This window comes from Bos taurus, chromosome 15, assembly GCF_002263795.3.
Source record: "Bos taurus isolate L1 Dominette 01449 registration number 42190680 breed Hereford chromosome 15, ARS-UCD2.0, whole genome shotgun sequence".
Classification (NCBI taxonomy): domain Eukaryota; kingdom Metazoa; phylum Chordata; class Mammalia; order Artiodactyla; family Bovidae; genus Bos; species Bos taurus.
The window spans coordinates 42,241,724-43,353,454 of record NC_037342.1 but is presented as its reverse complement, the minus strand read 5'-3'; the positions used below and the strand labels follow the sequence as shown (position 1 = coordinate 43,353,454).

General features: G+C 40.1%; 11 protein-coding genes, 3 long non-coding RNA genes and 5 other non-coding genes across 32 annotated transcripts in view; 12 read left to right on the top strand and 7 right to left on the bottom strand.

The window, feature by feature from the left end:
• Nucleotides 1-4,504: 4,504 nt before the first annotated feature.
• On the bottom strand, nucleotides 4,505-4,608 carry LOC112441694 (U6 spliceosomal RNA). Its single transcript, XR_003029555.1, has one exon. It is a non-coding gene; the product is annotated as a U6 spliceosomal RNA (small nuclear RNA).
• A 9,808-nt stretch (nucleotides 4,609-14,416) lies between these two features.
• Nucleotides 14,417-42,191, bottom strand: TMEM41B (transmembrane protein 41B). Its single transcript, NM_001099156.1, is given in 7 exon segments — nucleotides 14,417-16,782; nucleotides 18,316-18,454; nucleotides 19,586-19,690; nucleotides 20,323-20,416; nucleotides 26,882-27,010; nucleotides 29,112-29,229; nucleotides 41,893-42,191. Coding segments are annotated over 7 exon segments (876 nt in total). The 5' UTR covers nucleotides 42,014-42,191; the 3' UTR covers nucleotides 14,417-16,612.
• Nucleotides 42,192-54,390: 12,199 nt separating this feature from the next.
• LOC616190 (large ribosomal subunit protein uL23) lies at nucleotides 54,391-57,707 on the top strand. The gene has a single exon (XM_024975576.2). It carries the CDS (start codon nucleotides 56,759-56,761, stop codon nucleotides 57,518-57,520), a length of 762 nt encoding a protein of 253 aa, XP_024831344.2. The 5' UTR covers nucleotides 54,391-56,758; the 3' UTR covers nucleotides 57,521-57,707.
• A 61,472-nt stretch (nucleotides 57,708-119,179) lies between these two features.
• IPO7 (importin 7) lies at nucleotides 119,180-162,757 on the top strand. The gene is made up of 25 exons (NM_001192356.1): nucleotides 119,180-119,263; nucleotides 134,608-134,689; nucleotides 136,702-136,855; nucleotides 138,633-138,791; nucleotides 142,082-142,238; nucleotides 143,397-143,486; nucleotides 145,578-145,672; nucleotides 145,800-145,884; nucleotides 147,778-147,912; nucleotides 148,570-148,669; nucleotides 149,447-149,523; nucleotides 149,875-149,991; nucleotides 151,902-151,991; nucleotides 152,366-152,531; nucleotides 152,692-152,852; nucleotides 153,478-153,606; nucleotides 154,586-154,652; nucleotides 154,736-154,861; nucleotides 155,317-155,414; nucleotides 157,060-157,155; nucleotides 157,607-157,827; nucleotides 157,928-158,133; nucleotides 159,172-159,378; nucleotides 161,068-161,184; nucleotides 161,995-162,757. The coding sequence occupies exons 1-25, from the start codon at nucleotides 119,180-119,182 to the stop codon at nucleotides 162,090-162,092; spliced, it is 3,117 nt and encodes a 1,038-aa protein (NP_001179285.1). The 3' UTR covers nucleotides 162,093-162,757.
• Nucleotides 152,100-152,284, top strand: LOC112441717 (small nucleolar RNA SNORA23). Its single transcript, XR_003029575.1, has one exon. It is a non-coding gene; the product is annotated as a small nucleolar RNA SNORA23 (small nucleolar RNA).
• An 11,465-nt stretch (nucleotides 162,758-174,222) lies between the features above and the next one.
• ZNF143 (zinc finger protein 143) lies at nucleotides 174,223-241,280 on the top strand. 6 transcript variants are annotated; one of them, XM_059874784.1, is made up of 17 exons: nucleotides 174,223-174,292; nucleotides 190,429-190,472; nucleotides 192,764-192,882; nucleotides 193,202-193,294; nucleotides 194,133-194,216; nucleotides 194,741-194,824; nucleotides 196,067-196,263; nucleotides 197,053-197,127; nucleotides 208,721-208,840; nucleotides 210,047-210,122; nucleotides 210,815-210,940; nucleotides 212,323-212,502; nucleotides 219,998-220,225; nucleotides 223,579-223,727; nucleotides 226,624-226,785; nucleotides 239,270-239,416; nucleotides 240,273-241,280. In XM_059874784.1, the coding sequence occupies exons 3-17, from the start codon at nucleotides 192,771-192,773 to the stop codon at nucleotides 240,354-240,356; spliced, it is 1,917 nt and encodes a 638-aa protein (XP_059730767.1). In that variant the 5' UTR covers nucleotides 174,223-174,292; nucleotides 190,429-190,472; nucleotides 192,764-192,770; the 3' UTR covers nucleotides 240,357-241,280.
• On the top strand, nucleotides 205,007-205,360 carry LOC112441594 (thymosin beta-4-like). Its single transcript, XM_059875106.1, has one exon. The coding sequence runs from the start codon at nucleotides 205,075-205,077 to the stop codon at nucleotides 205,204-205,206; it is 132 nt and encodes a 43-aa protein (XP_059731089.1). The 5' UTR covers nucleotides 205,007-205,074; the 3' UTR covers nucleotides 205,207-205,360.
• On the bottom strand, nucleotides 237,244-238,417 carry LOC784322 (CBY1-interacting BAR domain-containing protein 1-like). The gene is given in 2 exon segments (XM_059875105.1): nucleotides 237,244-238,073; nucleotides 238,076-238,417. Coding segments are annotated over 2 exon segments (891 nt in total). The 5' UTR covers nucleotides 238,337-238,417; the 3' UTR covers nucleotides 237,244-237,443.
• Nucleotides 241,281-247,755: 6,475 nt separating the features above from the next.
• LOC112441690 (U6 spliceosomal RNA) lies at nucleotides 247,756-247,862 on the top strand. The gene has a single exon (XR_003029551.1). It is a non-coding gene; the product is annotated as a U6 spliceosomal RNA (small nuclear RNA).
• Nucleotides 247,863-249,042: 1,180 nt separating this feature from the next.
• On the bottom strand, nucleotides 249,043-262,019 carry LOC112441628 (uncharacterized). The gene is made up of 2 exons (XR_009490666.1): nucleotides 261,931-262,019; nucleotides 249,043-249,616 (listed from the first exon to the last, which is right to left on the bottom strand). It is a non-coding gene; the product is annotated as an uncharacterized lncRNA (long non-coding RNA).
• Nucleotides 262,020-262,155: 136 nt separating this feature from the next.
• WEE1 (WEE1 G2 checkpoint kinase) lies at nucleotides 262,156-276,231 on the top strand. Of its 3 annotated transcripts, none has more exons than NM_001434827.1 (11): nucleotides 262,156-262,824; nucleotides 264,266-264,471; nucleotides 264,920-264,983; nucleotides 265,419-265,591; nucleotides 266,158-266,279; nucleotides 269,790-269,936; nucleotides 272,105-272,200; nucleotides 272,288-272,373; nucleotides 273,738-273,908; nucleotides 274,001-274,146; nucleotides 274,891-276,231. In NM_001434827.1, exons 1-11 carry the CDS (start codon nucleotides 262,249-262,251, stop codon nucleotides 275,042-275,044), a joined length of 1,941 nt encoding a protein of 646 aa, NP_001421756.1. In that variant the 5' UTR covers nucleotides 262,156-262,248; the 3' UTR covers nucleotides 275,045-276,231. The 3 variants fall into 3 exon arrangements, with proteins under 3 accessions (NP_001421756.1, XP_005216107.1, NP_001094675.2); XM_005216050.5 differs by lacking the exon at nucleotides 262,156-262,824 and adding an exon at nucleotides 262,846-263,483; NM_001101205.2 differs by lacking the exon at nucleotides 262,156-262,824 and adding an exon at nucleotides 263,966-264,088.
• Nucleotides 276,232-290,978: 14,747 nt separating this feature from the next.
• SWAP70 (switching B cell complex subunit SWAP70) lies at nucleotides 290,979-435,256 on the top strand. 3 transcript variants are annotated; one of them, XM_024975336.2, is made up of 13 exons: nucleotides 290,979-291,108; nucleotides 337,546-337,625; nucleotides 381,812-381,952; nucleotides 399,851-400,024; nucleotides 411,551-411,778; nucleotides 413,315-413,461; nucleotides 414,570-414,678; nucleotides 417,203-417,384; nucleotides 424,635-424,742; nucleotides 426,367-426,533; nucleotides 432,457-432,655; nucleotides 433,617-433,713; nucleotides 434,048-435,256. In XM_024975336.2, exons 2-13 carry the CDS (start codon nucleotides 337,584-337,586, stop codon nucleotides 434,152-434,154), a joined length of 1,701 nt encoding a protein of 566 aa, XP_024831104.1. In that variant the 5' UTR covers nucleotides 290,979-291,108; nucleotides 337,546-337,583; the 3' UTR covers nucleotides 434,155-435,256.
• On the bottom strand, nucleotides 310,799-311,520 carry LOC784200 (COMM domain-containing protein 8-like). Its single transcript, XM_059875040.1, has one exon. It carries the CDS (start codon nucleotides 311,372-311,374, stop codon nucleotides 310,871-310,873), a length of 504 nt encoding a protein of 167 aa, XP_059731023.1. The 5' UTR covers nucleotides 311,375-311,520; the 3' UTR covers nucleotides 310,799-310,870.
• A 10,340-nt stretch (nucleotides 435,257-445,596) lies between the features above and the next one.
• Nucleotides 445,597-496,221, top strand: LOC104974249 (uncharacterized). Its single transcript, XR_001501930.3, has 2 exons — nucleotides 445,597-446,261; nucleotides 496,111-496,221. It is a non-coding gene; the product is annotated as an uncharacterized lncRNA (long non-coding RNA).
• SBF2 (SET binding factor 2) lies at nucleotides 462,526-960,646 on the bottom strand. Of its 2 annotated transcripts, XM_005215931.5 has the most exons (41): nucleotides 960,449-960,646; nucleotides 867,417-867,502; nucleotides 742,229-742,366; nucleotides 725,615-725,737; nucleotides 724,179-724,289; nucleotides 722,325-722,430; nucleotides 694,118-694,250; nucleotides 692,774-692,882; nucleotides 690,428-690,541; nucleotides 687,472-687,549; nucleotides 686,242-686,355; nucleotides 685,583-685,711; nucleotides 681,121-681,219; nucleotides 667,502-667,706; nucleotides 665,015-665,124; nucleotides 662,798-662,947; nucleotides 595,718-595,786; nucleotides 543,300-543,470; nucleotides 540,532-540,794; nucleotides 539,063-539,235; nucleotides 538,159-538,232; nucleotides 536,509-536,704; nucleotides 531,419-531,546; nucleotides 529,707-529,882; nucleotides 526,610-526,755; nucleotides 524,097-524,295; nucleotides 517,295-517,491; nucleotides 514,889-515,029; nucleotides 513,910-514,005; nucleotides 504,587-504,771; nucleotides 499,429-499,605; nucleotides 497,145-497,246; nucleotides 496,258-496,443; nucleotides 474,966-475,092; nucleotides 472,691-472,818; nucleotides 471,308-471,541; nucleotides 470,051-470,155; nucleotides 468,480-468,673; nucleotides 467,754-467,841; nucleotides 465,267-465,398; nucleotides 462,526-464,280 (listed from the first exon to the last, which is right to left on the bottom strand). In XM_005215931.5, exons 1-41 carry the CDS (start codon nucleotides 960,501-960,503, stop codon nucleotides 464,182-464,184), a joined length of 5,646 nt encoding a protein of 1,881 aa, XP_005215988.1. In that variant the 5' UTR covers nucleotides 960,504-960,646; the 3' UTR covers nucleotides 462,526-464,181. The 2 variants fall into 2 exon arrangements, with proteins under 2 accessions (XP_005215988.1, NP_001096707.2); NM_001103237.3 differs by lacking the exon at nucleotides 513,910-514,005 and having other exon boundaries at nucleotides 960,449-960,644.
• Nucleotides 734,664-734,735, top strand: TRNAG-CCC (transfer RNA glycine (anticodon CCC)). The gene has a single exon. It is a non-coding gene; the product is annotated as a tRNA-Gly (tRNA).
• Nucleotides 960,647-973,587: 12,941 nt separating the features above from the next.
• On the top strand, nucleotides 973,588-975,896 carry ADM (adrenomedullin). 3 transcript variants are annotated; one of them, NM_173888.3, is made up of 5 exons: nucleotides 973,609-973,737; nucleotides 973,819-973,920; nucleotides 974,165-974,283; nucleotides 974,434-974,583; nucleotides 974,814-975,892. In NM_173888.3, the coding sequence occupies exons 3-5, from the start codon at nucleotides 974,186-974,188 to the stop codon at nucleotides 975,130-975,132; spliced, it is 567 nt and encodes a 188-aa protein (NP_776313.1). In that variant the 5' UTR covers nucleotides 973,609-973,737; nucleotides 973,819-973,920; nucleotides 974,165-974,185; the 3' UTR covers nucleotides 975,133-975,892. The 3 variants fall into 3 exon arrangements, with proteins under 3 accessions (XP_024830740.1, XP_005215950.1, NP_776313.1); XM_024974972.2 differs by lacking the exon at nucleotides 973,819-973,920 and having other exon boundaries at nucleotides 973,588-973,737; nucleotides 974,817-975,896; XM_005215893.5 differs by lacking the exon at nucleotides 973,819-973,920 and having other exon boundaries at nucleotides 973,588-973,737; nucleotides 974,814-975,896.
• On the bottom strand, nucleotides 975,352-975,439 carry MIR6518 (microRNA mir-6518). The gene has a single exon (NR_107755.1). It is a non-coding gene; the product is annotated as a microRNA mir-6518 (primary transcript).
• A 129,801-nt stretch (nucleotides 975,897-1,105,697) lies between the features above and the next one.
• LOC101906823 (uncharacterized) overlaps nucleotides 1,105,698-1,111,731 on the top strand; it is a 12,689-nt gene continuing 6,655 nt past the window's right edge. Inside the window, exons 1-2 of one of the 2 annotated variants that reach the window (XR_003029466.2) lie at nucleotides 1,105,698-1,108,077; nucleotides 1,108,849-1,108,892. This is a non-coding gene — a long non-coding RNA (uncharacterized lncRNA). Of the gene's footprint in view, nucleotides 1,108,078-1,108,771; nucleotides 1,108,893-1,111,731 lie in introns of both variants that reach the window. The other variant, XR_009490665.1, reaches the window with a different exon arrangement.

The window sequence follows — 1,111,731 nt, the reverse complement described above, 5'->3', positions numbered from 1 at the left end:
GCCATTTTTCTTGTCTGTATTTTATTTATTTGCACATTTTCCTTTTTTGCTTTGATCAGTCTTGTCAAACGTGTAACTTAATCTTCAAAGTACTAATTTTTATTTTGTTAATCTTTATTGCCTTTTTGTTCTTTATTTCATTAATTTGTACTGTTATTCTTTTTTGTTTTTTGTTTGTTTTCTTTTGGCCTTTGACTTTTTTCTGTTTCCAACACATTTATATAATTTGCTTGTTAGGTTTTTTTTTTTTTTGGCCAAGCTGTGTGGCTTATGGGATCTTAGTTTGTGGACCAGGGATTGAACCTCAGCCCTTGGCAGTGAAAGCATGGAATCCTAAGCGCTGGACCACCATGAAAGTTCCATCATTTTGGTTTTGGTTTTTTAACAATGTACTGCATTTTGTTTGTTTTTTAATTAAGCATTTTTTCTGAGATAATTGTAGATTTATGTGTTGCTTTAAAAAATAATGGGGCTTTCCTGGTGGCTCAGATGGTAAAGAATCTGCCTGCAATGCGGCAGACCTGGGTTTGATCCCTGGGTTGGGAAGATCCCCTGAAGAAGGGAACGGCAATCCACTCCAGTATTCCTGCCTGGAGAATTTCATGGACAGAGAAGCCCAGCCAGCTACAGTCCATGGGGTCGCAAAGAGTCGGACATAACTGAACACCTTTCACTTAAAAAATAATATGGAGAGATTTCATTTACTTTTTACCCAGTTCCCTCCAAAGGCAGTACCTTGCAAAGCAATACCACAACCAGAATATCAACATTGTTACTGTCAAGACACAGAACACTTTCATGCTACAGCAATTTCTAATGTGATCCTTTTATAGCCACACCCATTCCTGTCCTACATCTACCCTTTCCTTAGTCTCTGGCAACCACTAGTATCTATCCATGTCTATAATTTTGTCATTTCTAGGATGTTACAGAGATGTATCATATCTATTATATTGTGACTGGCTTTCTTTCACTTAGTATAGCTCTTTGGAGATTAATTCAGGTGATTCATGAATCAATAACTCATTCTTTATTATTGCTGAGAAATATTCCATGGTATAGATGGGACACAGTTTAATAGTTCACCCATTAAAGGACATTTGCATTGTTTCCAGTTAGGAAACAATTTTATTATGAAAAAAGCTGTTATAAACATTCATATGCAAATTTCTTTGTGAACAGTCTGCATTTCTCTGGGAAAAAGGCCTAGGAGCTCAGTTATTGGATTATATGATATTCCAATCCTAAAAGCTATTTCAAATCCTAAAAGATGATGCTGTTAAAGTGCTGCACTCAATATGCCAGAAAATTTGGAAAACTCAGCAATGGCCACAGGACTGGAAAAGGCCAGTATTCATTCCAATCCCAAAGAAAGGCAATGCCAAAGAATGTTCAAACTACTGCACAATTACATTTATCTCACATGCTAGCAAAGTAATCCTCAAAATTCTCCAAGCCAGGCTTCAATAGTACGTGAACCAAGAGCTTCCAGATGCTCAAGCTGGATTTAGAAAAGGCAGAGGAACTAGAGATCAAATAGCCAACATCCATTGGATCATTGAAAAAGCAAGAAAATTCCAGAAAAACATCTACTTCTGCATTATTGATTATGCCAAAGCCTTTGACTATGTTCAGCTCAGTTGCTCACTCATGCCCAACCCTTTGTGACCCAATGGACTGCACCATGCCAGGCTTCCCTGTCCATCACCAACTCCCAGAGCTTGCACAAACTCATGTCCATCGACTCAGTGATGCCATCTGACCATCTCATCCTCTGTCATCCCCTTCTCCTCCTGCCTTCAATCTTTCCCAGCATCAAGGTCTTTTCCAATGAGTCAGTTTTTCGCATCAGGTGGCCAAAGTATTAGAGCTTCAGCTTCAGCATCAGTCCTTCCAGTGAATATTCAGGACTGATTTCCTTCAGGATTGACTGGTTGGATCTCCTTGCTGCCCAAGGGATTCTCGAGTCTTCTCTGACACCATAGTTCAAAAGCATCAATTCTTCGGCACCCAGTTTTCTTTATGGTCCAACTCTCATATCTATACATGACTACTGGAAAAACCATAGCTTTGACTAGATGGACCTTTGCTGGCAAAGTAATGTCTCTGCTTTTTAATATGCTGTCTATGTTGGTCATAGCTTTTCTTCCAAGGAGCAAGTGTCTTTTAATTTCATGGCTGCAGTCGCCATCTGCAGTGATTTTGGAGTCCAAGAAAATTAAGAAAATTAAACTGTTCCCATTGTCTCCCCATCTATTTGCCATGAAGAATGGGACCAGTTGCCATGATCTTAGTTTTTTGAATGTTGAGTTTTAAGCCAGATCTTTTACTCTGGTCTTTCACTTTCATCAAGAGGCTCATCAGTTCCTCTTCACTTTCTGCCATAAGGGTGGTGTCATCTGCTTTTCTGAGTTTATTGATATTTCTCCTGGAAATCTTGATTCCAGCTTGTGCTTCATCCAGCCCGGCATTTTGCATGATGTACTCTGCATATTAGTTAAATAAGCAGGGTGACCATATACAGCCTTGACATATTCTTTTCCCAATTTGGAATCAGTCTGTTTCATTTCCAGTTCTAATTGTTGCTTCTTGACCTGCATACAGATTTCTCAGGAGGCAGGTAAGGTGGTCTGATATTCCCATCCCTTAAAGAATTTTCCACAGTTTGTTGTGATCTACAATCAAACGCTTTGGTGTAATCAATACAGCAGAAGTAGATGTTTTACTGGAAATCTCTTGCAAATTGCCAACAGATGGTGGCAATTTGATCTCTAGTTTCTTTGCCTTTTCTAAATCCAGCTTGAACATCTGGAAGTTCTCGGTTCACATACTGTTGAAGCCTGGATTGGAGAATTTTGAGTATTACTTTGCTAGCATGTGAGATGAGTGCAATTGTGCGGTAGCTTGAACAATCTCTAGCATTGCACTTCTTTGGGATTGGAATGAAAACTGACCTTTTCCGGTCCTGTGGCCACTGCTGACTTTTCCAAATTTGCTGGTATATTGAGTGCAGCACTTTCACAGCATCATCTTTTAGGATTTGAAATAGCTCATCTGGAATTCCATCACCTCCACTAGCTTTGTTCATAGTAATGCTTCATAAGGCCCACTTGAATTCTACTTCCAGGATGTCTGGCTCTGGGTGAGTGATCACACCATTGTGTGACTGTGTAGATCACAAACCATCGTTTGACTATGTAGATTACAACAAACGGGAAAATTCCTCAAGAGAGGGAAATACCAGACCATCTTACCTGCCTGGTGAGAAATCTATATGCAGGTCAAGAAGCAACAGTTAGAACTGGAAATGAAACAGACTGATTCCAAATTGGGAAAAGAATATGTCAAGGCTGTATATGGTCACCCTGCTTATTTAACTTATATGCACCATGCAAAATGCCAGGCTGGATGAAGCACAAGCTGCACTCAAGATTGCCAAGAGAAATATCAATAATCTCAGATACGCAGATGACACCACCCTTATGGCAGAAAGTGAAGAGGAACTGAAGAGCCTCATGATGAAAATGATAGACCAGAGTGAAAAAGCTGGTTTAAAACTCAGCATTCAAAAACTAAGATCATGGCAACTGGTCCTGTTACTTCATGGCAAATAGATGGGGAGACAATGGAAACAGTGAGAGACTATTATTGGGGGCTCCAAAATCACTGTAGATGATGACTGCTGCCATGAAATTATAAGGCACTTGCTCCTTGGAAGAAAAGCTATGACCAACATAGACAGCATATTAAAAAGCAGAGACATTATTTTGCTGACAAAGGTCCATCTAGTCAAAGCTATGGTTTTTCCCGTAGTCACATACAGATATGAGAGTTGGACCATAAAGAAAGCTCAGCGCCAAAGAATTTATGTTTTTGAACTGTGGTGTCAGAGAAGACTCTTAAGAGTCCCTTGGGCAGCAAGGAGATCCAACCAGTCAATCCTGAAGGAAATCAGTCCTGAATATTCATTGGACGGACTGATGCTGAAGCTGAAGCTCTAATACTTTGGCCACCTGATGCAAAAAACTGACTCATTGGAAAAGACCCTGATGCTGGGAAAGATTGAAGGCAGGAGAAGTGGACAACAGAAGATTAGATGGTCAGATGGCATCACTGAATTGATGGACATGAGTTTGAGCAAGCTCCAGGAGTTGGTGATGAACAGGGAAGCCTGGTGTGCTGCAGTCCATGGGGTCGTAAAGAGTTGGACATGACTGAGCGATTGAACTGAACTGATGATAGTTCCATGTTTAAGAAATTCCAAAACTGTTTTCCAGATTAGTATACTGTTTAACAGTTCCACCAGCAATGTATAAACAAATGATCTAGCTTCTCCACATCCCTGTCAATATTTAGTATCACCACTATTTTTCATTTAGTCACTCAGATAGTTGTGTAAGAATACCTCATTGTGGCTCAATTTGTAGTCCTCTAATGATTGACTGTGTTGAATATCTTTTTAAATATTAATTAATTTATTTTAATTGGAGGCTAATTACTTTACAAAAATATGGAACGCCTCACGAATTTGCACATCCTTGCACAGGGGCCATGCTAATCTTCTCTGTATCGTTCCAATTTTAGTATATGCGCTGGCTAAGCGAGCACCGTTGAATATCTTTTCATGTGCTTATTTGTCATCTGTATATCATTTCTGACCAAATATTAGTTCATATCTTTCACCCATTTTCTAATTGGATTTTTGGGTTTGCTTCCCACTCCAGTACTCTGGCATGGAAAATCCCATGGATGGAGGAGCCTGGTAGGCTGCAGTCCATGGGGTCGCTAAGAGTTGGAGACGACTGAGTGACTCCACTTTCACTTTTCACTTTCATGCATTGGTGAAGGAAATGGCAACCCACTCCAGTGTTCTTGCCTGGAGAATCCCAGGGACGGGGGAGCCTGGTGGGCTGCCGTCTACAGGGTCACACAGAGTCGGACACGACTGAAGCAACTTAGCAGCAGCAGGAGCAGCAGCAGCAGCATACATTCTAGATATCAAGGCTATTTTGGATATGTGGCGTGCAAATTTTTCTCCAATTCTGTAGCTTGTCTTGTCATCCTCATACAAAGATCTTTTGTAAACATTTAAAAAATTGAACTACAATCTATCAGTTCTTCTTTTTATGTATCATGCTTCTGCTCTCAAGTCTAAGAATCTTGCCTAGTTTTGGGCAACAAAGACTTTCTTATATTCTTTTCTAAGTTTTAATGTTACATTTTACATTCAAGTTATTTAATTAGAGTTAATTTCTGTTTTGAGGTTTATTTAGAGGGTTTTTTTTTTTTTTTTTTGCCCATGAATGTCCAAATTGCTCCAACATCATTTGTTTAAAAGGTTATCTTTCTTCCATTGAGTTGATTTTACACCTTTGTCAAAAATCAGTTGGGCATGTTTGTGTGGTTCTCCTCCTGTATTCTCTATTCTGTTCCACTGATCTATGTATCTGTCCCTCTGCCAATATCACAGTCTTGATTATTGTAGCTATATAATAAGTCTTGAAATGGGACAGAGTGAGTCCTCCTACTTTATTCTCCTTTTTTGAGATTGTGTTAGCTATTCTAGTTCCTTTGCCTTTCCATTGAAGTTTTAAAATAATTTATCTATACCTACAAAATATCTTGCTGAGACACTAAGGACATCTGTATAATGTTGAGTCTCCCAGTCCATGGTGATGGTATGTCTCTTCTTTCTCAACAGCATTGTGTTGTTTTCGGTGTACAAGTCCTGTATACAATTTTGAGTGATTATAAATGGTATTATATTTTTAATTTCAATTTTCATGTGTTCAGTGCTAGTATATAGAAATGTAACCTTAAAAATAAAAAAAAAGACAGAAATGCAACCTTGCTGAACTCACTTATTAATTCTAGGCTTTTTTTTTTTTTTGGCCAATTCCCTTGCATTTTCTTCAGAAATTATCTTGTCATATGGAAATAGGGACAGTTTTGTTTCTTCCTTTATGATCTGTATGCTTTTTATCCCCTTTTCTACCTCATTTGACTAGCTAAATCTTCTAACACTTAAATAAAGTGGTGAGAGTGAGCATCCTTGCCTTGTTCCTGATCTAGGGGAAAACATTCAATCTTTCACCATAAACTGTAATAGTAACTGTATTTTTTTAGTTAGCTGTTGTTTTCTATAACTTAAAGTTCCTCTTTATTATTATCTTTCTGAGAGTTTTTGTCATGACATGCTGCTGAATTTTGCCAAATGCTTTTTCTGCATCAATTGAAATGATAAATGAATTTTCTTCTTCAGACTGTAAATATAGTAGATTATGTTGATTTTTCAAATTTTAATGTTGTTTTCTGATGTAATATTTAAGTGTGTTTAATGCTCAAAATTCTCCAAGCCAGGCTTCAGCAATATGTGAACCGTGAACTTCCTGATGTTCAAGCTGGTTTAGAAAAGGCAGAGGAACTAGAGGTCAAATTGCCAACATCCGCTGGATCATGGAAAAAGCAAGAGAGTTCCAGAAAAACATCTACTTCTGCTTTATTGACTATGCCAAAGCCTTTGACTGTGTGGATCACAATAATCTGTGGAAAATTCTGAAAGAGATAGGAATACCAGACCACCTGACCTGCCTCTTGAGAAATTTGTATGCAGGTCAGGAAGCAACAGTTAGAACTGGACATGGAACACCAGACTGGTTCCAAATAGGAAAAGGAGTGCGTCAAGGCTGCATATTGTCACCCTGCTTATTTAACTTCTATGCAGAGTACATCATGAGAAACACTGGACTGGAAGAAACACAAGCTGGAATCAAGATTGCCGGGAGAAATATCAATAACCTCAGATATGCAGATGACACCACCCTTATGGCAGAAAGTGAAGAGGAACTCAAAAGCCTCTTGATGAAAGTGAAAGTGGAGAGTGAAAAAGTTGGCTTAAAGCTCAACATTCAGAAAACGAAGATCATGGCATCTGGTCCCATCACTTCATGCCAAATAGATGGGGAAACAGTGGAAACAGTGTCAGACTTTATTTTTTGGGGCTCCAAAACCACTGCAGATGGTGACTGTAGCCATGAAATTAAAAGATGCTTACTCCTTGGAAGGAAAGTTATGACCAACCTAGATAGCATATTCAAAAGCAGAGACATTACTTTGCCAACAAAGGTCTGTCTAGTCAAGGCTATGGATTTTCCAGTGGTCATGTATGGATGCTAGAGTTGGACCATGAAGAAAGCTGAGCGCTGAAGAATTGATGCTTTTGAACTTGTGGTGTTGGAGAAGACTCTTGAGAGTCCCTTGGACTGCAAGGAGATCCAACCAGTCCATTCTGAAGGAGATCAGCCCTGGGATTTCTTTGGAAGGAATGATGCTAAAGCTGAAACTCCAGTACTTTGGCCACCTCATGCGAAGAGTTGACTCATTGGAAAAGACTCTGATGCTGGGAGGGATTGGGGGCAGGAGGAGAAGAGGACGACAGAGGATGAGATGGCTGGATGGCATCACTGACTCGATGGACATGAGTCTCAGTGAACTCCGGGAGTTGGTGATGGACAGGGAGGCCTGGTGTGCTGCGATTCATGGGGTTGCAAAGAGTCGGACACGACTGAGTGACTGAACTGAACTGAACTGAATCAATCTTACTTTGAGTACTATGCTTGTTGTGTACTATGCTAATTTGTTCCACAAATTTTAACATATTTGTTGTCATTCAAGTATTTCATAATATCCTTTATGGTTTCCTTTACTACACGAATTGGATTTTTAAGTTGTCTCTTTGTTATTAATTTCTATATTCACTGCAGTATAAAGATTGTCTGATACCAATCTTTTGAAACTTACTGAAACTTCCTTTGTGGTCCTTTTTTGAAAGATTTTGCTTGTGTTCAGAAGGAATATGTATTCTTTTTTGGGTGCACAGTTCTACATATGTATCATACATATGTGCATGCGTGTGTGCTAAGTCACTTCAATCGTGTCTGATTCTTTGCAACCCCATGGACTGTAGCCTGCCAGGCTCCTCTGTCCATGGGATTCTCCAGGCAAGAATACTGGAGACGGTTGCCTAGCCCTCCTCCAGGGGATCTTCCCAACCCAGGGATTAAACCTGTGTCTCAACTCCTGCATTGGCAGACAGGTTCTTTACGACCTAGTGCCACCTGGGAGGCCCATCATACACATATATACTTTAATTTATTAATCTCCTTTTCATGTATTCAATGTTTGTTAATCAGTTTCTGAGAGTGATGTCTTAAAATCTCCAACCACAATTAATCTATCCATTTCCCCCACAGTTCTATAGGTGGTAGCTTTTTGTTTTGAAACTGTTTGGTTTTTTTGAAGTTATGTTTTTAATGCATCTATGCTTAGAATCAGAGAAGGCAATGGCACCCCACTCCAGTACTCTTGCCTGGAAAATCCCATGGACAGAGGAGCCTGGTAGGCTGCAGTCCATGGTGTCGCTAAGAGTCAGGCACAACTGAGCAACTTCACTTTCACTTTTCACTTTCATGAATTGGGGAAGGAAATGGCAACCCACTCCAGTGTTCTTGCCTGGAGAATCCCAGGGACGGGGGAGCCCGGTGGGCTGCCGTCTATGGGGTCGCACAGGGTCTGACACGACTGAAGCGACTTAGCAGCAGCAGCAGCATGCTTAGAATCGTTGTATGTTCCACTCTGTTCTTTTTTCCTAGCATATAATATGCTTAACAGCTATGGTATTTTTGACTTTAAGTCTGTTTCATCAAATACTCCAGCTTTACTTTTTTTTTTAAGTTATTTATTCTTAAATTGAAGGGTAATTGCTTTACGGAATTGTATTGGTTTCTCCAAATATCAACATGAATCAGCTATAGGCATTCTAACTTTCTTTTGATTTAGAATTACATGGCTTATCTTTCAATTCTTTCACTTAAACATATATTTAAGTATTCATCTATTATATTTTTATTTCAATTATTATATATCTATTTAATATTTTACCTAGTTCCTTATTTCTTATTCCTATATCATATTAGTAATACATTTACTATTTTGAATACATTGTTTAAAATTTATCTGATCCAATAATTCTGTTTTAAGCATTATACATTGTTCAATTTTTTGTCTGTCAGTGATTTTTTTTCTTAGGTGTCTAGCTATCTTGGTTAATGATCTCATGTTCTCCTGGCATTAGTTACTCTTTCTGTTAATATTTACTGGGCAGGGACTGAAGGCCAAGTCTCAGTATCTCTCCTAGTGAATTTAAAGAGAGAGGATGGAAGAATTTCCAGGGTAGAAAGCTTTAGATACCAGGTTCCTTTAACTGCCACTTTATTCAGTTCAGTTCAGTCGCTCAGTTGTGTCTGACTCTGCGACCCCATGAATCGTAGCACACCAGCCTCCCTGTCCATCACCAACTCCCAGAGTTCACTCAAACTCATGTCCATCGAGTCGGTGATGCCATCCAGCCATCTCATCCTCTGTCGTCCCCTTCTTCTCCTGCCTCCAATCCCTCCCAGCATCAGAGTCTTTTCCAATGAGTCAACTCTTCGCATGAGGTGGCCAAAGTACTGGAGTTTCAGCTTTAGCATCAGTCCTTCCAGTGAACACCCAGGACTGATCTCCTTTAGGATCTCCCTGCAGTCCAAGAGACTCTCAAGAGTCTTCTCCAACACCACAGTTCAAAAGCATCAATTCTTCAGCGCTCAGCCTTCTTCACAGTCCAACTCTCACATCCATACATGACCACAGGAAAAACCATAGCCCTGACTAGACGGACCTTTGTTGGCAAAGTAATGTCTCTGCTTTTTAATATGCTGTCTAGGTTTGTCATAATTTTCCTTCCAAGGAGTAAGCATCTTTTAATTTCATGACTGCAGTCACCATCTGCAGTGATTTTGGAGCCCAAAAAATAAAGTCTGACACTGTTTCCACTGTTTTCCCATCTATTTCCCATGAAGTGATGGGACCAGATGCCATGATCTTAGTTTTCTGAATGTTGAACTTTAAGCCAACTTTTTCACTCTCCACTTTCACTTTCATCAAGAGGCTTTTGAGTTCCTTTTCACTTTCTGCCATAAGGGTGGTGTCATCTGCATATCTGAGGTTATTGATATTTCTCCCAGCAATCTTGATTCCAGCTTGTGCTTCTTCCAGCCCAGCATTTCTCATGATGTACTCTGCACAGAAGTTAAATAAGCAGGGTGACAATATGCAGCCTTGACGTACTCCTTTTCCTATTTGGAACCAGCCTGTTGTTCCATGTCCAGTTCTAACTGTTGCTTCCTGTCCTGGATACAGATTTCTCAAGAGGCAGGTCAGGTGGTCTGGTATTCCCATCTCTTTCAGAATTTTCCACAGTTTATTGTGATCCACACAGTCATGACCCAGATAACCACGATGGTGTGATCACTCACCTACAGCAGACATCCTGGAATGTGAAGTCAAGTGGGCCTTAGGAAGCATCTCTATGAACAAAGCTAGTGGAAGTGATGGAATGCCAGCTGAGCTATTTCAAATCCTAAAAGATGATGCAGTGAAAGCCACATTCAATATGCCAGCAAATATGGAACACTCAGCAGTGGCCACAGGACTGGAAAAAGGTCAGTTTTCATTCCAATCCCAAAGAAAGGCAATGCCAACGAATGTTCAAACTACCGCACAAAATTATATTCATCTCAAGCGCTAACAAATGCTCAAAATTCTCCAAACTAGGCTTCAACAGTGTGTGAACTGAGAACTTTCAGATGTTCAAGCTAGATTTAGAAAAGGCAGAAGAACCAGAGATCAAATTGCTAACATCGACTGAATCACAGAAAAAGCAAGAGAATTCCATAAAAACATCTATTTCTGCTTTATTGACTATGTCAAAGCCTTTGACTGTGTGGATCACAACAAACTGTGGAAAACTTTTAAAGAGATGAGAATACCAGAACACCTTACCTGCCTCCTGAGAAAGCTTCATGCAGGTCAGGAATAACAGCAGCAGACATGAACAACAGACTGGTTCCAAGTTGCAAAAGAAGTACATCAAGGCTGTATATTGTCACCTTGCTTATTTAACTTATATGCAGAGTACATCATGTGAAATGCCAGGCTGGATGAATCACAAGCTGGAATAAAGACTGCAGGGAGAAATATCAATAAGCTCAGAAAAGTAGATGACACCACCCTTATAGCAGAAAGTGAAGCAGAACTAAAGAGCCTCTTGATGAAAGTGAAAGAGGAGACTGAAAAAGCTGGCTTAAAACTCAACATTCAAAAAACTAAGATCATGGCATCCAGTCCCATTTCTTCATGGTGAATAGATGGGGAAACAATGGAAACAGTGACAGACTTTATTTACTTGGGCTCCAAAATCACTGCAGATTGTGATTGCAGCCATCAAATTAAAAGATGCTTGCTCCTTGGAAGAAAAGCTATGACCAACCTAGACAGCATATTAAAAAGCAGAGACATTACTTTGCCAACAAATGTCCATCTAGTCAAAGCTATGGTTTTTCCAGTAGTCATGTATGGATGTGAGAGTTGGACCATGGAGAAAGCTGAGTGCCAAAGAATTGATGCTTTTGAACTTTGGTGTTGGAAAAGACTCTTCAGAGTCCCTTGGACTGCAAGATCAAACCAGTCAATCCTAAAGGAAATTAGTCCTAAATATTCATTGGAAAGATTGATGCTGAAACTCCAATACTTTGGCCACCTGATGGGAAGAACTGACTCAGTGGAAAGGACCCAGATTCTGGGAAAGATTGAAGGCAGAAGGGGATGACAGAGGATGAGATGGTTGGATGGCATCACGGACTCGATGGACATGAGTCTGAGCAAGCTCTGGGAGTTGGTGATAGGGAAGCCTGGAGTGCTGTAGTTCATTTCGTTGCAGTCAGACACGACTGAGCAACTGAACTGAACTGAACTGAACATGACTAACAGATAAGGAATGTATTTATTTCCATTGCCCAGAACTTTACTCAGGTCTGTAAACTCAATTCCAGCTCAGATTTGAACTGATCCCTCTCTTCCCAACAAAGCTGGCTAGAATTGTTATCTAAAGAAAAGGAGTGTGACATCCTGCTTCTCCACCCAAATTTGAGACCTAAGAAAGATGATTCAAGTGTCTTCCAGGCCTCAGGTTGAATGTGTTTCCACATTTAAATGTCACTAAAAATGGATCCTGTAATGTTTGCTTCCAGGTAGGCCTGATGTCCCAAAATGTATTTGACAGCACCTTTTATCACATGACTCGAGGCAAAGTCTCCCAAGTCTTACATATAGGTAGAGATTTTTCCTATTTTTGTGTAGCCATAGACATAAATTCTGACAATTATTCACATTACCAAATATCTTACTTACCACTACCATAATTCTTCATGACCATGTATAATTCTAATTGTTTTTCTATCAATCACTATTGTTTCATCATTTCCAAATTCCATCAGGAATTCCAATTTTTCTCTGCAATACCTGTCACTATTTCTTTTCAAAACGTCTTAAGAGTGGGCACGTAGCCTCATAGCTCAGTTGGTAAAGAATCCATCTGCAATGCAAGAGACCCCAGTTCAATTTCTGGGTTGGGAAGATCCACTGGAGAAGAGATAGGCTACCCACTCCAGTATTCTTGGACTTCCCTCATGGCTCAGCTAGTAAAGAATCCGCCTCCAATGCAGGAGACCTGGGTTAGATCCCTGGGTTGGGAAGAACTCCTGGAGAAGGGAAAGGCTACCGACTCCAGTATTCTGGCCTGGAGAATTCCATGGACTGTATAGTCCATGGGTTCGCAGTCAGACACGACTGCGTGACTTTCACTCTCACTTTTTTAACAGTAGCCTATAACCTTGTATTAGGACTCTCCAAAGTAACAGAACCAGTAGGAGACATGTATATAACAGAACCAGTAGGAGACATGTATAAAGTATTGGGTCATGTGATTATGGAGACTGAGAAATCCTATGATCTGTAGTCTGCAAGCTGTAGACCCAGGAAAGTCAGTGGTATAGTTTGAAGGCCTGAGAACCAGGAGTACCCAGGGCAGACAAGTTGGCACATACAATTACACACAAACTTTGACTGCTGTTCTAACATGAATTCAAATGCAGGCCCCAGAGTGTTCATCCAGTCACCAGGAAACCCTGTCGCAAAGGTAAAAGTAAGGTAGGGGTCTTAACTCAGCACACTCATGTCTGCCTTGGGCCTGTTAGCTTTCCAGGAAAGACAGGTTTCTAGGAAAGAATCCATTTTTTTCAGGTGACGCTGGGCAAAAGACCATCTTCCGTACTATGATTTTGTGATGAAGATTTTCATAGATTCACTCTAGAGAGAGAATGCTATGTGAGCGGTTTTCCATTCAAAATATAGTGTATTTCCCTCTCAGCTTCCAGTTTTATATTGATCTCAAGAGTAGTTTTCAAAAATTCCATTAGACTTTCGGGTGGCATTCCAGAGCTATCAGAGGCTAACACTGGATCAATTTCTATTCCCCAGTACTCTTTATCTAACAGTTCAGTCATGATGATGAGTGCCCACTTGGCAGATCTCCAACTGCTAGATGATACTGAACTTTAAAGCTCCCCAAATGTAATATAGGAGTTCAGTGACTTCTCCCACATTTTATTCTCAAAGTATCATCCCTGCTAACTCGAAGTGGTCATCAAACTTGGGATTATGGTTTCTGTTTTTAACACCAAGTCTTTGCTAGGATGAAGACTCTTCAGAAGAGTCCTTTTAGTTCCTTTAACAATTACTATTTTACCCTGTTTTATACTACTAGTAAAGTAACCAAATGGGAATAGCTTTTGCTTTGTTTTCTCAAGTATTTCATTACAAATGAAATGGTTAATTTATCAAAATGTGATGATGTGAAAGCACACTGTCAGCTATAAAACGAGCTAGACAAAGGATTGCTTAATTTAGTATTTTTAGTTAGAAGGGCCTATTAACATATCGCATTAATTTCAGAAAAATCCTATCATGTCTGAGCTGTAAAGAACCTGGAGTTCACTTATTCCAGATGAGAAAAATGAGGCCTAGAGCTTAAACAACATCCCTTTAAGTCACCCAGCTCAGCAAGTTTTTCCCAGGAAAGGAAGAAAAAAGGGAAAAGGCAAAAATCAGAATAGAGCATCGAAACTACAATAAGACCCACCTTCAAACACCTAAACTACAATCAATGAACAATTATTTAAATACCAGGAAGTTTCAGCCCTTTTGACTTATTCTACTCATTTTCAAAAAGCCAAAGAGAACTTTAAAAAGATGGCTTTATAGAGAAATCATTACATATACCACTTATATAAATGTTTACTTGTACTTACCTCTACAATTTAAAATTTAAATGCTTTAAGATTCTCAAAAGCCAACTATAAAAATTAAAGGTTTAAAATTTTTTTTCTTTGTTCTTAGAGGTGCAAATGTGCATCAGAATTTCAAAAGAATATTTTTGTTCAATATAAATACTTACATGAAATAAATCCCAAGTGCTATATTTGAGGTTTTTTCAGTACAATTTATTCTTCTTACATTTTAATTTACATTTATTAAATACCTTAGAAATATTACACTCAAAGTTAATAGACTTCCAGACAGAGACCATTAACTAAGAAGGAGCAGTCTCACTAAGTCAACTTCCCTAGTTAGTTTGCTGGCCTCCTCACTATTCACATGCTCTCTGGTGCTTATTACTATGCAACTGTCTTCAAGATGTGGTTGAAGCTTGAATCTACATGTGGCATCAGGCCAAGTCTGTTAATCCATGAATATCGGCCATCAACTGCATTTAGGGTACAGCCTGCAGAAGGCTCTTTCTTGACAGTCAATGATGATGAATGTGGAAAGACTAGATATTCTCTTGGGAGAAGAAAATATACCCCACCTTAAGTGACAGCTACAGTTTCCTAACAGAAAAAACAATTAGGAAAGGGAAAAGATCAATGATAAGAATAAGGAAAATACTCTGAGAATAGAGTAAGTACATATACATAATGGAGTAAATAGGCTGCTCCTGAGTCCATATGCTTACTTTTATTTTTAAAAGTCTGATAAAAATTTACTCAATTACATTTTATACAGTAATATTTAGTGAGCTTTGTCCAAAAAGGCTATGTTTTAAGTTTGCTTGTAAAAATAACAAAAGCTTTATCAGTCTCTGGTCAATAAGAAAGGAAGAAAACCTTGCTAGAAATAACAATAAATAATTTCACACAAAAGGCCAGGTGACATAAGAATAGTATATTAATGAATATATTTTCTTTGTATTTACAATAAGTCCATTTGTTAATACTGTAATAGAAAAAATAATCAGTCCACATTATACAGTAGAAACAGGCTTTGAGGCTGATCATACCTGTCACAATAAAAACATACAAGGATTTCTTCCACAGCTAAAGTACTTTTCAACATGACAGTCTTGGGTGAAGGCAAAACTGACTGAGTATTTCACGTCTTAGAATCGAGGAATCAAGGGTGTTACCATTAAGCAAGCAGCAAAAAGCTGTTTGGGTTTTCCAGGACTATTTAAATATAGTAGTTACCATATGAGAATTTAATTTTACTTTGAGATATAAAAAGTAAAAACCCTCAATAGGGAAACTGCATTAATCAAAAGCAGCCCCAAACAATAAAGCCATCAATAGAGAAATGAAACAAGGCATTCTTATGTATCATGCATAAAAAGGATAATTACATCATACATACTTTAATGACCAGATTAATAAATAAATGTGATAAATGTTACAGTCATTGGAACAAATAAACTATGTTCAACTACTTAAGTGTTATGCTGCCACTGCTTCTGTTTCAAAATATTAAGTAATATAACTAATCTAACATCTAAAAACTGCATACTTTGAATGTTTGCTTTTTTGATCCCCTCTTGAGACAGTAAAGGGGAACCATATAATAAAATATTATCTGAATATAAATTATCAACACCAATATGATACAATTATCATGTAATTGGAATTTTGTATATGCACAGTGTAAATATTTTGAAAACTGGAAAAAAAAAAGATGAAAATAGACTGGTCAGAATTTTAAATTTCAGACTAATCCATGATAATCTAGAACAGAAGATAAAAATAAAGTTCACCAAATAGACATAACTTGATATCTTTTCCAAATTCAGTAGTCCACTGAAGATGCGACTTCTAAACAAGTCTATTGTCTCAAAGGTAAAAAGAGGAGGAAAATGTAAATCTCTTTTGAGCTTTAGTTTTCAAGTTTATGCTCTCAAAAAAGGCTTGACATTAGTCAGAATAGCAATACTATATCTTTGTTTTTGAACTTTGTATTTGCTTTTCCTATTTTAGCTACAGTACTGAACAGATAAATTATCGAGTCAAGGGTAACTATTTACGGCAAGCTCATGAAATATATTAAACTGAATTAATCAGCTGGGTCAAGAATTTCCTACTATCCTGCTATGTTTAATACCTATAGTCTTGGAACAGTAATTTAGGAGATGTCTATCATAACTACTGACAGCACTTTTCATGGTATACCAATTTCCACTTTTACTTTCTTCTCTCCTTTGCCACTTAAATGCATTATTTTAACCATCTGATAAGATATTTTATTTTACAAACTCCTGTTCCAATTACTGAAGAGGTGATTGTAACTCATAAACCTGCCAATCCTGAGATGATGATGATGATGATGGTTAAATTAAAACCCAGAGGATTATTCACTCAAATTTCTGCTTTAGTTTTTTCTGGAAGATGGCTGGCAGAATAGAAAGAAGAGCCAAAATCATTAGAACAAATACTGAGTTCCAGGAAACAGCTTCCCCTGCTGTTGTAAGCTGGTATAGTGTTGTTCCTGCCTTAATTGCTACAAAAGAGGGAGGTGCAACACCTAAAATGAAAAGTAAAAACACACATTAGAAAAACAATCAATTCTCGTTAAAAATTAAAATTCTGTGTGTATAAAATTTCTTGTAAGAATACAGTGACTTACATTTTTTTAACTTTTAATTTAATTTAAAGCCCCTCAAGTTTATTTCCATATAAAGAATTCAATTTTTCATAATCACCTCTTAAGGATATTGAATTAAAAAACCCAAGGAAAGTTTCCAGAAAATAATTTTACAAAATTGATCAACAGCCTTAAAAAAAGAAATGTGCTATGATTCTCCAATTTCAACTTTAGGAGATACTAATGTATATAAGCAAAGATCTGGTCTCAAGGATGTTCATCTAAGAATTATAATTTAAAAATCTGGGAAAAAACCTCCATCGTTGAAAATAAGATTGAGTAAGTTTTCATTCACTCTTGACAGAGTACATTTAAAATAAAAATGAGTGGTAGGAGATACTCAGAAATAGAAAGATACTCAAAATATATGAGTAAAAAGGGCACTTTATACAAAAGAATGGTGAAACAACCATATTTTATTAAAAATCAGAACTGGAAAAATTACTTTAGCCAAAGCTGAAGTTAATTTTATCTCTAGGTATTTCATCTGTAAAATAAAGAGACAGTACAAAAACTCTCTCTTCTGATCCCATAAATGAAATATTATTTTACAAAATCCAAAAGTACCCCCACTAGGATATTTTTGCCACTTTTATGGAGAACCTAAGACTTTCAGCTTTGTCTATGAATTCTTCTAAAAGTAGCAAAAAAATTAAGTATTAACTTAAAGGTTTAATGTAATACACACTCAACACTTGAGGAATCTGCTCATTTTGTTGATATCTGAACAATTCAACTTAACTTCAAAAGAAACACAGAATATTCTTAGTGAAAGAACTACCAGAATTCACAAAATACATAAATGAATCTTTATGTCCACTGATTAATTTCAAAACTAGGTGTTAGCTCCTCAAAAGCAAGAATCTTTTTGTTGAGCCTTATTTCCCCTATACTTTTGGTAATGCCCATAATGAGTACTATGTCAATAAAAAGAAAGATAGGATCAATTCTTTATCGAAAATTAAAGTTCATTATTTAAGTACCTGATTAGCAGACAAAGGAGAAAGTACTCAAAAGAGGCACTTTCATTTTTTTTTCTCTCCACTGAGGGAGAGAACGGAGTTAAGAAGTCCTGCATAATTCTGTATGACTAAAAGAATATCCAGCAGACAGTGCTCTTATTTTTAAAAAGTAACAAAAAAGATGTAAATCAACACAATCCAACAAACAATTCTGAACATTAATTTACACAGACCAGGCTCTGTGACCACCAGTTATATAAACCTACCCCAGCTGGACATGGCTAGACATGTACACAATGAGTTCTGTAACGTGCATGAATTCATAGACAAAGATAAAAGTCTTAGCAGGTTCTCCATAAAAGTGGGAAAAAAATCTTAGTGGGGTACTTTTGGATTTTATAAAATAATATTACACTTATGGGATCAAAAGAATGAGAGGCCTTGGCCTTACCTAGAAAAGTGCCAATAAAGAAGACTTTCAAGGGCACATTTATCACAGGAGATGTAATATTAATAAACCAATTAGGCAGAAATGGTGTTATTCTCAAAAATATAATGTAGTTAATGAGATGTTCTCTGTGACGTTCAACCTGTGACAAGAAAGAAACAAATCAGTTTGAAGACAAAGCCAATCCTGAAAATAAACTGCTTATTATAAAATACCTTATTTCAAATTCTTATCCCTGATAGCTCAGCATTTACCCAACAGAAATTATCAAAAAAGGAATTTGGAAATGACAATGAACTAGTCATCAAATGTTCATTATCAGAGCTAAATAACATCAGATGAAAGTTTTTATGATTGTGCTTACAGCATAATGTTACACTATTAAAGACGGTTCTACATCAGCCAGATAATATGGCTCAACAACATTTTAAACCTAAAAAGGCAAAATTAAATTTATAACTATATATAAGATATCCAATGGTCAACTTTTTAATGCCTTTAACTTCCTATAAAGGAAGGGCTAGTATAGTACATCAATAAACCTAGCCTCCACTTTTTAAAAAAATTTCAGATAACCTTTGTTATTACAATTTACTTCACATTCATCACTGATAAATGAGATTAAATAAGCAAATGGAAACATTCAGCTGATTAAATAAAAGCACTGAATGCAGTTTATACTTCCTAGATCTTGCTATATAAATAATGATTTTGATTTGGGGCAAAATGCTTAATTTCTCTTAATTTCCTAACCTATAAAACAAAGGGGCAAATATCTAAAATTTCTCTGATTTAATAATCTGTTTCTTCTGCTTTTTTCTTAGAAACACTATGTTAGACTTTCCTGTGTAGTAGTGTTTATATCAATATTTATCAGTGGTAGTCTTTGCAGAGATCCTAACAGAAGATAACAGTTCTTCCCACTAATGAAATGCATTAAAGGAGTTGGCTGATCCAAGCTTTTCAGAGACCCATGACAGCATCCTGCATCAACACAAGTGAGGTGTTTAAATACATGGATGCCTTTACATTGACACTTTGATTTTTCTGCTCTGACTAAACTTACTAGGAATACAGAATTTACTGTTATAGACACAAAAACTTCATATTTGAAATTCTTAACATTCATTATTTGCCTACCACTTAATTTTATTTTGGACAAAAGATTATTTTTATCAAAGCTCTGAGTCTGAGTTCATTTATGTAGATATTATACACTGACCTCCCAAGTAGCCAAAGAATTACATCAAATAATTTAAAAATACGTGTTTACCTGCTGTGACCATTTTACTGCTTTCTCCGTTAGGTATTTATATACAACTGGCCTCCCAACTAAATAGGAGAGCATATAGCAGAATGAAGCACCAAGTCCAGAACACTAGAAAATAACAAAAACTCATAAGCATTTTGTACTTTTCCATCTTACTCACATGGATATATTCCTCTAAGGCAAAACTCAACTAGTTTCTTTCTTTTGGGGTACAGGGAGGTTACTTTGCATAACACCTCTAATGCAGAGAGCAAGAACCCATCTAATCCAGTCCTTTCTCTCACCAAATTATAACTAAAATGAGACCAGCTAAAACAAACTGGAACTTGTGATTAAACTTACAGACTATATCCAAATAGTTCACGTTAGCCATTAGCCTATGAATAAAACGTCAAGAGCCAATATGTTTTCAATTGCTATGCCTTGAAAACACCACCCCCATTGGGACTTAACTCCTTGTGCCCACCAACAACGTTCTTGGACTGTTTGAATTACAAAACAGTACTGGAAGCAAAGGCTAGAACAGAGCCTATAAATGCAATTAAGTCTGTGATATCCCTGTTCTAGAAAAGAGACAAACTATAACATCTCCTTATGGAGGGACAATTATTACTTTAACATTAAACAGCTCTTAAAACTAATTAAGTTTATGCTTCCAGAGACTAGAATGCCATCATCATTCCATCATTCTATTTAAAGTTATTTTTTTCTAGCCTCCCAATTTAATTTTAAATACTTACCAAACAAACAAGAAATAAGGCTAGTGGAAAGGGATAAAGGAACCCTGAGAGTATACTGAGAAATATAGAGCCCGGAATAGCAAATGTTTGCAAGCTGTTAACTTCTAAGTTAAGGATTAAAACATAATTAAATGGATTTTTCAACCACAAATCCAACAATCCAGAAAAAAAGCATCAATGCAGAAGTTATATGTTAATAAGATTATATCCATATTTCAATATTAAAAAATTAAGTGAAATTACACCCCAAGTTTAAAAAACACATGATTACTCAGTTGTAATACCTGTAACTTGGAGCTTACAATTTACTAACATTATCAGAAATCAATGCTAATTAGAGTGCGTTACTAAGAGAAAACCAAGACAAATGCCGAATGTGTACTGGACAGAGAAGAACTAGGCACTTTAGGGGAACAGGGACACAGAAAAAAAGAAGAAGAGAACAGAAAAGGTCTTCAGTAACCTTGTAAATAATATACTTCTCTAAATACATTGGATTTTTACTCTCAAATACTTTTAGGAAACATGATTTCTGTAGACACACAGGTACACAGAAGATTTACTATGCCTAATTCAATGTGTGGACATTTACCTCAACTTACTACTCATTAAAAAAAGGACAAGGGTCACAAAAGATAGTAAAGTTACGAACAAGTCTTATTTTTAAATTAGATCTTTTTTCTACTTCTCTGATTCCTAGTTTGGGCCTGCACCTCTGCATCAACCATAACATGATTTACTTACAAGTCAGAAAGAGTGAATTCCTTCAACATCTCTGTACTTTAAAATTTGTATCTTCACTCAACCTGTTTGTTCCCTCTAGTTTGCACTTTACTCTTATTTTTGTTTCAATCTCCTTCTTCCTGGGTTCTTTAACTTCTTGCTCTTTGACAGATTCCTCCTGCATAAAACTATTCAGATGCCTATAAACTAAAGAAAACCTGGGCTTTTTCCTTGAGCAAGGTATCCTATCCAGCTATTTCCTCTCTCATCTTCACTGCCTTAGATTCTCTCCATGTCCCTTGCCACCTGGCTTACCCATCCGCCACTCTACTGAAACCTCCTTCTGGCTGAAAGTAATGACTTTTTCTTAGTAAGAATTTTTTAGTAATTCCTGCATAAGATTCGGAGAAGGCAATGGCACCCCACTCCAGTACTCTTGCCTGGAAAATCCCAGGGACAGGGGGGCCTGGTAGGCTGCCGTCTATGGGGTCACACAGAGTCAGACACGACTGAAGCGACTTAGCAGCAGCAGCAGCAGCAGCATAAGATTAGATATCCTTTAATGTGAAACTCACCTCCAGTGAACTGTATTTTTCGATATTACAGATCATTCCTTCTCTAGCTTTTTCCTTCTCCTTACCCTCAAATCTGGAGATTGTTAAATCCATCTCCTCTCACTTTTGATAAATTCAGCTACTTCCACGTATATGGATGCACACATGGCTTCAAGTTTATGGTCATATGAATCTATAATTTTGAATTCTCTTACCACTCTCAAATTTCCCAGCTGTTTATTAGATACCTCCACTAAAAAGTTTAAAAATTACACTTATTTATTTCAGGGCTCTTTAGAATCTTTTAATGGAAAGTCTCAAACACATATGAAAGATGAGAAACTAGTACTATATACCCATACACAGTTTTAACAACTAACATACAACCAATCTTGCTTTCTCTGTAGCCCTTACACGCAATTAGATTGAAGCAAATCCCAGACATACCATTACAACTACTTTAATACCTTTAAAAGATAAGGATTTCTTTTCTTAACACAACTATAATAACATTGTCAGAAATTAACTATAACTTCCAATTGGTCTAAGTAGCTATTTAGTGTGTTCACAATTCCCACATGCCTTTTTTTTTTTTGACAGTTGGTTTGTTCAAATCAGGAATGAAAGCGGTCCACACATGGTATTTGCTCACTATTAGCAAGTAAATACAGATTTTTTTTTCCCCTTGCAATTTACTTATTGAAGTAATTAGGTCATTTGTGGAGAAGGCACTGGCGACCCACTCCAGTACTCTTGCCTGGAAACTCCCATGGACGGAGGAGCCTTGCGGGCTGCAGTCCATGGGGTTGCGAAGAGTCAGATACCACTGAGCGACTTCACTTTCACTTTTCCCTTTCATGCATTGGAGAAGGAAATGGCAACCCACTCCAGTGTTCTTGCCTGGAGAATCCCAGGGACAGAGGAGCCTGGTGGGCTGCTGTCTATGGGGTCGCACAGAGTCAGACACGACTGACGTGACTTAGCAGCAGCAGCAGCAGGTCATTTGTAGAATTTACCACTTTTTGAATTTTGCCTATTGTATTCCTTAGGGTGGTTTAATATGTTCCTTTGTCATTTTTTAAGATTAATCTTTGTTGGCATACACCTGATTTACAGGGACTTCCCCAGTGGCTCAGTAGTAAAAAATCTGCATGCCAATGCAGGAAACATGGGTTTGATCCTTGGGTCTGTAAGATCCCCTGGAGGAGGAAATGGCAACCCACTGCAGTATTCTTGCTTGGACATCCAATGGACAGGGGAGCCTGACAGGTTACAGTCCATGGGGTCTCAAAGAGTTGGACACGATTAAGCAACTGAGCACGAAGGCATGCAGTTCATCTACAATGCTGCATTAGTTCCTGCTGCACAGTAAAGTGAAGCAGCTATACATACATATATTTATATATATTGTTCCTCTGTCATTTATCTTGTAGTAACAAAGCCATTTTCTGTGCACAGGGATATAATTTGACCTTAATTTCCCAGCTCTGTATGGATTGTGTAGTTTTTTCTCTAACACTGAAAAATCTTGGTTCTTAATACCATAGCAAAATTAGCTATTTCCTTACATATTAATATATATATACACATATATATGTATGTGTGCATATATGGGCTTTCCTGGTGGCTCAGACACTAAAGAATTCACCTGCAATGCAGGAAACCATTAGTATTACATATTTTTAAATTTCAGAACAATACAACTGAAAAGAGTTTAAGATTTCTTTCTAATTTTTTTTTGTCCTTAAGATTTATCCCAGAAGGGACACATAACCAAATTAGTTTTTTCAAGGATATAACTAATTCCTCTTGATACCCAAATCCATATCAACTCACTATATCGTTAAATTTATTTCATTTTGCTTTAGATTATTTTTTTTTGTTAAAATATACTGAACGTAAAATTTACCATCTTAACCATTTTTAATGTATGTTTCAGTAGCATTAAGTACTTTCACACTGTTGTGAAAGCAATCTCCAGAACCCATTCATTCCTCCCCCACCCCTCTGACAACCATTCTTTCACTTTCAGTCCCTATGAACTGGGGCTACTCTTACGCATGTGCCCAGTCACTGAGTCGTGTCCGACTCTTTGCAACCCCATGGACTGCAGCCCGCCAGGATCCTCTGTCCATGGGGATTCTCCAAGCAAGAATACTGGAGTGGGTTGCCATGCCCTCCTCCAGGGGATCTTCCCAACCCAGGGATTGGACCCAGGTCTCCCACACTGTAGGTGGATTCTTTACCATCTGAGCCACCAGGGAAGCCCACTTTTCATGTGAGTGGAATCATACAGCATGTCTTTGTGACTGGTTTATTTCACTCAGCATAATATCCTTAAAGTTCATCTATGTTGTAACATGTTTCAAAATTTCCTTCCTTTTAAAGCTGATAATATTCCATTGCATGTACAGAGCAAACTTTGTTTATCCATTCATTGGTTAAAGAACACTTGAGTTGCTTACATTTTTTGGCTATTATGAATAATGTTGCTATGAACATGAGTATACGAATATCTCTTGAGACCCCGCTTTCAATTTTTCAGGTATATACTCAGAAATGGGACTGCTGAATCTTGTTTTTAATTTTTTGAGGTAACATCATATTGTTCTTCATAGTAGCCACACTGTTTTACACTCCCATCAACAGTGCACAGCGGTTTCAATTTCTTCACATCCTCACCAACACTTGTGACTTTCTGGGATTTTTGCTTGTTTTTTTGATTAGTAGCCATCTTAACGGGTGTGAGGGTACTTTAGATTTTAAAGATTCTTGTTTCTTTTTTCATTTTGATTTAGTTGATTTTATACCTGTGTGAAATTATTTACTTGGTTCTAAAGTCAACTTTACACAATGAAGTACACTTGAGGAAGTTCCACTTCCATCACTGTTTCATCTCTCTCTCCCCCACAGGTAAACATTTTTATTAGTTTTTAAAGATATCCTTTCTATTGTTATCCACAGCTCAAAAGTCCTCAATGACTATCCAATACCAAATAATATTCTAAATTCCTTAGCCTAGTACTCAAAGTCCTCTACAATCTGAGTGCAACGTCCAGCCTATCTTTCTAAACTTATTTCTCAAATCCTCCCCTTCTCACTTCCTATACACCAACAAAACTGGACTACTGATCACTTCCTTACCATGCCCTTGTGCTTATAAGCCCTGCTCTAGACTTGCTGTGTCTAGAATGACTGTACTATATCTCTACCCATAATTCTCATTATTCCAGATGGAAACAGTTGTTTTTGCTTTTGAACACTTAAACTAGACTGTACTTAGTATATAATTAGTACTTAAAAAAAAAACCTGGCTAAATGGATGAAATCTAAGTTAAAACTAGTGATTATAACATAAAAAGTAACAGATACATAGGTAACACCAATGAAAGAACTAGTACTGCACGCTGAACACAATGGCTACCAGGCAAGTGTGCTGTGAAGACGAGACACTAAAGCGTGCCTGGTCTGAACTGAGATGTGTCGTGAGCGTGAAATATACACATTTCAAAGACTTGGTACCAAAAAAAAATGTGAAATACTAATAACTTTTATGTGGTTACATTTTGAAATGATATTTTTGACATTTCAGTTCAAATAAAATATATTAAGATTATTTTACTGGGGACTTCTCTGGGGGTCCATTGATTAAGACACTGTGCTTCCAATGCAGGGGACACAGATTCAATCCCTGGTTGGGAAACTAAGATTCCCACACGCTGTCTGGCCAAAAAAAAGAAGGCTATGCCAACATCATTATAATAAATATTTTTTAAAATTTACTTTTTCTAATGTGCTAACTAAAAAATTTTAAAACTGCATGTGGGTCACATTATACTTCTATTAATCAGCACTGTACTATTAATTATATGCCTTATATACCCTAAGATAAGTCTTCTCCTGTACACTGAATTTTAAAAAGTATCTTTTTAACACCCAGAGCTTATGATTCAAAAGTGTAAAATAAATAGAAAATTATAAGAAAATATGGAATTAACACATTATCCTATAAAAAAATCTAAAACTATGCAGAATCATTACAATTAATTATTAAGCAAATAGTTAACCATATGTTATCAAACCTGAACTGACAATATTAACCAATGATTTATTTTTATCCAATGTATTTATAGTAACAAACCTATTCCTATACTTTCAATTCACTTTCTACAAGGCACTTTATTCTTTCCTACTAATTTGCATATGAATATTAAAGACAACTAGGCTATAACATTTATTCTCCCATAGATGATCAATATTCACTTATGCTAACTGGCTGATTTGCCATATGAGTGGGAAACCCTTTTATCCTTCAGCCATGAATCCCTCCCAAAGCTAGGGGGCAAACCGGACAGAAAAGATGATTTTCCAAAGTGAATAGAAACTGTATGTCTTGTTCACAAAAGTCTTCCAAATGAAAGGGATGAATCAAATTTGTTTCTTCTTTGGGGAAAATATTTAATTTTATGGCTAAAGTTTATAAGTGTAAAATAACCTACAAGCCTAACACTCTGGTTTTCACAAATAAGCGATGAAATGGAAAGCAAACATCAAGAGTTAATGTCTTTCATTACCTAAGAAGATATGGAAAACACACGGGACTAGAATAAAAGATACAAAAGTTAGAAACTAACATCCACAAATTGGAAGGTTAATCACCAGTTGAACAGGTGGTTTGAAAATATGTGGAAAGAATAAAGCTATTTTCCTGCCTAGTTAAATTATAACATATATTTCTATATAAAACAAAGGAATACATACTGAGAACTGTAAAAAAAAATCATATCTTTTACATGACTAATTATCCTGTTAGGATTTTTTTACAAAGAGAACCATTAAGAAAAAAATCATGAACAAAAGATTCATAGCATAGTATCTACAAAAGCAAAAAATTAAATACAAACTATAACTTCAAATCTAAGAGAATTTTTAAAAATTATGGTATGGTAACTATTAATTCAAAATTATTATTTAAATTACACCATCGATTAACTAATAATCCTAAATAAAGTAACTATCTTAAATAATACAAAGGAAAGAAAAAAGTTTATGATAAGTGAAATAAGCAGAAAACAGAAAAACAGGTAAATATTCAGAAATGACAACTGAGTTGAACAGACAGGATTAAAATGAGAATTTTTTCATTCTCATTTTTCAATATTTTAATGTTATACTGCATTAGCAATTTTTAAAAGGAAAAAGTTATATATAACTGAACAGCAGATCTTTCAAAACCTTTTTCTTAAATAAAACTAAAAAACATTTTTCAGTTAAAAGGATACAAAATATATGTAGCAAAATAAGCTACAAGTACTTGTACATAAAAGGTGTCCTTATATTTGGATAAAACTTTTCCTAGAGCCTTGGCATCATCCATATCTCTGGGAACCTTCATATTCATTCTTTCTTCTCTAAAGAAATAAAATTAAAGTGAAAAAAATTTTAAATAGAAATTTGCCAAGATAAATCATATCAAAGTCAAGTTCAAAACATGAAGTTTTATCCAAAATGATTTTGATGCCTCGATCTGTAATATGCTAAGTATAAGTCCACAAAATTTAACTTCAAAGTCTATATATCATTTGCCTTTTAATGCTTTAATATAGTTTTATGAGACATATAATTCATATGAAAATTCAGGATGACCCAAATTAAAGGTTAAAAGCATTTGCTCAAACACTGGAGTAAATTTTGAACTAAGAAATGAACCACTGACGTTAGCATATTTAAAACATACTAAACATCATTTTGGGTAATTCTCATGATAAGCTACAGTAAATAATTAATTACAACCAAAATTAAATATAAATTTCAATGAATTTACAGTTCATATCTTTTCTTTAAGTATCCCAGCTTAAAGTTCAGATAAAAACTTAAACACTTGTTACTTTCTATTAATTTTACTTTATATTTGGTGCCTTGTTTGGAACTGAATATTCTATTTATAAAAGCCCCAAATAATCACCTTTGTGTTTAACATATATTGTGCCCATTTGTTTACATAAAAAAATTTAATCTTACTGAACAATGATAGAAAGCTCTTAAAAGTCCTATAAAAATAGCAGGTAAACTAAAAAGGGTTTTTCTCTATAAGTTTAAAAGCTAAACTTTATGGGGAGATGCATACATCTCATACATATTACACACACAGAAATAATAAGCAGAATACAGAAGATCTATATAACAGCATATTATTATATAAAAGTGTTATAATTCTTAGAACAGATTGGAAGCAAACAATCTTAAATTACACTCTATATTCTTTCCCTCTTTCAGTCAGTTCTTTATTTCTTACTCCTTTGATAAAAATGAGAAAGGATCCAGAACTGAACGACACTAGTATTAATGAAATGACATGCTATCCTCCCAAAGGCCTTTTCATTCATGTAAGAAATTAAAAGTATTAAAAATAAACATGTGCAACTATAAAATTTCAAATATAAGGAAGCGTTAATGAAAGAAATTAAGAGGAGACAGGAACTCACTGATGCCTTGAAATCACATCTCACAGTTATCCATTACCACATCAAGCTGGCCCTGGTTGAAAGTCTAACTATTTACATTTCAGTAGTCTCTCACATAATCTATGATTACCCAAGGGTGTTATTACTGTGGTTAAATAACCCAGAGATATTTCACCCTCATAAAATATGCCTCAGGTCTATAATCTTTTACCTGAAATTCAAAAAGCACTGAAAACCAAAAGTTCTTTGTAGCTTGTCAGCAAAAATTGATCCACATGTATATAAAGTTATTTATAGTCTTTTACGATACAAGTTTTTCTATGTGTTTTATTATGGGGTACTGCCCCAGACCCTGCTAGAGATACTACATAATATACAGGATTTATACCATGTTATCTTTCCAAAATAGAAAAGCTCTAAATTCTGAAATACATCTCACTCCCAAGGTTTTTGCTAAGGAACTGTGGCTGTATACTAATAGACAAGTCTTTTTACAAGGTGCATTTCACAGCAAAAAGTACTTATTCAAGCCTTATCATTTCTATATAACAGGGAACAGAAAAAGAGCCAGTAGACAGAGATGCGGGAGGGAAGTAAATGGACTGGACAGAGGCAGACAGAAACTGCCACAAGGAAAAGTAGGAAGGGAGAAAACAAGAGTGGAAAAAGGGAAAAAGCAGAGAAAAAGAACATTAGTATTTCTCAAACTGCAGGTCAATTTCTATTCTAGACTGCAAGATAAATTTACTTGGTCACTACTAGCATTAAAAAAAATAAAATGCAATAAATTAATGTGGTTTATTTTCCAAAATTGCTTGAAAGCCATTAGAAAGATGCCTTAGAGGAGAAGAGCTAGAAAAACCAAGCACAGAAAATCAAGAGACATATTTGGAAAGAAGTATTTAAAGACAGTGTCAATATGAACTTGCTACAAACCATGAGAGCTGATATACAATCATGACATTCTGTTGCTTAAAATTAGTTAAACTTTTAATCCACTTTAATGCCTTACAGACATTTTCTATATATATTTTTTTAGTATACTTACTCACTAAGCTGAGGAAAATTTTTATATACCAAAAACATAACAAAAGCTGCAGACAAGAAAATGGACACCAATATAAGAAGTGACATTCTTGCTGAGCCAGCTTCTGCACAGGCTTTCTCTGAAAGGGGAAACAAAAAGTTGTAATTAAGATAAATATAAAGGAAGAGAGTATTCCGAGCCAGTAAATAATTTCCTGAAAGATTTTCCTCCCGAGAAACTGTTCACACTTTTGCCCAAAACACTGTAACATAAAATTTTAAGTACTACCATATTTGATGTTTTATGAACTGGCTGTAGTTCTTCTCACTGATACATGCATTTTAAAAGCATGAAAAAACAGAATAGCAGAATTTGTAGCACTGATTTGTGGATAAGCTAAAGGGGAAAAAAGGGCATTGCTGTAAATGCTATCACTGACTTGGAATTTTATGTATCTACATTGGGAGCTGACAGCATAGGCAGAATGGCTTCATAGGAAAAATGAGCTAATGCGGCAGTTACTTCAACTCTCATAAGAAAGAACCTGGAGATTGACTAATGCAACTGGTGAATGTTACACTTTCTGTTTATATCAAGGGCTTCAGAACACAGCTGAAGCCTAGATATTTTGGGTGACTCTGTGACTCCAAGAATGGGAGAATATGTTTGTGTTCTCCAATAAGGTAATCTTAGTGTTATCTTTAAAAAAAAATCTTATGGAAGATGACCATATGAAATGAGAGCCAGGATACTGCAAGCAGAATGAGCAGGGTGTTTTTACTGCAAGCAATCAATACTGAGGAGGCAGGAATACCTTATAGTCATCACTGGGGAAGAGGCAGGAGAGGGTGGCTCAATTTGTATTACCTACATTTATCATAATCCCATGTATACACTGATGACAGTCAGGGGACTAAGAGACAAACATGCATACTATAATTCAGTTCGGTTCAGTCGCCCAGTCGTGTCCAACTCTTTGCGACCCCATGAATTGCAGCACGCCAGGCCTCCCTGTCTGCCACCAACTCCCAGAGTTCACTCAGACTCATGTCCATCGAGTCAGTGATGCCATCCAGCCATCTATCCTCTGTTGTCCTCTTCTCCTCCTGCCCTCAATCCTTCCCAGCGTCAGGATATTTTCAAATGAGTCAGCTCTTCGCATCACATGGCCAAAGTACTGGAGTTTCGGCTTCAGCATCAGTCCTTCCAATGAATATTCAGGACCGATTTCCTTTAGGATGGACTGGTTGGATCTCCTTGCAGTCCAAGGGACTCTCAAGAGTCTTCTCCAACACCACAGTTCAAAAGCATCAATTCTTCGGCGCTTAGCTTTCTTCACAGTCCAACTCTCACATCCATTCATGACCACTGGAAAAACCATAGCCTTGACTAGATGGAACTTTGTTGACAAAATAATGTCTTTTCTTTTTAATATGCTATCTAGGGTGGTCATAACTTTCCTTCCAAGGAGTAAGCGTCTTTTAATTTCATGGCTGCAATCACCATCTGCAGTGATTTTGGAGCCCAGAAAAATAAAGTCAGTCACTGTTTCCACTGTTCCCATCTATTTGCCACGAAGTGATGGGACCAGATGGCATGATCTTAGTTTTCTGAACGTTGAGCTTTAAGCCAACTTTTTCACTCTCCTCTTTCACTTTCATCAAGAGGCTTTTTAGTTCTTCTTCACTTTCTGCCATAAGGGTTAGCAATATTTATAAAGGTGCATCAGGTGTCACTGCCTACTCCACTAATGCTCCCTTCTCTGAGGCCTAGCATCTTCCTCAAGTCTCCCCCACTCTTCAAAGGGGCTAATCTCAATGGCCCTATTACCACTGATGCCAACACTTCACCCGCCCAACACACAAGGCTGACTGGCCTATGGCTGGACACCTGACCCAAGTATCGGGATGGCCAAAATGTCATTTGGGTTTTTCTTAAGATGGTATGGAGAAATCCAAACAAACTTTTTGGCCAACCCAAGAGAAACAATTCGTTATTGGCTGACCACATTTTCTCTTGAGAATATGAACTAAGAAAAAGAGATATACTATTGTCAAGGTGTGGCAGATCTTGAGGCCAAAATGTCAAACAGCAAAAGGACACAGTCAAAAGACATGGCAAGCCAAAGATGTGTACCAGAAAATCCAAGAGGACAGGTTCAAAGGGAAACCCAGACAGTAGACATGAGAGGAAGCTAACCTTCTTATCGATTTTGAACTTTTCATTTCCCTTGAAGCCTGGTGAGAATTCATTTTCTGCTCCTGGATACCAGAGTGACTGTCTCATATTCTTAGAGAACAACCTTGCTTTTTATTTCTGTTGGTTTAAACTGACTCCTGTTCCTTTGAAAGGAAAAAGTTATAACTTTTTATACTCAGTTTATCCCTTAGCTCATTATGGCAGTTTTATATACGTTACATCTGAATTAATAGAATTTTAATACATTCAATGTTGAACATAGAGCAATAGAAAACCATCTAGACTCTTGCTATTCCGTGTGTTTTATGAACTACATGACTAAGCACTATCAATGAGTTTGTTAGAAATATAGATTCTCAGGCTAACATCCCAGACCTACTAAATTAGAAGCTGTATTCTAATTAAATGCCCAGGTGATGGTATATTAAAGAAGCAAAAATCTGACCCATCCTTCCTATTTTTTGATAAGTTACGGAGGCCCAGAGGAGACTGCACTATTTTTAAAAAGTCTTAAGTCAATGAGATAGTGTGAAGTATTAAATATATTCCCAAAGCACTTTAATATCCATTTATAAGCAACTCATAATTTCTGCTGAAATGAACTGCTTAGGTTAGTGCTTTAATATACTAAATATAAATTATTCTTATTGGTTCATTAAAGTATGCTTTCTGAAAGACAATATTAGGTTTACTGAGTTCTAGTATGTGGACACTAAAGTTAATTTTTTTTTTAATCTTTTCTAATTTTCTGTAGTCTAAATGTATCACTAATCAGCCCAAGCTTCCAACGAGGCCCTATCATTTTAACTTTGCTTCATCTTAATCTCAAAAAGGACTTTACCTCAAAAACCAAGTCACAGATAGAAACTTATCTGTTCACATCACACTTATAAAATTTATTGCAGGAAAGAAAGGGATGATAAAACAATACAAAAGATGTCTTGAATGGAGTAATAAAGCAGTCACGTGCATGTGTATGTCAGTCGCTCAGTTGTGTCCAACTCTTTGCGATGCCATGGACTGTAGCCCACCAGGCTCCTATGTGCCTTGGACTCTCCAGGCAAGAATGCTGGAGTGGGTTGAGACATGCCCTTCTCCAGGGGATCTTCCTGACCCAGGGATCGAACCCAGATCTCCCACATGGCGGGCAGATTCTTTACTGTTTGATCTACCCGGGAAGCAATAAATAATAAAACAGTCATGCCTGCCTCTTAATACTCCAGTTCATCAACCCACTTACATATTTATATACATGCTTTGTTGCGACACAGAGAATTAAACAAAGACTTTAAACATCTGAGGTGGGTCAAAAGTGAAAAGGTCTCTTCAGAATCTTATGATAACAAACAAGTAATTTCCCATTACTTTTTTACCCTGATTATGATACCTAGTTCAATACACACCTTGAGGATTCCTAATAAATCAGATCTACTCAATCTAAAAGGAAAAAGAGTAATTAGCCAAAAGTTATAAAACTATCAGTGCACTAAAACCAATTATATGAAAAATGTAGTTTTAGTTTCTAAGTAGAAACCCTATTGAAATATAGACTACTCTTAAGGCTAAAATGGTTAGTTTCTTACTTATAAAATAAAGGAGTACTCTACTAAAAAATAAGGGTAATATATAGGTACTGAGTTTGGGGACATAGTTTTCTATAGGCTGACATCAAAGGAAAGACATGATAACATAAATGGTCTGTATAATTTTTCCAGAGTCTGATTACTTCTTAAAGATAGGAAATTAACTTGCCCCAGCCTTCATGGCACCCCACTCCAGTACTCTTGCCTGGAAAATCCCATGGATGGAGGAGCCTGGAAGGCTTCAGTCCATGGGGTCGCTGAGGGTCGGATACCACTGAGCGACTTCACTTTCACTTTTCACTTTCATGCATTGGAGAAGGAAATGGCAACCCACTCCAGTGTTCTTGCCTGGAGAATCCCAGGGACAGGGGAGCCTAGTGGGCTGCCATCTATGGGTCGCACAGAGTTGGACACGACTGAAGTGACTTAGCAGTTAGCAGTCCTCACTTTTCACTTACTTTCCTGCTAGAATCAGGTCTAGAGTACAGAAAGGACTGATGTAATATTTTAATATTATGGGCATCTTTTAAAATCTTTAAAACCATTAGTTTCTGTTTTTTCATCTTATAGATACTTGTGGACACAAGCATCACAGCTAAGACTAAATGGCTGATTTCCCCTCCTTTCTGGGAACATCTCTTCAAGATCTCTCTTATGCAAGGAAGGCACACAAAGGTAGAGCTGCATAGGACTATCTGCTGAGCATCTATATTGTACAAAATGTTTGGTCAATTTATGCTAAGAAGCTGGTAACACCATTAGCTAGAATCCCAAGGAACAGGACAAATGGGGTTTGAGATTATAGGAAAGCAAGATTACTGGGCTGGAGGAAGGCAAGATTCACAGAACAGGTGGAAATTTAGTTGAAAAAAAGATAAGTTTACACTCCTCTAACCTGTCCTGGAGCTAAAAGTATATTTAAAGAATCCAATAGGTGACTGCTGCTGCTAAGTCACTTCAGTCGTGTCCGACTCTGTGAGACCCCATAGACGGCAGCCCACTAGGCTCCCCAGTCCCTGGGATTCTCCAGGCAAGAACACTGGAGTGGGTTGCCATTTCCTTCTCCAATGCATGAAAAGTGAAAGGTGAAAGTGAAGTCGCTCCGTCATGTCCGACTCTTAGCGACCCCACGGACTGCAGCCCACCAGGCCCCTCCGTCCATGGGATTTTCCAGGCAAGAGTACTGGAGTGGGGTGCCATTGCCTTCTCCTCCAATAGGTGACAGTCCTCCTTAAATTACACAAGACATTTTGCATAGTAACTCTAAAATTTAACTATAATATTTTTCTCCCCATCATTAATTCACCAGTCTTAAGTAAGGGATCTGAAGGGAGAAAGGTGTGAGACTTTTAAGTGGACTACAGAACACCCTGGCCTCCTGATTTCACTAGAAAAGACCCTGATGCTGGGACAGATTGAAGGCAAAAGCAGAAGGGGGTGCCAGACAATGAGATGGTTAGATGTATCACCAACTCAATGGACATGAATCTGAGCAAACTTCAGGAGATAGGACGGGAGCCTGTCGAGCTGTGGTCCATGGGGTGGCAAAGAGTCGGGAAGGACTTAACGACTGAACAACAAAAACAGAATACTATCCTGAGTCTTCCTTGAGTACAGATTTCTCTGATTGCTACTTGTTGCCTTACAGTTGGATGATGAAATATGTAAGACATTTGTTGAACAAAATTAACCTCCAGGTTTAACTCGATACCTATTTTTTCACTCTCTATAATGAAATGCTTTTTCAAGCATTGTACTCAACATAACGTAAACACAAGAAAACAGTTGATAATGCAATAAAACTAAGTGACAGTCAACTTTAAAGCTCTCCATTCTTTCACACAAAACTTGCAAGTAGAGAATGTTGCCTATTACAATTCAATAATTCTGAGTACAGTTCTAATAAATCCAGAAGCTAGCATGCAATTCACTTAGTTCTGAACCTAGATTAAAGTTATAAACTTGGGAATTCCCTGGCAATCCAGTGGTTAGGACTCTGTACTTTCACGGCCGGGGGCCTGGATCTGATCCCTGGTAAGGGAACTAAGATCCCACAAGCCTTGTGGCACAGTCAAAAAACAAGAGTCGTAAACCTTGTTTTAATGATGATTCAACATCTAAACGTGTAGCATACATAATTATAATGCCTTCCTTCTGGTTGCATTAGACACATGTTATTTAGCATTTAGAGCTTCTGACAACAGTGCTCTATACATTCATTAACCTCCAAATCTTCCATTATACTAATTCCCATTCTCAATTATCCCATTATCTGTTTGCCAACCTCCTCCCAGGCCAAAGGTACTGCAAGAGAAAGATTACTGTGTTCTCTTGGCCGACAAGTTCATAGGCTTCAAGCTTTTCTATCTTCAATTAAGGTTATCACTGGTAAACAATAATGATTTTACAGTACCCTCCAAATAGGCTTCAAGCTTTTCTATCTTCAATTAAGGTTATCACTGGTAAACAATAATGATTTGACAGTACCCTCCAAAAAGACTACTTCAAGTCTCTTCAAGCCTTTAATTCTACTTTCTCCTATTCTCAACCAGCGAGGCTGCCTCCACAGCTTACCAATCTCCATCTCAAGATCTATTCTTGAATTATCTCCCCGGGTCTCTTTCCCCTTATCTTTCCATTAAATGCCAACACACTTCCTTCCGGATCTTGCTCTCAGAACTAACTCTTCACTGAGTATCTTCAACTCTTCCTACTAACAAGCAACTTTTCTCTAACTTCAAATATGCTTCTATTCATCCTGAAAAACCAAAACTTAACCTTAATGCCCCTGTAGTAGCTCTCTATTTCTTATTACTTTCATATCAATACTTTTTGAAGAGCAAAAAGTATTATATCTACACGATCTCAGGAATCACTCTACTGCTCTTCTAGTACTCTAGTTCTCTACATTCAGCCTACATGATCCTACCATGGAGGAAGCAAAAGACCCATCTCTCCTGAAGACACAATTTACAGGGACTCTAACAAAAGTTTTTTTATGGTTACAAGAATCTATTATAACACTGCTGGAAGTAAATTTTATTTCAAGAGCTTAAAATTCTTTAAAATGATGTATTAATAATCAAAAATGGTAGTTTCATCTAGTATAAATTTAAACTAAAATAACTTTTTTTAATAAAATACAAAGAATTAACAACTTTAAAAATACATACAGAGAAAGCATGTTTGCAGGTAGGTGAAGAAATAGCACCACCTATTTTGTATGAAAGCTCATTCTCTGATGTTTGCGCCCTGCACATCTGCTACCATTCAACCCACAATGTTCATTCACGATCATCAACCACTTTCAGGCACTTCCCCTTGAGAGGATAATAGGCAGGAAGGCAAGGGGTCTCCAAAAGGAGGAAATAGGCTCCAAGTGTCAGACTTTTTTTTCTCTCTCCCTTAACCAGCAGGAGGAAACACTCTCCACGGATGTTTTTCTTAAGCTATGTTAATGAAACTATGTTTTTGCTTTGGAATTTGCCTTTCTTCAAAATGGTCCCACCTAAGACTAACTTGACTTCCTTTTCTCAAACTTTGGGCTGATAATAGCTCAACAAACCAGTATTCATATCAATTGTTTTACAGCTGGGGGATGACACACCTCGTGCCATCCTATCTCAAAAATGCATATTATGGGAGAGGGGCCTGGTGAAACTCCCTCAGGTCTCTCTTACCTGATTCAGTTCAGTTCAGTTCAGTCGCTCACTCGTGTCCAACTCTTGGGACCCCATGAACCGCAGCACGCCAGGCCTCCCTGTCCATCACCAACTCCCAGAGTCCGCCCAAACCCATGTCCATCGAGTCCATACCATCCAACCACCTCATCCTCTGTCGTCCCCTTCTCCTGCCCTCAATCTTTCCCAGCATCAGGGTCTTACCTGATTAATAGCTTTCTAACAGACATAAAACAACTTGCTAAAACTAGCGGGGTGGCGGGGGGGTGGGGGGGAGCACTCTCTGTCCCTCTTCTGACGTTTATGTCAAAAGATTTCTCTGTCCCTTTTTATACTTTAATAAAACTCTGCTACACAAAAGCTCTTGAGTGATCAAGACTGGTCCCTGGTCCCAAAGTTAAATCTTCTTCGGAGATCACGAACCGGACACCGTTCACCATAAGCTGTCACCCTATTCAGCAAAGACTAAGACCAAGCTTCAAGTAAACTTCATAATCCTAAAAGATACCTCCATTTAGAAGATTTACTCAGCCTCAAAATTCTTAAGACTTTCATTTCTATTCAACTTTAGCCACCCACTTCCAGAGATAAAGTTCTCACACCACCTGAGACTGCTCTACCTTCAACATTTTAAGCTTCAACATGCCATTCTTTGATCACCTCTGTTCTTTCATGAGCTTAACACCTCTATTTTCTCCCTTCTGTTGGGCTCCTCGCTTCTCTTCCTTCTATGCCCAGCCTGTGTATCCAACACCTTTGATTTAGAATCCTTACCTTTCCTTATAGCTAATCTAACCTGAAATCAGTGTTTCAAGCTCACTTTTTTCACTCCCATACCAAGATGGCTGAGCACAAATATAGAAAAATCATTACCCATTACAGAGATCCATGTCTTTGGGAAAACTGACTTAGCCTCATTCCTACTTCCTTGTTTAGGTATTGAATACACATCAGGCTGAGCCAATTAAGTTATTCTTACCCTCTGACAACAGTGATAGGCTCAGGGACAAGCATTTTATCTGAGGCAATCTAATCGGAATGACTAGACTTTTATTGGTAATACTAGGAAAAATAGGCTCAAAATTATCAAGGAAGCATTTAGCTTTACCTGGACCTTCAAGAGAAATCAACCTTAAGTAAAGCTGATATCAAGCAAGCAAAACAAGATATGAAAGAAATCTGATCCTGATGATATTACTGAGCCACTGGTTCCAGACTAAAGCCAGCGAATCCCACTTAATCTCTCTACTTTTTAGTTATATGAACCAATAAACTTCCTTTCAGCAAAGGTTTCAATTGTGTACTCTACTGATTATAAGCAAAAGAATCCTGATATATAATATTTGGGTTGAGTCTGACATCAGCACATCATATTAATATACCTTGGTTGATGTCCAGTTGCCAATTTTACTCTTAGTTCCCAGTTATCAGTAATCAGTAATCAGTAATTCTTCTTCCTCTAAGCTAGTACTTAGCTCACACCAGATGCCCAAAGGATATTTGTTGAACCTAGGTCCTAGAACAGGCATCTGAGAAGGATTTTATTATCCAAGTTCAAACAATACTGTCTTCAAAGAGCAGTAAAATCAACTTCTTTTAGTGTTTCTAAAAGAAGTTTTTAGTGTTTCTCAAACATTTTTGGCTGCATTCCACAATAAGCAATGTATTTTATACCATGATCTGATACACACAAAACTAGATGACTGAAAAATAAAATTAAAAGAATACTTACCCCTACTACATACAAAGAACTCTATTTTTCCTTCAATTTTTTTAATGGCTCATGATTACCTATCAAATTCATTTCACACTGCTTACAAGGGGATGACCTATATATTGAAAAATGTGGCCTTAGGAGTTCTCTTAAATCAAAATGGGGAACTTCGATGATTTGCTAGTAAAAAGATCAGTCAGGGCAAACAAAAGAAAATAAAACATCTGGTCCAGGTATTCTTGCACAAAGAGTAGGTCAAGAGCCTTTTAAGTACTATTACCTCTTGTGTCTCACCTTTTCTAATCATGCAAGAATTAGACTTTTAGTGTTACTGTCCTGCTCAAATCCTCACAGTGGTCTTCAGTGTCTAAGACTCAAATGTCAGACTAAAGTCAAGGTGAAAGTGAAAGTCGCTCAGTCCTGTCAGACTCTTTGTGACACCATGGACTATACAGTCCATGGAACTCTCCAGGCCAGAATACTGGAGTGGGTAGCCTTTCCCTTCTCCAGGGGATCTTCCCAATCCAGAGACCGAACTCAGGTCTCCCGCATTGCAAGTGGATTCTTTTACCAGCTGAGCCACAAGGGAAGCCCAAGTCAGGTGAGGAATCCACTAAATGTACCAAATACTGCATGTGAGGTGTAAAATATTTCTTTTTTAATTTGGCTGCTCCAGGTCTTAGTTGTGGCATGTGGGACCTAGTTCCCTGACAAGGAATGGAACCTGTGCCCCCTGAATTGGGAGGGCAGAGTCATAACCACTGGACCACCAGAGAAGTCCCTAAAATATTTTAAACATACACACAATGACAACTACTATTCGTCAAAGTTATGTAGATGTATCAGTTAACAAAAACACAAACTTATTTAAAGTGTCATGGAATTTATAGAAATATTTAATTACTATGTATTCAAGAGTTACTGCATTTTCTTCCTCCAAAACTTTTCCTTTCTGAATACCAAGTTACCACCTACAATTAACAAAAATTATTTTTCATAATAACTTGGAAAATCAGTTGCTAAGTGGTTACTACTGACATCACATCACCAGCTAATTAGCCATGCCCTCCTCCAGGGATCTTCCTGACCCAGGGATCAAACCCACATCTCCCACATTGTAGGCGGATTCTTTACCATCTGAGCCACCAGGGAAGCCCAAGAATACTGGAATGGGTTGTCTATCCCTTCTCCAGGGGATCTTCCCAACACAGGAATTGAACCAGGGCTTCCTGTATTGCAGGCAAATTCTTTACCAGCTGAGCTACAAGGGAAGCCCAGCTAATTACCACCAGCAAGGAACTTACACCCTATCATGTAAGGGGTCCACAAAATCTTGTACACAAAGACAGAATTCCTCACACCAATTAAAAAGAGAGAGAGAGGCAGAGGAAAAGAAAAACCTGAGAATCATTAATAAGCAGATAGATCAAAAAAACATCCTTTGCCTAGGACTTAAAGCCCTTTACACTAACATCATTTTGACCATGGCCAACATTATCTCCTACTACCACCCAACAGACCTAGTCCACTCCTGACAATTTTATCTCTTTATAAACACACATGAATGGTTCACACTAACTTTCAAGCCTGTTAGTCTCCTCTGCCCAGAGTCCCTCTCGGGTCTACTAATCCAAACCCTACTTCTCTATGAAGGCATACCTTCACATCTCTACCCTCTGTCTTCCTGCAGATTTGTAGTTTCTCGACAGCATCACAAAAATAACTGTGGTGGATGTGTTTTTCTAATGATAAAATAAGATGAACAATTGTAAAAGCTCTTTGGAGGTTTCAAGGTCTTATTTTTTATTTTCCGAACAGCTTTAAGTTAAAAAAAAAAGTAATAAAGCAATTGATTGCTATTCCAAACCAAATGATAATCTTTAGGGATGACTTATCTGGTAAATACTTTTTCAAAAAACCCTTGGATTACTGTCACTCTCAATCACAGCATCTTCAAAAGATTCCTGTCATTTACAGTGTATTTATACTTTGACAACAATTCATTTCTGGGTTTTTGAAGTTATTTGGCTCTATGTCTATGAGGTAGAAAAATATCCAAATATATAAAGCTGAAGACCCAAATCAGACTGGAGGCATCTTAAAATATTTTAAAGTAAAATACCATTTTCTGCAAGACACTTTCTAAATTTTTCATATATTTTAAATTTGATTCAAAAAAAATTCAGCTGAATGTTAAACATTATCTCCATTAAAGTGTGCAATACTTTATTGTTGACTATAGTTAACAATGTTGCTGCTGCTGCCGCTGCTAAGTCACTTCAGTCATGCCCAACTCTGTGTGACCCCAAAGACAGCAGCCCATCAGTTCCCCCCATCCCTGGGATTCTCCAGGCAAGAACACTGGAGTGGGTTGCCATTTCTTTCTCCAATGCATGAAAGTGAAAAGTGAAAGTGAAGTCGCTCAGACGTGTCCTATCCTCAGCGACCCCATGGACTGCAGCCTACCAGGCTCCTCAGTCCATGGGATTTGACACTCTTAAAAGATCCTCTCTTTACCCATCACCAGTGGTGCAACACATCAGTGTGAGCTGTAGACAACTTAATTGAGACAACTAAACTAACAACTAAATGGAGACATCCATTTGCTACAATCACTCCAAGTTTACTGGACAGAGGAACCTGGTGAACTACAGTCCACGGGCTTGCCAAACAGTCAGACACCACTTAGCAACTATACAACAATTCCAAGTTAATGGGCTTTAAAAGCATTTAAAGAGTTTAATCACTTCAACTGCTAAAAATTCTAGCTCAGATGGTATCAAAGTATTTAGTTTCTGGGTATACTTTTTTCCTTAAAATAATATTTAAAGCCCTGAGAAATTCCAAGATGGAGTAGCGCAAAAAAAAAACTTAAGGATAAGAGATCTTAGCTATAATAGTAATTACTAACATTTATTCAGCCTTCACTTCAAATAAGACAAACATCACTTTAAATCCTTTATATGAATTATTCTCTTTAATCCACGCACCAACTGTAAGTAGCTATTATTACTGTTATCATCATCCCCCACTGTACAGTTCAGATACTGAACTTTTAAAGGATAACGAGTCCAAAGTCGTAAGTGGTAGAGGAGGGACTCAAACTCAAGTGTTCTTGCCACCTGGAAGTGGCATCTGGACGTATTAATAGTTAACTCCTTGCTTTTAGTCACTACTTCACTAATCTGGCTCTGTGACTTTGTGTAAGTTATATATCCACTGTGGACCTCAGTTTCCTCATCTGAAAAAAATAAACCTACGAATGCTAACGTTCCTTCCAGTTCTGCCTGGCTTTAATATTATCAACATTACAATCTCCCTGAGCATCAACAAGCCAGCGTTTCATTCCTTTTTTTAGTTGAATTAAACTGAAAAAAAAAAAAAAACCACACACACAAAAACATTTAGGAACGCACCCCATTTAGGTGTCTGGCCTTATGGACAGTGGGCACAAGGTGGACAGTGGCCGTAGCCGAGGTCTTCCAATATCTCTGCTCCCGGTCCTGGATGCCCCCTTTTCACCCGCAAATCCCCGGTACCCGCTGGGTTCCTTTCTCCTCCGAAACCCCTCCCGGCACACCTCCGCCTCTGGGCCAGGCCCCGCGCTGGTTCCCAGGTCTACTCACCTTTCAGGTGGTCTCTGCTGCTCGGCGTCGAGGGACCCCGCGTCCCCGTTGCCTTGTCCCCCGGAGGGGTCGAATGGAGTGCCGCCGTTTGCGATCTTTCGACCGCTCTGCCTTTCGTCATGGTTGTTTCAGGGTAGGTGGAGGAAGCGGGGTGAGGCCGCTCCCCCTTAAACTCCGCTGCAGGATCCTTACAACACCCAGGGGCTACAGCACAGCCACTTCCGGGTCGACCACCTCACCTGAGACGACCTCAGCTCCGCGAGCAGTGACGCTGAGCTGAGATCTGCAGCGCCTACTCGGGCTAGGCTCCGCCCCGCACCGCCCCCAAGGCTCGCGCGCTCTCTCCCACCCAGTAACCGCGAGACAAGTCAGGGTCCCCGCCCGCCCCATTTGCTGCCCTACCCGGCTTCGTGACTGCGCGGAGCATGCGCAGTTATGGCACCGGCGTCAGCCGGTGTCACTCACGGGCTCAGGCTTGTAACGCGCATCTCAAACTATCCGGAAGTGCGGTCCTAGACACTTGAATCCCTTTGTCCCGGCAGCCGGAAGTGGCCAGGAGTAATTAGTTGGCGTTTCACGGCAGATGTTGATTCCAATCTGCACCAGTTAGACAACTTGTCTTGAATCTGGAGAAGCTAGACAGTGCTTTGTCTGGAGATGTTGGAAAACATAAAGGCTAAGCCGAACCCACCGAATTTCAGGAAATTAAGACTCAGCTGGCAGCTATTACTTGTGAAGGTCACAGGGTGGCAGAAATGGGTTTAGAGGGACTTCCCTGGAGGTCCAGTGGTTGAGACTCCGCGCTTCCACTGCAGGGGGCATGATTGGATCCCTTATCCGGAACTAAGATCCCACATGCCCTACAGCAGGGCCAAAAAAAAAAAAAAAAAGGAAATAGGTTTTGAATCCTGTTCCCAAGCAAATGCTTTCCCACATCATTGACCTGTCACCCGTCACTTGTAAATCCAGGATGGCACATTTATCTTTTCCTTTTCCTGACCCTAAAGGTACGTTTTTTTTTTTTTATGGTTACATTTTCCACTCTTACTTCCCAGAGCGGTATTCATTTACTGGTGAGTGTATTGAAATGTCCTCTTGAAAGCAACTTGGCAATGTGTGTAAAAATACTGATTCTTCCTATCCTGTAATTCAATTGCTAAGAAACTATTCTGTGGGAATAAACGTACAGAGGGAGTTATTCCTGATGGGATTATATTTTAGTATGATAGTAAATGCAGAAGCAGTCTGAAAACCAATAGGAGATCCACTCAGTGGAACTGTTACTTTGTACACATCCTCTGCCTCCTTATACTAAGACTGTCAATGCCCTCTTGTTAGGAGGTAGTGAAAACAGGAGGGAAGGGGGCAGGGCACAACCTTTGAAAGAATGACATAGCCTGAGAAAAGGACATAAACTGATCAGACTCAAATGGGTCCACGATGTCAGACAAGTCACCTTTGACTAGCCCTTGAGCCTCAATCAACACCCAGAGGTACTATGACAGTTCCAAGGTAAACCATCAAAGATCAAAAGGTGGGCAGTGGCCCAATCCCTGGAGACCCCCACCCGTTTCCCAAAAGAGTTGGAATAATACTCCCACTCATTAGCCTGTGAAATTACCCAACCCATAAAAGCTAACCACACACTCTGAGGCTGCTGCACTCACCCTCTGAGATGGCCCACGCTCTTCTGTGGAGTGTGTTTCTTTCTGAAGAATCCACCTCTTACCTCGCTTTGTCTGTCACTGAATTCTTTCTACGATGAGACATCAGAAACCTGAGCTTTGTTAGGTGTTGAAACCAGATCTGTGATCTCAGTTGGAAGACTGTGGATCTTGGCTGGTTTAGAGTCCCAAAGGGCTTCCCTGGTGGTTCAGACAGTAAAAAATCCGGCTGCAATTCAGGAGACCTAGGTTCGGTCCCTGGGTTGGGAAGATCCCCTGGAGGACGGCATGGCAACCCACTCCAGTATTCTTGTCTGGAGAATCCCCATGGACAGAAAAGCCTAGCTAGTTGAAAAGAGTCAGATGTGACTGAGCAACTAAGCACGGAGTCTCAAAATGGGTTTTGGCTGTTCAAGTCCCAGCCACATGGGTTCAAGTCCCAAGTAGGGTTTTGGCTGGGTTTGAGTCCCATTCTGAGGTAAATTATTTCAGCAGCTTCCCATTCAATTAATTCATGGTCATTATTAAAAGCAATATTTATTTAGATTATTTGTTTACTCTCTGCCTCTACCTCTAGAATGTAAGCTCCATTAAGAGGCCTTGCCTTCTTGTCCATTTGTATGCCCCAGCCCCTGGCAGTGCCAACACCTAAGTGGGCATTCAATAAATATATTAAATAGATTTTCTTTTTGGCAGCACCAGGTAAATAATTTCCTAATATATAATAATAATAATAGTTCCCTATTCTATTATTATTTTATAGTTCTGGGATCTTAGTTCCCTGACCAAGGATTGAACCTTGGGCACTCAGCGTGAAAGCATAGAGTTGTAACCACTGGACAACCTTGGAATTCTGTATGTTTTTCAACCATAGAAAATTACAAAGAGACTAATAATGTGGATAATGCTTCTTTAGAAACAAATGCCAAGAGGTAAGTATAAAAAGCAAAACAAATATCAAGAAGAAATACATAAGAAATTTATATCTTTAGTATAGAGGTCTTCTTGAGCAAGATGCAAAACCATTTTTAAACACTTTATATATTTTACTAAAAAAACAAAAATTTTTTTTTAGCCACAACTTGTGGGATCTCAGACCCCTGACCAGGGATTGAACCTAGGCCATGGCAATGAAAGCCCAGAATCCTGACCACTAGCCACCAGTTCACTTCAGCCTCTCAGTCGTGTCCGACTCTTTGCAACCCCATGAATTGCAGCACACCAGGCTTCCCTGTCCATCACCAACTCCTGGAGCTTACTCAAACTCATGTCCGTCGACTCAGTGATGCTATCCAACCATCTCATCCTCTGTTGTCCCCTTCTCTTCCCACCTTCAATCTTTGCCAACATCAAGATCTTTTCCAATGAGTCAGTTCTTCACACCAGGTTGCCAAAGTATTGGAGTTTCAGCTTCAGCATCAGTCCTTCCAATGAATATTCAGGACTGATTTCCTTTAGGATGGACTGGTTGGATCTCCTTGTAGTACAAGGGACTCTCAAAAGTCTTCTCCAATACCACAGTTCAAAAACATTAATTCTTCAGCACTCAGCTTTATTTATAGTCCAACTCTCACATCCATACATGACTACTGGAAAAACCATAACTTTGACTAGATGGACCATTGTTGGTCAAGTAATGTCTCTGCTTTTTAACATGCTGTCTAGGTTGGTCACAGCTTTTCTTCCAAGGAGTGAGCGTCTTTTAATTTCATGGCTGCAGTCACCATCTGCAGTGATTTTGGAGCCCAAGAAAATAAAGTCTGATACTGTTTCCATTGTTTCCCCATCTATTTGCCATGAAGTGATGGGAGCAGATGCCATGATCTTAGCTTTCTGAATGTAGAGTTTTAAGCCAACTTTTTCACTCTCCTCTTTCACTTTCATCACTTTAGTTCTTCACTTTTTGCCATAAGGGTGGTATCATCTGCATATCTGAGGTTATTGATATTTCTCCCAACAATCTTGATTCCAGCTTGTGCTTCTTCCAGCCCAGCATTTCTCATGATGTACTCTGCATATAAGTTAAATAAGCAGGGTGACAATATACAGCCTTGACGTACTCCTTTCCTGATTTGGAACCAGTCTGTTGTTCCCTGTCCAGTTCTAACTTGCTTCTTAACCTGCATACAGATTTCTCAGGAGGCAGATAAGGTGGTCTGTTATTCCCAACTCTTGAAGAATTTTCCAGTTTGTTGTGATTCACACAGTCAGTTATAAGGGCTTCCCTCATAGCTCAGTCGGTAAAGAATCTGCCTGCAATGCAGGAGAACCGGATTCTATTCCTGGGTCAGAAAGATCCCCTGGAGAAGAAAATGGCAATCCAAAATCCCATGGACAGAGGAGCCTGGCGGACTACAGTCATGGGGTCGCAAAAGTCGGACACAACTTAGCGACTACACCGCCACCACACAGTCAAAGGCTTTGGCATAGTCAATAAAGCAGAAGTAGATGTTTTTCTGGAACTCTATTGCTTTTTCAACTTCCAGCTTGAACATCTGGAGGTTCACGGTTCACATACTGTTGAAGTCTGGCTTGGAGAATTTTGAGCATTACTTTGCTAGCGTGTGAGATGAGGGCAATTGTGTGATAGTTTGAACATTCTTTGGCATTGCCTTTCTTTGGGATTGGAATGAAAACTAGCCACCAGGGAACTCCCTAAAAAAATTTTTTTTAATACCAAACAATAAACTTTAAAACCTAGGGATAGACTGAGAAAAAATATTTGCAACATAAATAATAATTACCACAAATCAATAAGACAAATACAACTCAGAAAAGTGGACAAAAGATGTAAATAGTAAATTCACAGAAGGAAAATTAAATAGCCAACAAATTAGGAAAAGATGAACAGGCTTATTAATACTGTGAGATGACACTGATTGAGAGGTGCCTAGATTGCAGAAGAGAGGAGTGTCTGCATTAGAATGGAGCTGCAGTGAAGGTCTCCTAGGAAGAATGATTTTTAAACTGGTTTAAAGGATGGGAGGGAATTCACAAAGGAAAGGAGGCGAAAACAGTTTTTACCACTTATCATATACACTAATAATGAGAAAACAGAAAGAGAAATTAAGGAAACAATTCCATTCACCATTGCAATGGAAAGAATAAAATACTTAGGAATATATCTACCTAAAGAAACTAAAGACCTATATATAGAAAACTATAAAACACTGGTGAAAGAAATCAAAGAGGACACTAATAGATGGAGAAATATACCATGTTCATGGATTGGAAGAATCAATATAGTGAAAATGAGTATACTACCCAAAGCAATTTATAGATTCAATGCAATCCCTATCAAGCTACCAACAGTATTCTTCACAGAGCTAGAACAAATAATTTCACAATTTGTATGGAAATACAAAAAACCTCGAATAGCCAAAGCGATCTTGAGAAAGAAGAATGGAACTGGAGGAATCAACCTACCTGACTTCAGGCTCTACTACAAAGCCACAGTTATCAAGACAGTATGGTACTGGCACAAAGACAGAAATGTAGATCAATGGAACAAAATAGAAAGCCCAGAGATAAATCCATGCACCTATGGACACCTTATCTTTGACAAAGGAGGCAAGAATATACAATGGATTAAAGACAATCTCTTTAACAAGTGGTGCTGGGAAATCTGGTCAACCACTTGTAAAAGAATGAAACTAGAGCACTTTCTAACACCATACACAAAAATAAACTCAAAATGGATTAAAGATCTAAACGTAAGACCAGAAACTATAAAACTCCTAGAGGAGAACATAGGCAAAACACTCTCTGACATACATCACAGCAGGATCCTCTATGACCCACCTCCCAGAATATTGGAAATAAAAGCAAAAATAAACAAATGGGACCTAATTAACCTTAAAAGCTTCTGCACATCAAAGGAAACTATTAGCAAGGTGAAAAGACAGCCTTCAGAATGGGAGAAAATAATAGCAAATGAAGCAACTGACAAACAACTAATCTCAAAAATATATAAGCAACTCCTACAGCTCAACTCCAGAAAAATAAATGACCCAATCAAAAAATGGGCCAAAGATCTAAATAGACATTTCTCCAAAGAAGACATACAGATGGCTAACAAACACATGAAAAGATGCTCAACATCACTCATTATCAGAGAAATGCAAACCAAAACCACTATGAGGTACCATTTCACACCAGTCAGAATGGCTGCGATCCAAAAGTCTACAAGCAATAAATGCTGGAGAGGGTGTGGAGAAAAGGGAACCCTCTTACACTGTTGGTGGGAATGCAAACTAGTACAGCCACTATGGAGAACAGTGTGGAGATTCCTTAAAAAACTGGAAATAGAACTGCCTTATGATCCAGCAATCCCACTGCTGGGCATACACACTGAGGAAACCAGAAGGGAAAGAGACATGTGTACCCCAATGTTCATCGCAGCACTGTTTATAATAGCCAGGACATGGAAGCAACCTAGATGCCCATCAGCAGATGAATGGATAAGAAAGCAGTGGTACATATACACAATGGAGTATTACTCAGCCATTAAAAAGAATACATTTGAATCAGTTCTAATGAGGTGGATGAAACTGGAGCCTATTACACAGAGTGAAGTAAGCCAGAAGGAAAAACACCAATACAGTATACTAACGCATAAGTATGGAATTTAGAAAGATGGTAACAATAACCCTGTGTACGGGACAGCAAAAGAGACACTGATGTATAGAACAGTCTTATGGACTCTGTGGGAGAGGGAGAGGGTGGGAAGATTTGGGAGAATGGCATTGAAACATGTAAAATATCATGTATGAAACGAGATGCCAGTCCAGGTTCGATGCACGATACTGGATGCTTGGGGCTAGTGCACTGGGACGACCCAGAGGAATGGTATGGGGAGGGAGGAGGGAGGAGGGTTCAGGATGGGGAACACATGTATGCCTGTGGTGGATTCATTTTGATATTTGGCAAAACTAATACAATTATGTAAAGTTTAAAAATAAAATAAAATTAAAAATTAAAAAAAAAAAGAAAATAGGAGAAGGGGAAAAAATGAGATAAGACAAGGGCATTATCACAAAATGCTAGAAGTTTGAAGTTAATCCTCAGAGATATCTGAAGGCATTGAAGAACTTTTAACTGGAGAGAAATGTATTAAGATTTGTATTTACAAAGCTTATTCTGACTGCCCAGTGACAGAATTAGAGGAGTGCCACACTATCTACAGGAAGAGAAGGTAAGAAGTTATTGTAATAAATCTGGCTAGACCCCTGGTAGCAGACTGGAAACAAAGAGATGATGTCAGATATAAGATATGTGAGAAAAACTATTTTAAAACTTTTACTTAATTATGTGAGTAAATACTAGTTATTATATACTAGTTACAACTGGTTATACTGGTTACTAGTAAATGCTAGTTATTCCAGAAGAACACTGAAAAAGCAAATTATCAGACAGAAAAATATAAAAAGCATCTCTAATACCACAATCTATAGATTATCATGATGTCTGGGATTTATCCTTCTGGAATATTGCTGCTGCTAAGTCGATTCAGTCGTATTCGACTCTGTGCGACCCCATAGACGGCAGCCCACCAGGCTCCCCCGTCCCTGGGATTCTCCAGGCAAGAACATTGGAGTGGGTTGCCATTTCCTTCTCCAATGCATGAAAGTGAAAGAAGTATTAATTAAGGAAGTCAAATTAGGGGAGTAATGCCATAATTAGACAAGGATAATAAGTCAGAGTGAAGGGGTTAGGTGTTCAGGGAATTTTTGGCTTAGGAGGGTGAGGGGAATATCTGTGTCTAAGGTTGCAGGAAGAGGAGTCACATTGGAGAGAAAGACATTGAGTTTTGTTTGGATACTGCCTATCTATACTTCCTTGCTTCCTGCCTTCTACATCTTTTCTCACCTGAAATTCCTCTCCTTGTAGTCACTAGTGAGCTCTTCACTGGATTCAGTTTTTAGTCATTTGCTACCTCTCTCCATTGCTTAATATGGTCCCTCCTTCATGGTTTCCATGACAATTCTCTGACCACTTAGTAAAATCTTTTTGAAGGAAATGTTTCTTTTTACTTTACTTTAAATGCTGGTATTTCCCCTAGATATCCACTCTCTTCTCAGTCTACAGACTTTTTCTAGGCAATCTTGGCCATGACTTCAGCAACCATGTGTAGATATATAGATGATAAATTTTTATCTCAAATACCAGAATTACACATATAATACTTATTAGACATTTATATCAGGGTATACCACAAGCACCTCAAACTCAAATATCCAAATCTGAAATCAACTTTATTCTTCCAGGGGCTTCCCTGGTGTCCAGTCATTAAGAATCTGCCCTCCAATGCAGGGGATGCAGGTTCAATCACTGGTCAGGGAACTAAGGTCCCCCGTGTGTGTGTGTGTGTGTGTGTGTGTGTGTGTGTGTGTATTCTAAGTTGCTGAGTCATGTCCAATTCTTTGTGACTCCATGGACTGTAGCCCGCCAGACTCCTCTGTCCATGGAATTTTCCAGGCAAGAATACTGGGATGGATTACTATTTCCTACTCCAGGGGATCTTACTGACTCAGAGATTGAACCGTCATCTCCTGTGTCTCTTATATTGGCAGGTGGATTCTTTACCACTGTACCACCTGGGAAGCCCCAAGATCCCACATGCCAAGGGTCAACTAAACTCATGAGCCACAGCTAGCTCTGGAGACTGGGTGCTACAACTAGGGACCCTGTGAGCCACAACAAAGACCCAACAAAAATACTTCATCCTTCCAAACTTTAAACACTTGCTGTATTCATGATCTTGGGGGATGGCACCATCAGTTCCTATTTTGCTCAAGTCAGAAACCTAAGAACTCTCATTTCAGTTCAGTTATTCGCTCAGTCATCTCCAACTCTTTGCGACCCCATGGACTGCAGCACGCCAGGCCTCCCTGTCCATCACCGACTCCAAGAGTTTACTCATTTAACTCAAGAACTCTCATTTAACATTCACTAATTTCAACTTGTTAAATGAATAATGAATGAATGTGAATTCCACTTGTTTTTCACTCTCCATCCAAACACTGGTCTAGTCACACCTCCATCTCCTCTTCCTTACCTTCCTCATTCAGATCTCATTATCTCTCTTCTTACTCTCCTTTAAGCAATTTTCCATATTACCACTAGATTGGTGTCTAAGAGACCATCTCGAAGCCCTTCATGATCTGACACAAGCTTAAACAGCTGACTGTGAATCCAACATGAATAAACAAATAAATGAATAAAAAGAACCATTCTGGGGGATTTCCCTGGTGGTTCAATGGTTAAGAATCCACCTGCCAATGCAGGGACACAGTTCGGTCCCTGGTCCAGGAAGATCCCACATGCTGTGAGGCAATTAGAGCCCTCTGCGACAGGAGAAGCCACCACAATGAGAAGCCTGGGAGCCGAAACTAGAGTAGCCCCCACTCACTGAAACTAGAGAAAGCACACAAGAAGCAATAAAGATTCAGTGCAGCCAAAAATAAATAAATAAAATAAAATTTTAAAAAGAAACCTTTCCAAACCACATGTAGTACCCTGAACATGCCACACTCATTTGTGCTGCTATGCCCTTGCAATAGTTGTCCTTCTGCCTTTAAGCATCTTCTCCCCAGTGTTTTCCTATGATCAATTACTGCTTATCTTTGAAGAGTTCTCCTAAAGTTAGCTACCAGCCATGACAGGGAGTCCCTCCCCTGGATTGACGCTCTTTTAGTAATTATCTAATTATATTTGTTTATTCTTGTCCGGGGTACACACAGCACAACATATGCGATCTTAGTTTGCCAACCAGGGATTGAACCCATACATTGAACCCTACATGGGAATTGAGGAGTCTTAACCACTGGACCACCAGGGATGTCCCCTAATTGTTTACTTATTGTCTACCACATAGACTACAAACCCCTTTGGTGATCCAGCATGCTGCCTTTCTCAATATGTTTTTGTACAGTGAATGCCTTTGAGGCACATGAAACCTCTCCACATACATATAATTTATTGCTGTTGTTCAGTTACCTAGTTGTCTCTGACTCTTTTTGACCCCCATGAACTGCAGCATGCCATGCTTTTATATACATATATATATGCTATGCTAAGTCACTTCAGTCATGTCCGACTCTGTGCAACCCCATAGATGGCAGCCCACCAGGCTCCCCCGTCCCTGGGATTCTCCAGGCAAGAACACTGGAGTGGGTTGCCATTTCCTTCTCCAATGCAGGAAAGTGAAAAGTGAAAGTGAAGTCGCTCAGTCGTATCCGACTCCCAGCGATGCCATGGACTGCAGCCCACCAGGCTCCTCCGTCCATGGGATTTTCCAGGCAAGAGTACTGGAGTGGGGTGCCATTGCCTTCTCCGATATATATACACACACACACACACACATACATAGTTAGTTAAATGGGTAAATGAAAAAATAAGACTGAAGGGGTAGATCTGTACCAGCAAATATAAAAGATATTATAAAATAATTAAAACAGGCATGTACAGGGTTAGGAAAAATGAAGGCAAATACATGAGATCAAATAGATTCACATAATCATGAAGATTTGTATATAATAAAGGAGGAATTTTAAATTAGAAGAAAAAAAGGATTATTTAATAAGTGTTCTAGGATAATTATCTAACCAATTTTTAAAAATCAGATACCCAATCACATCAGTTCAGCTCAGTGGCTCAGTCACATCTTGACTCTTTGCAACCCCGTGGACTGCAGCACGCCAGGCTTCCCTGTCCATCACCAACTCCTGGAGCTTACTCAAACTCATGTCCATCGAGTCAGTGATACCATCCAACCATCTCATCCTCTGTCATCCCCTTCTTGTCCCACCTTCAATCTTTCCCAGCATCAGGGTCTTTTCCAATGACCAGTTCTTTACATCAGGTGGCTAAAGTATTGGAGTTTCAGCTTCAGCATCAGTCCTTCCAATGAATATTCAGGACTGATTTCCTTTAGGTTGGACTGGTTGGATCTCCTTGCAGTCCAAGGAACTCTCAAGAGTCTTCTCCAACACCACAGTTTAAAAGCATCAATTCTTTGGTGCTCAGCTTTCTTTATAGTCCAACTCTCACATCCATACATGACTACTGGAAAAACCGTAACTTTGATAAGATGGACCTTTGTTGGAAAAGTAATGTCTCTGCTTTTTAATATGCTGGTTAATATGCTTTTTAATATGTTGGTCATAGCTTTTCTTCCCAGGAGCAAGCGTCTTTTAAGTTCATGGCTGCAATCACCATCTGCAGTGATTTTGAAGCCCCCCAAAATAAAGTGTTTCCACTGTTTCCCCATCTATTTGCCATGAAATGATGGGACCAGATGCCATGATCTTAGCTTTCTGAATGTAAAGTTTTAAGCCAACTTTTTCACTCTTCTCTTTCACTTTCATCAAGAGGCTCTTTAGTTCTTCACTTTCTTCCATAAGGGTGGTCTCATCCGCATATCTGAGGTTATTGATATTTCTCCTGGCAATCTTGATTCCAGCTTGTGCTTCATCCAGCCTGGTATTTCCCATGATGTACTCTGCATATAAGTTAAATAAGCAGGGTGACAATATACAGCCTTGATGTACTCCTTTCTCAATTTGGAACCAGTCTGTTGTTCCATGTCCAGTTCTAACTATTGCTTCTTGACCTGCATATGGATTTCTCAAGAGGCAGGTCAGGTGGTCTGGTATTCCCATGTCTTTCAGAATTTTCCACAGTTTGTTGTGATCCACACAGTCAAAGGCTTTGGTGTACTCAATAAAGCAAAAGTAGATACTTTTTTGATGATCCTGCAGATGTTGGCAATTTGATCTCTGGTGCCTCTGCCTTTTCTAAAACCAGCTTGAACATCTGGAAGTTCAAGGTTCACATACTGCTGAAGCCTGGCTTACAGAATTTTGTACATTACTTTCCTAGCATATGAGATGAGTGCAATTGTGTGGTAGTTTGAGCATTCTTTGGCATTGCCTTTCTTGGGATTGGAATGAAGACTGACCTTTTCCAGTCCTGTGGCCACTGCTGAGTTTTCCAGATTTGCTGTCATATTGATGCAGCACTTTCACATCATTATCTTTTAAGATTTGAAATAGCTCAACTGGAATTCCATCACCTCCACTAGCTTTGTTCATAGTGATGCTTCCTAAGGCCCACTTGACTTCACATTCCAGGATGTCTGGCTCTAGGTGAGTGATCACATCCTCGTGGTTATCTGGGCCATGAAGATGTTTTTTGTATAGTTCTTCTGTGTATTCTCGTCACTTCTTCTAAATATCTTCTGCTTCTGTTAGGTCCATACCATTTCTGTCCTGTATTGTGCTCATCTTTGCATGAAATGTTCCCTTGAAGAGATCCCTTGAAGAGATCTCTAGTCATTCCCTTTCTACTGTTTTCCTCTATTTCTTTGCACTGATCACTGAAGAAGGCTTTCTTATCTCTCCTTGCTATTCTTTGAAACTCTGCATTCAAATGGATATATCTTTCCTTTTCTCCTTTGCCTTTAGCTTCTCTTCTTTTCTCAGCTATTTGTAAGGCCTAGTCAGATAACTATTTGCCCTTTTTGCATTTCTTTATCTTAGGGATGGTCTTGATCACTACCTCCTATACAATGTCACAAACCTTCGTCCATAGTTCAGGCACTCTATGAGATCTAATCCCTTGAATCTATTTGTCACTTCCACTGTATAATTGTAAGGGATTTGATTTAGGTCATACCTGAATGGTCTAGTGGTTTTCCCTACTTTCTTCAATTCACCTATCACATACTATATACAAAATTAATTATAGATTACATTAAAGCTTTAAATTTAATAAGAACTATGAAAGTACAGTCTGCATATTGTCCCTCTGCTTATTTAACTTCTGCAGAGTACATCATGAGAAATGCTGGACTGGAAGAAGCACAAGCTGGAATCAAGATTGCCGGGAGAAACATCAATAACCTCAGATACGCAGATGACACCACCCTTATGGCAGAAAGTGAAGAGGAACTAAAAAGCCTCTTGATGAAAATGAACGAGGAGAGTGAAAAAGTTGGCTTAAAGCTCAACATTCAGAAAACGAAGATCATGGCATCCGGTCCCATCATTTCATGGGAAATAGATGGGGAAACAGTGGAAACAGTGTCAGACTTTATTTTTCTGGGGCTCCAAAATCACTGCAGATGGTGATTGCAGCCATAAAATTAAAAGACACTTACTCCTTGGAAGGAAAGTTATGACCAACCTAGATAGCATTTTCAAAAGCAGAGACATTACTTTGCCAACAAAGGTCCGTCTGGTCAAGGCCTTTCCTGTGGTCATGTATGGATGTGAGAGTTGGACTGTGAAGAGGCAGAGTGCTGAAGAATTGATGCTTTTGAACTGTGGTGTTGGAGAAGGCTCTTGAGAGTCCCTTGGACTGCAAGGAGATCCAACCAGTCCATTCTGAAGGAGATTAGCCCTGGGATTTCTTTGGAAGGAATGATGCTAAAGCTGAAACTCCAGTATTTTGGCCACCTCATGCAGAGTTGACTCATTGGAAAAGACTCTGATGCTGGGAGGGATTGGGGGCAGGAGGAGAAGGGGACAACAGAGGATGAGATGGCTGGATGGCATCACTGACTCAATGGACGTGGGTCTGAGTGAACTCCCGGAGTTGGTGATGGACAGGGAGGCCTGGCGTGCTGCGATTCATGGGGTCGCTAAGAGTCGGACACGACTGAGGACTGAACTGAACTGATGAAAGTACAGAAAGATAAAATAGAAAAAATGTTTTTATTATCCTGAGCAAAAAGACCTTTCTTAGTAACATATAAGAAAGCCTCTGATTTTACCCCCGTGAAAACTTAAAACAGAATTTAGCACTTTGAGTGATAGTCCCTCAGTCATGTCTGATTCTTTGCAACTCCATGGACTGTAGCCTGCCAGGCTCCTCTGTCCATGAAATTATTCAGCAAGAATACTGGAGTGGCTTGCCATTTCCTTCTCTAGGATTTAGTACTTTATCACACACCCAAAGGAAAATCCACTCCACAAAACAATGATGAACAATGTAGACATTATTGAATTGTTTGAAGAGAAATAGAGAGACAGTAAATTCTTTTAGACATTATTGTTCCTCCCTCTCATTGTGAGCACCTCCCTTTTTCTTCCCTCTCCTAATCTCTGGAGCAAACACAATCCTTTTCCACATTTAATCTTGACTCATAGGCCCTGGAGGTCTAGCCTCTGTGCAGGCATTCCAAATATTTATCTAATAAAAGTTGAAGAGCTTTTTTGAGAATCTAAAACTAATATTGGAATAAGGAAGAAACTGAAGTTTTTATTATAAAGAAATGTGGGCATAATTTAAGTTTGCAATTTGCTAAATATTCACAAACTCAACAGGGGAGTCTCTAAGAGAAAAAATAGTACCAATACCCAGAAAACCCCATATTACTTTCCAAGTCACTATTCACACTCCCAAAGAGACACTGGAAAAGCCTCTTAAGCAAAACCCAAAGCCAGTTTCATATTTCTCTATCAAACCATGACAAAGGAACTGGGGACTTCTCTGAAAGTCCAGTGGTTAAGAATCTGCCTGCAAGTGCAGGGGCACGGGCTCTATCTCTGCTCCAGGAAGATCCCACGTGCCACAGAGCAACTAAGCCCCTCGCCACAACTACTGATTCTGTTCTCTAGAGCCACAACTACTGAGCCCACGAACTTTAATTACTGAAGCCCAAGCACCCTAGAACCTGTGCTCCTCAACAAGAGAAGTCACCGATATAAGACGGAGCAGCACAACTAAAGACTAGCCCCTGCTCACTGCAACTAGAGAGAGCCTACACAGAGCCATAAGTAAATAAACAAAATATTGGTAAAAGTAACTTTACACCTTAAGGAGCGAGAAAAAGGAGCAAATTAAAACAATAGCTAGCAGTAGGAAAGGAATAATAAGGAATAAAACAGAGACTAATACAATACAGAATGGAAAAACAATAGAGAAAAATCAATAAAACCAAGAGCTTGTTTTCCAAAAGAAAAAAAACTAACAAAATTCACAAATATTTAGCTAAAGTAAGATATGAAGCAAGAAAAATCAAAGTATTAAAATCAGAAAATGAATCATTACAGAACAAAGCTCGTGTGCCCAACTCACAGTGAGGTCTAATAAACTGAAACACTGGAGCCAGGAACAGAGAAAGGTTTATTGAAGTAGGACATTTTTACAGATTTTACAGAAACAGAAAGGATTATAAGAGAATACTATGGCTTTTCATGAAGACGGCACCTAAAGCAGGGAAGGAAGTCCCTGCCCCTACCCAAACTGAAGCCAAAGCAAAGCGTTTGAAGACCAAGAAAGCAGTGCTGAAAGGGATCCACAGTCACAGAAAAAAGATCCGAAAGTCACCCACCTTCCAACAACCCAAAACACTGTGGCTCAGAAGGCAGTCCAAATATGCTCAGAAGAGTACCCCTAGGAGAAACAAGCTTGACTACTATGCCACCATCAAATTCCCCCTCACCACCGAGTCAGCCAGGAAGAAAATAGAAGACAACACACTGGTATCCTCTGTGGATGTCAAGGCTGACAAGCCCCATATCAGACCGGCTGTGAAGAAGTTCTATGACACTAACACGGCCAAGGTAAACACCCTGATTGGGCCTGATGGGGAAAAGAAGACATCTGATCAACTGGCTCCTGACTATGATACTTTGGCTATTGCCAACACAGTTGGGCGGAGAAGGCAATGGCACCCAACTCCAGTACTCTTGCCTGGAAAATCCCATGGACAGAGGAGCCTGATAGGCTGCAGTCCATGGGGTCTCAAAGAGTCGGACACGACTTCGCGACTTCACTTTCACTTTTCACTTTCATGCATTGGAGAAGGAAATGGCAACCCACTCCAGTGTTCTTGCCTGGAGAATCCCAGGGACGGGGGAGCCTGGTGGGCTGCCGTCTATGGGGTCACACAGAGTTGGGCACGACTGAAGAGACTTAGCAGCCGTAGCAGCAGCAACACAGTTGGGATCATCTAAATTGAGTCCAGCCTGCTAACTTTTCATGTAAAAGTTTTCACTAAAAGGAAAAAGAGAGAGCCAGAAGATACTATAAATAATTCTCTTCAGGGAGAAGAACTGGGTGGCAGGGGAACAGTGAGATTTTACTTTTTAAATTTTGCCCTGTATGCATGAATAATTAACCAATAACAACAATAAACATATGAACCCAAGAACAGATAAAAATAATTTATTAAAGTGTAAATTATTTTTACTGTAAATTATTTTTACTGTATTTTCTAAAGTATTTGCAATAGGTTTATGTTATTGTCACAATTTGAAATAAAAACAAAAAAGATTTTCTAGGTGTTTGTAGTGATAGTGTGCATACAGTTTTTATTGTGTATCTTTAATATCAGGTCTTACCTCTTCTTTGACTAAAGGACTTTTGGTGAAAACAGCATCTTCTTCTTGGCTGTGAGCAGGAACTGGAACCCCTAAGTTTTGCATTCTCAGATGAGGGAACTGAACTGGGAATGGTAACAGTTTAGAAACAGAAAAAGAGTAGTTTCTCAGGAAGCCAAAGGAGGAGGATGTTATCCTAAAAATAGGTTGGAATGCAGTGGCTGGACTCAGGCATTTAGAACTCATTTTTAAGTCCGAGTGTTCAGGCAGCTGTCAGACAAGGCAGGCCAGAAGCCAGTGAAAAACAGCTGGTAAAGCTGGAAAGAAGTAGCAGGCTATGCATGTGGGGTAGGCAGGGTTGGCACCTTCATATACTGACACAGCAATGAGTTCTGTCCCCAGACTGAGTGGGAAAAGGCCTGGGCTCCAGTCAAGAACAACGAGCCAGGTCCAACTCTGGATTGACATCACTCTTGTGCCAAAAGAATGCAGGGAGCTCAGACTGCCTTTTCATTTGGGCTGGGTGGAGAGAGTGTTGGCAAAAGTCCAGATGGTTCAAGGCTTTGAGGCTTGGCCCTCTGGCCCGTTTCTCTTAGTGCTGCTATTTGCCCAGGCCAGTAAAGAACCCTGGTCTCTACAGAGTCAAGATTATCGGAACAAATCAGAATAGAATAACTTTTAAAATAAGAACTTTTTTTTTGGCTGCGCTGGGTCTTCGTTGCAGCACACGGGCTGTCTCAAGTTTCGGCAAGCAGGGGCTACTCTTCCCTGTGGTGCATGGGCTTCTCAATGTGGCGGCTTCCGTTGCTGCAGAGCACAGGCTCTAGGGCTTCAGTAGTTGTGGTGCACAGGCTTAGTTGCCCTGTGGCACGTGGGGTCTTCCCAGACCAGGGATTGAATCCATGTCCCCAGCATTGGCAGGAAGATTCTTAACCACCAGACCACCAGGGAGGTCCCTAAAAATGAACCTTTTTTTTTTTTTTTTAATGTTTTTTCCATGGGCCATGTCATCAATTATCATTATAATAGCAAACTTGTATAGATTTTTTAAATTTTATATTGCCTCCCCAGTTGGAATGTAAGCTTCATGAGGACAGGGGATTTTTCTGTTTCATTCACCACTGTCTTCTCAAAGCTCAGAAGGATGCCTGGCACAAAATGTTGCTCAGCAAATTTTAGTTCAGTTACCAAAAAAAAAAAATCACTGCCAAAAAATTGTTAGAAAAAGTTCAAATAGTAAAGTTCAAAAAGTGAAAATTAAGACTCTTTGTCCGTACCTCTAATTCTACCCACCCCCTACATAACCATTAAAACATTTTTGTGTGTACAATATTAATCCTAGAACAATCTGTCTTTTTATTATATCTTAAGCAGAGCACAATGCCTGGCATAGAAGAAAGTACTTGATAAAACTAGTTGAAAAGTCACTGAAAGAGTGGTAAGCAGTCTTGGAGTTGGGGTGGAGTAGCTAAAAAAAGGGTCGGCTGCTACAGGCTATTTCCTCAGCAAGTTAGGGTGAGTTCCTTGAGTTAAGTATTCATCTATATATCACACATATCTCAGGAAGAGTGCCTAAACAGGACCAATTATTATTTTTTTGCTTGTCTTTGAATTAATTTTTATTGGAGTATAGTTGCCCTACAGTGTTGTGTTAGTTTCTACCGTACAGCAAAGTGAATCGGCTATACAAATACTTACGTCTCCTCTTTTCGGATTCCCCTCCCATTTAGGTCACCACAGAGCACTGGATAGAGTTCCCTGTACTATACAATAGGTTCTCCTTGTTGTTGTTGAGTTGCTCAGTCGTGTCCGACTCTTTGCAACCCCATGGACTGCAGGGCACCAGGCTTCCCTGTCCTTCACTATCTCCCAGAGCTTGCTCAAACTCATGTCCATTGAGTCAGTGATGCCATCCAACCATCCCATCCTCTCTCAACCCCTTCTCCTCTACCCTCAATCTTTCCCAGCATCAGGGTCTTTTCCTGTGAAGCAGCTCTTCACATCAGGTGGCCAAAGTATTGGAGTTTCAGCTTCAGCATCAGTCCTTCTAATGAATATTCAGGACTGATTTCCTTTAAGATTGACTGATTTGATCTCCTTGCAGTCCAAGGGACTCTCAAGAGTCTTCTCCAGCACCACAGCTCAAAAGCATCAGTTCTCATTAGTTATTTATTTTATACATAGCATCAGTAGTGTATATATATGTCAATCCCAATCTCCCCGTTCATCCCACCCCAAGGAACAATTATTTATTAAGCACTTTCTCCATGACCCAAGCATACAATGAGGAGAAAGGTTTGATTCCCCAGCCTGCTGCACTACGTCTGGCTTCCTTGAATAAGACCTCTTGCCCTGTTAAACTGGCTCAGTGCCTTTCTACCTGAGCATGCTGGCTCCAGGCAGAACTCCCATCCCAAGGGGCTCTCCAAGCCTTTTGGCTGCTGGCAAGATGGAATGAGAGGACTCTTCCACAGGCTAACAGACACGGACACCCATGCTCATGCCCAGCACGTCTGGATGGAAAGTTGCCCAGTTAGGACCTCTGAGAGACAGACATCTGTCAGCATTTCTTTGTGAGGGTGTCTCGGGGGATTTGTCTGAGTGCCAGCTTTTCTATGGAAAAGGCAGTCAGAGCCAGAAAAAGCCAGCCATTCAGTCACACTGAAAATACAATATTGAAGCATTCAGCTGGAATGTGGCGATTTACAGCTGTCATACCACACTCTCTAAGTGAAATCACATTTTGTGCCAGACTTCCAAAGACATAATCACATGAAAACTATTTTTATTGCCTTGATGCATGGTTACAAGTCGTTTACCACAAACGTAAGAAAATCTACTATGGGATTGCTGTTGAAAAACAAATACAGGGAGCAAAGTGGTGTTTTCTATTTCACTTCGGGAAACATTTAGTTATAAATAGAGCGATGCACTAAGCACAGAAGAGTGACTTAGGGTGGATTCCTTGCTGGTCAGTAACTTTATTGAGTCAGTGAAACTAAATTTCCTAGAATTCACCTTAATGATAGAAGATCTTTTTAGTAGGTCTTTTAGGTTCCAATTCAGCTTCATTTTCTTTTTGACTTCTGCTTATTTCCTTACCAGATCTTTCACCTTCTAAAAGTTATATAAAATATTCCAGCCTTACACTACACTTAGCACTGGATTCTCATGGGAAGGGCAGGGGTGAAAGGCGGGTGTTGGAGAGAGCGCCTGCATTCTTAGTAACCAAAACGTTAAAAGTTGCCACATATGGGACTTCCCCGGCATTCCAGTGGCTAAGACTCTGCTTTCCAATACACTTTCACTTTCCAATGCAGGGGGTACGAGTTCCATCCCTGCTCGGGGAATTAAGGTCCCACATGCCTTGGGGTGAAGCCAAAGGAAAAAAAAGGTGGCACACATTTCCTCAAGCCCCTGAATCAGCTTGTTTTTTGGTTTGAGAGGAGGCTCTTTTCCAAGTCCTTGAGTGGCTGCCTCTTCATCATTTCAGTCAAAGGTCAGTCCCTGCTGACTATCCTATTTAATATTACCCTCCTCCCATGACTCTGTCTCATGATGTTTAATCTTATATTCCTCACACTACAGCATCTGAAATTTTACTTATTGGATTCCTGTCTGTCTCCCTAGGTTAGACCTAAGCATCATGAAAGCAAGTAACTTGTCTGCCTTGGTTACCGTGGTACGCCAGCATGTCTGCTGGTGCTTGGTACAGAGCAGCTTCATGTACATGCTTATTCATAACTGAATAGATGGAGGCTGATAGATGGCAGTGATCAAGTATAAAAGCTTCAGAAGAGTGATTTGTTTAAGGATTTAAAAAGAGAATTTTAAATTTCCAGTCAATTACTGTCTTACCAAAAAGAAAAATGAATTGGGATTATTGTGTCCATTGTCAACTTCTGATCATGCCCTTAGCACCGGTTTCTGTAGCTGGTATGAGTGTATCACACACACGGTGCTGGTTTTACCACTTGGATCTGAGATCAAAGGAAACCAGAAGACATTAGCAAATCCTAGATAGATTAACAATAACATGTGTTTTCCTTAATAGCTCTTGGGAGAGTCACCCTAAAACACATTGTTGCTCAATGGAATATGTAAATTAGTAATGAAAAAGTTCATTCAATTAAGGTGAAGCGATACATGTGTATAGAGAAGACACATTTTAAAGGGATCGAAGAAGTGCCTATTGAACTTAGCAACAATAAGATCATTCTTTTCTTTAGTTCTCTGTAGTGAAAAAACTGTAAGGATGGCAAAAAAATTGACATTTTATGGCTCTTATACTTGTGAACTGATACAAAGTAAAGGTATATATTTGCATCAGAAAAAAATTAACATTAACAATCAGAGCTATATCCTAAATGTCCAAAATATGACTTTGTTGGAGAAGGAAACGGCAACCCACTCCAGTATTCTTGCCTAGAGAATTCTGTGGACAGAGGAGCCTGGTGGGCTGCTGTCCATGGGGTCGCACAGAGTCGGACACGACTGAAGCGACTTAGCTAGCTAGCTAGCTATGACTTTGTTACTATTACCTCTGAAATCTTAACTAGTTTTTTGCAGGGGGCTGCTATAGAAATTAGGTAAGAAACCAGGCTCTCTTTGCTATGAAGCACAGGAAGCTCAGCTCGGTGCTGTGTGATGACCTAGAGGGGTGGGATGTGGGTAGGGTGGGAGATCCAAAAGGGAGAGGATATATGTATGCATATGGCTGATTCACTTCACTGTACAGCAGAAACTAACACAACATTATAAGGCAATTATTTTCCTTTTTTTTTTTTTAAAGAATGGGAAACAAGAGAAAAAAAGAAACAGGGCCTTAAAATAATGGCAATTGATTTAATTCTTCTTACCTTCACTATGCTCATCTGTAAAATGGAGCTAATAATCCTTACCATATAGAATGGATAGTGTGTACTAAGTGCCTGACTTCAGTATATAGCCAATAAATATTATTTTGGGTTGTTGCTCTATTTAAAGTGCTTGAAATCCAGAAGCCCTTTGAACAGCATCTGATCTGTGGTCGCTAACCTGCTTCAGCCATTCTGAGTTCTATTATACATCCTCCCCGGGAGGTTACTCAGCAGGCACTGTGGGAAATAAGAGTTTGTTCTGACTGTAATCTGCCCCTATTTGTCAGAACAATAACAACAATAAAAAAATCAAGCCTCAGTTCCAGTTTCCTCTCTAGCACCAACTGTGCTTCAGTAATCTAACACTGGGCTTCCCTGGTGGCTCAGTGGTAAAGAATCTGTCTGCCAATGCAGGAGACGCAAGAGACATAGGTACCATCCCTGGATGGGGAAGATCCCCTGGAAGAGGAAATAGCAACCCACTCCAGTATTCTTGCCTGAGAAATCCCATGGACAGAGGAGCCTGGCAGGTTACAGTCCATGGGGTTGCAAAGAGTTGGATACAACTGAGCATGCACACTCACACACAAGGTAACACTAAAGAGGTATCTGAGGTCAAACTGAACATATGCCTAAAGAGATTGTGTACCCATTCAGGTGAGACTACCCCTCCACAGAGGCCACAGCAGTAGCAGGACAAAACTGAACCAGAGTAGTAATTTCAGGGCTGCCTCCCCAACAAGAGTAAACTACTACTAAAAGGAGCTCCAAAGGCCGCCTCCCTCTCCCTGACCCCTTCCTGAGAACAGGGAAGGGGACGAGGTGTCCCAGGGTGTGACTCAGCTTCCACCGGTCCTCCAGGGCACTGGAGTGGGAGGAGGATTTAAGAAGTCCATGGATCTCCTCTGCCATAAGTCCAGCATCTCCTCTGCCATTGTGCCAGGGGAAGTGGAGAGCTTTGAACCAATCTTGAGATGGACATTTTAAACCAGACGAAACTGAGTTTTAGTTGTCATATTACAGAATCTGTCCAGGAAGACATTGAGGTACAGGTGAGGGGAAATTGCCACATCATCCTTGAAAGTGGTAAGCAAAAATAATAATACCTAACAATTACCGAGAACTTACTATGTGCTAGCCTATTCAAGACCTCTACATATACTGTCTAATCCTCATAATAACCTTGTGAAGTAGATCCATTACTGTCTCCACTGGACATGAGAGGAAACTGATGCTCAGAGGAGTTAATCTGACGAATACAGACTCCAGCAGTCCTGCTCCAGGATCCTGCCCCAGACCATCATACTCCACCTCTTCTTATGCCCTGATAGGGTAAGATTTCTTCATAAGCCTATACTCAGGTATGTGGGCTCCATCATTTATCAAGACCATATAAGCTGTCAGTGCAGAGTTCTCTCTTTTCTTTACTTAAAGAACAAAACCTCTCAAGACATCTTGACTAATGCAACCAGACCTTTTTGTTTTTGTTGTTTGTTTTGACTGCCCCACACAGCTTGCAGGATCTTAGTACCCTGACCAAGGACTGAACCTTGGGCTGCGGCAGTGGAAGTGCTGAATCCTAACCAGTGGACCGCCAGGGAACTCCCCAAGCAGATGTTTTAAAGGCAAGGCTACACATGGCCATTCTATAGCTTCTGAGAATGTACCTCCTCCACTCAAGCAACATGCAAATACTGAAGAAGAATTTCTCAAATTCAATCATAGTTTCTGATGGAACACATATCCTTGAAGCCAACTCTGACTTCATCAGACTTTAGAAGAATGAAACAATAATCTTCTCTTTTTCACCTGGTCTGAATTGAGTTTCTGTTATATGCACTTGAAAGAGTTAAGAATTTCTGATGGTAAAAGTTATGAAGCTCCAGAATGCATTCTAAGAAAGGTTTCATTTCGAAAGAAACTCTCTCCAGTAATTGTCTGCTGCTGATAAGTCGCTTCAGTCATGTCCAACTCTGTGCGACCCCATAGACGGCAGCCCACCAGGCTCCACCGTCCCTGGGATTCTCCAGGCAAGAACACTGGAGTGGGTTGCCATTTCCTTCTCCAATGCAGGAAAGTGAAAAGTGAAAGGGAAGTCGCTCAGTTGTGTCCGACTCTTCGTGACCCCATGGACTGCAGCCCACCAGGCTCCTCCATCCATGGGATTTTCCAGGCAAGAGTGCTGGAGAATAATTGTCTAGAAAGGACAATTCTTTCTTTCAAAGGGCCTTAAGTCTAGATTTTTCCCTCTAGATTTCAAAAGCAAATAAATAAGAAGAAATAAATCAATTGTCTCATCATCTTCCTGGAGAGGCAGACAGATATTATTATCCCAATTTGATAGGTTCAAATGGGCACAAAAATACTGAATTATTTTTTGGTGTTATCTACCATGTCAAGAGACCTGCTAGGAATGGAAAATACTTTTTAGCCTTAGGACAACACTTCTCCTTTTAAAAAGAAAACATATGGAATCTAAATCTAAAAGAATCTGAAAAAGAGGGGATATGTGTATGCGTATAACCGATTCACTTTAGTGTACACCTGAAACTAACACAACACTGTAAATCAACTATCCTCCAATAATTTTTTTTTTAAAAAGGAAGAAAGAAATCTGCAACAATGAACACTTAACCAAGAAAAAAGGTTAACTTCTAAAGCCCATTTATTCCACCAAAGTAAACTCTAGCCACTCCCTTAGTCAAGTACCAGACATAGTTCAGGTAAATGAATGCGTGAGCAGAAAATACGGGAATTAGATCTTTAGCTTATCACCTTATTGCCCAGTTATTTCTGTATACGTTTTCTGCTTTGAATACTCTTTGATCATTTGCTCTTCAGGGAATCTGATTATTGCGTTGCCTTTTGAGATTTAGTTGTGAGGCATCTGGAGTTCATGGTGAGAACAAGATTTCCAACTGTGAGAAAGGTATTTTCCTAATAACAGCTGTTACCTCTGTGGGGGGTGGGATTGTACAGAACATTTTTCCTAAATTAAATATTTCTGAAATGTTTGAAAACTTTCAATGAGTATGGCTTGTTTCTGTAATCAGAAAAAAGTAAATACATATTTCTTTAAGTGTTCAATGCCAAAAATAAAAAGGCAGCCCCACAAAAAAGAAAGATATTTTACCTATGGAGTTCTCCAAGGGTATAGTATTTCTCTATCAGTTCAGTTCAGTCGCTCAGTCATATCCAACTCTTTGCGACGCCATGGACTGCAGCACGCCAGGCCTCCCTGTCCATCACCAACTCCCGGAGCTTACTCAAACTCATGTCCATTAAGTCAGTGGTGCCATCCAACCATCTCATCTTCTGTCATCCCCTTTTCCTCCCACCTTCAATCTTTCCCAGCATCAGGGTCTTTTCAAATTTCTCTATCAGCTAGTGCATTTTGTCCTTTTTATCTTCTAATGATAAAATCCTATGTTCTTTTTAAAATTTGTGATGTCTTAACAGAATTATAATAACCCCAGGTCTCTGCTTCCAGTCATCCTTTTCAAATCATTCCCCACACTGTTACCAGAGGGATCTTTCTAAAACAGATCTGAAGAAGTTACATTCCTGTTGCAAATTTATCTGAGGCTCCTCCTCCTCGGCAGGGCTCCAGGGGCTCCATGAACCAATCTCTACCTACCTGCTGCTTCTCAGCTTCATTGCCCTTTACTTGTCACCTTGCCCTTGAAGGCTCTCCAATCCCAGACTAAGTTTTAGGGACACCATCTCAAGGCCCAGACTGAACCATCTCTGTCTCTGTCTAAATGAGAATGCACAAAGATCTCTCTAAAAAGCTTGACTTGCTGGGGCTGCACTCAGAGGTGCTCCTGTGAGTAGGATTGAGGTCATAAAGATTGAGACACAAGCGCTGGCACTATAGTGGGTGGAGTGTCTTGCCACAACATGGAATAGAGAGCATTGTGCTTAGAGAAGTAAGTCAGTCAGAGAAAGACAAATACTCTATGTTGTCATTTATTTGTAGAGTCTAAAAAAATAAGAAATGAATGTATATACTGAAACAGAATCACAGACATGGAGAACAAACTAGTGGTTACTAGTTTCACTCTTTCATGGAGAGTGAAAGGAAGAGGGGCAAGAGAAAGGAAGGGGTAAGTTAAGAGAGACAAACTACTATGTATAAAATAGATAAGCTACAAGGATACACTCTACAGAATAGGGAAATGTAGCCATTATTTTGTAATAATTTTGAATAGAGTATATTCTATAAAAATATTAAATCACTATGCTGTACAGCTGAAATAATAAAATATTGTAAATCAACTAGACTTCAATTTTTAAAAAGGTGGATGGAGAGCCATCACTTTGCTGACCCTCTGTGACCATCTTATCACTCCTCTTTTAACAACAGAAGAATCACCAGCACATCTCTATATCACTTGATATTGGTTTTCTCTGTGACTTTAGAGGTTTGGCATAACCCTCTGGTGGCTGCTGTGATGTCTGCTAAATGGATCACTTGGTATTTCTAGCCCAGACCCAAACTCACAGTGAGTGCCATGTAGACCAAAGGCTACTTAGCTCTACCGGGCTTCCTGAGTTCCTGTTGTTGCTGAAGCATCAGGAAGGAGACTTAAGAAGGAAGAGAGGCCACACCAGAGTAGTTCAAAGGCCAGTTTGTTCCTTGTCTGCTCTTATTATGCAATAATTGGAAGCACCCCAAGCTTTGACTTCTCTTGATCATGCGTGGGATATGAACTGGGGCTTGTAAGGACACCAAAAGCATGTGCTAGTGATTGCAACTGGAGCAATATGCAGATGGGTGGTCAAGATCTGGAAAGGAATTAGCCAAAGTATAGTTAGTAATGTATCAGGTTAGTGGTATTACGGATTACTATTTCTTTTTAAAATTTTAAATAATTTAACTTTAAAAAATAATTTTTGTTTATTTAACTTTTTGGTTCTCCTGGGTCTTCATTGCTGCGAGGGCTTTTCTCTAGTTGTGGTGAGCAGGGTCTACTCTCGTTGCAAAGCACGGGCTTCTCATTCTGGTGACTTCTCTTGTTATGGAGCACGGGCTCTAGGGTATGTGGTTTTCAGTAGTTGCAGGTCCTGGGATCTGGAGCACAGGCTCAATAGTTGTGGCCCACATGCTTAGTTGTATGTGGGATCTTCCCGGACAAGAGATCAAACTTGTGTCTCCTGCATTGGCACGGGCTTCCCAAGTGGTGCCTCTTCACCACTGAGCCATCAGGGAAGCCCTAAATAATTTATTTTTTAAGTACTTGTTAGGAGAAGAGGGAGTAAGGGAAGAAAAGAATGCTGCAGCCTTGAGACCTGAATTTCTAGGGCTTAGTGTAATGGGATATATATATATATATATATATATATTTAATAATCCATCTCACAAGTCACCATAGAGCTCAGTCAAATCCACCCATAGAATTAGAAAGTCATTGACGGTAACTTTGGGACACCTTAAAGACAGTCTAGTCCAATTCTTCCTTTTATAGAAGAGAAAACTGAGTTTCAGAGAGATCAAGCAGTTTTCTACACTAGCACAGCTAATCTGTGGTAAAGCTAAAAAGAGAACTCAGGCTTACCTTTCCACCAATGAAAGGAAAATTTTATTCTTCCTTATTACTGCCTTTCAAACACATTCTGTCAATTCTCTCTTCCCAGCCACTTAACCTACAATCTTTGGTCCTCCAGCCAGCTTCTCCATAGCTCTCAGGTGAGAAAAAACATCAGTTTCTCTCTACCACAAGTCAGGGGACTCTGGTCAGACTGTCCGAAGAACTCTCACCACATTCTGCTCCAGGTCTCGGCTGCCTTGGGGCAGGACTTCCATTCAGCACACATCCACCAGGGTGTCAGTCTCTCCGCTTGATAGGTCCCTATTGTTTCCTTTCCCTTGACCAGAGAGAGAGAAAACCACAGTGCTTTTTAGTTCTCTTCAAAGTAATCCTCATTTTTTTTTCATATTTTAAATGTTAAAGCCATCTTCATTTTTTAAACCTCTTCCCTTGATCTTCTTTCCTTAAACCAAAAGTGGGAGTGACAGGTTACAGATGTCAGAACCAATGTGGGGGCCACCCCTTGAGCAAGCTGAGCATAAACAACCTGAGGAGTCTCCTTATAATATGAGGGTACTCGCCACCTGCTAGCCTAAGCTCTGAAATGAAGAAAAGAAGGAAATCTCATTTAACGTCTTGGGGAGGTGGGTTGAATTGGGAGATTGGGATTGACATCTATACTCTGCTGCTGCTGCTGCTAAGTCGCTTCAGTCGTGTCTGACTCTGTGCGACCCCACAGATGGCAGCCCACCAGGCTCCCCCATCTCTGGGATTCTCCAGGCAAGAACACTGGAGTGGGTTGCCATTGCCTTCTCCAGTGCATGAAAGTGAAAAGTGAAAAGTGAAAGTGAAGTCGCTCAGTCGTGTCCGACTCTTCGAGACCCCATGGACTGCAGCCTACCAGGCTCCTCCGTCCATGGGATTTTCCAGGCAAGAGTACTGGAGTGGGGTGCCATTGCCTTCTCCAGACATATATACACTACTATATGTAAAATTAGATGACTAATGAGAATTTACTGTACGGCACAGGGAACTCTACTCAATGATCTGTGATGACCTAAATGGGAAAGAAATGTATAGCAGATTCATTTTGTTGAAGCAGGAACTAACACAAATTGTAAAGTGATGATACTCTAATAAAAAATTTAAAAAAACACAAAACACACACAAAAACAATTGCCTCTATTTCTTTCCTGGTGTCTTTGCTTCAGCTGAATCTTTTTTCAATTTGATTTTTATTACATTAGGCGTTCAAATAAGAGAATGCATGTTTCTGATTTTTTTTAGTTGGTTGGATCCTATTGTGGGACCAACTTCTGTCTCCCTCCTTCCCCTCAGCTGCGACTCTCAATAGCATCTGCAGAACCCTGCACAGAGACGAGAGGAATTTACAGTACATCCATCCCTCACTCTAGGGTTTCCTATCAAGGCTGTCGATCATCTAAACTTAGGTCCCGGTCCTATCTGTTATCTGAACTTCAGTCTTATTCTCGAGACTCAGCCCTCCTGGCTGCCATGGACACTCCAGACCTAGTCCATGGATTTCAGCCTGGTCTAATGCCTTAGCTCCAATCCTGACTCCCTACCCAATCTCGATCCCCCTGCAACTGGCACATGCCTACCCCTTTCAATTTCTTAAGATTAGACTGGCCCTGAACTTTTTAGTCCAGGGGCTAAGGTCCTGCTACCTGCCGACCAGATCTATCTGTTTATCTGAAATCCTGAGTATTTCCTACCTCAGAATTTTCTGTCTCGCATTAAGACGTGTCATGTTCTGTTTGGTCCCGGGAAATAACTGCTTGCCCATGCTACTGCTTGTCATTGGCTTCTGTGTCCTCCCAGTGGTGGAGCTGGCCTGCCTAGGACTATTTCAGTTGACGCTGTGTTCCCTGGTGGTATCAGATCCCAGTCTCTTCTTCTCAGTTGGCTGTAGACTATCACAGGACTCCAGCCAGGCATAAACCATTTCCCGAGAGTAGAATGTTTTGTTATATGACTGCTCTGAAGAACAGCACAACCCTTGGGACTAAACCAGGAAAACACTCTTATGCGGTGAGTCATTTGAAGGCAGACCATGGGCTTCCCAAGTGGTGCTAATGATAAAGAACCTGCTTGCCAATGCAGGAGACATAAGAGACACGGGTTCGATCCCTGGGTTGGAAAGATCCCCGGGTGGAGGGCATGGCGACCCACTCCAATACTCTTGCCTGGAGAATCCCATGGGCAGAGAAGCCTGGCAGGCTACAGTCTATAGGGTCACAAAGAGTCGGACAAGACTGAAGGGAGTTACCACGCACATATGGAGTCACCTACTGTCTCTACTCAGGCACAGACAACATGGATCACAGACTGTTGAGTCCTAGCTCAGTGAATGTATGTATAATGGACATTTATCTTGCCTGTCCAGCATCCCTTCTAGTCTGGTACCATAATTTTTCTTTTCCCATTCTCAATCCATAGAGTTCTAGTAGGGTTGACCCAAACCTCAGGCTTACCCCTGGCCAATCAGAGCAACCCAACACTCCTCAAACAGAGATTATTTCAGGGATGTGCATGTGACCCAAGCTGGGCCAAGGACAGTCTTACTTGGGAATGTTACAGGACCTATCAGAAAAGAGGTGCTTTCTTCTGGGGTTGTTAAATTGGTAGAATGTAACCTGGAGCTACTGGGAGCCATCTTTGACATCATACAGGGAGATACTGCCCAGTTATGAAGTCAATTTACAGGAAAACAAAACAGAAGGCCAAAGGCAAACTTGTTACAACATTGATCCAATCCTAACGCCAGCAACCCACCAATGAACTCCTTGGTTTATAAACCAATAGATTTTCTTCTATTGCGTAAGTCAGTAGGAGTTGGTTTCCTATTTAGTTCAGTTCAGTCACCCAGTCATGTCTGACTCTTTGCAACCCCATGGACTACAGCATACCAGGCTTCCCTGTCCATCATCGCCAAATCCCAGAGCTTGCTCAAACTCATGTTCATCAAGTTGGTGATGCCATCCAATCATCTCATCCTCTGTCATCCCCTTCTCCTCCTTCCTTCAATATTTCCTAGCATCAGGGTCTTTTCCAATGAGTCAGTTCTTCACATCAGATGGCCAAAGTACTGGAGTTTCAGCTTTAGCATCAATCCTTCCAATGAATATTCAGGACTAATTTCCTTTAGGATTGACTGGTTTGATCTCCTTGTTGTCTAAGGGACTCTCAAGAGTCTTCTCCAACACCACAATTCAAAAACATCAATTCTTCGGCACTCAGCTTTCTTTATAGACCAACTCTCATATCCATACATGACTACTGGAAAAACCACAGCTTTGACTAGACGGATCTTCATTGGCAAAGTAGTATCTCTGCTTTTTAATATGCTGTCCAGGTTGGTCATAGCTTTTCTTCCAAGGAGCAAGTGTCTTTTAATTTCATGGCTGCAGTTACCATCTGCAGTGGTTTCCCATTACTTGAAGCTAATACAGCTGGTAAGAAAGACTGATTGGTATTTCCTTCTGCTTTACCAGCTCAGTAAACCTCCAGGAAGGAAATACGCCAAAGAAAAGCCAGTTGAAAAAGTGTTCAAAAATGTATTCTTCATTTATTCAACTATTCAGTTTAAGAAAGTAGCATTATATAATGAAAACAAAACAAGCTTCAGAACCTGTCAGAGCCCTACTCAAATCTTACTTTTCTTTTTCTTCCAGTTTTATTGAGATATAATTAGCATACAGCACCATATAAGTCTAAGGTGTACAGTACAATGATTTAAATTACATACATCACGAAGTGATTATCACAATAAGTTTCCTGAATGTCTATCATCTCATATGGATACAAAATTAAAGAAAGAATAAAAGTCTTTCTCTGTAATGAGAACTCTTAGGATTTACTCTTTTAACAATTTTCATATATAACATACAGCAGTGTTAGTTATATTTATTATGGTGTACTTTAAATCCCTATTACTTATTTATCTTGTAACTAGAAGTTTGTACCTTTCAACTGCTTTCATCCAGGTACTCCTTCCCCAACCCCTCCCCCTCAGGTAACCACAAATCTGATCTCTTTTTCTATGAGTTTGTTCATTTCTGAAGCATAATTAACCTACAACAGGATATTAGTTCCTGTTACACAACATAGTGACTTGGTATTTTTATACATTTCAGAATAATCACCAGGATAAGTTTGGTTATAATCTGTCACCATACAAAGATATTACATAATTATTGACTATATTCTCCACACTGTACATTTTGTACCCATGACTCATTTATTCTGTAGTTGGAAGTTTGTACCTCTTAATCTCCCTCACCTGTATACTAGGCAGGTTAATTAATACCTCTGAGCCTCTATTTCTTCTTTTATAAAATGAGAATAACAGTACCTTCATCCTAGGGTTATTATGAGGAATAGACATGTATATGGTGCCTAAAAAAGGCTTTCAATGCTTGGTAGTTATTTTAATTAGCATACACCTTGACATGCAAAGTGCTTCGGCCTAGTTATTTTAGAGGGATTAACAACAACAACAAAAAAAAACGGAAAAAACTTATACACTACCTCCAGAGATTCAAAATCTAACTAGAGGAAGAGATGTTAGAGAGAAAAAAAGCTGTCATGTGACTGGTAGAAACTTTGATAACTGAGAGGAAGGAGCTAATTTCCTCTGGGATGAATACAAAAGTCTTTGTGGAAGGAAGGGAATTTTGACCCTAGAATGAACAGTATTTTTGATAAGCAGAGATTGGGAGGAAGAGCATCCCAGAAAAACAAAGAGTTGGGGGAGTGGGAAAATGCATGGCTCTGTCTGTGGGATTACACAGCATATCAACATGGCTGGAGTCAGAATCCATACAGGAGAAAATGCTGAAGCTGCAGAAGTTAGCTGCTGTCAGACCTGGGGTGTGGGATATGCTAAGGTATGTGGCTTCTATTGTAGTCTCAGGGACTAGAACCAGGCAATGGGAACCTTTAAACGCTTTAGGTTAGTGTTTGTACACGAGGAAAGTTATGATTGGTCAGAAATCACTTAGATCCTTTTTTAAACTGCACAGTTCAACACAGGCTGTCCTTAGAACGCCTGCCTCAGTGAACCACTATTACTGAGAAGTGCATGTTATAACTTTCATCCCAGAGGCAGAGATGCTATTCCAAAGACTATCATGTATGACCAAAAGGGCACCAGGATCAGTAAAGCTTTAAAAAAATGAAGGGAATGTGGGAAGGATCTGTGTTTATCTCTTGCTTGGGCTCCTACAATCATTTCCTCCTAACTGCTTTCTCTGCCTGTGATACTTCTAACTATTTTCAAACTATTTTATATTTCATGGCCAGATTAATTTTTCTGTCCTTATCCTGTCATTCCAACTCCAAAACCTGTAATAACAAGCCACTATCTACAGAACAGACTGAAGTTCTTGATTTCCCTTGGAAGGCTCCTTTTGAATGAAACTTTTAGACCATACTTCCTGGTTTTTGTCATCAGGTACTTCTGGTCCACCAAGCAACTATTCCAGAATCCCTTGTTTTCCTGTCTCCATGCCTTTTTCATACTGCTCATTCTACCTGGAGTAGCGAATCACTCCACATTCCCTTTCTTATCTATCTTCATTTTTTTCCATCCTTAAAGGCTTAATTCAGGTGCCTTTCCTGAACCCCTCTATGTCCCACTCTACCTTTGATAATGTCTCTCCATTCTGAATTCCCATAGAACTTTACCTATATTTCTCTTTAGCCACGCATAATTTGCTTTTTAAAAGAGACTCTGAAGTTATTTATTTTTCAAAAAATCAAAAATTTAAATACAGTGTAATAAATAAAATAAAATCACACATACACCCACCACCCAGAAGCACCAATTTTTAACCTTCATATTTGTACTCATATTCTTTTTTCTTTTTTTAATTGAGGTATAGTTGATTTACAGTGTTTCAGGTATACAGCAAAGTGATTCAGTTGTATGTATATATATATATATACACACATATGCTGCTGCTGCTGCTAAGTCACTTCAGTCGTGTCCGACTCTGTGTGACCCCACAGATGGCAGCCCACCAGGCTCCCCAGTCCCTGGGATTCTCCAGGCAAGAACACTGGAGTGGGTTGCCATTTCCTTCTCCAATGCATGAAAGTGAAAAGTGAAAGTGAAGTCGCTCAGTCGTGTCCGACTCTTTTCGACCCCATGGACTGCAGCCTACCAGGCTCCTCTGTCCATGGGATTTTCTAGGCAAGAGTACTGGAGTGGGGTGCCATTGCCTTCTCCAATATATACATATACATATATACAAATTTGGAAAACTCATCAGTGGCCACAGGACCAGAAAATATCAGTTTTCATTCCAATCCCAAAGAAAGGCAAAGCCAAAGAATGGTAAAACTACTGCACAATTGCATTCCTCTCACATGCTAGCAAAGTAATATTCAAAATTCTCCAAGCCAGGCTTCAACAGTACATGAACTGTGAACTTCCAGATGTTCAAGTTGGATTTAGAAAAGGCAAAGGAACCGGAGATCAACTTACCAACATCCGTTGGATCATCAAAAAAGCAAGAGACTTCCAGGAAAACATCCATTTCTGCTTTATTTATCAAAGCCTTTGTATGGATCACAGCAAACTGTAGAAAATTCTTCAAGAGCTGGGAATACCAGACCACCTTACCTGCCTCCTGAGAAATCTGTATGCAGGTCAAGAAGCAAAAGTTAGAACCAGACATGGAACAACAGACTGGTTCCAAATTGGGAAAGATCATGGCATCCGATCCCATCATTTCATGGCAAATAGATGGGGAAACAGTGGAAACAGTGAGAGACTTTATATTTGGGGGCTCCAAAATCACTGGGCATGGTGACTGCAGCCATGAAAATTAAAAGATGCTTCCTCCTTGGAAGAAAAGCTATGACCAACTTAGACAGCATATTAAAAAGCAGAGACATTACTTTTCCAACAAAGGTCTGTTTAGTCAAAGCTACGGTTTTTCCAGTAGTCGTGTATGGATGTGAGAGTTGGACGGTAAAGAAAGCTGAGCACCAAAGAATTGATGCTTTTGAACTGTGGTGTTGGAGAAGACTCTTGAGAGTCCCTTGGAAATCAGTCCTGAATACTCATTGAAAGGACTGATGCTGAAACTGAAACTCCAATACTTCGGCCATCTGATGTGAAGAACTGACTCATTGGAAAAGACCCTGATGCTGGGAAAGATTGAAGGCAGGAGGAGAAAGGGACGACAGAGGATGAGATGGTTGGATGGCATCACCGACTCGATAGACATGAGTTTGAGCAAGCTGGTGATGGACAAGGAAACCTGACGTGCTGCAGTCCATGGAGTCACAGAGTCGGACACGACTGAGCAACTGAACTGAACTGATAGATATATACATATATATGCATTTCAGTTGCTCAGTCGTGTCTGACTCTTAGTGACTCTACGGACTGTAGCCCACCAGGCTCCACTGTCGGAGGGATTTTTCAGGCAAGAATACTGGAGTGGGTTGCCACTTCCTCCTCTAGGGGATTTTCCCAATCCAGGTATTGAACCTGTGTCTCCTCCAGTGCAAGTGGATTCATTACTATTGAGCCACTGGGAAAGTCCAATATGTATGTTTATATATTCTTTTTCAGATACTTTTCCATTATAGGTTATTACAGCATATGCATTTATATCCCTAAAAGACTGAAACATTATAGATAAAATTATCTCCTTTAACCACAACACTTTCCCACTCAGTCCCATTTCTGCTCTCAATGTCCAGTGGTAACTGCTACCATGAGTTTGGGGTGTATCCATCCATTCCATTCCCTATAATTTTATCTGAGTATGTATATGTATCTATATCCATCACCAATGGACTTCGATGTTGTGTGTTCTTAAATTTATGTTAATGGTATCATGATGCATGTACCAATTTGCATGTTGCTTTTAACACCCAAAATGATTTTTGAGATCAGTTTAGGTTGATATATGAAATACACTGGGTTGGCCGAAAAGTTTTGGGTTTTTCTGTAAGATATTACAAAAAACCTAAATGAAAATTTTGGCCAACCCAATACTACTTTTATTTTATCCATTCCTTTTTGATAAAAATATAAACTATTTCTATCTTTTTGCTATTATAAACAGTGCTCCAGAGGACATCCTCATACTTGTTTTTTTGTGTAGATAGGTGAAAGTTTCTTTGAGATACAAACCCAGAAATGTAATCACTAACTCACAGGGTATATACCTTTTAAAAAATGTTTCATTGTGGTTAAATACACATATAACATAAAATTTACCACCTTAACCATATTTAAGTGTGCAGTTCAGTAGTGTTAAGTATATTCACAATAGTGTGCAGTCAATCTCCAGAACTCTTTTTATCTTGCAAAACTGAAACTCTAAGAGTATGTACATTTTTAACACATTATTAAGTTCCTGACTTAGTTCATCTACTAAAGTGTGAGCTTTATATGATCAATATCTTATTAATTTCTACACCATGTCTACTATCATTGTTCAATAGGTAAATGCATAACAAATGTTTGTTGAGTAAATGAAAGAACCAAGTAATTAAGAGGAGTAATATAATTTTCACAGTTATAGTGAGACAAAATTTCCTCATTACACAGATGAGGTACTGGACTCAGTTCTGAGAACCTCAATTATTTGAAACTTATCCTATAAGCCAAAAAGGGACAATCATGACCTCTGAACAGACAAAATAGCTGACCAAAGAAAAAAAGAATCAATGCTCTAAAGTGTATGTGCTTTAGAGGATCCCTCCTGAACTTATATTTGAGGTCTACTTACTATTTTACAAATTTTATTATATAGCATTTTTGATGCCAAAATTAGATTATAAAAATATACAAAATAGGCATTTTAGAATAATCACCCTTTGTTGCAAATAGAGAGATGTACTAGTCAGATTCCCTCTCGAGAAAGGGCTTTTTGCCCAGCTGCAGGAAAGGTGATGGCCTTCATCTGTTAACTTCTTGATCATCCTTATCTTTCCAGCCTCTGTCACTCTCTTCTTAGACTGACTCAAACCAATGACCATGGAAGGTGGTGGTACAAAGTCCTGGCTCTTACCACAGATCACAGGACACCTCCAGTAAAGCAATCTTTGCTCCAAAGTTCCCTGTTGGCAGCAGAGAATTTGTACCACATCTAACTACTATATCTACCCAATCTGGCTTCCTCCTCTTTCTTTTCAGAGGAGTAACTTCGCAATGACTTTATCCACTTGTAACTTCAACCCAACATTTGCTTCCTAAAGAAACCTAACTCTATCCTAATACTATAATTCCAATTACCAGAGATAAATACTTCCTTCCAGTCTGTTTACCATGAATATATGTACCTTTTTTCTTTTAGGCCACACCAGAGGCCTGCTGGATTTTAGTTCCCCAACTAGGGATTGAACACAGTCCCTGGCAGTGAAAGTGCAAATCCTAACCACTGGACAGCTAGGGAATTCCCTGAAGACACATACTTTTGCCTTTTATTTTCACTCATTTAAAATTAGCATTTTACTATGAAATTAAATCATTCTCAAAACTGTTATTTAATAAAATCATATGATTGCACCATGATTTTTTAAATTATTGTCTTATGTTAGACATTTATATTATTACTAGTTTTTAAATAAATAATCCTGCAATGACTATTGGGAGAAGGCAATGGCACTCCACTCCAGTACTCTTGCCTGGAAAATCCCATGGACGGAGGAGCCTGGTAGGCTGCAGTCCATGGGGTTGCTAAGAGTCGGACATGACTGAGTGTCTTCGCTTTCACTTTTCACTTTTATGCACTGGAGAAGGAAATGGCAACCCACTCCAGTGTTCTTGCCTGGAGAATCCCAGAGATGGGGGAGCCTGGTGGGCTTCTGTCTATGGGGTCGCGCAGAGTTGGACACGACTGAAGCGACTTAGCAGCAGCAGCAGCAATGACTATTGTATATAAATCTCTGCTCATATCTGTATTTATCACCTTAAGATAAACAAATAGAAATTAAATTACTGAGACAAGTTTGTATGCTTTTATTTTTACCACATTATAAATGAATGAAGTTTAAAAATATCTCACTGGAAATATTCCTTGACATATTGAAAAATATTTCAATACTTCAATACCCTAGACAAGATAGAGTGAAAAACACTTATCTTCTGCCTCATTCCTCTTCATAACCCAAAGACAACCAGTTTCCACTTTCCATGTTGCTTCAGGTATATACCATCATATATTAAAAAGAAAAATGTGTTTCTGTTGCTATGTGTTAAACATACTCTATTGCCTTCCTGTTGTGGTAGATGAGGATGTAGAACTGTGACAAATACACCACACACCCAACTCCACTTCTTCTTCCCTATCTTCCCAGAGTAGTTAAATCATAATTTTAACTTACATTAATAATCAATGCAGATTCTTTACTGTCTGAGCCACAGATGGCAATCAATGTTTATATTATGATCAACATCTATAATTTCCAGAGTTGAAAAGTGAACTCTGACTCCTGTATTGTAAAACTCTGCAGCTGCTGCTGCTAAGTCACTTCAGTCATGTCCGACTCTGTGCGACCCCATAGACTGCAGCCCACCAGGCTCACCCGTCCCTGGGATTCTCCAGGCAAGAATACTGGAGTGGGTTGCCATTTACTTCACCAATGCATGAAACTCTAGCGAATAAGAAATGGGTACCAATGCAGTGACTTTTTAAAAAGAAATAATGTTTCTCTGGGACTTCCCTGGTTACCCAGGGATTAAGATTTTGCCTGTCCACTGCAGGAGGTTCAGGAACCAAGATTCTGCAAGCCTCCTGCTGCAGTCAAAAAATTTAGTAACTAACTAAATAACTAGATAAATAATTTTTTAAAAAGTAAAACATGTTCATGATGGAAATGTTTAAGAAAGAACCTGAGATCAAATGTAATCAAAGTCCTTGTGTAAAATACTCCTCTTGCTACCTCTCTGATCCCTTGTCTTCTTTCCAAGTACTGAATTGAATCAATGCTACCTGGGCTATCTGCAGAGTGTCATTGAGATGTCCTTGACCCTGAGGTCCCTTGGAGCATCCACTCTGCCAACTTGCAGATCTGTGCTGCCCTTCTCTCTCTGACCAGTTGGAAAAGCCTGTCCCTTTCTCATGCAAAGCTTTTTTTCACAGGGAAATCCCACAGCAGTGTGTGCCAAGTGTGCCTAACAATTCAGTTCTTTCAGGGAGCTACCCAGAAAGGTATGTGGGCTCCTGGTGAGTTGGCTGCTTCGTTTTAGTACACAACCTTCTCCTTCCTTGGACTGACTGGAGGCAGGTTCAAATACAGCTTTATAAAATCCTCACAAACACCCTCCCCTAGCATTCAGGCCTGGTGGCTGATTCCACCCTCTATGGAAACTCCTTCCTCAGTTGTGGAAGTTTCCCTTAAGGAATCCATTACTTCCCACAATCTGTGTTTCATCAAATGATATTCATTTTAAAACCCAAATTTTATTTTCCATAGTACTTCTGGATCCAAGAAAATCAAGGGAAGGGGCTGTTTCAGACATCGTGTAACAACAGTCCAGAGCCCAGCATGACTTCCAGGTTCTGCACCAACCATGACACTGATATATAACGATGATCAGAGTGCTGGCAACTCCACTAAGCCGCCAGTTACCCTCCGTATGTTACTTCCTCTGTGAAATTTTTCCTGTACCCCTCTACTCACTGAGTAGACAAGAGTCCCTGGGCTTCCCTGATAGCTCAGTCAGTAATGAATCTTCCTTCAGTGCAGGAGACCAGGGTCCGGTCCCGGATCAGGAGGATTCCCTGGAGAAGGAAACGGCCACCCACTCCAGTATCCTTGCCTGGAGAATTCCATGGACAGAAGAGCCTGGCAGGCTGCAGTCCATGGGGTCGCAAAGAGTTGGGCAGGACTGAGCGACTTTCACTTCACTTTCACTTGTCCGCACTTCGAGCAGAGCTCTTACTATGCGTATACACCCCCTCTCAGCCCTGACAGGGCAGGAAACTGTGCCACAATGCAGGACGAAGAGTAAGCATAAATATTTATAGAAGGGATGAGGATTTGGGTAGTCCAGGCTACATTCTAGGGCTTAAACACCAGGAAAGGGACTTTCTATCAAGTCGAAAAACAGCAAGGAGGTGTTATGTTTTCTTGAGGCAGGGCAACTGGCTTGCACAAAGCAGCGTGCCTTAAAAATATGCCAGGTCATTGAGTGAGAGTCGGATGGGAATTCGGGAAAACCATTTAGGAAGTCACGCGCGGTGATCCTGCATTGAAATGTGAAGTGCAAGAAGGTTGCAGTGGCGGGGAAAGGAAGAACTACATCCGAAAGGTATTTCAAAAGAAATAATAACCAAGTTAGATTTGCTGAGTTCCCGCTATTTGTTAGGCTGGGCCAACAGCACCGAAATGGGTGTGGACTCAGCCCTATTTCGCCCAGGTGCAAAGTGAAGTTGACCAGATTGAATGATTCTCTAGGGGTGACCCATCCAAGTGACAATGTTGAGCTTCCAACTTAGGTCGTGGGGCTGCCAAAGCTTCAACTGGCCCAGCCCGGTCACCCAAGCTCTGCACAGCGGGCTGTGGACTGTTCTCAGTTCACTGAGAGGAGCCTCGCCGGGCCCTGGAGTTAAAGGCTGCTTTACAAGCTGCAGAGCCCTGTCGGAAGCTTAGAGCTCGGCGCTTACGAGGGGAAAAAGGCTCGTGGCCGCGGAGGCTGGAGCTGACCGGGGCCCAGCAGAGCGGAAGCGGCTGAGTCACGGCAGGGCCGGAACGCTGCCGGCAGTTTAAGATTAGTGAGCCGTGACGCTCGGCGGCCGCACCTGCGGAACTGCCGGGAACCCCAGCTGAGCCGAAGCGATGAGTCAGCGCAGGTGACGCCCGCGGACTTCGGTGTGGAGGGCGGCCGCGTGGCTCCACGGCCTCCGCGCCTCCGGCTCCCTAAGGCTGCGGATGGCGGATCCCAGGCCCTCCCCTCACCTCCGCTCCGCAGAGATTAGGAGCGGGTTTTCCGTGATCCCGCCTTAAGAATGGAATCTGAGACCGAAATTTGACATCTTCAGGATGCTCCAAACAACAGATGCTGTGTGCAGGTTTCAGTGGAAGCTCCTGACCTTGTGAAGAGTTCCTGACCTGTGTGTCTCATAGACTGAGTGGGTGTTGAAGATCAAAGGGACTTTCCCAGAACCAAAACTGATTTGCTCAGTTCCCAAGTTTAGTAAATAATAATGAAAACAAAACACTCACTTTTTCTTTTCTTTCTTTCTTTTCTTTTCTTTTCTTTTTTTTTTTTTGATGCAAGAGAAGAACTTACAGAATTCCAAGAGATTTGGTTTCTGAGATGACATCCCAACACGGTGGGAGCATGCCAGAGGGAACTCCAGAGATCCCTGATAAACGTGATCTGAAAGTCTTTCTCCGGTTTCTCCCCACTTGTGCAATGCTGAAGCCAGAACCCATTTTAGTATAATGATGTTTTATTATTCCTTGTTTATTTTTTAGTTAAAAGATGACACCACAGAAATTGCCACGGGGGAGGGGAATGACACCTAATTACAGTCCGTCAACCAGAAACCACAATTACTTCTGCTTCTCTCTTTACATTACTGTTCATAAAGAAGAGATTTTTCACATAGCTGCAACAGAGCCCTCATTTTCTGTTTTACCGTTTTCAGGTAATGTTATGTAAACATTGGCCCCTGTCGCACAGACCTTCGGGATCATTATTTTAAATTACTGCATTATGCTTACCACATAAACTATGCTCCTGTTGCTATGCGTGTAAGTTGTTTTGTTGACTGTAGGATGTTGACTGCTCTCATTTCTGATTGTCAGTCTTTGTCCTCCATCCGAAAACGTTCTCACTGGGCAAAATGAGGAAACTTATGAGGAAAAGTGGCTGCCAACCATTGCCTTATAGGAAAACTTATTTTCTTTTTAAGAGTTGGCATCATTTCCCCAAATAGTCTTTTGATATTTTATCCCACTTGAATCATCACAGCATTTTTTGAATGTTGTTCGGTATACATTTTAAAAGACAAGGACTTTCCAGGAGTCTGACAGAAGAGGGATTCAGAGTTGTGTTATGAGACATTTTCAGATTTTCATTAAGCAAGTTTGTGTTAAATTGCCACTGTTTGCTGTCTTCTGTATGACTCAGAACGTGTTATTTAACCTCAGTCTCAGTTTTCTCATCAAAAAGATGGGGATAATAATAGTACATAGTTCATTAATTGTTGTGAGAATTAAATTAGATCATATTTGCAACATGAGTGCTTAAAATGCCTGAACATAATAGTAAGTATTTACTTTAAATAGTATCGTGTTTTTGCTATCAAAGAGAGAGCAATGGCTCTATACTAATGACCGGCAACATCTGCCGTGGCTACCAAAGCTGAAATGGTAGAAGTATTTCCTTACAAACTTTCCCCACCCTTTGAAAGTCAACTCCATGTGTTAAGTCTTCTTAATCAGATCAGTAGTTTCATAGAGAAAAATGATAAAGCTGAAAATAGATACATAATGTCATCTGATCTTTTTTTAAGGTTTTTTTCTTAGTTTATTTTTTGGTTGTGCTGGGTCTTTGTTGCTGCATGCAGGCTTTCTATAGTTGTGGACAGCCGGGGCTACTTTTCATTGTGGTGCACAGGCTTCTCTTGCAGAGCACAGGCTCTAGGCACACGGGCTCAGTAGTTTCAACTCATGGGTTCCAGAGCACAGGTTCTCAGTACTTGTGGCACACAAGCTTTGTTGCTCCTCAGTATGTGAAATCTTCCCAGACCAGGGATCGAACCCGTGTTCCCTGCACTGGCAGGCAGGTTTTTATCCACTGTACCAGCAGGGAAGTCCAGATCTTTCAAACAGTTTTACCTTTAGAAAGTTGGACCTATCTGGGGTAAAGACTGAAGGTGGGAGAGAAGATGATCAAGAAGCTGTTACGTTCCATTTTAGACTCCTCTGTACTACTTTGTCACCGTACACACGTATTACTTACTTTTTCATTGTAATTTTGTGTAGCCTGAATGCTTGCTTTGAGTCAGACAGTTTGATGGTTCTTCAAACTGAAAACTAGTAGTAAATCCCAGGTGTGATTCTGGTGTAAAATACAGTAGAATTTTGCTTTTTCATTTTTCTGTCTTTAGGCATTGTTTTCAACTACTGCTATTCATTCATCCATTCAACATATACTCGTTAAGTGGCTATTATGTGTTGGACACTACTCTTGTTGATTAAGACATTCCTCAACAGGCAAATAAAGTTTGAAACACGTGTGCCAGCTACACAGAATGGATTTTTGTTAAAGGCTTCTGTAATTGTTGGTCCTTGCACTTGTTGCTACTGAATCTTGAGATGATCTGACAGAATGTAGCTTTCTTTGCAACAGAGCTGGACCTAAAACATTCTATTTCAGACTCCAGAGTCTTGCACATATGAAACAGAGGTAGGATTGACTTTGGGCCCTGTGGTGAGGGAAATTCTTCCACAACACTACTTTTCTGGAGTTCTGCCCAAAGATAATGTTATATCAAAGGGCCCTGTGGGTGTACTTTGCTGGAGAAATTATTTGCTTCATATCAATTCAATTCAAAATCAAGTATTGAGTGCCTAGTATTAAAGCACTGGGGTAGGAATGGGTGTGCATGCTAAGTCACTTCAGTTGTGTCCGACTCTTTGTGACCCTGTGGACTGTAGTCCACCAGGCTCCTCTGTCCTTGGGATTTTCCAGGCAGGAATAATGGAGTGGGTTGCCATGCCCTCCTCCAGGGGATCTTCCCGATGAGCCAACTATGGAAACAACCCAGACCTTGAAGCTCATTATCTTTTAAGGCCTTAAATCTTCTTGAAGGGCTTCCCTGGTGATCTAGTGGTTAAGAATCCACCTGCCAGTGCAGGGGACACAAGTTCAATCACTGGTCCAGGAATATCCCACATGCTGCAGGGCAACTAAGCCCATGTGCCACAGCTACTGAGCCCGCAAGAGAACCACCACGATGAAAAGCCCATGCCCTGAAACTAAAGAGTAACCTCTTCTTGCCACAATTAGAGAAAGCCTGTGTGCAGCAACAAAGACAAATAAATAAGTAAACAGCCAAAAATAAATAAATTAAAAAAAAATTTTAATGTAATCTTCCTCATTAAAAAAACAAAATCTTCCTGAAAATTGTTCTGATCTAGGTACTTCTCTTTTTTAAAAATCTTGAATGGATCTCTTTTGCTTTCAAAAAAATTAGTTTTTCATCTCAAAAAATGCTAAATGAGTACTGGGCACTGTGCTAGGGGTTGATGATACCATTTTTAAAAATGACCATTACTGCTTGCATTATTGTTGATGGCATCTCATCCACCAATACAATGCACTTAAATCAGTCTGAATTGTAGCCAGAACAGGTATAATTTTGTCTTGTATTGCTGCAAGCATCTGACCACTGCTTTATGACTTCTAGTGTAGCTGTTCCATGAGAAACTGCATATTAAAATATACATTATTTTGTTATATCACTTCCCTTTTATTTCTTCCTTGTAGTAAAGCACTATATTGATTCTCTAAAAATTAGTGTATTTAGTATTTATAATCCTCATTTAAGAATAGCATAGAAGACATTACAAGAAGATGTCTGATAAAATTGAGAACAACTGGCCTAGTCAAATAAATCTAAATGACTCATTTTGGCATTTGTGGCCATCATTGTATTGTCTCAGGTTTATTTTTCTTTGCTATACCTAGGATCAGGCAAAGTTGCTTCACTTGATATTAGCACTTTTGAAGCAGTGCCTTCTGCTCCCACAGCTCTGAGGTCACTTTGTTCTGTGCCACTGGGCTCTGTCAACTTTGACACATCCAATTGATCAGTCTATTCATAGTCTGTCCAACTGCCCAAGAGAGATATTCAATAGGAATGACAATAATTAACCAGATCAATCAAATTTTCCCTTGCAAAGATTGAATTTGAGACCCAGACAGATAATTAGTTAACAGCAGGATGAGAAGATGAAAAACATACAGAAAAAAAGCTGTAACTAGATATTATAACACAGTGGAAGCCAGGAGTAGACAGAAGTTCTTGAATATGCAGAAACAAAATGAGAAGCAGTATTAGCAGGAGCACCAGATACAGAGAGAGTGTCCCTACCTGGTCTGTGGCAGACCCTTAGAAAGGGGCCCAGACAAAGTATGTGTTCCCTTGAGCTGTCTTGGATCTAGTATAACCTTCCAGTTCCCAGACAGAATTTAATCCCCCACAAGGTCTTAGTCCTATGTGACTGAGATTCCTGTCTTCTTTATTCTTCCACGTTGCCTTGGAGAAGTCTATCACTTAAGATAATGTGATTGTTGCAACCAAAGATCCTAACTACCAGCTACTACAAATCATGCTATCCCATTGCTATGCCCCTGCCATAGCCTCTGTTTACAACGTTCTGCTCCCATGGTCTCCGTGTTTCATGATTCAGTGTCATGTACAGAGTCCAGCTCAGACTCCACCTCCTCCATCCTGAATCTTAGCTGCAAGTAATGCTTTTCTCTCTCCTTGGAGCTCCCGTTTCTACTTCTCTTAAGAATATATCTCTCTCCGAACTCTGTTACAGAAAAACATCGCCTTAATCAGGCTTCCCTGGTGGCTCAGACAGTAAAGAATCTGCCTGCAATACAGGAGATCGGAGTTCAGTCCCTGGGTTGGGAAGATTCCCTGGAGAAGGGGCTACCCACTCCAGTATTCTTGCCTGGAGAATTCCATGGACACAGGATCCTGACCGGCTACAGTCCATGGGGTCACGAAGAGTCAGACATGACTGAGCAAATTACACTTTCACTTTCTAAGACTATTTCTCACTCCCAACTCTGTTACAGAAAAACATCACCTCTATCAAATTATGAGTACCTTGAAGTAAATACATTGACTATTTTATCACTGTTACCCTTCACAGCAGAGCTAAACATAAAATCATGCATAGAATAGATGCTTAATTCTTTGCTTCTCCTTCTACTGATACATTGCCTATCTTCTCCCTATTTATTTCTCAGTCTTAGTTTGTTCATGGTGTCAGTTATTTTTAAGAACATGGCTTTGAGGGTGGGAGGGAGGCTCAAGGGGGAAGGAAATTATAGCTAATTCACTCTGTTGTACAACAGAAACCAACACAACATTGTAAAGAAATTATACTCCAATTAAAAAAAAAAAAGAAAAGAACATGGCCATTGGGCCTGAACTGGTTTGTACATAGTTTTACTTGATATATAGGGCAGCATCATGTCCTATGCACTGAGCATCACAAGAATATACCCAGATTTTTAAATGAAATATTTCCAGTAGCCCTGAAATATTTTCAGTTGACAGTTCCTACTACTTCATTACTGATTTCTTCTAATGGCACTACCACTCTCCAAATCACTCAGATTTAAAAACCTTGAGTCACCCAAACAAACAAAACCGAACCACCATAAAACAAAGCCAAGCTGAATTTGACCCATGAGCCATAGTTCTCCAACACCAGATCTAGAACCCTGGAAACGTGGCAACTCTCTTTTTTGAGCTGGCAAGAGACACTTACAGGGGTTTTGCCTGCCATGGATACCTCTGGCATATCACATCTACTGAGTCATATGACCCAAGTGGCAGAATAGCTTGCTCTGTTGCTTGGACTTGCTACAAAGCATACAGTTGCTTGGACCTCAGTCGCAGGTCCCTCTCTTGCTCTTAGTCTCACTCAAAAATAGCTTTCCTAGATACTCAAAAAATGGGTAAAGCACTATTTCCAAAGTGGCTTTTGCTGCTCTCATAATTGAAAGAGGTCCAGCAAGCATGGTTTCTTTTGCTTTCTTTCCTAGTACAAGGTGAAGCAACTTGTCCTTTAAGTTTTAAGGGATGCCACAAACCACTGGATCGCTAAACACTTCACCAACGTGGTAGTTTTAAATTTTCATGAGTTTGCATGGCCTACATATGTATTACTAGGGCTTTGGGGAGTATTTAATACTCCTGCTCACCAGATCCAATTAGTATGATGTTCTGACTACGGTGATGTTCTGTAGAATGTTAAGAGATCAAGGTCACTGCAGACTGTATATACAGTGACAAAGTAGGAGAATTATTATTATTGTTATTTTTTAAAGATGTATTTTTCTGGCTGGTGGGTGAGTCCTCTTCATTGCTGATGCAGGCCTTCTCTAATTGTGGAGGGGCTGCTCTCTAGTTGCAGAATGCAGGCTTCTTATTGCTGTGGCTTCTTTTGTTGTGGAGCACAGGTTCTAGGCTCATGGGCTGAATAGGTGTGGTTCACGGGCTTAGTTGCCCTGCAGCATGTGGGATCTTCCCGGACCAAGGGTTGAACTGGTGTCCCTTGGCATTGCCAGGTGGATTCTTAACCACTGGACCACCAGGGAAGCCCCAAAGTAGGAGAATTAAATAAAACAGCCTTGGTGCAAGACACTGCTGCTGCTGCTGCTGCTAAGTCGCTTCAGTCGTGTCCGACTCTGTGCGACCCCATAGACGGCAGCCCACCAAGCTCCCCCGTCCCTGGGGTTCTCCAGGCAAGAACACTGGAGCGAGTTGCCACTTCCTTCTCCAATGCATGAAAGTGAAAAGTGAAAGTGAAGTCCCTCAGTCGTGCCCGACTCTGTGCAACCCCATGGACTGCAGCCCACCAGGCTCCTCCATCCATGGGATTTTCCAGGCAAGAGTACTGGAGTGGGGTGCCATTGCCTTCTCCCGGGCAAAACACTAAATGGGTACTAATGTTGTTTCCACTAAAGACAAAATGGTTTGGGCCCTTACTTTCTATATAGCCATAACCATTTACTAATTGCTGGAAGCTGTGTTGATGTGTTGACAGTTCTTGTATTCAAGCTTCGAAAGAGCCATCCCCAGCAGGATATTAGGACCAGCTCCTAGTGTGCTCCTGCCAGAGAGCTGAATCTGAGTCTTGGGTGAATGTCTCCATGTCAGTAAATTCTCACCTATTTGGTTTAAAATAGTCCACTCCCTTGCTCTAACTCTCTCAAGATAAGCTCTTTTGGTTTCAGTTGTGACATATTAGCCAAGTCCTGTAGTTCTTTTGCTGTGTAATTTATTTTCTCTTGGAGCAGGAAGAATATTTTTCCTCCTGGGCTATCCTGAGACCTAACCCTGGCTATCAGTATTATGAGCCCAGAGCAATGAGGGGTGACAAGGATGGATCTTAAGAAGGACAAGTCATCTTATGAGGCATCTGCTCAGGTTAAATCTTCTCAGGGTCCTCAAGGGAAGGAAGGTTTCTTTCCTTCAGCTAGAGGAAGGAAGGGCTTCTGCTAAGCTGGAGGACTTAAGAGAATCCAGGGGTTCAAAATTCTCATGCTTGTCCATCTAAGTATCTTTATCCCGGTTTTCTTTTTTTATTAATTTTTATTGTAGTACGGTTGCTTTACAATGTTTTGTTAGTTTCTGCTGTACAGCAAAGTGAATCAGCTATATGTATACATATATACCTTCTTTTTTAGATTTCCTTCACATTTAGGTCACCACAGAGCACTGAGTAGAGTTTCCTGTGCTATGAGGACAGTTATCATTAGTTTTCTCTCTTATACATAGCAGTGTATATATGTCAGTCTCAATCTCCCCATTCATCACACCCCTCTTTCTCCCCTTGGTGTCCTTAAATTTGTTCGCTACATCTATGTCTCTATCCTGCTTTGCAGATACATTCATCTATACCGTTTTTCTAGATTCCACATATAAATGATATTATACAATATTTTTCTCTTTCTGACTTACTTCACTCTGTATGACAGTTTCTGGGTTTATCCACATTTCTGCAATTGGCAGTATTTTGTTCCTTTTTATGGCTGAGTAATATTCCATTGTATATGTGTTTATATGTACCACATCTTCTTTATCCATCCTTCTGTTGACAGACATTTAGATTGCTTCTGTGTCCTGGCTATTGTAAATAGCACTTCAGTGAACATTGGAGTACCTGTGTCTTTTTGAATAATCACTTTCTCTGAGTATATGCCCAGAAGTGGGATTGCTGGATCATATGGTAATTCTATTTTTAGTTTTTTGAGAAATTTCCATACTGTTTTCCATAGTGGATGTACCAATTTACATTCCCGCCAACAGTGTAGGAGGGTTCCCTTTTCTCCACACCCTCTCCAGCACTTATTATTTGTCGACTTTTGGATGATGACCATTCTGACCCATGTGAGATGATACTATCCCAGATTTAGTCCCCACCTTCTTCCTATCAGGGACTGACTGACTTAAGACATCTGATGCAGCTTTGAAACAGTGCTACCCTTCTGATGAGAACCTAGGCCCAGTTTTCAGCACAGACTGCTCTATTATTTCACAGTGTTTAGAGTCTACTGAAATTGCAGAAAGTGAAGAGGAACTAAAAAGCCTCTTGATGAAAGTGAAAGTGGAGAGTGAAAAAGTTGGCTTAAAGCTCAACATTCCGAAAACGAAGATCATGGCATCCGGCCCCATCACTTCATGGGAAATAGATGGGGAAACAGTGTCAGACTTTATTTTTGGGGGCTCCGAAATCACTGCAGATTGTGACTGCAGCCATGAAATTAAAAGACGCTTACTCCTTGGAAGGAAAGTTATATCCAACCTAGATAGCATATTTAAGAGCAGAGACATTACTTTGCCAACAAAGGTTCTGTCTAGTCAAGGGTATGGTTTTTCCAGTGGTCATGTATGGATGTGAGAGTTGGACTGTGAAGAAGGCTGAGTGCTAAAGAATTGATGCTTTTGAACTGTGGTGTTGGAGAAGACTCTTGAGAGTCCCTTGGACTGCAAGGAGATCCAACCAGTCCATTCTGAAGGAGATCAGCCCTGGGATTTCTTTGGAAGGAATGATGCTAAAGCTGAACCTCCAGTACTTTGGCCACCTCATGTGAAGAGTTGACTCATTGGAAAAGACTCTGATGCTGGGAGGGATTGGGGGCAGGAGGAGAAGGGGACGACAGAGGATGAGATGGCTGGATGGCATCACTGACTCAATGGATGTGAGTCTGAGTGAACTCTGGGAGTTGGTGATAGACAGGGAGGCTTGGCGTGCTCCGATTCATGGGGTCACAAAGAGTTGGACACGACTGAGTGACTGAACTGAACTGAAATGTATCACAGAGGTCCTCCTGCATTCAAAGCTTAGTTAAGTTGTCAAGTTGTCCTTTTCATTTTTTCTTCAAGTCTTACAATGCTAATAAAAAATGAAGTCCCTCCACAATTTTCATAATCATCATTGCCTCAAACTCTTCAAGCGTCACAGCCACTGTAGATATAGCAAACACCTCCCCTTCACCTGCACCTCATCCCAATCAACCACAGGTGAGAGTTTTAGTAAATGTGATCCCAGGGAGGTCAGAGGTATCACTAACCCAATTTTCAACAGCATGAAGTCCTCATTAGGTGATGCAATTATTTCCCAAAGTTCTGCTTTCTAAGACTATTTAATGCATCGCTGTTCTTAGGCTGGATTGCCCTGAGAGCAGAGCTTAAAACAAAGGCATACACAATTATTTCAGAGCACAATCCCAGAGGGCAAAAGTAAGGGACAACAAGGGTTAAAACAAGGAAAGAGAAAGAAGCCAATATAAACGGGGCTCTGCAGTTAGCTATTGTTCTGGACGGCTGGGTGCTAGATTCTATGAGGCTGTCTCAGGAGTTATAGGAAAGATATCTCAGGACTATGCACCTGAGGGAAGAACGCGAGAAACATTTTTTTTTTGATCCATTACTGTTCTCATTGCTTAGGGTGTCCCCACAAGGCTTAAACTTCTCTGGGTACTTTTGGGTTATGATGTGGGAATACCGAGCAGGTGCCCACAGAATCCTAAGGAGTGTAATCAGAGACATCCTCGGACAGGAAGTGAGAGGTAAATTACATGCCTGAAATGAGACTTTGTTAAACTACACCTGCATGAAAGTGGTTGAAACCACACAGAATTGGTCACTACAGCTAAACCTAAGAGGATTTGAAGTGGTGCACAAGAAGTATAGGAAAGACTCAGGAACTTTACTTCCTGAAGTCATCTCTCACCTTGACTACTACAACTCATTTTGTCTGATTTATCTGCTCTTAGTTTCACTCCTTCCAAGTCAACTCAGTATTACAAGAATAATGTTTCTAAAACACAGGCAAGTCTCTGGTTCAAATAATAAAGCATGGTGATATGATGATGAAGATCACACATACACATATGCACAAATAATAACTATCATGTCCTAAATGTGTACTATATGCCAAGTACACATTTGGCATATAGTACACACTATAGAAAGGTATCCATGCAGAATAGTACACTGTATAGAAACAGTGACAGATTTTATTTTCTTGAACTCCAAAATCACTGCTGATGGTGACTGCTGCCATGAAATTAAAAGACGCTTACTCCTTGGAAGGAAAGTTATGACCAACTTAGACAGCATATTAAAAAGCATAGATATTACTTTGCCAACAAAGGGCTGTCTAGTCAAAGCTATGGATTTTCCAGTAGTCATGTATGGATGTGAGTTGGACCATAAAGAAAGCTGAGTGCTGAAGAATTGATGCTTTTGAATTGTTGTGTTGAAGAAGACTCTTGAGAGTCCCTTGGACGGCAGGGAGATCCAACCAGTCAGTCTTAAAGGAAATCAGTCCTGAATACTCATTGGAAGGATTGATGCTGAAGCTGAAGCTCCAATACTTTGGTCACTTGATGCGAAGAACTGACAAACTGGAAAAGACCCTGATGCTGGGAAAGACTGAAGGCAGGAGGAGAAGGGGATAACAAAGGATGAGATGCTTGGATGTCAGCACCAACTCAATGGACATGAGTTTGAGCAAATTCTGGGAGATAGTGAAGGACAGGGAAGCCTGGTGTGCTGCAGTCCATGGGGTCACAAAGAGTCAGACATGACTGAGCGGCTGAAGCCAAGTACTGTGCTCAGAGGTTTATCTGCATTTTCTCATTTCTTACAAGTCACTCATAAATATTATTTATTCTCAATGAGAAACTGAGTCTCATTGAGAGTAAATAACTTGCCCAATGTCATACACCTGCCTTGTGGTATGGTTCAGATTTAAATCCAAGGCTTTTAAATTCAAATCTGAGCTTTTCAACCACTCTAAAGTACCGCCCTAAAAATTACTTTCACCTGTAAAGCACAAATTCTAACATGATACTTTTACATTTTGGCACTAGCTGAGCTTTCTGAATTCATCTCTCATGATCGTCCTCCCCTTTCCACTCTCAAACGCCATGCACTCTCATTATTCTATGTCCCCGTACCTGCTATGCCTTCTTCCTAGAATGCTCTTCATTCTAACTGCATTTAAAGTGGTATCTCTCATCCTCCAAGTTCAGGGATCATGATATGTAGTAATCTGAAAATCCTCCTGGACTCCTTGAAAAGTAATAATTTTGACCTATATAGTCCTTCCTTCCATCTTTCTAGCCTTACTTTTTTCCTTCTTTTCCTCCCAGCTTTTGGATCTCAGATGTGGAGACTTGAGTTAATTATAATCTCAACTCTTTGTACATTTATCATCAACGGTCCTTGTTAGATTCCCTTCTTTTATTCCCCTTCGTCTGGGACTCTCATTAACATCTCTTTCCCTTCCATGGGCAACCATTTTAATATGTTTTGTATGTATCTTTAAGTAATTATTATGCTTATGAAACATAAAATACTATTTTTTGTGAGTGGGCATTTTTAAATGTCAGATAAAATAGACTTTAATGAAAAAAAAAATTACTGAGCTAAAGACAATCATTCATAATGGTAAAAGTTTCAGTCCCCCAGTAAATAGCTTAGCCCCAAATATCTAATGCAAGCCAACTGATAGAATTACAAGAGAAAATTTAGAAGTCCACAATCATAGATGATTTTAATTTTTTTAATATTTGAAGAAACAAAGAGGAATTAGGAAAGAAAAAAGAAGGACAGAAGATGTTAAAGGCTAAGCAGTGTCCTCCCAAAATTCATGTGATGAAGCTTTAACTACCAGAACATGACTATATCTGGAAATAGGGCCTTAAAAGAGGTGAAGTTAAAGTGAAGCCATTAGGACCTAATCCAACTTGACTGGTGTCCTTATAAGGAGAGATTAGGACACACACAAAAAGAGACACCAGGGGCACAGTGTCCACGGAGGAAACACCACGTGAAGACATGAGAAGCTAGCCATCTCCAAGCCAAGGAGAGAAGCCGCAGGAGAAAGCAACCCTCCTGACGCCTTGCTGTTAGAATTTTAGGCTCCAGAACTGTGAGAAAATAAATTTCTGTTGCTTAGAAGGGAAAAAATGTGACAGTATGGGATACTGTTTCATTATTTTTATATTTTTTTAACTTTTAATTTTGAATATTTCTTTATTATTTTTAATTTTAGTTTTAAGACTTTACTTTAAAAAGTACAAAAATTCCCATATACCCTTTACCCTGAGTTCTCAAATGTTAACATTTTACCAGGTTAGCTTTATCATTCCCTTTGCCTATGTTTCTTTTTTGACCATAAAGTGCAGACATGATACCCCTTTATTTTTTAGTTTTTTATAGTTTAGTTTATCATTTATTTATTTTGGCCGTGTGGGGGTCTGTGTGCACAGGCTTTTTCTCTAGTTGCAGTGAGCAGGAGCTGCTTTCTAGTTTCAGTGCACGGGCTTCAGTAGTCGTGGCTCCCAGGCTCTAGATCACAGGTTCCATAGTTGTGGGGCACCGGCTTAGCTGCTCCACAGCATGTGTGATCTTCCCAGATCAGGGACTGAACCCACGTCTTCTGCATCGACAGATGGATTCTTTACCACTGAGCCATCAGGGAACCCCCCTATTTTGTATTTTTTAAGAGAAAGCGAGTTTGTTTAGAAACATACACATTCCATAGGCAGCATGCAATCTGTCTCATAAGGTAAGAACAGCTTACATGACACCCCTTTAATGCTAAACTCTTCTATGTGTATTTTCTAAAAATATATTGGGTTATTTTTGAGGGTTTATTTTCAGATTTTATCAAGTTGAATCTAGCAGAGCTTTTTCTTTAAGATATGGTCCTTATGGCTAAGGCGCAGATGTGTCTAGTGTCTAGTGTCTCAGCTGAAGTCCAGGGATGTTTAACGGGATCTCATTACCCTGTCACGGTTGGAACTCCAGTGACTCCCAGACAACTTGGTCTCTACCATCTCTGGTCCATTCTCTAGCTCCTGGTAGCTTCTCTTTGGCAAGCCTTGGATGCTGTCGCTCCATGTGCATACAGCAAAACCCTCAGCCATGTTCTCATGGGAGACCATCACTACCCAGACTTCTGCAGCTCACCTGTACACAGCTCCCGCTTCTGGGAAATCTCACCCCAAAGATTCCAGCAATTTCTCCTGGCCTGAGCTCTAATCCCTGATTTCTTAGATCAGCAGGATCCCTGTGTTCTTCCAGAACCCTCTTCTTTACGCTGTAATTAAGAATTATCTTCAGACAGAATAGACTGGTGGTTGCCAAGGGGGTTGGGGGTTGGATTGGGAGTTTGGGATTAGCAGATGCAAACTGGTATGTATAGAATGGGTAAACAAGGTCCTACTGTATAGCACAGAGAACTATGTCCAACATCCTGTGATAAACCATAATGGAAAAGAATATGAAAAAGAATGTGTGTGTATATATATATATATATGCCTGCAATGAAGGAGACTGCCTGCAGTGCAGGAGATGTGGATTCGATCTCTGGGTCTGGAAGATCCCCTAGCGAAGAAATGGCAACCCACGCCAGTATTCTTGCCTGGGAAATCCCACGGACAGAGGAACCTTGCAGGCTACAGTCCATAGGGTCACAAAGAGTCTGACATGGCTTAGCGACAAACCACAAGTATACGTGTAACTGAGTGACTTTGCTGTACAGCAGTAATTACCACAACATTGTAATTCAAGTATACGTCAATAAAAAATTTTTTAATTAAAAAAAAGAACTATCTTCAGACAGATAGGTGGACAACCATAAGGCTCACTTTGTAAGTTCCTTTTCTCTCAGGGATCAGTCTGACAGTGTCTTTTTCTTTTCCTTTACCTGAAGATGAATATCTTATGTATTTTGTCCAATTTTATAGTTTATAGTTGGTTACAGTGAGATGGCTCGTCCCCTAGTTACTCTGTTTTGGTCAGAAGTGGCATATGTATGGGTTTTTAATTTACATCAATGTCATTATGCTGTGAATTTCATTAGGTTGCTTCCTTTTTCATACAACCCTGTTTTCCAGATCTGTTCATATTGCTATAGATACATTGAGATTGTTGCTTTTAACTGCCTCATAGTGTTCCAAAATGTGAATTTATTACTTTTGTCTTTTCCACTGCTCTTCCAGACCTTCCACTGCTCTAATGATAGATACCTGTGTTCCCGTCTACTTTCCTCTAAAAGAAACCTATGAAGATTTTGCTCTGAATTGCAGACCTAGGACTGGGAGCACTGTCTTATAGTATGAAAGCACTATTTGCTTTTGCTAAGTACTAACATTATTTTCCAAAATAGTTAATAAGGTTATGCTTTCATAAGCAGTACACAGGAGCGCCATTCTTCCCATATACTTGTATTGATAAATACTTGGTATTATACTACTTTATATTTTCTTGTTGCTGTCCCAGTGCATTAAAAAGTGGCATTTCATTGTTTTATGTTTCACTAATTACTTGTGACCTTGAGCATTTCTTTATGTCCCATTTAGCAATTCAAGCTTCCCCTTCTATGAATTGCCTCTTAATACTACATTTCCACTTTTCTTTGTGGTCTTAATTATACTGACTGCAGAAATTCTACATACATACTTGATAATTATCCTCTGTGGGTTTTAGATGTGGTAAATTTCTATATAGACTCTGCCATTAACTTTGTCTCTTGTATCTTTAATTGGATAGAAATCCTTGTTTTTATGTAGATACATTTTTGTTTTGGAGTTTTAAAACCATTTCCCTCCTTCTAAGGTAAAAAAAATTCTTTTACACTTTTTCTATTAACTTTACAGTTGTACTTTTCAAAGTTATATCTGGCTACTTCCTTGGTGGTTTAGTGTCTAAGTCTCCCCAGTCCCAATGTAGGGGGCTACAGTTTGATCTCTGGTCAGGGAACTAGATCCCACAGTCTGCAACTAAGACCCAGCACAGCCAAAATCATAAATAAATATTTTTAAATTGCTACAAAATTACATTTGTAACCACATATATAGTAGAATGCATTAATCTTAAGTGAAGACCTAAGATGTATAGAACAGTCTTTTGGACTCTGTGAGGGAGGGAGGGGGGGGATGATTTGGGAGAATGGCATTAAAACATATATAATATCATATAAGAAACAAATCGCCAGTCCAGGTTCGATGCAGGATACAGGAAGCTTGGGCCTGGTGTATTGGGACGACCCAGAGGGATGGTACGGGGAGGGAGGTGGTAGGGGTTTCAGGATGGGAAACACATGTACACCCATGGCAGATGCATGTTGATGTATGGCAAAACCAATACAATATTGTAAAGTAAAAAAAAATAATAATAATAAAAAAAATTTTTTAAGTGAAGACCTAGATAATTTTGTAAAATATTTGTTTATTTTTTTGGCTGCATTGTGTCTTGGCAGTGGTATATGGACTCTCTAGTTGAGGCGTGTGGGCTAGTAGCCCAGAGGCATATGGGATCTTAGTTCCCTGACCAGGGATGGAATCCATGTCCTCTGCATTGGAAAGTAGATTCCCAACAACGGGACCACCAGGGAAGTCCTAAGGCCTAGATAATTTTTGCATGTGTATGTAACTGTTGTAACCACTATTTAAACCAATACATAGAACATTTCCATCATCCCAGAAAGTTCCTTGTTTACTCTCTCTGTCAGTATCCTCTCTAGGGGTAACTACTATTCCGACTTCTACAACTACTGATTAATTTTCTATACTTTTGAATTTTAATGTAAGCAGAGTCATACAATTTATACAGCATCTATATGTGTGACTTCTGCCATTCAACATTGTCAGGGAGATTCATCCGTATCATGTGTGTATCAGTAATTTGTCCTTCTTTCATTTCAGTGTAGCATTCCAGTGCATGAATTTATTTATCCATTATATTAATAGATATTTGAGTATTTTCGGTTTTGAACGATTGTAAAGAACATTGCCACAAATATTCACGTGCAAGTGTTTTGATAGACATAAACACTAATTTCTTTAGAGTGTATGTCCAGTGTCATCAGTTCAGTTCCGTCACTCAAATGTGTCCAATTCTTTGCATGGACTGCAGCATGCCAGGCTTCCCCGTCCTTCACTATTTCCCGGAGCTTGCCCAAACTCACGTCCATTGAGTTGGTGCTGACATCCAACCATCTCATCCTTTGTTGTCCCCTTCTCCTCCTGCCGTCAGTCTTTCCCAGCATCAGGGTCTTTTCCAATTTATCAGTTCTTTGCATCAGGTGGCCAAAGTATTGGAGCTTCAGCTTCAGCATCAATCCTTCCAATGAGTATTCAGGGCTGATTTGCTTTAGGATGGACTGGTTTGATCTCCTTGGAATCCAAGGGACTCTCAAGAGTCTTCTCCAACATCACAGTTCAAAAGCATTAATTCTTTGGCACTCAGCTTTCTTTATGATCCAACTCACATTCATACTTGACTACTGGAAAAACCATAGATTTGACTGTATGGGCTTTTGTCAGTAAAGTAACATCTCTGCTTTTAAATATGCTGTCTAGGTTGTCATAGCTTTTCTTCCAAGGTAATTCTACCTTCTGGTGGTTTAATTTGCATTTCTTTGATGACTTAATGATGTTGAACACCTTTTTATATGTTTATTTCTCATATTGTTTTTTCTTTTTTTGTCTTTAGTGAGACATCTATGTAAGTCTTTTGTAGGCTTTTTGAGTTTTGTTTTTTTTTTCCCAGTTTGCAGGAATCATCTATATATTCTGGATATAAATCCTTATGTATTTGACTTATGTATCTTATTAACTTGCCACTATTCATTATTTTTTAATAAACCTTTTATTTTAGAAGATTTAGAGCTGGAGAGGAGCTAACTCTTCTCTAAACTTTTGCTAGAATTTGACTGTGAAGCCGTCTGGCCCTGGGCTTTTGTTTTTGGAAGGTTTTTTTTTTTTAAATCACAGTTTTGATTTCAGTGTTGTGATTGGTCGGTTCATAGTTTTTGTTTCTTCCTGGTTCAGTCTTGGAAGGTTGTATTTTTCTAAGAATTTGTCCACTTCTTTCATGTTGTCCATTTTATTGGCTTATAGTTGCTTGTAGTAGTCTCATATGATCTTTTGTATTTCTGCATTGTCTGTTGTAACTTCTCCTTTTTCATTTCTAATTTTATTGATTTGAGTCATCTCCCTTTTTTTCTTAATGTATCTGGCTAATGGTTTATTAATTTTGTTTACCTTCTCAAGGAACCAGCTTTTGGTTTTATTGATCTTTGCTATTGTTTGTTTCATTTCTTTTTTATTTATTTCTGCCCTGATCTTTATGATTTCTTTCCTTCTAGTAACTTTGGGGTTCTTTTATTTGGTTCTTTTTCTAGTTGACTTAGGTGTAAGGTTAGGTTTTTTATTTGACCTCTTTCTTGTTTCTTGAGGTAGGCTTGTATAGCTATAAACTTCCCTCTTGCTGCTGCTGCTGCTGCTGCTGCTAAGTCATTTCAGTTGTGTCCGACTCTGTGTGACCCCATAGACGGCAGCCCACCAGGCTCCCCCGTCCCTGGGATTCTCTAGGCAAGAACACTGGAGTGGGTTGCCATTTCCTTCTCCAATGCAGGAAAGTGAAAAGTGAAAGTGAAGTCGCTCAGTCGTGTCTGATTCTTAGCAACCCCATGGACTGCAGCCCACGAGGCTCCTCCGTCCATGGGATTTTCCAGGCAGGAGTACTGGAGTGGGGTGCCATTGCCTTCTCCGAAACTTCCCTCTTAACACTGCTTTTACTGAATCCCATAGGTTTTGAGTTGTCGTCATAGAATGAGTCTGCGAGTGATCCTCCCTCTGCAATTTTTGGAAGAGTTTAAGCAGGACAGGTGTTAGCACTTCTCTAAACTTTTGGTAGAATTTGAACTTTTTATTTTAGAATAGCTTTAGGTTTGCAGAGTTACTGCAAAGATAGAACAGAGTTTACCCATATTGCACATCTAGTTTCCCTTATTATTAACATCTTACATTAGCATGTTTTGTCACAACTAATGAGCCACTATTGATACATTATTATTAACTGAAGTCCTTAGTTTATTCAGATGTTCTGTTTTTCCTAATGTCCTTTTTCTTTTTTAGAATCCTATCCAGGATGCTACATGGCATTTAACATTTATGTCTACTCAGACTCCTCTTGGTTACAATATTTATTATTTTTAAAAAAATCTTGTTTTTCTTTTTTGTCTGAGTCACGCGGTTTATGGGATCTTAGTTCCTTAACTTGGGATTGAACATAGGCCCACAGCAGGAAAAGCACAGAATCCTAACCACTGGACCACTAGGGAACTCCCCCTAAACTTTTTATTATTATGCAATTATGGATTCACAGGAAGTTGCAAAAATAGTACAGAGAAGTCCTATGTATTCTTTACCCCATTTCCCCACTTCATCTTGGACATTAGCACAATATTAAAACCAGGAAGTTGACATTGGTACAATGTGTGTGTATAGTTCTATGCCATATTGTCAACAGTGTTGATTCATGTAGCAGCCACTGCAATCAAGATTCAGAGCTATTCTGCGGGCTTCCCTGGCAGTCCAGTGATTAAGATTCTGGACTTCCACTGCAGGGGGCATGTGTTCAATTCCTGGTCAGGGAACTAAGACCCCACGTGCAGTGCAGCCAGAAAAAGAAGAAAAAAAAAGACATGGAGCTATTCCACAATCACATCTCCCTTAGTGTTTTCCCTTTTAAAGTCACATAACTTCTTTTCTTTCTTGTCCACCACCATCTCTAACCCTTTATAACCACAAATTTGTTCTCTACTGATATAATTTCATCATTCTGCCACTATTGATTTTTTAATTGACTTTAGTTTTTAGAGCAGTTGTAGAATAATAGAAAAAGTGAGCAGAAAGTACAGAGAATTCCCACTTAACCCTTCACCTCTCCCCACTGTTTCCCCTGTCCTTAACATCTTGCATTAGTGGGTACATTTGCTATAGCTGATCAGCTGATATTGATATATTATTATCATTTTTTACTACTTGATATTTTTTTAAACTTTTTTATTTTGTATTGGGGTACAGTGTGTGTGTTTGGGTTTCCCAGATGGCTCAGAGGGTAAAGAACCTGCCTGCAGTGCAGGAGACACAGGAGATACGGATTTGATTCCTGGGTCAGGAAGATCCCCTGAAGGAAGTGACTGAGCCTGAGCGTAATGTGTGTTAAGTCATTCAGTTGTGTCTGACTCTTCGACCCTTTGGACTGTAGCCCACCAGGTCCTTTGTACGTAGAATTTTTCAGGCAAGAATACTGGAGTGAGTTGCTATTTCCTTCTCCAGGGAATCTTCCTAACCCAGGGATCGAACACACATCTCCTATGTCACCTGCACTGTAGGCAGATTCTTTACCCACTGAGCCATCAGGGAAGCTCCTCTGAAATGGGGTATAGACGATTAATAATGATGGACTTCCCTGGTAACTCAGTTGGTAAAAAATCGTCCTGCAATGCAGGAGATCCAGACGCAATTCCTGAGTCGGGAAGATCCCCTGGAGAAGGGATAGGCTCCTCACTTCAGTATTTCTGGGCTTCCCTGGTGACTCAGTCGGTAAAGAATCTGTCTGCGATGCAGGACACCTGGGTTTGATCCCTGGCTTGGGAAGATCCCCTGGAGGAGGGCATGGCAACCCACTCTAGTATTCTTGCCCAGAGAATACCCACGAACAGAGGAGCCTGGTGGGCTGCAGTCCATGGGGTTGCAAAGAGTCGGACACAACTGAGTGACAAAGCACACAGTGCTGTGTTAGTTTCAGGTGAACAGCGAAGGGACTCAGCCATACATATACATGTATCCACTGATACTGATATATTATAATATTTACTGACATCCACAGTTTACATTAAGGTTCACTCTTTGCGTTGTATCATCTATGGGTTTTGAGAAATGTATGGTGACATATGGGATTCCCTGGTGACTCAGACCGTAAAGCGTCTGCCTGTGATGTGGGAGATCGGGGTTCAATCCCTGGGTTGGGAAGACACCCTGGAGAAGGAAATGGCAACCCACTCCAGTACTCTTGCCTAGAAAATTCCATGGATGGAGGACCCTGGTGGGCTATAGTCCATGGGGTCGCAAAGAGTTGGACACGACTGAGTGACTTCACTCAGTCATAGTAACATCTACACACTATTACTGTATCAAATAGAATAGTTTCACGGCAAAAAATCCCCTGTGCTCTACCTACTCCTCTCTCTCTCCCTGAGCCTCTGGCAACCACTAATCTATTCACTTTTTTTATAGCTTTGCCTTTTCCAGAATGTCATATCGTTAGAATCATATAGTATGCAGTCTTTTCATACTGGCTTCATTCATTTTCTGATATACACTTACGTTTCCACTATATTTTTGTGGTTTGATAGCTTGTTTCTTTTCAGTTCAGTTCCGTTGCTCAGTCATGTCTAACTCTTTGCGACCCCATGAATCGCAGCACTCCAGGCCTCCCTGTCCCTCACCAACTCCCGGAGTTCACCCAAACCCCTGTCCATGGAGTCAGTGATGCCATCCAACCATCTCATCCTCTGTCGTCCCCTTCTCCTCCTGCCCTCAATCTTTCCCAGCATCAGGGTCTTTTCAAATGAGTCAGCTCTTCTGATCAGGTGGCCAAAGTATTGAAGTTTCAGCTTCAACATCAGTCCTTTCAATGAACACCCAGGACTGATCTCCTTTAGGATGGACTGGTTGGCTCTCCCTGCAGTCTAAGGGACTCTCAAGAGTCTTCTCCAACACCGCAGTTCCAAAGCATCAATTCTTTGGTGCTCAGCTTTCTTCACAGTCCAACTCTCACATCCATACATGACCACAGGAAAAACCATAGCCTTGACTAGACGGACCTTTGTTGGCAAAGTAATGTCTCTGCTTTTTAATATACTGTCTAGATTGGTCACAACTTTCCTTCCAAGGAGTAAGTACCTTTTAATTTCATGGCTGCAGTCACCATTTGCAGTGATTTTGGAGCCCCTGAAAATAAAGTTTGACACTGTTTCCACTGTTTCCCCATCTATTTCCCATGAAGTGATGGGACCGGATGCCATCATCTTCATTTTCTGAATGTTAAGCTTTAAGCCAACTTTTTCACTCTCCTCTTTCACTTTCATCAAGAGTCTCTTTAGTTCTTCACTTTCTGTCATAAGGGTCGTGTCATCTGCATATCTGAGGTTATTGATATTTCTCCTGGCAGTCTTGATTCCAGCTTGTGCTTCCTCCAGCCCAGCGTTTCTCATGATGTACTCTGCATATAAGTTAAATAAGCAGGGTGACAATATACAGCCTTGACGTACTCCTTTTCCTATTTGGAACCAGTCTGTTGTTCCATGTCCAGTTCTAACTGTTGCTTCCTGACCTGCATATAGGTTTCTCAAGAGGCAGATCAGGTGGTCTGGTATTCCCATCTCTTTCAGAATTTTCCACAGTTTATTGTGATGCACACAGTCAAAGGCTTTGGCATAGTCAATAAAGCAGAAATAGATGTTTTTCTGGAACTCTCTTACTTTTTCGATGATCCAGCGGATGTTGGCAATTTGATCTCTGGTTCCTCTGCCTTTTCTAAAACCAGCTTGCACATCTGGAAGTTCGTGGTTCACGTATTGTTGAAGCCTGGCTTGGAGAATTTTTTTTTTTTTTTGGCTTGGAGAATTTTGAGCATCACTTTACTAGCGTGTGAGATGAGTGCAATTGTGTGGTAGTTTGAGCATTCTTTGGCATTGCCTTTCTTTGAGATTGGAATGAAAACTGACCTTTTCCAGTCCTGTGGCCACTGCTGAGTTTTCCAAATTTGCTGGCATATTGAGTGCAGCACTTTCACAGTGTCATCTTTCAGGATTTGAAATAGCTCAACTGGAATTCCATCACCTTCACTAGCTTTGTTCATAGTGATGCTTCCTAAGGCCCACTTGACTTCACATTCCAGGATGTCTGGCTCTAGGTCAGTGATCACACCATCGTGATTATCTGGGTCGTAAAAATCTCTTTTGTACAGTTCTTCTGTGTATGCTTGCCATCTCTTCTTAATATCTTCTGCTTCTGTTAGGTCCATACCATTTCTGTCCTTTATCGAGCCCATCTTTGCATGAAATGTTCCCTTGGTATCTCTAATTTTCTTGAAGAGATCTCTAGTCATTCCCATTCTGTTGTTTTCCTCTATTTCTTTGCATTGATCGCTGAAGAAGGCTTTCTTATCTCTCCTTGCTATTCTTTGGAACTCTGCATTCAAATGGGTATATCTTTCTTTTTCTCCTTTGCTTTTCACTTCTCTTCTTTTCACAGCTATTTGTAAGGCCTCCTCAGACAGCCATTTTGCTTTCTTGCATTTCTTTTTCTTGGGGATGGTCTTGATTCCTGTTTCCTGTACAATGTCACGAACCTCCGTCCATAGTTCATCAGTCACTCTGTCTATCAGATCTGGTCCCTTAAATCTATTTTTCACTTCCACTGTATAGTCACAAGGGATTTGATTTAGGTCATACCTGAATGGTCTAGTGGTTTTCTCTACTTTCTTCAATTTCAGTCTTTCAATTTCAATTTCCGAATTTGGCAATAAGGAGTTCATGATCCAAGCCACAGTCAGCTTCCGGTCTTGTTTTTGCTGACTGTATAGAGCTTCTTCTCCATCTTTGGCTGCAAAGAATATAATCAATCTGATTTAGGTGTCGACCATCTGATGATGTCCATGTGTAGAGTCTTCTCTTGTGTTGTTGGAAAAGGGTGTTTGCTATGACCAGTGCGTTCTCTTGGCAGAATTGTATTAGCCTTTGCCCTGCTTCATTCTGTACTCCAAGGCCAAATTTGCCTGTTACTTCAGGTGTTTCTTGACTTCCTACTTTTGTATTCCAGTCTCCTATAATGAAAAGGACATCTTTTTGGGGTGTTATTTCTAGAAGGTCTTGTAGGTCTTCATAGGACTGTTCAGCTTCAGCTTCTTCAGTGTTACTGGTAGGGCATAGACTTGGATTACCATGATATTGAATGGTTTGCCTTGGAAATGAACAGAGATCATTCTGTCGTTTTTGAGATTGCATCCAAGTACCGCATTTCAGACTCTTTTGTTGACTATGATGGCTACTCCACTTCTTCTAAGGGATTCCTGCCCACAGTAGTAGATATAATGGCCATCTGAGTTAAATTCACACGTTCCAGTCCATCTTAGTTTGCTGATTCCTAGAATGTCGACGTTCACTCTTGCCATCTCCTGTTTGACCACTTCCAATTTGCCTTGATTCATGGACCTAACATTCCAGGTTCCTATGCAATATTGCTCTTTACAGCATCGAACCCTGCTTCCATCACCAGTCCCATTCACAACTGGGTGTTGTTTTTGCTTTGGCTCCATCCCTTCATTCTTTCTGGAGTTATGTCTCCACTGATCTCCAGTAGCATATTGGGCACCTACTGACCTGGGGAGTTCATCTTTCAGTGTCCTATCTTTTTGCCTTTTCATACTGTTCATGGGGTTCTCAAGGCAAGAATACTGAAGTTGTTTGCCATTCCCGTCTCCAGTGGACCACATTCTGTCAGGAATCTCCACCATGACCCGGTCGTCTTGAGTGGCCCCACACGGCATGGCTTAGTTTCATTGAGTTAGACAAGGCTGTGGTCCATGTGATCAGATTGGCTAGTTGTCTGTGATTGTAGTTTCAGTCTGTATGCCCTCTGATTCCCCTCTCTCAGTGCCTACTGTCTTACTTGGGTTTCTCTTACCTTGGATGTGGGGTCTCTCTTCACGGCTGCTCCAGAAAAGTGCAGCCGCTGCTCTTTTTGTTTCTTTTCATTTGCTGAGCAATATCCCATTGTATGGATTTACTCTGGTTTGTTTATCCATTCACCTATTGAAAAACATCTTGGTTGCTTCCAAGTTTTGGCAATTCTGAATAAAACTACAATAAACATTCATGTACAGATTTTCATTTGTACATAAGTTTTCACCTCATTTGTGTAAATACCAAAGAGTATGATTGCTGGGTCATATAGTAAGTGTATTTTAGTTTTGTTAAGAAACTGCCAAACTGTCTTTCAAAGTGGCTGTACTATTTTGCATTTCCACACAGTGAATATGAGTTTCTGTGGCTTCACATTCCTGTCAGAATTTGGTGTTGTCAGAGTTTTGGATCTTAGTCATGTACAACAATAACTATACAGTAGCATCTTGTTTTAATTTGCAATTCCCTAATGACATACAGGGGCTTCCCTGGTGGCTCAGTCAGTAAAGGATCTGTCTGTGATGCAGGAGACCTGGGTTTGATCCCTGGGTTGGGAAGATGCCCTGGAGGAGGGCATGGCAACCCACTCCAGTATTCTTGTCTGGGGAATCCCCACGGACAGAGGAGCCTGGCGGGCTACAGTCTGTGGTGTCTCAAAGAGTTGGACACGACTGAGCGACTAAGCACAATGACATATGATGTTGAACATATTTTCATATACTTATCTGCCCTCTGTATATCTTCTTTAGTGAGGAGTCTGTTCAAAGTGTGTGTGTGTGTGCACACTAAGTCACTCAGTAGTGTCCAACTCTTTTTGACCCCATGGACTTGTAACCCACCAGGCTCCTCTGTCCATGGAATTTCCCAGGGAAGAATACTGGAGTGGGTTGTCATTTTCTATGCCAGGGGATCCTCCTGACCCAGGGATTGAATGGCCACTCTTGAGTCTCCTGCATTGGCAGGCAAATTCTTTACCACTAGGGCCACGTGGGAAGCCCCATCTGTTCAAATAACTCTTGGTTAAATTACCTTACATTGTTTACTCTGCGTGCAGTGCTCATACTAGTTGTTTGATATATGTGAACTTATAACAATCTAATGATAAAAGTGCTGTTGTTCCTGTTTAGTAGCAAAAAATCCCCTTAGCTCCTCAGTCATGTCAAAACTAGGAAGTTGTAGGGTCAAGATTTAACCCAAGTTTGTCTGTTATGCTAATGTACCTTCTACTAGACTATAATGGTACTGAAGCTCTGTGGCTAACTAGAATAATTTTTGCCGGCTAAAAGCTATGTGTTTCTGGATCAGCTCTTAATGAGACTGCCTTCCTAGAAAATTAAGTCCACCAAATAACCAATCACAGACCTCCTTCCCAGGAAATGAGGTATTCTGACCTCAGGTCAGAGTTTTCTGGTTATTGGGACCAACACTACCTCACATGTATTCTGACTGCTTTCTCCCCTTCAATCCGCTTGTTGGGCTAGATCTGCATATAAAAGTGGAAAGTATGTAGCAAATTTCACCTGCATTATGAGTGAACAGGTAAAAGGAAACTTTTCCATTGTGAATTAAAATAATAATCTTCATATGCGATTTCTCTTTCGGTTCTAATGGTTATCCTGACTACTTTATGTTATAAAGAGAGTACCTCTACCGGTCCGCAGTAGCTAAAAATGACAGTGTTCTGTTTTTGATCTCATTGGAGTAACAGCGAACACCTCCTGCTGTAAATAACTAGAAACTGGACAAAATATACGAAACAGCTGCTTTCAGACTTCAAACAAAGAGAAGCATTGTGATCCTTGAAAGAAAGAAAATAAAAGAGGCAGGCCCTATAGTTTCCCCAGTTTTCTGTCTGGAGGCATAGTCTGAACCATAGGGCAGAAAAGGGATTATCATAAGGAGTATTGTGGTCTTACTGAGTCATAGAGACAGAATTTGAACTTTAGAGAGGTCAAGGTGATTGTGATAGCAGAGTAGGGTTTCTGAAAGGAGAGGACTTTGCGGAAAAAGAACTCAAGAAATCCACATGAAGTCCCCCTAAATCTTTGTTGAATATTACATAATTTGATGTCTTTGAAATATGGTGCTGGAGAAAACTCCTGAGAGTCCCTGGGACAGCAAGGAGATCAAACCAGTCAATCTTAAGGGAAATCAACCCTGAATACTTGTTGGAAGGACTGATGCTGAAGCTGAAGCTCCAGTATTTTGGTCATCTGATGTGAACAGTTGACTCACTGGAAAAGTCCCTGATGCTGGGAAAGACTGAGAGCAGAAGAGGACATCGGAGGGTAAGATAACTGGATGGCATCACCAATGCAATGGACATGAACTTGGGCAAACTTCAGGAGATGGTGAGGGACAGAGAAGCCTGGGATGCTGCTGCAGTCTATTCCTATCAGCCAGACTGCAAAGACATTGTTGATCACCTGGGACATTAATAGAACCCCAGAAGCCACACCTTAGTTTTACCATAAAATAGCCCTATAATCGGAGAAGGCAATAGCACCCCACTCCAGTACTTTTGCCTGGAAAATCCCATGGATGGAGGAGCCTGGAAGGCTGCAGTCCATGGGGTTGCTGAGGGTCAGACACGACTGAGCTACTTCACTTTCACTTTTCACCTTGATGCATTAGAGAAGGAGATGGCAACCCACTCCAGTGTTCTTGCCTGGCGAATCCCAGGGACTGGGGAGCCTGGTGGGCTGCCATCTATGGGATCGCACAGAGTCAGACACGACTGAAGTGACTTAGCAGCAGCCCTATAATAAATGATGACTTAGACTTACCCTTAGAAACCTTGTAAACAAGGCTTGCAGGTGTCAAACTGAACCCCAAATAACTTACTGCATACCAGGACAAAGCATTCATTAAAGAAAGACAAAAAAATTCACTTAGTCAGCAACATAAATTTTACTATATTATCCAATAAAAAAATTATTAGATGTGGGGCTTTCCTGGTGGCTCCTGCCAATGCAGGAGACACAGGTTCAATTCCTGATCTGGGAAGATCCCACATGCTGTGGAGCAACTAAGCCTATGCACCACAGCTACCAAGCCTGTGCTCTAGAGACACAACTACCAAGCCTACATACCGCAGCTACTAAAGCCCGTGCACCCTACAGCCTGTGCTCTACAAGGAAAGCCACTGTGATGAGAAGCCCGCACACCACAATGAGATGGTAGCCCCGGCTCACCACAGCTAGAGAAAAATCCTGCACGGCAACAAAGACCCAGTACAGCCAAAAGTAAATAGATTAAAAAAAAAACATTTACCAAACCTGGAAAGAAGTAGCAAAATGTAGTACAAATTCCTAGTAACAGGAGTGAAAGAAGGAATGTCACTATATATACCGCAGATATTAAACGAATAATGTGAATATTATAAACTACTTATTCTAATAAATTAGACAACTGAGATGAGAGAGACAAATTTTGATAGACACAAATTGCCAAAACTGGCTTAAGAAAAGTAGAAAATCTTAATAGTCCTATATCTATTAAAACTTAAATTCATAATTCAAAATGCTTCCAAAAAGAAAACTCCAAGGCTCTGATGGTTTCACTGTTGAATTCTACCAAATATTTAAGGAAGAAATAATACCAGTCCTACATAAATTCTTTCATAAAACAAAAGAGGAAGGAATATATTTTATGAGGCTAGCATTATCCTGCGCAATGACAACCCACTCCAGTACTCTTGCCTGGAAAATCCCATGGACAGAGGAGCCTGGTAGGCTACAGTCCATGGGGTCGCGAAGAGTCTGACGTGACTGAGAGACTTCACTTTCACTTTTCACTTTCATGCATTGGAGGAGGAAATGGCAACCCATTCTAATATTCTTGCCTGGAAAATCCCAAGGACAGAAGGAGCCTGGTGGGCTGCCACCTATGTGGTCGCACAGAGTCGGACACGACTGAAGCAACTTAGCAGCAGCAGCATTATCCTGATACCAAAACCAGTGAAACCATTTAGGAAAGGAGAACTACTGAACAACAGCCCTCATTAAGGTAGATGTACATATCTTCAAAAAATTTAGCTAATTGAGCACAGCAATATACAAAAATGGCAATACACTATGACCAAGTGTAGTTTATTCCTGGAAAGCAACATATGAAAATCAATTAGTATAATTCACCACATTAACAGAATAAAGAAAAAAATCCACATGGTAATATTAACAGTTCAAGAAAAATATTTGACAGAATTCAACACCATGTTCATGTTAAAAGCTTTAAGGAAATTAGGAACAAATGGGAACTTTTAAAATCTCACAAAATGGGCTTCCTTGGTGGTGTGGTAGATAAGAATCCACCTGCCATGCAGGGGACATGGGTTTGATTTCTGGTCTGAGAAGATTCCACTGCCTTGGAGCAACTAAGTCCATGCGCCCCAGCTACTGAACCCAAGCTCTAGAGCCCTAGGGTTGAAACTGCTGAAGCCTGTGTGCCTAGAGCCCATGCTCTGCAACCAGAGAAGCCACAACAATGAGAAGCCTGTGCACAGCAACGAAGAGCAGCCCCTGTTTGCGGCAACTAAAGAAAGCCTGCAAGCAGTGATGAAGAGCCAGCGTGACCAAAAAAAAAAAAAAAACCAACTCACAAAGAGAATCTGAAAAAGAATAAAAAAGTTGAGAGGATTTATACCACCTAGGGCTAAAGAGTAAGGGGGGGGCCAGGAAATGTATCTGGAAATGCAAATAACCTAGAATAATCTAAACATTTTGAAAAAGAGCAAAAAAAAGTTGGAGGATGTATACTACCTGACTTTAAGACTTACTAATAACCTACAGTCCATGGGGTCGCAAAGAGTCTTACACGACTAAAGTGACTGAGCATGCACACAGTAACTTATAGTATCAAGACACTGTGATATTGACATTACCTGGAGGAAGGCATGGCAACCCACTCCAGGATTCTTGCCTGGAGAATCCCATGGACAGAGGAGCCTTGCTGGCTACAGCCCAGGGGGTTGAAGAGAGTCTGACATAACTGGAACGACTTAGCACACACACATGTGATATTGGCATAGGAACAGATAAACATATCAGTGGAACAAAATAGACAGTTCAGACATAAAGTGAAAGTGAAAGGTGCTCAGTTCAGTTCAGTCGCTCAGTCGTGTCTGACTCTTTGCTACCCCATGAACTGCAGCATGCCAGGCCTCCCTGTCCATCACCAACTCCCGGAGTTCACCCAAACCCATGTCCATCGAGTCAGTGATGCCATCCAGCCATCTCATCCTCTGTCGTCCCCTTCTCCTCCTGCCCCCAATCTCTCCCAGCATCAGAGTCTTTTCCAATGAGTCAACTCTTTGCATGAGGTGGCCAAAGTATTGGAGTTTCTGCTTTAGCATCAGTCCTTCCAAAGAATACCCAGGACTGATCTCCTTTAGGATGGACTGGTTGGCTCTCCCTGCAGTCCAAGGGACTCTCAAGAGTTCTTCTCCAACACCACAGTTCAAAAGCATCAATTCTTCGGTGCTCAGCTTTCTTCACAGTCCAACTTTCACATCCATACATGACCACTGGAAAAACCATAGCCTTGACTAGACGGACCTTTGTTGGCAAAATAATGTCTCTGCTTTTTAATATGCTATCTGGATTGGTCATAACTTTCCTTCCAAGGAGTAAGTGTCTTTTAAATTCATGGCTGCAATCACTATCTGCAGTAATTTTGGAGCCCCCCAAAATAAAGTCTGACACTGTTTCCACTGTTTCCCCATCTATTTCCCATGAAGTGATGGGACCGGATGCCATGATCTTCGTTTTCTGAATGTTGAGCTTTAAGCCAACTTTTTCACTCTCCTCTTTCACTTTCATCAAGAGGCTTTTTAGTTCCTCTTCACTTTCTGCCATGAGGGTGGTGTCATCTGCATATCTGAAGTTATTGATATTTCTCCCGGCAATCTTGATTCCAGCTTGTGCTTCTTCCAGCCCAGCGTTTCTCATGATGTACTTTGCATATAAGTTAAATAAGCAGGGTGACAATATACAGCCTTGACGAACTCCTTTTCCTGTTTGGAACCAGTCTGTTCTTCCAATTCCAGTTCTAACTCTTGCTTCCTGATCTTCATATAGGTTTCTCAAGAAGCAGGTCAGGTGGTCTGGTATTCCCATCTCTTTCAGAATTTTTCACAGTTTATTGTGATGCACACAGTCAAAGGCTTTGGCATAGTCAATAAAGCAGAAATAGATGTTTTTCTGGAACTCTTGCTTTTTCCATGATCCAGCGGATGTTGGCAATTTGATTTCTGGTTCCTCTGCCTTTTCTAAAACCAGCTTGCACATCAGGAAGTTCACGGTTCACGTATTGCTGAAGCCTGGCTTGGAGAATTTTGAGCATTACTTCACTAGCATGTGAGATGAGTGCAATTGTGCAGTAGTTTGAACATTCTTTGGCATTGCCTTTCTTTGGGATTGGAATGAAAACTGACCTTTTCCAGTCCTGTGGCCACTGCTGAGTTTTCCAAATTTGCTGGCATATTGAGTGCAGCACTTTCACAGCATCATCTTCCAGGATTTGGAATAGCTCAACTGGAATTCCATCACCTCCACTAGCTTTGTTCATAGTGATGCTTCCTAAGGCCCACTTGACTTCATATTCCAGGATGTCTGGCTCTAGGTGAGTGATCATGCCATCATGATTATCTGGGTCATGAAGATCTTTTTTGTACAGTTCTTCTGTGTATTCTTGCCACCTCTTCTCAATATCTTCTGCTTCTGTTAAAGGTGCTCAGTTGTGTCTAATTCTTTGCAACTCCATGGACTATACAGTCCATGGAATTCTCCAGGCCAGAATACTGGATTGGGTAGCCTTTTCCTTCTTTAGGGGATCTTCCCAATCCAGGGATCAAATCCAGGTCTCCTGCATTGCAGGCGGATTCTTTACCAGCTGAGCCACAAGCGAAGCCCAAGAATACTGGAGTGGGTAGCCTATCTCTTCTCCAGTGGATCTTCTCGACCCAAGAATGAAACTGGGGTCTCCTTCATTGCAGGCAGATTCTTTACCAACTGAGCTATCAGGGAAGCCCTCAGACATAAATATACACACATATATTTGGTCAACTGATTTTAAACAAAGTGGCCAAGTGAGTCAATGATCAAAGAGTAAGCTTTTTAACAAACTGTGCTATACTAACTGGGTATCCATATGCTTACCTCACACCATACACACAAAAAATTAATTCAAACTGGATCATAAATGAAAACATGAATGCTAAAACTATAAAAATTCTAGGAGAAAGTATAAGAGAAAATACTTACATTCTTGAAGTAAGAAAGATTTCTTATATAGAACACAAAAGGCACAATTATAAAAGAAACAGATACACTGGACTCTATCAAAATAGAAAACTACTTTTTGAAAGACCTATTAAGAAAATGAAAAGATGCAAACTGAAAGATTCACAAAACAGCCCAGTGGGTAGGACCATGGCCCAGGTTCAATTCCTGGTGGAGGAACTAAGATCCCAAAAGCCACAAGGTATGACAAAAATAAATAAATAAATAACTAAGACAGGCAAAACAGATACTTTTATAGATATACAGATACTACAAATAGATGTTATGGCACATGAAAAGATGCTCAACATTAGTAAGTCATCAGAGAAAAGCATCGTGTATTACACATCTACTACAGTAGATACACTTAAAAGACTGAGAATTCAAACTGTTGATGAAGATGTCCATAATTGCTGGTGGGAATGTAAAATTATACAACCAATTTCAGAAATGACTAGGCTCTTATAAAGTTACATATACACACTTTCCATGCAAACCAGTCTTTCCATTCTTAGCTATTTACAGAGAAATGAAAACATACATCCACACAAAGATTCGTACACAAATGTACATATTATCTTTATTACGATAGTGAAAAACTGGAAATGACCTAAAGAGCCATTAACAGATGAAAGGATGATTGTTGTATATCTAGTGAATGGAAAGCCGTTTAGCAATGAGGAAGGAAGACCTATATACTCAACATCATAGAAATCATCTCAGAAACACTACAGTGAGTGGGGAAAAAAGCCAGACATAAAAAGTGCTTACTGAATGCTTCCATTTTTATCAAACTGCTGCTAAGTCGCTTCAGTCATGTCCAACTCTGTGCGACCCCATAGACAGCAGCCCACCAGGCTCTGCCATGCCTAGGATTCTCCAGGCAAGAACACTGGAGTGGGTTGCCATTTCCTTCTCCATTTTATGAAACTAGGAATGGCAAATCTAATTGATAGTAATAGAAAGCACATTAGAGGGTTTATGTATCATGGGGCTGAGCATGTCAAGGTTGCCTAGGAAGGGCTAATGGACAGAATCTATATGTTGATTATGGTGGTGTTACATAGTGTATGATTTTGCAAAAATTTATTGATTTTGTGTAAATTATACCTTGATGAAGTTGAGCATCAGAAAATTATTATATGGTTTAGGACATAAACTTCGATTTTGTGTAGGTTAGTGTGTTTCTGAAAGCTTGGCCTCTCTGTACAAATACCAGGGCTGAATCAAATCTTGGAGACAGGGTTTTGGATGAAATAGAAAAGGATAGCTTTATTCCATTGCCAGGCAAAGGGAGACACACGGGGCTTCTGTCTCAAAAAGCTATGTATCTCAACCCCAAAGAACTCAATTAGGGTTTTTATAACAGTAAATCAAAGGTGGGGTCTCTGACAAGATTAGGGTGTATGCAGGATCTTCAGGGGTAGGGTCTCCTAATCTTGATGAATTTATCTGGTCCCTTTCATCTTGCCTCAGACAATTTTTGACTGCTCCTTCCTTGATTAGCAATTGTTCTAATCTGCCCTTTGGAACTCAAGGTCATAATGGCTGAGGTCTTGCCTACAAGAAGTGGAGGGCAGAAAGGTCTCTAAGCCTGGAAGCCTCACAGGGCCCTGATTGGTTTCAAATGTACTTAAAAGAAATGCAATAATAAAATTGACAAGGGACCTCCCTAGTGGTCCAGCAGTTTAGAATCTGCCTGCCAATGCCAGAGACACGGGTTTTATCCCTGGTAGGAAATGGCAACCCACTCCAGTATTCTTGCCTGGAGAATCCCAGGGATGGGGGAGCCTGGTGGGCTGCCGTCTCTGGGGTCACACAGGGTCGGACACGACTGAAGTGACTTAACAGCAGCAGCAGCAGCAAGGGAACTAAGATCCCACATGCTGAAAGGTGACTGCGTTCCGCAAGCCGCAGCTACTGAGCCTGGTGCATTCTAGAGCCGGCACACCACAACGAAGACCCAGCATAGCCAAAAAGAAAAATTAAAATAAAAATAAAATTGACAAGATTGTCTTTTACCTTTCTTTGTTTTTTTTTTTGTCTTCTACCTTTCTTTGCATACACTAAGCTTTATAAAGTCACATATGTACCAAACGGCTGAAACTGCAGACTTACTGCTGGGAAGGATGCTTTGCAGAAAGTCCCCCTTGCTTCACTTTCTTTCAGTTTCCTTCCTTGCCCTCTCCTCAGTCCTTTCCTTAATACCAATAACAATTTATGTTTGTAATGAGCTTTCTAATTACAAAGCACTTTCCAACCTCATTTCATTTTCAGAATAACTTTGAGAGTCTGGGATAGAATTATTTCTTCATTTTATAAATGATGAAACCAAAAATTTAGGGCCAATGAGATAAAAAACATTTTACCAAAGGCAGCACAGTTTGTATGTGCCTCACAACATAATCAATAGCTTTTCTCTTAGCTTCCATGCCTTTTTTTTTTTTTAGCCCCTCTACACTTTAAATTGTTTAGAGTAAAAATCTTCCAAGGTGTGAAAATAAATCCCGCTTAGTGACAAATATATATGATGTCTTTTAAAACAAATATTCATTTATTTGACTGCATCAGTTCTTAGTGGCACATTGGATCTTCGATCTTCTTTGCATAAGTAGGATCTAGTTCTCTGATCACAAATCAAACCCTGACCAGGGATCAACCCCTCTTAGCCACTGGACCACCAGGGAAGTCCCATAGGATGTCTTGACAAAATCCAATCACCTCAGACAGATCAGTCTGGGCCTCAATATGCCCTTAGGTGCTAGGTACTTATGATCAAGGGACTTGTCATTGGTGTTCACCCACAAGAGACCCCAAGATCAGATCAGATCAGTCGCTTAGTCATGTCCGACTCTTTGCGACCCCATGAATCGCAGCACACCAGGCCTCCCTGTCCATCACCAACTCCCGGAATTCACTCAGACTCACGTCCATCGAGTCGGTGATGCCATCCAGCCATCTCATCCTCTGTCGTCCCCTTCTCCTCCTGCCCCCAATCCCTCCCAGCATCAGAGTCTTTTCCAATGAGTCAACTCTTCACATGAGGTGGCCAAAGTACTGGAGGTTCAGCTTTAGCATCATTCCTTCCAAAGAAATCCCAGGGCTGATCTCCTTCAGAATGGACTGGTTGGATCTCCTTGCAGTCCAAGGGACTCTCAAGAGTCTTCTCCAACACCACAGTTCAAAAGCATCAATTCTTGGGCGTTCAGCCTTCCTCACAGTCCAACTCTCACATCCATACGTGACCACAGGAAAAACCATAGCCTTGACTAGACAGACCTTTGTTGGCAAAGTAATGTCTCTGCTTTTGAATACGCTATCTAGGTTGGTCATAACTTTCCTTCCAAGGAGTTAAGTGTCTTTTAATTTCATGGCTGCAGTCACAATCTGCAGTGATTTTGGAGCCCAGAAAAATAAAGTCTGACACTGTTTCCACTGTTTCCCCATCTATTTCCCATGAAGTGATGGGACTGGATGCCATGATCTTCGTTTTCTGAATGTTGAGCTTTAAGCCAACTTTTTCACTCTCCACTTTCACTTTCATCAAGAGGCTTTTGAGTTCCTCTTCACTTTCTGCCATAAGGGTGGTGTCATCTGCATATCTGAGGTTATTAATATATCTCCCAGCAATCTTGATTCCAGCTTGTGTTTCTTCCAGCCCAGCATTTCTCATGATGTACTCTGCATATAAGTTAAATAAGCAGGGTGACAATATACAGCCTTGATGTACTCCTTTTCCTATTTGGAACCAGTCTGGTGTTCCATGTCCAGTTCTAACTGTTGCTTCCTGACCTGCATATAGGTTTCTCAAGAAGCAGGTCAGGTGGTCTGGTATTCCCATCTCTTTCAGAATTTTTCACAGTTTATTGTGATCCACATAGTCAAAGGCTTTGGCATAGTCAATAAAGCAGAAATAGATGTTTTTCTGGAACTCTCTTGCTTTTTTCATGATCCAGCAGATGTTGGCAATTTGATCTCTGGTTCCTCTGCCTTTTCTAAAACCAGCTTGCACATCTGGAAGTTCACGGTTCATGTATTGCTGAAGCCTGGCTTGGAGAATTTTGAGCATCACTTTACTAGCGTGTGAGATGAGTGCAATTGTGTGGTAGTTTGAGCATTCTTTGGCATTGCCTTTCTTTGGGATTGGAATGAAAACTGACCTTTTCCAGTCCTGTGGCCACTGCTGAGTTTTCCACATTTGCTGGCATATTGAGTGCAGCACTTTCACAGCATCATCTTTCAGGATTTGGAATAGCTCAACTGGAATTCTATCACCTCCACTAGCTTTGTTTGTAGTGACGCTTTCTAAGGCCCACTTGACTTCACATTCCAGGATGTCTGGCTCTAGGTCAGTGATCACATCATCGTGATTATCTGGGTCGTGAAGAGACTCCAATGGAGGGCTGAAAACAGAAGATTAACTCTTTCCATTTCCTTATAGCTATTATGGTCAGTCCCTCAAGAGCCCCCCTCCTCCCATTTTCTCCTCTCTCTAACCTGCAGCCAGACAAGTTTTTTCTGTTTGAGCAACAGAACCCTTGTTTATAAGAGCAATTGACCAAACCACCCCTGGATTGTTCCTTTATCTCTTCCTGATTTTTGTTGAATCCCATCCTACTTCAAAACTATTGATAGCTCTGAACTCTAGAACCCCTGTGCTTTGTACTTCTCTAAATTCCTCAGACTAAACTTCCCTCCTGAGGGCAGGAGGAAAAGGGGGTGACTGAGGATGAGATGGTTTGATGGCATCACCGACTCAACGGACGGGAGTTTGAGCAAACTCAGGGAGATAGTGAGGTACACGGAAGTCTGGCAAAGTAGTTGCAAAGAGTTAGACACGACTTAGTGACTGAACAACAACAACAACAACAGAATGTATAAATCAATGCTGGAATCTAAAATCGCTTTGCAGGGACTTCCCTGATGGTCCAGTGGTTAAGTATCTGCCTGCCAATGCAGGGGAACATGGGTTTGATCCCTGGTCTGGGAAGATTCCACATGCCTTGGGGCAACTAAGCTCTGTGCACCACAACTACTGAGCCTGAGCTCTAGAGTCTGCCAACAACTAGAGATAGTCCCCACTTGCCCAAATTAGAGAAAACCCTTGCACAGCGATTTAGATCCAGCTCGGGCAAAAATAAAATAATTAATTAATTAAAAAGTAAAATAGCTATGTAGTACTGCAAAGATGATTGGCTTTGAAATCATAAAGACTGAGGTTTCAATTCTGGCTCAGCCCTGACAACTACAAGTATTTATTGAACTCTTAGTAGACATTCAAGCTCTGTGATAGGTGAAGATGCAAAAGTGAATTAAAACATAATCATCATTTTCAAGGCCCTTATATTTGAAGGATGGAACAGGGAGATGAAATTCCTAAACAGATTGTATCTGTACAATAATACATCTAACTAAAGGTTATATTATGAAAATCTTATGATCTTTCACAATTTAAGCCTTGGAGTCTTTATCTGTAAATCAGGAATAATTACATTTCACTTCCAGGCATAATGGCTGGCACATAAGAGGTTAATATTGCAAAACCTGTTATTCCAGGGAAAGCATTTTATGTCCTTGCTTCTCCTTTCTGTAAAGAAAAAACAATAAGTGATCTTTTTACAAACTGCATTTGAAGGCTTTAACGTAAGATTCACTTAAAGTAAATACACTTACATAACTTTATTACAACAATAAGAGGTGTGAAAGGGAATTACTCAAAATCTCACCATGCTAGAAAATCACCTACTTTCCCTTGGTAGTCTTATTTCCCAGTTTTTGTCTGTTACAAAGCTGTATCTATTTTTAAGTGTTTTAGTGTTGTTACAAGGTATACAATACTTGTAATTTTTGGTGGCTGTTAAAAATTTAATTGACTGGATTCCTGTTATTTGCTTAATCATTCCTCTATGGTTCCACATTTCTCTTGAGAGACAACGATTCATTGGAGAGAATGAAAACTTTGAAAACAGAAATATCCTAGGTTTGAAGTTCTAAGTGAACCTCTTACTAAGAGATCCTGGGTAAGTTATTTAACCTTTCTGAAACTGACTGTTTAAAGAGGATGGATTTTAATAAAAATTACGCTTTTATTCTGCATTTAGAAGTGATCTGTATAAAGTCTGTGCCAAAATTTGGATTGCATTTAGAGGTGATCCGTATAAAGTCTGTGCCAAAATTTGGATACTCGAAATAAATCATAATTTTAATATTTAATTATCAGTACATAATGCGATAAACACCTTTAACACATAAAGCTCATTTAACCCTTTGTGTTAGTTACTTCCTTAGGATCAAGTTTCACATGGGATTACTTGGGTCAAAGATTATAAACATTTTTACGGTATTTAGAAACATCTCAAATTGCTTTTCAAAAGACTTCCTTCAGTTACACAACTACTAGCAACACACATTACATCAGCCTACTTTATGGTTACCAAAGGTATATCATTGCGTGACATCTTTGTAACTGATAGTTTTAATTTTCTTTCTGAGAAGTTGGAACATTTTTTTTTCTTTTTTAATAGCAAGTACTGTCTGTAGGAACGACAGCTCAGGGCCACGTGGGTTGCGGATCGCACAAATGCACTACATCTCCCAAGGTGCTCCGCCGGCGCGCCGACAGGAAGTGGCCGGAGCATCTCCCGCCTCCACGCCGAGGAGAAGAGGTTCTATCCGGGGCCTTGGCGCTTCTCTTTCCTTTCGCGCCGGTTGCCGCTGCGGAGCGCGGCGGGTCCATGTGCGCAGTGAGCGGCACTATTCCTGGCCCAGTAGCACCCGAGCCCCGGGTTTGACCGCGTCCCCGCTGCGATGGACCCCAACACCATTATTGAGGCCCTGCGGGGCACCATGGACCCAGCCCTGCGTGAGGCCGCGGAGCGTCAGCTCAATGAAGTAAGGACGCCGGGGTGGCGGTGGCGGTGGCGGCAGCGGCGGCGGCGGCAGCAGGCGGGCGGACTGTGGCAGGCCAAGCCCTCCCGGCCTGGCCAGAGGCGCGGACGGCGTCGCTGAGGGGCCCAACTGGAGGGGTGGGGCGGGGACCTGACGGCGAGTGCCACGCCGGGGCCCTTTGGCTGCTGCGGTAGTGGTGGCGCCGGCCACGGTTTGCGTCGGATCCTGAGTTGGGCCTCTGGCTGCGGTGGAGGCATGAGGGGCCGGCTGGGGCGAGGCGGGCGTGACGGGCTGGACACATGGCTGGCTCGGGTGGCGGCCGTCCTCTGGCTCATTCCCAGCTTGTTCTCGCGCCCAGGAGGGGGCGAAAGTCACCGGGAGGTTTTCAGACGTTTCCGGGAGGAGTCTTGCTGGCGCCGGATTTGGAGGGGCTCCTGGGAATGCAGTGCTGGTCCACTGGAGACTGCGCCTGCCAGCTTGTCCCTTTGCTGGGCTGATGGGTGACCTGCACAACTTTCTCCTCCCCGGCTGAGTTGCTAGGGACAGCTTTCAGAGGCGAGCCCCCACTTCTTAGGCAGGGTGAAGGTAGTGCGGGACACCCACAGGAGTCTGATTCACTGCTCTTCTACTCTATTATTGCCTCGCTGGGAAGGCAGGGCTATTTAGTGGAAAGTGTCGGGTGAAGCGCAACCTTCTAAGTAGAGCTACACCACTAATTTCTGAACTGACCTTGGGCAAGGCGCTTAACCTTTCGATCCTGACTTTTTCTCATTCATAAAATTAGGCCAGAGGGTTTGCTGAGAGGTCAAGGGAGACGATGTAAGACAGTGCCTTGAAACGTGCCAAGGTCCACATCAACTATCTGAGGGTTGGTTTATTTTTCTCCCCATATTTTTGAAGGAGACCACTCTTTGGAAAGCAGCCTTATTATGTGGGTATTTAATTGTACTCGTTTCCGTTTCATTCTTTGTTTCTAAGTTTCTGCAACTTCTGTTGGAGTATTTTAAAGACTTTCAAAAGGATCCCTGTCACTTCCTGTGTCTCCCTATGAATTTGCCCAGCTTTAGTGAGGTTTATGTCTTTTTATTCTTAAGGTAGAGAGAATTCCTCTTTAAAATAGAATTTCGGTTAGTTTATGTTCCTCTTAGCTGGTAGGTAAATACTTCTAAAACTTTATATTGACTAATAGGAATTGAACATCATCAGTGTACCACGCTGTTTAGAGATCCCTGGCCTCAGTGAACTTAAATTTTAAAAAGCTCATCCACAGAATTTAGACAAATTAAGTGTAAAGTTACTTCAAAATAAAAAGTTAGCTCTATTTTATATGGAAGACCACTAGATCTTGCCAAAAATGATGCTCAAATTCTCAGGCTGAAAGTCACCTTGGGAGGAGGACAGATTCCTTTTGGATATAAAATAGTGAGTTGAAAGAAATTCACTCTTTAAACCATTACTAAACTATGGAGAGAGTTATGAATCACTTTTTGCTTTTGTGATAGACACATGTTAAGATGAACATTATTTTGTTTATGATGTGCTAGACACATTGCAAGTTCAGTCATAGTGATGTCTACCATGACTTTGCCCTAAATCACATGAGTTTCCTTTTGGATATAAAATAGTGAGTTGAAAGAAATTCACTCTTTAAACCATTACTTAACTATGGAGAGAGTTATGAATCACTTTTTGATTTTGTGATAGACAGAAGTTAAGATGAACATTATTTTGTTTATGATATGCTAGACACACTACAAGTTCATAGTGATGTCTACCATGACTTTGCCCTAAATCACATTATTTTGAGTAAATATACTTGTGTGTAATTATTAATTTAAGAAGTTATTATTTGAAAGAATTGGTTCCTTTGTAGGAAAATTGAGTAAGTAATACTTCCTGCAAATTTGAAATTTATTTATTCCTCAAGCAGCTCAGTTCAGTTGTATGTGCTAACATCTTGTAATAGAGACTTGGGGTAAGTATTTAACAGGCTAGTTTTTAGAAGATAAACAATCAAAGTAATATTCAAAACATTTATTATTTAACAGTTAAGCTGCTATTAGGGTTTTGAAATTTTCTGAAGTATGAACACTGCTTAGCTTTTCTTTCAAAAAAATTGATATCTGGCCTGTATTTCTGTAATTGTTAGCTACGTATATTTTGCACTTTTCTTTCAGTTATTACAAAATACCTAAGTTTTTTAGTAATTTTCCTAAGGTAACTTTTCTGTTAATTAGCATATTTTAATTTCCAGTCTTGCTTGTGTTTGAATTCTTTTTGCTTTGACTTTCTTCTGGCAGAACCTAGGTTTAGTCACACTATACAGCTCAGTCGTGTCCGACTCTTTGCGACCCTGTGGACTGTAGCTGGCCAGGCTCCTCTGTCCGTGGGATTCTCCGGGCAAGAATACTGGAGTGGGTTGCCATTTCCTTCTCCAGGGGATCTTCCCAACCCAGGGATCGAACCCTGGTCTCCCGCATGGCAGGCAGATGCTTTATCCTCTGAGCCACCAGGGAATTCCTGAACCTAGGTTTAGGAAGAAATAAATCCAACTCTTGAAGAAGCTTGACTGTAGTAAGAATGAGGAAGTAGCATCTTATTTCTGGCAAGCTTTTCTTGCTTTGGATAAAATAGGGTAAACCAGTCATTCCATCATGATGGCTTTTTCAACTGAAGCTACATATTGGTTTATTTAGTTAGAAGAAAAAGATCATTGCCATTGAATGAATCTCTTCAGCTAAGTGAAGTAATCACTAACTTAAAAATTTTTTAATATTATCAAATAGATAATTTAAAAACCAAACCAAAAGTGTCCCTATCTCAGAGATTGCACTTGACTGTTCCATTTGCTTGGAACCCCTTTTATTCATTTGCCTCCCAAACTTGTTATTTCACTTCCCTCTCATTACTGTTCCGCTGTGTCTGTATCCCTAAGGAGTGACTTGACTACCATGCTCCATGTCTCCCTTCACTTGTTTATATCATATGTATTGTACTTACTGTTTCCCCAGTATAATTTTTGAGTTTCATGAGATCAGGAATTCTTATGTCTTGTTACTGTTATTCTTTGGTTGTTAATGGTAGGCTTTACTGACTTCCTGTTATAGAAGATAACAGTATAGGCTTTAGGTTTCTCATATGACCTCCACTTCAGGAATTTTAAGGGTATTTATGTTTTTTATATTACATATAAAGTTCCAAAAGATTGTTAAAGACCACTGTATGGACACTGTTTTTGACAGATATTTTCAAGATAAATCTGATTTAGTATTCCTCACTTAACTCTGTACTATGTTATGAAAGTTTTTTTTGAACCACTGTTATAATTTGGAACCCATTGCCATGTCTCAGTTTGAAATATGTTCATGTAACAAGCTTTGCCTCAAAAACTGGAGAGAACCATTTTGATTTTTTTTTTTTTTTAACTACTGGAAGATTTCTCCACTAGCGGGAGGGTATTAATTTAACCTTTTTTAAAGCATCATTTTCCTTATGTTATCGTGGTATGTCATTGTGTGGGTTGAGCAAAATGATAAATGTAAAAATTTTAGAACTACTAAGTTCTCTCGAGAGTATTTGAATTACTGTTTAAGTGCCAATTGATTAACCAATCCAACATGCAATACATTTCATTTCCTACCTAAGTTAGTAGTTGTTCATCTCAGTGGCAGATGATCAAAACTGATGGAGAGAGAACACATAACCTGTTATTTGGGCACTTAGCTCACTAGTGGATAGCATTATTATATTGCAGCATGAAAACTGGTACTCTTATAAGCACACTGCATGGCACATTGTAGGCTCTCAGTAAATATTTGTTGAATGCAAAGAAATAAAAGCTTGAATAATGGAAATGTTAAGAATACTCATCCTTGAGTTGTTAAAGTAGATTTGTGTTACAGGGATCTTTCAATTCTCATTGAAATTCTAAACTATATAGTCTAATATATCTAGAAGTGCAATTAAAAAATTTGTTTAGGTTATCTAAAATGTGTGCATTTGGTATTCATTCAACATTGTTTCTAATATTCTAGAGACTATTTGTTTTTGAGTGCAAAGACTGTTCTTTTCCATCTGTACACACACACACTTAGAAATACTTGTTTTTTCATTTTCATTTGCAAGATAAAATATGTCTGAAGGTTTTTGGCAGATAATTATAACAGAGGACAACATCTCTGCTCTCTTGCTTTAGCTGCCAGTGTTCCTCAGTGGAAACCTTTCTGCATGCAAATTTTTACTCATGCTGCTCACTCCTCTTGTTAAGCTCTATCACCTACAACTAAAATTTTTCCTAGTCATGGTTTAGTCCCTAAGTTGTGTCCGACTCTTGCGACCCCACGGACTGTACGTAGCCTGTTAGGCTCCTCTGTCTATGGGATTCTCCAGGCAAGAATACTGGAGTGGGTTGCCATTTCAAATCTCTTAAACCCACAGTTCCTAAGCTTAATGTGCTATAAAATAGTTATGTGGGCAGAAATGTTGCTTTTTCATATGCTTTCTGTGAATAAAAAGTAAGAGGACATAGCCTTGGTAAGTTTCTTGATATTTTGTGTTTATCTTTAAAATTCATGAACTACCTAAGTTATATCTGGTATCTTCACAGATGGTTACTATTACAACTGTAAGTGATATATTTATTTATAATTGATTAGTTTTATTTTATTTTATTAAAGGCTTATGAAATGTTTAAGGAAAATCTTAGGTCTGGAAAAGTGCAGAATGACAGCAGTTTGGCATGTCTAAAAATTCAAATATTTTTGAGACTATGGTGTATATTTTTGGAAGATGGAATAGTTTGTAGTCTGAGCAGGTAACATTCCTTAATTAGGAATGTCATGAAGTAGGTACTGTTGTGAGTTTTGTAGAGGGAAAGTCCCTGGATTCTTGGACAGTTAGACAGGAAGTTATTCAGTGACATAGCATGTTAAAGATCTGAAAGAAAAATAACAGTGTATTAGTAATACTTATAAGAAAACAACTTTCTTTTTCAGAATTAGCGATGCATGCATATCTGTCAGTGGCACAGTAATGATGAGTTTGATTTAAAGTTTGGCTTTTCTTTTGTAAATTTTTTTTGTCACTGATAATTTGTAATTAAGTTTTTAGAAACACCTTATTTGGAAAGCATTACCACTGTTTAATGAAAGGCAGGAAGACACAGTGAAGACCCTCAACCTGGTCCTAATTTTACCACTACACTGACTTACCCTCACTATGCCTCATATTTCATATAGGTAAAATAGATACAGTATTTGCCTTTGTCAACTTCTTTAGTAAAGCAGAGAGGGAAGAAATTCCTTGGCTCTTGAAATTATCTGGCTGTATTCATTTTATGTAAACTCTGATATCAGAGTGCCCTTAAGCCCCTCTCTTCCTTGTAAATGATGTCAAGTACGGAGAAGGCAATGGCACCCCACTCCAGTACTCTTGCCTGGAAAATCCCATGGACGGAGGAGCCTGGTAGGCTGTAGTTCATGGGGTCGATAAGAGTCAGACACAACTGAGCGACTTCACTTTCACTTTTCACTTTCATGCATTGGAGGAGGAAATGGCAACCCACTCCAGTGTTCTTGCCTGGAGAAGCCCAGGGACGGGGGAGCCTAGTGGGCTGCTGTCTATGGGATCACACAGAGTCGGACACGACTGAAGTGATTTAGTAGTAGTAGTAGTAGTAGTAGTAGTAGTAGTAGTAGTTGTAGTACAGTAACTGAAGGTTTGTTTGGTTACATTCCAAAATGGCAAGAAATAATAAAAAGTTACCTATTAAAGAGTAAGCTTTAAAAGAGACTGACATTGGGTGGTTACATTGGAAAATGTGGGTCTGGAAGGGAAATTGATATTGAAGAAAGCATGACTAAAAAGTTTTGTCTGATTTGAGGAGCTGTAAACCCCAAGGAGAAAATGTCCAGGAGGCAATTGGGAATGTGGAACTGAAGTTTAGGATAGAAGGCAGTAATAGAATAGTGATTTTTCTTCTGCAAGTGAATTGAGAGGAAGGGAGTATGATCCGGATGTGTGGGGTGGACTGGAGCGCAGCACACATTTAGGCCATGCTCATTTTTTGGGGACTCTGAGAAACATGGAAAAGGAGATGGGAGAATTGTGCAGAAAAGTAGGAGGAAGGCAAGAAAAGGAATTTCAAGTAAGAAGATTGGTTTCCTTTTTCCTTAAATAAATTAAAAAAATTTTCTACCATTGAGTATGAATTCCTTTTGCTTAAAAAGCTATTAGAAAAAACGGTTTTTGACATTTCTAAATGAGAGAAATTAACGGAAAATGAAGACTTTGCTGGGAAGGTCTTTTAACGTATTGATGACCTTGGAGAAGGATAACCTTGGAGAAAACAGTGTCTGATTACAGGATTAGTGAGTGAAATGCTCGTTCAGTTCAGTCGCTCAGCGTGTCCGACTCTGTGACCCCATGGACTGCAGTGTTGCAGGCTTCCCTGTCTATCACCAACTCCTGGAGCATGCTCAAACTCATGTCCATTGAGTCGGTGATGGTGATGCCATCCAACCCTCTCATCCTCTGTTGTCCCCTTCTCCTCCTGCCTTCAATCTTTCCCAGCACCAGAGTCTTTTCCAGTGAGTCAGTTTTTCACATCAGGTGGCCAAAGCATTGGAGCTTCAGCTTCACTAGGAATAAGTTTGTAGGTTAGAAGGGTAGTAGGGTCAGGGGAAGTGTGTTTATGTGATATATATGTCTTTCTTTTTTTTTCCTTTTGTAGTCAGACTTATTTTGGGGAGTAACGGAGCTCCCTGTGGAGTAGAAGATTTCAGACTTTTATAATGATAGTTTTCTATCTGTAATGTTTTATAGTCCTCTATCCTAGAATTACATCCTCATACTGCTTCGTGACCTTATCTTCCTACAGGATAGATCTGATCATGTGAAAACTTTCAAAAATAAGTTCACACTTAATAGATCTTGATATGATCACAACTTACCTATTCATTTTTGTCTTTCACTGTTCTCTTTCGTACTCCTGGTAATCTCTTTAAAATCATATCAGATCAGTCACTCAGTCGTGTCCGACTCTTTGCTACCCCATGAATCGCGGCACGCCAGGTCTCCCTGTCCATCACCAACTCCCGGAGTTCACTCAGACTCATGTCCATCGAGTCAGTGATGCCATCCAGCCATCTCATCCTCTGTCGTCCCCTTCTCCTCCTGCCCCCAATCCCTCCCAGCATCAGAGTCTTTTCCAATGAGTCAACTCTTCGCATGGGGTGGCCAAAGTACTGGAGTTTCAGCTTTAGCATCATTCCTTCCAAAGAAATCCCAGGGCTGATCTCCTTCAGAATGGACTGGTTGGATCTCCTTGCAGTCCAAGGGACTCTCAAGAGTTTCTTCTCCAACACCACAGTTCAAAAGCATCAATTCTTCGGCGCTCAGCCTTCTTCACAGTCCAACTCTCACATCCATACATGACCACAGGAAAAACCATAGCCTTGACTAGACGAACCTTTGTTGGCAAAGTAATGTCTCTGCTTTGGAATATGCTATCTAGGTTGGTCATAACTTTCCTTCCAAGGAGTAAGTGTCTTTTAATTTCATGGCTGCAGTCACAATCTGCAGTGATTTTGGAGCCCAGAAAAATAAAGTCTGACGCTGTTTCCACTGTTTCCCCATCTATTTCCCGTGAAGTGATGGGGCCGGATGCATGATCTTGTTTTCTGAATGTTGAGCTTTAAGCCAACTTTTTCACTCTCCACTTTCACTTTCATCAAGAGGCTTTTGAGTTCCTCTTCACTTTCTGCCATAAGGGTGGTGTCATCTGCATATCTGAGGTTATTGATATTTCTCCCGGCAATCTTGATTCCAGCTTGTGTTTCTTCCAGTTCAGCGTTTCTCATGATGTACTCTGCATATAAGTTAAATAAGCAGGGTGACAATATACAGCCTTGACGAACTCCTTTTCTTATTTGGAACCAGTCTGTTGTTCCATGTCCAGTTCTAGCTGTTGCTTCCTGACTTGCATACAGATTTCTCAAGAGGCAGGTCAGGTGGTCTGGTATTCCCATCTCTTTCAGAATTTTTCACAGTTTATTGTGATCCACACAGTCAAAGGCTTTGGCATAGTCAATAAAGCAGAAATAGATGTTTTTCTGGAAGTCTCTTGCTTTTTCTATGATCCAGCAGATGTTGGCAATTTGATCTCTGGTTCCTCTGCCTTTTCTAAAACCAGCTTGCACATCAGGAAGTTCACGGTTGACATATTGCTGAAGCCTGGCTTGGAGAATTTTAAGCATTACTTTACTAGCATGTGAGATGAGTGCAATTGTGTGGTAGTTTGAGCATTCTTTGGCATTGCCTTTCTTTGGGATTGGAATGAAAACTGACCTTTTCCAGTCCTGTGGCCACTGCTGAGTTTTCCAAATTTGCTGGCATATTGAGTGCAGCACTTTCACAGCATAACATAACCCGTACTTTTCCTTTTAAAAATCTTTTCTTCTCATTTCCGTGGGTTTAACTGCTTTAGGGTCTAACTAAAAAACTTACTGTCAGTCTAATTAGAATTAATCCCCTACCCTACCTTGAAGTGGTGATCTTTTATCTCTGTAGTATATGGCATGTTGTAAAGTACTGGTAAGTGGAGTGGAGTTAAAGGAGATGGAGTTGAAGAATTTTGTTGAGGTGGGTTAAGGGTGAATGTTGGTTATCTGTATTGATGACAAATAATGAGAAGGTAAGAAGTTGTCTAGAAAGATAGTTCTGTATTATGGTGAGCAGCTTTTAAACCTGAGTGTTAGCAGTTTTAGCTTTATGATATATAATGACCCATTTGTTGCTTCACTTCTCCTGGTTCTCGGACTGCTAGATGCCAGGAGCTTGAGGCAGGCCCCTAATTAGTGTCAGCATCCAGAAGTTACATTTATACTTAGACTCATATAAAAGATTTATTGTAGCAGCTTCTGAAGCCTAATCAGTGTTTGCCAGACTTTGTGATTAAAGTTGATGCTAGTGATATTTTTACTTAAATTTATTTTTTATATTATAAAATATAAAGATGTTTAACATTTATGAATAGTTAACATGTGATAGAAATTCTTCTAAATATGTGATAGTTTGCTATATTCAAGAATCCAGAAAGTTGTTAGAGATTATCCAGCGCTTGAGTTTTTTCCTAACTTGTACAGTTAGTGTATATCTTGTTTGTTTTATAACTAACTGTACAGATCTATGCATTTTCCCCCATTTTTAAACTTAATTGAGGTATAATTTATATACTATAAAATTTACCTGTTTTAAGTGATGATCAGTGATTTTTAGTAGATTTGAGTTGTATGGCTTTTAGAACAATCTAGTTTTGGAAACGGAGAAGACAGTGGCACCCCACTCCAGTACTCTTGCCTGGAAAATCCCACAGACGGAAGAGCCTGGTAGGCTGCAGTCCATGGGGTCGCTAAGAGTCGGACACGACTGAGCGACTTCACTTTCACTTTTCACTTTCACGCATTGGAGAAGGAAATGACAACCCACTCCAGTGTTCTTGCCTGGAGAATCCCGGGGACGGGGGAGCCTGGTGGGCTGCTGTCTATGGGGTTGCAGAGTCGGACACGACTGAAGCGACTTAGCAGCAGCAGCAGCAGTTTTGGAAACTTACCATTATCCCAATAAAATGCCTCAACTCCAGTTTATAGTTAATCTCCATCCCACCTTCCAGTGATGATGAATCTACTTTTTGTCTCAGTTTTTTTTCTTGAGAACCTGATGTTTGATATTTGGTACTAATTTAATTGAGTCCATTTGTTAACTTCTTTGGGAGAAGATGACAAGGCTTCCTGCACTAGGGATTTCAGATGGACGGCACCAGTAGATGGATGTCCAAGGTTGAGATTGCTTGTGCTATTCCTGCTGATAGAAACACCCCTTCTTTCTTAACCTTAGTCTAGCTCAGTTGTCTGAACATAACAGGTTTTTTTGGTCAGTTGCGCTTTTTGGATTTATGCTGGTGTGTTTCTGAAAGCATTCAAAGTGACAAGATAATAGAGTGATAAATTAGTACTTATTTTCAATGTTTAGTTTCGCTGGTTTTTTAAAATAATAAATTTATTGAATTCAGTCTCTTTAGTATCCAATTCAAGGGTTTTTTAGTATATGCACAGTTATGGATCCGTCACCACAAACTTTAGAGCATTTTTATCACCCCAATAAGAAATCCATACTATTAGCAGTCACTCCCTACTTCTTCCTACACACCTCCAGTCCTCGGCTACTTTCTGCCCATAGATTTACCTATTCTGGACATTTGATACAAATGAAATCATACCATCTGTAGCCTTTGGTGACTGGCTTCTTTCACATAGTGTAATGTTTTTAAGCTTCATACGTATTGTACTATGTGTCAGTACTTCATTCTTTGTTATTACTGAATAATGTTACACGAATGAATGGATATGCTTACATTTTGCTTACCCATTGAAGGACATCTTAGTTGTTTCCACTTAGTTATGAATAATGCTGTGAATGTTCAAGTATAAGTAATCTTGTTGATTTTTTTTCTCTTTTGAGGGATAATTTATATATAATACAAAGCTCAAAAATATGTACAACTCAGTGAGCTTTTATCTAAGTATCATCCTCCAGATTAAGATGGATAGACAAATAGAGAAAACATTTTCATTGGCCTCGAACTTTCCCTTAAGACTCTTCCTAATCAGTACCTTTCTTTAGGTTACTGTTACTCTGATTTCTGTTAATTGTAGCTTGGATTCACCTGTCCTTAAACTTCATGTTAATAGGATTACATAGTATATCATACTATATCATAGTCTGGCTTCTTTCTCAACATGTTTTTGATATCTGTATTGATTTCATAGGTTGGGTTTTTTTTTTTTTAAGTTATTGTATAGTATTTCATGTATGAATTATATCACATGTTATATAGTCATGTTTATATAGTTTATATAGTCACATGTTAATAGGTATTATGAACATAACCCCTTATTTCTCTTGAATATATAAGAGGGAAATTGCTAGGTTATGAGATAAGTGCATGTCAGGTAATGCCAGTTTTCCAATATGGTTGTACCATTTTATAATCTACCAGCACTGAATTCCTTTTTTTCCTTACCTTGATCAGTGCTTTGGTGTTGCATATATTGTTTTGGGGTAGCTTTGTCTCGTCCACGCGTGTGTGTGGCCATGCCATGTGGCTTGTGGGATCTCAGTTCCTCAACCAAGGGTTGAACCTGGGCCATGGCAGTGAAGGCCTGGAATCCTAACCACTAAGCCACTAGGTAGCTCCTTGTGCTAATTATTTTGTAATTTGCTCGCACGTATTTGTTGATTTTTGTTGTGGAGTAGTTAACACTTCCTCAGATGTTGAGGTATTTTCCTTTTGTTCCCCTCAACATTATTTACACCAAGGCAGGGCCGAAGCCTATGAAGCTTTACTTTTATCTATCTGATACCAAAACTATTTCATGTCTTTCACCCTTTAAACTGTTAGGCTTAGGTTTTCTCCACCAAGATGATAAAAATATTCACCTTGGTTTCCTTCAAGTACTCCTAAGGGGTTTTTTTGTGTTGTTTAAACCTTAAGAAGTTAGAAATTGATAAAGGTCCTTTGTTATTATAACATGTGGTACCTGTTGTGTTACAGGAAGATGCACTGAGTCGCACGTGCTCACTTCTAACTCACATGTAGCTGTCTGTGTCCAACCAACAAAAACAGTAGCCGTTGTGTGGTGGTTTTTGTTGTTATAAAGTGACTCCTAAATGTAAACCAACAGCCTCATTTGGAGTTCCAGTCATAGAAAGCAGTCTTTTTCTACTCAGAATGATAAACTGCAGAATTGGGACCTCAGGAGAGCATTATATATAAATGAAACTGCATGTTGTACTTTATGAGTGATTTAACGTACTGAAAAGTAATTTGGCAAAGTCAATTTATGCCCAGCTGACTTTAGAACATACTTTCTGAGAAAGATGAGGTATGATTTTTGTGTGTTTTTTTGTTGTTTTTATTTTTTGGCCACACTGCACAACTTGGAGGATTCTTAGTTCCCTGATCAGGGATTAATCTCTGGCCATGGCAGTGAAAGCCTGGAATCCTCACCATTAGACCACCAAGGAACTCCCTGTCATGTTTTGATGTTTGCTAAAATACTTTTCGTGTTATTTCCTTATAGCTATCCTGTGAAGTAGTTTTTGTTATACTGACTTTGTAATTAAGAGTTAGATTTGCTGCAGACTTCTATATACTACTATATATAAAAGAGATAATAAGAACCTGCTGGTATAGCACAGGGAACTCCATTCAGTACTCTGTAATGGCCTATATGGGAAAAGAATCTTTTTAAAAAAGTGCCATAAATATTTGTTAAATATAATTAATCTTCACAATAAAAAAATTAATTTGCTGAATTAAACTTGCTCAGGAATTTAAAATGTAGGACATGACATCACTTAGGTTTATAACCAGTACTGTCTTGAATTCTAGCAGTTCATTCATAGAGTTCACAATTTTATGCAGGAGATAAGATATATTGCTGCAATATTAATGACTTAAGAAGTATCATAGTAGTGGTCTTTGTGGGCTTACCAGTCTAAAAATACAAATTTGCTTTTTTGCTCCATACAACCTCTATGTGATCACAACTGCCTCTAAGGCACCTTTTTTGTTAATTCATTCAGTTATTCTTTTAATAAATTTGTTGATTATCTTGAATGCCAAATATGAGTAATTGGATATAAAGACAGTAAAGTGTTTATTCCTAGTGTGTCTTGAGTCTAATAGGAGAGGCAGACATAAAGCCAGTCTACAAATATGTAATAATTATTATGAAGTGGGAAAAAAAAACCCTTGGAGCTTATGAGAGTAATTGGGAGCCCTACTTAGCCCTAGTGTGATCAGTAAGGAAATGCTTCTCTAAGGAAACGTTTAAACTTGAGACCTAAAGAATAAGGATGTGGACCAGTTAACTCTGGTGGAGCATTGGAGAGAAGAGTGATGTAGGCAGAAAGTGACAGCGTGTACAAAGACTGAAATGGGGTAATGTTTATTGTTGCAAAAACCTAAGGTGGGGCAATGAGGGGGATGAGGAAATTTCTTTAAGTGAGGCTGAAGAAATAAGCAGAACAAGATAAGACAGGGCCTTTTAGGCCTTAGGAAATACACTAGAAAATTGTTAAAAGATGTGTTTCAAGGGGATTACTTTACAATTTTAAAGATTATTAAGTACTAAATAAAGCATGGTTGGGGAGGCAAATGGTTATATTAAGAGGGATGATAGTTGGACTAGGTTGGTGTTAGTGGGAATGGAGAAAGTGGATATATCAATTATACAACCATTTTGGCTATGCAATTGATAGAGTGTGATGTATTGAATTGGGATAAGAAGAGGAAAGTGGACTTCCCTGGTGGTCCAGTGGTTAAGAATCTGCCTGCCAATGCAGGAGACATGGGTTCAATCTCTGCTCTGAGAAGATTCCACGTGCTGAGGGTCGAAAAAGCCTGTGGGCAGCAACTACTGTGCCAGAGTGCCCTAAAGTTTGTGCTCTGCAACAAGAGAAGCCACTGCAGCGAGAAGCCTGTGCAGTGCAAGGAGGAGTAGTCTCTGCTCTAGAGAAAACACGTGCACAGCAACAGAGACCCAGCACAGTGAAAAATCAATAAATTCAAAACATTTTTTTTTAATTTTAAAAGAAGAGGAACATATTAAAGATGACAGTCAATTTTCAGATATGAATAACAGATACTGATGACAGGTTGGGAGGGGTGGTACAAGGAAGGAAGAGTCACGACTTTTAGGGGAAAAAATGATTTCATCATAGTAAGTCTGAAAATCCTGTGTGATAATGGAGGTAGGGATGTTAAATAGGTCTGTTAGTGTGTCCTTGACTGGAAACTACATTTGATTTATAGATGGTAGTTAAAGATAGGAGTTGCATGAAATCAGCTGGGGAGCAGAAAAGCTGGCCTATGACTGAGTTCTTGAACCATGTAGACAGAATGAGAAACAACCAAAGGAGCCTGAAAAGGTACCAGGAAAAGTGATGTATGAATGATTTAGATGGCAGGGTGTTTCATGAAAGATAACGGTTAACTGTTCAGATCTATTTAGAGTACTGAAAAGGGTAAATTCCTCCCCTCTATCTATTTAACTGCTCCTGTCCAGGTCTTAAATTTAAATACTACTTCTGGGTTAGGAGATTCTACTTTTGATTCTTCGGGAGTGTTTTCTGTTTCTTCCATTATATTGATACTTCATTACAGTTACCTGTTTGGCTGTCTTATTTTCCTTCATTGTTCATTTTCCATGAGGTCATGGAGACTTCCTGTCTTGTTCAACCTTGTGTTTTCAGGTCCTGGTATAGTGTTTTGCACCAAGAACAACTAAGTAAATAATTTTTGGAGTGACTAAATGAGCAGAGTATCCCTTTGGGTCTAATGTGGAAGACATTTTTTTATATCTGAAGGGAAATTCTTCTGTTTCTAAGAATGTGTTTGTAGAATGCATGAAAAAGTCTATAAGGAGGAAACTAAAAATTATGAGTGTCCATGTGAACATGCGCAGAAAAATACTAAAACTTGGGCTGGAAGGACATTATAGGAGGTATTTATATTGTGGAAGAGGGAATGAGAATACATATAAGAAGAGATTTCAGGTCTTTTTTAATAAAAGCAAATATGACAGATTTAGGAATTAACTAACTTTTTTGTGTTGTTAATGAAAGTAATCCAGGATCATGGCATAAAATTTGTCTAATAGAAAATCTCTATAATCCTACCGTCCCAGATATAACTCATTAGCATTTTTGGTGCATTTCATTATTTTCTGTATGTGTTGCATTGTATATTCATGTAAATACATTTATTAAGTCATGCAGTTTATATCCTACTATTATTGTATGTTCAAAGCTATTTTTAAATATAGCATGCATACAGAAAATGATCATGAGGATACAGTTGATTAATTTTCACAAACTGGACACACTTATAAAACAGCTGTATTATGATACAAAATGTTATTAGCACCTTGGAAATGACCCCCTCAGGTTATTAATTTTTGCTCATTTCATTTTTGTCTAGCCACTTAATAGAATATCCCTGGAGAAATTATTACTGAATTGGGGAAATAGGTATCACAGAGGAGACTGTTTGTGAGCTGCTGCCACCAATGTGGTTAGAAGTTCAACAGTATGTAGGCAAATGCAAACATATGAAGGTTTTAGGAGTTAGATTACTGCGTTTTGTGTGTGTTTCTTATATGTGAGTGGTAGGAAATACTGGAACCAGCTAGTGGAGGAGAGCCTTTTGTGCCAGCCAAGTAGTGAAATAAGAGTACTAAGAATATTTATTTGCAGAAATTTAAACTATATTTTTTTATTTGTAGGCACACAAGTCTCTGAATTTTGTTTCAACGCTGCTTCAGATTACTATGTCGGAACAACTGGATTTACCTGTGAGACAGGCAGGCAAGTTTCCTGAATTATTTTCTTGGATATACGTAAATAATGTTTGAAAGGTTCATAGTTGAATAGCAGAAGTGTCTTGGGAAGATCCTTCTGTGATTTTCTTCCCAGAAAATTGATTTGGCCCCCTTGTGTTTACTACGAACTGTTGCAAGTACGTTGGTATCTGGTGGCAGAGTTTAAAGGAATGTGATATTTCACCAAATTAAGAAAAAAGCTGGAAAATTGATGAGGTTTATTGCAAGATTCTCCATATTGTGTTTCCTTCCTTGATGGATGATTCTAAGATACAAACCTCCAGTTATTTGCTTTTACTGTTTTATTTTAACCATTTAAAAGATACTATTTCTTAGTCCCAGTTTCAACAAAATATTAATTCCTTCAGTATCAGAGTCTATGAAAATGTGGCATGCTACTTCTGATATTATCTGTTAATCAGCACAGTAATGGAATTCACATCTTTAATGCTTGTTGTTTATTTGCAGATGCATTTCTTATAGGACATATAAACTGCAAATAACTATTGTTTTGGAAAAACCACTTATATTCTGGAGTTATTTTTTGCTGTTCTTTTTCCTTACACCGATTTTGTTTTTTAAAAAAATTTTTCCGCTTACTTTATTTAATGCAAGCACATCCCTTTTCTCTACATAGTGTTAATCCTAAAATTTATATTTTAATGACTAAATGGTTTACCTTAATGTTCCATATGCTCTGAAACCTTTCTCAGTTGTTGGAATTTAATATCAGGTCTGTATGGTTAACAGTTGTATTCCGAGTACCTAAAGAATTGCCTGACACAGTGAAGGTACTCGGTAAATGAATGAATGAATGGAAGTTATGACTTTTTAAAAATTGGCATATAAATAACACAAATGAGACTTTTGTGTCTATAAAATACAGTAATTTCACTGAACCATGGTCAACAGTAAATCTTTAAAAAATTTTTCTAGTTAAATAGGAAAAGGTTGGTTTGACTATTTTAACTGTCATTTCTCTTTTACTTATGAAGTTGACATTTTCCCCTTTGGATATTTTTTTAGATAAGAATCTTTGCCTTTAAATCTCAAAAGTTTTACTAAGATGTTGAAAGCCTTTGGATTTAGGAAGGATCTTAAGCACCTTAGAAACTTGATTATGTGTTTTAGCAAAATTAAATTGTACTAGAAAGTTGTTTTTTTAGTATGTATAAAGCCGGAAGCAACTGAACTGTGGAATTGGTCCTAATTTTTATAGTATCATCATTACTTTAAAATTTACATCCTTATAATAACTGAATTATATTGTATAGTGCATGGTATATGGTGGTTTCATTTGTTAGACTTTGAAAGGTACATTTACTGTCTTTGTAGTAGAGCTCAAGCATTCTGGATGGAGTAGAGTGAATCATAAGGTTCTTGCAGTACAGTTCCCACTTGTTTATGTATTTTGTTTGACTAAACACCTTTTAAAATACTGAATCAAAATTGTACAAGTAAGTATATACATCCACTTCTTTGGTGCATTAAGATAGAAAGAAATCCTCAGAGGCTGTTTCTCACAGTTCTAGATTCCAAGATTAAGTAGAAACTTTATTGGTACGTGTATTCAGTTTCGTTTTTTAGAAGTTTCATTTAAAAAACAGACTTGGTAACAGGGTGAAAAGTGTTGTGTGTAAATGCATTGTAAAAACGGTTTTGTTTTAGTTTGCAGACTTACTGCAGTTCAGTTCAGTTTAGTTCAGTTGCTCAGTCGTGTCCAACTCTTTGCAACCCCATGAACCGCAGCACGCCAGGCCTCCCTGTCCGTCACCAACTCCCGCAGACTGTATATTTAATAATGACTTTGTGGGTGATTACTGTAGCCAACCTTAAATTTGTGTTTTGTCAACTTTTTAAATAATAGAATACAGTATTTTAGTTTTAAAAGGATAGCTTTACTAGTAGTGGTTGGTCTAAAAGAAAGAAACTGAGGTGTAGATGCGGGGATGGTTACAGTGCTTTCACATTCTTTTGTCAAATTGATCTATATTTTAGGTGTTATCTATTTGAAAAATATGATAACGCAGTATTGGCCTGATCGGGAAACAGCACCAGGGGATATATCCCCTTATACTATTCCTGAAGAAGATCGACATTGTATTCGAGAAAATATTGTAGAAGCCATTATCCACTCTCCTGAGCTCATCAGGTATGTATGTATTTTAAACTTAACCATTATTTTATTGAAGGTAATAATTTTCAGGGTTTGCAGGAAAGGGAATCTTTCAGAACATAAAAATCGGTTGTTTTGGAGACTTCCCTGGTGATCATTGTAAAGAATCCACTTTACAATGGCAGGGGATGCAGGTTCAGTCCCTGTTTGGGGAACTTTGATCCTACATGTTGTGGAGCAACTAAAGCCTATGTGCCACAACTCCAGAGTCAGTGTGCTGTGACTGAAAGATTCAGCAAGATGCAGCCAAGATCCCTAGTGCTGTAACCAAGACCCAGCGGAGATCCCCCCCAAAGTCTATCCTTTCTGAAGCACAAAACTTAAATGCTGTTACAGGAAAATTAGTTTTTTGTTTTACTTTCTCACTGCAGTTTAATTTTACATTTATTAAAATCCAGAACTTTAAACTTCATGTCAAACTTGTGAAACATACTATGTTTAGATGAAAGGGAGCGTGGAAAACTATAGAATTCTGTCATATACTTTATATTGTATTGATGTTCTGAACGAAACCTATCAGTTGATGGGGATGAAAAAAAATACAATTACCTGCATTTGTAACATTTGTTGGGTTTCTTTGAAATCAGTAGTAATAGTTCTTGCTTAGTGACTTGTTTTTTAAAATTTATTTTTGGCTGCACTGAGTCTTTGTAGCTTTGCTCAGGCTTTCTCTAGCAGCAGTCAGGGGCTACTCTTTGTCGCGGTGTGCTGGCTTCTCATTGCGGACCACAGGCTCTAGGTACTCAGGCTTCAGTAGTTGCAGCATGTGGGCTCAGTTGTTGGCAGCTTGCATGCTCTAGGGCGCATGGGCTTCAGTAGTTGGGGTGCACGGGCTTAGTTGCTCTGCGGCTTGTGGAATCTTCCTGGACCAGGGATCAAGCCTGTGTCCTCCACATTGGCAGGGGAATTCTTATCCACTGCACCACTTGGAAAGTGCAGTCCAGTTGCTCAGTTGTGTCTGACTCTTTGCGACCCCATGGACTGCTGCATTCCAGGCTTCCCTATCCATCACCAACTCCCGGAGCTTGCTCAAACTCATATCCATTGAGTCGGTGATGCCATCCAACCATCTCATCCTCTGTCGTCCCCTTCTCCTCCTGCCTTTAGTCTTTCCCAGCATCAGGGTCTTTTCCAGTGAGTCAGGTCTTTGCATCAGGTGGCCAACATATTGGAGCTTCAGCTTCAGCATCAGTCCTTCCAGTGAATATTCAGGACTGATTTCCTTCAGGATTGACTGGTTGGATCTCCTTGCAGTCCAAGGGTCTCTCAAGAGTCCTCTCCAACACCACAATTCAAAAACATCAATTCTTCAGTGCTCAGTTTTCGTTATGGTCCAACTCTCACATTCATACATGACCACTGGAAAAACCATAGCTTTGACTAGATGGACCTTTGTCAGCAAAGTAATGTCTCTGCTTTTTAATATGCTGTCTAAGTTGGTCACAGCTTCTTTTCCAAGGAGCAAGCGTCTTTTAATTTCATGGCTGCAATCACCATCTGCAGTGATTTTGGAGCCCAAGAAATAAAGTCTGTCACTGTTTCCATTGTTTCCCCATCTATTTGCCATGAAGTGATGGGACCAGATGCTATGATCTTAGTTTTTTCAATGTTGATTTTAAAGCCATATATATATATTTGGCTGCTTTGGTTCTTCTTTTGGGCATGTGGGATCTTTCCATTGTGGCGAAGGCTTCTCTAATTATGGCATGGGCTTAGTATTTCTTCCTTCTTATTGTTTATTTTTGACTTTCAGGGTACAGCTTACTACATGCATTCATCATATCATCAAACATGATTATCCAAGTCGCTGGACTGCTATTGTGGACAAAATTGGCTTTTATCTTCAGTCTGACAACAGTGCATGTTGGCTAGGAATTCTTCTTTGCCTCTATCAGCTTGTGAAAAATTATGAGTAAGTATCTCAATTCCTATAGTTCTGAGAAGTAGAAAAAGCTTGGGAAATTTAAGCTAATCGGTTTGAACGACTTAAAGTTTCATTTGATCTATATACCAAAGTTAGTGAATTACATGTTGATTTTAATTGTGTCTTCGTTTTGAAATAGCATTCTTGTTTTAATTCTGCAGTCTCTTCTGTTGATTCAGCTGTGAAACTCATTGTGCCCTTTCTTCTTAATCATCTATTTGCCTATTCAAAACCTAAGTTATCTATAACTCTTCTATATAGACTCCTTAATTGTGCTGATAATAGGCCTAAAGATAAGCTTTTTTTAAGATGTGAAAGGGGTCAGAGTACACTGAGCTTTAGAGCTCTTTTCCTGGCTTTCTGTAAATTTTTATCTTAATTTGAGTTCTTGCTAAGTTTCAAGAACCTACCTCTAATTCTTTAAGAAGAATGTGTTGGAAATTCATTTGATCATTTTTTAATCATTGTGTTTGAAGGATTCATAGTCATCTGCTTCAGTGTTGGTGTATTTGAGCAAATTATAGTCTGTGTAAGTACTTAGTATCAGTAAGAAAGATTTAGGGATCATTTTAGACCTGGGTTTAGGGATCAGGAAAAAAAACATCTAACCTTGGAAGTTGAGGTAGCACTAAAAGTAGTGAGGTGTAGCACTAAAAGTAGTAAGCCTAACGTTGTTGAGGTTTCTCTCTTAAGTGTGTGGTGAAAATAATGAAATTGGTAGGCACTTGAAAATTTTGATGTTAGAAAATTAAAGAAGAAGGAACACTACACCATGATGGTGGCTTTATTTCTAGTCCTAACAGCTACACATTGTGAGCCCTCTAACTCTGGGGCTTGAAGTTAGCCTCTGATATCCTTTCTGGGTCCCACTCAAAGTAGCTGATGAACTGCTGCTTTTGTTCTGAGCAGGAAAGAAATATACCATTTACAGCATTGGTACTGGTGTTTTCTTGTGTTCCCACCAGCTACCCATCTTCCTGCTAAGGGATGTTCCAGCTGTTGCTCCAACCTCTGTCGGAGTGCCAGTTGTTGTAGTTCTGGTAAGTGAGTGACTGAGAGAGAATAATAATAACAAGCTGTCATTGTCATTGAGAAGGTTCAAGTCTCTCCTGCCCTGTAATCTTTAGTAGGAGAGAGTATGATAGGGATTTTTAAAATGGAAAACATAGGAGACTGCTGCAGTGGTGGAATTTCAGTTTATTTTCAGCCAGTGTTTGTGGAGCACAAGGTGTTCACAAGGGGCCTGTGTGGACTAAAGCAGTTCTACGAAAATGCATGCAGAAATTGAAAGTTGTGATGATCTTCAGGAGCATAGATCCTTAGGAAATGCTTGTCAGTTGAAGGAGCATAGAAGGAACATTTGAAGAGAAAGATATGTCACACCACATGGAGTGAGCAAATAAAGACGCCGAGGCAGAAATGAGACACTGTCTTTAGTGGGTAGTGAGGAGACCACTGACTGGTATGGCTAACTTCTGGTGAGAGATTGGGGTTCGTTTTAAATTAGTAAATTGGGACCTTGTTAAAAGACGGTTTTGAATGCCAAGATGGGGAATTTGCATGTGATCTTTTACATGCAAATTGACTTATTTCTTTTTTTAAAGAGGAAAGTGATTGGCTAGTTTTTGAGAATTCCCTGAGTATGGTTCACCAGATTGACACTGATAATAGGCTTTTATTTAAGAGGTGAGCTCCACATCCTATTCCTCCACCATCTTGATCGCTCCGTAGGCTTTTATTGGTATCACATTTTCATGCTTTCAGGAGCTTTCAGGTCTTATGGAATAGTATTTGTATCCTTCCATAAATTATTTTCATACTCAAACCCATTCCATTTTAAGACATTCTTCTCTCCTAACTCCCTCTCTGCACTGAGTGGTTGCCTGGAAGTTGGATGGTACAATATCTAAACTAATGAGTATGAAAATAATAATGTGGGTGATCGCTGGATTAGATAATGGAGAGAGGGTTGCATAATATAGTTCTCCTCTTTGTTGTTACAAGATAATATTGTCAGTAATTAATACAGCTTGTCTAATCAAATTGGAGAGTGCAAATGGCTTCCTTTTGTAAATCGTTACTGTTTTTATTGACTCAAATGTTCAGGTAACCTTTAAATGTATACTAGGTGTAATTTCTCAGCATATCAAATAATATTTAAAACTGTCAGTTAATTGTTTAATCTCAAATCATTATTAGCATGAGCATTGCTCTTATTTTAATCTTGGCAGTTTACTTTGCTTCTCGTTTCACCCAGTGGAAAAAACACTCCTGCCTTTTAGGAATGTCTACCTTTACCTTTAAAAACATACTAACACACTCAATTCTTAGATACATTTTCTCCCTTTAGAAAAGCTAGTGGTAGATAAAACTGGGGTCTGATAGGGGAAATCAGTTACTTAATTAAAAAAAACAAGCCAGTAGACCTTTTAATAGTACTGTTAAAATGCTAAGGATCTCTACAGGGGAATGTCTCAGTTAGTCAGCACTTGTTTACTCCTATCTTTGAAGCAAAATGTAAGTCAGAATTCAGGGTTTTTCAAAGTTTACAAAAGTTTAACAAGGTTCACATAATATATTTTCTATTGAAATCTATACCAGTATCCAGGAATCAAACATTATTTTTTATACATGCTATAAGTATATGAATATTTAGTCCAAATGGGATAAACAGAGATCATCAATATCCTGTTGAGGTCAGGCTTTGTTGCCAGAAAGGTTACAAATTTATAGTGGTAACATGTCACTACAGTGATTTATAGTGCTTTTAGAAATAGAATATTTTCTGCTTTACAGATGCCATTTCTTCCGTAATGCTTTTGGTGTATAAATCACATTAGCTCCTAATGTTTAAAAACCAAATCATTGTAGCTCCTCAGTTGTATCAGTATTCACAGTTAGTGATAACATAGTGAAATGGTTAAAGGGCAGATCCTGAATCTGCTAAGGTTCATACCTAGATTTATATATTGGGGAAGATATTTAACTACTCTGTGCCTCAGTTTCCTCAGCTATAGAAGTGAGAATATTAATGAGGCCTTGGAGGTTATTTACCTCTAATAAATACTCAGTAAATTTTAGATGTTCTCTTGTTATTTGAGGTTTTTCTCAAGTCGCTTTTTACCTATGGTTAAATTCCATAATAGGTTTTTCTTCTAGGACTATAAAATTGCTTAGAAAATATTTGCTTTTATCTGTATAAACAGGCAAGTAGTTTATATTTATAAATAAAATTGTAAATAAATTCTCACAGAATTAGTTTATATTCCTACCCAAAGGTATAAGAAACCAGAGGAACGGAGTCCATTGGTAGCAGCAATGCAGCATTTCCTGCCAGTTCTAAAGGACCGTTTTATCCAGCTTCTTTCTGATCAGTCTGATCAATCTGTTCTCATTCAGAAACAAATTTTCAAGATCTTCTATGCTCTTGTTCAGGTAATTTTATAAAGTAGTTTTTAATATATAAAGTCCGCTATCATTTGGCACCATTAATGATGGTAAAGAATATCTTTCAGCTTAAGAATTCACAAAACTGAAAATCAGTTCTTAGAGTTTACATCTGACATGTGCTTTGTCATGCCATATATGTGTAGATTGTCCCACTAATTACAAAACCTATTCCTAAGCTTGACACAAAATGATTAATACTGTGGATTTGACTTTATATATTCTAAATCTTTCTGGGATAAAAGACCCAACTAAGGAAATGGTGGTATCTATAGTCTCAGTGGACTGTAATTACTTATGAAACAGAGTTTTCTATTAGGATTAAAATTCTTGCTCTTCTTGTGCCACATGGCCAAGAGAGATTTGTCTCATCTGCCAGAATCTTTGGTTCAATTCATACCATTACTTATTTTTTATAAATCTCATTTAAATAGACTTTATTTCCACTAAGGTTATTATAACGGACTGCCATTGTTTGGTTGGATTTTTCATGCTATTGCTAGATCTTTAAAGATAATCTAATATCTTTCTAATGACTCCTTATACAATTTTTAAAGAAATGAAAGTTCTTTTCATAAGTTATTCTAGGGCATAGGACCCAATTGATTTTTTGAGACTAGCATACCCTGAAATCAAAATATAGTACTGGCTCATTTGTGAAAATAGAGGTCCTGAAATGCTAAATAGGATATTGATTTTAAGTTCCTATTAAGTGATATGATTTACCCCAGAAACATGAGAATGTCAAGAGTGAAAAACCAGTTTTTGTGATTAAGTTTTATATTATGCAAAAAGAGACCTGTAAACAATCTTTAAGGATGGTAGATAAAGTATTTGATAAAATAATCATTTCTGCTTTAAAAAAAATTAACTTAAGTATCCTGGAATAGAAATTTCCTTAACTCAGTAAAAGATATCGTACCTTATGGTGAAAATTAGATGTATTCCCAGAAATTTGGGAATCAGACAAGAATGCTCACTGTCTTTGCCACAGTTGACCATTGTACATAAACTAACCAAATCAGCCAGATGAGAAATTTGCCTATCTACTAAAAGAGGAAATGTGGATTGCATGAAGTACGTTTTAGGTTTTATAAAGAGTAAAAGGTAAAGATTTTAAAATATTGATTCTTGATTTTAATTTAGTATACATTACCACTGGAGCTGATAAACCAACAGAATCTGACAGAATGGATAGAAATTTTAAAGACTGTTGTGAACAGGGATGTACCTAATGTAAGTGTATTTCCTATATCACTGAACTTAAATATTTAGTTACCTTTTGAGAATTTTAATTGATATTTTCTAAAACATTCTTTGTGAATGTACGTATTTTGTGATGCAAGTTTTTCTAAATACATGTTTCATTTGTTTATATATGTGAGTATATTAAGGGAAAAATTATAAAGGTTGTTATGTGTATTATTTAAGGTGCTTATATATAGCTTGTTTTTTCCATCCTAATTCTCTGTTCTTCAGTTTTTAACTGAGTTCATAAAATGTATCACCTGACATAGTTAGGAATTTTTTTTCTTATAGTGAGAACTTTTAAATATACTGTCCTAGCAACCTTCAGATAAACAATATTTTTTTGTTATTTATTATTTATCAAATCTATAGATACCGTGTCCCCAGAATTTATTTATCATATACCTGGAAATTTGTACCTTTACACCATCTTCCAAAACTTACTGTAGTAAACATTTTGCAGTTTATACATATATCAAATTATTCTGTTTATACCTTAAAACTAACACAATGTTAGATATCAGTTATATCTCAAAAAGAAACAAAGAGCCTGTAGCTGGATTTTAATCTAGTGATTTGTCAGACTTGGATGAACTGAAGAAGAACTTGATTTACAAGTTGGTCAGACTTTGTTGTTAGTTATATTACTTGGTTTTAAAATAACAACCTTATAGAGATCTAACTCAAATACTATAAAATTCACTATTTTAGTGTACAATTCATTGGTTTTTCAGTCCCATAAACAGAATTGTCCATAAATAAAAAATTTATTTTTTTCACATTTAATAACAATTTTTTAAATAACCACAATTTTTCTTTATAATCTAGTTTTCTAGAGAGATAGTGAATTTTCAATTCCTGAATCCCTAGTGTGTTTTAAGTACTTTTGCATACCTTGCTTATCTAATGTTCAAAAAAAAAAAAAATCCTGAATTTATTTAAACAGAGGCATAGAAGGGTTATGTAATTTACCAACATAATTTTTTTTAGTGGAATAAGTGAGACTAATCTGTTTTGTAATTTAGTTTGCATTTTAGTGCTCAAATTTTTATTTTAAAAATACACTGAAGAAGTAAATAGGACCTTCCTTCCACTCCATAGGAAAGTGATTTGAAGAGTTATTTTCTGTACACATTTAATAGGTATAAAATATAACTTTGAATTTTCATAACTATATTCTGCATCTTTTTTGGTATCATTTGTAATAATAAACATATTAATTTTGCCTGCATAGAATCTAATAAAAAGGTGATTTTTTTTGTATCTACTTTTACTTAATATACTTATGATGCATTCATGTTGTGTTATGGTAGTTCCTTTTTATTGACAAGTGGTATCCCATTGTAAGGATGTTCTATATTTATTTACAAGTTAATGTGTATCTGGGTGGTTTCAAGATTTTAGTGTTACAAATAAGGCTGCTGTGAATGTATATGTTTAATTTTATAAATAACTTCCAAAGTATCATTGCTGTCACTGGCAGTGTATGGAAGTTTTGGTTGTTTCACAGTCTCATTTCTTTGTCTTTAAAAATATGTCATGACTGTCTTAGGTCAGTAATACAATGAGCCAGTTCATTCTTTTAATGGTTGTGTAGTAGTCTGTTATGGATGTTCCATAATTAAACATCTCCTTATTAATGAATGTTTAGTTCTTGGCATTTTTCTCTGTTACAAATAGTTTTGTAAATGAATATTTTCATCTGTTTATATATTTAAACTAGTATTTCTGAAAGTAGATTTTTTAAATGGAGCTTTTTGTGCCCTTTTGATTTGTGCCCTTTAACTATACTGGTTTTAGTTAAGCTGCTTGCCCAGGCCTTTATTTGTATTATTTGGATCATGACTAAAATGTTTTTGAGTTTAAACTTTTATACGACTTTGAAAAAGCATGTCCTTTGTAACTAAGTAGTGAAGCAAAATGCCTCTTATAAACAAAGTTTAGTACTTTTCCAAGTATATCGTTTTATAATGAGGCCAGTGTTGGAGGAGCATTCATGTTTTTGTGAATCTGTTCTGAACTCACTCTATATTCCTTTTAGATTATGTTGTCTGTCATTAAATAAATGTCTCTTTAAAGGAAACACTTCAAGTTGAAGAAGATGATAGACCTGAGTTACCATGGTGGAAATGTAAGAAGTGGGCTTTACATATCTTAGCAAGGCTTTTTGAAAGGTAAACACTTCTCATTATGTGATAACTTAAGTTTTTTTTTTTTCAATCTTCACGATTTGGTACTATTTTAATAAGTGTTGATATAAAACATTATAAAGACATGATGGGCATTTTAATGTTCTTTTAGGTATGGAAGTCCTGGCAATGTTTCCAAAGAGTATAATGAATTTGCTGAAGTATTTCTGAAAGCATTTGCTGTTGGTGTCCAACAAGTAAGTTTAACATAATTTTTCCATGTAAAAACATGGCGCTGTTAATTTATCTTGCTTATTTCTAGTTTTTTTGTCATCCAAAGATTGCATGTAGCAGTCTTTAACATCTTGAACACTGTAGTTAGCAAATGTTTTGGTCTCAGGACTTCCTTACAATCTAGATAATGGATTGTATTATATGTAATGATATTTACCGTTTTAAAAACTGAGACAAAATTTAACAGTATTAATTTATTTAAAAGTAATAGCAAATCTGCCACATATTAATAGAATACATGTTTTTTGTTGTTGTTGAAAATAGCTCTTTTCCAAAATGAAAAATTTTTAGCAGGAGGAAATGGCATCGTTGCACATTTTTACTAATATCTTTAATGTCTGCCTTACTAAAAGGTAGCCATATACCACATCTGCCTCTCTATTCATTGTTTTAATTTTTTCTAATGGAAGTAAATAAAGATTATTTGGTCTCAAAGATAAGTTGGAAAAGAAAAGACTGATTTAATATACTTTACACATAATTGTGGAAATTTTTTATATCATGCCAACATTTGACAGTGGTATTTTCTTAAAGGTTAATTGCAATGTAGAGTTTGAAACTATAGCAATAAACATCTCATTCTGTTATATTAACATTCATTGGTTTGGTATTGTACTTTGAATGGGTCTTTTATCCGTGTATGATTTTGTAATCCTGCCTTGGTCATTGGAAAATATTGACTTAGTGGGTCAGTGGCAATTTTCTGAATGTTAATTGATTTCATTATGTAACTTTAAAAATTTTCATTCATTCATATCACCACTGATCTTATCAGAAGTATCTTTAAATATTTAAAAGCTGTCAAGTGGAACTAAGTGGTGGGTGTAAGATTTTGAGAATTCTAGTTTTGCTTGAAGTCTCGGATTTTAATACCAGTAACACATTCTCACTTCAGTGAGAGGCTCATTTTGTTCATTTTTGAGGAAAAAAAAAATCTGCCATATACACAAGTCTAAATAACCATAATTTTATCAATCAGTTTTTCGTTCAAGCTTATGGTATTTGTTGGAAAAAACTTTTTCATTTCTGACTCTTGTTTCTCTTGGAAATTAATCTTTCGCCTTTTACTGAAGGTTTGCCTGGGGAGGGATAGGCAAGTGTTGCTTCATTTTTTTTGAGGCCTTGTGAGATAAACAAGGCCCCCCAAAAAAGCTGTTTCCGCTTTTCTTCCAAGCATTGTACTTTGGTATGTAGCAGAAGTGCTGCATGTATGCATTACTGGTTCGTGAAGGACATTCCTAAGGAAAGTTTGTTCTGTGACTATGTGGCTGTAAAGAATATGGTGGCTGCTAGTACACTTTATCCCACTCTGTTGACTCATGTTGGGCCCCTGAAGTTTTACCACCACCAATTTTGTATCACTGATGCAAGTGTCAACACAGTAAAAATGGCAAATAATGACTGAGCATTATTACGAAAATAGTTTTGACCTGTCAGACCCTCTGAGGTCATATTTTAACAACTGCTATTCTCAAATATCAAAGATGAATAAGAACTCTTAGCAGTCATTAATTGCTTAAATGGTTTGGGTAAGATTTTCCTAAAAGTTGATTTTAACAATATAGTGCTGTCTCAGTGGTGTGTTCATAAATAGCATATGATTTTTTCTTCTTGTATTTAATCCTTTATGTACTCATAAAGAAACTCATCCTTTGATGTACAATGTTACCTCAATTTGTTTATTTTACTTTGGGAATAAATATAGTTCTCCAATACATAATTTAAAAAATTACTTTTTAATAGAATCTGGTGGTTATTTTATGATGATGATCTGGGTAGTGTCAGATGTTTTTGCTAGCTTGTAAATGGTTAAACTCTATTTAAGCTTTGGGTTTTGATCAAATTTTTTTTCAAAGGTTTTATTGAAGGTGTTATATCAGTACAAGGAGAAGCAATATATGGCTCCCCGAGTTTTACAACAGACGTTAAATTATATTAATCAAGGAGTTTCCCATGCTCTCACCTGGAAGAATCTGAAGCCTCATATACAAGTAACAATTTTCTATCTGAACTATTTTTCTAGAAAATATAATGGAAATAACATTAATTATCAAAAAGGTTGAAAAAATCCGTTTTTTAATGTGTGTTACTTGGTCTAGTTCTGATAGTTTTATATTAGAAAAATAAAGTAACACCCTGAAAAACTTTATAAAAGATATTTTGTGAATATTCAGTTTATTTGTTTAATCTGAAACTATTATCTAAAAATTTGCCTTCAAGTTCTGACTGTTAGATCATGATTAGTTTAACATGACTAGTTAACATGTAATTTGGAATAGACAAAGGACTATTTCACCAAATTACTTTTGAGGCTAATTGGCTTATGTATTGTTTCCAGTAGTGTATTTGCTTTGTTTTTAACTGTAGGGTTTGATGGACTAAAATTTCACTTTGTATTTTCTAAGAATACTTAATTGCTATCTGTGTATGTATAGGCTTATTTTATGACACGTGCCTTACCCTTGTTGCACAGAGGGTAAGATTATGTACGTTGGTGGTTGATCTGAGAATGCATTTTAATGCATTTATATTTTACTGAAGTTTGATATTAAGCTTTAAAACACATGCTGTAGAGTTATTTTTATTTTAGCACTTATTAGAAATTTGAAAACTGAATTAAGGTTACTTTCTTAACTTTTAAATTGCAGGGCATTATCCAAGATGTTATTTTTCCATTGATGTGCTATACAGATGCTGATGAGGAACTTTGGCAAGAAGACCCTTATGAATATATACGCATGAAGTTTGGTGAGGACATTTTACTTTTTTAGAAACAAAATATGTCAGTAGTTAAGGTTCTATATGATAAACCTTGAATATTAAGGCCTCACCTTTGGAACTGAAAAATCTTCCATTATTTTAATATACTTTATCCATTGTTAAGTCATTTGGGAAGCTTTTCATTAGTTTGGTCATTTGATAATGATAATCCTCATTTTTAGCAGATGTAAATATAATAGTGTTAGTAGGTTATGACTGTTGGATATACCTCTGGCACATGCCAGAACTGTTAGAAATTCAAGGGTACGCCTTAACACTAAGTATCTGAACTGTGCTTTTGGATCCCATGTCAGTCATCATGTGTATGGAAGTTGAGAAGACGCATACGGGAAGCTGGAGTCATACGGAGTCTCTGCATGGAACTAAAGAATTGTAATTTGGCTAATGTTGAGTATTAGTCTTTCTTCCTACCAAAATCTTACGTACTTTCAGTAGTTGGTATTTTTGTGACCCCATTGTGAAAATTCTCACAGTAGTGGGGCTTCATATGATAGAAAATAATCATTGGGAGAAGTTAATGGATTAAGATTTAATTCGTACAGGAAAGACAAGGCATTAGGCTTTTGCAAAATTCTATGGAGATCTGGATTTGTTTTCATGCTTGTCTTTGAAGATTTAGCAAAAATTTAAGGTCCTTTTTTGTTATCACTGAAAATCATTTGTAAACTATATGAAAATGTTTGGTGAAAAATTTGAAATTACTATTTTTCTATATTCTGTGTTAATTTTACATTTATTCTCCAGATGTATTTGAGGATTTCATCTCTCCTACCACCGCTGCCCAGACGCTCTTGTTTACAGCCTGTAGTAAGAGGAAAGAGGTGGGTTATTTAGTATGTGGATAACTTTTGCTTTAATATTTAAAATATGTTCAGATATACACTTAGGATGTTTTTTTGTTTATTTTATTGAAGTATAGTTCATTTACAGTGGTAATTTCTGCTATTCAGCATAGTGATTCAGTTACATATATAGTTTATCACAGGGTATTGAATATATTTCATCCTGCTATACCGCAGGACCTTGTTGTTTATCCATTCTGTATATAATAGTTTGCATCTTCTAAACCCAAACTTTTAGTTCTTAATGGTTACTTAAGATCATCTTGTCATCAGTGCTTTAGAAGGATTTTTGGATATCCGGTAAAGCAGTACTTTTCTCTGTTAATCTAGGTACTACAAAAGACTATGGGATTTTGCTACCAGATTCTCACAGAACCAAATGCTGATCCTCGAAAAAAAGATGGAGCCCTGCATATGATTGGTTCTTTAGCTGAAATACTTCTGAAGGTATTTGTGTGTGTGTGTGTGTGTGTGTGTGTGTGTGTGTGTGTGTGTGTGTGTGTGTGTGTGTGTGTGTGTGTGTGCGCACGCACACGTGCATGCAATTAGTTTGTTTTAATAGTGGCAATTGAGATAAAACTGAATTGAGGTATAGTTCATATACCAGGGAACGCCCATGATAAAAATCTGCCTGCAGTGCAGGAGACCCGGGCTTGATCCCTGGGTTGGGAAGATATCCTGGAAAAGCGAATGGCAACCAAATCCAATATTCTTGCCTGGAGAAGTCCATGCACAGACCATGGGGTTGCAAAGAGTCGGACACTACTGAGCAATTTTCGTATACCACATGGTTTGTCCATTTAAACTGTACAGTTTGGTTGTTTTTCTTATAAAGAATTGTGCCACCATCAACTCTAATTCCAAAGAGTTTTCATCATCCCCAAAAGAAACTTTTAGAGATCACTCCCCATTTTCTCCCAAATCTCCTAGCCCTAGTTGTAATCTCCTTTATGTCTCTGATAATGGATTTTTCTATTCTGGACATTTCATATAAATGGAATACATACCTGTGACTTGAATTGCTGATGAAATGTTGGGAGACTGCTGGACTGTTTTCCAAAGTGGCTGTACCATTTTTTATGTATTAGCAGTGTGTGACGACGGTTCCAGTGTCTTTGTCTTTATCAACACTTGGCTATTGTCTGTCTTTTAAAGATATAGCCATCCCAGTTGGTATCAAATGGTAATTTCACTGTGGTTTTAATTTACATTTCCCTCACGACTAATGATACTGAGAATCTTTTTTTATGCTTATTGTCCAGTCTTCCTCGGAGAAATTTCTGTTCAAATCTTTTGCCTATTTTAAATGGAGGTATTTATCTTTTTACTGTGATTTGTTAGAGTTCTGATATATATATACATATATATATATATATTTTTTTTTTTAATCTAATTTTTTTGGCCACACTGGGTGGCTTGTGGGATCTTAGTTTCCCAGCTAGGGATCAAACCTGGACCCTTGGGTGTAAAAGTGTAGAGTCCTAACCTCTGAACCACCAGGGAATTCCCTGTATATTCTAAATGCTATGCTTTTAAAAAGCTTTCAAATACAGTTGACCTCTGAACAACACAGGTTTGAACTTTTTTCAGGTTCACTTAACATGTGGATTTTTTTAAGTAGTAAATAACTACAGTTGGTTGAATCCACAAATGGAGTTGTTTGAATCCACAGATGCAGAATCACAGATATGCAGGGCTAATTGCAAATTAAGTGGCAGATTTTCAACTGCACAGAGGGTTGGTGTGCCAACCACCTCATTATTCAAAGATTAGCTGTATGTGATTTGCAAGTATTTTCTACCATTCTGTGGATTATCTCTTTTCACATTCTTGATGGTGTCCTTTAAGGTACAGTTTCTTATGATTTTGAAAGTGTCTTCTATATTTCTTTGTTATTGCTTGTGCTGAAGGTAATTCTTTCTGCATGAATTATTTTCTTTTCATATTGTATTAAATTGTAGTATTTTTTCTTCTCAGAAAATTGGTTTTGCTGGAAATTTGTAAACCTGAATATATCCCTTCCCATTATTACCTTGAGAGCAGAATATTTCTAAATCTATGCTGTATTGTTCATGTAGAACCTTTCCAGAGAGGTTCTTTCATTATAATAATTTTATAAGAGAAAAATGTTTCATAAGATAAGGAATAAAATTAACCATTCTTCTATTACTTAAACACCACTGGTGTTAATGTTCAACATAATTGCTTTGTAAACAAATGATGTAAAAAGATTAAAAAATGTATAGTGATTTTGATGTTAATGTTTGAGAATTAAGATGTTTTGACATCATTAGTCATTTTAAGGATTTGTGTATCTGTTTGACATTTGAGATGATTATATTTGTTTATTTTTACAGAAAAAGATCTACAAAGATCAGATGGAATACATGTTGCAGAACCATGTATTCCCTCTCTTCAGCAGTGAACTAGGCTACATGAGAGCCAGGGTATGTTTTAAAGCTGTATTGTTTTGTGTATTTATGTCTTATAATGAATAACCGCTTATGTGGACTTTTATGTGTTATCCTAGACTTTTGTGTTTCTTTAAATGGCTGCTCATAATGTGTGCATAGTTTTCATCTGTGTCTGATAGCAGCATCTGTCTGTGTTTTGCATTCAGATCTTGCTATCCACACAAACATCATGCAGCCAAAGAGTAAGTTGGGATCATAGTACTGGTCTAGTGTTGTCTCTTTTGACTTTATCTACCACTGGCCAGCCTCCAAATTCCCACACAAGAACTTTGGCACTAGAAATATTGTCACATGGTAGAATTTAATGAAAGACACCTATAGTAACTCACTGCATTTTTTTTTTAAAGGCTTGCTGGGTCCTTCACTACTTTTGTGAAGTGAAGTTCAAAAGTGACCAGAACTTGCAAACAGCCCTAGAACTGACCCGAAGATGTCTGATAGATGATAGGGAAATGCCTGTTAAAGTGGAAGCTGCCATTGCACTTCAAGTGCTGATCAGCAATCAAGAGAAAGGTAAAAGATTTGTATATATAAGACATAGTCCTAAAAACTTGACATATTGTCTTCCTTTTTATTTGAAGGTATTTCTTGTTTACTCTTTGGTATATATTGATTCAGGATTTGAGGAGTTTTAGCTGTTGGCACCAGAAGTTTTTTCCTCTTTCTCTTACAGCTAAAGAATATATCACACCATTCATCAGACCCGTCATGCAGGCTCTTCTTCACATTATAAGAGAAACAGAAAATGATGATCTTACCAATGTAATTCAGAAAATGATCTGCGAGTACAGTGAAGAAGTTACTCCTATTGCAGTAGAAATGACACAGCATTTGGTATGTTATTTGATCAGTAATGTATGCATTACTTAGATTACAGCAGGTGTTTTCACAGAGCTTACTGTATATCAGGCATCATTCTAAGTCCTTGATACATATTTTAACTCGTTTAATTCTCATACAGTCCTATGTGAGGAATATTCCTATACCGAAAGAAAATGTGAGTTATGAAAAGGTTAATTAACTTGCCCAAGTTAGAAGGGGTGGGGCTCCTTCTAACTTGGAGTGGATTGTCATTTCCTTCTCCAGGGGATCTTGCCAACCAGGAATCAACCCCTCATCTCTTAGTTCTACATTGGCAGCCGGGTTCTTTACTAGTAGTGCCACATGAGAAGCCCCAAATGTCAGCCAGTAATACTAATGTTCATAATATTAAGCATTTTCTATGCCTTGCCTCATTTAATCCTCACAGTATCTCTATGAATATGTCAGGAAAAAGAGGTCAAGTAGTCTGTTTGAAGTGACCCAGTAAGTGGTAGAGCAGTACCATTGACTATATAATATTAATTGATTTGGAAATGCCAGTTGTGCTGTCTTAGAACATTTTAAAAACTATGTTTTAGACAAAAATATGTTTATACTGCTTTAAGGGCAAAGCTTAATTATATTCTCTTCAATGTAGGCAATGACTTTTAATCAAGTAATCCAGACTGGGCCAGATGAAGAAGGAAGTGATGATAAAGCAGTTACTGCTATGGGAATCCTGAATACCATCGACACGCTTCTTAGTGTAGTTGAAGATCATAAAGAAGTAAGAAAATAATCCAATGCTATAAAGTTTTAGGGAATTTCAAGCCATTCTTCATCAGTTGTTCTGTGCTTTTGGGGGGCCTCTGACGTATAGTCTTTGGTCATCTTCTCACATACCTTGATTTTTGCTATCTTTTAACTAGTAGTACCCTTTTCATAGTACCTTATAAATATTTTAGAAGGAACAGGAGGGAGGTATTTGTATCTTTGCCTCAAAGCTCTGAGTTTGGGGTTACCTTTCTCAGATCTAAAAGTATAGTGAAAAAAAAAAAAAAAAAACAAACAAACAAAAAAATAAAAGTATAGTGATTCCTAGGAAAACTTACTCTCGCTAGTTTTTCTTTTTAATAAAAAAATTTTTTAGTTAGGGTATAATCCGTATAACATATACCACCTTAACCATTTTTAGGTGTACACTGTATGTATTCCAAATGGATGTCCTGCTTCCTGCACTTTTTAACATTATGATGACTGTTAGGAATTTGGGATCCAATTGAGGATCATACTGATAATTAAAGGGGAATTTGTATATTCTATCTATCTTGTATGACTTGGGTGCACTGCTCACTGTTAGATAAATGGAGCTGACTTAAAAATTACTGGGAGTGGTAGGATTAATACCTTCTTTTAAATAATTTTTCAGTAAGCTATTGATTTGTATCTCTGTTAACTTCACTTACATTTGGCTGAATTATAAGATTTTAGTCTCTGCAGAATGATGTGGCTCCATTTTTCTAGGAAATTTTTTTTTCTTATAGTAAACTATACTTGTTATTCCTTGTTTGTCTGATTGTAATGGTATTGTATTAAGTTTCATTCCCAGATTGATTCACAATTTTGAAACATTCCATTTTGAAACAAAGGCTTAAAATAATTTGTTGACAATGTTGACTTTACATGTAAATGCATTGAATTATTATATTATTTAATAATTCACTCAGTGTGCTGCAATTCCATATGATTTTTTTCTTCTCTTTTAGATAACCCAGCAGCTTGAAGGAATCTGCTTGCAGGTCATTGGAACTGTTTTACAGCAGCATGTCTTAGGTAGGTACCTCTGATTGTTCTAAGAATATCCTACTATTTCATATGAGCAAGCATTGTCCTAATGACTTGGTACTCTCTTTTAGAATTCTATGAGGAGATCTTCTCTTTAGCACACAGTTTGACATGTCAACAAGTGTCTCCACAGATGTGGCAGTTACTACCTCTGGTATTTGAGGTTTTTCAGCAAGATGGTTTTGATTACTTTACAGGTAGGTGAAATCATCATAGAAATACTTAGGGTTCCCCCTGTTTGTATTCAGTTTTAGTATATCACTTGAACACAAAGTTTTGCATATTCTTAAATGCTTCCTTGTTTGGATAAGTTATCAGTAGTAATTAATGCTCCAAGATGACCCTAGCTTTGATTTCCATTATACATTTTGTTTTAGTTATCACTTGAGATTTTTTTCACTAAAACACATATTCTTAAGTTTCTGTTTCCTTTCAGTCTTCTTTGTATAATCTTTAACATAATCTTTATGTTTACTAAATATGAAGGAATATACTTTAATAATAGGCTCATTTTTACATTTAATTACAAATGAATAATTAAAAGTGAATGTTAGGGATAAAACATTCAGACTTGCTTCTTTTTCTTAGATTTTTCAGAAACACAGCATTTATGTTAGTAAAGATATTTAACTTACATTTTTTATTAATACAGATATGATGCCTCTGCTTCATAATTATGTAACAGTTGATACAGACACACTTCTATCTGATACCAAGTACCTTGAAATGATATACAGTATGTGCAAAAAGGTAGGTCACCCTAATACAAGAACATGTGAGGCTTATATTATAAAAAGTACAAAATTGTGAAGAGACATGATACTACATTATGGTAAATATCATATGAGTTTGACATAATAAGGGTTATTTAAAAGTTACCAACAAAATGGCTTTGATTCCTAGATCTCTCATTGATGACTTTGACAAGTATTTATGTCTACCTTCTGGTATTTAATTAGAGCTACGTTTCTTGATTTTAGTGCCTGGATCTTATCTTAGCTTGTTCCCTGCTAAGTTTTGAATCAAAAGAAGAAAAGGCCAGAAATGATCAACAATGTTTTATAAAGAACATTCTCAGACTCAAAGATACAGAAAAGAAACTAATGGTTACCAAAAGGGGAGGGAGGGTATAAATTAATGAGATTGGGATTAACAGATACGATCTACTGTATATAAAATTAATAAACAACAAGCTTCTGCTGATGTTCAAATAAATAATAAACCATAATGGAAAATAATATGAAAAAGAACATGTATATGTATTAATGACTTCGCTGGTGGCTCAGTTGGTAAAGAATCTGCCTGCAATGCAGGAAACCCAGGTTCAGTCCCTCGGTGGGGAAGATCTCCTGGAGAAGGAAATGGCAACCCACTCCAGTATTCTTGCCTGGAAAATCTCATGGACAGAGGAGCGTAACAGGCTACAGTTCATGGGGTCACGAAGAGTTGGACACAACTTAGCGACTAAACCATACTATGTGTAAGTGAATCAACTTTGCTCTACACCAGAAATGAATACAACATTGTAAATCAACTACTTCAATAAGGAAAAAAAAAGAAAGGAACTCCTTGGAGGCTGTGGGTTTGCAGTAGCTGTACAGTATTAGTAAATAGCAAGATTATAAAATCTGAAGGTTCATTTTTAAAAAGTCAAAAGTACTAGGCCATTTTTGGAAAATCATAAGATACATATACATGGTGAATGTTGCCTTTTTTTTTTTTCCTCTTAAGAAGTAGGAGATAAAATGATTGATTGGGGTCCTTTGATATCAGAGTCAGTGTAATTGGTAACATGAGTTTCTTACATTATTTGTTGAGAACTCTCAGTCTGTTATTTAAAACCAGACATTAAAAAATGATTTTCCTCCATGAAGTTTTTAGATGTGTTTGTCATCCTCATTCTTTCTGAACACTTAGTTGCAGAATACTCTAGTTATGTTATTATTTATTGCTAATTGTTTATGTTGATGTTCTAGGAACAGAGATAGCTATGCCATCTATACTCCAATTTTAAAACACTTATCCTTAACCCTTTGATTCCTCTAGTGCTAATGAGCATGTGAATTACATGCTTTTATTTCTTCTCTGGGGACAACTTCTGCCATCAGCAGACTGTCTTTTCATCCTGCTCATCTCACAATCCATTGCCAGTGTTTTTTTTTTTTTAGACACAGTGGTTGTCAACTTGTTACAGTCCAGAATGGCACAACAGGGGAGGGCCTTTGATTATTTGGACCAATGTTACAAACAACTCCAAATCCTTACAGTTCTTTAGACTGTAGTCTGTGCAATCACTCATATTTATTTATTAGACTCTCTTAAATACTTAAGCAGTTACAGACTGATTTAAAGGTTTTGAGACGCCTCCTTGCAGTTTATATTTTGTGTTGATCAGGTTCTTACAGGAGTTGCAGGAGAAGATGCAGAGTGTCATGCAGCAAAATTGCTAGAGGTCATCATTCTGCAGTGCAAAGGGCGTGGCATTGACCAGGTCAGTGAAGCCATTAATGATTCAGATTGCAGGATTCAGAGAAGGAATCTTTCCTTCCGCTTTTTGTTTTTGGGCATTTGTTATATATATATATTGTATGTTGTTTATTATGACACCAAGATAACATGTTAAAAATGTTTAAAATTTAACCAATATTTAATAGTGATCATATATTTAATATGTATGGAAATAAACAAAATGATTACCACAGTAAGGTTAGTCAGTAGGAATATTTTGAATCCATGATTGCTCTTGTGGTGGGGCTCTCATATCAGTGAAGACTGATTTTTCTCTAAAATTGGATTTCCCACTGAAATGCTTCAGCAATAAAAATTATTGGATCATTTAATGGAAAAGGGTTTAGTTGAGGAAACCAGAAAATTAATATGGTTAGGATAGTTAATGCCTGCTGTTACTGACAGTTTTGAAATGTTTTGTTCTTTCTCTATAGTGTATTCCCTTATTTGTGGAAGCAGCTTTAGAGAGGCTGACGAGAGAGGTGAAGACAAGTGAACTTCGAACAATGTGCCTGCAAGTTGCCATTGCAGCTTTGTATTACAATCCACACCTACTTCTCAATACCTTAGAAAATCTTCGCTTCCCTAATAATGTTGAACCAGTTACAAATCATTTTATTACACAATGGCTTAATGATGTTGATTGTTTCTTGGGGTAAGTGACATGTACTGGGTCTTTGTTTATATAACTTTGTGAGGAACTGTGCAAAATTTTTTTAAGGAAAAGAAGAAAATATTTATTTTATTTTTTTCAGGCTTCACGACAGAAAGATGTGTGTTCTGGGCCTGTGTGCTCTTATTGATATGGAACAAATACCACAAGTTTTAAATCAGGTTTCTGGACAGATTTTGCCAGCTTTTATTCTTTTATTTAATGGATTAAAAAGAGCTTATGCCTGCCATGCAGAACACGAGAATGACAGTGACGATGACGATGAAGCTGAAGATGATGATGAAACGGGTAAGGGATTTGCAGTGTAGGAAGCCAGTCTTATTACCTAGTTAGAAATATCACTGGACTTATTCCTTTAGCCCTTCTTCTAATGAAATGTGGGATCATAGCTAAATATTTACATGTTCATTCATTCATAGACTGTTACTAGATTCCCACTGGAGTGTAAGGTCCATGAGGGCAGAACTTTGAGCTGTATCTCCATTACATAAAGCAGTTCTAGGCAAAAATGGCACCCCACTCCAGTACTCTTGCCTGGAAACTCCCATGGATGGAGGAGCCTGGAAGGCTGCAGTCCATGGGGTCGTTAAGAGTCAGACACGACTGAGCGACTTCACTTTCACTTTTCACTTTCATGCACTGGAGAAGGAAATGGCAACCCACTCCAGTGTTTTTGCCTGGAGAATCCCAGAGACGGGGTAGTCTGGTGGGCTGCCGTCTGTGGGGGTCGAAGAGAGTCAGACATGACTGAAGCGATGCAGCAGCAGCAGGCAAAAATGATTTTTGGTGTGGGGTTTTTAGTGTTTGTGAGCATCTAATACATTTCACCTGTGAGATACTACAGACCACAAGAGTAAAAATAGATGTTGTTTAAGTTATTGTAATGGTTCCAAAATATGATAATTGCCATTTTTGTCTTTTATCATATATTATTTTAGCCAGCCTTTTAAAAAAAATCTCATAAAAGGTATTCCTGTGGAAATAACAAACTGTTGCTTTACTATTGGTATTTATTTGGTTTGGTAAATACCATAAGGTTCAGAGCATGCCAAGTGCTGGCTCTCATTCAGTCCATTTTCCAATTTTAGAATCTATATATAATATTAGAATACTGGAATCTAGATTATTAACAATTGTGGTAGTTTTCTTAGATTTCTTTGAGAATTTTTTTCTATTTATTGCTGAATGTGTATTTAAACACCAATTCCTGGAACTCTCCCTTGAATTATTCAGTTGTGATTTTCCAACAATGATCATTGTCAGTGAGTTAAAATGAGTAACAGAATATTTCAGTGTTAACAAGAGCACCTTTTTATGACTTGGCAGAGGAACTGGGCAGTGATGAAGATGATATTGATGAAGATGGACAAGAATATTTAGAGATTCTGGCTAAGCAGGCGGGTGAAGATGGAGATGAGGAAGATTGGGAAGAAGATGATGCTGAAGAAACTGCCCTGGAAGGCTATTCTACAATCATTGATGATGAAGATAACCCTGTTGATGAGTATCAGATATTTAAAGCTATATTTCAGAGTAAGTTTACTTGTTCTATGTAATTCAGATAGTTCCATATGACCCATTTTCCTGAATCAAACTGTTCTTCTTTATGTCTGCCCCCTAAAGAAGAGATTGGTGTATATCAAACCCAAACTAGAATACGATTTAGGATTGTTAGGCAAAGTAACCAAAGTTACTTCTCCTATTGCCTTAGACATTCAGAGTATTTTCCTCATCCTGTTATTTTACTTTTATTTAGACCATAATTTTGAAATAGGCACATCATAGGAAAATTGTATACTTCATTGTAGCCTCCCAGGTTTCCCCAGAAGTATCTACCCTTATGTTTCTTGTGTTTGTGTATTTTTCCGCCTGGCTAAACCTGTGCTTACCTATCTGAGAATTTGACCATTTTTTTTACATGTATAGTCTTGGGAATCTTTATTCTTTTCTCCTGCTTCACAATGCGTGGCTATAGACTGCTAGGTGCCACTTTTTGTTTTTGATAATCATTTACTTGGATTTCAACAAAATACAACATCAGTATTCTTTAACCTAGCTTAAGAAATTTAAATTGACACTATATTTGAACCTCCTTTCCTTCCAGTTAACTACTTTCCTAGTTTATCATCCCTATACATTATGAATTTTGATGTAGAATAAATTCTCTGATAAGCAAAGCATTAATCTTCCAAGCCCATGACAAAGCAGTTTTGATGCAAGCTTGCGGAAATGCAAGTAATTGTTTTGGTGCTATGTGGCAGGCTGTTAAAATTGATTGAAGTGCCAAGAACTGACTGGCTTTTGTCCTTGACTGTGTATTTTGTATACTTAAACACATGTTAATTCCTAAATGATGGTTTATAATAGAAGGCTCATGCACAGTAAAGGCAATAAAGTAGAATATCATGAGGAAATGAGTTTTCATTCTTGGGAATTACTCTGTAAAAATTTTTTATTTTGTGGAAAGCCTTTATAGAGAACATTTCTCTCACTCACTCACCATCCACACAAACCCCTTTCTGTAGCTAATTGAAACACAGACATATATAGTTAGACTTGTTACCATTATATATCAACTTATCTAGTGCGTGTTTTCATTAAACAGTGAGATTTTTAACACCTGGTCTTGTGATATGCTGGGAAATTTTGTTATTCCTTCTTACGGGTTGTATTTGACCATTATTTAGACTATAATATAAAAATATGTGAGTACTGCAGAGTACCTTTCTATGGAAAGACTACATATATTTAAGAAAGATTTTTGAATAAGAAATGCAGAAAAAAATAATTTACTTTGTACCATTCATCTCTTTTTTAAGGTTTCTGGGTTTTGTTTTTTAATGTAGGAGTTTGAGAATTATATCTAGAATGTGGGAATGTGTCCATTTTTAAGTTGTTTTAACTCTGAATCTTCTAAGGAGTTTGAGTTAACTTTATTTCTAGTTTCCCTACTTTGTTACTTGTTAGATAACAACTGATTTAGGCTCTATTTACTAACGGTGAGGATTTTGAGCATGATTAGATTTTTGAGGCATAATGCTAAACCATAGCTTTTTCCCCTGTATGTTTTTCTCACAAACAATTTAAAATACTGTAGGTAATTATTGGGAAAATATAAACGAGATCAGAATTTCAGTACTGGAGGTAGAGTAGAGGGAATAGAATAGTAGAGAACTACCAGGACTCTTACCGCTCTTTTTTACCTTGTTTTCTTTTTGATAGCTATACAAAATCGTAATCCTGTGTGGTATCAGGCTCTGACTCATGGTCTTAATGAAGAACAAAGAAAACAGTTACAAGATATAGCGACTCTAGCTGATCAAAGAAGAGCAGCCCATGGTATGTTACTTGACCCTCTTTAATGCAATTAATAACTTTGATACAGCTTTAAAATTTAAATTTGGTGATTTAAATTATGTAAAAGCTACAGTTGTTGGAAGTGATAAGAAATTCACTCCAATCTGTAGGAATGAGATGAATTTTGGTTTTGGCCACAATTTCTTAATTTTAAGTGTAGTTGAAGACTATAATAAGGTTGCTAAACCTCATGAGGCTGGTTTGATAGTGGAAAATTCTGAAAACTGCCGTTTCTTAAAAGTATATTAAAGACATACATCATTTCTTTTCATCAGTAAACGTTTCATGCTTAACGATATATAAATGCTTTTCAATACAGGATATTTTAGGTAATACACATTCTAACAGTTTTGTAGGTCTTAATAACTGTGAGTAAGACTAGTTTTATATTCAGCGAGGGTCCTCCTTATAAAAAAGGAAGTATTTATACCTCCTTTCTAAAGTATTTATATTTGAATTTGCTTGCAGTAAATTCATTAGCTGTTACTACCTTTGGATTTGGATCTGTTGATTCACTGTTTGACTCAAAATAGGGTATTTAAAGATTTTTCTTTTTAAACAATGGGAAGTAAAAATTGCCTAAGAAGTCTACAGCATACAGGAGAGTTCATCTTCTCTACATATTACACACTTCTCTTCTTTACATATGGAGGGAGAACAGAGACCAAAGTTTGGAACTTCCTGGCTAATATTGGTGGTTTAGCTGTTGTTAATGTCTGTTGGTTCCTTCTGTTCTCCAAAGTAGTAAGCTGATCGAATGCTCTACCAAACGTTTACTTTTTGTTTTTCTAGAATCCAAAATGATTGAGAAACATGGAGGATACAAATTCAGTGCTCCAGTCGTGCCAAGTTCTTTCAATTTTGGAGGCCCGGCACCAGGGATGAATTGAGTTACCACTTTCCTTCCTGCAGTGTGATTGTAGTGAAGAGCTTGTGTTCCTCCTAGTAGCGGTTCCAGAACTGGTTCATGTTATCTACTCTAAACTAATTGATCAATAGATGGACAAAGAAACCCCAGAAGGTGGGACTTGATCATGCAACTTGGCACTGAAAATGAAACTAGAGGGATTTTGGCCGGGGAGGGAGGTAACTTGGGGGGTAGGGAGTATTTTCTTTATTTTTTGAAGAAAGTAAGGATTTGACTGAAAGTTCAAGTGACACTGTGGAAATCTGCAACAGGAGGGGATGTCATGAAGGCAGCTTTTCTTTTTCTGAGGAAAAAAATAGGCATGGGCTACAGGACTATTTAAAATGTCTCATTTACAGTATAAGCTCAAAGGTAGATGTAATTTTTACACCTATGAGTATTTGTCCAATTTCTGTCTCTCCTTCACCATTGGGTATCTATTCTTTATATGTAAATAAGATAAGGTAATGGATAGCCTTATTCAATCTTCATCATTTTCATTCATCAAAGATTGTTCCTATGTAGATTATTGGACATTTATTGTAGCACTACATAACTGATTAAAAAAAAATCTGTAAATGAATTAGCACTTTCATATTGAAACAAGCCTGCTAGCCTATGTATAAAATAGCAAAATGTTTGCTGTTTATAAAAAGATGGGATGTAATGGGGTGGGGGGCAGGGGTAATTTCAAGTTATTAATTTAAAAATGAATTAGCAATTTTGTACCTGGTGACTTTGTGGTGCACTCACCTCTGATAGTGACTTGAATTCGGTATGTTAAAAGGGGTTAGTGATATTTCATTGCTGCTAAAAATGGCAACTCCCTCTGTGTCCTGTTTTTTTCTTAAAGCTCTCAGTGTACAAGTGGATATTTGGGTACAAGACCTTACTGTAACAAAGAGGAAAGGTGATATTTGAAGCATGTAAATTGGATATAAAGTTCTACTCTTAAAGAGTTGATCAAAGAGTATGACTAAACATCTATATATGCAATCTATTAAAAGAACTTAATTCGGCTCTTATGTCTTGATTTGATTGCAGTTTTTTTCTAATTATAATTTTTTTCCTCATTGATCTATTTTTATCCTATAACTAGAAAGAATAGGAAATGCACACTTTTAAAATTGACATTAACACCTGCCCACCTCCCTTTCCCATCTCCTCTGCCCCTCTTGTTGATGCTGGTATCTGATAGGCTGAAGGCACAGGGTTCCCTCCAAAAACCACTGTTGATACCACTGCAAAAACAAGCCAGCAACAAGACAACATGGAGAGGTTGGCTTGCTTCCCTCTCTTCTAACTGCATGTTCAAAAATAAGCTTTTATTGATCTTGAACATCTGTCAGATGAGTCATACGTTGGGTTATTTTTTTATATACATGTATACACACAATATTTCAAATTGAAAGCAACATCTCAATGGATTCAAAACTATTGAGTGCTGTTGTCTATAACAGACTAGAAAATTTGTAAATGTAAAAATGAAACAAATGCACATATTATTTAAAATGCATAATGAAAACCCATTGGTGTTGTGTTTTTCTTGTATGCCAGTAATTAAGCCACTACTGTTGGCATTGTTTGGTTTTCTATTTTAACACTGAAGGAGTGAAAGTATTTCCTATATTTATGAATTTACTATGAAAATCTTGGCAAAAAAAGAAAAAAATGTTTATCTGAAATGTGTGGGTGAAAATTGTTAATCAAGTGTGTTTCTACTTTTTCGCCCCAAGTTGAACACCATCTGTAAACCCTAGGTTGCTTCAGGGGATTTCATTATTACATAAAAGTCATAAAATTAAAATGGGGTAGTTGTATATATGCAACATTATGTACAGAGGGGAAGTGCTGAATAGTATTAAACATTTTTGTCTTCCTTTACCTTTTATCTCCTACCTAATATCTAGTCTACTTTTTTAAATTTCAAATTTCACTGCTCTTTGAATTGATAATTTCAATTTTCACATTGTTACTGGAAACCATATTAATAAAGGTTTTAGTTATTTCCATGCACAGTATGAAAATTCTCGGTTGCTGAGATTTTGTTTCAAGAAAATGTATTGGCATGTCTTTGAGATCAAGTTTTATTGTCTCCTCTGTCATACAATCCAAACTAATCTACATTTATGAATTTTTGACTGAAATGAAAGACCTTAAAATTAAACTATATTTAATATTAAATATTGTTCAAATGGTAGTTTCTAATGCATCAAATATACCTCGATTATTTTCAGTATTTCCTTAAATATAACATCAAATTAGAGTTTCTTATAGATTATGAATCTTGATAATGTATCAGTGTTTTTAAATAAGGTTATAGGACTTTTAGATAACTTTTTGAGAGTAGTATTTATAAACTTGTAATTAGTTGCATGTGGATTTTATTTATTTCTTTAACATACAGCATTTCCCACAGTTTCACTAATCTATAACTTATTTTTTAATTTATACAAGTTAATTCTGATTTTGTTTGGGTTTCAGTATGTCTTTTTTAATGGCTGACATTAGCATAAAATCTTCACTTTTTTGTAAACCTAAGCCATCCATTTTTATAAAAGCTATTCGTTTATCAGTATTAAATAAAAGATGTTAATCTATTTCTCTGCAGGTAACAGAATGGTGATTACTAATCTACATGCCTTACCAGGATAATGACTGCTATGTTCACCTCTTGAAGAGACCAGAGTGTAGAGCAGGGGTGGCCATACCACAGCGCTGTGGCTATGTTCAGTTCCAGATATAGTCCCTGAAGCAAGCATTTAGAAAAAGTTATTAGGGATTATATTAATATACACCATGTCTTTGGGAGGATTTAGCACAATGGCTTAAGCATAGTAGGCATTCCATAAGTGCTTGTGAAATAAATGACCTAAACTTACATTAAAACATTGGTTATAAAAATGTCAGTTCTGTTCTATGTAATTTTAAGTTTTGGTGAATGTTGATCCCTTCTGAAGTTGAGGTTTTACCGTTGATGAGGTTGGCCACCCTTGCAGTAATAGCATTTTACTTCGGTGCCTGTGGTTTTTACAAACGGAAACTAGATATAATAGAAATCCAGAATTTTGTTACTATGAGAGGAATATCTTTTAAGTAACTTTTTGAGAGGTAATTCCCCCTTTAGTTTTTTTTTAGAGCACGGGTGATAGGTAGAAATTTGTCAGTTATATTTGGTATCTGAATCCTATATTTAAGTGCTTCCTGCTGCTGCTGCTGCTAAGTCGCTTCAGTTGTGTCCGACTCTGTGCTTCCTACCAGAGTCTTTTTTAAAATTTCCTTTTAACATCCTTTTAATAAACTCAAAAAGGAATTTCCTCAATCTGAAAGAAAGGCTCAAACTAATGGACTTAATAATGAGAGTAAAAACCCTTCCCCCTAAGATCAAAAATGCTCCTGTTGCCCCTTCTGTTTAGCGTTGTACATAGGGTTTTGTTTATTGTTGTTCCATTGCTACTGTGTCCGACTCTGGCCCCATGATCTGCAGAACGCTAGGCTCCTCTCTGTCCTCCACTCTCTCCCCGAGTTGGCTCAAATTCATGTCTGTTGAGTCAGTGATGCTATCTAACTATTTCGTCCTCTCCTTTGCCTTCAATCTTTCAATAAGGGTTTAGCCAGGGCAGTTAGGGAGGAAGAAATAAGACATCCAGTGGGAAAGGAAGAAGTAAAATGTATTCTCAGATGACTGATGTCACAGAAAACCCCGAAGAATCCACACACAAAGAGCTAATGACTTCAAGTTTGCAAGGCATAAGATTAATATACAAATACACAGTTGTATTTCTATACAGCAGCAGTGAAATTAAGAAAATTACATTTACAGTGTTGTTTAGTCACTAAATTATGTTCGGCTCTTGCCACCCCATGGACTGTAACCCGTCAGGCTCCTCAGTCGATAGGATTTCCCAGGCAAGCATACTGCAGTGCAGTGGGCTGTCATTTCCTTCTCCAGGGGATCTTCCCAACACAGGGATTGAAGTCTGCTGCTTGGTTGGCAGGTTCTTTACCACTGAGCCATCACCTAGTAAGAATAGGTAACCTTTTTTTTCTTTTTTTGCTGTAACTTCTGGCTTCTGGGATTTTAGTTCCCCAATCAGGGATTGAACACATGCCCTTGGCAGTTAAAGCACAGAGTCCTAACCACTGACCACCAGGGAATTCCCAAGGATAGATACCTTCTACTGACCAAAGGAATAGAATTGAGAGTCTAGAAATAAACATTTAAGTTTATTGTCAATTGATTTTCAACAGGGGCTTCCTAGGGGCTTCCCTCATAGCTCAGTTGGTAAAGAATCTGTCTGCAATGCAGGAGACCCCAGTTCTATTCTTGGGAATATCTGATGGAGAAGGGATAGGCTACCCACTCCACTATTCTTGGGCTTCCCTTGTGACTTAGCCAGTAAAGAATCCACCTCCAATTTGATCCTTGGGTTGGGAAGATCTGCTGGAGAGGAGAAAGGCTACCCACTCCAGTATTCTGGCCTGGAGAATTTTCATGGGGTCACAAAGAGTCGGATACGACTGAGCAACTTTCATATTCCTAGGTGGCACTAGTGGTAAAGTATCCACCTGCCAATGCAGGAGACATAGGAGACTCAGGTTCTATCTCTGGTTTGAGAAGATCCCCTGGAGGAGGGAGTGGCAACCCACTCCAGTATTCTTGCTGGGGAATACCATGGACAGAGGTGCCTGGTGCGCTATATAATCCATAGGATCACAAACAACTGGACATGACTGAAGTCACTTAGCACATACTTATGCACAATTTTCAACAAGGGTCCCAAAACCAATGTAGGAAAGAATCTTAAAAATGGCTCTGAGACAGCTGGGCATATTCTTAGGAAAAAATACAGGTGTAACTCGTGGTGACTGAACTAGTTAAGTTTCTTGGATATAACACCAAAGACCAAGAAACAAAAACATGATTTAGATTTCATCAAAACGTTGGTTCAAAGGTTACTTTTGAAAAGTGAAAAGACTCCACAGGATGGGAAAAAATATCTGCTAATCTTGAGTATATGCAGAACTTAACAAGAAAACCCCAATGTAAGAATGGTAAAGAATCCAATTAGACCTTTCTCCAAAGAAATAAATGGCCAGTTATCTTAGGAAATGCTTAACATCTCTAGTCATTCAGTTCAGTTCACTCAGTTTTGTCCAACTTTTGCGACCCCATGCACAGCAGCACACCAGGTTTCCCTGTCCATCACCAACTCCTGGAGCCTGCTCAAGCTCATGTCCGTTGAGTTGGTTGATGCCTTCCATCTCATCCTCTATCGTCCCCTTCTCCTGCCTTCAATCTTTGCCAGGATCAGGGTCTTTTCCAATGAGTCAGTTCTTTGCATCAGGTGCCCAAAGTATTGGAGTTTCAGCTTCAGCATCAGTCCTTCCAATGAATATTCAGGACTTAGGATGGACTGGTTGGATCTCCATGCAATCCAAGGGACCCTCAAGAGTCTTTTCCAACACCACAGTTGAAAAGCATCAATTCTTCAGCCTCAGCTTTATAGTCCAACTCTCACATCCATACGTGACTACTGGAAAAACCATAGCTTTGACTAGACGAACCTTTGTCAGCAAAGTGATGTCTTTGCTTTTTAATATGCTAGTCATTAGGGAAATGCAGATCAGAATTCATGATGCAGTATTCCTTATCTACTATCCTGTTTAATCAAGAAGGTACACAATCACAAGTATTGGTGAGGAAGAAGAGAAATTGTACCCCTGTACAGTGTTGGTACAATATAAAATACTTATCTGTTGTATAAAAGTTTGACAGTTCCTTAAAAGGTTGAAAAGTGTCACCTAAAAATTCCACTCATACACATATATATATGTATACGCACACACATATATATATATATAATTTGAGAGAATTGAAGCCTATCCACACAAGAACTTGGTGCACAGTTGTTCATACTAGCATTATTATAGCCAAGAGCAGGAAACAATCCAAATAGCCACTGGTGAGTGGATAAACAAAATGTGAAATATCCATGCAATCAGATTTTTGACAGTAAAAAGGAATGATGTGCAATTACACACTACAGAGTGGATGAGCCCTGAAAACAATTCAGACACAAGTCCATATATATGAAATGTCAGGAATGAGCAGATCCGTAGATTAGTAGTCACTGGGACAGGGGTGGGGAGGGATGACGGAATGGAGTGAGTGTGATGGGCGTAGGTTTTCTGTTGGCATGATTAAAGTGTTTCCCATTGGGTACTGGTGATGGTTGAACAGCCTGGTGAATAAAAACTACTGAAGTGCATGTATACTTTAAAATGGTGAGTTTTCTGATATACGAGTATCTCAATTTTCAGTTTTCAGTTTCAAGTTTGTTTAAAGTTCTCTAAAAAGTAATACTCAATGTTTATTCATTAAGTAAGAGCTGCTGCTGCTACTAAGTCACTTCAGTCGTGTCCGACTCTGTGCAACCCCATAGACTGCAGCCCACCAGGCTCCCCCATCCCTGAGATTCTCTAGGCAAGAACACTGGAGTGGGTTGCCATTTCCTTCTCCAATGCGTGAAAGTGAAAAGTGAAAGTGAAGTCGCTCAGTTGTGTCCAACTCTTAGCGACCCCATGGACTGCAGCCTTCCAGGCTCCTCTGTCCATGGGACTTTCCAGGCAAGAGTACTGGAGTGGGTTGCCATTGCCTTCTTCGAAGTAAGAGCTAGCTATCCCCGTACATAGGGAAAACTGTCTTAGAGATTGTATTCTGCCAATATTTAGTTATTTGAGCTAACTGCTCTTTTTTTTTTTTAATCACATCACCCCATCAAACAGCCCTAGCTGGCACTGAACTTTGGCAGGGTGGATAGCAGGAGGAAGAATTCTTAAAAAAAATTTTTTTCCTGTAAATGCTGCATCTTTGTTATATATTTCAGTGTAATACAGCATTAGAAATTTAACATTGAGCCATCTTTTTTTCCGCCTCCTCCCAAAATTACAGCACCTAGTGCTTTTCTATAAAATGGTATCAATCTTACTGTTTATTTGGAGACAAACGCTTCACTTGAAAAAAAAAAAAAAAAAACCCTCACCTTGACTTGAGTATGTCTTTTCAGAAAAATAAAAATCATTTTAAAAACAATGGTTTCATTTATAGACTATTCTTTACTGCTGAAGTACTACCTACTGACTATGTATATTAGTGAAACTTGATTTTCCTTTTGTCTAGAATGTTATATTTTAGATTTAAGCAAATGTAATTAGAAGCCAAAAATGACTGCTAGAATCTTACGGAGGAAACCAATTTCAAAGGAACACCTGGAATCTTCAAGGGCTTTAATTGATAAAATTTTGTAAATAAGAGTTTATTTTCTCTTAGCTTGCCATTAAAATCAAACACATTAACCACAACTAATAACCTTGGAGCTCAGTTATCAGGTGCTATTTTCAAAGATGTAACGAATGAATGGGCTTCTCTGGTGGCTCAACAGTAATGAATCCGCCAGCCAACACAGGAGGTGCAGGTTCCATCGCTGGGTAGGGAAGATCCCCTGGAGAAGGTAATGGCCAACCACTCCAGGAATCTTGCCTGGGAAATCCCACTACAGAGGAGCCTGGCAGAAGAGAGTCCTGAGGTGGCAAGAGTTGGACACGATTTAGCGACTCATTCAACAACGAATGAATGAATGAATTGGGTTAACAAGTGGTCCATGAGTAGAGCTGGTAAAATGGCAAACTGCACATACTGGAGTTACTATCAATAACTTGAAATGATGGGAGTCCTGCAATTAGCCACTAACAAAACATTACCAGTATTATCAGCACTATGCTTAAGTCAGCATACATACTGAGAACTATATCTGAGATTGGAAAGGAATGTTTTAAGTAACATATACTTCTAAAAGTATATTCTAATAAAGCTCTGATTAATGTTTTCAGTGTAGAAGCCGAGTGAGATTAACTGAGTTTATACTGCAGAGCAAGGATTCTGGGTCCATGAGCCCTATGAAACTGTGATGCCTTTAGTATATTTTTCATAGCTTTCATCTGAATCTCAAAGGAGTTTTCAAAGTGCTTAGAAACCACCGGTGTTGAGCATTAAAGTGAGACTTAGAGAGGTAACATCAAGCATTTGAAAAGTACCTCTGATGGGCACTGTGCTACCTTTTTCTACATTCTCATATATCTTCCCAATCAACACTTGTGAAGTTTGTTTTTTATTTATTTGCTCTGGGTCTTAGTTGTAACATGTGGGATCTAGTTCCCTGATCAGAGATCGAACCCAGGCCTCCTGCATTGGGAGCACAGTCTTAACTACTGGACCACCAGGAAAGTCCCTGAAGTAAGTTTTTATTTTACAAATGGGGCAAGAGTTTCTAAGACAAGTGACACATCTAACAGCCACAGCTTCCAATGAAGAGCAAATGACTAGCTTGTTTTTAAAATCTTTAGCATTTTAAGAAAAAAGACAAAATTCTTCAGTGTTTGAAAATGAAAGTCGTTCAGTTGTGTTGGACTCTGCCACCCCATGGTCTATACAGTCCTTGGAATTTTCCAGGCCAGAATACCGGAGAATACCAGAAAACTGGTAGCCATTCCCTTCTCCAGGGGATCTTTCCAACCCAGGGATGAAACCCAGGTCTCCCGCATTGCAAGCAGATTCTCCACCAGCTGAGCCACCAGAGAAGCCCTCAGTGTAAGAATTGTAGATTTTTTTCAGTGTTTTAAAAATTGTACAAATTTAGAGGGAAAATGTATTAATAAACCTATTCCAGAAATAATTTGGTAACTCAAAGTCACCTTCTCCTAGACATAGTTACTTTTAAGAGTTGAATGCATTAATTTTTTTTGCCGAACCACCAGACTTGTGGGATCTTTGTTTCCTCACCTAGCCCTCAGCAATGAAAGCACGGAGTCCTAACCACTGGACTGCCAGGGCATTCCTTCCACGTTTCTTCTACACATAGAATACTTTAGTAGTTATATCGGTGTGCAAACATGCCCAAATCAACCAATTCTTCAGAAAATTCTGAGTTAAATGTTTTTAAAAACTAATAGTTTTTGAAGGCGGCTAGAACCAGACCACCTGACTCTTGAGAAACCTATATGCAGGTCAGGAAGCAACAGTTAGAACTGGACATGGAACAACAGACTGGTTCCAAATAGGAAAAGGAGTACGTCAAGGCTGCATATTGTCACCCTGCTTATCTAACTTACATGCAGAGTACATCATGAGAAATGCTGGGCTGGAAGAAGCACAAGCTGGAATCAAGATTGCCGGGAGAAATATCAATAACCTCAGATATGCAGATGATATCACCCTTATGGCAGAAAGTGAAGAACTAAAAAGTCTCGATGAAAGTGAAAGAGGAGAGTGAAAAAGTTGGCTTAAAGCTCAACACTCAGAAAACTAAGATCATGGCATCCGGTCCCATCACTTTCTGGGACATAGATGGGGAAACAGTGAAACAGTGTCAGACTTTTATTTTTGGGGGCTCCAAGGTCACTGCAGATGGTGACTGCAGCCATGAAATTAAAAGACGCTTACTCCTTGGAAGGAAAGTTACGATCAACCTAGATAGCATATTCAAAAGCAGAGACATTACTTTGCCAACAAAGGTTCGTCTACTCAAGGCTATGGTTTTTCCTGTGGTCATGTATGGATGTGAGAGTTGGACTGTGAAGAAAGCTGAGCGCCGAAGGATTGATGCTTTTGAACTGTGGTGTTGGAGAAGACTCTTGAGAGTCCCTTGGACTGCAAGGAGATCCAACCAGTCCATTCTAAAGGAGATTAGTCCTGGGTGTTCATTGGAAGGACTGATGGTAAAGCTGAAACTCCAATACTTTGGCCACCTCATGCAAAGAGTTGACTCATTGGGAAAAGACCCTGATGCTGGGAGGGATTGGGGGCAGAAGGGGACGGCAGAGAATGAGATGGCTGGATGGCATCACTGAATCGATGGACATGAGTTTGGGTAAACTCCAGGAGTTGGTGATGGACAGGGAGGCCTGGCGTGCTGCGATTCATGGGGTCGCAGAGAGTCAGATATGACTAAGAACTGAGAATTAAGTTAGCCTGTTTAGAAAACTGGTGAAAAAGTTCAGCTTTGTGGAAAAGCCTGGACTAACAATGATTGGCAGTTAAATGTTTTCAAGCCATTAATTTGTTAAGATGTAATATGAGGAATAGGAGGTGATTCAGGGAAAATCTGGATTATGGATGGCCCTAAATATTACGACATTCGAACTCCGATCTGTAGTCAGTGGTAAACACTGTAACACAAAGTTCTATTATCTGTGACAATATCATTAGTGTATCTTTGTGAATTAAGGTAGAATTATAGCATCCTATTCACCATTATCATTAAATGTTTACAACCACTTAGTAGGTCCCAAGGATAGAAAGATGTCCTGTAACCAAGATCCACAATTACAGGGTGATTTTTAACTTCCTTTTTGAGATTCTGTATTACAATGTTTTAACAAACACACTAAAGGTTAGTGACTTAGTAATAAATGACTAAATTCCATAAAAATATTTTGATTCTTTTAATAATATTTCTGATGACAAAATATAGATATAGCATCTGGAAGGTACAGAAGTCTAAATTGGAACACTTGTTTGTCATCTGAACCCTCTGCTCTGTGAAAAAAGGAGTCTACCCATCGGGAACAAGACTGGAATGAGCCAATTCCTCCAGTTTCAAGCAACTTAATCCAATCATATGTGTCCCATTTTTTATTCTTATAAGAGAATAAAAGATAGTAACTACTTTAAACTTCTAAAGATCATGTACTCAAAGGACACTCAAAAGTCTCTTCCTTCCAATGGCGTTTGGGCACCAATTAGGCACCTATACCTTCGTTAGGGTCTGTCTGCCCCTCACTCCCTACCAAAAACAAGGTAACGCTAAAGTCTCAAACTAGACTCAAGTGTAAATAAAAACACTGTAATGATCCTGAGGACAGTCCATAATCACCTGAAAGACACTAAATCAAACATTATCCAGCTTTCTCCAATTTTTGTAGCATTACACAAATCTCCAATCTACACTTGGAACGCCAGATTTAAAAAATCTTGAGTCTACACACTTTATCTCATCTTTATTCAGCTTCGTTGCCAAAACACATGAATACATACTGAATACTCCTCAAATGAGACTTGTATTTCCAATAGCTTAAAAAAGTTTGGGTTAAGAGCTACGAGAAACATTACCTAAACTTGACAACTAACTTGCATCCAATCTTAATAGGTACAGGGAGACCCACTCAATCAATGCTTTCCCCACCCTTTTTGACTTTAATTCGCGGCACACACAAGAGGGAAAGTAAAAAAGAAGTTAGCGACACCATTAGAGACGACTTCAAAATTTGAACTTATGCAACACGAAAACGCAAAGCATCCGCAATGTCTCCCAGCAGAGTCCAAGACCACCGCCTCGTTGTCGAGTTTCGCCTGAGCTTCCGCTGAGGCAGGAGGTTCATCCTCCTACCAATGATGACACCCCGGCGACTGGAAAAGCAAAGACAGTCTTGGCAGCCAGTGACAAGGATACGGCAGCTCTCAAAAACCAGAACCTCCATCCAAGATCAAAGGCCTTAGCTGGCACCAAGAGCCCCCAGGGAACTGTGAGCCGTCGCATCCCGTCTCACCCCACCCTACCGACGGGGCAACACTCAGCAATTGCTAGGCAAAGCGCAACCGATCTCCAGAACGCGCTCCAGCAAGCCCACCGGGAGAGCCAAGGCCACCTCCAAGCCCCTGTGGGGAAAATGGCGCCTGTGAACTCTTCTCCCTCCCGGCTAGTCACAAGGACCAGCCTCCCTCCCTCGCTACAAAATGGCGCCTCCTGCTGGGGCCCCAGAATAGGTATAATTCACTTGTCAGAAAGGCGTTGTCGCGCTGGGATGAGCGGTTCTGTCAACCAGTCAGAAGCAGGAACTTTGGTTCCGCACTTTGGGTAAGCCACTCAGTCGCTGGCTGTAAGGCCAGGCGAGGCTGACGTCAGGTAAGGGGGCGTGGATAAGGCCGTCTTCTTTCGCGTCGCCTTAATTTGAGCCAATGGCAGGCAGGAAGCGTCTAGTGAGTGACGTAATGACAGCCCAATGGAGGCTGGGGGCGGGCCTCAGAGCTACTATGCGGGTTGCGGGGCCTGGGGGCCGGGCGGCTGTTTCCTGTCCTGGTGCATGGTGGTCGGACGAAGGAATTGTTGGAAAATTTTCTCGGAGGTTCGTATATAAATGTGTTTTTACCCAGTGTGCATTATTCTCCGCCCGGCCGCCGCCCTCAGCGCGGCGGCGCGGGCCCGCTTGGGCCCGGGCTCTGGCTCCGGCTGCTCAGCCTCCATCTCAGGCCTTGCCGATCCTACGGCCGGTCGCGGTAGTTGCGTCTGGGCAGAAGCGGAGTTTATTAATAACCCGCGGCCGCCACTCTGGGGCGGCGGAGCTTTTCTCTCTGAGGACGTAAACCACCCCCCCTCCCCCCAGGCTCGTCGGGTAGCGCCCCGCCTGTTCCCCTCAGGGGACCGCCGAGGGGAGGGAGTGAAAGAGGGGAGGGTGGAGCCCTCGGGAGCCTGGCGGCGCTTCTCGGCTTGACCTCCGCGCGGAGCGAGTCCCCAGGCGCCGCCGCGGCGAAGCTCCTCTGGCTGAGACGCTGGGCCCTGGTCTGCACCAGGCCCCGGCTGGGGCGCCGGCGGCAGAACTGGCCGAGGGCCCGATTGGGTTCCCGCCTGCAGATCGCCCCCAGTATTTCCTCCCGCTCCGACCATGCACACATTTCTTGTTTCCCTAACTTGGGAAAAAAAAAAAAATTGGGGTCGTTGAGCCTAATATCGAATATTGGAAATTACTGATTTTATCATTCTGTTTTCTCGATTTTGGTGAAAAGTGAACGAATCCTTCGTTGCTTTGTAACATTTATTGTGGAACGTCCATCAATATTCTCTCCCCTTTTGCTCTTTGTAACATTGTTTACTCATTAAAGAAGTTAAGTAAAAAGTGATAAAATGATTGCCAAACTGATGATAAGTTTAAGATCAGTTTAAGCTTTTGGAAGTGTGTCTGTAGTCAGCTGGTATAATCTAGTGGACATGTGAAAAACTGTAATTTCGAGGTTGTCGCCTTTGTCCTGAATCTTACTAGAAGCTGTAAGCGTCCAGTAGTTTTGCTGTAGTTAACAAAAATCTGTGCAATATTTAATATTTTCCCTTGCTGATGGCATAGTTCCAGTTCGTTATTACGTGTTTAGTAAGAGACTTAGGTAATGAAATCATCCAAAAGTTTCGGTAAGATAGTAACGAATTTTACCCAAGTGTATTTTGATTACTTTGGAAATTATTTAACGTACAAATACTTTGCCTATTTTTTCCATAGCCACCTTTTAGTTTTTAAAAGTAACAACTTTATTGATAGAATATACAGACCTTTACAATTCACCCCGTTAAAGAATGTAATTAGGTAGGTTTAATGTTTTCACGGAGTTGTGCAACCATTACTAAAATTTTAAAACAGGTTCATCACCCCCCAAGAAACTCGGTACCCACTAAGTTTCTCCCGATTTCCCCATAACACAGCTCCTTCACCAACCACTAATCTACAGGTTTGTCTGTTCCCAGTGTTTCATAAAAATGGAATCACACAGTATGTGGGCTCTAGTGACTGGCTTCTTTGACTTAGCATGTTTGCAAGATTCATTCATGTTAGAGCATGTATGAGTACTTCATTTCTTTTTATTGCCAAATATTTCATTGCATGCACATAATACCTTTTATTTGTCCGTTCATCTGTTCATGTGGACTTTCAGGTTGCTTCTATCTTGGCTATTATGCATAATGCTGCTATAAACAATCACATATATTTATTATTTATCTATTCATTTGGCTCCTCTGGGTCTTAGTTGTGGCATGTGGAATCTTTTAGTTACATCATGAATGTGTGGAATTGATTTCTCTGACCAGGGATCTAACTAGGGCCCCCATCATTGTGGGTGTGGAGTCTTAGCCAGTGGACCACCAGGAAGTCCCCTCTACTGTTAGTTTAGTTGTTATTAAATATTTATAATGTAGGTACAGTTTATGATTACACATGAGAACTTTCTGAGTCCTGATGTTCTTATCATTACTTAATTTTGAAGTTCATATATAGTTCTTGTTTTTATATATGTGTTATTTATTTGGCTGCCCTGGGCCTTCGTTTCAGCATGTGGGATCTAGTTTCCCCATCAGGAATCAAACCCAGGGTCCCTGCGTTGGGAACTCAGAGTCAGCCTCTCTACCACTAGGGCAGCCCTTGTTTTTATTTTTAATTTGAGATTTTACCCAGTTCTTAGTCTTTTTGCACTTGGCTTTATTTCAGGACATAGTGATTGTTTAAAGAGTTGAGTTGTTTCATTGCTGATTTCTATGCTTAATTTGCATTTTAAGGATAGCTTTTGTAAGACAGTGTATTGTACTATCAAAATGATTTTGTTTTTAAGATGGATCTATACTGAAAATCTCCCTCCCTCTCAGAGAAATAAAAAGTCTAGTTTCCAATAAATTTAATCCTATTTTAAAACTGTGCCACCATGGGAACTCTGTACTCTGTGGAAATAACTTAATCCATTAATGTGTAGACACAGGCCTTTTAACTCCAAACTACATTTTTTTGTACTTAAAATACCACTTTATGGAAATTCCCCGGTGGTCCAGTGATTAGGACTTGGTACGCCAGGGGGCCTGAGTTCAATTCTTGGTTCGGGGAACTAAGATTCCACATGTGGCAGCTCTGCCAAAATAAATAAGTAAATATATATTTTTTAAAGTCAATTATTTTAAATCACCCTTAGAAATTATTTTTTGTCTTCTTTTTGAGGGAAAAAACTTTCATAAGGATAAGGAAATTTTTTTCTCTTTTTAAATTGAAGTATAGTTGATTTACATTTTATTTGTTTAGGGCATATAACAGTGATTCAGCATTTTTATAGATTGAAATTTTTTATTTTTAGCTTAAAAAATTTTTTTAATGGAGGAACCTTGAAAACATTATTTAAGTGAAAGAAGACAGTCACGAAAGACCATATGCTATGATTCCATTTATGTGAAGTGTCCAGAATAAGCAAATCTGTAGAAATAGAAAGTAGATTGGTGGTTACCTATGGGTTTGGGAAGGGGGAGATAGGCTTTTCTTTTGCTGGTGATAAAAATATTCTGAATTCAGGTTGTGATAATATTTGTACACTCTATACTTAAGGTCATTGACTTGTACACCTTAAATGGATAAATTTTATGGTGTGCGAATCGTATCTTAGTAAAGGTATTTTCAAAAAGTAAAATTATGAACAAGAGGAAAGTTTCTCTTGAATAACACATCTCTGAAACTTTTTCTTGTTTTTTCCTCCTCTGGCAATACCACTTGACGGAAATTCCCTAGCAGTCCAGTAGTTAGGACTCAGTTCTTTCACTGCCTGGGAGCCTGAGTTCAGTCCCTGGTCAGGGAACTAAGATCCTGCCTGTAGTAGGTGAAAATAGTGAATAAGACAGACATTCAGCTTCTCGTTTAGCTTTAAACTACTGATAAGCAGCTTAGTCACTCAGTCATGTCCAACTCTTTGGGACCCTCATGGACTGTAACCCGCCAGGCTCCTCTGTCAATGGGGATTCTCCAAGCAAGAATACTGGGGTACTTTGCCATGCCCAGGGATCGAACCCAGGTCTCCCACGTTGCAAGTGGATTCTTTACTCTCTGAGCCACCAGGGAAGCTCATTAATAGCAAACATACATGTAATGCCACGTGCTGTTAAAAGCGATTTTTATCTGCAGTACCTCTGTGAAGTACCTGCCTTTTACAGATAGAGAACTGTGGCACAGTGTGCTTAAGTAACTTGCCCAAGGTCACATAGATAATATGTGGTCAATGAGAGTGTGAAGCAGTCTGGCTCAGGAGTCCTTATTCTTAAGTATAATCCTATATACCATGTCTTGTAAGTATTCCTTCCTGGGTATAACGCATACTTTCTAGTCTATCAATAGGTGAATTCTCCTTAGATACTATTGTATGTTTTAGTAACTGGTTGCTATAAATATGGGCTTCTCTGGTGGCTCAGTGGTAAAGTATCTGCCTGCAGTGCAGAAAACCCAGGTACGGTCTGTGGGTCAGGAAGATCCCCTGGAGGAGAGCATAGATGGCAGCCCACTCCAGTATTCTTGCCTGGAGAATCCCATAGAGAAGCCTGGCAGGCTGCAGTCCATAGGGTCACAAAGAGTCAAATGTGACTGAAGCTATTGAGCACGCGTGCACATGCTCTAAATACACTGCTTCTACTCTGGAGAAAAACAGGTCAAGTATACTGTGGTAAGTGTTATGGTAAGGGTATAGACACAGTGTCTTGGGAAATACAGGTGAAGCATTCAGACCCAGTTTGGGGAGTTGAGATAAAACTTTCCAGTGGAATCTGAAGAATTTAGCCAAGTAAAGAGAGAAGGCAGAGAAGGCAATGGCAACCCACTCCAGTACTCTTGCCTGGAAAATCCCATGGACGGAGGAGCCTGGTAGGCTGCAGTCCATGGTGTTGCTAAGAGTCGGAAACGACTGAGCGACTTCCCTTTCACTTTTCACTTTTATGCATTGGAGAAGGAAATGGCAGTCCACTCCAGTGTTCTTGCCTGGAGAATCCCAGGGACAGGGAAGCCTGGCGGGTTTCTGTGTATGGGGTTGCACGGAGTTGGACACGACTGAAGCGATTTAGCAGCAGCAAAGAGAGAAGGAAGAGTATCCTTGAGAGAATGAATGGCAGTGTTCAGAGCCCAGATGCAAGAGACATCTTGGGCCGGAGTGGCTCATGTAGAGAGTCAAATGGTTAGAAGGTGATTTTACCATTTATGTTGTGAAGTTAAGGACATCATTTAACCTGAGTTTCACTTTCTTCATTTGTAAAACTGTGATTAAATGATACTTAATTCATAGGATTACTAGAAGGATTAAATGAATTAGTAGTAATGCCTGGCACATAGTATTTTGGAAGGATAAGTTGTCATTATTAAATTTTTTAATTATTTACATCTTAATATTATTAAATGATACTGCTGCTGCTGCTAAGTCGCTTCAGTCATGTCCGACTCTGTGCGACCCCATAGACGGCAGCCCACCAGGCTCCCCTGTCTCTGGGATTCTCCAGGCAAGAACACTGGAGTGGGTTGCCATTTCCTTCTCCAATGCAGGGAAGTGAAAAGTGAAACGCTCAGTTGTGTCCGACTCTTAGCGACTCCATGGACTGCAGCCTACCAGGCTCCCCCGTCCATGGTATTTTCCAGGCAAGAGTACTGGAGTGGGGTGCCATTGCCTTCTCTGATTAAATGATTCTAGTATCGTTAACTACTAGAATTTTAATCAGTGTTGCTGGAATGTAGAATGTGAGATTGTGCTAGAATAAGACTGGAGGATAGAGTGACCAACTTGTCTTGATGTGCTGAAAGTGTTAGTTGTTCAGTCATGCCAGTTTGTGGGTGGTTTTTCTGTGTTTAGAACCATGGAGAAAAATAGTTACCTTAGAAAGGAGCAAAATGAGAACAAAGTAGGATATGCCTGTGTATACACACATAAGCACATTTAAGAGATTGAGTTCACACCAGTACCTCCAATTCCAGCTCATTCCACAGAGCTCTTTCTTTTCTTCCCTTATTCCATATTTGCATTTCCCTTCTTCCTTAACGAGAGCTCTGGCTTCCACTAGCGTTTACACATTTATTCAATGCTCAGTCTTTTATTATGTCTAAAATAGTTTCCAAGTTGTTTTGCCTTTGAAAGTGTTAGTCACTCAGTTGTGTCTGATTCTTGTGACCCCATGGACTGTAGCCCGAAGGCTCCTCTGTCCCTGAAAGTCTCCAGGCAAGAATACTGGAGTGAGTAGCCATTCCCTTCTCCAGGGGATCTTCCCAACCCAAGGATGGAACCTGGGTCTCCTGCATTGCAGGCAGATTCTTTACTGTCTTGAGTTACCAGAGAAGCCCTTGCCCAAAACTATTCCAATTTGTTTTCCCTTTTAATTATTTATTCTTTTATATACATATATATATATATATTTTTACTTGAAGTGTAGTTGACTTACAGTGTTTCAGGTGCACAGCAAGGTGATTCAGTTATACAAATATACATATATTATTTTTGAAATTATTTTCCACCATAGGGCATTACATGATATTGACTATGGGTCCCTATGCTATGCAGTAAACCTTTGTTGCGTATCTATTTTTTAATTAGAAATCTAGTATTCTATTCATAAGTCAAACAAATGGAATAAAAATGTCATAATTTTTTTAGTTAGGCAAAAATGCGTACATTTTAAAAAGTATAAAGTATACATATATATATATATGTATACAAAAGCTTTTCTACTATACTTGATAAAGACTTGAGAAAGAACATCAAAAAAAGAGATGGAGAACATAAACTAAATGAAATGGAAACACTGAAGATGAAATATAAAAAGTGAAACAAACTAGATAAAAGTAAAAGTCCATCATGTAGTCCAGTTTTTAAATATGACTGCTCATTAGAAACATGGTGCTATGGAGGTAAAAGCAATACCTGAGCATTTGTATTTTTCAAGAAATTTCAAGATAATTCTGATATGTAGCTGGATTTTAAAAAGTGATTACAGATTTTTCTGTTAGATCCTAGTTTTGGTGATATGGTAAGTAGAAGTGCATATATGCACATGTTTTCATCCACCCAGCTAGTCTATGTCTTTTGGCTGGTGCATTTAATCTATTTATATTTAAGGTTATATTATGATCCTGTTAACTGTTTTCTTAATTATTTGGGGTTTATTTTCTGTAGGTCTTTTCCTTCATTTTTGTTTCCTGCCTAGAGAAGTTCCTTTAGCATTTTTTGGATAGCTGGTTTGGTACTGCTGAATTCTCTTAACTTTTGCTTGTCTGGGAACTTTTGATTTCTCTATCAAATGTGAAGGAGAGTCTTTCTGGGTAGAGTATTCTTGGTTGTAGGTTCTTCCCTTTCATCACTTTAAATATATCATGCCATTCCCTTCTGGCTAGTAGAGTTCTGTTGAGAAATCAGCTGATAGCCTGATGGGAATTCCCTTGTATGTTATTTGTTGTTTTTCCTTTGTTGTTTTTAATATTTTATCTCTGTCGTTAATTTTTGTCAGTTTGATTACTGTGTGTCTCTGTGTGTTCCTCCTTGGGTTTATCCTTCCTGGGATACTCTGTGCTTCTGGACTTGGTTGACTATTTCCTTTCCCATGTTCAGAAAGTTTTCAGCTGCTGCTGCTGCTGCTGCTGCTAAGTTGCTTCCGTTGTGTCTGACTCTGTGCGACCCCATAGACAGCAGCCCACCAGGCTCCCCCGTCCCTGGGATTCTCCAGGCAAGAACACTGAAGTGGGTTGCCATGTCCTTTTCCAATGAATGAAAGTGAAAAGTGAAAGTGAAGTTGCCCAGTCGTGTCCGACTCTTAGCGACCCCATGGACTGCAGCCTACCAGGCTCCTCCATCCATGGGATTTTCCAGGCAGGAGTACTGGAGTGGGTTTCCATTCCCTTCTCCAGGAGATCTTCCCAACCCAGGGATTGAACCCTGGTCTCCTGCATTGTAGGCAGACACTTTACTGTCTGAGCCACCAGGGAAGTCGTCTTCTGGGATCCCTGTAATGCAAATGTTGGTGTGTTTAATGTTGTACCAGAAGTCTCTTAAGCTGTCTTCATTTCTTTTCATTCTTTTTTCTATATTCTGTTCTGTGGCAGTGATTTCCACGGTTCTGTCCTCCAGTTCACTTACCCATTCTTCTGCCTCAGTTATTCTGCTATTGATTCCTTCTAGTGTATTATTCGGGAGAAGGCAGTGGCACCCCACTCCAGTACCCTTGCCTGGAAAATCCCAAGGATGGAGGAGCCTGGTAGGCTCCAGTCCATGGGGTCGCTAATAGTGGGACAGGACTGAGCGACTTCACTTTCACTTTTCACTTTCATGCATTGGAGAAGGAAATGGCAACCCACTCCAGTGTTCTTGCCTGGAGAATCCCAGGGACGAGGGAGCCTGCTGGGCTGCTGTCCATGGGGTCGCACAGAGTTGGACACGACTGAGGTGACTTAGCAGCAGCAGCAGCAGTGTATTATTCATCTCTGTTTATTCTTTAGTTCTTCTAGATCTTTGGTAAACATTTCTTGCATCTTCTCAATCTTTGCCTCCATTCTTTTCCCAATATCCTGGATCATCTTCACTATTATTAGTCTGAATTCTTTGTCTGGAAGGTGCCTGTCTCCACCTCATTTAGTTATTCTTCTGGGATTTTTTTCTTGTCCCTTCATCTGGGATATAACTTGCTGCTTTTGCATCGTGATTAACTTTCTGTAATAATAGGTTTTGTTATAGCTGCTGTGAGACTGTGCTTCTTCTTGCTTCTTCTGTCTGCCCTCTGATGGATGAGGCTAAGAGGTTTATGTCAGCTTCTTGATGAATGGGAAAAACTGGGTCTTGCTCTGGTGGACAGGGCCTTGCTCAGAAAAGCTTTAATCAAATTATCTGCTGATGGGTGGAGTTGCACTCTATCCCTGGTAGTTGTTTGGCTTGAGGCGATCCAGCCCTGGGGTTTGTGGGCTCTATGGTAGACTTAATGGTGAACTCCAAGAGGCTTTATGCCAAGGGGGACCTTCCAGTGCCCCCGTCCCTGTGGCCAGCCCCTGCCGATCCATGCTTCTACAGGAGACCCTCCAACACTAGCAGGTGGTTTTGGTTCAGTCTCCTGTGTGGCCACTGCTCCTCTCCTCTGGGTCTTGGTGCAGGCAAGATTTTGTTTGTGCCTTCCAAGCTTGGAGTCTCTGTTTCTCTCAGTCCTCTGGAAGGCCTATAATCAAATCCTGCTGGCCCTCAAGGCCAGATTCCATGGAGATTTCCAGTCCCTTTGTTGGATCCCCAGGCTGGGAAACCTGATGTGGGGTTCAGAACCTTCACAACAGTGCGAGAACTTCTTTGGTATTACTGGTCTCCAGTCTGTGGATCACCACCTGGTGGGTATGGGATTTGATTTTATCGTGATTGTGCCCCTCCTACCATATCACTGTGGCTTCTTTGTCTTTGGATGTGGAGTATCTTTTTGGTGGGTTCCAGCGTCCTCCTGTTGATGGTTGTTCAACAGCTGGTTGCAGTTTTGGTGCTCTCACAGGAGAGATGAGCACACACCTTCTACTCCACTGTCTTGAACTGGAAACTATCCCAATTTTAAAACAAATTCCCCCCAGAGAAATAAAACAGAAATGAAAGTTCCATGACCTGGGAAGTTTGTCAGTGTTGGGCAAACCAGGATGATTGTATTAGAGAAGTTAGTAGAACCCCAATCATGGTATTTGGACTTTATGGGTAAGTGGGAAAGTTTTGAAGGTTTTTATGACAGAGAAATGCTCTGATTGGATTTGAAAGCACTTGGACTGTGCTGTGGAGATCAGGTTGGAGGAGGGTAAAAGTGGATTTCAGGAGGCTGATGTAATAACCCAAGTGGTGATGGTGTCCTGAATTAAGACCACCTAATAATAGAAGTGAATGCATTTGACAGATATTTAGGAGGTAAAGTGATCATTTTTCGTGATTGGAGATTAAGGGGGATTGGACTACTGGGTAGTGATTGCATTTATCATTGAGGTAGAAAATACAAAAGTAGAATTTTATGGCAAACTGTTTTGAGATGGAGGTGGCTGTGGACCATGAATGTTATCAAGGCCAATAAGCAGCTAGATAAATAAATCAGGAGCCATTAAGGGGAAAGACTTGATAGTTTTAGAAAGCTTGTACATTCTAGAGATCTTTGAAACCATGGGAATGGATATGATATTCTAAAAGGAAAAGTGCATAAAATGAAAAAACAAATGAGGATGCAAACTTGCAGGTACTCAACATTTAGGAATACATCGGAGAAATGGAAAAGGATTGGCTAGGAAGTTGGAGGAAACCAAGAGCATGTAGATGTCGTAGATGCCAAGGCAAGGGAATATTCTAAGAAAGAGATAAAGGTCAGTGGTATCAAAGACAGAAAAGTATCCATCACACTGTTTTTTAATGTTTAAATATCAATATTATAATGTCTGGTCATTTAAAAAAACTTTTTGAAAATTTGGGGTATAATAATCTATGTTCAATTTGATGAGTTTTGGCAGTTGTATACATCCAGATGATCATTACTCAAAAGAAGATAATAGAACATATCCATCACCACAGAAAATTCCCTGTTCCCCTTTCCAATCAGTCCCCTAACCTTGCAATCACATTTTATTCTAACATTGTAGATTAATTTTGGTGTTCTTGGAAGTTATATTAATGGAATAATACAATATGTACTGCTCTGTGTCTATCTTACTTCTCTCAGCATAATAATTTTGAGATTCATCACTGTTACTGTTATACACTGTTATTTATGTGTATATAGTTTGTGATACCAAAGAATGCTCAAACTACCGCACAATTGCACTCATCTCACAATAGTAAAGCAGTGCTCAAAATTCTCCAAGCCAGGCTTCAGCAATACGTGAACTGTGAACTTCCAGATGTTCAAGCTGGTTTTAGAAAAGGCAGAGGAACCGGAGATCAAATTGCCAACATCCCCTGGATCATCAAAAAAGCAAGAGAGTTCGAGAAAAACATCTATTTCTGCTTTATTGACTATGCCAAAGCCTTTGACTGTGTGCATCACAATAAACTGTGGAAAATTCTTCAAGAGATGGGAATACCAGATCACCTGACTTGCCTCTTGAGAAACCTATATGCAGGTCAGGAAGCAACAGTTAGAACTGGACATGGAACAACAGACTGGTTCCAAATAGGAAAAGGAGTATGTCAAGGCTGTATATTGTCACCCTGCTTATTTAATTTCTATGCAGAGTACATCATGAGAAACGCTGGGCTGGAAGAAACACAAACTGGAATCAAGACTGCCGAGAGAAATATTAACAACCTCAGATATGCAGATGACACCACCCTCATGGCAGAAAGTGAAGAGGAGCTAAAAAGCCTCTTGATGAAAGTAAAAGAGGAGAGTGAAAGAGTTGGCTTAAAGCTCAACATTCAGAAAACTGAAGATCATGGCATCTGGTCCCATCACTTCATGGGAAATAGATGGGGAAACAGTGGAAACAGTGTCAGACTTTATTTTTGGGGACTCCAAGGTCACTGCAGATGGTGATTGCAGCCATGAAATTAAAAGACACTTACTCCTTGGAAGGAAAGTTATGATCAACCTAGATAGCATATTCAAAAGCAGAGACATTACTTTGCCAACAAAGGTCAGTCTAGTCAAGGCTATGGTTTTTCCAGTGGTCATGTATGGATGTGAGAGTTGGACTGTGAAGAAAGCTGAGTGCAGAAGAATTGATGCTTTTGAACTGTGGTGTTGGAGAAGACTCTTGAGAGTCCCTTGGACTGCAAGGAGATCCAACCAGTCCATCCTAAAGGAGATCAGTCCTGTGTGTACATTGGAAGGACTGATGCTGAAGCTGAAACTCCAGTACTTTGGCCACCCCATGGGAAGAGTTGACTCATTGGAAAAGACTCTGATGCTGGGAGGGATTGGGGGCAGGAGGAGAAGGGGACGACAGAAGATGGGATGGCTGGATGGCATCACTGACTTGATGGACATGAGTCTGAGTGAACTCCAGGAGTTGGTGATGGACAGGGAGGCCTGGCGTGCTGCGATTCATGGGGTCGCAAAGAGTCGGACATGACTGAGGGACTGAACTGAACTGATAGTTTGTTTCTCTTTATTGCTAGGTAATAATCTATTGTATGAATTTATCACAACTTTTTTTTTTCCCACAACTTTTTTTTTTAATCGTTTCTTTTATTTGAGTTCATTCCAGCTTGGAACTATTATGAATAAAGCTGCTATGGACATTCTTGTATAAGTCTCTTTGTGGATAGATGAATATTTTCATTTCTCATTCATGCCTAGAAATGGCCATTGAACTTCATGTTAAAATGGAGATCAGTGAGCAACCAGAGAGTTTCCATTCTTAGGGACAGAAATCAGATGGATGGCAGTGGGAAATCAGGAAGCATTGTTAGTAACAACTGTTAAGGAAATCTAGCTGTGATAGGAAAGAGATAACAAGTAGCTGAGTCAGAGGTGAGTTTTTTGTTTTGTTTTGTTTTTTTGTTGTGTTTTTAAGTTATTGATGGGAAGAAACGGGGAGAGAGGGAAATTGTTTACAGAAGAGGTCCATGAAATCCCTGTGGAGGAAAGACAAATGAAATGCAGAGTACAGGTTGAAGAATTGGCCTTACCTTATAGGAAAGTAGTATGGTAGGAGAGAAGGAAGAAACATGCAGAAATGCAGTGAAGTGAGGGTTATTGGCAGATAATTCCTTTGATGACTTATTTTCTGTGAAATTGAGAGCTGATTAATTGAAGTCCTGAAGGAGACAGAGTGGGGGGATAGCAGAAGAGGGGGTGAAGTTGAGACAAATGGAAAATATTTAAATAGTTGCCACGAGGAAACAAAGAAATGTAAGTTTTCGGGACAGGTTTGGGGATTCAGAAGAGGCTGGAAGAGCCCAAGAACTTTTATGTCGCTTCAGGACTATTCCATCAAATAAGTTTTTAGATCTGAAAAATGCCTTGTAAATATGAGACCTATGCAAAGTTATTTCTGACTAGAGGTGTGTTTACTATTTATGTTTAGTGTCTTAGTCCGTGTACTTTTTGTACAAAGGATCTATTTTGTTGCAGTTGTATGTCAGGAATGCTCTGTAATTTTCATAATTGTCTCACAATGTTTTGCTTCCCTTACTTATGACAAGATGAGCAATTTGGATAATAAAATATTAACATAAACTGTTTCGGAGAGGGTGGTGGCACCCCACTCCAGTACTCTTGCCTAGAAAATCCCATGGACGGAGGAGCCTGGTAGGCTGCAGTCCATGGGGTCGCAAAGGGTCAGACACGACTGAGCGACTTCACTTTCACTTTTCACTCTCATGCATTGGAAAGGGAGATGGCAACCCACTCCAATGTTCTTGCCTGGAGAATCCCAGGGATGGAGGAGCTTGATGGGCTGACGTCTATGGGGTCGCACAGAGTCAGACACGACTGAAGCGACTTAGCAGCAAACAGTGTTTATCTTGAGGGAAATAAAATACAATGCATGATCACAGTCAGAAGTGGAGTTTGAATATATCAGAACCTCTCTCCTGCTACTTACACTTCCTCAAACTCCCTAGACTCTGTGCAGGCAGGCCAGGGCATGCTTAGTAAACTGAACTATGCAGGAATGCCCTTATCAAGCTCTGCTGTTAGTACCGCATTGTTGAGGTTTGAGAGAGATTTTTTTTTAGGTTCTTTTTCATATCAGTGGTTCAGTTAAGAGCAGACCATCGCCAACATTGACGTTTCTGATGACTAGACCTAGATGTCCATTTCTAAATTCTTGTCTCTGTTCTCACAGCTTTTTCTCACACATATTTTAGTTTTACTTCTCCAGGCCTCATCTCAACTTCCTGCCAGTCTGTTGTAAATCTTTCATTTCTGAATGTTCTTGGAACTTCGTAAAGCCTTCAATTTCAACATTTTACCCACCCACTAGGATATCCTACTTCTTTAAAATTGGTAGTATAAGCTCTGTCCCTCCATTTTACCCTTTAGCATTCTGTACAGCCTATGAAAACTACCTCATTTATTAGCACGTTCTAACTACTCTGTGCTTAACTGAATTACATTGCATCCACAGAACATGCTTACTCCCTGGGTATATTAATATTTAAATAAAACTGAAGAGATTTAAAGACAGTTTTCCACAAAGGTTAATCAAAGCAGTGTAACTGAATCAGCAAACTACAAAGTTACAGAATAGCCTACTATTTTTATGTTGCTATACTAAGAGATTCCTCATTCCAGGGTAGATGTCATAAAATGCAGCACAAATGACCATGCTTAAATGAAGAAGCACTTTGTATATTAGTGAGTTCATAAGGAAAATTTGTAATTGAGACCAGGTAATAGAAAGGCGGGACTTCTCTGGTAAGTGTGTAGGTGGAACCAGCCTGAGGTTAGAACTGGAGTTTGACAATTTCTGAAGGTCTGGTTTTTGTTAGTTAGATCAGTCGCTCAGTCGTGTCTGACTCTTAGTGAACCCATGGACTGCAGCACACCAGGCCTCCCTGGTCCATTGCCAACTCCCAGAGTTTACTCAAACTCATGTCCATTGAGTTGGTGATGCCATCCAACCATCTTATCCTCTGTCATCCCCTTCTCCTCCTGCCTTCAAGCTTTCCCAGCATCAGGGTCTTTTCAAATGAGTCTGGTTTCTGTAGCTTCATGCAAAAAGTCTTTAGGATTTGTTAATCTAGATTTCTTTTTGTATCATTTCTTACTACGATAAAGATTACTTGTAGTTGAAGTCCTTACTCTTATACCTGAACCATTAGATTTATATTTTCATAATAATTCATGATAATAATTGTATCTCACAATTTACACCAAATTTGAGATATCTAAGGGCTTCAAATTTTAAAATATTGGTCTGATGTAGACTGAGACCACTGAGGAAACTCTGATTCTTTTTTTTTTAGGGGATGAAGTCAGCTAGTATTTAATTACTAATTTTCTTTAATGTGGGAAGCATGATTCTCTTTATTTTTTTATTTTTGGTTGTACTGGGTCTTCCTTGTTATGAGGGCTTTTCTCTAGTTGCAGTGAGTGGGGCTGCTCTCTAGTTGCATTGTGTGGCTTCTCATTGCGGTGGCTTCTCTTGTTGTGGAGCGTGGGCTCTAGGGTGCTTGGGCTTCAGCAGCTGTGGTACGTGGCTCAGTAGTTGTGGCTCCCGGGCTTTAGAGCACAGGCTCAGTAGTTGTGGTGCCCAGGCTTAGTTGCTCTACCACATGTGGGATCTTCCCAGACCAGAGATCAAACCCTTGTCCCATGCACTGGCAGACAGATTCTTAACAACTGCACCACCAGAGAAGTTCCTGAGAGTCTGTTTTTAATCCCTTTGGATATATGCCCAGAAGTGGGATTGCTTGATCATATGGTAAAATTCTATTTGTAATTTTTTGAGGAATCTCCATACTGTTTTTATTTTGTTTTAATTTGTTTGGCCCTGCCACTCAGCTTGTGGAGTAACAGTCTTTTTTGTTTGTTGTTGTTGTTTTTATCTTATTTCATTATTATTATTATTTTTTTGTGGAGTGGCAATCTCAGTTGCCTGACCAGGGATTGAACCTGTGCCTTTGGCAGTGAAAGCAAAGTGTCCCAACCACTGGACTGCTAGGGAATTTCTTCTATACTGTTTTCAATAGCAGCTGCTAGTAGTAAAGAATCTGCCTGCCATTGCAGGAGATGCCAGAAACTTGGGTTTGATTCCTGGGTCGGGAAGATCCCCTGGAGTAGGAAATGGCAGTCTACCCCAGTATTCTTGCCTGGAGAATCCCATGGACAAAGGAGCCTGGCAGGCTACAGTCTATAGGGTCACAAAGAGTCAGACACAACTGAAGAGACTGAGCACGTGTGCACATACTATATATACACTGCTTCTACTCTGGAGAAAAACAGGTAATTAAAGTACACTGTGATAAGTGTTATGATAAGCACGTGACTGAGCATTCGTCCGTGCACCATTCTACATTCCCACCAAAGTGCTGCTGCTGCTGCTGCTGCTGCTAAGTCACTCAGTCGTGTCCGACTCTGCGACCTCATGGACTGTAGCCCACCAGGCTCCTCCATCCATGGGATTTTCCAGGCAGAAGTACTGGAGTGGGGTGCTATTGCCTTCTCCATACCAACAGTGCATAATGGTTCTAATTTCTTCATGTCCTTGCCAACACTTACCTTGTGTTTTGGTAGTAGACATTCTCACAGTTGTGAGGTGATATCTAATCATGGTTTTGATTTGCCTTTCCTCGATGATTAGTGATATTGAGCATATTTTCATCTTTGTTGGCCATTTATCTTCTTTGAAGAAATTTCTATTAAGTCCTTTGTCCAATATTTATTTGGGTTATTGTTTTTTGATGTTGAGTTGTAGAAATTCTTTATTCTGGATATAACATTTGCTGCACTTCGTAAATGTATTTTATTTTCTTTTCTTATGGTAATATTGATCATCATCTTCCAGAAAGGCAGGAACCTATTACTTTACGTATGTCTTCCTTTGAGATTCCTGTTGTGCCCCATCACAGCCTCCCTGTGTCTGATTTCGGTCCATGTTTCATTATTAAAGCACAGTAAATTGCCTGCTTTTCACAAGGTGGCTCTTTCTGAAGATATCGTGTGTATCTCACATGCTTGTGTGTGCGTGCTCAGTTGTGCCCAACTCTTTGCAACCCTGCCAGGCTCCTCTGTCCACGGGATTTCCTGGGCAAGAATACTGAAGTGGGTTGCCATTTTATTCCCCAGGGAATCTTCCCAACCTAGGGATCAAGCCTGCGTCTCCTGCATTGGTAAGTGGATTCTTTACCACCGAGCCACCTGGGAAGCCCTTCTCACATGCTTATTTACACACTATCTGAAAATGTTGATGCACAATCATGACATGAATGTGAATATGGTGTGAGTAACTATAGAGTTTTTAACTCTAGCTTATTTCATTTATTCACTATCATATTTTCCCCCACTTGATCATTTTCTAACAAAGTGCAGTAGTTGTATCACGGAGTCTTTTTGAGAATAAGATGGGCTGTGACCTGACATCACTTATTATCTCTGGCAGTTGTAGTGCACATTTGATCTCTTCTGAATCCCTTACCACCAAGTGTATTTGCCAGCAATTTGTGTCCAGGAATCAGCTGACTCTTCATCTTTGAGTTAATGTAGATTTTTTTCAATTAGGATAGAAACTATAGGTGCTGAAGCCTTCCTAAAGAAGTGTAACACTTGACTAGCTTTCAGACAAGAAAGAACTTTATCAGTTACCTGTTGATGTAGTAATTTGGAGATTTATAAATAATTGAAAAGGACAAATGCTTGAGTTATGGTCAAATGGACATTTTTTGATATTATGACCCGAATTAACTTGTAATCTGCCTTTTTCAAAATTCACTTTCTAGATGTATACTGTAAAAATCATGCAGTACTTACTACATTTTTATAGGTGCTTTCCCTTCCATTTCCTTGTCTTATTTCTGTTATATAGTGACTGTACTTGTTCTGAAAATGAGCCTGTCCCAGTCTTAAACTCAGGGAGCAGAGTACCATTATTACTTTGAGGCTTCTCTGTTAGTCCTTAGAAGTAGCAAGGAAATAATTGAAGTTTCCATTTGCTTTATAAACAGATATAGATTATAAATACTTCAGGAATCCCTGAGAAGTCAGCCCTTGACTGGCTTTTTGTGAGTCTAAACCATAGTCTTTGGCTTTAATCCAAAGAAGGTGCAGTTTATAGTGTTTATAAAATGAAAATCTTCTAGTCCTAAACATAAATATAATTGTAAAATATTACTAATGTTTGTATATTTCCCTTTTAAATATTGACAGCTGAAATTAGATCTTTAGACCTGAAAAGTTCCTCGTGAGATGCTCTGGTCCAGTTCCCCGGCTTAAGGCAGCTAAATTATCCCAACTTCTGTTAGAGACAACTCAAGGCCCACAGAAGTTATGAGACCTGGAGGTGGGAAAAGGGAGACGGGGTTACGGTGAAGATTGGTTAAAGGGCCATTCGTGCATCCATTTATTCAGCACCTATTGTGTGCTATGTGCCAGGGACTTTGTAGGCACTTTAGTCAGCAGAGAGCAGATAACAGTCCCTGTCCATTCTAGTAGAGGGAGAAATAGATAAGAAACAAAATAAGTAAATCATGTAGTGTCCATTTATTAGTACTGTGCGGAAGTATAAAGGAAGGGAGAAGGATAGAGTGTATCATCATTGAGGGTTGGTGATACAGTTTGCAGTGAGGTAAATAAGGAAGCTCTCGTTGAGGTGCCGTTGAACAAAGACTGGAAGAAGACGAGAGTAATAATGAAGATACCAGGAAGACTGTTTGAAGCAGAAGGAACATCAAATGTAAAGGTCCTGAGGCAGCAGAGCATCCACTATGTTAGAGGGAAAGCAAGGGCACCAGCGTGGCTGAAATGGAATGAGTGAGATGTAGAGCAGTAGAAAATAGGGGCAAGACCATTGGCCTCACAGGCGAGCATAAGGACTTTTGGCTTTACTTTGATGAGAAATCATCAGAGAGTTTTGAGAAGAGAGACAAGATCTAACTTTTCCCTTCAAAAAGGGCAGTCTGATTGCCGTGTTGATAGGAGACTGTGAAGGAGGTCACAGTAGAAGCAGGGAGACCAATTACTATGCTGTTGCAGTAACATCTCAGGGTAAGAGATGGTAGTGGCTTGGATCAGGGAGGTAATGGTGAAGCTTGTGAGAAGTGGCCAGATTCAGGATAGATTTCTGAAGATTGTCAACAGAATGGACTCAGTACATTCATGGATTCTAAGGGGGAATATTCAACATGTTAAACCCAAAGAATGTTGGGTTTTACAGGAATTTTAGACATGGTACAGAACTGATGGGCAAGACTTGTCAGTGTGTTCAGTAATTTTCTGATGAATTATTAAAAGCATGCTCTGGACTTTCGGCTAATACTCTTACCCTGCATATTAAGTGAAATTTCAGCTTATTTCAAAACACTCTTTAACTTCCTTAGCAGTTTTTTATAGTTCATAAATATTCTCTGTAGATTTTATTTCGTAAATACATTGTTTTTTGTTCTTAATACCTGCATTTTTCTTCAAGGTAGAAAATGTTGTTAGCCCAGATAAATCGAGATTCTCAGGGAATGACAGAGTTTCCTGGAGGAGGAATGGAGGCTCAACATGTTACCCTGTGTCTGACAGAGGCAGTAACTGTGGCAGGTGAGCAGTTTTATTTGAAGGGATCATGTGGGTTTGGAAATATTTATCTTAAGGGAAAATGGAAACTCACAACTGTGATTACTTTGTTCCTCCTCCCTTAGCTAAAGGCAACACAAAGCTAAGCCTTTTTATGAGCATTTTTACCTTGGTGTGGATGGTGGGTACAGTAGGGTTAGAAATATTTTTTTGTAAATGCTTTAAGAAAGTCCACTTGAGTCTAAGTTAAGCAATCTGCCTTTTGATTAATTTTTACTTAAAAACTTAAACAGCATGCACATATGATAGTTATTTAAAGAAAATAACTTTCGTTTTGTGATAGATGGTGACAATTTAGAAAACATGGAAGGTGTAAGCCTACAAGCAGTCACACTTGCAGATGGTTCTACTGCTTATATACAGCACAATTCTAAAGGTATGTGCTTCATATACAGCCCCTTGGTTATTACCAGCAATTCATAACCTCAGAGTTGGAATACCTAGCAGTTATACTTTTTCCTAACCCCTCCTAAAGACACTTATATTGCATGTGGTAATTTTAAGTCATTTCAATTTAACTTAAATTTTGTTTTGATAATTTGAGGAAACCTTTTGAGATATTTGGAACATATTCTATCAGAAGCAGTGAGGAAAGGGAGAGGGTTAGTGTCATTGACCTATTATCAGTAAGACCTTTATCACTTTAAATTACTATTTAATGTTTTTACAAAATATGCATAAAAATAGACATTTGGTTTTGCTTTTATAACCTTGTTTCTAAATCAGTGTTTACTTTGTGCCAAGAAATAGCCTAGTTCTCAAATTTCTTGTTTTTATGGAAACCTGCTGAGCATATATGTATGCATAGTCGAGGGACTTGTAGCCCCCAAAGATAAGAATGACAACTAGCCTTGCATGCACTGATATATCTCTCTGTCTTCCCAGTTTCAGCTTTGCTGTGGTCAGGGTCCCTATTCCTAAGTGGCTCTGAAAGGTATATGGAGGTTTGACTCATGTCGCTTGCTATGATGAGCCACTCTTCCTCTTGAACTAATTGAAAGTTGGAGGGAAGGAAGGATGGCTGAGGGAGGCTTTTCTGCTTTCTGTAGGATCACTGGATGTGTTATTGAATTGCCTCAGAACATTGAGGGAAGAAGCAAGATGAACATGATCTTAAGTAGTGTATGTTTTTATAGTTGATATCATTTTGAAATTGTATGAAGTTGAAATTTTTTGCTTGTGCTAATTTATTGGCTTAAATCTTTTGTTTCTAGATGGAAAACTCATAGATGGTCAGGTCATTCAGTTGGAGGATGGTTCTGCTGCCTATGTTCAACATGTACCCATACCTAAAACTAGTAAGTATTTGATACTCTCCTTCCTGATTCTCATACTTCAGTATTTTCTGCCTCCAGCTGCCTCTTACTACTTTAACTTGGTCCTGATCTCTAGTCTTCCTTCTGAAAGGAGAGATGGGTAGATGTCAAAGAGAGGATCTAAAGACTATTTTAACTTGAGACTTTCTCTCAGACATAATAGAAAAGAAGTTACTAGACTGTACTCTGGAGATAAATGGGCAACAGTTTTAAGTGAATATTTCTATTAGTTGAGCTAAATCCTACATGTCTTCTTATTTTCTTCTTTTTTATCCCTTCTTTCAATTCTCCTTTTCCCCTGGTATATATTTCTCAGGTATTGTAAATATCTTTTTACCTTTAAACACTTATTCAGAGCAGCTTTGCTGAAATTATTTATATTCAAGTATCCTTAAAGCAAGCGTAGGTTTGTATGATGTATTTAACGGTTTATTGACTCTGTTGCTGCTGAACTATCAGCATATACTTGGATAACGTGGGATCTAAATGTAAGCATTGTTTTTGAGCAGGGGACAGTTTGCGTTTAGAGGATGGGCAAGCAGTGCAGTTAGAAGATGGAACGACAGCATTTATTCACCATACCTCCAAAGGTAAATTAGCTCTGAACATTTGAATAAAACAAGGGAGAAGTGGGGTGTGGGAAAAATAAGACCTTTATTTAGTTGCTGAAATGGTGTTATGTAAAAGAAGAATTCTTCTCTCAAATATAAGATGGCAGATTTTGGCACAATCTAATATAACTCTCATAATGGTCCAGTAGCAGTTTGGATTAGCAAAAACCCTGATTCCTAGAAAGACTTCAAATAGAGGCTGCTTTTAAAATATGAAATTAAAACACTTGAAAGCTAAATGGTGGATTTTTTTTCCTTTTAAATGTACTGTCTTTAGCAAGGTCCTTTGCCCCTTGGGTTGGTCCTTAAAACTAAATAAAAATTTTAAAATTATCTAAAGTAAATATGGCAAAATGTTCCTGAGTATTAACTTTCTGTAGGGGAGACCAGAGGATTGAGGTGAAATGCGTAGGAGCAATGAGCACAGCTCTGCAGCCAGACTATCTGGGTTCCAGTCTGGATCTGCTGTCTTTTAGCTGTGTGCCCTTGAGCAAATTATTTACCCTTCTTGTACTTCAGTTTCATCATCTGAAATGAAAATTATAATATATACCCCCATCATAGGGTAGTTGTAAGGACAAAATATACAAACATCTAAAGCACTTGGAACAATATTTGTCACCAAGTAAATGCTCAATAAATATTAGTTATTGTCATTATTTTATAAAATATTTTATTATAGAATGATTGTAAATGTTTTAAAAACTGTTTAGTTGTGAAATCAACGAAAGAAACTTAAAAATTTAGAATATTTTAATTTGTAAGTAAATTTATTAAAGTTGAGGAAAAGTAAACTCTGACTTTTTTTTTCTTTAGCAGTGGAAGTTGATCACAGATAATTGGTTAGATTTATTATTTAACAATGCTGTGTGCATCTTGGAATGGTTATTTAGAGGGAAAAAAACATGGAGTCATACTGACAAGTTCAGATCCTAGTTTCTCTGCATAATGCTTTTAACTGTTAATTGTTATTTTTTTATTTCCTGGGTCTTAAGAAAGTATCTTTACTTCCTCAAGCCTCAGTTTGCCATTTGTACAATAGGGTGATAAGTATACCCACCTTAGAGAATAATTGTGAAGATTGAGTGAAATACACACATAAAGCACATGGACCCTGCTCATAGTAGCTGCTCAATAAAACTTCATTCCCTGCTTCCTTTAAACATGTAATTGTTTATCACACTACCTTTAATTTAATGCCATTCTCTTCCACTCCCTCAGATAGTTATGACCAGAGTGCATTACAGGCAGTTCAGTTGGAAGATGGCACCACAGCTTACATCCACCATGCAGTGCAAGTCCCACAGTCTGACACCATCTTGGCAATTCAAGCTGATGGGACAGTAGCAGGTCTGCACACTGGGGATGCCGCCATTGACCCCGATACCATCAGTGCTTTGGAACAGTACGCAGCAAAGGTATAGCATTTTACGATGTCAAGAACATCCCAGGTAGAGCTTCTTTTGTTGTTGTTCAGTCACTAAGTCATGTCCAACTCTGCAACCCCATGGACAGCAGCACATCAGGCTTCACTGTCCTTCACCATCTGGAGTTTGCTCAAATTCACGTCCATTGAGTCGGTGATGCCATCCAACCATTTCATCCTCTGTTGCCCCCTTCTCCTCCTGCCCTCAATTTTTCCCAGCATCGGGATCTTTTCCAGTCAGTCGACTCTTCATATCAGTTGGTCAAAGTACTGGAGCTTCAGCTTCTTTATCTTTCTTTAAAAGAAAAAAAATAAGAAACTAGAAATCTCAAAGTCAAAATGAGACAGCATCAAAGAGAAGGTCAGCATTTATCCTAAAAGAAATGAAGGGTAGAAAGAAATATTTGAATAAAAATAAAGGAATGAAGTAAGAGCTTATAGAAGGGAAGTGGGTAGCAGGTAATTCATACACAAAAAAATCCAAGGATGAGTGCCATAAAAGAAACAATGAGGTATATAGATGGAATTGCTTATGAATTATGAAGTAGACATTAGAGATTGGAAAGGGTGAAGAAACATCTTAAGTTTTACATCAGAAGGGCTGTGATTTCTCCCTGCATTGAAATTATATCATTTATATAGTTTAAAAGTCCCCCCTAATTTTTATCATGAAAATTTTCAAACATACGCAAAAATAAATAAGAATCCCCATGTACTTATCTCCCAGCCTAAACAGTTATCAGTATGTAAAAATTTTTTTAACTTTATTTTATTCTTATAGGTGTCCATTGATGGAAGTGAAGGTGTAACAGGTTCAGGAATAATTGGAGAAAATGAGCAAGAGAAAAAAATGCAGGTGTGTAAGGCTACTTTTTTATATTTGAATCTCTTTCTCTCAGCATGTCTGGACCCTTCTAGGGATGAAAGCAAGAATTGGGAACTTACTACCTCTTTAGGGAAATTTTTACCAGTGAAGAAAAACAGTGTGCCTTCGGCAACAGCTTTCTCCAGCTACCTCAGGTCTCAGAATTCATGATCTGGTTGAAAGTGGCACTAAAGAAGTAGGAATATCACAGAAATCCAGATGAAGCCTGTGTTCTGGAGTCCAAGGCAGTTTTGGAGACCAGGTGGTCTTCTGTCTGCCCCACCCATGGCAGTCTGTGAATCCTTTTTCTGGGCTTTCACCCTTGCTGTGATTAAACTTTGCTACTTTGGTTGTTATGTCTTTTTGTTTCTTTTGCTTATAATTGATTCCTTCAGTACTTCCCTTTTCAACTTCTAAAGAGAGGGTCCAGCCTAGCTAATTATCATTGTTCCTTCTGGTCAAAGCTGTTTCTACCTCTTCTACCATACACCTTCCTGGGCTGCAGATGGCCATGGGTCGGCTTGATTCAGATGCTCACCTTGGGTCCAGTCATTGGCTGTCCCTTACCAAGCTAATAGCCTAGAGCAGCAGTCAGTGCCTCCACAAGTACTGTAGTTAAGTACAGAGTAGTCACAGAAGCATTTTGGAAGCCCTACTGAACTGAACAAATCAAAATTCAAGATTATGTTTTGAGTTTATGTGAAAACATAAATGTATTTGTTTGAGGGTAGGTGTGTGAGTGGGCGTTCTTGGAGTTTATATAATCATTGTAGTGTATTCTTGCTTTAATGCTGCTCCTTTTTGTGTTTAGTGATTAGTTCTAATGTTCTGTTGACTGTTTCCTCATAGCAGATTTTTTTTTTCATTCTTCTAAGAGTTTTTATCGTGTTTAATTCCTAAAGTTATTGCTTTGGGACCACACTTGTTAAAAATTTACTTATTTATTTTTGGTTGCTCTGGGTCTTCATTGCTGCACGTGGGCTCTCACAAGTTGCAATGAGCGGGGCCTACTCTGTCTCGGTGCACAGGCTTCTCATTGTGGTGGCTCCTTCTGTTGCAGAACACAGGCTCAAGGTGATTGGGCTTCGGGAGTTGCAGCATGTGGGCTTCAGTAGTCACGTCCCAGGCTCAGTAGTTGTGAGGGCCACACTTTTTAACTTGAGCATGTTGTTGCTACTGACCACGGGAAATGTAGCTAGTCACAACTGGCATGTGCTGTGAGTCTAAAATAATGCCAGATTTCAAAGACTTCTAATGAAAAAAGAATGTAAAATATCTCTTAATAATGTCTCCTATTGACAACATGTTGAAATGATAGTATTTTGGATATATTAGATACAATAATTACTAAAATTAATTTCACCTATTTCCTTTCACTTTTAAATGTAGTTACTAGAACATTTTAAATTGTATATTTGGTTTGTAGTTGTGACTTATATGTCTGTTAAGAGCTGGACAAGAAGTTTCTGAATCTTCCATCCTCTAAAATAATTGTGTCCCATAGTTAAGGTTGAGGGCCAAGTACATGGTATTAAAAGGTCAAAGTGTCCTATAGCCATTCTGCCAGAGTTGCTTAAGAGGTTGTAACTCTGTGCCTGGCTGAACTTTAAAGAGGTCTGTACCTAACACAATAAATTTTTTTTTATAGTCTTGTTTTAAAGCTTTAGTTTTTTTTTTTTAATTGTGATGTTTATAATGTAGAGCTTTTTCTTTCACCTATAACATAAGCATACTTGTTGTGCTGCTGAGCTGACCTCTTACTTGAAATCAGATTTCATAGGACAGCAAAGACCTACAGTATTAAAAGCATCTACCCTCAAGGGAAAGTGGTTTTGCCCCTAGGGGACGTTTGGTTGTTACAGGTGTCGGGCATCTGCTGGGTAGATGTCCTGCAAGGCATAGGAAAGCCCACCTCAATAAAGAATTGTTCTGTTCACAATGTCAGTAGAACTCAATGTGAAAACACTCATCTATTTAAAGATGTCCACGTGTTCAGTTGTAAGAACTGTAAGGATGATGGGATGTACGTGTTTTGAGGAGGCTGTAACTGTTGTGATTACCCTCATGATGCACCACCCTTAGTTAAGCAGAAAACAGTATGGTATTAAAGTAGCATGTGATTTGTAAAAAAAAAAAAAAAAAAGTCTGAGTCAAGCTTCCATCCTGCTGTGTAGTAGCTGTGTGACTGTGAGCAAATGACTTAATTTTTTTGTATCTGAGATTTCTTATTAGCTAAATGAGAATAATAGCCTTTGTTTTACTCATCTCATAGGGTTGCTGCTGCTAAGTCACCTCAGTCGTGTCCGACTCTGTGTGACCCAGTAGACGGCAGCCCACCAGGCTCCGCCGTCCTTGGGATTCTCCAGGCAAGAACACTGGAGTGGGTTGCCATTTCCTTCTCCAATGCATGAAAGTGAAAAATGAAAGTGAAGTTGCTCAGTCGTGTCCGACTCCTAGTGACCCCATGGACTGCAGCCTACCAGGCTCCTCTGTCCATGGGATTTTCCAGGCAAGAGTACTGGAGTGGGGTGCCATTGCCTTCTCCGAGTTTCATTTGATTAGTATTTTAGGTAATACATAAGAACATAATTTGTATATGTGTAAGCATTATACAACATTGTTGATGCCTTTACATGTTCTATAAGAACCCAAGGCCCTTGTTCATGGTTTCCATCAGTTTTGACTTCATTAAAAACCAGTTTTATTTATATTGGAGATCAAAGTCCTTTGGCTTGACAACTTTTTGTTTGTTTTAAGCCACACCATGGAATTTGTGGAATCTTAGTTCCCTACCAGGGTTTGAACCCAGGGCCCCTGCAGTGAGAGAGCCAAGTCCTAACCACTGGACTGCCAGGAAATTCCCTGACTTGGCGGTTTTAATCAATCAAAGCTCTAATAACTAGTTAACACAAAAGGCCCATCAATCTAGCTCTTGAAAAAAAGAGATACGTTGTCAGAAGAATGTATCTTATAAGAAACTAAGAATTGGAACTGCTGAACAGTTATACTTCACAGGAATCAGAGTTGCAAAGGAATCAGGACTGGTTTGATTATGTCTGATTATTTGCTGATGTCAGTCCTCCTTTTTCCTTCTTCTGCCCTCTTCCATGGCATCTCTGCTCCTTTCTTTTCTCTGCAGACAGGCTTCCTCTGCATCTTCATTGAGTGTGCATTTGGTTTCACCATAGCCATGCTTTCTCAGGTTTACTGCCCACAAGCAAGTCAAGATTTCCCTGGAGAATTTGTGGACTCAGCTTGACTTTTTAAGCCAGGCCATGTAAGTTATACCTCATTGGTCAGTCTTAGGTATGCCATCTTCCGTGATTATTAAGGTCTATGGCTAGGGTGGCAGACTCTCCCAGAACATGGGTTGGATAATTATCGCAAAACTCATTTAGTATAGACAGTTTGAATGTGGGTCACATTTCATATATATTTTCTGGGGAGTTCCCTGGTGGTCCAGTGGTTAAGACTCCGCACGTCCAGGGGAAGGGCACAGAAGTGATTCCTGGTTGGGAAACTAAGATCCCATATGCTGTGCAGGGCAGCCAAAAAAAAAAAGTATGTTCAGTACTTTTGTCTAGCTATGTGATCTTGAGCAAGTGAACCTTGCTTTTCTTAGGCTCTTTTTTTCATTCCTAAAGGAATGTATTAGATCACTGGTTATTAATCAAAGGCCAGCATGAGTTTGAGCTGTGGGACTTTTGCAAAATAACCCAAGACCAACTTCCAGAGATTCTATTGGTAGGTCTGGGATGGAACCCAGGATTTTAAAATATATATATTATTTTTAGTGGGTTTTTTTTTTTAAATCAGAGACATATAAAGAAAAAAAAACCCAAAAGACCATATCTTACTCTACAGATAGCTATTGTATACTTTTTTTTTAAGTAATCATGGTTTCATGTTTATATTTAGATATCTAAAAATAAAGAGACATAAAAATAAAAAGTGAAGGACCTGGATAAACAAGGTCCTGCTTTAGCATGGGGAACTATGTTCATTATCCTGTGATAAATCATAATCGAAAAAAATATATATATAGATATAGGGTTGGCCAGAAAGTTCGTTCAGGTTTTTAGATACAGTGTTTGGAAAAAACTGAACAAGCTTTTTGGCCAACCCAAAGGTATAACTGAATCCTTTTGCTGTACAGCAGAAATTAATGCAGCATTGTAAATCAACTGTCCTTCAATAAATTTTTTAAAAAACTGAAGGACCACTACCTTGTAGTATTCATTGTGTAAAACCAGTGAAGATTTTTTTTGTTTTTTTAAAGTCTTCCTGTCATTGCTGACATGTCCCACGGTTCCCTAAAGGTCCCTCTGTTGCCATACTTCTAGTATTCCTTTCTTGAAAGAGAACATACTTTAAAAAATATTTCCGGTTGCTTTCATTTTGTTCTCCCAAGGAATATATTTACATCCTAATATGCAAGTTTGTATACAGCAAAAAATAAAAACTGTATCTGCCGTGTGCATCAGGGCATTATTGTAAATTGGATTTTACTGAACGAGGCAGCAAAAGGTACCAGTTGTCCTCTGTCCTATGTCTATCACTCTACAACTACATAAACTCTGCTGGCCCCAGCCAGAATGCGTTTATCTGATTTACACTGTGTAAATGAATGCTGTGTGAGATTTCATCTGACAAAGGAGTTTGACTCCTTAAAAAAATGTTTAAGAAAGGAAAAATACCACTGGTTTCACATAATATGTTCCTTTTAAAAACTTATTTATTACTTTACAGTGTTATATTGGTTTCTTCCATACATCAACATGAATCAGCCATAATGTGTTCTTTACACAGATAAGCAAATAGGCCCTACATAACTTGCACAAGGTCACATAGTGAATTTATGATAGAGCTGAGGTTATCTCTTAATTCTCAGAACATACATTAAGCATAAAATAGTAATGAAGTCATTTTCTGTAAATGGTTTTAGAAGCTAATTAGTATTCACTGATAATAGCTTCTAAATGGCCCTTGACTCATTTCCCTTGTGATAACACATCAGGTGGTTTTTCTTTTTACAAGGACCACTTAAATACCTAAGCCTAGTTTATTAATTTAGCTTTTGAATTTTGAATTCTGTCCATTTTTGTCCTTGAAATATCCGCAGAATCATTAGTCAGTTGTCCTGGGTGGGTTTTCGTCACTCCATGGTTCCGATTATACAAACTGCGTTGGTCTCCTCGCCTCTTTTGTCTTTCACTGCATTGTGCACCATTGCCAGTTTTCTCCTTTGAAACGCAGAGCTGATCTTGGTCAATCCCTTGCTTTAAACTTTTTAGTATCTTTTACTTTGATTATCTAGGTTTGCACTTCAGAATGACACCTAAAACTCTTCCCAAATGTGGGCCTAAACTTCCCTTTCTTTTTTTATGGTATTAATTCTATTATATAGATATAATGTTCTTATATTAAGTTTCCATTTCTTCCAGACACACTTTCATACTTTTGGTGATACTATTCCTACTGCCTGGACTGCTCTGCCCACCCCTCTTTTTCAACCTCCAGATTTTTTCTGTAGACAGCTTTCCCTAACCTATAGTTCTCCCAACTTTTAAATTTTGTCCCTCTAGAACTTTACGTGGACTGCCGTGATAGCAATTATTATATTCTATTATTGTCCTTCATTTATAGGACAGTTTAACTAGCTAGACTGAGAGCCCTACCAAGGCAGGGGCCATATCATTTATTGTTGTTGAAGTAGGTACTTAACCAGTCATTTGTCAAACATTTATTATTTCAGAACTTCTGCCATGGTGGAGTCAGAGGTGGGTGGAAAGGGAAATTAGTATGGAAATAGGATAAAAGAGAGTGGTAGACATAAAGCAAGTTCCAAAAAGAATAAAATAGTTTGAGAACTGAAAAGATAAATGTTGATTGGGATTGAGAGATAAAGGGTTTTATAAGGAAACATTTCCAGTAAAAAAAGGAGAGGCTTCCCATTCCATTCAAACATTCTATACATGGAGATAAAAAAGGTTTTTTGACTGTGTGTCCCTTGGCTATTTGGAGATTTTTCCAGGTGTTGTTGTTGAGTCTCTGAGTCATGTCTAACTCTTTGCAACCCCATGGAATATAGCCAACCAGTCTTCTCTGTCTATGGAATTCTCCAGGCGAAAATACTGGAGTGAGTTGCCATTCTCCAGGAGATCTTCCTGACCCCGGGATTGAACCCGAGTTTCCTGCTTGGCAGGCAGATTCTTTACCACTGAGCCACCTAGGAAGTCCATTGTATGTTATATTGCATTGCTATTTCAGTGGTTTTCTTTTAAGAGGTTCCTTTTGCTAGTTGGTGTTGCTATGGGTACTCATCCTACTGTATTTTGCAAGAATGCCTTTATGCTGGGTCTGTTTTGGATAATTAGAGCTACTAGTGGAAATAGTTCTGTTGCAAATAGTGCTTACTAATAATTCTCATAATATGTCAATGTTAGTGACTTCAGTTGGTTTAGAAATAAGAAATTCTGTTACCAGCCTCACTTCTGCCATGCTGACAGAGACTTGGAGTTCTCAGTAGTTCTTCCAAAACTGGAGCTTCTGCCCCTTATGTCACCACCCCTGAGCTGTGGACGTTAGGATAAGAGCAGAAACAAGTACATTTTTGGAAAACATTTTGAATCCTCCTAACAGGTTTTAAGTTCAGTCTTAACTTCATTGTTTTGGCTTAATTAAATTAAATGCCAAACCTCTGATAATCTGTTTCATGCCAGAATTAAAACTTGTCCTAGGAGAGAATAACAGAACAGATTCAGGTGTGGGCCTTTCCTGAATAAAGTGCTGCCACCACCTGGTCTGAAGGTGTGGGCTGTTGGGCTTAATCTTTCAGACCTGGGAGATGATAAACTTGGTACTTTTAGAAAGGAAGAGAAGGAAACAGCAAGAACTCTCTTCTCATGATTTGGAGTCCCATGTACAATTAATTTCTGCCTTTAGAATTTGTGTAAAGCTTAATTCCAGTTCTGCTAAAATAAAACTTACACACTAATATATATATAACATATATATATTTTAAAAATGCTAAATAGAAACAAACCAAGATATTAACAGTTATTTTTTGCATGCTGGAATTACAGCTCACTTGAACTTTTCTCTTTACTCTTTGCTGTGGTAACCAAATTCGCCCAATGTATGTGTTACTGTTATAATCAGAAAAAATAATAGTGAAATTTTAAAAATAATAGTTACTTTTTAAGGGATTCATAGAGACTCTTCTGGTTCTTGCAAATAAGAGAAATTTTCTTATTCAAATTACCATTTATTTCCTTTTAATTTTACTAATATATATTTCACGTACTATACAGTTCACCAGTTTAACGTGTGCAACTCAGTGGTTTTAGTAGATTCACAGAGATGAACAGTGATCACCACAGTTTTAATTCTAGAACTTTTTTAATACCTCCCAAAAGATTTTTAGTTCCTTTGAATTATGCTCATATAGTTAGTGGTATAAACCCTTTACCTAGCACTGTGAGTAATGACCGGAGAAGGCACTGGCACCCCACTCCAGTACTCTTGCCTGGAAAATCCCATGGATGGAGGAGCCTGGTGGGCTGCAGTCCATGGGGTCGCAAAGAGTCGGACACGACTGAGAGACTTCACTTTCACTTTTCACTTTCATGCATTGGAGAAGGAGATGGCAACCCACCTCAGTGTTCTTGCCTGGGGAATCCCAGGGATGGCGGAGCCTGGTGGGCTGCCGTCTATGGGGTCGCAAAGAGTCGGACATGACTGAAGCGACTTAGCAGCAGCAGCAGCAGTGAGGTATGATGGCATATATGATATAGATTTTGACATTGAGGAACTGCTAGGCTAATAGGGAAGAAAAGGAAATACAAATTCTTTAAAATAAGACAGTAGCGACTCGCGGCGGCCACAGCGCAGATTCGACTTGACTCGCTCGCAGTTCGCTCCGCGCCCTCTGCAACCATGTCTGACAAACCTGATATGGCTGAGATTGAGAAGTTCGATAAGTCGAAATTGAAGAAAACGGAAACGCAAGAGAAAAATCCACTGCCTTCGAAAGAAATGATTGAACAGAAGCAAGCAGGCGAGTCGTAATGAAGCGTGCGCCGCCAGTATGCACTGTACATTCCACAAGCATTGCCTTCTTATTTTACTTCTTTTAGCTGTTTAACTTTGTAAGATGCAAAGAGGTTGGATCGAGTTTAAATGACTGTGCTACCCCTTTTCACATCAAAGAATGGAGAACTACTGACAACGTAGGCTGCGCCTGCCTCTCCCATCTGCCTGTGTGGCTGGCAGGGAAGGAAAAGAACTTGCATGTTGGTGAAGGAGGAAGCTGGGTGGGACGACAGTGAAATCTAGAGTAAAAAACTGGTCCAAGGTGTTCTGCGGGCTGTAAAATGCAGTTTAATCAGAGTGCCATTTTCTTTTGTTGTTCAAATGATTTTAATTATTGGAATGCACAATTTTTTATTATGCAAATAAAAAGTTTTAAAACCTGAAAAAACCCAAACAAACAAAAAAGACAGTAGCATCAAGTGCCAAGTCCATGATACAAACTAAATATTACAGAGATGCTGAGGATTTGAAGAATCTGCTCTGTTTGGAATGATGAGAACAGGCATCATGAATTTAGAAGGATGGAATTTCCTAGGCAGAGAAGATGTGGAATTATATCTTTTATTTTTGTAAAGATACTTTCAATCTTCACCCATTTGGAAGTGTGTCCATATTTTATCTAGATGTTTTAACATAAGCCTGTCTTTACTTAGAAAACTGCCCTGCAACATTTATTAATATACCACAATACATGAACATAGATAATTACTAGCTTGTAATTCAGCAATGACACTGAGATCTACTGCTTGTTTTTCCTTTTTTTCCCCCTGATTTTTTATTTATTTATTTATTTTTTATTGAAGGATAATTACTTTACAGAACTTTGCTGTTTTCTGTCAAACCTCAACATGAATCAGCCATAGGTATCCATGTATCCCCTCCCTTTTGAGCCTCCCTCGCATCTCCCTCCCCATCCCACCCAGAGCTCTAGGTTGATACAGAGCCCCTGTTTGAGTTTCCTGAGCCATATAGCAGCAAATTCCCATTGGCTATCTATTTTACACATGGTAATGTAAGTTTCCATGTTACTCTTCCCATACATCTCACCCTCTCCTTCCCTCTCCCACTGCTTGTTTTTTAATTGATTTAACAGTTACAAGGAAAAGCCTAAGACAGACTCTGTATAGCCATCCATGTCCGTTTTGTAAAGACCGTACCACACCTTCTGTACTGTTATCCTCTAATGCGGGGCTCTCTCTGTCCCCCCAACCCTTGTAGCTCCTCCACACTCCCACCCCCCAACCCTCACCTCCCACCCGCCACCATTTAAGTGTGTATTGCTGTAGTGGATCATTGCTCAGAATGAAGAAGACCTGCCATTCCCACTTAGAATGATGAGGACCTGACCATTCCCAAAGTTTAGACAGCTCCATTCCAAAACAGCAGAATGATTTTTAAAAGTTGTTTTGTCCCTTACAGTATGGTAAATAAATTTTTTTAATTATCTACCCTAGAAAACTTTATTTGATGTAAATATATCCTGTGAATAAATGAAATATATTAAATCAGAGTGTTGTGCAGATTTTTAAAAATATCTAGGTGAAACCTGAAGATGGAGGGAACACTCATTATTTAGAAGCTTAAATATTTAGCAATATAAATAAAATTAATTTTTATCAGTTCTGATACCAGAATCAGATTCCATGAAGCATATTCATTTCCTTCGACACAGGGTTTATAAATATTAAAAAAAGAAAAAAGAATAGGAATAAAAAGCACCAGGCAATTGAAAATATGGAATTTTTATTTACCAAAAACTCCATGTTGATGTGCAAGTGATAGGGGGTGTGACAGAACCTCTTTTGGAACCGAGAGTTCTCTTTAATAGAAACAAAGAGATTCTAACAGCTCTTTGAAAAAAGGCCAGTAGAGTCATCTGTTTCACTTTGTTGTGTCTTTTATTTTCAGATTTCTCTGTCAGCTTTTAGCATCTGTTGTATCTCATCAGTCATGATGATATTTGCTCCATTATTTTGAAATCTTTACAATATAAAACAGCTTTTGGCAGAGTTATTTTTGAGCCAAGTACGACAATCTGCACAGATAGGATGTGGCAGCACGGTCACTACATGCCCACAAAGTAGAAAGTCATGTCTTCAGGTTTCATGGTAACTTAATTTCTAAAATAGGTCATCATCTTTAAAAAACCTCTGTGGCAATTTAGTTGCAAAGTTGTATCTGACTCTTAACAACCCCGTGGACTGTAGCCCACCAAGCTCCTCTGTCCATGGGATTTCCCAGGCAAGAATACTGGAGTGGGTTGCCATTTCCTTCTCCAAAGAAACCTCTAACATCAGTGCAATTATTTAAAGTCTTATGGTGTTCAGTTCCAGACAAAGTGAAAGGGAAGTCGCTCTGTCATGTCCGACTCTGCAACCCCATGGACACCAGGCTCCTCCGTCCATGGGATTTTCTAGGGAAGAGTACTGGAGTGGGTTGCCATTTCCTTCTCCAGGGAACTTCCTGACCCAGGAATCGAGCCCAGGTCTCCCACATTGTAGACAGACGCTTTACCGTCTTGAACCACCAGGGAAATTCCAGAGAAGTGATCTTCTAAAGTGATAGTGTGAAAGTGTTAGTCGCTTAGTCGTGTCCAACTCTGCAACCCCATGGACTGTAGCCTGCCAGTCTCCTCTGTCCATGGAATTCTCTAGGCAAGAATACTGGAGTGGGTAGCCATTCTCTTCTCCAGGGGATCTTCCTGACCCAGAGATCGAACCCGGGTCTCTCTCCTGCTTTGCAGGCAGATTCTTTACCATCTGAGCCATTTTTTCCCCCACAGACTAGCATCATATGGATTCTGATGTCTCCCACAGGTGACTCAGATGATCTAACCCCTGCTTTTTCATTGGTTTTGAAATTGAAAATGACTTTTACATTGTTTTTAGAACATATGTACTCTTATATATAAATATTTTTTTAAAAAGCATTATTTTACATATATACTATATTTTAACGGAGAAGGAAATGACACTCCGTTCCAGTATTCTTACCTCAGGAATCCCATAGACAGAGGAGCCTGGTGGGCTACAGTCCATGGAGTTGCAAAGAGTAGGACATGACTGAAGTGACTTAGCACATTATATTTCCAAAAATATTATTATTATATATATATTATGTCATTTTTAAAATTTCAGAATTTTAAAATATTTTTAAAAATACACACACACACTTACTGGAATATGTCAAGGAACAGCTGCATACAGTGGACCAATGTATACTGCCTGGCTTAAGTTTTCAGTTTCCAATCTCTGAGTGCTGATTATGCCCCCTTGTGGATCTCCTGTTGACTTCTTCCAGAGCTGCTGACTTCAGCCACATAACAGAATTAACCCGACCGGCTCAGGATGATAGAATCTTCGTCTGAGTCTGGAACCTGAGTCTGGAAACCCACATTTTATCTTTTTTTTTTTTTTTTTTCTGAAAATTGTAACTTCATCTACTTTATTTCTGTGTAAGTACTTTAAATTGTACTTTTGGTCTCATCTAGATTGTCTTACAAGGACATGCAACAAGAGTAACTGCTAAATCTCAGCAGAGTGGAGAGAAGGCCTTTCGATGTGGCTATGACGGATGTGGAAAATTGTATACAACAGCTCACCATCTGAAGGTATGTACGAAGGAAGGCTGTGTCTAGATATGAGGATACCTAGGACGTTAAACGCCAACTTGATGTACTTGTAGCATTCAGACACCATTGTTCTCCCCCACCTATCAAGATACAAATGCTCACACTCATATACACACAAAAACCTATGCAGATTTTAGAAATAAACTCTTTGAGGACCAGGACTATGCTTTCTTCATCTTTGTCTCCCTCGTGTCCAGCATATGTCATAGCATATGATAGGTACTCTACATATTTGAATAAATTTTTCTCATGTGAAATTTATGTAATTATATGGGAGATGTGGATATAATCACTCCGTTAACAGTGATTTGCTGCAATCCAGCAAAAGTTGGTGTTGATTGTCCTGTCACATACATAGGCCAAGTATTTTGATCGAAGCTAAATACAATATACCATCACTCAAAAAAATAATAGCTAACTTTTATTGAATAACTTACAGTGTGTCAGGAAGTGTGCATTTAGCATATTTGGAATAGCAGCCCCAGAGCCCATCTCTGCTGCCTATCAGTATGTAACCTTGACATGTTACTTGACCTCTTAGTACCTCATCTTCCTTATCTGTAATATTAGACCATAAAGATTATAAACCTCCCTCAATGAGTAGCTGTGAGAATTAAGTAAGTTAATTCTGTGCCTGTAAAGTACTGAAGAGAATGGCCTGGCAAGTGGTAAAGGTTCAGTAAATATCGGGCATTGTCATGAGTATTCATTTGTCACAGCAGCCCTCTATGGTAGGTACTATTATGCCCCCATTTTACAGAGAGAACTTTGAGGCTGAGAGAAGGCAGATGCCACAGTCACACCACTAGTCAGTGGTGAAGCCTTGCTTCAGATCAAGGCCCCTGTAGCAGCAGCCTCCACACTCTTAACTTTATGTTGTGTAGTGTCTCCTTGTACTCGCTCTCAATAGGTATATGTTCCATACAGACACCTTTGAGCAGTTTAGAAAAGCTCACACCTCCAATATTCCTGTTCCTTACTTAAAATGAGTACGTCTTAACATATAGCATTCGGTCTATATTGAGAATTAGTAGTTTTTGAGAAAAGTTATCTTCTGTCTTTCAAAAATAATATACAAGCAACAAAATAATTCAGCAGTTGGGGGCAAGGAGGAAGTCTTTGTGGAGACCATCTACCTGCAGAATGCCTCGAGGAAACAGACTCATGCTTTTGCTTTAATGACAGGTCCATGAGCGGTCACACACAGGAGACCGGCCTTACCAGTGTGAGCATGCAGGCTGTGGGAAAGCATTTGCAACAGGTAAAACTTTGAGTTATGTTTATTGGTTCCACTCGGGAGCAGAGACAGGTTAGAGGAAGGAACTGACCGCCTGCCTTGGTCTGAATTAGTGGGCGTGCAGTGACTAGTTTTCTAGTCTCTCCCTTTCTTCCTTTTGTCCCACTTGGTCTGTTCTCTTTGTGTTCTCATTTTTCTCCTCAGACCTGTTTCTGCCTACTGTGTTCATATTTCACTCCACACACTACTTTCTTTTAGCAAGAAACACAAAAGCTGAGCATTAACACTGACTCAGAGTTTAACATTAGGACAGACCTGGGGGGAACCATGATCTGGGGCTTAGCAGTGGGATGGGTCCTGCCCTGGGACACATGCAGCAGGGCCAGGACTGGTGCTCGGACTCCTGACTTCTGCCCTGTTCTTCACTCCATGCCTCCATTCTGCTTCAAGATTTTGGAGTATGAGTAATGCACATATAATAAGATGGGGACACTTTAAAAAAAGAAACACACAGTCTCTTCTAGTCAGAGATGAAACTGTTGAATTTTCAGCTGGACAGTCCTGATCTGTCATGCTGTAGTACCTGTTTAATAGTTATTCTATTGTGTTTGCCTATTATATCCTTGGTGTTTACTGTACTTTTCAATAGCTTAATCTCAGTGGGCATGCTTACAGGAATCTTGTATAATTAAATTTCTTTTAAATTTTTCTTGAAGGTTACGGATTAAAAAGTCATGTCAGAACTCATACAGGAGAAAAGCCATATCGGTGTTCAGAAGACAATTGTACCAAATCTTTCAAAACTTCAGGAGATCTACAAAAACATATCAGAACTCATACAGGTACTGGTGTGAAGAAATACTCTATCTAGGCCAGGAGTTCTTCATCTGCAGGGAGGGTCTTGGGGAAGTGGTTTCTGGAAGCGCTTCAGGGAGTCAGTATCAAGGGCTTCGCTTAAACTCATGAAACTCCATGTAGTCTGCCATTCGTGCAGGTCTGTTTCCAGGATGAGGGCCTGTAACATTGTTAGACTCTCAGTGGGTTCCGTGTTCCAAAAGATTAGCAGTGGCCCTAGACCGCCAACCCTCTGTTTTCAGGAATTATCTGAGCAACAGGCTTACGTACCTAGGATTATATGTCTGCTTAGTAGCCCAACTGAGACCAGAACCTAAGGCACCCAATTTCTTTAGCATGGCTTCTCCTGCTTTAAGCTGCTCCTATAAAAAGAAAAGAATCTGACGTCCTTACAGCCCCACAGAAAGAAAGGCTTGTTCCTTTCTTGTGATCATTTTTCTTACCCTTTAAATTCCTTCTCTCCTTTTCCTACGGGGTACTTTGTTCAAATCTTCCTTCCCCTCCCCTCCTCTCCTTATATTTGATTATTTGCTGATTGGTGTTATAAAGGTAATTATTTGCTTTGGATTAGAGTTGGAAGACTTTCAGAAACTGTTGATAAGAGATGCTGGTATAAGCTGTTGACTAAGTAATATATTGATAGCATAAGGTCATTTAGTTTGAGATTTTACTGCAGATGTTTTAAACATAATCTTATCACTTTGTCCCCAGATATTTCTAAGTATTCTGAGATAGTTTAGCAAATTTTCATGGAGGATTCTTCCCGTTATCAGTGTTTAACTTTTAGTTCAAATATGATTCCAGATCGGCTTTACAGTGTTCAGAAACAAAGCTGTAGGTCCCTGGTTCTATTTCATTCATGCTCTTATTGTTATATGAAAGGCAGGTGTTTCTAAGCTCCCGAGAATAATAATATATTCAGTGAGTATTTTTAATGCATATTATGTGTGAGACACTAGATTTTAAAAAGACCAAAAATTTTTTTCTTTTCTTAGGGGATTCCAAGGCTATTGTAACTTAATCCTTATGCTTGACTCTGTTTTTCTTTTGTATTTCTTTGTGATATGTAGTTCTTTGTCGCTTATCTCAGTTCATTTTTTAGTATGCCTTTCTGGACGACTCCTGTCTTGGAAAGTCATGTAATCAGTGATGAGTTTTGAATACTATTCAGGTTTTCCTATGTAAATTAACATTTGGAGTAGACAATGCTGTTTGCAGAAAAAAATAAAACAAGAAAAACAAAGGGAAGCTCAATACAAAAAGGCTATAGAGTCTGAGCATGAATGATCCTAAGCAGAATTGAAGTATAAGACATTTTAATATCTGTGTATTTTTGCACCATTTAATGTATTTCCCTTTGTGTTTTCAGGAGAAAGGCCCTTTAAATGTCACTTTGAAGGCTGTGGTCGGTCTTTTACAACATCAAACATTAGAAAAGTGCATATTAGGACACATACAGGAGAAAGACCTTATTACTGCACAGAACCAGGATGTGGGAGGGCATTTGCCAGTGCAACCAATTATAAAAACCACGTGAGAATACACACAGGTAACGGTCTCTAGTTCTTGGTCTTCTGTCTTTCAAGGCTCAGTTTTAACTCCTGCCTCTCCCATAAACCATTTGCAGGAATCTCTTCCCTCCTTCCTGCCACAGCAGTGGATTACATAAATTGAACAAACTTCGCTTTAGCATTTATACATTTATTTATGCAATAGTTACTGCATGTCTGCTGTGTGTTCCCCTGCTAGGCATCAGAAATGCAGAGATAGACAAAACATGTCAAGGGCAGTTGATTTAGGGAGGGGTCATAGACATAATTGTTGCAGAGTATCTATGTATATATTTTTTTACCAGCTTTATTGAGATATAATTCATACACTATACAATTCATCCATTAAACTATATGATTCATTGTTTTTTTAGTATATTCACAAGGTTATACAACCATCACCACAATCCAATTTTTATAGATATTTTCTGCTGTTTTTTTTTTTTTAACTTTTTTGATGGTGCCATTTACAGCACAAAAGCTTTTAATTTGATGCTCTGCTTTGTGGTTGTATTTTTTTATAGTTGACATATAATTGATTTACAATTCTGTATTAGTTTCAGGTGGTTGTATTTTTGATGGGAATGGAGAGGAGAATGAGAGGATACATTAGTTTTATAAGAAAATTTTAATGTATTATTTTTATTACTCATATTAAGAGTAAACTTGTGATAATTCAAAATTAAAAGACATTTAGAATGGAATGTTAGTTGTGTAAGGTAGTATTTCTCAGGCTACATTCTACAGACGCTGGATATCTCTGGAAATATTTTCAGGCATCTATAGCAATCCCTTTACTTTGAGAAAGGTACATTAATAAGTTTTGGATACTGTTTGGGAATGGTACATTAATAAATTTGGATACTGCTATGGACCTAAGAGAAGCAGAAGATATTAAGAAGAGGTGGCAAGAATACACAGAAGAACTGTACAAAAAAGATCTTCACGACCCAGATAATCACGATGGTGTGATCACTGACCTAGAGCCAGACATCCTGGAATTTGAAGTCAAGTGGGCCTTAGAAAGCATCACTACGAGCAAAGCTAGTGGAGGTGATGGAATTCCAGTTGAGCTGTTTCAAATCCGGAAAGATGATGCTGTCAAAGTGCTGCGCTCAATATGTCAGCAAATTTGGAAAACTCAGCAGTGGCCGCAGGACTGGAAAAGGTCAGTTTTCATTCCAATCCCAAAGAAAGGCAATGCCAAAGAATGCTCAAACTACTGCACAATTGGCACTCATCTCACATGCTAGTAAAGTAATGCTCAAAATTCTCCAAGCCAGGCTTCAGCAATACGTGAACTGTGAACTTCCTGAGGTTCAAGCTGGTTTAGAAAAGGCAGAAGAACCAGAGATCAAACTGCCAACATCTGCTGGATGATGGAAAAAGCAAGAGAGTTCCAGAAAAACATCTATTTCTGCTTTATTGACTATGCCAAAGCCTTTGACTGTGTGCATCACAATAAACTGTGGAAAATTCTGAAAGAGATGGGAATACCAGACTACCTGACCTGCCTTCTTGAGAAATCTGTACGCAGGTCAGGAAGCAACAGTTAGAACTGGACATGGAACACCAGACTGGTTCCAAATAGGAAAAGGAGTATGTCAAGGCTGTATATTGTCACCTTGTTGATTTAACTTCTATGCAGAATACATCATGAGAAACGCTGGACTGGAAGAAACACAAGCTGGAATCAAGATTGCCGGGAGAAATATCAATAACCTCAGATATGCAGATGACACCACCCTTATGGCAGAAAGTGAAGAGGAACTCAAAAGCCTCTTGCTGAAAGTGAAAGTGGAGAGTGAAAAAGTTGGCTTAAAACTCAACATTCAGAAAACGAAGATCATGGCATCCGGTCCCATCACTTCATGGGAAATAGATGGGGAAACAGTGGAAACAGTGTCAGACTTTATTTTTTGGGCTCCAAAATCACTGCAGATGGTGACTGCAGCCATGAAGTTAAAAGATGCTTACTCCTTGGAAGGAAAGTTATGACCAACCTAGATAGCATATTCAAAAGCAGAGACATTACTTTGCCAACAAAGGTCCGTCTAGTCAAGGCTATGGTTTTTCTTGTGGTCATGTATGGATGTGAGAGTTGGACTGTGAAGAAGGCTGAGCGCCGAAGAATTGATGCTTTTGAACTGTGGTGTTGGAGAAGACTCTTGAGAGTCCCTTGGACTGCAGGGAGAGCGAACCAGTCCATCCTAAAGGAGATCAGTCCTGGGTATTCTTTGGAAGGACTGATGCTAAAGCAGAAACTCCAGTACTTTGGCCACCTCATGCGAAGAGTTGACTCATTGGAAAAGACGCTGATGCTGGGAGGGATTGGGGGCAGGAGGAGAAGGGGACGACAGAGGATGAGATGGCTGGATGGCATCACTGACTCGATGGACGTGAGTCTGAGTGAACTCCGGGAGTTGGTGATGGACAGAGAGGCCTGGCGTGCTGCGATTCATGGAATGACAAAGAGTCGGACACGACTGAGCAACTGAACTGAACTAAACTTATGGATAGAGAGGAAGGAAGATTTAAAGAAAATTTACTTTTTTTAGAAAAAAATTACTCTGTCAGTGCTATAGAAAGAAGTTAAAGGGAGATGAGGCCATAAGCAAGGAGACTGATTAAGGGCCATTAGAATATTTTAAGTGAGTGAGATGGAGAAGGATAAAAATGAAAGACATTGAAGAGGTATCAGCAAAGGACCTGATGACCAATTTAGTCATGAGGAATGAGAAGAACTTGTCTTCTAGCTTGTGTAATAGGTTCAGTGATAATGCTAAGATGAGGATGACCAGGTTGGGAAGGGAAGATAATAGTGTGGGTTTGCAATATATAGTTCTCTGGGTTTCCCTCACCACCTGAACTCTCACCATCTGTATATTTGCTGTAATGGTTTGTAAAATTTTTACTCATAATTTGATTCAAATTGAAACCCCACCATAATGAATCCACTTGATACATGCATTTTTCTATAAAAGGAAAAGATTTTAAGTTGCATATGAATCTAAATGAGAGAACATAGAATACACTGTGGTAATATTTCTGATGCAGTCATATCTTATACTCACATTGTATATTATACATTACTTTTTTTATTATACATTATTGCCATCATCTTGCCCACATTATTTGTGTTTCCTAAGAAAGTAGAATATCCTGTGAAAACCTCAGAGGCCTGGAAAAGATGGCTGTGGATTAGAAAAAAAATTGTCTTTTGCTAATATAATCTGAATTCCTGTCTGTCTTTAAGATTTGTTGTTCAGTTGCTAAGTTGTGTCTGACTCTTTGCAATCCCTTGGACTGCAGCACACCAGGCTCCCCTGTCCTCCACTATCTCCCAGAGTTTGCTCAAATTCATGTCCATTGAGTCAGTGATACTATTGAACCATTTCATCTTCTGCACCCCCCTTCTCCTTTTGCCTTCAGTCTTTCCCAGCATCAGAGTCTTTTCCGATGAGTTGGCTCTTGCATCACATGGCCAAATATTTTTAAGATACTTCATTTTAAACTTATAGTACGTGTTTGTGGTGTAGAAAGAAAACAAAATTCCTATTTGATACTCTGCTATTATTGTGTATTATACACAAACTTATACATGCTACTGAGTTCAGAGTGTTAATAATTAGATAAATGGTGTTTTAAGTGCTTCATTTTATGCAGACATTTTTGGTGGGTTAAGAGCCTTTTTGTAATATTTGGGGAAAATGGTTGGGGTTTTTAGATGGATTGGGAAAACTATTTTTCCCATCTAAAGTAATGGAATATAGAAAGTTAGCCATTCAACATGTTTTATGGGCAAATTAGATTACAGTCAGAGGGATGCCTGCTTCCCAAGTGGCTCATTGGGAAAGAATCTGCCTGCAATGCAGGAGATGCTGGTTCAATCCCTGATTGGGAAGATCCCCTAGAGAAGGACATGGCAACCCATTCCAATATTCTTGCCTGGGAAATCCCATGGACAGTGGACCCTGGCAGGCTACAGTCCATGGGGTTGCAAGAGAGTCAGACACTACATAGCAACTAAACAACCACCACAAAGAGGAATGCCTACATTAAGTTTGGTCATTATGATCTTTGGAATATGCAGGTAGCGTAGTGCTTTCAAATGTGGCTGTACATCAGATTCACCTTTTTAAAATAGACTGATTCCACAGATCCTGTCTGCAAAGATTTTGACAGTTTTACTGAGGTGAGGCCCAGGTATCAGTATATATTAAAAATCCTCCAGGTCTTTTAAATGCATACATGGTTAAAAGTCACTAAAGTAAGGATATCCAGTGGCGGTTTAGTTGCTAAGTTGTATTCGACTCTTGCCACCCCATAGACTGTAGCCCGCAAGGCTCCTCTGTCCATAGGATTTTCCAGGCAAGAATGTTGGAGTAGGTTGCCATTCCCTTCTCCAGGGAATCTTTAAAACCCAGGGATCAAACCCGGGTCTTCAGCACTGCAGGCAGATTCTTTATCTATTGAGCTCTCAGGGAAACCCCCTCAAGGATATCCAGTAGGTAGTTGTAAATGTTGGCCTGACCCAGGAAGTAGGTCTGGGTTGGAAGAAAAGATTGGCTGATGATCATCAAGTAGATAATACAATTAAAGCCCACATTATGTATAAGTGGAGCATAAGACTCAGCTTGTAAAATGCGGTCCATTTTAGAAGAATGATGAGATGACCGACCCAGTTGAGAGTGCAGCTAGCCATTGCTGCTGCTGCCGCTGCTAAGTCACTTCAGTTGTGTCCGACTTTGTGCAACCCCATAGATGGCAGCCCACCAGGCTCCGCCGTCCTTGGGATTCTCCAGGCAAGAACACTGGAGTGGGTTGCCATCTCCTTCTCCAATGCATGAAAGTGAAAAGTGAAAGTGAAGTCGTTCAGTTGTTTCTGACTCTTCGTGACCCCGTGGACTGCAGACTACCACGCTCCTCCATCCATGGGATTTTCCAGGCAAGAGTACTAGAGTGGGGTGCCATTGCCTTCTCCACAGCTAGCCATTAGGGAGCTCTAAAGTGCAACTCAGATCCATTTATGTCTCCATGAGAAGATGCTCAACATTGCTATCACCCAGGAAATGGTAAACAAAACCACAATGAGATATCACCTCACACCTGTCAGAATGGCTATTATCAAAAAGATAGTAACAAGTGTTGATAAGGATGTGAAGGAAAAAAAATCCTCTTGCACTGTTGGTAGGAATGTAAATTGGTACAGCCACTACAGAAAACAGTTTGGAGTTTCCTCAAAAATGAAACAGAACTACCATACAATCCAGCAATTCCACTTCTGGGTATTTGAATGAAGAAAATAAGACACTAATTTAAAAAGATATATAGACCCCTGTGTTTATTACAGCATTATTTGCAATATCCAGGATATGGAAGCAACCTAAGTGTCCATTGATAGGTGAATGGATAAGTGTGATACATTTACATACAAACATACAGTGGAGTATTAACCATAAAACAGAATGAAGTCTTGCCATTTGTGACAACATGGTTGGACCTAGAGGGTATTATGCTAAGTGAAATGTCAGACAGAGGAAGACAAATACTGTATGATTTCACCCGTATGTGGAACTTTAACAAACCAAATGAATAAACAAACATAAAGACAGACTCATAGATAAAGAAAACAAAACTGGTAGTTGCCAGAGGGCAGGGGATTGGTGGATGAATAAAACAGGTAAGGGAGATTAAGAGGTATAAACTTCCAGTTATAAAATAAATGAGTTATACAATGTGCAGCATAGAGAATATAGTCAATAATATTGGAGTAACTTGGTATGTTGACAGACTTATCATGGTGATGATTTTGTAATACATAATATTATTGAGTCACTATGTTATACACCTGAAACTAATATAATAAGTCAGTTATATCTCAATTGTAAAAACTATAGTTTCAAGACAAAACTAGAAAAAAACAACGCCCCCCCCCCCCCAGCCCCCGGCCCCATGTATTTATATCTTGACTGTGGTTTGGTGCCACATAGTGGCAGTCACTGCTCAAGCCTGAATATGAGTAGGGCTGGTTCTCTGAATTGGAGTTGCCTGACATTTTCCTGCCTGGTCTTGCCCTCATCATGTCTCCTCCACAACTATTCCCCAAGATAAAAACTTCAACATATAGTACTAGAATAAACAAGCCCACCAAGAAGAGTTAAATCTTTGTAATTTTTCCCTATTCCAGGTAGTCCAAGACTGAGACTATTAAATACTGTATATATGAGTTCCTTTAGCTTCTCCTCCCCAACCCTGGCCCCCATACCTCTTCTAAGTGGTTAAAAGTGTTCATTTAAACTACAATTAGGCTAATTGGTTCCAGTTTGGTTTCCCTCACTGTGTTAGATTCCCTGCGCGGCACCCTCCCACAACATACAAACAGTGTCTAGATATTGTGATATTAAATAATTATTGGTAATTTTGTTCTTTATAAAAAGCATCCATCTTTTATACAGTCAGAAATACTCATGGATGAGATGGAATGTACATGGAGTTGTTTCAGAGGGGGCAAACGTGTGGCGAATAATTGATAGTTGAAGCTAAATGATTGATTTATTGCACTGTTTCTCTATACTTGTGTGTATGTTTGAAATTTTATATAATGAAAAGTTCTAAAAATATGTGCACTGCCTGTATTATTCTCAGACTGTTTCATGGAAAAAGAATTGCTTTGCATTGAATTGTTTTTAGTGAATATTTAATAGCTTTTGATTGGTTGCAAGAAGTCAAGTGAAGTTAATATGAAATATGTGTCCAGACTATATCTCATACACTTTTTAGAAAATGTTTGTTTTTTATCCTTATAAAACCCTTAGGGTAAGCTACATACATTATACTAATAATTGCATTTATTATTTTTATTATTATTTTGGGCTGTACCAAGTGGCTTGTGGGATTGACCCCAGGTTCTCTGCAGTGAAAGTGTGGAGTCCTAACTACTAGACTGCCAGGGAATTCCCTACATTTATTATTTCCATTATTAATATAGTATCACTAATGATATGTAGATTATCTAGTTATAAGTAACAAGAACAGTTTCATCAATGCTTTTTTTGTGTGTGGCTCTCTGTGTGGCATGTGAGATCGTAGTTCTCCAACCAAGGATCGAACCCATGCCCCCTGCAGTATAAGTGCCTAGTCATAACCACTGGATTGCCTGGAAAGTCCTCATCAAAGCTTGTAGCTGGGCAGTAAATATCTCCATCCTTATTTTTCACATTTCTTGAAATTAAACAAAAAGTGGTATTCAAGTGTGGGGTATGACTCAGGTTGCAGACCACCTTTTGAGCCAAGTTGAAACCATAGTCAGAGAGTCTTTTCTTATGCTGTGCCTTACAGCAGGATAGAAAGGGATTTAACAACTGTTTACTTTTGCTACTAGTGGTTTCCTTCATACCCTTCCTTCCCTGTCCACCTCCTAGAAGGTATGGAATGATTATGCCTTCATAACTGAAAATTGATTTTTTTTTCCCGGTGCCATTCTTTTCTTAGGGGAAAAGCCATATGTTTGTACAGTCCCTGGGTGTGACAAAAGGTTTACAGAATATTCCAGTTTGTACAAACATCATGTTGTTCACACTCACTCCAAACCATACAACTGTAATCACTGTGGGAAGACATACAAGCAGATCTCCACACTGGCCATGCACAAACGAACAGCGCACAACGACACTGAGCCCATCGAGGAGGAGCAGGAAGCCTTCTTTGAGCCTCCCCCAGGTAAGGGTTTTTCCCAGTACTTTATTTTTATGTCCAGTATTTTATTGTTTGAAAATCAATAGTTACGAGCATAATGTATGATTGAAAGCATTATCTCTAACCATAAAGTTTCATTCAAATAGTCGCACAAAAATACCGTTTACAACTGCAATAATTGCTATCAAAGTAAGGTACTTAATGCTCTGAGATGTATAAGAGGGGAAATTAATCTAGTCTCAAAGGTCAGAGACAACTCCCCTGAAGAAGTGATTTTTGGAGAGAGCATGGGTTCACTCGGTGTACGGGCAGGGATGTACAAGGGTTGGGGGGTAGGGTGGTAAACAGGGAGCAGAGGCAGGAGAATGTTCCAAATGGAGGGACTGGCACATGCAAAAAGCCCTGAGGTTGGAGAGAGCCAAGTAAATTGGAGAGACTGAATGAAGCCTGGCCAGCATGGCATTTCTGCCTGGGAGGGTGATATGACATGAGGCTGCACAGCAGGGTAGGGGTAGCTAGACTATTTGGGTGTATTAGAATGTTGGTCTTAATCAAGAGTGGTGAAGCATTCCTAAATAACTCTTAGTTGATTCATGTCTATTCAGTAGTGTTGTGGGAGACAAAAGCATTCATTTCAGTAAGGATAAACTCTTGAGAAAAACAGAATTAGATTCCATGATTTCAGTTAAATAACACAGCATAGTTAAATAGATTAAAATGAAATAGGTTTTTCTGAAACAGAACAAAACATATATATTGTCCTGTTTCATTGAGTAGTTCCTAAATGAAGTAAGTTTGAAAATTAAAACATTCTTACCCAATCTTACAACTAATATTAAAGGATTGAAAAACATACAGGTAGGGAAAAAAATGGAGAATAAGGAAAAGAACAGATCATTCACTATCTACTCAAATAATTCCGTGTAATTCTAATTTATCTTTTCAGATATTAGTCGTGTGATAGTAAGAAAATACAGAGAAGGAAATGGCAATCGATTCCAGTATTCTTGCCTAGAGGATCCCGTGGACAGAGGAGCCTGGTGGGCTGCTGTCCATAGGGTCACACAGAGTCAGACACGACTGAAGTGACTTAGCATGCATGCATGCATGCATTGGAGAAGGAAATGGCGACCCACTCCCATATTCTTGCCTGGAGAATCCCAGGGACAGAGAAGCCTGGTGGGCTGCTGTCTATGGGGTTGCACAGAGTTGGACATGACTGAAGCGACTTAGCAGCAGCAGCAGCAGTAAAAAAATAACATTTCCTTCACTCTTTTTAGAATATTTCGTCCATATCACAAGGTTTGCAGGATCTTAGTTCCCTGACCAGGGATTGAACCCAGGCTCCATCAGTGAAAGCACCAAGTGCTAGCCACTGGACTACCAGGAACTTCCCAACAATTCCTTTCCTCTCAAATGCTATGCTGTTTTCTAGCCATAGCACTGTAAGTGTGCTTGGTTAGATGTTAACAATTGCTGCTAAATCCTTGCAATTATAAAGTAGACTTTAATGATGTCAAACTTGGGTTTAAGACTGTTCCCTTTTTAATCTTCCTCAATCTCTTCCTTAAATGTTAACATTTCAGATTGTCAGAATTTCTTGTGTTCTAGAAGATAACCTATGATATACATGTTATTAAAAAAAGTTAAACTAAGATTGTTTTTCCGAGAATAAGAATGGGTTTGTGTTCCTTTTCTCCCATGTGATGCCCTACGTTTTGAACCCCGTTGGAGTAATGGTATAATAATAATAAATGGCCGTGCGTGCATGCTAAGTCATATCAGTTGTATCTAACTCTTTGTGACCCTATGGACTGTAGCCTGCAGGAATCCTCTGTCCATGGGATTCTTCAGGCAGAAATACTGGAGTGGGTTGCCATGCCCTTCTCTGGGGGATTCTCCTGACCCAGGGATTGAACCTGCATCTCTTATGTCTTCTGCACTGGCAGGCGGGTTCTTTACCACTAGCGCCACCTCAGAAGCTCATCTGCCTGTGTCTTGTGTGTGTGCTCAGTCGTGTCCAACTCTTTGTGACCCTTTGGACTCTGACCACTAGGCTCCTCTGTCCGTGGGATTTTGCAGGCAAGAATACTGGAGTGAGTTCCCATTTCCTCCTCCAGGCAATCTTCCCGACCCAGGGATCAAATCCACATCTCCTGCACTGGCAGGTGGATTCTTTACCACTGAACCACCTTGGAAGCCATGGAACAGAACAAAAAGAAATGAAATGATGAGTGTCATAGGGATTACACCATGATGACCATAGCTGTATGAGTGCAGGCATCAACCATAACTTTGAGAAGTACTCTTAAATTAGCATATAAAATCCTTTGAATTAAAAAAAGAAAATTACCCTTTTTCTGGCCTCATGAGATGTGGAAAGCAGTAGAAGAGAGGGATAAGGCATCTTACTGGTTGCCAAGTATGGAAGTAATGGACAGTGGAAATTTCTGTTTACTTGCTGATTTTTTGTGAAATAAAAAAGTGGGTGGGAGTTCCTGTTCAGTCACTTATGAAATTATTAACCTTTCCCCAGATAATACTGTCTTTACACAGTGATATCATTGTGTACTGATGACTTGCAATAAGTCACTCTTGTTAAAGAGTAAGTAACTTAGTGTTAGTACATTGTGTTTACACACCATTCTGGTTTTGGGGTTAATATTTATGAAGATTGTCTTATCATTTTTAACAGCTTCTTAAGTGACTGCAAGAACTTAGCACATATTTGCCATGTTAGAAGGGTTACTTGCTAGTTAGTCTCCCTGTGCAGTTCCCCCACTCCTCACCGCAACACACATGCACAGTGTTATATAATTATGCCAACTAAGGGAGTAAGCAAGGTCTCTCAAAATTAGAACAGTTACTCTTTATGTGGAAAAGTTTAGTTCAGTCTGCTTGGATTTGGTTTGGCTTTGCAAAAGAGCAGGTGGAGAGATCGGCAGGAGGTGTTAGAAATCATTTTCATGGTTTAGAATTCAGTACAGTCTTTTGGACTCTGTGGGAGAGGGAGCTGGGGGATGATTTGGTAGAATGGCATTAAAACATGTATAATATCATATAAGAAACGAATTGCCAGTCCAGGTTCAATGCAGGATACAGGAAGCTTGGGGCTGGTGCACTGGGATGACCCAGAGGGATGGTATGGGGAGGGAGGTGGGAGGGGGGTTCAGGATGGGGAGCATGTGTACACCCATGGCGGATGCATGTTGATGTAGGGCAAAACCAATACAATATTGTAAAGTAAAAAAAAAAAAAAAAGAATTCAGTACATATGCCCTTTCATTTTTGTCAGTTTCTCCATAATATTTAAAATATTCTGTTTTCTAAAGAGCTTGGTAGGTTGATCAAATAAATGATTCATTTGTTTTAAACAGGTCAAGGTGAAGATGTCCTTAAAGGGTCCCAGATCACATATGTTACAGGTGTAGAAGGGGATGACGTTGTATCTACCCAAGTAGCCACAGTAACCCAGTCTGGGTTGAGTCAACAGGTTACACTCATATCCCAGGACGGGACTCAGCATGTAAGTACCCACCAAAAGCCAGACACATTAAATAAATATTTCTCTGAGCCTGGGCTCGAAAGGCAGGTTGGGTCCCAGTTGAAGAAAGCCTTGAATTGGAGCACAAAGTTTGGAGTTCAGCTTGTGAGCAGTGCTAGATCTCCTGAAGGAAGAGACTCTTTCTTGCTGAAAGAGACTACATGCAAGGAGGTCCATAAAGAGAGAAGGTTTGTCACTCTGTAGAATTCACGTGGTGGAATGGGTATCTTTCAAAGGTAAGGTGATGAAGGTCAGGAACACAGTGAAAAGTAATGGGTCTGTGTGAAACTTGGAAGAGATAGATTGGGTGGCTAATTAGGTCCAGGAGATAAGATTGAGAAATCAGCAGAAGTTTGGCAGAGGTGATGAGGACATCATTAAAAGATCTGGGCAAGTCAGTGATGGGGAAACCTGTAAAATTTCCAGGGTGTGACTTTCTCCCTACTTGGAATCATGCGAGTTCATTTAACTAGCTTCAAAATTAATAGGAAGCTGTCTTGATTTCCCCAGGAAAAGCAATATAAGAGTTGTTGTTTGACAGTCAAACTTGTCATTGTTTTCTAGATGCCACTGTCCTAAAATAATTCAGACTTGATTTCATTTTTAAGCCCTTGCTAAGGTTGTCTTAATACCCGCGGAAATAGATGCATGGGTTTCTTTATCCCCCAATACTGCTTCTTCCATGGAGAACTGTCTTTTTACCCATCTCTTTTAGAACTTTACCTCCCATGATTAATCTGCCCTTTGAATAAATAACTCTTAATGTGCTGCACTCAATATGCCAGCAAATTTGGGAAATTCAGCAGTGGCCACAGGACTGGAAAAGGTCAGTTTTCATTCCAATCCCTAAGAAAGGCAATGCCAAAGAATGCTCAAACTACTGCACAATTGCACTCATCTCACATGCTTGTAAAGTAATGCTCAAAATTCTCCAAGCCAGGCTTCAGTAATACGTGAACCGTGAACTTCCTGAGGTTCAAGCTGGTTTAGAAAAGGCAGAGGAACCAGAGATCAAATTGCCAACATACGCTCGATCATGGAAAAAGCAAGAGAGTTCCAGAAAAACATCTATTTCTGCTTTATTGACTATGCCAAAGCCTTTGACTGTGTGCATCACAATAAACTGTGGAAAATTCTGAAAGAGATGGGAATACCAGACCACCTGACCTGCCTTCTTGAGAAATCTGTACGCAGGTCAGGAAGCAACAGTTAGAACTGGACATGGAACACCAGACTGGTTCCAAATAGGAAAAGGAGTACGTCAAGGCTGTATATTGTCACCCTGTTGATTTAACTTATATGCAGAGTACATCATGAGAAACGCTGGACTGGAAGAAACACAAGCTGGAATCAAGATTGCCGGGAGAAATATCAATAACCTCAGATATGCAGATGATACCACCCTTATGGCAGAAAGTGAAGAGGAACTCAAAAGCCTCTTGCTGAAAGTGAAAGTGGAGAGTGAAAAAGTTGGCTTAAAGCTCAACATTCAGAAAACGAAGATCATGGCATCCGGTCCCATCACTTCATGGGAAATAGATGGGGAAACAGTGGAAACAGTGTCAGACTTAATTTTTTGGGCTCCAAAATCACTGCAGATGGTGACTGCAGCCATGAAATTAAAAGACGCTTACTCCTTGGAAGGAAAGTTATGACCAACCAACCTAGATAGCGTATTCAAAAGCAGAGACATTACTTTGCCAACAAAGGTCCGTTTAGTCAAGGCTATGGTTTTTCCTGTGGTCATGTATGGATGTGAGAGTTGGACTGTGAAGAAGGCTGAGTGCCGAAGAATTGATGCTTTTGAACTGTGGTGTTGGAGAAGACTCTTGAGAGTCCCTTGGACTGCAAGGAGATCAGCCCTGGGATTTCTTTGGAAGGAATGATGCTAAAGCAGAAACTCCAGTACTTTGGCCACCTCATGCTAAGAGTTGACTCATTGGAGAAGACTCTGATGCTGGGAGGGATTGGGGGCAGGAGGAGAAGGGGACGACAGAGGATGAGATGGCTGGATAGCATCACTGACTCGATGGACGTGAGTCTGAGTGAACTCCAGGAGTTGGTGATGGACAGGGAGGCCTGGCGGACACGACTGAGCGACTGAACTGAACTGAACTGAACTGAATGTGCCAGTGTTAGCTAGAAGCAGAATATATTCAGGATAGAAACATACAGAGCACTTGGACCATCCCATTTATCCCTCTCCTCCTCACTTCTGTCATCACTAATTCCACATAGTACTCTTTGTCCACTGAGTGGCATATAAGATTAAACAAATTTACTAACAGTTTTATTCTGGACAGATAGGGCGTCACTGGGGATTTGAGCAGGGAGCATAATGAAATTTGTTTTTTACCAAGGTGACAAGGTGCAAGATGATTAGGGAGGGGTTAAATATCTAGAAAGAAGTTGTATTATTGGCAAAAATTAGATGAAAGAAAAATAGAAATCTAAATTGTCAGTAGAGATGGAGAGGAGGAAAACGTATTTAAGAAACACTCAGTTTTTCTGATGATCTCTTTCTAAAAAGAGTTTATTCCATTATAAAATGGTTATTTGCTCCCAGAGTAGACTTAAACAAGACTTGTATGTATACATGCTCAGTTGTGTCTGATTCTTTGCAACCCCATGGACTGCAGCCTGCCAGGCTCCTCTGTCCATGGAATTTTCCAGGCAAGAATACTGGAGTGGGTTGCCATTTCCTTCTCCAGAGGTTCTTCCTGACCCAGGGATCAAACCTGCATCTCCTGCACTGGCAGGCGGATTCTTAACCACCGAGCCACCTGGGAAGCCATAGGAGGCTTAGGCTCAGTCCTTAATAAAATTGACCAGATAAAGCAAGAAACATTGCCTGATTGTAAAATGCATTGTGTTGCAGGTCAACATATCTCAAGCCGACATGCAGGCCATTGGCAACACCATTACAATGGTAACACAGGACGGAACGCCCATCACAGTACCTGCTCATGATGCAGTCATTTCTTCAGCAGGAGCACATTCTGTTGCTATGGTTACTGCCGAGGGTACAGAAGGGCAGCAGGTAATTGCTTTTTTCTTGTATACCAATTGGTACAAATATCAGTATCAAAATTGTTAGTCATAGATGTATGGTGTGGTATCGTGCATGCTAAATCACTTCAGTTGTGTGTGCCTCTTTGTGACGCTGTTGACTGTCACCCGCCAAGCTCCTCTGTCCATGGGATTCTCCAGGCAAGAATACTGCAGTGGGTTGCCACGCCCTCCTCCAGGGCTCAAACCCATGTCTCTTACGTGTTCCACATTGGCAGATGGTTCTTTACCACTCGCGCTCCCTGGGAAGTCCAGTGGTTAAGCACATAAACTTCAGATTGAATCTCAGTTTTAAAGCTTCTTAGCTACACAGCCCTCTGAGTCTCAGTTTTTTTTTCATATGTAAAATAGGATTGATTTTTGCATATACCCCATAACAGCCCCTGGGATCACAAGAGTTAGATACAACTGAGCGACTGAGCACACACACACACAAATAGTCATCTCCCCCCGCCCTTTATACGGTAGTAAGCACAGTAGTGTTTCTCATCTCCTTGTTTTTTTTAATCTTAATAGTACATCTAGAACATCTTTCTGTGTCTTTATATAGAGAGTTTTCCTGTTCTTTTTTTTTTTTTTTGATAATCTGGTGGCGCCGCACGGTTTGCAGGATCTTAGTTCCCAGCCGGGCACTGAACCTGGGCGCTGGAAGTGAAAGTGAAGAGTCCTAACCCCTGGATTGCCAGGGAATTCTCTCTCATTCTTGTTCTAAGCTATATCATATTCCACTGTATGGACATGCCGTAATTTATTTAAAGTCTTTTGCTGTTTCAGACAACACATAATCTTGTGCACATGGGATTTTTTATGTGTGTGAATATATCTGCTACTAGATAAATCCCTAGAGTGAAACTGCTGGCTGAAAAGACATACACATTTGTAACTGTGATAAGCATTGCCAAACTTCGTTTCTAGGGTTGTACACATCTACATTCTTATCTGTAGCCTTTGAGAGTGCCTCCTCCCCTTTTGATGGTCAGCACAGTGGTACCAAATCTTATGTATCTCTTTGTACTTTTATTTTTCATTCATCTTAAATGATTTTGGTTAATACATTTAAAAACTGTTCTTATAGGGTCTTCCCTGGTGTTCCAGTGGCTAGTACTCTGTGCTGCCAATGCAGAGGGCACCTGGCTGGGGAACTAGATCCCACATGCTGAAACTTAAAGATTCTGACTGCCATAACTGGAAAAAAAAAAAAAAAAGATCCTGCATGCTGCAACTAAGACCCAGCACAGCCAAATAAATCAATAAATAAAATTGAAGACATTACAACAACACACGCACACAAAAATTGTTGCTGTGCTATGCTGAAGACAATGCTAAGTTTCACTTCAGCTACTGTACCCTGTTCAATGCAAGGGTCTGTCAAAATTCATAGCTATTATTCTTCCTAAATTCATTTGTAGATTGAGTACTATCACAATCAAAATTTCAGAAGGCATTTTTTAAGATACACATAACCCAATTCCAATATTTATATGAAAATACAAAGGACCTAAAAAGAACATGCAAAGTCCTGAAAAAAAGAACAAAGTTAAAAGTCTTCTGGACCTTGAAATACAGGAATCAGAATCAAAAAGCTTCTAAAAGTAAATGTTTTTGTAACCTTAGGATAAAAATTTCATAGACAGGATACAAAATGCACTAACAATAAAATTTTTTCTTTTTGGATAAATTGGACTTTTTCAAAACTACTTCTGCTTACCAAAGACAGTGATAAACAGGGTGCCTGATGAACTGTGGACAGAGGTTCGTGACATTGTACAGGGGACAGGAATCAAGACCATTCCCAAGAAAAAGAAATGCAAAAAAGCAAAATGGTGGTCTGAGGAGGCCTTACAAATAACTGTGAAAAGAAGAGAAGTGAAAAGCAAAGGAGAAAAGGAAAGATATACCCATTTGAATGCAGAGTTCCAAAGAATAGCAAGGAGAGATAAGAAAGCCTTCCTCAGCGATCAATGCACAGAAATAGAGGAAAACAACAGAATGGGAAAGACTACTGAGCTCTTCAAGAAAATTAGAGATACCAAGGGAACATTTCATGCAAACATGGGCTCAGTAAAGGACAGAAATGGTATGGACCTAACAGAAGCAGAAGATAGTAAGAAGAGGTGGCAAGGATACACAGAACTGTATAAAAAAGATCTTCACGACCCAGATAATCACGATGGTGTGATCACTCACACTCACCTAGAGCCAGACATCCTGGAATGTGAAGTCAAGTGGGCCTTAGGAAGCATCACTACGAACAAAGCTAGTGGAGACGATAGAATTCCAGTTGAGCTGTTTCAAATCCTAAAAGATGATGCTATGAAATGCTGCACTCAATATGCCAGCAAATTTGGAAAACTCAGCAGTGGCCACAGGACTGGAAAAGGTCAGTTTTCATTCCAGTCCCAAAGGCAATGCCAAAAAATGCTCAAACTACCGCACAATTGGACTCATCTCACAAGCTAGTAAAGTAATTCTCAAAATTCTCCAAGCCAGGCTTCAGCAATACATGAACCATGAACTTCCAGATGTTCAAGCTGGTTTTAGAAAAGGCAGAGGAACCAGAGATCAAATTGCCAACATACGCTGGATCATCGAAAAAGCAAGAGAGTTTCCAAAAAACATCTATTTCTGCTTTGTTGACTATGCCAAAGCCTTTGACTGTGGATCACAATAAACTGTGGAAAATTCTGAAAGAGATGGGAATACCAGACCACTTGACCTGCATCTTGATAAACCTGTATGCAGGTCAGGAAGCAACAGTTAGAACTGGAAATGGAACAACAGACTGGTTCCAAATAGGAAAAGGAGTACATCAAGGCTATATTGTCACCCTGCTTATTTAACTTCTATGCAGAGTACATCATGAGAAATGCTGGACTGGAAGAAGCACAAGCTGGAATCACGATTGCCGAAATATCAATAACCTCAGATATGCAGATGACACCACCCTTATGGCAGAATGATGTTGAATACCTTTCCATGTGCTAAATGACCTTTAGGAAAATACAAATCAAAATCACAGTGAGACCCCACTTTACCCCCATTAGAATGACTCTTATCCAAAAACAGAAGATAACAAATTTGGGGACAATATAAAGAAATTGGAAATCTTGTGCATTGCTCATGGGAATGTAGCTGCTGTGGAAATCAATATAGCAGTTCTTTTAAAAGTTGAACATAGATAGATTTACATATGATCCTGTAATTCCACTTAAAGGTATGTACCCAAAAGAATTTGAAAATAGAGACTCAAACTAAAAATTAACTATAATCCCTTGAGGTTAAAATAACTAGTCTCAACATTTAGGACTGTTCATCTTGTTTTCTGTGTATATGTGTGTATGAACAAAGTTGAGGATAATAATACAATTTTGTATGCTTGTCATCCACTTAACACTATATCCTGAGCACTTTCTCATATCAATTAAATGTTCTTTTGAAAGAATTTTTAATATTTATAAAACAATTGATCAAATGGATATACTATAGGGCTTTCCCGGTAGCTCAACGGTAAAGAATCTGCCTGCAATGCAAGATATACCATCATGTATTAATGCATTCCACATACGCAGATTGTTCTGCAAGTCTCTGATTATTTTCATGGGAAACAAATTCTAGTCATGGAATTATTAGATTAATGGCTTTATTGACTATGCCAAAGCCTTTGACTGTGTGCATCACAATAAACTGTGGAAAATTCTGAAAGAGATGGAAGTACCAGACCACCTGACCTGCCTCTTGAGAAACCTATATGCAGGTCAGGAAGCAACAGTTAGAACTGGACATGGAACAACAGACTGGTTCCAAATAGGAAAAGGAGTACGTCAAGGCTGTATATTGTCACCCTGCTTATTTAACTTCTATGCAGAGTACATCATGAGAAACACTGGGCTGGAAGAAGCACAAACTGGAATCAAGATTGCCGGGAGAAATATCAATAACCTCAGATATGCAGATGACACCACCCTTATGGCAGAAAGTGAAGAGGAACTAAAAAGCCTCTTGATGAGTGAAAGAGGAGAGTGAAAAAGTTGGCTTTAAGCTCAACATTCAGAAAACTAAGATCATGGCATCTGGTCCCATCACTTCATGGGAAATAGATGGGGAAACAGTGGAAACAGTGTCAGACTTTATTTTTGGGGGCTCCAAAATTACTGCAGATAGTGATTGCAGCCATGAATTTAAAAGATGCTTACTCCTTGGAAGGAAAGTTATGACCAACCTAGATAGCATATTCAAAAGCAGAGATATTACTTTGCCAACAAAGGTCCGTCTAGTCAAGGCTATGGTTTTTCCAGTGGTCATGTATGGATGTGAGAGTTGGACTGTGAAGAAAGCTGAGCACTGAAGAATTGATGCTTTTGAACTATGGTGTTGGAGAAGACTCTTGAGAGTCCCTTGGACTGCAGGGAGAGCCAACCAGTCCATCCTAAAGGAGATCAGTCCTGGGTATTCTTTGGAAGGACTGATGCTAAAGCAGAAACTCCAATACTTTGGCCACCTCATGCGAAGAGTTGACTCATTGGAAAAGACGCTGATGCTGGGAGGGATTGGGGGCAGGAGGAGAAGGGGACGACAGAGGATGAGATGGCTGGATGGCATCACTGACTCGATGGACATGGGTTTGCGTGAACTCCGGGAGTTGGTGATGGACAGGGAGGCCTGGCGTGCTGCGAGTCATGGGGTCGCAAAGAGTCAGACAAGACTGAGCGACTGAACTGAACTGAACTGATGAACTATTTTAACCTTCTTCTAAAAAGAATATTGCTAAATTCCTTTCTGGAGAGTTTTAATAATTATGCCATGGATCTAAAAGTATTCTTATTTCACTGTACTCTTGATAGCACTGAGGATTTTGTTTTTCACATTTGCATTATTCACAAGCAAAAGATAAGTTATATTTTCACTTTAACTTGTCTATTAGTGAGGTTGAACATGTTTTTCATATTAGCCTGCAATTGTTTCTTCTTCATTGAGGTAAAATTTATATACAGTGAAATGCATAGATTTTTTTTTTCCCCCACATCATGTGGTTTGCAGGATCTTAGTTCCCCAACCAGGGATCACACCTGGGCTCCTGGCAGTAGAAGCACAGAATCCTAATCACTGGACCACTACCTGTACAGAAAGTTTACAGTTTAGTGAGTTGTTAAACATACACACCCATCCCATCCCAAACAAGATCTAGAACATTTCTGTCACACCAGAAAGTTCTCTTGGGACCCCATCCAGTCAGTGTCCATCTAGTTGTTCTGACTGTATTATCTTGTCTTTCCTTGAATTTTGCATAGTGATGCCAGAGTATGAACTCTCTTGTTTTGTGTTTTTTTGTTTAACATAACATTTTGGAGATTTATCCATGTTATTGTTTATAACATGAGTTCCTTCATTTTTATTGCTAAGCAGTATTCTGTGGTTAGGAGTGTATCACAATTTATTGATAGATTCTCCCCTTGATGAACAAATATTTGAGATGCTTCCAGTTTTTTTTTTTTCTATTATGAATTAAGACGGTGGTAAAAATTCTAGTACAAGTATATTTGTAGACACATATTCTCATTCTCAGATTAATAACCTGTTAGTGGAATTGTTGAGTCATAGGGTAGAGGTATATTTAACTTTATATGAAAGTGTCAAGCAGTTCTTCAAAGTGGTTTGACCCCACTCACACTCCCACTCAAAATAGTTCTGTTTGTTTCATATCATCAACATTTTGAGTTGTTGCTATTTAAAAGTTTAGCCATTCTTGTAGATGTGTAATGGTATATCATTGTGGTTTTAATTTGCATGTAGGTTTAATTTCTTGAAAGAGAAAATGTTAGTTGCTTAGTCGTGTTTGACTCTGTGACTCTAGACTGTAGCCTGCCCGGCTCCTCTGTCCATGGATTCTCCAGGCAAGGATACTGGAGTGGGTAGCCATTTCCTTCTCCAGGGGGGATCTTCCTGACCCAGGGATCGAACCTGGGTCTTCCACATTGTGGGCAGATTCTTTACCATCTGAGCCACCAGGGAAGCCCTGATAATTTCTTAATATCTGGTACTTTTCTCAATACCTGTTTTTCTTGATTTTTAATTTAAGTCTGTTTTGGTCAGAGAACCATATGGTAAGATATTATTATTTTGAAATTTGAGACTTGTTTTCCCTTTGTCTTTCATTGATTTCCTATTGTATTTCATATGTATTTGAAAAGAATGTGTGTTCTGCACTTGTGTATAGCATGTTACACTTTAAGTTAAGGTGGTTGATAGTGTTGTTCAAATATTCTATAACCTTACTAATCTTTTATATATTTGTTCTATCAGTTACTAAGAAAAAGTAATTGATATCTTCAACTATGATTGTGGATTTGTCTCCCTTTTAGTTGTTTCTTTTTTTACTTCTTGGTTTTTGAAACGCTGTTATTAGGTGTGTACATATTTCATTTTAATTCCTCAAATGACTACATAATTATACCCTTCTCTGTTACCTTTTTGAGGTTGCCCCGGGGATTAAAATGTGCATCCTTAAAGTTATTGCGGTCTCCTTAGACTTAAGATTGTTACTAGTTTACATAAAACCTTGAAGCAGTATATTTTCATTTATGTCCCTACTCTTTGTGCTGCTGTGATTTATTTTATATTTACAGATATTAAAACCCCCGCAGTGCAGTATTATTTTTTAGCATAAGCAGTTAATCTTTTAAGTAAGTTACAAGATGATGGGAAACATAATATTTTATACTTATCTGCTGGTTTACAATTTCCAGTGCCTCTTATGCCTTTCTGTAGACTAAGTGTCTAAATGACATCCATTTGGCCTGAAGGATATATTTTGTTTTTTAAATTAGTTAACTCATTTTGGCTGTGTCAGGTCTTAGCTGTGGCACACAGGATCTCTCCGTGCAGTGCGTGGTTGCTGTGCAGGCTCCAGAGTGAGCAGGCTTCGGTAGTTGTACCTGTGGGCTCAGTAACTGCGGCACTTGGGCTTAGTTGCTCTGCAACATGTGGGGTCTTAGTTCCCCAGCCAGGGACCAGACCTGTGTCCCCTGCTTGCAAGGCAGATTCTTTATCATTGGGCCACCAGGAAAGTCCCTTGAAGGATATACTTTAGCATTGTTTGTAGTGCAGATCTACAGTGACAAATTCTCTGGTTTTGCTTATTTGAAAACATGTTATGTCGCCTTTCTGTTTGAAACATATTTTTGTCTTGAAGGATATTTTTGCTAGATATAGAATTGGCCGGGTTTCTTTTTTTTTTTTTCTTTCAGCACTTTAAATTGTCTCTGTCCTTCATTGTTTCTGGTGAGAAATCAGCCATCTTCATATCATTGTTCCCCTGTATATGATACACCAGTTTTTCCTCTGGCTATTTTCTAGACTCTTTATATTTGCTTTTTAGCAATGTAATTATGGTGTGGTCTTCTTTGTATTTATCTCCTAGGTTTCTTATATGTAATTATAAGACAACATATATAATATTCAGATCAGATCAGTCGCTCAGTCGTGTCCGACTCTTTGCGACCCCATGAATCTCAGCACGCCAGGCCTCCCTGTCCATCACCAACTCCTGGAGTTCACGGAGACTCACGTCCATCGAGTCAGTGATGCCATCCAGCCATCTCATCCTCTGTCGTCCCCTTCTCCTCCTGCCCTCAATCCCTCCCAGCATCAGAGTCTTTTCCAATGAGTCAACTCTTAGCATGAGGTGGCCAAAGTACTGGAGTTTCAGCTTTAGCATCAGTCCTTCCAAAGAAATCCCAGGGCTGATCTCCTTCAGAATGGACTGGTTGGATCTCCTTGTAGTCCAAGGGACTCTCAAGAGTCTTCTCCAACACCACAGTTCAAAAGCATCAATTCTTCGGTGCTCAGCCTTCCTCACAGTCCAACTCTCACATCCATACATGACCACAGGAAAAACCATAGCCTTGACTAGACGGACCTTTGTTGGCAAAGTAATGTCTCTGCTTTTGAATATGCTGTCTAGGTTGGTCATAACTTTCCTTCCAAGGAGTAAGCGTCTTTTAATTTCATGGCTGCAGTCACCATCTGCAGTGATTTTGGAGCCCCAAAAAATAAAGTCTGACACTGTTTCCACTGTTTCCCCATCTATTTCCCATGAAGTGATGGGACCGGATGCCATGATCTTTGTTTTCTGAATGTTGAGCTTTAAGCCAACTTTTTCACTCTCCACTTTCACTTTCATCAAGAGGCTTTTGAGTTCCTCTTCACTTTCTGCCATAAGGGTGGTGTCATCTGCATATCTGAGGTTATTGATATTTCTCCCGGCAATCTTGATTCCAGCTTGTGTTTCTTCCAGTCCAGCGTTTCTCATGATGTACTCTGCATATAAGTTAAATCAACAGGGTGACAATATACAGCCTTGACGTACTCCTTTTCCTATTTGGAACCAGTCTGGTGTTCCATGTCCAGTTCTAACTGTTGCTTCCTGACCTGCATATAGGTTTCTCAAGAGGCAGGTCAGGTGGTCTGGTATTTCCGTCTCTTTCAGAATTTTCCACAGTTTATTGTGATCCATGAAACATTATATGGTAATGTTTTTTGTAGGGAAGGGTGTTTGTGTTTTTATCAAATTTAGGAAAAGTTATGCCATTATTTCATCAAAAGTTTTTATTCTGCTTCATTGTTTCTCTTTTACTTCTGGGTCTCTAAAGTATATGTATATTAACTTGGTGTTTTCCCACAAGTTTCTGGGGGGTGGATTTTTTTTTTTCTTAGTTCTTCAGATAGATAATTCTTATTGCTCTGTCTTTGAGTTCACTGATCTTTTCTTTTGACATCACCTATTTTACCCATCTTTTATTAGGCCCATTTAGATAATTTTAGATATTGTCATTTTTGACTGTAGAATTTACTTTTTTATAGTTTTCATTTATTTACTGAGATTTCCCCTTGTGTGAATTCCATAAGCCTTTTAACATATAATAATTGTCTTAAAGTCCTAGTTTGCTAATCACAACATATTGGTCATCTCAAGGTCTGTTTCTGTTGACTTCATATTCTCTTGACTCTGGATTACATTTTCCTCTTCTCATGTGTTGTAATTTCTTATTGTATTCTGGATATTGTAGATGATACAGTATGGGGATTTTTAATTTATCTTCCTCTGAAGAATATTAATTTTATCAAGTAGTTAAGTTACTTATGGAGGCTGGGTTTTGCACTTTATTAAGGTAGGTTTGTTTTGGTTTTGGCATTTGGTCTCAGAGTGAGTCTTTAGTCCTGGGACATAGTCTTTATTCCTAAAATGTAGTCAGTGGAAAGCTTGAGGTATTTTCCAAGCCCTTCTAAACTTGGTGGGGTTGAAATTCTAAATTCTGTCTGCCCTGTGGTGAGTATCACTGAATCCTCTTTTCAGCTTTTTAGCCTTCTAGCTGCTGCTTTATTCCAGATTTATTGACACCTCCCCAACACATTTGCAGTTCTGAGGTCTTAAAGAATTGAGAGGAACTTATATACAGGTTTGGGGGGTCCCCCTCCCTCTGGTTTTCTCCTTTCTAGGATATCCCTTTCAATATATAGCCATTCTGGCAGCCCTGGACTTCAATATCTTATACCATAAGTTGCCTTATGCTGCAGATTGGTGACTGCCCTCAAGTGGAAAAGCTGTTGAAACCAATGTGACCCAAGTGTGGTTCCCTTCTATTGAGAATCCCCTCCATTTCCTGCCTGCTTTTCACCATTCACCAGTGCCTTCAGATGGTTGCTTTTTCATATTTTTTTGACACTTTATGATTGTTACCTGAAGGAAAGTAAGTCTAATATAAGCTTCTCCCCTGTTGGACTAAAATCTGTTGCTGGACTATGGACCAATACTGGGATTGATCCAAGCTAAATATCTATTAGCACTAAAATCTAGCATTCTTACTGGATTAATGGCCAAGTAAAATAGTAATTTCAGTTTTTAACCTATTCTTTCTCTAAGTTTGGCTGAACAGAATACTGAAATATCATATGACATGTAGTTGATGCTATTTTCTATGTTATTATCTACACAGAAAAAGCTGCATTCGTAGTTTAAGAGCCACAAAAGCACTTTTAACCACTCTGACGAGGTGCTTCAGGAACAGGTTGGAAAGATTCTGTGGGATCTAAAAGAGGAAGTGACTGTGACAATGTGTTGCTGGGAATTAATTCCCTGGTAATCCAGTGGTTAGGATTCCATGCTTCCACTACAGGGGTCATGGGTTCAGTCCTTGGTTGGAAAACTAAGATCCCTCATGCCATGTAGTAATGTTCCTGGTACTTTGTTTTCCCAGTTAATGGAAATCTTTTTATTTCTTTTTTTTGGCCATGCTGTGCAGCTTGCTGGGATCTTAGTTCAATTCCCTGACCAGGGCTGGAACCCAGACTCACGGCAGTGAAAGGGCTGAGTCCTAACCACTGGATCACCAGGGAATTCCCTGTGGAAATCTAATTTTATTTTTAATTTTAAAATATTTTTATTTAAAATTATTTTATTTATTTATTTTCTTTTTGGTTGGCATAAATTTCCTTTAATAATTTCTACATTTCCAGTAGGATTTAATTTTGAGGTTTAACATATCAAGCCAGTATTATGTTTTGCAATTTTAGTAATTCTGGATTCCAGGTCATTTAAGATAAAAATAGAAATGCAAAATTTACTTAAGTAATTTAATTTTCTTCTTCTGTAACATCTAAGTCTTCATCCTCTTCATCATCATCTTCTGTTTGGTGATCCTTTCTTAGTCGACAGGTCAATACCTGTCCTGTTCCAGATACACACTTAGCAGACAATGATCTTTGAAGAGGTGACTTCAAATTTGCTCTTACAATATCTAAACAGGATGAATAATCTTGCGGATACAGAGAATGTCGGAAAACCTCTAAATCTTCTTCTTCATCAATCTTTTGTATATTTTGGTAGGCAGCAGTGTAGACCTCTAAAGCTTTGCCGTGAAATAACATTTCAATAGTGATGAATTCTGAAAATATAGTCTTTATATCCTTTATTTTCTGCTTTTCAAAATTGTCAATAGTTTCCTCCAGATGACGAGTTGTTCGGGTAGCATCCATTGTAGCTCTTTGTAATTCAGTTTCTGCCTGTGAAATAACATGTCGATCAGATGGGTTTCTCTGACGTGTTCTTTCTAACTGAGTTAACTGTTTAGCTTCTCGATTCCTTGCTGTTAATGTTGCTTTGAGATCATCTCGCTTCATTTTTACAATGGTTCCATAAGCTTTCAAAGGTTCAACTACTTTGGCTTCAAGTCTTTCAACCTGTTGAGAATTATTATAAAATATAACTCGGCTTGTCGATAATCTTGAAGTTTGGCAAACTCGTCAGCAAAGTTTTTCAGGCCCTGCTTTAAGTGCGGAGTCTCGGTAGAAGCATATACGTTGATTTCGTTCACCAGGAGGTCCACTTTGTCTCGCAGTCGGGCAGTTTTCCACACGTAAGCAGCAAAGATCTGGCACAGCTCTCCGAAATGTTTCTCCACATTGGTGACAGCATCTTGCAGTTGTCTGGTCTGAGCGTCCCGGTTTTCCAAGCTGCGCCTCAACATGCTGCCTCGCTCATGGCCGGAGACCCTGGGCTGAGACCCAACGACAGGGTCTTGGCGCCCGGACGTGCGCCGGGGCGCGACAGCCCGCCCCGTGCACCCAAATTATTTTATTTTTAATTTTTTGTTTAATTTTAAGCATTTAATGGAAAACTAATTTTTTAAAACCTTTTATTTTGTATTGGGGAATGGCTAATTAACAATGTTGTGATAGTTTCAGGTGAACAGCGAAGGGACTCAGCCATACCTGTACATGCATCCATTCTCCCCCAGATTCCCTCCCATCCAGGCCGCCACATAACACTGAGCAGAATTCCCTGTGTTACATAGTAGGTCCTTTTTGGTTAATGGAAATCTAATTTGTAGTGCAACAGATAAACAGGAGAAAATAGTGTATCTACCACGGATCCAAACTCAGGAATAAATAGACATATGAGATATAAATGAATTCATGAGTGTAACTTCCCAGGCAGCTGCTTAGGGATATTAGAATCTAGGCACAGTCACATCTCTTCTGTTTAATGAAATCTGACATAGCGAATCCACTTTCTCAGTGTCCTCTATCCTGTTTTGCTATCGGCTTGCTTCATAACTTTAGATAAGTCCCTTCTTTCTGAGTGTCAACTTCCTCAAGAAAGAGGAGTCCATGGGAATTCCATGGCAGTACAGTAGGTAGGACTCTGCTCTCACTGTTGAGGTCCCGGGTTCACTCCCTCGTAGGGGAACTAAAATCCCTGGGAGGTGCAGTCAAAACAAAAAAGGAAAAAAAGAGGAGTTCAGAATAGACAATATGTAAGGTCTTTTCCAGCTTTCAGCTTCTACAAGTCTATGGTCAGAAGGGAGGATTTCCTTTTGAATTTGAAGACAGTCCCTTGCATTAAATGGATTTTAACCTATTTAAATCATAGTTTTAATTCTTCTGTGTATTTTTTTAAGGTTGCAATTGTGGCTCAGGACTTGGCAGCATTCCACACTGCATCATCAGAAATGGGGCACCAACAGCATAGCCATCACTTAGTAACCACAGAAACCAGACCTTTGACCTTAGTGGCAACATCCAACGGCACCCAGATTGCGGTTCAGGTGAGTACGATGGCAGCTGTCCTCTGTCGGCAGCGGTGCTGTTCAGCCCTCAGCCTTGTCACTGTGCTCTGATGCATGGCATTCACAGAAGCAGGCCACAGAATAGTACGCAGTGCTTAGCTCCTTTAAGGAAATTGCCATGTTTGAAATAAACTCAAAGAGACTAAAACTTTGTTTGCTACTATCTTTGCGTGTTATAAGGGAATTTATAACAAGAAGTATAAAGCTCCTGGTATATACATCCCTGTGTGTACCTGACCAGCCATATTTACTGTCAGAATAAAAGTTTTAATTAGGCAGGATTCCATAAAGAATTTAAGAATTATTCCTTGGAAATGAACCACCTGTAAACATAGACTCCCAAGTTAGTCCTCAAAAATGTCTCTGCACAACAGCTGTATGTTATGATGGGGAATGTCAGAAGACTATGAAGAATACAGTCTCTGGGAAGTCACTGCATTCAGAGAATCTAGAATATGAGGTGTAGATTACCTTTCCTTGGGAAGTTTGTTTTGTTTTAACATATTTACTTGGAAAGGGTTAGAATGCACTCAGGAAAATGCCAACTGTTGGTTTTAATTTAGTTTATGGGCATGAAGCTAAAGGCTCATGAAGCTCTCTATCTCCAACAGAAAAGATAAGCATCTTTTTGTTCCTTGCATGTGTGAAGATTTATCAAAATCCTGTATAAAGAAACTGCAGCATTCTCCCCAGCAGGAATGTTTGTGTTTTGTGGATGAGCATTAGTACTTTAACAAGCCCAGGTGTTAGAATTATAGAGAGAAATTTTACTTCTGGGATATTATATTTCTTTGGCATTATCTTGACTGTGGCTTTGTGTATGTTCCTGTTTCAGCTTGGAGAACAGCCATCTCTGGAAGAAGCCATCAGAATAGCATCCAGGATCCAGCAAGGAGAAACGCCAGGGTTGGATGATTAATCCTCAGAACAATGGAGCAATAAAGCCAGGGAAGCCTTTCATCTTCAGGCAGCAGAGATCCATGAAGCCCGGGCCCAGGAAAATTAGAAATTTTCCATTCCCGAAACACTGTACACATTTTTATGCAAGAGTGGAGAACATTTTATTCTTGACACTTTTGTGTATATAACCCTTGGAATAGATTTCCTGAACTGATGTATTGTGTACAAGGAAGTATGAAATTAGGGCAATACAGTAATTTTTTATGTTACTCTTTTATCAGATTGCAAACTCCTAGAGTCTACGTGCAAGACCAGTGAAGTCTTACGGAGTCTTATGATGGATTTTTAACTTACTATGAAAAAAGTAAATAAAGGCTGTATTGAAAATGTCAAAGGTTCTATACGTCAAACAATCATAATTCCAAAAGCCATCATGGATAATAAAGGATGTAAAGCCTTCAGATATTTCCCTCAGCTAGTAGAGTGTCTGCAGTTTTTGTTCTACTGTATACTTGTCCATTTTTATTTGTATTAAATATCTCACGGTTTGAAGACTATTCATTACAGTTTTCCACCCCTGTTAAATTCCAGCTCTGCAAGCTGAAGTGCTAATTATATTAGCATTACATTGGATTATGTATAAAATTACAAAGTTTGGTTATTTAAAATTAAAAAGTTAAATCCAGTACTTCGGTTTTGTTAAAGATGATTTCCTGAGTGTTCAGTTTTTTTGTTACTGTTTCTTAAAAATAACGAACTATCAAAGCTTGACCACAGGCTGGAGCCCGGGATAATAGTGCTGTAATTGGAAATGGCTTTACTCTGAAAATTAGGTTAGTGGGTTGGTGTAAATTATTTATTTTTGCTTATGTACCTTTGTTTTAAAGCTTATTTACCCTAAAGTTTATTATTAATTTTGAATACAGCAATTTTTAAAATGTTACCTTTATATTTGTTTCATTAAATTGGTATGGGGTGGGGGGAAGAGTTGTAGAAAACACCACTAATGTAATTGGTTAAAATACAATATATATATATTGAGAGTATATTATGTATCAAGCACAGTAAGTACTTTTCCATACATATTTATCTGCTCATAACAGGAGTTTGTGAGATATATGAGATTTAATACCTCTGTACATGAGAAAGCTGAAGGTTCAAAGAAGTTGTGTCTGCCCAGAACTTGGTGAGGCAAGGCAAGGACTTGAGAAGCCAGACGACTGACTCCCATGTCCAGGGTGTTTTTTTTCACCACACCACAACTGCCTCCAGATTATGTATATGAGCTTTGGTGATTTCTTTTTTTAAAATTTCTGGTGGCATGCCGAATCTCAGTTCCCTAAACAGGGATTGAACCCATGCCCGCTGCAGTAGAAGGGCAGAGTCTTAACCACTGGACCTTCAGGGAAGTCCCAAGCTTTGGTGGGGATTTATGATTGCCCAGTGACCTGATAAGCATCTGAAAAACCATCTCTAATGTTAGAAATTCAGTGTAGGGGCCACCAAGTTCCAAAAAAGGTGGGGGGAGAGTGTGTGAGGGTTGTCCTATAAGAATCACTTCTTTGCTGTTTTCACCATGCTTTGTTTGCCAGAGAGCTGAAACAGGGCTGTTTTTCATTTCAAGCTTTACAGTAAAAAGGAAAAAATGTTGTGCTGTTTTATTTAATATAAATGTTATCTTTGATCAGGTTCTTTGAAGTCTTTGCTAAGAAGGGTCATGACTTAGTCATTTGAAATGGGAAACCCGGCAGGGTTGGGCAGGGCGGATTGGCTGCTTCCCTTCAAAGCTCTTCAAAGATATATAACATTAGAAAAGTCTTAGTCACCCACAGTCTCAGTCTGCATTCTTGACAGAGACATTTAAATACACACAACTCCCAGCTGAGGCTCAGAAAGGGGTCAGCATGGGGCAGGGGCTGAGGTAGGGGTGGGATAGAGGAAGAACAGGATCTTGAACTGTGCTCCCGCCTTCCACTCTTCCTCTGGGGACTGGCTGCCAACCCAGAGCTGCTCTGCTGAACCCAGCTGGCTCTGCTGTGAACCAATACCCAAACCTCCCTAGGCTTTGCCTTTCACCTGCCTTTGTTTAGAATCGGTGTTCATCCCTCACCCCAGCTCCTCTGCCTGGTTTGGACAGAGCTGAGCTGGATGCTGCTGTTGGGCCTGATTGTCCCTCAGCTCAAAAGAAAACGCCTTCCTAATAGCACCAGAGAAGAGGGCAGGGGGTGTTGCTGGTTTGTCCCCTGACTTCCTGGGAAGGGAACTCAGGAGCATAGACAGTGTATTCCCCCAAGGGAAGACTCCAGCTGATGCACTGAGAGTTATGAGTAAAGCTGGTGTGGGGTTTCTTCTTAGCCCGCGAAAGTTGAAGAGTCCCCCCAAGATACTTGATGAAACTAGAGTACATCTTTTTTTTTCTTCCCCAACTGCTCCACGAGTCTTGCAGAATCTTAGTTCTCCGACCGGGTATTGAACCCAGAGCCATGGCGTTGAAAGCACCAAGTACTACGCACTGGACCGCCAGGGAACTACCCCAGGGTACATCTTAGCAGATGTAGCTAGTTGGAGCATAACTCTGCAATATGATCCAGACGATGCTCAAGGCAAGCCTTTCAAGTCCAAGAAACCCTGCCCCCACCTCCCACTCTATCCCAGACACAATTTGAAGCCACTACAAAGAGAAAGTACGTTGGGTACAGTCTGCACTCCAATTTAGGAAATAGAAGGATTTGGCTTCCTTAATCCTCTACAGGTGGCAGCTACCCAGAGGGCCACACTTCTCCCTGTGCCCGCGCACTGCTCCCCCAGGTCATTAGGGGCAAACTAACAGCCAGTCTCACATCCTGCCCTCCTGTATGGCAGCCCTGGGACTAGGGAACTTGGGAAACCATGCACTCAGGGCTGACATGGTCTGGATTCCATGTCTCATCCTGAGGAATTTACATCCCAGTGTTTCCTGGCTCAGACAAGTTGTAGACCGGTTGAGCAACAGTGGGTGGGGAGTGGGAGGGTGAAAGGGAAGGGGCGGAGCTGGAGTCTGTTGTCAGAAAGAAAGGAAAGGGAACAGGAGGGACAGGAGGCAAGGCTGCCTCAGCCCCTCCACTGTAAGCACTTCTACACTTAACTAGGTTTAAGTGTAAACTTCCTTCAGGGATGAGGGGGTCTTTCGAAGAATACTCGAGCCAAACACACTCTTTTCTTTGGCCTGAGGAACAGGGTGTGTGACTAGTACCGTTGAGGGCCCCGCGCTTGGGGCTGAATGCACTGTGGTTGCAGTCTTAAAATTCATAATCATTTTATCTCTGATTTTGTGTCAAGGGAAGTCTCATGGAACCAAAAATGGAGCAGGCAGGCACGGCGGTGGAGGGAGCGGGGGTCCCTGGAGCCTGACCTTACACAGTCACATTCCCTACGGCCGCCATGGATGGGTTCTCACTATCCCTCCCCTGCCTGGCAGGGGTCTGGTGCCAGTGCAGGATGGTGGGTGTTGGGGGCATGGTGGTGGCCATTCCCACCTACTGAGCTCATCCCAGCTCTGAGTTCTAATGATGCTTGGCAGTAGCCTATGTGCTGTGGGCTGGGGTGGCAGGCCTGTGGGAAGGGGAAGCTGGCAGCTTTTAGACCAAAGAGACCACCCCCTCAGGCACCCATGAGGTCCTATGCCCTGGAGGGCTCTTTCTCCAGGTTCTGTGCCAGGAGGATCCTCACCTCCTCCTTCCACTTTTCCAGACCTTAGCTCTTGTTTTTCTCTTCTAGCCACCTCAAGGTAACCTCCTGGAATTACACAAAATTCAAGTTGTATAATTTCAGTGATTCCAAATACAAGCTAAATACTTCATTTAAAATTGGTATTGCATAAAATGAAGAGTAAAATTGATACTAAAAATTTAAGTCTTTAATTTTTCTTTACTTAGGATGACATTAAGTAGCAAATAAAAACACCATAACAAGTCATAAGAGAGTCTGTGAAAGAAGGAAAAAGTTTATGTATTATGCATCTGTGTATAAGAGGTGGAGGCTGAAATATACATAATAGAAAATTTACCAGTTTAAACATTTTTGAGTGTGCAGTTCATTAAGTACATTCACTCTGTTGTGTAAACATGACTACCATCTGCAAAACCTTTTTATCTTCCAAAACTGAAATTGTACCCATTAAAAACTCCCCCTCCCCACTCCCTCCAGCCCCTGGCAACCACCATTCTTTCTCTTTCTATGACTCTAGCTGAACTTGGTACTTCACAGAAATGCAAGCACATGCTATTTGTCCTTCTGTGTCTGGCTTTATGTATACCTTCGATAGCCCTTTTCCTCCTGCTTTTTGACGAAGAGTCCCCATTATTTTCTTTTTCTTTTTACACTAAGCCCTGCAGATTATGTAGCCTGCCCTGCCTAGGAAAGCTCTTCAGTTCTCTTTTTGCTGTCACACAGGAGGTGTGACTCGTGTTTGGGGAATATATCATATGCTTCTACTTTTTAGGTTATGGGCTCCCATAGGGTAACTGGGCATTTCTACTTCCACAGAATTCTAGGCATCCTGCAAAGCAGGTCACCTCTAGCTTCTAAACTCACCTGCCTTGAGAGACACAAAGAGTCCTCAATCCTTCATGCAGAAATTTCATATTGCTTATAGAACTCGGCTAAAATTGAAAGACAGAAGGCAAGTCTTGTGAGCATAAAGCATGCTCAAAAATCAGGATAATTGCATGAATAGTTAAGATGAAAATTAGCTGGCAAAAGTTTTTTCTTCTCACTTTTCTGCTTTTGAATGACAGAGAATAGCATTCTTGCTCTAATGTCAATCCTAAATTTCTCCTAGATTGCTTCCTTTCTGCAGTTTCCCTGGACACACAAGAGGCATCCAAAAACAAGACAGAGCACCTTCACTAATCTGTCCGGAAGGCCATCTGCATAAGGAAGGATGTGGAAACACAGTTCTAATCTGAGTTTCAGACTCAGTCCCAGAGCCCTCTATATAAATTCTGCAATTTCTAAGAAAAAAGGTAAAATCTCTGCTGCCACAAGGGAGTTGTCTTATCTTTTTAAATAGGGAACTTTTGCTCCAAGCAAGTGATGGCACTTTTGTGCCGATGAGGACGCTGGGAGGGCAGTAGGTCCAGATGGGAGCAGCTGTTATACTCACCAGACCTTTTACCCAGACAGAACTCATCAGCTAAGCAGTTTCCCCACTGCCTTAGAGCTTCTCTAACTAGTAAAGTAATGCTCAAAATTCCAAGCCAGGCTTCAGCAATACGTGAACCACGAACTTCCAGATGTTCAAGCTGGTTTTAGAAAAGGCAGAGGAACCAGAGATCAAATTGCCAACATCCACTGGATCATGGAAAAAGCAAGGGAGTTCCAGAAAAACATCTATTTCTGCTTTATTGACTATGCCAAAGCCTTTGACTGTGTGGATCACAATAAACTGTGGAAAATTCTGAAAGAGATGGAAATACCAGACCACCTGACGTGCCTCTTGAGAAACCTGTACGCAGATCAGGAAGCAACAGTTAGAAATGGACATGGAACAACAGACTGGTTCCAAATAGGAAAAGGAGTACGTCAAGGCTGTATATTGTCACCCTGCTTATTTAACTTATATGCAGAGTACAACATGAGAAACGCCGGACTGGAAGAAGCACAAGCTGGAATCAAGATTGCCAGGAGAAATATCACTAACCTCAGATATGCAGATGACACCACCCTTATGGCAGAAAAGTGAAGAGGAACTAAAAAGCCTCTTGATGAAAGTGAAAGAGGAGAGTGAAAGAGTTGGCTTAAAGCTCAACATTCAGAAAATGAAGATCATGGCATCTGGTTCCATCACTTCATGGGAAATAGATGGGGAAACAGTGGAAACAGGTCAGACTTTATGTTTTGGGGCTCCAAAATCACTGCAGATGGTGACTGCAGTCATGAAATTAAAAGACGCTTACTCCTTGGAAGGAAAATTATGACAAACCTAGATAGCATATTCAAAAGCAGAGACATTACTTTACCAACAAAGGTCCATCCAGTCTAGGCTATGGTTTTTCCAGTGGTCATGTATGGATGTGAGAGTTGGACTGTGAAGAAAGCTGAGCACCGAAGAATTGATGCTTTTGAACTGTGGTGTTGGAGAAGACTCTTGAGAGTCCCTTGGACTGCAAGGAGATCCAACCAATCCAATCTAAAGGAGATCAGTCCTGGGTCATTGGAAGGGCTGATGCTAAAGCTGAAACTCCAGTACTTTGGCCACCTCATGAGAAGAGTTGACTCATTGGAAAAGACTCTGATGCTGGGAGGGATTGGGGGCATGAGGAGAAGGGGACGACAGAGGATGAGATGGTTGGATGGCATCACTAACTCGATGGACATGAGTTTGAGTAAACTCTGGGAGTTGGTGATGGACAGGGAGGCCTGGTGTGCTGCAATTCATGGGGTTGCAAAGAGTCGGACACAACTGAGCGACTGAACTGAACATTCTGAAATTACAGAATATTCTTTGAATCAGAAAATCAGGAACAACAGAAAAGTGGACCATTTTTGGTGTGCAAAGGTGAAGTTGGTGAAACCTTGTGGGTGTATTAAAGTCAAAAAGAAAGCAATTAGCTAAGAGATGAAAAGCTCTGGTGAGCCTTGGGGTCAGCCACCAGCAGGAGGCACTAAGTAGGTTCAGGGAGCAGTTGACAGCTACACACGGCTTCACCACTTCCTTCTGGAAGGAATCAACCGGCTGTGGCTGGATGAGGTCAGTCTTTAATCTCAAAGGAATTCATTTCATGCTAGGAGAAAACAGGGTTAGTGATAGGAAGAGAAGAACCCTGACTGCCTCCTCAGGTCATGGCGTTTGACATTAGGACAGGGGTCCCCAACTTCTGGGCTATGGACCGCTATGTCCTTTCAGATCAGTGGTGGCATTAGATTAGAAATAAAGTGCACAATAAATGTAATTCTCCTGAATCATCTAGAAATCACCCGTACCCCACCCAGGTCTGTGGAAAAATTGTCTTCTGTGAAACTGGTCCCTGGTGCCAAAAATGTTGGGGACCACTGAATTAGAAGGAAATGCCCACACCAGACTTAGGAGACTAGCTTTGTCTCTTGGCTCAGTCTCACAACCACTTCTGGCTTTGTAACCAGTGTTGACCAAGGAAATACTTCTGAGCACATCTGAGATTTAGTCCTGATGCCAGTTGCAATTCTTGTGACTAGAAGGTGCTGAGGACTAAATATTGTTTTCAAGCCTGCACTTACAGGGCAAATCTCTGCCAGGCCTACTGGGTCCCAAGTACTAGTCACTTACTCTACCAATGTTCAACACTCCTCAGCCCAGTCCTAATTAATGTACGGGCAGGTTGTTGGCAGTATTTATTAGTGGCATCCTGCATCCCTGCATGGGCTTCCCTGGTGGCTCAGCAGTAAAGAATCTGCTTGCAGTGCTTGCTTCGGCAGCACATATACTAAAATTGGAATGATACAGAGAAAATTAGCATGGCCCCTGTGCAAGGATGACAAGAAAATTTGTGAAGAATTCCATATTTTTTCAGGATGTGGAACACATGTACACCCATGGCTGATTCATGTCAATGTATGGCAAAAACCACTACAATATTGTAAAGTAATTAGCCTCCAATTAAATAAGCAAATTTAAAAAAAAAAAAAGAGAGAGAATCTGCATGCAATACAGGAGGCCACTTGTAATGCAAGAGACGCAGATCCGATCTCTAGGTTGTGAAGATCCCCTAAAGAAGGAAATGGCTGCCCACTCCAGTATTCTTGCCTGGAGAATCCCATGGACAGAGAAGCCTGGCAGGCTACAGTTCATGGGGTTGCAAAGCGTCAGACACGACAGAAACTAAACCACCACCACCACTATCACTCTGCAGTCTTGGGGTAAGGTCTACAGGGCCACTTTCCTCCATCTTCACAGAAAAAGCCACTTGCTCACTCAAAGGCAGACCCCAGTTCAGGGCCCCAGAGTCAACCATGACTGGATGCAATAGGGTGCTGAAGCTCCCACCCAACGTCCTTAGCAACCATTGGGATGAATGCCCTTTCCTGCCCTACCCTTGGATTTGAGTCTAACAAGTAGGCTCTGACTAGGGGCTTCCCTGATGGTCCAGTGGCTAAGACTTTGCAGGGGGCCTGGGTTCGATCCCTGATTAGGGAACTAGATCCCACATGCCATAACTAAGAGTTCAAATGCTGCAACTAAGAGTTCAAGTGCATACCACCACTAAAAATATCCCACACTCTGCATAGACAAATAAAATAAACATGGAGGCTCTAACCTTGTTGCCAGGGTTTGCAGATGCTACTACTCTGGAGATATTTTAAAAAGTGTTTTTAAAAAAAACAAAACCTATTGCCTTTAACTACCTTCTTTGGCTATCTTTCTTCCTTTTTCTTCCTTACTGGGTATCAGAAGACAAGGAGGAGCTTACTCATACTGTACATGCAGTGACTAAGATTTACTCATTCAGAGGAAGAAGAGCCTGTTTCTAGCTCCACCTCTGAAACTAGGAAGTTAGAACTTAGCACTCAATCCCTAGGAAAATTTTTCAAGCTTTCCTAAATGACCCTTCAATCAGTGACAAACCAAGACTAAATTATAAACTAGTTTTAAGCATATAGCTGTGTGAATGTATGGTCTTCAACTGGATGTGAAAGTATGAATGATCCTCATAAATCTAAAGTTGAGCAAAAGAAGCTGGATGCAAGAGTATAGACCAAACTATTCTCTTTATTTGAAGTCAGGACACTGACTACCTCTGCTAGGGAGTGGGGCTGAGGATGAAAAGAGAGCCAAGAGGGGAGTCGAAGAGCCAGCTTCAGGGGCATGTGTATAGGGCCCTGTGCTTTGAAAGACCCCACAGTTGACTTCAAGCTCTGCAGTCACCATCTTAAAGTTCTTAATAAAACTGGAACATTGCATCTTCATTTCTCTTTGGGCCCTGTAAATTATATAACTGCTTCTGGGTATTGGTGATGTTTTCTTTATTTTTTTATAATTTTATGTGTTTATTTTATTTTAGCTATTTTTGGCTGCACTGTGTCTTCATCGCTGCGTGAGTTTTCTCTAGGTGCGGCAAGCAGGGGCTACTCTCTGTTGTGGTGCACGGGCTTCTCACTGCAGTGGCTTCTCTCGTTGCGGAGCGTAGGCTCTAGAGCCCAGCCTCAGTAGTTGTGGTGCACGAGCTTATTTGCTCCGTGTCATGTGGGATCTTCTTGGACCAAGGATTGAACCCTTGTTCCCTGCATTGCAAGGTGGATTCATGACCTTACACACTTTTATTGCTAAATAAGAAAAAATAAAATTTCATTAACAAAGCAGATGACATAGGAAATTAGAAGAGGAAAAAAGTCACAGCAAAGCAAAATTTAAAGAAAGCAAAAGGAAGAAATTAATAAAGATAAAAGCAAAATGAATTATTTCAATAGCAGAAAAGCAATTGATTGATAAATCTAAAATCTAGTTCTTTGAGGTTGCTGCTGCTGCTGCTAAGTCACTTTAGTCGTGTCCGACTCTGTACGACTCCATAGACGTCAGCCCACCAGGCTCCCCCGCCCTTGGGATTCTCCAGGCAAGAACACTGGAGTGGGCCGCCATTTCCTTCTCCAACGCAGGAAAGTGAAAAGTGAAAGTGAAAGTGAAGTCGTGTCTCTTAGCGACCCCATGGACTGCAGCCCACCAGGTTCCCACCAGGAACCCACCAGGCTCCTCCTCCTTGCATGGGATTCTCCAGGCAAGAGTACTGGAGTGGGGTGCCATTGCCTTCTCCGAGGTTGGAGGAAAGCAAACAATAAAACTGATAAACCACTAGCTAACATGATGAAAAAAGACTAAATAGGGAATTCCCTGGTGGTCCAGTGGTTAGGACTCTGTGCTTTCACTGTCAAGGGCTCAGGTTCAATTCCTGGTTGGGGAGCTAAGATTCCACAAGCCTTGTGGCGCAGCAGAAAAAAAACACAACAAAACATAAATATACAAATAAGGAATGAGAAAGGGCTTATAAGCATGGGTAAGAGGAAATAATGAGAAATACAAGTGAAAACTTGGCCCTATTACAATTTAAAATCTGAAAGAAATGGATAATACTCAAGGAAATATAAATTACCAACAGGGACTCAGAGACGGTAGAAAATCTAAATACACAAATAACCATGGACAGAAGCTGTCAAAAGCTATACCTCAAAGAAAAGTGCTGAACCCAGACTCATTAAATGAGCAACTTCTTTCAAATTTTCACAGAATCAACCATTCTTATACTATTAAAGCTGTTGGAAAGCAGAGAAAGAAGCAAACATTCCACTATTTTGTGAAGCCAAAATCTTATAGAGATTGTACGACAGAAAAACTATGGCTCAGTTCCATTTATAAAAATAGATGCAAAATGCCTAAATGAACATAATTTTGCAGTATACTTTGAAAGCAGCTTGACTATAGTTTATTTCAGGAAGGATAGAGTGGCATAATAGAAGGAAATCCATTAATTTAATTCACCACATACATAATTAAAAACAGAAAAAAAGACTAATTAAGAGAAATGCTAAAAAGGGGGTATAATGGAATATTCACTCCTCAAATATTCTGATGAAAGAATATTTCTCTAATATGGTAGATATAAATCAAGTCCACATGTACATATATACACATCTTATCACCCAATATTATTCAGTTCAGTTCAGTCACTCAGTCATGTCTGATTCTTTGTGATCCCATAGACTGCAGCACACCAGGCCTCCCTGTCCATCACCAACTCCCAGAGTCCACCCAAACCCATGTCCATTGAGCCACTGAGGCCATCCACCCATCTCATCCTCTGTTGTCCCTTTCTCCTTCTGCCCTCAATCTTTCCCAGCATCAGGGTCTTTTCAAATGAGTCAGTTCTTCGCATCAGGTAGCCAAAGTATTCAAGTTTCAGCTTCAATATCAGTCCTTCCAATGAACACCCAGGACTGATCTGCTTTAGGATGGACTGGTTGGATCTCCTTGCAGTCCAAGGGACTCTCAAGAGTCTTCTCCAACACCACAGTTCAAAAGCATCAATTCTTCGGCACTCAGCCTTCTTCACAGTCCAACTCTCACATCCATACATGACCACAGGAAAAACCATAGCCTTGATTAGACGGACCTTTGTGGACAAAGTAATGTATCTGCTTTTTAATATGCTGTCTAGGTTGGTCATAACTTTCCTTTCAAGGAGTAAGTGTCTTTTAATTTCATGGCTGCAGTTACCATCTGCAGTGATTTTGGAGCCCCAAAAAATAAACTCAGCCACTGTTTCCACTGTTTCCCCATCTATTTGGCATGAAGTGATGGGACGAGATGCCATGATCTTAGTTTTCTGAATGTTGAGTTTTTTTTTTTAATTTTATTTTATTTTTTAACTTTACAATATTGTATTGGTTTTGCCATATATCAACATGAATCCACCATCCTGAACCCTCCTCCCTCCTCCCTCCCCATACCATCCCTCTGGGTTGTCCCAGTGCACCAGCCCCAAGCATCCAGTATCCGCATTGAACCTGGACTGGCGACTTGTTTCATATATGATATTATACATGTTTCAATGCCATTCTCCCAAATCATCCCACCCTCTCCCTCTCCCACAGAGTCCAAAAGGCTGTTCTATACATCAGTGTCTCTTTTGCTGTCTCGTATACAGGGTTATTGTTACCATCTTTCTAAATTCCATATATATGCGTTAGTATACTGTATTGGTGTTTTTCTTTCTGGCTTACTTCACTCTGTATAATAGGCTCCAGTTTCATCCACCTCATTAGAACTGATTCAAATGTATTCTGAATGTTGAGCTTTAAGCCAACTTTTTCACTCTCCTCTTTCACTTTCATCAAGAGCCTCTTTAGTTCTTCTTCACTTGCTGCCATAAGGGTGGTCTCATCCGCATATCTGAGGTTATTAATATTTCTCCCGGCAATCTTGATTCCAGCTTGTGCTTCCTCCAGCCCAGTGTTTCTCATGATGTACTCTGCATATAAGTTAAATAAGCAGGGTGACAATATACAGCCTTGACGTACTCCTTTTCCTATTTGGAACCAGTCTGTTATTCCATGTCCAGTTCCAACTGTTGCTTCTTGATCTGCATACAGGTTTCTCAAGAGGCAGGTCAGGTGGTCTGGTATTCCCATCTCTTTCAGGGAAAGAGAAAGCCTTCCTCAGCGATCAATGCAAAGAAATAGAGGAAAACAATAGAATGGGAAAGACTACAGAGCTCTTCAAGAAAATCAGAAATACCAAGGGAATATTTCATGCAAAGATGGGCTCAATCAAGGACAGAAATGGTATGGACCAAACAGAAGCAGAAGATATTAAGAAGAGGTGGCAAGAATACACAGAACTGTACAAAAAAAATCTTCATGACCCAGATAATCACAATGGTGTGATCACTCACCTAGAGCCAGACATCCTGGAATGTGAAGTCAAGTGGGCCTTAGGAAGCATCACTATGAACAAAGCTAGTGGAGATGATGGAATTCCAGTTGAGCTATTTCAAATCCTGAAAGATGATGCTGTGAAAGTGTTGCACTCAATATGCCAGCAAATTTGGAAAACTCAGCAATGGCCACAGGACTGGAAAAGCATAGAACATAGTTTGTGTATTTATTTCATCCTTGCCATATTTCTGTGCTCTTGTTGTTTCTAACTACTGGTTGATAAACATACAGACAGACACACAGAGCCCTGGAAAGTCAGCACAGCTTAGTCATGGTGGGTGGGAGTGGGGACAGGCATCAAACACAAGACTTGGCTGCTTCAGAAATCTTTGACGGCAAACCTGCTTTGTCCGCAAAACGGGTGATACAGTCAGAAGTGACCGGAGCATGTGTGAGCTATCCTATGCTCCAAACTGAGTTTCTGGATCAGTTAAATTCTGAAGCTGGTTACTAGGGACAAAGTCTTTTATTCTGCACTTAGAAGTGAGCCTGCAATAAATCAAGAGTGATCCTGGAAGCCCCTTCCTTATCAGCACTCACCATGGACGACAGGCAGAACACAGAGCTGCTTGTCTGAGACCGGCCGGAAGACCAGTCCAAATGAAATAACCAGGCTGAGAGAACCGGAGCACACGCTCCTATCCCAAGAGCAAAGCCAGAGAAGGGAGAAAGGGACATGAGAAAATGGAAGGAGGGCTGGGGCGTCAGTGACCAGAAAGAGTGGAGAGCTACAGGATGTCAGAAAAAGCAGGGTATGGTTCTCCAGGACCTCTGCCATATTCCACTTGCCCCATCCTGTTTTAGAGCAATGTTACAGCTTCTCTCTTGTCTCTCTCGTTAGTTGGTACCCAGGCATTTAGGAAGTGAGATTTTTTGATAAATTTGTATATTTCTCTGTATGGTTAATATATTTACTGTAGGCTAATTTTTTTTTTTAGGCTAATTTTTTAAATAGAATCATTATATAGTTTTGCAACCTTTTTAAAAATTATATCTTAGATATCTTTTCATTTTGTATGTATAGCTCTATCTCATCATTTGGCAAACTGTGGTTACTTAATATTTAATAGACATTCAGGTGGCTTCCAATTTTTGGTATTATATGCCACACCTAGAACACAATTCTCCAGATCTCCATTTGGCTTATTCCCTCACTTAATTCAGACTCCTGCTCAAATGTCACTTCCTCGAAAGGCCTTCCTAGATCACCCTATTAAAATAGCACCTCCCCCCAACCCTCTGGGGCTTCCCTGGTGACTCAGAGGGTAAAGAATCTACCTGCAATGCTGGAGACCCGGGTTCGGAGCCTGGCGGGCTACAGTCCATGGGGTCGCAAAAGAGTTGGACACAACTTAGCGACTAAACAACAAACATTCTTTTACATATTTTTGCAGGCCTGTACCCATGGACAGAGGAGGCTGGTGGGCTGCCGTCTATGGGGTCGCACAGAGTCAGACACGACTGAAGCGACCTAGCAGCAGCAGCAGCAGCAGTAGCAGCAGAAAGGTTTAGTAGCATTGCTGAATCAAAGATGATCAATATTTAAATTGCAGAAGAAACAGTCAAAATGATCTTTTAAAATGGTACCAATTTATACCCACCCCCATAGTGGACAGGAATGCGTCTCTCCAAACCCTTAGCAACACACCATAGTATTAATCTTCGCAATTTTTCCTCTTGAATTTAGAATTTAAAATACATGTGGGTTTTATGGTATAACAAAAAGGCAGAGGTGCCAAGTATGACTGTCTTTGACACCCATGGCCCCCACCGCGTCCTGCTACCCTAACCCTAGCAGCGCACTGTCCATGGTGGGGTCCTGTGACCCCGTCTTCAGCAAGTCTCCCAGGTAGTTCTCACCCTCACCTGACCCAATCCAGCTTGTGTGAAGGTTCTAGCGAAGGAGTGCAGCTATTCCAATACCCTTTCCGACGAGCTTGATCTTGCAGCTTGAGGAGGGACACACGTGAAGGGGTGATGCAGGAAGGGGACACTGGTCTAGCCAGCCAGATTAGCTGAGTCAACCCTGGTGATTAATGGGGTGATAGATGTCACAGCCAGATCGCCCTCACACGCGAAAGAGCGAGTCTTGAAGTCAGTAGTGACACAGTCTCAGTTATACCAGCTGTATGACTATGTGATATAGGCATTTAATCTAGTTGGGTTTCATTTTCTTTCATTTTTTTCATTTTCTTCATTTGTAAAAACATGAATTAAAATACCTCGGAGCATTCCTATAAAGATTAGATAAATATGGAAAGCATCTGGCTTAGTGCCTGCCATATACAGCCAGCACTATAGCCTTCCCAGCTCCCTCCAAAGCACCCCAGCTTTTTTGTGGCCCTTAGGATATTTCTCATACCCTGACTCGTATAAAGGTAAGGGGCAGTAGGCAGGATATGGATCATGCTTGAACAAGGCACACACCCAATAGAAGATGCCAGGTAGAGTTGATTTCTGCATTCAGGAACTAATTCACCCTCATGGGTATTTTTTTTCCATGTACATATTTATGCCCACCAATCAGCTGATCGTACCTAATACTACTGGGTACTCTCCACCCAGTTAGCTCCTGGATGAGCTCATCTCTCAATCCAGTCTGAGCTGGATTTTTACAGAACTTTAAAACTGACTCACCACTGAATCATTAAAACATAGCAATACCCAAACACACCCCTGTTGCCACACAAAAGACCAGCAAGGGGTGTCTGCCTCATCTCCTTTCCCTCTCCTACTGAGACAGGGCCCCTTGTTTCACTGGAGAGGTGTCATCACATCTTTTGTGCTGCAGTAATCTGAACAAAGCTGGTTCAGCCAATCACAGTGTGGCCGCAGAGACTGGCAGTCCTGTAGTCCTCCAGATCATTTCCTGTGTGTGTCACTAACCCAGGAGGAGAGGCAATCAATCAATTACCCGACTGTGTATTTAGCACTGCTGTTCTGTTGGTCACTCGCTCATGACTCCTCCTGTTTATAAATAGATTCCTGTGACGTAACCTTTTCAGTTACTGAAACTCATTAAGAATTTAGAGAAAAGCAGCTCTTTGCAAGTATTAACAATACTGGAGAAAATGGGACTACTTAGTTCCATTCCTCTAAAAAGGAATTTTGAAATAGCAAATAGGAAGCATGATGTTTTGGCTGCCTCACAGAGCTATAATTTTAAATGTTGGTTGAGAACTCCTCTCTTATCTAGGAATGCTATGTCCAGTGGCCAGTACTGTCTCGGGAAAAGTCTTAAAGTTAGCATTATTGCCACAGGCCTTACTGAGTGCAGTGGACTATCAAGCCTTTGAAGGCCAGAGGGGCCATGTAAAGGCTTAGATGACTTCGAGTAGGCCTGAAGGCTTCTCTAACTAACACAACTGGTTATAGCAGAGGTTTTGTGTATGTACACACACAGTGGTTTTTTTCCCTTTTTGTTTTGGCCGTGCTGCAAGCATGTGGGATTTTAGTTCCCTGGTCAAGGATTGTGCCTCCTGTAGTGGAAGCTTGGAGTCTTAACCACTGGACCACCAGGGAATTCCCCAGATACAACTTTTAAGTACCCTAGCACGGTCTTTCAGTGTTGAAATCCCCAAAGATAAACTGAATGAGAATTTTAGATCCTCAAACTTTTTGTACATAATCTATATAATTGATACAATTGTATGTAATGGAATCTGCTGTTGATCTTACATAAATGTTAGAAGGATAAATGGAAAGAGTATGTTGGTAATCCTTAAAGATTAATTAGGCATGAAAATAAAGTACATTCATTCCATTAAAATACAAGCTTTCAACTGGTCACTCTTTCCTAGCTATACTTTTCAAGTTCTTATCAATACTATCTCTGTTCTGATTTGATCATCCTCACTGGCTATACACAGACTTAACTGTTTATTCACATTGCGTGTTTAGTCGCTCAGTCATGTCTGACTCTTTCTGACCCCATGGACTGTAGCCTGGCAGGTTTCTCTGTCCATGGGCATTGGGTTGCGCCAGGGGACCTTCCCAACCCAGGGATCGAACCCAGGTCGCCCACATTGCACGTGGATTCGTTACCCTCTGAGCCACCAGGGAAGTCCTAAGTTTCACGTTAGGCAAACTTGTTTTGAGGACACCAGGAATCACAGGCTGCATTTACTGATTAAAGCCATTAACAAGTATGATTATTCTCAAATAACACTGCTGTAATTAAGGACTTTCCTGGCAGCCCAGTAGTTAAGACCTTGCCTTCCAAGGCAGGGGTCACAGATTCAGTCCCCAGCTGGGGAGCTAAGATCCCACATACCTCATGGCCAAAACGTCAAACATAAAAACAGAAGCAATATTGTAACAAAGCCAATAAAGAGAATAAAAAATGGTCCACATAAAAAAAAAAAAATCTCTAAAAAAAAATTGCTATACTTAAAAGTACACACAAGATTTATTGAACACTATTTGTAAGGCACAATGCTAGTCTCCCATTTAATCTATTGAACAACTAAGGGGGAACTGGATTTGATTATTCTGTATCAGAGTGAGCTGATGAACACGCGGTGAAGTGGTCAAACAATGTCATCCATCAGAGGGTATTACGGCAAGCGACAAAGTACAGAAATCTAAACTACACCTGAGAAGTAAAATGCAAGCAGTGGTAGGGTTACCACATTCCAGCCTGAGAACTGGATTCTGGAGCCAAATGGCAGTTGGTAACAGTTAAGAGCTGGGCTGAAGTGAGGTGAGCTTTGCTGAGAGAACCAGTGGAAGAGGATCGGTAAAGACACCAGGAAGATGAAGAAAAACAGTTGAATTTTTCAAGCATATTATTTGGTTTTTAAGTGAAAAACAGATTTGACCAACATGACTTAAAAAAAAATTAGATATCTATTAGAGTAGGCTTATCTTTAGAAAAAGTTATTTCTCCAGAATAAAAAGCATAAGCTAGAAAGGATTCAGCTGTGGGTAAAAGCAGGCTAGTCTTGAGAAACATTCCTAGAAGCCTTACATCACTGTGAAAAATTAGTTCCTAGTTCTCAAGGACCTTTCATTCAAAAGTTCATGGCTTATGTTTACGAGAATACGCACATATATTTATGTGCTGTATAAAAAGTATTTGAGAAGGTGATTTAGGACTCTCAATTATAAATTTTCAGGGCAGAAGACTTATTTTGCTGCTAGGACAGGTGAATGGGCCAACAGCGGAATGAAAGCCTTTACTTGGTAAATCATCATTGTTAAAGGAGAGAAACAGGTTAAGTTTGTTCTCCCAGAGCATGATTTTTACTCAGTTATTACAACATTACCACAAAAGCTGCCTAGTAACATTAGTTAAAAACAACACAGGGTAGGGAAAGAGCAGGAAATTTGAATTAGATATGCCCCGGGGCAGGTGGGCGTAACCCCTTCTCTCAGTACAGTGAGTGCTGTATTCTGAAGAGCGTGAAATTTAAAAAATCGGAACAATCGTTTAGAATTTCAGTTAGGATATTGCTGCAGTTAAACCCATAACGCTGTGCCATGTTCTCAGCCGCAGGAGGCAGGGCCTGGATTTCTTACTCATTTGGGCACTTTTGTTGTTTAAAGAACACTACATTTTAATTATTCCGGAAACATTTATTAAGCACCTTCTTTGGAGCCAAGGCACACTGCTGTTTTCTGCAGCTCTAAAGATAAATAAAACTTGATCTCAGCCCTGGTTGGGAGAGAAGCCAGACAAGTAAACAAAGGGTGTTACATAGTCCACGCAGGGTGTGGTGAAAAGTCTGGAGCAGGGAACATCTATTTTACATGGAAGTGGAGAAAGTCAAAGGATTCTTGCCCTGAGTATCACTTTTAATGATACTTAAAAAAAATTTGTTTTCGTCTTTCCCCCAGTCATTCTATACATCTGGTGGGAATTTACCTCTCCTATTCTGTGTGAGGACCTGGGTGTGAACCAAGAAATCTTCCCTTCCCATTGGGAATCCACACCCTTTTTGCCCCCGCTGATTTTAAGAATATCCCAGTTTAGGGAAGCAGAGAGGTGGCAAGGTTAAGAGTTGACGAACAAGGAGTATTAGAAGAGTTTTCACCTCCAGGAAGGGGGCTTCGGCAGAGGGTTGCGAGGTTAAGTGGGAGACTTCTGTATCATTTGAACTAATAATATTGAGAGATAAAATAAACCAATAAATATGTAAGTAAGGGTCCTATTATCACTCAGAAGATACTGAGCACCTAAGCCGTATCATTTACTTTGCTGACAAACGTCCACATAGTCAAAGCTATTGTTTTTCCAGTAGTCATGTATGGATGTGAGAGTTGGACCGTAAAGAAAGCTGAGCACCAAAGAATCGATGTTTTTGAACTATGTCATTGGAGGAGACTTTTGAGTCCCTTGGGCTGTAAGGAGATCCAACCATCCATCCTAAAGGAAATCAGTCATGAATATTCATTGGAAAGACTGATGCTGAAGCTGAAGCTCCAATTTGGCTACCTGACGGGAAGAACTGACTCATTGGAAAAGACCCTGATGCTGGGAAAAATTGAAGACAGGAGGAGATGGGGATGACAGAGGAGGAGACGGGGATGACAGAGGATGAGATGATCAGATGGCATCACCAACTCGACGGACGTGAGTTTGAGCAAGCTCTGGGAGTTGGTGATGGACAGGGAAGCCTGGCATGCTGCAGTCCATGGGGTCGCAAAGAGTTGGACACGACTGAGTGACTGAACTGAACTGAAGCCATATCAGAATACTGCAATAAACAAAAGGAAAGGTCCTTATACTCAAGGACCTCATTTTCTAGAACGGAATAGTAGTTAACAATCAACACACTCTGAGATAGATAAAAGCCTGTCAAGGAAATGAAGCAGGATGTTGTGAAAGAGTGAAGGGGGTGGGAGGCAGCATGATTTTGCATACATAGAAACAGCAGATATAGAATTCTTTATATAGGAGAAGCTTGGGGCAGGGGTGTTTAGGAAGCACACTGCTTTCCATACAACTCATGTTACAGATCAACAAAGAGTAGAAGTTTTACAGAGTTATTTTTATTTATACTTCACATGAAATTTAGAAAATGTCAACTATCCATATCAAAGAATTTATATTTCTCACTAGGAGGGAAGAGGTGTTGGGAGTGCTGAATCACTTCAGGCATGTCCAGCTCTTTGCGACCCCATGGACTGTAGCCCACCAGGCTCCTTTGTCCGTGGAATTCTCCAGGCAAGAATACTGGAGTGGGTTGCCATTGGGGAGGGTGCTAAAAACCACTCCTTGGCTTTTCAGAGAATGGCACTCCTTGAAACATACAAAATAGTAGAGTTCCTGTCTTCTGAGCTTAAAATTAAGTTTGGATTAACACACACAAAAAAGAAATATCAGTTAGCAAATATTTGGAGAAAATGACTGTTTACTCTTCATGCATCTTCAGTTATGTAATCTCAGGGAATTTCCCATGTGATAAATACTAAGATGTGTTTCCATTACTAAAAATCCAGCTTAAATTTTAACTTTTGAAAAGTGTTAGAACAGCATATATGGTCAAGTGTTAATATTCATGAAGTGCCACAAGCCCATGAAAACTGTCCAGTGATATGAATCAAAACAACAAAATTAGATCAACAAACATTAAGTACCCAGAGAGTCCCTTGGACTGCAAGGAGATCCAACCAGTCCATTCTGAAGATCAGCCCTGGGATTTCTTTGTAAGGAATGATGCTAAAGCTGAAACTCCAGTACTTTGGCCACCTCATGCGAAGAGCTGACTCATTGGAAAAGACTCTGATGCTGGGAGGGATTGGGGGCAGGAGGAGAAGGGGACGACAGAGGATGAGATGGCTGGATGGCATCACTGACTCGATGGACGTGAGTCTGAGTGAACACCGGGAGTTGGTGATGGACAGGGAGGCCTGGCGTGCTGCGATTCACGGGGTCGCAAAGAGTCGGACACGACTGAGCGACTGATCTGATCCGATCTGATCTGATGTCCAGAATTCTCAGAGTGTACTGTAATCCACTGCCAGTGAGAACATAATTTTTTTTTTTCTGGAGAGCAATTGGGCAGTTTATATACTTTGACACAGTAATTCCTACTTCTTTGAATGTATCCTAAAGAATAAAAAACAAAACGGAGAAAACAACACGAGAAGGAAGAAGATTCATTAGGGTGTTAGAACTGAAAAAATTGTCAGAAACTTGTTTTCGACAATAACAGAGGGATAAATCACAATTTGACAGGAGTACTAGGGAAATTTTTTCTCAAGTTGCTTTGAAGTTTGCAGCAAGCTAAGCCTATCTGTTTTGCCAACACTTGCCCACGTGCTGGCAAACAAATATAAACACCGTGGCCGCGTGGTGGGCACTTGGTTTTGTGCTTAGGGCCGAGTGTGGAGCTGCATTATTTACGGTGAACGAGTTGGGGGGTGGGGTGGGGGGGAACGGAGATGGCAAAGACCACGATCTGGGGGCGTTCTGCATACACCCCGGCCCATAACAGCCTCTCTGGAGGGAAACAGAGGCTCAGAGACAGCCCTTCAGCCAGGGACCTCGCCTGAGAACTCGAGTCTCCTCCTTCTGCCTTTCAGTCAGTTCAGTCGCTCAGTCGTGTCCATCTCCTCCGACTTTGGTGTCAGCCTAACCCATTTGCACACACTTCGGTCCAGAGGCCGGAGTTACCATTCCCGGCTCAGACCACGACTCGGGAACCTAACTCCCCTTAGCCACGCCCATGCGCCCCAGGGGCCGGAACCAAAGGGATGCGGGACGTTAAGGTCAGTCTCCCTCGGGAGCAACCAAGGGCCACATCGGCCTCCTGCTCGCTCCGACCCGCAGGGACTCGGAGGCGCTCTCCAGCCGCCAGTCCAGCTCCACCTCCGAGAAGTCGGAAGGGCCCCGACGCTGTAGTGTGCGGGTTGGCGCTCGGCTCGGCTGAGTTCAGCCCTCAACCATCGCCCCTCCCAGAGGGCCGCCTAGGGTCTCCTGCCCGGCCCAGTCCGGGAGGCGCCAGACCCAGCTCCCAGGCATCCCGCTCGCTCATAGGCCCGAGGCGCCGCGCCCGCCCTGGCCAGGCCCGGCGCCGAGAGGGAGGGGCGGAGCCAGCGAGTTCGCGCCAAAATCGCGTAGCCGATCCCTCCCCAGCGGACTACGTCGCGCCCTCCATTTTTTTCAAACCCTAGGCTGGGTGGAGATTGGCGGACTGGGCACTCACGTGGTTAACGGTCGCGGGAAGCCGCGGAACCCGAACCTGCGGCTGGACCTGCGGAGACCCCAGACTCGGCGCCCGGGCCGCCCCGCCTCTGCCGGACAGCCCGCGCTGCCGCCTGCCCCGCCGGCCGCCGCCCAGAGCGTCCCGGAGCCGGCGTTCGCCGCCGCCGCCGCCGCCGCCGCCGCCGCCGCGCGGGCCCGCCGCAGCCGCGGCCCCCGGGCGCGCCTAGTCGCACGTGGCGGACCCGCCCCCTGGGCCGGCCGAGCCCTGGACTCCGCGGGCTCTGGTTCTCCGGTCCTCCGCCCCGGCCCCAGGGGCGCGATGAGCTTCCTGAGCCGGCAGCAGCCGCCGCCGCCCCGCCGCGCCGCGGCCTCCTGCACCTTGCGGCAGAAGCTGATCTTCTCGCCCTGCAGCGACTGTGAGGAGGAGGAGGAAGAAGAGGAGGAAGAAGGCAGCGGCCACAGCACCGGGGAGGACTCGGCCTTTCAGGAGCCCGACTCGCCTCTGCCTCCCGCGAGGAGCCCCACAGAGCCCGGGCCCGAGCGCCGTCGCTCTCCGGACACAATCCCCGGTAGCCCGGGGGAGCTAGAGGAGGACATGCTGCTGCGGGGCGCCTGCCCCGGCGCGGACGCGGCGGGCGGCGGGGCAGAGGGAGACTCGTGGGAGGAGGAGGGCTTCGGCTCCTCGTCTCCGGTCAAGTCGCCGGCCGCGCCCTACTTTCTGGGCAGCTCGTTCTCCCCAGTGCGCTGCGGAGGCCCGGGGGATGCGTCGCTGCGGGGCTGCGGGGCGCGCGGGGTCGGCGAGGGCGCCTGCTCGCCGCTGCCAGACTACCCGGGTACCCCGCCCCACAAGACCTTCCGCAAGCTGCGGCTCTTCGACACGCCGCACACCCCCAAGGTGAGAGGACGCGGCCGCCGGGGCGCCCAGAGCCCGCGCCGGCCCAGCCTTTTAAAAAGGCCGCGGCGCCGGGAGCGGAGCGCGGCGCTGCCCGGGTTCGGTTACATAACCGCCCGGCCTCACCCCAGCTCGCTCTCCGGCGCGGTAACAAAAAAGTTGGCAGTCTTTTTTTTGGGCCCTGCCCAGCAGTTGTCCGTTAAGATTATGTAACTGAACAATGGGCCTCGTCTGGAACTTCTTCATCTTTCAAAGGGGCTGATCGGCGCCGTCCAGGTGGCTGACGATTTAACGCCCGCCGAGTCGGGGCGGCCCCGAGCGTGGCAGGCGGGAGTGTGGCACCGATAACGCGGTTTGGAAGGATGCTCCAGTGGTGCTGGCCCGGCCACCTGACACTCCTCAGCGCCGCAGCCATCTGGTGCCTTTTAAACGCAGTGATCACTCCTGTAATTTGGGCGGCGCACTCAGGAGTTCGGTTAAAAAAAAAATGCACTTATCGTTTCGTATCAGGTGGCCTTTTGGGGGAAAGTTTGAGATACGGAGGGAGACTGCGCTTCGACTTGGGAGAAAAGGCTGGCCTTCAAGTATTTACAGCCTTAAAAAGGCTCGTAAATAACTCGGGGTAGCGTTTAAACCTCTTTCCGGAAAGAATATTTTATTTGGTAAGCGTTTGTTTACACTCGGGTTTGCAGTTCCCAAGTTTGATCAGCCGAAGTGTCTGGATTAGGAACGTCCAACTGTTAAAAACCAGCGTGGATTTTGTCTCCTGGACCCTCAGGCTTTCATACCATTGATAATGTCTCTTAAAGAAGTAGGTATTCAGCACCTGTGTGTTGAGTGGCAAGTGAGTATGCAGATTACCACTTGTAGAACTTTACAAGTAACAGCAGATTTTAAAGCAGACACTTACCGAAATTCAGACAGTATCGAACTTAAAAGATTAATGTGGAAAATGTACCTTTTAAAGTGAGTTTCAGTCCGCTTACTAGTCATAAACCTTAGGAGATGTGTGCTTTTTGTGCCTTACTGTTTATTGGCCGACTTGCCCAAGGCAAGTCTGGAAGTGAGGGGAGGAGCTCTATGGTGGAGGCTTTCAAAGCCCTACTTGGATGGGGGAGGGGAGCTTTTATGTGACTCCCAGAATGCTTTCTATTTTTAGATGGATTGAAAGGTTTCTTAACTTTTAGCTCCTAGAGTGAACTTAATTTTAGTTTTCATTCATATTCTTTTTAGGGCTAGAGACCTGTTGACTTTTTCAGGAAAGGTGGTTAGTATCCAGCTTCAGGCTCCTAAGTAAACCACTGTCTGTTTTGCTTGAAAGATTAACAAGGGTTGGTGTGTTGCTTTGACCTACACATTCAGCCAGGAGAAAGACTTGTTGAAAATTAGGTTGAGAAGGCTATCTATAGCACTTGGATCCTAAGCGTTTCTTTTCCTCTCCTAGAGTTTGCTCTCCAAAGCTCGAGGAATCGATTCCAGTTCTGTTAAACTCCGAGGTGGCTCTCTATTCATGGATACAGAAAAATCAGGAAAAAGGGAATTTGATGTTCGACAGACTCCTCAAGTGAATATTAATCCTTTTACTCCAGATTCTCTGTTACTGCATTCCTCAGGACAGTGTCGGAGAAGAAAGAGAGCATATTGGAATGAGTAAGTTATTTATTTTTCAACAGTTTGGTTCCTCAACCACCCAAGACTGGTTTGGCATAATTAAAATTTAATTTCAACCAAATGATTTGGAAGTTTATGGGCTGAGAATTTTCTCCATTACTAGCAATTTTCAGTAATCAGCTATGGCGTGGGAAAGGAAGAAAGAAAAGGTCTAGATAAATTCTAGTAAATCTGCTGTCAAAATGAGGCAAGCAGAGAAAGTTGATTTAGAAAGGCTTTAATTTTGATATGTGTGGTGATGTTGGTATATCTAAACAGGAACAACATTTTCATCACTTGGTCTGTATCTTGTCATTACAAAAGTAAATGCTTTCTTTTCGGTTTTCATTCATTAAATTTTTATTTTGCTATATATCTGTCAGATAGTTTTGGATCTCTAGTTGATGGATCTGTCAAATACATTGATAGAAAAAATAATATTTTTCAGTTCCTGTGGTGAAGACATGGAAGCCAGTGATTATGAGTTTGAAGATGAAACAAGACCTGCTAAAGTCAGTAGCTTTTGATTTCCTTTTTATTGGTTTTTTAAAAAATTTTCTTTTTATTGATTTTTATATTTGTTTCTACTTAACAAGCTATCATATATACATGTTGAAATTGAAAGCCACTCAGTCATGTCTGACTCTTTTCGACCTCATGGACTATAGCTGGCCCGGCTCTTCCATCCGTGGAATTCTCCAGGAAAGAGTACTGCAGTGGGTTGCCATTTCCTTCTCTGGAGAATCTTCCTGCCCCAGGGATTGAACCCAGGTCTCCTGCATTGCAGGCAGATTCTCTACCAACTGAGCCACAAGGAAAGCCCATATATACATGTTAAATAAGCATTAAAACATAAGATAAAATTTTTAAATTTCATAGTGTTATCACCTTAGTGAAAAAATCACTTTCGTACCTTTATAAATATATGGATACACTTTTTATTACAGAGAATTACAATTACTGAAAGCAATATGAAGTCTCGATATACAACAGAATTTCATGAGCTAGAGAAGATTGGTTCTGGAGAATTTGGTTCTGTGTTTAAATGTGTGAAGAGGCTGGATGGATGCGTTTATGCCATAAAACGATCAAAAAAGCCATTGGCTGGCTCTGTTGATGAGTATGTATTAAAGATTTTGTCTTTTGCTCTTTTGTTCATCAGTATGGTGTTAGAAATGTTAAGGTTTTAGGTGGTCAGTCACTGAATTTAATCTCTAATGTTTGAGAAGTTATAATGACTTAAATCAGATCCATTTCATTTTGTGCCATTTGTTTTTATTGGATTTGGTAGAGTAATATGAGGAGTCTGATCTTGGAGCCTAATTTAAATTTTGTATTTCTAGTAGCATCCATGAATTCACAGTAGAGTAGAATTTCATCTTTCCTGAATTGTAGGGCCAGCAAGATTCCTTCTTTCTAACATTCTTAAATGGCATGATGTGTGCTTAGTCGTGTCTTATTCTTTGCAACTCCATGGACCGTAGGTTGCCATTTCCTACTCCAGATTCTTTAATGGAAACCTTTGGGAAAATCTCATACAGAGTTTTAATCCTCTTTTAAGCAAGTTCTTCAGCATAATAAATGATAGATCCAGAAGTCAAGATTCTTTTATGAACTTTCAGATAAATTAACTCAGTTTATCTTAAATAAAAATGATTTATGATTCTCTTAATCTCAAACTTCTAGGCAGAATGCTTTGAGAGAAGTATATGCTCACGCAGTGCTTGGGCAACATTCTCATGTAGTTCGATACTTCTCTGCCTGGGCAGAAGATGATCATATGCTTATACAGAATGAATATTGTAACGGTGAGTAATGGTTCCCCTGTAAATGTGTAAGCTCAAGAAAATGAACACCAAGGAAATAATTTATTTTTTATCTAAAGTCTTGCTCTAATTCTATATATCTTTTACCTGTTATAAATTCAAAGATCAAAAGCCCTGACATGAAGTGCAAGTTATTCTTACCTGGAACATAAGATTGAAAACCTTGTTTTTTCTACCTAGATAGTAGAACCATGCATATTATTTGTATGTCTGTTACTCAAATTAAACTGATTTTCTTGAGAGGATAGCAGCCTTGCCATGTATTTTGGTATTCCTAGCACTTAGCATAGTGTGGGGGAGGGATATAATAGTTAATAAGCCAAGCTCCCTGTATCTAGCCTTCCCTTTGCCTTTCATTTTATGTGCTGCTGAAACTGATAATGGTTACTTGTAAAATGACAGTGACTCTCCATTGATATAAATTCAGCCATTTTTGAATCTTGCTCCCCCTACCATCTATCCACCCTTTGTTTACCACTAGAATCCACTGAAATGTTTCTATAAAGAGAGAATTATTTTCATTAGTTCCCTAGCTGTGCTTGCCTCCTTTCTTCCTCCCTGCCTCCCCCCAAAAAGCATTTATAGAGGTTTAACTTTGGACCTTTATATGGTTTTGAATTTCAGCAGGTCCTTCAACAGTCATCCTGGGTCCTTCCTTTTTCACTAAATCTTTACCAAAGTCCTGGCCTCACTTCTGATTCTTACAGATCTGTTATTAAACACCTAAAATTTTGTATATGATGGATTTTTATTTCTGTACATCTTCAGTGAAATATTAGAGAACTTAGAATTTATTGAATACTTGAGTAGTGAAGATTATTTTTTGTTGATTGTCATTTTTTCCCCTAAGACTAGCCATTTCATAGCTTGTGAATAAATAAGTGGTATAAGTAGTAGATCAAGTTTTCTGTTTTGGAAAATAATGAACAAAACAGATGTAGAAGATCCATTTCTCATACCTGACTTCTCACTGAGTTGTCATTTTATTCTACACCCTTGAAAAAATATAATTGTTCAGTATGCAGCATTGCTGCTGCTTTCACAAATCTCTTGAAATGTTTCTATTCATATCATCAAAATATTTATGTAGCTGTCACCTATGGCTTTGTGGACTATTCTGTTGCTTAACCTCCATTTTTTAGTTACTGCACTTACTAATAGTATAACTTGATCATAATACCTTCTTTCCTCCATATTTGCTAGACACCATCTCCTTCTAGTTTCTTTCTACCTCTCACCTTGTTGATGTGACTTGCTGTCAGCCACAGTCCAGAAATCACAAATTTGTAGCAACCTACCAAATACGTGGTTGTGTTATTTAGTTGATTCTGAGATAACTGGCTTGGGCCTGGGATTTGAGTGAGGGGGATGAGCCGTTTTGCTACCCTCTCAGATTACAAAGACCCTGTCCTGTAATAAAGTTAGATTATAAAATAATCTTTTGAAATAATTTATTATTTTGGAGCAGTCTTAAGCACTTTAGGAATATGGATCTTTAAAAAAATAAATAAACTTGTGTAAAATAGAACAGCCTCTTTGTATGATGTTTTGCTTAGATGAAAGAAAATGAGGCTGTCTAGATATATTTGTGAGCTCTTCTGTTTGCGTTTTCCACCATTTTCTCCACATAAACCCTAAATGTCCTAATAGACCTAGCTAGATCCTTTTCTGTAGTTTCACAGGGATGGATTCTGTTATCATTCATTTGTAGTGTTGATTAACTGATATCCTTTATCTTAACTGATTTTTTATCGAAAACAGTTGTTTGCATTTTGAGCCTGTTTTCTTGATTTGGTGATAGATGGAATTTCTACTCTTGATAAGCAGGTGTAGAAAAATGTTAATTGATAGCGCAGGAGAACCTGAAATATCAGATGAATGGTTTGCTCTTCTCACCTTTCTTACCCTTTCAGCAGCAAGATAGAAGAAACCGGCCCAGCTGTAGTAGCTAGACCCATTAAAAAGCAGCCATATTATTTCTTGGTGAACTTGATCTAGGACTTCAAATTCACATATCCCAAAAAGCTTATTGACCTGCTCCCTTCTAGAGCTCTCTTTTTCCCACAGTTCAAGATTTGTACAAATTAAGTTTGGAGAACATACTTAATCCTAAACTATACAGGTGTGTGATTTACTTTTATTTTTACCGCACATTTGATGTTTTTGCTGTTTAGACTTGTTCAAATTATAGGACCTCCTTTTCTGAGTAGTATATCATCGACCTAGATTTTTATTACCTTGCTTCTGGTTTTATTATTCCCAACTAAGCTTTAAGCAGAAGTGGTTTGTTTATTTTTTAAACATAACTCATTTCCTCTGAGACAGAGTATAAACAAAGTTTTTAATAAAACTTATGAAGTATAAACTTAAAGTTTTTTAAAGTATAAACAAATTAGCTGATAGGTTTGATTCTATAAAAGCAGGTTTGTTCTTATTCATAGTAAGAGTGGTATAAATTAAAACTATACTAAGATACTGGATTTTACTTATAAAATTTGTAGACTCTGTTGTTATGTGTGTGGGAAAATAGGTATTCTCGTACATTAAGCATGGAAGTGTGATTTGGTACAGCCTTCTCTAAAGGGGACTGTGTGTGTGTGTAATCGTCCAGATTTGTCTTCCAAATCCCCAGATTTACATAACCTTATGCTAGCGGATTTTAAGTATTAGCCTTTTGAAATCAGGAATTGAGTGTGTTTTATGTGAGCTTTCAGAGGCAATCAAGTCTTGGCATTGATACTGTGAAAACCAACCCAAAACTGTTTTGTAGGGTAAATGGAAATGGCGCTCTCAGCTATAGGAATTTATCCTATATGTAATAAAATAGTGTCTCATACACCCAATGAATGTGTATAGTACACTGTATATACCATTTGACCCAGCAGTTTGTTTGTAGGAGATAACAAAATATGTGTGAATTCCTGAGACTATAATTTGTAGTATTGAAAAGTGAAAGTGAAGTCGCTCAGTCGTGTCCGACTCTTTGCGACCTCATGTACTGTAGCCTACCAGGCTCCTCCCTCCCTGGGATTCTCCAGGCAAGAGTATTAAAGGCTTGGAAATCATTTTTAAATGTCCATCAATTAGGGGATTGCTTAGTGCATTACCATTCAATTATGCAATGGAATTTAGTATACCTAAGAAAGGAGTGGTCTTTGTATATTATAAAGAATGATCTTCAAGATAATGAAAATGTGTTATTGCTTGTATAAAAAGGAGTTGAAAAGAATTCATAACATTACTCTGGGAAAGAGAACTAGGTGGGTTGCTAGAGTATGTATTGATAAGACAGAGACTTTATATTATAGTTTGTACACATGTGAGTGTTTTAGCTAGTGAAAGAATAAATACAATTTTGATTTCACAAGCACGTTGAAGAGAATAGGTCCTGTAAAATGTCATTTTCTTGGTTGCGTCTAGTCATACAGTAAAGATGAAAGAAAAATGGTATTTCAGAAAGAAGAAAATTCTAACTTTTCTTGTGTTTGTTAGGTGGCAGTTTAGCCGATGCCATAAGTGAAAACTACAGAAGTATGAGTTACTTTACAGAAGCAGAGTTGAAGGATCTCCTCTTACAAGTTGGCCGGGGCTTGAGGTATATTCATTCAATGTCTTTAGTTCACATGGATATAAAGCCTAGTAAGTATTACAGATCATCTGACCTATATATGTTCTTTAGGGTTTTATAGAATAAATGATTTCATTAAAACAATATGGCAACATAAAACATTTTACTATGTTTTTTCATTGTTAGTTTTTTTTAACTTTTTATTTTATACTGGAGTATAGCTGATTAACAATTTGTAATAGTTTCAGGTGGACAGCAAAGGGACTCAGCCATACAAATACATGTATCCATTCTTGCCCCAACTCCCCTCCCATCTAGGCTGCCACGTAACACTGAGCAGAATTCCCTGTACTGTACGGTAGGACCTTGTTGGCTATCCATTTTAAATTCAGCAGTGTGTACATTTCATTTTAGCTTTAAAAGATTTTTGACCCACTTAGTAGTAGTGTTTCATTTCCCATCACCTCTTCCCTTGTTACACCAAAAGATCTGAAATAATACTCTCATTTTTACTAAAAGCTGAAAAAAAATGTTCTGCATCTTATGGGAACCACAGTCTTAGAGTGGGACTGATGGGGAGACTAAAAGAACTCATGTTTAAAGCCTGTCTCTTGTACTAGGCTATATAGATCTGTACTTTTAAATTAATGCTGGTGCGCCTAAGAGGGTTATTGTTATTACTGTTTTGTTCAGAAAAGAAAATGGTACATGCATTTTTATTTTGCGTTTAAAAAAGGATGCAAGTGAATCCTACACTAACATTTTAGTGCAGATCCCTCTCGTCAAAAGTCACGTCGTAAGGTACATACTGTTTTAGAACTTTTTTAAAAAGACACTGTCTCTACCTTTCCATTTCAATAATTATCTACTTGCCAGGTCATATTAAAATTTTTCCTAGTTGACCAAAGTCCTTAGCAGTTGCTTCATCCAAACTAGCGTCCATTTCAGAACCATGCATTACATCAGGGTAAATCCATTTTCTTTTTTTAGGTTTTACTATTCCCCTACTTATATAATAATAATACAGACCTTGTTTTGCCAGATTTCCTTTCTTCTGGGTTCGACTGGTTGCTTCGTTGCATCATTTAGCTAATTCCTTTTTCTATCCTTTAATTTAGAAGTTATAACTAAAAAGTTAAGGATTTTAGGGATTTAAGGGATTTAAGTTAAACATTTTAGGCTAGGTGTTTTTAGGCATTGTCAGGTGGATTCTTTACCGTTTGAGCCACCAGGGAAACCCAACTGAAAGGTTGATGGATTTAAGTAAACATTTTAGGCTGAGTGTTTTTAAATTGAATTACTGAGGTTCTTTTCTTTTTTTAATCTACGCTAAGTCATGTCCTACTCTATGCAACCCCATGGACTGTGATTTAAATCATTTTTCGCAACTTAATTATATGAATTATATGAAGAATTTTTGTATGTCAACTTATTAAAACATTTATTTTCAAAAAGAAAAAATTAAGTTTGAACTGGTTGCAATTAATGTAGATCATTGAGGTTTCCCCATACTCATAGCTTGTATTTAATGTTATACAAACATAGGGGACCATTACATTACAGGTACAAAAGTTGAAAATATTAAGGCATGTGAAGTTTTAAATTTACAAATATCCCCATAAAATAAGTTGTCCTGTAAATAAAATTGAAAAGACGCTAGTGAATGAAACATTGATAAAACTACTAAAATAAAGTTTGCTGCTGAAACTTATATTTATATAACCTTACCTGCATTAGATGAAGAAGAAGTTTGTGTACAGTAGAAATAGTGAACCACAAAACCTCTTTGGGTTGTAGATGCTGTATGGTCAGCCAAACTCAATAACTGCATGACTTGTTTTCACACCAGCCTTGTAGCATTAGATTAAAATTTGTGCCTCAGTAGCATCACAGAGTCGGACACGACTGAAGTGACTTAGCAGCAGCAGCATCATGAATTAGTATGTTAATTGCCCTTTGTATTATTTCTAAGTAATTAGAACTGCTGAAGATCAATGTGTAGCTGACAAGAGTCTAATGCAGTGGTTTTCACGTGTTAAAGGACCAGTGCTAGACCAGAAAATACATTTCTGTATTTTCTGTATCTAGAAAATACAGTCCCCTTTCATTCTTACTGGGTTTGGGTAGAACACATAATCTATATATTTAAGTGCTTTCTGAATGATTCGTTGTATGACTTGTTTGTGAACTTTGATTCTATTAATTGTTAGTATGGCTTACCTAAATAACTGTTTGACAGGTAATATTTTCATATCTCGAACTTCAATCCCAAATGCTGCCTCTGAAGAAGGAGATGAAGATGACTGGGCATCCAACAAAGTTATGTTTAAAATAGGTAAGAAAGAAAAGTAACCAAATTATTTCCTTAAAATAGAGGCTGTTTTGTTTTAATTCTTGACTGTATTTTTTTCAATACTTCTAGGTGACCTTGGACATGTAACAAGGATCTCTAGTCCACAAGTTGAAGAGGGTGATAGCCGTTTTCTTGCAAATGAAGTTTTACAGGAGGTAGTTTTTCTTCTTTAAGCCATTTGCTTTGTAACACTTATTATCAGATGCTAGAAAACTATAAATGCAGATGTACTGAAATTTTAAGCTAATAACCAGTAGAAAGATAATACAGAATAGAAAGTGTAAACTATTAGCTTGTTGGGGTATTTAATCTAGCAAAAGTCAATAAAGGCAAAGATTTATCATATTCAACAGTGGTGGGGTTGCAGTAAAAAAAAAGTTTCCACGCATTACTGGTGAAACTTTAAAATGACAATGTCTTTTCGGAGATCAAAGTGTTAACACCTGTCAACATTTTAAAGTCACATTCCCTTTTACCCAGAATTTCTATTTCTAGGAGTCTCTCTTAAAGAAATATTCATATACAGATAAATTGAGAATGTTAATATTTAGCAATAAAGGAATGATTAAATAAAGTATGGATACAGTTAATAATGTGAAAGTATGTGTTAGTCACTTAGTTGTGTCCAACTCTTTGCGACCCCATAGACCATAGCCCGCCAGGCTCCTCTGTCCGTAGAATTCTCCAGGCAAGAATACTGGAGTGGGTTGCCATTTCTTTCTCCAGGGGACAACTTCCTGACCCAGGGATTGAACCCAAGTCTCCTGGATTGCAGGCAGATTCTTTGCCATCTGAGCCATCTGGGAAGCCCCATAGTTAATAATACTATTTCAAAAACAGTGTTGTAAAATATTTCTTGATAAGCGTTTTTGAATGGAAATAGAATAACTAGAACAAATGAATTGTATGACACTATTCTGTTTATGTATATTTGTGTTGTATATGTATATGCATATTTCTAACTTGTTGATGTTTGTAGTTTCATATGAATGCCCCGAGAGCTAAAGTTTCTTCTGAGAGTTGAGTGAGGCTGGTGATAAAGGGGAGGCCTTTTAGAAATAACCTGAATACTTTTAGAAACGTATTTACCATCCCACCCCAAAGTGTATTGTTGTTTAGTCGCTAAGTCGTGTCCTACTCTTTGCAACCCCATGGACTGTAGCTCGCCAGACTCCTCTGTCCGTGGAATTTCCCAGGCAGGAGTACTGCAGTGGGTTACCATTCCTTCTCTGGGGGATCATCCCAGCCCTGGGGTTAAACCTGTGTCTCCTGCATTGTCAGGCGGATTCTGTCCCACTGAGTTACCAGGAAAGCCCCAGAGTGTATATAACTTTGTCATTAAAAAAAGTATAATCTCCCCAAATTTAGCTTGTTCTCTGAGTATGTCCTAAATTTAAATGTATCACTGGACATTTTAATTTCGTCTTATTTCTCACCCAAATCATCATTGAGGTGTAATCTTACTTTATTTTGACAATCTTTATATTCCCTTAACTTTTTTTTCCCTTTAATTTTACAGAACTATACTCACCTTCCAAAAGCAGATATTTTTGCCCTTGCCCTCACAGTGGTATGTGCTGCTGGTGCTGAGCCTCTTCCCAGAAATGGAGACCAATGGCATGAAATTAGACAGGGTAGATTACCTCGGATTCCACAAGTGCTTTCGCAAGAATTTACAGAGTTGCTAAAAGTGAGCATTTTATATGTGAAGCACTTTATTGACACAGTTCAATATTTTATTAAATTGCATATCTTTGTGTTAATTTTACTTCTCTTTTTAAGGTTATGATTCATCCAGATCCAGAGAGAAGACCTTCAGCAATGGCACTGGTAAAGCATTCAGTATTACTATCTGCTTCAAGGAAGAGTGCAGAACAATTACGAATAGAATTGAATGCTGAAAAGTTCAAAAATTCACTTCTGCAGAAGTAAGTGATGGGGTTTTTGTTTTGTTTTTTAGTTTCTCATTTTTATTCTCAGATTTTAATTAGAAATGATTTATACTTTCCATCAGTGAAGAATAAAGTGGCTTGGCATGTTATATGGTTAAAGTTTGGGGACTTCTGTCTTGATATTTGACCTATAAATTGGCATTGTTTCTAAACTTTGAAATTATGGACTTAAAAGGTTTTTAAACCTGCATGTATTCAAAAGTGGTGATATCCTTATGCCCAAATTGTCCCAAAAGCTAAAATGAGCAGGTATCAGTTTTTTCTCTCCAAACTCTTGTCATAAATGACATTCTCCTCAAAATGTTCTGTTTACTTTTATGAAAGGATGAAATTAATGTCAATTGGGTTAGATGATTTTCACATTTGATCTGAATGACCTTTGACATTTTTGGAAAACTGGTTGGAGTGTTTATCTAATTCATTTGCTTTATTGCTACCATTTTTATACTAACCTAATAAAACTGACTTGAAATACTTAAAGGTTATTTTGCCATTAGTTTGATAGCCAGCATAGTTCATATAAAGAGGAAATAGAATTCTCCTTTTGTCTCTTATGTAAATAGATTTTCACTTTTTTTTCTCTTTAATTGTATCTTGGAGTAATGATGGCACACAAAAATCTCCCAACTGATAATGTAGTTTGTATTTGGCCTCTTAGGATCCCTTTCTGGGTTTAATACAGTAGGTGAAAAGTCTTGTTTCCTATTTTTATGTTGTTAGAGAACTCAAGAAAGCCCAGATGGCAAAAGCTGCAGCTGAGGAAAGAGCACTCTTCACTGATCGGATGGCTACCAGGTCCACCACCCAGAGTAATAGAACATCTCGACTTATTGGAAAGAAAATGAACCGCTCTGTCAGCCTTACCATATACTGAACTACTCATTACCCACCTCCCCCCAAAAAAACTGTGACAAGAGGAAGCTAGGTTGAAATCACTGCTACAATCCAGTTAGCAATTCCTTTTTCAATCGGTGTCAGTAATTTTACTGAAGTACCTTTTAGGACTTATTTGTGAATTACAGTTGAAAGCTGTATTTTGACCAGTGCTTTATCAGGCTTTTGTCTGGTCTTACCAGTCTGTCTTCTGTAGGATGTCGGTCACTGTTGGATGTTACACCAGCCTGTCCAGGGTTAACCACTGTGGTGGTGTGCTGCTTATGGTTTGCTGTTGCATTGTAATAAAAGGTATCTTTTCCTGTAGTGACCTGTACAAGGACTCAAGGGCTTTATTACATACCTGTTCTCCCTTTGAAGGGAATGCTAAGAGACTCAGTACTCCTCAGCTTTCAATGTACCTGTGTGTCAATCTTATATTTCTTTTTATTTTTTTTTTCTAAATTGTGAATTATACTTGTATACCCAACTGGGAGCACTTTGTAGGCATTGCATGAACCATGGAGTGATAATTCTGTGGAAGTACTGCCTTGTGAATTTGCTGCTATTTTAGTTTTGTCTTTGCTGTAAAATTGTAGCATTAAACAATCATTGTTGTTAATAGGCTTTCTTTTTAAAACAATTATGTGAAATATATAGCTGCTCTTGATGAAAGTAGCTATTTGCCTTTTTTTTTCTTTGAACTTTGAAGCTAGTGCATTGGAGAAATGCACCTCCTTCCCCTCCTTTGGAATGCTATATTAATGTAGTATAATTATTACTGGTTTTGTACTTTTTTCCTGATAATACCCTTCTCTGACTCTTTAAAAAATGTTTTCTCCTTCCACCCAAGTTTTGTACCTGATTGTATTGTTAGTCTGTTTTTAAATGTTTTGCCCGGTTTCTCTTCAATATTTGTGTATATAAACTAATCTTGGTGATACTGTACATAGCTGTTTGAAATGGCAGAATGATTTCTGACTATCCCAAGCTTTTCACAAAATATATTTTATCTGTGATTAGCCATTTGACTAATAATACTGGCTAACAGATACTGCAAAAAAAAAAAAAAAATAGAATTTGTCTGTTGTTTTTCTATTAATTTTCTTTTAAAACATGTTTGCACTTGTCTGTTTGACTTGTGTTTTATTAACATTGATTGGCATATTAAAAGTCACTCTGAGCTTACCTTCATTGTGTGAATCTTTGTGGTGCCTGTTTTCTACTATTTTATCTCCATTATCACTACATTTTTTTTTAACACATTTTAAAATGTTGAATATAATGTATTTAAAGTACTAAAGACAGAGGACACATTTTTGATAAGAGTATGAAACATGATTTAATGATGAGCTTTAGTTCACATTGGGCTTCCCTTGTAGCTCAGTTGGTAAAGACTCCACCTGCAATGCAGGAAACCCTGGTTCAATTCCTCGGTCAGAAAGATCCCTGGGGAGAAAGGGATAGGCTACCCATTCCAGTATTCTTGGGCTCCCCTCGTGTCAGCTGGTAAAGAATCTGCCTCCAGTGCAGGAGACGGGTTCTATCCTTCGGTTGGGAACATCCTTTGGAGAAGGGAACAGCTAGCTACGCACTCCAGTATTCTGGCCTGGAGAAGTCCATGGACTGTATAGTCCATGGGATCACAAAGAGTTGGACACAACTGAGTGACTTTCACTTTCATTTTATTCCACATTAGTTAAATTTTGAGATTTAAGAGAAATTTACCCGTCAACCTTGAATGTTTTTTGTCATTATAAATAACATCTTTATATCACATTGGATATTATGCATTTGATCTGCTAGAAATGTATAATGTGGTTTGAAATAGCTCTAAGTTAATATAATGGATAGGACTTATAACTTTAATTTGAACTGAGTGCCAGAAAAGAGTTTTGAAGTGGGGAGGGTTTTAATTCACTAAACTGGACTAGATTTTAGAATTGATAGTGTAAATTTAAGTGATTAACAGTGCTAATTCTACACATCTTTTTCTGACAAATTAGTAGTGAAGGCCGTTTAGCAGGTAAAAATGTCACAAGATCCTTGTGCTTTTTCATCATGGGTACATACATCATTTCTTCATTAGGGTCCATTTATTTCTGCTATTAGCGTTTCTAAAAACCTTGATTATTTTAGCTTTTAAGCGCAATTTAGAGGTGTGAGAGGAGTTGATAGAGACATAAAAAGTAGATATATTAAAGTTGATAGGTGTGGGAGACAGGAAAAAGTTACATAGGCTAGAGCAGGTAATACGTTTTAGCCACTGAGGACAAAGCTATAAAGAAGTATAATAATTGGTGTTAGCATCACTAAGTCATTAAGGTGCATTTTTCTAGTGCACTAGCTTCAAAGAAAAAACTAGATGTTTTTCATCAAGATTTGTAGTAAATTTTTCTCATTGTTTAAGAGTATTTGATTGAGTAGGAAAAAAGTCTGGTTTTCAAAGAGAGTTCTTAGGCTATCTGAAAGCTGATAAAAGAGTTGGGCTCATATTCAGTGTAAGATACTTAACATTAAGTGCCTTTTTTGTGATAACTGGTAGACCAAAGAAATGGTCTTTGTCCACTAGATACTCAAGATAAAATATAGAAGACTCATGTAAACACAAAATGACAATAAAATTTGTTTAGTGCTGTGTTGGAGGGATGGTTCAAAGGACAACTGCAAGATACGCAGTTGTTGGGAAAATGCTGGTGGCAGATTAGAGAATGGACCATGGCAATTATGTTTGGCTTGGTTTCAAAGCCATTGTACTAAATCAGGGTAAGATTAAGGAGGGCCTGAACTAAGAGGCCTATGGATGGAAACAAGGGGATGGGATTTCATTAGGAACACTATGTTGAACACTTTATAATAGAAAGAATTTGTTAGCATAGCATCAGGATTGGGGAAAACTGCAAGTGCTAATATGGAAGCATTGAAGAAACTTCCCAGAAAAATCACTTAAATTGCAGAGGTCTGTTATTGTTTGAGACAGATATTTAACAATGATAAAGTTACTTTTTTGGGAAGCTAACTTTAGTGAGGAAGAAAATATTTAAAATATTTTAAAAATTTAAATATTAAAACAATTTTATATTTAATTTAATTATATTTAAATTATACTTGTATAATATATAATTAATTTAATTTAATTATAAATATTAAATATTAAAAAATTTTAAATTAAATATTTAAAATATTGACTATGCAGTTGGGTAGGAGGAATCATATTGCAGTTGGCTACAAGTTGACACCGTTGCCTTACCTTTATCTTGCCAAGAATCGAAGGCAATCCCCTTAAATTAATGCCTTTTGAAGAGCCAGTTCTCAAACTTCGGTTTTTACTCTGTTCCAGAGGGCAAAAAATGGTACTTAATTGATAACAGCTGGGTTTGGATAATGCTTTGACTGTCTCCCAATTCTTAAGCAGCAGCATCCTGCCTGATAGTTTTTCTTCCTCTCATTCATATCCACAAAGCGTCTCACTGACTTTAGCCAACAGATCAGAGTTGTTGCATCCTTAAGATATTTATATTTGTGAAATTATTAAAGGTCAATTAAAGCAATTAGCAAAGAAGATGAATCAAAAGGAATTGTGGAAGTGTTTTAGATATTGGTTTTTAAAATTTATTATTTATTTGTTTGTTTTGGACACTGAAAATCATAATTCAAGCCCTGGAACTAGGAATTTGGAGGAAACTGCCTCAGTGTTTTGAAGGCGTTTGTATAACTGTAAAAAAAATCACTGAAACCGGTCAGCATTGCAGAGTGAGCAGATCTAGACATTTGTCCCGCAAACCTGGTTGTATTGTTAGGTGTTTCTCAGAGGCTCAGCAAAGTAGATTTTTATGAGATGCAGGTTTGATTTCTGGGTCAGGGAGATCTCCTGGAGGAGGAAATGGCAACCCACTCCAGTATTCTTGCCTGGGTAATCCCATGGACAGAGGAGCCTAGTGGGCTACAGTCCATGAGATTGCAGAGTCAGACATGACTGAGCACGCACGCACATAAGACATCATTGAAACTGCCCCTCTTCCAACATTTAGTTTTCAGAAACTTTGAGAGGCCTCTTTTTTTCTTTGTGGCAGATGACCCTAATTTTCAATGTAGTTCAGAAGTCTCCTAGAATAAGGAAAAATATCTGTGTATGCCCTAGGAAGAGTTACCAGCAAGAGAGCACATGTTCTGTCCAAACTTCATTAAACTAAGAGTCTAAGAAACCTCGGCCAGTCCATCCTATGAAGAAAAATGCCTCAAAGGAACATTTATATCATAGTTCATATTGTTTAGTTTTATACGGTTAATAAATATTTTGAAGAGCACATTTTTTGTTTTGAGTTTTGACATTCTTAAGGTAGGAAATGAGTTTCTAAGTCTGGAATTCCAGGTTAAGCCTACTGATTCATTACACCCATGGGAAATGTAGGCTTAGTGTACAATGACTCCATTTGGACTGATTATCCAGGAGAGAAGTTACCTTTCCACAGACTAGAGTATGGCGGCTCAGGTAGTTAAGTAACAGGAACTCAGTTTGGTAAGTAGGAGAGCCAGAATTCCAACTCAGACCTCATAGCAAAGAATTGTGCTTTTTTTCCAGATACATGAAAGTTGAGGGCAACACTAATTAAAGGGCAGAGTGAGGCAGCAAATGAGAGTAGAAAGGATCAGTATGAGAATTAGGAAAATTGGGAAGACTAGTGTCATGGTGGAGAAGGCAATGGCACCCCACTCCAGTACTCTTGCCTGGAAAATCCCATGGATGGAGGAGCCTGGTGGGCTGCAGTCCATGGGGTTGCTGAGAGTTGGACACGAGTAAAGTGACTTAGCAGCAGCAGCAGCAGCAGCTAGTTTCATGGAGACCAAGAGAGAACTTTGAAGGAGAAATTGGTTGACTGTGCCTATATGCAGAAAAGATTAAGAAACAACTTGAAGCTCTATGAATGCATCTGAAATTTATTCAATCTTTAGCAAGCAGTGTCAGTAGAGGGGGAGCAGAAGCGATTACAGTGAGGTATAAATGGGAGATGGACAAGTAGAAACAGCAAGCATAAATTCCTTTTAAGAAACATGGCTGAAAATGCATGGCAAGGGAGGAGGGGGCCGAATAGTTGGAGAGGAATCTTTGGATCTTGTTGTGCTATCATGTACTGATCACCTGGTATATGCTAAATGTTTTCCATACATAATGTCATTGATCCTCATAAGAATTCTACACAAAATCCTCACTTTACACATGATATTTAGAGAGGTAAAACAAATTTCCCAGATGACATAGCCTCAAAGCTTCAGTGTTCAAGCCTAAAGTGTTTGGCTGAACTACTAGCCTAATTCATAGCAATTCCTTTGAGCAGAGGAAAAATGTGGATGAGATAAGTTTGGAAGTGATGGGGGGAATGCAGGAAATGGGAAAGGAGAATTCCAGTTTGAAGTCTCAATAGTAGAGTCCCATGAACTGAAAATGCCTGTGGACAAATAAACATACGTGGGAGGAGTACTAACCCACTCCACTGCATTCTTTCTAAATGAGGGAAATATATAAAGAGTATACTATAAGGCTACCGTCAATGGGGTCTCCAGAGTCGGGAACAACTTAGTGACTAAACCACCACCACATATGGCCATTTAAAGCAAAGTTTCAAGGAATTTTTATGACTGAGGGAAATGTATGAGTTATAATGTTAAAGTGGAAAAAAAAAAGGAAGCAAAATTGTGTGTAAGGGATTTTTTTTTTTAAGCACTAAAAGAATGAGGCCTAACAATGGCTGTCATTTGAGTGGTGAGATTATGCATATTTCCCACTTCTTAACCTTCTATATTTTAAACAATGAGCCTTTATTTTGTAATCAGAAAAAGTAAAGTGTAAAAATGTTTGATGTTTTTAACATCTGTAGTCAGTACAAATGGGGCTTAGTCAGCTGAATTGCAGACTTACCCATTGATCATATCTGTGGGCCCTAAAATTTCTGATAATAAACCCACTCCTTTGAGTGTATGCTAAAGATCCTAGGGTTCCGAATAAATCCCTTCGTTAAGGCTCCTGTTGTGTCAAGACTCCTGTCTGACAGCAGCAGACTCCACAGCAACCTCTCCTGGCCTGCCGTGTTTTTTCTGGTTACGTGTGGGTGTAGCATCAATTTTCTAGTGGTTATTTTGTGCTAAGCACCATGCACAACAGTTCCAGAAAGAATTCTGCTGAATGTGATTAGACACCACATAGTTTTATTAACAGCTCAAGAGATTTAGCCTGGTAAATCTTTAGACAATAATTGGACTGTGCAGTTTGTTTTCCTGTCTGCCATACTCTATTGCTGTGATGTCACAAATGCTTTTTTGTTTGTTTGTTTGTTTCTACTGCGATGTGCAGCATGCAGGATCTTAGTTTCCCGACCAAGGATCAAACTAGTGCTTCCTGCACTGGGAACACACAGTCTCAACCACTGGACTGCCAGAGAAGTTCCAAATATGCTATTTTTGAATGAAGACATTGGAGATAGAAACCAGGGGAGTGGGCTTCCCTGGTGGCTCAGTGGTAAAGAATCCGCCTGCCAATGTTTTCCTTTTCTGGTTTTCAGTTCCCTGACAAACTGCTAAGAAATATGGATTTCTGTTTATTCTGTGCCGAAGAGTTGAAAATGATGATAAGTGAACAAATGAAAGAAAAATAAATAATAGGTCCTAGGTCTTGGCTGTCAAGGAATATGAGCCACAACAACTGTGGGAGGAAAAGAAGAGAAGAGCTTCGATCACTGTTGCAACCTCAGCGTCTTCCGAGCTCCATCCTCTGGCAAGGACCTGGAGGGTCTGCTTCTGCTGTGACAATGGTCCTGCTGTCCGCTCCAGGAGCAGGCCAGCTGTAGGCACCTTTTCTCCTGTCCTCTGTATCATCCTCCTGCCTCCAGTGCTCCTGGTGCTGCCTCCTCTGTGCCCAGACCATGTGCTTGAGCTCAGGCATTGCCACCCACATGCCCCTTCCTAGCTCCTGGTCCCTGAATACTGAGCCATTCCAGCAGAGACAAGACTTGGAGCAGGTGGTGGAGGGCAGGCCTGTACTCTGGAAATAAGCATCTCCTCCCCTTTGGCAAGGGCGGCTGCTTCTCTTCCTTTCTTACTCATTGGTGTCCAGAGAGGGCCAGGAAGGACCTAGCAGCCTCCTCCTCTATGAAGTTGGATGCATTTCTGCAGCTGAGCCCGCGTGATACTGCTGTTATGATCTTGACTAGAGTGCTTGCCAAGCGGGCTGGCAGGGAGGGATCTATGGAAAGGCTAAAATGAAAGGCTGAAATGAAATCCTAACCAACGAGGCTAGAAGGTGAATAAGAGCTAAATCTAGAGAACTACAGGGGCCAGCGTAGAAAACCAAATTCAGCTGCAAGCCAGAGGCAGAAGGCTTGGATCCTGGCTTGGATCAGTCTGGCACACTCCCTTTGGCTGCTTCACTGATTGTCAGCTGTGTAGGTGTTAGTGTGTTACACTGGTTCTGCGAGCTCACACGCACACTGGTTCATGCAATTTGGAGGCCAAAGAATCCCTTCCATCCAGGAAGAGACCCAGGCCCAGATGGGGAGCCTGTGATGGGACGGCTTCTCCCCCTGTCCTCTGCACTGGAAAGGAAATTCTCTCAACCACCAAGGCTCCTTCTGAAAAACTGCAGCGGGTGCAGGTTTACATCTGTTTGCATTAAGAATGCGGAGAGGGCAATGACACCCCACTCCAGTACCCTTGCCTGGAAAATCCCATGGACAGAGGAGCCTGGTAGGCTGTGGTCCATGGGGTCGCTAAGAGTCGGACACAACTGAGAGACTTCACTTTCACTTTTCACTTTCATGCATTGGAGAAGGAAATGGCAACCCGCTCCAGTGTTCCTGCCTGGGGAATCCCAGAGACGGGGGAGCCTGGTGGGCTGCCGTCTATGGAGTCGCACAGAGTTGGACACAACTGAAGTGACTTAGCAGCAGCAGCAGCAGCAGCATTAAGAATGGAGGCAACGTCGAGGCTCCCCCTTTGGGCATAATAAAAAAGAGAGCAACTCAGAGATAAGATGGTGCCAGGGAAGGAAATACGGAGGGTGGCTTGTGAAAAGACATGGGCAGCTTGGGAGAGATGAGAGGGGCTGAGAGGCCTTAGAAGTGCAGCAGAGGGAGGGCAGTTGACTGGCCTGAGAGGGATGACAGAGCAAGGAGAGAGGCTCAGCCGTGTCCCCACATGCTTTAACCCTTGAACTCCGCACGGGCAGTTTGACTGTGCTTTGGGTAAGGATTGAAAAATACTTACTTAGCAATGACATAGTAATGCTTCTTAGAGGTGGCTACCTGTATTTTAACTACAGCATTTGGTTTTTGTTTTTTTTACAGCACTGCGCAGCCTGTGTGATCTTAGTTTTCCCACTAGGGATCAAATCCATGCCCCCTGCAGCGGAAGCTTGGATTCTTAACCACCGGATCACCAGAGACGTCCCTAATTATAGTATTGTAATTGTAATGTTCTAATACATCTTCTGCTCTGGGAAGTGTCCTTATTACATGGGGCAGGTACCCAGTGAGTGGGTCTGTACTTTGGGACTCATTTCCTCAGCACAGCTGGTTGATCCTGTGAAAGACACTTTGACTCAAGAGGGCTCTCACATCTCTTCATAGCCCAGTCATTGGTGATATTTTTATGGGACCAAACTTGGATCTGCTTGCCTTCCATGCAGCAGTCCACGGACGCTGGGTCTTGGTGAAGGAAAGGACGCCGTTTATTGCAGGTGTCATGCAAGGAGAAAGGGACCACTCCTGCTCCAAAGTCCTCGGCTCCTGGAAGACTTTGGGGGAAGGGTTTTCAAAGACAGAATGCAGGAGGGGATCTCAGGGTGAGGGATCAGCCTGTGTGCATGCTTCTGATTGGTTGGTGGTGAGGTAACAGGGTAGTAGTATACTTAGGAGTGAACATCAACAGCTTTCTGGGTCCAGCTGGCCTGGGGGCTATGTGCTGGTTGTCAACAGGCAGTCAGCTTCCTTCATCTGGTATTTGTTTTTTTTTTTAATTAATTAATTAATTGATTTTTGGCTGCCTTGGGTCTTTGTTGCTGCGAGTGGGCTTTCTCTAGTTGTGGCAAGCAGGGGCTACTCTCTAGCTGCAGTGTGTGGGCTTCTCGTTGTGGTGGTTTCTCTTACTGAGAAGCATGAAATCTATGGTGTGCAGGCTTCAGTAGTCATGGTGCGCAGGCCTAGTTACCCCATGGCATGTGGGATCTTCCCGGACCAGAGAGTGAACCAGTGTTCCCTGCACTGGCAGGTGGATTCTTAACCACTGGACCACCGGGAAGTCCCTAGTGGGGGTTTTTAGTATCTGCAAATTAACTTAACAATGTGCATCAGACTTACCTTTACTTTTTCTACAGTGAAGGGAGGGGTTGGGGGGTGGGTCCCTGTGACTGATTTATTGTTTAACTTAACGACTACTCTCCTGCCTGACTGTGCGAAGATCTTTGTTTCTACATTCGTTACTTCCCCAAACATTAACTGCTGGGACCTGTTGTTTGTTCCACAGGGAGGGCCTAGGAGGTCACAGTGTACTTCTATAGCCTCTTTTCCCAAGAGGCCATCAGTGGAAACACAGAAGGGTCTGTCACTGGGAAGGCCGCTAACGGACTTGCTCAGTTTCAGTATGGAAGTCAGTCCACAGCCCAAGCCAGGACAGGATCTCCTCTCAGAACAGAGAGAGACTAAGCCAGTCCCTCTCTGCAAGGGGCCAGGTGGGATGTAAGAGGCCAGGGAGCTTTTGGCACTTAGCCTCCCTGAGGAGCCCAGTCTCCTTAGTGGGGAAAGTTACAGTCAGCATGCAGAGAGAACCAGACATTGAATCCTTGCTTCTAGTTATATCTGCAAGTGAAAGCGTTAGTCTCTCAGTCGCGCCTGACTCTTTGAGATCCCATGGATTGTAGCCCACCAAGCTCCTCTGTCCATGGAATTCTAAGCAAGAATACTGAAGTGGGATGCCATTTCCTTCTTCAGGGGATCTTCCCAACCCAGGGATCGAACCCTGGTCTCCTGCGTTGCAGGTAGATTCTTTACCAGCTGAGGTACCAGGGACTGAGGCTCAAACTCAGAGTTTCCCTCCCATTCCTCTAGTTTAGTTGCTGTTGAAACAATTATCCTTCCAACAAGCCCCACAATCCTGTTTTTCTTTCTCAAAGTAGTTTTTGGTTTCTTGTATCACACTCCAAGAGGTCTTTCTTACATGGGTGACCGACTGAGTAGACTAAACTCATCTTATCCAAAGCTTTCTTCATTCTCAGACCTCAGATCACTCTGCACCCCCTTTAGAAGCTCCATGACCACAGCTTGTATCTGCCCTTCTAGGAAACTCTCAATCCTAGAAAGACCTGGGAACTGCCTTTGAGAACCCACAATTCAGGAGAGAATAGGAGACCCAGATGCTCAGGGACTTTCCTGGAGTTTCCTCAGAGGATGTCTGCTTTTAGCTTTACATTTGACCCAGCCTCTTCCCATAGGAAGCTGAACATCTGCAATACAGCAAAACTCATTTTTAACTATGCAGACAAATGCACTGTATCTGAAATCGTTTGGTGTCATTTCATGGGCTCTAGTACTATAGTCCTTTATGTCTTCATGCAGAAAGAATTCAGCGAGAGGGAGAGTGACAGATAAGAAGTGATTTATTAGAATAAACCCCATGGACTGTAGCCTGCCAGGCTTCTCTGTCCGTGGAAGTCTCCAGGCAAGAATACTGGAGTGGGCTGCCATTCCCTTCTCCAGGGCATCTTCCTGACTCAGGGATTGAACCCAGGTCTCCTTCATCGCAGGCAGATTCTTTACCATCTGAGTCACCAGGGAAGCCCAGAATAGAGTGCTTGTGAGTCTTAAGAGTGGGTGGGCACGAGAATGTCACACCCTGAGAACTTATTGGGCTACAATTTTATAATCAAAGGAAAAGTGGGGAGGGGGAGAAGACCTTCTTTGTTTTTCTTGAGTAGACGTCATGGTTCCATCATCAGCTCCTCCTCAGGTTGAGCAGGGGAGTTTTCTTGTCCCTACATGGTCAAGCTAGGTCCACAAATTATTGGTTTTTTTGTGTGTGCAGAGAGCATGTCCTAGGGATCATTAACTTAGTGAGCTCACTGGGCAGGATGTGGGGCTCATGCCACCATTGTTTTATTGTTTTGGGCATGTCTTCTGCTTCTGTTGCAAGGTTTTGTTGCTAGACAGCCTGCTTGGTTTTCTGGTTAAGCAAACCTACTTCTTGAGTGATCATTAACTTACAGGGATCCCCCATATTTTTTCCTATGGGCTTCCCAGGTGGTGCTAGTGCTAAAGAAACGGTCTGTCAATGCAGAAGACAAAAGAGACACAGGTTCGACCCCTGGGTTGGGAAGATCCCCTGGAGAAGGGCATGGCAACCCACTCTAGTATTCTTGCCTAGAGAATCCCATGGACAGAGGAGCCTGGCAGGCTAGAGTCCACAGGGTCGCAATGAGTTGGACACGACTGAAGCAAATTAGTGTGCACAACCCCCAAGTGGGATTAACTATTTAATCATCTCTTTTGTCCCTTTTTACTCTGTCCCTATCATATCTACTCACCTAGACCCTGCTCTGTACTGCATGACTCATAGGTCTTCCCCACCTCACCCTCTGAAAAAGCACACTTACACAACAAAATGTGCCAGGAATCTGACCATACAGACAAAGCAGCAGGTGAGATTCCTCGTTGGAAAGAATGACTCTCAATGGAACATAAATAGATCCCCTCAAAGCATATATATCTCACATGAGTGTGAGACTACATATGTAATATATGAAAAGGAATTTGGTCTCTCCCAAATTATTTCTGGTTACTTAGAAATAATAATCAACATCTCACTTGAGGAAGTGGGAGTGCTACAGTCATGTCATAGATCAAGGTCCACTTGCTCCTGCACACGCTTCCCCTCTGTACACTATATTCCCTTGCTGAGTGGGAGCATCTGCTGATCTTAATTTTGACTCTGCCATTTCACACAGAGTATGATGCTTTAGTGAAGAGAAAGAGGAGTTCAAATTACAGAACAGAAAGTTCAATTTTGGCCATGTTAAGTTTGAAGTCCCTGGGGGGCACGCTGGTGGCAATATCCAATGGGTGATCACCTATCTGTTCATGTCAAAATTTTAGATTTGGGCATCATTGGCATTTCCATGGTCATTGAAATCTTGGGCCTCAAGAGAGAGAGAATCTGAGAAGAATTTATAAAATGAGAGAAGTAAGCCCAAGGAACAATATTTATGGAATTGAGGGAGGAAAAGGCATTAGGGAGAGCATCCCAGGAGACAGAAGAAAATGAGGGGTGACAGGTGTATCAGTAGCCCCAGGAGAAGAGAATTTCAAGAATAAGGAATGTAGAGAAAGGGGACTAATTAGATAAGGACTAGAGTGTCCCTCTGGTTTAGCAATACAAAAGTCTCGTGACACTGGAAAGAGCAGCTTCAGACATGAGGAAGAGAATCCAGACGTCATGGGCCTGAAACTGGAGACCCTGGCCCCTGTCCACAGGGGAATGGAATTTTCCCTGCCCCTGCTTAGCAGTCGGTGTTGACAAGAAGATAGAAGGATAAGGAGACAAAGGAGGTGGAGAGATAAGAGGAGAGTTACAAGTATGGCTGTGTTTGGAGAATGGGGCTTTATCATAGAGTGTAGCCCTTCTAAGTAACTACAAGACTTAGAGTATGACCAAGGGGATGAGTGGCTCAAGCAGTAGGAAGAACAAAGGTTACTGGAGACAAAGGAGTCAGAGACTTTAAGATTAAGATGGAGAATGTATTATCCACAGAGATACTAAGTTATTTATGATGATGACAGTATTACCCAGTGAATGCTGGGAGATGGGGAAGATGATGTTGCCAATGAGGGGAGACTCAAAGCAGAGTGACAGTCCAAAAGAGGTGGTGGGAGGTAGAAAGATGCTGACCACCCTCCTCCTTGTCCTGTCATAGGTGGACAACGGGATTGAGCCAGCATCTCTCAAGAGATCGGCAAGGGAGGCCTTGTCCCCAGCCAGATTTCAGTTAAGGTAGAAGGTGGAGGGAGCTCCTTTCTGTAGGTGAACAAAGATTGCAGGTGATACAGGCTCAGGAGACTGAGAGTAGTGGCAGGAAGGTCAGAGGGCAGCATTAACCAAGACTATGGGAAGAGGCAGGTAGCTAGATTGACATGTATTTTGGGTGTATTAACTCAAAAATTAGCCACAACCTGAAAGTAGAGAGTGTTATATGGTGGGAATGTTTAGGACTCCAAACCCAGGAGACAGCATCTCAGTAGCCCTAAGAGACTGCTCCAAGGAGGTGGGAAAGGGCATCAGACTATATGTTTGCAACAAAGGGGGCCGGCAGTCTGAACATCAAAGATTATTGTTAAATAAGATAAACCAGATATCAAGTTAAAACTTTTAGCATTCTTCTGTGCAAGATGCAAGAGTCTGGGATTATTGAAGTCATTCCTTTCATACGCATCTCAAGTATCTGGGGCCAGCACTCTGCATTTTTACAGAGAAGAATAAAGAGATATTCTTCTCTTCTTGAATTCCCTTAGGTCACACCAGAGGGTTGTAATCACTGATGATTGTGACATCCTTAAGTTTCTCCTATGTGGAGTGGTGCAGCTTGTCGGCATGGCTCAGAAATTCGCATTTGGAGGGCTGGAATTGCAGATGGCTATGACACTTCTTGCCCACCATATGGCAGGGAACATTTCGTTTCATGGGAGTTAGCCCGGGATGACAAGCAGGGAGCGAGGTACAGTGAGACTGATTGACCAGGACCAAAGGAGACCATGATTGAAATGGTCTTCATGATGTACAGACCAAGACCCAAGGCAACTTGATGTACAGTTTAGGGCTTTGCACCAGGTTCCCAACAAAAATATGTGGGTGTTGTTTGGGAGTCTCTGCAAGACCTGGCCTTGGTGAAGGGATGGGTAACTAGACTGCATCAGAATAGAAACAGGCAGTTATCTCCCACACCCCAGCCCTTAGTGGATATTCCTTTGTCATGGATCCTGTGACAGGTCCCCATGCCCCATTCATGCCACTCTCTTTTCTAAAGGGAAGCCATGCTCTTTAGTCAGGATTGACTTCACTTCCAGCCCCAGCAGTGTGTTGTCAACCAGCTAGAGAAAGCCCATCTTCCAGCCCAGTGCCTGATTCAGGGGAAGGGCCTAAGGCAGCTCCCGCAACTCCCTGGCTGCAGAGGTTGCTGTGGGACTTCCCTGGTGGCTCAGCAGTAAAGAAACCGCCTGCAGTTCAGGAGACCCAGGTTGGATCCCTGTGTCAGGAAGATCCCCTGAAGGCATGGCAGCCCATTCTAGTATTCTTGCACTGAGCTGAGCTTCCTGTGTTATACAGCGGCTTCCCTCTAGCTATCTGTTTCACACATGGTTGTATATATATGTCAATGCTACTCCCTCAATTTGTCCCACCTCTTTCCACCCTGTCTCTGCAAGTCCATTCTTTATATCTACAGACACATGTTTATATTTTGTAGAACCTTTTGTGGGCTTCCCTTGTGGCTCAGATGGTAAAGAATCTACCTGCAATGCAGGAGACCTGGGTTGGATCCCTGAGTTGGGAAGATCCACACTTCAGTATTCTTGCCTGGAGAATCCCCATGGACAGAGGAGCCTGGTGGGCTACATCACCTGTGATCGCAAAGAGTCGGACACGACTGAGTGACTAAGCACACATACACACAGACCCTTTTGCACTATTACATCTGTTTTCTTAATAATCCCCCTAAGCTAGTTTTCTGGTTTTTTTTTTTTGGTTTGTTTTTAGTGTTCTGTTAATGAGAATGTTGCCTCCCATCTCTGATCTTTACCACATTGTACAGTACTGCCTGCTTTCCCTTCCCTCTCTCATTTATGCAGGGAACATTTATCCAATGTCCATTATGTGGCAGGCACTGTGCATACACAGTGAACAAAACAATCATCTCTGCCTTCAGAGGTTTGTGTTCTAAAGAAATATAGATAATAAACAAAATACACAAGTGAAAGACACATACACAAACAAAATACACAGGTGAATTACACACACACATGTATATGTGTATATGTATATATACACATATATACTTTATTTTTAGCCACCCAATGAGGCTTATGGGATTTTAGTCCCCCCGACCAGGGACTGAATTGGGGCTGTTGGCAGTGAGAGCACAGAATCCTAACTAGGGAATTCCCTACATACCTTTAGATAGTGATAAAGTAGAAAAATCCAAAGCAGGAAGGTTTGTTTTTTTTTTGTTTTTGTTTGCCTCACTGAGAAAGTTGTTTTTGCTTCTGAGTAAAGATCTGAAGGACGTGGGGCATGTACCATGTGGGACTATGGAGGGGAAAACCTTCCTGGCTGAGGAAATAGGTCCGTCATGTGGGCATGTGCCTGGTGTGCTTGAGGAACAGCAAGGAGGCCAGTCTAACCAAAAGGAGTCATGGGAAGGGAAAGGAGGAAGAGAAAAGGCCAGAGATGTGGGGGAGGGCTTTAGGGGACAGCGAGCACCTCAGCTTTTACAGGTGATGATAGATGGAGAGATTTGGGTAAGTTTTAAATACAGAATTGGCATGATCTGGCCCAGACTTAAAGGAAAGAGAAGGACTCAAGGATGACTCCAAGTCTGGGGCCTGAGCAAATCAAAGAACTGACTTGCTATTAACCGAGATAAAGACTATTAGAAAAACAGTCGTGCGTGGTGTATGCGTGTGTCTGGAGAAGGAGAGATGGAGAACAAGCGGTCAGATTTGGACATTTATGTTTGATATCCATTTGAAGAGGTCAGAGGACAGACAAATATTTGAGTCTGAAGTTCAGGGGAGAGGTTGGGGTTAGGGATCTGTTTTGAGAATCATTAACACAGTGATGGCATTTAAAACCACAGAAGTGAATAAACTAAGTCAAGATCTTTTTTTGCTTTTACTTTGAAGATCTTTTCCCTAAACTGTGGCAGTACTTTAATTCATATCTTTAGATACTTTATTTTGCAACAGACTGAGTGTACTGAAAATGAAGAAGTGGCATTTTACGTCTGGCTAACTCCAACTCTGGGAAAAGGATGAGGTGAAGCAATCTTTTTGCAGTCACTTTCCATTGAAGTTAAGGGTTTTGTTAATTGGGTGAAGATAAAATAACATATATTTGACTATATTACTTCAGCTTAATGAATTTATCATTGTCTTAAGATGTATATAAGTCAATTTTTAAAATATTCAAAGTATTATTGTGAGCATTATTTTATTGCTTTGCTAACATCATGCATTACAATTTTACGGCATTTCTGCAACTTTAGTAGATGTATGGTGCTATGTCAAAGTTTTTTTTTTAATAAAAGTATAATTGATTTACAATATTATGTTAGTTTCAGGTGTACAATACAGTGATGAAATATTTTTCAAAGTTGTTTGAAGTTTAAAATGTTTGATTATCTGTAACAATGAAAATTTCCTCCTATACTTGTGTACTAATTTTATTTCTCCTCTTGAATTACATACTTCTTCGTAAATTGAGTTAGTGGAATCTTTGTTTTTTTTAGATATATAAACAAAATTTTATACGTTCGAGGGATTTTCTGTTTGTTGTTTTGTGTAAACATTTTTCTTTAAAAAATCCTGTGGAGTTTTTGAATGTTAGTCTTCCTTTGCAGTTTCTTGTTTCAAAGCTTTGGGAATGCTGACATTTACCCATAAATCTGTTTTATCCTATTTAATATAGTGTTTCTATGATGTTCTTTAAAATATTTAGAATTTTAATCCACATGGAGTTTATTTTGATGTATAATGTAGAACTTCCTTTTTTTCCCTCCAAATGTTCATTCATGTATGCGAGCATTCCTCAGTAAGTAATCCCGTTTTACACCCGTGTTTGGGAATATTAATTTACTATGTGTCACATCAGGGTTTTAGACATACACACATGTTTGTTCAGTCTCATTCCTTTCAGTTGATCTCAGCTTCTATTTTTGGCTCTGGTTTCAGTCCCAGCCTAGCAGTAGAAACGAACATTTTGCCCCCTGCAGGCTGCCTTGGTCCCACCGGACCTGAGAAGCCTGGGGCCGGGCCTAGAATCTGCCTTCCAAGCCCGCAGCCCGGGTGTGTGTGTTGGGGGTGTGTTGGGGGCGGGTGGCGGGCGCTATGTGTAGCTCTGTCTCTGCAGGAAGATTTGGGGCCCTTTTGACCGGCCTCCTTCTGTCCAGGTCTCCTGGAGTCTCAGGTTTCCCCAGTCCCACGTCTCTAGTGCCTCTAAGAGCTGGGCCTGTACCCGGCTATCAGGTAGTAACTATCCCCTTCGGGCTCTCCCTTTAGCATCTTTCTTTCCAGTTCCGTGATGAGGTCACGTGGTTCTCGCCCTCTGTGCGGAATTCCGCGGCACCAGGCGCTGCGCCCGGATATGTTCTAGGAGCTGACTTTCCAGTCAGCAGCTTCCTTCGTTTTTTACCCCACTTCCTTGGCCGCCCCCCATCCTTCTCAGCACATCACGGACTGTACCCACTCCTAACAAGGAGCTCACTGTTGAAATGTTGAAGCAGACACCGTTCAAACATGAAAAATAAAATATTTTATTCAGCAGACGCATACATACAGAACGTGTGCAAGATGCTATTGTCAGATGAGTCCCGGACTGAGTCAGGCCGGGTATTCTCGAACCAGCCAAGTTTGGTTGCCAAAGTGGAAATCAGGTTTGGGGGCATCTCAGGGAATGAGAAGACAGCCGGGAGAGGGGTCGGCCTGGAGTCGTCAGCGATGAGGAACAGGCTGGCGCGTGCGCCCCTTTGCTTACGGTCTCCCTTCAGTCAGCGAGCCGCCGTGGAGGAGGGTGTTCGGGAACCGCACCGTCTCGGGCCTGGCGCCGCTCAGCCCGACGCCGAGGCCTGTCGGGAGCGGGCGCCCTACGGCGCCCCCACCGCCGCCACGCCCGGCGCGCCCCTCCGCGCGGGAACGCCGCGCGCTCCCTGGTCTCGGCCGGGCTTCCCGGCGCGCCCAGGCGGGGGAGCTCGCGGGCAGGACATTCCGCGGTTGGCCGCGGCCCAGCCGGCCGCCTACGCCCTGGCGCGTCAGGGCTCCTCCCCAGGGCGCTCACCCGGAGCGCCCTCGAGGGCTGCGCCACGCGCTCAGGACCGTGCTGGTTATTTTTGTAGACACTGGCTGACAGTCTACGTCCAGAAAACCCAGTGATAATTGGGGAGTAAAACTTAAAATACAGGTGAGCCAAGCAGCGGTTGCAGCATTTCCGTGAAAAAACAAAAAAACAAAAAAAAAACCCCGAAAAGCACAGGCGCCTTCCAATGCCTGGGCCCCGGGACCCGCCAGGGCAGGACCCACTGTCTTAGAAGGGACATTGGGGGTTCAGCCTTGCAGCAGGGATAGGAGACCCCTGGGATGGAAGACCCCCTTTAACGTGTTCCTGGACCTGTAGGGGCGTTTACTGTCTCTGGAGAACATACAACAACAACAAAGTCCCTGAATTCAGTATTTCTTTTAAATTAATCTGTACTTATTTATTTGTATTTATTAATCACAAACCTATCAACAGATGAAAAAGAATGTTCACGTCATACACTATGTATGTAGCAGATGCAGCAGGAGTTTTTAATCTAGGGGTACAGGGCCAAGTAAGCTTGTCTAGGATTTAAAGAGTCCGTGACAACCCTGAAATTGTTTCCAATTTTGGGGGTGATGTGCCTTTTTCTAGTAAGAAATTCGGTAGCTTTTATGATGACCAATGTACATAACCTTAATTTGGTTATGAACAGCTTAACATTCAGTGGGTTTCTAGATTCAGATCTCTCGGCACTAACATGGAGGTTCCCCTGAGGAGCGACCCGAGGCCCACGAATCTGGACCCCAGTGGAAGTGTTTGGTTCTCCAGTGAGGGTCATTACAGCCTGGACTTGACTTTCTCTCCTTACAGAAGCCCCTTCCACCACCCCCAAAAACGCCTCAGGGGCACAGTTGGTTTCGTTTTAAAGACAAATTAGGTTCACGTAGATCTACTTCTGCATTTCTCTGTGCTTAAATAGAAATAAGTCTCTGGTGGGGTTTTTTTTCCTGGATTAGTCATGCAAACGCTCTATGCCTCACTTACCACTGGGTTTCAACCTCTGGGGCAGCCCTCTGTGCAGGCGAGGCCCAGGACCCCTCCTCCATGCAGGGGAGTCTCTGGGGAAACTTGGGTGCTGACTTCACTGGGCTGGGATTTTCCTCAGCCAGTGTGCCCAGGGAGTTAAAACGTGCTCCTTTTAAGGAAGAAAGAATACAAGATTTTTTTTTTTTAATTGTAAAGGGAAAAAAGAAAGATTACAAAACCACCCACAATGCCACTAATAGGCCTAACACAGTAATTTATTTTGTTTTAAACATCAGCTCTCCTGTGTGCACACATTTGCATTGCTGTAATTATAGCAGCACAGTAATTACATATTGAGAACTGTTCTATTTCACAGTCTGCTACTTTTAACACACTATAGACATTTTACTGTCTTCATAATTAGTGTTTTTAATGGCTGTATACTTTTCCACCCCACAAACATATGTCACATCTCCCTTTGTTGTACATTTTCATGGGTTTTAAGTTATTGAGGGTCTGTGGGTGGTGGGGTGGGGCGAGGGGCGGTGGTTATGCCATGAACTTGTGTTTAAGAGTTTGTGCTGAGGTCTTTTTTCTCCAGCCAATTTCTGGTGTCATGATGAACTCTTGAGCTCCAAAGAAGCCAGCCTTCCTTTCTTCCTTCCCTCTTTCCTTCCTCTCGCAAATATTTAGTGAATGTCTACTACCTGCCAGGCACTGGTCCAGGCACTGAGGATAGAGAAGTGAATAAAGTCTGTGCTACTGTGAAGCTTCTAGTTAGGGAGACATACAATAAACATATATATTAAATATTATGTATTATGTATTATATTGTCTGATAATCATAAGTGCAACAGAGGGAAATGAAGCCAGGTGAGGGAGATTAGGTGTACTGTTTTTATGTAGAGTAGTTGGGGAAGATTTTTTTCTGATGTAACATTTGAGCAGAGATACGAAGGAGGTGAAAGAGCAGCCGTTTTGCAAATCTGGAGAGGGGGCTTTCATGGCAGAAGAAACACCAGAGCAAAGACTTTGAGGCAGGGGCATGTGCTTGGCATGTGGGAAAAAGCCTGTGTGACGGAAGTGGAGTAAGTGGGAAATGAAGGGGACGCAAGCAGAGTGGTGGATTGTATCACATACTGTGATAGTGGAGCCATTGGAGGGTTTTGAGGAGAGGAATGAGATGCTCTGATTTAGCTTTTAAAAGAATCAATTTGATTGTCAAACTGTCAGAGTTTGGAGGTTGTTAATAATTCAGGCAAGAGATAATACGGTGCTTTGAACCAGGGTGCACTGGTAAAGGTGGTACAGATAGCCTGGGCATGGATCCAGCAGCATTTGTTGATGGTTTGAATGTGAAGTTTGAAAGGAAGAGTCGGTGATGGCTTAAAGTTTTAGAAAGAATGGAACTGCCATATTTAAAAAATTTTATTGTTTGTTCTTCTGTTTGTGTTTTATAGAGGGAGTCGGAGAATTAGGAACTTAGTTTTGGACATGTTAAATCTGAGATGCCTCTTAGAAAGCTAAATGAATACATCAAGTAGGCAATGGAATTTAAGAAATTGCAGCTTAAGAGACAAGCCAGCTGATTTTGGAGATGTCAGTGAACTCCATATTTAAAGCGTGGGAAGCCATGAGAGAGCCAGCCCAGATCTCTCTCCTTAGTCATTTATCCAGTTGTCTACTTGACATCTCCACTTAAAAGTTTAAAAGACAACCCAAGGTCAGTGTGTCCACACACAAACATCTAATCTTACCCCCTGTACTGCTCTACACACAGCCTCCCCTGCCTCAGTTGATGAGGGTGGTCTTCTTCCATTGCTCAGACTAAATAAAGCCTGAGAGTCATCTTTTCTTTTTCTCTCACCTCCTGCCTCCAACCAGGAAATCCCTACGGCTCTGTCTTCAGAATATACCCAGAGTCGAATCCGTACGCTGCTCACGACCTGCACTGCTCCCATCCTGGTCAGAGGCACTCTTAGTTATTTCTTGCCTGGGTTACTGCAGTAGCTCCTACAATTTGCTCTGCTTCTAAATCCACCCCCACCTCCAGGAGTCTGTTCTCCATTCAGAAGCCAGAGGAATTCTTTTCAAATATGTCATAGCAAGTCCCTCTGCTCAAGACCCTCTGACAAAGTCTTGTGTGATCTGACCTAGAGGACTGCACCTCTGGCTCCTACTGTTCTCGTCATCATTCACTTTGCTCCAGCAACAGGGTCTTCTTGTCGTTCCTCAGTCATGTCAGACACACCCTGCCTCAGTTCTCTCTACTTAGAACATCCTTCTCTCAGCTATTCTCCTTGTCTTCTTTCCCTACTTTCTTAAGATTTTGCTCAGTTCACTTAGCTCACTTTCTCAGTGGGACAGCTCCTGGCAGCATCTTTCACCCTGCGCTCTTATGCTGGTTTCCTTGCTTTTTTTCCTTTATCTAACTTTTTATAGTATAACATATGATATAACATATTTATTCAAATGTTATATTTATTCATATTTATTCAAAAATGAGCCCTTGCAGAACACTGATATTTGTTTTGTCTTTTTTAATTTATTGATGTGTCCCAAGGAGCCAGAGCAATACCTGGAACATAGTGGATGCTCAATACATATTTAAAATTTTATTTATTTGTTTATTTGGCTGCACTGGGTCTTAGTTGTGGCTTGCAAACTTTTAGTTGTGGTATGTGGGCTCTAATTCCTTGATCAGGGATTGAATCTGGGCCCCCTGCATCGGGAGCGTGAAGTTTTAGCCAGTGGACCACCAGGGAAGTCCCTCAATACATGTTTGTTGAATGAATCAATCGTTGAATTTAGAACATAATGAAATGAGTCAGATGGTTTCCAAGGCAGACTGTGATGGTAAAGCTGAAGTGGAGTGATGGAAGATGCCAAGAACAGGTATAGGGATAATGCTGAGACTCTTTCTGGGCTGGGTGCAGGGTACAGGTAAGAGATTGTGAGGACCTGAATCAAGACAGGGAATGAAAGCATATTTTTAAAGTGACAGACTTAAAAAACTGAAATTTACAGAAACCAGGTAGTTATTTGTTCATTCATTCATTCACTCAGTCTTTCATAAAATGCTTTCTCCGCTCCTGCAACATGGAAAATGTGGAGAAAAGCAATGCTGTGTCCTGCCAGAGCTTTCCTGAGTTAAAAGGTGAAGTGTCCAAATAAATGAAAGAGCTAGTGTATTCCTTGAGGAGGGCATTTGTCTCAGTCTCATGGGTTATCAACACTTACATGAGCTGCCAAACACCTCATAGGTGGGAAAAATGAAAGCAGAATGAACTGAACTGGCTGGTTCTCCTCTGGCAAATCTGCTTGCTTTTTTTGCTGCCGGGGACGTCTGGGCCTGCCTTAAGTCAAGGAGGCACAAATACAGGATCAGAACTCCAAAGTTTCCCAAACATCTGTTCAGGTAAGCTGTGTAGGCTGAGACCCTGCTTACTGCTCCCCACCCTGCCCCCTGGGAACTGTCTGCAGCAGGTCAACTCCTGGGGCAGGGCATGTTGACCAGTGGAAGCAGTGCTGAGACCAATTTTGAGACTGAGCAGGATTTTCAAACGTCCAAGTCCCTGAAAGGACTGATATGGATGGGGACTAGGCTTTGGCCTGCAGGGGCTACACTCAGACAGATACCCCGGGGCCCTGGAGTCAGAGCCAGCTGGAAACATAAACCATGTCACAGTTTCATATTTTACAGTCCTGAGTGTGTCCATGTGTGCATAACTTGCCACGTTGATTTAGACCTTCAAGGCAAGCAAAGATTTGGATCCAGGACAGCATGACACAGGAGTCTGGCCCGCTCATCTTTGATCTGGTCTGCATCCTCCTCCACTTGGGATCTGGCATCATAGAAATCATCCCATTTTGTAGCAGCTGTCTTTTTACAGAAAGGAGATTGAATTAGACTAAGAGGCTCAGTTCAGTTCAGTTCAGTTCATTTCAGTCGCTCAGTCATGTCTGACTCTTTGCAACCCCATGAATTGCAGCACGTCAGGCCTCCCTGTCCATCACCAACTCCTGGAGCCTACCCAAACTCATGTCCATTGAGTCGGTGATGCCATCTAACCATCTCATCCTCTGTTGTCCCCTTCTCCTCCTGCCCTCAGTCTTTCCCAGCATCAGGGTCTTTTCAAATGAGTAAGCTCTTCGCATCAGGTGACCAAAGTATTGGAGTTTCAGCTTCAACATCAGTCCTTCCAATGAACACCCAGGACTGATATCCTTTAGGATGGACTGGTTGGATCTCCTTGCAGTCCAAGGGACTTTCAAGAGTCTTTTCCAACACCACAGTTCAAAAGCATCAATTCTTCGACGCTCAGCTTTCTTTATAGTCCAACTCTCATATCCACACACGACTACTGGAAAAACCATAGCCTTGACCAGACGGACTTTTGTTGGCAAAGTAATGTCTCTGCTTTTTAATATGCTGTCTAACTGTTCACTTTTATATTTGACTTTACTTGAATTCTTAAAATGAGCAGGAATTATTTTTGTTATTTAAAGCTTTGGTTTTATCAAACCACCTGACTTGCCTCTTGAGAAATCTGTGTGCAGATCATGAAGCAACAGTTAGAACTGGACATGGAACACCAGACTGGTTCCAAATAGGAAAAGGAGTACATCAAGACTGTATATTGTCACCGTGCTTATTTAACTTATATGCAGAGTACATCATGAAAAATTCTGGGCTGGATGAAGCACAAGCTGGAATCAAGATTGCCAGGAGAAATATCAGTAACCTCAGATATGCGGATGAGACCACCCTTATGGAAGAAAGTGAAGAACTAAAGAGCCTCTTGATGAAAGTGAAAGATGAGAGTGAAAAAGTTGGCTTAAAGATCAACATTCAGAAACTAAGATCATGGCATCCGGTCCCATCACTTCATGGCTAATAGGTGGGAAAACAATGGAAATAGTGTCAGACTTTATTTTTTTGGGCTCCAAAATCACTGTAGATGGTGATTGCAGCCATGAAATTAAAAGACTCTTGCTCTTTGGAAGAAAAGTTATGACCAATCTAAACAGCATATTAAAAAGCAGAGACATTACTTTGCCAACAAAGGTCCGTCTGGTCAAGGCTATGGTTTTTCCAGTAGTCACGTATGGATGTGAGAGTTGGACTGTGAAGAAAGCTGAGTGCCGAAGAATCGATGCTTTTGAACTGTAGTGTTGGAGAAGACTCTTGAGAGTCCCTTGGACTGCAAGGAGATCCAACCAGTCCATCCTAAAGGAAATCAGTCCTGGGTGTTCATTGGAAGGACTGATATTGAAGCTGAAACTCCAATACTTTGGCCACCTGATGTGAAGAGATGACTCATTTGAAAAGACCCTGATGTTGGAAAGATTGAAGGCGGGAAGAGAAGGGGATGATGGAGGATGAAATGGTTGGATGGCACTACCAACTCAATCGGCATGAGTTTGAGTAAACTCCAGGAGTTGGTGATGGACAGGGAGTCCTGACGTACTGCAATTCGTGGGGTTGTAAAGAGTGGGACACGAATGAGTGACTGAACTGAACTGATAGTTGATTTACAATGTTGTGTTAATTTCTACCATACAGCAGAGTGACTCAGTTATACATATATATGTATATTCTTTTCCATTATGGTTTATCACAGCATATTGAACGTAGTTTTCTGTGCTGTACAGTAGAATCTTGTTGTTTATCCACTCTATATGTAACAGTTTACATCTACTAATTCCAAACTCCCAGTCCAACCCTCCCTCCCTCCCCGCCTACCCTCTCCTTTGGCAACCACAAGTCTGTCTTCTATATCTGTGAGCCTATTTCTGTTTTGTAGATAGGTTCATATTTTAGATTCCACATAGAAGTGGTATCATATGGTATTTGTCTTTCTCTTTCTGACCTACTTTCATGTAGAATGATAATATCTAGACACACACAGGTGAGGTTGAAGGGATTGAGGAACAGGCCAAGACCAGAACCCGGGTCTCCTAAGATGAGAGGAGTCTAGGCCCCAGGGTGAGGCGATTTGAAGAGCAAGTGGGCCTTCCCCCGGCTCAGCCCCTGCCTCCACCCGCAGCTGCCCTCCTGATGGAGGAGCTGAATCCCTATTCCAAGATCAGCCCAGCACTGGGTTCAGGGTGGCACTGGGTGGGTGCTGTCACAGGCATTGTCCTCCTGTTGCTCCTCATTGTGGTACTGCTGCGCCTGTTTGCCTGGCGCTGGTGGAGACAAAAAGACAGGGGCAACAAAAAAGAGAAGAAATGCCCAAAATGGCATTATTTCATTTTTTTTTCCAGTGGATGAGTAGTATCCCATTGTGTATATATACCAAGTCTTCTTTATCCATCAATGGACATTTAAGTTGTTTCCATGTCTTGGCTATTGTAAGTGCTACTATGAACATAAGGGCGCATGTATCTTTTTGAATTATAGTTTTCTCCAGATATGTGTCCAGGAGTGGGATTTCTGGATCATATGGCAACTCAATTTTTAGTTTTCTGAATAACTTCCATACTGTTCTCCATAGTGGCTGCACCAATTTACATTCCCACCAATAGTGTGGGAGGGATCCCTTTTTTCTACATCCTCTCCAGCATTTATTATTTGGAGACATTAATGGTGGCTCCTGTGCCTGGTGAAGGTGGTATCTTGTAGTTTTCATTTGCATTTCTCTAATGATTAGCAGTGTTGAGCATTTTTTCATGTGCCTACTGTCCATTTATATATATATATATTTTTGAGAAATAGCTACTTAGGTCTTCTGCCCATTTTTTGGTTGGGTTGTTTGCTTTTTGTTATTGAGTTGTATGAGCTGTTTGTATATTTTGGAGATTAAATCTTTGTTGGTTGCATCATTTATAAATATTTTCTCCTAGTCCATAGATTGTCCTTTCATTTTTTTTTAATGGTTTCCTATCAAAAAAGCAAGAGAGTTCCAGAAAAACATCTATTTCTGCTTTATTGACTATGCCAACGCCTTTGACTGTGTGGATCACAATAAACTGTGGAAAATTCTGAAAGATATGGAAATACCAGACCACCTGACCTGCCTCTTGAGAAACCTATATGCAGGTCAGGAAGCAACAGTTAGAACTGGACATGGAACAACAGACTGGTTCCAAATAAGAAAAGGAGTACATCAAGACTGTATATTGTCACCCTGCTTATTTAAATTCTATGCAGAGTACATCATGAGAAACGCTGGGCTGGAAGAAGCACAAGCTGGAATCAAGATTGCCAGGAGAAATATCAATAACCTCAGATATGCAGATGACACCACCCTTATGGCAGAAAGTGAAGAGGAACTCAAAAGCCTCTTGATGAAAGTGAAAGAGGAGAGTGAAAAAGTTGGCTTAAAGCTCAACATTCAGAAAACTAAGATCATGGCATCTGGTCCCATCACTTCATGCGTGGGAAATAGATGGGGAAACAATGGAAACAGTGTCAGACTTTATTTTTTGGGGCTCCAAAATCACTGCAGATGGTGATTGCAGCTATGAAATTAAAAGACGCTTACTCCTTGGAAGGAAAGTTATGACCAACCTAGATAGTATATTGAAAAGCAGAGATACTACTTTGCCAATAAAGGTCCGTCTAGTCAAGGCTATGGTTTTTACTGTGGTCATGTATGGATGTGAGAGTTGGACTGTGAAGAAAGCTGAGCGCTGAAGAATCGATGCTTTTGAACTGTGGTGTTGGAGAAGACTCTTGAGAGTCCCTTGGACTGCAAGAAGATCCAACCAGTCCATCCTAAAGGAGATCAGTCCTGAGTGTTCATTGGAAGGACTGATATTGAAGCTGAAACTCCAATACTTTGGCCACCTCATGCAGAGAGTTGATGTATTGGAAAAGACCCTGATGCTGGGAGGATTATGGGCAGGAGGAAAAGGGGATGACAGAGAATGAGATGGCTGGATGGCATCACCAACTCGATGGACATGAATTTGAGTGAACTCTGGGAGTTGGTGATGGACAAGGAGGCCTGGTGTGCTGTGATTCATGGGGTCATAGAGAGTCGGACACGACTGAGCGACTGAACTGAACTGAACTTGCTATGCAAAGGAGCTTCCTTCATACCTCAGTTGGTAAAGAATCCTCCTGCAATGCAGGAGACCCCAATTTGAATCCTGGGTCAGGAAGATCCCCTGGAGAAGGGATAGGCTACCCACTGCAGTATTCTTGGGCTTCCCTTGTGGCTCAACTGGTAAGGAATCTGCCTGCAATGTGGGAGACCTTGGTTTGATCCCTGGGTAGGGAAGATCCCCTGTAGAAGGGAAAGGCTACCCTCTCCAGTATTCTGGCCTGGAGAATTCCATGGGCTGTAGTTGGACATGACTGAGCAACTTTCACTTGCTATACAAAAGCTTGTGATTTTTGACTAGGTCTCATTTTTTAATTTTTTACTTTTATTTCTATTACGTTGGGAGACTGACCTAAAAAAACACTGGTATGATTTATGTCAGAATGTTTCACCCGTGTTCTCTTTTAAGAGTTTTATGGTATCACGTCTTATGTTTAAGTTGTTAAGCCATTTTTAGTTTATTTTGTGTATGGTGTAAGGGTGTGTTCTAAATTCACTGATTGACGTGCAGCTGTCCAGCTTTCCCAACATCACTTGCTGAAGAGACTATCTTTTTGCCATTGTATATTCTTACCTCCTTTGTCAATGATTGACTGTTGGTATGTGGGGGGAAATGAGTTTTGATATTGTAGACTTTCTCAATTATTTGAGCTCCTTCTGAATTAAATGCCAAAAATCACATAGCAATTTCCTATCAAAATTATTTTTAACAATCTGTCAGCTGACACCTCAGTTTTCAGTTTTGTTGAAAGCAAAAGAGTTGGAAAGCACCTAACTTTCAAAGGAACCATTACCCACTTAGCTTCACTCACTTAATTCCTGGGAAACATACCAAGAAAGGCTTTATCAATACTTAACAAATTAATAATAATATTACTTATGTATTTTATTCTTCAGATAGAGGCATTTTATTTGACCCCAAACCCTCAGAAAAAATTGGGAACATAAAAAATTAATTATAATATACCTTGCGATACAGCCCCCCCTTGAACAACATGAGTTTGAACTGTGTGGGTCCAGTTAGAGGCAGAATTTTTAAATAAATATATTGGAAATTTTTTGATATTTGTGATAATTTGAGAAAACTCTCAGACAAAACACATAGCCTAAAAATAGTGAAACATTTTTAAAAAGCTTGGTATGTCATGAATGCATAAAATATATCTAGTTACTAGTCTGTTTTACCATTTATTACCATAACATTTACACGGATCTATTATAAAAAGTTAAAATTTATCAAAACTTAGGTACACAAACAGAGACCATCCATGGCGCCATTGGAAGGCCAGAGAGATGTAAATGAACATGAAGATGTGGTATTAAATCATAGCTGCATAAATTAGCTGTGGTACATACTGTACTGCTGTAATAATTTCATAGCCACATCCTGTTGCTATTGCAGTGAGCTCAAGTGTTGTCTGCTTAAAAGGCTTTATGAGGCTAATCATCGCCACATGAGCAGTTACTTAACTGCTTTTTCCAGTAAATAGCATATTACAGTAAGAAATGATCTGTCGTGGTTCTTACGTATTTTTCATTGAGTTTAAAGCAGTACCGTAAACCTTAAGTAACACTGTAGGACACATACAAAGTGTTGCTAGTGATGTTGGAAGTGCTCCCAAGAAGCAGAGAAAAGTTACGACATTATAAGAAAAAGTTGAATTGCTCGATATGTACTGTAAATTGAAATCTGTAGCTGTGGTTGCCCACCATTTCAAGACAGAGTCCAGCGTAAGGACCATTGCAAAAAGAAAGAAGAGGCAAAGTAATGTCTCTGCTTTTTAATATGCTGTTTGGTTTGGTCATAGCTTTTCTTCCAAGGAGCAAGCATCTTTTCATTTCATGGCTGTAGTCACCATCTGCAGTGATTTTGGAGCCCCCCGAAAAAAGTCTCTCACTGTTTCCATTATTTCCCTAACTATTTGCCATGAAGTAAAGGGACCAGATGCCATGACCTTCGTTTTTTGAATGTTGAGTTTTAAGCCAGCTTTTTCACTCTCCTCTTTCACTTTCATCAAGAGGCTTTTTAGTTCTTTTTCGCTTTCTGCCCATAAGGGTGGTGTCATCTGCATATCTGAGGTTATTGATATTTCTCCTGGCAATCTTGATTCCAGCTTGTGCTTCTTCCAGCCCAGCGTTTCTCATGATGTACTCTGCATATAAGTTAAATAAGCAGGGTGACAACATACAGCCTTGACGTACTCCTTTCCTAATTTGGGACCAGTCTGTTGTTCCATGTCCGGTTCTAACTGTTGCTTCTTGACCTGCATACAGATTTCTCAGGAGGCAGGTAAGGTGGTCTGGTATTCCCATCTCTTTAAAAATTTTCCCCAGTTTGTTGTGATCTACACAATCAAAGCCTTGGGAGTATAATAAAGCAGAAATAGATGTTTTTCTGGTATTCTCTTGCTTTTTCAATGATCCAGCGGATGTTGGCAATTTGATCTATGGTTCCTCTGCCTTTTCTAAATCCAGCTTGAGCATCTGGAAGTTCACGGTTTACATACTGTTGAAGCCTAGCTTGGAGAATTTTGAGCATTACTTTACTAATGTGTGAGATGAGTGCAATTGTGTGGTAGTTTGAACATTCTTTGGCATTGCCTTTCTTTGGGACTGGAATGAAAACTGACCTTTTCCAGTCCTGTGGCCACTGCTGAGTTTTCCAAATTTGCTGGAGTGCCACAGTTTCACAGCATCATCTTTTAGGATTTGAAATAGCTCAACTGGAATTCTATCACCTCCACTAGCTTTGTTCATAGTGATGCTTCTTAAGGCCCACTTGACTTCACATTCCAGGATGTCTGGCTCTAGGTGAGTGATCACACCATTATGATTATCTGGGTCATGAAGATCTTTTTTGTACAGTTCTTCTGTTTATTCTTGCCACCTCTTCTTAATATCTTCTGCTTCTGTTATGTCCATACCATTTCTGTCCTTTATTGAGCCCATCTTTGCATGAAATGTTCCCTTGATATCTCCAATTTTCTTGAGAAATCTCTAGTCTTTCCCATTCTGTTGTTTTCCTCTATGTCTTTGCACTGATCACTGAGGAAGGCTTTCTTATCCCTCATTGCTATTCTTTTGAATTCTGCATTCAGATGGGTATATTTTTCCTCTTCTCCTTTGCCTTTAACTTCTCTTCTTTTCTCAGCTATTTGTAAGGCCTCCTCAGACAACCATTTTGCCTTTTTGTGTTTCTTTTTCTTGGGAATGGTCTTGATCACTGTCTCCTGTGCAGTGTTACAAACCTCCATCCCTAGTTCTTCAGGCACTCTGTCTATCAGATCTAATTCCTTGAATCTATTTGTCACTTCCACAGTATACTTGTAAGGGATTTGATTTATGTTATACCTGAATGGTCTAGTGGTTTTCCATACTTTGTTCAATTTAAGTCTGAATTTGGCAATCAGGAGTTCATGATCTGAGCCACAGTCAGCTCCTGGTCTTGTTTTTGCTGACTGTATAGAGCTTCTCTACCTTTGGCTGCAAAGAATATAATCAGTCTGATTTCAGTGTTGACCATCTGGTGATATCCATGTGTAGAGTCTTCTCTTGTGTTGTTGGAAGAGGGTGCTTTCTATGATTCGTGCGTTCTCTTGGCAAAACTCTGTTATGCTTTGCCCTGCTTCATTTTGTACTCCCAAGGCCACATTGCCTGTTACTCCAGGTGTTTCTTGACTTCCTACTTTTGCATTCCAGTCCCCTATGATGAAAAGAACATCTTTTTTGGGTGTTAGTTCTAGAAGATCTTGTAGGTCTTCATAGAACTCTTCGACTTCAAGCTTCTTCAGCGTTACTGGTTGGGGCACTTGGATTACTGTGATATTGAATAGCTTGTCTTGGAAACAAGCAGAGATGTTCTGTCATTTTTGAGATTTCACTGAAGTACTGCATTTCAGACTCTTTTGTTGACTATGAGGGCTATTCCATTTCTTCTAAGGGATTCTTGCCCACAGTAGTGGATATAATAGTCATCTGAATTAAATTTGCCCATTCCAGTCCATATTAATTCACTGATTCAGACAGAATGAAAATCCACAATCACAGAAAACTAATCAAACTGATCATATGAACCACAGCCTTGTCTAACCCAATGAAACTATGAGCCCTGCCATGTAGGGCTGCCAAAGATGGAGAGGTCATGGTGGAGCGTTCTGACAAAACGTGGTCCACTGGAGAAGGGAATGGCAAATCACTTCAGTATTCTTGCCTTGAGAACCCCATGAACAGTATGAAAAGGCAAAAAGATATGACACTGAAAGATGAACTGCCCCGGTTGGTAGGTGCCCAATATGCTACTATAGATCAGTGGAGAAATAACTCCAGAAAGAATGAAGAGATGGAGCCAAAGCAAAAACAACGCCCTGGTGTGTATGTGACTGGTGATGGAAGTAAAGTCTGATGCTGTAAAGAACAATATTACATAGGAACCTGGAATGTTAGGTCTATGAATCAAGGTAAATTAGAAGTGGCGAAGCAGGAGATGGCAAGAGTGAAGCCTACTCTGGGTGACCTCTTTAAAGAGATGACTTTTTTAGGTATCTAAGCTCTTTAAAGAGATGACTTTTTTAGGTGTCTGACTCTCTTAGGATGCGTGGGTGATGCACTTTTTTTTTTTTCTTCATAAAGAGAAGAACAGTTGTGAAAGCTGTAGTGGGGATAGGCAATAGGCATGATAGTGTACATGGAAGGTGCATCCTTACATCAATTTGAGGCAACAATGCATATGGAAGCCAAGATCAGATCAGATCAGTTGCTCAGTCGTGTCCAACTCTTTGCAACCCCATGAATCGCAGCACGCTAGGCCTCCCTGTCCATCACCAACTCCCGGAGTTCACTCAGACTCACGTCCATCCAGTCAGTGATGCCATCCAGCCATCTCATCCTCTGTCGTCCCCTTCTCCTCCTGCCCCCAATCCCTCCCAGCATCAGAGTCTTTTCCAATGAGTCAACTCTTCACATGAGGTGGCCAAAGTACTGGAGTTTCAGCTTTAGCATCATTCCTTCCAAAGAAATCCCAGGGCTGATCTCCTTCAGAATGGACTGGTTGGATCTCCTTGCAGTCCAAGGGACTCTCAAGAGTCTTCTCCAACACCACAGTTCAAAAGACATCAATTCTTCGGCGCTCAGCCTTCTTCACAGTCCAACTCTCACATCCATACATGACCACAGGAAAAACCATAGCCTTGACTAGCCCAACCTTTTTTGGCAAAGTAATGTCTCTGCTTTTGAATATTCTATCTAGGTTGGTCATAACTTTCCTTCCAAGGAGTAAGTGTCTGTTAATTTCATGGCTGCAGTCACCATCTGTAGTGATTTTGGAGCCCAGAAAAATAAAGTCTGACACTGTTTCCACTGTTTCCCCATCTATTTCCCATGAAGTGGTGGGGCCAGATGCCATGATCTTCGTTTTCTGAATGTTGAGCTTTAAGCCAGCTTTTTCACACTCCACTTTCACTTTCATCAAGAGGCTCTTGAGTTCCTCTTCACTTTCTGCCATAAGGGTGGTGTCATCATTCCAGCTTGTGTTTCTTCCAGTCCAGCATTTCTCATGATGTACTCTGCATAGAAGTTAAATAAACAGGGTGACAATATACAGCCTTGACGAACTCCTTTTCCTATTTGGAACCAGTCTGGTGTTCCATGTCCAGTTCTAACTGTTGCTTCCTGACCTGCATACAGATTTCTTAAGAGGCAGATCAGGTGTTCTGGTATTCCCATCTCTTTCAGAATTTTCCACAGTTTATTATGATCCACACAGACAAAAGCTTTGGCATAGTCAATAAAGCAGAAATAGATGTTTTTCTGGAACTCTCTTGCTTTTTCGATGATCCAGCGGATGTTGGCAATTTAATCTGTGGTTCCTCTGCCTTTTCTAAAACCAGCTTGAACATCAGGAAGTTCACGGTTCACATATTGCTGAAGCCTGGCTTGGAGAATTTTGAGCATTACTTTACTAGTGTGTGAGATGAGTGCAATTGTGCAGTAGTTTGAGCATTCTTTGGCATTGCCTTTCTTTGGGATTGGAATGAAAACTGACCTTTTCTGGTCCTGTGGCCACTGCTGAGTTTTCCAAATTTGCTGGCATATTGAGTGCAGCACTTTCACAGCATCATCTTTCAGGATTTGGAATAGCTCAACTGGAATTCCATCACCTCCACTAGCTTTGTTCGTAGTGATGGAAGCCAAAGATCCCTTTAAACTGATGTCCTTAAACTGTCCATTCCTGCATAGCTGTTGAGAGCCTTGTTTAAAGACCATTATCTGAAATTCAGTTCGGATCCTCGGCTTCCCAACTAAAATTTTGAATGGCTTCTTATTGCCTGTGGTGGTAGCTCCTAATCTAATTATCATCAGAAGCATGGGTCCTACCCGCCAAAGATTATGATACAGAATTGCTAGAGTATAACTCCAGAACATTCATGTTTACAGTGTTCCTTAAGTAGTTCTAATGGCTTCAATGATGCTAAAGCCTTCTAATGGGAACATGAGTTCTGGGCTTACAGCATTTGCCTCCATCCCTCCTGCATAATTACTCTCAGTGACTCCAGCATCCAACACCCAGGCCTCGATTCTGTTTATGTGTTTGGCTGAGTCAGGTCTTAGTTGTGGCACACAGGGATCTTCGATCTTTGTTGCGGGACATGGGATCTTTATTTTTATTTTGTAAATTTATTTATTTTTAATTGAAGGATAATTGCTTTACAGAATTTTGTTGTTTTCTGTCAAACCTCAACATGAATTGCCATAGGTATACGTATGTCCCCTCCCTCTTGAACCTCCCTCCCATCTCCTTCGCATCCCACCCCTCTAGGTTGATATAGAGCTCCTGTTTGAGTTCTCTGAGACATACAGCAAATTCCCATTGGCTGTCTATTTTACATATGGTAATATAAGTTTCCATGTTACTCTCTCCATACATCTCACCCTTTCCTCCCCCTTCCTGTGTCCTTAAGTCTGCTCTTTATGTCTGTTTCTCCATTGCTGCCCTACAAATGAACTCTTTGGTACCATCTTTCTAGATTCCATATACATGCTTTAGTATACGATACTTTTCTTTCTTTCTGACTTACTTCCCTCTGTATAATAGGCTCTAGGTTCATTCACCTCATTAGAACTGGCTCAAATGTGTCCCTTTGTATGGCTGAGTAATATTTCATTGTGTGTATGTACCACAACTTCTTTATCCATTCATCTGTTGATAGACATCTAGGTTGCTTCCATGTTCTAGCTATTGTGAGCAGTGCTGCAATGAACATTGGGGTACATATGTCTTTTTCAATTTTCGTTTCCTCAGGGTATATGCCTAGGAGTGGGATTGCTGGGTCATATCATGGTTTTATTCCTAGTTTTTTAAGGAATCTTCATACCATCTTCCATAGTGGCTGTGTCAATTTACATTCCCACCAACAGTGCAAGAAGGTTCCCTTTTCTCCACACCCTCTCCAGCATTTATTGTTTGTAGACTTTTTTAAAAAAAGATAATATATTTTTATTTGCTCAGAATGCTTGTTTTTAAAGATCACTGAAATTAAAAATGTTTACTTTCCAATGAAGTTGTTCACATCCAGAACTTTATTAAGTTTACAACAATTAAGAATTTACAACAAATAGGGACCTATATAGTCTTAGCTGATATCTGAATAGTAAGGTATACACTCTATGGTGGCGCATATTCTTTTTATCAGAGCATAGTCTCCTGAACAGACACAGAAATGCAGAAGTAAGTAACAGTGTTATTTTCACTTTTATTATGCTTGAGTGTAATAAGATTTTAGTTCCTAGAATTCAAAACTCAAAATTGTGCACCCAGATTTAGTTTTTTTTCCTTCTTGTTCAAGTCTGGAGAGCTCCTCTATAAAATTTTACATTTTATAACTTTTCCTTTGAAATATGAGAAAAATGTGGAATCTCCTAAGTTACATGCAACTTATATTTAAAAATTATTTTTAAAAAAATCACAAATTAACCACCATATATATCCATAATAAGCATCCTTACTATTCACATAGTTCTTTAAACAATATTCAAGTATATTTGTGCTTGTATGTTTACATTACTTTAGAGCCTATTTTTAACTTTCCATAATACTGTATCTATAAAAATTACTCAAATATTTAATAAATAAAGCAAACCAGTCATTATGAAAATATAAATTGTGTTTACAGCCTTTTCATCTTTCATGTTTTTATGCATTTCCTGTCAACCATATAATTTCCTTTTCCTGAGGGAAGTTGCAGAGAAGGCAATGGCACCCCACTCCAGTACTCTTACCTGGAAAATCCCATGGATGGAGGAGCCTGGTTGGCTTCAGTCCATGGGGTCACTAAGAGTCGGACACCACTGAGCGACTTCACTTTCACTTTTCACTTTCCTGCATTGGAGAAGGAAATGGCATCCCACTCCAGTGTTCTTGCCTGGAGAATCCCAGGGACAGGGGAGCCTGGTGGGCTGCCGTCTATGGGGTCGCACAGAGTCGGACACAACTGAAGCCACTTAGCAGCAGCAGCAGCAGGGAAGTTGATAAATTATTGTCTTTGTAATCTCAACACTGCTGCTTTCTCAACTGGCCATTCAGATTTTCTGAACACATGGTATTCTCTTTCTGTATCAGTTGTATCAGTGGAATCTGATAATGTTGCTATTCATCATTTCCAGTTATTTCAACTGCAGGACCACCTTGTTAGCTGCTTCCCAGGAATTTATTAGATTTTCAGCTCTTCTTTACTCATTTCAACAGAATATGGCTTGACTTCACCTTTTTCTTTTACATCTAGATGAATGTTTAAAAGTGGCATTTGTAATATAGCAATCTTGTCACTAGGAAGTGTAAGCTTTAACTGCCAATCAAAATTCTGTAGCTGTGCAGAGGAAATATCAACTGTTTCTTCCAACAGAGTCTGCTTGATTTCATCTTTCCTACTTTTTAAGCATTTCATGATAGCTTCTTGATGAGATGAATTCAGCTGATTCAACTGCTGAGATATCTCTTCGTCAGATAAATTTTTACCAACTACAGCTCTGAAAAAGGTGGTAATGTCTTCTAGAACATGCATCCATTCTGCTGAATCCCAAATCCTGTGATAATCCTGGTAGAGAGGATAAGTTCGGCCACAAGTGCCATCAATTATTTTGTGAAGAAGCTGCAGGCCCTGCTCTGTGGGAAGCTTCTGCAGCCGCCACAAGGGTGTCCCTTCTTCCGGGTCCATCCCTGTGAGAAGCTAGGGGCTCTGTTTGTAGACTTTTTGATGTTGTCCATTCTGATGGGTGTTTTGATTCACATTTCTCTAATAACGAGCGATGCTGAGCATCTTTTCATGTGTTTGTTAGCCATCTGTGTTTTCTTTGGAAAAATGTCTGTCAACCCACTTTTTGATTGGGTTGTTTGTTTTTCTGTATTGAGTTGTATGAGCTGCTTGTATATTTTGCAAATTAATCCTTTGCCAGTTGTTTCATTTGCTATTATTTTCTCCCATTCCGAGGGTTGTCTTTTCACCTTGCTTATAGTTTCCTTTGCTGTGCAAAAGCTTTTAAGTTTAATCAGGTCTCATTTGTTTACTTTTGGTTTTATTTCCATTATTCTGGGAGGTGGGTCATAGAGGATATTGCTTTGATTTATGTCATCGAGTGTTCTGCCTATGTTTTCCTCTAAGAGTTTTATAGTTTCTGGTCTCACATAGGTCTTTAATCCATTTTGAGTTTATCTTTGTGTATGGTGTTAGGAAGTGTTCTAATTTCATTCTTTTATATGTAGCTGCCAAGTTTTCCCAGCACCACTTATTGAAGAGGCTGCTTTTGCCCCATTGTATATTCTTGCTTCCTTTGTAAAAAATAAGGTACCCATAGGTGCATGGGTTTATTTCTGGGCTTTCTATCTTGTTCCATTCATCTGTATTTATGTTTTTGTGCCAGTACCATACTGTCTTGATGACGGTAACTTTGTAGTATAATCTGAAGTCAGGATTGTTGATTCTTCCAGCTCCATTCTTCTTTCTCAAGAGTGCTTTGGCTATTCAGGGTCTTTTGTGTTTCCATATTAATTGTGAAATGTTTTGTTCTATCTCTGTGAAAAATGCAGTTGGTAATTTGATAGGGATCACATTGAATCGGTATATTGCATTTGGTAGTATAGTTATTTTCACAGTATTGAGTCTTCCTACCCAGAAACATGAAATATCTCTCCATCTGTTTATGTCATCTTTGATTTCTTTCATCAGTGTCCTAAAATTTTCTGTATACAGTTCTTTTGTCTCCTTAGGTAGGTTTATTCCTAGATATTTTATTCTTTTTGTTGCAGTGGTGAATGGGGTTGATTCCTTAATTTCTCTTTCTGATTTTTCATTGTTAGTATATAGGAATGCAAGTGATTTCTGTGTACTGATTTTGTATCCTGTGACTTTGCTAAATTCACTTGTTAGCTCTAGTAATTTTTTGATAGTATCTTTAGGTTTTCTATGTATAGTATCATGTCATCTGCAAACAGTGAGAGCTTTACTTCTTTTCTGATCTGGATTCCTTTTATTTCTTTTTCTTCTCTGATTGCTGTAGCTAGGACTTCCAAAACTATGTTGAATAATAGTGGTAAGAGTGGACACCCTTGTCTTATTCCTGAACTTAGGGGAAATGCTTTCAGTTTTTCACCATTGGGAATAATGTTTGCTGTGGGCTTATCATATATGACCTTTACTATGTTGAGTTAGGTTCCTTCTGTGCCCATTTTTGGAAGAGTTTTAATCATAAGTGGGTGCTGAATTTTGTCCAAGGCTTTTTCTGCATCTTTTGAGAGTATCCTATGGTTTTTATCTTTCAAATCTTTAATATGGTATATCACATTGATTGACTTGTGTATACTGAAGAATCCTTGCATCCCTGGAATAAACCCAACTTGATCATGGTGTATGAACTTTTTAATGTGTTGTTGAATTCTGTTTGCTAGAATTTTATTGAGGATTTTTGCATCTATGTTCATCAGTGATACTGGACTGTAGTTTTCTTTTTTTGTGTTGTCTTTGGTTTTGGTATCAGGCCTCATAGAATGAGTTTGGAAGTGTTCCTTCCTCTGCAATTTTTTGAAAGAGTTTTAGAAGGATAGGCATTAGCTCTTCTTTAAATGTTTGATAGAATTCACCTGTGAAGCCATCTAGTCCTGGGCTTTTGTTTTTTGGGAGATTTTTGATCACAGATTTCAGTGCTTGTAATTGGATTGTTCATAATTTCTATTTCTTCCTGGTTCAGTCTTGGAAGATTGAACTTTTCTATTTAATCTGTCCATTTCTTCCAGGTTATCCATTTTATTGCCATATAGTTGTTCATAATAGTCTCTTATTATCCTTTGAATCTTTGCATTGTCTATTGTACCCTCTCCTATTTCATTTCTAATTTTGTTGATTTAATTCTTCTTTTTTTCTTGGTAAGTCTGGCTAAAGATCTGTCAATTTTGTTTATCTTCTCAAAGCACCATCTTTTAGTTTTATTAAGCTTTACTATTGTTACTTTCATTTATTTTTAATTTATTTCTGCTCTGATCTTTATGATTTCTTTCCTTCTGCTAATTTTGGGGATTTTTTTGTTGTTGTTGTTGTTTTTCTTTTTTTCTAGTTGTTTTAGATGTAACATTAGGTTGTCTGTTCGATGGTTTTCTTGTTTCTTGAGGTAGGATTGTATTGCTATAAACTTTGCTCTTAGAACTGCTTTTGCTGCATCCCATAGGTTTTGAGTTGTCATGTTTTTGTTGTCATTTGTTTCTAGGAATATTTTGATTTCCCTTTTGATTTCTTTAGTAACCTGTTCGTTATTTAGAAACGTATTGTTTAATCTCCATGTGTTTGTGTTTTTTACAGTTTTTTTTTTTTTTTAATTGATGTCTAGTCTCATAGCATTGTGGTCAGAAAAGATGCTTGGTATGATTTCAGTTTTCTTGAATTTACTGAGGTTTGATTTGTGACCCAAGATGTGGAGACATGGGACCTTTAGTTAGGGCATGCAGGATTTTTTTACTTGTGGCATGTGGGATATAGCTTCCCAACCATTTGAACTTGGGTGACCCGCTACATTGAGAGCCCAGAGTCTTAGCAACTGGAACATTAGGGAAGTCCCTCAATTCTGTGACTTTCTTGTCGTCAATGACATTTCTTCTATTCCTTACTACTCTTGTGGATTCACTTGAGATCTTACCACCAAAATCTTCACCACCTGCAAAATCTCCCCCTTCCAGTTCTCCAGCTCACTGTTCTGCTTACTCCATGCTGTTGTGGGCAGGATAGAGGTCCCCCAGAAATGTTCACATTCTAATCCTGGAACCTGTGAATATTCTACTTTACAGGGCAAAATGGACATTGCAGGTGTAGAAAAGGTATGATGTTTAAGATAGGTAGGTTATCCTGGATTGTCTAGGTGGGCCCAGCCTAATCACGTGAGGCCCTAAAAGCAGAAAACTTTCTGTGGAGTCAGAGTTATAACCAAAAGTGTAAAGCAGAAGAGATGTGGCCAAAGGGGCAGTCAGAAATATTTGAGATTTAAGGAGGACTCCATGTGCTGTTGCTGGTTGGAGGATGGAAGAGACAACATAACAAAAGGAATGCAGGAGTTTTAAGAAGTTATAGAGGCTCCTGCCTGACAGCTAGTAAGGAATGGGGACCTGAGTCCTTCAACCATATGAAACTGAGTTGTTTGTTGTTGTTGTTGTTGTTTTGTTTTTTTTGGCTGCAGTCTGTGGCATGCAGAACTTTCCTGACCCGGGATTGAGTCTGTGGCCCCTGCAGTGGAAGCGTGGAATCTTAACTGGACCACCAGAAGTCCCTGAGGTGTTTGTTTGTTTTTTAACATTGAAGTGTAAATGACTTACAATATTATATCGGCTTCAGGTGTAGAGCATAGTGATGTGATATTTTTATACAAGATGATCACTACGATAAATCCAATTACCGTGTCACTCTACATAGTTATTAAAATATTGATGATATTCACACTGAATATTACATCCCTATGACCTGTTTATCTTATAACTGAAAGTCTGTGCCTCTTTATCTTCCTCACCTATTTCATGCTACCCCTACCCCACCTGGCCACTGGCAAGCACCACTGTGTTCTCCTGTCGATGAGTCTGTTTCTGTTTTATGTTTACTCCTTTGTTTTGTTGTTTAGATTCTACATATAAGTGAACTCATATGGTATTTGTCTTTCTCTGTCTGAGATTTTACTTGGCATAATACCCTCTAGATCCATCCATGCTGTCACAGAGGGAAAGTTTCATTCTTTTTTATAGTTGAGTGTATATATATATATATATATATATATATATATATGTATTAATATATGTGATATATATAATATATATAACACATCTTATTTATCCACTTATCATTCAGTGAACACTTAAGTTGCTTACATTATGTTGATTATTGTTAATAAGGCTGCAGTGAACCTAAGGGCACACATATTGTTTCAAATTAGTGTTTTTGTTTTCTTTGAAAAAAATACCCAGAGATGGAATTGCTGTCTTGTATGGTAGTTCTGGGCTTTCCAGGTGGTGCTCGTGGGAAAGAACCGCCTGCCAGTGCAGGAGATGTAAGAGACGTGAGATTGATCCCTGGGTCAGGAAGAATCTGTGGGAGAGGGCATGGTAACCCACTCCAGTATTCTTGCCTGGAGAATCCCATGGACAGAAGAGCAAAGAGTTGGACATGATTGAAGTGACTTAGCACACATGCATAGTAGTTCTATTTTTAATTTTTTAAGGAAACGTCATATTGTTTTCCATAGGACTGCACCAGTTTATATTCCTACCAGCAGTCTGCCTTTTCTCAGCATCCTCACCAACGCTTGTTATCTTTTTGACAGTAGCCATCCTGAAAGGTGTGAAGTGATACTTCATAGCTTTTATTTGCATTTCCCTGATGATTAGAGCATCTTCACATGTGTCTGTCACCCATCTGTACGTCTTCTTTGGAGAAATGTTCAGGTCCTCTGCTTGTTTTTTTTTTTTTCTTCTTCTGGCTGTGCTGATTTTTTGTTGCTGTGAGGGCTTTTCTCTAGTTGCAGAGATGGGGGCCACTTTCTAGTTGTGGCGCCTGGGCTTCTCAGTGCAGTGGCTTTTCTTGTGGAGCACGGGCTGTAGGGCACGTGGACTCAGTGGTTGCGACTTGCTGGCTCCAGAGCACAGGCTCAATAGTTGTGTTGCATGGGCTTAGTTGCGCCAAGGCATGTGGGATCTTCCCAGAACAGGGCTCAAACCTGTATCTCCTGCACTGGCAAGTGGATTCTTCACTACTGAGCCACCAGGGAAGCCCCTGTCCATTTTTTAATTGGGTTGTTTGGTTTTATTTATATGGAATTGCAGGAGTTCTTTACTTTGGATATGAATCCACTATAGGATATATCATTTGCACGTATATTTTCCCATTCAAGAGACTGTCTTTTCATTTTTTATTTCTGGCTGTGCCATGTGGCTTACAGAATCTTAGTTTCCTGACCAGGAATTGAACCCAGGGCCATGGCAGTGAAAGCGAAGAATCCTAACCTTTGGACTACCAGGGAATTCCCTCTGTCTTTTAATTTTGTTGATTATTTCCTTCTCAGTGTACAAGCTTTTTAGTTTGAAGTAATCTCATTTATCTTTACTTTTGTTTCTCTTATTGGAGGCGAGATATCTGAAAAATTATTGCTACTATTTATGTCAAAGAATATATTGGTTGTATTTTCTTCTCTGAGTTTTAGAAAAGTTTCAGTTGTTATATTTAAATGTTTGATTCATTTTGAATTTATTTTTGTGCATGGTATAAGAGAGTAATCCAGTTTGATACTTTTGCATGTAGCTGTCCAGTTTTCCCAGCAACATTTATTGAAGAAACTGTCTCTCCCCTGTTGTATATTCTTGCCTCCTTTGTTGTATATTGTGCTGTGCTAAGTTGCTTCAATTGTGTCCAACTCCTTGTGACCCCACAGACTGTAGCCTGCCAGTCTCCTCTGTCCTTGGAATTTTCCAGGCAAAAATGCTGGAATGGGTTGCCGTTTCCTTCTACAGAGGATCTTTCCAACCTCTGGACCAAACCCGCATCTCTTAGGTTTCCTACATTGGTATTCAAATTCTTTACCACTGGCGCCACCTGGGATTGTTGTAGATTAACTGCCCGTGTAAGTGTGAGTTTATATTTGGGCTCTCTATTTTGTTCTGTTGATCTATATGTCTGTTTTTATGTCAGAATCACACTGTTTTGATGACTGTAGTTTTGTAGTATAGTTTGAAAGCAGGGAGCATGATACCACCAGCTTTGTTCCTCTTTCTCAAGATTGTTTTGGCTCTTTGGGACCTTTTGTGTTTCCATACAGATTTTGTAATTATTTGTTCTAGTTCTGTGAAAAATGCCATTGGTATTTTGATAGGAATTACATTAAATCTATATATTGCCTTAGAGAGTATGGTCTAAGTATAGTCATTTTAATAATAATAATTTTTCCAATCCATGGACATAGTATATTTTTCCATTTGTTTATGTCCTCCTTGATTTTTTTCATCAGTGTCTTACAGTCTTCCAAGTATAGATCTTTTACTTCCTTGATTAGATTTATTCTTAGGTATTTTATTCTTTCTGATGCAATTGTAAATGGGATTGTTTTATTAATTTGTCTTTCTTAGATCTTGTTATTATACAGAAATGTAACTTATTTCTGTATGTTAATTTTGTATCCTGCTATCTTACTGAATTAATTTATTAGTTCTAAAGTTTTTTGGTGGCATCTAGAATTTTCTATATATAGTATTATATCATCTGCAAACAGTGACAGTTTCCTTAATAATTTTCTTTGTGGATAATCTATTGATGTAAGTGGGATGTTAAAATCTCCTATTATTACTGTGTTACTGTCAAAATTTCCCTTTATTCTTATTGATATTTGCTGTATATATTTGGTGCACCTATGTTGGGCACATATGTATTTACAATGGTTGTGTCTTCTTTTTGGATCTATCCCTTTATCATAAGGTAATGTGCTTCTTTGTCTCTTGTTACAGTCTTTGTTTTAAAATTTATTTTAAGTATTGCTATTGTAGATTTTTTGTTTTGTTTCTATTTGCATGGAATATCTTTACCCAATCATCTCACTTTCTTTCTGTGTGTGTTTTTAGATCTGAAGTGAGTCTTTTGTAGGCAATATGTATATGGTCTTGTGTTTTATCTATCTAGTCACACTATGTCTTTTGACTGGAGTATATAGTTCATTTACACTTAAAGTAATTATAGGTATGATGTGGTTGTTGTTCAGTCACTATCTTATGTCCAACTCTGTGGCCCCATGGATTGTAGCATGCCAGGCTCCTCTGTCCTCTACTATCTTCTAGAGTTTGCTCAAATTCATGTCCATTGAGTTGGTGGTGCTATCTAACCATCTCATCCTCTGCTGTCCCCTTTTTGCCTTCAATCTTTCCCAGCATCAGGGTCTTTTCCAATGAATTGGCTCTTCTCATCAGGTGGTCAAAGTATGGGAACCTCAGCTTTAGCAACTGTCCTTCCAATGAATATTCAGGGTTGATTTCCTAGGATTCACTGGTTTGATCTCCTTTCAGTCCAAGGGACTCTCAAGAATCTTCTCTAGCAGTGCAAATAGAAAGCATCATTTCTTTGGCACTCAGCCTTCTTTATGGTCCAACTCTCACATCTGTACATGACTACTAGAAAAACCATAGCTTTGATTAGATAGATCTTTGTTGGCAAAGTGATGTCTCTGCTTTTTAATACACTGCCTAGGTTTATCATAGCTTTCCTTCTGAGGAGCAAGCATCTTTAAATTTCATGGATGCAGTCACTGTCCAGTGATTTTGGAGCCCAAGAAAATAAAATCTGTCACTGCTTCTACATTTTCCCCTTCTGTTTGCCATGAAGTTATGGGACTGGATGCCATGATCTTAGTTTTTGAATGTTGAGTTTTAAGCCAACTTTTTCACTCTATTCTTTCACCTTCATCAAGAGGCTCTTTAGTTCTTCTTCACTTTCTGCCATTAGGGTGGTGTTGTCTGCATATAACCTCACCTGAGGTTATTGATATTTCTCCCAGCAATCTTGATTTTAGCTTGTGATTCATCCAGCCCAGCATTTCACATGATGTGCTCTGCATATAAATTAAATAAGGAGGGTGACAGTATTCAGTCTTGCTGTACTCCTTTCCCAATTTTGAACCAGTCCTTTGTTCCATGTGCAGTTTTAACTGTTGCTTCTTGACCTGCATACAGATTTCTCAGGAGACAGGTAAAGTGGTCTGGTATTCCCACCTGTTTAAGAATTTTTCAAAGTCTGTTGTGATCCATATAGTTAAAGGTTATGTACTTACTGACATTTTGTTAATTGTTTTCTGATTGTTTTCATAGTTCTTTTTTGTTCCTTCTTTTGCTCTCCTCCCTTCTGATTTGATGACCATCTTTAGCATTATGTTTGGATTCCATTCTCTTTTGTGTATATGTATCTGTTATAAGTTTTTGTTTTACGGTTACCATGAGGTTCATACTAATATATAACCACCTTTAAATATACGTGATTATTTTAAGTTGGTAATCTAAGTTTGAGCACATTCTAACAACCCTGCATTTTATACCCCCCTGTTTTGACATCATATTTTATGTATTTTTGTTTTGCATATCCTTTCCTCTAATTGCTTATTGTGGATATAGGTGATTTTACTACTTATATCTTTTAACCTTCCTAGTAGCTTTGTAAGTTTTGATCTACTACCTTTACTGTATAATTACCTTTTTCAATGAGATTTTTCCTTTTGTAATTTTCATAATTCTGTATGTGATCTTTTCTGCTTAGAGAAGTCCTTTTTATATTTCTTGTGAAGCCAGTTAAGTGCTGCTGAACTCTTGTAGCTTTTGCTTGTCTGTAAAATTCTTTTATCTCTCCTGCAAATCTGAATGATAGCCTTGCTGGCTAGAGTATTCTTGTTGTAGTTTTTATCTTTCATCACTTTGAATATGTCAGGCAGCTCCCTTCTGGCCTGCAAAGTTTCTGTTGAAAAGTCAGCTGATAGTTTTATGATAGTTCTTATGTAACTAGCTGCTTTTTCTCTTGCTGCTTTAAAAATTCTTTCTTTATCTTTAATTTTTGCCATTTTAGTTATAATGTGACTTGGTGACCCTTTTTGGGTTCATCTTGTTTGGGACTTCCTGGACCTGTTTTCTTCCCTAGGTTAAGAAAATTTCCAGGTATTATTTCTTCAAATAAATTCTCTGCCCCCTTTCTGTCTCCTTCTGGGAATCCTGAAACCAAATGTTCATACACTTGATGTTGTCTCAGAGGTCTCTTAAACTAGCCTCATTAAAAAAAATTTTTTTTTTTATTTTTGGCGTGGGTAATTTCTACTCCTCTTCTAGTTTGTTGATCTATCTCACTGTGTCATCTAATCTACTATTGATTTTTTCTAGTGTATTTTTTATTCAGTTTTGTTTGTTCCTTTATATTTTCTGAGTCTTTGTTATACTTCTCATCATGTTCACTGAGCATCTTTATGATCATTATCTTGAATTCTTTATCTACCCAGATTGCTTATCTCCATTTCACGTAGTTCTTCTAGAATTTTATTTTATTCCTTAGTTTGAAACTTATTCCTCTGTTTCTCATTTTGCCTGATTCTCTGTTTATTTCTATGTATCGGGTAGGTTGGTAACATTTTCCATTCTTGGTGAACTGTCCTTATGTAGACGTCCTAGGGTGCCCAGCAGCACACTCCCCTCTGGTCACCAGAACTGAATGCTCTAGGGGTACCCCCTGTGTGGGCTGTATAATCTCAGTGTTAGGAGGGATGAGTCCTGTGTGACTGGCTGAATGGCCTGGGGTGGCCTGGGGCTGATGCCAGCCTTCTGACAGTGGGGGTAGGACCTGGTGGGGCAGGCTATGTGGTCTCGGGGGCGGGGGGAGCAGCCCCTAGGACTGGTGCTGGCCAGCTGGTGGGTGGGTAATTTCACAGGGCTAATAAACTAGAGAGAGTACACCAAAAAAATCACTTGCCAGACTAGTGTCTGCATGATAGAACAATCTCCCAGAATTGGTGGTGGTCAGAATCTGTGTCCCCAGGGGGAGTTCCAGTTGCCTCCTGCCTCTCCAGGAGGCTCTCCGAGGTTAGCAAGTGGATCTGACTCAAGATCCTTTAAAATTATTGCCTCAGCCTGGGAGCTTGAAGCTTGTGAGAATTTGCACGTGCCCTTTGAGAACAGAGTTTCTGGTGCCCACAGTTCTCTGGTTCTTTGTACACAAGCCTTGCATCTTTCTGGTGCAGGACCTCCGGAGCCTGATATGTGGCTTGGACCTTTCACTCCCTGGGGAGAACCTCTGCAATTGTGATGATCCTTTCCTTTGTGGGTCACTTCCCTGGGGGTGTGGGTCTTGACTATACTGTGCCTCCACCCCTCCTACCTATCTCATCATAGGTCCTTCTTTATATCTTGGAAAGAAAGGGAAAGTGTTAGCTGCTCAGTCGTGTCCAACTCTTTCCATGGACTCCATGGACTACAGTCTGCCAGGCTCCTCTGTCCATGGGATTCTCCAGGCAAGAATACTGGGGTGGGTTGCCATTTCCTTCTCCAAGGGATCTTCCTGACCCAGGGATTGAACCCAGGTCTTCTGCATTGCAGGCAGATTCTTTACCATCTGAGCCACCATGGAAGCCCACCACTTTGTATCTTTAGTGGTGAAGAATCTTTTCTTCTGATCGTCAGCATGTTCTCATAGATAGTTGCTCTGTAAATAGTTGTGTGCCTGCAGGAGGAGGTGACTTCAAAAGTTTTCCTATTTTGCCTTGCATACCTCCTACCTCAAGGAACTAAATTTAGTCAGCAACCTATATAATCTCAGCAGATTTTTTCCTTAGAATCTCCTGTGAGGAATGCAGTCCAACCAACATTGACTTCAGCCTTTTTGATACTTTGAGCAGAGGACCCAGCTGAGCTGTGTTGTCCTGGTACTTCTGACCCACAGAACTATGAGATAATCAGTGGGTGCTATTTCAAGCCACTTTATTGTTGTTTAGTTGCTAAGTAGTGTCTGACTTTTTGTGACCCCCTGGATTATAGCCTGCCAGGCTCCTCTGCATAGGAGCCTGGATTTCCCAGGCAAGAATACTGGAGTGGGTTGCCATTTCCTTCTCCAGGATCTTCCTGACCCAGAGATCCAACATGTGCCTCATTATTGGCAGGCGGGTTCTTTACCACAGAGCCTCCAAGGAAACCTTCCAAGCCACTTAGTTTGTGGTATTGTGTAATGGCAGCAATAGAAAATGAATATACCATACTCTGGTTGTTTACATTATATTCTAAGCCATTGATCCCCATTACTTTATCATTATTGGTCAGTCCCTCATGCCTTGACTTCCTTTCTTTTCCAGTTTAGACTCTCTAGTCTGCCATTTAATTATTCGCTTATAAACACCCTCAGGTCTCTTTGTTCTTTCACTTTTTAAAAAAAAATTTATTGGCTGCGCCAGGTCTTAGTTGGGGCATGCAGCATCTTAATTGTGGCGTGTGAATCTTTCACTGGCGGCATGCTAACTCTTAGTTGCAGCATGTGGGATCTAGTTCCCTGACCAAGGATCAAACCTGGGTTCCCTGGATTGGGAGTACAGAGTCTTAGCCACTGGACCACCAGAGAAGTCACTTGTTCTTTTATTTCAGTGCTGCGCAAACTTGACTGGGTGTAGCATCAGGGTCACCTGAAGGGCTTGTTAAAACACAAACTGCTGGGCCTACCTTCTGAGTTTCTGATTTAGGACATCTGGAATGAAGACTGAGACTTTACATTTCTTACCAGTTTTCAATAATTCTGATGCTCCTGGTCTGAAGACCACACAATCATAACCCCTGCCTTACTATGATCACTCTGATTGAACTCAACAGATTGAGGACAGGAGGAAAAGGGGACGACAGAGGATGAGATGGTTGGATGGCATCACTGACTTAATGGACATGAGTTTGGGACTCTTGAGAGTCCCTTGGACAGCAAGGAGATCAAACTAGTCAATCCTAAAGGAAACCAGTCCTGAATATTCATTGGAAAGACTGATGCTGAAGCTGAAGCTCCAATACTTTGGCTACCTGGTGCAAATAGCCAACTCATTCGAAGGGATCCTGATGCTGGGAAAGATTGAGGGCAGGAGAAGGGGTCAACAGAGGATGAGATGGTTGGATGGCATCACTGATTTAATGGACATGAACTTGGGCAAGCTCCAGGAGATAGTGAAGGACAGGGAAGCCTGGCGTGCTGGAGTCCATGGGGTCGCAAAGAGTCGGACCAGCTTAGCGATTGAACAACAACATTGTCTTTTCTGTACCTGCAACCAACTAGCTGGATATTGCTTAAGAGAAATCACCAATTGGACTGACTGCTTTTGTTTAAATATGTGATTACAGACTCCAGATGGTCCCTCAACAACTGCCTGGCTGTCCGTTTACATTTCTCTAGTAAGGTCTCTAACTTTTCTCTCTTCTCAAACTTCCAGTATCCTGCTCACCCCTTAGTTTCAGCTGATAGCCTCACCTCCCACACTTCATTCACGAAGGTGAAGCCAGGAGATGTGAACTCCCTCGTCTTCCCATCCACAAGGCTTTAGCTCTGCTGCAGTCTGCTCCTTCTTCTGTTCTGTTCTACAAAAGATAGATCTTGCCCATAATCAGTCAACCTCTTCTCCACGCTCTACATCTTGTTGCCCTCATCGCACCAAGAACTCTACTTCTTTAATCCCCTCCTTTCTCCTATGCTGCAGTCCATGGGGTTGCAAAGGGTCTGACATGATTGTGCGACTGAACTGAACTGAACTTTCTACTGTACTACTGATTGTGTTAATCTGATTATGCCTCATATCCCCATTTTTAACCCTCCCTAGATCATATTTAACTTCATGGCTGCAGTCACCATCTGCAGTGATTTTGGAGCCCAAAAAAATAAAGTCTGACACTGTTTCCACTGTTTCCCCATCTATTTCCCATGAAGTGGTGGGACCAGATGCCATGATCTTTGTTTTCTGAATGTTGAGCTTTAAGCCAACTTTTTCACTCTCCTCTTTCACTTTCATCAAGAGGCTTTTTAGTTCCTCTTCACTTTCTGCCATAAGTGGTGTCATCTGCATATCTGAGGTTATTGATATTTCTCCCAACAATCTTGATTCCAGCTTGTACTTCTTCCAGCCCAGCGTTTCTCATGATGTACTCTGCATAGAAGTTAAATAAGCAGGGTGACAATATACAGCCTTGACGTACTCCTTTTCCTATTTGGAATCAGTCTGTTGTTCCATGTCCAGTTCTAACTGTTGCATCCTGACCTGCATACAGGTTTCTCAAGAGGCAGGTCAGGTGGTCTGGTATTCCCATCTCTTTCAGAATTTTCCACAGTTTATTGTGATCCACACAGTCAAAGGCTTTGGCATAGTCAATAAAGCAGAAATAGTTGTTTTTCTGGAGCTCTCTTGCTTTTTCGATGATCCAGCAGATGTTGGCAATTTGATCTCTGGTTCCTCTGCCTTTTCTAAAACCAGCTTGAACATCTGGAAGTTCACGGTTCACGTATTGCTGAAGCCTGGCTTGGATAATTTTGAGCATTACTTTACTAGCATGTGAGATAAGTGCAATTGCATGGTAGTTTGAACATTCTTTGGCATTGCCTTTCTTAGGGATTAGAATGAAAACTGACCTTTTCCAGTCCTATGGCCACTGCTGAGTTTTCCAAATTTGCTGGCATATTGAGTGTAGCACTTTCATAGCATCATCTTTCAGGATTTGAAATAGCTCTACTGGAATTCCATCACGCTTACTCCTTGGAAGAAAAGTTATGACCAACCTAGATAGCATATTGAAAAGCAGAGACATTACTTTGCCAACAAAGGTCTGTCTAGTCAAGGCTATGGTTTTTCCAAAGCATCCACAAGAGTTGAACTGTGAAGAAAGCTGAGCGCTGAAGAATTGATGCGCTTGAACTGTGGTGTTGGAGAAGACTCTTGAGAAGACTCTTGCATCTCCCTTGGACTGCAAGGAGATCCACCCAGTCCATTCTAAAGGAGATCAGCCCTGGGTGTTCTTTGGAAGGACTGATGCTAAAGCTGAAACTCCAGTACTTTGGCTACCTCATGGGAAGAGTAGACTCATTGGAAAAGACTCTGATGCTGGGAGGGATTGGGGGCAGGAGGAAAAAGGGACGACAGAGGATGAGATGACTGGATGGCATCACCGACTTGATGGACGTGAGTTTGAGTGAACTCCGGGAGATGGTGATGGAGAGGGAGGCCTGGCGGGCTGCGATTCATGGGGTTGCAAAGAGTTGGACACGACTGAGTGACTGAACTGAACTGAACTGAACTAAACTGAGATCATATTTACTCTCTCAGTCATCCCATTTCTCCATTTCTATTCACAGCAAAAATTCTTGAGAAGATTGTCAACTTACTGTGTTTCTACCTCCTCAATCCCCATTCCTTCTTTTGAAAGGTGCATGGGTGGTATATTTATTGATTAAAATATTACATTGGATAGTTGATGTCTGTTAAGTTTTGTTCTGCAGTTCCCACTGTCATGAGTTGGTGGGTAAACCCCTAAATATGGCATTTAGAGCAAGTGCTACACAGAAAACAGAAGACAGTGGTGGTTTTTGTGACTCATAAGGGCATTCATGAAATTTATATTGAGTACCAACAATGCACCAGAGAATGTATCAGTGAAAAGCAGAGGTTTCTGTCCATGTGCTGTTTACTCTTCTGGAGAATATAAGAAATAAGCAATGACAACAAAAAGATAAAAGTATATGTTGGTGATATGTGATATAAGGGAAAATAAAGCTGAGAGAGTTAGGGTGTGTATGCAGGGGGATTGTAACTTTAAATATCATGGTCAGAAAGGGACCCTCTGAGAAGGTCATTTGAGTAAAGACCTGAGGAAGGTAGAAGAGTTAGCTGGGGAAGAAAAGGATGGAAGGAGAGAGCAGGCGCAAAGGCCTCAGGGTGTGAGCATGCCTGGCTGTGGAGTAACTGCAAGAAACTACAGACTTATCAAGGAGTTGGCCTGGAGCTAGATGAGCAAAGGGAGTGACCAAGAGTCATCAAGGAGCCGGACTGTGACAGGCAGGGCTTGGCAGACTTTCCTGTAAAGAGCCAGATAGTAAATATGTGAAGCTTTGCAGGACACATGTGGTTTCTATCACATATTTATCCCTTAAAAATGTTAAGCAACCTTTAAAAAGTGTTGAGGTCTTTTTTTTCTGTAGTACAAGGGTTTGGCCCACTGGCCCTAGTTTGCCACTCTCTGAGACCTTGTAGACTGTTTTAAAGGTTTTGTTTTTACTCTGAGTGAGATGAGAGGCACTGGAGGATTCTGAGCAGAGGAGTGACAGGGCCTCGTTTAGATTTTGGATGGATCTCTCCTGCTGTTGTGTGGAGAACAGCCGAAGGGGCGGGGAGGGGTGCCTTGTGAAGGAGGAAGCAGGGATGCTAGACTTTAGGTTGTACATGGGGCAAAATAAACCACCCATCACTTACAGACTGAAGCAACAAACTTTTACTGTCACTCATGGTTCTGTGGGTCAGGAATTTGGCCAAAGCGCAGCAGGACTACCAATCTCTGCTGGGCCTGAAAGGTCCCATGTGGCTCCTTCACGCACATGTGTTCACAAACAGTCAGGGTCCTGGCTGCAACACACTTGGGGCCACAGGTCTGGGCAGCTTGGCTCCTGCTGTTGGCTGGATTCCTTGGTTCACCTCCAGATGGTCTGGTAGCCTCTCCCTCTTTTCCTGTGGCCTCTCTAACAGGGTGGCCAGACTTCTTACGTGGCGGTGCAGGGCTTCCAGAAGCGTAGGAGTAAAAGCTGGCAGGCCTTCTAAAGACTTTGGCTCAGCATCAGTTTTGCCACATTCTCTTTATTTAAAGCAGGTACCGGGCCAACTTTGATTTGAAGGGAGGAACCATTCAAGGACATGAATATAGGAGCTGAAGTTCCCTGAGGGCACCAAAGTGAAAGTCCAACACCACTGAATTGAAAGCTATTTCAGTAATTGAGGCAAGATGACATGGTGGTTTGGGCCTAGGTGTTAGCAATGGAGACGGGAGGAATTCATTGGTTTCTGGACGTGTTCTGAAAGTAGAGTTGAGAGGATTTGCTGGTGGCGTTGTAGGCAGGTGTGAGACAGACAGTTCAGGGTGACTCAGGTTTTCAAATTGAGCACCTGGAAGAATGTTATTTACTGAGAAGCAGAAGACTAGGGGAGGGGCAGGGTTAATAGAACTGTTAGTTATTCCAATTTGGAATTTTAAGCTTGAGATTTCTGTTGGACATACAAGTGAGATATCAAGGAACAGCTGAATATTCAGGTTTGGAGAGGTCTGTTGTGGATATATAATTTTCAAGTTGTTTCAGGGTATAGATGGTATTTTAAGACCATGAGACAGGATGTCACCAAGGCAGCTTGAAAGCAAGAAAGGGAAATTTCCAGGAGGCAGAAATCAAAATGCAGCCCAAAGCTAGTAACCTGAGCAGAATTCAGAGCTGGGACAGGATGGGTCTCAGGCACTAAGGATGGGATTTCATGTCATTATGGCAACAGGAGATTAGGCTTTGGACTCGCTAAGACTTGGACCTGGGATGAAGGTCCCATCATAACATATGAAAGAGTCCACTGAAAGTCTAGCAGAGTGAATCAGAATCAGTACTCCGTGGAGAAATTTCAGAACAGTGTGGACAAGGAGGTGTTCCTAAAACCTTTCAGGGAGAAAGAACCATTTTCTACAAAGCCTTAAAGATAAGACATCAGAATTCTCACCTTTCTCATGGAAAGCTAGGAAGCAATGGAAAAATGCCTCCAAATACTGGGAAAAAAAATTTTTTTTTAATGTAGAATTCTAACCCTACCAAGCTATCAAGTGATGGTAGAAAAAATTCTTCAGACATGCAAAGTCTAAAAAAATGTTGCTTCCAATGCACTCTTGGGACATAACAGGAGAATTTGCTCCAGGAAAACAAGGGGATAAACCAAAAGGGAGGAAGAATGGGAACTAGGGGACCAGGTCTTTATCACGAAAGAGAGGGAAAGGAAGTCCCCAAAACAATGGTGAATGAAAAAGCCAAGATGATGATGATGCTGCAGGCTTAGAGGACAACCAGCTCACGCTGGAACCAGTCAGAAGGCTCCAGGGAAGATTTCAAGGAGATGGGATAGACAGCATGCCTAAAGGGAAGAAGTATGCTTGAAAGGAGATTCACACAGCTGATGGAATGTTTGAAGATACATTAGGATAAGGACATAGAAGACTAAAGGAAATAAAAATCTAGGATTTTTTAAAATGGGGAAACAAAACTAAAAGTTGCCAGTTGATTGTAATATGCATCGAGACTTCAGAGATGTTAAAATGTGAACAAATGTGCATGTTAGAATCAAAATCCAGTAGTTCATTAGGAAGGGCCTATGAGGGGTAAGAATTTGTTAGTTTTTATATGCTGAGATTCAGCTCCCCTAACACTCCTGACTAATAATTTGGTTGAGTCTAAATTTCTTTCAGGGACTTCACTGGTGGTCCAGTGGCTAAGACTTGGCGCTGTCGATGCAGAGGGCCTGGGTTTGATCCCTGGTCAGGGGACTAGATCGCACATGCTGCGTCGAAGGGTTCACATGCTACAACTAAGCATCCTGCTAGCTTTGACTAAAGATACATAAATAAATTTCTTTCATTCCTAAGACTTTTTCTTCAATTCTGGAAAAAAATACTCAGTGCTTTTCAAATATTGCTCTTTCTGCTATTTCTTTCAATTCTCTTTCTCTGGAACTCTTATTATATGAATATTTCAACCCTTGAATCTGTTCTCCATGTTTTAACTACGGTTACTTTCCATTCACCTCATATTATACTGTAAGTGAGCTCCTGAATTGTCTTTTGCAATTCTGTAATTCACTCTCTGAATGTGTTCAATCTCGAGTTTCTCCTGTTACGGCCTTTTTAAGCTTTTTATCTTTGGCTGCACTGAGTGGCTTGCAGGATCAGATCTTAATCAGGGATTGAACCCGGGCTTTCCGCAGTGAAAGTACAGTGTCCTAAAGACTGGGAATTGCCCCATTGGTGACTTTTAGATTTCAATGAGGGTATTTTTCATTTCAAGGATTTCTGACTGGTTATTGTTCATATTGTTCATTTCAGTCTGTTTTTGCCTAATAATTTCCTCTTGAAATCAAAGGTGTGCATTCATCTCTGAACATTTTCAACATCCTATTTTAAAGTCTCTTTACACTCTTTCACAAATTTTCAGTGGAAATTTGAGAAAATTTCTGATCTGATGGTTAATTTCAAAGGCCATCTCCCTCTCACCAAGTAGGTTCTTTCATATGTTTTGGAATTATAGTTTGAGTAATAGAATGTTTGTTTTTGTTTGATTTCTCTCTTTTTCTGACTTTCCTCTCATTCCCTTCTCAAGATTCCACCGTCTGGCCCTCTGGCCCTCAACCTAGATAGAGCCAGGAGAATTATGATCCTCCATCCCCAGAGGTTAGGAATGTCACATCTGGTCAAGGGCCAGGAGATGACTTGATGATCAAGCAAGGTGCCCTCACCTCCCCAGACACTAATAAAACCAGAGTCCCACTGTTTTATTCAGGTTCTTTTCACAAGCAGTGGAGCAGACATAAGCCTCTGGTATCAAGCCATGAGTTTCAGTCCCCTCATTAAAGGGAGCACTCGATCCCCATAGTCACTGAACGTCTACCCAACTGCCAATGTCCAGCTTCCAGACTTGGAGCCCATAAGCCTGAGACATGGGCCCCACTGACCTTACTGTGTTTCTGTTTCATTTCTGGCTCATGGACATATGTGAGGGTACAGCTATATCTTTTTTACTTTTAATTTATTTGGCTGCATTGGGTCTTAGTTACAGCATGCAAGATCTTAGGTTGTGGCACGTGGGCTTTAGTTGTGGTATGTGGGGTCTAGTTCCCTGACCAGGGATGGAATCTGAGCCCCCTGCCTTGGGAGTATGCAGTCTTAACCACTGGACCACCAGGAAAGTCCCCAGCTATATCTTTTTTAAAAAAAATCATTTTTATATTTTTAAATGTCATGGCTGGCTATATGTTTGAAGTAAGGGGGTCTTGGGAGATAAAAACTCACTTCCTTGTGTTGAATTTGGTCTCCTCACACCTGCTTTCTGTCCCCCATCCCGCTACTTTTCCCACTAAGTCAAAGCCACTGATGATGATGTCCAGGTTGCCAAATGCAGTGTATGTTTCTCTGTCCCGATCGTACCTGACTATTTGGCAGCTTTGATGTAACTACTTGCTCTGTTCTCAAAACATCCTTCTCTGCTTGGCTACCCAACATTCTCCTGTTCTCATTCTCATTGCCTTTTAGCATCTCAATAGATCAGCGGTTTTAAGATATTCCTTTGTCTTCTGCCATTTATCGTTGTTGATGATGGCCTGCTAAAGCCTATTCAACTTCTGTAGGTATTCTGTCTTTTTCCATAGATTGTTTTTAAATTTTGTCTCTTACTTTTGATGTTCTTCAATTTTACCATGATGTCTAGGGTTGAATTTATTTGTATTTTGCTTAATATTTGTCACCTGAACCTGATGGATAATGTGAATTTGGGTCCCACACTGGTGCAGAACAGGCAGGCTTGGGGTCCCAAATTATCCCTGGTGATTCCTTTTCTGCCTGTGACCCAGGCCAGTGGTGAATGTTCTTGCTCCTTCCCCAGGGTAGTAAGCAGAGTTTTTCTATCCTTCTGTGGGGAGTAGATAGGACTTTTATTCCAATTTCAGGTCTTGTCAGGGCTCAAGGCCTCATCTTCTGCTGCCATAGCAACATTAAAATCTCACCCCTAATGCCTAAGACCTGTCCTGTCTCAGCTTTGCATTCTGCTTACTGTGATGGCTTTGGGTTCCTATTGATTTCTGGCCCCTGAGAATTTCCCTTTTTCGCTTTCAATGTCAGATACATCTTAAGAAAAAATTATCCAGCATTTTTCTTTGTGTGAGCAGTGAGTTCTGCTTCAGTTCCATCAGCTTGTCTTGGTTTCCAGACACTGTTTTGCAATACAAAGCCAAGTATTTAACTCTTTCTCCTCACTGGGCTCTTTTGGGTCTTATTTCCTGTGTCAGTAGAGCTCATCTTTAAGATCTAGTACAACTAAGCTGGTGAAAATTGAGTTTTGGTCAATTAAAGCCAATGTTTAATACAGTGGGGTTTGGGAATTTCTGACCTTCAGGATAGAGGTCAAGTTCCCCAAACATTTTTAAAAAATATTAATGATTTACAATATTAATTAGTTTCAGGTGTACAGCATAGTGATTCAGTATTTTTATAGATTGTTCCCCAAATATTCTGATCCTAAGTATGTTCCTAACTCTACTTCTTATTATCTTCTCTTACACACCCAATCTTTTGATACACCCAAGTACCTGCTATTTTCCAAGTACCCCTGAAGTTTCTCACATCCATGACTTTCATATTACTCCTCACCCAAAATACTTAAACACATTGTTTTTTTAAATTGGAGAATAATTGCTTTACAGTGTTGTGTTGGTTTCTGCTGTACAGCAGTGTGAATCAGCCATTAGTATATATATATATCCCCTCCCTCATGAACCTCCCTCCCACTACTCAGAATACTGCGCCATCACTTCAGGCCAAATCCAAGCTGCGTTTCAAAGTCCGGCTCAGCTGGTGCTCCTTAAGTTACCTGTGTTTCCTCTGAGTTTCTGTCACTGAGGGAAGCAGCTATGGTATGAAGGACTGAATCTGTGACTTGATATCGGGACCTAGTTTTTCTACTCTTTAGCGATCTGAGCCTCAATTCTTCTTTCTTTCTTTTTTTTTTTTAAAATATTTGTTTACTTAGGCTGTGCCGGGTCATAGCTGTGGCATGCTGGACCTTTAATTATAGCATACAAACTCTTAGTTGTGGCATGTAGGATCTAGTTCCCTGACCAGGGATTGAACCTGGGCCCCTTGCCTTGGGAATGCAGAGTCTTAGCCACTGGCCCACTAGGGAAATTCTTCAATTTTTCTTATATAAAACGGAGGTACAAATATCTACCCCATGGAGTTAAAGTTTCTTTTGTGACTCTTTTGCTTTTGAGTGACAGAAAAACCCAACCCAAATTGGCTTCTGATGAAACAATATTTATTGGTTTGTACAGGTGAAAAGTTGAGGGGCAGAGATGGCTTCAGGCAGGGGTGAAGTCCAGGCTCAAATGATATAATCAAGAGTTGGTATCTCTCCTCCTTTCAGTTCTGCTTTTTGCTCTGTCACCTTCAGGCTTAGGTTCAAAGAGTGGCAGCAGTCCCAGAACACACAGTCTTTGTGCTCTAAATCTAGCAGACTCATTTGGAATCTCTTTCTCAGAAGTCCTAACTAGGAGTTTCCCTGGATGACTAGTGGGTTAGGACCCTGTGCTTTCACTGCTGAGGCCTGGGTTGGATCCCTGGTCAAGGGACTAAGATCCCACAAAGCTTGCAGTGTGACCAAAACCAAAGAAATCCTAATTGAATTTTCATTGCCCTCAGTGAGTGATGTGCCCGTCCCTGAGGTGGTCACTAATGGCTAGGAGAACTCCATGCTTGGATTGGCTGGGGCCCAGGAAACTTGTTCTACCTCAGACCCTGGGTGCAGGCCTGGGAGTAGGACACAGGATCAGAGCGGGTGGGTGGAGTTTCTTCCCTGAGAGGTTAGGGTACACTTAACCCAGAGGGGGAAACGATGCTGAATGAGAATTATGGCAGATGCCCACCACAAGTTGTGTCAAGGAGCAAGTGAGATAATATAAGGAAACTGACTTCAGAAAGCCCCATTCAAATATAAATGATGATTATTCTTTGGTTATCTCTCTCGTGGCATGTATCACTTTCTTCCTTCAATTACAGCCATCAAATTCATGCTTTATCTCCTTTACTGCACCCTGAGCAGCTAAAGAACAGGATCTGTGTCCTGGTCAGATCCTTGGTGGGTATTTCACTATTTCTGACTCAGCACAAAGAAAATAGAAAGTACTCAAAAATTGATTATGGGTTAACTGAATGAGCCTAAAATCCCCAACATTTCCCAGAATTGTGCTAGGCCAAACTCTTGAAGGACTGGGGAACTTTACGCTTTCAGTGCAGTCATAGGCCAGTCAGCTCTGACTTTTTTCACAGTGACTGGAGGGGTAGGTGTGTACATGCTCATTTGCTTCATTGGTGTCTGACTCTTTGCAGGAGAGGAGCCTGTAACCTTAAGGGATTCTCCAGGCAAGAGTATTGGACTGGATTGCCATGCTCTTCTCCAGGGGATCGTCCCAATCCAGGGATGGAACACATGTCTCTTGCATTGCAGGCAGATTCTTTACCCACTGAATCACCTGGGAAACCCCTGGGAGGGTAGGGTGAGAAATAATTTCAGGAAGATGTGTCCTTGTATTGATTTGTTGATCTGGCCAACCTAAAGCCATTCAAAGAAAAGTAAAGTCCTTCTGGTTTGTTTACTTATTTGATTTCTGGATTATTTTTCTCTTCCTGCCCTCACAATTGGGGAATGGGCTTCAGGAAAGTACAGACTGAATGAAAGAATTTTCCAAAGGCACTGATCAGCAGGACATGTTTGGGGCTCCCTCCTTCTTCTTGAGACCTGTGCCTCCAGGAATTTTTGAGTTTAATTAAAGGAACTGGATATCAGATCTACTTGAGCAGCTGGACAGCCAGCCCAGTGAATCTCTTCTGTGTCTCTGAGATTGTATTCATTGTAATCCTTGGATTTCCTATCTGAACATAGAGACTGGAGCTACTGGGGCCATACTGGAGTTTAGGAAATGAACTCTCAAGAGAGGGGATGAAGGATCCAAAACACATCTTCTAAAATTTCTTTTATGTTTCTTTATTTGGCTGCATCGGATCTTAGTTGTAGTGGGATCTTCATTGCGTCATGCACAATCTTTCGTTGCAGGGCACAGACTAGTTATAGCACATGGGCTGCAGAGTGCACAAGCTAAGTAGTTGTGGCTGGCGGACTTGGCTGCTCCATGGCATGTAGGATCTTAGTTCCCCGACCAAGGATTGAACCCACGTCCCCTGCATTGCAGGGCGGATTCTTTAACCAATGAGCCATCAGGGAAATCCCTCAAATCACATATTTTTGTGTGTGTTTTTTGGTAATTTTATTTATTTATTTGACTGTGCTGGGTCTTAGTTGCAGCACGCAGGAACTTTTAGTTGTGCTATGCGAACTCTTAGTTGTGACATGTGGGGTCTAGTTCCTTGATCAAGGATCGGAACCCAGGCCTTCTACATTGGGAACATGGAACCTTAAGCCACTGGACCACCAAGGAAGTCCCCCACATCACCTCTTAAAATAGTTTACAGGGGACCCCTACTCCAAAGTTTGCCTGGACCTTGTTTTTTGACTGATTTTGCAATAAAAATACCAATTCTTCAGTCACAATTGTTAAGCAGGAAAGGTGATATGGATTATTGTTGTTCAGTCACTCAGTTGTGTCCGACTCTTTGTGACCCCATGGACTGCAGCACACCAGGCTTTCCTGTCCTTCACCATCTCCCAGAGCTGGCTCAAACCCATGTCCATCGAGTGGGTGATGCCGTCCAACCATCTCATCCTCTGTTGTCCACTTCTCCTCGTGCTTTTAATCTTTCCCAGCATCACGGTCTTTTTTAATGAGTTGGCAGTTTGCGTCAGGTCGCCAAAGTATTGGAACTTCAGCTTCAGCATCAGTCCTTCCAATGAATATTCAGGATTGATTTCCTTTAGGACTGATTAGTTGGATCTCCTTGCAGTCCAAGGGACTCTTAAGAGTCTTCTCCAACACCACAGTTCAAAAGTATCAATTCTTTGGCGCTCAGCCTTCTTTATGGTCCAACTCTCACATCCATATGTGACTGCTGGAAAAACCATAGCTTTGACTAGACAGACCTTTGTTGGCAAAGTAATGTATCTGTTTTTTAATACCCTGTCTATATTTGTCATAGTTTTTCTTCCAAGAAGCAAGTGTCTTTTATTTTCATGGCTGCAGTCACCATCTGCAGTGATTTTGGAGCCCAGGAAAAATAAAGTCTGTCACTGTTTCCATTGTTTCCCCATCTATTTGTCATGAAGTGATGGGACTAGATGCCATGATCTTAGTTTTTGAATGTTGAGTTTTAAGACAGCTCTTTCACTCTGCTCTTTCACCTTCATCAAGAAGCTCTTTAGTTCCTCTTTGCTTTCTGCCATTAGGGTGGTGTCATCTGCATATCTAAGGTTATTGATATTTCTCCCGGCAATCTTGATTCCAGCTTGTTCTTTATCCAGGTTGCCATTTCTCATGATGTACTCTGCATATAAGTTAAATAAGCAGGGTGACAATATACAGCCTTGACATACTCTTTTCCCAGTTTGGAACCAGTCCACTGTTCCATGTCCAGTTCTAATTGTTGCTTCTTAACCTGTATACAGATTTCTCAGGAGGCAGTCAGGTGGTCTGGTATTCCCATCTCTTTGAGAATTTTCCACAGTTTGTTGTGATCTACATAGTCAAAGGCTTTAGCATGGTCAGTGAAGCAGAAGTAGATGTTTTTCTGGAATTCTCTTGCTTTTTCTATGATCCAATAGATGTTGGCAATTTGATTTCTTGTTCCCCTGCCTTTTCTAAATCCAGCTTGAACATCTGGGAGTTCTCGATTCATGTACTGTTGAAGCCTACTTTGTAGAATTTTGAGTATTACTTTGTTAGCATGTGGAATGAGTGCAATTGGGTGGTAGTTTGAACATTCTTTGGAGAAGGCAATGGCACCCCACTCCAGTACTCCTGCCTGGAAAATCCCATGGACGGAGGAGCCTGGTAGGCCTCAGTTCATGGGATTGCTGAGGGTCGGACACGACTGAGCGACTTCACTTTCACTTTTCACTTTGATGCATTGGAGAAGGAAATGGCAACCCACTCCAGTGTTCTTGCCTGGAGAATCCCAGGGACGGGGGAGCCTGGTGGGCTGCCGTCTATGGGGTCACACAGAGTCAGACACGACTGAAGTGACTTAGCAGCAGCAGTTGAACATTCTTTGGCCTTGCCTTTCTTTGGGACTGGAATGAAAACTGACCTTTTCCAGTCCTGTGGCCACTGCTGAGTTTTCCAAATCTGCTGGCGTATTGAGTGCCACAGTTTCACAGCATCATCTTTTAGGATTTGAAATAGCTCAGCTGGGATTCCATCACCTCCACTAGCTTTGTTCATAGTGATGCTTCCTAAGGCCCACTTGACTTTGCACTCCAAGATGTCTGGCTCTAGATGAGTGATCACACCATTGTGGTTATCTGGGTCATGAAGATCTTTTTTGTACAGTTCTTCTGTGTATTCTTGCCACCTCTTCTGGATATCTTTTGCTTCTGCTAGGTTCATACTGTTTCTGTCCTTTATTGTGCCCATTTTGCATGAAATATTCCCTTGGTATCTCTAGTTTTATTGAAGAGATCTCTAGTCTTTCCTATTCTATTGTTTTTCTCTGTTTCTTTTCATTATTCACTTAGGACGGCTTTCTTATCTCTCCTTGCTATTCTTTGAAACACTGAATGGCAGATGGGCATGTCTACTTTTCTCCTTTGCCTTTTGCTTCTCTTCTTTTCTCAGCTATTTGTAAGCCTCCTCAGACAATCGTTTTGCCTTTTTGCATTTCTTTTTCTTGGGGATGGTTTTTGTCACTGACTCCTGTACAATGTTACGAACCTCCATCCATAGTTCTTCAGGCCCTCTGTCTATCAGATCTAATCCCTTGAATTTTTTGATATGGCTTAACATATGGAGGCTGTGGGGACCTACTGATTTTCAAGCTGGCCTCTCTTCTATTGTAGCAATAATGCTAATCCAAGAACTTGGGCCCTATCAGGGCAGAAACAACAGGGACAGTTTTTTAGAGAAGGAAATTTACATGATTACATGTATATTGAATATGGACATAAGCACTTGACTAAATTGTAGAATCATTGTTGGAAATAGTGTTGTAGCTCCTCTATATCAAAGAAAGTTACTGGTTGGTAGGGGAGTGGGAATGAAAATTGTCCGTGGGCACTGTTAGTAAGTTAGGAGTCACCAAAGGAAAATCTAAGCTGGTGAGTCAGTAGCTCCCAGTCTGTTGCTTGGCAAGCTTGAGCTCACAGGCCAGGTGTTGCTTGAAAGGAACTCCTTCTTCACTGTGTTTACTTCCTGGACTCTCCAAGTCACTACAGATTCATTTCTGGAAGGATATCCCTTGACCTTACCACCCTTTCATGTCTCTGTCACTTCCTCAGTTGGCATTTTCTCTCTTTTCCTGACACTGGCTTCCTCTTTGGCCTCAGCAGAGCCTCAGCGGTGTTCTCATAACTATTTTGCATAATGCTGTTCTTGCTTGAACCTGCTGATTGGTCTCTCCTTCCCACAGGTAGCCACAGGTGTTCTGCCCAAGGGACCTGTATCAGCATGGCCAGAGAGAAATGGCCTAAACCTGGAAGCTACACAGAGGTGGGTTCTAATCCTGGTTCTGCCATTTATTTAACAGGATGAACTTGAGCAAGATATTTCATTTCTCTGAAGTCTTAATTTCCTCATCTGTGAAATGGGGATAATTTATCTTACTGGGTTTCTATGAGGATTTGATAAGTTAAAGACCTAGGATAGTGAGCAGGTTGACCCTTGGTTGACCCTTGGCAGCTCTTACTAAAAGGGAAGAGCAGACTGGCAGGGACACACTGCACAGCATCACCTGCATCTCACCAGTGATAGCATCTGACCAACAGAATCAGGCGTTTACACTGGGGAAACTTCCTGCATAGATGGAGCCTCTACTTCCTCATTTGTAACCTGCTCTAATATTGCACCGTCTGTCGGTCCGGAAATTGTTCTTAATATCTAGCCTAAGTTCCTCCTAACTGCCATGTGTCATATCACAGTTTTTAACAAATGACACACAAATAGACTCATGAAAATGAGCAGAGTTTTCTATGAGTCAGAGGCATTCACAGGCCTTGGATTTACTCTTAAAGAAACCAGTGAATGCTTGTTATGTGACCCCTGTAGACCAGGGACTGTGCTGGCCTATGCTGGAAGCTCCAGAGAGGTGTGACAAGACTCTCTTGAGACTCATGTGCCGTTTGGGCCAGTGGTCAAAGTCTTTCACTCTCTCTTTTAATTTTTCGGTTGCAAGTGAATGACTGATCCTGATTTATAAAATCTGGGAACACAATAAAGGACTTTAGCAGGACTGATCATGTTGGTAACGAATCATAAATACCCAATTTGGCTCTGGCAAGGATTGAAATGAAAATTTTGTCTTCGTGTTTGATATTTAAGCAGATGACACTGACCAGCCACACACAACAGATTATTTTGTTCAACTGTGCATGTGCGTTTTGCAGCTCATCCTTGCTGGGCTATTATTACGAATTACATCTTTTCAGCTATGTGGCCCCAAATCTCAGTATATGAGCAGCTCCTGTGAGAAGGAAATGTTTGCACATTCCACATATATCCATCCTATGGACGTGCTCTAAACCTACCAGCTGAGGTTGCAAACTGATACTCTATGCACCACAGATAGCTTGTAGATGTATTCTATTTGGCCCTGCAGTGTTTTGTTTTTAAAACTGAATTGGTTGGAGATTTCCCTGGTGGCCCCATGATAAAGAATCCACCCTGCAATGCAGGGGATATGGGTTCCATTCCTGGTTGGGGAACTAAGATCCCACATGCTGCATGCCACAACTACGAAGCCTGAGAAGCACAACTAGATTCCAAATGATGCAATGAAGATCCTGCGTGCCACAAGTAAGACTCAACACAGACAAATAAATATTTAAAAAATTGAATTGGTTGCCCTAATCTAAAACTTCATATGATTCATATGATCCAGTTTTTTGGCTTTTCTTGAAAAAGGGAAGATTTGGCAACAATAAAGCTGCATTTCCTCACCATAGCATCACCTGGGTTTGAGTAGCAATGCTGCCTGTAGATGGGAGCACCATTCCCTACTGCTTCATTTCCACTCATTTTCCTTCATGTATGGACCCTGCCTGGGCCCTGAAGGCATTTGAACTGGGGACTCCTGGTCTGTGAAGTCCCCTTTGGTTGTTGATAAAAGAGCATAGCTACTAGTGATCTGTTCCTTTGGGCTCTCAAACTTCTTGCCCTACACCAGAAACCAGTGTTTATGATTCCTACAGATACCAGCAGAAATCAGTTGTTTGGGATTCCTTCCCTGAGTTTATAATAAACATCACAGGTACGTGTCATGTTACCAGTAGGTCCTCATATGAGGATCAAGGGCATGAAGCTGTCATTGCAATTTGCCTTGCCATATTATTTCTAGGTTCTTCAGAGTCCAGGAGATTTCTTTCTGTGCAGAGAAGCATTTTCTACAACTTCCAGTCTAATTGATGTTCAGTTTATCAAATTTATATGCCTAATCAACTGACAAAACTAATAAATTTTTAAAGTTTCTCAAAATACAATTTTACATTTAAATCCTATTGTAAAATGTTTGTTTTGGCTGGAAATAACAGAAAGCCCTGAAGTGGGGTGGGCTGTGGGCACGGTGCACCTGGGCTGCAGCTCCACTTCGTCATGATCCTCTTGGTTCTGCCCTTCTCCGTGTGCGGGCACCACCCGCAGGCTTGTAGCATTGTGGCTGCTGCAGTGACATTGTCATATCCAGACACAAGTCAGAGAAAGCAAGACTCTTACTTCCCTTTGTTTGTAACTGTGGAAAACTCCCAGAAGCTCTCTGTGGACTTTAACTCCCATCTCTTTGGCCAGAGTTGTGTCACATGCCTGTTCCTAAACCAGTCACTGCTGAGGAGAATGGGATGGCCAGTTGGCTTTTACTAATTATCCCAGAGTGGAAGGACTGTTGAGAAATCCATCCTAATGATCACCACATCACTTACTGAAATTCCCTTAAACAATCCAAATAGTAAACACAAATCCAGTAAGACTAATTCCTCAAACATTTGAAACGTCCCAACACACCAAATAGCAGACAGAAACATTAAAACAAAGTACTCACAAAGGCTATAACCACGTTTAAGTCTGAATTGTTAAAACTATGGATTTAATTTCTTTTTCATTACTTCTATACTTATTCATGGAAATAATATTTATTTAGATACCTTTTCGGTTACAGTGATTTTACTAGACCTCCAATTAAAATAATACTATTTCATACTGGCCAGGGTTGTAGGTTATTTATGTAGGTTGGGGTTATTTAAAATTTAAAAAGTTCATTTATTTGGCAGTGCCAGGTCTTAGTGTGGCACATGGGATCTTTGATCTTCATTGCAACGTGCAGGACCTTTAGTTGAGGCATGTGGGATCCAGTTCCCTGACCAGGGATCAAATCTGGGCCCCCTGCATTGGAAATGCAGTGTGGAATCTTAACCACTGGACTAGCAGGGAACTCTTGGGGTTACATATAATTGATTCTTGGCTGGAGCAGAGGATTTGGTGACATCTTCTAAACTTGAGCTAGTGTGCATGAGTCTGCCCTCCTCTCTTTTATTGTAACAGCTTTACTGAGATAAGATTTACGTACTATATCATTCACCTTTTGAAATATACAATTCGATAGCTTTTAGTATATTCACAGAGTTGTGCTACCATCACGCAATCAATTTTAGAGCATTTCCATCATGGCAATGGGAAATTCATTAGGACTCACTCCCCATTTCCCTCCTCTTCCAAGCCCCAGGCAACCAGCAGAGATGGCATTTTCTGTCTCTATGGATTTGCCTATTTTGGCCACTTCGTTCACATGGAACCATAGACTATGTGGAGGCTGGGACCCTTTTAATCATTAAACACTTTACGTGCTCCATCAGTGGCATTTGTCGTGTCTGTTTCATGTGCTTCCCAGGTGGCACTAGTGGTAAAGAATCCGCCTGCCAATCCTCCTGTGAGATGTAAGGGATGTGGATTTGATTCCTGGGTTGTGAAGATCCCCTAGAGGAGGGCATGGCAACATAGACAGAGGAGCCTGGTGGGCTATAGTGCATAGGGTTACAAAGAGCCAGACACAACTGGAGTGACTTAGCACACATACAGCCCTTTCATAGGGGGATTTCCTGAAATTATGTAGCTTTGCTTAGTTAGTGCAGGTATGCCTCATTTTATTGTGCTTTACTTATTGCACTTCACAGATACTGTGCTATTTATAAACTGAAGGTTTGTGGTGACCTTACACTGAACAAGTCTATCAATTCACAATATTTTAGACTTTTTCACTATTATTATATTTTTATGGTGATATGTGAACACTGATTTTTTTATATTATTTACTGTTTACCATTGCATGAAGATTATGACTCACAGAAGTCTCAGGTGACAGCAGTTTTTAGCAATAAAGTATTTTGTAATTAAAGTAGGTACAGTGGGTTTTTTTTGGCAATGCTGTTGCACAAATAGACTACAGTATAGTGTGAACATAACTTTTCTATACACTAGGAAAACCAAAAAATTCATGTGATTTGCTTTATTGCATAGTCACTCATAGACTCATAGACTCTCCTTTATTGCATATTTGCTTTATTGCAGTATATGATTTATTGTGATAGCTGGAAGTGAATTTAACCCTCAGTATCTCTGAGGTATGCTTGTATTATACAATTAGTTGTGCTGCCTTTGTTATATATTTACACAGTTGTTTGGAATGACTAGAAATATAAGCATTCTCTCCCTTCTTTTCTTCCTTCATGCCTTCCTTTCATGAATAAGCATTGAGCATCTTCTCTGTGTCAGGTATTATGGCAGTCACTTGAAATACAGCACAGAACATGTGGGTAAGCCATTCCCCTCATGGACTTAGAGTTGGGTAGATGTCCTGTCCTTTCTGCTGATGACTTGAAAAGGCCACGACATGTGGATGCTGCTGAGTACCACTCAAGAACTGTTTAGGGTCCTCAGAATAGCTTCCTGATCTCTCTCATACGTCCAATCTTCCCTTAGCTCTCCTACCATCTAACCTTTGACATACAATCTTCAAGTGTATACTTACCAACATATATGCAAACTTTTCCATACATGGTTAATTATCTTATTATCACAATAACAACTCATGAAATATGTATCAGATTTGCTTTGTTACCACATTTTATTTGATCACAACACTAAGCTGTTCATTTGTTTCATATTTATATCTACATTATTCCCGCAAAAGGATCAAAATTGAAGCAGAACACATGTCATTTCTAAATAACTAAGGTATAGATGTTAACAGCTAAGAAAATCTTTCTTACAGTTGAGCCCTAAATTTATTTTGGATCAAAAAAAGAATGCAAACAAATTTGCATCCGTGAAGAGACTTCTGAGTGGTGACAGATGATTCAAACAAAGATTATAAAAGAGAAGAAATTATAATCATAGATTTGGTGAGGGGTTAAAAATTAAGGAAGTAGAACATATATTAAATTATTATATTCATATATTAGAATAAGTAAGAGTTGGATAAAAGTGGAAAGATTTAATGCAAATTGATGGGGACTCAGGAAGAAAAATACTTTTCAAGTTTGTCACCTGTAAACAACTTTACTTACTACCAAATTGATTTGCACACCCAATATCCAGATTTTGGATTCTACTATGCTCCTTTAAAAAAGCCTAGACTTTAAAAAATATACATATATATTTATTTAGTTGGTGCTCCAGGTCTTAGCTGTGGCATGTGAGATCGGGTTCCTTGACCAGGGTTTTTAACTTGGGCTGCTTGCATTGGGAACATGGAGTCTTAGCCTCTGAACCACCAGGGAAGTTCCCAAGACTTTTGAAAGCTTAGTTAATTCCATGTCTTGGAACAGGGACAAACCAGGGAGGGCTCATAGTATCTGAGAAAATGATGCTTCCAAAAACACTTGAAATAGTACTGACTGGACATTGAAGCCAATATAACAGGGCTCTCAATGGCCATGTTGTCTCTTTGAGCATCAAAAAAGAATAATAATTATAGTTAATTAAAACATTTCTAAAGTCCATGATTCAAAGTGAAAGTTTTAAAGAAGCATATAAAAAGGTAATTATAATGCCAAAGGAGGTTAAATATAATACAATACATTTAAATTCTTATTAGTTTTCAAAGTAGGTGTTAATATTTTTGGCTGCTTTGTTTCTTCTGGTAGGTACATTTTCTGTAGTTCTGGGGCTTAGGGCAGGCCACCCCAAAATGTGTCTCATAGCATATAGGTTATTTTGAATAAAGTTACTTAAGAAATGGCCAACATAAGAGGTATACTTTGACCTCCCCTCATTCTCCCTGAAAGCAAGAAATAGATCTCTCATGTGAAAGGTGCCCTCCCTGCATCTGGAGGCAGAAGGAGACCCTATCCCTAGAGATAAGGAATTCAGGCCAAGATTCCTGAACAAACAAATCCTAAACAAACCTTGTTACTTCTTTAATTTACTACCCCAAGCCCAAACTCTGTTTAGATTCTTCACTAACTGAGCATCCAAAACCAAAAATTCTTTGTCATCACTTCTTCACAAATTTACTGTTTTGTTTTTATCTAAAAAATATAAAAGTTGCCTGCGTTGGCCAATTCTTAGGTCCCATTTCTATGGCATCTCCATGTGCATGAATTAAAATTTGTTTCATTTTGCCTGTTAATCTATTTTATGTCAATTTTATTATTAGTCCTACAGGAATTCAAGAGGGATAAGGTAGAAATGTCAGTTTCCAGGAGAAATATCAATAACCTCAGATATGCAGATGACACCACTGTTATGGCAGAAAGCAAAGAAGAACTGAGGAGCCTTTTGATGAAAGTGAAAGAGGAGAGTGAAAAAGCTGACTTAAAACTTCAACATTCAAAAAACTAAAATCATGGCATCTGCTTCCATCACTTCATGGCAAATAGATGGGGAAACAGTGACAGACTTTATTTTTGGGGGTTCCAAAATCACTGCAGATGGTGACTGCAGCCATGAAATTAAAAGATGCTTGATCCTTGGAAGAAAAGTTATGACCAACTTAGACAGCATAGTAAAAAGCAGAGATGTTACTGTGCCAACAAAGGTCCATCTATACAAAGCTATGGTTTTTCTAGTAGTCATGTATAGGTGTGAGAGTTGGACTATAAAGAAGGCTGAGTGCCGAAGAATTGATACTTTTGAACTGTGGTGTTGGAAAAGACTCTTGAGTCCCTTGGATTGCAGGGAGATCCAACCAGTCCATCCTAAAGGAGATCAGAAGGACTGATATTGAAGCTGAAACTCCAATACTTTGGCCACCTAATGGGAAGAATGGACTCATTAGAAAAGACCCTGATGCTGGGAAAGATTGAAGGCATGAGGAGAAGGGGAAGACAGAGGATGAGATGGTTGGATGGCATCACCGACTCAATGGACATGAGTTTGAGTAAGCTCCGGGAGTTGGTGATGGACAGGGAGGCCTGGCGTGCTGCAGTCCATGGGGTCACAAAGAGTTGGACGTGACTGAGTGACTGAATTGAACTGTTGAGAAGAACTGACTCACTGGAAAAGACCCTGATGCTGGGAAAGATTGAAGGTGGGAAGAGAAGGGGATGACAGAGGATGAGATGGTTGGATGGCATCACTGACTCGATGGACACGAGTTTGAGCAGGCTCCGGGAGTTGATGGTGGACAGGGAAGCCTGGTGTGCTGCAGTCCATGGATGGGGTCACAAAGAGTCAGACACAACTGAGTAACTGAACTGAACTGAAGGTGGAAATTTCCACTTCCCCAACAGTATAAAGTATAAGTATTTATTTCTGTCAGTGTAATGAGGGAAGAATGTATATAGTGAACAAAAGTAAGCCAAAGAATTATGTAAAAGGCAGAAGCTGTACTAAGAACAGGAAAATACACTTAACCTGATGGTCACATAATAACCAGCTTAAAAGGGAGTCTGATAATATGTTAAAAGATGGTGTGTCAATCAAATATCATAAAGAAAGCTGACTCTACTGTCTCGGTCCTTTGTTTCCGGAAAGTAAAGTCTTCAGATGATTCTACCAAGGTATCAAAGGTTAGATGATGGAAGAGATGGGGAAAGATTGAAAATATGAGAAGGAGCAGGAAGCTATTCTGAGGACCCAGTGAACAATCCTAGAGTGGTGCTCAGCAGCACGCACGTGGCATGGCCTCCTGAAGTCATCAGCAGAAAGGACAGGACATCCACCCAACTCTAAGTCCATGAGGGGAAGGGCCCACCACCTGCATGTTCTGTGTAGATTCCCAGTGCCTGGCACAGTACCTGATACACAGAAGATGCTCAATGCTTATTTGTGAAAGGAAGGAAGGAAGACATGGAGGAAGAAAGGAAGAGAATGAAGAATGTTAAGACTTTTTTTTTACATTGCTGATTTTCCCTTCATCTTTATTGAGGTATAATTGATAAGTAAAAATAGTATATATTTAGGGACTTCCCTGGTGGTCCAGTGGCTAAGTAAGACTCATTGCTTCCAATGGAGGGGGCTGGGTTCTATCTCTGGTCAGGGAACTAGATCCCACATGCCACAGTGAAGAGTTCACATGCCAAAACTAAAGATCTTGAGAGTCACAACTAAAGATCTGGTGTGCCACAATGAAGACCCAGCACAGACAAATAAATATTAAAAAAGTAGTATATGTTTAAGGTGTATGACTTGATGTTTTGATATATGTATACATTGTGAATCTTAATGGCTATAGTCAAACTAACTGACATATCCATCACTTCACATAATTACCAGTTACCATTTTTTGTGGTGGTAAGAACAATAAAGATCTACTCTCTTAGCAAATTTTAAGTATATACTGCAGTATTGTTAACTCTATTCCCATTGCTGTACATCAGATCTCCAGAACTTATTCATCTTGCAAAACTGAAACTTTGTGCTTTTGACCAACATTTCCCTCCTTCTCCCTCCCTGCAGCCCCTGGCAACTATCATTCTACTCCTATCGTCTATGAATTTGACTGTATTAGATACACATACAAATGAGATCATGCAGTATTTGGCTTTCTGTGTCTCCCTTATTTCAGTTATCATGATGTCCTCCAGGTTCTCCTGTATTGTTGCAAATGTCAAGATTTCCTTCTTTGTAAAGGTTGAATAATATTTCATTGTATATGTGTGTGTGTGTGTGTGTGTATGTGCTGTATTCTTTACCCACTACCCATCAATGGACATTTAGGTTGTTTCCATATCTTGGCTGCTGTGAATAATTCTGCCATGAACATGAGAGTGTATATATCTCTTCAAGATGCTGATTTCAATTTTGATGTGTGAATGTTTTCCCTGCACCAAGCAATCCTCCAACACTAGCTGATGTCAATTCTGACACTCTCTACCTGGAGACAGCTAACCTGGAGACAGGTTAAAGGCTCAGTCCCACGACTCTTCACTTCAGATGCCAATTCCAAGTACAAGTTGTTACCTGTGCTTCTGACCCACTGACTCTAACTCAGAGGTTCCCACGACTCCTTGGGGATTTGACTGCTTTGCTAGAATGACTCACAGAAGTCAGGAAACCAGTTTACTTATTAGATTACCAGTTTATCGCAAACGGTATTAAAGGTTATGAATGAACAGTCAAATGAAGAGATACATACGGTGAGTTTTCTGAAAACAGGAGTTTCTGTTTCTGTGGAGTTTGGGAGCTGGAATATGGATGCATTCTGGTTTACCAACCAAGAAACTCTCCAAATCCTGTGTCCTTTGAATTTTTATGGAAGTTCCATTACATAGGAACAATTGATTAAACCATTGGCCATTGGTGATTGAGCTCAATCTCTAACCCCATTCCTGTCCCCAGAGGTCAAAAGGGGTGGGACTCCAAGTTCCAACTCTCCAATTAAATGGTTGGTTCCTCTGGCAGGGAGCCCATATCCTTAGGTTCTTTATCAAAGTTACCTCATTAATATAACAAAAGACACTGTTATGGCTGTCAATGCTTAGGAATTTCTAAGGGTTTTAGGAGCTTGTGCTAGAATGCTGCTGCTGCTGCTAAGTCGCTTCAGTCGTGTCCGACTCTGTGCGACCCCTTGGACTGCAGCCCACCAGGCTCCTCTGTCCCTGGGATTCTCCAGGCAAGAACACCGGAGTGGGTTGCCATTTCCTTCTCCAATGTACTGCTGCTACTGCTAAGTCACTTCAGTCGTGTCGGGCTCTGTGCAACCCCATAGATGGCAGCCCACCAGGTTCCCCTATCCCTGGGATTCTCCAGGCAAGAACACTGGAGTGGGTTGCCGTTTCCCTCTCCAATGCATGAAAGTGAAAAGTGAAAGTGACGTTGCTCAGTCGTGTCCGACTCTTAGCGACCCCATGGATTGCAGCCTACCAGGCTCCTCCATCCATGGGATTTTCCAGGCAAGAGTACTGGAGTAGGGTGCCATTGCCTTCTCCGTCTCCAATGCACACATGCATGCTAAGTCACTTCAGTTGTGTCCGACTCTCTGCGACCCCATGGACAGCAGCCCTCCAGGCTCCGCTGTCCGAGGGATTCTCCAGGCAAGAATACTGGAGTGGGTTGCCATTTCCTTCTCCATGTGCCAGAATGGGACAAGATTAAATGTATATTTGTTATAAATCATGATATCATATAGCCAAAGCACCATCCTTCTTCTCTTTTTTTTTTTTTGCTTTTCTATTTTTGCACATGCAGCTCTTTCTGGAAGGCCCTACCTCCTCTTCTCTAGCTATCTATGAACTTTCACTAATTCTCAAGACTCAGTCTCCACATCTGACAAGGGCTTCATCTTCAAAATACACAAACAGCTCATACAACTCAACAACAGAAAACCAAACAACCCATGGAAAAATGGACAGAAGACCTTAATAGACATTTCTCCAAAGAAGATATACAGATGGCCAGTAGACACATGAAAAGCTGCTCAACATCACTAATTATTAGAGAAAAGAAAATCAGAACTATAATGAGGTACCACTTCACACCAGTCAGAATGGCCATCATTAAAAAAAAAAAAAAGTAAATAACAAATGCTGGAGAGGGTGTGGAGAAAAAGGAACCCTCCTGCTCTGTTGGTGGGAATGTACGTTGGGGCAACCACCATGGAAGACATATGGAAGTTCCTCAGAAAACTAAAAACAGAGTTCCCTATGATCTGGTGATCCCACTCCTGGGAATATACCCAGACAAAACTATAATTTAAAGAGTGCACCCCTATGTTCATAGCAGCACTATTCACAGGAGCCAAAACATGGAGACAACCTACATGTCCACTGACAGATGACTGGATGAAGATGTGGTACATATACACAATAGAATACTACCCAGCCCTAAAAAAGAATGAAATAATACCATTTACAGCAACATAGTATGATGTGAGTATCATACTAATTGGGTAAGTCAGAAAGACAAATACCATATGATATCACTTATATATGGAATCTAAATGTATGGCACAAATTAACCTATCTACAAAACAGAGACATATAGAGAACAGCCCTGTGCTTCCCAAAGGGGAGAGGGGATACAGGTAAGAAGAGGGGTGTACAGGGAGTTCGGGGTTGGCAGATGCAAGCTACTACATTTAGAATGGATAAACAATAAGGTTCCACTGTATAGCACAGGGAACTATGTTCAATATCCTGTGATAAACCATAATGGAAAACACTGTAAAAGAAGAATTGTATATAACTGAGTCACTTTGCTGTATAGCAGAGATTGGCACCAGAGAAGGCGATGGCACCCCACTCCAGTACTCTTGCCTGGAAAATCCCATGGACAGAGGAGCCTGGTAGGCTGCAGTCCATGGGGTCGCTGAGAGTCGGACACAACTGAGCGACTTCACTTTCACTTTTCACTTTCATGCATTGGAGAAGGAAATGGCAACCCACTCCGGTGTTCTTGCCTGGAGAATCCCAGGGACGGGGGAGCCTGGTGGGCTGCCGTCTATGGGGTCGCACAGAGTCGGACACGACTGAAGTGACTTAGCAGCAGCAGCAGCAGCGATGATTGGCACAATACTGTAAATCAACTGTAGGTCAATTTAAAAAAAAAAAAAAAAGACCCAATCTCCATGTCTGTGAAGCTTCTCTCGACTCTACCCTCATCCCTATTCTTAATGGGTCAGGCTGACATGGAATTTTCATACATGGATCTATTCCATGGGGCAGTAGATCTGGTCTTGGTCTCAGTGAAAGATGATTAAATAAGGATTTTCTGTGGAACACGGGATTCACCCTAAGCTTCAGCTAGTGATGTCAGAGAAGGCTTTTAGTTCTTACAGTTAAAAGATCAGATTTTGCTGCTTCTGCACCTTGAGCAAGTCACCCAACCCTAAGGCCTCAGAGGATTTTGTTCTTGCTGGCATCAGAACTCCATTATTCTCCTTCCTGTTTATTACCATTGTCGGTCCCATTTGGACAGGCTTTAGTGACTATGCCTCACTTTCACGGCTGTTAATTTTACTTGATCCTCACAATAACCCCCGAGAGCTGATTTTACCAGCTAAAGAGACTGTAATTTGTCCTGGTTCTGAGAATGTAAATCCTGGCATTGGTTTATGAAACTTCTCATGGAACCAGAAGCTTCCTCTCAGGAAGCTGTGGGGTGACAGCAGTCACAAAGATGCTATCAGCGGCCTTGTGGCTGAGGGCTGGACACCACTCCCATATCTGCCAACGTCAGGCACAGTTGCTCAGCATTTCTGCTTTTTGTTCTAGGTTGTGCCCACTGATTACGGGGCATTTCAGGTGATGAAATAAAATTCATATTTTATGGCAAGGTAAGGAAAATTTAAACATAAAAGTTCTCTCCATCTGTTTGGGCCTTTTCCTTCTCCTTGCATCTGCATTACCCAGAGCTCCTTAGGAGAATGTTTTCCATCTTCATCTTATAAGGGGTCATAATGACTCACTTTGTATATGCAGATCTGATTGTGGCCACTGTCAGTATATCTTCTGATATAAAACCCTTTGTCTCAAAAACTTATATAGCTGTGCTTTGACCTCTAACAGGCAGAACAGTCCTCAGAGCTTTCTGAAAGACTGCTTCCCGCATTATAATCTTCAGGTAGGCTTGAATAAAATCTTCCATCTCTTTCTTTCATTTTTGGGCTGTGCCATTCCCTGACCAGGGATCAAACCTGTGCCTCCTGCATGAGGCACTCATGAAAGCATGGAGTCTTTTTATTTTTATTTATTTATTTTTTGAGAGATGATACCATTTAAAAAATATTTTTAAATTGGAGAATAATTGCTTTACAATGGTGTGTTGGTTTCTGCTATACAACAAGGTGGATCAGCCATAAGTACACATGTGTCCCCTCCCTCTTGAACCTCCCTCCCATATCCTACCCCATGCCACCCCTCTAGGCTGTCACCGAGAATCTGATTGAGCTCCCTGTGTTATACAGCAAATTCCTGTTAGCTCTCTGTTTTGCATATGGAAATGTATATGTTTCAGTGCTACTCTGTCAATTCGTCCTACCCTTCCTTCCCCTGCTGTGTCCACAAATCTGTTCTCTATGTCTGCGTCTTTATTCCTGCCCTGCAAATAGGTATATCAGTACCATTTTTCTAGATTCCATATGTATGCATTAACATATGATATTTGTTTTTCTCTTTCTGACTTCACTCTGTTTAACAGGCTCTAGGTTCATCTACCTCATTAGAACTGAGTCAAATTTGTTCCTTTTTATGGCTGAGTACTATTCCACTGTATATATGTACCACAACTTCTTTACACATTCATCTGTCAATGAATATATATGTTGGGAAGAACTGAGTCTTAACCACTGGAATGCCAGGGAAGTCACTTCCATTTCTTTCTTAGATTGACTGTCGATTGATTTTTTTCTTCAACACAGGTCTCGGCCAAGATAAGCGCTTGACAGAGCTCACAGGCAGGGCTGTTTCTCTTGGCTTATTATTTTTCCAATGTTGCCTCTCTAATTTCTCGTCTCAGCTCAGCACTGTCTCCCTGTTCTGCACACTCAGGCCACACTGGTCTTCACTTGGGTTTCATTACTGAACTATGCTCCATCTACACTGTTCATTCTGTCTGGAAATTTCTTCTCCCGTTTTTTGCCTAGCTCACTGCAACTTATCCTTCAGGACTCAAACTGATTGTCACTCTTCATTTGACACTTTCCCTGTTTCCAGCAGAGCAGTGTGTTCTCTACACTCTCATACCATCCTGTGTTTCTCCTTTGTCGCAGTTAGCAGAAAAAGACAGGATGTCCTGGGACACAGTCCAAAGAGAGGGAATGCCATCTATTTGTAACACTTAGAAAGGTAAGTGTTAACCATAACTGTGGTATTCCTGAATGAAAGAACACAGTCCACCCAGCCAAAGCTAATTTTGAAAGTTTTCACGTCCTTTATCTGTACCTTTCAAATGGGGCTATGTAGTCTTTCCTGAGATCTCTTAGAATCACCCCTTCTCCCACCCACTGCCTTTACATAAAACTGCTTTTCTTTTCTTCTCAACCATTACCCCTTCTCCCAAATTCTGCATTGTGGTCTCTTTTCCCTCTTCCTTTCTTCCTAATTTGCCATTATAAGAAAGAGCTCAGGAGCTGGTCTGGGAAAGTGGGACTCTCCTTGAAAGGCAGGGGGAGGGGAAGCGTCCTGAGTAGGCCAAGCCAGAATCTTATTCAGTGGGCAGCGGAAGGAAGCATCTTGGGAACATCACCTTGCCCCTGCTGTTCAGTTATCTAATGCTACCCAGCAAACCACCCAAACCACCATGGTATTTCATGGTGGGATGAAACACCAACCATTTTATTATGCTAATGATTTGTGGGTCAGAAGTTTGGGCAGGGCACAGGAGGGATTAGTTGGCTTTTGTTTCCCAATGTCTGGGGCCTCAAGCTACATTGTCTCAAATGGCTGGAGATGGCAGGAACAGCTTACCTGGGGTCATAAGTCTGGGGTTTTGGTTCTTTTCCATGTTGTGTTTGCTGAGACTAGAATGTCCAAGATGGCTCCTTCATTGACATGTCTGATATCTGCTCTTGGATTGTTGCAACACTTGGGGTTTGGCCAGCATCGTTTCCTCTCTCCATGTGGTCTTTCCACGTGACTTTAGCTTCTCATGGCATAACAGTAAGTCCCAAGAGAGCATATTCAAGAGTAAAAGTCCAAGAAATTGGGTGAAAAGTGTAGGTTTTTAATGATATGACCATAGAAGTCCCAGGCTGCCACTTTTAACACATTCTGGAAGTCAAAGGGTCTTCCCAGGTGGCTCAGTAGTAAAGAATCCACCTGCCAATGCAGGAGATGCAAGAGACATGGGTTCAATCCCTGGGTCAGGAAGATCCCCTAGAGAAGAAAATGGTAACCCACTCCAGTATTCTTGCCTGAGAAAATTCCATGGACAGAGGAGCCTGGCGGGGTACAGTTCACAGGGTCGTAAAAAGTCAGACATGACTGAGTGACTGAGCACACATACGTCAAACAAGTCACTAAGTCCAGCCCATATCCAAGCAGAGAGGAATTAGACTTTTTTTCTGCACCTCTTTTCTTTTTAGTGTTTATTTGGCTACATGGGGTGTTGGTTGGGCACATGGGATCTTCACTGTGGCATGTGGGATGTTTAGTTGCAGTATGCGAACTCTTAGTTGTGGCATGTGGGATCTAGTTCCCTGGCCAGGGACTGAACCTGAGTTCCCTGCATTGGCAGTATGGAGTCTTAACCACTGGACCACCCAGGAAGTCCCAGACTTCACCTCTTGATATGAGGAGCAGTATGTCTCTATAGGGAGGGACAGAGTTACTAGCAGCCGTCTTGGAGACCATCCACTACAACCCTCACCTCATCCCAGTTACCACAATTCATGTGCCTTTGATGGAATTGGCTTGAAGTCTAGGATCTCATAAAAATCCTGGTAATTGCAACTCCTCTTCATTTGAAGAATTGTGAATGAAACAGACAAGTTACCTGTCCCATTACTTCCTATGTTGGGCATCCCCAAGACCACCCCCAGTGAATTTCAGTAATTTATTAAGAGGACTTATGGGACTCAGCATATAGTCATACTCAGGGCTAAGGTTTATTACAACAAAAGAATTCAGAGCAAAATCAGCAAAGGGGAAAGGCAGATGGGGCAATGCCCAGAGAAAATTAGGGGCAACTTCCAGAGGCCTCTCCCAATGGAGTCACACAAGATGTGCTTAATTTCCCTAGAAATGCATTGTGAAGAGACATGTGAAATGTCACCAACAAAGGAAATTCATTAGAGACCCAATGCCCAGGGTTTTTTATTGAGGGTTAATCAAGTAGGTAGACTCTGCCTGACCTGTACCTGAATCATAGACACCCAGATAGAAGACGAGTATTCAACATGAACCATATTGTTTGTCCAAACAGTTTAGTAGGCATAGAGAGCCACTCTAATCAAGTAATGGTGGGAGCCTTCTAGAAATCTAGGTTCCCAGTTGCCTGCCAAAGGCCAACCTTTTTTCTCCCAAAGGTCAATTTTATATGCAGACTTTCTAAGGTTAAGCAGTCAGGTCTGCTATGTTAGCTCTTTTTTGTACACTGGCCAATATGCAATGGTAATATAGGGACAGAATAACTATAACAACTGCTGCTGCTAAGTCTCTTCAGTTGTGTCCGACTCTGTGTGACTATAACACCTACTTCCATTCAAAAAAGTGGAGGGGAGAGGGATGAAAGGCAGGTAGCAGTCACTGGTTCATAGCAGTTCTGAAATCCATCCAAGCATATGTTTTAATTCCTTGACTAAGGCCTGGTCCTGCTTAGAAGTGTTTCTCTGTAATTCTTGGCTTTTCCCTCTGGATTCTTGGCTCTGTAGTCAGTCATTATTCCTTTTGCATAAGAAATAGCCTATGTTTGCAAATGGGTTGCTCTCTCTGTCATCTTCCTGTTCGTATAGTGTTGCTGTCCCTCCCCCAGGCCACTTTTCATTCTGAACTATCTATGTTTTTTCTGTCCAAGTTGATGGTGCTTCTACCAATATCATTTTCTTAACAACATTGTGGGTTTTCTATTAAATGCATTGAAGTCTCTTAAATATAATCCCCTCTGTTCCTTGATCTTCCCATTCCAGTACTCTTGCCTGGAAAATCCCATGGACGGAGGAGCCTGGAAAGCTGCGGTCCATAGGGTTGCTAAGAGTCGGACACGACTGAGCGACTTCACTTTCACTTTTCAGTTTTATGCATTGGAGAAGGAAATGGCAACCCACTCCAGTGTTCTTGCCTGGAGAATCCCAGGGACGGGGGAGCCTGGTGGGCTGCCGTCTATGGGGTCTCACAGAGTTGGACATGACTGAAGTGACTTAGCAGCAGCTTCCTTGATCTTAGAGTCAAGATGCTCTGAGATAATGCTCTTTAAAGTCTTAAAGCTTTTTTTTTTTTGGTCTAACTGGGAGTATCTGTGAAGCATACCTTTCAACCTTGCGTTGGATCCTTGAGCTGAAAAAAATCCTGAGATGATTTTTACCTCTCCTTTTCTTCAAGTGTGCTGGATTTAATCTTTGCTCTTAGGCTATGTCCTGCTTTGAAGGTCTTTTACCAGGAGAAACTGGGAATTAGAAACAGTTTTATCTTTGAACCCAGCATATCTTGCTTTGTTACAGTCCCTCTGAATGCAGCTTCCAAATTGAATAATTCCATCTTTAGTTCAGCTCCCTTCATGTACTTTATCTTAGACAAATAGAAGAATCCAGTTGGCAATTTCAGTATTATGACTGAAAATCTCCTTAGCCAGATCCATAAGATCATTAAATATCCTTACTGTTTTTCACTAGATACTCTTTCTATGTTTTACATTGTGTCAGGTAACAGCGTTGCCAAACTTTTTGCTAGCTATAACCTTTTGTCCAACACTATTTGCTAGTGGTGCCATGGTAAAGTACTACAAACTGGTGGCTTAAATAACAGAAATTTATTACCACATGGTTCTGGAAACACAAGATCAAGCTAACAGCGGGGTTGGTCCTTTCAAAAAGTTATGAGGGGGAGTTTCTTGGTGGTCCAGTGGTTAAGACTCCATGCTTATCAGAGGATCCTCTGTGAAGACCAGAGGAAACTAACCAGGGATCACAAAAGAAAGCTGGTGAAGAAGTCTATGGAAGGCTGTAGCCTCTGCAACCAGAAATGGGCCTGAAACTGATAGTCATCACAGCTAACAGGAAGACAACTTGGATTGAACTCAGAGAGAGTGAGGGCAAACTAGAATTCATAAGGACAAACCGGAACCGGTGAGGTCAGAATAGAACCCACAGCTATCTCTCACATTGCTGATGCAGGCGGCCTTCCCCGAGAAGTTAATGCCTTTACCACAGAACTACATGTATGCCTTGCCCCAGAGGCTTGTTGTTGTTCAGTTGCTCAGTCGTGTCCGACTCTTTGCGACCTCATGGACTGTAGAACGCCAGGCTTCCCTGTCCTTCACTATCTCCCAGAGTCTGCTCAAACTCATCTCCATTGAGTTGATGATGCTGTCCAACCATCTCATCCTCTGTCGCCCCTTTCTCCTCATGCCCTCAGTCTTTCCCAGCATCAGGGTCTTTTCCAATGAATTGGCTCTTTACATTGGGTGACCGCAGAGGCTAGGAGAAGCTGAAATTGGAGATGTGGTGGGAGGTGGAGGAGCTGGGGACCAGTTGCTGCTCTGCACCAACAGTGTGCCAGCAGGTCAGTAAAAAGTTTACAATCAGCAGCTGGTACTTGGCATCAGCCATGGAGCACAATCACTGCTGCTTCACTTGCTCCTTTCAAATCCTACACAGATTTCTCTTGTGACCAGTCCTATCCTGGAACCAGAATGGGAAGGGAAGTTTGGGGAACTGAATTTGAGTTCAGTTAAATTGACAGAGCAGAAAACCACCACAAGAGCCAAATATCAACAGTTGTCAGGTACCAGGGTACTGTGTCTCATATATACTGATGTCTCATTTAAGCCTTATAGCAGCTTTGCAAGATAAAGATTAGCCTTCCCATTTTACATGAAGAAATGAAGCTTCATATTTGCTCACAGGTGAGCAAATGGTGGAGTTTGGATTCTACCCTACATCTGTGTGGTCACCAACTTCCAACATGGGCCCCAGTGATTCTTGGCTTTTGATTGTTGTTTAGTTACTAAGCCATGTCCAACTTTTTTGCCACCCCCATGGACTGTAGCCCACCACAGTCCTCTGTCCATGGGATTTCTCAGGCAAGAATACTGGAGTGGGTTGCCATTTCCTTCTCTAGAGGATCTTCCAGACTCGGGGATTGTACCCACATCTCCTGCAATGGCAGATGGATTCTTTACCACTGAGCCACCTGGGAAGCCCTGCCTTCTGATATTCAGGCTCTTTTGGAGTTCCCCTCCCACCTTAAATAGGTCTGACCTGAGTAATCAGTAGAATATTACAGTGATGATACGTGACTTTTGAGGCAGGATCATAAAAGACATTGAAACGTGTATAATATCATGTATGAAACGAGTTGCCAGTCCAGGTTTGATGCACGATACTGGATACTTGGGGCTGGTGCACTGGGACAACCCAGAGGGATGGTACGGAGAGGGAGGAGGGAGGAGGGTTCAGGATGGGGAACGCGTGTATACCTGTGGCAGATTCATGTTGATATACAGCAAAACCAATACAATATTGTAAAGTTAAAAAAAAAAAGACATTACAGCTTCCACCTTTTTCTTGGATCACCTGCTCTGGGAAAAGCCAGCTGACATGTTGTGAGGACATCCAAGTAGCTGTAGGCAAACCCATATAGGGAGGAACTGAGGCCTTTTGTGAACACGTCCATGTGGGTGAAACAAGATGCAAGTAATTTCTACAGCACCGGCCTCCCCTTCAGATGACTACAGTCCCATATTCTGACTGAAACCTCTCAAAAATCCTCAAGTCAGAACTATAGGACTAAATGGCTTCTAAATTCTAGAAATTGATGAAAATATGAGATGATTATTGCTTTAAGCTGCCTAATTTTGGGTTAACTGGTGATGCAGCAGTAGATAATATAATTTGCTAGGTTCCAAAGCACAGTTCCTATGACATTATTTTGCTTTAAAATTTGTTCAGATTATGAGACTGCGGATTGTGGAAGAAGTTGAAATTTGAAAGTTCAGAATGTGCTGGTCATGTGACACCTCGCACCCCAGCAAAAGCTTTGAAACATCTTTCTGGTGCTTCCAGATACAGAGAGAAAGAGGAGTGTCATCTAGTGGTTAATCTGAACCTTGAGAATTAGGAGGGTTTCTTTTTTGTCACTACCCAGGAAAAGCTGAGTTGTGTGAAGAAATTAGAGGTTAAATCATGTGTTTTTGTTGACTGGAAGACTTGACCTGGAGTAGGGAAGATCACTGATGGAGACTGGATTCTAGCAGAGAAAGCAAAGTCCTGACAAATGGAGAAGCAGGGGCTCAAGTGCCCTCCAGTGAGAGACTGACAGTAACCTCTGCTTCTGCCCCTTCCCTTCAACTGGGTTATCCCTTCCTCTGCCCCACCAAGTTCCCTTTGGCCTCAAGCTCACTGAAGTAGCTCTTTCCTTTTCTGCTCTCTCCAAATCCCCCTTGCTTATGATACCCTTTTCCTTTTAACAAAGTGCATGTACATGCATTTAGGAACATAAAAGAGGAAAACAAAACCATCTGAGAACCATTTCCCTTTGAAAATTCTTAGTAATTGTTTTTCTCTCCTTTTTGTCCAGATTTGGTCTTGGATCGGAGATGTAAGGCACTGTGCCTGGTGACTTAATCAGACTGGAGTCAGCCAGCAGAAGTTACTGCCTTAGGATGTTAGCACTAGCAGAGCCCTTCCAGAAAATTTGGAGCAACCATGCTCATTTAATATGTGGAAAATTTGAAACCCAAAGAGCTCAAGTGATCACTGTTAACAGATATGAAATGAACATCTACAATGAGGAGGACATTCTTCTGGGCATGGATAGGTTCTTTTAAATGGTCCACCCATTCTGATTAGTAAGATGGGTGGAGTGATTTGCTGGGATCCTTCCAGATCTCATATTACACAAGCACAGAAATATCAGTAAACAGCATGTCAAACCCTCTGTAAGTTGTGAACTGACCCTAAACAGCTGAGAGTTAGAATGTTGCCTGACTCTCTGACTTCTAAACCCACCTTAAACCTCGTCTCTGAGACCCCCGAGTCCACTACACAGTAGACCAAGAAATGGTTTGCAAAATCAATGCACCAATTTCCCTCGAGGCCCTTCCCTGCTTCCCGCCCCCCCACCCCCACCCCCGGCTCCATATCCTGTCCCACTAGGAACTGTGCCAGAATTTGAGCCCCTGCCCGGGAATTTTTGGAATCTTGTCTGGCCTCCTCAGACTGTGACCCCCTTACAGGGTCAGGACCAGGGCTCCCTTTTTCGCTGCTGGACGCGTACTGAAGCCGAGGAGGCTGCTCTCCTCTACCCTCATATTTTTCTTCGAGATAGGGACTTTTGTTTGGAAGGCGTGCAAGTACCGAAAAGTGGCCCGAGCTAGTTTTGGAAGCACTAGGGGAGTGCGTGGTGTCGCCTGTCTTCCTGGCCGGGCGTCCCTACCCGCAGGGATAGGCAGACCACGCGACTCCGTGCTCCCTCGGAGGAGCGCAGTTCCCCCGCGGGCGCCGAGTGGGCGGGGCCTGGTGGGGGCCGGGCCTGGAGAGGTCATGTGACCGCTCAGCAGGCTGGGGAGGCAGAGGCAGAGGGGCTTCGGACGCACAGAGTGGCTGGCGGGGCAGTCGCGGCAGCCGGAGGAGCAGCGCCGCAGGCATGGGGAGCTTGAAGGATGAGCTGCTCAAGGGGATCTGGCATGCGTTCACCGCGCTCGACCTGGACCACAGCGGCAAGGTCTCCAAATCCCAACTCAAGGTGGGCACACCCTCTCCCGGACCCCTATTCGCCCCTCCCCGGCGCGCGCTCTACTATCCCCGGGTGGAAGCGGGCAGGCGGACGGTGACCACAGGGAGTGGCAGGCCAGAATGTGGCCGAGCAGCCTGCTTGGGGTGGCGGGGGCAGAGACCGGCATTTACATTTTTTGGACTCCCTCTTGTATTGCGTTAGTTTCCCCAGGGCTCACCTTGAGCAAGGGACCCCTGGGGTGGGGACCCTGAGCGGCGAGCTCGGCTCCCTGTTGGCGCAGGAGGCCGGGAAAGTTTCAGACTCCGAGAGGGCGGTGGGAAGCTCCCTAGGAAACTAACCCAAAGTTTCCTCCTTACTCTGGGAGAGGAAGGGTCTTGCCCAAGGTGCCTGGGCAGAGCCCTGCAAGGCGCACGCTTCGCACCGGGGCAGTGCTCAAAACGGCCGGCTGCACCGCAGGCAACCGGGCAGTTCCGAGAAGAGAGGGAGAAGTGCCCCAGGGCCCGGCCCTCGGCGGCCTCCGCTTTTGGGGCGCTGTGGCAATGGGGGACGCTTTCCGATTAGTGACGACGACCTGGCGTCCTCAAGTCTGGATCGAGTCCAGGGTGTGCTCTGTCCCGCAGGAACGTAGTTTCCGGGTGAGGAGCTCTATCGGCACCCTGCAAAGGTCTTTATTGTGACTGCCAAAGACCCCATCATTAAGTGAGAGTAAGGTATGAATAAAGGAATGCTTGTAAATTGAGTAATCCCAAGCAGGGCAAGTGGCAGTTGGCTAGGAGAAATTGGCAGCTTGAAAGTTTAAAATATGGAAACAGACAAGAAGAACCATTCATAGGCATTTTGAAATATACACATTTTGGATATGAATGTCTTGTTTTCTTAGCCTACTCTGGGAGTGAATTTCTGAAGATTGAGTTTGCTTTGTATATTTTGTGCCGTCATCAAGAGGTTCTTATGACTAGTGGCTTTTATGCCAGTAGGACTCAGCATTCTGCCTGTTTTCCTTTCACTCTACTCTTTTTTCTTATACACAAAATCATAGTCTGGAACAATTCATGGAGATCATCCACTTAATCTTTATTTGAATAAATTTTTTAAATTAACAGTAAAATTAACTTTTTTGGTGGATGGTTCTGAGTTTTAACATACATAGACTTGTATAACTACTACCAAAATTGGGTTTCTGTCAGTTACATCATCCCCAAAATTTGCTTCATGCTGCTCCCTCTTCCTTAACTGCTGGCAATCAATGATCTGTTAATTACTGTAGTTTTGTCTTTTCCACAATGTCATAAAAATGGAGGCATAGAGTATGTAACCTTTTGACATTGGCTTCTTTTATTTAGCATATATGCCTTTGAGATTCACTGATGTATCAATAATTCTTTTTGTTTCTAAGCAGTATTCCACTGTATGGATATACCATGGTTAATCCATTCACTCTTGAAGCATATTTGTGTTATTTCCAGTTTTTGGTAATTATTTTACTCTTCACTGTTTTTACTTTTAGTTTACCTATACCACCATGTTTAAAGTGAGTTTCTTTAGATGGCATGTAGTTGGTTTTTTAATCCATTTTTATAATCTGTAATTAAATATGTGTGTACAGACCAATTACATTTAATTCTTGATGTGGTTCGATTTAGGGCTAGCATTTTACTATTTGGTTTCTGTTTGTTTCCACTATTTTCATTTTTTTTGTCTTCCAGTTGATGACATTAATGAAATGTTTCCTATTTTGTTCTATACCATTAAGCATGGTCTTTGTGGCTACTTATGGAAAAGGTGTCTGGAGGATTCTTGACTGCAGGCTTGGTGTATGTGCATGCTAAGTCACTTCCATCATGTTGACTCTTGACCTCATGGACTGTAGCCCACTAGGCTACAGCCCCTCTCTCCTGGATTCTCCAGGCAAGAATACTGGAGTAGATTGCCATGCCCTCCTCCAGGGAATCTTCCCAACCCAGGGATGGAACCACCTTTCTTACATCTACTGCATTGGCAGGTGAGGTTCTTAACCCCTGGTGCCACCTGGGAAGCCTAGGCAGGAAGTAAATCCCAGTTCATAACTTTTACCCACAAGATGTTGATAATGCAAATGTGCATTTGTATTTTGTCTCTTTCTCAGCTTAACTGAGAGATTTGGGGGTTGATTCAGTTCTGTTCATCTTGCCAATGTGTCTGGAATTGGAAATATTAGAAAATTGCTATTTAGTTCTCTCCTTTTTGGAATTTTGACTCTGTAGTTTGGTGGGCTACAGTCCATGGGGTCACAAAAGAATCAGTAATCCATTGGCTAGGAAGAATTTGTGCCTTAATTTGCTCATTCATTTGTTCTTAAATGACATTTGTGTGTACTCTGTGTAAGGTATCATGGTAATTTCATAAAAAAAAAATTAGTATTTTTAGGCTCTTTAAGAGTTAATATCTTGGAGGAAATATAGAATTGATTAAATAGAAAAAAAATTACACACCCAAAATGAGGTTAAAATTTATCACTTTGGAAAACTATATGGGCATTCTGAAATAAGTTTGACACTTATCTTTTTGAACTACTTTCAGTTTTTGACGTGCGTGGTGACACTTGATGTGTTATTAGATACTGTGCCTAATTCTAAGGGTAATATGGATAGCACAGGTGGAGGAGAAAGAAACATCAGTTTTTGCTTTTAAAGAGTTTAAATTTTGGTAGGCAAACTAAAAACTTAAGCAGCCATTAGGGAAATCTCTCTCTCTCTCTTTGTCTTTCCAGGTATATATGTAAATTATATTACTCAGAGAGTTACCCTATCCTTAAAAAATGTAAGATCTGGTGACAGAGATAAGAAGTACAGAAATACTATTAGAGGAAGATGCTGAATGTGATAGAAGATAAGAGGCCATGAGATTTCAGAGGAAGAGACCAGTAGTTTTTACTGGTGAAATTACTTCATGAAAAAAAGCATTGAAGTGACCTCTGAAGAAAGCTAGGGTGTGATTATGTGGAATGGGGGAGAATTAAGCCCATTCTATTAATTCATTCAGCAAGTAGCCAGGTGACTCAGTGGTAAAGAATCCACTTGCCAATGCAGGGACAGGGGAAGGAAATGGCAATCCACTCCAATATTCTTGCCTGGGAAATCCCATGGACAGGGGAGTCTGGTGGGCTACAGTCCCAAAGTCGCAAAAGAATCAGGCATGACTTAGCAGCCAAACAACGAGAACAACAGCATTCATTCATTCATTCTTTCAATGGATATTTATTGACTGGTTTTAGCTCTAAGGGATCCATGTAAACTACTGCAGGCCACAGAAATTCATCAGGCACTTATATATAGAGACTTCTGTGTGACTTATTTTGATTGGAGCGTAGGATATGAGTGTGTTTGTGTGTAGGAAGAAGAAAGAGTTGTTGAGGTCCTCGACGGATGGAGGTTTAGCTGGAGATGATGTTCTTGGAGAAGTGCGGGGCTGTTGGTACAGATCTAGTAGTTGAAGCGTGGAAAGAGGAGAGAAATTCAGCAATGGCCTTGGAGAATGGCTAGAGTAGAGGGAAGAAAAGAAGCCTGGGGACCAGAAGTGAGATGCAAGAACCACTCTGGGACAGCATTGGTGCTGAGGGAGAAGGGATTTTCCAAAGAAGACATGATCTGTTATCTTTGAGAACTTATTATTAATTATGTATATATATTTGGAGATTATAAAATAATGACTGATTTTTCCCAGCTGTAGATCATAAACTACATATTTCTTCTTTTCTGAAGGGAAGTTGTGAAATTTTCTTTCTTTTCTCTTTTTTTTAAAAAATAATTTTATTAACTTATTTTTGACTGTTCTGGGTCTTCGTTCCTATGCGGGCTTTCCTCTAGTTGCGGCGAGTGGGGGCTTCTCATTACGGTGTGCAGGCTTCTCACTGCAGCGGTGTTTCCCTGGTTGCCGAGCACAGGCTCCAGCGCGTGTGGACTTCAGTAGTAGTGGCTCCTGGGCTTTAGGGCCCAGGCTCAGTAGTTGTGGCCCTGCGACGTAGTTGCTGTGCGGCATGTGGGATCTTCCTGAATCAGGGATCGAACCCGAGTCTCCTGCATTGCCAGGTGGATTCTTTACCACTGAGCCACCAGGGAAGCCTGAAGTTGTGAAAAGTTTGGAATATTGGCATTATCTTGGGAATAAAGTTATCTTTTACTTTTAAGGAGATTACTTTGTAGTATAGTTCTCATTTAGATAAATGTTTGGGTCTCTGCTATAATTAATATTTATTTTCCTTGAGGGACCCAGTTTAGTACAAAAAGCTTATTTTTTAAATTTATTTTTTAGTGAAGGATAATTGCTTTATAGAATTTTGCTGTTTTCTGTCAAACCTCAACATGAATCAGCCACAGGTACACATATATCCCCTCCCTTTTGAACCTCCCTCGCATCCCCTCCCTATCCCACCCCTCTAGATTGATACAGAGCCCTTATTTGAGTTTCCTGAGCCATACAGCAAATTCCCATTGGCTATCTATTTTACATATGGTGATGTAAGTTCCCATATTACTCTTTACATGCATCTCACCCTCTCCTCCCCTCTCCCCAGGTCCACAAGTCTATTCTCAATGTCTGTTTCTCCATTGCTGACCTGCAAGTAAATTCTTCAGTACCATTCTTCTGGATTCCATATATATGCATTAGAACACGATATTTATCTTTCTTTCTGACTTACTTCATTCTGCATGATAGGTTCTAGGTTCATCACCCTCATCAGAAATGACTCAAATGTGTTCTTTTTATGGCTGAGTAATATTCCAATGTGTATATGTACCATTCTTTATCCATTCATCTGTCAATGGACATCTAGGTTGCTTCCATGTTCTAGCTATTGTAAATAGTGCTGCAATGAACAATGGGATACATGTGTCTTTTTCCATTTTGGTTTCCTCAGGGTATATGACTAGGAGTGGGATTGCTGGGTCATATGGTGGTTTTATTCCTAGTTTTTTAAGGAATCTCCATACCATCTTCCATAGTGGCTGTATCAATTTACATTCCCACCAACAGTGCAAGAGCATTCCCTTTTCTCCACACCCTCTCCAGCATTTTTTGTTTGTAGACTTTTTGATGATGGCCATTCTGACTGGTGTGAGGTGATATCTCATTGTAGTTTTGATTTGCATTTCTCTGATGATGAACGATGCTGAGCATCTTTTCATGTATTTGCTAGCCATCTGTATGTCTTCTTTGGAGAAATGTCTGTTTAAGTCTTCTTCCCTCTTTTTGATTGGGTTTGTTTTTCTGGCATTGAGTTGGATGAGCTGCTTGTATATTTTGGAAATTAATCTTTTGTCAGTTGTTTCATTTATTATTATTTTCTCAAAAGCTAATTTTTTTTAAAAAAATTTAAGTTTAAAAAAATTTACTTTATTGAAGTATAGTTGACTTAGAATATTTTAATTTCTGCTGTACACCAAAGTAATTCAGTTATACATATACATATATATACACACACCTTCTTTTTCATATTCTTTTCTATTATGGTTTATCACAGGATATTGAATATAGTTCTCTGGCCAGTAGGACCTTACTGTTTATCTGTCCTATATATAATAGTCTGTGTCTGCTAATCACAAACTCCCAATCTATCCCTCTCCACCTTGACAGCCTCAAGTCAAAAGGCTTATTTTTGACACCTAAATTTTATTATTAAATAATAGTCTGTTTTTGAGTAAAACAAAAATTACTATCTGTATAAATTTTGAAACTTAAACTCCAAAAAAAATTAAGAAAGATATTTGTTGAGGCAAACATAGTTTCATTAAAGTTATCAATAAGATAAAAATATAGAAAGAATTTAAAAACTACTTGTGACTTTCGTAAGCTACTATAGAAGCAGATGTTGAGTAGTCCTCTAGTCACAGTGATGTTTTTTGTTAAACCCCACCCCCAATCCCCCACCCCACCCCCTCCATGCCTTCTCGTCCTCCCACAAATAGGGAACCAACTCTGCCTCATTCCTCCCCTCTAGCTTCTTGGTGGCAATCTGTGCACCCTCTCCAGGTGACTCTTTGGCTCCAGTTGTGGCATTTCTGGCTCCCCACCTGTATAGGTGAACTTGTAGCTGTATAGGTGAAGTTGTAGCTTCACCTCCATAGTCAGCCTATGTACCCCTGTAGAAGTCATCAGCTATGTTAGCTTAATTTGTAATTGCAGCGTTGCAAGGCAACTCATTTTTTAAATTGTCATTGGTTTGCTCTCTTCTTCAGGCTGGAATACAGAGGGATACTAAACTAAGTTACTGTTTTAAGTTAAGCTTGTTCTGATTGTGTAGAGGTCTACTTTTCACCTGTGAAAGTAGATAGTAGACTAATGGTGGGAAAGAAATCTCAGAAACACATTCTTTACTTGCTTTTATACTTGTATTCATGAACAGTCCTTCCTTAGAACAAACTGTAGTTTATTGTATGCAATTTTAGTATAGTCTATGATAACTGAAGAAAGGTTAAAAACTGAGAGAGATTTTGATGGAAATTTTTCTGTATAGGAAGATCCATACATATAGGTGGCTGAGTAAACATTATTGAGCTTAATGTTTTAGAAATTTTTTTCACCAGTTTTTCCCTTGGTTTTGATGTTTGTGCCCTTCTTTTGTCTGTTGTTGTTTTTTAAGGAGGGACATTTGTGTGTAGATCCTGTATTTTAGGAAACTTTATTAATGTGCCATCTGAAGCAGACATTGATACTTTTAGGTTATGTAAATTTCTAAAATTCCTAAGGGAAAAAGATATGGCGCATATTATTTGAAGGAGAAGCAGCAATTCTTCTCCACTGGTGTTTAATTTTATGTATGTATTTATGGCTGTGCTGGGTTTGTGATGCTGTGCATGGGTTTTCTCTAGTTGCAGCGAGCAGGGGCTACCCTCTTCTTGCGGTGCACAGGCTTCTCATTGCAGTGGCTTTTCTTCTTGCAGAACATGGGTTCTGGGGGTACCCAGGCTTTCGTAGTTGCAGCTGTTGGGCTATAGAGTGCAGACTCAGTATTTGTGGCGAACAGGCTTAGTTGCTGTGCAGTGTGTGGGATCTTCCCAGATCAGGGATGGAACCAGTATCCCCTGCATTGCAGGGCCGACTCTTAACCACTGGACCGCCAGGGAAGCACTGCACTGATATTTTAAAAATATCTTCAGATGATTTAGAATTTCGATGGTCTTGCAGAAAGATACTAAATCTCCAGTGTTAGTTAGTGGGGATTCTTGGAATTCTAATACATGCAATTCTAAGAAGATGAAAAGATGAAGCCTATCATTTAAAAAATATAAACCAAAAAAAACCTTTTTGAATACCTCCTATATATACATGATATAAAATTCATAATTTTCAAAAGAGCATTTAGGAGAGTGAAAAGTAAGTATCATCTATACCCTGGCCCACACTAGTTATCTACCCTCAAGGTAACCATTTTTACTAATTTTTTTAATATTCCTTCTAGAAATCTAAATGTACCTTAAAATTGAACTCTCCTACACTGGTGGTGGGAATGTAAATTGGTGCAGCCACTTTGCGGAACAGTATAGAGGTTCCTTAAAAAACTAAAAATAGAATTGCCATATCCAACAATCTCACACCTGGGCATATATCTGGAGAAAGCTATAATTAAAAGAGATACATGCATCTCTTCACTGCAGCACTATTTACAGTGAATGGATAAAGAAGATATATATATATATATCACAATGGAATATTACCTGGCCATAAAGAAGAATGAAATAATATCTATAGGAAATAAATTTCCACATTGGAAACAAATTTATGGTTGCCAAAGGGGAAGGGGGGAGGAAAGGATAAATTAGGAGTTTGGAATGAACATCTATATACTACTATATTGAAGACAGATGACTAACAAGGACCTTCTGTGCAGCACAGGGAACTATACTCAGTATTTTGTAGTAATCTAAAAGGGAAAAAAATCTGAAAAAGAATATATTAGACCCCCCTCCACATGTATATGTACCTGGATTACTGGGCTGTACACCTGAAACTAGCAGAATGTTATAAATCAACTTCAATAAAAAAGTTCCTGAAAATTATTCCTTTTATTGTTATTAGTAAATGTTTTCTTAATTATAGTAAAATCTAGTGATATTTTTGCAACCTCTATTATGATTTTACTTTATAATTATGGTTGCAGTGTGAGTTACATGTCAGTGCTGGAAATATCTTGAAATAAGCTTACTGTCTCTGCACTTTTATCCTTTTGTTTTTAGAAACACAGGATTTTGTTTTGTTTTAAATTGTGCCCTTCTGAGGTAAAAGAGCTCTCAACTAGTGAGAATCTAAACGAAAACAATTTGAGGAGCAACATGAATACTTTGAATCTTTATTCATTTCTCAATGATAGATTTTCAACTAAGTGTTTTTAAATTTTGGCCATGCACTTGTTTGAGTATCTTGTGAATAATGTCATGTGTTTTGTTCCCATGTAGGCATTTAGCCTCAAAAATTTTTAATCTTGCTAGTTTCAGAAGTAATTGAGCCAGGCCAGCAATCTGTTGAAAATATAAAGGAAGCAAGCTGCAGTAAAGAGCTGTCTTTGTGTGAAACACAATGTAAAAGATTTGGTTAATTCTTGTGAATTTGGCCTGTGTAAGTATTCCCTTTCTAATCTTTAGTGTTATGTTTCTGTTAACCCCTGTGGTTAAAGCTGTTTCTAAAAATCTAATTAAAAAAAAATCCCCATTTAGAGGACCAGAGCATGACTCACAAGTGAGTCTGTGAAAGTCTTTGTAAATATTTTTTTGTATCTCACCAAAATGAAACAATAAAGGCAGCTTTCCAAATAAAGAGCTTATAAGAGACATGTAAAAATCTTAAAATGGTAATAATGGATTCTAGATTATTTCCTTTTTCCATTTGCTAGAAACTTTTCAGTAAGACACATTGGAAGTTTTTATTTTATTGAAATACACGTAAGCTTTTGCTTTATTGAGGATAGTATGCAATCTGTGAGGTGTTTTTTTATGTGTGACCTTCCATCTTAATAGCCAGTGCTTTTCTAATCTTATGACTCAATGACTCTTAACCTTCCTGGTCCCCGTTTTGTATTTCCTCTGGGGTCTTACTGCAGTCCCAGAGGTACATAGTAACTGGAAGCTAGAGACGGAAGAGGCTTTGAATGACCTTTTCTCACTTAACACAGTTTGCCCTCCCATTTTCCCCAACAGGAGGGTTACTGTAATCCCCTCAGTGACTGTTAGCACACTGAAATCCAGATACTCCCAGCTTTTCTCCTCAGTTCCTCTTGCGTGTGTCCCAGTTCCCTTCCTGAGCCTTTGGATCAGTTTCCTTTATGTTCCCCAAGGCTTCATTTCACGAATCTGTTTTTCTGCTCTGCTGTCTGCTTTATTTACTTCTTCTCATTCTACCTTTAGATTCCTTCTTTTTTTTTAAGCCCAATGTGTGTCTCCTTGAAACTACTGTTTGCTGTTGTTTAGTTGCTAAGTTGTATCTGACTCTTTGCAACCCCATAGACTGCTGTTTTCAGAGATTAGGGTTTTAATTGTGGAAAAGTATTTGAGAGTAAGTCTGCATGTAGTCAAATTTTATGTAAGGAGATCTTACAGTTAGGAAGATCTGCACTATTGGAAAGACTAATTTTTTCATCTCAAGGTTCTTCTCTGTCTTCTCTACCTTTTGCTTCTTTAGGCATTATTAGCTTTACAACTACCAGGAGAGTGTTGTTATGTGGGCCTGGTGCACCAACCAGAAGTGCAGCAGTTAGAATGAAAGCTGTTCGGTCTGGTGGACAATGTTGAAGGTATTTTATTTCACTGGGTAGGCAGCTCTGGGAGGATGGAGCACTGTCTGCTTTACCAGGCTGCACATCTCCATCAGTTCTTTTAGTTCATAGGATATTTGATGTCTCAGCCAGATGCTGTTACCTTGGAGTGAGAGCAGGAGCTGGTGGGCAGCTGACTTAACTCTCGTGACTCCCTTCAGGGATGATTTGAGAAGACACTATTAGATAATGGGACATCGGCTTCCCAGGTGGCACGGTGGTAAAGAATCTGCCTGCCAGTGCAGAAGACACAGGAGATTTGGGTTCCATCTTTGGGTCAGGATTATCCCCTGGAGTAGGAAATGGCAATCCACTCCAGTATTCTTGCTGGGAAAATTGCATGGACAGAGGACCCTGGTGAGCTACAGCCCATGGCTTTGCAAAGAGTCAGACATGACTGAGCACACATGAGTGCGTGTGTGCGTGGACCACCAGGGTGTTAGCAGATCAAACTAGGTTGGAATTCTGAAGTTCTACATTGGGATTATTTGGGGAATTTGCTTTGCTCATTGTATTTTAAGTGTGTGCGTGCTCAGTCCTGCCCGACTCTTTGCGACCCTTTGTACTGTAGCCTGCCAGGCTCCTCTGTTCATGCAATTTTCCTGGCAAGAATACTGGAGTGGGTTGCCATTTCCTATTCCAAGGGATCTTCCTGACCCAGAGATCGACCCTGAATCTCCTGCGTCTCCTGCGTTGGCAGATGGATTCTTTACCGTTGTGCCACCTGGGATCCGTTAAATGGGAATAAGAAGACATTTAAACAACATACTTGCTTGAATAGATGAAGCTCACAGCCTGTATGTGTGACAACAGAACATTTACTAGCTAACTGTTTCTTACCACACACTGAGGTTGAAGAAAACTAATCTACAAAGCAGCATATAAATTTGAAGGTTCTAATCTATACCTTTTGCTCGGATTCTGGGGAAGTGAAAATTGTACAACATTGCCCCTTACATTGAGAAGCATGTGGTTTAGTAAAGAAGACAATACATGAAATGACTACAGCAAGTTAATATATAAGCCAGTTCTACAAGTGGAAAATAACTATGGAATATGATGTCCAGTACATTAGCCATTAACCGAATTTGGCTATTGAGCATTGAAAAAGCAGCTAGTCCAAATTGAGAAGTGCTGTAAATATAAAATATACACTGGATTTCAGAGACTTAGTACAGGAATGTAAAACATCTCTTTAAAAGATTTAAAAACATTGATTACATGTTGTAGTTGTAATATTTTGGATATATTAGTAAATTTAATGTTAGCTTTTTTTTTTTACCTTTTGCATCTTTGTACATTTTTAAAATGTAGCTATTAAAACTTTTAAATTCCATTTGTAGTTTGCATTCTGTTTCTGTCAGATGATCTGCTGTAGAAGTTTAAAGGAAATAGAGAAAAAAATGCACACGGTTGTAGACAAAAAACGTTTCATGGAAGAGATAGACTGTCAGCTGCTTCTGGAGGGAGTGGGGCTGATCTTGTCCAGTATAGTCAAAGAAAGATGGCAGTTATGGCGGTGGCCCTGTGCATGAGAGCAAGAGCTGAAACTTGCAGTATTGTGAGCGATAAGGAAATACTTTGACTAGAGTGTTTGTTTTGAGACATGGTGGAAAATCAGGATTTAAAGGGAGATGGGATTACATTTTAGATGATTTTGTTCTTGTACAGAATAAATGAGTAATGTGTATTTGTTGACTATGTTATAATGAGTAGTTTGGAACTGATCCTGTAAAGAGGGGAAGTTATTAAACTTTGGAGGGTAGATACGTGACAGAGAGAGTTCTGAGATTCTTCTAATGATGTGGGTGTGATGATACGAGATGAGAGGCTGGAGATGGGGGACCAAGGGAGGGACTGCTGTAAAGATTGATGTGTGTTAGACTGGGGTGGCGGCCCTGGGAATCAAAACCAACAAGCTTCCTACTCTCATGGAGCTTGAAGTCTTGTGAGTGAAATGTATCAGCAAACTGACAGGGCAAAGATAATGAGATAAAGAAAGTACCCAGTGCTGGGAAACACAGAGGAAGGGAACTGCTTAGCTGTGGTGAGGATTGGAGGCATTGGGTCAGAGAATGCTTCTACAGCAATAGTCAGTTGTCATTGACCCTAAGGAATGTGTGCGGCTTCTCAGTAAGCACATTTGCGGTGAAAGATTTGGAAAGTAAATCCCTTGGAGACAGAGGAAAAAGTGTCAGGAGAAAGAGAGCACCGGTTAGGGAGTCAGGAGACTTGTCTCTCCTTTTGTTTGTGTGTGACCCTGGGAGGTGTCTTCTTCCTGAGCTTCATCTTGCTCATTTGTGAAATGTGGAATAGCAGACAAGATCTTCAAGTCTTAGCCTTCTAATTGAACGTCGTCAGCTTGATGTGTTTACCATGTCGTATCCTCATGAGTGGCCTCTGTTAGGGCCTCAGAAGGGAGAGTGGGACCTGCTGCTGAGAGCAGGAAGCCTTTGCTCCCCCAGCCTCACCTTCTCTGGTTAGTCTTTCACCAGCAGAGGGGCATGATCGGTCGGTGAGGAGAGGGATTGACCCTGGGGGAGGGGATTGAATTGGATCCAGAAATAGGACAAACTATATAAAAAAGTACAAGAGGAGAGTCCATAGTTTTGTTGTTAAGGGAATGGTGGTACCACAGTCAGAATCAGAGTGGGAAACCTGTTTTAGGGAGAAAGATAATGAACTCTCCTTTGGATTTTTTGGATTGAGACAAATTTAGCCTGGAAATCTTTAATATTAGTGATATAAACCAGAGCTCAGTTGAGAGGTCAAGACTAGAAAGGGATCTGGGAGTCATTAAGGTGACTTGTTGTTGTCAGAATTAAAGCACTCTTTAAGAACTAGGGGCTCAAAATTGGGCTTTGAAAAATGTCCAGAATGGGAGAATAAAGGCTGAGGGAAGTGAACCCATAAAGATAGAGCAAGGTAGAGCTAGTATGTCGTGGGACCAAGAAAGTCTTAAGTGGAGAGGATGATCCAGACTGCCAGAAACTTGGGAGAGTGAATTGTTTAGAAGATGTCTGTCCCAGGTTGGGTTCTCCAGGAAGCAGATGTTGAGACAGAGCTGAAAGTGCAGAAGGGTTACTGGGGAGAAACATGTATGGGGGAGAAAAAGAGAGGAAGCAGGATTGGGAAAAGGAGCTGTCAGTCTAGGACATGGACTTGACAAAACCAGGAGCTCTGGAGCAGAGATGGCCTCTTGGAGGACACCCACACTGGGGAGAAATAATGTCACTACCTTGCTCAGTCATTGGCTGAGGTGGACCCTGGAGGTACTAATAGCTGGAGGCTCTGCTAACCTCAGCTCCTCCTTGTAGCCGGGCCTCAGTTCCTTTCTTGAGTGCTGCAGCTGTGTGTCTGCCACAGAGTCTTTTTGAGAAAGCAGTTTCATGACCCTGGTAGGGATAGAAAGAAGCCATATTATAGTGACCAGAGGGGACAAGGGGCCTGAGTGGTCAGAGGATGGGGCAGCAGAGGTGAGCCCTCGGATCTGTGATCTTTGTCATCACCTTTGGTGTGTACTGTGGCCTCAGATCCCTTGGAGAAGAGTATACTAAATTAAACTGCCTGGTTTCTCTGTCTTCTACTGTACAGTTCTCTCTCATACACTTGTTAATTTCTCTCGAGTCCTTTCCTCAAAAATCCAAACTGGACTGCTGTACTAGGTCTCAGGTCAGATGAGTAATGCCTGCTAATTCTGGGAGTGTTAGTGACTAATAGAGGTATTGTATAGAGTTTTTTTTTTTTAAACTTCAAAAATTATTTGAATTAGAGATTCCAATTAAACAAAAATTCTTTCTGGAAAGAATATGCTGGTAGTTTAGTGAAATACATTTAAAAAAACCCACATCTAGATTAAGGTGATGGAGAAGCAAACTAAATGAAACTAAACCAAAAAAAAGAAAGAAAGAAAATTCTTAAATGGGACTCATTTAGCAAACATTTGTAGGCATCAGACACTGTCTTCTCGGCATTTCATTAGGTTTTAGTACTACAGGATAGATACACTAGTCTATAGTCTATCCTCTCTCTAAGGAGCTTACAGAGTTGTGGGAGAAATAGATAGAGGCTTACTTCCTGTACATGAATTATCTTCTTAAAGACATTTGTTTATGCTCTGATGCCGTGGGAGGCTGGAATCTAAGGCGGCTGCTCAGGTAGGGAGACTTTATTGCCCACATTGTGGCTTCAAGAGGCATGGCAAAGCACAGTTCTTTATGGATGACTAAAGTGAGTTAATTTCATCAACTTTATAGTCCTACAGTGATCTCTTCATATAATTTTATTGGTGCTTTCTAGCTGGGATTTTTAAAAATTCCTTTAACATTAATAATTTTACATAAATATATTTAAATTTTACATAAATATAAAAGCTTCGCCTTTTCTTATTTTAAAGATAGTACATAGAATATTCAGAGCACCTGGACTTCTACCACTAAAGGCAGATGCAGTTAATTTTGCAGTGAGTATCCTTTTAGCATTTCTTTGTCCCTCCCTATCCTTCCTCCATCTCCCTTACTGCTTACAAACATATACATGCGTGCACACATGTGCATATACATATATATTCTTTTATGTAAATAGGACCCTATTTCATATGCTTTTGTAACCTGTTTTCTTAATCAGTGTGTTAGGGTCATGTTTCCATGTCAATGCACATAGACACAGACACCATCATTCTTTATAATGACTATGAGCTATTTTACTGTGTTGATGAGTCATGCTTTATTTAACTGCTTTATTGCTCACAGATATTTGAAATGTTTTGGTGGTTTCAGCCAGGGATGCTGTGAAACTTCCTACAATGCGTAGGACTCTTCTCCCTGCTCCCCAACAAAGAGTTATCTGGTCTAAAATGTCAGTAGTGGTGGAGAAAACTTGCTCTATACCTTCTCTCGTATTGGATGTTGGCAATTTTTACTCTCCTATGTCTGGTCAAATGCAAGGAGTTGCTTTTCAGGCGAAAAAGTAGTTGCTTTTTTAATGTGCATTGTGTTGATTACTAGTGAAGTAAAGTAGCTTTTCCTGTATTTATTAGTCATTAGCTGCTTTTGTGAATTTCCTATTCCTGTCTGTTGTCCGTTTTTAAAATTAGGTGTTCATTTCTTACTTAATAATTTCTAGGAGTAATTTGAGTATTGGAGCTATTAGCCTTTTTTGTTTATGGTGTCTCTTTTTAAAAGGAAATTTAAGAACTTTTATGTAGTCAGATCTCCCAGTATTTTCTTTCTGATTTCTGAAGAGGGCCAAGTTAGTGAACTATCCAAAATAACTTTTTAAAGATGGTCTATTTAAAATGTAATCCCGTGGCGTATGCTCTACTTTGTTGTTGTTGTTTAGTTGCCGAGTCGAGTCTGACTCTTTTGCAACCCTGGGGACTGTAGCCTACTGGACTTCTCTGTCCATAGGATTTCCCAGGCAAAAATACTGGAGTGGATTGCCATTTCCTTCTCCAGGGGATCTTCCTGACCCAGGGATTGAACCTGTGTCTCCTGCACTGGCAGGGGGATTCTTCACCACTGAGCCACCTGGGAAGCCCATGCTGTAGTTTAATGGCGTGTATTCTGTGGACAGCATTGCAACGGGTAATTTCGAGTTAACTATCCTGCCTTAATGTGTCTGTGAGTGTTATATTCCTATTGAGTCCTCCCTTAACCCTCTGTTAGTCACTGAAGGATGTGGAAGAACAGTTTAAGGCAGGGTTTCCTCCCTCTCTGAGCCACAGTTAGGTATTTGAGGTATTGCTAGTGTATGAAGCAGAATTCACATAAGTGCTAAATAGGAGTTCAGTGGACAGAGGGGGCAGTGAAGGGTTCCTCGAGTTTATGAAGAGTGACCAAGTCTTGAATGATGCGACTAGGTAACAGATAACGTTTCCAGCACAGGGCTTGATTGTGGGACAGGCAGTTAGGAAGGAGAGTTGGGTTCTTGCTTCCGATTTGTTACTCATCAGTTCAGTTCAGTTCAGTCACTCAGTCATGTCTGACTCTTTGCGACCCCATGGACTGCAGCACACCAGGCCTCCTGTCCATCACCAACTCCCAGAGTTTACTCAAACTCATGCCCATTGAGTCAGTGATGCTATCCAACCATCTCATTCTCTGTCATCCCCTTCTCCTGCCTTCAGTCTTTCCCAGCATCAGGGTCTTTTCTAAGGAGTCAGCTGTTCACATCAGGTGGCCAAAGTGTTGGAGTTTCAGCTTCAGCATCAGTCCTTCCAATGAATGTTCAGGACTGACTTCCTTTAGGATGTACTGGTTGGATCTTTTTGCAGTTCAAGGGACTCTCAAGAGTCTTTTCCAACACCACAGTTCAAAAGCATCAATTCTTCGGCACTCAGCTTTCTTTATAGTTCACCTCTCACATCCATACATGACTACTAGAAAAACCATAGCTTTGACTAGATGGACCTTTGTTGCCAAAGTAATGTCTCTGCTTGTTAATATGCCGTCTAGGTTGGTCGTAACTTTTCTTCCAAGGAGCCAGCATCTTTTAATTTCATGGCTGCAGTCACCATCTGCAGTGACTTTGGAGCCCCGAAAAATAAAGTCTGTCACTGTTTCCACTGTTTCCCCATCTATTTGCCATGAAGTGATGGGACCAGGTGCCATGATCTTAGTTTTCTGAATGCTGAGTATTAAGCCAACTTATTAACTCTCCTCTTTCACTTTTGTCAAGAGGCTCTTTAGTTCTTCTTCACTTTCTGCCATAAGGGTGGTATCATCTGCATATCTGATATTTCTCCTGGCAGTTCTGATTCCAGCTTGTGCTTCATCCAGCCCAGCGTTTCTCATGATGTACTCTGCATAGAAGTTAAATAAGCAGGGTGACAATATACAGCCTTGATGTATTTGTTTCCCTCTTTGGAACCAGTCTGTTGTTCTGTGTCCAGTTCTAACTGTTGCTTCCTGACCTGCAACAGTGTGTGTGGCTTAGACAAATCTCAGGCTTCAGTGTTTTTATCAATGAAATAAAGAGATAGGATATTTCCTAAGATTGTTGTCACTGTTAAACTTACTGTGGTTTTACTGTCAAAGGAGAATTTTTAGAAGGAATTTGTTCAGCATTTATTGAAAGCCTTCTGCATTCTGAGTAGCATGCTAGGTATTGTGGGAATGCAAGGATGTAAGACATGGACCTTTCAGAAATTTAGTCTTATGGGAGAGAGTAAATCATGTGCGGGAGTGTAAAATAAGAAATACAGAGTGCTTGGGAAATGCAGAATGGGGAAGACCGTCTTGATTTTGGGTGGTGGAGGCTTTAGAAAGGAATGGCATTTATGTTAGGTAGAAATGGAGGTGTAGGGGTGGTTGAGCAGAGGCCTGGAGGGGGACAGGGAAGTGATACGGGGTTTGCTTGAAGTGCTGTACTCAGTCACTTCAGTTGTGTCCGACTCTTGTGACCCTGTGGACTATAACCTGCCAGGCTCCTCTGTCCATGGAATTTTCCCAGCAAGAATACTGGAGTGGGTTTCCATGCCCTCCTCCAAGGGATCTTCCTGATGCAGCAGGTGAACCTGAGTGTCTCCTGAGTCTCCTGCACTGCAGGCGGGTTCTTTACTGCTGAGCCGCTGGGGAAGCCCCTAAGGTGTTCTGCGTAAACTTGTTTGCCTAGTTTTGTACAGTTGGTGCAGAAGGGTGGGAAAAGATAAGGCTGAAAGGTAAAGTGGGACTGGCTTGCCAGGGGGCATACACTGCCTTGGTTTTTCCCTCCGTAGGCTTTTTATGGCTTTCAGACAAGGTGGGAGCATGAGGTGAGCAGCCCTTGAAGATGAGTGTGGTAGAAGTGGCTAAGATGGTGATTGATTGCATTCAGGGACTTGAGTCAGAGATGACGTTGAGATTTCTGAGGCTGAGTATAATACAGATAGTTTAAGAGAAAGCTAGCAGGCCTTAAGCAGTGACAAGCAGGACGAAAAGATATTGTCAGGAAAGGGAAAATGAGTCCTTGTGGTAAGGGGCGGGATTTCTATTAAGACAATGCTCTTAAGGCAGGGCATAGCATGGGTAGGAAATTGGTCATTCTGTTAGGAAGCGTTTTCTGGTAATTCACCATCAGCTTGAAGTTTTATTAATCAGACAGGAATTTTCACGCTTTAAAAAAAGATTACCCATTATGAATTTTAGTTCTGTAATTGTGTCCCTTGAGATAAGCTCGCTGGGATCTCCACCCCTCTTTTTTTCAGTGTTGAATTTTGCCCATTACGCACATCCTGTAAAGGGAAGCAGCATGTGACTGGGGTTCGGCCGGGAGGGAGGTTCTTTTCAGAGAACCTTTGTAATCTCTGCATCTTTGGGAGGGAGGAGGGTAAACATTAGGCATTAGGCACTCATGTGTGTTAAAACACTGTGTAGTCGTTCATCATCCTTGAGTTCTTTCCATGATAGTTGGAGTAAAATACTTAAAAAGGGTAAACGGCAAACCACTGAACAGGAACCAACCACACGAGCAGTTAGTCATTTCTTGTCGGCAGAGGCCCTGCAGAGGCCCTGGCAGACAGCTATGAAGGAACTGGAATGATGAGGGTCTGGCATGGATATGGATCTTTTATTGTAGTAACAATAGTTTATTCTTCAGATCAAGGAATGAGAGCAAAGTTGCTTAGCAATTATGTGGGCGTTGAAAGAATGGCCTTTGGAGGAGCAGGCATTTGAAGTAGGATAAATTCAACTTTCTCAAGAAACTTACACTGATTAGCGTGATTCAGGGGCAGTCCTTTTACAAATCAAGAATGTGTAGTCCTGTTTCCTCCTGATGGCTTTGGTCCTCATCTGTTTTCCAGTTTTCTCATCTGGAGAGGAGGATGGTAACTCTTGGAACAGTTTTCCCCAAAGGCAGGTGCTGGGAGATGAGGGCTCCCAGAAAGAGAGTGGTCCCAGACTTCTAGGCAGATGTGGTTCTTTACCGTTGGATCTAACTTCGCTCCGCTAAATAGCTGTGGCCGTCTTGCTGGGTGCTGGAGACCTGACCTGGTGGGCACTGGTCCATCACTTCACCTTAGCAATAACAGACATGCATGGCCACAGCACGCAGGTCACTTTTGTATGGTCAGGGCTCTCTGTTTGTCCAGGGGGAAAGGGAAAGTGGTAGGGCGTGGAAAGGGCACCAGAGTATAAGGTTTGGGTTCTAGTCCTAGTTTCACTGCACCAAAAACTATGTGATTTGGGAGACATCTCCTCATCTCTGAATTAGCGTCATCTGTACAGAAGCAGTATTATCTACTCTCCAGGGGTGAGACTAAAAGCAACTAATGGATAATGTGAGTCTACTCTAAAAAAGCATCAACTGCTGTGTAAGTTTGTGGAGATTTTACTTCTTGTTACTAGTTTATATTCTGGCCTTCAGGAATCCTCTTTTTTTTTTTTTTAAATACCTTTTACTTAAAAACTTTGAGATACTGTTGTTACTTTGTTTAAAGAGGACTTCCCTGTTCTAGACCTTACTAACAATGAAAAAAGCTGAATTTCTGATCTAAACTATATAGTTCTTTCTGTTGAATTCATGAAATGAGTTTTGGTTGATAGTTAAGGATTGGACTTTTGAAAACATTAGTTTTAGAAACAAGTCACCAAGTCTTCATTTTGCAGTGAGGGTACTGAGACTAAGCAAGTAAGCAGCAAAATATTCTAATATTTTAAAAGGGTAAATGGTAAACCACTGACCAGGAACAGACCACATGAATACAGTGGGTACTCAAGTCTCCTCCTCCAGGGTCCTTTAATATAATCTGATGCCTCTCGCACAGTTTGCTTAACTAAAATAGATTGTTAAGAAAGTTATCCTTGAATTCAGTTATCCCTGTATTTTTTAAAAATACTGTTTAATTATCCATGGCTGGAGTCTAGGGTTTAAATCTAAATCTTCAGTGAGATCACTGGATTGAACTAAAGCGTCTACACAAAGATGTTGATTTTAGAAAACTGAAAACATAATGTTCCTTATTACTGGAGAGTGTTGGACCAGGGTTTACAAAACCTGACTTAGTCTCAGTTCTCCCAAGTCACCTTAGTCAAGAAAAACAAATTTAATCTCTTGGAGCCAGTACTCACCATGTGTAAGATGGGAAGGATCTAAGGCCTCTACCAGTACTTTAGTTGGAGGGTCTGTGAAACCCAAAGGCAGAAAAAGGGATGGGTGTGGGAGAGATGGTGTCTCCTTTTTTTGTACCCTGAGAATTTTGCATTTATCAGTTACTTTTCTCATATTTTATCCCTGTATCTGGAAGACCTTCCAGTTGCCCTTTTCCTACCCAAAGTGACAGTGAAAGTGGTAGCCACGATCAGTTGTGTCCGATTCTTTGTGACCCCATGAACTGTAGCCTGCCAGGTTCCTCTGTCCATGGAATTCTCCAGGCAAGAATACTGGAGTGGGTTGGCATTTCCTTCTCAAGGGGATCTTCCTCACCCAGGGATCGAACTCCGGTCTTCTGCATTCCAGGCAGATTCTTTACCGTCTTGAGCTACCAGGGAAGCCCTTTCCTACCCAAAAGCTCTCCTTATTTTGGGGCCTAGGTTACATTTCATTTAATATATGATGTCATTGTAGCACACACTATTCTTTCTGAACTCATTTGTTGCCCTTATACCTTATTCATCCATTAGTCATGGTAGGTTGCTGTGGGATATGTCTCTCTTTTGTACCTAATTTTTAGGGGGTAAGTTAATGTAGAAGATAAAGTGTAGAGTTCAAAGATAAGTTGATTTAGCTGTGTGGGACTTCCCTGGTGGTCCAGTGGCTGACTCCATGCTCCCAATGCGGGGGGCCCAGTTTCCATCCCTGGTCAGGGAACTAGATCCTGCATGCCAAAGCTAAAGATCCTGCCTGGTGCAATAAAGATTGACGATCTTGAGTGCTACAACTAAGACTCAGTGTGGCCTAATAATTTTTTTTTAATTAAAAAAAAAATATTAAAATATTTAATGTGAGCTTAAGCTGGCCATTAAGAAAAATGTGTGTATGTATATATGCTTAATTTTTAAAATAGCTATTACATTTTTTGAATAGGTAAAATTTTTTCCAGAACTTAATAACGAGGGAGATACAGTGAAAAATCTTTTGGTCTTGGTCTGCAATCAAACTAGTTTTCCCCCCACTGTTACTTGTTTCTTATATATCCTTGTAGAGTTTATAAATTTTTTCTTCCTTTTTCTTTTACACAGAAGCACACTGTATGTAGTCTTAGATACATTGTTTTGTTTTGTTTTGTTTTTCACTTAAGTTAGCTGGGAGATCTTTTCATATCACTACACAGTAAGTTCCTCATTGTTCTTAATGTTTTATGGATATACCATAGGTTAACCTGTGATTGGGAGTTTTTACTTGGGTAAAGTCCCAAATAATTTTAAAATCTGAAAGACTATTGGGCCTTATAAGAGGACTGTATTCTTTATTTTTCTATGTTTCTACAGTGTGTTGCAGTTTTTAAGCACTTTATATTCTTGAAGTAGATCCTCACAAAAACTCTATAGGTGTTACAAGGTAAATAAAGAAAGGAAATGTCTATTTAGGATTTTTTGACTGTGGTGCAAGATTCAATAAAAGCTGCACCGTGCCCTTTTCATGTGCTGTACTACTGGCAAATAGAGAGTTTACTTGAGAAACACAGCCTGCTTTGTAGGGCTGATAAAAGTCTTCATTACTTCATTTATAACCATTTGTGTACTTCCTTCACTTTACTTACTTCCTTAAAACCAGCAGAGCATGTAGAAAAGGATCTCCACATAAATGAAGCTTTGAGAAACAAAACAAATGTAGACAGAAGATATGCAAATGTTATTTTTATAGATTAATTTTTTAAATTGTAAAAAATCCTAACTGAAATATATGTATGCAGAAAAAAGTGACTTGCTTAATGGAATTGGAAGTATTCATTGAGGTGAATGTGGCTCCTTTAAGCAATTGAATGGGTAGGGCTGAGAAAAACAGGGAAGATTTTAACCTGGGATTTAACATCTAATAAGATTCTGTGTTAGAGGAAGTACCGCTTTAGCTGTAGAATTTGACCTGTTTAGAATGCACAAATGAAATGGAAGGAATTTAAGTTTTATTTTTAAATTTTCATTTAATATGAAACACAATTAGTACTCAAATAGCCCAAACTGCTAACTCAACTACCTGAATGTTAAAGTGTGCATTCAGATTATGGCAAGACCAGAACGCAAATTCTCTGCAAAATATTTTCAGCCGTTTTGGTGACTCTTGAGATATTTTTGCTATTGATTTTTTTATATATTTTTAAACCAGGCAATTGATTTCTTTCTCTTTTATACTTTTATACTCATTTTATACCCTCATTTTATACTCTTTTATACTCATTTTATACCCTTTTATACTCATCCTGAAAACTTAACCTAGCATCATGGAGTTATAGAGATGGTTGGACGACTAGAGATTACTAATCAATATTTGATATATTTGTACATTAACCTGGCCCTTTCTGTTGAACAAAAGAGAGAAGTGAAGCGGAGCGAGGTTGTGGCCAGCCTGGCTTGGCCACCTTATCCAGAGCCCCCAGCTGCAGCTCTTCAGTACCTTGCGGTTTCTTTCACAGCTTTGATTGACAGACACTGTTCCTGCCTGGAGAATCCCAGGGATGGGGGAGCCAGGTGGCTGCCGTCTGGGGTCACACAGAGTCGGACACGACTGAAGTGACTTAGCAGCAGCAGCAGCTCTGCTTGGGGAGATGTTCAATTCTGAACACATTCTCTTGCTCTTTCCCCCCTTTTTCTTTCTAATGTGGGCCAATTTATAAAAGCCTACGAGGAGTATGTGCAGAAGGGAATGGCAGTCCACTCCAATATCCTTGCCTGGAGAATTCCATGGACAGAGAAGTCTGGCAGGCTGTAGTTCGTGGGGTTGCAGAGCCAGACACAAGTCTAACTAACACACACACAAGGAGTACTACAGATCTTTCATGGAGCCTGGTTCATTGTAGGCAAGTAGAAGAGACTTGTTTGAAGTGAACCAAAACTGGAGAGGGAATGAGACCCTGTCGATAACAAGTGGGGAACCTGGCAGCTGGCAGTTTATTTTTCATCTTTCTCTCCCCAGGGTAGGGGCAGCCGTTTGTGTTCCAAACGTGAAGGTGCCACGTGCTGCTTAGTGGATGCCTCTAAACTGCTCTTTCTCCCTTATAGGTCCTCTCCCATAACCTGTGCACGGTGCTGAAGGTTCCACATGACCCCGTTGCCCTTGAAGAGCACTTCAGGGATGATGACGAGGGACCTGTCTCCAATCAGGGCTACATGCCTTATTTAAACAAGTTCATTTTGGAAAAGGTATGATTCTAACCTCTTCCTGCTTATAGCGGGTGTTCAAGTTACACATTACAAGTGGGCCCCACACATCTTTGTTGGTGAGTTCCCTAAGGAGTTTAGTTGTGAAGCATCTCGAGATAAATCAGAATGAAAGAAGAGACTGACAGTGCTTCCTCTTTCTCTCTCTTCTCCAGTGTCTTCTAAACCTTGGTTTGATACTTTTACAACTGGCTCTTTTTTTGAAATTAAGAACTGTATTTTGTGTTAATCTGCACCTGTCTTCTCTTTGGGAGCTTTTCTTTTTCCTTTGTAGATTCTGGTTCCACATGTACCAGAATTGTTAAAGCATGGATTTGATATATGATTTTTTGTTTTGAATTCTGGTTCCACATGTACCAGAATTATTAAAGCATGGATATGATGTGGTAAAATATCTATACTTTATAGATACTATACAGCAAAGTTTTCATCCTGGACTTTTCTGGGTACCACGTGGATGTTTCCTCTAATATGTTTTAACTAAGGATGCTATAAACTATTAGGTGTTTGGAAGCCAAATATAACCTACTGGTATTTTCTGCCTCATTTGAGGTCTCCTTTGGTTTGGATAATTAAAAATGACACATTAAATTGTTAGATATAATGTTCATTTTTTTTTTTGAAGAAAATCATCTAAATTAATGGCACATTTAATTAAAAACATTTGTGATTTAAAAGTTATGAAAGATAGGAATTCCCTGGCAGTCCAGTGGTTAGGACTCTATGGTTTCACTTGCTGTGGCCTGTGTTCAATCCCTAGTTGGGGAACTAATATACTGCAAGATGCAGCCAAAAAAACTAATTAAGTAAAGTCTTAAAAAATTACATAAATTGGCTTATTGTTAAATAGGCACTTAGTAAAAATATATGAGATAAAAAGTGAACTCCCTTTTTAGTCTGAGTCTTTAGGAGAAACCACTTTTAATTATTTGCTGACCCTTTTATATGCATGCAAACACACACCTATACAGTACATAGTGTTTTATTTCTGTCCCAATAGGATCGTGCTACATAAAGTTCAGTTTGTTTTTTTAACTAAGCAATATATTACTGTCATCTTTCCATATTATGTACATTTAGTTTAGATATGAAAAGTAATCATATATGCACATTAAGGGTTGGGAGCTCCTACTTTTGCTTATTTATAATATATAGCATGAATTTTGGGGGTATATGTTAAAAATGTCTTTCAAAAAGTGACGGTGATAATACCTTTAAATTAAAAATAAAATACATTATAAAGCCTACTTTCCAATCACCTAAATACCATAACTACTGACATATTTTTTCCTATGATTTAAAAAATTTTTATAGCTATTTATATGTATAAATTCTTTTTATAATTTAGTATCTTTTTATAATACCAAAGTACAATAACTAAAATGTATAATAATAATTTAAGTTATTGGTTTGGAAAATGCCAAAATGTTGGTCAGCATTTTTTTTTAAATCACATTTTATTTTTTTAGAAATTTTGCAGCAAAGACTGTCAAAACTATAGTCTGTTCATTTAGGTAGTGTTCTTTGTACCTATATCTATTATTTTATATAAGCCTCAACAATACAATTTATGCTCTTTATTTGTATGTGTGCGTATGTTTATATAAATATAAAACATTGCCTTGGTCATGCTTTTCTTAGAAAAGAAACTGCAGAGGGAAAAACCACACCAAAATGAAATGTAAGACTTAAACTTGCAAAAACCACCTATTGTATGATCCAGTTTATATGAAATGTCCAAAATAGGCAAACACATGAAGATACAAAATAGATTAGTGGTTGCCAGAGGTGGAGGGAAGCGGGAATGCTGAGTGACTACTGATGGGTTTGAAGTTTCTTCTTGGGGTGATAAAAATGTTCTAGAGTTAGATAGTGATGATGATTGTAAAAACCTGTGAATATACTGACTACTACTAAAATGTACACTTCAAGAGTGAATTTTTTGGTATGTGAATTATATCATGATAAAAAAATTTTAAACAAATTATATATAAACTGTATAATTGTTTCTATATATTGCAGTATTGTTAGTTATTGACACAATGCTGTGCAGTAGGTCCCAGATCTTTTTCACCTTACAGCTGGAAGTTTGTACACTTTGATCAGCATCTCCCCGTTCCCACTCCCTCTCTCCAGCCCCTGACCACTGCCATCCTATTCTCTTATTTCCTTAAGTTCATTGTTTTAAATATTCTACATAAAACTGAGAACATACAGTATTTGTCTTTCTCTTAAATTGTCTTAGCCATGGTTAGTTAAAACAACTTCAGAATCCTGAGTTTACCATTTGATGTTTCTGCGTTAATTTAAATAAAAGTCAAGAGGTTTTGAATACAACTGCAGTGGTGAGAACGTTTATATTCCATTAACAGCCCCTAAGACAAGAGAGCCTGTTGATGAGGGTGAAAGAGGAGAATGAAAAAGCTAGATTAAAACTCAACATTCAAAAAACTAAGATCAGGGCATCCGGTCCCATCACTTCCTGGCAAATAGATGAGGAAAAAGTGGAAGCAGTGACAGATTCTAGATTCTTGGGCTCTAAAATCACTGTTGATGGTGACTGTAGCCCTGAAATTAAAAGAAGCTTGCTCCTTGAAAGAACAGCTGTGACAAATCTAGATAGCATATTAAAAAGCAAAGACATCACTTTTCATACAAAGGTCCGTCTAGTCAAAGCTATGGTTTTTCCAGTAGTCATGTATGGATGTGAGAGTTGGACCATAAAGAAGGCCAAGTGCCAAAGAATTGATGCTTTGGAATTGCGGTGTTGAAAGAGACTCTTGAGAATCCCTTGGACATCACGGAGGTCAAACCAGTCCTTAGTGAAATCAGCCCTGAATATTCACTGGAAAGGCTGATGTTCCAATACTTTGGCTGCCTGGTGCGAAGAGCCAACTCATGGGAAGGGACCCTGATGTTGGGGAAGATTGAAGGCGAAAGGAGAAGAGGGTGGCAGAGGATGAGATGGTTAGATAGTATCACCGACTCAGTGGACATGAATTTGCGCAAACTCCAGGAGATGGTGAAGGACAGGGAAACCTGGCGTGCTGCAGTCCCCGGGGTTGCAGAGAGTTGGACATGACTCAGCACCTGAACAGCAACAACAACAGGATAAGTGGTTAGCAAATGAAGCCTGCCCAGATCCCACATAAGGGGTCAGATTAGGCGTATTCCCCTCCTTTTCGATCAGTACCTATTTTAATCACGTGTAGGCTCCAGTACTCTTGCCTGGAGAATCCCGCGGACGGAGGAGCCTGGTGGGCTGCAGTCCATGGGGTCTCGAAGAGTCCGACACGACTGAGCGACTTCACTTTCACTTTTCACTTTCATGCATTGGAGAAGGAAATGGCAACCCACTCCATTGTTCTTACCTGGAGAATACCAAGGACGGTGGAGCCTGGTGGGGTCACAGAGTCAGACACAACTGAAGCGACTTAGCAGCAGCAGCAGCAGGCTGTATGAACTAGAAGCAAGACAGTCTGCAGTGGACCGTCAAACCCAAAGGACCCCCTTTCTCTGTGCCTCTAGGACAAACAATGCCTAGATCCCTAATTTTTTCACCTAAAGTATATATATTAGCACTCTGGCATTGTGGACTTTAAAGAAATAGACAAAAACTTGTTGTCTTCCCTCTTCTTATAAACATGTGTTTAAAACATACTACAACCTCATTGTATTTTTACTTTTTAAAAAATTTCAGTTTATTTAAACCAAAATCAAAACCAGAAACAGAGGTACCATTTCACGCCAGTCAGAATGGCTGCGATCCAAAAGTCTACAAGCAATAAATGCTGGAGAGGGTGTGGAGAAAAGGGAATCCTCTTACACTGTTGGTGGGAATGCAAACTAGTATAGCCACTATGGAGAACAATGTGGAGATTCCTTAAACAACTGGGAATAGAACTGCCTTATGATCCAGCAGTCCCACTGCTGGGCATACACACTGAGGAAAGCAGAATTGAAAGAGACACGTGTACCCCAATGTTCATCGCAGCACTGTTTATAATAGCCAGGACATGGAAGCAACCTAGATGTCCATCAGCAGATGAATGGATAAGAAAGCTGTGGTACATATACACAAATGAGTATTACTCAGCCATTAAAAAGAATACATTTGAATCAGTTCTAATGAGGTGGATGAAACTGGAGCCTATTATACAGAGTGAAGTAAGCTAGAAAGAAGAACACCAATACAGTATACTAACACATATATATGGAATTTAGAAAGATGGTAATAGTAACCCTGTATACGAGACAGCAGAAGAGACACTGATGTATAGAACAGCCTTTTGGACTCTGTGGGAGAGGGAGAGGGTGGGATGATTTGGGAGAATGGCATTGAAACATGTAAAATATCATATATGAAAGGAGTCGCCAGTCCAGGTTCGATGCACGATACTGGATGCTTGGGGCTGGTGCACTGGGACGACCCAGAGGGATGGTATGGGGAGGGAAGAGGGAGGAGGGTTCAGGATGGGGAACACATGTATACCTGTGGCGGATTCATTTTGATATATGGCAAAACCAATACAATATTGTAAAGTTAAAAAATAAAATAAAATAAAAAATTAAAAAAAAAACCAGAAACAGTTCACACAGTAAATATGTCTTATATTTGGCAAATGTTTGATGACCTGCTGTGTGCATGTGTTTGAGCTTAAAAATTAAAAAAAAAAAAGCAGAATTATGTCTGTTATTAAAATATATGGAACATACCGGGAAAGTCTCAGAAACCTGGAAATTGCGGTTTTTCAGTGCTAGAATTTGTGTGGGCTGGAAGACTGGGTAGAAAGACATGGTTGAATATCTTGAGGTGCTGTACCCTGATACCACATTTTGTTCTCCTTGATGTAACTTTCTTTAAACATCCTGAGCTTTAAAGTTTTAAAATGTTCTTTGTTTTAGTATTCAGGTATTTAAAAGTTTTGTAACTGGGGGAGAAACTATATGACAAACCTCAGTTCAGTTCAGTTCAGTCGCTCAGTTGTGTCCGACTCTTCGCGACCCCGTGAATCGCAGCACGCCAGGCCTCCCTGTCCATCACCAACTCCTGGTGTTCACCCAGACTCACGTCCATCGAGTCAGTGATGCTATCCAGCCATCTCATCCTCTGTCGTCCCCTTCTCCTCCTGCCCCCAATCCCTCCCAGCATCAGAGTCTTTTCCAGTGCGTCAACTCTTCGCATGAGGTGGCCAAAGCACTGGAGTTTCAGCTTCAGCATCATCCCCTCCAAAGAAATCCCAGGGCTGATCTCCTTCAAAATGGACTGGTTGGATCTCCTTGAAGTCCAAGGGACTCTCAAGAGTCTTCTCCAACACCACAGTTCAAAAGCATCAATTCTTCGGCACTCAGCCTTCTTCACAGTCCAACTCTCACATCCATACATGACCACAGGAAAAACCATAGCCTTGACTAGACGAACCTTTGTTGGCAAAGTAATGTCTCTGCTTTTGAATATGCTATCTAGGTTGGTCATAACTTTCCTTCCAAGGAGTAAGCATCTTTTAATTTCATGGCTGCAGTCACCATCTGCAGTGATGTTGGAGCCCAGAAAAATAAAGTCTGACACTGTTTCCACTGTTTCCCCATCTATTTCCCATGAAGTGATGGGACTGGATGCCATGATCTTCGTTTTCTGAATGTTGAGCTTTAAGCCAACTTTTTCATTCTCCACTTTGACCTTCATCAAGAGGCTTTTGAGTTCCTCTTCACTTTCTGCCATAAGGGTGGTGTCATCTGCATATCTGAGGTTATTGATATTTCTCCGGGCAATCTTGATTCCAGCTTGTGTTTCTTCCAGTCCAGCGTTTCTCATGATGTACTCTGCATATCAGTTAAATAAGCAGGGTGATAATATACAGCCTTGATGTACTCCTTTTCCTATTTGGAACCAGTCTGGTGTTCCATGTCCAGTTCTAACTGTTGCTTCCTGACTTGCGTACAGATTTCTCAAGAGGCAGGTCAGGTGGTCTGGTATTCCCATCTCTTTCAGAATTTTCCACAGTTTATTGTGATGCACACAGTCAAAGGCTTTGGCATAGTCAATAAAGCAGAAATAGATGTTTTTCTGGAACTCTCTTTTTTTGATGATCCAGCAGATGTTGGCAATTTGATCTCTGGTTCCTCTGCCTTTTCTAAAACCAGCTTGAACATCAGGAAGTTCACGGTTCACGTATTGCTGAAGCCTGGCTTGGAGAATTTTGAGCATTACTTTACTAGCATGTGAGATGAGTGCAATTGTGCGGTAGTTTGAGCATTCTTTGGCATTGCCTTTCTTTGGGATAACGTATTAAAAAGCAGAGACATTATTTTATTACTGACAAAGGTCTGTATCATCAAAGTTGTGGTTTTTCCCGTAGTCATGTATGGATGTGAGAGTTGGACCATAAAGAAAGCTGTGTGGAACAATTGATGCTTTTGAACTGTTGGAGAAGACTCTTGGGAGTCCCTTGGACAGCACGGAGATCAAACCAGTTTATCATAAAGGAAATCAGTCCTGAATACTCATTGGAAGGACAGATGCTGAAGCTGAAACTTCAGTACTTTGGCCACCTGATGCAAAGAGCTAACTCATTGGAAGGGACCCTGATTCTGGGAAAGACTGAAGGGAGGAGAATGGGACGACGGAGGATGAGATGATTGGATGGCATCACCAACTCAATGGGCATGAGTTTGAGCAGGCTTTGGGAGTTGGTGATAGATAAGGAGGCTTGGCGTGTTATAGTCCATGGGGTTGCAAAGAGTCAGACACAACTGAGAGACTGAACTGAACTGAACTGAGCGACTATAGCACTATTTAAGAAGTCCAAAATTAGCCACTACATTTGGGGAAAATCTTATTCACAGAGCAAGTGAGGATGTGATGAAACAGTGAGCCCTTGTTTATTATTGCTTAGCCACCTGGAGTGGAATTTTGCCAGGCTTTCAGTCCAAATAAAGCAGCCGAGGTTTCCATGGTGTGGGTTTAAATTGAGCGGATTGGTGCCTTGTTTTGAAACTTGGTTGAAAAAAAACGCCAGTAGTGACTGAAGAGTGTTAACAGAAAACTTAAAGATTGTCATCAGTTATGTAATGAATATATGAAATGATGATTAAACATTTGCAATATGTGCTTTTATACATACACACACACACACACACGGTCTGATTTGATCCTCATGCTAATCCTATGATGCATAACTGGAATTCTTATCCCCATTTAACTCAGGAGGAAATAGAGAACATAGCTAATAAGGGGTAGATAGGTTTTGAACTTAAGCTATTTCACTTCTAGACCAGAGTACTTTTACCTGTATGTACTATTGAGGGATTAATTACTACTTTGCAGAATTAATACTTTTCTAGTTACTGGATGTATAGTAGGGGCTAGGGGAAAGTGGTTTAAAAACTATTCTCATCATCTCAAACTCTTTCATCCAGCGTCAGAACCCTTAGGTTCTTTCTCAACTGTTTTAATGTAATTTTTCTTCTTCTTCTTCAGTATGTGGTGTTCCTCAGTGTTCAGTTTGGTCATTTCTCCCCTGCCCACCCCCCACCCCAATTATTTGAGAGGTTTTTCTGCCTTCGCCTAAGAGAGTTACTCAGAAGGGGTTGAGACCAAGAGATAAATTATAATGAAACTTGCTTTGCAAAAAATAATTTTTCCTTTTTGTTTCTGTATTTGCTTCTTCAGAGGGAATAATTCATGTTGTTTTTCACATTGATAGAATTTATTTTCAGCTTTCCTGAGACTTCAGATGATGATTTTGTGTGTTCATGTATTGAATATTTTGCTTCTGCTGATTGTTAACTTTTTTCTTGTTTGTTGAATTCCTTTTTTTTTTTAAGTAAAGAATAGGATTCTGTAAACATCCAGGAAGAATTTTTGAATGTTTGTGAGCTCCTCCCCACCTTTTTGGGACAAAAAAACACTGTGCCTGGATTTTCTGACAATGAATAATTGAAGAAAGTGGTATATTGTTACTTTTAAAATTTTGAGCCCCAGTAGACTACACTGGAAACTAGTTCTGAGACTTCGCTGGTAGTACAGTGGATAAGAATCTGCCTGCCAGTGCAGGGGACATGGGTTCAATTTGTGGTCTGGGAAGATGCCACATACTGAGGGGCAGCTAAGCCTGTGTACCGAAACTGGTGAAGCCCACTCACCACTGGGCCTGTGCTCTGCAGTGAGAAGCCCATGCTCCACCATGAAGAGTAGCTCCCACTGGCTGCAACTGGAGAAAGCCTGTGTGCAGCAACAAAATCCAGCACAACGTAATTAATTAAAAAAAAAAAACAAACTAGTTCTGCCTCAGCGTGTTATGAGGCAATCTAAACCTTTCATGAGCTTTAATAGCCTAGTTGGCTTCTTCGTCCAAATCATTGTCCGTTCTTTTCCCTGATTCTACACATTAAAGGTTGGTCTGGGCTATTTGACTAAAAACCAGTAATCCTTTGTCAATAAGCCAAGTCCTAATTGGGGGATTTATTGCTTTCTAATGTAGTCCTTTTTTTGTTGTTGTTTTTGTTTTAATTTTGTTTTGGGAACACACACACATGCAAAAGAAAAATACACAAAGAGAGCCATTTTTGTTCAGTATAATGTTTCTTCTCTCTAGCAGTCTGCATTCTGTTTTCTTAGGCTGGACGTTATACTTTCTTCCCAAATGCTTACTGTCCCTTAGTTATAGTTCTACCATAAAATGAGTTTTCAAATTTCTCTTACCTTCAGCACTCAAAATGTTGTCCAGTGTATACCTAACAAGTATCATGTAATAGGAAAGGGTGCGTGCGTGTGTGCTGAGCTGCTTCAGTTGTGTCTGACTCTTTGCAACCCTATGGACCGATTCCGCCAGGCTCCCCTGTCAGTGGGGTTCTCCAGGCAAACATACTGGAGTGGATTGCCATGCCCTCCTCCAGGGGATCTTCCTGACCCAGGGACAGAACCTGCCTCTCTTAAGTCTCCTGCGTTGGCAGGTGGGTTCTTTGCCATTAGTGTCACTGGGAAGCCCGATAGGAAGGGTGCTGCTCTTAAATTCCCCAAACCAGGCTTTTATATGATTCTTTCTTCTTATCCTTTAGCCTGTGTTGTTTTTTCTTTCACTGTTGCTTGAAAGTTACATAGTATTAATTTAGAACAATGGCCAAGTTGGACTCTTTCATCATGTTTGCAAAGTAATACAGGACTAAAAACTTCTGAGTGATTGAAGAGGTTCCATGCTGAGAAGTATGAATGACTTTATGTCATTGAACACCATGGCCAACAATATAAAACTGATGTAGTCTACAGAAATCTTATGTTTTTTTAAAGTGTCAGTTCTTTACTACAGTAATCAAGAGGGAGAGTCACCTTACTTATTTATGCCTGCAGTGTGGGGCATGTGGGATCTTAGTTCCTCAACCAGGGATCAGACCTGTGCCACCTGCAGAAGCACAGAGTCCTGACCACTGGAGTGCCAGGGTATTCCCAGAAGTACTCCTTTTTAAGATAGCAACTTTAGTGAGATATAATTCACATACCATACAGGTATATTTAAAGTGTACAATTTGGTGGTAGAAACCGTATCCGTTAGCACTTACTGTCCTCCCCCTCAGCTGTAGGCATCCGCTAGTCTGCTTCTCACCTGTATGGATTTACTCTTACCTCTGTGGATTTACCTCTGTCTGGACTCATGCGTGTGACTGGGACCATATGACCTTTGCGACTGTCTTCTTTCATTTAGCGTCAGGTTTTCACAGCTCATCCATGTGGTAGCACATAACTACTTCATTTCATGTCCGAAACATATTCCACTATGGATATACCATATTTTGTTGGCACATTCATTGGATGACGGATGTTTTGTTTTCTTCCCACTTTTGGTTATCATGAATTTACTGCTGTGAGCATGCATGTTCAATTTTTGTGCGGAGGTGTGTTTTCAGTTCTTGGTCGTATACCTAGGAATGAAATTTGGGTTATGTGGCAGCTCTGTGTTTTAACCTTTTGAGGAACTGTCAAGTTGTTTTCCAGTGCAGCTATGCATTTCACTTTCTGCCAGCAGCAGCTGAGGGGTCCAGTGTCTTCATATCCTCATCAGCATTTTGTTTTTATTATAGCCATTCCAGTGGATATGAAGTACATAGCTTACTGTGTTTTGATTTGCATCTCACTGATAATTAATATAAAATACTGTTTTTAAAATTTGTTTTTTATTGTAATGGTAATAAAAGGGTATTATTGAAATTAAGAAAAAAACTTATTAAGAAAATATGTATCATCCATAGTTTAACATACAGAGGCAGTCACTGTTAGCATTCTGATATGTTTGTTTTGAGTTTTTATTTTTATTTTATTTTTGTGGCCACACTGTCTGGCTTGTGGGATCACAGTTCTCCAACCAGAGATTGCACACGCATGCTCAGCAGTTAAAGTGTGGACTGCCAAGGAATTCCCAAGTCTTTATTTATTTATTTTTTTTCCAAGTCTTTATTTTTTAAAATGTTTTTATATATTGTTTTTCAAGGGATCGTATTGAACACTTAGCATTAATATTGCCTGTCCCATGTCATTGAATTTTTTAAAAAAACCTTGAGTATAAAGATGCTACTATTTATTTAGAGTCTATTGTGTTTCAGATACTAAATGTTTTAAACAGGTGTTCTAATAAAGTCTTTATGTCAACTCTGTAGGTTAAGTACCATCATTACCACTGTTTTAAAGATGAGGAGATGGGCCTTGGGTTAAATGCTTGCTCAAGGTCACCCAAGTACTAAGTGGTATTCAGTGATTGTGTAATAGTTTTGTACTTTACAACCATGCCTTTTTTTGGTGGACTTTTTATTTTTTCCCCCACTCTTTTAAATAATAGTGACTATCCTAGGTGAATCTTTATCTGATTTTGGATCTCTTGTTAGGATAATCAACAAGTATTGATTGAACAAGTATTGATTGAACAACAAGTAATTAAATAGAATTATTGATCAAAGAGTATGAATGCTTTCTGAGAAAAATTTCTGCTGTTTCTAAAGCACTAAATTGACCAATTTCCCTGTCTTTTGAGAACTGTTTCTGTTCCACAAGAACTTTAGTCTTGAGCTGGGTTTGTATGAAGTTTCTAGTTTAGAGAACATGTGAGTTTAGTTTTGTAAATACTTTTAATACTTTGAATCAGAATTGAGGTGGTATCTTATTCTTCATATGTATGAATCTTGATGTAAAGTAAAAATTTTATGTAAAAATAAGAACCACTCTACATATTTCTTTCTTGGAAATTATCTTCGGTTTGGACACCTTGAAACCACTAGCAGCAATTATTAAATGTGAGACTATTGATTTAATATATGTGATACAAACTAGAATTTTGGAGCCAGTTTGTTCTTGTAGATGAGATAGAGTATGGAATCATAGATTTTTAGACCTTTTATAGTTTGAATGGGCCTAGAGACCATTTCAATTTATGGATTTATTTCAATTGAGGTAACATTGGATATTGAGTGCATACCCTTCAGTGGCTTGTGTTGTTTTTCGGTAAGTCCGGCATCTTTATCATGACACACAGGGCCATGTTCAGTTTGGCTTCTGCAGCCTCTCTAGCCTTCTCTCCCCTCCTTCTTGCTCACTTCAGGGCAGCCACCTTGGCCTTCCTCAGATTGCTAAGCCCCTTCTTGCCACAGAGCCTTCAGAGGCTGCTTCCTCTGCTGTGAGGTTTCCTCCACCATCATGTGGAGGTCTCGGCTTGATTGTCACTTCCTCAGGGAGGTTTCTCCAGGTAGCACCCCACCCATTCTAGACCTAACCAGCTTTCCTGTAATATACACTTGTGACATTCTGTGCTTTTCTTTTTTGCCACTCTTTTCACCATATAGGTGGTTGTGTTATTGCTGTATAGTTTGATATCTTATTACTCCCCTGGAGTGTAAGTTCTAGGATGGCAAGAACTGTTTCACCCATGTTGATGGGTTGTGTTTTTTTCTTTTTGTTATGTGCAGGAGCTTTTAAGTTTGATGTTATTTTGTCTAATCTTGCTTTTGTTGCCTGTGCTTTTTTAGCATCATGTCTAAGAAATCACTGCTCATTCCAGTATCATGAAGTTTTTCCTCTATATTTTCTTCTAGGAGTTTTATACTTTCTGGTCTTACATTTAGATCTTTACTCCATTTTGAACTTAATTTATGAATATGGTATAAGGGTCCATCTTCATTGTGTTGCATGTGGACATTGAGATTTTCCAACACCTTTTGTTGAAGAGACTGGCCTTTAAGTATAAATGAGGGTTTATTTCTGGGCTTTCTATTCTGTTTTATTAGTCTGTGTGTCTGTCATTATGCCAGTACCATACTGTTTCTTTTTTCTTTCTTCTTCTTGTTTTTTGGTCATGCTGAATGACTTGCAGGACCTTAGTTCCCCAACCAGGAATCAAACCCATGCCCCCTGCAGTGGAGGCATGGAGTCCTAGTCACTGGACTGCCAAGGAATTCCCTAGTACGTACTGTTTTGATTACTGTATCTTTGTAGTAGGTTTTGAAATCAAGAAGTATAAGGCTTCCACCTTTGTTTTTCTCAAGATTGTTTGAACTATCATGGACCTTTGAGATTCCTTGTGAATTTTAGGGTAATGTTTTTTGTTTCTGCAGGAAAAAAAAAAGCCATTGAAATTTTGACAGAGATTGCATTGAATCTGTGGTAAATGCTTTGGATAGTGTGGGCATTTTAATCGTGTTAAGTCTTTCAGGCCACAAGCATAGGATGTCTTTCCACTTATTTATGTCATCTTTAATTTCTTTGAGTACTGTTTTCTAATTTTCGGTATACAAGTCTTTTTATCTCTTTGGTTCAGTTTACTCCCGAGTATTTTTGATGCTATTACAAATCAGATTGTTTTTTTAATTTTCTTTTCAGATTGTCATTGCTTCTTTCTTTTCAATTTGGATGCCTTTTATTTGCATTTCTTGCCTAATCTCTGTGCCTGGGATTTTCAGAACTATGTTGAACAGAAGTGGTGAGAGTGGGCATCCTTATCTTGTTCTTGATCTTAGAGGAAAAGCATGCAGTTTTTCACCTTGAAGTATGATGTTAGTTGTGGACTTTTCCTGTATGATCTGATTTTGTGCCTCTTTTTTTAAAGGTGTAAATGCCATCATTTAATACACTTTTACCTTTGAGTGTTCTTAAACTAAAGAATAGTATTGACAGATTAGAATATAGAGAAGTAATAAGCCAAACAAGCAACTTATTTAAAATTAAGTAAGACAGTGAGCACTTGCACTTGCATCAAAAAGCCACTATTTATTTCCTGGGAAAGCTAATTTATGGAGAATTTGCTTGGTTTCTGATCCTATTGCAGTCTGACTTTATACACAGACTTCTTGGCTGTCTTGAAAGTAACTAACTAGTGACCAGTCAGTTGCAAAACCAGCAACTGTCTTTTCTTAAATAACTCTTTCTTAAGTTCTCTGTAGCGTTTGGCACTGCAGTAGCCCCTCCTTGTCTGTAGTTTCTCTTTCCGTGGTTTCGGTTGCCTGTTGTCAACTGTGGTCTGAAAATATTAAATAGAAAACTCCAGAAATAAAGAATTCATAAATCATTGTGTGTTCTTCTGAGTAGTGCGATGAAATCGCACCTTTTTGCTCCATCCTTCCCAGGGCGTGAATCGTCCCTTGTCCTGTATGTGCCACCTGTTAGTTAATATCCATCTGGGTTATCAAATTGACTGTCATGGTATTACAGTGAACACATGAGAATGTGTTCAAGTAACCCCCCCCCCCTTTTTTTTTTTTTTTTTTGGCCATGTCACATAACTTGCAGGATTTTAGTTCCATGACCAGGAATTGAACCACAGCCACAGCAGTGAAAGCTCCAAGTCCTAACCAGTGAACAACCAGAGAATTACCAAGTAACTCTTATTTACTTAAAAATGGACCCCAAGCACAAGAGTGGTGATGCTGGCAAGTCAGATAGGCCAAAGAGAAGCTTTAAAGTGCTTCCTTTAAGAGAAAAGGTGAAACTTCTCTACTTAATAAGGAAAGAAAACCTGCTGACATTGCTAATATGTTTGGTAAGAATGAATCTTTTATCCGTGAAATTGTGAAGAAGGAAAAAGAAATACTGCTAGTTTTCCTGTTGCATCTCAAAACTGCAAAAGTCATGGCCAAGTACACGATAAGTGCTTAAAGATGGAAAAGGCATTAACATTTGTACAGGGAGATATTTTGAGAAAGAGAGAGACCACATTCATATAACATTTATTACAATATGTTGTTTATGATTTTTCTTTTTATTATTATTGTTGTTAATCTTCTATTATGCCTAATTTGTAAATTAAACTGTATCATAGACTTGTATGTATAGGAAAAAAACACATGCGGTTTCAGATGTCCACTGGAGGTCTTAGAACTTACCCCTCATGGATAACAGGGGAGACTGCTGGGTTGGTCAGACCGTCTTCTTGTTTGCTCACTCAGTTTTTGTCTTTGTGGTTCTCCTGTCACTTTGATTGTTCTTCCAGTCATCATAATTCCTTATCCTTCTCTCTCTTTGTAAATGTGCAGATCCTCTGAGGTTCTGTTTTGATTCCCTCTCTTTTCTCACTTTGAGTTTCCTCTCAGTGATCTCATTGAGCGTTGTGGCTTCAGTCCTCGTCGGCATGCAGTTGATTCACAAATCTGCCTTTCCTCTTAGGTTACAGTTCCTCCTTTGATTGTCTTCAGACGACACAAATATCTCACCAGAACTGCAGGTTGAAGATTCACATGCTTGAACACTTTCTCTCTGCCCTGTTTTTGTCCCCTTCATCCTGTGGCTGTTCCGCAGACATGGTTGGTGTGCGCTCCTGCTGAGCCCTTGCTCATGCAGTCTCCTTTCCTATCCTTTGCAATACTGTTCCTTGTACTGTTTCACCATGCTTTGAGGTCTGCCCCAAATACCGTCTTTTCTGCCAAGTACTGATCTGGCCTGTAGATGACCTGGCTGTTCTTTGCTCTAAAACGGGGTGTTTCCTAAGGCTATTTATTTATTGAAATTATAAAGCTCTTTGTGATTTCTGTCTGTGTTTGCTTTTCTAGCCATAAATCTGGCCACTCCCTCTCAGGAAGTCTTAATTCACCACATGATCCACATAGAATCACTTCTTGTTCCTCGGAGCAGAGCTTTTTGCTTCCATGCATATGTCATTTCCCCCGGTGGCGTGTCTTCCACTTAGTGCTTTTTAGGGCTGTGGGTGTTTAGAGTTGATAAACTGGCCTTTGAGACTAGTCCTGTAGAGAACTCTTCCATCATACAAATAGAGTCCTTCGTCTGCTGAGTTCTACAAGCCGTTGGGCATAGAAAAAAGGGATAGAATGTGAGCTTTGAACTCCAGTCTTGATATTTACTAGTCATGTAAACTTGGTACCCAATTTTCCTGAACATGTTTCCTGATCTGTAAAATGAGGATATTTAACCTTTATGGGGCCAACACAAAGTTTAAATGAGAAACTGCATATAAAATGCCAAGTATATGCTAAGTCCTCAATAAATGGTGTTAAAGAAAAAAAAATGAAAAGGAAAGAAAAAAGAGAAGCAGAAGCTGTTACTTTCCCTTCGTGGGGTCATTTGTGTATACTGGGGGCATGGGAAACCGTGTCAGACCGAGACTGGGTGCCGAAGGCAGAGCACAAAGGATATCTTCTTACTCTTGGGAAACTGGTTTGCCAACCACAAAGAGAAACTTCTTCCTGCAGCTAACTAGCAACTTCTTCCTTATGTTATACACACTTTGTTCATCTCTCTCTCTAAACAGAATTGCTTTGCTCGTGTTGTCCTGTTACCCACTCTGCCTCCTCCCATTCTCCATACTGTCCCTGGCCTTAAAATGCAGGCTGTGTATGTTGCTCCCTCCCACTCCTCCAAGTCAGATAAATCCTAATTCTTTACCCTGAACTATATATTCGGCTCTTCGTGATCTGGTCTTCACTCTCTCTAGCCTAGTCTTTCACCATGCCGCATACAGTGGGCATTTGTTTGTGTTTTTTTTTTCCTGACTGTCCAGTATCTGAATTCCTTCCTTGTGTATGGAAGGAGGACAGGACCTGTCTCATACCTCACATATTGAGAAGTTTAGATACTCATCTTCCCTCTTTCCTGGCAGCTCGGGCATAGAAATGTGACCCAGTGTGACTCTGAAGCTGCAGTGAGTGACATGGAGGCTCGAGGACTGGATCAGTGGCAACAGCGATGGCCTCACGTCATACTGACCGTGGTGTCTCCCCCTGCTGGTACCACGAGCAGTTTCAACTGCAGTTCTGACTGCCTAGCCTGGATTGTTACTGGCTTAGTTTCAAGAGTCTAGATTTTTTAGCCTTTGTGTTAGATCTTTGAGGTTACCCATTGCTTTTCCAGTACATTTTCTTATCTGTTTAAAGGAACTCAAGATAGTTTCTGTGGTTTGCACTTATGAGCAGCCTGACTTATACCACCCGCAGTACCAAGTAGCCCATTCACATTCATCTTCTGCAGTTCTTCCACACTGACCATGGTTGTTTCCACCTCTGGGCTTTTTCACGTTCTGTTCTACCGGTAACAGTCTTTACCCTGTTTTCAAACTGTTTGACTCTTGATGGTTCTTTGGGCCTCAGCTCTATCACTTTTCTGGAAACCTTTCCCCAGTTCTTAAGATTGGGTTGTTAGCCCCTCAGTGTTCCCACAGAAGCCTCTGTTTACATCTGTGTAATACTTACCACATTATATTGTAACTGTCTTGGCATTCCTTGGAGACAAGGGCTAGCAGTATTGAGTTGGCCAAAAAGTTCGTTAGGGTTTTTCTTCAAGCTCTTATGGGAAAACTCGAACAAACTTTTTGTCCAACCCAGTATATTCAGTATCTCTGTGATGGCCCTGGCAGATAATGACTACTGTCTACATTTTATCGGTTGAATGAGTAAAAACTATTGAATCATACACTGTGTTATGTTAAGATTTGTCTGTTTGCATGGCTGTTTTTCATAATAAACTGTGACTGTTCTAAGAGCAGGGACCAAGTTATTCTTCATCTTTATATCATTCATTTTTAAAAAACTGTTTGTTTGTTTCTTTATTTGGCTGTGCTGGATCTTTAGTTGTGACATGTGGGATGTAATTCCCTGACCAGGGATCAAACCCAGGCCCCCTGCATTGGGAGCACGGAGTCTTCGCCACTTGACCACTAGAATAGTTCCTTTATATCCTTATGTAGCTTAGTAGTTGGCTTATTTGTGCATGTGTGCCGAGACATCTCAGTCATGTCCGATTCTTTTCGATCCCATGGACTGTAGCCCACCAGGTTCCTCTGTCCGTGGAATTCTCCAGGCAAGAGTACTGGAGTGGGTTACCATTCCCTTTTCCAGGGGAGCTTCCTGACCTGGAAATCGAACCCAGGTCCTTCATTGCAGGCAGATTCCTTACCATCTGAGCTACCAGGGAAGCGAACCAGTAGACCCTGAGGGAATGTTGAACGCATGATTGAATGACCGAGTGGCAGAGCTGTCTTTTTAGAATTTCAGTTAAATAGTTTTTCCCAAGAGAAAGTATCTTCTTTGACCATATAGGTAAAAATGATATCCGCATGTGGCTCATATTGAATAACTGACATTCTCAACTCCTATACCAAGATTGGTAGTCTGTTTAGAAGATAATATCTATACATGAAAAAATTACTTGACAAGCTAGTATTTCATGTGGCACGTGAGTCATATGAGCAGGTGTTACTTCAGCGTCAGGCTCAATAGAACATTCTTAATTGAACCTTTGAAAGTGTGGTATCTAAGCAGCTCCTTAGGAAATGGCTGTTGGTTAGCTGGATAGATTAAAATGGACGCCTGTAGTAGGCTTTGTCTTTCTGTTTTACTTGGTGTACATGCTACTTATTTTGTACTGATTCACTGGAATTTTTCCTCCTTTCTTTTTAGGTCCAAGACAACTTTGACAAGATTGAGTTCAATAGGATGTGTTGGACCCTCTGTGTCAAAAAAAATCTCACAAAGAATCCCCTGTTCATTACGGAAGAAGATGCATTTAAAATATGGGTTATTTTCAACTTTTTATCTGAGGACAAGTACCCACTAATTATTGTGCCAGAAGAGGTAAGGTGTGGCTCTGGGACGTTTTATGTGACTATCTTAGCATCTAATAGATCTAACTTGGAAGTATCTGTGTTAGTTCAGTGTAGATATGGAAGGAGGTCCTGTGCTAGTGTTTTTGGATCAGAGGCAAAAAAGCGTGGATCCAAAAAAGTCCCAGACTTAGTAATTTGAGGTCATGCAGTAACTCTGGATATTTACAGGCAGGGTGGGGCTCTTCCTCTTTAAGCTGTTCTAATTATAGACAAATCCATTCTCACGTTAAAGGAGTCTTTTTTCAGTATAAGTCACAACATAATTTTCTGCCTACTTAGATGTTGGCAAACCATAAGAACTAGCTGAAGGATACTATATGGGAAACACACAGGATCCAGAATGGTATTCCCAAGGCTCATTTATGTGAGGAAATACTACTCCTGTGTCAAAGTCAAGGATGGAGACTTTTTTTAAACCATACTTTACAAAAGAAATTAAAAAGGACATTTGCTTGTTTTGTTGTGGATGCTTTTCCCTGAGCTTCCAAAGGTGGGGAGAGGAGCAGGGAATGCAAGAGTAAGGTTCTGTGCTGTCTTATTGCCCTAAAAATGATACATATAATATATGCTTATTACAGTTGTAAATTTAGAAAAGACTAATAATATCAGATTAATCAACTGTAGTCTTCCCCTTAAAAAAAGTCATCTGTAATCCTCTAACATTGGACAATGTTATTTAACCTCTTGAATTTTAATTTCCTCATCTATAAATCGGAGAAGGCAATGACAACCCACTCCAGTACTCTTGGCTGGAAAATCCCATGGACAGAGGAACCTGGTAGGCTGCAGTCAATGGGGTCGCAGAGAGTCAAACACAACTGGGTGACTTCATTTTCACTTTCATGCAACGGAGAAGGAAATGGCAACCCACTCCAGTGTTCTTGCCTGGAGAATCCCAGGGATGGTGGAGTCTGGTGGGCTGCCATCTATGGGGTCGCACAGAGTCGGACAAGACTGAAGCGACTTAGCAGCAGCAGCAGCAGCAGCATCTATAAAATAGAGCTCTTAAAAATGTTTATTCTAAGAGTTGTGAGGCTTCATATTTAAAGAACTTAGTTCAGTAAGTGAAACAAGTCAGAGAAAGATGGATACATATGATTTCATGCATATGTGAAATATAAACAAACAAAATAATTAACCAAACCAAACAAAAACATGTAGATGCAGGGAACAGAGTAGTGGTTATCAGAGGGGTAGTGGGGGTAGGGCTGGTAAAATGAATAAAGAGGGTCAACTGTATTGTGATGGATGGAAACTAAATTTTTGGTGGCGAGAACACTGTAGTGCATTTAGACGTAGAAATACAATGTTGTATATAAGAAACTTATGTAATGTTATAAACCAGTGTTACCTCAATTAAAAAATCTAAAATTAAAAAAATAATAATTGTGACTAGGGGAAAAAATAAAGGAGTTAGCTCAGTGCCTAGCATGTGATATGTATTCAGTAAATATGTTAGGTCCTGTGACTAATATTATTGCATACATTTTTGCACACTAGTCTGCTTCTTTCTTTCCACAGTGTTAGCAGTGGAATTCTAAGTCCTAAAAAATGCATACTTTTAGGGTATTAGATAAATGAAGCAGAACTGCCCCTTCAGAAAGGCTATAGCAATTTGTATACCCACCACTAGTGATCAAGCATGCCCATTATTATCCAGTCTGTCAGCATGGAGTTTGGTCTGCGATTTATTTCTGTGATTCATGTTCATGTTAGGAAAATCTGTTTTAAAGTCTCTACCGCAATATTTTTTCAAATCAGCAAGTATTTATTGACTGGCAACAATAAATGAGGCAATAAGAGGAATCTGAAGTGAAAAAGATGACTTCCTGCCTTCAAGAAGTTTGCAGTCTGCTCAAGGAAAAGAAAGTCAAGTGTAATTCAAAGCAAAATAGACAACCTGTTATAAGAGAGAACAAATACCATGTAACTACAGAGAAGGGAAAGATTTATTCCAGTTTGGGAGAAGTCAGGGATCAGGGAAGTCTTTTTAAGAGAGGCAATAGAATGTAGTGGTTAAAAGCAGCATCTTAAACTTTTTCAGTGAAGGCCAGACAGAAAATATTTGAGACTTTGTGGGCTTTCTGGCTGTATTGTCTGTGTTGTAGCTACTCAGCTCTGCTGTTAATAGCATGAAAGCAGCCACAAGACAGTATGTTGCTTCAATAAAACTTTTATTTATAGATGTTGAAATTTGAATTTCATATAATTTTCATGGACCATGAAGTATTATTATACTTTTGATTCCCACCCCTCCCCCGCCCCAACCACTTAAAAATGTGAAAACTGTTCTTAGAGCAAGGGTGTATAAAAACAGGTTGAGAGTCAGATTTGGCTGGTAGGGTAGATTTGACTCATGGGCTGTAATTTGGTGTTCCCTGGTTAAGAGCAGAGATCTGGAGTCAGATGTCTTGGATTTGAATTCTAGCTTTATCACTGCTTACTAGCTGTGTGACCTTGGGCAATTTATTTAATTTTTGCTACAGTTTCCACCACTGTAAACTAAGACTAATGCTACTATCTACCTCCTGCTATTTTTGTGATGATGAAATGAGAAGAACGCCTGGCTCTTAGGAAGTGCTCATTAAGTGCTAGCTGTTATATTTAGGGGGGAAATAGCACTTATGCTGGATCTTAAAAGATGGAGAGTTTTGACTAATGGAAAAAGCAAAGGAGAATACTCCTGGATGGAAGGGACAGAGGGCGAGGTCATGTAAGGCAGGAAAGCAAAGGAAGAGCATGTCTGAAATGAGTGAGGTATCTCACTTGGCGAATTGCCAGTCTTCAAAGCAGCTGGACTTACTGATTTAAGCCAGAAAGGTAATTTTAAAAATGTTCGGTAGCTTATAGAATGGCTATTATGGCTGAAAACCAGATGTGGAGGCTGTGTAGTGAGGAACCACAGGGAAACTGTGTTGTACTGTGGAATATCTCTGGCCCTGCATGCTGCTGCCCAGGAACTCAGATCTTCTTGCAGCTGTTCTTGCTACCACAGAGAGCTTTCTATGCCTACTTCCTAATCACAGGGCATGATGCATCTGATTGTTATGATGTAGGTCAGGTGCCATGAACTAGTTGCAGAGAAGGCTTGAAAAGGGTCCATTTGTGTTTAGCTTCCACATTGGGAATTCCTCAGACATAAGGGGGTTAGCATTGATTTCATCAATGTGCTTGCTAGCTTCTCCCACTCTGGACTGGTCTGTTTACCTGGTCATTCTTTTGGTCATGGTCAAGATTAGACTCTGGGGTCAGTCACTTCAGTGCGCAGCCTACTGGTTTTTTCCAAAGAGTGAGAGTTGAGATATGGAATTTCAGTATGCCCTAGACAACCTCCATTTGTGACCCTAGAGAACAGAAGTACCTGAAACATGTCATTTTGAAGACTACTCATTTAGGGTTTTACTTTGAACTTTCCTCACTAATAAGGTTAATAATGAAATGATACTCCCAACAATAACTATTGCTACTAAGCCCCTGTAGAGATAAAAGTAGATCAGTGATAAGAGCTTTTGTGCACTATTTTTAGTTCATAGAATGAATGAATGACTGATTCATGCCCAGAGCTTAATTATGTGAGGGTTTGGTGGCTGTCACTCTGATCTTTTGTGTGTCTTCACTGGTTTTCATGGTCAGAAAGAGGCAGACCTGCTATATGTAAGCCAAGTTTTACTGGCTTCTGTCAGGGAGCTGGTAGAGAGAGTTATTTTAAAAAATTAATAGCATCCTTTCCCTTTAAAACCAGACCACCTTACTTGCCTCCTAAGAAATCTGTATGCAGGTCAAGAAGCAGCTTAGAACTGGACATGGAACAAAAAGATTGGTTCAAAATTGGGAAAGGAGTACTTTAAGGCTATATGTTGTCATGCTGCTCATTTAACTTATATGTACAGTACGTCATGCAAAATGATGGGCTGAATGAATCACAAGTTAGAATCAAGATTGCAGGGAGAAATATCAATAACCTCAGATATGCAGACACCACCTCCCTAATGGCAGAAAGCAAAGAGGAACTAAAGAGCCTGTTGATGAAAGTGAAAGAGGAGAGTGAAAGAGCTGGCTTAAAGCTCAACACTCAGAAAACTAAGATCATGGCATCCAGTCCTATCACTTCATGGCAAATCGATAAGGAAACAATGGAAACAGTGACAGACTTTATTTTCTTAGGCTCCAAAATACTGCAGGTGGTGACTGCAGCCATGAAATTAAAAGATGCTTGCTCCTTGTAAGAAAAGCTATGACCAACCTAGACAGCATATTAAACAGCAGAGACATTACTTTGCCAACAAAGGTCCATCTAGTCAAAGCTATGGTTTTTCCAATAGTCATGTAAGGATGTGAGAGTTGGACCATAAAGCTGAGTGCCAAAGAACTGATGCTTCTGAACTGTGGTGTTAGAGAAGACTCTTGAGAGTCCCTTGGACAACAGGGAAATAAAACCAGTCAATCCTAAAGGAAATCAGTCCTGAATATTCATTGGAAAGACTGATGCTGAAGCTGAAGCTCCAATACTTTGGCCAGCTGATGTGAAGAACTGACTCATTGGATTAAGACCCTGGTGCTGGGAAAGATTGAAGGCTGGAGAAGGGGACAACAGAGGATAAAATGGTTGGATGGTATCACCAATTCAATGGACATGAGTTTGATCAAGCTCAGGGAGTTGGTGATGGACAGGAAAGCCTGGCGTGCTGTACTCCATGGGGTCACAAAGAGTCGGATACGACTGAGTGACTGAACTGAACTTTCTCTATAAATAGCATCTTTCCCCTGGTAGCTCAGACAGTAAAGAATCTGCCTGCAATGCAGGAGACCTGGGTTTGATCCCTGGGTTGGGAAGATCCCCCGGAGAAATGAATGGCAACCCACTCCAGTATTCTTGCCTGGAGAATTCCATGGATAAAGAAACCTGGTGGGCTATGGTCTATGGGCTCACAGAGAGTTGGACATGACTAAATGACTAACACTTTCACTTTCCCTATAAAATATCTGTTAATTACAGAAATGTTAGATTCTTATTCTACTTATTTCTACAAATAAGTATAAAGAACTTTCTTTCTATAGTTCTGTAGTTCTGCCACTGAAAGAAAACCAAGGTTAGCATTTGGAGATACTTTTTTTATATTTTTTCTATTCATGACTTAAAAAAAAAATACAGTGTAATTGTACAATATATAAAATTTTCCCTGCTCTTTTTTTTCAGTTAACATTATGCTGTAAACATGTCATTGAAAATTAATGTAATTTTAATAACTAAAAAAGGGAGGGATTAGGTGCTGGGCAATAAAAATGAATGACACATGTCCTTTTTAACTGGAGCATGATGGACGTGCAGGGACAGAGACAACTTTCAGGTCTGGGCAACTGGGAGGAAATACAGTGTAGTTGTTTAAAGCCTTATCTTTCAGATCAGACTGCCTGATTTAAATCCCTGCTTGACCACCTTTTGGCTCTGTGACTGTGAACAGATTACTTAGTCTCCCTGTTTGGGTTTCCCCATCTGGAAAATGGGGATCATTGCTTCCTTCACTGGACACTTGTGAGGACTAAAATAGTTGATGTATGTGAAGCATTGGTGATGAACTATTTGGGGTGTGATGTATGGTGACGGTTTGGTACAGTTGGCATTGTGAGGGGATCATCCTTGTGGAACTGCCTTGTTTCAACTGGAAGAGTACGTTCAGAGCCGTGAGAGGCCAGGGCTGGAGACAGAGACAGGGAAGCCGTGGGAGTCGGTTAGGTCAGGAAGAAAGAGACGGTAGTGGGAGAAGCGAGGGCCGAGGACAGAACCATGGGTATGTTTCTGTAGCCGGGGGAGGAAGTAGATTTGGTAAAGGAAGTTTAATAGTCTGTCAGGTAGGAGAACTGGGAGAGTGTTGAGTCATGGGTGCCAAAGGAAAAAAAAGTTCTAAGAAGCAGAAAAGTAGTTCCTAGCATTAGGTGCTATAGAAAAATTGGAGGGTGATGAATGAGAAGTTGTCCTTGGATTTAACAATTAGGTTGTCATTGATAAGCAAGGAGAAAGCAAAGTTCACTATAGTGGTGGGAACAGTTTTTCAGTGTTTAATAATAATAATGTAATTGTGCACATATGTTAAAGGGGAAATTAAAACATGTTATGGAATTTTTGTCCATGAAAATTATCTTAATACAGAAACATATGGAAGGGAATAGAATGTTGATAGATGTAGATATGCCAATGGTATTTTTAAACCTAGCTGCTGCTTGGAAAAATTATGATAATAAAATCTCCATTATTGTCGTTTAAGACATTTTGTAGTTTCATTCTGGATTTTCTTTGGAACTGGAGATGTAGTGGGTCTCTTACCCATGATCTTTTGGTTCTTTCCATCACCAAAATATACATGGTGGACTTGAAAGTGACCTTAGAATTAGAAATTACTTTGTAGGGAGATTTACCGTATTCCTTGAAGCAGCTCTGACTTGATGTGGGAGGACTTGTCATTGGCTTTAAGTCATCACTGAGTCACAGGCTGTGGAGGGAGCCGTCAGCACCAGCTTCCTGACTGCCCTGCCTAAGACACTCAAAAGATTTCTGCTTTGGGTGGCCTGAAAAACTGGGACTCACAGAAGACTTGAGGTGGGCCATGAGTTTTATTTTTCTGCACCCAGAGCCCAGCCAAGACTCCACAGCTTGCTTGTTTTCCTCTTTGCAGGCTGACAAGAGTGTCTTGCTCCTCTCCTAAACAAGTTAGTCTCATTTGAGAAGGGAACCCCAGGCAGCATACCTTCTCCTGTCAGTTTGGACTTACTCTGTTGTTTTGATGTCCTTAGCTCCCTCACCGTTCTTCTGATTAGAAGTAGAATTAGAGTGAGTTCTACAGATTACTCCTCTGTGGCCAGGAGTACTTGTGTGGGGAAGGAAAGGATCATTAAAACAGATTTGTGTGAAATAGCTTTGTCTGAATGCTGAACCAGCCTCCTAAGGTTTAAAATATGGTCTTGTGTTTATTTAGCTCTTAGCACATCTCCTGGCCTTTGCTCAAGCAATGCAAATTCAAGGTTGCGCATTTTGTGAAAAACAGTGGAGTTATTGCTTAAGGTTCCATTCTTTGTTAGATTTTGCTTCCTTCCTAAGTATTTATTAAAATACTTTTATGGTACTAAGTATTAAAAAAAAACTGTATTTGGAACTAGTTTTAGGCTTACAGATTTTAATTAAGTGTGAAAACATACACATTTAAAGTAAAATTGAAGTATAATGTCTTAATTTGTCACGTATGAATTTGATTTGTAATATTACCAGTTGATTTTATGCTTTATAAATTTAAAGTAATCTTTATGTTTCCAATAAGTCATTTATCATAATGATCATTTGCATTTTAAGTCCAAAATGTTTTTAAGTGAGATTTTATTCTCCGCCTTTGATTAATACTGTATTAGACATAAGTAACAGTAGTAGTTATATGAATAACATAAGTGGTATAGATAAATTTGCTTTTGATTCAGATTCCCATCACCCAGAAAGTAGTATCAAGAACATTGAATAAACAAGTGACTTACTTCACTAAAGTCCAGAACTAGCGTGTCCCCATTTGAGATGGTTCCGAAATTTTTGTCAAATGGTTTTCCTGGAAATGTGGGTGTGTGAAGTATAGTTTTTATGTTAGTATTCATTTCCCACTGAGCCGAGAAGAAAACAGGATGTGTCTGTTGCTTATTTGGAAGAATTGCCTTCATGCAGTTAAATCTCAAACCTGAAAGAGTTTTAAGAGATCCTCAGTGAAGTAAAATCTGAATTAAGTCAGTAAAGACCCTCGTTAATGATTACAAGGAAAGAACTTTTAACAAAGAAGTTTCAGAGCCAGAGGCCTCAAAAATCACATGCAGCTTGAAAGTTTATTCTTTGTTATTTTTGGTGCAACTTGCCTTGGAAGGAGGAAGTAAGCTGCTTCCTGAAACTGAATGAGCTCTTAGAATTGGTGCAGGCCACTCAGACTAACACAGCAACACGTGATTTATTATTTAGTATGATCGAATAGTTGAGAATGGGAATGTTTGTCTCTCCTTGGCCCAATATAATGAACTAAGAGGTTCTTAAGTTATTTGGTTGTGAGAAGTATGTGATTGTGTTCAAAGTCAACAGGAAATGAATCTAGATTAGTTACCTGGCGCAGTCACTGGGAATGCAGAGCACAAACTGGGCCCTGATGACAAACTCTGAAGGGCTGGGGAGGGCATGTTCAGAAAGGTTCACGAGGAACCTGGAGAGCTGCCTGTAGAAGAGCTCAGTTTGCTGCAGACAGGAAACACTGTAAAAGACATTCCAATAAACTAGAGGAATTGAAGCTCCAATATACAAGAGGAACTGAGGGGCACAGGGTCATTCCCTGCTGTTTCCTGACTTGCACTAATGGTCAGTCAGATGCACTGTCTTGTCACACCCACTTTTTGTCATCCTGTCCATACATGTGGCCACACCCACAGCCTCACTACTGAAACTTCTAGGAGTGCCTATACAGCTTTTATCCCAAGTTGTGATCAGGCAGCATGGGCCCTCTTTCTGCTGCCTTAGGGAGATTGAATTTCTGTGCATGAGAACGCCCCTGAGTTACTTTACTTTGGTCAATTGTTTATATAATTAAGTTTTTCTTTCTTGTGCCTTATTGCTTTACATTTTTTTTCCCCTTCTCTTTTCTATCCTGTTCTCTCTGTCCCTCTTCCCTTTTTTCTTCTTGATTTCCTTTTTTCTCTTTTTCCACTTCCTGTCCCTGTTACTTCTTTTTAAAGGCCAAGAACTTACCTGGTGGTCAGGTGGTTAAGAACTCTCCTGCCAGTGCAGGGGATATGGGTTCAATCCCTAGCCTGGGAAGGTCCCACATACTGAGGGGACCTAAGCCCACGTGTCACAACCTGCATGGCACAACTACTGAAGGCCATGTGCCCTAGAGCCTGTGCTCTGTAGCGAGAAGCCACCACAGTGAGAAGCCCTCACACTGCAGCTGGAGAGTAGCTCCTGCTTGCTGCAAGTAGAGAAAGCCCATGTGTGGCAACAAAGACTCAGCACAGGCAAAAATAATTTTTTTAAAAAACCAAGAAAATAATATCTGTTAAACTTAACAGCAGATGCACAAGCTTAACAGGTACATCTCCAACAAGAGAAAGGAAAGACCTGAGTGTGTTTTTCTCCAGCGAGTAAACATTTGTTGAACACCCCACTGTATGCTAGATTTAGGGTATTAGATAATCTGCATACTGGAGGAGCTTATAATATCTCATCAAATTACATCAGTAGAGCTCTTCATATTTTTTGACCTTGTGAAGTTTTGTGAGTGTGTATTTCTTTGCAAACATGTTTTTCCTATTGTTCACATTCTTTTCCTATTAAAGTATGTTATTTCACAAACAACATTATAACCAAATTGGAATTGCAAAGAAGAGAAAGAAATTAATTCATAATCCTATCTGTAACAAAATTGACTGTAATATTTTTCTCTATTGTCAGAATATTGACATAATCTTTATGCAGTGGAAATCATAGGTAAATTTAATTTTGCATTCTTCCTCATTCTGTGTTATTTCATGAATGCTTTCTTAAATGTCATTTGAAATGGTGCAGTACAGAAGGAAGTAGCATTGATTGAGTGCCTGTTATGCCAGACATTGTGCACAATGTTCTATTTTTGTCCCATTTTATCCCCATGGGAGTCCTATATGATAAGTTTTATTATACCCATTTCTTTGATGAGAAAATTGAGGTTTAGCTTGGTTTATTTCCGTTTCATTAACTGAGCTCTACTACATCTGTGTACGATGCTGAGTTCTGGAGATTCAAAGATGAGTGGGACATTGTCCCTCCTATAAGGAGTTCAAAAAATCAGCAAGGGGCAGCATTTGAATATAGAGATACTTTCTGTACAGTATACCGAGTTCAGAAGAGGAACACCTGACCTGGGTCAGAGCACTTTAACCAGAGCAGTGCTTCTCAGACTTTAATATGCATAGGGAAGTACCTGGGGTTCTTGTTAAAATGCAGATCCTGATTTGCAGGTCTTTGGTGGGATATGACTGAGTAGAGAAATGGGGAAAGGTAATCTCAACAGGACAGCATGGGGCAAGGCATAGAAGCATGAAAAAGTGTGTTACATGGGTAAACTACTTATAATTTTCCACAGGTGTTGGCTGACTACAGTTTACTGGCTGAATTCAGTGCACAGCCTGGTTTTATGTAGCCCCTGTGCTAAGATAGTTTTTACATTTTTAAAGGGTTGTTAAAAAGGAAAACCCAAAACAAAGAAAAACATATAGCAGAGATGTATAAAGTCTTAAATATTAACTAGCAGCTAGCTCTAGCCCTTTATAGAACTTGTGTGGGATCAGTGTTGATGGTGGTGTTGGTGGGGTGTAAAATCTGCAGTGAGGCATCGTGGAGAAAATGTTAGAGACAGTACTCGGGGGGTGAGTGACCACAGGGGACACAGAGGAGCTTGCCTTTATCTTTGAGGTGATAGGGAGCCAGGCAGAGTTTAAAGAGGGGAAATGAAAACAGTAGGATTTTGTCACTGATCTTGATGTAAAGGAGTGGGGCATGGTTTGTCGTCCTGGCATGGGTGAATGGTGTTGTTCACAACTGAAATCCATAATTGGAGGAGAAGCCATTTGAAAGGTAGAGATGATTCATTCATATTTGGATATGTTGAGTTTGAGAGAGCACTGTGGGATACCCAGGCTTTCCAGAAGATAAGAGACATCAATTGTAATTCAGTATTACTGCCTCACAGTGGGTTTTTTTTGAACTGTTACTATTTCATTTACATTTTTAAAGTACTTTTCATGTCATGTGCACATCCATTCATTGTGCGCTCATTCATCAGAAAAAAATGGCTATTGGACAGCAGGAGTCTTGTGATCCCTTTCATGCCAATGTTGTGTGTGTGTAGAGCTTTTTGGAGGGATGAGTGCAGTATTTTCTACTATTTTTGTATACAAAGCTATGTGTTTCAGAATTCAATAAACTTTTCTGGCCCAGTCTAGGAGTTCACCATTGTTTGCAACACTGTTAGAATTCTAATGAGAAGCGGCAGCATTAATTTCAAATAATTGGCTTATGTGGAAAATTTATAAATTGGTGACTAACTTGTACATACTTTGAGATGATTATTTAGTGCTTGCATATTGGTTCAGCAAAATGAGTATTCTCATATGTTGAAATCCAACAGAGTAAACGGATCACATCAGTTAGTTAGTGTATGATCATGTCTGTGTGCAGTTTGCTTTTGTTCTTTATACAAATACACTGTTAAGGGTTCCAGATTTTGATTACTTTATTCTAAGTTAGCATAGACTCAGGGGCATTTTATCCATACCCTTCTCCTTGAGGGTGTCAAGATTCTTTAAAGATACACTTGGAACTATAAAAGAATATTTCCTAAATTGACCTTTTAATTTAGTTATTTAGTGTAATAACATGGATACATACTTAAGTTTAAAAGTTTTTTTTTTTTGTTATGCAATAATACTTATTAAATTCTTTTTCTAGATTGAATACCTGCTTAAGAAACTTACAGAAGCTATGGGAGTAAGTTGGCAACAAGAACAATTTGAAAATTATAAAATCAACTTTGATGACAGTAAAGATGGCCTTTCTGCGTGGGAACTGATTGAGCTTGTTGGAAATGGACAGTTCAGCAAAGGCATGGATCGGCAGACTGTGTCCATGGCAATTAACGAGGTTTTCAATGAGCTAATATTAGATGTGCTGAAACAGGTAAGCATCCTGTAACAGTGTTTCTCCTCACCTTTAGAATTTGACATGTTTGAAATAAAAGATTTTTATCACAAAGATGAGCCTAAGTCACTTATATTTTCACACTAATTTAGAACAGGAATAACATTTCTTATTTTCTCAGTCTTGTGTTGGGCTTACATTATAAATAATTACAGTTAAACACTGGGAAGTTACTATTTTGAAAGAACTGTTTATATGATCACATTTCTGAACGTAGTACTTTCGTGTTATGCCTTCATCTATACTCATTCATCTGAAAGATCCCATGGCACGCTCTTCAGTGAAGAAAACAGGTTGTGGAACAGCAGGTGTCTTGTAATCCCTTTCATGCAAAGTGATATGTGTGTGTAGAGCTGTCTGGAGGGATGGTGCCAAAATGTTAGGAGTGATCACTGCTGGGTTGTGGGATTTCTATGAATTTTATTTTATTCTTTTTCTTTTCTTATTATTCGACTTACTACTATAATGTTTATATGTGTTAACCTCTCTATAGGATATGTGTAATTTTTATGAAATCAGAAAAATGCCCTTCCTTTTGGGGAAAAGTGCCTTTATGTAATAAAGTTGTGTTTATCATATTAGGTTACAAAGTTTGTATTCTCAGTGCCTGCATAGCATCTGATAATGTTTATGGTATACATATGCTGACATACATAGTCTGTTTAATAAACATAATGCAAATAGAATTTATATATTTTGAGTGGATCTTTCAGATGTCTTACATTATTATATTGAATAATAACTCTTACTGGTTGGTCCTTGTTTTGCCCTCTTAGGTAATGATGTTGTTTTTGCTCTTTTCTTCAGATGTAGCCTATCAATAAACTTTAATTGAGGCTTAATTTGTGTAGGTTTTTGGTGCTGTAAGAGGTTAGGAAACATGGTCTCTGAAGAGGATTTCCAGGCCCATTAGGGTGGCAGAATATAGAACTGCAGATGAACAGCCGTATGAGATGGCCTTGGTTTAAATGTCAGGAGCGAGCAAACTGAGCGAGTCATGTGATTAGAACTTAATATAATGATCACGTGATACAGCCAAAATATTATTATATATTTGATGCTATCAGCACCTATAGATTTACTGTGTGAAATGTTAGCTATTCTTGAACAATCCTGAAGTGTTTTGGCCTGTAGTAATGTGTAGTCTTGCTGAAATAAAATTTTGGATCACACATCTTTGAGGCTGACATATGGGAAGAAAATACAAGCCTAGTAAGTGTGAGCCTAAAAGCTATACTTAGAAGCTAGGATCCTAACAACTGGTCATTTTCTGCTCCTGATTTCATCCTCCAGAATCCTGAGAGAGCAGGTAGAGAGGTGCGCTGGTGCCAGAGGGTGATTGTCTGAGAAGGCATGCTTGGCCAGGTTTACTGACACCGTTTAGCATTTTCAATAATGGAGGTCTAGATTTACTGAGAATCACAGTTAGGGTGTGTGTGTGTGTGTTAAAAGGAAGAGATACCAGCTCTTATAAGGAAAAGCACCAGCATTTATATCAGATTTAATCTTACCTAGGGTTACATGATAAAAAAAGGCCATAGACGGAAAAACTGGACTGAACGCTGGTTTGTATTAAAACCCAACATAATTTCTTATTATGTGAGCGAGGATCTGAAAGATAAGAAAGGAGACATTCTCTTGGATGAGAACTGCTGTGTGGAGGTAAGAGTCAATGGTTACCTCTTTCCAGTGCTGCCGCCTGCTGTTCAAGTAGTTTATCTTCCTTCTTCTAGACTCTAGAGCCTTAAAAATAATCTTAAAATTCACATTTCTAAAATAATATAGGCATACAGTAACTATAGTTTCTGAACCAAAAAATTACAGATACCTGACAACATTTTTTTCTAATGTGAATTTATTTTCTGTCTTGTATTTGAGAATAAAGTATAGGGATTAAATCTCATTTATTTGTATATTTAAGGAATCATTTCTTGAGTAAAATGGAGTCATAAATAAGAAAGCCAAAAAAAAATCAGTAAGACAGCGTTTGAAATCATGAGTGTATCTGAGAACCTGGGCCCTTTTTGAGTGTAATAAATAAACCAAAAGAACATGTCTTTGAATAACTGGTATGACTTTCAGAACACTTTATCACTGCTAATTCTGTAAATAGGTGAAGTCCTCAAGAACATAATGTTTTGAATTTTTAATTTATATGTGAATTATTACCACATCTGTATTTGTTGAAGAACATTTAAAATACCTAAGATCTCATTCATAAATGATAATGTGTCTTGATGGATGAAATGGTATGTATTAATAGTAAGGGTGTGCCGTGCCCAGTAAGGGGTCTTCTTAGAGTCAGCTAAACATGGAGACTCACAGGATTATGATGGACGGTGCCAGTCTGCTTATAAGGATATAGGACAAGAACCACAGCTTGCTGGCAACAACACCCCTGGTGCAAGGAAGGGAGGGACACATCTGCAGGGTGTGGGAGTCACCCTGGGTGTCTATACCTGATGGAACAGTTCCATGGGCATATTTTCCAGGATTCCTGAGAGAGACGTGTTCAGGTATAAGGTGCAATGTACAAGGGTTGCTGTGCTCAGGAAAGGCCATCGCGTGGCCCATCAAGTGGTGTTGGTTCTCCCAGTCTAGATGTCGTATATGAATCTGGGGTGGTTTTTACCATAAGTATTGTTGCCTAGAGGGCAGCATAAATAAACCAGTAATATTCATTTATAGGTACTTCTTGTATAAGTAATTAAGTTTGAATTTAAATACTTGAAAGTAAAATTTGAAAGACTAATTTTGCTTTCTGTCCTAGTCCTTGCCTGACAAAGATGGAAAGAAATGCCTTTTTCTCATAAAATGTTTCGATAAGACCTTTGAAATCAGTGCTTCAGATAAGAAGAAGAAACAAGAGTGGATTCAGGGTAAGATAATTTTTATTACTTGTCATGGTATAACTTAAGAGCACTTTCTGTTTTTCATTAACAGTCCCTTGGACGGCAAGGAGATCAAACCAGTCAATCCTAAAGGAAATTAACCTTGAGTATTCATTGGAAGGACTGGTGCTGAAGCTGAAGCTCCAGTACTTTCATGACTGATGCAAACAGCCAACTCATTGGAAAAGACCTTGATGCTGGGAAAGATTGAGGGCAGGAGGAGAAGGGGGCAACAGAGGATGAGATGGTTGGATTGCATCACTGACTCAATGGACATGAGTTTGAGCAAACTCTGGGTGATGGTGAAGGACAGGGATACCTGGCATACTGCAGTCCATGGGATCTCAAAGACTTGGACACGACTGAGTGACTGAACAACAACAGAGATGCTCGGCGTTGTTCCCCATTGCCTATAGTTATTTCTGTGTGAAGCCCAGTAGCTAAAAGAAAAACAAGCTGAGAGGAGTTCCCAAAATTTTCATCAGGTTCATTTGCCTGGTGAACTTGTGGGAAAAGTACAAACTGGACCTTCTCGGTTTTATTTATTTACTCTTACTATTTCGAGAATATGAAATTTCCCCCTTTAAGGACCATGAAGAATTTTAAAGTGGCCATTTTGAGTATTTAGAAATATGTAAAACAAAAGAGGGGTTGTGCAATAGGTTTTGAATACTTCAAGTAATTTTCAAGATTTGTTACTTTCACAGGAAATCACTAGTTTCAGATATCTCGAGAATGAAAACTCATGATTTAATAACTTTTAAACTAAAATATCACTCCAGCATTAGTAAAGGTTAAAGTGAGATTTTCTCTTTAATCATGAAAGGGGATTCTCAGTGTTATATTCTTGAATCTAGGTAAAATTGTTAATTGAGAATTGTGGTCATTTTGATGTAGCTTGAGAGTTTGAGGCAAGTGTACATGGGTCTGGATCCTCTCTCCTGGGTCACTAGGAATTCTGGAGCAGCTTTCTTCTCTGGAATGGGGCTAATGATAGTACCTACCGCTCAGAGTTGTTGTGAGGGTTAATAATGAGATAGTGAAGATACAGTTGCACATTTTTAAAATGACACGTCGTTGCAGGATTGTTTGTGATAGATTTATAAACACATGTCCACTGATCGGGGCGTGGTTGAGTAGATGATGGCAGCCGCGCACTGGAGGACTGATCAGTACTGCGCAGTGTGTGCTGATACGAAAGCTCTCCAGGGGAAGTAAGAGGACAGACTCAAGCTCTGAGGACAGTGTTACGCCGCCACCATGTCCGTGGAAGGTGGAAGGTGTATATATATGTTTATTTGTATTTGCTTTTAAAGTATCTCAAGAAAGATGCACAGAAACAGTTGGTGTTAGTTGGTAGTGGAGTGAAGAGCTCAGTGCTTGGGAATAGGAGTAGGACGGAGATTTCATCTCTGTCCTTTCAGGCTTTTGAATTTGAACAGTGTGAAAGTACTGGCTGTTTATTTATTTTTGATTTTATTTTTAATTGGAGGATAATTGCTTTATAATGTTGCATTGGTTTCTTCTGTACAACGATGTGAATCAGCTATAAGTACACATTTATCCCCTCCTTCTGGAGCCTCCCTTCCACCACCCCCACCCTGTACTACCTATTTAGATAATGGAAACAATCAGGAAAGAAGTCAGATTTCATACAAAACTTAGATAATGTGTGTAAAGAGTGTATGTATATATATATACACATATATTTATATATAGCAAATATTCAATATATGGTATTGGCTGTTACCACCTTGGGAAGGGAGTATATAGGGAGATGGTTTCATAAGGCATAGATGAGGGGCAGACTACCTACAGTTCAGTCGCTCAGTCGTATCTGACTCTTTGCAGCTCCATGGACTGCAGCACGCCAGGCCTCCATGTCCATCACCAACTCCCAGAGCTTGCTCAAACTCATGTCCATTAAGTTGGTGATGCCATCCAACCATCTCATCTTCTGTCATCCCCTTCTCCTCCTGCCTTCAATCTTTTCCAGCATCAGAGTCTTTTCCAGTGAGTCAGTTCTTCGCATCAGGTGGTCAAAGTGTATTGGAGCTTCCGTTTCAGTGTCAGTCCTTCCAATGAATATTCAGGACTGATTTCCTTTAGGAAGGACTACTTACAGCAGGTAGCAAATCAGATACCAGGAATTTTGAATCTCAGCCCTTGTGATGTCTTATTCTTATTTGGCCTTTTGGGAAGTTAAGTAAGGAAGTTGCAAGTGTTGGGAGTTCCTCAAGTGCATGTTATGTTCCCAAATCAAGTCTATTTAAGCACAGATAGGCTTTTATGGGACTTTGGAGCTGGAAGGGACTCAAGAGATCATCTCTCTCTGGTTAGAGGTGAGAAACCCATGTGTAAGTGGTTCTGTGACTGGCTCACGGTCACAACACTGCTCAGTGGCAGGATCAGCATTACCCTGGGTTTCTGATTTTCTTCCCACTATGCCATTCAGGTTAGGCTCACGGAGAATAAAAGGTATTTCCCATCTTTTCTCTCATGCCTTTCACAGCCATCCATTCTACCATCCATCTCCTGAAGCTGGGCAGCCCCCCACCACACAAAGAAGCCCGCCAGCGTCGGAAAGAGCTGCGGAAGAAGCTGCTGGCCGAGCAGGAGGAGCTGGAGCGACAGATGAAGGAGCTGCAGATAGCAAACGAAAACAAACAGCAGGAGCTGGAGGCCGTGAGGAAGGTGAGAGTGGGTGCTGGGCTGGGGGCGGGCTCCCGTTTCTCTGTAGGAACCTCTGTGATCTTGCTTATGAGCTTCAGTTCTACCGGGACTAGGTTAACAGTGACTGTAGGGAGATGATTTGGTGAACTGCGCTTCCAGGAAGTGTATCTAGACCATTGAGTGAGACACTGTTTTCCCAGCCCTTGAAGAGTAGGAGGGTCTCAGGACAACAGGGATATTTCGTTGACCAGGAAAGAACATTTGTAAGAACAGTGAGCACAGTTGAATTCGTTCAGTGAAAGATGAGAAGTTTCTCCTGAGGATGTCAGGGTCACTTTTGGTGAATGGATAGGATCCATTGCCTTTTTAGGTTTTCCCTTTAGCTCCCATCTTCACTCATGAGGATCTTGGAAGACGCTTAGTATTAGAATTGTGGATTTTACTTATTGTTTGGAGTCAAAGATACAGTCTGGACACCACCACCAGCCCCTCTTCCGCCCCCAACTCCCTCTTCAGATGCCAGTGCTGAGTCCAGGTTATTACCTGTGCTTCTGAGCAACTGGCCGTAAGTCAGAGGTTCCCACAGCCCCTTCTCTTGTGCTGTGCTGTGCTTAGTCACTCAGTCACGTCTGACTCTTTGTGACCCCGTGCTCTGTAGCCTGCCAGTCTCCACTGTCTGTGGAGATTCTCCAGGTAAGAATACCTGAGTGGGTTTCCATGCCTGCTTCCAGGGGATCTTCCCAACCCAGGGATCAAACCCAGGTCTCCTTCTTTGCAGGTGGATTCTTTACCAGCTGAGCTACCAGGGAAGTGCCCCCGCCCCCGCCAACTTAGGTTTGATTAATTTGCTAGAACAGCTTACGTAAACTTGGAGAAATGTTTTCCATACTAGTCACTGGTTTCTTACAAAAGACTGTAACTCAGGAATAGACACATGCATAGGGCAGCATGTGGGGAAAGGGCACGGAGCTTCCATGCCCTCTCCAGGCGTATCACTCTCCCCAAGTCTTCCTATGTTTACTAACCTGGAATCTTTTTGAACCCTGTGCTTTTGGGTTGTTATGGAAGATTCATTACACAGGCATGATTGATTACATCATTGGACATTGGTGATTGACTCAACCCCCAGCCCCTCTCCTTTCCTCAGAGGTCAGACTGAAAGTTCCAACCCTCTAATCACATGGTAGGTTTCATTGGCAACCGGCCCCTATCCATTGTTTTCTTAAAGTCACTTTATTATCACTCTCAACACTTAGGAAATTCCAAGACTTTGGGGAGATCTGTGCCAGAAACTGGAACGAAGACCAAGTATTATGTATTTCTTACTATAAATCGCAATATCATGGTATAGGTTTATGAGTTTTTACAGGTGCCTAGATTCTTGAAACCATCACAGACAGAATTTAGAACAATGCCAGTGCCCCAGAGAATTCCTTCATGCTGCCTCTTGTATTCAGACTCTCCCCTTACCCCTGGCCCCTGGAAACCACTGATCTGTTTTCTGTTCCTGTATTCTTTCCAAATTATCATATAAACAGAATCATAGAGTATGTACGTTTTCAGTATGTGGGTTCTTTCATTTAGCATCCTGCATTTGAGATTCATCCATCTGGGACCCTTTTAAACTCGTCGACTTTTAACTCAACCTCCAGGAGCATGTAGCTCCCTGTTCTGTGCTATGTGAATGCACACCCAGAGTTGGTCAGACCTCAGCTGACCTCGACCACCTTGCCACATCCTAGTTATACCGAATCATTAAAGCAGCTGATTTGAGGTTTGATGGGTAAATATTGGAAAGCAGTTATTATGGATCCTTTAATAATTATTAAATTTCTTTTCTTGTCAAAAAAAAATTCTCCAGTTTTTCACTGAAGCATTTTTATAAAAATACTACTTAGATGAATATTTGAATCACCTGGAATGAGATTACATTTTGTGAGACTTGATACAAGGCCTCATTTAATTCAGAAGGAGGAATAAGAAACTATGGTAGGCTGTTTTTTTGTGTGTTTTCTTTTTGGCTGCACTGTGCAGCTTGTGGGATTTTAGTTCCTTGACCAAGGATTGAACCTGGGCCCTTGGCAGTGAGAGTGTGGGGTCCTAACCACTGGACTGCCAGGAAATTCCCTGGTATTTTTCTTTAACAAATTAACAGATTTCTTTTTTTCCTCCCAGATTTCTTTAAAGTGTTACTCAAGTAATTTTATTAAAAGACTTAATTTTTTTTAGAGGTGTTTTAGGTTCACAGTAAAACTAAGAGGAAGGTGCACAGGTTTCGTACATACCTGCAGTGTCAATATATACATGTCCTCACCCAGAATCAACGTCCCCAACCAGAGTGGCACATTTATTTCAGTTGATGAGTCTACACTGACACCCCTAGTCACCTAAAGTCCATAGTTTATCTTAGGGTCCACTCTTGGTGGTGTATGTTCTGTGGGTTCAGACAAATGTATAACAACATGTATCTACATTATAAATACCATTCAGAGTATTTTTTTCACTTACATTGCCTTAAAAATCCTTTGTGTTCCACCTACTTATCCCCCCCAACCCCGGCACATATATAATCATTTGTATAAGTAATAAAATCATATGGTTCAAAAATTTTAAAAGATAAAAAGGGATTCAGTGAAAAAATTTCCTTCTACTGTCTCTTCCCTCTGCTTGGTTCCTATGCCTTGCCTAAGACAACTATTATTTTCATTTCTTATGTATCTTTCTAGATTCATATAATGTATATTCTAGAGAATATGAATATACATTCTTACTTAACCATTTTTAAACACAAAAAGTACATATTTATGATTCTGCGTCTAGTTTATATATATATATATATTTTTTTTTTCTGTATCAGTGTAGTATAAAGAGCTTTCTCATTCTTTCTGATAGCTATAAAATATTCTATTATTTGACTATATTATTACTTATTTAACTAGTTCCTCCTGTTGATGAACTTGTGGGTGGTTTTAGTCTTTTGTTTTAATAAGCAGTGCTGCAGGGAATTATTTTGTACTATGTCATTTTATAAATGTCCATACATGTCTAAAGGGCTTCCCTGGTGGCTCAGACAGTAAAAAACCCGCTTGCTATGCAGGAGACCTGGCTTCAATCTTTGGGTCAGAAAGATCTGGAGAAAGGACTAGCTACCCACTCCAGTATTGCCTGGAGAATTCCGTGGACGGAGGAGCCTGGCGAGCTATAGTCCATGGGGTTGCAAAAAGTCAGACACGACTGAGTGACTAACACTTACTTATACATGTCTGATGTATCTGTAGAATGAATTCTTAGAGGTGGGATTGCTGGATCAGAGTGTATATACATCTATAATTATGACATACAGGCGGATGGAACAGCCACCATGTCAAATACTGCTGTTCACTGTGTCAGACAAACAAGTGTTCTAGAATTTGCCAGTTAACTACTCCAGCCCAGAAATATCACATTTCGCTCTATTTATTTACGGTATTCTGGTCAGAACTAGTTTCTGAAGTTGGTTGTCAGTCTTACCGGTGTTCCCTTGTGTAAGATGAGTCATTTTTCTCTTGTCACTTTTGGCATTTTCTGTCTTTGGTTTTCCACAGTTTTACTATGATAAATATGTGTGCATGATATGATGTATGTGTTACACTCTTAGTGTTTATCTTACTGTCTTGGATGGGTGTATTAATGTTTTCCATCAAATTGGGACAGTTTTCAGTCATTATTTCTTCCAATATTTTTCTACTCCTCTTTTTTCCTCTCCTTCAGATATTCCTATTTTGTGAATGTTGGTGTGTTCAGTGGTGTTTCACATTTAATGAGTGTTTCACATTTCTCTGTGGCTATTTTCTGTTCTGTTCTTCAGACTGGATGATTTCTATCAATCTGTCTTTGATAGATTCTTCTTGTATTGGTGAGACCCTCTAGTGAATTTTTTAGTTCAGTTATTGTGGTTTTCAACTGCAGAATTTCTGTTTGCTTCTTTTTATAATTTCTGTCTCTTTATTGACGTCTGTTTGAGGGGATATCATCATATCATCTATAATTTCCCTAAATAAGGTTTCCTTAGTTCTTTGAACATATAATAACTTCTTTGAAGTCTTTGCTAAATCCAGAGCCTGGGCTCCTTCAAAGGTAGTTGCTGTTACTTGCTTTTTTCCAGTGTATCAGTTACACTCTTTCTTGACATATCTCATAATTTTTGTTGAAAACTGGGTGTTTTAGATGATATTTGTAAGCACTCTCGATGTGGCTTCTGCCCTTCTCCCAAGGACTTCCTGTTGTTTGCTCATTTATTTGCATGGTGACTTGGCCGGATTATTAGAGTGAAGTCCATCTTCCTCATGATATGCAGCCTCTGACTGTCCGTCCTCTGTCAAGGCACAACCTTGGGTATGGGTACAGTATCCTGGAGTAACCAGGGTGTCAACAGAGCTTTTTTTTTTTTTTTTCTGTATTATTTAAAAAATAATAATTTGTAAAGGTTATGCTGCATTTATCGTTGTTACAGAATACTGGCTCTCTTCCCCACGCTGTATGACGCATCCTGGAGCCTGTCTTACCCAGCGGTCTGTGTCTCCCACTCCTCCCTCCTGTACCCGGCCCCTCCCCTTCTCTCCTCACTGGTAACCACTGGTTTATTCTCTGTATCTGTGAGTCTGCTGCTTTTTTGTTATATTCACTAGTTCGTTGTATGTTTCTGATTCCACCCATAAGTGATATCATACAGTGTTTCTTTCTCTGTCTGACCGACTGCACTTAGCATAACACCCTCCAAGTCCGTACACGTTGCTGCAGATGGCAACGTTTTGCTATTTTTTATGGCTTAGTAGTAGTCCGTTGTATATTTGTAACACTGCAGCTTCTTTATTCATTCATCTGTTGATAAGACACTTAGATTGCTTCCATATCTTGACAATAATAAATAATGATGCTATGAACATTGGGATGCATATATCTTCAAATTAGTGTTTTTGTCTTGAAACTTCCTACCTTGTCACCCAGGGGCGGAACTGCTGGGTCATGTGGTAGTTTAGTTTTTAGTCTTTTTGAGAACACTCCATAATGTTTTCAACAGTGGCTGCACCAATTTACATTCCCACCAACAGTGTGCAGGGTTTGGCTTTTTTTTTCCCCTAAATCTTTTATTTATTTACTTATTATTTCCGGCTGCACTGGGTCTTTGTTGCCGTGTAAGAGCTTTTCTCTAGTTGTGACGTGTGGGCTTCTCATCGTGGCGGCCTCTCTTGTTGCGGAACATGGGCTCTAGCACAAGGGCTCGGTGGTCGTGACATGCGGGCTTGGTTGCCCTGCGGCATGTGGGATCTTCCCGGGCCAGGGATCGAACCTATATCCTCTGCATTGGCAGGTGAATTCCTAACCACTGGGCCACCAGGGAAGGCCTGTTTGGTTTTTTTTAATGTTAAGTTGTATGAGCTGTTTATATATGTTGGATATTAGTCCCCTTATTGGTCATATTATTTGCAAATATTTTCTCCCATTCAGTAGGTTGTCTTTTCATTTTCTTGATGGTTTCCTTTGCTGTGCATAAGCTTTAAAGTCTAATTAGGTCCCATTTGTTTTTGCTTGTATTGCTTTTCCTTTAGAAGACAGATTGAAAAAATATTGCTGTAATTTATGTCAAAGAGTGTTCTGCCTGTGTTTTCCTGCAGGAGTTTGGTAGTATCTGGTCTCACATTTAGGTCTTTAATCCGTTTTGAGTTTACTTTTATATGTGGCAGCAGGGTTCCGTCTCCACCTCTGATCTCTCTGTTAAGTTGGCTGCCTCAGTTGGCGTCACATTCTCAGGTGTTCATCTCACAGGTTTATCTGTTGTTTTCAACAATGCCCTGGGGCCTAACTTGCCCCATAGTCTGATATTTAAATTCTGGCCCACGTTTGATCTTTGAGGCCTGACTTTGAAACTTGTTCCTAATACATGGGAGCTCTTTGCTGTCTTCCCCTGTTTCCCCTGTGAGACTTTTAGCTGGCCTGTGATTTAGTTTGTTGATCTTGTTGACTGAAAAAAACACACAACCTACAAGTTGAGAGTTATGTTTTATCTGGTGCCTTTTACTGAGGACTCTTGCCTGGGAGAAAGCTTCTCAGCTATGAGGAGCTATTTCAAAGAGATAGGCGGAGAGCCAGGATTTATAGGAGTTTTTGTTGGAAAACAAACAAAACCGTGTGGTTAGTGCTTATCACAAGAAAACAGATATTTCAAGTTAATGATTTTAGTGCTTTTCTATATATAGGAAGATACAGATTTTAGCTCATTAAAATGATTTTGTAGGTATGCATTTTAACTCTCGAGGGCCAGCGTCCTGTTTCTCTCCACCCTGAATTTCCCTCATGGGTCATTGTTGGGATGGCTGCAGTGGCTGATGGCTTGATAGCAGACTTCATCCTTTGTTTATTGGAATAGCAGACAACTTTTTTTTTGTCTGCATCCTCCTGTGGGATACCATATCCTTAGACTGGAAACTGAGAGGGAGCCTTGTGGGCTTGGTTCCATGGCCACGGGTAGAGCCTCCTTCTACTGCCAACGCAAGGGTAGGGTGGAGAGGAGGCCGTGATGCGGTTCAGATGCCATAGACTTTCACAGTTCTTGCTGAGATTCAGTTGATTTTCTTGGATAAATGTTCTCTGTTTGCTGTATGCTCTCAGGATAATTCCCAGAGACTTTAAATGATTGCTTTCGGTTTTTCCCTTCTTTCACTAGAGAACCACCCTTTGGGAAGTTGGGCTTCCCTGGTGATTCAGACAGTAAAGAGTCTGCCTGCAATGCAGGAGACCCAGGTTCCATCCTGGATTGGGAAGATCCTCTGGAGAAGGGAATGTCTACCCACTCCAGTATGCTTGCTTGGAGAGTTCCATGAACAGAGGAGCCTACAGTTCATGGGGCTGCAAAGAGCCGGACATGACTGAGCGGCTAACATAACAACAGCAAAGTTTTTAAGGAACAGTGTTAAGATGACAGAACTGCAGTGAGCGCAAGAAATAGATTGGAACTTCACAGATGCATTTGCAAATGAATTTAATGACGACACTAAAATTTTCTTTGCAAAATGTTACAGCTTACTAGGAGTCATTCGTTTATCCAATTTGTTTTGTATGTTGACTGGGAAAATTGTTGGACTGGAATTGCAGTGGATCTACAGGGTTTATTCTGTCTTTATTGAACATTGAGAATGACTGGCTTCCCCTATAATGTTTAAATGTGACCCTTTCTCTCCAAATGCACTTCCACTGTAACGGTCCCTGCTTTTCTATGAATGGTTTTCGGGTAGAAACTGGAAGAAGCAGCATCTCGGGCAGCAGAAGAAGAAAAGAAGCGCCTTCAGACTCAAGTGGAGCTCCAGGCCAGGTTCAGCACGGAGCTGGAGCGGGAGAAGCTTGTAAGTACCGCACTCCCTGGGGTGCTGCTGCTTTAACTTGAAAAGCCCACCCCGATCCCGTCCTGGTCAGCAGAAGGACAGAGGCCAACCTGTGTGGATGGAGGGGCAGGAGCCCGCCTGGCTTGGTGAAGGGGGAAGACCTGGGAGGCTAGAGTGAGATCATCTTGCCAGCTGTCTCTGCTGCTGACTCACGGTGGGCTGGCTGTTGGGGAGGTTTTGTGTTTGTTATTAATTCATTATTAGTTTATTGAGCACTCTGTGTGTGCCAGGTATCATGCCAAGGATGTAAAGGTAAATCTTGCTCTCAAGACCTCCAATACAAATTTATGGAATGGGTTGATAAGTGCTGTGGGGAGGGGGACTCCACGTCCTGGTTTGCCTGGGACAGTCCCCACCATCCTGGTATAATTATTGCTAGCATCCCTTTCATCCTTCAGAGTTTTGGCTTGGAAAAAAGTAAGCACAGGTTCCATGATATTTCCCCTCTGTCGTGAGCAAGAGTGGGGGTTCTGAAGTCATGAGAATATGTGAATGCTGGTCTACAGGTTCCATGATATTTCCCCTCTATCGTGAGCAGGAGTGGGGGTTCTGAAGTCATGAGAATATGTGAATGCTGGTCTGTGACTCTTGGCAGCTCTGACTCATCTTAGGGGTTCTCATCCCCACGGTCCAGTTGCTTCAGGCAGTGAGCTGGTTAACTGGAACACAGGTCTCCTCACATTGGGTTACAGTGTGTGGGAGACGGCTGGGCCCATGGCCCTGCTAAATACGTGCTGTGACATTTCCTTCAGCAACTTTCTGTTGCTTAGACTTGAAGTGGATGTGTGTGTGTTGTGAAAGGAAGGCACCCGAGATCTGAGGGGGTGCTGCACCACAGCCAGATCTGGGTTCGTGTCCTCTGCTCTTGCTTATGAGTATTAGTTTCTCTTCTTCAAATTAGGGGGATGTCACATGATCTCTCATGACCCCTGTGAGGATGAAGTAAGCTAATGCAAGTGAAAATACAAACTGCAGAGACATGTGCTAATATGTTTGATATTACATTTATGATGTCCTTGTCTTAACTTTTAAGGCAGAGATTCAAGGCTCTTGAATCCAGAATGGAGAAACCATAAATGTGTTAGAATGCTAATTAGATGCTTGAGGGTCCCCCAGGTTTGGAGGTGCCCTAGGGAGGGAGAAAGTAGAGGGTGCTAGGCAGCCAGGTAAGTGCAGGAGACCATCTTTCCTTTCCCCCTTATTTTAACCTTTTGGGTGTTCTGAGTGGGAAAGGTTCATTCCTTTTAGATGGATGTGGCTTTAAGACAGAAATGAATTTAAAGAGAAATTATACGGGGAAGTATTTTTTTCTTGAGTTTGAAATGCAGGGTGGAAGGGATGAGAAATACACCAGGGCAGGAGAACAGCCTTTGGGTGTAGTCTGTGTGCCTGGACTCTTAAACTGTGGTCTTGTGGATGGGTGTGGTACTCTTGCTTCCTCCATCATCAAGGAGTGAAGGACAGGGCCCTGCCCAACCTGAAGTGCTGTGGCTGTGGCTGTGGCCTCGCTCAGGATGGTGTTGGAGCAAGAGGCTTTCCCGAGGGCGAAGTCGGCCTGGTTTAAACATGATTTTTATACCCTCAGATCAGGCAGCAGATGGAAGAACAGGTTGCCCAGAAATCCTCTGAACTGGAGCAGTATTTGCAGCGGGTCCGGGAGCTGGAAGACATGTACCTAAAGCTGCAGGAGGCTCTCGAGGATGAGAGACAGGCTCGGCAAGATGAAGAGACTGTGCGGAAGCTACAGGCCAGGTGCGGATCAACTCATCCTCTGCTCTTTGTGTGCCCTGCCTGGGCTCATACACTTTCTAGGAAGCACTGACTCTGCTGGAGAGGGAAGAGTCTCTGCCAGATGGGAGGGACCCTGGAGGCTTATCTGGCTGGGCTCTTTATTCCCCATCTCCCCCGGGAAACCCTTGCTTCTGTGGCTAATGACAGGCCGTGTATCTATTTCAGAGTAGTCAGATGGATGTGTTTGGTGCGGTTCCCTTAGTCAGATTCTAGAATGTCCGTGGAGCCAGCATCAGCCCTGATGAGAATCTGGTTTCTTCCACATGTTCCAGACCTGAGAAGGCCCTCGTGTGGAGGCAGGGGCCTGTTAGGCCAGAGCTGCAGCCACTTTGGGGGACAGTGAGGAACTGAGCAGTTTCCATTTGGTCTTTCAGGATTGGTGACATTCCTTACATAATTCTTAGTTTCAGAAATTCTTGAAACAGATTTTTTTTTCCCCCTTAGACCTTTTAAAGTCAGGTTTACTATGTATGATGGTCGTGATCTTGGATGAGAACTCTCACTTTTGACTCAGTAGGAGGGACGAAATTGAATGAAGACCCCAAAGAGCAAATGTCAGCTGCCATCTCCCAGTTTCTAACTTGCTTCCCCATTAGCTGTCCTTGAGATGTCGCGTCAGGGGTTGCAGCACTAACCACCGTTGCCCCGTAGCCGCAGCTGATTAGTGCAGGCACACCTCGCGCCATTGTAGGAGCGGGTGTGGGATGAGCTGGGATAGATTTTCCATGGCTGCATCCACACGTGGAGCTGCAAGAGGTGTTTGTTTAATCTTCAGGTAGGAAGAGAGAAAGAAAGGCTTGTTACGCACGTTGCCAAAAATGACTTCAAAAACAAATTAGGTGTTGAAATGTTTGATTCTGTTAAGGAAAAATTATCTTCTAATAGAAGATCGAATGCTTTACACATCGCTTGGAACATACGGGTCCCACAAGTGCGTGTTCATCGTGGTGTTAGCCAGGGTCTAGGGACCTTCACCCGCTTGCCGTTGGGCAGTGGCAGTGGCACTGTACAGTTGTGATGTTAGCACACCGTCCGCTGCATGGGAAGGTTTGGTCCCGTGCGACTTCCGAAGAGAGACGTTCTAGGGACGTTAGGTATTTTTGACCCGCGTCATTTGTGATGTGTTGAGTTTATAGGTTGCCCTTGTGTAGAGAATTCACAGATGAGATGCAATATGTATTTACTTCTCTGAAGCTGTGAGGGAGATTAATTATGACATGGCAGAGATCAGATCATAAAGGGAACCAGGTAACTCTAGAAATTTATTAAAGTATTAGTTACTTCATGTTTATAGAATGATGTTTTGAATAAGACAGTTTTGGATAATGGCAGTAATTTTTAATCAATAGTAAATATCAGAATCATTTACATAAAGCTTTGAAAAATGCACGTGTAAGGACTGTTCCAGATTTACGGTATCAAAATATCTGTGGATAGGAGCCCAGGCATGAGTATTTTATTTAAAAAGTTCTGGCTAGGGAATTCCCTGGGCTTCCATGATGGCGCAGTGGTAAAGAATCCGCCTGCCAAAGCAAGAGATTCAGATTTGATCCCTGGTCCAGGAAGATGCACCTGGAGAAAGAAATGGCAATGCACTCCCCAATTCTTGCCTGGAAAACCCCATGGACAAAGGAGCCCCGGGGGCTCTAGTGCCTGGGGTCACAAAGAGTCAGACACGACTTAGTGACTGAACAACAAGGGAATTTCCTGGTGATCCAGTGGTTAGGACTCTGCGCTTCCACTGCAGGGGGCACAAGTTTGATCCTTGGTCAGGGAAGTAAGATCTTGCATGTCTCATGGCATGGCCAAAAAAAGAAAAAGCTCTGACTAATTATTTTGTACACTCTAATCTCAGTAAATGGAAAAATGGTTTCAACTTGGTAAATGGAAATATAACTACTACATACAGCTCTGTACCAATAAGCTAAAATTACTACACAAAAACTAACTACTTTTTCTTGGTGTTTAAAGGCCATTTTAGGCATTTTACTATTCTGTTTTTAACTTCGATTTTGGAACTTGAAAGGGACAGACCTACGCCCTCTAGTGGTCATTTTTTTTTTTTTTTTTTTTAGTGGTCATTTTTTAAAGTGTGGTGAGTCCATATCTTTTCCAAAGTCACTAGAGGCTGGGCCTGATTCAGAGGGACATTTTGTCAGACTGACCAAGAGGGCTTTCTCCTTGCTCCCACTCTTCAGGGTACCCTTTGTGGGTAAAAGGTCAAAGGAAATCATCATGGAGTTGGGATAGAAACGTTTAAGTCTAGCACTAATGAACTGAAAAGCTGAAAAAACTTCAATTTTAATGGAAAAACAAAAAACCCTAAACAAGAAGACCCAGGTGGCTCAAGTCAAAGTTCCTGTATTTAAACGACTCGCGATTAAAAAGTACCTCTGGGGAAACTTAAGACACTGACAGAGGAGGGCCCGTCCACTGGAAGAACAGCGAGGTGCCAAATGTTCCGAGAGTGCCTTGCTGTTGCTCAGAGCTGGGACAGAGGTCAACTGAAAAGCCCTCTGTATACACCCTGCAGCTAAGCTTATGTTTCATGACTGAGCACACACGCACCTCAGTGAGCTGTAACGTAATCTTCGCTGGGGGTGTGTATCCAGGGCTTTGTAGTTGACCTCTGTCCTAGCTCTGAGCAACAGCAAGGCACTCTCGGAACATTTGGCATCTCGCTGTTCTTCCAGTGGACGGGCCCTCCTCTGTCAGTGTCTTAAGTTTCCCCAGAGGTACTTTTAATCGCGAATCGTTTAAATACAAGGACTTTGACTTGAACCATCTGGGTCTTCTCGTTTTGGGTTTTTCCATTAAAATTGAAGTGGTGTTGCTGTTTTTTAATGTGTAATCCTTAAGGTTATCTAGCCTCTTCTGAGTGGAACTCAGAAGGAAACTGTTCATTTACCATTTGGACAGCTCAATTATTGGAAACTTCTTGAGACTGAGCCATAGTCTGCCCCATTATAACTTCCACCCACTGAATTTTTATGTTTGTAAGGCCTGGGAGCACACTTTGGTCAGGTCTGTATCCCCAGCAACAGGTGCATTGTCTGGCACATGGTAAGTACCCACGGAATCTTTTTTGAATGGGTGGATCCAAGTTCTACTCTTGGGGCCATATGGAACAGCAGTCCACACAGTAATAGATGGCCCCGGACTGAGGATCTGGGTTTGATTCCCAGCCATTGTACTGTCTAGTCGTGTAATTTTTAGACAAGTTACTTCACGACTTTCAGCCTTCAGTTCCTTATCTGTAATAAGCTCATAGGGTTGTTGTGAAGGCTGAAGAGGGTGGTGCTTGCAGAGTTTAATGTCTGGATTTGATAGTCATTGGAATTTGTTGGTTTCTGTTCCTTTATATCTCATTTGCAGATGGAGAAGAAATGTAATGTATAGAATATCAAAATAAGCATTCAAAAAAGATGTTGACAGGCTGGAATGCTGGTTTTAGAGCAAGAAGATAATTTAAAGTATCAACAGAGCAAGTACAGGATCCAGGAGACTTGGCTTAAAAGCAATTCATTTGAAAAGGTTCAGGGTTTTACTTCTCTGATGTAATTGATTGCCAAAAACCTCATATACTCATATACTCTCAGGCAGTCTTCATGAGCATTCAGAGCAAATGAGCTAATAGTCCCATCATAACAATATGAGCTGACATTTATTCAATACTAACAATGCGGTAGGCATGGTTCTAAGAACCACCTACATTATCACATCTAGTGGATCAGCAAACCTTTGATGGTGGGAGTAGTTCCTAGTGGGGCTACCCAGGTGGCGCTGGTGGTATAGAATCTGCCTGCTATTGTAAGAGATGCAAGAGATTTGGGTTCATTTCCTGGGTTGGGAAGATCCCCTGGAGTAGGAAATGGCAACCTACTCCAGTATTCTTCCCTGGAAAAACCCATGTCCAGGGGAGCCTGGCGGGCTGCAGTCTATGGGGTTGCAAAGAGTCAGACATGACTGAACATACACAAACACACACACGCACGTAGTTCCTATTCCTTTTTCATAAATGAAGAAATTGAGGTACAGAGAGGTTCGTCTTTAGTCAGGAGTCCTATTTGCAAACCAAAAAAACCCAACTTGGGTTAGCTAAAGCAATCAAAGTGTTTTTTTGGAAGGTTCTTGAGAAATTCACCAATTCCTCAGAAAGGCAGGTGGCCAGGCCCTGAACACAGGCAGGAACCAAGGGAGGCTGAGCAGACCAAACAAGGCCATGGGACAAGCCCAGGGAGGATGTCACTGATGCAGATGTTGGCACCATGGGTTTGTCAGTCAGTTGTCCCCATTGCTTCTGCCATCACTCAACACTGCATGTTGCTACCACCAGCAAGATAAACTCTCCACTGTCTCTGCTCTCGTGAGTCAGTGGTTTCACGAAGTTCTAGGAGTGACAGCTGCTTAGCCAAGCCCAGCTTCCACTGCACCCCAGCTTGCCGGGGCAGAAGGGCAGGGGCTGTGACTTCTGTGTTGGGAGACGGACCCCGTTTTTCATCAAGACATTCCTGGACACGTGAAGGGGATTCAGTGCTGGGCAGCCTCACCTTCTGCAATATCCCTTGCCCTCCAGACTTTGACCACCAGGATGAAGAAACAGATCTTCCAGTCTCGTTCACTGGTGTATCTCCCATGTCTAGGAAAGCACATGGATGGTGTATAGCATACACACTCTGGTTAGCCCCTGGTGGCAGGGTAGTGTTCACTGCGATGTCACATCCAAGAGACGACTCAGAGGGAGCACACTGGCCCTTTGTGGAACCCGAGGGAGGAGATAGGAGATAGTTGAGAAAGAACTTTTAAGGATCAAGGCTGCCCAGAAATAAACTGACCCGGGTTGTGAAGCAGCGGCCCGTCACACACGGTCGGAGGCCACCCTGTAGGATGTCGCTGAGGGAATTCTTACAGTGGTGCAGGATTGGGGTGGTCAGATAGTGGCTGTAGAGGCTGTCACTTTATTTCTGCTGCTGTTGGCTTTAGACGTGCAAATGCTCTTAGGCAGCAGTAACTGGCCTGCTGTGGGGTTTGTTACATAATTCTGACGATTGAGCCAGTAGACGTGCGTCCTGTCCTGGGCTGGCATCTAACCACATTGTCTACACTTGGGGTACAAGTTAGTTTATTTATTAAATACCTGCTTAACCTGGGATATCCTCCGATAGGTAGCCTGTTATTAAAAGATAACATTTTGAAGTCACGTGGGCCTGGGTTGAAATCCATTGCTTACCTGTGCGTCATACTTTGAAACCCTTTGACTTCATCTGCAGGGACAATAACACGGTGTTATTGTGATGACAATAATACGGAATTCTGGGGGAATCACAGGAACAAAGGTAGAGCCTGACCTGTAGTGCTCGGTCAGTAGCTGGCGTCTGCTTCCTCTGGCTTTTGTCAGCTCCTCCTCCTCTGCCTTTGTTGGTGTGCCAGCTTTTCCCTTGGTGATAGGTTTCTGCTAGATAAAAAAGTGTTTTAATGTTGTAGCAACCAGCAGATTTCAACACTCAGCCTGCCACCTGCCTGTCAGGTGGATGACCTGGTCCAGGTCACCTACCCTTGGTGCCTCACTTTCTTCATCTCTGAACTGAATAATAATAGTACGTAAGCCTATTGTGAAGATCAGTTGAACAAATGCACTTCTTTCTTGGCCCATTAAGCCTTCAGTACATGTTATTTTTAATTTTTTTTTTTTCATAAAAGGGTGAAACAGAGCTTGGAGCAGACCCGTGGGTCACCTTACCCACAAATCTGGGCCTCTCTGGCTCCTGGGTTCCTTTTTGTGAGAAGAGAGGTGGTTGGATGACCTCCCGGCTCCTCTGAGGCTCCGCTGTGCTTTGTCATCTTCTGGGTCGGGTGCGGTCACCCTGAGCTCTCTGTATTGCAGGCTGCTGGAGGAAGAGTCGTCCAAGAGGGCCGAGCTGGAGAAGTGGCATCTGGAGCAGCAGCAGGCCATTCAGACCACGGAAGCGGAGAAGCAGGAGCTGGAGAACCAGCGTGTCATCAAAGAGCAGGCCCTCCAGGAAGCCTTGGAGCAGCTGCAGCAGCTCGAGCTCGAGCGGAAACAGGCACTTGAGCAGTACGAGGTCATTACGCCCATCCCTGCAAATATGTGCATTTAAATTCTTAAACATTTAAAAACAAGAGAATATTTATTTGCTCTGCCATAAAAAGCTGTGTGAGGATGTTGCTTAGCTGTAAGTAAGGGTTTTTCACAGGCGATGAGGTATAACAGTTGGAATTCAATCGGGAGACTGAAACCACACAGTACTTTGAACAAGGAAGGTTTAATATAATCAGCTATTAACTACAACAGAGGATTACCTACTGAGCAGCCAAAAAACTCTTAAGAATACAGGAAGAGCAGACACAGGAAGCAGCCACTGCCCCCACCCCCACCCCGGCTGGGACAGAGCACGCAGGCAAGGAACACACACTCTGCTCTATAAGCCCAGTGCTGGGATCCGGTCCTCCTTGGGGAGGGCATGGCCTTGGCCCCTGGACGGCAGGAAAGCCCAATGAAGCACTGTGACGGGGAAGCTACCCTCTGGGGCACTGGTGGCAGCTGCCCACAGGGGAGGTGCCGCCGAAACCCACTAGATGGACACTGTGGGTGTCCCACGTGCCACAGGAGCTGCTGAGATGAGCACAGTGGAACCTGGAGGCAAAGCCCCCGCCTCTTCCAGTGTCCTGCCAGCTCCTCCACTGACGAAGCTTACGTGGGGCCTGCTGGCGAGGGTCACAGGCAGGACAGCGAAGGGTGGATTTGGAGTCGAGAGGCAGTAAGGCGTCACTGGCACAGGAGTATCTTATACATCATCTGTAATTAGTGTGAATTAGGTCCTCGGGGGACCTCGGGCAGGTTATTTAACTGCTCTGAATCCTAGTCTCCACCTGTGTACCATGAGGGTAATAATAGCCCATGTTTCTGTGGCTGGAATGACTTAATGAGATAATCCACAGGCATGGAGCAAGTGCCCAATCAGTGTTATTTGGCTCTTAAACTACCTGTGTGTTTGCAGAGTCTAAAGTCTGCTCTTGTTCCAGGGAGTTAAAAAGAAGCTAGAGATGGCAGCTAAGATGACCAAGAGCTGGAAGGACAAAGTGGCCCATCATGAAGGATTAATTCGATTGATAGAACCAGGTAACACACTCTCTGAAGTAATCAGATATTTAGTCAGTTTTTCTCTTTTATTTGTGTACTTGAATTGTGCTAAAAAAAGACTTTCTTAGCCCAAATATACAGGAACCCAGCTCTTTGCAATAAACTTTTCTTGAATTTCTTTTGCTTTCTGATAGATGAGAAGGCCTGTTTAATTCCCTTTGTGTACATCTTCTGATGGTTTTGCCTCCTATGACCTTTATGGATATTCCTCAGAAAAGAAAATAAAGTAGAAAAATGTCTTGTCTATAGAAAAATGATAATGTTAATTGAAGAATATAAGACCTTGTATGTTTGATGCGTGTTTGTCTCTTAGGTTCAAAAAATGCTCACTTGATCACTAACTGGGGCCCGGCAGCTTTCACCCAGGCAGAACTTGAGGAACGACAGAAGAGCTGGAAAGAAAAGAAGACCACAGAGTGAGCTGTCATTACGTCAGCTGTGTGGGTTGCAAGCATAGCTGCAGAACTTTATGCTAAAGACAGAAGGCCCTGGCTTTTCTGCTTCTAATCCAGTGCCTCCTGTGGGGTCAGTATACTAAAGAAGCCTTCTTATTTATCTGCCAGTAAGGAAGGGCTTACCTGAAAAGAAAAAAAAAAAAAGTCAACATTGTCAGGCTCTTTATTTACTCTTTCTTTGAAAACCTCAGCTTCTGAAAATTCCCTTCAGCTCCCTCAGATTCTTTTCGGAGGCGGCGGTGCACAGACAGCCCAGTGGCGTGTGCCCAGGAGCCGGGAGGTGCTCAGGTCACTGGGTATCGGAACCTCTGTGGGCTGGGGCTGTTGTTCTTCCAGCAGCGTATTTCCTCCTCCGAGTGCTTGTTTCTAAACTGAGTCGGCCACCCTGCTTACCGTGGTCCGCGGTGGACGCGGACGCCTCTGACCACGGCTGCTCAGCTGGAAAAGGCCCTTCTCCTGGACGTGGGCCTCGCTCGGACTGAGGGGTTGCCATTCTTGCCTTCGGTTGTGCAGGTTTAATGCCGCGTGAGCGATTGGCATCTAGCTCCAGAGACACCGTCTCAAGGGAGCAGAAGTCTTTAATAATGCTTTGGCTGAGATAGATACTTCAGAATCAAAGATAACACAGAGAGGAACTAAGTGCATCCCATTCAGAATGATGTTTTGATACTAACTGAATTCTTCCTAATATTTAAAATGGTTTCAACCATCCACGTGCTGGCAGACCCCTTGGTTTTACGTTTGTAGTTACTGTACAGAACATCTCTGGTGTGTGTGAATGCTTGTCCTAATCAGACCTTTGCCTTAATAAACAGCAATATGATCATTCCTAGAAATTACACATGAAAAAAGTTTTTAAAATGTATTTTTGTGATGTGCTATGTTGAGAGGGAACAAAATATTTATAATTTTCAAACATTCTTACCTAAATATTGTACAATGTAATATGCTGAACTTTCTTAATTTTTTGGCTAATTTTCTAAGATATGTTAAAACTGTTTTGTATGGTTCTTGTTTGTTTTAGTCAAATGGAGTCGATAAGAAAATAAAAAAATATGGGAAGAGCATACATTTTAAGCTGTCTGATTTAACGGAACAGGAGGGTAAGGTTGTGTGTATGTGTGCATGTTTCCATATAATGAGGTGAACTTGGATTTAGGGACACTTCCTGAAATACTGGATTTGCAGTTTGTAGCCCCCAAACCGACACTGTCACGAAGTTAGCTATGGCCTCGAGTTTGCCGCTTGAGTCACTGATGTGGGAAACCATGGTGGATGCGTCAGCTTACAAGCGGGAACTCACACGGATAATTTCTCCCTCGTCCTCGCTATTCCCTCCAAATCCTCTTGCCTCTGCTTTCCCGAATTTTCTTTTCTGCCTCTCCTGTTTTTCTTTCAGTTTTTACCAGAGTAAACAGTGTGGGTTTTTTTGTTTTTGTTTTACACGGTTGCCAAGATTAAAAAATGCCTTTTGTGGATTAAGCAGGCCCACTCAGTGCAGCCTGATCATGTCTTGGAAAGCTGAAATGTGGAGGGGCAGTGTCTGGAGACATTTTTGGTGGTCACTACTGGGAGTGTTCCTGGCATCTAGAGGGTAGAAGCCAGAGATGTTGCTATATACCCTGCAATTCACGGGACGGTCCTTGTAACAAAGAATTACCTGGCCTGATAAACATTCTCTGCAGAAAGGCACGTTCTGGTCCAGAACAGAACAGGCTCTTGGCGTCAGGGTTTCCCTAGGAGGGGTGTCAGGAGTTGACCTCGTTGGTGTAAGTAGAATGCATGTTCGAGGACAGCGGCCGGGTGCTCGGTGAGCGGGCAGAGGGCGGGAGCCGAGGCCGCCCCGTGTGGGGCGTTGTGCTTCAGAGGCTCTGTAAAGGCCCTTTCCGCTTACGTGCCCGGGGAGTTGTTTTGTATATGCTTTAAAGTCTTCCTAGGATCCAGGCTGCTGAGGTGGGAAATGTAAAGCTGCCATGACCTTGAGTGTGGGGAGGGGCTGTCGGAACCATTTCAGCAGCTGGGGAGGAATGAGTGTGCAGATTTATGGCCCGGCTGGTAATGTCCCTCGCAGAGCACCGGTGCCTGTTCCACTTGGCACAGCCTCCATCGTGCCTCCACAGCCGTGCCAGCAAGTCACAGCTGTCCTGGCAGAGCAGAGATGGGTTGACGTCAGGCCACGGGGAGTGGGAAAGAGGCGCGGCCCAGCTTTTACCAGATCAGAGTAGGGCCTCAGCATTGACTGCAAGAATCAGTATTAGGAGTACTTTAAGGTCCATCTATTTCTTTCCTCTTGCTCTTCCCTCTACTTCCTTCTGTATTTTTATATTCATTTTGAGACCCATAAAAGTCACCCCTCAACTTAGGAAGCAAAATGGTGATATCTCCTCATGCTAGAGACAACACCTGCCCGCAGGCCAGTGGTCCCCCCAAGGGCAATGAGGCAGGTGTCCACAAGGAGACCCTGCAGGGGGTTCACTGCAGCTTCGTTCAGGATGACCCAAAGCAGCAGCAACCGCAGTGCCCATCAGCTGAAACAGATCTGTGGATGTGGTGTGTTCAGACAGGAATCCTATACTTCATTTAAAAGTAGCATTACTGAGAGATGAATTTCACAGCAACGTGGATGAATTTCACAGACATTTTGTTGAACGAAGAAGCCAAACACAGAAAATACTGTTTGACCCCATTTATATTAATTTCTAGAACCGGCAGAGCTAATTTGCGGTTTTTGAAGTCAGAATTGTGGTTACCTGGGGGTGGAAAGGAAAGTTATTGACTGGAAAACAAGTGAACTTCTGGGATGCTGGAAATGGGTAGTGGTTACATAAGTAAAATATATCAGCGTTATACTCAAGATTTGTAGTTTGCTCTTTTGTACCTAGTGCCTCTAGAATGCTGGGCTGGCTAGTCCCTGGGGTCAGCTGGTCCAAAGCCCTCCCTTTGCAGAGAAGGACCTGGAAGGGGACCAACCACATCTACCCAGGAACAGCTGACCGTCTTCTAGGATGTGGTTCATGACGCCACCTGCCTCCTCTGGGTTCTTTAAATACATTTGATGTCACACGGTTTTATCGTGGTGTGTTTCTGTCTCCCACCACACAGCTGGTTCCGTGTCCCTGCATCACCCCTCTGGAGGAGTGGGCCCTGACCCCTTCTTGTCCTGTGCCCAGCTTCCACTGACCTTTCTGAGGTTGCTGAGTCTTTGCTCTTGGGGAGTGGGTAGATCTGTGGCGGACACTGAATTCCATCCAGGGCTAGCCTCAGATTCCTCTTCCATGTCTACTACGTAGATGCAGCATACTGATTCTCGGGGTCGTTCACCCACAGGAATGAAGGCCTTTCTCCCTGTTTGTGTCCACCTCCGCAACAGCTGTCCTCAGGGCCTGGATGAGGGCCGGAGGACGTGATGAGTGGGAGACGGAAGCTTTGTCTAGCAGCCCCCACTCCAGTCAGCCCTGAGCCCCGCATCCTGCCCTTCTTCCCCATCTAAATCTCTCATTTCCTGTCCCAGGTCCCCCCAGCCTCTTGCCCGCAGTCAACACTCTGCAGTCCATGATGGGTCTCTTGATTACAGGGTGTCTTAGGTGTTCCTCTTTGAGTTCATCCTGTGTGGGCTTCTCTGCACTTCCTGGACTTGGGTGACTCCTTTCCCAGGTTCGGGAAGTTTTCCGCTATTATCTCTTCAAGTATTTTCTCAGGCCCTTTCTCCTCCTGGGGCCACTCTGAGTACTGGTGCCCCCTGATGTCCCAGAGGTCGCTTAACTCTGCCTGTCTCCCCCTCACTTAGTTGTTCTTCTGGGGCTTTGTCTTGTTCCTTCTTTCCTAGGAGGCCCAGGCTAGTGCTGACTCACTGAAGGACAGAGTCAGGGTCCCAAAGGCTCTGGGGCTGCTGCCCACCCACTGGCAGGTGAAGCCAGGGCCTGGGGTTACTGGCAGGCAGAGCTGGTCCCTGGAGTCTGGCTGGAGGGCCAGGGATACTGGAGTTCATTTTAGATCATTTGCGGGGGGTGGAAGCAGTTCCTGACTCACTTGGGTAAGGGGCCTGGCGTGTCCTGAAGGTTGCGGTGGTCTGCTAGTAGACAGGGCCAGCCAGGGCCCAGTTGGGGCATTGCAGCTTTCTGCTTCTGGTGTCTGCCCTGATGGTGGGCAGGGCCGAGTCTGGAGGCAGCTGTGGGCTCTTTGGTCTTTAAGCAGCCCATTTGCTGGGCCATGTCTCCGCCCAGTTAGGTGCTTGGCTTGAGGCACCTGCAGGTTGTTAGGCTAATGAGCTGGAGGGAGATTTTCAAAATGCGGTCCCCTAGCCTCAGCCTCAGCCAGCGCCAGCGTCCACACAGTTCCTAAGAAGGGCTGCTGCCAGTGTCTGTCCTCAAGGTGCGCGGCAGCTGTGCCCCCGCCTTTCCAGGAGACTCTCCAAGACCAGCAGGTAGGTCTGGCCCAGGCGTCTATCACATTACTGCTTTTGCCCAGGTTCGCATGCGACTTTGTGAGCCCTCTGAGAGTGGAGTCTGTCTCCCTGGTCCCAAGAGGCTCCTGCAGTTAAGCCCCGCTGGTTCTTCAAAAGCCAAATATTTGGGGGGCTCCTGTTCCCAGTGCTGGACCCCTGGGGCTGTGGGGCCTGATTTGGGGCTCAGAACTCTTGCTCCTGTGGGAGAATCTTTGCAATGTAATTATTCTCCAGTTTGTGGGTCACCCCCACCCCGGGTTGATGGGGTTTGATTATATCGTGAGTTTGTTGCTCCTACTTGTTTTGGTTGAATTAAGTTCTGTGGACCCTACTCGGGCCTAGCCTGGCTGAGGCTCTCGACTTTGGCAGGGTAGGGTTCTTTTTCTGTCGGGATTCAAGCAGCCAGCAATGAAACCAAAGTTGAAATTGACACAGCATCAGCTTTACTCAGTGGCCAAAAAAATGAAGAAGCAGGAATTAAGTTCACAAATCAACTTCTCACCCACCTGGCAAGAGGGATTAAATTATAGAGTAACAACAGAGGGAGGAGGAGTGGGACTGACTCTGGGGAGGCCTGTGCTTTAGTCTGTGGGGAAGGGGCAGGGGGCCGTGGGGGTGCCATCCCCTGACCGTCCCTTTTTGGTCCTTGGTGTCTGGTTTTGGCCACTGGTAGGTGTGTTATTTAATATGCTAATGTAAATTCAACATATAATGAGACTCAGGGTCTGCTGGAGGTCAGACTCGGCACCATCTTTGGTGCTAGCTGGTTCCATCTAGGTTTTTCTTTTTTTTTTTTTTAAACGTTAAAAATTTGCTTTTTTATTCAGTAATACAGAGTTTTACCAGAAGGCTGATTAAAAAAACAATCTTTGAAATGTCACCTGCCAGGGTCCAGCCCCAGCAGGATCCAGGGGTACCCTCAGGATGATGGCTTAGGTAATAAGGATAGCAAAGCGGAGAGCAGGGCTTGATCTTCCTTGATAAACACAGAAAGCCAATGAAGCTCCTGTGTTCCAACGAGTCATTCTGAAAGAAGAACAGAGAGAGAAAAGGAGGGAAAAGGAAAAAAGAACGACACGGGGAGACCAAGCTTCGGTGAGCGAGGCCCATAACTTTATTTTCAGAAGGAACTTTTATACCTTGACTTGTACATAGAGGGAAATGAAAGATGCAAAGTCATACAGAGTCAGCCCAAACATTACATCTGTTTATCAAAACCAGGATTTTTTCTGCACACCTTTCCCATAAACAATGTTGTGTACATTATCTTCTGGCCTTGGAGGCCTGTGGACATTTTATGACCCTTTTTTGATAAACGCTGCTCAACCAGAAAACTTATTTTCCCTTAAAGTGTTTCTTCTTTATTTTTCCCAGCCTCAGAAAGTACTAAACAGTTACATTCTCACGGAGCAAAGGTGCAGTGAGTTACGACAAAGAAAGAACCAATTAGCTCAAAGGTCTGATGTGGTTAATTCCAAGGCTGCTGCTTGTTTTTCTTACATTCCAGCTATGTTAACCAATGCACTTCCAGGTGCACAGTGGATAAGGGATATGGGAACTTGGCAGCAAGCATTGGCCCAATAATGAAGCCCTTTACCAATACTATCTATTCTAATAATTTTTCATCCCTTAAAGGACTCTGTGCTCATTAGGACTTTTAGAATGTTTAGGTTTCCCGTGCCTTTCAAGGTTGGGGAGTTGTGAATAATCATGTGTGTTAATTGCGAGAGTATGGATAAACCTGTCAGGCAAGCTAGAATGCTAACAGAGGGGTTTGAATTGAAATACTCCTATCATGCCCATTAACTAAAGCCCTAAGTTGATTTTTTCCAGAGAAAGGTGGTCGGGGATAGCCCCCTGTTAATGACAGAAGAGTTGGTGAAAGGCATAATATAATAAACAGTAGACAGATTTCGGTTTTGGGGTAGATGCTCGAGCAGATTCAGGGGGTCCCTGGAGGCCTGATCCGCCTTTGCCTGTCAGGTCTCTTCCGCATGACCTTTGGCATGGGTTGGGATCTCCTGTGGTGGCTCCCGGCAGTCACCGAAATAAAATCTTGATATACAACCCAAGTTGGTATATCACTAAAATATATTCTTAACAGAATAAAAGCCTATCGTCAGAACACTGGTTGAAAACATAGAAGCTCTATGGAGGCAGTAAATTGGGAGCTAGTCATGTTTGAAATTTGCCGTCAGTGTTTCATTGTTGAAACCCAGAAGTTAGAGTAAATTGAACTGATGGTATAAGCTAGTACCGTGGTTTTCTACCAGATTCTGGAAGAGTAGGATTATCGGAGGAGAGCTTTTAGCTTGTAAACTTAAATATCCATTTTTGTGGGGTTTTCTTTTTGGGTGTGTGTCGTTTCATTTCTTATCTCTGGACCCTTTCACTTAGATTCATGTCCCCTCCTGCTAACGGTGGGGGAGGTGGCAGTTGTGAGCAAGGACACTCCTGCTAAAGGGTGGTGATTCACGCATGGGTTTTGAGCAAAGACTTGGAGCAGCTCCAGCAACTCTCCTTTGTGTCTTTGGCTGTAGAAGGTCTTTCCTGGCAGGTTCTGGTCTTTTCCATTGACGGTTGTCCTGTGGATCGTTGTGATTTCGGTGTACCCGGGAGAGGTGAGCTCAGGGCTTTTCTTTTCCACCGTCTTGGCCAGTCTCGCCCACAGTGGGTCTCTGAGAGCAGTCTTCTTGGAGCCCCAGTTTCTGTTTCCTCCTCTGTTCTCAAGGTCGCTACCCTTCCTGTGTCAACCAGGCCCACCCTGGACTGAAGCCCACAGTCTATCTTCAGGGCTGCCAGGACTGCTGCCAGCCCCATGCTCACCTGTTCGCCCACCTGCTCCGGAGCCCAGGCCCACCCCCTCCTCCTAGCAGCTGCACAGTGCTGCCAACCTTGGCTGTCTGCTCCCCCACGGAGGGCATATGCATCTGAAATATTTCTTCTCAGGGAGCATGCCCGGAACCCAGAAAAGGTGTAGAAGATTTCATCCCCGAGCCCCAAGGCCCTGTTCTCACAGCACTATTAGCTGTAAGATAAAGGGTCTGCATGAATGGCTTCTTTCTACAGTGGCTGCCCTCACAGCCTGAGGTTCTAACTGGTCAATGCTTGGCTTTCACAAGTGCCAAGCGGGACCTACTGTATAGCACAGGGAACTCTGTTCAAAGTTATGGGGCAGCCTGGATGGAAGGGGAGTTTGGGGGAGAATGGATACATTTATATGTATGACTGAATCCCTTTGCTGTCCACCTGAAATTATTACAACATTGTTAATTGACTGTACTCCAACATAAAACACAGACACACAAATCTATGCCCTATATAATCATCATTTAATTACCCCTGTGAATATTTGTAGGGACTGGAATCTAATGGGAATTGTTTAATGTGTTCTGTAATAATAAGCTGATGTACATGCTCATGAACATGCAGTAGATAATTAATTCATGATTATACATGTTACATATGAAAAAGCATGTGTACTTATATACGTGGAAGGTCACATAATCCACAATGTACATAGGAATATTAGTTTTTAAGATATTGTTTTTTAATACTAAAAGTACTTAAAGATACTGTTATTGTCTCATAAACAAGTTGTTTAGGGATTCATTTAAGTAGAATTTCAGTTTTGGGTGCTGATGGTAGAGCTGGAGCTTCTTACTTGCATCACAGGGAGATATGTTATTTTCTTTCCCTGATTTAGAAGAATAAAATAACAGATATACTACAAAGACTCTTCATTTTAGGAGGTTATTTTTAATAATGCTAGTTACTGGTATAAGAACTATAGTTCTCAGACAGTAGGTCTGTCTTAGACAGTAGATGCCCTTTGTCCAATGATACCACATGGGTGATCAGTGATTTGTCTTTCTATTCATGTTACTTTTTTTTCCCCCAAGACTTTCCTACATGAGTTTTAAAGCACAAATAAGTATTTATCTTTACGTAATGGCAAATGGTTCAAATAAGAATCATTGACTAATACAGGGCTTTAAATATGAAACACAAGTGTTTTTAAAGAAACAAAGGTTGTAATACAAAGAAACTAAAGGGACCTGGAGTCTACAAGCAGATTCCAAAAATGAAATCAGTAGAAAATCTGTGGTGAAACCAGAACACCGCACCCGTGCCTTGGAGAAGGGCTACTAGACAGCATTCAGTCAGCTGAAGATGGACTGACTGGTAGTGGTGTGTCCACACAGAAATCTCAAGTCGTTTCCGCTTGCGTAGAATCATCCAGATCTTCCCCAGACTGAAGGGACCACTCTGCGGCTTGCTTCTTTCCCATATTCCCAACAAGGCTACATAGAGTTCAACGCTTGATGAGCTGCATACAACAGCGGTTCCTTAGGAGCCAACATGCCGGTGAGATTTCCCTATGAGAAGCAAACCTGGACGCTTACAGCAAAGTATCTAAATGGGCAGGTCCTTTGCTCTTCCTTCTGCTTATGTACAATATCTCCTTTCAAGACTGCTATCCCCATCATACTTGTTCCTTCACAAGTCGAAACCTTGAGGTGATATGAAGGAGATCAACATCAAGAAAAGAAAATTCAATTCAGAAATGAAGAAAACTGGAAGGTATGCAATACACCCCCAGAGCATCTTGATGACCCCTGCTGCAGTGCAGTCCAGTGTACTGCTTTGGTCCGTAGATAAGTCATGGCAGCTTGAATGAGCTCATGTTCCCCATCTCAGGTACTACCCAGGTAGGAAATACTGGGCAAGAGGAGTTTGCTAGAAGAATTAGAAATTGGAAAATTAACCAATTTTTATCCCTGTGATAATTCAACACTAGTAAGGAGGCAAGTACTGAAGATTAGAAGCTAAGATTACAAGAGAACCGAGGTATTTTTAATTGTCTAGTGTAGCTGAAGTGGCATTTTGTCCATATAGGATGAGATCCCTGTTGGACTATTAGAGCCTGTTTTATGTAGCAGTAATGGGTGAAGAACTGTTAAAGTGGCAATAATGAATGGGAGGATAAAGTGGAAGGTGATGAATAGGGTGAGTGGCCTTTGTCAACTGAGAATCCTCCCAAGATTCATTTGGCTTGGTTAATGCCAATGTAAGGAATTGCTGAAAAGGAGATTGGTAATGACTGTTGCCCCTCAAAAGGATTTGTAACCTCATGGTAAGATACAACCTATATATGCTGTGGCTATTACCTTAAATAGTAGGATAATTCTGACATTTCATATTTCTAGGAATGTGTAAGATCCATAATACAGGCCCCTTCTTAGATGGATAAATAAGCAAAGAAAGACCAGGAAAGGTTCATTTGCATATAAATATCAAATGATTCATCCATAGTTTGGTAGATATTAAATACAATGTATTGCCAGGAATAACCCTATTAAGATTTGTAAAATTAAATACTGGAGGCTCAAGAGGGAGGAGAATACATGTATACTTATGGCTGATTCATGTTGTACACCAGATACTAACACAACATTGTAAAGCAATGAAAATAAATTTAAATTGAAAATATTTGAAATTGAAAATAAATTTACAAAATGGAAGGAAAATTGCATCATGATGAGATTTGATGAGGATGGTAGATCAATAAGTACAATGTTAACGATTTTGATGAATGGGCAGGATTTTTCAATATTTAAAAAAAAAAAAAAAAGTACTGAGTTGGAAAGGACCTGAATTTCAGAATGATACAGACTTGGGTCCTAATCACAGTTCCCTGCGGAGTCACCTCGGGTGAGCTGGGCTGGGGGTCTGTGTTCTCACAGGGAGTGTGTCCTGAGGGTGTCACACCTGGATGCACACAACGCCCCCCCTCTCATTGGTGAGGCGATGGAGTCACCTCAGGTGAGCTGGGCCGGGGGTCTGTGTTCTCACAGGGGGTGTGTCCTGAGGGTGTCACACCTGGGTGCACACAACGCCCCCCCTCTCACTGGTGAGGCGACGCACAGCCCTCTCGGGTTTCTCAGCTTCACAGACATGCTCTGACTGGCATTTTGTCTCTGCATCTAGTTACAAAGTCTTGTGGTGAGGGGCTTTCCATCTTGGCCAGAGCTGGTCTCCCTAGTGGGGATTTTGTTGACAGAGTGGCAAGCTCTGGGAAAATCCTGCAGGTGACTGAGGTGGGTCAGTCCTGCATGGCTCCCCCTCCACAGGCCAGTGTCACTTCTGAGTGAACGAGTGAGGGCCTCCAGTGAAGGTGCCTCCCACGTCCCACCACACCAACCACTCGGATGGCCCCAGCAGCTGTGAGGTGGATCTCAAGGGCCTGGGGTAGAGACCAAGGACCCCCAGGCTCTGCTCTTCCTTCAGGGCTTATGTGGCTTCCTTGATGGTCATTACAGCTTTTTTCTGTGGTGGCCACAGCTGTTCTCCATGTCCTTCTGGGGACTCACCCAGGGCTGCAGCCCCATCACCACTGGATGTTCTTCCTGGTTCCCCTTCAACAGCAGTGGGGTACGGCTCCCTCCGGCATTTCAGCCCTGAACACTCCCAAAGTCCAGTCCAGTGCTGGGGAAGGGCGGGTGTCCTCCTCATAAAAGCTGGCTTGTAAATAGCCTTTTTCTGAAAGAAATCCTTGTTCTCAAATGCCTCACCAATATAGTCCCCCTGGGCTCCATCTGGCAACCCACTCCAGTACTCTTGCCTGGAAAATCCCATGGACGGAGAAGCCTGGTAGGCTACAGTCCATGGGGGTTGCAAAGAGTCAGACACGCCTGAGCGACTTCACTTGGGCTCCATCAGAGCTGACTGACCACAATTCTCCTCTCATTGGTGGCTTTCACCTAACCCTATCCTGAGGTTGGGCTTCCTTGGTGGCTTGAAGTGAAGTGAAGTCGCTCAGTCGTGTCCGACTCTTGGCGACCCCATAGACTGTAGCCTACCAGGCTCCTCCGTCCGTGGGATTTTCCAGGCAAGAGTACTAGAGTGGGTTGCCATTTCCTTCTCCAGAGGATCTTTCCAACCCAGGGATCAAACCCGGATCTCCTGCTTAGCGGGAAAGAATCCACCTGTCACTGCAGGAGACTCGGGTTCAATCCCTGGGTCAGGAAGATCCCCTGGAGAAGGAAATGGCAACCCACTCCAGCATTCTTGCCTGGAGAATCCCACAGACAGAGGAGCCTGGTGGGCTACAGTCCATGAGGTTGCAAAGAATCGGCTACGACTGAGCGACTAAACAACAATCCTGAGGTTAGGGACTCGTTTCCCTTTCTTTCTTCTTAAAGTTAACACCAGCATACATGGAATCTGGACCATCCACCCCCGTGCTGCCAATCCCAGTCTTCTCTTCCAACGAACCCTGGGAAACTTCATGTGAACGGAGACGCTAGAAAACCCCCAACTTCCAGAGTTCCCTGCCTGCGCTCTAACCTGCCCCGGAAAATCCCACACCCAGAGCCCGCGGGCCGGGAAAATGCCCTAGTGCCGGCCGCGAGGATCCGCATGGCCGCCAGGGGGCAGGCGTGCGCCGCGGACCGTCCCGGCCGGACCAGGCGCGCTGCTCCCCGGCTCCCGCGGGCGGGGCGAGGGCCCGGGTTGGAGGAAGCCCCCAGTCCCGCGGCCCAAGGAAGCAAGCCCCGCCGCAAGCTCATTTTATCTTCAACACTCCGGGAACTCAGCGCTGCTCTCCTAGTTTACCGATGAAGGAGGTGAGGCTCAGAGTTAAGCAGTTGCCCAAGGGGACACAAAACCCAGGTGCCCAGGCTCCAGGGCCACTCCGTCATTCCTGGCACGTGCATGTGCGGGCAAGTGCTGGCCAGCCCGGGGGCCTCGTGAGGGAAGGGTGAGAGCACCCCCGCTTCTGGCTCAGCCCCTGGGGATTTCCTCCTGGGGGGGGGGGCCCTAAGGAGGGCCCTGTTGTCGCCTGGAGGCACGTTAGTCATGCATGCTCCCCCATTCCCCCCGCCTCCCTCCCTGGGGCAAACAGCCCTGGGCCCTGTTGCTGTAGGCATCTCAGAAAGGGGCAGCCCTCTGCCCTCTGTGGACACGCTTGGCTGGAGTCTGCCGGCCGTCTGGCTTGGGTGAGAGTGGGTGAGGAGGGAGGAGGAGCAGCCAACAAGCAAGGGCCTGTTTCCTGCCTGGCCTGACCCCAGCTGTCCCCAGGGAGGCCCCAGCAAGCCGATTAAGGTCATCCAGGGCGAAATTCCAGCCTGAGCCCTGAGCAGTCACTTCACTTTTCTGATAAGGCTCAAGAAAGGACCCGGAGTGTCCTCCGCACACCCCCTCGCTGTCAGCACCTCTGTTGTTGGGGAGCCTCCGCTGCAGACAGCCTGCCTGGAGAAGAGACACAGATAGACCCTGGGACAGATAAGGAGAGACAGCCAGGCAGAGAGAGGGCAAGGGACGCGGATGAGGAGATGGGGTGGGGGCAGGGCAGTGGCCCAGGCGTGGGTCTGGAGCCCCAGAGGTCAGAAGAGGTTCCCAGTTTCTCTTGCTGAGCTCTGCCTGGGCTCGGGTGTTGGAGAAAGATGCCATCATGGTGGAAACAGAAGAGCTTTTGTGTGGTAGGAAGACGATTAAGCTGGCAGTCCTGCCTCTCTGGGCCTGGTGGATGAGGGTGCTGGCAGAGTCCATGTGGGGCGTGGCCACCGAGCCTCCTGGAGGCCAGGCCAGAGGGGTTGAGATGGGGGGCCCTGTACCTCAGTGGAGGGGCAGGTGGGGCACCCCTGGGACAGATGGGGCTGTACCCAGACAGCTAAGTGTCTCCTGCTCAGGGCCTCTTCTTCCTCCCTATAGAATATTTGCACCTAACACGGGTGATTTGACTTGACAAGTGAGCAAGGGCATAAAGTCACAGTTGGCCTGCGGGCACCCCAGTCACCATATGCAGCTGAGTCAGTCACAACCATTTCCCCCATCCCCTGGGGGCCAGAGCCTCTGCCCCACCTGCACACGTAGACACATCCACGCAGGTACGCGCAGGTACACACAGACGTGATGTGACTGAGTCATAGATGCCTCCTCAGAGAGCACGTGCCTGCATGCACGCGCACACAGGTGCCTGCAGACACCACGTGCCTCTGATTCTGAGTCACCAGGCCATTGAACCCTGAGGGAGGGTGCCCAGAGTGTGTGCTGCCTTCCCTGTTTAGACCCATATATACGCATATATATGGTGCCCATATATACGCATGCACGTGTACGTGCCCACCCTCTATCCTGCTACAATCTGCTGGGGGGGTGGTCAATAAATATCTGTGGAATGGATAAACGAATGAATGAATGAATGAACAAACAAGTGAAAACGTGAGCAACACCCACACTGCTTGGAAACTTGGTACCATCGGTTGGGGCTGCGCTGCAGGGTGGGTCCCAAGTGTGTCTGCTGGGAGTTGTCCTGCTCCAAATATAGCCTCCGTGGGAGGGCTGGGAGCCAGGGCTGCCTCCCAGACTGTGACTTCACTGGGCCTGAGGCCCAGCCTCTGAGGAGTTGGAGAAAATTAACAGAGAAGAGGCCCAAGCTTTCCACAGCCAGGGCTGAAGTGTGAGACTAGAGCTGGTGGGTGACTGTGTACTCGAAGTGTCAGCGGCTTGAGCTGGAGGGTTGAGGACTGTGTGGTGGGCCCAGAAAAGACAACTTCTGAGGCAGGCCCCTGGGAACCACCTATCTGGGATGTCTTGGGCCAGATGTGCAGAAGGCACAGCCCCACTTGAGGATGGGGAAGCACCATGCTTAGGTCCGTTGGTGGGTGTCAAGCCAAGGCCTTTTAGATGGCCCCCCATCTGGACAGGCCTGCTTGCAGGGCGGTTCCCATCTGCAGCTTGACTCTTCCTTCCCTAGTGGCTGTGCCTCTGCCCTATTTCATCATCTAGGATATTGCAATATTACCCCAACTGATCTTTCTGCCTTGACTACCCCCTCAAGTCCATCTTGTTCATAGCTGCCAGCTTTCTTTGTCTGAAATATAGATGTGATTCTGTAACTCCTCTGCTCAGAAGCCTTCCATAGCTTCCTGCTGTTTAGCAATAAAGGTGGCTTGCCTTAGTCTGGTGCTCAAGACCCTTTCATAACCTGCTCCTGCTTTGCCATGTGTGTTTCGAAAGGCTGACGTAGGACGAGGGCATTGGTTACGTGCTAAAGGGCGGGTTCATGGATGCTAGGCTGATGGATGCTTATAGGAATGGAGGGGCCCAGGGACTGTTTGATTTGTAGACAAATGATTAGGGCTTGGGATGCTCACGGGGCTAGCAGTAGGCGTGGAGACGTGGATGGGTTGGGGGGTTGGAAGTCAAGGCGGTATTGGTTGTAAAGGACAACCCCACCCCCGCCACGTGTCATCAGGAAGGGGGTGAGGGTGAGTGCGAGGCCCCTTGGACACACTTCGCTGGGGGCCGGGCCTCGGGAAGGTGGCTCCTCCCTGTCCCAGGCAGCTCTCAGGTCTGGCTGCGCCTGCCCTGTGGCCCCTCCCTCTGCCTTCTCCTGCCTGGCCTGGTTTTCTGCCTCACGGCCCAGCAGTTGTCCTCAGCCGTCCTTGAGCCTTCCTTCCTTCCACAAGATGTTTGCTCTTTTTTTTATGTGACCTATTTTTAAAGTCTTTATTGAATATGGTACAATATTGCTTCTGTTTCGTGTTTTGGTTTTTGGGCCTTGAGGCATGTGGGCTCTTACCAGGGATCGAACCTGCACCCCCTGCATTGGAAGGCTAAGTCTTAACCACTGGGCTGTGAGGGAAGTCCCCACAGGTGTTTTTATCAAGTGACTGGTTATGTGCCTGTTTGTACTCAGCAAAGCTTCTATGTGCTGAAAAATAGACTGGGAACAAAAAGTTACTGCCCTCTGGAAGTGTGCTTTCTGAAGGGAGAGACAGACGTGAAGCAGTTACGTGCCAGGTGGTTAATGCTGTGGGACGACCGTGAGGGCTAGGGGGTTGGGGTGCCTGCCCAGGGGGCTCAGGAAGTCTCCCATCAGGGAGTATTTGAGCAGAGATGTGAATAGAGTGAGGGTGAGCCCTGAAGATCGCTGGGGCAAGAGTGTTTCTAGGAAGAGGGAATGGCGAGCGTGGTGGCCCGGAGGCAGGACTTCTCTGCACGTTTGAGCAGCATCAGTGAGTCCAGTGTGGCCGATGCAGAGTGGACAGGGGTACGGAGGTAGGAGATGGGGTCAGAGGGACAGAGCAACAGGGTTTTGGAAGCCGTGATTAGGACTTGAGCTTTTACTCCAAGAGGAGAAGGCTGGAGGGTGTTCGACAGAGAAGCAACGCTCTTCTGTGGTTTCAAAGGCCGCTCTGGCTTCCGTGTTGGGAACAGACTAACGGGGTCCAAGGTGGAGGCAGGGAGCCCAGTTAGGAGGCTCCTGCAGAAACCCAGGGGGAGCTCACCCAGTGCGGCAGTGGCAAAGGTGGTGACGGGTTGTCCAGTTGAGGATGTATTTTGAAGGCAGAGTAATCAAGATTTGCTGATGGATGGGCTGTAGGTGAGAGAGAGAAGAAAATTCTTTCAAGGACGAACCTAGACTTTTTGGCCAGGGTGACTGAAGATGGAGTTGCTTCTTCTGAAGTAGGAGGTTGTCTTTTGCGGCCGCCGTCACCCTTCCCTAGACCACAGCAGCCTCCAGAGTGGCTCTCCACATCCTCTCTTACCAGCCTCCAGCCTGTTTTCCCTGTTACAGCTACTCCGTGAATGGGTTCTGCCTTTTTTTTTTTTTTTTTTTTGATGGTTTGCTGCTGCTAAGTCGCTTCAGTCGTGTCCAACGCTGTGCGACCCCATAGACGGCAGCCCACCAGGCTCCCCCGTCCCTGGGATTCTCCAGGCAAGAACACTGGAGTGGGTTGCCATTTCCTCCTCCAACGCATGAAAGTGAAAAGTGAAAGTGAAGTCGCTCAGTCGTGTCTGACTCTTAGCGAACCCCATGGGACTGCAGCCTACCAGGCTCCTCCGTCCATGGGATTTTCCAGGCAAGAGTACTGGAGTGGGGTGCCATTGCCTTCTCAGGTGTGTTTTATTGGTTTCCTTTCCGAATCCTTCTACAAAAGAGCAAAACGAAAGCTCCTAGCAAGAGGGTGAGGTGTGTGTGTGTGTGTCACTCAATCATGTCTGACTCTTTGCAACCCCATGGACTGTAGCTGGCCAGGTTCCTCTGTTCATGAAATTCTCCAGGCAAGAAAACTGGAGTGGGTTGCCATTCCCTTCTCCAGGGGATCTTCCCAATCCAGGGATTGAACCCAGGTCTCCTGCATTGCAGACGAATTCTTTACCGCTCTGCCTCTGGGGAAGAGGGTGAGGACCCTTCCCCATCACCATGTTCCCCACCTGTGTCCCTGCTGGGATCGCAGAGGCAGGGGACCGGCTGCTCGGGAGGAGAGTCAGAGAAGCCCCCCCACCCCCACCACGCAGAGAGGGTAGAGGCCTCTCCTGGGGAGGGTGGGGCTGGCTTGGGGTCACAGCAGGGGCTGGAGTCCAGGCGGCCCTGTCCCTGGGCAGGAAGGCAGACCCGAGTGTAGGCTGGAGGCCCGTTAGACCCAGAGCTCCGCCAGGAGAAGAGGCTGTGAAATTTGCAGTATCAGGTTTCGGAAAACACAGGGTCAGGGTCAGCGGAGCAGCTGGTAGTGGGGAAGGCCAGGCCCAGCTAATTTCCTGTCAGAGTGGCCCAGAGGCCCCAGCCTCTCTCCGAGCTGGCCGCAGGGGAGGAGATGCCGGGAATGGCTCACATTCCTCTGGCGGGGGCCCACGCCGAACCTCGGGGGGCCCGCGGGGAGTGAGGAGGTGGACGTGCTGAGGCCAGAGGCGGGGGCCCTCTGCAGGGACCAGGCCTCTGCCGTCCGAGCCTTAGACTGGGATGGGGCCAGAGGCGGGAGAGCAGCGGCGGGAGACCATCGCAGCTGCTAGAGCTCCAGGGTAAAGGAGCCCAACCTCATATTTCAGACGAGGAAACAGAGGCTCAGACAGGACCAGATCTCAGCAGGATCGCAGGAGCATCCTGATTCTAAGCCCTGGAGCTGTTTTTTCTGGCCAGGCCCACCAGTTTCCTGGAAGGCCCTGCATTGCTAAGTTGTGTGACGGAGAAGGGTGGGCAGGCAAGCAGGCTCGGTCTGTGCTCCTCCTGGAGGGAGGTGGGAACCCTTGCTTCCACATGGGGGGCTTGCTTCCCGGATAGTCTTGCTGGGGGTTGGGTGGCCCGTGTGGAGCAGGCCGGGGGGCCTGCGTCAGCTGAGGGCCCACCTCTCCTTCCCGTGGAGGACCCCAGCCCATCCCCACCACGGATGGGACTCTACGCCCTGGCCCAGCCCCAGGAGGATGAGGCCATGTTCCTGGCCTTGAGTGGCCTGACCAGGCCCAGTGGGAGACAGAGGTCACAGGTCCTGGCCCAGCTGAAGTATGATGTCCAGGTAGGATTGGCCCCGGACACAGGCACACGAGCCCGGGCGCAAACCTGGCCCGTCGGATGCCACTGTGTGACCTCAGGCAGGTCAGGTAACCTTTCTAAACTGCAAAACAGAGAGGGACCACTGCCGTTCTCTCTTTCCATCAGCTTGTATGGAGGGTCTGTGCCTTGGACAGAGGGTCTCCTGCCGGATGCTGTGAGACACACCCCCTCCCAAGGCTCGGAAAGCGTTGCCCGTGCCCTCTCTCCACATCGCCCACCACCCCCAGGGAGTATCTGGGGAGGCTAGGCCAAGGCCTCCGCTGTCCGCCTAGCCATCCTTTCCCCGCTCTCAGCACTTGACTGTGAGACTGGGACCTTGTAAGGTGTCCCAGGCATCCACTTGACCAGACTGTCCCTCCATCCCCTCTGTCCACCAGTCAGGCCCCAAGTTCTACAAATGCCACCTCAGGCCTGTCTCCGAGGCTTCTGTATCTACGCAGCCGCGCTGCCTTCTCAAGTCTGAACAGCCACGGTGGCCTCCAGCCGCCCTCCCTCCTCACTCTCCCCCATGCACTCTTCACCAGAGAGATCTTTCTAAATACGCATCCCAGCCTGGCCTAACTGCCTTCCCTGCCCTCCTCCGCGCACCTCCGCGCATCCCTGGACTCAGCATAAATGTCACTTATTCAGGGAAGTCTTCTCGGATCCCCAGGGCTGGACTGGTCTCCCCTCCCATCTGTCTCTGGGCTTCTAGCTGTCCCCATCCCATCACAACTCTGATCACACTAGACATCAAATCTTTCAGGTCTGGGGAATGGATTATTTTACTTGGAGTCTAGAGTAATCAGAACAGCAAACATCCATGAATGCTTTTGGAATGCCTGAAAGGTGGGCACACAGTGCTTTGGGGTGATGGGTCTACTCGTAGTCGGTTCCATCCTACGTCTGGAGATATGGGGGAGTGTGCCCCTTATCAGGACTGACTCTGGTACCTCACATACCGAGGCCCTGGGCAGAGACATGACTTCTAGCCACCTCTGTCTGGTGAGGCTCAAGCAATGTGGTCATGGAAGGAACCCCCAGCCTCACCTGCTAAACTCAGCTGCCACCAGGAAATTCAGATGTTGACAGAGGCAATGGGTGGGCCCATGTCAGACAGCATCTGCATGTAAAAGTGGGTGTGTGCTCGTGCAAGTGTACAGGTATGAACATGCAGCCGCCGCCTGTTGTCTGTGTGTGCGTGGCTGCGTTTGTGTTTAAGTGCCCCCCTTACAGCGACTCCTTTCCCAGCCTAGCCTGTGCTGGGTGCTGGTGCCTTGCACACACCTATCATGACTTGTATCATGGTACTTTATCTGTAGGATGCTATATTAATTTTCTGTTGCTGTTGTAACAAATCACTACAAACTTAGTGGCTTAAAACAGCAGACTTATTATCTTACACTTCTGGAGGTCAGAGTTCAGAGTGGGTCTCACTGGGCTAAAATGAAGGCGTCAGCAGGGCTGTGTCCCTTTTGGAGGTACTCCTGGCTTTTGGGGGCTGCCCACGTTCCGTGGCTCATGGCCCCTTCTGTCTTCGAAGCCAGCGATGGCTGAGTGAGTCTTTCTTAGATCACGTCACTCTGACGTTCGCTTCTGCCTCCCTCTTCTGCATGTAAGGACTCTTGTGATGATATGGGGCCCATCTGGGCTGGTCTCTGGAGGTCAGTTGATGGGTAGCCTTAATTCCATCTGCAACTGTAATTCTCCTTTGCCACGCTGCATAGCTTGTTGGCAAGTCCTGGGGATGAGGGCGGGGATGACATTGTTCTGTGTCAGATATGCTCTGCCCCTTCTGTCACTTGTGACCTCTTTGGGCCTGTGCTGAGTCTGATTGATCTGCATGCCCCTCTGGAGCAGGACACTGGCCAGCTGGCCCTAGGTGCTTATTACATATTTGTTGAATAAATCTGACTCAGCCAACAGCTTATGGAGAATCCGTTTTGTGTTGGGTACTTTGACATCACAGTTTTTCCTCCCATTTGATAGGTGAGGAAGATAAAGCTCAGAGAAGTTAGGACCCACCCAAGGCCAAAGAGCTAGTTAGTGGCAGAGCAGAAGCTCAGTGTACCCTGACCTCGGGTCAGCAAGGCTGACACCTTAGTTCCTTCGAGTCTGGGATGCTGAGAGAGACCAGTCCTGGACCTTTGGTGGTGGCCATGAAAATGCATCTCTTGAGTTTCAGGCTGGCCTCTGCCACTGTGCTCACACCCACCGCTGTTTGCTCCCAGGCCTGCGGGCTGCCCTTGACAGGCAGTCCTGGCATGAGGATTCCCCACTGGACTTGTTGCTGTCTTAGGCCTAAACTGCCACCTTAGACTCTTCTACTCTCCCTCTGTGCTCCTGTCTCTCCCTGGTAGGGTTCAGACCTCCATCAGTTTGGTGTCTCTCCCAGCTCCCCTGACTCCCTACCTACTTCTCACTGGAAACGTCTCACACAGAGGAGATGGGGAGGAGGATGCCATCCTGGTTGGTGGGGACCCCACATGGTCCCTGGAGCTGGTAGTAGCTCAAATGCTAGAAATTTCACTGGTGAGAACCCAGGGAAGTTTCCTAGAGATGAATTCTGTGGCAGGTGTGATAATTCAGGAATTTGAAAAATATGGGGGGAAGAGTGCCTTCAAAAGACGGGCCGCTTGCTTCTCACTTGTCCTGATGGCCCGCAAAGGGAGGAAGAGGGACTGTGAGCCCCCAACAAGCAGCTCGTGGGTGAGGGGGACAGCACGCAGCCTAGGTGGGGGGGCTACAAAGAGGCCCTTGCCTCTAGCAGTGGGGGACAGCTGTGGTGGAGTGGCAGGTAAGGACAAAGAGAGTTGCAGAGCTCCGGATGAGACTGAGCACTCGGCCAAGGTAGTTGTATGGGGGTCAGGCTGTACTGGGTAAATATGGCACCCTGAGGTCACTGAAGCTGCAGCCTCCCTGACCCTCTGGGCTGGCAGGTGTGGCCCACACTTCCTTGGGAAAACTCCCACCTCCCCTGCACTGAAAGATGCCACTGAGGCCTCGCTTCCACAGGGCAGCCGGTCCCCTCCCAGGAGCAGCACCTGCTTCCTCTCCTGTCTGCTAAGGACAATGATGAGGGTGGAATTCCAGAAGAATCTGGCTGGGGACATGCTGGGCCTGATAAGGGGGAAGGAAACTACCCTAGGAAAGAATAAGAACCACGGTGGGTACGGGCAGAAGGCAGGGGGATTTCCTGGGATTGGATTTGCGAGTGTTTGAGGCAGCTGGAATGGAAGACTGGATCAGCCAGAATCCATTGACGTGAGGGCACGTTCTTCAGACATAGAATTTAATACCCTAGCTAGGATGCCAGGGGGTGGAGCAGACGCTCCTAGAAGCCTTTTGGAAAAAGTCACAGCCAGCACTCAACAGAGTGGAAATACCCAAGTTTCCCTGGCAGACAGTAGAGAAGAAATTCATGACAGCTGAAGAAAGTGGCCACTTGGAGTGATGTATTATGTAAGGCCAGTATGGACAGGCAAGGACAGAGGGCCAGGCAAGTGGACAAGTGTATCGAGTATGGTGTCCCCAGGGGCCAAATGGATGGGCAGCCAATAGGTTCTGCTTAACATTATCAGCCGGGGAAGCAGACAGGAATGGAGGAGCAGGAGCGGGGCAGCAGAAAGTCAGGGTCCCTACTCAGTTCCCAGACCCGAGCCTGTTTTCAGACATGGAAGCCGTCTCCTGAAGAGGCGGCCAGGGCTCTAGGAAGAAGGACCCTGCAAAACAGCCATCAGTATGTATCATCATGATTCCTTCAGTTTTCCCCAAAGGTTTATAGCCATTTATTTGAGTGACTGTTCACTAGAGAAAGGGGGCCACCAGGCAGGTTTTGAGTCATATTAACACTTGGAGGCTCCAGGCATCTCGCAGGCTATTTGTCAGAGTGGGGCCCATGGAGGTCAGGGAACAAGTGGAATCCTGGCTACAACTGGGCTTGCACTGGGTCCACGACCCATGCAGTGTTTAATTAGAATTCACGTGCTCTGGACCCCACTCTGGGTACCTGGCCTAGTGGGCAGGAGCTGTCACAGCAGAGAAAGCTAAGTGGAAACTTCTGAAATTGCCTTCTCCTTGTTCCCTCATCCTGCTCAAGGTAATAGATAAAAAAACAACACCTCATCCCAGGGGTGATGGCAGAAACAAATGCCACCGTTAACAACTTAAAGGACGAATGGGTGGTGGTCCTACCATCTCTCCATTTAATTCACCAGTCTGACCTTTGCAGAAGTTGACCAGATCCTGGAAGAAGACTGCAGGCTTCACCAAGTGATAGCTCTGTTTGCAGCTGCTGTGCCTGTGGAACCATTCCTAGAGCAGATTCATAAGGCTTTAGGTATGCACTTTGCGGTCATTTGGCAAATGCCTTCTTTTCCATTCCAATTTGAAAAGAGGATCAGAAACAGTTCACGTTCACATGAGATGAACAACAATATTCATTTACAGTTTCACCTCGGGGCTACATTAACTGTCTTGCCCTTTGTCATAATATAATCCCCAGAGATCAGAGCCATGTGAGTATCACAGTGATCCATTACATCAGTGACACCGTGGTGGTGAGACAGGATGAGCAAGAGGCGCCTCTGTGCTGGAGGCCGTGGCGAGGTCACACGCTGTGTAGAGCAAGGCATAGAAACCTGCGAAGACTCAGGGGCCTGACACTCCAGTGGTTTGTAAGGGGCTCAGCAGCCAGGGGTATGCAAGGATATCCCCTCCCAAGTAAAAGAAACAGGTGTATCTTGTATCTTTTACAGTGAAGACAGCACAGGGCCTGGCTACCCTTGGTGGAAGGTTGCTCTTGGTTAGAGACAGCACCTTACTCTGGGAGAGATGGAAGGCTGCCGGCCGCTGGTGGGTCCCCTAACAGGACCAGGCACTCAGAAGGTCCAGGCTGCAGTGCAGTCCTGCGTTGGGTCATACCATTTGGCAGACTCTCTGGTGCTGGAAGCGTCAGTAGTGGGAAAGGGAAAAGATGTGGTATGGGGCTTATGGAGAGTCCCGGGGATGCTGCAGCAGGCTGCACTATCAGGGACAGAGGATTACACACCTTTGAAAAATAAATTTTAGAAGCTTTATTATGTTTTGGCCGCACTGGGTCTCTGTTGCTGCAGGTGAGCTTTCTCTGCTTGTGCTGAGCGGCGGCTGCTCTTTGCGATGGTGCCCCGGCTTCTCACTGCGGTGGTTTCTCTTGTAGAGCACGGTCTCAATAGTCATGATGCACGTGCCTGGTTGCTCTGTGGCATGTGAGATCTTCCTAGACCAGGGATCAAACCAGTGTCACTTGCATTGCAAACAGGATTCTTAACCCCTGGGCCACCAGGGAAGTCCCCGATTATAAACCTTTTGAGAAACAGTTTCTGGCCTGTTACTAGGCTCTGGTAGAGACAGAACGTCAGATCACAGGAGGCATCTCAAACCGCCCAGTCTGAGTTGGGGTGTGTTGGATGTGTCAGTTCATTGAGTCGGATGGGCCTGGCAGTAGACCAGCGTAAGAGGAAAACGCTCCCTCTGCAGCCGAGCCTGAGTGGGGCCGGAGCGCACCAGGAGACCGCATGAGGATGCAGCCGGGCCCGGCCCCTGACTTGCACCTACGGCCACATGGAGGTCCTGCATAACCAGCTGGAAGAGGAGGGACAAGCCTGAGCTTGGTTTATGGATGGGTTGGTTTGGTACATGCCTACGAGCTGCGGGTGGGCAGTAGCTGTATGACAGAGACCTAAAGGGAAACGGAAAATATTCCTGCTGGGTAGGGCTGTGAGCAGAGTACCTGGTCATGTACTTTGTAGACAAAGAGTGGCCCAAGGTAGTGAGCAGATACATACCCTCCTGGGCAATGGCCAACTGCCTGTTTGGTCAGGGGCCTGGAAGGAGAAGAACGGGAAGATTAGGGACGAGGAGATGTAGGGTAGAGACAAGTGGATGGACACATGGGGGAAACACGAAGATTTTATTTTTAAATTTATTTTGGCTATGTAGGCTCTTTGTTGTGGCACGCAGGTATCTCTCGTTGCCCTGCACAGGCTTAGTTGCCCCTCGGCATGTGGGATCTTAGTTCCCTGACCAGGTATCGAACCTACACCCCCTGCACTGGAAGGCAGATTCCTAATCACTGGACCACCAGGGAAGTCGTCATGCAAGATTTCAGTGCCACATGTTAATGCCCATTAGAAAGCACCTGGCACATTGGAGGCAGTGAACAATAAGTAAACAAAATGACCTGGATGGTTGACACTAGCTGGTCCTTGTCATTGCTATGCGGGACCAGCAGGATGAGCCCGAGTGGGGTGGCCACAGTGGCAAAGGCAGAGCCAGGCAAGGGCTGACTTGGCCCACCGGCACAGACTTCCACATCCCAAGGCTGCTCCAGGTACTGCTCCCTCTCCGTGCCCAGCCTGCCAGCAGCAGAGACCTATGCTGAGCCCGCATGTGGCCCTCCTCCTGCCTGGGGCAGGTCAGCTACCTCAGGCACTTTCCATCCTGGAAGGGCCAGTGGTTCATCTTCACAGGGATGGAAATCTCCTTTGAGTTTGCCCTTCCTGACCAGAGAGCCTCAGTCAGCACCACTGCCCGGGAACTTACAGAAGGTCTGATCCAAAGGCATGGATTCCACACAGCTGAGCATTTGACCAGGGACACAGGAAGGGTCCTGCTGAACCACGGCTCATGGCTGTCACCAAGGCGACGACTCATGTGTCCAGGAACCAGCAGGGGTCCTTGACCCTGATCAGCAGAAGACAGGGCTGCTTCTACACGATGGGGGCAGGAAGGAGGGTGACTTTCTAGCCACTCAAGTAATCCCCACTGTAACCCAAGGAGACCTGTGCAGCAGTCCTGACCTGAGACAGGTTTGATTACCCTGGTCCTCCCTCAGAGTTGGGAAGATCTGGAGAGAGAAACGGCAACCCACTCCAGTATTCTTGCCTGGGAAATCCCATGGACAGAGGAGCCTATGGGGCTACAGTTCATAGGGTCACAGAGTCGGAAACGACTTAGCAACTAAACAACAACAACCTCCTTCAATGAAGGCTTGGATCACATCTCCAGGAGAGTCCTCAGCATACCCTGAGGTGGCTGAGGGTGAGGGGAACTCAGAATGGAGAGTGGGAAGAGGGAGAGCATGAGATGAACTGCATCAAGGGCGCTGTATTAGTCCTTGGACTCGCCTCTGAGTTTGGCTAGAAGAGAGGCCCAGGGGAAACTGGGAGGAACTTCTCTGGAAGCTGGCTGTGAGAGGTGCTCTGTGACCACGGTGAGAAGACCCCCTGGGTCTCTGAGTGCACAGCCTGTGTGTGACTGTGGGCCCCAGCTGCTGCTGCATTTTGGAATCCACTGCTGTTTGTTTCCCTGGCTGCAGCATGCTGATGGCTGAACGGGGTGGGTGTCCCAGGCTGTCCTGGGGAGGTGTGGGGTTGCTCTGATGATTCGTGATGTCCTGAGGACTTCTCATCTGCCTTGCCGAGCTTCCTTAGAGTTACTCCACAGTCTGAGTCTCCCACCCAGCTTTTCCTCCTCCCTCCCTTCCCTGGGTCTTTGACAAGGTCATGCCTGCACGCTGGTCTCCTGACTCTCCCAACCTCCCCTACTTTGCTGCGCATTTGGCGCCTGCTTCTCAGAGGACTGGGACGAACACGTCTGTTAGCACCACTCAAAGCAGGATCCTTGGACCAGCAGCCTCAGTGTCACCTGCGAGCATATTAGGAATATGGAATGTCAAGTCCCCTCTCAATCCTACTGAGTCAGGATCTTCATTTTAGCAAGATGATTCATACACACGCTACAATTTGTGAAGCGCTGATTTAGATGCTTTGGTCTCTTTCAGCAAATCCTTTCCATCACAGTTTGGAGCCTCAGTTGCTGCAAAGGTGAATCCTTGGAATCACAAGTTCACAGATCAGGGTCCTTCATTTTATAGGTCAAAGCCTTAAAGTTAAGATGTAGTTCAAGGTCTTATCACGAATTAGATGCAGCACGGAGGTCCCTCACCTCCCACTTTGGCTCTGCTTTGAGCAGGTTGCTTGCTCTAAATCTGCCTTGCCTAGCATAGTAGCCCAGGAATGTGGCTAGTTGTGGTATAATTTTAAAAAGTTTTTTTTTTGGATCTTTGTCCTGGGTTTGTGACTTGGAGTTGCTAAAACCTTTAGAACTTCCTGAGTGAAAGGCGTGCCTTTGTTATTCATAATGAGTCCCTCTGCCCACACCTGTGTTTATGTGAATGCAGTGACTCAGGCTGGGCCCCTAGATAGCTTCAGGGTGGTTACCAGAAAGAACTACGTGCGAACGGGGTGTGGGAAATTACACCTCCAGGGGGACTGGAGAGTGGGTTATGAAAAAATCCTGACGGGATGTAGAGAGCTTCCCAGCTGGCGACCACAAAGAGGGGCTGGGAGGGCACAGGCCACCCTCTCTCCGATCCTTGCCCCACGCATCCCTTCCTTGTGGCTGTTGCTCCCTTAGGACACACTGATAAGCACAGACCACGCACTTCCTGAGCTGTGCATGTTATTCTGCACAATCACTGAACCCGAGGAGGGGGTTGTGCATTGGTCAAAAGTCTGGTGGCCCCTGGGACTTGCAAGTGGCATCTGAAGGGGGGACACTCATGTGGGACCAAGCCCTCAACTATGGGGTCTGGGCTGACTCTGAGGAGGAAGCGTCTGAACTGGATGAACTGCGGGACACCCAGCTGTATGGGGGAACTGGAGAAGGGAGTGAGGAACGACAGGAATTTTGTATGAGAAATGGTGTTGGAAAAAAGATAACATACTGGTCCAAACTGAGATAGACCGTAGGTGCAAAATACTCACTGGGTTTTGAGGAGTCAGTATGAACTAGTTCATGAGAAATTTTTTGTACTGATTATTTCAACATGTCAATTTTGATAGATTACAGTAAATAAATTATTGAAAAGATAAAATGTTATAAAACTTTATCAACTTCTTTTTACTTTTTAAAAAAGATTCACAGTGGCTTGATTATATTTCTATTTGGCAGTACTGCTCCAAGTCTTATCTCTTCATCCATACTGTTGCAGGAAAGGGGGTCCCTTCCAGGGCCCAAAACTGGGCTCTTGTCTAGCACTCGGAAATGAATTGTCTGAGGAGACACATGTGCTGACAAAGCAAGAGATTTTATTGGGAAAGGGCACCCGGGCAGAGAGCAGGAGGGTAAGGGAACCCAGGAGAACTGCTGTCACGTGGCTTGCAGTCTTGGGTTTTATGGTGATGGGATTAGTTTCCGGGTTGTCCTTAGCCAGTCATTCTGACTCAGAGCCTTTCCTGGTGGTGCTCACCTTGTTCAGCCAAGATGGATGCCAGAGAGGAGGATTCTGGGAGGTGGTCAGACAGGTGCTATCTCCCTTGACCTTTCCCGAACTCTTCTGGTTTGGTGGAGGCTTATTTGGTTCCCTGTTCCTTACCAGGACTGCCTGTCATAGAACAACTCACGCAAATGGTTACTATGGTGCCTGGCCAGGGTGGGCGGTTTCAATCAGTGTGCTTCCCCTGACAATACTGTTTTATTCTTGGCTTAATTCATAGCTCTGATTGCTGAAATGCTGAGGGCATTTCCTGGTTATCAGCCTGAGATCTTGAGATTATTCAGAAGTTCTTTGAGATAATGGAGTTACTTAACAAGTCTTAAAACAACTCCGAATGAAATATCTATAAAAGTCAATTTTCATTGAGAAACAAATTAGCCGTACTATTAACAGTTAACACTCCAGCTCTGGAGTGAGGTCATCGGGTAGAGGGGCTAGGGAGGTAAGATGAAGAACCTGGGCTGAAGGTTTTGGGGGGGGGCCTGTGCTCCCCTGGGGCTGCAAGAACCCAGGCATAGAAAGGCCTTGTCAGGGGAGCCGCAGGGCCAGGGCTCCAGGCCCTAGTCTTTCTTCCTTGGAACCCAGTACCCTTCTCCCCACACAGCTAAGGTTGAGGAACGAAGGGCGGCCTGACACTCTTGGGCTCGACTCCCAGCTGTTTCCCTTGTTAGTCATGTCAGGGTCACAGCATGCAGAATGGCAGGTCCCAGGAGTCCTGGAGACTCAGGAAATTGGAAGGCTCAGGAGGGCGACGATGGGGCCCTTCCTTCTCCCTGGATCTCCAGACTTGGGGGTTCAGCCCTGAGAACCTGCATTCTGTTGGCTCCCCATCCAGATGTAATCGGGGTCCCCAAGGTAAACTCCAAGAGCTTAACGAGAGGAAGTATGGTCCAGACTGTGCTGTTTAATAACTTCCTGAAGCAGAAAAATCTGCTTCTGGACTAGCGTTTGATTTCTCCTGCCTAAAATTCTTGCCAGTTGCCATATGCCACAGGTGGCGAAACTGCAACCTGGAAGAGGTAAAGGATTTAACCAACTTCACACAGCTCATCAGAGGCACAGGGCGGGCCTCTTCCCTAAACTCTGCAGCAGTGTGTTCAGAACCAGGGCAGTGACGACATTAATAAACCAAGACAAGAGATGGGTTATGCTGTGCTTTACCCTTGAACTTTTAGTCCCGTGTATGAATCATGAGTGTGGCCTCCTAAGTGTCCCGCAACGCACAATGAGCTCTATTTCAGTAAGTGAGGGATGCTTTTTCTTAAGAAATGTTTAATTCAAGGTGGTTAGTGAATACAAGGCATGTAGTGCCTTCATGAAAGTTAAAAGAATCCAGTTACAAAAGAAGCACTGTGTAAAGTCTCAAATAGCTGAAGGTACAGTGGGCTCCATATTTTACAGAGTACAAAAAATTATTTCATATACAAAGAAAAATACAAATAATGTGCAAAAACATTTTCACAGGTGGCAATTTATAAAATGAAAATGATAGAAAAATCCTTCATTCTTATTTTCCCCGAATTTCTTATATATTAACACAGTTCTGTTTCCTAGTGTGTAGATAATTTTAAATTTGAAAATCTGATTTATTTTTCATCTACAAAGTGGCTTTTTAAAAAGGGAACCATTTTAAAATTACTGAAATCTTATGAATGAATCAGTTAATTTTATATTAAATTATAAGCAGACTACCTGAAAAACAAGGGTATAGAAATCATATATACATATTTTTGAAACATTAGTTTGGTATTTAACATATTAACATTTCAAAACAAATGTGATGATCTAGCTACCTACGACTCCAGCTGACCAGTGGCTGTTGCAGAAAAGCTGTCTCTGTTCACTGTGAGCAAACAGCATTCCTGTATCTCAAGCTGGACAAACACAGGTTATCAAAAGTACAGAAAATCTAACCGACTAAACAAGTCCTTAAGTTCACGTGCAGAGGTGCTGTTTGGGTATCCAGTCACGCCACGGTGCGACCGTGGCTATACAGCCCTTGTCACAGGGGTGGTGTGCTCATAAACAGCTGGCTTCTGCCTCTCCAACATCTTCACTTTATTAGAGTTCAGTGCAAGTGGCTGTTTTGTGAATTAGTGCATTCAGCTTTCTGCATGTTATTTTGTGTAAGAAGCTGTCAGGGAGCAGAAGAATACATGGGACCATGAAGTCCTGGATCCTCAGGGCACCTTTGGCCTAGGAAAACTCAGTGTTTTGGAAGCGGTGTTTTCCTGCATTGGCCTGGTGATTACTGCACCATTCCCTGGCCAATCTTTCCCATCAGGCTATTCTGTGTGCCCCTTGGCCTGCCTGAGCACTGGTGGTCTTGCTGTGAACCCCAGCGCTGAGCAGGGATCCTGGAAGCACCTTCGGCAGCACCAGAGAACCAAGTATCTCTAAGGTTGGGCAATAAGAGCAGGAGCCTCCAATGGGAAACCTAGGCAGAATGGAAGATAGTCTTGGAGGATTTTGAGTTTTGCTTGTCAGGAAGTTCTCCAAGGAAGTTATGACCTTGGAGAACAGAAAGGATCCTGCTTTCATGAAGAAGGACCCAGGTGGGTGGTAGCCGCTTGGCTAGGGGATGGGTGACAGATGGCTCAGGAAACATTCTTCTGATCCCTAACCACAAGGGATTGTCCTAACCACTAGGTTAGAACAACCTAGTGCACGATGCAGGGAGGGCCTGGGGCTCTTGACCAGACTTGTGTGACACATCTACTCCGGCTAAGAAGATGTAGCAACTGCTGAGAGAGGGGAATGGCTAAGTCTGGGCAGGAGAACCTCAGGCCCTAGGATGACTCATCAGAACTGAGCAGGAAGCTGTCAGCTCTTCAAGGATTCATGCACTTTTTTCCTATCTGGCAGCACAAGCCCTTCCTCCCTCTTCTGTGTGGGTTGACCATGGGTATCAGGCATCAGAGATACAGCTCTGGATCCTGTCCATCCACTGCTGGGCACTCTGTCCATCCTGGGCACAGAAGTTATACACACGTTTGCTGGTCTTGAGCTGCAAAAACAAAGGAAGAGAAGCAGAGATGAGGGCAGGGCTAGTCTACAGGTTTGGTCATGTGAGCTAATCAATCCCTGAGACCTTCCCTTTTCATGCTACCCTGGAACCTCCGTTATTTCTCTGCCCTCCACTGTACTGCCATTGTGTATGGAAGTGATTTTACTTTCCTGGTCCCCAGAGTCACAGGGGATCTTAACAGAAGGGTCTGCAGAGAAGACAGATATTCCAGAAAAGCCTGACTTTGTACCTTATTGACTAAGGAAGAGGGTGTGGAATAGCTGGAGCTTCTTGCCTCACCCATGTACTGCAGCCATGCAGCAAAGGAGCCAAGAAGACTGAGCTTCATCCACATCATGCTGGGGTTGGCTTTCACATTCCCTTCCCATCTCTTTCTCTAAGTCTTCAGCTGGGGCCTCACTGGGAGTTCAGAGTCAGGGAAATGGCCTCACAGCCCTGAGCAGGGCACTAGAATAAGACCTGTGTTTGGTATGAAGTCTTGCTTGGCTCTGGGGACTACATAAGTCCCCTATCATGTGGCCCATAAAATGTCCCAAGGCCTGCTGAAGATGTCAGGGAAGACAGGCATCATGTGTGACTAATGATGTTTTTTTTGGATGATCAAGCTTGAAGACAACAAGATATAAAAGGGAAGTAACATCTGTTCTTGACAGAAGGTGGTGAGTGAATAACAATATTTAACAAGGAGTTCCTCTGCTTCCAAGTGTAGTTGGATACCTTTTGAAGAAGTCTTTTGTGCAAAGCAACACGCAGCCTTTATGAGCCACAGGGACAGCGGGGAGAGGTCAGGTTTGGGGATTAAGAGTGCTGGCTTCAGGTTCTGCAGCAGTTCCCACAGCCAGGGTGGGGCTGTGGCCCATCGGTAGTCACCATCAGCTGCTCTGAGGCCCTGTCATTCTTGGAGTGGATGGACTGACTGTAAGGGATTACGTGCAGAGAGCCAGGAAAAGACAAGGTCAACTTACATCAAAGAAAGCCTTGTCACTCGTGTGCTTCGGGGCGCCCATGCTGGGGCCGGCAGGGATGACCATTTCTACTTCAGCCAGGTCGATGTGGCCCTTACAGCTGGTGTCCTCACCCGAGTCATAGTATCGCAGCTGGAACCAAAGGACACGTGGGGTATGAGACTCAGGAAGGGGGACAGCAGGGCTTTGCAAAAGGTATCTGAATACTTTCCCATATCTTGTTCAACTATGTCTGGGAGAACAGACAAGAAATTAAAAACACTGCTTCTAGGAAGAAGAATTAGGTAGCTGGGAGAGAGGGTAAAAAGACACATTTTTTGAAATTTGAATAAATGTATTATAAAAGAATAAAAACATCAACAACTGTAAAAATATATGGAACATATGAATAGGGGGTTAATGTTTAGAATATATACAAAATTCCTAGAGATTGAGAAGAAAAAGATAAACAACCTAATAGAAAACTGATCGAAGGATTTCAACTGGCAACTCACAGAAAAAATCTGAGCGACATATAAACATCTGAAAAGGTGAAGAGCCTCAACAGTCAAAGGTAAATGAAATCAATGAGATTTCACTTTTCACATAGATTAAGAAATATTTCAAATGGCTGACAATATTCAGGTTGAATGGAAGGCATGAGGTATTCGTAAGCACCGTTTGTGGGGTTATAATTAGTCAGAAACCTATTAGAGGACAATCTGGCAATATGAACTAAAACTTAAAATGCTTATCCCTATTGCTACACCTTTCCCTTTTTATCTTACAGAAAGACTCCCACAAGCATGCAAAGGCACACAAATAAAGAGGCTTCCTTCAGCACTCCCTCTACCAGCTAAGGACTGAACAGATGTATCTGCCTGTCAGTAGGGTGTTGGTTAATTAAATGATGTACATCAATAGTATGGGATGCTATACAACATTTAAGAAATAAGATCTGTGTGAACTGGGAGGAAAATATGTTCAAGCTATACTGTATTTGAAAAGCTGATTTCCAAATAGCATGTAGATATGAAGTGATTTTTGAAAAACAATGAAGAGCTCAACATTTGACTGATGGTTACTATGTGTAAGGACTGGATTTCACTTGAACTCTATCAGTCTGGATTTCAGAAAGTTACATGGCAGGAATGTGTCTGGTGCCTCCATCACTGTGATTCTGGCCTCAGACTTCTCTCTGCCTCTCTCTGCAGGCATGGTAGGAGCAGGACAAATAGAAAACCGTACACCTTTTGTATTAAATCTAAAAGACTGTCAAGAATGCAAGTATAATTTGACGTTACTGTAAATTATAGAAACATCATGACATTCTCCTATGTTTTATTTAGTGGTTTAATGGGACTTTTCTACACAATGTAGGCTCTAATTTCAGAGACAGTGCTGTTTAAAGTCCAGTTGCCTAAAACGGGCTTCCACTGCATATCTGTAAAAAAAAAAAATTCTCTGTATCTGTAATCCAGCAGGATCCTGTGTAACCTTTATGAAACTCCTTGAGCAGAGTGAAAGGTGGTTGATCCCCACATAAAGTGTTCATCTGGCAGGAGTCATCTAGATGCAGCTCCAACCAGAGCACCATACTGGGGTACAGCCCGTATCTTTCTCAGGAGACTCCATGTTACACATAAATGCACTGAGAATCTGCTCAAGGCTGACCGGTCAGTTCTAAGGCAGAGTGACGTCTCCGGTCAGACCATGGGAGGACACGTGACTCTCCAGTGAATGATACAAAGAGGCTGGAAGTTTGCCTAGTGTCCCCCTACCCTCCAAGATCACCGGAGCAAAGATTCTGACTCTAAGGACTGTGGGGAGAGCGGGGGGGCTAGAGCCATAGCAGAGAACCTAACAGTGGGGAAAAGACTTCCAGCATGGTCTGGGAGGTCCAGGCTAGTGTCCGCCCACTGTGGATTTCAGGTTTGCATGGGCACATCCCTTTCTGCCTATTTTAAAGCTCCCGCCCTCCTCTGTTGCTGTCCCCTTTGAGGGATAATGATGCCTTCTTTAGTACAGGGATGGGCACAGAGAAGGTGTTCAAGAAATGTTTGTTGAATAAATTAACGCCCTCGACTCTGAATGGATGCTTTGTGCTGTCGAGACGAAGTGATCTGTACTCTGGAGAGTGTGCACAGGCGTGGGCTCTGTATGTGCGTGTGGTATGCAACACGCTGAAACCCTGAGGTCCTCTCCTGGCCTGGTTGTGGACAGCAGGCAGCAGGAGATGCATGAGCATTAAAAAGCAGAGTTTTGTTGCTCTTAATGCTCTGGGAGCCAGGTCACTGCCTCCGTCGCACACACCCGCACTTTCTCAGAGGGCTGCTGCGTGCTCTCTCACTGGGTCCATGGAGGAGCCCCCAGGTAGCTGGTGGGAGGCCTCAGGGAAGCATTCTGTACATGGGGGCTGTGTGTGTCTGCTGAGAGTCACACAACAGCCAGGGACGGAGGCTCGCCTGGGCAGAAGTGACTGCTATAGGTTGTGATGGGGTTTATTACCTGATGCTTTGTTACATCCAAAACAAACCAACGGGGCTTCCAGCCTTTCAGCAAAGCCCCTCTTTTGTACAGCGTTCCCTCAAAGGACCTAGAAGTAATGATGACGTGGCGGTTAATATGATTTTACTACGTACTGTAAAGGCGATATCTGTTGTTTTTGTTGGTCAAGTTTCTGTTTCCCCTAGATGATCCAAAAAAGATCAGTCGGAGCTCCCCCCAGAATTTCTCTACTAGGCTCTCAGGGAAAGACTGCCTCATTCTGCTGGGATTACCAAACTTGTGAGGTTTGGAGCTCTCAGCAGCCATCCTTTGTACCACGCTGGGGTTCACGCAGCCTGTACAGGAAGCAGAGCTGGTGAATGACAGAAGCCTGAAGGTAGCCTTCTCACTTCATGTGAGTAAATTCCTTTCTGCTTGGGCGAGCATGTGCTGGATCTCAGAAGTCTGCCACTGGAGAAGCGCTCACTAACACACATTCCCTCAAAAGACCAGGCAGATAGGAGATAGTAGGACCTGCCACAAAAAACTACAACCTCCTGGCCTTATTTTAGTTGTAATTTTGACTTTTCCTCTTCCAAGAACCATCTAACACATTTAAAACAGAAACAAAGAATTAAAGAGGATCCATTTTAAGTTGATAGAACGTGGCATGGCCTAGGCCTGGCTGATTCGAGAGGGGCTGGGAGAGCCTCTGTCGCACCCCCGGGCAGGGCTCCCAACGTCCACCTGTTCTCGTCGTTCTTGGGCGTGTACTGGCTATACAGCGTGGCTGCTCTGCGGTCCACCCCGTTGGATGGGGAGACACCAGTGTTCTGCTCCTCTGCCAGGTTGCTGTCTGGAAGGTGCAGCTGAGGCCTCTTCTGATAAAAAGGGAGGTTGGTGGACACAGTTCCTGGGGAGCCTGAAGGGTATCTCTGGGGCTGAAAAAGACAGAACAGGAGATAGGAAGGCTTTACAAAGACTTTAAGCGACTGACCCGGTAATTTTACTTCTAAAAATTTACCTCAATAAAGAAACTGGACCATATATATGTCTATATAAAACATGTATAAAAAGATGCTTACCTTGGAGTCTTTTTTTATAATAGCAAAAAACTAGAAACTACCTAAATGTCTATCATTATGGGGCTAGTTAAAAAAAATATGTCTGAACAATGGGATTCTAGACATCTGTTACAAAGGGTGCTGATTTATATACGACAAATGGAAAAGACACGCATGCCATATATTAAGGAAAAAAGAAAGCAGGTTTTAAAACTATGTCTATAGTAAATCCCTTTTATATATGTGTTTAAAAGTCTGAAGGCATAGCGGTTTATTTCTACGTTATAAATTTTGGGTGACTTCTATTTTATAACTTCCTGTGTTATAAAGGAATACATATATTGTATTCATAATCAGAAAAAAAATTAACAAACTATTTTATTCTTCTGAGGAAAAAAGCAGTACATCCTCATCCACCCACGGCCTGTCTGATAACAGCCCCTGAGTTGCCACCTGAAGGCCAGAGATGGCGTCCCAAGAACCCCTTCTTACAGGGTCAGAGGACATCTTCTCCTGTACTCCATTCTCCTTGACCGCTCTGTGACATCTGACCCTGCTTACCTCTCCTTTCCTGAAGTGCTCTCATCTGTCCTAACCTCCCTCTGTTGCACTTGGAGCCGACCTGCTGTGGGTTTGGCCGGTGGCCGCCCTGTGTGTCAGCCGTGTTATCTGGGCCTGAGCCTGCACGCATGAGCCAGACGCCGCTGCCTCGCTGCGGGTTAATAGGACGCTAAGGTGTGGATGCTCAGGGGCTCAGCACAGCCCATTCCACATTTTACAGCTTAAGGGGTGGTGAGAAGCCGAAAATGGAGTATTTGGTATTAAAATATTTTTAGAGTAAATGTTTCTTAATTTAGAAACAAAAAGGGGGTGTGAACAACAGAGAGTGGCATATTTTATTGTTTTAAAATATTTGATTTTCCCTATTTCTCTGGCGCCAGCAAGATCTTGGCATTTCCTTCTTCCCTCCTCTCCTGTTGTAGAAGATCAGCTGAAACCACAGAGGTGCTGAGATAGAAAAGACCCAGTAATTTCCCCTGGATTTGGGGCACTGAACATAAGTATTATATCACTGTGGTAGAGTCAGACACTCAGGAAGTACTCGGTCGTTTGGAACTTTCTGCCCTGGACCCTCAAGGCACGACCCCTCTCTTTGGCCATACACCTCCTGGGTTACCGGTGGCAGAGGCCCCACCTGATCCAGTGCCCTCAAGAAGCTCAGCAGCAGCTCTTCAAAGGGCTTTGCCAACTCACATGGTCTGCTCTGGGCTCTTCTTTAAGGTCCACGTTTACCCGCTCCCACAGCTGCTGCCACTTCTCAGGGGTTTGGTTCAATTTATGCTCCAGTCTTTCAATTTCCTACAGAGAAATCAAAAGGGTTGTTGTTTTTTTTTTTTTTTTGACAGTTAAGTATTGGGTTGGTTAAGAAGTTCGTTTGGGCTTTTCCATAACAGCGGACAAACTCAAACGAACTTCTTTCACAGAAATCATGGTGCTCCCCAGAGCCACAGCTCCTCGGAGCCAGAGGAGGAGCACGACCAGAGCAGTGAAAGGCTGCAGCGAGCCCGGGCCAGAGGCCTCCCAAGCCAGGAACAGTGGTGGCGGGAGTGCTAGCTGGTGTGATACACTGTGGCAAAGATGATTTATTAGGATCTGTAACCGGGCCTCTTTGTACAGATGGCTTAAATAGAGAGATGAAATCTGTATCCCAAACACCTTCATCCTTGGCCAGCCCATAGGAAATCTCATGGCCACAGCAAAAGGTCAAGCACTAGGCCTATGTCCAGTCCCTAATAGCTGAGGTAGATGAGAAGTCTGTCCTGGACAGAGGAACCCCTTGACTCTGATGATTCAAACCAGATGTAGGGAGAATGAACCAAGAAATGCCCAAGGCCTGGCGTTTCCCTCGGCCAGGGAGACTGAGAGCAGAGCAGCGGCCTCTGTGACGGCGCGCTCACACACCCTTCTCCTGGTGGGAAGACTGAATGGAGAGGACTCTTCAGGAACTGTCTGGCCTGTGTCAGGGCTCAAACCCTTTCCTCAGGGCCACTGCTCTCATCATGGGGTTACTGCCAGAATGGCTTCACTCCAGAATATTCCTTGTAGAAGACGGCTGGCAGTACTCCCATCAGACCATCAGCTCCCCACACTTCTGACTGGAGGAGTAAGGCACCCACAGAAGTCATAACCCAGGCCTGACTCCGGCTCTTGGCCAGATGAAACAGCCGGGAAGCTGCAAACTGCTCTACTTGCTTGAATGCTTCCTCGTAATGATGAAAAACTCACTTCTACTAAGACTGTTTTCCAGTCCCTGCGCCTGGATCTCCAGGGATGCTGGGGAGCAGGTCTGGCTTCCGCATGTTCTATGGTGCTGGCAAGAATGCTAGCCCAGTGTGAGGAGAGCCATGGCCAGGAGCTGGTGAACCAGGCTTCACTCAGCCAGGTTCCCGAGGCCTCTTGTGCCTTCAGGAGCCCAGAGCCTTGGGAGTCTGGCTTCACGTGGTGACTTACACTGAAAAGGCTGGTGAGAGCGTCGGGCTGAGCGCAGCTGACATCATCGTAGCACGGCCACACGGTTCTCCTCTGGCTCTGGGGCCTGGCTCCTCCGGCCAGCTCAGAGTCTTCGGAGGGCAGCTGCTTGGGGGTCAGCATCATCCAGTCATACGAGGGCCCCGTGGAAAGCGTCTCCTCTATGTAGTAATCCCACTTCTTGAGGCTGGAAACGTTTACATTGGGCTTCAGGGCCTGTTTAAAGAAAATTCTGAAATGTAGTTTCATCCTGACCTCAAAGTAGCCCAAGCTTACTGGCAGGCCAGCCCCTGACACTGCAGGGTCCAGGGAAGAGGATGAACAGAGGTTCTGACGACATATGTCTATATATTTAAACATTACACATCAATATAACTATTAGATAAAGTATGTTCTATCTTCCTACTCTGACAAATATAACTTCCAAACGACCTAGAAGGCCAGGTTTCAGTTGAGAATTCTCAGACCCCTCTGCACTGGGGGAGGCTGGTCCCAGTTCCCAGTTGTTGGCCTAAACCCCTGCTCCTCCAGGCTCAGCTCTGTCCTACACTCTGAAGGTCTCTTACGAACATGCACATATACCCCAGCCCTGCAGCTGAACTCTGTCTGCTCCCTGACAAATGCTACTCCTTAGCTGCCCTTTGGCTTAGGAGTACACTTACTGGCTTAGGGAAGTGGTCTGGTAAGTAATTTGAATTTGGGCAAGGAATTGTGAAGTACCAGAGTGTGGTCTAGATGAAGGAGGAGCATCTAAGCGTGTACCCTTGGTTTCTCACACACCTCATGAGAAGGGTGCATCTGGAGAAAGGCCGGGGTGGGGTCCTATTGTTCTGGGGCTCACAGCCCAGCCTTTTTGCCCATGAGTGGTGGTGGAGAGCTCCACTCCACTGCAGAGCCTATTTCATGCAGACGGGCATGGCAGAGCGTGGCCGTCCCTGAGAAGTCAACCTTCGTGGGCTGGGCTCCAACCTTCCTGCTTCTCATAGGGTTTCTTCCATGGCTCTGGTATGAATGGATTTAGGGAAGTCTTATCTGAAGTATTTTAGGTTTTTCAGCTTAGACAGCATGCTGAGGTTTCAAGTTTTGTTTTCCCTTCCCAGGGCAAGTTGATTTGCTCTGAGTTTCTTGAAGTTATCCTTTCTATGTCTAGGGGGCCAGCTCCTAATTTTTCTGGTCAAGAATTTGGTAACAGACTTCATTGAATCATAATCTAAACCCAAAGTGTATCAACTTTTAAATAGCTTCTGGTATGAAACCTAGTCAAATGTTTATAAAAAGCTTAAACAGCTTATATACGCTCAAAGTAAGGAAAACTTCAACACAAAAATATCCCAAAAATGCAACATAAATGCTTTCTTTCTTTACCTCTATTTCCACTGGTGAATATAAATAATTAAAGAAAATGGGACTCCTCTTGTGCATTCTATCAATACACTCCCAAATACAAATTCCTTTTTTAGCATGCTTGTCTCCTTTATCATCAAATAAAGTTCCTGGAAAAAAAAAAATCAGCAAAACAAAAGTCAAATAAATCAACAGTCTGCTTAAAAATGTGATGCATGTAGCAGATGAAAAATGGAGCATTTCGTATGGCTCTCGAAACATCACTGCATGCGCAAAAACCTTAGAAAATAAAAAGATAGGAAAGGACTGTAGCAAAGCTAAAGATAGGAATGGACTTCACAGCTATATGGAAACAAATCCAAATGGAAGGAAAACATGTGCTGAAGTTTTCCCAAGTATTTAGCAATACATCATGACTCCCCCCCAGGCCACATCCCACATCTATATCTAGATTCACAGAGGTCCATGCCAGCAGACATTCTACACATTTTTCCAAAAAGCTGGAAGGAAACTGATTTGATGAGACTCAGTTAAAAACATAATTTTATGTTTCTTTATAAAGTTGCTGGCTGTTTATTACGAAGCCATTTAAAGTGTTTTCTTTGGTAGTTCACATACACCACACATCGTGGTCAGGAGACTGTAGATGTCAGATGGGTGTGGTCTGTATCCTTGGGTGAGTTCAAAGCTGAGTTGGGGAGGGTGGCATTTCAGGCACTATATTTATACCTTTTAGTCTGTCACTCACATGAGCCCACTTTGTTTTAATAGAGAGGAAGGTGTGTTAGCATGAGGCAGGAGGTATTTCTTGAAAAGGCCAGGAAGAGTGCCTCTCGTGGCAGTGCTGTCTTTTCTTGCTTTAAATGAAAAGACTCAGTCAAAAGTTAATAAGCATTTTATTGACCATAAAATAATGTCTCATGCCCAAGACTGCACAAAATCTTATGAGGGGCCCCCAAGACGTGGAGTTTTAGGAGTTGGACATTACTTAGAGACTAAACTAGCACCAACACTAATTAATGTTTCTTCTCTACCTGTTAAGTGTAGAGTGCAGAACAGTAGTTCTCAACCCTGGCCACTCATTTAAAAAAGACAACAACAAAAAAAACAGGGGCTTCAAAAAGTCCCAGTACTTAGGTCTCACCTCAGACCAATTACAGAGTATGAGAATGGGCCCCAGATAAAAGTCATTTTAAAAAGTTCTCTAAGTGACTCTAATGTCCACTGTAACCAGCTCTACTTAATGTCTTCCCAACACAAGGGTGACTAAAAAATTAAGGTTTCTGATTGTGATGCGTGGAATGACAATTTTATGAGTCAACAAAGGTCTGGAAGTTCAAATAGGAAAGGAAATGGTATCACCAGTAATGTCTCCCTTACCAAAAGTATGAAATATTGTACTAGACAAGTTTAATAGCATGCATTGAAAAACAGTATTTCTTGCTTTCATATTTTAAACTCAGAACATTAGTGAATATTTTCAGCCATTAAGAAAATCCTCTTTATGAATATTCAGTATGTATAATATACTGAAAATACACAGTAAACATAACATACTGCTTTTCTTTATTTCTTTTTACCCCTCCCTATAACAATAGCAGAGTAAGAACGTAAAATCCCCTTGGGCAATGTTTACACAGGGGCTGACCAGCTTTCAAGAATCTATTCTTTAGAACTGTTACTGCCATTAAAAATTATAATAATGGTGCTATCTAAAATTTATTGAGTTCTTACTATGTGGTAGCAACTGTGCTAAGAAATTTACAAATATTAATGTGGTCATCCTGGTCCAAAAAGCGGTGTGTGCTATTATTCTCCTCATTTTAAAGATGTGGAAACTGAGGAAACTCAGAGAGGAACCTAACCTGTCCTAAGTATCGATACTTGGCTGGTAACTGGCAGTGTTGAAATTTAACTGTATTGTTTGCTCCAGAGCCCGTGGCCATAACTGCTATGCAAACTGCTTCCAGGGGAGCAGTAACCTACCAGAGTGTACCAGGGATGGGATGACTAGGAGTCAGGTGTTTCTCCACAAACCGTGCTACTGCTTGGAGATAAGAAGACAGTAATAAGCAGATTTACGTTTTCAAAGGTGCTACAGGATGACCACTAGCAGTCCCTGAGATCTGGCACAGCGCAAAATCTCGCTCATTCATGTCCATTATACTTTCATAGTTCAGAATAAAACACTAAAATGGCCTTGCCACACTTGGGGGTGATTATTTAATTAGAGGTTTTAATTAAAAATACATAAAACTAACAAAAAAAGATTGAACAAGGGCATGCAAACACGTACCGTGCTCTAATCTTTCATAGTCTGAATCCAGGAGAAATGTTTTAAAGCGATTAGACACATAGTGGAAAGCCAAGAACTTTAAGTAATAGAGATTGAATTCAAACTCAGTTGGATACTGGTTGTGAACCTGAAACACACAAGGCAAAGAAAAGAATAAGAATTAAATGGAACAAAAAGTGGATGCCATGCCACTGAACACTGACTGAAATGCATGGGAGACCATTTGGTGACTCAGTCAACTGAATCCCTAACAGGAGTGGAGGTGGGAAGTGAACCAGGCCTTTGCCAGATACCATGCTAGGGGGTTTTACAAGCATAATCTCATATAATCTCCATAACAACACTACAAGATACGCATTATTTTTTGCTGGATTTATTGAGCAAAAATCGACATATAACATTGTGTAAGTTTAAAGTGTACAACACAGTAATTTAATACTCAAATCTATTATAAAATGATTACCATGTTAGTGGTAGTTAACACCTCCATAACCTCATATGATTACCTTTTTTTTTTTGGTGGTGAGAACATCTAAGATCTACTTTCTTAGCAACTTTCAAGGATATAATACAGTAATACTAACTATAGTTGCCATGGTGTACAGTGGACCCCCAGAACTTACTCCTCTTAAGTCTGGAAGACAAACATCTCCCATCTGCCACCTCCCCACAACCCCCAGCCTCTGGTAACCACCATTCTACTCTGTTTTTGTGAGTAAGGCTTTTTAAGGTTTTACCTATAAGTGAGATCATACAGTATTTATCTTTCTCTGACTTATTTCACTTAGCATAATTCTCTCAGGGTTTATCCACACTGTTGCAATGGCAGGATTTACTTTTTTCTCACGACTGAGTGATATTCTAATGTTTATGTATATAATGTTTATATTTATAACATATGTTATCCTTTCACCTGTAGATGGATACTTAGGTCATTTCTTGACCATTGTGAATAACGCTACAGTGAAATATCTCTGAGGTAACGATTTCATTCCCTCCAGTGTATCCAGAAACGGGACTGCTGGGTCACACGGTAGCTCTATTTTAATATTCTGAGGAGCCTCCGTGTTGTTTTCCGTAGTGACTGAATCAATTTACATCCCTACCAGCAGCGCACAAGAGCTCCCTTTTCTCTGCATCCTTTCCTGCACTGTTACCGTTTGTCTTTTTGATACTAGCCATTCGAACAAGTGTGAAGTGACGTCTTGTGATTTCAATTTGCACTTCCCTGATGATTACTGGGGCTTCCCTGGTGGCTCAGAGGTTAAAGCGTCTGTCTGCAATGCGGGAGACCTGGGTTCGATCCCTGGGTGAGTGAACACTTTTTCATATACCTTTGGCCATTTGTATGTCTTTGGAAAAATGTCCGTTCAGATCCTTTGAAGAGAGGTATTCTCACCCATCCCCAACCCTGTACGGATGAGGAAGCTGAAGATGAGCAGGATTAAGTAATTTGCCCAAGGTCACTTACAGTAATGAGAGAGCCCAGATTTGAATCCTGGCTTGTTAGGCTCCTCAGTCACTGTCTCATTTACTTCATACTGTGCTAGATACTTGACAAATACAAATTATTGTATGCCGTGGTCCTTGCTTTCCAGGCATCTGTGGTGTAACAGTGTGTAATACAACAAGAAAAATTATACTTACAGAAGTTTGGCAGTGAAAGGAATGAGAAGAGAAGGTGGTGGTTTGTGGGGGGACAGCAAGAGTCGTTTTCCTGATAAAAGAAAGGTGTGCCTGTCTGAGGGCAAGGCAGAAGGAGCCAACAGAGAATAAACTGTGGAGAAAGAGCTGATAACTAAGAGAGTAAGGCCCTGGGAAAGCAAGAATGAATGAGGCCAAGGGTCCAGAAGCAGGCAAAAGCCTTAAAAATGAGGCGGAATAGAAGAGTAGACAAGAAGAAAAGTATGTTCAAGTGCCAAGGGTGGGAGGGAAGAGCTTATGCCTTTTAACCTTAATTTTCCATCAGTAACTTAGTGAGGTCACTGGAGAGAGGAATAAGGATGAGGGAATGGCATGGGAGGGTGGCAGCAGGGCAGAGCCTGGAACGGTCACTGAGCTGTGCTGTGCTGAAGGCAGACTCTCTGGAGCCGTCTTACGTTGGCAGAAGACAGGCTGATGACCTTGGGACACTCTGGTCCACCCAGCAATCTCACCTCTGGACTGCTCACTCTCTCATGACCAATGAGAGAATTTTGCTTGGTTGAGATAAGTTCCAATCATAATTGTATTTGCTTAAAAGCTGTTTCAAATGAACACTGCAGGCAGGCTGTCTAAAAGCCAGCTTTCCTCTCCATGTTTAATTTGGCAATGTAGACTCACACTTGGTCAGCCAAGAGAGCGGCATATGTGCAATATGTTGATTGCTCAATAGATCAATGGGAGTTTAAAGTCATGATCTGGATACCATCAATTTATCAACCTTTATCACTTGATTAGAAACCTAGATTTCTGTGATGATTAAAGATTTTTTTTTCCCTATTTTTTTTTGGCTTTTACACTGAACTAAAATTTTAGTTCATACATAATGCAAAATAAAATGGAGGCTAAGAATGTATTAAAACAGTCTGACTCTTCTGCATCAGGCTTGCAAACTGTGGGTGGACCTGCTTTCTTGACCTGAGCTACCGTCCTTCCTGTTGCGTCTGGCCTCCCCAGGACAGGGGAACTTTCTGTAGGACAACTGGGGTGTGGCTCTGAATAGTGAGGTAGTGCACCATATTCCAGGTTTTAGAACTTAAACTCTTTAGCCTGAGTTCCTGAATCCATACCACCACCTCAAGGGGCCAGAGTGCACATGATGGAGAGGGGGTGACTGGGACTGTGGCTGTTGGGATAGAAGAAGAAGACTGGTCCAGGATGGAGCTTGGTTCTCTACCATCTGAGAGTCTCAGAGAGAAATCTGCAATGTGTTTGGGTGTGAGCTCCAAGAACAACTTTGCCCCAATAGCCCTTGGAATAAAACTCCGTAATCACAGGCCAGACCCTTGGCTCACTGTATCCAGGGGAAGAGTTCAGGGCAATTTCCACTGACCTAGTCCATGACAATTCTAAAAACTTAAAAAAAAAAAAAAATTATTAAACAAAGCCCCAGAATAACAAAACATTTCTCTCAGTGATTCTTCTCCATAAAAACCACTTGCTGCATATATAACTGTTATCTTTTCTTGATTATTCTGATATTTAATATGCCTAGGAATATGATTTAATGACCCACTTCTGAGGTAAAGTAGAATGGAAATGATAATGAATATGACCTTAAGTTGAACTTACAGGCACTCAGGGAGATCAGCCGCTAGGACTAGAAGGAAAACTCCTCTACAAGTGGAAAAATGCTCTCACAGACCACTGTGCTGAGTGACTGACCTCACCACAAACCCTGCACTCTACAATTAACGACAGTAAGACTAGACACTTCTTCAAGGCTGCTGGCGCTCGCCCTGCTCGAACTGGAACTGCTGCTTAGAAAACACCCAGGTGTGAGCGCTTGGGGGCACCATGGTGTCTGTGTCCGTGTGGCCATGAAGGCACCTGCAGTTGCTAACTGCTTGGAGTGAAAAACAGTCTGTCCCCATACTGGGGTTAATTATCAGGTCTGTTGGAAGTGGAAGAGAAGATGCTGAACAACTTGGTTCTTTTACTTGGTAGCAACAGTTTTAAGCAACAAGCATGTAAAAATTTCTTCGATGGAAAAAAAATTAATAAAAGTGACCTGAATGCCGGTTGATTAATGCCTAGCTACGTTTGGAATCTGATATTAAGAAACTCAAGGAATTTTCTGAAATGTCTTTTGACTATAATGAAAAATTAAGACCTGATTGTGAATACAAGACAAAAATCTCGTGCTTAGACTTCTAGTAAATACTCTCTCCATTTAGTCCTACATCCCAGAAACTGAGTTTGTCCAGTTAATCGGCTCCCCTCCCCTTGTCAACAGGACACCCGGACTCTCCTCCCGTACCCCACCACAGTGCTCTCCACAAGGCACAGGACACACACAGGCTTTCTCCTCCTCCTGTTAAGTATCACTGTGATAGAGGAAATGGGATCAAGGGCAGAGACGTCCTCTAAGGACATACTACAGGGAACAAGTGAGAGTTTAGAGGTTTGTTGGCCACTTTTTTTTTAAATTTTAATGAGGTATAATTGACATACGATAAGCTGCATATACTTAAAAGTGTAGAATATGCTACATTCTAACATCTCCATACACCTGTGAAGCCATTGCCACCATCAATACAGTGAACCTACCAACCATAACTCCCCAAAGTTTCCTGCACCCTCCTCTGCAAGCAATGACTGATTTGCTTTTTGTCACTATGGGTTAATTTGTACCTACTTAAACTTTATTATAGGGCTTCCCTGGTGGCTCTGTGGTAAAGAATTTGCCTGTCAATGAAGGAGATGTGGGTTCACTCCCTACGCTGGGAACATTCCCTGGAGAAGGAAATGGCAACCCACTCCAGTATTCTTGCCTGGATAATCCCATGGACTGAGGAGCCTGGCAGGCTACAGTCCATGCGGTCGCAGAAGAGTAGGACACAACTTAGCAAATGAACAATAAGAACTTTATATAAACGGAATCAGAAATGTGTACCCTTTTTGTGTGTGTGCCTTCCTTCACTAAGCATAATTATTTAAGACGCATCTATGTTGTTGGGTTTTCAGTAGTAAATTCCTTTCTATAGCTAGATAGTATTCCACTACATGGATATACCACAGTTTGTTTATTCATTCACCTGTGGATGGACAGGTGGATGGTTGCTTCTAGATTTGAGGTTATTACATATAATGTTGCTGTGAACAGTTATGTATGAGTCTTTTTGTGGGCATAAAGCCTTCGTTTCTCTTGTGTAACTGCCTAGGGATGGAAAGATGAGTCATATACTAGATAGGTATGTTGAACTTTTAAAGAAATGGTCAAACTGTTTTCTCAATGGTATAATTTTATATTCCCGCCAGCAGTGTTAAAAAATTCCAGTTCCTCTACATCCTTGTCAACACTCCAGGCAGTCAGTTTTTAAATTTTAGTCATTAAAATAGGAATATAGTAGTTAAATAGCTACGTAGTAATGATTTTAATTTGCATTTCCTAATGACAAATGATAAAAGTATCTTTTCATTTGCTAATTTTCCATCTGTATATTTTTGAAGTCAGTATAAATGTTATGCTATTTTAAAAAATAGGTTGGTTGTTTCTTAAATACTGAGTTTTGAGAATCCTTTATATATACTAGATATAAGTCCTCTAGCAGATACATGATTTGCAAATGTTTTCTCCCACTCTGTGATTTGTCTTTTCATTTTTTTAACAGTGATTTTGAAAAACAAAAGTTTTTAACTTTGACAAAGTCTAATTTATCTAAGGGAGGCCTGGTGTGCTGCGATTCATGGGGTTGCAAAGAGTCAGACACGACTGAGTGACTGAAGTGAATTGGCTGAATTTATCTAATTTATTTTTTCCTTTTATGGATGATGCTTTTGGTGTTGAATCTAAGATATCCTTGTCTCATAACCCAAGATCACAAGGATTTCTTCCCATGTTTTCTTCTAGAAGTAGAGTATTATGACCCCTTTGGAATTAACTTTTATTTGGATGCAAGGTATGGGTCAAAAGAAATGACCCATTTTCCATTTTGCATCTGGATCCAGTTGTCCAATTGTCCAAAATCCAATTGTCTGATACCATTTGTTGAAAAGACTCTTTTCTACCTATTGTTTAGACATTGTTTTATTGAAAAATTTTTGTTGAAGTGTAGCTGATTTACCATGTTGCATTAGTTTCTGGCGCGTGGCGAAGTGATTATTTATCTATATAGACACACACACATATATGTATGTGTGTACATATATATGTATGGGCTTTCCTGGTGGCTCAGCTGGTAAGCTACCTGCAATGCGGGAAGCCAGGGTTCAATCCCTGGGTTGGGAAGATCCCCTGGAGAAGGGAAAGGCTACCCACTCCAGTATTCTGGCCTAGAAAATCCCAAAGACTGTATAGTTCATGGGGTCACAAAGAGTTGGACACGACTGAGCACCTTTCACATACACATACATCATATATATATTTATACACACACACACATATATTCTCTTTCATATTCTTTTCCATTATGGTTTATTACAAGACATTGAATATAGTTCCCTGTGCTATACAGTGGGGCCTTGTGGCTTAACTATTTTATATACAGTAGTTTGCTAATCCCAGACTCCTAACTTATCCCTACCCCACCCCCTTTCCCCTCTGGAAATCATAATTTTTTTTTTCTGTGTCTGTGAATCGGTTTCTGTTTTGTGAGTATGTTATTGTTATCATATTTTCGATTCCACAAATAAGTGATATATTTACCTATTAGTTTTGCATCTTTGTAAAAAATCAGTTGTCCATATATCATATATATATATGGAACTATTTCTGGACTGTCTATTCTGTTACGTTGATCTATTTGTCTTTATACCAATTATCCTGTTTTGATTACTACAGCATTATAATAAAATCAGATAATGTTAGTCCCCCAATTTTGTTCTTTTTCAAAGTTGTTTTGGCTATTCTAGATCCTTTGCCTTTCCATATGGATTTAATTGAATTAAGTTTGCCAGTTTCTACAAAGTAGCATCCTAGGAGTTTTATTATGATTACATTGAATCTTTAATTTGGGGAAACTGATATTTTAACATCAAGTTTTCTGGTCCATGAACAACAGGTATTTCTTGATTTATTTAGTAAATATTTTCTTTTTGTTTTCTCTTAGTAATATTTTATAGTTTGTGTCTAGGTCTTTAATGTATTTTGCTAGATTTCTTTCATTTTTTTGATACTGTGGTAAATAGCAGTATTTTTAAATTTCAATTTTCCTATGGTTTATTGCTAACATTGATTTTTGTATATTGAGCATGTATTCTGCAGCTTTGCTAAACTCATTTATTTTAGTATCATTTTTCTTTTTTTGGAGGTAGAGTCCATAGATAATCACGTTGTTTGCGAATAAAGCTAGTTTTACTTCTTCCTTTCTAACGTGGGTGTCTTTATTATTATTTCCTCGCCTTACTGCATGGCTATTAAGTTTAGTACAATGTTGAATAGAAGTGGTGAAGCAGGCATTCACATCTTGTTCCTCATCTTAGGAGGAAAGCATTCAATCTTTCACTATTAAGTATGATATTAGCTGTGGGTTTTTTTGTTTTTGATACTGTTTATAGTTTAAGAGAATTTCTGAGAATTTTCATAAGGAAGGGATTTTATATTTTGTCAGCTTTTTCTCTGCATCTATGGAAATGATTGTATGGGTTTTTTTTTTTTTTTTTTTAGTCCCTTAATATGTTTTTTAGCTGCACTGGGTCTTCGTTGCTGTGCACAGGCTTTCTCTGGTTACGGTGAGTGGGGGCTACTCTTGTTGCAGTATGCAGGCTTCTCATCGTGGTGGCTTCTCTTGTAGAGCATGGGGTCTAGGCTTGCAGGCTTTAGTAGCTGTGGCACTCAGACTCTGCAACATGGGCTCAGGAGTTGTGGTGCACTGGCTTAGTTGCCCTTTGGCATGTGGGATCTCCCCAGACCAGAGATCGAACTTGTGTGCCCTGCACTAGCAGGCAGATTCTCAATCACTGGACCACTAGGGAAGTCCTAGTTCCTTAATATGGTGAGTTACACTAATTGATTTCAAGTGTGAAACTGACTGCATTCCTAGAATAAACCCCATTTGACCATGGTATCAGAGAAGGCAATGGCACTCCACTCCAGTACTCTTGCCTGGAAAATCCATGGATGGAGGAGCCTGGTGGGCTGCAGTCCATGGGGTCACGAAGAGTCGGACACGACTGAGCGACTTCCCTTTCACTTTTCACTTTCCTGCACTGGAGAAGGAAATGGCAACCCACTCCAGTGTTCTTGCCTGGAGAATCTCAGGGACAGGGAAGCCTGGTGGGCTGCTGTCTATGGGGTAGCACAGAGTCGGACACGACTGAAGCGACTTAGCAGTAGCAGCAGCAGACCATGGTATGTCACTTTTAAAATATATTGTTGAATTTGATTTGCTGAAATTCTGTTTAGAAAATTTGAATCTATGACCATCAGAGAGACTGATCTATAGTTTCCATTTTTCTTTGTCAGACCAAGGTAATGCTGGCCTCATACACTGAGTGGCTTTTTGCTTAAATTTTCTGGAAGAGTTTTTGTAGAATTGCTATTATTTCTTCCCTGGCTTCTCTGTTAGCTCAGTTGGTAAGGAATCTGCCTGCAATGCAGGAGACCCTGGTTCAATTCCCAGTTGGAAAGATCCACTGGAGAAAGAATAGGCTACCCATTCCAGAATTCTTGGCTTCCCTTGTGGCTCAGCTGGTAAAGGATCTGCCTGCAATCCAGGAGGACCTGGGTTCGACCCCTGGGTTGGGAAGATCCCTGGAGAAGGGAAAGGCTACCTACTCCAGTATTCTGGACTGGAGAGTTCCATGGACTATATAGTCCATGGGGTCACAAAGAGTAGGGCATGATGGAACGAATTTTACTTCCTTAAATACTTGGTAGAATTTGCCAGTTAAGTTACTGAGGCCTGAAGCCATCTTTCTACGTGGAAAGGTTTTGACTACAATTTCAATTTCTTTACTAGACACAGGCCTATTCAGGTTATATATCTGTTCTCGAGTGAGTGGGATAGTTTGTGTCTTTCAAAGAATCTGTCCATTTGAACTAAATTTTTAATTTTACTGATGCAAAATTGTTCACAATATTCCCTTATGCTGCCTTTACTATCTATAGAATCTGTAGGGATGTCATCTTCTTCATTGCTAATACTGGTAATTTGTGTTTTTTTTTCCTTTCAGTCTGGCTAGAGGTTTATTAATTTTACTGATCTTTTCAAAGAAAAGCTTTTGGTTTCATTAGTTTTCTTTATTGTTGGCTATGACTTGCCTAAAGGCAAGTCTGCTTCAAATAAATTTAGCTGTACTGTATTATGCAGAACTGGGAATGATAGGCATCTCAGGCTATAAATTAATTCTATGTGAGCATTTCCCCAAATATGCTGATGAACAGAGTTTTAGGCCTCTTTCAATCATCATCTGGATTCTGTTGTTCAAAACAATTTTGTATTTATCTTGATAAAGAGAAAAAATATATACAGATTTAAAATATTAGGACTAAGCTGTTTGAGGTATTTTTGGTTTTATTTTTCATTAAGTACTAAAACCTGCCAATTTCACTTATTTATAAGAAGAGAATATGAAATGGAATCTGGAGAAATATGAATTTATAGGGTTTTACTTTTTGCCCATATGCCATTAAGTACTTTGTAAAATTTAAAGACTCATAAAAATAAGCTATGACTCAAATCCCAGGAAAAGTCAACATTTTGGGAATAAAATATAATACGTTAAAATTGGATTTTATTTCAGGAATTACAAATATTAAGCTACAAGAGAACCTGTATTTAATGGTATCAACATTTTAAAAATTATGAGTATACTAGACACACCCTAGAAAAAACAGGTAGCTAATACTAGTTTTTGTTATTTCACAGATTAAGATTTAACAAACATTAACTGTATACCTTCTGTGCCAATCATTTCACATAAGATTTTTAATCCTTCTGAGATATATATATATAAACATATATAAAGAAACTTAAGTACAAAGAGGTTAAATAATTTGTTAAAGATCAAAAATTAGTAAATGAGACTAATATGCAAACTCAAACGTACTTTATGGGCTCAAACATTAAAAACTTTTAACGTGCAATTGCTTTGTTATAAAACAGCTTAGAGTATGCCAGTTTTGCCAGTTTTGAGTTGACTGGGAAGCAGGCAGACACTAGAAACTCTTGAATATACCATGAATCCATTAAATGCAGTTATTTTGCCAATACTCATGGATACATTTTAGAGTAACTGACCTATGTGAGGGGGCAGCTTAGCTGCTCAAATATGTACTCAAGGGAAAGCTCACATCTCTGAAAGGCAAATAGCTTTTCTCTTTGGAATAGGACCTAGCATAGTGCTGGCATGTGATAACTGTGAGGAGAATCCTATCATAAAGTCAGACAGAGTGAGTCAATTTACAAACTGAATAAACTTCAAAGGCAAAGTTATAACTGTTACTTGTTTTTCTCCAAGTAGGAAATAATGAGAAAGTCCTAAGATGCACTCGAAGATTTAATCTAATGCTGGAATAAAGGAGATGCTTTCCGACATGCCATGTTTTCAAATTCATACTTTACGTATTTTTCCCCCTTACTTTTAGAAAGAAATTTTAGGTAATTAAAACAAATTTTTTGGATGTGTTTTCCTTCTAAGTTTGGTTCAACTATTTTAAGAAAAGGAAGCATCCTGTAATGATATCATCAGAGCTAAGCCAATTTCTTTTAGAAGCAACAAAAAAATCTGCCAGATGTTGCTATTATGAAACAGTGATCCAGCATTTATAATTCATCTGACACCTGGATATACTGGCGTAAACAATGGCTTTTTATATGATGAGGCAGTTCTAATTTAAGATCAGTGCTTCATCTGTTTTCTTTGTAACTCTATTAGCACTAATGGGCAAGTCTAAGCATACGGCCTTTTGGCATCCAGTGTGTTACAAACGGTTAATAACCAGTGGACACATTCCACCTGGGAAAGTTTCGCTTGCTGCTGCATAATTTTGCACTTATTTTTTAAAATGTTCTTGGGCCTGGCTCTGTTTTGTGCTCCTGAGAGACTGAGGATAGCACTAATTCGAACTGTCTGGCAAAGGAGAGTCATGTAGAGCGTTAGTGTTCACTTGAAAGGTATTCCAAGAAGGCATTTTCTAATGCCTAAAACCAGTATGTAAGAGATGAGGAAACACTACCATATAATTAAGTCAGCAAGAATCAAAAGCACTATCTGTTAACTACAGTCCCCTGTTTTTGAATGAATATATAATCCCTTTCAGCACAAAATAATCTACTTCACCAAAACTATCACAGCCAAACATTCTTTAAATACTGCAATTAATGTCATATACTCACTTTGCCATGACTTGCCTGCACTCAGGTAATTATGTTAGGGTACTAAGTTGAGGGTTCAGACAAATTTTTAAAAATTTATATTTTAATTGTTTTTTTTTTAAAACATGGTACAACCAGATTTGAAATCATACTAAAGGGTCTTTGGATCCTGTGAAGCACTCACCTGCAAGTAATTGAGCTTTCATTAAGTCAACTTTTGTTTTCAATTTCAGAACTGACTGGTTTATACAGAATATTTGCATTTTAACTCTTGTGTAAAATAAGAAAGTTCCAAAAATTAAACATATGCCCCATGTTACTTTATCTAACTTAACAATACACAGTTTGAGCATCTGCTGTAATGAATTCTAAAGGTAACAGATGTAATTCATACTTCATTTTCGTTTATGTTGAGTTGGTTTGGTTACCCCACGAAAGAGGTACTTGTAGAACACAAGTTACTTTCCAACATGCTTCCGTTCAACTCATCCCACCCCAACAATAAAATACAAGCATTACATTTCAAGTAATTATTATAATACTTCAGACACAATGATATTCCCATCTGTGAGGACAGTGTGTCTTATATGAGAATACTCCATGACTCTGCTTGTGAGTGGATTCTTTTGCTGACGCGAATATTTAGGTATGCAGAGCTCTGCAAGGTGAATGTGGGTGTTTAACACCTTTAATAGTGTGTTTAACTGAAGCCAAGTTCAGCCACACAGACACATCCCCTAGCAACTCTCCCTCAAGTAAAGAAAAGGGATTTTTAAAAGGTACAAAGTCGAAAAGGAGGTGGGGAGAAAGGGAGCAGGAGACAGGAGAAGATCAAGAAAATTCTGAAAGATGGAAAATTTAAGAATAGCAGAAAATGACAGAAGATAAGAAGCTATACCAGAATGCCTGTAGGATGAAAATGATTTGAAAAGTAAGAGTTTGCTCTGTAAACCCAAAAAGTCTCAGAAGCCCAAGTGCTATAAAGGGGTAAGTGTTACCCTCTTTATGGGGTTGCTCAGTCGTGTTGGACTCTTTGCTACCCCATGGATTGTAGCTCACGAGGCTCCTTTTTCCACGGAATTCTTCAGGCAAGAATACTGGAGAGGGTTGTCATTCCCTTCTCCAGGAGATCTTCCTGATCCAGGGACTGAACCCGGGTCTCCTGCATTGCAGGCAGATTCTTACTGTCTGAGCCACCAGGAAAGCCCATAAAGGGGTGAAATGGGGGCTAAAAATAAGAACAGTTGTAAGTCTAGAGAGGCAGTGCCAAGACTTCCAGGGTCCTTTCCTATCCCATGAAGTCATGTGACTACCTTCTTGCAGGCAAGAGACTAGAGGTTTGTTGTCTTGAAAAACCAAACTTGGTAAGTTCTGGACTTGGGGACACCTGTACACAAGTATATTAATGATGAGACTGACAATGTATGGAAAAAGTAAAAACCTGCATACTTCACTGGGATTTCCCTGGGCCTATTTCCTGCCGAACTTCCAGAAAGCAGGCAGCCAGCTTTATAAGATTGCTCTGGGTATGACACTGGCAAGTTTTTCTTGAGAGAAACTAGAGAGCAGTTGTTGTCTTTTTTTAGAACTCCAGTTTACTGACAGGTTGGAGTTACTATTTAAAATATTTTTTTTTCAGGTTCATTGAAGTACACTTTAAATATAGTAAAATTTTCCTATTTTAAGCATACAGGTTGACTCGTTTTGGTCACACGTTTGTGTAATTGTGGTGGTGTAACCGCCACCACGATGAGGATGCAGAATAGTTCCCTCACCTCTGAAGCTTGCTCATGCCCTTTGGGAGCTGACTCCCTGCCCTGACCGCCGGTTCCAGGCGACCACCGATCTATTTTTCAACCACTATTTTGCCTTTTGTAGGATATCCTCTAAGCATAAGAGTGTGTAGTCTGTAGTCTTTTTAACCTATTTTTCTCCCTGGTTTTAATGAGAAATAGTTGGTACACATCACTGTAAAGGTTTAAGGCACAGAGCGTGGTTGTCTGACTTACATACATCATGAAATGATCACCACAATGTATTTAGCTCACATCTACCATCTCATACAGAGAAAATAAGAAGAAAACCAAATTCTCCTTGTGATGAGATTTCTCTTTTTTCATGGACCATGCTTTTGACACGTCCATGTTGTATTATTTCATTCCCTTTGCTTGCTGATTAATATTCCACTGTAAGCATATACCAGACTCAGTTCATCTGTTCACCAGCTGATGGATAATGGTTTTTCATGATACCCTTTTATAGTCATACCTATTCTCTTCTCCCCACTATCTCCACACCCTCACAATCAATAATTAATCTCTATAATTTTGTCATTTTTGAAAATGTTATGCTAACGGAATCATAGTGTGTGACCATTTGAGACTGCTTACTCAACATCATGCTCTTGAGATCCATTCATATTGTTGCCTGTTATCAGCAGCTCACCCCTTTTTATTGCTGAGCAGTATTCTGTGGTGTGGATGTACCACAGTCTGTTTAGCCATTTACCTATTTTAAGACATTTCGTCCCCTCTCCCCTGCAATTTCTGGCTATTATAAATAAAACTTCTATAACGATACTTTCATATTTGAGCTGAGTTTCCTATAAAAAGCATGTGTTAGGTCATGTTATGTTTAGACTGTCTCCATTTAATGCAATTATTGATGTGTTAAGGCTGAAGTCTGTCACTTTACGTTTTGTCTTCAGTTCTATATTTTTTTTCCCTTTGTCTATTTTCCTGCCTTATATGGATTACTTGAACATTTTTTAGAATTCCATTTTGACTTATCTATAGTGTTTTTGAGAGTATATCCTTATATAGCTTTTGTAGTGGTTGTTCTAGATATTACACTACATATATTGTTATGGGCAACCGGTGTTGGCATTTTACCAGCTTCAGTGAAGTGTAGAAACCTTACTTGCCTTCACATCCCTTTGTGCTCCTCCATTTCCAGTTGTCTTAACTATTTCCTCTACCTATATTGGGAACATCAAATAGTGTTATAATTTTTGCTTCAAGAATAACTTAGGGAACTCAAGAGAAAAGTATATTGTGTTTCAGTTCAGTTCAGTCACTCAGTCGTGTCCGACTCTTTGCGACCCCATGAATCGCAGCACGCCAGGCCTCCCTGTCCATCACCAACCCCCAGAGTTCACTCAGACTCACATCCATTGAGTCAGTGATGCTATCCAGCCATCTCATCCTCTGTCGTCCCCTTCTCCTCCTGCCCCCAATCCCTCCCAGCATCAGAGTCTTTTCCAGTGAGTCAACTCTTCGCATGAGGTGGCCAAAGCACTGGAGTTTCAGCTTCAGCATCATCCCCTCCAAAGAAATCCCAGGGCTGATCTTCAAAATGGACTGGTTGGATCTCCTTGAAGTCCAAGGGACTCTCAAGAGTCTTCTCCAACACCACAGTTCAAAAGCATCAATTCTTTACCCACATTTTACTTTCTGTTGTTCTTTTTTTCCTTCCTGATATCCCAAGATTCCTTCTTTTATCATTTATTTTCTACTTGAAAAATTTCCTTTAGCAATTTAGGTCAAGGATCCATTTCAGGCAAATTTCTGTGAATGATGTAAGAATTCGGGGTTCATAGTTTTCTATACAGATATCCAGTTATTCCATTACCATTTGTTGAAATGTTTCCTTTCCCCATGTCTAAGTTTACAATTATGCTTTGGTGGTGGGGGTAGGGGAGAGCTGTCTTTAGAGTCTTAATCCCTTATTGTGGAAGCAGAAGTTAAATTTACTTATTTTATTTTTAAATATTTATTTGGCTGCATTGGGTCTTAGTTGTGGCATGTGGGATCTAGTTCCCCAACCAGGGATAGAACCCAGGCCCCCTGCATTGTGAATGCAGAGTTTTAGCCACTGGGCCACCAGGGAAGTCCCTAAACTTACTTATTTTAAACTTTATTTCATGCTGTGAAATCTGAGGATGTCACTTCAGCATGTTGGAAAAAAGGAACCATTACAAACTTTCATTTTAGCTGAAAAAAATTAATTTTAGGATAAAAATGTGAAAACAAAAATATGGATATTTTCAAATGCCTATGGATAATATCTTAAAGAAGCTTATAAACAAACGGCCTATTCTCAGTGTAATTCTTATGTAAGAAAAGCTTGATGGGGGAATGCCCTGGTGGCTCAGTGGTTAGGACTCTGCACTGTCAGTGCTGAGGGCCTGGGTTCACCCCTGGTCAGGGGACTAAGATTCCTGCAAGCTGTGTAGTGTGGCCAAAAAAAAAAAAAAACAACCCCCCAAAACTTGACATGGGTTCAGTTTAATTCTTATTTAAAAAAGTCTGCATGAGTGACTTTACCTGCCACTCCTCTCGTTGAAGTATATTTTTAAAAAATATCCTTTTCCATTACGTTTTATCCTGGGAGACTGAATATAGTTTCCTGTGCTATATACGATAGGACTTTGTCATTTATTCATTCTAAATGTCATAGTTTGCACTGACCAATTCCAAACTCTCAATCTACCCTTCTTCCTCCCCACACCTTCCTTGCAACCGTAAGTTTTATTTCTATGACTGAGTCTATTTCTGTCTTGTAGATAAGCTCATTTGTGCCGTATTTCAGATTTCACACATAAGTGACACCACATGGTACCTGTCTTTCTCTTGCTGACATGCTTAGTATAATAATCTCTAGTTGCATCCATGTTGCTGTAAATGGCATTATTTCATTCTTTTTTATGGCTAAGTAGTATTTCATTGTATGTTATGTACCACATCTTTCAGATCAGATCAGTCGCTCAGTCGTGTCCGACTCTTTGCGACCCCATGAATCACAGCACGCCAGGCCTCCCTGTCCATCACCAACTCCTATCCATTCACATTTAGGTTGTTTCCATGTCCTGGCTATTGTGGATTGTGCTGCTATGAATTTAGGGGTGCATGTATCTTCTTGAATTATAGTTTTGCCCAGGTATATGCCCAGGAGTGGGATTACTGATCATATGCTAATTCTGGTTTTAGGTTTCTGATGAACTTCCACATTGTTTCCACAGTGGCTGCACCAACTTGCACTTCCACCAACAGTGCAGGAAAGTCCCCTTTTCTCCACACCCTCGCCACCATTTGTCATTTGGGGACTTTAATGGTGGCTGGTGTGACGGGTGAAGGTGGTTATCTCATTTCAGTTTTGATTTGCATTTCTCTAATGATTAGCAATGTTGAGCATCTTTTCATGTGCCTACTGGCCATCTGTATATCTTCTTTGAAGAAATATGTCTATTAAGGTCTTCTGCCCATTTTTCCATTGGGCTGTTTATTTTTGTTGTTGAGTCATATGAGCTGTTTGTATATTGTGGAGATTAAACCCTGTTGTTCACATCATTTGCAAATATTTTCTCCCATTCAGTAGGTTGCCCTCCCCCCTGCCTTTTTTTTTTTTTTTTTTATGGTTTCCTTTGCTGTGCAAAAGCTTGTAAGTTTGATTAGGTCGCATTTGTTTATTTTTATTTCTATTGACTTGAGAGACTGACCTAAGAAAACAACAGTACAGTTTATGTCAGAGAATGTTTTGTCAATGCTCTCTTCTAGGATTTTTATGGTGTTATGGTTAAATCTTTAAGCCATTTTGAGTTTATTTTTGTGTATGGTATAAGGGTGTGTTCTAACTCCACTGATTTACATGCAGCGTGCTTCCTTTGTCAAAGATTAACTGACGGTAGGTAGGTGTGTGGATTTATTCCTGGGCTCTCTATTCTATTCCATTGATCTATATGTCTGTTTTTGTACCAATATCACAATTTTGATTAATGTAGCTTTGTAGTATTATCTGAAATCTGGGACAGTTAGGCTTCCTACTTTGTCTTTTTCCCCTCAGAATTACTTTGGCAATTCTAGATCTTTTATGATTCCACACAAATTTTAGGATTACTTATTCTAGTTCTGTGAAAAATGTCATGGGTAATTTGATAGGGATTGTATTACTTTTGTAGATTGCTTTGAGTAGTACTGCCATTTAAACAATATTAATTCTTCCAATTCAAGAGCACAGGATATCTTTCTATTTCTGTGAAGCCTCTTTAAATTTCCTTTATTAATATTTTACAGTTCTCAGTGTATAAGTCTTTCATCTCCTTTGTCTGGTTAATTCCTAGTATTTTTTTTTTTTTGAGGGGGTGCAGTTTAAAAAATTATTTTTTACACTACCTTTCTGATATTTATTGTTAGTGTAAAGAAATACAACCAATTTCTGAATGTTAGTCTTGTATCCTGCTACTTTGCTGAATTTATTAGATCTAGTAGTTTTTGTATGGTGTCTGTAGTGTTTTCTATACATAGTACCACATCATCTGCATATAGTGACAATTTTACCTGTTCCTTTCAATTTGGATACCTTTTATTTTTCTTGTGTGATTGCTGTGGCTAGGACTTCCAATACTACGTTGAATAAGAGTGTGAGTGGGCATCCTTGTTCCAGATTTTAGCTTTTCACTGTTGAGTATTATATTGGCTATGGGTTTGTCATAAATAGCTTTTATTATGTTGCGATATGTCCACTGTAACTCACTTCAGTAAAAGTTTTTATCATGAATGGATGTTGAATTTTGCCAAATGGTTTCTCTGCATCTACTGAGATGATCATGTGGTTTTTGATTGTCTTTGTAATGTTATGCGTCACACTGATTTGCATATGTTGAACCATTTTTGTAAGCTTGGGATGAATCTCAAATGAAGAAGGTGTATCATCTTTTTTTCTCTGTGTTGTTGGATCTAGTTTGCTAACATTTGTTGAGAATTTCTACATCTATATTCACCAAAGATATTGGCCTGTAATTTTCTTTTTTAGTGGTATCAGGGTAACTAATGGTGGCTTCATATAATGTCTTTGGGACTGTTCCCTCCTCTTCAAACTTTTGTAAGAGTTTCAGAAGAAATCAGTATAAGTTTTTTGTATATTTGGTAGAATTCATCTGTGAAGCCATCTTGTCCTAGACTTTTGTATGTAGGGAGTTGTTTTTTTGTTTTTTTTTTTAATTACAGGTTCTTTCACTTCTAGTGACCATTCTGTTCAAATTATCTATTTCTTCTTGATTCAATTTTGGTGAGTTTTATGCTTCTAGAGGGCTTCCCTGGTGGGTCTATGGTAAAGAATACAGGAGACACAGGTTTGATCCCTAGGTCAAAAAGATCTCCTGGAGAAGGAAGTGGCAACCCACTTCAGTATTCTTGCCTGGGAAACCCCATGGACAGGGGAGCCTGGTGGGCTACAGTCCATGGGGTTGCAAAATGAGTCAGACAAGGCTTAGTGACTAAAAACAACAACAATGTTTCTAGAAGTTGTTCATTTTTTTCTTAGTTTGTCAAATTTGTTGGCATATAATCGTTCATAGTATTCGCTTATGGTCTTTGTATTTCTGTGGTATCAGCTGAGATTTCTCCTTTTTCATTTCTTATTTTGGTTTTTTTTGAGGGGTTTTCTCTCTTTTTGGTGAGCCAGGCCAGAAGTTTGTCGATTTTGTTTACCCTTTCAAAGAACCAGCACTTGGTTTTATTGATTTTTTTTCTATTGTGCTTTTTTAATCCCTACATGTTCTTTAAGTGTGAACACCACATTATGAAGACTGTGACTTTAATTGTTAAAGATACACATTTTTATATGCCAAAGACATTAAAAGACAGTCAGTTGCTTCATCTAGTATTCAAGTGAATAAACAGTGATATTATTTCAATGCAGGGGTAAAACTGATTGAAAGTACTTACTGAGACAACACAGACATCCAGTAAGGAGCCTTAAAAACCTTTCAAGTGATTTTTGACAGTATTATATTCAAGTTGGTTGTGAGTAATTCTTTATGACACAGAGCCACTGAAAGTTTCTGTCTGCTTTAAAGATTTTTGTAAAAGAGGATAACAGTATCATATCTGAGCATTCAGAAGATTTTACTAGCAATTGTACTTAGGATATCTGAGATGGTCCTGATGAAGGGTAACGAGGGCCTGAATAAGGCTGAACCAGGTGGTCATTCCAATTTTCATGTATTCATTCGTTGTACTTATGTACTGAGGGTGTACTACACTCCAGAGACTGAAATTATAATTAGATATTAGGAATATGAAGACTAATATGATACAGACCCTGCTCCCAAGAATTCTCAGTAGAAGGCAATATGCATTTATTAATAGATGGATGCTAGTGTATAGATGCTATCAAGGAAGTCTGTAGATGGTTTGTTAGAATACAAAAGAAGAGGCCTCGAAAAGGTTCAAGGATTACCTAGAAAGAATCATGAAATGTAGTGCTGAGAACAGTGCCTGGCATAATAGTAAGTGGTCAAGAAGTATTAGCAATGACTGCAAGGGGGTGGGAGGCAGACAGGGAGGCAGGAAACAGCCTGGTGCACTCGGTTAGCATAGTAAGTGTGAGTTAAGTGTTTCATGAAGAACGTGTATGCCTTCACCTGTCCAGAAGTGAGAAGAGATGCCTGCACATCTCTTGGTCTCAGTTAAGTTTTCTGTTTCACAGACGATGGGCTTCACACTTCTCCTTCATCTATTTGCTGAAAGGAATCCAAATCAAAAGGCTAATATTCCAACAGGAAGCAAATAGATCATTTGCTACAAAGAGTTTAAAAGCATAAGCTCAACCTTGCGGCCAGCTTCTCCAGATGCTGCTCAAATCAATTAAAATTATTCAGTAGGTCTTTGAAAAGCTGTGGAGCAATCAAAAACACAACCTCCAGTGTGTGTGTATGCTGGGAATGGCATCCAGGTGGAGGTGGTGTACAAGTCACTGCTAATGTGTATGGAGTTTGTTTATCGGGTGATAAAACAATCTGAAATTGCTTGTGGTAGTTGTACAAGTCTATGAACATACTAAAAACTACTGAATTATACACTTTAAATAAATTTTTAAAAATATAAAGTGAATTGATAAAGCTGGTGAAGTGATTAATAGAATACAAATCAAAACACAACCATACATAAGATGACCTAGTTCCAAAACTGGTTCCTAAAAATATTTTTACTTTTCCTTTCAATACATACTTGAGGCCAAGGTATTTCAATTTCAAAGAGGTTCACCATTTTGACAAATATGTGTGACATGTCAGAACCCATTCACTGTTGATGAAACACAGCTGAAAGCACGAACCTTGTTCTTCCCAGGCCAATTTAGCCACTGGCGCCAACACCTTCAACCTGCAAACTCAGTGCCATCCAGTTCTCAAGTCTAATCCTGAGACGAAGGTAGGAGGGAGCCGAACATGCACATCTCCCTGTTCCACTGGATTTGACTGCATTACATACCTTTGTTTCTGTCTGGCTCTTTGATTAGTGATGATTATGTCACCCAGTGGAACTCAGCCATTGTTTTCAACCCCAGAGGCTTGCCTGGTCAGGCCCGAATTCTTTCTCAAGGGTTAGGCTCTACCTCTCCTAAATTCTCAGGCACGAGGTAGGGTTTTCCCCAACTGGGAAGATCACGTGTAGGATTTCAAGCCCCACCATCATCTAGAGATTTTTGCTATTCTACACTAGACCAGATCTTCTTAGAGAATAAGCCCAAGTTTGTTCCTCTTCTTGGTAGGTGGTAATTTAGAGTGCTGATCCCTTCACTTGGGGCTTCCCTGGTGGCTCAGTGGTAAAGAACCCACCTGCCATGCAGGAGATGTGGGTTTGATCCCCAGGTTGGGAAATCCCTGGAGAAGAAATTGGCAACCCACTCCAGTATTCTTGCCTGGGAAATCCCACGGATGGAGGAGCCTGGAAGGCTATCGTCCATGGGGTTGCAAAAGAGTAGGACATGACTTAGTGACTAAACAAGAATAACCCCTTCACTTGGGATCAAGCTCAACAACCAGCTCAGCTGTCTTAATTTCAGAAACCAACTAGTTTGAACTTCCCTGGCAGTTCAGTGATTAAGAATTCGCCTGCCAATGAACAGGACGTGGGTTTGATCCCTGGTCTGGGAAGATTCCACATGCTTCAGGGTAATGAAGCCTGTGTGCTGCAGCTACTGAGGCCCTAGCACTCTAGAACACAGGCTTGCAACACGAGAAGCCACTGCAATGAGAAGGCTGCTCGCCGTAACTAGAGAATAGCCCCTGCTTGTTGCAACCAGAGAAAGCCTGTGCAGCAATGAAAACCCAGCGCAGCCATAAATAAATAAATAAAAACTAAAAAAGAAGAAACCAACTAGTTCTTTTTCTCTTCCATTTCCAGAAATCTACCGCTGAGATTTCTTCAGGTCTATGGCTGAGTCCATCAGAGTTGTGACATAAAGATGCCTGGCACAGCAATGCAGTACTCAATAAATGCTACTTCTGTTCTTTCTTTCGTATCTAGTTGATTTAAACTTGCTCTACTTACCTGGTGTACACAATCTAAGAACTGTAGGAAGACCGGAGTGAAACCACTGCCCTGACAGCTGAGGGTCAAGCTGCTCCGCTGACTGAATTTATGACCAAAAGAGAGCCACTCTTTTTCGACCAGCATCCGGAAGCCTTCAAGCGTCCTATAAAAGGGATCACTGAGTAACTGAACCAGGGAGGTCACCTAGGGCACAAGCAGGTTGGATACTTCATTACTTTCAGTCCCGAAAAGTTCCTATTGCTAAGACAAAGCACTTCATTTTGATGACCGCTTACTCTACAAGCAAAGTATCTGGATGGCAAATTTGTTCACTAACCTGTCCAGGACAACTAACTGTATTAATTCTACAAGCTTTCCATTAAAAAGTAAGACTCAAATTCATTTTGGTTACATTTTTCTACAGAGAATTAAGAATTTAATCCTTGTCTGGCCAGTTTGCTGACTGTGGCTTTCTCCTAGGTTAATCAACAAGGTGAGAGGCTCAATTCAAACCTACACCTTCTGGGAGATGTAGACTAACGTTTTCCTGTGGATCATACTCATACTTTGGCATGAGTAAAGAAGGGGCTAACAGAACCAGAGAAAGAACTGACAAAATGCAAGAAAGATGGTCTGTGAACTACACGGCTGGTCACGCTTGCATGGTACCTCTGAGGTGATGCTCTGTGGAGCCTGATGACCTGAGTCAGCGTGCTCAGGCTATGGAGGGCCTAGGAACTCCTGGCACAGAGCTTTTTGATGAATACCAGGCGGTGTTTAACAGAGTACCTTCTCTGCCCATAAACACATTAGTCATTATACAAAAGATTCACCTGCAGAATTTTAAAATAATTCAATTGAAATAGAAATATACAACCATCAGAAAATATGGTTTAATAATTTACTTGTGCAGTGATGTCCCAGCCTTCTTCCAAACACACCAAAACTGAGGAACCATTCTCAAGTACTTCTGAAACAACCACAGCCAGCTGCAGTATCCTATGAAGCTAAGAAAAAGGAACAGAGGCCACATTTAGACCAAGTGCTTTCTGAGCACCAAGGACAGACACACCTGCCATCAACCATAGACAATCAAACAAGTTAGGGATAAAATACTTCAACAACAAAGAACCATATAAATTTTAAACAATTAAAACTCTTCATCAAAATTAAGATTAAACAATGACACAATTTAAAATAATGTGTTCAAGGGATACATAATGAAATAAATTGAGCTCCTAAGATTCCCCTCAAAGCCGAAGAGCTATTATAATTCTATGGAGTGGCAAAGACAGGTTTTAAGTGGCCCTTGCAATACAGTTATTGGATTTAAAATTTCTTATTATATGATGTAGTATGTTTTATCTCAGAGGGCTGCACAACTTTGTAAATATACTAAAAAGTATTTTTCACTTTTTTCATTTTAACTGAACTGTACACTTTAAAAATTTTAAAAACCTCATACTAGACAAAATATCCATACCAAAAATCTTAGGAGAAAGAAAAATATTACAGAATATATATAAAATGCATCTCCCTAGAGAAATTATAAAAGATTTTGCTTCTATCAAATGTGAATCGTACACTTAAGTATTTGTACTGTGTATTAAATGAGAAGAAAACTTGCATTTGTGCTCAGCTTTTTGAGGCAAGCCAACTGACTCAAAGTCCCTAATGAACAATTAGGTTGTGAGCAGAGCATATAGATCTCAAAACTAAATGTGTAACATTCTGATTTAAAAAAAATTTTTTAAGCCTCATGACATAATTTGGAGAATGAATCCAACTTGGAATTTAAACACCCCCACAAACATATTTTAAAGAGGTAGGCTATTTTAGAAACAGGAACAAGGCACGTGTCCCCTCCAGGAACGGGAAGCTCCTCACCCAAAAGTTCCTATAACACAACTATTAGCAGGCCTGAATTCTCCTGGGCTTAGTTAGCATTTGCTCTAAGTTAACTTTTAAATTGCCAATATCCCAAGTGGGACAATGTTTTCCATTGTTTTTAGTCACTCATTTCTGATATGGATCCACCATGAAGTAAGGAGTAGAATGCAAAATAGCAGAAACAGATGGATAGGTTCAGTGGTGGGAACATTTTGGGGCTGGGGCTCATAGCTTAGGAACAGAAGGGAGTACTGATTGCTCAGCTTCCATGGCTACTTCAAAGTATCCTGAATTGCCTTAACAGTAATTAACACAGTCTTATACAGATTTATAGCTAAGTATATATGTGGCTGTTTTCCTGGAGTTTAAGTACCTTGAGAATAGTCACTGCCCTGGGTACTTACATCATTTTCTGGCCTTTTTTTTTCCCCCCCCTTTTTAGTCCCATGTACTTTTGGAAACAATCCATTTTCCTCCTCAAGCGAGGAAGGGGGGAAAAAAAGAGGTCGGAGACTTGGAGGTTGATGTAGACAAGGGAGAGAGGGGATGTGCACTCCTGTGGGGGGAGAAGGAGTAATGGACAAGCACGAGGGGCCTAAAGACAAGGCTGTACTGCAGAGAGGCTCTTGGCCAAATGTCTGCATCAGTGTCTGAAACATGCATGTCATAAATACTGTTCTTTCTGTGGTTTGGAAGACATGTGGGTTATGTGCTGGCATACCTATTTCCTTAATTTCGCGATAGGAGTTCAATTGAAAACATCACAAGACTGACTTAGCTGAGGGAAGGATAAGTGGTTTTTTCTAAACCTTAAGAAGGCTTCAGGGCATCCAGTGTGCCTTTGATGGGCTGTTTGGGGGATGAATCCAAAATCCAGAGAGATGGAACAGGTAGAGACAAAAAGAAAGTGAGAAAGGAAAAGGCCCTTGGAGCCACACAGAAGTCACGTTCTGTCCTGGATTATCACCATTGACAATGACAGACCAGAAGCCTTATAAATACATGTTGATTAAATTTGTTACGTATCAAAAAGTTTCCACCTAAAAATAATCTTTCTTAGCATCCTATGGAGACCAAATTTCAGTAACAGAGAAAAACCCAGGATGAAGAATTCCAGCCCTGCACCTCCTGCATCACGTGGTGCCCTGGCACTGAAAGGCCTTTACAGAGGACACACGAGAAGGGGAGAGAGTGTCAGGGAGTGGGGAATACAATATCCTTTTCCTCAAATATCAATTTTGTATATCCCCTTGGGACTCTCTTTCCTTGAGTTATAAAACAAGCTGCTCCAAATATTACCTGTGGGAACCACTCAGAGTCTCCCAGGGCTCTTAGGAAGGTCACTTCTGAGTCAGTAGGAATGGCACTTGGAACACAAGCCCTCATCAGCTTTTTGAAACTGGCTTTCACTTGTCGGATGTCATGATACTCAACAGGAACAAACTCACAATTTAAAGCAAATTCTAACTTGAAGTTCTGTGGATGAAGATGCAGAGAATTAAGCAGATGAAGTGTAACAGGTAAAAGAACAATGTTCTCAACAGGGAAATACTTAATAATATATAGTCAGTTGAGGCCAAGGAGCTGCAGGGGCTGCAATGGGTCAAGAAGGTCAATCTTATGTGGCTAATGCGTCAGTATTGCTGGAAAGAGATACTCAGTAAGACGTAGTGGTTTGACTTGACTTCTCACTCTGAAACTTGAAGAGGCTACTTGTAGACTGGAATTTATTTGCTGGAGCTTATAGCACCAAATAGAAGTCACTTAAAAAACCATGAGGACTTCCCTGGTGGCTCAGACGGTAAAGTGTCTGCCTACAATGTGGGAGACCCGGGTTTGATCCCTGGGTCAGGAAGATCCTCTGGAGAAGGAAATGGCAACCCACTCCAGTACTCTTGCCTGGAAAATCCCATGGACAGGGAAGCGTGACAAGCTACAGTCCACGGGGTCGCAAAGAGTCTAACACGACTGAGTGACTTTCACTTTCTTATAAGGCCATGAACCTGGAAGTCTAAAGAGGAACCAATGATGCATGACTAATCCCAAACTGTAAACTAAATCTCCCTAAGATGTGCATTACAATTAAAAGGTAATATGCTATTGAGGCTCCAAAGCTCTACAACTTAAAGTTTATAGACATACACATTTGTTTCTTATTATGCAAGTACAACACAGCCACTGTGAAAATGCAAAAAACAGAGATAAACATGGAGAAGGAAATAGAACTCACTGTCTCACTGTCCTAAGACTACTAATATTGTAGTTATTCTTTTAAAGCCAATAATAAAAAAAATGATATATAGTAAAACATGAGAGGCTTTGTTGATTTCTAACTTTTGGACAATTTTTCCCACTCAATATGACATATATTTCAATCTATATTTATTTGAGTACTTTTACTCAAACAAAAATTCATATGGAATTTTTGTACTTTTAATCCACATGGAGTTTTTCCAGGTGAGTTTTCAATATTAACTAAAGAACGCTAAATTGATGGCTCACTGTAATAGTTTATTCTGATAATCTAGTTGCCTACTTCTGAAGATTTAAAAGTTCTCCAGCTTCTTATGGCAAAGAATGAATGAATTTTCTCATGTTCTTTTCACTTTCTTCATATCCTGCCCAAATTACTCGAAACTGGATCATCTGTTTTCTGAAGACTGACTATACAATAACGTGAATGTGATTAGCACCACTAAAGTGCGTATGTTAAGACAGTAAATTTTATGTTATTTGTATTTTATCACAACTAAGCAAAATTGCTGCCAAAGATTACATATAGGGTCCATTTCATGTTTTATACTGGTTAGAGTGTTTTTAAAAGGCCTATAAAAGTTTCCAAATAAAAAGCAAAAATTCCGAAGTTTTTTTTTTTTCCTTTAAAGAGCATTTCCAACATATATTAAGAAAAAAAGTTTCTTTGTCTTAGTAATTCCATGTTTAGGGAGCTACCCTAAAGAAATAATCTAAAATGTAGGAAAAATCCTCTAGTGGATTGTATTGTATCTCAATAAAAAATAAAAATAAAAAAGCTGTATGCTACTGTGATTTTACATATAGATGATAAAGAAAAACAGAAAGGAACTCTTGTTCTCATACTGCTAGATTCTTTATCTCAAGTCATAACATGTATCCATGTTGTATAATATAATAGACTTCATAATTATTTCAATCATTGGATAATTTTCCAAATTGTTGGATATTTTGGATTTATCATCTATGTGTAAAAATTTCAGTCACATTGTCAAGTTTTTTTAACCTTTTTTTTTTGCTTTACTTTAAAAGTTATATACAATTCAAAACATTTATTATAATCCAGATATATTTACCAAGATATTTGAACATTTATATTCCTGAGTAAGTTCCCTGTGCTGTACGGCAGGTCTTTTTTTGTTATCTATTTTTTAAACTTTTTATTGAAGTAGATAACAAAAAAAGACCTGTGTTGTTTAAAGTACAAAAAAAATAACTTCTAATACATAAAAAATAGTTTATTTTTCAGGACAACTAGATTCTTTTCTATTTCCCATCTACACTTGAGGTAGGTATACTTACCTTAAGAGGCTTCCCTGGTGGCTCAGACCAGGGAAGATTAAATAATTAAATAATCTGCCTGCGATGCAGGAGACCCAGGTTTGATCCTTGGAGAAGGAAGGGAATGGCAACCCACTCCAGTATTCTTACTTGAAGAATTCCAAAGAGAGAGGAGCCTGGCGGGCTATAGTCCATGGGGTCACAAAGAGTTGGACATGACTGACAGAAAAACACTTTCATACTTACCTTATAAAGCAGGAGTTATCAACCATAGTGTTGAGACACACTGTTAGATTATAAGGAATTTGTCACTAAGATATTAAAAGTATATGAATTAAAAATGGTAAATAAAGCCAATTCCAGATTATTTAGAGTAAGTCACTCTCACTTATTGGTTTCCTGTGTTTGCTTTTGCTGGGAGAAGAAGGTGTGGAGCTGTAACCAGGCAGCACTGTGCTGCCTAGACTGAGGCACACATCAAACGCATGCACCCAGTCTACAGATGGAGTTCAATAAAAACACGTGAATGGAACACACGAAAATGCTCATAACTAATGTGCCATAAATTATGTTTGGGATTATGGAATTATGCTCTTTAAATATAATATTGTATTGATGAAAGAGAGAAGGGAGGGAAAAAAGGAGGAAGGGTCTATTTGGCCAGTCTTTCTTACTTGTATATGCCTGATCACACAGCTTATCTGAAGACTGATGTGCAAAGGGAATGGTAGAGATGTGCATTCAGGAGACAAACCTTGGGGAGTGACTCAGATCATAAATAAATAAGCGGTGTGCTTAAGTGTGAGAAGTCTGTGCTCTGGGAAAGACACTGGTGTCAAAGAGGCTGTGCAGGCCTCCCTGGGCTACTGTTGAAAAGTGTCCCAGTTATTTTCTGGACATAAGATTACCTGCTGTATCAGAAGACACATGTGCATATTTAAAAACTGAACATTACCCAGCAGTTTCATTCTACCCTAAAGCCTGGAGACTAAGTGACTATGGCAGTCCAGGCAGCGGGAGAAGTGCCAGCCAGATTGCCACAGAGGAGCTGACTCAAGCTCTGGCGTCCTTTGGACCAAGCCTGAGGGATCCTGCTCGCAGCCTCCATTCTTCAGTTCAACTGAAGGTCTGCCTAGATTGTCCAGTGCTCACTGCAGCCCTGGACTAAACTTGAGAGGATTTCTTAATTAACAAGCACTTTTTATTTCCCACACACCTGTCAGTAATGATGAAATTTATTTTGTAATGTGTGAATTGCAAAACATTAAATCCAGAAGAATTAATGTTGCTTTTGGAGATAGAGACTGTCTTTACAATTTAGAGGACTTGAGCACAATGAAGCTCTTTAGCACAATAACTGACAAGAATAAAGTTGATTAGCAGCTAATTAATATTTTACATTTTCTGACATGTCTTAGAGGACATGTGTCTCTGTATATAGCCTTGAGGAATCTTAAAAAATGTAACCTAAGAAGTACAACCTTGGCCTTCCCTTGCTTCCATATGCAGTGCCATACTCCTCTTTCCACTCTTCTTCCTTCCTATGCTTTATCAATAGGTTTACAAAGAACAGAAACATCTGTTTTGCCATGGGCACAGATTCTGGAAGCTGAACTGAGAGAGTGGAAAACCACAGCCTGAATAGACTTCTTTCTTCTTTTTTTAAATGTATACTCCCTAATAGTCTTGATGTTTACGCTGATTTTCAAAATGATTATGTACTACAAGTTCTTTACCCATTAACAATAAAGAATATAATAAAGAATAATTAATAAAGAATAATTAACAATAAAGAATATTACTCAGCCACTAAAAAGAACAAAATTGGGTCATTTGTAGTGATGTGGATGAACCCAGACTCTGTCATACAGTGCGAAGTCAGTCAGAAAGAGTAAAATATTGTATATTAATGCATATATATCCATCTAGAAAATGTTTCTGAAGAACCTATTTGCAGGACAGGAATAGAGACACAGACATAGAGAATGGGCTTGTGGACACAGCGGGGAAGGAGAAGGAGGATGAATTGAGAGAGGAGGATCGACATATATACACTACCACGTGAAAAACAGCTAGCTAGTGGGAAGCTGTGTGCAATGGGGACATCAGCGTGGTGCTCTATGGTGACCTAGAGGGGCGGAGGGAGGCTCAAGAGGGAAAGAATATGTATATGCTTATATCTGATTCATGGTGTTGTACAGCAGAAACTAACTCAACATTGTAAAGCAATTATCCTCCAATTAAAAATATCCTATGATAAACCATAATGGAAAAGAATATTAAAAAAAAATGTATATATGTATGTGCTGAGCTTAGTGGCTCAGTCATGTTTGACTCTTTATGACCCTGTGGACTGTAGCCTGCCAGGCTCCACTGTCCATGGGGCTTCTCCAGGCAAGAATACTGCAGTGGGTTGCCATGCCCTCCAGGGGATCCTCCCAACATAGGGATTGAACCTGGGTCTCCTGCATTGCAGGTGGATTCTTTATCATCTGAGTCACCAGGGAAGCCCCAAGCAATTACCCTCCAATTTAAAAAAGTATCTTATGATAAACCATAATGGAAAAGAATATTAAAAAAAGAATGTATACATTATGTGTAACCAAATTACTTTGCTGTAAAATAGGAGTTAACAACATTGTAATCAACTATACTTCAATAAAAGAAAAAAGAAAATGATTATAAACACTTTTTTCACGGGTAAAATATGCATGTGTGTATATGCATATGTATCTCCTACTTAAGTACAGGCAGACATACATATGTAAACATATTCATGAGCTAATTTTTTTGAGATTATTAACTCTAGGTTAAGAATCCAAGCTGGAAAAACAAAATTCTAGGAAAATTGGTTTATGAAATGAGTTTTAGAAGCTGCCTTCCTGTATCCATGAAGTTTCTAAGTGAGAAAAAGAAATCTTACCCTTAGCTGTGACTTCTCACCAAATATGTAAAGGGTTGCTTGACGTTTCAAGAGCTGGTTTTGCAGGTAAGTGCTGTTACTGAAGGAGGTCGAGTGATCCTTGCCTGCCAGCCGGGCGCCAACATCAATGAAGGATGTTGGAGAGCTGATCAGGCGAGTGCTAGAGCGAAGACTTGCCCAAACACCTTCACAAAAGTCAAAACAGTTGAGTGAGATAATCTGATGTGAGAATGCCATTGGATAGGGAAAAAGATGCATGCTCTGCGGGTACAATTTTAGAGGTAATAGCAAATTAATTCATCTAAGTAATCACATATCATATTGGTCATCTGCATCATATAAGCATTATTCAACACAGCATTTCAAAAATCATTTGGCTCAGAGGAACCTAAGAAATCACCCAAGTCAATTCTATTTTTGCATACTGATGTAAATTCAGTATTTACATACTGAGATCATAAATAGAGTACACTGACTCTAGGAAAAAAAAAATGTGGGCAGGAGGCAATAATGATGCCTAGGGAAGAGAACATGGAAGTAAATTCCTCATGGCTTCAAGAAAGAAGTAAGAAACATTCTTCTGCTTTAGTCAGTTCAATAAGAATTCCACATGAAAAAATAAATCAGAGCTTTACTAAACCCACTAAAATTTGAGGCTGGATTTAGAATTAATACTTGCACATCATGCCAAAATGATGTAATTTTAAGTCAGTAAAGATTATATTTTTATCTTTTTTTCCCCAGTATCCAGGAAAAACAGTGAAAAGTTATAAATTTAGTAATGCACATTTCACTCTTAGGAGGCTTTATTTAAGAGGGACAGTTTTAAATAAAGGGGCAGATGTCTTCAAGGGAAAGATGAAGCTAAGCTACTAGGAAGAATCTCGTAAGTTGACCTTAATTAATTAGAAAAATCAAGCATTTTATATGCAAGTTAGACTATCAAATATTAAATATTTAAACACAAAGGGATATAATACAGCTCGAATTTTACAGAGGTCCTTAGAAATGCCCATGGACTGTGGTGTCAGGCTGGTGATGGAGTCACAGGGGTACACAGCACTGCAACTGCTTCCCTAAAGAGCTTTCTTTAGATTTGGAAAGGCTCTTTGAGAAGCTTTAATCTTTGACAAATATTAAATCAAGCCATGTTTCTAGGTGACCAGAAGTCACCATGATAATGTCACATCTGTTTCTCTCTTTATAAGCATCTATAGGGTCAGAAAGACCAGTTCTCAAGAAAAGGTTTCATACTTTCTGCTTAATATGGATGAACCTATTACAACCTATAAGGTTTCTTAGATACTATGGCAAGTGTTAATTTTTTGGTAAATGAAGTCACAGAGGAAATTCAGAATGTGGATGAGAATAAAGAATACAATTTGACAAACGAATGTGAAAAAAGTCACTTGTAACACATATGCCTTCATATGAAGATGGTTAAAAACAGTGACACATCATGACAAATAATACAGTACCTTGATTATGGACTCTTCCCTTAGCTGAAGATTTGGGATTGGACTGAGTAAAACATTTATCTCTGTACCCATGCACTGGTAGGTAAGATTAAAGAAGGAAGGAGGAATGAAATGTACATAGCAGCAAACATCAGAGCAAATTGCATAAGAGAAGAACAGGTTAATTTTAAAAATTAAATTAACAATAGGGAAAATGTAAATATAATAAAAGCAGAAGATTTGATTAACAAATAAAAAGCTTATTTGATTAACAAATAAACAGTCACACAAAAAGATGAACTGTCTGTTAAATGAAATTTCAGCACTTGTTTATAAATATTATAAGCACAATGAAATGGACAGCACAGCAAAGAGTGCCACTAAAAAATTATACCAAATGGAATAAGCTTTGAGAGGTTGTCCCTTGGTGAGAAACAAATTTTTATAATAAAATTAAGGAATTTTGGGAGGGGGTGAATGTTAGGAATACATTGGTCCTGGTACTTAATGAGGCTGACTGATTTGCAAATAAGATTTGCTATATAACACGTTTATTCTTTGAGCAAGGGCATCATATGAGGAATGAAGCTCTACCAACCATTTGGAATAACAAAGGGCATGTTTTCGCAGTAGAGCAGTAAGCATTGCCACACTATCTTCTTTTTTCTCTTTTCATTTGGAAATTCCATTTATTTTCCATAAGCCGACAGTTATGCACAGCAAAAACTTATGATCCTGTGACAATACCCAATGCCACAAAAAATATAGCTTGTGATGGCTGACGTAATGGCTTCTCCTAAAATCCCTACTTGCACCAAAATGACAGGTAGTATCAAAGATAATACTTTTGTAATTTGAGTAATTTTTTTTTCTGACAGAAAGTGCTTTGTGACTGTGGCAAACTTAACCTGGTAATAACAAACACGGGAGAAGTCAGTCACAGTTACATTCTTTCCTGAGCAAAAGAACTGCTCAAGTCACTTAAGGAAAAGGATTCTGTTCTTATTAAGGATTGAAAACATCAATGGCAGGATAATTAAGCTATCTATTTCAAAACTGCATAAAATATGACATAATTTGATAAAAGTCATCAGACATGATCTTTCATTTCTGCCTCACTCCTTTGGAAACAGGAAACGAAGGGCACTGATGCTTTCAGTAGCCAGAAGAAGTCAGAAAGCTCAGGCTGCAGAGGTGCTGGCTGATGGTACACAGAAAATGCTACTACAAGACAGAACAAAGAGCTGAAAAAGGCACAGGGCTCCCAGAAAAGAGCCTACCAGTCTCCTTTCTGTCAAGGCTCTGAGCTTTCGTACTGAAATACAGATCAGTAAATGCTTGCTTACAGTGACGCCTGAGTGCTTGGGTCCCTGATTTTGAGATATTGTTCTCTAAATATATCATTTTCTTACGCTAGTCCCTCAGCCTAGAATGACCTCTCCCATTTCTTTGCCTGACAAACTCCTTATTCCTTAAGATCCAGGAACAATGTAAACTCTGAAAACCATTCCTGACTGTCCCTAGAGTCGTAGAGAGTTCTATTTGAACTCTGATCCCATAGCACACTGTGATTATTTGCACATCTTATTTTACTGATTGTGTGTTACAAAGGCAGAGACCTAATCACATTTAGTCTTTGCTGTTGCTGGCTGTGCCATGCGTCTTGCGGGATCTTAGTTCCCCAATCAGGGATTGAACCTGGGCTCTCAGCAGTGGAAGCACAGAGTCCCAGCCACTGGACTGTCAGGGAATCCCCACAAATAGTCTTATCTCCATGCCGAGAGCCTGAAATGTAGGTACTGCAAACATTTGCTGATTACTTTCTTTTTGAAAATTGATACATGTGAGCTGTTGTGGTTTTCTACTATATCCTGAACTCAGTTATTTGCCCTGTAAGAATAAAAGGGGTATTAAATTGTAAAATAATGAAGTATTTTCTCAAACAGAGCCTCATTAATGAAAAACTGCCATGTATTTATCGCTGAGCAGAAAGTCAGCAATGAGAAAACAGCCTGCACTGCCATGGGGCCAGCGCGGGGCTTAGACAACTGCAGTCCACGTGGCGGTCATGTCACCCCAAGGTGTGACGCTGCTTCACTGCTGGTGAGGCCCACTTATCGTCCTAAGGGATTTTCAGGTGTCAAATACGTGTCCTGAGCATGTTAACACCAACCTGGAGGTGTGTGTTTCCAAACTGCAGAGTCCTCCTTAGTGGTTTGTGAAATGATTTTAGAAGGTCAAACTGTATTTTTAAAGAAGTGAAACAGATTAGAACAGAAAAAAGGTATGTGCGCTGCTTGTGGTATATAGATGAATATTGTTTTGTGAAACTTTCATTATAGTCTATATACATTTTGCATACACATACAAAGGTATATGTATACATACGGTAAGAAATACATTTTATATCCGTAAGTCGTGATCAAAAAAATTTCAAAGTTATTGGTCTAGGCTGAAGGCACATTTCCTTTATCTGCTTGCCTTTTGCCAGTGAGGAGCAACCAGACTTAAGGCAATTTACATTCAAATATAGACTTCCCTCCCATTTCAGTGGAGTATGAAGCAACGATAATGACAATAACTTCAATAATAATAATGGAACTGACATTCACTGAGCTCCTATTAATAATGAGCCAGTTACTAAGTTAAGCGCTTTACATATATTTCATTCTTTCCTTATAACCACTTGAAAGCGAAAATATTAATTATTATCTCCATTTTACAGATGAGGACACTGAAAATGAAGAGGTTTCCTAAGTTGCTTACTATCATACATTAAGTGTTAGGACCGCAGTTTGAGTCTGAATGTAACTGAACCAAACTCTTAGTGTCTTGTTGCCTAAGCAACCATGTGGCCCTGGATCTGTCCAGAAGAGTCTGGATAAAGAGGTTGCTTCAGGGAAGAAGTCATCTAGTTCATCCCACCCATGGGAATGAAGTGTTGTTCAGAGTGTGAGTTTCTTGAGCAATGGTATTATTCTCTCTACTCTGTTCAGAACAAAGCAAGGAAAGAAGGAAAAGAGATGCTAGGGTTGGATGTAGGGACAGCGTACTATATTTATCAAAGTAACCTTATGCCTAGCAAAATGCATGACGTATAAGTTACATTCAGGGAATGCTGCACTGAAATGGACTGAACTAATCTTAGTCCCAGTTCTGCTCTTATTTGCTAAGTGATCTTGGCTAGGTCATGTCATCTCTCAAAGTCTCTTGAAACATCTGTCCTGAAGGTTATTTTAAGGATAAAATAACCTTGCTGAGGAACTTAAAGGGCTGTGGAAATGTAAAGGAGGAAAAATTTAAAAATTTTCCTCCATGTGGCTACTTCTCAAATACACCCAGCTATTTGATTTTTATATTTAAGAGGCGGATTTTCTCATGGCATTTTTCTACACAAGATAATTTATCCAAGTTGCAAATATCTGCATTTTGCTCACAGGGCACAAAACCTACTGTCATTTTAAATGAAAAGCAATGTTATCTTCATCGTTTCTTAACTGGTTTCTGCAGTTAAGAAGCAAAAAGGTTGCTTCTCCCGTCTGAAGAACTCTTCAACATGCATGCTCAATGCTAAGTGACCACCCTGACTGCAAAAGGGTGAAGGAGAAGGTGGAGGTCAGTCTAAACCCTCATTCATCAGGGTAGGTCAGAGGCACAGTGGAGAGAGTGTAAGAAGGAAAGCAGGAACTAAGATTCTATGACAATGAAAAGGAATGGAAAAACAGAGAAAATAGAATAGAAAAAAGGAGAAGGTTGGTAGGGAGATTCCAAGATAGGAGGTTCTTTCCACACAGGGTAAATGAGGAACTGCTGGTGAAGTGGTACCTAGCTCTCTGGAAAAATGAAGACTCTATACTTGAAGATGGGAACAAGGAAATGAACTAACGGCAAGGCATGCAAGTGTCTACATGTAGTCATGCCCTGGCCAATCTGAGTGTGAGTCCACCTGTCATGTTCATGTTAACAGGGAATCTTCTGAGATTTCCCAAGCTTGCCCCAGTCCATTCTTGCTGCTCTGTATGAGGAGGGATGATGCTATCAGAAGAGGCAAAGGAAAGCAGCTTGAGGGACACAGAAGTTTAAGGTGTCAGGAAGTGGCCACATTTCATCTTCCAGTTAATCACTGGGACCTTGCGAGATGTGGAGGCTTTGGGAAAGAATTAAGAGATGGACCTGCTTAGGAGCAAAAAATCTTGTCATAAGGAAACACACCAAGTTTACAGTAATTTTTAGGAGAAAATATTTGGGAAGGGGATCATGAATAATAATTATGGCCTCATTATGCATAGAAAGAGACCCAAACAAATTACATAGAGTTTAACCCTGAGATGTAAATACAGCTTTCCAGGTACATTTGAGAATAGAAAAGAAAGGACACAAGATTAGAATGTAACCGCTAGTGGGGATTCCCTTGCATAAAAAAGCCATGAGTCTGAGGCCAATATAAAAAAAGAAAAGATACTGTAGTTGAAACATATTGGTGAACATCCTTGAGCCTCAGGTACCAACACAGAAACTGAGACAGTTTCATACCTAAAATTTATAATATAGGTCACCTGGCCAAGTGGAGGAATAGATAATGTGTTTGTTGTTGATGAAGTTTCAGATCAGATCAGATCAGAGCAGTTGCTCAGTCGTGTCCGACTCTTTGTGACCCCATGAATCACAGCACGCCAGGCCTCCCTGTCCATCACCAACTCCCGGAGTTCACTCAGACTCACGTCCATCGAGTCAGTGATGCCATCCAGCCATCTCATCCTCTGTCGTCCCCTTCTCCTCTTGCCCCCAATCCCTCCCAGCATCAGAGTCTTTTCCAGTGAGTCAACTCTCCGCATGAGGTGGCCAAAGTACTGGAGTTTCAGCTTTAGCATCATTCCTTCCAAAGAAATCCCAGGGCTGATCTCCTTCAGAATGGACTGGTTGGATCTCCTTGCAGTCCAAGGGACTCTCAAGAGTCTTCTCCAACACCACAGTTCAAAAGCATCAATTCTTCGGCGCTCAGCCTTCTTCACAGTCCAACTCTCACATCCATACATGACCACAGGAAAAACCATAGCCTTGACTAGACGGACCTTTGTTGGCAAAGAAATGTCTCTGCTTTTGAATATGCTATCTAGGTTGGTCATAACTTTCCTTCCAAGGAGTAAGCGTCTTTTAATTTCATGGCTGCAGTCACCATCTGTAGTGATTTTGGAGCCCAGAAAAATGAAGACAGAAATCAAGAGTAGGATGGGGATGGGAGGGTTTCAACTAGATAAACCAAGAAGTTGCATTCTACTAAAAGTTAAGGGAAAAGGTGCTGACATGCCTGCTAATATAAGGTTTCAGATGGCAAATGAAGAAATAACGAGAACTGCAACTTCTAACCAAATCCTGACACCAGTTCCTGGCAACAGAAATACCAGAAACCTTAGGAGAAATACACTGTACTATCTTTTAGTTAAAACTCACCAAGAAAGAAATGAGGAGAAGACTGAAGACTGTATCTTAGACTTTAAAACAACAAGTATTTAAAAGTTCAGGAAAAAGCTACATATAACTGTTATGGGTCAAACTGTGTGCCTCCCACCCCATCAAAATTCTTCTGTTGTCATCCTAACCCCTCAGTTCAGTCGCTCAGTTGTGTCTGACTATTTGTGACCCCATGAATCTCAGCATGCCAGGCCTCCCTGTCCATCACCAACTCCCGGAGTTCACCCAAACTCATGTGCATCGAGTTGGTGATGCCATCCAGCTATCTCATCCTCTGTTGTCCCCTTCTCCTCCTGCCCACAATCCCTCCCAGCTTCAGCGTCTTTTCCAATGAGTCAACTCTTCGCATGAGGTGGCCAAAGTATTGGAGTTTCAGCCTCAGCATCAGTCCTTCCAATGAACACCCAGGACTGATATCCTTTAGGATGGACTGGTTAGATCTCCTTGCAGTCCAAGGGAGACTCTCAAGAGTCTTCTCCAACACCACAGTTCAAAAGCATCGATTCTTCGGTGCTCAGCTTTCTTCACAGTCCAACTCTCACATCCATACATGACCACTGGAAAAACCATAGCCTTGACTAGATGGACCTTTGTTGGCAAAGTAATATCTCTGCTTTTCAATATGCTATCTAGGTTGGTCATAACTTTCCTTCCAAGGAGTAAGTGTCCTTTAATTTCATGGCTGCAGTCACCATCTGCAGTGATTTTGGAGCCCCCAAAATAGTCTGACACTGTTTTCACTGTTTCCCCATCTATTTCCCATGAAGTGATGGGACCGGATGCCATGATCTTAGTTTTCTGAATGTTGAGCTTTAAGCCAACTTTTTCACTCTCCTCTTTCACTTTCATCAAGAGGCTTTTTAGTTCCTCTTCACTTTCTGCCATAAGGGTAGTGTCATCTGCATATCTGAGGTTATTGATATTTCTCCCAGCAATCTTGATTCCAGCTTGTGCTTCTTCCAGCCCAGTGTTTCTCATGATGTACTCTGCATAGAAGTTAAATATGCAGGGTGACAATATATAGCCTTGACGTATTCCTTTTCCTATTTGGAACCAGTCTGTTGTACCATGTCCAATTCTAACTGTTGCTTCCTGACCTGCATACAGGTTTCTCAAGAGGCAGGTCAGGTGGTCTGGTATTCCCATCTCTTTCAGAATTTTCCACAGTTTATTGTGATCCACACAGTCAAAGGCTTTGGCTTGTCAATAAAGCAGAAATAGATATTTTTCTGGAACTATCTTGCTTTTTTGATGATCCAGCAGATGTTGGCAATTTGATCTCTGGTTCCTCTGCCTTTTCTAAAACCAGCTTGAACACCTGGAAGTTCACAGTTCACGTATTGCTGAAGCCGTCCTAACCCCTAGCACCTCAGAAAATGTGACCCCATTTAGAAATAGGGTCACTGCAGACGTAATTAGTTAAGATGAGGTCACACTTCAGTGGGGTGGGCCCCTAATTCAGTGTGATTGGTGTCTTTATAAAAGGGGAAATTTGGAGACAGGTGCACAGGGATGTCACGTAAAGATGAAGGCAGAGATCTGGCTGATGCTTCTACAAGCTAAGGGATGCCAAAAATTGCCAGCAAACCATCAGAAGCTAGGGGAAAGGCACGGAACAGACTATTCCTCATAGCCCTCGGAAGAAGCCAAACCTGATAACATCTTGACTCTGAATGCCTGGCTTCCGTACAATGGCTTTTGAAGCCACACAGTGGCATTTTGTCACAGTAGCCCAAGAAACTAATACAATGATGTTAAGGCCTGATTAGGAAGATAACCAAAGAAGGGTGAAAGCTCTTAGGAAACTCTGCAATCACAGAAAGTTTTGATGAAGAAGGAAAAAAAAGTATCTATCTAAAGAATCAGTATGATTGCCAGGAGATGTGCACAGTAATCTTGGTTTTCAAAAGGGAAACAAGTGAATTTTGTAAAATAGTCTTTATGTCGATCCTGAACTATTGTCTCTTATTCCTCAACCTAGCACTTCCGAGAACAAGAGTAAAAATAACAGGCATTGGAGGCACAGCCTTCAAGTCTGGGCTCACACTGCCCTAGCTGTTTATGCTTCTGTGCTCAGCTTTTCTACCCTGCATACTTGAAGCATCGTGGACTGCTGCCAGGGCCGAGTCACCATTTCGACATGCTCCACGCTCCCCTCCCCATCCAGTGCTCCCAAACTCATCAGTATGTAAGATTTCAGCAATTATTATACCTCTTGTTCCATGAGGCTAAACTCATCTGTCACCATGCTAGTAATACATTTGATCATTCATTTAGAAAGGGTGATTAAAAACAAATTTAATCATTAGTTGATTTAAAGTATCACTATCTAGAAAAAAATTTTCTGCTTTTAAGGTTGTATCAGGGCTCAGTTATAAAATCAGTCTTACTAACCTCCTCGAGCAAAGCTATTGGATGGGTTTACATCCAAATGTCCTGGCACTACCTGCTTAAGCACAGTGGACATTCTTGAAGTCCTCCTTTCAGTCCCTAAAGTCAGCCAAAAAGAAGAACAAAAACCATGTCGTTGGGGTTAACATTACTCAAATGACAAAAAGTTATCTTCATGTGTAGCATGTCTAATTGCTGCCAAACATTGTACTTTTTAAGTACCCAAAGCTTAATAGAGATAACAAGGCACTGTTACTATTTCCTCAGAGATACACACATCTGCAAGATTATAGAGAGTTAGGTTTGGCAAGTGCAATCAGAGAACTGAATGATAAATGAAGCAAGGCATGCATGGTGTTACTTTACAAGAAAAGCCACTTTCTGCTTATGTTGAGCTAATTCAAATAGCTGATTAAGCCAAGGAGACCAGCTTCTCAAGTCACATGCTCCTGTGTCTAACACATTAGGGTTACCTCTACATGAACCCTTTGGGGTTCCATCACATGATAACTGAAACAGAATATTAGTACAAGTCTTAATGGCTTCATCCAAATCTAGTGAAAACAAACTGTACTGCAAGTCATAAAAGGCCACAGAAACTTCAGGAATTTCAAACTTATACACGATGATTTTAATAAACATTCAATAAACATGTTCAACTTACACAGTCAACTCTAATACTGATATTTTAAACTGTGTAAAACAGATTTCAGGAAAAAAAAACAAAACTCACATGACTTTGTCTTTCCTACCACCTCTCTTACTACTCTTTTTAAAAGGAAATAACCGAATCTCTAAATTTGGTTACTATTTACTAGAAATTTATAGTGGTACCCTGATAAAAGCTAAAGTTACAGACCATAAGGTAAAACATTAAGGGGTCCTGTTGACGGAACAATGCAAATAACTAAAGAGGCTAACCCTAGGAATGAATATGACCTTTCATAGCTGTCAAAAAGAAATGCATTATATCAAATCTTACCTGGAGACAGAGCAAGTGCTGGCCTGACAGTAAGAGGGTTATTGCCACTGAGTTTCTGATGGACAGAAACTGCACTCAGTAATGCTTGCAAGTACTTTTCTTGTTCTATGCTACTGGAAGATTCTAAAGAGGAGGTAGGAGCTATAAAAGGAAAAGATATTAAGTAAAACCATCTCTATATTAATAAAACAGGTTCACTCTATATACATATGCTTATTCCTTCTATATATGGTCTTCAAGTTACCACAATCAAATATAGAAACCAGCCCCACTTAAAACTCCAAACTTAAACAGCTAATCCTCCGATGATAATGGTTTCACCACATATACTTCCAGGCTGCCTCCTCATCCTCCTGAAAGAGCCCAGGCCTGGAAAGCCAGCACACAGCTGTCCTCCCAAGTGGAGGTATAGTTTTTCACTATCCAACCAACTCAAAGATTTACAAAAGACAACATTTCCATGATGACCCATGCCTCTGTTCGGGAGCAGAGGATGGAGTGGGTTCCCTCAGCATCCCAGAATGAGCAGAAGTGAGACTTCCCAATACCAGTAACTGTATTCCAATTCTGTCACACTGGCCTAACAGGGGACGTGAACTTGTAGAGGGTTGTTCTGGGAAGAGTGGAGGAAGATGAGGACATAGGAGCAGCTACTGCTCAATCCCCTGGTCCTTCTAAAACAGGATCAAAAAGTATGCACAGATGGAAACAACAGTGAGAGCAATTCTGGTTGGAGGGAGTCTGAGCCTGGCTTGCATGGAATAAAACAGAATCACTGAAAATGGCCCAGGTACTCTAAAGTGGTATTGGGAGGGGACTGACTAGAAGAACAACAGATAATAACAAGTTTTCCTACAACATGACTAGGAAATAAATAATTAGCATTACTATCTTATATTTTATCAACTTTAAAGTGCCATCATTTTATAAACTCTAAAATGCCATTAATTATAAGATGCACTACTATTTTATTTAATGAGAATTTAAAAACTGCCCATTTAAGCCAAGACACAATTCTTTCTGATCACATTAACTGTAGGTCATATTCCCATTTCAAAGATATTAAAATGTGAGTAAATGTGTGAGTTCAAAAAGTGTGAAAAACAATAAATTTATATTATACTGAAAAATCAGAAATGAGTGGAATAAGACAATTTCAAGTTTTCCAACTAAAAGCTCAGTGATATGCTCATAATAATGCTCCTGAGATGATTCACTCACTTTATGTAATCTACATATGTTATGTTCTATCATCCCCTTATGTAGCTTGAGAAGATTCCTTAGGACAGAAAAAGTTAAAAGCCGACTGCCTTCAATATATATATGTTGAGATTCCATGCCAAGCGGAATAACAACAACAATATAGCCCACCAGGCTCCTCTGTCCTTGGGATTCTCTAGGCAAGAAATATTGGAGTGGGTTGCCATTCCCTTCTCCAGGGGATCTTCATGACTCAGGGATCAAACCTTGGTCTCTTGCATTGCAGGCTGATTTTTCACTGTCTGAGTCATGAGGGAAGCCAATAATATAGCATTGTGTGTATAATGTCCTCAAGTCAACTGAATGATCAAAGACATGCTGGCCAACTTTGAACTTTCAGGAAGGTATGGATGAGAATAAAGAAGACATATCAAAAAGCACATGGTTCTACCTACTGAACCACTGAACTTGAGTTTGCTCATTTCCAAAGAGGGAAGTCATTCCTAAGTTGAATCTGGTGTCTTAGTGGTCCTTGGTTAAATTTTTTGAGCATCTGTTTTAAGCTAGAGGTTATGAGAAAGGTTAGCAAAATGTAGCTTCTGACTAACTTCAGACCTCAAACCCAGTGCTCAGAAGTGTCCTCAGAAAAAGGGGGCCGCGCTTAGTGTGCGTTTTTTCTTACACTGACCAGCCTCTAGCTTCCTAAAAACCTTTCCGATTGAGTGCTCCAAAACCAGGATTTTGGTCTTTAGGTTGCTGACTTGTATGTGTGTGTGTGCGTGACATGTAGGAATGAGACAGGATATCCTATATCACATAGGACAGAATACCTATTTACTTCTGAAGCTAGTAAATATATCTGAATACTTCCCCCCCAAAAGAAAACAATTATTATATCTGTTTCCATTTGTGGATACTCTGGTTTGCTGAAATGAAAACAGCTAGAACCAAAGACTTTACTATGTTAATTTCTATTAAAATTCAAATATAGACAGACATATTAAGCAAGATGTCAAATTCAAGGCGGAGCCCCACAGCGTCAACTCTAGTTCTTAACTGAACAGACTATACACAGCGCACTGGAAAAGTTCACATGTGAGAGGCTTGATGGAAAGGGCACAACTAGCATTCCTGGACTTTACTTCCTGAATTTTTGGAATACCCAGAAGTGGAAGGATCAGAATAGTGCTGTGGAGAGTTGCTTACCTGCCTGAGGGGAGTTCTGAGACTTAAAAAGGCCAACCACTCCCTTTCCATGGAATCCTCCAGATCGGAGGAGCAGGGTACTGCTTCTTGAGTTTCTCCAACATACAACAGGCAGGCGATTGTGTCGATAGCAGCGGGCTACTCTTGGTAAACTACTGTCCTGTACAGCTTGAGGTACAACTAAAAGGCCAGGATAGCTTCAGGGGTATGGAAAGGAGAAACAGGATGATTTGGGTGGGTGAGGCAGGGTCGGGGGAGGAGAAGAAAAAAGAAACAGGGGAGAGAAAGAATACAAGCATGTGAATTTCATAAGTTCACAGCAAATTTCTAAGACTCAGAAACACTGGTGGAGAGATAAGACATATATTTCAAACATGAAACAATTCAGTTCTTTGGGGGTTGAGAAGAAAAGGCCTAGATAGTGAAAACAACTAGCTCATCTACTAATCTTTTCTTTTTTTTTTAAAATAAGCCTTCTTCAGTGATAATGCAAGCTTTTGCTGAGTAACGTTAAGTGTAAAAATTAAAAACGGCATACATAACTATTAAAAAGGCCTCCAATAAACAAGATTTCCCTTGCCTTATATACAACTTGAATAAAGATTGCAAGATTAATGTATTAATGTCAACTTTATGAGAATGACAAATCAAACTGTCAACTCCTTGGATTACTGAAATGACAACAGAGGATAAAGTACACTAACATTCAGAATTCCAGAGATGGTGAAAGGATTAAAAATCAAAACCAAATGATTTTTGGTATGAAAACAATACGTTCAAATGTCAAGTAAGTGTAAATATTTTATTAACACTACATGTTGATAATTAAAAAAAAAAGATTAGCTCATAAATTTACAGGATATGATGCTGGGAAAATTAAAAACAGACAAGATAGATAAAAACTTATTTATCTTGTTTTTATAGATAAGTACAAGAAGACAGGCAGCTTTCAAAGCAGTTCTTTAGTTTATTTAGAAATATTAAAGAGATTCCATGTTAATAACCTCCTAACCTCTAATCCCATGTCTTTTGTGTGTGTGTGATTTTTTTTAGAATTGTGGTAAACTGTACCTAACATGAAACTTAACATGTTAACTATCTTCAGTCCACAAATCAGTGACATTGTCACAATACTGTGCAATTGATCACTTCCCGAACTTTTAATCCCTTATCTTGTTATAAGTCAGTGCTGAGAGCAGGGAGAGAAAACCCAGTATGTGGTCATATAACCTTCAATGGCTTTAGTAAATGCCAATTTTATTTCTCTTATTTACCCAGAGATTCCCTGGAAGCATTCTGAAAGCCTAGCACTTTCGTGCTTCAGGTTTACAGGCTGTCTTTTTCTAATACCACAAACTGATAGAGAGTCATAGTTGTAGACATAATCATTCATAAAGACTTGAAAAGCAGTTCCATTATTAGGGTCCTATGCTTTTTTTCTTTTTTAAATCGCAGTACAGTTGTTTTACAATGTTGTGTTAGTTTCAGATGTACAGCAAGGGCTTTCTCTTTCTAACTCCAGTTTAGTATTTGTTTATTGCTCCTTTTGGTTCTAGATACTATAGTGATTTTGTGTATTAGATAAGAGAGTAATGCTTAATAGCTTTGGGTACTGTTTCAGTAACTGGGAAAGAACCAACACACTCCTCTACCCCATTCCCCCGTCCCTTCCTTCCATGGCATTAGCACCACAGACCATGCTCTGCTACACACAGGATCTAAGACTTTCCTGGTCCCAGGCATGGGCCTGAGTGACGGCTGGATAGCTACTGGTGCCAGGGTAAAAAGCATACAGCCTGAAGGCCAGCAGAGGCTATTCTCAGGACCAGTGTCATTTAGCATGAAAGATATATCCATTTATCCTGCCACCCCCCCTATTCTACCACCACTACTTAGAGCTACCAGCCATGGGTACCAGAGGAAGCCTTGAGGTAGACTGGGCTTTAGGAGCTGCTGTGGAAACTTTTAGGGCTTCCCTCATAGCTCAGTTGGTAAAAGAATCCACCTTCAATGCAGGAGACCCTGGTTTGATTCCTGGGTCAGGAAGATCTGCTGGAGAAGGGATAGGCTACCCACTCCAGTATTCTTGGGTTTCTCTTGTGGCTTAGCTGGTAAAGAATCTGCCCACAATGCGGGAGACCTGGGTTTGATCCCTGGGTTGGGAAGATCCTCTGGAGAAGGAATACTCCAGTATTCTGGCCTGGAGAATTCGATGGACTGTAGTTGATGGGGTCACAAAGAGTCGGACACAACTGAGCGACATTCACGCACTCTGGAAAGTGGAAACTTCCGATCAAAGAATAACGCATATACAAATAGCTTGAAACATACATGAATTAACACAAAAAGAAATCCATTTCATTAGCACCTAGGTCAAGAAATGGACCATTCATTACCAGCATCCAAAAAATCCCCTTGTGTCACCTCCCAATCAGTGTTTCTCCCTTTTCTTCCTCCAAAGATTATCATTAAACATCCTTGACTGCTAACAACATGGATGAGTTTTGCCTGTTTTTTGAATTTTACAAAAAAGGAACAAATAGAATTTATTTTTTTGTGTCTGGCTTCTTTTTCTCAACAGTATGTTTATGAGACCCATCCATGCTATTGCATGCAACTATAGTCTGTTCATTTTCGTTGATGTAGAGCTGGGGTCCCCAACCTCTGGGCCATAGATCAGTGCCTGCTCTCAGATCAGAGGTGGCATAAGATTAGACATGAAGCACATAATAAATGCAATGTGCTTGGACCATCCTAAACCCCCACACCCACCTCCCCCTGCAGATCCATGAAACTGGTCCCTGTTGCCAAAAGGTAGGGGACTGTTGCTGTCTATTATCCCACTATGTGACTATATTACTTATCTAATCCTTTTATTGTTGATTTTGAGTAGTGTCTAGCTTTTGACTATATAAGAAACATGTTGCCATGAACATTCTTATAGTTGTTTTTTGGGAGTACGTACGCTTTCCCAGATGGAGTAGGCTTTCCAAGAAATACATAACAAATTGTGCACATGTTCAGTACAGGTCTAGAAGTTTAGTAGATGCTGCCAGGGAGCTTTCTAAAGTTATTTAACCAATTTACAGTTACACCAGCAACAAAGAGTTCTACTTGCTCAACATTTTTTACTAGCACTGTGTATTGTTGGTCTTTTAAATTTTAGCCATTTTTGCAGGTATAAAGTTGTCTCATTGGGACTTTAATTTGTATTTATCTGAAGACTAATAAAACGAGCACTGTTGGAAGATGGAGGGAACTAAAAGTGCCTACCAAATTGAGAAGGCATCTTGAGATTAAAGCATAGGCAGGCAGCTCCACAAGTAAATACTATATATATATATATATAAATATAATAATAAAATGGACCAGTTCATTAGAGGGTAACTTACTCACAGGGTGGGATCTATCAGTGGATAATGATCAGGAAACATTTGCTACTATACTCTGAGCCCAGGACAATTTTATAGTCAACCTAGGGTATGGCGGTAGGTGCTTAGAAACAGGATGTGCATTCCCAAGTTAAGAATAATAGGTCACTAGTCTCATGGGCCCTGGGAATACTTCAGGGAAGGTTTTCATCATTGTTTGGGAACTAACAGAGCATACAGACTACCTGGTCCTAATAAGCATTAAACAATATCTATTAACTACAAAGCTCTTGATGACAGAGAAGTGATTCACTGCATAGTACAGTGTTGGGCAGGGTCAGCGAAAAGACAGGAGAAACTGTTAAGGCCCAAGATGGCATCAGTTATGCCAAGAGTCACATAAGCATCTTTTTAGATATTTATTGCCCACTAGGATATCATCACAAAAGAGGACATCCTCTGCCTTTGGTTATTGCCTTTTTATCCCCCTAATAATGTTTTCTGATATATAAAACTTCTTAACTTAGCAATCTTTTACTTTATGGATAGCTTTTTTCCTGTCTTAAGAAATATCTTCTAGAAGCTTTATTTAAAATTTTAACCTTTTTCATGTAGATCATGTAGCTCTACAGATCAGTGGGAATTGATTTTTGCCTATGTAGTGTAAGGTAGAGGTCAACATTAATTTTTTCCTTGTATGGATATCCAGCACCATATATTGAAAAATATCTTTTATCTACTATTTTTAAATGCTATCTTTATCTTAAGCCAAGTGTTATCATATGTTGAGATTTTTCTATATTCCCTATTTTGCTCTAGTGATCTGTTTATTCCTGTGAACATTCAATACTGCCTTAATTACTGTTAATTAAGTCTTGATATCCTATAATATTATTCTGTAAGACGATCCTGCTACTTCTGGCCTTTTGCATTTTAATGTAACTCTTAGAATCATCTTTTCAATTTCTGTGAACATTTTGCTGGGATTTTGATTGCGATTGTATTGACTCTATAGGTCAATGTCTGGAGAAATCACAGTTTTAGAGTACTGAATATTCTAGTCCAAGAACATTAAATATCTATTTATTTGTCATCCTTAATACTGTTTTGACTGTACCATGTAGAGATTTTATACATCTTGTATTAGATTTAGTCCCAAGTGTTTAATAATGTTTTTTAGTGCTACTTTAAATAGTACTAATAGTATCAAAATAACATCATTTAAAATTTCATCTTTTAATTGGTTTTGGTGTATATACATGACTAATTTTTTATAATAACCTTGCAAATTTGCTTATTAATATAACAAGTTTATCAGTTGAGTCCCTCAGATTTTCTGTTTAATCAGATCATCTGTGAAAAGCAGTTTTATTTCTTTCCTTTCAATCTTTCTTTTATTATTAATTTTTCTAATTTTTGTGTACTTCCTAAGACCTCTAATACAACACTGACTAGAAGTGGTGATAGTGGGCACTTTTGTCCGGATCTCAGAGTACAAGGTGCCAATACTTTACCTTAAGTAATTTTTGCTGCAGGATATATTTTTTAGAAACTTAGGAAATTAAGAAGCTCTCCCTGTATTTCCAATCTGCTTAAAGTTTTTTGTAAAAACTCATATATTATACTTTATAAATGCTTTTCTGTATACAATGAACTTACAATAGTCTGTAATTCTTTTAATGTGGTGAACTGTGCTGATTAATTTTCAATTGTTAAGCAAGTTTAGCATTCTTGTAATAAACTACACTTGGTCATAATGAATTCTGAATGAAATGAACCTTTTGTCATTATGAGCCATCTTTTTTTTATTGCTAGTAAAATTTTACTTTAAAATATATTTTAAAATTTATATATTGATGATAGCTTTATTTTAAAAAGGTGGTTTTGCATGCTGTATTCTTTCTGTTCACTTTCAACCTTTTGGTAATTTTGTATATTAGATATAGCCCTTAAAAGCAGCATAAAGCTTAAAAAATTCGGATTATCTTTTTCTTTTAACTGGAACATTTATCAATATTATAAGTAATATAATTACTGATATATCTGAATTTATACTATCTTACTATTTGCTTTCTATTTGTCCCATCTGCTGCATGATTCCTTTTCTCTCTTTCTTGCCTTCTTTTGGATTATTTACTATTATATTTCCTTCTAATAGCTTATGGGTTTGTGCTATTTAATATCACCATAATCTCCTTATAATAATCATTAGAATAAATGGTATATTCAGATTTTATTTTGTTTCTTACAGAGTGAGATGATAAATAACATCTGTTTTCTCACTGTCAGATAAGATTTTGATAACAAGCTTCTCAAATAGCAGGACGTCACACCTTATGCCTTTGCTTACACTTAACTACAAAGAAAATTTGGTTAGAAGGACAGAGTATTAGGAAAATTACTGCATACTCAACAAAGTCACAGCCTTTCAGTACTTAATGTGAAATTTTTATTTATCCCAAATGTCAATCTACATTCCCAATATGTTTCTCAAGTTTCACATTTGTATTTGTACACTTAAACTGTCATTTAAAATGAGATAGCTACAGTTCTTCAAGAACAGCAGGGCTTAAACTAATAGTAACATTAAGACAACTTTCTAAAATATGTACAAGACTTACAATTTACAAAGTACTTTCACAGTGTTATTGTATTTAATCAAACCAGAAATTTATACATGCAAAGAAAAGAACTTACCTGAAAATGATCAAACTTGTGGAGGGTAAAAATGTAGTTTTAAAAGAAATAAAGCAGGAAATAGGGCTTAACAGATATATATAAAATAGCAGTAGACACAGTAGAAAAAAGAACATGTGTTCATATTATTCTTTAAGTAATATCTCTTGAAAAAATTCTATTTAGACAGCATAAGGAAACCTGACCTACACTTGGATTAGCAAATTACGGCCTGGGCCCAAACCGGCCTTGCCCATTTCTTTATGTACTGGCTATGGCTGCTTCAGTGGCAGAGTTCAATAGCTGCAATAAGAGAACATATGCTGAGTAAAGTTGAAAATATGTACTATCTGGTCCTTTAAGGAAAAAGTTTGCAGTCCCTTGACCTACAGTATATTTTCATCTCTCCTCTGCCTGGGCAAATTCTATTCCTACTTCACGCTATCTCAGGCATGCTAGAAGAGGGGCAAACAGGAAGAGAAAGACAAATATGGGAAATTCATAAAATGGACAGAAACTATTACCGTCCACTTTCTGATCTAACATAGGCACTGTTCAGTGATACAGCTATACTTGTGAGAATGTCAGTGAGACGCTTGCACATGCTGCACAAAAAATGTCCCTTAAACACACATACCCCTGGACAGCCTGCTCCCGTTTTCCAGCATCTCTCTCTTGGCTATGGATGCAAATAGCCCATTCAAGACTCAAATGGAAGAAAGGAAGGTCTCTTTTGGAGAGACTAACAGACTTACCTCCGGCAGAGTGAGTACATCCTGTTGGAGGCAGTGATTCGAAAGTACTCTGGTTTAGAGCGAGAGGAGCTGCCACTTATGGTTCCCAAACCCAAACGCTGATAGTCTCTGAAACAAGCTTTTTCTACTAGCTGTTCCATTGTAGATTTCTCTGAGGCCTTTAGAGTGGTACTCGTGGGGAGTTCACTATCATCTGAAACTTGATGGCAGAAACAGGTTTTGAAGAAATGAGATAGCTCAAAGTACAGGATTAAAAACTTCCTTCTAAAGAGGATCTTTAACCAAGAGAGGTTTATATTAAGGCTAGAGGTGCTATGTATGCCAAAAATTGAATCATGGAACTTCTATGAGGCATCATTATGCTCAAACATAAACTGTAATAGTCAGGAAATAAAATATTAGGAGCTCAACTAACTCAAAATGTCAGGGAAAGTAACTTAAAATTTCTAAAAACAATATAATTTTGAATATATTACCCATATTTTTCTTTGTTAGTCAGGCTTGATTTTTACTGTCCACCTGGAGTGATTTCTATTTAGGACTCTGTAAACACTCATACTTTGTGAGAGACTAACCTATTAGTAAAACTCACCTCTAACATAATCATTACACAAACTCATCAGGTTTCAGTTAACTTTAAAGAGCATACACTTTCATTAGAAATTCTTAATTAAGCAGAAGTTCACTACTGGGAAAGGATCTTTCTTAGATATGAAGAAGTTATATTTGGTGGAAGTTTTATTTTGTCAGAGGATGTGGTGTACATGGGAAACTCCCTCAATTTTGCAATCACAGGTTACAGAAGCCTTTAAAATTTTAGATGTTGGAAGAGTTTACCCAATAACCAAGTATTTTAGGGAGGATTAAAAACAACAACATTCCTAATTGGTACTGCATGTTCTAACTAAAAAAAAAAAAAAAAAATTCCATGTTAAAAACTGTCCTAATTTACTTTCCTACTTATTTTTACAATGAGAGAATTAAAATTAACCTTTCAAAGTTTTTGGAAATGTACTCAAAGTTCTAATGTCAAAGGGAAAGATATAGCTCTCTTCAATTAAAAGAAAAAAAAAAACCTAGCTTATTTCTATAAATATAAGCCTTTGTGCTTTAGTTTGTGAACTTCACAATGCAAATGCATCATTAAGTATCAGTTTTATTTGTTTTGGCCTCTTATCTTTAGAAGAGCAAAGAGTATTACATAATTTGGTCTTTTGGAGGAATAATTATCATAGAACAAGTTTTTGTTCTGTGAAATCATAAAAGCTTTAAATTAGAAGAGTCAATAGTGATGGGTAGCAGTAATTTTTGTATGACTTTCCATGTGACTGTGAGAAGCCCGGGTTCCAATAAATGATCTTTTCACTGCCCCCAGAGGCAAGCCTGTAGCTACACATACTGAAATGGAGACCTTTAGCCAAAGATCTCTCTAAAGATGATAGTTCTTTCTTTAAAATGTTCTTCTGTTGTTATTAGTGGCAGTAAAAGTAGTAGTTGTATAATCACTGGTGATCCAGTCTAAGAGTCTGAGAAGAAAAAGGATGCAATGGCATCCTCTCTCTTAGATCAGATTCTCTCTAGTGTTAATTCCATAAGCATACTTGACATTGGGTTAAGGAATAGAAAAATTTTGCTACTAGTTTCCTGACTGAGTTATCTCAGCTTCCCAGGTTCTGCTCTTTTAGATATTTAGCAGGCATTTTTTTCTTATCACCTAAGAATGCCTTCATCTTAGATTCCCCATATAGATTAGGAGTACCCACAATGTTCTCACCAAAACCCCAAATATTCAACTTTGAATAATTTATGCCCTTATTTTCTTATTCTTATTCCATAACAATAAAGTACAGGGGACTACTTTATACCTAAATTTCCTGTGCAGTGGGATTTCTTTCTTTCTCTTTTTAATGAGACCCACATGCTGCTGCTGCTAAGTCGCTTCAGTCGTGTCCAACTCTGTGCGACCCCATAGACGGCAGCCCACCAGGCCCCGCCGTCCCTGGGATTCTCCAGGCAGGAACACCCACCTAACAGTGGCCAACTGGCTCTATGGATTTAGTGGAGGAGTGTGTGTGCTATGTCGCTTCGGTCGTGTCTGACTCCCTGCGACCCCATGGACTGTAGTCTGCCAGGCCCCTCTGTCCATGGGGATTCTCCAGGCAAGAATAGGAGAGGGTTGCCAGGCCCTCCTCCAGGGGATTTTCCCAACTCAGGGGATGACCCCGCATCTCTTACATCTCCTGCATTGGCAGGCAGTTTCTTTACCATTAGCGCTACCTGGGAAGCCCAAAGGAGGAATACAACTTAACAGAATCTTATCTGAACAATGGAATTCTAGGAAAACCAAAAAAATTTTTTTTCCAGTTCTGAGAAGGTGGTAAGTACCTCCCATCTTATGAGGTAGGTTTTTAAGAGTCAGGTTTAAGTGCAACTATGTCTTTCTCTCTTGTTCTTACTCATATAAGAAGAAAGAACAAAGTTCATTCACGAAGGAAAAATGAGTTCTCACATACCAGATACGTCATCGTCTTCATTCCATCCAGGACGGCTCACTCTCTCTTCCACAATCGTCCCTGTCCTCCTCTTCAGTAAATACTGCCGCCCAATCGTCATTTTGCCTGCCCTTTTAGCACCTTTCACAATGGTTTTCGAGAAAGTGCTGCGAGTTATAAAACCAAAGAGAATGTTAATTTACTATGAAAATGCCACTTACATTTTTTGATACCCATGTTGCTCAACTTGTTTTTTCTCTACCGCCACACCCATTAGTATTATCCAGACCTTCATTAAGGCTCTCTTTCTTCAGGTCACTTTTTATATGGCAGAAGGCTAATTTACTATATAACGTTATCATCAGGACACTGTGTTAGGCAAAAAGTGCAAGAACCTAGAGTGGGACACAGACTATTTCTCATCCCCAATCTAAACTCCTCAGTTTGGCTTTTTGTCAAGCATGCCCCCAACTCACTCTGTTTATCCATGCCACTGCCTCCACCAGAGACCATGCTTGCAGAAGTCCTCCTGCGTGGAAAGCCAGCCTACCTCCTTCTCTACTGATTCAGAATCTCTACTAACTCATAGGTTTTCTTTAAGATCACCACAAATGTAGCTGGTAGCACCTCCACTTATTTCTTAAATGCTTTAAATGTGTAAGTGTAGTGTCCTGCCTTCTGACACTAGAAACATTCTGAGATATGGAAAAGAATAATTAACATAATTCCCTTTTCTGAGAGGAGAAAAGACAAGAAATCAGAAATCTGAGTACCCTTTTGAGAATCAGCTTTAATTACAGAGAAACTAGGATTTAAGATATTTGGATCTAAAAGTACCTTATTTAAATAGTTTAGTTTTTATTGCTGATAGAAATTCTGGGTGTAGATATTTATAATCCAAAGAATTAAACAAAGGTCCCATTTCCTGAATAATCATATTGAGGTGAAGGTTTCAAGTAAGAATGTTTTTGATTTATTTGTCCACATACAACAACAGAACTTTTCCTGTGTTTTCTTGTTGTTCAATGAAAAGTGATAAGGATTCTTTTATAGACAAATAGTTTTATCAGACCTCATCTTTAGTGATCTGAAATGTAAATTTGAGGGTTATGGACCTCAAATTAAAATGCTGTTTTATGTAATTTTTAGAATTCACACAATATAGATATTTCCTAAATTAAGCCTTTTGTGAATCACTTCAGATGTAACTTAAACTCAAGGGGATTTTTGAATGTTTTCCCAGCTAGAGCTGTATCTTTTGTTTTATATATGCAAGATAATACTAAGAGATTTTAAGGTTTAAAATTGATATGTCTCTGTTGTAGCTTGATAGAATAAGCTTGATTTTACAGATATATAACCACCCTCACCCCAACAGTTTCTAAACATAAAACACCATACAAAGCTTTGTTTCTTCCATAGAGAGTTAAAACAATGAATATCATAGGCTCCTCTGTGACCACACAGTGCTAAGATGCAACGCCTGGCTCACCATTTAAATGTTTAAAATGCTGTTCATGCTTCTTCAGCATCTCACACCTGCATATGCGTGGTCTCCTTTGCTTACCAGGTAACAACGGTACAAGTGGCTAGCCATGCAGTTTAGAAACGACATACTGCCTGCAGCCTCAAATGGCCTATCATCTCCACCTGGCCCCACTTTCAGGCGAAAGGAAGGCCTTTTCTCCAAAGTCCGCAGAGTAACCCTAATATGTAATTTGTACTAGCAGATGCCCAAACTCCAGGTGATTAATGGTGAATGGACTGCAATATTAACCCTTATATTTTACCATTAATTGAAGAACATTTTAAAGCAATTATTATTTTGTAACCATTCAAATGTAAATGTTTCAACATAAATTCATAAACATTTTCATTAAAAAATAAGGGTTCCTACTAAAGAAATGTGACAAAAGGAAATGCAATGACTGATCCTGGATTGGATCCTCTACCAGACAGAAAAAAAAGGAGCTGCAAAGGCTCATAAGCAAAATTTAAATATGAAATCTGGTCAGGTGAAAGTTTTATATCAATTAAATTTCCTGGTTGGATTACTGTACTGTGGTTACATAAAATAATGTCTTTGTTCTTAGAAATATATATTGACATATTAAAGAAAAAAGGAGCATTATGTATGTAACTCAAATGTTTAAGAAAATATATATGAGAGATAAAATGATAAAGAGAATGGAATAAAGCATAAGCAACTGGTGAATCTAGGTAAAGGGTATACAGGACTCCTTTGCACTGTGTTGTAACCTTTGTATAAATTTGACATTAAATAAAAAGCCCATCAGCAGACGAATGGATAAGAAAGCTGTGGTACATATACACAATGGAATATTACTTAGCCATTAAAAAGAATACATTTGAATCAGTTCTAATGAGGTGGATGAAACTGGAGCCTATTATACAGAGTGAAGTAAGCCAGAAGGAAAAGCACCAATACAGTATACTAATGCATATATATGGAATTTAGAAAAATAGTAGTGATAACCCTATATGCAAGACAGCAAAAGAGACACAGATGTATAGAACAGTCTTTTGGACTCTGTGGGAGAAGGCGAGGGTGGGATGATTTGAGAGAATAGCGTTGAAACACATATATTATCATATGTGAAACAGATCGCCAGTCCAGGTTCAATGCATGAGACAGGGTGCTCACGGCTGGTGCACTGGGATGACCCAGAGGGATGGGATGGGGCGGAAGGTGGGAGGGGGATTCAGGATGGGGAACATGTGTACACCCATGGCTGACTCATGTTATAACCTCCAATTAAAAAAAAAAAAAGAATGGGGAAAAAAAAAATGTTCTCACCTCTCAATCAGAACAAAACTGTTTACTTGACCTGGGTATTGATGGAAACTAAAGGGATGGCTCAAAGGTAGAAACTGAGCAACAGAGGAAAAAGGGAAAATAGAACTTCACATTCTAAAACTGCATCATAAGCAATGAACATGATTGTTCCATATGTCATTGCTGCTCTCCATAACTCCTGAGCTTCGTTCAGTGGGTGTGACAGAATGGCAAACACATACTGACTTAGGAGATGGGTCACATTCCCTGACAGCGACTTTCAACTTTGGGAGAGCTGAAATGAAGAAACTGTCTCCTCACCGAAAGGAAGTGTTCTTCTCCTTCTGCTTGGGTGAAATGATCTGTGGGGCAGTTTGTCCAGCAGCAAAGGCAAAGGTGGTAAAAACGGACTGAGGGTAACGGAGCTTCATCAGCTGCTTCCTGAAGACCTCTACGACTTCTGGGCTCACTTCTTCATCAAATGCCACTTTAACCAACTGGAGACAGAAGAAATTAAACATATCAGAAACATTAAGGATTTCTAGGCAGCTTCCCCGCCAATTACTGAAATAACAAAAAAATAACAATACTAAATGACAAGAGGTTAGAGGTTGAAGGGACTTTGGATATCATGCAATACAATTTAAAATTTTTAAAAATAAAAAAGGGCTCAATAAATTGAGGGCTCAGAAAGGTTTACTTGTGATAGATGGTTGGTTGGTAAGGAAAATAATGTATGTTGAAGTTGGGTTTCTTTAAGACTATCTTTTCTCAATTTCTTTTCCTTTTTGGCTGCACTGTGTGGCTTGTGGGATGTTAGTTCCTTGACCAGAGTTGAACCCGGGCCCTCAGCAATGAAAGTGTGGAGTCCTAACCACTGGACTGCCAGGGAATTCAGGACTGTCTTTTTTAGATGCAATAGGGAAGTTAACTTATAGTGGCTGGAGTAGGAATTGTGTCCTTGTTTAACAACCACTGGTGGTCCTAGATAGGGGATTTTGCCTAAGGAAGTGTCTTCCTATCCAGAGATACTTATAAATCTAGGGAGAAAAAATTCAGTTTGACTAGAATCCTAATTGGTAGACCCATGTGTTTGATAGAGCCTTTAGACAGTGTCTCTTGGCATCTGTTTCTGGAGGAAATGCCTGTGGCTCTTCTACGGAAGAGGCAGAGCTCTGAGACCACAGCATTCTAGTTTAGAGTCCTTTGGCAGTTGGAATAATGAAGAAATCCCTAAGAGATCAGTACTCTCATGTGGCCAGAGCAGGTCTGGACCTACAGATTAGAAGGCTTACATTTCACACAACCAGAATATGGAAGTATTAGGGAGAGCTTCTTGACTAGAAGGAACAGGGCAAGAACTGGAATCCCTGGAAATCTGAGAAGTCAGAACAAGGCACAAGAGTGGGAAGAGCAAAATGTGCTCTTGAGAATTATTTTTTTTTTTTAAAAAAGCAAAACTAAGAAAAGATCACTCTTCTGAGTGTCTGGTTAGCATCAGTAATTCCCACAAGTTCTGAAATGTTCAGCACTCCCTGGAAAAACCTTGGCTTCACCAAGGTTTACTTATAATCAACAGTACTTTAGCCCTTGCTGTAATTCTCAGAGATCTGCCTCTTCCATAGAAGAGCCACATGCATTTCCTCCAGAAACAGATGCCAAGAGATGCTATCTAAAGGCTCTATCAAGCACAAATTGAAGTATTACATGGCAGAGAATAAGAGTCAACAGTGTGAGTCTGAATTTGTGAGATCACTCAATATCAACAGATTATCCATTGTTACTCTGAGCTGACTGAAGGGCTCAGGAAACAGAGGATTAAATAAATCCAATGCTGTTCATGAGCTGACTCAGTTGAAGATTACCCTCACAGAACCTCCTCCTCCTCCTCCTCTAACTCCTGACCATATATGATCAAAAGAAAGTGGCTATCATTTGTAGATGACGTCATTTGTAGACATGACAAATGTCTACAAATGACAACATCTGTAGAGAAATGTTGACAGCACAGTGGCGGCTCCCTTTCTTGATACCTGAAAAGACGCCGATGTGACCTGCAGTCCTTCTTGCATGTTCTGTTGTAGCTGGTTCTGCATTGTGATCTTCTTCTCCTTGGTGATGGAGGCAATGGGGAAACTTCGTACAACTGTCTGCTCACCAACTAAAGGAAAACAGGGCACAGACTAAGCAACAGCACTTTACAGCTCATCTCTAGTCTCTGCTGCTCATTTTACCAGCCTCTGCTGGAGAAATGTGTCTGGAGAGGACAATGTCCAGGAAAGAAGCAAGACAAAGTGCCATGATTCTAGAATTGCATTCATTAATTGTGTTGCATGGCAATTCATTCCTGACACACATTTCTTTCCTGGAGTGCAGGCATGGTCCCAAACTTCCAACCTTCGTTCTAGTTCCCCAACCTATTGTGTGTCACACATCATCATCTGGTTTAAGGCATCTTACAGGAAGGGTAGGTATTAAACAGAAGAAAAGAAGTATCTTCAAATATTGAAAAGACATTTATTATATTTAATGTAAGAATAAAGCAAAAGAGAAAAGACTGTTAAGGTAGTTAAAATTTGTCTTTAAAATTTTGTCTTTTGAAATCATTTGAAAGATGATGCTGTGAAAGTGCTACACTCAATATGCCAGCAAATTTGGAAAACTCAGCAGTGGCCACAGGACTGGAAAAGGTCAGTTTTCATTCCAATCCTTAAGAAAGGCAATGCCAAAGAATGCTCAAACTACCGCACAATTGCACTCATCTCACACGCTAGTAAAGTAATGCTCAAAATCTTCCAAGCCAGGCTTTAGCAATAAGTGAACTGTGAACTTCCAGATGTTCAAGCTTGTTTTAGAAAAGGCAGAGGAACCAGAGATCCAATTGCCAACATCCGCTGGATCATGGAAAAAGCAAGAGAGTTCCAGAAAAACATCTATTTCTGCTCTATTGACAAGCCAAAGCCTTTGACTGTGTGGATCACCACACACTGGAAAATCCTTCAAGAGATGGGAATACCAGACCACCTGACCTGCCTCTTGAGAAACCTGTATACAGGTCAGGAAGCAACAGTTAGAACTGGACATGGAACAACAGACTGGTTCCAAATAGGAAAAGGAGTATGGCAAGGCTGTATATTGTCACCCTGCTTATTTAACTTCTATGCAGAGTACATCATGAGAAATGCTGGGATGGAAGAAGCACAAGCTGGAATCAAGATTACCAGGAGAAATATCAATAACCTCAGATATGCAGATGATACCACCCTTATGGCAGAAAGTGAAGAGGAACTAAAGAGCCTCTTGATGAAAGTGAAAGAGGAGAGTGAAAAAGTTGGCTTAAAGCTCAACCTTCAGAAAACTAAGATCATGGCATCTGGTCCCATCACTTCATGGCAAATAGATGGGGAAACAGTGGCAACAGCGGCTGACTTTATTTTTCTGGGCTTCAAAATCACTGCAGATGGTGACTGCAGCCATGAAATTAAAAGGTGCTTACTCCTTGGAAGGAAGGCTATGACCAACCTAGATAGCATATTGAAAAGCAGAGGTATTACTTTGTCAACAAAGGTCTGTCTAGTCAAGGCTATGATTTTTCCAGTAGTCATGTATGGATGTGAGAGTTGGACTATAAAGAAAGCTGAGTGCCGAAGAATTGATGCTTTTGAACTGTGGTTGTTGGAGAAGACTCTTGAGAGTCCCTTGGACTGCAAGGAGATCCAACCAGTCCATCCTAAAGGAGATCAGTCCTGGGTGTTCATTGGAAGAATTGATGTTGAAGCTGAAACTCTAATACCTTGGCCACCTGATATGAAGAGCTGACTCATTGGAAAAGACCCTGATGCTGGGAAAGATTGAGGGCTGGAGGAGAAGTGGATGACAGAGGATGAGATGGTTGGATAGTATCACCGACTCAATGGACATGAGTTTGGTGGACTCTGGGAGTTGGTGATGGACAGGGAGGCCTGGCATGCTGCAGTTCATGAGGTTGTAAAGAGTTGGACACGACTGAGAGACTGAACTGAACTATACATAATCCATGGAATTCTCCAGGCCAGAATACTGGAGTGAGTAGCCATTCCCTTCTCCAGGGGATCTTCCCAACCCAGGGATCAAACCTAGGTCTCCCGCATTGTAGGTAGATTTTTTTACCCACCGAACCACCAGAGAAGCCCCAAGATTCTTGAGAGTTTAAATACTAAAGGAAGAAATGAAAAATATAAATATTTATCAGCTACCTGAGGATATGAAGATAAGCATCTAGAAAAGAAGCAGCACACATGAGGTCTCCCCTGGAAAGCTAGCAGTTCCTCATGGGAGAGGACAGCCACATGTAGAATACAACAGCATGCAATTAGCTCCCAGGTTTGAGGGAACATGGCTTTAAAGACTTCAGAGCGAGAAGTCTGCATGCTAGATGGCTAGAGAATTAATTCCCGGAAGAAGTGACAGGGCAGGTGAACTTTGAGGAGAATGGAGGTTTGCATCTGCAGAAGGGAAAAAGGTGGGCATTTTAGGTAGCAGTACAAGTAACAGAACAGGACAGTGATGAGCAAGGACCCTCAGCTCTTAAGCCAGAGAGGGTAAGACGTGAACTAGGTATATCTGACTTAAGAGCCCCTTTATTAACTAATATACTTATTATTATCAGAATTCCTCATTCCTTGAACTTCTAAATTCCTAACCTGGAAAATTCTGATTATTCTCTTATGTTAAACTCATACCCAGAGATTAAATAAAATCAAGACGTACATTAGGATTTTAGTTCTAAAATGTATTAAACAACTTATGTTTATATCACTCATGTAAAATGATCAGATTCCTATGTGTCATTAAAGGAAAAATTTTAAAATTTACCTTAAAAGAAATAAAAGAGGCAAATAAAAAGATTTTCTCTGATGAAAATAATTTTCCTAAACTGTGAAATTAACCCCAAAATTATCAGGAAACAACAAGAGACCAATACAAACTTTCACACTAAATATGGCTTTGATCTCTTTAAAAGACGTAATTTAGAGCAGTTTAAATGACCAACTATCTCATATAAGCCCAAAGTGTTATGTGTATGTCCATTGAGCTCACAAAGGTTTCAGTACAAAAAATGGTAAGTACCAGATATCTCGTTTTAAAAATATACTGGCTTACAAATACAAATGTAATTTATTTACAGTAATATGACAGAAGGTTGAGAAATTCTGCTGTTTTTTACTTTTCTTCAAAATGAACACAACTATTCCTGTTGATTCGTTGTTTATTGAATTTTATAGGCTTTTTGCTTTTCATGTGGTAAACAATCTTTATGACCAAGATAATAAACCACATGATTCTAGGTAAGCACGGGATTATACAACTGTGAGAGTTTGAAGATAATACAGTTCATATATCTGAATCCCACTGTCTGACAAAGTGCACAGCATATAGTACATACTCATCAAATGACAACTGAATAATTTCAGATGAGGAAGGAATTCTAGTGACCATGTATCCCCATGTTTCTCAATCCTCAGTTCAGTTGCTCAGTCGTGTCTGACTCTTTGCAACCCCATGAATCACAGCAGGCCAGGCCTCCCTGTCCATCACCAACTCCCGGAGTTCACTCAGACTCACGTCCATCGAGTCAGTGATGCCATCCAGCCATCTCATCCTCTGTCGTCCCCTTTTCCTCCTGCCCACAATCCCTCCCAGCATCAGAGTCTTTTCCAATGAGTCAACTCTTTGCATGAGGTGGCCAAAGTACTGGAGTTTCAGCTTTAGCATCATTCCTTCCAAAGAACACCCAGGGCTGATCTCCTTTAGAATGGACTGGTTGGATCTCCTTGCAGTCCAAGGGACTCTCAAGAGTCTTCTCCAACACCACAGTTCAAAAGTATCAATTCTTTGGCGCACATCCATACATGACCACAGGAAAAACCATAGCCTTGACTAGATGGACCTTTGTGGACAAAGTAATGTCTCTGCTTTTGAATATGCTATCTAGGTTGCTCATAACTTTCCTTCTAAAGAGTAAGTGTCTTTTAGTTTCATGGCTGCAGTCACCATCTGCAGTGATTTTGGAGCCCCCCAAAATAAAGTCTGACACTGTTTCCCCATCTATTTGCCATGAAGTGATGGGACCGGATGCCATGATCTTCATTTTCTGAATGTTGAGCTTTAAGCCATCTCAATCCTCAGTATGTATCAAAACTACATAGATATCTGGGTCTCCCCCTTTCTAGCAGCCTATTACAGATTCCAATTTAGTTGTTTGAGAGTTAGACCCAGAATTTTTTTTTTAAAGCTTCCCAGATAATTCAAATACGCAGTCAAGGCTGAGAACCACTGGATTATCACCAAACGAATCCGATCCCCTCATTTTATAAAAGGGGAAACTGAAACTTGGATCAGGGGACTTACTTAAGATATCCAGATTGGTCAACAGTGACTGAAACCTGGGCTTTTTGATCTAGAGTCCAATAATTTCACCCAAAACCTTATATGCTTGTCAACTAGAATAGTTTACATAGAGACTACAGTGATTTAAAAAAGATAATTCAAAAAAAAAAAAAAAAAAGATAATTCAGATTTGACAGTGTCTGCGATTCTTTCTAATGCAGAAGACTGTGGACAGTTGTGGAAAACAGAAGCTGATAGAGTTTAGTGAGCAGAAGAGCGTTCCGCTAAGAGAGGAAAGGATCAGTTGAAACGGAATGAGAGAAGTGGGTGGGGTTAGTTAAGTTAGTGCCGTACAGCCCTGTAATACTTAGCACACCTCCGTCTCACAAAGGGGATCCTGAATCTGGAAAACCTCAGCCTTAACAGTTTACTGCAGCATTCAGAAGGTGGGGAGATCAGCAGGGGATGCCACTAGCATCTGGTACTCTGAATACCCTGAAATCACAAAATGCTACTTCATGAAATTATTATAGTTTCTATGGATGAACCATAGTTTGCTGTTTAGAAGATATCCTTGGTTCTTTAAATAAGAATCCAAATTATCATTAGGTTTGACAGACAGTATTCTAAAAAAAAATACGTGTGTGGCAAAAGGCTTACTTTGATTTTGAACTGACCTGCAAATCACTGCACACAGATGGAAGCAAAGCCTCACACAGATATCCCTGTTCTGATGACATAATATGAGCCTTACCTAGTTGATCATGGGGAGTCCCTCTGAACAGAATTCTGTATGTGGTAAGGAACAAGGCTCCTTCTGCTGGCAGAAGCTGAGGGCCTCCAAGAAGGCCTCCAGTGGCTTCTTCTCTTCCATCAGGATCCAGTAGGACTCGAAGGCCTTCACAAACAATTTCTTCTCCTGGCAGTAGAGCAGGTCTAAGAATCTTGGGCTAACAACAGACAAAGTTATTTTAGACACAATTCTAGAGAGATTCCCAACCCTTAGAGTAAGGTTCCCTTGTCAGTTACAGATCTAAAAATGTGAATCAGACTTCCCATGTAGCCAAAATGAGTAAACAGATTTGAGAAGAGTCAGAAATGATGTTTCTGCATCCAAATGTAAAAAGACTCTCTGCAGCATTACTTATTCACAGTAAAATTGCTGGAAATTACTAAACCAGTTGAGATACCTATTCAACGGAACATTTTGCAACCGTCAAAAAGAATGGCATGGATCTAGATACATAAACACAGAAAGATGCCAGAATACATTGTTAAGTAGAAAGAGTTACCAACCAGTATGTACATTATGATTTCCTTTTAGTATATGAACGAAACTGTTAAAGCTGGTACTGTCATAGATAAGGGTAGAGGTCAGGGTGAGGAGAATCATGGGAGACTTTCATTTTGTACAATGTGTGCTCCTTTAATGCTTCAGTTTTATACAAAAGCGTCGTTAGTTTGCAAACTGAAAAAACATATTTTAAAAAATGGACACGACTTATTAGCCTTTAATAAATATTAAGACAAAAAAAAAACGGCCAAGTTATGACCATTTACCTATCTTGGGAAATAAGGAACCACATGATACACTCCCTTCAAGAGTTTAGTGCTAGAAAAAAAAAGTCCATCTCTCCTGAAGCTCTAATACACTTATTTTCTTTTACTGAGCAATAAAAACTATACAAATCCGGACAATTCTCTTTGTTGGCTTGAGGAAGCTCAGAGCTAAAATGTAAAGCCAAAGTATAATGATCACTGTGTCTCAGATTTCTGATAGACTCATCTTTCCTTTCCATCTGGCTTTTGATTTCTCCTTTGAATTTATTTTTAATAGTTCTGTTACATAGGTAAGAGGGTCCTAAACCCTAGTTCCACAGACTGGTGCCAGACTAACTGCAAAATAATCACCTGGGATACTTATTAAAGTACAGATTCCCAGGCCAAGTCCCAGGGTACTCCAATTCAGGAGGCTGGGCTGAGATTCAGGCCTCTCAATTTTTAATAGACTTCCCAGATGTTTGTGATGTATGCTTGTAATGCATACAGATTGAGGAACCTGGTGATTTTATAGTAATTGCCTTAAGTCATTTTTTGGGGGAAGGGGGCAGAACATAAAACCTTGGCTTGGGCTTAGAAGTTAGAATGTTCACAATTTATGCCCTGCCTATAAAAGTAGACTCAACAAGAGATTATTATTGCTCCTTTGTTGATCTCCTATTCTGCTTCACCATCCTTTTTATGAGGATCTACATGTAAACTCCTCTCAAAGTTTAATGTATCATTAAAACTAGAGCTGGTCTGTAGAATGTTAGAAGGTACTTTCTGTGGCACAACAATCTACTGTTGCTGTTTTTAGGAGGTTTTACTTACTCCCTCAAAGCATGCAGTCCAGAATAATTACCTTCTGTATAGGTGGAAGTCTTCTACTCTCTCGATGCACTGCTTCTAGGGTTTCAATGTGCATAGCTACAATTCCTGGGATAAGTCAGAGAATTCAAAATAAAAGAGTACCAAACAAGCAGAATTAAAACAAATTCTGGATATTTTGGAATTGAAAACTAATCAGAGTTTGGTGGTTCTTCAAAAAGCTAAACACAGAATTATCATATGACCCAGCAATTCCACTCCTAGGTATATACCCCCAAAGACTGAAAATAAAACTCAGACACTTGTGTATGAATATTCATAGTAGTACTATTTACAAGAGCCAGAAAGTCACAACAATTCAAGTGTCCATCAACAGATGAATGGATAAAGAAAATATGGTATATCCATATGATAGAGTATTATTCAGTCATAAAAGGAATGAAGTCACAAAACCTGCTACAACGTGGATAAACCTTGAAAACACTATGCTAAAGGAAGTAAGTCAGACACAAAAAGACAAGTATTATATGATTTTACTTATATGCATTATCTATAATAGGCAAATTCATAGAGATAAAAGGCATTAAGAGGCAACCAAGGGCCAGAGCGGAGAACGGAGAGCTATTGCTTAACGGGTACAGACTGTCTGTACGGGGGGATGGAAAAGCTTTGGTAATAGACAATTGGTAGTAGTTGTACAGCATTGTGAATATAATTTATGCCACTGAATTTTACATTTAAGAAAGTTTAAAATGGCAAATTTTATGACGTATATTTTATACAATTTAAAGCTATTTAAAAAACAAATCGAAACAAAAATAAACAGCATGACTAAGCTACTTGGAAGCCAAGTGCTATGCTGGAAAATGACCCATAAGAATAATCCTTATTCAATTATTTCTAATATTCCAGTTCTCTGATGTCTGCAAAGTGATTACCTGGTATCATGCAATGCAGGCTCTTGATATGATCCTGAGTAACTCCACTCTCCGTACAAACTTTGTCAATAAATCGGGTAATGAAACGCACAACAGAATTGGCAATGTCATTATTCTCTGAATCTTCAAACCCACTTTCTGTATCATAGCTCTCAGCTACACTTCCTGCAATACTAAGAAAGTCAAGGGAAGAAATCATGCTCAGTACTCAAATTTAACAAATGACTAGTATATCACAGTGACTTTCCACAGCAGTTTAAATTTGCTCAAAGGGATGTGTACTCAAGCAGAAACCCCACTGAACTCCACGGCTCCTCTATAAGTGACAGTGGCGAAACACGATGTTTCGCCTACACTTGGAAGCTACCGTCAGGCATTGTTCTTTGGACCCAACTTAGGTGCCTTAGTCACTCACTATGTAAATCAGATTGTAGAAAATGTCATGAAAGAAAGGCATGTATGCCTGTGGCGGATTCATTTCGATATATGGCAGAACCAATACAATATTGTAAAGTTTAAAAATAAAATAAAATCAAAGTACCTTAAAAAAAAAAAAAGAAAATGATGGATGTGCTCCTTAAGACAGGAAGTCAGCAAGGTCTCTCTGGGTAGGTGACATCAGAGCAGAACACTAAATGAAGGGATTCTTGTGACTATTTCGGGGAGTATCCCAGATTGCGGGTATAACAAGTACAGAGGCCCTGAGGCAGTATCATGCTTTGAATGTTGAACAGGGAGACCAGTTTGGTTGATAGAAGAGTGTAAGAAATAAAGTCTGAGCAGCAGCCAGGGCCAGATCCTGTTAGGCCTTATGGTCTATGGGTTTTATTTTCAGTGGTACAGGAAGTATTTAGGGTTGAGATAGTGTTAGTTGCTCAGTCGTGTCCGACTCTGTGACCCCATGAACTGAAGCCTGCCAAACTCCTCTGTCCATGGGATTTCCCATGCTAGGATACTGGAGTGGGAAGCCATTCCCTTCTCCAGGGGATCTTTGTGACCCAGGGATCAAACCTGGGTCTCCTGCACTGTAGGCAGTTTCTTTACCATCTGAGCCACTAGGGAAAGTGTTAGAACAAGGAATGGTTGGGGACACGATTACAGGCAAATGCAAGGGGTAAGATGAGGAAAAGGCGGGCCAAGAAACAAATAATCACTTTAATCAGAGTCCATTAGTACTTTCCCACAGTGCTTTCTGCAAGTTGCTGTGGCAGAAAGTAACTGAAAGAGCTAGATCAGTAACGCGCGAGACATTTAAAAAGTCAGAGGTCATAAAAGAGAAGAGGGTATGGGAGGTATTTAAGAATAGTTGGATGTAGTCAACGTCTTTAATAGAGAAAAGCTGAGCAAGTCTGAAGGTGAGGACAATGGTTAATTTTTGAAATGTGTATAGCACCATTTACCCCAAATACTTCGTATGTTTTGCTAAACCAAGAAGGACAGGGTGTCTGTGTGTGCCCACATTTCGGTACCTGTTTGTGACGATGCTGTTGCTCCCACTCTCCCAATCTCCTGGGGCTGACGCTCTTAGGAGCTTGTTTTTACTTGAATCCAGCGGAACCAGCAGATTGACCATGAGGTTTGCAAAGTGAATGGCCTGACTAAAGACAGTGCTTTCCTCACGCTGCACCAGCTCCTGCTGAGTCGATTTGCTCAGAGTGGGCCAAAGGCGTAGCTGCTCAGCTGCCAGGTCCATCGCTGTCTTCTCCTGATATTGGTCATCAGGAAGTTTATCCTAAAAACCAAACCAAACCAAAACAAAATCAAAATCTGTCACTTCACACAAGCTTCAAAAAACATGGAAGATGTTTTAATAGTTCATCTATTAAATACCTATGTCAGTAAAAGTGGAAATACATTTAAAAAATATAACAAGAACACGAAACTTAGTCTTTCTTTTTTCTGAGCTCCAACAGGCCTTGAATGGAGCCATGTAACAAATCCAAGGAGACAGCAGCAAAGCACTGAGATACACACTTCTCACTGCTAACATTTCACTGCATTTATTGATACTTATCTCTGGCTCTATCACCTTCAAGTCGCCAGTTACAACAAATTATTGACCTGAAATACCTGTAAATGCTCTGGTCAAACGTGCCAGTAGCATTTTCTAATACTCCGCTATGTTTCTTTTCTTCTGCTCTCTGGTTGAAAAAGACAGAATGACCCAAGTCACAAAAAAGTAGAGCTAGATTTCCTTGTAAATGTGGGAGTCAAACATTATCATTAAATGGGTATACAGGTGTCCCTGGGATTTTTAAGAGGGGTTTCCCATAGGCTGAAGAGTTAAACAATAGCAGTAACCCACACCTGCATAGTACTTTACAGCTTATGAAGAGCTGGTATATCTATAGTCTTACTCATATCTAACCTGGGGCTCCAAGACACACTTTTACAGAATAGAGGACATAGAAGCAATGACATGTATTTGCCTTATGAATGTTTTGGAGATACACCAATGTTGTGCCAAGTTACCAGTCACGTCAGACACTTTGCAACCCCGTGAACTGTAGCCCAGCAGGCTCCCCTGTCCATGGGATTTCCCAGGCAAGAATACTGGAGTGGGTTGCCATTTCCTTCTCCAGGGGATCTTCCTGACCCAGGGATTGAACCTGTGTCTCTCACATCCCCTGCACTGGCAGGCAGGTTCTTTATCGCTAGCACCGCCTGGGTCCCCTCATACCCATGTCAGCACTGTATTTTCTTTAAAAATTATCAAAAACACCTTACGAGGCCAATCATCTCTACAACATGACCTCAAGCTAATACTCTTTGGATGTGGCCCAAGTTACTCCTTTACCCAAGTGCATCTGGTGTTTTTGAGTTTTAATTTAAGAAAATAATTAAAACTAATTGTATAGTAATAATTTGGAATATCTGATAGATGTCAGATAGTACCATTTGTTATTAAAAGTTTCTGTTCTTATCATATTCATGAGTAGACCAATAATATAGTTAAAATTATTTGAGGCATAGAAATGTATGAATATCAGGCAGTTTCAGTTAGCTATCTAGGTTCATTTATCTCACACAGTATAAGGAAAATTTAAAATGCAGGAAAGGATCAGCAGTGATGTATTAGCCCAGCATGTGGAAAAATTACTCAATAAAAAAGGTAAAAAAGCCCCAACAAATTACTCCAAAAAATTACTCTTAAAGTGAATCAACACTGGTAATCAGCCCTTCATGCTGCTCTAAGTTCAGTTAATAAGGACAGTAATTTCTAACTTTTATGATTTAGTATGTGCCAGGAACTCTTCAATGCCCTACACTTGTATTAGACATTAAAAGCTTACAATAATCATGTCTGCTCATTTTACTAATGAAGAAATAAGACACAGAAAACTAAAGTGAACTGCCTAAGATCAGACAGCTAGTGTATGACATTTCAAAATTTCAATTAACTTTAATTTGGGCTTCCTAGGCAGCACTAGTGGCAAAGAACCCGTCTGCCACTACAGGAAACATAAGAGATGCAGGTTTGACCCCTGGGTTGGGAAGATCCCCTGGAGGAGGGCATGGCAACCCACTCCAGTATTCTTGCCTGGAGAATCCCCTGGACAGAGGAGGCTGGTGGGCTATAGTCCACAGAGTTGCAAAGAGTCGGACGCGACTGAAGTGACATAGCACGCAACTTTAATTGGACATTTCTTCAAGAAGTTAATTGCACAGAGACATCTGCCTAGGTATTTTAGGTTGACTTGTTTCAACTTCCTATAAATGTTTCCAGGGAATTCTTATTAAAATATAATAAAACAATTCTAGTGCTACAGAACTGTAGTAAGAAGTTATTATGGGAAAAAAAAACATCAGGAATCAATAGAAGAAAGATGCTCACCAGGGGGCTTCCTAAAGTAAACCCCAAATACACTGCTGCTGCTGCTAAGTCGCTTCAGTCGTGTCCGACCCTGTGCGACCCCACAGATGGCAGCCCACCAGGCTCCCCTGTCCCTGGGATTCTCCAGGCAAGAACACTGGAGTGGGTTGCCATTTCCTTCTCCAATGCATGAAAGTGAAAAGTAAAAGTGAAGTCGCTCAGTCGTGTCCGACTCTTAGCGACCTCATGGACTGCATCCTACCAGGCTTCTCCGTCCATAGGATTTTCCAGCCAAGAGTACTGGAGTGGGTTGCCATTGCCTTCTCCAAAAATACACTGGTAGGAAGTGGCTAGATAATACCTGACTGAACTTCCCTTGAAGCCAGGACCCTAGCCCCACACAAATACATTTCTTTATCTTACCTTTTGCTTCAGATGCAGGGCATGATTGTCCTCCTTGGCCGAGAGATACAGGGAGCGAACCTGTTCCTGCACCGCATTATAAAAGGTTGTCTCCCAAAACTGCTGATTCGTCCAAATGGGGTGGTCCTGTACACAGGTGTAAGCAAACTGGCTGACTCCAGGGGCCAGTTTCTGTGAGAACACATAGTATATATCACCATGGAGCTGACGGGGTCAGGACAGTTCAGAAGGTTACAGAGGCCACAGATAATCGTGAATGTGATCAAAGGATTTATCTAAACACATCTTATGGCAATACAAGCTTAGCAATCAGCAACGTACACATTTTTAACTGGCAACTATGGGCTTGCTATCAAATCCTTTAAAGGTCTCTGTCATTTTATCTCTTAAAAGGGACATTTTAAAATCAAAAGTATTATACGAATTAGAGAATATATGAAACGTACCTAAACACTGTACTGTGCATATAGCAGGAAATGTAGAGTTGGGTAGTTATTACAATTAGGACATATAATAAAATCCATCACAACCTAAATCTAAAATTCCAGATAGTTCAGAATTTTTTCTACTTGGTATTAGAGTACATTTTGGTGGGGTTAGGAGGGCACTAACTGAAATGCGAGTGAGCCTACAGCTTGGCCTTACACACAGAATGAGGGCGTATCATGAATTTCCCACCTGCTCATTCTAAGCCTTTCCCTCCTTACGAAGGCTGCTGCCTGGCTCACACACTCGCCAGCAGGGCTGCCACGGTATTTTCTGGTAACCAAGTCTGGGTGTGGGAAGGTCCTCTAAAACCAAACCTTCCTTCCCAGGACTCCCTGCTGGGCTTCTAAGTAAGAGTAAACCTTACTCTATGATTAACAACAGCGGGAAAGAAAACTAACTCTGCAGTCACTTGAAGCACTTCATAAATATACATCTCATTTAATACTGAAAATCTTGTAAGATGCATGTTGTTATTGCCAAATTAAAGAAGAGGACACAGAAGTTCAAACAGGTTTAACTGAGTGATTGCCCAAGGCCATATAGCAATTACGTAAGTGGTAGAACTAGGTTTCAAGCCCAAAGTTTGTTTCCAAATCCCCTGCCCTTTTTCTTGTAACAAATTATCTTGAAAAGAAACTGAAAGCAAAAAAAAAAAAAAAAAGAAAAGAAACTGAAAGCAAATCATATATAAATTGAATAACGGTTAGTACAATTCTTGGTTATTTTAATCTTTTATTTTAGGTTTCATTTCCCAGAGTAATATTCTGCCTTTTTTTTTAAATTATTTTTTAAATTTTATTTTATTTTTAAACTTTACATAATTGTATTAGTTGAAACCTCTGATATGACCTGACTCACCTTTCCACAGCTGTTGCTTTCATTTCTCAAAGTTAAAAATGTCTCAAAAAAATTTAAATCTATTATTTCTCAGCAAATACTTGATAATGGTCTCATTAGACAACTTTTCAGTCCATTTTATTCTTTAGAATTGAATTAATTTTTTCTCTATCAGTAAAACTAAAGTTTCTGATAATGTAAGTTTTCTTTTGAAGCAATTAATAAGTGAATTCTTTTCTGCTGAAATATTGAACACTGAAGATCACTGTTAAAGTTACATACATAACAGTTATGTAGCAGAGTTCTTTCTTTTCTTAGGGACACATAACAAATGTATAAGGTACCTGGTCAAAAATTATATGCTCAATACATACAAACTTCCTTCTTGGTCTAGAGCAGAGTAAATCTTCAACTGGAATAAATCATGCATACCATGAAATGTACTGCTGCTGCTGCTGCTAAGTCGCTGCAGTCGTGCCCGACTCTGTGTGACCCCATAGACGGCCGCCCACCAGGATCCCCCGTCCCTGGGATTCTCCAGGCAAGAACACTGGAGTGGGTTGCCATTTCCTTCTCCAATGCATGAAAGTGAAAAGTGAAAGTGAAGTTGCCCAGTCGTGTCTGACTCAGCGACCCCATGGACTGCAGCCCACCAGGCTCCTCCGTCCATGGGATTTTCCAGGCAAGAGTACTGGAGTGGGGTGCCATCGCCTTCTCCGATGAAATGTACTGTAGTACTTAAATAATTGGAAGTGGGGTGGCTGTGATTTTTGCCTATTAGAGTCTGTGTACTTCTGAATCTCATGTGTAAGTCCCTTTCAAGGTAGGCCTATGTACTGTTGTTGGGGTGATCATCTATTAACTCTTACAGGCAGCCATAAGCTAGAACTGACCATGAAGCAAAGGTCAGGAAATCCTTAAGGGGAAGTTGCATGAGGATTGCTCATTCAAAACACAGCTACTCTCTACCTGTACAAAAAAGATATTCATGACCCAGATAATCAGGATGGTGTGATCACTCACCTAGAGCCAGACATGCTGGAATGTGAAGTCAAGTGGGTCTTAGAAAGCATCACTACGAACAAAGCTAGTGGAGGTGATGGAATTCCAGTTGAGCTATTTCAAATCCTGAAAGATGATGCTGTGAAAGTGCTACACTCAATATGCCAGCAAATTTGGAAAACTCAGCAGTGGCCACAGGACTGGAAAAGGTCCGTTTTCATCCCAATCCCAAAGAAAGGCAATGCCAAAGAATGCTCAAACTACCTCACAATTGCACTCATCTCACACGCTAGTAAAGTAATGCTCAAAATTCTCCAAGCCAGGTTTCAGCAATACATGAACTGTGAACTTCCAGATGTTCAAGCTTGTTTTAGAAAAGGCAGAGGAACCAGAGATCAAATTGTTAACATCCACTGGATCACTGAAAAAGCAAGAGAGTTCCAGAAAAACATCTATTTCTGCTTTATTGACTATGCCAAAGCCTTTGACTATGTGGATCACAATAAACTATGGAAAATTCTGAAAGAGATGGGAATACCAGACCACTTGACCTGCCTCTTGAGAAACCTATATGCAGGTCAGGAAGCAACAGTTAGAACTGGACATGGAACACCAGACTGGTTCCAAATAGGAAAAGGAGTACGTCAAGGCTGTATATTGTCACCCTGCTTATTTAACGTCTATGCAGAGTACATCATGAGAAACACGGGGCTGGAAGAAGCACAAGCTGGAATCAATATTGTTGGGAGAAATATCAATAACCTCAGATATGCAGATGACACCATCCTTATGGCAGAAAGTGAAGAGGAACTAAAAAGCCTCTTGATGAAAGTGAGAGAGGAGAGTGAAAAAGTTGGCTTAAAGCTCAACATTCAGAAAATGAAGATCATGGCATCTGGTCCCATCACTTCATGGGAAATAGATGGGGAAACAGTGGAAACAGTGTCAGACTTTATATTTGGGGGCTCCAAAATCACTGCAGATGGTGACTGCAGCCATGAAATAAAAAGACGCTTACTCCTTGGAAGGAAAGTTATGACCAAGCTAGATAGCGTATTAAAAAGCAGAGACATTACTTTGTCCACAAAGGTCCATCTAGCCAAGGCTATGGTTTTTCCAGTGGTCATGTATGGGCGTGAGAGTTGGACTGTGAAGAAAGCTGAGCACAGAAGAATTGATGCTTTGGAACTGTGGTGTTGGAGAAGACTCTTGAGAGTCCCTTGGACTGCAAGGAGATCCAACTGGTCCATCCTAAAGGAGATCAGTCCTGGGTGTTCATTGGAAGGACTAATGCTGAAGCTAAAACTCCAATACTTTGGCCACCTCATGCAAAGAGTTGACTCACTGGAAAAGACCTTGATGCAGGGAGGAATTGGGGGCAGGAGAAGTGGACGACAGAGGATGAGATGGCTGGATGGCATCACTGACTTGATGCACATGAGTTTGGGTAAACTCCGGGAGTTGGTGATGGACAGGGAGGCCTGGCATGCTGCGATTCATGGGGTTGCAAAGAGTCAGACACAACTGAGCGACTGAACTGAACTGAACTCTCTACCTATGGGAAATCAGGGATAAAATGTGTGTGGTTCTGTGAATATGCAAACAGAAGTGTCAGACTCTGAGTCACATACTCCTTCTACACTCTGCTTAAGGATACTTGGGATGTAGGTTGCACTTCAATTTTTTTTTTTGCCCCAACCACTCTAAGGATTAACAGTGACCTCAGTGGCAATACACATACCTATTATGAAAGAGATTTTAAAGGCATAAAATTTAAACAAGGTACAAGCGTGACTTTCCCATGAGTATAGTCAGGCAGCACCATTTCTTATGAACACAATATAACAACAGATTCTAACATTTTGGAGTTTTGAAATTATATTAACATAGATGAGCTCAGAAAAACCGAGCTCTTAATAAATCCTTATCAGTTTCTTACATAAAGTTCTTTACGATCATCAATACAGTAAAAAATTTATTATAATAAATCTCTTACTACAACTTGACAGAGCTCTATAGGAATTGGAGAGTATAATGAAGCCCTGCCTTCTTGTAGCATTTTTCTCACTGTTGATGCATATTCACTTTACTTGGCACATTACAGTTATTATCTTCCTATTTATTCAAAAACTAAAAGTGACTACGTAAAAACTTCTCATAAGTGTTTTCAATAAAAGTGGACTGCATATGTTCCAAGGAAGAAAAATGGTGTGAAACAGTAGCCCAAAGTGTCAGAACCCACTGCTAGTTTACTGGATGAGAATGACAGGAAGGTGAAGGGATTATAGGATACGTGCTTTTTGGTAGCAAGTCAGTCACAAATGGTGCTGGCATCTGATAAATGTATAAGAAATTATTAATTCCCAAGTACTTAAAACGTAATTTTTCTAAACATGAAATTTGCTTCTTTTCTTTGTGGTTTCCTGCTATGTCTTCTCAAGCGAAAGCAAGGAGCACTGAGACCTTTGATGTTTGAATGGGCAAGATCATTGCACTGATGGGCAGGTATGTTCTGAGGACCAGCAGAGGGCAGTAGCACCTTATTCTGTCTAAATTCCATGCTGCTGCTGCTGCTGCTGCTAAGTCGCTTCAGTCGTGTCCTACTCTGTGGACCCCATAGATGGAAGCCCACCAGGCTCCCCGTCCCTGGGATTCTCCAGGCAAGAACACTGGAGTGAGTTGCCATTTCCTTCTCCAATGCAAGAAAGTGAAGAGTGAACGTGAAGTTGCTCAGTCGTGTCCAACTCTTAGCAACCCCATGGACTGCAGTCTACCAGGCTCCTCTCCATGGGATTTTCCAGGCAAAAGTACTGGAGTGGGTTGCCATTGCCTTCTCCGTGAGGGATTTTTAAATAGGAATTGAAAAAAATGGAGCTCTACAGCCTGACTGGGCTAGAAAGTTGGGTGGAAGAAGAATACTGCACGTCCTCACTGTACATTTGAGAGATCTCATAAAGCAAGTGGATTTTCCCAAGGTCACATAGCAAGATATGTGGAAGAGAAGGGAATAGAGACAAGGTTTTCCATTATTTTATGTCATTTCTGTACAATACAAAAATTAAGATACTCCACCAAACAAAACTATAATTATCTAGAGAAAGATACAATAATACTGCTCAGGGATTCAGATTCACTATATCCTGTGATAGCAGTTTTAGTAAACAAGAAAATAAGCACCTGTGGAGAAAACTATCTCATGATTCTAATCACTTCTTTGTTTGAAAAAAAGGCTTTCCTAAGACAATTTCTCAAATTGGCCCAGATGCCAGCTTCATGACCTTTTATTTTACATACAGATGAGACTCAATCCATACTGAAGGTCTGAGGGTAATGGTGGTGGTAAGGAATACTGTTGTCAAATACTGATATTTCTTCCTCTTCAAATCTGGCAACAATATTTACTTTACATTTCATAATTCTTATGATTTTATCCTAAAGAAACAGTTGATATTTTGCTATGTAATTTCATGAGATGTTTAAAAATGTGTTGACTTCCTTATCTAGGGAAAAAAAACAGCTCTGAAGGTACCAGATTAAGCAATGCCATTCATGTTTTCACAGAGCATTCAAAGGAAACCCAGCATGGGACAGGATATGGAGAATAAACTTCATGGGGCTTACCAACCAGCAGGCTAGATTCAAATCCAAATAGATGGATACAAATCCTCTCAGACGAATTGGTCAAGGGAAGGTTAAGATATCAGTATGAGAGGCCAGTCTAAGGCCTGTCTGGCTAGATATGTTTGCTCTCCAGGCCCAAGCTCAGAGGGAAACCAGATTCCAGGAGAAAAAGTGCCTAGGAAGATTGAGTCCATAAATATTAATAGTCTTTAATAATTAGAATACAAAGAGTCACTGTTTAAATTGTTGGGTATTTCTTATCCAGTTCTGGACACTGGAATACAAGAGTACCTCACTGCGCAATTCAGGGCTGGTGCCAGTCAGTTCTTTTATGATTCTACACTGGCTTAATGAAGCCCACATATTAAGTCACTTCTGAATGTATTCTGATGAACTTTGGAAATGCCTAGTCTTGACAGACTTTAAAAGGAAGACAGAAATGGGAAAAATGTGTATCTAAAACCTGTATTTATCAACTCTTAGCCACATCTTAACACATTTGCTTTTGTGCATTATTTTTTTAACAAGAGACATACAACATTATAGATTTGATTGAAACCCTTCACCCCATTTCTCTATCTGAAAGGCAACAATGATCCTGAATTATTTTTCATTCCCATTTATGTTTTTATACCTGTTTGTATCCATAAAGAATATACAGGATTACATTGCAGGTTTCATCTTATTCCTTACTAATCTTTTTCAAAATATACAGTTTATATTTCATTGATTTATATAATATTAAACTATATAATTAATTGGGACAAAATATCTGGCTCTTTATATACATACAACTCAGAAGGGACAGACAGCGGCCTACAAGAGATAAGTATTTGGAATATCGTGTTCATTTGTCAGTGGGGTTTACAGAAAGGTGAGTAATCAAATAATTAAAAGGATGTAATGTGAGAATCTACTATACTTTTTCCTTGATACTGAGCAGTGCAAGTAACTTTAAATGCATAACCATCTAAACCTCTCCTGGACTCCTTAGGAGATCCAAACACACAATTTCTACACAAGAAATATATTCATTCACAGCACTGCCCAGTATTCATTTGATGTGCCATTGTCAGTAGCTGGAATGACAGGGTTGAAGTCCTTAAACCATGTATCTTTTTAATGATTCTCTGTATTAAGATGCTTAGCAAATACTGACATACTGAGAGAGAAGATGAATCAATTTCTTTCCTTTGTTGTCCAAAATTTAGTAGAAATCAAATATGGTGTTGTCAAGTCCTTTGTCTGGGTTTAGTATTCCTAAAAACACAAAAAAGGATGCAAATCCCTGCTTCTTTTTGGTAGGTTTTGAAACTTAATATAGGCAGTATCATATTGTGTCTTATTTTGCCACTTGGCTTTTTACATATTATGTTGCTAGACTTATTAAGGTAATAAATAATAATTATTATAACTAACTTGTTCTGGTGGTTTCTCACTATATATATTTATGAAATGACTTAGTCCTTAGAGTAATTTTATAATCTACTGTGTGTGTGTTCTATCTTTCCCACCCAGGGATCGAACCTGCATCTCCTGTGTCTCCTGCATTGCAGGCGGATTCTTCACTGCTTCACCGGGGAAGCCCCACAATCCCCTGAGATAAATACTATTATTACCCCTGTTTTAAAAGGGAAGAAACTGAGGCACAGAGAAGTTAAGTAATTTGTCCAAGAGAATATTGCCAGGAAATACTGGGACCAGAGCTGGGATTCAAACTCAGGTAGTTTAGCTAGAGAATTTAATTTCTTATTCATTGCACAACTTACTGTATGGAATTCCACTGTATGAATATATGGCATTTCCTTGTTCCTGTTAATGGATATTTGTATTGTTTCTACCTTTTAGCTATTAGAAACAGTGGTTCATATCAACTTTTAGCTTTGATGAATAATTTCAGTACTATTTATTTAATTTTATTTTATTTTTAAACTTTACATAATTGTATTAAATTTAATAGTGCCTGGAACTGAGAGAATTCTCAGATATATTCCCATTGTTATTTGTACCAATAAACATTTTTGGGTTACTGCACACTGGTTATTTTTCTAATGAGGAATTACTTCACAAAGACTTTCTACAAACCTACTGTTTGAAAACTCAATAATTCTTTAATATAAAATATCTAGTCAGTGTTTAAAATAACTTTTAAATGTTAAAAAAGTTTTCCTTTGATTTTTCCTTGTTTTTTATTTTTACTTTTTTTTTTTTTAGAATCAGTTTGTCTGACTCAGGAAGGACTCAAACAAGGTCTACATACATACATTCTACATACATTCATTTTTCATTCATTCATATATATATGAGGTAGGTTTTAACCTTTAGATCTCTCTACCACCTGTCTGTCCACCTCTCCCCCCACCCATCTGCAATCTATTTTTTGAAGAAACTGGATCATTTGTCCAACAGAGTTTCCATCTGTCTAGTGGTTGTTGACTGCATCCCAATGATCTCATGTGAAATATTCTTTTGTCCTCTACATTTCCTACAAATTGGTAGCTGGATCTAGAAGCATGATCCGAGTAAGGCTTCACTGTTTGGCAACAATATTTCACAGATACCAGTATAAGAGGCCCATCTGGTTGTTTCTCTTTTTGCAGTCTTAAAGGCCACTGACAGTCAACGCCTGGATTCATTAATCATTAGGAGCAATAAAATACTGATATTCTCATTCTACCATTACTTTCTCACTTATTGTTGTTATTGTTCAGTTGCTAAGTTGTGTCTGACTCTTTGTGACCCCGTGAACTGCTGCATCCCAGGCTCCTCAGTCCTTCATTATCTCCTGGAGTTTGCTCAAATTCATGTCTATAGAGTAGGTAAAGCTATCTAACCCTCTCATCTTCTTGTTGCCCCCTTCTCCTTTTTGCCTCCAATTTTCCCCAGCTTCAGGGTCTTTTCCAAGGAGTCAGCCTTTCACCTTAGGTGGCCAAGGGATAGGAGCTTCAGCTTCAGCATCAGTCCTTCCAATGAATATTGGAGTTGATTTCCTTTAGGATTGAGTGGTTTGATTTCCTTGCTGTCCAAGGGACTCTCAAAAGTCTACTCCAGTACAACAGTTCAAAAGCATCAGTTCTTTAGCACTCAGTGTTCTTTCTGGTCCAAGTGCCACATCTGAACATGACTACTGGAAAAACCATAGCTTTGACTGCATGGTCTTTTGTCAATGTCTCTGCTTTTTAATATGTATGTAGGTTTATTATAGCTTTCCTTCCAAGCAGCAAGTCTTCTAATTTCAAGGCTCCAGTCATCATCTGCAGTGATTTTGGAGCCTAAGAAAACAAAAAAAATTTCCCACTGCTTCAACTTTTTCCCCTTCTGTTTGACATGAAGTGATGGGACCAGACGCCATGATCTTAATTTTTTCATGGTGAGTTTCAAGCCAGCTTTTTCACTCTCTTGTTTCACCCTCATCTAGAGGCTGTTTAGTTCCTCTTTGCTTTCTGCCGTTAGAGTGGTATCATCTGCATATCTGAAGTTGCTGATATTTTTCCTGGCAATCTTGATTCCAGCTTGTGATTCATCCAGCCTGGCATTCTGCATGATGTACTCTGCATATAAGTTAAATAAGCAGGGTGACAATATACAGCCTTCTCATACTCCCTTCCCAATTTTGAACCAGTCAGTTGTTCCATGTCTGGTTCTAACTGTTGCCTTTTGACCTGCATACAGGTTTCTCAGAAGACAGGTAAGATGGGTTGGTATTCCTCTCTCTTTGAGAATTTGCCACAGATCGTTGTTATCCACACAAAGGCTTTAGCTTAGTCAATGAACAGAAGTAGTTGTTTTTCTGGAATTCTCTTGCTTTTTTCTATGATCCAATGGATGTTGGCAATTTATCTCTGGTTTCTCTGCCTTTTCTAAACCCAGCTTGTACATCTGGAAGTTCTCGGTTCATGTACTGCTGAAGCCTAGCTTGAAGGACTTTGAGCATAGTTTTACTAGCGTGTGAAATGAGCACAACTGTACGGTAGTTTGAACATTTGTTGGCACTTCCCTCTAGCTTCTCTTTAGATCATATAAATCTTCCTCACTTATTAGCTAGGATATTTATATAAAGAAAAACTTCCCCTCATCAACTGTTTGGAGACTCAAACATATAGTCTATATTAGAAAGTAGGATAAATATATGATTTTATCTCTTCATTTTTCAGTTTTAAAAACAATGACTTGTTTCTTTAGAAGCTATTATAGATGAACAGTTTAATTTTTCTTTTCCTATTGAAATTTTTTGAAACTGCAGATTTTAAAACATATTTATAACTATGCTTAGACCTGTGGATCTTGTGGACTGATGCATCTAATAATGTGGTTTGTAACAGCACTGTAACCCAGGAGGATAAAGGGCCTAACTGGGAGAATATAATCAGCAAAAAGACTAGCAGATCTGTATCCAGGTATTTCCTCTGGGGTCTATGTGCCAAAGGAGCGAGAGAAGAAAGGTGTGAGTGAGTACTGGCACAGGAAATGGAGGAATTTGGTGAGTCACAGTTCTCACGAGGTGTACTTGCAAATGGCCCAAAACGCAACAAAAATGTTTATTTTAGCCTTATCCTTAATAGCTATACCCGCCCCCCCTTCCAAAGTTCACAATTTTAATGTTTAACTATAGAGAAGAAAGGTCAGGCAAATGATGCTACCTTATTAACACAAAAAATATTATGCTACAATTGAAGTGGTTAATACGATGATGTGCTTATGAGTGAAGTGCTTATATTTAAAAAAAACAAGCCAATTATGCTATGATTACATCTGCAAGTACATAAAAACTAGGAGGAAAAGGCAAAATGAAAATGAAGTAAAGATAATAGAATTTTGAATAATTTCTTTTCTTTCTTCAAAAAGAATTTTTAAGAGATTTTTAAATTAAATGGCAGATTGAATATTCTTTTGTTCCCTGAACTCCATTGAAATAGCAAAGAAAAAAAAACTGTTAAAAATATACAAGAACAAAGAGAATGAGAGAGGAGACAATACCAGATAAACGATGTTAATAAGATTTTAGAAGTCATAAAATGGATTTAATAACAAATAACAAATTTGGAGAAGGACATGGCAACCTACTCCAGTGTTCTTGCCTGGAGAATCCCAGGGACGGCAGAGCCTGGTGGGCTGCCGTCTATGGGGTTGCACAGAGTCAGACACGATTGAAGCGACTTAGCAGTAGCAGCAGCAACAAATCTGAAGATCAGATAAAGTTGAAACCCCTTACTACATAGAGAAGGAAAGCCCTTTTCACACTTTAAAAGAACAAATTTTTATAGTACATGAATTATATCTCAATTTACAAATGAAACAACCCCAGTGTATATCAAATGATGAATAAAATGTGGTATATGTGTACAATGTAATACATAGCAATTAAAAAAATATGAGGTACTGATAATGTTATACCATGGATGAAACTTGAAAATGTTATGCTAAGTGAAAGAAGCCAGTTATGAAAGATTACATATTTCATGGCTTCATTCATATGAAAATCCAGAACAGGCACATCCACAGAGATGGAAAGTAGGTTTGCTGTGGCCTAGGGCCCAGGGGATAGGGGGAAATGGGCAGTGGCAGCTAATGGGTACGGTGTTTCTTTTCATAGTAATATAAATGTTTTACAATGGATTGTGGTGAAAGAGAATTTACTAAGCCACCGAAATGTATACTCTGAATGAGTGAACTGTTGTGGCATGTGAATTATATCTCAATAAAACATTTTTAAAAGGCTGCTAAGAGAAACCGGGCAAGGACACATGGAAACTCCATCTCACCAGCGTTTGGTAAACGTCAAAACACTCTAAAAGCTGACCGTACAAAATGGGCGAAAGAAGACGTGGCACGCTGACATGCGTCCAAAGGACGCTGGAGTGGCTCTGTTAATACACGCTGATTTCAAAGCAGAGAACACCACCGCAGAGAAAGAAGGTCATTTCACGATGGTAAAGGGCCAATTAATCAAGAAGACATAAAACCTCAAAGTGTTTATGTACAAGTAAGACAGCTTCAAAATATAAGAATGAAATCTGATAGAAATGCAAGGAGAAATGAATACACAATTATAGTTGGAGATTTCAATATCTCTAAGTAATTAACAAGTGTAAGCAGAAAATCAGCAAGGATATAATAGACTTGAATAACATTAACAACTAACTTGACTGACAGCATGACAGCAAAATAACCACACGTGTCAAGTGAATACAGAACATTTATCAAGAAAATCTCTCTGGCAATAAGTTATAACATACTTAAGGGATTCAGATTATACAAACTATATTCTCTGACCAAAATGGAATTAAATTAGAAACCAATAATAGAAAAGTATCTAGAAAACTAAATGACTCACCGATCAAAGAGGAAATAAAAGGGGAAATTAGAAAATACTTTGCACGAAATGAAAACACAACATATCAGAATTTGTGATATGCCACTAAAGCAATAATAGTTTGGGAGGGATTTTATAGCAATAAATGTCTGTATTGGAAAAGAATGGTCTCAAATCAATGACCTTAGCTTACACTTAGATTATACGAGAAGCAAATTAAGATCGAAACAAATAGAAGAAGGGAATTAATAAAGATTAAAGCAGTAATCAATGAAACATAAAACAGAAAACCAATAAAGAAAACCAATCAAACCAAAAGCTGATTCTCTGGTAAGATTAATAACATTGACAAATCTCTAGTCAGACTGATTAGGAAAAAAAAAGATAAAATTACTACTATCAAGAATGAGTAGCACTGCCTGGATGGGAGGGGAGTTTGGGGTAGAATGGATACATGTATCTGTATGGCTGAACCCCTTCACTGTTCACCTGAAACTATCACATTGTTTGTCAATCAACTATATCGCAATATAAAACAAAAAGTTAAAGAATAAGTAGCATCATTAGAAATTCTACAGAAATTAAAAGGATAATAAAGAAACACTATGAAGAACTTTATGTTATTGACAACTTAGACAAAATGAACAGATTCCTTGAAAAATACAAAGTACCAAACCTCAATCAAGAGGAAACAGGTAGGAGACTTCCCTGCTGGTCCAGTGGATAAGGCTCTGTGCTCCCAGGGCAGAGAACCTGGGTTTGATCCCTGGTCAGGGAACTAGATCCCACATGTTGCAACTAAGACCTGGTCAAACTAAGTAAATAAGCATATACTTTTTTTAAAAAAGAGGAAGCAGATAACCTGAATAGGCCCATATCCATCACAGAAATCGAAACTTCAGTAAAAGAATTTTCCAATGAAGAAAACATTCAACACACAGCTCTATCAGGAATTCTACCAAACATTTAAGAAAGAACTAATAACTCTTTTACCACAAACTCTTCCAAATAACCAAAGAGGAGGGAAAAATTTCCAACTCATTCTATGAGGCCAGTGTTATACCGATACACAGATGTAAAAATTCTAAACAAAATTCTAACAAACCAAATCTAGCATGTATTAAAAGAATAATACATAACCTTTGAACAACACAAGTTTGAACTGCACTTACAAGTGGAATTTTTTTTTTACTCAATATGTACTACAGCACTACATGATCTATATGGACTGAATCCAAGGATGCGGAACCTTGAACATAGAGGGTCAATCAAGCAGAGAAAGGGTAATCTTGCAACAAATGTTGTTACAGCAATTGGATCTTTGCTCATATCTAGTACCATATAGAAATATTAACTCAAAAGGAATCACAGACTTATACGTAAAACCTAATATTATTAGATTTCTAAGAATATTTGCAAATCATATATTTGCTAAGGACTTATATCAAGAATATGTAAAAAATCCTCAAAACTCAAGAATAAGAAAACAAACAATCCAGTTCTAAAAGATGGGCAAAATACCTGAACAGATACTTTACCAAAGATGATATACAGAAAGCAAATAAGCACATGAAAAGACCCTCAACATTATTAGTCATTAGGAAAATGTAAATAAAAATCATGATGAGATATCATGAGATATATATTAGAACGACTAAAGTTAAAAGCAATGACATTAGTATGGGAGGAACTGGAATTCTCAGTCACTACTGAGAGGTCTATAGAATGGTAGCACTCTGGGAAAAAGTTTGATCATTTCTTAAAAAGTTAAACATATACCTATCATATGATCCAGCCACTCTATTCTTAGGTATTTATCCAAGATAAAATGAAATGTAGGTCTATACAAAGATTTGTATACAACTATTTATAGTAGCTTTATTTGTAATAGCTCATATTTAGAAACAACTCAAATGTTCAGCAACAGGTTAAATGTAGGGTGTTGTTTTGTTTTTTGTTTTTATGGAACACTACTCAGCAATAAAAAAGAATACATTGCAACAACACAGATGAATCGCACAATAATTTGAGATTCATCTATGCTGAAGGCAGACAAAAATATCATATACTGTATAACTACATTTATATATAACTACAGAACACGCTAACTTCATGCAAAGTCTGTAGTGATAGAAAGTTGATCAGCAGTTTCCTGGGGGTGGGGATGAATGTCAGATGAGAAGAGATCACAATGAAACATGAGGAAACCTTTGGGGCAGTGAATATGTTCACTGTATTGACTGTGGTGATGGTTCCATGGCAGGTATATATATCTGTTAAAACTTATCAAATCAAATTGTATAGTTTAACTATGTATAGTTTATTATGTGTCAGTTATACCTTAATAAAATCAATTAAAAACCCTAGTACATGTATAAATAAGTTTTAAATATTTCATTGTATGTAAATTTTACCTCAAAAGAAGAAAATACAAACTATAATTACAATTCTCACTACAAAATGCTATGCATCTTAAAGTACTGTAATTATATGTTGCCTATTTGCTTTGAAATACATAAAAAATAAGGTAGATTGATGGACGGACAGACATCAGAAAGGACAGAAAAATGTTAGTATTAGACTCTAGGTGGTAGTTTTATGGGTGTCTACTGTAAATTAAAAATGTTTTCTCTATGTTTGAAAAATTTCATAAAAAATATTGAGAAAAAATAGAGTATTAGTCTAGGCATTAGTATCTAACCAGTAGGTTGGTTCTAGAAAGAAAAACAGGAAAAACTGCAATGATTAAATAAGAAAACCAAAGGACATGGATTTTCAAATTGAAAGCACCATCTCATATCTGGCAAACTGAATGAAAAAAGAACCACATTAAGGTATATAATTATGAACACTTAATCCTTAAAGGAGAATTCTATAAAGGAGCATAAGGAAAAAATCGGGCCACACACAAAGGATTAGAAATCATTATAGCATCAGACTTGGTATGGTGGTGAAATGAAGACATCTAAATTTTCATCTTCCAAGTCAACTGATATAATGTCTAATATTGTAAAATTAAGGAATAGAAATAAAAGCATGTTATAAACTCTAAGCCAAATACCAAAAAGAAACATCTGAACAAATAAACATGGTAGATCTTGAAGGTAAGGCAAGGGACCTTTGTTTTGTTAGAAACCATGTAACCTTTGTATTTCTGACTTATATACATGCATTACTTCGAAAGGCTTTACATTAGAAAACACTTTAAAATGTGATTGGCTTCCCAGGTGATGCTAAGTGGTAAAGAACCCAACTGTCAGTGTAGGAGACATAAGAGACACGGGTTTGACCCCTGGGTTGGAAGTAGTGCAAAGATTTTCAACTTTGTGGTTGGAAATGAAATACTTAAGATTTTTTTTTTGCCACATCACTTGGTTTGTGGGATCTTAGTTCCCTGACCAGGGATTAAACCTGGGGCCCTTGGCAGTGAAAGTGCAGAGTCCTAACCACTGAACTGCTAGGGAATTCCTCAAAATGCTTAAGGTTTTAATCCTTGGTTAATTAGGAAAAAAATAATCATGTTATTGTAAAGTTTTGCTGGGTATTAAAACTGTTGGTGTGGCCTCAATCTATTATGCAATTTGTGTCATTAGAATATATTTCTATAAAGATACACATTAGCTGAAATCTAATTTATAAGGGACCATTCCCTTGACTTACACTGCTCAGAGTAGATGATCTATTACTGTTTTTTCTCTTTCTTCACTAGTATGTTCAAAATATCTCCCGGAGCACAAGCAAGGTCTCCAAGGCCATGTCCTAAGCAAACTGATCTAGAGTGAAAGAGGTGACATTCATAACAGTGCAATGGTATAACAAGAGGATGGAAGAGGCACTGACAATCACTGGTTCCAATGCCCAAGCCCCATTGGCTTGGCAGATTTCAGAGATGGAGTGAAAAATACACTGTACTTTTACCCCAAACTGCACATTCTAAAGTAATTCATTCTTCCGCTAGTAGAACTGAATATTGTTTCTAACAAAAATAATAGCTTTGGTGATACTAATGATTCTTGGATTCCACTTTATCAGAGATGAAAGGAAAACTCTTTCTAGGGCTTGGGGAGTCTTCTCAGTGACTTAAAGCAATCACTAAATAGCAAGTTTTATAGTGTGCTACATAGGTCTAAAGAGATTTGTATTAGTGTAGTATAAAAATATTATGACATTGGATTTGATACTGATTTCTTAGATATGACATTAAAGGCACATGTATCAAAAGAAAAAAGACAAGTTGGACTTTATGAAATTAAAAACTTTGTGCATCAAAAGACACTATCCACAGAGCAAAAAGGCACCCCACACAATGAGAGAAAATGTCTGTAAATTATACATCTGATACAGGACTAACATCCAGAACATATACAGAACTTCTGAAACCCAAAAACAACAGAACAACTCAAATAAAAATGAGCAAAGCACTAGAATAGATGTTTCTCCAAAGAAGATACATAAATGGCCAATATGTGCATGTAAAGATGTGTGCTAATTATTAAGGAAATGCAAATCAAAAGAGTCAGTCCAACTCTTTGCAACCTCATGGACTCCCAGGCTCCTCTGTCCATGGAATTCTCCAGGCAAGAATACTGGAGTGGATAGCCATTCCATCCTCTAGGGGATCTTCCCGACCCCGGGATCAAACCCGAGTTTCCTGCATTGCAGGCAGATTCTTTACCATCTGAACCACCAGGGAAGCTGAGAACAGATGTTTCTCCAAAGAAGATATATAAACGGCCAATTGCACATGTAAAGATGTGTGCTAATTATTAGGGAAATGCAAATCAAAACCGCCATGAGCTACCACCTAACACCCACTAGGATGGCTACTCTCAAAAAAAATCAGAAAGTAACAAGTGCTGGTGAGGATGTAGAGAAAGGGGAAGCCTTATACACTGTTGGTGGGAATGTAAAATGTTATAACTGCTGTGGAGAACAGTATGGTTAATTCTTCAAAAAATTAAAAATAAAATTATCATATTATCCAGCAATTCTAGTTCAAAAAGCTAAAAGCAGTCTTAAAAACATATCTGTGTAGGTATATTCATAGCAGCAGTATTCACAATAGTAAAAAATGTTAAAGTAACCTAAGTGTCCTTTGACTGATGAACAGATAAGCAAAACCTGGTATATACACACAGTGGAGTATTATTCAGCCTTAAAAAGGAAATTCTACAATATACTATAACATGGATGAAGCTTGAGGACATCATGATAAGTGAAAATAAGCCAGTCACAGAGACAAGTACTGTATGATCCCACTTATATGAGGGATGCTGGGAGGGATTTGGGGCAGGAGGAGAAGGGGACGACAGAGGATGAGATGGCTGGATGGCATCACCGACTCAATGGACATGAGTTTGAGTGAACTCTGGGAGTTGGTGATGGACAGGGAGGCCTGGCGTGCTGTGATTCATGGGGTCGCAAAGAGTCGGACACGACTGAGCGACTGAACTGAACTAGTCAAAATCATAAAGACTGAAAATGTAATGGTAGTTACAAGAAGATGGGGGAGAAGTCAATGGGAAATTATTATTTAATAGGTATAGAGTTTCAGTTTTACAAGATAAAAAGAGTTATGGGGATAGCTGAGGAGACAGTTACACAGCAATGTGAATGTGTTTTATACCAATGAACTGTACATCTGAATGCAGTAAAGACGGCAAATTTCACGGTATGTGTGTTTTACCACAATAAAAAAAAGAAAAAAATTAGCTCACAATCATGAAAGGTAGTTGTCATTCACCACAGCTTTAGTAATCCAGAAGGTATACTATGTAACCAAAACTAAAATTATGGTATACCATCTGTGCTAATTTCATTTCAATTTGTCCCCAAGGAGGTAGGAAGATTCAGTATATTAAACACTTAGCATAGTACGTGGCACTTAATATGTATTAGAAAATAGAAGCAGCAGCCAGGGCTCAAGGATTTAGCGAAGCAGTTGCACAGTTGCACAAGGTGATAGCGCTACTGCCAAGAGCCTGTGTGGCAAGTCATGGCATCTCTGGAAATACAAGCGCCTGCCTGGGCAGAGGACAGTAAGCAGTTTTAGGGGCCTGCGAGGCAGCGGGACAGGCCACATGGCTAGAAAGCCGGCAGCGGTCATCTGGCTCTAGATGTCCTGCATGTAACAGTTCACTATTACATCAGGACAAAAAAGACAAAGATCTATTTCCTGGAAAAGCATGTTCCTTTCCTTATGTGATTAAACTTTACAGTTGAAATGCTCTGATTCAATTTGGGTAATGTTATCGTTATCTTAAGAGACGGTTCCAATGACAAAGAATCTAGAGGGAAAACAATTAGCAATTAGCATTAGCAAGGCTTGATTTCAAGTGATTTTTAACTTGAATTTTATCACTTTAAAAAAATCTTAAGAAAAATGAACTTCTTCCTTATACTGTTTTCTACTTTTTAAAAGATGAAAGCAGGAATCACAGTACTATCAGATTACAATTTTGAGGCACATCTTTTCCTTCCTTAGTTTCCATCTATTCAACTTTTCCAGACACATACTGACACACACAATTAAATTATTTTGTTAGAAATATGAAAAGCAAAGTAAGTCTTGAAAGCATCCTTACAAACAACAAAACCAATATCTGGGGGCCTAAATTTCAGAATTTTATTGAAATTTTGACTCAAAAACTTAAGACTCTTGTCAATGACCAAATAAAGATTCAAATTGTAGGTTGCATCCATGGTCTAGTCATTTGTGGGTGAAGTAACTGCAACGGTTTTCTAAGGGTTTTATTTTGAAACTGTGGTCTTCAGAGAATGAGTGATGGACAGCCACTATGATTCACTAAGTTGGTGCCCACGCAAATTGGAGGCCACAGAGCAGAAAATGCTAGGGCTGAGCCTTGAAGTGTTTCTGACTGATACAATATTCTCAGATGAGTCACCTAAGCTCCCAGTTTAAGTTCATTACAAAGATAACACCTTCTTGATTGGATGTGTTTCTGCCTATTTTTGAAAAGAAAAACATTATTATTAGATGACTCTATATAGTGGGGAAAAACATTTCTTGAAGAGAAAAATATGTCATTATTTTTTTAAGAGAACAGATCTTCTTCAACTTTAGTCCTATTGACTTTTATTTATGAAAGATTTATTAAAACTGGGCCTCTAAAATGATGAATAAACTGTTGGATCTACTTAGCCATTTCCCAGGAAGAAGAATTATCTACTGACTCATATAGGTCAGGTCAAAGTTATCAAAGTGTTTGTACTAGTTAGTCCATAACTATACCCAGAATTCTAAAATACAAATGAATAGCAGTAATTATCTGCCTAAAAATAGCTAAGACCAGTCCAGGACTTAGAATAAACAGCTGTAAAGTCATACTAAACTGTTCAAGGACTGGAGACAGTTTTCAAGCTTCAAGGTCATTTCCCAGTTTTGATACTTTTAGGAACACCACAAATCCACCTCTGTACCAATTCCCAGCTTCTATGTCCATTATTAATGCCTAGAATTTTACTATTCATGTATCATTCTTACAGTTGAAGGGCTAGTTCCTTCTAAAAGGCAAATATCCCTGCAGGTTTGGGGATACTTTTACCCAGCTGCCTACCAGTGAATATGAATAAGGCTTTGAGATTAAGTTTCCTTAGCAGGGTAGAAAAAGCAGTCATGAGGGAACTTGAAATTTGAAGCAAGAGAAAATAGGAGGGCCAATGAAGTTGGAAAAAGGCATGGAACAAGACTGGGGAAACCAATTATCTCTCTAATTTGCCTGGTAAATTCTCTCTGGGAGGTCCATCTCGGTTCCTGGAATATGCAGAGAAAGGTTTCTAATTCATGGGGAGGTAGGAGGAGTTCAAGTTCAACATATAAGTGGCAGTAGATTTTTATGCCTATCATCAAACACTTGCAGAAGTGGGCACATCTGCTGGTGCGAGAGCACAAATGTGAAAGTACACAGGCACATACAAACACACAATATGTGTTAAATTGCTTATTTTTTTTTTTGAAGTATAGACTCCTTAAGTTGAAAGAAACCTCAGAGATAGTTTAATTTTTTCATTGACATATGGGGATGCTAACAGATACAGAAGTAAAGAGACGTGATCAAGGCCACATAGCTATTTAGAGCAGCACTAAAACCAGAGAAGGAAGTTTCGTAAGATACTAAATAATTTGGCCACATCCTCTCTTTCTGGACTTCCTGAATACCATTCACTTTTGTAGATGTCATCCTACAAGTGAAGGAGCTGAATGCTCTGTGTGCTGAACATATTCTTTGCTTTCTCACTGCTATGACATTGGTTAAGTTATTTGAATCTTCCACCTGGAATCTGTTCTTCCAATCTCTAATGATTAAAATTCTCTTCATTCTACAAAGGCCTATAAAGCCTCTTTCAAAAAGACTTTCCTGGTTACTATCTCTCAATTTTCCATCTGTTAGGACTAACTGTGCCCACCTAAAATTTATATGTTAAAGCCCTAATTCCCCAGTGTGACTGTATTTGAAGGAAGTAAACAAGGTTAGGGCTTCCCTTGTGGCTCAGCTGGTAAAGAATCCACCTGCAATGCGGGAGACCTGGGTACAATCCCTGGGTTGGGAAGATCCCCTGGAGAAGGGAAAGGCTACCCACTCCTGCTGGGAGAAGTATCAATAACCTCAGATTGAGGGTGGAGATGACACCACCCTCATGGCAGAAAGTAAAGAGGAACTAAAGAGCCTCTTGATGAAAGTGAAAGAGGAGTATGAAAACCTGGCTTAAAACTCAACATTCAAAAAACAAAGATCATGGCATCTGGTCCCATCACTTCATGGGAAATAGATGGGGAAACAGTGGTTGACTTTATTTTCCTGGGCTCCAAAATCACTGCAGATGGTGACTGCAGCCATGAAATTAAAAGACACTTACTCCTTGGAAGGAAAGTTATGACCAACCTAGACAGCATATTTAAAAGCAGAGACATTACTTTGTCAACAAAGGTCCGTCTAGTCAAGGCTATGGTTTTTCTAGTAGTCATGTATGGATATGAGAGTTGGACTATAAGGAAAGCTGAGTGCCGAAGAATTGATGCTTTTGAACTGTGGTGTTGGAGAAGACTCTTGAGAGTCCCTTGGACTGCAAGGAGATCCAACCAGTCCATCCTAAAGGAGATTAGTCCTGAATATTCACTGGAAGGACTGATGCTGAAGCTGAAGTTCCAATTCTCTGGCCACCTGATGCAAAGGACTGACTCATCAGAAAAGACCCGGATTATGGGAAAGATTGAAGGCAGGAGGAGAAGGGGACGACAGAGGATGACATGGTTGGATGGCATCACTGACTCAACGGACATGAGTTTTAGCAAGCTCCAGGAGTTGGTGATGGACAGGGAATCCAGAATCTATAATCCTGGAATTATGGGGTCACAAAGAGTCAGACACGACTGAGGGACTGAACTGAATCAAAGTTAAATGAGTTATAAGTTATGGTGGGGCCCTAATGTGATAGAATTAGTGCCCTTATAAGAAGAGATACCAGAGAGTTCTTGTTCTTTCCCTCCCCTTGACTCCCCATGAAGTAAGGCCCTGAGGACAGAGCAAGAGGTGGCTTCAAGACAGAAAGAGAGTCCTTAACCAGAAACCAAATTAGCTAGAACCCTGATCTTGGATTGCCAGCTTCCAAAATTGTGAGAAAATAAAATTCTGTTGTTTAAACCACCCATTCTATGGTATTTTATTATGGCAGTCTGAGCAGACTAAGACACTATCTTACATAGAATCTGTTTATACTTCTCTTACAGTTGTTTCATTCTATTTTTTACATCTAGGACTACTTTTGTTCAAGAATGTGTTAAAATGCCACGTTAAAACTCCTCTCAAGAAAAAAAAAAACCTCCTGTCAGAATTATATTAGAACAAATACTGACAGATTTTAGTTGCCAATGTGGTAAAATGTAATAGCAATAAAGAGTCCTAGTATTTGTATTATGATCATTTTTTTTTTAAAGAGACTTTTAGGAACACCACAAAAGCCACCTCTGCACCCCTAATTCCCAGCCTCTATGTCTGCTTATTAATACCAAGAATTTTTCTATTCACACAGACGGTTTTTTTTAAAACAGTAATGCCTTACTGTTTATAAGACATTGTATTATGTGAAATGAGTTCCTATATTGTTCCTATCTTCACATAATCATTAAGAGATGATAACAGATATTAATTAAAAGGTCAACTTTTTTTTAGGTTTTGAAAACTAAGTATTAAACTATTAATTAAACAAATAAACTTTTTTTTTTTTGTACATACAGTCTCTCTCTTAAAGCCTTTGATGGCAGACACCATCTCTAGCACACAATTGGAATCAACTCAAATACCTAGTTAAAGTATCTTAAATATGGGTATTGGGGATATACAGAATGTTTGCTGAATTCTAAAAAAGTTAATTACATGTTTTCAAGAGGTTTGCTTCTAACATTACCATTTTCATTCTAAGTTTATTAGCTGAAATGTCACCCAAGAGTATAACAAAACTAATTTCTCATTCTAGCTGGTTCTCCGACTTCTTCCTGGTAATCCCCTGCCATAAGTACTGAAGCACTCCCATGACTGAGGGTTCCCCCTGCTTTCATTTCCCCAGTACTTAATCTCCCTCTGAAAGTGGTCTCTGTCTTTATGCCTCTCTCATCACTGAAAAATCTATCAGTGACAAACAGGGACAACTGCAGAGCTGCAGAAATTAAAAACAGACCTCATGAGTTGGGTACAAAATGTTTCCCTTTGGACTTAAAGGGAATTTGCTGAGTCACTGAGTTAAGTATTTATAGCACCACATAATTACTTTTCTGCTGTAATAACTTCTGTAACTCAGCAGCTCCTGCACAAGTCTCTATCAAATCTATGATTACTCAAAAATGCTAACAATGCTGACTAATAAGAAGGAAACAGTGCTACCTAAGCAAAATTAAACTAGAAAAATAATCTATGTATAAAGTGCTCTTTAGGGACAAGTTGCTAATAAAATCTTTGCTTTCATTATCCACAAAGAGAGTCATAAGTTTTGTATACATTCTTTTCTGAAGCCAAAAGTTTTCTAATTCCTATCCTTAGGCCTTTTCCTTATTGCACTCAAGAACTCACAACCAGAAGAAGCTAAAGCTACAGATTGTAAAGCCAGCCTCCTATTAGCTGCATCTGGCTGCGGATGTTTTACTTTCCTTTTTTTTGGCTGTCAAGGACTTTGAAAAAATTAAGCCAACACTTAAAAATGAAAGGATTCTACAGAAAAGCTAAACTTCTAACTTCTCTTGAAAAATTGAAAGTCACAGTAAAGATACTCCTGCATTCCTGCGTGGTGACAACTCTGAAGCTGACTGAGGAGGGGCTGCCCTCAGCAGAGAGTTCTCTTCTTTTGGCGGGCTTAACTCATTTGCCTCATTTTTGTTTGTTTGGCCTCCAGAGGCATTTGGTTTGTCACCTTTGCTAAAAGCAAACCATGTTATAGATAAATTTCTATCCACTTAGTGGATCTCTCCCTAAGTGCTCTCATTGACACTTGTCTATTATACTGGCCTCTTAAGTGACTTTTGTTCCTCAACCTCTCAGTTCTTCTCAACATCTCCTACACCGCTGTTAGGTTTCTGAAGCACAAGCAGGTAACTCCCCTGTTCAAAAGCATGCTATTGCGTGTTCTTAGTGACTAAAGAATAACATTAATCTAAACTTCTTAACGTGAAATCTGAGGCGATTCTCTGATTAGATTCCAAATTACCTTTCCCATCATATTTTCTAAGTAGATTGACACTATCCAAAAAGGAAATGTCAAGTGGCCTGCTAGGAAGTTCTGCTGTTTTCAACACTTTTATCAATGGCTTAAGTAACAAGACCCTGGAGAAGGAAATGGCAATCCACTCCAGTATTCTTGCCTGGAAAATTCCATGGACAGAGGAGCCTGGCAGGCTACAGTCCATGGGGTCGCAAGGAGTCAGCCACGACTAAGCGACTGAGCACATAAATAACATGAGTATGATTTTCAGATTTAAGGAGAAGGAGGAATAGGAAATACTGATAATTTATTTACATCTCTCCTGTGAGATGTATGCCTTTATCTTTTTACTGCCTTTGACAAGTGCTCACCCGCAGAAAACAAAACCATCTGGGGTCGATGGTATTCTAAGATACACAAATGTCAATCATAAACATAAAGATATAGAGCTCCTTTGCCTTTTTCAGCACAGTGAGCATTCCTATGGACATAGAATCTCATTTTTTTCAAGACCAAGAAGAAAAGCAGGATGGCAAATAAAATATACAAATAAATTGAGGCAGTGGTTACACAAAATAAGATTTGCATTTGGATAGAAGGCTCTCTGCACAGTTTTGGTACCTAAGAATATATTATACTATAACCACAAACATTTTTCAGAGTACCAAAGATAATGTTTAGCACTCTGCAGGGGGCTTGGTTGGTAATTCTAAAATGTACTGTCACACAAGGTTTTAAAACACTGGGATGAAGCCCTATGAAACAGCCTCGAGTCATGCATATAATTCTTTGCAATTATATGCATCTCCCTGGAGGAGGAAATGGCTACCCACTCTAGTATTCCTGCCTGGGAAATCCCATGGACAGAGGAGCCTGGCAGGCTACAGTCCGTGGGGCCGCAAAGAGTCAGACATGACTGAGCAGAGTCATGTTAGGAAGAACACGTAACTGCCAACTGTGACACAGCATCCCACTAGAGAAAGAATTATGCTGTAAAAATTTTAATTTTGTTCATTCCAAAAAAGGTGATACAGTCCAGACAACGTTTTCTTTTTTTACTCAGCCTTCTAGATTCAAATTCCACTCCTGGTGGACCAATTTCTCACGATAACACTTTGGCATGGGGCATGCCCAGATGTCAGCTGCAATGCACTTCCCAGAAGTCATGTCAGCTTCAGTTAACTGTCTTGAACGGAAAAGATCACAGATTTCAGTTTTGGCCAAGTACAGTCTGCAGCTCCAACCCTCAACCCGCAATTAAACAAATGAATTTGTTTTGTAAGAAAAACAATAAAGCAAAATGTGTTTTTTACCCAGAGCTTTTCTTATAACACTGCAGGTCTTTATAACATAATAGTTAAGTCATCAAACATGCAATCGGGAAATGAATTACTTAGTAAATAGACAAAAATTCTGGCTCAATACAAACGTTTCCTTAACTTGAGAGGTACTAAAAATGCAAACGGAGGCCAGAGAACATTTCAGAAAAAGCATTCTAAGGCTTGCTTGAGGGAAGAAAAACCCCTCTTCATTACTTGTTAGCTTCTGAGAATTATGAATTAGTACCTTCATTGTTATTCTATGGAAACTTTCCTACAAGATTCATAGGTAGCAGGATGAAGCCAGTACAATTTTGATTGTAACCACAAGGAAGAAAAAAATTATTAATGGTGACACTTTATCCTGAATCACAGAAGGTACACAATTGCACAATTTTAGCAGACATTTGTATTATGTGAAGTAATTTAGCATGGGACCATTGAAAAGCACTTCCAAATATGGTATTTTATTTTTATGAAACTTCTAATACAGTTCTTGCAAATACCTTCTCTTGTACTAATCAGTATTTCTTTTAAGCCATATTCCACTGCAAAATTAATAAAAACTATAATTCATATTGGTCCCCTCACCCAAACACCTATGATAGCTCCTTACTGATCATATCTGGATGTCAAAACTTGATACTAAAAAGCTACATAATGATGATGATCGTGATAATAATAGCTAACACTCACATAGCACCTACTATGTACAAGTAATTTTGTTATCTATTTTCTGTGTAAAAATAACAGCCCCAAAGATAGTGGCTTAAAAACAACTATTTCATTATCTCTCAGTACTTTATAGATTGACTCATGTTTAGAAGAATGGGTTCTGGACTCAAAATTGTTGTTGTTCAGTTGCTCAGTTGTGTCCAACTCTTTGTGACCCCATGGTCTGCAGCGTGCCAGGCCTCCCTGTCCTTTACCATCTCCTGGAGTTCGCTCAAGCTCATGTCCAGTGAGTTGGTGATGCCATTCAACCATCTCATCCTCTGTTATCTCCTTCTCCTCCTGCCTTCAATGTTTCCCAGCATCAGCGTCTTTTCAAATGAGTCAGCTCTTTGCATCAGGTGGCCAAAATATTGGAGCTTCAGCATCAGTCCTTCCAGTGAATATTCAGGGTTGATTGACTGGTTTGATTTCCTTGCAGCCCAAGGGACTCTCGAGTCTTCTCCAACACCACAGTTCAAAGGCATCAATTCTTCGGTGCTCAGCCTTTTTTACTGTCCAGCTCTCACATCTGTACATGACAACTGGAAAACACATAGCTTTGACTATACGGACCTTTGTAGGCAAAGTAATGTCTCTGCTTTTTAATACACTGTGTAGGTTTGTCTTTTCTTCCAAGGAGCAAGCATCTTTTAATTTCATGGCTGCAGTCACCATCTGCAGTGATTTTGGAGCCCAAGAAAATAAAAGTCTGTCACTGTTTCCATTGTTTCCCTGTCTATTTGCCATGAAGTGATGGGACCAGATGTCATGATTTTAGTTTCTGAATGTTGAGTTTTAAGCCAGCTTTTTCACTCTCCTCTTTCACCTGCATCAAAAGGCTCTTTAATTCCTCTTTGCTATCTACATAAGAGTGGTGTCATCTGCATATCTGAGGTTATGGATATTTCTCCCCGCTAACTCAGACTATCTGAGTTTAAATAATTTTGAGTAAATTACTTATTTTTTCTGTGCTTTATTTTCCTCATCTGATAAATCAACAAGTAAGTAGGGTTTTAAATCTCATAGTCTTTCAAGGTTAGGATGTTGAGAATTGAAATAAATGGCATGGTATATGGAAGATGCTTAAAGCAGTATTTGGTACCCAGGAAGTATTCAAACAATATTAGATATTACTACTGCATAAGCTCTTTTTTTCCCCCAGCTCAATAATAATATATCACAAGCTCCCCAAAGACAGAGGGCAGATCTTCTATGTTGAGGCTCCTCACTTAGCCTACCAAAGGATTCTGAACACAAAGAAAGAGCTGAATAAATACTTTGTGATTTGATTCAGTAGGTGCAATGAATTAAAATAGGTGTTCTTCATTTTTCATTAACTTTTTTCTTAGAATTTTAAACATACAGATCTGAAAAAAGGCTTTGAAGCTATTTTTTGGACACTAAAATCTCAGATTTTTTCCCCTTGGCATGGAGGAATAATGTCTTTACAACCACTGCCTACTTGTAAAGTATGTTATTAAGTTATATTAGACATCACCAGTATTTTCACTGAGTTAATGACAGATTCTCAGGGTTTTAGGACCTTTAAAGACCTCTCAGTTCAACTGTGGAACTGTTAAGACACCTGTGTCCAGGTTTCAGCTCCAGAGACTTTGTTTTCAACTTTGATAGGAGTTTTGTTTATTGTCTTTAAAAGCACTCCCGGTGATTCTAATGTGCAGCAGGGTTGACAGTCGTAGATCCAGGAAAAGGATTAGAGCTCATTTAGAGAAATAAATGCTTGGGAATCAGGGGACTTGGGCTCTTATACTAAATGCTGATTAATCAATTCAACAACATTTTGGTGAAATGTTCTGGACCATTTAAAGATAGGGATGGGTTTCAAAGCCTTTTAAAAGATGTACTTTTAGCTTTCCTTCAAAGGAAATCTTAAATGTAATTCAATGCACACAAAAGAAACAAAAGGGAAGTGGGCAGGGGTTAGGTATTTCTGCTATATTGCCTTAGCCTTCTCGCTGCTCTTCTAAGTAGAAAGCCAACGCTCCAATCCTATTAGCATTTTCATCTTATAGCTTTTGTGGCACACTTGTTCCTTATCCCAAGATTGTAGATCTCACTTTTCCTGGAGTAGAACTGAAATGAGGACAAGTGTTTGTTGCAGAGCTTTGGGTTTGTGAAATACACATGCTCTTAAGAATCCTGGCCTAGAGAGTCCCAAGGCCTATGAGAGGCACTGCCGCCTGTGTTCAGTTCCTGACTTTCCTCTCAGGCTCTCCCATGTGTCCTTTTGAGGTAAATTAATTAACCACTGTGCTCCAATTATTTTTGGTAATAGTAAAAGAAAACCTAACAAAATAAGTAATGTATTCAATCATGTAAACATATTCCAAACATTTCATGGAAATACCCTGAGGTGGTCAATATATAAACCAGGGCTTCTGAGACCTAGATATTGAAATATTGTAATTACTTCCTGTTGCTATACAAGCTTCAGCAATACGTGAACCGTGAACTTCCAGATGTTCAAGCTGGTTTTAGAAAAGGCAGAGGAACCAGAGATCAAATTGCCAACATCCGCTGGATCATCGAAAAAGCAAGAGAGTTCCAGAAAAACATCTATTTCTGCTTTATTGACAAGCCAAAGCCTTTGACTGTGTGGATCACAATAAACTGGAAAATTCTTCAAGAGATAGAAATACCAGACCACCTGACCTGCCTCTTGAGAAACCTATATGCAGGTCAGGAAGCAACAGTTAGAATTGGACATGGAACAACAGACTGGTTCCAAATAGGAAAAGGAGTATGGCAAGGCTGTATATTGTCACCCTGCTTATTTAACGTCTATGCAGAGTACATCATGAGAAACGCTGGGCTGGAAGAAGCACAAGCTAGAATCAAGACTGCCGGGAGAGATACCAATAACCTCAGATATGCAGATGACACCACCCTTATGGCAGAAAGTGAAGAGGAACTAAAAAGTCTCTCGATGAAAGTGAAAGTGGAGAGTGAAAGAGTTGGCTTAAACCTCCATATTCAGAAAACTAAGATCATGGCATCTGATCCCATCGCTTCATGGGAAATAGACAGGGAAACAGTGGATACAGTATCAGACTTTATTTTTCTGGGCTCCAAAATCACTGCAGATGGTGACTGCAGCCATGAAATTAAAAGATGCTTACTCCTTGGAAGGAAAGTTATGACCAACCTAGATAGCATATTCAAAAGCAGAGACATTACTTTGCCAACAAAAGTCCGTCTAGTCAAGGCTATGGTTTTTCCAGTAGTCATATATGGATGTGAGAGTTGGACTGTGAAGAAAGCTGAGCACCGAAGAATTGATGCTTTTGAACTGTGGTTGTTGGAGAAGACTCTTGAGAGTCCCTTGGACTGCAAGATCCAACCAGTCCAGTCTGAAGGAGATCAGCCCTGGGATTTCTTTGGAAGGAATGATGCTAAAGCTGAAACTCCAGTACTTTGGCTATCTCATGTGAAGAGTTGACTCATTGGAAAAGACTCTGATGCTGGGAGGGATTGGGGGCAGGAGAAGGGGATGACAGAGGATGAGATGGCTGGATGGCATCACTGACTTGATGGACAGGAGTCTGACTGAACTCCGGGAGTTGGTGATGAACAGAGAGGCCTGGAGTGCTGCAATTCATGGGGTCGCAAAGAGTCGGACACGACTGAGCGACTGAACTGAACTGAACTATATATGATGTCAACACTCCAAAGTAGTTCATGCACTTTTAATTGCATTATTTTAAAAAGTGAAATATTCTTTAAATGATATAAAATCTATATAATGTTTTCTTCCAGTCCTCATGCTGCCCATGAATATCCTGTCTAGTTCAGCCCTATATTAATTCACAATTATGTCTTTACACTCACTTCCCATTCCCAGCTCCTCCCCACCAAGTTCATTGAGCCTGGATAGCACACTTCTCAATTTGGGGGATATAAACTTTTTTTTAATGTAATAATTTATTTATTTTGGCTGTGCTGGGTCTTTATTGCTGCACAGGCTTTCTCTAGTTGCGCCAAGCGGGGGCTACTCTCTAGCTGTTTCTCATTGCAGTGGCTTCTCTTGCTGCGGAGCACAGGCTCTAGGGTACCTAGGTTTCAACAGTTGTGGCACATGGGCTCAGCAGGCTTCAGTAGTTGTGGCACATGGGCTTAGTTGGCCTGAGGCATGTGGGATATTGCTGGATCAGGGATTGTTCGATCCATGTCTCTCGCATTGGCAGGCAGAATCTTTACCACTGAACCACCATGGAAGCCTATATACATTTTATACTGTATTCTATACATGGTAATAACAGAGTAAGAAGAGATATAATTTTGGGAGAAGTCCATTTTCTCTAGGGGATGAAAACTTTCAAACAAATTTTTAGGTTTTGATTACGTTAAAACTTCTACTTTTAAATCTGTATGTCAGGAATTATTTGCCTGCCTTTGAATCCTGCAACAGGAGCTAGGGTATCAGGTATACTAAGGCTCAGGCAGAACCAGACTTAGATTCTGCTGCCCTGTTGCATCTTCCAGTATGACTTTCAGCAGATGGGACACCTCCTCCCTTCAAATGTACTTGGAGGGGCCAACAGAATATATCAAATTCCATGCTACAGAGTAGAATAAGTTGAGTGTAGCTTCAGTTCAGTTCAGTCGTGTTCAACTCTTTGCGACCTCATGAATCGCAGCACGCCAGGCCTCCCTGTCCATCACCAACTCCTGGAGTTCACTCAGACTCATGTCCATCGAGTTGGTGATGCCATCCAGCCATCTCATCCTCTGTTGTCCCCTTCTCTTGCCCCCAATCCCTCCCAGCATTAGGGTCTTTTCCAATGAGTCAACTCTTCGCATGAGGTGGCCAAAGTACTGGAATTTCAGCTTTAGCATCATTCCTTCCAAAGAAATCCCAGGGCTGATCTCCTTTAGAATGGACTGGTTGGCTCTCCTTGAAGTCCAAAGGACTCTCAAGAGTCTTCTCCAACACCACAGTTCAAAAGCATCAATTCTTCGGTGCTCAGCTCTTCACAGTCCAACTCTCACATCCATACATGACCACTGGAAAAACCATAGCCTTGACGAGAAGGACCTTTGTTGGCAAAGTAATGTCTCTGCTTTTGAATATGCTATCTAGGTTGGTCATAACTTTCTTTCCAAGGAGTAAGCGTCTTTTAATTTCATGGCTGCAGTCACCATCTGCAGTAATTTTGGAGCCCCCAGAAAATAAAGTCTGACACTGTTTCCGCATCTATTTCCCATGAAGTGATGGGACCAGATGCCATGATCTTAGTTTTTTGAATGTTGAGCTTTAAGCCAACTCTTTCACTCTCCTCTTTCACCTTCATCAAGAGGCTTTTTAGTTCCTCTTTACTTTTTGCCATAAGGGTGGTGTCATCTGCATTTCTGAGGTTATTGATATTTCTCCTGGCAATCCTGATTCCAGCTTGTGCTTCTTCCAGCCCAGCGTTTTGCATGTATTCTGTATATAAGTTAAATAAGCAGGGTGACAATATGCAGCCTTGACGTACTCCTTTTCCTATTTGGAACCAGTCTGTTGTCCCATGTCCAATTCTAACTCTTGCTTCCTGACCTGCACACAGGTTTCTCAAGAGGCAGGTCAGGTGGTCTGGTATTTCCATCTCTTGAAGAATTTTCCACAGTTTATTGTGATCCACACAGTCAAAGGCTTTGGCATAGTCAATAAAGCAGAAATAGATGTTTTTCTGGAACTCTCTTGCTTTTTCGATGATCCAGCGGATGTTGGCAATTTGATCTCTGGTTCCTCTGCCTTTTCTAAAACCAGCTTGAACATCTGGAAGTTCACAGTTCACGTATTGCTGAAGCCTGGCTTGGAGAATTTTGAGCATTACTTTACTAGCGTGTGAGATGAGTGCAATTGTGAGGTAGTTTGAGCATTCTTTGGCATTGCCTTTCTTTGGGATTGGAATGAAAACTGACCTTTTCCAGTCCTGTGGCCACTGCTGAGTTTTCCAAATGTGCTGGCATATTGAGTACAGCACTTTCACAGCATCATCTTTCAGGACTTGAAATAGCTCCACTGGAATTCCATAACCTCCACTAACTTTGTTCATAGTGATGCTTCCTAAGGTCCACTTGACTTCATATTTCAGGATGTCTGGCTCTAGGTAATGATCACACCATCGTGATTAACTGGGTCGTGAAGCTCTTTTTCGTACAGTTTCCCTGTGTAATCTTGCCACCTCTTCTTAATATCTTCTGCTTCTGTTAGGTCCATACCATTTCTGTCCTTTATCGAGCCTATCTTTGCATGAAATGTTCCCTTGGTATCTCTAATTTTCTTGAAGAGTTCTCTAGTCTTTCCCATTCTGTTGTTTTCCTCTAATTCTTTGCATCGATCGCTGAGGAAGGCTTTCTTATCTCTTCTTGCTATTCTTTGGAATTCTGCAGTCAGATGCTTATATTTTTCCTTTTCTCCTTTGGTTTTCACTTCTCTTCTTTTCATAGCTATTTGTAAGGCCTCCCCAGACAGCCATTTCACTTTTTTGCATTTCTTTTCCATGGGGATGGTCTTGATCCCTGTCTCCTGTACAATGTCACAAACCTCTGTCATAGTTCATCAGGCACTCTGTCTATCAGCTCTAGTCCCTTAAATCTATTTCTCACTTCCACTGTATAATCATAAGGGATTTGATTTAGGTCATATCTGAATGGTCTAGCAGTTTTCCCTACTTTCTTCAATTTAAGTCTGAATTTTGCAATAAGGAGTTCATGATCTGAACCACAGTCAGCTCCTGATCTTGTTTTTGCTGACTGTATAGAGCTTCTCCATCTTTGGCTGCAAAGAATACAATCAATCTGACTTCGCTGTTGACCATCTGGTGATGTCCATGTGTAGAGTCTTCTCTTGTGTTGTTGGAAGAGGGTGTTTGCTATGACCAGTGTGTTCTCTTGACAGGACTCGATTAGCTTTTGCCCTACTTCATTCCGTACACCAAGGCCAAATTTGCATGTTATTCCAGGTGCTTCTTGACTTCCTACTTTTGCATTCCAGTCCCCTATAATGAAAAGGACATCTTTTTTGGGTGTTAGTTCTAAAAGGTCTTGTAGGTCTTCACAGAACCTTTGAGCTTGTTCAGCGTTACTGGTTGGGGCATAGGCTTGGATTACTGTGGTATTGAATGGTTTGCCTTGGAAACGAACAGAGATCATTCTGTTGTTTTTGAGATTGCATCCAAGTACTGCATTTTGGACTCTTTTGTTGACCATGATGGCTACTCCATTTCTTCTCAGGGAGTCCTGCCCACAGTAGTAGATATAATGGTCATCTGAGTTAAATTCACCCATTCCAGTCCATTTCAGTTCGCTGATTCCTAGAATGTCGACGTTCACTCTTGCCATCTCCTGTTTGACCACTTCCAATTTGCCTTGATTCATGGACCTGACATTCCAGGTTCCTATGCAATATTGCTCTTTACAGCATCGGACTTTGCTTCTATCACCAGTCACATCCACAACTGGGTATTGTTTTTGGCTCCATCACTTCATTCTTTCTGGAGTTATTAGATTAGCTTCAGTTTAGCTTCAGCTCACAATTACATTTCTACTTTCACAGGTTTTGTTTTTAAATAATGATTAGTTGATTTTTAAAGGCACTGAAAGACTGGTCAAATTAGCAACTTCCTTTCTTCCTTTAACTTCTATTCAAAAGCAGGAATTTTGCAAGTTCTCTTGATGTCCTATATATGACTCTCTTGTTCTGCTTCATTCTTTGGTTTTTCTTCCTTTCTCATTCCATAGAAATTTCCCTCAGGTTTCTGACTTGTATTATTTTCTCTTTCCTCCCAATAGCATTTAGTAATCATCTCTCTTTAGAAGCCTCTCAAATTTATACCTTCAGTCAAACCTTTCTTTCAGGTTAAAATTTGCATTTCTCATTGTTATCTACCAGATCCACATAGAGGTTCTCTAGTAAAGGCTACAATCTAGCATCTTGCAGTTACTTTATTTTGGATTTTATTATTAATAATTAGGAAATTTTTTTTTAATTTGCAGCAAATGGACAGATCTAAAGATTATCCTACTAAGTGGAAGTGAGTCAGAAAGACAAAAACCATATAATATCACTTATATATGGAATTTAAAATAGACACAAATGAGCATATCTACAAGACAGACTCACACAGAGAACAGACTTCAGGTTGGTAAGGGGAAGGTGGGGTGGCGGAGGGGAAGAGTGAGTGAGTGGGATTAGCAGACGCAAGCTCAGACGGATGAACAAGGCCCTACTATATAGAGCTTATTGTTCAGTTGCTAAGTCGTGTCTGACTCTTTGCCACCCATGGACTGTAGCCTGCCATGCTCCTCTGTCCGTGGGATTTCCCAGGCAAGAATACTGAGTGCTGCTGCTGCTAAACTGCTTCAGTTGTGTCCAATTCTTAGTGACCCCATGGACTGCAGCCTACCAGGCTCCTCCATCCATGGGATTTCCCAGGTAAGAGTACTGGAGTGGGTTGCCATTTCCTTCTCCAGTGGATCTTCCTGACCTAAGCACTTGAACCTTTGTCTCCTGCATTAGCAAAGTATATCCTTTACCACTGAGCCACCAGGGAAGCCTGAATGTATAGTACAGGGAACTATATACAATATGCTATGATAACCTGTAATGGAAAAGAGTATGAAAAAGAATATATATATATGTGTGTATGTATATAAAACTGAGTCACTTTGCTGTATAGCAGAATTAACACAACGCTGTAAATCAACTATATGTCAATAAAATTAAAACAACCAAACCAACCTCCCCAATGCCCCCCAACCTTGATTTCTGTCTTACTTTGAAAAGTGCAAGACCCAGCAACACTGTGCCCATATTTCTACCTGACAACAAGACTGGAACTAAACAGAAGATGTTGTCTTAACATGGAACAAGCATTCTGCAGTTCTGCACATTTCCGTTTCAATCATTTACATTACCAGTCTGATTTCTTTAAACATTTGAGTTTGCAATCTTGCCAGAAAGGACAGGAAGAATAGATAGCAGGCCTGACTAAAACTTTTAGATTCCTTCCACTCCAATGTGTCAATGTTTAGTGACAGTCTACCCCTAAATCCATATATTTGCCATGATATCATTGGAGAGTTGGTCAGATATTTTGTATGTTTTCAGTTCAAGTAATCCGCACGTGACCTTTCAGTAGGGAGTGTACAGCCTGATAAGTAGAGTGGTGTGTATACTGTATGTGTGTACTGGGGGGAGAGTTGTTTTTATAGGGCCCCTGGAGGGTTATCACCAAGTTCTCTTAATCCAAGAGCAATACACAGACCACGTCTTCTATTCTTCTACAATTCCCCTCTTCCTCATATCATTTGTCTATTAATACTTTCAAAACTCAGCACAACTTTGGCACAGAGCTTTCTATGCTAAGAAAATGCAATAAATATATCTGTAGTATTCTGAAAATAAAACCAACCAACCAACAAACCAACACTCAGCAAAAAGCCAGTAAGAATTATTGGACAGTTAGTTTGAGTGCTGATTCTTATGTTAGACAATCAATGTATCTACCTATAGGACTTCTGACTGGCTTTCACAGCATTTGTTACTCTCATTTGGCAGAACTGAGCTAAGCTTGACACAAAGAAAAGGAGGAGGAAAAAGGCATAATAAAAAATCAGCAGTAGTCATTAACACTTACTGAAGGCCTATCACATGCTGGGCAGTAAAACACTTTATATAGCCTACTGCAGCCAGGAAATTAAAAGACGCTTACTCCTTGGAAGTAAAGTTATGACCAACCTAGATTGCATATTGAAAAGCAGAGACATTACTTTGCCAACAAATGTCCGTCTAGTCAAGGCTATGGTTTTTCCTGTGGTCATGTATGGATGTGAGAGTTGGACTGTGAAGAAAGCTGAGCGCCGAAGAATTGATGCTTTGAACTGTGGTGTTGGAGAAGACTCTTGAGAGTCCCTTGGATTGCAAGGAGATCCAACCAGTCCATTCTGAAGGAGATCAGCCCTGGGTGTTCTTTGGAAGGAATGATGCTAAAGCTGAAACTCCAGTACTTTGGCCACCTCACGCGAAGAGTTGACTCATTGGAAAACACTCTGATGCGGGGAGGGATTGGGTGCAGGAGGAAAAGGGGACAACAGAGGATGAGATGGCTGGATGGCATCACCAACTTGATGGACGTGAGTTTGAGTGAACTCCAGGAGATGGTGATGGACAGGGAGGCCTGGCGTGCTGCGATTCATGGGGTCCCAGAGAATTGGACACGACTGAGCAACTGAACTGAACTGACAGCATTTAATGCTCATGATAACCCTATAAGGTAGATATTATTATCATCCTTATTATGGTTAACAACCATAGAGAGAAGTAAAATAACCTGCCTAAGCTCACACAGGTCTTAAGTCCCAGTCAATCTGACTCCCGAGAAGGCAATGGCAACCTACTCCAGTACTGTTGCCTGGGAAATCCCATGGGCAGAGAAGCCTGGTGGGCTGCAGTCCATGAGGTCACTAAGAGTCGGACATGATTGAGCGACTTCACTTTCACTTTTCACTTTCATGCATTGGAGAAGGAAATGGCAACCCACTCTGGTGTTGGGTTGAATCCCAGGGACGGGGGAGCCCGATGGGCTGCCATCTATGGGGTCACACAGAGTCGGCCATGACTGAAGCGACTTAGCAGCAGCAGCAGCAATCTGACTCCAGGGTCCACTCACTAGATAGTGGTAAGCTTTGTGAAGGTGAAAGGAAGTTGTATTTTGGAAGATGTGTCCTATGTGATGGTTAAAGGGACAGATTCTGGAGTTAGATAAAACTAGAGTATTAAGTCTAGTTACTACTCATTTTAGAAAACAACTCTGGGATTTGTTGATCCCCTGTACTGTATTTTTGTTTTTCCTTTTCATTAATTTCCTTTTTTATTAAGGACTGATTGTGTACCAGGCACAATTTAGGAGATGGGGACAGACCAGTGAAGCAGTGAAAATTTCTGCTTTCCTGGAGCCTAGTAGAAAGACTGAGAAAATAAATAATAAAAATACGTGATGTGCACATACCCACTAAAGAACAGACAAGAGGAAGCAAGAGTGCTAGAGAGGGATAGGTAAAACTTTAAATAGGGTTATCAGGATAGGCCTCACTGAGAAGATGACATTTAAGTAAAAACAGGGAACTGAGGGACAAAACCACAGAGTTAATTTAAGACAGTGCCTCTGAGTATGATAAGCAGCAGTTGGGGAAGGGGGTTATTAGCAGAGGGATGACACACTTGCTGTGCATTTTAAAATGGTAATGTTGTCAGCTGTGTTGACAACAGAATGTAGGGGGCAAAGGTGAAAGCAGGGAAACCAAAAAGAGGTAATATCCAGGCAAGAGACTGCCATGGCTTCTCAGAGAATCTGTACGTCTATAGATTTCAGTCTCCCCACCCAATGCCAAAGGTTCTAGGTTCAGGGTATAACTAGATGCTTTCAGGTTAGTTGCAGCTTTACCCAGCAACAGTATATCACCTTAGATTCCTGCTTCCTTTTCATTTTCACCCTTGAAGATTCTCCTTACTTTCCTGTGCTGAGTTATGCATTAAATAAGATATTTTATATTATCCTACATGTTAAGTGTTTTAATGCTGGTGGTGGGAGTGTTGGCCTGGGATGTTTCAGAACATTCAGTATGCTACATTGTCAAAGTGGAAGTCCCTAGATTTGAATACCACCTTTTCCCACTTACTAGTTGTACGGCCTTGACAAGTTATTTATCTAGACTCAGTTTCCTCAAATGTAAAATGGAGAAAATAACATCTAGACTGTGGGGAGGTTGTAAAGATTATGATCTTCTAATGTACATAAAGTACATAAAGTGCTTAGCCACAGTGCTTGGCACATAGGAAATGCTTAATACACTTTATTGCTGCTATCATCATCATCATCATCATCATCACGCCTGCAGCACTGTATACATAGTAGGTATTCAATAAACAACTGCTAAAGTGATCTACTGAAAATGAATTAAAATTGCAGTGTGCTCAGTGGAAAAGACATGCAGCTGGATTGTCTCTAAGTATATAATACAAGGGCCAAATACAGAAAAATGTTAGAACTCTTGCCACCCATTCCCTTTAGAAAAGTAAATAGGGGCTGCACTCCTCTAGCTGTAATTCCTTAAATGTCTTCAGATAAACACCCGTGCTGTATTTATTGCCACCTTCCATTTCCCCAGGAGCAGAAGTGAAGGTGGAAGTAACTAGCCCAAGGTCCAATTCTACAATCTCACGCCTTCAAAAACAGTCAGTGAAACAAAAAGAGGGAAACAAAATAGAATTTCTCCTCTGTAGCTTGCCAGGACTGAGATGCTAGCTCTTTGTTTCTTCCAGGCAGGGTTTCCTTGCAACTGACATAGTGGCAGTGGGTGAGCTGCTCACCGGGTTCCTTAGAGGAGGCATAGGGCTTCCTCTTTCTATAAGACTATCATACTCATTAGCTGTTTAAACAAGATACTATCAGATAAAGGTTTAATTGATCTCTATTTTAAAGTGAGCATAATAAAAAATTTCCCATAAAACGTATCAAGTATAAATCAATGTGTTTTTAATTATAAATCTCAGTCTCGGCTGGTCAATGCAAGTAGTTTTACAAAAGCAGGTGAATATTTGATCTCACGAAGAATGTTTAGCTTTCCACAAGGAAAATTTTATTATATAACCTGAACTAATCATGAAGGGAATCTGGAATATAACAATGGATGGGTCAGGGTGAATGCAATTCCTCTCCTGAAATCAGCTCTACAGTCTTTGTAATATTTGTGTGGCTGCACATCATCCATTATCTCATCATTCCCTACAAAAGATAGCCCAGGACATGTTAATAATATAACACATTATCATATGATCCAGTAATCCCACTCCTGGGTATATATCCAGAAAGGAAGAAAACTCTAATTCGCTCTAACGTTTATAACAGCACTATTTGTAACAGCCAATACATGGAAGCAACTAAGTGTCCATCAAGAGATGAACAGATAAAGACGTGGTACGTATATACAATGGGGTATGAGTTATAAAAAAGAAGGAAACACTGCCATTTGCAGCAACGTGGATGGACCTAGAGATTATCACATTAAATGAAGTAAGTCAAGAAGAGAAAGATAAATATTATATATTATTGTCATGTGAAATTTAAAAAACAATACAAATAAACTTACTTAGAAAATATAAACAGGCCCACAGACAAAACAAATTTACGGTTACCAAAGGGGAATGGGAGAGGGATAAATTAAAGAGTATGAGATTCACAGATACACATTACTATAAACAAAATGGATAAACAACAAGGATTTACTGTAAAGCTATATAGCACAGGGAACTATATTCAACATCTTATAATAACCTATAATGGAAAAGAATCTGAAAAAGAATATATATTTTATATATGTATAAAAACCAAATCACTTTGCTGTGTACCTGAAACACACTATTGCAAATCAATTATACTTCAATAAAAATACAACATATCACATTTGTGTGTGTGTGTTCAGTTACTCAGTTGTATCTGACTCCAAGATCCTTTGGATCCACCCTGCCAGGCTCCTCTGCCCATGGGATTTTTCAGGCAGGAATACTGGAGTGGGTTGCCATTTCCTCCTTGAGGGGATCTTCTTGACCCAGGGATTGAATTCTTGTCTCCTGCATTGTAGATGGATTCTTCACCGCTGAGTCACTGGGGAAGCCCTTACATATTACATGATACATATAATACATAGTAGTAATAAATTATTGAAATAATAAAAATCTTTTCTGAGATTTAACAAGTTAAATGGCTTTGAATATAGATTACTTTTTTGACTCTGAAAATATCTTTGTGGGTAAATTAAAAATAATTTGGGGGGCTTTGCTCTGCAGCATGTGGAATCTTAGTCCCCTGACCAGGGATCGAACTTGTGACCACTATAATGGAAGTGTGGAGTCCTAACCAATGGACTGCCAGGGAGGTCCCTTTGTGGGTAAATTTTAAAAATTTCAGAGTGAATTCTGTAAATAAATAAAAACTATCAAGTATTAGAAAACCCATGAAAGAAAAAAATTATTTCATAAGCTTTCACCTTGTTTTCTAAAATCTAGATACCTGAGTTTCAGACAAGCTCAAAGTTTAGATGACAAGAAGTCTGACCATGTGTTGTTAAGAAAGAATTTTTTAAAATAGCATAATAATATTCAAAAAATGGGAATAATAATAGTTACTATGATCCTATACATATAGAAAACATTTAGTTTAGTTCCTGGTAGGTCAGAAGTACTCAATAAAAGTAATTATGATTTTTATTATTCTTTTACTTATTCTCTTTCAATAACCAATGAGTAAAAACAAGTAATTATACACTACCATTATATAGAATCTTTTAAGAATATTTAAATAAATAGTGTCTAATCCATTCTACATACATATTTTAAATCTGCATTTGTAACTCTCCTTTTAAAGTTAGGCTATTCCCTCAAAGCACCTAAGCAAAATTTCTGGCATTTAGCTGAGGATTTTATGTAACCAAGATTCTGATCTTTTCTTAGTACACTGAATACCCTTTACAATAATTGTACTCATATCATGTTCTCCTAACCTCTTACTACAACAGATACTCATTCAAGGGATCAAATTCCAGAACAATACATATACATATGCATAAACAAAGAGAGTAAAGTCAGACCATCTTTCTGTTCCAAAGCATCTGGTTGGACCTCCACTTTGAATGGTAGTTTGTATTTCAAACTCGACTCTGTTATACAATAATAATGGAAGAAACAGCAGGTCCCTCCTCCAAGGTGGATATTTCTTAGTGAATGATTAGAGTGAACAGTTTTGACTGAATATTGGTAATAAATCTTGAGGTTGAAGGCTAATTACTGGTAACAAATTATCCTTTGTGAGTAACTTTCTCTACAACATTAATGAAAGTGTCTTGATTTGTGTAGCTTTCACATATATTAATGTCGAAGAATGCTCTAAGGCTGAATGAAGCAGAAGAAATAACAGAAAGAGGTTCTGAAAAGAAGGAAATTAGGAGAGAAGGACAATTATGCCCTGGAAAGCATGGAAAACTGATTAGAAAGCCTAAGGGAGAAGGTCCCCATGTGAGGGAGGGGACAAAACTCACACATAGCAAAACCTGAACCCAGAGGGAAAGGGAGGAAGAGAAAACAGATTCCCACAAATCATGGTGTCATTATGTAAGGGAGATTATAGAGGATTTTAAAAAATAAATAATAGGTTAGTCTCCTTAATCCTTGGTACACTCCTACTCAGTCTAACAGTTCACTTTGTTTCTTTCTAGTCTACTTTGTGCTAGTCAATTTCATGCCTATCTATCCTACTAGATAATCAGTGGATAGCAGAAAGCAAGTCTTATGCATTTTTGCAACTCACACAATTTGTAGGACAGAGGTTTACATAAAATAGACAGAGATTTTGTTGAAATAAAATTTTCTACCAAAGTGGTTAAAGTAACTTTATATTTACAAGTAACTATGCTCCTTCAAATCTTGTTTTTGCTATTAGTTTGTTTAAACCTTTAAAAGAATTATGAGCATAGAAGTAAAAAAAATCTATTATTTATACATTATTCAAATTACTTAACATGGCACACAAAGCCCTTCACAGAATAGCCACCAACTACCTTGCCTTTGTGCCTCCACCTCTATAGCCATAATTCCCAATAAGCAATTCATGGTATCTTCTCTGCCTGTAATATTTGTCTTCCCAGCCCACCCACTTCTCACGTCATCACCACGTGTGAGACAAATGCCTATTTGTCTTTCAAGGCACAAATGTCAATAATTCATTTGTAGTGTTCCTTGCTGCACCAGGAATTAATGTAGTACTTATACCTGTTTTAGAACAGTTACACTGTAATTTATTTTACTAATCTGTCTTTTCTGTAAGTGTGTGCTCTTTAAGGGTAGAAACCATGACTATTCACCATGTTTTACTAACATTTGGGACACGGTAGTAAGTATTCAATGTCTGTTAAACTCAATTGTATTAGTAGGCTGTCTTATTTCCTGAAGAATGAACAAAAGGGCCCCCAACCTCTGAACATAATATAAAAAAGTTGAACAGTCAAGAAAAAGGCTCCATAAGTATTTATTAATTCTTCACTAGAAAACACAATAATAATTAATATCCACTCTCAAACTTTTAAGTAATTATTCTATAATTGCCTTGCATCATTAAACTGTGAATATTAAACTAGTATTAATAAAAAAAACGGGGCTTCCCTGGTGGCTCAGTGGTAAAAAATCTGCCTGCCAATGCAGGAGACCAAGGTTTGATCCCTGGGTCAGGAAGATCCTCTGGAGAAGGAATGGCAACCCACAATAGTATTCTTGCCTGGAAAATCCCACAGACAGAGGAGCTTGGCAGACTACAGTCCATGGGGTTGAAAAAGAGTCAGACACGACTTAAAGTGACTAAACAATAACAACAATAAAAAACAGTAATTCCAAACTGGTTATAAAATTATAGAGGCTTTTCAGGAGGACCAGGAGAAAGGAGCAGCTGTGTAAAACTGGAAAGAAGGAGTAAGAAAAGCAAGAAGAGATTGTGTTGAGAGGCAGGAGGAGGAAGGAATGCTATACTGTCCTAAAGAAAAGAAGAAGGTAGAGGAAGTAAAAGCAAGATACTATTTTTCTGGCCATTCTAAAATTCTGCTGTACTGGAAGCATCCGCTATAATAAACATATTCATATCTTTTCCAGGCCAAATTTGGATTCAGCCCAGTATTGATGCCTGTCTTCACTCTGAATTGTTTTTCTGCTGACTTATTTTTAAGATTAGTATGTGATTTTACAGCAGAAAAAAAAGGTGGAAAAAGACCCTTTATCATCTCTCTCCTTTTTTGGGCCAAAAATGTAATCCTTTGAGATCTGTTATAGGAAATGCAATGTATCCAGATTATGAAGTCTAAGAAAACAAAATTCTTTTCGTATTTTGTAGATTTTTAAGAAACTCTCTTGTCATGTACCAAAGGCAGAAAAATGAAGACTGATGAAATATCTATTTTTTATGACGAAAAGATTTTTCTTCCAGCAGCAATCTTCCATCCGTTAGAAGCTGCTGTATCTACTGTGGGAAAAGTAGAGTCCATATTAATTACTAAGAAGCAAAGTCAGTTAGTTATTCAAATAAATTCTAAAGTAAAAGAAATACAAAAGTGCATCTGGTGTGATCCTGTGTACTTAGCATGCTTTATATTAGAAATATGTGGAAGTTAGAGATTTATAAATAATGTCATGGGACAGTTATTTCTTAAATTAACCATAACAAACAAACAATCAGCATTTCCTAACTTTTGCATCCTCCAAGCCAAAGCTTAATGAAATATCTTTGCTGGATATATGGATGAAAATGGCTGATGGAATGAGGAGGTAGGAGTGATGCCAGTTCAACACCTCTAAGTAAAGAGTCAAAAAAGCTCCAAGAGTATGCTGCATAACCGGACTCACGTGGGGAATCCTATCACAGTTAAAGACACGAGGCTTTGGAGTCAAGTAGAACTGCGTTTGAGTTTCAGCTCTGCCACATACTGGCTCAGTGGTACAGATTCTCTCTAAGACATAGCTTTTTTTGTCTTAAAATGGAAATAATAATACTCACTGACTTGGATTAGGTATAGTAAACCAAATGTAGCATCTTGTGCATAGCAAAAATTCAATAAATGTTATTATTCCTATCACGTTCCTTTGGACTTCTGTTCTTTACTGTTCTCTGTTAGGTGCACAGGCTTACATAAGAGATATCAAGCTTTGATATGAAACATACTGATTATAGATTTTAGTTCACTTATTTTGGGGGGCAGGCGTTGGGGGGCAGAATTATTGCTAGAGTCTGGGGGCAGGAAGATCATTGCTCAGGAGATGAAACAGAAAATTCTGACATTTTTCATGCTTTAATGTTAACTTTCTGCTTCTCTGACTGATTAGGTAACCTGCTGCTGCTAAGTCACTTCAGTCGTGTCTGACTCTGTGCGACCCCATAGACGGCAGCCCACCAGGCCCCGCCATCCCTGGGATTCTTCAGGCAAGAACACTGGACTGGGTTGCCATTTCCTCCTCCAATGCATGAAAGTGAAAAGTGAAAGTGAAGTCGCTCAGTCATGTCCGATTCTTCGCGACCCCATGGACTGCAGCCTACCAGGCTCCTCCGTCCATGGGATTTTCCAGGCAAGAGTACTGGAGTGGGGTGCCATTGCCTTCTCCAGATTAGGTAACCTAGGCTTATACAAATGACATTTTTCAGATTTTCCTATCACATCATGCTGAATATACTTGCTTTGGGCTTTTATATTTTGAAATAGAAATGATATCTAGGTCTCAAATTTTATTTAGTGAGATAAGCTAGTAGATGTTCATTTAGAATGTATCAGAAAAAGTTAAAATTTAGCAATGGAAATATAAAAAAACCCCATAAAATGTAGACAGAAATGTGAAATATATTTCTTCAAATTGAGAAATTATGCTTTACATCTCATATGTTTTCCTAATGTATTTACTGAAAGATAATTAATTATATATTTCATTAGAATTAGGTATAATTTGAAATAAGGTGAAAATTACAGAAGGTGACATAAGCACTCAGGGTATGAGAATTTTTTCATTAATAATTAACAGCCCTAAAGAAATCTTCAAAAAACCATAGGTGAATTTCAAGTACATTATGCTTAGTGAAATAAGTCAGACACAAAAGAATATATATATGATTCCATTTATATAAAATATGCAGAAAAGGCAAATTTACAGAGACAGAAAGTATGTTAGTGGTTGCCAGAGAATGGAGAGTGGCTAAATGGGCATGAGATTTCTTTTGGGGGTGATGGAAATGTTCTAAAATAACATGGTGGTGATACTTACACAATGCAGTGAGTATACTAAAAGTCACTGAAATGAAATTTAAAAGGAGTGGATATTCATGGTATTTAAATTATACCTCAATAAATCTAGTAATAAAATAAATCTTCCATGTGACTAGATTTCAGAAAAGACATTTTTATGTACTATATGAAATGAGAATTTTGAAGAAAAAATCTACCACTGAGAATGAGAGCCTGAGTAATGCTTTTAGGCTGAATGAGACCTAGCTCAATCAATAAAACATTCTCAGAGTGGCATCCACAGTGGGAAATCTTTGGAATTTGGGAAGGCAACACTTTATGATGCTTGAATTTAACGTAAATAGGGTGCTGCTTTTTTCTCCTCGGGTAAACATAAACCATGACTGGTGCCAAAGGAGAAAGTGTCATCTCTCCTGTGAGTCATTCTGAGTATCATTAATGAACAGATGTGCCTCACAGAGGTAACGAGAGGGACTGGTCATACTTTGATAGGACTCTCTCCAGATTACGTGGGTTATTAAGAATTGCAACAGCATAACTCTGAGGTGGGGCTTCCCTGGTCACTCAGATGGTAAAGAATCCACCTGCAATGCAGGAGACCCAGGTTACATCCTTGAGTCAGGAAGAGCCCTCTGGAGAAGGGAATGGCATCCCACTCCAATATTCTTGCTTAGAGAATTCCATGGACAGAGAAGCCCAGCAGGCTACAGTCCAGGGGGTCTCAAAGAGAGTGACTAACACTTTCACTTTCAAGTCTAAGCTACATAGGTCACTGAGGAGAAGGTATTAAATGGTGGTTCATAGACTTTATTGTTGCTCACTGCTACCATGTTACATGGTTCTTCAGTTAACATGATCTTTCCCTGGTGGCTCAGACGGTAAAGCGTCTGTCTAGAATGCAGGAGACCCGAGTTTGATCCCTGGGTTGGGAAAATCCCCTGGAGAAGGAAATGGCAATCCACTCCAGTACTATTGCCTGGAAAATCCCATGGACAGAGGAGCCTGGTAGGCTACAGTCCATGAGGTCGCAGAGTCGGACACGACTGAGCGACTTCACGTCATAAGTAAACAAAGAGTAGCCCAATGTTATTTAATAACTGAAAGAGTTCCTCTGTCAGTAGTTAATTAAAAGATATAACATTAGACAGTATGTTTCTTGAGGGTAAGGACCATGTTATTCACCTGTAACTCAGCAACAAACATAAGCACAGTGTTTGGCATGCATAAAAAACATCTTCTGAACTGAGAATGAAAGCACCATATAAACAATAAATGTAAAAATTATTATTTTTCACCATAAAAGTAACCCTGATCATTTAAACCTAGCTGTTAAGGTACTACCTTCAAGAAAGGCTTCATGAGTTAAAGACACATTAAATACAAGTTTCTTAAAGTAGAAAAAGGTGTGAAAGAACTGTAGAGGAAAAAAAACCTCTATATTTATGGTGGCCGTGGTGTAACAAATTCCCAAAGATCTCATATAGATAATGTCAAAAATGGTACATCTTTTAGTCTAAGCAAAGCTCTAAAAGAGAGACATGTGTTTAATCTGGGCCAATAAAACACTCTACTTTTATGAGAAGGATAAGTATATGCATAATTATTTTTTAAATTAAAAAGAAACTATACATCCTGAAAACTAGAAACCACTGATAAAGGAAACTGAAAATGATTCAAAGAAATGGGAAAATATTCCATGCTCTTGGATCAAAAGAATTAATATTGTTAAAATGGCCATAATACCTGAAGCAATCCACAGATTTAATGAACCTTTATCAAAATACATTATGACATTTTTCACAGAACTAGAACAAAGATTTCTAAAATTTATATGGCATCATAAAAGACCCAGAATTACCAAGTAATCCTGAGGAAGAACAACAAAGCTGGAGGAATAACCCATCCACACTTCAGACCATACTACAAAGCTATAATAATCAAAACAGTGTGGTACTGGCACAAAAACAGACATATAGATCAATGCAACAGAACAGAGAGCCCAGAAATAAGCCTGTACATCTGCAGTCCATTAATCTATGATAAAAGGGGCAAGAATATACAATGGATAAAAGACAATCTCTTCAATAAATGGTGCTGGGAAATTTGGGACAGCTATGTGTAAATCAATGAAATTAGAACACTCCCTTACACCATATAGAAAAATAAATAAATTCATAATGGGTTAAAGACATAAATATAAGACACGACACCCTAAAATTCCTAGAAGAGAATATAGGCAAAATATTATCTGACATAAATTGTAGCAATATTTTCTTATATCAGTCTCACAACGCAAAAGAAATAAAAGCAAAAATAAACAAATGGAACCTAATCAAACTTGAAAGCTTTTGCACAGCAAACTAAACCATCAACAAAATGAAAAGACAGTCTATGAAATGGGAGAAAATATTTGCAAATGATGTGACTGACAAGGGATTAATATTGAAAATATATAAACAGTTTATATTACTCATTATTGAAAAAACAAATTCAATTAAAAAAAATGGGCAGAAGCCCTACATAGACATTTTTCCAAAGAAGACATAAGACGGTGAAGAGACACTCGAAAAGATGTTTGACACTGCTAATTACTAGAGAAATGGAAATCAAAGCCACAGTGAAGTACCATCTCATATTGGGTAGAATAACTATCATCGAAGTCTATGAATAATAAATGCTGGAGAGGGTGTGGAGAAAAGGGAAGAAATCCTTGTACTCTATTGGTGGGAATGTAAATTTGTGCAGCTACTATGGAAGACAGTAAGGAAGTTTCTTAAAAAACTAAAATTAGAGCTACCATATGATCCTGTAATCCCACTCCTGGGTATATACCTGAAGAAAATGAAAACTGTAATTCAAAGGATGAATGCACCCCAATGTTCACAGCAGTACTATTTACAAAAGCCAAGACATGGGAACAACTCCTATGCCCATCAACATACAATTGGCTTAAGAAGAAATGGTGTGTATATATACACCCAGTGGAATAGTATGCAGCCATAAAAGAAAGAAATACTACCATCTGTAGTAAAACAGATGGATGTAGTGAATATTATACTTCATGAAATAAGTCAGATGGAGAAAGACAAATACTATATGGTATCACATATATGTGGAATCTAATAATAATACAAATGAATCTATATATAAAACAGAAACAGAACCACAGATATAGAAAACAAACTAATGGTTACCAAAGGGGAGGAAGGAAGGATACAAATTACTATACATAAAGTAGGTAAGCAACAAACATTTACAGTATAGCACAGGGGATTATATTAAATATCTTGTAATCCCATGGACAGAAGAGCTTGGCGGGCTACAGTCCCTGGGGTTGCCAAAGAGTTGGATACAACTTAGTGACTAAACAGAAACAACAATAACTCAATGGGTATAACCTGAAAAAAAATCACTCTGCTATACATCTGAAACTAACAGTAATTCACTAATATTGTGAATCAACTATACTTCAATTTTTAAAAAATAGCTGATATATTAAAAAAAAAAAACCAACAACATAGGCACCTGATCCATCATCTCTCCCACCACCTTACTCAGAGCAGGCTTTGAGTTCCACTATTAAAAAGACATATATATGGATACATATATGCAGTCATTAAAAATAATTAGGTATATATGCTATAAATTAATTAGGTATACAGAAGGATCTCCAAGATATACTACTAAGTGAAAAAAGCAAGGTGATCACTTTAGTTAAAAAATAATTTTATCTGTATATTCTAGCAAAAATACACAACTTTTTTTTTTCCCCTAGGAGGAAACCAATTGTCAGAAGAAATGGAGTAGAGGTGGGAAAGTGAGCGTTTATTTTGCATTTTCTATCTCTCTGTACCATCTGAATTTTCTAACCATGCATATATACTACTTTAAGAAAATGTCTACCTGATTGATGAAAACTGTGGACCAGCTTGTTTATTATTTATTACATTATAAAGACTAATGTAAGTTCCTAGTGGCCCCATCAATATTTTGTTCATCTTGTTACCCAAGATATTGTCTGGTATAGTAACCTTTTTTGTTGAGATGCTCAATAAACTCCTGGTGCATTGAAAAAAAAAAGACTAATAAATGTTATTAAAAAATATTTTCAAAGCAAGTTTAAGCAAGACAAGTAGCTGAGTCCATTTTCTGAAGCAATGCTGAGCAAGACTCAGGAATTTACACCCTTTGAACAGTATGAGGATGGCTCATGTGCAATCAGAGGCCAGGATAATGCAATTGACATCTACAGAATTTTCCTGAATTAACAAATCCACTATGCATCAGCAATAATTTCCTGTAAGACAGAAACTCAGAAAGTATCTAAGAATCAATATGATCTACTCCTTAACCCTGTCTGCTGGGTATCAGTGCAGAGCCTCTCTCCTCCGGATCCACCTGCCTTTCCTCGCTTTTTGGTAATGCAGCTGGACCTGTCACAGTTTTTCTTTGCCAGCTGGGACACTACAGTATGAACTGGTCTCTTTTCCTGGTTCTGGTGTGCTCTTCCTTCTCGTTCCTGCTAGTTGTGTGTGGGACACCCAGACGCGCTCCCCACTTCGCAAGTTTCAGTGGTGCCCCAGAGACGGCGGCTTCCTAGCAAGCCTTGTGAGAACTCCAGCGGGCATTTCCTGCTTGCCAGTCCAAGTCTGCAGCCCCTCAGTGAACTTCGCTTCAGTGCCGGTCATAGCAATGCCTCTCCAACAAGGTCTGAATCTCAGTCTTGCTGGAGAGTGGCCCTCTCCAAATTTGCTCCTTTTGTGGGTATTCTGCCTGAACCTTCGACAAGCTGCTCCCTTTATCTGCTATTTCTGTATTCTTTAAAATCTTCTGTACTTCTTAGTAGTTAATCCCCTATTAACTTAACAATTCCTTACATTAAATTTTTCCTGCTCATATTACTGTTATGGTTTCTGGCTCCTGACTGGACCTTGAGTAATTCATGCCCAAATTAAACCAAAACAAACCAAGTAAAATCAAGCCAAGCCAACAGTAAAGAATTAAATCTATAAACTCATCATAAAATGTAAGTCTGTATTATTAAGTTTGATAACACAGAGAAAAGCATGGCACGCATCCCTGCTTATTAAATAACTGCATGCATTAAACACATGCATGGAACAAACAAAAAACACAGTGTAATGCTTTTGCACTGTGTAAACTAAGCTAAGCTGGAACTATATTTCCCAGAACTCTCTTTGCCGCATGAGTCCAGGTTAAGGTTAATGACAGAGAAATGTGTCTAAGATTTGGAAGGCAAAAATGAAGCAGTGGCCGCTACACTCTGAAGGTCAGTACAGCCACGTGCTGCTGTATTTCATACACTTTTATAACTAATCTGCTGGATCATCTTAATGTGTGGGAAGAACCAGGCTCACATTTCTTCCAGTTCCTATTGGATCTCTTCCATTAGCTACTCCTACTCAGAGCTAGGCACATGTGTAGCTCAATGGCCAACAACGTGGCTTCTTTTTCAGGTCACCTCCTTCCCTGAAGTTGGAGGACATGAGAGACATACACAGATTCTACTTTGCCCTTGTTCTTCCCTCTGTCATGCCCAGCTTTTCTTCTTGACTGCTGCCCTGATGACCTACAGTGACATCAGGCCAACAGGTAGACCCTAATTTGAAGCTTTCCATAAACTTCTTCTCCAGCTTCTATAACAATATAAAAGCTGGTCCCTACAATAGGGTCCTTACTTCCTATCACTCATGGTGCTTTCGCTTGATGACCAAACCCTCACTAATACACTGTAAAACAGGTTAATAATCCAGCTTAAACAAAGTCTTCAGTAGTTTGGATTTCTTGAGCAATTGAGTTTCTACTGTCGGTTCTTATTTTCCCTACATTTCTTCTTGTTTTTTAAATGTATATATATTATATAGAAATAAATATCTTAGATGTTAAAGTAGGAAAATTTTAAAATGCTATTTTCTTTAACAAATGCCCATGTGAGGGCCCATATGAAGGCTAGTTAGAAGAAAGTTTTCTGGTTACTCTGGGATATGGAGACAAATTTCCTTGATGGTTTAAGACACAGGAGGGCCTGACCTATTTTTGTAACATTGTTCTTCATGTTAGGAGAGGAATAAGACGAAGAACCACTAAGCAGTTAAGAAAAACTGGAGTGGGCCTGGAGATTGGTTAAGGGAAAACCGAAAGATAATGCCCAAGCTCCAGCTGGTTGTCTTTAGTTTCTAAAGCCAAATTCATTTGATTAAAATTTTTGAGATTTGTCCTTATTTCCTGAGGATGCTCAGTATGACCTGCCAGATCTCAGAAGTGTGAGTCTCATAAATTTCATTTTCTGTTTTTGAAGAGGATGGGAAGGTAAGGAGGAAGAAAAAGGAATACGCAGTGACTTAGCAGCAGAGAAAGGGCTCCTGATTATGGAGAATGTTTGGGTTAAGACTTTTAACTCAGAGACTGTGGACAAACTGTTTGAAGTAAAGTTTTTTAAAAATTGGTCTTATCAAGAAATATTTATTGAACACATGCTAAGTGCAGGAAGAGGACTAGACCTCATCAGTCAGAAATGGTGGATGAAACAAAAAGGATAGGCAGAACAAAAAGCATCTAAGGGCATGGATCATTTTTATGAATCAGCTAAAGCACTTAGATATATCTGATGCCTAGTTAGTTCTCCACTAAATTAGATCTGGGAATATCTGATAATCTCTCTTGACTTAGAGTCCATGAAACAGGGAGTAGCTAAGCTAGAAGTCCTTCCATAACGCCTATCTGAAGTCCTGAGCTTCCTGAGGCTAACTGCACATAGCTGGGCCTGAGGCAGCCTGGCTGCCACAGGTTTCTTGTTTCCTATTGTGTATTTCAGACAGACGTAATCAACGTGCTCTTCAGAGCGTGGCTCCGTAACTCCCTACAAGTCTTTACAGGAAAAGAGAGAATAAGAATTTGCTGGATTGTTTGCCATAAGAATCAATCTCTTTGAAAGGCATGGACAGGAGAACTACAGTATGTGATAGAATTAAGAAAAGCACTGAGCACTCCAGAAAATTTTAAGAAGGTTCACAGAAGTTGCCAGTGATGTTAATCTCTAATTTCTGCCTGACATTTATTCATCTAGTGTGTTCATTCATTCATTCATTCAGTAGAAACTTATTAACATTGGGATATAGCAATGAATAAGACAGATAATATATAATATTAATATTAAATTTATTAAATATAATAAATTTATTATAATTAATGATTAATATTAATTAATATATAATATAAGTATATAAGTATAATTATAATATATATAATAATATCCCACCAAATTTGTTTTCTTTGGTGGCAGAGAGCAGTCAAATATAAACTAAACAATACATAATTTCAGGTTATTAAGTTGCTCTAAAGAACAATGAAATGGGGATAGAGTGGTGGGGTTATATCTTAGGAGATAATTTAACATGTATTTCATTTTTTGCACATAGTATGCAACAAATGTTATAATAGATATAGCCACAGATGTGTCTTAGATATTGTCAGGAGATGGGACTGATGTAGTTCCATGATAAATCAAGCTGAATACATTTATATAAATCAAAATGACTTACATATAGACCACTAAAACTTACCCTATAGAAAGCACTAGTCAGAGGGAGTAATGCTGCAGCAATGTTATATTCTTCTAAACTGGAACAATCCTTAAAGAAAACAAAGAGAAATGAGCATTATTAGGACATTTATCAGAAATCACAAATATATGGAAACAAAAATCTATGATACATTATTTACTGTTCTAAGGGGTTTTTACTTTTATTCTAAATTGTCATTAAGACTTACCTAGATAATTGTGAAAAAAGAGCTGGAAAAAAATACTGTCCTGAAGCACAGTCTTTTGTTGTAAAAATACATTTGAGAAAGATATTTTCATACACTATTGGTGAGTAGCTACTTTTACTTTCCCGTTTATGTTCATAGCTGTGCAATTTGTCCAAAAAATTTTGGAGGGGGTTTAAATATATTTAATTACTGCATTTCACTGAACCAAAGATACACCTTTTCCCTCCACATTTTAACTTCTCTAAGACTGGGATGTATGTTATAATTGAAATAGTATATTTTTTCTCAGTGTTACCTATGAAGAGTTTGCATGTAAAATTTTGTTATGGATCAGGCAAGAAATATCAGTGATGCCAAAACCCTTTGGGTGAAATGTTGGGGAATAGGAAAGTCAGGAAATCTCAGTGGGAATGTAAAATGGTGCAGCTGCTAGGAAAATGGAGAGAGAGGAATGAAGAGAAGCCGCTAAAGACAGAAACCTGGGGAAGATAGATGCTTATATAGAAGGAATAAAGGAAAATCAAGATGGGAAAGAAATTAGAAGAAAGCAATACTAAAGATGTCAGGATTCCCAGGTGGTACTAGTGGTAAAGAATCTACCTGCTAATGCAGGAGACGCAAGAGACACAGGTTCGATCCCTGGGTCAGGAAGATCCCCTGGAGTAGGAAATGGCACCCCTCTCCAGTATTCTTGCCTGGAAAATTCCATGGGCATAGGAGTCAGGCGGGCTAGAGTGATGGGGCCACAAAACGGTCAGATGCGACTGAGCACAATACTATAGATGTCAGGAGAAGAAATGACCAATGGTGTTGAAAGCTTCATGAAATTCAGTAAAATGAAGATTGAGAAAAAGCCAAGAAACTTGTGAATCAAAGAGGTTACTGGTGACATGATGAGGGTGTAAGTGAGTAGAGTAAAACAAAGGCCCCCAGTGTAAATGCTCATAGCTGTAAAGGGGAGGAAGCTGTGGAAGAGTCATGACATCCAAATGGGTGGCTGAATGAATCTTGGTAGTACTGAGCCAGATGAATACTAACATTCTATGTAATCCTTTGATTCTGTAAGAATTAGAAGGGACCCGTGCACACCAAGGAGGAAAATCCAAGGGAGAGAGAGTTGAAAAAGAAAGGTCACTGGTAGAACAAGGTCTCTGAGATATGGCTGCTACGCAACGTGGCTCCCATTTCTAAGGGGGAAACATCTCATTTACATAAAAAGCAAACAAACAGAATTTATATTAACCATCAGGATCCATGAATACATCAGCAAAGGTAACATATTAGGAGAGAGAAGCTTGGTTTTACAAGGAAGACTCAGGCTTATCTAAGAAGTTTCTATGAGGGCAGTGGGCAGTGTCCTTACTGTTGTGCAAACACTAGTTGTTTTTTTTTTTTAATTGGAAGATAATTACTTTACTATATGGTGAGGTTTCTGTCATGCATCAACATGAGCCACAGGCAAGAACTTGTTCCCTTCCTCTTAAACCTCCCTCCCAATCCCACCCCTCTAGGTTGTCACAGCTTTGGGTTTCAGGCATCATACAGCAGATTCCCACTGGCTCTCTATTTCACATGTGGTAATGTGTATGTTTCAATACTACTCTCTCAGGTCATCCCACTATCTCCCTCACCTACAGTGAATGAAAGTCTATTCTTTATGTCTGTGTCTCCTTTGCTGCCCTGCAAATAAGAAGGCAGTCATTACTTTGGAACCACATTTATGTTTTTATTTTAAAATAAAGGCAGGCTGGGAAAACTGGATATCCAAATGAAAAATGAAACTAGACTTCTATCTTATATCATACACAAAAATCAACTCAAACTGGATTAAAGACATGAATATAAGACCTGAAGCAATAAAACTCCTAGGAGAAAACACAGGTGGTAAGTTCCTGGACATTATTCTTGGCAATCATGTTTTAGATGTGACACTTAAAAGTACAAAGGCAACAAAAGCAAATATAAACAAATGGGACTACATCAAACTAGAAAGTTTCTGCACATCACAGAAAACCATCAACAAAATGAAAAGGCAACCTATGCAACAGGAGAAAATATTTGCAAATCATAAATCCAATAAAGGGTTCCTAGCCAAAATATTCAGGGACCTCATACAACTCAAGAGCAAAAAAGACCAAATAACTCAATTAAAAAACGGGCAAAGTAACTGAACATTTTTTTCAAAGACATACATATGGCCAACAGGTACATTAAAAGGTACTCCACATTGTTAATAATCAGAGAAATGCAAATCAAAACCACAGTGAGCTGTAACTTCATTATTAGAATGGCTATTATGCAGAGTACATCATGAGAAATGCTGGGCTGGAGGAAGCACAAGCTGGAACCAAGATTGCCAGGAGAAATATCAATAACCTCAGATATGCAGATGACACAAGCCTTATGGCAGAAAGTGAAGAGGAACTAAAAAGCCTCTTGATGAAAGTGAAAGTGGAGAGTGAAAAAGTTGGCTTGAAGCTCAACATTCAGAAAACGAAGATCATGGCATCTGGTCCCATCACTTCCTGGCAAATAGATGGGGAAACAGTGGAAACAGCGGCTGACTTTATTTTTCTGGGCTCTAAAATCACTGCAGATGGTGACTGCAGCCATGAAATTAAAAGATGCTTACTCCTTGGAAGGAAAATTACGACCAACCTGGACAGCATATTCAAAAGCAGAGACATTACTTTGTCAACAAAGGTCTGCTAGTCAAGGCTATGGTTTTTCCAGTGGTCATGTATGGATGTGAGAGTTGGACTATAAAGAAAGCTGAGTGCCAAATAATTGATGTTTTTGAAATGTGGTGCTGGAGAAGACTCTTGAGAGTCCCTTGGACTGCAAGGAGATCCAACCAGTCCATCCTAAAGGAGATCAGTCCTGGTGTTCTTTGGTAGGACTGATTTTGAAGCTGAAACTCCAATACTTTGGCCACCTGATGCGAAGAGCTGACTCATTTGAAAAGACCCTGATGCTGGGAAAGATTGAGGGCAGGAGGAGAAGCAGATGACAGAGGATGAGATGGTTGGATGGCATCACTGACTCAATGGACATGGGCTTGTGTGGACTTTGGGAGTTGATGACGGACAGGAAGGCCTGACGTGCTGTGGTTCATGGGGTCGCAAAGAGTCAGACACCACTGAACGACTGAACTGAATTACCAAAAAGACAAGAAAAAATTGCTGAGGAGGATGCAGAGAAAAGGGAATCCTTGCACACTGTTGGAAGGAAAGTAAACTAGTACAGTCACTATGGAAAACAACTGGAGGTTCCTTAAGTAACTAAAAATAGAACTATCATATGATCCAAGAATCCCACTTCTGGGTATATACACAATGCAAAGAAAATCATTATCTTACAGAGAAATCTGTACTCCCATGTTCATTGCAGAATTATTCAGAACACCCAAGGTGGGGAAGCAACCTAAGTATCCATCAAAGAATGAATGGATAAAGAAAATGTAGTTTATATATGCAATATTATTCAGCCTTATAAAGGAAAAAAGTCCTGCCACTTGGAACAACATGGATGAATGTAGAGGGTATTATGGTTAAGTGAAATAAACCAGGCAAAGAAAGACAAATACTGCATGGTATCACTTATAGGTATAGTCTTAAAAAAAAAGTTGAACTAAGAAAGAGTAGAATGGTGGTTGCCAGGGGCTGGGGTATGGGAGAAATGGGAAGATGCTGGTAAAAGAGTACATATAAGATGAACAAGGTTTGAGAATCTAATGTATAACATAGTGACTACAGTTGATAATACTGTTATTATATAATGAAAATCTGCTAAGAAAGTAGAATTTAAGTATTCTCACCCTCCCCAGAAAGGTAAATCTGCAAGGTGATGGATGTGTTAATTAATTCGATTGTGGGAATCCTTTCACAATGTATGGTATTTTAACGCATATATATGGAATTTAGAAAGATGGTAACAATAACCCTGTGTACGAGACAGCAAAAGAGACACTGATGTATAGATCAGTCTTATGGACTCTGTGGGAGAGGAAGAGGGTGGGATGATTTGGGAGAATGGCATTGAAACATGTATAATATCATGTATGAAACGAGTCACCAGTCCAGGTTCGATGCACAATAGTGGATGCTTGGGGCTGGTGCACTGGGAGGACCCAGAGGGAGGGTATGGGGAGGGAGGAGGGAGGAGGGTTCAGGATGGGGAACACAGGTATACCTGTGGCGGATTCATTTCGATATTTGGCAAAACTAATACAATATTGTAAAGTTTAAAAATAAAATTTAAAAAAAAATCTTCATGGTGTACACTTTAAATACATTACAAATTTATTTGCTGATTATACTTCAGTAAAACTGGAAAAAGTACAGAGGCCATGTAGGAAAACACCACATCCTGTTCCTGTTCTGTCATCTCCATGGATTTTATAATCCCAGAATATGGCAAAAAGTGTGAATCATCTTTTTTCTTCCTAACTTATTCCTCATTCTCTTGCTTAGGACACTGTTATGTGCAAGAATGTCATCCCCTGTGTCCTAGCACATCTGAGTTTCTTTAACAGAAATGCCTTGCATGTTTCTGAAGACTGTCATGAGGCCCAAGGCAATAAAGTTCAACAGACTTGAGCTGTAATCTTCTCCTAAGGAAATGATTGGGATGCCAAGATGCCTTTTGACTTTGATTTCACAGCAGGGCTTCATTTGTAATGATGCTGTCCAAACTTTAAATGACAACAGCTGTGATATGAAGTCCCACACACTCATTTATACAAATTTCCCACATATTAAAAAAAATTAAACAATGGGGAATTTCAATCCATGACCAATTAGCAGGGAACAGGCAATCATAAAACATTTAGAAGCTATTTATTATCTTACAAAATGTTTACACATTGTAGTGCATGTCTCAAACCTGAGCGCCAGTCAAATGCTGATTGCAAAATATAAATATAAAATTCTTTGTAAATCACGTTAGAGACATTCTAAGTTAATTAGATTGAAAAATGGAAAAATTCTGAAACAAGAAGTACAATCATTGACATAGCAATAGCATTTCGGCATAGTGCAGTTATCTGTTGGGGAATCAGTTCGTAAATACACATCCTGAAGTCCCCTGTGTTTTGGCCACATAATAGCAAAGTAGTTATAGGCATACCAGGCAATTTATAAGCCTCCAAGGACTTGAATACCTATACATGTTTTATTGTGAACTGTGCTACGTGGTTTACCTTTAATTTTCCTCCTACAATTGAAGAGTGAACCTTGCAATCTTAATTTCTCATCACCCTAAATTATTTCATATTTGGATTTGCATACCTTTGGAACTGTTATAACCAGCATTCCTGTTTTCATAAAACTTTGGAATCTCTCAAAAATGATATATGTAAACATTAAAAGAAAAAAATAAGGCCAAAAGGCATGATGTCTTACAAAGCTTTTTTTGAGTTTGGATTAGACATAGCTCAGAAAAAAAATTTTTTTTGAGTTGTCCAAAACACTGAGAACATTTGTATCTTCTACACAGAGACAAAAATTAAAACTACCAAAGCCAAAAATACCTCTGTATATCATATTACTCTCTTGCTCAAAAATGTCAGCTATGTTCTGACCAATACAGGATAATGAGCAAAGTCTTCTGCTAACCTTGTAAGACCTCTGTGGTGTGGACCAATCTCCACAGTTAACCGACCATATGGCCCTCCAGTTATAAGCCACAGCTCTAGTCAGTCTGCTTTTTTTTGGTCATCTTCTATTCCACATCACCAACTCAACAGACATGAATTTGAGCAAACTCTGGGAGATTGTGGAGAGCAGAGGAGTCCATAGGGTAATAATGAGTTGGACATGTCTTAACAACTGAACAACAACAAACGATTCCACATTATAACTACTCCTATCACATCTAATACCTCTAGCATGCCACCCATGCCTTGCCTCACCATTTACACTCCTCCCCTTTGGCACCCCTACATGAATGCCCTCCGGCTCGTCCACCCTTTCCAGGTACAGCATGTGCTTGCATGCTAAGTTGCTTCAGTTGTGTCTGACTCTTTGGACCCTATGGACTGTAGCCCACCAGGCTGTCCGTGGGGTTCTCCAGGCAAGAATACTCAAGTGGGTTGCCATGCCCTCCTCCAGGGGATCTTCCCAACCCAGGAATTGAACCTGGGTCTCCTGCGTCTCCTGCATTGGCACACAGGTTCTTTACCACTAGCACCACCTAGGAAGCCCTCCAAGTACACTGCTAAGTACAAAATAAGCAGTGAGACTCTTGTTGTTTCAGCCTCAGGTTATATTTTAATGCTCAATCAGCTAATAAAACCACTGAGAATGTACCACAATTTTGAACACTATGGTTATTTAATATGTACCACCAGTCCTACTGAGACAGAAGATGAATGCTAGACTTGACAAATAACATCCAGTCTTAAGTTTTTGAGTGAACGGTGCAAGTCTGCTTCAGCGTTGTATGTCTGGAAACTAGGACAGTGCACCTGACATATGGTAATAATAGCTAACATTTATTAAGTGCTTACTAAGTATTAATAGCAAACATTTTCAGTTTGGATACACAGAAATTATTTCATTTAATTTTTACAACATCTCTAGGAGGTAGACACTAGAATTGGGTCCATTTTGTTTAGGAAGGAACTAGTTTCTAGAGGTTAAATAATTGCCTGAGATTAAATGGGTACAAACAACAGAGGAAGAATTCAAACCCAGCAGTCTCACTCCAATGTTTATGCTTTAAAGCTCTAAGTCCTGTTGCCTCTCAAATGCAATAGAGTATCAGATCAGATCAGATCAGTCACTCAGTCGTGTCTGACTCTTTGCAACCCCATGAATCACAGCACGTCAGGCCTCCCTGTCCATCACCAACTCCTGGAGTTCACTCAGACTCACGTCCATCGAGTCAGTGATGCCATCCAGCCATCTCATTCTTTGTCGTCCCCTTCTCCTCCTGCCCCCAATCCCTCCCAGCATCAGAGTCTTTTCCAATGAGTCAACTCTTCGCATGAGGTGGCCAAAGTACTGGAGTTTCAGCTTTAACATCATTTCTTCCAAAGAAATCCCAGGGCTGATCTCCTTCAGAATGGACTGGTTGGATCTCCTTGCAGTCCAAGGGACTCTCAAGAGTCTTCTCCAACACCACAGTTCAAAAGCATCAATTCTTCGGTGCTTAGCCTTCTTCACAGTCCAACTCTCACATCCGTACATGACCACAGGAAAAACCATAGCCTTGACTAGACGAACCTTTGTTGGCAAAGTATATCTCTGCTTTTGAATATGCTATCCAGGTTGGTCATAACTTTCCTTCCAAGGAGTAAGTGTCTTTTAATTTCATGGCCGCAGCCACCATCTGCAGTAATTTTGGAGCCCCCAAAATAAAGTCTGACACTGTTTCCACTGTTTCCCCATCTATTTCCCATGAAGTGGTGGGACCGGATGCCATGATCTTCGTTTTCTGAATGTTGAGCTTTAAGCCCACTTTATCACTCTCCACCTTCACTTTCATCAAGAGGCTTTTTAGTTCCTCTTCACTTTCTGCCATAAGGGTGGTGTCATCTGCATATCTGAGGTTATTGATATTTCTACCAGCAATCTTGATTCTGGCTTGTGTTTCTTCCAGTCCAGGGTTTCTCATGATGTACTTTGCATATAAGTTAAATAAACAGGGTGACAATATACAGCCTTGATGTACTCCTTTTCCTATTTGGAACCAGTCTGTTGTTCCATGTCCAGTTCTAACTGTTGCTTCCTGACCTGCATACAGATTTCTCAAGAAGCAGGTCAGGTGGTCTGGTATTCTCATCTCTTTCAGAATTTTCCACAGTTTATTGTGATCCACATAGTCAAAGGCTTTGGCATAGTCAATAAAGCAGAAATAGATGTTTTTCTGGAATTCTCTTGCTTTTTCGATGATCCAGTGGATGTTGGCGATTGGATCTCTGGTTCCTCTGCCTTTTCTAAAACCAGCTTGAACATCAGGAAGTTCAATAAAGTATAGAACTGAATATAAAAATGGCATCTGAGAAACACATAATTCAGGCAAAAGAAGAAAATTTCCACTAATTATAAATAATCTACTCAAAAGAGGTTGAAACTATATTACAACTGTGAAAACCAATTGAAAATTTAAAATGTGATTGCTAAAATTAAAATGCAAAGGAAGTGCTGGAAGTTAATTTTTACCCCCATAGTATCCATTTATTTCATCTCTGTCTTGATAATTTCTTTAAAAATTAAGAAATACAGAGAATCAAGTCAAAGCTTCTAAAATATGAGTAATAGGAGTGCTGGAAATAGGGGAGAAAGCAGGAAAAAGTAAAAGAAATAATAAAAGAATTTAGTCTTCATATGCTAAGAGTTCAGGAAGCATCAAACAGGAAAAATGAAAAGAGGTATTTGGTAGAATGAAAAAAATGTGGTATACTGATACAAAAGAATACTACATAAAAGTGAAAATAAATTATAGTTATATCCAACATCATGGATTAATCTCCCAGACAAAATTTTGATCCAAAGAATCAAGGCAAAAGGAATAATCACCACCATTTCATCATCATCATCAAATTAGTCACTACTGAAAAACACATCCAATTTAACACTGCTGTAGTTTTTTTTTTTTTAACTTTTTATTTTGTATTCAGGTATAACCAAACGACAGGGAAGCCTGGTGTGCTACAGTCCGTGGGGTCGCAGAGTCCAGACACAATTTAGCAATTGAAAAACAATAGCTAATTAAGAAACAATGGTGTGATAGTTTCAGGTGAATAGCAAAGGGACTCAGCCTTTCAAATACCTGTATCCATTCTCTGAAATACACTTTCATATTAACATTGGCCTCTACCTCTACTCACCCCATCAAACACAGAAATGTAAACATGTAAACAATATAGGATTTCATAAGTCTACCAAGTCAAAGAACTGCTTCTATCACATCACACTGACAAAGCAAAATCGAACAAAGTTAGATCAAGTGAAAAAAAGATCACCGGTTAGGATGATTTTATGCTAAGTGTTTTAAAAGAATATGATTTGCTGTCAGAGGATTAAGAGAGTCCATTAAGAACAATTATGAAGGCTTTAAATATTTTTTCAAAAAGGATCATCTTTGGAACAGTGCTGTAAAAGCCAAACATAAAGTAAATCATGATGCAATTTTGTTGGAAAATAATTTTAAATACTTTTACCTCCCCCAAGGAAAGTGAGATTCATACTTTGGTTCTAAAAGTATCAGCACATGGTAAAAATAATCTAAGTATTTGTTAAAATAAAATTTTAGATTTCTTCTTTTAAATATAATGTATCAAATGCTTTCCCCACTATTTGGCATGAAATTTTGGTTCCTATTTTAAATGGATTTACTGGTGGTAACAGTGAAAATTAGTTCCACTCTTAATGATTTAAAGGGTGCAGGAGTGATGGTCTCTGTCATAGCTCTATTTAATTCTCCAGTCCTGTGTCTGTAGAAACCAGACAGATACAAAAGTATAAAAGTAGACTACAATAAATTCAACCATGAGGAAGCTCCCATGGCAGTTATATAATAAAGTCACATTGCTACCGCAGATTATGGTTGCAGGAATGTTGCATGTAGTCAGTGATTTGGTGAATAAATTCTATCTCTATCACAGAGGAGGATCTGAAACAGTCTGTATTTACATGAAATGGACAATGGTAATTACGTATTTACAATTTTGCCTCAGGGATATGTTAATTAAATCCCCCTCCCATTCAAATTTACTTGGAAGAAACGTGGACATTAAATGTCACCTAGAACATTATACCCGACGGAGAAGGCAATGGCACCCCACTCCAGTACTCTTGCCTGGAAAATCCCATGGATGGAGGAGCCTGGTGGGCCTCAGTCCATGGGGTCGCTAAGAGTCGGACAAGACTCAGCAACTTCACTTTCACTTTTCACTTTCCTGCATTGGAGAAGGCAGTGGCAACCCACTCCAGTGTTCTTGCCTAGAGAATCCCGGGGACGGGGGAGCCTTGTGGGCTGCCGTCTATGGGGCTGCACAGAGTCGGACACGACTGAAGCGACTTAGCAGCAGTAGCAGCAGCAGAACATTATACTGATCTGCTACATTGATGACACCTTGCTAATCAGGCTGGATGAGCTAGCGGTGACCACCATGTTGGAAATCTTGGTGAGACATGCACTGCAGAAGATGGGAGATAAACATTATAAAGGTCCTGGCCTGCTGGGACATCTCATTCAAAGAAAAAGGACAATTTGTTGCATCTTGTATCTCTCATCATAAGGAAATGAGGAAGGAAGCACAAATTCTCATAGGCCTCTTACGGCTATGATGAAAGCATATTTCACATCTGGGACTCCTGTACAGGCTTATACCAGGTGACACAGAAAGCTGCCAGCTCTGAATAGAACTCTGAACTAGGACCCAGAACAAGAAAGGGCTCTGTAGCAGATCCAAGAATTAAGAAGCCCTGCTTACTACCACAATCAGTGACCCACTTAGAGAATTTGCACTTTCCATTGCTATAACTTCGAGCTGTACAAGGTTACAGATTCTATTCCCCAAAGGAGGAACACATTTTACTAGGGGACAAAACAAGAATCTCATTAATCTGTAAACTACAGCTGTTGCCAAGGAACCGGCAGACAAGAGGAGCCATCATCTTGATAAGAAAACCCTCAAAAAACAACCTGAATGCCAGGGAGGTAGGGCTAATGTCATACAGTGAGAGCAAGGAGGAATGCCTGGCACCCAGGTTAAGTTTTTGGGTACCTCTTGGTACTTCCTTGCTAAATTCTGATGGAAAATGAACCAGTGCAACAATGCTGGGCTGAGAAACACAGGTGACCAGAGGCTAAGACCCCTCCAGGATGATGGTTTGAGTCATAAGAAGAGAGGTTAGCATCATTTGCATTCCTACCATCAGCTACATCTGCAGGGGCTAACGTTTTCCCCACTTACCCTCTTCTTAGTTCCCCCCAGCAAGAAAGGCACACTAGAATTCTGGAGGAGCTGCTTCTGAATACTGTTGTAGAAGGGGAGGTGAGCAGCACAAGGAATGAACATGACAATGCCTTATCCAAATACCCCTTCAAGGAAGGACTTGTTGCTGCCATGACTTGGCAATGCTGTCAACAGCCCTTCCTGAAGCAGTAAATATTCAATGACTGATCAAGGTGTGGGTCCATACCCAGCTATTCTCACATAATGTGGGACAACTCTAGCCCCAGAGCTCTGTGTGGGTTAGACTGAGACTAACCTTGAGCCCACATGTTGCCTGACTTCTCCTTTTGCCCAATTCTATTTTTTTCCCTTCCCTCCTACAGGTGTTAATCTAAAGATCACTCCCTGACAAATATCCTTTGAACTAAACTCTGCCTCAGAATCTGTTTCCAACCTGAAACAATTTCCTAATAAAGTGGTAGTATACACATTGTTTTCTGGGGAACCCAGGCTAAGAGAGAGATGTAGCCTGAAAAGATCCACTGGCTGGCTATAGGATAATGCTGCTGAAGTGCCAGTACTTTGGCCACCTGATGCGAAGAGCTGACTCATTAGAAAATACCCTGATGCTGGGAAAGATTGAAGGCAGGAGGAGGAGACAACAGAGGACCAGATGGTTGGACGGCATCACTGACTAAACGGACATGAGTTTGAGCAGGCTCTGGGAGATGGTGAAGGGAAGGGAGGCCTGGTGTGCTGCAGTCCATGTTGTCACAAAGAATTGGACACGACTGAGCGACTGAGCGAGTGAACGACGACAACCAGCTAAGAGAGATCTGTAGTTTGAAAAAAATCACTACTGGCTATAGGATGATGAATGCGTTTAGGCCAGAACAAAAATGGATGGGGGAAGAATGTTTAGATGAGTATTACAGTCTAGGAGGGATGATGGTAGCTTTGACAGGGATATCATAGGTCGAGGGAGAGGGAAGAGGATTGTGTCAAAAGGTTCCCATGGTGTGAAAATCAATATGACTTGGTGTTGGAGATGAAGAAGATGGCATCAAGGAAGGCTCTTAGGTTTTAGTTTGCATAACTGGATCAGTTGTGGTGCCATTTGCCAAGATTGGGAATGGTGAAAGGGAATCAGGTTTGAGAGTTGAGGGGTAAAGGAAATTCATTATCATGAGCTTAGTTTCTAAAGCTGACCGTCTTTGACACCATGAAAATGAGATATCAGGCACCCAGCTGGATATAAAGGTGTAGAGCTCAGAGCAAAGGTCTGGAGTAGAAAATAAACTTCCAAGAGTCATCAACATACAGGTAGTAGTTTAAGTTGTACATGTGAAAAAAATCATCCTTGAAGTAAGTATAGAATGAGACAAAAAAACAAAATAAAAGAATATGAAGCTTTAAAAATTAAAGGCCAAGTGGAGAAGGATGAGCTTTAAAAGATGGAAAAAGAATGGCCAGAAAGGTACAAGGATATGTAGAAAATGTTTCATCATGGAGCCAAGGAAAGAGCGCTTCAAAAAGAAATTCTAGTTGATAAACTGCTTCCTCTATCTTCAAAGCAAGGAAAAGCTAGTGGATGTAGCCATGAAGAGATAACATTAATAATTTATATACTTTACAGTTTCAAGGTAGCTACTATAACATATTTTTTGTTTGTTTTCCTATACTCCCACCCCTCTGAAGACCATACTTTAAATTCCTGTGACAAAAAGAGGAAATGAATTATAAATCTGTCTGATTTAGAACTAAGAAATAAGTAAAACCTATAGAAAAGCCTTTTAGATTAGAAAAGCCTTCATGTATTGATTATATAAGTGAGGTTATAAAGGAAAACAAACAGCTCTTTTTAGCTTTTATTTTCTTGGCCGTGTCGTGCAGCTTGTGGGATCTCAGTTGCCTGACCAGAGGTCAAACACCTTGCATTGCAAGTACGGAGTCTTAACCACTGGACCGCCATGGAAGTCACTGTTTTTAGCATTTTAACCCATAGGTTATCATTATGTTGCCTTTATAACATTAGCAAAAGATAAAATAATCAAATACTTATATAGCCAATTACTGCAAATAGTAATAATTGGAGACAATTTTCCTCATGATTTATATTATAAAAATAATGATAACATATGGTCAGAAAAAACTTAAATAGCTCTTAGTTTCAGTAAGAATATTTTGGAATATCTTTGTAAAGAGTTAAAAATGGATACTGGGAAAAACTTTTAAGATTCATTAGCAGCACTATTTATTAAAATCTTCTTGAAAGTCAAAATCAGATTCCATACAATGAATGAAATGTGTAAAAAGTCAGACTCAACCACATCTAACCAGCCTTAAAAATAAATAGGCAAGGAATTATCAACCCTATAGTTACATGGCTATTTTTCCCGAGGCACTGATAAGGAAACACTCAGTGAAATGTAAAGTGTTACATAAGGTCAGGATAGTAGCATGAAAGCATTTCTGGGAATCCTAAGAAAACAATGTTTGCAAATTCTGAATTTATTCCTTAATGACAACAGAAAACTCGGCACTGGCCAGAAGATCAACCCTCTCTAGATTGGCTTTGGCCTTTTGAACTTCCTACCCCCACTTGCACTGGCAAAGGTCACCACTTTCACCTCTTACACCAACCAAATGGATGATGTTTAGACATTTAATTTAACCTCTATACCATTTGTTAAGATTAAACACATATTTTATCTTTTTTAAAAAACTACTTTCCTTTAAAAAACCCCCCACACTTCCATTATAAAAGATCTAGGAAATGCAGGTTAAGCAGGGAAAAAAAAACCCCAAAATATCTTGTGATAAATCCCATGACCGTTATACAACCAATGTAAAATTTTGGTGTCTATATTTTCCAAATCACAAATTGTATATTTATTCATATAAATGAACTTTACTTCTATATAGTCATTTCAAACAATCATTTAGTGAACAATATCATTTAGTGAACATCTGTCATCTCATACAGTTGTCAAATTAAAGAAACAAACATATTTTTGTGACAAGAATTCAGGATTTACTCTCTTAACAACTTTCAAATACAACAAACAGCTGTGTCAATTATACTCATCATATTGTACATTACATTCCTAGTACTTATAACTGGGATTTTGTATTTTTTGACTGCCTTCATTCAATTTCCCCTCCTCTGATCTTCCACCGCTGGTAAACACAAATCTGTTTGTTCTTGAAATATAATTGGCCTATAACACTGTTAGTTCCTGTTACACAACAGCAATTTGATATTTCTATACATTTCCAACTGAACACCAGGATAAGTTACACTATAAAACCAAAGATTTTATTACATAGCTATTGACTATATTTCCAACACTGTACATTTCATACTGTGACTTTTTTGTACCTGGAAGTTTGTACCTCTTAATCTCCCTCATCTGTTTCTCACCCTGTTGTCGTTCAGTCGCTAAGTCCTGTTGAACTCTTTTGCAGTCTGCCAGGCTCCTCTGTCCATGGGATTTCCCAGGCAAGAATACTGGAGTAGATTGCCATTTCCTTCTCCAGGGGATCTTTCCAACCCTGGGATCAAAACTGCAGCTCCTTCCACATCTCCGGCATAACAGGCAAATTCTTTACTGCTGAGCCACTAGGGAAGCCCACTTCTTGCCGTACCCTTCCCCCATAAATACACTGTAACTACCCTGCATTTTTCTCACCCCCCACTCCCTGCATTTGGGAATCTCCTGTAGCTCAGAGGGTAAAGAATCTGCCTGAATTGCAGGAGATCCGGGTTCGATCCCTGGTTCAGGAAGATCCCCTGGAGAAGGGAATGGCAGGCAACCCACTCCAGTATTCTTGCAGGGAGAATTCCATGGACAGACCATGGGGTTGCAAAGAGTCAGACACAGTTCAGCAACTTTCATTGCCCCTGCATTTACTGTTTTTGATAACATGTTTTATAATTTTTTGTTCTGTGTATCCCTTAAATACCTATCGTGGATAGATGATTTTACTATTTTTGCTTTTAAACTTCCTACTATCTTTAAACATGGCTTTGCTTTACTACTTTTACTGTATATTTGCCTTTACCAATTAGATTTTTTTTTTTTTTTTGGTAATTTTCATGTTACTAATTGTGACCTTTTCTTTTTTGCTTAGAAGTCGTCCCTTTAACACTTCTTGTAAAGCTAGTTTGGTGGTTTTGAACTCTTTTTGAGCTTTTGTTTGTACAACTTTTGATTTCTCCATCAAACCTGGAAAGCCTTGCTGGGTAGAATATTCTTGGTTGCAGATTTTCCCCTTTCATCACTTTATATCATGCTATTCCTTTTTGGCCTCAGAAGCTGGATCCTGGGGCAGCTGCCTGAGGGATCCGAGGTGTCTAAGAGCTGGTGTTGGCCTGCTGATGGGTAGGGCCAAGGCCCAGGGGCTCCAGGGGCTGGTGCCTGCTCATTGGTAGGTGGAGGTGGGTCCCAGGGTCTGTAACTGCAGGGCCCTGGGGGATCCCAGGGCTAGTGATGGTAAACTGGTATGTGGGGCCAGGTCCAGGGCTCCCTGGTAGACAGGGTCACATTCCAGGGTGGCTGTGGGCTGGGTCCTGGTGCTAGTAAGCTACAGAGAAGAAGATTCCAAAATGGCACTTGCCAGCACTAGTCTCCACGTGGTAGAACAAGCTCTCAAAATGGTTGCGGTGTCTATGTCTTCAAGGTGAGCTCAACTTGCTTCCTGCCTCTCTGGGAGGCTCTCCAAGATCAGCAGGTGGGTCCACCCCAGGCTCCTTTCAAATTACTGCTTCGGCCTTGGGTACTGGAGGATGTGAGATTTCATGTGCGCCCTTGAAGTCTATTTCCCACAGCCCTCTAGCTCTCCAGAAAGTAAGCCCTGCTGGCTTTAATTAAAGCCAAACATTCTGGGGGCTCATCTTCCCAGTGTAGGAGTCCAGGGGTGGAGGGCTTGGACCACTCACTCCTTGGGGAGAACTCTGGTAATTGTAATTATCCTCCCATTTGTGGGCTGCCCACCTGGTGGTATGGGTCATGACTGTATTGAGTCTCTCCCTACTACTTAACTTGCTGTGGATCCGTCTTTATGACTTCAGTTATAGAAAATCTTTTCTGTTAGCCTTCCAATCTTTCTCATCAATAGTTACTCTGTAAATAGCTGTAATTTTGGTGTGCCCACGGGAAGAGATAAATTCAGAGTCTTCCTACTCTACCACTGTAGCCTGCATTCTTTCTAGTCACTTTATTCTTAATTTCCTACTTTGGCCTCCATGACCCCATTTTTCTCCTCTTATGCCTTTTCTTATGGATCTTTCATCTCAATGTTTTAGTTTTTATTATTCTGCCCACTCCTTAAATGTCAGTATTTCTAATTTATTTATTTATTTTTTCATCCTTAGATCTCCTCTCTTTTACTGCCAATTTTCCTTAGGCTGGCTCAACCATTTCTGTGAGATACAGTGCCACTGTATTTCTAGCACAGACAACTCTCCTCAGCTCCAGCAGACTTGGGCTCTTTCAATCTGTTGTAAAGACCTCAAATTTATCTTAAACTGAATTATCTCCACCTCTAATACCCACCTTCAAGCCTGATACTCTTCCGTATTAGCTTGGTAAAAAGGACAAGCATCTATTCCATCAACTAGCCAGGAACCTTTGTATCACATCATACCCTCAAATTCACTCAGATATCAAGATGATGCTTCCAATGTGATCCTGCTTCCATCTATCTATTCAACAAATATCTTTAGTAGAACTAGGTACATTGTGCTGCGGGCTCTGCATTAAACAGTTACACAATCATTGTCCTCTTGAACTTGAATCAGTTAATGTTAGTTCTGTCTTCATCACATTTTTATCATTTGTTTCCTCTTCTTTGTATTTATTATCCTTATTTGGGCTTTCACCACAGATATAATTTCTTTACTCCAACCAACTTCTGAGCCTTTGGAGAGTTCTGTAGTATAAATCAGACTGCTTCTCTGCTTTCCTCTGTCTTCCTAATTTTACCTTTCTCATGCCCATTAAATCATTTAACTCTTGCTTTCTGTCTTTTAAAATTTTTGTGCTAACATTTCTTTACCTGTTTTCTCTGTCCTTGTTGATCTGTGTTTATCTTTAAAGATTTTCTATACTATCACTTCTAGTTGAGTTTCAGAAGGGAAATGGAAGTAAACATGTGGAGGTAAGTGATCAGGAGCCCCAAATTAGGTCATTCTAGAGTTTATAATTTCTGGAAGTTTCTTTATGCTACCATTGCTAGAATATTTTAATATATTTTCCTTTACATTTCCTAGCTATGTGATTTTTCAGCAAGAGAATTCAAAACAGCCTCTTCTTCATTAAAAAAAAATTATTATTATCTTACACAGTCATCTAGTCACTGAAGAAATAGGAAATAAAATTTAGGAACTAGGCCAGTGTATTAGGAGATAGCAACCATGTATAAATCATTAGGCAACACTGTGCAAATATTAGTGACACATACCTTGGGCCTTAAATCTCAAGTAGAAATTAAGTCTAGTTTTTTATTTTGGAATGCTAAAGTCTACCTGTCAAATAACTGGCATGATGGACTATTAGAAAATTCTCTTTCAGGTCTTAATTAAACATTTCAAAGAACTATGTATCTTTCTTCTACAAAACTTTTGGAATAGACACACACCCACACACAGAGCCATAGTATTTTTGAAAGGATGTGAGAGTTAGCCTTGAAATTGAACAATCAATCAAATAATTCCTACTGCTTTCTTGGGGAAAACAAATCACACCAATGGCCAGAATTCTCTGGAAAAAAAAAAAATCAGAATTTTTTGTTTCTGAGTGTATCTTTTCTAAATAACACACAAACATACAATATAGGATTCACTAGCTGAGAAAATGCAGTAAGGGCTGTAGAAACTGTAAAGGTGCTGGACATGAGAAAAGAAGTAGCAAGGTTACTGGAAAAAAGAGAGGAATCCTTGTTGGAGAAGACTCATCAGGAATATATATATATTAAAGACAAGACAGGCAGAATTGGGATGTAGAAAGAATATATTCTAAGTTGGGAAACTAAGCTTTGGACAGGAGTAGAGGGAGAAAGGTACAAGGGGGAAAGGCAAAGGCAGGAAAAGCTCCTGATACAGAGAAAAGCTATCAGTTTTGTGTCTTTTATGAGACCCACTACAGACATCTGGGCACTAATATAAGCGCGTATGTTCCTTCATAGGTACCTAGTCTGTCTTTCAGAGCATGCACATAAGGGAATTTTGTGATCAGGCGACAGATTAGACTCTTTTCCATTAGATAAGGTTTTCATATCTTTATATGTGAAAAAAAGACATCATCTAAGATTTCCTTATGATTTTGCCTTTTGCTCCGTGAGATTTTAGTGTTGTGTAGGAAAGCTGTCCCTCAAGCACTGCTTTCAAAAGGTTGGCTGGAGAAGGAGGCTGATTTTCTGAAATACTACTGACTGGCTGGTAAAGAGTGAGTTTGGCTGTGGTGCCCAGTTCCTCTATTTCCGAATGACTAGGTGTCAGATCAGTGGTACCCCAGTTAGGGAAGCAGGAAGTGGAGACAGGCCTTATTTTTTAAAGTTTTGGTGTTTTGTCAGGTCTCCACATTGCTCCTTTCCTTAATCTTCCCACTCATTGTGCACACTGCCATGCTTCTTTCCTTCTCTTCTCCAACTTGCCTCTCCTCTCTTCTTAGTCTATTTGGCTACAATAGCATTTCAGAAAATGAGTTTCCTGGACCAGCAGTAGTAGTATGACCTGGGACCCTGTTAAACACACAAATACACAGGCTCTACTTCCAGCCCACTTGAATTAGCAATCTAGGTGTGGGGATCAGCATTCTGTGTATTAACAACCTCTTCAGTTATTCTAATACATGTTAAACTTTGAGAACACTGGCTTACAATGTACCAGTACTGTCTCTTCTGATTCAACTTTGTACCATTCTAGAAAAATAGGGCTATATCTGACTTTAGATTTAGGTGAAAGTGTGAAGTATTTTGTGTTATTCGATTTACTCTACATTTGCTTAAAGTACCTGCCACCAAATTTTTTAGACTAAAATCTACATGTTGAGAAGAATTAAGTTTGTGTTATTTGGTTTGTACTTACATGTTTTCATTTTTTCAACCAATACATATGAACCCTATGTGACACTGTTTAGAAGGTAGTGGAACCAGCAGACAGGCCTAACAAGAGCTAATGAAAATCAGTGTGTTCAACATGCCACAGGAGAAGCAAGAAAAGCTGTTAGGGAAGCACTGAGGAGGGAGTGATTCCACCACAGCAATCAGAGAAGGCTTTATGAATAAGAGGCATCTGAGCTGAACTGAAAGACGAATAAGCTCTTTGGATTAATTTCTCTTCTTTCACATCTCTAATTTTTTTCCTTTTATATGCCAGTTAATGGCTATTTTGCATATGGTTTTAGATGTATTGTTTTAAATATATATAAAAGATAAACATGATTTTATATATATATATATATTCTGCATTGGAAATGAGGCCTAGTGATTTTAATTTTAAGAAAAGCATTATGTTTTGCCTCAAGAGAAGTTTTCCAATATTGAGCTACTTTATTTAAGTGAATTTTAAAATTTCCTTTAAATAAATCTAAAGAAATGTCTTTATGGTCACAGACCAAAAACTTGCTATTGTTTAAAGACTATGTGTAAAATCACAGAACTGAACAACATTAAGACCATATGTTTATTCTCAGTATGTCACTATTTGGTCCTGTGATCTTGAGGAAATTACTTCACCTCTCTGGACCTTCATTTCTTCATCTAAAAAAACTGGTACTCAATAATCTCTAAGGACCTTTTTTTTTTGTTTCTTCTTTTTCAAAACCCTTTGAATCCCATTTATAATTTCAATAGGTTCAATTATTAAAATATTAATCAACAAGGAGAATGTCTCTTTTTCTGGCTATCTAGGCAAATATCCTCCACAAATACTTTGGCTACAAGGGTAGATTCTAGAAATTAGTTGCATGAAGTTTACAGAACACAATGTTAGGCTCAAAACGTGTTCATAACAGACTGCATTAGGAAAGAGTGTCCTTAAAATTACATTACTTCATCTCTAACGAGAAATGTCTCAAGAGCCCATGGCAGTGGTCAAAACCTTGGCTGAATGACTTTCTGATACATTATTGACAGAAAAGTCATTCCTCAAACTGTAAAACCTGCTTACCCTAATTAAACAACAACATAGATAAGGCCAGAACTGAATTTCACAGACAGCCTAAGAGATTTAAATCAAGTGTAAGATTATTTTGCTATGGTGAGACTCTGAAAACATAGAATATATCAGTCCAAATAAATTTGTAGTGCACAGAAAAATAATGGCAACTGTTTACTACGGTTGTGAAATTTTTGAACCTGTCAAAAACCTTAAAGAATGAAAAGTTATATAAAAAGGAGCATGTCTTCTTGACTCTAAAAAAGTTTGCAGGCCATTTTCTAGCCTGGTTCCTTTTGACGCATGGCTGTCATGCTGTGAACTGCAGGAAGAGGGATTGAGCAGTGACCTTTGGAATGAACTACCTTACGGGCCAAGTGTCTGTACCTAATTGATTTTCCTTACCCCTTTAAAAGTGTATCTCTTACTCCTGGCCTCAATGCCTGCTTAAAGTTCAGCCAATTATTGCAGCGAGATTCAAGCTAAGTGAATTTCACTGAAGCATGCAGTGTGAGGCAGACACAGAATTCATCATCTTGATTGTGGTGATGGTTTCAAAGGTCCATACACATGTTAAAAAGTTATCAAGTTGTACTCCTGAAATAGTCCAGTTTACCGCATGTTAAAAGTTCAGTTCAAAATGTTACAAAAAAACTCATTAGTGCTTATGGTGTGTGTGTGCGGGCACACGTGCACGTGTGCTAAGTCACCTCAGTCATGTCCGACTCTTTGCAACCTTATGGACTGTAGCCCACCAAGCTCCTCTGTCCCTGGGATTCTCCAGGCAAGGTAAGAGTAGTATATAAGTGCTGAGTTGGTCCAGTTGTGCCTGACTCTTTTGCGACTCCATGGACTGTAGCCCAGCAGGCTCTCTGTCCATGGGATTTTCCCCACAAGAATACTTGAGTGGGTTGCCATGCCCTCCTCTGGGAGATCTTATCAACCCAGCAATTGAATCCATGACTCCTGCATTGCAGGTAGATTCTTTACTGCTGAGCCACCAGGGAAACCCATATATAATTACATGGGGAAGAGTATAAAAGAGATGGCCATTTTTACCTGAGAAAGACACGAAAGGTAAAAGTTGAACTGAGGCTTGAATGATATGTTCACCAGATATGGGGGAAATTGAAGGGCAATGGGCATTATAGTACAAAGCAGCTGAACAAGGCACAAAGGCAAAACACAGTTTGGTCACTGTACTATAAAGAAGGTGGTTGAGTGAAATTTAAACTAGTAAGATGACATGTTGTGGTAAATATAAGCCTAGAAAGGAAGGCATGGCTTTGATGCCATTCTAATACATTTTGACTATACTGTGTGGGTGACTAAAGTTGAAAATTTTATACACATTTGAATTTGCTTAATTCCAAAATACACATCTAAATTTGCTTCCTCTTAAAACTTCACTTAAATTACAATGAAGATATTATTTTCTCAATGCACTCTCTATTAAAATTCCAATGGCACTTTTCACAGATCGAAACAAAAAGTCTTAAAATTTCTATGGAACCACAAAAGACCCTTAATAGCCAAAGCAATCTCAAGAAAGAAGAACAAAGCTGGAAGTATCATGCTCTCTGGTTTTCAGGACACCAGAATCAGTTGGAGGTAGGTGTACCATACTGAAAATGAGAGAAACTGAGCTTCCAGAACTCTGGCAGCCAGGTTTTTACATTTCAGGGAGCTGATCAGATTATTTTCTGAAAAGTATGACCAGCTCCCTGCAAAAAAAGGGGGAAAAAAAGGAAATTAAAGCTACTGATATTGAGGGTAGCCCTATAAGCAGACAATAAAATATTACCAGACATCTGAACAAAGTTTCTAATATAAAAGACAAAGACCAGAATAAAGAAATAGCCAAAAACTATGGAGAAAGAGAAACCATGCAGCTCTCTCTGCCCTGCTCCTCTCCCATAATATGGGCCAGTTCTTTCTCTATTTTTGTCTATCAATACCCTCAGATAGATAAGTGAAAAAGTTATTACATTCATGAGACAAAACCAGAATACCAAAAAAGTGAATATTCCGAGAATAAAACTATATTTGGGTGTAAAAACATAATACCTGAAATGTAAAATTCAACAGAGGGTTGGAAGATAATCTTGAGGTAATCTGCCAAAGGGTAAAGCAAAAGGCAGAGATAGAAAATAGTAGAGAAAATAAAATTAGAGCATTGCTCCAGAAAAGACATCTAAATAGTATAAAACCCAGAAGAATAAATTGAGAAAATGAAGGAAAGGACATCAAAGAAAATAACTGAAGAAAATTGCCCAGAATTTAAGAACAGGAACGTCCAGACTGAAGGGACCTATCAAGTATCTAGCACAACACACTTAAATAGCCCAAAGACATCAGGGGGCATCAGGGCACTTCACTGTGAACTTTTAGAAGACTGGGGTCAAAGAGGTAAAATCCTACAACTTCCACAGAGGAAAAAACACAAGTTTCATGGGAAGGATAAAGTAATGGTAGCATGGTCCAATGCATGATATTTACCTGCTTAATCCATTTTATAGCAAGGAGAGAAATATTTCAATGCAAAGAAATAGAGGAAAACAATAGATTAGCAAAGACTAGAGATGTCTTCAAGAAAATTAGAGATACCAAGGGAACATTTCATGCAAAGATGGGCTTGATAAAGGACAGAAATGGTATGGACCTAACAGAAGAAGAATATTAAGAAGAAGTGGCAAGAATGCACAGAAGAACTGTACAAAAAAGATCTTCACGATCCAGATAATCATGATGATGTGATCACTCACCTAGAGCCAAACATCCTGGAATGTGAAGTCAAGTGGGCCTTAGGAAGTATCACTATGAACAAAGCTAGTGGAGGTGATGGAACTCCAGTTGAGCTATTTCAAATCCTGAAAGATGATGCTGTGAAAGTGCTGCACTCAATATGCCAGCAAATTTGGAAAACTCGGCAGTGGCCACAGGACTGGAAAAGGTCAGTTTTCATTCCAATCCCAAAGAAAGGCAATGTCAAAGATGCTTAAACTACCACACAATTGCACTCATCTCATATGCTAGTAAAGTAATGCTCAAAATTCTCCAAGCCAGGCTTCAGCAATACGTAAACCGTGAACTTTCTGATGTTCAAGCTGGATTGAGAAAAGGCAGAGGAACCAGAGATCAAATTGCCAACATCCGCTGGATCATCAAAAAAGCAAGAGTGTTCCAGAAAAACATCTGTTTCTGCTTTATTGACTATGCCAAAGCTTTTGACTGTGTGGATCACAATAAACTGTGGAAAATTCTGAAAGAGATGGGAATACCAGACCACCTGACCTGCCTCTTGAGAAACCTATATGTAGGTCAGGAAGCAATAGTTAGAACTGGACATGGAACAACAGACTGGTTCCAAATAGGAAAAGGAGTATGTCAAGGTTGTATATTGTCACCCTGCTTAAATTTAAATTCTATGCAGAGTACATCATGAGAAACGCTGGGCTGGAGGAAGCACAAGCTGGAATCAAGACTGCTGGGAGAAATATCAATAACCTCAGATATGCAGATGATACCACCTTTATAGCAGAAAGTGAAGAAGAACTAAAGAGCCTCTTGATGAAAGTGAAAGAGGAGACGGAAAAAGTTGACTTAAAGCTCAACGTTCAGAAAACTAAGATCATGGCATCCGGTCCCATCACTCCATGGCAATTAGATGGGGAAACAGTGGAAACAATGGCTGACTTTATTTTTCTGGGCTCCAAAATCACTGCAGGATGGTGACTGCAGCCATGAAATTAAAAGACGCTTACTCCTTGGAAGGAAAGTTATGACCAACCTAGATAGTATATTAAAAAGCAGAGACATTACTTTGCCAACAAAGGTCTGTCTAGTCAAGGCTATGGTTTTTCCAGTGGTCATGTATGGATGTGAGAGTTGGACTATAAAGGAAGCTGAGTGCCAAAGACTATGCTTTTGAACTGTGGTGTTGGAGAAGCCTCTTGACAGTCCCTTGGACTGCAAGGAGATCCAACCAGTCCATCCTAAGGGAAATCAATCCTGGGTGTTCATTGGTAGGACTGATGTTGAAGCTGAAACTCCAATACTTAGGCCACCTCATGCGAAGAGCTGACTCATTTGAAAAGACCCTGATGTTGGGAAGAGCTGAGGGCAGGAGGAGAAGGGGATGACAGAGGATGAGATGGTTAGATGGCATCACTGACTCAATGGACATGAGTTTGGGTAAACTCCGGGAGTTGGTGATGGACAGGGAGGCCTGGCATGCTGTGGTTCATAGTGACGCAAAGAGTCAGACATGGTTGAGTGACTGAACTGAAATGAACTGAATCCATTTTATCAACACATTAAGGGTGAAAAAAACATATTACTACAATAGGTGCTTTAAAGCCATAAAAATATTTATCAACCATATTATATATATGTGTAAATATATATATATATATAAAATAGCTAAGTAAAACAGAAATAGAAGAAAGCTAGTTAAATATAATAAGGAATATCTATTAAAGCCAAATAATAAATATTACCCTAAGTGACAAAACACTAACCATTTCAATCAGGAATAAGACATGGATGACTTTCATGAAATTTTTATTAAACACTGTCTTGGAGGTTCTGGGAAATAGAATAAGACATGAAAATGAAATAAATAAATGGAGCAAACACTGGCAAAGAGGAAATAAAACTACCATTTTGGGGGACTGATACTATTATATGTTTAAAAAACACAAACACTGTAATAGAAAGCTGAAAATAATCAGAGAACTTGGTAAAATGGATAGAAATAAAATATACAAAATCAATAGCTTTACTTTTTAGAAAAAGTAAATGCAAATGGGAAAAGCACTCCATTCACAATAGCAATATAAACTATCAAATACTAAGGAATAAAACACTTAACAAAGAAAAGAACTTATAAGCAGTAAACTTTAAAAGTTAATTAAACAGCATAAAACAAAAATTAAAAAATGAAGCATTTATAGGTTGGGAAGATTTGATGGCAAAAAGTTAGTCACCCCGTTGTGTCAAGACTCTGTGATTCCATAGACTGTAGCCCGCCAGGCTTCTCCATGGAATTCTCCAGGTAAGAATACTAGAGTGGGTTGCCATTTCCTTCTCCAGGGGATCTTCCTGATCCAGGGATTGAACCCGGGTTTCCAGCACTGCAGGCAGCTTCTTTACTGACTGAGCCACCAGGGAAGCTCACTGGAAGACTTAATATCATAAAATATTAACTTTCCCAAAATTGACATAAAAATTAAATGCAATTTCAGTTAGCTTGCATTCTCAATTCTAATGGAATTTTTTGGAATTGAATATTATTACCTTAATGTTTATATGAAAGAATCAGGGGTTAGGAATGGCTAAAAAAATACAAAAAAGAATATCACTGTAGGATAATTTGCTTTATCGGGTATCAGTATATAATAAAGTTCCTTAAATCAATATAATATGGTTTGAAGAAGTGAAGTGAAGTGAAGTTGCTCAGTCATGTCTGACTCTTTGTGACCCCATGGACTGTAACCTACCGTGCTCCTCTGTCCATGGGATTTTCCAGGCAAGAGTACTGGACTGGGTTGCCATTTGGATATATATAAATATCCATGGATTGGAATAACATATCTAGAAATAAGTTACAGTATATTATGAGAATTCAATATATGACAAATGTGATAATTCAATTCAGCAGTAAAGCTATGAATTATTTAATAAGTTGTGCTGACATTAACTGGCTATCCTTTTGGAAGAAAATAAAATTGGATACTTATGATATACTAGGTAATTATAAAAACAGATTCCAGATGGACTAAGAATCCTGCAAGAACATTTAGGCAACATTTATACATTGGGAATGAAAAAAAGACTCAATTATATAGACAGAAAATACAAAGCCTATATATATAAAAAAAAAGAACAGCCAAAACCTGAGCAAAAAATTTAGTTTCTCTATAGCAGAAGATAAAATACAAAGCCAACAAATAAATAAATGTATTTGGGAAAAAGTCTGCAAAGGCAATATGTATATTAAACAAGGTGCTCTTGCAAAATGGCTAGCAAAAGTCAAATAACCAAAAAGGAAAATAAGCAAGAGGTATATGCATAAGCTGGAGAAGGCAATGGCACCCCACTCTAGGACTCTTGCCTGGAAAATCCCACGGATGGAGGAGCCTGGTGGGCTGCAGTCCATGGGGTCGCTAAGAGTCGGACAGGACTGAGTGACTTCACTTTCACTTTTTTACTTTCATGCATTGGAAAGGAAATGGTAACCCACTCCAGTGTTCTTGCCTGGAGAATCCCAGGGAAGGGGGAGCCTGGTGGGCTGCCATCTATGGGGTCGCATAGAGCTGGACACGACTGAAGCGACTTAGCAGCAGCAGCAGCAGCATATGCATAAGCAAATCACAGAAAAACAATTCCAGAAAGGTCAAGCATCTAAATTGATGTTAAAATTTAGTACAAGTTGAATAACTTCAAATTGAAAGAACAATGAGATTGTTGATTGCTTGGTTGGCTGATTCGTTTATTCCTAATTCACACACTGAAATTTACTGAAAATTTTAATGAGTCAGGCACCACTCTAGCAGATCAGAAGTAAACTAAACAAAATCCTTTTTACATAATTTTTGCCATACCGTTTTGCCCATATGTCAAAGGGCAAACACTGAAAAGAGCAATTGAACCTATCATAGACAATGATGTAGGAAAGAATATATCATCAATTAATGTTGGCAGAAACATGAAACATATAACAGCCTTTTTGAAAAGCAATCTGGTATATCTATTCAAACTATATATGTGTGTGCATGCGTGCTCAGGTGCTCAGTCATGTCCACCCTTTGCAACTCTGTGGACTATAGCCTACCAGGCTCCTCCGTCCATGGAATTTCCCATCAGGATTTCCCAGGTGGCTGTCAATGCAGGAGATGTAGGTTCAATCTCTGGGTCAGAAAGATCCCCTGGAGAAGGAAATGGCAAGCCACTCCAGTATTTTTGCCTGGGAAATCCTGGGGACAGAGGAGCCTGGAGGGGTACAGTCCATAGGATTTCAAAGAGTAGGATATGACTTAACAACTGAAGAACATACACATATGAGCACACACACACACACATACAGGCAGATTCTGTACCACTGAGCCACCTGGGAAGCTCATATATACACCGTGCACACACACACACACACACACACACACACACACTCTGAAGCAACTCCATTCCTAGGAATCTAACCCACAGAAATATAAAACAGTAAACAAAGACATATGCTAGTTACTGAAGCTTTGTTTAAGATGGGAAAAAAACTGGACAGAGTGTCATTTCCCATCAATAGGGAAATACTTGAAGAAAAAAAAAAAAAAAAAAACCTGGGTTGCAGCCACACCATGAAATACTATGCAGTAATTAAAAAGAATGTTTAGAACCATGGTTGGTTCCTAAACTGTGAGATGAGTCATCCTGAGGTACTACATTAAAATCACAGGAGTGACATGCTATAATTTTAATGGTCAGAGAAAACACAACATCTTTCAACATCTCTTGACACTACATGAACTAGCTTGAGGTAATTCATATTTTTAACGTTAGATTATGCTACATTACTATCAACAACATACCTTCGGGAGGCTAGGTATTCAGCCGTTGCTGTGATTTAAACGCAAGAACTAAGCTAACGGCAAGATGGAATAGGATACGTACGTAGCACAAATACTGGTTTGAGCAGTTGTGCAGTACTTAACAAGAGCACACATTCCATTAGTAAACGACTGTAGTTATTTAAAAATGAAATAAAAGTATTAATTTTTTCAATGCATGTGTATTTTTGCCAAATGGCTATTCAGTTTCAAGAACATCAACACATATTAAGCTGGCCTTAACCACTCAAGAAGTGGCACAAGGGGCACCAAGAAAAAACTGCTGGGATATAAGGACTCTGTGAACTCAGGACGTTTGGAAACTTCTTAATCCTGTACTTTAAGAGGTTACAAATAACAGAATAAAATTAAAACAAAAGGGAATAATAAAAGTAGAGCAGAAATTAAATGCAAAACAAAGATATAAAGGCAAAGGGAGTACAGAGTAATAAAACTGGCAAAACCAAGTTTTAAAAAGAAAACTTCTTAAAAAAGAAGAGTGAAGTCAACAATAGACAAACTCCTAGGAAAAATTACCAAACTCAAGAAAAATGAAAAATTTCAATAGTCTATAGGTAGTTAACCAACTACCTTTAGGAACCAACCATGGTTGGTTAAGATATTCCTACTGGGCTTCCCTGGTGGCTCAGTTGGTAAAGATTCACCTTCAGTGTGGGAGACCTGGGTTCAATCCCTGGGTTGGGAAGATCCCCGGAGAAGAGAATGGCAACCCACTCTAAAATATTCTTGCCTGGAGAATTCCAAGGACAGAGGAGCCTGGTCGGCTGCAGTCTATGGGGTCGCAAAGAGTAGGACACGACTGAGCGACTAAGCACACAGTACAAAGAAAACACTGTGTTCTGATGGTCTTACTAATGAGCTCAAACAGACCTTCAGGGAACTTGCTATTTCAATCTAATATGCACTATATCAGAGAGAGATACAGAGGAACACTCCCTACTTCATTTTCTGAAACCAAATATAAACTCATTCTGATACCAATCAAGGACAATATGAAAAGGTACAGGCTAATTTCACTCATGAAAACAACCATGGGGAAAACTCCTAACATATCAAGTCCAACAATTCATAAAAATAACTGAGAGTTGCTGAAAAAGCATTTCATAAACTTCAATACCTATTAATGACAATAAATCTTAGTAACAGAGAAATAAAAGAATACTTTCTAATCTGATATAGGAGGACATCTATTTCACAAATTTCCTCATGGTTTTTTCTAAAATAAATTACTGTCTTTTAATTTGCGTTGTTGATCAGTGGCTATGTCCAACTCTGTGTGACCCCATGGACTGCAGCATGCCAGGCTTCCCTGTCCTTTACCATTTCCCAGTGCTTGCTCAAACTCAAGTCCATTGAGTTGGTGATGCCAACGAACCATGTCGTCCTCTCATCCCCTTATCTTCCTGCCTTTTATTTTTCCCAGCATCAGGGTTCTTTTCCAATGAGTTGGCTCTTCGCATCAGGTGGCCAAGGTATTGGAGCTTCAGCTTCAGCATTAGTCCTTCCAGTGAATATTCAGGACTGATTTCCTTTAGGATTGACTGGTTTGATCTCCCAGCAGTCCAAGGGACTCTCAAGAGTTTTCTCCAACACCACAGTTCAAAAACATCAATTCTTCAGCACTCAGCCTTCTTTGTGGTTCAACTTTCACATCCATACATGACTACTGGAAAAAATCATGGCTTTGACTAGATGGACCTTTGTCGGCAAAGTGATGTCTCTGTTTTTTAATACATTGTCTAGGTTTGTCGTAGCTTTTCTTCCAAGGAGCAAGTGTCTTTTAATTTCATGACTGCCGTCAGCATCTGCAGTGGATTTGTTGCCCAAGAAGATAAAGTCTGTCACTGTTTCCCCATCTATTTGCCATGAAGTGATGGGACCGGATGCCATGATCTTTGTTTTCTGAATGGTGAGTTTTAAGCCAGTTTTTTTTTTTGGTCCATGTTGCCTTACTTTTGTCTACCCCTGCACCCCTATGACACTGACATGAATTTTCATGTTTTGGTGCTTTAGTGCTGCCCAAGGCTATCTTTTGCTTCTTTTTTAGCCAGGCTACCTTCCAGTCTTCCTCAAAGTAGGATTCCTGTATAGCTCTCAGTCTGAGTTACATGCTTCCTTTTAAGTGCTCATGAATTTTTTTAAAATTTATTTTTCTATTGAAGGATAATTGCTTTACAGAATTTTGTTTTCTGTCAAACCTCAACATGAATCAGCCATAGGTATCCATATATCCCCTCCCTTTTGAACCTTCCTCCCATCTCCCCATCCCACCCCTCTAGGTTGATACAGAGCCCGTTTGATTTTCCTGAGCCATACAGCAAATTCCCATTGGCTATCTATTTTACATATGGTGATGTAAGTTTCCATGTTACTCTTTCCATGCATCTCACCCTCTCCTCCCCTCTCCCCATGTCCACCAGTCTACTCTCTATGTCTGCTTCTCAATTGCTGCCCTGGTGGCTCAGACGGTTAAGCGTCTGTCTACAATGCGGGAGACCCGGGTTCGATCCCTGGGTAGGGAAGATCCCCTGGAGAAGGAACTGGCAATCCACTCCAGTACTATTGCCTGGAAAATCCCATGGACAGAGGAACCTGGTAGGCTACAGTCCATGGGGTCGCAGAGTCGGACACGACTGAACGACTTCACTTTCAAGTAAATTCTTCAGTACCATTTTTCTAGATTCCATATATATGCATTAGAATACGATATCTTTCTCTTTCTGAATCACTTCACTCTGTATAATCTAGAATCATTCCCCTCATCAGAACTGACTCAAATGTGTTCCTTTATATGGCTGAGTAATAGTCTATTGTGTATATGTACCACAACTTCTTTATCCATTCATCTGTAATGGACATCTAGGTTGCTTCCATGTTCTAGCTATTGTAAATAGTGCTGCAGTGAACAATGGGATACATGTGTCTTTTTGAATTTTGGTTTCCTCAGGATATATGCCTAGGAGTGGGATTGCTGGGTCATATGGTGGTTTTATTCCTACTTTTTTTTAAGGAATCTCCATACTATCTGCCATAGTGGCTGTATCAATTTACATTCCCACCAACAGTGCAAGAGCATTCCCTTTTCTCCACACCCTGTCCAGCATTTATTGTTTGTAGACTTTTAGATGATGGCCATTCTGACAAGTCTGAGGTGATATGTCATTGTAGTTTTGATTTGCATTTCTCTAATAATGAGCAATGTTGAGCATCTTTTCATGTGTTTGTTAGCCATCTGTATGTCTTCTTTGGAGAAATGTCTGTTTAGGTCTTTTTCCCACTTCTTGATTGGGTTGTTTTTTTTCTGGCATTGAGTTGGATGAGCTACTTGTGCATTTTGGAAATTAGTCTGTTGTCAATCGTTTCATTTGCTATTATTTTCTCCCATTCTGAGGGTTGTCTTTTCACCTTGCTTATAGTTTCCTTTGGAGAAGGAAATGGCAACCCACTCCAGTGTTCTTGCCTGGAGAATCCCAGGGTCGGGGGAGCCTGGTGGGCTGCCGTCTGTGGGGTCACACAGAGTTGGACACAACTGAAGTGACTTAGCAGCATAGTTTCCTTGGCTGTGCAAAAGCTTTTAATTTAATCAGGTCCCACTTGTTTACTTTTGTTTTTATTTCCATTACTCCAGGAGGTGGGTCATAGAGGATCTTGCTTTGATTTATGTCATCGAGTCTTCTGCCTATGTTTTCCTCTAAGAGTTTTACAGTTTCTGGTCTTACATTTAGGTCTTTAATCCATTTTGAGTTTATCTTTGTGTATGGTATTAGGAAGTGTTCTAATTTCATTCTTTTACATATACGGTTGTCCAGTTTTCCCAGCACCATTTATTGAAGAGGCTGTCTTTGCCCCATTGTATATCCTTGCCTCCTTCATCAAAAATAAGGTACCCATAGGAGAAGGCAATGGCACCCCACTCCAGTACTGTTGCCTGTAAATTCCCATGGATGGAAGAGCCTGGTAGACTGCAGTCCATGGGGTCGCTAAGAGTCGGACACGACTGAGCGACTTTACTTTCACTTTCCACTTTCATGCATTGGAGGAAATGGCAACCCACTCCAGTGTTCTTGCCTGGAGAATCCCTTGGACGGAGAAGCCTGGTAGGCTGCAGTCCATGGGGTCACACAGAGTCAGACATGACTTAGCAATTAGCATAGATGCATGGATTTATTTCTGGGCTTTCTTGTTCCATTGGTCTATATTTCTGTTTTTGTGCCAGTACCATACTATCTTGATGACTGTAGCTTTGTAGTATAATCTGAAGTCAGGAAGGTTGATTCCTCAAGCTCCCTTTTTTTTTTTCCCCACTCTCTTCTTCCCCCCTTGTCAATAGGCTCTTTAGTTTCTTTTCGCTTTCTGTCATGAGGCTGGTGTCATCTGCATATCTGAGGTTATTGATATTTCTCCAGGCAATCCTGACTCCAGCTTTTGCTTCACCAAGCCCAGCTTTTTGCATGATGTATCTTGCATATGTGTCAAATAAGCAGGGTGACAATATACAGCCTTGACTTACTCCTTTCCCGATTCTGAACCAGTCCACTGTTCCATGATTGGTTCTAGTGGTTGCTTCTTGACATGCATACAGGTTTCTCAGGAGACATTTAAGGGGTCTGGTGTCCCATCTGTTTAAGAAGTTTCCTCAGTTGTGATCCATATAGTCAAAGGCTTGAACCTAGTTAATGAAGCAGAAGTAGATGTTTTTCTGAAATTCTCTTGCTTTTTCTATGGTCCAGTTAATGTTGGCAATTTGATCTCTGGTTCCTCTGCTGTCTCTAAATCCAGCTTGTATATCTGCAAGTCCTCGGTTCATGTACTGTTGAAGCCTAGCTTGGAAGATTTTGAGCATGATCTTGCCAGTGTGTGAAATGAGTGCAACTGTGTGGTAGTTTGAACAGTCTTTGGCATTGCCTTTTTTTGGGACTGGAATGAAAACTGACCTTTTCCAGTCCTGTGGTCACTGCTGAGATTTCCAAATTTGCTGGCATATTGAATGCAACACTTTTATAGCATCATCTTTTAGGATTTGAAACAGCTCAGCTGGAATTCCATCACTTCCACTAGCTTTGTTTGTAGTGATGCTTCCTAAGGTCCACTTGATTTTACACTCCAGCATGTCTGGCTCTAGGTGAGTGACCACATCATTATGGTTATCCGGGTCATGAAGACCTTTTTTGTATAGTTTTTCTGTGTATTCTTGCCACCTCTTCTTGGTATCTTTTGCTTCTTTTAGGTCTATACTGTTTCTGTCCTTTATTGTGCCCATCTTTGCGTGAAATATTCCCTTGGTATCACTAATTTTCTTGAAGAGATCTCTAGTCTTTCCCTGTTTCTTTGCATTGTTCACTTAGGCTTTATCTCTCCTTGCTATTCTTTGGAACTCTGCATTCAAATGGGTATATCTTTTTCACTTTTTCCCCCCTTCAGTTATTTGGAAGACCTCCTGAGACAACCATTAGGCCTTTTTGAATTTCTTTTTCTCAGGGATGGTTTTGATCACCACCTCCTGTACAATGTTATGAACCTGCATCCATAATTCTTCAGGCACTCTATCAGATCTAATCCCTTGAATCTATTTATCACTTCCACTGTAAAATGGTATCTGATTTGCTTTACGTTATACCTGAATGGTCTAGTGGTTTTCCCTACTTTCTCCGATTTAAGTCTGAATTTTGGAAAAGGAGTTTATGATCTGAGCCACAGACAGCTCTTGGTCTTGTTTCTGCTGACTGCATAGAGCTTCTCCATCTTTGGCTGCAAAGAATAGAATCAATCTGATTTTGGTATTGACCATTTGGTGTTGTCCATGTGTGGAGTCATCTGTTGTTTTGTTGAAAGAGGGTGTTTGCTATGCCCAGTGCGTTCTCTTGGCAAACCTCTGTTAGCTTTTGCTTTATTTTGTACTCCAAGGCCAAACTTGCCTGTTACTCCAGGTGTTTTTTGACTTCCTACTTTTGCATTCCAGTCCCCTATAATGAAAATGACATCTTTTTTTGGTGTTAAGTTCTAGATGATCTTGTAGGTCTTGACAGAACCATTTAACTTCAGCTTCTTTAGCATTAGTGGTTGGGGCATAGACTTGCATTATTGTCATGCTGGATGGCTTGCCTTGGAAACGAACCAAGATCATCTGTCATTTTTGAGACTGCACCCAAGTACTGCATTTAAAACTCTTGTTGACTATGAGGGCTACTCCATTTCTTCTAAGCATTCTTGCCCACCGTAATAGGTATAATGGTCATCTGAATTAAATTTGCCCATTTCGGTCCATTTTAGTTCACTGACTCCTAAAATGTCAATGTTCACTCTTGCCATCTCCTGTTTGACCACTTCCAATTTGCTTTGATTCATGGATCTAACATTCCAGGTTCCTATTATTAATAGCATCAGACTTCACTTTCACCACCAGACACATCCATAACTGGGTGTTGTTTTCTCTTTGCTTAGCCTTTTCATTCCTTCTGGAGCAATTTCTCCGCTCTTCTCCAGCAGAATATTGGGCACCTACTGACCTGTGGAATTCATCTTTCAGTGTCCTATCTTTTTGCGTTTTCATACTGTTCATGGGGTTCTCAAAGCAAGAATACTGGTTTGCCATTCCCTTCTCCAGTGGACCACGTTTTGTCAGAACTCTCCACTATGAGTTGTCTGTCCGTCTTGGGTGGCCCTACACAGCATGACTCACAGCTTCATTGAGTAGACAAGGCTGTGATCCATGCCATCAGTTTGGCTAGTTTTCTGTGATTGTGGTTTTAATTCTGTCTGCTCTCTGATGGATGAGGATCATAGGCTTGTGGAAGCTTCCTCATGGAAGGGACTGTCTGTGGGGAAAACTGGGTTTTGCTCTGGTGGGCAAGGCCATGCTCAGGAAATCTTTAATCCAATTTTCTGCTGTTGGGTAGGGCTGTGTTTGATCTCAGGAACTACCCCTACTATGGTAGAGGTAATGGCAACCTCTTTCAAAAGGACTTATGTTGGCATGCGATGCCTCCCAGGACTGCTTCAGTCAGTGTCCCTGACCCTGTGATAGGCCACTGTCAACCCACACCTCCACCAGAGACTCTAGAACACTCACAGGTAAGTATGGCTAAGTCTCTTGCGGGGTCACTGCTCCTTTCTCTTGAGCCCTGTGTATACAAGGTTTTGTTTTTGCCCTTCAAGAGTCTCTGTTTCCCCAGTCATGTGGAAATTTTGTAATCAAATCTCACTGGTCATCAAAGTCAATCTCCCTGGGGGTTCTCAGTCTTTTTGCTCAATATCCAGGTTGGGAAATCTGCTGTGGGCCCCAGAACTTTTGCAACAGTGCAAGAACTTTTTTGGTATAATTGTTCTCCAGTTTGTGAGTCGCCTGCTCGGTGGCTCTAAAGTGGGGCTTAATGGCTACCTCCTCCAAGAGGATTTATGCCACACACCACGCCTCCCAGGACTGCTGCTGCTGGAGTCCCTGTCCCTGCAGCAGGCCACTCTGACCCATGCCTCCTCAGGAGACACTAAAACACTCAAAGGCAGGTCTGGCTCGGTCTCCTTAAGGTCCTGGTGTGCACAAGGTTTTGTTTGTGCCCTCTAAGTGTTTTTGACAGGTATGAGGTTTGATTTTAAATGCAGTCACTTCCTACCGACTGTCTTCTTGCAGCTTCTCCTCTGCCCTTGGACGTGGGGTATCTTTTTTGGTGGGATCCAACATTCTGCAGCCAATGGTTGTTCAGCAGCTAGTTGCGATTTTGTTCTCACAGTAGAAGATGAGCACACGTCCTTCTACTCCACCATCTTGGAGTGATTTAATTTTTATTTATTTATTTTTTGGCCACTCCATGTGCCATGTAGGATCTTAGTTCCCTGACCAGGGATTGAAAGGTGACACCTTGCATTGGGAATGTGGACTCTCAACCACTGGACCTTCAGGGAAGTCCTTAATCTGATATAGACATTTATCAAATACCTTTTAGCAAATAAATAGTGCAACAATGAAACTTTAAAAGAAAAGTGCTATCACTTTTATTTAGCATCATACTATAAATTCTTCCCAGATAATAATAAAAGAAAAAGAAACAAAATGTATTCAACTCCAAAAATAAGACAAAAAACATTACTATTACTAGATTATATGCTTGCCAACACAAAGTACCAAAAAGAATATGTAGACAAATTATAAGAATTAAGCAAGTTTGCAATATTAGTGAATAAATTTATTGTATTTCTAAATATCGAAAAAAGCAATTAGAATATGTAATTTTAAAAGATACCACTTATAAAAACAATAGTAAGAACAGTCTTGAGTATTCATTGGAAGGACTAAGACTGAAGCTGAAACTCCGATACTTTGGCCACCCGATGTGAAGGACTGACTCATTTGAAGAGACCCTGGTGCTGGGAAAGATTGAAGACAGGAGAAAGGGATGCCAGAGGATGAGATGGTTGGATGGCATCACCGACTCGATGGACATGAGTTTGAGCAAGCTTCAGGAGTTGGTGATGGATAGGGAAGCCCGGCACGCTGCAGTCCATGGGGTTGCAAACAGTCAGACACAACTGAGCGACTGCACTGAACTGAAAACAGACAAACTAACAAAAGGCAAACAAGAATAGATCTAACAGAAGATGTATAAAGTTTTCATGGAAAAAAATCACAAAATGCTACTGAAAGACATTAAAGGCTCATACACATTAGGGAATATACCATGTTTACAAATAGGAAGACTTGGAAAAACATCAATTCTTCCTTAGTCTATGAATTCAATGTAATTTTAATCAAAGTCTCAGTGGAGTTTCTCATGGAATCCAACAAAGTGATTCTAAAATTATATAGAAAAACAAAGGGTGAAGAACAGGCAAGATATTTCTTAGGAAAACACAGCATGGGGTTGCCTCACAGATTTTAAATTTATTATTAACTTTAACTAAGACTTTGAGATGCTTTTTTGAAAACAGGCTAAGAGACCAACAGAGCAGAAATCCTGAATAGGCTCACATATTTATAGAAATATGGTATGTGAAGAGGAGGCCATAGTAAACCACTAGAGAAAAGGTATTTATAGAAATAAATCATTCTGTGGGCTACTGATTATACATTTAGAAAAAGATAAAATAGATTTCTACCTCACACAATTCACAAAAAATTGATTTTAGACAAAGGACTTAAATATGAAAGGCAAAATTATTAAACTTTTAAAGTGGATATGAGAAGATCTTTATGACTTCACTGAAAGGAATGATTGCTTACATAAGACACAAAAAATACAGACCATAAAAGAAATGATTAGTGAAGCTAACTACTTTAAAATTACAAACCTATATTCATCAAAGGTACCAGAAAGACAAGGAAAAGACAACCACAATCTAGGAAGAGGTACCTGCAACATGAAAGGATTAGCATTCAGAACATATTAAGACCTCCTACAAATCAATGAGAAAAAGCTAAACAATTCAAAAGAGAAAAGGGCTGAAGAAGCACATAGGCATTTCCTTACACAGAAAACATGCAAAGGTGATGAATATGAAAAATTATTCCACTTTATCAGTTACTGGGAAAATGCAAATTCTAACTACAATGACATACCATTATATAATGACCAGACTGGCAGAATTTAAAATATAGAGTTTTTTTAAATACCAAAGTTGGTAAGGATGTGAATAGAAATGCTCATACATTGTTGCAAGTATGTACATTTATAAAGATATTTTAGAAAATAATTTGTCATAATCTAGTAAAATTGATGTTGTATATACTCTTGACTCAGCAATTCCATTCTTATGTGTTAATTAAAGAGAAATTCTTACACAAGCCCATCAGTGTACAAGAATGGTCATTACAACACTTTTCAGTTACAACACTTCTTTCATTTCTGTTGCAATGGAAACAGTACAAATATCCTCCAACAGTGGAATGGATTTATCTAGCAATGAATAAACCATAACTACGTGCATCAACAGGGATGATCATTATGAGCAGCTGCTCAAAAAATAATTGTATCAATGAAAAAACAGGATGATTCCAATTATAAGGTCAAAACAGTCAAAACTAAATGGAATTATAGTTCAAGAGTACACATACAGGGTAAAACCATGAGGAAAAGCAAAGGAATGAATAATATCAAATTCAGGACAGTAGCTCTAAGTGAGAGGAAGAGTGAGAGCAGTTGAGTGGAACTCCCAAGGATTTTAATGTGAATGTTCTATTTCTTAAACAAGATGTTAGGTATATATGAGTGCGTCTTATTTTTATTCTTTTAAAAATATGTATGTGGAACTTCCCTGGTGGACCAGTGGTAAAGAATATGCCTTGAAGTGCAGGGGACACAGGTTTGATCCCTGGTCCAGGAAGGTGCCACATGCCATGGGGCAACTAAGCCCGTGCGTCACAATTACTGAGTCCATACGCCTACAGTCCATGCTATGCAACAAGAGAAGCCACCTCAGTGAGAGCCCACACACCTCAGCTAGAGAGTAGTTTCCATTTGCTGCAACGAGAGAAGAGCCCATGCTACAGTGAAGACCCAGTGCAGCCAAAAACAACAAATAAATAAATAAAATTTAATAAATACATGTCATAATTTATTTCGCAAAAAGAATTTCATGAGTCACAATGACTACTTGAAAACAAGGTCAAGTTGAGCTGCACAATGGGTAATGATTCTGAAGGCTTACACACTACCTAAGTGTTTCACTAGTACACACTAGCACTACATGTACAGCTCATATTTCTGCCTCAGCAAAAAATATAAATTACTATGGGTTATAAATTGTTCTCAAATAGTCAACATATAGAATGCCAAACCTACGATTGTCAGCAGTCTGTTAAATTTCCATCAAGTGTCCCTTAGATATGTACACACATAATAAAATCTCATATAACTAGATAACAGATATATCCCATTTGTAAAAGGAGTTTATTATCCAGAATTTTTAATAATTATTGTTGGTCTTTCTACACATTTAGACAGATGTAACTGAGATAAGTAAAATAAAACAAACGTTCAGAAAATGAAGATTGCTACTTAAGGATTTTTCTGACCTGTACTGGGATTTTTTTTTTCAGGAAAAAACCAACCTAAGGATGGAAATCTGGACTTGGTTCTTTGATCTGATTAGATTCAATGCCTTAATAACTGGTGGGGGGTACAAAAGGGCAGAAGATTCTTAGGGTAGTGAAAATACTCTGCATAACATTAATACCATTATGATGGGTACATCTCATTATACATTCGTCCAAACCCAATGAATGTAAAGCGCTAAGAATCATGCAAACTGCGGACTTTACATGATTATGATATGTCAATGTAGGTTCATTAATTGTAACAAATGTATCATTCTTCCGAGAAATGCTGATAATGGGGGAGGCTAAGTGAAGAGGAACTAAAAAGCCTCTTGATGAAAGTGGAAGTGGAGAGTGAAAAAGTTGGCTTAAAGCTCAACATTCAGAAAACAAAGATCATGGCATCCGGTCCCATCACTTCATGGGAAATAGATGGGGAAACAGTGGAAATAGATGGGGAAACGGTGGAAACAGTGGCAGACTTTATTTTTCTGGGCTCCAAAATCACTGCAGATGGTGAGTGCAGCCATGAAATTAAAAGACGCTTACTCCTTGGAAGGAAAGTTATGACCAATCTAGATAGCATATTCAAAAGCAGAGACATTACTTTGCCAACAAAGGGCCGTCTAGTCAAGGCTATGGTTTTTCCAGTGGTCATGTATGGATGTGAGAGTTGGACTGTGAAGAAGGCTGAGCGCCGAAGAATTGATGCTTTTGAACTGTGGTGTTGGAGAAGACTCTTGAGAGTCCCTTGGACTGCAAGGAGATCCAACCAGTCCATTCTGAAGGAGATCAGCCCTGGGATTTCTTTGGAAGGAATGATGCTAAAGCTGAAACTCCAGTACTTTGGCCACCTCATGCGAAGAGTTGACTTACTGGAAAAGACCCTGATGCTGGGAGGGATTGGGGGCAAGAGGAGAAGGGGACGACAGAGGATGAGATGGCTGGATGGCATCACTGACTCGATGGACGTGAGTCTCAGTGAACTCCGGGAGTTGGTGATGGACAGGGAGGCCTGGCGTGCTGTGATTCATGGGGTCGCAAAGAGTCAGACACGACTGAGCGACTGATCTGATCTGATCTGATGCATGTATAGGTACAAGAGATAGGTATCTCTATACCTTTCTCTCAATTTTGCTGTGAACCTGAATACATGGAAAATCTCTATACCTTTCTCTCAATTTAGCTGTGAACCTGAAACTGTTCTTAAAAAATAAAATCTTACTAAAAATAATAATTATTAATTAACAAAAAGCATCAATAAATCTTTTGCCAGTGGTTAATGAGAAACTCGGAGAAGGCAATGGCACCCCACTCCAGTGCCTGGAGTGCCTGGAAAATCCCATGGATGGAGGAGCCTGGTAGGCTGCAGTCCATGGGGTTGCTAAGAGTCAGACACAACTGAGCGACTTCCCTTTCACGCATTGGAGAAGGAAATGGCAACCCACTCCAGTGTTCTTGCCTGGAGAATCCCAGGGATGGGGAAGCCTGGTGGGCTGCTGTCTCTGGGGTCGCACAGAGTCGGACACGACTGAAGCGACTTAGCACAGCATAGCATAGCAATGAGAAGCTGGTAGTCCCTGGCACTCAGAAGCAAAAGAGTTACTTAAATTTACCCCTAGAGACAACTGTTATCAACTGCCTATATAACCAAGTAATTGTTGTCATAAACATTTTAATTCAGATAAGGGGAAAGATAAGACTAGTCCACTGTATCAAAGTTCACTAGAGAATCTGAGTAAGTCAGATAGAGGAGAAATATCATATGACATCCCTTATATGCGGAATCTAAAAAGAAATGATACAGATGGGGTGGGGGAAGAAGAGGAGGGATAGTTAGGGAGTCTGAGATAGACATGTACACATCACTTTGCAACCAACAAGGACCTAATGTATAGCACAGGGATCTCTGCTAATGTTATGTGGCAGCCTGGATAGGAGGGAAGTTTGGGGGAGAATGGATACATGTATATGTATGGCTGAGTCTCTTCACTGCTCACCTGAAATTATCACAGCATTGTTAACCTGCTATATCCCAACTCAAAATCAAAAGTTGTTTTTTAAAAAAATAGGTAACTAGAGAATTTGAAGGAGGATCACAATTTCAAGATGCTAAATGTCTATCACAAGGTTCCTGCTGGATTTCCTCTTTCAGCATCTTTGAATTCTGAGCTAGTGTTTGTGCAGCTCTGTGGTGACAAGAACTAACTTTTTATACAAATGAACAGCATGATCAAAGTTGAAGGCTTAAAGGCAGTGAGAGATACAGAAGATTCCAATGTGTAGTTGCTCTCTCCTTCTTCAAAAACAGGAAAATGTATGGATGGATTAAATAATCTACAAACAGAAACTGATTACAGGTGTATGTAAACCCCATATTTCAATTCATGGACTGAAAGTGAAAGTCACTCAGTTGTGTCTGACTCTTTGCCACCCCATAGACTATACAGTGGAGAAGGAAATGGCAACCCACTCCAGTGTTCTTGCCTGGAGAATCCCAGGGTCGGGGGAGCCTGGTGGGCCGCCGTCTATGGGGTCGCACAGAGCTGGACACGACTGAAGCGACTTAGCAGCGGCAGCAGACTATACAGTCCATGGAATTCTCTAGGCCAGAATACTGGAGTGGGTAGCCTTTCCCTTCTCCAGGGATCGAACCCAGGTCTCCCACATTGCAGGCAGATTCTTTACCAGCTGAGCCACAAGGGAAGCCTAAGAATACTGGAGTGGGTAGCCTATCCCTTCTCCAGCAGATCTTCCTGATCCAGGAATTGAACCAGGGTCTCCTGCATTGCAGGCGGATTCTTTACCAACTGAGCCATCCAGGGAAGGCAAGTGTAAATGTGAACACTGTACTTATTACATAGATTGCCTTTAACATACATGTTGCTGTGTATATCTTTAGCACATTAAAAAAAAATGCCCGCTGATTAATACTTCATGGTGTACATGCACCAAATTTCATCTAGCTACTATCACTGTCTCCCATATATATAAGCTTCAGTCGTGTCCAACTCTTTGCGATCCTATGAACTGTAGCCCACCAGGCTCCTCTGTCCATGGGATTCTCCAGGCAAGAATACCAGAGTGGGTTGCCATATTCTTCTCCAGGGGATCTTCCTAACCCAGGGATTGAACTTGGGTCTGCCACATTGCAGGCAGACTCTTCACTGTCTAAGGCTAATAGTGAATAAAGGAGTAACCAGGTACAAGTCCTTTTATGGGCTTGTACAAGACCTCTCTCTTGTCCAGAACTGCTGGGTCATACAGTATGTATACTTTTCTGTTGACTAATTACCATCTGATTACTTTCCAAAATGACTGTATCTGTCTTTGCTCTTACCAGTAATGTATAAAGATTCCCATATTGCCACTTCCTACCAACACTTTGCATTGTTCTACTTTCTAATTTTTCCCAGTCTGAGTAATAGTATGAACAGTTACTGTTTTAATTTGCATATCCTTATAGCTTCCTGAGTTCTTTCTTTTATAAAAAGTCTGTTCATATCTTTTTTATTTTTATTTTTTCATTTTTTTTCCCACTGGGGTTGTTGTTTATTCTTGGTGATTTTGAGAAATTTTTTTTTTGGTGTGTGTATACACACTCCTACAACCCCTCATGTATTCACAAACATACACATACATTTCCACGTATTTATTTCAATATATATGTTGAAAACCATGAGTTGACACTGTTAGCTCTAATTTATTCAAAATCATAGGATTCATGCTTTCTCTTTTTTCCATACTTATAATTTATTCTTTTATCAGTGAAAAACCTGGCTACAATTATTCTCAGTACATTTGCTTATTTGCCCAGTCTTTTAACTGTAAACAGTACTCTTATTCCACTGGGCCACCAATACCAATTCATCTTGACCCTGTTTTGCAAGTATGGGACCAGCCTCTGCCCTGCCTCAGCTTGCCCAATGGTGCCTGGATACTGGAGAAAGGAAAAAAGGGAGGGAGGGATAGAGGGAGGGAGGAAAGGCAGAGAAAAGGAAAATTAAAATTTTTTTTTACTTGTTAGGTTTTGCTGGTAAAAAGAAAAACTACTGATTTTTGTAAATTGGTATTATATTCAGTAACCTAACTGAATCATCTGATTAAAGTTAAAATAATTGTCAATGTGGCACTTTTTCTAGGCAGAGGATCATATCATCTGAAACCAATGACAGCTTTTTCTTTCTCTTCTAATCCTTAGATCTCACCTTTACCTTCTAACATTTTTAATTGGGAAATAATTTACATGTAACATGATATTCGTTTTAGGTATACAACATAATGATTTTACACACTGTTAACAGTGGTGATAAAAGTAAGCATTTTTATCTTGTTACAATCTTCAAGGGAACACATACAATTTCTTCATTAACTATAAGGCTTGCTTTGCTATGTAGGTTTTATCAAGTATGGAAGCTTTTCTCTAATAAATTTGCTAAGAACTTTTACACAAATACACTTTGAACTTTATTAAATGCTTTTCTGTACTGATTAAGATGATGACAATTTTTTTCCTTTAATCTATTAATGTGATGAATTATATTCAAAGGATCCAGAGATCTATTCCACTATATCATGATTTTTTTTATGCACTACTAAAATCAATTAGCCAATATTTTATTTAGGAATTTTGCACTTACATTGATATGAAAAATGAGACTAGTTTTTCTTTCCTTCTGTTGTATTATTTGGTTTTGGAATCAGATTTACATTAGCCTCATAAGATGATATTAAAAACATAATGCTGATTAAAAAAGAAACATTTGTGCTTTATCACTCAGTAGTGTCTAATTCTTTGCGACCCCACTGACTGTAGCCAGCAAGGCTCCTCTGTTCATGGGGATTCTCCAGGCAAGAATACTAGAGTGGGTTGCCATGCCCTCCTCCAGGAGATCTTCCCAACCCAGGGATCAAACCCAGGTCTTTCACACTATGGGTGGATTCGTCACCATCTGAGACACAGGGAAACCCAACAAACCATTTACATACCAACACACCATTGACATTCTTTTATTTTTATTACCATTATGCACTCAATTTCCCTCAGTCATTTTAATGTGTTTAATATATTGCTTTCAATGCAGATGTTCTTTAAAAATACATATTATTTAGTGCATATCTATTTTATGTACATATGAACCACACGATTTACATAAAAAGATATACACTAAATTAATATGTATTAATATGACTGAGGGAAATTGAGTGCATAATGGTAATAAAAATAAATGAATTGAACAAGAACGGGACCTTGCATGAACCAAAAATGATAATGTGTTATGAACTGGAGAGGGCCACTATTGCTCCTACTAGTCAAGGATGAAAAAAAGGATCCTGAGATAATATAATTTAGAAGTAAGAGGAACCCTGGGTATCTAGTCCAACACATTGACAATGCAGAAATCCTTTTTCAGCTGTCCTGGAAATGACTGGAGTGATAGACTGCATATCTGTAAAGCGTCCTTTTTGGTGTTAAAAAGTTTTAAATGTTGGCTCTAATCTCCCATTTCCCAGACTTACCAAATCAGAATCTCTGATGATGGGGTCCAGAAATGCATTTAAAAATGTTAAGAAAAGTTAAAAAAAAAAAAAAAAGTGACTACAGCAGATATCAGAACACTCATTTTTTTCAAATCTTAATTAAATGTTAAATTTACCTGCAGAATTTAAGGAGAGTATTGGCTGGCCAAAAAGTTCATTTGGGTTTGTCTGTAACATCCTAATAAAAACCCAAATGAACTTTCTGGCCAACTCAAGATTTGCTGGCTATACATGAACTTTAAATTTTGCTTTCAAGCACAGTTGTGAATTATCAATTATCCATCTAGGTTTTCTCACCTAGATATTCTTGTGCACAGAGACACAAAGTGTGCAGAGGCCAGTTCTGGTTGGGGACTGGATTACAGCCAAGAAAGGATGAAAGCTACTGACTGGTGTAAGGATGGAAGATGTCAAGAACTGAAACTCTAACCAGATACGGTAAGCAGCTACTTATACTACACTCACTTATTCATTTACTCATTCATCCAAATTGGACTGAGCAGGTTGTATTTCATGCCAGACATACTGGGAAATATAGGTAAGCAAACAGCAATTTCATTATATGTGACAAGCATTATTGTAGGGTCCCAGTGGATAGGATGGGGGCAGTAGAAGATAAAGTAGAAGTACATAGAAGCAGTTCCCAACTCACAACTGATGGGCCAAAGAAGGCTTCCAGGAGGAAGTAACATCTAAACTGAGAGTAAAGGATGGCTAGGAGTTAGCTAGGTGAAAGGGACAACTGAGGGAGTAGGGAGTCGAAAGAAACAGTGTTCCAAACTAAGGAAGTAAGATGTGCAAAGGCCAGAGGATTCACAGAAGTGAAAAATGAGACCACAGATGTAGGAAGGAGCCAAGATACGATTAGAATTTACTCCGAGGGCAAAGGTTAAGAATTTTAAATTGGGAAGTGACAAGATCCAACTTGAACTGTACAACTATCACTTTTGTAAAGCAAGGAAATAGACAAGTAAGGGGGTGGGTCAGGAGGGAGGTGAGGAGACCTGTTAAGAGGTTGGTGCAATGAAAGAGGTAAGGAATGTTGGTAACTTTAATGAGGATATTGGAATTAAGGGATAGATTATAGTGGATCTAATTTGAGACATTAGGAGAGAGATATAGGAAAGCAGAATCTACAGGACTCAGTTGCTGATCATACATGAGGATAAGGCTAAGAGAAAGAGACTAATTTCATGTTTTTGACCTATTTGGTATCATTTATTAAATTAGAAAATAGGAAGAAGAGGCTGTGGAAGGTGGCTAAAAACAGGGATAAAAGGTGACTATTTCAGTTTGGAATACAGCATCTAAATAGCTTTGGGGCATTTAAGTAAAGATGGAGAATAATCAGCAAGATACTCAGTTCTGGAGGTAGATTTGGAAGGATTAGGTAAAAGACAGTAATGGGGATGAATAAGATTGCCTAGGTAGAATCTTAGACTATCTAAAGATACAAATAAACATCATCATCTGTATGACGGGGGGAAAGAAGGCCTACCAAAAAAGACTGAAAAAGAGATTTAAAAGAAGTAGAATATCAGGAGAAATGGTATCATCAAAGACCAGGGAAGTGGGTTTTGCACAGAAGTGGCCAGAGGTTATCATCAAATCTACCATGTGCCAAAAAAGATAAGAACAGAAGAATTTCTACTAGATTATCAATGAGTTCTCATTGGTGAGTAGTGGTATCCAAAGATTTAGCCTAAACCTTAGAGCTGTTAGAATACTTAACTTCTTAATTTTTTCCTATATCTGAAACTCAAAGTGTTGACAACCAAGTTGTTTCCTTAATAAGCATCTTAAAAGATTAAAGACTTATTTCAGTAATTACTATTTACATGAAATTATGTGCCAGGTACTGTGCTGGATGTTGGGTATACATTGATGAACAATAAAGACAAAGTCTGTTTTCATCCAGTTAAGGATGGAATTTTTCAATAGCAATTTAGAAAAAATAAAGATCCGTGTTTCCAGAATGTAAGTTCCTGATCGAATTTTAAATTCAGTTATACAGCACCTACTACCACAGTTTTTGGAGAGCACAGTGTATCAGTGAGTTATAGGCACAGAATAAAAAAAAAGATTTAGAACTCATTTTTCAACTTAAGGAGCTGTGGTTTGAAAAAATTAATTTCTTTGAGCCTACTTCAAGAGGGCAGTAGTGATTGTGGACAACTGTTTCAAAGCCTGAAGAAAGCTGAGGTTGTCTGAGGCAGTCAGGGATAAAAGTACCCAAGGAGGAAAAGAACAGAATAATTATGGATGTTGACTAAATGGTTCTCTTACAAGAGAGTGGAGAATGAAAGAAGAGTTGAGGAACAAAGGTGGGGGTAGGAACTGACTGTTTATTGACCCCTTCTGCTTAGGTCATCTTCCATAAGAGGTAAACCGAAGATTGACAAAAAAAAAAAAAAGAATGTATACATGATGGAACTTGTTGACTGCAAGCTTTGTTACAGCATGACCTGGTTGAGCTGTTCTGTTAAGAACCTCCTATCTCAGTGTTTTCAGTAAAATCTTTTTCTCTTTGGCTGGTCAGATTTCTCAGAGAACTGTCTTCCAATGTCTGCTTGAGGGAAGCCTCCCAGAGTTCTAGGAACTGAAGGGGGAAAGTTGTTGACTGGTATTCTTAACATTTGACACTCATTTTACTCTCTAGTTTGTAGCAAAACAGAATTTCCCTCAGCCAGACATAGTGTCTCCCTTGCCTGTTCATGCTTTGTCTCTCAAAAATAAATACACAAACAAGCAAACCTCTGATAGTCTGCTAGGATAAAGGAGAGGCAACTGGCTGTTAACACAGAATTGGAAAAGATCTGAGACAGGACTCTTATTGCATGGTAAGACTTTCAACTAATCCTCTTTTTAATGTTTAGCTCCATCTTAAGCTCTTGCTTTCAGAGATAACCTGATATCTCTAATTCTTGAGCCCTTTGTAGTTCTGGCAACTGGGATGCTTCAAGGCATTTACAACTGTTAGTTAGGTAAAGGCTTTCTTGGGGCTGTTAAGTCACTCATCCATCAGCTTTCTAGTTTCCAAAATATTGTTGCTGTTGTCTCCTATCCTATCTCCTATCCTGTCTCCTATCTCCTGATTTGCCTGTGGGTTTATGCGTTAAAGGGCTTCCCTTGTGGCTCAGCTGTTAAGAATCCGTCTGCAATGCAGGAGACCTGGGTTCGATCCCTGGGTTGGGAAAATGATCTGGAGAAGGGAAAGGCTGCTGCTGCTGCTGCTGCTGCTGCTGCTAAGTCGCTTCAGTCGTGTCCAACTCTGTGCGACCCCATAGACAGTAGCCCACCAGGCTCCCTTGTCCCTAGGATTCTCCAGGTAAGAACACTGGAGTGGGCTGCCATTTCCTTCTCCAGTGCATGAAAGTGAAAAATAAAAGTGAAGTCACTCAGTCATGTCCAACTCAGCGACCCCATGGACTGCAGCCTACCAGGCTCCTCTGTCCATGGAATTTTCCAGGCAAGAGTACTGGAGTGGGTCGCCATTGCCTTCTCCAAGGGAAAGGCTACCACTCTAGTATTCTGGCCTGGAGAATTCCATGGACTGTATAGTCCACGGAGTCACAAAGAGTCGGACATGACCGAGCGACTTTCACTTACGCATTTTAAAAATCCTCTATACTGTTGTTTTAGTGGTTTTGGTGGGTAGCAGCTGAGGTTAAATGTATATATTCAATTTACACTATAACCAGAAGTTACTCTATCTACTTATCTACCACCACCTTTCTTTACTACACTTGGCAATATGGAACAGCTTTCAATTTTCAAAAACACAGGTCCTTTCCCTATTTCTTTTTGCTACTAGCAACTTCCTCTATCTGGAATACTTCACCTCCCCACCAATCCTTGTCTGACCCTCTGTGACCATCTCTTTCCCACTCTAAATCCAATAACCCAGAACAGCATTCATTGTACTTTTTAACACACCCCTATCAGGGCAAAGATGATGCTGTGAAAGTGCTGCACTCATTATGCCAGCACATTTGGAAAACTCAGCAGTGGCCACAGGACTGGAAAAGGTCAGTTTTCATTCCAATCCCAAAGAAAGGCAATGCCAAAGAATGCTCAAACTACCGCACAATTGCACTCATCTCACATGCTAGTAAAGTAATGCTCAAAATTTTCCAAGCCAGGCTTCAGCAATATGTGAACCGTGAACTTCCTGATGTTCAAGCTGGATTGAGAAAAGGCAGAGGAACCAGAGATCAAATTGCCAACATCCGCTGGATCATGGAAAAAGCAAGAGAGTTCCAGAAAAACATCTATTTCTGCTTTATTGACTATGCCAAAGCCTTTGGCTATGTGGATCACAATAAACTGTGGAAAATTTTGAAAGAGATGGGAATACCAGACTACCTGATCTGCCTCTTGAGAAATTTGTATGCAGGTCAGGAAGCACAGTTAGAACTGGATATGGGAACAACAGACTGGTTCCAAATAGGAAAAGGAGTACGTCAAGGCTGTATATTGTCACCCTGCTTATTTAACTTATATGCAGAGTACATCATGAGAAACGCTGGACTGGAAGAAACACAAGCTGGAATCAAGACTGCCGGGAGAAATATCAATAACCTCAGATAAGCAGATGACACCACCCTTAGGGCAGAAAGTGAAGAGGAACTAAAAGCCTCTTGATGAAAGTGAAAGTGGAGAGTGAAAAAGTTGGCTTAAAGCTCAACATTCAGAAAATGAAGATCATGGCATCTGGTCCCATCACTTCATGGGAAATAGATGGGGAAACAGTGGAAACAGTGGCAGACTTTATTTTGGGGGGCTCCAAAATCACTGCAGATGGTGACTGCAGCCATGAAATTAAAAGACGCTTACTCCTTGGAAGGAAAGTTATGACCAACCTAGATAGCATATTCAAAAGCAGAGACATTACTTTGCCAACAAACGTTCGTCTAGTCAAGGCTATGGTTTTTCCAGTGGTCATGTATGGATGTGAGAGTTGGACTGTGAAGAAGGCTGAGTGCCGAAGAATTGATGCTTTTGAACTGTGGTGTTGGAGAAGACTCTTGAGAGTCCTTTAGACTGCAAGGAGATCCAACCAGTCCATTCTGAAGGAGATCAACCCTGGGATTTCTTTGGAAGGAATGATGCTAAAGCTGAAACCTCAGGCAACGAGTTGACTCATTGGAAAGACTCTGATGCTGGGAGGGATTGGGGGCAGGAGGAGAAGGGGATGACAGAGGATGAGATGGCTGGATGGCATCACTGACTCGATGGACGTGAGTCTCAGTGAACTTCGGGAGTTGGTGATGGACAGGGAGGCCTGGCGTGCTGCGATTCATGGGGTCACAAAGAGTCGGACACGACTGAGGGACTGATCTGATCTGATCTGATCAGGGCAAATGGAGAAGGAAATGGCAACCCACTCCAGTACTCTTGCCTGGAAAATCCCATGGACGGAGGAGCCTGGTAGGCTATGGTCTATGGGGTCACAAAGAGTCGGACACGACTGAGTGACTTCACTCACTCATCAGGGCAAATCTCTATATCATAAATACTAGTTTACCTATGAGTTTTTGCTTCTAGCCTCTGAACTCCTTAACAACTAAAATTATAGTTTAATCACATCAGTGTGTCCAGTACTTATTGCAGAGGCTAGCCCTTGACCCGCAGGAGAGCTGCTCCCTGCACCCAGGCTCTTGGTCACCTCTCCCCAGAGGGCCTGTTACGGGAACTGGCTCAGCTGCCTGGTTGCTGGGGGAAGGTAGAAATCAGTAAACGTTTGGAGGAAGACAAAGGAGTAAAATACATAGTCTGCTTAAGGAAAAGATGCATTCTATTGATTAATATACTCTTTTTCTTAAAATTGAAGTACAGTTAAAATATTGTGTTAGTTTCAAGTGTACAGCAAAGTAACTAGGTTTAATATGTATATAATTTTTTCCATGATAGGTTATTATAAGATATCAAATCTGTAAATGCTTGTTGTTTGCATATTTTATATATATATATATCTGCAATCCCAAACTCCTTATTTATCCCTCCCCTCTTCCCTTCTGGTAAGTTTGTTTTCGATGTCTATGAGTCTGTTTCTGTTTTGTAAGTAAGTGTATTTGTATTATTTTTTAGATTCCACATATAAGTAATATTAAATGTATTTGTCTCTGTCTGACTTACTTCACTTAGTATGATAATCTCTATGTCCGTCATGTTGTTGTAAATGGCAGTATTTCATTCTTAATTTATGAAATATACAAACAGCTCACACAGTTCAACATCAAAAAAGCAAACAACCCAATCAAAAAATGAGCAGAAGAACTGAACAGATGTTTCTCCAAAGAAGTCAGACAGATGGCCAACACTCACATAAAAAGATGCTCAACATCGCTAATTTTTAGAGAAATGTAAATTGAAACTACAATGAAGTACAGCATGACCCTCATCAAAAAGTCAACAAGCAGCAAATGCTAGAGAGTGTGGAGAAAAGGGAACTCTCCTACACTGTTGGTGGGAATGTAAATTGGTGTAGCCACTACGGAGATTCCTTGAAAAACTAAACTAGAACTACCAGCAATCCCACTCCTGGGAATATATGCAGAAGAGATGAAAACTCCAATTCAAAAAGACACGTGCACCCCAATGTTCACAGTAGCGCTATTTATAATAGCCAACACATGGAAGCAACCTAAGAGTCCATTAACAAATAAATGGATAAAGATACACACACACACACACACACAAATGGAATACTAATCAGCCATACAAAGAATGAAATACTGATTAATATCTTCTCATTAGACTGTTCTGCACTGCCATAACAAAACATCATAGACTGGGTGGTTCATAAACAACAGAAATGTATTTTTCACAATTTGGGAGGTTGGAAATCCAAGGTCAGAGTGGTAGTGAGGGTCTAGTTAGGGCCCTCCTCAAAGCTGCAGACTTTGTATTATATCTTTACATGGTGGAGCGGATTAGGGAGCTCTGCTGGCTCTCTTTTACAAGGGCACTGATCTCCTTGGTAATGTCTTTGCCTTCCTGACCTAATCCCCTCCCAAAAGCCCCATCTCCTAATATCATCACCATTTTTTAAAAATAGTTGCTCAGAGGTGTCTGAGTCTTTGTGACCCTATGAACTGTAACCCACCAGGCCCCTCTGTCCGTGGAATTCTCCAGGCAAAAATACTGGAGTGGGTAGCAAGCTCCCTTCTTCAAGGGAGCCTCCTGATCTAGGGATCAAATCTGGGTCTCCTACATTGCAGGCAGATTCTTTCCTAACTAAGCCACCAGGGAAGCCCTTAGGCAATAGGTTGCCAACATATAAAACTGGGAGGACACATTCAGAACACAGCAATTAACAAAATTCTCAAACTGGTACCGCTTACATAGGAACGGGTCATGAACAGTGCTTGAGGACCTTTGAAAACTTCTAGGCTGGGCTTCCCTGGTGGCCCAAGTACTGAATCCATGTGCCTAGAGCCAGTGTTCCAGAACGAAAGAAGCCAGTGCAATGAGGCTATACAACAAAGAGTAGCCTCCACTTGCTACAACTAGAGAAAGCCAGCACACAGCAACAAAGACCCACTGCAGCCATAAACTAATAAATAAGCTTCTAGATTGTGGAAGGCTTGGGGTTCCAGAAGATAATCCATTTTCCTCATACTTTTAAACCTCTATGTGGTTTCCTAAGTTATTCAGAGCCCTTAGCATAACAAGCTCAATGTAAGAATTTATACAGACACCACCAGACACCACCCTAATGGCAGAAAGTGACAAGGAAATAAAGAGCCTCTTGATGACAGTGAAAGGAGAGAGTGAAAAAGCTGGCTTAAAACTCAACATTCAAAAACTAAGATCATGGCATCCAGTCCCATCACTTTATGGCAAACAGATGGGGAAGAAAATGAAACAGTGACAGACTTTATCTTCTTGGGCTTCAAAATCACTGCAGATGGTGACTGCAGTCATGAAATGAAAAGACGCTTGCTCCTTGGAGGAAAAGCTGTGACAGACCTAAAAAGTGTATTAAAAAGTAGAGCTATCACTTTGCTGACAAAAGGTCCATCTAGTCAAAGCTATGGTTTTTCCAGTAGTCATGTATGGATGAGAGTTGGACCATAGAGAAAGCTGAGCGCTGAAGAATTGATGCTTTTGAACTGTGGTGTTGGAAAAGACTCTTGAGCGTCCTCTGGACTGCAAGGAAATCAAACCAGTCAATCCTAAAGGAAGTCAACCCTGAATATTCATTGGAAGGACTGATGCTGAAGCTGAAGCTCCAATACTTTGGCCACTTGATGTGAAGCGCCAACTCATTGGAAAAGACCTGATGCTGGGAAATATTGAGGGCATGAGAAGGGAGAGACAGAGGATGAGATGGTTGGATGCCATCACTGACTCTATGGACATGAGTTTGAGTAAACTCTGGGGGATAATGAAGGACAGGGAAGCCTGGCACGTGGCAGTCCATGGGGTTGCAAAGAATCAGACAAGACTGAGTGAACAACAACACTGGATTTTTATAAAAAAACATTTTGTTGATAACTAGATTTTTCACCCTTCACAAAACCTGAGGCTTGATTAGGACACTTGGTTCCTTTTGGAGATACTGACCAGTTCTGGCTGATGTCATACTAAGTCCACTGCTGAACAGCTTATTTATTTATTTTTAATAACAAGACTTTCTCAGTGAAAAGAAAGTCAGTGATTCACATACTGGCAGAACTTTCTTATCTTGTCACAGACTAGTACTTTGAATACTACTGTGTTAGTATTTGTATCATCCTTGTATTTTTTTTTAATTCTCTTCCATATTTTCCATGTTCTTGTCTCTCTCTGCTCCACTAGGGGTAATTGCTTCAGATCTGTATTCCAGTTCACTGTAATTCTCTCACTGTATTTAGTCTGATGTTTAATGTATCCAATGTGTTTTTTCTAATTATGCATCTATTTCTTTGTTTACTTATTTTATCCCAAATAATTTCAAACATATATCAAAGTTGAAAGAATTTTACACTGAACTTAGGTGGTATGCTAACCACTTAAGACTGTATCATTAACATTTTACTATGCTTGCTTTATCATTTAGTTGTCCATCTATCTATCAATTATCCCTTCTTCTTGTTAGTATATTTCAAAGTAAATCATAGACAGACATCAGTTATACTCCCTCCTAAGTACTTTAGCTCCCCTGGAAAAGGAAATGGCAACCTACTCCAGTATTCTTGCCTGGAGACTTCCATGGACAGAGGAGACTGGTGGGATACGGTGCAAACAGTTGGCACGCAAAGAGTTGGCACGACTGGCAAACTAACACTCACACTCAAGTACTTTAGCATGCATATCATTAGAGTTCAATATTTTATAGTTGTTCTTCCACTGTACAATTTATATACAATAAAGCACAAGCTGGAATCAATATTGCCAGGAGAAATATCAATAACTTCAGATATGCAGATGATACCACCCTTATGGCAGAAAGTGAAGAGAACTAAAAAGCCTCTTAATGAAAGTGAAAGAGGAGAGTGAAAAAGTTGGCTTAAAGCTCAACATTCAGAAAACTAAGATCATGGCATCCAGTCCCATCACTTCATGGCAAACAGATGGGGAAATAGTGGCTGACTTTTTTTTTTCTGGGCTCCAAAATCACTGCAGATGGTGAGTTCAGCCATGAAATTAAAAGACATTTACTCCTTGGAAGGAAAGGTATGACCAACCTAGACAGCATATTAAAAAGCAGAGACATTACTTTGTCAACAAAGGTCTGTCTAGTCAAGGTTATGGTTTTTCCAGTGGTCATGTATGGATGTGAGAGTTGGACTATAAAGAAAGCTGAGCGCTGAAGAATTGATGCTTTTGAACTGTGGTGTTGGAGAAGACTCTTGAGAGTCCCTTGGACTGCAAGGAGATTCAACCAGTCCATCCTAAAGGAGATCAGTTCTGGGTGTTCACTGGAAGGACTGATATTGAAATGGAAACTCCAATACTTCAGCCACCTGATGCGAAGAGCTGACTCATCTGAAAAGACCCTGATGCTGGGAAAGATTGAGGGCAGGAGGAGAAGGGGACGACAGAGGATGAGATGGTTGGATGGCATCACCAACTCAATGGACATGGGTTTGGGTGGGCTCCGGGAGTTGGTGATGGACAGGAAGTCCTGGCAAGCTGTGGTTGATGGTGTCGCCGAGTCAGACATGACTGAGCAACTGTATGGAACTGAAAATACAAAAACCTTATGTGTACACTCATTGAGTTTCTACAAATATGCCATAATGTTTTTGAGATTTATCCATGAGGTTACATGTAACCTTATGATATATTAACTTTTTTTTAAAATACTGATTAGTATTACTTTGTATGGTATATGGTAATTAAAAAAAATAACACCTATTCTCTGATTGATGGGCACCTGCACTGATTTCGGCTTTAGACTGTTATGAATAAAGCGCCTATGAATATTTTTGTTACGTCTTTTTGTAGTGATATGCTTTCATTTTTTTAAGGTAAGATCCAGGTGTGAAACTCCTGGATCATAGGGGAGGTATATGCTTACTTTGATAAGAATCTCCTAGACTTTTTTCTAAAGTGACTGTACCAGTTTACACTCTCAACAATAAAACATGAGAATTCTGAGTATCTTAAAACCCTGCCAACACTGGGGGGAGGTCCTAAAATGGGGAAGAATAAGACGGGGAGACCACTTTCTCCCCACAAATTCATTGAAAGATCATTTGAACACTGAGAAAATACCACAAAACAACTTCTGAAAGCTGGCGGAGGACACAAGGCACCCAGAAAGGCAGCCCATTGTCCTCGAAAGGAGATGTTTTATCATCAGTGCTGTATGGATGGAGAAGTCTTGAGGCTACTGTAAAAATAAGACTGAAAGCCAGAGGCAGGAGGCTTAAGTCCAAAACTTGAGAAACTAGAAAACTCCTGACTCCAGGGAACATTAATCAGCAAGAGCTCATCCAAAAGCCTCCATACCTACACTGAAAGCAAGCTCCATCCAGGAGCCAACAAGTTTCAGAGCAAGACATACCAAGCTAATTCTTCAACAATGCAGGAACATAGCCCTGAGCACAAAAAAACAGGAGGCCAAAAGTCACACCAAACCCACAGACACCTCAAAACTCACTACTGGACACTTCTTTGCAATCCAAAGAGAAGAGATCCAGCTCCACCTACCAGAATACGGACGCAAGCTTCCCTAACCAGGAAACCTTGAGAAGCCACTCGTCCAACTCCACCCACAGGGAGGAACCTCCACAATAAGAGGAACTGCAAACTTCCAGGATACAGAAAGACCACCCCAAACACAGCAACCTAAATAAGATGAAAAGGCAGAGAAATATTCAGCAGGTAAAGGAACATGATAAATGCCCACCAAACCAAACCAAAGAGGAGATAGAGAGTCTACCTGAAAAAGAATTCAGAATAATGATAGTAAAAATGATCCAAAATCTTGAAAACAAAATGGAGTTACAGATAAATAGTCTGGAGACAAGGATTGAGAAGAGGCAAGAAATATTTAACAAGGACCTAGAAGAAATAAAAAAGTCAATCAGTGCAATAACTGAGATCAAAAGCACTCTGGAGGGAACCAACAGTAGAATAACTGAGGTAGAAGATAGGATAAGTGAGGTGGAAGATAGAATGGTGGAAATAAATGAAGCAGAGAGGAAAAAAGAAAAAAGAATTAAAAGAAATGAGGACAACTTCAGAGACCTCTGGGACAATGTTAAACGCCCCAACATTTGAATCATAGGAGTCCCAGAAGAAGAAGACAAAGAGAAAGGCCATGAGAAAATACTTGAGGAGATAATAGTTAAAAACTTCCCTAAAATGGGGAAGGAAATAGCCACCTAGGTCCAAGAAACCCAGCGAGTCCCAAACAGGATAAACCCAACGCAAAACACCCCAAGACACATATTAATCAAATTAATGAAGATCAAACACAAAGAATAAATATTAAAAGCAGCAAGGGAAGAACAACAAATAACACACAAGGGAATTCCCATAAGGGTAACAGATGATCTTTCAATAGAAACTCTTCAAGCCAGAAGGGAATGGCAGGACATAGTTAAAGTGATGAAAGAGAAAAACCTACAACCCAATTATTGTACTCAACAAGGATCTCATTCAAATATGAAGGAGAAATCAAAAGCTTTACAGACAAGAAAAGCTCAGAGAATTCAGCACCACCAAACCAGCTCTTCAACAAATGCTAAAGGATCTTCTCTAGACAGGAAACATAGAAAAAGTTTATAAACTCAAACCCAAAACAACAAAGTAAATGGCAACGGGATCATACTTATCAATAATTACCTTAAATGTAAATGGGTTGAATGCCCCAACCAAAAGACAAAGACTGGCTGAATGGATACAAAAATAAGATCCCTATATATGCTGTCTACAAGAGACCCACGTCAAACCTAGGGACACCTACAGACTGAAAGTGAAGGGCTGGAAAAAGATATATCATGCAAATGGAGACCAAAAGAAAGCAAGAGTAGCAATACTCATATCAGGTAAAATAGACTTTGAAATAAAGGCAGTGAAAAGAGACAAAGAAGGACACTACATAATGATCAAAGGATCATTCCAAGAAGAAGATATAACAATTTTAAATATATATGCACACAACATAGGAGCACCACAATATGCAAAACAAATGCTAACAAGTATGAAAGGGGAAATTAACTAACACAATAATACTTGGAGACTTTAATACCCCACATACACCTATGGATAGATCAAATAAACAGAAAATCAGCAAGGAAACACAAACTTTAAGTGATACAATGAACCATTTAGACCTAATTGACATTTATAGGACATTTCACCCTAAAACAATGAATTTCACCTTTTTCTCAAGTGCACACGGAACCTTCTCCAGGATATATCACATCCTGGGCCATAAATCTAGCCTTCGTTATTTCAAAAAAACTGAAATCATCTCAAGCATCTTTTCTGATCACAATGCAGTAAGATTAGATGTCAACTACAGGAAAAAAACTATTAAAAATACAAACATATGGAGGCTAAACAACACACTTCTGAATAACCAAAAATCACAGAAGAAATCAAAATATGCATAGAAACGAATGAAAATGAATACACAACAACCCAAAACCTATGGGATTCAGTAAAAGCAGTGCTAAGGGGAAGGTTCAAAGCAATACAAGCCTACCTCAAGAAACAGAAGAGAAATCAAATAAAAAACCTAACTCTACACCTAAAGCAACTAGAAAAAGAAAAAATAAAGCACTCCAGGGTTAGTAGAAGGAAAGAAATCATAAAAATCAGGGCAGAAATAAACGTAAAAGAAACAAAGAGGACCATAGCCAAAATCAACAAAGCTAAAAGCTGGTTCTTTGAGAAGATAAATATAATAGACAAACCATTAGCCAGACTCATCAAGAAATACAGGGAGAAGAATCAAATCAACAAAATTAGAAATGAAAATGAAGAAATCACAACAGACAACACAGAAATACAAAGGATCATAAGAGACGACTATCAGCAACTATATGCCAATAAAATGGAAAACTTGGAAGAAATGGACAAATTCTTATAAAAGTACAACTTTCCAAAACTGAACCAGGAAGAAATAGAAAATCTTAACAGACCCATCACAAGCACAGAATCGAAACTGTAATCAGAAATTTTCCAACAAACAAAAGCCCACAACCAGATGGCTTCACAGCTGAATTCTACCAAAAATTTAGAGAAGAGCTAACACCTATCCAGACTACATCATTAGAAATGCTGGGCTGGAAGAAGAACAAGCTGGAATCAAGATTGCTGGGAGAAATATCAATAACCTCAGATATGCAGATGACACCATCCTTATGGCAGAAAGTGAAGAGGAACTAAAAGGCCTCTTGATGAAAGTGAAAGTGGACAGTGAAAAAGTTGGCTTGAAGCTCAACATTCAGAAAACTAAGATCACGGCATCTGGTCCCATCACTTCATGGGAAATAGATGGGGAAACAGTGGAAACAGTGTCAGACTTTATTTTTCTGGGCTCCAAAATCACTGTGGATGGTGATTGCAGCCATGAAATTAAAAGACGCTTACTCCTTGGAAGCAAAGTTAAGACCAACCTAGATAGTATATTAAAAAGCAGAGACATTACTTTGCCAACAAAGGTCCATCTAGTCAAGGCTATGGTTTTTCCAGCAGTCATGTATGGATGTGAGAGTTGGACTGTGGAGAAAGCTGAGCACCGAAGAATTGATGGTTTTGAACTGTGGTGTTGGAGAAGACTCTTGAGAGTCCCTTGGACTGCAAGGAGATCTAATCAGTCCACTCTAAAGGAGACCAGTCCTGGGTGTTCTTCGGAAGGAATGATGCTAAAGTTGAAACTCCAGTACTTTAGCCACCTCATGAGGAGTGTTGACTCATTGGAAAAGACTCTGATGCTGGGAGGGATTGAGGGCAGGAGGAGAAGGGGACGACAGAGGATGAGATGGCTGGATGCCGTCACTGACTTGATGGACGTGGGTTTGGGTGAACTGCAGGAGTTGATGATGGACAGGGAGGTCTGGCGTGCTGTGGTTCATGGGGTCGCAAAGAGTCGGACATGACTGAGTGACTGAACTGAACTGAACACCTATCCTACTCAAACTCTTCCAAAAAACTGCAGAGGAAGGTAAACTTCCAAACTCATTCTATAAGGCCACCATCACCCTAATACCAAAACCAGACAAAGATGCCACAAAAAAAGAAAACTACAGACCCATATCACTGATGAACACAGATGCAAAAATCCTTAACAAAATTCTAGAAAAAAGAATCCAACAACATATTAAAAAGATCATACATCATGACCAAGTGGGCTTTATCCCAGGGATGCAAGGATTCGTCAGTATTTACAAATCAATCAATGTGATACACCACATTAACAAATTGAAAAATAAAAGCCATATGATTATCTCAAAAGATGCAGAGAAAGCCTTTGACAATATTCAACATCCATTTATGATAAAAACCCTCCAGAAAGCAGGCATAGAAGGAACATACCTCAACATAATAAAAACCATATATGATAAACCCACAGCAAACATTATCCTCAATGGTGAAAAATTGAAAGCATTTCCCCTAAAGTCAGGAATAAGACAAGGATGCCCACTCTCACTACTAGTATTCAACATAGTTTTGGAAGTTTGAGCCACAGCAATCAGAGAAAAAAAGGAACAAAAGGACTCCAGATTGGAAAAGAGGAAGTAAAACTCTCACTATTTGCAGATGACATGATCCTAGACATAGAAAACCCTAAAGACTCCACCAGAAAATTATTAGAGCTTATCAATGAATATAGTAAAGTTGCAGGATATAAAATTAACACACAGAAATCCCTTGCATTCCTATACATTAACAATGAGAAAACACAAAGAGAAAGTAAGGAAACAATTCCATTCACCATTGCAATGAAAAGAATAAAATACTTAGGAATATATCTACCTAAAGAAACAAAAGACCTATATATAGAAAACTACAAAAACACTGATGAAAGAAATCAAAGATGACACAAATAGATGGAGAAATATACCATGTTTATGGATCGGAAGAATCAATATAGTGAAAATAAGTATACTACCCAAAGCAATCTATAGATTCAATGCAATCCCTATCAAGCTACCAATGGTATTTTTCAGAGAACTAGAACAAATAATTTCACAATTTCTATGGAAATACAAAAAACCTCAAATAGCCAAAGCAATCTTGAGAAAGAAGAATGGAACTGGAGTAATCAACCTGCCGAACTTCAGGCTATACTACAAAGCTACAGTCATCAAGACAGTATGGTACTGGCATAAAGACAGAAAGATAGATCAATGGAACAAAATAGAAGGCCCAGAAATAAATCCACGCACCTATGGACACCTTTTCTTTGACAAAGGAGGCAAGAATATACAATGAAGAAAAGACAATCTCTTTAACAAGTGGTGCTGGGAAAACTGGTCAACCACTTGTAAAAGAATGAAACTAGAACACTTTCTACATTCATACACAAAAATGAACTCAAAATGATTTAAAGATCTAAATGTAAGACCAGAAACTATAAAACTCCTAGAGGAGAACATAGGCAAAACACTCTCTGACTTAAATCACAGAAGGATTCTCTATGGCCCACCTCCCAGAGTAATGGAAATAAAAGCAAAAATAAACAAATGGGACTAATTAAACTTAAATGTTTTTGCACAACGAAGGAAACTATAAGCAACGTGAAAAGACAGCTTTCAGAATGGGAAAAAATAATAGCAAATGAAGCAACTGACAAAGAATTAATCTCAAAAATATACAAGCAACTCCTGCAGCTCAATTCCAGAAAAATAAGCGACCCAATCAAAAAATGGGCCAAAGAACTAAACAGACATTTCTCCAAAGAAGACATACAGATGGCTGACAAACCATGAAAAGATGCTCAATATCACTCATTATCAGAGAAATGCAAATCAAAACCACAATGAGGTACCATCTCATGCCAGTCAGAATGGCTGCTATCAAAAAGTCTAGAAACAATAAATGCTGGAGACGGTGTGGAGAAAAAGGAACCCTCTTACACTGTTGGTAGGAATGCAGACTAGTACAGCCACTATGGAGAACAGTGTGGAGATTCCTTAAAAAACTGGAAATAGAACTGCCATACGACCCAGCTATCCCACTGCTGGGCATACACACCAAGGAAACCAGAATTGAAAGAGACATGTGTACTCCAATATTCATTGCAGCACTGTTTACAATAGTCAGGACATGGAAGTAACCTAGATGTCCATCAGCAGACGAATGGATAAGAAAGCTGTGGTACATATACACGATGGAATATTACTCAGCTATTAAAAAGAATGCATTTAAATCAGTTCTAATGAGGTGGATGAAACTGGAGCCTATTACACAGAACGAAGTAAGTCAGAAAGAAAAACACCAATACAGTATATTAACACATAGATATGGAATTTAGAAAGATGGTAATGATGACCCTATATGCAAGACAGCGAAACAGACACAGATGTAAAGAAAAGACTTTTGGACTCTGTGGGAGAAGGTGAGGGTGGGATGATTTGGGAGAATAGCATTGAAACATGTATATTATCATATGTGAAACAGATTGCCAGTCCAGGTTCCATGCATGAGACAGGGTGCTCAGGGCTGGTGCACTGGGATGACCCTGAGGGATGGGATAGGGAGGGAGAGGGGAGGGGGGTTCAGGATGGGGAACACATGTACACCCGTGGAGGATTCATGTCAATGTATGACAAAACCACCACAGTATTGTAAAGTAATTAGCCTACAATTAAAAAAAAAAACCCTGCCAACATTTCGTATTGCCAATCTTTCTAATTTTAGCCATACTGGTGGTTATATAGTATTATCTCATAATGGTTTCAATTTGTATTTCTTAGATGACTGACACTGACTAGTTCATATTTTTATTGACCATTTCCATATCTTACTTTGTGAAGTGTCTGTTTAAGCTGTCCATTTTCAAAAAATGGCTTGGCTTCTTCTTCTTAAGTTGTAGTTCTTGATATAACCATGACATCAGTTCTTTGTCACATATATATTTTGGAATAATTTTTCCTAGTCTTCAATATTCATTTTCTTAATTCTGTCTTTTGATAAGCTTATGTTTTAATTTCTATGAAGTATAATTATGTTTTTTTTCTTTTTTTGGTTATCACTTTTTGTGACCTAAGAAACTTTTGCCAGTTATAGAAATTATAAGTGGCAAAAGATTCAATTAATAATTTTTTAAAAAAGGAAACTGTTGCTCATTCCCAAGTCATGAAACTATTCCATGCTTTCCCCTAAAACCTTTGTGGTTTTCTATTTTATGTTTATGTCTATGCTCTACCTCAATTAATCCTTGTGTCTGATATGAGGTAGAAATTGAGGTTCACTTTCTTCCATATGGATAGTCAGTTTTCCAGCACTATTTGTGGAAAAAATTTTCCTCCCCTGATTGGATTATTTTGGTGCCTTTAACAAATTTCCCATAAATTCAAGTCTAATTTCTGGGTGCCCTTTTCCACTGATCTATTTGACATGTCAGTATTACACTATCTTGATTACTGTGGGTTGATATTAAGTCTTGAAACCAGGTAGGGTGAAGTCCTCCAACTTGTTCTTATTCAAGATTAATTTGGCCACTCTAAGTCTTCAGCATTTCCACATACATTTTGGAATCATCCAGTCAATTTCTAAGAAAAAGTTTGCTGCAATTCTTATTGGAATTGCATTCAGGCTACAGGTTGATTTGTAGAGAACTGACATATTAATGATACTGGGTTTTCCATATCCTTTGATGTTTTACTTTACTGATTACATAATCTAAACTTATCTAGCCCTTTTGTTAGTTTCTTATTATCTGCTTACTTTGTATTCAATCCTTTTATTTAAATATTTTAATTATTATATATTCAAATTAGATAATTCTAAAATATAATGCCTATGAGGTTTTCAATCTGTTTTTGTATGTTTCTGTTAACACTTTCACACTGGCTCATTTCTTTGGTATTTGGTCATTTTAAAATTGTGACTTCACATCTCACTAAAGTTTATCCGTGGGAACCCTGACTGCCTAAATTGGGGCTGATAAATATTTAATAAATTATACAAAAGATTTATATTGTTTCTTCTGGAAGCAACGGTGAGGGGTATACCACTGAAGAGGGATTATTTCATTTTTCTTCCAATGTCCTACCCTGGGGTAAATAAAGCTCTCAGGTTCAACCAGCTCTCTTACAGAAGTCAAGACTTAACTGATTGAGCTCATGTATCTGGTTTCCCCAACTGCTAAGTGCTCAGAATTTGGTTTTCCCTACTTATCTTTTTCTTGAGAATAGAGGAGAGGTCTTTTAGAGATTTCCTTTTCTTCTTAGGAAAAACGATATATAAAAATAATGAGTTTTTGCTGTTGCAATTTTCTAAGATCTATTTCTACATTAGTGAGAGGGTCCCTCATACCCTGCAGTTTATTATAAGGCTGGAAATGGAGTACTCCACTGGGTTTTTAAGTTATAATTTACCATTAAAAGATCTTAGCTAAGATCTTACACATAAAAATTATGTATCTGCTAAAATGAAAATAGTTAAATCCATGATATTTTTGAAGAGACATATAATAATCTCAGTTATAAAAAAAACTAAAATAAGATCAGTTATTTGAGATGAGAAAATACATAGGAATAATCTATAATCTCCATAAACCAGTCCTTTAAAAAATCATCTTGGCACTGGAAGAACATGATAAACAAAATAACCCCTTGGCAGTACTCATGTTCCATTTAATTTTCCCTTGAGGACAGAAACTACAGGATAACTTCATGACAAACAAAAATAACTAAAGTTTTTGAATCACTACCTAAAACTTAGTTCATTTAATGTTTCTATTTTAAAACACCAACACAGATGTTTGGCCTCTCTGCCTTGAAACTCTATGCTTTTGTAAAAAAATGTTCAGAATGTTATGTTAAATCCCCACAAGTATTGTAACAAGAATATAAATATTAATAAATCCCAAGTTGGTAAATAAGTAATTCATTAAAATAAAAGTATCACATATGAACTCATTTATAACCAAAAGAGCCTCTCTATAATAGAACAAAGACAAGATCTAATTTTATGAAATACTGAATTACAAAACATTAAGAGCTCATTAGTGCAGGTGCATTTGGAAGCAGCAGCAACAACAAACCCAAGCTTCCCCCGACAGAATATGATTATTCCAATGAAAAGGAGTATTTTTCTAGCCCAAGGGTACCTGGCTATTCTGTAATCAATTACTAATTGGTTTATGCTAAAATTAAGTTTAGATAAAGCCTTCTAATTTAGTTCTTCAGTTAATTCAGTTCAGTCGCTCAGTCATGTCCAACTCTTTACAACCCCATGAACCCAGTTAATTACAGCACATAAAATACAAATGGAAAAAAGCCTCCCAAAATAGTTTTTTCAGTTTTATCACCAGGTATAGGGAACCAGGATATTATCTAAGTTTAGGACTTCTTGTAACCTTGATCTCTTAATCAAATTCTTTTGTTCTCTGCAATGACAGTACCAAAGGAACTGAAACAAAGGAACAGAAGTAGCAAAAGACTTGTGATTTTTATGGCAAATGAATTATGTCTTACTCTTCTCATAAAGTTTCAATAATTCCTTCCTACAAAAATGAGAATACTCTTCTGTTATAAAAAACCCTTGTTGTATGTTTTAGATAATTTAATTATGCTTATGTGTATGCGTGTGTTTCAAGCAGAGAAAAGTTTAAATGGAAGTCAAAACTCTTCTAATCTATATATGTCAGAGATAACCATTACTAAGGATTTAGTGTAAATATCCTTCTAGATTTTCATTATAATATACATACCTACATACATATAATTTTAGGTCAAAATAGAATTATATCTACCTTATGTACCCCTGGTGGCTCAGATGGTAAAGAATCTGCCTGCAGTGAGAGAGACCTGGGTTCAATCCCTGGGTTGGGAAGATCTCCTGGAGGAGGGCATGGCAACCCACTCCAGTATTCTTGCCTAAGGAATCCCCATGGACAGAGGAGCCTGGTGGGCTACAGTCCATGTAGTCACAAAGAATCAGACATGACTGAGTGACTAAGCACTACCTTATGTATCTTTCTGTGTGCCCACCTGGCAATATGTAACAGAAGTTTTTTCCTATAGGTATATATTATAGTGCTACCTCTTTTATTTTAGTAGCAGAACAGTATTCCAAAGAAGTGTTCTACCATACTTACATTAATTTATATCCAAATGGTAAACATTTAGGATGCTTTCAATTTTTGATATTATAAACTATTATAGCTAGTCTCTTATGCTCTAAAATAAGAATTTTTTTCCAGTAGAGGTGAATTATCTCCTATTTTGTTAATTTGCTTTAATAAACCACAAAGTGCTTGTTACCAGATTACATTTTTCATTCTAGCTTTTAAATTAGAATTTCTGAGAAAGATATTATCTGAAATGCATTTGAAAAGATAAATACACCCTGCAAAAAAATATAACAGTAGTACCCTAAGACATTAATGTGTATAAATTATAAGGAAGACCTTAGCAGACATTTCTCTAAAGAAGACATAGAGATGGCCAAGAGGTACATGAAAAGATGCTCAACATCACTAATTATTAGAGAAATGCAGATCAAAAACTACTACCTCACAGAATGGCCATCATCAAAAAGTCCACAAATAATAAACGCTGGAGAGGATATAAAGAAAAGAGAACCCTCGTGCACTATTGGTAGGAATGTAAATTGATACAGCCACTATAGAGAACAGTACAGGGGTTCCTTAAAAAACTAAAAATTGAACTACCATATAATCCACCTGCAATGCAGGAGACCCCAGTTTGATTCCTGGGTCAGCAAGTTACCCGGGAGAAGGGACAGGCTACCCACTCTAGTATTCATGGGCTTCCCTGGTGGCTCAGACGGTGAAGAATCTGACCCGGGAGACCTAGGTTCGATCCCTGGGTTGAAGACTCCCTGGAGGAGGGTGTGGCAACTCACTCTTGCCTGGAGAAACCCTGTGGAAAGAGGAGCCAGGCGGGCTACAGTCCATGGGGTCACAAAGAGTCAGACACAAATGAGCGACTAAGCACAGCACACAGCACCATATAATCCAGCAATCCAAACATTTGCTGCAGCACTATTTACAATAGGGAGGATATGGAAGCAACCTAAATATCCATCAACAGATGGATAAACAAGATGTGGTGCATATAAACAATGGAATATCACTCAGCTATAAAAGGAACAAAATTGGGTCATTTGTACAGGCAGGATGGACCCAGAGTCAGAGTGAAGTTAAGTCAGAATGAGAAACAAATATTGTATATTAACACATATATGTGGAATCTAGAAAAATGGTACAGATGAAACTATCTGCAGAGATGAAGATGTGGAGAATGGAAGTGTGGGCATGGAGTTGGGGGTTGGGCCATGGATGAATTGGGAGAGGGGGACTGATGTATGTGCACCGCCATGTGTAAAACAGATAGCTAGTGGGAATTTGTTGTTCCTGTTGTATAATGTAGGGAGCTGAGCTGGGATGATTTAGAGGGGTGGGATGGAGGAGGTGGGAAGGGGGGTCAAGAGGGAGGGGATATATATATATATATATATATATGAAAACAGATAGCTGATTCACTTTGTAGTACAACACTGTAAAGCAACTGTAACCCAAGGAAAAAAAAATGATACAATTAATACCCATATACATAGGTTAAGAAATAGATTATGAACCGAATAATTCATTCATCATTTGGATTACCCACCATTCATTGCCCTCTATTTTAACCGTACAACTGAAAACTGGCTGAAAAGGGATGACAAAAATATAGACATTAAGTAATATACACTGAATGTTTCAAAGATGACTTCACTTCAGAAAGCTTACTTACAGAACTAGCAAAATAACCTAGTATTTTTCAAGGAAAAAAAAGAATAAAAACACTCCTAATATTTATGCTGAGCAATACATAAGTGTTTCTAACAGAAATGCTACAAATATCAGCTCTTCATATTATCAGATGTGGAAGGCTTAAGAACCTGATATACTAGTAATTATTGAACTGCCTGGGGGAAAAAAGTATTATTCTCAAATAAGAAGAGAAATCCGAAAGAACTAAAAGTTACCTGTAGAGTACAGTTCATCATCCTTATTATGTAGTCAAACTGCTGATGATCTAATATTGCCCGGTTCTGCTGAACATGTAAACCCAGCTCATCAGTGAGACACTGTCTTGCTGCCTTTCCTTTAAGGGCTCTCAATGCAGCAGGAAGGGTCTGAGGACATAAGAGGCAGACATGAACAAGAGGTTTCACTGGAAAAAAAATAACTTTAAATCATGCTAACTCATGCATATCCTGTAAACCATTTAACAGAGCTATTAGAATTAGAAAAGAGTTGATTTGCTGTTAAGGACAACATGGATTTATAGTGATTTTTTAAATTTGTAAGGCAGCATGAAAATAAACAGGACTAGTTTAAGTGATACATTTAAAAAACATTAAACTTCATTAGAAAAAAAAAAAACTTATCAAAACTGTGGCCACCAAAATAACTGCTGCTTCAGATTCTGAGTCAAAACCATGGATACTTGACATGTTCTTTGAATAACTGGCCACATCTCCACGGCAAGAATAGAAGGAAAAATTAAAATGACAAGAAGCATGAGTGATTTTATTCTTTTATAGTGATTAGCAACTTAATCACTACTCAGTTTTAATTTATGACTGGGAAATTCTGCAATCCCTTCTATTTCAAAAGTATAATTAAGAAGGAAAAAACTCAGAGCAACAAATAGAAATCTTTAGGTTTACATACTAAAACTCTTCCACTTCCTCACCCACAAGAATGCCTCTTCCAGTTCACCTTTAGAGCCTGAGTTACTTTACATAACCTAGTATTAACAATAGGCTTATTTAACTTTGGAAACGTAAAATGAGAACAAAGGAGCAAATAAGAAGGAAGGAAAAAGACTGAGAGTAGGAGGTCCTAATATTGTTCCAAAGGCACAAGAAACAGTGTGAAAGTTGAAAGCAAGAGAAGCAGAAGAAAGTCCCTTTAACACTTCAATCATAAGAAAAAATGGATTCCAAAAAACTCAAAACACAGACTTGAGGGTCATTAAGTGGATAAAAACTTTGTTTCACAAGCTTTACTAGCCCCATGTAATAAATGCTCAGAACTATGACAAGTCACTAAGAAAAGGTGACATTAATGTTTAATATGTTTTATTAAAGAAGGCAAGAAAATGTGCTATTAAAGCACACATTAAAGGCATATTTAAATGAAGATCACAATTTTTATAATTCATTACTTGTTTTAAGTAGATTTTTTGTAATAAATAAAATTATATTGTAAATGTTTTTAAGCCTCTTGATGAAAGTGAAAGGAGGGTGAAAAAGTTGGCTTAACGGTCAACATTCAGAAAACTAAGATCATGGCATCACTTCATGGCAATTAGATGGGGAAACAGTGTAAACAGTGGCTGACTTTATATTTTTGGGCTCCAAAAAATCACTGCAGATGGTGACTGCAGCCATGAAATTAAAAGACGCTTACTCCTTGGAAGGAAAGTTATGACCAACCTAGACAGCACATTAAAAAGCAGAGACATTACTTTGCCAACAAAGGTCCGTCTCGTCAAGGCTATGGTGTTTCAGTAGTCATGTATGGATGTGAGAGTTGGACTATAAAGAAAGCTGAGCACTGAAGAATTGATGCTTTTGAACTGTGGTGTTGGAGAAGACTCTTGAGAGTCCCTTGGACTGCAAGGAGATCCAACCAGTCCATCCTGAAGGAAATCAGTCCTGAGTGTTCATTGAAAGGACTGATGTTGAAGCTGAAACTCCAATACTTTGGCTACCTGATGCAAAGAACTGACTCACTGGAAAAGACCCTGATGCTGGGAAAGACAAGGCAGGAGGAGAAGGAGACAACAGAGGATGAGATGGTTGAATGGCATCACTGACTCAATGGAGATGAGTCTGAGTAAACTCCAGGAGTTGGTGATGGATACGGTGGCCTGCAGCACTGCTGTCCATGGTGTCGTGAAGAGTTGGACACGACTGAGCGACTGAACTGAACTGACTGAAGTTTCTAAATAATATGCCAAAATAGAATTTAATGAACAATGTTTAAAAATTTCAGGGGGGGAAATGACTATCAATATTTCGGGCTTGGCTAAGATTTTAAATATTAGACACTATTCATTTAAAATGATAAAAACAATGAAAGAATACTTTACAAAGAAAAGGGATGGAAATAGAGGAGAGGTCAGTTGGCAAGCTAAACACAGAAATCTGAAAGGGACATGATGAATATTGGGAATGATGGCGTTTTATTACCTTTTCAGTCTCCAATGTTTTATTTTCAAATATGAATGAAATGCAGTTTCTAACGACTTCCAATCTCTGTGCACTGTTGAAAACTGTTGTCACTTTATCCATTATTGAAACTATTAAAGGAATATAACACAAATTAAATTCCTTTGGCAATAATAAAAGCAAGGGGAATATTACTATTTACAGTTTATATGACTCTGTTTACATGACAAACACTTAAGCCTTTATTTCCCCCTTGTTACATGACACTGAAGGTACTTCATCACTTTGATTACATTTCTACGTTGTGAAGTGACAGGCTAATCAATAGCTTATTGAGGATAATTTCACAGGATAGATGCTAATACTGTACTTAACTCTTACACAAATTAATTCATGTTGCACAGTAAAATTTTATTAAGCAAAGATAAGCATCTCTTTTTTTAACCGTTAGTTGTAAACAGACAAGAAATGTGTCAGGTACAAGATCATGACCAACACAGGTAACGCTCATATATAGAGGACTGACTACTAACAGGAAAAGAAGCTGATATTTCTAACATATTACCAAAGAAAAACCACATACCACTAAAAATTAGGTTCTAAAAATCTGAGTATAGGTGACCTGAAGAAGCACTGCACACAAACAAAAGTGATTATGGCCGAACAACTGCTTTATAAATCTGGGAGAGTCACTTTTCGGTTCTGTGAACTTAGTACCTATCAACTTCACAAGATTGGATAATTCTAGTGTACTACATAAGCTAAAATTACTTAAAACAAATGTAACTTATTAAAAGAATACTAGAAGATAGAAATTAAATCAGTATTCATTAAATAAATATCATTTGTACAAATCAGGTAGTAGCTATAATTCTTAAGCCTTATATTTTATGATTGCTCTTACCTAACAAGAAAAACCATAATACCATACTCTTGGCCTTCCTTTCATTTCATCAATATGAACTTTTACATTCTTAAAACAAGTTTTTAAACTTAAAAATTTTGAAATAATCATGAGCTTACACAGAGTTACAAATTAGTACAGAGAAGATCCATGTACTTCACACCCAACTTCCCCAAATGGTGGTATCTTACCTAACTATAGTGCTTTATCAGAATCAGGAAATCAATCTTACTTGGTTTTTACTAGTTCTCTTGAAATCATTTAAAATTATGTAACAGTAATGACCATGATGGTAAAACAGATTATTTCATATGACTTTCTCTGTCTGAAATGTGCATTCTTTATTTTGTACTCTGGAGCTTCCCACATGTGGAGGTCTGTGGCATAGATAGAAACTGAAATTGATCTGTATTTAGAGTAGAAAATGTCTTAGTCTCCAAGTAAGACCACATACTTTAGAGAGCAACAATAAATTTTTAGTTCTAAAATTTCTTTCATAGCATTTTAAATTTTCTTTAGGGATGAACCATTAAAAATCCCACCTTTTAAAATAATGAATCTGTTTACCATCTGGAAATTATTACTTTCCTTTGGAGACTATGACTTAGTTCATTCCCAGTACAAAGTTCTTCACTTAGAGTTTGATATATCAGGGATTGGCCAAATCCTCAGCTGCAGCATTCTAATACCAGCTTTCTAACAGTTGACAACAACTCTGGTTTATGGGTATTCGACTTTTCAGGTCTTCCTTCTTAAGGTTTTGGCTTTCAAATGCTATTTTTAGCAGTTCATCATCATTCTGGCACCTCTGAAGAATAGCTGGAAAGTAATTACCTTCTCAAAATGTGAATGGTTCTTAAAGTGACATAGCAATTGTACACTCATATTAAGTGGGTATCATGTAAGATGAAACACTCATACTTTTAAAACTTTAATGCAATGAAAATCCTGATTCTGATCAATTTAAACAAATCAGAAATTGGACAGAGGTCCCTGCATTCATCTTTCATTCATTCATTCATCATTCTTTCATCTGTTTGTTTATTCATTCATTTTGGTTTTATAGGCAGTCCATGCAGGGACAAATACTGAGTCATATGTATTTCTCTCACTGACTACAATGAGAGATCCCATATGTATATAAAAAATTTGATGTTGACTGAAAATGAAGAAAGTAAAGAGATTATACAAAAATAATACTGAGACAAGGCTACAATTCAAGCAGATAAAATTTTAAACCAACTTCATGTGTGTACTTAAAGAAAGCATTCAACTAAGTTATGAATATTAAACTTACAAGATGAAACCCTTCAAAAAGTAACTACCCTAACACATTGGCTTCTCTATTTTCTTCTCCATGTGAAAGTATGATCAACACTTAAGTATAAGCTGGTATTATGTAGGGAAATTACAGCAAATTAGTATTATTAAGTAAATAATAAGTAATATTCACATTACTATATAATATCCCTGACCAGGGATCAAAGCTGGGCCCCCTGCATTGGGAGCATGGAGTCTTAGCCACTGGATCACCAGGGAAGTCCCTGTGTCTTATATCTTGATTAAAAGTTTACCTTAAAACAAACAAATAGATAAATACATACCAACAGGTGGACCTGCAGGCACAACACATTTCTTTTCCACTCTTGAAGCAGGAGGTGCATTCTGATTCTTAGCAAGATTTTCCTGTATTAATTCCTGTACCCGAGTTTCATTAATTTTGGGGAAAGGAAGAATATGAACTCGCAAGTGGGATCCTTCTGTTGGGCGTGGAACTTTCTGAAATGCCATATGAGGGTTTGGATTCTCCTGCAATATTAAACATAGGTAAGATTATTCAAAAGTTAAAATAACAATGGCAGATTGTTGGCCAGAGGGACAGAAACTGAAATCAGACAGGTGAGAGATTGTACATATATTCAGATATATACCATAAAATACAGAGTCCTGGAATACATGAGCTACCAGCAGCATCTGATACAGCTGATCAATCACTCTTTTCCTCTTCAACACACACTTTCTTCACTTGGTTTGTAAATTTCTTGCTACATCTTTGTCTATTTTTTATCTCCTTAATCTCTTAACTATGTGACTACCCCAGGGCTCAGACCACAGGCCTCTTTTCCATTTACATTTACTTCCTTGGTGATAACTTATAGTCTCGTATTTTTAACTACAAGAACACCAATGATTCACAAATTTTGGTCTCCAAATAAGTGTCCTCCTGAACTCCATATCCATATATTCAACAATCCGCAAATACTGTTTCCACTTGGATTTAAAATAACATCTCGAATATATGTTCAAAACGAGCACTTAGTATTCACCTCCTCCAAAACTGCTATCTACAGTCTTCCTCACTTCAGTACATGGCATATTTATTTCTTCTGATCACTTCAGTGAAAAACTTAAGAGTAATCATTAATGCCTTTCTCTAATACCCCATTATCCATTCCTGGGCAAACCTTTAACTTGTGTCTTTAAACTATGTCTATAACCTGACCACTTTTCAATACATCTTGGTTTAAGTCAGCATCTCTTTCATATTGCTAAGAACAGTGTCCTAATCTGTCTCCCTGCTCCACCCTTGCTCCCACTTTCACTCTATTTTTAATACTGCAGACAGAGTGATCTAGTTAAAGCATGTCAAATTATTATCTACTTGTTCATAATAAGTGGGACACGATGTTGAACACATATCAGGACTATATTAGTTAAATTAATTGTGTCAGCTAATATTTTCATAGACCCTAGGAGTTGGCATGGAGTTTTATCCAGCCACTACTTATGTAGAATTATATTTCAAATACTACAGGCAGAGTGGAATCCATACTTTTTACAAAGTTCCATCTGAAAGGCTGCTGTACAATCATTCTTAGGCCAACTCTTGCATTTACCATTCAGTGAAACCAGAAAGTTTCTTTTTCCTTCTGAACCTGCATTATTTATGTTGTACATTAAGCTCAATATTGCCCTACATATTCTCTGGACAGTTAAAATGGCCAACCAGCATCATCTACCAGAGCTGCTCCCCACAATTCTTTCTGATTATTTGGCCCAGACCCAGATAAAGGAAAGGCAGGAGCAGAGTAGAAGATAAAGGGAGCATGTCAGTAACAGAGTGGAAATAACACTCCTTTAAGTGTCCGAAAACCTGGGTTCTAGTTTTTGCTCTACTCATTATGTGATACTGGATAAACAACTTTGCTAAGTCTATAAAGGCATGCCTTGTTTTCTTGCACTTCACTTTACTGAGCTTCATCAGTTCAGTTCAGTCGCTTAGTCATGTCTGACTCTTTGCGACCCCATGGACTGCAGCACGCCAGGCTTCCCTGTCCATCATCAACTCCCGAAGTTTACTCAAATTCATGTCCATTGAGCCATCCAACCATCTCATCCTCTTCGTCCCCTTCTCCTCCCGCCTTCAATCTTTCCCAGCATCAGGGTCTTTTCAAAAGAGTCAGTTCTTTGCATCAGGTGGCCAAAGTATTGGAGTTTCAGCTTCAGCATCTGAGCTTCATAGTTACTATCTTTTTCACAAATTGAAGGTTTGTGACAACCCTATATCGAACAAGTCTAATAGCACCATTTTTTTCCAACAGCATTTGTTCACTTTGTGTTTCTGTCATGTTTTGGTAATTCTCATAATATTTCAAATTTGTTCATTATTATATTTGTTAAGGTGATCTGTGGTCAGGGACCTTTGATGTTATTATTGCAAAAAGATTATGACTTACTGAAGGCTCACATGATGGTTAGCATTTATTTTTTTAACAAAAATAGTATTTTTAAATTAAGGCACATACATTGTTTCTTTTAGACACAAATACTATTGCACACAACAGACTACAGTATAGTGTAAACACAACTTTTATATACACTGGGAAACAAAAAAATTCACAAGACTCACTTTATTGTGATACTTGTTTTTCTTCAACTCACAATATTTCCAAGTGCCTATACTTACACTTCTCTTAAAAGATTCCTGAGCTGGTGAAATCAGATCAAAAACTTGTTCCTGCCAAAGTAGCCCTCGTATACACTTTGTATTCCCCCTAATATACAAAGATACATTAGCAAAGACAGAAAAAAATAAGTAAATTCCTAAGCCAAGTCTTCACAATCACCACTATCTAAACTATACGCTGAAAAAACTGTTCTAAAATTACACCAGATTAACACCAATATCACTGGTCTGGAGTTTCTGAAACTGCCCTTTCCAAAAGCAGTATGTTTGTTCTCTGTTCTTTAAACACAATATCTAAGATACTTTATCTTCTCAAAAATTATAAATATACATTTTCTAAAACTCATTGGACAGATAATTCTTTCAGGCTGGGGAGGTAATTCATGTGAATTTTGAGTTTTGAGTCATTTAAAGTATATTTGTCACTATTTCTGTTTCTATATACACTATTTTCTTTATAATGAAGTTAAAACTAAATATATTTCCTATGATGTAAATAATATTTATTACAGTGAATTTTAAAACATGGAAAAATAAAAGTAGAAAAGAAATCTTCTTAGTGATGATAGTATCTTTTCTAACATATTTTATCTCTCTCTCTCTCACTACATATTCTTCTTATTCCAAAAGTAACTTAAAGTGGTTTACAAAAATAAAGATACACATATTGATTGCTTCTAGTCAAAAATTCGGTAATGTTACAGGTTCATTCTAAACTGCATAAGCAAGACTGAAGATCTAAAAATAGTCAAGGGAATTCTGAAGAACAGTAAATGGAGAAGTCAAACTCTCCAGATTATAAAACTTATATAAAACTTTAATAATTAATACAGTATGGTAACTAGTATCACTGAGGGTTAAAGGGCTAATGAAATCAAGAAGCCCAGAAACAGGACTATAAGTGAAAATGTGATAGAGATGGGAGGCCTGTAATTCAGAAGGAAAAGTTAAAACAGTTCAATGAAAGAGAGTAATACAACCAAGTATTTTTAGCTCATGGTCTCTGATGTCAGACTGCCTGGATCAAATCCTAGCTTAGCCACTCACTAGTAGTGTGACCTAGTGTAGTATCAATTCTCTTACTACCTGTGTTTTAGTTCCCTCATCTGTAAGGAAGATAATAATACAATACCTACTTCATAAGGTTCTTGTGAGAGTGGAACAAATTATTATAGGAAAGCTTTATAACATACACACACATATTTCCCCTGAACAAATCTAAAGCTCTTTTCCAAAAGTCTAGAGTACATTCATCTGAAAAATGTTCAGTCATTGCATATTCTATGGCATGACACCAAGCTTCTAAAACTAAAACCCCACTTCTTTTTCCATCGTATCATCCATCTATTCCCATATATTCCCATCATATCACCAGCTACTTATATTTTTAACAACAATAGTATTCAATAAGGGTTTAAATAAAAATCACTTATTAGAGAAAATATATAGCTATTCGTCACTAACAGTGTTTTTCTTCTCATAACCAAATCCATACACAATTTAGAACAATAAGCATCTAAAACAAAAATAACTTTAAAACAAAGTTCATATTCTTCAGTTGTACAGATAGTCTTCATAAAATTCAAATTATGGGTTAAAGTTACTGAATAATAATATATTTAACTGTTTTTAGAAAATTCAAGAAAGGCTCATGCCCCAAGATCTAGTATTGAACACTATTTGGTTTTCCGGCTGCCGTATCTGTACACTGCTGCCCTCTAACGGGCAGTATGGTAATTATAAAGGACTACATTCACCACCTCGCACCCAACTTGGTTGTATAATGACTTCTGAGAAGACAGCAGAAATGAGAGACATTTTAAGGCTGGTTGAACTCCGCATGTTCTTGGAAACATGTGATCTTATTTATAACTCCAAATGAATTTAGAACAACCCCTTGAAGACTACTGAGCTCATTAAAAACCGCAGGCCAATTTCATTGTTTAATCACCATGTTGAAATAAGAAAATGCATTATTTTCCAATAGAACAAAAGCAGCGGCCAAATGGTCAACTCCGATTTTCGAGAAGTGCAAATATTAAGTAATAACTAAGGATTTAGACAACCACATACTTAAGGTGAACATAATTCTGTCCAAAGCAACGCGTTGGCAAAATGTACTATTGTTTAGAGGAAATTCTAAAGTTGGATAATGATTTTCAAGAAATGAGCTCTGTAATCCTGCTTTTAGAGAATACTCTTTCAATGGGAAGCACAATGATTTTCTCAGACTTGAGAAACTGACACATAAACCATCTGGTCTGGAAACATGGATTTTTCTTTTGGCAAACTAAATGAGAATATGCCTAGGGCTTACAGAAAACAAGGCTGAGAAAGCATTTCAAATAAAAGCAAAACAACAAAAAAAAGGCCCAAACTGTACTGGAAATTCAAAGGAGGCACATTGGGGAAAAAAACTTCTTCCACACTGGTCTCAATAATGAATGATAAATCAATGTGTCTCTATCAGAGGCTACCAAGTTTCCCATATTAGTTTAGGTATTTAATAATTATTTAATGTGCACCAATCATATCTACAGCTGTTATACAAATTCTTAAAAATCCATTCAAATACAGCCAAAACAAAACTATCATTGGACTGAATTGCTAAACACTGACAAAATGGACTTTTTGGACTTGCCTCACTGTGAACACATTTGCTAGAATGAAACATCCTCAATTTTCCATCTCACAGAATTAATTAACAGAATTAATATCTCATCCTGAATACAAAGAAATCTGGTGTATGACTTTAATATTTGAAGTGCTGGCTGCCCTAATTCAAGGTTTATTGACCTTGACACTATTGACATTTTGAGCTAGAAAATTCTTGTTTGGCAGTGAGGGGTGGGGAAAAGTGGGTGTCTTGTATATTGTAAAATGTTCAGAAGCATCGTTGGCCTCTAACTAACTATATGCCAGTAGTATACTCTCTGGTTTTGACTACCGAAAAATGTCTCCAGACACTGCCAAATTTCTAGGGGAACAGTTTGCCCTTGTTAGAACAACTGCTCTATTCATGACTCTAGAATGGAGGCTGCGTGTTCTAAGACATGTATCTTTTTTACAAATACTAAAAGAGCACAAGTGACTAGCTCAGAGACTTAATACTCTCACACAGCTGCTGGCATGCAAATTAAAGCCATAAAAGATAAAACTACAAACCTATTAAAATGGCTAAAATTAAAACAACTGAGTACACCAAGTGTTGGTGAAGATGCAAAGCAAACAGAACTCTCATATATTACTGGTGGGAATGCAAAATTGTATAGACTCTTAAGAAAACAGCCTGGAAGTTTTTTATAGAGTTATCATCTTGTTACCACTGTTCTAGCAGTCTATTCCTAATTACTCACTCAAGAGAAATAAATATGTTCACATAAAACCTGTCAGATTGATTATATTCTTTGCAGCCAAAGATGGAGAAACTCTATACTGTCAGCAAAAACAAGACCTGAGACTAACTGTGTCTCAGATCATGAGACATCCTTACTGAAAAATTCAGACTTAAAGAAAGTAGGGAAAACACTAGACCATTCAGGTATGACCCAAATCAAATCCCTTATGATCTTACAGTGGAGGTGACAAATCGATTCAAGGGATTATATCTTGTAGACAGACTGCCTGAAGAACTATGGACAGAAGTCCGTAACACTGTATAGGAGGCAGTGACCAAAACCACCCCAAAGAAAAAGAAATCCAAGAACACAAAATGGTTGTCTGAGAAAACTTTACAAATAGCTAAGAAAAGAAGAGATGTGAAAAGTAAAGGAGAAAGGGAAAGATATAAGCAACCGAATGCAGAGTTTCAAAGAATAACAATGAGAGGTAAGAGAGCCTTCTTAAATGAACAATGCAAAGAAATAGAGGAAAATGATAGAATGGGAAAGACTAGAGATCTCCTCAAGAAAACTGGAGATACCAAGGGAACATTTCATGCAAAAGATGGGCACAATAAAGGACAGAAATGGCAAGCACCTAACAGAAGTAGAAAAGATTAAGGAGAGGTGGCAAGAATATACAGAAGAACTGTACAAAAAAGGTCTTAAACTGCCCAGGAGAAACACAATGATGTGGTCACTCTCATCTAGAGTGGGGTGTGAAGTCAAGTCGGCCTTATGAAGCATTACTAAGAACAAAGTTGGTGAAGGTGATGGAATTCCTGCTGAGCTATTTCAAATCCTAAAAGATGCTGCTGTAAAAGTGCTGCACTCAATATGCCAGCAAATTTGGAAAACTCAACAGTGGCCACAGGACAGGAAAAGGTCAATTTTCAATCCAATCCCAAAGTAAGGCAATGCCAAAGAATGTTCAAACTACCACAGGATTGTATTCATTTCACATGCTAGCAAGGTCATGCTCAAAATCTTTCAAGCTAGGCTTCAACAGTATGTGAACTGAGAACTTCCAGATGTACAAGCTGGATTTAGAAAAGGCAGAGGAACCAGAGATCAAATTACCAACATCAGCTGGATCATAGAAAAAGCAAGAGAATTCCAGAAAAATATCTACTTCTGCTTCATTGACTATGCTAAAGCCTTTGAGTCTGTAGATCACAACAAACTGTGGAAAATTCTTAAAGAGGTGGGAATACCAGACCACCTTACCTGCTTCCTGAGAAAGCAGGTATGCAGGTCATACCTGTATGCAGATCAAAAAGCAACAGTTAGAACAGGATATGGAACAATGGAGTGGTTCAAAAATGAGAGAGAAGTACGTCAAGACTGTGTATTATCACCCTGCTTATTTAACTTATATATAGAGTACATCATGCAAAAAGCCAGGCGTGATGACTCACAAGCTGGAATCAAAATTGCCAGGAGAAATATCAACAATTTCAGATATGCAGAGGATACCACCCTAATGGCAGAAAGCAAAGAGGAACTAAAGAGCATATTGATGAGGCTGAAAGAGAAGAGTGAAAAAGCTGGCTTAAAACTCAACATTCAAAAACTAAGATCATGGCATCCGGTCCCATCACTTCATGGCAACTAGATGGGGAAAAGTAGAAACAGTGGCAGATTTTATTTGCTTGGGCTCCAGAATCACTGCAGATGGTGACTCCAGCCATGAAATTAAAATACGCCTGCTCCTTGGATGAAAAGCTATGACAAGCTAGACAGCATATTAAAAAGCAAAGACATCACTTTGCTAACAATAGTCTGAGAGTCAAGGGCAAGATTTTTCCAGTAGTCACGTATAGATGTGAAAGTTGTACCATAAAGAAGGATAAACAAAGAACTGATGCTTTTCAATTATGGTTCTGGAGAAGACTCTTGAGAGTTCCTTGGACAGCAAGGAGATCAAACCAGTCAATCCTAAAGGAAATCAACTCTGAATATTCATTGGAAGGACTGATGCTGAAGCTCCAATAATTTGGAGTCCAATACTTTGGCCACCGGATGCGAAGAGCTGACTGACTGATAAAGACCCTGATGCTGGGAAAGATTGAGGGTAGGAGGAGAAGGGGGTGACAGAAGATGAGATGGTTGGATGGCCATCACCGACTCAACGGACATGAGTCTGAGCAAACTCTGGGAGATACTGAAGGACAGGAAAGCCTGGCATGCTACAGTCCATGGGGTTGCAAATAGCTGGACATGGCTTAGTGATTGAACAACAAAAATCTTTGAACATGTTTAGTGTGGTTTTACTCACAACTGCCAAAATTTTCCTTCATTTGCTTAACAGATAAATAAAACTCTGATTAGCCATAAAATGGAGTAGTGCTCAACAATAAAAGGGACTGATTCATGCAGTGACAGGAATGAGTGTGAAATGCCTTATGCAAAGAGAAACCAAACTCAAAAATCTACATAATGATACTATGAAAAAGGCAAAAACTAACTACAAAGACAGAAAACAGATCAGCTGTCAAGAGTCTGAAGTGAGAGAAGGATGTGACTGTATCGGAGTAGTAACAAAATCTGGGGGAAGATAGAAATGTTGGATGCCCTTAGTGTTGTGGTGATTGCATAACTAGATTCATTTGTCACAATCTACTTAATTGTACATTAAAAATGGTAAATTTTACTATAGGTAAATTATATCATAGTAGATCTGACTTAAAAATGAACAAACAAATAGGATGGAAGAAGGAATTTGATTTTTATGCTTTGGGTTGAGGGCCTCATTTTATCATAACAATCTAAGTGTTTATGTTTTAACTTTGATGATTGCAATATTTTACTTCTTTCCTATAAAAACAACAATAAGAAATCCCTTTATTCACAGTTGCCAAAGAGTACAAATATCATCAGTTTAGATCAAATGTGCCTAGTAGTAAAATTAACTTTCTGCAGAAATGTAAAGGAAACAGACCTAATCGATTTAGAATGGCTATTCCTGCATTTGGGCTTTCTTTTCTCATTAGAATTTTCAAACCTATCTGTTTCAATGCTGGGCAATGAAATACCTATTAAACACAAATAGAAATCTCATATTTTAAGAAAGTCCAAGTCCTCTCATTTTTCCTTTAATTTTTAAGAAAACAGACAAATGACACAATCTAGCAAATGATTATGTACTACCACAGGTGCAAAACAAATAGAAAAACTGCACTGTGTAAAACAGCAAAACACATGTCCAAATGATTGCTTGATGCCTCGGAATGGATGCTGATAAAGTGCTTGTTCTGGATTATTTTAATACTCTCATTTTGCATTCAGCTAGTTGATTATTATAAATGTATACTAAGACTCATAGAGAAAGAGCAGTGCAGGAGTTAAATATGCTGTCATCAAAGATGACAAATATGCAGACATCAAAGATTCTGAAAACCAAAATAGGCAGTCACAGTATCATCAACTGGGCATGGAAAGAAAAACTCTACCAATATATGGCCAATGAAAATGTTCATGGTATAACTTTGCCAACACTTACACATTTGTCTCTAATGGATTTATTTGTTTTCCTTCTTCATTCCACCTCCCCTTTCCCCTCCCAAACTCACCAGAAACTTTTATTTAAGAAGCTCCAGAAAGTTAAAAGAGCAGCTACACCCAGCAATTCATCCTTCTCACATCTACTCACATTCCTGCTCTCTGAATAGCACAATAAAGGAGTGGTGATAAGAAAGTGAACAATTAAGGTTCGTAACTGAGGTACTTCAAAGGGAAGTAAAACAGAGAGGCTAGATACACATACCAGACTTCAGTGCAATCAAGTATTTACAAACAACGGAGTGGAATAACCAGGTTTCAATTCTAACCCAATACTAAGGAAACAGTCAAATTATATGGTTGGCTTTTGCTTACCAAAAGGGAATTTTAGAAGTGTGATGATTAAAAAAAAAAAAGACTAGTTAAAAATAGAACCATCTGGATTATTTTCCTTGCATTGAGACCATCCTTCCTCCCTCCCCTCAGCTTCCTGTACAACCCAAGAAAGTAACTTTAGCATCCTGACTGCTTTTTAACTTTAAGTATTTATTTTAGGAATGTTAGGACCATCAAGAACTTTAGAATCACAGAACTAAAAGGAATCTCATAAAGTCTGCTGACAGTCCACTGGGATATTCTCAAATACTCATTCATCATATATGTGTATCCTCTTCTCAAGGATATTAGTGGAATCTTGTACCTAGAAAATGCCTGGAACTAGTACGTGCCTAATATACATACTGAATGAGTAGATTTGATTAAATTAAATGGAACAGAATTAGACTGTGGAGGGGGAAAAGCTCAATAAGTTCTCAAGAAATGAGAGAACATCTGAAGAGCGATATCCATATCTTACCTAATAATACAATCCCTCATGATGATCGCCTTACTAGTGTCCGATAAGATGCAAGCTGTTTGTGTTTTACATCCACTCTCAAGAATGTGTAATTGCTAGATACTTATTTCACTTCAGTTTTCAGTTTTGTGTTGGTTTAGTTTAAGTTGGACTTCCCTGGTGGCTCAGACGGTAAAGCATCTGTCTACAATGTGAGAGATCTGGGTTCGATCCCTGGGTTGGGAAGATTCCCTGGAGAAGGAAGTGGTAACCCACTCCAGTACTCTTGCCTTGAAAATCCCATGGATGGAGGAACTTGGTGCAGGCTACTATCCATGGGGTTGCAAAGAGTCGGGCACGACTGAGCGACTTCACTTTCACTTTAGTGTAATTAGGTATCATTAAGTTATAGATTAAATTTACATTATCATTATATATTTAAGTGACTTTGTTTTTGCATTATAATGGCTTGGCACATGCCCTTGCATACAACGCATACTCAGTCCTGTGATAGAGACAAACCTGTGTCGGAACAGAGCTCTGGTCACTTACTGGCTATAGAATTTTGCAGTTCTGGAATAATCTTGTAAAAACTTAAGAAATAAACATTCAGTTATTAAAGAGATCAGTCCCAGAGTCTCAAACATTGTTTCCCATTTAATGTTTTGCTATTCTCTGAAATCCATAAATAAATCACTCCTAGTGAGCAAAGAAAAAAACTTTCTAATCTTCAATTTCCTAACATACCGACATCTGCCCTATCTATCTCAAAGGGCTATTTACAAGACGAAATGAGAAAATACATTAAAGGGCTTTATAAAGAAAAAAGTATACAGTCAACCATTGGAAGTACCACTACTTGTCCAACTGGAGATGAGTCAGCCTAGTGGGAGTGAAAGAACATAGTCTTAGGTATTGTAGAGATGAAAATTCCTGAATTTAAAAAATCTGGATTCAATCACTTAATAACCATTTAATAACCACAGGATCATGAATCAATTATTCCCAGTAAAATGGGGATAATGACACCTATCTTACATTGTAAAGATTAGAGATAATGTATGTAAAGTGCTTAATCCCATGCCTGGCATGTTGTGCTAAACACTCAGTATTTATTCTTATTACAATAGGTCAACAGAATTTTCTCACATGAGCACCCTACACATTAGTTCTATACAGTCACCATAAATGGTAAAGCCAAGCACAGAACACAAGTTTGCCTTCTGATAGAACTCTTTTTTAAGTTTTAGCATATTGAACAAGAAACATATTGGACACAATTTTATCATATTGGACACAATTATAAATGTGAAATTTAGGATATCAGTCCAAGGGATAAGTTTTAAAATAACTTCAGAAATAAAATTTATAAATAATTGAATAATCATGAAACAGAGAAACACAGTTTAGTATCCTGCTTTTATCCAACTGGTTCTTAGATTTCGAAAGGATGTTACAACCCACTGATTAATGACCCAACATCCAAAATGACCCACCTATTCAAATATGAAGTTAATTAAGCAATACCACACGCTAGTAAAGTAATGCTTAAAATTCTCCAAGCCAGGCTTCAGCAGTATGTGAACTGTGAACTTTCAGATGTTCAAACTGGTTTTAGAAAAGGCAGAGGAACCAGAGATCAAATCGTCAACATCCACTGGATCATCGAAAAAGCAAGAGAGTTCCAGAAAAACATCTATTTCTGCTTTATTGACTATGCCAAAGCCTTTGACTGTGTGGATCACAATAAACTGTGGAAAATTCTGAAAGAGATGGGACTACCACACTACCTGACCTGCTTCTTGAGAAACCTATATGCAGGTCAGGAAACAACAGTTAGAACTGGACATGGAACAGACTGGTTCCAAATAGGAAAAGGAATACATCAAGGCTGTATACTGTCACCCTGCTTATTTAACTTATATGCAGAGTACATCATAAGAAACGCTGGGCTGGAAGAAGCACAAGCTGGAATCAAGATTGCCGGGAGAAATATCAATAACCTCAGATATGCAGAGAACTAAAGAGCCTCTTGATGAAAGTGAAAGAGGAGAGTGAAAAGGCTGGCTTAAAGCTCAACATTCAGAAAACTAAGATCATGGCATCCGGTCCCATCACTGGCAAACAGATGGGGAAACAGTGGAAACAGTGTCAGACTTTATTTTTCTGGGCTCCAAAATCACTGCAGATGGTGGTTGCAGCCAGGAAATTAAAAGATGCTTACTCCTTGGAAGGAAAGTTATGACCAACCTAGAAAGCATATTAAAAAGCAGAGACATTACTTTGCTAAAAAAGGGCCATCTAGTCAAGGTTATGGTTTTTCCAGAGGTCACGTATGGAAGTGAGAGTTGGACTATAAAGAAATCTGAGTGCTAAAGAATTGATGCTTTGGAACTGTGGTGCTGGAGAAGACTCTTGAGAGTCCCTTGGACTGCAAAGGAGATTCAACCAGTCCATCCTAAAGGAGATGAGTCCTGGGTGTTCATTGGAAGGACTGATGTTAAGCTGGAACTCCAGTACTTTGGTCACCTGATGCGAAGAGCTGACTCACTTGAAAAGACCCTGATGCTGGGAAAGATTGAGGGCAGGAGGAGAAGGGGACAACAGAGGATGAGATGGTTGGATAGCATCACCGACTCAACGGACATGGGTTTGGATGGACTCTGGGAGTTGGTGATGGACAGGGAGGCCTGGCGTGCTGCAGTTCATGGGGTCACAAAGAGTCGGACATGACTGAGCGACTGAACTGAACTGAAGCAATATTAGGATACTGATCCCAAATCCTTCTTAACTATATTTTCTTTAAGATACATCTCCCCTCAACTTTACACTGGAAGACAATACTTCTCATTTATTTTCCTTTTTTTAGTAAAAAGATTCAACCCTGAAAATCTTCGCATGCAGGAGAAATAAGCCAGTATCCACATTAGCCAGTATCCACTTTTCTGTGTGCATCTTCTCTTCTCTCCTGGTATCCAAATATAGACTTTAACACATTCCAGTCTTTAACTTACTGCGTTTCTTTATCAGGGAATACTTTCACCCTTGAGTTTGTATGGCACCTGACAGTTTTCTTTCTTTAAGCTTTTCATTCCTGTATATTCAAAGCAATGCACCTCGAAGTTTTTCACGATACAGTGGACAGTCACTGTACCAAGCTAAAGCAGAATACATCGGTCAAATCTGTCCCAGGTAGTTGTGGTCTCCATGAGTCTAATTGTTACATCTCAAAAATATTCAATATGCTCTTAAGAAGACAGAGATCCAAATGAAAATCACAATGAAGGCAAATGATAAACTGGAAAACTGGGACTAATATGTTTTCATAATGTATCAATTGACAGGGAAATCACTTTGAAAAATGAGGTCTATTTTGATGCACAGTACCAACTTTAATATTTGGAACTCATAGTCTCAAGGGTTTTAAATCAGATCAAAAAAGATCATCACTAGGAATATGAAGCTTTTGAATTTTTCAAAGAAAATACTTTATTAATACTTTTAAAATTAATGACTATCTAAATAAATATACTTACGTACATTTTTAAATAGTTGCTCAGCAAGTTCTCTGACATGCTTTATCATCTTCATTGGGTTATTTTCTTCAACTTTAATTCGCTCTACTTCAAAAGCTACCACCTTGGAAAAAGAATCAAATGATAAAGTATCAACTGTAAAATATGCTGAATTAGCAAACCATGTGATAATTTCACACAATTTGCAAACTAAAAAGCATACAATATGTATATTATTATTAAAACAAAGTATTTTATATTTTTACTGGGTTTCACTTCTATTCTAGAGTTAATCAAGTCCTTGAATGTTCTGGTGGTCTCTCTCTCTGATGATTCAGGTCTTGTTTTTTCTTGGGAAAGTCATTATTTTTGGAACTCAATGAGATTCTCTCATTCTGCAGGCCTCACTCAAAGAATTCTCTCACTCAGAGAATTTCAGACAGTCAGAAAGTCTCCAAACATTTCCCTAACTCACAAAATATGAAGTAAATGTTCAAGTTGGGTCACTCTACTCCTAGTTCTGCTAACAGCGTGATTTGAAACAAGTCACTGAGACTCCTGAAATGCAGTTTTTTCATCTCTAAAATAAGATTAAGAACAAGATGACCTTAAGGCTCCTTCTAGTTCTCAAATTATAGAACATCTGATCCATTTCCTTACCAACTGATTTACTGGAAGAACCATGTTAGTGTGTACACTTGTAGTGGAGCAAAGAGTATTGACAGGAAAAAATGAGGTAGGAGGAAGAAGTAAATAGATGGATTTTTTTAAAGGGTATAATATAGGGATTTTCATTCTAGCAACTAATAGATTCACGGGAGCAGACAGACATATAAAACTATGACTCCAGCTATTGTAGGCCAGCATTCAGAAAGATATCCAAAGAAAGTCAAATGCTTCTTTCCTTCTAACAGGTCTATTTGATGGCTGTCTGCGGATAAGACAACAGACAGTGCTCAAAACTGCTCAAAGCTCCATAAGCCTTGTGTGTGGCAGGCTGCCCTCAGCCAAATGAAAACAAGGCAAGAGCAAATGCAATTTTCCTAAAAGCACATTCCCCTGCAAGCCAATTAAGTGGCCGAAGAGAATAGAAGAAGAAATTACTTACGTCTGAGGTCTCATTTCTTTTAGGCCCTTGACAGAAGTATATATAGGAGTAACTGGCTTTCAAGTAATAACATTAATAAGACATTAAAAATCATCACTGTAGACTGAACAAAGAAGTAGATGAACACTAAGGGGAGACTAACAGGAATTAGTCTACTAGGAATCTTGGACAGGTCCTTGCAGTATTATTGTTTTCAATGTGAAGAATATATATATACGTGTCTGTTGTGTATATGGACTTCCCTGGTAGCTCAGACGGTAAAGCGTCTGCCTGCAATGCGGGAGACCTGGGTTCGATCCCTAGGTCAGGAAGATCCCCTGGAGAAGGAAACGGCAACCCACTCCAGTATTCATGCCTGGAAAATCCCATGGACCGAGGAGCCTGGTGGGCTACAATCCATGGGTCGCAAAGAGTCAGACATGACTGAGCGACTTGTGTGTGTGTGTTGTGTATATAAATGTACATAATAAAAGATAAGTTGTCATATAAAGTTAGAGACATAAAATACAGCTTAATGCTGACTGGTGGCTTTCAGAGTCATCTACTTGGGGAAAGTCTGTAGGAGGTGGTGAGATATGAGCAGAGTATGAAAAATGGACAGAAAAGGAGAAAGAGAGCACTTTCTCTCTTTATAAGGGCAAGGGAAGCACTTATAAAAATAGAGTCTGTGGCAAGCTGGCAAGCAAGTTTTCTGGAAGTAATCGATCTGACTTATTAGTTGTAATGAAGCTGAGAGAAAGGATCACTAAAAGAATTTGTATAGAAAGAAAAAGGGTACATAAACCCAAGTTACTATTTCAAATGCTTGAGACTAATAAAATGTAGGTGCTAGAAAGGACCTTGGGGAGCACCTAATTCATCCACATAAATCATTATATATCAGTTACTTAGTTCAAGATCTAAAGGGTGATATATGTTAGTATTAGGTAATCAATGATCAATCATATTAGAGAATCAGAGATCAATAAGTGATCAGAAAAAACTGTCCACCTCAGGGCACTCTCTCCGAGATCTTCACATGTTTTGTATTATTATTAAGTAAAGCATTTGGTATAGATCTCCATACTCAGAACTAAAACATGTACCTTTTCTTTTATTCTGACTTTACTTAACTATCTTTACAGAGAATAAAAGACCCTTCTCTAAACAAAGGTTATGAAATAAAACCTGTATGAAATAAAACCACCAGTAGCAACAAAAGTCCATATAGTCAAAGCTACGGTTTTTCCAGAAGTCACATATAGATGCGAGAGTTGGAACATAGAGAAGGCTAAAGTGAAAGTGAAGTCACTCAGTCGTGTCTGACTCTTTGAGACCCCGACTATAGCCTACCAGGCTCCTTAGTCCGTGGAATTTTCCAGGCAAGAATACTGGAGTGGGCTGTCATTTCCTTCTCCAGAGGATCTTCCCAACCCAGGGATTGAACCCAGGTCTCCCGCATTGCAGGCAGATGCTTTACCGTCTGAGTAAAGAAGGCTAAGCACCGGAGAACTGATGCTTTTTAACTATGGTGTTGGAGAACTCGTGAGAGTTCCTTGGACTGCAAGGAGATCAAACCAGTCAATTCCAAATGAAATCAACCCTGAATATGCATTGGAAGGACTGTTGCTGAGGCTGAAGCTCCAATACTTTGGCCACATCACTTGAAGAGCCAACTCACTGGAAAAGACCCTGATGCTGGGAAAGATTGAAGGCAAAAGAAGAACGGGGCAGCAGAGGATGAGATGGTTAGATAGCATCACCAACTCAATGGATATGAACTTGAGCAAACTCTGGGAGATAGTGGAGGAAAAAGGTGCCTGGTGTGCTGTAGTCCATGGGGTTTCAAAGAGTCAGACACAGTGACTGAACGACAACAACCAGCAGTGTAATAGGGTCACTGTTACTATTCTCCATTACTCTAGGTACTAGGAGTGGTCTTCTTTTACAGACTTCTGAGAACTTCTACATTTCTTGGTTCTAACATAATGCTCTTCCAGAAGTTTAAATGGGAGTAAGAGTCATTGTTCTATCTATCAGAATGGGCTTCTATGAACATAGTTAATGATAAATGGAAAGATGCATCACAATAAGAAAAATCAAAAGTAACACAAAATAGCATCCTTATTTTGAGTTGCATCTGCTCAAACTTTTCCTTTATATGGCCAATTCCTGGAACAAAAGACTAATTCCCTGAACATAGAGACTAAATCTGCCTTTCATATATTTAATATCTCCTAAAGGAAATACGAGCTCTGGGTTGGGAAGATCCCTTGGAGAAGGGAAAGTGAAAGTGAAGTCGCTCAGGACTCTTTGTGACCCTGTGGACTGTAGCCCACCAGGCTCCTCAGTCCATGGGATTCTCCAGGCAAGAATACTGGAGTGGGTTGCCATTTCCTTCTCCAGGGGATCTTCCCAACCCAGGGATTGAACCTAGGTCTCCCACATTGCAGGCAGATGCTTTAACCTCTGAGCCACCAGGGAAGCCCAAGTGAATGTGAAGTCGCTCAATCATGTCCGACTCCTTGCGACCCCATGGACTATAGCCTACCAGGCTCCTCCCTCCATGGGATTCTTGAAGGGAAGGGCTCCAGTATTCTGGTCTGGAGAATTCCATGGACTGTATAATTGATGGGGTCACAAAGAGTTGGACACCACTTAGCGACTTTCACTTTCAAAGAAGCTACACAAATGCCAGAAAAAAATCAGCATTAGTTAAGAATGGCTTAGCTAAATGCAAAGAAGGTGCTAATTCTTACTTGAAATTTGCTATATTTTCCAAGGATTAGTACTTAAGAAAACACCCTGATTTGTGGTTCTTTTATAGAGAAACTGAAATTGTGGCCTCCTTACTTTATTTTCCAAGCTTTGATTAAAATAAAGATAACCAAAAAATAAATAAATAAATAAAAAAGAATGGCTTAGTTAAACTATGGCTCTAGGACACAGATTTAATGTAATAACAGTTTGAAATAACATATTTATACATTAAACTTAGACCTTTCGCTCTATAAAACTGGTAAGTTCTACTTATACAATCACTGTCAATTTTTCAAAAAGATTTTAATCAACTATTTAAAATTCAATTATTCAAGGAAACTTCCTGGTGGTCCAATAGTTAGGCCTCTGAGCTTCCAACACAGGGGGTACAGGTTTGATCCCTGGTTGGGGAACTAAGATCCCACAAGCCAAAAAAGTATTCAGTTGTTCAAAATTTCTATGCATTTTACTTCTGAGACATCCTATAATTATATTTTTTCTAATCCACATTATAAACACCAAGATCTGATACGTACAATACATATTTTTTTATCTTAATTAAATGTTTAAAACACTGCTTCTCTACTTTTAGCTACTAATTTTGTCTGTAAATAATGAATTCATTTGATAATAAGTATACCTCATCAAAGAGATCACAGGATCTATAGGGAGGACCTCTTTCTGAAACAAAACCTGCAAATGCCATTCCATTGAGAACTTTAGTGAGGAAATCATTCTCAACTAGACCACGCTGTCCCAAGAAAGCTGTCTGTAAAGAAAAACAAGGTGAAATGAATAACTTATCACTTAGCAATGGATGAATGAATGGTCAAAACAGAAACATACTTGAAAGATCAAAGCCTGAATAAACGTCTTCATGCATAAGTATGCTGTCATAAAATAAATTTCTCTCTAGAAGGGCTTTGATACCTGAAATACTACATGTATTGAATAAAAATGAACCTGTCTGTAAAGCAGGAGTGGAAATCAGAAATAACCTCAATTTAAAAAAAAATCAATTTAAAGTTAACATATTCTAAAGGAAAATATATCAGTTCCACAGTATTATTAAAAATTATCAGACACCTGACACCAACACAACACTGTAAATCAACTACATTCCAAGAAAAATAATTAAAAAAGAAAAAAATTATCAACTAGCCACACAAAGCAGAGATATTAAATAAACAAATGTGATAGATTAAACTCAAAATACATGGCTAGAAAAAGACTGCCAAGTTCTTTTAATTAAATTAGAGTTTACATTTTGGACAGATACAGTATGGTATTAGATCTTACCTTGTGAAAATGTATTACTGGTTCTGCGTGAATTCTTATAAGCTGTAAGCATGATCTATATCCTTGGAAAAGTTGTGCAAATAATCTAAGAAAAACTGCACGCACTTCCTTATCCTGAAAATATAAGAAGAAACATGTTAGATAACTGAATTTCTTAAAAAAGAAAAGAAAAATCACAAATTAGAAAGTTGTAAAGAACCTAAGAGATTATTTAATAAATCTGTGCTTCCTATGCAGAAGTCTCATTTGTAGCAGAACTAAGTAGTGGGCATCTAGTCTGTGCCACGGTTGGACAGTGTAGGCCGTTAAATAGTTCCTTTAAAAACTGAACCTAGTAAAACTTTCCTCTAGTACATCCAATTTTCCTCTCAGAAAAAAACATAAATCAGAGAGGCTCTGCTTTCACCATGTTAGAGAAGGGCATATTTCCCAAAACATTTGATTTTTATCTCCATCAAAAGAATTACTGTTACAATACAAAAGAAAAAACTCAAGACTATTTTAAAAGCTTATGATATTATTCCAAAGTTTATACTAGTTCTAAAAATCTATTCTTACATTAATATAAAATATAACTTAAAAGTCTGTTTTGATAATTCAGATTTTAAAAAAATCATAGTTTTAGAACTCTAAGGAAACTCTCAGATTTAGTCAATCCCTTATTTAATAGATGAAGAAATAGTTGAAAATGCTTCATAACTCATCAAAGGTATGCAGTTCTATAACTTTCCATACTGGCCGCAAAGTTCATCACTAAGAAATGCACTGATCAAAATAAAAAAGGGGTCTCTGCTGTATAGTCACTCTTTTATGACTTTCAATTGGAGCTACATTTATCCACTCACTCAAACTTGATTTTCTCCTGTGACCAACGACCTCTGTTTCCATTTTTTATAAGCTTCTCTTATTTATCCTTGCCTGACCCTTTCGATTTGATGCTTGGCACAACTTTTCAGGCTCTAATCTAAGTTCTGATTTTTTTGTCCCATACTTAGTCATGCCTCCTCAGAGAAACAGTCTTAGCCTACTCCTCTCCCAATCAATGTACTGCCTGTGGCTTCCCCTTCAGGAGGTCACAAGGTCAATCAGTGGCAATTCTCCTAATTTCTAATTTGGCACACATTTACTAGGCTGTCCATCTAACTCTCACTATACTCAGCTTCTTTGAAAAATATACAAAGAAAAGAAACTCTTTTTAAAAACATCAATCTTAAATATTAAACTTCTTACCAGCATTTTTGAGTGGGATAAAGCTGTTCGTGGAGGGGGAAAAGCATGATCTGCTACTTCCAAATCTGGGTGTAGAATCTAAAGCAAAGAAGCTCTGTTACGTAAAATACCAATAAAACCTATTATTTGATCTACTGGTGGCATTAAGATGAAACAGTCTCAGTATGTGAATTACAATATATTCATTCCCTCCATGAAATACATTAGCTGAGGCAGCTCTGCATGTACTATGCGAAAAGATATTCAAGAAAAAAATATTCAATTAAAATACCCGTTACAGGGAAACACACATAGTTTGGTTTCATTTATTTGAATATAGCCAATCCCTTCTCCAGGGGATCTTCCCAACCCAGGGATTGAACCCAGGTCTCCCACATTGCAGGTGGATTCTTTACCAGCTGAGCCACCAAGGGAAGCCCAAGAATACTGGAGTGGGTAGCCTATCCCTCCTCCAGGGGATCTTCCTGACCTGAGAATCAAACTGGGGTCTCCTGCATTGCAGGCAGATTCTTCACCAGCTGAGCTGACAGGGAAGCTGAATACCGAGCTACCAGTATTACCAGCCAAATACCAAGCTACTACTATATATAGTAGTATATATCATATACATATATTTCATTTATATGATAAACATATAAATGAAAATGTAAAGTTCTGAAATACACACTAAAATATAAAATAGTAGTCACCTAAGAGAGAGAATGGTCTAGGGCAGAGCTATTTATCTATACAGTTGAAAATCTAAAGCATTTATTTTTATGTTTTTTAAATATAATTAAAAATTAATTAATTAAAATACTGAGAAGAAACAGAATAAGTTTGTGAACCTCCCAGTCCAGAGGGGTGACAGTATAACACAATGTGACAAGTATTATAAATACATAAAATAATAATATGTGAATATAAAGTATAATTAATTCAACCTAGAGAAAGTCAAAAAAAGAAGGCAACATTTGTGTTAGGCTTTAAAGGAAGGCAGGCTGAGGGGGCACGTGGGAAAGACACATCCATGCAGGGCTTACACAGGGAAAATAATTCTGCATCAGTAAGCAGCAAATTTTTGTCTTTGCAGAATCACTTTCAAATACTGAAGATTTGGTATTATAGACCAAAAAGCTCAAAACAATACTTATGAAAGACACCAAAATATCAATAATATTTATAATCTAGTCATCAAATCATTATCACAGTATAATAACATCTTCATGTCTATAAAAATGTCCCTGATTATTACACTGTGTAACCATCAGATTATAATTATTTACTGACCAAATGAAGCTGACATACTTGTATGTCAAATCTCCCACACAGTCCATCAAATATGATATCTTTTTAGTCTTATACACTTATGTACACTGTAGTATATGATCCAACAAAGTGTTTGAAAACTGCATAAATAGACATACTCAGTTTCATCAACTCTGAATTGTACTCATTGTCAAGTTTGGTGGCACAAGTGTTGAAGGTTAAGGTTTAACAGGGTGCAGCAAAACCTCTACCAAAAGCCACTGACAAGAACTAAAATCTTAACCTTTGTTAATTTTGGTACTTAATCCCTGAGTAAGTAAAACTATCATTAAGTAAATGAACATTAATATTTTTAAACTTATTTAATATTTCTAGAAACATAAAACTTTTTCAGTCACTCAAATACTACAGTCTTAGCTTTTGCTATATCCATATACCGCCTGTGCAATTGTTTAGCTAATATTTTTCTTTGAAATGTCTTTAAATCAACTCATCTCTTTAAATCTAGTAAATTTTCTTAGATGATATCATCTGTGAAATCACAGGTTTTGTATGCTATTTTTAATAAAATAAACATTATAACAAATACATAATTATTAAAATTTAAAAGTTGCCACATACCACCCCAAATCATCTCCATTCTTCACTCTGGGAAAGAGGTATTTGTCATCCTTTGTATAAAACATTCATCCTACTAATAAAGACTAGGAAACAGAGGATGGAATGTGATTTGCTCAAAAATACCCAGTGGCAGGATGCTGACTAGAATTTAGGTCTCCTAAGTTCTAACCTAGTATGCTTTTTACTCTATCACACCTGGTATTCCAGATTACAAATTATAGTGGGAACAAGTCAGTCTTCTCTAAGAGTTCCCATCCTACATACCACTATAACAACACAAGGACCAACACAAATTTGGAAATTTCTGAAAATAAAACCCCTCTTGGTAATCCTAGACTTCTGAGTTCCTATCTAAGTTCCTATTTAAGGGGGAAAAAGATTTTAAACAGCTCAGACTGGAATACCATTCAAGAAGAATATGAAAGCCTTAATTTAAGTAATAGCTTGAAAGGGAATGAAGAATTTCTAAGTTTCAAATTTCTGATGATGGGTAAGTGGGCAACTAAAATGTCGGTAAAATACAATACTGTGCCTTGTGCTTTTAAAAATAAACAAAGGTTGACAAAAAATAAATTTGCTTCAATGAGAAAAACTCAGATCACAAGATTTCTTACAGCTTCAATGCACAGAATACTAGACATTTATCAATAAGTTACATCTTTTCGTAGTAAGCTGGAAACACTGGCCAGTCCTTATCGCACTGCTTTGCAAGAAGCACATCTACCAAAGAGAAGTGAGATGTCATTAAGAAAGGTGAAGGAAAGGGGACAGGTGCTAGCTTATAATGAGGGAAGTTAGGAGAATCAAGGATTTTGAGGCATAGTCTGGTCTTATTTTCAGAGGTGTGTTTCTAATACCTAGAACAAATATTCACTTAGGATTCAAAGTATACTCTTTAGATAATATTTTGTAAATTATCCTATTCCAACACTATATGAGAATACATCTATATATTTTAAGAACATATAACTCTCGTTTTTAAGTAATTACACTGTCAATGAATGATGTCCAATTACCTTAGTTTAGATTTAAATCAAGAGAAAAATACTTCAAGAAATTAAGTAAATTAAGAAAGAATATATCATACCAAAGAAAGAGCTGCTTGAGTCTGTTGTAGAAGTGGTTCCGGAAGGGAAGAGAGGTGAATACATTCAGGAATTTTAATAGTGCCTCCATCCAAGTCAGCTATGATTACATCTAACTGAAGAAGATAAAAAGAATATATAATTAATAAAATGTCTTTTTAGATTGATTTTCAGCTACTGTATATTTCCCAGTTTCCTCTGAAATTAGATGTGGCATATGACCAAGTTTCTGCTAATGGAGCGAGAAAAGTGATGTGCACATTTTCAGGCATTCAAAACAGAGGTCCAGTCAGGCCCTCCTATGCTTTCTTTCCTCTTACCATCGCTGAAACTGAACTAACAACACAATCTTGACAATGCCTAAGTGGATTCTAGCGGAGAAACAAGAAGCAAACAAGCATGGTCCTTTCTTGAATGAGTTCATGGAACAAACTGGTCTGACATAATGGAACACTTCTACAAACTGCTGCATGAGTGTTAAATAATATTCCATTTTGTTTAAGCCATTGCATTTTGTATGCTTTATTATAGCAGTTCAGCCATATCCTAAATAACATAGTAATCATAAGAGTTAACAAGCAAAGCAACTAGTATACATCAAAACAGTACTGTTTAGGTAGCTAAATCACTAATTTTTAGCATTTTACAAAATCTATTTTAAAATAACATGAAAAATGTAATAGAGAAACCAGTCAAAATGATTGAAGGTATTATGTTGCTAACAGGATTAAAATTAATTCTAATTTATTCAATGAAAAGTTAAGAAATTCACTTCTGTCAATATTTGGTTTGTCTAACTTCCACAGACTGTTTTTATTTACTGGGAAAAAAACTGTCTACAAACCTGATGAGTGTGTTTTTAATTAGTACTAATGAGGTTTCACTTAATGTTTATGCATTTATAGGTATTTTTGTATGTTGATATCAAAGTTAAAAAGGAACCAGATATCCATATATAAAGTCAGAAAAAAGAATGAGGGTCCTGTTTATAACTGCAATGTGCGACGGTCTTCTGTCAGTTTAAATGACAATTACGATTTGATTACAATTGTAATTATACAAAAGTACCTACAGAGCTTACCTCTTCACTGGCATTTATAACTAAAATAAAATTAGAATAACAAACTCTTTAGGATTTGTGAATCACAGATGTCATATAACCCAACCTTTCCATGAAGAATTTTTCTTAAACTCCCTGAAAACTGTAATGCAATCTGTCTTTGCACTCTACTTAGAGTACTCTTCACATAAGGAGACACATTCATTATACCGGGCAGCTCTATTTACTTGAAAACTCTTAGACTGAGCAGAAAATTGTTTCTATATCCCACTATACCCACTGATTCTATTTCAGCGTCTACCCCTTCTTTCTAAGACAGCTACTTAAATATTTACCTTTAGCTATCAAATAACATTAGGTTATTACCTGTGAAAATTTTCTCAGGCCCTCAAAGAATATGGTTTCTAAACTCTTGACATCCTAAATGTCCTTCTATGAAGTTCAATTTTGTTACAGTCCTTCTTAAAGCACACTACAGAGAAGTAAACTTATTTTTAATAAGTTTACTTATTAAACTGGTTGAATAAGAGCTGGTTGAATACAGAGTATTACTTTCTCTCCTTTAGTATTTCCATTTAGTATTAAGAACAGAATAATCTGGGGGCAGAAGTTGGGGGGAGCTCACAATAAACTTGTATTCCTCCAAAACCCTTCATTCCTTTGCAAATGCTTTTTGCTTTTTGCAAGTGAAAAAGTGAAAGTAGCTCAGTTGTGTCTGACTCTGTGTACCCATGGACCATACGGTCCATGGAATTCTCCGGGCCAGAATACTGGAGTGGGTAGCATTATCACAGACCTCATTTCAAAAGATGAATAAATTAAAGCACTCATAATAAAAGCATAAATAGACTGCTAAAAATGGATAATTTTATCTTCCTTTCTCATATGCGAAATGAAGAATATAGAAAGATAAGACTTAATATGCCAAAAGAGGGAAATTTTAAAAGATTAGTGAATTCATTTTATAAATCTCCTTTACTTGCTGTAAGGAAATATTAATGTATTTAGGTTTTTTAATGATGCTGTGCTTCCAGCCAATCTTTTCTATTGGGAATGGAACAGATTTGAAAATAGTAATTAGTTGAAGTGCTATAGGACTGAGGTCACGGCAACTCACTCCAGGATTCTTGCCTGGAGAATCCCACAAACAGAGGAACCCAGCAAGCTACAGTTCATGGGGTCGCACAGAGTTGGACACGACTGAAGCGACTTAGCAGGCAGGCAGGACTCAAAGAAATGTAAGAAACCTCTGACCTCAATAACTAGCCATTTAAAGATGAATACTTACAAGTTCATGAACATCAGTTTTAAAGACAGAATGTACTCCAATAATGAAAGGCGTCGGGGAACTCAGAACTTCCAGGAGCTGAGCCGGGAGAATAGGAATATAAGGGTAACTAGAAATAATAGAAATACATATGAGAAATATTTGTTCTTCCATAATACAACATACCTTTCTTTCATTTTTATACTTTGTGAATTTCAGATTATCTGTGTTTAGAAATTATCAATAATATTCTCAGAGTTGTTAATATTAAATTCTTGGGAGAAAAAAGATTTCAAAAATTCTTCATGTGAAATGTATGATCTGATATAAGAAGATATGAAGTAAGCAGGGCAGCTTTCTTATCCCTTACCCCTCTAGGCAAGCAATCTCTTTAAGTTTTTCAAACTTGCTTGAAAGAATTTTTCCTTAACATAGAGATCTGACATCAGTTGGTAACACTGACTTCCTGATGGAATACCCTCACCACCCACATACTGGTGATAATACATTTCTCTATATAAAACAATCATTTGAGTTCCATTTTCTCTATTTGATTTTTATATTTGGTAAGGATGGCAAGGTACAAAATTAAAGTTTAGAATGCTCTCTTATCTGGAGGTTTAAAAAAAATACACAGGTTAAAAAATATTTTTAATAAAATCTGTAGACTATATTTTTTCTAGGTCACTGTGACTAACAAATTGATAAAAAAAAATCAGAATAAAATATTGTACTTACAGCACTCTCAGTCATCACTGTTTTCCTTTATACTTTGTATTACAAAAAAAAAATAACATCCCTCTCTGCCCCCAAAAGAGAGGGGAAAAAAGAAAGATAAAGCCTCACGTATTTAATCAGCTTTGACAATCACCAATGCATGGTCACATATATATTTCTACCCATTTTTGTTCTTTTTCCTACCACATTATTTGGAGCAAATCCCAGATACCATATCAGGTATACATAAATACTTCAGTATATATCTAAAAAAGGTAAGGGCTCTTTTAAAAGTAAAACTATAATACCACTATAACTGTGTGAATTAACAATTTCTTAATATTAAATAATCAGTACTATCTTAAGACTTTTATCTCCAACTATATTCAAAGGGAATTAAATGTTGCTGACAATACTATTCAAATTGATTACTTTTTCATGAAAGGAATCAACACTCAATAATAGGCAACTTGGAAAAGTTCCAAATTCCAGGCTAGATTTCTATCAGAATCATGACCCTTATAACAGCATAACTTTGTAAAATATGCTCTTGTTGTTCAAAACTGTTGTGAAATGATGTTTTGATTGATCACTGATAAGTAATGCATAATCTGGGAATAAATAAAAACACCAAATAAAAACCCTCACCTATATTTAAGAGGAAACATTAATGACTCCAGGGCTCTACAAGCATCACTAAGTCTCTGGAAACTTGCAGAGTGGAAGAGAACCTTATTTTCTGTAAGGACCGCACAAAAGAGGCTGAGGACATTCTGAATTCCTGAAAACACAAAGAGCAAATGCTTACCAAATGCATTAAATTTTATTATGTGCTGCCAAGAAACATAGCCTTAGAATTACATGGAATGAAAAAGCCAATACTTAAAAAAATCTCTGAAGAAAAATATTTAGTTAAACTATGAATTCCAAAGAGCCTATGGGTATTTGTTTTCCCAAACTTTCAGTTTTGTTTGTCTTATTCTTCAAATCAGCGTACACTCATTGACTATATTAGTTAATTGGAAATATACTATTACCTTCTTTTCAACTTCATCTCCAAGGTCTGTACATAAATTTCTATCTTAGATGCTTGGCCTTGTTCTAACAACTTTTTTCCCTTTTAAAGTTAATTTGTCTGATTTTAACATAACCAAACCAGTTTTGTTGTTGAAATTTTCCTAGTATATCTTTTTTCCAACTTTTTACATCACCCTTTCTCTAATTCATGGAAATAGCATATAGTTGATAATTTAAAAAAAAATCCTCTACAAGCAAGGAAAAAGCAACATAGGAGAATAATATGAATTTATAATTTACATAAGAGGAAATCAAAATGGCTGATTAATATGAAAAGAAGCTGCAACACTTTTAATAATCAGAAAAATTCAAACTCAAAAATTGAGGAGGTATGATTTTAAACCTACTACAATAGCCAAAATTAGAGTTTGACAATTCTAAGTTTTTATGAAGATGGTAGGGAAAGGGATTATCATATACACTGCTGTGATGAATATAAATAAAGTTAAGATGCACATGCACATACCCTGGTATCTAGTAAATGCAGTAATTCTAATAATTCCATTTTGAGTTATTTATTATAGAAACTTTCATGTGTTTCTATATGTGTACCCAAGAAGATAAGGTACAAAAAGGAACATTGCAGAAGTATTTAAACAATGAAAAAAGGGGATACATCCCAAATATAAGAATGAATAATAAATTATAGTAAAATTTTAGTTTAATTTACTAAAAGTTAATACATGAACTGTGAACTTCCAGTTGTTCAAGCTGGTTTTAGAAAAGGCAGAGGAACCAGAGACCAAATTGCCAACATCCGCTGGATCATGGAAAAAGCAAGAGAGTTCCAGAAAAACATCTATTTCTTCTTTATTGACTATGCCAAAGCCTTTGACTGTGTGGATCACAATAAACTATGGAAAATTCTGAAAGAGATGGGAATACCAGACCACCTGACCTGCCTCTTGAGAAATCTGTATGCAGGTCAGGAAGCAACAGTTAGAACTGGACATGGAACAACAGACTGGTTCCAAATAGGAAAAGGAGAATATTGTCACCCTGCTTATTTAACTTATATGCAGAGTACATCATGAGAAATGCTGGGCTGGAAGAAGCACAAGCTGGAATCAAGATTGCTGGGAGAAATATGAATAACCTCAGATATGCAGATGACACCACCCTTATGGCAGAAAGTGAAGAGGAACTAAAAAGCCTCTTGATGAAAGGTGAAAGAGGAGAGTAAAAAAGTTGGCTTAAAACTCAACATTCAGAAAACTGAGATCATGGCATCTGGTCCCATCACTTCATGGGAAATAGATGGGGAAACAGTGGAAACAGTGGCAGACTTTATTTTTGGGGGCTCCAAAATCACTGCAGATGGTGACTGCAGCCATGAAATTAAAAAACGCTTACTCCTTGGAAGCAAAGTTATGACCAACCTAGATAGCATATTCAAAAGCAGAGACATTACTTTGCCAACAAAGGTCCATCTAGTCAAGGCTATGGTTTTTCCAGTGGTCATATATGGATGTGAGAGTTGGACTGTGAAGAAAGCTGAGCGCCAAAGAATTGATTCTTTTGAAGTGTGGTGTTGGAGAAGACTCTTGAGAGTCCCTTGGACTGCAAGGAGATCCAACCAGTCCATTCTGAAGGAGATCAGCCCTGGGATTTCTTTGGAAGGAATGATGCTGAAACTCCAGTACTTTGGCTGCCTCATGTGACGAGTTGACTCACTGGAAAAGACTCTGATGCTGGGAGAGTTTGGGGGCAGGAGGAGAAGGGGACGACAGAGGATGAGATGGCTGGATGGCATCACTGACTCGATGGACGTGAATCTGAGTGAACTCTGGGAGCTGGTGATGGACAAGGAGGCCTGGTGTGCTGCGATTCATGGGGTCGCAAAGAGTCGGACACGACTGAGCAACTGATCTGAACTGAAACTTCTGACTGAAGATGGCAAATGTTGACTAAAACAAAAAACTAAAACTAAAATTTTATTATTCAAAATTTATAAAATGAAATATTAAAGAAATTTAAATATTTTCAAGCGATATGGCTTTTGTAGAGGGTAGGTCTATAACAGTTATACCTGTGACTTTAAGATTAAAACATCACTAAGACTTTGGGGATACCTTTACAACCTGAAAATAAGAGAGCTAGTGCTAATATATCAACATAAACAACTCTCCCAAATATAATGTTGAGTGAGGAAAGTATGGTACAAAGTGATTCTATAGAATGATAGCATTTATATATTGCTTAAAACCATACAAAATGCTACTATATACCGTTCAGGTATATATCAATACAAACATAGACTGTCTAAAGATATATCCGGGAATAAAAAGAACCAAATAAAGGATGGTATTATCTCTGGGATGAGGTGGCATATGCAAGAAGTTTGAACTATATTTATGATGCCACACTTATTAAACTGAATAACATGTGTGTGTTCAGTTGTTCAGTCGTTTTGGACTCTTTGTGACCCTGTGGACTGTAGCCCTCCAGGCTCCTCTGTCCATGGAATTTCCCAAACAAGAATACTGGAGAAGGTTGCCATTTCCTTCTGCAGGGGATCTTTGCAACCCAGGGATTGAACAGGTGTCTCTTGTGTCTCCTGCACTGGTATGCAGAGTCTTTACCACTGAGCCACCTAATAGATAACATTAAATATTTTTCTTTGGAAATAATTAAAGCTTAAAAAAAAGCTGCAAGAACAGTACACAGAGCACCCAAATATCCCTCACAATGATTCACCTAATGTTGAATTTTGCTCCATTTGCTTTAACATTTGTACTTTATGTGTAAGCATGCCCTGCCTCTTTCTAAAACCACACACACATTTTCTGACCCGTGTGTCAGAAAATTCTGACCCATGAATGTCATGACATTCATGATGTGTACAGTAAATATGTCAGCATGTTCTTCCTAAGAATAAAGATGAAATCTTCCTTAACCACAGTATGGTTATCCTCCTCAGCAAATTTAACATGTTGCAATATTTTAAGTCTAATCCAAAATCACTGCAGATGGGTAACTGCAGCCATGAAATTAAAAGATGCTTGCTACTTGGAAGAAAAGCTATGACCAACTTAGACAGCATATTAAAAAGCAGAGACAGTACTTTGCCAACAAAGGTCTGTCTAGTCAAAGCTATGGTTTTCCAGTAGTCATGCACGGATGTGAGAGTTGGACTATAAAGAAAGCTGAGCACAGAAGAATTGATGCTTTTGAACTGTGGTGTTGGAGGAGACTCTTGAGAGTCCCTTGGACTGCAAGGAGATCTTACCAGTCCATGCTAAAGGAAATCAGTCCATGCTGTAGTCTATGGGGTCACAGAGTCGGACACGACTGAGTGACTAACTGAATATTTTAAATCTAATCTTACATATGTATTCTCATTTTGTTTCATTCTGACACAAAATTATTCTTTGGAACTTTTCCCCTACCATCAGGATTCATTCTAAGCTTAATGATTTCATTTAGGTGTCCTGTTTCTTTGCTGTGCTGTGCTTTGTCGCTTAGGATGGAGCATTTCCACAGCATTAAATTATTTTCATTGAGATGAAATTCACATACCATAAAATTAACCATTTCAAAGAGAACAATTTATTAATGTGCTTACTGAATCATCCCAAGGACTATATCCTACTCAATCACGTTCTATGATCCTTTACCATATTGTAGAATTTGGTTATCAAAATCTTTTTTTATTTATTATTTTTTTAAAATTTTATTTTAATTTTTTTAATACCAAAAACATTTTTATTTTTTTTTTTTCTAATTTTATTTTATTTTTAAACTTTACCTAATTGTATTAGTTTTGCCAAATATCGAAATGAATCCGCCACAGGTATACATGTGTTCCCCATCCTGAACCCTCCTCCCTCCTCCCTCCCCATACCATCCCTCTGGGTCGTCCCAGTGCACTAGCCCCAAGCATCCAGTATCGTGCATCGAACCTGGACTGGCAACTCGTTTCTTACATGATATTTTACATGTTTCAATGCCATTCTCCCAAATCTTCCCACCCTCTCCCTCTCCCACAGAGTCCATAAGACTGTTCTATACATCAGTGTCTCTTTTGCTGTCTCGTACACCGGGTTATTGTTACCACCTTTCTAAATTCCATATATATGCGTTAGTATACTGTATTTATGTTTTTCCTTCTGGCTTACTTCACTCTGTATAATAGGCTCCAGTTTCATCCACCTCATTAGAACTGATTCAAATGTATTCTTTTTAATGGCTGAGTAATACTCCATTGTGTATATGTACCACTGCTTTCTTATCCATTCATCTGCTGATGGGCATCTAGGTTGCTTCCATGTCCTGGCTATTATAAACAGTGCTGCGATGAACACTGGGGTACACGTGTCTCTTTCCCTTCTGGTTTCCTCAGTGTGTATGCCCAGCAGTGGGATTGCTGGATCATAAGGCAGTTCTATTTCCAGTTTTTTAAGGAATCTCCACACTGTTCTCCATAGTGGCTGTACTAGTTTGCATTCCCACCAAGAATCAATATAGTGAAAATGAGTATACTACCCAAAGCAATTTATAGATTCAACGCAATCCCTATCAAGCTACCAACAGTATTCTTCACAGAGCTAGAACAAATAATTTCACAATTTGTATGGAAATACAAAAAACCTCGAATAGCCAAAGCGATCTTGAGAAAGAAGAATGGAACTGGAGGAATCAACCTACCTGACTTCAGGCTCTACTACAAAGCCACAGTTATCAAGACAGTATGGTACTGGCACAAAGACAGAAATATAGATCAATGGAATAAAATAGAAAGCCCAGAGATAAATCCACGCACATATGGACACCTTATCTTTGACAAAGGAGGCAAGAATATACAATGGATTAAAGACAATCTCTTTAACAAGTGGTGTTGGGAAATCTGGTCAACCACTTGTAAAAGAATGAAACTAGACCACTTTCTAACACCATACACAAAAATAAACTCAAAATGGATTAAAAGATCTAAACGTAAGACCAGAAACTATAAAACTCCTAGAGGAGAACATAGGCATATTGTAGAATTTGGATTGCCAATATTTTGTTGAAGATTTTTGCATCTAAATTCAAAACGCTAAACCTGTAGCTTCCTTTTCTCATAGTGTCCAAGTCTGACTTTGGTATTAGGGTAATGCTGGCCTTGTAAAATGAGTTTGGAAGAGCTCCCACTTCCTCGGTTTTTCAGAAGAATCTCTAATGTACAGCTATTAATTCTTCAAATTTTTCATTGGATTCATCCAGTGAAGCTGTGTGGTCCTGGACTTTTCTTTTAGGGATGTTTTTGATTACTGATTCAATCTCCTTGTTAATAACTGTCCTGTTCAGACTTCCTATTTCTTTGTTATTCTGTTTTGGTAGGAAGTTATTTATTCTTCCAGGTTATCTAATTATTGGTGTCATCACAGTAGTTGCTTATTCCCCCATTACCTGCTTATTTATATATCCATCATCAGTATAGACTCATGGATTTCTATTTTTTTATTCCAACATTCTATAAGTTATTACTGATCTTAACTATGTTTGTGCCCATTAAGTCCTAAACTTAGAACGGTCACCCCTTTAACCTAGTTCCTGTGTCCCTATGATATGAACCCTTTCTTTTTTAAGTTCTTTCTTACTTTCTAGCTTGACAAAATAACCCAGGCTCATATTTTACCTACTCTGTCCCTGCTCTGAAGTTAGTCACCTCTCCAAGGAGGCTTGGTTCCTTCCATTAGAAATGGCTTTTAAAAATCAAGAATTGAGAGTATTAGGGTAAATGTTAGATTATTTCTGCCAAGGTATCTTTGTTTTGGGGTTACTTTTACAGATAAGAGTAGATACATGCACATATATGAACACATATACATGCATATAGACAGACACACACATACATATAGATCCATATACATGTATTTGAGAAATCCAAGTCCATATCATTACTTTCAGTTCCAATCTATTCTCACAGAGTCTCCCAACTAACTCCAATACATATTTCTATGTTCCTTTTTCCAGTGAAAACCCTGGATCCTAATGACATAAACACATTTTTTCATTTGCTAAATCTTATATTGGGGGCTTTCCTGATGGCTCAAATGGTAAAGAATCTGCCTACAATGCAGGAGAAAAGAATGGCTATCCACTTCAGTATTCTTGCCTGGAGAATTCCACGGACAGAAAAGCCTGGTGGGCTACAATCCATGGGGTCGCAAAGAGTTGGACACGCAGATGACACCAACCTTACTGCAAAAAGCAAAGAGGAATTAAAAAGCCTTTTGATGAAGGCAAAAGAGGAGAGTGAAAAAGCTGGCTTAAAACTAAATATTAAAAAAACAAAGATCATGGTATCTGGTCCTATCACTTCATGGCAAATAGATGGGGAAACAGTGAAAACAGTGACAGACTTTATGTTCTTGGGCTCCAAAGTCAATGTGGACGGTGACCACAGCCATGAAATAAACAGACACTTAGTACTTGGAAGAAAAGCTATGACCAACCTAGACAGTGTATTAAAAAGCAGAGACATTTCTTTGCCTACAAAGGTCTGTCTAGTCAAGGCTATGGTTTTTCCAGTAGTTACGTATGGATGTGAGACTGAGTGCCAAAGAATTGATGCTTTTGAACTGTGGTGTTGGAGAATTCTTGAGAGTCCCTTGGACTGAAAGGAGATCCAACCAGTCCATTCTAAAGGAAATCAGTCCTGAATATTCACTGGAAGGACTGATGTTGAAGCTGAAGCTCCAATACTTTGGCCATCTGATGCGAAGAGCTGACTCATTTGAAAAGACCCTGATGCTTTAAAAGACTGAAGGCAGGAGGAGAAGGGGACAACAGAGGATAAGATGTTTGGATGGCATCACTGACTCAATGGATATGAGTTTGAGCAAGCTCCAAGAGATGGTGAAGGACAGGGAAGCCTGGCAGTCTGCAGTTCATGGGGCTGCAAATAATCAGACATGACTGAGCGACTGAACAACAGCAGCAGCCTCGCTCTGTAATCTAGGTTTCCTGGTTCAACGGATAGAGCCCGGCTTGGGGGAGCCAAGCCTTGGATTCCTGTTTTGGTTGTCCCTAACTTTCTAGGTGACTTTATTATTCATTTATTCAACAAACATTTACTGTGTGCCTACCATATATCTGACACTGTCTGAGCCCTGGGGCATGCATTAGCCCATAAAATGGTCACAGTTCCTGTCTTACTAGAGCTAATGGCTGAGTGAGAAGACAGACTACAGGAAATTAACAAGCAACCTGTCCTCCAAACCTTCATTTCCCAAACCTTCAGTTCAATTCAGTTCAGTTCAGTTGCTCAGTTGTGTCTGACTCTGTGACCCCATGAATCGCAGCACACCAGGCCTCCCTGTCCATCACCAACTCCCAGAGTTCACTCAGATTCACGTCCATGGGTCAGTGATGCCATCCAGCCATCTCATCCTCTGTAGTCCCCTTCTCCTCCTGCCCCCAATCCCTCCCAGCATCAGAGATGCTGACAGAGTCTGCATCTGATAGACAGAGTCTTTTCCAATGAGTCAACTCTTCGCATGAGGTGGCCAAAGTACTGGAGTTTCAGTTTTAGCATCATTCCTTCCAAAGAAATCCCAGGGTTGATGTCCTTCAGAATGGACTGGTTGGATCTCCTTGCAGTTCAAGGGACTCTCAAGAGTCTTCTCCAACACCACAGTTCAAAAGCATCAGTTCTTTGGCACTCAGCTTTCTTCACAGTCCAACTCTCACATCCATACATGACCACTGGAAAAACCATAGCCTTGACTAGACAGACCTTTGTTGGCAAAGTAATGTCTCTGCTTTGCTGCTAAGTTGCTTCAGTCGTGTCCAACTCTGTGCAACCCCATAGACGGCAGCCCACCAGGCTCCCCCACCTGGTGGAGTGGGTTGCCATTTCCTTCTCCAATGCATGAAAGTGAAAAGTGAAAGTGAAGTCACTCAGTCGTGTCTGACTCTTCGCGCCCCCATGGACTGCAGCCTACCAGGCTCCTCCGCCCACGGGATTTTCCAGGCAAGAGTACTGGAGTGGGGTGCCATTGCCTTCTCCCAATGTCTCTGCTTTACAACCCCATATATATGTGGAATCCAGGAAAATGGTACAAATGAACCTATTTGCAAAGCAGAAACAGACACACAGATGCACAGAACAAAGGTATGGACACCATTGGGGAAAAGGGGGTTTGGGATGAACTGGGAGATTGGGACTGACATATACATACTACTAAGATAACTGAGGAGAATCCACTGTGTAGCACAGGGAACTCTACTCAGTGCTCTGTGCTGACCTAAATGGGATACAAATCCAAAAAAGAGAGAATGTATGAATACATATAGGTGATTCACTTTGCTGTACAGTAGAAACTAATACAATATTGTAAAGCAAGTACATTTTGATAAAAGTTTAAAAAAAGACAGTGGAGTTTATTTGCTTCTGTATGTCTTCAGTTTTAATATATTTTGCCTCTTTTGATCATGATTGGTCTAATACTATTTTCTGAGGATGTGAGATCGAAGTAAGTTTGGAGAAGTCAGAACTTGAGAATTTGCTGTACCATTTTAGCAACTTCTTGTGAGTCCAGGTATTTAAAAATTAAAATTTATATTTAAAAAAGTCTGTAGTGTAGTAATTTCCAATGGCTATTGTAGCAAATTTCCACAAACTTAATGGCTTAAAACTCAGAAGCCCTACTCCTGGGTTTCCCAGCTTCTAGCAATTGCCTGCATTCTTGAGCTCATGGCCCCCTTCCATCATCGAAGCTGGTAAGGTTGGTTGAGTCTTTCCCTCTTGTGTGAATCAGAGTGCACCACTCTCACACTGTATCTCCCTCTTCCATCTTTTAAGGACCTTTATGGTTACACTGGGCCCACCTAAAGGAATTGACACTCGAGTTGCAGTTTTTAAGGATAAGCAGCAGTTAGAGTTAGGGAAGGGAGATCAGTAAGACTTTCAAAGTTGACAGACGACCACATGCAAAGAAACAAAGGACTAAGGGAGGGAAAGGCATTCAGAAGACCTACGAGGAGATTTGCCGAGGCCAGGTTCATGAAGAGTCTGTATACCACTAGCAAGGAATCCAAACTTTTCCCCTGAAGACTCTGGAGAAGAACTTTCCCTCTCTACTCCCCTCTGAACCCACTGTAATACCCACAAAGAAATAAACCCATTTTGATAATCCATCAGAAAATACAAGTCATGGCAAGCATCATGTAGTATTAGATAAAAAGTGAAGAAGGAAGGCATACAGCTCTCCTTAGAAAGCTTACATTAGTAGAATCAATTTGTGACAGCAAGGAGTGAAATATTACACTATATTTACTACTAAAGGATAACATCTCATGTATTAGAAATGAGTTAGGGGTAACAGTCTAATACTTAAAGGGTAAGTTTCTCATTATCCAGAAAATTATTTCAGTTCAGTTGCTCAGTTGTGTCCGACTCTTTGTGACCCCATGGACTGCAGAATGCCAGGCTTCCCTGTCCATCACCAACTCCTGGAGCTTGCTCAAACTCATGTCCATCAAGTCGGTAATGCCATCCAACCACCTCATCCATAATATAAAATAAAATTTACCTGTGACTAACTACTGGACAGCTTAAATTTTGCATTTTTAAACATCACATGCTTTAAGTTTTAGATAATTAACAATCTCAAACATTTTAAGAAATTAAATTACATTGATGTTTTTATTCCTAACTAGCAACACTTGTTGCTGGCTTCATTATCCTTGAACTGCTAGTCATAATCAGTTTTCTAAATAACCTTGAATGTTTCCTAGTCTTCAGTAGCCAATGTCTATCCAAAGCTACACAATAACAGGAGAGAAAAACAGTATGAAAAGCAAACATTCCAGTGATAATTTCTACTGATTTGACTACAATGATACATACACATCCTGTTGACTGTCCAAATAGTAAAACATTCTGAAAAATTACTTCCTGATCTTAACTTTTCTTTGGGGGTTAAAGATCTAAAATTCATAATATCAAACATTAATGAAGGTATTTGTTTCTTGCTTTGAAAAAACAACACCACAAACTTCTCTCCAGAAACCTCCCCTTCTCTGAATAATAAAGATATGTTATACAAATAGAACACTATGTCTCAGCTTTCAAATGGGCAATTTGAGGAATTGAAGGTCCTGGTTTTCTTGGCAGGTTATATTTCCAAAAGCCTTAAAGAATTTACTATAATTCTGTCAATCCACAATGGAGAAAATGTTATAATGGTCATGGCTTAACAAAAGTCATGAAAAAGGATATTTCCCATTCATTTGATCACTATTTGTTGAAAGCCTACAAGAAAAAGAAATGCAACAAGGCAAAATGGTTGTCTGAGGAGGCCTTACAAAAAGCTGAGAAAAAGAAGAGAAGAGAAAAGCAAAGGAGAAAAGGAAAAACTTGAATGTAGAGTTTGAAAGAATAGCAAGGACAGATAAAAAAGCCTTCTTAAGTGAACAATGAAAAGAAATAGAGGATAACAAAGAATGGGAAATACTACAGATCAAAGAATATTCAAACTACCACACAACTTCACTCAATTCACGTGAGTAATCCTGGTAATGCTCAAAATCCTTCAAGATAGGCTTCACCAGTATGTGAACCAAGAACTTCCAGATGTACAAGCTGGATTTAGTAAAGGGAGAGGAATCGGAGATCAAATGGCCAACATCTGTGGAATCACAGAAAAAGCATTCCAGAAAAACATCCAGGAATTCCAGGAAAACATTTACTTTTGCTTTATTGACTACAGTGTTGTGACCATATGGATCACAACAAACTGTGGAAAATTCTTAAAAAGGTAGGAATTCCAGACCACCATACCTGCCTCCTGAGAAACCTGTATGCAGGTCAAGAAGCAACAGGTAGAACTGGACGTGGAACAATGGACTTGTTCCAAATCGGGAAAGGAGTACATCAAGGCTGTATATTGTCATTCTGCTTATTTAACTTATATGCAGGGTACATCATGCAAAATGCTGGGCTGGATGAAGCACAAGCTGGAATCATAATTCCCAGGAGAAATATCAACAACCTCAAAAACGCAGATAACACTACCCAAATGGCAAAAAGCAAAGAGGAATTAAAGAACTTCTTGATGAAAGTGAAAGAGAGTGAAAAAGCTGGCTTAAAATTCAACATTCAAAGAATTAAGATCATTGCATCTGGTCCCATCACTTCATGGCATATAGATGGGGAAGCAATGGAATCAGTGACAGACTTCATGTTCTTGGGCTCCAAAATCACTACAGATGGTAACTGCAACCATGAAATTAAAACACGCTTGCTCCGTGGAATAAAAACTATGACAAACCTAGACAGCATATTAAAAAGCAGAGATATCACTTTGCCAACAAAGGTCCATCTAGTCAAAGCTATGGTTTTTCCAGTAGTCATGTATGGATGTGAGAGTTGGACCATAAAGAAGGCTGAGCACTGAAGAACTGATGCTTTGGAACTGTGGTGCTGGAGAAGACTCTTTAGAGTCCCTTGGACTGGAAGGAGATCAAACCGTTAATCCTAAAGGAAAGCAACTCTGAATATTCACTGCAAGAGCTGATGTTGAAGCTGAAGCTCCAATACTTTGGTCACCTGATGTGAAGAAGGGACTCACTGGAAGACTCTGATGCTGGGAAAGATTGAAGGCAGGAGGAGAAGTTGACAGCAGAGGATGAGATGGCTGGATGGCATTACCACTTCAACGGACAAGAGTTTGAACAAGCTCCAGGAGTTGGTGATGAACAGGGAAGCCTGGCATGTTCATGGGGACACAGAGTTGGACATGACTGAGCAACTGAACAATAACCACCACCACTATGCTCCAGATACTAGGAATACAATAACGAAGAAAAATAAAATCCCTACCCTCTCAGATTATCTAATACTTTATACAGTTAAGTTCTGTAACTACCGTTGAGAGGCAATGTTTCATATTTGTTACAAATTCAGTATATTATTTCCAAATATGTTATAAATGGAAATCTTCTAAGTAAAAAAATGTAAAGAAATGTAACTCAATTGGGCAACTATACATGGGTGTACTTTAGTGGTTATGAACATTTTTATTCCCTTGAATGTGACATGAATTAAATACACTTTGCATGCATGCCAAGTCTCTTCATTTGTTCCTGACTCTTTGTGACCCTGTGGACTGTAGCCTACCAGGCTCCTCTGTCCATGGGATTTCCCAGGCAGGAATACTGGAAAGGGTACCATTTCCTTCTCCAGGGGATCTTCCCGACTGAGGGGTTGAACTCAGTCTCCTGCACCTGCAGGCAGAGTCTTTACTGCTGAGCCACCAGGGAAGCCCATTTAGTGGTAGCATTTAACCATTTAGTGTTAGTATTTAAACCCAATAAAATGAAAATGGAAAATCCTTTGAATCAGGATTCTTCTGAACTGTCCTCAAATGATATCATGTAGCAAGCAGATATTAAATACTTTATTTATGTATGATTCTAGCAAGCAGAGTACATTAATCAACAACCAATTGGTCACGACTGTTAGTATTTGGTATTTTGAAGAGTTTCCTTTATAAACCTAGCATAAATATTAAATGTTTAATTTTTAAAAGAAAGCAATCAGTTTCCTGATAACATTGTGACCACTTCTGAATGCTCAAGCTTCATCAAATATCTTATTATTTCATGAATGCCTATCATGGCTCTATATCATTGCTTATGTCTTTCTCTCTGCCTGGAATGTCCTTCCACTTTTCTAGCTAGTAAAAGTTAACTCTTAGTATCTCTATTATTGCATTAATTACAGTGTACCATAATTTTTAAAACATATAAAAGTATTATCTGGGAGAAGAGGATGAGACTGTTTTATCTTTACATCCCTAGTGACTAGCATAGGACTTTACATATGGTAATGGTTCTCTAAGTATTTGACAAAAAAATTATACTCCTGTAGATAGGCATTACAGAAATTTTGTTTGGACTCTGGAATAAAGTAGACATGGTAAGAAGTATCTTCAGAAAAGTGCTGCAGACAGACTAGTGAGAAGATTTAATTTGTTTCAAAACCTCAAGACAAAAAGCTGACAATCCAACTATCTCAAAATGATTAATAATACATACAGTTACAGTAAAACACTAAATTTCCTATTTCTTCCTTTTCTACCTAGAGCACAATATTCCATTACAGTAATGATCTAAACTTTTGTGCCCACAAATTCTCCAACTACATGTTAAATTACATATAATAAAAATGAAAATGGCTACTTCATCTTTTCAATTGTAATTGAGAAAAAGACTAAATCAAGTACTAATGTTACATGAATGATCTACGAAAACTAAACGAAAACAGTACTGTGATCCAAGACTCTAGATTTTGATCATTTAAGGAAAAAGGACAAAAATCATTCTACAACTGATGCATTAATCATGTGGTTCATAAATTTACCAGTCAACATATTCTTAAAGGTGTTACCTTTAAAGAGAAGAATCTTCCACAACTTTAGCCTTCATTCTTTCCTCTAATAATATTTCTTCTTTCTTTTCAGGAACATAAATTAGTTTTGATATGCTTATAAAAGTTAATATCATTTTAAGAATAATTATATAGCATTACAACCAGAAGCTTTTCCAGAGGAAGACAAAAGAGAGAATGCCAGAAGTTTTCCATTAAAACATTTAAGAACAGAAATAACTTTCTGAATAGCAGGTATGGTTACAATCAACATTTTAAGGATGTTTATATAAAAAGGAAAAATAATGTTTGTAAGATAAACTGCAAGGAGATCCAACCAGTCCATTCTGAAGGAGATCAGCCCTGGGTGTTCTTTGGAGGGAATGATGCTAAAGCTGAAGCTCCAGTACTTTGGCCACCTCATGCAAAGAGTTGACTCATTGGAAAAGGCTCTGATGCTGGGAGGGATTGGGGGCAGGAGGAAAAGGGAACAACAGAGGATGAGATGGATGGATGGCATCACCAACTCGATGGACATGAGTCTGAGTGAACTCCAGGAGTTGGTGATGGACAGGGAGGCCTGGCATGCTGCAATTCATGGGGTCGCAAAGAGTTGGACACGACTGAGCCACTGAACTGAACTGAACTGACTGAAGATAAACTGAAGAAAAAACACTAGCAATTTTAATAATTTTTTAAAAAAATCTCTACTTAGTATTAGAGATAATACACAGAAATATTGACTCAATAATAGTCCATGAAAAACTGGCTACATATGGGTAAGCAAAAAGAAGTATGCATATAAAAAAGTTTACACTAGGATGAGATCATGATGAAATAGAAATTTTGATCAGACCAATAATGAGTAAGGAGATTCAAACTATAACCAAAACCTTCCAACAGAGAAAAGTCCTGGACCAGATGGTTTCACTGGTGAATTCCACCAAACATTTAAAGAAGAATGAATATCAATTCTTCTCAAACTCCTTCAAAAAACTGAAAAGGAAGGAACAATCCCTAAGGCCAGAATTACCAGAATAACAAAGCCAGGTAAGGACTCAATAGGAAAGAAAACTGTAGGCCAATCTTACTGATTAACATAATATATGAAAATTCTCAACAGAATAGCAGGAAAATGAATTTAATACCATATTAAAAGGACTATACACAATGATCAAGTGGAATATAATTGCAGGATGCAAGGATATTTCAACATATACAAATTAACCAATGTGATATACATTAATAGAATTAAATATTAAAAAATCCTATGATTATCTCAATACATGCAGAAAAACATCTGATTCAAAATTCTTTCATGATAAAAACTCTCAAAAAATTAAGTATGGAAAAAAACATACCCCAACATAAAAAATGCTGATATGAGAAGTCCACAGCTAACATCTTATTTAACAGTGAAAGCATTGAAAGCTTTCCTGCTAAGATCAGGAGTAAGACAAGGGTGCCCATTCCTTTTCAACACAGTACTGGAAATCCTACCCAGGGCAATTAGGAAAGAAAATGAAACAGAAAGCATCAAATCAGAATGGAAGAAGTAATAGTTTGTTTGCAGATTATATGATCTTAAATATATACAGAAAATCCTAAAGACTCCAACAGAGAACTGTTAGAACTAATAAATAAATTCAGCAAAGTTGTAGGATACAAAATCAACATAGAAAAATCAGATGCATTTCTACACACTAACAACAAACAATTTGAAAAAGAAATAAAATAATCTCATTTATAGTAGCAACAAAATGAATAAAATACTTAGGAATAAATTTAACCAAGGAGGCAAAGATCTGTATGTTGAAAATGATGAGAGTTTGATGAAAGAAACTGAGGAAGATATAAATGAATGGAAATATATCCCATATTCATAATTCAGAAGAATTAACACTTAAAATATCCATACTACATCAAACCACCTATAAATTCAATTTAATCAAAATTATTGAAAAGATCCTGATACTAGAAAAGATTGAAGGCAGGAGAAGAAGGGGACGATGGAGAATGAGATGGTTGGACGGCATCACCAACTCAATGGACATGAGTTTGGATACGCACCAGGAGTTAGTGATGAACAGGGAGGCCTGGCATGCTGTGGTCCATGGGGTCACAAAAAGTCAGACACTACTGAGTGACTGAACTGATAATTATATTTGAATAGGCATAGAAAAAAATCAATCCTAAAATTCTTATGAACCATAAAAGTTCCTAAATAGCCAAAGGAATTCTGAGAAAGGACACAGTTGGAGGTTTCACAATTCCTGATTTTAAACTATATTCTAAGGCTGCTGCTGCTGCTGCTAAGTCGCTTCAGTCATGTCCGACTCTGTGCGACCCCATAGACGGAAGCCCACCAGACTCCCCCGCCCCTGGGATTCTCCAGGAAAGAACACTGGAGGGGGTTGCCATTTCCTTCTCCAATGCATGAGAGTGAAAAGTGAAAAGGAAGTCGCTCAGTTGTGTCTGACTCTTAGCGACCCCATGGACTACAGCCTACCAGGCTCCTCCATCCATGGGATTTTCCAGGCAAGAGTACTGGAGTGGGGTGCCATTGCCTTCTCTGTATTCTAAGGCTACAATAATATTTTTTTTAAAGTATAGTATCAGCATAAAAACAGACACATAGATCAATGAAATAGAATTCAGAGTGTAAAAAGAAACTCACACATATACAGTGAACTAACACGTGACAAAAACCCAAAAATATTCAGTGGGGAAAGGAATAGTCTCTTTAACTAAAACTGAATATTCATGTGCAAAATAATAAAATTGACCCCTATCTCACACCACTCACAAAAAATAATATGAAACAGATTAATATATAAATAAAAGAAACAAACTATAAAACTACTAAAGGAAACAGAGGAAAAGCTCCCTGATGCTGGTCTTGGCAATGATTTTTTAGATGTGACACCCAAAACTCAAGCAGCAAATACAAAAATAAACAACTGGGATTATACCCAACTAAAAAGTTTCTGAACAGCAGGAGAAACAATCAGCAAAATGAAGAGGCAATCTATAAACTGGAGAAATTACATGCAAATCATCTATTTGCTAAGATATTAATATCTAAAATATAACAGGAACTCATATAACTCTGCAACATTCCCTGGTAGCTCAGAGGTTAAAGCGTCTGCCTGCAATGCGGGAGACCTGGGTTCGATCCCTGGGTTGGCAAGATCCCTTGGAGAAAGAAATGGCAATCCACTCCAGTATTCTTGCCTGGAGAATCCCATGGATGGATGAGCTTGGTGGGCTACAGTCCATGGGGTCGCAAAGAGTCGGACACGACTGAGAGACTTCACTTCCACTTTCATATAACTCAATAGCAAAAAGGAAAAAAGAAAGACTACAAAATGGGTAAAGGACTTAAAAAAAACAGACATTTTTCCAAAGAAGACATATAAATGCTGACATGCACATGAAAAGATGCTCAACTTCATTAATCATCAAGGAAATGCCAATCATCTCACAACAGTTAGAATGACTACTATCAAAAGACAAAAGAGATCTCTCTTATACACTGTTGGCGGGAATGTAAATTGGTCCAACTACTATGGAAAACCATATGAAGGCTCTCAAAAAAAAAATAGAACTACCATTTGATACAGTGATTCCACTTCTGGGTACATATTCAAAGGAAATAAACTCACTATCTCTAAGAGCTACTCATGTGTTCACTGCAGTATTATTTACAATAGCCATGACATGGAAACAACCTAAGTGTCCATCAACAGATGAATGGAAAAGAATACACATATAATACACTGGAGAAAGGAAGGAAACACTGTCTTTCATGACATCATGGATAGATCCCGAAGGCACTATGCTAAATGAAATGTCAGCGAAAGACTAATACTTTATATTCTCATTTTTATAGACTCTGAAAAAGCTGAAATCAGAAACAGACAGAATGGTGGCTGCCAGGGGCTAGGTGGTGTGGGAGGGCTTTCACAGGTGCCTCAGTGGTAAAGAGTCCGCCTGCTAAAGCAAGCAGATGCAGGAGATGTGGGTTTAATCCCTGGTTTGGGAAGATACCCTGGAGTAAGAAATGGCAACTCACTTCAGTATTCTTGCAAGGAAAATCCCATGGACAGAGGAGCCTAGCAGAATACGGTCCATAAAGGTAGCAAAGAGTCAGACACAACTGAGTAACTGAGCACACATGTACGCAAAGCGTTGGGGAAGTGGGAAGATACTAGTCAAAAAATACAAATTCCAAGTATAAGATGAATAAATTCTGAGCATGTAATGTATAGCATGGTACTATAATTAGCAATATTGTATTACAGATTTAAAAACTGTGTAAAGAGTAGATATTAAATGTTATCAGCACACAAATGATAGTTATGTGAGGGGATGAAGGTGGTAACTAATCTTATTACAGTAATCATTTTGCAATACATATAAGCATCACAGCATCACACTGTAAACCTCAAACTTATGCAAGTTATAGCTCAAGAATATCTCAATAAACACAGATGTTACATGACGAATGCTGTTAACAATGGAAACAGAGTGACAGTAACTTAAGGCCCAAACTAGCTTTAGCCTGTGACTTTAAGAAGGTCTAATAAATAGTATACTATAAAATTGGGAACAATTATTCTATAATGAGTGTGTTTATAGTTAGAAACCAAATTATAGGTGAAAATATATCTCAAAAGATGTCAAGAGAATTTCACAAAATTATCTGGGTCAAGGAGGGATACCTGAGCTATGGATTAAAAAAATCAGAGGGACTATAAAAACCAGTTCCTGTGAATACAATCTTAATTAACATGAAAAATTACAATTTTCTACACAAAACACAAATCTTAGGTAAATAAAAAGCAATTCACATAGACTACAAAAAGATACAAATAAATAAAACAGATGTTAAGTTGGAGATGAAGCTGGTTAACAGAAAATTTTAAGGAATGAAGTGGGTAATGGCATAAGTCCACATAACAACTTCAGGCAAACATAGCTCTGAAACTGTGAAAAACAAACTCATTATCATAACAACCCTTGGAAAGAAGAACCAAGGAAATGCTATCATTACATTTAGGACTTTCACAGGAAAACTAGTCAAGGCTACAAAAGTATCTTAGAATTTTATCTGCTTCCTGTCTGTGCTTTGTAAAATCTACCACCACTACCGCATCCCCAACATAGGTAGTGAACTGTGATAATGGTCTAATGTTGGCCTTCAACGACAGTCTAACCAAAATGACCGGTGATAAAAACATGATTTCAGACAGAACTATCAGTACCACATGCTTTGGCAACTACAACTGCATACAGTGCTGTTTGAGAGGCATCCTTCTTTCTCCTTTCCTTTCTTATCTTTTCCTTATGAAGAATAAGCTGAAAGAAAAATGTTGAAAAAGTAAATTTTTAATATGTAAGCAAAAGATAATTAACCTCAAAATACTAGAAAGCTGATAGTCAAATGGCTGATCATCATCTGTTCTGTGCACTTCATCCATATACAGAACTCTCCTAGGAGATATGACTGCCGTCTTCTTCATGGCTGGTGCAGTCATTTATTCAGTAAATACTGATGCCTTCTGTGTCCAAGGCACTATGCCAGATATAGAGGATGCACAGGATAATAAGACAAGGCAGTTCTTGAAGCTCCCCAGTCAAGAAAGTGAACATGCCCTATTAATAAATAAGGGAAAAACATGTCTTCCTGAAGACATCTGGGAATTAACATATCAGTCCTGTACTGTCTTTTTGTTACTGGAGGATAAAATCTTTTACTTTGTTCAAGCACTGAACTTTTATAAACAAACAAAAAAAAGGTGCACATATGAAGAGTTAAATAGTTGCACAAGTTTTCTAAATATTTCTAACATAAAGCACAAATACAGAAAAGGATACAAATTAAATGTATAGTTCAATGAACTATCTTACAAACACTACCAAAGTCAAGGGAGGACTTTGCCAGCAGCCCTAGAAGCCCCTTGCATATGCCTCTAATCATGATAACCTCTCCATTGCCATAAGTTTTCCTGGTTTTTCCTACATTTTTTTTTCACCAAAAGGTGCATCCCTAGACACTACAGTATAATCTCACTCTGTTAAAAATGGAATCTGTTTCAAATCTCTTACTTATTTTTTGTCCATGTCATGTGGCATGCTGGATCTTGGTTCCATGACCAGGGATAGAACCTGCATTCTCTGCAGTGGAAGCATGCAGTCTTAACCACTGGACCGCCAGGGAAGACCCTCAAAACACTTTAAATCTTGAGGTTCCTCCTCCATATAATTTATTTGTTAAGAATTTGTGACATTGACCAACAGTTTCTGAGAGCCTGGATTTTGACAACTGCAGTCTCTGGAAGCAATGTGTTCCCTACCTTCTGTTTTCCAGGATCAGAATCAGACTTAATCTCTTGGGAAAATACAGGTAGTGTTTGGCAAGGTTAGTTCAGTTCAGTTCAGTTCCGTCGCACAGTTGTGTCTGACTCTTTGCGACCCCATGGACTGCAGCACGCCAGGCTTACCTGTCCATCACCAACTCCAGGAGCTTGTTCAAACTCATGCCCATCGAGTCAGTGATGCCATCCAACCATTTCATCCTGTCATCCCCTTCTCCTCCCGCCTTCAATCTTTCCCAGAATCAGGGTCTTTTCCAATGAGTCAGCTCTTCGCATTAGGTGGCCAAAGAACCGGAGTTTCAGCTTCAGCATCAGTCCTTCCAATGAATATTCAGGACTGATTTCCTTTAGGATGGACTGGTTGGATCTCCTTGCAGTCCAAGGGACTTTCAAGAGTCTTCTCCAATATCACAGTTCAAAAGTATCAATTCTTCAGCGCTCAGCTTTCTTTATAGTCCAACTCTCACATCCATACATAGCTACTGGAAAAACTATAGCTTTGACTAGACGGACCTTTGTTGCCAAAGTAATGTCTCTGCTTTTTAATATGCCATCTGGGTTGGTCATAGCGTTTTTTCGAAGGAGCAAGTGTATTTTAATTTCATGGCTGCAGTCACCATCTACAGTGATTTTGGAGCGCAAAAAAACAAAGTCTGTCACTCTTTCCACTGTTTCCCCATCTAATTGCCATGAAGTGATGGGACCGGATACCATGATCTTTTTTTTCTGAATGTTGAGCTTTAAGCAAACTTTTTCACCCTCCTCTTTCACTTTCACCAAGAGGCTCTTTAGTTCTTCACTTTCTGCCATAAAGGGGGTGTCATCTGCATATCTGAGGTTATTGATATTTTTCCTGGGCAATCTTGATTCCAGCTTGTGCTTCATCCAGCCCAGCATTTCTCATGATGTACTCTGCATATAAGTTAAATAAGCACAAGCACGGTGACAATATACAGCCTTGACGTACTCCTTTTCCTATTTGGAACCAGTCTGTTGTTCCATGTCCAGTTCTAACTGTTGCTTCCTGACCTACATATAGGTTTCTCAAGAGGCAGGTCAGGTGGTCTGGTATTCTCATCTCTTGAAGAATTCTCCACAGTTTATTGTGATCCACACTGTCAAAGGCTTTGGCATAGTCCATAAAGCAGAAGTAGATGTTTTTCTGGAATTCTCTTGCCTTTTTGATGATCCAGCAGATGTTGGCAATTTGATCTCTGGTTCCTCTGCCTTTTCTCAATCCAGCTTGAATATCTGGAAGTTCATGGTAAACATACTGTTGAATCCTGGCTTGGAGAATTTTGAGCATTACTTTATTAGCGTGTGAGATGAGTGCAGTAGTTTGAACATTCTTTGGCATTGCCTTTCTTAGGGATTGGAATGAAAACTGACCTTTTCCAGTCCTGTGGCCACTGCTGAGTTTTCCAAATTTGCTGGCATATTGAGTGCAGCACTTTCACAGCATCATCTTTCAGGATTTGAAATAGCTCAACTGGAATTCCATCACCTCCACTAGCTTTGTTCGTAGTGATACTTCCTAAGGCCCACCGGACTTCACATTCCAGGATGTCTGGCTCTAGGTGAGTGATCACACCATCGTGATTATCTGGGTCGTGAAGATCTTTTTGTACAGTTCTTCTGTGTATTCTTGCCACCTCTTCTTAATCTCTTCTGCTTCTGTTAGGTCCATACCATTTCTGTCCTTTATTGACCCCATCTTTGCATGAAATGCTCCCTTGGTATCTCTAATTTTCTTGAAGAGATCTCTAGTCTTTCCCATTCTATTGTTTTCCTCTATTTCTTTGCATTGATTGCTGAGGAAGGCTTTCTTATTTCTCCTTGCTATTCTTTGGAACTCTGCATTCAAATGGGTATATCTTTCCTTTTCTCCTTTGTTTTTGCTCCTCTTCTTTTACAGCTATTTGTAAGGCATCCTCAAACAGCCATTTCACTTTCTTGCATTTCTTTTCCATGGAGATGGTCTTGATCCCTGTCTCCTGTACAATGACACAAACCTCTGTCCATAGTTCATCAGGCACTCTGTCTATCAGATGTAGTCTCTTAAATCTATTACTTCCACTGTATAATTGTGAGGGATTTGATTTAGGTCATACCTGAATGGTCTAGTGGTTTTCCCTACTTTCTTCAATTTATGTCTGAATTTGGCAATAAGGAGTTCATGATCTCAGCCATGGTCAACTCTTGGTCTTGTTTTTTCTGACTGTAGAGCTTCTCCATGTTTGGCTGCAAAGAATATAATCAATCTGATTTCGGTGTTGACCATCTGGTGATGTCCATGTGTAGAGTCTTCTCTTGCATTATTGGAAGAGGGTGTTTGCTATGACCAGTGCATTCTCTTGGCAAAACTCTATTAGCCTTTGCCCTGCTTCATTCTGTACTCCAAAGCCAAATTTGCCTGTTACTCCACATGCTTCTTGACTTCCTACTTTTGCATTCCAGTCCCCTATAATGAAAAGGACATTTTTGGGGGGTGTTAGTTCTAAAAGGTCTTGTAGGTCTTCATAGAAACATTTAACTTCACCTTTACTGGTCGGGGCATAGACTTAGATTACTATGATATTGAATGGTTTGCCTTTGAAATGAACATTATTCTGTCATTTTTGAGATTGCATCCAAGTACTGCATTCCGGACTCTTCTGTTGACTATGAGGGCTACTCCATTTCTTCTAAGGGATTCCTGCCCACAGTAGTAGATATAATGGTCATCTGAGTTAAATTCATCCTTTCCAGTCCATTTTAGTTTGCTGATTCCTAAAATGTCAATGTTCACTCTTGCCTTCTCCTGTTTGACCACTTCCAATTTGCCTTGATTCATGGACCTGACATTCCAGGTTCCTATGCAATATTGCTCTTTATAGCATTGGACCTTGCTTCCATTACCAGTCACATCCACAGCTGGGCGCTGTTTTTGCCTTGGCTCCGTCTATTCATTCTTCCTGCAGTTGTTTCTCCACTGATCTCCAGTAGCATATTGGGCACCTCCCAACCTGGGGAGTTCATCTTTCAGTGTCCTATCTTTTTGCCTTTTCATACTGTTCATGGGGTTCTCAAGGCAAGAATACTGAAGTTGCTTGCCATTCCCTTCTCCAGTGGACCACATGTTGTCAGAACTCTCCACCATGACCCATCTGTATTGGGTGGCCCTACATGGCATGGCTCATAGTTTCACTGGGTTAGACGAGACTGTGGAACCCTTGCAGATATCCCATTCTTTCTCTCTGCAACTCCCTGCTCTCTGGGTTCTGTCCTAAGAACTCTAGCTGCCTTGCTCTCCAGAGGTCTCCACTCTATTTCCTTGTCTAGGGAGTCCTCTAAGCCCCACCTCTGTTCCCCCTCCCTGCACCATGGCCTGTAAACTCTCTCAAGGCAGAAAGTGGTGCCAATAGTGAAAGTGAAAGTCACTCAGTTATGTCCAGCTCTTTGTGACTCCATGGACTATACAGTCCATGGAATTCACCAGGCCAGAATACTGGAATGGGTAGTCCTTCCCTCCTCTGGGGGATCTTCCCAACCCAGGGATCGAACCCAGGTCTCCCACATTACAGGCAGATTCTTTGCCAGCTGAGCCACAAGAGAAGCCCAAGAGTACTGGAGTAGGTAGTCTATCCCTTCTCCAGCGGCTCTTCCTGACCCAGGAATCGAACTGGGGTCTCCTGCATTGCAGATGGATTCTTTACCGAATGACCTGCTGTTTCCTGCTTTTCAGGGATCTTTGTCCTTCAGTTGCCCACTATTTCATATTATTTTTTTCCAGCTTTTTAAGGTGTATCAAGCTGCAGGGTAAATCCTGGCCCAAAATATGAATCAGTTTTTATTAAAGTTTTATTATCTTGTTGTTCATAGTCGTTTTTTAGTTGATCCTATTCACTTTTCCAGTGAATGATATAACAGTTATATCACTGGGAAATAGTGATACTTTTATCTTCCAATTTTTGTATTGTTAGTTTCTTTCTCTTGGGTAATTACTTCTGCTAATATGTCCAGTAAACAATATCAGCAATTCTGGAACTCATTTTTAATTTAAGAATGAGTGTTACGTTGAATTATGTCCTATTTTTAAAATTAAGGAGTTAATTTTATTACTTTTATAATTTATTAATGTAATTAATTAATGTTAATAGATTTCTGTTGGTATTTTGATTTTTTTTATCCATTGTAAAATATTTAGCCTTTCTCTTTTTATTTTTTTCTCTTTAGGATTTTCTTTTTTCATTTGTTGAACTTTCACGATGATGTGCTAAAATTAATGGCTTTTAAAAAACATTAATTCAGTGTGCTAGACATATTGACGGAGAAGGCAATGGCACCCCACTCCAGTACTCTTGCCTGGAAAATCCCATGGACAGAGGAGCCTGGTAGGCTGCAGTCCATCGGGTCTGAGCGACTTCACTTTCACTTTTCACTTTCATGCATTGGAGAAGGAAATGGCAACCCACTCCAGTGTTCTTGCCTGGAGAATCCCAGGGATGGCGGAGCCTGGTGGGCTGCCATCTATGGGGTTGCACAGAGTCGGACTGAAGTGATTTAGCAGCAGCAGCAGCAGTGGTCCATGTGATTAGATTGGTTAGTTTTCTGTGATTGTGGTTTTCTGGTTGTCTGCTCTCTGATGGAGAAGGTTAAGAGGCTTATGGAAGCTTTCCTGATGGGATAAACTGACTGAGGGGAAAATGGGTCTTGTTCTGATGGGCGGGGCTGTGCTCAGTACATCTTTAATCCAATTATCTGTTGACGGGTGGAGCTGTGTTCCCACCCTGCTGTTTACCTGGGGCCAAACTGGAGGTAATGAAGATAATGGTGACCTCCCTCCAAAGATCCCATATATGTACTGCTACACTCAGTGCCCCCAACCCTGCAGCAGGCCACCACCAACCCACGCCTCCACTCATGGACACCCACATGCAAGTCCGGGACAGTCTCTTGTGGGGTCACTGCTCCTTTCTCCTAGGTCCTGGTGCACAAGGTTCTGTTGTGCCCTGCAATAGTCTATTTCCCAGTCCAGTTAAGTTCTGGCAGCTCTATGGTAGGGTTAATGGCGACCTCCTTCAAGAGTGCTTATGTGATACCCATGTCTGCTGCACCCAGAGCCCCTGTCCTTGAGGCACACCACTGCCGACCCATGTACAGCCATACAAGCCGTCCTAAATGAAAAAGATCATGTGAATAGTGCTTCAGTTCAGTTCAGTTCAGTCACTCAGTCGTGTCTGACTCTGCAACCCCATGAATCACAGCATGCCAGGCCTCCCTGTCCATCACCCACTCCCGGAGTTCACTCAGACTCACATCCATCGAGTCAGTGATGCCATCCAGCCATCTCATCTTCTGTCGTCCCCTTCTCCTCCTGCCCCTAATCCCTCCCAGCATCAGAGTCTTTTCCAGTGAGTCAACTCTTTGCATGAGGTGGCCAAAGTATTGGAGTTTCAGCTTTAGCGTCATTCCTTCCAAAGAAATCCCAGGGCTGATCTCCTTCAGAGTGGACTGGTTGGATCTCCTTGCAGTCCAAGGGACTTTCAAGAGTCTTCTCCAATATCACAGTTCAAAAGCATCAATTCTTCAGCGCTCAGCTTTCTTCATGGTCCAACTCTCGCATCCATACACGACCACTGGAAAAACCATAGCCTTGACTAGATGGACCTTTGTTGGCAAAGTAATGTCTCTGCTTTTCAATATGCTATCTAGGTTGGTCATAACTTTTCTAGCTAAAATCAATTAAGTTAGTGATTAGTTAGGGACCATGCACAGGCTCTGTAGGTAGTTCATGAACCCCTAAAATTACATCCAAAACTTTGTGGAGGAAGGTTTTAATCAATAAGATATTCTTTACAGAAATAAGTGCCACCAAGGAGTCAGTGCCTATTTCACACATTAAACAAAATAGCTTTAATTAAATTAATTTGAACTTGGTTGAGATGATTCAACGAGCAGAAACTTTCAGGGAGGAAGAAAAGGAATACATGATTTTTAACAGTTTAAACTCCTATGGGGAGGCAGATATAATAGGGAACTACTACTTTGGGACTGATGCCATCATTCATCTTTATTAGGCTACTAGAAACTCTATGTGTGGTGATTTGATCACTGAGTCATGCTCAACTCTGGAGACCTCATGGACTGTAGCAAGCAAGGCTTCTCTGTCCATGGGATTTTACAGTCAAGAATACTGGGGTGGGTTGCCATTTGCCTCTCCAGAGGATCTTCCTGGCCCAGGAATTGAACCAAAGTGTCCAACATTGCAGGCTGATTCCTTACCAACTGAGCTACAAGGGAAGCCCATTAAACTCTTCTGAGGCTCTCTAAATTTCACTGATGGAAGTCACAAAGAAGAATAAGGATGGGGCCATTAGAGGAAAAGGAGTGATGTGTTTCAGAGTTGAGCAGGGAGTAAAATTCAACATGAGATGGGAGGAAATAAAAAGGTAGAATTTTTGTGTAAGGAATTAAAAATTCCATGGAGAAGTAGAGATAGGCCTTCAGGAAAGGGATGGTTTCAACTCAACTATAAAAAGACACAGATGGGGAAAAAGTGAAAAACATAATCTAAGGGAGTGAGAAACTCTTATGTAGGTACACATATAAGACAAGTAAGAGATAACTGGACATGGAACAACAGACTGGTTCCAAATAGGAAAAGGAGTACATCAAGGCTGTATATTGTCACCCTGCTTATTTAACTTCTATGCAGAGTACATCATGAGAAATGCCAGCCTGGATGAAGAACAAGCTGGAATCAAGATTGCCGGGAGAAATATCAATAACCTTAGATATGCAGATGACACCACCCTAATGGCAGAAAGCAAAGAGGAACTAAAGAGCTTCTTGATGAAGGTAAAAGAGGAGAGTGAAAAAGTTTGCTTAAAGCTCAACATTCAGAAAACTAAGATCTTGGCATCTGGTCCCATCACTTCATGGGAAATAGATGGGGAACAGTGGAAACAGTGGCTGACTTTATTTTTCGGGGCTCCAAAATCACTGCAGATGATGATTGCAGCCATATAATTAAAAGACACTTACTCCTTGGAAGGAAAGTTATGACCAACCTAGATAGCATGTTAAAAAGCAGAGACATTAGTTTGTCAACAAAGGTCTGCTAGTCAAGGCTATGGTTTTTCCTGTGGTCATGTATGGATATGAGAGTTGGACTATAAAGAAAGCTGAGGGCCGAAGAACTGATGCTTTTGAACTGTGGTGCTGGAGAAGACTCTTGAGAGTCCCTTGGACTGCAAGGAGATCCAACCAGTCCATCCTAAAGGAGATCAGTCCTGGGTGTTCATTGGAAGGACTGATGTTGAAGCTGAAACTCCAATACTCTGGCCACCTGATGTGAAGAACTGACTCACTGGAAAAGACCCTGATGCTGGGAAAGATTTTGGCAGGAGGGGACAGAGTATGAGATGTTTGGATGGCATCATTGACTCGATGGACATGGGTTTGGGTGGATTCTGGGAGTTAGTGATGGACAGGGAGGCCTGGCATGCTTCGGTTCATGGGGTCGCAAAGAGTCAGACACGACTGAGTGACTGAACTGACTGAAGAGATAAAGTAAGTGACAATCTCTGGCAGCACTGATCTGAAATATACTCTAAGTTACATTACTCCTTTAATGAAGTATGAGCTGTCCAATGTACAGAGGGCACTTTCTCGTGTCCTCCCTCTAATTCTTCACCCGAGCCATTGCTAGAAAATTAGAGATGAAGTCCTGTTACAGGTGGCGAAATGAAAAGGAAGGGATTCTTTTAGTTTTACCTTCTAAGGAAAAACAAAACATACTACCTATTCGTGTTTTACAGCACAGAGAAAATATGTTTTCCTTCTAAAAGCCTAAGTGACTACAGAGCAAAAGGAGCCGAGGTTAAAAACAATGAGTACTAGTTGGGATTAGAACCCATATAATTATGTATTTTATATATGTTATTTAATGGTTTACTTTTTTATTGTCCTGGTTCATGTCGGGTGATGGCTTAAAACTTAATCTTGTTTTCAGAAGCTTTTAGAAAAACACTGAAAAATGGAGAACAAGACATACCTAACTGCTGGAACAGGAGAGCCACACTAGTTCCTGTGACAGGAAGACTGTCATGCAAGGGAGTCTGGATCAGCTGTCTGTCTCCTGCACCCAAGGAAAACAGCTTCTGCAGATTGGGCGGAAGAGATATACACACAACAAATGATTTCTTTTCACACATTTTCTCAAGATAAAAAAAATCTCTTTGAAGTTCAAATTGAGAGCAGATGATGGTCTTATAAGACCCAACTAACAGATGCGAAGGGCAACAAGGCAGCTCAAAACACTAAAGCTACTTTGTGCCCAAATGAATATGATACAAGAAAATTCAGTAGTTGGAAGGTGAAAATTTAGTAATAATGAAACACACAAATCAGTGACAGTAACATGTAACTTAAAAATAATAAAATATTAAAGTTAACATTTATATGCAAGTTACATGTGAATAAAACTGGAAAAATAAAATGTAATATGAAACACATAATTTAAAAACTTCTAATAGTCACAATAATAATCCTTTTTAAATTTAAAAATACATAAAATCGTGTCAACAAAAATTTCATCATAATAAAGTCTCATAAAGTAACTCATCTGCTTTACAGTGTAGGTTCAGTTGTGACTAAACTCACATTTCATATTCTGCCCTTGGAGTACAAACAGGAGAGTGAGGGAGGGGAGTACAGAAGGAAAATAAGCTTAAGAGTAACCAAAAGGCATTAGGAAAGATAGTAGATAGTTAAAAAGGCAAAGGGCAAGGGAAAAAGTTGTCAATTTTACCATAAGTAACATCTCTATCAGACTTTTTTTTAATCGATCAGAGTTTAAAAAATGTAATTTTTAGAGGGCTGTTCTTTCCCTTGATATTGATATTTCATAAGAATAAGCATAGTAAGTGGTCAACTAATCAATTTTAGGACTTAAGTAGTTTTTTTAAGTTACCTAGGAACATTTAGTCTTAGAAGCTGAGGTTCTCATTTTTCTACTTCAGAGAAGAAGATAAAAATTTCAAGACACAGAGAAGATGAAAGACATGTCACTTTGGGAAAGCTTTATTTCAGTGTAAGAGTTTAATGTCCTCATGTGCTCAATCTACGTATGATGAAATTCTTTAAGGTATAGATTATACTTTCCAAAGAAGATCTGTGATTTTGGACAATGGTCAATATCATCATTATTATTATTAAAGGCAGACAACTGAGATGAGAAAAATAAGCCCTCTTCTCCTGAAGCTTAAGTGCAAGCTATTCTACTAAACATTACACACAACACACAAAATGGTTTTCAGGACCACATGTAAGTGATTTTATCCAAGGAGATGAAGAAATGAATTAACCCATCCAGCGGTAGTTACAATGCTACAAAAAATTATACTGACAGTTTTCTTAATGTTATCTCTGAATCTGTGTCACTGAAAAAAATTTTAATGAGGTGTAATCATATAGAGGAATAAGCATGGTATAAAGAACACATCTGAAATTCAATTTTAAAAAGTGCATTCCCAAGAAAATGTAAGCTAGATTTCAAGTTACACAGAATATAACTTCTAACTATGCAATGTGAAAGGTGAACCCTGCGTTAAAATTAACCCCATGACCTAAGAAAAGAATGGAATCTTGTGTTTCTAGAAGGAAGACCACAGGGACAATGCTTAACTAAACTAAGACCTTTTTTTTTTTCCCAGGGATTGAACTCTCGCCCCCTGCATTGGAAGGGCGGAGTCTTAACCACTGGACTGCCAGGGAAGTCCCCTAAGACCCACTTTAAAAAGAAAATATTTAAAGAATTCGTTTTTTTCCTTTTCTTCATAAATTAAATTAACTGGAGGAGAGGAGAAGAGAAGCAGGCCCTCTTCATCTTCTTTTTTATTCTGTTTACCTGAGACCCTCCAGCCGCTGGGACAAGACACGCACACAAGTTTGCAATGAGACTTTCCAAGGAGACATTCAGACTGTCCACATATACAGTGTAGATCAAACCCAGGCAAGCCTGAAAACAAAAGATGCATGTAGTTATTTAATGGAAAAAGCAAGCACTAAAAATAAATTGTGACATCTGCTCCCAGGAAAGTTTCTCTTTGAATGTAGTATATTCTACAGTGACCATGGAATAAATTTTAAGCAGCAAATGTTATTAAGTTTATTAAATTTTCCTCCAGAACCAGAAGCTCTAAATGAGCTTCTAAGATGAGTTTATAAAAAACAGAAGTACATAATTTGTAAAACAGGTGTTTGTGTTCAGATAACCACTCTAGCAAATTTGTAAGGCTTAAAACTCTTTTTGTCTCAACTTATTTTGCAAAACTCCAATTTTCAAGAAAAAAATTTAGAAATTTTACCTTATTTTGTGATTATCAATAATTCAGAACATTTATTTTACAGAAAAATTTAACTTATGTGAATTATTATAAAGAACAGCAAAATAGAGAATATATGATTAACACTTTAAGCTCAGAAGAAGGTAGGTGGTAAAATGGAGGACAAAATGGAATCATATGAATCTTCCAGTTTATTAAAATTTATAATTAAAAAACTAATATCTGTTAGGACTTACCAATTGTCATTGAAATCTTGACACTAGGAATATATATAATCTCAACTATACAGAAAAGTTTTCCAGAAATTATGCATTAATTTCTCAAGTCCTTGAGAGATTTTAAGGTGTAATTTATACTTTCTAAAGAAAATCTGTGATTTCTAGACAATGGTCAACATAACTAATATTAAAGATAACAATTGAAGTAAGAAAAATAAGCCCTCTTCCCTTTCAAATGTATTTATAACTACAGTAATTTTTTTTCTATATTTGAAAATTCTAACTATCTAAAAAGTAAAATATCTGGAAGTAAACAATATTTTAAAGCTATGTTGGTAGCAGTATGATCACAACTATTTGAAATCACAAATACTCATCCTATTTCCTTTCACCTGGACTCCTAAAAAGATCAGTAAAAACACACTAAGTTGTTATATTACTAATGCATTTTAAGCTTGATACAAGTAATCAAATGATTTCTTTAGGATTCATAAATTTTGGAGTCAGTAAAGATGAGACCTATTTTAAAACAAATTAAACATCCTTAAATATAAGGATATTTTAAACATCCTTAGAAGTTTAAATAGTTATACTAACTTATTCAGGTATTTATTTCATCCAACATGAAATTCATTTCTTCTGTTCACAGTAATTTTATTTTATTGATGAATTCCCAATCAATTTAAAGATATTTTAGGTACAAAAAAACTTGTTACCATGGTTCACTCAGAATAGATTTATACAATGATACAAATCAATAACAACTATGAGTTCTTTACCCTAAAAATTTCTGGATAATCTAATCTGGATACCAACACCAGGCTTTTGGGAGCAAACACTTCCGCAGGCTGAATCAAACCAGACACTTCCACTTCACCTTCAGTCTCTTCCTTCTTTGTTCCCTAAAAAGAGAGACACTGTAATCAACAGACAGACAATTTCTTAGGTTTATAACTGACAAAATGTAGCCATATCACACACTTCCATGTAATTTATGAAATCCAAAATTAATTCCAAAATATAATTTACAAAACTCAAACTAAAAACAAAGAACATACTTTGAGAGGAATCTAAGAAGCAAGTAGGCAAAGAAATTATGAAGCAGGGCATACTCATTACATTTCTGAGAATCCTTAAGCTCCAGATATATGGCACAATTTTATTTGAACATTTGGTTTCTATGTGAGGTACCAGTAATAAAAGGTAAATAAAACACAATTCATCACTGACTAGACAAATACAAATGACACTTAATGGAAATTCAGTTTCTAAGACAAGAAAAAGAAATCTGTTTTAGAAGTAAGGCACTATTTTTTAGTTTTGTTTTTTGGACTTCTCCCAGTCTTTCAAGCAAAAGAGATAATCATTTAGGATTATCTTGCAGAATGCTCTTAGAAGTAAAGCCCAAACAGCTCTAAATTCTTTTTTCTCAGGAGCAACAATGTTGATTTTTTTAAAAACAGAGGACATTTTTATATACATAACTAAGTTTCAGAATGTACCTAGTTGTCACTGAGCTGTAAAGTTAAAAATAGTTGAAGTGTAAAGCTTATGTCACGCCTATTTTATTAGCACAATAAAAATATCTAGAATTTTTTTAAACCCTAAATATTGAGTGATTAAATACTGGTTAATGTAATAAACTTGGAAAGTATTATTCTGGGGCTTCCCTAATGTTCCAGTGGTTAAGAATCCACCTTGCAATGCAGGGGACACGGGTTCCATCCCTGGTTCAGGAAGATCTCATAATGCTGCGGAGCAACTAAGGCCATGCCCACTGACTACTGAGTCTGCACTCTGGAGCCCATGAGCTGCAACTACTGAGCCCTGCATGCTCTAGAGCCCATGCTCCACAAGAGAAGTGACTCAATAAGAAGGGTTGATGCCTGTGCACCGCAACTAGAGAGTAGCTCCCACTCTCTGCAACTGGAGAAAGCCTGTGCACAGCAACAAAGACCCAGGGCAACCAAAATTAAACTAAATATATCGAAAGAAAAATAGTCTTCTCACTCATAAGCAACTTATTCAAATTCATAAGTGCTCCATAACACTATATGATGCACTATAAAACTTTGAAGAGAAAAGAAAAAACCAAGATAGAAAAATATTCAAATTTATTTCCAAATGATAATGCTAGGGCATTTTCCCTGACTAGAATCCTTTTCTCTTTCCTTTCCACTAATCAAAGGTCCAGGAGCTTAGACTTTATCTTGCTTCTCAAAGGCTTTCTTTCACTGATTTTTTTCTCCAACTGTTAATTCTTAGCATTTATCAACATTGCACATACCTGTTCATACTTATTTCTCCTGCTACGCCTCTCCCCTAAATGCCACAAAATGCTGATTCAACTGCCTGCTTGACCTCTCCACTTAGATGACAAATAGGTATCTCAAATAAGACAAAAATATAGCTCCAATCTTTTTTCCCAAACTCCACTCCTCCTTCAGTAATCTCTTATCTCAGTTAAAGGAAATTCTATCCTCCCATTTAGCAAATCAAAAATGCTGATTCCTCTCTCTTTCATAACCTTGGTAGCAATCCCGATTTCTCACCACCTCCACTGCTACCACAGGGCTGTGAGCCACGATCGTCTCTTTTCTGGGTTATTTTATTAGCTCCCTTTTGTCTCCTCCATTCCTCTTTAGCCCTACTTTGCTTCCATGCTGCTCCTCAAATGTGCTGGACATGTTCCCAGGTAAAGGTCTCAAACACTTTATTATTCCTTTACCTGGAATAGAAACAATAAATAATTCCCTCATCTCCCTCATCCTCCCATTCAAGCAAACTTCTGCTCTATTAAGGCTTTGCTGGTATCCTACTTGAAACTGCAATATCCTAACCCCACTTATGTCCCCTTTGCTTATTTTATTTTTCTCCATGGCACTTGTTACCATCCAACATTCCACTTATATTGTTTTCTGGTTTTTGCCTCAACTAGAATGTGCTCTATGAAGACCAGGATTTCTGTTTTGTTCACTGTTGATTTCCCAGTTTCTAAAACAAGAGGTGGGCACACAGTTGATATTTATATAATATTTATTCACTGCATTCATGCAGGAATGAATTTTCTTACATAAAATTTAAAATTTTCTTATTTTACCAAGGAAAGTTTTTCACCTCTACTCAAGGAGGCCAAGAACTGTATTAATATTTTCTATCTTCTTTGGAGCCCATATAGCTTCTATACAGTGACATATGACCAAGTATTAGATGTCTATGGAATGTACATATCCAAAGGGAAATATCTGTTTACTTTTTATTATGTATGATAAGATCCATATGCTCTTGAAAGATTTTCATTTGTTACAAAGCAAAAGCTAAAATTAGGTTGGGTGGTTCTGGAATTCTTAGAAATAATAAAAATGTGATGAAAATGAATTTACCAAAGATTTCCACACTTAATGAATCATCTTTTTTATGGATTACTAACAAAATTTGTCCTTGCATGACAAAAAAATGACTGAAATTCCTGAAAGAGATAAAGTTATCCACATTTTTATGAGATTGTGATACATGCCCCAGAGTACCATTAGAAGTCAGCTTGAGTAAGCACATAACCATTTCATATAAATGACCATTAACCTATGTTAAACTAAACATAAAATAGAAGGCATTGGTCATTTCCTTTAATTAAATATTCACTAAGTGGAATAATTATTAACAAGAAAGAAAAAAGGTCTGACATAATATGAATCAATACTAAATAAAAACAAGTCCATTTTCTTTACATCACTATTATAGATTTTGACCTTTACTTTGTAAATGTGCTATGAATCATAAGATGCTGCTATTCTTCATTCCAATAGCTCTTCTATAAGAATACGATGTCCCAAGTTTAGAGAAAATTCGTATTCCTTTTTTCAAAGCAAAGCACTGCTGTGATTTTTTTAAAATTGTTGTTTATAACAAGTCTGATTCCAGTAAACAGTACTGTTGTGATTTTGGTTAACTTTTTCTATAAGTAATTTATCATGTAAAAGAATAGTGCCGTTTTTTATAGCTGTTAGAATATATTTTGTGTAATAATTTTGTAGTGATACTAACTCTGTTATGTGTTTTACAATGACAAATTTTCACATATTGAAAAGATGTGAGAAACGTAATAAGCAGGAAATTAAAAACACAGGAATACAAATGTAATAGACATTATAATAATGGTTAGAAATTTAACATTTTATAGTATAAAGCGTTTTCACATACTGAATCTCATTTGAACAAAACTTACAAGACTTCTTCCAAGCTGAGATTATTCCTTGGTTTTAGTAGGTCCCAAAGTACTCTTGCCTGGAAAATCCCATGGACGGAGGAGCCTGGTGGGCTGCAGTCCATGGGGTTGCTGAGGGTCGGACACGACTTTCACTTTCATGCACTGGAGAAGGATATGGCAACCCACTCCAGTGTTCTTGCCTGGAGAATCCCAGGGACAGGGGAGCCTGGTGGACCGCCGTCTATGGTCGGACACGACTGAAGTGACTTAGCAGCAGCAGCAATAAAGATACATGGAGAAGGAAATGGCAACCCACTCCAGTATTCTTGCCTGGAAAATTCCATGGACAGAGGACCATGGCAGGCTACAGTCGATGGGGTCACAAAGAGTCTGTCACGACTGAGCACATCAGCAATAGATACAAATTTACCTTAAATTCTGTTTACTGAACTGCCTCACATTGACATATAAAGTGATTTTATCTTATATTTAGTGTAAGCATGTGCCACAACTTGCCCACTGACTGGTATTTTTTCCTACCTATTATTACTGTGGACCACATCTACTAGCGGCATTCCCAGCTTCCATGTAGTTCCCATTCTATGTAGCTCTCAAACTCTTCATGCCTCAATAGTATGGGATAAATTAGTACCCATCATAGCAATCTGCCTTAAAAGAACTACTGCCTTTCAAACATATCCTCAGGGAAAAATGCTAAAAATTATTAGAATACTGATTTTATGGAATGACTGCATATAGCAGATAGGCACAATCTGTAAGAAGCTTATCCTATCACCCAGGTAGAATACTTCATTCTCATCTCTGCTCTACTCCTGATGCTTGACTCCTGTCTCTTCTATTCTGAAAAGACTAACTGCATCCAATATCATCTGTGCTAAGCTCATTTTCAGCAACACTGTTTCATACTGTGTGTGTGTGTTAGTCACTCAGTCCGCTCAGTCGTGTCCAACTCTTTATGACCCCATGGACTGAAGCTTGCCAAGCTCCTTTGTCCATGAAATTCTCCAGGCAAGAATACTAGAATGGGTTGTCTTTCCTTTCTCCAGGAGATCTTCCCAACCCAGGGACTGAACCCAGGTCTCCGGCATTGCAGGCAGATTCTTTACTGTCTGAGTCACCAGGGAGTTCCTACTAATTCACCCTACAAAATTTCTTTAAACACTCAATTTTAAAAGGAGGATGAAGGACACAGCGGGATAAATTGTGAGAGTAACACTGAAACATACACATTAATATATGAAGTGGGAAGTTGCTATATAACACAGGGAGCTCAACCCAGTGCTCTGTAACAACCTAGAGGAGTAGGATGGAGTAGGGGGGTAGGGGATGGGAGGGAGTTCAAAAGAGAGGGACATATATATACTTACGGTTCATTCACATTGTTGTATGGCAGAAAAGCAAACATATTTTTAAAGCAGTTATTTGCCAATTAAACATTTTTTAATTGTGAAAGGAATTATGCAAGTAAAAATTTTCCAGTTTCACATTTCCTTTTTGAAAAGCAATTTATTACAGTACACCATTATATAGATTTGCCACAGCTAAGCAATTTGAGGACTTCAAGATCTTCCAAAATTGGAAATAAGGGAGTAGGAGAAGTTGCAAAATTCTGTAAGGTCTACAATTCCACCCTGAAAACTTCATTTCTTGCCTAACAGTCCCTTAATTATCTTGACACGTCTATATGACAAAACCTAATTTATTCTTGCATTGGTCTGAAAAATAATGACTACATGAGACAAACACATCTTAGGATTTCAAAGCTTCAGACAACTGGGCCACTAGTCTTCAGTTCAGAATGCAGTTTACCTCTAGCAAACAAAATACCGATATTTTCCCCTTCAACAGCTCCTGGACCCGCCACTATTCCAAAAGTAGGGCAAATTCATTTGCAGGTCTCTATATATTCATCCAGAAAGCTCCCTATTTTTAAGAAGCACACAATCCATAAGTTTTTTAAACATATATACTTATAAGGCAGCATTTTCCAAAGTGTTTTCTGCTGGAAGCTAACAGATATTGCTTAGGTAAAAAGGTATCCTAATCAAAAATTTTGGAAACAATAAATTAAAGCCAAGTTAAAAAGGTTTCCTCACTGAAGGAATTTTCAGACTGATAGGCAAATCTCGCTTGTGCAATGTCAAGCAAAGATGATATGAATTATTTCTCCAACTTACTGGATGCTTTATTAAAAGCATCTAGGGGACCTAGTGCCCTATGAAACATATGCTGAGAAAGGCTGTCACAAGCTGTTCTAGAATAGAAAATGTATGAAAGTGAAATACGTATATATTCCTATGTTCTATATCCTAAAAAGACTAAGTTAATACCATGCTTATTTCATAAATATATTATTATATTTTATACCTGTTTCATTCATTCTCACATTTCATAAACTAAAGTGAGATTTGAAAATATTAGAATGTAGATAATGCTGCTGGAAGCTAGGGCACTTTAGTTCAGTTCAGTTCAGTTCAGTCGCTCAGTCGTGTCCGACTCTTTGCAACCCCATGAATCGCTGCACGCCAGGCCTCGCTGTCCATCACCAACACCTGGAGTTCACCCAAATTCATGTGCATCGACTCGGTGATGCCATCCAGCCATCTCATCCTCTGTCGTCCCCTTCTCCTCCTGCCCCCAATCCCTCCCAGCATCAGGGTCTTTTCCAATAAGTCAACTCTTTGCATGAGGTGGCCAAAGTACTGGAGTTTCAGCTTTAGCATCAGTCCTTCCAATGAATACCCAGGATTGATCTCCTTCAGGATGGACTGGTTGAATCTCCCTGCAGTCCAAGGGACTCTCAAGAGTCTTCTCCAACACCACAGTTCAAAAGCATCAATTCTTCGGCACTCAGCCTTCTTCACGGTCCAACTCTCACATCCATACATGACCACAGGAACAACCATAGCCTTGACTGGACGGACCTTTGTTGGCAAAGTAATGTCTCTGCTTTTGAATATGCTATCTAGGTTAGTCATAACTTTCATTCTAAGGAGTAAGCGTCTTTTAATTTCATAGCTGCAATCACCATCTGCAGTGATTTTGGAGCCAAAAAAAATAAAGTCTGACACTGTTTCCACTGTTTCCCCGTCTATTTCCCATGAAGTGATGGGACCGGATGCCATGATCTTCGTTTTCTGAATGTTGAGCTTTAAGCCAACTTTTTCACTCTCCACTTTCACTTTCATCAAGAGGCTTTTAAGTTCCTCTTCACTTTCTGCCATAAGGGAGGTGTCATCTGCATATATGAGGTTATTGTTATTTCTCCTGGCAATCTTGATTCCAGCTTGTGTTTCTTCCAGCCCAGCGTTTCTCATGATGTACTCTGCATAGAAGTTAAATAAACAGGGTGACAATATACAGCCTTGATGTACTCCTTTTCCTATTTGGAACCAGTCTGTTGTTCCATGTCCAGTTCTAACTGTTGCTTCCTGACCTGCATATAGGTTTCTCAAGAGGCAGGTCAGGTGGTCTGGTATTCCCATCTCTTTCAGAATTTTCCACAGTTTATTGTGATCCACACAGTCAAAGGCTTTGGCATAATCTATAAAGCAGAAATAGATGTTTTTCTGGAACTCTCTTGCTTTTTCCATGATCCAGAGGATGTTGGCAATTTGATCTCTGGTTCCTCTGCCTTTTCTCAATCCAGCTTGAACATCAGGAAGTTCACGGTTCACATATTGCTGAAGCCTGGCTTGGAGAATTTTGAGCATTACTTTACTAGCATGTGAGATGAGTGCAACCGTGTGGTAGTTTGAGCATTCTTTGGCATTGCCTTTCTTTGGGATTGGAATGAAAACTGACCTTTTCCAGTCCTGTGGCCACTGCTGAGTTTTCCACATTTGCTGGCATATTGAGTGCAGCACTTTCACAGCATCATGTTCCAGGATTTTAAAAAGCTCAACTGGAATTCTATCACCTCCACTAGCTTTGTTCATAGTGATGCTTTCTAAGGCCCACTGACTTCATATTCCAGGATGTCTGGCTCTAGGTGAGTGATCACACCATGGTGATTATCTGGGTTGTGAAGCTCTTTTTTGTACAGTTCCCCTGTGTAATCTTGCCACCTCTTCTTAATATCTTCTGCTTTTGTTAGGTCCATACCATTTCTGTCCTTATCGAGCCCATCGTTGCATGAAACGTTTCCTTGGTATCTCTGATTTTGTTGAAGAGATCTCTAGTCTTACCCATTCTGTTGTTTTCCTCTATTTCTTTGCATTGATCGCTGAGGAAGGCTTTCTTATTTCTCTTTGCTATTCTTTGGAACTCTGTATTCAGATGCTTATATCCTTCCTTTTCTCCTTTGCTTTTTGCCTCTCTTCTTTTCACAGCTATTTGTAAGGCCTCCTCAGACAGCCATTTTGCTTGTTTGCATTTCTTTTCCAAGGGGATGGTCTTGCTCCCTGTCTCCTGTACAATGTCACAAACCTCCGTCCATAGTTCATCAGGCACTGTGTCTATCAGATCTAGTCCCTTAAATCTATTTCTCACTTCCACTGTATAATCATAAGGGATTTGATTTAGGTCATACCTGAATGGTCTAGTGGTTTTCCCTACTTTCTTCAATTTAAGGCTCTTTACAGCTGCCCTAAGAAAATATTCAGTTTGCCTGTGGCCCATTCTCACCATGAGTTAGGAACTTCTTCTCTAGACCAGTGGTTCTGTAACTTTAGTGCACAACAGGATCACTGCTGCTGCTGCTGCTGCTGCTGCTAAGTCGCTTCAGTCGTGTCTGACTCTGTGCGACCCCACAGACGGCAGCCCACCAGGCTCCCCTGTCCCTGGGATTCTCCAGGCAAGAACACTGGAGTGGGTTGCCATTTCCTTCTCCAATCCATAAAAGTGAAAAGTGAAAGTGAAGTCGCTCAGTTGTGTCCGACTCTCAGCAACCCCATGGACTGCAGCCTACCAGGCTCCATGGGATTTGAGGGCTTGCTAAAACCGATTTTTGAGTCCCACCCCTAAAATTTCTGATTCAGTAGGTCTGAGGTAGAATCCAAGGATTTTCATTTCTAACAAGTTACCTAGTGATACTGATATTGCTTGTGCAGGGATCAGTTATGTCCAACTCTTCGCAACCCTATGGATTGTAGACTTCTCTGTCCATGGGATTCTCTAGTCACGAGTACTGGAATGGGTTGCCAGTTCCTCCTCCAGGGGATCTTTACTACCCAGGGATTGAACCCGCATCTCTTAGGTGTCCTGCATTGGCAAATGGGTTCTTTACCTCTAGCGCAAACTGGAAAGCCCAGAGATCATGCAGTTTTAAATTAATCAATATGAGAATATAAAAGAAAATAATAACTGTAACATATATTCTATATGCCAGACACTGTTCTAAGCATCATAAGAGTGTAAATAATTCATTTATACAATCAAGAACTTATTAAATACTATTTTCCAGTAAGGAAACCAGAACTCCCTGGAGAAATGACATTCTAATTTTGAGTCACAAAAAAGTACAAAATTAGCCTATTCATCTTAGTAAAAAAGTAAATAATCTGTCAAAGACTAACAGAATCAAAATAAATAAAAATCACAATTGACTGATTTAAACATACAAAAATCCATAAGTTTATAATTTTTAATTGGTCACTGCTTCCCTGGTGGCTCAGAGGTTAAAGTGTCTGCCTCCCATGCAGGAGACCCGGGTTCAATCCCTGGGTTGGGAAGATCCCCTGGAGAAGGAAATGGTAACCCACTCCAGTATTCTTGTCTGGAGAATCCCATGGATGGAGAAGCCTGGTAGGCTACAGTCCATGGGGTCGCAAAGAGTCAGACACGACTGAGCGACTTCACTTCTTCTTCTCACTTCTCAAAGATGGCTAAAGGGGTTCCCTGATAGCTCAGGTGGTAAAGAATCGGCCTGCAATGCAGGAGACCTTGGTTTGATTCCTGGGTTGGGAAGATCCACTGGAGAAGAGATATGCTACCCACTCCAGTATTCTTGGGCTTCCCTTCTGGCTCAGCTGGTAAAGAATCCGCCTGCCTTGCAGGAGACCTGGGTTTGATCCCTGGGTTGGGAGGATCCCCCGGAGAAGGGAAAGGCTACCTGCTCCAGTATTACCAATCTAACTGTAGTCAATGAAAGTTCTATTTAATAACTGAAATTCAGTTAATAAATACAGAAAGAATAATAGAAGGAAGAATTTACCTTTTGCAATTCTTGCTTAAATAATGTATTTAGGCAAAGATCATCAGTAGACCCAAACTAAGTGAAGGCTGGCACCACCCCAAAGCCACAAATCAATCTTAACAATACTAAAAGTAGAACAACCAGAAGTTAAGTTTATCTTGATGAGATGCAATAGGAAGTACAGTACAATCTTTGAAGTGGTCTTGATTTAAAAATTGAATGTGAATCCAATCAAGCCTCTAGATCTAAATATTACTTTAAGGAAACTATGGAGAATAGAGATATAATGGAGAACAGAGGTAAAAATAATATGGAGAATTAATCAGCCCAATCCAGAATACAGAACTTTGTATAGAACAAATGACCCAATTTCTCTACTGCCCCCAAAAGATGGCCTGTTACAGAAAAAAACTGAAGAAATATCAACCAAATATAATGTGCAGAATTTGCCTGAATAAGTCAAGACAAATTTTTAAATTTAGAAATATGTAAGTTAGATATTAGATAATATTAAGGGATTATTCGTTGTAATTAATTTTTAAGTATTATAATGGCAGATTGGTAATGTAAAAAAAAATCTTTATCAGTTAGAGATATATACTAAAATATTTGGGGCTTCCCTGGTGGTTCAGGCGGTAAAGAATCCACCTGCTAATGCAGGAGACCCAGGTTTGATCGCTGGGTTGGGAAGATCCCCTGGAGAAGAGAAGGGCTACCCATTCCAGTATTCTTGCCTGGAAAACCCATGGACAAAGGAGCATGGCAAGTTACAGTCCGTGGGGTCACAAAGAGTCAGACATAACTGAGGGACTAAGCATGCGTGCAGCATGCACACACTAAAATATTTGCAATAATTTATGGTGTCTGGGGTTTGCTTTAAAATGTCTCCATTTTTTAAAAAAAGGATTTAAACTTTAAAAGACCAACAAAATTCTGATAATTTTTAAAGCTGGGTCAAGTGTAATGGGATTTATATACTACTCACTTAAATTTTGTTTTAAAAAAAATTCCCATCTAAAAAACAAAGAAAATAAAACCTTCATTATCCATCTCCTATGTGTCAACGTTATTCTAAAGTACATTTATTCATTTTGCTCCTTTGATCACACTTGGTTGCTGACATACCAAAATGTCTTTAGTTTGAACTGTATTATTATTGGTTCATAAACACACTTACAGACTCATTAAAAGATTCTAAAATGATACACATCTTAAGTTGCTTCAGTCTTGTCCAACTCTATGCGACCCCACGGACTGCAGCCCACCAGACTCCTCTGTCCATGGGACTCTCCAGGCAAGAATACTGGAATGGGTTGCCATTTCCATCTTCAAGGGATCTTCCCGACCCAGGGATGGAACCCATGTCTCTTAAATCTCTTGCATTGGCAGGCGGGTTCTTTACTAGTGCCACCTGGGAAGTTCAAAAAATTTAGACAAGTCCATCTTTTTTTAGGGTAAGTCATATAATAAAGCAGCTCACATCTATCATATTTTACTGATTACTTAAAAAATGTTATAATCACATTGCCTAACTGAATAATTCTGGGAATATGTTATCAAAAATTTAATGCCAAGCTTTTGCTTGTGTTTTTTGACAGTGTTACTGTAACTTAGAAAGATAAGAGCCAACATTTTTAAAGTTGCACAATTATATTTTGGATGGTTTGTGTCCCTAAGTTCCTCTTCTTTAGACTTCCAAATAATGTGTCATAGTATATTTGGTATGAAATAATTCACACCAAATGAGAATTAAAAGATCTATTTTTGAATTGATGATATGATCCAAAAATAAAAGAAAAACACATTTTTTAAAAAGGACATAGTTCACTGTTCACATTGAAAATGGGAACAACATTAATGATGACCCAAGAAAGGAACATCATCTGGACTTTAATATTATCTTTTTCAAATATTACCTCATTGTTTTTACCATTTTTTTGGACCAATTCCAAAAGATATTATCTCTCGATTCTTCACAAAGAAAAGCTGTTATATAATTCTGGCTAGCGTCTACTACCTAGGTGAACTTATACAGGAGCTAGAAATCTTATAAATTAAACTCGAAGCAGACTCTAACTTTCTGTAAGGTAACTGTGAATACTAAATAAATTACAATGCTTTGGTCCAGTTAAAGTGGCAAATAGGAAAATATCTGAGCTAAAAAGAAAAATAATTTTCAAGTGTTAATTCTAAATATATGAGAACATTGGAGAAGGCAATGGCACCCCACTCCAGTACTCTTGCCTGGAAAATCCCATGGGCCGAGGAGCCTGGTAGGCTGCAGTCCATGGGGTTGCTAAGAGTCAGACATGACTGAGCGACTTCACTTTCACTTTTCACTTTCATGCATTGGAGAAGGAAATGGCAACCCACTCCAGTGTTCTTGCCTGGAGAATCCCAGGGACGGGGGAGCCTGGTGGGCTGCCATCTATGGGGTCACACAGAGTCGGACACGACTGAAGTGACTTAACAGCATGAGAACATTGATCTTGGTTTTTAATATTATTTATTAGTCAAATGAGCCAGGGATCCTTGAAGTATTGGCTGATTTAAAGACTGGAGCAGGGAAGGAAAAAGGTGATCCTGGAACACCTTGTTATGACAGAAATTTTTTAAAATGCTTTAAAAAAAAAACTATTGTGGGGTTTTGACAAGACAACACAGGAACCATTCTGATGGGGTAATCACTGGTCAAATCTTAGACAATCTGTGTATCACAACAGTGAAAACCATTAATTATATACTACTGAAGAAAAAAGAAACTAGAATACATGAGATCATATCTCACATAGATAGACAAGACAGAAAAGGTAAAATGTCAACTGCTGACTGGTAAAGGTACAGATAGAGGGTGTGCACAGTTGGAAAACAGTCATTTTGCAACCATCATACTAAGCACTGGCATAGGCAAGAATCATCACTAAATGCTAAATCTGGTGGGAGTGTAGAGGGATAATTAATTAGTTACAGAATATTTAGTCTTAAAGTATCTTACCACACACAGCTTATTAGTTCCAAGAAAGAAAAAAAAAACAAGCAAGTATACAATGGAGATATCTGACAATCACCAGACCAGGTACACAAAAAGAACATCAGTAGGGCAGGCCGGTAGCAGACAGACATTGTGTACTTCCACATATGTGCCCATAGAAGGACATACACTTGGTATTCCAAATGCTGGTAGTATTCCAGCTACTGGTGGATAACCTGAATCTAAAGCGAGAGATATCAGAAAAACAAAAAATGTTAAGAGTTCTATTTAAAAGAGGCGTTCGGACCTGCATTATTTGAAAATGTCAAAGGCTGAGCAACTATTTCAGATGAAAACAGACATAAGAGAAATGATAAATGCAACACATGATTTTTTTAAACTACATCCTATACTGGAGGACCAAAAAAAGGCAGTGGGAAGGGCATAAAGAACATTAGGTCAAATGACAAAACTGAATATGGATGGTAGAGGAGATAAAGGTGTATTACCGATGTCGTTTTCTAATACTGATAACCATACTATGCTTATGTTAGAAAAAAAAAAAAACTAACTCATGAAATACACACTGAATACTTTAGGGCAAAGAGAAATGAAACACACTAATTTGTCTCAAATAGTTCAGAACAATGTGTGTCTATCTGTCTATCTAAGGAGAAAGATGGAGTGGAGTAGGGGAAGGAGAGTGGGGTCTATTAAAGATAATTAATATTTATGATAATAAACATCTTAATCCATTTAACTATTGATGGTCTCTTAGCTTGTTGCTGTATCTTGGCTATTGTGAATAATGCTGCAATGAACATGGGAAGCAGATATCTCTTCTATACCCTATTTTCATTTCCTTTGGATATATACTCAGAAGTAGTATTGCTGGATTTATAAGGCAGTTCTATTTTTAATTTTTTGAGGAATTTCCATTTTCATTATCCATAGTATTTCCCACCAATTCACATTTCCACCCACCGTTCACAAGGGTTCCCTCTTATCTACAGTCTTGTATACACTTGTTGTCTCTCATCTGTTTGATAACTGCCATTCTAACAGTTGGCAGTGTTAGGTGATATTTCATTATGTATGAGGTGATATTTCATTATGTTATTGATTTCCATTTCCCTGATTATTACTTACTTCTGCTAAGCAACAACAAAAAAATCCAAGTCACTGGCAAGACCTTTGTTAAGGAGTTTATCCCCAAGTGTTTACTTTTTTTAAGAGCTTACTGTTTCATTTATTTCCACTCTGATCTTTGTTATTTCCTTCATTCTATTAATTTTTGGCTTAGTTTTGGCATCTTCTAGCTCCTTACAGTGTAAACTTAATTTGCTTATTTGAGGTTTTGCTCTTTTCTTAATTTAGGTGTTAATTACTATAATCACTGTAAATTTCCCCCCTTTTGGTTCAGTCAATAAATTTTGGTATGTTGTATCTTCATTTTCATTTGTCTCAAGGTTTTTTAAATTCTTCTTTACTGTATTCTTTGACCCACTCAGTAGTGTATTATTTAACCTCCACATAGCTGTAAATTTTCCAGTCCTCTTCTTGTAATTGACTTCTAATTCTATACTTCTGTGGTTGGAAAAGAAGCTTAATATAATTTTAATCTTAAATGAATTGACTTCATTTGTGGTCTACCATATTATCTATCCTAGGGAATGTTCCATGTATGCTTGAGAAGTATGTGTATTCAGCTGCTATCATAGGGAAGGTTCTCCATATGTTGTATAGAGGCACCTTCAGGAATATGGAAATAAAAGAAATTATTGCATTCTCAGAACTAACTTATATTCAAAAGATCAACAGGGAAATGAAAGGTCCCTTCAAAGAGACAGTGAGGCTCTCAAATAGAGAACATTCTTTCTCATCAGAATGAACTGATCAAAATGGGAACTGAATTAACTAACTGTGTTGGCAACACCCACTTGAATGCTATCTAGGACAGAAATGATTAGAATCATAGACATTTAAGTTTTCTGTCTGCACTGACAGCATGTTATTGTTGTTTAGTTGCTCAGTCGTGTCTGACTCTTTGTGACCCTATGGGCTGCAATATGCCAGGGTTCCCTTTCCTTCACTATCTCCTGGAGTTTGCTAGACCTTATGTCCATTGAGTCAATGATGCCATCCAACAATCTCATCCTCTGTTGACCCCTTTTCTGCCTGCCTTCAATCTTTCCCAGCATCGGGGTCTTTTCCAATGAGTCAGCTCTTCGCATCAGGTGGCCAAAGTACTGGAGCTTCAGCTTCAGCATCAATATTCTAATGAATATTCAGGGTTGATTTCCTTCAGGATTGACTGGTTTGATCTTCTTGCTGTCCAAGGGACTCTCAAGAGTCTTTTCCAACACTGCAGTTCAAAAGCACTCAGCCTTCTTTATGGTCCAATTCTCACATCTGTACATGACTACTGGAAAAACTATAGCCTTGACTATACAGATAATTATTAATTTAAAAAATAGTTGGCCCTGAACAATGCAGGATTCAGAGATGCCGATTTCTCTGTGCAGTTGAAAATCCACACGTTACCTTCACAGTTGGTGTTCTGTATCCACATATTCAACCAACCATGGATCGAGTGTTTACTGAAAAAAAACCCATGTATAAGTGGACCTGTGCAGTTTAAGCCCATGTTGTTTAAGGGTCAATTACACAAATAATTGGCTGTGTTAATCTGGCAGGTATTACATCCCTGACATGAAAAATTCCTTTGTTTGATTCCACAATCAAAATGAATCTGATTTTGACATGGCTTCCCACAAAGATCTGACAATACGGAGAAAGTGTGCTGATAATATAGATAACATATATTTTGTTCTATATAAACTTTTAACTTATCACTATAAATTAAAAACCAGCATACTAGTTTTAATACATTGCTCTAATGAACTTAGATAATGTGAGTCAGTACCATGAAAGTTGGTTTGTTTACTCTTGTAAAGGGAAATTTTTGCATCAAGAACATTCAGACCATGGCATTTAATTAAAATAGCAAAAATAACAAATGCTCCTTTGTGAGGCCACTTCAGAAAGCACAGCAAATAATGCAAACTGACTCCCTCAACATCCTGCAAACTGTTTTATAGTTTCCTTCTCATACTATAGAGACTTAATTTGTGCACAACAAATTAACAAATAACAACAAAAAAGTTTTTCTGATTCCTTTGTGGGCGGATGGAGGGGGGAATCTGTAAGCAATCTGACTTACACAAGGAAACAATCCATATGGCACTTAAAGCAGGAGTCACCAAAACGTGGCAGTGGCTGCATGTGGCAGAAAGGGTTTTTTTTTTTAAGTGCAATTATTATGAAGGTTATAGTGGTGGTTCAGACAGTAATGAATCTGCTCATGATGCTGGAGACCTGGGTTCAATCCCTGAGTCAGGAAGATCCCCTGGAGAAGGAAATGGCAACTTACTCCAGTATTCTTGCCTGGAAAATGCTCCCCAAAGGAGCAATACTTTCTCATAATATCTTTTCTGAATAAATTAGAGGCAGTATTTAGTTATCTGAAACAGAGAGAACCCCAACTAATACTCTGAAAGACCAGTACTTTTAATTACTTTTAATTTCTATAGTTCTAGCCTAATAATTTCAGTACCATCATTGTGATAATACCACCACCAATAATAATGAGTTAACAGTTACTTCCGTGCTTAAAAAATAATATCAAGCATTGTGATAAGTGATTTATAAATATTCTGATTAAATGCTCTATATTCTGTGAAAGCTACCTCAGGAGAAGGACTAAAAGGGACAAACCACAGCTTCACCATGAGCAGATACAAATCTTCTTACCAACCAATTTGCAGATGTGCTATTCTTAGAAATATGTAGACTATAAATAATATTTTAAAGAAGAACAATTAATCTTGGACAATTACTTTGCCTTTTTGCTCTCTTCAATAATACAGTACCTCAGCCTTTTTAAAGTAAATCACATAACTCAAACTTGCAGTTCTAACAAAAACAAATATAGCATAATAAACAGATTCCTAAAAAGGTGCCCTTTGGCTATAATTTGGCTAGAAAAGTTATTGCACCTGAAGATTGATCTCTGCTTCATAAAAGGTTAGACACGAGCAGTAATGTCGATCTGAGTCAATATCTGTCAGGACCACCACAAAAAACGTTGGTTGCTTCCTCTCTCTGGACAGCTGCCATCCGCCAGGCTGACAAAACTAAAATCAGATAGAAAAATATAAAACTGTTACATCTGAAAAGTATAAAGGTAAATTTATTATTTATATATCTTTTAAGAATGTTCAATGTTTTCTCATTTACAAAAATTTTTCAGATATGTCACTTCAGCCATTATTTTTAAAATCAATCACAAATTGATAATATTAGCATACTTCCACTAATGTGCATATGCGTTTTAAGAAGACAGCCTAGATTTTTCCAGAGATGCCACACATTCTGAGACCTAAGTTGGCATCCATAGGAACAGAGCACTGAGATGAAAGTTTTGTGTCATTAGAACAAATCATGAGGTAAGCTGAAGATAAAAGTACTCACTTCCTACCATGGATGGAAAATAGAATTATTTTAAAATATCATCATTAATCTAAGACTTCAATTCAGAAAAATAGGCTTTGTTCATCGAGACAGACCACATTCTGGGCTATAAAATACATCTTAATTTATTTAAAAGGATAGAGTTCATATAAAGCATGCTCTCAGACCACAGTAAAATTAAACTAAAAGTCAGTTACAGAAAAATGGCTGGAAAATCCCAAAATACTTGGAGATTAAATAATAAGACATTTCTAAGAATCTCAAAAGAAATTTTCAAATATATTTAACTAAATGAAAATATAACAACATTTGTGGGATTCAGCAAAAGCACTGCTTGGAGGGAATTTATAGCAGTGAATTCATATATTAGAAAAGATGAAAATCTAAAATAAATAATCTAACTTTTAGGAAACTAGGACAAGAAGAGCAAATTAAATTCAAAGCAAGCAGAAGAAAAGAAATAATAAAATTAGATCAGAAGTCAATGAAATCTATAAAAGGAAATCAATAGAGAAAGGCAACAAAATCTAAAGCTAGTTCTTCAAAAAGAACATTAAAGTCAACAAGCCTCTAGCCAAACTAAAAATAAAAGATACACATTATTAACATCAAAAATGAAAGATGACACATTACTACAGACATTAAAAAGATAATAAAGGAATACTATGCATAAGTCTACGTCCACAAATTTGATAATCTACATAAAATCAGTTTCTTGAAAGACATAATCTGATAAAATTCACCAAGAAATAGACAATGTGAATAGACCTAGATCTATTAAAGAATTTGAATCAACAATTAATAATCTTCCAAAATACAAAGCATCAGGTCCCAAAAGGTTCATTGGTAAATCTTAACAAATATTGAAGATGAAACTAAAACATCCTCTATAATCTCTTCCGTTAAGACTGAAGCACAAGAAATACTTCCTGACTCATTCCATAAAGCCAGCATTACCCTAATACTAAAATCAGAAAAAAACAATTTACAATAAAACTACATATCACTGAGCTTCCCTTGTAGCTCAGTTGGTAAGAATCTGCATGCAATGCAGGAAACCAGGGTTCAATCCCTGGGTTGGGAAGATCCCCTGGAGAAGGAAATGACAACCCACTCCACTATTCTTGCCTAGAGAATCCCATGGATAGAGGAGCCTGGCAGGCTATAGTCAATGGGGTAGCAAGAGTCAGACACGACTTAGTGACTAAACCACCACCACACATCTCTCATGAACACAGTTGCAAAAAGCTTCAACAAAATATCTGCAAATTGAAAATACCAACATATGAAAAGAATTACACACCAAGACAAAATAAGATTTATTTTGGGTATGCAGAGCTGGTTCAACATTTGAAAACCAATTTATCACATGAAGAAGCTAAACAAGAAAAAGTGCATGATCGTATCAGTAAATGCAAAAAAGGAATTTGAGAAAATCAAATACCAATTCACGATAGAAACTCTCAGCAAAGTAAGGATAGAGGGGAAGTTCCTTAACTTGTTAGAAAAAAAAAAAAAATCTACAGCTAACAATATACGTAATGTTAAGAAACTAGATGCTTTCTAGCTAAGATTAGGAACAAAGATGTCACTTCCTACCACTACTTTTCTAAATTATACTGAAAGTCCTAGCTAATACAATGAGTCAAAAAAAAAGGAAATAAAAGGTTTACAAATTAAGAAGGAATAAGTATAACTGTCTTTTTACTCCCAAATGACATGACTGTCTCTGTAGAAAACCTGAAAGTAATAAGCAATTACAGCAATGTTCCAGGATACAAGGTCAATAAACAAAAGTCAAGTCTCCTATATATACCAACAATGATCAAGTGTCATTTGATATTAAAAACACAATACTATCTTCATATATTAGCACCCTCAAAATGAAATACTTAGGTATAAACCTAATAAGCTATGTATAATATATATTATATATATAAATTACAAGACATTGACAAAGGAAATCAAAGAAATAGAGTGATTCCAATGTTCATCAATAGGAAGACATGATACTGTCAAGTTTCAATTCTTCCCAGCTTGATTTATAGATTCAATGCAATCCCCCCAAAATCCAGCAAGTTATTTATGGATATTGACAAACTAATGTTAAAGTTGATGTGGAGAGGCAAAAGACCCAGAAGAGCCAACTTAAATGCAAGAGCAAAGCTGGAAGAGTGACACCATCTGACTTCAACACTTACTATATAGCTACAGTCATCAGGACAGTGTGGTGCTGGTGAATGAAGATACAAATAGATCAATTAAGAACAGTGAGCCCAGGAACAGACCACGTGAATACAATCAACTGAAGTTTGACAAAAGAGCAAAAGCAACACAGTGGAGAAAAGACAGTGTTTTCACAAATGGTGCTGGACCAACAAAATATTCATATACAAGAAAGTAAATCTAGACACAGACCTTGCACCCTTCACAAAAATAAACTCAGAGTGGACCATACATCTAAATGTAAAATACAAAACTATAAAATATCTAAGGATAACATAGGAGAAAACAAAGACAATATTTGTTTGGGCAATGACTTTTTTGATACAACCCCAAAATTATAAACCAGGAAAGAAAGAGTCAATAAGTCAGACTTCATTAAAATTCAAAACTTCTGCTCTGTGAAAGACACTGTCAAGAAAATAAGAAGATAAACTAAGGACTGGGAGAAAATATTTGCAAAACACATATCTGATAATGTATTATCATCCAAAATATACAAAAGAGATTTTAAAACTAAATAATAAGAAAGTGAACAACTCAATTTAAAAGACAGCAAAAGATCTGAATAAGATTATTGTTGCTCAGTTGCTAAGCCATGTCCAACTCTTTGCGAACCCATGGATTGCAGCATGCCAGGCTCCTCTATCTTCCACTATCTCCTGGAGTTTGCTCAAATTCATGTCTACTGAGTCAATGATGCCATCTAATCAATCTAATCCTCTGCTGCCCTCTTCTCCTATAGCCGTCAGTCTTTCCTAGCATTGGGGCCTTTTCCAAAGAGTCAGCTCTTTGTAGCATGTGCCCAAAATATTGGAGCTTCAGCAATAGTCCTTCCAATGAATATTCATGGTTGATTTCCTTTAAGATTCACTGGTTTGATCTCCTTGAAGTACAAGGGACTCTCAAGTCTTCAACACCACCACAGTTCAAAAGCATCAATTCTTCAATACTCAGCTTTCTTTATGATCCAACTGTCACATCTGCATGTGACAGGTGGAAAAACCATAGCTTTGACTATGTAGATCTTTGTCAGCACAGTCATGTATCTGCTTTTTAATATTCTGTCTAGGTTTCTCATAGATTTCCTTCCAAAGAGAAAGCATCTTTCAATTTCATGGCTGCAGTCATGGTCTGCAGTGATTCTGGAGTCCAAGAAAATAAAATCTGTCACTGCTTCCAATTTTTCCCTCTTCTATTTGCCATCAACTGATGGGACCAAGTGCCATGACCTTAGTTTTTAGAATGCTGAGTTTCAAGCCAACTTTTTCACTCTCCTCTTTCACCTTCATCAAGCAACTCTTCTTGGTTTCCCTGGTAGCTCAGCGGGTAAAGATTCTACCTGCAATGCAGGAGACCTGGTTTGATCTCTGGGTTAGGAAGATCCCCTGGAGGAGGGCATGGCAACCCACTACGTATTCTTGCCTGGAGAATCCCCATGGGAAGAGGAGCCTGCCAGGCTACAGTCCATGGGGTCGCAAGGAGTCGGGCATGATTGAGCGACTAAGTACAGTGCAAGATAGTAAGAAACTCTTCAGTTCTTCTTCAGTTTCCTTCTGAATAAATCTCTCTCCAAAAAAGATACACAGAAGGCAAATAAGCATATGAAAAGATGTTTAATATCATACTTCATAGTTCAGTTCAGTTGCTCAGTCATGTCCGACTCTTTGTGACCCCATGAACTGCAGCATGCCAGGCCTCCCTGTCCATCACGAACACCCGGAGTTCACCCAAACCCATGTCCATTGAGTCAGTGATGCCATCCAACCATCTCAACCTCTGTCATCCCCTTCCCCTCCTGCCCTCAATCTTTCCCAGCATCAGGGTCTTATCAAATGAGTCAGCTCTTCACATCAGGTGGCCAAAGTATTGGAATCTCAGCTTCAACATCAGCCCTTCCAATGAACATCCAGGACTGATCTCTTTAGCATGGACTGGTTGGATCTCCTTGCAGTCCAAGGGACTCTCAAGAGTCTTCTCCAACACCACAGTTCCAAAGCATCAATTCTTCGGCGCTCAGCCTTCTTCACAGTCCAACTCTCACATCCATACATGACCACAGGAAAAACCATAGCCTTGACTAGATGGACCTTTGTTGGCAAAGTAATGTCTCTGCTTTTGAATATGCTATCTAGGTTGGTCATAACTTTCCTTCCAAGGAGTAAGCATCTTTTAATTTCATGGCTGCAATCACCATCTACAGTGATTTTGGAGCCCCGAAAAATAAAGTCAGCCACTGTTTCCCCATCTATTTGCCATGAACTGATGGGACCATAAGGGACTGCAAATTAAAAGAATGAGACACTGCCATATACTTATTAAAATGGCCAAAATACAAAATAATGACAATGCCAGATGCTGACAAAAATACAGGACAACAGGAACTCTCACTTATTGCTAGTGAGAATGTAAAATGGTACTACTAAATTGTAAGAGAGTGTGGCAGTTTCTTACAAAACTAAACATACTCTTACCTAAAAGCCAAATACTTACCCAAAGGAGTTGAAAACATATATTCACACAAAACCTGCATGTGGATGTTTATAGCAGCTTTATTCAAAACTGTCAAAATGTGGAAATAACCAAGATATCCTTCAGTAAGTGAAGGCACATCCAAGTGAAGGGATATTTTATTGCACTAAAAAGAAATGAGCTATCAGGCTTCCCCGGTGGCTCAGTGGTAGAGAATCTGCCTGCCAATGCAGGAGACATGGGTTCAATCCCTGGTCCATCAGGATCCCACATGCTGTGGAGCAACTAAACCCGTGTGCCACAACTACTGAGCCTGTGCACTAGAGCCCAGGTGCTGCAACCACTGAAGCCTGCACACGATAGGGCCCATGCGCCACATGAGAAGCCCCATGCTGCAACTGGAGAGCAGTCCCCATCTCGCCACAACGAGGAAAAAAGCTTGGGCAGCAACCAAAACCCAGCACAGCCAAAAGTAAATAAAATAAAGAAATGAGCTATCAAGCCATGAGAAAACATGGAGGAACATAAATACACATTACTAAGTGAAAAACAGTAGTCTGAAATGGCTGCATATGGTAAAATTCCAAATTTATAATATTCTGGAAAATATACAGCCATAGAGAGCAAAAAGATTAATAGTTACCTATGGCAGGGAAGACATAACAGGCAGAATTTCAAGGATTTTTAGAGCAGGGAAGGTATTCTGTGTAAGACTATAACTGTATATAAATATTATTATGTATTCATCAAAATCTTTAGATGTACACCAAGAGTGAAATCTAAGGTAAATTACAGCTTTCGGTTCCTGATGACATGATCAATGTGAGTTTATTCATCAACTGTGATAAATATATCACTGTGGTGGGGGATACTGATACTGTGGAAAGCTGCATGTTTGGAACTGAGAACACATGTGAATTCTCTGTAGTTTTTGCTCAATCATGCTATGAATCTAAAAGTACTCTAAAAAGTAAAGCTACTTCTAAAAAGATGAAAAAGAGAATATCTTGTTAACAGTATTGGAGAAATGGAACAGAAATAGAAACAAGCTCAACAGTACAGAAGCTCTCTGTACCAGGTTACCTTCTTTATCCTGCTTAGTAACTGTGCAGTTTCAGCATTTCATTCGCCCTTTAAGAACCTTAGTTTCCTCATCCATAAAAGGCAGAATATTAGTACCCATCTACTAGTACTACAGATTTATACTTTACATATACAGATTTATACAGTTATACTTTAGAACTGGACATGGAACAACAGACTGGTTCCAAATAGGAAAAGGAGTACGTCAAGGCTGTATATTGTCACCCTGCTTATTTAACTTATATACAGAGTACATCATGAGAAACGCTGGGGTGGAAGAAGCACAAGCTGGAATCAAGATTGCTGGGAGAAATATCAATAACCTCAGATATGCAGATGACACCACCCTATGGCAGAAAGTGAAAAGGAACTACAAAGCCTCTTCATGAAAGTGAAAGAGGAGAGTAAAAAAGTTAGCTCAAAGCTCAACGTTCAGAAAACTAAGATCATGGCCAGCTAGTCTCATCACTTCATGGGAAACAGATGCAGAAACAGTAGAAAACAGTATCAGACTTTATTTTTTTGGGCTCCAAAATCACTGCAGATGGTGACTGCAGCCATGAAATTAAAAGACGCTTACTCCTTGGAAGGAAAGTTATGACCAACCTAGATAGCATATTCAAAAGCAGAGACATTACTTTGACAACAAAGGTCCGTCTAGTCAAGGCTATGGTTTTTCCAGTGGTCACGTATGGATGTGAGAGTTGGACTGTGAAGAAAGCTGAGCGCCGAAGAATTGATGCTTTGAACTGTGGTGGTGGAGAAGACTCTGGAGAGTCCTTTGCACTGCAAGGAGATCCAACCAGGCCATTCTGAAGGAGATCAGTCCTGGGTGTTCTTTGCAAGGAATGATGCTAAAGCTGAAACTCCAGTACTTTGGCCACCTCATGCGAAGAGTTGACTCATTGGAAAAGACTCTGATGCTGGGAGAGATTGGGGGCAGGAGGAGAAGGGGACAACAGAAGATGAGATGGCTGGATGGCATCACCGACTTGATGGACATGAGTTTGAGTGAACTCCGGGAGTTGGTGATGGCCAGGGAGGCCTGGCATGCTGTGATTCATGGCGTCGCAAAGAGTCGGACACGACTGAGTGACTGAACTGAACTGAACTGAACTAGTACTCTAAAGATATGACACTGAAAGATGAACTCCCCAGGTAGGTAGGTGCCCAATAAACTACTGGAGAAGAGTGGAGAAATAGCTCCAGAAAGAATGAAGAGGCTGAGCCAAAGGGAAAACAATGCCCAGTTGTAGATGTGACTGGTGATGGAAGTAAAGTCTGATGCTGTAAAGAACAATATTGCACAGGCACCTGGAATTAACAGTCCATGGTAAATTGGAAGTGGTCAAACAGGAGATGGCAAGAGTGAACTTCAATACTTTAGGAATCTGTGAACTAAAATGGACCAGAATGGGCGAATTTAGTTCAGATGACCATTATATCTACTACTGTGGGCAAGAATCCCTTAGAAGAAATGGAGTAGTCCTCATAGTCAACAAAAGAGGCCAGAATGTTTGTACTTGGGGGCAATCTCAAAAATGACAGAATGATCTCTGTTTGTTTCCAAGGCAAACCATTTAATATCACTGTAATCCAAGTCTATACCCAAACCACTATTGCCAAAAAAGCTGAAGTTGAATGGTTCTATGAAGACGTTCAAGACATTCTAGAACTAACACCAAAAAAAAAAAAAAAAAAAGTCCATTTCATCATAGGGGACTGGAATGCAAAAGTAGGAAGTCAAAATACCTGGACTACAGGCAAGTTTGGCCTTGGAGTACAAAATGAAGCAGGGCAAAGGCTAACAGAGTTTTGCCAAGAGAACGCACTGGTCATAGCAAACACCCTTTTCCAACAACTCAAGAGAAGACTCTACATATGAACATCACCAGATGGTCAAATGCAAAATCAGATTGATTATATTCTTTGCAGTCAAAGATGGAGAAGCTCTACATAGCCAGCAAAAACAAGACCAGGAGCTGACTGTGGCTCAGATGGTGAACTCCTTATTGTAAAATTCAGACTTAAATTGAAGAAAGCAGGGAAAACCACTAGACCATTGAGGTATAACCTAAATCAAATCCAATTATACAGTGCAAGTGACAAGTAGATTCAAGACATTACATCTGACAGATAAGACTGCCTAAAGAACTATGGACAGAGGTTTGTAACACTGTACAGGAGGCGGTGATCAAAACCATCCCCACAAGGAAGAAATGCAAAAAGGCAAAATGGTTGTCTGAGGAAGCCTTACAAATAGCTGAGAAAAGAAGAGAAGCAAAAGGCAAAGAAGAAAAGGAAAGATATACCCATTTAAATGCAGAGTTCCAAAGAAGAGCAATGAGAGATAAGAAAGCCTTCCTCAGTGATCAGTGCAAAGAAATAGAGGAAAACAATAGAATGGCAAAGACTAGAGATCTCTTCAAGAAAATTAGAGACACCAAGGGAATATTTCATTGCAAAGATGGGCACAATAAAGGACAGAAACGGTATGGACCTAACAGAAGCAGAAGATATTAAGAAGAGGTGGCAAGAATACACAGAACAAAATTACAAAAAAGATCTTCGTTACCCAGATAACAATGATAATGTGATCACGCACCCAGAGCCAGATATTCTGGAATTTGAATTCAAGTGGCCCTTAGGAAGTATCACTACAAACAAAGTTAGTGAGGTAATGGAATTTCAGCTGAGCTATTTCAAATTCTGAAAGATGATGCTGTGAAAGTGCTGCACTCAACATGCCAGAAAATTTGGAAAACTCAGCAGTGGCCACAGGACTGAAAAAGGTCAGTTTTCATCCCAATCCCAAAGAAAGGCAATGACAAAGAATGTTCAGACTACCATAATTGTACTCATCTCACACACTAGTAAAGTAAAGCTCAAAACTCTCCAAGCCAGGCTTCAACAGTACATGAACCAAGAACGTCCAGATGTTCAGGCTGGATTTAGAAAAGGCAGAGGAACCAGAGATCAAATTATCAACATCTATTCAATCATAGAAAAAGCAAGAGAATTCCAGAAAAACATCTACATGTCAAAGCCTTTGATTATGTGGGTTACAACAAACTGTGAAAAATTCTCAAAGGGATGGGAATACCAGACCACCTTACCTGCCTCCTGAGAAATCTGTATGCAGGTCAAGAAGCAACAGTTAGAACTGGACATAGAACAATGGACTGGTTCCATATTGGGAAAGGAGTACATCAAGGCTGTATATTGTCACCCTGCTTATTTAACTTATATGCAGAGTATATCATGAGAAATGTCAGGCTAGATGAAGCACAAACTGGAATCAAGATTGCCAGGAGAAATATCAATAACCTCAGATATGCAGATGGCATTACCTTAATGGCCAAAGATGAAGAGGAAGTAAAGAGCCTCTTGATGAAGGGGAAAGAGGGAAGTGAAAAAGCTGGCTTAAAACTCAACATTCAAAAAACTAAGATCATGGCAACTGGTCCCATCACTTCATGGCAAATAGAAGAGGAAACAATAAAACCAGTGACGGACTTTATTTTCTTGGGCTCCAAAATCACTGCAGATGGTGATTGCAGCCATGAAAATGAAAAACGACTGCTCCTTGGAAGAAAAGCTATGACAAACCTAGACAGCATATCAAAAAGCATAGACATTACTTTGCCAACAAAGGTCCATCTAGTGAAGGCTATGGTTTTTCCAGTGGTCATGTATGGATGTGAGAGTTGGACTGTGAAGAAGGCTGAGCGCTGAAGAATTGATGCTTTTGAACTGTGGTGTTGGAGAAGACTCTTGAGAGTCCCTTGGACTGCAAGGAGATCCAACCAGCCCATCCTAAAGGAGATCAGTCCTGAATATTCATTGGAAGGACTGATGCTGAAACTAAAGCTCCAATACTTTGGCCATATGATGCGAAGAACTGACTTATTAGAAAAGACCCTGATTCTGGGAAGGATTGAAGGCAGTAGGAGAAGGGGACGACAGAGGATGAGGTGGCTGGATGGCAGCACCGACTCAATGGCCATGAGTTTGAGTAAGCCCCGGGAGTTGATGACGGACAGGGAAGCCATGGTCCATTGGGTCAGAAAGAAGCCTTTGACTGTGTGGATCACAATAAACTGTGGAAAATTCTGAAAGAGATGGGAATACCAGACCACCTGATCTGCCTCCTGAGAAATCTGTATGCAGGTCAGGAAGCAACAGTTAGAACTGGACATGGAACAACAGACTGGTTCCAAATAGGAAAAGGAGTACATCAAGGCTGTATATTGTCACCCTGCTTATTTAACTTATATGCAGAGTGCATCATGAGAAACACTGGGCTGGAAGAAGCACAAGCTGGAATCAAGATTGCCAGGAGAAATATCAATAACCTCAGATATGCAGATGACACCACCCTTATGGCAGAAAGTAAAGAGGAACTACAAAGCCTCTTGATGAAAGTGAAAGAGGAGAGTGAAAAAGTGGGCTTAAAGCTCAACATTCAGAAAACAAAGATCATGGCATCCGGTCCCATCACTTCATGGGAAATAGATGGGGAAACAGTGTCAGACTTTATTTTTCTGGGCTCCAAAATCACTGCAGATGGTGACTGCAGCCATGAAATGAAAAGATGCTTACTCCTTGGAAGGAAAGTTATGACCAACCTAGATAGCATATTCAAAAGCAGACACATTACTTTGCCAACAAAGGTCCATCTAGTCAAGGCTATTGCTTTTCCTGTGGTCATGTATGGACGTGAGAGTTGGACTGTGAAGAAGGCTGAGCGCCGAAGAATTGATGCTTTGGAACTGTGGTGTTGGAGAAGACTCTTGCGAGTCCCTTGGACTGCAAGGAGATCCAACCAGTCCATTCTGAAGGAGATCAGCCCTGGAATTTCTTTGGAGGGAATGATGCTGAAGCTGAAACTCCAGTGCTTTGGCCACCTCATGCGAAGAGTTGACTCATTGGAAAAGACTCTGATACTAGGAGGGATTGGGGGCAGGAGGAAAAGGGGACGAAAGAGGATGAGATGGCTGGATGGCATCACTGACTCGATGGACATGAGTCTGAGTGAACTCCGGGAGTTGGTGATGGACAGGGAGGCCTGGCATGCTGCGATTCATGGGGTCACGAAGAGTCGGACACGACTGAGCGACTGAACTGAACTGAACTTTAATGATGGAAAAGGAATTGTGGGCAAAGTTGCTGGTATCTTAACAGTAATCAATGCAGCAGCACTAAACTATACTTATAGACATTGTATTCTTCAAAGCTACACCCTCGCAGTTTTATAAAAAGTTTCATTAATAGTTTCTTTGCTGATACAATAAACATTTTAATTTCATTATAACATCATCCCTGAATTAAAATATTCTGTTTCAAAGAATAAGTACACATAAAGCGCTTTTACAGCATATAGGAGTACAATAGCTGTGTAAGAAAAACTACTTGTGTAGTTGTTTAAATTGTAAGCTGAACCATTCTACCCACCCCCACGCCAAGAAAACCATTCTTTTACTTGAAAGAATAACTGACAAATAGGCTTATAAAGACTTATGTATTTGGTAGTCATTTTCTCAAAATGAATGAAGTGGCCTGTCACTTCAAGATAAAGATCTGAGGCTATTTGTTATCAATGATAAAATGAACTTTCAAGCACAATCATGAACCTGACAGCTTTGTATTCCTAATTAATAGGACAGTATTATTAGCTAACATTTTAAACACTGTATATGTTAATATTAGGAAGATCTGTATAACTCTCAATCCCTATTTGCCAAATTACTAAAGCATGATGCTATAAAATCTTGCATGGATAAAAGATCTTTCAAAGTGCAAAGCCAACAATAGATTTTATCACAGAGAATAAAAAATGTTCATTGATGTGTTTACATAACTCACATTACAATTAGCCTTTAGGAAATTTCCATTTATTGAGTACTGATGTAGTATTCAGACAAGAGTTTCCACAATATCTGAAAAGGCTACAAAAATATACCTCCTTTTTTCAATTACATATTTGTTAGACCTGATTTTCTTCATATACTTCTCGGTTAACCAAAACAACATACGGTATAAGCATGAATGTAGACGGAGGAATGAGAATCCAGTTGTCTTTTATTAAGTCAATATCAATAATATTTCCAAAAACATAATACCACTCTTTTTCTTACGTTTTTATTATGGAAAACAGTTACTTTTTCAAAAAATATGCTATTTAATATGCAATGGTTCATTGACCTTTTAAAAATAGTTAAAATTTTCTAGTTGTCATTTCTAACATAAAAATTAATAGCTAAAACTACATTAACAAAACTTTTTGCAGATTCTCAATAATTTCTGAGAGTATATATAAAGTGTGAGACCCAAAAGTATGAGACTTGCTATTCTAGTAAGAATGGGTGTTAATCTGTAACTCGCCTTGGCTTAAGCTAGCAGAAAGGTATAATCTTTGGTAGAACTCGGGAGTTTTAAACAGGTTTTAACAAAACCTAGAAGTGTTTTTCAAAATCCTCATGTCTGAGCTGAGATTATGAAATAATATAAGAGAGAGCTTGTATCATCAGGTCCCCTCATTCCAACAAACAAGTCTTCTGATACAAAGACAATCAGTTCTGTGAATTAATAACAAATAAACACATTCTCTTAGATGTCTGTCATTCATTACCATAGCTGCTCATTAGGCTTGGCAAATGGTACTGAAAGTTATACGTCATAGAATGACAACTATATATTTTCACATAATTAAAATGAAACTATAAGTTTTCAGTAAGGAATCAACTAAATCTTTTTTTGTGTTAGTTCCAATTCTACCAACTTCATTGATTTCTCAAATCAAAGGTACCTATCATAGAGGAAGAGTTCACAAATAACAAAGTAACTTTTGTAAGCCAATAGATACATTACTTAAATAAGCAATCATATATTTTGCTGCTAAAACTAGAAAAAGCAAGTTGTGCTTACTTTTATATCAAGTGCTTTACACATACAGAGAATATGACAAAATATTACAGAATAATTAAAGATTCCCATAACATTATTGTGACTAATTTGAATGATCTCTTAAAGGTGTAAAGTTGTAGAAGGTTCTTGAGATAATAATCACTCAGTATTTTCCAAGACCTTCATGTACATCTATAAATTTAAAGTTCACTAAACCACATTTCATTGTTCAACCTTTAATTAAAAAATTAAAAAAAAAAAAGAAAGAAAATTCCTCTCATAGAAGATAAGAAACACATAACATCCAGAAGAATATGAGAGTTTAGGTAGTAAGACCTCCTTACTCATTTCCCAAAGTTTACATTATAACAGGAATTCTGTTAAATTATGACTTCAAAAGTATTAACAGTGGGAATACTGGGAAATTACAAGGATCATTCTTTTCAGATTCAGTAAGTACTTATTCAAAATTAAGCTTAATGTGACCACAACTAGGACAGTAATAGTAATTCATGATAGGCCTGGTCAGATATTTTTTACTAAATGTTTCACAAAGAAGGCGTCAAGATAGCTGGTTATACATGACACCTTTTATTTCACACATCCAAGTACAGCTATATAAAGGAATTATTTTATTCTATGCTATAATTATAATTATACTATAATTAATATTATTAGAATCATACTCCAAGAAATTTTGATATTGTATTCCCAAATGAAATATATTAATTTATAAATATTCAATAAATAAACAATAGTTCATATAAGCAAATATACAGCAACTTTTTTCCAATGGATGAAAAGAAACAGTCCTAATCTCCAGATAAATGTCTACCTTTCACATTAAATGTGTTATAAGATTAAGTAATAACAGAACTTGGTATATCAGGAGATGATCCTACCACTAATGAGAAGTATTCCTCATAGGATCTGGATTTGAAATACAATAATGCTAGCTGGTTTAATCGTTTCAAACTTTAACTAAAAGTGTGCTGAGGAAGTAATAAACATGAAAGGGGAATTCGCTGGCAGTCCAGTGGTTAGGACTCTGTGCTCTCACTGCCAAGGGCTTGGGTTCGATCTCTAGTCAGGGAACTAAGATCCCACAAACTGCTCAGTGTGGCGAACATACACACAGCGGAGGAAGGGACCCTGTAATTCTTGAACCTGAGCTCAAGTTGTATTTCTGACAGGAATGTGAGAGAATGTTTAGACAGCTGGAAAAAGAATAGTCACTAAAAGACAGTAACAGAATGATAAGCATTAAACAAACAAGATAAAAATCAGGATTCTGCTCTCCCCAGTGTCTTTATTGGCAAGCAGGAGGAAAAATGCTATCACAGGTGCAAACCTAAACTGTTTACAACTGAGTGTCATGACTGACTGGCCTGCAGTTTGCTCTTTTTTCGAGTGACTGCGGAAACATCTATTTGGAATGACACTATCAATGTACATACCACATAAGCTGACAAATACTGTTTTCATAAATACATGAGTGTATATACAGCAACTTATGTTTTTCACTATTCCTTTCCACCTGACTCTCATCATTTCCCACAGACCAGACTCATTAAAATTTTACAACTTATTAGTGACAGTCAAGATGGGGATAGTTTTTCAGGATGCTACATGTCTTTGTTCAGTTTCAGTTTTCTTTAAGACATATCCTGGAATCACATGATACTTCAAAAGCGCAAGGTTAGAACTGACAGACATTTTTAAGCTCCACACTTAATGCATTATAAATATCAACTTTGCTTACTTGGGGATTCCCAGGGGGCTCAGCGGTAAAGAATCCGCCTGCCAAAGCAAGAGACACAGGTTCGATCCCTCGGTGGGGAAGATCCCCTGGAGGAGGAAATGGCAACCCACTCACTCAACACTTTATATATAACTGAATCCCACAAGGTTCATTCTACAAATGATGAAACCAAGGCTAAGAAACATTATGGTGATATAGGTAGTATGTGACAAAGGCAGCACTAGAATTTAAGCTTCTGTATCTCTAGGAACTGTGTCATCTCACTGCTGAATTATCTTTATAAATCACCTTATGGATATTATTTTATGTTAATATAAATTTAAAGTTGAAAAGTTAGAAAAGAAATAATGAAAATGAACAGTTATTTAATTTAAAACTTTGCTTTGCAACCATTTATATCTGGATGTATCTTTTTACATAAAAGGGGACATATACATACAGTTTTGAGCCCTTTTTTCTCCACCTTCTGTAACAAGTGCATTTTCCCATGTAGTTACATATTTTTAAGAAAGTTATTTTTAATGATTGACTATTACACCAGCATATAGGTAAGTACCACAATGTAACCAATTCCCTATTGTGGGTTGTTTAAGTTGTTCACAATTTTTTAAATAATTAATTCTGGGATAAGCATTTGCATGCATGTTAAGTCGCTTCAGTCGTGTCCAACTCTTTGCAACCCTATGGGCTGTAGACTGAATTAAGTATGGTATTATATAAATCTTCCCTGGCATGTCTCATTGTGTTTTTTGAGAAGAACTGGTTTTGTAGATAGAGCACAACCAAAATGAGCACAAAAAAATGTTTAATTGACCTTGAATTCCTTTTTAAAAGTTAAGCAACCCCAAAATTATTTTGTTTTGCTGATAGAGTTCTTTTCTAAAGAGGACAAAAAAGAAGTGATAACAAAGAACTGTTATTATGAACTATATTCTGACCAAAGAAGAAATGACTTGTGAAATAAAGTAACAGAAGTCTTAAGAAACTGAATTCCATTGCCAAGTCAGGCCATGGCAATGTCAGGTGTGTGTTCTATATTTTAAACAGGTATTTTTCAAAAGTTCAGAGAAAACACAGTGGTTATAAGACTTTGGGAGAGAAGCAATTTAAGAGTTGGGAAATTTCAAATATTTTGTTATCCATACAATAATGAGTATCACAAACACGTGCCTAGTTTTAGTAGACAGCTTTTGATGAAACGTATTGATATAGTATAAAAGAGTATCCAAAATAACTTAAATGGGTTTATGTGTAAGATAATATGATTGTCAGCCTTCAGAATCCAAGCAAACTGATTAAATATTGTTTGAGTAAATAAGAGTTTAGTTATGTAGCCTCATATAAGAACATATAAAAATCAACAGCTCTCTTTGAGACCAGCAACAAGTAATTTTTAAAAATATCTTATTTATAACCTTAATATGGTCTCAAAGTCACAGGATGAGCTAACCTAATCTCTTAATTTTTTAGTATTCTAGCACATCAGTCTCATGAAGATCCCTACATGTAAAGCTTTAAATATAAAAATTTCAAGAAGTAAACTCCAAAAAAGAAAAATGAACATTAGAGTATGTTCTAACGTCCAACTTCTGAAAGAAATACAGCAGTACATGATTTACAAACTTAAAATAGTTCTAAGATGAAGAGTGCAAAAAAAAGTTATTAAATGACTTCCAGTTAAGCATTACAGATGAAACAAATGCATTTACCTCCAAAACCTCCTCAAATGCTCTGAAATTGCAGTTAAAACACACATGCACACACACACACATACACACACACACACACACAAACAGCAAAGTAATGTGAAGGAAGATAACAGGTTTAAAGTGGGAAGTGACTTTCGGAAGCCAGAAAACTGGTTTACACTACCAATTCTTAGAAAAGATAATGAAAGAGAAGCCCCAGGTGTGTATGCATGCCACAAATATGAAGGGAAGACCAAAATGAACAAAGGAAGAGGAACTCAGTGACCATAAGACAATACAAAGAGAAGCAGAAGACTTTCAATACATGAGAATGAAAAGATCAAAATCATTAAGAAGAGTCTGTATATCAGAACATCTACAGAACAAGAGAAATAATAAAAATTAAAACTGAAGCAACTGTAAGACTGTTCCAGTAGGCCCCCAAAAGGGACATACAAATGGAAAATGGGAAAGAAATAAGTAAGAAACTTAGATCGTGGGAGTTCTAATTCTTAGGTAACAGGAAATTCAAAAGGAATACACATAAAGAAAATATATAAAAGAAATAATAACACAGCCCTCCCACGCCCACTCCCCAGAAAGACTCAGGACCTTAGGACAGAATTAAACTTCAATATGTCTAGCACACTGAGTTAATGTTTTTTAAAAGCCATTAATTTTAGCACATCATCGTGAAAGTTCAACAAATGAAAAAAAAAAAAAAAAAAAGATCCTAAAGAGAAAAAAATACATAAAAAGAGAAGGCTAAATATTTTACAATGGATCAAAAAAAATCAAAATACCAACAGAAATCTATTAACATTAATTAATTACATTAATAAACTATAAAAGTAATAAAATTAACTCCTTAATTTTAAAAATAGGACATAATTCAACATAACACTCATTCTTAAATTAAAAATGAGTTCCATTATTGCTGATATTGTTTACTGGACATATTAGCAGAAGCAATTATCCAAGAGAAAGAAACTAACAATACAAAAATTGGAAGATAAAAGTATCGCTATTTCCCAATGATATAACTGTTATATCATTCACTGGAAAAGTGAAAAGGATCAACTAGAAAACTACTATGAACAACAAGGTAATAAAACTTTAATAAAAACTGATTCATATTTTGGGCCAAGATTTACCCTGCAGCTTGAAACACCTTAAAAAGCTGGAAAAAAATAATATGAAATAGTGGGCAACTGAAGGACAAAGATCCCTGAAAAGCAGGAAACAGCAGGTCATTCGGTAAAGAATCCATCTGCAATGCAGGAGACCCCAGTTCGATTCCTGGGTCAGGAAGAGCCGCTGGAGAAGGGATAGACTACCTACTCCAGTACTCTTGGGCTTCTCTTGTGGCTCAGCTGGCAAAGAATCTGCCTGTAATGTGGGAGACCTGGGTTCGATCCCTGGGTTGGGAAGATCCCCCAGAGGAGGGAAGGACTACCCATTCCAGTATTCTGGCCTGGTGAATTCCATGGACTGTATAGTCCATGGAGTCACAAAGAGCTGGACATAACTGAGTGACTTTCACTTTCACTATTGGCACCACTTTCTGCCTTGAGAGAGTTTACAGGCCATGGTGCAGGGAGGGGGAACAGAGGTGGGGCTTAGAGGACTCCCTAGACAAGGAAATAGAGTGGAGACCTCTGGAGAGCAAGGCAGCTAGAGTTCTTAGGACAGAACCCAGAGAGCAGGGAGTTGCAGAGAGAAAGAATGGGATATCTGCAAGGGTTCCTCTGAGAATTCAGGAGGGCTCTGGTCAGTGCATGTATATGAGGAAACCACCCAGGCTGGTAAAAGAGTCATCTAAAAAGATTAGAAAAAAGAGCACTCATCATTTAAGCATAGCTGGGCAAAGTGTCTGTTCCTTCCATCCAGAATGGAAAAATTCATAATTCATGGGACACTGGACAGAATCCATAGAAAGGTCTTGTCTCAGTAGTAGGAATAATTAGACCTAGATTGAATCTGCTCTAAAATTACATAACAAATCATACAAGCAAGACCCAAAAAGGTCAAATTGTTTAAAGTAACTTAACTGCATCTTAGAAGCTCAGGAAGATTTATAGGAATACAAAATGTCCATCATCCAACAAAATAAAATTCAGGATGTCAGGCACCTTATTAAAGATCAACAGACATACAAAGAGAGAGGGAAACAGAACCCATAATGAGGAGGAGAATCAATCAAAACTGACTTAGAACTGACAGAGATATCAGAATGAGCAAAAAAATACACACAGCTACTATTACTGATTCCTACACGTTGAAAAAGTTAAATAGAGACGTGGAAAATATAAAAGACTCAAATCAACTTCTAAAGAGAAAAACTACAATGTATGAGATTTTAAAAATGGATAGGATACACAACATATTAAATGTCACAGAAAAAAAGATTCAGTTCAGTTCAGTTGCTCAGTCGTGTCCGACTCTTTGCGACCCCATGAATTGCAGCATGCCAGGCCTCCCTGTTTTGAATTCACACCAATAAAATTATCTAAATAAAATACAGAAAAAAGAAAGAACCCTCTGAAATGAAATGAAATGAGCATCAGTGAGCTCTAAGACTTCAAGCATCCTAACATAAGAGTAGTAAGAATCAAGGAAGTGAGGAGGAGAAGAAAGAGAAAAAAATGTTTGAATAAATAATGGCCAAACAACAGCAGATGAAAACTGGATCTACACAAAACAGTACAGAGCACCAAAAGTGTAACCATGTGCATAAATAAATAAGATTTTCCTTATTTAAATTTCTTTTAAAGATGATTGACTATATAAACAAAAATAACATTGTGGCATGGGATTTATACTCTATATATATATAGAGAGAGAGAGAGTATAAATCCCATGCCACAATGTTATTTTTGTTTATATATATATATTTATTTATATATATATATCAGTAAATGTAAAGTATATGTCAACAATTGTACAAAAGTCAGGAGAGGCAAATGGCAGAGTACAGGAATACTATACAGTTCATAATACTGTAGGAAAGGTTGTATAGTATCACTTAAATATAGAGTGTTAAGTTAAATAGACTGTAAGTTAAAGATGTATAAGACTGAAAAATGACAAATAGTTAAAAACAAGACAACAAAAGAAATAAAATAGAATAATCAAGAAAAATAATCTAAAACAAAGCAGAAAAGGTCAATGAGATGAACAAAAAACAAGCAGTAAAATAAACTTAAACCTAACTATATTAATAATCACATTAAATGGCTGAGATAATGGAATTTGGATAAAAAGCAAGACCCAAACGTGTGCTGCCTACAAGAAACTTAAAAATACAACGAGGCAAAGAAGTTAAAAAGGATGGAAAACAGATATCATATGCTAACATTAATCAAAAGAAAGCTGGATTAAGATTCATATTACTGTAGATTTCAGACCAAAGAATGCTAACAGGAATTAAAAAGAAATTTTATAATGATTTATGAGCCAGCTCCTCAAGGAAGCATAAATTTCTAAGTATTTATGCCCCTTATAAAGAGCTTCAAAATACATGAAATAAATCGGACAGAGCTATGAGTAAAAAGACACAAATTTCCTCTATTTTAGTCAAAGACTTCAGAATCTCTTAATAACTGATAAAACAAGTTTACAAAAAAAAATACTAAGAATGTAAAAGATCTGAACAATACTATCAACCAAATTTAAAAGACGCTTACTCCTTGGAAGGAAAGTTATGACCAATCTAAAGAGCATATTCAAAAGCAGAGACATTACTTTGCCAACAAAGGTTTGTCTAGTCAAGGCTATGGTTGTTCCTGCGGTCATGTATGGATGTGAGAGTTGGACTGTGAAGAAGGCTGAGCGCCGAAGAATTGATGCTTTTGAACTGTGATGTTGGAGAAGACTCTTGAGAGTCCCTTGCACTGCAAGGAGATCCAACCAGTCCATTCTGAAGGAGATCAGCCCTGGGATTTCTTTGGAAGGAATGATGCTAAAGCTGAAACTCCAGTACTTTGGCCACCTCATGCGAAGAATTGACTCATTGGAAAAGACTCTGATGTTGGGAGGGATTGGGGGCAGGAGGAGAAGGGGACGACAGAGGATGAGATGGCTGGATGGCATCGCTGACTCGATGGACGTGAGTCTCAGTGAACTTCGGGAGTTGGTGATGGACAGGGAGGCCTGGTGTGCTGCGATTCATGGGGTCGCAAAGAGTCGGACATGACTGAACGACTGATCTGATCTGATCTGATCAACCGAACTAGACCTAACTAATTTTTATAAAACACTCCACACAAATAGCAGCAGAACACACATTCTTTTCAAGCATACTTCAAAAAAGGCAAGACAGAGTATATTCTGGGTCATAAAATATATTGCAATGAATTTAAAATGACTTGAATCATAAAAAGCATATTTTCACACCACAAGGGAATTAAATCAGAAATTAAAAACAGATCTCTAGAAAATGCACAGTCTTGGAAGCTAAATAATAAATTTCTAAATAACTCATGGGTCAAAGAGGAAATCAAAAGGGAAATTACAAAGTATTTTGAGCTAAATGAAGTGAAAAGATTACCTATCAGAATCTGTGGGATGCCACTAAAGCAGCAATTAAGGGGGCAGTTATAGCACTTAAAATAGAAAAGAAGAAAGGTTTTGGTCAATGAACTCAGCTTCTACCTTAACTAGATAAAGAAGAGAAAACTCAAAGTAAACAGAATAAAAGAAAATAATAGGGATCAAAACAGAAATCAATGAAATAGAGAACATATGCAATAGAAAAAGAAATAATGAAAGCAGTAGCTGGTTCTTTTAAAATATAAAAAAAGTTGACAAACTTCTAGCCAGACTGAAAATGAGAAAAGAGAAGACACAAACTGCCAAAATCAGAAATGAGACAGATGGTATCACTATAGAGCGCTGACAGTAGAAGATTAATAAAGGAATATTATGGATAAGCTTATGCAAATAAACTCGACAATCAGAAAAAATAAACAAAATTATCTAAAAAACACAAACTACCCAAGCTCACTCATGAAGAAACCGATAACCTAAAGAACCCTATATTTACTAAAGAAATTAAAACTGTACTTAAACATCTACCCATAATGAAAACTACAGTTTTACTGGTGGAGTCTACTGAACATTTAAGGAATCCATAACAATGTTCTACACAAACTCTAAAAATGTGAAAAGGACAGGATAATCCCCAACTCATCCCATGAAGCCAATATTACCCTGATACCAAAATCTGACGAAAACATTATAAGAAAACTAGCAGTAGCCCTCAGGAACACAGTCACAGAAATTCTTTTAAAAATACTTTTTAGCAAACTGAATCTAAGAATACAGTAAATGGCATCATGACCAAGAAGGATTTGTCCCAAGAATAAAGGGTTGGTTCACATTTGAAAAACAATATAATTCATTATTTTAACATGGTTACACAAGGAACTGTAACAAACTAAAAAAGAAAAAAGAATATGATCATTTTGACAGAAGCAAAAAGTATTTGAAATTCAGTATCACTTCTAATAAAAAATTCTGAGCACATTAGGAGTAACAGCAAAATTTCCTTAACAGATAAAGGACATCTACGCAAAACCTACAGTGAACGTCACACACTGAATATTTAAAACCTGAATGCTTTCCTGCTAAGACCAGAAATAAGACCGGCATGTCCACTATGACCACATCTACTCTACTTTGTGCTACAGGTTCGAGCTGGAGCAATTAGGGGAAGGGAGGGAGGGAGGGAGGAATGGAAGGTATATATTTTGGAAAAACAGAAATAAAACTCCTTACTCACAGACGGCATTCAACTGACAATGTAGAAAATCTACAAACAATGTCTAGAACTAATAATACATGATGCCGAGTAAGATTATAGAATCAATACACAAAAATCAGTTGTATTCTACACATTAAGAGTGAACAATCATAAATGAAAATATCATGTACAATAGCATCAAAAATATGAAATAGGGATAAAATGTCAAAAAATATGAAAGACCTGTAGACTGAACTGCAAAACATTCCTAAAAAGCTAAAGAAGATCTAAATAAATAGGAAGATATACTTTGTTCAAGGGATAATACTTTGTTCAATATTATTAAACTATCAACTTTCCAAATTAACCTAAAATTGAATAAATCTATAGATTCAATGTAAAGTAAAAGTAAGTAAAAAGTCACTCAGTCGTGTCCGACTCTTTGCGACCCCATGGACTATAGCCTATCAGGCTCCCCCGTCCCTGGGATTCTCCAGGCAAGAACACTGGAGTGGGTTGTCATTTCCTTCTCCAATGCATGAAAGTGAAAAGTGAAAGTGAAGTCGCTCAGTCGTGTCTGACTCTTAGTGACCCCATGGACTGCAGCCTACCAGGCTCCTCCATCCATGGGATTTTCCAGGCAAGAGTACTGGAGTGGGGTGCCATTGCCTTCTCCAAGATTCAATGTAATTCCAATCCAAATGCTAGAAGGGTTTTGTTTTTGTCTTTGGTAAAAATTATAAAACTGAATTTAAAATTCCAACTGAAATGTAAAGGATACAGAATAGCTCAACCAACTTTGAAAAAGACAAAAGTAAAAGAACTAACACTACTTGATTTCAAGAACTGTGATAAAGCCAGAGTAATAAACAGCAGTGTGGTATTAGAGTAAACAGGCAAACAGAGCAAAGGAACAAAACAGAGAATCCAGAAATAAACCTCAAATACAAAGACAGCTCATCTCCTCCCACCAATGGGAAACTTTGACACTTGTTCAAGAAAAGATTAACTGCTGTTGTTATGTGTTCTAAATGTAAAGGATGATGAAATGAAGCAACACGTTAATGGAGAAAGTTCCTAAGCAGAAAAAAATAATCTTTGCACATTGGGTTCCCTAATCTCTTGGTGCTTGCAAGTCACCCCAGCACAATATCCACACAGGTAATTTTGACTTTGTGTATATTTATACATATAGGATTAAGTGCTTCCTTAAGTGGCTTAATGGAGAAATCATAGGTGTTTCCTTCCACATATTGTTGTACCACTTACATACACATGTGCGTATATAAATATTAAGTCTTACTTCAAATAGTACAATGAAAGCCATCTTCCTTTATCTAAATTCACTGTCACCATTTCACCACATACAAATATTTAGTTTTACACATAGGCATTTCATATATTTTATTTAGCCATTCAGGTAGAACTCATTAAGATTATAGTTACTAAAGTTAAAATTTTATAAACAACTCTAAGAAAAAATGAATCATATCATCAAGACTTTATATATTTTATAGGAAAATTAAGATTCCATTCAGTACAGAGAGCTGACATTTCAAAATCTTTCAGGCTCAACTACTCACTTCCTGAAGCTCACTGCACTTTAAAAGTCAAAAATACATATTTCAAAGACAGTTATCAGTTAGTTCAGTCACTCAGTCGGGTCCAACTCTTTTAATTGAAAACTGAAACTTAACCAATAGTCATAATAATTCCTTGGATTTTTTTAGAATGAATTCAAAATTTAGTGCTTATGAATAGGAGAAATAAGGTGAGTTCCATTACAATTCCTCTTTCTTTTCAGTTTATGAACATTGTTTATATAAACATTGGAATTTTACTAATTTCCTGGATGACAAATGGAAGGAATGTTTTCATCCGGGGCTTTCCCACTTATAGTCCCATTACCATGATCTCTAAAAACAAAGAACCCAGTGAAAACTTGATGTCAACTGACTCCTTCAAAAAGCCCATGTATAATGTGGCTCATACTACATGAAAATGAAACTTCAGAAATTATATCATGTGTGAAACATTCATTTGCATTCTTGTCCTTTAAAGTGCTCTATAAGAGCCCAAGAAAGAAGGTAAACTTGAGAACTAATGGTCTTTCACTTAAAGAAACTAAAAGCCAAGGGAGGGTCTACCATCCCCTAATACAACGTCATCCAAAAAGCAAAACATGAATGTGATACGCTAGAGATATTATTTTTAAGGGAAACATTTACAAAACAAAACAAAACAAACATGGAAAAAAAGACTTATTAGCAGATCTGAAGAGGGAAAAATTGCCCCAAATGAAACCTTTTATAAAATAAATTAGGTACTATATATTAAGCTCAGTATAGTAAAAAGACTGGTGACTGGCTTCAAAATAATGTACACGCAAAATGTCTCAAAAAAAAAAATTAGGCAGTCGAATTCTGCGGTATATAAAAGGAAAAGGAAATACAAACAAGTGGGATTTATTCAAGCAACTTAAGGTTAACTCAGCGTTCAAAAACAAGTCAATATAACCCATCATATCAATCTAAAAAAGAAAAACCACATCATAATATCATTTAACAACACATTGACACCATCAGGATAAAAATTATCATCAACCCAGGAATAGAAGGGAACTTTTCAACCATAAAAAGGACACGTGCAATTGATCTACAGCGAACATCACAGTAAATGATGCAAGGTGACATATTTTCCACCTAAGAACAGGAAAAATGCAAGGATATCTACATTCACCATTCTGGCAAAAAAAAAGACATACAGACTAGAATGAAGGAATAAAACTGCCTCAATATGTAGATGACAAGAATGTCTGTAGAAAAACCTAGGGATTAAAAAAGAAAATCTTCCTAGAACTAATACAAACAAAACTGCAGCAAGATACAAAGTCAAAACACAAAAATCACGTTTCTATACATGAGCAATAAACAACATGAAGCTCAAAAAAAAGCAGCAACATTTATAAAAGCTTCCTTCCACCCTGGCCCCACTGGCTCATGGAACTTTATTCAGAATGGAATAATAAGATCCTGTTGGTTCTTGCTGCAGTTGAAAGGTTAGGCCCAGCTAGGCATATTCCCTAAGAACCCAGTGCTGAAGACCAATGATTGCATTCCTACTTCTTTCAAAACTCCTGGGACCAGAGTTGGGGCCTACATCCTTTCAGAACCCAAAGGAACACTGCCTGACAACAGGGAAAAGTCTCACACCCATCACAGTCCCTCTGCCACACATACACAGATGTATAGACACACTGCTATTGAAAACTTTTAGATATAAATGTAACAAATCATGCCACTTAAGAAAGACAGCAAGGATGTTATTAAAAACTGGCAGACAGTATCAGAAGACTCACCATATTAAAGATATAAATTTCCACCAAAATGATCTATATTAAAATAAAAATGCAAGCAGGGCATTTTTTGTACTTACAGATAAAGTTCATTTTTAAACATTAAATGGTACAACAAAAGAACAACAATAACTAAAAAAATGCTGTAAAAAGAAATTAAGTTGGAAAAACCACAGTACTGAATTTTATGACAATTATAAAGCAACAGTAATCAAGAGATTGTTTGGAATTCTGTGGCAGTCCAGTGGTTGGGACTCCATGCTTCCACTGCTAGGATCCTGAGTTTGATCCCTGGTCAAGGGTTCCACAAGTCACCAGTGTGGCCAAAACACGGGCAGGGCGGGGAGGGGCAGGACTAACGTAGGTCAGTGGAATAGAAGTCCATAAACAGACCCGTAAGTATGACCATTTGATCTCTGACAAAGAGCGCTTGTAATTCAAACTGGAAAAAAAAAATAGTCTTTTTCCAACAAGTGGTGTTGGGACAACAGGTTGTTTAAATGCAAACGAAAATAAAACCTAATCTCAATCTAAACTTGTCTTATATAGAGACTGACTCCAAATGGACCATCAGATCAGATCAGATAAGTCGCTCAGTCGTGTCCGACTCCTTGCGACCCCATGAATCGCAGCACGCCAGGCCTCCCTGTCCATCACCAACTCCCGGAGTTCACTGAGACTCACGTCCATCGAGCCAGTGATGCCATCCAGCAATCTTATCCTCTGTCGTCCCCTTCTCCTCTTGCCCCCAATCCCTCCCAGCATCAGAGTCTTTTCCAATGAGTCAACCCTTCGCATGAGGTGGCCAAAGTACTGGAGTTTCAGCTTTAGCATCATTCCTTCCAAAGAAAACTAAACAAAAAACAAAGTCATAAAACTTTTAGAAGAAAACACAAGAGAAAATCTTTGTGACCTGGGGTTTAAATGAAGAATTCTTAGAAATAACACAAAAGCAGGATGTGTTAAGAAAAATTAGTAACTCAAACTTGACAAAAGTTAAAAATCTGGCCTGTAAAAAAGACACTCTTAAGAAAATTAAAAGCCAAGTCTCCAGAATATATAAAGAACTCTCAAAACTCAACAGTAAAAATAACAGTCAATCCCATCAGAAAATAGGCAAATACTTGAATAAATATTTATTCAAAGAAGATCATGCAAATAGCCAAAAACACACGAAAAGATGCTTAACAACATGAGTCATTAGGGGAATGCAATGAGATAGTACTTCAGTCCCATTAGGATGAGTATAGTCAAAGAGGCTGGTTAAAGTATTGGCAAGAATGTACAGAACTGCTGGTAGAAATTTCAAACAGTACAAACTCTTTTGAAAAACAGTCCAGCAGTTCAGCAAAAGGTCAAACATACAGCTAACACATGAATCAGTAGTTCTACATCTAGGTATATACCCAAGAGAAATGAAAACTAATGGGTCTACACAAAAACTTGTGCATGAGCGTTCACAGTACATTATTCATAACAGCCAAAAACTGAAAGTAACTCAAATGCCTTTCAATAGGTGAGTGGATAAACAAAAATACGGTACACCCACATAATGGAATATGGAATAATATAATGAAAAGGAACAAACTACTGATATGTGCAACAACTTAGTCTCAAATACATTACGTTAATTGAAAGAAACCAGGACCTAAAGTTTACACACTGTATGATTTCATTTATACAGCACTGTCAAAAAGATAACAGTAATGGTAAACATATCACTGGTTGCCAGGGGTTACAGTGGTAGGAGGTGTGACAATAAAGGGATAGTATGAGGGAATCTATTTCAGCGATTGAACCATCTTGTATTCCAATGGCAGTGGTGGTAATACATGTGTTAAAATATATATATAGGCTGTATCCTAAACAAATAAAAAGGTCAATTTTACTGCATAATAATTTAAACAAAAATATTTAAGAATAATGGAAAAAATTCTATTGATCCCAACAGCTGCCTATGAGAATTAAAGAAAACAAACATGGTCAAATTGAGTGTTTAAGGCCAAATATACAGGATTTACTTCCTACATGTCTGATTACATGGGGGTACACAAAGGAGGGGTTAAGAATGTGTGCCAATATTTAAGTTATGGTTTCCCCAGAAGCAAACCCTGAAGTGAGGATTTTAGTGCAAGCAGTTTCTTCAGGAAATAATTCCAGGAAACTGTAGTCAGGAAGAAGGGAAAAGAAGGCAGCCATGGTGATCATTAATGAGTAGTCTACATCTGCGGGCAACTGGAGTTCAACTGTCTCACTGAGAGTCAGTGTGGGTCTGGCATTAGAGTTTATCCCATTCAAGGGGCGAGGGAACTAGAGATTTTCCCCTCAGTTTCTGTCGGTCATCAGTTGGAGGCTACTCCTCTGGAGCATGAATTCCCTAGAACTTTTGGCCTGTCACTGTGCAGGTACAGAGTAAGCTTCAGGAGACCAAGAAAGCCCTTAAGCTAACAATCAGATGTACTGGCAATCAGATGTCAGGGACAACTTGCATGGAAATGGAAGGTGCTGATCACAGGCAGGGCACTGAGGAAAGAAGGACAGGGCCACAACAGCATTTGCTCCAGATGGGTAAACATGTATCAGCTCAGTTCAGTTGCTCAGTTCTGTCCAACTCTTTGTGAGTTGGACTGCAGCACACCCCATGGACTGCAGCACACAAGGCTTCACTGTCCATCACCAAGTCCCGGAGCTTGCTCAAACTCATGTCCATCAAGTCGGTGATGCCATCCAACCATCTCATCCTGTCATCCCCTTCTTTTCCTGCCTTCAATCTTTCCCAGCATCAGGGTCTTTTCCAAAGAGTCAGTTCTTTGCATCAGGTGGCCAAAGTACTGGAGCTTCAGCTTCAGCATCAGTCCTTCTAATGAATATTCAGAATGGATTTCCTTTAGGATGGACTGGTTTCATCTCCTTGCAGTCCAAGGGACACTCAAGAGTTCTCCAATACCACAGTTCAAAGGGTCAATTCTTTTATTGATAGCATAGTTAATAAAGCAGAAGTAGATTTTTTTCTGGAATTTTCTTGCTTTTTCTATGATCCAATGGAAGTTGACAATTTGATCTCTGGTTCCTCTGCCCTTTCCAAATCCAGCTTGAACATCTGGAAGTTCTCAGTTCATATACTGTTGAAGCCTAGCTTGGACAATTTTGAGCATTACTTTGCTAGTGTGTGAAATGAGTACAATTGCGCAGTACTCTGAACATTCTTTGGCATTGCCTTTCTTTGGGACTGGAATGAAAATTGACCTTTTCCAGTCCTGTGGCCACTGCTGAGTTTTCCAAATTTGCTGGCATATGAGTGCAGCACTTTAACAGCAACATCTTTTAAGATTTGAAATTAATAGAATTACTTCTGAAATAAAACCCAAGAAACTGTCTCTGGAGTGTCAGAATAGAGAGAATATTTTCCTTTTAAACCTTTTAAAAAAATTTCACCATGAACATAAATATTAACTTTTCAAGGCTACTGTGCTTATCCAGTAGAGAAATAATGGCAGCGAGGACTGTGCTCATTGTGTTGGGAATGGAGGGAAAGTAATAGATTTTTCTGAAGATGTAATTAGTGGAATGGATGTGGCAAGTGAGGAAGAGAGGAGTACCCAGAATGTGATTTATGCTTTTGGGATCTGAGCAACTGAAAGTACTGTAAATCTGGATCAATAATAGTGCCATTTTTTAATAGCGTTGTTTTGAGTATGGAAGTGCTTACAACAGTGCCTAGCCAGGTAGGAAATACTCAGTAAAGGTTACTTTAAGGTGTGGCAAATTTTCGTTCTTTTTATGGCTGAGTAATATTCCATTGTGTGTAAGTGTGTGTATATGTATACACACCACATACATATACATATATACAGATACAGATACACACAACACATCTTTATCCATTCATCTGTTGATGGACACTTATGTTGCATCCATATCCTGCCTATTACAAATAATACTGCTAGGAACACTGGGAGTACAAGTATCTTTTCAAATTAGTGTTTTCATTTCCTTTGGATATATACCCATGAGTGGAATTGCTGGATCATATAATAGTTCTATTTTTAGTCTTCTGAGGAACTTCCATATTGTTCTTCATAATTTCTGCAACAATTTACATTTCTACCAACAGCTATCTCCTCAAGAATTAGAACCCCTTATTGGACATATTAAACCAGAAGCTAGATGGCAATTTATCAGATATACCGAAAACAAGTTTGTAAAGAAGGCTGAACTTGATAATCTCAAGGCTTCTGACATCAGACAGAAAAGAACTGAGTCTTGATTCTGGCCTTAAGTGCAGTTATGTTATTCTGGCCTTAGTGAAGTTTCCTAATTTCTCTGAACCTCAGTTTTTCTTGAACATAAAATATCTCATATTTTGCGGATAAGATTAAATGATATAATGCATGTAAGTTGTTTAGCACAATACCTGAGACAGTGGATGATTAATAAACACTATGGTAGAACCTTTAGCCTGTCACACAGCTGGTACTCAGATATACTGGCAGTCCATATCACCTTCATTACTGCTACTATTATATAAGGGTTCTAGTCAGTAACTGATGAATGGAACAGAGGAAACATCTCATCTGAGACATACAGTGTGGGATGGTAGAGGGACCAAACAGGTGACATTACTGAAGGGTAGAATCCACGTGTCCATATTTTTATAAGCAATGATGTCCAGTGTCTGGGTGTCCAGTGATGGACACCCAGAAATGGATGGTAATTAATTAATTCAATTAATTTATTGAGCAACTACTCTGTGCCAAGCACTAAAACAGGATAAGAAAAATAAAGTCCTTGCCCTGTGGGAGTTTATGTTTTAGTGTTTCTGGTGATTTTAATGATGCATAGTTGTTACCTGAATGTAATATAGTGCAAGAAAATATCTGAACCTGAAATATGTGTGTGTGTGTGTGTGTGTGAAAGTGTTAGTCCTTCAGTCGTGTCCAACTCTTTCAGACCCTATGGACTGTAGCCCACCAGGCTCCCCTGTGCATAGAATTCTCCAGGCAAGAATACTGGAGTGGGTTGCCATTTCCTTCTCCAGGGGATTGTCCCAACCCGGGTCAAACCCAGGTCTCCTGCACTGCAAGCAGATTCTTTACTGTCTGAATCACCAGGGAAACGTGTGTGTGTGTGTGTGTGTGTGTGTGCGTGCGTGTGTGCAGGGAAACGTGTGTGTGTGTGTGTGTGTGTGTGTGTGTGTGTAATGTATATAGTAGCTGTATTTTCTGTGGGCCCAGGCAAGAGTACTAGCAATGGCTAAGTCCTAGTATTATATGTTTGCAGAGGAATGACACTCCAAATCACAGTGATACATGATATAGATACCACAAAATATTAAGTACAGAAACTTCACAAAACCCCTGTAATCAATTCCAAGTACCAATTCAATCCATGGCTAAGATATCAATGTCAAAAACAACCCAAGTTTTACTGTAAATGGTAGCTGACTGCAACACTGCACAAAAACTATCATTTTTCAAAACACAGGATACAGTATAACTTGTGATTTGGAAATAAATCAAAATATACATCTAAGTAAACTAATGAAATGATTCAACCAGTTCAAAATTTGTTAGTTTTAGCTCTCATGGGCTTTACAAAAATATGTTTGGTATGAAATGCTAACACTGTTTTTGATAAGAACTGTCTAAACAAGATGGGTATTATTTACCAAAACAGAAAAACAATGTATTAGTTTGATATGGACAGTTGGCTAGTTTTAAATTCTATCATCTGTCAGTCACCCAGAATACTTACTACTTGTTTACTTAATGCAGCCTTTCTGAGAAAGGCACTTGCAGAATATTCACTGGCTGCTAAATATTATTGTTAGAAACAGCAACCAGAGATGGTTATCTGTTTAAGCTGTTTATCTTTGTCCCTTGAAAAAAAATTACAGCAAGCAGAACAAAATGTTCTACTGCAAAAAAAGCTCAGTCTAAATGTATCTGGATAATAACAAAATGAGTGTCTCCTTGGAACTTCAGAGGTAATAATCTCTGAAAAGCAGCCTGGAGAAGAAAATCTTCCTTTCGATCACTACTTTATCAAAGAATAAAATATATAGAGAGAAAAATTTTCCCTTGAAAAATAACAACTAAATCATTCATTCACAGAAGAGAGAAAGCCTGAGTGCCACACCACCACAGTGTACCTAGACCCAAGCATCAGGACCAAAAATAATGAAGACTGAATAACAAGGTCAGACCCACAAAGCAAACAACAAAGGTAAAGAGAAAATGGCTAAGAGGTCTCCAATCAGATTAGCTCACGGGAAAATGTTTAAATAAAAATGCTTAAATAAACATAAAATAAAATAATAGCACATCTTCTGTTTACATAGCACCTTGGCATTTTCAAAGCACTAGGGCTTGAGATCAAACAATCAGCAGCTCAGTGACGGGTTTGCTTATTTCAAGTTTAAACTGCTCCTTTTGGGGGGGCTCTCAATCCTTGAATATCTATATTTGAACATTTATCCAACTACCTTGTATTACAACTGATTACAAAACAAGCTGTATGTCTCACTATATTATTACTAACCATAAAGCTGTGTTTTATTCAATTATTTCCCTAGAACTTATTACCACTGTCTCTCTCAAAGATAGGTGCTATTTAAAACTTTGTTGAATTTGACTCTTTATCTTCCACAATGATCATAACTGTCCCATGAAATAGTGAAAGCAGACAGTGTACCTGTTTTACAAAGGAGGAAACTGAAATACAGAAAGGCTAAATAATGTGCCCAGATTCACCCAAGTAGGCTCCACTTCAACTTCTGGGATAACAGTGTCCCTTTGTACGACAGTGTTTAGAAGACTTAGATACAGAAATTGATGGGGAAATAATTCACAGAATTTAGAATGAAAACTAAGCACTCCCAATTTAGCATTATTCTATAAAGAAACGATTTATCTATTATCTACTGCAGAGCGTCAGTAAAAGAATAACACGATTTGTAATTCTGAATTTTCTTTTTGCTTTTCCTGGTCCACTGAGAATCAAGGGAAGTTAAACCCTATATACTTATTTTTGAAAGTTACTACCCTAGGAATATGACTTAAATCAGGATGGCATAATATTGAACCTTCACTGACTAACTGTACACCAAAAACATAGTTGGGACATGTACAACACATGAAAAATAAATTTAACAAAAAAGACACACCCAATTTCAAAAACAAGATAAATTCCAATGGCCTGTAATGAAACAAAAATGGTTAAAAAAAGAAAAAAGTAAATTTGGTTAAAAGCTCCTGATTTTAATAATGAAACTGAATTTTGGAGTTAGCATCAAGGGGAATTTTTTTTAGATTGTTTCTTAATCTGTGATTTTCCTATATATTTCTGTCCTTCTCATCATCCTACAAACCTGACCCATTCTTGTAAAAACTAAGGCTAAATACATGGACCGGTTGGGTCACATTATATCTGGTGGTGGTTAAGGCAGCAGTTCCAGTAATCCAGCTGTTAAGGGCATGAGAGAAGTACAGAAATTCTACTGCCACGCTCCACACAGCATTCATTTGACAAGCAGGGGAAATGCAGTCAGGTGATGGCTTTACTCTTGTGTTTTACCTTCCTCTTCCATTCAGTTCAAGTAAACTCCAGAAATAAGTCAAATTCACAGTAAGCACTGACTGAAAACAAGGCCCTATACTACATACTATAAGGGGTACGAAAGCTATCTTCCCTTCAAGAGTTTACTATTTAGATAAGAAAACAGTTGACAAGTAAATGATGGGCCAAGATGGAGTAATGAAGAGCTAGATTTAAGCTCCTGTCAAAACAAATTTTTTAAAGGAGTAAAGAACTGAACAAAATATATAAATAACAAGTTTTCAAGACAATGAACATCATGTAATATAGGACAATAATCATGAAAAATGAGGTGACCCTTAGGACTTCCTCTGCTTCCCACACTGAGTTTACAGAACAGAGAGGGATGAAGTCCAACAGATTCCCTGGGAGGAGAAGACAGAACAGATATCCAGAAAGACCAAGAGAGCTAGAATCTGCAAAAGACGAAAATGCTAAGAGAGAAAATGCCAGAGATTTGTAGAAGGTTCCCCTCAAGTATTCAAGAGTATATAGATCAGAAGCAAAAACAATAATAATAAAGATCAGAGGGGTAAAAAAAAAAAAATAGAAAACAGGAAAACACTTAGGTAAAAACTAATGAAATCAAAGCTAGTTCTCTGAAATGCTGAATGTAATCTATAAACCTCTAGCCAGATAGTTCAGCTGGTAAAGAATCTGCCTGCAATGCAGGAGGCCCCAGTTTGATTCCTGGGTCAGGAAGATCTGCTAGAGAAGGGATAGGCTACCCTCTCCAGTATTCTTGGGCTTCTCTTGTGGCTCAGCTGGTAAAGAATTCACCTGCAATGTGGGAAACCAGAGTTCAATCCCTGGGTTGGGAAGATACCCTGGAGAAGGGAAAGGCTACCCACTCCAGTTTCTGGCCTAGAGAATTCCATGGACTGTGTAGTCCATGGGGTCGCAAAAAGTCGGACATGACTGAGCGACTTTCACTTTCAGCCAGATGGACAAAGAAAAAGAAGAAGACACAAATTATCAGTATCAGGAATTTAAAGTATACAGATCTCAAAAACATTAATACTATAATAAGGAACTATTTAAAATAACTTCATACCCATAACTCAACAGCTCAGATGAAGTGAATAAATTTTTTTAAAGACACTCAAGAAGAAACAGATATTCTGAATAGTCCTGTATATCAGAATATCTAGTTTAAAACCTTACTACAAAAAAAATTCTTAGGCCTTATAGTTTAATAAGCAAATTCAATTAATCAAGATAAAATATTAAAACTCTACATAAAGCTTTCTTGAAAACAGAAAAGTAATATTTCCAAATCTATTTTTTGAGTTGAGTATAATCCTGAGACCAAAACCAGACAAAGGTATAATAAGAAAACTACAGATCAATGTCTTTCATGAATATAGGTAAAAAAATCCCCAGCAAAGTATTAGCAGACTGTTCCCAGTAATATGTAAAAAGAATAATACACCCCATTAAGTAGCGTTTATGCTCAGAATTAAAGGCTAATTCAATACTTGAAAATCATTCAGTGTAATTCCTCAAATTAAGAGACTGAACCAACTCCTGGGCATTTATCTGGAGCAAACTCAAATTCAAATAGATACATGTACCCTAATGTTCATAGCAGACTGAAGATAATATGCTAAGTGAAACAAGCCAGATGCAAAAGGACAAACATTGTATGATTCCACTTATATGAAATACCTAGAAGAGTCAAATTCACAAAGCCAGAAAGAATGTGATTACCAGGGGCAGGGAGAGGAGGGAGGAATGGGAAGTTATTGTTCAACAGATACAGAATTTCTGTTAAGAGATGATGAAAAAGTTCTAAAGACAGACAGTAGTGATGGTTGCACATGTGAATATATTTAATGCCACTTAACTGTACATTCGGAGAAGGCAATGGCACCCCACTCCAGTACTCTTTGCCTGGCAAATCCCATGGATGGAGGAGCCTGGTAGGCTGCAGTCCATGGAGTCGCGAAGAGTCGGACACGACTGAGCAACTTCACTTCCACTTTTCACTTTCATGCATTGGAGAAGGAAATGGCAACCCACTCCAGTGTTCTTGCCTGGAGAATCCCAGGGACGGGGGAGGCTGGTGGGCTGCCGTCTATGGGGTCGCACAGTCGGACACAACTGAAGCAACTTAGCAGCAACTGTACATTAAAAATGGTTAAAATGCTAAGTTGTATTTTATGTATATTTTACCATGATTAGATAAATAAACTTAGTGAAAAAAGAACTGACAGGTCTCAAATAAACACTGACCCAAGCAGAAAGGACAGTGTCCACCTCGTAGATATAAAGAACCTGGTATAATTAAAGAATCTGAAGATAATTTCCCACTACCTAAATCCCAAGAATTAGGTACGCTAAATCAAACACACACCCTTTTCCTCTGCTTCTGAAAATTTCCAGCTCTGGTAGTGAGGGGGGAAAGAAGCTTCTACTAAGAAGAAGTAAATTAAAAGTTGAATTCAATTTATTTGTATTGTAAAACTAATTTATAAAAAATTCAAATTTAAAAATTTCAAAGTTACCAAATACAGTAAAACTCTACTATAAAGGAAAAATAAGTCAAATATAATCTGAAGAAAATATTAAAAAATATTAATTTGGAGGGACTTCCCTAGTGGCCCAGTGGTTAAGAATCTGCTGCGCAATGCATGGGACGTATGTTCAATCTCTGGTTAGGGAATTAGGATCCCACACGTCATGGGGCAACTGAGCCCAAGCACCACAACTAGAGAGACTGTGTGCCCCAACGAAAGATCTCACATGCCGCAACTAAGACCCAACAAAGCCAAAAAAATAAATAAATACTTTTTAAAAAATAATGCAAAACACAAAAGGAGAGTAAAAGCAAAGTCAGTAAATTAAAGGAACAGAAAGGAAAATACTAAATCCCAAGAGAAGAGAAAAGGTCTAGAGAAACCAAAATTATAAGTAATACCCTACTTTCTTTTTTTTCTTAGAGTTAATATATATAAGTGGTTTTATTTCTTCCTAGAAAGTAGATAATTTTATGGCTACATTTAGTTTTAAAACAACTTATTCTAAAAAGTACAGATCTGTGAGTATAGGATCTAAACTGACATTTTTGCAATCTATGTACAGTTGTGATTAGCTGAAGCAAGAAGTTATATGTGAAAATTTTGGCCTGCTCTAAAATAGGACTTAACTTTCTCATACAAACATGAGAAAGAAGCGTTTAACTCACTGCCAGTGCTACTACGTTATCATACAACTCATATTATTTATCATAGCTCTGTTTTCTAGACACAAGTCTAACATTCTAGAACCAGAAAACTAATTCTGTTATTTAAATCAACCTGCTATCTTTACAGAAGCCAAAAGTTCTCTGATAGGAATGAAAGAGGATATGAATCAGAAGCAAAGAATAACCATTAAAGGTTAGAACAAGGGGATAGCACAAAAACACATGCATTGAAATTCAAAAATTATAAACTAAATGACTCTAGCCAACACCAAAGAGTATGTATAGGGGTGGGGTGTGTGTGTGTGAGAGAGAGAGAGAGAGAGATACGGAGATAGTGGTAGAAAACACACCATGAATATAGTGTGGGCAATTCTTAATAATCCACTCAGTGGGATTATACCCTAAAATAAGCATAAGATGAGAAACAAAGAGCTCTTTTTCACATAGCTGACCTCAATTCAGGAAAGTCCTTTAGGGGAAAAAAAAAAATCTTTGTACTGTGCATTATTCAAATATCTAAGCCATAAGTTATAATTTTCAATTAACATGAACCCAAAATATATTAACAACTTCATCCAATGCTTTAGCTGGAAAAAAAATAATCAACTTCTTCTAACAATGAAAGAACCAGCTGCTTCAGACACATGATTTAGTTTGTTGGGCTTTTCTTAGGAAGAAATTTTAATTAAACTGAAGGAGTATCACAATGGGAAGAACATTCCAAAGATTTACATCAGTACAGTACAGATTTACTAAATTTCGTAAGACTACCTTCAGTTCGGTTCAGTTCAGTTGCTCAGTCGTGTCCGACTCTTTGCAACCCCGTGAAGTGCAGCATGCCAGGCCTCCCTGTCCATCACCAACTCCCGGAGTTCACTCAAACTCACGTCCATCGAGTCGGTGATGCCATCCAGCCATCTCATCCTCTGCCGTCCCCTTTTCCTCCTGCCCCCAATCCCTCCCAGTATCAGAGTCTTTTCCAATGAGTCAACTCTTTGCATGAGGTGGCCAAATTACTGGAGTTTCAGCTTTAGCAAGATTACCTTAGCAATACAAGATTTTTGCTTTTTGTATAACTTTAGAATCTGTTTATCACATACTTCTACATATAATAAACATAAGCTAAATACGATTCTGTTGTTATTTTTAAAGCCAATACATAATGAACATGAAACTTCTATTCTTATTAAACTATAACTGTTTAATTATTTCAAAAAATAATATCTTTATTTTTTTCTAAACAGAAAAAAACTATTCCAAATCTTGTGAGTACTACTAAATGCTAATCTGTAGTATTTTATAACAGAGCTATAGACAGTCTGAGAGAAGAAAAAAACATACTTGCTAGGATGAGAAGCACACATCTGAACAAACGAATGTTATCCTAACTCCAATTTACCACCCCTTAAGCTACGTAAGACGGTGCAAAAGGCTTTACCATTTCTCTTGAGAGTTCTTCTTGGACCCATGTGTTACTCTGATGTGCACTGTTTCATTCCCAAGTATTCTGGGATTTTCCAATTACCTATTACTGATTTCTAGGATAATTCCATTGAGGTCTGAGAATAGACACTGTATGCTTTTCAGTCGTTTAAATTTGTTAAGGTGTTGTTTTATGGTCCCGTATTTTGCCACTGGAACTGACCACTTCTGATACAGGGGGTGTTGAAGTCTCCAACTGAAATAGTGGTTTCATCAATTTCTCCTTATAGTTACATTATTAAAGATTTTCCCTCATATTTCAATACTCTTTCCTTAGGTACATATATATTAAGAATCCTTTTCACCCCCAAATTGCAATTTAAAACAACAAACACTTATTATCTCATTTTATTTGAGTCAGAATTTAGTTTAGTTGCTGGGTGGCTCTGATTCAGTCTCTCTTGAGGTTGCAGTGAATCTGCCAAGTCTGGGTTGCAGATCTGCTTCCACGCTCACTCCCATGGCTGTAGGCAGGCCTCAGTCCCTTCCATATAGGCTTCTCATCAGGCTGACGGAAGGTCCTCAAGATGCAGCAGCTGGCTTCCCCCAAAGCCAGTTATTCAAGAGAGAGAGAAGGTGAGAGATCACATCCAAAACTGGAAACTTCAGTCCTTTCAAAACCTAATCTCACAAGTAACATTATAATAGAGTTGTAGATTACTGTTTAGACATTTAATACACACATCCTTTGTCAGATAAATGTTTTTAAGTATTCTGGCCTAACGTGTCACCTGCCTTTTCATTTTCTGTATAGCAGATGATGAAGAAAACCCTTCAACCTTGAAGAAGTCTGGTCTATCAGTTTGCTCTTTTATGATTCCTGTTTGCTTCCTTTGTACTGAGTATCTGCCTATCTCAAGGTGGCAAAGATACTCTCCTAAACATCTTATTAAAAGCTTTATAATTCTAACTTTTAATTGAGATCTTTAATCTATCTAGAACTGATTGTTGCTTCTAGCATTCTAACATCACTCAGTTCAATTCAGCTCATTCACTCAGTCTCGTGTCCAACTCTTTGTGACCCCATGGACTGAAGCACACCAAGCTTCCCTGTCCATCGCCAACTCCCAGAACTTGCTCAAACTCACATCCATTGAGTCGGTGATGCCATCCAACCATCTCATCCTCTGTCATTCCGGTCTCCTCCTGCCTTCAATGTTTCCCAGCATCAGGGTCTTTTCAAATGAGTCAGTTCCTTGTATCAGGTGGCCAAAGTATTGGAGGTTCAGCTGCACTATCAGTCCTTCCAATGAATATTCAGGACTGATTTCCTTAAGGATTGACTAGTTTGATCTCCCTACAGTCCAAGGGACTCTCAAGAGTCTTCTCCAACACCACAGTTCAAAAGCATCAATCCTTTGCCGCTCAGCTTTCTTTATGGTCCAACTCTCACATCCATACATGACTACTGGAAAAAGCATAGCTTTGACTAGATGGACCTTTGTCAGCAAAGTGATGTCTATGCTTTTTAATATGCTGTCTAGGTTGGTCATAGCTTTTCTTCCAAGGAGCAAGTGTCTTTTAATTTCATGGTTGCAGACACCAACTGCAGTGATTTTGGAGCCCCCCAAAATTAGGTCTGTCACTGTTTCCATTGTTTCCCCATCTATTTGCCATGAAGTGATGGGAGCAGATGCCATGATCTTAGTTTTCTGAATGCTGAGTTTTAAGCCAGCTTTTTCACTCTCCTCTTTCACTTTCATCAAGAGGCTCTTTAGTTCCTCTTCACGTTCTGCCATAAGGGTGGTGTCTTCTGCGTATCTGAGGTTATTGATATTTCTCCCAGCAATCTTTGTTCCAGCTTTTGCTTCATCCAGCCTGGCATTTCACATGATGTACTCTGCATATAAGTTAAATAAGCAGAGTGACAATATACTGCCTTGATGTACTCCTTTCCCAACTAGGAACCAGTCTGTTGTTCCATGTTTGGTTTTAACTGTTGCTTCTTGATCTGCATACAGATTTCTCAAGAGGCAGGTCAGGTGGTCTGGTAATTCCCATCTCTTGAAGAATTTTTCACAGTTTGCTGTGATCTACACAGTCAAAGGCTTTACAAAGTATTATTTTTGCTATCTGAATTGCTTTGTTATCTTGAGCAAAAATCAACTGAACTTTCAAGTTTGGGTCTTTTCCTAGATTCTCTATTCTGTTTAATTGACTTACAGTATTTATATATTTTATGCTAATACAATGCTGACTTGGGTTCTAAAACTTTATAAATCTTGAAATTGCAGAATATAATCTTTCAGCTTTTTTCTCCTTCAAACATTTTTGACTGTTCTAGGTCCTTTGAATTTCTATATAAATTTTAGAAACATCCCCTTAACTTTTACTAAAAACTTCCACAGGGAATATTATGTTTGAGGCTATACTAAACAAATTAAAACAACAAGAATGTTGACAATTCTATAAAATATAATCCAATCTACTGCTTTATCTTCTTAAATTTATCTCAACAATGTTTCAGGGTTTCCAATTAGGAGTCTTATATGTGTTTTCTTAAATTAATCCCAAGTATTTCATGTGTTTAGAAACTGTTGAAATTGGAATTTACTTAATACCTTTTCCACTTAAGGTCACTAAACTACTAGAAAGGAAATTTATATTTATCATTCTGGCTTTGTATCCTGAGGCCTTGCTAAATCTATTTAGCTAGTTCTAGCAATGGTTTTGTAGACTGTTGTTGTTGTTTAGTTGCTAAGTCATGTCTGACTCTTTTGCGACCTCATGGACTACAGCCCACCATGCTCCTCTGTCCACGGGATTTCCCAGGCAAGAATACTGGATTGGCTGGGTTGCCATTTCTTCCTCCAGAGGAACTTCCCAACCCAGGGATCAAACTCACATCTCTGCATTGGCAGTAAAATTCTTTACTACTGAGCCTTCTAGGAAGCCACCAGTTGGCCTTTTCTTTATATCATCTTATTGAACAACGAGCAATGTTGAATATAAATGGTGAGAGTGAACATCTTTGTTAAGTCCACAATTTTAGTGGGAAATTGTCTCAATATTATTCCAATAAGTTTTCTGAAGATGATCTTTATCAAATTAGGGAAGTTTACTTATAGTCCTTATATGGGAGGGGGGGTGTGGGAGGGAATAGGGGAGGACAGAATGTTTCATTATGAATAGGTACTCAATTCTTTTAATGTTTTTCCTGCTTCTATTGAAACAATCATATATATGGTAAGCTTTGTCTTCTATTGTGCTTGTATGATGAATTACACTGATTGGTTTTCAAATATTAAATAAACCTTCCATTCATGGGTAAATCTCCACTTGATTATGATGAATCATGATATGTAATACTTTCTAAATACTGCTAGAGATTTGACATGCAAATATTTAGGAAAGGATCTGCATACTTTCATGAGGGATAACATCCACAATTTTCTTTAAATATCTTTAGTTTAGATGTGAAGCCTTATGCTGACTTCAAAGGAATAAGTTCAGAATTATTCTCTCTTCTGTCTCTTCTATTTTCTGAGTTTGTATAAAATTAGTATTATTTCTTCCTATGTTTATGAAATAATTCATCACTGAAGCCATCTGGACCTGAAGATTTCCTGACAGAAAGGGTTTTGACAATGAATTCAACTTCTATACTAGATATGAAGCTAATCAGATTTCTCCTTCACTTTATGTTCTAGTTAGCTATGCTTTTTCAAGAAATTTGTCCATAACATCTAATTTGTCAAATTTATGGGCATAAAGTTGTCTACAATATTCCTTTATTTTCTTTTGAATATCAGCAGAATATACAGAAATATAAGCTCTTTCACTGCTAATATCAATAATGTTTGTTTATGCAAGTGTGTGTTTATTATAAGTGTGTGTTTATTATTATTATGCAGGTGTGTATTTATGCAAGTGTGTGTTTATTAGACTTGACAACAACAACTTCAATTTTTTAAATTTTTTCCAAAAAAAATTTGGATGGCTATTTCTTTGTTTTCTATTTTATTGATTTCTACTTTTATTTTTATCATTTACTTTCTTCTATATACCTTGGATTTAACGTGATCATCATTTTATATCTTAAGATAGAAATGCAAATCAATAATTTTAAATCTTTCATCTTAGTACATATTCATTTAAAGGTAAAGTTTCCTCTAAGCACTGCTTTAGCTGCATCCTAACTGTTTAAAAAAATCAGTTTTAATGATATATATTTTCCATAAATAAAATGTACTCCTTTGAAATATACATGATGCATTTTGAAAACTACCTAGATCTATGAAATGATCACAATTAAAATCCAGAACATTCCCATCACTTCAAAAAATTCCCTCCTGCCTTGATGAAGTCAATTCCCTCAACCCAACCCAGATTCCTGACAACAACTGGTCTGCATAGTGTCCCTATAGTTTTTGCTTTATAAAGAATTTTATAAAGGACTAACTACAGATCCCTTTAAAAGTAGCTTTATTAAGGGATTAATCTCAAAAATACATAGAACTCTAACAACTCAATATAAAAAAACTATTAACCCCAATTTTAAAATGACAGACAGCTACCTCTCTAAAGAAAAACATAAGTGCTAACAAGTACATGAAAAGGTGCTCAGTATCACTAATCATCAGAGCAATGTGAATCAAAACCACATGAAATAGCTCCTTACATCTGTTAGGCTGTATATTTTAAGAAAGTGTTGCCAAGGACATGAAGAAACTGAAATCCTTGTATACTGTTATTGTGAATACAAAATGGTACAGCTTCTACGGAAAACAGAAGAGAGGTTGACGAAAAAAATAAAGTATTACCATATGACTCATCAATCCCACCTTTGGCTATTTAACAAAAGAACTAAAATTAGGATATTCAAGAGATATCAAATGCCCCCACAAAAAAATAAAAATAAATAATAACCTTAGGTATAATTTACAAACATATAATGCACACTCATTTCAGGCATATAGTCAGAGGAATATTGGTAATTGAGAGTCTTGTAACCATCACTCTAAACAGTTTCCTTTTACCCCTTTGCAATGGACCATCTCTCTTATCTCAAGCTCCAAGTAACCACTGAAAAGATCTCTCTCTATATGACTGTGCCTTTTAAAGAATTCCATATAGACAGAATCATATAGTCTTTGGCATTTGCCTGACGTCTTTCACTTCACATAGGGTTTTCAAGATTCATCAGTATCCTAACATGTATCAGTATTTCATGTTATTGCTGAGTAGAACTCTGTTGAATAAATGCACCATATTTTTTTTACCCATTAACCTGTTGATAAAAGTACATGTTTAAGAAACTAGCTGTTATCCAAAATGATTGTACCATTTCACATTATCATCAGGATGTTCCAGTTATTCCACATCCCCCGTAACATTTGATATTATGGGTATTTTCCATTTTAGACATTTTATTGGGTGTATAGGTTTTAGTATGTAATCCCTAATGACCAAGGACACTAAACACACTGGCCATTTGTATATCTTATTTTTTAAAGTGTTGGTATAAATCATTTGCCCATTTTCTAGTCAGGTTGATACTTCTGAATTTTAAGAATTCTTTACATTCTGGACAAAGGTTCTTTATCATGTATGTATTTCAAAAATAAGTTTCTGCTAAACTGTACCTTATATTTTCATGTTATTTATAGTCTTTTGAAGAACAGAAGTATTTGATTGTAATGAAGTTAATTTATCAATGTTCTTTCCTATGGTTTCTGCTTTTTGTACACTAAGACATTTTTGCCTAAAGCAAGGTCTGAAAGAATTTATCTTAAGCCTTGCTCTACAAATTTTATGTCTTTAGCTCTAACATTTAAATATGTAATCCCTTTCAACTCAATTTTGGCACCTGGAATGAAGTACTGTTTGTGATTCTTTTCTGTCCTATGGCTTTCTAGCTGTACAAGCACAGTTTGTGAGAAAGATTATCTTCTCCCTCATAGCATTGCCTAGATATGGAATAGCTCTATAAAAACTCAATGAACCATATCTCTGAAGATCTATTGCTTTTCTTTTTTTCTAGTCCATGATAAATATATATATGGATATTTGTGCCAGTTTCACATTTCTTTATTACTGTATCTTTTTATTAAGACCAGAAACCAAGTAAATTAGGTTCTCTCACTTTTTCTTATTTTTTCCAAATGGATTTGGTTGATCTAGGCTCTACTGCATTTTTGAATGAATTTTATAATTAGCTTTTAGCTTGTAAGTTTCTTTTAAAAAAATAAAAACTCTCAGAATTTATATATTTAAATGAGACTGGTTTTAATCTTGAGATCCATTCAGGAAGAAAGTTCATTTTAAAAAATATCAAGTCTTCCATGAAAACAACCTAAGTGTCCATCAACAGCTGAATGGACAAAGAAGATTAAGTATATACATATATAATGGAATATCACTCAGCCAAAAAAAGGTAAGATATTGTCATTTGCTGCAACATGGACAGACCTAGAGATTATCATACTGAGTGAAGTAAGTCAGAGAAAGACAAATATTATATGGTATCACTTATATGTGAAATCTGAAAAAGAATATAAATGCATTCATTTAAAAAACAGAAACACGCACAGACATAGAAAACAAACTTATGATTACCAAAGGGGGATGGATGTGGGGGATAAATTACAAGTATGGGATTAAGAGATACTACTATGAATATACGTAAAATAGATAAACAACAAGGATTTACTGTATAGTTAGGGAACTATATTCAATATCTTATAATAACCTATAATGGATATAAAACAATCACTTTGCTGTATATCTGAAACTAACAACCCTGTAAAATTTTCAAGTGCATGAACATAATATATAACCTTCATTTATTTAAGACCTTCAAAATTCCTCTCAGTAATATTTTATAATTTCCCTAACAAATCTCTTAATAATGCTTTCTACTTTATGAGATATGGTTATCTTCTTTTACTTCATAAGGCATGATTTCCTTCAGTTCTTTGAACATATTTATATGTTCAAAGTAGCTGCTTGGAAATTTTTATCAGCTAAGTGTCATCTAAGCACCTTCAAAGGCAGTTTCTATTACCTGCTTTTTTATATGTATATGGGCTATATTTTCCTATTTCTTTGCATGTCTCAGAACTTTTGGTGTAAAATCACACATTTTAGATAATGTATCTATTAACTCTGGATACTGATCTTCTACCTATCCAGAGAGTATTGTTGTGGTTTGCTGGTTTATTTCTTCAGTGACTTGGCTAAACTATTTTAGTGACATCTATCTTCCCCACAGTGCACAGCCTCTGATGCTGCTCCTCAGAGGATACAGCCTGGGGCATGCAGAAAGATATTCAGTGGTAACAGTTTGGGGGAACTCTCCTTGTCTCTTTCCTTGATTTACCTGTTGTCAGCTTCTGTGGGTATCACACCTGGCTGTTGACCTCCTCTAGCTGCCTCTTTACTGCTTAACTGTTTTCAAAAGTATGCTGGGCATAAACTGTTCCACAGTCTTATCCAATTAAATCCTGTCCTCTTTACAGAGGATGGTCTTTAAAGCCAGAGTATTTGAAGTTCATTCCAACCCCAAGTGGACTATTCTTAGCTATCTCTTTCCCTAGTTTTATCTGGTAAACTTCCAGCTGCTCTACAATTTATCTTGCTGTGCACATGGAGCTATCAGCCTTCTCTGAATAGCCTATACCAAAATCACCATTGTTTGTGAGCACACCTTGGGCTTGAACTTTCCCAAACTCTGTTCCAAATAAAGTCAGTTCCCGCAGGGAGAACTTCAGAACTCTTGGTTTTTATGGCCTGCCTCTTCTCCAAGAAAAAGCTGGTACCACTTCTCTGGAACTGGAAACTGCGGCCATCTATCTCTCAGAGTGATACCTCTGCTTTATGAATAGGGTACTTCACAGCTGGGTGCAGTCGCTTATAGTCTTCTCATCTTGCTCCTCCCAGTGTGGAACCTCCATCCTAGTAGCGTGCTGGGCTGATGGTGATTGAGGCCACAGTATTCTCAGCCTGCTGCCCAGAGGAAGGGGGCTGGATGGAAGAGGAATCCCAGACCTCTTTATTTATTCTTGCCTAGAAGAGAACTTCTGTAACATAGAGCTGGGGGAAAACAAGAAACGCTGTCAGCCTGCCCCTTCAGGGGAAAACCACAGTCCTAGACTGGAAGCTGAGAGGGTGGGATGGCAGAAGGAGCCCTGCATACCAGTTTGAACCTGCTCAGAGTAAGGTTTCCTTTGTTGACCTGCTGGGGAAGAAAAATGGCTCAAATGACAGACTCTCACTGTTAGAAGATTTAGTAGATTTTCTTGAATAAAGGTTTCTTCATTTGCTATATGCCCTTATAACCATTTGCAGAGATTTTAAATGGTTGGGCGTTATCTGTTTGCTTTTTTTGTTTTAAACTTCATCAGTTATAATGGTTTTACAAGGAAGAGAGTCTGCTGAAGCATCTCATGCCATCATTTCAGAAGTCATGTCTGATTATATATTTTTTCTTCTACTGAGTGTTACACAATCATCGTATTCCTGGAATAGAGCCCACAAGGTTATATATAATACATGATATTGTCTATGTTACTAGATTCAAACTGTTAATATTTTGTTAACATAGCTTTATCTATCTTCACTAGAGACATTAGCCTGTTGTTTTCTGTAATGTCTTAGTCTGTTTTTAAGATCAGCTGCTCTCATAGGAAGCTGGTAAGTATTTTCTTCTTCTTTACTGACTGAAAGACTCTTTGATTAGAAATAAGTAAATGCTGTAGATGTTCAAAAGAAAACATTGTGTCCCAGAATTGATTTGGGAGTATAATTTGAGTTTGGCCTAGGAAAGATAGTCTTAGGTGAGACAAGTGATGAAATGGCATAATTAAAGGCACAAATATATTTCAAAACAACATTAGGAAATAAGTAGCCCACTTTACTAGAATTCAGCAACTTTTGGCATTGTGTTACTTTCTTGCTTGCTTGCTTGCTAAGTCACTTCAGTCATGTTTCTTTGTCACCCTATGGACTGTAGCCTGCCAGGCTACTCTGTTCATGGGATTCTCCAGGCAAGAAAACTGAAGTGGGCTGCCATGCCCTCCTCCAGGGGATCTTACATCTCTTAAGTCTCCTGCATTGGCAGGCAAGTTCTTTACAGAAGCACCACCTGGGAAGCCCATCCTGTTACTGAGCCATTGAAACATAATGATGGTGGGATGTCGTTGCTAAGTCATGTCCGACTCTTGTGATTCCGTGGACAGCAGCCTGCCAGGCTCCTCTGTCCATGGGATTCTCCAGGCAAGAATACTGGAGTAGGTTGCCATTTCCTTCTCCAGGGGATCATCCCAACCCAGGAATCAAACCTGGGTCTCCTGCACTGCAGGCAGATTCTTTACCAACTGAACTACAATGGAAGCCCAAACATAATAATAGAAACATTTTATACAAGGAATTTATATCTCCAACTTTCACTTCCTTTGTGAAGAATCATCACACATAAATTTTTATACAGAAATGCAAAGGAGTTAAGAACAGCCAAAACAACCCTGTAAAAATGGGGGCAAAGTCCAGATTTCAGGAATCATTCATAAAGTATTCAAAATAGTAGTACTGTCATCAAGACACAAATAAATCATGAAACAGTATAGAGAGTGCAGACACAGATGCACATATAAACAACTGATTTTCAACAAAAGAGCAAAGGCAAATTCATAGGAGCAAGGATAGTCTTTCAACAAGCCATCTGGAATAAGTGAATTTTCATAGCAAAAAAGTGAATCCACACCTTGCAGGGTATGCAAAGATCAACTGAAAATGAGCCATGGACCTGATAAAATATCTAAAAATTAAAATTCTTAGATGAATACATAAGAGAAAAATATTAGTAACTACTTTGGACTAGGCAATGATTTCTTAGATACAACACAATTATCATCCATCCATACATGTACAGATGATGATATATCCACATATCATTAAAAAAATACATGAAATGGACTTGTAAAATTTAAAGCTCATTTTGCTGTACAGCAGAAACTGAAAACTGTAAATCAACTATACTCCAACAAAAAAAATTCATTTAAAAAATGTAAAGCTTCTACTCTTTAAAAAAAATCTAGTGTTATGAAAATGAAGATAACAGCCACAGCTTTGATTAAAAAAAGTTGCAAAGCATGTATCTGATAAATAACTCGTATTCACAATATAAAAGAAAACTCTAAAAGAGGAAAACACCCTAAAATAGACACTTTACCAAAGAAAATACCCAGGTGGCAAGTAACAACCTGAAAACATGTTCAACATCATTAACACTAAGGAAATTCATATTCAAATCATAAGCTAGTATGACATATCTATTAAGATGACTAAAATTTAAAAGATCAACCATACTAAGTGTTGATGAGGATGTGATAAGAGTTCACATACACTGATGGTAAAAATTGAAAAGGTATAACCACTTTGGAAAAAAGGTTTACACATTTCTTTTGATCTAGTTTTAAGCAATCTATTTGGATACAAGTCCTTCACCAGATAAATGATTTGTAAACATTTTTCTCTCAATTTGTGTCATGTCTTTTCATCCCTGGATTGAATTCCACTACTGGATTTTTACCCAAAAGAAAAGAAAGCATATGTCCAAATAATACATAAATGTTCGTAGCGGCTTATTTGTAATAGCCCAAAACTGGAAACAACCCAAACAGGTAAATGGATAAACAAACTATAATATTGTTGAAAAGAAAAATAAAAAGGAATTGACCACTGATACATAATAAAAGATAAACAAATCTAAAAATGTTTAGGCTGACTGAAAAACATTTACTCCAGACATAGGAGAGAACACAGGTATATAATTTCAATCTATATAAAACTCTGGGAACTGCAATTTAATCCATAGTGACATAAAGCAGATAAATGAATGTCTGGTAGAGGGAGGTGGATAAAGAGTGGGAAGGAGGGATTATAAAGGGGCAGTAGGAAACTACTATGGGTGATGAATACATTCATTATCCTCACTGTGGTGGTTTTATGATATAATATATGTCAAAAACTTTTCAAATATGTGTAGTTTGTAATATGTATAGTTTATTACATGTAAATTATACTTTAATAAACCCACTGAAACAAACAGTTAAGGAAAGCACAGAAAGACCACCATCTCTGATATATAACACACATGGCTGATTAAAAACCTCATAAATATAGGACCTCATTAAAATTACAGACTTCTGCTCTTTGAAAGATACTTATAAAGGAATGAAAAGACATGACAGATTGAGAGAAAAATATTTATAAATCATGTACCTGGTGAAGAAGTTGTATGCAGATAGATTGTTTAAAACAAATAAATCTCTAAGCTCAATAATAAGAAAACAAAAACTCCAATTTTAAAAATGGGCAAGAGATAGGTTATTTATTTGACTTTTTTCTTGTTTCTTGAGGTATGCCTGTATTGCTATGAACATTCCCCTTAGCACTGCTTTTATAGTGTCCCACAGGTTTTGGGTTGTTGTGTTTTCATTTTCATTCATTTCTATGCATATTTTGATTTCTTTTTTGATTTCTTCTGTGATTTGTTGGTTATTCAGCAGCGTGTTGTTCAGCCTCCATATGTTGGAATTTTTAATAGTTTTTCTCCTGTAATTGAGATCTAATCTTACTGCATTTGTGGTCAGAAAAGATGCTTGGAATGATTTCAATTTTTTTGAGTTTACCAAGGCTAGATTTATGGCCCAGGATGTGATCTATCCTGGAGAAGGTTCTACGTGTGCTAGAAACTAGAAAAGGAAGAAATGAAGAACCCCAGGGTTAGTAGAAGGAAAGAAATCTTAAAAATTAGGGCAGAAATAAATGCAAAAGAAACAAAAGAAACCATAGCAAAATTCAACAAAGCCAAAAGCTGGTTCTTTGAAAGGATAAATAAAATTGACCAACCATTAGCCAGACTCATCAAGAAACAAAGGGAGAAAAATCAAATCAATAAAATTAGAAATGAAAATGGAGAGATCACAACAGACAACACAGAAATACAAATGATCATAAGAGACTGCTGCTAAGTCACTTCATTCGTGTCCGACTCTGTGCAACCCCTTAGACAGCAGCCCACCAGGCTCCCCTGTCCCTGGGATTCTCCAGGCAAGAACACTGGAGTGGGTTGCCATTTCCTTCTCCAATGCATGAAAGTGAAAAGTGAAAGTGAAGTCGCTCAGTTGTGTCCGACTCTTTGCAACCCCATGCACTGCAGCCCACCAGGCTCTTCCATCCATGGGATTTTCCAGGCAAGAGTACTGGAGTGGGGTGCCATCGCCTTCTCCATCATAAGAGACTACTATCAGCAATTATATGCCAATAAAATGGACAACTTGGAAGAAATGGACAAATTCTTAGAAAAGTATAACTTTCCAAAACTGAACCAGGAATAAATAGAAAATCTTAACAGACCCATCATAAGCACGGAAATTGAAACTGTAATCAGAAATCTTCCAGCAAACAAAAGCCCAAGTCCAGACAGCTTCACAGCTGAATTCTACCAAAAATTTAGAGAAGAGCTAACACCCATCCTACTCAAACTCTTCCAGAAAATTGCAGAGGAAGGTAAACTTCCAAACTCATCTATGAGGCCACCATCACCATAATACCAAAACCTGACAAAGATGCCACAAAAAAAGAAAACTACAGGCCAATATCACTGATGAACATAGATGCAAAAATCCTTAACAAAACTCTAGCAATCAGAATCCAACAACACATTAAAAAGATCATACATCATGACCAAGTGGGCTTTATCCCAGGGATGCAAGGATTCTTCAATATATCCACAAATCAATCAATGTAATACACCACATTAACAAATTGAAAAATAAAAGCCATATGATTATCTCAATAGATGCAGAGAAAGCCTTTGACAAAATTCAACATCCATTTATGATAAAAGCCCTCCAGAAAGCAGGAATAGAAGGAACATACCTAACATAATAATAGGTATATATGACAAACCCACAGCAAACATTATCCTCAATGGTGAAAAATTGAAAGCATTTCCTCTAAAGTCAGGAACAAGACAAGGGTGTCCACTTTCACCACTACTATTCAACACAGTTTTGGAAGTTTTGGCCACAGCAATCAGAGCAGAAAAAGAAATAAAAGGAATCCAAATTAGAAAAGAAGAAGTAAAACTCTCACTGTTTGCAGATGACATGATCCTCTACATAGAAAACCTTAAAGACTCCACCAGAAAATTACTAGAACTAATCAATGAATATAGTAAAGTGGCAAGATATAAAATTAACACACAGAAATCCCTTGCATTCCTATACACTAATAATGAGAAAACACAAATAGAAATTAAGGAAACAATTCCATTCACCATTGCAATGAAAAGAGTAAAATACTTAGGAATATATCTACCTAAAGAAACCAAAGACCTATATATAGAAAACTATAAAACACTGGTGAAAGAAATCAAAGAGGACACTAATAGATGGAGAAATATACCGTGTTCATGGATTGGAAGAATCAATATAGTGAAAATGAGTATACTACCCAAAGCAATCTATAGATTCAATGCAATCCCTAGAAAGCTACCAATGGTATTTTTCACAGAGCTAGAACAAATAATTTCACAATTTGTATGGAAATACAAAAAACCTCAAATAGCCAGCCAAAGCAATCTTGAGAAAGAAGAATGGAACTGGAGGAATCAATTTGTCTGACTTCAGGCTCTACTACAAAGCCACAGTCATCAAGACAGTATGGTACTGGCACAAAGACAGAAATATAGAGCAATGGAACAAAGTAGAAAGCCCAGAGATAAATCCATGCACCTATGGACACCTTATCTTTGACAAAGGAGGCAAGAATATACAATGGAGAAAAGACAATCTCTTTAACAAGTGGTGCTGGGAAAACTGGTCAACCACTTGTAAAAGAATGAAACTAGAACACTTTCTAACACCATATACAAAAATAAACTCAAAATGGATTAAAGATCTAAACTTAAGATCAGAAACTATAAAACTCCCGTTGCTGCTGCTGCTAAGTCGCTTCAGTCATGTCTGACTCTTTGCGACCCCATAGATGGCAGCCCACTAGGCTCCTCTGTCCCTGGGATTCTCCAGGCAAGAATACTGGAGTGGGTTACCATTTCCTTCTCCACGGTATGAAAGTGAAAAGTGAAAGTGAAATCGCTCAGTCATGCCCAACTCTTAGCGACCCCATGGACTGCAGCCTACCAGGCTCCTCCGTCCATGGGATTTTCCAGGCAAGAGTACTGGAGTGGGTTGTCATTGCCTTCTCCAATAAAACTCCTAGAGGAGAACATAGGTAAAACACTCTCTGACATAAATCAAAGCAGGATCCTCTATGACCCACCTCCCAGAATATTGGAAATAAAAGCAAAAATAAACAAATGGGACCTAATTAAAATTAAAAGCTTCTGCACAGCAAAGGAAACTATTAGCAAGGTGAAAAGACAGCCTTCAGAATATGAGAAAATAATAGCAAATGAAGCAACTGACAAAGAATTAATCTCAAAAATATACAAGCAACTCCTGCAGCTCAATTCCAGAAAAATAAATGACCCAATCAAAAAATAGGCCAAAGAACTAAACAGACATTTCTCCAAAGAAGACATACAGATGGCTAACAAACACATGAAAAGATGCTCAACATCACTCATTATCAGAGAAATGCAAATCAAAACCACAATGAGGTACCATTTCACACCAGTCAGAATGCCTGCAATCTAAAAGTCTACAAGCAATAAATGCTAGAGAGGGTGTGGAGAAAAGGGAAGCCTCTTACACTGTGGGAATGCAGACTAGTACAGCCACTATGGAAAACAGTGTGGAGATTCCTTAAAAAACTGGAAATAGAACTGCCATATAACCCAGCAATCCCACTGCTGGGCATACACACTGAGGAAACCAGAAGGGAAAGAGACACGTGTACCCCAATGTTCATCGCAGCACTGTTTATAATAGCCAGGACATGGAAGCAACCTAGATGCCCATCAGCAGACGAATGGATAAGAAAGCTGTGGTACATCTACACAATGGAGTATTACTCAGCCATTAAAAAGAATACATTTGAATCAGTTCTAATGAGGTGGACGAAACTGGAGCCTATTATACAGAGTGAAGTAAGCCAGAAAGAAAAACACCAATACAGTACACTAATGCATATATGTGAAATTTAGAAAGATGGTAACGATAACCCTGTATGTGAGACAGCAAAAGAGACACTGATGTATAGAACAGTCTTTTGGACTCTGTGGGAGAGAGTGAGGGTGGGATGATTTTGGAAGAGTGGCACTGAAACATGTATAATATCATATATGAAACGAATCAACCAGTCCAGGTTCAATGCATGATACAGGATGCTCGGGGCTGGTGCACTGGGATGACCCAGAGGGATGGTATAGGGAGAGAGGTGGGAGGGGGGTTCAGGATGGGAAACATGTGTACACCCATGGTGGATTCATGTTGATGTATGGCAAAACCAATACAATATTGTAAAGTAATTAGCCTCTAATTAAAATAAATTTATATTTTTTTAAAAACTGGGCAAGAGATTTGAACACATATTTCACCAAGTAAGATATAAAGATGGAAAAGGAACAAGTGAAAAATTGCTCAATAGTATGAGTCATCAGGGAAGTAAAAATTAAAACCATAATGATATGTCACTACACACAGTACAATGGTTAAAGTTTAAAAGACTGACCCTACCAAGAACTAGTCAAGATGAGGCAGCACTTGAATTCTCATATACTACTTGAGGGAATATAAATGGCACAGTATTTTCAAAAAAACACTTTTGCAGTTTTATTAAAAAGCGAAATGTGTACATGCTGCTGCTAAGTTGCTTAAGTCGTGTCCGACTCTGTGTGACCCCATAAATGGCAGCCCACGAGGCTCCTCCATCCCTGGGATTCTCCAGGCAACACTGGAGTGGGTTGCCATTTCCTTCTCCAATGCATGAAAGTGAAAAGTGAAAGTGAAGTCGCTCAGTCATGTTCGACTCTCAGCGACCCCATGGACTGCAGCCTACCAGGGTCCTCCGGCCATGGGATTTTCCAGGCAAGAATACTGGAGTGGGTTGCCATTGCCTTCTCCAAATGTGTACATATATAAAGTCAAATATACCGAAGCACTCAAAATCTAGAAATTTATCCAAGAAGAATAAAATCATCTGTCTACACAAAGATGACACAAATGTTCATAGCAACTTTATAGTAGAAAAATTTGGAAATAACCAAATGTTCATAAACAAGTGAATAAATCAACAAACTGTAGTCAATATATACATATGTGTACACATATATAGACTACATATGTGTATATACTTAGCAATAAAATGAATTATTAACACATGCAAAGGGCATCTAAAAATAAGTATGCTGAAAGAATCTAGATAAAAAAGAATACACACTGAATGATTCCATTTACATAAAATTCTAAAAAATGAAAACTAATTTTGTATCCACTTCATTGGGATACTGTGACAAATTATCACAAATTTGGTGGCTTAAAACAAAATAAATTTAGTCTGTCACAGTACTGAAGGAGAAATCCAAAATCAACATGTTGGTAGGGTTAGTTCCTTCTGTACACTTCAAGGAAGAATCTGTTCTGTTCCTCTTGACCAGCTTCTGATGACTGCCAGTAATACTTGATAGTCCTTGGCTTGTAGATGAATCACTACAATATCTAACTCCATTACATCACCTTCTCCTCTCTATGTCCTTTCTTTCTCTTATAAGGACAATTATCATTGGATCTAGGGCCAAATCTAAGCTAGGTTGAGCTCATTTCCAGATCCTTAACTTAATTACATCTTCCAAATAAGGTCACATTCATAGGTTCCATGTGGACATAACTTTTCGGAGCCCACCATTCAAGCCATCAATGTACAGTGACAGAAAGCAAATCAGTGGTTGTCTGGGGGTGGGAGGCAATGAGAAAAAAGTATCACAAAGAGGCATGAGAAAAACTTCTGAGGTAATAGATATATGTCCATTATCTTGCTTGTGATGATAGCTTCATGGATATAAGCATATGTTAAAATCTATTAAAGTGTGCCTGATGAGATAGTTAGATAGCATCGTCGACTCAATGGACGTGAACTTGAGCAAACTCCAAGAGATAGTGGAGAACAGAGGAGCCTGGCGTGCTACAGTCCATGGGCTTGTGAAGAGTTGGACACAACTTGGCAAATAAAAACAGCAACAATTTGCAATAAGAACACCTTCATTACTGACATTTGACTTTCAAAAATACAGCCATTATATGGTACTGAACAAAGTAAGTGACCACAAATTCGAAGTAAGATAAAGGGAAAGAGGTTAGGAATGGATACATAATTGAAGAATACCAGAACAAATTGAGCTATAAATTATGAATGACAGAGGTTAAAGAAGGAGTTCTACTACCTGGAAGGGAAGAAAGGTTAATCACACAGCTTAAAATCAGTACTCTGAACACTGCCTGCCAGGCAGACCCTTGAGAAATACTTGTAAAGGTTAAATATATACATACATACATATATGAAAAAGAGGAGGGCTTCCCTGGTGGCTCAGTGGTAAAGAATCTGCCTGCAATACAGGAGACTGAGGTTCAATCCCTGGGTCGGGAAGATCCCCTGCAGGAGGGCATGGCAACCCACTCCAGCACCCTTGCCTGGAGAATCCCATGGACAGAGGAGCCTGGCAGGCTACAGTCCATAGGGTTGCACACAGTCGGTCGGACACGACTGAAGCAACTAAACAGCAGCAGCAGGAAAAGTCAACATACCGGTGAATTAGTAATACATGAAAAGAGTCAAATGTATCAATGAAGCATTCGTTCAGAGCTCCCGTGGTAACCATAAGGTGGTATTCATACAAGGAACAAAAAGTGGGAAGCACAAAACAACAAGAAGGGTGCAAAAGAAAATGAGAACAGATAACTTTTTAAGGTAGCTATTCTTAAAAAGTACAGGAAACCACAGTTTCTAACAGTAACACTAATATAAATATGACCCCCAAAATTAATATTTCCATTTTCATTCTCATTTGCCAAGAACAAAATTTCATATGGCAATGACTTAAGTGGGAAGAAGGGTTAAAATAGGGAGTAAAAGAGTAAAGAAAGAATTCTCAATGACTGGCCCCTTTCTAGACTCTTATAATACCTACAGTTTGGTGATGCACTGGAAAATCTGCTGAAACATAAGAATTCTTGCCATATTGTTCAGAAACCACTAAATTAGACACATATGCAAAATGCATTCTCTATCTCATGGAAAATTCAAAGCTAAAAAACATATAAAAACAATAGCTACAGATTTATGTACAAATAAACTTTATTATGTTATGTGAAAAATATATCACATTAAAGGGTGTAAATGTAATCCTTGAAAAAAAGAACCCAAACATCCTCTTTAATGAGCAACACCCATTTGTTCTAGTATATCACGCTTAATTCACATGACTAGCAGTTTGGTTTGGCAATCTCAATGCATAAGAAAAATAATTCATAAAAGTTTGACAATATTATTTTTAGTTCACATACTTCTTGGATTGAACCCATAAATGCTTCTACTTTATGCTACTCTAGGGACTCCATTCAGACACAAATACATTTTTTAGCCATTGTGAGGCTGAGGAAGGAACTGAGTATATATACTATTATATTCTAAGCATATATAGCCCATTTTGGCAGAATTTAAAATACAACAATTTTTAAAAAGGACTCTAAATGGAGCCGATGAAGTATGATGGTATAGTTAAGACTAAGACTATACACCATTACGTGCAAGAAGTACATTTCTGTTAGGTAAGGCTCACCAATGATCATGCTCTGTCAATTTAAATTTTAATTGCTCCCTTTCATAAAACTCATAATGTTTGAGAATGGTGACACAAATATCTTCTTAAATATAATCTGTGTTATAACGACCTTGATTATATTATGAAGCACAAAACATATTCATTTTTAATGAGGGAGAAAAAGATCTAAAATTAGAACACAAACATCTGAATCAATTGTTTCCCCAACTACTTCCAAACAAAATATTTCAAATTCCGTACAAGATTCTGCAAACCCATGAGTACAAACTCTAATCTTGACACTGAATTTGGATCATCTCCATGGAGGAAATCCATGAACCAGATGTGAATTTATTCTTCCAGATGTATTTTATATGTTTGAAAAATAAAACATTTCTTCACTGGCTTTCTTTGAGGCCACTTAAAATTACACTAAAATTAGAGCCAACAGAAGGGAAATCCTACAGATCTTTTGAGTCTTCTACTACTCTTAAAGTAGTCATTAATTGAATTATTCCTAAAGTAACCAAACTACACATACAGTTGCTACATTATCAATGAACATTAAAGTAACTGGTAACTCAGAATCAATTTAACATTTATAATCCACCATTTTTCTCAATGTTCAGAAGCCATACTAATTATAACAAACTGTTTTAAAACAACTTTCTTTTGATATTATCAAACAACGCATATTATTGGAAAATAAAAAAATACACCTATAATGTTATTAAAATGCCATGACTTCACCAGCTGAGAAAAAATTCTACACAGAAATAAACTAATCACAGCAAAATTTAATAAAATTAGTCATACACCTGAATCTAATTGCATGGTTTCAAAGTTTTAAATCATTTTATAATACTAATGACAAAAATCAAAAATCAAGAAATTTAATATCACAAAAACCAACCACCATTATATTAAGATCTCAACTAACTAAAAACACACAAAAATGGTTTCTCTGGCACATACATTTTCTTTCTCCTCCAGAGATCCTTTAAATACTTAACAGTTCCTATTTAAACTTTAAAAGAAGATTTAAAAAAAAAGAAAGAATTTAATCAGGAAAATGGGTGATCTTGTTGAACTGTTTAATTTTATCCAGGAAAAGGCCCATGCTAATTAGTTATAACAGCTGTAAGTGGGTATGACTTAAATAACTATTTCATATGAAAACTGCTTAGTGCACTAAGAAATAGCAGCTAATCACGCATCAGTGCACATCACAAAAATCTAAACACACACACAAACACATGAAACTGACAATTTTGGTCCTTCTCATGTTTTCAGTGATTTAATAAAAAGTTAGAATTATGATATCCTACATAAAATGAATATTTTAAATTTAGCAACCCATCTTAATTTTACTAATAATATAATTTTACATGATTTCATAGAAATAGTCTATGAATATTCCAAAAATTTAAATTCTAAATTAAAGGAAGAAACTTTTCCAGGTAGGAGATATTATATAATTTCTTTTTAACCTAAAGGATGGGGTTGATTTTCTACATACATCAAAAGTAAGTGTGAAGTGCTAAACAAGAACACATGTTATGAGCATCAGTAATATTGTGAAGTAACTCAAATCAGAGAAAATTTCTAATTCTCTAAAGTACCAGGAACAGAGTATTTTACACCCACACATATTTATTTAATACACAATTTTGATGTAGTGCCAATAACTCTTAGATTCACCAAGAATTCCTCTCTGGAAGTAAGTAATTGTGGTTGGATTTTAAATATAAATAAATTAAAAACAAAAATTTAACTTAAGTGCACTTAAGAAAACAGATGTTTTCTTTTCACTATTTAAAAATCCTACCAAGCACAAAAACTCCTTTTGGTTTAAGAAGAAACCAGTTGTTTCATTTAAATTTCACACTTGAATCTGAACAACATAAAAGTTACTCTGAATTGCAGAAAGATGATCTCTGATTTCAAGGAATAAGATATGAATGACAGTAGTCATGAACTACAATGTCACATTCCATACATGGTAAGATTGAACCCTTGACTTCTTAAATATATCTGACTTTTCTTTTAAACTCATGAAAGGAAAACAAAAAAAAAACCCGATAGTAAATTTAACACTTATAATCAGATAAAGATAATTGCAATCTTTGGTAAGTCAATTAGCAAACATATCTTCAGAGAAAGTAAAATTCGTAGGATGCTAGAAGCAGAACACACAGGCAAAAAGAATAAACAGAAGAGGTTAGGATGAGGGAAAGCAAAATCATTTAAATCTGACATAGGTCTTTAAATAGTAAAGTACAAGAAAGAAAAAGAATATAAGAGAATATTCCTATTAAGGTAAACACTTACTAAGTATATTGAAAACAAGATGAAGTATAAATAGGAGAAATGCATTAAAACTGTATATTTATGGGGCTTCCCTGATGGTCCAATGGTTAAGAATCTGCCTTGCAATGCAGGGGACATGGGTTTGATTCCTGGTCTGGGAAGATTTCACCATGTGCCACAACCACTGAGCCCGCCTCCTACAGCCCCGGAACCACAAGAGAAGTCACTGCAGTGAGAAGGCTGTGCCCTGCAGCTAGAGAGCAGCCCCCGCTCTGCACAACTAGAGAAAGCCCATGCACAGCAACAAGGAACCAGTACAGCCAAAAATAAAAAAAGACAAATATTTAAAAAAAACTAAATACTTAAGATGAAGAGGATTTTTTTAACCTTTTCTTCCACCAAATTATCTTTTTAAAGCATCCAAGAACTATCATATCTGACACAAATAATTCTCTAATAATAATATACATGCTTATAATAATAACCTATATTGGTGGTATCTCCCCCCCAGCTTTACTTAGGTATAATTAACAAACAGAATTATAAGATATTTAAAAAGCATACAACACAATGATTTCATACACATATACATCATGAAAGGATTCCTCCACACACTGAGTTAAGAAAGACATCCAAAATGGCATGCTTTTAAAATCTCACATATTTTATTAAAACTGATTAAAAGAATATTTGCACAGAATACATCATAGTAAATCAAAATATAGACCAACTTGTTTCATCTAATATTTCTCTATAAGAATTATGATAGGTGAAAAAAGAATGACTATTAAATATTTCTAAATATATTTAAGACTTTAATTAAAATATTGCTATATTTTTCAGTCAAATATTTACTGACAGCATACCACATGCCAAGTATCCCACTAAATGCTAAAGATGCAGCTGGCAAGTAAATAAGGCAAGATCATTGCTCTCATAACGATTATTTTCCAGTGGGGCAGAAAGACACAAATTAGAGGCAGGATAAGTGTTAATTCGTAAATCACTCCATTCGTCACTTTCTGGAACATTTCGTGTAAGACAGACATAACTTACTAATAGAAATTTTGGTAAAATTCATAAGTAAAATAACTGAGACTAATGCTTCTTATACACATTTTTAAAAATGTATTTATTTCTTTAATGGTTAGAGTTCTGTTAGATTTTCTATTTCCTTCAATCAACTTTGGTCATTTATATTTTTCAAGAAAACTAGAAATTCTAAATTAACCAGAAATTCTAAATTTAATTCAAATTTTTGAATTCATATTTTTGGACTAAACCTGTTTAAAGTTGCTATTATAATTTTTAAAAATCTCAACATAAACCCTTTACATTTCTAACACTATTAGTGTGTTCTGCTTCTACCATTTCTTGACCAGTTTTATCAGGGGAATTTGCAAAAGTTAAAATACTGGCTCCATCATTTATAAGTTGTGTGGACTTAAGGTTTTAACTTCTCTGAGTTTTCCTGAATTTTTAAGTAGGAATAAGAATATACTTTTCCTGAAGATTATTGAAGGAATTAAATGATATAATACATGTAAAGAACTTGGGGAATAATAAGTGCTCAACAAATGGTACATATTAAGTATGGACTTATTTTTATGCCCCTTGTTGGGAACACAGTATGTTCTTCAATCTAAAATCTCATGATATTCCTTAATCTTCAAAAACTTAACAGCCTTTATCCTCCCTTCAGATATTGTCTTTGATTCATTCTCTCTCTCCTCTAGCTCTAAAATTTCTAGAAGTTGGACCCTCTAATTCTGTGGGTCATGTTAACATTTTATAAATATTTTTTTTATGTATCTGTGCTATTTTCTGGGTGGTATCCATAAATCCCTCTTCCAATTAACTAATTCCCTCTTCAAATAATTATACTATCCTACAGTAAGAAATACCTTGTAGCACATAGAAAGAATGCAAAAGTTTGCTGAGTAAAAATCACTGATATTTTAATTTCATTTACTGTATTTTTTCATTGCTAAGCATTTGGTCTCTGTCAAATCTCCCTGTTCCTCTTTCCTATTACACAAGTTGTCCATACTGGAAATGATCAATCACTAATAATTTTAAATGAACTTGGTTTAAAAAACATTTTTTTAGTTGTAATATAGCTGATTTACAATATTAGTTTCAGTTGTATAGCACAGTGATTCTACATTTTTATAGATTATACTCCATTATAAGTTATTACAAGATAATGGCTATAACTCCCTATGCTACACAGTATATTCTTGTTGCTTCTCTATTTGATACATAGTAGCTTGTGTCTCTCAATCCCATATGCTCTATTTGCCCCTCCCCTCTTTCCACTCCACTTTGGTAACCACTAATTTGTCTTCTGTATCTGTGAGTCTCAGACTTGTTTTACTGTTTCTTCAAGGTTTTTCTATTATCTCTCGCTCTTGTTGTATTTGTTCTCTTGCCTATTGTGTCTACTCATTCTCTGCATGAGGTTTGTTTCCTATAGTCTACAATGTCTATAACCTTCAGCAGAGGTTGCTTTGTTTTATTGGATCTTTGAATGCCCTAAGCTATGAAAGCATACTTAAAGGATAGAAACACGCTCATTTGCTTTTGCCAGGCCCCAAGGAACTTACTTCACTGTTCCCTGACCAGGGACATGAGAAAGAAGTTCATCTATATAGAGTTTGTGTGAACCATTGTGTTTATTTCACATTATTATTTTAATTATGACATGGATAACTTCACCATCATTACAGGAATTCCTGGCTGCAGTGAGCAAATATATCTAATATTCTTTTAGATGTTTTTCTCTTAAATAAAAAAACATTCAATTAATTCCTGAAATGTACATTCCTATCCCAAGTACTGGCGATTCTAATCTACTCTATAAATCATCTTTTTAATAAAGAGCTACAATATATGATGTGTATTTTCAGAAGTAATAATAATGATAATAAATATATTTGGGCAGTATGTTACGAGTTTATGTAGTCCTTTAAGTAAACTTAAAATACAGTGTCTTTCCTTTGTTTCTCACATCCTGGGAAGATGACAGAGTCAGAACTATAACCCTTGTTTTATACATAAAGATCTGAGGCCCAAAGCTGTTGCCTTATGTGCACATACAGAAATACACTACATACTCATTTATTATTCATTAGTAGTATGTATACCAACATTTTTCTGTTTCTTCTTCTGTTTTTTTTTTTCTTTCCTGCTAATTCTGGATATTAAATCCTATGATAGTCCCCACTTTATTTTATTGCTTCAATGATTAGTAAAAAAATACTAAGACTACAAATCTACAAGGCACATAATACTGCTACAACCGTTATGAAAACATCATGTAATCTCTATTCTAAAACATATCTATCACACTCAATGTTTCTATTGTCAGGATGGATCTCCCAAATAACATCAAAAGAAACCTACTGGTGATCATGCAGAAAAGTAAGTTATGAAATCACTACAAACACAATTGTGCAAATAAAATATCTGTTCATCTGAGTATTACCTTTAGTTGAAGTATCTGTATTTATAGCACCAAATGTGACTAAATTTTAATTCAAATTTAATCTCTGGGTGTCTGTTAAATTTTCTAAAAAAGATTACACTATGATGTTGCTCTGAAACAGAAAGTAAGAGTACAAAAATAAAATTGACTGTCACATACCAGGTAAGATGATTATACACAGTGGGAAAACGTGAACCCTTTATGAATTGCTGATTTCCAACGCCAGGACAGAATTTATGCATCAGGGAAAACTCAGATACATTCTTGTCCAAGCATTCCAATGAAGCACCACTGATAGATTAATTTTCTGAAATATGTCTTTGGTCATGTTATTCTCCTGTTCAAGAATCTGTAATGGTTTCTTATTTCTTAATTCAAATACACATTTTATACAACTTTCAAGGCCATCCACTATCTGGCTTCATAAATTTATGCAATTTTAATTTCCATTCTTCTCCACTTCTACCCCCTTGAATCTCTGCTTCAGTCAGGTCACTCTCGTAAAAGAAGTCCCCATCTGACCTGCAACCCTGTCTGGATCTGTTCACTTCCCCCGCCCCATCCTCTTCTTGCTAACAAGTAAAATCCTACCCTACCCTTCAAAGCAATTCAAGTCTTAATCTACTTCATTTTCAGCTCCTGCTGTAGCTAGAGACACTATTATATAAATTATCAACAATACTAAGCTATTTATTTCTTAAATATTGCTTTTTCTTAACTTAGATCTTAAGAGACTTGGAATACCATCCAGCCTTTCTCTTATACACTACAAGACAGAAATCCTGTTAGGGGAAAAAAAAAAAAAGGAGGACTTATGAGATAGGAAACTAAATCTCTGTGAAATTAAATGAAATGTCCAGATTAGAAACCTATATATAAATAGTTCAACCTAGACAAAAGGCCATCTAAGTGATCTTCACCTCCAATTCAGTATTGACACATGAGGTACAGTGCAAAACAAAAGGTATGTAGCAAACCCTGATCGACTTTGCTTTTTAACTTATATAAAAAATAAAATCACAAAAGGGGCATTATATACTTCTGTGACTTGCGTGTTAACCCACTGACATTCCTCTTTCCCAATTAGACTAAAAGTTTGTGAACTCTGAATTAAAGTTCCAATACAAATTACGGGCGGCTACTGAGAGGAGAGGAGAGAGAGAATTAGTTATGGACTTGCTTAGAGTCACAAAGTTGTATTTAACCTTGGTAAAGCAGCCTTAAGAGTTTCTCTTGGGTGCTATTTACACATTTTTTTTCTGACTACAATCATGCAATATGATTCCATTTGGGATTTTGAGTAAAGTTGGAATGCTGTATTCCCTAAGGAACGAATACTGTTTAGCTTTAAAAAAAAAAAAAAAAAGAATGTGATACTTCTGGTCAAAAGTTCTCTTTCTGGAATTTGTGATAAATGAAAAGAATTTTGGCTGTTCCTCTGTCGTTATGTATATCACAAGCAACGTGCGATTTCTCATGTCACTACAACCTGGTTATTCACTGAAACAACTGATCTTATTACAAAACAAGTTAAAGAAACAAACAAAGCCTCCTTCAGTTCCTGCCTTGATTCATTATTAGTATTCACCTTTCCTTTCACCTCAGCCACAATACCAGATATTAAATGCCAAATGTTGGTCTCACTGAAAGACAGGACATTAGACAATTTAAACATCAGCGAAATTGAATTCAGCTATCCTTAGTCACTGACTGATGACTCTATTCCTATTTGCACATTTTTAAAGTACTACTATGTCCTTCCCGGAAGTTCTTTTTGCATTCCAGATTACAACAGAGACTGAAGCACAACAAAGGAAAAATGCAAAAAGGCAAGTGTCAGGACAAGAGTTGGAAGCAGATACACATATGTAGGTAAGCCTGGGCCAAATTCCTATTCAATGAAATATTAATCTTTAATAGAAATTTAAATAAAATTTTGAATACTTTATTTAGCCTATAAAGCAACTTAATTCTGCCTTAGTACCAAATTCAAAATGTGATCAGAAAGTGTACACTATAACATATATAAGAAGAAAGTATTTACAAAGCATTTCAAAGATTCTGTAATAAATAATATTTGATTGTAACATACATCCTATTTGTCTAATGTCATGTGAAAATAGGATATAGGAAATGTTACCATCAATTTTTCATCTCCCATTTTATAACAGTAACTAAATATATTTCCTCTCTCCCCCCTACCAAAAATCAGAGGGGATATGATTAAAGTACTCAAAAATTTATTTCTAAAATTTACCTAGAGGAGCTTCAAAAACCGAACAATTTTATACAAATACCAGAAATTACATTTAAACAGCTGTACACATTCTGTATCTAAAATGAACAGAGTTGATTTCACAAATGACAGTTGTCTTTACTTCTACTGCTGATTACCCGCTGGGAGCACACACACACACAAAACCTAACTCTGTCAAAGTCACATCTGCAGGAAAAAGGTTACTAAAAAAAGAACAGTCTGCTATTTCAAGTTTATATACTGCCAGTAGATATTTTGCAGTGCTAAGGACAAAAACTGATTTCAAAGAAATAGCTTTATATTTGCATATATTTAAGGCAGAAATTAAACATATTTAAAAGTATCTGAATGCAGAGTTCCAAAGAATAGCAAGAAGAGATAAGAAAGCCTTCCTCAGCGATCAGTGCAAAGAAATAGAGGAAAACAATAGAATGGGAAAGACTAGAGATCTCTTCAAGAAAATTAGAGACACCAAGGGAACATTTCATGCAAAGATGGGCTCGATAAAGGACAGAAATGGTATGGACCTAACAGAAGCAGAAGATATTAAGAAGAGGTGGCAAGAATACACAGAAGAACTGTACAAAAAAGATCTTCACGACCAAGATAATCACGATGGTGTGATCACTGACCTAGAGCCAGACATCCTGGAATGTGAAGTCCAGTGTGCCTTAGAAAGCATCACTACGAACAAAGCTAGTGGAGGTGATGGAATTCCAGTTGAGCTATTCCAAATCCTGAAAGATGATTCTGTGAAAATGCTGCACTCAATATGCCAGCAAATTTGGAAAACTCAGCAGTGGCCACAGGACTGGAAAAGGTCAGTTTTCATTCCAATTCCAAAGAAAGGCAATGCCAAAGAATGCTCAAACTACCACACAATTGCACTCATCTCACACGCTAGTAAAGTAATGCTCAAAATTCTCCAAGCCAGGCTTCAGCAATACGTGAACCATGAACTTCCTGATGTTCAAGCTGGTTTTAGAAAAAGCAGAGGAACCAGAGATGAAATTGCCAACATCCGCTGGATCATGGAAAAAGCAAGAGAGTTCCAGAAAAACACCTATTTCGGCTTTACTGACTATGCCAAAGCCTTTGACTGTGTGGATCACAATAAACTGTGGAAAATTCTGAAAGAGATGGGAATACCAGACCACCTGATCTGCCTCCTGAGAAATCTGTATGCAGGTCAGGAAGCAACAGTTAGAACTGGACATGGAACAACAGACTGGTTCCAAATAGGAAAAGGAGTACATCAAGGCTGTATATTGTCACCCTGCTTATTTAACTTATATGCAGAGTACATCATGAGAAACGCTGGGCTGGAAGAAGCACAAGCTGGAATCAAGATTGCCAGGAGAAAAATCAATGACCTCAGATATGCAGATGACACCACCCTATGGCAGAGAGTGAAGAGGAACTAAAAAGCCTCTTGATTAAAGTGGAGAGTGAAAAAGTTGGCTTAAAGCTCAACATTCAGAAAATGAAGATCATGGCATCCGGTCCCATCACTTCATGGGAAATAGATGGGGAAACAGTGGAAACAGTGTCAGACTTTATTTTTGGGGGCTCCAAAATCACTGCAGATGGTGACTGCAGCCATGAAATTAAAAGATGCTTACTCCTTGGAAGGAAAGTTATGACCAACCTAGATAGCATATTCAAAAGCAGAGACATTACTTTGCCAACAAAGGTCCGTCCAGTCAAGGCTATGGTTGTTCCTGTGGTCATGTATGGATGTGAGAGTTGGACCGTGAAGAAGGCTGAGTGCTGAAGAATTGATGCTTTTGAACTGTGGTGTTGGAGAAGACTCTTGAGAGTCCCTTGCACTGCAAGGAGATCCAACCAGTCCATTCTGAAGGAGATCAGCCCTGGGATTTCTTAGGAGGGAATGATGCTGAAGCTGAAACTCCAGTACTTTGGCCACCTCATGTGAAGAGTTGACTCATTGGAAAAGACTCTGATGCTGGGAGGGATTGGGGGCAGGAGGAGAAGGGGACGACAGAGGATGAGATGGCTGGATGGCATCACTGATTCGATGGACGTGAGTCTGAGTGAACTCCGGGAGTTGGTGATGGACAGGGAGGCCTGGCGTGCTGCGATTCATGGGGTCACAAAGAGTCGGACACGACTGAGCGACTGAACTGAACTGAAGGCAGAAATTCCATACTCAGAAAATTTAAATGATAACTGTACTATTAATAAATTTCACTGAAGAAGTCTGTCACCTTTATCTGAGACTCTGATTTGCACCATACTTCCTAAAACCTTGTAATGACAAAAATTGTCTTGGTCCTCCCCTTACCATTTGCATCAAATATATTCACCATTTATAATTCTCATGTGTAAATACTAGTATCAACAACAAACTAGAGACAAATTTTATTTTGAAAATCTAGAAAGTGACAATATGGATATATGTAATAAAAACTGTTGAAAGTATAAAAGAACAATACAATTCTAGTTGAATAGCATTTACTCTTTCAAATAAGCCAAAGTTTAGGTTAAATAAATGTTAATTATATATATGCTACTTAATTATATATATATATATATATGTAAAAGTAGATTTAAAAATTCTTATAATGTAGGTATTGATGAAAATCATCCACCAGACAGCTTGATTCTTTTGTTTTCACAAATTTCTTCAATTTACTATTAAAAGGGTTCTCTGATTTCAACTCTTATGGCTGAATTAATAAATGATTATTTAGTAAGTTAGAATTTAACAGTAGGTGAACCAAACAATACTTAATTTCCAGGAAAGAAATTATTTACAAGATCATATGACATCATCTTCTTTGCAGCTTGTCTTATAATTTCTTTTTCTAAAAAAGTTTTTATGCGTTTTTTTTTGTTTGTTTGTCTGTTTATTTCAGTGGTTTCCAAACCTGCTGTAGAATCACCTGGGAGGCTTTAAAATTTTTCAACGCCAGGACCCCAACCCAAATCATAAAAATCATTATTATCTTGGCAAGCAGGCCAATTTATAAACTATTTCGATTTTTTTAACTGTAGTACAAGTATATAACAATTTGCCATCTTAACTATTTTTCTTTAAATTTTGTGTAGCAAAATCTGTGTCAGTCATGCTGTCTCCAATATACTTTTAAAATCAGTTATTTTAATTGGAGGCTAATTATTTTACAATATTGTGGTGGTTTTTGCCATACATCGACATGAATTAGTCACAGGTGTACATGTGTCCCTCCATCCCAAACCCCACCCCTCTACCTCCCTCCCCATCCCATCCCTCTGGGTTGTCCCAGTGCACTGGCTTTGAGAGTCCTGTTTCACCCATCAAACTTGGACTGGTCATCTATTTCACAAATGGTAATATACATGTTTCAATGTTATTCTTTCAAATCATCCCGCCCTTGCCTTCTCCCACAGAGTCCAAAGGTCTGTTTTTTATATCTGTGTCTCTTTTGCTGTCTTTGCACATAGAGTCGTTGTTACGATCTTTCTAGATTCCATATATATGTGTTAATAAACTGTACTGGTGTTTCTTTCTGACTTACTTCACTCTGTATAATAGGCTACAGTTTCATCCACCTCATTAGAACTGACTCAAATGTGTTCAATAGCTGAGTAATATTCCATAGTGTATATGTACCACAACTATCTTATCCATTCATCGGCCAATGAACATCTAGGTTGCTTCCATGTACTAGCTGTTGTAAACTGTGCTGCAAAGAACATTGGGGTATGCATGTCTCTTTCAATTCTGATTTCCTCAGTGTGTATGCACAGCAGTGGGATTGCTGGGTCATATGGCAGTTCTATTCATTTTTAAAGGAATCTCCACACTGTTCTCCTTAGTGGCTGTACTAGTCTGTATTCCCACCAACAGTGTAAGAGGGTTCCCTTCTCTCCATACCCTCTCCAGCATTTATTGTTTGTAGACTTTTTGATAGCAGCCATTCTGAACAGCATGAGATGGTACCTCATTGTGGTTTTGATTTGCATTTCTCTGATGATGAGTAATGTTGAGCATGTTTTCATGTGTTCATGAGTCATCTGTATGTCTTCTTAGGAGAAATGTCTGTTTAGTTCTTTGGCCCATTTTTTGATTGGGTCACTTATTTTTCTAGTATTGAGCTACATGAGCTGCTTGTATGTTTTTGAGATTAATTCAATTTAACTATTTTTATACTTATATTTATACAGTGGAAGTGGCAAATAGGTTCAAGGGGTTAGATCTGATAGACAGAGTGCCTGAAGAACTATGGACGGAGGTTTGTGACATCGTACAGGAGGCAGGAATCAAGACCATCCCCAAGAAAAACAAAGGCAAAAAGGCAAAATGGTTATCTGAGGAGGCCTTACAAATACCTATGAAAAAAAAAAGAGAAATGAAGTGAAGTGAAGTCGCTGAGTCGTGTCCGACTCTTTGCAACCCCATAGACTGTAGCCCACCAGGCTCCTCCATCCATGGAATTTTCTAGGCAAGAGTACTGGAGTGGGTTGCCATTTCCTTCTCCAGGGGATCTTCCCGACCTGGGCAATGAACCCAGGTCTCCCGCATGGCAGGCAGACGCTTTACCGTCTGAGCCACCAGGGAATCCCGAAAAGAAGAGAAGTGAAAGCCAAATGAGAAAAGGAAAGATATACCCATTTGAATGCAGAGTTCCAAAAAATAGCAAGGAGAGATAAGAAAGCCTTCCTCAGCAATCAAAGCAAAGAAATAGAGGAAAACAATAGAATGGGAAAGTCTACAGATCTCTTCAAGAAAATTAGAGGTATCAAGGGAACATTTCATCCAAAGATATACACAATAAAAGGACAGAAATTGTACGGACCTAACAGAAGCAGAAGATATTAAGGAGAGGTGGCAAGAATACAGAGAAGAACTATACAAAAAAGATTTTCATGACCCATATAATCACGACGGTGTGATCACCAACCTAGAGCCAGACATCCCAGAATGTGAAGTCAAGTGGGCCTTAGAAAGCATCACTACGAATAAAGCTAGGGCAGGTGATGAAATTCCAGTTGAGCTATTTCAAATCCTAAAAGATGATGCTGTGAAAGTGCTGCACTCAATATGCCAGCAAATTTGGAACTCATCAGTGGCCACAGGACTGGAAAAGGTCAGTTTTCATTCCAATCCCAAAGAAAGGCAATGCCAAAGAATGCTCAAACTACCACACAAGTGCACTCATCTTACATGTTAGCAAAGTAATGCTTTGCTAACAATTCTCCAAGCCAGGCTTCAACAGCATGTGAACTGTGAACTTCTAGATGTTAAAGCTGGATTTAGAAAAGGCAGAGGAACCAGAGATCAATTTACCAAGATCCCTTGGATCATCAAAAAAGCAAGAGAGTTCCAGAAAAATATTTACTTCTGCTTTATTGACTATGCCAAAGTCTTTGACTATGTGGACCACAACAAACTGTGGAAAATTCTTCAAGGGATGGGAATACCAGACCACCTGACTTGCCTCTTGAGAAATCTGTATGCAGGTCAAGAAGCAACAGTTAGAACTGGACATGGAACAACAGACTGGTTCCAAATAGGAAAAGGAGTACATCAAGGCTGTATATTGTCACCCTGCTTATTTTTATATGCAGATTACATCATGAGAAATGCTGGGCTGGATGAAGCACAAGCTGGAATCAAGATTGCCTGGAGAAATATCAATAACCTCAGATATGCAGATGACACGACACTTATGGCAGAAAGTGAAGAACTAAAAAGCCTCTTGATGAAGGTGAAAGAGGAGAGTGAAAAAGTTGGCTTAAAACTCATGTTCATTCATGTGACAAGATTTCCTTTTTTTTAAATTTCCTTCTTTTTTAAGGCCAGTGTTTCACTTATGTATATACCACATTTTCTTTCTCCATTCATTAATCAATGGACACTTGGGTAGCTTACCCTTTTTAGCTATTGTGGATAATGCTGCTCTAAACATGGGTGTAGAAATATCTCCTTGAGACTCTGCTTTCAATTATTTTGGGTATTTATCCAGAAGTGGAACTGCTAGATCATATGGTAATGTTATTGTTTAATTTTTTGAGAAACCGCCATATTGTTTTCCACTGTATCTGGACCATTTTACACTTCCACCGACAGTGCTCAAGAGTTCCAAATTCTCCACACGCTTGCTAACACTTGCTATCTCCTGGTTTTGGGAAAGTAATCATCCTAATGGGGGTGATGTGTCTTGCTGTGGGTTTGATCTGTATTTCCCTGTTAGTGATGGTTGGCAACATTCAAAGAATTATCTCTTTTCAAAGATATGGAATTGACTGACATTCAGAAGAAAAAATAATCAAGCACCAAAAGGCAATGGTTGAAATATACTTAGAGAATAGTCAGAACCTTCAGCTAAGACTGGTCTGCTTCTTCCATCCTACTCAGCCTTCTTCCTTCCTTGCACCTTTCCAGTCTCTCCATTTTCTATAGTTTTTTCTCCATCATTTTAATTCTCTGCTTAAGAAAGGATTAAATATGAACCTAGAAATGTTTATTATTTTTCCCTGGGTCATTTACATATAAAGTCTTAACATCCTTTTAGGAAAGACTTTTTATTTTCACTTGGTAAGAAGCTTTAAGCCACAACTCTGAAGCAGAGGTGCTCAAGGGCTGATGCCCTCACAAGCCAGTTTGAAAGATGACTGACTCACAGTTGGTCACTTATTTCACTTAGGGCTGACCATTTTAGAAACAAGACAACCAACACTGACATAAGAATATTCTTTGGTACCCACCAAGCATTTACTTAGAGACCTGTAGAATAAACTATATCTCTTATGTATTTTAGAGTTTAGAGCTAGAACTAAAGCAGGTCCTGAAAATTTGAATTATGAGAATTTTCCAACATCATCACTGGTTCATTACCCTCAATTATGCAGAATACAGCCAAGACCCTAAAAATAGGCCAAACAAGCAAAAACGAAGAGCAAGTTACATTAAAAAAAAAAAAAAAAAGAACAACTTTGTTAAAATGCATCTAATTTCCTCATAGGAGAACCCTTTGAGGCTTACTGAGTTACTGGAAAGTATCAGTTTACAAACAATTTTAGCAAATATAATGAAATGATTTTCTAATCATTTACGTTTTATAGACATAAATACATTGAAGATGGAGACATGTAACTACGAACAAGCACAATCATCTAGGTTGGCCCTTTTACATACACACTGCATATTACAAACATCACTTATTACACCATGCTATTAGAACTGGTATTCATATTGAATAGTTTTACTCATTAAAGACTGAATTACATTAGTATGCAATTATAGAAACTGCACGGCTTGCAACCTGTGCAGCGGTAGTGCACGCACAGACACACACACACCTTATCTACACCTCTCTCCTGCTTCCTGCCAGCAGCTACTCAATTTTGACTCTCTCATGAGTCACCACATAAGCAGCTCTTTACTGTGGGTTTACCCTTCCCTGCCTAGTTTCACCATTCCAACCACCTGACTCAACTGAAGGGAACCTTCCCTCCATTCTCCCTACTGAAAGGAAAGAATGCTTCAGGACTAGAGAATCTACAAAACTGAATCTAAGAACATTCAACTTTGAAAGAGAAAGGCAGAAAGGAAGATGACCGAGGAAAAGAAATGGGAGTAAGAAGTGAGACACAAGGCCTAGCTCATAAAAACAATGGGCCGAGTAGAAATATTTATTCTTCCTCTCTTAATAGCTTATTTATGACAGATACATGGGGGGATAACATACTATTAATATCTGTTCTGCTTTCCACCTCTTTAAAATCAGTAGAAAAAAACTGAAAGTTATCCCTATTATCTGGGTAGTTTTATAAAACCCTACAATCCAATGCTTTGTGCAGGTTTTTTAATATATTATTTGTCCTTCTTTGCTATCTTCGTTAGGTTTTCTGTATTACTTACTGCTCAAAGTGACGCTGCTTTCATATAATTCACTGTGATGCTTTCAGTTCTGTACTTTCAATATTTTAGAATTGTTACAACAATTTAAGAATTATCTGTTGCTTGTTAATGAGCTACACTAGAAAGGGCAGTAGGCCAATAAAACTATACGGGCATGCTGCCCCTTTTTATGACAAATCTTTAACAATTCTTTTCTTAACTATTTAAACAAATTTTTACCTTAGAAAAATTTTAGACTTACAAAAAAAAAGTTGCTTATTTAACTTGTATGCAGAGTACATCATGAGAAACACTGGGCTGGAAGAACCACAGCTGGAGTCCGGACTGCTGGGAGACATATCAATAACCTCAGATATGCAGATGACACCACCATTATGGCAGAAAGTGAAGAAGAACTAAAGAGCCTCTTGATGAAAGTGAAAGAGGAGCGTGAAAAAGTCGGCTTAAACATTTTCAACATTCAGAAAACTAAGATCATGGCATCCGGTCCCATCACTTCATGGCAAATGGATGGGGAAACAATGGCAGACTTAATTTTCTGGGCTCCAAAATCACTGCAGATGATGACTGCAGCCATGAAATTAAAAGACGCTTCTTCCTTGGAAGAAAAGTTATGACCAACATAGATAGCATATTCAAAAGCAGAGACATTACTTTGCCAGCAAAGATCCGTCTAGTCAAGGCTATGGTTTTTCCAATAGTCATGTACAGATGTGAGAGTTGAACTATAAAGAAAGCTGGGCGCTGAAGAATTGATGCTTTTGAACTGTGGTGTTGGAGAAGACTCTTGAGAGTCCCTGGACTGCAAGGAGATCCAACCAGTCCATCCTAAAGGAGATCAGTCCTGGGTGTTCCTTGGAACACTGAAAGGACTGATGTTGAAGCTGAAACTCCAATCCTTTGGCCACCTGATGCGAAGAGCTGACTCATTAGAAAAGACCCTGACGCAGGGAAAGATTGAGGGCAGGAGGAGAAGGGGACGACAGAGGATGAGACGGTTGGATGGGCATCACTAACTCAATGGACATGGGTTTTGGTAGGTTCTGGGAGTTGGTGATGGACAGGGAGGCCTGGCGTGCTGCAGTTCATGGGGTCACAAAGAGTCAGACACGACTGAGTGACTGAACTGAACTGAACTGATATTCTTTACTGGTTTCCTCTAAACATGTTATATAGCCATGGTACATTTGTCCCAATTAAGAAACTGCCATCAGTAAAATATTAAGCTACAGATTCTATCCAGATTCTTATTTGTCCACCTATGTGCTTTTTTCTATTTCAGGATGTTGGCTTAAAGCTCAACATTCAGAAAACAAAGATCATGGCATCTGGTCCCATCACTTCATGGGAAATAGATGGGGAAACGGTGGAAACGGTGTCAGACTTTATTTTTCTGGGCTCCAAAATCACTGCAGATGGTGACTGCAGCCATGAAATTAAAAGACGCTTACTCCTTGGAAGGAAAGTTATGACCAACCTAGATAGCATATTCAAAAGCAGAGATATTACTTTGCCAACAAAGGTTCATCTAGTCAAGGCTATGGTTGTTCCTGTGGTCACGTATGGATGTGAGAGTTGGACCGTGAAGAAGGCTGAGTGCCGAAGAATTGATGCTTTTGAACTGTGGTGTTGGAGAAGACTCTTGAGAGTCCCTTGCACTGCAAGGAGATCCAGCCAGTCCATTCTAAAGGAGATCAGCCCTGGGATTTCTTAGGAGGGAATGATGCTGAAGCTGAAACTCCAGTACTTTGGCCACCTCATGTGAAGAGTTGACTCACTGGAAAAGACTCTGATGCTGGGAGGGATTGGGGGCAAGAGGAGAAGGGGATGACAGAGGATGAGATGGCTGGATGGCATCACTGACTTGATGGACATGAGTCTGGGTGAACTCCGGGAGTTTGTGATGGACAGGGAGGCCTGGTGTGCTGCGATTCACGGGGTAGCAAAGAGTCGGACACGACTGAGCAACTGAACTGAACTGATGTGCTTTTTTCTATTTCAGGATACCAAAATGCATTTGGTGTCATGACTCCTCAGTTTCCTATGATCCATGAATGTTACTCTTTGCTTTTCTTTTTTTCCCCTAACTTGATAGTTTTTAAAAGTATTGGTTCGAAATGTGGTAGAATGTCCTCCAACTTGGGTTTGTCTGATGTGTTCTCACATCTCTACTGCTGTTATGGGTCTCAGGAAAAATGTCACAGAAATAGAGGCCTTTCTCACTACATCATTATCAACAGGTAAACTCTACTAACATGACTTATTACTGGTGATGTAAATAAACATTGATGACTTGGATAGTATTTTTTTTTTCAATTCATCTGTTATCAATCTGTTCAGGTTTTCTACAGCTTAATTTCATTCTGACAATTTGTTTTGTTTAACAAATAATCTGCCTCATTGAGATTTTTCAAAGTGTACATGTTTACACTGCATAAAATATTTTACTCTCTATTGTTAATATCCTCTAAACCTGCAGATATATTACCTATCTCAATCCTGAAGCAGTATATTAATGTTTTCTTTCTTCTTTTCTTATAAATATATATTTTAGATTGGCCTATTTCGCACACCTTTTTTTTTTTTTTTGAGTTTTAATATCAATCAATTATATTTTTGGCTTTCTAATTTACTATCATGATGGTGTGGTCACTCACCTAAAGCCAGACATCCTGGAGTACGAAGTCAAGAGCGTCTTAGGAAGCATTACTAAAATAAAGCAAGTGAAAGTGACCAAATTCCAGCTAAGCTATTTAAAATCTTAAAAGATGACACTGTTAAAGTGTTACACTCAATATGTCAGCAAATTTGGAAAACTCAGCAGTGGCCACAGGACTGGAAAAGGTCAGTTTTCATTCCAATCCAAAGAAGGGCAATGCCAAAGAATGTTCAATCTACTATACAGTTGGGCTCATCTAACATGCTACCAAGGTTATGCTCAAAATTCTTCAAGCTAGGCTTCAACAGTACATGAACTAAGACCTCCCAGGTGTACAAGCTGGGCTTTGAAGAGGCAGAAGAACCAGAGATCAAATTGCCAACATTTGCTGGATCATGGACAAAGCACGGGAGTTTCAGAAAAACATCTACTTCTGCTTCATTGACTACACTAAAGCTTTTGTGTGAATCACAACAAACTGTGGGAAACTGTCAAGAAGCTACAGTTAGAACCAGACATAGAACAAGGGACTGGTTCAAAATTGGGAAAGGAATATATCAAAGCTGTATATTTTCACCCTGCTTATTTAACTTATATGCAGAATACATCATGTAAAATGCTGGGCTGTATGAATCACAAGTTGGAATCAAGATTGCCAGAAGAAATATCAACAACCAAAGGCATGCAGATAATACCACTCCTATGGCAGAAAGTGAAGAGGAACTAAAGAGCCTCTTGATGAAAGTGAAGGAGGAGAGTGAGTAAACTGGCTTGAAACTCAACATTCTAAAAACTAAGATCATGGCATCCAGTCCCATCACTCCACAGCAAATAGAAGGAGAAAAAGTGGAAGCAATGACAGATCTTTTCTTGGGCTCCAAAATCACTAAAGACAGTGACTGCAGCCATGAAATTAAAAGACACCTACTCCTTAGAAGGAAAGCTATGACAAATCTAGACAGCATTTAAAAAGCAGAGACATCACTTTGCCAACAAAGGTCTGTCTAGTCAAAGCTATGGTTTTTCCAGTAGTCATGTATGGATGTAAGAGTTGGATCATAAAGAACGCTGAGTGCCAAAGAACTGACGCTTTCAAATTGCAGTACTGGAGAAGACTGAAGAGTCCCTTGGACTGCAAGGAGGTCAAACCAGTCAATCCTAAAGGAAATCAACCCTGAATATTAATTGGAAGGACTGTTACTGAAGCTCTGGCACTTTGGCCACCTGATGAGAAGAACAGACTCATTGGAAAAGACTCTGACACTGGGAAAGACTGAAGGCAAAAGGAAAAGGGGGTGGCAGAGGATGAAATGGTTAAGACAGCGTCATTGACTCAATAGACATGCTGCTGCTGTTGCTGCTAAGTCACTTCAGTCACTTCCGACTCTGTGCAACCCCACAGACGGCAGCCCACAAGGCTCCCCTGTCCCTGGGATTCTCCAGACAAGAACACTGGACTGGGTTGCCATTTCCTTCTCCAATGCATGAAAGTGAAAAGTGAAAGTGAAGTCACTCAGTCGTGTCCGACTCTCAGCGACCCCATGGACCGCAGCCTACCAGGCTCCTCTGTCCATGGGATTGTCCAGGCAAGAGTACTGGAGTGGGGTGCCAGTGCCTTCTCCCAATGGACATGAATCTGAGCAAATTGAGGGAGATAGTGGAGGACACAAGAGCCTGGTATGCAACAGTCCCTGAGGTCACAAAGAGTCATACACGATTTAGCAACTGAACAACAACAATAACAGTTTACTATCATCTTTTAACTCCATTATTTATCAGAGAAGTAGTATTTAGATCTTGACAGATGGCCAGGGTATTGACAGATCAGAAAGTGATGGGACTTACATGTGGATGTAAAATATGACATGAATGAACTTATTCACGAAACAGAGACATATTAAACATAGAGAAGACTTGTGTTTACCAAGGGTGGTTGGGGGGAGTGGCAGAGGAACCAACTGGGAGTCTATAGGGTTACTAGGTGAAAACTATTATATATACAATCGATAAACAATAAAGTCCTACTCGGTAGCACAGGGCACTATATTCAATACCCTGTAATAACCATAACAGAAAAGAATATGAAAAATATATGTATATATAACTTAATTACTTTGCTGAACAGCAGAAACTAACATTGTAAATCCACTATACTTCAATAGAAAATAAATTTTTAAAAAAGTGATTGGAAGACAAACTAACAAAGCAGACAACCAAAGCCATAGAGGATTAGGAAAAAAATGGAATATGTAATCTGACCTAGCTATCATACATAAAACACGTAGGATGAGAAAGTAAGAATAGATATAAGCAATACAATAAAATATATTCCAAAAATAGTCCTCTTCAAAAAATTAAACATAAAATGCCCATATGATTTGCCCAAAATGATCCAGCAATGTCATCTTTTGGATATATTTCCAAAAGAATCAAAAGCAAGAACTTAAGAGATATTTGCACACACATGCTCACTGCAGCATTATTCACAATAGTCAAAAAGTGAAAATAATCCAGGTGTTCACTGACGGGTGAATAGCTCAACAAAATGTAGTATATACATAAAATGGGGTATTATTTACCCTTAAAAGAGAAACTAAATTCTGATACTTGCTATACTGTGGATAAATCTTGGTGACTATGCTAAATAAAATAAATAAAACATAAAACAACAAGCATTATATGATTCCACAGATATAAAGGACCTAAAACAGGCAAATTCATAGAGACAAAGGAGAACAGAGGTTACCAGAGACTGAGAGGAAAGGAGAATTGAAAGTTGTTATTAATGAGTACAGAGTTCAAGTAGGGGATGAATAAAACAGTTCTGGAAATGAACAGTGGTGACTGCTTCACCACAGGGTGTTTATACATAATACCACTCAACAGTATATTTAAACATGGTTAAGAGCTGACTCATTGGGAAAGACCCTGATGCTGGGAGGGACTAGGGACAGGAGGAGAAGGGGACGACAGAGGGTGAGATGGCTGGATGGCATCACCGACTTGATGGACGTGAGTCTGGGCGAACTCCGGGAGTTGGTGATGGACAGGGAGGCCTGGCGTGCTGTGATTCACGGGGTCGCAAAGAGCCGGACACGACTGAGCGACTGAACTGAACTGAACTGAAGATACTACATTTTATATTATGTATTTTTTCCTATTTTTTTAATGGTGATAGATTTTAAAATATGAAATTTAACATCTTAACCAATTTAAAAGTATCATTCAGTGGTATGAAATATTTTTATTTTCCAGTTTGTTGAGACAAGATTGACATATAACATTATATAAGTTTAAGGTGTACAGCATAACAATTTGACTTACATCTATCATGAAATGATTACAAGAAAAAGTTTAGTGAACATCTTTCATCTCATATAGATACAAAATAAAAAGGAAGTTTTCTTTGTGATAAGAATTCATAGGATTCACTCACTTAGCAACATGTATATATACGCATATATGTATATATAAACATACAGCAGTGCTTGTTATTCACATTGTGCATTATATCCTATCACTTACTAGAAGTCTTTATCTTTTGACCATTTTCATTCAATTCCTCCTCCTCCACCTTTGGTAACCACAAATCTGATCTCTTTTATGTTTTTTGAAGTATAAGTGACCTACAACACTATGTTATTAATACTTTCTAGTGTGCAGCATAGTTGTTCAAAATGATCCCCATAATCAGTTACCATCTGCCACTATACAAAGATAGTATACACTTACAATAATCTCCATGCTGCACATTTCATTCATATGACTCATTTATTTTGTAACTGGAACTACGTACCTCTTAACCTCCCTCACCTATTTTATTTATCCCTTTACCACCCTCCCTGTTGGCAACCACCTGCTGGTCCTCTGTATCCATGGTACTATTTATGTTTTATGTCTGCTCATTTGTTTCGTTTTTTATATTCTACATATAAGTGAAATCATACAGTATTTGTCTTTGTATGATTTATTTCACTTAGCAACACTCTCGAGGTCCATCCATGTTGTCACAAATGACAATATTTCATTTTTCTTACAGATGAGTGATATATACTAATCACATCTTCTTTAACCATTCATCTATCAATGAATGCTTCCATATCTTGACTACGGTAAATAATACTGCAATGAACACAGGGGTGCAGGGTTGGGTTTTTTTTCCCCCCTCCCACCTCCCTCCCCATACCATCCCTCTGGGTCATCCCCATATATTGTTTTAAATTAGTGTTTGTTTTCTTTGGAAAAATACCCAGAAATGAGACTGCTGGATCAAACAGTAGTAGTCCTATTTTTTTTTTTTTTTTTTTAAAAAGGAACCTTCATACTGTTTTCCATAGTGGCTGAACCAATTTATATCTCCAGCAACAGTGCACAAAAGTTCCATTTTTCTCCACATCCTTAGCAGTAATTTGTTATTTATTATCTTTTTGACAACAGCCATTCTGAGGAGATAACTCATAGTGCCTTTGATTTACATTACCTGATCATTACTGATGTCGAGCATCTTTTCCTGTCGCTGTTCACCATCTGAATTTTGGGGAAAATGTTTATTTGGACTCTCTGCCCATTTTTTAGCAAGATTGTTTTTTTGATATTGAGCTGTATGAGTTCTTTACATATTTTGGACATTAATCCCTTTTCAGATATATCATTTGCAAACATCTTCTCCCACTCACCAGGCAGCATTTTCATTTTGTTGATAGTTTCCTTCACTGTGCAAATGCTTTTCAGCTTCACATAGTTCCATCTGTTTATTTTGCTTTGCTTACCTTGCCTTAGAAGACAGACCCAAAACATAAACAAAATCAAAGAGCATAATGCATATATTTTCTTCTAGCATTTTTAAAGTTTCAGGTCTTACCTTCAAGTCCTTAATCCATTTTGAGTTTATTTTTGTATATGGAATGGTTTGTAATCTAGTTTGATTCTTTTGCATGCAGCTGTCTGGTTATCCCAGCATCATTTATTAAAGAGTAGTAGTTTCCTCATTGTATATTCCTGACTCCTCCATCACAGGGTTCATTTCTAGGTGCTCTATTCTGTTCCACTGATTTATGTGTCTGGTTTTTGCCAGTAGTATACTGTTCTGGTTACTGTAGCTTTGTAGTATAGCTTGAAATCACGATACCTCCCAGTACCATTCTTCTTTGCCAAGATTCTTTTGCCTACTCAGGGCCTTTTGTATTTCCAAACAATCTTTAGATTATTTGTTCTAGTTCTTGGAAGATCCCACTGGTATTCTGATAGAGATTCTGGTATTCTGATGTGAGAGTTGGACCACAAAGAAGGCTGAGTACTGAAGAATTGATGCTTTTGAACTGTGGTACTGGAGAAAACTCTCGAGAGTTCCTTGGACAGCAAAGAGATCAAACCAGTCAATCTTAAAGGAAATCAACCCTGAACATTCATTGGAAGGACTCATACTATTGCTGAAGCTCCAATACTTTTGGCCATCTGATGCAAAGAGCTGACTCACTGGAAAAGACTCTGATGCTGGGAAAGACTGAAAGACTGAGAAGGGGACAACAGGATGAGATGGGTGGAGGGCATCACCAACTCACTGGGCATGAGTTTGAGCGAACTCTAGGAGATGGTGATGGACAGGGAGGCCTGGCATGCTTCAGTTCATGGGGTAGCAAAGGGTCAAACATGACTGAAGTGACTGAACAATAACAACAAACCCTAACAAGCTTGCATTTTACTCCATCGCACACATTTAAAGTTTTTAACATCATATTATATATACTTTTTCCAGTAGTCATGTATGGATGTGAGAATTGGACTATAAAGAAAGCTGAGCACCGAAGAATTGATGCTTTGGAACTGTGGTGTTGGAGAAGACTCTTGAGAGTCCCTTGGACTGCAAGGAGATCCAACCAGTCCATCCTAAAGGAGATCAGTCCTGGGTGTTCATTGGAAGGACTGATGCTGAAGCTGAAACTCCCAATACTTTGGCCACCTGATGTGAAGAAATACTTATTTGAAAAGACCTTGATTCTGGGAAAGATTGAAGGTGGGCAGAGAAGGGGACAACAGAGGATGAGATGGCTGGATGGCATCACCAACTCAATGGACATGAGTTTAAGTAAACTCTGGGAGTTGGTGATGGACAGGGAGGCCTGGTGTGCTGCAGTCCATGGGGTCACAAAGAGATAAACTTTTTATTTTTGTATCCCTTAGCTACTTCTTGTAGATATAGATGATTTCCTTACTTTTGTCTTTTAACCTTCCTACTAGCTTTATAAGTGGTTGATCTACTACCCTTACTGTATATTTGCCTTTACCAATGAGATTTTTTTCCTTTCATTATTTTCCCATTTCTAGTTGTTGTCTTTTCTTTTTCACTTACAAAAGTCATTCTCGGAAACACATCCTGGAAAACTGGTTTTGTGGTGTTGAACTCTATTAGCCTTTGCTTGTCTGTAAAACTTGCTCTTAAAGATCAGGAAATGTAACCAACCTATGTAATATGAACAAGAAAGCACAGAGAATTCGGCAAAATGAGGAAAGCTTTACAGGAAGCCTAACAGGATATTGGTTGTAGGTTTTCCCCGTTCTTTACTTTAAATATAAATATATGATGCCACTCCCTTCTGGCTTGCAAAGCTTTTGCTGAAAAGTCAGCTGACAGTCTTACAGAAGCTTCCCTTATATGCACCGAGTTGTTTCTGCCTTGCTGCTTTTATCTTCCATTTTTGCCATTTTAATTTCAATGTTTCGTGGTGTGGCCCTCTCTGGGTTGATTTTGTTTGAGATTTTCTGTGCTTCCTGGACCTTGATGTGTGTTTCCTTTCCCAGTTTAGGCAAGTTTTCAGTTACTATGCCTTCAGATAAATTATCTGCCCTTACTCTTTCTTCTCCTTTTGGAACCCATATGTTAATAATGCTTCAGGTTGTCCAAGAGGTCTCTTACACTCATTTTTTAAAATTCTTTTTTCTTTTCTCAGTTCAGCTTGGTGATTTCCAGTACTCTGTCTTCCTGTTCACTAATCCATTCCTCTGTATCATCCAATCTACCATTGATTCCTTCCAGTGTATTTTTAATTTCAGTTATTGTATTCTTCAGATTTGTCTTTATATTTTTTAACTTTTTGTTAAACTTCTCACTGGGTTCATCCATTCTGCTGAGTTTGTTGAGCATCTTTATGATCATTACCTAGAACTCTTTATTGAGTAGACTGCATAGCTCTACTCGGTCTAGTTAAAACCCACTCAAGGGTTTTAACTTGTTCCTTCATTAGTCACACCCTATTTTGCCTAATTCTCTGTGCTTATTTGTACATATGAGGTGGGTTGGTTATATTTCCTGATCTTCAAAAAGCAGTCTTATGCAGGAAACATCCTTTGGGGCTCAGCAGCACACTCCCCTCGGGTCACAGGAGGTATGACCTGGGGTGCCCCAAAGGCTGAGTGGGCCCTTCTGTTGTGGTGGGGTCAACTACTGTGGGTGTGCCAGTAGGTGGGGCTGGTTCCTGAGCAGTTGGCTGCAGACCCTGCCTCACATGGAGGCTGCCAGCTGCTGGTGAGTAGGGCTAGGTCCTGACATAGCTGGCTGTAGGGCCTGGGGCTGGTGCCAATCGGCTAGTGGGGAGGGCCAGATCCCGGGGCAGCAGGCTGCAGGTAGCAGAAGTTTAGAGGATAGTCATGACTTGTGGTTGAGTGGGGTCACTGCCTGGGGGGTCCTGGGGTTGATATCACCCCACTGGTGGGTAGGGTCAGGTCCTGGACCACCTGGTGGGTGTGTCTGTACCCATATATATTAATAGCTGGCTGTTTGGCCTAGGGAGGGCAGGGTCCCAGGAATGGTGCCAACTGGCTGGTGGGCAGGTAAGCTCCTGGTATTAATAGGCTAGGGGGAAGATTCCAAAATGGTGTTGCTAGCACCAGAGTTCTCATGGTAGTCCGAGTTCCCCAAAATAACTGCCACTGGCATCCACAGCCCCCAAAGGGAGTCCCAGTTGCCTCCTATCTCTCTGGAAGACTCTCTAGATCAGCAAGTAGGTCTGACCCAGGCACATTTATGTGCTGGGTCTTGAAGCATGTGATATTTTGTATCTCTGCTTTGAGAGTGAAGTGAAGTCCCTTTCCTACAAGCCCCACTGGTCTTCAAAATACAATGTGCTAGGGGGTCATCTTCCCAGTGCAGTATCCCTGGACTAGGGACCCCAACATGGGGATTGAACCCCTTACTCTTTGGAAAGAACCTCTGCAATTTTGTTTATCCTCCCGTTTATAGGTCTCCTACCTGGGAGTGCAGGTCTTGATTATATTGCGTCTCTGCCCCTCCTAACGTGGTTCCTTCTTTTATACCTTTGCACAGATTTCCATTAAAATAAGTGCTAACTAAATTAATGAAATAACAAATATTTCATGAAGTCCAAAAGGTTTACACAGATACATCATTAACAATAAGACATCTTTCCTTCAAAAATATTGATTCTGCCTTCCTGAAAACTAAAAGCAAAGGTTATCTTTTTGCAAGAGCCACCTGATGGCTCAGTGGTAAAGAAATCACCTGTGGCTCAGAGATAAAGAATCTGCCTGCCAATACAGGATATGCAGGTTCAATCCCTGCATAAGGAAGATCCCCTGGAGAAGGAAATGTCAACCCACTCCAGTATTCTTGCCTGGGAAATCCCATGGACAAAGGAGCCTGGTGAGCTATAGTCCACAGGGTAGCAAAAGAGTCAGACACAACTTAGCAACTAAACATCATCTTTTTGCAAGGATCACCAGAGAATATCAATCTATCTTGCTGCTGCTACTGCTAAGTCGCTTCAGTCGTGTCTGACTCTGTGCAACCCCATAGACGGCAGCCCACAAGGCTCCCCCATCCCTAGGATTCTCCAGGCAAGAACACTGGAGTGGGTTGCCATTTCCTTCTCCAGTGAATGAAAGTGAAAAGTGAAAGTGAAGTCGCTCAGTTGTGTCCGACTCTTCACAACCCCATGGACTGCAGCCTACCAGGTTCCTCCATCCATGGGATTTTCCAGGTAAGAGTACTGGAGTGGGGTGCCATTGCCTTCTCCAATCTATCTTAGCCCCCCCCCCCTTTTTGCAACATGTTCTAATACCAAGAACATATGCCAGTTAAAGAATCTATAGTGGGATATCACAGACTGAAGACTTTGATGACTGAAATTAGATGAAAGGACAGTACTAAACTTCAAAGTCCTAAAAAGAAGAAAAAGAAAAAAAAAAAAACCCTATTTTTTGAGCTGAAAGTGAGAAATAATATATTTTGTCAGTTTTATTAATTTATAAACTCAATTTCTGGGGGACAATGCTCAACAAAATAAAAGGTAGTGAATTTACAGAGTTGTGAGCCTTTCATCACTTTAAAACAAGTAGGGGAAATAGCTGTGTTTTCTTTTGAACTATACTTTCTAATCATTTTTATATGAATAAATGTTTATTTTTCTACTTGTTTTCTTATCTAGTGTAATTCAGTCTCAAAACAGGAATTTCTCTCCACCTGGACCAACAAAAGATAATATCCAAACAATTAACTTTGGTTCAAATAATTATGTCTACCAAAGAATACTATTTCTTGCTCCTTTGTGATTATTTCCTAGGTGCTAAGAAGCTTTAAGAAAATTGTTGTTACTTGTATCCAGTTTTTTTTTCTCCTCTCCCCAAAATAATCAATAGTATCTATTAAACATATAGCCATGCACTTAGGAACCCAATAAATCAAATTATGATCCTTCTGTAATTTTTTTAAAATTTAGTCTATTTTTATTCTCCTTGATACTTACTTTACCCTCACTTACCTAAAAACCTTCAACAATCATGGGTCTGATCTATAAAATATATTGCACATCCAACGACTTCTCTGCACATCCATTTCCACTGCTTGGTTCAAACCACTGTACTCTTTTTAATAGAGCTGCTTTAATAACTAAATAACTGACTACTAAATGAGTAGTCGTTTTCACTCTAGTTTAGTAACAGACTAGTATGTGAGCTTTCTAAACTCTATATTGGCATTTCAATATTTTTTTAATTAAGTTTAAAAACTGCTTTATGAAAATGTTCAAATATTTAAAAAATAATTAACATGCTTATTTCTACTACTTAGACTTTAAAATTATGATTTGGTCACAATTGCTTTTTTTTACTGAGATATAGCTGACACCTGACATTAGTCTCAATTGTACAACACAGTGATTCAGGATTTGTATATATTGTGAAATGATCAGGTTCTCCTTTATTTTTATTGAAAGCACTTAATTGAAAATCATCTAACTTCCAAAAGGATTTGTAGCCAGGTTTGAGGACGATTTATTAGTTTCTCATTTTTTGAGAAGTATACAAAATGACTTTCAAAAACTTATCTTATGAATATTAATTACAAGTGTTATCCTTTCACTTAGAAACAGGTTCTTTAATCAAATATACTAAAATGTGATGGGACATTTCAAAAATATTCTTAAATTTCAATATACCTCTTATAAAACAATATCTTAACTTTTTATTTTGAAATTAGAGAATATAGGCAACTTAAGAGAGTATATAGAGGCTTCGATACTTTTCCCCCAATGGTTACTACTTATACAAATGTAGTACAATATCAAAACCAGAACACTGACATTGGTGTCATTTTATCACTCATATAATATTGTGCAGTCACCATCCAAAATGAGAAATAAAATTATTTCATCACCATAATGATGCTACTCCTGCTACAGCCTTATAGTTACACCCAACTCCCTTCCCCACCTCAATTCCCTGGCAACCACCAACTTGTTCCTAATTTGACCTCTGTAATTTTGTTATTTTGAGAATGGTATATAAATGGAATGGCATACAATGTATCTGTGAGACAGATTTTTTTCACTCAGCATAATGCCCTTAAGATCCATCCATGCCATCAAGTGTATCTACAGTTTATTTCTTTTTATTGCTATGTCATGGTACATATGTACCTGAGTTTCTTTAATCATTCATTTACTATAGGACATTTTGTTAGATATGTGGCTTGACTTCCACTTTGATTCCATCATGGTCAGAGGACACACTCTGTATGATTTCAATTCTTTTAAAATTTTTTCAGATTATAAAATGTTTAACCTAAACAGAATATAAGTGTTCTATAAATGCTGACTATATCCTGTTGGCTGATAATATACCCTTGCTGATTTTCTACTTGTTCTATCAACTGATGAGAGGTGGGTGCTGAATTCTATTAATTATAATTGGAAATTTGTTTTCTCCTTCAGTTATATCAGTTTTGCTTCACATTTTTGAAACTGTGCTGTTTGATGCATATGCATTTAAAATTGCTATTATTTACTGATGGACTGATGGCATTTATCATTTTGCAAGTTTGTCTCTATTCTGGCAAGGACTTTTGTTCTCTCTGAAGTTTGTTTTATCTGGTATTAACATAGCCCACCCTAGTCTTGATTAATGTGCGCATCACGTATTTTTCCATTCTTTTTCCTTCAACTATCTTTTTGAAACTACCTACGTTATATTTGAAGTGATTTCTTATAGATAGCATATAATGGTCATCCCTTTTTATAAACTTTTAATTGATATATCAATTTACATTTAATATTATTTATATAACAGGGCTTACATCTGTCATTTTATTTTTGTTTCCTGTTGGTCCTCTATTCTACATTTCTTTATTTTATTTTTCCTGCCTTTGTGTACATTAGTCAAATATCTTTTAGAATTCCATTTTCATTTATTGATAGTGTTTGCGTATATTTTTTATATAGATTTTGCAGCAGTTGCTCTAAGGATTACATATGTACCTAACATCGCAGTCAACTAGTATCAGTATTTATCTAATTTGAGAGAAGTGTAAAAACTCTGCCTTCCTTTATGCTGGGTTATTGTTGTTCAGTCGCTCAGCTGTGTCCGACTCATTGCAACTCCATGGACTGCAGCATCCCAGGCTTCCTTGTCCTTCACCATCTCCTGGAACTTGCTCAAACTCATGTCCGTTGACTCAGTGATGCCATCCAACCATCTCATCCTCTGTCGTCCTCTTCCTTTATACTGGGAGGGTGGCATAATTAAGAAAACTCAAGAAGAAAAGTCACTCTATGGCTCCTAATGCTGCTGATGAGAAATCTGCTGTTATTAAAAAAAAGCAATCCCCTATTGCTTAGGTGTCATTTCTCTCTTGCTGCTTTCAAGACTGTCTTTAGTTTTCAGAAATTTGACCGTAGATGTACCTTGGCACAGATTTCTTTGGCTTTATCCTTTTTGGAATCCACTTAGCTTCCTGAATCTGTAAGTTTGCATAAACTTTTGCCAAATTTGGGATTTCTTCCCTGCTATTATTTATTGAATAGTTTTACAGTCCTACCCTCTTTTTCCAGCATTCTGATGACATGCATGCTGGATCATTTATATATTCCCACAGGTACCTGAAGCTCTATTCATGTGTTTGTCTTGTTTGTTTTGGACTATTCTCTCAGATGCTGAGGCTACATAATTTCTTTTGCTCGATCATCATGTTCATGGATTCTTTTCTCTGTCCTTTCTAGGCCTCTGTTGAGTCAGTCTATTGAGGCTTCTTTCCCTTTTTTTTAATTTTCAGTTTTTTTTAAATTCTAATTTCCTTTTTCATTTAAGTATGTTTGAAACTGTTCATTAGGCATTTTTATGACAGCTGCTTTGATTGTCAGATAATTTTAACACCTATGTCATTTTGGTGTTGGCATCTGTTAACTGTCTTTTCCCATTCAAGTTAAGATTTTCTTGGTATTATGATTAATTTTCCATTGAAGCCTAGAAATACAAAATACTATGTATAAAATTCCAGATCGTTATCAAATCTTCTATTTTAGCCTATCTCCTCTGATAGTGCTCTATCAGGGGAAGGAGATACTGCCAAATTATTACATGATGCAGATGGAAGGCCAGTTTCCCTACTTAGTTTCTGTGAATGCTATAACAGAAAGGGATCTTTTAATTTCATGGCTGCAGTCACCATCTGCAGTGATTTTGGAGCCCCAAAAATAGTCTGACACTGTTTCCACTGTTTCCCCATCTATTTCCCATGAAGTGATGGGACCGGATGCCATGATCTTCATTTTCTGAATGTTGAGCTTTAAGCCAACTTTTTCACTCTCCTCTTTCACTTTCATCAAGAGGCTTTTTAGTTCCTCTTCACTTTCTGCCATAACGGTGGTGTCATCTGCATATTTGAGGTTATTGGTATTTCTCCCGGCAATCTTTATTCCAGCTTGTGCTTCTTCCAGTCCAGTGTTTCTCATGATGTACTCTGCATATAAGTTAAATAAGCAGGGTGACAATATACAGCCTTGACGTACTCCTTTTCCCATTTGGAACCAGTCTGTTGTTTCATGTCCAGTTCTAACTGTTGCTTCCTGACCTGCATATAGGTTTCTCAAGAGGCAGGTCAGGTGGTCTGGTATTTCATGGAACATTTAAACTCCATAAAGTACTTAAGCCTAGGGCTTCCCTGGTGGCTCAGACAGTAAAGAATCTGTTTGCATTGCAGCAGCTCTGGGTTCAATCCCTGGATCAGGAAGATGCCCTGGAGAAGAAATGGCTTACCACTTCAGTATTCTTGCCTGGAGAATCCCATGGACTGAAGAGCCTGGCAGGCTATATAGTCCAGGGGGTCCCAAAGAGTTGGACACAACAGCTACTAACACAACACCAAAGGCTAGAGGTACGCAAATCTGACTTTTTTCAGATTTGCTGTAACCTTCAGGTAAGAACAAAAGTAAAAATTATCCATCCTCTTTAAGCTCTTAAGTCTTGTCAACTCTGTACCTTTCCTTAAGAAACATCATTCCTCCAAGATTTCATCTTAGATTTAATTCATTGCTAATTCTGAGAAAGAAGCACATACTAAAGTCATCATTAGCAGGTAAGTAACCTGTATGATAGGCATGAACTGTACCATTTCTGAATATTTTAAACATTTTTTTTTTTTAGTAATAAACTTGGATAAGGATATTCTGTGACCTGAAATATTGCACAAAAGCTTCTGATTTCTTATCATGTATCCTCCATTTAGATGTAAATTAATTTCCTTATCTGCTAGAGATTTGGGAATGTAGTTTGGCTTTATATTTTTCAATATTCAAGGAGACTGTGCTATCAGGTGTCCTATAATGTGAAAGCAGTACAAAGTATGACTCTCATTACTATTTTGAAAATTAGGATTATTGGAGAAAGCTTCAACATCAAACAAAGCCATAATTTCTAAGAAAAACAACCTTATTTTTCAAGAAAAGTTTATACTGTATCAAAATACTTTTCCTTTTATCTATTCAAATTCCAAAGGTCACATTATGCTGTTTAGAAAACAGCTTCTGGTATGAAGTCACCACTTACCACAAAAATGACTTCTATATGAGGATGTCATAAATGTCAAACTATAATGCCATAAAGCCATTATTGACTTCTTAGTGCTTCCACTACCAAGAACAATAAACTTTAAACTTGATTTTAAGCAACCAATACAACTATTCGACTAGCCAGAAGTTTGAGGACATTTTTGTAATCAGAATTTATACTGACTATTTTAAAACTATTTACAAGTTGAGATATCTCCAAACAGAATTAATAATAATCCTCTAAAGAAAGGTACCACTTGGCAACTCAATGGTAGGTAATTGACACAAACACTTGGAGGGGATCATTCTGTAAAACTTAGATTGAACTCAGAAGGGTGGGTACTATAAGAAGACATCAAGTATGTATCCAGACATGAAATGTTTTGTCTGCTGCAAAGCCAACAGTCTCATGAGAGTATTTGCATCATGAATTTTTACTAATTTCACTCAATCCTTGGTTACCCTATAAAATATTGATGTATTGGGTCCCCATTCATAGGCCCCCATTAATTAGGCACTTTAGGTAGTTACACAAATTTCTGTCTCTAAAGAGAGATCAAAGAAAGGAAAGGCAGGAAGAAATCTGTTAGCCCCCCCCAGTGACAGAATCCCATGTGAAACAATATGCAATGAAAGAAAGTTATACTGGTTATTACCCCTATTCTGAAGTAATCTATAAAAGCACTAAAACAATTAACAGTCAGATTTATAAAATGATACAGCAAATACACTGTTTTTCAAATTACAATTTTTTTTGTGTAGTCATAACCACCTTTATTGTTCCATTAAAAAATACTTTCAGATGGCAAATATTTAAGATATTAAAATAGCACTGCTTTTTAAGGAAACCCTGACAAAGGATTTTGAAACCCAATTCTGACAGAAGATGGTAATAAAAAAATATAAGATACAGTAAAACAAAGGCTTAGACAAAACATATTTTTTTAGTTTCTAAAATGTTTTTTTTTTAAGGTCATATTCACTAAGATAACAGCAGAGTCACAAGTGTGCTATTATGATTTGAAAGTCAAAAATATTTTTTAAATAGGAATAATCAAAAGTAAAAGCTCACAAAGAAAATGAACATAAACTCATAGAACTAATAAGTAATTTTAGCAAGGTTTCAGGATAACTACAAATCACTGATGAAGGCAATTATAGAAGATCTAAATAAATGAAAGGAAATCTGGGTTCATAGTTTTGTAGATCAATATTGTTAAATAAGTCAATTCTCCTCGTAATGATCTACAGGTTCAATGTAATCTCCATTAAATTCCCATAAGATTTTTTCATAGATATCAATAAATGAGTTTTCAAAAGTCCTTCAAAATGTGTATCTCCGCCAAATAATGTTTTCTGATCTTGATTTAACCTTCAAATTTGTTTTTGCCATATTTGTGTCCTGTATGTTCAATATGACTACTTAATGTATGAACAAACTCTGGTAATTTTTATGTGTTCTATTGAGAAATATAAATAACACTGGCTACAGTCCATGGGGTCACTAAAGAGTTAGACATGACTGAGCTACTGAGAAGGCAATGGCAACCCACTCCAGTACTCTTGCCTGGAAAATCCCACAGACGGAGGAGCCTGGTAGGCTGCAATCCATGGGGTCGCTAAGAGTCGGATACGCCTGAGCATCTTCACTTTCACTTTTCACTTTCATGCATTGGAGAAGGAAATGGCAACCCACTCCAGTGTTCTTGTCTGGAGAATCCCAGGGACAGGGGAGCCTGGTGGGCTGCCATCTATGGGGTCGCACAGAGTCGGACACGACTGAAGCGAATTAGCAGTAGCAGCAGAGCTACTGACACATAGCTAGCTTTATCATTAGACCCTTGTTGTGACTGTATACTATTTCATGAAAACAAAAACAAAAATATAAGCCTTCACACTGTACAAGAACTATGCTCCTGTCAGAAAGAATATGTACGACAAACTTTTATTTACAAAAAATTTAAACCCATTACTGAAGTATTAATTTCATTAATACTTTGGAATGAAGTATTAATAGCCCCTACCATCTTTGCAGCCTTCTCTGTTATGACCTAATATCCCTCCAAATCCAAAATACATAAAATGGCACCCCACTCCAGTACTCTTGCCTGGAAAATCCCATGGGCAGAGGAGCCTGGTAGGCTGTAGTCCATGGGGTCGCAAAGAGTCGGACATGACTGAGCAACTTGACTTTCACTTTTCACTTTCATGCATTGGAGAAGGAAATGGCAACCCACTCCAGTGTTCTTGCCTGGAGAATCCCAGGGACGGGGAAGCATGGTTGGCTGCTGTCTATGTGGTCGCACAGAGCGACTGAAGCGACTTAGCAGCAGCAGCAGCAGCAAGCTTCAGACAACTTTAACATCCCATCTCAGGACTTTTGCTAAAGCAGTACAAATGTCTTTTCTCTTTAGCATATTCAAATTCCACTTATCTTCCAATTACTCTTAGTGCATAAGTCATCTCAAGATACAGTAGCTCAAATTAAGCACTATTTTATTATGCTCATTGAGTATGTGGATGAGGAATTTGATAGTGCAGAACACTATTCTCATTCAACTGAACAAAAGTCAACAGAGAAGTTTCAGATCAATAGATTTAAGATTAGCTATTTCTGGAGAACAGGGGATATTTAAATGTAAATTTAGCAATTTAACATTTTAAATGTATAAGTTGACTGACAGGGTTTAAAAATTTTTTTAATTAATTTAACTATATTGATATGTTGTGTTTAAATAAACATATTTTATTGACAAACTATCTAGACTACAAAAGTTATTTTTTAAGCAGTTCAACTGGAAATGCTTCACCTTGAAAATAAATGATGATCTTCTATGATTCTACTTTAAAACAAATGTCCCATATTTTGCACCTGGATGAAACAGCTCAGACTTAACAGACACTTCAAAGAAAAATAATCATAAATATGGCAGGTAGGAGATGGAGGCATTGATGGTGTGGTGTGGTGTGGTGGATTCCCTCCAACTAAGTCCATATAAAAAGGTCAAGTGCTAAGTAAAAACAAGAGCAGGCATGAAATGGGAGGATAAATAACCAAATAAGGATAGAGGCAGAATTGGAGCAATTACCTAATGTATTAAATTCACAATCACGCATGACTAAAACCTTTTGGAATTGGGCTGAAATCATTATAGAAACACTAGTCAGCACTTCTCATTAAGACTCTTGACAACTAAAGGGCTCCTCCCAACTTTCTAGGCTAAAGGTTGGAATGCATCTCCCTTAGAAGACAGCACATTAATGTGTAATCATCAAACCTAATATTCTGATGTACATGATCTCTAACCTTCAAGGATTCAATATTTGAAAACATCTATATTCAGCTATGCATATACATACCATACTTACTTAATACCTATAAAAATGTCCATTGTATAGTTCAAGTTCTAAAAAGCTTCTATATTAGAAAATCCCTTAGCATGCCTTTGCTCACCTAGACCTCTCTCCTCTGCTTCCTTCTTCTACAGATTGGGCAGATAGACCATATACCCCTGACATGAATTCCATATACCCCTGACAACTTTCACTAGTATTCCTTTCCTCCTAAGAAACAGCACATCTAAAAGGGGTGTGAAAACAATAAAGTGCTACCCAAACATTATTACTGCACAGAGCTCATTTTCTAGCTACAAGAACAATTCCCATTCAAACAATCCTTTATGGATCACAAAGTATGTCACAGGAAATTAACTGGTTTGTCAAACAAGTTAGTTAAAGCAGAAAATCATAAAAACAAACACCTCTGATATTTTTAACTTAAAACACGGTAAGTACATCATTTTATAATAATGAGAAAACTTTAGGTTGTTTAGAAGAAATATTATTTGCAAGATATTCTTTCTATTGCTTCATCATAAGTTACACTAAACTTTGCACATATAATAAAATAAGGATTGGGCAGCTCTGGCTACTAAAGAAGTAATTTCTAGCTTTGGAGGTAATTTCAACTCCTCCTTTTCTTCATATTCGGATCCATCTATTTATGTCACTATGTGTAAGATATCTGCTGCTGCCAAGTTGCTTCAATCATGTCCAACTTTGTGTGACCCGATAAACAGCAGCCCACCAGGCTCCCCCATTCCTGGGATTCTCCAAGCAAGAACACCGGAGTGGGTTGCCATTTCCTTCTCCAGTGCATGAAAGTGAAAAGTGAAAGTGAAGTTGCTCAGTTGTGTTCGACTCTCAGCAACCCCATGGACTGCAGCCCACCAGGCTCCTCTGTCCATGGGATTTTCCAGGCAAGAGTACTGGAGTGGGTTGCCACTGCCTTCTCCATAAGATATCTACATCACCCATAATTTCATTTTCTAACTAATCATCAATGGTAATCAATTACTACATATCACCTTCACTAAACTATAGGAATATATGAATTTATAGACATCAATTAATAAGCTATTTTCAGTTTCTGTTTGCAATTCATTATTTTCTGTGATATTATTAAACTCCTTGGTTTTATCTAAGATTCAGTGAAAACTGAGTTGGAAATTTTGTTCCATTTGTAAATAGTCTTTAATGTTGATGACTTATAAAAGGTGCAAAAAACTTAGAATCGAGAGTTCAACATACTTCAAAACATAACTTTGAATTTTTCGCCATTCCTGAATCTTTTGATTCATGTGTCTGAATTTAAAATACTGTCAATATCCTCACTATTGAGATCTGAAGGAACACTGAGTGCCTACATAAATGGGGCAGCCAAAATCAAAGCATACCATAAGACAGATATTAAGAATGAACTAAGATCACAGTAGACACCAGCAGAGGAAAGCAAAGAAAGTTCCACAGGTGCAACAGAATTGGCATGCGTATTAGATGAAAAGCAAGAAGGGAAGAGAAAGGGAATTCCAGGAGAAAGGATCAGTTTGATCAAAGATATATAGGAAATGAATGCCTAATGCAATTTTGGAAAAGAAAACCAGTTTAACATGGTTGGAATATAAAACGTGCAGACAGAGATAGCAAAGGATGATAAAACTGGACAAGGATTTCTTAGGAGGATAACTTGTAGCCAGGTAATGAACCTTGTCTCCCATGACAAAGAGAATGAATTTCATTCTGCAGATAGACAGTGGGATTAACAGCAGATTTTTGGAGAAAGTCAACACTGACCAAATCAGATTGATATTCAGGAATAATAACTCAGGCCATAGTGAAATGTAGGCAGTGATAAAGTAACAAAGACTGGATGGGAAATTATAATTACCAAGAATAAAAATTACAACAGCTACAAACAAAAGTAGCAGAGACTGAGAGACCATATTCCAGGTCATGTAAAAGGCATTCACTAGTGGCTTCCCTGGTGGTCCAGTGGCTAAGACTCTGAGTTCCCAATGCAGGGGCCCAGGTTCAATCCCTGGTGAGGGAACTAGATACCACATACTGCAACTAAGAGTTCATCCGCCACAACTAAAGATTTCACATGCCTCAACGAAGATGCAAGATCCCCTGTGCTGCACCTATGACCCAGCACAGACAAATAAATAATTAAAATAAATATTTTAAAAGCTATTCAGTAAATTGAAAATGATCTGAATCACACAAAACTATATTCACTGACTACAGTGGAATTTAAAACATTAAAAAAAAAGAAAGATTATCTACAAAAATCTTAAAATATTAAGAAACACAATTCTAAATAACCCATGGGTCAAAGAATAATTTTAAAGGGAAAGTAAAAATTGGTTTTGGGCTTTCCTGATAGCTCAGTTGGTAAAGAATCCGCCTGCAATGCAGGAGACCCCAGTTCGATTACAGGGTCAGGAAGATCCCCTGGAGAAGGGATAGGCTACACACTCTAGTATTCTTGGGCTTCCCTTATGGCTCAGCTGGTAAAGAATCCGCCTGCACTGAGGAAGATCTGGGTTCGATCCCTGGGTTGGGTAGATTCCCTGGAGAAAGGAAAGGCTACCCACTCCAGTATTCTGGCCTAGAGAATTCCATGGGTCCATGGGGTCACAAAGAGTTGTACACGACTGAGCAACTTTCACTTTCACTTAAAAAATAGTTTGAACTGAATTAACATGAAAATATAATTTACTCAAGTTTATGAAAGGCAATTAAAGCAATACTTGGGGACTATTAATTTATAGCACTAAACATCTTTTATGAGAAAAGAATAAAGGTCTCAAATCAACGACTTCAGCTTCCACCATGTGCTTAGACACTCAATCGTATCCGACTCTGTGACCCCATGGACTCCAGTCTGCCAGGCTCCTCTGTCCATGGGGATTCTCCAGCCAAGAATACTGGAGTGGGTTGCCATGCCCTCCTCCAGGGCATCTTCCCTGGATCCCTGGAAGCCAGGTCTCCTGCACTGCAGGAGGATTCTTTACCTTCTTACCCACCAGAAGCAGGCAAAAAAGAAGAGCAATTAAACCCAAAGTAAGCAGAAGAAGGAAAATAACAGAGAATGGCAATCAATGAAATTGATAACAGAAAAGCAATAAAGAAAATCAATGAAAGCAAAAGCTGGTTCACTGAAAATATTAATAAAACTAATAAAACTAGTACTGATAAGAAAAAAGAAGTTCTATAGTTTCAGACTTTAAATTTAGATCTATGTAGGCTTTCCTGGTGGCTCAGCCTGACAGTGCAGGAGACACAGGTTCAATCCCTGGCCTAGGAAGATCCCACATGCCGTGGAGCAGCTAAGTTTGTGCACCACAACTACTGAGCCTGTGCTCCAGAGCCCAGGAACCACAACTACTGAGCCCTCGTGCTGCAACTAATGAAGCCGCGAACCCTAGAGCCTTGTGCAGAACAAGAGAAGCCACCACAGAGAGAAGCCTGCGCACCGCTGCTCACCACAACTAGAGAAGAAGTCCTTGCGGCAATGAAGACCCCGCACAGCCAAAAATAAAATAAATAAAATTATAAAAAATATATAGATCTATGATCTACTTGGAATTCTTGAAATATGAATGGAAGTTCATCTACTAAATAATATGGCTATCAAATGTTCTAGCACAATCTGTTGAAAAGGTTATTCTTTCTCCAGAATTACCTTTGTATGTCTGTAAAAAAGATCAGAGTGTGTGTGTGTGTGTGGGTATGGGGTAAGGGCTCTATGTCTGGATTACTCCTTCTACTGATAGAATTAGTACTATCCCATTACCCATCCTGACTCTAGTATTAAACTATTTGAACACCATAACTTAACAATATGCCTTCAAGTCAATTAGTATAAGCCCTCCAACTTTGTTCCTCTTTGTCAAGGCTGTTTTTATATTCTAGGTATTTTGCATTTCCATCTGAATTTGAATTCTACTAGTTCACTGTTAGCAATATTCAAAACTTAGTTTAGTTTTTGTATATTGATCTTATATCTTGCAACTTCCCTGAACTCATTTATATTAGTTCTAGTAGTATTTGGAGATTCTTTAGGATATTTGACACTCTGGTTCTCTTTAATCTACTCGTTTCTGTATTTTTTACCCTTTAACCCTCACCATGGAAAAGTTGGAATATTTTCTTTTCATCTATCTTTCAGTTTACTAACTCTCTTCAGCAATGCCTAACATGCTGCTAAGTTAATCTTCTCAGTTACTAATTTCAGTTACTGTATTTTATCAGTTCCTGAATTGCATTTGGTTCTTTTATTAGTTTCCAATACTCTGCCAAAATACTAAATCTTTTATGTTTCCTAGACATATTAAGGCACAGCCTAGTCTGACAGTGCCATTATCTAAATCCTTTGTGAATCTTTTTCTATTATTTGTCTTAGCTTTCTGCCACATTATCTTATCTATAAATTGATTACTTTTCAATTGTAAACTGAACTTGTTTTTTTTTTAAAAGATGGAGATAAATTGAGACTCCCGATGATGTTATCTTCCTCCAAAGTGAATCTATGTTTTCTTTTGGCAGGTAGCTAGTTGAAGTGAAGTCGCTCAGTCGTGACCGACTCTTTGGGACCCAATGGACCATAACCTACCAGGCTCCCCTGTCCATGGGATTTTCCAGGCAAGAGTACTGGAGTGGGTTGCCATTTCCTTCTCCAGGGGATCTTCTTCCCGACCCAGCGATTGAAACTGGGTCTCTCACATTGCAGGCAGACGCTTTACAGTCTGAGCCACCAGGGAAGCTAGTCTAAGGACATCATAAATAATAGATAACCTTAATCCAATCAGGAGTTAAATTTAAGAATTCGTTTCACTCCCTGTGAGGGCTGATCTATTTCTAATTCACCTATATATCTACAATGAAGCCTATTATAACACTTAGAAGTACTTCCAGAAATGATTTAGGATAAAAGATGGAAGTTTTCCAGCTTCTAACTCCATCAAAATTACAAAATTCTGACTACCTATTTTATCATTGAAAGCTTTCCTAAGAATTGAATACTCTTTCTCTATACAGTCAGCTTTGGTGTTAAATTCTAAATAATCTTTATTTTTTTTATTTTTTTTATTTTTAAACTTTACATAATTGTATTAGTTTTGCCAAATATCAAAATGAATCCACCACAGGTATACATGTGTTCCCCATCCTGAACTTGTAATGAACAAGTAGATCATTTTCAGTGAGCTACAATGTCAGTCATGTAGAAATCAAGTGTTAGGGATCTGTCAGTAATTGCTTCACTATCACTAAGAAGAGAGTAATCTTATACACTGGTCACACTTAATCCACAATTTATTTTCCCTCAAAATACAATATTCAAATGGTAGAAAATGTGAAAGTATATCTAGAGACACTAAATTTTGTAACACCACTGCTATATTCTACTGTCATACATGTTAAAAGAAGTTAAAATAAATAAACAAGAGAAACTGAAAGCATTAGAAGCATTCTTGGTTCAAGAAAGGCTGAGACATCATAATAGAAGATATACTGTCTCCTTATATTTGAATTTTTTAGAGGGAGATATATAATGAAACTTTAAGATAATGCTCCCCTAAATTTATATATATCTTTATAGTCTAGAAACTCTTTATGTTCTTTTGTTAAAATTTCATGTCTATTTCAGAGGGAATGGTCATATGTATATACATTTTAAAGGTTATATATATATATATATATGATTAAATAACCAAAATAACTTTCTGAACATTTTCAACTTGCTCTAAAATAGAGTAACTTTTTAATGTATTCATAATTTTATTTTATTTTTCCACACCTATTGGTATTCTCACATTACAGGAACAGTTACAAGCGAAGAAAACTGCCAAGCACTTTAAATTGTATCTTTAAAAAGATTTAACTTGTCAAGCTATCAGATCACGTGTTTAACTGAAAACAACTGAATATCTCAGTTAGCTAAATAAAACCCATTTTTGTAGAGCGTTCACTCTTCCAATCATCAAAGCAAAAGTAATAATAATCATGGTAAATAAAAATGAATGCAAAGTAGGCTTTTCTAGTGTTAAAAATTTATTCTCACAAAAACACTTTTTTCTCATATTCATCCAAATATTTACATTATATATAACATGTTTAAATTTTACCACATACAAATGCAGGCTCATTATGGTTGCTGATGGGAGGGGTGAGGGAAGAGGAATAGTTAGGGAGTTTGGGATGGACATGTACACTCTGCTATATGGATAACCTATAAGGATCCATGGAATAGCACATGAACTCTGCTCAATGTTATGTGGCAGTCTGGATGGGAGGGCACTTTGGGGGAGAGTGGATACACGTATATATATGACTGAGTCCCTTCACTATTCACCTGAAATTATTACAACATTGTTAATCAGCTATACCCCAATTCAAAACAAAAAGTTAAAAAAAAATGCAGGTTCATGTAGTGTAACTGCAAACCACCAACCATCCACAATCATACCCCTATACTTCTCTTTTATGGGTAAAAAATACTTAAAAAAAAAAAAAAAAAAAGCAAACGCAAATTATTTGATCTGACCAGGTGCTACTCACAAGTAAAACTGATTTAAATGATTCAACTCTCCATCCTCAAAATTATGCCTCTTTCTATAATATTTATTTCAGAAAATGAGTCCAAAACAAAAACCTTGCCTCTTTCCACACCTTAACCTCTTTTTTCATTTGAATCCTTCGACAAAATCTGACCAGAGAATAGGAAGAGAGAGAGGAGGAAAGAAAGGAGAAAGGGGGAGAAGGAGGAAAGAGAGAAGGAAGAGAAACTGAGGAATTATGGCAGTTATGAGGAAGTGTACCAAAATGTTAAAGACAGTTATCTCTGGCTGAAGATATTACAAGTAATCACATTCTTTTTTATACACCTTTCTGTATTTCTGAGATCTTCAAAAAGAGAAAAATGTGTTTCCCTTTTCAGCAGAAGGGGAAAAATGTTTTGAAAATGTCTTTAATGATATTAAAGTGATATCCAATGATATTGGATAAAAGTCTAAGTCTTTTACTAGTCGGTTCCTATGCCTTTTGCCACTCCCCACACCCCTTGACACGACTGAGCAACTTCACTTTCACTTTTCACTTTCATGCACTGGAGAAGGAAATGGCAACCCACTCCAGTATTCTTGCCTGGAGAATCCCAGGGATGGCGGAGCCTGGTGGGCTGCCGTCTATGGGGTCTCAAAGAGTCAGACACGACTGAAGCGACTTAGCAGCAGCAGCAGCAGCAGCACACCCCTTGCATCCTAATATCTGTACCTCTGCACAAGCTGGACACAATCCCCACTCACCTTTACCTGGCTGATTCTCACCCACATGGGTTGCCTCCCCTCTGGCAAGCCTTCTTGGACTGCAGCTCTGCTCACTTCAAACCCGCTGCTCCAAATACCCCTTTTACATGCACCTTTAGAACCTAGTGCACACAGTAGGTTCAGTATTTACAGTGTTTGCAGATTTGCCTCCCTCTTTCCTTGAAATAAGGAACACACTTATTTGTTATCGAATTCCAGCATCTAACACAGTACCTGACACATGGCAAGGGGTCAAAAAAAAGTTTGTTGTGCAAATAATTTCAAAGTCAAATTATTTCTATTCTATTATGTTGTCTCTCTAGAGCTATATAAAGGTTGAAAAGGTGAATTCCTAAAATAGCAGATTCTCAATCTGGGAGTGAAACAGAATGCTACCATTCTTGTTCCTTCAATCAGTTATTCACCAAATATTTATTTAGTACCTCATATATGCCTAGCATTAGGGATAGAAGGATGAGCAAAAACAAAGGGTTTCTTCTCTCATGATTCTCAAGATGGGATGACAAGAGGGTAAATATTGACTAAATACTTAGGGTTATTTAAAAAAAAACACAGTAGTGAACTGGCCTTGCAGTTAAAAAACACAATTCTGATAGATTATATATGGAAAGACATCACCATGTTTGGAAAGATCAAAGATTCTGAATTAGGAATGAGGTAAGGTTACTGGAAGATGGCAATTGCTAATCTTCTTTTCTGGCTGCCACATACATACATTTCCACAGTTATGCATTCTTTCCACAACAAGCTAAATAACTTTACTCCAAATAAAAGAGCATAAAACCTCATAGTGCTTGCCAATACCTAGCTCAAAACACCGAATCACCTAACTCGAGACTTTTCTATGTTACAGGAAAAAAAAACCACACCCACCTCATTAAGTCACTATTATTTGGGTTTATTTGTATGCAGTTGAATCTAAGCCCAACAAATGCTGTTGACAACTAATGGAACTAAATGAAACCTCTGCCCTTTGGGGCAATAGAAGAATATAATTCAAAATGACATGCATAGCCAAGAGTGAAGTAAGACACACCTTAACAGTGAACACCCAAAGCAGAGTTGTTTGAAGAACTCAGGGTTTAAAGCTATCTCTTCCTTGTAACTAGACAGCACATTAACTGAAATGACATAGTGTTCTCTTCCAGTTATGAAAGGATACTAGAGTTTAGCTGAGAACAATATTATTTTAGGTATAGCCTTAAATATACTATTTTCAAAATAAATAAAACAGCCACAAATTTTGGTAGTTATGGGTACCAAACTGCTAGGCCTCCTCCAAATTCTAACTGGCATGCAGTTAAATACATAGGCTCACTGATTATGTACAAAGACTAAACAGAAACAGGTATGCATAGCTTATTTAAATATTGATGGGTATAGGGAGATGAGAGAAGGAAATCTAAGACTATATGATTTCTACAGATCCAAAAATAACTAGAGACAGTCCTCTTTATGTGTGGGGCTTCCTTCAGTCTGATAGCTTTCCTCAGACTGCCCCTGTCATCTGTAATTTCTGAAATACAGTTTTTTTCAGATGAGTCTTTAGGCTAGTTTCAGCTTTTCTGAGAAAGCAAATTGCTTCCTATAGGTTCCAAGAGAACACTCCGTAGTGTATGAAGGTCAAGGTAAGCAAAACCTACCTGTATAGGAAAGTCCGAAGGACCAGATTAATATGTGGAAGAACAAAGCTAATGTCATGGAGTGAGGGGAGCAGAAAAATGAAATCTAACATCAGAACTTTGACTTTAATTGAGATAAGACACACTGTCCAGATGAAAATAACAAAAGTAGGAAATAAACATTTTCAATATGGCATTTTAAACAAAAAAGAACTGTAAGTACAGTAATAAAACACTTTAGAAGACCCTTTCCTCTCCCACTTCCCTAAAATATGTAATAAGATTAACATGATTTAGTAATTACAACTGCACAACACATTTTCCACGCCTTGATTCTTACTCATTTGAGACGGTATTGAAAGCAGGAAAGGAAAGGGAATGAAGTCTCCTGGGACTGCTCCAAATAAAAGAAATCCTTTTTATATCAATAAGTTTTATACCAAAATTACAAAATTATTTTGGAAAACATACCTTAATAATGTTAACAACAGTACCAACAACTAACATATAATGATTACTATGTACCAGCACTATTCTGAGAATTTTATGTGTAGTAATTCATTTGATCTTTATAATGATCCTGTAAGTCAAATACTATTTTTAAGCTCATTAGATTGGTGAAAAGAGGCACAGGGTCTTTAAGTAAGACTTAGATCTCTGAGTTACTAAGTGGAGAAACCAGAATTAAATTCAAGCAGTCAAGATTTTAGAGTACTTGCTCTTAATCACTTTACCAAATTGTCTTTTTAGGTTATTACACCTTAAATTCATTTGCAGAGTAAAACTGGACAGATTATTTCTAGTTTCTCCCTATCTTGTCAAGGTACTGCTACTGCCCTGGTCACCGAACTTTGAATCTGCAAGGTAACTTTTCATCCTTCAGTGCATTCTTATTCAATTAGTCATCCAACCAAACCCTGTTGATTAAATATATACTCTGTTTCCACACCTATTATCATCCTGGTGATTCTGTAGCCAAAAACTGAATCAGCTTTTCAAGAAGCAAATACCTCATGCTCACCTTATTAATAAAACATCTTTTTCACATGAACTGCAGGCCTCTTTTATCAGTTTTATGGGACACAATTGAAATAAAATATTTTATGTTTCCCTATAAAAGTCCTCCTTATTAATTTCAGCCCATCATTTTAGCCTACATATTACTACTCCTTTCCAGATATATAGCAAACACTGGGTAAGCAAAATTTTAAATGAAAAATGTACCAATCACACTCCCTATTCAAAAGAAACACAGAGCCTTTGAGGTGTTAGCACCAGAAATAAAATCTACAGGAGACAAAGGTAGCTGGATCAAGCTGGACCCCTAAATTATACTTAGGGGTAGGGTGCTCTCACTTCAATTACTAGTCATGACTTACATGACCCTCAAGGAAACAGAGGGTCATGTAAGTTATAACCCTCCTTTAATCCATTTTGATTCCAATGAGTATTAGTGACTATTTAGAGACTTTGAAAAGGACTTTACCAAACAGAGAGAGAATCAAAATAGAGACCAAGAAAGCTTAAAAGCAGTCCACAGCATTGGATAAATCACAATGCTCTCCAAACTTTTTCACTTCCTACAACACAGAAGACGCTATTTACACAGCACACACGCCAAATCAGACTGCTCATATCAGTGGTCTCAATACCTCAACAAACTGACAGCCCAGTTAAGTGGCACAAACCATTGCTAGACAAGTTCCACACTCACCTACTGCACTTTATTTGCTCTCAGCTGTCATAAATTCTAGGACTTCCCTGGTGACTCAGACGGTAGAATCTGCCTGCAATGCAGGAGACAGGTTCAATCCCTGGGTCAGGAAGATCCCCCGGAGAAGGAAATGGCTACCCACTCCAGTATTCCTCCCTGGAGAATTCTTTGGACAGAGAAGCCTGGCGGGCTACAGTCCATGGGGTTGCAAAGAGTAGGACAGGACGGGGTGACTAAAACTTTCACTTTTTATTCACTTTCATAAATTCTAATTTATTGCAAGCCAGAGATTCATCTGAAGCCCTAGGACATCTCTGAAGGTCCTTCACATGGGTTCTTCATTTTCTAGCTCCCTTTTGGCCAGGATGTGGGGAGTGCTATCATCTGCTCTTCCTCTTAGAGACAGAAAGAAATAGCTAATTCTGACCTATACCCTGGACCCTATTTTATTTCTGTTTTAAATCTGAGAAAAGCCTCATCAAGCTGCCTGGTAACTGACCACTGAAAGACTATTCAATTACCTCCACATCATGAACTCCTTATTGCCAAATTCAGACTTAAATTGAAGAAAGTAGGGAAAACCACTACACCATTCAGGTATGACCTAAATCAAATCCCTTATGATTATACAGTGCAAGTGACAAAGAGAGTCAAGGGATTAGATCTGATAGAGTGCCTGAAGAATTATGGATGGAGGTTCGTGACATTGTACAGGAGGCGGTGATCAAGACCATCCCCAACAAAAAGAAATGCAAAAAGACAAAATGGTTGTCTGAGGGGGGTTACAAATAGCTGAGAAAAGAAGAGAAGCAAAAGGCAAAGGAGAATAGGAAAGATATACCCATTTAAATGCAGAGTTCCAAAGAATAGCAAGGAGAGATCAGAAGGCCTTCCTCAATGATCAATGCAAAGAAATAGAGGAAAACAATAGAATGGGAAAGACTAGAGAGCTCTTCAAGAAAATCAGAGATACTAAGGGAACATTTCATGCAAAGATGGACTCAATAAAGGACAGAAATGGTATGGACCTAACAGAAGCAGAAGATAGTAAGAAGAGGTGGCAAGAATATACAGAAGAACTATACAAAAAAGATCTTCATGACCCAGATAACCACGATGGTGTGATCACTGACCTACAGCCAGACATCCTGGAATGCAAAGTCAAGTGGACCTTAGGAAGCATCATTACAAACAAAACTAGTGGAGGTGATGAACTTCCAGTTGAACTATTTCAAATCCTAAAAGATGATGCTCGGAAAGTGCTACACTCAATATGCCAGCAAATTTGGAAAACTTAGCAGTGGCCAGAGGACTGGAAAAGGTCAATTTTCATTCCAATCCCAAAGAAAGGCAATGCCAAAGAATGTTCAAACTACTGCACAATTGCACTCATCTCACACGCTAGCAAAGTAATGCTCAAAATTCTCCAAGCCAGGCTTCAACAGTACATGACTGTGAACTTCCAGATGTTCAAGCTGGACTGAGAAAAGGCAGAGGAACCAGAGATCAAATTGCCAATATCCGCTGGGTCATCAAAAAAGCAAGAGAGTTCCAGAAAAACATCTACTTCTGCTTTATTGCTATGCCAAAGCCTTTGACTGTGTGGATCACAACAAATTGTGGAAAACTCTTAAAGAGATGGGAATACCAGACCACCTGACCTGCCTCCTGAGAAATCTGTATGCAGGACAAAAAGCAACAGTTAGAACTGGACATGGAACAACAGACAGGTTCCAAATAGGAAAAGGAGTATGTCAAGGCTATATATTGTCACCCTGTTTATTTAATTTATATGCAGAGTACATCATGAGAAACGCTGTGCTAGATGAAGCACAAGCTGGAATCAAGATTGTCAGGAGAGATATCAATAACCTCAGATAGGCAGATGACACCACCCTTATGGCAGAAAAGTGAAGAACCAAAGAGCCTCTTGATGAAAGTGAAAGAGGAGAGTCAAAAAGTTGGCTTAAAGCTCACCATTCAGAAAACTAAGATCATGGGATCGGGTCCCATCACTTCATGGGAAATAGATGGGGAAACAATGGAAACAGTGACAGGCTTTATTTTGGGGGCCTCCAAAATCACTGCAGATGATGACTGCAGCCATGAAATTAAAAGACGCTTGTTCCTTGGAAGAAAAGTTACGATCAACCTAGACAGCATATTAAAAAGCAGAGACATTACTTTGCCAACAAAGGGCCGTCTAGTCAAGGCTATGGTTTTTCCAGTAGTCACGTATGGATGTGAGAGTTGGACTATAAAGAAAGCTGAGCGCTGAAGAATTGATGCTTTTGAACTGTGGTGTTGGAGAAGACTCTTGAGAGTCCCTTGGGCTGCAAGGAGATCCAACCAGTCCATCCTAAAGAAGATCAGTCCTAAATATTCACTGGAAGAAGCGATGTTGAAGCTGAAACTCCAATCCTTTGGCTACCTGATGCGAAGAGCTGACTGATTTGAAAAGACACTGGTGTTAGGAAAGATTGAAGGCAGGAGGAGAAGGGAACGACAGAGGACGAGATGGTTGGATGGCATCATCAACTCAATGGATGTGGGTTTGAGTAGACTCTGGGAGTTGGTGATGGACAGGGAGGCCTAGTGTGCTGCAGTCCGTGGGGTCACAAAGAGTCAGACATGACTGAGTGACTGAACTGAACTGAAGGTGATAGGAGATTATAAAATGTATCAATACTGGTATTTGAAACTTGCCGCAGATATTAACATGGTGTGATATAGAGTAGATTAACTTCTCACTAGCGGTGTTCTTGTAATGTTTTCATACCCTTGCAGTACTGCAGCTAACATCTCTAAAAATGAGTTCTGGGCAATTAACAAGAGCTCATGACTCCACTGGCTCAGCTGGTAAAGAATCCGCTTGCAATGTGGGAGACCTGGGTTCGATCCCTGGGTTGGGAAGATTCCCTGGAGAAGAGAAAGGTTATCCACTCCAGTATTTTCATGGCCCTGGAGTATAGTCCATGGGGTCGCACTGAGTCGGACACGACTGAGTGACTTTCACTTTCATGACTCCACTAGCAATAGCTGGCACTGGTCTACAGTATCTAATAAAATCTGTTGCAAATCTAGTGAAAAATAATGTCCAAAGATTTGCCTGAGCTGAAATTTCTTTTTGAAAATCAGGTTACTGAATTAAGATCCTAAGTGTACATGTATAAAGTAGAACACCCAGCATTAAATGGACCAGATCCCCATCTTAATCACTTTCAACTAGATTATGTAAATGTCTGAAATCACTCTTAAAGTAGTTAAATAGGTAGATACTAAGAGTCAACATTCTGCCCTGCATATATTCTAGAAAGTCCAATTTATTACATTAAGAGTCTTATATTTGTAATTTAATAGCACACCTAAACATTTTTAAAAACTCAACTTTTGAAAAAAATATATAAGCATGTATTTTTTTTATATAAAGTTAGAAACAGGCTTTTGATAAGGAAAAAAAGAAAAAAAAAAACAAAGTACTTCCAAGTACAGTAACAATGAGTAGAATATTTACCTGACTAGGTTAGGTTAATGTTCACACAAATCTGTAAAGTAGAAAAAGACCCTTAAAGATGATTTGTAAATATACACACACAAGCAAGTTTATCATCACTTTAAAAATGCTACTAGACTGAATATGAGGGCATGGCCATATCTGTCATATTTACTGCTGAATTCCCAGCACCCAACACATTGTCCAGCACCTAACAGGCACTAAGAAAATACTTAAGGATGAATCACTGGAAGCTACATGACCATTTGGCAAGAATACTATATACAAAGTGATTTAATCATCACAAGGGAGGTTGGAATTTGACCAGGAAACCTTGAAGGTCCTTTCCAAACCCTAAGATTATAAGACATTTTTATCATTATCCCAGTCATGATTTTAAATGATGGTCACATTCTATTATAGCAAAAGCCTTTAGAGAGATGCGTACCAATAACTAGAGGATGATTCATAACCCACCAGTCAGTCAGACTATAAAAATCTTTGTCAAGCAGGAAAAAAGAAAGAAAAAAGGGTAAGGGAGAATCACTAAACATTACTGATCCTAAAGGACAAATTAAACATATATATTGCTACATTTAAAACAGACAAGCAACAAGGATCTACTGCAAATTCAAACAAAAAAAGTACACAGAATCATGTTTTCCTTAGAAGCCTCAAATTGGAAAGTCCTATATCAATTAAGCAATTGCTCAGTTACAGAACTGATTTAGAAATACATTAGATTTTTTTTTACTTGTACTGGACTCGCTTTAATGACAAATTGCACATGTGTGATACATCTCTGAACTCTTTGCCCTTGTATGAAATACAAATATTTTAAAAATACTGTATCATATACAAATGGATTACACACTAAATGTATAGCCTCTTTGATTACAGGAAGTTATAACCACAGTAATGTAGAACTCACCTATCTGGATAATTTTTGGCTACTGTAAGACAAGAAACTAACATTCATCACTGCTTCATAATATAAGAAATATTTTCCTTAATAATCTGGTACAGTTGAAGTATGTATTTATAATTTGCTTTGTAATATCAAAAATATGCCAAATTCTAAAAGCTATTTAACCTAGCTTATTTGCTTTGCTTAGACTATCTGGCAAGCAGCAACAGGTAACTGGTTGCCTTGGTTATTTATAAACAAATGGACCACATTGTTTCTGTCAATGCTTTAGTACTTATCACTTCTCATGTACTACACAATTTACTTACTCACTATAGTTAGTGCTGGCCCATTCTCTACTATAAATTAAAGTTTTAAGAAGACAAGGACTTTATTTGGTTCACTGCTATATCATCAACACCCACCGCCATGACTGACACAAAGTAAGTGCTCTATAAATATGTTAAATGAATGAACCAGCATTAAATTGTAGCCAAAGTTTCAAATTGGCTATAAATTTTAAAGCAAAATTCTGGACAAATGAGCAAACTATAAAAAAAGAAGCTGTATAAGTACTAACAAGCTAGCACTTTAATAATCTTTATTTTTAAAATCACCAGATAAGATCCAGTAATTCCACTCCCAGGTATATACCCAAAGAAAACCAAACCATTAATTCAAAAAGATATATGCACTTCTACGTTCACAAAAGCATCATTTTAAATTGCCAAGACACAGAAACAACCAAAGTGTCCATCAAAAGATGAAGGGATAAAGAAGATGTGGAAATACATACATTGCATAGTATGTATCATGGGATACTAATCAGCCATTAAAAAGAATGAAATTTTGCCTTTGCAACAACATGGATGGACTTGGAGGGCGTTATACTTAATGAAATAAGTCAGAGAAAGACAAATATTGTAAGGTATCACTTACATGTGAAGTCTAAAAAATAAAACAACCCGGCAAATATTATAAAATATACAACAACAACAAAAAACAGACCAGTGGTTACCAGTGGGGAGAGAAGGAGGGGCAATATTAGGGTATGAAATTAAGAGGTACAAAGGTACCTAGATTAAGAAGTACATAATGTATAAAATAAATTAGCTACAAGGATATATTGTTCAGCACAGAGAATAGGGCCAATATTTTATAATAACTATAAATGGAGTATAATCTTTAAAAACTGCAAATCATTATGCTGTATACCTGAAATTTATAGTCAATTATAACAGTTTAAAAAAGTAAAAATCACCAGAGATCAAAGACCCCGCCCTTAAAGTGTCTGGGAAGCAATTCTTCACTTTCAGTAAGAGCAGCACCACACCATTCTACTTAAGGTTATCACTGTCACCCAGCACTGATAAATCTATCTGCAGGGCAGCAGTGAAGATGCAGACATAGAGAAGAGACATATGGACACAGGGGCAGGGGGCATGGGGAGAGAGGAAGGAGAAGCTGGGCCAAGTGGAGAGAGTAACATGGAAACATATACACTACCATGTGTAAAATAGATAGCCAATGGGAGTTTGCTATATGACTCAGGGAACTCAAACCAGGCCTCTGTAACAACCTAGAGGCGGGTGGGAAGGGGCGGGAGGTGGGAGGGAGGTTCAAGAGAGAGGGGACATATATGTACCTATAACCAATTCATGATGATGTATGGCAGAAACCAACACAATATTGTAAAGCAATTATCCTTTGATTAAAAATAAAATTTTTTTAAAAAGTCACTGTCGCCAAGAGGCAACAGACTGTTCTGTGAGATTAAATTACAGTGTTACCTAGGTAGAACAATATTAAGATAAGTAAATATTTATGTGGAATTGGAATACATCTAGAAATTTTAAAGAGGTCACATTCAGTTTAAAAGAATTTCTAGTTGATGGAATAAGTAGAAAAAGAATTTATAAGCAGGGAGCTCTCCTGTGGCTCTTTTAGACTCAGAAAACATCTCTTCCACTTCTCTGACCTATCAGAGTAACACTTAACCCAAACGGAAAGTTCCACCCCATTTTGTGTATTAGCACTCAGAAGTCTCAAAGTAACACTTAACCAGAATGGAAGATTCCACCCCACCTTGCGTATTAGCACTCAGAAGACTCAAGAAAAGCAGTCTCAAGAAAACCCAGTCAACAATGGAAACCACAATCAACCCACAAATTGATAGCACATCTCATTTAAGTTTTATAGGAATTTATTCCTATTTCCAAAGTAAGTACACAGTACTGAATTGGAGAAATATACTGATGATCTTACTACCCTTACTGAGATCTTTCAGTCAGTTATAAACCCAACAGTAGAATCTAACGTTTTCAGTAGAACATTAAAGCTGTCATATTTGAAGGTTATTCTGAGTTCACCTATACTATGTGTGTTTCCAGTAAATATGGTCCATCTTTGGAAGAAATAAAAGCTGCCAACTCCTTAATTACCAAAGATTTGTATCATTAGACCCTTCTGATTTTAATGTTTTAACATTAACACTTTTTTATTCACTTCTTCCCAATGCCAGCTAAACCTTCCTAATTAGAATAAGACTTATTTGTTAATTTTTTTTGAGAAAAAAGAGAAAAAAAAAATTTTTTTTAATCAGCTTACCACATCTAACCCAAGAATATTTTATATTAGTTTTAGAAAAGCTTTAGCGGAGAATCAAAAGGCCAAGGGCTTCATTATCATCTCAGCCTACATATAGCCTAAGTAGCTATATGACCTAGATTTCAATATCTAATTTTTAGCATGAATAGAGATGAATTTCAGCACTTAAAATAAATCTAACTTACCTAAACCTGTCACTTTTCTCTTTAGCTTTCCAAATCTTGAATTTATACAAATTTTTCCAAATTGTCTAAATTTCAGAAATTTATACAATTTCCACATATATTTCAGATGCTGGATACTTCTTAGTCTAACTTAAAGTATCATAAACTAGCCAGAAGTTGCTATTTAGAAATAACTAAGGATTGATTATCTTTATGATTAACTTATAAAATATTGACCCTATTTTTAGCTTTTATTATATTTAAGGATATGTCAGAAATCATTCTACCATCCTTTATGCACACATTTCAGCAAAATGCAATAGTAAACTACTGCTGACATAGTACAAAATAGAAACACTATCAAGTAAGATATGTATGTAACATATAATTTAAAGGCATTTCTTGAAAGTAGGGAAAGCCTATTTCCTTCTTGAAAGTAAGGAAAGATAAAATTTGCAATAACAGACCCAGCCGTACATACATCACTGACAGATTTATAGTGGATCAATAAATTTTTAGTTCTCAAAGATTAAAAACTCTTCTTCAATAAATATACACATTTGTGTTTGTCAACTTAGTAACTCTCTCCACCTAAAATTTTGTATATTGGGGATATTACTGACTTTTTGTAGACACATAAGTACCACTAGAGGCCACCAGAAGCATTTTTAAATGCTTTTTAAAACTGACATGTTTGTTTTTCCAAGGGTTTTCAAGTACTCTAGAAAAACTTATAAGGAAAATGACTATATTCATAGTAGGGAAAATTCCACATGAATACTCAAAGTACAATACAAACTCAAGAAAAAAGATGTGACTGTAACAGGATGTCTGGACCACGGAAGAACTTGATTAGAAAAAGAACTGATGTGTGAGGGGATGGATAATATGAAAATATAATTCCTTATTATACCATTGAAAATAGATTATATAACTTAGAAAGTTGGTGTTCTCTCTCTAAATAGCTGTTGCTTTTTATAATCAAATTATATATAGGTATATATACTGATACAGACAGATAAATAAAATCCCGGAGTTCAGTATTCTTTCTTCGATATTACAAAATCTTGTACATATAATAATGTTTTTATATCTCAAGTTGGCTATCATCTATAGCAATTAAATTTTGATAAAGAAGTTCTATTTGCAAAAGCCACCCCACAGATTTGAATATATCCAAAATTCTAGCTTGACAAGAAAACCTGGCTCAGCAGAATAGATAACATTTGAGAAACCTTTGCTCTGAGATCCTAGGTAAATTGTTTCTAGAATCTCCCTCTTTTCTCCCAGTCTCCTCCTCCTCACTAAAGGGAAACAGCAAAAAATAGAAGGCCCAAGTGGCATCCAGAGATTCTGTAGATCCAACTGAAATCTATGAAACAAAACAGGACTTATTATATGACTACCCACCTTTGCTGCATAATAAAGCAGAGAAACTTTATTAAAGTCTCTCCTAAAAAAAAAAATAAAGTCTCTCCTTAGCTAAAGGTTTGCAAAGATGCTGTCCTAAGTTTTCTTTTAAAAATCTTCACAGTTTTAGCTTTTACATTCAGCCAATGATCTGTTTCAAATTAATTTTTCTATATGGTGTGAGGCAGGGTCAAAGCTATTTTTTTCCAAATGGACATTCAATTGTTTCACTACCATTTGTCAGAAATCCCATCTTTCCACAACTAAGTTACCTTAGCCACTCTACTGAATATCTGTTTAGCATAACATGGGGATTTGCTTCTAGACTGTAGCATGGATCTACATGTCTATCTTTAAGCCAATACCACACTGTCTTGAATATTGAGTTCTACAGTATGTCCTGAAATCAGGTAATGCAAGTCCTCCAATTTTGATCTTTCTTCTCTAAATTGTTTTGGCTATTTGCCATACAATGTGTCAGAGATTAATTCATGTCACTGAATAAAGCTCTATCTCATATTTTTTTTAAAAGTTTTTAATAGTAGTACACAAATAAAGGCAATGGCAAAGAATGCTCAAACTACCGCACAATTGCACTCATCTCACACGCTAGTAAAGTAATGCTCAAAATTCTCCAAGCCAGGTTTCAGCAATACGAGAACTGTGAACTTCCAGATGTTCAAGCTGGTTTTAGAAAAGGCAGAGGAACCAGAGATTAAATTGCCAACATCTGCTGGATCATCGAAAAAGCAAGAGAGTTCCAGAAAAACATCTATTTCTGCTTTATTGACTAACTATGCCAAAGCCTTTGACTGTGTGGATCACAATAAACTGTGGAAAATTCTGAAAGAGATGGGAATACCAGACCACCTGACCTGCCTCCTGAGAAACCTACATGCAGATCAGGAAGCAACAGTTAGAACTGGACATGGAACAACAGACTGGTTCAAATAGGAAAAGGAGTATGTCAAGGCTGTATATTGTCACCCTGCTTATTTAACTTCTATGCAGAGTACATCATGAGAAACACTGGGCTGGAAGAAGCCCAAGCTGGAATCAAGATTGCCAGGAGAAATATCAATAACCTCAGATATGCAGATGACACCACCCTTACGGCAGAAAGTAAAGAGAAACTAAAAAGCCTCTTGAAGAAAGTGAAAGAGTAGAGTGAAAAAGTTGGCTTAAAGCTCAACATTCAGAAAACGAAGATCATGGCATCCGGTCCCATCACTTCATGGGAAATAGATGGGGAAACAGTGGGAACAGTGTCAGACTTTATTTTGGGGGGCTCCAAAATTACTGCAGATGGTGACTGCAGCCATGAAATTAAAAGACGCTTGCTCCTTGGAAGGAAAGTTATGACCAACCTAGATAGCATATTCAAAAGCAGAGACATACTTTGCCAACAAAGGTCCGTCTAGTCAAGGCTATGGTTTTTCCAGCGGTCATGTATGGATGTGAGAGTTGGATTGTGAAGAAGGCTGAGTGCCGAAGAATTGTTGCTTTTGAACTGTGGTGCTGGAGAAGACTCTTGAGAGTCCCTTGGACTGCAAGGAGATCCAGCCAGTCCATTCTAAAGGAGATCAGCCCTGGGTGTTCTTTGGAAGGAATGATGCTAAAGCTGAAACTCCAGTACTTTGGCCACCTCATGTGAAGAGCTGACTCATTGGAAAAGACTCTGATGCTGGGAAGGATTGGGGGCAGGAGGAGAAGGGGACGACAGAGGATGAGATGGCTGGATGGCATTACCGACTCGATGGACATGAGTTTGAGTGAACTCCAGGAGTTGGTGATGGACAGGGAGACCTGGCGTGCTGTGATTCATGGGGTCGCAGAGTCGGACACGACTGAGCGACTGAACTGAACTGAAAGTATACATAACATTTATCATCTTAACCATTTTTAAATGTGCAGTTCATTAGTGTTAAGTACACTCATACTGTCCTGCAATCAATCTTCAGAACACTTTTCATCTTGCAAAACTGAAAATCTATACCCATTAAACATTTCCCCATTCTTGCCTCCCCACCCATGGTAATCACCATTCTACCTTTTTCATGAAGTTGGCTACTCTAGGTACTTTACTTTGTGACTGGCCTATTTCACCTTGGCTAATGTCCTCAAGATGCATTCAAGTTGTAGCACATGTCAAAATTTCCTTTATTTTTAAGGCTGAATAGTATTTCATTGTATGTATATAACACATTTTGTTTATCCATTTATCTGTCAGTGGATATTTGGGTTGCTTTTGGCTATGGTGAACAATGCCACTATGAACATGTGTGTACAAAAATCTATTTGAGTCCCTGCTTTCAGTTCTTTGGGGTATACAACCAGAAGTGAAACTGCTAGACCACATAGTAAGCCTGTTCTGAATTTTTTGAGGAACTGCCATATCATTTTCCACAGCAGCTATACCATTCTACATATCCACCAACAGTACACAGGGCTGTAATTCTCCACAGCTTTGCCAACTCTTGTTATTTTCTATTATACTTTTTTATATTAGTCATCGCTTAATAGGTGTGAAGTAGTATCTATCTCATTTTCATTTTGATTTGAATTTCCCTAATGATTAGTGACCTTAGCATCTATTCAGGTGCTTGTTAGCCATTTGCACATCTTCTATCTCATACTTTTAACAGTTGCATTTTATTCCGATGAATGATTGTAGCACTAATTCAGTCAGTCACCTACTGACAGACATTTAGGTAGTTTCCATTTTTTGCCATGCATAACTTTATACATGTATATGCATATGTATAAGCAACCAAAAAATCAATTTGTTCAGGATAGATTCAGTTTATGCAAGTTTTCCAACTCACTACTTTCACTCTCAAAGTATTCTTGTTTGAATAATACATATGACTTATCAAGTGTCAGTTCCACCATAGCACAAACTGCTACAAGTGAAATTAGGCAAGAACTATCTCGACGGACATGAGTCTGAGTGAACTCCGGGAGTTGGTGATGGACAGGGAGGCTTGGCGTGCTGCGACTCATGGGGTCGCAAAGAGTCAGATACGACTGAGCGATTGAACTGAACTGATCTTTTATTAAACCTTCCAGGCAATTTGTTACCAGAACTCACACAACATTAGAAGCCCAGGATTAGAAAGAGATACCAAACATGGCTTAGCTCTATCTGAGACATACAGGCAACACACTTAGATTATAGGAATTGCACAAAACAACAATCAAAGGCGTGACCAGAATTCAAGTTTAACAGACTGATGCCATCACTTCCAAGAGAAACAAGATATCAAAAAAATGAAAACTGAATCTTACAGTCTGTAGTAAGGAAGCCACAAAAACAAAATAAAACAAAAATAAGGAAAGGCTATGGTTTTTCCTGTGGTCATGTATGGATGTGAGAGTTGGACTGTGAAGAAGGCTGAGTGCCGAAGAATTGATGCTTTTGAACCGTGGTGTTGGAGAAGACTCTTGAGAGTCCCTTGGACTGCAAGGAGATCCAACCAGTCCATTCTGAAGGAGATCAGCCCTGGGTGTTCTTTGGAAGGAATGATGCTAAAGCTGAAACTGCAGTACTTTGGCCACCTCATGCAAAGAGCTGACTCATTGGAAAAGACTCTGATGCTGGGAGGGATTGGGGACAGGAGGAGAAGGGGACGACAGAGGATGAGATGGCTGGATGGCATCACTGATTCGATGGACGTGAGTCTGAGTGAACTCTGGGAGTTGGTGATGGACAGGGAGGCCTGGCGTGCTGCGATTCATGGGGTCACAGAGTCGGACATGACTGAGCGACTGAACTGAACTGAAGAGAAAATTAGCACGATGGAGATGGCTGTATTTTTCCTGATGCCAAATATGTGTGTTTTCCCCAACACCAACTGGGTGGCAAACAATTCAGTTATGACACTAACTTCCCAGAGTGAGTACAGATCCCACAGTCAAGGGGTCAGGCCTCAGCCAACAAGACTGTCCTCAACTTCAGATGCCAGCTGCAAAAGGATGTCCAAATTATCCACATTTCTGCCTGTAGACTACAAATTCAGGGGTTCATATGACTGTCCCCCTAGGTTCAATAACTCATTAGAATAGCTCACTGAACTCAGGAAAACACTTTATCTACATTTACCAATTTACTGTAAAGGTATGGAGGGAGGGCGAAATACAAAACCTCCATGCCTTCTCCAAGCTCACTACCTTCCCAGCACATCCATGTGTTTACTGACTCAGAAGATCTGTATATACTTTCGTTTAGGGGTTTCTATGGAAGTTTCATTAGGTAGGCATGGCTGAATGTTTCATTAGGTAGCTCATTGGCCATTGATGACTGAACTCAATCTCCAGCCCCTCTTCCTCCCCAGCGGGCCTGAAATTTCCAATGCTCTAACCACATGGTTGGAGAAGGCAATGGCACCCCACTCTAGTACTCTTGCCTGGAAAATCCCATGGACGGAGAACCCTGGTGGGTTGCGGTCCATGGGGTCGCTAAGAGTCGGACATGACTGAGTGACTTCATTTTCACTTTTCACTTTCATGCAATAGAGAAGGAAATGGCAACCCACTCCAGTGTTCTTGCCTGGAGAATCCCAAGGACAGTGGAGCCTGGTGGGCTGCCGTCTATGAGGTCGCACAGAGTCGGACACGACTGAAGCGACTTAGCAGCAGCAGCACCCACATGGTTGGTTACTCTGGCACACCAGCCCTCTTCCTGAAGCTATCTGGGGTTCCTGAAACCCATAAGCCATCTTATTAGCACACAAAAGAGTAAATTCCAAAGATTTCAGGCACCTTATGTCAGGAACTGAGCCAAAGTATTTTTTATTCTACCACAAAGACTGAATTAGTGATATCAAAAAATAAAGTCATCAAAGAGAATTAGAATAAGGGAAAGATCTTTGAATCTCAACAAGAACACTGTGGCAGAGGAAAGGCAGCTGTTCACTAAATCTGTTTCCCTTTTCGCCTAGGCACACATCTAGGTTTTATTTGCCAAACTCCCCTTACAGTTAACTGTGATTAAAAGACTGATTTCCGATGAATGGAAGAGAAGTGATGTATACAGCCTTCGGGGCTTCCCCAGTGGCTCAGTGGTAAAAAATCCTCCTGAATGTGAGAGATGCATGTTTGATCCCTGGGTCAGGAAGATCCCCTGAAGGAGGGCACAGTAACTCACTCCAGTCTTCTTGCCTGTAGAATCCCATGGACAGAGGAGCCCGGCAGGCTACAGTCCACAGGGTCACAGAAAGTTGAACACAACTGAAGCGACTGAGCACACACGCATACAGCCTCCCAGACCTTCCCCATAAAATCCACCTTTACTATCCTCCATGTTTTCTCTTATTACTCTGCCAAGTGAATGGTAATGCTCAAGATGAAACTTTGAAGATACCAAACCACACTCTTGTCTACCCTAGTGCCAATCAAGTCTGTGATCATGCAAGTAAGAAGAAAAAAAGATCATCTCATTTTAGCCCCTAAGGCTTCAAGGTTTACCTATTATAACATCAAGCATTACCTTAATGAATTCAGAAAATACTAACAAACTACAACTTTGCAATTTTAGAATGGAGAGGGCATAACTATACTTTAGAATACACCCCTGAGATGTGGGTGAGATGGGTATAAGAGATGAGAGTGGATAGCAAGAAATCAGAACATTAACAGTCTTATAGGAAAAGTAATATGATCACAAAGGTAAATTAACTTTGTTTAAGGTTTTTAAGTTTAGATGCCATATTCCTTCCATAGTACCACACTAGGTTCTTACAGAAATGGAGACGGCAAATGAAGAAGAATCATTTGAAACATTTCATAATAAAGAAAAAATATGATAATAGCTAAAGAGATAGGGTCAGGAAAAGGCTTTTTTAAGTTAATACTTGGGATCAATGAAAAATGAAGACCAGAATGAGGAACTAAAGTTAAAAAGTACATAACAAGCCATAGTGGTGATATGACAGACAATTACATAAGAGATGAACAGCAGTATTCTGTGTGGTAATGGAGCCAGGCTGTTTGCAAACAACATAAATCTGTAATAGGTTAGGCTTGTGTACTGTAGTTCTACAGCTTCCCCAGAAAGTTCTCTATGGCATCAAAGCTTTAGGTATAACAGAGCCCCAGCATGGCAATAAAACCTTTCCTGAGGTGGTTCTGAGAGCAGACCAAGGAGAGTGGGTAGATTAAAGATTCTCTAGCACAACAGAGACTACTAATCCTCAGTGTTAGTCACTAAGTCATGTCCAACTCTTTGCAACCCCATGGACTATAGACCACCAGGCTCCTCTGTCCATGGGATTTCCCGGACAAGCATACTGCACCAGCTTGCCATTTCCTTTTCCACTGGATCTTCCTGGACCCAAGGATCAAATTTATGCCTCCTGCATTGCAGGCAGATTCTTTACCGAATAAGCTACCATAGGTATCTTCTATAATTAGATATTTTAATTTTTAGCTGTCTTTTTGTATTTGTCAAATCTCTGGGAAAGTATTCTGCTTTCTTTACTCTAAATAATCACTTATATATCTAAATTTTTTATACTCATGTAGGACCTACATTTTCACCTATTCAATTTAATCCTCTTATATGAAGGACCTGTAATTCCAACCTTTTAAAATATTTGTGAAACCTGATTCTGTCATCCAATATGTTCATTACCTTTCTCATTCTCCTTTCACACATATTCCTCTACAAAGAGGGGAAAAATTCTCTTTCATCCTTTCTACACTCAGTCCCCTGACCAAACAGTACTTATATCTAGGTCAGATGGACAGCCACAAGCCCATTTGCAGTATTCAGTGCATTCTAAACAGCTTAAAGAATTAAAATATTACATGACGCTTATACTTACTTCTCTGCCTTCAAATAGCATCCCATACTAAGACTACTTCTCCTAAGTTACAACTACAGAATGTTGAATACAAAGTATTTTTCATCTCTTCTCCCCAATCTATACTTAAAACTACAGAAAACTGGATTCATGCTGGTAGTCAAATCACTAGTTTATAACTTAAACAAATGGACTAATATCTTAAGAATCTCAAGTTTAGAAATTCTAATGAAACATTTAATCCTCTTTTACCCAAGCCACAACATTTTGTAATCACAGTACTTTAGTCTTCTAAAAAACAAATTAGAAAGATTTACAAATGCCTCAGTTTAGGCATTCCCTAGTGAAGACTGTGACACATTTTTTGAATGTGAATATAAAAAAAATTCACTTCTGAGACAGGGCATCTTTAAAAAGAGCTGGTGCCTAAAACAATACTATTTGTTGATGCCCAAAATGAAGCCAATACAAACATTGCTTCCCATAATCAGAAATAGATTGTTAGCCATAGAATGCCTCTGCAAAACAATTCTTAAATTTTCTTTGAAATAGTCACTAAAATTGACTGAAACTTTATTTATATGACTGTCTGTGGTTTCCATGTATGCCTAAAAGGTACGAGTAAAAGATAAAAATATCCTAGAATTGGAAAAGCAGTCATTATGTTTGGTTTAGCTTATTTTCATATTTTTATTTTTAAAAAACCATCCAAATTAAAGTTCAGCACATCTCAATAGAAGAAAAGAAAGAGAAGGCAAGTTTTTTACACAAAAGCTTTAGAAAGACTAAATTCAACATCCTCTGAATTAAATTTGGGATCTGACTTATTAGTGAATGAATGTCTAAAATCCTTTCCCACAGTCATAAAGTTTAGTCTTCAGGCTGAACACAATTGCCTTTCAATTAGAATTTGAATACATGAAATACCTGCTGTGTGGGCAGGAAAGATGACAACAGAAAATAATTTCGATATAATACTATGTTCTGAACCCAGGCTTATCCTCTAATAAAATAAATAAATGAAACTGGCTTCTAATAACACAGCATTGTTTTAGCACAGCATTCTTTTAAGATTTCTGAACCTCAGGTCTACCAAATTATAGAATCCTGTTTTCAGATCCTGCATTTAAATGTTAACCATAGCTTAAAGTATCACTCTCAGAATATTCTCAGATTTTGACTGAGACTGAGAGTTAAAAGACCTGGGTTTGAATCCTAGTTCTGCTGCATCTCAGCTGTTAGACCTTAGCAAAACTGTTTAAACTTCCTAATCCTCAATATACCTACCTTTAGATATATTAATACTATCTCTAATCATCTAATTTGTCAATTCATCATATTCTATCAATTGTATACAACTGTTAGATATTAACATTAACATTACATGCTAAAAAGTTGCTCCATTACCACCACCTTGGAGGAGCTAAGATTTTTTTTTTTTTTTTTAAGTAAATCATCAGAAAAGGGTCACTACAACCCTGGAATCAACAAACCACTTAAGAGACTGAACCAGACCATCTTTAATTACACTAAAATTTTATTAGGTCTATTTCTGGTCTTAAAGCTGCAGGACTTGCTCTAGATTACACAGTTTATCACAGTTTTCAAGTTATTGCTGTTAATATGCAGAATAGCTTCACATTTCTAACATATAAGGTATAGTGTGTGTGTGTGCTCAGTCACTAAGTTGTGTCCAACTTTTTGTGACACCCATGGACAGCTGTAAATAGTAAGACAACAAAAATGTAACAGTTAACGATTTTGTATGTTTTTAAATGGATTTGATACATAATATAAACAAATTTATTCTGTACCTGACAAAGCACAACAGACATTAGGAAATAGGAATTGCTATCAATTATGAAAAAATTTAAAGGAAAGAGAAAGTTCCCAATGTAATCCAGCAAGATAAATAATCTTTAAATATTAATCTAGCCCCAAACATTCTGAAATGCTTCACAAAAAATCACCCAACATATTCATCTAGGAAAATCTTAGGTGAGGAAAAGTTATGCTACTTCTGAACACCTCAGTTTCACCAATCCAGTAAAACTCTACTTGTTACTGGAGAGACCCTGACAGCACCCAAACACAGGACTGTCTTTCCCACAAAGAAAAAATATCCATTTAGTTAGTAGTAAAGTCAACACCGGAGAAGGCAATGGCACCCCACTCCAGTACTCTTGCCTGGAAAATCCCATGGACGGAGGAGCCTGGAAGGCTGCAGTCCATGGGGTCGCTGAGGGTTGGACACGACTGAGCGACTTCACTTTCACTTTTCACTTTCATGCACTGGAGAAGGAAATGGCAACCCACTCCGGTATTCTTGCCTGGAGAATCCCAGGGATGGGGGAGCCTGATGGGCTGCCATCTACAGGGTCACACAGAGTCGGACATGACTGAAGTGACTTAGCAGCAGCAAAGTCAACACATTAGGTCTGACAGACAGAGTGCCTGAAGAACTATGGATGGAAGTTCGTGACATTATAGAGGAGGTTGGGATCAAGATCATCCCCAAGAAAAAGAAACGCAAAAACGCAAAATGGTTGGCACAAATAGCTGTGAAAAGAAGAGACGCCAAAGGCAAAGGAGAAAAGGAAAGGTATACCCATTTAAATGCAGGAGTTCCGAAGAATAGCAAGGAGAGATAAGAAAGCCTTCCTCGGTAATCAGTGCAAAGAAATAGAGGAAAACAAAAGAATGGGAAAGACTAGAGATCTCTTCAAGAAAATTAGAGATACCAAGGGAACATTTCATGCAAAGATGGGCACAATAAAAGACAGAAATGGTATGGACCAAGCTTGCTACTTGGAAGAAAAGTTATGACCAAACTAGACAGCATATTAAAAAGCAGAGACATTACTTTGCCAACAAAGATCCGTCTAGTCAAAGCTATGGTTTTTCCAGTGGTCATGTATGGATGTGAGAGCTGGACTATAAAGAAAGCTGAGTGCTGAAGAACTGATGCTTCTGAACTGTGGTGTTGGAGAAGACTCTTGAGTGTCCCTTGGACTGCAAGGAGATCCAACCAGTCCATCCTAAAGGAGATCAGTCCTGAATATTCATTAGAAGGACTGATGCTAAAGCTGAAACTCCAATACTTTGACCACTTGATGCAAAGAACTGACACATTTGAAAAGACCCTGATGCTGGGAAAGATTGAAGGCAGGAGAAGAAGGGGATAACAGAGGATGAGATGTTTGGATGGCATCACTGACTCAATGGACTTGAGTTTGGGTAGACTCCGGGAGTTGGTGATGGACAGGGAGACCTGGCCTGCTGCAGCCCATGGGGTAGCAAAGAGTCAGACACGACTGAGTGATTGAACTCAACTGAACTGAAAATCAACACATGTCTCTCCATTACTACTAGTGAGACATGAGAGGCATCACAGTATCTATGCCTTAACTTTTGAAATACAGAAAGTATTCCTTCTCAGTCATAGCTAAATAAACTACAGTCAAATCATGATCTCTCTCTAACCCAATAACGTCTGTTGTCCTTAAAATTTATGAAGGTGGTTCACTGTTCATACTGTCAAACTGATGTAATTGATATCCATCCGCACATTTATGTGAGGGGAGGTAGGAACACACAAAAGTTCTAAAAGACCTCGAGTACCAAAATGCTCCCCTTTCAATCATTACTAAAAAGGACAGTGAAACAGTTTTAAAGCTTTAATAGTACAAATGCCAGTTATCCACACTGTAAGACCAATTACTAGTATTTGCCAAGATATGGAAGAGAAGAAAAAGGAATATAAGGAGGGTCCTTAAAAACCTACTTTTCTCCTCATGTGGTAACGTTTACCTTACCCAGAATACTTCATCTCTGACACTCCTAGTCACCCAATGTGTGGGATTTTTTCCTCAAAACAAGCAATTATGCACAACATCTGCTGGGTGTCCTACAATTTAACTGACTGATTAAGGTTAAGGGCTCAGTCCCATGAGACCAACACACCTCCTCCACCTGAGATGCCAACTGCAAACAGGTCCCCAGGTTACCTACAACTTCTGTATGACTGACTTGGCTACAAATCGGAGGTTCCCATGACTTCAACCTCTTTGGATTCAATTAATTTGCTCAAGTGGCTCACTTAAAAAACATTTTACTTACAATCAGTTTATTAAAGGATATGATAAGGAATACAGATGAACAGCAGATGAAGAGATATACAGAGGAAGCCTGGGAAGGTCCCAAGCACGGGAGCTTCTCTCTCTGTGCAGCTGGGGTGCATCACCCTCCCAGTAGGTGGATGTTTGAACAACCTGGAAGTTCTCCGAATCCCATACTTTGGGGATTTTTATGGTGGCTTCTTCATGTAGGCATGATCAATCATTAACTAAACTGTTAGCCCTTCTCCCTTTTCAAGAGAATAGCAGATAAATGCTGAAAGTTCCAAGCTTCTAATCATGGCTTGGTCCTTCTCCTCATCCAGGAACCATCCAGGAGTCCCCCAAGAGTCACCTCATCAGAACAAAACACTCCTACCACCCAGGAAGTTACAAAGGTTTCAGGAGCCCTGTGGCAGGAACCAGGATCAAAGATCAAATATTAGAACAAAAGATGTCTCTAGTATATTTTGACTTAGGAATTACAAGGGTTTCAGAAGCTCTGTGCCAGGAACTAGCGGCAGAGACCACTTTGTTGTTCAGTTGCTCAGTCATGTCCAATTCTTTGCAACCTCATGGACAGCAGTACACCAGGCTTCCTTGTCCTTCACTATCTCTTGGAGTTTGCTCAAACTCACATCCATTGAGTCAGTGATGCCATCCAACCGTCTCATCCGCTGTCGTCCCCTTTTCCTCATGCACTCAATCTTTCCCAGCATCAGGGTCTTTTCCAATGTATTGCCTCACAGATTCTCATACTCTTCCCCCCTTTTTAATGCCTAAACTCAAGTTTTACCCTCTCTGTGGATCTACAGAACTCACAGCCTTCTTTACACAATTGGGTTTAACAATCAAAATTAAGCATTTAACAATGTATTTTTTATCCTCAGGGAGGCAGAAATGGACAGTCATTTGCTAAGATAAGAAAAATCATAGTTTTCAACATCAGTTTTATTACTAATAAATATTTATGATATAGGCTAACAAAAGACTGAACAGTTCTTCCTCTGAGGTAGGAGCTGCAGTATGTCAAACACAGAGCACCAATGACAACAATAATAACAAGCTACCTTATTTACTGAGAACTTTATGGAAGACACGGTTCTAAGCATTTTAATTGTATTTTTCTTATTTTATTTTTACATAACCCTAGGAGATTAGTATTATCAGTGTCCTCATTTTATAGATGAAGACTCTTGTCGCTCAAGAAATTAAGTAACTTGCCAGATATCACACCATTCAGCTGGGATTTTCAACCCAAGCACTCTTCTCATTGTCATATTATACCAAATGTTCACTCAAAACAATTGCTTTGATGAATACTGCTCGTGTGTGTGTGTAAATATACATACAATATAGATGAACACACACACATATATACAAACACATATACACACACTCTCTAAACTTTATAGTCATATTGCAAAAATACTTTAGTGATCATCTTTGCAGTCTCTGATTTTATCACCACAGATCCACCACCAGAGAGAATGTGTTAGTCATATAAATTATGCTCAACCATAAATTGCTTTAAAATGGTTGACAAAAATAAGGCAGTTAATTGCACTCTTACAAAACAAAATACAAATCCTGTAACTAGAAAGAAAGAATTCAGATTTTTATTTCAAGACCAAATTCAAACCATGATTGATCACTATTAAACCAACCTTTGGTTTTGTTTATCTACGTTTTTATTTAGTTTTCACTAAAACAACGACCTTGAAATTTTCAGGAAAAAAAAATACAATAAATATTTGATTAGTGACACACACTATCACTGAAGATACTAGACTAAGAGTTTGATTATAAGAATCAGAGGAATTTTTCAGCTTCCAGGTACATAAAGATTATCTATTTCATCTTTAATATTAAAGAGAAATTTAAATGGGAAGAACAGGTATTCCAGAACCAATGTAAGTCAAAGGTTTCTGTGTTGGGAAGATTATTTTTAATAATGTGTTACAATTAAATCACCAAATAATTTAAAAGTAACTGCAACATAAATATAACCATAAATAAAACAAGAAAAGTATCATTTTAAAAGTACAGTAATACAACATCAGCTTACCAATTCAATTCCCTGTGGAAAAGGTGTATCATCCCAGTCCTTCTGTGGAAATCTCTGGATTATTTTCCCCAGACCTGCTCCTGACCCTATTAATAAAATCAAAGTGCATTAAGTTACAGGTACTTAAAAATCTGAATACTCACTTTATTAATACTTATTTCTAAATGAATACTTGTTGAATAAATTTATATACTGATTAAACATGTTCATGTTTTAAAGGGTATAAAACTATCTTCTAAACACAATACTGAAATGATAGGTAATTCCCATCCTACAGACTCTCAGAAGAATGACACAGAAATACTAGGAAAAACAGGCATGTGAAATCAAGTCTCCACATCATGGGAGTAACTACCCTTTATTTCCAATAAGGAAAGCCATCTTCTGCTCAGTATCTCAAGTTGAACTTTAAAACCTTTACCATGAAGACAAAGTAATCTTAAATGACAAATGAAATGGCACTATTAGCACTAAGCTTCAGTTATGGGCTATAAGCACTCTGCAAGGTTAAAGAAAGATTTTTCAGAGTGGCCTGGAAATTAGACAATCACCTAAACAGGGTTTCTCCACATCAGCACCACTGACATTCTGGGCCAGATAATACCTTGTTGGGTTTGAAGGCAGTGGGAGGGGAGCTATCCTGTGCATTATAGTACACTATAGTATGTTTAGTAACATCCTTAGCTTTAACCCACTAACAGTTAATAACACCGCATCTATACCACTAAGTTGTTACAACCAAAAATGTCTCCAAATCACTGCCAAATATGCTCGGGGTTGGGGACGGGGGAAAAATGCCCCTGGTTGAAAACCACTCATCTATATCATTCAGTTCAGTTCAGTTGCTCAGTCGTGTCCGACTCTTTGCAACCTTAGGACACTAGAACGCTAGGCTTCCCTGTCCATCACCAACTCCTGGAGCTTGCTCAAACTCATGTCCATCGAGTCAGTGATGCCATCCAACCATCTCATCCTCTGTCGTCCCCTTCTCCCACCTTCAATCTTTCCCAGCATCAGGGTCTTTACAAATGAGTCAGTTCTTTGCATCAGGTGGCCAAAGGATTGGAGTTTCAGCTTCAGCATTGGTCCTTCTAATGAATATTCAGGACTGATTTCCTTTAGAATGGACTGGTTGGATCTCCTTGTAGTCCAAGGGACACTCAAGAGTCTTCTCCAAAACCATAGTTCAAAAGCATCAATTCTTCGACGCTCAGCTTTCTTCATCATCCAACTCTCACATCCATACATGACCACTGGAAAAACCATAGCCTTGACTAAACAGAACTTTGTTGGCAAAGTAATGTCTCTGTTTTTTAATATGCTGTCTAGGTTAATCATAACTTTTCTTCCAAGGAGTAAGCATCTTTTAATTTCATGGCTGCAATCACCATCTGCAGTGATTTTGAAGCCCCAAAAAATAAAGTCTGTCACTGTTTCCACTGTTTCCCCATCTATTTGCCATGAAGTGATGGGACCAGATGCCATGATCTTAGTTTTCTGAATGTTGAGCTTTAAGCCAACTTTTTCACTCTCCTCTTTCACTTTCATCAAGAGGCTCTTTAGTTCTTCATTTTCTGCCATAAGGATGGTATCTTCTGTGTATCTGAGGTTATTAATATAACTTCAGGTTAATGCTGAGGTTATTCTCCCAGCAATCTTGATTCCAACTTGTTCTTCATCCAGCCCAGCATTTTGCATACTATACTCTGCATGTAAGTTAAATAAACAGGGTGAAAATATACAACCTCGACGTATTCCTTTCCCTATTTGGAACCAGTCTGTTGTTCCATGTCCAGTTCTAACTGTTGCTTCCTGACCTACATACAGATTTCTCAGGAGGCAGGTCAGGTGCTCTGGTATTCCCATCTCTTGAAGAATTTTCCACAGTTTGTTGTGATCTGCACAGTCAAAGGCTTTGGTGTAGTCAATAAAGCAGAAGTAGATGTTTTTCTGGAACTCTCTTGCTTTTTCAATGATCCAACGGATGTTGGCAATTTGATCTCTGGTTTCTCCGCCTTTTCTCAATCCAGCTTGAACATCTGGAAGTTCACAGTTCACGTACTGTTGAAGCCTGGCTTGGAGAATTTTGAGCAGTACTTTGCTAGCATGTGAGATGGGTGCAATTGTGTGGTAGTTTGCACATTCTTCGGCGCTGTCTTTCTTTGAGATTGGAATGAAAACTGGCCTTTTCTAGTCCTATGGCCACTGCTGAGTTCTCAAATTTGCTGCCATAATGAGTGTAGCACTTTCACAGCATCATCTTTTGGGATTTGAAATAGCTCAACTGGAATTCCATCACCTCCACTAGCTTTGTTTGTAGTGATGCTTCCTAAGGTCCACTTGACTTTGCATTCCAGGATGTCTGGCTCTAGGTGAGTGATCACACCATCGTGGTTATCTGGCTCATGATGATCTTTTTTGTATAGTTCTTCTGTGTATTCTCACCATCTCTTCTTAATATCTTCTGCTTCTGTTAGGTCCATACCATTTCTGTCTTTTATTGTGCCCATCTTTGCATGAAATGTTCCTTTGGTATTACTAATTTTCTTGAAGAGATCTCTAGTCTTTCCCTTCTGTTTTTTTCCCTCTATTTCTTTGCACTGATCACTGAGGAAGGCTTTCTAATCTCTCCTTGCTATTCTTTGGAACTCTGTATTCAAATGGGTATACCTTTCCTTTTCTCCTTTGCCTCTGGCTTCTCTTATTTTCCTAGTTATTTGTAAGGCCTCCTCAGACAGCCATTTTGCCTTTTTGCATTTCTTTTTCTTGGGGATGGTTTTGATCCCTGCTTCCTGTACAATGTCATGATCCTCTGTCCATAGTTCTTCAGGCACTCTGTCATATCTAATCCCTTGATAGACAGAGTCTATATCATTTCTCTATCATTACTATTACAAAATTACCCTGTGACACTAAAGACCAGATCAACTCAAAATTGATCTTTGGGGATATAATCTGTGAGCAATTTGGGCTAGAGAGTACATGCTAGATCTAAATTGCTTTTTGCTGTACTTTTTAAAGAGCTTCCTGCACTTACATATTCTACATGTTGTTCCCACTCACTCTGAAGTAAGAGCAACTGCATTCTGATTATCTGTGCATCTAACTTAAGGAAACCTTAACACCTGATTCAATTTTTTAAAAAGAAATCATCCACTATCATCTCTCATCTTCATCCCTGTGAACTGAACTTCCCTTTGGCTCTCACTTAGACTTCAATCACTTTATGACCAAATTCTTACCTTTAAAAGATAACTGGAAAGTTAAATTCATCTTATTGACCAACTGAGAATTGTTCTAAAATTGAGGTCACGTTTGAAAAAGGCAAAATAAAAACATTCTCAAAAATGAACAACTGCTGCAGTATAGTAACTCTTCATATACCAACCATTATAGGGAAATAAAGGATTTCAGTAAGAGTAAACTAAAAGTGATTTATTATAGACACCCAGCTTCCAAAATCCACCTCAAGTATCACCAGTTCTTACATTCATAGCAAACTTAATTCAACAAATTACTAGATACTGGAGATATACAATGAAAAAGACATGGCCCCTATCTCAAGGAATTAAGAGAACAGAAAACAGTAAAAATGAACTGATAATTTCAGTACATCACAGTAAGTACAACGACAGAAGTAGCAGAGAAATCATGGAAATTTTTACAGAAATGACAGACAGCTTCTGTTCTTTCAGAACCATCTTTATATGCCCAAGTACCTAGCATAATGAATGCCTGGCACTTAGTTCATATTGAGCTAAATGTTTATTTCAATAGATTTGTTAATACTGATGGAAACTGTTTTAAACTTATATCTCCTCTCACTTTTTAAAAAGTGATATGAATATTATATATCTCATCATATTTAATCAGGTGTTCCTATATTGCTTTCAATTCTGAAAGTCATAACTCATGTACTTCAGGCTCAGGAAATATTTTATCACATTAATTTTCACTAATCATAAAAATAATAAATGTCAGCTGCAGAAAAAACTTTAATATATAAAAATATAAAGGAGAAATCATCTATTATCCCACACCCGAAGACAATTACTGCTAATGTTTGGATTTTACCCTAGGCTTTTCTCATATGTGTATTTTTTCCATCATAATCAAGATAATACTAAACTTAAGTTTATATATTGATTTATTATTAATGTTTTCTAACATGCCTTTGACAAATATATATATTTCCTATTTTCTCTATTATAAATAATGCTATGAAAGCACCTTTCTATACAAATCTTTATCCTCATCTCACTTTTGCCCAGAAAAAATCTTAGGTATACAACTAATGGATCAAAGAATATGAAAATTTTAAAAACTCACACAAAGTCAAAGGGCCCATCAGTAAGATATAATTTTTTACACCCTGTATATAAGAATGAGACTGTTACTTTCACTTGTTTAGTTAATGCCAATTTGAAAAGTAAAAAGCTCCTTGTAAGCAGGAACGTAACTTTCTAAAGGTCTCTAGGAGCCATATACTTAATTTATTGATTTCATAATGATATGCAGTCTTTCAATAAGAAGAAAGCTTAGTGCGAAATGCTGATGTAACATTTGTAAGCACACAGAGAAATATGATTCATGAGTGATATAACTTCCTTATATGATGCTATTTGTAAATGGAAATTAGGTTATAAAAAGGCAAAAATAAAAATGGTAACATGGTATTTCACAAAATGTGGAAGGAGCTACAGTAACTTGGTTTTGAATATCAAATATGCAAATTGGTACAGCTAACTTTTGAGAAACTTAGGAGAATACCCTATGGAAGTAAACGAACATTGTCTGATGCTTCTTTTTGGATTTTAAGACTTTAAACTGAATGTTTACATTTATTTTCCAAGTTTATAAAATTTACCTAAAACCATTCTTACAGGAAGCGCTGGTTGTATTTAAGAATGCTGACAAGATGAAATTTTATGTTAAGGAGCAAGCCATATTGCGGAAAGACTGTTTTAGACTCAAATGTCCACCTGTGGGCTGATTCTTGTGTCCAGAGGTGAAGTCAATCAGAATGGCTGTGGAAACAGCTCCGATTTGCACTATGTATTAAATGGGCATGGGTAACTGGGTAGGGAGAGAGACACTTCTCAAAAGAAAGGGGATCACTTCTTAGAAAAGACAGGTGCTAGGCTGACAAATTGTGATTGTTCAGTGCATTGCATACAGCTAAATTGAAAAAAAAAAAAAGAGGGGGCAGTTATTAGTCAAGGCCTTCCTGATTTTCTTTCCAGCCCCTAGTCTACCACTGCATCATAAAATCAGGAAATACAATGACCAAATGTGGAGCTCATACATAAAAAGAGGGACTCTTAGCAGGATACCAACACATTTGGAAATAGCTTTCTTTAAAAAAAGAGCAAATGCTAGACAAACCGCCCCACACAAATTTAGGAAGGGTGAGGAAATACTGGCGTGATCAGGCACACTTTTCCCTCCTTTATGTGTGGTAACCCATCCACCTTCCCCTGGGTCCTGATAGGGTAATCCACTTACCTGGCCCACCACAAGGATTATCAAGTGACCTAGGATGATCCAACCATTCACCCTGCCAAAGTGACTGTTCAAGCCTTACCAAATGACTGCAGGAAAGTCAAACAGTATTTTTAGGGAGTGCTAAGTAGCATGCTGTATGTGTGGAACAGCTAATAGTATGAGGAAGATGTTCATTTGCAGAAGAAATGAAGTCAGTAGGGGTTAATTAACTGAAGAAATGCAATACTTTGCTCTATATGAAACAAGATGCTTGATATTTGTTGATAGTATCAACTGACAGAAATCAATCATTTTAGTATCATGTATATGTTTAAAGTATACACATATAAAATATATACTACTTGGCTTAACAGAGGCTCTGAATTTTGAGAAATGCTACTCTAATGCATACTTTTTAAAATCTTCTCTATGTTTGTCTACACAACTAGATCGGTGGTTATCTATATTAGAGTTGCTTTCTGAAGTCCATCTGCCCATATCACATTCTATCAAAAATGGCACCAGTTCAATGAAGGGCAGCAGTCATGTTCAGAAGCACACAATCCTCTCTCTCTTACCAACCAGAGAGAAATTATGAAATCATTAATCTGACTAGTACATTTACTTCTACTTATATATTTCACCTCACTAGAATGGAAACAGTGATTTTGACCTGCTATGTTTACTGATGTATCCCAGGCATTTAGAACAATAACTAGTATATATTAGATATTTAATAAAATACTTGTTGAGTCAATGAATGGGACTATTAGGTGGGCAAGGGCAAGCAACTGGCAAGCAACTTATGACCAGAGTGACCTATAAAAGGTACCTTAGACAAACCTGGCTCCTCTGCTGGGAAATTCCGAATAGAAGAAATGAGAGACTAAAGCAGCTAAAAAGATGTATCAAGACTTGTGAGTCAGGCAACCCAGGGGGTCATGTGTAAAGCCAGTTACAGAAGAGCAGAAACCCAGGCCAAGACTTGCCAGTACAGTTGCCAGTACAGGACAGGTTGGCAGTACAGACACAGGAGGCAGCAGAAATGATGCGAGAGAAAGGCTGGGTAGCTGTCTAAGTTCTACCTCCAGTAAACCAGTAGCACTGGAGCATCTGCCATCAAACTTCAGAAGTAACAATATTCCTCCCTCTGAGACTAGACTAGATCTATGATTCCTTGTCACAAAACAGGCCAAACAATAATACACTGTAAAAGGCATCTGTGATAGATCAAGCCCTTTCAAACTGGTAAAGGGTCTGGAAATTTTTACATAAAAGAAGATTTAGTCAGAAAAGTGTTTTTAAAAGTGCTTAAAAAGAAGCACATATGAGAACTTTCTCCAAATGTGTAAAGAGCTATTATATGGAAGAAGATAGAGTGGAACAAACTAGAGCCAAAAGCTATAATTCAGAGGAGATATGATTGAATCAATATAAATGAAGAACCTTGTGAGAATGAGAACTATCAAAAATGACAGCGTGAACTGCCACAGAAACTACAAGGACTTTCTTGGTGGCTCAGTGGTAAAGAACCCGCCTGTCAATGCAGAAGATGCAGGCTCAATCAGGAAGATCCCCTAGAGAAGGTAATCCCTACCCACTTCAGTAACATTCCCTGGGAAATCCCATGGAGAGAGGAGCCTGGTGGGCTACAGTCCATGGAGTCACAAAATAGTCAGACATGACTGAGCAACTAAGTAACAACAACAAACGGTGTATCCCCCTCAAAAAATCTTAAAAGCAGACATTCTTTCATGGTTTAAAAAGCAATGTATTAAGTCTGTTCTCTATACCTGTGAGTTTGTTTCTATTTCACTCATGAGGCAGGATGGGAATAGGGGGTTGAAAGGTAAGAACTACGATGTATAAAATGGACAGACCACAGGATGCGCTATACAGCACAGGAAAATAGTCACTGCTTTGTAGTGATTTTAAATGGAGAGTAACCTATAAAAAATGCTGAATCAGGGACAGTGCTCTGTATCTGAAATTAAAATGATGCAAATCAACTATACTTCAATTTCTAAAATGCAATTCGAGTTTTCTAAAAGTGCATGCTGCATATACATAGTAACCTCTTTTCACAATGACTTTGTTTTTCATATGATTTTTATACTCAGCAAACTTTATACTCAGTCTACATTTAATACTGCAGACATTCATGAATAATTATGGAAATTAAAGTATGGACTTTCTCACTAACACGTTTCAAATATATAAATCAAATAACGGACTAAATTTATTAATATGTGCATGCAAAAGCAGAAGTCTCTCACTCTATTAATACAGAAGGGTATTTGTCCTTCTCTGTCTGGCATATTTCAGCTAGAGTAATGTTGCAGGGAAACAGGGAGATGTTAGTAAGAGTACAAACTTTCGACTATAAGATGAATAAGTTCTGAGGATCTAATGTAAAACATGGTGACAACACTATAATTGACAACACTGTATTGCAAAATTGAAATTTGCTAACAGTAGAACTTGTACTCACCTAAAAAAAAAGACAAATATGTGAGATGATGGATGAATTAATTAACTAGGTGGGGGAATCCTTTCACAATGCATATGTATATCAAATCACCATGATGTATTCTTTAAATATCTTAAATTTTGCTTGTTAATTTTACCTCAATAAATAGTTGGGGAAAATTAGTGAAAAGCCAAAAAGAAAATTAAATGAATGGTACTAACAGAAACCTTTAAATAGTAATTTTATACAAATGAAACAGTAGCCTTTATCATTGACCTTTGAAATAATTTTACAAGTAAATGAGTGGATAATGCAGAACAATACATCAGCTAAAATGTCTTCTTACTTTCATCACAGATTGCCCACCCCTCGGTTCCTAACTGATCCTCATCTCTCCCAAGGAGGACAAGAACAGTCTGCACACAGATTTGTCTTTAGACACAAAGAAGACAAATTCTGATAAAGGAAGATGGCAGACACAGTGTATCTAACCTCTGATTAGTACAGTGGAAAAACCTGGGCTTGGAGGCTAGTCAGACTTAAGTTCAAATTCAGGCTCCACTATTTCACTTACTCTCTAGAAATCTGTTTTCTCAACCTCAAAATATGGTTAATATAATCCCCATCATAAAAAGCTGCCATTAAGAATGAGATCACACACGTAGCAGCAAAGAATCTGCCACAAAAGACAGGCTTGAGACAAGAAAAGTTAGATCAAGTTAAGACTCACTCTTTTACTTAAAGAATATACTTTAAAGGAGTTCCCACTGTTCATATTATCTCAGGGCTTCCCAGATGGCCCAAGGCGTAAAGAATACGCCTGCCAATGCAGGAGACACAGGCAGGAGACAAGGGTTCAATTCCTGGGTTGGCAAGTTGCCCTCAGGAGGAAAAGGCAACCCACTCCAGTATTCTTGACTTGAAAATCCTATGAACAGAGAGCCTGGCAGGCTACAGTCCATGGCGTCATAAGAGCCGGACACAACTTAGCGACTGAGCCACAAACACATCCAAAGAGTATTGAGAAATCAGTGGCAACCTAAAGGCAGCCTTTAGCTGACATTTGTTTTACTCTGTCCCAATCAACACTTACATTAATTACATAGTTGAAAACATAAGACATCCTCTTCAAATCTGTAAAAAGAAAAAAATCTGAAGAAGATGGAGGTAGCAGAAACCTAGCTCACCAATTTTGCTGAATTCCCATATAAAAGCATCAAAACAGCACAATTGAACTGGCATAAAAACCAATGTAACAGGGACTTCCCCGGTGGTCCAGTGCTTAAGAATCTGCTTTCCAATGCAGGGCACACAGGTTTGATCCCTGGTCGGGGATCTGAAATCAAACATGCTACAGTGCAGCTAAGCCCACACACCTCAACTACGGAGCCTATGAGCTCTAAAGCCTGTGCTCCACAACAAAAGAAGGACACACCCCACTACTAGAAAAGCCCCTGTAAGCAGCAATGATCACACCAAAATGAAGACCCTGGGCAGCAAAAAAATAAATAAATAAAAGACCTATGTAACAGGATAGAGAATCCAGAAATAAACCCTCATGTATATGGTCAAATGATCTTTAAGAAAAGTGCCAAGGTTACACAACGGGGAAGGACAGTTTCTTCAACAAAATGTGCTGGGAAAACTATTTATCTGCATGTGAAAGAATACGAATGGATCCATGCCTTACACCACATACAAAAATTAACTCAAAATGCATTAAAGGCCTAAACCATACCTGAACTACAAAATTCCTAGAAGAAAACAAAAGGGAAAAGGTTGATGTTATTGGATTTGGTAATATTTCTTACATATAACATAAAAATACAGGCAACAAAAAGTAAAAACAGCAAAATGGGACTACATCAAACAAAGATTCATGCACAGCAAAGGAAATTAAAACACAGTAAAATGCAACCTACAAAACGGGAGAAAGTATTTGCAAGCCAGATATCTGATAAGGAGTTCATATCTACAATATATAAAGAGCTCCAACAACTCAACAACAATGTCCAATTTAAATATAGGCAAAGAACTTACATAGACATTTCTGCAAAGAAGACATATAAACAGCCAACAAGCATATGATAAGATGATCAATATCACTAAGCATTAGGGAAACTCAATTAAAACCACACAGATTAGGATGGCAACTATCATAACCCAGAAAACAACACACGTTAGAGAGGACACAGAGAAACTGGGACTATTGCGGACTGTTGTCTACAATGTAAAATGGTACAGCCCCTATAGAAAACAGTATGGAGGTTCCTCAAAAAACTAAAAAAGGAACTATCATATAATCCAAAAATCCCATTTCTGGGTATATATTAAAAAAACCTGAAAACAGAATCTCAAAGAGACATTTGCACATTCGTGTCCACTGAAGCATTATTCACAACAGCCAAAAGGTGAAAGCAACTAAAACATCTATTAACAGAGATGTCTCTGGTGGTCAGCGGCTAAGACTCTGTGATTCCAACGCATGGGGTACAGGTTCTATCCCTAGTCAGGAACAAGATCCCACATGCCACAACAAAAGATCTCACATGCCACAACTGAGACCTGGCACAGCCAAATAAATATTTTTTAAAAATCTACTAAAAGATGAATGGATAAAGAAAATGGGGTACATACATACATGGAATAATATTTAGCCATAAAAAAGGAAATCCTGTCAAATGCTACAATACAAACAAACATAGAAGCAACCTAGATGTCCACTGACAAATGAATGGACAAAGAAGTTGCAGTACATATACACAATGGAATATTATTCAGTCATAAAAAGGAACACATTTGAGTCAGTTCTAATGACATGGGTGAACCTAGAGCCTATTATACGGAGTGAAATAAGTCAGAAAGAGAAAGATAAATATCATATTCTAATGCATATATATGGAATCTAGAAAAATGGTACTGAAGAATGTATTTGCAGGGCAGCAATGGGGAAACATAGAGAATAGACATGGACATGGGGGGAGGGGAGGAGAGGGTGAGATATATGGAGAAAGTAACATGGAAACTTACATTACCATATATAAAATAGATAGCCAAAAGAAATTCGCTGTATGTCTCAGGAAATTCAAACAGGGTCTCTGTATCAACCTAGAGGGGTAGGATGAGGAGGGAGATGGAAAGGAGGTTCAAAAGGAATGGGGTATATGGATACCTATGGTTGATTCATGTTGAGGTTTAACAGAACACAACAAAATTCTGTAAAACAATTATCCTTCAGTTAAAAAATAAATTAATTCAGTTCAGTTCAGTTGCTCAGTCGTGTCTGACTCTTTGTGACCCCATGGACTGCAGCAGATCAGGCTTCCCTGTCTATCACCAACTCCCGGAGTTTACTGAAACTCATGTCCATTGAGTCGTTGATGCCATCCAACCATCTCATCCTCTGTCATCCCCTTCTCCTCCTGCCCTCAATCTTTCCCAGCATCCGAGTCTTTTCAAACCAGTCAGCTCTTCGCATCAGGTGGCCAAAGTATTGGACTTTCAGCTTCAGCATCAATCCTTCCAATGAACACCCAGGACTGATCTCCTTTAGGATGGACTGGTTGGATCTCCTTGCAGTCCAAGGGACTCTCAAGAGTCTTCTCCAACACCATGGTTCAAAAGCATCAATTCTTCGGTGCTCAGCTTTTTTTATACTCCAACTCTCATATCCATACATGACTACTGGAAAAACCATAGCCTTGACTAGATGGCCCTTTGTTGGCAAAGTAATGTCTCTGCTTTTTAATATGCTGTCTAGGTTGGTCATAACTCTCCTGCCAAGGAGTAAGCGTCTTTTAATTTCATGGCTGCAATCACCATCTGCAGTGATTTTGGAGCCCCAAAAAATAAAGCCTGTTTCCACTGTTTCCCCATCTACTTGCCACGAAATGATGGGACCAGATGCCATGTCTGAATGTTGAGCTTTAAGCCAACTTTTTGACTCCTCTTTCACTTTCATCAAGAGGCTCTTTAGTTCTTCTTCATTTTCTGCCATAAGGGTGGTGTCATCTGCATACCTGAGGTTATTGATATTTCTCCTGACAATCTTGATTCTAACTTGTGCTTCATCCAGCCTAGCGTTTCTCATGATGTAATCTGCATATAAGTTAAATAAGCAGGGTGACAATATACAGCCTTGACGTACTCCTTTTCCTATTTGGAACCAGTTTATTGTTCCATGTCCAGTTCTAACTGTTGCTTCCTGACCTGCATACAGATTTCTCAGGAGGCAGATCAGGTGGTCTGGTATTCCCATCTATTGAAGAATTTTCCACAGTTTATTGTGATCCACACAAAGTCTTTGGCATAGTCGATAAAGCAGAAATAGATGCTTTTCTGGAACTCTCTTTTTTGATGATCCAATGGATGTTGGCAATTTGATCTCTGGTTCCTTTGCCTTTTCTAAATCCAGCTTGAACATCTGGAAGTTCAAGGTTCATGTATTGTTGAAGACTGGCTTGGAGAATTTTGAGCATTACTTTACTAGCGTGTGAGATGAGTGCAATTGTGCAGTAGTTTGAGCTTTCTTTGACATTGCCTTTCTTTGGGACTGGAATGAAAACTGACCTTTTCCAGTCCTGTGGCCACTGCTGAGTTTTCCAAATTTGCTGGCATATTGAGTGCAGCACTTTCACAGCATTATCTTTTAGGATTTGAAATAGCTCAACTGGAATTCCAACACCTCCACTAGCTTTGTTCGTAGTGATGCTTCCTAAGGTCCACTTGACTTCACATTCCACGATGTCTGGCTCTAAGTGAATCATCACACCATCGCGACTACCTGGGTCGTGAAGATCTTTTTTGTATAGTTCTTCTGTGTATTCTTGCCATCTCTTCTTAATATCTTCTGCTTCTGTTATGCTCATACCATTTCTGTCCTTTATTGAGCCCACCTTTGCATGAAATGTTCCCTAGGTATCTCTAATTTTCTTGAAGAGACTTCTAGTCTTTTCTATTCTATTGTCTTCCTCTATTTCTTTGCGCTGATCACTGAGGAAGGCTTTCCTATCTCTCCTTGCTATTCTTTGGAACTCTGCATTCAAATGGGTATATCTTTCCTTTCTCCTTTGCTTTTCACTTCTCTTCTTTTCACAGCTATTTGTAAGGCCTCCTCAGACACCCATTTTGCTTTTCTGCATTTCTTTTTCTTGGGGATGGTCTTGATCCCTGTCTCCTGTACAATTAATAAATTAATTAAACACCCCCCAAAAAAAATCTTAAGAAAGCTCATATCAAGCAGAACATCTTAGCCAACTATATTACCAAATATCGATCACTATTACTTTGACTTAGGTGTTTTTCGTCAACACATTTTACCAGTTTATTCGACATGAGTACTCGTGAGTATATAGCACAGAAGACATATAGAAAGATGCTCATCAAAGCATTAACATAGGATTTTCATTCAATTGTACTGCCTGATCCATATATTCTAAATTTTCTAATATGTACACACATTTCTTTGTAATGAATGAAAAGTTTTAAAGCATATTAACCACTTTTGTACCTTCAATGGTGGAAAAAATTATATAGGTGCTATTAAATTTATAGATATAAAAAATCTATTAGATGAATGGATAAAATGGGGTATATACAAACATGGAATATTATTTAGCCTTAAAAAAGGAAATCTTGTCAAATGCTACAACAAGAATAAACTTTAAGGACACTATGCTAAGTGAAACAAGCCAAATAATGCATGATTCCTCTTCTATGATGAGGACCCCAAAACAGCTAACAAGTATTCACTAGAAAGTAGAATGGCCAATTTGAGAGTGGCAGCACATTTCTGTAGCATGGACTAAAATTACTAGAGCAGTTTAAGACCCCAGACTGGAAAAACTGCAAGGAGTAGAATCAAAACTGAGCAGAAAAGGACTTTCTACCACCTGACTGTGTATTATCACCCTGCTTATTTAACTTATATGCAGAGTGCATCATGCGAAATGTTGGGGTGGATGAATCACAAGCTGCAAACAAGACTGTCAGGAGAAATATCAACAACCTTGGACACGCAGATGATATCATTCTAACAGCAGAAAGGGAAGAGGACCTAAAGAGCCTCTTGATGAAAGTTAAAGAGGAGAGTGAAAATGTTGGCTTAAAACTCAACATTCAAAAAACAAAGATCATGGCATGCAGTCCCATCATTTCATGGCAAACAGGAGGAGGAAAAGACAAAGCAGTTACAGATTTTATTTTCTTGGGCTCCAAAATCACTGTGAATGGTGACTGCAGCCATAAAATTAAAAGATGCTTGGAAGGAAAGCTATGATAAGCCTAGACAGCATATCAAATAGCTATTAATTAGCAAAGACATCATGTTGCCAAGAAAGGTCCATATAGTCAAAGCTATGGTTTTTGCAGTAGTCATGTACAGATGTGAGAGTTGGATCATAAAGAAGCCTGAGTGCCAAAGAACTGATGCTTTCGAACTGCAGTGCTGGAGAAGACTCTTGAGCGTCCCTTGGACAACAAGGAGATCAAACTAGTCAATCCTTCCGGAAATCAACCCTGACTATACATTGGAAGGACTACTGCTGAAGCACTAATATTTTGGCCACCTGATGAGAAGAGCCGATTCAATGGAAAAGACCCTAATGCTGGGAAAGGTTAAAAGTAAAAGGAGAAGAGGGTGGCAAAGGATGAGATGGTTAAATAGCACGGACATGGATTTGCGCAAACTCCAGGAGATAGTGAAGGGCAGGGAAGCCTGGCGTGCTGTAGTCCATGGAGCACAAACAGCCAGACACGACTGAGCAACTGAACAACAGCAGCAATTTATCTGCTGGTCACAGTGCTCCTTCCTGGAACTACATAGGATAAATTCAGTCCCATTTCTACAAGACAGTTCTTCAAATATTTGAATATAACTAACAAAAATCTTGCCCCCTGTCTCTCCTCTGTACCTCCCCTGATCTTTTCTTTTTCAAATTAGTTTCAATTTCCTCCTCAGATTCCAATGTGATTTTTAAAATTTTTTTACAGTGTTAGGAATATGGAGTAGGGATCTAGATTACCTGCATGTGCTCAGCTGCTCAGTCATGTCCCACTCTTTGTGATCCCATGGGTAGGCTGCTCTACCCATGGAATTTTCCAGGCAAAAACATTGAAGTGGGTTGCCATTTCCTAGTTCACTTCCACCATTTACTTGCTATGTGACTCTATGAAAATAGTATTATCTCTTTGTGCTTCATTTTTCCCCCCATACATAAAAGGTACTATTACCTACATTTTAAGAGCTCTTGTCAGGAAAAATATGAGTTAATATACATGTGAAGAGTTTCAACAAGCATCTGGTGCACGGTAAATACTATATATGTGTTGATGATGATGATAACAATGATGACCATGATTATAACAAAGTAAGTGTGTGCCAGTTCGCCTGAGTAGTACTCCAGAACGGAACACAGTACTTGAGATTACTGAGTTGGTCTAAGTGATACACTGTAGACAACTATTGCTCTAAATTACATTAGGTCCTTTGGTGACCACAAGACTTTGGAAGAAACATGTAAACCCCGTTTTAAACATGTTTTGATGCTACCCTGTACCTGCAAAAAACTGTTTCAGACTCAAGTTATACCTGTTAAATTTTTTTAGTTAGCCTAGCACAAGCATGTTTTAGATCTTATGTCTGTTACTCACTGTACATACATTATTCAATTTTTTAAGTGGGGGCATACATTTCATAGAATGTGACCATTTTAACAGCTTGATAGCTGTTGACAGAATCTTAAAAACTATTTCGGTAAAATAAAAACTAAAATGGAAAAAGTGGAAATTACTTAATTGTAACATGCTAAAAAATTGTTCAAGGAGTTTCTCCAGAAAATATTTTCCAAAAACATTTCATCAAATTGGCATAAGTCTGATTAATATTTTTTATTTTCCCAACTCCCCTTCAAAGATCACTGCCTTGTCATAGTGAAGGGGCTTGCATAACTCAATGAAGCTATAAGCCATTCCATGCGGGGCCACTCAAGACGGACTGGTCATAGCAGAGAGTTCTGACAAAACATGATCCACTGGAGGAGGGAAAGGCAAATCATCCCAGTATACTGGCTGTGAGAACCTCACGAACAGTATAAAAGGCCAAAAAGATATGACACCAAAAGATGAGTCCCCCAGGTGTGAAGGTGTCCAATATGCTACAGGCAAGAGTGGAGGAGAATTACCAATAGCCCCAGGATGAAATGGCTGGGCCAAAGCAGATACAACTGTCAGTGGTGATGAAAGTAAAATCGGATGCTGCAAAGAACAGCACTGTATAGGAACCTGGAATGTTACGTCCATGAATCAAGGAAAATTGGATGTGGTCAAGCAGGAGATGGTAAGAATAAACATCAACATCTTAGGAATCAGTGAACTAAAATGGACAGGAATGGGCAACTTCTATTCAGATGACCGTTATATCTACTACTGTAGATATAATGTGGGCAAGAATCCCAAAGAAGAAACAGAGTAGACCTCATATTCAGTGAAAGAGTCCAAAATACAGTACTTGGGTACAGCCTCAAAAATGACAAAATGATCTCTGTTTCCAAGGAAAGTCATTTAACATCACAGTAATCGGAGTCTATGCCCCTACCGCCAATGCCAAAGAAACTGAAGTTGATCAGTTCTATGAAGATCAAGAAGACCTCCTAGAACTAACACCTAAAAAAGATGGTCTATTCATCATTGGGGATTGGAATGCAAAAGTAGGAAGTCAAGAGATACCTGGAGTAACAGGCAAGTTTGGCATTGGAGAACAAAATGAAACAGGGCAAAGACTAACTGAATTCTGCCAAAAGAACTCGCTAGTTATAGCAAATACACTTTTTCAACAACACAAGAGACGACTTTACACATGGGCATCACCATCACCAAATGGTCAATACCAAATCAAACTGATTACATTCTTTGTAGCCGAAGAAGAAGAAGCAGTACAGAGTCAGCAAAAACAAGACCTCAAGTTCACTGTGGCTCAGATCATCAGCTTCTCATAGCAAAATTCAGACTTAACTAAAGAAAACCAGGAAAAACAGTAGGCCAGCCAGGTATGACTTAAATCAAATCCCGTATGAATTCACAGTAGAGGTAACAAGTAGATTCAAGGGACTAGATTTAGTTAATAGTGAAGTGAAGTGAAAGTCGCTCAGTTGTGTCCAACTCTTTGCAACACCATGGACTGTAGCCCACCAGGCTCTTCTGTCCATGTTATTTTCCAGGCAAGAATACTGAAGTGGGTTGCCATTCCCTTCTCCAGGGGATCTTCCCAACCCAAGGATCGAACCCAGGTCTCCTGCATTGCAGGCAAATTCTTTACCGTCTGTGAGGTCTGTAATATTGTACAGAAGGCAGTGAACAAAACCATCCCAAAGATAAAAAAAAAAAGCGAGAAGGCAAAGTGGTTATCTGAGGAGGCTTTACGAAGAGCAAAAGAATGAAAAGAAGCAAAAAGCAAGGGAGAGAGGGAAAGATATACTCAATTAAACTCAGAGTTCCAAAGAATAACTAGAAGATACAAGGCAGCCTTCTTCAACGAACAGTGCTTAATAATAGAAGAAGACAACAAAAGGGGAAAGACTAGAGATCTCCTCAGGAAAACTGCAAACATCAAGGGAGCATTCCACCCAAAGATAGGCACAATAAAGGATAAAAATGGTAGATATATAGTAGATGCTGAAGAGATTAAGAAGAGATGAAAAGAAGACATGGAAGAACTGTATAAAAGGATCTTAATGAACCGGATTACTACAATGCTGTGGTTAGTCACCCAGAGCCAGACATTCTGTAGTGCAAAGTTAAGTGGGCCTTACGAAGCATAGCTGTTAATAAAGCTAGTGGATGTGATGAAATTCCAGCAGAACTGTTCAAATCTCTAAAGGATGATGCCATCAAGATTTTGCATTCATTATGCCAGCAAATCTGGAAGACCCAGCCAGTGCCACAGGACTGGAAAACGTCAATCCTCATCCCAATTACCAAGAAGGGCAATACCAAAGAATGTGCTAACCATCAGACAATCGCACTCATTTCCTATGCTAGTAAGGTCATGCTTAAAATCTTGCATATGTTAGGCTTCAGCATTATGCAAACCAAGAACTTCCAGATGTCCAAGCTGGGTTTAGAAAAGGAATAGGAACTAGAAATGAAATTGCCAACACTTGCTGGATTACAGAAAAAGCAAGGGAATTTCAGAAAAACACCTCTGTTTCATCGACTATGATAAAGCCTTGACTGTATGGATCATTAAACTGTGGAACGCTCAGAGAGATGGGAATACCAGACCAATTTACCTGTCTCCTGAGAAACCTGTATATGGGTCCAACAAGGAATAGTTAGAACCCTGTATGAAACAACTGACTGGTTCAAGATCGAGAAAGGAGTACAACAGGGCTGTCTGCTGTCACCCTATTTGTTTAATCTATACATTGAGCACTTCATGAAAAATGCTGGGCTGGATGAGTTACAAGCTGGAATCAAGATATGCAGGCAAATATCAATAACCTCAGATGTGTGGATGATACCACTCTAATGGCAGAAAGCGAAGAGAACTAAAGAGCCTCTTGATGAGGGTGAAGGAGGAGAGTGAAAGAACCAGCTTAAGACAAAATATTAAAACAACTAAGATCATAGCATCCATCCGCATTACTGCACAGCAAATAGAAGGGGGAAAGGTGGAAGTAGTGACGAATTCCCTCTTTTGGGCTCCAAAATCACTGCAGATGGTGACTGCAGCCATGAAATCAGAAAACAACTGCTTCTTGGCAGGGAAGTGAGGACAAACTTAGTGTGTTGGAAAGCAGAGACATTAACCCTGTCGACAAAGGTCTGTATAGTCAAGGCTATCACAAAGCCTTGAAGACAGTCAAGGCTATCTTCCCAGTGGTCACGACGGTTGTGAGAGCTGGACCGTAAAGAAGGCAGAATTGATGCCTTCAAACTGTGGTGCTGGAGAAGACTCCTAAAAGTCACCCAGACAGCAAGGAGATCAGTCAATCTTAAGGGAGATCAACGCTGAATATTCACTAGAAGGACTGAAGCTGAAGCTTCAGTACTTTGGTCATCTGATGTGCACAGACGATTGATTGGAAAAGTTCCTGATGCGAGAAAGACTGAGGGCAGAAGGAGAAGAGAGCGTCAGAGGATGAGATGGCTGGACAGCATCACCAATGCAATGAACATGAACTTGGGCAAACTCCAGGAGATGGTGAGGGACAGGGAGGCATGCTGCAGTCTATGGGGTCGAAAAGAATTGGACACGATGGGGTGACTAAACAACAACAATTCTCCCAGTTGGAGTTAAAATTTCCCACAGGGAAAAAGTTTTGGTCAAAACATGCTATATACATATCACTGGCATTGGCACCAGTCCTTCTATTCTATTCTATCCCAAACAATCTCCAGCTTCAGCACTGTGCCTAGCACCTGTTCTTTTCTTCACTGAGAATATTACCCTTAGGGGAAACAAGTGAAGCAAAAGCACGACACTAGAAAAATCAGACTTATGATCTTTCAGAAACATATAGCTGACTTATACATCTTAACAGGGTAAAAAAGCTGATCAGCAGAAATTTAATTTACTTGTTCATAAGTAAAATTAAGATGAGGGTCTTATAGATCCCAGGCTCCCCATGCTTAATTGAAAAATCTGCTTTTTACCAAATTATCATTTTAAAAAATGTTTTCTTATTCATCAAAGCCTTGTGCTATAATGCCAAAATAATCAGAAGATCAAAACTCTGCAACACAAGATCTAATTGTGCCAGTAAAGACCAACTTTCAAAGGATAAGGAAAAGAAAAACTGTTCATTCACTGCAAAGAAAGCATGCAGGAAATCATTCCACAATAGGCTTTCATATTTGATCCATTTAGTATTTAATCAAAGAAGTCTGTTTTTTTTTCAACTGAAACAAGCCTTTTTGTGGTTATTCAAAAATTTAGGTAGGAATGCAATATGATTTTCCGAATTTCCAGTATAATCTCCTATTATTCAAAAGGCTTATTAAGAACACACAAACTATTTTTTTCCAGAGTTAAATTTAGCAAAAAGCCAAAGGGCTTTCACAGAAGGGAAAAAGAATGCATTCCAAAATTTAACAGAATACACACAATACAATGCATACCATTAAAAATAATAAGTCAACAATAACTATATAACCTTGTGTTTTTCTTTTTCATTTTTAATTGGGGAGAAATTGCTTTATACTGTTGTGCTGGTTTCTGCTGTACAACAATGCAAATTAGCCATAATTATACATATAATCCCTCTCCCCATCCCACTCCTCTAGGCCATCACAGAGCACCAGGCTGGGTTCCCTGTGTTATACAGCAACTTCTCACCAGCTATCTATTTTACACATGATAGTGTATATTATGTCAATGATACTTGCCCCATTCATCCCACTCTTTCCTTCCCCAACTGTGTCCACAAGTCCTTGCTCTACATCTGGATCTCCATTCCTTCCTTTCAAATAGATTAATCAATACCATTTTTTAGATTCCACATATATGTGTTAATATATGATATTTGTTTTTCTTCTTCTGATTTACTTCACTCTGGGTAACAGGCTTTAGATTCATCCACCTCACTAGAACTGATTCAAATTTGTTCTCCTTTATGGCTGAGTAATATTCCATTGTATATATGTACTGCTGCTGCTACTGCTAAGTCGCTTCAATCATGTCCGACTCTGTGCGACCCCAGAGACGGCAGCTCACCAGGCTCCCCCGTCCCGGGATTCTCCAGGCAAGAACACTGGAGTCCGTTGCCATTTCCTTCTCCAATGCATGAAAGTGAAAAGTTAAAGTGAAATCGCTCAGTTGTATCCGACTCTTAGTGACCCCATGGACTGCAGCCTACCAGAGTCCTCCATCAATGGGATTTTCCAGGCAAGAGTACTGGAGTGGGGTGCCATGTACTACATCTTCTTTATCCATTCATCTGTAGACAGACATCTAGGTTGCTTCCATGTTGTTGTGCTCATGCTCAGCTGCTAAGACAGGACCAAGTCTTTGCAACTCCATGGGCTGTAGCCCACCAGACTCCTCTGTCCATGGGATTTCCCAGGCAAGAGTACTGGAGTGGGTTGCCATTTCCTTCTCCAGGGTTATCTTCCCAACACAGGGACTGAACCCACGACCCCTGCATTGGCAGGTGGATTCTTTACCACTGAGTCACAAGGAAAGCCCATGTCTTAGCTATTGTAAATCGTGCTGCATTGAACATTGGGGTACATGAGTCTTTCAGAATTGTGGCTTTCTCAGGGTATATGCCCAGAAGTATACTTGAAACAAAGGTTTTTCATACACTGACATCAGGCACTAGTTGACAGTAAATCTAGAGAGAAAATAAACAAATTAAGTGAGTCCTACAATTGCCCCAGCTTACTGCCTAGTGAGAGCTTCCAGCCTGCAGAACAGGAATAGGGAATCTGAAGTGAAGTTCAGCAGCTTCCCTAAGTTGAAGCAATAGAGTGAAGGGTCCAGGAAAGCTAAACAGGTTAGAGTTCACAGGGCAGAATACCAAAGAGAAGAGAGATTCATAGTAAAAGAGAAGTCCAGAGATCTGCAGAGGGTCTACCTGAGTCTTCAGCTATCTAACTACTTGAATGTGAGAAAAACCACCTGAGGCCAGAGAATAAACCACATTAAAGGAACAGAGAGAATGAGTCTCAGAGCTCACATAAGGCCTGGAATAGTATGTGTTCCCAATAGCCAAAGTGTGTGGGGGAGGGGAGGGGCACAGGGGGGACAGAAACAAACAAAAATCCTGCCATAATTCCCAGAGCTTCAAGCAGAGAATCCAGAAGAGTACTGCCTTAACAGTGTGGAAAAATCAGCCCCAGACTAAATGCTGCTGTGGGCCCACCTAACAAAACTGAAAAACAAGGGTCAAAATGATCAAGCTATTTCCAAGTGATTTAATTACATCCCAGAACAAAATTCAAGAATATTTATAGATATGTAAAAATATTCTTCACTCAACAGAGTAAAATGCACGATGTCTAATATCTAAGTCAAAAACCACCAAGGCATGAAAAGAAGCAAAAAAGTATGGGTCATAATGATTAGAAAATCAACCAACTGAAACAGAGTCTAAATCGACAAAGGTGATGAAATCAGTAGATAAGGACATTCAAAGTTATTATAAGTTTGTTGCATATTTTCAGGTATGTGAACATGAAAATACACTGGATACAATGAATGAATTAGACACTACAGGAAAAAAAAGATGAAAGTCTCCAAAACGAAAGAGAGACAAACGGAAAGAAAATGAACAGAGCATCACTGAGCCGTGTAACTTCTATTGACCTAATATGCATGTAACAGGAGCTGGGGAGGAGAGAGACAAAAATATATCTGAAGTAACAAATGGCCAAATTTGATGAAATTTTATTTTTCCAAATTTGACAGAAACTGTAAACTTAATGATCAAGAAGTTCAACAAACCCCAAACACACACACAAATGTGGCAAACTATACCAAGGCACATCATAATCAAATTACTGTAAAATGATATAAAGAGAAAAATCTTAAAAAGAGCCAGAAAAAAAAGAGACATGCTATTAAGAGTAACAAAAGTAAGAGGAACGACAGCAGACTTCTCATTATAAACAATGCAAGTCAGAAGACAATGGAGTCACATCTTTAAAATACTTGGGGTGGGGGGGTGAATGTCAACTCAACATTTTAGGCCTTGCAGGCTCTGAGATTCCCCTCCCACATCAAGAGGCAGCAGACAGTCCAGCTTGGGAAATACCTTCTGCCACTTCAGACAGCACTAGTCTGGACCTGTGGGAGAACCAGATAAACCAAGATCAAAATAACATTGCAAAGACCTGAAAATTAGACTGCCACTGGAACAGCAGCTCACAGAATTAGATAATGGTCTATGCACTAAACACAAGCAGAACAACTAACTGAGCAACCAAAATATCCACAATGTAATTTTAAAAATATCCACTGTACCATGAACCAGGAAAATCAAACCTGAATAAGAAAAGACAATCAACTGATGCCAACATAGACAAAGATATGACTCAGTTGTTACAACATATGACAAGGATTTTAGAGTATCTGTCACAAAAATGCATCAATAATTAATTCCAAATTCCTGTGAAACATAGGAAAAACAGAAAATATCAACAGAGAAAGAGAAGTTATAAAATGAATGAAAATTATAATAAAAAAATAAAATAACCAAAATAAAAATCTCAGCGGAAAGATTCAGTGGTAGAATAGAGATGGCATAGAACAGAATTACTAAACTTTGAGACAGTTAATAGAATTTATCCAATTCTGAAAAAGAGAAAATAAAATATAAACAGAGCCCTGGAGATCCATGTTATCATAACAAAACTGCTAATGTTCATGTAACTGGAATACTAGGGAAAGAGGAGGGAGTGTACCTAAAAGAGTATTCAGAGATAATAATGGCTGAAAGATTCTCAAATTTGGCAAAGCAGAGAAATTTAAGAAGCTGAGTGAATCTCAAATGGGATAAAGTCAAAGAAATTGATACCAAGACACATTATTATTGATGTTCTGGAAAAAAAATTTTTTTTTAATCTTGAAAGAAGCAACAGAGAAACAATATATTGCCACAGGATAACACCAATTCAAACGACAGCTAACTTCTCATCAGAAACCACAGAGACCAAAAGGAAGGGCACAACATTTTTCAAACGCTGAAAGAAAGAAATATCAACTATGAATTCTATTTCCAGCAAAACTATCCTTCAGGAACAAAGGGGAAATCCAGACATTCTCAGATGCAGAAAAACTAAAAGAAACTATCACTAGAAAACCTGTTCTTAGAGATTAATTAAAGGAAATTGTTCAAACAGAAAAGAAATAATAAAAGAACTAGAGCATCAAGAAAGAGGAACAAGGTACAGAGCAAATATATGAGTACATACAATAAACTATAATTATCTTCAAGAGTTTTATAAACTGTATCTGATGATTAAACAAAGAAGTATAGCAATTCAATTCAATGTTTAAATACCTTCTACAATATCCCCAAACAGTTGTTCATCCTCTGTCTTAACATCTCAAAGTAAAAAATGAAATCACTACTTTCAAATTATTAGAAAGTTCTTTTACATGTTGAAATATTTGTTCAGAATCCAAGTCTCCCCAGGACTAAGGTTTTCTTTTTATTCAGGTCAGACACCTTCAGATCAGATCCAACAAATATTTACTGTGCAGTTATTGTACATGAGGCAGTTAATCCTAACAACAAGCTATGCAATAAAAATATTAATCTCCATTTTACACATAAAGAAATAAATTTACACACCAGGTAATGTTTCCGAAGTCACACTGTATAAATAAGCAGCAGCCCACAATTGTGAATCCAAGTCATTCTAAATCCAGTACCCAAATGTTGCTCAACCTAATGGCTGGTGTCCTGATGTCACCTGATGGCTCTAAACCTCTTTCTGGGGCAACAGTCCACACCCTTTATTCTTAGTCCAACAACGTTTGGATCATTGAAAACTTCTCTAACCTTGATTTTACTGCTTACTTGACTTGCAACCTTTAGCTGTTGTACCATAACAGGGCAGGTGGTTAGGAACAGCCAGAATTAATCCTTCTTTCAACACAAAATTTAATATAGGTATGACTCTATAGATAAGTCTAGTTCTAGGGCCTTGACTCTCTCTTATACTTTCCATTCAACTGAAAGAAACTAGACCTCCCTGGGGAAAGCCCAGAGATTTAATAACTAATATTTGCTATACTCACCCTAACAACCTAAAAATAAGCTCACCCCTCTCCTACAGGTAACCATTTAAATACTTAAAAACAATTACTGTGTCTTCTCAAAGGTAAATATAATTTCCCTTTCTATTTTGGTCAGTGTTCCAAAGGTCTTTCTATTTCTCAAAAGACTACTACACTAAAGACATCAACAGAAATTATGAATACACAGAAATAACTCTAAATGGAAATATCTTCACACAGTATCTTCTAACTAACCTAAGACAAAACTCACATACATAAACCACTGAGTCTTGTTTTAATAAATACTACATTGGTAATCAGGAGATCTCAGGCTTGTCTTAGCTCTATCTCTAATGGTAACCATAAGCAAATCCTCTAACTTATCTAAAGCTCAGTCTCTCATCTATAACGTGATCTTAGGTCCCTTATGACTCTAAAATTGTATGCATGATAGACACCAGAAAATGTGAAATACATACATCTACCACTAGAGGGAACAAAATGATGGCTGCCAACCAAAAGAGCAGACAAAAGTCTCCAGACAGATTACCTGAGAAGATGTCCCGAAGAAGAGAATGGAAAACCACTCCAGTATTCCTGCCTAGAGAATTCTGGAGTCTGGTGGGCTTACAGTCCATGCGGTTGCAAAGAGTCGGACATGACTGAGATACTAACACTTTCACTTTTTAAGCAAATCCTCTAATTTCTCTGAATCTCACTCTCTTACCTATAAAGTGACCTTAGGTCCCCTCCAGCTCTAAAATTCTACCCATAAGAAAAAGATACCAGAAAATGTAAAATACATGTATCTGCCACAAGAGGGAACAAAACTATGGCTGCCAACCTAAAGAGTAGACAAAAATCTCCAGAGAGATTACCTCGCTAGGAAAACTATATTCATTTAAACTAAGCCTCAATAATTCATCTGCTGACAAAGAACTTGGGCTACTGCCTAAACACTGTTACTATGTATGATGCAGAATAACAGATCTCTTTCTAGACAGGTTAAGGTTATCTTAAACCATTCTAAAGGAGATCAGCCCTGGGTGTTCTTTGGAAGGAATGATGCTAAAGCTTAAACTCTAGTACTTTGGCCACCTTATACGAAGAGCTGACTCATTGGAAAAGACTCTGATGCTGGGAGGGATTGGGGGCAGGAGGAGAAGGGGACGACAGAGGATGAGATGGCTGGATGGCATCACCGACTCGATGGACATGAGTTTGAGTGAACTCCGGGAATTGGTGATGGACAGGGAGGCCTGGCGTGCTGCGATTCATGGGGTCGCAAAGAGTCGGACATGACTGAGCAACTGAAGTGAACTGAAACCAAAATGAATATCAAAACAAAAACAGGCTTATTGTGTAACACTAAGGAATCAGCTCCCTTACCAAAAAAGAGGAGTAGAAATAGTTGGACAGGAAGAACAAAGATGGAGGGAAAGGAGAAGGGAGGAAGAAGAAAAGGGGTTTTCTGGAATTTCTGCTGTATAATAGTATACCTATACCTTTCAAAGTACTATAGAAAAATACTACCATGATACTGCAGAACATTTAGCCCCTGTTGATAATACAGCAGAAAAAACAATCCCACACAAAAATTACAGATAACTTTCTTTGAAACAGTTTAAAAACACTTAATATTTTGGTAGTATCCATAATACATCAATCTTTTTATAATTAAAAAAATTACACTTTTAAAATACAATTCTTCTTGGGACTTCCCTGGTGGTCCAGTGGCTAAGACTCTGTACTCCCAATGATGGGGGCAGGGTTCAGTCCCTGGCCAGAAAACATCCCACATGCCACAACTAAGACCTGTTGCAGCCAAATAAATCAATTTTTTAAAAGAATTTTTTTTTAAGAATATTTTTTAAAAGAACAAAAAAATACAATTCTTCTCTACTATGACTTGCTGTATCAATTTCACTATGTTGTTTAAGTTTCCCCCCAACTGAAGATAGGATTACTACAAGACAGGTATTTAGTTTTAGCATAAGAATTTTAGAATAGAACATTGTTAAACTAGGAAGAAAAGTTATTGATTGAACAACAGAAAAGGTCATCATGTTCATCTTCCTTAAACAAGAGATTCCTGTTTGTTGCACAACTCAACCAGGCACGATCACACCTAAATTTCTCATTAAAACTCATTCAACATGTCCCTATCAATGGACTGTCTAAGTCTTAATAAAGGACAGAAAGCAAGAAATCTCTGAGTTTGAAAGAATCTCTAGCAACCTGTGCCTTGCAAATCAACCAGGTCTTTAAAAGAATATATATACTAAATTTGTTCTTCCCAAATACAGTTTAAACATGTCCTCTACCTACAGTACTCTCCCCTTCTCTTTCGCGTCTCTAACTTCTATCTCCAACTCAAAGAGCACAACTGCCAACACAGATAATCCAAGCCTTATGTTTTCTGCTTAATCCTGCTCAAAAATCAAACTTCCTGTTCCACAAAGAAGTGAACGAGTCATGAGGCTGGTTGTTTTCCCTGAGGTTTCACTCACTTTAAAACATTTTCTTTTTCTACCAGATAAAACAGAACTTTTCTCAAGCTCCCAATGCCATCAACATCCCTTACTGAACATTTCCACAGACACAGTAAATTAAACACAACCAAAATGGGCTTTTCCCATTGTTTCTACAAAACCTGTATCTTCTCCTCCTCCTCCATTCCGTGTCGCAGAGGGAGGCCTTATCCATCCAGGTATTCACTGTCTCTGATAGGGGTAGGCTCAGCAGCATATGACACAAAACCCTAAATATCACCAGCTTAAACAAGGGAGAAGTTTATTTCACTTCATTTAAAGGAAGCCTAGAGGTGAGAGCCCAGGACTAAAGACGAATCTTTGCTCTAGGAAACCAGCTTCTTCAGCTTCACTGCTCCATTATCTACATGATTTGGCCCTGATTTTCATGGTTAAGATCTGCTAGAGCTCCAAATGACACATCCACATTTCAAGTAGAAATTGAGAAGGACACAGGTTACTTAGAATTCCTGAAAGAACAAATTCACTTACATATCACTGGTCAAAGTCTAGTCACATAGCCATGCCCAACTGAAAGGTAATGTTAGTTAAGTGACAACTGTTCCACTAAAAAACCTGAGCTTTGTTTCTAAAGGAGGAGGTAGGGAAAACAGATATTAGGAAGGCAACTAGCAGTTTCTACCAGACTGTCCATTAGTCTGACAAGTGTCAACACACTGTTTATGAGGGACACAGGGAACTCTTCAGGAATGAAGCCAGGATGGTCAGGGAGAGAGAGCCATACAGAAACAGCTTTGCATGTGCAACACACATGCACTTCAGTACCTGCACTGTGCCCAGTCCCGGACACACCTCTTCTATCTGGCGCTGGAATGCTATTTGCTTGTCATCCCGTGCATTGACAGTTCCTGTCCTGGTATCCAGTATTTAGGCACTTTTCTCTAACAGATATAACAGCAAGACAGAAACCCTTTTCAAAAGTAGAATATTTGCTTGCCAAAGAGGATACAGATTGCCACTGTGATTTTCCTGCTGGGGCCTGTAAGAAGCTCCATACAGCAATCTAAGGGCAGCTTAACAGATTACTCAATAAAGAGGATGGGACAGTACACTTAAATGAAGGGTAATCCTGACCCCAAATCCCAAGAGATCCACCAGTTACTGTATTACCTTTTGGTAGCAGAGGATGTAAGATGCAGTAGTTATCTTCTACTTCAGAAGGAATATCTCAACTTACGTCTAAACACTGCCACCTCAGAAATTTCACTAAGGCATCGTATCCTCAAAATTCATATGGGATTCATGTACTACCATCATCTGGGTCTTTACAAAGGCTCTAGAGTGCTTGCTAGTTCTCTAACCCAAAGTCCTGTCATTCAGCATTATATCCTCATTGCAGGGGACAAGAGAGAGGTACTTCGAGATGATGAGATGAACAAAATCCCTATAGACTATAAATTACAGCACAGAGCTAAAAAACTGGCCTAATCATGGAGGCAATATGGTGACAATATGGCAGCACTACACTGCTGGCCATTTCTGATGATCTTTGCATATATGTGTGTGTATGTACTTGTATATATACTTTTTTTTTGGTATGGCATTTTGATCAATCAGTAGTTAATCACTAGTTAAACACAGTGTCTTTTTCTAGTGAAGAGACCACTTGTGGAACACCAGGTAGAACTAGAGTGGTGGAAGAAGATAAGGTAAATAATATATCATCATTTTCCAAAATCTATTATCTTCCATACAGACAAGAGAGTTCCATGCAGCCTGAATGTTTCCACCCCTGAACCTTTCATGTCTTTAATGGGGCATTAATCTCTATAATTCTGGATGTGAGATGGCTTTTGGTTCATTATTTTGGTAGGAAGAGAGCTCCAGGGGGCTACACCTGGCTCTTCCTGACATAATGACTCTTAATCCATGGACATGGAAGCCAATTTGGGAATTCTCCCACTGTCAAACATGTTTATTCCAAATATGCACTAAGAAACAAGATATAACCACAGGATAATTCACAGACTTACCAGCCCTACTGTGAAATGATTTCAAGCCAAAGATCTGTTCACATCTGATTTCCATAAGCTCTCATTCTGCCTGGTGAAACACAGTGGTATCTTGAGTCACTGGGGATTAGCATTAGCTCAGGTTCCAACTGTGGGTAAAAGAATTTACCTGCAATGCAGGAGAGGCAGGACACATGGGTTCGAACCCTGGGTTGGGAAGATCCCCTGGAGGAGGGCAAGGCAACCCACTACAATATGCCTGGAGAGTTCCATGGACAGAGGAACCTGGTGGGCTACAGTTCATGTGGTCACAAAGAGTCAGACAAAACTGAGCAACTAACACTCACTTTTTTCTGATTCCAATACTCCCTGAAAGGTTTGAGTCTTTTCCCTTCCCTGATACACAGTTACACTTATATATGACCAAAGGTCCTTTTCTTTAGAGAAGGCTGCAAAAAAAATTAGCTGCTTCAAAAGAAGATACCCATAAATTTAAAAAAGAAAGGAAGGAAGGAAGGTACCTTGCCTTCTCTTTATCCAGGGAGTTTTAGATTGTGAAGTAACAAAGGTATGGGGATTAGGTGATTTCAGTAGGGTGACCTAAAATCAAACCTACATTTATTAGACCTAAGATGCTTTGTTTGGCTTGTTTGTTTGCTTTAATTCGAGTCTCCAGATCAAGTAAGACCTTGGTGAACTGCTGCTCCATGTCAATCTGCTATGATAACCATTGTCCACCTTGTCTCTGATGGTTAATTTGTTACTTGTCTCTGCCATTCCAGGACCCCAGTCACTTAAGGGGGCCCATTTTATAGCAGTATCTCTCATACTCACACAACACCAGAGAAAACTGCCACTACAGCAGCTTTTAAGGACGCCAGCATTCCCCTCACCACTGTTATTTTCTTAAAGGTAGCAGAAAGCATCCATCTTGGGAGAACATAATCAGAGAGTTAAGAAAGCCTGCTGCACATAATTCACCTCCCCAACATTCCTGATTTCTCAATTCTGGCATCTCAACTTCATTAAATGTAGATCACTACTGATCTGAAGTGTCAGTCAACAAAACAAGCAGACAAAATTAGAATCAGTTTTTGCTGCTTGAGTAATCACCAAATCTGAAATCTCTTGTGGGTGACCCTACATTAATAAATTCAGCCCAAAATAAAATTAGATCCCCTCTTTCCTAATCTAGAAGCCTCAAAGTCCAGTCTTGCATCTATTTCTTTTGCATCTATTGCATCTATTTCTCTTGCATCTATTTCTTGCATCAATTCTTTTGATGCATAAAAACATGTCTCTGATTTTGAAACTGGCCCTTTGGACTTGCTAGGATCTGACTCTAGCTATAGGTCTGGAGGCCACGAGGTGGTAGGGTTGGGAATGAATACAGCCATGACTCTACTCATGAGGCCATTATAGCAACTTTATGCAAGGCAGGACCACTCTCATCAAAGAAAGAGGGGTGGGTTCTGCTGGCAAGGGAGGTTCAGTAAAAACTATACTTCAAAATATGTGGGGAATTCTAGGGTAGTCCAGTGGTTAGGACTCTAAACTTTTATTGCCAAGGGCGCAGGTTCAATCACTGTTAGGGGAACTGAAATCCTATAAGCCATGTGGCATGGCCAAAATAAATAAATCAATAAATAACAAATTAAAAAAAGAATATCTGGAGTCATCCAAACAGTGTTACCATTCCATTTCTTGAATTTCACTCTTTCCCAATCAATGTCCCAACTTACACTGAAGAGATATGACTAAGCTGTGGATTCAACCTACACTGTAGTTCAACTTACTGGATTAGGCTCTGCTCCAATTTTGGTTCAGACAGCCCTGGAGTTGTAAGATACAAAAGACTGTTTTAAACCAATCACAAAACTGCTTAGTTCTCTAGCCATAACTTCAGCTGTGACCTTGCCATGTTCTTTAAATCAATTTACCAAACTCAGCACTACCAACATTCTGGGCCGGTAACTCATTGTTTTCATGGTAAGGAGGAAGCAAGCCTCTATAGCAGCATACTTGGTCTCTGCCCATTGAGTGCCAGAAGTACCCTCCTCCTCTAGTTATGACAACCAAAACTGGCTCCATACATTGCCAAATAGCCCCTGGAGGGCAAAATTGCCCCAGCTTGAGAACACTGCTTTAAACTCTGCAGTGGAGTTAAGAACAGCCAATCCTCCCATTTGTTCAGTCTCTCAGTCATGTCCGACTCTTTGTGATCCCAAGGACTGCAGCACACCAGGCTTCCCTGTCCTTCATCATCTCCCGCAGCTTGCTCAAACTCATGTCCATTGAGTCGGTGATGCCATCAAACCATTTCATCCTCTGTCATCCCCTTCTCCTCCTGCCTTCAATCTTTCAGCATCAGGGTCTTTTCTCATAAGTAGGCTCTTCGCATCTGGTAGTCAAAGTATTGGCGCTTCAGCCTTAGCATCAGTCTTTCCAATGAATATTCAGGGTTGATTTCCTTGAGGATTGACTGGTTTGATCTCCTTGCAGTCCCGGGGACTCTCAAGAGTCTTCTCCAACACCACAATTCAAAAGCATCAGTTCTTCAGTGCTCTGCCTTCTTTATGGTCCAACTCTCACATCCATACATGACTACAGGAAAAAGCACAGCTTTGACTAGACGGACCTTTGTCGGCAAAGTAATGTCTCTGCTTTTTAATACATTGTCTAGGTTTGTTATAGCTTTTCTTCCAAGAAGCAAGCGACTTTTAATTTCACAGCTGGAGTCCCCATCAGCAGTGATTTTGGAGCCCCCAAAAAATAAAGTCTGCCACTGGTTCCACTGTTTCCCTATCTATTTGTCATGCAGTGATGTGACTGGATGTCATGATCTTCATTTTTTGAATGTTGTGTTTTAAGCCAGCTTTTTCACTCTCCTCTTTCACCTTCATCAAGAGGCTCTTTAGTTCTTCTTCACTTTCAGCCATAAAGGTAGTGTCATGTGCGTATAAGGTTATTGATATTTCTCCCAGCAATCTTGATTCCAGCTTGTGCTTCATCCAGCCTGGCACTTCGCATGATGTATTCTGCATATAAGTTAAATAATCAGCGTGACAATATATAGCCTTGATGTACTCCTTTCCCAATTTTGAACCAGTTCATTATTCCATATCTGATTCTAACTGTTGCTTCTTGACCTGCGTACAGGTTTCACAAAAGGCAGGTCAGGTGGTCTGGTATTCCCATATCTTTAAGAATTTTCCACAGTTTGTTGTGATCCACACAGTCAAAGGCCTTTTCCAGTCCTGCAGCCACTGCTGAGTTTTCCAAATTTGTTGGCAATATTGAGTACAGCACTTTAACAGCATCATTTTTTAGGATCTGAAGTAGCTCAGATGAAATTCCATCACCTCCACTTGCTCTGCTCATAATGATGCTTCCTAAGGTCCACTTGACTTTACACTCCAAGATGTCTGGCTCTGGGTGAGTGATCACACCATTGTGGTTATCTGGTCATTAATATCTTTTTTGTATTCTTGCCATTTCTTCTTAATATCTTCTGCTTCTGTTACGTCCATACCATTTCTGTCTTTTATTGTACCATCTTTGCATGAAATGTTCCCTTGGTACCTCTAATTTTCTTGAAGATTTCCTTATTGCAAATTCAGACTTAAATTGAAGAAAGTAGGGAAAACCACTAGACTACTCAGATATGACCTAAATCAGATCCCCTACAATTACACAGTGGAAGTGACAAATAGATTTAAGGGATTAGATCTGACAGAGTGCCTGAAGAACTATGGACAGAGGTTTACAACACTGTATAGGAGGCGGTGTTCAAAACCATCCCCAAGAAAAAGAAATACAAAAAGGCAAAATTGGTTGTCTGAGGAGGCCTTACAAATAGCTGAGAAAAGAAGAGATACAAAAGGCAAAGGACAAAAGGAAAAATATATCCATCTGAATGCAGAGTTCCAAAGAATAACAAGGAGAGATATGAAAGCCTTCCTAAGTGAACAATGCAAAGAAAGTGAGGGAAAAAAATCTTCCCTTAGTCTTTGTATTACATTATTTTGTCTCCCCAAATGCATCACCATTCAACCCACTACAGCTTTGCCTTCAACAGGTCCTTCATTTCAGGTGACCACAAACAAGTAACTTTCACCATTAGTTGCCATGGGCTGATATCCAATGACCCTTCCATATTTCTCAAGGATCTGTTTCCTCGAACATTTTTGGTACCAACTGCTTATACTGGTTCAGGATCAGAATCCACTCTAGGCAGTTTAAACAAAAACAGGTTTAATATAAGAATCAGATGTTCACAAAATCACTAGAATAATGGATAGGCAGGCTACAGAGTGACTATGACTCCAGAAACTCCTAACCCACATAACACTCTGCCTTAGCCACAATCAGGAAAGCTGTCACCATGAGTACAGGAAGCTAGGAGCAAGCAAACAAGGAAGCTGCTGCAGAAGCTGCAAAAATAGAAAGATACCCACTAAATTAGGAAACTGCCCCCACAAACAGCTAACTCAGAGCCATTCTACCTCTCTCACAATCTTTGCCAGCAAAATTCAAAGCCATCCCCTACTTCTCTCCCACGTGGCTCAGTTCCAAATCAGAGTGTATAGGAAGGATGGGATCTAAATCATGACCAAAAACAAAGTAGCCTGTTGGGGAAGAATGTACTGGTCAGAAGGATTATTAAGTACTCTCATTCTGAAAGTTATATTTCTATCTAACTATATTCAGTGTCTTATAATAACCCATAATGGAAAAGAGCATGAAAAAGAATAGACATATGTATAACTGAATCATGTTGCTATATGCCTGAAGCTAACACAATATTGTAAATTAATTATATTTCAATAAAGATGGTTATTTTTAAAAAAACCAAAAAAATTAAATAAATAAAAAGGGGCTGAGAGATTATATTATCCTACTGCAAATGTCTATATTATCTTAAAACATTTTTTTATACTGAATCAAAATCTTCTCCAAGGATTCTCACTAACTGATGTCACCAGATTCCAAGAATATATCCATTCCTTCTTTAACATGATAGCCTTTTAGCTGTTTAGAGACCATAAGCATGATTCTCCCATCCTTCTCTCATAATTCTTATAATGTAACTGAGTAATTTTCCTATTATACATTACTCTAACCGCTATTACACAGCGTTCAAATAAAGCTAAACAATTTTAAGTTTCCCTTCATAGTAAGTAGTCAACAGACACTGTACATCTGATCATTCAACAAACATAAGTATAATAATAGTATTTAAAGTAATAACATCTCCTCTAGACTAGCAATATTAACATAATAAATATGAGGAAGTAGAAGGATAAACTCTCAAGTTTATTAAATTTTCCATCTTTCATATTTGAGAATCAACAGATGCTATACAAAGTTGCTCAATATATTCATTCCTCTAGGCATTCACCAACAAAAGTAACACAAACTGAAAAGAGGTATTACTTCAAAGGAAACAGGAATGAGTGAGGGTGGGTGAGGTAAGAGAGACATCTTACTTTATAGTCTTCTGTTTATTTAACTGCTTCATTTGAAAAACAAAACAAAAACCAACTAAAAAGAAAACATTTACTAGTGCATACAATATGGTGGAAAAAACTAGTAAAATCTGTGGACTATATACTCAAGGAAATAAAAAGCAAATAAAATGACCACTGACAACTTTCAATAGTTTCTTCTATTAATTACTCCAAAAGTATCATCACTATGTAATCACAAAACACTCACTGCTACAAGTCAGAGACAGCGATGCCTCTACAAAAGGCCAAATTATGCCATTGCTTCCTGATAATATTTATGAGCAAAATACTCTCCGAGTCCTAGAGAGATATTACTCTATTTTGTAAAAATAACTTTCCATCATTACAGAACTCTCCTTGTTCTTTAACACAACAAATGTGCAACCAAGACCCACTGCTTCTACTCCTAAGTTCTCACTTTAATTCATTTCCTCCTCACTACCACCATTCCCTTGCTGCTGCTGCTGCTGCTAAGTCGCTTCAGTCGTGTCTGACTCTGTGCGACCCCATAGACGGCAGCCCACCAGGCTCCGTCGTCCTTGGGATTCTCCAGGCAAGAACACTGGAGTGGGTTGCCATTTCCTTCTCCAATGCATGAAAGTGAAAAGTGAAAATGAAGTTGCTCAGTCGTGTCCGACTCTTAGCAACCCCATGGACTGCAGCCTACCAGGCTCCTCCATCCATGGGAATTTTCCAGGCAAGAGTACTGGAGTGGGGTGCCATCGCCTTCTCCGCCACCACTCCCTTAGGCCTTCAAATTTTCTTGCTTTAATTGGTATCCATCTCTCCCTTTTTTCCCCATTCTGTACACTGATACAAAGCAATCATTCTAGCATGCAAACTTGACTGCAGGCAGATTCTTTACCAACTGAGCTACCAGGGAAACCTGATTATATCACACTCACATTTAAAGTTTCAATGGCTTCCCACTATCTATAAAGTCCAAAGTCCTTGGCATGCCATTCAAGGCCTCTAATGACCTGGTCTAGCCCAATCTTTCTGGCCTCATATTTTCACACATCCCCTTATACACCCTATAACTCTGGCCACACCAAAACTACTTGTAATTCTTCTAAAGGATCATTCATTCTTAGGCCCCCACAAGTTTCTATTCTTTTCTCTTCTTTCTTAGAAGTCTTATTCTCTTTCTTTCTCACAGATAACAATACAGCAATCACATCCTCCAGAAAGTCTTCTTGCATCTCCTCTCTCCCCTGTCAGGTGGATAAAGCTTTCATTCTCTGTGCTCTGCATGGGATTCTATTCATCCCTGCATCATGTCTCCTTTTCACTGATATTACTATCTTCTCTTTACCTGATTGTCTTTCCCACTAGATGTTCTCTCTTGAGATCAGGAACTGTGACTTCTCTCTTTCAATTAGGCAATTTATAAAGATAATATTCAAAATAATTTCTTACCTAATTAGAATATGATGCTTTTAAAAGTTGGTATCTACAATAGGAAATACAATCATAAAGGGAATTTCCCCACACAAAAAGAACAAGGGCAAATTCTGCTTCTGGTATCACTGAGTAAGTGCCAACCAGATCAACACACTCTCAGATAACAACTATAAATTGTGAATAAAATATAAAAATAACTACCAAAAGACACTGAAGATTGACCAAAAGAAGGCATATTAAATGATACTTGGAACACAACAGTACAAGTGAACTTCTCATTTTAACTTTTTTCCTAAGGCAGGTCCAGTCAGTACCACAGGGGTTCCTAAAACTCCAATATAAACCTCACAGTCTTCCTACCTTGAAGAACCAGAGGACAGAGTTCAGGGACATTAAACATGAGCACTGAAAAGTAAGAGGAATCTCATATGAAGACAGTCAGAAAGGGAGAGATACAAAATCTAATACAAATCCAATCCAACCTCTGGATGGATACAAATCCAATCCAACCTTACAAATCCAATCCAACCTTGCAAATCCAACATTTGCAAGGAGCAAACCATAAGAGGCCCAGCTAAGGATAAAAGAACTGAATTAAGACTACCATCTAAGAGAGTTTGAGTCCAGTCATGCTAACTGTCCATTAAACAAAAGCATCAACAATCTTTAAAGGAATATAACAGAATTCAGTCTCCACAACTTTAAGTGTACAATGTCCAGCATACAATCCAAAGTTCTTTGAAAAACAAAACAATCAAGAAAAGACCCATTTTCAAGAGAAAAGATAACCAACTAAGTACAAGACTGCTCAGATGTTACAATTAGGTGACAAAATTGTCAAATAAGTATTACAACTAACTTCAAAGATAGAGAAAATTTTGATCATAACATGAAACATTAAGAGGCCAAAAGAAAATTTAAAAATAACCAACAAAGGAGAAGGAAATGGCAGCCCACTCCGGTATCCTTGCTTGGGAAGCCTCATGAACGGAGGAGCCAGGTGGGCTACAGTTGGTGGAGTCACAAAGAGTCAGACACAACTGAGCATGCATGCATACACAGGGACTATGACCACCAGAAAAACAAAACAGAAACACTGCTTCAAAGGTTAAGATACACTAGGGCAGGGAATGCCCCTTATTGACCACCAGGTGGCACTGTAGACCAAACACAGCTTGGTTGTTAGGCTATAATCTGCAGTGTGAATGCTGGGTATCAAACCCGGTAGGGCGGCGGCGGCGGCGGCGGCTGCTGCTGCTGCTGCTGCTAAATCACTTCAGTCGTGTCCGACTCTGTGTGACCCCATAGACGGCAGCCCACCAGGCTCCCCCGTCCCTGGGATTCTCCAGGCAAGAACACTGGAGTGGGTTGCCATTTCCTTCTCCAATGCATGAAAGTGAGAAGTCAAAGTGAAGTCACTCAGTTGTGTCCAACTCTTTGCGACCCCATGGACTGCAGCCTACCAGGCTCCTCCGCCCATGGGATTTTCCAGGCAAGAGTACTGGCGTGGGGTGCCATTGCCTTCTCCGGTAGGGCTAGATACATACAATGGAAAATTATTCAATCTTGTAAGGGAAGAAAAGGGACTTTCTTGGTGGTCCACTGGCTATGACTCCAAGCTCCCAATGCAGGGGACCCAGGTTCGTTCCCTGGTCAGGGAACTAGATCCCTTATGCTGCAACTAAGACCTGATGCAAATAAATAAGTATTTTTTAAAATAATAATAAAAAAGAGGAGAAAATTCTGACACATGTGACAGTATCAGTGAACCATAAAGACATTATTCTAAGTGAAATAAGCCAGACAGAAAAGGACAAATATTACAGGATTCCACTTAAATGTACTTAGAATAGTCACATTTATAGAGATTAGAAAGAATAGTGACTTCCAGGGGAATAAGAAGTTACTGTGGAGTGGTACAGAATTCAGTTTGAGATGTCAGGTTTTTCTGAAGATGGATAGTGGTGATGGTTACACAGCAAAGTGAATGTACTTAACACCACGAAACTGTGGCTAGGTTCACAAAAATGACTGAGATGGTAAATTTTATGTTATAAATATCTTACCACAATTAAAAAAATTCAGGAAAAAAAAAACCAACAGGTATCCTACAACTGAAAATATACTATCTAAAATTTAAAAATTTACTGGACAGGACTTCCCTGGTGGCACAGTGGATGAGAGCCTGCCTGCCAACACAGGGGGCACAGGTTTGATTCCTGCTCTGGGAGGATTCCACATGCTGCAGAGCAACTGAGCCCATGAGCCACAACTACTGAGCCCAAGCGCCTAGAGCCCATGCTCTGCAACGAGAGAAGCCATCATGAGAAGCCTGAGCAACACAACCAAATCTAGAGAAAGCTTGCCATACAACAATTAAGACCCAGCGAAGCCAAAAATTAAATTAAATTAAAAAAAAAATTCACTGGACAAACAGCAAAATGAAAATAACAGAAAAAAACACTGCATTTGAAAATCGACCAACAAAATCATGGAATTTGAAAAATGGAGAGGAAAAAAGATTTAGGGAAAAGAGAGCTTAGTACACAAAATGCTAAAAGAATTTCTTTAGGCTGAAGGAAAATGATACTAGGGAAACTCAGATCTCCAGAAAGTATAAATACTGGAAATGTCTTGAAATGCATCCATTAATTCAACAATATTTAACATGTACCCAGGATAGATAATGTCCTTTAGGCAATAAACATTTCATTAACCTTGTATATAAATCATTTTTATTATTAGTTTACACTATATTTTCAGGGATGCTTCAGCAGTAGTCCTGTATATGCCAGTTATGAAGTGTCTCTTTTTTGGCGGGGGGCAGGGGGGCCACACCACATGCAGGATCTTAGTTCTCCAACTGGGGATTGAACCCTGACCACAGCAGTGAAAGCGCTAAGTCCTAACCACTGGACCACCAGGGAATTCCCATGAAGTCTCTTTACCTCCTGCTTTAGACTCAACGTTTGTGTCCCCCCAAATTCATACCTTGAAATCCTAGTTCCCTATGTGATGGTATTACAAGGTGAGCCTTTGAGATGTGATTAGGGCCTGGAGGTGAAAGCCTCATGAACAGGATTAGTGCCATTATAAAAGAGACCCCCCAGAGTGCCCCTCCCTTCTGCTATGCAGGAAGATGGCTGTCTATGATCCAGGAAGCAGGCCCTCACCAGACAATCTGCCAGCACTAGGATCTTGGACTTCCCAGCCTCCACAAGGATGAGAAATAAATTACTGTTGTTTATAACCCCCCCGACAGAGGATGATGGTTGAATGCAATCAATGACTCAATGGACATGAGTTTGGGTAAACTCTGGGAGTTGGTGACGGAGAGGGAGGCCTGGCGTGCTATAGTCCATGGGGTCGCAAAGAGTTGGACTCGACTGAGCAACTGAACTGAACTGATAAGCCCTCCCGTCTTCAGTATTTTTGTTAAAGCATCCCAAACAGACTAAGACACCTTTCCCAAACTGTATATTTGAAAGTTTTATTCATTTTATAAACTAGGAATGTAAATGAAAAGTAACACAATAGGCATACACTGAATACTTTTATTAACTCACTGACTATAAAATCTACCAAGTTACGGACATCAGTTATGTCTCCTCCCTGCCCCATGTTCAACTTGTAGGTCGTTATTTCTATTCCATTCCATCTACTTATCTCAACCTTTATTGCATAACTCATGCCATCATCATTTCTTACATAGATTAATTACTATTTTCCCCCTTGCCCTCTACTCTCACAACAGCCACAAATCATGGATCATGTTCACTCTTCTTCACTGATCCCCAGTGCATTTAGAATGAAGACTTAAACTCCTTGGGATTCCCAGATGGTGCTAGTGGTAAAGAACCCACCTGCCAATGCAAGAGACATGAGAGACGTGGCAAACCACTCAAGTATTCTGGCCTGGGAAATCTCATAGACAGAGGAGTCTGGCAGGCTACAGTCCACGGGGTCACAAAAGAATTGGACATGACTTAGTGACTAAATGGGCTTTTCTGATAGCTCAGTTGGTAAAGAATTTGCCTGCAATGCAGGAGATCCCAGTTGGATGCCTGGGTCGAGAAGATCCTCTGGAGAAAAGATAGGCTACCCACTCCAGTGTTCTTGGGCTTCCCTTTAGGCTCAGCTGGTAAAGAATCCAGTTGCAGTGCAGGAGACCTGGGTTCAATCCCTGGTTGGGAAGATCCCCTGGAGAAAGGCTACCCACTTCGAGTATTGTGGCCTGGAGAATTCCATGGACTATATATAGTCCAAGGGGTCCCATGAAGTGAAGTGAAGTCGCTCAGTCGTGTCCAACTCTTTGCGACCCTGTGGACTGTAGCCCACCAGGCTCCTCCATCAATGGGATTCTCCAGGCAAGAATACTGAATGACCCCTTATAGTCACGGCTGAGTGACTTTCACTTTCGCTTTAGCGACTAAGCAAGAACAGAGAGGACCCCAGGAAGCTCTCTCACCCTTGTTCCACCATGTGAGAGTACAATGAGAAGATAGCCTGCAACACAGAAGGCCTTCACACCAGAACCCAACAATGCTGGCATCTTGATCTTGGACTTCCTGCCTCCAGAACTGAGAAATAAATTTCTGTTGTTTATATGCCAACCAGCCTATGGTACTTTGTTATAGCAGCCAGAACTAAGATATGCAGCTATTCATATGGCTAGCTCCTTCTAATCTTTTACACGTTAGTTTGCATGTCACCTCTTTGAAGTGCTTATCCTGACCACCTTGTCAAAAATAGGTCTCTGCATTATTCTCTACGGCTGCACTATTTTTTTCCCTTCATTAACACTTGTCACAAATCATTTGGTGTTTTTGTTTTGCTTTACTTTGCTTTTTATTACCGGAGACCCCCATACACAACTATAGCTCCATGAAAACACGGAACACATCTGCATGGTTTGCCAGGCTGCCTGACAGTTAATACAGCAGGAATACTGAGGGTGCTTTTTTTTAATTAACTGAAAACCAAAAACAGGCTCAAGTATTCACACATCTCAAATATTGTTTCATTTTAAGTAGTTTATTTGATATCTCAGTTTACCATATTGGGGGCAGGGAAGTATGAGGAAACAGACTTGACAAATGTTCATGTAAAATGTTTATTAAAAATGGAGAAAGTATAAAATACATCCTTTATTGCCCCCAGAGAATCTGTGTTACTTGAACCAGGATGAAAAAAATATAATTTTTTTTAATCGCTGGTAATATTCCAAACTAATCCATATCAGAAACATATCTTTAAAACTTACCATTGAGAATATAACTGAAAATATGTAGCAATTTAACAAAAATAAAAATTTTTCCTCTATTAAAAAATATATATAAGTGGACTATTAAATTATGCCCCCAAAACAAGAAAGATATTTTAGGTAGATGTAGCATTTTGAAAACCCAATTTCCTATCAAAAAAGCAAGAATGTTCTTAAGAAAATAGTAAACATCTAAATCCTAGACAAGAAGTACTCTCTGTCCCTAAAAACTAGTCATAGCGGTTGTATTTGTGCTACTATAAATAGAAATCTATCTCTTAGTTATTGTTGTGCATATATTTCCTTTATTATCTCCACAGGAGAAACAGATGACAACGACTACATCAGTTTTTTTAAAAAAGGCAAAAGCTGCTTTTTGCTTTCATGTCTTTAATTCTATTAAAAGTCATCTTCAATTCACCCTGCCATCAGATCAGATCAGTCGCTCAGTCGTGTCTGACTCTTTGCGACCCCATGAATCGCAGCACGCCAGGCCTCCCTGTCCATCACCAACTCCCAGAGTTCACTCAGACACACGTCCATCGAGTCAGTGATACCATCCAGCCATCTCATCCTCTGTCGTCCCCTTCTCCTCCTGCCCCCAATCCCTCCCAGCATCAGAGTCTTTTCCAATGAGTCAGCTCTTCGCATGAGGTGGCCAAAGTACTGGAGTTTCAGCTTTAGCATCATTCCTTCCAAAGAAATCCCAGGGCTGATCTCCTTGCAGTCCAAGGGACTCTCAAGAGTCTTCTCCAACACCACAGTTCAAAAGCATCAATTCTTCGGCGCTCAGCCTTCTTCACAGTCCAACTCTCACATCCATACATGACCACAGGAAAAACCATAGCCTTGACTAGACGGACCTTTGTTGGCAAAGTAATGTCTCTGCTTTTGAATATGCTATCTAGGTTGGTCATAACTTTCCTTCCAAGGAGTAAGCGTCTTTTAATTTCATGGCTGCAGTCACCATCTGTAGTGATTTTGGAGCCCAGAAAAATAAAGTCTGACACTGTTTCCACTGTTTCCCCATCTATTTCCCATGAAGTGATGGGACCGGATGCCATGATCTTAGTTTTCTGAATGTTGAGCTTTAAGCCAACTTTTTCACTCTCCACTTTCACTTTCATCAAGCCATAGAAGTTCTTAAAATAACAATCGGTGCAGTTAACTTCTAATTATCCCAAGGGAAGCTATTCCTACTACTTCCCAGGAACATTTCATCATTCTAGACTCAAACACTTGCAGCATTTGTAGTAAATTAAAATATGACAGCATTCATTATTCATAAGATTGGCAAAAGTTAAACTGACAAGGCCCAGAGCTGATGAAAGGATTTAAAGTGGGAAAAGAGCATTCATATACCTTGCTACCAGAAGTATAAATTGGCAAAATTATAAATGATATATGTTTCAGAAGTTTTTAAAATGTTTCAGGCCTTTTAAACCAGGATTTTCATTTTGAAAACTTCATCCAACAGAAATAAGCAGTCAGGAGACATATATAAGCCTGTCTGCTGCAACACTGTTGGTAATATTGAAAAAATGTAAATTACCTACATACGATTTGGTTATCTGGCACTGGAAAACTGGTTAAATGAATTATAGTATATTCATATATGTCAGGATCCAGTCATAATAGGCATAATTCATGTTCAAAAGACAGAGCATTCAACTATTAAGATGTCTTTATTTATTATCATAGATGTCCAAACATCTATGGGCTCCCCAGGTGGTGCTAGTGGTGAAGAACCCGCCTGCCAAGGCAGGAGACATAAGAGACGTGGATTTGATCCCTGGGTTGGGAAGCCCTCCTGGAGAAGGAAATGACAACCCACTCCAGTATTCTTGCCTAGAGAATCCCAAAGACAGAGAAGCCTGGCGGGCTACAGTCCACAGGGTCGCAGAGAGGCAGACACAACTGAGCGACTAAGCACAGCACAGCACACGTGTCTAAAATACAGAAACAGTTTAATCTTCTCTGTTGAGTATAATGTTAGCTGTGGATTTGTCAAATACGGTCTTTATTACGTTGAGGTATTTTCCTTCTACATTCAATCTGTTTGGAGCAGTGGTCCCCAACCCTCTTGGCACCAGAGACAGATTTCGTGGAAGATAACAGCCCCGGGGTGGGGAGCATGGTCTCGGGATGATCCAAGCGCATTACTTTTATTGTGCACTTTGTTTCTCTTACTATTACCTCAGACGCACCTAAGATCATCAGGCACTAGATCCCAGAGGCTGGGCACCCCTGGTTTAGGCCATCTATTCTGAAAGGATATTACATGCTGTCAAATGCTTTTTCTATATATTTTGAGATGATCAAATGACTTTTATCTTTTTTTATATTTTACTAATGCAATGTATCACACTGATTTATTTGCATATGTTGAACCTAAACCAGTATTCTCAATCAAAGAATCTAACTTACCACATACTAAAACTTTTTTTAATTGGAGGATAGTTGATTTACAATGTTGTGTTTCAGGTGTACAGCAAAGTGAATCAGCTACACATACTCATACAGCCACTCTTTTCTTAGATTCTTTTCCCATATATTAATAGGCCATCACAGAGAACTGGGTAGGATTCCCTGTGCTATAACAATAGGTCCGCACTAGTTAATCTATTTTATATACAGTAGTATGTATATGTCAATCCCAATTTCCTAATTTATCCCTCCCCCACCTACCGCCTGGTAACTATAAGCCTGTTTTTTATATCTGTAACTCTATTTCTATTTTGTAGATATTTTCTGTTAACCATGCCTTCTCTTCAAAAGTTTCATGTTGATACACAAATTGAGTTCTCTAATTTTCCCTTTTAAAGGAAAAGTATCATTATCAATTCTCTCCATTTTTATCATATTTTAACAAGACTTCTTTCACACATGTGATAAGCATTATGTCCTAATCTTCATTAGAACTGTATAGGAAGAGTTATTTTGTCTTTATCTTAAAGCATAAGAAATATGTAGCAAAAAAAAAAACCTTTCTACTGACAGATCATCGGTCAGGTGCTCTTATTCTAAGTAATCCATATTTTATCATCTTACCTATACCACTAATTTTTAAGAGTTTCTAAACTCAAAAGTATGCATTTACTTTTCCTTAGCCTCTTAAGGAGTAAAAGTAAAAGTAAACACTTCTAAGGAGGTGTTAAGAGGCTACGGGAAAAAATAAATTTTTCCCTGACCAAAAATAAAATTTTTTACCTCAAAAACTCTGTATTATTTTGAACAACCTATGCTAATTCTTTTTTAAAAAATGATTATTAGCATGGCAGCCAAGGAGATGAGCTGCTCAGATCTCCTTTCAAGAAAGAACATAAAATACACCTGCATGGAGGGTAAATAGCAATTAGAATCTTCAGGTTCTGCCACAACTCTCTAGCCAAAACCACAATTTTCCCAGGCATAACCCAACCAATGACTGTGCATGGTTGGGTTACTAGGACCTGGCCACTTCCACCTAACACAGGACTCCTCTAAGAGGCAATCTTTGCTCTAGAGCTCCCCACTGAGTTGGCTGAGACTTTGTACCGAGTTAATCACTGTACAGAATATTAATTAAGCTAGGACACTGGCTTAGAAATTGGCTCAGAAAAAAAACACATCCTTGGTGTCAGAGTAAAACATTTGCAGGGGTAAAAACAACTACCTTAACCAACTTTCCAAATAAAATGGCAAAAGTCTTCAGTATATTTGTTCTTAATATTTTATACCATTTTTTTCCTCCCTAAAGATTCATTCATTATTTTGACACAAAAAGTAAACCCTTTAACCCGGAAAGAATTTCAATTGTTTTCATAATGTTGTAGAGCAGTATCTTCTAAATCTCATCCTATAAGTACCTGTAGAAGAGTCCAAGGGAGTATACAAATTAGAGAAATAAATGTTTGTTTGAGGTGCTAAACTTACAGTTTTATGTTTGGATCTTTGATGAGTAATAATGCTACATCAGTATTAAATAATTGTGTCTGCTGGGTCCTTTGGGAAGAAAATGCTAAGACAAAGATAGGAGTACAAGAAATGTTTTAGAGAACAATGCCTGTGAAAGGTTAAAGGAAGCAGGACTGGGCCAGGAAAATCTCACCATGATGTAGCAAGGACAAAATCTCAATCATGTCATCAACTAACATTTTTTTAAAGCCAACTGAGAAACTTGACCTATACTAACACCATACCTATAGTTATATGAACTTCTTTCCTTTTGTGAAAATGGAGAAAATACTTTGACATCAACTATCTTTCTATCATTTCTCTAATTCTTCACAATTCCTCAGTGACCATCATTAGCCACTTTCTAGGACCATCACTGATGATGCCCTGGAATTTTATTAATCCCCCACAGAAAACTTACTGTGCTAAGCCGATTCAGTCGTGTCCGACTCTGTGGGACTCTACGGACTGTAGCCTGCCAGGCTCCCTCCATCCATGCGTCAAGGCAAGAACACTGGTTGCCATTCCCTCTCTAGGGGATCTTCCCAACCCAGGGATCAAACCAGTGTCTCTTACATCTCCTGCACTGGCAGGAGAGTTCTTTACCACTAGCCCCACCTGGAAAGCTCCGAATCACTACTGTACCTAGCAATTCAACACAAATATCATCATCCAATATGAGTGTCAATTTGCTTTCAAAAAATTATCACCAAAAATGGCATAAAAGAAGAAATTTAAAATAATCTGATTATAGACTAAATTACAGTAAGCAAGACAGAAAAAAAGAATTACAGGACACAGATCCAGGAGAAGAAAACCTAGAGGTAAAAATCAACATTTTGGGCCACTTTTTCCCTAGCACAACTCTCCAAATCCAGCTGAAGATTTAGAAAATAAGCAGAGCTTCTGACAGGCAGGGAGGGATAGAGGACAAATACTGGAGTCCAGGGTCCACCAAGAAAAGAAGTAGAGTTAAATATTCTGTATCTGGTGTCCAGACCCTGAAGGGCTACTCCCTAGGAAGCCTGAAATAACTGACTATCTTTGGGATTACAGCCCAGCCTCAAATCATCTCAGTACTTAAAACTGGATTAAGGTGAGATAGTATCACTAGTTCCCTTAGCCACCTGCTAGAAGCAAAAATAAATCTTCATCCTAAATCTTCAGTTATTTCTATAACTTTTCTAATATCTAACACTCAATCAAATATGACTAGGCATAGAAGGAAATGTTTTTTTTTCTAAGCTACAATAAAACCCCAACAGGAATCCAGAAAATAGCGTTATCAGAAACAGACTATAAAATACCCAAGTCTCATGCCCCATGCATAACTTCTATAAGAATATTCCTAGCAGCTTTATTTGTAATAACCAAATACTGAAAACTTCCCAGGTTTTTCCCAGGTGACGCTAGTGGTAAAGAAGCTGCCTACCAATGCAGGAGACATAAATGAGGCGGGTTCAATCCCTGAGTGAGGAGGAAATGGCAACCATTTTCAGCCTTGCCTGGAGAATTCCCATGGACAAAGGAGCCTGGCAGACTATAATCCACTGGGTCGCAAAGAGTGGGACACAACTGAGCACAACACACAAACTGGAAACAGCCTAAATGTCTTTGGATGGACCAATGAATCAACAAACCTCAACGCTGTCGATCTGTCAAACAGCCACAAAATGGGATCTTGTTGTTGTTTAGTCGCTAAGTTGTATCTGACTCTTTTACAATCCCATTACTCAACAATGAAAAGAAACTATTTGATCAACACAATCAGGATATCAAGATAATCATACTGAATGAAAGAAGCCCCCAAATACATACAGGTTATACATTTATATCAGAGAGGGCAATGGCACCCCACTCCAGTACTCTTGCCTGGAAAATCCCATGGACAGAGGAGCCTGATAGGCTGCAGTCCATGGGGTCGCTAGGAGTCGGACACGACTGAACGACTTCACTTTCACTTTTCACTTTCATACATTGGAGAAGGAAATGGCAATCCACTCCAGTGTTCTTGCCTGGAGAATCCCAGGGACAGGGGAGCCTGGTGGGCTGCCGTCTATGGGGTCGCACAGAGTCGGACACGACTAAAGTAACTTAGCATACATTTATATAAATTGCCAAAAATACAAATAATCTACAGTGCCAGAAAGCAGATCAGTGGTTACTTAGGGATGGGAGTGGTAAGGGGAGTAATGGATATGTTTATTATTATGTTGGTCATGGTGATGGTTTTACCAGTATAAACATATCAAAACTTATAACATTGTAAATATGTGCAGTTTACTTTACAATAAATCAATTATATCTCAAAAAAACCTAAAAACCTTAATATGTTCAAATAAATAATAATAAATCAAAGAGAACTTTTTTTAACAAAAGAACCAGGTAAATAATCTAAAATTGAAGCATACTATTAACCAAAATTAAGAATTCAATGTGTAGGTTTAAAAGCAGCTCAAAATGTAGGTCAGAAGAAAACATGCAGCATACAAAGAGACAAAAGGATGGACTATATAAAAAATTAAAAGTTGAGGAGCAAAACACAGGAGAGATACAATGGGAAAATCAACATACATGTATTTGGAATTCCAAAAGGAGAAAGAAAATGAGACAGAAGAACATTCAAAGTGATAATGGCTTAAAATTTTTGAAAACTGATTTCAAAACATCATGATTGAGCCTAAAGAAGCCCAGTGAAATGCAAACATATAAATAGAAAGAAAATCATGGTGAATTCAAAGACAAAGGTGGGGGGTGGGGGGGCGGGTAGAGGGGGTTGGGGGGTGATGCTTAAAGCAATGCGTGAAAATGCTAGCTTCACTTCCTGGCGGAAGTCTGCAGAGCCAGTGTGATTCACCATGAAGCAGCACTCCACCAGCGCCCACCCATATTCCTTGGATCTTTTGGGGCCAACTTTGACCTGCAGGGTCAGCATCTCGGTGCCTGAGCGCTTTCTCTATACCTGGAAAGACAACCTGCCTGCCTTCTCAACAGGTCAGAGCGCCTAGGATATTACACACCAGGGGAAGGAAATGGCAGCCCACTCTAGTATTCTTGCCTGGAGAATCCCATGTAAGAAGGAGCCTGGTAGGTTACAGTCCATGGGCTTGCAAAGAGTCGGGACACAACTGAGGGACTTCACTTTCACGGAAAAAAAAAAAAAATAGACTTTAGGCTAACTTCAACAGAGACAATAGAAGCCAGAACACAATAGAAACAAATCCTTAAACTGTTGAATGATAACTGCCAACTTAGAATTCTATTTCTTGAAAAAATATTTTTCAAGCATGAATGTGAAATAAACACATTTCCAAATATAAAAGAGAATTCTCACAATTACACACAGAAAACTCAACATAATTATTTTGAGACTCATTCATACGGTTGTATATCAGTAGCTTGTTCCTTTTTATTGCTAAGGAGTATTCAACTGTATAGATATATCTCAATTTACTTGTATATTCATCTATTAATGGACATTTGGGTTGTTTCCAATTTGGGGCTATTACAACCATAGTATGCTTCAAGAAGAAGAAATACTTTGCCAGGCAGAAGCCTTAGAGATGCAGGAAGGGAAAAAAATGTAACCTTAAATATGTGAGCCAGGACAAATCTCAATAACCTCAGATATGCAGATGACACCACCCTTATGGCAGAAAGTGAAGAAGAACTAAAGAGCCTCTTGATGAAGGTAGAAAAGGAGAGTGAAAAAGTTGGCTTAAAGCTCAACATTCAGAAAACGAAGATCATGGCATCCGGTCCCATCACTTCATGGGAAATAGATGGGGAAACAGTGGAAACAGTGTCAGACTTTATTTTTCTGGGCTCCAAAATCACTGCAGATGGTGACTGCAGCCATGAAATGAAAAGATGCTTACTCCTTGGAAGGAAAGTTATGACCAACCTAGATAGCATATTCAAAAGCAGAGACATTACTTTGCCAACAAAGGTTCGTCTAGTTAAGGCTATGGTTTTTCCTGTGGTCATGTATGGATGTGAGAGTTGGACTGTGAAGAAGGCTGAGCGCTGAAGAATTGATGCTTTTGAACTGTGGTGTTGGAGAAGACTCTTGAGAGTCCCTTGGACTGCAAGGAGATCCAACCAGTCCATTCTGAAGGAGATCAGCCCTGGGATTTCTTTGGAAGGAATGATGCTAAAGCTGAAACTCCAGTACTTTGGCCACCTCATGCGAAGAGCTGACTCATTGGAAAAGACTCTGATGCTGGGAGGGATTGGGGGCAGGAGGAGAAGGGGACGACAGAGGATGAGATGGCTGGATGGCATCACTGACTCGATGGACGTGAGTCTGAGTGAACTCCGGGAGTTGGTGATGGACAGGGAGGCCTGGCGTGCTGCGATTCATGGGGTCGCAAAGAGTCAGACACGACTGAGCAACTGATCTGATCTGATCTGATGGGGCACTGACAATGGTCCAGTTTTGAAGTGAGTGGTAGTTAAAACTGTGTGTTCATTTTGGGGAGTATTTACTGAGCTGTGTAGTTTGTGTACTTTTGTATATGCATGCTACAATTTCATTAAAAGTTTTTTAAAAGATGGTGTAGTTTATATAAACTGATATGGAAAACTTCAGAGCATACTCCTGGGAAAATTAAGTTCTGAGAAAAAGAAGAAACTACTGAATAACAGTTTTATCTCTTTTTATAAAAATATATTGCCCATATACATTTTGCAGAAAAGAATTCTGAGAGGGTATCAACAAAATATCAGCAGGAGTTATATCTGAGTGGCATAAATGGGGGGGCTCATTTTCTCCCCATATTGGTCTGTTTTTTAAATTTATACAACAAATATGGAAATCCTACATGATAGATATACATGAAAGCTAATTATAAAAGAAAAAGTCTTTTTATCCTCCTTAATCTAAAGATAATTCATCTTAAAAGAGGAGATAAAAGCCAAATGGGAATAGAAAAGCTCTGCTTTCTCTGACAATCTACTAATACAACACCTCAGTTTCAAACAGCAGGACTATCCTTTCTTTGTTGTTACTGCTACCAAAACAATCTTAAAAGCTTTTTATAGACTTAAGCATTTGTCACAGCTTCATTACAAGCTTTGGCCTTCTCCACACTATTTGTATACTCTAGTGTCTTTTATATTCATCTTTGCTTATATCTGTCTTTGCCCTTTTATTTTTTACATCCTTTCAATTGCATTGATCAGTACTCCCATCTTATTTTACCTACTGTTCTTCTCAAAAGTAATATCCCAAGATTTTTTAGAATGTCTTGTCTTCAAAGAGCAGAACACTGGAAAATTAAAATTTCACCAACTCCACACAATTCAAACATGTGTTAATACTTATCACTGAAAGTACATAACTCTTTTATAGCTAACTGTAAAATATTACAAACCCTTTCAATGCAGTTACCCAATAGTCAACACTTTTTTTTCTTTTTGGCCATGCTGCTCGCATGTGGACTCTCAGTTCCCCAAACAAGCATCAAACCCATGCCCCCCGCACTGGAAGCTTGGAAGTGCAGTCTTAACCAACTGGACTGCCAGCGGAGTCCCCCAGTATTCAACACTTTATGTGCTTCATTTTGGGGTTTTCCTAACACCACTTTGATCAAACCTTTAAACAGTAAATGAAATGCAGAAATATTTACAACAACAATTTATAAATACTCAATTTTACTTATATAAAATTTATGCAATGAGAAAAAATAACATCATTTGATCACTCTAACACAACTTACTTTGAGGTACGTCCTCCTTTCATTTCTCTCCATTTGGGTTTGTTTTAGACCCATAATTACTTTGCATGTATGACCTCAGATTTTCACTTTTTTCCCCAACTATACCATAAGAATTTTCCATGTTTCTATACCCTCCAACATTTTTAACTATAATCATTCCATTTGTGCTGAAGATTACTGGCTCCAGTGTTTAGCTACTATAAATAATGCTGCAAAAAACATCTTTAAAGTAAAAGTGAAAGTCAGTAATGTCTGACTCTTTGCGACCCCATGGACTATACAGTCCATGGAATTCTCCAGGCCAGAATACTGGAGTGTGTAGCCTATCCCTTCTCCAGAGGATCTTCCCAACCCAAGCATCAAGCCCAGGTCTCCCACACTGCAGGCAGATTCTTTACCAGCTGAGCCACAAGGGAAGCAGAATAAATAATGCTGCAATAAACATCTTTATATAGTCATTTTTCCATATTTTTTATTTTATTCTTAGGTTAGATGCATTATGGAAAAAGCAGTTCTTGAATTAAAGGAGAGAGCGTTTCAGGAATTCCCTGGCAGTCCAGTGGTTGGGACTCCACACTTTCACTGCTGAAGGCAATGGTTCAATCCTGGCCAAGGAACTAAGAACCCAGAGGCCAAGAGGCAAGACCAAAATAAATAATAAAGCAGAGAGAATTTTCAATAGACAAGAGGACAAGCAAGGCCCTGGATCTGAGCTCTTTGGGGAATACAGAGTGATTCCATTTGGCTGATACATTATATACGTATAAAGGAAAACAATAAGAAATAAAAATTGGAAAGAGGGGTTGAGCAAGATAAAGGAGGAATTTTATTAAGTGGACAATGGAGGGTAACTCAAGTTTTTAAATAACACAGGTTAATGTAACTGATACATATTTCTCAAAGTAAGTAAAAACCTTAAGTGGCTCTGAACATGTAAGTGGGGCTTCTAAAATTTTTATCTAAAGACCTACCTTAAATCATAAAACTATAAACCATCTGTATCAGAACTTTTGTTAAGCTTCAATCTTTTTCAGGTTCCCCTTCTAAAAAGTGAGTTGATTCAAGGGAATGAGAAGACAAGCCACAGACTGGGGAAAAAATATTTGCAAAGAAGACTTAAGTAGACATTTTTCCAAAGAAGACATACAGATGGCCAACAGGCACACGAATAGATACCCAACATTGTGAATTATTAGAGAAATGCAAATCAAAACCACAGTGTGGTATGCCTCATACCAGAATGGCCATCATTAAAAAGTCTACAAATAACAAATGCTGGAGAGAGGGTGGAGAAAAGGAACCTCCTACAACACGTCGGTGGGAAGCTAAGTTGTTGGTATAGCCACTATGGGAAATACTATGGAGATTCCTCAGAAAACTAAAAATAGAATTATCATATGATCTAGCAATCCCATTTATCGGCACATATCCAGACAAAACTATAATTCAAAACGACGTCCATGTTCACAGCAGCACTATTCAAAAGAGCCAAGATATGGAAGCAATCTAAATGTCCATCAACAAAAGAACAGATAAAGAAGATGTGGTACATATATACAAAGGAATACTACTCAGCCATTAAAAAAAAATAATGCCATTTGCAGAAACACGAATGCAACCAGAGATTATCATAATAAGTAAAGTAAGTCAGAAAAAGACAAATAACAAATGATATTACTTATTTGTGGAATCTCAAGTATGACACAAAGGAACTAACCTACAAAACAGAAACAGACTTGTGGTTGCCACGGGGGAGGGAGCTGGGGAAGGAATGGAGTGGGAGGTTGGGGTTAGCAGATGTACGCCATTATATATAGAATGGATAAACAACAAGGTCCTACCGTATGGGCAGGGAACTATATATCCTGTGATAAACCATAATAGAAAGGAATAGTTTCAAAAGTGTATGTATAAATGAAACAGTTTGCTGTACAGCAGAAATTAGCACATTATAAATCAGTATTTGCAAAAAACATAAAGGGCTGTTATCCAAAATATTTTTTAAAAACTCTTAAAACTCAACAGTAAGAAAATGAATAATCGAATACATTAAAAATGGGTAAATGATTTAAACAGGCATCTTTCCAAGGAAGATATACAGAGGCATATTAGCATATGAAAAGACATTCAATACCATATTTTATTTGGGAACTGCAAACAGAAATAATGAAATACTATCACACACATATTAGAACGGCCAAAATTCAAAACACTAACAACATTAAATGCCGTCAAGAATGTGGAAAAACAAGAAATCTCATTCACTTCTGGTAAGACTGAAAAATGGTACAGCCTCTTTGGAAGACAGTGTGGCAGTTTCTTACAAAACTAACCATACTGTTACCATACAATGCAGCAACTGTGCTCCATGTTATTTACTGAAAGAAGCTGGAAACATACATCCACATCAAAACCTGCGCATGGATGTAGTTTTTCTCCATAATTGTTAAAACTTGGAAGCAACCAGTATGTCTTTCAGTGGGTGAATGGATTAATAAACTCTGGCACATCCAAACAATTAAATAATATTCAGCACTAAAAAGGCATGAGCTATCAAGCCAGAAAGAGACATGGAGGTATCTTACACGCATATGACTAAGTGAAAGACACCAATCTAAACAAGCTACATATGATATGCTTTCAACCAAAGACATTCTGGAAAAGGCAAAACTATGGAGACATCCGTTGCATCACAGAAAAAGCAAGAGAATTCCAGAAAAACACCTTCTTCTGTTTCACTGACTATGCTAAATCCTTTGTATGAATCACAACAAACAGAGGAAAATTATTAGAGATGGGAATACCAGAGCACCTAACCTGCCTCCTAAGAAACCTGTATTCAGGTCAAGAAGCAACAGTTAGAACCAGACATGGAACAACAGACTGGTTCAAAATCAGGAAAGGAGTATGTCAAGGCTGTATATTGTCACCCTGCTTATTTAACTTATAAGAAGAATACATCAGGTGAAATGCCAGGCTGAATGAAGCACAAGCTGGAATCAAGATTGCTGGGAGAAATATCAATAACCTCAGATATGCAGATGATGCCACCCTTATGGCAGAAAGCAAAGAAGAACTAAAGAGCCTCTTGATGAAGGTGAAAGAGGAGACTGAAAAACCTGGCTTAAAATTTAACATTCAAAAAAACTAAGATCAGGACATCACTTCCTCAAAAACAGATGGGGAAAAAATGGAGAGAGTGACAGACTTTAGTTTCTTGGGCTCCAAAAATCACTGTAGATGGTGACTGCAGCCATGAAACCAAAGACACTTGCTCCTTGGAAGAAAAGCTATGACAAACATAGACAGCGTTTAAAAAGCAGAGACATCACTTTGCCGACAAAGGTCCATATGACCAAAGCTACGATTTTTCCAGGAGTCATGTATGGATGTAAGAATTGGACTGCAAAGAAAGCTGAGTGCCAAAGAACTGATGCTTTCAAACTGTGGTACTGAAGAAGACTCTTGAGAGTCCCTTGGACAGCAAGGAGATCAAACCAATCAATCCTAAAGGAAATAAACCCTGAATATTCACTAGAAGGACTGATGCTGAAGCTGAAGCTCCAATACTTTGGCCACCTGATGTGAAGAGCTTACTCACTGGAAAAGACCCTGATGCTGGGAAAGACTGAGGGCAAGAGGAGAAGGGGATGACAGGAGATGAGATGGTTGAAGGCACCATCGATTCAATGGACATGAGTTTGAGCAAACTCCAGAAGACAATGAAGGACAGGGAAGCCTGGCGTGCTACAGCCCACGGGGTCACAAAGAGTCAGGCACAACGGAGAGACTGAACAACAACAAATGGAGACAGTAAAAAGATTAGTAGTTGCCTAGAGTCAGGAGAGAGGTCATGATGAATAGGTGGAACACAAAGGATTTTTAGGACAGTGAAACTATTCTGTATGATACTGTAATGACAGACACAAATCACTATGTATTTGTCAAAACAGATAGAATGTACGATACCAAGAGAGAACCCTAATGTAAACTACAGATTTAGGGTGATAATAATGTGTCAGTGTAGGTTCATCAACTAACAAATGTCCCGCTCTGATGCAGGTTGTTGATAGTCATGAAGGCTATACATACCAGGGTAGAGGGTATACACCAACTCTGTACTTTCCCCTCAATTTGCTGTGAATCTAAAACTGCTCTAAAAATTGATCTTTTGTTGTTGTTTTTGGTTTTTTCTTCTGGTTTTATTGAGATACAATTGTAAAGTTTTTTTTGATTGGAGTCCAGTTGCTTTACAATGTTGTATTAGTTACTACTGTACAGCAAAGTGATCAGCTGTAAGTATACATATTCTCCTTTTTTGGATTTCCTTCCCATTTAGGTCACTATGAGCACAGAGTAGAGTTCCTTGTGCTATACAGTAGGTTCTGTCTCATTAGTTAACTATTTTATACAAGGGCTTCCCAGGTGGCTCTGTGGATGTGACTGGTGATAGAAGCAAGGTCCGATGCTGTAAAGACCAATATTGCATAGGAACCTGGAATGTCAGGTCCATGAATCAAGGCAAATTGGAAGTGGTCAAACAAGAGATGGCAAGAGTGAATGTCGACATTCTAGGAATCAGCGAACTGAAATGGACTGGAATGGGTGAATTTAACTCATGACCATTATATCTACTACTGCAGGCAGGAACCCCTCAGAAGAAATGGAGTAGCCATCATGGTCAACAGAAGAGTCCGAAATGCAGTACTTGGATGCAATCTCAAAAATGACAGAATGATCTCTGTTCCTTTCCAAGACAAACCATTCAATATCACAGTAATCCAAGTCTATGCCCCAACCAGTAACGCTGAAGAAGCTGAAGTTCAAAGGTTCTATGAAGACCTACAAGACCTTTTAGAACTAACACACAAAAAAGATGTCCTTTTCATTATAGGGGACTGGAATGCAAAAGTAGGAAGTCAAGAAACACCTGGAGTAACAAGCAAATTTGGCCTTGGAACACGGAATGAAGCAGGGCAAAGACTAATAGAGTTTTGTCAAGAAAATGCACTGGTCATAGCAAACACCCTCTTCCAACAACACAAGAGAAGACTCTACACATGGACATGACCAGATGGTCAACACCAAAATCAGATTGATTATATTCTTTGCAGCCGAAGATGGAGAAGCTCTATACAGTCAGCCAAAAAAAAAACAAGACCAGGAGCTGACTATAGCTCAGATCATGAACTTCTTACTGCCAAATTCAGACTGAAATTGAATAAAGCAAGGAAAACCACTAGACCATTCAGGTGTGACCTAAATCAAATCCCTTATGATTATACAGTGGAAGTGAGAAACAGATTTAAGGGCACTCTATCTGATAGAGTGCCTGATGAACTATGGAATGAGGTTCGTGACATTGTCCAGGAGACAGGGATCAAGACCATCCCCATGGAAAAGAAATGCAAAAAAGCAAAATGGCTGTCTGGGGAGGCCTTACAAATAACTGTGAAAAGAGGAGAAGAGAAAAGCAAAGGAGAAAAGGAAAGATATAAACATCTGAATGCAGAGTTCCAAAGAATAGCAAGAAGAGATAAGAAAGCCTTCCTCAGCGATCAATGCAAAGAAATAGAGGAAAACAACAGAATGGGAAAGACTAGAGATCTCTTCAAGAAAATTAGAGATACCAAGGGAACATTTCATGCAAAGATGGGCTTGATAAAGGACAGAAATGGTATGGACCTAACAGAAGCAGAAGATATTAAGAAGAGGTGGAAAGAATACACAGAAGAACTGTACAAAAAAGATCTTCACAACCCAAATAATCACAATGGTGTGATCACTGACCTAGAGCCAGACATCCTGGAATGTGAAGTCAAGTGGGCCTTAGAAAGCATCACTACGAACAAAGCTAGTGGAGGTGATGGAATTCCAGTTGAGCTATTCCAAATCCTGAAAGATGATGCTGTGAAAGTCCTGCACTCAATATGCCAGCAAATTTGGAAAACTCAGCAGTGGCCACAGGACCGGAAAAGGTCAGTTTTCATTCCAATCCCAAAGAAAGGCAATGCCAAAAAATGCTCAAACTACCACACAATTGTACTCATCTCACACTCTAGTAAAGTAATGCTCAAAATTCTCCAGGCCAGGCTTCAGCAATACGTGAACCGTGAACTTCCTGATGTTCAAGCTGGTTTTAGAAAAGGCAGAGGAATCAGAGATCAAATTGCCAACATCCGCTGGATCGTGGAAAAAGCAAGAGAGTTCCAGAAAAACATCTATTTCTGCTTTATTGACAAGCCAAAGCCTTTGACTATGTGGATCACAATAAACTGTGGAAAATTCTGAAAGAGATGGGAATACCAGACCACCTGACCTGCCTCTTGAGAAATCTGTATGCAGGTCAGGAAGCAATAGTTAGAACTGGACATGGAACAACAGACTAGTTCCAAACAGGAAAAGGAGTATGTCAAGGTTGTATATTGTCACCCTGCTTATTTAACTTCTATGCAGAATACATCATGAGAAACACTGGACTGGAAGAAACACAAGCTGGAATCAAAATTGCCAGGAGAAATATCAATAACCTCAGATATGCAGATGACACCACCCTTATGGCAGAAAGTAAAGAGGAACTAAAAGGCCTCTTGATGAAAGTGAAAGTGTAGAGTGAAAAAGTTGGCTTAAAGCTCAACATTCAGAAAACGAAGATCATGGCATCCGGTCCCATCACTTCATGGGAAATAGATGGGGAAACAGTGGAAACAGTGTCAGACTTTATTTTTCTGGGCTCCAAAATCACTGCAGATGGTGACTGCAGCCATGAAATTAAAAGACGCTTACTCCTTGGAAGGAAAGTTATGACCAATCTACATAGCACATTCAAAAGCAGAGACATTACTTTGCCAACAAAGGTCCGTCTAGTCAAGGCTATGGTTTTTCCTGTGGTCATGTATGGATGTGAGAATTGGACTGTGAAGAAGGCTGAGCGCCGAAGAATTGATGCTTTTGAACTGTGGTGCTGGAGAAGACTCTTCAGAGTCCCTTGGACTGCAAGGAGATCCAACCAGTCCATTCTGAAGATCAGCCCTGGGATTTCTTTGGAAGGAATGATGCTGAAACTGAAACTCCAGTACTTTGGCCACCTCATGCAAAGAGCTGACTCATTGGAAAAGACTCTGATGCTGGCAGGGATTGGGGGCTGGAGAGAAGGGGACAACAGAGGATGAGATGGCTGGATGGCATCACTGACTCGATGGACATGAGTCTGAGTGAACTCCAGGAGTTGGTGATGGACAGGGAGGCTTGGCATGCTGCGATTCATGGGGTTGCAAAGAGTTGGACACGACTGAGCAACTGAACTGAACTGAACTCCCAGGTGGCTCAATGGTAAAGAATCTGCCTGCCAGTACAAGAGGTGCAAGAAATGTGAGTTCAATTCCTGGATTGGGAAGATCCACTGGAGTAGGGAATGACAACCCACTCCAGCACTCTTGCCTGGAAAATTCCATGAACAGAGGAGCCTGGCAGATTACAGTCCATAGGGTCGCAAAAAGTCAGACATGACTGGGTACACATACAAAGTGTATATATGTCAATCCCAATCTCCAATCCATTCCGCTACCCCTTCCCCCCTTGGTAACCATACATTTGTTCTCTATGTCTGTGCTTCTATTTCTGCTTTGCAAATAAGTTTATCGATACCATTTTTTTAGATTCCACATTCATGCACTAATATATATTTATTTTTCTCTGACTTACTTTACTCTGTAGGATGATATCTAGGTCCTTTCATGTCTCTGCAAGTGGCACAATTTCATTCCATTTTATGGCTGAGTAATATTCCACTGTATATATGTACCACATCTTCTCCATCCATTCCTTTCTTAATGGCCACTAATGAGGTATCACCTCCCACTGGTCAGAATGGCCATCATTAAAAAAATCTATGAACAATAAATGCTGGAGAGGGAGTGAAGAAAAGGGAACCCTTTACACTGTTGGTGGAAATGTAAATCGATACAGCCACAATGGAGAACAGTATGGATGCTCTTTAGAAAGCTAAAAGCAGTGCCATCATATATTCTAGCAATGCCACTCCTGGGAATATACCCAGAGAAAACCATAATTCAAAAAGATACATGCACCCAATGTCCACTTCAGCTGACCACCTAAATGTCCATCAACAGTATAAAGTCTTCTATAAAAAAATAAGTTAACATCTGAAAAAAATTTTTAAAAAGTCAACATCTCAAAAAAATTTTTTAAAAGTTAACATCTCAAAAGCACCTAAGAGTCTCATATGCAGTAGAACAGCAGTTCATTAATGCTTCATTAAATCCTAGCTTGATCATAGAATTACAAACATCAAAATAAGCATGTTAGATGCCTGTCCAAGTTAAACATCAAGGTCTTGATTGGGATTTACATTGCAAGGGTGTATTTGTCTGTTAAAACTTAACTTGTACACTTAGGCTCTTGTGATTTTATTCTATATAAATTAACATCCAGAAAATTCTGAAATTTTAAAGTGATTCTGAAGAAACTTGACTGGGTATTACAGCCCATAAGCAAATAAAATTTCTGCACTTGAAGTTGATTTTTTTTTTCTGTTTTAAAGTTTTAAAGGAGAGGTGCTACCAAAGATACAATAATTAGCAATGCAACCACAGAGAGAAAGGAAAAAAACTGGAGAGGATAAAGTACAAGTTTCAAAGTTGAAAAGCAGTTGGATAAATTTAGCTGTATTAGCTCACCTCAGAACACTAAATCCTAAACCATGGGGAAAATGACTAGAAGCTACCAGATTTACACTTCAGAATGCTCAACAAGCTCTGACAGTCCCAAGCAAGACTGGCAGTACCAAATTGTAGAAGTGAAGGATCGGTGGGACTGTAGGAAAGCCTAGGTAAAAAGCAGTTAAATCCCCAGATACCCTCCCTTCTCTACACACCTAAGTGACTATCCTTGCTCTACCATAGCAGAAGAGTAGAAGCTTAATTAGGATCAGGAAAAAATAAAAGAGAGGGTAACTCATCTGTGGGAATACTTAGCGATTGAGAGTAATGATTTCAAACTACACAGAGAAGAAATGATTTAAAAGTTTACATAGGGAGTGCTGCAACCCCAAATAATCTTCCCCTTCCTGGCTCCCAAATTTCTGGCAAAGAAACCTATCCCTCCCAGGCAAGAGCTATGGGAGGACCCTTCTCTGGGAAATCTGACAAACCCAAAAGACCAAGGGAGGATGGAAGGATGTAAATCTGTAAGTTACCAATTTGGAAGAGTCTACTGTATAGCCATAATAATGAAGACAAAAACAGCCACTTGAAGACATGAAATTTCAGAAACCAGGAATAAATGAAAAATCCAAAACTCTGAAGGAGGGGAAACAGCACCACATACAGGATTAGGAATGAGAGTAGCTCTGGATTCTCAACAATCTCAAAATCTAAAAGCCAATGGATAGGGACTTCCCTGGTGGTCTAGTAGTTCAGACTTTTACTTCCAATCGCAGAGGTTGAAGGTTCCATCCCTGGTTGGGAAGCTAAGATTCCACATGCTTTGCAGCCAAAAAACCAATTAACATAAAACAGAAGCAATATTGTAACAAATTCAACAAAGACTTTAAAAATGATAGACATTTAAAAAATCTTTAAAAAATAAAAAGACAATCGATCAATAACTTCGAATTTCTGAGGGGAAATATTTCTAGCCAATTCAAAGTATCAATCAAGAATAAAAACATTTCAGACATGCAAGGCCTCAGGAATGTTACTTCCTTTTTAATCTTTTCGCAAGATGCTACTGGAAGATAGCGCTAACAAAATTAAGAAGGAAAAAAAAAGAAGAGGTGAGATTTGGGAATAAAGAGATACTACACAAAGAAGGGAGAAAAGGAGAATCTTCAGAATGATGGGGAAGAAAAGTTTCAGTATATCAGTGGTGCATCATATAGAACAATTAATATAAAAAGCACCCAAGAAGACAGAGCTGACAGAGATTTAAATGACTGACCGAGTTAGTTGTATTTGAACTAAGGATAAGCAATGGAAAACTAAGTAAACAACGAAAAAGATAATTATTAAGTTCATTTACATCATCAAAATGAAAGCACTGAACACTGACTTAGACAAAATTACAACATAACATTTGGGAAGATGTCAGGTGAGTGGGAAGTGCTTCTGTGCAGGCAAGTGAAATAGGTTAGGGGAAAGTCAATCCCCATTTTCACAAAAGTCCAAGAAATACAGCCTAATATTTTTAATCAAAAACAGCAATATAAGGTTTATTTAGAGATATGGAGTCATATCAGATAGGGTTAGGCAGGGCTGCAAGTGAAAGGAAATCTTAATAGTAGTTTAAACAAAACAAATTTCTCTTTCACACAAATGAAAGAATCTAAGGTTGGTATGGAGGATCCATAATTATCTTTTCACTCTACAATCTTCAATATATCGTTTTTAATTCTTGCTCATGATGGCTGCTCAAGTTCTAACCATAACATCTACTGTCTAATCAGCAGGAAAGAAAAGTAATAATGAAGGGTGTGCTCCTTCCTCTTAAAAACATCTCCCAAAAGCTGAAAATGACTTACTGTTTAGTATTTAATCATATTACTGCAACTAGCCACAAGAAAGATTATTAACATTTTTGCCCTGTTGTGGGGAAAAAAATCACTTCATTAAGATCAAGGATACTTTCAGAGTATCAGATGTTATTAATTCTGCAAAATGCACAAAGGATGAGAAATTCCCTAGAGTTAAGACATTGTAGTTAGTATACTAATAAATTATACATATATATATTTTACCAGATTTTTACATCCAGAAATGACTTTTTTTCTCTCTTAGTTATGGTCTAAGGACAATATTTTTATGTTGAGTAAGAGAAAAGAAGTACATGCAAAGTAATTAATAATAGCTAACATTTATTCAGTGTTTTCTATATGTACAAAGCCCTTTACAAACATCTCCTTCAATCCCTACAGTCTGGTAGATACTCTCATTATGTCCATTTTACAGATAAGAATGGAGGATATAGGTAACTTGTCCAAAGTTTTGCATCTGACAGTACAGGACCTGGGATTCAGTCTCAAGCATTCAATCAAAACTCCACAATCTACAGCCTTTTTTAACACCTGCGTTGTCCTGCTTTATTTCAGTGAAAATTCTCAGTTTCCTTATTTGAACTGAAATAAGATTGCTTGCAGGAAAAGAGAGCTACTCGAGCAAGTTCAATTGAAAGTGAGGATATTACAAAGGCACAACAAAGATCTCACGGAAGTCCAAGGGCTTGACTCACAGAAGCCAGGCCAAGCCCAGAACGCAGGAACATGGCCTGGGTTCGCTTACCTCTGCACGCCTTCTCTGTTCTGCCCATTTTTTCTGTTGGTCAGTTCCTTTGCTCCCGAGCAGTTTCCTACTCCTTTGTGATTTTCACTAGCTATCCTACTGCTGCTGTGTGGCTCTTTCGGCCCCTCTGCGGTATGGTTTTCCATGTGGGGCTCTAAATTATATGGACCCATCTTCCCTTTCAGCGGCAAACCACATAAGTGAATGGGTTGTCCTTTGAGTTCCTATCCTGTCATTTCTGAAGACAGTAAAGTTACATGATCCAGAACACGGCCACTGACCCTTAACATGGCCATGACACTTCACCTGAAGTCGGACACGGATCAGTGGGATGGTTAAGATTTACTGATAACTAACTGACCTAGTTTAGGTGAAACTATCAAAGAAAAAGACGGTCATGTGAAATTTTTGCTAGATAAATATTTTCCAAGATGCCTTTCACAAAGCAGTTCTAGTCAATGCCCTGTGAAGAGTGTTAACTTTGACTAAGTATATATGGGAAACTCTGCCTGTATTTAGTTCCTGGACATTCAGTGTGGAATGGTATATTTAAATTTTCTGGGAAAAAAAAAGCTGGGAATCCCTGCAATATGAAATTTTGATGAGCCCTTTAATATAACATTTCCCATATTTACTTTGTCATAGAACTCTTAGTGTGTAATGATACCTCATTGAGCAGTATTTTGGGAAGCACTGCATTAGAGCAAGGTAGTTTTCTTTTCTTGGAGAAGGCAATGGCGACCCACTCCAGTACTCTTGCCTGGAAAATCCCATGGACGGAGGAGCCTGGTAGGCTGCAGTCTGTGGGGTCACTGAGTCGGACACAACTGAGCGACTTCACTTTCACACACTGGAGAAGGAAATGGCAACCCACTCCAGTGTTCCTGCCTGAAGAATCCCAGGGACGGGGGAGCCTGGTGGGCTGCCATCTATGGGGTCGCACAGAGTCGGACACGACTGAAGCAACTTAGCAGCAAAGGCAGCAGCAGTTTTCTTTCCTTAGTGGGGTAGGAGTAGTTATTTATAAAATAGCTTTACCATCTGAGCTACCAGGGAATCCATTTATAAAATACTATTGTTAATTCTACTTAGCAGTCATTGACAGTAAGAGATGGTTGTTAAAAACACAGGCTGTGGCATTACAGAGATAGGATTTGAATTTTAGCTCTGCAATGTATTAGATGTGATTTTGGATAAGAGTTTAACTGTTCTGGGCCTCAGTTTACTAATCAGTGATATATCCCAGCAGATGCATAGCCCAATGCCTGACACAGTGAATACTTAATAGGTGATATGTAAAACTAACTGTGTTTCTACTAGAAAATGTTTAGGCACACAGTTAGGGCAATTATTCTTCTGTAAGAAGTTATCTTATATGGGAAGAGTTTTATCTAGCATAACATAATTTCAAAGAAGAACCTCAATTCACAGAAAAGATATCAGTAGGAGAAAGGCTATTAAATTTATGGAGTAAAATGTATGGGGGGCGTGGTGTGAGATGAGGTTACTGTCTGAGACTGCTGGATAGGAGTCTGTGTGTAGGGAGTGACAATATGGTTAAGAGTATATGCTCTTGAGAGGGCAGACCAGATTTTAAAATCTGAATTCACTTAATGATGCTTTGATTTTTAAACCAAAAGTGTACAGACAAATATAAAGCTCTGGGTGTAAGCAACAGCCACAGTTCATTTCTGGAAAAAGCAGTCTCAAGGCTTGCATCACATGTTATGATTTCTATCATGAGTTCCTTCCACTTTGCCACAATTAACTAGACCAGGGATGTGTATGTAGGCCATGACCTGAGAACTGCTCAGTAGTTCTGTCTCACAAAATGATGAATTAACTCAGTCTGATTTTCTTCTTCAGGGGATCTGAATATGAGATGGCAAAGAAGGCAGTAAGCAGAAGCTGCAGTACAGCAGAAACCATGAAGTAGAGAAAGCAGTCGTGGAAAAGAAGAAAACGAATCTACAGTCAGAGTGGAGGCAGAATCAAGGAACTGAATGATGATGATGATCAATTAAGACTTCCTGTTGGGATACCAATTTTATTTCATTCATCCAGTTCTCAACGAGGCCTGATGGTGGAGACTTTTTCTTGTCCTTCCACACTACACCACTTATTCTTAACTAAATTTCTAATATGAAGTAATTTAATTGAATCTACATATAGTTCTGGCCATCAGAAAGAGTCCATCTTGCTTAATATTAATACTACCACCCACTTCCTTTAAGTAAAGTACAATAGTTCACTTAGTTGGTATCAATGAAGCCAACTGATGAGCTGGGTGGGAAGAACAGGGCCTCTGTGCCATTACTAACCAGGGACTCTAACAGCAGGTGGGCCCCTTTCTGTTTGGACATAGTTGCTTCAGTACTGGGGGACAGAGACTTGGGTTTAGGACTCTGCCATCCATTAGCTATGTATGATCTTAGATAATTCTCTTCATTTGGGGGTCAGAGTTTTCTTTCTATAAATTTGAAATTAGTCAAGCCGGGGTTTCGTGGCCGAGACAAGAGATTTTCAGCACAACTGGTCACTGTTCACAGCTTTTAGAAATGGTTAGAGATGGCAATAAAGCTGAAAAATGAGAGGAAGTAAGTGTAGTCAATCTAAGTAAACATTAAAATATTGACACAGCTTAACCAGGAAAGTCTAATAGTTTTCAGTGTTTCTCTACTCTTTTGTTTAGGAAAAAAGGGAATGTCTGGGGGATGATATGTCTTCACAGATGGGACACTAACTTTAATACCATATGTTTCTGGTTTTTCTTTATTTATATTTCAAATATTTACAGCCATTTCCTCTAAAGAACTTGACAAAACAGGTAGATCTGTTTTTCAATCAGTACTTCCCTAGGCTTTGAGTCAACCTGGCTGCTAGTTGTTCCCCAGTATCTGTTTTTCCCTCTTATTCAGTAATGGAACCTTTGGTTTTTAGCTGAGTACATGGCTATCTGGAAGAAATTATGTCCATTTTTCTCTCACTCAACATAAAAATCGTGTCCTTAGACCGTAACTAAGAAAGAAAAAAAAAAAAAAAACACCTTATTTCTAGATGTAAAATGCAGAAAACCTTGTTTTTAGATCTTACTTCTACATGTAAAAAGTTTGGTAATTTTTTTTTAATTTACTAGTACACTAACCACAATATCTTAACTCTAGAGAATCTCTCACCCTTTCTACATTTTGCAGAATTAATAATATTCTGAAAATATCTTTGATCTTAATGAAATTACTTTTTTCCCACAAAGGTTAATCAGAGAAAACAACAACATTAATCAGAGAAACCGAACAATGAAATACTACTATATACACATATCAGAATGGCCAAATATTTAAAAGACTGAAGACACCAAATATTGATAAGATTGTAGAATAACTGCAACTCTTATACACTGTTGGTAGGGATGTAAAATGGTACAAGCACTTTGGGAAAATATGTTGCAGTTTCTTATAAAATTAAGAATATACCCACAATGACCCAGAAATTTAACTAAGTACTGACTGAAGTGAAAAAATATTGTCACAAAAAGACTCATAGGAATATACATGCAGTTTTATTCATTATAGCAAAAAATTGGAAATAGCCTAGGTATCCACCAATAGAATGGATTGACTGTCTTATACTCACACAATAGACTACTACACAGCCAAAAAAAAAAAAAGAAACTTCTGACAGACCTAACAGTATGGGTCAAAAACATTATGCTAAGTGAAAGATGCCTTATATAAAGGCGTATGTGCTATATAATTCCATTCACAAGAAGTTCTAAAATGGGGAAAATTAATCTAGGGTGAAAAAAAATCAGAACGGTGACAGTGATTACTTCTAGGAGGATTGGGGGCAAGAACTGACTGGGAACAAGCATAAAGGAACATTCTCGGATAACAGTGCTATACTACATCACGATAGGGGACTGGGTTATACATATGTGTTAAATTTCCAAGAATGTAAACTTAAGATTTGTGTATCTCATTATATATAAATTTTACATTGAAAGAAAAAAGGTCCAAAAAATATCACACTCTAGTTCATGATATGCATGCCAAACTAATTAGGAAAAAGTACACTGAAATCAACAATTTATTTTGAAATGCATCCCCCAAAAAGATGGATAAATGGGTGATAAAGAAGTGAACAACAACAACAAAAAGAACAAAAAAGAAAAAACAACAAAAAAAAGAAGTGAACAGAAGCATTAATATGGGATAAACTAAGTACAATAAAATGTTAATTGTACAGTGTAGGTAGTAGACATATGGTGCTCACTATAAACTTCATTCAGCTTTGAAAAAAGACTTTTCTTCTGATCGCACTACATGGCTTGAGGGACGTTGTTCCCTGATCAGGGATCAAACCCAGGTCCCAGCAATGAGCACACCAAATCCTAACCACTGGATCACAGGGGATTCTCTAAAGTTCTTCATAAGGGGTGGGGGGGGGGGGGGGAGGGGGGAATTTACCCAATCACTCAAAATTTAACTCAAAATCAATTACTTATGAGCCTTTTCCCATTACCCTTAGCACTGGAACACTAGTCTTACTGTCAGTAGCATTAATTTGGCAATTTTATGTTAGTTATCTTTTCACATACTGTCTTACATTTACAAAATAAAGTGTAAGCCTTTTGGGGGGGACTGATTCTTGAGAGTGGGAATAAAAAAGACTGCAGTGATCAGTTGACTATTTTTTCTTTGTAAGTTTAAATTCTTTAATGAGCCATAATTCCCAAAAAACAACCTATCAGTCAACTTAAACACCAGTATATATGCACACACAACACACATACACACATCTGAAAACTAACAACCATTATAACCTTTAACAACCTTTAACCTTTGCTTGTGCTTTGTTTTTGAGTCCTTGCCTATTAATGAAATATACTATGCTTACTGAATTCAACTATTCAAGCCATGTGCGCAAAAAGAATCGGTCAGCTTTTTCTCAAAACACTCTGAAGTGCCACGGCACCAGAGGTCTCAGATCTTTGAGGATAAAGGTGTCTTCAGGAAGTTAAATGTGGGCTATAATTCTATGATCACAGAAAATGAAAAAACATTCACATAAAAACTGATGCCATTCTTTAAAATTGATTGACATCTTCCCATGTTCAATACATTTAATTAACCTTAAAAAGTTTTATTATCTTCATGTTTAAAAATTATACACAATATTTACATTTAGGATCTTAAAATTTCCTTCACTTTACAAATACCTTTTCTCTATATCTGTTAAAGGATAATAATAAAACATTTAAGAATCTCCTGTTATCCTCCTTTAAGGAATATAAATATCAGGATAAGAAATCAATATTTAGATATGAGCAAAAGGAAAGAAGCATATAAATCATACATACATACTTTAATTTTAATAATTCTACATTTTTGTCCCCAAAAGAAAAAATATGAAGCAGAAAGTATCAGATATAGCAAATACTTAAACAAGTTTTTCTTGATTCATCTGAATTGTCATGACATAACGCTGGAAGAAACTACAATTTACTTTCAGTTTAGAGGGGATTCTCTCACTGCCATGTATGAATAACCAAGAGAATGATTACTGTAGCCTTAAAACATTACTGATAACTATGACTGATTCAACGGAGAAGGCAATGGCACCGCACTCCAGTACTCTTGCCTGGAAAATCCCATGGATGGAGGAGCTTGGTGGGCTGCAGTCCATGGGGTCACTAAGAGTCGGACACGACTGAAGCGACTTAGCAGCAGCAGCAAAAGTACAGAGCAGGAAACGACACTATTTGGAAAACCTTTCAGCAAGGACAGAGCACTGAGGCTGTAGAAGACTAGGGAACACCACTCATTATGGTGAAGAGGAAACATCCCTGTCATGCAGGACAGTGTGACTGCATGATTCAGGTAATGCAGATTTCCTCTGCCACTGACTTAGATACCTTGAGGCACCCTGGGTATGAATTTGAAGCGAGTGGCAAACTATTGAAAAATTAAACACGGAGTGATATAAACATTTTACTGAAAAAAACTACTTTGCTGTATGAAACTAGCTGGAGAAGAATTTAACTGAAAGGAGGGCCTGAACAATGGCATTAACTGTGGGAACATATAAGAAAAGTGAGAAAAATTTTTAAAGAAAAATAAAACACTTTGAGGTGAAAGAAAGTAAAGGAAAAGTGTGGCAAGTTTCTAACATGGGTGAATCACCAAGAGGAAAAGGTCTGGAAGAGGAGCACATTTACTTGAAAATGTTGAATTTCCAGTTCCTAGGTGATCCTAGGAATTTCCAGTTCCTAGGAAATCCTAGGTGGATTTCCACCCCCCGCCCCTCCCAACTGCAGGCAGTTCCACCTCCTAATCCTTACCCACATACCCACGCTGGTATCCTCTTGATGCCTTAGAGCTGTCCAAAACCACCTGATCGTTACATCTCATACTGGTATAGATGTGAGCCTTTTAAAAGAAGAATTTTCTATTTCTCTGCTAATGAGGTTGATCAAGCTTAGCAAATTAAATAAATCCCTTGAGAACAAAGCCAATATCCCCAAACCCGCTCTCTAATCATTCAATAGACACTTGACTGAATGGCTAAAAGGAAGCCATTTGGCACTTCTTATAAAAGGCTTACTAATTTTCTTTAAAAGAGGAGAGTCAAGTTCAGTTTTTCCCTAAGTGCTCTAGCTTGTAATTTCAGAAATCTCCAGTTATTTATTATCCTAAATGAATTCTTGTTGTCCCTCTCATTTCTTTCCTCCTTAAAAAAAAAAAAAAAAAGTTTTATTAATCTAATCTTGTGTGGATTTTAGTTTACTAAGGCTAGTATTATTTGGTAAAATATCTGTCTCAAAAGAAAAACAAGTAACATTCTTTTCAAATTCCATACAACTGCGTGGGACAATTATATGAAGCATTTGTAAAATTCACTCCAGTCCCAACTACTATTTTCCATTGCAAATTAATTTTCATACTATTATTTTCCAAGTTTGTTTTGACACTTGATTTCTCTTTCTCTAAATGTAACTAGATCAGCTTAAGCTGAGGAAAGAAAGACATATTTTTACCTACAAGTAGATGTCATTAACTATAAACAGATTACTTTAAAACTTGTCCCCAAACTAGTTATTTTCTTTAAATAAGAATCTTTAATTCCAAGGTTTCAAATCTTATGTTTAAATTAAGATTAAAGTATATAACAAATACTTGATGGAAAAAATAACCTGAGATGTCAAATCTCCTAAAGAGTTAGTTGTTTTCTTCAAATGATGGCACTCACTGATCTTGTAAATTAATGAAGTACGCACAGAGAGCTACAACCACTCAAGGCTAAAGAAGTCATCTACAGAATGATCTCATCCATGGAAATGGGCCTTTCCAAGGAAGATACAAATTTCTTTGTATTCTTTCTCCTAACTCAATCTATTAGGGAAATCATTGAAAAAGAAAATCCTAAAATCTGTCTACTCAGTAAACGTTCAGCAAATAAGTGTTCCATTCCCATTAGATAAAGTAGTCCACCAAAGCAGTAAGAGTATGTCTGCTGAAAGGGCTTTCTCCTAGTTTCAAAGACTTCTCTACTCAGACTTCCCTGGTGGTCCAATGGTTAGAAATCCACCTGCAAATGCAGGGAACACGGGTTTGATCCCTGGTCCAGGAAGATTTCGAGTGCTGCAGAGCACCTAAACTGGTGCACCACAACTACTGAAGTCCAGGCGCCTAGAGCCTGTGCTCTACAGAAAGAGAAGCCACTGCAGTGAGGAGCCCGCGCATTGCAATGAAGAGTCATCCCCACTCGACGCAAGTAGAGAAAGCCCTCAAGCAGCAACTAAGACACAGTGCAGCTAATGTAAATAATATTTTTTAAAAATTTTAAACCAAAGACAAGTAATATGTTGTAATGTTTCAGAGACATAATTTAAATTAGGTATAAGATCTGATCTCCCTGATTTTGTCCCTTACCATTTACACCTTCATAAAACTATGCAGTTTCCTCTGTTATTGCTTAAGCAATAAATTTTATTAAGTAATTTTTTTTTCTAATTAAACTTCTCCTGAAGGAAGGAATTCTTTGGCGGTCCAGTGGTTAGAACTCCAAGCTTTCACTGTCCTGCTGGAACCCAGGTTCCACCCCTGGTCAGGGAACTAAGATCTCACAAGCCAATAAACAAATTAATATACATTTTTTTAAATTAAAAAAAAGATTCCCCTGAAGGAAATGGGAGTATATACTGATATAATCTTTCTGGAATACAATTCAGCAATATACCTCAAAACTACTTTCAAAATTGTTCTTTTGGCTTTCAGGAATGGCTGGACCCAGAAATCTTAAATGATGTTTCCAAAGCTCTGTCTCCTCATTTTTCAGCTATCTTTGCCTCTCTCCAATATTGAGACAGACTCTCTATACATGGTGGGGAAAACACTGACAGCCCCAACTCAGTCACATTATCCTACCTTAGTTACCCTAGTAGAAAAAAAGATTTTCTAGTTCCCTCCAAAAGAAAAGACCTGTAAATGACTCTAAATGGCCCAGCTTAAGGTATAGGGTGGGAGCAATGAGGACACTTTCCCTGGAACCACAGGGAATAGAACATGCTTCCCAAAGGAAGAGACGCTAGGCAGAAAATTAATGTATGTCTACATAAATGTACATGCCCTTGATCCAGCAATCCTACTTCAAGGAATTAAAATTGACACAGTTATTCAGGAAAGGAGTACGTCAAGGCTGTACATAGTCACCCTGTTTATTTAACTTCATATGCAGAGTACATGATGGGAAGCGCTGGGCTGGATGAATCACAAGCTGGAATCAAGATTGACGGGAGAAATAGCAATAACCTCAGATATGCAGATGACATTAACCTAATGGCAGAAAGTGAAGAGGAACTAAAGAGCTTCTTGATGAAGGTGAAATAAGACAGTGAAAAAGCTGGCTTAAAACACAACATTCAAAAAACTAAGATCATGGCATCCGGTCCCATCACTTCATGGCAAATAGAAGGGGAAACAATGGAAACAGTGACATATTTTATCTTCTTGGGCTCCAAAATCACTGCAGATGGTGACTGCAGACATGAAATTAAAAGACACTTGCTCCTTGGAAGAAAAGCTATGACAAACCTAGAGAGAATATTAAAAAACAGAGACATCACTTTGCCAACAGAGGTCTGTCAAATCAAAGCTATGGCTTTTCCAGGAATTATATATGGATGAGAGTTGGTCCATAAAGAAGGCTTACTAAAGAATTAATGCTTGCTTTCGAACTGTGGAGCTGGAGAAGACTTCTGAGAGTCCCTTGGACAGCAAGGATATCAAACCAGTTAATCCTAAAGGAAATCAACCCTGAATATTTACTGGAAAGAATGATGCTGAAGTTGAAATTCCCAATACTTTGGCCGCCTGATGCAAAGAGCTGACTCACTGGAAAAGACCCTGATGCTGGGAAAGATTAAGGGCATGAGGAGAAGAAAATGACAGAAGATAAGATGGTTGGATGGCATCGATATTTACTCAACTCAATTTATGGGAGACAGTGAGGGACAGGGAAACCAGACATGCTGCAGTCCATGGGGTCACTAAGAGTCAGACACGACTGAGCAACTTCACTTTCACACATTGGAGAAGGAAATGGCAACCCACTCCAGTATTCTTGCCTGGAGAATCCCAGGGATGGGGGAGCCTGGTGGGCTGCCGTTTATGGGGTCGCACACAGTCGGACACGACTGAAGCGACTTAGCAGCAGCAGCATTTTATAGATACAGAAATTCAGACAGAAAAATTAAGTAATTTATCTAAAGTCAGAACTTCTTAGAGCCAAAAGTGAAAGTGTTATTCGCTCAGTCATGTCTCTTTGAGACCTCATGGGCTGTAACCCACCAGGCTCCTCTGTCCATTGGATTCTCCAGGCAAGAACAATGGAGTGAGTAGCCATTCCCTTCTCCAGGAGATCTTCCCCACCCAGGCGAACCCCGGTCCCCTGCATTGCCAGCAGATTCTTTACCGTCTGAGCCACCAGGGAAGCCCCTCTTAGAGCCAAAACCAGGAATCAAACCCAGATCATGTGACTCCATCCCATGCTTTTAACTACTTAACTTCACTGCCTCTCGCTTTAACTACTTATCCCAAGCAATTAAAGATGAATGCAAAGATGTAGCAGAATTCATCACAGTTATTATTACATGTACATTAAATTATGTTATTTAATAATAATGTTATTTAGTTAATAAAAATTAACCCTACCATATATACATATACATATATGTATACACACACATATATTTTTTAGAATATGGAAAGTTGCCACTAATATACAGTTAAGTTTTAAAAAACACATACTGAATAAATTAAACAGGCACTATGAACTTGTTTTATAAGAATTAAAATAAGACTATACATATGGATGCACACAAAAATCTCTGGAAATATATCTTAAATTAAAATGTCAGCAATATACCACTTTACACCCACTAGGATAGCTATCATTGAAAAGATAGGTAACAGATAACAATGAAAGACTAGCAACTCCAAAGTCGAGAACAATCTTGATCCCTTAGGAGAATGGCAAGTAGTTCACTACAGCTAAGGCTTCTTTATTTGCCATTTATCAGCTACTCACATTATTTCCCTAAGTCTTTCAACAAATTCTTCAATAGCTTCAAACCTCATGACCCACAAGTACAAATAACTCTTGGCAAACATGGTGACCTCACCACAGTATATTATCCATTACAAATAAACAATCCCTTGACGTCTCTGTGTCATATGTACACAGAAGAAAAGACCACTTATACTGTTTTGCTTGTTTTTTCTTATTTATATGTTTGGTAACTAATTATTCTGTTTAATCAATAGTAGAAGAAAACAGTTCCATTTTAATAGAAAAGAAAAAGAAAGTGATAGGGACAGTTTTCAGAAACCATTACTTCAGTTTAATTGTATAAATTAAATCAGTCCAGAATCCAGATGTTTTTGAACTTAAGGTATTGTTTTTAAAAAACTGCTTCAACTAACACTCATGCTTACTGAATAATAAAAATGGTATCATTATTTGTTCAGATTAAAAATCAAACAGGAAAGACTACAAAGCATCAATTAAAAATAAATATGAACACATAGTACTACAAAATTTATTTTTCTTTTAAAAGTAACAGAAAATATGATGCTTGTTTAGCTGTGCTTTGATTTGTACATGAATGTTATGACTATATTTCTAGGTAACAAAGTTTTGTCGGTGCTGGGACTGTGGGTAAAAACAGGTACAAACACAAAGATGTCCTATTCCCACACTTTTGTTTCCGGATATCCCCTTTCCCTGTGCTGAATTCTAATACAGCAGACCAGTTAGTGCTATAGGCCGATGGGTAAGAAATGGATTATCTCCTGAAGCACAGTCCTGAGACAGATCCTTGGGACAGAAAACTAGAACCAGGAAAGTGGACCCTGGATAAACCTGACAGGAATGGATTATCTAGCCCCCACCCAGGGCCCAGACTTAAGGAGACACATTAAAAGGAAAGATAACCTCTAGCACAAGAAGGTACCAGAAACTAGATAGGACAGAATTCCTTTAGGAGACCACAGACTAAAAAGGAGTACACACTTTGCAAACCAAATGACTGACTGACTCTCTGGCTTTGTTCCTCTTCTGTTTTATTTTCAACCTTTAGAAAAGTCTTTTTTCCAATAATCCAGCCTTGTTTCAGCTGTGTCTGAGCAAATAAAGGGGAAATGACTGGGTGAAGAGGGAGTTATTTGAGCCAGAATGTGAAGAAACAAGTGGTACTGCACGAGAACAGTAGAGAAATGGAAGACCTGGGGCTCTGAGGCCAAGCCAATTCTTCCCATGTAGCGGCTTTCCTTCCACTGCCAACCTTGGAAGACTATACCATTTTCATTTTATTAAGAGAACTAGGAATTTTCTATACGAATACGGAGAAACAAATTCACTGTCACAAGGTCTGAAGAGATGGGTACTAGAGTCAAGAATAAGCAACTTTCTGTACTGTTTGAAATTTTTATAACAAGTATGTTACTACAACAAGTAAAATATAACACACACTAGCAACAGACAGGTCAGTCAAACCAGGAAAAAACTGATACACCAAAACCATGACAGTATGAGTCAAAACTGGGTAGAAAAATAGATGAATAGAGTTCCGGATGCCCTGGACAGAAGACTAAGTCAAGAGCCAAGCAGAAATAATAGTCAGAAAGTAGGTCTAAACTAAGTAAAGTCAAGATGTGAATAAAACAGTATGCACAGACTACAGAGAAAGGAAACCAGACCAGTTTGAAGTCAAAGGCAATTAACCTGCTTTCTATAAAAGCAAGCACTGTGTCACCCTATTTGTGCTTATAGTTGTGAAAGCACAACACTGCTTTAAAAGAATTGAGTGGCACTACCCTAGGTTCCAAGACCAGAAAAAAATATTTTACTCCTCAGGAGCCTAATTCTCTGTTGGAACAACTTGGTAGGTATGACACTCATCTCCCTCTGATATACTATTTACACGATGTAAAACTAAAATATTTTAAGTTATTTGTTGGATGTTTAAAATATTGTTTTAATTTCATGTTCTTAATTTCCAAGGAAAAATATCTACCTTACACTCTAAAATTCCTTTCATTTATGTAACTTTTCATTAACTTTCACTCTTTGGCTTAACAGTCTTTCATAAAAAACAGGTTTTCAATCCTGCTCAGTTCCAAGGCTGCTATAGAATCTTAAACAAAATACCAATACCTAGAAGGGATAAATTAAAAATTGCTTCTTGGGGAACATATTTTAACACCTGGGTAACGCTTAAACAATTCACTATTCCAAAGCAATATTTTAACATAAAATTCTATAGGCTCTTTAATTATATATATATATGTGAAGATCCACTAAGTGGCTTCTTAAAGAAGCACACTCTTCCTCGTAAGAGTATAGAAAACAGTATGGTATTTCACTGTTGTCTCTGAACTTCTGTGGTATTCATAATACTTACTATGGATTACATCATGAAACTTGAAAATCCTCTTTAACTTTTGGTCACAGTTCTAAGCAAATAAAGCATTAAATTTAAGAAGCTCGAAAAGAAGCAATTTTCTTCTGAGATTATAGCTAATGACCTTTCACAGTGATCACTTTGCACAGTTTGACACTTAACTTTCCACAAAAGACATTGCTGATAAGGAGCAGACAGTTCTCAGCATAATTAGGAGTCCAGACTCACCTGTCAAACCAAAAAAGAGCAACCACAAACTGCAACAGAAAAATATTTTCCAAAGCAAGTTTATCTTCCTGACTGCCAAAGTTCAATATTTCTACAGAAATATTTTTAAACCTTCTTGTGCAACAAGGTTTTAAATTTTGTTTTCCAAAGTATCAAGAATTTCAGCTCCAGAGATTAGGTGCAGAAGGACAAGGAAACAAAGCAATGAAAAGTGACAAACCTCAAAAACAGCCCAGGAAACACAAAAATAACTGTCTTAGTTACTGTAATATAATCGTCATTTATTGCCTATCCAGCGCTCCTTTTCTGGTTATGAAACTGTTACTTAGCAGTTCTCCTCTTCTGGTCCCAATATTTCAGCCAAATCAAAGTTCCTCATGGTTGTTCACTCCAGTGCTTTTGCCACTACCACTATCCCCTCACCTAAAAACCCCTTCCCTATTCCTCTCCCTCACTCTTCTTCACTCCCTGCCAGTCGCTACAATGTATTTATAAATAAGAGTTTTTAAAGTGAGAAAATCGAATTCTATTTAATCCCATTTAATTCCATTTATGATCCGTGTGAAAGTGGGCTAATTACTCAACTTTGATGGACCCCCACAGCATAACCCACTGTGTTGCCATGAAGAGTTACTGAGATAATGTATGTGGAAACTAATTTTTTTTAACATATAAAATGAAGATAAATCTCTGCATATGAAGCAAATTCCTAAAGAAAGAAATGTAAGCTGTGTGGCACATCCAGAGAAAGCATCTGTAGACATTACTGACACAATATGGAGAGAAGAAATGGCACTAGTAAAAGTGGGGCTTCCCTGGTGGCTCAGCGGTAAAGAAACCACCTGCCAATGCAGGAGATGTGGGTTCTACTCCTGGGTCGGGAAGATCCCCTGGAGAAGCAAACAGCAACCCACTCCAGTATTCTTACCTGGGAAATCCCATGGACAAGAGGAGCCTGGAGGGGTACAGTTTATGGAGTCTCAAAAGAGTCAGAGACAACTTAGGGACTGAACAACAAACAGCTAGCATTACAAAAACTGCATGAACCACTGTGTCTGTAGTTGGCAGAATTGTATCCTACAAAATTCATATCCACAGAATGTGGCCTTATTTGGAAATAGGGTCTCTGCAGTATTAATTAGTTAAGGATCTCAAGATGAAATCATTCTGGATTTAAGGTGGGCACTAAATTCAATGATTACTTCTGTATAAAAGAAAAGAGATTGGGACACAGAGATACAGAAAAGAAGGCCATGTGAACATGAGGCAGAGATGAGAGTTCAGTCAGCCAGTCAGTTCAGTCGCTCAGTTGTGTCCAACTCTTTGCAACTCCATGGACTGCAGCACACCAGGCCTCCCTGTCTATCACCAACTCCCGGAGTTTACTCAAATTCATGTCCATTGAGTCAGAGATGCCATCCAACCATCTCATCCTCTGGTGTCCCTGTTGAATACCAGGTTCTTGTGTCCTCCATTATCTCCCTGAATTTGCTCAGATTCATGTCCATTGAGTCAGTGATGCTGCCTAACCATTTCATCCTCTGACACCCCTTTCTCCTTTTGCCTTCAGTCTTTCTCAGTATCAGAGTCTTTTCCAACAAGTCCATTCTTTGCATCACATGGCCAAAGTACCAGAGCTTCAGCTTCAGCAACAGTCCTTCAAATGAATATTCAGGGTTGATTTCCTTTAGGATGGACTGTTTGGATCTCCTTGCAGTTCAAGGGACTCTCAAGAGTCTTCTCAACACCACAGTTCAGAAGCATCAATTCTTCAGCACTCAGCTTTCTTTATAGACCAACTCTCACATCCACACATGACTACTGGAAAAACCATAGCTTTGACTAGACAGACCTTTGTTGGCAAACTAATGTCTCTGCTTTTTAATATGCTGTCTAGGTTGGTCATAACTTTTCTTCCAAGGAGTAAGCATCTTCATGGCCACAGTCACCATCTGCAGTGCTTTTGGAGCCCCAAAAAATAAAGTCTGTCACTATTATGATGAGAGTTACGCTGCCACAAATAAAATAAGCCTAGGACCACCAGAAGCCAGAATAAGGAAGGATTATTTTTTTTATATATATAACCAAAATTTCTTTTATGCATAAAACATAAGAAAAATTTTAAGGCAGTTATAAACTTGAAAAATATTTCAAAAACATGACTAAGTATTACTAAACTTAATATATGAATAATTCTATAAAAATTTTTTTTAAATTTTACTCAGTTAAAAAGGGTAAGTCCAAAAATGAAGAAATAAATTTATAAAGAATGTTCAGTTCAGTTCAGTTGCATAGTTATGTCAGACTCTTTGAGATCCCATGGACTGCAGAACTCCAGGCCTCCCTGTCCATCACCAACTCCCAGAGTTTACTCAAACTCATGTCCATTGAGTCGGTGATGCCATCCAACTATCTCATCCTCTGTCATCCCCTTCTCCTCCTGCCTTCAATCTTTCCCAGAATCAGGGTCTTTTCAAATGAGTCAGTTCTTTGCATCAGGTGGCCAAGTATTGGAGTTTCAGCTTCAACATCAGTCCTTCCAATGAATATTCATGACTTATTTCCTTTAGGATGGACTGGTTGGATCTCCTTGCAGTCCAAGGGACTCTCAAGAGTTTTCTCCAACACTACAGTTCAAAAGCATCAGTTCTTTGGCACTCAGCTTTCTTTATAGTCCAACACTCACATCCATAAATGACTACTGGAAAAACCATAGCCTTGACTAGATGGACCTTTGTTGGCAAAGTAACATCTTTGCTTTTTAATATGCTGTCTAGGTTGGTCGTAGCTTTTCTTCCAAGGAGCAAATGTCTTTTAATTTCATGGCTGCAGTCACCATCTGCAGTGATTTTGGAGCCCCCCAAAAATAAAGTCCACCACTGTTTCCACTGTTTCCCCATCTATTTGCCATGAAGTAATGGGACTGGATGCCATGATCTTAGTTTTCTGAATGTTAACTTTTATTTTGTTTTAAGACACCAACTTTGTGATAATTTGTTATGGCAGCCCTAAGAAATTAACAGTGCTGGAGAGCTAGCCTGTAGCGATTACACAATAAATTGTACTGTCCTTAAGACATTTTAGAGAGTAAGGATTATTTCTCTGGTGTGTGCTCAGTTGTTTAGTCGTGTCTGACTCTTTGTGACCCATGGAAAGGGGTCATAAAGGCTCCTCAGTCCATGGAATTTTCCAGGCAAAAATACTGAAGTGGGTTGCCATTTCCTACTCCAGGGGATCTTTCCAACCCAGGAATCAAACCCTAATCTCCTGCGTCTCCTACATTAGCAGGCAGATTCTTTATCACTGAGCCACCTGGGAAACCCATTTCTCTGGTGCTGCCATATAATGTTCCCTTAAAATACAAGCTTTTTTATTTTCTTAATCTTTTTGTTCTATACTCGAGAATAATCGGTAACTATAGAACTATACAATTTGAAAAATCTAGTCTATTTAAATCCATTTATACTTAAGTAGCAGTCATATGAAATATTTCCACAGGTAAAATATTTCTTCATTTCTTTTGTTCAGTAAACAATGGAAAACTTACAAGTTTAACTAAAATTTTTTATGAAAAATTCAATAATGATGATACTGATATATATAAGGAAAACTAAAATTATGAAATCATAAAAGATATTTTCCTTCACAATGTGGCTTACAAAAATGAGAACTTCAAATGAACAGCATTTACTTTATAAACAACTGCATAACCCAAATTATTAATCAAATTCAGCAGTAATTTAAAAAGCACCATAAATCTTGTGATATTTAACGATCTCATTTTTCACAACAGCAAACTTTCTAAAGTAATAAATACTAGTCAATGGCTTCACTGTTGTAATACGATTTAGTCAATGGCTTCACTGTTGAAATAGTTTTTAATGAATATCATCATCATATTGGGCACAACAACCTACAACATATGTTAACCTAAGCTGGGAAATGCAGAGTACAATATGAGAAATGCTGGACTGGAAGAAACACAAGCTGGAATCAAGATTGCTGGGAGAAATATCAATAACCTCAGATATGCACATGACACCACCCTTATGGCAGAAAGTGAAGAGGAACTCAAAAGCCTCTTGAAAGTGAAAGTGGAGAGTGAAAAAGTTGGCTTAAAGCTCAACATTCAGAAAACGAAGATCATGGCATCCACCCCATCACTTCATGGGAAATAGATGGGGAAACAGTGGAAACAGTGTCAGGCTTTATTTTTCTGGGCTCCAAAATCACTACAGATGGTGACTGCAGCCATGAAATGAAAAGATGCTTACTCCTTGGAAGGAAAGTTATGACCAACCTACATAGCACATTCAAAAGCAGAGACATTACTTTGCCAACAAAGGTTCGTCTAGTCAAGGCTATGGTTTTTCCTGTGGTCATGTATGGATGTGAGAGTTGGACTGTGAAGAAGGCTGAGCACCAAAGAATTGATGCTTTTGAACTGTGGTGTTGGAGAAGACTCTTGAGAGTCCCTTGGACTGCAAGGAGATCCAACCAGTCCATTCTGAAGGAGATCAGCCCTGGGTGTTCTTTGGAAGGAATGATGCTAAACCTGAAAGTCCAGTACTTTGGCCACCTCATGCAAAGAGTTGACTCATTGGAAAAGACTGATGCTGGGAGGGATTGGGGGCAAGAGGAGAAGGGGATGCCAGAGGATGAGATGGCTGGATGGCATCACTGACTCGATGGACGTGGGTCTCAGTGAACTCCAGGAGTTGGTGATGGACAGGGAGGCCTGGCGTGCTGCGATTCATGGGGTCACAAAGAGTCAGATACGACTGAGCAACTGATCTGATCTGAAGCTGGGAGATAAAATTGCTTCTCAAAAATTTATTTTGAGAGGTTAGACTTCTTCTTTTTCTTTTTTTTAAACTTTACAAAATTGTATTAGTTTTGCCAAATATCAACATGAATCTGCCACAGGTATACATGTGTTCCCCATTCTGAACCCTCCTCCCTCCTCCCTCCCCATACCATCCCTCTGGGTCATCCCAGTGCACTAGCCCCAAGCATAGACTTCTTAGGAACTCATTTTTTAGATACTTGCATCCAAATTTAAAGCTTACCCTGAAACCACTCTCTTAGCACACTTCACCACTGTCTTTTTCCAACAGTACCCTGTCCATTAGTGCTCATTTTACCTGTAGATTTCTGGTTCTATAATACGCCTATGTGACTTCTCATCATCCAGAAAATCCCCACAGCTCATCAGTGAAATGTTTTGATGGACCTCACTATAGAAAGTCTCCAAGACTAATGATATGGCAATATTATTTTCCAAAGTGCATACTCTTTTTAGGGGGGGATATTCAGAGCCCACTGATATATTTGTATCCTGTATACATGTGTTCCAGACTTCAAGTCCTGAGGAACTTCCTTCCCATACCTATCTCCACTCTCTCCAGGATCAAGTGCTCTCATTCTATTGATTCCCATTCTTCTTTCTGCCTTTGTGTATGCTCAGATCTGTCCTATACACTTTCAAACTCTCAGTGGACCACACTACTTCTTGCAATTCAATTTAAACATGTCTTATTAAGCACTAATCAGCCACACAACTCCGGGATACAAAAAAAAAAAAATAGTCTTTTTATCCTGAAGACAAAGCATTCCATGTTTTCGAACCAGATATTCTTACCTCTCAAAATTCAGATGACTCAAACAAATGGTCTTAATCTGCTGCATTCACTTCCAATTCTTTCTCCTGTTTAAAGTTTTACTATTTGTTTTATAATACAACATTCTGGCTGAAACAATTTTGGAGTAAAGACTATCCTTGATATAAATTCTCAAAGGATAGCATGGTGTATTAGAATACAGGCATCAGGAAACTTGCAGTCCAGGATAAAAGCTGTGTGACCATTCACAGGTAACAACATGTAGTAGAGAAGGGTTGTGGGAATGGGCACATTGGTTCCTCATCCATAAAATACGTTGAGTCAAATGACGTATAGTTAACTTTCAACTCTAAAATTTTATGAAACACAAAGATCTTCACTAACTCCACATCTCACAGACCTCTATCTGCCACCCTTGACGCTGAGAAATAGTCCCCCCACTTTCTATGACTCTGGATACCAATCTCCTCCACCTCTGTGTACCTGGATTAAGATTAGCTTCATGCAACAGAAAACTCTAATTTCTAGCAGTTTAAACACAAAGTAAACAAACAAACAAACACATACAAAGTTATAGTCTTAAAAAAAAAAATTCCAGAGGCAGCTATAATAACCCCACTATAAGTCATTAGGGACCGAGGTTCTTTCCAGCTTTTTGCTCTAATTTCCCCAGGATGTGGGCCCTTATCTACATGGTTTAAGATGACTCCAGTTTTTATACCAGTATGCCAGTCTCAGGATCCACTTGCCTGAGAGAATCCCAGAGATGGAGGAGCCTGGTGGGCTTCCGTCTATGGGGTCGCACACAGTCGGACACGACTGAAGCAACTTAGCAACAGCAGCAGCAGCCAGTCTCAGGAAAGAAAAAAGTAAGAGAAAAATACCCTCATCCTTTTAAGAATACTTCTGGGGATACTGCATGTATTATTTCCAATTACATCCAACTGGCCAGAACTCATTCATGTGTTTCTATCTGTTAGTAACTTGAAACAGTCTCTCCTGCATGGCTACAAAACTAGCCAAAAATCAGGGGTTTTATCACCATTGAGAAGAACTACTACTATTGGGGAAATTAAATCTCTCTCTCAACTCCCCAACTCCTTCTTCTGTGGTTCCTATTATTCTCCATCTTAGTAACAGTGTTCCCCAAAGATCAGTTCTTGGTCCTCTATTCTTCTGTCTCTACAGAGACTTTCCTTGGGTACTCACAGTGACGCAGATCTATCTACTAATGACTCTCAAGTCTTTGTGGTCAGCCTCTGTCTGTCCATCTTCTGAAGACTCCATCTAGATAACTGTCAAGTAAAACCCATAATCTTCCAAGCCAAAAACAGAAATAAGTAATTTAATAGAAAAACATTTACAAATTTCTTAAGTCCTGGTATCAAAAAACATCCCAGACCTCCAAGTTTGGAATTTTAGTCACTTCTGCCTCTTTCCATAAGCCACGGTTTGTAGGTTATACAGACTGTCTAAAAAGAAATGAAATAAATTGGACTATATAAAGTTTATACAGCATATGACCTGGGATGTGCATTTAGCAAACTGGCTTTGGCCCCTTCAACTCTCTAATGTTCTAAAGTCACCATCCTAATTATCAAGTCTATGAGTCTGTCATACAATGTGAACACCCCTCCCAAAAAAAAAAAAAAGAAAATGCATGTATGTTGAAACCTAAATCTCCCAATGTGCTAGCATTTGGGCCAAAGTGATGGTACTTGGAGGTGACTAGGGCATGAGGGCAAAGTTCTCATTACAGGGATTAATGCCCATATCAAAAAGACCCCAAAGAGCTCCCTTGCCCCTTTCAATGTAAGGACATCATGAGAAGACAGCCATCAATGAGCCAGGAAGCGAACCCTCAAGAGACCCTTCCTTAGAGTTTTATGTATTTTCCATATGTTCAGTTCAGTCAATCAGTCATGTCCAACTCTTTAGGACCCCATGAACCACAGCACGCCAGGCCTTGTTGTCCATCACCAACTCCCGGAGCTTACTCAAACTCACATCCTTTGAATCGGTGATGCCATCCAACCATCTCATCCACTGAAATTCCCTTCTCTTCCCACCTTCAATCTTTCCCAGCATCAGAGTCTTTTCAAATGAGTCAGTTCTTCACATCAGGTGACCAAAGTATTAGAGTTACAGCTTTAGCATCAGTCCTTCCAATGAATATTCAGGACTGATTTCCTTTAGGATGAACTAGCTGGATTTCCTTGCAGTCCAAGGGACTCTCAAGAGTCTTCAACACCACAGTTCAAAGCATCAATTCTTCAGCATTCAGCTTTCTTTACAGTCCAACTCTCACATCCATACATGACTATTGGAAAAATCATAGCCTTGACTAGATGGATCTTTGTTGGCAAAGTAATGTCTCTGCTTTTTAACATGCTGTCTAGGTTGGTCATAACTTTCCGGCCAAGGAGTAAGCATCTTTTAGTTTCATGGCTGCAGTCACCATGTGCACTGATTTTGGAGCCCAAAAATATAAAATCTGCCACTGTTACCACTGTTTCTCCATCTACTTGCTATGATGTGATAGGACCAGATGCCATGATCTTAGTTTTCTGAATGTTGAGTTTTAAGCCAACTTTTTCACTCTCCTCTTTCACTTTCATCAAGAGGCTTTTTAGTTCCTCTTCACTTTCTGCCATAAGGGTGGTGTCATCTGCATATCTGAGGTTACTGATATTTCTCCTGGCAATCTTAATTCCAGCTTATGCTTCATCCAGCCCAGCATTTCACATGATGTACTCTGCATATAAATTAAATAAGCAGGGTGACAATATACAGCCTTGACATACTCCTTTTCCTATTTGGAAACAGTCTGGTGTTCCATGCCCAGTTCTAACTGTTGCTTCCTGACCTGCATACAGATTTCTCAAGAGGCAGGTCAGGTGGTCTGGTATTCCCATCTCTTGAAGAATTTTTCAGTTTGTTGTGGTCCACACAGTCAAAGGCTTTGGCATAGCCAATAAATCAAAAGTAGATGTTTTTCTGGAACTCTCTTGCTTTTTCGATGATCCAACGGATGTTGGCAATTTGATCTCTGGTTCCTCTGCCTTTTCTAAAATCAGCTTGAACATCTGGAATGTCATGGTTCACGTACTGTTGAAGCCTGGTTTGGAGAATTTTCAGCATTACTTTACTAGCATGTGAGAGGAGTGCAATTGTGGGGGTAGTTTGAGCATTCTTTGGGATTGGAAGAAAACCGACCTTTTCCAGCCCTGTGGCCACCACTGAGTTTTCCAAATTTGCTACCATAATGAGTGCAGCACTTTCACAGCATTATTTTTCAGGATTTGAAATAGCTCAACTGGGATTCTACCACCTCCACTGCTTTGTTCGTGGTGACGCTTCCTAAGGCCCACTTGACTTTGCATTCCAGGATGTCTGGCTCTGGGTGAGTGATCATACTATCATGATTATCTGAGTCATGAAGATCTTTTTGTACAGTTCTTCTGTGTATTCTTGCCACCTCTTCTTAATATCTTCTGCTTCTGTTAGGTCCATGCCATATCTGTCCTTTACTGTGCCCAGCTCTGCATGAAATCTTCCTTTGGTATCGCTAATTTTCTTGAAGAGATCTCTAGTCTTTCCCATTCTACTGTTTTCCTCTATTTCTTTGCACTGATCACTAAGGAGGGCTTTCTTATCTCTCCTTGCTGTTCTTTGGAACTCTGTATTCAGATGGGTGTATCTTTCCTTTTCTCCTTTGCTTTTCATTTCTCTTCTTTTCTCAGCTATTTCTAAGTCCTTCTCAGACAGCCATTTTGCTTTTTTGCATTTCTTTTTTCTTGGGGATGGTCTTGATCCCTGTCTCCTGTACAATGTCACGAACTTCATTCCATAGTTCTTCAGGCACTCTATCAGATCTAATTCCTTAAATCTATTTCTCACTTCCACTGTATAATCATAAGGAATTTGATTTAGGTCAAACCTGAATGGTCTAGTGGTTTTCCCTAGTTTCTTCAATTTAAGTCTGAATTTGGCAATAAGGAGTTCATGATCTGAGCCACAGTCCATTTGTACAGCAATGGTATACTCACTCAATACATCTTTATTAAACATCTACTATGTGTCAAGCACTCTTCTTTGCATATAATTCAAATAGCATATAACAACTATTTTTTCCAGTTTGTAAAAGTAATTTTTCAAAAAACAAGGTTTTCTTTCAATTCAAATTTAAAACAGAAAAATGAAAAAAAATCAACTAAAAATATTATTAATTACATTTTATGAACAAACACAGTTTAGTATATTGAACAGATAATTCCAGGAACATTCTGGAATTAAACACAGCATATTTCAGAATTATAATATCATAATGCTAGCTTTTAGAGCGATGTAGGTAATAAAATCATACTAACTCAAGAAAGCTTTATAACAAAGGTTTGTAGACTCAATTAGGTTTATTCTTCATTCACAATTCAAACAATTATATAGATTTGGTGAATTTTGTCCCAGTAGGTTTTTATAGAGAGTTTCAGTAAAAATGACTACTGAAAGGATACAAAACTATTTAAATACCTAAAAAAGCTATGGTACTGGAGAAGACTCAAGCGTCCCTTGGACTGCAAGGAGATCAAACCTAAAGGAAACCAACCCTGAATATTCACTGGAAGGACTGATGCTGTAGTTGAAGCTCTTAGTACTTTGGCCACCTGATGTGAAAAGCCTACTCTTTAGAAAAACCCTGATGCTGGGAAAGACTGAAGGCAGGAGGTGAAGGGGATGACACAGAATGATATGGTTGGATGGCATCACCAACTCAATGGATAAGAGTTTGAGCAAATTCCAGAAAATAGTGAAGGACAGGGAAGACTGATATGCTGCAGTCCATGGGGTCCCAAAGGGTCAGCCACAACTGAGCAACTGAACAACAACAAAAAGTCATTCCAATTAAAACATTTGCTCTTCAAAAGCTATCACTAAGAAAATGAAAGGGCAAGCCACAGACTGGAAAAATATATTTGCAAAACATCTGATAAAGACTTGTATCTAGAATTTTATTTTATTTTATTTTATTTTTTTTAACACGGACCGCGGTCGAGCCCTTCTTCACGGCCTCCTGCGCGTACTCCACTTGGAAAAGGTGGCCGTCGGGCGAGAAAACGGTGATGGCACGGTCGTAGCTCATGCCTCTAGAATTTTAAAACTCAATAAAAAGAAGCCAAACAAATGAAAACTATTACATAAAGAATGGATAAATAAGAAGGTCCTACTGTATAGCACAGGGAACTATATTCAACATCCTGTGATAAACCAAAATGGAAAAGAATATAAAAATGAAAAAATATATATATGTATAACTGAATCACTTTGCTGTACAGCAGAAATTAACACACACTGTAAATCAACTATACGTCAACTAAAAAAAAAGAAGCCAAACAATCCAATTAAAAAAAGAGCAAAAACTTGCTCAGACTCTTTACAAAAATATTCCAGTGCAATAGGTGCAAGAAAAGGTGCTCAACATCATCAGCCACTAGGAAAATTCAAAATGAAACCACAATAAGATACCACTACATGTCCACTAAAATGGTTAAATTTTTAAAAGTAATATAAATAAAATTTAAAAAAATAACTGGAAATCTCATACACTGCTGGCAAGTACGTAAAATGGCACAGCCAGTTTGGAAAAAGAGTTTGGTGGTTTCACATAAAGTTAAACAGACACTGATCAAACATGTGGTGCCCTGGGACAAAAGAACAAGACGAGCGAGAAGGATCTTGGAATGCAGGAACAAAAACCACCGGACTCTTATCGCCCTTCCCGCCATGTTGTAACCATCGTAGAATCTCTGAGTCCTCCTGAGTAGTATGGCCTGTTCCCACTCCCATCCCGTATAAGGAAAAGGTATTTGGCTTACTCTTCTCCTGCCCTGTATGTTGTTCTTCTATGTTTAGTAGCTAAGTCATGCCCGTTTCTTTGAGACCCCATGGACTGTAGCCCACCAGGCTTCATCCGTCTATGCAATTTCCCAGGCAAGAATACTGGTGTGGGACTTCCCTGATGGCAGTGACGCAGTGGATAAGAATCTGCCTGCCAATGCAGGGAACAAGAGCTCAATCCCTGGTCTGGGACGATTCCACAAGCCACAGAGCAACTAAGCCCATGGGCCACACCTACTGAGCCTGCGTGCCACAACTACCGAAACCCTCACCTAGAGCCTGTGGTCAGCAGCAAGAGGCTACGACAGTGAGAAGCCTGTGCGCCACAATGAAGGGTAAACCCACCCCTACCCTGCAACTAGGGAAAGCCCTCGCAAAGCAATGAAGACCCAAAAAGGCCAAAAATAAATAAATAAACAATATGTTGATTAAAAAAAAAAAGAATACTGGCATGGGTTGCCATTTCCTTCTCCAGGGGATATTCCTAACCCAAGGATTAAACCCATGTCTCCTGCATTGGCAGGTAGATTCTTTACCACTGAGCCACCAGGGAAGCCCTGGTAGAGGGATGTATATATGTAGTTCATCCAATCAGCAAATGACTCGAAAGACCCCTGCCTTACTTCTTGTCCTCCAGCTATACAGACCAAAAAGCCCTGTTTGGGGTCTGCTCTCCCTGACTAGCAGGAAGTGGGCCTACTGTACAGGCAGCGATCCCTCCCCTGCTCTAATAAACTTTAACCGTCCTTTCACTCTGCCTCCTCTCTGAAAATTTCCAACCCGCACACATACCATGACATATGACCCAGCAATTTTTCTCCTAAGTATCCACCCAAGAGAAATGAAATCAAATGAACAAAGATCTTTTTGCAAATATTCAGTGTAACTTTGTTCATAATAGCCCAAAACCAGAAACTCAAATGTCCACCAATGGCTGTATGGATAACAAATCATGTTATATTTAGCGATAAAAAGGAATTGACAGTACATACAAGATGGGTAAGTCTCAAACATATTTTTCTAAGTGAAAAAAGCCAGACATAAAAAACTATAATTTAATTTATAAGACATTCTAAGAAAGATAAAAAAGTAAGGACAGAAGAAGATCAGTGATTGCCAGAGGCTAGGGAAAGAATTAACTGTACAAAGGGACACAGAGGAGCTTTCTGGAGGGAAGTGTTCTATCTATATCTTGCCTGGCTACACTTACACATACATCTGTCTAAACTCACTGAATTGTTCAGTTAAAAGGTGGATTTTACTGCATGTAAATTTTACATCAATAAGTATGACTAAAGAAAAATTGGGGCTTCCCTGGTGGCTCAAACGGTTGCCTGCAATGCAGAAGATGCATGAGATGCGAGTTCGATCCCTGGATTGGAAAGATCCCCTGGAGAAGGGAATGGCAACCCACTCCAGTATTCTTGCCTGGAAAATTCCATGGACAGAGGAGCCTGGCAGGCTACAGTCCATGGGGTCGCAAAATTATCCCAAGTTAAAAGAAAGATACACTTTGCTATCGAGATTCTGTGATTTTAAAAAGCTTCTGGATTTTGTTCCTTAAAAAAAAATAATCTTCCCTTTCTCTGCTGTGGGATACGGAGCAGTCATTATAGCCTGGCGGGAGCGGTAGTATCAGAGCCCAAGTGAACCAAGAAGGTACTCCATGTGGGAAGGAAAGGCCAAAGGAGATGAGTTCAGTCAGAGTCCAAGCACTGCAAGGAGGGTGCCAAAACAGAGGGGCAACCTGGAATAGGGCACTGGGGAGTATGGAATGAGGATGTCTTCCTTCAAATGGAAGAAGCCCAGTGTCGTGTGTCAGACCTAAGTAGGGTAAGAAGTATATCCACAGACACTGGGTAAGATAACATGGGGAGCTAGAGCCAGAGCTGGTTGAATAGGGTGTCCCTGTACTGAGACATCCTGGTAAGGGCTATTAGGTCCTGACAGGGGCAGGATGTTGGGAGAGACAGAATGAAGAATCTGAGCCCGACAGAGAGAGGAAGGCATCCAGGAGGGAGAGAGTGGTAGCAAAGATGAAAGCCTGGTGTAATACATGGAGATTGAACAAAGAAGTAAATATAATAAGGATAATGGGAGCCAGATTTCTATCAGAGAAGAATATTACAAATATGAAAAAGGGAAAAACTTGAGTGGACCCAGAAGTGTTGGACTGAAATCGGTGATATTGGTAGGAACTCAGAATTTTTTAATATATATAAATAAATATAGACATAAACGTGTGTGCATGCATGCATGCTCCATTGCTCAGTCATGTCCAACTCTTTGCAACCCATGGACCTTAGCCCACCAGGCTCCTCTCTCCGTGGGATTTCTCCAGGCAAAAATAAACTGGAGTGGGTTGCCATTTTCCTCCTCCATGGGATCTTCCCAACTCAGGGATTGAACCTTTGCTTCCTGTGTCTCCTTGTATTGGCAGGCAGATTCTTTACCACTGAGCCACCTGTGTGTACCCATACATGTATTCCCCAGCTCCATCCATTAAGAAAGCCTAAAAGCAGTAGCAACACAGCAGCAGTAAACACACAAGTACTGAGATCTTAGCTTCTTAATGTCATCCAGCATTAAAACAATCCAGGTCTCCCTAGAGAAATGGCTGATTCCAGCACTGAGGCAGGGACAGTACAAGATAAGACCAAAACATCTTCTTATGCCAAAAAGTAAAAAAAAAAAAAAAAACACTCAAAGTAAAACGCTCACAGTGGGGACATGTCATAAAGACACAGAAGCCAGACTGAATGGGCTCTAGTTGGCCGAATGAGGAAAATTTGAAGAACTAAATAAATAGTAACAATATAACCCAGCCAAAAAAAAAAAGAAAACCATGAATCCATACAGATATAAATGCATAAAGGAATACATTACCTGTTTGATGAGGACCAAGACACATAGTTTCAAAGCAATCCTCACGAAAAACATTAGCTATTTTTTCTTTTTCTTAATTTTTTAACTGGAGGAAAAACACGATTAAATATTAACTTTGGGGAATTCTCTGGTGGTCCAGTGGATAGAATTCCATACAACCACTACAGGGGACACAGGGTGAGGAACTAAGATTCCACAAGCTGCACAAGGGACTCCCCACAAGGTGGGAAGAGGTAAAGAATCCACCAGTCAATGCAGGAGACCCAAGAGACACGGGTTCAATCCCTGGGCTGGGATGATCCTCTGGAGCAGGAAATGGCAACCCACTCCAGTAATCTTGACTGAGAAATCCCATGGACAGAGGAGCCTGGCAGGCTATTGTACATGGAATAGTAAAGTGTTGGACACAACTGAACATGCATGCACACAATCTTCATTAGGGTCAGGATTATGAAAATCAAGAGAAGATGAGGGAATCATTTCAGATTGAAGAAGTCATGAAGCATATGGCCAAGAATGTACTGAAAGTAAATGAGAACTTAATGAAATTCATCACCATCAAGTATGCAAGCAATAAACTCCTGAAGATCAGTGTGATTCCTCAGCTGAGCTCCAAAGCTATCCAAGAGCTTGCCTCACCTCTGATGAGATGACCCTATGGCAAATAAATGCAATATATGATTCTGAATCAGATTCTTTTGCCAGTAAAGACACGGCATAATCAACAAAACTTGAACCAGTACTGAAACAGGAGGGGAGGGGGCAGAGCTTAAACTTTAAAAGAATGACACAGCCTGAGGATGCGACAATTAGATTAGAACCAAATAGGTCCAAGATGGCCAACAAGCTGACTTCCACTACACCTTGAGCTTCAGTATAAGGCTCACTGTAACACATCAGCAAGCTAAGTGACACACCCTCCGGCGCCATGACAGGTTCGAAGCCAGCCACCAAAGACCAAAAAGTGAGCAATGGCCCGATTCCTGGAAACGTCTACCCCTTACCCAAAACAATAATCCTCCTACTCATTAGCGTATGAAATTATCCAGCCCATAAAAACTAACCAAGCCATAATTCAAGGCTGTTCTCTTTGGAGATGGTCCACACTCTGCTTGTGGAGTATGTTGTTCACTCGCTAAGTCGGGTTCGATTCTTTGTAACCCAATGGACTGCAGCATGCTAGGCTGTCCTCCACTATCTCCCAGAGTTTGTTCAAGTTCATGTCCATTGAGTCCGTGATGCCATCTAACCATCTCATCCTCTGCCATCACACTCTCCTTTTGCCTTCAATCTTTCCCAGCATCAGGGTCTCATCCAATGAACTGCCTCTTCTATCAAGTGACTAAAGTATTGGAGCTTCAGCATCAGTCCTTACAATGAATATTCAGGGTTGGTTGTGGAGTGTGTTTCTCTCTAAATAAATCCACTTATCTATCAATTTGTCTCTCACTGAACTCTTTCTGTGATGACACATCAAGAACCTGAGTGTCCTAAGTTCTGAAACCAGGTGTGTGTGATCACAGTTAACAGATGGTGGGTTTTCAGCTGGGTTCCAGTCTCGCAGGTGGGCTCAAGTCCCAATCTGAGATACACTGTTTCAGTCTGAGAACTACATGAAGTACTATGTCAGTGTAAATTTCCTGATGTTTGATGACTGCACTGTGATCATGCAGGGGAATATCCTTGTTCGTAGAAAATACACAACCTGGGGTGATAAGGGAAGGCATCAGGTCAGCACTTCCTAAAGGTTCAGGGAGAAAAAGGTTCTTTGTACCATACTTGCAAGTTTTCTGCAAGTTTTTCATTGTTTCCATTTTTTCTAAGTGAGAAAAAACTCAAAGTCGCTAAAAATGAAACAATGTTAAATACAAACTCTGCTTCTCCATATTGTCAATCTTGGTAAGAAAGAGATAGCAGACTATGCAAAATTACTAGGAAATAAATAACACTTTGTGTAGTCAGAAAATATTTAAAATATAGCCCAACCCTTCTCTTGCTAATCTCAATCAGGTCAAGAATAATTAAAGACTAAAAACTTTAAAAAGTCTCCACTAAAGGAAATTATTAGGAGAGGAACAGTGAAAGGGGCACTCCACCAAGAGTGGGAAGAACAATGGTATTCTGAAGCTACAAATGACTGTAACCATCAGCAAAACACAATCTCAGCATCTCCTCTGAAAAAGGAAGGGCTGTCTAGCTGAGACCTTAAATTTCTTGTAAATTACCCTGAAGTTACCCTGAAATAGATGTGCTTCCCCAATTCATTACATTATGCTTAGCTACGCAGTAATACAAAAGGAATACAAAAATAAACGTGCATAAACGTTGAATTCTCTTAAATTGTGGAAATCCCTCCATTAAAATACATCTGCCAGATTGTTACCTAAGAGGATAATTCTGCGACGAATGAAAAGGCTAATTAAAACACTCATTAAAGTGAAACAAGATCACCTGCAGCGATGTGCTGACGGTCCTTACTTAAAAGATCGTATTCAGACTCCTTTTGAAATGACCGTCAGATTTGTCCTGAAAGAACAAGGAGCATTTCCTAGAAATGTTCATAAGTTCAAGGATCATTTGCCCTCTCTCGGTACCATGCGTCCACGGGCGCGGTGACTAGACGGGCCCCCACCAGCTCAGGGGTGAGGTAGCACTGGACTCTCAGCACTTCCTTTAGGAGAGGACAGCCCCCTGCGTCATTCGTTACTCACTCAGGATGCTAGGCAGAAGTTTATCCCCGAGGAACTTAGCACAGTTGGCTCCCGCCCTCCCAACCCTGAAGCCCTGACCCAAGCCCGCCGGCACCGGGGCGATGCCCGTGGTACCCGGCCAGTTTCAGAGCGAGCGCCACGGTACCCAGACTCGCATCAGCTGGGCCGCCCGGGGCCCGTAAGACGAGGCCGCCTCCTCCTCCTCCTCCTCCCCCCTCGCCCCTCGTGCTGGCCCCTCACGCCCACCGCGAGGCTCAGCCGGGCCATCAAGGCCCGACGCCGAGTGCCAGGTCCACCGGGGCCGAGACCGGCCCTCCCCGCCTCCCGGCCGCGATGCCCAGCCCAGAGGAGCCCACTGGACGGCAGCCGGGGGGCGGGGGCAGAGAGGCCCGGGGGCGGCGCCCGCCCCACACCCTTACCTGGCTTCTCGTGGTCGTAGCCGACTACGATGAAGTAGTCAGCCAACCTGGCCATGGCCTCCGCCGCCGCGCCCGAGAAGCAGGTGCCCGTCGCCGCCCTCGCCGCCGCCGCCCACCGGGCCCGGGAGGGCTCAGCATTTTCCCTGCAGCAGCAGTAGCGGCAGCGGCGGCCCTTCAGCCATGTTTGACAACCGAGGCGCGCTCTGCGCCTGCGCCGCTCTTAGCGCCCGCTGCTTCCCCGCCCCCACCCGCGCTGGCTCATTGACCCAAGCCTCGGCGGAGAGCCCACCCCCACCCTCCCCGGGCCGCTCGGACAGCCGATCTTGGGAGTAGGCAGCCTAGTGTATTCCTACCGCGCGTTGTCAAAGCAGCCTCTCGGGGTGCTTCACTTTGAGGCCTAGCTGCCCCTCCGCGGCCCACCTCCCGCTCCCGTGTTTCTCCTAAACAGGGTGTCCTTCCTTCCGTCCTCTCCACTCTTTCTTTCTGGGTCTGGGAAGAAGAGACAGGGATAGATGAGGGGGTCTCCTGGAAAGTTTGCTGCTTCCCCTCCCCACCCCCACCTTCAACGGCCCCTCCACCCGGTCACCCGCCTTCCCAAGACAAGATTCTCCCGCCCTCGACTGGAAGCCTGGAATTTGCACCGCCAGGGCTTTTGCTGCACGTTTCCTGTTTATGTTGTGCAGATGGGAATTTTAGGAACTTGCCACCGAGCAGGCGCAGGAGGGAGAGGCTTTTGCGCAATCCTCAGAGGCGCCTCATGCTTTAGTGCTGGGTGGGCTGGGGGCGGTTGGCCTGGGCTTCCCCCAGAGCGCCTGGGGAAGCTGAATTCCTCCAAAGAATGCGGCATCCCCGGGATCCTCCTGAACTGGCCCGGAACAACCGAGTCCGAGGGAGAAGGCTTGTCTCTCCCTAAAGAGTTCTTCCCGCCTAGGTTTTCGCCCCCTGCAGCGGTCCCAGGGGTCCTGCCGCAGGAGCAGGTGGTGAATTCCAACTTCCCTGTGCAAACAATGCAATTAAAATGAATTCGTATGTATCATCATCCAATCTAGGAATTATCTAGGTCACTTTCTTGTTACTGCACCTCTTATTGTTTGGAATTTGGCAAGTGAGAAACCCAGGTGAGCATGCTTTGCCCTCTGTTAGTATCTCATTAAGTTTTGGTAGCAGGATATGTTACAAGGGAAGTTTGGGAAATCTTCATAGTTTGCAAATGATCATCATTCTAGGTGCTTATCACTACTCATTAATTGAGGGTTTAACCTTTACCATTTACTCTTAGCAAAGGGTCTTTTAAGTGCTTAACTAGTATGTTTGATGAGTGAATATACAAATTCCCCCAGCTACCAGCAGGAAGCTGCAATGGCTCGAACTCTGAATTGAGAGTTCAGAGATTTGGTGTCTCAGCTACTGAAAGTTTACTCTCATTGATTATTTCCTCTTTCTGTGTGTGTGGTATTTTTTTCACCTACAGATTGAGAGGGTTGGGCTGCACTAGAACTGAAACTCCAGGGAAGGAATACTTGAACTCAGGGAGTTCATTTGCAAATTGCTTATGGTCAAACTGAATCAACCTAGTTGTAGATGTGGAGGGAAGATAGCAGATAGGTCTTGAAAATAATTAAACTAAAAAAGCTTTAGTCACACCTCAAGAATCTTCTCTATAACTTCCCTGAGAGCTCATCTAACTTGATCACTTTCAGTAAAGCTTAATTTAACTTCCTTGGGAGGCTGCTTATTCCACTGTTTAACAACACTATTGGAAAGTTCTTCCGTGTTATGTCCGAGTTGTCCTGTAACTTCCCCCAATTTTGCTCTATGGAAATACCCAGAAAAAAATCTATCTTTGTATGATAGCCTTTCTCATTTTTAAGCAGCTATCATATTCCTTCCCCATTTTACTTTTTTTTTATGGTGAAATTCACATATCATAAAAGGAACCATTCTAAAGTGTGCAATTCGGTGATATTTAGTACATTCATAATGCTGTGCAACTACCCCCTCTATCTAGTTCTAAAATACTTCCACCACCCAAAAGAAAACCCTGCACCCATAAAGCAGTCACTCCCATTTTCCCCTCCCCCAGTCTCTGATAACTATCAGCTTGCTGTCCCTGTGGATTTATCTGGTATGGATATTTGATATAAACACAATCATACAATATATGACCTTTCATATCTGGGTTCTTTCATTTAGTATAATGCTTTCCAGGTTCGTTCATGCTGTAGCATGTATCAGTACTTAATTCTTTTTCATGGTTGAATAACATTCCATTGTATGTATATACTATACAAAGTCAATTTTATCTAATTTTTCTTTTGTCTCCTGTGCTTTGGTGTCATATCTAAGAATCATTGCCAAATCCAAGATCACTCCTTCGAAGTGAAAATTTACTCCTATGTTTTCTTCTAAGACTTTCATAGTTTACTCTTGTTTTAGGCCATTGATTCATTTTTAGTTGATTTTTACATATGATAAGAGGTAGGGGTCCCACTGTACTTTTTAAATGTTTTTTTTTTAATTTCATTCACAAGTGTTTGTTCAAATTAGTGTTATTACGTAAGTCCCCTATATACAAACCTTGAAGTTGCAAACTTTCAAAGATAAGAATGTCCATGCCAATCCCTGTATGCCCTGCTGTTGTACTGTACTATTCAAGGTACTGTAAGATTAAAAATGTTTTGTTTTGTTATGTTTTTCTGCACATATTTGTGTAAAAAGTATTATAAGCCTATTATAGTACAGTACTATATAGCTGATTGTGTTAGTTGAGTACCTAGGCTAACTTTGTTGGTCTTAAAGCGCAAATTGGACTTATGAACGCACTCTCAGGATGGAACTCATTGGTATGGGAGGGGGGACTTACTGTATTATTTTTTAATCAAAACTTGGCTATTTTCAAGCCTCAAATCAAATGTTTGCTTTTAGACATATTTCATCTGTTGAATCATATGTAGGCTGCCAGCCCATTTGCAAATGGATGTTTAATAGCATAGGGATTTTGAGATACTCCAGGTATATGTATATAAAGACACCATGTATTTGTATACACATGTGAACATATTTAGCATACACTGGAACTGTATTTGGCTTCTCAGCCAACAGCTGCCAGTCTGCTGAAACTGATAAGCCCTGACAAGGCAGCCTGATTACTGAGGTTGGCTGAAGGCCAGACCATCCCCTGAGATAACCACCATCACCTCTCACCAAAGAGGGAGTAAAGCAAACCCAGATTTGTTTTACTGAAGTGGGGCAGGAGCGGGAGGGAGGAAGACTATGCTTTATAAGACAAAAGGAGCTGATTACTAGTAAGCAAGAACAATCAGCCTGCTCTTCCTACGTTCAGCTGTTGTGGAGTAAGTGGTTGATCTATACAGTGATTTCAACTGCTTCCTGTGGTTAGCCACTAAAGTTCAGAGAGGCAATATGACAGTTTGATTTGACTAAGCAGGGCTGGGGCCTGTTCAAATGGTCTCTACCAACCAATAACAAAGGAGACTAAGCAGTTGTGGTAGATTCCCTGCTCCGTTGCCACATCTCCATCCACTCAATTGCCCAAATAAGAAACAATGATTGCTATGCTTGCCACCTGCCTCTCTCATAACCCTATATTCATCACTCAGTCCTACTGATCCTGCCCCCCAAATATGTATGCTTCTCTCCCCACTCACTGCCACCCCACTCATCTGAGCCACTATCACCTTCCACCTTGACTATTGCAATAGCTTCCTAACTGGTTTCCCTGCTTCATTGGCAGTCCCAGACTTTCCTAGTAGGTAAAACATCAGGACGGTAAGTAGATTATGAACACTTGTCATCAAATTAAATCTGTATAGGAAACATACTATTTCTATCTTGAGTGTGTATGTTTAGGGTGCAGGAAGGAGACTTCAGAGATGGCTAACAGAAATTATCATGCAGTTGCTTTCATGTGTGTAATTATATGAATAATTGAATCTTGACACATAAAGTACCTCTGACATTTAGCAGTATAAATAGGTGCTGTGAAATTGCAGGCTGCTTTAACTTAGATTGCATGTCTATTTGGTGAGTGGGACTGGCTGTGGAATGTGCAGAGACCAAAGCAAAATGAAAATGTAGGAGTCTCTCTGTTCAAAAATTATTAAGAATTTCAAAGCAGAAACAAGCAGAACATTAAATCAAGTGTGGGGCCGTATGTGACTGAACAGGATGCACATCCATGAAGACAGCTCTGTTGGTGAAATTTAGGATGGAGTGTGTGTGTGTGTTGAGATTATGTGGGGACTAGGCCCTCGCCAGTCTCTCCAGGGCACCACCACTGCACTGCTCCCCCTCTTGTTCCTCTCTAATCCAGTCATCACACTCGATAGCCACAGTGACCTTTTAAATAAATGTATATATAAACTGAAAACTTTCAGTTTTCACTTTCATGCATTGGAGAAGGAAATGGCAACCCACTTCAGTGTACTTGGCTGGAGAATCCCAGGGACTGGGGAGCCTGGCGGGAGGCCGTCTATGGGGTCACACAGAGTCAGACATGACTGAAGTGACTTAGCAGCAGCAGCAGCAGATCATATCTCTCCCATCTTCAGACCTGTCAATAGCTTCCCAAATCACTCTGAATAAAATGCAAAATCTTCATTATATTCCAAAGGGCCCTATTTACTCTAACTTTGATAACCTCCTTAATCTCATGTCATGCCTCTCTTCTCCCTCACTCAGTGAATTTCAATCTCCTTTTGTCTCCCCTAACGTCCCAAGTTCTTTCTCACCTCTAAGCATTTGTGCATACTGTTTCCTCCATTTGGAACATTCATTTCAGATCAGTCGCTCAGTCGTGTCTGACTCTTTGTGACCCCATGAATCGCAGCACGCCAGGCCTTCCTGTCCATCACCAACTCCCGGAGTTCACTCAGACTCACGTCCATCGAGTCAGTAATGCCATACAGCCATCTCATCCTCTGTCATCCCCTTCTCCTCTTGCCCCCAATCCCTCCCAGCATCAGAGTCTTTTCCAGTGAGTCAACTCTTTGCATGAGGTGGACAAAGTACTGGAGTTTCAGCTTTAGCATCATTCCTTCCAAAGAAATCCCAGGGCTGATCTCCTTTAGAATGGACTGGTTGGATCTCCTTGCAGTCCAAGGGACTCTCAAGAGTCTTCTCCAACACCACAGTTCAAAAGCATCAATTCTTCGGTGCTCAGCCTTCTTCATAGTCCAACTCTCACATCCATACACGACCACAGGAAAAACCATAGCCTTGACTAGACGAACCTTTGTTGGCAAAGTAATGTCTTTGCTTTTGAATATGCTATCTAGGTTGGTCATAACTTTCCTTCCAAGGAGCAAGCGTCTTTTAATTTCATGGCTGCAATCACCATGTGCACTGATTTTGGAGCCCAGAAAAATAAAGTCTGACACTGTTTCCACTGTTTCCCCATCTATTTCCCATGAAGTGATGGGACCGGATGCCATGATCTTCGTTTTCTGAATGTTGAGCTTTAAGCCAACTTTTTCACTCTCCACTTTCACCTTCATCAAGAGGCTTTTTAGTTCCTCTTCACTTTCTGCCATAAGGGTGGTGTCATCTGCATATCTGAGGTTATTGATATTTCTCCCAGCAATCTTGATTCCAGCTTGTGTTTCTTCCAGTCCAGCGTTTCTCATGATGTACTCTTCATATAAGTTAAATAAGCAGGGTGACAATATACAGCCTTGACAATATATAGCCTTTTCCTATTTGGAACCAGTCTGTTGTTCCATGTCCAGTTCTAACTGTTGCTTCCTGACCTGCATACAAATTTCTCAAGAGGCAGGTCAGGTGGTCTGGTATTCCCATCTCTTTCAGAATTTTCCACAGTTTATTGTGATCCACATAGTCAAAGGCTTTGGCATAGTCAATAAAGCAGAAATAGATGTTTTTCTGGAACTCTCTTGCTTTTTCCATGATCCAGCGGATGTTGGCAATTTGATCTCTGGTTCCTCTGCCTTTTCTAAAACCAGCCTGAACATCAGGAAGTTCACGGTTCACATATTGCTGAAGCCTGGCTTGGAGAATTTTGAGCATTACTTTACTAGCATGTGAGATGAGTACAATTGTGCGGTAGTTTGAGCATTCTTTGGCATTGCCTTTCTTTGGGATTGGAATAAAAACTGACCTTTTCCAGTCCTGTGGCCACTGCTGAGTTTTCCAAATTTGCTGGCATATTGAGTGCAGCACTTTCACAGCATCATCTTTCAGGATTTGGAATAGCTCAACTGGAATTCCATCACCTCCACTAGCTTTGTTCGTAGTGATGCTTTCTAAGGCCCACTTGACTTCACATTCCAGGATGTCTGGCTCTAGGTGAGTGATCACACCATCGTGATTATCTGGGTTGTGAAGATCTTTTTTGTACAGTTCTTCTGCGTATTCTTGCCATCTCTTCTTAATATCTTCTGTTTCTGTTAGGTCCATACCATTTCTGTCCTTTATCGAGCCCATCTTTGCATGAAATGTTCCTTTGGTATCTCTGATTTTCTTGAAGAGATCTCTAGTCTTTCCCTTCTGTTGTTTTCCTCTATTTCTTTGCATTGATTGCTGAGGAAGGCTTTCTTATCTCTTCTTGCTATTCTTTGGAACTCTGCATTCAGATGTTTATATCTTTCCTTTTCTCCTTTGCTTTTTGCTTCTCTTCTTTTCACAGCTATTTGTAAGGCCTCCTCAGACAGCCATTTTGCTTTTTTGCATTTCTTTTCCATGGGGATGGTCTTGATCCCTGTCTCCTGTACAATGTCACCAACCTCATTCCATAGCTCATCAGGCATTCTATCTATCAGATCTAGGCCCTTAAATCTGTTTCTCACTTCCACTGTATAATCATAAGGGATTTGATTTAGGTCATACCTGAATGGTCTAGTGGTTTTCCCTACTTTCTTCAATTTAAGTCTGAATTTGGCAATAAGGAGTTCATGGTCTGAGCCACAGTCAGCTCCTGGTCTTGTTTTTGCTGACTGTATAGAGCTTCTCCATCTTTGGCTGCAAAGAATATAATCAATCTGATTTCGGTGTTGACCATCTGGTTATGTCCATATGTAGAGTCTTCTCTTGTGTTGTTGGAAGAGGGTGTTTGTTAGGTCTCCCTAATCTTGCTTTTCCTTCAGAACACTTCAGTTTCAGTTCAGTCGCTCAGTTGTGTCTGACTCTTTGCGACCTCATGGACTGCAGCACGCCAGGCCTCCCTATCCATCATGGACTCCCAGAGTTTACTCAAACTCATGTCCATTGAGTCAGTGATGCCATCCAACCATCCCCTTCTCCTATCTTCAATCTTTCCCAGCATCAGGGTCTTTTCAAATGAGTCAGTTCTTTGCATCAGGTGGCCAAAGGATTGAAATTTCAGCTTCAGCATCAGTCCTTCCAATGAATATTCAGGACTGATTTCCTTTAGGATGGACTGGTTGGCTCTCCTTGCAGTCCAAGGGACTCTCAAAAGTCTTCTCCAATACCACAGTTTAAAAGCATCAATTCTTCTGCGCTCAGCTTTCTTTATAGTCCAACTCTCACAGCTATACATGACTACTGGAAAAACCATAGCTTTGACTAGACAGCCCTTTGTTGGCAAAGTAATGTCTCTGCTTTTTAACATGCTGTCTAGGTTGGTCATAACTTTCCTTCCAAGGAGCAAGCATTTTTTTCATTTCATGGCTGCAGTCATCATCTGCAGTGATTTTGGAGCCCCCCCCCAAAATAAAGTCTGTCACTGTTTCCATTGTTTCCCCATTTATTTGCCATGAAGTGATGGGGCCAAATGCCATGATCTTAGTTTTCTGAATGTTGAGTTTTAAGCCATCCTTTTCACTCTTCTCTTTCATGTTCATCAAGAGGATCTTTAGTTCTTCGCTTTTTGCCGTAAGGGTGGTGTCATCTACATATCTGATATTATTGATATTTCTCCCAACAATCTTGATTCCAACACTTACCAAGTTTGTAATCATGTACTTATTATTCCTATGAGGATTTGTTTATATTTGCCTACCCTACATGCTATAAGCTCACTGTGAGCAAGAATGATACTTGCATTAATGATTATTGTATGCCTAGCATTTAGCACAGAGAAAGGCATGTAATACATACTCAGTAAATGTTGAAGGAACAAATGACTTTCAAATCATGTAGGCCCATACATTAGAATTGCCTCATTCTGCCAGTTTTAATCTGATAGTACAGTATCCCCAGCTGGAGGCAGGTGGCATGATGGTGGTTCCCTCTCATTAACACCATTCTCATTGGCTAAGTTCAGTTCAGTCGCTCAGTCATGTCCAACTCTTTGCAACCCCATGAATCACAGCACACCAGGCCTTCCTGTCCATCACCAACTCCCGGAGTTCACTCAGACTCATGTCCATCCAGGCAGTGATGCCATCCAGCCATCTCATCCTCTGTCGTCCCCTTCTCCTTCTGCCCCCAATCCCTCCCAGCATCAGAGTCTTTTCCAATGAGTCAACTCTTCGCACGAGGTGGCCAAAGTACTGGAGTTTCAGCTTTAGCATCATTTGGGAAAGACTAGAGATCTGTTCAAGAAAATTAGAGATACCAAGGGAACATTTCATGCAAAGATGGGCTTGATAAAGGACAGAAATGGTATGGACCTAACAGAAACAGAAGATATTAAGAAGAGGTGGCAAGAATACGCAGAAGAACTGTACAAAAATGATCTTCACGACCAAGATAATCACGATGGTGTGATCACTCACCTAGAGCCAGACATCCTAGAATGTGAAGTCAAGTGGGCCTTAGAAAGCATCACTACGAACAAAGCTAGTGGAGGTGATGGAATTCCAGTTGAGCTATTCCAAATCCTGAAAGATGATGCTGTGAAAGTGCTGCACTCAATATGCCAGCAAATTTGGAAAACTCAGCAGTGGCCACAGGACTGGAAAAGGTCAATTTTCATTCATTGGCTAAGGATGACCCCAAATGATCTAATCATCTCTATTATACTGCATTTATTAATGTCATTCATTGTGCTACCAGTAGTAAATTTTTCTTAAAGTCATTTCACCTCATTCTGTTCTAGATGTTAGTATAAGAAGTTTTTATACGTTAACCATCTTCTCTGTGTTCTCCTTTATCTGTCCTACGGCAACTTATATTCTTTAAGCTTCAGGGAGGTTTGTCTTCTGGCTTTATCAGATACAAAGACTGATTATTTCTGTCCATATGTTTTGTGCAAGAGCACAAAAATGAGGCAGCAAAAGCATTTATTTTCTTTTTGCTGATGTCCTGGAAAATTCTATGCCCTACAAATAGAGAGGTTAACTGCCCTCATCTACCACTCCAAGACAGAAATTAATGCAGTAGAAACAGTACTTTTACAGCATTCTTTACTTGGTCCACCTCCTGAAATCATATGTTTATTTTATACTTAAATTGGTTTGTGTACATGTGCATTTTTCTGGAAAGGATCTATATCTTATTAGCTCCTTAGAGAAGTCAGAGATTTCAAAAAAAAAACAAAACAAGTACCCTGAGCTTTGTATCCTGCTTTACTTTTTCTCCTGACTAAATTTGAGAAGCTGATTGGCTCCTTTCTCTAAACCACTTGGTGTTTTGACTCCCAGATGCTTCTTGAAAGTTGTTTTCAAATGGAATTGGTAAACAAGCCTCAGCAGAGGCATTCTGAACCATATGAATAATAAATACATTATAAACATTCCTGTTTGAAAAAAGAGGCATCAGAGATAATATGCAATGCACTTAGCTACTCTAGTTATTCTTATTAATATTATTAATACTATTTATTGTTTCTCATTTCTTTTCTTCATGACCTGAGTGTGGTCACACTGGCTTTAGGGACTGCATCCACAGTGTTAACTGAGAAGCCACCACCAAAATTTTTTTAAAACTCCAAACATTACTAAGAATAAGGCTTGGATTTAGGGCCTAAAAATAATTCAGTTGGAATGTGAAGTTGAGACACCATTATACAACAAGGCTTCTGGCATGTTTGTATATCTGTATATATGATGTCAGCATACATATAATTATTACAATGCTTTGGGGGTTTATTTACAACATGACCTTTTAAAAAATTCTTGGACACAAAAAAGAAGTGGATCTTCATTAACCAGATTGTTCTTCTGTTTCTCTCACTTGTTTTGCCAGTGAGATTTTAAAGATGTTTCTTCCTGCACTTCCTTCCTTCCTTCCTTGCACTCTGTGTGAATCTACAATCACTGCAACTTGAATGGATGAAAGTCCACAAACCGCCAAAAGCAGAACTCCTAGGTTGTTTCTTTCCAAATTCGATATTTAACCGTAAATGCATTCTAGTGATCGTCCCGGCCTTCAACAGTAAGTAAACGAACCCCAGGTTCCCAGGGGGAAAAAAATAGATGCCAACATTTGGCAAAGTTTATAGCTATGTTTCAACTTATACTCCATGGCACTTTGGGAAAACCCTATGGCCCTCGTCGCCGACCCACATAAACACACTTTCGAAGATACGGGTGTTCTAGCAAAATCCCGAGCCGCCAAGCCAGGACTCTACTTAAAGAAAGATTTGACGGAGTTCTCAAGCTTCAGACTTCTAAGTGCCAGAGCTACAAGGCGCACCTGGGCTGATAAGGAGCGTGGCCAGGCTCTCAGGTGGGAATTCCTGGCACCGCCCCTACGCCCGCTGGCTTAGGCACTGGAGCTCCGTGGAATCTCCACTTCTGGGTCGGGTTTGCTTGTTGAAGCCCCTAGTAGCTCAAAACTAAGTCTGCACCAAGAGCAGGCTTCGCGGTCCTTCAGCGGGAGTGAGAGCTCAGCGCCCTCCACCCTCTTTCCTTCCCCCATCCCCTCCACCCTCCCTTTCTCCTGGAATCAGGGCTCTCCTAAAGGACACAGCGGGGAGGCCACGAGGTGCAGCTGAAGAGTCCTCTGCAGACCAAACCCCCCAGGGCTGGAGGGAACTGGAAGGAACGAGTCCAGACCACGGGACCTTCCCTGGCTGTGGGCCGGCGCCCAGCTGTCCTTGACCTCCCCAGCAGTCGGAGGCGCGCGCCGGGGAAATGAAAGTAAAAACCTGTCTTGGCACGGACCCAGCTGGAAGCTGGCGACGAGTAGGTCGCATCCGAAGACAAGAGTGACAGACAGCGGGTCCTACACAGGGTCGCTGCGAAAAGTCAGACTCGCAGCGGACAAACTGAAAGAAAGCGATGAGAAACGGGAGACGAGCGAGAAAAACAGAATAGTTGGGACTGGGGCGGCTCCTGGAAACAGAGCAGGCGTTCAGTAATAACCTGCAGTCTGCGGTGCGGGCCGACCGGCCGCCAAACCTCATCTACTGCGGCGACTGCCCAGAGGCCAGACATGCGGCCCGAACCTTCCGACCCTCAGCGTGTCCAGCCCAAGTCCGAGCCCAAGCCAGGAATCTGTCCCCTACCCGGAGCTGGAACTCAGGTCCACTCAGGTGACTCCCTTGGGGAAGAGCGCTCAGAATAAATAGCCTCGAGGCGACCATTCCTTCCCCAAGTGTAATGTCCACCGGTCATTCCTGGGAGTGAAAAGGCGGCTGAGGCAGCAGTGCTCGGCCCAGGCCAGGCAAGGTCCGTGCGCGCCCCAGCGCCAGCCGTCTGTGCACTGGGTCTCAGAACTAGAGTGGCAGGGCAGGTAGGGAGCTTAGGGATCCTCTGAGGGCAAGCTAGATGGGGAAGCTAGAAGGTGGGGCGTAACTTGCCCAAGTTCATACAGAGAATCGCTGTCGGGTGAGGACTGGAAGCTGGTCCACAGAGTTCTAGTGGTCCCTCACCTTCCACCTGTCAGTCTAGACCCTCAGCTTCAGGACCCGTATCCAGGGTAGTGGGTGACAGAACTAACTACAGAAGCTGTCCTGCAAGAAGTGGGGGAGTCCCGCGGGGCTAAGTTCCCTCCCCAGTTTGACCTCCAGAATTTAAGTAAGAAAGTGAAGTCAAGAAGCAGTAATGGAAGAGCATAAACGGGTGACAAACATGTTTGGGGGTGATTCATCATGAACAGGCATAAATCCTTGGGCGGGGGCTAGGACTCTCCTCTCCCCCTTGAGGAGATGATGGCCCCAGCCTAGAAAAATATCCATGCCGCGCCCCACTCCAGTCTGCCATGCATGCTTCCTGGCCGAGCTGTTTACCACCTTTGGTGTGACTTTGAGCAAATGCTTACCCCTCTGAACTTTAGTTTTCTTATTTCACCAAGTAGAAAATTGATGTTACCTTCCTTGTCTAACTCAAGGGTAGGTGTGAGGATCAAAGGAGATCGGGATGCGGCCATGATTTGTAAAGTGTAAAGCGATTAACATACGTGAAGCATTAGTGTGCTCCTTGGCAGTAAATCCTCACGTTTACAAGGGGTGAATGAAGGCTCCAAGGGCAGTCAGGCAAACTCTCAGGTTGTAACCTTATAAGGCATAATTTGATTACAAGGGGGGAAAAAACGAAACTGTATTCTTCGTCCTAATTTTGGTTATTCCTATATTTCCAAACAGGCATGCAAATTCTGAAACTTCAGGTGACTCCCCACTCTAACTCCCAATTCTCAAATTAGCCTTTCGGAGCCTTGCCCCTATTGCGAAATCTTACCAGTCCATCCCCAGAACCCAGAGTCTTGGCCGCTCGGGGTGGCGGCGGGGAGGGGGCGCTGGCGAGCCCCCTCCTCTCAGTAGTGCTCTGTGCCCTGCCCGTGAGGCTCCGCGGGAGTCTGGGGTCGCGGCCAGGTCAGGCACCAAGCCGGCACGGGGTGCGGTCCACTCGAGGCCACAGCTCCCGAGGTCTGGGGTTCGGGTCATCCACGTGGTACCCCGCGCTGGCTCTTGCAGTTCTGTGCCAGACCTTACACTCTGGGCTGCATGGGTCCTAGGTAAGGAAGGACCCCAAGAGGTTGTACCGGCTCTGCTTCGTCCCGGCTTAAGGTCTGAACGCTGTACCCAGAGAATCAGTACCGGGGCAGTTCCTGCATCAGTCTCCTGGAGCTCATCTCTAAAACTTTCTAGGCATGAGGGATACCCCTCTCGCCAACCTGCAAACCCCACACTCACGGACAAGCAATGCGCGCGCCCGATTATAGAGCGCGCGCCCAAGGGAAGGGAGGGAGGGAGTGCAGGCCGCCTAGGCCCCGCCCCCTGCGCTCTTATAAAGCAGAGAAACGCGAGCCGGCCACTCAGTGGTTTCTTGGTGACAGTAGGCGAAACAGCTCGAACCTTCTCACTTTTGGCTTCTCACTGCAGCTTCGACGTCGGGGTTTTGCCACTGCCAGAACGCCGTCTCAGACTTAATACTCCAAAGAATTTTGGCAGATCACCCCCTCAGCAGGTATGCACCGCGGGCGGGGCGGGTTGAAGTTGTGGGGGCTTGCATAGAAGCGCTGAATGAGGGGTACAATCTACTTTGCAGGGTCCTCTGCTGGGTGCGTCCCACATCCCGAGCCCAGCTCGTGGACACAACTGGAACTCCAGAGACCCAGTCCCCTCTGCTCCGTCAGCCAAATTCTGAGAAGTTGAGTAGGGAACCTCTGGGAGCCTGGCGCTGGGCAGCGGCCTCCCCTGCAGGGCTTGTCACCCGCTTGGCGGGTGCAAATGCCGCTGGCGCCTCTCTGCGCCCCTGGGAGATAAGCGTCTGAGTCAGGCGGAGCGCAGGCTCACCCTGGCCGCGCCGGGGGCCCCCCGCTCGCCTCCTTGCCCCGCCCGGCGGTGCGGCAGGCCCACACACTCAAGCTCTGCTCTTTTTTCTCCTTCCCCAGGGTCTGCGCATCGCCGCCGGGATGAAGCTGGTTCCCGTCGCCCTCCTGTACCTGGGGTCGCTCGCCTTCCTAGGCGTGGACACGGCACGGCTCGACGTGGCGGCAGAGTTCCGAAAGAAGTGAGTGGCTGGCAGCGCCTTCCCCAGTCCTGGTACCTGCAACGCAAGGGAAACTGACCAATGGTCGCCGAGGGGTTAGAAATGAAGAGGAATGGGGATGGGCCAAGACCTCGCCAGGACGATTGCGAATGGAGTCTCTTTGTTTTTTAGATGGAATAAGTGGGCTCTAAGTCGTGGAAAAAGAGAACTTCGCGAGTCCAGTAGCTACCCCACCGGGCTCGCCGACGTGAAGGCCGGGCCTGTCCAGACTCTTATTCGGCCCCAGGATGTAAAGGGCGCCTCTCGAAGCCCTCAGGCCAGGTAACTATGCCAGGCGCTGTTGCGGATCCCTTCTCCTTTGCCCTAGCCCTGGGGATCATCAGGGCTGTATTGCAGTTGAGATGGAGATGGCAGTTTCCAGCTCCCTCCGGTCTTAGAATGGCTACTTTCCCGATGACTGGGACCAAAGACCTGCTTGGTGGTGGTGGTGGTGATGGTGGATGTGGTGGTGGTGGTGGGGGTCTCACATAGCCTTCCTTTCCCGTCTCCAGCAGTCCTGACGCAGCCCGCATCCGAGTCAAGCGCTACCGCCAGAGTTTGAACAACTTCCAGGGCCTGCGGAGCTTCGGTTGTCGCTTCGGGACATGCACGGTGCAGAAGTTGGCGCATCAGATCTACCATTTCACGGACAAGGACAAGGACGGATCCGCCCCCAGGAGCAAGATCAGCCCCCAGGGCTACGGCCGTCGGCGCCGACGTTCACTGCCTGAGGCCGGCTTGGGTCGGACTCTATTACAGCCTCCAGAGCCAAAGCTGCGAGGGGCCCCGGACTCCCGGGTGCATCAAGTACTTGCCACCCTCAGGATTTAGGCGCCTGGGCAGCAGCGAACAGTCGCGCACGCATCTCGCCGGCACCTCTTCGGGCGGGAGGGCTTCCGCGAGCCGAGCCCCTCACTCAGCCTATGGGCCCGGGCTGAGAACAGCCCTGAGAGACCGAGAGTCCAGGAGGCACCGTCCGGCAGCCAGCGAGCACTGGCTTTGCAGGAACCCGTCCTCCTCGGAGGGGAGGCAGTGTTCTCTTCACTCTAATTGGGGCCAGGTGCAGTTTCTCCTCTCCGTGAGCCTGGCAGACGCTCACGGAGAGGAGAAACTGCGAAATAAATGCTGAGACCCTCAGGGGCAAGGGTCTGAGCCACTGCCGTGCCCGCCCACAAACTGATTCCTGATGGGGGTGTCACCCCACCGGGGTGCAAGCCTCACTATTACTTGAACTTTCCGAAACCTAGAGAGGAAAAGTGCAATGAGTGTTGTATATACAGAGATAATTATCAATATTTAAATTTGTTGTTGTCAAGATTTTTTTTGTAACTTCAAATATAGAGATATTTTTGTACGTTATATATTGTATTAAGGGCATTTTAAAGCAATTGTATTGTTCCCCTCCCCTCTATTTTAATAAGTGAATGTCTCAGCGAGATGCAACGTTGTTTGCTGCGTGGAATGTGAGAGTGTGTGCGTGAAAGAGATGAGTTGCCTCTTGTGGAAGAAGAAAACACCGTGTCTGTATAATCTATTTACATAAAGTGGGTGATTTAAGAAGTAGCAAATCAATAAACTGTCTCAATGCTGATTCATTCTTGGGTCACGAGTCTTGGGAGGGAGAGTGTCCCGGGTCTCGGTCTGCCCGGGAGCCTTGGGGTCTGGCCGCCTGGCGTAGGAAGGTTAGGACTGCTGCGCTGGCTGGTGCTGGCGGCTCTTCGCGCTGGCTAAGCTGCCGGAGTAACCCTCTACGGTGGGACGCGCAGAGCGCGTCTTGCTTGCCGGTTGGGGCTTCACGGAGATGTTCCAGGTCCCATCCTCGTGGGGCAGGGGGGCCGGGTAGAGTAGAGTGAGCCCTTAGTGGGGAGGTGAACTTGGACTCTCGATTGCGCAAGAGTCCCAGATTTTATGGAGTCGGTCACGGAACCCCGCGTGAAAGCGCCCCTCGGAGAGTTGGGGTGGTCTCCGAGGCTTTCCAGCTGAGGAGTTTCCCCCTGTCACAGCGGTGCTAAAGTGGTGCTTTTTTGACTCCAGCAAAAAGTGCGAGCTCCTCCGGGAAGTGCTCAGCCGGGCCAGTTAACCCCAGTTCTCTCCCGGCCCGGTGCCCCAGCGAGTCGGCGGGCTCATAAGCGATGCTTCGGCGCCCCCAGCCGGCCGCCTCCGACGTGCCAGAGAGCCATCAGGAGGTACGTGCGGTTTAATAAGTCCTCCTACGTGGGAGTCAGCACACAGCCTTAATGAAAGAGGAAAGAAAAAAACAGTTCGCAGATGCCAACCAGGACCGCCCCCCCCCAGACCTGTACCGTGGCTCCCTGTTCTGGGACCGTGACTCAGCGCCCACACGCTGCGCCGCGTGCAGCTGCTGACCGGAGGCGGGCCGGACGGACGTGCCGCCGGAACCGTGCGCCTGCGACGGCCTGAGACCTTCATTGTTCCGCCTCTCCTTGCCGCTCTCCTCTTCCTTCCTCCTTCCCAAGACTTTTTCCATTTTTTTTCTACACTTCTCTCCCTTCTTCCTTCCTCCCCTTTGCTTAAATTTATACCTAATCATCTTAGACGGTTGACCCCAGTTCTGGTGATACAAGCCCGACACTAAGCTCCAGTGAGTGACTAGAAGGGCAGGGGACATTGGAACAGTTCGGTCAGAAGAGGAGGATAGAAGGCACCCTACTCTTGATGTCCCTGTCCCACTGGTCTCAGTCAACATCCTGGAGACCCAGGATGGAGTCCTACTCCCTGCCTTTCCAGTTTAAAGCATGACTGAAACGGGGCTTCTGGGTGATCTCAGAAACCTTCCTGGTGAAGAAAATCTGACGGTGAGTTTGAATAATAAAAGTGTTTCCAGGGCAGCCTACCTTGGTTTTGTTTTTGCATCCATTGCATACCACAAGGTCCCTTCTGAGGGCCCAGAATGGTTCCTTTCAGAAAAAGCCTGAGTGAGGCTAAAAGAGGGCCAAGGTCTGGGGTCCAGAGACTGCCTGCTTCTGAAGCAGTTTCCGATTCAGAGAAAGTAGATCCTGGTGTGTGGAATGTCTTTGAAGACCATCTGAGGCCTCTGTTTTGAGCACCTGGCTGTTGAACCTGTAGTCTTCATATAGTTCATTGTCCTATTTGATCTTAATTTTATGAGGTTTGTTAGGATTCTAGGGGTTACAAATGCAGCAAGAGCCCATCCTGTCCTCAAGATCCTTCTAGTAAAATTCACTTACAGGGAGCTCTGTGCCAGGCACTGCACAAGGTGCAGGGGATGTATTGGAAGAGTAACTACAAAATCCAGTTTTGGAATTCCCATGCCAGTGAGTGGTTTTGAGTGGTCTGAAGGGGCTACAAAAACCAGAGAGTCACAAACACTTCAGGCTTGCAGACAGCAACTCGGGGTTAAATACTCACCCTTCTCCTTGAGCCAACGTTTGTCCCATAGCCACAGAGCCCTTCAGCCAAACCTCACCCTGGCAGAGTTTCAGCCAGCAGGCAAAGCTGCCAAAGGCAGGTTGGGCACTAGCTTAGGGCTGTTCTGAACAGGGAGCAGGCATTTGCCTTCTGCCCAGGGAGTCTTATGACTCCAAGGCAAGTGAAAGAGATGGTTCAGCTCTGAGATGAAGAGGCAGCTGCTCAGATGGAGTCCTTCCCAACTAAAAAAAAAAAAAAAATCAATGATTGGAGATGTGTCTGAAGAGACAAGAGACCTTCCTTAAACCAGTCCAGTACAAGTTCTGAATTGACTGAAGGTCATCATCAAACCGTGGAGACCTTCTCTGTGAACCATCCAACCTTCCTTCTGAATTTTTTTTTTCTTTTCCTAAGGTGTCAAAGCCTGTCAGGATAAAGCCTCTTGATTTCAAGAACACATCGTTTATCAACAGTGATGAGTCATTTGTGAGCTGATCCGACCTGTCGGCAGCTGAAGAGTAACCACAGCTTTTATCTTTAGCTACTGTTGCTGGCTGTGGGAATGGTACCATCCATTTGTAATCAAACACAATGTACCAAGCAGTTTCTTCAAAAGCTGACACCTTGGCTGAACAGCTAAGGGTGGAAGGGAATGATGGGGAGGAATGGAAACCGATTTCTTTTTTTAGCACCTGCTTTGTATCTGACATTCTCCTTGCCACTTTAATCTCTTATCTCATTTAATTCTTACAGCAGCCTTGTGGAGTGGGTGTTATTATCTCTGTTCTGTCTGCGGATAAAGAGGCTGAACCTCAGAGATGTAAAGTAACTAAGCCAAGGTCACACAGTGAGTAATCAGGACTGGAGTTTGGATTTGCACTCAAGTGCTACAGGCTATTTTGATGCTATGAAGACATAGAGAGTAAAAAGGTGGGATAATTTTAACATTTGTATTCTCAAGCCAGATGTCCCCAAATGTCCTCTAATATGAGGATGGCTTGGGTAGGTGATTTCCACCTGTGGTTCTGAGAGATTTACATGAGGCTGGTAGGACTGGAAACCAGAACGGCTTCAGTGGTATGCTCAGTGAGTGCAAAATAAATAAATGAAGTGAGTTTTTAAATTCTTGGACCTGGTTTGAAGCAGGGATTATAAATCAGAAATAGTCTCTTTTTCCCCCCCTGAGCTAAGCTACTGACCTCTTTGGTTTTTGTTGCCAAATATAGTTAGAACATACACTGAAGACCTCAAGAGCTGGCTTCTGAGAGGAAGGCCTTCTGAGCTATTCCTGGCCAAACCCAGCCCCACACTGCAGGTCTTGAGTCGCCTGGAAGGACACCTGTGTCTACAAAGCTGCAAATAGAGTTTCCACCCTTAGGTGGAAGCTTTGTCTTTGGCAACAGCTGCCCAGGCCAGCTTTTCAGCTGACAAGAGTTCTGAGTGCTGCCCCTCCTTTCCCCAGCTGGAAAGCCAAGGGCCTTGTTAGCTTGGGTCCCACAGAGCTTTTTGACAAAGCCTGATTGGAGGCTTGGTCTTCATTTGCATGGGAAGAAGGGTGAGGCTAGATAGCTATTTGGTGGTCCCACTGGTCTCGTTCCAGAGTTATTTTGGAACATTCTGGAAAAATAATAAAATGACTGTGACCACACAGGCAGATGAATTTACTAGGTTATTGTACATCTATCAAAAACCAAGACAGTAGTTCTGAGTATTAAGATGAGTTTTTGAGAAAGAAATGCATGTTACTTATTATACAGTATTTATTCAGTGTAAAAAAAAGAAATGATTCACCTTTCATACCATTCCCAGAGAGATAACCACGACTAATATTTTAGTGTTTACCTTTTAAGACATTTTTAGACATATACATATATCAGATCAGATCAGTTGCTCAGTCGTGTCCGACTCTTTGCAACCCCATGAATCGCAGCACGCCAGGCCTCCCTGTCCATCACCAACTCCCTGAGTTCACTCAGACTCACGTCCATCGAGTCACTGATGCCATCCAGCCATCTCATCCTCTGTCGTCCCCTTCTCCTCCTGTCCCCAATCCCTCCCAGCATCAGGGTCTTTTCCAGTGAGTCAACTCTTCGCATGAGGTGGCCAAAGTACTGGAGTTTCAGCTTTAGCATCATTCCTTCCAAAGAAATGCCAGGGCGGATCTCCTTCAGAATGGACTGGTTGGATCTCCTTGCAGTCCAAGGGACTCTCAAGAGTCTTCTCCAACACAGTTCAAAAGCATCAATTCTTCAGCGCTCAGCCTTCTTCACAGTCCAACTCTCACATCCGTACATGACCACAGGAAAAACTGAACTTGAGCGCAGAGAGCTGAATTAAACATACTCCTCAGTTTAAGGCAAGTTGTTGTTATCCGTCTTTGCAAGGCTTCTCTCTTGTTGTAATTATTTATTTTTCTCCTTTATTTCCTGTCCTCCTTCCTATTTCCTCCACAGGAACTGTCTTTCATATGTTTGATACTTGACTTATTCTATGTTTATAATCCTGTAGAATTGTTTTGTGGTTTTGTGACTATGTGTTTGCATGTGTATGTGTTCTGTGTGAAGCACTCTATCATTCCAAACTTGTTTTTTCCAATTAATCAGTATCAGTTGTTCTTTTCGGGAACAAAGACCTGCTGATTTCAGGACTTAATAATGCTTAGGTTCTTGATGTCTCATTGCAGAAAGAATTCGGTGAGAGACAAAGTGATAGGTTAAGAAGTGGATTATTTAGAGAGAAGTGCACTCCACAGACAGAGTGTGGGCCATCTCAGAAGGAGAGAGCAGCCATGACTATGTGTTTTTAACATACAAGTATATTGTGTTAAAATTTTTCCATGGGGTCGCTAAAGAGTCAGACATGACTGAGCGACTTCACTTTCACTTTTCACTTTCATGCACTGGAGAAGGAAATGGCCACCCACTCCAGTGTTCTTGCCTGGAGAATCCCAGGGACGGGGGAGCCTCGTGGGCTGCTGTCTTGGGATCGCACAGAGTCGGACACGACTGAAGCGACTTAGCAGCAGCAGCATATTGTGTTAAAATTTTTCCTACTTTTTCTTACTAACCACTTAAATAATTACCCAAGTAGATTATTCCTTCTTACAGCTGCATATTATGGAGGAACAATGCATCTACCACATTTTAATTTTCTTGTCTCTTAATGAGAGACACTTGGGTTGCCTGTAGCACCCGTTTGCCACGAAAAATGTATACAAGAACATCCTGTTTCGTGTCCTCTAATGGATCTGAATAAGAATTTCTTCAGATTATATATCCAGAAATGGCATCAAAAGACTTCTGCAGACAATGCTAAATTTTGTGAGATTACTCTTCAGAACGCCTGTAACCAGTTTGTATTCCCACCAGCAGTGCATGTTCCTACCTCCCTGTGTCCCTGTCAACCTCTGTATGGATTCACGTTTGCCATCCAAAAGGGTATACATTAATAAGGTACTATTGATTTAACTTCCATTACTGATTACTACTGAATTTTAGCACTTCATTTATTTTATTGTTTTAAAGGCAAATTCTTATAAGTAAAATTATTGAGACCATTTTCTCACTCCACATGCAAATGTAAACTAAAAATGTTTTAAAGATTTACATGTAACCTCTGAAACCTTAAAACTTCCAGAAGAAAACATAGCCAATGTGTTCTTTGATGTTGGTCTTAGCAAAAATTTTGCCTGTCTCCTCAGGCAAGGACAACAAAAGCAAAAATAAACAAATGAGGCCAGATCAAGCTAAAAAGCTTTTGGATAGCAAAGGAAGCTATCAACAAAACAAAAAGGCAACCTACTGAATGAGAGAAGATGTTTGCAAATGATGCATCTGATAAGGGGTTAATACCCAAAATATGTAAAGAACTTGAACAACTCAATATCAAAAAAACAGTCTGATTAAAAAATGGGCAGAGGATCTGAATAAGTATTTTTCCAAAAAAAAAACATACAAAAGGTCAATACGAGCATTGAAAAGATACCCAACAACACTCATCATGAGGGAAACAAAAATCAAAACCACAATGAAATACCACCTCACATGAGTCAGAATGGCTATCATCAAAAAGACAAGAAATATCAGGTGTTGTAGAGGATGCAGAGTAAAAGGAATCCTTGTCACTGTTGACGTGAATCTAAATTGGTATAACCTCTATGGAAAACAGCATGAAGATTCCTCAAAAAAAATCCAGCAATTCCACTCCTGGGTATTTATTAAAAATAATAATAATAATAATGCTAATTTGAATAGATGTGTGCAAGAGGAGCCTGGTGGGCTACAGTCCATGGGATAGCAAAGAGTTGGACCCGACTGAACTATTAAGCACACAGCACACATGTACATGTATGATACACAATAGAATATTGTTTAGTCATAAATAAGCATGAAATCTTGTTGCAACAGACATGAATGGACCTAAAGGGCATTATGCTAAGTGAAACGTCAGACAGAAAGACAAATACTGTATGTTTTCACTTACAGATAGAATTAAAAAAAAAAATTAAAAACAGGACAAAGCAGAAATAGACAGGTACAGAGAAGAAACTAGTAGTTGCTAAAGGGGAGGAGGATGGGGAATGGATAAAATAGGTGAAAGGGGCTAAAGCATAAACCACCAGTTATAAAATAAATAAACCACACGAATGTAATATACAGCCTGGGAAATATAGCCAATAATATCGTGATAACTTTGCATGGTGCACGCTCAGTTATGTCTGGATCCTTTTACTAGGGAATGGTATAAAGAGTGCAGTCTGGTCACTGTGTGTGTGCTCACTTGTGTCTGTCTCTTTGCGACCCCATGGACTGCAGCCCACCTGGCTCCTCTCTCCATGGGATTTTTCCCGGCAAGAATACAAGAATACTGGAGCGGGTTGCCATTCTCTTCTCTAGGGGATCTTACAGACCCAGGGATGGAAACCCTGTCTCCTGGTGTCCTGCATTGTCAGGCAAATTTTTTACCACTGAGCCACCTGAGAAGCCCCAACTTTGCTGGGTGCATAAACTATAAAAATCACTACATTGTATACCTGAAACTAATATAGTAAGTCTTACTAATACCACTGAGCCATCTGAGAAGCCCCAACTTTGCTGGGTGCATAATCTATAAAAATCACTACATTGTATACCTGAAACTAATATAGTAAGTCTTACTAATATAGTAAGTCAACTATATTTCAATAAAAAAATAAGTAAATTTATTGAGCCCATGAGTATGTACTTTTTTGTTAAATACTGTACATGTATTTCCAGATCAACCTCTGGGATGATCAGTTTTTACTTCTACTAACAGTAAATGTCAGTCTCCTATATTCTTAGAAACACTGAGCATTATCCCTTTTTCTTAATACTGTGTTATCTGATAGGTAAAAATGATGTGTCTTATTAGAAAGTTTTATTCTTTTCCTATGTTTTTAGACTACATTTATATATTGCTAATTCTGAACATTTTTAGTTGATTCATTCTTTTTAAAAGAAAAAAATTCAGTTATTTGGCTGCACTGGGTGTTAACTGTGGCATGCAGGATCTCTAGTTGTGGCGGGTAAACTCTTAATTGCAGCACGTGGGATCTTACCAGGGATTGAACCTGGGCCTCCTGCATTGGAGCCTGGAGTCTCAGCCACTGGGCCACCAGGGAAGTCCCTACACTTTCATTCTAATAACTCTATAATCTTTATCAGCTGACTCTTAGTCATCATGATTTATTCCCTATTTCTGTAATTTTGGGTTCTGCGCTCACCTTGTTAAAGCTTCCGGGTTGAGGTGAATTGCTCCAGAGAGGTTTGTGTTTGTTTTTTCTTACTGCTCCAGAGTTGTTATACCAGATTTTTTTTTTTTAATTGGAGTATAATTGCTTTACAATGTTGTGTTAGTGTCTGCTGTACAGCAGCGTGAATCAGCTGTATGTACATATATATCCTCTCCCTCTTATACCAGCCATTTTAAATATTTATTTCCTGATTTGGTGTTTCTAAACCATGCACATGGCTTTTGTGTTGGAGAAGTGGGGCATAGCCTTTGGAGGATCCTGGATTTACTTGAGTGACTCAGTTCCTTTTCTTCTGTCCCTGAGAAAGTTTCTTTATTACCAGGGAGAGGAAAATCCTCCCCGAAGCCCAGGCAACTATTGATACTTTCCAGTTCAAGCTCTCCATTCTGATGTTCAGTTACCTTGGTTTGGTCTCTTGTGAATTTTCTGTATGTTCATGGGAGTTCAGTTATCTATTTAAAAGGATGTTAAGTATACTTTACTTAACATGTCTAGATGTTTTATAGTAGTTGAATTTTTAGCTTATCTAGTTTGCCATTATCATCAAAAATAGGAGTCAGTATCAACTCTTCTCATTATTACTTTAATTTACAATATTTCATTGATCAATGGTAATGAAATATTTTTCATATCTTTATGATAATTTATATGTCCTCATATATATTGTTTTGTTGCTGTTGATCCTTTTATTCTATTGGAGTGTTTTTTTTATTGATTTGAAATTCTACTTTAGGAATATTAAAGTTTTGTCACATACACATATTCCTTTTTTTGTGAAATGTGACTTATTTTTTTGCCCTATAAAACTTTAGATATTTATATAATCAAAGATACTAGTTTTCCCTTAATTTTTGCCTTTGTTGGCTTGATTAGGAATCCTTCTCTCTGGGACGGGGGACGGGGGACAAAAAAAAAAAAAAAGGAATCCTTCTCTGTCTTAATATTTCAGAACATTCATCTATTTTTCTATTATTCATCTGATTTCATTTTGTACTTTAAACATTTTAAGGTGACTAGAATTTATTTTGGTATATGATGTAAGGTAGAGATTTAACTTTATTTTTTTCCCCAAATGATTAGCAATTATCTAATACATATATTAATACTAAGTAATATACATTTTCTGCAGGACTTGAGAGGTTTCCTTCATCATAGACTACAGAGGTTTTCAAACTGTGTCCTATAGAGCCACAAGGTTTCCTGGGGTTACTTCTGCAGATTCCTGGGGAGACAAGGAGGAAGAAAAAGAACTAGACTCTCTAGCTCAAGTGGCGGTAGTGGTAAAGAGCCTGCCAGTCAATCAGGATACGTAAGAGACGAGGGTTTGATCCCTGGGTTGGGAAGATGCCCTGGAGGAGAGCATGGCAACCCACTTCACTCCCATATTCTTACCTAGAGAATCCAATGGACAGAGGAGCCTGACAGGCTACAGTCCATAGGGTCACACAGAGTCAGACATGACTGAAGTGACTTAGCACACGCACTCTAGCCTCAAGTGGAGCAGGTCTACTCTTTTTTATTTTATATGTTGGGGTCCCCTGTCAGAGTTTATTTGAAGAAAGAATTCATCTGCCTGAAAATCATTAATACAGTATAAATCTTTTGCAATTAAAAAAATTTTAATTACTTTTTGTTGGTGTATATTTGATTTATAATGTGTTAGTTTCTGCTGTACAGCAAAGTAAATCAATTCTATGTATACATATATCCACTCTTTTTTAGATTCTGTTCTCATACAGGTCATTACAGTGTATTGAGTCTGAGCTATACAATAGGTTCTTATTGGTTATCCATTTTATATATATATTAGTGTGTATACGGAGAAAGCAATGGCAACCCACTCCGGTACTCTTGCCTGGTAAATCCCATGGACAGAGGAGCCTGGTAGGCTGCAGTCCATGGAGTCGAAAAGAGTTGTACACAACTGCACAACTTCGCTTTCACTTTTCACTTTCATGCATTGGAGAAGGAAATGGCAACCCATTCCAGTGTTCTTGCCTGGAGAATCCCAGGGATGGAGGATCTTGGTGGGCTGCTGTCTATGGGGTCGCACAGAGTTGGACATGACTAAAGTGACTTAGCAGCAGCAGCAGCAGCAGTGTGTATATGTCAATCCCAATCTCCCAATTTATCTCTCTCTCTTACAATAAATCTAAAACTATAAATGTTTGAATTTGTTTCTGGCCCTTTTATTCTCTTCCATAGTCTCTCTTTTCCTGTACTAGATTAACAATTTAAAAAATTGTTACAAGACTTCAAATTTAACAACAACAAAAAAAGAGATAATAACTAAAGAACTCTCATATACCTATTATTAAAATCCAACAATTATCAAGATTTTGTCACACTTCTAAAGAGCCTCTTGAAAGTGAAAGAGGAGAGTGAAAAAGTTGGCTTAAAGCTCAACATTCAGAAAACTAAGATCATGGCATCCGGTCCCATCACTTCATGGCAAATAGATGGGGAAACAGTGGAAACAGTGTCAGACTTTATTTTTCGGGGCTCCAAAATCACTGCAGATGGTGCTTGCAGCCATGAAATGAAAAGATGCTTACTCCTTGGAAGGAAAGTTGCAGCCAACCTAGACAGCATATTAAAAAGCAGAGACATACTTTGCCAACAAAGGTCCGTCTAGTCAAGGCTGTGGTTTTTCCAGTGGTCATGTATGGATGTGAGAGTTGGACTATAAAGAAGGCTGAGCACTGAAGAATTGATGCTTTTCAACTATGGTGTTGGAGAAGACTCTTGAGAGTCCCTTGGACTGCAAGGAGATCCAACCAGTCCATCCTAAAGGAGATCAGTCCTGGGTGTTCATTGGAAGGACTGATGTTGAAGCTGAAACTCCAATACTCTGGCCACCTGATGCAAAGAGCTGACTCATTGGAAAAGAGCCTGATGTTGGGGAAGATTGAGGGCAGGAGAAGGGGATGACAGAGAATGAGATGGTTGGATGGCATCACCGACTCGATGGACATGGGTTTGGGTAAACTCCAGGAGTTGGTGATGGACAGGGAGGCCTGGTGTGCTTCGGTTCATGGGGTCACAAAGAGTCGGACACGACTGAATGACTGAACTGTCACACTTATTTAATCTATCCCCTTTACTCTTCTGTTTGTTTTGTTTCAGTATATGGTTTGCCCCTCCCTCCTTTCCTTCCTTCCTGTTCTCTTGTCCCCAGACATCATATCATTTCATTTCACCCACACACAGTTCCCCACACAAGGGGCTTCCCTTGTGGCTCAGCTGATAAAGAATCCGCCTGCAACGTGGGAGTCCTGAGTTTGATCCCTGGGTTGGGAAGATCCCCTGGAGAAGGGAAAGGCTTACCACTCCAGTATTTTGACCTAGAGAATTCCATGGACTGTGTAGTCCATGGGGTTGCAAAGAGCCGTATATGACTTTCACTTTCACACACAATTCAGTTTGCATCTGTTAAGAAAAAAGAAATGAAAAAAGAATGTTTTCTTACATAACCAAATGCTATTGTTACACTTAACAATAATTTTGTGGTATCTTCTCATACCCAGTCCATAATCAAATTTGCCTTACTGTCTCAGACATGTCTTTCAACAGTGGTTAGTTCAAAACAGACTCCAAACAAGATTGTTGTATCTCTACATTTCCTTTTAATCTAGACCAATCTGCCCCCGTCCCTTTTATTTTCATGCCATTGACTTGTTGAAGAAAACAAAGTTTTAATAGTTGTCATTTAGAACTTTTATTATCAAGATAAATCTTGGTTCTCCTCTTGATTCTGCCCGTGAAGACTCAGCCAGAACATCCTGGCCTGCTCACTTGCCAGGGTGGGTCAGGGTGGGGGACTGGAGTGACCAACGTCGAAGTATTTCTTACACAGCAGAGTATCTTGAAAGGTTAATCTTTGTGCTTTTCTTGCTACACTTTTTCCACTTGGCCTTTCCCCTAGTAAATCAGAGGAATTGCCTCGAGAAGAATTAGTATTGGTAAAACCGGAATGTGAAGAGAAAGAGTCAGAATAAAACAGTCAAAGTTCAGCTTTCTGACATTTAAAATAGGCTCTTGAAGCCCACATCAAAAACAATACTTTTCAAAGCCAAAGCCTTTTATTTGCAGAGCACCAGGTTTTGTTGAGAGAAGAAAAGGCCCTTGAGAATCCAAAGGAAAGGCCCGGAAGCATGAGGAATTGACTTTGCCGTAGAAACACATTGGAAAGAGACTAGAGGGAGAACCTGACTAAGCCGCTTCACCCCAGCGTCCTCTGGGCTGCTGCTGCTGCTAAGTCACTTCAGTCATGTCCAACTCTGTGCGACCCCATAGACGGCAGCCCATCAGGTTCCCCCGTCCCTGGGATTCTCTGGGCTAGGGGAGAGCAAAGACTTAGGAGGTTCGATGGAGGCCTGAGGGAAGAGTCCCACCTAGAGGAGGGCAGCACCTTGGAGAGACTGCAGTCGGCCTCAGAAAACTTTGGAGGGCCTGGAGTCCATCTGCCATCTGATTAAGTCCGATGTTTCTGAGCCGCAGAGCCATGTTAGCTGTTCTTCTTACCACTGCCGAGGGTCTTTCATCACCAACAGCCAGAAGCCCCAGCAGAAGTGACACTTGTCTGTGTCCATTGTTGAGTCCCACCCAGAGAGCTCCGAGTGGCAGAGGACACAAACAAGCCGCCCCCAACTACTTAGTTCAAAGGTTGGGGGTACTTTATACCGAGGAGCGATAAACTGAAGGAGGACCACTCATCTCTGTGTTTGGGCAGGACATTCACAAGTCACATATGGGACGGGATCTCTCAGCCTAGTTGTACTCTTGTATCCTAGCCTAGTTTTTGTCTCAATTTGATGGGTTTGTTATGCTAGTTAGAGCAGTCATCCTTAACCTTTTCTGCCTATTAAAACCACTTGGGGGAGCTTTTAAAAAAGTACTCACACTGGGCCACATCCCAAACCAATTGAACTAGATTCTCTTGTGGGTGGCGCATAATGTCATTGTGTGTTTGTGAGTAAAATTTTATCTTTGTGAGGCCACTTAACGTTGTTTAGCCCAGACGTTATCACTCTGAAGCTATTTCAAAAATGCACCCCAGCCGTCATAACAGACTGAGACCAAGAGTTAGTGTATGTTTGCATGTACTGCTAAAGAGAAAGCTACAGGCCCCAGACGGCATCACCTGAGCTAAAGCTCTTGCTGCCAAACTAGACATAGTACTCAACCTAATCGCAGTTTTTAAAAAATCTATTGACTTTTAACTGAAGGATAATTGCTTTACAATATTGTGTTGATTTCTGCCACACATCAATGTGAATCAGCCATAGGTATACATATGCCCCTCCCTCTTGAGCCTCCCTCCTACCTCCCACCCCATCCCACTCCTCTAGGTTGTCACAGAGCCCTGGTTTGAGTTCCCTGAGTCATAGAGCAAATTCCCACTGGCTATCTATTGTACATGTGGTAATGTATATGTTTAGGCTTCCCAGGGGGCACTAGGTAAAGAACCCACCCGTCATTGCAGGAGACATAAGAGATGTGGGTTCGATCCCTGGGTTGGGAAGGTCCTCTGGAGGAGAGCATGGCAACTCACTCCAGTATTCTTGCCTGGAAAATCCCATGGACAGAGGAGTCTGGTGGGTTACAGTCCATAGGGTCGCAAAGAGTCAGACACGACTAAAGCAACTTAGGATGCATGCAGTGTATATGTTTCTGCTGTAGGAAGGGGGGGGCCCCTCCAGGGCCTTAAGAGTGGGCTCTTGTCTAACACTCAGAAAAGAATTATCCGAGAAGACAAGTGCTGACAAAGCAAGAGAGTTTATTGGAAAAGGGCACTGGGCAGACAGCAGCAGGGTAAGGGAACCCAGGAGAACTGCTCTTTCATGTGGCTTGCAGTCTTGGGTTTTATGGTGACAGGGTTAGTTTCCAGGTTGTCCTTGGCCAATCATTCTTACTCAGAGTCCTTCTTGGTGGCGCACACATTGCTCAGCCAAGATGGCTGCCAGAGAAAAGGATTCTGGGAGGTGGAAAGACACGTGGTATCTCCTTTTGACCTTTCCCGAACTCTTCTGGTTGGTGGTGGCTGATCAGTTCTGTGTTACTTACCAGGACCTCCTGTCATAAAACAACTCATGCACACGGATACTACGGTGCCTGGCCAGGGTGGGCTATTTCAATCAGTTTGCTTCCCCTAACATTTCCAAGCTACTCTCTCCTTTTGTAGCACCCTCTCTTCCCCTGCCCCACCCACTGTGTCCACAAGTCTGTTCTCTATGTCTGCATCTCCATTCAGTTCAGTTCAGTTGCTCAGTTGTGTCCGACTCTTTGTGACCCCATGGACTGCAGCACACCAGGCCTCCCTGTCCACCACCAACTCCCAGAGCTTGCTCAAACTCGTGTCCATTGAGTCAGTGATGCCATCCAACCATCTCATCCTCTGTCGTCCCCTTCTCCTCCTGACCTCACTCTTTCCCAGCATCAGGGGCTTTTCAAATGAGTCAGCTCTTCGCATCAGGTGGCCAGTATTGAAGCTTCAGCTTCAACATCAGTCCTTCCAATGAATATTCAGGACTGATCTCATTTAGGATGGACTGGTTGGATCTCCTTGCAGTCCAAGGGACTCTCAAGAGTCTCCTCCAACACCACAATTCAAAAGCATCAGTTCTTTGGCACTCAGTTTTCTTTATAGTCCAACTCTCACATCCATACATGACCACTGGAAAAACCATAGCTTTGACTATACGGACCTTTGTTGCCAAAGTAACGTCTCTGCTTTTTAATATGCTGTCTAGGTTGGTCATAACTTTCCTTCCAAGGAGTAAGCATCTTTTAATTTCATGGCTGCAATCACCATCTGCAGTGATTTTGGAGCCCCCCAAAATAAGTTCTGTCACTTTTCCATTGTTTCCCCACCTATTTGCCATGAAGTGTTGGGACCAGATGCCATGATCTTAGTTTTCTGAATGTTGAGCTTTAAGCCAACTTTTTCACTTTCCTCTTTCACTTTCATCAAGAAGCTCTTTAGTTCTTCTTCACTTTCTGCCATAAGGGTGGTGTCATCTGCATATCTGAGGTTATTAATATTTCTCCCAGCAATCTTGATTCCAGCTTGTGCTTTCATCCAGCCCAGCGTTTCTCATGATGCACTCGGCCTTTAAGTTAACAAGAATGATGACAATATACAACCTTGACGTACTCCTTTTCCTATTTGGAACCAGTTTATTGTTCCATGTCCAGTTCTAACTGTCCAGTTCTATGCTTCCTGACCTGGATACAGATTTCTCAGGAGGCAGGTCAGGTGGTCTGGTATTCCCATCTCTTTCAGAATTTTCCACAATTTGTTGTGATCCACACAGTCAAAGGCTTTGGCATAGTTGATAAAGCAGAAATAGATGTTTTTCTGGAACTCTCCTGCTTTTTCGATGATCCAGAGGATATTGGCAATTTGATCTCTGGTTCCTCTGCCTTTTCTAAAATCAGCTTGAACATCTGGAAGTTCATGGTTCACGTACTGTTGAAGCCTGGCTTGGAGAATTTTGAGCATTACTTTGCTAGCATGTGAGATGAGTGCAATCGTGCGGTAGTTTGAGCATTCTTTAATGGCAACCCACTCCAGTACTCTTGCCTGGAAAATCCCATGGACAGAGGAGCCTGGTAGGCTACAGTCCATGGAGTCACAAAGAGTCGGACATGACTGAGCGACTTCAATTTCACTTTCACTTTCACTTTCTTAGGGATTGGAATGAAAACTGACCTTTCCAGCCCTGTGGCCACTGCTGAGTTTTCCAAATTTGCTGAAATATTGAGTGCAGCACTTTCACAGTATCATCTTTTAGGATTTGAAATAGCTCAACTGGAATTCCATCACCTCCACTAGCTTTGTGTGTAGTGATGCTTCCTAAAGCCCACTTGACTTCACATTCCAGGATGTCTGGGTCTACGTGAGTGATCACACCATTGTGGTTATGTGGGTCATGAAGATCTTTTTTGTATAGTTGTTCTGTGTATTCTTGCCACCTCTTCTTAATATCTTCTGCTTCTGTTAGGTCCATACCATTTTTGTCCTTTATCTCCATTGCTGCCCTGCAAATAGATTCATCAGTACCATCTTTCTAGAGTCCATATATATGCGTTAATATGTGATATTTATTTTTCTCTTTCTGACTAATTGCAGTTTTGACCTTCCCAGAAACGTAAGCTTAATCAATCAGGCTGGGATTTTCTGGTCAGCCCCTGTGATGTGATCTGCCACTACACCATTTCCATCCCCTCCCCCCAGAAGGGATGTGCATGATAAAATCCTTGTCGTTCTCTCCCCTTCCCCTAAGCTGTCCTGACCTATAAATAATCCTTTCTTTTCTTTTCCCTCACTCCATCCTTCCTATAAAAACCTTCCATTTTGTACAGCTCCTGAAACCCCCTTCTAGTTGCTAGATGGGATGCTGCCCCATTCATGAATTGGTGAATAGAACCAATTAGTTCTTCAAACTTAATCAGCTGAATTTTGTTATTTATTTATTTACGGTCGTGCTGTGCAGCATGAAGGATCTTAGCTCCCCGACCAGGGATTGAACCTGCACCCCCTGAAGTGGAAATGCAGAGTCTTAACCACTGGACTTCCAGGGAAACCCCTGAATTTTTAAAAAAATTATTTATTGATTTTTGGCTGTGCTGGGTCTCCATTGTTGTGTGGGTTTTTCTCTAGTTGTGGGGAGCGGGGGCTACTCTTAGTTGTGGTGCACAGGCTTCTCATTGCTGTGGCTTCTCTTGTTGCAGAGCTCAGGCTCTAGGGTGCAAGGGCTTTAGGGCACATGGGCTCTAGGGCACAGGCTCAATAATTATGGCACAAGGGCTTAATTGCTCTGCGGCTTGTGGGATCTTCTGGAATCAAGGATCGAACCCACATCTCTTGCATTGGCAGGCGGATTCTTTACCACTGAGCTACCATGGAAGCCACTGGATTTTGTTTTTTAATAGTAGTTTTAGATTTAGGTTTGTACCCATTAACACAGCCAGAAATAGAAGGGTTAACTGCCGCCAGCAGGGGCAGGTGTTCGGAGAGAAGACCAGCTGCAGGTGATGGGAGGAAAGCCAGCCCAGGGTGCGTAACAGACAACAGGTGGCTGTGCTGTAAGGCGTTGGCGGCAAAAAGGAACAGCAGGAAGCACCAGGGCATCAAGAATGGCAGAGAACACAGCTGTGGGCATCCTAGGAGCAAACTGTAAGCAGGCCCCAGCAAAGTCCAGGTGTAGGAGGCAAAGAGAGGACTCTACCTGTGACAGCCTGTTATAGGCTGGACTGTCTGTTCTTCCCAAATTTATGGTTGGAGTCCTAATTCTCAGAACCTCAGCATATGACTGCATTTGGAGATAAAGACTTTAACGAGGCAATTAAGGTAAAAAGAGGTCTTCTGTGTCATTTCTAATCCAATATGGCTCATGTCCTTATAAGAAGAGGAGATTAGGACAGAGATAGCATGCAGACTGAGGGATGACCATGTGGGGACACACAGAAAAAGTGGCCATCTGCAAGCCAAGAGAAAGGACTGGCTTTCCAGTCCAGAAAGCAAACCCACCAGCATTGTGATCTTAGACCTCTAGCCTCCAAAACTGTAGGAAAAAAATTCTACTCTTTAAGCCACTCAATATATGGTATTTCGTTATGGCACCCAAGTAAACTAACACACTGCTGTCAGAGGGATTTGGAGAGAACAGGGCAGGGCTATAGTCCTAGAGGTAGGGCATCCTGGCTGGGTCTCAGTACCAAGCACATATCAAGGGTCAGGGAACCAGGACTGGGTCACTGACACAGGGGAAGCAGGATCTCATTCATTCATTCAGTCAACAATAATTAATTAAGCTCCTACTGTATGCTGGTCCCTGTTCCAGGCACTGGATACACTGTGACTGCAGTGGTCTGGTTGAAAGGTGACATCGGCTTGGATTAACAGAGTGGCGGTAGACTAGGTGATTTGACACAAACTGCCAACCTGGAGCTGACATTTCCTGAATCTCCCTGCCCAGGCATATACCTACTTATCTACCTGCAGAAGGATTTGAGTTTCCTCATTTTCAGAGAGGAGGAACTGTAGAGCAGTGACCAGGCAGGTGGTTTATAACTTTTCCAGATATATGATTTTTCTCTTTGGGAGAAAGTGAAGTTTCAGTTTACACACAGTTTTCACTGGCACCTCAGATAACAAGGGCTTCCCAAGTGGCTCAGTGGTAAAGAAACTGCCTGCCAGTGCGGGAGACGTAAGAGATGTGGGTTCAATCCTTGGGTCAGGAAGATCCCCTAGAGAAGGAAATGACAACCCACTCCAGTATTCTTGACTGGAGAATCCCATGGACAGTGGAGCCTGGTGGGCTACAGTCCATAGGGTCACAAAGAGCCGGACGTGACTCGGCGCCTGAGCACACGTGTCAATTAACAAACTTGGATGTTCCCCTGAATGTCTCCATCTCGTGATCCTTAACACATAACATTCCCATTTTATCTTAACTTCATTAGTTTTTCTAAAATGTCACAGTTTCTTTCCCAAACCAAGTTTCATTGGAAAATTTGAACATTTCCAGGCAATAACTCCATCATCTGTGCCACTGTGGACAACCATCAGATAAACTTCCCTAATTTACACCACATCTGCTCTCCCAGTCCTGCTTGACTTTGAGCATTAAAAAAAAAAAACAAAACCATCCAAATTATTTTTTTCCCAAAATAAGCATCCCTCCCACATTTCCCTCACCAATTTTCTATTAAGTGAAAGACAAATCGTCAACATCGAATCAGCCAACTTTTATGAAAAGCTGGGAAGTCTTTCAAAAGATTTCAGAGTAAACTGCCTTGTTGAACATGACGAGTAGATAATGGGCCATAGTTTCATCTGTATGGTCCCTGTAGATCTCTTTGATAATTCTGGTAACCGAGGACTGTTTAGACACTGGCATCCTTCTCTATCACTGTGAAGGACTCTTTCCTCATTCCATCATTTGAAAAGTTAAAGCGATGTGAGCCTACAATCTCCCAACTTGATTTGCACTCTGGCCTTGTTTCATTTGGCAGGCAGCATAGGGGAAGAGAAAAGGCCATAGGCTTTGAAGTCAGGCAGCCTTGAATTTGCCCATGGATTCTTCCTTCTTCTAGCCCTGTAATTGTGGGCAACTCTCTTAACCTGACTCTCAGTTTCATTAGCTATAAAATGGGGATAATAATATTTACCTAATAGGCTTGTGTGAGGATTAATGATACAACATGGATGAAAGCATCAGCCCCTGCTGGCAGTGTAGTAAATGCTCATTAAATGGCAACTCTTTTAAAATAGTAACAACTGAAGATACCCTGACTAAAAAAGAAATAAATAAAGCACCTACTCTTCCCCATGCCAGACCCAAAGCTGAAACAGTAAATGTGTCATGTCACCTTAGATTTATAATCTTTGAGATCCAACCAGTCCATTCTGAAGGAGATCAGCCCTGGGATTTCTTTGGAAGGAATGATGCTAAAGCTGAAAGTCCAGTACTTTGGCCACTTCATGTGAAGAGTTGACTCATTGGAAAAGACTCTGATGCTGGGAGGGATTGGGGGCAAGAGGAGAAGGGGACGACAGAGGATGAGATGGCTGGATGGCATCACTGACTGGATGGACGTGAGTCTGAGTGAACTCCAGGAGTTGGTGATGGACAGGGAGGCCTGGCGTGCTGCGATTCATGGGGTCGCAAAGAGTCGGACACGACTGAGTGACTGAACTGAACTGAAAATTGGGAGATGGAATCAATGATCTCTGATTCCTCCCCTCTAGCTCCATCCTGCTAAGATCTTATGTTCAGGGAGAAATGAACACTGAAAAGCAGAAAAAAATTAGATCATCTTTTCTGACTAGTGCCTTTGAAAGCTCAAGCTGTGTTTCACTAGTACTTCCAGTTCCAAAGCTTATAGGATGATGTTTTTTCAAGAGATCAGGAGAAGGAAGCCTGGGGGTAGGAGTGGGGGTGGAAGTGAGGAGAGTACCTGTTAACTTCATGGCTGCAAAACAGTTTTTCAGGGTTAACAGAAAAAGAACAAAGGGACATTTGAACTTTTCATGATTTTTTTAAAATGCAAAATACAAGGTATGCACATAATCTTGTTTTGACTGATCCTTTAAAAAATCTGGCATATTAATGATCCCACTTAAAAGCACTGAAGATGGGGGCCAGAAGGAAACTTTTCTTTCTGAACAATGACTGAGAAGGGAATTCTAATGAATATTTTGGCACACCAATCTCATTTTCTGGCTGCTTCAAGACCCAAGAGCTAGTAGGTCATAATTAAAGCCAATAATGGCAACTCCAGACAGTTATACAAATATTTTCCTGGTGCTGTCAATTCTCCGTGTTAAATGATTTAACATCATATTTGGGGAGTGTAGAACATACAGAGAGGGAATTGAATGTTGATATAAATTCTGGAACATTCACTGCAAATTGCCTCAGAAGATATTGTTTATTACATTCGGAGGAATCATAAAATGTTTTCTTTAGTAGATAATTTTAAAGGACCCTTTCTGTGTGCAAGAACTGTGAAGTTTGTCTTTAAGCTCTCAGAGCAAAATCACATTTTCTGCAGGAAAGAAACATATCCTGTGTTGGGGACTGAAGCCTCATGTTATGTAAATAAATGGACTTCTACCTCCAGTGCACCTTTCTGAAATGTTCTCTTTGATCCCCAAGAATTGCTAATGCTGTGGATGTAGTTATACAACTTACAAAAGACCAAAGCTGCTCACTTTTCTGTCAATTCCTGTTCCAAAAAGAAAACCCACAAATACATCTGTTTGTAAAATCTGTTTAGGATCTTGAAAACAAGGTCTTCAATTTTGTCTTTTTTTTCCATAACAAATTTTGTATTTTTAAAAATGATAATTATGCGAAATCCTCCAGCCCCATCCCCACCCCTGTCCATTCCTACTTTAAACAGGAAGAGCGTTTCCTCCTGGATGAAAATAAAGTGTGTGTGTGCGTGCTCAGTCCTGTCAGTCTCTTTGAGACCCCATGGAATATAGCCTGCCAGGCCCCTCTGTCCATGGAATTTTCCAGGCAAGAATACTGAAGTGGGTTGTCATTTCCTCCTCCAGGAGATCTTCCTGACCCAGGGATTGAACCCATGTCTCCTGCGTCAACAAGCGGATTCTTTACCACTGAGCCATCTGGGGAGCCCGGAAATTAAGCAGCTCAATCTAAAACGGGTCTGAGAGAATTCTGAAGCACCACTTTGGGATAAAATACACTGCCTAGTCAATTCATAAAGGCAAAACTGGATTTATTCTGCAAAACAGTTCAGCCAGAACTTGGGTTCCAAACTCTAGTGCTGTACTGGGGCAATGGAAACTTTCCAGCCACAGCTTGAAGCTGGGCGCCAAGCACAACACTGAGGCAAAGAAGACATTTGAGACCAAACCAGACAGTGATCTTGGCACAACCTGTCCCTGAGCTCAGGACGTCAGCGGCTGTGGGGTGGTGATGTAGCCTTCAGAGGTCTCTAGATCTCTAGGTGCACCAGAGACCAGATTTGAAAATCTCACTTGTTTCCCCTATTTTTTTCTATCCACACAGATCACCTTGTGGGTTACATCATAACAGATGGTGAAAATGCTATGCAGCATACCCACAATTCTTAGGCACACTTCCACTTAATCATACTTGGGTTTCTATGAGGGCCCCCCCACTGTGAATGAGCAACTCCTTGACATTGGGCAAGAGAACACGAGACTCACAGCCAGAGCCTCTGGCTCTGTGATCTGGCCATTCTGTGCCAGTCACTTTCCTGCCTGGTTTGCAGAACCAGGTAGGTCTCTGGTTTGGCATGACATTTTGGGGGTTCTCTTGTCATAATGCACAGACACCACTCAAGAAGACTCTATATTCTCCATATTACAAGAGGGCAGTGTGCCAGTTTTAGGGTCAGCTGGCTGACTCAGAGATGAGGAGATAATTCCATGACAGTTTGTTTTCATTCTCACTCAAAGGGTAAAATAAATAAATAAATAAAACTTTGCTGCCACCTGCTGTTTTCCTAGGAATAAATTCTTAAAATGATTCTAGAATAGTTATGCATTGATTTATTTTAGTAAAGTGCCTTGAAGAATTTGGGGGATTTCAGAATAGTGTGTTTGTTTAGTTGGGTAGAGTCGGACACGACCAAGTGACTTCCTACTTTCACTTTCCACTTTCATGCATTGGAGAGGGAAATGGCAGCCCACTCCAGTGTTCTTGCCTGGAGAATCCCAGGGACGGGGGAGACTGGTGGGCTGCCGTCTATGGGGTTGCACAGAGTCAGACACGACTGAAGTGACTTAGCAGCAGCAGCAGCAGCTGGCCTGTCATTTCCTAGGACAGATTGCTGGGCCACACAGATGGCTTCCTTCTTTCAGGCCAATGAGTCCTGTCTGTCCCATCCCTTGGTACAAACTTGCTGGGGCTCAGAAAGGAAGGGCTCTCTGACCCCTGGCAATCTTCCAAGGATGTCCACGCAGGGATCTAGCCTATGAGGTTTAGGTTTGGATGCCCTTTCCCCATGGGCCAGTGATGTCATGAAAGGCATAACTGAAGTCAAATCCCCCAGGTACACACTGGTCTCTCCTGGGGGTGTTGGAGGCCCAGGGAAATGGTCCTCAGAAGTACCCTTCCCAGCAGAGGTGATTGTAAACCTTGGGATGAGGTTCCTTTGTGATGGCTCCAAATGTTTTATCTTTGTCATCCTTGAGGAAACTGAGGCAGGTTAAGGAAGAGGGGTCCCCAGAAAAATGAAAGTGAAAGTGAGGTCGCTCAGTCGTGTCCGACTCTTTGAGACCCCGTGGACTACAGCCTGTCCATGGGATTCTCCAGGCAAGAGTACTGGAGTGGGTTGCCATTTCCTTCTCCAGGGGATCTTCCCAACCCAGGGATCAAACCCAGGTCTCCCGCATTGCGGGCAGACGCTTTAACCTCTGAGCCACCAGGGACGTCACCAGAAAAATGAAGGTAAACCCAATTTGAATCACTCCCAGGTGAGAATCCTTGAGCCTAAGTTACATGATGAGTGGGAGGAGGGAACATAGTATCTCCTTGCTGCTGCTGCTGCTGCTGCTAAGTCGCTTCAGTCGTGTCTGACTCTGTGTGACCCCATAGACGGCAGCCCACCAGGCTCCCCCATCCCTGGGATTCTTCAGGCAAGAATACTGGAGCGGGTTGCCATTTCCTTCTTCAATGCATGAAAGTGAAAAGTGAAAGTGAAGTTGCTCAGTCGTGTCCGACTCCTAGTGACCCCATGGACTGCAGCCTACCAGGCTCCTCCATCCATGGGATTTTCCAGGCAAGAGTACTGGAGTAGGGTGCCATTGCCTTCTCCAGTATCTCCTTGAGGCACAGGTAAAGAGCAGGAGAAGAGTTAACAGTCAGAAGCTTAGCTAGGCCTCAGAAGGGCCCTTAGTCACCTTACTGGAGCCATGTAGAGGACAGAGACCTCCTAACCTTGACTATATTAGTCACTTTTTGCTGCTCCAAATCACAAAGTGGGATTTTTTTTTCTTTCCTATTTCCCAGAAGATTCATTTAGATGTGAATGAGTTCCTTTCCATTGTTTTGAGAATTCTTTCAACCAAGATATTTTTATTGGCAGAGATTAATGAATCAATTAAGTGTGCTTTCATATATAGTTTTAAGTGTCCATTCTTCCTTTTTAAAAAAGATGTAAGATCTGGGACCTTGACGATGGCACAGAATGCAGTTTCAAGGGAAAGACCCTTGCTTTTTCTTCTTTCAAAAAGAAAAGGCATCTGAGTGGAACTGATAAGTTTTAAAGGTGTGTGATGGCCCATTATTCAATGTCTGGCATGATAGCTGGCATGTAGTAGTATGTTCACTGAATGAACGTTCAAACTCATCACCCGTTGTTTCTTCAGTAGGTTTGTGAGAACTGTTGGGGAGGGTTTGGAGTAGAAAGGAACAGAAGGAATAGTCTCAGATTAAACAAGGGGCAAAGTCTGTGTGTAGAGTGAATCATAGGAACTAGTGCTATTATAGGACCAAAAGGATAGGGGATTAAGAGGTACAAATGACTATGTGTAAAACAAATAAGCTAAAGGACATATTGTACAGCACAGGTAATACAGTCAATATTTTATCATAACTATGGAGTATGCTATTGCTGCTGCTAAGTCACTTCAGTCGTGGCCAACTCTGTGTGACCCCATAGATGGCAGCCCACCAGGCTCCTCTGTTCTTGGGATTCTCCGGGCAAAGAATACTGGAGTGGGTTGCCATTACCTTGTCCAATGCATGCATGCATGCTAAGTCGCTTCAGTCGTGTCTAACTCTGTGCGATCCTATGGACAGCAGCCCACTAGGCTCCTCTGTCTATGGGATTCTCTAGGCAAGAATACTGGAGTGGGTTGCCATTTCCTTCTCCGCACTATAGAGTATAACTTTTAAAAGTTGTGAATCACTCCATTGTACACCTGAAACTTAAATAGTATTGTACATCAACAATACCTCAATAAAAAAACTTACAAAGCAGACAAAAAACCCAACTAATGCTGTATAAGTGACAAAATATATTTGTACTACTTATAAATTGAATATAATTCTTGGAAAAAATCAAACAACAAGAAGATTATAATGTATAAAATTCTTCCTTGCATGTCTCATTCCCCAAACACTACCATTGTGAATGTCATGCATAAGCCTGACATGTTTATGCTTCATGTATTGTCTTGTTTATATCCTCATTCTTTCTCAAAGATTTGTAAAGTCTCTGGAAAGGGGCTAGTTTGGCTCAGCCATGTAAAGAAGAGTTCAGGGAAGTGGCGTGTATCCTACTAAAGAAATATCAGCATCTCCCTGAAAGGGCTTATATGGTGATGGCAATGCGAGGTAAAAGTGGGAGGCTAAGTAGGAAGGAGAACTCAGGTGGACTGGACTAGGTCATGGAGATTCCCACTGGAGTTTCTCCCTTCCTGGAGATTCTCCATTTTTTAGGTTTTCTTTTTTTCTCCCCCCAGCATTATTGAGGTATAATTGACAAATAAAACTGTATATTTAGAGTGTTCAGTGTGATGATTTGATACATGTATGTATTGTAAAATGATTACCACAATTAAGTTAATTAACACATCCATCACCTTGCATAGTTACTGTGTGTGTATCTGTGCGTGTGTGTGTGTGTGTGTGTGTGGTGAGAATGCTTAAGATCTAGTCTGTTAGCAAATTCCAAGTATACATTATAGGATTATTACTATTAAAAATGTTTTTTTGGCCGTATGGCATGTAGGATATTAGTTCCCTGATCAGGAATTGAACCCATGCCCCCTGCACTGAAAGTGTGGAGTCTCAGCCACTGGACCACCAGGGTAGTCCCACAACACAGAGTTATTAACTATAGTCATCATACTGTGCATTAAGTCCCCAAAACTTATCCATCTTAAACCTGAAGATTTGTACCCTTTGGTCAATATCTCCCATTTTCCCCTAGTCTCTGGCCACCACAATTCTACACTCTGTTTCTATGAGTTCAAATTTTTTTAAAGCATCCACATGTAAGTGAGGTCATTCAGTGGTACACTGTATTTATCTTCTGGAGACTCTCTTGATAGTGTTCATTACTTGAAGGTTCAGATGTTTTTGTGGTGGGGTAAAAGGAGGCAACTTCTGGGGAGAGTAATGAGGTTGGTGTTTACCTGCATGATGTATTTGAGTAGCATGGAAGCCCACCATCCCATGCATCTGTTGATCCCTTTCTCCCTGTAGAAACTCTGTCCCGGTGCAAATGTCAGAGCCAGAGTCCTCAATCTGGTTCTGCACTCTAGGGTGGTGAAGAGAGTATTCTGTGTGTTTAGTCACTCAGTCATGTCTGACTCTTTGTGACCCCATGGACTGTAGCCCACCAGGCTCCTCTGTTTATGGGCTTATCCAGGCAAGAATACTGGAGTGGGTTGTTATTTCCTTCTCCAGAAGAGAGTATAGTAACTGCTAAGAGAACTGCAGAGGACTATAAGGTAAGCAGATGGCCAGTAAACTCTGCCCCTTGTAAGGGTATCAGAACTCTTTCCTGACAGATGGTATTTTGCAAGGGTACTATGGGGCTCTCCAGTGACTGGATGAATAAGATCACTGTTTTTGCAAACCTGTCCTCTGAAGAACACACAATCCCACCCAATGGTGCCAGGACATGGTTGTTTGAATGTTTTAGATACTGGCTCCTGCCCCTCCTGTTGTGCTTGGTAACTAAGATGATGTCAAGAAAATACAGCAGGCTTATATGAGCTTAAAAAGAGCATTTCAAAATATGGCATTAGCATTAGCCTTTTGTCCCTTCAGTCTATTTCTCCTCGAACAAATGTAATCTTAGTCGCTAAAAATTCTGTTTAAAATAGCTCTTCTGATGAGTCACCTAGAGTTAAGCTGCAGATATGGTATTGTTTTAGCTATGTCAAGCTTGAAATGTTAGCCAAGTCCTAGTAACGACTCACTCCGGGAAACTGGTGACATGTTCTCACATGTGTTTTGGGGGAAGATCCTAAAATGTCCAGAGAGAAAGACATGCTGCGGGTGAGTCGGTCAGTATTATGCATCTCAGAACAGGCTATAAGAGTGTCAAAATGTAAGGAATGGTCTCTGCAGGCTCAGGAGCTCCTCATGGTCCAAGACCTGTGAAAGTGCTGCCTGCCATACACCAGCCCCACCCCGGCCAGTGGACAGAAACGGGGAGGTCTCTAAGAGGCCATGCAGAGGGGTCAGAGGACCTTGCAGATGCTCTGAAGAATAAATTAAAGCTTTAAGCAGAACATCATGCCATGACTTTAAAGGTCATTATCTAGTTCACACTTACATCAGACTCTAAATATTGTCAGAAAGTGGATAAGTTTGCCAGAATCATGAACAGTAAAATTGCTCAAAATAGACCACAGAAATCATCAAGGCCAGTGTGGCCGTGGCAGGCCGTGATGTTCAGATCTGATGCTGCCTCGTGAGAGACCTCAACAGGAATGAGAAACAGCAGCTGCTTAAAGGAACATTTATGCTCACTGACCCTCAGAAAATTGCAAAAGCTTTTCAGGCCATGTGAGTGCATGTGACCCTGTCTCTCCCTTTCCAAATGGAAGTGGTGCAAGAAGGAGACTTGTGTACCTTCAGTGAAGTCCTTTGTCCAGCTGTACTATGGCTTCTAAACTTTCTGTCCTTCCCCCTTCCCATGGTATAGCTTGGTGCCCAGTGAACACTGAGCAGTAGCTAGCAGCTTTACCCTCCTGCTTGCCCCACCCTCTGTTGGCCAGAGCCAGGTCCCCTCCTGCCAGGCAGCTGCTGGGTGAAAGTCCAGAACAGCTCTCCTGAATAAACAAGTCAGAGAATGGCAGTTCCCAGCAGTGGATGGGGCTGTGCTCCAGAAGTCTATTTGCAAATCTGTCCTTTGGAACTTGGAAGACATCCGCAGGAGGATGTAATGCATTGTGGCAAGGTTCCCAGACTAGCCCACTGCATGGATTTCACCTGAATTGGAATTGGGAAGCAGTACTCTAGAACTCACCAGCAGGGGTAATAGATCTGTGGTCTCTTCTCTTCAGTTCACAGACATTTGCTGAGCATGGTACCAGCTCATGTGGGACTCAAAGCTGCCCCAGGTTTGCAGGGTAGATTGATTTAGTGACTTGTGGGTACCAAGACAATGGATGAGATTTCCCCAACTTCATGATCACCCTGCTGTCCTTTTCCACTACTTTAGCTGAGGGTGAAAGGTGACTATGCTGGTATTCCTTTAGTTTGATTCTCAAGGTACCCTGGTGTTGGGCCAGACAGCCTGGGTAATAATTCCGACTTCACCCCTTGCACAGTTGCATAACCTCTCTGAGCTCGTTTCTCATCAGCAAAATTGCAGTCATGTATTCCTTAAATCACTGTAGATGGGGATTGCAGTCATGAAATTAAAAGACGCTTACTCCTTGGAAGGAAAGTTATGACCAATCTAGATAGCATATTCAAAAGCAGAGACATTACTTTGCCAACAAAGGTTTGTCTAGTCAAGGCTATGGTTTTTCCTGTGGTCATGTATGAATGTGAGAGTTGGACTCTGAAGAAAGCTGAGTGCCGAAGAATTGATGCTTTTGAACTGTGGTGTTGGAGAAGACTCTTGAGAGTCCCTTGGACTGCAAGGAGACCCAACCAGTCCATTCTATAGGAGATCTGCCCTGGGTGTTCTTTGGAAGGACTGATGCTAAAGCTGAAATTCCAATACTTTGGCACCTGATGAGAAGAGTTGACTCACTGGAAAAGACTCTGATGCTGGGAGGGATTGGGGGCAGGAGGAGAAGGGGACGACAGAGGATGAGATGCCTGGATGATATCACTGACTCGATGGACGTGAGTCTGAGTGAACTCTGGGAGTTGGTAATGGACAGGGAGGCCTGGCGTGCTGCGATTCATGGGGTCACAAAGAGTCTGACAGGACTGAGCGACTGAATTGAACTGAACTGATTCCTTAAAGAGCCTTGGGTTGTCTCCCCAGCATTTGTTCTCCTTCTCTTGGCAACTAGCACAACTTTTGTTAGGGTATTCACATCTCTCCCCTAACAGAACTCTTTGTTCCTAAAGGCTCAGGCCTAGAGCAATTCTATTTCCAAGTCATTGTAACAGACGCAGGGCTGGCCTAATTCAGGCCAATAAGCTTACTGAAGTTTATTGGTTACTCTCAGAAAGAAAAAAAAATGTCATCTCTCACATTAGATAAGAATGGGGATATATGTGGTCCCACTCTGAGATTGCAGTAGAGGTCCACTCTAGCTGGTAGCTCTCACTGTGGGTGGCAAGGTGGAGAAATGGAAACAGCACCCCTTGATGAAGCTGCTGGACTCCCAAGTGGACCCATTCTGAAGCCAGTTCTACTTCTATTGTCTCAAGTGTGTGAACCAATAACCCCTTTTTACCATTTTGAGTTGAGATTTCTGTTCCTGTTCTTGTAATGGAAGACATTTTTAATTGATACATTATAGCACAAGATTTATCATGGGTAGTACATGGGATAAAGCATTCATAATATTTATTCCAGAGCCTAATTTATAGAAATGACTTCCACTCTTTTAGCCCAAAGGCATTAGTGGGAGAGACCACCATTTCTTAAGCCTTTATTGGGGCTAGGGAAGAAGAGGGTTTGACTCAGCAGATCCCAACTAAACCTTAACCTGTTTCAAGGTTTAGGTATCTTGCCTGGGCTGGGAGGGGCCCCTGCTGGACTAGTTCTAGTTTCAGGATAAACCTTTCTGGACGGGGTCTTGTAAACCTGGGGTTCCCCTGGACCCTGGGCAGGTAGGATTGAAGACGGTTGGAGGACAAAGAGGGAAGAAAGGAAAGAACCATGATTTGCTGGAGCAATAACAAAAGGACTTATCTTTGGGATCACAGTTAATCTCTTCCTTTCTTCTTTTTTTCTTCATTTCCCTCTCCACTTCCTTCCACTGTTATTTACTCTCAGTTCTCACCAGGCCTGGGTGATAGAGGACATCAGAGTTGGGAAAGATTGCTGATAAGGGCAAGGACATCCTTCCTGGAGGGAGACAGGAGAACTTCTATCTCACTCTAGTGACTTATTTAAGTGTAGCGGGGATCTCAGTTTGCAGACTAAAAAGTGGATTTAGACTCCTCCTATACGAGGTTGGCAAGGCTTGGTTGGTTGTCTTGGAATCTTTGCATGAAGGATAAGGATGTAGGAAAGACAGTTCAGTTCAAAGACAAACAGTTGTGTTGTGACTGTGGTAGGAGGGCTGTAAGTAAGATTTCCGGTCATTTCATCACCCCTAGATTTAGGCCTACATCTCTAGAGAGAGGAGACTGCAATAAAAGAATAAATTGACACAAAGCTGGCAGGACTGAAATCTCTGTAAGCGACCTTGTTCACGTGACATCACTGCTTTGCAATCTCGTTGCATATGAAGGGTAGAGCTTATTTGTCCCAATTTAGCACACTGCTTTTGAAATATGCTAGAGGATAGAGAAGGAGTGTAAGAAAACATTTCTTCATAAAAATGGGTTAAGGGTGCCATGTTCCAACAGTGAAGCAGATGCCTAGAAGTGAAAATAGAACCACAGCGTGGTCTGATGAGAACAGGACTGAACCGCCAGCATATTATCTGGACATGAGATTTATGACCATGGTCAAGAATTGCCCTCGCCTTTGTTTTTATCAGCCACATTCCATTAATGCCTCTTGATGAAGCTGTGGTCAATAAAAAAAACCTACTTGTTTTTAACAAGAACTCCTGCCAAACCAGGAATCCCCATGAATTTGTACTACCGATTTTAAAAAAACAAAATACACAACTGAATAATGATCCTTGCTGAATTTCATGCTCTTCAGATTGTTTTTCATCTTGCCTCTTTCATCTCCTAGCTATGACTCTAAACTTTGTGCTTATCTTCTTCCTTCAAGTCATATATAAAAATGCTGACTAAAGCAAGGTATAAGAAGGATGAGTCTGATGGAAAACTTCCTGCTAACGGAAACCAGTTATTTATCAATCCTCTGTGGATATGGCTCTTTAGTCAGCTGCAAAATCATGTCATTATACTTTTATACCACTCACCTTCCCGACCTATCAGTGAATCGTGGGATGCTTTGTCTAAGGCCTCACTGAAATCAAGTTACACCGCCTCTGGCATTCTGACCCCTGGCAGTCTGGCACTTGCCCAATATGTTGCACGTGGTAGGTGCTCATAAAGCACTCATAAAGCTCATAAAGGTGCTCATAAATGTTTGTTGATTCCTTGAATCATCAGCTTAATGACCATATATTTTTTAAAAAAGGAAATGAGGCATGATTAATTGATGAGATACCTGGTTTCCTGGTGCTCTTTATATTCATTTTTATTGTTTCAAGTAAAAATATAAGTGTCATACATTACAGAAAAAACAAATATAGACTATGACTGACAATAACCATTGTGCCATTTATTATCATTATCCATATCCATTATTATAATTTTTTACTTTAAAAAACATAATCACATGAAGCATCATTTTTCATTTAACCTATTCTAGCTATTTTTCTTTTTCTGAGTAGTACTTAGTTGTGTGGATCTCATTCTTCTTGAAGTCTGTTTAAATTCTTCAGGTTCTGACATCACAATTATTTGTCTTTAAATTGTGGAGTTAATTCCTTTCCAGCAGTGGATGGGACTGTGCTCCAGAAGTCTGTTTGCAAATCTGTCCTTTGGAACTTGGAAGACATCCGCAGGAGGATGTAATGCATTGTGGCAAGGTTCCCAGACTAGCCCACTGCATGGATTTCACCTGAATTGGAATTGGGAAGCAGTACTCTAGAACTCACCAGCAGGGGTAATAGATCTGTGGTCTCTTCTCTTCAGTTCACAGACATTTGCTGAGCATGGTACCAGCTCATGTGGGACTCAAGGCTGCCCCAGGTTTGCAGGGTTAGGTTGATTCAGTGACTTGTGGGTATCAAGACAATGGATGAGATTTCCCCAACTTCATGATCACCCTGCTGTCCTTTTCCACTACTTTAGCTGAGGGTGAAAGGTGACTATGCTGGTATTCCTTTAGTTTGATTCTCAAGGTACCCTGGTGTTGGGCCAGACAGCCTGGGTAATAATTCCGACTTCACCCCTTGCACAGTTGCATAACCTCTCTGAGCTCGTTTCTCATCAGCAAAATTGCAGTCATGTATTCCTTAAATCACTGTAGATGGGGATTGCAGTCATGAAATTAAAAGACGCTTACTCCTTGGAAGGAAAGTTATGACCAATCTAGATAGCATATTCAAAAGCAGAGACATTACTTTGCCAACAAAGGTTTGTCTAGTCAAGGCTATGGTTTTTCCTGTGGTCATGTATGAATGTGAGAGTTGGACTCTGAAGAAAGCTGAGTGCCGAAGAATTGATGCTTTTGAACTGTGGTGTTGGAGAAGACTCTTGAGAGTCCCTTGGACTGCAAGGAGTCCCAACCAGTCCATTCTGAAGGAGATCAGCCCTGGGATTTCTTTGGAAGGAATGATGCTAAAGCTGAAACTCTAGTACTTTGGCCACCTCATGTGAAGAGTTGACTCATTGGAAAAGATTCTGATGCTGGGAGGGATTGGGGGCAGGAGGAGAAGGGGACGACAGAGGATGAGATGGCTGAATGGTATCACTGACTTGATGGATGTGAGTCTGAGTGAACTCTGGGAGTTGGTGATGACAGGAAGGCCTGGCGTGCTGCGATTCATGGGGTCACAAAGAGTCGGACAGGACTGAGCGACTGAACTGAACTGAACTGATTCCTTAAAGAGCCTTGGGTTGTCTCCCCAACATCTGTTCTCCTTCTCTTTGTATATTCCCCTCTTCTTGAGTGCAGACATGGCCTGTGACTTCTTTCTAATAAAGAGAATACACTAAAGGTGATGGAATGTATATGATTATTGATTTCATTGCATATATAATCTTAATATTATTTTCCTGAAGGGCTTTTTTAGCTTTGAGAAAGCAAATAGCTATATTGGGAGCCCCATGTGCCAAGGACCTGTGAGCAGGCTGTAAGAGCTGAGGGTGGCCACAGGCTGACAGACACCATGAAAGTGAAATCCTGAATTCTAAAACCCCAAGGAACTAAATTCTGCCCTCTGAGTTCTGAGCGAGCTTGGAGCAGAATTTTCCCTAGGCTAGCCTTAGAGGCGGAGAAGGCAATGGCAGCCCACTCCAGTACTATTGTCTGGCAAATCCCATGGACGTAGGAGCCTGGTAGGCTGCAGTCAATGGGGTCGCTAGGAGTCGGACACGACTGAGCAACTTCACTTACACTTTTCACTTTCATGCATTGGAGAAGGAAATGGCAACCCACTCCAGTATTCTTGCCTAGAATCCCAGGGATGGGGGAGCCTAGTAGGCTACCATCTCTGGGGTCGCACAGAGTCGGACACGACTGAAGCGACTTAGCAGCAGCAGCAGCAGCCTTAGAGGAGAACATAGCCCTGGCTGATACCTGATTGCCTTCTGAGACCCTAAGCAGAGGGTCCAGTTAAGTCATGGCTGGACTCCTGAACTGTAGAAACTAGTGGTAGTGACATTAAGCAGCAGTAGGTGACTAATACACCACGGGTTGGTCTATTTTGCCTTGCTTAAGAACTGCAGGATGAAGAACAGAGAGAGGGAAGAGACTGGAAGGGAAACTCAGCAACTTTACGAAAAGAGGAAGTGACAAGAGAATGGGCTTTTGCTGTGAAGCTCTGCCATGTTGATTCACTCATTCATTCATTTATCCATTCATTTGTTAATGGATGTTAAATTGGAAGTACAGATACATCAAGATATATGTATCAGTCAGGTTTCAGGGAAGGATGTGGTTATAGACTGAATTGTGTCCCCCTAAAATTCATAACTGAAGCTTTAAATTCCAGGACTTCAGAATGTGATTGTATTTGGAGAGAGGGTCTCTAAAGAGATAATTAATTTAAATACTGAGGCCATTAAGCTTCCCAGGTGGAGCTAGTAGTAAAGAACCTGCTTGCCAACACAGGAGACGTAAGAGATATGGGTTCAACCCCTGGGTTGGGAAGATCCACTGGAGGAGAGCATGGTAACCCATTTCAGTATTCTTGCCTGGAGAATCCCATGGACAGAGGAGCCTGGTAAGCTACAATCCATAGGGTCACACAGAGTCAGATGCAACTGATGTGACTTAGCAGCATAAGTAGCAACAGCAGCAATGAGGCCATCAAAGTGGGCCCCCATAAAATCTAACTGGTATTCTAAGAAGAGGAGATTAGGGTACACAGAGAGACATCAGAGGCACATGTGCCTTGAGGGGCAACTGTATCCAAAGACAGAAAGAGAGCAGCCATCTGTGAGCCAAGGACAGAGGCCTCAGAAAAACCAACCTGGCCAACTCTTTGATCTTGGACTTCTAGCCTTCAGAACTAGGACACAATAAATTCTTGCTGCTTCATCCACCTGGTCTGTGGTATTTTGTTATGGCAGCCCAAGTAGACTAATCCAGAATTAGAAACCATTCTAGGTATTTTATGCACAGAAAGATTTAGTAGGAATTTCAAAATCATTGGAAAAGCTGGAGTATCTGGGGTTGGGCTGCCACCAGAACTAATATGTTCGAGAATGTGCTTCTGTGGCCATGATCCTGGGGATCGTGAAGTTGCTGCCTCTTCTGTCCACTCTTCCCTGGCCACCACAGCTTCCTCTTAACACCCAGGAAGGTGGCAGGCTGCCCCTGAAAAGCTGAGGTCAGCTACTCATCTGGCTTTCTATACTTAGGTGTCCATGACCTTGAGTGCCAGGGAAAAATGGCAGTGGGGTGATGTCCTCCATCCCATTTACGCCTTCCAAATCTCATATGAAGGTTCTTTTGTTAAAAAAAAATCTTTTATTAAGACACATGCCCTTGTAGAATTTAAAAACCAAAGGATAAACTAGGAGAGTAACCTTATAGAGTAATTGCACTTCTTTTTACATGCAGAAATGTTTATTTAAATATTGGATTTTCTTTCACAGATACTGATGATTTCCAATTCTTAAATAAAACTGTACTTAATTTCAAAAAAATAAAAAATAAAAACCAAAGGAGAGACTGTAGCATTTGCCCCCTGTTATGGCCTGCCCTCTGTGAAGTGTGCTTCTCTTTGAATAAATCCACTCCTTACCTAAAAAAACAAAACAAAATAAAAACCAAAGGAGGGCTTCCATGGTGTCTCAGTGGTAAAGAATCTACCTGCCAATGCAGGAAACATGGACTCCATCCCTGATCCGGGAGGATCCCACATCCTGCGGAGCAACTAAGCCCATGCCCCACAACTGTTGAGCCTGTGCTGTAGAGCCCATGCTTCTCAATAAGAGAAGCCACCACAATGAGAAGCCTGTGTACCACAAATAGAGAACAGCACCCCCTTCCACAACTAGAGAAAAGTCTGTGCCGCAATGAAGACCCAGGACAGCCAAAAATACATAAATAAAGTTGGATAAGAAAAACAAAGGCGTATAGCTCCAATAAGAATTATTTGAGTGAAACTGTGTTACACATATAAAGGCACACAATGTTATCTTCTCTGTAAATACTGAAGCAGGTATGGTTTTTCCATATTATCATATCTTATTGTTGCCTTGAACATTTTTATTCATTTTTTTAAATTATTTTACTTTATTTCTATTTATTTATTTTTTGGCTGTGCAGCATGCGGGATCTTAGTCCCCTGACCAGTGATTGAACTCTTGCTCCCTGCAGTGGAAACACAGAGTCCTAATCACTGGACCACCAGGGATTGAACCCGGGTCTCCCACATTGTAGGCGGATGCTTTACCATCTGAGCCACCAGGGAAGCCCAATGCAAATTTAGGTTCTGCCTGATGAGTCCCTGATTATGACACCCAGTGAGCATTTAGTAATCTTTAATCTCAATAATTCTGTTAGTTCTAATTCTTACCTTAGTTTCTTGAGCTGATTGACTTTCAGTGAGTACATCACCATATTCACTCAGCTGGTAAAGAACTGCCTGCAATGCAGGACACCCTTGTTCTATCCCTGGGTCGGGAAGATCCCCTGGAGAAGGGATAGGCTACCCACTCCAGTATTCTTGGGCTTCCCTCGTGGCTCAGATGGTGAAGAATCCACCTGCATTGTGGGAGACCTGGGTTTGATCCCTGTGTTGGGAAGATCCCCTGGAGGAGGGCATGGTAACACACTCTAGGAGTCTTGCCTGGAGAATCCTCATGGACAGAGGAGCCTGGTGGGCTACAGTCCATGGGGTCGCAGAGAGTCGGACACGACTGAGCGACTAAGTACAGCACGTTCACTCCACAGTGACTCCCAGTGATCTCCACTGTCCTATTGCAATTACTAAATGGTAGTAACTGACTTCTGACCAACAGATTACAGCCAAAGTAAACTGGGATGTCACACCTCAGCTTTATTTATTATTACGTTATTTTTAAAAATTCATTTTATTGAAGTTAGTTAATTTACAATGTTGTATTAATTTCTGCTGTACAGCAAAGTGGTTCAGATATATATGTGTATATATATATTCTTTTTAATATTCCTTTCCATTATGGTTTATTACAGGATATTTAGTATAGGTCCCTGTGCTATATAGTAGGACTTTGTTGTTACACCTCAGTTTTAAATACAGAAGACTGTGACTTCCCTGTGACACTCTCTCGAGTTCCCACCCTTTCTCTTTCCCCTTGTTTCTGTTCTCTTCCTCTGCACTCTCTCTCTTTTATCCTGGAAAGCAGGCACAAACGTTAAGAGCTATTCTACAGACATGCTCGTGTGATGCTTCTTAACTATGTTTAGTATTCTGGCTGCAAGGGGGCCATAGTTTTTAACTTCTCAGCCTCTGTAGCACTGCTGCTGCTGCTGCTAAGTCGCTTCAGTCGTGTCCGACTCTGTGCGACCCCAGAGACGGCAGCCCACCAGGCTCCCCCATCCCTGGGATTCTCCAGGCAAGAACACTGAAGTGGGTTGCCATTTCCTCCTCCAATGCATGAAAGTGAAAATTCAAAGTGAAGTCACTCAGTCATGTCCGACTCCTAGCGACCCCATGGACTGCAGCCTACCAGGCTCCTCCATCCATGGGATTTTCCAGGCAGGAGTACTGGAGTGGGGTGCCACTGCCTTCTCTGCTGTAGCACAGGAAGGCACAAAGAAGGGCGTGGGAAGGGATGCTGAAGCTTATAGACACATCGAGGGCCATGCACTAGACACCAGAGCAAAACAAGTACCAAGACGTTCAAAGAAGATATCTGAACCTGATTACAGAATTCATTGAACTGCTCACTTATATCAAAGATATAAAATGCATGGAAAAGAGAGGATTTGATTTCTTTGGGGAAGTTGTGCAGTTTTGTCTTCACCTATCGCTAGCAATAGCTCTGAGTGCTTCTCCCATCACTTCAGGTGAGAAAGAAGCTATTCAGCAGGACCACTTTGGGAGTCTGATATGGATCCCCCTGTGATTTGGGCCTTGGAGGATTCCTACTGGACTTCTGTCTGACTTTTGCCTTGGAAAATATAAAAGATGGAGATGGTTTGGTGAGCTGCTCAGACCTTGGGAGTGAAGGAGAGGTAGTTGATCTGGGCAGCTTGCTCTTCTAGAGTTTATTGTGGCAGAGAACGTGTATTTCCGGAGCTGCAGAATGTCCAGGAGACGTGAATGGGGAGAGCTGGGGGAAGCATTTGAGTTGAATCATTGTTGGAGTTAGCTAAACTGAGAAGGGTGGAGTATGGTATTCCAGGTAGAGGGAACAGTATGTGCAAAGGCTTAGAGGCATGAAAGGGCCTAGAATGTCCAGGTGGATAGTTGAATGTTCGGTGTGGCTCCGCTATAATTTGAGGGTGCAAGGAGTACAAAAAATTAGCTTGGAAAAATGCCCTAAGTACATGCTGTGCTTCCAAGCTTAGCCTTTGTTCTTTAGGAACTAGGTAATTACTGTAGAGGTGTGTTTTTTTTTTTTTTTTCTTTTCTTTTAAATTGACAACGTATTTTTTTAGGACATTTCAGATACACAGAAAAACAGAGCAGATAGTACAAAGAGTTCCCACAGAGCCCCATAGTTTCTTCTTCTGTTACTAACATCTTACAATGTCATAGTACATTTGTCACAATTAATGAACCTTCTATTGACACATAATTAACTAAAGTTCATAGTTTATTCAGGTTTCCTTACTGTTTACTTAAAGTCCTTCTTCTGTTCCAGCATCCTATCCAGGACCCCACATTACAGTTAATCCTCATTTCTCCTTAGGCTCCTCTTGTCTGTGACAATTTCTCAAACTTTCTTTTTTTCAATAATCTTGACAATTTGTGGAGTATTGGTCAGGAATGTTTTTGCCACTACTGCTGCTAAGTCGCTTCAGTCGTGTCCAACTCTGTGCGACCCCATAGATGGCAGCCCACCAGGCTCCCCTGTCCCTGGGATTCTCCAGGCAAGAACACTGGAGCGGGTTGCCATTTCCTTCTCCAGTGCGTGAAAGTGAAAAGTGAAATCGAAGTCGCTCGGTCGTGTCTGACTCTTCGTGACCCCATGGACTGCAGCCCACCAGGCTCCTCTGTCCGTGGGATTTTCCAGGCAAGAACGCTGGAGTGGGGTGCCATTGCCTTCTCCGAGGAATATTTTAGGATACTTTTAAATTGGTATTTGTCTGATGTTTTTGTCATGATTTGGAGAAGGAATCATTTGTCATGATTACACTAGAACTCTGGGTACCATGGGTTTTTCAGTATAATGTGACCTATGCCAGTGTGAATGGTGAATGAGATGGGTATATTAAGTTGGCACCCTTTCATTAGCAAGGCCTGCAATGACTCTCCATCACAGTCATTATTATTTATTAATTCGTTTATTCACTTGGGCTGTATTGTGTCTTAGTTGCAGCGCTCGGGCTTCTTGTTGCATCGTGAGGCTCTTTCACTGTGGTGCACGGACTCCCCAGCCACGGTGCCCAGGCTCAGCGGTTGTGGCGCTCAGGCACAGTTGCTCCACAGCATGTGGGATCACAGTTCTCTGGGGATCAAACCCATGTCCCCTGCATTGCAAGGCAGATTCTTAACCAATGGACCACCAGGGAAGTCCCACAATTTTTATTATTATTGTTTTACTTTTTAAATTGATATGTAGTTGGTTTACAGTGTTGTGTTAGTTTCAGGGGTACAGCAGAGTGAGTCAGCTATACATTCTTTTCTGATTATTTTTCCATTATAATTTATTACAAGACCCTGGATATTGTTCCCTGTGCTATATAGTAGGTCCTTGTTGTTTATCTGTTTTGTATATAGAAATATGTATGTATGAATTCCAAACTCCTAATTTATTGTCTCTCCTCTTTCACCTTTGGTAACCATAAGTTTGTTTTCAATGTTTGGGAGTCTATTTTCATTTTTTAACCAAGTTCATTTGTATCATTTAAAAAATGATTCCACATACAAGTGACATTATATGATATTTGTCTTTCTCTGACTTTCTTTACTTAGTCTGATAATCTCTAGGTCCGTCCATGTTGCTATAAATGGCATTATTTCATTCTTTTCTATGGCTGAGTGATAAACCATTGCAATTATTGGATTAAAAAATCTAGAGAAAGATTAAAAGATCTAGAAAAGGCAATGGCACCCTACTCCAGTACTCTTGCCTGGAAAATCCCATGGGCGGAGGAGCCTGGTAGGCTGCAGTCCATGGGGTCGCTAAGAGTCGGACACGACTGAGCGACTTCACTTTCACTTTTCACTTTCATGCATTGGAGAAGGAGATGGCAACCTGCTCCAGTGTTCTTGCCTAGAGAATCCCAGGGACGGGGAAGCCTGATGGGCTGCCGTCTATGGGGTCGCACAGAGTCGGACACGACTGAATCGACTTAGCAGAGAAAGACAAAATTGTGTATGATTTCATTTATATGTGGAATCTGAAAACAAAAACAAATGACCAAACATAGCAAAACAGAAACAGAGTCTTAGATTCAGAGAACAAACAGGTGGTTGCCAGAGGGGAGGGAAGTGGAGGAAGGAAAGAAATAGATGAGGAAATTAAGAGCTACAAACTTCCAGTTATAAAACAAATGAGTCATGGGGGTAAAATGTGTGGTATGGAGAATGCTGCTGCTACTGCTAAGTCGCTTCAGTCGTGTCCGACTCTGTGCGACCCCATAGACGGCACCTCACCAGGCCCCGCTGTCCCTGGGATTCTCCAGGTAAGAACACTGGAGTGGGTTGCCATTTCCTCCTCCAGTGCATGAAAGTGAAAAGTGAAAGTGAAGTCGCTCAGTCATGTCCGACTCTTAGCGACCCCATGGACTGCAGCCTACCAGGCTCCTCCGTCCGTGGGATTTTCCAGGCAAGAGTACTGGAGTGGGGTGCCATTGCCTTCTCCCGGTATGGAGAATACAGTCGATAATAAGATGATTTCCTTGTGTGGTGACAGTAACTAGACTTGCCGTGGTGATTATTTGGTAATGTACAGACGTATCCAGTCACTACATTGTGCACCCGGAACTAACGTAGTGTAATAGGTCAATTACACTTCAAAAGCAAACAAAAACTCATAGAAAATGATATTAGATTTGTGGTTACCTGAGGCAGGGGATAGGGGCAGGGGGGAGTTGGATGAAGGTGGTCAAAAATTTTAAACTTCCAGTTACGAGATAAGCAAGGAATGTATCATACAACATGATAAATATGATTAACACTGCTATGTTTTATATCTGAACGTTAAGAGAGTAAATCCTGAAAGTTCTTGCCACACACAAAAAAACTAGTTTTCCTTTGTTTTTCTTTTTATATGAAATAATACTGAATTTGAATGATACTGAAATGATCAAATGAATGATACTGAACCTATTGTGGTATTCATTTTATGATCTATGTACTTCAAATAGTTATGCTGTGCACCTTAAACTTACATAGTACTGTGTGTCAATTATATCTTAGTGAAACTGGAAGAAAATGTCATACTCTTTAATATGACTTACACAACCTACAGGATCTGGACCCCGCCTGCCTTCCTGACCTCATCTCCTGGCACTCTCTTCTTTGCTCTTAATGCTTCAACACCACTGGCATTTGTTTGCATTTCTTGAAGACAGTGAAGGACAGGGAAGCCTGGCGTGCTGCAGTCCTTGGGGTTGCAAAGAGTCAGACGCAGCTGAGCGACTGAGCAATAGTTTGAAGGGGCAAGGTTTGCTGCCCTCAGGACATTTGAGTGATTTTTGCTCTATCATCCAGGTAGAAGACGAGTTGGGCCTGAATTAGAGGAAAAGGGACCTGGTCAGAGAGTGTGTAAGTGTTAGAACTGAAAGGCTTTAACTGACTGAATATAAAAATAAAGAAAAGAGAGGATTCGGGCACAGTTCTAGACTTTGTAGTTTGAACGACTTGATCACTAGACTTGCCCATTCACTGAGATGGAATGCAGGAGCCTGGTGGGTGGGGGGAGCATCATGAGATCACAATGACATACCAAGTTTGATGTGCTTGTGGACCATCAAGATGTTCCTGTCCAGCAGGCGTTGGAAATCATGAGTCTTGGGTTCAGGAGGGAGGTTGCGTGGAATAAGAGCAACTGCCAAACGAGAGATTGTGGCGGGGGCGCTGATTATTAATTCAACTGGGATAAACCCAAGGGACATATTTGCAGTAATTCAAACCCTTGGCAGAAAGTAGTTTAATGTGAACTTCAGGTCAGCAGAGAAATTAAATTTATTTTGGAGACTATCAAGCCAAAGGAGGCCAGGACTTTGGGGAGGATTTTGTGGTCATTCCACTCACCACGCTTAGGCTAATGACTGCTTCTCTTCTACTGGAATGAAACTTTGGGGTTTGAAAAAGCTGCTATTTTAACTAATTAATATAGCCTCAGAAGAAGTAGCAAAGAGTTCTGGGGTTTGGACAGAGTTTTATGTAAGTGGAAAGTAGAGTGATGGACAGGTCAGGTTGTGATGAAATTGCTCCCAGGTATGTCATTCTACCACTATAGTTACTGCCTTCATACCACCATGTGCGTGCGTGTATGCTCAGTCACGTCAGCCTTGCTCGACTCTGCGACCCCATGGACAGTAGCTCACCAGTTTCCTCTGTCCATGGGATTTTCCCAGCAAGAAAACTGGAGTGGGTTGCCATGCCCTCCTCCAGAGGATCTTCCTGACCCAGAGATCAAACCTGTGTCTCCTGCATTGCAGGCAGATTCTTTACTGCTGAGCAATGGGGGAAGCCCCTCAAACCACTATATTCACAGTTAAAAAAAAAAATTTACAAAAGTGGTATACCCATGCTTTGCAGATACTGTAGGCTGGCTTACTCAGTAAACACTGAGACTAATTTCTCCCCTGTCTTTTACTATAGAGTTTGGAAAGCAAATTACATGAATTCCAAGACCTCCTTAAAACCAGAGGTGGTCATGAAATACAGTCTGGGTTCATGAAGAGTTCCCAGAAGTTCTTGTGGTGGGCGTCCATTTCTGAATAGAAAGGCAAAGGTTTGTGAGCAGAAGTTTTTGCTCTTATGCGTTCTCTTGCATGAAACTTAGATAGAATGCCTGGAGACAGCAGCCGTTCTGGTACCAAGAAAGTAAGAAATGTAAGCTGAGAATAGTGGAGCCAGATTCTATCATGACTTCCTTTAGCAACTGTACTGATCCTGACCTGCTTCTGGATTTCATGTTATGTGAAAAAATAAAAAGCCTTTACTTCTTTACTAGTAAACTGGCTTCCAAACTTAGCTGCCCATGAGAATCACCTGTGAAGGTTTAGGGTGCCAAATGTTTAAGGAACCTCTGATACCACCAGTTGAATGGAAATTTCTGGGGATGGGAACTTAAGATTCTATAATTTCTGATTACAGGGAATTCCAAGGTACAGCCAAGTTTGAGAACCAGTGTTTTTTTTTAAACCACCGTTTTTTGTTTTTCTTTTGTTGTCATTCCCTGGTGGATGCTATTGTTACGATACACGTGTTGAAACTGTATTTAAACAATAGGAGCATATAAACTCCCCCATCTCCAATCAGCTCCAGCTCTACTACTGTCCCTAGGGGATAAACAATCCTCGTGGTGCTGTGCCATTTAAAAAACTTCCTATCTGCATATACCAATGTATATTCATTTTTTATTATAAAAACTGCTCTAAAGGCTGTTCAAGTACGACCTGAGAAGTGACATTTCCAGGTAACCTGGATGACCATAACTAATTATTTCACTGTGCAGCGTCGTATTAGTCACTCAGTCATGTCCGACTCTTTGTGACCGCATGGACTGTAGCCCGCCAGGCTCCCCTGTCCATGGGATTTCCCCAGGCAAGAATACTGGAGTGGGTTGCCATTTCCTTCTCCATTCAGCTGTAAGACATAGACCATGCTGACAGTGGTATTGGTGAGCTTTGATGTACGGCAATCCTCATGTTTTGTGTACTAAAATCCTCCTCTGTGATTACTTGCTTCAAGTTTCAGTTGTGAGGGTCGGTTCTTCTGAAGAACCATCATCTTTTTTGATTTATGTTTCAAAGTTGCAAATCACTTTGAGAATCAGGAGAGATTGAAATCAGCACATATAACATTTTCAGCAACGCTGCTATAATTGATAGCATATCTTAAAAAAATGGGGAATTTCTTGGCAGTTCAGTGGTTAAGACTTTGAGTTTCCACTGCAGTGGGGCATGGATTTGACCCCTGGTTGGTGAACTAAGATCCTGCATGCCTCGAGTTGCATGCAGGATCTAAAGCTAAATAAATAAATATTTATATAAAAATCAGTTCAGTTCAGTCACTCAGTCATGTCTGACTCTTTGTGACCCCATGAACGGCAGCACGCCAGGCCTCCCTGTCCAACACCAACTCCTGGAGTTTACCCAAACTCATGCCCATAGAGTCGGTGATGCCATCTAACCATCTCATCCTCTGTCATCCCCTTTTCCTCCTGCCTTCAATCTTCCCCAACATCAGGGTCTTTTCCAGCGAGTCAGCTCTTTGCATCAGGTGGCCAAAATATTGGAGTTTTAGCTCCAACATCAGTCCTTCCAATGAACACCCAGGACTGATATCCTTTAGGATAGACTGGTTGGATCTCCTTGCAGTCCAAGGGACTCTCAAGAGACTTCTCTGACACCACAGTTCAAAAGCATCAATTCTTCTGTGCTCAGCTTTCTTTATAGTCCAACTCTCACATGCAAACATGACCACTGGAAAAACCATAGCTTTGACCTTTGTTGACAAAGTAATGTCTCTGCTTTTTAATATGCTGTCTAGTTGGTCATAACTTTCCTTCCAAGGAGCAAGCGTCTTTTAATTTCATGGCTGCAGTCACCAACTGCAGTGATTTTGGAGCCCCCCAAAATAAAGTCAGCCACTGTTTCCACTGTTTACCCATCTATTTGCCATGAAGTGATGGGACCAGATGCCATGATCTTTGTTTTCTGAATGTTGAGTTTTAAGCCAACTTTTTCACTCTCCTCTTTCACTTTCATCAAGAAGCTCTTTAGTTCTTCTTCCCTTTCTGCCATAAGGGTGGTGTCATCTGCATATCTGAGGTTATTGATATTTCTCCCGGCAATCTTGATTCCAGCTTGTGCTTCATCCAGCCCAGCATTTCGCATGATGTACTCTGCATATAAATTAAATAAGCATGGTGACAATACACAGCCTTGACGTACTCCTTTTCTTATTTGGAACCAGTCTGTTGTTCCATGTCCAGTTCTAACTGTTGCTTCCTGACCTGCATACAGATTTCTCAAGAGGCAGGTCAGGTGGTCTGGTATTCCCATCTCTTTCAAAATTTTCCAGTTTATTGTGATCCACACAGTCAAAGGCTTCGGTATAGTCAATAAAGCAGAAATAGATGTTTTTCTGGAATTCTCCTGCTTTTTTGATGATCCCAGTGAATGTTGGCAATTTGATCTGTGGTTCCTCTGTCTTTTCTAAAACCGGCTTGAACATCTGGGAACTCATGGTTCACGTATTGCTGAAGCCTGGCTTGGAGAATTTTGAGCATTACTTTACTAGCATGTGAGATGAGCGCAGTTGTGCGGTAGTTTGAGCATTCTTTGGCATTGCCTTTCTTTGGGATTGGAATGAAAACTGACCTTTTCCAGTCCTGTGGCCACTGCTGAGTTTTCCAAATTTGCTGGCATATTGAGTGCAGCACTTTCACTATTCCTCTGTTGAAAAGACCTCTCGCTCCAGAGTGAGGACTCTTGTGCCAAAAAGTATTAATGTTGTGACTTTACAAAGTGTCTTGTAAAATAAATGCTAATTTCTTTCTCATGGAGGGGAGGCATTGCATTACAAGTTCTGGAATGAGAAAGCATGGGTTCAAATGCCAACTCTTGGCAAGGAACAACAAGTGTCGGTGAGAATGTGGAGAAAAGTGAATCCTTGGGCACTCTTGGTGGGAATGTAAATTGGTACAGCCATTGTGAAAAACAGTATGTCGATTCCTCAAAAAATTAAAAATAGAGTTACCATATGATCCAGCAATCCCATTTCTGGGTACTAATCCAAAGGAATGAAGACACTAACTTGAAGAGACATCTTCACTTCCATGTTCACTGCTCATTATTTACAGTAGTCAAGATATGGAAGCAAACTAAGTGTCCATCAATAGATGAATTAGCAAAGAAAATGTAGCCCAACACCTATCATTTAACAGTGGACATTGAATTTCCAAATACATGGGATTTTGTTTAAAGTGTCTTTAATAGTAATTTCTCATTTTGATACTAATTCTCATTTAAAAGCTTTCTTCTCTGCAATCATCCTCCATGTTTTTTCAGTCTTCTCACTTTATTGAGGTTTTGATGGCTAAGTCAGAGATCTCTCTTGGTAAATTTCACACTGCACTTCAAAATTTGTGGATTATCTTCAAATGTCTTTTGATATTGCTCTCTAACATAATTCCACAGATTCTGTATGTTTTCAGTACCTTTAGGCCATGAAATTTCTGCACCTGGTTTTATGTCTCTGGATATATTCCATTGTCTTCTAGTTTATAGTCTATGGGAACTTGAATAGAATTTGTATCCTACTGTTGTGTGAAAATTGTATAAATCTTAATTTATGTTGAATTGGTTCACTGTGCTTTTCAGGTCTACTATATCCTTCTACTTCTGTGCATATTCATTCTATTAATTTTTGAGAGTTTGATATTGAAACTCCAACTAAAAATCTTAATTTATCTACTTAAAAAATAACTGTAATATATAGTGTCAATGCAGGAGACACAGGAAACACAGTTTTGATCCCCGGGTTGGGAAGATCCCCTGGAGGAGACCATGGCAACCCACTCCAGTATTCTTGCCTGAAGAATCCCATGAACAGAAGAACCTGGTGGGCTACAGTCCATGGGTTTGCAAAGGGTTGGATAGGACTGGAGCAACTTAGCACATACATAGTAGAACAATACCCTTGTTCTGTATTTTCCAAGTCTCCTGTAAATATGTTATTATACTTTCATAATTTAAAAGATAAAAGTTAATAAAAGAGAATGTAGGATATATGTACAATGGAGTATTATCCACCAATAAGAAAGAATGAAATCTTGCCATTTGTAACAACATGGGCGGACCTTGAGGGTGTTATGCTTAGTGAAATAAGTCAGAGAAAAACAAATACCACGTATGATCTCACCTATATATAGAATCCAAAAAACCCCCAAAACCTTCATGAGTGATGGACAGATTGGTGGTTGCCAGGGACAGGATAGGGGTGAGCAAGATGGGTGAATAGGGTTAACACATACAAATTCCCAGCTACAAAATACATGTCATGGAGGTATAATGTATAGCATGGTGACTGTGGCTAATAATGCAATAATGTAAATATGAAAGAAATAAAATTTTTATAGCTGTGTATGGTAAAGGAGTTTTTTGGCTATGCCACATGACTTATGGGATCTTAGTTCTCTGACTGAAAGTGAAAGTTGCTCAGTTGTGTCAGACTCTTTGCATACATATACATGGATATACAGTCCATGGAATTCTCCAGGCCAGAATACTGGAGTGGGTAGCCTTTCCCTTCTCCAGTGGATCTTGGAGGGATCGAACCCAAGTCACCCTCATTGCAGGAGGATTCTTTACCAGCTGAGCCACAAGGGAAGCCCAAGTTCTCCAACAAGGGACTGTTTTTTGTAACCACTGGACTGCTAGGGAATTCCCTGAAGGACATTAACTAGATTCATTGAGATCATTTTGCAATATATACAAATTTCAAATCATCATGTCACATACCTGAAACAAATATATGTCAGTAATATCTCTGTAATAACGAAAGTCATTCTACCCTACGTGACTTGGGGCGTATTATTAAATCTCTATGCCTCAGTTTTCTCATCTGTAAAATAGTGGTATTATTATTTCTTTTCTTACCAGATTGCAGCAGGTTTTATAGTGGCCCCCAAAGGTTTTGCCAAGTTGTAACCCCCAGAACCTCCAAAGTGAAAGTGAAAGTTGCTCAGCTGTGTCTGACTCTTTGTGACCCGATGGACTATACAGTCCGTAAAATTCTCTAGGCCAGAATACTGGAGTAGGTTGCCTTTCCCTTCTCCAGGGGATCTTCCCTACATAGGGATCAAACCCAGGTCTCTATATTGCAGGTAGATTCTTTACCAGCTGAGCCACAGGTGAAGCCTAGAACCTGCAAAGGTGACCTTTTTCGGAAAAACAATCTTTTCACTTGTAATTGTGGATTCTGAGATGAAATCATGTTGGATTTAGGGTGTGTTTGTTTGTTTGTGCTCAGTTGTGTCCAATTTTTCATGACTCCATGGACTGTAGCCCACCAGGTTCCTTTGGTCCATAGAATTTTCCAGGCAAGAATACTGGAGTGGGTTGCAATTTCCTACTCCAGGATAATAGTAGTATTATTGTGAGGATTAAAGGAGATAATAAACAATTAGAAATATGCTTAGTAAATGACCAATGCTGCTGCTAAGTCGCTTCAGTCGTGTCCGACTCTGTGCGACCCCATAGACGGCAGCCCACCAGGCTCCCCGGTCCCTGGGATTCTCCAGACAAGAACACTGGAGTGGATTGCCATTTCCTTCTCCAATGCCTGAAAGTGAAAAGTGAAAGTGAAGTCGCTCAGTCATGTCCGACTCTGTGCAACCCCACAGACCACAGCCCACCAGTCTCCTCCATCCATGGGATTTTCCAGGCAAGAGTACTGGAGTGGGGTGCCATTGCCTTCTCCGAAATGACCAATAAATATTAACTATTTGGTTAGCTGTGATCATTTGCACACTTAATCCTGAATACTTATGCTCAAAGGCAAATTCCATTTTTGTGGAATTTTTCCCCCAGACCTTCAGTTGACACAGAATTCCTCCCTCCAACAATTTCTATTGAGTTTGTTGTTGGGATTTCACCATTAATATTTCATTTTCCTCTTATGGTTTCACGTCACACATTCTTCCTAACCTCTAGTTATCACCTTATGCTGAGTGGTTCCCATATTTGAAGCTCAGTATTAATTTGTTTTGTACATGCTCCAGACTCCTATGGCTTTTCAGACATTACCACTTGGATGTTCCATAACATTCCATCTCCTAAACTGTATTCCCTATCGCAGAGAATGGCACCATAATTCGCCCACAGCCTCCTACTTCTGAATGTAATCCTCGACTCCTCCCTTTTACACCCATCAAGCAGTCTACCAATTGTATCTTCAATCTACTCACTTCTCTCCATCATTTTTGCCATTGTCTTCTCTCAACTACTGCATTAGCTTCTCATTCTCCTATCTTCACACTGTAGCTTTAATAATATTTCTAAAATGTAAAACTGTCATGCTATCCCTCTGCTTAAAACTCTTCAATGACTCCCTATCATCCTCAGAATAAAATACAAACTCTCTAACAAAACTTGTAAGTTCTGTCAAGATCTGGCTGGTGATTGGTCTTCCAGCCCCTCTCTGTCTTTTTTTTTTTTTTGACTTTGCCTGGATCTTAGTTCTTGCTAGGATTGAACCTGCACCCTTGGCAGTGAGAGTGCTGAGTCCTAACCACTGGAGAACCAGGGAATTTCCCCAGACTCATCTCTTGCCCTCCTTTTCTTTATATCCCAAAGTCCAGACTTATTGATGAGTCCACTTTGCTGTCTTAATCTCAGGGCCATGGTGCTTGCTGCCCCCTTTACCAGTTTTTCCTCCTTGTCCCAGCCTTTGCCCTGCCTCATTTTACCTAACTCCTTCTGATCCTTCTCAGTCGAGAATGGCGTCCTCTCAGAAAACTTCTCTTGCCTCCCATACTTGGGTTAAGGGCACCTCCTCCTTGTTCTACAGAACCCATTTCTATCATCCCACTGATTCATACTACATTGTAATTATCTGTTTGCTTACCTATAGCACTCACAAGAGTGACACACAGTTAAACCTTAATAAAGACAAGGTTTGTGTAATCAGTATCTGTTGTGTTATCAGTACCTCTATCAGGCACTTGTTCACAGTCTTCTGGGAACAATATTTCTTTTCTGATAACTAATTCGTGTCTTACAGACTCTGGAGAATTTGGTAGGTCTTTACAGGACTTAGATTGAAGGTGAGTGCATGGTCCAAATGGGAGCAATCATGGTATAAAAATTGTGATGGAAAAAACCACATTGTGATGGGATAATGATAAAGCCTAATAGATGTTGGATTCAAATCTAGGCTCTTCAGCTTAACAGCAAATGAACATCTTTGTGGTTTTATCTTTTCCATCTGTAAATGTGTATAATAATACCAACTTTATGCATCTTGAAGCATGACAATGAATTATTGTAAATCTAATCGGATGTTGGTTACAGATGGAGTTTCATCGTTGGAACAATTTAGCACACCTGGTATGCAGCTGGTGCTCTGAATGCTTTTTTCTTTGTACTTGTTAATAAAGCCCATCAGAAGCACCTTGCTTTTAGTTGTTAGGGCCAACAATATCCCTTCACTATCCTACCTAAGGGATGTGTAAACTCTTCAGCCCTATGTCATACTTTCATTCCAAGGAACCTTGATTGCCTTTGGTTCTGAATCATCCCAGTTCATCAGGTGGATGACATCATGCAGACGCTATCATGCTTCCTGGCAAGCAGGAAGTAGCAATGACCATAGATACACTGGAAACACAGATTTATGGACAGGGTGGGAAGTAAACCCCACAAAAATGTATGGACTTGGCACCTTGTAAAATTTCTGTAGGTCCAGTGATCTGGGGCACAGGGAGTTATCTTTTCCAAAGTAAAGAAAAAGTTGCTGCATCTGGTCCCTCCCACCACTAAGAAAGAGGTACAATATCTCTTGGGTCTCTTTAGGTTTTGGAAGCAACATGTAATTCATTTCAACATGCAAGTCTCACTAATTTACTGAGAAACTAAAAAAGTTGCCCGTTTTGAGGGGGACCCCAACCAAGAGAAGACTCTGCCGCAGATCCAGGCTGCCATGCGAATAACTCGACCACCTGGGCTGTGTAATGCAGTGGTCCTTAAAGTGCCTGTGGCAGGTAGGGGCACTTCAGCAGTCTCCAACTGGTGAATCATAGCCCAGACTGTTAAGATTCTGGAGCAAAGCTTACCATTTTCTGAAGACAACTATTCTCTGGAGAAACAGTTTCTAGGTTGTAAATGGGCCTTAGTGAAAAAGCAAGAGAGTTCCAGAAAAACATCTATTTCTGCTTTATTGACTATGCCAAAGCCTTTGACTGTGTGGATCACAATAAACTGTGGAAAATTCTGAAAGAGATGGGAATACCAGACCACCTGACCTGCCTCTTGAGAAATCTGTATGCAGGTCAGGAAGCAACAGTTAGAACTGGACATGGAACAACAGACTGGTTCCAAATAGGAAAAGGAGTACGTCAAAGCTGTACATTGTCACCCTGCTTGTTTAACTTATATGAAGAGTACATCATGAGAAACGCTGGACTGGAAGAAGCACAAGCTTGAATCAAGATTGCCGGGAGAAATATCAATAACCTCAGATATGCAGATGACACCACTCTTATGGCAGAAAGTGAAGAGGGACTAAAAAGCCTCTTGATGAAAGTGAAAGAGGAGAGTGAAAAAGTTGGCTTAAAGCTCAACATTCAGAAAATGAAGATCATGGCATCCGGTCCCATCACTTCATGGGAAATAGATGGAGAAACAGTGGAAACAGTGTCAGACTTTATTTTTTGGGGCTCCAAAATCACTGCAGATGGTGACTGCAGCCATGAAATTAAAAGACGCTTGCTCCTTGGAAGGAAAGTTATGACCAACCTAGATAGCATATTCAAAAGCAAAGACATTACTTTGCCAACAAAGGTTCGTCTAGTCAAGGCTATGGTTTTTCCTGTGGTCATGTATGGATGTGAGAGTTGGACTGTGAAGAAGGCTGAGTGCCGAAGAATTGATGCTTTTGAACTGTGGTGTTGGAGAAGACTCTTGAGAGTCCTTTGGAATGCAAGGAGATCCAACCAGTCCATTTTGAAGGAGATCAGCCCTGGGATTTCTTTGGAAGGAATGAGGCTAAAGCTGAAACTCCAGTACTTTGGCCACCTCATGTGAAGAGTTGACTCATTGGAAAAGACTCTGATGCTGGGAGGGATTGGGGGCAGGAGGAGAAGGGGATGACAGAGGATGAGATGGCTGGATGGTATCACTGACTCGATGGACGTGAGTCTGAGTGAACTCCAGGAGTTGGTGATGGACAGGGAGGCCTGGCGTGCTGCGATTCGTGGGGTCGCAAAGAATCGGACACGACTGAGCGACTGAACTGAACTGAAACACTGAATACTTGATGATATCATCCAGATTTCCATGCAACCTAAGTTGGTCACCATGAACTGAATGTTGTCTGACCTTCCAGGCCATAAAATTGAACATTTATGGCAGCATTCCACTATTAAATGTAAGTGTATGTATAAGATCAGGCTCAAGTGAGTTCTGAAGGCACAAGTAAGCTATATAAGAAAATGGCACAAGTGCCCAAGGCCCATGCTCCTCTCACATTGCCATTTCCTCGCCAACTTGAATCTGTGGCTTCTTGAGGTGTTTCCTATGACAAATGAAAAATTCCAAGCCCGGTTTAAAGATGGGTCTATATAATATGCTGGTGGTATTCAGAAGTGGATAGTTGTCACGCTGCAGGTCTCCCATGATGGATGGCTTTAAAATGTAGGAGTGAAGGAAAATCCTCCCAGTGGACAAAAGTAAGGATTAATGTTGACTTCAGTGCCGATGGTTTGGTTGGATCATGATTGAAAAATTGGTGACAAGGTCTGAGAATGAGGTCTATGGACAGAACTCTCTGAATATGAACATAGTGTTAAGATATTCTGTCCATGTGAAAACTTCCTACACAGAAATCTCATCATAAGAGGATCTTAATAAGCAGGTGAATGAGATGACATGTCTGTGGACATCGGTTAGCATCTTTCCTTAACTACTCCTCTTAGTCCAGGAGAGAAACCAAACAAAGATGTCCATGGAGGTTATTCAGGGACTGAGCAACATGGATTTCCAGTCACCACTGCTGAGACCAACACTGAATATTCATTCTGGCATCATTCCCTGGGAGCACCAGCCTTCCCTTTCCACAGATGTTCTACCAAAACCACTAAGACTTGTAGGTTGTGTTATTCACATGGTATTTCACAAAGATAACCACGATAGTGTGATCACTCACCTAGACTCAGACATCCTGGAATGCAAAGTCAGGTGGACCTTAGGAAGCAAGCATCAACTACGAACAAAGCTAGTGGACGTGATGGAGTCCCAGTTGAGCTATTTCAAATCCTAAAAGATAATGCTGTGAAAATGCTGCACTCAATATGTCAGCAAGTTTGGAAAACTCAGCAGTGGCCACAGGACTGGAAAAGGTCAGTTTTCATTCCAATCCCAAAGAAAGGCAATGCCAAAGAATGATCAAACTATCGCACAATTGCACTCATCTCACATGCTAGCAAAGTAATGCTCAAAATTCTCCAAGCCAGGTTTTAACAGTACATGAACCATGAACTTCCAGATGTTCAAGCTAGATTTAGAAAAGGCAGAGGAACCAGAGATCAAATTGCCAACATCCGCTGGATCATCAAAAAACCAAGATAGTTCCACAAAAACATCTACTTCTGCTTCATTGACTGTGCTAAAGCCTTTGACTATGTGGATCACAACAAACTGGAAAATTCTTAGAGAGGTGGGAATACCAGACCACCTTACCTGCTGCCTGAGAAATCTGTATGCAGGTCAAGAAGGAACAGTTAGAACGGGACATGGAACAACAGACTGGTTCCAAATTGGAAAAGGAGTACATCATGAATTCAATGAATTCATTCATTCATTGGCTGTGTTATTGTCACCCTGCTTATTTAATTTATATGCAGAATATATCATGCGAAATGCTGGGTTGGTTGAAGCACAAGCTGGAATCAAGATTGCCAGGAGAAAAATCAATGACCTCAGATATGCAGATGACACCACCCTTATGGCAGAAAGCGAAGAAAAACAAAAGAGTTTCTTGATGAAAGTGAAAGAAGAAAGTGAAAAAGTTGGCTTAAAGCTCAACATTCAGAAAACGAAGATCATGGCATCTGGTCCCATCACTTCATGGCAAATAGATGGGGAAACAGTGAAAACAGTGACAGACTTTATTTTTGGGGGCTCCAAATCACTGCAGATGGTGACTGCAGCCATGAAATTAAAAGATGCTTGCTCCTTGGAAGAAAAGCTATGACCAACTAGATAGCATATTAAAAAGCAGAGACATTACTTAGTCAACAAAGGTCTGTCTAGTCAAAGCTATGGTTTTTCCAGTAGTCATGTATGGATGTGAGAGTTGGACTGTAAAGAAAGCTGAGCACCGAAGAATTGATGCTTTTGAACTGTGGTGTTGGAGAAGACTCTTGAGCATCTGTTGAGCTGCAAGGAGATCCAACCAGTTCATCCTAAAGGAAATTAGTCCTGAATATTCATTGGAAGGACTGATGGTTAAGCTGAAGTTCCAGTACTTTGGCCACCTGATGAGAAGAACTGACTCATTTGAAAAGACTCTGATGCTGGGAAAGATTGAAGGCAGGAGGAGAAGGGGATGACGGAGGATGAGATGGTTGGATGGCATCACAATGGACATAAGTTTGAGCAAGCCCTGGGAGTTGGCGATGGACAGGAAGGTCTGGCGTGCTATAGTCCAAAGGGTCTCAAAGAGTCGGACATGACCAAGTGACTTAACTGAACTGATTTCACAAAGCTTTGCTTCTGAGCAGAGAACTCACTGCAAATGAAGTGTGCCAATGGGCTCATGCTAATGGAATTCTCTGGTCTTGGAACATTGCCCATCACCTTGAAGCAGCTGCCCTGATAAAGTGGTGGCATGACCTTTTAAAGGCTTAATTACAGTGCTATCTGGGTGAAAACAGTTTGCAGAGCTGGGGCAATGTTCTTCAGGGTGTATGTATGCTCTAGGTTAATGTTCAGCTTATGTTGCTATATCTGCTCTAGCCAGTTTTTATGGCTCCAGGAATCAAGCTGTGGAGGTGGGACAGGGTTCTCTTACTATCATATTTAGTAGTCCACTAGTAAAAAAAATTTTTAAATCTTTATTATGTATTGGGGTATAGCCGATTAACTATGCTATGATAGTTTCAGGTGAACAGCGAAGGGACTCAGCCATACATACACAAGTATCCATCCTCCACTAGTGAAATTTTTGCTATTTCCATCATTTTAGGCTCTGCTGGTCTAGAAATCTTATTTCTCAAGGGAGGACTGTTTCCATCAGGTAACACCTCAATGGTACCATTAAACTGGAAGTGAAGACTGTCATGTGACCACTTTGGGCTCCTCATGCCAATGAATCAACAGGAATAGAGGGGTTACTAAACTGGTTGGGGAATATTTGATCCTCACTATTAAGGGGAAATGGGATTTTCTTAGAGACTAGACTTGAAGAGGCTTGTGTGACCCTGGTGGCTTGGGGCTTAACAGAATTCTTGGGGCTTCCCTGGTGGCTCAGATGATAAAGAATCTGCCTGCAATGCAGGAGACCCAAGTTTGATTCCTGGGTCGGGAGGATCCCCTGGAGAAAGGAATGGCCACCCACTCCAGTTTTCTTGCCTGGAGAATCCCATGGACAGAGGAGCCTGGTGGGCTGCAGTCCATGGTGTTGCAAGGAGTCAGACATGACTGAGCAACCAAGCACACAGCAAACTGGCTGGGGAATATTTGATCCTGACTATTAAGGGGCAATTGGATTTTCCTAGAGACTAGACTTGAAGAGGAGAAGGCAATGGCAACCCACTCTAGTACTCTTGCCTGGAAAATCCCCTGGACAGAGGAGCCTGGTAGGCTGCAGTCCATGGGGTTGCTAGGAGTCAGACATGACTGAGTGACTTCACTTTCAATTTTCACTTTCCACTTTCAAGCATTGGAGAAGGAAATGGCCACCCACTCCAGTATTCTTGCCTGGAGAATCCCAGGGACGGGGGAGCCTGGTGGGCTGTTATCTATGGGATCGCACAGAGTCAGACATGACTGAGGCAACTTAGCAGCAGCAGATTTGAAGAGGCATGTGTGACGCATGTATCAAGGCCAAGTATGCTGGTTTACACCTGTATTTTATTAGGGTTCATTAACTGCAAAGAATAGAGTCCCAAATCCAAGCAGCTCGAGAAAAACAAGGAATTTACTTAGAGAATCATCTCCTGGAACTCAAAGACAAGACCTCAGTTAACCCTCAAGAATAAAGTAGGATCAGGCTCTCAAATGCTGGGTCCCCATATCTCCTTTCAGCTTTTCTCTGCACATGGATTTCATTCCATGTTTTTATTGCAGATTGGTCCTCTCTGCTCCTCAGTTCATGTGGCTCAAGATATGGCATCTAGTTCCGGAGAAGGCAATGGCACCCCACTCCAGTACTCTTGCCTGGAGAATCCCATGGACGGAGGAGCCTGGTGGGCTGCAGTCCATGGGGTCACTAAGAATTGGACACGACTAAGCGACTTCACTTTCACTTTTCACTTTCATGCATTGGAGAGGGAAATGGCAACCCACTCCAGTGTTCTTGCCTGGAGAATCCCAGGGACCGGGGAGCCTGGTGGGCTGCCATCTATGGGGTCGCACAGAGTCGGACACGACTGAAGTGACTTAGCAGCAGCAGCTGCAATAGCTTCAGCTCCCTGGAGGGAGACTGATACTTCTTTCTTGTTCTGGTTGCAAACTTCCTGGGGAAGAATTCTGATTAGTCCAGCTTAGTTCAGTATTTGAGGGAGGGGTCATATTGTACTAGTGCAAAGGCTTCCATGAAACCTCAGGGGGAGAGGTGGTTGGCCAGAAGGTTAGGAATGGATGCGGAGGTGATTGTGGGAAAGTGTGTTCCCAGAAGAAAAAGAAGGATGCTGGACTGACAAGTTATGAGGGTCTATTACTAAGTAGTCCATTCCCCACCCCCCCAATGATAATTTTAAAAACTAAATGAATAAATAAACAATAACTAATATATTTGGAGCTTACTATGTGCTAGATTCTGGAGGTGGGTATGATAACCCACTCCAGTATTCTTGCCTGGAGAATCCCCGTGGACAGAGAAGCCTGGAGGGCTACAGTCCATGGAGTCGCAGAGAGTTGGACGCAACTGAGTGACTAAGCACAGCACAGCATGTGCTAGATACTGTGTGTGTGTATCATAGTCTATAAGGTAAGTTTAATTTGTATTCCCATTTTACAGATGAGGATAAAGAGACTTAAAGAGAATTAAGTAATCCAAGTAGGTAGATGAACTGGAACTTGAATGCCAAACTTAGTTATTTCCAAGGGCTGTTCTTATACCATGACACCTTTATCTAGTTCTTTAGGTTCTAGGCACTCAGTCTTACCACAGACCTCAGGGTGCTGGCTGGCCATCTGCGACCCTACATAAGTCCTGTGAGCTACTTTTTATGGGATTTTGTCTGTGGGCTCCATGCATCTGACTCTGTAGGATCAACTGACCCTGAACCTTAGTTTTCTTATATGTAAAAATGGGGTTGCTATAGGATTATGGAAAGTCTTTGAGGGCAGATATTTTTATCTACCATGTTTACTGCTAATCCCCTGGACCCAAAACAGTGCTGGATACGATAACAATTTATTAAATGAATAAATGAGATGATGTGAAACTCAAAAAGGTCCTCTTTGAGGAATACAATATTCTTGCCTTTTGGCTAACTATTAGGATTTTGTGTGTGGGGTTAGGCGAGTGACAGAGAGGGAGGTGGAGAGGACTTTAAAGAAGCTGTGTATATGGGGAGGGAGAGACAGGGAGAGAGGAGAGAAAAAGAACCCTGCTACAGGAAAATTACAGAGACTGAGGAGGAGAGGAGGGAGAAGACAAATGGAGCTGCTGGGTTAAGATTTACTAGCGGTCTGCCAGATACATGGGTACAGCGGGGTGAGGGGAGGGTGGGATGAATTGGGAGAGTAGCATCGACATCTGTACACTGCCATGTGTTAAACATCGCTAGTGGAAGCTGTTATGTAACACAGGGAGCTCAGCTCCGTGCTCTGTGATGACATGGAGAGGTGGGGTTGGGGGTGGGGAGGCTCAAGAGGGAGGGGATATAGGTATACATATAGCTGATACACTTTGTGTACAGCAGAAACTAACAACATTGTAAAGCAATTATACTCCAATAATTAAATAAATAAGATGACATACCAAAAAAAAAGAAAAAGATTTACTAGTGGTCCACAATGTAAATATCCCCACGGAACCTCTGGTGAACTCTTGTATCTCTCACCCTTGCTGTAGAGGTGGATTCGTCCAGTACTGGCCTTGAGGTGGGTCCGTGGTGATGTTCGGAGCTGAGCACACACAGTTACGATTGAATGAGATGAGGTAATTGAACTCCCTGGCCCAGCACCTGGTTCATGAAAGTCAATCAGTATAAGTCTATTTCCCTATTGACCTCAGCTGACCTGCCACATCTCCCTGAACACAGCACAGGGCTTGGCATGTAGAGACTGCTCAGAATGTCTGCCTCCCTGCCAAGCGGGTTTTCCAAGGGCTCTGCTTGAGAGCATGACAAAGCTCTGAGATATGAAGACTTTTGTGCCACTTCACTCTATGCAGAGTTCACACATGCCCACTCCCAAAAGAAAACACTCTTTAGCCTGGTTGGGAGACTCCTGGGTAAGCAATGATGTAATTTGTTTTCACAAAAACTATCAGAGGCTTTTGAGTTAAGCGTTTGCTCAGCTGGCCTTTGCCAAAACCCATGGTTGCTTTGTGTCATTGCCTGTTGACAATGGTCATGGTTACGCATTGTACCTCAAAGGCCAGACCATTCCAGGGTAAAATGCTTATAAGGGAGCTGAGCTCAGAGCTCAGAGCCTAGAGGTCTGGAGAGATCCCATTAGGTGCTCAGCCAGATGTGGCCCCAGGGACTCTACTCCAGGTACAACAGAGTTAGTAGACAAAAGGGAATGACAACCCGTGCAGGCCCCTGCTGTCCGCTTGGGCACAAATGTTCTCAGAGTTGCCATAGATATTTTAATCAGGATGTCCCTTTCATTTGAATCAGCGGGATGCAGATTCTATATTTAGTTGTTTGCCCCTGCTAACAGGCTGTGATCCCCTAAGAGGGCAGGAACTCTTGTCTTATTCATTGTCATGTGCCTGTGGCTTAGCACAAACCCAGGTAAAAAGGACCCGTTTGGTGAAAGTTTATGGGATGGAAGAATGAACAAAGTGTCCTCCTTTCAGCCTCTGTTTTCAGGCTCTTCCTTACTCCCTTTCATTGGCTTGGGTCCCTGCTCCCTGCAGGTGTCTCCTAAGAGCTCATGTCCCTCTGTTTCCTTCTCATCCTGGAAACGGAAGTTCATTTTGAAGGCTGCTCTATTGTTTGTTCTGCTCGTCATCCCAAGCTGAATGAGACCCATTTGTTGCCTGTTTGGCCGCTCTTCACACAACGTGTTTTTGTGATACGTAACATTTCCTTTCAGACCAAGAGTGGCCTGGTGTAGTGGCAAGCTCCAGTGCACCTAGGGCTGTTAGTGTCCGAAATTTCAGCTCTCCTATTTTCTAAGGCTGTAATTCAGGCACATTATTGAATTTCACGAATCCTCAGGGTCCTCTGTCCCTAACATCGGTGGAACAAGGTGAAATCGACTGAGATTGGACCCAAAGATTTTTGGATTTTTTGGATAAACTTGAGATTGAAGAAGGACCCGTGATTTAAGATTCACAAACAGTTTTGTCTCCTAAAGTTTCCTGAAGAGGAAATACCTAGGAAATGCCTCTTAGGCACCTTAAGCAAACGTAGAGCAAAGATCTGACTCTAGAATGGGGAGGGTCTGATATTCCGTAGCTCCAACAACCTAAAATGGTTAGTAAAATTGTGTCAGACATTTCTATTGTATTAGAGTTAATCTCTCCAAAGTGTTTCTTTTGGAGCAGTGTTTTTTTCCTCAGTACGTGTTAGACTGCCATCTGCTTGTTTATTATTGCTTTCAGGAAATGGATGAGCCATTACCAACTAGTCAATCATAGAAACTCAGTTGCTCAGACACTGACGATGCCTGGAAGGCTGCATCAGCCTGGTCATAAACTGTTTTCAGAGGAGAGAATGTGAAAAAGGGCTTAACTGGGTTTTATGGGGCTCAAGATTGTCTGGCCTGTGGTCAGAATGCTTTTTCTAATATCATTTAGAAGTTGGAGTTTTCCCTGAAATGGACACTACAATTTTCTGACTTCCTGGAATAAGATCCTAAAGCAGGAAATAAAGACAAAGGTGATGGGCCTTAGACTGGAGTATAGGGAAATAACCACCTCTTTTATCTGGATCACAAGGATTTGGGGAATGAAGAGTATTCCTGCTGTGGGACAGGCTGGCCCTTGCCCCGTGGCAGCAGTAGAGATGAGCACAGAAGTCCAGCACAGGGCCTGAGAAATTAGAGTGAAAGTACTGGGTTTTACATTCCTCTCTGCTGAATTCTCTCTTCTCTCTCAGGCTGTGTCATCACAGTGAGAAAATAGGGGAAGGGTCCTGGTGGCTTAGACGGTAAAGCGTCTGTCTACAATGCGGGAGGCCTGGGTTCCATCCCTGGGTCGGGAAGATCTTCTGGAGAAGGAAATGGCAATCCACTCCAGTACTATTGCCTGGAAAATCCCATGGACAGAGGAGCCTGGTAGGCTACAGTCCATGGGGTCACAAAGAGTCGGACAGGACTGAGCAACTTCACTTTCCTTTCCTCTTTTGTATAGCTCATGCTGGGGCAGTGCAGTGAGTGGGCTCAGGAAAGTTGTACCTTGAGGGAGGCAGGTGTTCAGATCCAGCATCCTCCATGTGAGGCCAGGCAGCTGGCCGTGGTGGAAAGTACAGGAGAAATGGGTAGGCCATGTAGGCATTCTTAGGGGAAGCTGGTAAAAGCCTGGATTTCTTTCTTTGTGTTTTTAAATTTTTTATTGGTGTATAGTTGATTTTGGGCTTCCCAGGTGGCTCAGGGGTAAAGAATCTGCCTGCCAGTGCAAGAGACGCAGGTTTGATTTCTGGGTTGAGAAGATCCCCTGAAGAAGGAAATGGAAACTCACTCCAGTATTCTTGTCTGGAAAATCCCATGAACAGAGGAGCCTGGCGGGCTGCAGTCCATGGGGGCTGCAGATGACTTGGACACGACTTAGTGACTAAACAACAAGGGTTGATTTACAACGTTGTGTGAGTTTCAGGTGCACAGCAAGGTGAACTAGTCACACGCATGCAGGTCTCCACTCTTGTTTTTAGATTCTTTCCCCATACAGGCCATTGCAGAGTGCTGAGTTCCCTGAAAGCTTGGGTTTCTAGAGGACAAGTGGGATGGGGCTTAAGCTGTAATGATTGGGGCAGTAAGTAGAAGTATGATTTACAAACTGAAAGTGGAACATTTTTGAATGACATCAGGATACTAAAATCTGCCTCATCCAGTGGTAAAGGATTTGCCCTTACAGTCAGGTTTTACTATCTGTAGCTATTATCATTACTAGTGTAAGTTGGGAGAAGGCAATGGCACCCCACTCCAGTACTCTTGCCTGGAAAATCCCATGGACAGAGGAGCCTGGTAGGCTGCAGTCCATGGGGTCGCTAGGAGTCGGACGACTGAGCGACTTCACTTTGACTTTTCACTTTCATGCATTGGAGGAGGAAATGGCAACCCACTCCAGTGTTCTTGCCTGGAGAATCCCAGGGACGGGGGAGCCTGGTGGGCTGCCGTCTATGGGGTCGCACAGAGTCGGACACGACTGAAGCGACTTAGCAGCAGCAGCAGCAGCAGCAGTGTAAGTTGAATTGATCAACTTCTTTTTTAGTTTCTTTTTTTTAAGTTTTTTTTTTTTTAAGTCTTTATTTAATTTGTTACAGTATTGCTTCTGTTTTATGTTTCTGGTGTTTTGGCCCCAGGGCGTGTGGAATCTTAGTTCCCTGACAAAGGATTGAATCTGCACCGCCTGCATTGGAGGCAAAATCTTAACCCCTGGACTGCCAGGGAAGCCCCTTGCTGATCAGCTTCTGAGATGCCTTCCTGCTTAGCAGTTGCTAGAATCTACAGGGTGCTGGAAGCACCCGTGAAGTTAGCCTGGCTTGAGTGTTTGTTGGTTCTCCTTACTGCATCCTTGTCCCTCACTGTCCTGATTCTGTTCAGCTGGCATGGAGTATGGGGCAATGCTGGAATATTTCAGAACATGTAGCCAGGGCAATGTTGTAATTCATTAGGAGTCATTCTTTAGGGGAGAGAAGCTTGTACTTTAGATAGTTGTCCACATTCTTGGAAATTATGGTTCTGAGGTTCTCTCTGGTTGCAGGAGGGCCAATTCCCATTCATCTTGTGACATGCTGAGATGTTGTTTAAGCATTTCTTAAAAACAGAGGAGACATTTCAGGACGAGCACAAACAAAGCCTCAATTTTAAGACGGCAACAAAAGAAGTTAAGTCTTACTTAAAATTTACATGTGAGCACATCAGGTCCTGCTACGGGACAAGGCCAAAGAGTCACGTGGCAAGTTGTGCTGTCCAAAGACCGCCACAGTACCACTCTCCTCCCACATGCTGTCCCCACGATGATAGCCTGACATTCCTTCTTTTGAGAGATGGGATCTATCTTCCACCTTCTTGAAACTTGACAGGCTTTGGGGAGAAGTAATGCTATGTGGCTGAGCCCAGGTCATAAAAAGTAATATAACTTCTGCCTGATTTGTGTGGGATGCTCACTCCTGGAACCTGTATTAGATACCTATTACTATGTAACAAAGCACCCCTAAACTTAAAACAACATACATTTATTATCTCAGTTTCTTTAAGTAAGGGATTTGACCATGGCTTGGCTTGTTCCTGTGCTGCAAGATCTCTCCCAAGGCTACAGTCAAGTTTCCGACCAGTGCTGGGGTGTCACCTGAAGTTGAAAATGGGGAAGGATCCACTTCCAAGGTCATTTATATGGTCATTGGTAGGATTCAATTCTTTGAGGATTATTGTATTGAAGTCTTTAATTCCTCACTGGCTATGGGCCAGGGTAACCCTCAATTCCTTGCCATCTAGGCCTCTTCAACATGTCAGCTTGCTTTATCAAAGCCAGAAAGACAGAGAATCTTATAGTAAGACAGAAGTCATGATCTTTTGTAACCTAATCATGGATGGAATATTCCATCAATGTACCATATTTTGTTGGTTAGGAGCAAGTTACTCAAGGGGACAAGATTACACAAGGCTGTGAATACCAGGAGTTAGGGCTCATGGCGGGCTACCTTAAATCCTTCCACCGCAAAACCTAACCACCATGCTATGAGAAATTCCAGCTTGAGAGGCCACATGTAGATGTTCTAGTGTTATAGATATGAGTGAAAGAGCCTTCAGACAATTCCAATACCTAGTCATTGAGTAATCCCTGAGCTTTTCAGACTTTCCAACTGAGGTTCCAGGCATTATGGAACAAATATAAATTGTCCTTGCTATGCCCTTTCTGAACTCCTGACCCATATAATCCTTGAGAATAATAAACTAGTTGTTGTTTTACACCACTAGGTAGTAACTAGAACAAACCACATATCTGAAGATTTATTACTTACCTGGTCACCTGGTTTGATCATATGAAATACCATTGCACATTTTTTTGCAACTAGATTGGTATCACATTTCTACCCAAAGTTTGCAACCTGAGAATATTCTAACAGTCCCTGCAGGATTAAAAAACCTTGAAAGATCCTATGAAAGTGTAATAGGCAATACTTACTTTTTGGCTCATCTAACAAAAATAGCACCCTACTTTCGGTGTCTTTCCTGTATCAGCAGTTTGTAAATTGTCTTCACAAGGGGCACAAGACAAATCCAGTTTTCCCTGGCTCAGTTCTGGGATTCAGCTGAGCTTTCATGGCCATGGGCACACTCCTGAATCAGGCAGGATGTTCTAAATTTTCTTATCAGTCCATTTTGAACAGGACAACCATAGTGCTTGGTCAGGCATTAACTATGCATCAGAATAGCTCTGCATACTTTTTATTTACATGTGTATATTGAGATGGAAAAAAATTTGGGTTACTTTAACATCTGGCACTTGAATTCCTCTATGGGTGGGAAGTGACTTTGTTTGAAAAAAGAATTTGATAAATAAGCAGTGGGGGTACAAGAATATGACCCAACCCATCCCCCCTGCTCCAGCCTCTCTGAGTGAGATAAGGAAAGGAATTTGTTTCTGAATTTTGAGAGATGGTTGGGAGAGGAAAGAGCAGAGGACAGAGAAGGGAGAAGGAAGACAGAGGAACCAGAGGAGTATGTGTGAGTGGGTTCAGTGAAGGAAGTTATGGTGTTGGGGCTACTAGAGAAAACCATCATCAGGGGCTGGCTGGAGGGGCTGAGGACAGCAGGAATGTGTGATGGGGATTTCTAGATTCTCTGTTGTACTGTGAATGATGGGACTCCCTACCTGTGACCTCTCCTTAACATTTTAAGCAAATATTAATCTTTTTTTTTGACTATGTCACACAGCTTTCAGGATCTTCGTTCCCCACCCAGGGATTGAAGCTGGGCCCTGACAGGAAAAGCACTGAGCCCTAAGCACTGGGCCACCCGAGAATTCCCAAGCAAATATTAATCTTATATATGGGGTATATTAATTTTTTTCCATGAAAGGGCTAAATTTCAAGCCTCGATTGATATGGTGCTAAACAAAGGCTTTACTCAAAGAACATTACCCTGAGAAAGCAGGACATGAGACTGTACGTGTCCTGAGCATTCACAGAAATCCTAGAGAAAGCTTTGGACTTCCAAAGGCCCTGGGTGTGTATTTTGAGCACAGGTCTCCTAACCTTCCTGACGCAGGGAAGTCCCAGCTGATATGAGGGACTGTCTGAGCCTCTGTGTGTCAGGCCCTGTCTGCTTCCTGGCCGCTACGTCCTTTCTCAGTTTTCTACCCTTATTTTTCCCTTGAGCTATGTATGTGAAACCCTGGCTTGCACTTACAGGCCTAGCCCTGCTCCAGATCTCTGGGACATCCTGGAGATTCAAGAGGCATTTAACTAGAGCCAATCTGATGGTCTAGGGCTACACATGACGTCAGTTTAGCTGCTTGTGCTTTCCTGATTTTGCATCCCTATTTTGCTACCTCTCTTCCCTCCCCCCGCCCTCCCTCAGAGGGCCCTCAGGACTTATAGCCAACTATAAGGTGCTATGCAACCTATTTCTAAATTTCTTCTCTGGTCTTCCACTTACTCCTTTCCTCTTAGGAGTAAGGAACCTTGATCTTTGGGTCTAGATCTGATACAAAATTGCTCTTGACTTTTGCAAAGTCACTTTTAACCTCTGGCCCCTGGATTTCTCACCTGTCAAGACATTGTGGTTAGGAAGATGATTCATAACTCAACAGGCCTGGACATGAGTTGTAGAGGCTCCTCAGCACAGGGACTAGACGGGATGGGTTCCAGGAGTCTACTAGTCCTAAATGTGTGGTGAAGTCAAGCTAGGTGTGGGTCAGGGCTTGTGACTACAGGGCTTTATCAAGGGTTTGGGTGCAGCCATGGAGTGTAAAGTAGAGATACATGGAACAATCTTGGTTTTCAAGATTCAGGCCGTTGAATACAAACTCAACCAGTGGCTGGGAGTTGGGGAGCAGGGTCTAGCCCCTCTGTAAAGGAAATCTGGTTAGGTTAGATAGGGACTCAGAACCACAACCAGAGCTAAAGCTGGGAGGACTAGAGTTCAGGACAAGACTCAGTTTTTAGGGGGGCAATGGAAAGACAGTCAGGGAAACTGAGGCTGAAAGTCAGTGGTATGAACTGAATTGATATAGCTGTCTGGTTGTGACTAGGAGACTTTGGGGGTTAGTTCTAGCTTACTGGCTTTTGGGGGATAAAAATAACAAGATTACTTTTATATCAGCAACTGTATCAACTAACACAATTAAACTTCCTTGGGTCCAGCCTTTTCTACTCGAGGCTGCTTTGGAATGGGACTAAACCTGTTTATGGGGGAAGATGCATTGCTGGTACCAGAACTGTCCTGGTAAAAGACTCTAAGGTTCCTTGAGCAGTGTCAGACATTCAGGAGGGGTCAAGTGAGGACAAGTCACAGTGCCCTCCATGGTCGCAGAGAGTATAGGCCAGGGCACACCTGGATTAGGTGGCCCCTTTCTAACATGTTTGTTAGATCAGGCATTGAGCAGAGCACCACACTTACTTGTGAGTTCACTCTTGTGTGGATGAGAGACCATAGTATCTGACACATAGTAAGCCTTCTATAAATGTTGGTTAAATCAATGAAAAATGAAAGTTGAATGAAATAAACAGGAAAGATTGACAGCTGGAAGAAAGGATAGAACAGCAGTGACCTTAGAAAATTGTCGTATTTCCTTCATGTGATCCTTACCATCAACAACTGAGTCTTAACCTTTTCCCTATAACAAGAAAAATAACTCTCAAAACATATTTTCAAATTATGGATTGCCAGAGTCAGGGAGATGTTCCTACCCTTGACCCAATAATCCCACTCTTGGGATTCTATCATAGGAAATAATTCAACAAAAACAAAAAGTTAAGTGCACAAAAGTATTTATGATAACATCATCTGAAGCTGCAGAAAAATGTGAACAGACCATGTGTCCAATGAAAAGGGCCAGGCTGAATAAATTTTGGTACTTCCACTCAGTAAAATATACTGAAGGTATGAAAAAGATCAGTATAAAGATTATGTGCAAACATGAAAATCACCTACTAAATTATTTCATTAAAAAAAGGAGTATGCAAAATGCTACATACTTTATCCGTGCAAATGTGTTGAGTGTTCTTTCTTGTCTCAGCCAATTTATTCTAAGTTCCTATTGCTATGGTTAAATTCCAAAGGAATGTAGAAGTTACTTCAGAATATCTAATGTTCCCTACTCTTGCTCTGATTTAAAAATGATGCATAGGGAATGTATCAGGCAATCCAAGCAATCCAGTGGTTAAGACTGTGCCTTCTAGTGCAGGGGGCATGGGTTCTATCCCTGGTCAGGGAACTAAGGTCCCACATGTCATGTGGTATGGTGAAAAAAATAAATAAAAATAAATAATGATGCATATTGTATAAACTTTATTAATTGTGGGACTGCAGCAAATTTTCCAGAAGTCAGAATAATGCATATCCTATTATAGACAGTGATATTATGGTTTGTTATAGTCTTCTCAGTGTTTTATATTATAAATACGTGTATGTGTGTGTGTGTGTTAGCTGCTCAGTCGTGGCTAACTCTTTTTGACTCCATGACTCCTGCCAGCCTCCTCTGTCCATGGGATTTTCCAAGAAAGAATACTGGAGTGGGTAGCCATTCCCTTCTCAGGAGGATCTTCCCAACTCAGAGATCAAACCCAGATCTCCTGCATAGCAGGCAGATTCTTTACCATTTGTGCCACCAGGGAAGCCCAAATAAATACATGCTGCTGCTGCTGCTGCTGCTCAGTCCCTTCAGTCGTGTCCGACTCTGTGCTACCCCATAGATGGTAGCCCACCAGGCTCCCCCGTCCCTGGGATTCTCCAGGCAAGAACACTGGAATGAGTTGCCATTTCCTTCTCCAATGCATGAAAGTGAAAAGTGAAAGTGAAGTCGCTCAGTCGCGTCCAACTCTTCTCGACCCATGGACTGCAGCCTACCAGGCTCCTCCGTCCATGGGATTTTCCAGGCAAGAGTACTGGAGTGGGGTGCCATCGAATACATAGTAGAATCTAAAAAAAATTAGAATACATATTGGAAATGTGAGAAGATGGCAGGAGCAGGATAGCATAGAATTTGAATCTTCTGAAAGTACCACATAAAAAACAGAGCAGCTAGTTAAAAAAATTAAAGATCTAGGGTTGATATTTATAACAAAAGTAGGTAACAAAATACAAGCACCAACAATCATAATGTGTTTGGCATCTATGTAGGACAAAGTGGAGGAAGGTAACAGGGAATTGATGGACCTGAGAAATTATGAGACAACATTAGACATGATGGAAGCATGGAGGGTCAATCTGAGAGCAGGAACTAAACCTGGAAGGGGTTTGCCCACTCCAGTGAGGGATGGAAACAGAGGGCTTGAGGTAAGGCCTGAAGGAACTGGGACACTAACTGCTTTGAACATGAACTTTCTCTTTTTTTTTGAGTCAGGTTGACTTTTTAAAAAATAATTTTTATTTATTTATATTTTGGCTGCGTGTGGGCCCTCTAGCTGTGGTGAGTGCGGGCTGCTCTCCGCGGTGGCATGTGGGCCTCTCATTGCTGTGGCCTCTCGTGTTGGAGCACAGGCTCCGGGACTCAGGGCCTTACTAGTTGCCGCTCATGGGCTCTGGAGCGTGGGCTCGGTAGTTGTGCTGCATGAGCTCAGCTGCTCCATGACATGTAGGATCCTTCCAGACCAGGAATCAAACTCCCACCTCCTATGTCGGCAGGTAGACTCTTATCTACTGCACCACCAGGGAAGTCCCTGAACATGAACTTTTGAAACTGAGTAGTCCTGATGTCATTTAAAAGCAGGGGCCTATATTAAGGGAAACTTCTAGGAGTACAGTAAAAATTGATGAGATAGAGTTAAAAAACAAAGCAAACAACTAAAGTAAGAGACGGTTGAGAAAAAGTGGGAAAAAAACAAAAGAACCAGGAAAGAAAGAAAGCAAACTATTAAAAAAAAATAAACTTTTAATTTTAGAAGGCAGAGTGCCACTTTTTGACATTACATGGACACAGCAGAAGAGGGTGCTCTGTGAAGTTAGAAAAACCATTTGAACAAAATTCAAGGAAACTATGCTCCCATCAGTACAATCACCAGAACCGTATCAAAATCAAATTTTCTATGATGAAAGGATTATGCAGCATTTTAATATATTCAAGAGATAATGAAAGCTTGCCAGAGAGGCATGCTCAAAAAGGATATGAAAATATAACATTCTATTTCAAAACAAGAGATTAAAGACAAACATAAATCAGAATTTGAAAAATTTAGAAATCGTATGACAGAACTGGGCTTCCCTTGTGGCTCAGCTGGTAAAGAATCTGCCTGCAATGTGGGAGACCTGGGTTCGATCCCTGGATGGGGACAATCCCCTAGAGAAGGGAAAGTCTACCCACTCCAGTAGACTTCTTCTGGCCTGGAGAATTCCATGAACTGTATAGTCCATAGGGTTGCAAAGAGCTGGACACAACTGAGCAACTTTCACTTTCACACTTTCATGACAGAACTAAAAAATTAGAAATAACAGACAAAATCATTTTAGAAATGAAGATGCAATTAGAAGAAGCAATAGAAACTATTCAAAGTATAATACAAAAGAGAGGGGGAAAAGGCTGAAAAAGATGATCAGAGCCTCTGTAGCCTATAGGACAGTAACAGGTGGTATAATATATGTATTATAATTGGAGTCCTAAATTGGGGATGGGGTGGGTCAAAGGAATAATGGCAGGAAAAGTTTTCATATTTAATAAAAACAATAAATCCACAGACCCAAGAAGTACAACAAACCCCAGGCAGGAAAACTAAAAAGCAAATCACACCAAAGCATAATATAGTCAAACTGCTGAAAGCTAATGACAAAAACAAAAAGCAGACTTAAACTTAGAGAACTTCAGAGACACATACAGGGAAACAAAGATAAGAATGACTATAAAAACAAGCCATTGTCTTCCAGCAACATTTTTGAAGTACTAAAAGAAAACTCTGTCAACTTAGAATTCTCTATCCAGAAAAAATATCCATTAAAAATGAAGGTAAAAATAAATACTTTCTCATATAAATAAAAGCTGAGAGAATCTGTGACTATCACTTAACTGCAAAAATGTTAAAGGAAGTTCTTAATGCCAGAGAAATATGACACCATCTGGAAACTTGCAGCTACATGAATGAAAGCAAAGTGGAAGAAATGGTAAACATGTGAGTATTTATAAAAGAATTTCCTCTCATTTAAAAATTTTATTACAAGATAAGTCGCAGTTTAAAAATAATAAAATGGGACTTCCTTGTCGGTCCAGTGGTTAAGGCTCTGTACTTCCACTGAGGGGGGCTCAGGTTCAATCCCTGGTTGGGGAACAAACATCCCAAATGCCATGCAATGTGGCCAAAAAATAAACAAAAATGAAAATAATGACAGTGTTTCATGGTGCTTATAACGTATGTAGAAGTAAAATGTATGACCACAATAGCACAAAGAATGCGATGGGGAGATAGAAGCAGATTGTTTTAAAGGTCCAGCACCCGACTCCAGTACTTTTGCCTAGAAAATCCCATAGATAGAGGAGCCTGGTGGGCTGCCGTCCATGGGGTTGCTAGAGTCGGACACAACTGAGCGACTTCACTTTCACTTTTCACTTTCATGCATTGGAGAAGGAAATGGCAACCAGCTCCAGTGTTCTTGCCTGGAGAATCCCAGGGACGGGGGAGCCTGGTGGGCTGCCGTCTATGGGGTTGCACAGAGTCGGACACAACTGAAGCAACCTAGCAGCAGCAGCAGTAGCAAACCACATTAAGTGGTATATGATTTAAAGCTAGACTATATAGGATAAATATGTATATATAAAAAAGGAGGCAATCACTAAAAACAAAACAAAAGTCAAAAGAAGGTACCTCCAAGGAAGTGATGTTTAAAATTATAGTAGTTTAAAAATATATTTTATATCTGGCAGAACAAAGGATTTCCAATACCCTTCTTATAAACATTTCCCCAGCTCTTGTAAAACTAAATGTTATTTATTACAGGTAATATATTTACTTGTCTTAAAAATCAAATCATAGCAAAAGGTGTACAGATGCAATAAATGTATTTATCCATGTTTAAATATGCATCCATATTTTATACATAAACTAGTGAATATATAAGTATAATTTTTTTCTATTTAAAAAAATATGTGTATGAATGATAGCAAGCTAGCACAGTCTTATGCACTTTGGTTTTTCACTTAACATTTTACCTTGGAGTTCATTACATTTCAGTCTGCTGAAAGCGTCTTCATCCTTTCTTAAGCTGCAGTGTGCCACTGAAGAGATAGCACAGCTGTTCATCGAGCAATTTCTGATTGATACATATTTTTTCCATTTTCTTAGATAATAACAATAAATAAAAAATAACATTGTGCATATGCTTTTTTACATAGATACAAGGATATCCAACAGATAAATTTCTAGAAGAGGAATTTTTGGATTAAAAGGTGTGCGTACTTATAATTTTTAACTATTGCCAAATTGCTCTCCACAGAGGCTGTATCAAGATACAATACAATGACCAATGTATGAGTGTGTCCATTTGCTCACATCCTTATCAATGATATGTTTTCAAATTTTTTGATAGTTACCGTTCTGCTGCTGCTTATGTGCTGTGCTCAGTCATATCCAACTCTTTGCGACCCCATGGACACTAGGTTCATATATATAGCACACTGGGTTTCTCTATCCATGGAATTTTCCAGGCAAGGATATTGGAGTGAGTTGCTATTTCCTACTCCAGGGGATCTTCCCGACCCAGGGATCTAACCCATGTCTCCTGCATTGGCAGGCAAATTCTTTACTACTGTGCTATGTGGGAAGTCCACGTAAGGTAGAGCATTGATAAGTAATGACAATTTTGCCTTAGAGCCACTTGTTTCTCTTTTATGTCTTCCTTTATTGTACTGACCTTAACTTCAAGAACAGTATTAAAAAATAATGATGAGACTGAGCATCCTTTTCCGGGTACTGATTTCAATGAAATAGTCTATAGTATTTCAATTTTAAGTACAATATTGCTACTCTTGATTATGTTAAGAGATTATCTTACTCTTCCTAAAATTTTTAACAATTAAAAAAAAGAACCAACAGAAATGGATGTAGAATTTTAGCAAATGTTTTTTAGAATGTAGATTTGAGTGATTTATTTTTCTTATTGATGAATTGTATAATTTTAATTCCTTTCTTAATGTCAAACCATCCTTCCATTGCTGGAATAACCCTTGCTTGAGTATCACAGATTCTTTTTTAATGTGCTTTGATCCAATTTAGTAAAATATTTCTCAAAATTTTTCTGTCCATATTCGAAAGTGAGACTGCCTGTTGTTTCTTCTCGTGTTTATACTGTTTTTGACAGGTTTTGTTGTCAGGGTTATGATGACCTCATAAAATGAACCGGGCAGCTTTTCTTTGCTCTTCTGCCTTGCTGCTCTCCTGGCTTGGGGAGAACAAGGCTGGCCTGCGTTCAGAGCTCTTTCAGGACCCCTGGTGACCTCCAGCATGTTCCCCGCCCTCTTCTGGACTCTTGATGCTGTTGTCTCTGGCATCTCTCTGCTTTTCCTAAGGCCGGACTTCCCAGTGCGCTCCCTTAGCATCTATGCTCCGATGTGGGCTGGCCTCCGGGTGAACCCAGGGGAGGGGATTTCCTTGGCAGATGGAGCCTCTCTGTGTGCCCCTCCCACTTCCTCCAGGAGCCGGACCCCCCTCCATCCCCCCCACAACCAGCTGCAGTCACTAGCTCTCTCCTGGGTTTCTGTTTGCAGCTCTCTGCTGCCCTCACCTGCCCTCTGGCCACCATGTCTGTCCTTACCATGATTCCCTTCAGCCAAAAGAATTGAAGACAGGGCTTACTCCCACAGGTTCAGTGTTCATGGATGTCTTGAAGCCCCCTTGGAGTTCTCCAGAGCAACCGATTAGAAGTGAATGCTGCAGGGAACAGAACAGGTGTTCTGGCTCTCTCTCTGAAGAAAGAGAATGCAAGAATAGTCCCAGAGCCTGGTCTCTGCCCTTATGGGAGAAACACAAATCACATTTCTGTTACAGGTCACCTCTCAGAAGGCTTGATGTGTTCTGGCAGGGCAGTCAGAGTGGGGAAAGGTCACATTTCGTCTGGACCTTTGTCCATCATGAATTGGTGTCCCCAGAGACATCTGTGGCCTAAGAGGTGTCTATGACTTACACCTCTACACCCTCCACCCCCTAGGCTGTTTTCCCTCCTTTTCCTGCCACCTGAGACAGTTTGTATGTTCATCCTTTCTGTTCCACTGTCAGCTGTGAATGACGCCAGATGGTGAAGTCTGAGCTATTCTGTGAACCATCTGGCTCAGGCTGACGCTTTCCTTGCCAATCTCTCCTGATGCCATTTAAGGCCAAGGCTGTGGGGAGGCACTTTTGTAAGTATATTGTTGGTCACAATTTAATCTCATCTAGTGGTGAAGAGTCAGGCAGATTTGGTTTGAACCTTGGGTATGTCACTTACAAACCTTATACAAATAACTGGCCCTCTCTGTGCCAACATTCCTTGTCTTTAAACCAGGAAAATAATAGATGGACTTGTTAGGTTGTTGTGAGATACGAATGCATGTAATGCATTTGACCTGATGCCTGACCTAGTACACATTCTATAGAAGATAGTTCAGTTCTTTATTATTCTGATGATCATTTCTCCTGTGAAATCAAGGTAACTCCTTAGCGGACATTCAGGGCTCTACACAATCGGCTTTCAAGCTGCCTTTCCAGCCTTAGCTCTACCGCTCCATTGTACATACTCTATTAATCAGCCAAAATTTTACCTCCTTGTTTTTGTTCATGCTGTTCCCTTACACTGATCTCTTCCCATTTCTTCATCATTTGCTGATAAATTTCCCAATTGTTAAGGCCCAATTTAAATACTATGATCCACGAGGAGTTCTTGGACGCCCCACTCAGAGGCTGTCTGCCTCCTCCTGGAATGTTACCATTGTAACTGTTCTCAATCAAGAATTGAGTGATGAGATTTGGCCACTGAGAGTGAAATTTAATGTCAAATTTCATGTGACAAATGTCCTGAATTTCCATGGATATGCCCCTCTTGGAGAGTTGATCTCTGACTGCCTCAGGCCTTAGGGACACCCTTGGCTCCAGAATTTCATCACCAAAAGGGCTGGGAGGGGAAGCTAGGGTTGCATGGTGAATACCACTGTGATGTCTGTTTATTAAGGATGCTTAGGGGTAGGGGTAAGAGATTGGAGTCGGGTAGCTTTGGTCCTACTGATGAGCTATGGATACTTCCTAATCCATGAGTGAATGGACTAGTTAGACTTTGACAATAACTAACCCAGCTCTAATGTAAGCTGTTCTTAGAAAAGAAAATGTGAAGAAAGGTGCAAGGTGGTTCTCTGGTGACAAGTCAGGGTATTAACGTATGTTGTGTCACAGCCACCTCCAGGTCTCTTTGTGAGAGTCCTACTGGGGAAATGGGACCTTTGCCTGGGTTGCGCTGGGCTGGCTGGTGTGGGCATGAACTTGACATTCCTAGAAGTTGAATTAGTCAAAACTTGGGCCTTGGTAGGCAAGGACCTTACTTCTTCAGGGACCTCTCAGGTCTGGTGACAGCTTGGCCTAGACCTGTCTACCAAGAATCACAGGCAGGAGGTCAGGCTATGGGCAGAGGTGTACTTATCTCTGGCAAGTGGGTTGCGGGCTGTCCCCAGGGATTCCAAGGGTCTGGCTGTGCTTTGGAGCATGAAGTTGGCAAGGGTGGTGGTGGTGGGGGTTATGTGTGTGACTTGGCGTCTAGGCATCCTCCCCCTGGATCAGAGGATGCCTGAGAGGCAGGAGCGGAGACCTGTAGTATGAAGGTAAAGTCAGGGAATGACCCAGAGGACTTGAGAGGTTCTTGTTCCTCTGAACTTCTGTGTGAGGCAGCAAAGGATAAACTGGGCCCAGAGAACAACCAGCAGAGAGCCTTTTAGAGCAAAGTCATGGAAAAGCCTCATTTTGCTATATTCCAGCCTAGGCCCCAGGATCCAGCCCTAGCCCCTTCCTTGCCTTTCATTGAAAAGTTTGTTCCTCTCTTAGACTTTGAGGAATCATTAATGCTGTTTTCCAGATACTTCCAATTCTCCTCTATTCCAGACACACAGTAAGATTGCAATTCCCAGGCGCCCTTGTGACTGGAGCCAAAGTGACAATTTGAAGCCGATGGGTTGGGACCGGAAGGGGTATGTGTATGCATCACTTCTGGACCAGAACATCTCATTATTAATACCAGATCATCTGGAACTTTCTTTCTGACAGTGGTTTGGGCAATGCTCAAGATGATGGCTGATCTATCAGCCTGGGTTCTGAAGGAAGAGCTGTGGAGCAAAGCCCCCAGTCCTGGACAGGTAGCATAAGAGGGGAAACAAACTGGATTACTGTGAACCACTTATTTCTATCAGTTCTGCTTCACGGGGGATCCAGGCCCCCTGCCTATTCCCCCATTTTACTCGTCCACAGTGTTGGAAGACCTGTTTATTTTTTCCTCCAAGACTGTGCTTTCTGATTTACTCTTGTCTTTCTCTATCCTCCTCTTTCTTTTCTTAGTTCTTATCTTTTGCACACATATCCCTGGGTCCTGGTGCTACCTTGTCATCGATTAGCTCATCCTTGGGACCCTCGAAATCCCCTCTTGGACCATGAAGAAAGCTGGGCATACCGCAGGCAAGATTGCAGAGGCTGGAGTGGGCAAGGGCAGAGGGCACGTTGTAGCTTTCAAGATGTCCCTGGTGATCCTCGCCTCCTGGTATCACACCCTCATGTATTTCCCTCCCACCTGCTACCAGTGTAAGTCTGTGAGATCAACAGAGTATGGCAGAAGGACTGGGATGTTACCTCCAAGATTATAAAAGATTGCAGCTTCTGTCACTCTCTCTCTTGATAATTCACTCTGGGGGAAACTGTCATGAGATGCTATGGAGAGGTCCCTGTGACAAGAAACTGAAGCCTCCTGCCATTAACCCTGTGAGTAAACTTGAAAGTGGATGCTCCAGTCAAGCCTCAGATGACTGGAGCCCTGGCTGACACCTTGAGTGCCACCTCACAAGAGACCCCTTGCTAGAACCACCTTGCCAAGCCACTCCAGGATTCCTGATCCATAATACACTGTGGTTGTCTTAAGCTACAAATTTTGGGATAACTCATTATGTGGCAATAAATAACTAATACAGGGAAGATGCTGGGAAGATTGTTTGGGGACCTCAAAGCTGAGTACAATAAAGATGATAGGTCTCAGCTTAGCCTAGGCTGTGTCCCTTGCTCAGGGACAGATTTGGCCACGGGATGCCTTTACACATCATTCCTGGGGGACCTTCCAAGACAGCATGCAACCCAGGGGAGGAGGAGACAGGATATGTGAACACAGCCTGGTGTCTTATCCCTTAGAAATGTCTCTTGACTCAGTTCTAAGAGACCCACTCAAATCTGTTTTGTGATAAACACTGAAACCATTTTACAAAGAATGTAAAACATTGGTGCATTAGCCGCATTCCTTTCGGACAACTTTGCTTAGTGTGATGCGCAGAGAGACAGCTAGTGTGACTCTGTGAGGATTCCAGCACACGCATAGAGCCATGTAGAGTAGTGGATACCCCAGAGATAGGTGATGACAACCATAGGAATGAGCATCTAAGTTGTTGACAGGGAGCAATAAGTTGGTGAAATCAGAACTATTGCTTTTAAAGCATCTTCACGTGGCTTATAGCCTTTTGGGGCTTGGGAAAATCTGGGGTCCAATAACAACAACAACAACAAATACTGTCCTTCCACTTATTTAACACTTGCTTTGTTTGACTTCAGAGTGAATAGTTCATGAAAGTGAAGTGAAGTGTTGTTCACTCAGTCATGTCTGACTCTTTGCGACCCCCTGTACTGTAGCCTGCCAGGCTGCTCTGTCCATGGGATTTCCTAGGCAAGAATACTGGAGTGGGTAGCCATTCCCTTCTCCAGGGGATCTTCCCAACCCAGGGATCAAATACGTGGGTCTCCTGCATTGTAGGTAGATTCTCTACATTCTGAGCCACCAGGGAAGCCCAAATAGTTCATGCAAGTCATCATAGTTTTCAAGCTTTGAAATATTCTATTAAGTGAATATTACTCCCATTTTACAGATGAAGAAACTGACATTGCATAAGTTGCTTCCTCCAGAAGTCAAAGCAAGGGCCACACAGGCAGTCACCTTCCACTCCTAAAGGCACAGTCCTCTGGTTCCTACACCTGACAAGGAGGACTTCGTTCCAGTTGTGTTCTAAGCACTTGTAAATCTGGCCCCTTTGCAAGACCAGGTCCCCTGAAAGAAAGTCCATACTACCATCTGAGTAAGGCTCTTGGCTCCAGGGATCCAGGGACTGTGTAGAGTGGGGCAGGGGTGTTTCCAGAGTTGGGGAAAGGATATCTGAACTCCTCCAGGGCTCAGGGGCAAGGTGGGGTCCCTGAGATGAGTCTTTACGTCTTTATCACCCACAGCCTCCACTAAGCCCAACACAGAGCCTCATGTACCTGTACCAGGGAGGGCAACCTGCAAAAGAGGGTTTGCTAGAAAACTGATGTCCACTCTGTACATCCAAGAGGAGGGTCTTTTTAATGCTTAGCTTTTGAGAGGGAAATCTATCTAAAATGGCATATATCTTTTTATTTTTTAAAAAATTAATTAATTATTTAAATTGGAGTCTAATTACTTTACAATATTGTAGTGGTTTTTGCCATATATGAACATGAATCAGCCATGGGTGTACATGTGTTCCCCATCCTGAACCCCCCTCCCACCTCCCTCCCCATCCCATCCCTCACGGTTGTCCCAGTGCACCAGCCCTGAGCACCCTGTCTCATGCATTGAACCTGGACTGGCGATCTGTTTCACATATGATAATATACGTTTCAATGCTATTCTCTCAAATCATCCCACCCTCGCCTTCTCCCACAGATTCTGTTCTTTACATCTGTGTCTCTTTTGCTGTCTCACATATAGGGTCATTGTTATCATCTTTCTAAATTCCATATATATGCATTAATATACTGTGTTGGTGTTTTTATTTCTGTATAATAGGCTCCAGTTTTATCCACCTCATTAGAACTGATTCAAATGCATTCTTTTTAATAGCTGAGTAATATTCCATTGTATATATGTACCACAACTTTCTTATCCATTCGTCTGCTGATGGGCATCTAGGTTGCTTCCATGTCCTGGCTATTATAAACAGTGCTGCGATGAACATTGGGGTACATGTGTCTCTTTCAATTCTGGTTTCCTCAGTGTGTATGCCCAGCAGTGGGATTGCTGGGTTGTATAGCAGTTCTATTTCCAGTTTTTTAAGGAATCTCCACACTGTTCTCCATAGTGGCTGTACTAGTTTGCATTCCCACCAACAGTGTAATAGAGTTCCCTTTTCCCCGCACCCTCTCCAGCATTTATTGTTTGTAGACTTTTTGATAGCAGCCTAAAATGACATATATCTTATGCGTCCTTTTAAGCTATCTGTAAGAATCATATTTTACAACATGGTGAAGGGGAAGAGACTTGGGCTTTGGAGTCATAAGGATATGGTTTCTTTTACTCAATTGACTAATAAAGCACAAAAAAATAAAAAATTAAAATTAAAAAAAAGGAGATTTGGGAAATTATTATCACTTAGGAAATGGGATCTGATAGAAGAAAACGACTGTCCTCTTGAGATTTTACGTAGGTCTGTGTGGAATATGGATCAACAAGCTGAAGAAGTGGGTGAGCAGGTGAGACACTGTTGGGTCATGGCAAGGATGACCAGATGAGATCGTCACAGAAAGTCTCAGTTCAGTTCAGTTCAGTCGCTCAGCATGTCCGACTCTTCGCGACCCCATGAATCGCAGCACGCCAGGCCTCCCTGTCCATCACCAACTCCCGGAGTTCACTCACACTCACGTCCATTTAGTCGGTGGTGCCATCCAGCCATCTCATCCTCTGTCGTCCCCTTCTCCTCCTGCCCCCAATCCCTCCCAGCATCAGAGTCTTTTCCAATGAGTCAACTCTTCGCATGAGGTGGCCAAAGTACTGGAGTTTCAGCTTTAGCCTCATTCCTTCCAAAGAAATCCCAGGGCTGATCTCCTTCAGAATGGACTGGTTGGATCTCCTTGCAGTCCAAGGGACGCTCAAGAGTCTTCTCCAACACCACAGTTCAAAAGCATCAATTCTTCGGCACTCAGCCTTCTTCACAGTCCAACTCTCACATCCATACATGACCACAGGAAAAACCATAGCCTTGACAAGACGGACCTTTGTTGGCAAAGTAATGTCTCTGCTTTTGAATATGCTCTCTAGGTTGGTCATAACTTTCCTTCCAAGGAGTAAGCGTCTTTTAATTTCATGGCTGCAGTCACCATCTGCAGTGATTTTGGAGCCCAGAAAAATAAAGTCTGACACTGTTTCCACTGTTTCCCCATCTATTTCCCATGAAGTGGTGGGACCAAATGCCATGATCTTCGTTTTCTGAATCAACATTCAGCTTTAAGCCAACTTTTTCAGTCTCCACTTTCACTTTCATCAAGAGGCTTTTGAATTCCTCTTCACTTTCTGCCATGGCCCTAGTAGCGCTTAGGTGTGTGTGCTCAGTTGTGTCCGACTCTTTGTGACCCCATGGACCACCAGCCTCCTCTGTTCATGGGATTTCCTGGGCAAGAATACTCGAGTGGCTTGCCAGTTCCTCCTCCAGGGGATCTTTCTGACCCAGAGATGGGAACAGTGTCTCCTGTTCCCTCTGGGCTTTCCTTGTGGCTCAGCCGGTAAAGAATCTGTCTGCAGTGCTGGAGACCTGGGTTCGGTCCTTGGGTTGGGAAAGATCCCCTGGAGAAGGGAAAGTCTACCCACTCCAGTATTCTTGCCTGGAGAATTCCATGGATTGTATAGGCCATGGGGGTTGCAAAGAGTTGGACACAACTGAGCAATTGTCACTTTCATTCAAAACAATTTTGTTAGATTGTATTGTGACATCTATCATATCAGCCTGCATTAAAAAACTTATCAAAATTGGTGAATTTTTGTGCAGCCATTTTAATATTGAAGATGCAAGAAAAAAGTCACATTTTCAATATATTATGTTTTATTTCAGGAAAGGTGAAAATGCAACTGAAACACCAAAAAAGATTTGTGCAGTGTATGAAGAAGATGCTTTGACTGATAGAACATATTAAAAATGCTTTGTGGAGTTTTGTGCTGGAGATTTCTTGCTGGATGATTCTCCATGGTTGGGCACACAAGTTGAAGTTGATGGTGATCAAATTGAGACATTAATTGAGAACAATCAATGTTATACCACATGGGAGGTAGCCAACATTCTCAAAATATCCAAATCAAGCATTAAAAATCATTTGCACCAGCTTGGTTACATGAATCACTTTGATGTTCGGGTTCCACATAAGTGAAGCGGAAAGAAACCTTCTTGACCATATTTCCACATAAGAGTCTCTACTTATAAGTAGCAAAAACATTCTGTTTTTAAAATAAACTGTGACAGGCAATGAAAAGTGGATACTGTACAATAATGTGGAATGGAAGACATTGTAAGGCAAGCTAAATGAACCACCACCAACCACAGCAAAAGACAGTCTTCATCCAAATAAGGTGATATGATACATATGGTGGGATTGGAAGGGAGTCCTCTATCGTGAGCTCCTTCTGGAAAACCAAACAGTTAATTCCAACAAGTGCTGCTCCCAATAAAACCAACTGAAAGCTGCCCTCGACAAAAAGCATCCAGCATTAGTCAACAGAAAATGCATAATCTTCCACTAGTATAATGCAAGACCACATGTTTCTTTGATGACCAGGCAAAAACTGTTACAGGTTTGCAGGGAAGTTCTGATTCATCCACTGTATTCACCAGACATTGTACCTTCAGATTTCCATTTCTTTCAGTCTTTACAAAATTCTCTTAATGGAAAAAAATTCAATTCCCTGGAAGAGTGTAAAAAATACCTGGAACAGTTCTTTGCTCAAAAAAATAAAAAGTTTTGGGAAGATGGGATTATGAAGTTGCCTGAAAATGGCAGAAGCTAATGAAAGAAAACAGTGAATACATTGTTCACTAAAGTTCTTGGTGAAAATGAAAAAAATGTGTCTTTTATTTTTGCTTAAAAACCAAAGGAAAATTTTCACCAACCCAATATATATACTGTATGTCTATGTATTATTATATGTAATAATAGTTATACAAGAATTATACAAAATTATATCTTATACAATATGTAATTATGTAATATCATACATCACACATGTCACACACATGTAACACACATATATGTATATGTACATATATAATAGACATGTATGTACATATATTACACATATATGTGATGCATATATTACATAAAATTATGTGATATTACATAATATGTAATCCAACCAGTCCATTCTGAAGGAGATCAGCCCTGGGATTTCTTTGGAAGGAATGAGGCTAAAGCTGAAACTCCAGTACTTTGGCCACCCCATGCGAAGAGTTGACTCATTGGAAAAGACTCTGATGCTGGGAGGGATTGGGGGCAGGAGGAGAAGGGGACGACAGAGGATGAGATGGCTGGATGGCATCACTGACTCGATGGACGTGAGTCTGAGTGAACTCCAGGAGTTGGTGATGGACAGGGAGGCCTGGTGTGCTGCGATTCATGGGGTTGCAGAGTTGGACATGACTGAGCGACTGAACTGAACTGAACTGAACTGAATATGCAATAATATAATTTTGTATAACTATTACACAATTGCAATTGTTATTGTATAATAGTGTGAGAGACAGAGAGGCCTGGCGTGCTGCAGTCTATGTGGTCACAGAGTCGGACGTGACTGGGCGACTGAACAGCAGCAATAGTGTAACATATATTACATTATATAATGTCAGTTATGTTCTATATATTTATGTGTGTAAATATATATATATATGATCAGTAAACATTAGTACAGGTTTGATCACACAGGATGGGTTCGGGTCTTTCAAATGATTCTTTGCCACCTTTACAAAGTCCTGGGTCACAGAGGCCTCTCAGGTTCGTGTAGGAAGGAGCCTGCAAGGGTGGCCCCAAAGCACTGTAGTTATCATTCCAGGGCTGCACTCCAGATGAGCTGATCTTGTTTCTGTGTGTCTGGGCTACATGTTCGACTTGACCTGCAGCAGAGCACATAAAGCCACCATGGCAGAAACACACATGTCCTGATGACTGGGCAGGAGAATCCAGACCCTCTTCAGATCCTGCAGGCTTCCTGGGAGGTGGGGTCCTGACTTGACTCTCAGGGAGGAGCCCTGTTCCTGAACAGTAAGTGATGGGTCTGGAAATGGGTTTTGGAGTTGGGAGAGGAGCTGAGGCTCCTGCTTTTTGCATGCTGAGAAGCAGAAGTCTTTTAGAGATATAGGACTTGACTGCGAGTTGTGAAACTGGGGTGCCATCTGCTTTCCAGGCCCTTTGGATGGTTAAGAGACTCCTTTGCCTAGCCAGCTTTCCCCTCCAGCACCAGGGAGGACTCATACCTTTGACCACGCTACACGTAGCACAGGATCTAAGAGGGGCTCCACATCCCCTCATTCCCCTCTTGGCTCAGTCCACAGCTGTCTCTCACCCTAATTATAATCCCTACAAGGGCAAATACCGTGTCTGAATTCATCTTGGATGCTTCTGTAGCTCTTTACCTCCCTCTCTCCTTGTGCTTTGCAGATAATATATAATAGAGGATACCAGTGACCATTTGTTAAAGACCCTTGTCCCCAGATGCTCCTTAGCAAGTTCTCTTTTCCTCTGCCCTAGAGACCAACTGCTGTGGCTTGATGACTTTACACTGTCAGCCAGAGTTCTTAAACTGCAATTTATCATAGTCTGTGGTCTCCAGATTCTTGCTTAATTCCTCTCTCTCTGGAAATATGCCAGATAAATCACAGTCAGTCATATCCGTGCTTCACCTCTCCCCAGAAGAGCCAGTGGGAGGGCAGAGTTAGAAGGGAAAGCATCCTCATATTATAGACAGAAAAACAAAACCCCTGGGGAGAGAAGGGACTTGCCCAAGGTCATGGTTTTGAGTCTGGGCCAGAAGTCAGCTCTCCTGCCTCCCAACGCCTCTGTGGCTCAGCAAGCTGGCCTGGTGGCCTCTCTCTGTGTGCAGATTGAAGCTTTGAAAGGGCTTTTCTCTGGCCCTCACCTTTCAGGCATCATGTCTGGAGAGGCAGGTTGATGGCTCGGTCAGGCCAAGCGTGTCAGCTCTAGGGGAGGATGAACGCTTGGAGCTCAAGGAAAAAGACTGGCCCAGGGAGTGGAGATCGTAGCCAGGGGCCCTTTTGACATTCTCTCCATGCAATGCGGTCTTCTGTCAAGTAGTGGTTTGCCAATGAACCCACTGAACAAATAGCGTCCTGCTGGAGTTCACCCTGAAAGTGAACTTTGTAAAGTGTTCACGGCCATCAGAACTTCTTGCCTACCCCATTTAACTGTCTTCTGGCAGGAGGATGGTTTTGTTTTTGTGGCCTCAGGGTAATGTTTTTCTCATCAGCAGAGGCTGATTCCCGTCTGAGCTTTGACCAAGGCCTCCGGCTACGTGCCACGCTGAGTTCTTTGGGGGAGGAAGCTGGTAACAGTGCTTTGTGAAGCTGTTTTCTAGGCACTGCTTGCTTGATCCCCACTGAAGCCCTGGATGACAGGAGGGAAGTCCTTATTCAGTTCAGTTCAGTTGCTCAGTCGTGTCCGACTCTTTGTGACCCTATGGACTGCAGCATGCCAGGCTTCCCTGTCCATCACCAACTCCTGAAGCTTGCTCAAACTCATGTCCATTGAGTTGGCGATGCCATCCAACCATCTCATCCTCTGTTGTCCCCTTCTCTTCCCGCCTTCAATCTTTCCCAGCATCAGGGTCTTTTCCAATGAATCAGTTCTTTGCATCAGCTGGCCAAAGTATTGGCACTTCAGCTTTAGCATCAGTCCTTCCAGTGAATGTTCAGGACTGATTTCCTTTAGGGAAAACAGTCCTTATTAGTCCCTACTTTATAGAAGACATAATGCAGGAGCCATGAGAGAGTGAATTCGATCTCTGGGTTGGGAAGATCCCCTGGAGAAGGGGATGGTAACCCTCTCCAGTATTCTTTCCTGGAGAATCCCATGGACAGAGAAGGCTGGTGGGCTTCGGGTTGGTCCTGGGGGTCCATCGGGTTGCAAAGAGTCAGACACGATTGAAATGACTTAGCACACACACACCACACAGCCTAGAGAGGATGAGTGATTAGCCCAAGGCCACAGAGCTAGTGAGTAACTGAAACTGTGGAAGTTCTCATATTCAAATTCTGCTATTTACCCTGAAGAGCATTTGAATCTAGGGTTTCCTACTTACTAGTTGTGGGATCTTGAGCATTATTTAACCACTCTGCCTCAGTTTCCTCACTTTTAACATTAAGAATATAGCATGACCTTCACTGGAATGTTGGGAGACTTAAGGTTATGTGAAGTTCATAACCCCGCACTTGGCAGTTGGTAAGTGCTGAGTAATGTTAGAGATTATTGTTATTATCAACTCTGGCTCTGCTCTCTAACAGGGCAAGTTTCTTCTGAGCTCAGATGGGGATCCCTCCAGACAAAGTCAAAGTGCTGCAGAAGAGCTAATCCTGTCTGACTGCTCATTTAATTTTATTATTATTTTAAAAATCTGACAATTGAAGATAATCATATATAATTACTCTTGTGATACATAGTAATTAGGCCCACAAGGCCAGTGGTTCACATAAATAGTTGAAATTATTTTTGCCTTGATGTAGGCAAATAAAAAGTTGATTTTTCTCTTATTTGGTTATTTTTGTTGTCTGTAATAGAGATCTATGTCATCACATTTCTCCATTACATGCACCATTTAATCCTGATCAAATGCACTGACAATGACTCACGTTAAGAGACAAAAATAGGAAAAGAAAACAGAATTACTCATAATATTCGGGAAGTGGGGGGTGGGGAATGATAGGAAGTGTAAGGGTGTTAATTTCCTTACCTTTCATAGCAGCCAATCAATTGATACTGTTTAAAACTGAAGACTGTTAAAAAAAATACACATAGTGATTCCAGTCTCTTAATATTTTTCATAATATGTTTTCTTAACCTTAAAGGTATCTTTGAGAATAATATCTCTTGTGGAGAATAAATGAAGTAAATAATTCCATTAGCTTTACTTCAGTATTTTATACCTTTTACTAAATAGTATGTGGAGGGTGATCCTTTCTAACTATTTATTTATATTCATCCATCCAGCCATCTATTCAACCACTCTTTGTTAGTTACCTGCCTATCTATCCATCTCTCTGTACATCCATAGAAAGAAATATCTGCAATGATGTTCAGTCGTGTGAGCCATGATTATTTTGAGGTGAAGGGATTTTGAAGATTTTTGAATAACGTCTTTGTGTTTTTAATTATTATTTAAATTTGTTATAATTAATATGTATCTGCCATTTGCAGTAATTTGGACATGTGTGCTGTGCTTAGTCACTCAATTGTATCTGACTCTTTGCAACCCCATAGACTGTAGCCTGCCGGGCTCCTTGGGCTGTGGGGATTCTCCAGGCAAGAATACTAGAGAGGGCTGCCATGCCCTCCTCCAGGGACTCTTCCCAACCCAGGGTTCTGTCTGCCGCATCGCAGGCACATTCTTCACTGTCTGAACCACCAGGGAAGACCAAGAAAACAGGAGTGGGTAGCCTATCCCTTCTCCAGAGATTCTTCCTGACCCAGGGATTGAACCAGGGTCTCCTGCATTGCAGGCAGATTCTTTACCAGCTGAGCTACGATTATAATACTAAGTAAAGTAAGTCAGAGAAAGACAAGTATCATATGATATACTTATATGTGAAATCTAAAAAAATAATACAAATGAACTTATTTACAAAGCTGAAATAGATTCATAGACATAGAAAACAAACTTGTGGTATGTATAAGATAATCAGCAAAGACCTACTGTGTAGCACAAAGAACTCTACTCAATATTCTGGGATAACCTACATGAGAAAAGAATCCAAAAAAGAATGAATGTATGTGTATGTATAACTGAATCACTTCACTGTACACTTGAAACTAACACCACATTGTAAATCAACTATATTTCAATAAAATTTAAAAAAGAAAACAAACTGTGGATGCCAAAAGGAAAAGGAGGGGAGGGATAATTTCCAAATTTGAGATTAACAGATATATATATATCTACTAATCTCAAATTTGGAAATTATCCCTCCCCTCCTTTTCCTTTTAGATATCTCTCTCTCTCTCTCTCTATATATATATATATATAAAAGAGATAACCAATAAGGACCTACTATATGGCACAGGGAGCTGTATTCAATATCTTATAATAACCTAAAATGGAAAAGAATCTGAAAAATAATATATGATATATATATATAATAAATCACTTTGCTGTATACCTAAAACATTGTAAATCAACTATACTTCAATAAAATATACTAAAATTTTTTTCAAATTTAAATTTATCATTTTTATAAAAATAGAGGTTATCTTAAAAAAAAAAAAGCAGACAATGCTTCTGTAGTTCCCCAACATTTGGATTTTCTTGCTCTTATCACCCTCCCCTACTCCACAGGCTCCAGAACCAAGGCTTTCAGGCTCATCCAATACCCATGGTGGTTCTATCCCAGGCCCCTGTTCCCAGAGCTGATGTCAGGAGTCCTCAGTGATGGAGAACTTGGGTGGCAGAAACTCTTTGCAAAGAGGCTGTGAATAGCCTGACAGGGAAGCATATAACTGAGGGAAGGTGGCCAAGGATGGGGAGAAAAGAAAAGAGCTCTGAGTCCCTGGCATTGCCTCATTTTACATATGAGGAGATCAAGCTTAGAAGGGAAGCGTGGCTTGTTCAGGGTCAACCAGCCTGTCACACACGTTCAGTGCACCACGTCAAAGGCAGGCAATGTCTTTCTCCAAGCCCTATTGAATAAGTAGAAGTAGTAGGGCCTCAGCCCCTTATTCTTGATTTGGAAAATGGAGAAGGAAACGTAACGTCAGAGTGTGAGAGAGGAATTGGAGCCACAACCTCTTCTTCTTCAGCATCTAGTTCTATTTTGTTTTAATAGGATGTAATGTCTTTGGTGGCTCAGTGGTAAAAAAAAAAAAAAAAAAACCCGCCTGCCAATGCAAGAGTTTTGACATGGATTTGACCCCTGGGTCAGGAATGAGGTTGATGTTCCCCTGAAGGAAATGAAAACCAGTATTCTTGTCTGGGAAATCCCGTGGACAGAGGAGCCTGGCAAGCTATAATCCATGGGGTCTCAAAAGAGACGGGCATGACTTAGAGACTAAACAACAGCAGCAAACAATGTCTGGCAGAATTAGCATCTGTAGGGAGTGCAAGACCCCCTGGAGACATCTACAGCAGCCACTGCACTGACTGTTTAGATTCAGAGACTTCTGGGCAAATATTATGTCTGGATCTGAGTAGAGATTTAGAAGACTCTGCCAACCAGTGATTGTCTTCTCTACTCCGATTGGGGAACGTGACCTGTGTTTCCCTGCAATAGTTTTTTCTTTTTTTTTTTTAAATAGTTTTTTCTTGTTTCTTTGGGGTTGGGTGGTGGCAAGGATGAGGAGGGGGCTCTTTCACAACACTCGAGGAGGGCAACTCCTGTCCAACTATTGTCAGCACCTGCCTGGTGGACAGCTCCACGGCAACCACCCGCTCTCCCCATTTCAATGGGGCATGGAACCATTGGTGTTCTGTGAATGATGGCTTGTCTTTCTCTCGTTACTTCTTTCTTTCTTAAGACATCATTTTGTCATAAGGGGAGATCTGATTCAAGAGGTTTTATTCTTTAAGATACACAAAACAGTATGTAAAAAGAAATATTAAATTAGCCTGAATAAAGGATTACTTTGGCTAATTATAAGAGCCCGAGTGATTGAGTTAGAAACAGCTAAGGGATCTCTGTGTGTAATAGCTCAGGAATCTCCTATGGCAGGACTTTCAGATCCAAGTCAACATCAAGGATACATCATCTCACAAAAATTGTTTGGGCTACTTCCCAGTGCTAATGCAATATGGGAGAGGTTAGTTGGACACTGAAACCTTAGCATTTCAAAGATATTTTAATGTTTTGAGGTTGCTGTTCAGAATACTTAAAATCTGGGATGTTCCAGAAAATCCAGAATTATAATTATTATGCCCCTAACCAGCAATCTAGAATGACTCAAGTAGAAGAGAGAAGTCTAACTGGAAATGGATGTCCCAGAATTGTGAACACACTGGAAACCAAAGTACTCAGGATGTACAGAGATTTTTGTGCCGGGAGTGAGCAGAAAACTTTGAAAAAATATGATTCCATCTATTTCTTCACTTAATAGAAGTGGAACATGCCACTAAAGGCTGTAAAAAGGTGTGTAGCCAGGTCAGGTGCTGGCGGGAGAGGCTGGTTGGCTTCCATTAGGCTCCTTATAAAGCAGCCTTTATTGGTGAAGTCATGTTATCACAGAGTCTGGTTCCCAGCCTGGAAGGCTTGAAAATGCAATTTTGCCAATATCGAGAGTGGCTCCATTTCACTCAGACCAGGGTTTAACTGGTATTTTTAACTGGTTTATTTACGTATTCACAATACTCTTTATGATTTATCCATTCATTTTATTTAAGAAACAATTTGTTAAAATTATTTGATTAGATTTTGCTCTTTCTACTCCTGATCCCAGGAAGTCTATGATTATAGCTTTTTACCTGTTTCTAGTTTCACTGAGAGTGTGAGGATTTTGAGTTTAATTCTTAGAATTTTGGGAGTGCCTTGCTGATGATCACAAGTACTGATTCCAGGAGGTGGGGGTGGGGAGGAGGAAAAACACATTAGTAATCAGAAAAGGAGGAACATTTAGAAACAGAGTATTTGATGTGCCCTGAATTTTTAATGAAACTTGATCATGGACTCTTGAGTTCATCTGGAAGAGAAAAGACACAATCCTAGCCAAGAACATTTTGAAAAAGAACAATGGTGAAGAATTTTCCCTATTAAATATCAAAATATGTGATAAAGCTACAGTGATTAAAACATTGTGGTTTTGGTATGAGTGCATGCAAGTCACTTCAGTTATGTCTGACTCTGCAACCCTGTGGACTGTAGGCTGCCAGACTCCTCTGTCCATGGGATTCTCCAGACAAGAATACTGGAGTAGGTTGCCATGCCCTCCTTCAGGGGATCTTCCCGATACAGAGATTGAACCTGAGTCTCTTATGTCTCCTGCACTGGCAGTGGGTTCTTTACCACTAGCGCCATCTGGAAAGCCTGGTTTTGGCATAGGAATAGACAAATAATTCAGTGGGACAGCACAGAAAGTCCAGGAATAGATTCACCTATATATGTGAGTTTAGCATATGAATGAATATTTCAAATGAGAAGATAAAGGGAGGAGAATAGGGTGAATTGTATAGTAAATGGTTTTATTAGTTATTCATTTAGAAAATAAATTAGATCCCTATCTCATACATACACAAAAATAAAATTCAGTTGTAGAACTAATACTAAAGAACAAAACTAAAACATTTTAGAACAAAACATATGATATTATTATTATTTTTTTAAATCTTGAGAGGGGGAAGATCATTCTAAGTATGACAAAAATTTAGAACCCTGGAAAAGGCTGCAGATTTGACTATGTAATATTGAAAACTTACGTGCCGACTAAGATACCATAAACATTACAAATGTAAAACCAGGTCTGGAACTCTGCCCCCACTCTCCAGCTCCTGTCTCTCTCTGTCTGACTCTCCTCTTTTCAGTCCCTGGCGGCTTTTCCGAATCCCTGCTCTCTTATCTGTGCCTCTCCTCCTTCTCTCTCAGTCTCTGATCTTTCCTCTTCGAGCTTTCCGTCATTTTGTCTCTGGGTTTGTCTCACAGTTTCTTTCCTTGAGAAAAGCCTAAAGAGTGAACTCACACATGGATTGAGAAGTCAGGAAGGAAAAAGATGGTAGAGTGGGAGGAAAATTTGCAGTATATATATAAGAAAATATTGAGATTCATAAGATGTATATAGTAAACACAAGTCTGTACAAAAGGCAAGTGCTATTAGAAGATTGGATAAAGGACATACACAGGCCATTGGAAGATACTAAGATGTACGTGGCTTAGTGATGCTCTGTAGCCCTGGTTCCCTTAGAGCAGGACACCCATCCCCGAGGTTCTGGGCATCTCAGTTCCCTGTGACTCTCAGCTGAGTCCTCCTACAGGAACTGTCACTTAGAATGAAAGTGAATGCTGTCATTCCTAGCAAAGCAGTCACTGAGAAGTTTGAATTACACTAAAAATGGGGTCACTGCCGTTTATAAATAAAAGTAGTCTTTACAGCTGCCACCATAATTGTGTCAATTTCCTAAATCTAACTTTATTCTTTTTTAATTTAAACACTTAATTCCCTTGCCACATAAAAAAGGGAAAGACATAATTTGCATTTATGTTAATCACATGTTATTATCTAAATCAAGACTTTTTTGGATATTTGCTTGCTTTTATATCAGGAACTGTGAGGTTCCAGGGAAATTTGCTCTGCCCTTCCGATTCTCCTGGGAGGAACTCTGACTGACCTCTGTCCTGGCTAATGACAGGAGCCAAGGGCCAGGACAGGGGGCAGTGGCTGAAAGCCTCTTTGGGATCTGACTGTCCTCAGAACACAGAAACACTGAGTGGACCGGAGCAGAACTTCAGTGACAGGCATGAGTCAAAGGGAAATGTTGCTGATAACAACAGCTGGGGTTGTCATTGTGCTTCCCCTGGCAGCTCTGCAGATCCATGTGTTCATGATCCCCCATCTCTCCCCAGTACACAACGTGATGGGATGTTTACTGCTCACCTGAGCAGCTGAGGCCCAGAGGGGCCAGAGGGGCCAAAGATATAAACAAGGAGGACAAAGCAGGACTTGAACCCAAATGTCAGACCACACGCATTCCTGACTGAGTGTGACTCCTTTAAAAATCCCCTCCCACTTCTTTATGCTCCTACAGGTCCTTGTTCATTCAAAATTATGTCAGATTTGAAGTATCTCTGTAACCCTTGGACTATTCTTGTAACACCCGTGTGGGGTGGGTACAGTCTACCACCAGAAACATCTCATACTCTCAGGGCCTCATGTACAACTGGAGAGTCCAGGAGATTCAGCAAAATGATTTCATTTTCGCATCAAGTCATTCATCACTCCTTACAGAAGTAGCCTTAGATGGGCAAATGGGAATTCTCTTGGCTCTCCTCACCTTGCTATGATCCTGTTCCTTTTCTCTATTCCTTGGCCACCCCCAGGAGCCTAACTCCATTCCAGAGCTGTGGTGTTATATCCTAAGATCTTCAGGTCTTCATGTCTTTCAAAATCAGCAGAGAGAAGCATCCATAAAACAAGTCATCCTCTTTCTAATATTAATTGTCTTCTGTAGCCTGGGGTTTTTGTGCCAACAGAGTGTCGGACACTCTACTGTGACTATCTAGAGACAAGCCTTCCTCGTAAGGGACAGGTGAGGTTAGGGTTAGGGAAGGAAGGAAAAAATTGGATGAGGGGGAAAGAAAACCTCACACAGCTACCACATCCCTGGGTCTGTCTCCTCTGGTAGATGGTGGGCTCCTTGAGGGCAGGGATGTGCCATAATCCTCGATACCCCCACATCAAGCATGGGATCTGCTTCAGAGTGAAAGCTCAGTGAACACTGGATGAGTGGAAACACTCAGGTAGAGAAAAGTAGACCTCAAGAGCATTCTGGAACCCAAACCTCCTTCACATGTGGCTGGTGTGACTTCTTTTGATTGATTCATTCAGCAACATTAAAAATTATCTTCACCAACCTGGGCCTGAGAGAACACAGTCCCTTCCCTCATGTCAAAGAGCTTCTGAGTGATTCTGGTAGAAACAAATTAGCCACACAGTCACGTGCTGTCTTGTCACTAGAGGATGGGGGTCCACAGGACGCAGTGGGAGCTCAGAAGAAGGACCTCCAGCCAGACAGGGGATTGGGGAAGGCTTGAAGTTCTTTTTAGAAGCTCATATGTTCCTGCTAGAGATGGGGAGAGGTTGTGGAGAGCCAGCAGAGAGGGAGCTGGCCGGCAGTGGGGTCAACAAAAAACTTGGCTATTTTCACCAGCCTCCGGCCAGGAAGGGGGAGTGAGAAGCCTCAAATGGAGCTTTGACACTGTTTTTCTTTCTTCTGGAGAGCTGCCACGTGCTGCCACAGAGAGCATTTCACGGGTAGATGCATATTATTCCAGTGTGTTTATCTAGGAAACCGGAGCCCAGCTCCAGCATCTGGTTTTCAGCACAATCCTGAACAAAGTCCAATTTTCCAGTTGGGTTAATGAAAATAAAACCTGGGAAGCTGTGGGCTGGCTGCATATCGGGGGTGAGTCCTGGGCTCACACAGGGTCACTGGCTGCAGGGCCGGAAGGGCTCTGGCAGGTCATGGATTCCGTGGGCCTGGCCGTGAGGCTGGCACTGAAGACAACTTTGCACAGAGGGGGAGAGCTGCCAGCCTGGCTCGGAGGAGCGTGCCTCACGGAGGAATGGATGTCTTTGGATTCCATCTGGCTCGACCTGACAAAAGTTGACGGAGTACCTTCTGTGGCCAAAGCACCGGGCGGAGTTGTAGGGCGGGTGAGATGCAGATGTGAACCAGCACTGGCCCTGGCCTCCCAAAGGGCAACACAGAGCCACCGACCTGCCAGACAAGCTGACCGATGAGTGAGACCCTTGACAGCCCCTGTCAGCACTCGCAAGCTGTCTGGGAAGCTGGGATGTGAGAGGGACCCATTTTTAAAAGTCACATTGAAAAAGATATAGCGGGGCTTCAGCGCTTCCTAGGTGGCGCTACTGGTAAAGAACGCGCTTGCCAATGCAGGAGACCTAAGAGATGTGACTTTGATCCTTTGGTTCAGGAAGATCCCCTGGAGGAGGGCATGGCAACCCACTCCAGTATTCTTGCCTGGAGAATCCCATAGACAGAGGAGCCTGGCAGGCTACAGTGCATGGGGTTGCAAAGAGTCGGACACAACTGAAGTGACTTAGCACTCACGCACACGGGGTTCAAGGAGACCTGAAACCCAGAACTCTAAGTCCATACAGTTCTCCTTGTTCTCATGGCTGCCCATCCTGCATGACCTGCCTCATTTTCCCATCTCATTGCAGATCGGGTATTTCTGTTCTCCAGACTGCATGGCAAGAAAACATGATTTCCCCAACTGTTCCTGAGTTCACATGAGCCTCCTTCTCTCACTCTTTCTTTCCCAGTTCCAGATTTCTTGGGAAAAGGTGTTCATTGGGCCTGGTAGGTGACAAACTCACTCTTGGTAAAATCAAGATCAGGGATCAGGGTCACATGTGTAAATCAGGGGAAGGGGAGCTGATCCTGACCTGGGCCTCTTCTTCATGGAAAGTGCTTATAGGAAGATGCACATCAGAGGAGCTTGTCGTCCTCCCAGTCTACTGATGTGAGTGAGATGGGACAGGGATGCTCATCCATGAGTGTTGGAAGCAGGGCTAAACCCAGACTCCTGACCTCCAATCCGGTGCTCTTTCCACTACACCCCATTCCTTTGGTCCTGATGCAAAGCCAACAATTGTGAAATAGACTCTGCCCATGCCGTTCCCCCGTGGGAGCAGCTCCAGAATTAGTAGTGTTGATTAGAGAGAATTTTGTTGGCGGACCTTGGAGTGAGCTGGAAGCAAAACACCAGTGGTGGGGCTGGTTGAAAACCCTTGGGGAAGCTACCAGAAGGTGTGTGTCATAGGTCGCAGACAGGGTGATCTCTCACAGGGCTGTGAGGCTCTTGGGGGAAGGATGGCCTCTTACTCTTGTCTCCTTTACCTGGAGGTTGCTTCTTAGGACAGAATGTAGAGAAGGCCAGGGCAGGGCAGGGAGGAGGTGCTTCTTTCTCCTTGGTCCTGGCTCAAACTAGCGAGCCATAAAATGGCCTTTGGTGGAGATAGCTTTCCCTGAGACTAGAGAGCAGAGTCCCCAAGCCAAGCCAGAGAGCTAACTCCTGAATGACTCCTAGGGAAAGGCAACTGGTATATCCTGGTCATCCTTCAAAGCTCCTGATGACGACAATTTTCTTTCATTGTACCATCTTGGCGTGGGAAGTGATGTGATGTTTTCCAGGATGCTGTCAGTGGTGGACACACCCTGCTGCTCCTGCTCCTGACTCTCCAGAGCCTCATGACTGAGATCATTGATGTTGTGGCTTCCAAGGCTGAGCCCAGCCCAAGGCTGGAGCCAATCCTGATGGTGGCATCAGTCCATTCCTGGGGGCTTAGACCCATCTTCCTACTGGTAGACCTGGCAAGGGGAGCACCAGGCCCAGCCTCTGGTTGGGCTCCTTCTGCCTTTCTGTGTTGGGATATCCATAGACTAGGCTACTAGGCTCCTACCTTGGCCCCTTCTTCCTATTTTACTTGGTCATACTTCCCTGAACCCAAACTACCCGGGGCTCCACATCCACTTACAACCTTCCAGCTGCTGTCCATTTCTCCAGCCACTGATGAGCACCCTGATCTAGCTTCGCCTGTTCTTTATCACCTCTCATCTCTGTCATCTCTGCTACTGGACAGGCTGCCTTAAATACTAATGCTGATCAGAAATGCCTTTTTCAGCTGAGCCGGAACCTCTGGCTCAGGGTTAATGAGGACGTGCTTTCCATCCTCTCTTGTTCCTCTCCCTGGCTCTGCCTACTTCTCTGTGCCCGTTCAAGTGATATTTAGCATGAGCTGTGCTTCATGTCCCACTAGACCCTGTACTGGAGTCTTCCCTCCTTTCCATTTGTCTTTTTTTCATTAATTGTGAGGTTTGTTGGGAGGCAGTGGTCAGCAGCCCTTTCCCCAGTGAACAGATCTCCTAGTATACCAATGAGGGTTGCTGACATTTTAGAATCAAGCAAATCATGTAAATATGCCTGGAATATTACAGATCATCTTATATCAGGATGACCATCAAACAACAGGATTAATCCGAATCTAAGCAGCTCTGCTCAAGGTGAAGAAGGAGAAAAGTAGACCATATTCCTCACTCGTTTGACTTTAATTCTTCCTCCCATGATGCAGGCAGGTATCACCTAAGCACACTCTTGGCTGACCCTTCACAGCACTTTCCTCAATCCGGCTGCTGAAATGACATTGTTTACATCTCTGAATTTGGGTCCATACAGTTCCTTGCATCTGCAGGGGCTGTTCTGTCTAATCACTTCCTCTCCCTGGGACATGGTTCATATAGTGTTTGCCCAAGGCTGAAATGTCCTCATCCTCCTACCTACCCACCCACCCATGCGTCCAGTCACAGTTAATGCTTCTGCCAGGTTCTGCACTGTGCGATGAGAACAGTGTAAAGCATGGTTTCCTCCCCCAAGGACCCCTGTGCTCCACCTCGACCACCCCAGCACCTCTAAGCGGGAGTCACTGATGTGTCCACCTCTGGGCCTGGGCTCATTTTTGTGGGGATGACAGACAAAAGTGGGGGAGACTGATGATAAACATGTAAACAATAATTAACGCTAGTTGGCTATAGGGAATGACTCGCATGGCAAAAGAGAACAGCAAGGAATCAGAGGGGAGACCTATTTAGAAAGGATGTTGGGAGTAGGCTTTCTGAGAAAGTTACTTTTAAGCTGAGATCTGAAGGATATGGTTGGACAGAAATGCACAGGCAGCAGAAAATAAAATACTCTAAGGCCCAAAGGTGGGAAAGAAAATGGTTTCAGGAATGGAAAGCAGCATGACTGAAATACAGTAAAAGAGGAAAGGACATGAAATGAGACCAGGGAGGTAGACAGGAGACATATTAATGGACAGCCTTTGGGTTACAGTGAGGAAGTTGGAAAGGGAAGAAGCTTAATCAAGACTGATGTTATCTGATTTATATTTTTAAAAGATTACTCCAGGACCTCTCATATGGTCCAGTGGTTAAGACTTTGCCTTCCAATGCTTTGGTCATCCTTCAAAGCTCCTGACATTTTTCTTTCATTGCACCATCTTCATGGGTTCAGTCCCTGGTTGGCGAGCTGAGATCCCCAACATGCCTTGGGGCCAAAGAAACCAAAGCATGAAACATAAGCAATATTGTAACAAATTCAATAAAGACTTTAAAAATCAGTTCAGTTCAGTTGCTCAGTCATGTCCGACTCTTCTCGACCCCATGAACAGCACACCAGGCCTCCCGGTCCATCACCAACTCCCGGAGTTCACTCAGACTCACGTCCATCGAGTCAGTGATGCCATCCAGCCATCTCATCCTCTGTCGTCCCCTTCTCCTCCTGCCCCCAATCCCTCCCAGCATCAGAGTCCTTTCTAATGAGTCAACTCTTCACATGGGGTGACCAAAGTACTGGAGTTTCACCTTTAGCATCATTCCTTCCAAAGAAATCCCAGGGCTGATCTCCTTCAGAATGGACTGGTTGGATCTCCTTGCAGTCCAAGGGACACTCAAGAGTCTTCTTCAACACCACAGTTCAAAAGCATCAATTCTTCGGTGCTCAGCTTTCTTCACAGTCCAACTCTCACATCCATACATGACCACAGGAAAAACCATAGCCTTGACTAGATGGACCTTTGTTGGCAAAGTAATGTCTCTGCTTTTCAATATGCTATCTAGGTTGGTCATAACTTTCTTTCCAAGGAGTAAGCATCTTTTCATTTCATGGCTGCAGTCACCATCTGCAGTGATTTTGGAGCCCCCAAAAATAAAATCTGACACTGTTTCCACTGTTTCCCCATCTATTTCCCATAAAGTGATGGGACCGGATGCCATGATCTTCATTTAAGCCAACTTTTTCACTCTCCTCTTTCACTTTCATCAAGAGGCTTTTTAGTTCCTCTTCACTTTCTGCCATAAGGGTGGTGTCATCTGCATATCTGAGGTTATTGATATTTCTCCCGGCAATCTTGATTCCAGCTTGTGTTTCTTCCAGTCCAGCGTTTCTCATGATGTACTCTGCATATAAGCTAAATAAGCAGGGTGACAGTATATAGCCTTGATGTACTCCTTTTCCTATTTGGAACAAGTCTGTTGTTCCATGTCCAGTTCTAACTGTTGCCTCCTGACCTGTATACAGATTTCTCAAGAGGCAGATCAGGTGGTCTGGTATTCCCATGTCTTTCAGAATTTTCCACAGTTTATTGTGATCCACACAGTCAAAGGCTTTGGCATAGTCAATAAAGCAGAAATAGATGTTTTTCTGGAACTCTCTTGCTTTTTCCATGATCCAGCGGATATTGGCAATTTGATCTCTGATTCCTCTGCCTTTTCTAAAACCAGCTTGAACATCAGGAAGTTCACGGTTCACGTATTGCTGAAGCCTGGCTTGGAAATTTTGAGCATTACTTTACTAGCATGTGAGATGAATGCAATTAAATGGTCCATATCAAAAAATCTTTACAAAAAGAAAAAAAAAAAACGATTACTCTAGTTGCTATGTGGATGATAGTTTGGAGAGAGGTCCCGTGGAAGTGGGGAGACCAGATGGGAACTACTGCAGCAGATCTTTCAGCTGAGAGATCTGATGACATGGCCCTGGAGACACATTTTGGATACAGAATAGGAAGATCAGAGGTGGTAGGCAAGGGAGACTCCATGCATGAGGCCCATGTTTTCTGGCTTGAGAAACTATGTGAATAGAGGTGTCTTTAACAGAGATATGGAGACTGCAGGCAGAGAAGCTTCATTTGGCCGAGAAAATCCAGAGTTCAGACTCGGGCATGTCCGTTAGACAGCCAAGTGGGTCAAGTAGGCATTTGGAGAAATGAGACTGGAGCTCAGCGAAGAGGTTGGGCTGAAGTTGGTTAATCAGCCTTATCAGCACATGAGAGCAATGAGACAGAAGGACACTTTGTATCTGCTCCCCTGGCAGCTTTGCCCCAGAGCTAAGGTCTTTCAGGCTGCCTTAAAGAAAGAGGTTGGGGTAGGGGTCCCAGGACATGCTTCTCATAAGAGTGGGGCTTTGAGTTCCTGCAGGGTCAGGACTGTGCAGAATAGTGATTCAATTGGGGTTAAGAACTTTCTCTTCTTCACTGGGACCAGCCTTTCCTAGGACTGTTTTAAATTCCATTGATTTTTTTTTTTTTTTTTGCTTTGCTCTGGAAACAACTCCTTTTTATGTAAGCCCTCTCAGAAAGTGACGAATCATGGAAAAATTCTCTTGGATTTGGATTCATCAAAGATGGCACATCTTGCTCTGTGGTGCGGAGGCCACCCCCAAGGATGCGCTAGAGGCCAAAGAGCTGGAAAGTAGATGCAGGTCGCCAGGCTGGGCCATCACAACTCTTCACTCCTGAGAAACCATACACAGCTTCACAAGACACGGAGGGAGTGCAGGGGGATGGCGGGGGTGGGGCACTGCCGTGTCTGACAGCCAAGGCAGGAAGGGAAGAATTGGACGAGGAGGGGAACATGTTTCTCTGGGGCAGGAGAACACAGTGTACTCCTCTCGCTTCCAGGAGGAAATCTCCTGCCCAGGGTTCCAGTCTCTCCCATGACTGAACTCTCTAGTAAAGAAGACAGTGATCTCACCCCAGGGAACCTCCAGTGGAGGTGCCTGCTGCCGTAATTCTTGACTCTAAAGGACACATTTGGGGAAAGCAGAGTCCTGTCCCTCCTCCCATAGGGAGAGCTTCCTGAGCTTTTAAGACTTCTCCAGGGATGAAATGCCTGCTTCTGCTCTTCATTTCTTTATTTCTGCACACTTCCCCTCAACCCTGATTTCCTTTCTTATATCTTTATTTCCCAATTCTCTGCCTCATGATGGAATGAAGTGGTGTGTAGGGGCTGATGTCCTTGGCCATAGCTGTAGAATGTTGACGGTGGCAACAGAAAGTGAGGAAAAAGCAGAGAAGCTCCATGTACCCAGATCCCAGAAGGTACCTCTTCAAGCCTCAAGGTTGTGATACTCAGTAATAAAGGAGGAGGTACAGGGTGGAGATGAATGTCCGGTGGGCAAAGAGAAGGGAATCAGCTGTCACCATGGCACATTTGCTAGACATCATAGACTTAAAAGTGGCATGTTGATTGATCAGTTGTCAAGATTATAAAGAAGAGAGACTAGTGGAAGCAATGTGAAGAGCACAGACATCAACTTGGAGAGAGGGTAGTCGACCTGTGGCCCCTGGAGGTCCTTCTCCCTCCCTTCCTCCTCCCACCCCCAGGTGCTTCTCCCTAAGGTTAAAGCCATCTCCCTCTGGGGCTGAGACAAAGTAACTGGGAGCCAAGGCAATGGCTGTTGAAAAATGCAGAGAACTTGGGACTTCCCTGGTGGTCCAGTGGCTAAGACTCTGTGCTCCCAATGCAGAGGGTCCGGGGTTCAATCCCCGGACAAGGAACTAGACCCCACATGATGCAATTAAGATAGAAGATCCTGTGTGCCGCAACTAAGACCCAACGCAGCCAAGTGAATACATATTTTAAAAAAGAAAAGAAAATGCAGAGATCGCTCTGGGGCACACCATGACCCAGGAGTGGTGGACACAGAAGGTCTGGATGGTAAAAACCACCCCTTCCCCTTTCTTTTTTCTCTGCTTTTTGTGAGTTTTATGGAGTTAGTATAGGAACCCTGGGTAAACACTTCAATGGCATCTCATCTTTCTGAAAGTAAAATCCAAAGTTCTTATCGCAAGCCTAAGGCCCTTCATAACTCGGTCCCCACTGCTTCTCCCTGTGTTCTCCTTGTTCACTCTTTCCAGCCGATTGGCCTCCTTGCTGTCTTTTGGTGACGCCAGCATATCACATCTCAGGGTCTTAGCATTTGCTGTCTCCTCTGCTTGGAGCTCTTTTCTCAGAGACCTGCGTGCCTCACTCCCTCAGTCAGGTTGTCTGTTTCAAAGTATTCAAATGCTTCAAGGTATTCAAGTGCTACCTTAACAGAAGAGCTTTCTCCAGGCATTCTACCTGAGTCAGACACCTCCCCATCACCTCTCCACTATCCATCCCTTTTCATGCTTAGTTTTTCTTCACAGCTCTTCATCACCCTGTATCAATTACATGTCCATCTGTTTGTTTCAGGTCTGTCTTTTCCTGCTTGAATGTAACTATTCAATACTGCATTCCCAAAGCCTAAAACACTGTCTGGCACATGAAAGAATTCAATAAATATTTGTTGGGTGAGTGGATGACTGATTAAATCCGACGGAAGTAGAGGTTTGGGTGACTCACTAGCATTGACATGTAATCTGCACAGTGAATGTTTGTCACAGTTATCAACATTTTCTTCACATTAATCCACTTTCTAATAATCTTGTCTCATTAGTGCAAAATGATTCCTCAGTGTTGGGCCAAGTGCCAGGTTTTTCCTGGAAAGATTAGCAAGAAAGACCAGCAGGGTGCTCGAGCTGAGCCCCTGGTATCTGAGAAGAGGGCCATGGCACTCCTGGGACTTCGACAATGATCTCACATTATCTGAATTTTCCCGAAGGAAGCCTGGGCTATGTCCCTCTCCGTGGATGAAGTGGAGGGAAGGGGGGATATTAGTTAGGGTCCTCCAGAGAGACTACTGACAGGACACATACACACACAGACACATCTATCCATCCATCCACCCATCTATCTATCTATCAAGAGGTATCAGAAAGCCGTGTGGAACAGAGGCAAGAGATGGGTACGATTGGAGAGGAGGAGTCAGCTAAGAGGAAAGAAATGGAGATGAGAGACAAGTAGATCTGAAGAAAGAGGAATTAAGGGCGTGTCAGCTGAAGGCCCCTGCCTCAGTAAAGCAGATGCAGAGGCTCTCCTGAAAATACTGACATTGGCAAAGGCAGTTCGTGGGGTTTGAAGGGAGAAGATAAGGGCAGCTTGTTGGCCAGAGAAGTGAGGAAACCCTGGGCTGAATGAGGGGCTACAAGAAGGCTCCCCAGTAGATGGAAGGTGTGACTCAGACCCTCCTGCAGCCCTCACTGGCAAAGGGTTTGGGGACCAGACAAGAAGGGACTGGGAGAGGACTGGGAGTCAAGAAGGCCAGAGGGTGCTGGTTGACCTGCACTGGAGACCCTGGGAGAGGCCCAAAGCCTGGAAGTCATCTGGGGGCTCCAGGGCAGGCTGGCAGAAACGGAAATGTGAGGTTGGATTGGGGGCTGTGCTCTCCAAGGGGGGTCCACAGCCCGAGGAAGGGGCAGGGGTTCATCATGGTTACCATGTCCTCATACCCCTGTAGCTGCTCTTGCCCTGTCTGGAACAGCCCTGCCCTTGACGTGTCCCACAGCCCCATGCATGCCTCTTTCACTGACAGCTCAGGTGGGGACAGTTATCTCCTTCTCTGTGCTCCCAGCTCCTGGGCTTGCCTCCTCGCAGCGCTTGTCAAGCTGGATTGAAGGTGACCCTGTCCATCTACTTCTCCCATTCCCCACAAACCCCAGCCATGGGACTGTGATTTCTTGAGGGAACAGGCTTACGTCTTGCTCATTTGTGGGCCCCTCTGTGGGTCTTCAAACAACTATGTCCTGAAATGGGGCTCTCCTGAGGATGGGTTTATGCCCAGGATTCCAAGTGAAGTAAGCAGAGGGCTGTGGTGGGAGGCTGGGTGTCTCCTCTCCCTTGCTCTTTGCTTTCCCTCCCTTCCTTCCTTTTCTTTTTAAAGATTTTTTTTTTTTTGATGTGGACCATTTAAAAAATCTTTATTGAATTTTTACAATATTTCTTCCGTTGTTTATGTTCTGGTTTTTTGACCCCGAGGCATGTGGGATCTTAGATCCCCCACCAGGGATCGAACTCACACCCTCCACTGTATTGGAAGGTGAGGGCTTAACCACTCAACCACCAGGAAGTCTCTTTCCTTTCTTTTTTCAAATTGAAGTATAGTTGATGTACAGTATGTATTCGTTCCAGCTATGGACGGTAGTGATTCAGTATTTTTATCGCTTATGTGCCATTAAAAGTCATACGAGGTAATGGCTATAATTCCTCCACTCTATTGTACAATCTATCCTTGTTGCTTATCTATTTTATACACATTCCCTCTCCTTTCTTTCCTCCTTCCTAACCCGGCTCTTCTGTTCTCTGTTCTGGGGAAAAGAGACAGAGCAATCCCAGACCAATTGATAGCCTCAGAGAGTACAAAGTCTGAACAGCCCCCAGCGCTCAACACCGGAGCGCTTTCAAAGCTCAGACCCGCTTGCGACGAGAAGGAGACATCCTGGCGGCGGAGGAAGCACCGCGCCGCGCGGGAAAGAGGCAGCCCCAGGGAGGGTCGGTAGGGGGCGCCTGGAGTAGACAGTCGGCCTCCTTGCCTTCCCTTGTGGGTGATCACAGACGGTTTGCAGCAGTATCACAGATGGGATGCTTATGGTCATAGCTGAGGGCTTGCGCGGCCATTCCCCGGCTGCGTGATCCAGTGCCACCCACAATCTTAGTTTTCACAGTTATAAAATGGGTTTGTAATAGGACCATAAAACGTGAAAATGTTCTTAAAGCGTTTTCACATTTGTTACTGATAGAGGCTAGCTGTCTCTACTACTACTAAGTCATGTCAGTCGTGTCCGACTCTGTGCGACCCCATAGACGGCAGCCCCCAAGGCTCCCCCGTCCCTGGGATTCTCCAGGCGAGAACACTGGAGTGGGTTGCCATTTCCTTCTCCAATGCAGGGAAGTGAAAAGTGAAACGCTCAGTCGTGTCCGACTCTTAGCGACCCCATGGACTGCAGCCCACCAGGCTCCTCCGTCCATGGGATTTTCCAGGCAAGAGTACTGGAGTGGGTCGCCAGTGTCTCTAGGACTTAAATTTCCCGATTTCCCGCCTAATACCTTTTGCATCCATCAAACATGTTTGGCAGGGCTAAGGATGAAAAATCCTCCTTGGGTGGGCCTCCTCTCTGAGGATGATAAGTTCTCAACAACTACTGTAAACGCTGTTGGCCCCACTCCTGCCCGGGCTTTTTATTACCTAGTGGGGGTGCCCTAGCGAGGGGATTTTTTCACCAAAAAGGGTGAAAAGTTGCTCTGCCAACCCTGATTGAGCCCTTTGTTTATTCACCAAGTGTTCATTGAGCACTATTATATGTAAGGCTGTTCCAGGCACTGGGGATACAGTGGTGAGTCAGATAGCATGACAATTCTGGACTGTTTTTTCACTTTTAAAGTCTCGACCAATCTGTCCTAGACAGCACTAGTGGTAGAGAACCTGCCTGCCAATGCAGATAGAGGTAAGAGAAGGCAGGTTCCATCCTGAGTCGGGAAGATCCCCTGGAAGTGGGCAGGGCACCCCACTCCAGTATTCTTGCCTGGAGCATCCCTTGGACAGAGGAGCCTGGCGGGCTACAGTCCATGGGGTCACACAGAGTCAGACACGACTGAAGTGACTTAGCCTGCACATCCTAGCTTAGTTTCAGGTTTCCCTAAATCAGGGGCCAGAAGATTCTGCCTCTCCACCCTCAGTCTCAGCCCCTGCCCTCTGTTAATGACAGCCTTGGAGGAGCTCTGTGTGGGGTCGAAACGTCAGGCTCAGAAATGCCAGGGCTTTTGGAGGCCAGGGGCTGACACCTCCCCACGCCCATCTCTCCCACAGCTTCCTCAGGGAGTTTTACCCTCATAAAGAGTGATGAGCTCTGGGCTTTGTCAGGCATAAGTCATCCTCCGAGTCTGACTGAACTCACGCAGCACAAAGTGTGGCTGAGTCTGGGCTGGTTCCCTCTCCCGCTCCTCTACTGTGCTCTCAGAGAACTCAGTCTCTAATTCCTCAGCCCTAACTCTGGGTGTTAGCTTGAGCCTTCCTGAAATTTCCCAGTTGCTGGTTCTCTCTGTGTCTGAGTTTCTAAGCCCCAGGCTCCTGTTTTGCTCAGTGTTCCGGAATCCAGGTCTAGAGCACCTGAGAAGTGAAACTGCTGCTGATGGTCTTTAGGGATTCCCATAGCGCCTGCTGAGATGGAGGCAGCCCAGGCCCCAGAACTGAATAAAGAGGCCTGGAGCCTGGCCCTCCCGCTCTTACTTGTTTGCTGTGAAATGTAGGGCAAGTCATTTTCCTTCTCTGGGCTCAGATTACTCGTTTGTTCATCTACCCATTCATCCACCAGTACAGTAAACATTTCGACAAATCTCCATCACCTGGCACTGTTGGATAAAGTCTCAGCCCCTGAGCATGGCATTTAAGGTCCCTGATAGTCTGAACCATCTGGGAGGGAGCTGGATGAGAGATTTTGTTTCCTGAACTGTTTTTATTCTGCCCTGACTACCCAGTCCTTCACACACCACCCCAGGAGCCACGGCTGGTCTCCTGTGCCAGGTGGTCTGGCAGAGACACACTCAGGGTACCTGAGTGCAAAGAAGCTCTGTCCTTCCTAGAATTTCCTGGGAATTTTGGCCACCTGCTACTAAAAGACCCAAGGGTTTTGAAAGGTCTTTCAGTCCCTGAATTCAGGTCTAAACCTGGGGGTAGAGCACAGAGAAGCAGGTTATAATGAGAACCAGGTGACCTGGAGAGGCTCAGTGGAGTAGGTCTCTGGATGCACAGTCCAGGGAAGAAAAGGGAAGGTTGGAGGAGAAAGAGTTCTGTAGGAGTCGAAACCAGGAGAGACCTGGGAGTGGTCATGGGCAGATTGGTGTGACTCAGAAATGGGGACTTGAGTTTGCTGCTGCCTTGGTGTCCAGACTGTCGGGGAGAGACAGTCTGGGCAAACTGGGTGTGTGTCCTGTTCCGTCCCTTGACCCACAGTGCTTAGCTCAGCTTATGACATGTGGCTCAGGAGACGTGCGGCTTATGATGTGTGGCTTAGAGTAAATTCCAGGGCTTGAACAAGAGCTTTGGGGAAGAGACTTGATCTTTTCCCACTGGACTTGTATCCAAGAAGATGAAGGCTTGGAGTTGCTGGGAGCCATTTTCCCTTAGCTGTGACATCTGAGATTAAAGTCAACAAGGTGGAGAGCAGAGCAGGGGCAGAGCTCAAATATCATCATTTGAGCCTCTTATGCTGCTTTGCCTGAAGCTGCCCATCCCTGGGACTTTTTAGTTTCATGCCCCTCGCCTATTATTATTATTATTTTTGCTTGAACCAATTAGATTTTTGTGTGTATGCATGTGTTTTAATCACTTCTAACTGAAAAGTCCTACCCAATATAGAGACGCGATAAAATCCATCTTTATTAATAAAGGCCAGTGTGACGGGAAGGTTCTTCAAGAGATCGTTAGAATTCAGCCCCACAGTGACTTAGTGGTGATCACCTGCTGATGACTGCTGCCCTGTGCAGGGCCAGTAGGGCCTCACTGACCCAGAGACCGGCAGCCTGGGGGGCTCAGGAGAGCTGCTTTGTGGGTGCAAGTGAGGCAGGCCCAGAGCCTGTCCACCTGCTCACAAGTGCACCTGCCCTGCACCGCTTGTATTATTGTCTGGCTACTGTCTGCAGCCCAAGATAAGTCTGCTCACATAGTCCCAGGGAAAAGGGATTAATTAGACACCAAGTCTGGGACTTAATCTCCTCCTGGAGAGGGTGTGTGCTTCTGAAGGTCCCACGTGAAAGCAAAGACTGAGAGAGAGATTCTGTGTCCCTCTAATGTCCTTCATCATAGCAGTCATGAAGTTGTCACTCCCTCACTATGACTTAGCCTAACATCTCTTCCCCAAGTGGATTTCTGGGTCTTGACCTGGAAAAGTGGAGCCTAGACAGGGAGCCAGGCTACCCTGGTGGCTCAGATGGTAAAGAATCCACTTGCAATGCAGGGGACCTGGGTTTGATCCGTGAGTCAGGATGATCCCCTGGAAAAGGGAATGGCCACACATTCCAGTATTCTTGCCTGGAGAATTCCATGGACAAAGGAGCCTGGCAGGCTATAGTCCACGGGTGGCAAAGAGTTGAACACTACTGAGCGAATAACACACACACACACACACACACACACACACACACAGGGAGCCAGGACCTCTAGCCTGCAGAGGTCTTCAAATGCAGCAGATGGAAGTGAATACTAGAACAGATTATGTAGAATTTGTAGTTTTCTGGACTTAATTCAAAGCAGAAGTGAAGTTCCCGCCACAGTAAATGGTTCCATACAGAGGAGAACTTTGTTATCCTCAATAATTTATTTGCTGCCTGTATAAATGAACCACAACTTTTATATGTTCCAACTTTTATAAAACTTTCACTTGTGTAACTACATGTTGATACTTTGAAACTGGTACTTTGTCTATTAGCTGATGGACTTTGTGTTCCTTCTTGGTGGCCAATTGCTCCCTGCTGCTGCTAGCGGATGAGGGACCAGGTCTCTACCTTGGGGTGGGCCACAGGAAGTATGTATGGTGGTGGTGGCCTCATTGCCTTCCATGTGCCAAGGGGACCCCTAGTCCCCTGGATGCTCTGGGCCTGGAACTTGCCTGTTGATATAAGATTGCTGAACAGGGTAGTTGCTTCCATCTCCCTTCTTCCCTCCTATGGTCCTCGCATCTTGTGGGGTGGGGAAGGAGCTTGGTGGCTTATGTTCTCGGTGATGGCAAAGGTGGTCTTCTGCCTGGGGATGGTGCAGATTTTGCTAATCTGTAGTAGTGGAGAAGATGAGGGTAGCAAGGGATGGTGGAATCTTGGAATAGAAGCCACAGCCTGGACTTCTCCAGGCCCCATGGAACAACAGGGAGATGTCCATGAAGCCTTGCACCTGCCAGGACCCAAGGTGAGTAATAACTGTGATGTTTCTGCAAATATAAAACTGATGTGTTTAATTAATTATACCTCTTAAGGTCATTGTTTTCCCTCAAAGAGCCAGTTATAAAGATGATCACTAGAGGGCAGGAGAGACTTCTTTAGCAAGACAGCAGGCTTCCAGCCCAGGCCAGCACTTTCCCATCCCTGGGGCTGAACTGCCTGATGCTTCCCCATTCATATAGAAAATGAGAATATGTGCATGGCACAGTGGGGTAAACTGAAGGGAACTTGGGGATACCTGTTTGAGCTTAGTGAAGAATGCACAGCATTTTTTCACATTTTGTAATTATAGTAAGATACAAAGTAAAGGAGAATTCAGTTCAGTTCAGTTCAGTCACTCAGTTGTGTCCAACTCTTTGAGACCCCATGGACTGTAGCATGCCAGGCCTCCCCGTCCATCACCAACTCCTGGAGTCCACTCAAACTCATGTCCATTGAGTCGGTGATGCCATCCAACCATCTCATCCTCTGTCGTCCCCTTCTCCTCCCACCCTCAATCTTTCTCAGCATCAGGGTCTTTTCCAGTGAGTCAGTTCTTCTCTTCAGGTGGCCAAAGTATTATAGTTTCAGCTTCAACATCAGTCCTTCCAATGAATATTCAGGACTAATCTCCTTTAGGATGGACTGGTTGGATCTCCTTGCAGTCCAAGGGACTCTCAAGAGTCTTCTCCAACACCACAGTTCAAAAGCATCAATTCTTTGGTGCTCAGCTTTCTTCACAGTCCAACTCTCACATCCATATATGACCACAGGAAAAACCATAGCCTTGACTAGACGGACCTTTGTTGGCAAAGTAATGTCTCTGCTTTTCAATATGCTATCTAGGTTGGTCATAACTTTCCTTCCAAGGAGTAAATGTCTTTTAATTTCATGGCTGCAATCACCATCTGCAGTGATTTTGGAGCCCCCCAAAATAAAGTCTGCCACTGTTTCCACTGTTTCCCCATCTATTTGCCATGAAGTGATGGGATCAGATGCCGTGATCTTCGTTTTCTGAATGTTGAGTACTTTAAGCCAACTTTTTCACTCTCCTCTTTCACTTTCATCAAGAGGCTCTTTAGTTCTTCTTCACTTTCTGCCATAAGGGTGGTGTCATCTGCATATCTGAGGTTATTGATATTTTTCCCGGCAATCTTGATTCTAGCTTGTGCTTCTTCCAGCCCAGGTTTCCTCATGATGTACTCTGCATATAAGTTAAATAAGCAGGTAACAATATATAGCCTTGACACAGTCCTTTTCCTATTTGGATCCAAAGGAGAATAATAATATTGAATTTGTATAAAATTCTAAATAAAATTATGTCAAATATTTTACTGTTAAATATGAGTTGGCATCCACTAACATATCTTTATATATCTAATTTTAAGCTTAAATGGAGACATGAAATTTCTGATCAAGATTTTTAGTTATTTCTTCAAATGATGACTATCAAGAATAATCATCATTGATGAGAAAATTCATTCATACAAACTGGTGATAAAGAAATTAAAAACAACTTTATAATGGCTCAAAAATTTACAGCAGTTGAAATTAGATTTAAAGACTATAAGCTTTTGCTCTTCTTCTATTGATTAATGGAGTGCTGAAATTTCTTGTGATAAGGCATTGGATTTAGCATCCACTGAATCTCTTGGATTTGAGTATACTGAAATAATGATGATTCATTAATTTGCATAATGCACATGCATTCTTAGAGCAATCACCCTGCAGCCAGCCTGGATGTAACTAAAAAAAACTCAGCTGCTGAAAAAGATAAGCAGCAGCCCATATACAGAGAGTAACCATTGTCCTGATTTGTCCTGAAGGGTTCTGACTTACATCTTCCAACTTGACATGACTATTCATAGCGCCTCCTTTCACTCAAAAAAAAAAAAAAAATTGCATCAGTTTTTCAGTTTGGTGTTGATACACATAAAATGGATGAATCTCAAAAACATCCTGAGTGAAAAAAACCAGACACCAGAAAAGTACATGCTGTATGATTGATTTCATTTATTTGAAATTCTAGAACAGGCACAACAAATTTGTAATGATGGAAAGCAGATGAATAGTTGTCTGGGGCAACGGGGTGGGGCAGGGGAGTGGGTGATGACTGCAAAGGGGTACACAGGAACTTTTTTGGCAATGGCAAGGTTTTCTATCTTGGTTGTGGCAGTGATCACCATGGTAGATCACCCACATATACATTTGTCAAAACACATAGTTTTGTATAATATATTTAAAATGGATGTATTTTATTGTGTATAAATGATACCTCATTAAAGTTGATTTAAAAAAATAAGATGGGGACTTCCCTGGTGGTCCAGTGGTAAGGCCTGGAGCTCCCAGTGCAAGAGGCCTGGGTTCAATCCTTGGTCAGGGAACTAGATCCCACATGCCACAACTAACAGATGTCACGTGCTGCAACTAAGATCCAGCATGGCCAAATAAACAAATAAAAACAAAGTAAAATAAAATAAAATAAAGAAAGTGTACTAGTTTGGTCAAGAGACTATACGGTTTCTGTCCAGGGCTGCCATCTGATGCTGTGCCCACCAGGAACTCCCTCACCTGCCCCATCCCCACCCCTTGGTGGGCACTCTGTGGTCTCTGGGCATGTGGGACACAGTTCTTCTGATCCACAGCGGGCAGCAGCACACACTACAGCTGGTGGCCAGGAGACATATGCTGGTGGTGGGGGCCCCCTGTGCTGACTGGGGGAAGATCATCGTCCTTGCTGCCGAACGGGGCCTTCTTCGGGGAGGGGCGGCCCTCAAGGAGCTGTAGGCCAGGCTCTCCCCAGGCATGACCAGCTCACGTGGTTTAGCTGCCAATGCACCCCAGGGCTGTGGGCATCACACCATTTTGCTGCACCTCCTCAGTCCACTGGAGGCATGCCTAGTAGAAAGCTCCGGCCTAGGGAGGGTGCCTATGCCAGTCCCTAAGCCTTAACCATGAGGCTGGAGTCAGAAACAGGGAGGACCTTATGTAAAGAAAATGAACCGGCCCCAGGAAGTAGGGGAAGATGAGAGCGGGAAGGAGGAGAGACATAAGAGCTGTCAAATATATGGGTCTTAAATCCCCTTTCTGAACTTTGGTCTAGAATGGGTGTCAGGCATACTTTTCTCTAAAAGGCTAGATAGTAAGTGTTTTAGGCTTCCAGGTAGTCCTAGCTCTGTTGCAACCACTGAACTCTGCATTGTAATTTGAAAGCAGCCATGGACAATACAGAAGTGAATGACTGAGGTTGCATCAATACAACTTAATTTATGGATGCTGAAGTTTGAACTCACGTAATTTTCATGTGTCACAAAATATGATTTTTCTTTTGATTTTTTCCCCCAATCATTTAAAAATGGAAAAAACATTCTTAGCTCACAGGCCTTACTTAAAGAACAGCCAGTGGGCTGGATTTGGCTGGCTGGGCACAACTTGCCAACTACTGGTCTAGAGAGGTGTGTTTTGTATGGGGAGACTGAGGGTACATGGAGAAGGAAATGGCAACCCACTCCTGTGTTCTTGCCTGGAGAATCCCAAGGACAGAGGAGCCTGGGGGGCTACAGGCCATAGGGTCACAAAGAGTTGGACACGACTGAGGTGACTTAGCACGCACTGGGGGTGCAAGGCTTCTGGAAAGGGATGGCTCTTTGATCTCTGGGTTTCGACATAGTTAAAGAGGCCGTGACCTTTAGCATTACCAAGACATTCTTAGTTCCTATTTGATTTGCACACAGAAGTTCTCTCAGCCCCTGAGGAACTTTCTGAGTACAACCCCAATTCAGAATATGCAAATATATTGTTAGACTTTCGGTCATTTGGTTTTGACTTTCAAGTAAGTTTTTGGAGATCATTTGGCATGACATAATTAAAATTATAAAAGAGGGCCATAAATTGACATAAAAATGTGTGGGGAACCAAAGGTTATGAATAACCAAATTCTGTGTTTTGAGATCTATAAAGAGGTGTGTGTGAGGTGGCTACCTGAATAAATTTAGGGTGGGGGCCTCTTCAGGTACCATTATAGGGAGCTAATTCGACGCGTAGCATCAAGGGTCCACTGTACTCACTGCGCCTGGCATCCAGCACAGGTAGGCCAGGGAAGCCGCGTTGTGACGGGAAGGGCCAGATTAGTCGGGCCCTGTTTGCGCATGCGTGATGCCTAACGCCGGCATGCTTTAGCGCAGCCTGCACGCACAGGTATCCCTCAGCCTGCTGTTTTCTGCTTTCTGTCTCCCTTCTTCCTGGGCCCCACGTCTCACTCTCACTCTACAGCACCGGATCCTTTCTCTTCCTTATTCCCTTTCCTTCCTCCTTGTCACAGGCAGTTGTTGGGTTTTGCTCTCAGTTTTGTGTTGTGTTTTTTTTTTTTTGCTGATATCAGGAGTTGGTGTCCCAGGTTGGCACCGTGGCAAAGCTTTTGGCCCTCCCACTCTGTCCCTGGTGGGTCGGGGGGAGGTTTTCCCTGCACCCACTGTTTGTGAATTGAGTGAGGGAAAATGGCAGTCTGACTCAGGAATCACTGAAGCTAAACAGCATCCCTGGCTACCTCACTCACTCTTCAGTTGGAAGCCAGCCTAAAAAGTCCTGCTCCCAGGACGGTGTGGTCATCGGAGGACTGGCTGTCCTGACTTCTTCTCTGTTCTCTTCCCTCAGTCCCTCTGCTCTTCCTGTCATTAGCTATCTTTCCTGTGTAGTCAGTAGATTATAACTGCGGGTTCTTAGACCCGCCTCCCACAGGGTCTGGGCAGGGCTGCGTGTATCCACCCAGGACCCAAACCAGGGCCAGGCCCAGAGTGGGCCTTGATGATATTTGTTGGCTGGAATTGAATCAGCAGTTCACTAGCAGGATCTGTCCAGTCTGGCTGGAATCTGGGAGCTTTAGCCAGCCCTGCTGCCTGTCCTCGAGGGACCTTAGTCACCGAGGATGCCTGTGGGTCACTTACTCCAGAACAGTCTGTTGTGCTGACTAACAGGGCATCCTGGGGCGATAAGGGTTGGGACCTAGGAGGGCGGGGGGATGCAGATGAGAACAAGGTCAGGGCTCCAGAAAGGGACTTTGGTAGGAACTTTGCCATGGGGTAGGAGCAGAGAGAGCAGAAGCAGAGAGCCAGGGAGTGAGATCCCAGCCCCGGCCTTGGTCCTGGTCTTCCTGCTGGGGACCCTGCCCTGCTGGAGAGAGAAGCTGGCAGCCTCTCCCAGGGAGAACCAGGCCTCATAGGCGGCAGTGTGAGTGCTCCGGCAGCGTCCCCTGGTGACCCAGTCCCTCACCTCCGCTGGGGTCTGACAAGAGGGAGTTTCAGCTCTCAGGTTTCCTCTGCTGAGGGCTCTGGGGGATAACTGCTGTGGGAAAGGGCAATTTGGGGTGGCAAGAAAGGGATTTCTGCGAGGCCCACTATTTTGTGGGTTGGGTGGAGGCACCTGGGAGGCGTTGGAAACTAGGTGGGTGGAACCTGCAGCTTGGGCTTCTGTGGCCTCACTTGGACCTCACTGGCCTGACTGATGGCTTCTGCTTTCATCTTCAACATGCTTGTTCTTTCCTCCACAAAGGATGATAAAAAGAGAACTTCTAGCATCCAGCTCTGTTTAGACACTGACAGGAAGCTCACAGTCTAGAGCGTGGAGGGGGGTGTACGATTTAATAAGAAACTGCATAAAATGAAGAGGTGGGGCTCAGGAGGGGTGCCCAACTCTACCTGGTGGTGGGGCTTGTGGGGACACCTTCCCAGAGCAAATGGTGCCTTTGCAGAAGTGGGTGGGGAGGCAGGAGGGTAGTAATTCAAGCAGAGGGAACAGCATTTGCCAAGACGTGGATGTGAGAGAGTTCAAGCTGTCATCCATCCCTTCAGGCAGTCAGGAAGCTTTGCCACAGTGCTTGGGAGGGGAATTCAGGGTGGTCTTTTAAGAACTCCCAAGGGGCCCACCATGAGGGGTATGGTCAGCATTTGGGTGGTGTCTGAAAGCATTACAGACTGCTGGCTTCCACTAAAGCCTCCAGCTGCCAGCCCTGGGTGTGCATTCTATTCTTCCAGTCTAGGGGGCTCATCACTCCCCCTGCTCCCTCACCTCCCCTCAGCCCCAACTGCAGTCCCTAGAGAAAGCCTTGAATTATGAGAAGGAGGCTCAAAGCAGGGCCCCTGTGTTTGATGGCTGTGATAGTGGCTGCCACCAGGGTTAGATTCTGTGTGTCTGGGGGGTACAGACCGGCCCAAAAGAATGTGGGAGCCAGTTCCCACTTTTTATATTAATTTTTATTTTATATCGTAGCATGGTTGATTTACAATGTTGTGTTAGTTTCAGGTGAGTGATTCAGTTATACATACACACATATCCATTCTTTTTCAGATTCTTTTCCAACTTAGGTTATTACAGAATATTGACTAGAGTTCCCTGTGCTATATAGTAGGTCCTTATTGATTATCTATTTTATGATAATAGTGTATATATGTTATTTCCAAACTCCCAATTTATCCCTCCTCCCCATCTCGCCCCTTTGGTAACCATAAATTTGCTTTTTATGTCTGTGATCTGTCTCCATCTTGTAAATAGGTTCATTTGTATCATCTTCTTAGATTCCACATGTAAGTGATATCATAAGTAAGATATTTATCTTTTTCTGTCTGACTTACTTTGCTTAGTATGACACTCTAGGTCCATCCATGTGCTGCAAATGGCATTTCATTCCTTCCAGCTTCCACTTAACACCTGTGTCTGCTTTGATCTCACAGCTTCTAAGACAGCAGTGTGCTCCCCAGTATGTCTCCTGGGAATCCTAGCCCCCAGGATTAGGTGTTGGAGGAGCTTAAGCTCAAGAATCACCTTCCCTTTCAGGCACGGATGATTTGGGGATGTTGGCTCCCATGTTGGCGAAATGGAGATCAAACTTATTGAAGTTTGAGAAGTTTTAAAGAATGTTAATAGCTGACAACAGAGTTCTTGTCCTGGACGTCTCAAATCGGAACACACAATGCTGTACCGAGGGTAAGATGAGTTAGGATAAATATGGACCATCTTCCTGGAGCATCAATTTGATGTGAATTATTTGTGGGAAATACCACTCCCAGCTGTGTTTATTCAAACAAACATACATATAGGAGTAGAATTTACATAAAATTACAAAATTTACATAAACGTTTAAGTGAATAGGGAGCCCTGATGGAAATCTTTAGTTTAGAAGCATTCTCAGGCTCTCCTCTGAGACCTATGAGATTTGCATTCTTTTCTCTGCTCTGAGCATTGCCACTCTCTCTACATTTTACAAATGATAACAGTAGGTCCTGAGAGAGAGGTGGGTTGGTGACTTGCCTAAGTGATGCCATAGATAGCAAGGTGGGGATGTGACTGGAACCCGCAAGGCTGGACTCTGCATTTAGCATGTTGTCTGCCACGCAAAAGTGAATCTAAGGCACCATGTTTTAGGATTTTGGTTTCAGTCGTGCCATGGAAATAACTAAATCCTACCTGTCAGAGTAGTCTTTGAGCATGTTGGAGGGATGGTAGGGGCAGTGGAAGGAGTCAGAGACTGGAAGTCAAGAGACTGAACTTTATTCTTGAGCAGTTCATTCAGTAATTAAGTTCTGTGACTTGAGAGAAATTGCTCAATGTCCCTGTGCTTGGCCTTCCTTACCTGTAAAATGGGATGGCTACACAAGATACCAACAACCTGGTCTTCTAGGCAGTGGGACACTGCTTGCCTTCCCAGACTCCCCGCACCTGCAGCTGGGCCCTTCCTTGCCATTCTAGAGCCTCCGAGGGAGGGGTGGCTTGCAGCTCAGTTGGTCGCCCTGCATAACAGTGAGCAAGGAACAATGCAAAGGGGCCTGGACAGGGGTCTAGAATATCAGCCTTTTACAGGATTACCCCGCTTTTTTTGGGGACCATCTGGTTCCAAGGTTGAGGTCAGAGCCACTCAAGGTGTCCTTGTAAGGGGTGCTTGTGTGAGGATGCACTGGGCCATCTCACAGCCTGGGGGAAGAAGAACTGCCTGACCCTGGCCTGAACCTGGCACCCAAATCTGTCCCTACATCCTGGGGCAGCCCCATCATTCATCTTCACTGCTTTCTCTCTCCTCTCATCTTGACTGGCTCCCTCTGCTTGCACATAGCCAACTTGGCTGCCAGCCCAGCAAGGGTGTTGCCCACAGCTACTCAGGCTGTTACAGAGAGCTATAGAGAGCTGCTGGCTGGGCAGGGTGATGTGAGCCTCGCCAAACCTCTCCTGCTTTCAGCTCAGTGCCTCACCTTTACCTTCCCCAAGTTAAGGATCTCTTGTCCTTGAGTTTCTCGGATCAATTTCTGCAGAGACTAAACCATTCCCCAGCATGATAGTTTCCTGGCAGGGTAGGATTAGGGAAGGGCTCTGGGAGAGCCAACTCTTCCTTATAAAGACTTTCTCTCTATGCTCCTATTTTCAGCCCACTTCTCACCTTGGCTCAAGTTCGTGAGCCTTGCTGGGGTTCGCTGATTGGAATCAGCTTGCTTCTTGTTGGCATCCCCACCCCTCCTTCACAGGCGCTTTGGTTTCAGTTTTCCCTGCTTTGCTTAGTCGACATTATCCAGCCTCTTGCCTCTTCTAAGGATTTGTTAACTTCTCTTGTCCTCTTTCACCTTCATGCCATTCTCTTTGCTCTTGTGGGACTCATTCATTTTTAGTTCATCCGTTATACTTTAGTGGGTTTCAGGAGGGAATGGAGATACACATGTGTTTAAACCCTTCCACGCTTAAGGGCAAGTCCTAGTCACCATTTAAGACATTCTTTCATCTCTGACAGTCCTTTGAAACTCTTCTTGTCAAGGACACACATTATCTTCACATTGCCAAATCTAGAGGTCACTTCACTGCCCTCAGCAATAATGTTTCTCAGCAGCATTCCACATACTTTTTCATTGCAGTATAATTGCTTTACTGGAGAAGGCAATGGCAACCCACTCCAGTACTCTTGCCTGGAAAATCCCATGGACGGAAGAGCCTGTTGGGCTGCAGTCCATGGGGTCGCTAAGAGTTGGACACGACTGAGCGACTTCACTTTCACTTTTCACTTTCATGCATTGGAGAAGGAAATGGCAACCCACTCCAGTGTTCTTGCCTGGAGAATCCCAGGGACGGGGGAGCCTGGTGGGCTGCCGTCTGTGGGGTGACACAGAGTCGGACACGACTGAAGCGACTTAGCATAGCATAGCATAATTGCCTTACAATGTCGTGTTATTCTCTGCTGTGTAACAACATGATTAGCAATCTGTATATATATCTCCCCTCCCTCTGGAGCCTCCCTGCCCTCCCCCCACGATCCCGCCCCTCTAGGTCATCACACAGCGCCCAGCCGAGTCCCCTGTGCTATACAGCGGCTTCCTGATAGCCAGCTGTCTCACACACGGCGGCGCATATATGTCAGTGCTACTTCCTCATTGAGTTCCCCCCTTTCCTTCCTCACCTGTGTCCATAAGTCTGTCCTCTACATCTGCACCTCTATTCCTGTCCTGCAAGTAGGTTCATCAACACCATTTTTCTAGATTCTATATATATGCATTAATATACCATATTTTTCTCATTCTGACCTACTTCACTGTGTATGACAGGCAGCATTCCATGCACTTGACCCTCCCTTCTTCTTGAACAGTTGACTTTTTTTGACCTTCATGGTGACCCATTCTTCTGATTTGTCTACTTCATACACTTGCTGCCTTCACTCTCTTTTGCTAATTCTTCCCCTTCTGAGAATCCCCAATGGACACTTTTCTTGACCCTCTTCTGTTTACCTGTATACTTTCCCCGGTGAATCTGATCTAGTTCTGGAGCTTTTAATGCCTCCTAAAAGGCAGTAACCCCCACATATCCATCTTCAGTGCTGATGTCTCCGAACTTCAACTTATTGGACCTCTCTATTTGGCTACCTAATAGGCAAAACTAGAAGTCCTGATTTTCCTTTCAACCTGTTCCTTCCTGGTGTTCTAAATGGCATGCCCACACAGTTGTTGTTCAAGACCAGTTGTTCAAGACCAAAACCCAAGGTCATGCTTCAGTCTGTTCTTTCCTTCTCTGCTCCTATTCACTTTATCAGCAAGCCCTGTCAGTGCCCTCACAATGCACTATTATGTCCACATCTTTCCAATTCCACTGCAACTACCCCATGAAGGCCGCCATCACGTCTTGCTTGGACTATGCCAATTACCTCCTGATTGATTTATCTGCTGTCACCATGACTCCCCATGTCCCTTGAGCCACCTTCCACACTGTAGCCAAAATGATTCCATTAAAAATGTCTATCAGGCTCCAATTCACCTAAAGCAGGCATCAGGAAATGATGGCCTGCTGGCTAAATCTGTCCTGCCACCGGTTTTTATATGAACCCTCAGGGTTTGATCCTTGGGTCAGGAAGATCTCCTGGAGGAGGGCATGGCAACCTGCTCCAGTATTCTCACCTGAGAAATCCCATGGACAGAGGAGCCTGGCGGGCTACAGCCCATGGGGTCACAAAGAGTCAGACATGACTGAAGCGATCTAGCACACACAAGCCAAGAATAGTGCTAAAAGTCTAGCAAAAAAATCAAAAGAATAATAATATTTCAAGTCACATGAAAGTTATTGCTATTATTGTTCAGTTGCCCAGTCATATCTGACTCTTTGCAACCCCATGGACTGCAGCACACCAAATGAAAATTACATGAAATTCAAATTTTAGTGTTTATTAATAAAGTTGTATTGGAACACAGCTGTAGGCAGTCACTTATGTATTGTTATGGCTGCTTTTGCACTATAAGGACAGAGTTGTGAGGTTTGTGATAGAGCCCTTATGGCCTCAAAGCCTAGAACATTTACTATCTCGATCTTTACAGAAAAAGTCTACTGACCCCTGACCTAATCACAAATAGAGTTTAACGTTATGACCATTTACAATTTGGTGATGGGAGTATATGGATAGCATGTGTTTTCCTTCTGAGAATTAAGGAATTATTCAAAGCATTTGTTTCTTTGGGAGAAACTCTTTGGATTGGGCTAAATCTACAATAATTCTAAATAAAGAAAAACACAATTCTTTCATCTTGTTTGAAGTCTAAGAGTGAAGATGCACTGATTATCAGAAGTTATTTAAAGATTCAGTCAAAACAAGACTTGCTAATGGATTAGAATGAATAATTTCCTCACCTGACTTGTAAACATATTCTTAATGGAGAAATCAGCTGTGCCTTAGCAAATAAAATATGGAAGGGAGTTTGTACTAAAAAATATCTATCCAGATTATGCCACTCTCTTGTTTAAGATTCTCCAGTGATTTCTTTTTGCATTTAAAATAAAACCCAAGAGTTTTACCATGGTCTCTGCTCTTCTAGAAACTCCTTCTACCACCCTCCCTTGTTTCATAGGCTTCAGCCACTTTGGCCTTTCTGTTGTTCTCTCATTTCTGCCTCAGACCTTTGCATTGCTCTTCCTTTTGTCTAGAATGTTCCTTGCAGCCACAACTCCTTCTCATTCATGTGTAAGCTCATATTTATCTCTTCAGAGAGGTTTTCCTAGTCTATTCTATCTAGAGTAGGCAGCTCTTCTCTCAAATGACTCCCTGCTGCTGCTAAGTCGCTTTAGTCGTGTCCAACTCTGTGCGACCCCATAGACGGCAGCCCACCAGGCTCCCCCGTCCCTGGGATTCTCCAGGCAAGAACACTGGAGTGGGTTGCCATTTCCTTCTCCAATGCCTGAAAATGAAAAGTGAAAGTGAAGTCGCTCAATCATATCCGACTCTTAGCGGCCCCATGGGCTGCAGCCTACCAGGCTCCTCTGTCCATGGAATTTTCCAGGCAAGAGTACTGGAGTGGGGTGCCATTGCCTTCTCCTAAATGACTCCCTAGAACATCACTTTGTTTTGTTTGCATATGAAAAAATTCATAACAAGTGTCATTATCCAAAATTATCTTCTTTGTTTATTTGCATATCATTTAACTCTTCCACCAAAAAATTAGCTCTGTAAGGAAGGGCCCTTGTCATCTTGTTCATTTTTTCGTATCTCCACTTACCACAGCGCTTGACATACAGGAGGTGCTGGATAAGTATCTGTGTAATAGATGAATGAGTGACCACGTAAGTTAAAGGGACTAGCGACAGGGACAGATCCCAGAGAAGGGGATATAGGTAGGGCAGCCACCTCTAAATGTGTCTCTTGAACTTTTACTTCCTTTCCTCATTCGAGGCCAGAGTATTACGTGAAGGCTGGCACCTCCCCCCCCCCAAGCAGTGCAGTTTCCCCTTGTGGTGTCCTGTGACTTTCTGTGCAGCTGTCCTTCACAGCTCTTTGTGGGTGGTTTTCCACGTGGTCAGTCAGCTCCATCAAGCGTAGGATGTGGAATGGCTGTGACGGTCCTGAGGATATCCGAGGGAAGGTGCGGTGTGTTACTTGTACCTGGAACCAATTCCCAGCACTTCTTGGTGTAGGAGAGTCCAGGAGTGACGCACGGGATGTTCCTCTGCGGTTCTTTTTAAAGGGAATGGTTCAAAGAAACTCATTTTTGCCTCCACATTAAAACTGGAACCTGGGAACTTCTCTGGTGGACAAGTGGTTAAGACTTTGCCTTCCAGTGCAGGGGTGCCAGTTTGATTCCTAGCCAGGGAGCTAAGATCCCACATGCCTTGTGGACAAAAACCCAAAAACCCAAAAAACAAAGAACAGAAGCAATACTGTAACATATTCAGTAAAGATTTTTAAAAATGGTCCACGTGAAAAGAATCTTAAACAAACCGGAATCGGTGGTCTGCAGTTCCAAGGAGACATGGTGACACAAATTCTTCCTAAGAGTTTGGGCTGGAGTCCTGGAAGTGACTACTTAGCAGTTTCCTTTCATTTGTGTTGCTGTGTGATTATTGAAGTTCTTGATTTGGAGGAAGAAAACAAACAAAGATAGCAACAAATATATTTATAAAAAAACAGCAAGAGAGAAAATGTTCACCTTTGAAGAAGGCAAAGCGGGAAGCCGGGCCGCTGAGCACGTTTCCTTCGTGAGCAACTTGAGGCTCTAGGGGGTCACAGCGCTGCTGCAGAATTTTCTCAAAACTAGGGAAGTGGTGGGTCGAGCTTTTGGAAACTCTGCCTCCTGTTCCGCTGCCCACAGCCCAGGGCAGGCTCTACCCTGAGGTGAGCTAGGGAGCAGCAGCTCCTGAGGGGGTTTTGCAGAGTTCTCCCACCCCCTCTTCCCCTGCCTGTTTTCCTGGGGCTGTGACCGCACTCCTTCAGGCCTCGGGGAAGAAGGATGCTCAGTCAACTTGCAAGACTGGACCTCTCCTAGCAACACATTCCTAATGACCTAATAGCACAGCTGCTGGGAATTTCCTTGGTCATATCTCAGTGATCTCCATGCTTGTTGTTTCTTGGGCCCCTTTATGTCTGTGTGACCCAGTTTTTAGTCTGGACTTTGCTTCTTAATTAACCCACGTGCTTGTGTGACAAGCGGCACACCCACATGGGGATGAGGCCTATCCAGGCCTCGTTCTCTTGCGTTCTGGCTTGTTATATGAGTTTCTATGCATGTGGGTGGGGTAGGCGGGGAGAGCTGCCACTGGATCTGCTTAATCTGGAACCAGGGTCAAAGCAGTGACTGTCGGAAGCCACCAGGCCAAGATGTCTTTCTATCATGGCTGGTGTCTTATCACCATACCCAGAGAGGGCTTCCCTTGGAGCTCTAGAAAGACGATGACAGCAAAAAGGTGAGTCAGAAGGACTGGGCTGATGCTGGGCAACGAGAGCTGTACAAGTGGACTGAAGCAAATGTATGTACGCAGGAAACCGCACAGAAGGTGAAGAGTTGTTCGGGTATTGATGCTAACTCCTCTTCACTAGGGGGTGGTGACAAGTGACAGCCAGCTGTGGCTGAGGGCTCACCACTGTCCTGATTCTGTCAGGATCCTCTCCTTTTGTTGTCTTACGCTGGTTTCAGTTCTTAATCCTCTTCTTTGTCTCAAGCTGTCTGCACACCGCATTATCTACTCTGACATGATTTACTTTCTTAAAATGGGGTTCAGTATTAAGAGAGGGGAATTTTGAGTCTCTCCACCAGCAGTTGCTCAAAGTTCACAGTAAAGGAGCAAGTCTTCAGCGACTATGCGTTTGGAGAGGTTTAATTTCACTCAGTACCTCTGGATCTGCATGAACTCCTTAAAATACCAGGAACAGCCTTTGGGCCAGGGAGTCAGTATGACATTAAAACAGGCTCCAATCTAGAATCCCCCCAAAATGAAAACACTAATTCGAAAAGATATGGGTACCCCAATGTTCACAGCAGCATTATTTACAGCAGCCAAGGTATGGAAGCAACCTGAGTGTCCATCAACAGATGAATGGATAAAGAAGATAAGACATATATATGCAATTGAATATAACAAAGAATGAAATTTTGCCGCTTGCAACAACGGAGGGTATTTGATTAGTGAAATAAGTCAGATAGAGAAAGACAAATACTGTGTGATTTGACATATATTTGGAGCCTAAGAAAGAAAAACCAGTGAATAGAACAATAAAGAACTCACAGCTATAGAGGACAAACAAGTGGTTAGCAATGGGGAGAGGGAAGGGGAAGGAGAAGTATAGGTGTAGAGGATAAGAGGTACAAACTATTATGTACAAAATAAATAAGCTAGCCAATATTTTATAATAACTGTAAACGAAATATAGCTTTTAAAAATTTGAATCACTGTGCTGTACATCTGAAACTTATAACAGGTCGTGTCTTAACTATACTGCAACTAAAAACAAACAAGCAAGCCTGGCCCCAATGCCGTCTGCTTTACAACTTTGGTTCTGAATCTCTCCTGACCAGGTGGCGCTAGTGGTAAAGAACCCGCCTGCCAGTGAAGGAGACACAAGAGACGTGGGTTTGATCCCTGGGTCAGGAAGATCCCCTGGAGAAGGAAATGGCTACCCACTCCAGTATTCTTGCTTGGAAAATTTCATGGACAGAGGAGCCCTGTGGGTTACAGTCTGTGGGGTCGCAAAGGGCCAGGCACAACTGAGCACACATGCATACGCCCTCCCGGCAGCTCTGCACGCTGTGTTCTGGCTTGCTCTTGTCCTTCCTGTTCTCAACCTGACATTTTCCATCTTTAACCTTTTTTTTTTCTTTATTAGAGTGTAATTGCTTTACAGTGCTGAGTTGGTTTCTGCTGTACAACAAAGTGTACCAGCTGTATTCACTTTATCTTTTGCATCTGTGCATAATGCTGGCTCTGCTCTGCCTACTGCCACCTGGCTGAAATCACTCATTCCAGCCTTGCTTCCAAGTGAGTGAAAGTCTCTAAGTTGTGTCTAATTCTTTATGATCCCCATGAACTGTAGCCCACCAGGTTCCTCTGCCCGTGGAATTCTCCAGGCAAGAATACTGGAGTGGGTTGCCATTTCTTTCTCCATGGGATCTTCCCAACCCAGGGATCGAACCCAGGTCTCCTGCATTGAAGGCAGATTCTTTTTTTTCTTTAATCGGAGGCTAATTACTTTACAATATTGTAGTGGTTTTTCCATACATTGACATGAATCAGCCATGGGTGTACTTGTGTGCCCCATCCTGAACCCCCCTCCCACCTCCCTTCCCATCCCATCCCATCCCTCAGGATTGTCCCAGAGGGATCTAAACTGGGAAACTTTGGAAGCAAGGCTGGGCTTCCCCGGTGGTTTTCCCTTTCAGGTGTACCACCCCTGAGCGCCCTGTCTCATGCATCGAACCTGGACTGGTCATCTATTTCACATATGGTGATGGACAGGGAGGCCCGGCGTACTGAGATTCATGGGGTCGCAAAGAATCGGACATGACTGAGCAACTGAACTGAATACACATTCTGTTCTCTCAAATCATCCCACCCTTGCTTTCTCCCATAGAGTCCAAAGTCTGTTCTTTACATCTGTGTCTCTTTTGCTATCTTGTATATAGGGTCATTGTTACCATCTTTCTAAATTCCATATATATGCATTAATATACTGTATTGGTGTTTTTCTTTCTGACTTACTTCACTCTGTATAATAGGCTCCAGTTTCATCCACTTCATTAGAACTGATTCAAATGCATTCTTTTTAATGGCTGAGTGATATTCCATTATGCCTATGTACCACAGCTTTCTTATCCATTCATCTGCCGATCAACATCTAGGTTGCTTCCCGTCTAAACCACCAGGGAAGCCCAGCCTTGCTTCCAAAGTTCCCCAGTTTAGATCCCTCTGGGGAGCCTCTGCCATTCTCTCTAGTTGAAGAGCAGGATCTAGATGTGTCTGAGTGTCTCTTCCAGCTTCCATCTGTGCCTCACACTGGGCCAGGCCATGACCACAGATCAGGGTGGATGCTGACTGCCAAAGGCTCCTTACTGCCCAGTTGTTGATTCCCCACCCTCTGGATTCCTACCATTAAGCATCTTCCAGTTGGGAGGTGGGGGGAGGTTGGTTTTTAACCATTTCATGACCACATACATAGACTACAAATTTACATACACTTCTGAGGGCATCCTTCTGATAATTAATAATTAATAGTTCTCACATTTGTCCAGTAACATATAGTCAAAAGAGAACTTTAGTGTATTCACACATATTGTCTCATGTCCATACTTCTATTTTCTTTTGCCAGAACTACATTGATGTATCATAAAGTCCATATGCATTTGTTTCTTCTGTTCTTTTTATGGTTTGAAAGCTCATTTCTTTTTAGAACTGAATAATATTCCATTGTCTGAATGTACCACATTTTATTTGTCTAGTAGCCTTCTGAAGGACATCTTGGTTGCTGCCAGTTTTGGGCAGTTATGAGTAAATCTGCTATAAACATCTGTGTAGACATAAACTTTCAACTCATGTGGGAAAATACCAAGGAGCATAATTACTGAGTGGTGTGGTAAGAGTGTAAGTTTGTAAGAATTTTCAAACTGTCTCCCAAAGTGGCTATGCTGTTTTGCATTTTCATCAGCAGTGACTTAGAGTTTCTGTGGCTCCATAGCCTCATCAGCATTTAGTGTTGTCAATATTCTGAATTTTTAACATGCATGTGGCAGAATCTCATTATTGTTTTAATTTGGATTTCCCTAATGACATATAGAGGAGAGTGAAAAAGTCAGCTTAAAGGTCAACATTCAGAAAACTAAGATCATGGCATCTGGTCCCATCACTTCATGGGAAATAGATGGGGAAACAGGGGAAACAGTGTCAGACTTTATTTTTTGGGCTCCAAAATCACTGAAAATTGTGATTGCAGCCATGAAATTAAAAGACACTTACTCCTTGGAAGGAAAGTTATGACCAACCTAGATAGCATATTGAAAAGCAGAGACATTACTTTGCCAACAAAGATCCGTCTAGTCAAGGCTATGGTTTTTCCTGTGGTCATGTATGGGTGTGAGAGTTGGACTGTGAAGAAAGCTGAGCACCAAAGAATTTTGAACTGTGGTGTTGGAGAAGACTCTTGAGAGTCCCTTGGACTGCAAGGAGATCCAACCAGTCCATCCTAAAGGAGATCAATCCTGGGTGTTCATTGAAAGGACTGATGCTGAGGCTGAAACTCCAATACTTTGGCCACCTCATGTGAAGAGTTGACTCATTGGAAAAGACTCTGATGCTGGGAGGGATTGTGGGCAGGAGGAGAAGGGGACAACAGAGGATGAAATGGCTGGATGACATCACCAACTCGATGGACATGAGTTTGAATAAACTCTGGGAGTTGGTATGGACAGGGAGGCCTGGCGTGCTGCGATTCATGGGGTCGCAAAGAGTCGGACACGACTGAGCGACTGAACTGAACTGAATGACATATGATGTTGAACATCTTTTCATATGCTTATTTTCCATCTGTGTATCTTTGATGAGGTATTTGTTAAGGTCTTTTGCTCATTTCTTAATTGGTTCATTTTCTTATTGTTGAGTTTTAAGAGTTCTTTGTATATTTTGGATAACAATTCTTCATCAGATATATTTTGTCCAAATATTTTCTCCTAGTCTGTGGCTTATTTACTCATTCTCTTATTAACTTCACTTTTGTAGATAATAAATGGTATAAATTGTTGAAAGCTTACCATACACAAGCACTGTGCTAAACTTCCTACATATATTATCTCATAAAAGTCCTATGAGGTACTGTGTTTATTGAGGTTCTGGCTTCCCCAATGGCTCAGCTGGTAGACAATCCGCCTGCCATGCAGGAGACACAGGAGATGCTGGTTCAACCCCTAGGTCAGGAAGATCCCCTGGAAGAAGAAATGGCAACCCACCCCAGTACTCTCGCCTGAAAAGTTCCATCGACAGAGGAACCTGGTGGGCTACAACCCAAAGGGTTGCAGAGAGTTGGACAAGACTGGGCGACTAAGCACACAGCACAGCACAGACTGTAAGCAGCAGAAACTAATTCTGGCTAGCAAAGTAAAGAAGAAATGTATTGAAAGGATGATAGGGTACCACATGGGATAGGAGGCAGAATTGAACAATCAAAATTAAGAGAGTAGAAACCCACTCTTGCCTACTTTTGTAGGCTCCTTGCTGCTAAGTCACTTCAGTCGTGTCTGACTGTGTGCGACCCCATAGACGGCAGCCCACCAGGCTTCCCCGTCCCTGGGATTCTCCAGGCAAGAACACTGGAGTGGGTTGCCATTTCCTTCTCCAATGCATGAAAGCGAAAAGTGAAAGTGAAGTCACTCAGTCGTGTCCGACCTTCAGCGACCCCATGGACTGCAGCCTACCAGGCTCCTCTGTCCATGGGATTTTCTGGGCAAGACTACTGGAGTGGGGTGCCATTGCCTTCTCCTTAGAAGGTGGATTTGGAGATAAATCTGGGCAATCCTGTTGGCTCCTAGTTCCTGCTATCTCTTTGTTCCAAATACCACTTTTCTTTGATGGAGAATCTGATTGGGCCAGATATGTATCCTCGGGCCAATCAGGTTGAAGGGACGTATGTTACAGGCACAGCCACTGGGGCCCCTCACCCTTGTATAAGGGGTGTTCTCAGAGAAAGGGAATCCATGTGAACCAGTTAGTCACCCAAAGGGTGTCTGCTGCAAGCACATAGTTCTATCAGTCAAAAGGTCCTGGCACTCAAAAGTGGATCACTGAAGCACATTATTAAGGGGATTAAGAGGGAAGAGCTTAGGGAAAGCAGCCAGATATGCTAGAGTGTCTTGGGGCCGTGATAGCAGGGAGCTGTTCCGTGCCAAGCTTGAAGAGGAAGGAGGAAGTAGTGGTTTTTGAAACCTGTGGAGAAAGCTTAAAGGAGAAAGCTGGCTGAAAAGTAGCTGTGGTTTGGGGGAGAGGGTCACAACCAACTTTCAGAAACCCAGCAGTGTGGGATCTAGGGAAATAAATACCAAGTTTCCACTCTCCTCTCACCTGCCCATTTCTTGGACACAATCAGAAGCCAGAGAGCAATGGAGTCCCTTGACATGATTCTTAGAGGCCAGCCTCCCGGGACTCCAGCCTCCCTGCACTCCTCTACTCTTCAGTGTAGAGAAGAGTGGAGAGTGGATATGCAGAGGCAAATAGATGGCAGCCAACACAATAAAAATACAAATTTCAGCTCATGGACAATGACTGTCAGGTTCGGAGGAGGTAGTGACTGGTTTAGATTCACAATTAATTGAGACTCAGAGTTAGGGTTTGAACTCAGTCTGACTGCAGAACCTATGCTTTTGACCACTGTTCTCTCAGGTGAAAATGCTGAATTCAAATACTGACTCCTTGCAACATCACCTCTTAGCTGTAGCAGCAGGAAGAGCCCATAGTCCCTCAGTAGTGCTGGTTTCCCTCAGAGTCCTTCCTCCTGGGCTCTGCGGGGCCATGTGGCTTGGAATATCAGAGGCAGTCAAGGTAGGGTCCAGGCTTCCTGACACCATTCAGGCAGCTCCACTCTCCTGGGGGTAGGCATGTGATCAAGATTTAAATTGCACTCCAATTAAGCCTCTCCTTGGGGGACCATTCTCACACTTGGACCTTGCACTTGTGAGAGCTAATGCCCATTCCTCTCACATAAATAGGCCCATTAGTGGCTTATCTGTCTGGGCTTTCACTTTCCTGCTGCTACATGGGACGCCCCAGACAAACACATTTCCAATCAGGCATGCAGAAGAAAATATCATTAATGGCAATAATATTCATTCTATGGTTTTATTTCCTTTCCCATTATTTTCTAACTCTTTAACTTATTTAATAAGAGCTAATACTTATGAGAAGGCAATGGCAACCCACTCCAGTGTTCTTGCCTGGAGAATCCCAGGGACGGGGGAGCCTGGTGGGCTGCCATCTATGGGGTCGCACAGAGTCGGACACGACTGAAGTGACTTAGCAGCAGCAGCAGCAGCAATACCTATGACATAGATGTTATCATATCATATCATATCACCAGAGATTGCCTGGTGGCTCAGATGGTAAAAAGAGTCTGCCTGCAATGCAGGATACCTGGGTTCAATCCCTACGTTGGGAGGATCCCATGGAGAATGAAATGGCAACCCACTCTAGTATTCTTGCCTGGAAAATCTCATGGATGGAGGAGCTTGGTGGGCTACAGTCCATGGGGTCGCAAAGAGTCAGACACGACTGAGCGAATTCACTTTCACTTTCATGATATACTTCTATGTGCTAGACACTGCCCTGTTTTTAAATACATGGATTGTCTCATTTCACTTGACAAAAAACCTAGGAGCTAGCTAGATACCACTTAAACCCCACTTTAAGGTGAGCAACTGAAACTTACAGGAGTGAAGTATGGAGCCATAGGCAATAGAATTATTATTAAGTAGATCCAAGATTTGAACTCAGACAGCCTGGCTCCAGAGCCCACAGCCCTTAGCCATGATGAGGGCTCTTCCTGCTCTGGATAGCTTGTATTCATAAAACAGTGAATTCTAACTATCCCTGTGCCACTTTAGAGGTGAAACTTTAATTTATTTAGAGAATAGAGGTAGGAAGGGTACAGACTGCTAGGGATCATCAAATATCAATGTACTCCCGTAAGGTTTCCATCTGTACTGCAGTAGACTTGTGAGAGGGTAACAGACAGGAAGGCAAGGGGTATCCAAACGGAGGAAATAGCCTGCAAGTGTCAGACATTTTTATCTCCCTTAATCCGCAGAAGGAAACAAACTAGCGATATTTTTTCCTTCTCTATACAAATTTAAAAGGAGGTTTCTCTTAAAATACTGTGTTGCCATAATGACACCTGGTTTCACCTGAAGTTAACTATTCTCAAACCTAGGCAATGGCAACCCACTCCAGTACTCTTGCCTGGAAAATCCCGTGGATGGAGGAGCCTGGTAGGCAGGCTGCAGTCCATGGGGTCCCAAAGAGTCGGACATGACTGAGCGACTTCACTTTCACTTTTCACTTTCACGCACTGCAGAAGGAAATGGCAACCCACTCCAGTGTTCTTGCCTGGAGAATCCCAGGGACGGGGAAGCCTGGTGGGCTGCGGTCTATGGGGTCGCACAGAGTCGGACACAACTGAAGCGACTTAGCAGCAGTAGCAGCAGCAGAGGTAACCAATGCCTTTTTCTTATGGGAATGTTTGTCTTAAGCTATGCTAACGTACTATGCATTTACCCCAAACTCTGTCTTCAAGTCGGTTCCGCCTCTTGGCTCAGAACCTACTTGACAAACCAGTATGTTATACTCAGGTATTGTTCCTCTAATCTATGTAAACGAAACTATTTGTATGGCGATCTACCCTTCTTCAAGATTCAAGTTAAACCTTTTTTGGCCCAGGATGAACCATTTGGTGCCAAGATTATCCAAAAATGCATCTTATGGGTGAGGGGCCTGGTGCCATTCTGAGTTTTAAGATATTCCTTTCTTTCATTAACAGACTGCTAGTGACTATGTAACATCCAGCTGAAGACTAGCAGCGGGGGTACTCTTTCTGCCCCCTTCTGATGCCTATGTCAAAGCTTTCTCTATCTCCTTTATACTTTAATAAAACTTTATTACACAAAAGCTCTGAGCAATCAAGCCTTGTCTCTGGCCCCGGATTGAATTCTTCTCCTCGGGGGGCCAAGAATCCCGGCGTCTTTTCGTGATTCAACAACTTTCAGTTGGAGACATGTAACTAAGTCTGGCTCATTCGATATGTGGAGGAGTGATATACACCATTTTCAAGCCAGGCCATAACCTCCCTGCAGTCTGGGTCACTCTCTCTTTTCTGTCTATGGTTCTAAAACTGAAGAACTCTGAGATGGCTAAATTGCCATTTGTAAGGAACTTGTTACTGCATGGGGAGGGCAATGTAGAAGAGTTGCCTGACCTGCATTGGACAGTGACATAAGTGAGAAACAAATCTTTGTCAGATTTGACCATTTAGAGTTTTGGGTTTATTTATTATTGCAGTATAGCTTATTGTACTCTAATATAAATTTCATACTTATACGGATATTGGTACCTCTAAGTAGGGCATGGCTCTAACAGCTTAACAGTCTAGTGGTATACTGAGCAGAAAACTATTGTTGAAGACTAGAAATACCTTAGCACTGTAGTGCTGAAACATTATTAATTGATCTAACTTGGGGGGCATAACCCATGTTTATTAATAGGACGTTTCTAGGAGAAGAGATTGAAAAGCAGAACATTAGTAGTGTATGCTGGCTGCTTCTGGCTGCAGTTGCCAAGGTACTACAAGAAAAAGATGAACTCAGAATAGAATTGGCCAGACTGGCGGAATAAATAAAAATCAAACAGACAAACAAACAAACACCTATGACCCAACTATATGCTATCTACAAGAGACATGTGTTAGCTTCAAAGACAGAAATAGGTTGAAAGTAAAAGATATACCCCCCTCGATAGCTATCAGAGAGAAGTGAAAACATACATCCACACGAAAGCTTGTACACAAATACTCATGGCAGCATTATTCATAACAGCCCCAAAGTGGAAACAACCCACATGTTTATAAACAAATGAATAAACAAAATATAGTATATCTTCACAATAGAATATTATTCAGCCATAAAAAGAAACGAAGTATTGATTCATATTACAAAGTAAATTAACCTTGAAAAATTATGCTAAGTGGAAGAAACCTGACACAAAAGAGCGCATATTCCGCTTATATGAAGTATCTAGAATAAGAAAATACAGTCAGAAAATGGATGAATCTAGGGCATAGAGGAATGGGAAATGGGGAGCGACTGCTAACGATTACAAGGTTGTTTTTGGGGGTGATGAAAGTATTCTGAAATGAGACGGGGTGACGGCTGCACGGCTTTGTGGGTACACCAAAAACACACTAAATTGTACTTCTTAAAAGAGTGAATATTGTGGTATAAAAATTTACATCTCAATTTGAATTTAAAAGCACAAGATTGGTGGCTTTGTTAATTAAATTAAATGCAATAGACAAAGTCCAGTATACTGAGGCCTGCAGAGTTAGAAAAGCTGACTGCTTTTGGTTCCCGTATAGTAAGAGATGGGAATTTAAAAGTTTTTGCATGACAAAGGCCCAAGAAAATATCTCAGTTGAAAGTGAATCATGGAAAATATCTGATGAAACGTGGGTTCCTTTGTTCCAGCTAGCTTCACCAGCTAGTTTAAGTAAATCACTCTCACATTGAGAGTATGTGGGGGCAAGAAGGCAAAAGAATAAAGTAAACATGAAAACTATGTCTTACAAATGGAACACTGAGGGTGAATATTGGCAAATAGAATCATCTGGGTGCAAATAGGTCAGACACTAAGCAAATTTTTGAGGAAGCTGTATTGTCAAAGAAACCACAGGTGTGTGTAAAAAGTTTGAGTTCTTCAGTTAAGCCGTAAACAACCTCTGGGAGGAAGTTGCACAGCCCCTAAGAGAGCTTTCTCCCCAGTTCTCTCTTTAGATGTGGACAAAGAGAATATGGGTCCAAGAGGAAGCCCCTCCCAGGGTAGTGCCAAGGATCGCAAAGAACAGTAGGGGAGAGATCCTGCCTCAGGCTAGGCAGTAATTCTAAAGGCTGCCCGCTGGTACTTTAGCAATGTAATACCAGTGTATTCAGCAGAGTCACACCAGCGTAGCTGTGGGACAGTGACCACTGTGGGTCTCTCATTCTCCCCTTTCTGAAGGGGAATGTTAATTGAAGTTATCCTATTCCTGTTCCATCACTGCATATTTGTATGTTGGCATGGGTATGGGTCAACTAACCCAGGTAGTTCAGTGTTAAAGAATCCACCTGCCAAAGCAGGAGATGCAAGATACCTGGAAGATCCCCTGGAGTAGGAAATGGCAACCCTCTCAAAGGTACTCTTGCCTGGGAAATTCCATGGACACAGGAGCCTAGTGGGCTACAGTCCATGGGGTTGCAAAGAGTCAAATACAACTGAGCAACAGAGCACCACACACATGGGTATGGGATGGACAACGTGCCCTTTTAGTGCACGGTCTACAAGCAGTTACGTGTGTTCCCAGCAGAGAGGACTATGAAGCACAATGACAGATTGGATTTTGGGTTGTTTTCCGTGAAGAGCAATGGAAGGTATTGTATTTGTGAAAGAAGGAAACCAAAGGGATACTCAGTGACCAGGAGAGTACACTGTGGTGGAGACAGTTATTGTTTACCGATAGGCTTGCCATTGCTCCTTTAAATTTTTCAGCCAATGATGTTGGCTAATAATTTTTCTTTCTTGTAATGTCTTTCTGATGTCAAAGTATCGAGTTTTTGCAAGCCTTACTAAATGAGTTTGGATTCATCTGTTTAGATGGGTATTATTTATACCTTACATTTTTGTGATTCCATTTGGGCTTTCAATTTCCTTTGTGGAAGAGTTTTAACATCAGATTCAATTTCTTTGATAAATATACAACTATTGGTATTTTCTATTTCTTCTTGTGGCGATTTTGGTAAATTGTATTTCAACAAGATTGAATGTTTCACCTAAAATTTTCAATTTATTGACATAAATATGTGCATATAAAATGCCAATTTAGTGGCATTGAATTGTTTATGATACTCTCTCATTATCCTTTTAAAATATGTAAGGTCTGTTGTGATGTTCCATTGTTTTTATACCTGATTTTGGTATTTGTATTCTCTCTCTCTCTCATTTTTTCCCCTCTCTATATCTGCCTTGCCAGGCATTTATTAATTGTATTAACCTATTCAAAGAAAACACTTTTGACTGTTGATTTTCTCTATTGCATGTCTTTTTTCTATTTCATTGATTTCTGCTCTTTATTGTTTCCTTCTATTTGTTAGGGGTGGGAGTTAATTTGCTGTTCTTTTTCTGAAAGTTTTTAAGTTGGACACTTACATCACTGGTGTTCAACCCTATTTATATTTTAATATATAGATTTAGTAGCTTCCCCGATTGCTCAGAGGGTAAAGAATCTGCCTGCAATTCAGGAGACATAGGATCCCTGGGTCAGGAGGATGTCCTGGAGAAGGGAATGGCAACCCACTCCAATATTCCTGCCTGGAAAATCCCATGGTCAGAGGATCCTGGTGGGCCACAGTCCAAAGGGTTGCAAAGGGTGGGAAACGACTGAGCGACTAAGCATGCACACAATATATAGATTTAATGGTACAGGTTTTCTTCTAGGCACAGCTTCAATCGTGCTGTTGGCCACACACCACCTCCCTTCTCCCATACATCAAGTAGTGAAAGGCTCCTAGCTGGTGAAAGTGCAGGATGGAACCTGCATGGAGCTCTGAGTCACTGTTTGGAGGAAAGCCATACAGGAGAGTTACCTGACCTGCACCAGCTTGTGATATAAGCAAGAAATATAACTTTGATGTGTTGAACTAAGTTTTGTTTGTTTGTTTTGAATAGGTTTGCCATTGTCTGACTTATCTTGGCTAATGCAAGAGGGCCTACATTGGTCTATATTAAAGAAGACTTCTTCTCTTTGATTTTTCCAAGTTATACATACCATGAGAGGGCTTCCTTTGTGGCTCAGCTGGTAAAGAATCTGCCTGCAATGCGAGAGACCTGGATTTGATCCCTGGGTTGGGAAGATCCACTGGAGAAGGGAAAGGCTACCCACTCCAGTATTCTGGCCTGGAGAATTCCATGGAATTCCATGAACTGTATAGTCCATGGGGTGGCAAAAAGTGGGACACGACTGAGCGACTTTCCCTTTCACATACTATGAGATTGTTGTTATAGGAGGTTTTTCCTGAATATGTAGGGGTACTGGTGGGGTATTACAGCACAGCACACAATAGGAAATAACTTTACATTGCATATGTCCCCCTCTTCATCCCATAGGAAATTTTTCATTGTTTCTCTCTTTGACTTGGTCCTGCCCCATAGCCAGGTTTTGGATTCCCTTCTCTATTTAAGCTCTTTCTTCACAGTTCATATTTTTTCTTCTTCCCATCCTTCCTATTCCAAAGCAACTCAAAACTCTCTAGTTTTTGCATATAGCTTTTCCTTACCTTGGATAAAATAAAACTCCTAGTGTTCTCTCTACTGACCAAAGTGCACCTAGAGGTCTGGGATGGAAATGGGGCTGTGAGTAGTGTGTTGGAGAATCGGGGGTGGCGGGGGAGCTTCCAAGCCAAGAGGTTTTTTTCTGCAGAACCCAGAGTTGTGTTAAAAAATTTTCCTGCCACTTTTTTCCTATTCTTTGGGTTTTTATTTATTTGACTTCTTTCATTTTTTACGTAGTTGAAATCATGCTCTGTGCTGTACTTTTATAACTGAATGTTCTATCATAAACATTTACTATATTACTATATGATCTTGGTAAGCACCTTTTTTACATTCACACTTCTTCCTTTTTATCACACCACAGTTATCAATCCCAAGGTGTATAAAAAGGACAAAGCAGCGCCCTGAAATCACACCCACTGGACGGAGAGCATTTTATACACTGGGCTACGTGACTTTGGCTTCTGACAGTTGGACTGAAAGAAGAGTATTCAGAAAGTCTGTGGAGTGACTGATTGGACAGAGCTGTCCCTTATCATACTGTAACTGAGCCATGGTTCTGGCTGGATAGCTTGGGGTCCTGGGAATCAGGACTGCCAGGCTCAGATGCATCTGAATGTGTCTGGAGCAGTTGCCGGGAGGGTCAGGAGCAGTCTGCTCTCAGAAGGATCTAGGAATCACTTGGAAAGGGTCCAGCCTGTGCACATTGTTCCTCTTGTCCTGACTATCCTGAGTGAGGGGCTATAACGGTCAGGTAATATAAGACAAGTAAGATGACCTGGAATCTGCCTTTCTTGGAGGCCTTCCGTGTGATCGGTGCAAATGCTTTTTCACCTTCCCTGTTCAGGCCCAGGGAGGTGACACCCTGATGGTACCAGCCCTTGTTTATCATACAGATCCCCATGGTTCCCTGCACCCTACTTACATCTTATTAAATAGTTCCTTTATTAAATTATCTGTTAAGTCAATTCACCTAATGTGAATGTAGTATCTGTTTGCTTCTGACCCTACCGATATAGAAACTGTTCTGTTGATGGCTCTGGAGAGGCCCCCTGGAACTCTAGTTCTCAGCAGCCAACTCTGGTGATGGAGGATGGGATTTAAATGGTGGACACCTAAAGGAGAAGAAAGCACAAAAGGTAAGGTCAGAGACTGTGACTTCATTGACATACTTCAGAGATCCCTGGTAGGAATGGAATTTGACGGTGCATTTGGGCCTAAGTCATTGGGATAGATAGAGATCAGACAGATCTGATTTGAATCAGCGAGGTAGGGTGGTGGTATTAGGAGGCAGGACCATTAATATCACCGGATCTTATTCCACTGCTCTCTGGAGAAGGACTGAGCACAAGTTAAGACCCTGAGGGAGCATGAATGATGATTAAAGCTAGAGCCCACTGAAGTAGGAGTAGGGTGGGGTGGGACCTGGCCTTGGAGGGCCTGCACAGGGTCTGGCTCCTCTAGAACTTTGGCAGAAGGAACAAAGATCCTTACAAAGCAATATGGGGAGGAAATTATTCCCCACTGACTTCCAGAATATACTCATATGGAAGGAATGTTTGAGAGAGAATTGGAAACTTCCAGAAAACACAGGGTTTGGGGATGATGGGCATGAGGAATTTAAAAACAGGTTTATTTATAAATAAATTATTCATAAATGCTGGAAAAGTGACAGGATTTGGAAAAGTTAATTTGAAAACATCAGCACCCTGGGGCACTAAGTCTGGTTTTATTTACCCAGGTCATGTGGTACTTTCTTTAGTAAAATAAGGAATTTATATGGAAATAAGGAATTTATGAGGAAATCAAGCTGTCACTGTGTAATCTTTACAGAATGTCCAATCAAGAATACGGGGCAGAAATAAAATGGGAGAATATGACTCAGGTATTGTTCTCCTAAATTCTCCCAGGGCCTTTGCATATACTGTTTCCAACGTGTGGAACCTGGAAGGAGGTCAGTTTTTCTTGTTGTGTTCTGATACAGTGCTTGTACTTCTCTTTCTAGCATTGTCACTGTTGAATTTATGTGTTCAAGTGGTCCTTTGATTAATGTCCTGTCTTGCTAAATAGCTGTAACCTCCATGAAGGCAAGAACTGTTCTGCTGACTGTTGTTGCTCAAGGGCATGGGGCCTGAGCCCTGCTAGATATTCCATAGGTATTTCATGGATGACTGCTTGAAGGACTTTTAGAACATGTTCCCAAGTAAGAACAAGTGAACTACAGTACATAATTCTCCTAATCTTGGGCTGTGTGTGTGTGTGTGTGTGTGACTGTGCTGGGTCTTCGTTGCTGTGCACGAGCTTTCTCTAGTTGTGGCCAAGTGAGGCTCCTGCAGTGGCTTCTCTTGTTGCAGAGCATGGGCTTTAGATGTGCAGGCTCAGTAGTTGTGACTCGTGGGCTGTAGAGCTCGGGCTCAGGAGTTGTGGCGCACGGGCTTGGATGCTCTGTGGCATGTGAGATCTTCCTGGACCAGGGATCAAACCATGTCCCCTATACTGGCAGGTGGATTCTTTAACACTGAGCCCCCAGGGAAATCCCTAACCTCAGGCTTATATTTCATTGTTCTGTGTAAAGACCTTTTTCTGACACCACACTAGCATGCTGGGAGCATTGACACCAGATTCAGCATGGTAACTGACCACATTGGGACTTCATGAGGAAGGGTAGTGAAGACTTCTTAAGTCAGTCAGAATCCTGCCCTCACAGAACAAAAGACACACAACTCCTTTGACTTCCCTGAAATTGTCAAAAGGTTTGTTCTTACCTCAGAGGTCTTGCATCTCAGAGTGGTTGCCACTACTATGCAAATATCATGGTGCTCTGACTCCAACTTGGAGAAGTTCTGGGTGGTGATCTCTACACTGTACTACACTCTTCCCTGTTTCCTTTGATGGGAGATTTTAGGCCTGGTGTAATCAAGGTAATCACAAAATCTATGGCAGTTATATTTGGATGTTACAGAGCTGCTCAGTGTGGCCAACAGGAGATACGTGGGAGTGTGATATGGTGGCTTCATTAAAAGACATTTGGGATGTGCTGCATGGCACAGAGCACTGTATTCAATATTTTACAATATCTATAATGGAAAACAATCATATAGCTGAAATCAGTGCAGTAACTGTCTTTCAATGACTGGCTTCTTACACTTAGCATCGTGTCCTAAGGTTCATCCATGTTGTCACATGTTACAGGATTTCCTTGTTTCCTAAGGCTGAATAATCTTTATTGTATGGATATATCATATTTTCTTTGTTTATTCATCCATCAATAGACATTTAGGTTGCATCCTCATCTGCCTATTGTGAACAGTGCTGCAGTGAACATGGAGTGCTAATCTCTCTTTGAGATCCTGATTTCAGTACTTTTGGATAACTGTGCAGAAGTGGGGTTGCTGGATCATACAGTAATACAACTCAATAGCAAAAAAACCACCCTAATTACCCAATTTAAAAATGGGCTAAAGACTTGAATAGACACTTCTTTGAAGAAGACATACAGATGGGCAACAGGTAATTGAAAAGATATTCAACATCATTAATCGTTTGGGAAATGCAAATAAAAATCACAATGAGATATTACTTCATATTTGTTAGGATGGTTATTATCAAGAAAACAAAAGACAAGTGTTGGCAAGAATGTGTATACACTGTTGGTGGTAATGCAAAATGGTATATCTGCTGTAAATAGTATGGAGGTTCCTCAAAAAATTAAAAATAGACCTACCATATGGTCCTTCCTCCCTCTTGCTTCATGAAACATGGATGAGATGACTGAAGATCTAGTTGTAAGCTTTTCTTAGCAGAGGACATGCATGCTGCCTGCATGCTAAATTGCCTCAGTTGTGTTGGAGCCTATTAACTGTAGCCTGCCAGGCTCCTCTGTCCATGGGATTCTCCAGGCAGGAATATTGGAGTGGGTTACCATGCTCTCCTCCAGGCGATCCTCCCGACTCGGGGATTGAACCCATGTCTTTTATGTCTTCTGTATTGACAGGCAGGTTCTTTACCAGTAGCACCACATGGGAATCCCTAGCAAAAGAAAGGTGACTGCTAGTTCCAACAAGGATGAGTTCACACATGAGGTCAGGTAAGCTGGTGACTGGCTCAAGTGGGGTTTGTCTGGAATATGATTGTAGATAGGAACCATGCAGATGGGCCAGCTTTGGGGAACAGTCGGCAGGTAATAGACACCAGTGACTTCCTACTGCAGGAGTCTGAGGATCTGTGAAGTGTCTGTAAAACCCAACTCTGGACTATTTACTGAAGGGAAGAGAAAGAAATTTTTCTCTTATTTATCTCATTGCTATTTTAGGTTACCCTCAGCTGAATCTAATTCCCACTAATATATTTAAGAATACTCAGTTATTGGTAAACCACAAGCTTTTGCAATGATCATTTAGAAAGGATCTGGACGTTGACATACGTCACTGAAAATTTATCTGGCTCAAGTGGGGTTTGTCTGGAATATGATTGTAGATGGGAACAATCAGATGGGTCAGTTTTGGGGGACAGTTGACAGGTAATAGATACGAGTGACTTCCAATTGCTTTGTTTCTCTTTCCCAAAGACTCACCCTTTAGACAAATCATGAGCCACGGGGACTTTTGCCCACCCTGAACTGTTTTGGGCTTGTCCAGTGTTCTCTCCAAGCCATCTGAGGATTTCTGGGTGGAGTTTCTGACTCGTGGTGACCTTTGTGTTCTCATTCCTTGAGCTGTGTGGATTCTCTCTCCTCTGGCAGCCACCCTCCCTTCTTTCCTGAGTCCTTCCAGTCTGGAGCTCAACTCTTCCTT

Excerpts from the sequence above, each read along its gene's own strand:
- LOC616190 (XM_024975576.2), top strand. The coding sequence starts at position 56,759 with ATGAAGACGGCACCTAAAGCAGGGAAGGAAGTCCCTGCCCCTACCCAA.
- IPO7 (NM_001192356.1), top strand. The coding sequence starts at position 119,180 with ATGGACCCCAACACCATTATTGAGGCCCTGCGGGGCACCATGGACCCA. Across the intron at positions 119,264-134,607 it reads CGGAGCGTCAGCTCAATGAA|GCACACAAGTCTCTGAATTT; the intron begins GTAAGGACGCCG and ends TTTTATTTGTAG. Across the intron at positions 138,792-142,081 it reads CAGCTTGTGAAAAATTATGA|GTATAAGAAACCAGAGGAAC; the intron begins GTAAGTATCTCA and ends TCCTACCCAAAG.
- ZNF143 (XM_024975326.2), top strand. The coding sequence starts at position 174,251 with ATGGTGGTCGGACGAAGGAATTGTTGGAAAATTTTCTCGGAG. Across the intron at positions 196,264-197,052 it reads TGGAACAGTACGCAGCAAAG|GTGTCCATTGATGGAAGTGA; the intron begins GTATAGCATTTT and ends TTATTCTTATAG. Across the intron at positions 223,728-226,623 it reads CCCAGGACGGGACTCAGCAT|GTCAACATATCTCAAGCCGA; the intron begins GTAAGTACCCAC and ends ATTGTGTTGCAG.
- LOC112441594 (XM_059875106.1), top strand. The coding sequence starts at position 205,075 with ATGTCTGACAAACCTGATATGGCTGAGATTGAGAAGTTCGATAAGTCG.
- WEE1 (NM_001434827.1), top strand. The coding sequence starts at position 262,249 with ATGAGCTTCCTGAGCCGGCAGCAGCCGCCGCCGCCCCGCCGCGCCGCG. Across the intron at positions 264,472-264,919 it reads AAGAGAGCATATTGGAATGA|TTCCTGTGGTGAAGACATGG; the intron begins GTAAGTTATTTA and ends AATATTTTTCAG. Across the intron at positions 265,592-266,157 it reads TTGGCTGGCTCTGTTGATGA|GCAGAATGCTTTGAGAGAAG; the intron begins GTATGTATTAAA and ends TCAAACTTCTAG.
- LOC784200 (XM_059875040.1), bottom strand. The coding sequence starts at position 311,374 with ATGGACCCGGAAGAAGGGACACCCTTGTGGCGGCTGCAGAAGCTTCCC.
- SWAP70 (XM_024975336.2), top strand. The coding sequence starts at position 337,584 with ATGGCCAGAGAGAAATGGCCTAAACCTGGAAGCTACACAGAG. Across the intron at positions 400,025-411,550 it reads TAATTATTGTGCCAGAAGAG|ATTGAATACCTGCTTAAGAA; the intron begins GTAAGGTGTGGC and ends TTCTTTTTCTAG. Across the intron at positions 413,462-414,569 it reads ATGAGAACTGCTGTGTGGAG|TCCTTGCCTGACAAAGATGG; the intron begins GTAAGAGTCAAT and ends TTTCTGTCCTAG.
- SBF2 (XM_005215931.5), bottom strand. The coding sequence starts at position 960,503 with ATGGCCAGGTTGGCTGACTACTTCATCGTAGTCGGCTACGACCACGAG. Across the intron at positions 496,444-497,144 it reads GCTGGGACATCACTGCACAA|GTGACCTCCCTGGTTCAGTT; the intron begins GTAAATTATTAA and ends CTTGTGCCCTAG. Across the intron at positions 471,542-472,690 it reads ATTCACCAGTGGAAATAGAG|GCCCTGAAGCCCAATGTAAA; the intron begins GTAAAGAAAGAA and ends TTCTTTAAACAG.
- ADM (XM_005215893.5), top strand. The coding sequence starts at position 974,186 with ATGAAGCTGGTTCCCGTCGCCCTCCTGTACCTGGGGTCGCTCGCCTTC. Across the intron at positions 974,284-974,433 it reads GCGGCAGAGTTCCGAAAGAA|ATGGAATAAGTGGGCTCTAA; the intron begins GTGAGTGGCTGG and ends TTTGTTTTTTAG. Across the intron at positions 974,584-974,813 it reads TCTCGAAGCCCTCAGGCCAG|CAGTCCTGACGCAGCCCGCA; the intron begins GTAACTATGCCA and ends TCCCGTCTCCAG.